The 1,153,433-nt window shown below is 40.9% G+C and overlaps 4 protein-coding genes, 2 long non-coding RNA genes and 4 pseudogenes across 17 annotated transcripts; 4 read left to right on the top strand and 6 right to left on the bottom strand.

Annotated features, from left to right (window-relative positions):
- Positions 1 to 13,639: 13,639 nt before the first annotated feature.
- On the top strand, positions 13,640 to 19,807 carry LOC129504587 (60S ribosomal protein L39-like; annotated as a pseudogene).
- Positions 19,808 to 148,344: 128,537 nt separating this feature from the next.
- LOC129504456 (uncharacterized) lies at positions 148,345 to 148,988 on the bottom strand. Its single transcript, XR_008663370.1, has 2 exons — positions 148,940 to 148,988; positions 148,345 to 148,634 (listed from the first exon to the last, which is right to left on the bottom strand). It is a non-coding gene; the product is annotated as an uncharacterized LOC129504456 (long non-coding RNA).
- A 52,077-nt stretch (positions 148,989 to 201,065) lies between these two features.
- On the top strand, positions 201,066 to 270,343 carry UBL3 (ubiquitin like 3). The gene is made up of 5 exons (XM_055317414.1): positions 201,066 to 201,847; positions 257,101 to 257,209; positions 261,180 to 261,266; positions 266,971 to 267,048; positions 267,380 to 270,343. Exons 1-5 carry the CDS (start codon positions 201,821 to 201,823, stop codon positions 267,430 to 267,432), a joined length of 354 nt encoding a protein of 117 aa, XP_055173389.1. The 5' UTR covers positions 201,066 to 201,820; the 3' UTR covers positions 267,433 to 270,343.
- Positions 270,344 to 384,189: 113,846 nt separating this feature from the next.
- LOC129504506 (transmembrane protein 126A-like) lies at positions 384,190 to 384,621 on the bottom strand (annotated as a pseudogene).
- Positions 384,622 to 392,550: 7,929 nt separating this feature from the next.
- SLC7A1 (solute carrier family 7 member 1) lies at positions 392,551 to 472,106 on the top strand. 6 transcript variants are annotated; one of them, XM_055317143.1, is made up of 14 exons: positions 392,551 to 392,727; positions 395,307 to 395,365; positions 429,901 to 430,000; positions 446,328 to 446,711; positions 449,652 to 449,810; positions 451,630 to 451,804; positions 458,081 to 458,202; positions 458,842 to 459,064; positions 459,845 to 459,984; positions 462,616 to 462,718; positions 464,282 to 464,499; positions 464,768 to 464,934; positions 465,429 to 465,537; positions 467,135 to 472,106. In XM_055317143.1, exons 4-14 carry the CDS (start codon positions 446,342 to 446,344, stop codon positions 467,236 to 467,238), a joined length of 1,890 nt encoding a protein of 629 aa, XP_055173118.1. In that variant the 5' UTR covers positions 392,551 to 392,727; positions 395,307 to 395,365; positions 429,901 to 430,000; positions 446,328 to 446,341; the 3' UTR covers positions 467,239 to 472,106. The 6 variants fall into 6 exon arrangements, with proteins under 6 accessions (XP_055173118.1, XP_055173119.1, XP_055173120.1 ...); XM_055317144.1 differs by having other exon boundaries at positions 446,325 to 446,711; XM_055317145.1 differs by lacking the exon at positions 395,307 to 395,365.
- A 5,665-nt stretch (positions 472,107 to 477,771) lies between these two features.
- On the bottom strand, positions 477,772 to 1,055,614 carry MTUS2 (microtubule associated scaffold protein 2). 7 transcript variants are annotated; one of them, XM_055317370.1, is made up of 17 exons: positions 1,055,374 to 1,055,609; positions 1,037,404 to 1,037,477; positions 967,420 to 967,482; positions 872,535 to 875,012; positions 867,010 to 867,250; positions 816,971 to 817,168; positions 673,840 to 674,001; positions 642,330 to 642,431; positions 623,173 to 623,384; positions 537,028 to 537,094; positions 500,174 to 500,388; positions 492,792 to 492,897; positions 489,469 to 489,542; positions 485,949 to 486,047; positions 484,775 to 484,894; positions 482,547 to 482,644; positions 477,772 to 478,300 (listed from the first exon to the last, which is right to left on the bottom strand). In XM_055317370.1, exons 4-17 carry the CDS (start codon positions 874,770 to 874,772, stop codon positions 478,087 to 478,089), a joined length of 4,146 nt encoding a protein of 1,381 aa, XP_055173345.1. In that variant the 5' UTR covers positions 874,773 to 875,012; positions 967,420 to 967,482; positions 1,037,404 to 1,037,477; positions 1,055,374 to 1,055,609; the 3' UTR covers positions 477,772 to 478,086. The 7 variants fall into 7 exon arrangements, with proteins under 7 accessions (XP_055173345.1, XP_055173346.1, XP_055173344.1 ...); XM_055317371.1 differs by lacking the exon at positions 967,420 to 967,482 and having other exon boundaries at positions 1,055,514 to 1,055,614; XM_055317369.1 differs by lacking the exon at positions 967,420 to 967,482.
- On the bottom strand, positions 539,231 to 539,331 carry LOC129504675 (U6 spliceosomal RNA; annotated as a pseudogene).
- LOC129504661 (U2 spliceosomal RNA) lies at positions 561,952 to 562,026 on the bottom strand (annotated as a pseudogene).
- Positions 1,055,615 to 1,127,828: 72,214 nt separating the features above from the next.
- On the bottom strand, positions 1,127,829 to 1,134,168 carry LOC129504586 (uncharacterized). The gene is made up of 3 exons (XR_008663383.1): positions 1,133,737 to 1,134,168; positions 1,133,081 to 1,133,183; positions 1,127,829 to 1,131,478 (listed from the first exon to the last, which is right to left on the bottom strand). It is a non-coding gene; the product is annotated as an uncharacterized LOC129504586 (long non-coding RNA).
- Positions 1,134,169 to 1,134,429: 261 nt separating this feature from the next.
- SLC46A3 (solute carrier family 46 member 3) lies at positions 1,134,430 to 1,153,132 on the top strand. Its single transcript, XM_055317354.1, has 6 exons — positions 1,134,430 to 1,134,789; positions 1,135,229 to 1,135,583; positions 1,141,902 to 1,142,772; positions 1,144,343 to 1,144,426; positions 1,149,146 to 1,149,302; positions 1,151,891 to 1,153,132. The coding sequence occupies exons 2-6, from the start codon at positions 1,135,395 to 1,135,397 to the stop codon at positions 1,151,973 to 1,151,975; spliced, it is 1,386 nt and encodes a 461-aa protein (XP_055173329.1). The 5' UTR covers positions 1,134,430 to 1,134,789; positions 1,135,229 to 1,135,394; the 3' UTR covers positions 1,151,976 to 1,153,132.
- The last annotated feature ends 301 nt before the right edge of the window (positions 1,153,133 to 1,153,433 follow it).

Below are 1,153,433 nucleotides of genomic sequence, written 5' to 3'. Positions count from 1 at the left end.
AATCCAAAGAAATAATAAGAAAAAAATATTTGGAACACAGATGAACAAGCATTCATTTCTTTAATTTGCAACGAACTTCTCTACATAATATAAACAACCTAATAAATGCTGGGCAGAGGATCCAAACTGGCAGAGGAAGGAAAAAAAAAAAAACAATGACAAAAAAGCACATGAAGCGTTGCTCAGTCTTACTCTGAAGTAAGGAAATGCAAATCAGAACAATGCCAGACCATTTTCGTGAATCTGATTGATAAAAATTACAAAGTTTTCATAATGCCCACTGCTGGTAAGAGTGTGGGGGGAAGAGCTATTCCTTAACAGTGTCAGAGGGAATGACAGTGATTGCGTCTTTGGTGGCACCAGTGGCACAGCACAGCAGTGGCTCTCACACCTGAGTGAGTTCCAGAATCACGTAATGAGTGGTTAAAAACACAGATTTCCAGACCCCCCCCCCATTCCAGTGTCACCATATATGCCCATGATAAGGAAGGGCAGCATTTGTGAAGTTTCAAATGGTAATAGAGTGGACTGCCGAATCTCAACGTCAGGTCAATGTACATCAACATTCATTAAATGTGCACAATTCTTGACCCAGCGATCCCACTACGAGAAGCCGGCTCTGTGCAATCAGCCACTAAGAAGATCAAGATAGACCAGGAGGGATGTTCACTGCAGCATCGTTTGTGTAACAAACAACTGAAATGTCCATCTTGACAGAAAGGGTAAAATAAACTGTGGTTACATTCTTACGTCTTTTCAAAAGGTTTAAGAGGAACTCCATTTGCTAATAGAGCACAGTCTCTGAGTTTTATTTTCTAGTGAAAAGAAGTAAGAAACAGAAAGATAAAAGTAGTGGGATCCTTTTTAAGTAAAATTTTAAAAATGATACATTATATATTTTGGTAAAGGCACAGATTGTTTTGGTTAACAGCGACACCTTTGGGTGCTGAGGGGTGGCTAGATGATTCAGTCAGTAGAACATGTGACTCTTGATCTCAGGGTTGTGAGTTCAAGCCCTTTGTTGGGTATAAGCCTACTTAATTAACAGAAAAGATCGAAAACTAATTTGTGATGATAGATATCAACCTTTGGGGGAAGGGATGGGGAGAGACATTTTAACATTTCATTCTGTTCTGTTGGACTTTCTTCCTTTGTGTATTGCTTACTTTTACTGGAGAACTTTAATGAAGTGTCTTCTGGGAGGTAGCATTATGGAACAATTTTTGTTTCTACTTTATAGGCTTCTATAAAAAATTCAAAAATTACATATTTTTCAAGCTATCCACCAGGTATACTGAGTTTGGGGATGGAGGTGCTGGGGTAGGGTGCTAGGAATCAGCTTGTCGTCATGTAATTGTGCTGATCAGGTTTGAGAATCACTACAGAAGCTTCTGGAAGAAAGGTATTCTCTTTTGTAGCTCTAATGTGTGAGGACATGAGGGCTACAGCTGTCCAGACCTGGTAGGTGAGAGATGAAGAGGCGCTGGGACCTTCATGACATCATTAGGCCACAGCATCAAGCCTCTCCTGAGGAAAGACAACCTTGTTTCTAGACTTTCCAGTTATGAAGCCAATAAATCCTCTCTGTTGTTTAAGGCAGTTTGAGATGGGCCCTCTGTCACATGCAATATTAAAAGTCCTGGTTGATAGACCTTCATTAACTGAGACAAACTAAGTATGTCTTCATCCTCTTATAGCCTGAAATTGCCTAATTTATAAAGTATTTAATGATGTTTCCAAGACAGTCCCTTCTCTGGCACCCTGGGCCACATCTGATTGCTTGCTATATTTCTACCCCTAGAAATAAACTGCCAAACCAAGAAGTATGTTCTTGGAATGCATCCTCCATGTTAGCAAAAGAATTATTATATGCTTCAGTTACTCTTCATTATGTCATTCTTGAATTAAATTGGATTCAACAGATAAAGTGCATAACCAGGAAATACCTCTTGTGGTTTAACTGATATCTAGGCTTTTTCATTTAAGCATTCATTCAGAAAATATATGTTGAGAGCGCACCATGAACCAGGTATCTTGGTAGGTAGGTACTGGGTAGGCATACAATTGTGAGCAAAACAAACAGTCTCTGCCCTCATAAAAGTTACACACTAATGGGAGAGGTAGACATTAAGCCAACAACCAGTAATCACGCAGATAAATAAGAAATTTATGTATTTAGATGACTGTATGAAAAAAAAGTTCTGAGTACTATTGGAGAACATAGCAGGGGTTTCTAACTATGTGAAGAACTTACAAAAGACCCTAAGGAGTCTGACTTTAAGCTGAGAGCTAGAAAATGAATAGCTGTTAATTAGGCAAAGAGTGAAGAGGAGAACACGCCAGGAAGGAAGGACAGCATGTGCAAAGGCCCTGATGCATGAAACAGCTTGACTCATTTGAGAGCTTGAAAGGCCAATATAGTCCATGAAGTGAGTGAGGGTAGTGCAAAGAGAAGGGCTTAACATGCAGTCCATGTTAAGGATTCTATATTTAATCCTGAGTGAATTAGATACCGCTGTAGCTGACTTGAAGCAGGAGTGACACGATCTGAGTTGTGTTTTTAAAAAGATCTCTTTAGGGATGCCTGGGTGGCTCAGCGGTTGAGCATCTGCCTTTGGCTCAGGGCATGATGCCAGGGTCCGGGATGGAGTCTTACATTGGGCTCCCTGCAAGGAGCCTGCTTCTCCCTCTGCCTGTGTCTCTGTCTCTCTTTTCTATCTCTCATGAATAAGTAAATAAAATCTTTTTAAAAAGAATAAAAAGGTCTCTTTGGCTCTTGTGTAGAGGATGCAGCAGGAAGGCCAAGGGTAGAAACAAATGAGACTAGTTGGGAGGTGATGGAGGAATGCAGGCAAGAGTTTCCGGAGCCTTGGATTCAGATGATGACTACAAGGTGGAGAGAGTGGAAGGATTTGACATATATTTTTAAAGTACAGTCTATAGGGCTTGGGGATAGATTGGTTATGTGTATGTTGGAAGAGTTAGGGACAGGGAGTTGTCAAATCAAATTAGTCAAGGGACTTGCAGAGGCCCATTGGATATCAAGAGTTCATTTCAAATTTTATTTGCATGGACATATTTGCCAGGATAGGTAGAAATTTTGTCTTTCTGTCTCAACTGATTATCTATACCAGATCTCGTCCAACATAAGCTTTTCTATACTTGTCTAGAAGGCACCCAAATGGGTCCCCCATTCCTCTTCTAGAAAAACAGGAAAGAAAGGAGCCAGAAGCCAGTGTGACATTAAGGAAGCTGGGGTGGAGGAATTGGGCATAGAAAATGAGAAATTCGCCCAAAGCAGTTCCTCCTTCCCACCCCATCATCTTCTCAGTTTGGACCCTCACCAGGTTTCATTTGGACCTTTACAATAGCCTCCTATTTCCCATCTAGTGCCTGCCCTATTACCCATCCATGCCAGCCCTGGCATGACTGAAGAATATTGTGGCCGAGAGAGAACAATCAAGCCACATAGCCTCGCAGCCTTGGGGACATTGCAGAGTCAAAGTTCTTTTATTTTTAATTTCTTAAGATTTCCATTCCCTTGGCATATAAATTCTAGAAGCACCTAGGACTCTCTTTTTAAATTTATTGGTGTATCTTCCAACAAACTGTAGTAACAATCGTATAAAAGAAATTTTTAGAAAACATATTCATGATTGCATTACCCAAGTACAACTGTGGTCTTCTTGTTTTTGTTTTTTGTTTTAATTTTTTGATTTTGCAAATAACCTTCTAGTCCTCAATACATTCATTCATTTCAACAAGTTCTTGTTGAGCATGTACTGTGTGCCATGCATACAGAAGTCAGCAAAATAGATAAAAGTCAACAAGCATGCATGTTGCAAATAGTTATACTACAGTGTATCTGCCATTCAAAATTAACCTTTATGAATTTTAAATAGTGTTTGGATCTTTTAAAATTACCATTTAATATCTGTGTATTGTGCCAACATGTTAAGAATATAATTTATTAAAACGTTCACCGATTGGGAGTGTAGGCTCTTTGCAAATAGGGACTAGACTGACTTTTTACCATTGCATTCCCCAGCCCCTAGCACAATGCCCTACAGATAGAAGATATTCATTAAATATTAGCTGAATAAATAATGGCTTTTTGTTTTTAGTTTGGGAATAGCAGTTAAGTTGCAACAATCATCTTAGTATCTAGGGCTTCAGTTTCTGTTGAGTTATTTCCTGAAGATAGAGCTTTTCAAACTTTCCTATCAAAGTTCTAACAGCAGAAAAAAATGAACATTTGGAGGCCTGAGGGATACATATGGTACTCTAATATATAAACACATTTAAATCTAATTAAAGTAACTTGGATCCAGAAAATATTTTGTAACCTATAGCTCTGAGTGCTTTTGACTCATTTCTGTATACCTGTGAGAAGGAGGACACCTAGGTCTGACCTACCCAGCAGGTGTAAGACCCATTCTTCAGAGTGAAATTTGTGGACCAAAGGATATTCATCCTGGTCGTTGTCCTACTGCACATTACCAGAGGGCTTCCCTAACATTTTATAGCTACTTTTACTGCTATAAACACCAATGGAGAAGCAGACCAGTTTTACCCCAACCTTGCTAGTGCTGGGTATTGCTACAGGTTGAATTCTGTGCCCCCAAAAGATGGGGAAGCCCTAACCCCCAGGACCTGTGCATACGATCTTATTTGGAAGTAGGGTCTTTGTAGCTGATCAAGTTAAAATGAGGTCAGGTCACCCCTAATCCAATACAACTGCCATCCTGATAAAAGGGGAGATTTGGACATAGACACACAGGGAGAACATCATGGGAAGACAAAGGTGGAAATCAGGGTGAAGCATCTCAATGTCAAAAAACAGCAAAGATTTCAGCAAATCACCAGGAGCTAGGAGAGAGGCTGGGAACAGACTCGCCCTCACACCCCTCAGAAAGAACCAATCCTGCACACACCTTGATCTTGAATTTCTAGCCTCCAGAACTGTGAGACAACATGATTCTGTTGTTTAAACCACTCAGGGTTCTTTGTCTTAGCAGCCTGAGCAAACTAATACAGATATTTTATATAAAAACTTTTTTTTTATAACTTAGTGGGTACAAAATGACCCCTCAAACCTGCTTTATTTTTATTTTATAACTTAAGAGAATGAATACTTTCCTGTGAGTTTGTTTGATTATCATACTTTAACTCATTTGTGTGTTTTCCGGGGTGGGGATCTTCCTCACACATAGTGATGGGCCTGGGTCAGTAGTAGGTGCTCATTAGATAAAGAATAAAGAATCAATTAGCCCAAATGAATGTGATTCAATGAAATATCTGTCCAATTAAGTCTGATCAAAGAAACTATGTGCTTTGATTCTTAGATTTCCTGTCAGCACCAGTGACTGCAGGGAATTTGCTAAAACAAGAGCTTTGAGACAATTCTTCGGAGATAATTATTTTGCTGGCACCATCTAGACAGGTGTGTTCAAGAATACTCTTTCACTGTGTTTGTCTGTCTCACCCCAATAGACTGGACAATCCTTTAGGGCAGGTGCAGCGAGGGGCTCACTCATCTCTCTCACCCCAGGCCCAGGAGGGCTAGGCCGACAGCAGGGGTTGAGAAATGAACTTGGGATAATCAGTTACACCAACAAACTACTTCTAAGAACACGAAATGGGCTGAAAGTGAATAATCTACCATTAATAAATGTGACATTAAACCTGATTTGATCAATAAATCAACCTTCATATCTCAGATTTGTATCTCACTCACAATGTCTGACATGGGTCAGGTGGCCCTTCTTCATTTCACAGCTACACCACCTGCAGAAAATGAGACAGATGGAAGCCCCCAGGGCACGGAAAGAAAAAAGGAGGAATCACACCAATTCTTAACTATCTCAGCCTGGAAAGGACAGAGTGGCTTCTGCTCACATCTCATTGGCCGGCACTGGTCACATGGCACCGATTTAACTGGGGGTCGGCTCCAAGGTGCAGAGGCATGCCAGAAAGCTTCTCTCTGCCACAGGTTTTACTGAAAAAAAAAAAAAAAAAACAAACAAACAAAAACAAAACAAAACAAAAAAAACCCAAAACTGGCTAGATGAGTGCATTTGCGTGTGCAAGAGAGTTTATAATGAAAATCTGCTTAATAGTATCCTTGAAAAAATTCAGAGTTTTCGAGATACAGATTTAAAAGCTGAGAATCTTTCCTTTTGAAGTAACCCTCATTCTTCCTTTGGAGGACGGATATGAAATAAGTGAACTGAAACCCACTGCCAACTGGAAACCAGAATGGACCCTAAATGCAAGAAAACAAGCAAAAATATTAATGCACGTTTGTAGATGTTTGGACAACACACAGGCCACTTTGAAAGCATGCATGTGCATGAACAGTTGGTTGATATGTGCATTAGTTCAGTATTAGAACTTCTGTCATTGGGATTTCTGGGCCTCTCTGGCAATTTTTTTTTTTTTAATCCCAAGGGTACTATTGTAGGCTGTGAGGATGGTATGCTTGGATAGGATGTTTGTTTGCAAAGTAGCTTTCTAGGAAAAAGAGAGGGAAGATAAAAAGTTATATCATGTCAAAGGGGCTTAGTTTCCAGAACAGGAAAGAAGGGTGGCTTGTCACTGAAATGCTGGAAATGTCCTTGAGAAAGCTAGACCCAGGCTGGCTGGCTGAGCAAAGCCTGAGAGTTCCCAATGAGGAGAGTTTTCACTGATAGTGACTTCTCCCTGGTGGGGAGGGTGGGTGGAGGGCTGTTCCTGTTCTGAGTATGGAGCTACTATTCAGCCACCACTGAGCACTCTGGCTGAGGACTCCAGATACACTTCCAACCCAAAATGACTTTAACTTTCGAAGTCCTCTTTTCCTTTCTTTGAAATAAATGGCAGCTATTGATCAGCAAAAGCTTGCTGGTTCACTCTTGACCCTCAGTCACTTCTAATTATGGCTCTGACCTGTTTGTCTTTTTAAAAGTCACTTAAGCCAGGAGGAAGTTGGTCTGGGCAAAGCACAGGGGTTGGATCTTATTGCTGGGCTCTGAGCCACCTTTCTCTCTGATTTGTTTCTCTAGCCCCACGGAGGTGAGGCTTTCTGTGATCCTTGAGTTTAAAAAGTGATAGTGTTGGCCTGTTTCATGATTCAATTACAAGCCCAGGTTCCTAAAACTAGAGGAGATAATGGTGAGAATATCTATGTATGTGCCTGTTATGTGGCTGGCCCTTGTTGGGTCTTTTACACATGTCACATATTAAGCCTTACAAATTCAGGATTATTATCATGCCCATTTTATAGATAAGGAAAATTGGGAATTTTGGGAGCTGAAACATATAAATAGCCCAAAATTATATAATTAGCCAGTTGCGGGAGAATCACTTTTCAAATTCACAGGATGCTAATGGTTATCTGACTCAGGGAATCTCTTGGAAATAAATTAAATACAGGTTCTGCTGCAGATAGAGACTCTGTTCACAGGAATCTTTGGCCTGCTTGCATCTGGCTTACTTCATTTTACACCATGGGCTTCCCAAGGTGAGCATCTCCATGCTCTTAATAAAATAGATGGGATGAGGATGGTTGAGGGTGAACAAAGAGAGAGTCTTTCTGACAGTGAGAGGGACCTGAATGTTGGTCCAACAGGTATCCTCTGTCATGTGAAAGCTTTATGTTGGTAGGAATTAGGTCTGTCCCTGGCACTCCGCTGCCATGTCAGGGGCACTCTGAAGGTGTCAATGACCGAATGAATTAAGAAAGAAATTAATGCACTGCCCACCGCAATGCAGTGCCTGGTGCCTTTGGGGATGAATGAAGGCTGACTTTCATTGACACCACCAGTCATTCCTCAGAAACTTACATTCCATCAGCAGAATCAGAGCCAGAAGAAAGTATGGCCTGCTGCCCAGCGCACTGTACTGTGATTCCAGGATCAATTAGATGTATGTTCTAGGTTGTATACATGTGGTGTTCATAACAGGAGGTACTTCTTGACCACACCAAGTCTGAACTCTAATATGGTTTTTAAAAATTGCTAAAGACAATAAAACTGCATCAGAAGAGGTTCCCCAAATCAAAGGATAACGCAAACTCTGTGAAAGCAGACGTTTGGAGGTTTTGCGTCCTGTTGGATTTCTAGCACCTAGAATAATGCCTGGAACATAGCAGGTGCTTAATAAATAGGATTATTGAATGAATGAATGAGAAGCCTCTGCTATAAAGGCAGGTGTCAGCATTACATAGGAAACTTACATTCACTATCTTTGAAGATTGTTTAGACATACTAACTTCTATGTCAGCTGTAGATAAGAAAGCCTAGCACAAATGTTCTGCAAGAAAGGCAGGGTACATGCCACTCAAAACTCAACTGAGTGAAGCCAAGAAGTGTAGCAATTCACAGCCTAGCAACCAGATACAGTGAATTGGTCCATGACAGTGGGAGAGCAATTGCATTATCAAATGATAAGTAAAGTGTTACCTGCACAACCATGTACCCTTCCTGGTAGGAGAGGAAATAGTCCTAGAACAGATCAAGTTTCATGAAGGGATCAATCACAGATGATGTGGGCAAGGTCAAGAGAAACCAGCGGGGCTGGCAAAGTACCTGGGGGCTAGCAAGAGTGTGAGCCATACCAGCCTGATGTCTGGAGTGGCAAGGGGAGAGCAGGGTTTCCTGGACCTGGAAAGTATAGTTGTAGCAGTTGTAGGACACGGCCACCTGGCAGGTATTGTGGTCCTCAGTGATCCTCAGGATCTCAGGATCCTCAGTGATCCTCTGTGACCTGGCAGGGAAGGAACTGGGGACATAAACACCTGGGCTTTGCTGTCCTCTATCCTCTTGTCTCCCATAGACTGAATCCACCTAGAAGCCAGAAGGCAAGGGAGCCCACTGTGCAGCTGTTAATGTTGCCTCTGAGGAGTGAGAGCAGAGTAGGCAAATGGGGAGTGGAGCTAGAAGGGCATTAATAAATGTCTTGCCTAGGCCCTTTATGGGGGCCTCTTGGAAGGCAGGCCCCTGGTTAAAAATGGACACAGATGGGGCCCCCCAAAACTAGTTCCTTAGAAATTACCAGAGCCATCCACTCTCACCTGACATTTGGCCTTTCCATCAGTTTCCCAAAGGTGTGTCCTGGCATGCTGCTTTTAACCTTCAGAATGTCTGCCTGGGGCCCTTTCCTTTTCTCCATGTGTATTTTCAGACATTACCCATCCTTCATACTATATCCCATAACCACCAGCCCCACCTGATTCTAGAACTCGTATCTTCCCTCCACCGCTGCTCATGGGTGCCTAAAATACAAATATGAACTTTGCTGGGGGCTCAGTTTTTCTCCTACTAAAAGGGAACCACTGCTGAACCTCTTCATTGCCTGCTGGAAAAGGCACTGATCCTGCCAGAATAGGGACACTTCTTAGAAGGTTGAGCAGTTACTCATGAATGAGACTGCACTGGGACAGACATAAATCATTAGCTTCCACCCCTGTTCCTCCGGTTTTCTTCCCTTTACTATGGTGGGAACTATGCCTACCCAAAAGAGTGTGTTGGTACCAAGGCACCACTGCCCACAGCTCAAGAATAATGTCGCTCATGGAACATCATCCAAGACAGCCCCTCGCCTCCTGGTGTTCACACCTTGCATAGTTCTCTGTTAGGACAAGCAGGGCCAACTGGCCAGCCATGTGGAGAACCACCATAGAGTAGGCCCTCCAGCCCCAGTCAAATCTTCAGATGAGGCCATCACTCCAGCCAACATTTCATTGGCAACATGGGAGAGGCTCAGATAATACTGATCCACAAAACAGTGCAAGATAATAAATGTTACTTCAAGCTGCTAAATTTTGAGTAATTTGTTACAGGGCAACATATAACCATAAATCACCCTTAGTCCTACTTGTAATGTGACAGTGAAGTCCCTCATGTTGTCATATGAATCAAGAAATACCAGAGATATGTATAGAGCCATGCATTCAGTTTATAGTCATCAAACTTTTTAGGGACTATTTTCTAAGGATGAGACAAGAACATACACAGTCCTATGTCCTCTTGTTCACTACTTGCGGTTGAATACATGACTTTAACCCTGATATGAAGAGAATCTAATGGTGATAACCTAGCATATCTGCCACTGCAAATCCCAGATCATTTTGTGGCAGTTATGTATAAAATTTTAATGCCAGAAGACACCCCCACCCCAGCCACTGGGTGATTAAAATCATAGATCCACCATGATTTAAACAGAAAATAGAGGAACGCTTGGTGGAAAATTTGTCTAAGGCACTTACACAACCTCCCCTCCCCTACGACCAAAGAAGTGGACCCTTCAGCCACAATCAAGTCTTCAGATGAATGTAACCCAGCCAACATCTTGTTTGTGACCCCAAAAGAGACACTGAGTTTCTCTTGTAATGCCTGTTTTAACCATTTGCCATCTTTTTTGATGGCTAAGCATCTGAACCCACTATAAGCCTGCCGAATTCCTTCCCATATGGGTCTGGGTAGGAGGGAGAGACTGTTTTCTGCTGTGGTAACTGTGAGGACCAAGCGTTTGCTTTCCTTAGTGGAGACTGCTAGCTAATCACTAAACCTATTTCCTTTTCTCCCTGAGACACATGACCAGAACACATTTTCAGTCTCTTTTGCAGTTAGGTCATTTGGCTGAATTCTAGTCAATGATGTGGGCCACTTCCACGTCTGACCAATGGCAACTCCCTCCATACATGCCCCCTCTCTCTTTCACTTTCTTCCCCATGTTCTGGATGTTGGTGCCCTGGGTCGCCTCAGAAGCCATGTGCTGAAGATGATACCCCTATAAGAAGGTATGGCTTAAAGGAGTACCTCCCCCTTAGCCACCTGCTGTGCATTCTGAGAGGTCCTCAGCCAGGATCAATTTCTGTTGCTTGCAGTTAAGAATCTAGACCTGTATACTGTCAGTAAAAAGTATCTGTCTATAAAAAAAATATTTTATGGGTAAATTACATGGTTAGGACAGAGTATGGTGATCACTATAGCTGGTCATAATTCATATAGCACTTGAGGGAATTGTTAACAAAGCATCATCATAGGCTGTTAGCTGTGACTTGTGGCTTGGAATTAATTCTGACTTTGAAAAGCCTGTATACAAGGATAGCAGGTCATATATCTGACACTTTAGACTGGTTTCCTGGAAAGGGGAAAGGAAGTAAAGGTCAGGGAAAAAAGGAGAAAAATAAACAATAATAATAATACAGGAAAAACATTTCATCTCTGATGCATCATCATAGCTCTCAGGGTTTTATGTGCAATTACTTGTTTTTTTTTCTTTATTTCTTAATTTTTTTTGTCATGACAGGATAATGGTGGCAAGCATCATTTTTATTCCTTGTTAACAGAGAGATTGAGCATGCTGCCCAAGGCCACATGGCCACTAAGTGGTAGAACCAGAATTTGAATCTATTGGCTCTTCACCAGAACTGCTGATGACAATGAAGAGCTGAAGGATCTGATCAACTCAATTGTCTCTGGTCTTGTACTATAATCAGGAAAACTAAATAAAGCCAAGAGAAGAAAAGAAAAAGCTAGTGATACTTGGCAGGACACTTGGAATAATTTGCCTGAGGCACCTAATTGTCCCCCAGATACCATCAGAAATCTTTTATTGGTCAGGGAAAGGGAAGACTGGACCGTAAGAGAGATGGCTCCCTCCCCAGTCTGGCTGCAACCTGTGTGGCTGGGCCCCAGTTCTTTGAAGCATGCAGGTTGTTGAGAACAGGCCACTGCAAATTGCTTATGTTTATTTTGGACTTACCAAGGATGTGGCCCAGAAGCCTGCCCACAGAGCACTTGCATGGCTCATCACCTGCCCGTGAGAAGACTTGAAGGGATGATATGGGGTTCTCTAGGTCCTCAGGGAGATTTTTGGAAGAAAGAATAGAGTTCTTGCCAGTTTGTACTGGACCCACTGGAGCTGGAGTGGCCTCTGGTAGGTGTTGGCTTGTAGCTGAGGCAGCAGAGGGGAGCTAGATGGGCTTGTTTTATCAGCATCCATGGATGTTTCCTAAGATTCAGGCCTTCATGTTGATGTCTGTCTCCCTATCTCACATGAGCCACTAAAGCATTTCCTCTGGGCATCTGGCCTGGACTAGTCAGCCACAGAACGCAGGGAGTCCTCACTCTTCACCTGTGATGGAGGCATCTGCTGCTCTACACACAGGCAGGCTCTGGAAGGATCAATGCCCTCTGGTTTCCAAGATTTGTGAGCTTAAGGTGGGCTGCTGTCTCTGCTGGGAGCTCTGGTTCCATATGATCATGTGGAGTCATTTACAAATTGTGGAGAGCAGCTAACGAGGGGACCTCTCCCTCACCTGGAGATCAAGTTCTGGCAACACTCCTAAGGCCCAGGGCTCTCCGTTGGAAGACTCCAGAGTCCTTTGTCTAGTTCTGTGCTGCTACTCCGCTCAGCTGGCCTGTATTTGCTGTGGAACCAGGTCCCCAGAACTCAGAGTATCGCATAGCGTTACGAATCCAGGCTCTGCGATCAGACTGTGAGGAAGCTCCGTCACTTCTGATTGTGTCATCTCTGTTTTACACCCTTTGTGCTTCGGTTCCCTTCTAATATAATGACTGTCATTACTTTATGAGGTGGTCGTGAGCATTACATGAGTTGGTGGGTGGAAAATCCTTGGCACGTGGCATATGGTAAGTGCTAGGTTGAGTGCTAAATGCCGTTACGATTACAGCTGCCTTTGTTGGTAGCCTGAGTGCAAGAGTAAAATAATAATAACACAAATATTCATAGTCAGCAACTACCTGGTGTTTACTGTGTGTCCTGCTTCTCCCTGTACCCCCACCCCCTCCTGATTAATTCCTCAATCTCAAGAGTTGTTTCCCGGGCCAGATCAGGGCTCCTGCTGCCCCCATAATGTCTCTTACTTAATTATAATGTGACACTTGCCAGTTGCAGCATTACGGTTTCTTCCTCATTCTAAGCAAGCTCCGGGGCGGGCGGGAACCAAGCTTTTTCTTGTCATATCCCCGGTATCTAGCACATACACAGGGACACAAAAGCAGTTCTCTAGCCCCAGCTGCAAGAAGAACCTCCATCATCACTTGTGGTTTCCAGAAGGATCTCCGCGAGCATCAGTAAAGAAGGGCCAGGGGCCAGAAGGGCCTCTGAATCCCCACCCTTCCTGCTCAAGCTCATGGCCCCGCGAGCCCCAGACACCTTGTTGACCAACTCCTACACAGCAGTGAAGGCTGGAGGCCATTCACTCACCCAGTGCCCTTCACTGGCTCTGATTATTTAGAGCAGGAAGGGAAGAAAGCCAGTCCTCAGTGGAGGTTTCACAAGATAAGTGTATTTCAGATATAATTGGGGTTGACATGGGGGCAGCTGTGGTGGATAAATAAAAATACCCTGTGAGTCTCATTCAGTCTTCACCCTGAGGCTCGAGGTCCCACAGAACAGAAGAGACTCCCCAGCTTGGCTCCTAGCAGCTCCCATCTTAATTCATTTACTGCAAACAGGCTACATTAATTCAAAAGGCAAGCCACTGACACTATAAATAACTTAAGCTGAGTCTTTGCTGACAGCGGGACGCCTGACACATCAAATACCGCACTGCTCCCAGCTCTGAATGAGGTGGTGACATATACTTTATCTTCACCAGTATAAAGACAGGGCCACAGGGGCACAGCCTCTGGCAAGGTGACATCCCTCCCTACTAGACCCATTGGAGGAATTTTAAAAAGTAGGTGTGGAAGACAGAGTCATGCCCCTCAAAGATGTCCACATCCTAATCCCTGGAACCTGTGAATAAGGTCCCTTCCATGGCAAATGGGATTTTGCAGATGTGATTAGGTTAGAGACCTGGAAATGGGGGGAGATTATCCTGGATTACCTGGGTGGGCTCAGTGTCATCACACAGGTCCTTATACAGCAAAGAAGGAGGCAGCAGAGTCAGAACCAGAGATGCGAGAACAGAACCACAGTTAAGAGAGACAGAGAAAGTTTCAAAAATGTTACACTGCTGGCTTTGCAGGTGGAGGGAGGGGGCACAAAGCAGGGAATGCCAGTGGCCTCTAGAAGCTGGAAAAGGCAAGGGGGTGTATTTTCTCCTAGAGAGCTCAGAAGGAACACTGGCTTGCCTACCCCTTGATTCAGTCCAGAGAAACGAATTTCTGACTTCTGATGTCCAGAGCTGTGAGATGATAAATTTGTGTTGTTCTAAGCTACTAAATTTGTTGTGATTTGTTACAGCAGCCAGAGGAAACTAATACTCATAGGCGATTGCTCTAAAATGCTGTAATTAAAACCTTTTCTTCACCCTACATTTTTTTCCTTCTTTTGTTTCTGGAGCCAGAACATGAGTGGGTGGGCAGATGTAGAAGGGGATGAAGGTAAGTAACCTCTGTGTCTGCCACCCACCCGCCCATCTGTAGTGAAGTTGTACTGCTTGGCAAAACTATCAACAACGCTGGTTTTTTTTGGGGGGGGGTGGGAGGAAGTAGGGGAGTGTCTTTACTTCTTAGAGCTCTTATGTTTAAAAATACTTTCTCATGACTAGTGTCCTCCATCCTCTATCTAGCACCTCCTGTTGGCTGTTCAGTCTGGTGACATCCTAGCTTTTCAACTCTTATACCCAAGCCACCAGCCTTTTTCTAAAGTGGAAGATGGTAACATTTGTCAGTACCACCTGGGTAGAATTTCACACCACCTGGGCTGGTGGCTGGCTCAGTGACACTGGCATCCAGGAGGCCTCAGAAGTACTTCTCAAGCTTTAATATTGCAGACAAGTTTGAGGATCTTTTTTTTTTTTAAGATTTTATTTATTTATTTTATTTTAGAGAGAGAGTCAGGGGGCGAGAGAGGGGCTGAGGGAAAGGAGAGAGAGAGAGAATCTCAAGCAAACTCCACACTGAGCGTGGAGCTGAAGTGGGGCTCGATCTCACCACCCTGAGATCATGACCTGAGCTAAAATCCAGTGTTTGACACTTAACCGACTGAGCCACCCTGGCGCCCCTTGAGGACTGTATCAAAATACAGGTTTGACTCAGTGGGTAATGCTGAGATTCTACTTTTCTAACAAGCTTCAGGGGATGTGCCTGCTGGTCCTGAGCCACACTGAAGAGCAAGGATGTGGAAAGAGGATGGCCAATATGTGAGTAGTCTCAAACCCATTCACAGCTCACCTGGGGGCACACGGCTTTAGTGGAATCTTGCTCCTCAAAGCGTGGTCCCCAAAGAAGCAGCACTGGTATATCCTGAGAGTTTGTTGGCAATGCCTTCTCTCTGAATCCATCCCTTCAGATCTACCAAATCTGAACCTGCATTTTAACCAGATCCTTAGATGATTCCCATGTAGAGAAGCACTTCCTTAGAGCCTGGTCGACCTTCAGCACACATCAGAAACACCTAGAGATCACATCAAAAGACGCAATGCTCCACCCTCAGAGTTTATGATTCATGCCATTGTGGACAAGGCCTGAGAATATGCGTTTCTAACAAGTTCCCAGGTGATGCTGGTGCAGCTGGCCCAGAGACCCACAGTGAGAACTGCTGCCTGTGAGTAAGCCCCTAACTCAAAACCAGTAGCCAACATAGATGTCCTAAAGATCTAGGATGGACTCTAGGGACACTCTTGCTCCAGCTTTTGGATTCTGAGGTCTACCTATTTTCTTCAGAGGTGAGTTTTTGGTATGTGACACAATAAGAAATAGATACATTTGGTTTTTGGTTTTTGTGTGCTGATGAAATGACTGATGGCTGGGGGCTCCTGGGGAGCTTCAGGGTGGGAATTGCTGACCAGAAAGACCAGGGCATGATTAGAAGGTTGAGTCTTTTAGCCCCACCCCCTGATCTCCAGGGAGTGAAGATGGGCTAGAAGTTTAGTTCAATCACCAAAGGCCAATTGTTTAATCAATGAAACGTCTGCAAGACCACCTCACTGGTGGGATTTCAAGAGCTTCCAGGTTGATGAATGCACCCACATGCTGGGAATGTTGTGTACCCTAAACTCCATGGGAACAGAAACCCCTTTGCTCAGGACCCTACCAGATCTCCCCACCTTACCCCATGTACTTCTTCATCTGGATGTTCATTTTTATTCTTTATAATAAACCAGGAATGTAAGTAAAACATTTTCATGTGTTTTCAAAGCTGATCTAGCAAGTTATTGAACCTAGAGAGAGGGCCATGGGAACACCAGACCTAGAGCCAGCTGATCAGAAATACAGGTGGCAATCTGGGAGTTGTCACTGGTGCCTGAAGTGGGGACATTCTTGTGGGACTGAGCCCTTAACCTGTGGGACCTGTGCTAAGTACGGGTTGTTAGTGTCAGAATAAAATGGAACTGTTGAACACCCAGCTGGTGTCCAGAGAAATGGAGAGGTTGTTGGTGTTGGGGAAAACACCACATGTGTGGTGTCCAAAGTGCTGTAGTAAGACACTTCATGGTGGTTTCATAGAAATAGTACATGCACTTTCATTGTATAGGATTTTTATAGAATGAAATAACAGGTGCTAACTATATCTTCACAGGTAACTATGTGACCCTGATAAGGAAGTCCATGCTTCTGGGCCTGTATTCCCTCATCAAGAGAAGGAAAGTGTTCAGTGAATATCATAAAATTCTATAGAGCTTGATTTCAATATCTCAGGTGAAGGCAGAAGTTCAAAATGACTGAATCTTGCCTTTTTCATCACGTATGATTTATTTATGTCAGAAATGCAACTGTCAACTATAAAAATGGTGCAATGGGATAATACAATCCTATTTCCTCTGAATTTCATGTATTATAAAAATAATGTTTTAAATAGTAAGGACAATTGAAAAGATTAAATATTTCATTCCACTTTAACACACAGCTGGGTTCATTTTGCTGTATTCCCTTCAGGTACATGGATAATCTTAGAATACACACACATTTGTATTCTGCTGCTTCACTTAGTGTTTGATCATAAAAGTGCCACCAGCAATATATAAATAAATTAGCTTCATGATGAAGTTACTACCATTGGCAGTTAACTTTGTTTGGCTAATGTGATAGGTGTGACTGACACCTCATTGATCTTCTAAGTTGTAACTTTGTATTCCTAGAGATGTTGACCATTTCCTCCATGTTTGTTTCTGCAATTTTTTGGACTTTCCTTATATATGAATTGTCCATTCATGTTTAATTGAGAAAACTACTAAAAAGCGCCTCGTATGAGGCCTGGCAGCCAAAAAACAATGTCAGAAAAATGAGTTTGCCATCTCTCTGAGCCTCCTGTTCTCCAGAAGTGGTTGGGTGTTGGGGAGGTTCACAAGACAGTCTGTGACAAGGGTCTAGCACCGTGCCTGGCATGTAAGAAGGGCGGCTCTTCTCGTGTTCTCTGCCCATCTGTCAGGGCTTGTGGTGTTCTAAATTTGTTATGCACTGTAGCCGTGAGGGTTCCATGAACACATTTAGGGGAAAAGTAAAGTCTTTACTTGATGAAAGTAAACAAGCTCAGTTTTCCTCATTTGCAAAATGGGGGTGATATACCTACTCACTGAGTTGCAAGAATTAAATGAGCCAGTCCATGTGAAACACTTACTGTGCGCCTGGCAGGTAGGAAACATTCAGCCAATATTAGCCTTATTCCATGTTCTGTCACATTTATATCCAAGGAGATCATTATTTTTAATTTGAATAATCTTTGCCAGATTGCTTTCTAAAAATTTAAAATGGATATCATTTAAATTTAGAAGAATATTCTGTATTTTGAATTGAAACACTTATTTGCATTTTAGAAGTTTCAAGCAACACATCGTCCTGAGCCTGTTCCCAAAGCTCCCATTTAAGAAACAAGGAGAAAACATTGTTAAAATAAGGGCATTTGCATAGTGCCAAGCAGAAATAACTACCAGCAGGAAGAAAGCATCTTTTAAAAATTCCTATTTGTTGATGGCAAACATTACTTTTTTTTTTTTTTTTTTTTTTTTTTTTTGCCCTTGTACTTATATCAACAGACTCTCTTGAGGGAATTTCATTCAACATTATAAAAAGGTTTACCAGGAACTTGGATTAGCCATGAACAACTTCAAATTGAAGCCATATATATATATTTTTTTTTTTCATATGTGCATGAGAGTAAGGAACTCTACAGAGGACACTCCTTATTTCTTACGACACAGCTAATCAATAACGACACCTTGTGATTTACAATCTGTAAAGCATTTTCTCATACATTTTTTAGTTTGATTTGCACAAGGATCCACCGGTAAGGCATACCATATCTTACAATCGTCTATTGGAGATGAGGATACTGACCTACGAAAAGAAGTTTGGACTTGGAGATGCCACAGCTACAAGCGGAGCCGGGTCTGTCCCTAGACCTGCTGACTTCTGCTCCTCAGCATGTCCCAGCATGTCCCACTAAACTCACTGGTCTTGGTCAAACACACCTGAATCAATGGAGCTGAGGAGAGAACATTACTGAATCTCTCAACATAATTCCCAACCCATTTCCAAAAGACAAGCATTGCCAGTAGAGACAAGAACGGGCTGAGTGCCATTAAGGGTGGTAAGACGGGTGTGTTCGTGCCAGCTGGCCGGGTGCTGCCTGGAGCTCCCACTGTGATTCATTTGGCCACGTCACAATGCATACTCCTCAGTTCTTAGGGACGTGGAGCTCTCTTAAATAAGCAGAGGGTGTGTTGGTTAAAGATGCTGATACGGCAAAGGAACAGTACACAAATCTGTGCCCCCAGGAGGACTTCTGGCAAGTAAGGACTTGCTTGGGCTCCAGCTTGACACCCTTCTTGCGGAGCTAGAAAGAGCCTAGGAAAGGCACCTCGTTGATGCTGAGGAGGGGCACGCGATGCACCACACCCTTTCCCTCAGTAGATGATGTTTATGAACATTCCTTTGGCCTTGTGACCTAGGGTAACCCCATGACACTAGCAGCGAAGGCTCCAGATGCTGTGATAAGATTGCCAACAAATGCTGACTATTTCAAGCAAGGGTAGGCAAATAGCCTTCTCAGATATATATGTAAACACTGATAATCACATGCTCAGAGATGTTTTCTGTTACAGGCAGAACTCATTCCTTGCCTGGAAGTTGATGACTTCTCAGTGTCACTACTCTTTTACCCTACTGTACGCACTGGGGGATCTGCCCAGGCCTCTATGCAAGGGTCACAAGGCCTGGGTAGGGGCTCGGCTCCCACCATTAATTGTCCTGTGGTCTTGGGCAAGGAGGTTTGCATTTTGAACTCTGCTGCCTTAAAAGTAAAATGGAGGATAGCAGTGTTTATTCTTTTCACACAGTTAGGAGGTGCAAGGGTGATCATGTGCATGAATGAGCATTGATGATTTCAAAGAACCTTTGGTTTCTGGATATTTTTTTATTATTATTATTTTTTTTTAGATGATGAGGGTACAGCACGTTGAATGTAATAGGTGAACGGTTCCAAGATATAGGAAGAGAGCTCTCTCCTTTTCGCTGCCATCCTGGTTGCGTGTGGTTGACTGGGAACGCCATGTCTTCTCACAAGACTTTCAGAATCAAGCGATTCCTGGCCAAGAAACAAAAGCAGAATCGTCCTATTCCCCAGTGGATTCGGATGAAAACTGTAATAAAATCAGGTACAACTCCAAGAGGAGGCACTGGAGAAGAACCAAGCTGGGTCTATGAGGAAGCATCGCACATCATGAAAGAGCAAACATAATTGGCAAACATATTTAAGCCCCATGGAGATCACATGTTCCTATCCTATCAATATGGAAACATCCTTCCAACCTGGCCAATAGACCTGTCTTATCAAGGGAATGATTTTCTCTGTTCCTATGCCTCTATACCAGTAGGTTGGTTCAGTAATAAATGTGAGACCTTTCAGCTGAGCTGCTGTTGTATCCTGATTTGTGAAGTACTGAATTCCCCCTCCTGTCAGATCTCACATAGCACTGTGTGATAGAACTTTCTGCAGTGATAGAAATGGCCCTTGACAACCAAGTATTTAAAGTGTGGCTAGGGGACGCCTGTGTGGCTCTGTCTGCTAAGCGTCTACTTTTGGCTCCGGTCTTGACAGGGAGTCAGCATGTCTCCCCTTCTCTGCCCCTCCCCCTGCTCATGTGCTCTCTCTCAAATAAATAAAATCTTAAAGCAAACAAACAAAAAAAGATATAGGAAGAGAGTTCACCATTACTGACTTCCAGCCCTGCTCTCCTGACACATCCAAAGTCTACACATCTCTACGTATCGCCGCTCATGCAAGTATATGCAGGCAAATATACATGTATGCTGGGGTTTTTGTTTATTCCTTTTTAGTGAAGTGGGATCATACCAAACAAGTGGCTCTCTAACTTACTTTTTCATTTGTTGCTATATCATAGACATTCCTACAAGTCTATGGATACAAACTTAATTTGGTCTTTGTTTCCTTAATTCCTTATGAACACACATGTGTGTGTGCGGGTGTGTGTGTGTGTGCAAGCGTGTGTGCACACATGCATATGAATTGTATATGAAATCATTTTTTAAAAATCTTCTCTTCCCCACAACTCCTAATGACATTACCTTTCTCTCTATATTGTTCACACTTCCCTCCATGTTCATGTAATCATAAAATATTTATGCCCATATATATTCCTATCAGGATTTTTTCATTATTTGTTTCAAAACTGGATTGGATGCATACTTTTCTTATTCCACTCACTAAAACCTCATGCAAATACTTACAATTTAACTGGTTTGATGCATGATTGGTAATGACTATATGTCATTTATGGAGCGGAGGCAGTTTTGTGCTGGTAAATATTTAACAAGGAGCCCTCTCAGGGAAAGCCCTGAATGGTAGTGTTTGCTGATATCTATGCCAATTTAAGTTATCATTACATCATTTCACAATAAAATCATTTCATGATGAACAAAATGAGAAATTTTTTTTGTTAGAGTAAAACAAAAACATATGGAATTGAATGCAAAATTGATGTGAAGTTTAAAGAAAAATACATGACATCTAGGAAATTTCCAACTTGCAGTAGTGGCTGCTTTGGGCTCTACGTGAGACTCCCAGAGCTAGGACTTATTCTCCACTGCCTCAAAAGTACTTCTGTGGAAAGACATGAGAGGCCTGGGGAGACTCCGCTGTAGAGCAGCCACTAACCAAAGATTGATGATGATTGCGTGGGGGTTAGAAATATTCAGTTTTCCCCCCTCATCAAGATGATCTTGGGTTGTGTGTTTGCTCCCCAGGATTAAACTTGAGGAGCTGATTGGGTTTGCTTCCTCCAGAAATGCCCTCCTTACAAACTGCCCTCCCTGCCTGACACCACCTGCTCATCTGCACCACTGTCCTCATCCTCAGGGCTGATGGAGCAGGGACACTGCTAACACACCAAGAAACAAATTTTTAAAAACTACTGGAACCAATAAGAAAGATTACTAATGCGACCAGCTGCAAAAGTAAAATGGAACCGAGACTCCCAAGTCACCAAGTTAGTAAGAAAGCTTGGTTAGATACATAATATAATAAACTTGAATTACTAGAGAAATTAAATGTAAAAATCCAATGGAAAATCCCCAAGACATACAAAATATAACTGCTAATTTTTATCATTAATGAACTGATATAAAATTATTCCGTCAGATTGCTGTAAGAGTTTACTCTCAGTTACTTGTGACGCACTATTAACAGTTTGCAGACTGATACCAACTCGTAGACCAGACTTGGAGTGCCACACCGCCTTTGCAAATAAAATTTGTGAGGAACTAGTTTCAGGGTTAACAAGTAGTGAATACTCATTATCGGTACTGTGGGTAAAGGGAGTAAATAGAAGATTGTTTGGGTGTACCTCTGTCTTTAAGTTAGGCAGGGGACTCTTTAATTTCAATTCAATTAATTAACATATAGTGTATGTTAGAGGTTTCAGAGGTAGAGTTTAGTGATTTATCAGTCATATAGAACATCCACTGCTAATTACATCATGTGCCCTCCTTAATGCCCATCACCCAGTTACCCCATCTCTCTACCCACCTTCCCTCCAGTGACCCTCAGTTTGTTTCTCATGGTTAAGAGTCTCTTATGGTTTGTCTCCCTCTCTGATTTCATCCTATTTTATTTTTCCCTCCCTTCCCCTATGATACTTTGTTTTTTTTCTTAAATTGCACATATGAGTGAAATCATATGATAATTGTCTTTCTCTGATTGACTTATTCCACTTAGCATAATACCCTCTAGTTCCATCCATGTCGTTGCAAATGGCAAGATTCCTTTTTTTTTTTTTTGATGGTTTTGATTTTTTTTTTGATGGAGTATTCCATTGTATAGGTAGGTATACCATAACTTTTCTATCCATTCATCTGTCGATGGACATCTGGCCCTTTCCACACTTTGGCTATTGTGGACTCTTGCAGAGGTCAAAGGGATCTGCCACAGCTGTGGTTTAAAGAAAATACCAGCGACCTGCATTTCACATCTCCCTATGCCAGGACAGCAGTGGCTGAGCATATGGCCCAGAATGAGAGTACCACAGTTTGGCCAGTCCACCTCTGGGGGCTCAGACTTCTGCTCCCTGTCATCTATGGGCAACTTGTCTCTCCTCAGTGCTTTTCCTGATTTCCTATAGAGAGAAGGGGGCAGCAAGGGGCTGTCTACTCCTTTGCTCCAGGGGACTGACTCATGGTTTAGAGTCACAGAGACACCTTACCAGGGAGGGGGTAGGATCCAGGCCAGAACTCGCTGATTGCTCCAGTGGCAAGCACACTGATCCAAGTGCTTGAAGACATCAGTGAGCAAAACAAGATCCCTGCCCTCCACGTGCTTACATTCCAGAGGGGGAAGACACAGTAAGCGATATGCGCAATAAAATAGCAAACTGATGGCTGTACCACGTTATGAATGTACTTAACAGCACTGAACTGCACACTTAAATGGTAAGTTTGGTATTAATGTATGTGCTACCACAATGAAAACAAATGGATATTTTTTGTAATAAAAGGAAATCATTCAAAGATGACTAGTGCCATAGAGAAGAACAGGCATGGCAGGATAGAGACGATGGGTGGTGTCTATGCACACGTGCAGGGGAGCCACCATGATGTTCAATACTGAGTGATCAAGGCGGGCCATTCTTGTGTAAAACCCAGGTGCTAGCAAGGCCAGTCATGGGGGAACTTGAAGTTTTCTGCTATTTAGGCATCAAACATAGCAATGAAAATTTTTTAAACCCTTGAAAGCAACTTTTGGGAATAGAGAAAAAATGGCTTATGGTTATTTTGCTACTTCATTTAATATTCAACTTTTTAAAGTTATAATTTTTTTTTAAAACTTTTCCCTTGGGCTTTGAAATTATGTCTTATAATTCTGCTTTAAAAATAAGCAAATTTTTACAATTACCTTCCAAAACCTTTAACAGCTTCATTAAGCTCCCTTAAACATTTGTAAATAATTCTGTTTTTTTTCTTAGTACTCCAACTGGACTAACAAAACCTTCCCTCAAATTAATTTATAAGAATAAATGAGTTAAACTTATAAATATGGTGACTTAAATTCTCTGAGGCATTTCAGTGTTATTATTAGCTTTATTCTCTTACACTTTTCAGCTTAAAATCTTAAATTTAAATCAATCACTCATTACATATCAAATTGGAATCACAAGGCTAACGTGTTAGCTGCTCCAACATACCAACTTCTCATAAATATGACTAATATTATAAATACCACGTATACACAGATTATTCCTAAACTTATATAAAGAAAAGTGCATCTGATTTCTTTCATCACCTCAGTACTTAATTCTGGCCTTCTCTCAGAGTGAACATTACTTATCTGCTAAGGAGATACTTGTCTCTGGTGCTTTGTAGTATCCATCTCAGGAGACTGAGGTTAGACACCGTTCAGAAGTTTTTGGCCAGGAGACAGAGTGGGACTTATCTCTGAGACCCTCCTGGGACTCTGTGTGGGCTGTAACGGACTCCGCGCTATACAAGGACTTGTTCACTTAATTCTTGAAATGGGTCTCCTATCTCCCACCCAGGTGTGGACATGTCCCTTCACTGATTGGCTGATTTTATATGTTTTTGGCTTGCTTAAGACATTTTAATGTGTTCCTGTCTGGCTCTAAAGACCTTTTAAGACTATTAGCCTCTCTGCCATGCCTTTATGAGTCTTTTGTAGCCTCTAGTTAAGAGGCCAACTGAATTGGCAAAAGAATGCTGTATTCTTTCTGTGTTTCCTGTCTGACAGACCCATGACTCTTAGGGTTATTTAGAAAGCATCCAGTTTGTGACTTTATGGTCACAATACTCAAATCACACTGATGACAAGGAAAAAGCTTTATTATTTTTGAGAGATTCTTCCTGTCTTCTAAAAATTACTTAATATTTGGATAGATAATATATGCACGTTTGAACATTCAAAATCACCAAAGAGCAAAGAATGAAAAAGAAGCCTCCCTCTCTCCCCTCTTCCCAGCATTTCTGTGCTCATTCTCAGAGGCACTTTTGACTATTCCTTTTTCTTTAATAAGAGAATAAAAATGGAGAACAGCTTATAATAATCTGTGTGTGTGTGTGTGTGTGTGTGTGTATGCGCGTGCACCCACATATACTGGGGTGGTAGCATTTTGAGGGCCAAACTGATAATTCTCTGTGGAATTCACATACTATAGGGGAGGGTGGAAATAAATAAGCATGATGACTATGGAAATTATATATTAAATACAATGGAGAAAAGAATACTAGTGTAAGCAATTGGGAGCACCAAAGAGACCTTGAATGAGCATCTAGGGGGTCTACCTAGAGCCTGCAGTTCTCCAGTGGCATCATGGCCCCAGCTCAAGAGGAGGAAACCTGGGACCCTTTCCACAGTCCACAGGGCAGCCAGAGCCTTCATCCTCAGGTTGTGGGATGGTGACAGATGGTAACTAGACCTATCATGGTGATTCTTTTGTAGTGTATAAAAATATCAAATCTTTATGTTGTACACTTGAAACTAATATAAAATTGTATGTCAATTATAATTCAATAGGAAATAATCATCTCCTTCAAATATTTATCAGATGAAAAGGGAATCCTAGTCACTTTATGGTGAAATAAATGAACAAATATCACCATAATCAAGCGATCATGGTTAATACCACCAGTAATAAAACATGTACATTACCTACATCCCCCATTAGTATGCAATCAGGACATCCATCCCTTCTCTAGCATTCTTACCTAAAATGCATAGTTTCAGTCTAATCATGAAAAAATATCATACAAATTCAATTTGGGAAACAGTCTACAGAATAACCAATTAATTCTCATTAAGAGTATCCAGGCCACCGGGATCCCTGGGTGGTGCAGCGGTTTGGCGCCTGCCCTTGGCCCAGGGCGTGATCCTGGAGACCCGGGATCGAATCCCACGTCGGGCTTCCGGTGCATGGAGCCTGCTTCTCCCTCTGCCTGTGTCTCTGCCTCTCTCTCTCTGTGACTATCATAAAAAAAAAAAATTAAAAAAAAAGAGTATCCAGGCCATGAAAAAGAAAAGAATGAAGAAATGTTAAAGACTGGAAGACACTAATGATACACAACAACTAAATGTATTGTGGGATCCTTAATTGGATCTTGGAGTATAAATGTGGCAATAAGGGGAAAAAATGGTGAAATTTAGAAAAATCTGTAGTTTATTTAGTAGTACTAAATAGTACTTGCTATTACTTGCTAGTAATTTTTGCTTCCTTTTAGAGATATTCTGTGCATTTAAAGGCACAAACACAGTATACTGTATGTGTATGTACATATGGTATATACATGTATACAGTATACACATGGTATATATTATAGTATACATGTGGTAACATACTATACTTCTTGCCCTGTATCTTATTGCCTCATATATCTTGGTGACAGACCCACAACAACATAAACAGAGCTGCCTTATTCTTCTCAATGACTATAAGTTGCTGTTCCTTTTTCCAAATCAACTCAATGTCAAGTTCATTGGGGGCTGCCGTTTGTAGCTTCTCTTGTACACAAGGTGGCCACATACCTGGTGTGATCAGTGAGATGTAACTAGGAGTTATGTGTGTGAAGCTTCTGGGAAAGCTGTCACTTTCCAGATAAAAGGGGGCAGCTTTTTTGTCTTACCTTCTTCTTCTTCCTGCCTGGAATGCAGCTGTGAGGTCTGACTGCATAGCAGCCATTTTATGAGCATGAGGAAGAAAGCTCATGCTTGGATGGCCAAACAGAAGAGGAGACGGTGACTAAGTAGAGCCATCATATCTGCTCCACCAACCTCTGGAAGCATCAACATCTGGATTTATTATCTGGGAAAAGAAAATTCTTATTTGTTGAATCCAGAGAAGTCAGATTTCTGTTACATGCAATAGAATTAATCCTAAACACTGTGATACTATTTCATTGTCTGGATATATCATTATTTATTTAACTAGTCTTCTCAAGATAAAAAAAATAATGTAAAAAAGAAAAACATGTACTATGTTGTTTGCCATGTATAAGAATATATCTATAGGACAAATTTCTAGAACTAGAGCCACTAGGTCAAAGGGTACATATATTTTAAAATTTGGTAGATATTGCTAAATTTCTTCTCATAGAGTTGCAGCAATTTCTGGAGAATTCTTAATGTGCTGGGAAAAAGTCATCCATATTAAGGCTTCAGGACATATATGATCAAAAGCTTAACTCTATTTTAGAATTTCTTTTAGTGAAGTAAATTTCTTTTCTCCTTTGGAAAGAGAAAGGCTCCAATAGACCCTATAACCAGGCACTTACTAATTGAGAAGTCTTCATCAAAGAAATGCTGATGATCATGAACTGTAAAATCTTTCCCCGGAAATGGCCTTAGGACTGCATATCAGATACAAATCATAATCTGTTTTATCCAAAGCCCTCATCTCTTCTTTTCTGACATGATAGCCTCTGGATGAAATTAAATAAATATTTTAAAAATGTTTTCTAAAACTGAAATTTTGAGCATTTCTTGGGTATCCAGGGCCATGGCTGGTGCTAGAGAAAGATGGATATGGTAGTGGGTTGAATTTTATTCCCCCAAAAGATATGTTCAAGTCCTAATTCCTGGTACCTTATTTACAAATAGTCTTTGCAGGGGCACCTGGGTGGCTCAGTATGTTAAGTGTCTGCCTTTCGCTCAAGTCATGATCTCAGGGTCCTGGGATTGAGCCCCACATTGGGCTTCCTGTTTAGCAGGGAGTCTGCTTCCCCTTCTCCTGTGCCCGCCCATCTGCTTGTGTTCTCTCTCACTCTCATTCTCTCTATAAAACATAAATAAAATATTAAAAAAAAAAGAAATAGTCTTTGCAGATCCAATCATGTTCAGATGAGGCCATACTGGATTAGTGATGACTGGCATCTTCATAAAAAAAAGGAGAAAGAGATTTCAACACAGAGACACCAGGAAGCAGGCCATGTGCAGACAGAGAACAAGATGCTGCCACAAACCAGCAAAGCCAAGGATTGCCCGAAGACACCAGAATCTAGGAAGAGTCAAGGAAGCAAATTTTCTTAGATGCTTTAGAGCAGCATGGCCCTGCCCACACTTTGCTTTCAGACTTCTGGTTTCCAGAACTGTGAGAGAACAAATTTCTGTTGTTTATGGAACAAATGTCTTATTGCCACCAAGTCTCTGGTAACTTTTTATGGAAGCTCTAGGGAACTATACAAATACCAAGGTTGAATTCCTTCTAGAAAGTGGAAGACCCACTCTTCCCTTCAGGTTCTTAGTGATATTTCTGACATATATAGCTATTATTGACCAAGTCGCTTATATGGATCCTTATCTGTTTTCACATCTATCCTCTCATCTAGACTGGACTTCTATAGAGAATAACTGTGCCTTATTTTTATATTTCCAGAGCAGGAGAAAGTGGTTACTGCATGGCAGGTATTTACTAAATGTGGACTCTACCTGTTGATTAATCAATCAGTCAACTGTTTATCTTTCTATCTTTAGCAGAGGAGGAGCCTGGTAAAAACGTCAGGGTACTATAGAGTGTCAACACACAGTGTGCACTCACTGATTTGCTGGCACTGATGAGCCATGGCTCCTCAATTTCTGCTTCCTGCTGATTGTCCCTGTTATCCAGGAAAAACTAGCCACCTTTAACTCCTTCTTCTCTCTGTCTTTTGCAGTTAGTTGGACATCAATTTCTGCCCAGTCTTCTCTACTTTTCTCTATAACCCTTTCCTTGCTCTAAACAACCTTCCATCACCCCTTCCTTCCCTATGACCCCATTCTCCTCATTGACCACAATTCCCAGCTCTATGCTGATCATTCTCAGATCCTTGTTATTGAGCTCAGATTACCTGAGTTCCAGACTCAGCTCTCCACCCCTACTTAAATCTCTATTTGTTTATCTTGGAAGCACTGGACCAAACCTGTTCAACTTGATCTTGTAATTTGCTCTGTCAACCTGCTCCTCCCCTAATGATTCCTACCTCAGTAATTGACTCCATGATCTACCCACTTGTTACACCTTGAAGCCCAAGGGTCATTCTTTGTTTTCTTTCTCCCTTACTCCCCACATGTTGATCATTACCAAGCCTTAATCAGTCAACCTCTCCAATATCCCTAGAATCCCTAGACTTTTCACCACCACCACCACCACCACCAAGTGTAGGCTACTGTGTATACTCAATTGGGCTCCATTAGTCACCTCTGAACTGATCTTTTTGCCTCCAGTCTTGCTCCTCTGCCATCTCTTCTCCAGGTTATACCAAGAGTGATTTAGAAATAAAAACCTACCCTGATCTGATCACATCACTACCCTATTTAAAACTAGAATAGGCCCAAGTATTGAGGTAGAACTCCTTTGTGGTTTACAATATCTTTTGAAGTTTGGCACCTGCTTCTCTGGTGTCCTCTGCTTCCACTATATTAGGATTTCTGTTAGTTCTTCAAACTTGCTTTCTCTCTTGCCTCCTGAACTTTGCATATGCTGTTCTTCTGTGTGGAATATTCCTCTCCCCATTTCCTGAGCTGTCTGACTCCAGGCTCAGCTTATTTTTTAATTTTTTAAAAAGATTTATTTATTTATTCATGAGAGACACACACAGAGAGGTAGAGACATAGGCAGAGGGAGAAGCAGGCTCCCTGCAGAGAGCCTGATGCGCTACTCAATCTTACGACCCTGGGATCACAACCTGAGCCAAAGGCAGATGCTGAACCACTGAGCCGTCCAGGCACCCCTAGGCTCAGTTTCTGATTACCATTTTCTTAGAGAGGCTTTTCCTAATCATCCATTCCACTCAATTTTCTGCCATGCAGTTTCACTGCAACTCTCCCTTCCTCTTCCCTAGTGATGGCACTAGGAATTTAGTTTTACTATCTGTATTTCTTTCCAAACTGCAAACTTTCTAAACTGCAAAAAGGATAGGGACCACACTGTGTCTCCAGAATCTAACCTAGCCCACCTCCAAAAGATGCTCGATAAATATTTGTCTAACAGGGTACATAGTAGATGGTCAATAAGAATTAGATAAATTAATGAATGTAAATAAATTTTTATATATTTCACTTGCAACCACTTAACTTCAAATCATTATCAGCTCAAAATTGGATTTTTGCAGTGTTACCCTTACTGATACCCCTGCTTCAGCCTGCAGTGCATAACACATTCAGACTCTGTCGCTAAGCACAACTGCCATCTGGTAATGAAGAAGAAAGTTCATTCACAGCTCCCCAATAAATGCAGAGCAAAGCCTAACTCCGAGGCTCTGTCAAGTCCTATAGCATGTTTGCCTTAGATTCTCCAGATGTTTGTGTACTAGTTATGGAGTGCCCTAATAGGCGTCTGTGGGCTAGCCTGGTACCTAACCAGCATTGTTTGGTGAACTGCCTCCCTGATCCCAAGTACTCTACTTACAAATGAATGGAAACCCAGCCTATGATTAGGTTGAGGGCTGCTTCCTTTGAACCACTTTGATTGTTCCTGGAGGGCACTGGTGGCATGTTCCCAAGCAATCAGTGAAGACAGGCAGGTGGCCTTTCAAGCACCTTAAATTAGTAGTAGTAGTAGTAGAGTGGGAGGGCTCAAAAGAGTAAGATACTATGTTTGCCACATATTTGAAGGGTTAACTCTCATGAAGCTTTCAAATGTTAAGTGAGATGATTATGTATTTGTCTGACACTTTTTTAAATGTTAGAAATCCTGTTGTCCTTGGGCTCAGGGATACCTCAATCCAGTCTTTCCTGATTTGCAAGATGCTCTCTCCATAGCCCCTGTGGAGTTAACTTGTTGAGTCAGCTTATTGAGGTGGGAAGAGGCGTGGCAAGGTGTTCTCTTTGGCCCTGGGTGTAAGGTTGGCCTGGGTGTAGACCACGATCCTGTGCACAGTCTGTATACTTCTCTGCCAGGACCCACTCAGGTGGCAGCACACTGGGGAGATTCAAGCAAAAGGGAAAGCTGGAGACTTTATCTTTAGCATCCAAGTCTTCCTTTTCTGTTCCCTCTTCCCTTTAGGCACCCACCACCCATGCTACCTCCAGTCCCTTCTCCATCAAAGGAGGAAGTCATACGATGCGGTTCTGTATGTCTGAGAAGCAGGGTTGGCCATGCATAAAAGGGAGTCAGTCAAGCCTGGACTGATTTTCATCTCAGCTCTACCACTATCATTCACTGGGAACTTCGGGCATTTTTTTTTAACTTCTCTAGCTTCAGTGTCCTTATCTGCATAGTGCAGGTCACATTTATTTTCCTAGTTATTTAGAGGATTAAATGCAATGACCCAGAAAAGCATCTGTTTGGGATGTAGTGAGTGCCCGCCCCTTCAGCACCTTCAGCTGGGTTGCTAATTCTATTGTAGGAGGGTCTTACTATTGCTTGAGCCATGGGTGAGGCGTTGGTGGTTTGAAGAGAGGTATCTTCGGGGAGGGCTCCTCTCTGTGGTTAGCCAGTAGGGTCCTCCTCTCTTACATAAGAACTGCTTCCAGGAGTCACTGGGACCCGTGAGGCAGACACATGACTGGCCTTTCCAGGGGCACAACGGATGTGGAGCTACATACCTCACCCCAGCCTTGTCCTAGGATGGATCTCCCTGATTCATTATTTGTTGAAGAGTACCTTCTCTATCCTTCATCCTGCTCTTTCCCCCCTTTATCCTCAAATATTCGATATTTGAAATTCAGGTCTCATCTTCACTATGCCTTGTATTACTATCAATGGTCTGGCTGTCCCCAGCCTAAGTACTATTGTGACCATGCTAGTAACCCCATCCCAAGGCCCCCCGCCACACACACACACGGCCAGTGTTTCCATCATCTCAGGCCTGGCGAGATAAATGTTCTGAGGTGCTCCAAGTTGACTGGGGAGTGAGCATCAGGAGCTCTAGCATACAGTTAAAGGACCTGGCCACAGATGCCCAGAGTTAATGGGAGAGGTTCTGGAAGCTTCACCTCAAAGTAGAAGGTGGGCATTCAGAATCTGAAACTACTGGCATCATAGCAAGGGAAAGGAATGTTGGACATGTTGTGAGGATGACTTAATTCTACTTTGTGGAGAAGTATCACCTGACACCCGACACCTGACAATAGATGTCTGTCTGGGCTTCCTCTCATCCCCTAAGTTGGACCAATGTTGCAAGTCACACTCAGGGGATCTCTTGGTAGCTCAGAGGTTTAGCGTCTGCCTTCAGCTCAGGGTGTGATCCTGGAGTCCCAGGATGAGTCCCACATCGGGCTCCCTGCATGGAGCCTACTTCTCCCTCTGCCTGTGTCTCTGCCCCCCCCCCCCCGTGTGTGTGTCTCATGTATAAATAAATAAAATCTTAAAAAAAGAGGAAGTCACACTAAGGTTTATTATTTATAATAATTAGCATACATTGTTTCCAGTTATTGAGCACCAGCTATGTGCAGGGAAGTGTGTTAAGAACATTCATTAAATGCATTATCTTCTTTAATCCTTACAACAAACCAGTAACTTAGCTACTACCATTACCTCCATTTTACAGGTGAGGAAATTAAGGCTTGAAGAAGCTTCTATAGCTTAAAGTTAGTTAAGGTCACCAGACTAGTTAGTTAATGTATGGATTATGGGTTAACCTATGGGTTATAGCTCATGGCAAGCCCAAACTTGAGATCACTGCACATACCGCTTTCCGACCACTACACTCATTGCTGCTTGATGGTGATTTTGTAACAGAAGAGAAACTTCTGGACTTCAGACACCTCTCTGTGATGCTCACTCCTACTGCTCTTCGTGTTTCCTCCCTGCATGACTTTTTTTTTTATTGGAGTTCAATCTTTCAATCTGCCAGCATATAGCATAACACCCAGTGCTCATCCCATCAAGTGCCCCTCTCAGTGCCCGTCACCCAGCCACCCCCACCCCCCGCCCACCTCCCCTTCCACCACCCCTTGTTTGTTTCCCAGAGTTAGGAGTCTCTCATGTTCTGTCTCCCTTTCTGATATTTCCCACTCATTTTTTCTCCTTTCCCCTTTATTCCCTTTCACTATTTTTTATATTTCCCAAATGAATGAGACCATATAATGTTTGTCCTTCTCCGATTGACTTATTTTACTCAGCATAATACCCTCCAGTTCCCTCTACATGGAAGTAAATGGTGGGTATTTGTTGTTTCTAATGGCTGAGTAATATTCCAAATTGTATACATAGACCACACCTTCTTTATCCATTCATCTTTTTTTTTATAAATTAATTTTTATTGGTGTTCAATTTACCAACATACAGAATAACACCCACTGCTCATCCCATCAAGTGTCCCCCTCCGTGCCCGTCACCCATTCACCCCCACCCCCCGCCCTCCTCCCTTTCCACCACCCCTAGTTCATTTCCCAGAGTTAGAAGTCTTTATGTTCTGTGTCCCTTTCTGATATCTCCCACACATTTCTTCTCCCTTCCCTTATATTCCCCTTCACTATTATTCATATTCCCCAAATGAGTGAGAACATACACTGTTTGTCCTTCTCCGATTGACTTACTTCACTCAGCATAATACCCTCCAGTTCCATCCACGTTGAAGCAAATGGTGGGTATTTGTCGTTTCTAATGGCTGAGTAATATTCCATTGTATACATAAACCACATCTTCTTTATCCATTCATCTTTCGATGGGCACCGAGGCTCCTTCCACAGTTTGGCTCTTGTGGACATGGCTGCTAGAAACATCGGGGTGCAGGTGCCCCGGCGTTTCATTGCATCTGAATCTTCGGGGTAAATCCCTAACAGTGCAATTGCTGGGTCGTAGGGCAGGTCTATTTTTAACTCTTTGAGGAACCTCCACACAGTTTTCCAGAGTGGCTGCACCAGTTCACATTCCCACCAACAGTGTAAGAGGGTTCCCTTTTCTCCGCATCCTCTCCAACATTTGTGGTTTCCTGCCTTGTTAATTTTCCCCATTCTCACTGGTGTGAGGTGGTATCTCATTGTGGTTTTGATTTGTATTTCCCTGATGGCAAGTGATGCAGAGCATTTTCTCATGTGCATGTTGGCCATGTCTATGTCTTCCTCTGTGAGATTTCTCTTCATGTCTTTTGCCCATTTCATGATTGGCTTGTTTGTTTCTTTGGTGTTGAGTTTAAGAAGTTCTTTATAGATTTTGGAAACTAGCCCTTTATCTGATATGTTATTTGCAAATATCTTCTCCCATTCTGTAGGTTGTCTTTGAGTTTTGTTGACTGTATCCTTTGCTGTGCAAAAGCTTCTTATCTTGATGAAGTCCCAATAGTTCATTTTTGCTTTTGTTTCTTTTGTTTTCGTGGATGTATCTTGCAAGAAGTTACTGTGGCCAAGTTCAAAAAGGGTGTTGCCTGTGTTCTCCTCTAGGATTTTGATGGAGTCTTCCATTCATCTTTTGATGGACACTGAGGCTCCTTCCACAGTTTGGCTATTGTGGACATTGTTGCTAGAAACATCGGGGTGCAGGTGTCCTGGCGTTTCACTGCATCTGTATTATTGGGGTAAATCCCCAGCAGTGATTGAGCACCAGCTATGTGCAGGGAAGTGTGTTAAGAACATTCATTAAATGCATTATCCTCTTTAATCCTTACACAAACCAGTAACTTGCTGGGTTGTAGGGCAGATCCATTTTTAACTCTTTGAGGAACCTCCACACAGTTTTCCAGAGTGGCTGCACCAGTTCACATTCCCGCCAACAGTGTAAGAGGGTTCCCTTTTTTCCACATCCTCTCCAACATTTGTTGTTTCCTGCCTTGTTAATTTTCCCCATTCTCACTGGTGTGAGGTGGTATCTCATTGTGGTTTTGATTTGTATTTCCCTGATGGCAAGTGATGCGGAGCATGTTCTCATGTGCTTGTTGGCCATGTCTATGTGCATGACTTGTTCTGATTGCAATCTCCACTCTACTGGTCACCTGGGGCAGGTCCTGACTTGCTCTTACCATGGTGTTTGTTCTCCCAGCTGGACCTCTCTTAGCTGCAAGAGTCCTACATCCAACACCCTTGTGCCTGTGCTCACCTGTTCAGTGTTTGCCCATTTCTACTTCTGGTACTGTCTTAGCTACATCCCTGTCCTGGCCTTCTTCTCTAAGCTCCTGGTCAACCCAGACTGCCCTCCTCCCTCTCCATCTTCCTTGAGGGCCCTGGTCATGACGTGCCCATTCCCTGCCAGAGTGGCACCTCTCTTCCAGCCCAGGCCTTGAAGATGTGCTCTTCTGATGAAGTAAGTTCATCAGACAGGGCCAGAGAGAGAAAGAGTGGGAGATGTGGGACCCAGTCTGTAGTGTTCATCTATCCCTTTGGCTTTTGTTTAATTATGAGAGAGCATATTATAACGAGGAGCATGGGGATCACCATATTTGACCACAAACACACAAGAAAAATCATAAATACTTGTAATAGGTGAATTCCATATTTCTTAGTATATTCATCACTTTTATAAATTGAATTTCTGCCTAATCATCACCTAGTGCAATGAAAAGTTTGTCCTTGAGTAAAAGAGCATGTTAGTCGTGTTAGATTAATTTTAATTTTTATTTATGCGCAACCCTAATCTCTACTTTATATAACCTCATGGTTCCTGGATGCATATTGATTAGTCCTATTTATTTGGCCACAGCTAAAACCAACTAGTTAATGTTGGTCTGCACTAACATATCTGTTGCTATGCTGGGGATCTTTCCAGAAAGAGTTCATGGCTCTGAGGCTGAGTCAGAGGAAAAAGTATTTCGTTACCTTCTCTATAGCCTAGAAAAAATGTGCAGAAAGGAAAGTGGAATAGCAGGACAGCTCACCAAGCAACACATGGACAAGAAGTATTTTGTGGGTGATTCTGGCCCATGCATTTACCCTTATGGGAAGAAACACTTTTGAGCCTATATTGTAATCACTGTTGACTAAATAGGTTTGAATTGTTTAATTTCATTTTTAGTGTAGATTTTCCCTTAAGAAACAACAGAAGCAATCCAGTTCAGTATTTTACTTCTGGTTGAGGAACCAGCCTGCTGTGGTGGCCACTGCTTAGCACAAAGGGAAGCTACCCAACCACTGAGTCATTCCTGAAGACGTGAGCAAACGCTGGCCTGGCCTGACCTTTGACCAGGGGATGCTGAACTTGCTGCAATCTCTGGAAGGGAGGGGTTCTGCCTTGATGATATCTTGGGGGAATATGCACCCCTGCAGAGTGAGGAAGGGGAGAGGGAGTTCACTAGCAGCAGAGCACAAAGGGGGCCAGAGGAGGCTCCCTTCACTTAACGGCTGTCTGATCAGGCCTCAGGCGTGTTTGCCAAGGGGCTTGCGTGCCTAGTGTTAAGGTATGCTTCACTCAGCTGACACTTCAGATGTTGGTAATTAGTGACACACTGATCTTTTAATCATCCTTTATCCTGGATAGTGGCCCTTTGAGAAAATGAAAGATTACAGATGTGTGAGAGAGAAACTGTACACCGTCCTCAAATACCTATTATTTTTCAGTTCTGGTCAAATTTCTAAACTAGAAAGGAGGCAGATGGCTTCCTGGAAATAAAAATAGATCTTATCCCCTGAAATTTTGCAGCCTGTTTGAGGGAAAGTAGCTGAATCTACTATTTGAAAGATTCTCTCTGAAGATACACATGTGGTTTTTGTGTTGCATATTGCAGTGAGACAGACAACTAGACATCTGTGAAAATAAGTGGTAGGGAGACACAAATGCTCTAGAGAACAGACTCCTGTGTTGAGGTTTATTGCCATTTCCATGGTGGACCTCTGGAAGAATAACAAGATTGTGGAAAGGATCAAGAATGTTGGACCCAGAGGCTTGGACAGCTCCGTCAGTTAAGTGTCGGACTTTTGATTTCAGCTCAGGTCATGATCTCAGAGTTGTGAGATTGAGCCCTACATCCAGCTCTGTGCTGGGCATGGAGCCTTCTAAAGATTCTGTCTCTCCCTTTCTCTCTGCCCCTGCCCTCCCAGCTCGTACTTTCTCTGTCTCCAAAAAAAATATTGGACCCAGATAAATTCTGGGTTGAATCTTGTTCTAGCTGTAGTGTGGCCTTCAACAGTTTGCTTTACCTCTCTGAGCCTCAGTGTGCTCACTTGCAACATGAGCTGTTGTAAAGATCAAACAAAATAACATGTATCAGTGATCTACTGCTGTGTAACAAATTACCTCCCAAACCTAGTATCATAAAACAACAACATGTATCACCTCACAGTTTCACCTCTATCAGAGGACACAGCTTAGGTGGGTCCTTTAATTGAGGGTCTCATAATACAACAATCCAGAAATCAGCCAGGCTGCAATAATCTTATGTTTCAGTGGAGGAAGGATTTGCTTCCAAGCCCATTCTTATGGCTGTTGGAAGGCTTCAGTTTTTCATGGGCTGTTGGCCTGAGCCCTCAGATCCTCATGCCCTGATGGCTATCCCTTAGTTCCTTGCTCTGTGGATGTCTCCAGGGGGCAGCTTACAATACAGATGCTTGCTTCATCAGAACAAGTCAAGAAGAGTCAGAATGAGAAACTAGGAAGTCACAGCTGTTTCTAACTTAGTCTTGGAAATGACATCCCATTACGTCCACTGTATTCTCTGTGTTAAAAATCTTGACACAAGATCCAGGCCACCTACTGAAGGAAGGGATTGTGCAAGGTATGGGTCCCAGAAGGCAGAGATCACTGGGAGCCATTTGAGAAGCAGCCTACCACATGCTACATACATAAAGTGCTTATCATTGATTCACATAGGTGTTGCATAATAAATGTAGCAGCCATCTTCCTCAAGTTGACATAGACATGTAGAGCTTTGGGATGACAACACTACTTGGATAATGTATAGTCTAAGGTCCTTGGGAATCTTCCACAAACCATCCAGAGCTGCATAGGTTTTTCGATCTCTCCCAAGGTGAATCCTCCTCCCCACAATGTGGACCTCTGTGGGAGGTGAGTGCCCAGAGGCTAGCAGATCCGCATTGAATAGCTCCTACTGGAGCCCATGGAGACCAGAGAAGATTTCCTCCAAGTATTTACTGAACTCCTACTATGTGCCAGAAGGCAGCAGGGGACAAGAAAGACTGGAGGCCCAGCTCACATGGAGCTTGCATTTTAGTGAGGGTGGATAGAGAGCAAGCAAAAGAAACAAGGACAATGCATTATTCTAAATGGGAAAAATCATGATGCATTACAAGTCCACCAAAGCTCCAGTCAATTTCCTGCCATGTGACCCAAACACAGTTAACACCTACAGAGTACATGATCATGAATGCTTAAACCATTGCTTCTTGACCTCTATTCAGTTAATAAGGTTGTTAACAGTCACCCTATGTGTTTGAACACATATAGTTTCATGCCACTGTCATAAGCATTGCCTTTGAGATGAGTGGTAGCAAATAAGGCAAATGTCAAGAATTAACAATTGGGGTAAAGATGAAGATAAAATTTACAGTAAATTTCTATTTTTATAGTAAAAAACACAAAGCAACTTCCCGAAATGAACTGTTATTCACCAAGTGAAACATTTTGAGTCTGGGGTGTGTGGGGAAATGTTGAGATGTACAGCCCTTTGCTGTCAATTGGGACACCTCTCAAAACATCCACACATGCATCTGACATTTTACCTACTGTATTTGGATTGTAACTCAAGATTCTCCTGTAAATCATTTTATTAAAGATGTCACATTGAACCAGTGGGATATAAGTATGCATTTTTCCTATATAAATGTCAGCTGAAGAAAATATTGCTTTGAGAGATGTGCATATTCTTTGAAGTTTAAGTATTAAAAACCAGAGGGATCCTACCATTAGAATATTAACTTGAAGGGGATGTCCTGAGGGGGAAGTGGAGTGATATGCTATGGAGAAAAATAAAGCAAGGGAAGGGGTAGGGAATTGCAATTCGAAATAATGAAGCTAGTGAAGAGGGTGGTATTTGAATAGAGTCCTAAGTAGAAGAAGGAGCCAGATATGTGGACTGCAAGGGGAAAAGTGCCCTGGGCAGAGTTAACAACTAACGCAAAGGCCCTGAGGCAGTGTTCTGGCATGTTCTAGGGAAAGCAAGGAAGCCTTCATGACTTGGTGTAAGTCCAGTGGAGCAGTGTTAGACAGTGTAGAAGACAAGGTTCCTGAAATAAAGAGGACTGGTGGAGGAAGCCCCCCCCCCCCAAATTTTAACTTTGAATGAGATGGGAAGCCATCACAGGCTTTGAACTGTTACCAATCTAAATGTAATTGGAGATCTTTGAGGAGAGGGACTGGCTTTCTGTGTCTGTGTCCCCAATCAATTAAGTTGTGGCCACCACATCTGCCCCACTGAGCCAATGTTCATGGGAGAAAGCAGCAGGCAGAGTATAAAATAAGTACACTGAGGCTGAGAAACAGAGTGGCAATGGGAATGGGGAGGAGCCCTCCTAGGGAAGGATGGGTGTCAGTGTTTGTTATCTAAGAGAGGAGCCAGTGGCAGTTGATGAACAGGGATTTTAGAGGTGCTAAGAGGGCACTTCTGTCTTCACTTCCCCAGTATGGTCCTCCAACCCCTCCCCCATCATGGTATGGATGGTTTCCATCCATACCTTTCTCACACCTTTTTGGATGGTAGCATTGCCTGCAGTGTCCACATGAAAATATGCATTTGGGGTAAGTTAAATAAGGGTAAGTGTTCATGAGGCACCTACCACACCCAGATATCATGCTCATTGCTTTATACACATGGACTCATCTAGTCAGCCCAGCAATCCTATGAAGTAATTATTTTATCCCCATTTTATAGAAGTGAAATTGAGATTAGATTCAGTAATTTATACAGAGTCACAGAGATAGTAAGTTTACTGAGTGGGATTCACATCCTAGACCTTCTGATACCAAAGTCAAACTTCTTCACACTATTGTATCTAAACTGATAGGTGGCCAACATCCACCTGAATATCATGACTATTTTATGGGATTAGACAAGGGGAAGATCAGGGCTTTAAGTGGTCAGGTGTTGCTTCTACTTGACAGGCAGGTCCGTGTAGAATCCTCCAAGGCAGATTGTGAGTTTGTCTGGCAGGGAAGGCCTTGGGGGTCTAGGAACAGGGAATGAGTGGTGGGTGGCAGCTGGAGATGGGGGTGGGGAATGGGATGTTTCTTGTCCTGTTCTGAGACCAAAGCCAGACCATGCTTCTGACTTCCTCACTGGGTGGTCCACACACCCTCTGTGTCGTGTCCAATATATTTAGTTTGGCAATTATTTAAATTAATGCTGTAAAGACTCTCTAAATTAATCCAGCCCACTAACATTCACACATTTCAGTAAAGATCCATAGCTTGGGAGCTAGCGCTGAAGAAAAGCCATTTTACAAGAAATGATTCCATTAACTATGTAAAAGAAAATGGGTAGAGGAGAGGGCTGGACATTCTCCCTTTCTCTCCTTTTCACAATGACAGGATGATTCCAAATAAATGTGGATTTTAAAAATCACAGCTGGTTTTTCTTCTGTGCTGAAGTATGGGAAAATCTTTAATTTTTACCAGTCCTGGGGGCTGGAGGTATGAAACTTCGCTAAATAGGATGCACCCACCAAGCACATTTTATTAGCTCTGCTATCTGATGGTGCTTTCAATTTTTAAAACAGTTGCTTTAAAAAGCCTCTGGGGACAGGCACAGCAATCTCAGTTAATCCCATAATAATAAAAACCAGCAGCTAAAGTGCTGCTGTAACAGTAATGACCAACACTCGGGCTTTAAGATGGATTGTAAGGAGGATTTCCTGACCAGGAGTGTTAGGAATTCACTTTCGACTCCCTCTCCTTCCTTAGCAAGCAGAAGGAGGCTCATCTTTCTTGTTGGGCTTTGCTGAGCTTGCTGGAGGCAGAGATAGATGAGGTAACCTCTCAGCATCTTTCCCATCCTGTGAGTATGAGAAGATCCCTGGTGACCTATGTCAGGGGGAATTGCCTTATCCATTCTGGGCTGACTGAGTGAAAATTTAGCTAGGTTCATTCAACAGACATTGACTGGGCAGCCACCATTTGCCAAGCCCGGGGAAGTTTTAGAGAGCGAAGAGATGAAGAATGGGCCATTGACCTCTACCCTTGAAGAACTGAATTGAATGGGAGACAGAGGTATGCTCATGGTATGTAAGAAGTAGCAGCCAAATATACAGGGGGTTTGTTAAAAGAAATAATTTATGATGGTTCAGTGGTGGAGAAAACCTTCTAGAAGAGATAGCAACTGGGATTATTCTTTAAAGACGAATGAGAATTTGATAACTGGAGAAGGGATAAGAGGCCCAAAGCTGTTTCTCTGAGCCTCTAAGAGCCAGTTTCTTCAGGATGGGCAGAGATAGTGGCATGCCTGTGGGTTTGTTAGGCTCCTTCTGGAACCACAGTGGAGCAAGGAGAGCAGTGAAAGAAAGAAGGCACTGGAAGAGTGAGAGAGAGCTGGAACATAAGCAGCCTTAAAAGTCACACTCAAGACTTTGCTTTTACTCTGTGGATGATGGAGAGGTTTTGGAAGGAAGGAATGAGCTAAGCTTTAGAAAAGTAGCCTCAGTGATGGTATGAAATGAAAAAGAACAATTAAAGAGAAAAAAAACATAAGTGCATAAATATACTTTGTTCACAAGGCCAAAGAAATCTTGCCTTATCAATCCAAGTCTGGAAGAGAGTTCCAGCATGGGAAACTACTCACTTAGATTTCACATTTCCAAGGAGGTTCCATTCATAGCTACTCATGTGAAAGTAAAATTGAAAATTCATTGAAAAGAGAGGTCTGACTGAGAGGTCCAGTGAATTGCTGCATGGTTATCTTCCCCTCTGGTTTCCAGCCTTATATCCCTGAACCCCATGAGCACCTTTGGTATTATGAGAAATTTATGGTTGGCTGAAGCTGCCTGTGGTAGAGCAGAAGGAAGACTAGTTTCAGTGGGGGGCTGTGTCTGTACAATACTGGCCAGGCACAAATATGCTTCCAACATTTCTATGAGCAATGGTTGTCTCGTTGGTTTTTATACCCACTGAGTCCTATCCACAGGGTCACAGGGGCCCATTTAATTTCACTTGACATTATTATTATTATTATTATTATTATTATTATTATTATTTAAACTTAGTTTGTACTCCACTTCTTTGGTCATTTTGCACAAGTGGCACTCAGCAGTGGTTAGTTGAATATGGTTTGCTTGCACTCACTCTGGGCACTAGCTTTTGGCTGGCTGGTTTTGAAAGAGAGGAAGTTTCTTCTCCCATCTCAGGGGGACATCTCCTCTCTCTAGCAGTCAGGAGTGCCTAGGCTGGGATGGACATAGGAACAAAGTCAAAATGACCCTCTCAGGCCTGCCTCCCATCAATTCACATCTTCATGGATCTATTCACCAAATACTTACTGAGCATCCACCATATCAGGCACTGTAACAGATACTCAGGGAAAGTAGAAGACAATCAGACCTACTCCTTGCCCTCGAAGAAGTTCTGTTTTAACAAATAATTCAAGCGTGGCTAGTGAATATGAAAGGGGAGAGCAGAAGTTGTACAGAAGCAGCGGGTGGGGGTGGGGGTGGGGGTGGGGGTGGGGGTGGGGCATGGCTCAGGAAAGGGCTAGCAGTTTGCCATGAGAAGTGAGAGTAGGGTCAATCGGAGAAGGACAAACATTATATGTTCTCATTCATTCGGGGAATATAAACAATAGTGAAAGGGAATATAAGGGAAGGGAGAAGAAATGTGTGGGAAATATCAGAAAGGGAGACAGAACATAAAGACTCCTAACTCTGGGAAACGAACTAGGGGTGGTGGAAGGGGAGGAGGGTGGGGAGTGGGGGGAACTGGGTGACGGGCACTGAGGGGGACACTTGACGGGATGAGCACTGGGTGTTATTCTGTATGTTGGTAAATTGAACACCAATAAAAAATAAATTTATTTTAAAAAAAAAAGAAGTGAGAGTAGGGAAGGGAGATCCACTCCCAGCCAACAAGAGCAGAGACATGAGTCTGCAGGAGATGGAAAGTGAGGTGCTGAGGACATGAAAGAAATTTGGGGGTGAGGGGGCAGGATGAGCAGGGATTGCAAAGAGTGACATGAAAGGAGGTTGAGAAGTAGGCAGGTACGTCACCATGGACTTTGCTGTTGATATTAGTAATTGTATAACTCGACTCAGAGCAAGTTCCTCAGCTTCTCCAGCTTCCGTTTCTTCTCTGTATGATGAGATTAGGGTAATAGACCCGGGCAGACGACTGATGGCACAATGACATATGTAGAATGCTTCGTAAACAAGAAATGACTATGAATAATAGACGATCGATACAGCACATGGAATTTGGTAATTCCAAATTATATAAGCTACATCTCTCGCTAAAGACCATGGAAAAACAGCCCAGCATCCACCCCCCTCCCCGCCTCCCCCCGTCCCCCCTCCCAGACCCACCAACACAGAGCCTGACACTCTGTAAATGCTGTTTGCACTGACCTTGAAAGAGCAATTGTTGAGGTCATTTGCCACAGACTGCAGGAGACAGTTGGGGTAGGGGGGGAGGGCACTCCTAGGGAGCTGTATTCAGCTGGTGCAGGACCGCAGGATAGTCTGCTCTTAGAAGTCATCATAGATCAGACCTGCAATGCTCTGACTTCACAATGAGTCTGTAATTCAAATGAAATAAAGTTTCTAAATGGACTCATTCTAACCCAATTTATTTCACTTTGGTATCTTTTAAACTCAATTTTGTAAGTACAACTCACTACCTGGCAAGGAAGCTGTTTACAAATCTTATGGCCCATACCAGATTTCTGTCCTATAGATAGTATGAGAAAAAAAAAAAAAACTTGAGCATAGAATATTCATAAATATTGGAGACAGTTTGTCATTACATTGACCAAAAGAGAACCCTTGTGAGCAATATATAAATAAATCATTAACAATCTGTTTGTATTTCTCTTCATTTGTTTAAACGTTATGGAAATTACACATACTTTAAAGAAAAGTGTTGAAAACTGGGGAAGCTATTTTAAAAGATTTAAAACAAAGCATAATTTAAAATGCTCAGAAGATATAAACTTCATCTGGAGGAAGATTAAACAGACATATCTTCTTATTTCAACTCTTATTGTTGAAAATCCTCTTAAATTGTTTATTTATTCACTTTCCTGCCTCAGTGAGGAAAGACTTTTGAGTTTCTTCTAAACTCTCTTTGACAACCAAGGGTCTTGTCCTGTCTCTGGCAGCATAAACACAATGAATGTGACAATGGCATCACAAAGCTACAGACAATCAGACTGAGAAGGGGCAAGAGTGAATCTCATAATCCTCTGTTATACTCAAAGTAAAAGAGAATTCTAAAGAGGCACAGTGACTTGCAGGTAATCTAGGTGCAGCCAGAACCCAGATTTCCCTCTTCTCATCCTGGTTTATGGTCCATGCTCTGGAGCTGCAGGTATACCTATCTGGGAATTTAACTCCTGCAAGGAGAATTTTTATAGACATTTTCATCCCTCTGTGTGTGTGTGTAAGTTTCATCTTGGGTCCTAAAATATAGCTTTTCAAAATACAGTGACTTGAAGATTCTTAGTTATGCTCCTATTAATTGTAGTTTTATAAATACATTTATAAATTTATAAATACATTTTATAAATACATTTTACTGTAGGTTGTTAATATGGAATGTGTAGATAATACTCCTTCTCTTTAAAAGGTTGAGATGATGGAAAATAAGTCAACAAAACAATGCCCGGGCCCCCTACACAACCTTGGGCTTATATGACAGAGATGTATAGGACCAAAGTATGTGGATTTTGAAGTAAAGTTGATTTAAAAAAAAAAAAAAAGACAAATCAGAATGTGAGGATGATCTGGCTGTGACATCTGTCACCCCCTTGATTGCAGGGTTGATTTGGCTGATCTGGCTGGCTAGGTGGTTGTCCCCTTTCTCCTTCACTGCTCTCTGTACATACCTCCCAAAGCTGCACACTCAGTTGAAGAGGAGGACCTTCCTCGATAAAGAGGACCATTCTTCGATCAAGGGTATACCAGTAGCTATGCTCTCATTAGAACCTTCAGACATGCTCTTAAGGTCCATTTGTAGGAGAACATAGGGTAGTCAAGCTTCCAACCCCAGACATATCCAAATGAGGCACTGCATGTGGCAGATTGCCTTAAAAAAAAAAAAGACAAATCGTTTTTCTTTTAACTCTTATATGAAATACGATAAAGTCGTAGCTCCAAACAAGGCAGACTCATCTCTCCATCAGTCCCATATGCCAGGCACTGTTTGAAGAGCTTTGCACACAGTAAGCCCTTTATTCTAGGAAAGCTCTACAACTTGTACTTGATCCTATGGCATGTGGCAGTAGGGAGATTACTAGGGGTCTTCTTCAGGGCACTTCACATTAGGTTTCAACAATGTGAGGGAGGCCAAGATGTCCTTGAGCCCCCGTCTGAGGCAGGGAGGCCCACTGGTCTGTGTGGGAGGTAGGCTCTTGCTGGTGGGAGAAGGGACATTGTACTGAATCTCACTCTAATTTTATTTAATTTAGAAATTATTTTAATTGTGGCAAAATACACATAAAATTTACCATCTTCACCATTTTTAAGTGTACAGTTCAGTAATGTTAAGTACCCTCAGATTGTGCAACCAATCTCCAGAACATCTTTTGTCTTCCAAAACTGAAAGCATAACCATGAATCAAATCCCCAACCCCTGTTCCCCCAAAGCCCTTGGCAAACACCATTCTTCTTTCTGTCTCTATAAATATGACCATGCTAGGGACCTCGTGTGGTAGGATCATACACTGGCAAATGTATGGCTTATTTCAATTAGTATAATGCCCTCAAGTTTCATCCATGTTGCCCTATGTGTCAGAATGACCTTCCTTTTAGAACTTGAACATTATTCCATTGTGTGTGTGTACCACATTTTGTTTATCCAGAATCTGTTGATGCACACTTGGTTTGCTTCCATCTTTTGACTATTGTAAATTCAACCTTAGAGTTTTAATTGCTTTCTAAAACTTAGGGATCTTTATGGGGGAACACAGTGAAGGTAAATGCCCCTTTGGATCTCTACTGACTCTGTATACATGATTAACAAAAGAGGGATCTAGATCTAGCTTCAGAAAACATGACACTTATTCTATTGTGCCTTTTCAAAGAGTTGTTTTGCTCCAACACTAATCACTCTCATCACAAGCTGGACACTGACCACTTCCCAAGGGCACTAGGTCCATCCTCAAATAAGGATAAATGTAGGAACATCATAAAGATTAACTTTGTGAAATCTCAGAATCTCACCATCTTTCTTTAACATGACATGATTTTACTGTAGCATTAGAGTAGAAGTCTTGGCACACCCTGAGGATCTGGATATGCACTTGAAGCTTCAAGCTTCAATCTTAACGTCAAACCCTGAACCCAGTTCCCCCAAGCCACTGCATAGCCTAAAGCAGGTGTCTGTACGTTAATTCCCTGGAAGGCAAGAATTCCTAGCTACCATCTGTGTCTCCAATTGGGTGATATATTATTTGCCTTCTTCCACTCATTCATTCATTTAACAATTATCCATTGACTGCTCTTCATGTTTGATGTACAGTATCATTGCTCCTGGAAAACTGTCTTTACCACAGTGCTAATTGTATCAGACATAAGCATCATTGATACTCTGTCTATAAAAGGTGGTGAACCTGCAGGGTTTGCAGTCTTACCTGAGTGTTGGGCTTCAAGATAGGAACACGAGGCAAAGATCCAATAGAGTCTAGTCAAAAGTATCCTTGCATATCTTTCAGGAATGATCTCTTGGAAAACTGACTATCCACGCATTGAGAGACATCACGGCCTACTCTTCCTCCATTTTTGGAATGGGTTGATGTGTCCTTCAGCCACACTTTAAATACTTCCTTACTTTTTTTTAAAAAAAGATATGGTGCTAAACAAAATAGCATAGGAAGATACTGTTCAGTGGATTCTCTATACCCAGTAAAACCATACTGAATAAAAGATTAGTTTTTAAAAACAGGAGAATATGGGGAATCATTATTTATTGGCTGTAGAACAGGAATGCCTGAATATGAACACCATTTCTGATGCTTCCTGGTTGTATGATCTAGGGCAAGTTACTTATGCTTTCGGAGTGTCAGAGAGTCTTAGTCTGAATATCAAGATGACAATAATATACAAATTATGGCTGCTGAGGATGAAATGAGTTAAAACATGCAGAGCATTTAGAATAGTGCCTGGCAAATTGATCAATAGACTGATAAATGGGTTAAGACACTGTAACAAAGAAAGATCTTTAATATGATGTGTATTATTTAGGGAGATAATGAAATCATCTTCCTTGAATATATCTGTTATAGGATTGGTTCCCAACTGTCCAGCTCAATATAGATGAGAATCTTTTTGAGAAGATAACATCATAAGACCCACAGAGGCCATGAGAAGAGGGTTCCCTGAAGGGTAGAGAATGTGTAAAAAAAAAAAAAAAAAAAAAAAAAAGAATGGCTTCACAGCCTGCTAGTATGAATCCAAATACTCTTAAAACTCACATGGAGCTGATGGTCTCCTCTGATGAGGAAAGAGCTTTTAAAGCATCAAGACAAAACAGATCATTTGACAGAGTCTAATACACTGTGACCAACATTCATTATCTTTGTTACCCATGGGATTGTCTTCACACAGTGACGTCAGCCCAGGAGTATGGTGAAGGGGATGGAGCAGCACACAGGGGCGGTACTGCCTTACGAGTGCCTGCGGGGTCTGCAGACATGAGGCAGTTGGGGGGATGAGACCCAATTCATCACAGAAGTTTATTCCCCTTCCTGCAGAGTAAGAGCTTGGTACTCTCTTTCCGGCATGATGGCCAAGTAGTGGCTCTACTCCACTTGCTCTGGTGACAGAATTTGTTCCTTAATTGCCTGGACACATGCAGGTTTTTTTCCAGGCAATAATTCAAAAAGAATTACCCAAAGGGGATCCTTGCTTGAAAAGTGTCTCTGCTCCTGGACAGGAAAAATGGAGGACATGCATGAAAAGTTTTGTGTCATGAATGGGACTCATTCATTCCTAAAATCTGCCCTCTCTTTGAGTAGGCTATGCACAGCAGCTATTGGGGAGGGAAGTGGTCCCTGGGCACTTCAGACTAGTCAGCTGTCTTTCTCTTCTCTGACCTCATAGCCAATGGGCTGCTCTCCTTCTTTCTCCTTTCCTCTTCTACCTACACAAAGGGGACCACTCCTCTCCAACTGCCTTTCACTCCAAGCTCGGCATTTTGGAGAAACACAGTATGGCCTCTATCTACCAGGAAGCTTGAGGATGTTTCCAGCAACCATGCTACCATTCCTGAGGCTTAAATAAGGATCTCCAGACGCAAACTGACTGGCTTCCTCACTGCCACGTGGTTTGGTCGTGGGACATGCCACAGCCATCTTTGTGAGCTATTTCACTTTCCTTTCTGTTGAGATTTTCATCACCTCCAGGAATGGGGGCTCATGTTCCTGCTGTTGTGCTATAAGATTATTACTGACTTCTTCCCCATTGTGGTTACCAGACCGTTCATTCATGCAATTCATTCATTCCTCTTTCATTCAGTGTTCACTTAACAAAGGTCTGTGGTTGACCTAATTATGGGAGGGACATCCTGCTCAGCTTTGGGGATAAACAATGTATCAGGGAGAGCCCTGCCCTCAAGGCACTCACAGTTTCTGGCTTTATCATTAAGGTTGGGGAGCAGATGGGCAGAAAACATGGCACATTCAGAAGATTCATCTGAGGGAAGCTTATTGAGTTGACTATTTACTGAGGATGGGCCGGGCTAAGGGCAGCAGTGAGGGATGCTCAGGTCTCCAGGGCAGTGACAAGAGAAGCCATTGCCACCCCAGCTGGAAGAGACAAGGGGAGGAAATAGTGTTGCTGAATCAGTGAGGACTGGGGCCTGGAAGAGAATTCTTTCAAGAGGATCCACCCTGTAAGAGTTGTACTGAGGAAAGAACTCAGCCTCTGCCAGAATCTCATCTAGTAGGAGAGCATGGCAGTGGATGAGGTAGGGTGTGTGTGCAAGTGCTCTGACTTCTCTTCCCAACTTTGGTCTCCCATGGCTGAACCCAACTGGCCGCCAGAGGACCAGAGCACCCTCATGATGTGAACCTTAGAGTTAGATGAGTGAGAAAAGGTGGAGAGGGGATCTAGGGAGCAGGAAGAGGGATCTACAGAACGGTCCCGATGTGTCACCTGGGAGTGGGGGGGTGAAAGGATTGGTTGGGCTCACACTGAAGTCTCAGTCACATGTGCCTCAGAGCACAGGATGGGAGCCTCGGAGGCTCCCACCTGCTGGGCTTCACTGCCAGAAACCACTTTCGTACTGACAGCTGGCTGTTGGGGTCTGTGGCCGTCATGAGAGTCTGCAGACATGATCTGCCGTACTCCAGGAGCAGCAAGGAAGCAGCTGTGGTGCAGTCACCTGGGAGTCGGGGTGGTCTGAACAAAGATCAGGACAAGCTGTCCTGGAATTGTCTCGTAGTCACACACCAAATACGACATGGTCTTTGTTCTCAAGCAATTTATAATCTCACTTGGAAAAGCAAACCTATACAGAAAAATAAGAAACAATTACAATTTAGGCAGCAGGAATAAGCAACAATCAAGGTGGAGGCCCAGCAGCAAGTTACTAGTGGCAGCTGCAGCCCGATTCTCTGCCTGGCCGGCAGGTGCACACACACACGCAAGCATGCATACATGCACATATACACACATGCAAGATCTATTTCCACCCTACGTGGACATACCACTCGTGGCAGCTTTCTTCATCAGCCTTTGCTGAAACGAACACAAACAGGTAGCATTGTGTGGGTCTTTCTGACTGTTAGGCAATGAGGGAGTCTTATTGAATAATAGGAAAAAAGCACTCACCAGCAAAGCATCAATGCCAGCCCAGAACACACCAGTTCTTGTCTCCACCATCTTCAAAAGACAGCTTTAGAGTTCTACCATCTACAGAAAAGTCACTGATGGTGACTAGCTGAACAATCCTGGTATATTGGAAAACAGTTTTGTTTGTGTCTCTGCCTCAGGCTCCAGCACATTTTGCCAGGCTGATGTAAAACCTAGAAGATCAGGATTCAGGAGAAGGGCAACAGCATTCACAGGACACCAGAAAGTGGTTGCTGACACTCGGTCATATGAATACTTGTACTCATGCATTTTTTTTCACCTGCGAAAATGGATCCTCAATAACCAATCAGTGAGTTTTGTGTGCAGGCCTATTGTCAGCTGAAGTCTCGTTTGGAGACTTGAGAGAGGCTAGTGCCATATTAGACCGGATCCCACACTCTGTAACATCTGCTTTCCATCATCCCTGCCCACCGTGCTTACTTTTTAATCATATTTATGTACCCTTCTCACCCCGGCTCCCTCAGAACCTCACAAAGGGTGTCAATTGGTGAGTAACAACTGGGCACATAATACTACATTACTTCAATAATGGAGAAGTACCTGGGCACATGGTGAAGGGAATGCCAGTGGTAGCAGTCACCTACCCCTGGCCCTTCCATCCTTTGTCCTCTATTCCAGGGCCGTCCTCCAACATTATAGTGGCTGGTGCCTACTGCTGAAGATACACCCTCCTGAGAATGCTCTAGAGCTCTGCCTTCTCTCCATCAGGATCACCTTAGGTCTCTAGGCCCCTAGACTCAGTGCTTTAGTATTTAAACTGGCATTTGGGGCAACCCCGGTGGCGCAGCGGTTTAGCACTGCCTGCAGCTCAGGGCATGATCCTGGAGTCCCAGGATTGAGTCCCACGTCAGGCTCTCTGCATGGAGCCTGCTTCTCCCTCTGCCTGTGTCTCTGCCTCTCTCTCTCTCTCTCTCTGCATCTCTATAAATAAATAAATAAAATCTTAAAAAAAAATTAAACTGGCATTTGATGTAATCAGAGGCTCCTTAGAAGGCCAACCCCTCCTCTGCTTAAGCCACCAGAGGTACTATGTTAATAAAAAAGAATTTATGTTCCAAAGCCCTTGGGAATTAATCCAGTCACACCTGGCTGTGCTGTCGCCAAACCATACACGGCATTATATGTGACAGCGAGAGAAATTGCCCCCACTAGCCACCCACCAAGACGTCATTTGTGCACTGACCAGACATTTTTGCGAGGAAAGCCAAACCCCCTCAGGCTTGGACCACTTGTGTGTCCTCTCTGGGCAGGATGACATTCGGCAGGAGACCATAGCCACCTCTCTTGCTGCAAGATCCAGTTTTCAAAAACTCCAAACACTTGCCCAGAGAAAGCAAGACTTACGGAAGAGGCAAGGGGCATGATACCAACATAGCAAATAAAAAGAATTGTGGGCCACGTATTCCCGTGTTGGAAGAAAGCCTTGATCGATTATGGAAATTCCTTTAAAATAAACAAAAGCCAGTGGGCCACACTCTTTTGTTAGTTCTTGCTGTTCTTTTTGTCCTTCTTATTTTCACCAGAAGAATCTATAACCAGGCTAAAGAACAAGTCTTTCTACCTAATATGAAAGCAGTAGAATTGCTGGTGATATTAATAATACTTTACATTTATAGAGCATTTTTTTTTACCTTTAAAGCCCTTTATAAATATTAACTAATTAATCCCCTTAGCAACAAAGTACTTACTCTGTTTGCTTCTAGACATAAAGCAGTAGTGGACTGAATTATAAATCTCCCTGTGGAGTGATTTGGCATCTTTTTCAAATGCACAGCATTGGTTGAGAGGCTTTTTCTGTCCAATTCTAAAATCACATTTAAAAATTCACTATTAAAAAATGGAGGAAAAAAACCCCCAGAGTTCTAGCCATAGCCAATCTATCCCAGTTTTCAGCCAGCCTGTGTTAAGGGCAGCAGGTTTTCAGCACTGAATCTCATCTATGACTTTCTGGGTACCAACCATGCCTTAGATGCTACCATCTCTGACAGCTCAAATAGAAAATTCCAGAAACAAACATCCTGAATTCTATTTACGTGTACAGTTATTTAAAAATAAAAACAGACATCAATACCAATATTGCTATGGGCTATTACTGTCTTGGGTGTATTCTCCACTTTCCATTTTGAGGCTTCAATCAATAGACCAGCAAAGACATTAGGTAAAATATGTCCTCCCTCTTCTTCTCCACCCTCCCTCTCTACCTTCCGCTTCCACTCCTGTACCTGTGGGCTCATTCTGTGGGAACCCCACGGCTTAGCACATTTCCTGGCACATAGTAGCTGCTCAATGAAAACCGAATGACCAAATGAACCTTGGAGTGCTTGAGGAGTTCAGTATTGTACAAGGTACCGATGCGCCAGCCAAAACCACTCATTCCGTCTGCTAGTGGCCTCTGTAACTGGAAAGCTGATTGACCAGGCTTCATGGTGTTCCAGGGGGCCATTCTATTTTAAGTCAGGAGCTGAAATTGGCAACCTGTGAGCAGAAGCTGGCTCCATCAGATGCTGCAAGGAATAAAAAAGGGGCCAGAAAAGTCCTTACTCATCACCAGGGCAAGTCAATGGGCCCACCTTTCCATGCTTCCCAATTTGTCCCTTCTGCACCACGCTGCTCTTCTCTGAGGCCTCCTCCCTTTTTTCTCCCTCCATGATTCCTTTTGATTTTTATTTTAAGCAGAATGTGTTTCAGAGTAGTTGGCTGGACAGTGAGTTACCCTCTGTGTTTTGTTGAGTCCCAAAGTCTCCTGGGAAGTCCCTGACTTTACGACAGACCCAGGAAATTGCCCAGGATTCCAGCCGGTCCTGGCTCCTGGGTTACACAGCACTGACTTGAATGGCCACCTTGACCTTCCCCAAACTAGCTATTAGGAACAGCTCAAAGATGAGCCAAACCCTGGAATTTCCTCCACTGAGATAGTCTGGAGGGGACCCTAATACATCTGTGGGTTTCAAAGATTCTATCTAGTTCAGATCTGTCTCAGAACCAACCTGGCTACCAACCGCCGGGGCCCAGGATGGGATATAATTCACTCCCCTGCTTAGAGCCAAGTTCTTCTCCAGCATCTCAGACGCTGCTCTGTGGGATACCTCCTTAGTCTACCCAATTAGAACAGAAGTCATTTGGCCCAACCATTTCAAATACTTCCACTTGCTAATCCTCTAATAGGTATTTCTTATTTGGAGCATTTCCCAGACAGGGCAAGAATTGCAAAGCTTTACCAGATTCTGGGTGTTCTCAGAGACCCTCTTGCATCTAAGTGCCATGGCTACCTTGCAAGGCTGTATGTAGCAAAGCTATCCTGTCCAAATCCCTATGTCCAAAACAGAACTCATGACCTACCTAAGGTTGGGTTCTCAACACAATCCCTTAGTTCAGCAAATGACACCGCTATTTCAGTGATGCGAGCCAGAAGCCTGGGTGTTATCCTCCATGTGTCTCCTTCCTTCACCTCATCTCCTAGTTCCACTGGCTTGATCTCCTAACTTGTTTTCCCTAGGATATTGTCATATTCGGCCCCACCCTAGGATTCACGAGGACAGAAACCTCATCTCTCTTGTCCGTTGCTCTATCATTAGGCCGAGAATTGTGGCTGGAACACAATACAGTCCTAACTGAATAAAAGATTGGATGAGCCATTGCCATGGCTCCAATCAAAGCTCTTGTCATCTCAATTACCACAGCAGCCTCTTGACTCATCTCCCAGCATCTACTCTTGGCCACTCCAGTTATCTCCACACTCTGTACCAGCTCTATTCTTTAAAAACATACACAACTCACGTTCCTGCCTGATAGCCTCCTGGGGACCATAGTTTAGACCACCTTCCTTCTTGGCCTGCAAAGTCAAGTACGATCAGCCCCCACTCATCTCTCAAAGCCCTTGCTCAGTACCTTCTCCTCCACCAAACCCACCTTCTATCCTTTCATCTAAAATGACTTTCCATACTTTTCTGATCTCAGCCCAACAATGGCTTCTTCATGCATCTTCTCCTGGCTCCTTGCTTAGAGTCTACTACACAACTCTCATCACTCCTTACACTTTTCCTTGATATGACCTATTATAGCTTGCAACTATACTACGATTTCCTCTTTTTATGAATAACTGACTCCCCCAACTAGACCATGAGCACCCTGTGAGCACCCAGCACTGTCTGTAGCTTCAGCTCAACACTACCCTAGCAGAGTAGAGAATACCCTTGGCACTCAATAAATTATTTGTTGAATGTACTGGCTTGTTTCCACTTAATCCAGTAGCTCCATCCTCCACCCCTCCCTGTCTGGCCTCCTGAACTGGGATGCTGACCCCAATAACTGTGCAGTTCAGACTCCTCGGGTCCCTGGCTATGTGAAAGAAACCCAGAGGAGCCATGAGGGAGGAGAGAGATGACACCAGCAGGTTTGTTTGCTCTCCACCCAGCAGGCTGCAGCTGGGTAGTGGCCGCGTTCCTCACTCACCTCAGAGTGTCTCACTAGGGCCCAGCACATCTTGCTTCTATTGGCTTCCCCTATTGCCAATCCCTGAACTGAGTACCCTACTATCCCTCCCTGCATCTTGGGAAAGAGTCTGATTAAACTCTACTCAATTCCACTTGATTGTGCCACCTATTTCTTGCCCAGATCTCGACTAATACAATCATTGCTACTCCCTTTTTACAGTTGAGGAAACTGAGGCTCATCTCACACTGGTGGTTGGTGACTGAGCCATGGTTCAAGTTCAAGTCTGTTGACTTAAAAAAATGTTTTTTATCTATTTATTTGAGAGAAAGAGAGCACAAGCAGGAGGAGTAGCAGGCAGAGGGAGAAGGAGAAGCAGACTCAACCCCAGGACCATGGGATCATGACCTGAGCTGAAGGCAGATTCCCAACTGACTGAGCTGCCCAGGTGCCTAAGTCTGCTGGCTTTTAAAGCTTACATGGCTTTGTTCCCTGACTATCCTGAAATCCTGAGCCCATTCCCCATGAATGGTTAAGAACCGACACCTCAGTTTGGAATGAATTCAGAGTTGTTTGCAAGCATGTGGTAAAACACTTTGTAGATCCCAAATAATTTCAGCAACCACATGAGTTCATGGTGAGCCGCCTGTGCCTTGCTGGCTGTTGGGGGTACCAGTGAACCCCGAGCAGTGATTCTTTTCTTGCCCCCTATCCAGTCGCCTCCCTGGGTTAGCGACCCTCGTTCTGTAGCTGACCTGTGTTGCCAGCTTCTCTGTCTGTCCGGACAGGCCCCATTCCTGTCCTTCCCAGGATATGTGTCCACTCAGAGTTGCTCTACCTGAAAATAGGCAAAATTGAATTCTGACGGTGGAATGAAAACACTATTTTTATTGTTCTTAATCTTGCCATTTCTAACCTAATTGCTGCTGCCCAGAACTAGGATGTCCAGGCATTGTGGGCAGCATTCTCTGGTGGGACCCCTGTGGTTTCCTACACTTTTCACAGACTTGCTCCGTGAAGCCATCTGCTCAGTGTTGTGAGATGGAGCCATAGCAGCCCTCTGGCTCCAGCTGCCAGCAAAGTTCCCTCTCAGCTTCTCACAGCCTCTCTGAATGTGTCTACCTTCTCATCTTTAAACCTGCCCTTGGCCACTTCTGTGGTTAGAAGTCCCTGTTAGAATATAATTCTATTTTTACAAAGCCTTTGCTTGTAGCTATTCTGCACCCCACCTCTCTGTTGCATGGAAGTTACATTGTCATCAAGCAACATGCTCAACTCAAATATCTATTGATCCTTCATAATAACTGGATTGATGTCAGGTTTCTAGGGAAAACCCCAACACTACTTAGAACATTGGAGCCTGTGGGAGAGATGAGGACCAAAGAAGTCGTGCCCACAGAAGTGTCTCAACTCATGACACAGTGGAATGTCATGGACATTGGAGTCGTCTGGACCTGGTTCTAATGCCAACTGTACCACTCTTGGGGTGCCCCAAGTGATGAAGCTGGGAAGCATGGAGCCAACAGGCAAATCCTTGGGCTGGCTGCTGGATTCTCCTCGGGTTTCTAATCTGCGAATTGGGCTTCGCATAGTTACTACACAAGATTGTTGGGAGAGGCAGATAATTACATAGAGGAAGCATCTGAACACCTTAAGTTGGCATTTAGTAGATACTCCTAATGGCCAGTTCCCCGTCTCCCCCTTTCATGGTTGGAAATGTTCTCAGGGCATTGATTCCAGGCTTTTTCTCCATGAATGCAGGCCAAGTTTGCATGCAGATATTCAGACCCACCCATAGAGAAGGGATCTAGTGAATATCTCAAAAGGGGCCATCCCCCCAGCCACCCACCCCAGGTGCAGGGAACCCACACCCACACAATTCAGAATGGCTTTATTTACCAAACATCACATTCCAATGCAGCTTTGTTGCCATGGACAACAGTGACTATCCCACTATTAACAGAACACTGCTATATTATCTCTCTCACAATGGAGAAAAAGGAGAATATGTTCCAATGAGGAGTGGGTATGAAAGGGGCTCAGTGGCATCAGTGCACCCCGAATATCAAATCTGAATGCTAACACTGCAATAGGAAGCACATTTAGATCATCATAACAAATGGCTCATGCTAGCCAGGTGGCCACATCTTCAGCCCCTTGTTGGCTGCTCTGGGAACATTCTAGGATATTGCTATTGCAGAAATCTGGAAGGGCTCATAGAGCCAGGAGCTTGACCTCTCAAATAGCCAGATGGCTGGGCCTTTACTTCCCCATCTCAGATTGCACTGATGTGTCCTTATGCATAATGTCCACACCAAAGGCCAGCAGTTATTGTGGCTCCAGCCCATTACTGCCCACATCACAGGGCAGACAGGAAGGGAGGAAGACAGCCCACCTGTCGGGCTGAGTCATTGGAACTCATCCAGCTTCAGAGATACATCTGGTTCCAGAGATACACCTGGGCAGGGAAGATCACCTTCCCTGGGTAGTTCTGACAAATACTGAGCCTTAGGAATTCCAGAATAAAGAAAAAAGAGTCCTATCAAAGTGAAGATGACAATGATAGAGAGCTCAAGCTGAGGTCGGGACCTGGATGTCGAGCAAACAGGGACAGTCTAGGACAATCTGCAAAGATGCCTATAGGGAGACAATGATCTACTACCAGCAATAACCCTGGAGGGCAGAGGACAGGGCACCACCACTGGGAGAGAGTCAGGGAAAGAGGTTGCCTGCAGGGGGACCGAAGTGCCAGACAGGGCCAATAACCCAAACCCAAATGCAGAGTGCGCAAAGGCCAAAAGAGCAATTAGAGTGTGAGGACATAGGCAGCCTGTCAGTAAGACCATAGGATTCCTCTCCTTGGTTCCAGAGGGCACAAGTGGAAGAAATAGGGAACCCTCCACCTGGCCAAGACTCCAGTGTGCATGATGTATACCTCCTAAGAAGGCAGAGGGACCAGGGACTGAAGACCAGGGAAGAGAAATGCCAAGAATGGAGAGGCGACCTTCTCTGGCTCATTCCTGCTATGCAAGCCTGCTGGGAAGAAGATGCTGGTGGGACAAAGGAGACCAGCTGATCACTTGCCTGTTCAGGAAAAGAGATGGAGGCTGAGGCCAATAAAGATGCTGCACACCTGCCTTCTGCAGCATTCCGGTGGCACTCCCAGGGGCCTGAGAGCAGGAGTTGGCATGGAGACCGTTCTAGTAACACTGGTGACAAGGAGTGATTTCATGTCAAGAACACTCCCAGGAACAAGCCGCTGTGGTCCTGCTGTCGAGACGAGGAGGCTGGGCCTATGGAAAGATGGGGGCAATGAGCCATGCTATTCTCGGGATGCACTTGCTCGCTTTAGGGAGGGCCCTCCCCTGCTCGCCTGCCTGCCCATCATGTCTGAAAAAGGAAACACTCATAGAAATCAGAGCATCATTGTGAAAATCAGTAGCTTCTGATGGAAAACAATCAAAAAGAAGCTCCTACTTAAACAATTAGCATTAGGAATAGATTTACAAACTGAAACCAGAGTTAATAAATATGCTGATGAACTTGAAGCTGAACCCTAGCTCAACATTCTGTTTTTGGCTGTGAGCAAACAACAAATAAGAAAGCGCCTCAGATGTATGGGCTCAGCATGCTCCCAAGAGGTTGCTTTACATCCCATTATTTTATAGTAACATACAATCTTTCCAGGTGCATGTTATGTGTTTAGAAAGTTAATAAACAAAAATCTGGACCTTATTTCATTTAAAGCAAAAACACTGAAGACAGGTTAACCCTTCCCAGACCAGGCATTTAGAGAGGAAGTTGTGGTTTCCCTGGTAAAAGGAATTCGAAATCTGATACTTGGGGCTGGAGCCCAAGAGAAGCCCCCTCCCTTTTTTAAATATTTTATTTATTTATTCATGAGAGACACAGAGACAGAGTCGGAGACATAGGCAGAGGGAGATGCAGGCTCCAGGCAGGGAGCCCGACGTGAGACTCGATCCTAGGACTCCAGGAACACACCCGGAGCCAAAGGCAGACACTCAACTACTGAGTGACCCAGGCGTCCCAGAAGCTCTTTCTTATCTGGTACTTGATGCTCTGACTACATTTTCTCTTTCCTTTCAAACACAGGCCTTTTAGCAACCCTTCCCTGAATGGTGTTTATCTTCTGGGTTATCTATTAATTGTCAGTTTATTTAGCAAATGTAGTTTGCCTGGGGTTGATGGATCTGTTTAATATCTTTCTTTAAGGTAGACTGGCATATCTTTACAAAAAAAATGTTATCAGGTGTTTGCACAAAGGATCATTACCTTGATTTATTAGTTCTTCTACAGCAAATATCCAATAATGGGTATTCCTTAAGCCATATCTGTACTTCTTCTTTTTTTCTGTGCATCTTCAGGGCCTTTCTTATTTCTGTTTCTTAAGTGCTTTGTGGATTGAGGGGGCCAAGAAGTCTCTGGAGCCAGGCCCTGTCCACCTGGCCCCACAGCCACTAAGAGAGCAAGAGGGAGAGTGCTCAGAGGAAAGCAGCCAAGATGAACATGACCTCCAGCAAGGGATCCTGGCTCCAGCTCTCCCCAGATGCTCAGAGAGCACCCCATAAAGAGCCAAGACACCCTACTTGGCATACATGAGGTCCCAGCCAGGTACTACCCAAGATCTCCCAGATGGGTAGAGGCTAGGCTGAGGTGAGGGTGGTGGTGGTATGACCTGGGGTTTTGGAGAGAGCAGTGAGGCTTTAGTGGCCCTGGGGCATGACCCATGTAGAGCTTCCACAGGTAACACCAAGTGCTTTGCCCAGAGTTCAAAGGTCTGAGAGAAGAAGTCATTCCAGCTTTGACTTGTTCTTTATCTCTGGTTTTGGAATGAATCATCTGCTCTCCCTTTGCTTTCCATTTTTAAAATGAAAGTATGAGTAATATTCTTAATATTTTCCATTTTAAGAGAAACATCAGAAAGTTTAGACAGACTGTGGGCTGTTGTGTGATTTTCACCAGATTTTTTTCTTAAAAAAAAATCACAAAGAGATAACTATATTTACATCTCTTTCTGTCTCTTACATACGCATCAGAGATAAATACTTCTACTATCAGACTCCAACCTAGTCACATAGAGGGCAAGAGAGACACCATCTTGATGTTTCTGAACAAGATCCCTATGTACTTGTTATTTGAAAGGGAAAGAAAAAAACAGCGAGTGAAAGTTGTAGACTTTCCTAAACTTCTGAATGAAGTAATATTTAATTAGTTGGAAATTTTAAGGGATGTGGGAAATATGAACTATGAAAGAGCAGAACAGAATGTTTGTGGTGGAATAAACCAGACTACCAGGCCACGTGTGTGTGTGTGTGTGTGTGTGTGTGAGAGAGAGAGAGAGAGAGAGAGGAGAGAGCTCAGAGAGAGAGAGAGAGAGAGAGAGAGAGAGAGAATGCCCGCCCTTCCATGTGTAGAAATATAACACTAATTGTTAATGGCCCAAATTACTACTGATAATCACACTAGCTGTGAAGCCCAATCATTCATCACTTCATACTATTTTTGCTTGTGTATTTCAGGAGGGGGTAACAATACCAAGCCTCTGGCATTCCTTTTAGTTTCATTTCTGTGGGAATGAGGAACAGGAGCAGGCGGCATGTGGGGATAGAGCTCCCTCGACATGTAAATCTGAGCCCTGCCTTTTCTCAGGGCTGCCAGTTTGAGGAGCATGTGGGTTGTGATCCTTTTGTTCCTTTTGGAAGGAAAAGGGGGAAAAATGTGCTCAGGGTAAAAATAGTATTTTAAAGTCTTTAAAAAATAATAATGCCACATCAGAGCTGCTGACAAGTGAGGCACTGAGAAAGAGTGACGAGGTTGTGAAGGCTGTGCTCTCTACATCCCCCACCCCAAGCAAGCTCCTCCTGCCCTGGATTTCCCTCAGCAGCAGCATCTAGGAAGGGAGCTCAAGATTCCCACTTCCTTTTCCTGTCACTTGCTTTCCCATTTCAAGAAAGTTCACCGGCTGAGGCCATCTCGCTGGAGGCAGGAAAATAGTGCCTGGGCTGACTCGGGGTTCAGCCTGCCTCATGTCTGCTCCTGTTTCTCAGAATGTCCCTCATTGCCTCCTTCTGTCGCTTTTTGGAGTCTCTGCTCCCTTGCTTCTCCCCTCCCTCTTTTTTTGCCTTGGGTATTTTCTGATTTTTACTTAAGAATCCAAAACCTATTCATTAAATTTCCCTGTTTCTTAGTTCCCAGATTTTTATATGTTTTATTTACAGCAGCAGCATCTTCCTCATTGGAGTACGGCAGCTTAAAAAAAATGTCAGCTCCATCTGGGAGAGCAGACTCTTGGAGGCTTGTCCTGGAAACAACCTCTTTTCTCCATTGGGCTGGAGCAGGAGGTGCTAGAAATGTCAAGGGAAGCTGGGCCTCTTCCTTTTTTCACCCCACAGTGTACTTCCCTTCCTTGATGACACTTTGCTTTGATCCACGAAGTGGCTCTTACATGAGCTAAATAAAATACAATCAATAAAATCAAAATAAATGCTCCTGGTGGTGGGTAGGGACCTCTCCCCTTCTGCCACCACCCTGGACCCTGGTTTCTTACTGTAGCACTTGGTCCAGTTCTGACACAGCCCGGGGCCCAACTGGGAGATTGCTCCTCACTGCCAACCTTGAGGGCTATGGAGAAGGGGCTCTCCAAACAGTAGTCCCATCATTTTGGATGGTCTTATTTATGGGTAAAACTAGTAGTAACTCACCTCAAAGCTCTTGTAATCTGAGTATTTTAAATTTTACAGACAAGAAAAATTGAATTCAGAGATGTTAGGTCACCGCCCTATTGCTCAGAGTTGGTTGGTGTAAGAGATGTTGCTAGCACCCAGACAATCTGGATTCTTTGCCCACTGCTCTTTCCACCAGGCCACCATGATTCCACTACAGTGTGCTAAATCAGAAACCATTTGGTTCCTTAAAACTATTTTTTGGTATTTTTTGTAAGAGTTGCCTAAGGCCCTAAAGTTGGCCTACTTTACAAAGAAAACAATATCTGTACATATGCGGATCTTTTTAAACAACTTTAAAATCAATGTTACAGCATGGCAGGGCTGGATGAGCTTAGAGTTAACTTAGACTTAGGAGGAAGGAGACCCAGAGCTGGTCAGAGCTTGAGTGCCACTAGGGCTAAACTATGTCATTCTCAACTGCACTGGATCCTAAAAATAGCCCTTCGAAAGCAAAATAGGTTCTCTTTTTTGTTGTTGTGTAAATCAGGACATCTTAGATGAAATCGATTTTCTTCATTTCCTTTGACAATCGGCTCACTTTTTATGCATCTGGAGAGTTCAATTCCACAGCCGTTGGTCACACATCTGCCAGGTGCTGGGTGCTGGTCTGCTGCTGGAAGGTCATGGCCCGGGGAGGCCAGTCGGTGGTCTGGTCAGCTCAGGACTGGGTGTGGGGCCCCACTCTCACATTGTTTGGTACTCAGGCCCACAGCCTTGCCCTTGGCCTGCTTCACTTCTGAGCAATAGTAGCCTGCTAAAGTTGCCACTGCTGAGCAGAATCAAGTGAGGCACAATCATTTCCATTTCTAGATTAGATGTGGCTCACTGGGGTAGGTGTGGCAGGAACTCGCCTCAGATTCATGTAGAAATCAGGTAAAACTACATCTGGCCTTTAACGTAGGCAACTGAAGCCTACTGGAGAGGAGGTTTTGGGGAGCTGTCTGCGTGTTGGTGGCCACACTGTGATTTCTAACCTGGGAGGGTACAGGGCAGTGATGTACTTGGAAGGCAAGGTGGGGAAGAGCTTCTGAGTGTGTGCAGCAGGCATGCAGCTTCGCTTAGATTGTTGCTTCATGGGTTGATTATGGGGGCACCTGATGGAAATCACGGGGGAAGGGCAGCCACCTTTGGGCTGCCTACTGCAGCTGCGTGGTGGAGACTGGAGCTCAGAGCATCCTCCTCATTTCTGTCTCTGAGTCACCAAGGAGGAAAATAAGTGAATATTGCTCACATGCTTGAACTCTTTGCACAGAAAAGAAATGCCAAAGACCTGTGGAATTTCTAAGTCCCGTCGGAAAGAACCAGAATCACTTAGGGAAAAGGTTGGGAGTTCCTCTGTGGTGGGCAGAGCATGTGAGCGGCAGGAACAATAGAGTGTGGGTAGCCAGGACAGAGGAGCAGAAGCACCCATGGAGGAAAGATGTGAGGGACAGGGGACAGACAAAACTGAACACCTGGAAACCTATGCAACTTTCACCTAAGTCCTTTATTGTCCCAAAGAAGTGGGACTTGGAGGAATAAGAGGTGCACACACATAGAGGATTGCCTTACTTGCGGTGCTCATGCATAGGATGAGCATTGCCATTAATGGTCTCCTCTGTCAGCATTATCTGACTCAGATATGGCCCAAATTCTCTACCATCCTAGGGCTCCTGTGCTCTCCTGTCAAAGGTCACATAGCATGATGGCTTGTCCTCCATTTCGAAAAGATTGTCACTAAGGTCAATTGTCCTGCTTGACAGTGAATCTTAGCAATAGTTCCCATGTTTGTATGGCATGCCAAGGGACACATACCATCTCATTCCTCCCCATCATCACTTTGAGGGGCAGGTCTGGTATGGAAGAACAGCACAGGATTTTGCTATCAGACTCTTCTGGCTTTAAATGTCTATTCTGCCAATTTTTTTTAAGATTTATTTATTTATTTTTGAGAGAGAGAGTGAGAGAGAGCAAGCGCATAAGTAGGAGAGGGGCAGAAGGAGAAGGAGAGTCCCAAGCATACTCCCCACTGAGCACAGAGCCTGATGTAGGACTCAATCCCATGATGCTGAGATCATGATCTGAGCTGAAATTTAGAGTCAGACACCTAGAAGACTGAGCCACCCAGGAGCCCCTGTTCTGCCAGCTACTTATTATTTATTTTACTTTGGGTAAAAACTACTGAGTCAGTTTTCTTCTCCAGAAAATGCAGATTACAATACCTACTAGGACGGGGAAGGTTTGGGGCACACAAGAAGCTAGAGGGCATATTAGAACAAGAAGTTTTTTCCTCAAGACATTTTATTTCCATTTGTCAGAAAATTATCATAATCTGTGGTGACTACGCATGAAAGCTGTCGCTGGGATGTGGCTCCCTTATTCCAGAGAGGCCTTTGGCTTCTGATAGCAGTGAGGCACTTTGTACAGTGCCTGGTACATGTGGGTTCTCAGCTGTCACCAGGTCATGCAGTCTTTGTCCCCCAGCCTGTCACAGTAGGGAACCTGAGGTGACATGTAAGACCAGGAATGAACCTCAAGTCTGCTGACATCTCCTCTAGCTCCCCTTCCTTCACGATTTAAATTCATCTTCAGAAAGTATTCCTATCTTTCAATAAAACACCTCATTAAGCATCTTGCCAGAAACAAAAATGAGGTATTCTTTTTTTGCAGGAATTGGTCAGCTTTCTCTAAGTCACTTTCTAAATGCATTATAGAGAGTGAATAATTCGATTCCCAAAACACAGGGTTCTTAGGAAGATGGTGAGCAAACCCCATGGGACTCCTCAGACTCTTTCAGATTCTATCCACTCTACTTGTGGTCCTGATGGAAGGACCAGCCTCTGATGATTCAGCTCCCTTATGTGTAGAATGGAACAATAGTCATCTTTCTTGCAGAGATATTATCAGATGGAATTTATGAGCTCTTGGAAGAATATTGAGAGAGAGCCAGAGGTATATGGTACCATAGAGGCATAGCATGTTAGCATGGCTGTTGTTATCAAAGCATGATTGTTGTTCATGTAAAAACATTTTGGAAGTCTTCTTTGAAGAATCCCAACAAGTGGGGATAGTTAAATTTGGAGGAAGTATAAAGGACATGTGATGCTTCATTTATTTGGGTATTCAATTATTTTTGAGATTCTACTCTGTGCCTAGCAATGGGATAGCAGTGATATTAAGAAATCCATAGACCTTTCCTCTGAGAGCTTATATACTAGTAGGTATGTGACATGGGACCTAGAAAAAGCAGATGAAGTCTCAACATTATTGGGGATAACAGGGAAAATAGACTCTTTTGGTTAAGTATCATTTTCACTTTTACCTTGGTATTCTTGCTGTCTATGGAGTAAGCTATAGTGAATGCCTGTTGTTTTGTCTGCACAACATACAGTCCCTGTCTGGTAAAGTGTCTGACCTGTGAGGATTTCCCACTTGTAGATCATGTGGTTGGTGTAGGGCTGAACTCACTCCTGGGATCCAGGAATGGGGATGTGACCCAGGGTGGAATAGTTAGGTTCCTCATCTGTCTGGCCACATGGGCTGGTGAAGGGATAGGGCTGCCAGATAAAATAATACCCTGGAGTAGATTTATTTAAAAGATTGAGCAAAAGCAAGGACCAGTCACTAGGAGTCAGCTTGTTCTCTGTTGTAGTGGCAGGACATTTTGTAAAGTCTTTTGTATGTGGAGTCAGGAGCCCAGGGTTTGAGTCAGGACACTACTACTAACCATCTCCTGATGTGCATACTTGAGTACTTGTGTGGATACTTATTTGTGAGTACTCATGCAGGTACTTGTGTAGGTACTTGTGACTACTCATTGTGAGTACTTATGCTGGTACTCTCATCTTGTTTCGCCATTGGTGATGTGCTCTGTTGTATAACATTTAGCATGTATTTCCAACTCCATAGTTCAGCGATGCAAAATCATGCTGATAGATCCAGGGATTGGTGTGGAGAAAGCATGCTTGGATTTCAGATGGACATCTTATAAAGTTTTCATGGTATCCTTCAGGAGAAAGGTGAGAATAGAGAAAGAGAAATCCAATATAGGTGACCCAAAGATGGGTGCAACAGGTTTACAAGAATTCCCAGAGGCCAGTATTCCCAGAGGTGGCACAAAATGCTAGTCCATTGTCTTGGGCTTTGTCAACAACATAAAGTAACTGAAGACATTCTTACCAACTTTCAGGTGGCACAGAACTGGGAGGAATGGCCAATACTTTGGAAAACAGAGATAAGTTCAAATCAATTTAATATTCTGAATTGGTGGTTTAGAGCTAAGACTGTCTATATATCTATCTATCATCTATCTATCTATCATCTATCTTTCTATCTATCTATCATCTAGCCTTTATCATAAAAAATAGTATCCAGCAGGTTAAAAAAAAAAAGTCAACTACACAAATGTGGTTCATGTGAAAAGTCTTGGAAGGTTTGAGTAATGATAAGCTGAATACAAATGATCACTAGTAAAAAAAAAAAAAAGATCAGTAATACAAATCGTCAGTAACTATACAAAACACAAATGCAGTGCTAGTTTGCATTATCAGCGGGAGAGAGCCTCATTCAGTGGAAATAAGAGCTTGCTCTGCACTGGCCACCCCCTTTTGTAATATTGGGTCTTATCCTGAGGAGGAGATCAGAATGTGATGGAAAAGGTCTAGAAATTCATTTGCTCACTCAGGTATAGATGACTCTTTGGCTGTAGCATTGAATCCTTTTTGAAATGGAGTACAGCTATAAATAAATAGAAAAATAAAAAATAAATAAGAACAAGTAAGTAAAATATGCCAGAAACTGTGCTAGAAGGATGGTATTCAGAAAGGAAAGACAGAGTCCCTGTCCTCAAGAATCTTATTCTGGAGAAGAGAAAGTCCAACAATGTGGGGATTCAGGTCCCATCACAAAGCACAAAGTGGCAGAAAGGGAAGGGACTGTCAGGAATTTAAGTTAGTTCCACTTTGTTCTGGGTACACATTAATGTCTCTAATTTGTTGATTCATTTATTTCCTTGTTTTGTTCTCCCTCACTCAGAAGGCAACCATTTTATTTTATTTTTAAAAAGATTCTATTTATTCATGAGACACATACACACAGAGAGAGAGAGAGAGAGAGAGAGAGAGAGAGAGAGAGAGAGAGGCAGAGACACAGCAGAAGGAGAAGCAGGCTCCATGCAGGGAGCCCAATGTGGACTCAATCCTGGGTCTCCAAGATCACGCCCTGGGCTGAAGGCAGGCGCTAAACCACCGAGCCACCCAGGGATCCCAGAAGGCAGCCATTTTAATGGGTTGATGTGTATGCCTTGGTATGTATGGGCTCTTGAAAATCACATGTTGCTGCTTTGTACACATTTTTACATAAATAGTACTGTACTGTGTATCTGATTTTCTGTCTTACTTTTTTTCATTCAATTCTAGTTTATAAGAACTAATAGGGTTGTTGAATACACAGTCAATCCTCATTATACTTGGATTCTGTGTTTGCAAATTCACTGACTCATAAAATTTATTTGTAACCCCCATATCAATACTTGGGGATCTTCAGAACAGACATAAGCAGGATAGAGAAAAATGTCAGTCATTGGCAGCATGTTCTCAGCTGAGATAGAACAAGGAGATGCTCTGCCTTCTGGATTCAGCTCTTATACTGTAATACAGTGTCCCTTTGGCAATCTATTTAGTGCTATGTTTATCATATTTCTGTGCATTTTTTATGATTTTGCTGTTTAAGATCATCACAAACACAGTGCTGAAAGACTGTCTAGAGTTCGTTAGTGTGAGAAGGCTGGGATATGCCTTATGGAAAATACATGTGTACTAGGTAAGCTTCCTTCAGGCAGGAGCTATAGAACTATTGGCCATGAGTTCAATGTTAGTGAATCAACAATATGGATTAAATAGGGTGTCTTTAAACAGGAAAACACATAAAATAAGGTTATGTGTTGGTGGGTTGACAAAAATGTTGTGACCAGAGGCTCACAGGAACCTAACCCTATATTTCCCCTAGGAGCAATGGTTCAATATTTGCTAATTCTGTGTTTGCAGCAACTTTATAGAACATAATTGCAATGAATAATGAGAATCTATTATATCCTTGCTTCATTCATTGCTCCTTTCTGCTATGTAGTATTCCATACCACATTTTACTTCTTCATTCCTGTAGTGATGGACACTTGGCATGGCTTCAACTTTCCATTACCATGATCAAGGGATCTTAATGCACCTTCCCTCAGAGACCAGTGTGAGAATTTCTCTGGAGGCATTCCCAGGAATGTGATTCCTTGATCCTAAGTAAGTGCACTTGACTAAGTATTGCTGGATTGCCCTAAAGGGGCCTGCCTCCCCATCCACACTCCCTCTAGCATCACATGAGAGTCCTATATTCCCTATAGGCCTGCCATGACCTCTCATCATCCAACTTTCTAATTTTGGCCAATTGGATGGGTTTAAAGCCATAGTTCATTGTAGTTTTTATTTTATATCTTTGATTAAATTAGTCCCAGCATTTCTTTACTTGCTTATCATTTTGGGGTTCCTCTTATACGAATTGACTATTCATACTTTTTGACCCATTCATCAATTAGGTTTTTAAAAAACTGATTTGCAAAAGTTCCTCAGACGTTGTAGATATTTGTACCATGTCAGGTTTACATATTTAAAATATGTTTTCCTGATTTGTCATTTGCCTTTTAATTGTGTCTATAATTTTTTATTAAGTGGAGATCCTTAGTTTTGATATAGTCAAGGAAATGTAACTTTGAATACTGTCTAGCTGGGAAGGAAGGGTGGAAGTTTTGGAGTGCGTTTTCATGTGAAGGGCCATACTATTTAAGGAAAGAGTAAAGACAATGACATTTTTTGGGAGGGGGCAGGAAGGAGAAAGATAAAATATAAATGGTAAGATAGCTATTTTTTCTGAAGGATTATACATCAAAGAGCTGTAATACGTAGCCTATCCCCAAGTAGAGGGGACTGCCCTGTGAGATGAGCTCCTTGTTCTCTGAGACAGCCAAGCACAGGGTGGATGAATGCCAGAATGCCCTTTACCAGGGGGCAAGAGTCAATGAGCCTTTACATTGCTGTCAATTCTGAGAGTCTGTGAATGGGATGGAATAAAGGGGGAGGGAATTTGCATGGAGATAGTTCTCTTCCTTAAACAAGTGATTCATCTTTACTATGCCAACGCTAACCTGGCTAAGCTAATCTTCCAGTATTTGTCAACAGTAGTAATATTTTCTTGCTGTACCCCATCCCCACTCCTTACTTACATAGGCACAACTCATTAACCTTATGGACATGGTATCAGGCAAGTCCTTTCTGTGACTTTATTTTTTTTTTGGAAACTCACAATTTAGTTGAGATTTCCAAATGGCTCCCCTAGTCATGGGTGTGAGTCTAGAGAGAAGAGAAGGAAATAGTGAAGGTAAGGTGTTGAATATACCCTAGTTCAGTTATAAGATAGGACAAAAAGCAATTTCTGTCTTTTACTCACTCATTCACCCATTTCCTTATACACTGACAAGTGCTTCCTCTGTGTCAGGCCCTGGCCCAGCCCTGGAGACAAAAGAGTGAGCAAAACAGCCACTGTCCTACCCTCATGGAGCTTACAGCCTAGAGGAACAAACATTTACTTCACACCAAATGTACAAATTTGTGTTCACATTTCCACCTGTCTTCTCTTGAAAATTAGTGAAATGAAAAAAAGAAATGCAAATTAGAATGGAATAAAAATACCATCTTCATCTGTTGTATTGGCAAACATTCAGAAGTTTGTTAGTGAGGCTGTGGGACAATAGGCCTTCTCACACATTGCTGGTAGGAATGCAGACTAAAGCAGCTCCAATGAAGGGGAATTTGGTATTATTCAACAAAATTACATATGCATTTTGTCCTTTGACCTAGCAATTCCACTCAGGAAAATATCTCTAAGATAGGCTGGCAAAAATACACTAAGGTTTATGTACAAAGCTATTTGTTACAGTACTTATTGTAATAGCTACAGACTAGAAAAACAACCCAATGTGCATCACTAGGGGACTATTTGAAGAAATCATGACCTAGTCAAATCCACACAATGGAGAACTTTGCATCATGAAAAAGAACGAGGCATACTGCTACATCCGACTATAAAGAGATCTTTAGGATATATTTTTAAGTGAAAAAAGCAAAAATGTAGAAATAGTGTTTATAGAATGCTACCTTATGTCTTAGAACAGGGGAAAATTGTATACTACCTATTATTTTAAAATCTTAATGAAAAGATATATCAAAGGGACGCCTGGGTGGCTCAGTGGTTGAGCATCTGCCTTCGGCTCACAGCATGATCCCAGGGTTGGGGGATCAAGTTCCACATCAGGCTCCTTGCGGGAAGCCTGTTTCTCCCTCTCTCTCTCTCTCTCTCTCTCTCTCTCTCTCTCTCTCTCTCTCTCTGTGTGTGTGTGTGTGTCTTTCATGAATAAATAAATAAATAAAATATTTTTTTAAAAAGAAAAGATATATCAAAAACTAATAAAAAGTTCCCTATGTATGGAAGGGAGGAAACATGATGATGATGATGGGGAAGGCAATATAAAATAGACTATTTGAATGGACTTTATTTTATAGATTTGACTTAGAAGTCATCTGAATGTCTTATGAAACAAAATTTAGTCAAAAAGAAAACTGTACTCCCCCCAAAATGTGGAAAGCAAAATGAAATGATTTAAATGCATATAAATTGAGTGACTTAACCACATAGAGAAAAATTATTTCAGATACTTTAAAACCTAGTAGATTGTGCATCTTTAGTGGCATATATATATGTATATATGTATATACTCTTTTAATCCTTGAGATATATATAGATATAGCTATAGATATGGTGATATATATATAGACATATCATATATTGATATACAAGAAGTAAAAGAATCACAAAGAAATCTTAAACTGTTTCAACAATATTACTGTTAGTAGTCATATTGGCATTGTTATTTTGAAGTGTATATATGTGTGTGTGTGTGTGTGTATTAACTACTCTGTATTTTAACTGTATAATAAAATTATAATACAGACACATATGTATGATAAACCGAATAATTTATTAGAATAAATTTAATGACTAAGAACTAAGATTTTCAGTGTGAAAGAAGTTAGTATTATAAAGTCATAATGAATTTTCTTAAATTTTTTTTTTTTTTAGCTCTATCCACTGGAAAAGTCTGGAAACAGTAATCATCCTAGTAGCAATGAGTATCACTAGTACCCAGATTGTAGTCTCTAAATATCATTTTCCACCAAAAAGAATCAGAGGCCCTTGGAGAAATGGTAGAAATAGAGAAATAGTAGGTTATGATCTGGAACAAAATGAATACAGGGCATCTTATTGCACCAAAAAGCAAGAAAGTCATCAAACAATTGGATATTCTTCCAAAAGACTCAGGAGTCATCTGGGAGGGACTACATCTGGCCAAATATCTCTGGTTTGGGATATATCAGTTATCTTCAAATGTATAGTTTATAATAATACTAAATTTATAAAACCTCACTGGTCAGCTTTGGAGCATACTAGGAAACGATTCAGTATTTTAAAGGGGTACCGGGGTGGCTCAATCAGTTAAGCGTCCAACTCTTGGTTTTGGCTAAGGTCATGATCTCATGGGTCATGAGACTGAACTCCATTTCAGGCTCCATGCTCAGTGGGGAGTCTGCTTAAAGATTCTCTTTCTGCCCACCCCCTCCCCATGCATGTGCTCTCTCTAAGATAAATAAATCCTTATAAATAAGTAAACAAATAAATAATACTAGTGAGTACAGGGGAAAAATCAAGCACATGTTCTACATTCTTATATGAATTGCGCTTCAGAATAACCAAATACCTGATGAGGGAAAGTCTCCCTCTCTTTAAGAATCTCCATCAAAAAAAAAAAAAAAAAAAAAAAAAGAATCCTCATCAAAAACTGCAGAAGAAATGCGTATTAGTTTCCTAAGGTTGCTGTAACAAAGCACCATAAACCAAGTACATTCAACAACAAAAATTTATTGCCTCACGGTTCTGGAGGCTGGGTGTCCAAGATCATCAGCAGGGCCCTGCTCCCTCTGAAGGCATTAGGGGAGGATTTGTTCCAGACCTCTCTCCCAACTTTTGATAGTTCTTGGCTTGTGACAGCATAATTCCAGTCCTCATATGGTGTTCTCCCTGTGTATGTGTGTGTGTGTGTGTGTGTCTGTGCCCGAATTTTTCCTTTGTGCGAGGACACCAGTTGTAGTGGGTAAGGGGTCCACCTCACTGCAGCATGACCTCATCTTAACTAATTCCAGCTGCAATGACCCAATTTCCAGATATAGTCCCCTTCTGGGATGCTGGGGTGAAGATCTTCGCATATGAATTCGGAGGACATAATTCAACCCATCATAGGATGACACCGTTAGCATAGCATCATGTTGTAATTCCTAATGAAAGAGCAAATGTAGGCAATGGCCATCTGTAGCTGCTAAAACCATCAGCAAATACCTGCTGAGGAGCTTTATAGAGAGCGAAGCAGGCAACAACACCAAACCTACTGACTAATTTCAGCATCACCAGATGCAGGACAACCAGGCATTATAGTGCCTTCTGATGTGATGTAGTAGGAAGGACACAGTACTACCCATGAGGGACTCTTGCTCTCCCTGCTCTAAGAAAACCCCCACTAAACCTGAATCTGAACAAGCCTTTAACATAAGATGTCAACTAACATTTTAGAGGATTCACAAGTGAGAATAGGTGTTAAATGACACCTTGGGTACGCAATCAGTAAAATTCCAAATGTGAGGACTTCTGTAAGACAAAAGATCTGGTTTTTTAACAGATGTTAAGGGAAGAAAAGGGAGGGAGAATCTATAGATCAAAAGCAACTTTAAAAGGTATGTCAACCAAATTCTATATGTGCACTTTGTTTCGGTGTTGATTTGAACAAACCAGCTATGAAAGGTAACAACATATAAGAGACGGTCAGAGAAATTTGAATCCTCACTGAATATTTGATGATGTCAAGAAATTACTAATTATTTAATGCGGTAATAGCTTTATTATGATTTTTAAAAAGCTCTTATTTTGTAGGCATACTACTCAGATCTTTACGAGTGGAAAATTATAGTGTCTTGGATTTGTTTCAAAATAATCTGGGAAAGGGGTGATAAACTGAGTGAGATTATACATGAAATGCAATTGGCCATGTGTTGAAGCAGGGGTGATGGGTACCTGGAGTTTCATTATACTTTTATATGTTTGAAAATTTCCATAATAAAGTGTTAAAAAATTGATGAGGTGGTTCTCCTCCTATAAAAGTCTTATCTATTCATCTCTGCTCTGGATCCCATCCCATCTTATCTTCTCAAGGACTTAGCTCCCCATTTATTGCTTCACTGAGCATTGTAAGTCTCTCTCTCCCTGCTGAGTCATCCCCACAGCTAATAAACATGTTCTACTATCTCCCATCCCCCCAAAAAAGGGGAAAAAAAATCAGGGAAACCAACTTCAATTGCTCCCTTGGCCCACCCAATTTTTCTATTTCTTTGCACAGCTCAAGCTTTTCTTCTTATGCATATACTTTCTAATTCCTCACCATCCACTTCCTCGTCAACCCCCCCAATCCGGCTGCTGCTGGAAAATGCTGTTAAGGTCTCCACCGACTGCCATGTTTTATTAATTCCAGCGGACACTTTTTTGGCCTTTCAGCTTTGGCCTGGTTTTGTGCCACTCTCCAACAACCCAATCTGACCCTATCCATCTATGTTCCCACATCTCATGTCCCTCTCCCCAGACACAAAATTCCCTCCATGCCTGTCAGTTTCTCAGACACCCCTGATGCATGGTTTGGTGTCTTCCCCACGTTTCTTTCTTTCTTCTTGGCTCTTCCCATGATTCGTTCCTCTCACTCTTCCCATCTTCATGATTGCTCTGTCTGACTGGGGCCCTGTACCAATCTTTGTCATTGTACCAGGCTCATTCCCTTTTTTTAATAACACTTACTGAAAATTGGAATCCGATTTTTATTTGTTCTTTTCCCCCACTGGACTCTAAGCTCCACAAGGAAAAGAATCAAATCTGTTTTTGCTCGTCTCTGCAATCCCAGCAAATTGTAGAGTTCCTGGCACACAGAGGCACTTAAAAAAATATTTGGTGAATGAAAACATTAAATAATACATTAATCAGATGATTACTCAACTTAATATAATAACAAATTGTGACCAGCACTGTGTCAAAAAGCACATTGGGGAGTTGATCTAGTTTGAGAGGATCACAAAAGTTGCCACGTGGAAATCACATTTGCAATGAGATCTGAGCGGAGGAAAGGAGTTGTAGGGGAAACAGGGGAAACATAATGTGAAAAGGGTCAGCTGACCCAGATGAAAAACTGCAAAAGAGTTGTTGAAACCAAAGATCGCCTGGGGACCAAGGGTTGACAATCTCCCCTAAGAGGGTGGGGTTGTGTGTGTGACTTAAGAGTAAGTGACATACATAATACAGAGAAGCTCAAAGGTCAGTGTTGTCCCTGCTATGTTTAACCACTTGTGCACCAGCAGCCAAGGAAGCCTGGGAGAGGTTTCACTTTCCTTGCTCTTACAGAGCAGGAAGTGTGCCAAACTCTTTGATGTGTAGTCCTGGGACTGAGCTCCACCCTCACCTCACACCTTCCTGTGTGATACCAGCCACGTTTACACGAACACAACCTCAGACCCTGTCAAATCCATTTGCCCAGCAGACCTCCTTGGCTTAGATCTCTAGGCTTGGACCAAAGGGTGATCAGAGTCCACTCTTCCCTAAAGGCAGTTTCCAAGGAGCAGGAATCTGAAGACCCCTCAGCCAGCAGTAGGTGGGAAAGAATTTGGCAATCCAGTCCTCTAAAGAAACAAAGGGCAGGTAAAAGGACTTCTGAAGCGAGTTCAAACACACAACACACACACACACACACACACACACACACACAGAATTAGCAAAAAGGCTTTTTGAATATTAACTTGTCCTCTGACCCTTGCAGTTCTGTTTCTAAAAGACTGGGCCAAGGAAATAATCAGAGGCAGGCAAAGATGAGCATATTAGGAGGACTGCTATAAAGCTATTTACAAGGCAGAAAATTGGAAAAACCTAAATGTCCAAAAACAGAAGGAGGGCTAAATAAACGAGAGCATGCCTGAGCTAGTATGCGGCCATTGCAATTATGTTTAGAAATAAATTTTAATTGCTTGGAAAATGCATATAACATAACATTTAGTGGAAAAAAAGTAAAATGGATAAAATAACTGCTTCTATAGGATGAGCTCAAACATTTGCGTTTCTATACATAGATGAGAGAGCTCGATAGGTAGATGAATACAATGAAAAAGATTAAATAGAAATCATAATTATAGCCAGATCTTGCCGGTAAAAACCGTGTTATCTTAAGTTGATTTGTAAACTTCTATTTAATTTTTAAACAAGTACATATTCTATATAGTCATAAACAAGCAATAAGAATCTTTTTATTTATTCATCTATTTTCTTTTTTATCATAGTAAAATAGACGTAACATAAAACTTACCATTTTAGCCATTTTAAGAGCACAGTTCAACACATTCACATTGTTGAGCAGCACCATCGCCATCCACATCTAGAGCTTCTGCATCTTGCAAAACCAAAACTCTGTCCCCATTGAACACCGTTGCCAGATTCCCCTGGCGCCATTCCCTACAGTGCAACCACCATTCTACCCTCTGTATGAATCTGACTTTTCCACTTATCTCTTATGAGTGGAATCAGTACTCTTCCTTTTATGTCTGTCTTAATTTTATTTAGCATAATGCCTTCAAGATAAAGTGCCTTTGTGTAGATCCTATATTCTGCTCAGGCGTAGCCCTGATCTACAGGCCTCCAGCAAGGTCTTTTGCATGGGACCCCATGAACTCAAATACAGTGTTTGGAATTCAAAGGTTCTCCTCAAAGGGCCACAGGAAGGGATGTTAAGAAACAATATCAGGTGTTAAATGCTTACCTCCCCTTCACCCCAGCAGCCTCAGGGAGCTGAGGAGGCACAATTTTGTGCTAAGTCTTGAGGAAGGTTGAGTGGAAGCAGCAGTGAGTACTCTCAATTGAAGGCTGGCCCGGAAGGAGCTTTTAAAATATCTACTAAAAACCCTCTCACTTTACAGGGATTGAGGGAACGTAAATTAATTGCTCCCATGCACAAGAGAGGTGACACGGTGTCAAGACACAAGCCTCAAGGTAGGTTTGAATTCCAGCTCAACCTCTAACAGCTGCGAGACTGTGGGGAGGCTCCTTGATGTATCTAGACCTCAGTGTCCTTATCTATAACATGGGCACCACGAATGCATCATCTCCTTCAATTGCAATGGTTACATCTAAAGTGCTTTGAATAACGTCTGGCAATAATAAATGCTCAGTATGTGGTAAGTGTGCTATTAGTATTTTCAATTGCTCTTATTATTTTTTTTTTTAGATTTTATTTATTTATTCATGAGAGACACACAGAGAGGCAGAGACATGGGCAGAGGGAGAAGCAGGCTCCTCACAGGGAGCCCGATGTGGGACTCGATCCCAGGACCCCAGGATCATGACCCGAGCCAAAGGCAGACGCGCAGCCAGTGAGTCACCCAGGCATCCCTTTAATTATTCTTATTATCATGGTTATTGTTTAGTGCCAACCACAGACTAAAAATGGATTTAAAAAAATTTTTTTATTTAAATTCAATTTGCCAACATATAGTATAACCCCCAGTGGTCATCCCATCACAAGCCCTCCTTAGTGCCCATCACCCAGTTACCTCATCTTCCACCCTCCTCCCCTTCCTCAATAAAACTGGCTTTCTTAACTCAGAGGCCAAAGCTGTTTTTCTCTTTCTTCTGTTGTGTCCTTTCTTTGAGCCTTGACCTTCAGCCATCCCCCCAACCCCTACCCCTGCTTTTCACCTTTCTCTGCAGAGCTCTGGACCTTCCAGAAAGGAAAGGGCTAAAAGAGGGGAAAATGGAAGCTAAAGGTGGAAGGAGAGGGCACAATGAAGACAGGAAAGCACCTCACAAGAGGGACTCTGCCCAGAAGGACTGAAGAAATAAGCACCAAAAACAGTTCCACAATTTACAGATAGAGCTCCAAGCCCTTTCCCACACACTGGGAGTTAGATGGGTCAAGAAGCAGCTCTATTTTCTATACCTCAGTTGGAATAAAGGCCAACCCTCATTCTAATAGGTAGCACATGGAAATATCTTGGTCACGATAAACCTCAATAGAACTTGGCTCATTTCAAACTCTATTTAATGCCACAAAACAAAATAAAACAAAACAAAAACAAACCCTACCTAGATTTCTAGAACATTCTACAGATGATAATTGTTAAGATTAGCCATAATTCTCTTCAAGATCCTACTGTATAACCTTTGGCTATTTATTCCCTTCCTCTGAAGGCAGCTGAGTGTAGTTCTTTTCACACCCTATTTGAAAGGCAGCTGCCAGTGGGAGCATCCAGTTCTTTCCTGTCTTGCATCTTCCATTTCAGAAAACCTCTTTCCCACTGCTCTGCCCAGCTGAGGAGACACCTCAGACTTCCTCTACCCATTCAGCCTTGCAGCCAAAGACCCAAAGCACAGGGAGGGGTCCAGTTAAAAAACCGGAATCATGAGGAAAAAGTAGGCATTAAAGGACAGCCCAGTCTCCTCAAGAGAAAAAAAAAAAAACAAAGAAAAGAGAAAAGGAAGAAAGTACAAGTTTGTAAATATTGAATTTCAAGTTCTCTTGTGCTGATGAAAGAATATGGACAGTTGTTTTTAACAGGGCAAGAAACTACTCACTTAAGTGGAATCTTCTTAATGGGCAGGGCTAAAGAGGAAAGAATGCCTTCAAGAGAAGTCTGGTCTCACAGGCACAGCCCCAAGCCGTGTTCCCTTAGGGGCCTGCTGGCTTCAGGACGTGTGGGCCAGGCAACATGTGCCCACAGGAGGTGCCTCTGTCACAGCAGACACAGGCAGCCTCCTCCCCCAGCTGGCACTTCAAGAGTGTCATTTTCATTCTGAAGTGGTCAAGTCTCCTATTCATTTATGAAAATGCAAGTGCCAGCTTGGCATCCAGCTTGTGGACATCCAATAAATCAGGAGGGAGAAGAAGATGTCCAGAGCCCAAATTTTCTAATAAGATCTGGTTTTGCTCCTTCTGTCCCCTCTTCATCCCCCTCGCCCCACCTCCCTTCCTTCACCACAAGTATCAGGACAGATTTGGAAGTGTTTTCTTTTTCTTTTCTTTTTCTTTCTTTCTTTCTTTCTTTCTTTCTTTCTTTCTTTCTTTCTTTCTTTCTTTCTTTCTCTCTCTCTCTCTCTCTCTCTCTTTCTTTCTCTCTCTCTTTCTTTCTTTCTTCTTTTCTTCTTTCTTTCTTTCTTTTTTAGGTTTTATTTATTTATTCATGAGAGACACAGAGAGAGGCAGAGACACAGGCTCCTGCAAGGAGCCTGCTATGGGACCCGATCCCAGGACCCTGGGATCACAACCTGAGCCACCCAGGTGCTCCTAGAAATGTTTTTAATTCTGTATCACCTTGGCACTCTCTCTAGGTTCAGCGTTTGCTGCCTGAGAATTCAGGTTGTGTGGGCCGTACATCCTACACAGGTCTCAGTGTCACCCCCTCCCCCCACTTGGCTGGGACCACCTGAGTGGGCCGGCCAGTTTGATGGATGCAATTCCAAGAGGAGACAATATCTCTGTGGAGAGCCACTGCTCTTGGCCTGAATTTGTCAACCAGGATTTATTGAGAGAGGATGAGAGAAAGCAGGAGGTGGGAGACAAATATACAGAGTATATCAAGAAAAGGCAAGTGTGGCTCAGCGTTGTGGGGGGAAATGACACACATGGTAATATGCATAGGAAACCCTGGCATGCTTTAAACACGGCCTGATGACAACTTCTCTTTCAAGGGGGATTACAGAGGTTCATAGTCAGAAAATGTGCCAGGTACCTTCATGGGGGTCTTCATGGACATGGTCCTTTTTAATCCCCCCAGGAAAGCCTGGCAGGCCATCCTGTTATCCTGCTGGTACCTTGACAAAATGGAGACTTGGGGAAGGGTCAACTCGACCAAGGCTCCCAAGACTCAGGTCTTCTGGCTGCAGGACTAGTGGTTACCCACATCGCATAGGAAAAGAAGAAAGACTCACTTTTAAAATTTACCTGACATTAGCCATAATTAGCCATAGGAATGTAGATGTTAGCAGTACGGGGGAAACTGAGTGAGAACTCTCTGTACTACTTTTGCAACTTCTCTAGAAACCTAAAACAATTCCAAAATAAGAAGTTCATTTTAAAGAAATAGGCTACAACTCAAAGGTATGAATTCTTCCCAAAAGGATATCCTGTGGGTACACCCACCCCTAAATTGCCAGTGAGCAGCACAATCCTGGCAAGCATGTGATACATGGGGGTGCAGTCTGTGCAAGGAAGGGGAATAAAGAGGTTACACAGGCCCTGACTTACACTGGAGGCTCAGGGAAGGCTTCTTGGAAAAAAATAATATGCAGGAGTTTCAGCGTAACTATTTATGGGCATGCTAGTAAATTGTGAATGTTAAGATGTTACATGTTGAAACTGCTTTCAGTTGGTGGTATGTCTTTCAGCTTTATCATGTCTTTTTTTAAGATTTTATTTTTTATTCGAGAGAGAGAGAGAGAGAGAGAGCATGGGGGGGGTGCACAGAGGGAGAGGGAGAAGCAGACTCCCCACTGAGCAGGGAGCTTGATCCCAGGATCATAACCTGAGCCAAAAGCACACACTTAACTGACTGAGCCACCCATGCGCCACTCAGCTTTACTGTCTTTGCCATTAAAAAAAACTTTAATAAAAAAAGACCTTACAATTAGCTGCTTCTGCAGTCTCTAAAATGAGAAAGACTATTGTTTTTAGGCAATCTGATTTGAGGGAAGGAAAGGGTGAAAGAAGCCCAAGAGCTCTGGGTTCAAACTTCAGTTAAACGACTTTCTAGAAGTGTGATCTTGAGAAAGTAGCTTGTAATCTCTGAACTTCAGACTCTTCATATGTAAAATGGAGACAATCATACCTACTCAACAGGGCCATGGCATTAGAACATACAGATATATGGTGTTTACTGATACATTGTATGTACTCAGAAAATAAATATATGGATGAATGATTAAATATGGATTAAGACTTAAAATGGGATATTTAAGTTGAATAAATATTTTTTTAACCAAAAATGAAAATCAAGCACTTGAAGTCTATTGGTTAAGAAAAGTCACATGAAAGAACAATTATGGAATGATCTCAGGCCTACTCAGGCGGTGTTTCTGGTTGATCTTGGGCACCAGGTCTGGATGTTGAGTATCAAACAGTAGCCAGTGTCTCCCTCGTATGTTCTGTGAGCAGAGCCAGATGTGACACAGACACAAAGAACCAGAGCATCCTCACAAGACAGCTGGCTGGGGGGCTGGGGGAAGTCTCAATGGGGCAGGCAGAAGCATTTCTACTCACAAGTTAGGATTGGTTGTGATGTGTCATGAAGCCTTAAAAATCGTTGCCTTCTATCTTTGAAGGGGCATAAGGATGTGAGGAAAATTGTATAAGGAGAGCAAACCACGACCAGGACCAGCCCCCGCTTACACTGGAGGGGCAGACAGGGTATCATGCTCCTCTTCTACATGTGGGAATGGCTTGTCTAGAGAAGCACAAAATCTCCTCCTCCTCTTGTTGAGCCGAGATGCCTTTTTTATAAGCTATCCATATACTTGGCTGTTGGCTTTATTATCTCATAAAATTAGCCTGTCAGTCCAGGAAACAACGGTAGACACCTAGCCTGAATTTATTAGCCAGAATCTGGGTCCTCGAATGGCTGGGACCCTTAGGAAGTTCTGCCTATCACTCAGTTAGGTTTTGTTCTTTTTTATCTTAGAGCAGAAAAGTCCCAACATTGTCACAAAGAAGCCCTGACCAGGGGTAGCTTCATCTTCCATAAAATGTGTGGACTAGATCAATGGTTCCCAAATCTGTCTGAACTTAAACTGGCTATTTAAAAATTTGTTTAATGAGAGGCTATTCAGACAGATCCCAGGAATCTGAATTTTTAGAAAGGTCCCCTGGGTGGTTCTGATAATCAGCCCAGACAGGAAGTCACTGGCCTCCGTGATCTACCAGGCCCCTTTGGTCTGGAACATTCTAGAGTACTTTTGCACTCTAGATTCTTCAATAAACCATCTATGTAGGAAGCTGAAAAATCATTTCTTAACAACCTGAGGAAAGTTCCTCAATCAAAGGAAAGTGTCTTGCCTTCCTATGCCTTAAGGAAGCCTTCCTTTTGCCCGAGATGCTTCCCTATTTTGTATTTCCCCACAAATCATTTGACATTGGAGACAAGAACACCTTGACCTCACCTGTTCGAGGTGTGGTCTGCAGATTGGCCCCATTAGTGTCACCTAGGAGTCTAGTAGAGTTGCGGACTCCAGTGGCCCTCCCCAGAAGCTCCCAAATCAAAGTCTCTACTGGGGTCCTGAGATGACTCATATACACACTGGAGTCAGAGAGCACTGGCTCAGATCACTGGCTCTCAACTCAGTTCTTTTGGAATCATCTAAAGAGTTACAAAAAACAAACAAACAAACAACAACAACAACAAAAACCAAACCAAAACAAAAACAAACTGATGGGTAAGTCTCCATGTCCAAGGTACAAGGATTATTTTAAACTCCCCAGGCTATTCTAATGCGCAAGAAAACAACAACTTTCAGCAATAACTAACTTAAAGTAAAAGAAGCAAATAAGCTTTTCTTTAGGGAGAAGGGTTGTAGCAAGGGGTTCTGTGCATCACTACTGATTTGGCTTTTTTTTTCCTTCATTAAACCAATGAAATTGTTTAGGAGTATGAGTGAAACAAAGAACAGGGATGGCTCAGAAGCCCTCTGATTAAAACAGGGGGAAAGAGGAGTGGAAGATGTCGGGATGGGAACTCTCTCAATGTGATTCATTTCTTCTGGAGACCACACGGATGGACCAGCGCTTTCTGGAACAGCGCTGATTTCTCCCCTGCCTTGCAGAGAGGCACGCGCAAACTAACACACACATGAGGGCAAGTCCCCGTGACATAGCTGCCTCTCCCTCTCTAACAGAAAATTATTTCTTACGCTCCCGGGTTCTAGTTTAAGCATATTCTTTATTCTGTCAGAAGCTACGGATATGTTGTGTGGTTAGCAAGACGTAGCAATAATCCAGTTTGGAAAATTAACAAAAGGTTGTATGTAAAACTTCGATTCTGTGAATGTCTCCTACACCTGATTCCCAGCGCATGAAAACTCTTCCAGAGCCCCTCCCCACCCCTGAGTCAGCCCTGGCTGTACCCAGGAGGCGTGGGATGGCACCCACCCTCCCGTGTGGGATGGCAGGGGCCTGGGTGGTACAGGTCAGAGGGCTTGGATCGGACTTTGGTGTGGACACGAGTTTTCTTCCCTGCATTCGATCCCATCTCCCTGTTCTGCACTCAGGGCAATAGTGCTGGGGATGAAGAGGGGTGAGACCCAGCGTGTGAGGCAGCCCCTCACCACGCCGTGCGGGGCCTTCCCCACAGCACGGCTCTAGGAGCTCGGCCGCAGGGTGCTACCACTGCAGGCCTCCTGGGCCCTGTGGGGCCACACCTGTCCCCTAGCTTTGCCTGGAGGTGGTGCGGGGATGCGCGGCTGCTTTCTTCACGGCTTCTGACTAACCCGGAGTAAAATGTTAGGCTCAGAAAAGCCTCAACAGTAAAAATAGCTTCGGGAAGGTGGCAGCTTTGATTCTTTGTGCTTTCAGGGGGTTGGGGGGGTGGTGGTGAGAGCCGTTTCCACACCACTCACTGGGAGGTTTTAGAAACAACATTTGAAACACCAAATAAAAAGCACTAATGATTTAGGAGAGCCTCCTGGAATGCTTTAATTGGAAAACAGTTCCACCCCATTCTATTTCCTCAATCACCTCTCTTGCAGGAGTTGTGCTTTACTCTGAGTCGGGGACTCTGCTATTGCATATGGGACCCAGACGAGTCTTGTGGGGAAGAAGGGCCACAGCCCTGAGGGCAGAGGCAGGCCAGCCTCCCTGGGTCTGGGCCTCTCACCTGCCCTGAGTGGGAGAAACTAGGCTGCACCGATTGTCCAGGTCACTGTGTTCAGGGGGCTGCCCTCCCTGATGCCTCGTGTGATGCTGTGAGGAAGGCTCCCTGCCTTTGGCTCCAGAGGCTCCTCAGCAAATGAGAGGCGAGACCCAGACAGTCTCTAAGAATGCCCTCACGCTTTATGACCTTGGGATTTTTTTTGGAATTTACGGCCCAGGAAAAGGAAAAAGAAAAAAAAAAATGCTGGCAAGAGTGTAAGATGCTATTTCAGGACAAGAAATAGTATTTTGGGTCAATCTAAAGGCATAATTTTGTAAAGTTTCAGACAGAAGCCATAAATAAATAAATAAATAAATAAATAAATAAATAAATAAATAAATAAATAAATAAATAAAAAAAAAGACTGTATCCAAAAAGAGTGCCCAGAAAGGGTTGGCATGGCCACAGAGAGAGGAGGCTTGCCTTGGAATCTTTCACTGGGAGCCGGAGCAGCAGCTAAGGAGCGAACCAGCTGGAGCCCAGACGGCAGTTATCAGAGCATCCCCTGACGGCTGCCTCTCCCGGACCAGAAGCACAAAGGAAAAATGCTTGGCTCCAAACACCAAGGACACTGAAGACAAGAGAGACAGGGAGAGGGAAAGAGGGAAAGAGTGAAGTGAAGGAGGCAGAGACAAAGGGAGTGAGGGATTCTGAAGATAATTCTATATTTGATTCTTTTTACAGAGTGCCTACCATGTCCTAGACGCTCCATTAGATCTGAGACGATGGATATCCTAATTTTAATGGCTAAGGATCACTTTGCCCCTTTAATAGTAGTCTCACGTAATGAACATCTACTAGGATCCTGCAGTTATGCTCTACTGGTACTCATTACTCCTCTTAATCCCCACGACAAAGCGGTGACCTAAGCTGCAATGGGTAGTGGATCAGCAGACCCGGGAGTGTGGACATTGAAGCCTGACCACCAGGGTTCAAATCCTATCTTGGCCACTTAATTAGCTGTGTGATCTTGGATGGCTGAGATCTCTGTGGCTCAGTTTCTTCATCTACCAAATAGGAGCAGACAATGGCGTCTACCTTGTAAGATCGGTGTGAAAATTAAATTAGTTACTATAGATTAAGCGCTTAGAAAAATGATTGGCAGACAGTAAATGCCATATAAATATTAGCTATTGTTATCCTCGTCCCTGGTTTATTAATGAGGAAAGAGGCCATGGCCAGGGGAGCTGGGCTCAGAGTCACAGCTCCCTTAAACATCACATTGCAATACTTCTGGACAGGCTTATTCCCAAAGAGTTTGTTATTTGGGGTTGTCATCAGTCTTACCTCTCTGAGAAGTGTGTGCAGAGTTTGCTGATCATCTTAGGCCACTGGCAGGTAATTTGTCTGAATGAGTTCCATGATGTGGGCTGTGGACAGACACCACTGCTCACCAGGATGAGGGGCCAGAACTGGAGCTATGTCCAGGCTGTTCAAGCAGTAGAAATCACAGCATTGCTGCATCTGCAGACCACTCAAGACAGCCAGGACCTCTAGAACCTAGTATTCTGTGCCAGCTTTCCAGAAACTTCCTTCTGTTCTCCTGGGAGTGATGTTTGTGGCCTCCAGGTCTCAAAAAATGCTTGTACAAATGATTTTGAAGATACTGACACTTGGGTGGAACCCCCAAAGATTCTGATTTAGCTGGCCTAGGGTATGGCCTGGCATCAATATTTTTTCAAAGTTCTCCAAATGATTCAAACGGGCAATGGAGTTTGAGAAACACTGGCCTCAATAGTCCTCTGTGACAGCAGCTGGGACTGTGTTTCCAGTCTCCATCCTCTCCTTCCTAACCTCCAGCAGGGTTAGCTGCCTCAGGGAGCCCAGCCAAATGGTACATTTCTAGTCCCCCTTACAGCAAGATATAGCTGTGTGGTTATTTCTGTGAGGGAGGTATGCCTCTTCCAGGTCAGCACTACCTCTCTCTCACTCCCCCTTCCCCAGGCTGGAGACTAGGGGCTCTCTCTAGGTGACAGAGTAATGGTGTAGATGAGCCTGCATCCCAGGACAGCCTGAGGAGGGGTCACCTGCCTGCCCTGGATTGCCCACCTGTCTTTGGGCTATTAAATGAGAGAAAAATGCGGATTGCATTTTTGCATTTGTTTGAACCTTTGTAATTTTAGGTCTCTTTCTTAAAGCAAGGGAGACTATTTTCCAGGTTATTTTCCTACCTGATTGCTTTAGAGAGGGATGAATGCCAAGTCACCTGAGGAGTTTTTCAATATACAGATGTCCAGGACCCCCCTCAGATCTAGCAAATCAACATGTCTGGGGATAGGACAAGGAAAGGAATCTTCAGTTTTGGGGGGGAGGGTTTGTTTGCTTGCTTTTAAGTTATTTGTTCATTGCTGATGACTTGAATAAAATTAAATAATTTTGACCAAATAGGTTTGATAGAGACTCGAAGAACCAAGAAGCCCCATGCATAGCAAATGAAATGCCAACAGGCTAATCACTAAGAGAGATAAAAAAGATGCCAGTTTTGTCTGCTCACTGTCTTCCTGCTGTCCTTTCAAAGTTATTTGCTGAGCATATACTATGTGGTCCTCTTTTCTTTTTTTATAAGACTAGTTTTTTAAGTATAGTTTTAGGCTTATAGAAAAATTGAAAAGGAAGCACGGAGATTGCCATATACTCCTGCCCTTACACATGCAGAGCCTCCCCACTATCAACATTCCCCACCGCAGAGGTCCATTTATTATAAGTGATGAACCTGCACTGACACATCATAATACCCATAGTCTATAGTTTACATCAGGGTTCACTCTTGGTGCTGTACATTCTCTGGGTTTGGACAAATGTGTAATGGCAGGTATCCACCATGGAAGTGTTATACTGAGTATTTTCACTGCCTTTAAAATCCTCTCTGTCCCACCTCTGCATCCCTCCCTCCCCACCTCCAACAAGCTTTGGCAACCACGGGTGTTTTTACTGTTTTCATAGTCTAGCTTTTCCAGAATGTCATATAGTTGGAATCACACAGTATGTAGGCTTCTCACATTGGGCTTCTTTCACTTGGCAATACGCATGTAAGTTTCCTCCATGTCTTTCTGTGCCTGATAGTTCATTTCTTTTTATTGCTAAATAATATTCTGTGGTATAGGTGTGCCACAGTTTATTCATCTATTCAGCTACTGAAGAACATTTTGATTGCTTCTAAGTTTTTGGCAATTATGCGTATGCTGCTATAAACATATTTGTGTAGACACAACTTTCTGGCTCATTTGGGTAAACACAAAGGAAGGGATTTCTGGATCAGACATTTGTAGCTTTTAAAGCTCCACAGGTGAGTTGATTGCCTACCTTGGTGAGGACACTGTAAGGGCAACAGCCAAGACAGTTTGCTCTGCTACCAGACACCCCGGAGCCCGGGCTCCCTGGAGGTCTGTGATAGGGTGGGAGGGAAACAGCGCGCTGAATGAATCCTGCGCTGGGTACACCCTTCCTTCCTGCGATGTTCCCAACATTTTGGATGGCACTGGACCCAGGAAGGGAACCCAGGGAGCATTTACCAATTGATTCCAGTGAACCACAAGCAAAGAGAGAGGAGCAAATGAGAGGCCTCCCTGTCCTCACTCTTCTGGCAGCAGGACATAGCTGGCAAAGCAACTTGTTCTCAAAAGGTTGATATTTTAAATAAAAAAGGGGGGCTTGCAACATGCATATTTACAAATGTCCTTTTTGTGTGAAAGGTTGCCATGGAGACCTGTGACACATTTATGGTTTAAGAGCACCATCAGTCCCCTTGCATGAAGCCAGGTAGCCCGCTGAGCCTGTGCTGCTTCAGCTGCTGATTCAGGGTGGCACCTGTGGGTGTCTGGGGACAATCGGAGAGGGTCTCTTCAACAGAAAATATTCAAGGACTGAAGATGCTATATTCTCTTCCAAAATGGCTAATTAGGCAAGATGAGCAGCATCTGTCTCCTTGAGACCAAATCCTTTTCATTTCAAAGTCTTCACATATGTGAGTCACTCCCCCCACCCCCAAACTAATCTGGCTTTGGCTGGAGGGACTTGGCCTTTAGAGTACACAAACTCTGTTCACTCCCCAGACTCCAGATGAGTGAGAGGAGCTTCCAGAGCCTTTATCCAGTGACCACATCTGCTCCTAAAAGCGACCTGATTCACAAGACCATTACACTGTCGCTGCTTTGCAGGAGGCAGCCACTGTGCTAATAATTGCAGACCTAACTAAAGGGAGCACTTTTCCAAACCATGGAGACTTTCACCAAGCTCTTCTTGGACTGCAACTTCTGAAACTCAGATGCCAAGAACAGAAATCATAGTGTAACTTGAACAGTTTAGAGATGGTATCAAAGAAGCAAATATCGCCTTGTACTCTATGGGAATGTTTCCAAAGCTCTGAAGTCTGGGGTATCTGCTTTCTAGGTGGATGGTAGAGTTCTCGAATGAGTCCTGACTGGGGAGGCACAAGTGAACCTTGCCTCCTGGTTCTTGAGGATAAGGACTCAGACTTCTATTTTGCTCATAAGGACTCTTTCATCCTGGAAACTGATTGGTCAGAGACATATGGGTTGGCCTTTGGGTCAACTTGTTCCCTTCTGAGATTGTGATCTGGAATCTCAGCGCCCTCGAAGACTTGCCTTCTCTCTGTCCACAAAGCATTCCCTCTGCTCTCAGAGAGTATGGACTGCTTTCAGGACACAGTATGGAACAACGGAGAGACCACCCCAGGGGCTGTGGCTTCAGGGTCTTTCGATGCCTGTTTCTTAAAGTGTTGTATAAAAGCTCTTCCTGCCTTCTTTTCGAAACAGAAATTACAGTAGATGAGGAGGTGTGCGGGTTGACTACTAGCAGGAACACTGAAATTATCCAAAGAGAATTGGTAAACAAGTGCCTGGAGAGACTCCTTTACTCTACCCATGCTCCCCGTTCTCCTCCCCTATTTGATATTCTAATCTGGCCCCAGTGTTTTATTTGACAAAGCCCTGAACTGTTGCTGGCAAGGACACCAAAGAGTAACTGAAGCTTCTTCAAAGGCACTTCCCCTGTTGGATGAGAAACGCACACCAGTTGAGCACCTTCTCAGTTAATGAAGACCAAAAAGGAGAGGATCCCTGAGGTGAGTTCTAATGCAGAGGACAGCTCAACAGCTGCCACTTAATTCTTCCATCTAATTCAGAATGGAATAAGGCTAGCTCTAACAAAAAGACAAGAGCCACTTGGAATCTCCTTTCAATGGTGGTCTATGGTTTTCAGCACTCAGCCCTAGGAACTGAGTATAGAGGCTTTGCCATCGCGTATTTTCTGCTTCCTAGAAAGTTTCTCTGTTCTATGTCCCTGCAGTGGCTTCTAATAAGGTCCCCGAATTAGCCCATGATTCATTGGCTTTCATTTCCCAAACTAATAGCTATTCTTTTTGACTCTATGCAATACATTGCCAGGAAATTCCTTAGGGCTCTGTGTTCATGGCTAACCCAGATCCCACTGGTGGTATCCCACTCCAGGGCCAGATGGGCCCAGGCACAGTCTGAGCTGCTGATTTTGGGAAGGATTGGAGAGGGTGATGGGTGGTCAGGAGAGGGTAGAGCAACCCCAAGGGCTCTGGGGTCTGATGGGCAAGGAATCAAATCTAGGCTCTACCACTTGCTACTTATCCAACCTCTCTAAATCTGTTTCCTATCTATGAAGTGGGTACAGCAATAGTTCCTATCTCATAGGGGTCTGATGAAGATTAAATAAGATACTCACCCACTATACCCACACAGATAGTGAAGAACACAGTTCCAGTTTTAGTACAATGCTATTATTGTTAATTAATTGTTAATAGCATTCAGGGACACAGAATTTGACTAATCAAGATTTGTCAGTCATGATATACTATTACCAGTGGTCCTTCAGTAACCCTCTCCCCTTGCTTCCCCTCCCTAGAGCTTCTATTTTTATCTACCATATTTTTTAAAAAAAATTTTATCTATCCTATTTACCCATTCTTTTGTTTTGTTTTCTATTGCTACTGTTTTATGATATACAGATGCACCTAAATAATAGATTGCTCAGTTCGACTTTGTTTTTGAACTTTATAAGAGTGGTATGTTCTATGTAGTTCCTGAGATTTGCTTTTTTCACTCAAAGTTACCAGCCAAATGTTGCCAACATTTACCCATGCTGATGCTTTTAATGTGGTTCATTCATTTTTTAATTGTTGTACAATATTCTGTTATATAAACCTACATATTTATATATGTATACCATACATATTCGTTCCCCTATTCATGGATAATTAAGGGGGGTTGGTAAACAGCATTATTGAGATAATTTACATATCACACAGGTCACCTATTTGGAAAATATACTTTAATGGTTTTTAGTTTATTCACTGAGTTGTGTAACCATCACAACGGTCAATTTTAGAACATTTATGTTATCTTAGAGGAAAGTTTGTATATCCATTAGCAGTTACTTACTAGTCTCTGCAATCCCCCCAGCCCCTGGCAACCACTAATCTACTTTCTATTTCTAGAGACCTACCTATTCTGAACATATCATACAAATTGAGTCATATAATATGTGATCTTTTGTGTCCAGCTTCTTTCATTTAGCAAAATGTTTTCAAGGTTCATCTATGTTGAAGCATGCATCGTACTTCATTTTATTGCCAAATGATATTCTATATTTTATTTATGTGTTCATTAGTTTGTAGGCATTTGGGTTGTTTATAGCTTTTTGCTCTTACTAAATGTTTTTATGAGCATCATACCAAATTATTTCCTGGGCACATGTGCAAGAGTTTGTCTAGGGTATATTCTTGGGGGTGGAGCTATTGAAACACAAGGAAGGCAAATGTTCAACACCAAGAGATAATGCCAAATTTCTTCCCATGTATTTTAACAGCACAATTCTCATCAGCCAAATAAAAGACACCATTGACCCACATCCTTGCTAACATTTGGCATAGTCAGGATTTCCAGTTTTTGAAAAGACTGTTTTATTTTTTATTTTTAGCAAACCACCACTCTGCATTTGACTCATTTCCTGATAATAAGATACTAATAAAGAATCAGACATAAACTGCCACCTGTCCATGCCTCCTTCCATAATCAGCAGTACTCTTCTGTAATAGTTCTAGCTTTTACTCCCTGACCCAGAATCCTGATGTTATTGTTGATACTAATGTTCTTCCTTTCCAGATGGGCTCTATGATCCATCTACTGGCTGGTCCCAGAGTCCCACTCTACCTCTCCCCTGCAGAGAGCAGACACAAGCTGTCCTGTGTCTTTGGTCCTGGTAATAAACACCCTCTCACCCTGCCCCCCCAAATAAATTCACACCTGGGCCCCTGGCTACATCCAGACAGGAAGATGACAGTGCAGGAAGCCAATTTGATGACTTTTAACCCAAAGAGGGAAACCCAGCTCTTCATTTGCAAAGCTCATCCTGTGAATGCTGAGAAAGGAGGGAACTCTCAGGTTTGCTTTCCTATAGTTACTCATCATTGTCCTTTGTCCAGTCCATCAGATTGAAGTTACAGTGAATGTAATTATAATTCTTTTGCATGGAATTCTCTCTAGATTCTCATTTACTTTTACTCTTTCCCATTAACTTAATTTCAATAGCATTTTTGCTACAGAGGGCTTTACAAATAACTTTTAAAATAAATAAATACTTCATAGAGAGGTCAACTCTGAAAGTCAGCAGAAAAAAAAAGATATGGAAGCAGAGCATAAGGAATAAAAGAAGCTAAGGAATAAAATGATAGTGATGGAGAGGGAGATCCTTGCTGTCCAGATGCCCCTGGACGAAGGATGTCCTGTCCCGCTGTGTGCAGTCAACAGACCTCTTCACTCCTCAGTTCCTCCAAGGAGGCCTCCGCCATCTTGCTCACAACCAGTGACTGAGTGAGGGCAGGTTCTCACAGCCTGGCTGTTTCAGCCTGAGTTCCCTTGGTTCAGTCAAAGCTTTGCTGGGCTTGTATCACTGCTCTTTTGACTAATCCTACCATCTCTAGCTCCCTCTCATATATATACCCCCATTCATTTCCATGTCTGTTTCTAGAGAATCTATTTTTGTGTGACCATTTTATTAACTACTTGGCCAATCTCAAGTTGTTTGACATATGGTTATCTATATATCTATATCTATCTATCTATCTATCTATCTATCTATCTATCTATCTATCTATATTTTTTGCAAATATAAGCAAAGCTTAAATTAACACCCTTGAAACTGTGTTTTTCTCATATTCAAAGACAGGAAGTATCCTCAGAGTTAATCCCTAAAAAGGACTGGCACATTTTAAAAGGCACATTAGGCACATTTTAAGACTTTAAATACTTATTGTCAAATTGCCCTCAGAAATGTTGAGCCAAGTACTGCTCCCACCAAAAGCATATGAGGACTGTGATATTGTGGTGTAATAAGAAATATTTATTTTGGTCTTCATCCATAGTTTCTGACACATAGCATCTAAAAACCCTTATAATTTTCTATATAAGAGCTATGGTAATATCTTTTGTTATAATATTTAAGTTTGTTCCCAGTTCCTGAAATATCTTCAAACAGATGAAGATGAAATAAGTGGCTTTTGTTATTCATAACAAATTTCAACAATACCCGAGTTTATGGTAATGAGGTGGCTTTTGGAAAGACCAAGGGATGGGACTGGTTGCAAAAGAAACCAACCTTGTGATTAGAGGGTTGGAACTTTCAGCCTTACCCCTTGACCTTGGGAGAGAAGAGGGGGAGTTGGAAGATGAATCAATCACCAATGGACAATGATGTCATTAATCATGCCTAAGTAATGTAGCCTCTATAAAAATCCCTGAACTATGGGTTTAGAGAGCTTTCAGATTGGTGAACACATGGAAGTGTTTTTTTTTTTTTAAGATTTTATTTATTTATTCATGGGAGACACAGAGATAGATAAAGAGAGGCAGAGACACAGGCAGAGGGAGAAGCAGGCTCCATGCACCGGGAGCCCGACGTGGGACTCAATCCCGGGTCTCCAGGATCGCGCCCTGGGCCAAAGGCAGGCGCCAAACCGCTGCGCCACCCAGGGATCCCCACATGGAAGTGTTGATGGTGGTGCACCCACATAAGGTGTGGAAGCTCCCCACCTCTTCCCACATACTTTACCCTATACATCTATTCCATCTGACTATGCCTGAGATATATCTGTCAAATTAGAAAAATAATACAACTTAGTACTGAGTTTGATGTCTTTTATTTTAGGGAAAAAATCCATAGACTGGAGGAATAAATGCCTCACAAACACTATTCCTGAGAGATTTGAGGCAAGTGTGAGTTTTATATGGAATTAGAGGAGGCCTTGCAGAAACAGGGTATGACTGGTTAGGAGGTCGGGGATTTCCTAGAAGACCAGCAAGTTCTATTTCCTAGGGTAAAGTAAACTAGCTGAGTTGGAGGCTTGTGATGGGTGTACATCAGGACTCCTTGACAGGTATTTCCCATAAGTACAGGCTGATTTAGGATTAGTTGTGTGATGTGGCCTGGGCCACTGGGGCAGCCTCATTTGGTGGGTCCTGATATACAAATTAACTTTATCACATCCTTTTATAATAAACTGGTAATCTAGTAAGTAAACTGTTTCATGAGTTCTGTGAGCTGTTCTGACACATTAATTGAACCTAAGGAGGTGTCATGGGAACTTCCAGTTTATAGTCAATTGGTCAGAAGCCCAAGTGACAGCCTGGATTTGAGATTAGAGCCTGAAGTAGGGGATGAACAGTTGCAGGGGACTGAGCCTTAATCTGTGGTGTGTACAGGTAAATAGCTTCAGAATCAACTTAGACCATAGGACATCCAGCTGCTGTCACAGAATTGCTTGGAGTAGAATTCCCACATTAGGTGAATCAGTAATGAAGTATTCAGTGAGTAGCAAGTAATAGTTTTCCTTTATAAGGGTATAAGAGATAGTCTGTTTCTGAGTCCATGTTTTATGTTTGTAAACGTTTTTTCCATATATATAAGAATGGTTATATTATTTTTGTTTTAATTTTTGTTTCTTTGATTACTTAGGAAACTGAATATTTATTTATTTAAGTAATCTCTACACCCAACGTGGGGCTTGATCTCACGACCTTGAGATGCAAGAGTTGCAAGCTCAGGTAACTGAGCCAGCCAGGCACCCCACAACATTTTTTTTAAAGGAAAAGAACAGCAAAAGATAATGTGGAATAAGAACAGAATTTTTAAACAGTTCTGTTGGCTTACTATAAACTGTAGGTATTTAAAGTGCAAAATTAGCTGAATTTTGACATATGGATACACCTGTGAAACCACCACCATAATCGAGGTAATAAACATATCTGTGACCCACTGAAGTTTACCCCAGCCCCTCTCATTTCCTTACTCCCACCCTACTCACCACTCTCCAGGTAACCACCAATCTGCTTTCTGTCACTGGAGACTAGTTTTCATTCTCATGTATTTTATATAAAGAAATATAGTATTAACTGTATTCTTGGGACTCCTGGGTGGCTCAGCAGTTGAGCGTCTGTCTTTGGCTTGGAGCATGACCCTGGAGTTCTGGGATTGAGTCCCACATCAGGGCCCCTGCAAGATGCCACTTCTCCCTATGTCTCTGCCTCTCTCTCTCTCTCTGTCTCTCATGAATAAATAAACAAATTTTTTTAAAAATAAATAAAAAAACTTCTATTCTTTTTTTTCCTTCAGTACACCGAAATGTTTTGAAATTCATCCATTTTGCATAGATCAATAATTCTATTCTTTTTTAGTGCTGAGTAGTACTCCATTGCATAGATCACCACAATTTGTTTATCTATTTATCTCCTGATGAACATTTGAGTTGTATCCATTTTTTTGGCTGTTACTAATAAAGCTAATATAAAAATTCGTGTTCCAGAATGTGTATGGGCATATAATTTCATTCCTTTTGCACACATAGAGTGGCTTAGCTGTGTCACATGGTTTTAGTTATTTTAGGTGGTAAGATAAATCTGGTTCCCATTATTCTATCTTGGCCCGGAGTCTATTTGAGCATTTTTCAGAATACATGGGGTTTTTTTGGTTTTGTTTTTTTTGTGTGTTTTTGTTTTTTTTTTTTGTGTGTGTGTGTGTGTGGGTTTTTTGTTTGTTTGTTTGTTTGTTTGTTTTAGAGAGTGTGTGAGCCAAAAGGGGCAAGGGGGTGATGGGAGGGAGAGGCAGAGGGAGAAACAATACCTCAAACAGGCTTCATGCCCAACACAGAGGCTGAGCAGAGCTCAATCTTACAACCCTGAGATCATGACCTGAGCCACAAGTGAGAATCTGATGCTTAACCAACCAAGCCACCCAGGTGCCCCTCAGAATACATCTTTAAGACAGGTAAATTGACTCTTATGCTGAAAATGTAAAAATGTCTACATTTGTATTTCATCTTTTTCTTTGCATCCACAAGGAATTTAATTCCTCTCGGTATGCAAAGATACTCAGCTATTGCCTTTGGAGAGGACTAGTAGGGTTGTTCTCCTTAGAGTAGCAGCCATCAGCTTCTGGAACTTTACATTCTAGGGATGGGAGCTGAGGTATGCCTGGCAAGAAGCTTCAGGCAGGGCTCCCCGGATCTCCAAGGTAGGCTGCATTAGCACATTGTAGGGCATGGAGCTGCAGCCCTCACTGAAGCCAACTCTGAGCCTGTGGTGTGGTACTCTGACTTCCGCCCTCATAAGATCTTTATTTTGTGAGACAGTTTTAGATACACGCATACATAAGAGAAGCTAAAGAAAATGTCTGGGGTCTACTAGTGGGCCTGGCAATCGACTGGGACAATTCCAAGATGCCTGGATTCCAAGAAGTACTATCAATTCTGGTGTTACTTTGGACCTTTATCATCTCCTTACACTTTAATGAAGTTTTCATAGATCTGGGAAAGACATGAATGACTTCCACATACCAACCAGGGACTTTGTCTTCTGGGTTGGTTTCCAAGGCCCATCAGACTGGATCTCACTGACATCTATAGTATACTTTATCTAACAGCCTCAGAATATACATTCTTCTTCAGCTTGTGTGGAACATTTATCAAGATAGACTAACTTCAGGTCCATAAACCACATCTTAACAAATTTAAAAGAATGTAAATAATACAAAGCATGCTCTTAGACCACAGTGGAATTAAACTAGAAATCAATAACATAAAAATAGCTGGAAAATTCCCAAATAGTTGGTGATTAAACAACATGCATCTAAATATCACAGGGATCAAAGAAGAACTCTAAGGAGAAATTTAAAAATATTTTGACCTGAATGAAAATACAATTTCTCAAAACATGTAGGATGCAATGAGAACAGTGCTTATAAGGAAACTTATAGTATTGAATGCCTATACTGGAAAGGAAGAAAGCTCTAAATTAATAGTCTGAATTTCCACCTTAGAAAACTAGAGAAAGAAGAGTAATATATATTTAAAGCAGAAGAAGGGAAAAAAATTAGAGCAGATTCAATGAAATTGAAAACAGAAATCAATGAAAATAAAATCTGGTTCTTTGAAAAATCAGTAAAAGTACTAATATCAAAATGAAATAGAGGTCTTCACTACTGATCCATGGACAACTTAGAATGGTGAAAATTCCAAAAATTGACAATACCTATTGCTGGCAAAGATATGAAGCAACAGAAATTGTCATTTGGTGCTGGTGGGAATTCAAAATGGTGCAGCCACTTTGGAAAGCAGTCTTTTTTACAACGCTAAATGTAGTTTTACTATACAACCCAGCAATCACTCCCTTTGGTATTTACCCAATTTGATAGAATATATAGCCTACAAAAGCCTACACACAAGTGCTTATGGTAGCTTTATTCATAATTACCAAAAGTTAGAGGCAACCATAGTGTCCTTCAGTAAATGAATGGATAAGCAAACTGCCACACACTTATGATGGAACAGTATTCAACCACAAAAAGACATGAGTTATCAAGTCATGAAAAGACATGGAGGAAACCTATATGTACGTTGCTAAGTGAAAGAAGCCCATCTAGAGTGGCTGTATCCTGTGTGATTCCAACTATATACAGCATTTTGGAAAAGGCCAAACTGTAGAGATAGTAAAAAGGTCAGTGGTTACCAGGGATTGGTGGGAAGACACGAGGGGTGAGTAGATGAAGTATAGAGGATGTTTAGGGCTGTGAAACTATTCTGCATGATACTATATTGATGGGTACACAAAATTATGCATTTGTCAAAACCTACAGAATATATAACACTGGGCAGCACCAGGCAGCTCAGCAGTTTAGCACTGCCTTCAGCCCAGGGCCTGATCCTAGAGACCCGGGATCGAGTCCCACATCGGGCTCCCTGCATGGAGCCTGCTTCTCCCTCTGCCTGTGTCTCTGCCTCTCTCTCTCTCTCTCCCTGTCCCTCATGAGTAAATAAATAAAATCTTTAAAAAAAAAAAAAGAATGTATAACACCAAGAGTGAACCTTAATGTAAACTATGGAGTTTAGTTAATAATAATGCATTAATATTGGTTTGTTAATTGTAAGTATTAGTTACAATTAGTGTACCACTGTAATGCGTGTTGTTAATAATAGTGGAAACTATTAGTATGGGGGAGGAGGGGTACATGCAAACTCTATGTACCTGCTCAGTTGCTCTATAAATCTAAAAATGTTCTTAAATATAAGATCTATTAAAAAAAACAAGGTCTATTAATTTTTTTAAAGTAAAAGAAAATCCATGTGAAAATAAATAATAAAAGAATTCAAGAAAATCAAAATACACTTACACATACCCAAAAAGAAGTCTTCCAGCTTTCAAATTCTTAGTCTTGTTCTCCACAATCTCAAATCCCACTTTCATGGCTGGAGTCTGGCTATCCAACCTATCTCATGCCAGAATCCTATCTTGAGGAAGGTGGGTCCTGTTTCCATCCTACTCAGAGGTTCTCCAAATGGAGTCTGCATAAATCTTGTTAAAAATATAAAGCCCTGGGGGTGCCCAGGTGGCTCAGCTTAAGTGGCTTCTTTGACTCAGGTCATGATCTCAGGGTCCTGGGATCAAGACTCGCATCAGGCCCTCTGCTTAGTGGGGAGTCTGCTTCACCCTCACCCTCTCCCTCTTTGCTCTCTCTTTCTCAAATAAAATCTTTAAAACAAAACAAAACAAAAACACCCCCAAAATATAGAGCCCTGGACCCTAAGCCCGGACATTCTGATTCAACAGGTCTTGGGAGAACTCTCTAATCTGCATTTTAATTAAGATCCCTGAGGCACCCTTTGTGGATGGCTAAAGCTGCTGAAGATGTTCTGTTGTGGTGGGATGCCTCCTCACTGGAGTGGTATTACTCTCTCCTTGGTTTCAAGAAGAGAGATTTTGAAAGCCCCTTGCTATGTTCCTCCTGAAAGACTGGTTCACCACTCCTGCCTGAAAAGTCAGCAGATCCTTATCTTTTGAGGAACTAAACAGCAGGCTTCCCCAACTGCTGGCCTTGCTGTGGCCCTATCATGCTTTGTGTCCCAGCCTATGCAAATGATGATATTTGGTGATGAGACTGATCATATTAAAGAGGGTCAGGCAGGATGTGGATACCAAACATTCATTCATTCATTCATCATTCATTCATTCCTCAAATATTTACCAAGTACCTACTATGGACTTGAAGCCATATGCTAAATAGGTACTGGGCATGTAGCAACTGCAGGACATAGCTCTTCCCCTCATGGAATCTAATCTCCTGCATAAAACAGACAATTAAACACTGAAATGTGGGGTGCATCTGGCAATGAACATGTAGAGTGCTGCTGGAGTGTGTGCAGAGCATTAACTAATTCTGTGAGGCAGATGTTCTGGAGGGAATCTCAGTGGCAGATGGTGGGCAGTTTCTTTGCCAATGGCAGGCACAGAGCATGTTGGGGGAAGCTGTGATAGGAGGTATGGAGGAGCTTAGACCTTAGTATGCAGAGGGCTAGAAGGAGAAAGTAAGGGTGCCTCTAGAACAGGATGGAGAATAGCAACAGATGGACTGCTAAGTATGGGAGTGGATGGGCAGGAAGACAATTGGCATCCAAGGGGCTTGACAGCTGGTGATACAGCCCCTCTGGCTCCAGAGAGAATAGGGCTGGGCCTTTAGTCCCTAGGAGAACCAGAGAATGGGGCCCAAGGGAGCCAACGTAAAGCTCTCATCACCGGGACACAAGGCAAGAGGTCATCATAAGGGAAAGGCAGAGCCCAGTATCAAAGAACAAGGGAGGAGCAAGGCTGATGGTAGCAAGGCTGACTTAATGCTAAACTGAGCTTCTGGCCTAGAACTCCTAAAACCATCCCTGGCAGAGACTGAATTGGTCACAGAGCCTGGGCCTGGCTAAGTTTGCTGATGGAAAACAACTGTTACATCGGGTGTGGATGGTGGCTGAGGCAGAGAGGCTCTAGTTCACACCCCTGCACACATGCTGGAGACCCCGGGTGGTGGGGGAGCTTAAAAAAGACTGCCAGATCTGGCAGATCCTGATTGAACTGGCTTGGGTCAGGGCCTGGGCACTGATATTTTCTTAATGTATTTTTTATAATTTATTCTGAAACCATTTCAAGTTTACAGAAAAGATGCAAGAACGGCATAAAGAACTGCCTCATCCTCTTCACCCAGACCCCGTCAGTTATTAACATTCACCTTATTTGCTCTTATGTGAGCATCTTTTTTTCTTAAAGATTTTATTAATTCATTTGAGAGAGAAAGAATGAACATACAAGTGAGCAGGGAGGGGCAGAGGGAGAGGGAGAGAGAATCTGAAGCAGACTCCTCACCAGCACAGAGTCCAAAGAGGGCCTTGATCCCACAACTATAAGATCATGACCTGAGCTAAAACTGAGTTGGATACTTAACCCACTGAGCCATCCAGGCAACCTTTCTGTACACTTTATTATCATTCCTTTCCTGAGCTATTTGAAAGTCTTTCCATGTGTATTTTACAAAACACAGATGCCTCTCTACTATGTATACAATTTCCCAATAGTGAAGTGTCAACATTGGCTCAAAACTACTATCCATTCCACAGACCTATTCGAATCTTCCCAATGGGTATCACAGTGTTTCTTTTTCCTTTCTGGTCAAGGATCCAATTCAGAATCATATGTTATGTTTGACGGTCATGTCTCTTTAATCTCCTTCAATCTGAAACATTTCCTCAGTCTTTCCTTACCTTTTGTGAGCTTCATTATTTTATTCAATGGACCCAAACTGGGTCCTGGTAACATTTCCTCATTACCAGACTCAGACTATACATGCTTGATAGGAATATCACAGAAGTGACACTTCACACCTCTTGCACATCAGAGGACACACGAAGTCAACCCATCCCACAACTGGTAACATTAACCTTGATCACATGGTCAAGCTGAAGTTTGTTAGCCTCCTCCATTATAAAGGCACCATTTTCCCTTTATGCTTAATAAGTAACTTGCTGGAGTTAATCTGAAACTTATGCCAATATCATGTTTCTCATCAAAGCTTAAACCTCCACCCACCACCCATTGATGCTTCTTACCTGAATTGACACCACCAGTGATGATTTCTGGATTAGTTAGGGCTGTTTTAGAAGCAGACATCAAGACATATTTAGATGTTCAAGAGTTGTAGTGGGGATGCTCCTGTGAGGGTGAGTGGGGGAATGCCAGAGGCAGAGGAGACTGAATGGAGATCTGAATGGTTTAATCATAGTGGGGCAGAGTGGGGATGAAGGAAAGCTAGAGAGGAAAATAGCCTGTGGTACAGTTCTAAAACAATTTTGGTAAAGCCATGGGACTCCTTGAGTTGAAATTACCCCTCAGAAGACTCCCATGTGTCCCAGGAAGTAGCCTGCCTTAGTATCCCCACTTCTCACAGCCATTGACCAAAAACACAGGCCTTGGGCAAACTCAGCAATGGGTATCAGAGCACAATATCTGGGGCCATAGGTCAGTTATGTTCTCTGAAGTAGGATATCTGAGAGGAATGAGTGTTGGCACTGGTGTTGCCAAAGGGTGATTTTCTTTTCTTTTCTTTTCATTTCTTTTCTTTTCATTTCTTTTCTTTTCTTTTCTTTTCTTTTTTCTTAAGATGTGCAAGGACCCCGGGATCCCAGGACCCCGGGATCATGACCTAGCCAAAAACAGACACTCAAACACTGAGCCACCCAGGTGTCCCCTAAATGGTGGTTTTCTAATTCTACCATTTATTCTACATTCCTTGGTTAGCATTCTACTACAAGAGAGAATTTTCCTTTTACCCTATTATTTATTTATTTATTTATTTATTTATTTATAACCATATGAACTCATGTATTCTACTTTTTAAAGGGTACTAATTCATTTCTTTCATCATACATTTTGATGGTCAGATTTTTCTAGGTGTGGCCAGTGAGAGCCCCTTCAAGTTGGCTCCTAGATTCTCTTGACATGTCCTCATAATATCTCTTTACTTTCTTTTTTTAAAAATATTTTATTTATTTATGAGAGAGAGAGAAAGAGAGAGAAGCAGAGACACAGGCAGAGGGAGAAGCAGGCTACATGCAGGGAGCCCGATGTGGGACTCGATCTCGGGTCTCCAGGATCATGCCCTGGGCCAAAGGCAGGTGCTAAACCACTGAGACACTCAGGGACCCTCTCTTTACTTTCTAGACAAATGTTTCAGACTCTCCTATTCTTTGTATGCCCCAGCCCTGTAATCAAACATTTTTCCAAAGATCTTGGGTTCCTTTTAGTATTTAGAAACCCAAATGTAGGTGGCTTATTGTGCTCATTGCTACTAAGATGTCATTGAGTCATTGTTTCTAGGCTCTCACTGTTCAGAGTTAGAAAACACACACACGCACACACACACACGTCCATGGATACATACTTTAAAACCTTGCATTCGTGCCAATACCTCTAATTTCCAGTCAACACCTCAAGGTTCTTTCTAGACTTCCTTCTCTCTGTATTTATGAGTCTTTTTTCCAATGGTGAGAATGGTAAACCTGGCTTCTGTAATCCTCAATTTATTCAATATTTGCCCAAACCCTCTCTATGTAACCTACCTCCTGACCACATTGGCCACCTTCTTAGTCTCCTCAACCCCAAGCCCTGACATTTGTCCTTCAGCCCCTGCCTCTTTGGCCCTGGCTACGCCTTTGTCTTCAAGGGAAGAAAAGAGAAGGGAAAGGGAGGGGAGGGGGCAGGGCAGAGGGGAAGAAAGAAGTACCACTGGTAGTCATGAAAATGTCCCAAGTGATGCTAATGAGTCATCAGGGCAGAGAAGCAAAGTAGGAGAGAACAGGTAAGATATTAAATTTCAATAGAAACACTTCACATTTGTAGAGTGATTTAGAGTTTACAAAGTTTTTTGCATATGTTATCTTATTAAATTTTTGTAATCATTCTCTGAGGTAAGAAATATACCCAGATGAGAAAACAAAGGAAGTTGCCCTAAGCAAAATAATTCTGAAAGTTACCTAAAGGGAGAGTCAGACAATCTTGGGATCAGAAGACCTAGATTTAAGCCCATATGTTTCCTATTATGGCTTAACTACATTTTCTTTACATTGGGTGTGTGAAGCCTTTGTGAGTTGAGAAAAGAAAGATCTTTTTTTTTTAAAGTAGAATCTTTATCAGATTTCTAAAAATCACATCAAAGAGGAAGTCATCTATTCTATATAGTGTCAAGATGAAGTTCACTCCAGCCACTGGTTAATGATCGAACAGGAATGGGTGTCTAGGCAACATGCTAACTGGCAGACTGACCAGCTTCAAATACAAGAATTCATAGGTTACATGGAAGGGAAAATGTCCCACCCTTGATACAGTTGAATAGTGGGGCTTCAAACACAATGTAATATCAAATAGCGAACAGTTAGGACACACCATGGGAAAGCAAGTCCTATATATATATCTCACAGAAATGACGTGACTTGATTAATGTCCTCGAAGACTGTTGACTTTTCTTTCTGCCAAACAAACTTCTTTTGGTTTGCTGGGTCACTCACCTCCTGACCATTCCAGGTCGTAGCCTTCACGGTTAGAAGATAAAGAAGCTGGAAAGAAAATCATTTTAGAAAACTGATGTTAGAAATAAAACTGTATGAATATGGCTTATGTGTGTCACAGGAAAGTATTCTTGCCTGTGTTCTTCTAATTTATAGACCTCATGAGATCTTTTGGAAAATCCTACTGGAAATGTCCATTCTCAGTGCTTATTCCCTAAGGAGTCTTGCTGCTGCCGCATATATTTTTAAATGGCATCCCCAATATTTATCTTCTATCTCATGGCATTGAAGACTCACCAATTAGGCCCTCTTAAAGATGCTATGAATAAAACTAAAATATGGACATCTTAGGGAGATAACTAACTGTGAAAATGAAATTACAATTTAATAAAAACAATGTCCATATCCCAGAAAACGCTGTTCTTATTTCGAACAATGTTATGGAGCAAAATTCTAGTAAAACAAAAGGTATTTGGACAGTCTTCTCAACTTTTAAAATTAATTTTTATTTTGAGATAATTATAGATTCACATATAAGTTATAGAACACAGAAATTCCGTATATTCTTCACTCAGTTTCCCCCAATGTAAACATCTGGCAAAACTATATGACAGTATCATATCACAACCAGTATATTGACATTGATACAGTCAAGTTATATATTGATACACTCACATTATATCCATTACCACAAGGATCCCTGGTGTTGCTCTTTTATAGCCACACCCATTTCCTTTTTCCCCCCAAATCCCCAATCCCTAGAAACCACCAATCCATTCATTATCCATTTCTATAATTTTGCCATTTCAAGAGTGTATACAAATGGAATCATACAATCCATAAACTTTTAGAATTGGCTTTTCCACTCAACATAATTCTCAAATTGATTCCAATTTGATGATTTCATTGTCTTTTATTTTAGCCCTTCTGGTAGGTATGTAGTAATATTTTACTGAAATTTTAATTTGCATTTCCCTAATCATTGATGATACTGAACATTTTTTGATGTGTTTATTTGCTATATGTATCTATCTATCTATAGATCTCTCTCTCTCTCTCTCTCTCTATATATATATATATATATATATATGTATATATATATATATATGTATATATATATATATATATATCTTCTTGGTAAGATATTTCTTTAGATCTTTTGCCCACGTTCTAATTCAATTGTTTGCTTCTTTATTGTTGAGTTTTGAGTGTTCTTTATATATTCTAGGTATTAGTCCTTTGTCAGATATGTGATTTGCAAATATTGTCTCACATTGTGTACAATAACTTTTTATCCTCTTATAGCCTTTCAAAGAGCAAAATTTTAAATTTGGTGAAGTTTAATTTATCAATTTTTCCTTTTATGGATTGTGTTTTTGGCGTCAAGTCTGAAAAAAATCTTTGCTTAGCCCTGGACTGCCAAAGATAATTTCTCTATTTTTTTCAAAAAGTTTTACAGTTTTACATTTTATTATTTAAGTCCCTGATTCATTTTGAGCTAATTTTTGAATAATTTTTAATTGATTTTGAATTTATTTTAATTAAATTTAATTTTTAGATAAGTAATACATTCATATAGTTCAAAAATTAGAACAAAATAAAAATTTATAAGTTGAAAAGTTTCACATCTAATATAACCTTGTTCACCACTTCACTGCCTGCTTCCATAGAGCACTGTTTCTTATGTGTCCCTCCAGGTTTTTTATTTTTATTATTTTTTATTTTTTTTATTTATTTATGATAGTCACAGAGAGAGAGAGAGAGGCAGAGGCAGAGGCAGAGGCAGAGGGAGAAGCAGGCTCCATGCACCGGGAGCCAGATGTGGGATTCGATCCGGGGTCTCCAGGATCACACCCTGGGCCAAAGGCAGGCGCCAAACCGCTACGCCACCCAGGGATCCCTCCCTTCCAGGTTTTTTAATGCAAAGATCAACAAATGCAAATACATCATCTTACTTCCCATTTTTTTTTTACTTGCCTATTTTGAATTAATCTTTGTATAATCTTTGTATAAGGTGTAAGATGTGGGTTACTGTCTTATTCATTCATTCATTCATTCAAGTTAGTTAGTTACTTAGTTACCAATGGATATCCAATTGCTTCAGTAACATTTGTTGAAAATGCTATCTTTTTACATTGAGTTGCTTATGCACCCTTGTGAAAAATCAGTTGGACATATTTTTGTGAGTCTACTTATGGGTTGTCGATTCTGTATTGTTGATCTCCATGATTATCTTTCTGCTAAATATACACAGTCTTGAATCTTATAAGTTTATAATAAGTATTTAATTTGGGTAGACTGATTCTTTCTACTGTATTCTTCCTTTTCAAAATTGTCTCAGCTATTCTAGTTCCTTTGCATGTCTATATAAATCTTAGAGAAACCTTATTTATATCTATAAACACTTTTGCCTGGATTTTGAATGGAATGTCATTAAACCTGTATATAATAAATTTGAAGATAATTGGTGTCTTTACTATGTTGAGTCTTCCAATCCATGAGTATAATATATCTCTTGGTTTGTTTAGATCTACTTTGACTTCTTTTATCAGTGCTGTGTAGGGTTCAGCATACAAGTTATATAGATATTTTGTTAGATTATGTAAGTAGTTAATATTTTCAGTAGTTGTAAATGGTATTATATTTCTAAATTTGGTGTGTATATATTCATTGCTAGTATATAGAAATATGGTTGATTCTTGTAAGTTTATCTTCTATCTTCCAACTTTACTGAACTCAGCTATGAGTTCTAGGAAGTTTTAAAATATATTTCTTAGAATTTTCTAGTAGACATTTATGCTATCTGCAAATAGAGACACTTTTGCTTATATCTTTCTGATCTACATCCTTTATTTCCTTTTTTTAGTCTTATTGTATGAACTAGTACTTTTGATATTACATCGAATACATCTTGAATAAGAGAGATGAAAGCAGACATCCTTTCCTTGCCTTGTTACCAATCTTAGGGTGAAAATATTCAGTTTCCCTAATAAGTCTCTCATCATCAAGCATAATGTTAGCTGTAGGTTTTCTTCAGATGCTCTTTAGCAAGCTGAGGAAGTTCCTCTCTATTACTATTTTTCTAAGTTGTTCTTTTTAAATAATGAATGAGTACTGAATTTTATCAAATGCTTTATCTGTAATGATTGATAGTATCATGTGATTTTTCTTTCTTAATCTGTTATTATGGTAGATTACACTGAGTTTTTAATATTGAACCAGTCAGGTACACTCTTCCTCAGTCGTGGGGTATAATTCTTTTTATGTATTACTAATTTTTTTCTTTTTTTTAGAGAGAGAGAGGGAAAAAAATGCATGTTGGAGCAATGGGGACAGGGAACAGAGGGAGAGAGAACCTTAAGCAGGTTCCATGTCCAATGGAGCCCAATGTTGGGTCTAGGCTTACAATCCTGAGATAATGACCTGAGCTGAAATCAAGAGCCAGACACTTAATCAATTGAGCTTTCCAGGCACCCCTGTATTAGTGAATTCTATTTGTCAATATTTTGTTAAGGGTTTTTGCATCGATATTCACTAAGGTTGTTGATCTATTGTTTTCTTTTTTGTACTGTTTTCATCTGGTTTTGGTATCAGAGAAATACTAGCTTGAAAAAGTTAATTGAGAAGTCCTTCATCTTGTTCTATTTATCAGAAATATTCTGTAGAATTGGGCTTAGTTCTTTAAATGCTCAGTAGAATTCTCCAGTGAAAGCATCTGGGCCTTTTGAGGGGAATATTTAACTTATGAATTCAATTTTCTTAACAGTTACAGAGATATTCAAATTATTTTATATTGAATGAGTTTTGGAATTTCGTCTTTTTCAAGGAATTGGTCCATTTCATCTAAGCTGTAAAATTTTGGTGTCTTTAGAATTGTTAGTAGTATTCCCTTATCGTTTTTTATATCTGCAAGGTTTATACCATTATCCCCTATTTATTCCTGCTATTGTTAATTTGCATATTCTCTTGGTTTTCTTTGTTAGTCTTGCTATAGTTTCACCAATTTTAATGATCTTTTCAAAGAGCCAACTCTTTGTTTTATTGATTTTTTCTATTCTCTTTTATAATTTCATTGATTTCTACTTCTTATTGTTTTCTTCCTTCTTCATGCTTTAGGTTTATCTTACTCTTCTTTATCTAGATTCTTGGGATAAAGGTTTAGATAACTAATTTGAGACATTTTTCCTTTCTGAAGTATGTATTTAGTACTGTTTCCCTCTCAACATTACTTTATCTGTGTTCCACAAATTTTTATAAGTTATATTTTCATTTTATTTTAGTTCAACATATTTTTAAATTTTCTTTGAGACTTCCACTTTGACTCATCGATTATTTAGAAGTATGTGGTGTAGTTTCAAGTCTTTAGTGGTTTTTCTATCTTTCTGTTATTCACTTCTAGTTGAGTCTATTGAGGTCAAAGAACACACTCTGTATGATTTCAGTTCTTTTAAATTTGTTGAGATTTGTATTATGACCTAGAATATTGCCTATCTTGGTATATATTTTGTAAGCATTTATAACAAATGCATGTTGTGCTGATGTTGGGTGGAATGTTTTATTAAAGTCATCACCTATTGGTTGATGATGTTGTTAGACATTCCTGTTGATTTTCTGCCAAGTTGCTTTATCAATTGTTTCAAGACAGGTGCTGAAGTCTCCAACTGTAATTGTAGATTTGTCTATTGTACCATTCCGTTCTGTCAGTTACTACATCATATGCTTTGCAGCTCTGTTGTTTAATGCAAACATATTAAAGATTGCTATATTTTCTTGGTGGGTTGACCATTTTTGTCATTATATAATATTCTTCTCTGTTTCTGAATATATTTTTTTGTCTCTGAAGTCTACTTTGTATTTTAGTATAGCCATTCCTGCTTTCTTTTGATTGTTTGCATAATGTATCTTTTTTCCCTGTTTACTCTAATTTGCCTATGTTGTTATATTTGAAGTAAATTTAGTACAGTAAATTTAGTACAGCATATGGTTGAAGTCATGTGTTTTAATCCTCTCAGCCAATATCTGTCTTTTAATTGGTATATTTAAACCATTTACGTTTAATGTAATCATTGATTTGTTAGAGCTTAAATCTACCAGTTATAATCTCTTCTAAAGGAATATTTTTATTAGCTCTTTTGCAAATGCTGATATTTTTGTAGTTCTATGAAGGGATAAATTCTACCTTGTATCAGAGTTCTAGGAATATTTCTTATGGCTAGGAAATTTATTTTAAGGAATTGGTTCATATGATTATGGGGATTGACAAGTCTAAAATCTGTAATGCAGAACAGCATATTGGAAACTCAGGCAGAAATTAATGCTCTTGAGAGATTTCTTTTTCTTCAGGAAATGTCAGGCTTTGCTCTCTAAGCCTTCAACTGAGTAGATGAGGTACCACTCACATTATAAAGGGTAATCAACTTCACTTAAAGAGAAGAACTAACTGTAGATACTAACCATATCTACAAAATACCTTTGCAGCCAACACTTGGATTAGTGTTTGATTAAATAACTGGATGCTATAGACTAGTCAAGTTGATACATAAAGAGTACCATCACATACTTTGTTCCCCACCACACTCCTTTTTTTCTATTTAGCTAAGCGTGAAAGTTTTTTAAGAGGTGAAACTACATTCTGGCTGGTTGTTTCTCTGTTCTACTAAAACATAGTAGGCTACTGAATCATGGCAATCTTTGATGTGTCAACCTAATTAATATTCCTTAAACTGATGGGATGGGTGCAAATGTTAAAACCTATAATGTGAAGCATAACTGAATGGTAATTTGGAATCTCAATCTTGCATTTGACATGTCTCAAGCATTTCAAATTATGTATTTTCTCTTTCCAAGATATTTTTTAGTACAATTGCTTTCTGAAGAAGACTGCTCCCTCATTTTGGCTCTCCCAGTCAGAATCTAGGACTATCTGTGATATCTTTTGTAGAAGTACTGTAATGTTTCTTTGACAACTTTATTAGTTCGCTGTAACAAATGGGAGATTTGTAAGTATGTGATGTGCATCATGTGAAATTGTGAATAAGTAGGACCTTAGAGTAAACAGTTTGTCAACATCTGAAAATGCTGGTTGTTAATGGCCCCTTTTTAAGGAATATTTTCCTCCAAATTTAATCTGGAAAGTAAAGGAAGTAGTTGTTTGGAAAAGTATTCCAACCCCATGGCTTTTGGGATTCTAGTACTGGCAGTATGAATTACGTGCATATTGTTCACAAGGTCTTTATACTAATCGGCAAACAAAAAACCCATTTTAATTATAAAAGAAGAAAATGCTCCTATAACTTAATCATTTCATTAGGGGAGGTAAGACCTTCCTTTGGAAGCAATTAAAGAATTTAAGAAAAATAAGTACAAAGTGTAGGCTATGGAAAATAAGAGAAGCTATACAAGTCAGTGTGTACATGAAAGGAGATTTGGGAAGTCTGGAAGTCAGAGAGAGACACAGGTCCTATTGCCAGAGACCTTGCAGTTATACAGACTCAGAGGAGTTGGAGCCTGAGTGAGGATTTGAAGAAAGGGCAGTAATCTTTGTGTGGGCTGAAAATGGAAGGAATACATCTGAGCAAGGGTTGACGGCATGGTGAAGGTGTGGAGGAAGAATGGTGAGTGGGCAGTGAGGGGCTGTGATAGCAGAAGGTGTGGATAGACAGAGACACAGGGGCCACTGCAGGAGAAGGACACCACCTGGCAGACCTGACGTGGGGCTCTGGAGAGGCCTGATCTTGCCCCAGGTTCTTCCACCCACATTTCACCTGGTCTCAGGGTCACCTGAGACCAGTGGAGATGTGCTTCTTACCCAGTGAGGATTCTCCGTTCTTCCCAATATCCCAGTAAGACTGAAAACAGTCCTTGCAGAAGAAACACTGCTAATATCTCACTAGGGATATTTTTTGACAGAAGCCTCAAGGCATTCTTGGGTGGAGGCGAAGCCAGGGTGAGAGTGGGAAATTTTAATCTTCCAGAGCCGGCACTTGCTCCACAGCCTTAGCAGTGAGAAGCACTGAGACTCTAGGGTGGAAAGAGAGTAACGGGCCAGTTGTGATGAAACAGTTCAATCTACATGCAGTTGGAACAAGGGCTAGGGGTATGAACCACTTGGCACAGAGTATTTTATTTAGAGATAAGCAGCTGAGGTGTGGGAGGGCTGCCATGAATACTGGTTGAGTGAAGGAATAGTGACCAATTCCAGGCAGTTAGACTGGAAAGTAGGCAATTTGTGCTAAAGGATCTTGTTACTCCACTATCATGGCATGTGATTTCTTTTACAACCAAGTCATTTTGAGGATCTAATCAAGTTTATAGGTTTCTCTCCTCAGAAAAAAATGCCCATTTGCAAATATAATCAATTTCAGAGGATTCAAAGCTTTCCTTCTCCCCCAGGGGAGTTTCTAAAGGAATGTTATGGGGAAGAAGGACTTTTCCTAACCCTCCCCCAGGGAAACACTGGGACAAGGAGATGATTTGGCCCCTGTGTGCATGTTCAGATGTCAATTGCTCCATGATACTTAGGAAAAGCTGGAAATTGGGCCTCCTTCTTTTCTAAGGGCGTACAAGAGTCCTGGGGTTTTAGGATGCTTCATCCTGCCATATCTCTTGGAAGTCATCTAGGCTGCCCATGGAGCTGTCCTACACTACCTGCCTGGCCCTCTGGCTGTAGCTGGAGATACCCACCTGCTTGACTTCCAGCTGGCCAGAATGGTTCCTCAAAGTCTATTCACTTGTCAGGAAGCTCATACACCCAGGGCCAAGCTCAGCCCTAGGGGATCTTCACCTGGACCCATGGACCCTGGCACTCTCTGCCTAGTTTTTTACTGCTGTCTCCACCTGAGGATGTGTCCCCTCAGAGGGGTTACCTTTGAGAGGGTCAGGTCCCTGAAGAATCTAGAGCCCATCATCCCATCTCCGAATATCCAACTACTGCCTTCCAGATGGGAAATTCCTTCTTCAACTTTCTCTATCCCATTCCTTTCTCTTCTGGAAAAATCCAGCTCACTCTTTGTATCAATCTGGGTTCTCTAGAGAAAGAAAACCAAATATATCACATATATATTTATTTTAAGGAATTGGTCTCTGTGGTTATGGAGGCTGATAAGCCTAAAGATCTGCAGCCTGCAGCTGGAGGCCCAGGAGAGCTAAGGTTAGTTCCAGGCTAACTTCAAGCCTGAAGGCAGGAGAAGGTTGATGTCCCAGCTCAGGAGATTTAGGCAGAGAGTGAATTCTCCCTTACCTAGCTTTTTGTTCTACTGAGGCCTTCCTTGGGCTGAATGATTGGGGAAGGCAATCTGCTTTCCTCAGACTACCAATTCAAATGGTTCCAGAAACACCCTCACAGACACACCCTGAATAATCAAATATTTAGGCCCCCTGGGATCCAGTTAAGTTGACACAGTTATAAGCATCACACTCCTCTTCAAAGACTGTGGGGGGTTAATTAGGATGAAGGGGAAATATTCATTTTGGTTACCAAAGTCTAAAGCAGTTTGAACCAAGCTCATGGTCATTTCTCAATGGGCTGTTGCACCACATTGCATTGTTGACAAATCATTTGCTGCTTATCAAATAAGTCTGAGTCACAGGAGAGGTCCCTCAGGTGGAAATGGAGCTGTGGGATGGAAGAAAAAAAAGGGACAAGGGACAGAAACATGGCTTTCAAGAGGACACCCCAGACTCAGACTTCCTCTGCATCTCACTTGTGCCCGGGCCTGTTTTGCTCTGCCAGTACATGCCAGTGAGCTGAAAAGCCTAATCTAGGCTGTCAACTTCCTTTCAGCTTCCTTCGATCAGGAACCAAGGTCCTGGGGGGTTTGGTGGGGGGAGGGAGTTAGTGACACCAGACCCACTTGGCTGCAAATGGAACTCATCTGGATTGTGAAAAACAGACTGATTCCGAACGTATTGTAACAATATTAGATTTATCAAAGTTAATAACAGTACTGTAATTATATAGAAGAATGTCCCCATTCTTAGGAAGTACTTATCAAGGTATTTAGGTGCAAAGGGCTAGAAAAAAATGTTAATGTTGTGTGTGTGTGTGTGTGTGTGTGTGTGTGTAGAGAGAGAAATGACAAAGCAAATAGGTTAAAATGTTCACAATAGATGTGAACATTTGTATGAGTCTTACTCTTGCAACTTGTCAATAATTTTGAAATTATTTCCAAATAAAAGTCTAAAAACATTTTTTGGATAATCTTAATTCCCCAGTTCACCCCACCCCCTCACCCCAGAAGTTCTGGTTTAACTGGTAGTCAGGGTTTTTTTAAAGTCCCAGGGTGACTCCACAGTGCCCCGAGGCAGGGTGGCTGAGAGGTGCCCCCACCCACCCCGCCCCCCCACAAGTGCCTGGGCTCAGGGTGAGAGGAACCTGTCCTTAACCCGGCCAATCAGTGTTTTAGCTCAAGGTAGCTTGGGACCTACAGAAAGAGACCATTTGGAAGTAAGCATGCTCATTAGAGACCTTGCCGCATTGGGGGTGGGCAGGTGTGGCTGCTGAATATGTATTACCCTCTCGTTCCCTGCAGGGCTGACACAGTGTGTGACCGCTGCCACTTTCTAACTGCGCAGCTGTTTGGGCTGCTTTCATCAGAGGTGGCCTGTTTGCTTGGAAAGCGGCTACCAGAGGGCCCAGTGATTATTTAACCCTTGTGACATTACTGGGTGGGACCTGCAGGCTGGGGGAGGGGAAGTGCAAGGGTAGGAAGGGATCTGCCTTTCTCCTCCCGGACAACAGTTGAGAATGAGCTGGGGGGACAGGAGACTGAACTCAGGTGGTGACTTGAGAAGAAACCCCAGGGGGACCCACGCTCCAAGCGCACTTTATCGGAGAGCTGACTTGTCCTTTCCGCTTTCAATTATCACAAGTGCAGTGGTGTCTAGTCTATCCATCACTGCCTTCCCCCTGTCTGTGGAGACCGGTGACATGCATTTGTGAGGTGAGAAGGGCAGTCTGGGGCTGCGTAATAGAGCCTTCCTCCGGGCACCATTAGAAGCCCTCAGAGGAGGCTCACCTGGAGCTCATTCATTAACGCCTCTGCCTCTTAGCCTCTTAAGATCACGGCTACAAGCCGTAGCTGACTCACGTTCCCTGTGTGGTCCACTAAGAGCTGCCAGATCTTTGTTGGCCATGTGTCTTCCTTGTCTTCTCAGTGCTGTATTTGCATGATTTGATTTGTGTGCGAAAGCAGCCTGGAAGGCATTTACCTTTATAGGACAGACTCTGCTGTATATCCTGAAGCAGGTTCTAGGACAGGTGGCAGGTCGGGATCCTGGAGGGTGGGGGAGGCCCAGTTTCTGTTTCATTTTTGTACACATCTCCCTTCCGCAAAATAGGGTACCAGTAATAAGCTATATTGGGGGGATCCCTGGGTGGCTCAGCAGTTTGGCCTTTGGCCCAGGGCGCGGTCCTGGAGTCCCCGGATGGAGTCCATGTCGGGCTCCCAGCATGGAGCCTGCTTCTTCCTCTGCCTGTGTCTCTGCCTCTCTCTCTATGTCTATCGTGAATAAATAAATAAAATCTTAAAAAAAAAAAAGCTATATTGGGAGCAGAGCAAACCTGAAGGTGGAGCAGTGACCACCCGTCCACCAGATATCAGGAGAGAATAGAGAGGTCAGGGGAGACTCAGGAGCAGAGCAGAAGTCAGGCTGGGGTGGGCAAAATGGCACTAGGAATGAATGGATCCAAACAACGTGAGGCAGAGCACAGTACCCTCACAGATCAAGCAACCACCAAAGGTGCCCTGCACCACCTCCAGCAAGGCAAGGTGTGGCGGCGCTGTGAGGAATGCAGAGACAAATTGAACATTAGGGCGCTCACATAGGACTGGGGAGATAATTACCAAGAACTGTGGAGCACTTAGCTGGGAATGGGCCAGGATTAAATGAGGTATGGTGGGAGAAGGGGTGGCCTTCCATCTTAGATGGCCTCTCAGAGGAGGTGGCATTTGGATTTGGCTGCAATAGCAGAGCAGGATTTCAACTGTTGTAGAAGAAAAGCTCCAGACTTTACGAAGGATACCTGGACCAAATCTCTTGGACCAGCTGGAAGAACTGGCATAAGAAGTTTCTGTCTTTTTACCTAGAAAGTGTCTTTCAAGGATGATAGTTGTCACAGGCTTTTGCTGCTACCAAAGAACCTTCTTTTGACTTCTCTGGCTCCACTCAAATGCCGGCACTCAGGTGCACCATAGGGAAAGGAAGAGTTGGCCCAGGTCCCTAACATGTTGCAAGGACACACTGCAGGCTAGGGGCTGAGGTAGACTTTTAGGAGACAGCTTAGCAGCCTGGCTCACTGGAAATTGTCTCAGATCTGACTCTCATGGGCAGAGCAGCTGCTGGGTTGTATTGGCTCTGGACAGGCTGAGGATAAAGAAACCCGTCTCCAAAGCTAGGAGGCCATGGTTATCCCAAAGGAAATCTTTATTTTTTTTATTTTATTTTTTTTTTCCAAAGCAAATCTTTAAAGGCCTCATTTTGCTTCTCCAAATTTTCCTTCAACCTTCTCTTTACATTAGACATGCATTGGAAGGCCCTCTTAACTCAAACACATTAGTTTCTTCCTCCCTATTTTGGGTCTATAGCTCATACGTTTTGTAGCTTGCATCTCCTAGACGGTTGAATCTGACCTTATGTCTCATGCCCATTTCATCACTGTAGTAAACAATCTGTCTTGTGGAAATGAAATCATGAGCCAAATTCTTATCCCTGGGAGCAGAACCTGGGTGCCGAGACAGGTCAGCCTTCTGAAGCTTTGCCCCCAAGGAAAAGAAGAGGTCAGCACACAACCCCTTATAGAAGATGGGGGATAGGGCAGGATTGGGAGCTGCAGGGGGTGGGGGGGTGGGCAAAGGTTTGCAGGCTCTGTACACACTTCCTATCTCAAGTCCAGTTGCTAAGAATGAGGGTGGAATCATCCCAGCAATTGAGTGGGCACTGGTCCCAGTAGGATTCCTGGGACAATGACGAGGAAGGGAGAGGGCAGCTAGAGGGCCTTATCAGTGTCAAGTCTGTTTTTCAAGACCAGAAAAACAGTAGTTAGTCTATGTCCTGTACCTTTGGGCACTGGATTACTATTCCCCAGTGCTATATAGTCTATAACAACTTCATTTATGTTGGCAAGTCTATAAGCTCCTTCAGGACAAGGGCAAAGAGAGTTTTTTTTTCTTTTGCTTTTGTTTTTGTTTTTTCTGAACTCCACAGTGCTCAGGAAAGCATGGAGCCTGTTGCAGGCACACAATCCAATGATTAGAAAATTACTGGATTGGATCACCTTGAATTCAATACACCTCTGACAATTTTAGAGCTCTGCAGTGAAGTGTCAAAGCAAGGCGGGGAGGGACTCACAGCTGTCCAAAGTTTGTAAAGAGTGAAACAAACAGGAGGAAGATCAGAAGAAAAAAAATGTTGTTGTTGTTTTTCTTACTTTGGAGTTAGTACTGAGAAGTTATAATGTCATTTGTTTGTGATTTATTTAAAGACAATATACGGGGCAGGAGGAGGGAGCCCCATCTTGTATCATTTGTCCGAGTCATAAATGACTATTCTTCCTGTCTTTTGATGTGTCCTTATTGCACTGCAAACAATATTCTAGTTTCTTCTCAGTCATGGAAGTAGCCAGTGAATTTTGGGTCTGTCCATAGGGTGGGAGTTGGAGGGGCTCCCTCCCCCTCACATGCTTCCCCGGGAAAATCCATCTCTGGTTATACATCCTATATCCAACTAAATGTCCATTTAGTGCAAGATCAATCTGTCTCCACTCTCCAAAATGGACTGGAATATTTAAACCAGAGATGCCTCAAAGGAATTGGTAGGGTTGACGGAATAGTTTTAATAAAGTTTCCTTCTCCTCCTTATTTCCCCAAGGCATTGAAACCCGGGCATGGTTTGGTCTTGTTTCTCCTGCTATTGATTATTTTTTGCCATGTGGTGTCTTGCTTAGAGAGAATCCCAATTCAATGGAGGCAAAACTCATCATTGGTCTGATTTCTTCCTCACTGGCTGGACTGACCCATCTGGGCAAATATCACCAGGGCAATAGAGCTGCTCTAATCGAACTTTCTCTTCTCCGTCATTCTCCTCTGATGTATTGTAGTTGGTAATTAAGGCGCTCATTTTTCAGATAGAGTAACCTAAGCTGCCAGTCCTTAACTCAGAAGGAGCTGGGAGGAGCAGAGTGAAATTACAACCCGCAGGCAGTTTGCATCTGACTTCTCCAACGGGAAGCACATGCCATGTGATGAATAATAAAATCATATCCTTGTAATACTCTTTCTCTCAGGAGCATGGAGCAGTTTGCCAACATGATCATGTCAATCTTAACAATATTTGTGGGAGGCAGGCACAAGGCTCCGGCATCCCTCCTGGGCTTCTCCAGACACCTGCAGTGAGAGCAGGTGGGTGAGTTGCTCTGCTCCTCAGCTCTCCTGTGTCAGCAGCACTCGGCTGACCTTGCCCAGTTCATTGTTAATGCTGCCTTTGTGACAAATACCCTATGTTGGTAGGGACAATTAGGTAATATTAAAATGTCTTGCTTTACCAATTTAGAATGAGGAAACAAAATGTTTCCCAGGGACACAACTCAGAGGGATTGAATAGTTAATAGACATCAAGTGCGTCTCCACCATCTGCTCCTGTGTGCGGGTCTCCTTTGCACTCAGGCTACCCTGGCATCAATGTCTGCCATGTCCTGAGCAGAATCCAGCTGGTGACAGTCACTACATCACTGGCCTCCAAAATTAGGGACCCTTCCTGGGAAGGCAGGCAGCTGACTACAGTGGCCCCTCCAGATCAACGGCGAGGGAATGCCTGTTTTCTAGCAAGTTCAAACTAGACATTAGTGATTCTGAAAAATGCTAGTTCCTCTTTTACTTTATTTCCCACTTCCTCCTTTTCTTTCTTGTCTGGTGTCCTTTTTTCCCCCCTAATCTTTGTGTTTTAATTGGTCTTCAAGCTTGGCTGGATCTGCCCTCCTTCACATGTTGTCTCTTCTCTTTCCATTTTTCTATCATCTTTTTGCCATTCTTGTCTGAGGATATGAGAGGAGAACCAACTCCTTTAGTAACAAGATGACCCAATTCACATTCAGATTCTCAATAGCGTAGTTGCAGTGGCCCTTTCAAATCTTTCTTTTATTTGCTGACCCATTAGAAATCGCTGATGAGCAAGCAGGTGGCAGGTAGAGAGAAAGTGATTCTCCAGACATCTGATAGTCAGAACAATTTCTATTTATAACAATGGCTTTGGTCAAGTTGAATGTGAATGGTGTTTGATCGTAATCATTTTACTTTTCTGACTTAACAAAGGTAGCTAAAGCTTGTATCAAATTCTCTTTGGATTACTCAGTCTTCCTGGACAAGGTGTTTGTATTTATTCTTGTTATCTGCATATATTTTTGGATCAAAGAAATGCTAAATCACAGAGATTCTAGAATGGAGTTTTTTTTTTTTTAAAGTTGCTTTCATTTGGTCTATCCATACATCTCATTTAGTCATTTTAAAAAGAAACCTTTTTCTTTTGTTTTGTTACTAGGTACTTGATCCTTAGTGCTATTATTACTTCCCCAAACCACAGGCTCAGGAGGAGAATTTCAGGAAGCAGATATCTTGTTCTGTAGATATCATTTATCTGTAACCCAGCCCTAGCATGGTACCTGGCACAAAGTCAGGGCTCAATAAACATTTGTTGAGTGAACGAGTGAGCAAGACAACTGAGGTTTGCATGGAAGGTACTAGAGGACCATATATTGGAATCAAGTGCTTCAGAGCATAGTTCTGTACCTGGAGCAGAGGAGTGTTTTGCTAAAACAGAAGACCAGAGGAAGTTGGAATCATTGGGTTTGCCCAGATACTTCAACCTATCTACCATCCAAAAAAACATATTTCTGTTTAGTATACTAAATATTTATTGCAATATTTACTATGTGTCAGATCACATGCAAAACTCAGGGATACCAAAAAAAAAAAAAAAAAAAGATATTGTCTCTACCCCAAAGAATTCTTGGTATGGTAAAGAAAGAATAAATTTTCAAAACAAATGCTATACCCTCATGTATTAAAATTTAGACTGAACCAAATAAATGCTTTATTTAATGAAAAAAAATCTGATGGGGGTGCCTGAATGGCTCAGTGGTTGATCCTGGGATCCTGGGATCGATCCCAAATCAGGCTCACCATAGTGAGCCTATTTCTCCCTCTGCCTACGTTTCCACCTCTCTCTGTGTCTTTCATGAGTAAATAAATAAAATCTTTAAAACAATAAAAATTTTAAAAAAATAAATAAATCTGATGAAGCATTCAATTTGAACTACCATTTTGTGTGTCTGTATTCCCTAAGTCTTTGCATTGAAATAGCACAAGAAAGGCAGACTATTTCTCTCAAACAGCACCTGAAGGGAGCACTCTATTTGGATTGAGTCCATATTTCCTTCTTCTCTTTGATTGTTCTTTGCCCTTCGCATATCTTGGCATACTTTCTCCCAGATCTATACCTAGAATTTTTTTTTAATTTTTATTTATGATAGAGAGAGAGAGAGAGAGGCAGAGACACAGGCAGAGGGAGAAGCAGGCTCCATGCACCGGGAGCCCGATGTGGGATTTGATCCCAGGTCTCCAGGATCGCGCCCTGGGCCAAAGGCAGGCGCTAAACCGCTGCGCCACCCAGGGATCCCCTATACCTAGAATTTTTAATGGGAGCTGTCACCAGTGACCAAGTGACTCTTCTCATTGATATTTGTCACAGAAGGAGCACATCCCATGAGGACCTTGCCAGTCATACTCCTTGACTCTGTTATTACTCTATGGAAAGGTCCCTTCTCTAGAAATATCCTTGAGAAACAAGCTGGGGCTTTAACTAATGTATCTAGAGGAGTCTGTCTGCTTTGTGAAAGAGATATGCAAAATGACCTCCAAAGGCCAAAGGAGCCATAAGACCAGAGAAAAAAAACTGACAAGGTCAACTTGATGAGAAATGGTTTATTAGGGGACTTAGGGCCAGAAGCATGTCTTGCAGACCCTTAAGACCATTAGATCTCCTCAACTCCACATCGCTTAAGGCCTGCTCTTATTATCCTAGAGGCTTGGAGTACAGCTTAGGGCCCACCTAGGAGGAGAATGTTTAATAGGTGTGTGTCATAGTCATATCTCCAGGGCAAATCAAGGAGGTTATGGCCTGAAGGTATAGTTAAGGGTGTGGTTAAACAAAAGGAAGGAATGTGGGAGCAGAGGTCACAGGAAGGTCATCATGGCAGATTTGTCCAAGATGGCTTGTCTGGTTCACACACCATCTGTTTAAAAGCACTTTGATCAATGAGCTCATGCATTTGTGCTCTATTTCCCGCCCTGACTACCAATGGTTCTTTTTTTTTTTTTAAATATTTTATTTATTTATTCATGAGACAGAGAGAGAGAGAGAGAGAGGCAGAGGGAGAAGCAGGTTCCATGCAGGGAGCCCGATGTGGGACTTGATCCTGGGTCTCAAGGATCATGCCGTGGACTAAAGGCGGCGCTAAACCACTGAGCCACCAGGCTGCCCACCAATGGTTCTTAGTGGGACCATTTCAGGTCTGGCCCACACAGAAACCCAGAATCTTGGAGATGAATAAGACCTTAGACAGCTAACATCCTGCCTGATGCCGGAACACTTTCCTCAAAGGCCTGACAAATGGCCACAGAGTTTATGTTCTGGTGGACAACAAAGAGCTCTCTATCCCTGGAGAGTGCTATTTCCACTACTGAGCACTTTGGTTTGTGAGAAGGCTGTTTTTAGAAAGTTGATCCCTTAAATTGAGCTAGAAATCATCTCCTTGCCACTTCCTTTCTTATTTACTTCCTCTGGTCTCTTATAGACATTTACTTGCTCTTTGCTTATATTCTCTTTCCTGAAATAAAACCTACTCATTTCTCCTTCCCCACAACAGCTCCTCTTATATTTGAAGACAGTTATGTTTCTTAGTTTTCTCCTTTCCAAGCCAAACACTCAGAGCCCTCATCATTTTATATCTAGCATTGTTACAGAATCCTCAGCCCCTACACCTTCCTTCTCTAGATACATTATTTATTTATTTATTTTAGATACGTTATTGTATGTCAGGATACATCTTAAATTGCCATGCCTTGAATTGAATGTATCTTTTAATTGTCATTGGATCAACATACTTTGTTACTGTTACTTATTATCTGGACACCATATATATTTTTAAAGATTTTATTTATTCATTTATTTGAAAAAGAGAGAGAGCATGAGTGGGGCAGGGAGGGGCAAAGGGAGAGGGAGAGAGAGAGAATCTCAAGCAGATTGCATGCTGAGTTCAGAGCTCTACCTGAGGCTTGATGTCACAACCCTGAGATTATCACCTGAGCCAAAATCAAGAGTTGGACACTTAACCAGCTGAGCCAACACACAGGCACCCCTCTGGACACTATATTTCTTTTAATGGAGCTATTATATTAGCTGTTTAAAGCAACCACATCACTCTATTAGAGCACATTAAGCTTTAGACCAAAGAAAAACTGGGTTTTTTGAAAAAAGGAACTGCAATTAAGCCAGGTCCCTCCATTATGCTATTGTGCAATCAGTTTCTGGATTGATTATGTTGGTACAACACCACTATGTTAATATAAGAGTATCCTTTATTTCAAATGTGTCCCAAGCTTGTTTATGACTTGTTTCTTGATCCCAGGCCCTGCTTGCCACCCTTATCTACTGACTGGGAAAGAAGGTTCCAGCCTCAGTGGTCCCACTTGGACTTAAACAACATCTCTGTTCTTTTAAAATTCTACCAAGTACAAGCACAGACTGCAGGGGAAATCTATTCCCGATTAATATTTGTTGGGTGGCTGAATGAATGCATTTTATAAGGCTTTCCTATCAACAGTTTCTTCCCAGAACAATTCAAGGTTATCATTTAATCCATAAACTCCTTGTATGTTTTATGTTCTATTTCTTTAGATGAATTCATTCCAGTCATGGAAAATCCCCATAGTTTCCAGAGGACTTTGAGGAATTTTCTCTTTATAAAGAAAGGGGTTGAGTGACAATGCTTATCATTATAATTTAGTTGCTAGAACGATTCTCTAGCATGAAAGTAGAATATTATCATTCTAATATGTTGGCATAAAAAAGACTGTAGAGAAAAACCCACTGAGTATAATGGTAGCCCATGGCTCCAGCCATTTATATCAGCATGGCAAGAGCCATTTCTTTGAGTGCTTTTGTCCTGCTTGAGACCAAATGGGCCCTGGGAAAACACTTGCACATTACCTAAACCAGCAAATATCTGCTCCAAAAGAAGAGAGGAGGGGCAGATTTTACTGTCCATTCTATATCCGTAGTTGTTAAATCACTTGTTTTGAAGGTCATGTAGTTTCTAACTTCATCACCTCATGCCAGCACCACGGAGTGAGCTGCTATTATTGATTCTTTAGTGAGTTCTGGAGTCTACTCCAGCCATTGGTGACTCTGAACCCAAAGAGTTTTCAAGGAAATAATGGTAATTGCTGGGTAGAGTAATATTTGGGCTGCTATGATCCTTGCCAGGTTAGAATTGGGCTGCCTGTTATTCCCCTTAGATGTCTGCAACTAACAATGGTTTATACAATGAGGCCACTTGTCTTTAGAAGACTGATAGGGCTGTGCCTTATCTCGTAACTGTAGCAGAGCAAAATTTGCTACCCAAAAAATGTGTATCTTTGGTATACAGTTATTTTAGGCTGATTATTTTTAAGAAAAGAAGACTTGAGGAACTTTTTCTTTTTTGCCTCTCCCCTAACTGCCTTAAAGAATTTAGATAGGGGCCTGATCTGAGAAAGGAGAATCATCATAGATGACTATTGCATAACATGAACTGAGTATGATAGACAGCAGGTAATTTAGCACAGCCTGTTTAATATAGTCCTTGAATGTCCCTTTGTTTCTGAATGGCCCAGAAAACATTTGTTTACCAAACACGTATTCTTTCTATTTTTCCTGGAAATTGCCTTCCTTCCTTTTGTAGCCCCAGACACCTACTCCTTTCTCCTTAGTCCAGAATGACATATATATTTCATTTTGCCTGGTTGTCTATGGAATATATCATATTTATGTGGGTTCCCCATATGTACAAAATTAAATCTGATTCCCTCCTGTTCATCTGTCTCATGTCAATTTCATTCTTAGGCCAGCCAGAAGAACCTTGAAGGGTAGATAAAAAGTTTTCTTCCCAAACAAAATAAAAAGTATTTTATTATTTATTATAATATAAGGGTATTCTCTTAAATAAACAGAGAGAAAACCTTCAGAGAGCAAGAAAATGGATATATTCAGCTCTCAGAAGAAATCAAAATGGTAAACAGGAAATGAGTTTTCATTTTACTTTCCTTTAGCTATCCAGGCTATTTTAAACCATGGAATGGGAATTTTCAACATCTTGGCCACTTGGGATAGACAAAGGGAGCTTAATTTCCTCATCTCTGAAATTTTCCTAAACCTTAGAGCAAAGAAGACATTTATAACATCAAGAGATATTAAATCACTAATGTGGAGTAAGGCTTACACTGGGTGTGGCTCACCCTATCTTTTTAAGAAGAAAGCAATCAGTTTTGTAAAAATGTAACTCAACCTCCTGTCCTTCAGTGCTCCTAAGTATAGAAGTGATTGGGGTGTACAGAGTTAAGTTTCTAGAAAGGGAAGCTGAGGGAAGGTATTTGGACCCCTGTGCTTTGAAACAACTAAGCAGACCTCCATGCATTGGGTTCCCACTCTGCCAACTCGAGTTGTTCTGGCAAGACAACGCTCATAAAAGTTAAAATTACACACTTGGAGTCAGTTAGGTATGGGATCAGATCTCAGCTGTGCCACTTACTAGCAATGAAATAGTGAACAAGATGCTTAAGCCTTCTAAGCCTTGTTTTTTTCTTATAGTAAAATGGTAATAATAATCATATTTCCCAAGTCTGCTGTGTGGACTAAATCACTTGATAGCTGTTGAGTACTTATCGCAGAGCCTGGCACACAATAAAAAATTTTTTTTAAAGAGTTAACTATCATTTTCAAGGTAGGACCAGAGATAAACTTTTGACAGTGTAAGCCTATACCCAAAAGACCTGAATGCATTTCCTGAGATACTATTATGTGCCTAACCCTGCACTGTGCATCATGTAATATATAAAGGAAAGAAGCTTCCCAGCATTAACAGTTTTCTCTGGATTTTCTGTGTTTGCAGTGTTCCAATCATTAGGAAATAGAAGGTATAAACAGATGCTCCTTTTCTGGACCATGATGAAACATTCTTAGCATGGGGAATTGAAATCAAACATGAACTTACAATGTCCTATTTGTATTATTAATTTCAAAATCCTCCAGTATCAAATTTCATATAGAAAGGATTCATATATATATGGCCCAGGAGATACACCATTCATATATATATATATATATATGAAATGCTGTGGCAAAAAAGGATCTGACTTTGAGAATTCCTTTCTTTCCCTGTTCTTGTCCACTTTCTGGAGAGATACTAAACTGCCTAGTACAATGACATGCTGTGGCGCAGCAATGAGTAAAAGGAGAAGAAAGGCCCTAAATCTTCCTCATGACATATGTTCCCCTCTGGGAGGATGGAGAGTGTGAGGCTGTAAGAACCAACAGGACCATGGTGTACAGATTCCCAAAGGCTCTTGTATCTATTTGAGAGCTAAAGAAGTCTGGAAACTTGCAGCAAATTGTGGGTGTTATTTTCAGTTGCTGAGTAAATTATTAAGAGGAACTGAGAGGAGAATTATGCATGAGTGCGGAGGGGAGTGGAAGTGCATCCATGCAGGGTATAAGAGAGAAAGACAAACAGAGACAGAGACAGAGAGAGATGGAGAGACCTCTGCAAGGAACCTGAGCCCTTTAGGACTTCAGGCCAAAGTAGTTACAGGAGAGACAAGGGAACAGGGGGTGGCAATCCAGGATTTCACATTCTTTAATACTTAAAACCTTTTTTTTCTAGATCTAGAATACACTGAAATGGGTTCATCTTGAGTTGTAGATATCCCTGTTTTCTGTGGTCATAAACCACTACCCATGAGGATTGCAGAGTGAGGTAGGGTGGACACACTCCCTTTGCCATCGTGGGTCTGTCAGCCTGGTGGACAATTCAGCAGCTTATTGCCCCAAGGGAATGTTTGGAACCCTCAGAGAGCATGGGACCCTTCTCACCTGTGCCTAGTCAGTTGGGCAGGGACACAGATCTTTGTGAGACCAAGACTATAACTTCATCGCTCAGGATAACAGCTAAGCAGAGAACACTAATAATTTAACCCAGCAACTGAAAATAACACCCATAATTTACTCCCAGCTCCCAGACTTCCCTTAGCTCTCAAAACAGTCTCTAGAGCCTCAGGGAATTTCTGAACACCACAGTCTCAGTGTTTTACTCCTTCCTGCCTGTGAGTCTTCCCTCTGAGCTCTCCTCCTGACAGGGCCAGGAGAGGTGAGTACATGCATGCCCTGCTTTCCCCCAACAGCTGCCTCCAGTTGCTGCATGGGATTTGGCACAGTCCAACCTACAGAAATGTAAAGGAAGGTGCCTCATTGAGGGTAATGCCTATTTCTTTTCAAGACAAGCTTCACTTGGACTAACCATCAAGTCGAGATTTAGAGGTGTCAAGTCTCCCCCCTCAAGACCGTGGAGGTGGGAAGATGTAGTCGAAGCCGCGGGCCCGAGAAGGAGGATGTGGCTTGCCAGATTTCTCTCCAACTGGGAGCTGACCACAATTATGGCTGGGAGGGTGGAGAGGAGAGGTACTCTGAGTCTAACCACTTTGCTTTCCACACTGACCGATCATTATTGAGTTCTTAGTTTACAAGCTGGATTAGGAGGTATGCAGAGAGCAAACACAATGCTTCTGAATATACTGAGGTAGAGAAAACCCTTCCCCACTGTTCCCCAGATTGAAGCTGAATGCTTGGAGAAACAGGACGCAGGTAGAATGACAAATGTGGTGGCCAGAGCACACTCAAGGGTCCCGGCCACAGGAAAAAAAAAAAGTAAGTACCAAACTAACCTTCAGGGGACAGAGACACCCCTGAATAATTTTGATGAAATCCCTTGTCTGTCCTTAGTCCTATGACAGGCCCCAGGGTAGGCTCACATTGGCTGCTTCCCACTCTAGGATACCCAGTTGCTTCTACTAATGTCCTTGGTCACCACACCAGAGTGACCTATCCAGAGCATGCCTGAGTCTCCACCATTAATACAATGGGTCATTTAATATATAAACAAACCCTTGACTGGTTTCTGAAATGGCTGACCTGTCCTGGTTCCCTGGGGGTGGATAAAACAAGTCTCAGACTCAAGCACACGCTCAGTCAAGTCCAGTGGGTGCCACCAACACTATTCTCTAGACCCCGGACCCTTTCTCTACTCAGTGAGGATGGCTTGTTACAAAGGTCTCTTTGAAATGAGTTCACTGACTTCCTGTGCAGGAACATGATTTTAAAAAAGGCAAATGGTCTGTCGACAATTCACCAGGTGCTTCCAGAGAAAGCCTGAGCTCTGTTGAGCACCAAAGATGAAGAGGACTGGCCCTAGACTTGACACCACTCAGGAAGTGACTGTGCCCAGGAGATGGCTGTGGAAAAACATTAACCCAGACTAAATAGGAGACATGTCCAGTGTGTTCCACTCCTGAGCACTGGACTTTCCAAGGTGAGGGAGAAGGGCACAGCTACTTCAGGAGCCTGAGTGGCAGGGTTTGGCCAGGTTCACTCTCCTGACTCTCCTTGCACAGGTGCCTCCTGAGCCAGCAGGCCACTGGTGACAAAGATACCAGTAGTTTCCCCACAATGAGATATCCCTTCAAGCCCATCAGAATGGCTAGTATCAGAAGACAAGATGTAACAAGCATTGATGAAGATGTGGAAAAGGGGAATGCTTGTGCACTATTGATGTAGCCACCATGGAAAACGGTGTGGAGCTTCCTCAAAAAATTAGAAATAGAATTGCCATATGATCCAGCAATCCCACCTCTGGGTATTCATCCAAAAGAAAGGATAACTGCATTCCTTTGTTCACTGCAGCATTATTCACTGAAGCCAAGATGTGGAAACAATTTAAGTATCCATCACCAGATGAATGGATAAAGAAAATGTGGTATGTATAGATAGATACACAGATAGATGATAGATAGATGGATAGATAGATAGAATATATATAAATGGATAAAGAAAATATGGTATGCATATATATGCAATGGAGTATACTCAGTCATAAAAAAGAAGGAATCCTGCCACTTGCAGCAACATGGATGGGCCTTGAGGGCTGTATGCTAAGTGAGATAAGGCAGAGAAAGAAAGACACTCTCTCTGAGAGATATAGATACCACTTTTATGTGGAATCTGAAAAAAATGATCTCATAGAAACAGAATAATTGGTGGGTTGCCAAAGGCAGGTGTTTGGGGTGGGGGAAATGGGTGAAGGGGATCAAAAGTTACAAATTTCTAGTTATAAAAATAAAATAAATGTGATTTACAGCCTGGTGACTACAATTAATAATACCATAGTGCCTATTTGGAAATTGCTAAGAAAGATCCTAATAGTTCTCATTACAAGAAAAAAATTAAAACTATGTGTAGAGATGGAGTTAACTAAGCTTGTTGTGGTGACCATTTTACAATATATGATATATCAAATTGTTACATTGTACACCTTAAACTTATACAATCTTGTATGTCCATTATAGCTCAATAAAACTGGGGGGAAAAGATATGAGCAGTTTTTGTAAATACGATCCCTCAAAGCATCATCACAAATGGGCTAGCTTAAGTGCTTTTCAAAGGTAATTCTGTCTGTGACACCTTTGCCCCCTTCACTGAATCTTAAACCTAGCCTTCATGGTAGAAAAGACTCACATAGTCCAGATGTGTAGAAAGTGCTCTGGGCACACCTCTAGAACTGACTTGATCCTGAAATGTATGTGTGCCTGCTCAGACATGTGTGCACAGAAGAATAGAGGTTGGAAGGGTCTCCCAGAGAAGGCTTTGGAGCTAGATCTTGAAGCAAAGTTCAGGCTTTCCCAGTCATAAAAGAGAGGAGATGGAAGCATGTTCTGAAGCTGAAAGCACCTGGCCGGGTTGTCAGGAGGAATGAGGTTGCCTTGCTGTGACTACATAGTGGTCCTGCTCGGGGACACATCTTCAATATGGGAGCTTACTTAGGCCACGAGGCACTTGGGAACACACTTGGTTCAGCCATCTTTTCACAGGCAAGCCAGCTGAAGCCCAGAGAAAGTTGATGAATTTTTAAGGACAGACTGTTATTGATGGAGAGAGGTATGAAATTATACAAAGCCCTCGTCAAATAGCATCGCACCTGCTACTGTATTTGTATGAAATAAGAGAACCTGTTAGGAAGCAGAACTTTCAGAGCTTTGGAGGTGGTCATTTTCATGGTAACTGACTTGGAACCAACAATACAGAAAATAGAGAGAAGATAATTCTGATGGCTAAAGAAATATTTCTCCTGAATTTTTATGCTGAGTACTTTTGATTAGAGAAGTCAGTTGTGTCAGGAAAAAAAAATGGGAAAGCATTTGAGTCTATAACTAATTTTTAAAAAGTGTCAATAAACACCCTCTTTTTCCACAAAAAAAAAAAAAAAAACCCAGCCCCTTACTTTTCTTAAACGGTATCCCGGAGAGGTGCCTGGGTGGTTCAGTCAGTCGAGTGGCAGAGGCTTGGTTTCCACTCAGGTCATGATCTCAAGGTCGTGAGCCTTGTGTCCACTTCCATGCTCAGCAGACAGTCTCCTTGGGAGTCGTTCTTTGCCCCTCCCCCCACTCATGCACTCTCTCTCTAAAATAAATCTTTAAAAAACAAAAGGTATCCTGGAAACCTTTCCCCTGGGAGGTGAACTGAGCATCGATCACTTGCACTCACATGGCACATTATTTGAGTTATTGGGAGATTTTACTTTCCTGGTTTTAGACCCAACTTCTAGAGTAGAAAGTGGGGTCCTAGTCTCAACCCAACTAATGGGACTTCAGAGGTCTTCCAACATTTCTGCCACATTTTCTGTACATTGGTAAAGGTCAATGACATTGGCCTTAATGTACTTTGCCTGAGATTGTTTGAAACCAGAGCCTGGATGCCAGAAGCTGAGACATCACCAAGGCATGCCTTGAATATGGCTTCCTCTGCTCCAGATTATTACATTATTCTCTAATGGGTTGCTGTTTTCATTCATGGTACTCGTAACTCACTAGCTGGAATCTTTTACCTCTATGGTACATATGGGATCCAACTGCTGACAATAATGATATATGACTTCCTGGTGAAGGTAGGGGGAAGAATTAGCTAAAGAAATCCTTAATCTCTGAGAAGACATCAAAGGGTTTTAAGAGTGTGGGAGAAAAAGACCTGGGTGACCAGGAAAGGACAGCTAATGACTTATCCCCAAAGTTCAGAGCTTCCCACTGGTGGGATCACATGTAGGAAGGATTTGATAAAGGTGTGGGATAGAACATGGACAGAGGCAGCCCCCAAACAAAGGGCCATGTTGCAAGGCACTTTGCATTATCACCATCTTATTTCTTTCTTAAGACTTTCAATGTGAGGTCACAGCCCTTCTTCAGAACCTCCCCAAACAAGTCCGTCATCCATCCATCCCCAACAGCCTTCTCTCCATTCCCCATGGCTGCACTCAGCCAGCTCAGGGGGACCAGAACTCCCTGCTGCCAAAAGGCACATGAAGGCCCTGGGCACAGACTACCCTCGCAAGCTCACTACCAGAGGTTCATTCAGAAAGCCTTCTGCTCCTTAAGAGGGAAAAGGTGTTTTATTCAACTCTATTTATCTTCCCCTTCCCCACAGAGAGGAGGAGAGTATACCGTGCAGAGTGTAATTAATATGTATTTGTAGAATACATTTTGTTGAAGAAGTGAATGAAGAAACATGGACTGGGTACGGCATTTATAGTTTCAGAGTGGTGACTCACATTTACCTCTTCTATGGATTTGAAGATGTTTTTGTTTTCTCTCAGACCCAGCAGGCCCCCAGAGGCCCATGTTGGACCACTGTTCCCTTAATTACCTAATTGCTGATGGACCCCGCAGCGTCCCTGGACCCTGGCCTCAGAACTTCCTTGTATCCAACTCTTCCCTGGACGTGCTCTGACAACTGGCCTCTACCTTCCTCTCATCTGCTTCTGTGTTCCTTATCAACTTTCCTTCTCACAATTCACTTTATTTTTTTCTGCTCATAATAGTTACACACAGTCACCATTGGAAGTTTGGAAAATAAGGGAAAATACAATGAAACAAACAAAAGCCCTCGCTATTTCCAAAAGACCCATTTTCTCAGTCCCACTGGACTCCTTGCCTCTCTGCTCCTCCCTCAACCTCTCACCTCATAGACCTCTTTCATGGAGGGGCTCTCACATTAGCATTTTAAGGTCCCTATATCTTCAGGGACAAATATTAGCACATGGATTAGCATTTTACAATCCAATTACTTCTCAATCAGGAGCAACCCCAACCAGATTGGGGTTATTCTTAATTTGCATAATTTTGGCAAAGGAGTAAGAGGCACAGTGGGAAACTGGTGTTCTAATGTATCTTTAAGTAAATACAGCAAAGGCTTGTTTTGGAGAGGAAACGTGGTTTGGAAACAAATAAAAAGATAAAATGCAATAGGGGCATGTGGAGATTTAACAGAGGAAGAAAACCAGCCAGGTTTCCAATGGGTGAGTTCTGTTCTGCCCAGACAGACAGGGACGACCCAGATGAATTCTTGCCATCTCTTCCGGCCTCATATAATGCAGAAATGGTCTCATATGATGGCTTCAAGGAAATAGCAGAGTTTGCTGAAAGAGTTGTCCAGGGCCAGAGGGGCCACTTGCTACCTCTGTGTTCCCTCTACTTCTTTGCGAAGTTCGCTAGGCAGCCTGCCTAAGACCAGAGGAGATGCTGAGTAACTCTAGAAGATTCTCCATCCACATCTTCCCAGGAAGCTGTGTGGTTCCCAGGACAATATGTTCTAAATAACAATACTGTACAGATGGGCCTTGGTGGACTAACACATGGATGGTCAAAATAACAGAATAATTGAATTGCTACTGCCCCGGAATGGGCATAGTGTTTAATTACCATAAGATCCCAAGAATTTACTGTAAACCAACAATATGAAAAAAGCTACACAGCTAGTTATATGCACTCTTTTTAGGATCAGTAAGAAAATGGGACCAAGAAAAATTCTATTGAGGGATTAGAATCTAGATATAAACAGGAGGATCAACAAAATTTCCTCAGAGACAAAATAAATTTTCAATCATTACATAGCTGTTGGATATCCACAGATTGACACCCCCTAATAACCCTGAAGCACAGGTTAACCCTAGAGCACAGCATTTCACCCCAAAATTCCTTATTAGATATCTCTCTCTTAGTCTTTGTTCTTGGTATTAAGTATTTCCTCCTTAAATTGTTCATTGATTTAACAACCTTCCATTGGGTTTAAACTCGGGTCTAGCACTATTGCCAAGAGCTCCTGGTATTGGGGGAAGCCAGAAACATGAGTGAGTACAGCCAGGAAGAGATGCAAAGTTGCCAGCCAGGCCAGTAGAGACAAGAGGACATGTGGGAGGCACATAGGAACGGAGGCAGAGGGGCAGCAGCTGGCACGGCTTTGCAGCCAAGTGGTGGCAGTGATAAGAAATGGGCAAGCACCGCAAAGGAGCTTTGCCTTGCTCTGTAGGGAAAAGAAAGCCACCAGAAGACTTATTTATTGTTCTTATTTCCATCTATATTGTTTGTCCTGGCTTCTGTATACTCAGGAAACATATGATCAACATCCTTCTGCCAAAAATCTGTCATATATTTGAAAACAATGATATTTTACCACTTGATTTTTCCCTTTTAGATGAAATAATCCTGATGCTTTAACCTTTCCTCATGGGACCTCTTATTCATCATGCATTCTCTTTTCATTTGTGTCCTTCTTTCTGGATTATCTCAAGATTTTCATACAATTTGAGAAGTACAATAATCAAGATGGCATGCGGTTTTCTAAGAGTCTACTGGGAAGCATAACAAAATGACTATTTCTCCTTCCCTTGCATGCAATTTTCTTTTTAATGCATTCTAGAATCATGGGGGGTTGTGTGTCGTGTCTCCCCCTCCACTCCTCAACAATAATGCAATAAAGTCGGCGTATTTCCCAGCTTGAAATCAGTAATGAATTCCAGGCCTCTTTCCCCTCTATTTTACCAGCCTTCATATGAATCGGCACATTTTGGTCACAGTGTACCCAGTTGCATTGACTTGCAATCATTATTACACCTGATCCACTTTGTCTTAATCATCTTTTTTTATATTTTATTTTAAGTCTCTCATAAATTATGAATCCCTTCCCTTCCACTCCCCCCAAAATCTGGTTCTAGAAAACAAGGTGTTGGATGTCTTCTGCTGATGACTTGAAAAACACATTGACTAAAAAGTCTTTGAAATGGCTAAAAGACAAGTTCTGGGCATTCTTGATTTAATGTGAACTGCCAGTGTCAAACCTGATTTCTGATTATGATAGAATTCTCTCTTTTCAGGCTCCCATCTGACACTTTTCATCTCTTAAGGAATATCTTGCCTCTTGAATCTTTTGATTTGTTGCTGTTGGGATTTCTAGAGTTATTTTGAAACCTGTTATAGACACGTGACCTCCCAACCTCTTGATTGAGGATTTTCCATGATCCTTTCTGCAACAACTGTTAAATTGCTGCTTTTGCAAGTCTTTCTCCTTTATTCAATTGAGAAAAATTAATTTCCTTCCTTCCTGGTGTATATTTAGTTTATTTCATTTACCCATGTTGGGAAACTGTAACGGTGTTATTAAATTAAGGGTTTCACACTGATTTGGAGGCGCTTACTATGGGGTGGAGTTGCCAGGAGATTTTTCCAGAGACTGATGAACAAGCTCAGGAGAAATGGAGAATTAACTAACAGTGATGTGAAGACTGAAGATTTTTTTTAATGTACAAGCAGTCTTTAGGTTAAGAAAATTGGTTTACATGTGAATTTTAATTCTGAATTGCGAATTTCCTATCTTGTAAAGTTCAGTTGCTGAGGAACTTGGAAAATAATGTTGCCTTTTTTTTTTTAAGGTGAAGGAGGAAATAGCATGCAGGATTTTTTTTTCCCTCATATTTAGGGGGGGAAAGGCTTAAGGAGTGACAGAGGGTTACAGGAAAAGCTAAAAGATGTGCCCCTAGGAAAATTTCATTGTCTACAGAGTACATTTAAATAGAATATTACAATTTTCAAAGACTCTCTCCATCTGTCTCTTTCATGAGAATCCCGGCAGGTGACATCAGGTGGCATACCTGCTCGGCTCTATCACGGCAGGACTAGGGTGGACCCTCTAAGGGTCCAGAGTAAGACATTATCCGTACTGCCTTCACTTGGTGCATTGCCCTACTTCTCCCACCTTACCCGAGCCTCCCTCCCCCAAGAGGTTATCTCAGCAGAATCCAAGCTGGAGGCCGAGAGATGCATGAGGGTGCAACAAGGACACCTTACAATGCCTACAAATAGGGAAGCCGCTCTTTGGAGGGTCCTTCTCCTCTGGAGCTGAGGCAGTTGTTGACACATGGAAGAATGCAGTGAGCGAGGCCTCAAGTATGCCAATGTTAGTGATGCCAGGAGTGAGGCCATGCCCAGAGCTCTGAGCAATGCGATAAAGGACAATGGAGAAATCTGCAAGACCAATGGGAGAACTAGATGACAGACAGGTAAATGGCTGTTCAGGTCTCACATACCTGATTGACTCATCACCGTGTTCATTCATTGATTTTTTTCCCCAACCAAAGTACACTAAGTGCCAGTTGTGTGCCAGGCAACAAGGGGGATAGGCATAGTCTTGCTCTCAGATAATGCCCACAGCATCTTGGAAGGAGAGTGAAGACGTGGGTTTAGGCTAAGTCTGTCCTGGTGACATCCTAGCTCTTCCATTCTGAGCCCTCTCTTAAAGTCATCATGTCATTCTTCTGCCCTCATCCCTCATAGATTTGGTTGATGTCCCTCAAAACCCCCATGGTATCATGCCCTGCAGCGCATGCTCCCTTGTGATTCAGCTTTTAATGAATTTCTTTTGTGATAGAATATCCTCCCGAGACCTCATAAGGGCAGGAATGATGCTTCTTCTGTTGTGGAGGAGTTTGCAGATAGTTTAATTTTTGCCCCAAGCCAACTCACAGTCACAGATCTATCTTGCTTTTAATTACTTTCCCCTACAATTTTAATTGACCCTCAAATCCCTGAAGATGGATTCTTTCTTTCTGGAGACTTTACCTTTAGTATTTCCCTAATGAGTATAAGAACACTGGATAATTCCAGTTTTGGTCTTCCATTATAGGACTAAGCAAGCTCATAAACCAGACTTAAGGGTGCCTGCCTACTTGAGGTTAGTAGGACACAGCAAAGTAATCCAACCCAAAGTGTCTCCTCCACTGTCTTTCTGCATTGTCCACATTTCTACTGTCAGGTTCACTTTCGACAGTCACTGCATGAAAAATCCTATAATCAAAAAAAAATTTTTTTGGTAGTGGAAATGAGAAAATAAAAAGGGGAAAGGAAAACATCACAATCAGAATTCCACCACCTGAGCCTTGTACATTATTTTCATGTCGTATGTAATTTTACATAGTTTCAAGTTTACTTTTAAGGACCTGCGTGTTCTCGAGTCAGGTTCTGAGTCAGCACCTCAGATTCAAATTTCTTCTCTGCTAATTATTTGCTGTGTGACTTAGGGCAAGTGACTGAACCTCTCTGTTCTTCAGTTGCTTCATCCGTAAAATGAAAATAACAGTAATGCCTGCCTCATAGGGTGGTTGTGAGGATTAAATGAGTTACTATGGATTATGAGTTAATCCATAGCTGGCACATGGTGAGCACTCAAAAAATGTCAGCTATTAAAAAAAAATGTCAGCTATTATGACAAAGAAAGGAAGGATGCCTGGGCAAGGTTGACAAATGAATGCAGCAGTTCAAAACACACATATTTCAGTCATTTATCTACACAATAACCACTGCTTGCAAGCAGCCCCCTGGCTGAGCATTGCCCCGTGGCCCGGGGCATTGGTGAGGAAGGCCAGGAGAAAGGAGGATTTGGGAGTGGGGAGCCAGGGTCTGGGCCTGGCTGGGATGTCTCTCTGCAAGAAGCTTCTAGGCAGTGAGTGGGAAGGAAAGATGGTGGGGAAAGAGGAAAATAAAGGAAGCAGGGATCATGAAAAAGGACCAGGCTACATAGAGGTGCTGGCTCAGCCCACTAGGCACCTCTCTGTTCATTGGCCCTAACAGCTGGCCCCCATTCCTATTTCTAATCACATTTAGGGGGATTTGAAAGAATGGGGAATGTCTGGGCACAGTCAGAATGAGACTGGGAAATATTGCCTGGCTGAGCTGGGCTGAGTAATTAAGGAAGAAAGCAACTCTGGAACCCACCTGGCAGATGTGCTTGTTGTGCTGAGAGAAATTCACAGAACATCGGGTACCGTCTGCATTGAGAGCTGACTGTTTGCATGATGCAGTCCTCACCTAAGAAGGAGGAGTATCAAACTCCTCAGGGCCCTACACATCTGTCTGGTTAGCTCTAGGGAAGATCATACATGGAACCCCCAAATAGAGCCACAGGCACTTTCAGGATACTGGTGAGGAAGCAACCAATCTTCTTCGTTCTCTGCCTAAGAACAAAAGGGTCCAAACAAACCATGCCGGGATTGAGTTTGTATCCAATGTTAGAAATAAAAATGGAAATTAAAAATGCATATATATATATATAACAAATGTTAAACTTCTGACACAAGGAGTAATTTTCACTAGGAAGGCCTGGTAGGCAGATCTACCAGATGTACCCAGGAGAGTTCTCCATCCCCAGATATGCCCCTCTGTCAGTCTCTGTCCCTTCAGATGTGAAGGGGATGGAGAACTTCCCTGACACAGCCTAGAAGATCTGTCTTAGCACATAGGCTCTTGTAGAAGTAGCCTGGATCTAGGCTATTTCATCATTGCTGTCACTTTTCAGAATGTCTCCTGAGCTGGTAACAAAGGTTGTTGGTGAAATGCTTCAGGATATTGTTGGAAGAGAGAAAGGGAGAAAAAGAAACACACTATGGGATGGGGGTGAGGAGGGGTGGGGAAGGTTGGGCAGCTCTGATGTTTAGCCTCAGAAGAAAAAAGGGAAAGGAGAAAAAAATATATAGACTCTATAGCTCACCTAAAGTGAGCCAAATTGGATTCTAAATAACAGCACTTAAAGCAGTAAGAATTGTATAATTCAAACAGCTCTCAACACAGAAGTAAAAATGTATGACATTCGAAGCAGAACATAATTGAGCTAAGATGTGCCACTGTCCAGACAAGGCTAACAAGTGAATGTGGTAACAGAGGTAAGAAAGGCTTTTTAACTGAACTCAGAAAGCCAGAGGATTAAAATACCCCCCACCCACCCAAGGAAAAAAAGGTCAGAGGAGAAATGAAAAAAGATTGGCAAAAATGCTAATAATTGTTGGAAATTGGGTGAGGAGTATATGGTGGGGAGGAGAGTCATTATTGTAGTCCTTCCAGGTTCTTGTATGTTTGGAAATATCCCTGGTCAAAGTTTTAAAATGATGGGAAGAGCAGAGGAAAGAGAAGAAAAGCTACACTTACATATTTTATTTGAGAAATTTTGACCTTGTTAGTAGTATTATCTTAAACAGATTAGGGAAGGGCTGACTCTATTGGTTAGGGACCAATAATTAAGTAGAAATGGGACAGGAGGGTAGCAAAAAATGTCTAAGAAGGAGAGCAAATCACCATGAGCAGAGGAGATTCTCGAGTAGATAGTTGGGTGGCCTTGAGGACCCATGAACAGACATGAAAGAAACCAAGGATGCCAGAATCATTCCTTCTTTGAGCAAACATTTGGTAAGCACTTTTGGGCAGAGCATACAGCAAGACCCAAACAGGCATTCTGGGAAGGGCCCCAGTGAAAAGTGGGGAGCAGGATTCCCTGAACATTCCCTTGAGCCTCTGGGCTGGGCCTGGGGAACCCCAGCTTCTTAACTCAGCCCCTCTTGCTGCTTCTGGTCACGTCTTGATCCTTCTCTTCAAATGCCATCAGTGGACCAGGCAGTTCCAACAGAAGTGAGGAACCAAGTATCCGCCACCAACATCATCTAGCTTCTACTGAGAATCTGGTCTTTCTCTCCTTTCTTCTTTAAAGATTCATCACAGCCAACCCACTCCACCTGCCCTAAAGGAACTGGCCAAACCCAGTTCATGGCCCAGAACTTCTGACATCATAAGCAAAGTATTGGAGGAAAGGGCACCAGCATGCAAGGCGTATTGAGTTGAGCATGGATCAGAGCTACGTACATTCTGGTAACATATCACAGGGGCCAGGAAGCCACCGACAGAGGATCCCAGCCCTCCCCTCCCCTTGGCAAGTGCTCCCTGTCTGGCTGGGGAGGCTGCCTGCACCTGCCCCAGTCTCCCCAACCTTTCTCTGTGCCCACTGCCCACCAGCACAGTAGCTATCTACCAGGGGGCTCTCCGGATGTGGCCATGCCTTTGTCAGTCCTACCTGTGGCTCCCCTATTCAGGGAAGCTGTGCTAGAATGGAAACGTGATCGGCTCCCCAAACAGGCAGTTGCAAGAAGGCATCTGCTCCCTGTCTGCTCCCGCTGTGCAAAGGTCCAGCTGAAATGCTCAAATTAGAGCTTGTTAGCCAATTGTTGAGAAACTGCAGCAGGACTCATTTGTAAGCACAATAATGAGATATCCCAGTTTGGAGAGCTTGGTTTTATTTTGAATGCTTCAGAGGCGACCCCTCCAAACACCTCGACAGTCAGCTGCGGGCCAGGAGAGGGACCGGGCAGGGCCACAGGGTGTGGGGCCACGCACTCACATTTAGTGGGAGAACAGGCCACGGGTGTGGGGGGTGTGGTTTGAGGACAAACAGCACAGGATGCGGAGAGTGCTCGGCTCCCACTGCTGTCTCCCACCTGAAGAGGAGCTGTAGTACAAATCCCATTCCGGGGTTTTGTGAAACCCTCCAAGGGGAGACTCCTGCCCCCTCACCTGGAGTGACACCCCCAGCGTCCTTCTGCCACCCTACTCTTTTCCATGACGCCGAGCTCAGCAGATGCAACATGCTCTGCGGTATTTGATCTTGCTGCATGCCTGGCCGGGCCGGCGGTGACTGGGGGTGTGTGGGCTTCACAGCTAGACCCCAGGCCGGCAGGCTCACGCCTCTTGCGTCACCCAGGCACAGGGAGCTGCCCCACTGAGGACCCTGCTCTCCCTCCCTTTCTCCCCTGGGCAGGCTGCTGCAGCACACCAGCAACTTCCTTCTGCGTCCTCCCCTGCCTCCGGGTCACTTGCCCTCCTAGGCAAATGCTGAAGGGACTTTCGGCTCTCGCCGAATGGCACACTCCTATATATAGCCGCATTGTATAATATGTGACAATAATACTTTGTACTCAGGGTACACCTTTTATCAGAGGAATTCCATGCACTCTGCAGATATTCCTCAGCATAGCACCTCTGGGGTGGAAGGGATGTTGCCAAGTATTATGATCTCAAGCTTTTAGCTGGAGAGATTGAGGTCCAGGGAGGTGGCATGTGGCCAAAGTCTCCTAATGAGTCAGAGCCAGAAAGGGACCATCATGGACAGCTCCCCTGGGGTTTTCATCAGACTTGCCCCTTTCTGAGCTGTCAGAGCCTGCAGCTTCCCAGAGCTGGTCCTTCCTCCCCGGTACAGAAACGTTCCTGTGTTTGTGCAGATTTCCCTGTGCCTAGGCAAGCTGGAAACTTGGCTTTAAGACCCACACATCTATCTCAGTAGAAACCCAGAAATGTAGACTGTTCTTTGGCCATCATTTGCATTACCTTGGTACCTCAATGCTTAGGAGAGACATTTCCACCCAAATCCACACCCTGGGCTATGGGGGTTGGGGATGGGAAACTGCTGCAGAACTTTGTGGAAAGAGACTAGTCTGCAGTCGATCTCTCTCATGACACTGAGTGGCTAATCAGGTTCCTGGGTTCAGGAAAGTGACTGAACGGTCACTACCTGCAAGGGAGGCCCAGAGGTATGTAGTCTTCATCCTGTGCAGCCATGTGCACAGTTAAAAACTGGGGGTTCTGTTACTAAGAAGGGGAAGATGGAGATTGGGGAAACAATAAGCAGTTGGCCCTCTGTCTATCAATGTATCATTGTATATCTATGAATCTAGATACATAGATACATGTATCTCAATGACTGAAATGCCACATTTCCAAAGGAAATCTAGGTAGAGATTTGTATTAATCAGATTCTCTCTTTTTCATGTCTCCGAGATCTCTGGCCACTTTTTCCATTCCAGATACTGCTGTTCTGACCAATTCTGCAGAGCTGTGACCAATTTCTCAGGAGCTTGAGCATACTTCCCATCCTTAGACATGCATGGACAATTTCATAGTGCCTCACCTCCAGCCTGGGGCTTCTCTACTGGGCTCTGTCCTGAGATACCTTGGGATCACATAGTGTCTACCAGATGTGCACCACTAGAAGTCAGGGGGTGGTTACTGCCTGGTGCAAACTTTTGACCAATGGAAGGTGGGAACCAATGGGTAAACTCTCCATCTCTCCTCCTCATGGAAGTGCTGTCCTGAGATGCCGTCATTTGACCATCAAAAGATGGCCTTCAAGATCCAATAACCAGTTGAGCTTGACCACAAGCAGGGGCCAGCTCAGTTAGGCGCCTTCTTATTGGCTCTACCTCTTTCCTGCCTCTTTCTCTAATTCCCTCTCCCTTCTCTCCTGGGGATGGCACTCCCTAATGGAATCGTAGCACCCACGCTCTGCTTTCTAGGGAAGCCAGGTTAAGGAAAATCTAGCCCTCCATTGGGTCTCTCTCCTCCATCTGGACACCCTCCCCTTTCTTCCCCATTTCCACATGGCCAGCCAAGCCTGAATGCATCTCTTAGGAATATAAAAGAAACTATTACAGAACAGAAATCAGTCTTCTAGCAGGTTCGAATGAAGGAAACCCTGCTCTGTCTACTGCTTCCCAATCTTTTCATCCCAGACAAACTCAGCATCCCCAGCTTAACAAGGTTTCTGGTTATATCAGGTTCAAAGAAAAAGAATACACTTTGAAAATTAAAAATTGGTTGTCTCTAATCAGCTTCTTTATAAAGAAAATTCATTTGCAGAGCTCCTTAATAGACTGACTTGAAAACATGAAGAAATATAGGGAAAACATCTAGTTTTCCTGAAAACTTCATTCCAGTTTCCCTGTCCCACCCTCCACCCAAGCACCTAGGGTTTGCAAGCACTGCCTCCTTCCCGCATTTTGATTCATCAACCTCCTTGTGATTTTAAAGCATTTGAGGGACATCTGGCTAAAAGAAAATGATTTTAATAACCAAATGGTGTTATTTTGCAGGAATTACACTAAATGTATTGTTTTATTGTCCAAAGAGTAGTTCAACCTAATGGGACTTGAGGAGCCAAATATCTCTAATCTTTATGACCCCCACTATTTGAGCAGCTGAAATGGTCTAGCAAATCCAGATCTGTCGGAAGCTCAAAATCTGATCCAGCAGTGACTATACCTTTGGGACTTATAATGCCCACCATTGGTTTGACGTAATCACTCCTTCTCTCTTTTCTACAAGGGCACCATGGCATCTTACTAAAAAAAGTTTAAAGGATTTAATGTCATTCTAAGACTTTCTATCTAAAATAAGTTATTTAATCTCACCGGTAAAATTGAAACAACCCTGGGGGCTTGTAAATATGGACTGGGGACCATGGAACTCAGTTTTTGGAAGGTACCATCTTCCCCTAAATCTTTCATTATGAGTCTGATTTACTTAACTCTAATTTCACAATGAAACTAAGTAAATACAACTTTTTCTCTTGAAATGTGTTTTCTTAAGTCATAATAATCGAGTCTTATGCCATCTGTAGTTCTACAGCTTGGAGGTTCATTCTGTCATTCCACTTAAACTGGCCAACATAGCATGAATTTAACAAGCTATTTTCTATGATCATGGCCCTGGCTATGCTTTTTTGATTTAAGCTGCAGTAAAATCTAAGGAAATTTTGAAACCTTTGAAGAAAGCATTAACTTGGGGAGGCTGGGTGGCACAGTCAGTTAAGCATCTGACTTTGGCTCAGGTCATGATCTCAGGTCCTGGGATCGTGTCCTGGGTTGGGCTTCATGCTCAGGGCTGTCTTCTTCTCCATCTTCCTCTCCCTCTACCCCTCTCAACTTCCTTGCCCTCACTCTCTTTCTCAAATAAATAAATAAATAAAATCTTAAAAAAAAAAGCATTAGCTTTTCTTCTTCCTTCTCCTAGATCTAGGGACCCCTAAACAGTTTCTGAATTATTCCCATCAGCTGGAGCTTGCCATCTACCGATTATGTATCATTTGAAGCAAGCATGGTTATTCCAAGAAGTTATGAACCAGCCTAAGAAAACTTCATCATGACTTCCCTAAACATTCTTAATATTATGGGGACTGCCAGGCTAGAGATTTTCGCTGTCTACCCAATCATGCTTCGTCAGTCGTGGCTATTCAGAACATGAGTCGTAAACAAAAAATGACATCACAGCTGCCAGCTGAAGATGTGCCTCATAGGGCTCACTTCAGGCATCAGGCATTGAGAAAGAGCAAGGTAAAGCAACATCATTAAGGTTAATAGGTGAAATTCAGCTCCGACTTCCAAAATTATTACTAGAAAAAAGTATTTTCTCTCCTTCCCCCTTGGTTCCCCTCTACTGGTGTTTTCCTGAACCTGAAAAATGTATTTGCTCTTTGTAACACCCACCCTCAAAAGAGTCTTGCAACTCAGCCAACTTTTCTGCTGAGCCAGCCAGTGGGAACAGACACAGGGGCCATGGCAACCACCAGCGTGTGTGCGTGTATGTGCGTGTGTTTTCTCTCTAGCCTCCTCCTCCAGAATCATCGGCCAACGCAATGCACACTTCCTAAAACAGAACCCACATCTCTGCCCCAGGACAAGGAAGTGGGGAATAAACAAACCCTCACGCCAAGTTCTCTCTCCACAGTCAGAGCCCAAGAAGAGGCATTAGTTCTAGATTTAAATCTGCCTTCCTAGGTCTTCATTACTTGAGAAAGAGAGGTCACCTTTATTGAGTATCATACCTCCGCCTTCTGTGTGTGACTCCTCTATTATTCCCATTGTCCCACTCTCTGGGGAGAAAATGCTTCTCTATGTTTACTTAATGCCAGAGATTTGGGGATTCCAGAGAGACAGTTCTGATTTAGTCAACTGGGATCTGTGTTACACAGATAGATCATCTTGAAAGGAAGGGGTTTGGCTATTCTGGTGTCAGAAGCCAGAAGTCTGAGATGAAGTAGAATATGGAGGTGTCACTACGTTGCTGGTCATTAAAAGAACCAGAGAGATGTGAAACGTGGGCAGAAACCACTGTGGTCTCACCTCCGCCAGCTTCTCACTTAGACCAGCAGCACCACTTCATTTACTGTAAAACCAGTAAATGTTAGACGTGGGTTCTAGATCTTCACAGACTCACAGATGGGATGACTCTCTGAAGTTGACCGGTGTTTGGTCAGTATCAGGAAGTCCCCGCTGGAAATCTGGGTCAATAGCCAGCTTGGAGGCTCAGTATTGAGAAGGCCTCGTGGCAAAGCTAAGGAAGATAATAGAAACTCCAGGAAGGAGGGGGGAAAAAATCGGCCCGTGTCAGTGGAAAGCAAAGATTGTTTTTAATGCAAGAAGGCCAAGCTTTAGGCAAAATTATGAAGCAGCCAGAGTTTATGGCCAGCTCCCGCATAATCCTTTTTCCCTATCAGTCTGACTAAAGGATTTAAAATCAGTGATTTCTAATTTAGATGGGTCTGAGAGTCACTGGCTTTTTGAATCAGAGGGGCATGGGCATTTAAGTCTTATTTTCAGTCGTGGAGTGAAGCCCCCCTCCCAACGCCCAGCCCCCAGCAGGACTTGCAGGCATGAGTGTGGGGCCCGGGGAAGTGTGTGTGCGCAGCAGTAGCCTCGAGGTTCTCAAACCTGATTTCCTTATTTCTGGTGCTGCGGCTTTGTGGCTCCTAGAGACCTATTCCCTCTCTCACCCCACCCCCCCTCCCCCTCCCCCTCCCCCCACCCTCCCTTTGTTTAATTGCTCATTTGCTCTCTATGTTCTATGTTGAGAGCCTACACTTTTCCTCAGGAAGCACATTCACACTCTCCGAAGCCCCATCTTGCTGAGTAGAACTGGTAGCCCGGATGCCCCAAGCCGCTCAGCGGGAAGACCCCTTCTGAGGAAGGCTCTCCCTCTCTGACAACAAGCGTCAGAGAGCTCTGCTGGGTAGAGAGGGCCGCCCTCCTGCCCTCAGCTCTCCCGAGGAGCCCTAGAGCCTGAGGGGCTGGAATAGCAGAGAACATTCTGAGCAAGCCAGACTCTCCCGTCCCTGTTTGTTTACATTCCATCTGATGAGACAGCTGGCAAACCTCTCCAGCGTGTCGGCCGCCTGGTAGCATGACGGCTATGGGCTCAGGAGTGCTCAGAGATGATGGCAGAGCTCATGGGAGCGTCACCTGCCTCCAGCCAGAGATTCCTCTGTCTCGTGACACCCAGGATGTGAGGGAACGATTTCAGAATCCGCCTCCAACTACTCCCAAGTGAATTCCTTTCTCCCTTGAGAGGAAGGTAAAGAGGAGCGAAGAAGACGTGACATCACCAGGCACTGGGCATTGTACGCACAGAGGCCTCTTGTGCAAGAAGTCTTTGAATCACTTTGGGATGTGACCCACAGGCTCCTCATAAACCAGCAGAGGAGGAGCGAGCCGTGGTCACCAGCAGGGGGCGATGGACTGACCACTCCCAGCCCCGGAGACCAGAGGCCTGGAGTAAATGGGAGGCCTGGGTTCCTGCAAGGACAGTAGCCCAGTTCCCACTCAGGTGCATCCTTGTTGAAAGGTGTTGACTGGAGGAGTGGCTAGGACGGGAGAAATCCTGACTCACAGAGGGTCACTTAGCCCTGGGCATTAGCTGGCCACGTGGTGCCATAATCATGCACTTAGTGAGATTGTGCCTGTGCCCTGAGCCATTTCCTGATCTAAAACAAATATTTGAGTTTGAAGAGCTGAGGAGAGCTGCAGAATGTTTTGTAGATTCTTTACATATTCTCTGCTGCAACTACAAGCCTTGGAAAGCCTTATTCGTGGCAGTCAACGCAAGAGCTTTGTTTCCATAGGTAGTTTGCACTGAGTGCCAGTGACCTCATACATTAAGAATGTCCTCCCTCGCTGTCTCCCTCGCTCCGTTTCCACTTGCTTTTCTGTTTTGTTTGTACAATTTAGTGCCTAGACAAAATTTTCAAGTGTGCCTCTGAAAATCAAAGGGCCAGGGAGTTTGTGGCTCCGGAACAATTTCCTTCTCCAGCCACAGGCCATTCCAGGGCTAGCCTGGTGTTCTCTAGCTCTGAGATGCGAGTAAGCAAATGCCAGGCCATTGCAAGTTTTGGCAGCTCGTCCAGTCTCCGCCACAGACAGGCATGCTGTGTGACCTGGGTAACTTACCTAACCTCTCTGGGCATCAGTTTCCCTACTTGTAAAACTTACATCCAAGATCTCATCCAACGGAACGTGTAGGCTTGAATGTGTCTGGACTCAATTCAGGGCATTTTTCGTTGTGGGAACAGCTCCGAGTCTGATCTGGGGTATGCGTTGCCTGGGGAGTCGGTGTGCTGGGTCCTCTACCCAAGCCAGTACTCGGGCTCTGGCTACATGGACCCAGTCCTCAGGATGACCTCAACATTTCATGGGCCTTTCATGCAGGCTTTAAGTCATATTCCGGGGTCTGTTGGAAAAGTAACAGCCACCACCAGAGACCATCCAGACCTAGTATCCAAGGGGACAGGGAGAGAGTGGGAACTCTTCAGAGCAATTGCTCTGCAGCCCTTACCTTACTGCGAGGCTTCCATTTTCCTAATACCCGTATCTCCAAACACACGCATTCTCTCTCCCTCTTCAGAGATCACATTTCCTCTGCCTTTTGGCATTATCTGCCGCGTCTCGAATTTAATCAGCTTTTTTTTTCCCCTCCATCTTGGCAATACAACCACTGGGCTTGACTCTTCTGCTAAAGTTACATAAGCCCTGCAGTTCAAAGCAAATTGAGTCAGCAGGCCAGGACTGACTAAGCATTCCCAGCTTGGCCACAGTGGGGTCGATTCTCCAGTCCGTAGTTTGGCCTAATTCCCGTGGAAATTCAATGCCCAGTAAGAACGACAAGCTTTATACATATAATTATGAACAAAGTATTTTAAAAGGCTAGAGGGCAAGAAATAGGAATCTGCATCCCTGTATCAGCAATCACCCTCTGCTTCTTACAATAATAGCCCAATTGTCCTTGTGTCCTCTGCACACGCTGGCACAGGCAGGCAGGCCGTTCCCTCCCCTGCCCTCTCTTGGGCTCTGCCCACCCACTGCTGATGCGACCAAGCCTACCTCTCCCAATGGGTTTAAGAGGAAAAATGAGAAATGGAGGATCGGAAGGATTTCATGTGTTCGTCATCCCCTGCCACTCATCACTATTTTGTGTTTTTATCACTTAGCATTTTACTCAGTAAGTTCCCGTGAACAAGCACTTTACTATTAGAGGAATAAAGAAGAAACACCAAGAGGTTTTAAAATGCTGAGTCATCACGGGATCTTGGAGGACATGACGGGTGGTGGATTCGGACAACAAAGGGAAACATACGTCTCTGGGTGCAAGAGTGGGATATTCTGGAGACTGGTCCCCCCAAGATCACAGCTCTTTGCTCTGGAAATTAGGGCTGAAAGGACATGTGACAGAAATGGTAAGCTCTCAAATGATCTCCAGGGGTTCTCAACTCTGGCTCTATAAGAAACGTTTGGGAAATATCAATTAGTTGATAACTAGGGTAGAATTTCTGGAAGGTAGAGTCCAGGCATCAATATTTGTTAAAAGATATTCAGGTGATTTTGATACATGGGGAGGGCTAACAACACCAAAATAGAGTAAATACCGTTTTATTCACTACATTAAGGAAGTTGGGAGAGACACCAAACACTAAAAAGTGATCATTTTTGTATTAAATGAAAAAAGTACAACTGGTCGACTATTGACAGTAGCAACAGCTCACTCTTACTGTATGCCAAGCCATGGGCTAAGCTCTTTCCTTGCATAGGCTCACTTCACTCCGATATTAATCACTATGAAGGACACACTATTATTAGTCCCATTTTATAGATAAAGTGCCAGGGCTTAGGGAGATGCTGTAGCTTGCCCAAGGCCAGCATAGTGAGACCTAGTACGTGAAAAGCACGTGGTAAAAAGCTAGCGTGGAAAATGCAAAGATGGGTAAGGATGTGGGTCTGATCTTCAAGTTGCTACCTTCTACTGGAGGAACAGAGCCATGTACACAAATATCTAAGAGTCTGGAGCAGGTGTCAGCTGTCCTAGAGCTATGATGTGTGATGGAGCCATGGGAATGAGGGGATTTGAAAAGGCTTCATAGGGGAGTTACACTGAGCTCTGAAGAAGGAGCCCTGGGTGCTGATTGACAGTGCTGGCTGGGGAGCCACAGCAGGGAGAGGAAATCCCAGGGAGAAGGCACAGTGTACAGAAATCCAGGAAAGTAGATCAGTACTGTCAGGTATCCGGGACTGATTTACGATTTTATTTTATTTTATTTTTTTAAAGATTTTTTTTTAATTTTTATTTATTTATGATAGTCACACACACAGAGAGAGAGAGAGAGAGAGGCAGAGACACAGGCAGAGGGAGAAGCAGGCTCCATGCACCGGGAGCCCGACGTGGGATTCAATCCCGGGTCTCCAGGATCGCGCCCTGGGCCAAAGGCAGGCGCCAAACCGCTGCGCCACCCAGGGATCCCCTGATTTACGATTTTAAAAAGAAGCAGTGGAAGGCTAAGAAGGTGAGTAGCTCTACACTGTGGGATCTTTCATAGGATCGAGAGGGCAGTAGGGCACCCTCAGAGGTAGGGCTCCTGATAGACGTGTGTGAGAGCATAGTGTGCCACAAGGAGCCAGGGAGCCCTCAGGAGCCTTGGAGAGGCCCCGTACAGAATGGGGGAGCAGGCTTGAGCTGGTGGGCTCTCAGTGGACCCAAGAAAGAGTGCCAAGGGCACCCGGGAAGATAGTTAACATACAACCCTGTGTTTTTTTTGCTTGTTTGTTTGTTTATTTAAGTTCAGGACAAGAGGACTTAAAGTTACAAAAGTCAACTATCTCCTAGGGTAGTACTTGGATGCTTTGGCATAGAGCCCCATTAATCTTCCAGCATTGAGCTGCTCCATACTCTGCCACAAACCCTACCTTAATGTCAGGACCCACATCCCTGGCCAGGTCAGACCACATCAGGGGATGGAGCTTTGTTAGCTATAGTTGTTGTTATAGGTGTTTAATATGAAAGAGAGGGACTGCAGTATATTCTCTACATATTTTGGATTGTTGCTCATGTATTTATTCAGATACTGTATGTTTTCTCAGTACCTATGATGACATATAATATTTGATCTTCCTATTAAGGAAGAAGTGAGGGAAATGGGCACATGGGATGCTGGGCTGGGTGTGACTTCCTTATATTTCCAGAAGGCAGAACTTTTCAGATTTTCCACTGGAGAACTTCTGTTGGGACTTAGGATTTTGGAGTGTGATCAGTAGTAGCCAACTAAAAACATACATTTCTTTGCAGTTTTGTGTTTCATCTTAAAATTTCATGTAAATTGTGCATTCCCATGACACATCCATCCTTTCCCGTTATGAAGTACCAGGTTTATCCTGTGGCTTTGCAGACCTCTGGCTCAACACCATGGGCCTCCCTTCTATAAGAGGCCATCGTGATTGTTCTGTCTGGGACTGGGTTATTGATTTAGACATGAGTCACTTGAAAGACAGCTTAAGCTATCTATTTCACTAGGATCGAAGAAAACGGCTTGTAAATCTTCCTTGCTTTAATTTTTTTTTTCCTGCATAGGTAGCAGTTGGCAGATTTTAACATATGTCATGGTAACCACTTTGTGGGAAAAGGTTCTTTAATTAAAGATTCTTTTGTTTACAGTAGTTCCATAGAGATAAATCGATACTAAAGTGTAATCGGCAACTTCTCCATAGAGTGAAACCTACTCAGGGGGCCTCTGAGGAGGGAAGGGAAGTCGGAAAGAGGGCCTGGTTATTTGACTGTTACAGGTTGACAGCAGGAAACTACCCTTGGCTGACTATCTTCATGGAAAATGGGGTTTTGCTTTTAGAGCATTCCCTTCCACGCAATACCACCTCTAGCTCCCAAGGTTGGATTGACCTCCAGGTATGCTCTGAATTGCTCTCCTCCTTCCCAAGGGCCTGGCTTCCTCTCTAATCTTCAGCTTATGGTCTCTAACACATTCTTTTCAGCTCCTCTGGATGAAGGGGTTACCAGATTCCATCTTCCCATCCCATCTGTCACTTCCTGGTTTTCTCCAGAGACATTGCCTCTTTGATGGAGTACCCATGTCAGGTTTCCTGGAAGTCCCAACTCTTTGCTCACTTGGACTGACTGAGGTGTCTTTCTGCTCTCCAGCCCTTGACAGCTGGCTCACCTCTCCATAGCAAGGTTGTGTTTGCCAGGGCTAACCTTATCTTGGGGGCAGGGAGGCTCCTCTCCCCCACAGCCCTCCAGCTGGAGAGCACTCCCCAATCCGCAAGACCCTTCCTGCCTCAGAACCTGCTCTGATCCCAGCACTGCTCTTCCCATGACCGAAGAGCACAGGACCACCACGGCTGGTACTGGTTTCAGATTTGGAATGGCTTTGGTGATGGTAATGGTTCGTTCCTCATGTTCTAATTGCCTTTCCCTCCATTTTCTTTCCTGGTCAGCCTAAGTCACAGCAGATAAAGTATGTGAGTCACTTGTTAAATATTTCTTGATTTTGATATGCCTCTGTGGGAGCATGGCAGTCCCAGAAACACTCAAACATGAGCCAAGAGGAAAAAAAATTGTGTGGCGAGCGCCAAACTTTAATATCCTGTCATCTACTTCCTGTTTACTCCTGAAGACTTGATGAACTTGTCTGTGCTGCTGCCCAGGGCACAGCCCCCTGCTGGTTGGCTACTCTGATACAGAGAAGCAGCATTATTCCTCTCAGACTTTGGAGACCAATTTAGAACCCTCACCTGCCAGAGTTCTGTCCTGCCTGAGGGAGTTGGGAACTGGCAAGGAGGAGGCAAACACAAGCAGTGTCTGAACACAAAAGTTTATGGCAAAGGAAGTGTTGCTGATGAGAACTGCCATCTGTTGGAATTTCCTAAGCATAGTAAACTATGCTTAGGGACACCTTCAGGGGCCACATTGGAGACCTCTGAAACCATAGCTGGATCTCTTGCCTAAAGTCAGGGTTGGGATAGGAAATGGTTGAGGAGAGGAGCCAGAAGCAAGAAGAAAAACACTGGTGTCCAGTGAGAGGAGCTCAGGTTATGGGGAGAAGAGAAGGAAAAACAAACTCTCTAGGTCAACTCAAAGTCCGAGTCTTGGGTGGGTTGAGGTCTGGCACGGCACTGTATTCTGGCCAAGTCCTTGGATTTCCTGCAAGACGGGGGAAGCCTCACTACCAGCCCAAGCTTCAAGCTCAAACAACAGCAGGGAGTTTGCAGAGCACCCATGATGACAACAGTAGGGATATCAGGGTGGCCTCACTGAGGAGAGAGAAACAACAGAGCAGGTCCTGGCTAATAGGGCTTTCTGTAGACTCCTTTCCCCCACCAGCTCTGAGTTTCTGCTAATGATAGTTGAAAATAGTTACCAAAGATATGATGGGGAGGAGGCTGTGCTATTTATACTAAAACTGCCCACGGTCAGCTTTTCTAGAAAGCAACTTCAAAGCTTTCCATCCAACAATGAAAAATTGTGAATGGTCATTTCTTTCCAAAAATAAGTGTAATTTCACGAGGAACGTATCCAAACTAACGAAGCTTTGTATCTGAGTCCCATGCCTTTGCGGGATGGACCAGCTAAATGAATCGCATAGGGAGAGCCATTTAGAACAGGCCCCGTTGATAAATGCTCTTCATGAAAAGGGGCCTGGAGTGACATTGTACAAAGATTGTCTTGGAAAGCCAGGCCTTCACTGACGCTGGTCTGAATGACTCACCATTCTCTACATGTGAATGGGATTTGTTGTCTTGGTTACAGCTAACAGTAATTCATTTCAACTTAATGACATATATATATACATCAATGGTGACATCAGACTTGACCTCTTTATGTCTGAAAGCACAGATGCCTCCTGTTGGAGGTCCCATTAAGGCATTATGAAGCACTAGCCTGCTTTGGGCTTTCATATAAGCATTTAATTCATAGTTTTTGACATCTGCTATGTAGCAGATACTATGCTGGCACTAAAGACACTGAAATGAAAAGCTCAGTCCCTGCCCTTAGGGAGTTTAAAATCTGGTAGGAAAGTGAGACCATACAACCTACCATACAGGTAAGGGAATCCTGAATTGGAAGTCACTACAAAGGCCAACCTTGAAAAGCTACACTGTTTAAAGAAGCAGGCCTGACTTGAGTTATAGTAACTGGAGTATCTTGGTGTCCTATGGCCATTATAACAAATTACCACATTAGTGGCTTAAAACAATACAAATTTTTTATCTTACAGCTTTGTACATTAGAATTCCATAATGGGTCTCAACGGGCAAAATAAAAGTGTTGGCCGCGCTGTATTCCTTTTCTGGGGGCTCAGAAGAGAATTCATGTCCTTATCTTTCCAACTTCTGACCACATTCCTCGGCTTGTGGCCCCTTTCTGCCGTCTTCAAAGTCAGCAACATTGCATGTCTCTTCCATAGTCACATCTCTCTGTGACCATAGCGAGGCAAGGTTGTGTCTTTTGAAGAACCCATGGGATTAGATTAAACCCACATGGATAATCCAGGCTAATCCCATCATCTCAAGGCCATGAACTTAATCACCTCTGCGACATAAAGTAATATATTCATAGGTTCTAAGGATTAGGACTTGCACATCTTTGGGGGACCATTTGTCTACCTATTACCCTGAGGGAAGAGTTGTCACCATATAACTCCCAAAATAAATGTATTTATTTTGTTTTGAATTGCTTTTTGATTGTTTGTTTGTTTTTTCCAAGCATTATCCCTTGGGGATGCTGTTTGTTATCAAAAGACCATTTTCTGTGGTTTAGATTCAGGGATAGGCTGGCTGAAGTCAAGGGAAGGGTTGTTTCAAAGTCTCCTTGTGTAATGTGTGGTTTGGAAAAGATAACTCAGTTTTAGAATTCATATTTGAAAGACATTTTTAAAAGTCATATTCCCATAATACAAAGTACAGAAGGTAACGCTCAACCACATTTTCTTGGCCAGTTAGAGATGTTCAGAGGCAAGGCACTGCCTCTGTTATCCATGATTAGGAGCAGAGCCAAGAGGGGTGGGGTGGACACTTCCCTGGGGGTCATATTAACCTCTTTCAGAAGATTGAAAAGCACTAAATCAGGCCACAATAAAAGGCTTCCCACTAGTCTCTCCACCTCCATGCTTTCCTCAGTCTAGCTCATTTTCCATTGTGTCCCCGCCCAGATGTGCAGTCCTATGAAGGAGCCCTGTGCTAAGGCACCTTATTCATAGAGCAGCTCCCAGGTGGTTCCTGACAATGCCTGGGATGAGGCAGGTCCTCAGGAAATGTTTGCTGAATGAATTGAATAAATTGAATGACTGCTGTCCAGGTCATTCCTGCTCACAAAGCCTGCCATGTCTCCCCATTATCCACCGAATAAAATCTGGTTGTTCTATATAGTCCTTCCCTTCCCCAATTCCTACCCTTTAGTCTCTATCTCTCCATGTCCAAATCCTCTCTTGTTAAAAAGTTTAGTTTGTATTCATTTGGTAGGGTGGCCATAACAAAGTACCACAGACCGGGTAGCTTCAACAATAGCAATTTATTTTCTCAACAGTTCTGGAGGCTGGAAACTAGACATGGAGGTGTCAGCAGGAGCGGTTTCTCCTGGGTCCTCTCCTGGCTTACAGATGGCTGTCTTCCGCCTGAGTTCTCACATGTTCTCTCTCTGTGTTTGTGTCCGGATTTGCTCTTACAAGTTCACCAGCCATATCATATCAGGGCCCACCGGAGGGGTCTCATGGTAGCTTGATTACCTCTCTCAGGGCCGTATCTCCAAACATCGCCACATCGTGAGGTACTGGAGGTTGAGACTGAAACATATGAATTTGGGGGGAAAAAATTCAGTCCATATCAAAGGCCAGTTTCATCGCTTTCTTCATAAATCTCCTTTCCTTCTCTTCCTCCTTTCGTCTTCTCTCCACCAACTTTCCCCACCTTGTACAACACATCCACACACAGATGTTTTAAAGTAATTTCTCTTCTGAACAGCCATAGTAATAAATATCTTTCTTAGGTACTTACCACTTTTTACCTTGAGTTATATCACCTTGTATCATTTTTTATCTTGTATTATACTACTTTGTCTTATTATAGGTATTCTGGGTTACTTTCTCACCTGGAATGGAAGCTCCTCCTGGACAGACTCTATTTCGAATTAATCTGTGTTTCCCTCCCATGGCTTTATACAGTGCCTTGAACATAGTAGATGCCCAATAAATATCTGATGAATGAATGAAGACAGTGGAAGATAACCATGAGGTAATCACTTGAGTATGAGATGAGTTAAATATATTATAGAAGAATTTATTTCTTGCCTGAAAAATAGTTCTTAGAGGGCAAGGAACCAGAATTATGTATAAGTTTGTGATTAATAAATGCTTCTGACAAGACTAACGAAGCACACCAGAAAAGCTGACTGTTCCCAATGGCAGGGTAACTCAGCATAGCTTAGAGACAAGACATGTAAGTACAGTTGTTGAGAGCACCAGTTCTGGAGCTAGCTTGCCTGGCTTTGACCTTGACTCTGTGACCCTGAAAAGCTTGTAGAAACTCTCTGTGCCTCCGTGTCTTCACCTATTAATTGAAGATTATATATAGATATACATATTTGTTTAATAGATATTAATGAATATATTTATTATATACAATATGCAATATATAATTATTATGATTATATACCTACATCTCCACCTCATAGGCTCCTGTGGCACTTGGAATAGCGTCTGGCATGTAGTAAACACTTGTAAATGTTAGCTATTATCATCAGTGATATCGGATGTTTTTAAAGTGCCACCCCCACTGCCACTCACATCCACTCCTTAAATGAAGATCATTATATTTTGGTATATAAATACAAAAGGTTCTTGAAAAACATGGCACTTCTACCCAAGGACTTACAATTAGCAGTGGGTATAATCCTCCTCTATGTGTTTCTGGACATTATGCGGGGAAAGCAGGTAGAACTTGCTCGCGTTGTGGTTGGGCCTTTGTGAAATGTGACAGCCAAGTTCTTAATTATTCTTAGAAATGTCAGAACTCACTGGAAGCAATTGGGCTTGACAGTTCAAGGGCTAATTAACTCCAAATCCTGCTTCTTGGGTTGCCTCATTTGCAATTCTTGGTCACTTATTTTCTTATGTCTTTTTAAAAATTCCTTTTGCAGTTTTGTCGGAGGTGAGGGTGCCATGTGTAACAGATTTGTGGGTGGGAGTCTCTGACACCAGGGGTCTACGGAGGTGCAGGTGAGTTGCAGGTATGCAGAGGTGTCCCTGCTCAAGTATGACCCTAATGAAGAGGGGAGCCATGCACGGGACACCTACAGAAAATCACCCCGGCCCAGCGCTGAGTTCTTCTGGTTCAGACCAGGCTTCCTTCTGCCCTCTCCTCTGACTCTCAAATGAGAGCATTTTCTCAGGGCCTACTTCTTAATCCAAAGGCCTCATTAAAAACAAAGCAAAAATATGCTAAGTGAAGTAAGCCAGACACAAATGTACAAATATTATATGATTTCACTTACATGAAATATCTAGAAGAAACAAATTCGCAGAGACAGAATATAGGTTAGAGGTTCCCAGGGACTGGGCAGGGGGTGAGGGAGGAAGGCATAGAGAGTTAGTGCTTAATGGGCAGGGGGTTCTGCTCAGGGTCATGTGACCAGAAGGGCTTTGAAAACAGATACCGGTGCCGGCAGCACATCACTGTGAATGAAATTAATGTCACTGAACTGTACACTGAGAAGTGGTTAAGAAGACAAATACTATGCTCTAAGTATTTTAGCACAATAAGAAAATGTTGAAAGGCAAAAGAAACAGCTGTGTCCCCACTCCTAGCCCCACGTATAGAACTGCTTGGACTCCCACCGATGCACCAGTGGCACCAAATGACAAGCAGCCCACAGGACCCAAGATGCTTGCTGCCCAGACCACACACCTTCGCACAAGCTGTTCCCTCTACCTGGAACATCTACACCTTCTGTCTTTTTCGCAAACTGGCATCATCTTTCCAAACCACAGGTCAGCTGCTCCTTTCTCCAGCCAGGCTTCTCTGACCCCTTCCCCCTTCCCTTCCAGGAAGTGCTGGTTACTTCCTCTTTTGTGTCGTTTTATGCATTGCGCTATTGCAGCACACTGCTGCATTCTATTGTGGTTTATTTTCTTCTTCTAAATATCGAGTTATAATACATACAGTAAAATTCACCCTTTTTTAGTGGATATTTCTGCAAGTCTTAATCAATGCAGTTAGTAGCATAACCAATACTAGCACAGTTATATTACTCCCCACTCCCCACACCACGCTTCTCGCCCAGCCCCTAACAACCACTATCATGTTCTGGGTCTCCCTAGTTTGGTCTTTTCCAGAATGTCATATAAATGAAACCATATAGTAGGTATTATGGCCTGTTGTGATTATTTTTTATTTATATATCTGTCCCTTGAGCTCCTACGATTCATCTTTCCCAAGAACAGTGTGGGGTCCTTGGTAGGGCCCTGTGCTGTTGGTGAAATGAATGAGAACATGATGTTCTAAACTGTTTCTAGTAGAAACAATCCCAGTGTGGTCTCTTTTGTTTGGAGAATAAGTGGGAGGCTCCAGGCAGGCATAGAAGCAGCCAGCAGCAAGATAGTCCTAAGCAGAAACCTAGAGGAGAGGTAAATTTGGCCCAGCCCTTCCTTCCAGGTGACTGACAGGGAGCAGAATGCATGTGGTGAGGTAATCAGCAACTAGCTGACTGCTCAGCACCCGTGACTCCTGAGCCAGCCCCAGGAGGCCCCACCTGACAGCTGTGGCTCTCGACTAGGTAGTCTAGTCACCACCCAGGATACTTCCTGTTGCAGGGCACCTCTGGGACTCCAGGTCAGGAAAGCTAGGGGCAGCCCAGAGGGTTCAAACCATACTCATCGAGACAGTAATGAACAATAGCCTGGTGGAGGCAGAGAAAACCAGGATGCTAGGGGGTGTGGGGTCCTCAGAAATAGCTAACATTTGCCCTCTCCTACACCCACCCCCAATATCCACCTCTCCTTGGCAAACACACACACACACACAGTCACACCTGTTCAGAGGATCCTTTGCCTGCTCTAATACTAGCCTGAATTGGAGGGAACAAGGCATGACAAGCAGCCGTGTGAATTACTATTTTTCACTATGGTTCTCTGTTTTACCCTTCTTAGAAGACCCTGGGGAAATCCACAGTCCCACACTCTGATCTTAGAATTGTGACCTAGAAGCAAGAGCTTCACATTCTTACATTTATCTTTCCTTCCATGCTTTATTAAATCTTTTATTAGTCCCTCAACGGGAGCTCCTTGAAGGCCGGGGGCATAACCAGTGCCCTGGGTCATTTTGCAAGCACATACATTATTAAAGAGAAATCATAACAGAGTCAGGGCCACGTGGTGAACGCTAAATAAATATCTGTTAAATAAAGAGATTCAATAATTCATTATTGACAAGCATAGATTATTGAAACTACCTGCCTACATCTTTCTCAGACCTCAGTTTGGAATGGCCACTGCCTGTAGATCATATTCCAGAACAGAGACAGAAATAATTTACTCCTTATGGTATTAGTATTATGCTATTGGAGAATATGGCATGGATGCTAACTCTATTTCTTCTTATGGGAACAATTGAGAATTGATTTTAAGACTAAGGTCATTATTTTGTTTTTCTCTGTAAATGAAATTTTAAAAAATTCTTATCATGGATCAGAAGATTAAGACTATTTTCCAAAAAAAAAGAGAGAATATTTTCCAGACTTTTCACATTTGAAATGACGTTTCTTTTTAAATTTGCAGCTCTTGCATCACCAACCTCACAGATGTGTTTTCACTTTCTCTTTTAACTCTCAAAGGCTGTGTAGTCTATGGAAAGGAGGAAGCGAATAGCCCCTAAAGTCAACCTGGTGTTCCTGATCTGGTTGTGCTGTTTAGACAGGCTCTGTCCATGTGTCCATTGTCATGATGGAATGGAGCCCAATCTTCCGGTGACAAGGCCACTGATCCAGGTCCTCTACCCAGAACCAGCCCACGTGACAGTGCATTTCAGAGAAATGCATCATACCCATTAGATTTAATTTATTGATTCCTCAAGCATGTGCCAGGCACTAGGGACATGCATCCCACACTCATGATACTTGAAGGCTCCTTAGAAGGAGAAAAGGCAGCTCCCAGCAATCACTTGAAGGAAGCAGGTGAAGACTCAGGGCTAGTCCGCCATGACCCCACCAGCCTGAGGTTCTCACCATCAGAGATGACTGGAAGTTGGAAAAGAACACAGATAGACATCTTCTGAGCCTAGCATCTGGGTTCCACTCTGGACTGGCGATGAGATTTTATATGTGTTTCTTGACCTCTGTGGGTCTTTTCTAGAAAATGGAGATAGTATTTTCTGCTTTCCAGGCAGCTCAAAACTACTCAGTCATCTATTATATATAAAGATCTCACAAAGCACACAGAAGGCAGAATGCCCTTCTTTCCCAATGCCCACGTCCCAAGAATGAAGAGCCTTACAAAGCATTCCTGTGTTTTAGGTGGGGGACAACACAAAACCCTATTATCAGACAGCGGAGGGAGCACATTTTAATAGGGACAGGAAATCAGAAAAAGTCTGGAATGTGGAACACTGCAGGGATTTATGCTGCAGTTTGGAGAGAACCAAACTGGGGGTAGCCCAAGGGCAATGGTTGTAGTGAAGGGGCTTGCTAAAACAGAGTAGGGGAGCTAGGAAGAAATGAGGGCATTACAAATAAATCTGGTCTCACGCCTTGGCCAATAACTAGCCCTACACCCAATATCGAGCCCTAAAGCTACAACAGATGTGATGTTCCCGTTGAAGACAAAGCTCATCTTCCTTGCCCGCCCTACACCAACAGGATAGGAAGCTTGACTTTCTCCCTTTCTCCTCTTTGAACTGCTAGCCCGGGAATTCTCCCAGTCAGGGGAGTATCCCAGGGGTTCCCTGAGAGCAAATCTGTGGCCAGAAGAAAGGAGTTCCAGGGACACATGAATAGGAGTCTAGGGAAGTGGTCATTCATCAAGCCACAGAATCTAATTTGAAAAGCCATCTGCCTCCGTCCTCCGTGAGGATGCTGTGCTGGAGCAGGGACTCACCCCCACAAATGCATCTCCTCCACATGGGACAGGAGAAGCCAGCCATATGGCGACCTGGAGGGAAGCAGCAGGCACAGTGGGGAAGGGGAGCCCCTGGTCCCCTGGCACGTGGTGAGAGACATGGCCCTGAGTCTGGAACCAGCACAGTCCCCCCTCCCTTCACAGGACCTCACTTCCCCACGCTGGGCCAAGTGAACATTTTCACCCTGCTCCTCCCCACTCATTCTTTGCTTTGTGCTCTTGAACAAAGAGTTGAGCTCTTGCTCAACTTTTGAATGCCAGGCCAATCTTTTAAATGTCTATATGTTCCCAGCGTTGGTCCAGGGGAGCATGTGTTGTCCTGAATGCAAAAGAGGAGCCCCCATCTCATGGAGGGGATTCAGAAATCCAAGGAGGGGGGTGACATCACTCAGTCAGGGAACTCTGGGGGGTCATGAGGTCACTTTGACTTCCCATGAAACTCTAGACTTGATCATGATAAGCCAAATAAATATATGATTGACAGTCTCTCTACATAATTCAATCACACGCATCCCCATAGCAGAAAGCATTTGGACAAGGTTGCCAGTTTTGTTTTTTTTTTTTTTTTCATTTGACAACTCTGACTGGTTCAGAGGTAGTACCAATAAGATATTGATTTCCCAGGGGAAATTTTCTTCTGATCGTGCATTCTGAGCTTGAAGCTGGTAGGCATATGCAGATTCCAAGAATTTATTTTTTTCACCCGAAGACATTTTTTGTTTGTTTGTTTGTTTTACTCTGACATTTCAGAGCGTTTATTGTATTAGCTTGAGCAAATTTCCCCCCACTCTTTACACTTGAATGTAAAGGTCCTCAGTCGTTTTGTCATAAGACTGGATATGCTTTTTCCACTACCTTTGACCACATCTCTGGAAGCAAAAGATGGCAGCTGCCAAGGGCTCTTCTTGTCCATAGTTCAGATTCAAGAAGTCAGGAAGATATTTTTTTTTAAGATTTTATTTATTTATTCATGAGAGACATGCACAGAGAGAGAAGCAGAGACACAGGCTGGGGAAGAAGCAGGCTCCCTGCAAGGAGTCTGATGTGGGACTCGATCCTGGATCCCAGTATAAGCCCTGGGCCAAAGGCAGACACCCAACTGCTGAGCCACCCAGGCGTCCCAGGAAGATATCTTTACTAGTTTGCAGAAAGGTAGATAATTCAATCTTATGCCACACAGCTTTATGGAAAGGGTTCTGTCTTCAGGGGCCATTTTTAAAGGATCACACTATTATTCTTCAGATAAATTTTAATCAGCAATTAATTACTAAGCATCAACCCACCACCTGCAAGGTATAAATACTTACATTAGATAACATGTAGCTAGTTAGATGAGAGTCAGATCAAGATATACTCTTCATTCTACACTCCACAAATAATCAGGAAAATATCATAAAATATTCAAAAAAATTTAAAGAAATCCAAATGTAAAGTAGATTCAGTCAATATAAGCTTCTAGAGCCTTTTAGCTTTTGGTCTAGGAGAAAGTCAACGTGTAGGATTAATGTAAATCTGTTTCATTTGGACTGCTATGGGGATTTTGCCTCATATTTGTCAAATGGTTTGCTTTGGATTGTGCCATTCCCAGGGAAACTGCAATATGTGTGAAATGTGTTTGGGAACAGTAACCAGTGTTTGGAAACAGTAACCAGTCCGATGGGGGTTAAGGTCTAAATTTGAAGGAGCAACCAGTTATAGTTAAGGAGAGATCCAAATAAGGACAGATGGGTGAGTCTGGTAACATGTCATTTACTTAGAGCTTTAAATAGGTATATTTTTGGTTTTCTTCTTCATTCTCAGAGTGCTAATAGCATAGCTCCTGCTTTGTCTTAAAGAATGGGGAAGGCACTGGGAATGCTCTGGGTGAAGAGTGAGCACTATGGGTGCTTATCCTGGTCTCTTCCCTCTCACAGGACTGGCTCTCTTGCAAGGGTCTGTTAGTTTATGATTCTAAGTGATCATCCATCACATGTTTAAAAATCAGCTTTGCAAGGGCACCTGGGTAGCACAGTTGGTTGTGTCTGACTCGATTTAGGCTCAGGTCATAATCTTGGGGTGGGGGGATTGGTTCCATATCGGGCTCTGCACTAGGTGGGAGTCTGCTTGAAACTCTCTCTTGGTCTCCCTCTGCCCCTCCCTCTTCTCATGCTGTCTCTCTCTAAAATAAATAAAATAAAACCTTTTTTAAAAAAAGAACTCAGCTTTGCAGATGAGCTTGCTGCAATCCATTTGCTATAGGCTTTGATGGCAGAGTATAATAAGCAGTCATTTGGGGTTGAATTGTATCTGCCAAAAAGATGTGCTCAAGTTCTAACCCTAGGTACCTGTGACATTTTTTGGAACCAGGATCTTTGCAGGTATAATAAAGTTAACATGAGGTCATACTGCATTAAGGTGGGCCTTCAGCTGATTGCAGGCATCATTATAAGACAAGGGAAATCTGGAACAGACACAGGCAGAGGAAGGCTAGGTAAATGTGGAGGCAGATGAGGCAGAGATCAGAGTGATAGGTCTACAAGCTGAGAAGACCAAAGATTGTTGGCAACTGCCAGATGCTAAAAGACAGACATTGAATGAATTCCTCATCAGAGCTTCCCGAAGGAACCAAACCTTCTATTCTTCTTGAAGGGAACACAGTGTCATCCCAGAAGCAACACCTTGATTTCAGACTTCTGGTCTCCAGAACTATGAGAGAATAGATTCTTGTTGTGTAAGCCACTCAACCTGCGGCACCATGCTCCAGCAGCCTTAGCAGACTAATAAAGTGGACATCACCCAGACCAGAGGCCACCCATCTTGGTATCTACTCCCCAAAAAGATATAGACATCTGATGATGATTTGGTGATTTGTAGAAATGAGCCCTTACTCAAGTTGATCACTAGGGCCTCAAAGTTAACTTTTTTTAAAACTTTATTATTGGGCTTAAGGATTAATTTTTTAACTGATCGGTCTGATTTTCATAGTCACGATGTCATTTTTCACTGCATCGTTGAAACAGCCATAGAGTCATGTGCTCAGAATTCAATCCTGCTTTCCCTACTTTCTGTCTTACCATTATTTTATTTTTGGATTTGGGAGTTTTCTTGTTTATTTTTCTGGCTATCACTGATCTAAATAAGAAGAATAACAGGGAACTTTTAAAAGTAATTCAACAAGAGTTTATATTCTCATTGGGAAATATATGCAATATTCCTTTACATGAAACAAGTCGAATACAAATCAGTTTATGATTCTAAATAAACACATTTTAAAATCAACTTTTTAAATGGGAAAATGTCAAATATACCTTTCAAAATCATTCTTGAGCTACAAAGAGAACTTTGGGCATTTTCACAGTTGAGAATTTTATGTACCCTGGAATTAACGAGAGAGACTAACTACTCTTTGCAGGTCAGTTGGCCTGGCAGAGTGAAAACGATAGTCTTTAAAAACAAAATACCTTTCTTTTTCTGTAGAAAGTGTGTTTTGCAGAAGAAATAACAAATATTCATTATATATCTATATAGAAAATAAATAATCCTGAGCATAGAAAGTGAACCAGAATATATAGATATAATGTAAATGTAAACTGGGCTATTTTAAGGTGGTGGGAATATGAGTGATTTCTCCCTTTTATCTACTCTTCTGTATTTTCTATAGAAATATGCCGTTCTATTACAATGGCAAAATATAATTAATTGTTAAAATGATCTAAGAGCAAACCTGATGCTATGAAACATGTCTATAGACAGCCGGGAAACAACCACAGTTGACAGAACCTGCTGTTCCACTGTTTTCAAGAATGAGGAGTGGCCCAATTTGGGTGAAAAATGCTCACACCAAGACCAACAGACAGGACAGCAGCAGCAGGCTCTCCAGGTGAAGTCCCAGCTGGCCAATGGCCCAAGACCAGCCTTCTCCAGGCTGGAGTGTCATGGTGTCCAACTGGCACCATTTTTGGAGCATCGAGCTCATTTCGTCTTTAATCCCAGCCTGCTTTGATGTGTTCAGATGAAATGCTAAGAATTTTTAGAGCAGAGAAAGCAATGAAGAGTCTGGCTCCCCAGTCTGTCCATCTGGATATACACACTTTGAATCCAGAGAACTTCTGGCACCTTCACAGTTGAGAACTTCATGTGCCCTGGTATTAGCAAGAGAGACTAAACTATTATTTATCATAGGGTATTTGGTCTGGCAGGATGAAAAAAATCGTCTTCAAATAAAGAAATAATAACCTTCCTTTACTGTAGGAAGTGTGTTTTGCAGAGGATATACCTATAGGCAGAAACATTAGTCCTAAGGATATTAAAGATGCTGCTAAGGGCACTTGGGTGGCTCAGTTGGTTAAGCATCTGACTCCTGATTTCAGCTCAGGTCATGATTTCAGGCTCCTGGTTTGAGCCCTATGTCAGGCTCCCCATTCAGTGGGGAGTTTGCTTGTCTCCCTCTCCCTCTGCTCCTCCCTACCCCTGCTCTCTCTCACTCTCTCTCTCTCTCTCTCTGAAATAAATAAATCTTTTAAAAATGGAAAAAACAAAGATGCTGCTAAGAAGACTTTCATTCACTTATTCATCACTCACTCACTGATTCATTCATGCAACCAATCATTAACACAAGCTGTGTGTACTTGTCCTTAAAGCAGAGATTTTCAAAGTGTGGACCCAGAACCAGCAACATCAGCATCACTTGAGAACTTGTTAGAAATGCAAATTCTCAGACTCAACCCCAGAACTACTGAAGTACAGTCATGGGGATGAGGCCCAGCAATCTGTGCTGTAACAAGCCTTTCACATGATCCCCATGGACACTAAAGTTTGAGGACCACTGGTCTTGTGTATAGCTGTGTTACAGTAAGGTGGAGAGGAATTAATAACAAGTATTTCAAGCAAAAGAGACACAGATAGGACATGGAGGGAGCTCACTGTTCTAGAAAAGCACAGTGTGTGGGACAGTCCTTTGCCCAATGGACAGGGCTTTCCAAAAGTTGTCTTGTTGCACTGAATGCCTGATTCGGTGGCAGCTGCAGTGTTTATTTCTGTGAGATTCTGTAATATTACTCTCTTAAAATGTCAGACAATATGCGATCTTCTCAATCCAATACGGTATTGATTTAAAGCATTTTTTTTTTCAATTTACTTCTAGAATGAAGTCTAAGGACCCAAATTAAAAATATCTCTACTCTTTCTTGCTGATGTTCTCTGATCAGAATGTCTTTGTGCTTTTATGGAATGGCTACAGTCCAGCCCTCATGTCCCAGCAGAAGTGTGCCAAAAGATTTTCTGGGAACTCTAAATGGCTCTTAGAGATGTCACCTGATAAGTGGCTAGAGCCACATGACTCATTAGAACAAACACTTTCCACTTACAATGACATCCACTTATTTTGTCTTTTTGTCTTGTTTCTTCCTTACGGCACCATCCTTTGTTGGGAAAGTAGTAATTCTACAAACTAGCCCTCCTATCAGATTTAACAGGCCTGTGCACAGCTGTGTAGGAAGTAGGGATATGAGCCACATTGATCTCTCCGGTCAAAAGGACTTGTCCTGCTGCAGAATCTGTTGTGTCTCCCATGTTCTCTCCTTCTCGGCCTGAAAGGGTATGGCTATGAGGTTAACACAGCTATGCAATAGCAGCTGGTTGCTTAGTTCATCACCACCTAGGCCTTCATTTTGGTTCCTGTCCAAATAGCCATGTTTTGGATAGAAAGTGCATAATAATCCAACTGAAGTCACTTCCATTGCCTATACAGAGGACGTCCTCCTTGTAGCTTTCAACTGGAGGGTTGAGGTTATGTTTCCAGTCCTACTGCATGTCTTTATTTAAATTCCATCACAGAACTTAATATCTACGACTAGTTACAGCAGTTGAAAATAATATAATCACGACCACTTTTTGAGTGCTTGCAATGTGTGAGGCACATGATAATATTTTCTGATAGAACCTCACAACAACTTTCCGAGGTGGGTTTTATCATCCCATCTTGCAGTTATAGAAACTGAAGTTCAGAGAGGTTAAATGATTTGTTCAAGGTTATACAACAAGGAAGCTGCATAACTGGGATTTGAATTCTTGTCTGATTCTTGTGCTATGGTGCCTCTCTGATATGCCTACAGTGAAGGGGTAGAACATGACAAGTCATTTGGCTGAAGAACACATGATTCTATCTTCTATAAATGTGCTCTGGCTAGGGCTCAGACAAAGCAGTCTAAACCAGTGACTACATCTCTGAGATTTCTTATCAGCCTAAGATTAATTAAAGGGGAATTCGCCAATGAACAATAGATTACAGAGCTGACAATTAAGTTTCATCTCACTAATTCTGATTAAGTCAATAATAATTCATGATTTGGTACTATGAAGATGAGCTCCATAAAATGTGGTGTTCACCAGTTCTGTGTGATTTGGGGACAATGAAGCCATATAGTAGATCAGATTGGAATTAGTGATAAAGGCATGCCTCATTTCAAGGAAACCTAATCTTGAAGGCCTGAACTCACAAAATGATAAATGATAAGGTTCTCAACTTTACAAAAGGATTCTAAATAGCATCCTGCCATCATCCCAACACTTGAAAGGGGTTATTTATAATCCTCTCTGTGACAGGGGAGGGAGGGAGGTAAGCTTAACTGTTGGAAGTCATTCCTTATTGGACAGCAGTTGAAAATGAGCATTTATAAAACTGAGACTAGAGTGTTAGAGAAGGGGAACCATGGTTCAGTGTATCAAAATTTGATGTACATGACTTTTCGAGAACACAGCTGTCAAAGAAAGGCTTAGCTATCAATATTCTTGAAGAGAAGGAAAATGTCAGTGGATAAGGGAAGATCTCGATACCAAATCCTCACAGTCTGTTCAGTTAGGCTGATCTACACAATATGCATTCAGAAAAGATGATGCTGTCTTTGGTGTAATCTAGCATCTCCAGGAAACTTTGACACATGTTCAGCAAACCTGCCTCTGGAATCATATTAGAGCCCCATGGGCTTTGGGATGGCAGGTGACCCATGGTGGAAGGCTTGCCCAACCCATTTGGGGCCAGAGATAGGCTCCAAGGGACCAGATTAGAATTGGGTGCTATCTGTGTAAGTGTGCTGGAATTTACAAGAGTTTTGTCTAACTTTACTCAGAATACTGTGAGAAATTGCTTGATTTTCTGTCTGTTTCTGTATCTATTGAATACTTTCAACTGTTACAACTATGTAAGGCTTACTGCTCACTGACTAAAGAAATAATTTCATATTGAGAACAACTTGTACATTCAAAATAATTGGAGGGTACAGTTTATATTTAATGAGCTTTCAAAGTCCATCTGCAATGTACTCTACTACCAGAAGAAGGAGTGACCAAATGGCGCTCAATTGGAGTTTGAAAGCCTGCAAACTAATTTGACATTTCACTGATCATTGATATTGACTTTCCAGAGGCAGTTCTTTTCTAGGTAGCTGGTCTTACAGAATATCCTGGATGTACCCAGTGGATCACTGAAGTAATCCTTTGAACCAGGCCCATGCAAGGCCAGGAAATTCTCACTGAGAGAGTAGATACATTGGGCTGGAATGGTTATGGATACCTGAGAACATCTACAGCTGTACAGTGCTCGTCTCTCCTATTCACTGAGAAGGATGGAACTATAGGACAGCTGTATACACCTATAGAAACTAATATGTGCTCTCTACAGTTTTGTACAAAATACTAAGGAACATTAGGTTTACAAAGATCCCATTTGGTCCACAAAAGGCCTTATTTATCCTTTTTCTAGCAATCTCCCCTTCCCCCTTCTGCTCCCCACATTGCTAGCCAAAGAAAAGAATTTCTATCTTTTTCTGTCTTTACCATGATACATATGAAAAAATACTTTTTACACTATGACCAAGTACACATATCCACGTATATATTATGGAAACATAAGACCCATGAAAGAGTGGTTATCTTTACTCTATAGAATGTACTCTGATACTTTCTATTTGGTTTCATTTTTCAAAACATGATAGAAATGTTCTATATCTACACTGTCCATATGGTGGCCACTAGCCACACATGGCTATTGAGCTCAATGTCACTGAAGCATTGAATTTTAAATTTTATTTCAAAGTAAAATTTAAACAAGCCACATTTAAATTTAAATAGCCGTGAGGATGGTCTATGCCCATTGGCTATGGTATTCCATGTTTGGTAGCATTTACTAAAGCTAAGCATTTACTAAAGCAATTCCAGTCCTAGGAACAAAGCCAAGAAAATGGGTGCATATGTCCACCAGAGGACTTATAATAAACATGTAAAATAATAACACAAAATCAGAAATAAGCCCAATGAACATCACCAATAAAATTAAAAATTTTAAGTGTAGTATACTGGTACAACACAATACTGTATAGCTACAAAAAAAAAAAAGAAAGAAAGAAAGAAAAAGAAAAAGAAAGAACCGCTACCATATGGGTATAATGTCTGTGTAAAGAAGCCAGACAGAAGAGTAGAGCTGTGTGTGTGACTCTGCTTACATGATGATTAAGAATAGTCAAGGCTAGCCTCTGGTTATCAAAGTCAAACAGTGGTTGTCTCTGGAGGGGGTGAGTATTGACTGGGCAGTCACATGGAAGAAATTCCTGAGATGCTGGAAATGTTGTATATCTTGATTGAGGTATTGATTTTGTGGATATATACATATGTAAACGACTTACTGACGTATACATGTATGATCTGTTTACTTTATCATATATATTATACTTCAGTAAAAAAGTTTTAGAGAATGTTGGTTCTCAGCCCCTAAATTGATTGCATGATCCTCTAATGGGTTGGGAACTGCAGTTTGAAGAACAGTGCTAAAACCGATATAGCTCAGCATCTCTCCCAAGAGCATAATTACCTCATGGAAAGGAAGGGCACAGAGTATTACATGGTGTTTTCTTATTCCAGCCTGGATTTCTTTAAATTTGCTGCCTTGCTCTCTGTGCTACCACATTCTGATACCTGAATGCCTTTGGGTAGAAGAGCTGATATAAATGCATATCAGATCAACTCACTCATTACCTTCAGGTTTTTTTCTTTATATTATATGGTTCTCTCTGTTCTGCTTCTCCTACCTCTGCCTGATATGTGTGGTCGCAGTATGAAGGTACTCTGTAGGCAGGAGCTAGCACTTGACTTCACCTTCGCCTCCTCCTGCTGCCACAAGACCACTTACAGGCAGACAGGTAGCAGATTCATCTACACTCCCACAGGCACGGACAGCCAAGCAACAGTGCTGTCCTCCCTGCCTGGCCAGAAGGGCAGTGCATCCCTACAATGCTTACCTGATAGCTGACATTCTGCCAGGACTGTCTACCTGCTTCCCAAGGACCAAATGGCCAGGTGTCCCAGCACTACAAAAGGCGCACGGCCCCCTGAAGGAAAGAGCAGAAACATCACAGAACGGTTGTGCATAAAAACACTGGACTGAGAAGTACCCAGGAGGAGAGAGAAACTAGCAGAGGAGCACCTCAAGAATCAAAGGGCAAGAAACGAAATAGAAATGAGTTGGGAGATGCAAACCTTGTCAGCATGGAGCCCAGGGAAAATGGAAGTGAACGGTGAATGAGAAGGGAGTTTGGGTGTATGCACACAGTGTGAGACCACCAAGGGAAAAAATGAGGGAGCTATTTGAGGGAACAGTGAGGAGAACTGAGATGTATTAAATGCCTGTTATGTGTAGATTCTTTAATTCTTATAATCTTATTTGGTTTTCATAATAAGTCTTGTGAGATAAGTGGCATTCTGATCACTATACAGATGAAGAAGTTGAGGCATATTCATGATGAAGAACTTGGTCAAGGTGCACAGCAATGCAAGAACTTGCTTACTCCTTCCACTCAATTAGGTGAGTGACCTTCTGTCAAAGCAGTAGCAATCTCCACCCAGACCCTCCACTTCCAGCCCCACCTTCCCAGATCTCAAGGGGGCCTTTGGACTAGGGATGTAGTGACTTACTAAGGAGTAAGAAGCATGCTCCCTGATGTTTGGCAATGAGAAGTGATCTTGTGTGATTCAATGCATGCTATTCTAGCAATTTAAAGCCGAAGATTTCTCATCCCTTGGAAGTTCATCCTAGTCCAAAGACATCCCAAGGGATTCTAGTTCTCTGTAAAGAGCCTTAAAAGTCTGACCTAATCCAGAAGGACCTCTGGAAGGGCAGTATGAGGTATTTCCAGTCCACTCTGAAGGGTATTCTAGAAGACAGATAAAGTTCCTCTTCTAAGCCTTCCCAGAGACTCCAAACCAAACTGTGTTGCCCTAAAATTTTATATCTCAGGGCTTGCCACTGGAATTTCCAAAGTAAACCAGGAATCAAAAGGGTCCCTGGATTGTCCAGGATACAGGCCTGCTCCTTTGGTAGAGTGTTGGCAGCAGTGACATTGATCCAGTTTTTGGTGATTTTAAGTCTAGATTCACGTTCAATTAATAGTTGCTAAGACCTACTAGGTACCAGATGTACTCATATATTTTTGAAGAGGTAGTCAGAATATATATATATATATATATATATATATATATATATACCCACACACAAATAACATATCTATTATTTTACAAACTTTCTCAGTGGATATATATATATATATATATCCACTGAGAAAGCTTATAAAAACAGTAAAGCATTACCTGAACCTCAGTGGTTTCATCTCAATTTTCTCTAGAGCATCTGGCAACCAGATGACAAGATTTTCCAGTTTTGTTCAATATGTATGAGGTAGATTATTAACCACATAACAAATTAAATCTGCCCCAGCAACATGGTTAAGGTTGTGTGGCCAAGACTAACCATCCCTGAAACATGTTCAAAGATGGTGAACACTTCCTTTGTAAAATAGCATTGACTCTAGTAGACCTTAAATTATCATGCTCAGCTCATAGGTGATCATGAGACAGATAATTGATGAAGTTTGGAATGGGATGCAAGTATTATTCCCTTCTACTCAATAAGTAAATTTTCTATAAAGCTTGCTGACAAACATTTCATTTACCAGACTGGGAAGGGAGCTTTAAGTGGTTTTTCTATTTAAATGCATATAAAATATGTATTTTATATATAATTAATATAATTTATCTATAACATATACTTATAAGTATTTAAATATATGAATGCTCTTACATATGTAATATATATGTAATTTATTACATAATTACATAAAATACCAGTCCCTTAATATTCTCAGTGAAGTTTCATGGAGACAAAACCAATGATCTCTTTGTGGTAATGGCAGTTAATCAATGCAGAACAAAAAAATGTTGAACTTATTTAGGTAAAACACACAAAAAATGGTTTTTATTCTGTCTTTAAAATTCAATCAATAAAGATAACATACAAAATGTTGGCCATAGAATTTTGTGGTGTTTGCCATTTCTTTAGCAAGGCTGATACAGTTAAAATTTTTAAAAAATGTAATCCAGAAATCTGTCACCTGAGCATATAAAAAGTTCCTGGTTTTCATCAAACATCCTTTGGTACACTTACATTTTCAGTCGTGTTGTGGATGCTGCCAGTTCACAGTGATGTTTGTGGCATATGTGGGGAATGAGAATGAGAGACAAATAAGGGTAATGAGCTTAAATGACGTTGGCATCAATGATGGCTATAGATCTTAGAAAAATGTTTCCTTTGCCAAGAAAAGGGAAGCTATTAAAGTGTGAATAGATCTCATAGAGAGTGTTGAAAATCTTAAGTGGGCAGTGCAACTACAAGCACTTGGGACTAGAGGGGCCGCTACCAGCCAAAAGAGCGTGGTTCAGAGTCAGTGAGAGCAATATGCCATCCGCCAGCGCTGGGGCCATGGTCACAGGGAGCATTAGGCCAATTAGGCATATAAAGGACAATGATACCTATAGAGGCTTCACATAAATCACATTCAGCAGAGGGTCCAGGACTTATTTTGAACAATTGCTTCCATATTTATGGGGCTTAACCAAGTCAGGAGCAGCCTGTCCCGATCCAACAACCATCCTTTTCCTTGATTTATGATTTCCAACATTATTAAAGCAACATTGGGAAGAGGCAGGTTAGCAATTAATATTGCAACTTTTTCTATTGGCTTCCTCAAAGGTTTGGTGAGGCCTTGGTCTTTCCAGGGTGGAAAGGAGCTTTTCAAAAATTAAAGATTTTTAAAAATTCATGTGAAGGTGAAGGATGGAGTGAGACAAGAAAGCACTTATCATCTTGGTAAACGACATAGACTTTGTCTATATAAGACCAACCATATGGTGGAAAAAGAAGAAATTATGTCTTCCAGATGTTTTATCTGCATAACATGAAAAACTTCTTTGATTGAATTTTTCACTTTCATTCATGTGTTTGATGTTCTATAGACAAAGTCACAGATAGGAGAATATGAGAAGAAAAAAGGTGTGCAGAAATACATAATAAAAAATGCTTTTTGATGATAATAAAGTTCCCCTTTAATATTTTAGAGTTTTCTTCCAAAGAAGATTTGATGGATTGGATGTTTATATATGAAATATATTAGCATGTTTTTTGGCCTTTAGGAACTGTTGATTTCAATGTCTAAAAATCAAAGAGGAGAGAGCCACAGACTGAATTTTGGTATGTCCTCATCATAAAAAACTTGCTCCTGGTGGTTGTTTTAGACAATAAGCCATTAAACCAAAGTAGAGGTGAATGCAGGAAAATAAAGATTAAGGTGGGGGAGGCATCCCAAAGTTGAAGGCAATGTGTGTAGCAAAGGCAACAGAAGCAGAAAAATAGAGATACTTTACTATGACACACAACCCTCAATCCATTGGCCTGAGGGCTTATCATAGAGAAATTTGGATGTCAGGCTCAGGAGCTCTGGGGAGCCATTCAATATTTATTTTTAATTTGTTGTTTATTAGTTGTCAATAATAAAATGCCCTCGCCTCATCCAAGCTGAAAGAGAATTTATCAAACAATGTTAGGTAGCATATAGAATCTTTAAGTGAGCTGAGCAGCCTGGCTCCGAAACTAGCCAACAAGAGTGACTGTCATAAAAAAAACACCACCAACACTGATGAAGATCCAGAAATCTCCCACACTGCGTTTGACAGAAGAGCGGATCTCAGTATGCAGCCACTTCCTCATGTTACTCACTTTTGGTTCCATTTCTTTCTCAGGAACCTGAGGCACTTGAGATTCACAGAACTGAAATCATAAACCTGAACATTAGCTGCAAGGGAGTCTGAGATATGCAGTTCCTACATTAGGAAGCCATTGCCCCAAATGGTGGGAGGATGTTCAGTTATACTAATGACAGTCACTAATGACAATTGTCCACTACAGCAATGAGAAGACCATAGCTGTGCTTTAGAAAAATTAATTCGGCATGATTTGTGTGGAAGGATTGGAATGGGCAATGGCTAGGCATGAAGACAAGTTAGGATCCTGCTGGCAATTGTCAAAGGAAGCATTGATATGATCTCTTACTACAGTTAGTGGTAGGAGCATAAGAGAGGGGGAAGATTCCAGAATGATAGCAGTGATAGTTTCAATGACATTTAGCAATGATAGTTAATCCCATCGGCAGAAATAGGGAAGTCAAGAGAAGGTGCCATTCTGAAGGGGAGTTGGAGTCCAGCCTGGGACACCGCAGAGTACACATAAGGGGAACAAATCCAATTGGCCACTGTAAAGATAGATCTAGAGCTCCAGAAAGATGTATCCGGACACAGGTATTAGATTCCCCTACAGAGAGATGATAGTTGAAAGAATGGGACTCTGAAGGTATAGTTCAAAGTCAGCGCTTTTATTCCTTTCCAGAATTGGTTTCTTTTTTTGTACCAATGTTTCTGGTTGTCAGTTTTAGTGATTTAAAGAGACCTTAAACCGGACCCTTTTTCCCCCCAGCAGAAAAGGATGAGTGGAAGCTTCACTCTTATTCAAATAACACATTCGTTTCCATTTTGAGGAACCAGCCTTCAAATGATTCCTGTAGTCTTTATATAGCAATGTCTTGGGGGTTTGAAGACTTAATTGTTTGTGTCCATGTGACAGGATGTATCATAAATAAGGAGAACCAAGGCTGCTTTTATTGTGGTCATTTTTCACCTGGTCTGACAAAAAGCTAATGACACCGCTAGTAGATCAAAAGAGTCTACATCACAGAAGAGAAAGTTTCTAAACCTCCAACCTGGACTGGGCTCTGTCTGAAAGGAAAGGGAGGGGTCTGTTCCCAGGGATTCAAAGTGCTACATAGAGCTCACAGCACAGGATCTCAGTGTGGTACATTTCCCATTCCCAGTCTCCTAACAATGAGGCCTTCTCTGAGGAAAAAGACCCTCTGGAAAGTGAATGGGAAGCCTGTGACCCGCAAGGAGTAAACTAAGAGGCTGGGAGCAGCATTTTCTTTTAAATCAAGGGACACTCGTTTTGAAGGATTCAACTGTCTCAGACCGGCCTGAGCTTCTGCTGCACTGGGAAAGAGACCCAGCCTCCTGCTTTGCTCTGATGGGCTCCTCAGGGTCCCCAGCACTGGGCAGGGTCAGGGTTCCCCATCCCCTGGAAGGATCCTGAAACTGCACCCTGCTGGAAAGTGGAGGCCAACCAGTTGCTCTGGGTCGGGTCACCGGTACCTCCTTCCTTCTGGGACCTCACCTCCTGACGAAGAATCCTCTTAGCAGACACCTTAGAGAGATGGGCTCACCCACACAGATGAATGTCCTGCTGCAGAACTGACTCTTCTAACGTGCCGTATGCTTTCTGAAAAGTAAGAGGTTGTGCAGGTGCTTAGCAGGGAGGCACCACTGAGATCCACTGGGTGAGCCAAGCCAGGTGCTCCTTCTCTCTGCCAAACCATCCGTCCTCTGCACTGTGAGTAGTAAATAGTTGAGTCAATCTTCAGAACTCTGCCTTCCCAGAGTATCAGGAGATACAGGGCATTATTATTTAATATCTTGGAGCATCACAAATGTGCATTATTCAGAACAGTAACTAACATTGTTCCTGAGACAGAAAGTCCTTTGCCCAACTCCAAAGACACAATAGGGACTGCTTGGCAGGGCAGGGTGGAGGTTTCCTTCAGGAGGTCGGAAGATTGAAGAGGGTCAGGATTGGATCTCCGCTCTGCTTAAACTCCAAGTGTATGCTGTCTCTGTAAGGGGCCCTTCGGCTGTCAAAGTTTTCACAGTTGGTTCTAGCTAGGGCCACAGATTAGCAAAGGGAAAAGCAAAGACTTGCTGGGCAGGGCTGACACTTCTCAAGTGTTGATCTGGGTTTTATATTTGTGCAACTGTGGAGGGCACCTGGGTGGCTCAGTCAGTCAAGCATCTGCCTTCAGCTCAGGTTACGGTCCCAGGGTTCTGGGATCAAGACCCATATCCAGGCTCTGCCTGCTGGTCCTCCTGCTTGTGCTCTCTTTCTCTGTCAAATAAACAAATAAAACCTTCAAAAAGAAAAAAAAGATTTTTGTGATTGTAATTTTCAATGGTGTGGGACATTCCCAGAAGTTACCTTAGATGTAGGAAGATAAGGAAAGAACTGCTAGGGACTCAGTCCTCAACACTGAAGGCAGATGGTAACTCATGGGGTAGAGCACAAGGAATAAATCGGTTAATGGGGTAAAACTAGGCATGGATTCTTTTCCTTCCCAGTTGGGGCAGGACTTTTTGGAGATTTCCAGGGGCCCCAGCAATGACTGCATTACCATGTCGGCCCTGACAACGTCTCAAGGCACTTGGGCTGAGACCCACTATGCTTCCATCCAACAGAGATATGGTGGCCAAAAAAAAAAAAAAAAGATGTTTCTTGCAGAAACCTTCAACATCTCCCAGCAGTGGCAGTAAATCTGGGGTCTGCTTTTCTGCCCCTTCTGCATTAAGCAAGCCACAGGAAGTGAGTGCAGAAGATTTTAGCTGGCGCTTGGCCCTGCACATAATAACGTGCATCCTGGTATGCTCAGTATGCTTCGCTGCAACCCCAGAGGAAAATCAGGATTACAAAAGGGACCAACGTGTCAGAAGAGAGGAGTGAGAAGTCTGAGTTGTCAGCTTGCTCAAGGATTGTCTACGACAAAAAAGAGAGAATTTGGGGGTGGGGAGCAGTGTAGGACAGAGCTCCAGGGGGGTAAACCCCTGCTGGTCCTTGCTTCATACCAGTCAGCATTGTACAAAGATGTTTACCCACCAGCACTGAGCAAATGTCCCTTCATGGGTGGTCATATCAGGCCACAGGTGGAGGTAGAGAGAATAAGACAAAGACAATATAACTGGACCCCACTGCCCTTTCATCTTATCATGTGTGTGAGGGTGGTCTGGTTCTCATTGAGCCTCAGAGAGACCACCATGGTCCCCTTGCTGTCAGGAGGAGGCCTTGCCTTCTTGCCAGGAGTGGCTGGAAGCCTTGCCTTCATACCTGTCCTTCCTCTGACAGGCTGTTGACAAATACCACCCTAACATCTGGAGAACACTTATGTACCTGTTAACCTATTCGTGGGATGTTGGTATTAGGTGGACTAGCCAGCCAGGCTCTTCGTTGGAGTGTGTGTCCTAGACCACACTGCACTGGGGATCTTGTCGAATGCAGACTGTGATCCCACAGATCTAGGGAATGCACAGTTCTTCCTTTTTCTTAAAACAAGCTCTCAGATGAGTTGATGCTAAAGGCCCACAGACAGCTGGGGCAGTGATAATATTTTGTTTTTATCTGTCTGCCAATTTCCACTTATTTACCTCCCACTGCCCAAATCCCTTGTCCCCCTCCCATGCACACTACTGCTGTGCCTACTCCTAAATGTACCTTTCTGTTCAAATCTGACCTATTCTGTGGTTGCATTCATGAGGACAAGGGCTCTTCACCAAAAATGAATATAATAATCATTTGGAGAGTTTTCAACACAAAACCACTCGTGTCTCAACTACAGTCTGATCCAGTATATCAGGAGTGGGGCTGGGGCTAAGCACTGAGTGATTTTTTGCTGTTTCTAGTATAAATCGATCCATCTTTTCACTTCACCCACTACCTCACAACACCCAGGAAACGGGCTAGCAAAATCAGAATTCTGGTGGGTGAGGAGTACTCATCCTGAAAGCTCAGTATTCTCCGCCGCCAGGGATAGGTCCACTTCTCTGCCAATCACACAGTGTACCTGCAGGAGATTGGCTCTCCTGCCTCCACACCACCCCTAGTGACAAAACTTCCAAACCACAGACTTCATCCACCTGCCAACATGTCAGCTGAGCCAATAGGCATGAAGCTGAGTCTTTCTGGAAAGGATCAAAATCACTTCTGACCTAACGAGTTTAAGACTGAAGGAACATGGATGGTTTTTCCTCTCTGCCTTTAAGCCCTGAGCCCAAAAATCCAGCTGTTCTGAAACTTGGCCTAATAAATAAGAACTCTTCAAGAAGAGTCCTTTCTCTTTAAGAATTTTTCAAAGACCAACTCCTTATGTGATTATGTTTTCCCCTGACTTTTTTTTCTACAATTCCAAAGAAAGCCCCACATTGAGGAAAACTAGAAAGGCATGATTCAGTGATGTCAAATGCTCTCAGGATTCCTCCTTCCAAAGTCTTTGTTAATTGTGCCCAGTATCTATAGTGATAAATTTAAAGACACATGAAGCAGGGGGATCCCAAAGACACTAGACTATTGTATTGTCCCATTAAGTTGAAACAATGGAGCAGAGACTTGAGCCTGTCTCCAGGGCAACTGAAAAAGCCAGTCACGGTCAGGTGGGCTTTCTGATGAATCTTTTAAAATGGACTTCCACATACTTTGTTATTTTAAGTATGGGAAAGCTAACTCATAAGTATTTAGATGAAATTACACATACTTTGAACCAAAAATATATCTTTGCTTTAATCCCAAGTTTTCCTTTTTGGCACTTTGTTGATCTGTGGCAAAATAAAATTTCTTATAAAGAAAAGACCCCATGGAAGATACAAAAGCAACACAGTAGCAAAACAAACAAAACAAAAAATCACCCCAAAACCCAACCCCCTCCTTTTTTTTTAACTTAAAAATCTATTTTCATATTTAAATATGGCAATATCATATAATCTGTTGGTGTTCTGAATGTGGTCTTAAAATCTCTATCTATTGCCAAATGACTTCACTTTGCTCTGGACATCAGGCTTGGACCTTCCAGGAAGGCTAAAACAACATGATGTAAGTGAGGAGCTCTTAAAATATAGCTGTAGGCCAAGGGGCCCTGAGCCCTGGGCAGGGGAAAGCACCACTGCAACCCCTCGGACACTGCCCCCAGCATCTCAGTCTGGCCTTCCCTTTCTGGCTCCAGTTGGTCCCCTGCACTCAGCTTTGAATCCTTGACTTTATTTATTTATTTATTTATTTATTTATTTATTTATTTATAATTATTCTTTTTTTTTTTAAGATTTTATTTATTTATTCATGAGAGATGCACAGAGAGAGCGGCAGAGACATAGGCAGAGGGAGAAGCAGGCTCCATGCAGGGAGCGCGATGTGAGACTCAATCCCGGGACTCCAGGATCACGCCCTGGGCCGAAGGCAGGCGCTAAACCACTGAGCCACCCAGGGATCCCCACCAACTTGACTTTAGTTAGCGTCTTCCCCACAGTCCCCCAATCCAAGTAATATGAAACTGGAATCACTGGAGTCTGGAATAATCTTGTTGGTATCCTCCTGAGATAGTTCCAGTAGTAGTTCAGAGTTCATTCAGATGACTCCAGAATGCCCACAGCACCATTTTGACCATCTAGATACCTAAAAATTTCAAACACCGGGTAGCTAGATTGTCAGTGAAGAAGACTTAGGTTGAGGAACTCAGAGCAGCATGGAAAACATGATTCGAAGAACAGCAGAATACCACATTTTTTACAACATATATGGGCAGAGCCAGACTATATTAATTTGTTGCCTACTTGTCTATTTATTTGGAAAGGTGCCTGCATTCCACCATTAGAGTTTTATTCCTTTGGGTTTTATGGGTATCTTCTTTAGTCTCTAGACTGGGACGGGACACATGGACTACACTGGTGGGCAGGAAAGAAAGGGACAGAACTGTAGGGCAATAGGGCAGTTGTTGATGTTCTCTTGACTCACTGCCACCTAGAAACAACCCTACAGGTGACAGAGAGCAAGAATGAAGGCCAAGAGTGCCTCATTGTATAACATATATGATAAGTAAGAAATTATGCTTTAATGTTACCTATTATATACTCTGCCGAGTATTGGGCCCATAGGTATTCAACACATACCTGATAAATATTCAATTTTAAGAATAGTTTTAAGATGATCTTAGCATTAGAATCATTCTGAAGCACTTTCATCTACCATAAATTTTAAACTAATTTCTTAAGAACCCAAAGCAAATTTTCTCAATGCGTTTTTAGTCTAATGAGCAAAAATCATCTCTTCCACAATCCCCTACCCCAAACAAAACTTCATTTTATTCACTCATTTGTTTATTTATTCATTCTGTGTACCTACTCAAACACCATCCAGTTTCTGCAGAGGATACAAAGTTGAATAGTACCACTTGGTCTAGAAGCTTGACAGGTGCCTATACAATCCCAATTTGGACCTGAAACTTCTAGAATAGAAGATTCCCAGCTTTGCTATCTCTGTTTTGTAAACTCCATCCCCACCTCCCAGTTGGAATTCGTCTTGGGTGCCTAATTGAGGAATCTCTAAATAGTAGTGGCTTACACTAGATGGGACTTTATTTTTCTTTCACATAAAAAAACAGAGTTAGATTTCAAGACTAACACGGCACCTCTTCTAGAATTCAGGCTCCTGTCTGCTTGTTTCACCAACCTTATTCCACCTTTTAATGATCTAAGATCTGCATTCCAGGTAACAGCCTCCTTTTTAGGGAGGCTTCTTAATCTCATTGGGCAGAATTTAATTCCATGGCTGTACCTTGAGACAAAAGGGAATGGAAAATTTCATCTTTTTCCCCATCAGGCTTCTGTTCCAAAAGAGAACATTTACAAAGGATGATGGGGGGCACCTGGCTGGCTCAGTCATTCGGCGGAGCATGCGACTCTTGATCTCAGAATCATAAATACAAGCCCCACGCTGTAGAGTTTACTTTAAAAAATATAAGAAATAGAATAGGTGGTAGAGTACCTAGGTAGGCATCTAACAATCTCTGCCACCTGACACACTGTGCCTAAGGTATCGTCCCAGCCTAAGCCCACTACCTTTAGATATAAAGGTAATAATCCATGACCTCTGGTGACAGAAACAAAAGTGATTAACCTTGAAATATATTATTCACACCACCAATATTCTTTCAATTGCATATATTCCAAAATTCTAATCTCATCTTTTGCACACTTTCTTGTTACTGTAAAATAAATGTCAATGGACACAACTACTAAAAACTTACATATATATCAAGACAAAACCCTTGCAGAGGCAATAACAAAGTGATAAAACACTAAAAGCTATAAAATTAGAACATCTAAGTTTTTTATTAAAAAAAATTAAATTAAAAAAAAAAGTTAAATTGACCATGGTATTTTCAATTTCCAATTATCCTGCTAATTGCAGTATCTTAGAGTAGGACATGGAAAATGGGGAAGTAAATTAATGTTACCAAGAGAACCCTAATTTTTTATACAACAACTTTGAAATAACTCTGTGTCTTTAGTTTTTTTGTATAATAGTAAGAAACGGAGCACAGTGGAAAACACTAGCCAGTGTAATACAATGACAAAGTCCATGGAGGCTTTGATGTGAATATATGACAGAGTCTTTTAAAAAAGGTGGTGGTGGGGAACCAGATCAGACCTCATCTGCTGCTTTTATTCAACTGAGGATAATTAAACCACCGCCAGGTTTCCCAAGCAGAAAAGAAACACATTTTCTCATGAGAAGAATGGTGCTCCTCTAAGTTCTCCTCAAATCATACCCTAAGTACACTGAAAGAAATTCTTTTTAAATTGTGATTTATTGGGCATCTGGGTGACTCAGTTAAGCATCTACCTTCAGCTCAGGTCATGATCCCAGGGTCCTGGGCCCACATGGGCTCTCTGCTCAACAGGGAGTCTGCTTCTCCCTCTCTCTCTGCTATTCCCTCTGCTTGTGCTCCCTCTCTCTTGCTCATTTGCTCACTCTCTCTCTCAAATAAAAAAATAAAATCTAAAAAAGAAAAATAAAATAAATTGTGATTTATTGAAGGTTTTAACTGTAGCCCAGGCTTCACTTGCTGCAGCCCCAATGGTTAATGTCAGATTCCCAACCAAAGCAAAATCCCCTTCTCTATCTCCAAATGTTTCTAGGAGTTCATGTACTCCCTGTGCTTGTGGCAAAGCCTAACTGAATTTCAAGAGGCACTGTTTGTTTTTTTCAGGCTCCCCAGTATCCTGACTCTCCTCTCTCCCAATGGGGTGCCGCACCTATAGGCCAGTGAATGGTGGTCATGTCCATGAGCACAGCGGCTCCCCTGGCACCCTGCCAGCTCTGCTGGTCATTCACAGGCTTGCCAGCCTCCCACCTCACTGACATAAATCACAGATCCCCAGCCAGTACTACCTACAAAATCAGTAGAAAGCTATCTCATGACTGAAACCCAACAGTGGGACAAGCATACACAGGAGCTGTAATCCTGTGGCAGAGACTCTTGTCTCCCAGTATCCTTTTCCCCCTTTTTCCATAGTAACAGAACCAATAATTTTCACTGGGCAAAATAAAGACCGTACTTTCTAGCAACTTCTGCAGTTAAATATAAGAGCACAACAGATGATGGGGGGCACTTGGCTGGCCAAAAGAAATATAAGCGAACATGAAAGAAAGGAGTCATGCCCCCTTTTTACCCTTTTTCCTTTACCCTTTACCCTTTTTCTATGGGTGAGAATGTATACGTGCAACAGCTGAAGCTATAGCAACAATCGAGCTGTGAGATAATCAGGAGACTGGAAACTGTATATGCAAAAACAACCAAACAAAAAATGGAAATTGGGTTCTCCTGACACTGTAAAGTCTATCTCAGAAGTAACTATCTCTGGACTTGCAGAACATAAAAGAAAAGCACTCTATTTTGCTGAAGTCACTGTTACCTATTACTTGCAGTCAAATTTAATTCTAACTACAGGCTACAAATAAGAGCTAGCCATACTCAAAATAGCTCATGAGCTATACCACTAGGTGGATTGGCTTTTCATCTTCTGGACTTGATTATTTTTGGCCCTCCAACGAATGCCCTCCAACGAAGTGCTCACGCTCTGCAATTTTCCCAATCATTCTTTTTCTATCCAGATTTACCAATCCTACATTCCATTCTTTGGGGATCTGGCAGGTGACTGACTAGGTAATGTGATAATTAAACTTATACTAAGTTATTCATGTGAAATAATAAGTGCTTTAATTCTAATATAGCATTCTAACAGAGGACTGGATGACGAGCCTAGAGGAATGACTAATGTGGATACCCTAGCAGGTAATTATGGTAGATATTTTCAGGCAGGCAGGCTTTTTGACGTTTGATATAAGAAATACAGTTCTGCAAACTGTCAGGCTGCTACAAGTTTACATACCATGTCAGATTCAATTAGGGTTCTCAGATACTTATCTCACCTTTCTCCTTATACCGCTTAACCATATAAAAAACCACACCAATGGCATTCAAAATAAGATACATGGAGCCTAGGCACAATGAATTGTGGAAGCTAACAGTTGGAAAACTTTTCAAGTTTTCAGAAATGACGTTCTTTTGATTTTCCTATCTTGGAAATTAGAAACAGTTTGAAAAAACTCCCATATCCAACACAACAGTGTGTGTTGGGAAGTCTCAGGCTCCTCCCATAATCTTCCTCAGCTAGCACTCAACCACTCAAATAAGCATACAATCTAAGTGAAAACATGTGCCCTATGGAAGCATTGCTTCTAGACAAATCCAGGCCTTCCAAGAAAACTGTGCTTCCACAACACCTTCCCATTTGGAAGAGATGGGGCTACCACCAATCAATACAATATCATTTTTTTACTTCACCAAACCAGCAAAGCCAAGTCTACTAATTATATGTGGCACAGTAGTGATTTGCAGTTATTTGGGTACCGATATTCATGGGCTTTTCTCTAGCTTCTTATAACTCGAGCTAACTAACAAGGAAATATATACTAAGGAAATGCAGGAGACCTCCTGAATCATCGAATGTTGCCTGAGTAAACATACAATCTTACTTAGACTCCATTGGCATCACTTCCACTAGAAATACAGTAATTTGAGCCTATGTCTGAGACCCCACAGCAACAGCTAATGACCAACATGTAATTGTAAACCGACTTCCTTCAAGATAGCGGTGAAATGTGAGGCCGGCCCTTGGAAAGTAGGGAAGCAAGTAACCTCCTGGTGACCTTTTATCTTTCCTTTCAGCACCCCTTATCTTGCAATCCTCTTCCTTCTTCCCCTCTTTTATCCCCCACCCCCTACTGTTTATGGCAGAGGACCCCTGGCAGGAAATGAGTTTAAAAGAAAATCCATCAAAATTTCCTGTTACCCTCAATAAAAATGTTTTTTAGTTACTGTCTCATTATTTTCACTTTAAGAAATGTCCCCTACTACATAATTATTGTCATTTTTTAGGCCCTTATTCCTAGGACCCTGGCACAGAGTACCCCACCAGAAGCACACCTTTCGAGTGACTGGCACTCTTGGGCATGTGGGGGCATACAAATCATCTGCGACACGAATGCTACCATTAGCTGGTCGTCTTGTGAGAGACAAGACAGAACGGATGGAACAATTAGAAAACAAGCAACTGAAGATAATGAACAATGATGTCATGCGATAACTCAGTCCTTGAAACAATGTACATGTACATGCCTAAAAATAGAGTTCAGGTGAGTCAGGAACTAGGTAGGTGGAGACTTAGAAAGAACGGGAAAGGTCCAGTGAGGGCAATGTGAACCACGCCAGCTTCAGAGAGAGTTTTTCAGCACTGCTGAAGGCGATTGTCTTGGCCAGAACTTGATCCTGTGAAGGTCTTTGTGCATTTTCTGTTTACTTTTTTTCTTTTTCAGTAAGTCTAAAGAGAATTTTCAGTTGTGAGGCACTCGGCACTGGCTAAAAGGAAAAGGATTCTCATGTATGCCCCTTCTTGTTTCTCTACTAGTGGAAAAGCCACTCAGGTTACTTCGTGGGAATGACCTTTCACTCTCTTTTGTACCTACCTGCAGGAAAGCTTACTTTTCCTCTTCAGCAAAATCCTTCGGGACGCAAGGAAAGGAAGGAAAGAGAAACACTTCCACTAAAAAGCTATTAGTGGAAAATCAGTGAAAATGAAATGAGTTTTTAATTTCACTTCTAAGCCATATTATGCATATATAATGTTTCATTCTAATTTTTTTGTAAATGAGGGATCATTTGATGCACTGAAGTCAATATTTAATTATCCATGAGTTCAAAGTAATTTATCCCTTTGCAAATGTAAAGTCTTGCCATTATGAAGAAAAATCCAGTAATCCAGTCTAAAGTGAATAAGATTTTGCTTTTAATTCTAGATTGAAATCAAGATTTCCTTTAAACATGGTTTAAATTATTGAATTCATCTGTTTGTGACTTTGTGTTATGTGAGATAGAGAAAAAAATGCCTTGAGAAAAGGCTGACTGTGGTTTGTGGTGCTCAATAAATGTTAAATTTATTATTTTTAACAAAACTGTATAAACTATAATCTGCAATAATATAGATTTATTGAGCATTCCAAATTTCTCATTAACTCACATTGTGTTTTTCCGTCTAGATAAGTTTGAAGTGCACAATGGAAAATGTTTGAAAATGTTCATAGTTTTTAGATTATACGGGACCCTCCCGGAAACCATTAGCTAGAGATTCTGCATTAGAACTAATTATTCTTTGTGTACTTTTGTAACCATGCTCTCTCAGCCAAGAATTTAAAGCAGCAACTTATAATTATCTCACCATGTCAGACAGGTCTTCACTGACTGACAAAACCATTCTGCTTCTCCAAAGTAGAGATGTTTTTGTGCATATGCATGCAGTGGATGTCTGTGGGCCATTCACATTTAAAGAAACTGCCAGTAGATCTGTGTAGTAGTTAACAGCTGTTACCTTTCAGATTTTCTTTAGTGAGTGGTTAGCATCTTTGGCCATTTGCAGACATTGTTGGCTTTACTCAACAGAAGGACTCTTGGTATAAATTAAACTACTTTAAATGCAATAGAGCTTTCAAACAAATCCTCTGGTTGTGCCTTGCAAAGTGAAGGATTCTTTTACAAAGCCAATAATCACTTCCTAATGCACGAGTTTTGCAAATCTGGAATTTAATCCATCAGATTTACTTAAAACAGGTAGACCCTTCTTCCTTTGCTACTCGGAGAGTTGGTCTTTTGGCTTAATTGTAATTTAAGGAATAAAAGATTCAAGACCAGATAGCTCCAATCATGCTCCAGCTTTGGCAGAGTTGATTATTCATGTGCAAAGAGTAGTAATTTGGTGTAAGTGGAAGGGAACATAAGGTATAGAAGTGGGCTGGTGAGCAAGTGGGGACTATGCCACGGAACAGTGAGGTCAGGGTCCTGGCACAGCCAAAGTTTGAGTACCTTTAAATTCCTTTTAAATTTATCAGACAGTTTGGGAAAGTACTTCTTACAAAAACAAACAAATCAACACAAACCCCAATGTTCCACATAGCTAAGAAATTAGAAGTAAATCTACAACTGATTCTGTTCACAGAGTGGTAGCAACAAGAGTGGATGAATCCAGTACAGAAAGATGTGTAAAGAAAAGAAATCTGTAAGTTGATGTAAAACAAAACTGGGGAGATGGAAAAGGCCAAAATTAGTTGCAGAAGTATGTTTTTCTAACCTGGAGAGTAGAAAAACAAAAAGAAAGACCTTCCACCTATCAAGAAAGGCTGGGTCGTGTCCTTTACATTTCTCCTTTGTGCCCCTCACTCACATGCTTCTGTCTTCTGTTACTGCCATGCAATCCTCCAGGGAGAAAAAGAATCTTGCTTTGTCCCCGCCAGACCTTCAAAGCTAACGGAGCCCTTTGTTTCAGAGCTCTTTCACCTTCACAAAATGCTGATAAAGTTTCTACAAATCAGAGGAAATCTGATGGTGGGAGTGGGGGTAGGTTTTGCAGAAAAAAGAATTTTCCTTCCTGCCACCAAGACAGGATACATTTAAAGTCATCTCTTCCAGGATAAATACCGATGTATTGATGGCCCAGATCCTATATGCTTTAAGGATTCCTTTCTCGGACACTATGTCAAGCAATAAAGGAATTAGAAAAAAAAAATCTCTTCTACCTAAATGCTGCCACTTCCTCTAACTATCTAAGTTTTTCTCAAGATTTTTAGCTGAATGTTCTTCAAGGTGATGCATTTTCAAAAGGAAACCTCTAATTCTGACTGCTCATCCTCTTTGAACTTCCCTTTTGGGTTCTCTAAATCCTCAGCATGCTTTACTGCTTGAAATTGAGTGAGAGGGATTTCAGGGGATCAATCAAAGATAATAGAAGTGTTCTGAGCTTTAATAGTTTAAAAAATGCTGTTTTCAGAAATCGTGAGCAAGAGCACTATTATGAACATTTAATTATTTCTATGAATATATTACAAACTCCTCCATTACTAAGATGTAATAACTAAAAACTACCTTATAATGAAATTTAAATGAATTTCATTCCCTGAAATGAGACTTTAAAATTATTCAGGCAAACAATGGCATTTTTTTTCCTGTTGGCTCCTCAAAACTGTTGCTCCATCAAAACACAAGAGGAATGTTGTTCCTGTCATGAAAGACGTACTATTAACATAACTTTCATAACTTTCGTTAGAGCTCGGAGAGCCTGGTTATGTAGTATTCCATGGCAACTCCAACTACTTGCAAGTTATTGTGAAATCCCTTAAAAAAAAAAGGAAAGAAAAAAACTAAAGGTGAATACATATTGAAAAGATAGGCAGGTAGCATGAAGGATTTTTGGAGGAAAAAGCATCAATTATCCATGATGTGAACGTATTTGTTCTACTGTGAACATAGTCAAAATATAAATCTGTCAATTGCTAAGAGCGCAAAGGCCTGGCATCTAAAGTATGCTAGATTGAGCTTTAAGAATCAAAAAGTAAGAAAATAAATGAAGACTGAAATGCATTCAAAGTTGACTATTTAATAGTTAATTATGCAATTTCTGGACCTTTTACTTTTTTTTCCTGATTATGCCTACGGCATAGGCCATTGTTTCTTAAAACCTCCCCAAGATGCTGGGTTTGGCAAGAGAGCGGATATGAAAGTTCACATTCAGGTAACCATTCCAGCTCAGATAAAAATGTTAAAGGGAAATATAAATATAAAAATGTACATATGTAGTGAAATGGCTTTATGATAGAACAATATGCAGTCATTCACTGTAATACTTACAAAGAGTTATGATTCTGACAAAGTGTTTATGGAAGTGAAAACAGAGGCCAGAGTCCAAGTTTCATATAGAGTACAAGTCCAAACATTTAAAAGAAATGTAGAAAACAATATTAATGGAGGGGGAGGAGTAAGGTAGAGGTTACACTTAGGGTTGTAGTGGAATTTGTTTTTCTGGCTTTATGTTTTTTCAAATGTTTTTAATAAGGATATATGATGCTTGTATATGTGATACTTAACAAAGTTGTAAAGGACAAATTCACATCTGTGCCTGTTCTGGACTCAGTCATTCTTAATTAATCGTTTTGTAATTTTCTGCAAAGGTTAAAGAAAGCCTTTAGGTATTGATACAAATAGAGATTCCAAAGGACCATTGTAGGCCTGACCCAGTTTCACAGATTGTGAATCAGAAGGCTAACTTAGGCAGAGTCCATCTAGCAGTACGTGGTACCATGTACTGATCTGTTAAGTGGCTGTCATGATTGTTAAGGACTACCTTTTAATGGGTAAACAAAAGATACTGTTTTTATTCCTCTAGGAAAAACCAGACGGCTTAGAGTCTAGTGAGCAACAGCTTCAAAGGCAATACAGGCAGAGAACAGAAGACAGTTGCAAAAGAGAGACTTGGCGTGTATTTCAATGGAAGCTGAGAATCAGAAGAGAGACCTCTTTTTGGGGGTCAGAGAAGTTTAAGTGGGAGCTCATCCAAAACTGGGACTAGAATTGGGGGCCCAGCAGAAAACCTGCTTTGACATTCAGGAAGAACAGCCTGGCCTAGTGTAGGAGGGGATAAAGAAGAGCAGGACTTTGCCAGAGTCAGAAGAAATCAAGATGATGGTGGATGAAGACAGACCTGACTTATGAGGCTGGACAGAGCTCTCCACATCATGATTTCTGAGTCACCTGAACCAAAGTCAGCTCTATGTTATTACTAAAACCACCCACCCTCAGACAGATTGCACTCTTGTCAATTACCATCTGGAGGAAGTCGTTTTCATCACCATGCTCACAAAGACTGGCCTGCCTGTATGTTGCTGGCATGAGGATGAGCTCCCCAGGAAAGAAGCACAGGCAGGATGATAGACTTCAGGCCAGAGGCAGAAGGAAGAATTTTAAGCTCTTCAGGAGATAAAAGCAAGGACCCAGAGGTCTTTGTTATTGCACCATGCTCTTGGATGTTCCTGCCACAAGCAGCAACTCTAATTTAATTGGCATTCCTTATAGCCACTGCCATAGTTTCTTGGGAACATTCATATTTTGACATACGAGTTTGTCTGTGTAATACTATCACCGTCTTTTAAAATCATCTTTTTCCAGCATGCCTGGATGGCTCAGTGGTTGAGCGTCTGCCTTTGGCTCAGGGTGTGATACTGGTCTGGGGATCCAATCTCACATTGGGATCCCTGCAAGGAGCCTGCTTCTTCTTCTGTCTATGTCCCTGCCTCTCTCTCATGTCTCTCATGAATAAATAAATGAAATCTTTAAAAAAAATAATAATCCTTTCCTTACATGACCACCTGCCATGGCCACTAAAGGGAAGCAGTTTGACTCTGCCTTAAAACATATCCAGTATCCAACCACTGGTCCTCCTCTAATCCTTCCCACCAAGATAGTTCAAGTCATTAGCTTTTGTTATCCAGATTATGACAAAAAAAAAAATCTCCAGATGGATGTCCCTGCTTCTTCTGATGCCCCTCTATAATCCATTCTCGATATAGCAGTCAGAGCGATTTATATAAAACCCTAGCCAAGCGTTGATGCTGTCCTGTTGAAATCCTCTGTGGTTTCCCTGTGCATTAACCTCAAGCCACACTCTGCTGCATGAACTACTTGTGATGTCATCCTCTGCAATCTCTCCCACCCTCTATCAAGCTCCAGTGTCTCCCTATTTCTTGAACTCACCAAACCTGTCCCCATCCTAGGGTCTTGCCACTTCCTAATGCCTTAGCTTAGAAAACTCTTGTCTCTACTTTCTTTCTCTCTTTTTTTAATTTGATTTTATCACTGATATATTTTTTTAAGATTTTATTTTTTTTAAGTAATCTCTATACCCAACGTGAGGCTCAAATTCACACCCCAAGAGCAAGAGTCCCACTCTCTACCAACTGAGCCAACCGGGCACTCCTATCACAGATTTTTTTTTTTGAAACTATGTTTTCAAATACAATTATCATTCAGAAATACTGTGTAAAATCATAACATTTTGCTATGTGACCACAGTACTTTGCAAGCACATCAAAGTCGACTGGAGTGCACAGTGAGGTAGATGGGGAGGGAGGCTCAGGGATCTTCACTGGGAAGGAACACACCTGGCTGGCCCTCTGGGGGCCTCTGTGGTGACATCTCCTCGGTAACTTTGCCAAAACCCAGGTTCTGGACTTCCCTTTATCCTCTAGTCTTTATATGGCTTTTCTTCTAGCCATGACAACTGTACCTCCTCTCAGAAAAAAAGGCCTTTTAGCCACCCAGTTCAAGTTAACCTCTTCCTATCTCTTTGTCCTGTCTCCCTATGTCATTTTATTCATAGCACTTACTGCAGTCTGAAGTGGCCATACTTGTTTAGTTACCATATTCATTTTTAAGGGTTGGCATAATAAACTACCACAGCCGGGGTGGCTTAAACAACAGAAGTGTTTTTTCAGTTTTATTGAGATATAATTGACATATGGCATTGTACGAGGTTAAGGATATAGCATAATAGGGACACCTGCTTGGCTCAGTGGTTGAGCATCTGCCTTTGGCTCAGGTTGTGACCCGGGGGACCTGGATAGAGTCCCGCATCAGGCTCCCCTCAGGAAGCCTGCTTCTCCCTCTCCCTATGTCTCTGTCTCTCTCTCTCTGTGTCTCTCATGAATAAATAAAGTCTTTTTTTTAAGGATACAGCATAATAATTTGATTTATGTATATCTCTTTGACTTGGAGATGGCTGCCTTGTTCACATGGTCACCACACCATGTATGCATCCCTCCCCTTTCTGTGTCTTTCTGTGTCCCCTAATCTCACAAGGTCACAAGTCAGATTGCAATAGGGCCCCATGCTAATGACTTCATTTCAACTTAATCACCTCTTTAAAGGCCCTGTTGTCAAATCCAGTCAAATTCTGAGGTACGGGTAAGGATTTCAACATAGGAATTTTAAGAGGAACACAATTCAGCCCTTAACAATTATGTATTTACTTTTTGGCTTACCTGTTTACTTTTATCTCCCCATACTAGAGTTTCAACATCGCAAGGGCAGCGATTTATCTTTCGTTCGCAGCTGCAGCCATAATGTTAACACCATGTCATTTCATGGGAAGTGCTAAGCGTCTACTAAAGCGGTGAACAGTCAGTGGTTTTGCATAATTTTTTATTACCTTTCCCCAATGTACCCCATTTTTCTGAAAGCTTTTTATCTCCTAAAATGCATACGTGAAGTTTTTATTAATAGATTTTCCCATGAGATAATTATCGCCATCACGTTCCAACCTAGATTCAAGAAATCTGACATTTGAGTCCTTTGAGCAGCCTTATCAGTCATAAATATACAATTTCTATTAACCTTTTTAAAGTGTTGAAAGTATCTCATGGACTTCTCCCTTCTCTCTTCCTAATCACCATCTTTTCAGATCCCTGGCATGAAGAAATCCAAGCTGGAAACCCATGGATTAACCCTCCTGGGTTTCGCCACTCTAAATTTCTCTGATTATGAGACATCGACTGACCTAAACCAGGAAATGTCACCCTTTATCAGAACCATGTTTCAAAAAAACACAAAAAAAAAAAAAAAAACAAAAAAACCATGTTTCCCTGTGTTTATGGTGGTTAAAGTGCATTCCAGAACCTCAGCCAGTCAGGTTAGCTGAGCTAAAAACAAAGGCTGAAAGGAAATCATCCACTTAGCTTAAGAATCCATGGGGAATCATCCTATAAAAAATGATCCACTTCAAAAACGGTAGGTCCCTATTCTTTGAATGCTTTGTCATATTTCCCAGTCAGCAAAAAGTTTTTACAAGAATGATAATAAACACACCCATGGTGCTATAAATAAAGGGTGAGTTGGGAGCCAGCTCAAAGGCATACCAACCCACTAAAGCACAGGGGATCTACCAGGCAGCTGTTCTGAGAACCACAGCACACCCCTGACAATGGAGGTACCGATGGTTTATAATTAAAGATTTTAATTTTATACTTAGCCTCACAAGAATCATTGCTACTGCAACTTGTTTGTAAACTTGAGCCTTCACACATTTGATTGCCACAGGAACTAGGACAAAATAGCACACACCCACGTGAAAAGAACATACACATACTTGAATATAATTGGAGTTTACATTTTTGGCAAAAAAAAAAAAATCCTCCAGCAACAAAACTCTCTCAACAATAACAACAACAAAAATGTATTATTGTAACTGGATGAGGAGTAAAGCACAACTCAGGCTTCCAACAGAATCATCCTTCACTTTGTTCAATGCACAACCTGGAAGAAAACTTGAATTTTGAAATTTGACAAGCATTTCTTTAGATACTCTAAAAAAAATGAGCTTTCGGCCACTTGCTTACATCCTAGTAGGATAGCGTTTACAAGAAAAAGAAAGGCAAAAAGTTACAAGATCTGTCCAGGCATTCAAGCATTTTACACTGTCAGCAGATATGTTTAAGCTTGGCATCGCTTTCTACTAATAAATGCTAGTGGTGTGATTCAGTTTTAAATAAATGGTAAATTTTTATTCTGTTCTCTTTTATTGCTTTGTAATGTAGAGCTACCTGTCATCCTATTTGTAGAAACACCCTTCCAGGAATAAGACAAATTCTAGAGTAGATTTGATGGATAAATTATATCCTTAAGAGAAAGTAAACTCAAAGTCCAGCATTTTGTTAAACCAATAACTTATTTTTGGTCCCTAAAGCTACTTTTCTGTTTGTTTTTTTTTTTTTTCTGTTTATGGAAGAAAAGTATTCATGCATGAACTAAGGAGAGTGAAGCTTATGTTCTTCTAAGATTTTAGCTTCACTCGGCACTGCTGAGTGCAGACTGTCACATGGGATCTTTTCTAATTGTTACCTGCTCTTCTTAATCCTGCTCAGAATGAAATAGACCTATTCATGAATTCCAGTGATCTTGATAAAGTTATCTAACTTCTGAGCTCTTTTCTATATCTGTAAAAATGGGCATAGTGATGTGACTTCACAGAGTTGTCATAAAGAGTACAAAAAATGAGGTTCTTTAAAAAAAAAAGATTTTATTTATTTACTCGTGAGAGAAGCAGAGGCATAGGCAGAGGGAGAAACAGTCTCCCTGTGTGGGAGCCCAATGCAGGACTCAGTCCCAAGACCCCGGGGTCACAACCTGAGCCAAAGGCAGACACTCAACTACTGAGCCAGCCAGGTGTCCCCCCCCCCCCCCCAAATAAAGTTCTTAAAATCCTAAATGATGCCTGGCATACAGAGGTCATCTCTGGAAGGCTAGTGTTATCCAGCCGCCCTTTGGCCACTGTTCCTTTTTCTCTGTATTCTCCTCGTCTTTTCCTTCTCCCGTCCTTGCCTTCAGTCTCCTGAAGACAGGCAGATATGTGGAGAATCCAGGAGAGTTTAGAGGTGGTGGTGGGGTGACTATTCCACATGCTTTGCCCATTCTGCTATTTGATTAAAGCTTCATGCAGTATGAAGAATTGCAAGTAAGAGAGCTTCACGAATTCATTCATGTCATGACTTTGTGATTGGTGTGAATCCCCTTGGGCAAGCTAAGGAAACAGTCCAGGCGTAATTTACAAACATAAGTGTTGAGAGCTTGGAGGAGATGGAGAGGGTGAAGGACATGTGGCCTGGCTCCTCAGGGGAGAAGCAGAACCACCACAGGGGGTGGCCTCCTGCCGGGGCATCTGTGCTTGTCACTCCTGTGTTTCTGTTAACTCACTTTGCAGATTTCACGTCCGGCTGTACAGCTGTGTTTCTCCTATTTCTCTTAAATTTATATTTAACTATTTTTTAAAATATGTATTTATTTATTTTAGAGAGAGAGAGACAGAGAAGGAGAGAATGTGAGGGGGGAGGGAAGGGGGAGAGGGAGACAAGCAGGCTGTCCTGTGAGCGCCGACCCCTAATCCCATGACCCTGAGATCACAACCTGGGCCGAAATTAAGAGTTGGTCGCTTAACTGACAGAATCACCCAGGCAGCACTATATTTGACTTTTTTATGTTGCACATAGAAATATTTGGGGTGAAATGTGCTCTGAGCTCCTTAGGATTTAGGGAAAAGATGACTTTGTTAAAAGATAATGGATAATGGAGATTCTCAGTAATGAGAGTTCACTCTTCAGATCCTCAGACTGTTATGTATAACATGAAAAGCACCAAGTATATCTTTGTTCAAATTGCAGCAGTGTTTTGAAGTACTTACAAAATAAAGTATTGTAGGGAAATCCCATGCCAGATTTTCTATCAATAGGCTATAACCTTTTTCCTCAACCTTGGAGGTGATTTAAAACCCGTGCATATTTTCATTTTCAAGCTCAATCTGAGTGTTTACGATTTCACTTCTGTTTAAAGATGGCAAGACACAAATTCCACTAAGTAGATTTATGAAATGCTTTTCTGGGGCTCTAACAAATGGACAGAATTACTATGTTCTCTCCCATGGGATCTTGATCTCATAGAAGTACTTATACTCCTACTTTAATATCACTTGGGTTTAAGATCAGAGATGGAAAAGTGAGAAAGGAGAAAATAACAGTGGGAAACATACAGAGAAACATTTCATGAAAAACCAACCCACAAAGACAAAATAGAAAATTCATCCCCAAATCTCCATAGAATTTTGAAACTGTCAGAACTGGCCATACCTAGGAGCCAGAGGCAACTTTGATTACAAGCCAGAAATATACTAATTCCTTACTCCATTTTCTTTGCCTAACCAAGACAATCCAATGAATCTCGCAAAGCATTATTTTCCCAATTGGGGGATGCTAGAAGAGTCTTAAGAAATGTAGAACCCAGCTACCTGGACTTCTTAGTTTCTTCAGTTTCACAATCCAAATCATAGAGTTTATTGAGCAATTACTATGTGCCAATATTGTGACAGCATATCAGGTAAAGTTAGGAATTTAGATGTTTATGATGTTTCCTTTAAGTGAGGAATACCTGCCACCTTCTGCCCCACCCCCACCCCCAGATCTCCACTTGGCTGACCCTTCTCTTCATTTAGTTATTAGATCTTTTCTGAGAATGTCATCTTTTCTAAGGCCTCTGACCATCTGCCCTAGAGCTGCCTCTAGTCTCCTCTACCTGTCACTCTTCCATTTCATGACTTCATTTTGTTTTTTATTTTCTTTAAACATGTATGACTACTTAAAAGTATCTTGTATACTCATGTGCTTTGCTTTTTTGGATATATTAGCTGTCTCCCCAACTAAAATACAAAGCTACATAGGAGCTGGGCCTTTTCTGTCCTGTCCATTACTCCCCAGGGGACTACTGACACTAGTAGGCAAATGAGAGCAAAAGCAGAATACAGATCTACTGAGGCAATGTCATTCAAGGAATGCCACTCAGACAAGGTGGTCCCCAGTGTCTTCCCTCTTGTTTCTTCTGAGGCTGAAACTGTGACTAAGGTTTGGGAAGTGTCGTGGACGACTTCTGGAAGACACTGAGTTTCAGAGGATGAGTGGGAGTTAGCCAGGGGAAAGATACTTCAGAGGAACAGTTCACCCAAGGGAATGGACCCCTGAAAGAACTTTACAGACTCTCAGATTTGAAAGTTTTTTTTTTTTTGTGTAGCCGTAGTAGGCAATGAAGGGTGAAGACAAGTAAAAAATTAATTGAGGGAGAGGGAGGAAAATCAAGAAAGCAGAGGCCAGACACTGAAGGAGACAAGCTAGGGGATTTGGGATGTTACTGAAACATTTTTAAGCAAGGAAGCAAGAAGTATAGTGAAGACTAATCAGTGGCTTTTGAGTGAGTCAAACCTGGGTCCAAGCCCCTGTTGCACTGCTTATAAGCCACGTGACTGTCTGCGCCATCTCTAACATGGAGTAAGAGTAGAACTCACCTCACATGCTTGCTTTGAAGGTCAATGCATGCAAAGTTACTTTGCCTTGCACTAGGCATGTTAAAGTGTACCATCCCTTTACGCTTGGATGATGATTATTGGGGACAACAAAATTATTTGTACCTTTTAGAAAGAGCCCTCTGGAATCAGTGCAGAATAGATGCAATAAGCTTTCAGATCTCATGACCTGAAAAACAGTTCATTTGTTTGTTTGCTTAAAACTCTGTTGAAGTATAGGTGATGCCCAATGAACTGCACATTTTAAGCATATTATTTGACAAAACATTTTAAGAGTATTTGGAGACCAAATAGGAAAGTTAATTTGTGTGTGTGTGTATGTGTGTATACACACACAAATATATATATATATATATATATATATATATATATATATAATATATATATGTTACTATATATATATATAGTAACAATGATGACCTATCAACCATTTCAAAAGAAATTGTTTGAATGCCAAAGAAAAGTAGGTAGGATAGTCTCTATAAACAGAGAGTGAGTGTCTACATTGGAATATATTACTTTCTAATTGAATATATATTCAATTTTTTGAATATATTTTCAAAATAATGAATTATTTTGAACATTTTCCCACAGATCAATGAAAACTCTGTCCTGCATTGGTGTTTGCAACCTCTGACATTCAGACTTTATCAGATGGTGTGAGCCTGAATGCAGGGAGGCAATCTGGGTGGCAGTTGGTCCCAGGAAGAACTTGTGAAGGAATGGACCAAGGTTATGGGAATGGGTACAGCGATGGCAGTGATAGATTCAAAAAATATTAAGAAGACAGAATCAGTAGGAGTTGGATGTTGGAGGTGAATGATGGAAAAAAGTCAAGGATGGAGTATGGTAAGATGGAGGTCCAACTCAGGAGGAAGAAGAGGTTTGGTGGAGAAGCATGTGATGCTTTGGTTTATAACTTTGGGGTTTCTGTGGGACATCCTAGTAGCAAGGTCTAATGGGCAGTTGGGACACATAGATCTGGAGTCCAACAGAGCAGTCCATATTTGAGAAACAAAATTGAATACAATCAGGTTCAGTGAGGTATTTGAAACCACTGGAATAGAGAGTGTGCAGAAGGGGCAGGAAAGAACAGGGGAATAAGAGCCAGTGTATTTTCTTAAGCTCCCCTTCACCCAGGGAATTTAATGAGCAGTCAGAAGAGAAACACACCTTAAAAGGAAGCAGGTGAGATATTAAACTTTGATGGGAACACTTCATATTTGTAGAGGGCTTTAAAGTTTATGAAATTCTTTTGTATATTTTATTTTGTTGAATTTTTGCCATTATACTCTGAGGTAAGAAGTATGCACAGCCAGGTAAGGAAACACAGACCAAAATCAATATTTAAGGATCAGATGTCGCACAGAAATTGGAGAAGATGCAAAAGGAGCAAAGTAGTTGGAAAACCTGGAAAGGGTGGTATTGTAGCAAATTGTGTGTCAATTTTTAAAAGATAATGATAGTGAACATTTCTAGAGTGCCTTTTATCTTTCGGACATTGTGCTAAGAGCTTTATAAACTATTTCATTTGGCCTTCAGAACAACCCTTTAGAAGATACTATTATTAACCATATTCACAGTTGAGATGCTCACATTTGACTCAGATTAAGTAAACTTGTTCACAATGCTGTGACTGGTAGAGTTGGAATCCAACCCTGCAAAGTCTGACACCAGAATCATCCAAGAGTAAGGAAGCAGTCAGTTATGTCAAGGACTCAAAAGAACTGGTCAAGGATGACCAGGCCTGAAATGTGTCCATGGTATTTGGCTGTTCAAAATCTTTGCTTGAGAGCCTGGGTGAAGTGTGAGAAAAAGCCAAAAGGGTGAATGTCATACTAAAGTGAATAGGGCTGCCATATGTGGTCTTGAAAAATGTGTCACCTCCATTACAAGAGGGGTCACTCCTCTTGGGGTTGTGCCAGCCTCATGCAGTAGCCCTGAGGGAGGGTGAGATGGAGTACAAAAGACACACTCCCATATATTTTAAAGAAGCTGATGTTAAGGGAAAAAGAAGATAGGGTAGGAGTTAGAAAGAATACTGAGGAACAAGAGAGGTTTTTTTTTTGTTGTTTTTTTGTTTTTTTGTTTTGTTTTGTTTTGTTTTTTTAGGTGGGAGAGATGTCAACATATCACCATGGTGAAGAAGAGTTTTCCTGGGATAGTCCCAGCCCCCCTGTAAAATTGTTGACAATGTTCCTTTCCATCTAGCTTTTCCTGGTTAGGACAATGTATTATATGATCATCCTAGGTAGAAGAACCTTGGCAGAGGGAGAAGCAGAAGATAGAAGTGTTGTTTGTTAGAACAAGGTTCTAAAGACAGAGGGAGTGGCTCCTGGGCAGGCAGAAGGCTATCTTGGATGGAGGGCCATAGAGCTTCCCCTGACACAGGAGAACAATGAAGTAAGAGTAAGTGTGGATGCTCATGGGTCACAGGCTGCATGTAAGTTTGCGAGTTTTCTTGCTTGATCCCCATACTCTGTGAAGTAAGTGGCCATGGGGGGGAGGGTCACAGTTTCAGGTTTACATTCATGTTCAATTCACTTCTCAGTTTGTTAGCTATGAGGCCAATCTTTTCTCCCATGTGTTTCCATTGGTCTCTATAACGAAAGGCAGACAGTGTGGATAGATCTGAGGTGAGCATGAACAACTAGCTGAAAACATGTGCCCTAAGAGAAGATGATTTAGTTGTGCTACTATCACCTGTGAAAATGTTAGCACAGCAGAATAATAGTGTGAGACAATTCTATACCACTAATACTTGAAGCATCTATTCTATTTCATTGTAATTTTAATAGCAGCTTATTATTGAGAGCTTACTATGTGCTGGCTGAAGAGTTCCATTTTAAATCTATGTTTTAATGTAATATTATAAATGTGTACACTTTACTATTTTTATGATCCTCCTCTCTTTTTTAAATTGATGTGAAAATCCAGTAACTCACCCAAGTTGACACACATAGTAAATGGCAGGACTAATATTTAAATTCAGGGCTCACACTCATAACCAATATGTTATCTTCTCCCACTTTCTTTCACTATGATCTGTTGATTTAAGTTCATTTCAGGTCTTCTCCTTTATCTGTGGCATTAACCAAATGTTGTCATTATGATAAAAATGACCACTGAGTCCCCCCAAAAGAGATAAGATAATAATCTCATGTGAAGGCTGCTGGCACATGGGACTAGACCCCCTGTTGATTGTTGATAGAGCTTTGATCCAGTTAGGCCCTGGCTGCTCTGTGAAGACTCTAATAGGCAAACTGGAAGAGGCATGTGCTAGCTGGATTGTTCAGTTTAGGAAGCACAGTCATGAAATTCAGCCATGTAGGCAGTTGCCCAATAAGGCCTGACTCACGGACTAAATCAGTGACTACTGAGGCCACTCTCTGGTTCCAGTCATTCTCCATTTGTGGTGACCTCCCTGTTGATGTGATGCACTGGAAGCATTCATGAGCAAACTAAGGCTTTGGAGAAATATCTTGATTCTCTAGTTGCTCTCTTAAATATCAATATAATATGTAATATGTTTGTTGATAGTGCCACTCTTTCCTTCAGTGAATAGAAAAACAATTTGAAACAGTGTGTGACAATTATGGATCAATCACTCAGAAGACTAGTGTCAAAAAATGGCTATGGTAGAGGTTACTGGGGTAAAAGAAAAATCGAATTTACCATTCGTGCCACAAGATTAGTGATGAGAGTTCTCTTGCCTACGTTGATGGGAATATAATGCTGATTTAGGGTTTTTTAAAAATTGGATACAGTTTTACTACTTTTGGCATTAAAAACATTTTTTTTCATTGAATAACCCTATGATGGTGAGCTGATTTCTATGATAATGAAAACCAAGAATCATGTTGTGTTTTGTGATATCAATTTGATAATACATCTTATATTTATTTAGTGCATTTGTCACAACCTAACACACAATTATAAAATAATTCAACAATTACATAATGTCACTAGGCACCATTTCATCTCTTTGTTTCATGGAACATCTTAGAGGAAACTCATTTTTAAGTGTATTTGAAAAATATAAAGAGAATGTGGCTGCTTCTCAAGAAAGTTCTATTTCTTTCCTTATTAAAAAAAGATGGAGATAATATCATCTTTAGGTCCCTTCCAGCTTTATCACTGGATGCTTCAATAGCAAGAGCAAAAGTAGGGTCAGGTCAGGAAGGAAGACATCGGGGGACATCAGTAGGAGGCAAAACACAAGTACGACTTTTCTGGTGGCTTATGAATTCTTAGACTGCCCAATTCATATTGTTGTATGTTTGCAAGAAAAGAAAAGAAACAGCTAAAAACATGTTACTGTTAAAAAATACAACTTCTGGTTTTTTTCAAAAGTGAACTCCAGCCTTCACACAGAAATTATCTTCTTTTCTGTGGGCATATTCTCTTAGTCATGAAAGAGCAACTGAGCTAAGCCTTGAGTATCATTTCTATGTGAATGAGACAAACTTCTAGGTTTGAAGATAATATGATAAAGTAATCCCTGATTTTACAGAAATCATAGAAGTAGGGAAGGATTTCTGAAAGTTCATATCTTCAATGTCCTCATGGACAAGTTTTTTGGAATGCTCTTTGTCACTGTGAGGCTCTGGGGATACCAAGATGGAGTAGAACCAAGCTCCGACCCTTCGGGAGTTGATAGCTGGAGTAGGTGGAGACCCATGGTACAAATAGATGGAAAGGTGGATGTAGCCTATAAGATCAACAGCAAAGCTGCTCATCTGTAGCAAAATGGCACTGCCTCCTTCATCCCTGATGTGGTGGTCCAGAGGCTATATTATGTCAGTAAATTTTTGTAAATAAGGAAATAAATATAAGGACTGAAGGTAGTGGTGGCAAGGTTATCAGTATTCTTATTCGTAAGTAGCATTCTAAGCAGGAAAATAACTTGGCTGTGCAGTTCAAGAACCACAGGAATACTCACAGACTTTGACTTCGTGGGGAACACATTCTGGACTGTCACCTAAACAAGTAATTCAAAATGCACAAAGGTTTATATGTACAAAAACCAAACAATTAGGAGCAAATTTTTATGTCCTCCAAAAAGAAAATGATTTCCTAAATTGTAGCACATTGATGCAATAGAATAGCAATCAGCATTTAAAAGTGAGGAATGGGGGATCCCTGGGTGGCTCAGCAGTTTAGCACCTGCCTTTGGCCCAGGGCGCGATCCTGGAGTCCCGGGATCGAGTCCCACATCGGGCTCCCGGCATGGAGCCTGCTTCTCCCTCTGCCTCTCTCTCTCTCTCTCTGTCTATCATGAATAAATAAATAAAATATTTAAAAAAAAATAAAAGTGAGGAATGGGAGGGTTATGTAGCCATTTGAAATATGCACATTTCTTTAAAGTTTAAAAAATGAATTTTCATTTAATATTTACAAGAAAAATTTACATATGCCATAAATATATGAAGTTGCATACACAAAAAACCTGGAAGGAAATATGCAAAAAGTGAGAATAGTTCTTCTAATTTCCTGAATTTCTATAATACCGATATTACTTTTTATTTTAGAAATAGTAGACAACCTAATGGTTGATGTAGAAATTCCTAAGGAATTAAAACAAACAAACAAACATGACTAGAATTAAATAATAAGTTTAGCAAGGTCTCAGAATGTAAGGTCAACATATAAAAATTAATTGCATTTCTATATACTGGCAGTAAATAATTGGGAAAAATTTTAATTCATTTCCAATAGTGTCAATAAAAAATAAAATTCTCAAGAATAAGTTTCATAAAAGATGTAGAGAATGTCTATGTTGAGAACTAACAAACATAACTGAGAGGAATTAAAGAAGACCTAAACAGAGAGGCATATCATGTTCCAGAAGCAGAAACCCAATAGTGTTAAGATGTCACTTCTTCCTATATTGACTTTTAGAACCAATGGAATCTCAATACCAGCAGGCTGCTTTTTACAAATAGAAATTGACAAGACTACTCTGAAATTTATATGGAAATGCCAGGCAACTAGAATGCCGAAACAATCTTAGAAGAACAGATCTAAAGGACATATACTTCCTGACTTCAAGACTTGGATAGACAAAGAGATCAATGGGATAGACCAATGGAACTGAGTCCAGGAATGGACCTATTCTCATAGAGTCAGTTGATTTTAAACAAAGATGCCAAATAAATTCAATGGAAAAAGAGAAATTAGTTCACCAAACAGTGCTGGAGCAACTGTAAAATATATATAATAATAGAAATATAAAAGCTGAAACAAAATAGAAAACACCAGAAAATATCTTCCTGACCTGGAGGTAGGCAAGGAGACAGAATATCACTGAAGAAAAATATTGGTAACTAAGACTTCATCAAACTGAAACAGTTATGCTTATCAAAAAATATTGTTAAAAAAATGATGAGGCAAGCTACAGGCTGGGGAAGATATTTGCAAAGGACTTATATCTAAAATACCTGCAATGGAATAAAAGAAAATGTCAAGAGAAAGACAAATTCTGTATGATCTCACATTCATGGAATTAAAAAAAAAAGAAAAAAAAGAGAGAAAGTACAGCCTAAATGGCTGAATATATGCCATTTAGTAGAATGACTAAAATAATTTGATTTTGTGGAACTTTGTTGGCAGGACAGGGAATATTGGAACGAGCACCGTATGAAGTTGTTGGTCCTGGTCTCCTGTGAAACTGGTGATTTTCCGACCTGTGAAATGAAGAGCCTGGGATTTGACAAGCTCCAAGACCCCTTAAGAGTCTTTAAATTCTATGGACCCAAGAGGTCACACAACAGGACAACTAACCCAAAACATACAGATAAAAGTTACAATTAGAGTTTGAGGCCTTTTTCCTTTTTTCTTTTTTTTCTTTTTCCTTTTTTCTATGAAAATAAATCTTATCATGACACTTCTCTTTGGCTCTGCTTGCTCTCATAGTGAAATCCAAACTGTTTAGCCTAAATTGCAAAGCCATTGGGGATTGGCCTCCGATTTCTCTCTATTGCCTCTTTTCTTATCCCATTCCTCCTCTGAAGTTTAGCAACCTGAACTTCGATCACCTCCTCTGCCTGTACCCCTCAGGTTCTAGTCCAGGTCTTGCCCCGGGTGTTCTCTCCCTGACCACCCTGCCTGCTCAACTGGCCTTCTCCTGGTTCAACTCCAGACACCTCAATGCTGAATTTGCTTTAATTCCTACATGCTTACAAAGTGCTTATTACTATGGTAGCATTTCTCAACTCATCACATGGAATTTTAATTTCACATTATCTGTCTCTATCTCTTACTAGACTCTGAGCAAAGGAGAGAAGTGTCTTGAGATAGAGAGACTTGGGCTCTATCAAATGTGAGGTCAATGTCCTGGTTGCTAAATGAGTACGATGGGGGTGAGGGTGGGGAGCAGGAGAAAGAGGTGTGAAAAATTATTCTTTAAACCACTATGGCTGTGGCCAAAGGCCACCCAGACAAATCACGGTACCTTCAGGTTGTCAAGCCTGTAAAGTAAATTTGATGGGTGAAAAGGAAGGAAGCTGAACTTGAAAGCATTTGACTTACACAGTGTCTCTACCATGGCTACACATGAGAATTCCTTGTTGGGGGGGGGGGGTTGAAAAATACCAGTTCCAGGTCTAGCCCTGGAAAGTCTAATTTGGTTGTTCTGGGGTGGAGCTCAGACCTCTATCTTTTTAAGTCTTCTTGTGACTCTCACGAGGACCTTTTTTTTTTTTTTTAATTTTTTTTAATTTTTATTTATTTATGATACTCACAGAGAGAGAGAGAGAGAGAGAGAGAGAGAGAGGCAGAGACATAGGCAGACTCCATGCACCCGGAGCCTGACGTGGGATTCGATCCCGGGTCTCCAGGATTGCGCCCTGGGCCAAAGGCAGGCGCTAAACCGCTGCGCTACCCAGGGATCCCTGTCTCCCTGTTCTTGATTCCACTTTCAGCAGTGCTGCTGTGTCTGTGCCACCCCTACCCCCACCCTCCTGCCCCCCAGGCATGGTTGCAGACCTTTCTCTGTCTCTTGTGACATTTTCCTAGTCCCAGGTATTTAATAACTGAGAATGGACAGAATAATGAGATAATCAACCAAAGTAATAGTTGATTAAAGGTTACTGGTCTCCCAGAAAGTAATACTTCTGTCTAGTTAAAATTCATGAGTTTCCTTGAGAAGGCCCTTAAGGAAGGATCCTAAGATGGGAATCATTTCAGATCTCTTACTTCCAGATGTGGGAGATATATTTTGAATGGCTTCACTGAGATACAATTTACATATCATAAAATTTACCCATTATGCAATAGCCAAAAGGTGGAAGCAACTCACATGTCCATCAATGGATGAATGGGTAAACAAAATGTGGTGCATACATACAGTGGAATATTTATGCAGTTTTTAAAAGGAAGGAAATTCTGACACATGCTATAACATGGATGAGCCTTGAAGCCATTATGTTAAGTGAAATAAGCCAGTCACAAAAGGACAATTACTGTATGATTCTGCTTATATAAAGTACCAAGAGTAGTTAAATTCATAGACACAAAAAGTAGAATGGTGGTTGCCGGGGCTGGAGGGAGGAGGGAATGAGGAATTGTTCAGTAAGAATGGAGCTTCAATTTTGCAAGATGAAAGAGTTCTGTACACAGATGGTGGTGATGATAGTATAACAAAGTAAATGTATAGAATGCCACTGAATTGTGTACCTAGAAAAGGTTAAGATAGTAAATATTATGTGTATTTTACCACAATTACAAAATAAAAAATAAATTCACCAATTTATTTTTTTTTTTAATTTACGATAGTCATACAGAGAGAGAGAGAGAGAGAGGCAGAGACACAGGCAGAGTGAGAAGCAGGCTCCATGCACCGGGAGCCCGACGTGGGATTCGATCCCGGGTCTCCAGGATCGCGCCCTGGGTCAAAGGCAGGCGCCAAACCGCTGCGCCACCCAGGGATCCCAAATTCACCAATTTAAAGTGAACAACTTAATGGTTTTTAATATACAGAGTTGTGCCACCATCACAATAATCTAATTTTAAAACATTTTCATCATTCCCTTCCCCCAATGAACCCTCCTCATACCCATGAGCAATCACTTGGGGAAATTATTTTTAACAAGCCACAGGTGTCACCCAACACTCATACACTCTTAGAAGGGACCTGAGAGATTTAGTCCTACCTCCTCAGATGAAGAAATTGAGGGTCAGGTAGGCAAAGTGTCTTGGCAGAAGTCACATAGCTAATTTATGACAGAGCCAGGTCTTTTGATTTTTCTGGGAAGTTCTTTGTCCTGCTGCAAAAATGCTCTCACTTTCTCCAAATTGATGCTTACAGTAGATGAATAGTATTAGGAGATATTACTGTTCCCCACCAAGGACAACCAGGCTCTTTCTCCAGCCTCCCTTCACATTGGTCTGAGTTAGGAAGCAGAGAGTAAAAGGTTTTGTGGAAAAATTTGAAACTGTTTTCAATAATGCTTCTCATGCCTTAATTCTGTTAGGGAAGAGTTATAATGAGTTTTATTGAGAATAATGCCTCAGCCTGTCTTAGAAGAGTGATTAGAAATAGCTCAGTGCAGTGATTTTACTTTTGAAAGATGTGGCCTTTTATAGTGGTGGCAAGGGTAACCGGCAACAGCAACATCATGTGTCAGAAATGCAAGGTCTTGGGCTGGCAGTGGTGGTTGTATGGCTATTGGAGTTACTGTATGGCTCTATGGCTATTGGAGAGCTGCACAGGGAGTGAGAGCTGGAGCTTCTGTAAGTCCTGCTGTTGTCTGCTTCTAATAGCATTTAGGCCCAGCACGGTCTTGGCCAGGGCAGTCATTGGATAAAAGTTGGGGTCAAGGGGATGGTGGATAATGAACTTTTCAAGTGGAAATCTTCAAAATGTGTTCTGATATTCCTCCTGAACTCATTGGTCAATTGAAACATTTTCAACTGCCCTTACTTCCAAGGAGGGCTGGTGGGGACCCAGCCCATCTTTAACAATGATGGTAAATGAGCAACCAAGTACCAGCTTGGAAAATCATGTAGCTGTAGAATCAGAAATTTCTAGACCAAGTCCTGAAGTCTAATTGTGAGATTTGGGCCTCTTGTCTTTATTTATTTATTTATTTATTTATTTATTTATTTATTTATTTATTTATTTATTTATTTTTTCTGTCTTCTGGTTTCTCTGTGAATTTGAGTTGTCCTCCTCCTTCCTGGTTACCACCCCCTCACCACAGGCTGATGTAGGTCGCTAGGAGTGCTTGGAATCTCTCCAGCCAGGCTACTCAAGAGGCAAATACTCTAAACGCCCTATGAGTTTCCATCCTAATGAGACAAACCTAACTGGAGAGACTGCTGTGGGGAATGACATAGGTTTCTAGACAATGAGTTCCCTTAGGACAGTGACTGGATTATTCATTTTTAAACTATTGGTGCCTAGCAGAGTGCCTGGATTATGTGTTTGCTGAATGGATGAGTGGTAACATTTCGTATTAAATGATGCATTAGTATTTACAAAGTGATTTATTTTCCATGCATTAGCTCATCCTTGCAACTACTCCTACCTTACCCCTGGAAGGTAGGCAAGACTGTTTTACAGATGAGGTCACGTAGCTGTAGGTTGGCTTTCAGACTCTCAATCCGTTGGCATTCTTACATACCTGTCTTACTGAGACTGCCCTTGCTACAATATTCTGTCAAAGCCCTAAGAGATCTATGTGGATTCAGATAGACATTGGTGGTTTCTGAATTTTGATCCTAAATTTGAAATAGACATATTCTTCATCTAGGTCTCTCAGTAATGGTATGATTTTGTGCTGTTTGCTAATCACTGTGGGTGTGTAGGTTTTTATTACATTTTAACTTAAACATAATTTAGGGGCTAACCTAGTAAACTGGTGAATCCCCAAGTAGTTTGTAGCAACTATTTCCTGATATAGATTTGGGATGATATACTATTGTACCTAATACAGTTTTTGGTAATTTCAATTAACTAGATTGTGGCTTTATGGCCCTAGTTCTTCAAGAAACACATGTTCAAACATTCTCCTTGCTTAATGAGATCCTTGTTCCTGTTGAACTTCTACGACCTTATTGGAAATCAATGATTGCTTCTGATCTTCCAAATGTAATGTTGAAAAGACCTAGATGAAATCACTATACAAAATGCTTTGAGATTGCAGGATGTGGAGAGCGTGCTGTCATTAAAATGAATGATGCTGCTTGGAGGTAAATCATATTTTCAGTCTGTATGTGTATTGTGCATGAGGGAATTTCTCTGTGCAGAATCATTTTCTCCAAATAATTCGCACGCTCACAGCACTCCTGGAAGCAGGTGACACCTAACTCCTGGGCGGCAGCTCTGCTAAAGCGAGCTTTCCTTTCCTAGCAACTGTTGCTAAGAGGGGCGTGGCTTCGGAGTCCGGAGGGGACGCGTTTAGCCGCCCCCCCCGCCTTCGCGTAAACTACATTTCCCATGATGCACGAGGGTGGTCTCCGTAGTGACGCAGTAGGTGTCCACGGAGGGGGGGGGAGGGGAGGCGGGGGCGGCGGCTGCGAGGAGGGGCAGCGCTCTCCCCGTGTCCCCGACTTGCGCTCCGGCAGCTGCCGCCGCCGCCATGTTGGCGTGAGAGGCGATGACAGGAGGCGGCTGCGGCGTTTGGGACTGAAAAGTGGAGGAGGAGGAGAGACAAAGCTCCGAGAGGAAACCATTCCTGGACTGAGGAGAGGGAGGACCCGGCCTCTTCCGGGGAGCCGCCGGAGTCGGCGTCGGAGGGGAGGGGAAGGTGGCGACGGGGGGGAGGCGGAGGCAGGAGAGGAGCGCCGAGGAGCCGGAGGCGATGCGCCCCGAGCCCCGCTGCTGCCCCGAGGCGCCCGCGGCCTGAGCCCCGAGGGGCCGTGGGGTGTCCCGAGCGCCCCGTGCCTCCCGCGTGCCGCCGCGGGCTTCCGCCTCGGCTCCCAACGAGTTAAATGCCCTTGAGCGCTGGTTTCCGCGGCGCGGCCCCCGGCCCCGGCCAGCGCGAGTGGAGCTGTTTCCGCGGCGCGGCCGCCGCTCACTGCTCGCGCGTCCATGTGTAGCCACATAGTTATCTGTGAGCATCCGCGCCGGGGCATTTTCTTCCTGCTTAATGAGGACTTGACTGGGGAGCAAGTGTGAATCACTGCCGGGCTGGGAGAGGAGGAAGGCGGATTTAACCCCCTCCCACCCCGCTCCATGTCCGTGTGTCACTCGGCTGGGTCTACCTGGCGCGGCCGGTCCTGGGGCTGCTGCTGCTGCCGCCGCCGCCGCCGCTGCTGCTGCTGCCACTGACGACGACGCGGCTGCCGCTGCCATCCCGGGAGTCCTCTCCGGCTCCGGCCCGCCAGCTCCGGGGGCTTGTTCCTCTTCGCTCGGAACCTCGGCCAGGCCGCCGCTTGGGCTCTGAAATCACTTATTATTATAATTTTTTTTTTTTTTTTTGGAAAGCACATCAAGATCGTTAAGCTTGATTGCTGTAGCTTGAAGACTTCTGCTCTTTGTTTGTTTGTTGTCGTTTTTCCCCTGGTAAACATCTGGGTGTACATCAGACGGCAAGATGTCCAGTAATGTCCCGGCAGATATGGTAAGTGAAGGAGAAGTTATGACACTCTGATTTAATTGTGGTTTCCAATCTTATTTAATCAGAAGGGATGCAGGCGTGGGGTGAAGAAGGTTTGCGGGGGACTGTTGAAAAGCCACGGTACTGGGAGATTTGGAGAAGTTGGAGGTTCTGGTCGTCCCCCCCCGTCCCCCCCCCCCCCCCCCCCCCCGTCTTAGGAAGTACCGTTTCTAATATGGCCTTTCTCGTTCGGTGGTGTTTTCTAAATCACTAAGGAATGAAGAATTAGGGGAAATGTGGCAGTGTAGCTCGAAGTGGAGGAAACATCTCCCCCTTTGCCAGGAGCCTTTGAACATTTGTATCTTAAAGCTCCTGAAAACGTCAGTGACAGTGGGCAGAGCTGAGGACGGGCGTCCCCACGACACACACAGGTAGAGAAATCGGAGTCTCGTTCCTGGGCACTGACGAGACCATTAACGCAGCGGATACAAACTCGGTATTTTGGAGGGAAGGGACGTGTCTGTCCTCAAGAAAAAGTCTACTAGAATTTGCTGTGAGCTTTTTGAAGTGTCTGGGTGAGCGACTATGGCAACTGAAATATTAAGGCTTTTTGGAATTTTCACAAAACCAGACTGATCGTCGTATATTGGGTACTACTTCTGAATTGCCAGGACTTTTAGTACCAGATATTTAATAGTATTGCATCATTGGCCCTTTAAAAGCTAATAAAATACGTTGTTGAGCCTTGATCTCTGAATGTTGAGAACTTGAAACAAAAAGTACTCTTGTTTATTGGTGCTTTTCTTTCTGTTTCTAAAGGTTAATGTTTGTTAATGCTGTGAGTCTGTTGGCTAACTGGAGCTGTGTAGGCTTACAGGGCTGGGAGGTGGTGGGTTTGTGTGAGTTGAAATGACACTTTGCAGTCCTAGGGACAAACATAATGCAATTAAACAGCAAGGTTGATGACTTTGTTTATCAAACAGTTGAAGTTGACATAACATTAGCATTTGAGTGTTCTGGTATTCCAGTGAAAAAACAAAATCGAACCTAGCTGATTAAATTTTAAAATGTCAGCTCTTTCTTTAGGAGCGAACCTCATTTACAGACCTAAAAACAAAGCTGAATGGCTGTAAATGGCATATATTGACCTTGGTTTAATGCCATTTTGCTAAATGTGTTTGATTTACCATTTGATGTACTATTTTAATGTATAGGAACCACAGTGTTTTTTGTCTGTCGTGTGGCCACACAGCAACTTAACACCCTCCTTCCTGAGTCTTAAAACTCTTGCATTGTCCCTTTAGTTTTCCCTTCCCTTCTGGTGTGCACAGAGGGGAATAGTCAGTCTCCTGCCGGATTAAGGATAGTTGGACAAGGTTTCCTCTACCCCACTCTTGAAGTTGTCTGGAAGGGTGTTTGGACTGAGCTGGAAAATGCTATTTTCTCTGTCTAATGAGTGTTTTTTGGGCTCTTCGCTTCCAGCAAAGATTTATTCTCTAAAGTCTCCATTTTATATCATCATGCTCCATACAGGATAAGTACTCTAAGTACTATTTATTCCATCATAGAAATTGTAGTGAAATGGATTTGTGTCATTTTAAAACAGTGCCACTACTTTCTTTAGGCCCAGTGCTGAAGAAAAGCTGGAATGTGCGTAGCATCAGTTACAAATTGAAATGATTTGGGGAATACGGTTTCCAAGCCAGAGGGAAGGTTCTGAAGCTAATGTTCGGATCAGGGGAACGGGAAGTGGTGGCAAGTTTTTATCAATAGGTATAATTATAAAATATGACTATTTCTGTTTTAGACTGTATTTTAAGGCCTTGCTTGATTCAGTGGTGCTTTGAGATCCCTTGATTAAAGGTGATATGCAAGGGCAAAGCAGTATTATGTAATAAACATATAATGCCCTGATGATGCTGTTTCAGAATGTATCTAATCTACAGCTCAGATTAGATTGTTCTGAGTATTTTTTTATGTCTCATTTTCTAACTGCTCAACTTGTTGGAAGTCTTGAGGCTTTTTTTCCCCCCTATGTCACAACCTCTTAAACCTACATTTGCTATTACTTACATTGCATTTTTGTTTAAAAAGTGCCTTTATTTGATAAGTGCCTACAATTCTCAACTTTTTGAGATATAACATGGTAAATATTGGTTAGCTGCTGAATTAATGCTTTGTATTTCTTAAACTCTTCATATCAATAATTGACAGTTTGCATTTACATTAATGACTTAAAGTGAGAACAGTTTCACCACTTTGAATCTTTAACAGCCTTAGCCTCCCTACCCCCGCCTCCTTCCACAAGCTGACATTTCTTTTGCAACGGAACTCCAAATTGATCAGGATACAGTACTCTTGCAAGTATGAATACATACATTTTTGCAAAGTGTAGTAAAATGTTCAAGTTTCTAAGTGGTGACAGCTAGTCTGTCTTATGTAGAAACCAATGTTACACTCTTTTACATGTTAATGGTGCTTGTCCTTGTGTAGGAAAATCCTAGTTGGGAGATGAGGTTGGGCAGTGAAATTATAACCTTTGTTATTTTTTCATCAGAGAGAAGTCATTCTTGAGCTATAGTAACTGCTAAATCAATTGATGTTTTTGGTAAAGTCTTCATATGGCAATTATTTTGACTGACTTTGAAATAGATTTTTTAGCATCTTTTTTTGTTTTGTAAATATAACTCACATTTCAAGTTTATTTGTAAACATTCAGTAAATTTTTGTGTTTACCATAAGGAGTCTCTTTTTTTATAATCCAAATTTAGCAAGTTGATCTTTTTGGAGGGGGAGTGGCACCCCTAGTGAATGGATTTGCTATACCCTTGGAAAAAAAAATATACAGTTGGTACTTTAGCAGTTAACATTCTGTAAATATGTCCTATAACTAGGTGTATTTACATAAAATACTGTTTTTTTCTTTTGCTAAAACTGATGGAGTTTGAACTAGGAGGTATACTAACATTCCAGTGTAATAACTTATTTGTGAAAAAAATCTAAAAATATCTGAACAGAATGTCATTGTAATACATTGTATTTAAATGATTCATTTCCTTTATTTTTTTTTCCCAGCCCAAATCATAATTCATGATGGGGCACTATTCATTGTTAATAATTGTAGGATGAATTATGTTAATGATTGTAGATTTTCTGTAATAAAATGTTTACTCTTTCTGTTAATAGTAAGGCATCAGGTTGGGTAGATAAGGTGATAATTTTGTTTTCTGGACCAGGAAAATTATCAAGTAAATAATTTATAAAAGTATTACAGAAAACATTTGAGTTACTATTTAGAGCTTTGGACTAAAGTTATATTTTATGTTATCTATTGAATTGAAAGTCCTACCTAAGAAAAAAATTGACAGGATGAGAGTAATAGCAAAGCAGTTTGGTATTTAAAACATTTTAGTTCATAAAACAGTTAAAAGCCCTTTATCTTTTTAAGCTATTAATATAGAAACTGTAATAGATACAACAATTTTTAGTCTGGGGTTACATAAGATAATGATAATTTGAGTTTTTTTCTGTGCTTAATGATTATTTTTACTGTAATGTTTTATCTCTTTTATTTGTGGAGAAATATGGGAGCCCTCTGGTGGACAGGAAATTACTAAAATGAATTTCCTTTCAAAGTGAACTTTTATCACTTTTCCAACTTAAGTAAAATGACAAATGTGGAGTATACCAGGGGAAGATGTCATGCTAGAAAAAGGTCCAGAGGAGAGAAAATTTTTAATTTTGAAGAAAGAGTATGTTCTAGTGCCCCAAATGTTCTCTTACAGCTTCTTTTAATTTTTCTTTCTCTTGCTGAAGCTCTTATTTCAAGTATAAGAGGGGAGGTTTTATGAAGCTAAAGAGTAGAATAAGTACGTTTACATATATACGTATGTGATGATGAATAGTTTAATAAATATTTTATCTCAAATGGCACGTTCTTCTAAATTGTGTTACTTGAGTATGTCTTACATTTGGTGTTCTGAGTTAGACATTTTTCATTAAGAAAACAAAAAACAGTTTACCTCAGCTTTGAATGCCTTTTCCTTTCTGGCTCTAAGTCCTCCTCTAGCTCATGTCTCTCTCCTGTGAAAACTGCTTTTAGATCATTTCTGGCCCTCAAGTGTGAACCGTTTTCTGTCAGTGTGCTTGCAGTTCTTCTTATACGATGTCAAATTTATATGGATTTGTGTCTTATATTACATCTCCCGTGATTTTTTAAAACAGAATAGACGTTTAAAAGCCAATGAGTGATTTTCTGGACTCATGGAGCAGTATTATTATTCTGTTACTTAGAGAAAAAGTAAATATTGTCCCAAACTACTACTACTACTACTAATTATAGTGTTAAATATGAAGTGTATGATGTCTGCTTCTGTTATTACTTTGAATATGAAAAAATATTTTTAATAGTAAAACTTGAAATTCTTTTAAGTTAGTGGTCAGTGATGGCTCTAATTTTCAAAATATGGAACAGCAAATGTATTTTAGGAGATTGAAGTATATCCTTCTTAAATATATTCTTTAAGAATTCCTCTCATTCTAGGGGGAAAAAAACTGAAGGTGACTATAGAATTCATGGTAACTGGAGTCCCTGAGGAATGTCATTCTGAAACAGTAAATTTTCTGAATACATGAAGGTTATTTTGGAAATATCCCTATCTAATAAGTTGGACCGCTGTCCTATTGGAACGTAATATACTGCACATACTTTAACTTCTTTTTGATGACCTAAAGCCATCATTTGGATAATATTGATTCAGTTCAATGTGCATTCTTTGCTGAGTATTTCTCTGTGTAATGTTCCATAAGCTACAACTTCAAACCCTGAGCACCTAATATAGACGGTGAAGTTTTATGCCTCTTCACTAGGTCAGTAATTTATAAAGTGACGTGAGGCAAGTCAATTGAGATGTGAGAATACAAATATTATAATTTCTATTTATTTACTTAGTACTCCATAAAGGGGGAGGAATTAAGCTTTTGTATTACTATATGGATTGGTTCTGAGCCTTTTCTAGGTCCACATCCAGATGATTACAATGAGTGTGGTTTACTGAGGGACCATGTGGGAGTTCTGTAATGTGGAGGCTAACAGCAGCACCATGACTTTCTCAAAGTTTTTGTGGTCTTTCTGTTACAGTGTATTATTTAGTAACTTTAAAAAAAGGCTTTAAAAAAAAAAAGGCTTTTAAAAAAATCTGTGATACCTTGAATTCAGATGGGGAGCAGAGGTTCACTCAAAGTATTTAAAGGAGCGGTAAAAATAAAAGGAGTTGTAGAACTCAAAGCTGAATTACACATTTCTGTTTCACAAAAGATGAATATTATAGATGCTGATATTTTACCTGATGACAAGAAGCTATAAATATCATGCTACCTAGGAGATATTTTTGAGAAAACGAACACCAAGTTGTCTCTACATGGCAAAATCGACATTTTAATCAATAAGTGAGAAAGTATTTGCTTTTCAGATGCAACAAATGTTATGGCGAGAACATTTTGAAACATGTTTAGACACTTCCAGTCTGTTGAAAAATCTTACACTGAATTTCAGTGGACTTTGGACCCATTTGTTAGAAACCTAAAAACCCATTTTACTGAGCTTGCAAAAAATATCTGACTGACATCAGGAAAAATAAAATGTTTATAACATTGACATCTGGCAACTGACTTTTAACAAAAACTTGTGAATATTTGGTGATAGAATAGAAAAGTGATATGACTTAGTAAGCCAGTAAGTGACATATTCTTATATAAAGGTCTGTGCATCCTTGTGAACTAAGTTTTTCAGTTATGACTTACAGCAGTTCTTAAAGTGTCACAATTCACTGAACTTCACAAATTAGGAAAGCAAGATTTTAAAAAAATAGAGACCTATTGAATACCAGTGCTCTCACTAAAATGTTAATAGTAATAGCATTTTTAGAGATTACAAGATTAAAACAAATTAATATTTAACATAATTAGTAGTTAAAATTTAAACAGTACTGTAATCTTTTAATTTTTATTTTAGTATTTGTTTTATAATATACATAAAATATGATTTACAAATGAATATACATATATTGAAGGTATATGCTCAAGTATTTTATAGTTGGGATGTTCAATCAAAAAAAATTTAGGTACGCCTGGGTGGCTCAGTCAAGCATCTGACTTACTCTTTTTTTTTTTTTTTAGAAATTTTATTATTTTTATTTTTTATTTTTTTAATAAATTAATTTTTTATTGGTGTTCAATTTACCAGCATACAGAATAACACCCAGTGCTCATCCCGTCAAGTGTCCCCCTCAGTGCCCGTCACCCACTCACCCCCACCCCCTGCCCTCCTCCCCTTCCACCACCCCTAGATCGTTTCCCAGAGTTAGGAGTCTTTATGTTCTGTCTCCCTTTCTGATATTTCCCACACATTTCTTCTCCCTTCCCTTATATTCCCTTTCACTATTGTTTATATTCCCCAAATGAATGAGAACATACACTGTTTGTCCTTCTCCGATTGACTTACTTCACTCAGCATAATACCCTCCAGTTCCATCCACATTGAAGCAAATGGTGGGTATTTGTCGTTTCTAATGGCTGAGTAATATTCCATTGTATACATAAACCACATCTTCTTTATCCATTCATCTTTCGATGGACACCGAGGCTCCTTCCACAGTTTGGCTATTGTGGACATGGCTGCTAGAAACATCGGGGTGCAGGTGTCCCGGCGTTTCATTGCATCTGAATCTTTGGGGTAAGTCCCCAACAGTGCAATTGCTGGGTGGTAGGGCAGGTCTATTTTTAACTCTTTGAGGAACCTCCACAGTTTTCCAGAGTGGCTGCACCAGTTCACATTCCCACCAACAGTGTAAGAGGGTTCCCTTTTCTCCACATCCTCTCCAACATTTGTTGTTTCCTGCCTTGTTAATTTTCCCCATTCTCACTGGTGTGAGGTGGTATCTCATTGTGGTTTTGATTTGTATTTCCCTGATGGCAAGTGATGCAGAGCATTTTCTCATGTGCATGTTGGCCTTGTCTATGTCTTCCTCTCTGAGATTTCTCTTCATGTCTTTTGCCCATTTCATGATTGGATTGTTTGTTTCTTTGGTGTTGAGTTTAAGAAGTTCTTTATAGATCTTGGAAACTAGCCCTTTATCTGATACGTCATTTGCAAATATCTGCTCCCATTCTGTAGGTTGTCTTTGAGTTTTGTGGACTGTATCCTTTGCTGTGCAAAAGCTTCTTATCTTGATGAAGTCCCAATAGTTCATTTTTGCTTTTGTTTCTTTTGCCTTCGTGGATGTATCTTGCAAGAAGTTACAGTGGCCAAGTTCAAAGAGGGTGTTGCCTGTGTTCTCCTCTAGGATTTTGATGGAATCTTGTCTCACATTTAGATCTTTCATCCATTTTGAGTTTATCTTTGTGTATGGTGAAAGAGAGTGGTCTAGTTTCATTCTTCTGCATGTGGATGTCCAATTTTCCCAGCACCATTTATTGAAGAGACTGTCTTTCTTTCAATGGATAGTCTTTTCTCCTTTATCGAATATTAGTTGATCATAAAGTTCAGGGTCCACTTCTGGGTTCTGTATTCTGTTCCATTGATCTATGTGAGCATCTGACTCACTCTTGATTTTAGCTCAGGTCATGATCTCAGGGTTCTGAGATCAAGCCCCTTGTCAAGCTCCCCATTCAGCCAAAAGTCTCCTTGAGATTCTCTCTCTCCTGCTGCCCAACCCCCCAACTCCCCTCCCTGTGTGCGTGCTTCTCTCTCTAAAATAAACAAATCTTTAAAAAAAAAAACTTTTTAAAATTCAGAAGCCATTGCATAAGGTGACATCAGATTTCTGAGCATTTTAAGTTCTTGTGTTTGATATTTAGTTTTAATGTCTCCTGCCTTGTTGAATAGTTACATTTTTCTGTGGTCAGTATGCCTACCTATCCCTCTCTAGGCATTTATTTACAGTTACTGATTCTAATTTGCTATGGGTATGGAAACTAGATTTTTAAAGCTTATTGAAGTATGTTAAAAATATCAGATGGTGTCCAAATAGGATTTTCAGGAGTTACCCTATAGTAAAGTGCATGATCTTTGTTGCATGGACTTGATCATGTCTTTTTGTTTGCTTAGAGTTTTGTTTACTTGAAGCACTTATTTTCTAGCTCTTAACTGTGTTTTTCAGAGATACAGATTTTTAATAGTGAAGAACTAGACAGATGATTTAAAAAATAAAATTACCTGTATAGCTTTCTTTTGAGCGCATAGGAGAGAGAAGGTAATATTTATTGTGTACTTGCTACACCAGGCAGCTGCCTTGACATTTTCCATAGCACTTCATTTAATCCTCACAGTGACCCTGGGTAAATATAGTTGGTATATAGATAAAGAAGTTGCTACTGCCTACCAGAAGACCACCAGGAAAGCATCTGTAGTGAAACAAATTAGGTTAATGACTTTTTGTAGCAAGGAAGAACCCATGCCTGAGGAACCAAGGGGAGCCTCAGTAACAGGAAATGCGAGAAGTTTGGGGTAGATTTGGGTTGTGCTGAATGATTCTAATGAGAAACGGGGGGGGGGGGGGGGTTGTTATATGGGGACTGGCTTCATTCAGATTGTACCCCATTGACCATGAGGTGGAGGTGAGTTTAGTAATGAATCTGTCAGCAGTCTTTGTTTAGGAGGCAGGACAAATGAGGGGGCCTGGGGTAGATGTTCATAATTTTGGAACTCTAGTGTGGCTGTGGGAGTAATTTTGTTGCCTGCTGGTCTTTTGGCCTTGTCTGGGTCTTTTAGAGACACCACAGTGTGATTATCAGCAGAACTGAGTTTTACCTCCTCACAGTCTAGGTTTAGAGAGGATAAAGGAGATCACAGAGCTAGTAAAAAGTAGAGCCAGGTAGGAATTTGGGTCAAATGGTAATAGTGATAAACATGCTAAGGCCCTTTCCCCCTACCATACCTGAGCAAACATGGCTAAATCCATCAGGTAGAATACCTTAGATTCCTTGCTCCAGGCTACTCCACCACGGATTGGTCTGAGCTATCCTGCTGGTAAAGTAGACATGATGCCTATTTTATACATCTTTGCAAAATACTATGTAACCTCTGAGTTGGAATGATTTTAATGAGCATGAATTGTCTTATTAATTGCTAGAATTAAAGGCAGTTTTCTTTAAACTTGCTGGAACTTTGAGTCTTTATATATATGTATATAATAGTACAGTAGAATTTTTTCCTATAAACTTACCACTTTAAATGTAGAAACTATTATTGTTTTATATTTCTAACACAGATTTTAAATGGATTCCGTGCTTTCAGAGTATTTTGTTTTTGTTTTAATACTCTAGCTACTTATGTATGGTGCAAAATTTCTATTGATTTAAATCCAGTAGCATTTTTTTATGATCTAAATAAAATATATATGTGGGCAATTTTCTATAACTAGATTTTGAGAAGGAAATGTTCTTTTTGCTGATGAAAATTGTTAGACATTTTATCTTTTGTTTATGAACTTAAATTAAGATGGCAACTCATTGTGTCTAGACAAAATGTTCTCATGATCTATGTTCGGTTTTCCTTACCTTCATTTAAACTTAGTGTTTTTACCTTAGAAATATTGCTTTTATATGCTTTTTTTCATTTAGTTGTATATTCATGAACAACTATTCGTACAAATAAGTGTGGAACCATATTACAAATTTGAACTGATTCTGATAGATATACATAAGTTGCTTAACTAATTTCCATACCCACGGATATTGAAAACCTATTGTAAACAGTGATATAATACATATTTTAAAACACATCTCTATGCCTTGCCTGATTTTTTTTTTTTTTTTAAGATTTATTTATTTGAGCAAGAGAGAGAGCATATGTGCCCAGCGGGGAGAGGGGCGAGGCAGAGGGAGAGAATCTCAAACAGATTTTCCACTGAGCATGAAGCTAGCAGCTCTGCTGGATATTGGGATCCTGAGATCATGACCTGAGCAGAAATCAAGAGTCTGATGCTTTTAACTGATTAAGCTACCTAGGCACCCTGTCTGATTATTTTTCTTAGGATAAAATTCTTAACAGTGTAGTTGCTGTGTGTTAGATATGTGTTAAAATTTGGGGAGGAGGAGGAATACATTTTAACTAACTTTAAAGCATCTTTGAATTTCTGGATAATCTTTTTTATGCATTGTCTTGTCAATAGGCTACATTATATTTCATTTATGATGTTTGTATTTTTGTTCATGAAAAAGATCGACTAGTAAATATTTAGTTATCAAGCTTATGATGTCTTCATAAAATGAGCTGGGAAATGGTTTTTTTATTATTTGGAATAAAAGATTGTGAAGAGTAAGATACTCATAAATATTTGGAAGAATCACTGGTGAAGCCATCTGGAGTTTTTTTGTGGGGATTGTTAAATCTATTTCATATATATCTATGTCTATATATATGACTATTCACATTTCCTGTTACTTTTGTGTCAATTTTGACAAGCTTTTTTTTTTTAAGTAGATATGTCTATTTTATCTAAATTTTCTAATTTGGTTTACAGTTTTTACACATTATCTTTTTTTATTTTGATGTTCATAGTATCTAGTGATATTGCTTTTTTTTTTTAAGATTTTATTTATTTATTCATGAGAGATAGAGAGAGAGGCAGAGACACAGGCAGAGAGAGAAGCAGGCTCCATGCAGGGAGCCCAATGCGGGGCTCGATCCCAGGACTCCAGGACCACGCCCTGGGCCGAAGGCAGGTGCCAAACCACTAAGCCACCCAGGGATCCCCTGATATCTGCTTTTTAAATTTTATTGGTATTTTGTGCTCTCCTTTGTCTTGATCAGTTTTCAGAGAGCCAGTTTACATATTTAAAACATTCTTTATTAATTGGTTCTGGTTTTAGCTTTATTTCTTTCCTTCTAGTTTTCTTTAAAATTTAATTTGCTGTTCTTTTTCATGTTTCTTGAGATAGATAACTCAAATCATTGACTATCTTTTTTATCTACTTATCTACTTCTTTTTTTAATGCATGCATTTAAGTTTATGCAGTTCCCCTGTAAATGCAACTTTAGCTGGATCTCATAGGTCTGATGTATCATATTTTTATTTATCACTCAATTCAAAATATTTTAGAGTTTCCATTGTGGGTTTTTTGATCTGTGGGTTATTTAGAAATAATATAATATCTAAACATTTGGGGATTTTGTAGCTACTTTTTTTGTTATTGATATCTAGCTTAATACAACTGTGGTCTAGAATTATTCTGTGATTTTATTTGTGAGCAATTCACTGACACTTTATGGTCAGTTTTTAGAAAATTGAGTGTGCTGTGCTTAATATCACTTAAGTCAAATTTATTAATCATGTTCAAATTCATTATATTGCTGACTTTTTTGTCTCTTTTTTCACTCAATTGAGAGAAGCGTATAAAAAATCTCCAACTGTATTCTTTTAGTCCTCAAATTTGCCTTATATTTCTTGAGGCTAAATTATTGACTACAAATAAATGTACAAGTGTATCTTCCTATTGGATCAATCCTTCTGTTGTCATTGTCTTTAGTAGTAATCTTTTCCTTAAAGCTTTTTTTCTTTTTGGATGTAGTATACTTTTCTTTTGACTTCTCTTTCCATCTTTTTTTCTTTAAAACCTTTCTTTGTTCTTAGAGATAAGATGAATCTCTTCAAATATCATATAGTTGGGTTTTGTTTTTAATTAAAATTGATAATCTGTGTTGTTTTATATTTAATTGCTTTAGTACATTTTTGGGGCTTAAATTGACCATTTTGCAATTTGTTTTCTACTTCTACTTCAGCCCTTCATAACATCTTCCCTCATTTCTTACTTTCTTTTGGATTGATCAAACTCCCTTCCCTCCCCCCCACAATATTTTCTCTTAGCTTGTTTGTTGTAAATTCTTTTATTATCTCCTTAGGGTAACTTTAAGATTACAGTATAAATCTTTGACTTGAACCTACCATAACTACTTCCCTTACTACTTCCAGAAGAATGGAAAGGCCTTAAATCACATTACTTTCTTCTATGTTTTGTTTTATTTTAAATCTCCAAAGATATCATTATAGTTGCTGTTGAGATAATAGTAACAGTAGTAGTAGTAATCATAATGTTGTTATTAAAATAGCCATTAATCATTTCACATTGTCCTCACATTTACCCTTCATTTTTTCTTTTCCTTTTTTTTTTAAAAAAATTTATTTATTTATTCATGAGAGACAGAGAGAGGCAGAGACACAGGCAGAGGGAGAAGCAGGCTCCACGCAGGGAGCCTGATGTGGGACTCATCCTGGAACTCCAGGATCACGCCCTGGGCCGAAGACAGATGCTCAACCGCTAAGGCACCCAGGCGTCCCTCATTTCTTCATTTCTTCTTGTTTTACTGCATTTACCTCTGGGTCATTTTCCTTTGATATAAGGAACTCCCTTTAGTATTACTTTTAGTGCAGGTTTTCTGGTCATAAATTCTCTGTCTTCATATGCCTTAAAAATGTATTTATTTTACCTGCATTTTTAAGGGGTCTTTTCTTTCTGTCCCACTGTTTCTGTTAAGTCAGCCTTTGGTTTTACTGTTGCTTCTTTGAAGTTAATGTGTTTTCCTTGGACTGTGTTTAAGATTTTCTCTATCTTTGATTTTCAGCAATTTTACTATTATGTGCTTAGGTATGACTTTTATTATAGTTGTCCTGTGTAGAGTTTGTAGAGCATCTTGAGTCTATGGCTTGTTATCTTTTGTCACTTCGGGAATTTTCTTAGTGGTTTTCTTTAAATATTGTTTCTATCCAGTTCTCTTTTTTCCTTCTGAGACCCCAGTTATATGTATGTTAGATCATTTTTATAGTTTCTACCCCCATCCCATTCTGTATTCGTTTGGATATTTTTTTCTGATTTCAAGTTCACTTACCATATCTTCTCTGTCCAGTGTCCAGTTATACCCAGTTATTGAGTTCTTAATTTCAGTTTTTGTTTTCAGGCCCAAAGTTTATACAGGTTCAAATTCTCATAATGTTTTCATCAATTTTCTTGAGTATATTAATTATTGTTGCAATGTTCCTATCTGATGACTCTGATACCTAGATTACCTGTGAGCCTATTTATGTTGTCTGGTTTTTGATCATTTGATCCTTTTCTCTGGAACACTTGGTAATGTTTTATTAACATTGTGATGAAAAATTATAGAGAATCTGAATGATGTTATCTTTCTCCAGGTAGGCTTATTATTTTCTGGCAGGCAGTTAGAAAAACATTGGTCACTTTGATTCATCAATGATTGATATAACATCGGGCTAAATTCTGGGGGCTATCAGGAAATTTAAATAGTCTTACTCTTAGTGTATGGCCCCTCTATGGTCTCACTTGAAAGTTTGGAGTAATTATCAAGATGCTTCTTTTTTTGGCAAGCTATGGCAATTTTAAGTACAGTTGACCTTTGAACAACACAGATTTGAGCTGCACAGGTCCACATACAGGTTTTTGTAGTATAGTACTGTAAATACATGTTCTTCTTCCTTGTGATTTTCTTTTTATTGTAAGAATATACATAGAATACAAATAATTTACAAATTATGTGTAATTTATAAATTATGTGTAACAGTTGACTGTTCATGTTGCTGGTAAGGCTTCTGGCCAACAGTGGGCTATTAGTAAAATTTTGAGGGAATCAAAAGTTATATACGGATTTTTGATGCACAGGGATTGGCACTCCAACCTCCACATTGTTCAGGGTCACCTGTATTGTGAGGCTGTTGAAAGCCCTGCTTAACTTTTTATTTAGTCTCTTTGCAACATCTTTTTTACTGTTTTTTCCTGCATTTCAATCCCTGTTGTATATGATTCAGCACATTTCTGGAGAGCAAAAACTGAGCAGAATGTTGGGTTTGTTCTTTGAAATTTTATCTGAGATCCTCAATTCCTGGCTGCCTTGGTAGTAATAGAATCCAATTTTTGTCTTCCCAATCCATTGTGACTGATATAAACTCCAGGATACTGCTTTCTGCTTGGCCTTTAGGCTTTGTACTGGTAGTTGGCAAATAACCCAAGGGAAAATGGAGATCTCAGTGTGTTTCCCTTCTCTGTGGGCTCTTAGCCCCTGATGTCCTGACTTTCTTGGTTTCTCTCTCTATGCCTTCAAATAGCTGGGTTTGTTTGCTTTGTGTTTTATCTCACTTTTATAATTGTTTTCAGTGGGAAATTTGGTTGATATTGGTATTCTTCCATAGTGTGGCTAATTGTTTTTTGGTTGTTTTTTTTTTTTTTTTGCAATTTTGGCTATACACTCACCAGTTCTCTCCCTCATATTCTAATAGTAGCTAAGTATAGCTACAATTAATTAAATACCTAAGTATAGTATTTACCATGCCGCCATCAGCCAACTCCTAGATGTCGCTTAAGTCAGACATGTAGGAGTCATCTTTGAATCTTCTTTGTCCCTCCCCCCCAGATCCAGTACATTGCAAAATATATCTGAAATCTATCAACTGCTCTTCATCTCCATACCACCACTCTAGAGCAAGTATCATCTCTCTCTCCTGGACTACTGCATTAGTCTTGAAATTCATTCTTCTCCTTCCTTCCATTCACATTCCCTTAAATACATTTTCTAAAAATAGCTTGAGTGATGTTTAAAAGGCATAAATTGCATTGTCTTTCCTGTCTGAAAAAGAGAAAACTTAAGCAGCTTTCCACTGAAGAATAAAGTCCCATAGAATAAAGTCACAAAGCCTTACCATGGACCTTCAGAGTCATCATCTGGCTCTTGCCTGTCCCTCAGATCTTCTTTCATTTGGCTTAATGAAGCTTCAGTGATACTGGGTTCCTCAGTTCCTCAAATAAGCCACAAGCTCTTTTCTACAGCTAGGCTAAGTCTTTCCACATTTTAATCCCAATTTAATACTAAGTCCTTTTAGGATTTTGCACAATTTATTCTATTATTGCACAATAATCCTTTTGCACAATTTAATCCTAAAACAGTTATTAGTATACTTCTATGCTCTCTGTATATGGCTAATACCTTCTTATTTTTTTCTGTCCCGGGAAGATACTTCCTGACCATATCTAAGTTGAATTCCTTTGCTCTCTTGGTTTATGCCTCTGGACTTACTAGCTTCCTCCATAAAACTTGTCACATTATGTGATTCATTTGTTTGTCTTTCCCAGTAGACCATAGATAGAGTCTATGAAAGTAGATATATGTCTTTCATTTATCACGATAAATAGTATCTAGTATGTATGGTGCTTTTTGTATAGCAAGTTCTTTGTTAATTGTTGTGGATTAAAGGTATAAATAAATGACTATTATAGACACTGTACCAAGCTTATTACTTGAGAGATTTAATCCTCCAAAAAAACTCTCAGAACAAGCCTGTCATGTAGGTAGGTTCTTGTGTTAGCTGTATTTTATTGATAAGGAAAGTGAGATTTAAGATGTTTCGTAATTTTCCTGAAGCTACCAGTTAGATGGGCTTTTTTGTCTTCTTGGGTTGTTTTTTGCTTTTTTAACTTTTGGACCATTTCTACCTTGCTTACTGTCACATCCTCTTCACTATATCTTAAAGCTAATTGCTGTGATTATACTAATATTCTGGTATTTTAACTTAAGCTTTTTGCCTTTGCTTAACATTTAATAATAGCCAAAATATCAGAAGCTAAATAAGAAATTTATAATGGAATTTGAGAAAGTGTTAAGAGGACTTAAATACTTGAAGTGGTGGATTTTCACTGTGGCTATCAAGTATGGTGAGTGATTTTTCAAGCTATGAAATCTCTCTTATTTTGTGACTGTAAATAAACTTAAAATTACACATATTTGAATATATTATATATATTAAATATACATTTGAGGAAAAATTTTGAGTCTTTTATACTTGAAGGACTATTTAGTTATATAGGTTTTTTTTAACACTCCAAATAATAATAAAATTTCCATGTTAGATCTCATTTTATATCTATACTTATCAGTCTGATGTAATAACCCTGCCTTTTTTATTTCCTTGCATTATTCATTCAGTTAATCAGCAAGTATCTGTTGAGCATATGCTATGTGCCAGGCACTGTTTTAATCTTTGGTGTACAGTGGTGAATGAAACAAAGTTCCTTCCCTAATGGAGCTTACATTTAAGTAGTAGGGAGACAGGCGTTAAATAAGTAAGTAAAATGTAGAGTATTGTAGATGTTCTAAGTACAAATAAAGCAAGAAAGGGGGTTACAGAGTGCTAAGAGAGTATGCCTGTGTTGTCCAGTTTTAAGGATTGTGTTCAGGGAAGAGCTCACTAGGATGATTATATGGATCTGAAGGAGATGGGGAACAAGCCATCCAGATATCTTAAGGAATCACATTCCAGGCTGTAGGAGTACTGCCTCATTTGATTTCTTTGTTATTTTTCCGTTTGTTTCACTGTTTCTTCTTCCAGGCCTTTCCTTACATTGTTGTGTTTCTCATGGTTTTTGTTTTCTTTCCTTCTGTGGGAACTAAATGATTACCTCCCTCACAATTTTTTTGCAACAAACATTTATTGGATTCCATTGTGCCAGATAGATCCTGTCAATAGTTAGAGCAGATCACTTTTCTCTAGTGTCTCTCAAATCACTTTTTTCTTCTTTATTTCCACTACTTTCAACCAGGTCTTCATCCAGACATTGGTCCCCTTTATCACCACTATCTGCCTTTCACTCAGGTTTGTCTTTTGAAAACACAGATCTCATCTATTTTGACTATTCTGTTTAATAATGGCTGGCTATCACTTACAGACCAATCCAGGCCAAGCTTCTTAGGTGGTGGCATTAAGGCTCTTAGCAGTTGGCTTCAATCCATCTTCATCTCTTGTTTTTACCCCCTTGTATGTATCCTGTGTTTGAGTTGTGATGAACCCCCTGCTTGCCATACATTTTTCTGTTAACTTTTATGCTTCTGTCTTTCAACCCTTTTTAGGCTTCTCTTCCTTCCTAGAATGCATTGTTCTTCCCCTTCTTACTCCATTGTACCTGAGACTTGTTCTGAATTGCAATGCTAATTCTTTGGTAATATTTTGTAACTTTGTCAGGCACTCAGTCACCATAAGTATAGCACCTACTGGGGGTCCCAAAACAAGTGACAATTGAGGCAAAGCTGCCTTCTAGGAGGGACCAAGGGAAAACTGCCAGAATTTTTTCCGTCAAGGGTTGGCAGCAGTGTAAAGCACCAAGTCCAGAGAGATGGGGCTTAAATCCTGTTTAGGTCTTAGCGCCTTTGGTTCTGAGTCCAGAGATTTCTAGGTAGTGGTGAGTCTCAGCATTTCTTGTTGTGCCATCATAACACCAGATGAACAAGGCCAAGTCTACAGAAAAGCTAGGTAAAAGGATTGAACCCTAGCTAATTGGGCTGGAATAAATGTTATTACCTCTACTCTAGTACTTGTAAATATTTTAAGGAAAAATTATTTCCTTCACTAGACAATCTACTCTATGAGGACAGAGAGAAGCCTTATCTTACTCAGCTTTCTATACTCCTGTACCTAGCACAGTGCCTATTATGTAGAGAACACTTAGTGAATGTCAATTTAGCACTGCGGCTTTGTCCAGTAGAACTTTCTGCATTGATCAAAATGTTCTTATCTGTGATGTCCAGTAAGGTAGCCACTGGCTTCATATGGCTTTGAGCACTTGCAAGGTGGTTAGTGTGACTGAGGAACTAAATTTTTAAATTAACTTAAATGTAAATAGCTATGTGTGGCTAATGGCTACTATACTGGACAGTACAGTTATGCAGTTATATACAGTTTGCATAATTAATTCTCTTAGCAGGTTAAAAAGATCTCTGGTGTTCCCCCCCTTCTTTTTATTTTGGCTTATCTTCCAAGTGGTCCCAAATTGCTAATCTTTTGGTTTTATTTTTTGTGATTTTTCTGTTCTCTCAGTGTCAGCATTCATTTTTTGCTATTATCATTATGTATACAGTCATCAGCCTTTCTTTTAACTTTTTGGATTTTAGTCTAAGTGGCATAGAAAGATATGTAATCAAGCTTAGAGCATTCTCTTAGAAAAGAGTAAATAGTGTAGGAACCTAGGAGTCATCTTTGACTTCTCTTTAACCCCAATAAGAATGCAAAATTAGCCCTCAGGAAAGAAGAGAGGGCTAAAAATATAAATTAGTGTGCACATTCAATTGAAGAAAAAAATTGTATTGATATGAGATTACATGAATTCACCAAAGGAGTGGGGAGACAGCCCTAAAGCACAATGCCTCTGTTTTGAGATAGGAGAATTTAAAAAGTGAGAAAAAGAACAGAGCTATAGGAAAAAAGTTTTTTGTTTGGCTATCGTGAAAGCCATGCAAGGAGAAACTCAAAGAGGAATAGTGGGCAACAACAGATATTGCAGGGAGGTGAAGAATAAGGACAAACTAATGTCCTTTTGGGGAATGTGGTGAAGGCTAAATGGATCTTAACACATTGTCAAGTATTTCAATGGAGTCAAAACAGTGTTTTCCTTATAATTCTTCCATATTGAAGTGCTAGACATAGAAGGATTCAATATGGTCACTTTTTTGAAGTCATAACTATTTTTTAGTTTCTATGTTCACATCTACCTTTTCTCAACCCTTTTTATCTTTCAAAATGTTTTGCTTTGCTACTGTATAATCTGGACAGGCATTAATAGTACCTTTTGCTCTGAAATCGATTCTTTTAAATCCTATACAGGTGAATTTCTCTATTACCTAATACTAGGGCTGTTGTTTCAGTAGTGACCATTCACAGTTCGTGCGTTGATGCAGGGTTTACTAAGAGATATTGTTGTTAAACTCTCCAAATAAACAAACAAACAAACAAACTCTCCATATCCAGAGAAAGACAATTTTGCTAAAAATTGGGGCATCTTGCCTCTTAGGGGGTGCTGTCGGATTCCAGCTGGCATAGGAAGCAAGCAAATGGCTCTTTCATTTCCCAAATTGTTGTCTACCTTACTCGTTTGAGACTTGTGACAGGCAGCCAAGAAAAATAAAAAATGGGGGAAAATGTTCCCTAAGTATCTTTATTCTAAAGCAAATGGGTTTATTCTTATTTTGTGTATAGTGCATAGTGCAGATGTAAGCTTACTGTGTTTTTATTCTCAAATTATGCCAACACATGAGCCATTTTTGAAGTCTTTGTTTCTCAGTTAGAACCAGTGTATATAAAGCTGAAGTCTTCCTAGAATAGTTCAGATGGCCATCCCAGTTGGACCCAAGGGAGAGCAGTCTACCCTGAAATTCTAAAACCTTTTTTCCCCCCCAGGTGACTTGAATAACTTATGTTAAGTTAGAGTTACCTGGAAATGCACCAGAGTAATCATAAGTGCAAAAGGGAGATATCTGAGAATAGGTACATCAGATAATAAAATGGCAAGAAGAGTAGTGCCCACCACTTTTATTTGAAAACATAGTTAGCATGTATACTAATTTTAGCTAAAGGATAACTTTCCTAATTTATCATCCTTGCTTTGTTAGTCTTAGCGTCTATTAATTTTTTAAAATAAACTATTTAGAAGGAAAGGTAATCATAAATGCATTATCAAGTAGATTAATGAGATTATCACTCAGAAATAAATGAATGTAGTTTATCTTACATAGTAAAATGAAATGATACTTACCTTTCCTGTGATCTCTCTCTTTTTTTAAAAGATTTATTTATTTTAGAGAGAGAAAATAAATGCTCATGTGGTTAAGGGCAGAGAAAGAGAGAAACCCAAGCAGACTCCCTGCCAAGAGGGCAGAGTGCAGCTTGGAGCCCAACTAGGGGCTGGGGTTCGATCCTAAGATCCTGAGATCATGACCTGAGCTGCAAAGAGTCTGACGCTTAACCAACTGAGCTACTCAGGCTTCCTGTTTCTGTGATCTCTTGATATACTTGACCATGTTTTCTTTTTTTTCTTTTTTTTTAATATTTTTTTTTATTTATTTATGATAGTCAGAGAGAGAGAGAGAGAGAGAGAGAGAGAGAGAGAGAGAGAGAGAGAGAGGCAGAGACACAGGCAGAGGGAGAAGCAGGCTCCATGCACCAGGAGCCCGACGTGGGATTCGATCCCGGGTCTCCAGGATCGCACCCTGGACCAAAGGCAGGCGCCAAACCGCTGCGCCACCCAGGGATCCCCTTGACCATGTTTTCTAAAGGGAAATGTTATCTGGCTTGTCTTATTTTGCCATTTTTTATCCACAATATGTCTATTTTATGTATTTGCATTTTACAAACATGAATTTCATTGTTTTATTATTGCTTTATTTTAATTTGTAAGCAATTAGAAAAGCAATAGAATTATTGTAAAACATAAAATAGAAAACATTTTAAAGAAAATAATACCATTTATAAACTGTTAGTGCAAATGCTACTTACAATTTTGCTTTCTATCCTCTAGACTTTGTGTATGGTTTGTGTGTGTATGTGTACAGTTGATGATTTACTTTGGAATATTCTGATTTGGGGAGGTCTTAAGGATCAAATTTAACTATGTGTGGGCAGTGTACTTTGAGTCATAAAAAAACCTTTAAGTCTTTGAGTTTTTCCAAAGAATAAAGTAGGCTGCTTCTTTTTTTTTTTTTTTTTAATATTTATTTATTTATTTATGTTGAGAGAGAGAGAGAGAGAGGCAAAGGAGGAGGGAAAAGCAGGCTCCATGCCGGGAGCCCGACACGGGACTTGATCCCGGGACTCCAGGATCGCGCCCTGGGCCAAAGGCAGGCGCCAAACCGCTGAGCCACCCAGGGATCCCCAGAAGTAGGCTTCTTTTTAACACATCATATCTGTACCATTACTTTTTTTTAAGATACCATCTTTCTGGGTATTCTGTAGAGTTTAATATGAATATGCCTAGAAGCATTTTGCTAATTTTAATTCAGTAATTACCCTAAAGTCAAAGCAAAGCAAAAATTCACCTAAACCAGAGTACTTTATTTTAGTAAATTAAAAAAGTAGTTTATTTATATTTGAGATTTGCAGAAATGCTTCTGATCTGACCAAAAGACAACTGTTTTGTTTTGTTTTTAAGCTTTTACCTCCTCCGATTAGTACTTTGATTCATCCTATTTTTAGTTTTCTAGTTTGGAAATACATATATGATGTATAATAATAGCATCTATATGCTACATCTTTGTAGTACACAAGATTTTTTAAATAATCTTACTTTTGAATTTTGTTTATAATTTATTTATTCCCCTTGTCCACTTGTCAAATAAAATAAAAACAAATCTCTAAATGTATGATTTACAAAATTTATACATTGTGTTTACTTTTTAGAAATCACATTTGTATAAAGCTCATTGATTTACTGAGTTTAGCCTCTGCCAGTTTATGAGCTACTCTACCTGCCAGATATAGTCCACCAGGGCAGTGTATTCCAGTGGTGGTATTATTAATGATACCAAAATTAATAGCATCAGCACTGTTCTCAACAGTCCTGAAATGAGAGATTTCTACATCTTCTAATTGAAGTAATTTAACAGAGAGCTTTAAAAAGACCAGTTGCAATCACCTGATGACTACTTATAAAATACTTTTTAGTTACATCTAAAATCTTTAAGAGCCATGTTTGTTAATGATTCTGTTTTGGGAATTTATGTGCAATCAGGTAATTCAGATTTTGTATTTCTTTACCACGTCAGTACAATACCATAAACCAAAAGCAAATTTAAAGAAAGTTAGTCAAAGTTTTTATATGGCCTTGTACTAGAGAACATTAAGCAAATAAAACTGGCATACTAAATCTTGCTATCTGTGGAGTGCATATTCAGTGAATAAAGAATACATTCAGTGCTTAAAGTATGAATAAGAAAAATGGTAGAAAATTCAACCGAAGAAGTTAGCATGTTCTTTTGGAAAGGACAGGGTCTTCAAGCTCCAGGTAAAATTTAAGATCTGCAAAGCAGAGGTAGCACAATATTCATTTGAAAGGTTTTTAAGTTAGATCTTACAATAACTTTTGCCGAAAGACTTCCTAAGCGATTTGATTAGTTACCCAAGAACTGTGATTACTATGAAATGACAGTACAACCTGTAAATAGTAAGCATAAGATCAGTCCTGATATGGGTACAGCTTTGCTATGTGTGTCACAAGGAAAGTATTTTAATTTTCTCTGTCATGAATTTAGTGTAATAAATCAGATATGTAATCCACAAATAATACATTTAAAAACACACAGATTTCAGATATATTGAAACATTGCTCTGATTTCAGCCTTCTATAAGAAGATTCTTTTGGAGCCTAAGTCAGTATACCTTCTTGTCTGGTTGTGTTCTTTTCTTTTTTTTTTTTTTTTTTTTTAAGATTTTATGTATTTATTCATGAGAGACACACAGAGAGAAGCAGAGACGCAGGCAGAGGGAGAAGCAGGCTCCATGCAGGGAGCGCAATGTGGGACTCGATCCCGGGACTCCAGGATCATGCCCTGGGCGGAAGGCAGGTGCTAAACCGCTGAGCCACCCAGGCATCCCCTCTTTGTGTTATTTTCAATGTGTAAATACAATTTAGATAAACTTGTTTTGAGTGGCCAAGTGGGCACTGTTTTAAGTGCATCACACATATTAATTCAATAAAATTTCCCTACAGTGCTATGAGCTAGGTATTGCTGTTATCCTCATTTTACAGATAACAAAACTGAAACATGGAGAAATTAAGCAATTTGCTTGTATCTGCTGAAGTCAGGATTCAAACCTAGACCTGTTTTCAGAGCCTATTATTTGACAGTGTAACATCTCTCCATTTCTGGAAAGTTGTACTGTATTATTAAATATTACATATATTAGAAATAAAGCAGTTCATTTTATGTACACATGTGGTCATATTACAGAGCAATATGGAAGCATTCATTTAACAAATGATAGCGAAAAAACTAAAGAGTTGACTTTAATATCTTTAGTATGCAGTTAAATATACAAAGCTAAAGGGCTTTTTTATCTTTAGGATGCCGTTTACTACTATTATGGTTGGAACCTAACATGTTGATTTGAGCAATGTCCTTAGTTGATCTTTTAGATTGGGAGAACAAAAGTAGGGGGGAGATAACTCAAGAAAAAAAAATAAACCCTTCAATATAATGTTTTAAAGTGTCTAATACCATTTCAAATATAGGAACCGTGAATGTAAAATAAACTCCAGGACTGCAAAGAATCTGGGAGTAGCCTAATCTAGAATTCATTTTATGTTACTATAAAAAGTCAGAGAACTTCTCAGTGAGATGCTGCTGTCTCTGGTACATTTTTTTTTTTGTTGTTGTTGTTTTGTTTTTGTTTTTTTCCAGAGTTCCTAACATACCTATCACTAGGGTGGGTCTTCATTAGAGAAGCTTCTTTCCAGAAAAAAAATAAAATGCCATGTGTTAGAAGTAGTGTAAGTTAAGAGATATTGTTAGGCTTGTCCAAACACTATAAATCATTTTATTAAGCTTATTTGTCAAATCTTTTACATTTCTGAAGTGGTTCCTATTTCATCCTTGCAGTTGTCTGTAGAAATATCTTGGGGGAAGGGGTAAAGGAAAAGGATCATTGTCCTTCCCTGTGATGGAAAGTCTCTGGTCTTTTAATTAGCCTTTGACATTTTAATGAATGTTGCTCATTCTTTTGAGGAGTTCTGATTCTTTCTAAACTGTTTATTTCTAAATTGCTAGTATGATTTTTTTTCTTTTCCCTTTTTTTTTTTTTAAACGATGTCCTGGTGGAAAGAAGAGCACATTTTACTTTAGAAAACTGTTCTAAAAAAAAGAAATCTACTTAATTTGCAGTGCTCTATAGTATTTTAATTTATTATTATAAATAAGCAGTAGTTATCCAAGATTGTTTACAGAAAATGTAACTGCTGTATTATATCAGATCTTCCAATTCCATGAATAGGTGGGCTACTTTTTTCCAAATTTGTCGTCCTGTTAAAACCATTTCTTTAGTTTATGGACTTGGCAGAATCTTGTGTTCACAGGTGTCTGTATTTCTTTTGAGCTCTATAACCTTGTTTATTCCAGGATTTCTGTATGGGTACATACTGCAACAAAATAGTTGGCCTTGTTTGGCCTTTCTTTTCAATCTTAAACTGACTGTGCATTTCTCATTTTCTGTCCCAAAGCTAAATGATCAGCCATATGGTTTGGCCCAACCCTTTAAGATTATAATGTTGATAGTCACTCAGGTGGGAATTTGCAAATGCTTATTTTAAGTTTTATGAAAAATTTCAGACACAGAAATGGAGAGAATACTGTGATGAAAACATATGTATGTATCCATGTCCTATCTTCAACAGTTAGCAACTCATGGTCAATATATTTTATCTGGAAACGTGCTCTACTTGATCCTCCTGGATTATTTGGAAACAAATCCCAAATATTATGTGTGATATTTGATATATATGTATGAGACATGGGATAACAGGTTCTCAAAAAAACTATTACAATACTCAGCACTGCTTCAGAATTAGCAATAATTTCCTAATATTACCAAACATATGGATATAAAGACAAATTTTTATGCTACCTTTTAGCAATTTGAGCTAAAAACACTAAGAAATTAACATTTCAAAATGTGTTTAGCGTTACTTTGTTTTTTGTCTTACGAACATTGAGAAGTAGAAAATACATAGGAAAGTTCTCTTTTAATCCCATTTTTTAGACAGTATTTTTCAAATCTCATTCAGTTTTCCTTATATCAAAAAGAAGTAAAAAAAAAAAAAGTATTTTGACTTTGCTGCCACAACATATACATTGGCCACTAATGTCAAGTACATACAAACTTGTGACATACATATTATGTAAAGTAGGATTTTTTTAAAAAGTAACACGTTTTTTGAAAGGCTAAAAAAAAAATTGCCTCAAGATTCAGAAATAGTTCTTGAACAGATAAATTTCTTCCTGCTGATTGATTGGCTTTAATTTGGGAAATCATTAGGTTGCTGTCTTCCTTTTTTATTGAGAGGAAAAGGAAGAAAATAAATAGTATTTTTACCTCTGGTCAAGTGACCTAAATAGTTTATTCTCGTTTTCCTTTGCTCTATAATAGATTAGTATTTATTTAAAAAATTGATGTTAAGTGTCCCTGAATTCCTGTGGTTTGAAGGTTTTCCAGATACTATTAACTTTCTCTTCCTGACCAAAGAGGATGTGTGTGATATTATCTTTTTTACTTTTAGTCAGTCTAAATTTAGAGTTTTTGATCATGAATTAAAAAGATTGTGAATGTATGTAAACTAGAGTTAAAATATGGCTGTATTCTTATTTCCTTTTCCTGCTTAACTTCCTTTTTTCACTCCTTAATGCAGTTAAGGGTGAATGGAAAGCTAAATATAAACGTTTGCAAACAGCTCAAGCTAGAAGTTATTTTTTTTTAATACAACTTTAAACTGAATAAAAGCAAGCGTTTAAAACAATTCTCTGAATCAAATTTAATTTGGAATTCTTGGCTTATAGAGAAAGCAGTTCTTTATATCTGGTTGCCATTTACCAATTGGCCATTTACTGCTTTCCTATCTCTCAAAACCTTGACCCATTCATTTCTAGACTAGAATAGGGATTGGCCACATGTACATGTGAATTTAACAGAATTGATCTTTTGTTGACTGGAGATTATTTTTTTCTATGATTATATTCCACTTTTAGAGTCGAATCACAGATTGACATTTTAAAAATTAAAAACTTCTAGAAACCTCATCCTTTCTAATACATTTAAACTCTTTTGTTCATGGCCCCTTCTTGTGCCTCCCTTGACCCAACACTGCAACTGGCCTTATACCCTCCACCCGCAAGGGTGGGCAAGGGACTAACGCGGTGACTAAAATATAAGAACAAGCCTAAAATAACTTAAATCATATTTTTAAAAATTCAAGGTTTCTGCTCCCTCTACATGTCTGCCACACAGGCAAAGCAAACAGATACTGAAATCTAATTACTACGATTTATATTTTCATTCTAAACACTTAGCATACTGCTATAGTAACTGGTAGTCTTTCCCCGTATTGACCTTCAAAATCTAAGCTAGAACATACTTTTGTTCCTTTATTCCAGAATGCATACAGTGTAGCAGACAGATTAAATTTATGTATTCACCTTCTATTCATGATTTCAAAGATGCAAGTGGTTTAGTTTAACATTTGGCACTGTTGCTTGGAATTGAACAGTCCTCAGCACCAAATGTCCAGGGATAAAGAGGACACAGCATAACGGCATTACCACAGGCTTTGTCTTGCTCTTGAGGATGTTACATCCTGCATAGATAACTTGTGTTCCATATCTTGAATCAAGAAATGATGCAACAAAGGATAGATAATCCCTAATTTGCCTAGTGGTTATCTCCGCAGCAATGTTTGCTACCTGCAATTTAGTGAAGACCAAGAAAATAGAGCAGAGTTCTCCAAACAGCAAAAAAAGTCACACCAATTCTTGTAACCAGGTTGATAAAGTTTGTTACTAGAAGATTTCAGAGTTCAACATTGATGGCATAATTGCTCTCATTTTAGACACAGTTTAAAACTGATTATCGCAGCCCATAGCAAGAGATATGCTCTCTAGGTAGAACTGGAATGGCAGCTTCTCAGATAAAAACTCCTTACTTTTATTCATTAATTCCAAAAGTAAATTCCCTAAATTCTGTGTTTATATTCCATAATCTAGTAGTTTCTTCAGTACCACATTGCTTTAACTGAGGGGAAGAAGGGACCTTATACAAAATAACATAATGACAGTAACATTAATATTATTAAATAATACCAATAAAATTGCAGTATATTTACAGAGTGCTTTACAATTAACAAAATACTTTCATATTGTCTTATTTAAAAATAGGTTATTTCTTCAAAGTTTGACTGAAGAAAGAAATCCTAGAAAGTGGCAAAATTCCTAGCATAGTATCCCTGGAAGTTTAGGAAAAATATCCATGAGCACCTACCTAATTAGTCCTAACAGCATCATTGTATGATAAATATTTATGATGGCTCTATGCAGACTGATTACTTGATATTAAAGGATACTAAGCTTATCTGTATTATAATGTATAGATATGCAACTGTTCACAACTTGAGTTGGCTCCAGAAGATAAAGCAGATATAGGTTTGTATGAGTTGTTTTCTTCATTGCATTCAAGGAGTTCTTCTGACATCTTCCATCGCATGCTTTTCTGTTTGGGTTGTAATCCATTTGATCAACCTGTGAATGATTAAGTCAATTATTTGCCCATGCATGGAACTCATCTTATTACTTAGAGGTATAGATCTGAATGTGATTTGGGAAAGCACTACTGAGAATTTTCATAAAATGCCAGTAACATTGCTTGAATTTTTTTTTTCCCCTGAGGGAGAGAAGGAGGCAGGGGGGAGATTGCAAGCATGCACTTGCACACAAGGGGGTAGGGGAGGGGCAGAGGGAGAGGGAGAGAGAGAATCTTAAGCAGGCTCCATGCCCAGCATGGATCCCGAGATCTCAGGACCCTGAGCTCATGGCTTGAGCTGAAATGGAAAGTCGGACATAGAACCAATTGAAACACCAGGGGCTCCAACCTGATTGTTTTTTTTTTTTTTTTTTTTTTTTTTATGGCTCTGAGTTGAGAAGATGGTTCATATCTTCATATCTGGGGGATTAAATGGCATTCAGAAGACTGAGAATAAAATAAGGATGTTTTTAGTTTTGCTATGGGTTATATATATTCCTTGGCTTCTTGACCTCCCAACATTTATTTGTTCAGGAATTTCTAACTTGGTAAAGTAATTTTAATGTTAGTATCTTTTGATCCCTTTGATCCATGGCAGGTTGGTAAATCATGGCAATTTTGTGAGGTATGTGTGTTTATAATTTTATAGCATTCAGACTTAGAGGATCTCAAAAGTTTGAAGCAGGTTTATTTTAAAAGGTATACCATCCCATCTTTCCTCCACCCCCACCCTCACCCCCATCCACTTCCCACTAGACTAACTCCTATTTGAGGTGTCAGTTTAGGAGTTTCTTTCTCTGGGCACTGTTCTAGACCCTTTTCAGTCTGTGTTGGTGCTTTCCTGTGTGCCTGATGACACAAGATTTTTGTTGCAGTATTGAGTCACATTTCAGTTGCTACTTTATTTTGCTCAGAGTTAGGCCAGTTTATGTGGATTAGGAACTAATAATATTCTTTAAATATTTGTTCAATATATATTTAATGGAAAAGGATAAACTGATTTTCTTTTTGTAAAATTTTTATATAGAAACAAATGCCTTATTCATTTCTACTGGCTGAAGCAAGGTCAACTGTATAAAAATACTTAGATAAAACATTTCCCAAATTTTGGTAGTTGTATGATTTTTCTGAACCAGACAATTTTCTAAAGGGCATTTAAAATTTAGAAAAATAAAAAAAATAAAATAAAATTTAGAAAAATCTATATTGTTCAGTTGTGGAACTTGAGCTGACTGTAGCTAGATATGGCCAGTGTATTCCAGTGGTGCTTTAGTGTCCCCCTAGATCTGAATTCCTAGATAACAGCCTACCTGAGCCATGCTTTCATCAGATTCTGGTCTCTCCAATGAAAATATGAGACAGGTGCATCTCAGGAAAGAGTGGGTGTTCAGTAAATATTTGATGAATTGTTGAAAGAGTATTAGTTTTTCTCCCCATTACCCATGTGCAAAATTTGTCTTGGAATTTTAGAAATAAAATTTTTATAGTTGTTTCTCATTACATTGTTAGTGTGTATCTCTGTGTATTAAGTGATCCTTTTATGTGAAGAATAGAAAACTTTTAGCGGACTGTCAGGTTGCTACCAAGAGTTTCTTTTCTAGATTAAGTTTTTCTTTTTGATAGAATAGAAATTTTTTTTTTTGTGACATCTGTAAGCCAGCCAGCAGGTGAGCTCAGTTTTAGTTAAGGACGAGAGAATAAAATATGTGAATATGTAAAGATTTTGTTGCTACGTATGATATTGGAGGTAATTAAATCAATCTATATTTATTCATATTGGCTGTAGAATAAGCAAGATAATTTCACAAAATCTATATCCAAATAAGAATACATAATTTTTTTCCCCTTAAGCTTCTAAGTTAGATCCAGAACTGCTGTTTCCTCTTAGGTTGGACTATTCACTCAGAATAGGAATGAATTCCCATGAATAAATTTGAGGAGCCTGATTTGGATTTCTTTTTTGTACCATAAGAATTATTTCATTAGATAAGCAGAACGATGTCATTAATATTCACTAGTAACCCCTTTTCCTCTAAGGATTTTCATCTTATTTCAAAGGTGATTTTGATTTTCCTTTTCTAAAATATATGGGAGTATTGTGGTATGTTGAGTGAAGTTTTATTTTCATTGAATGAATTATGCATAGTGAATTAAAAAATAATAAATAGCATTTTGAGGCTTTGAATACAATTTTTTATATTTTCCTTAACTAAGTTTGCCTTTGCCTTAAATTGTTTTTAGTATTTATCCAGGTTTTGATTCTTACTCAAGGTTACTTCTTAATTCATTACCATAAAAAAAAGGGGGGGGATGTATGTCTTTCAAAAAGAAAACAAATGTGAGCAAAGAAAAAGTAAGGTAGAACACTAAGGAAGGTTAGGTGGAGATGTGTTCCTGTAGATTCTTTACAATTATTAAAGTTTGGCCATTATTTGGCTTTGAGCTTCCTATGGGCAAGGCAAAAAGAGGTACCTCACTTATAGTAAGGTTAACTTTGTAAAGCAGTTTTCCCAGTTGTTTAGGAAAAGGAAATCGTCTTTCCTGGCAGTAAGTGTGAAATTTCTTACATAGGCCTTTATAAAAGAGACATCAAGTAATATGGTAAGTAGCTCTCTAAGTAAATATTATAGGAAGTTTTGAATGTCATAAATCTTATTCACAATTTGGTAAAAATGATTATTTAAAGAACAACACTGTCAGTATAAATATAATGCAACAACATATATAATTTAAAATTTTCATATTTAAAAAGTAGAAGAAATGGGTGAAATTAATTTTAATAATTTTTAACCCAGTTTATAAAAATATTATTATTTCAGCAGATAATTAAAATAAGATTATTAGGGGACACCTGGCTCAGGTTGTGATCAGGTCCTGGGATCGAGTCCTGCATCCAGCTCTCTGCATGGGGCCTGCTTCTCCTTCTGCCTATATCTCTGCTGCTCTCTCTGTGTCTCTCATGAATAAATAAATAAAAAATTTAAAAAAAATTAAAATAAAATTATTAATGGTATTTTACATTTTTTATACCAAGTCTTTGAAATCTATTTATAGCATATCTCAGATGTTAAATTTTCATCAGAAATAACTCAGTCTGTGTTTAGATGTCATAAAATTTACATTGATAATTATAATTAAAGTAATATAATGTGGTATATATTAAATATTATTGAGAAAAGCAGCCCCATAGTAGGAAAAAAAAGATAGAGGTTATTATTATAAAGCCTAAAACTGCTTCATGGGCACAGAAACTACTTAATAAAGCATTACCAATCATAAAACCAAAAAATGAATTATGAGTATGCACATGTATCATTGGGTCAGGAGAGATAACAAAGCCAAAGACTGTATATCTTTTCAAGCAATGGCCATGTTATATACAGAAGCAAATTTTATAATGAAGAAAGTGTTTTTAAATACAATCTGTATTTCAGCTAAAGAAACTCTTACTTAGTATTTATAATGAAGCAAATATTTTTGTACAATTAAAAAAGGCATTAGACTGAGATCAGTAAATATATAGCACCCTTGCATTTTAGCTTTGCCCACACCCAAGTCCCCCAGCTTACTCTTTGACCATGACAGATGTGGATAATGAAGTACAACTCATGTTATACTGGACCCAGAGATGGCTTCAAAATCCTTCCTAATGGAGCAGTTTTGGCATCTGCAATAAACCGATAGGAATTGGCAAGAGTAATAAACCCCATTTTCCAGCCTGGTATTAGATATTTTCTGGTTATTTTCTTTTCTGAAGTAGACTAATGTAAAGGTTCGTGTGTCAATCAATAACTATGAAAAGAGGAACTAACTGCCCACTGAGTAAAAAGACTTTTTTTCCCCTTTATGACACAGTTTTATCTAATTGATGACTTGCATGTAATTTACTAACATAGGATGCAAGATGCTTCTTAGGATTCAACTAGTTTATTCTAGAATGGGATTTTTAATGTTTTTGTAAACCTTTAGTAGTTTTCTTAAAATAAGTAGAATTGCTTGTTAATAATTTATTTTTAAATTTAGCCTGTTTATAATTTAATGTTGATTAATTGCATGAAAATGGTATACAATGAGCATTTAAAATCATGCTCTTACCATTTTAACTTCTCGAATGTTGTGAGATTTCAGCCATTCATACAATAAAAAATATGGCAGGACAAATTATCTGGAAATATAAGAGCAGTGGAATTCATAATATTTCTTTCACTTGTACTAAAGGAGTGATTTTCTTTCTCAAATTAAGGGAGACTAATTTTTATGAAAAGATGCATAGCATATGTAGTCATGCTTCTTAAAAAGAAGGCAGTATTTAAGTAGAAATGGCCAGGATTTCATCCAGGGGGATACATAAGAATTTCTTAAGAGCGTGTCCAGCCTATGAATATAATTTGAAAAAGCTCCCCAGATGATTTTAAATCTCTGCTGCCTGAGGGACTCCTGAGATTTGGGAACTTTAAAAATCTAGCTGGAATATTAAAATTTGAGTTTGTTTTTCAGGCATAATTTTAAGGCGAGAATTATTGTGGAAAACTACTGGGCCATTTAATTGTTACATTGTCATAAAATAACAGACTGCTTAGTTTGACATATAAGGTACGTTTTATATAAATACTAGTATTTCTGAGATTTTAAATATCTTTTAATCATTGTGTAGTCTCTACAGAGGTTTTTTTTTTTAGTTGTTAGTTTAGCTTAATTGAAATGGTCCTGTGCTTCTGAATAAGATGACAGTTTTGATATTTAATTTTCTGTTTCTTTTGAGTTAATTCTGATGCCTGCAATACAAGATTATATGTAATCAAGTTGTTAGTGTGTACCTGCATATTATTTGTGAGGCCACATACACTTACATTTTGTATGTCAGATCAGTGCAATGTAGAATGATTGAATATATCATAAACTCTGTTTTCATAAGCTTTGTTCATAAAAGTATATCTGTGCTCATTGTAGAAGTTTGGGAAAATACAGAAAAGGATAAAGTAGAAATTCAAAGTCACTCATCCTATCACAGTTATCTATAGTACACAGGTATTCATAATATCCCTCATTTGTCTGTCATGCTATAAATACAGTTTCATGTTTTGCTTTTTAAAATTAACATTTTGGAATGTTCATCTTCTCAGAAAACTAAATATTCTTTAAAAATACAATTATTAAGCTTTGTTTTCATAGAAAATATAATAAAATGTCTAGCATAGTGTCTGTCACATTAATAAATATCCAACAACTATAAGTTCCCTTAGGGTTGGAAAGGTCCTACAGGATATCTTGAGTCTGATTCAGTATTCTACCCAGTATATCAAAGAAGTAGTTTTGATCTGGCCCTCTGCAAGCATGATTGTCAGGAAGCAAACGTATTTCTTCATAAGCTAGCCTCTTTGCTTTCCTATAATTGCCTCCCATTGGTCCCAGGAATGCTCTGAGAACTACCAAGATTTAGTCCATATAGTAATGTCTCAAAGTGACAGACGTTCAACTCAGTATGAAGGTAGCTCTAATGTCTGCTTTCCCATTTTTGCATCTCTGTTTCCCTATCTTTTAGCTTTTATTTTACTTATAAACATAATTTAAAAAAATCAGAATAAGGTCAATTAACCCACAGTCTGCCCTATTCCACCACAGATCTTTTCTTTTATAGGTTTTAATCATAGCTTAAAATTTAATATTCTGCTTGATCCCAGTTCTGGTAAGTTGTATTCTTCTGTTCTACTCTTCTTCCTTTGTAGAAGACATATTTTTTAAAAATCGTAATTAACTTTTACTTTAAAAGATCTAAAGTGCTTAATGTCTGTGGCTGTTTATTAGTTTTTACTTTGAAGGATTTAATTGAAACATGCCAAAATTCAGTTTTTAATACAAATTTTGCAGTTCTAGCACTTTTCCTTTTTAGTACCAGATGAATCTGAAACAGTTCTAGCCTTTTTATTCATGGAAAGTTAAAAAATATATATATTTAACTCTTTTTCCCCCTATATGAGAGTAACTCATAATAAGGAATAAGCTAATCACTGGATTTTTACATTCAGATTTTTAAAATCGTGCCACCTAAACATACACAATGCAACCATCCAGTTCAGGCTGCATTTGGTCGCAGGTGAGGTTGATTTCTGACTGCTCATCTGTTGTAATTTCTAACACGTTAATTACCCAGATAGCTAAATGCCAGTTAACTATAGTCATAAGCTAAAGCAAAAAACTAAAAAGAAACTTAGTATTTTAACACCAAAAATATAATCTTATTATGGTAGTGGTTCTTTGGTGACAGCCTAGAGATTGGTGTGTGAGCCTTTTCCCTCACCTCTCAGTGTGCTTATTGAAAGAACATCATTTATTTGAATGACTATGTGTCTGTAGAGCACTGTTACTTCAGTAATTTGACACACTGGCATGTACTAACATACCAGGAGATTGGCTAGACTTTTTCTGTCCATATCTTTGCATATTTTATAAATTTTTATGGCTGAATAATGTTCCATTCAGTTGGTCTGCCATATTTTTCTTTCATCTTTTTTTCTTTTTTTTTTTTTTTGGATTTATTAAACCTACACTTTCCTTTTCATTATTAGGGTTTTTAGAAGTAAAGATTTTTATACATCATAGTTTTGTTTCTTCTGCTTCTTCTGTTTTCTAATACCTGATATCAAATGAACTTATAGGATTAGAATTGATCATTAAAAGAGAACTATTTTTTTATAGATTATATTAATCACCAAGTGACTTTCCAAAAGGGTTTACATTGTCTGAGCTCCTTTTATCCTGAAATCTACCCAAACATTGGCCATCAAAGCTCATTCACTCATTTGTCTAGGGTCAGAAGCAGAAATAAGCTGAAATTTAAACCTCTCCTCAATTCATTCAGTGAGGGTCAGAAGGGGAAATAAGCTGTAATTTAAACCTGTTAGTCATATTACTTTTTTGGTATCTCTTGTATTATATATATATAATAGAGGAAGATGTCAAAATTAGTATTTCAGAAGACATTTTAAAATTGTGAAATTCAATGATTTATCTGTTTGAATTGACTATAGGGTATTTGGAGAAGTAAAGCCCTCATATGATCATAAATATAAACATGACAAGGAATGAGTCGTCATTCAGCAACTGGAATTTGAAATAAACCCTTTAAACATTTGGATATTAGTATAGTCATTCTATCCCTTTCCCCCTCATCCCAGTATCGTTTTAGGAAATTTTATCCTCAGTCCATTTATTCTGCCATTGTATAAAATACTTCCAGTCCTTTGGACTTTTTCTTTCAGTATCCATAGTTGTGGCAAACCTTGCCCATTAAGATTTGGGCTTATTTTGAAAGCAAGCAAAGTCATTCAAAACAAAGTCTGAACTAAAATGAGGATTAACTGTCTAATACTTCTCTAGGCTTAAACGAAAAAGCCAAACATGATCGGTAAAATAATAGGGCAAAATTTGTATATGTATATGATATGGAAAGAAGGTGATAAAGAACAAAAGAGAAAAAAAGTAGTCCTTAACGGGGTCTGAAAATACTTCCAAAATGTAAATTTTGATCCCCCCCAATGGTAAAAATTGTGGATATTCAATTAAAAGGACTACTTGACACTCACTTATCTGCATGTAAAAAGTTTTATTTATTTATTTCATTACGGACTCATATTTTTATGGTCTTTTTATATGGAAGCAAAGAATATAAAATACAGTAATGTAATTTATTGAGTTTAAATACCACTAAAACATTTTTACTTAACCATAGAATATCTTCAGTTAGTATTTTTTTTTCCAGGTACTCTTATTTCAAATTATTTGAAATATCCTTTTTTTGCTATGTAATTTAAACCATGAAGTCACTCTGTTGCTCTGGATTTCTTGAAGTATATGGTCTTGATGATTCAACAGGTTAGAGTGCTTAGTCAAGTGTTCCTCAACCAAGGTGATATTGCCCCCTGGGAGACATTTGGCAATGTGTGGGGACTTTTTTTATACTGCTGTTATTTCTGGGAAGGCAAGGTGCCAGGGCATCTAGTAGGGAGAGAGTAGGCAGTGATATCATATAGCCTCCAATGCCCAAAACAGCCCTTCACAACAAAGAATTGTCCATTCTAAAATGCCAGTCATGCCGAGGTTAAGAAATCCTGTCTTAGAATATCTTGGGTACAGAGGTAGTCAGAACTGTATTCAGTCTTCTGCTTCACCTTGGCAAGGTGTTTAACCTTAGTTAAGCCTTAGTTTCCTCATCTGGAAAATAAAAATAATACTGTTTTATGTAATTGTAATTAGTATAATTTCTGACACATGGTAAGCAATCGGTAAATCTTACTATTGTTATTATGAGCATCACCAACAGTAATATCAAACATGTCAAAAGTTACTAAAATGGTAAAGTTTGATGAGTAATTAAGATCATACAGTTCAATTTCTTTGCTAATTTCCCACATTTGAAAAGTAATTCATTTATATATTTATTTTCTCACAGAGTGTAATGGTTGTGCTATAGTATATTTAAGTTTTTATTTTCCATGTATTTTCTTATTATATGTGCCATATTCGGATTTAAATTTATAGAATGACTATAGATATTTAGAGGACCTTGAGTCTCTGGAATAAGGATTGTTAATAAGCATATGGTCTGCAGCTGCTTCTTTTTAGAGCTACCTCTTTAGTGGTTGCAAGAGAGATTGCATTGGTGATCATGGTGAACATGGTAATCATGGTATTTTTCTTTTCCTCCCTAATGGCCCCCTGATGATTTTAATGACGCACATTGGGGAAGATAATCAGCTGGTTCAGTACTTGTATCATGCCTTCATTAAGGATATTTAATAGTGCTACCACAAATACCCACTCTGAAAAACTGTCTAATGGTGAGAGGAAGTAGAAGGGAGTAAAGACACAAAAGGAACAGGAGGTATTGTGATTCTTGCCCTTGAGGAGTTTATAATCTAATTGAGGGGATAGGACTTACATGTTTAATTAATATTCAAAGGATTTATAGGTCTAAATGTATGTCAGACTTCACATATAAGGTGGGAAATAACTGAGAAAGGTTAGGAAAAGGATAAATCGAGGACTGCCGTTTTATTTGATTGAAGCTGGGATCCCTGGGTGGCGCAGCGGTTTGGCGCCTGCCTTTGGCCCAGGGCGCGATCCTGGAGACCCGGGATCGAGTCCCACATCGGGCTCCCGGTGCATGGAGCCTGCTTCTCCCTCTGCCTATGTCTCTGCCTCTCTCTCTCTCTCTCTGTGACTATCATAAATAAATAAAAAAAAAAATTAAAAAAAAAGTTTATTCTATTATTTGATTGAAGCTAATTATTTCATTCATATAAATATGAGACTCAGCACTGTAAGGTCTTAGAATTTACAGCACATGTTCATATTTATTTGATGTTGGCAGTAGCCATAAAAGGTAAAGTAACAGTTCAAGTGCCTCCCTAATGCATATGGGTAATGTATGTAATGTGAGTTAAATTGCAGATTTGAACATGTATTGGGGAATGTCTGTGTGGAATTAGAAGAGTAATAGTTTGTCTCCAGCATTGCCCTGGCCAGTGGACATAAATGTGTTAGGAGACCTTAAAGAAGATTAGCAATGTTCACCATAAGTATTTTTTTTAAGATTTATTTATTTATTTGAGAGAGGGAGAGCTTGCGAGCGTGCATGTGCATGTGGGTGGAGGGGCAGAAAGAGAATCTCAAACAGACTTCCCCTGAGTGGAAGCCCAATGTGGGGATCAATCCCATAACCCTGAGATCATGGCCTGAGCTGTAACCAAGAGTTAGACACTTAACCAACTGAGCCACCCAGGTGCCACCCCCAGCCCAGATAACCCTATGTTGATGAAAACACCCTATGAGGATATTACACTCCTTTAATTCTAAATTCTGTCTGTACTCCTCAACCATATTTTACTTACCAGCTAAGCCTATTTTCCTGACTGTGAGCGTTATGTCTCTTTCAGAAGGTAGCAAAGCATCAGGCACGTACTTTTCCCCCCTTTCCCTTTTTTTGACCTGAAGAAATACACAGTTTTAATGGGGAGACAAAAACAGAGACAAGCAACCAACAGAATACAGGTGCTAAAATATGAGGAATAAGACAAATACAGTAAGCTTTTTTTTAGGAGCCTATTTGATAATGTGTCTTTATAAGTTATATCTACCAAATAATTTGTAAATAATTAATGTTTAAATACATTAACTGCCTATTCCATGGCCTTATTTTTATTATTTTTTAAGTGTACTTTTTTTTTAAGATTTTTAATTTTTATTATTTATTCATGAGAGACAGAGAGAGAGAGACAGAGGCAGAGACACAGAGGGAGAAACAGGCTCCATGCAGGAAGCCTGACGCAGGACTTGATCCCAGGACCCCAGGATCACACCCTGGACTGAAGGTGGCACTAAACCGCTGAGCCACCCGGGCTGCCCTTCCATGGCCTTAAAATTGAAATGTCAGTGGTTAAAGAAAAGAGACACTTAACAAACTATATTCTTCCTACCCTTAAGGTTTTTCTCGTAAAGTCTTTTTTTTTTTTAATATTTATTTGTTTATTTGAAAGAGAGGGCATACACAGTGAGGTGGTTCTGCCACAGAACCTACCTCCAGGGGCTCCAAAAGTAATTCAGATCTTAGCCTTTTAGCACATGCCTTAATTTTTATCATCTGTTTATTTCAATTATGCCAGCTCTAGTGTGCCTCTTCCTTTGCAATAGATCTTTAAAGCTTTGTCTTTTTTTAAAAAAAAGATTTTATTTACTTGTCAGAACAAGTGATGAGGAGGGACAGAGAGAGAGAGAGGGAAGCCGACTCCTTGCGGAGCAGGAAGCTGGAGGCGGGGCTTGATCCCAGGACCCAGAGATCTTGACCTGACCAGAAGGCAAATGCTCAACCAAGGGAGCCACACAGGCACCCCTAAGCTTTATCTTCTGTTTTGTTTTCTGTCTTAAGAATTGAACAGCAGAGAGGAGTCTACTTCTCCCTCTTCCTCTTCCTCAGCTTGTGTGCTCACTTGTGCTCTCTCTCAAATAAAATCTTTAAAAAAAAAAAAACTAAATTATTTTTGATGTCATTGAAAATAAAGCCTAAAAAAAATTACAAAACATCTATCACTACTACTACACTTTGAAAAAATGGTCCTCAGTATTAGTTTTATAGCTAATTGGAAGCTTTTACTTGGTAGAAAGTTTGGAGTTTTAGTTGAACTTGTGCTTGACCTAATTACGTGGCGTGGAGCAATACTGGATAAATTACAGTTGACCCTTGAACAACACGGCTTGAACTGCATGAGTCCACTTATATGCAGATTTTTGAAAAGTAAATATATTAAGGGATGCCTAGGGGTCTTAAGGTTAAGCCTCTGCCTTCTGCTCAAGTCATGATCTCAAGGTCCTGGGAAGAAGCCCTGAGTCAGGCCCTCTGCTCAGCAGGGAGTCTGCTTCTCCTTCCCCCTCTACTACCCTTTCCCCTGCTCACATGCTTGTTTGCTCTGTCTTACTCTTAAATAAATAAAATCCTCAAAAAAAAGTAAATAATTTGGAAAACTTTTTGAAGACAATTGTGATTTTTTTTTGACAATTTGAAAAAACTCTCAGATGAGCAATCAAAAGAAAAAGAGATGCCATAAATGCATAGAATATACATATGTGTATATATATATATATATAGTTGCTATGTTTTATCACCTACTGCTATAAAATATACACAAATCAATTACAAAAAGTTAAAATTTATCAAAACTTAATGCACATAAACACAGACCATACCTGGTACCATTCAAAGTTGAAAGATAAACAAACATAAAAATGCAGTATTAAATCTTAACTGCATAGATTTAACTATAGTATATACTGTGCTACTGTAATAATCTTGTAGCCATCTCCTGTTTCACATTATCTTTCCATTTTTGATAGCTAGTGTTAGTAATAGATATAACATCTACAATGTTTTGTATCATATAAGACATTAATGATGTAGGTACTGACAGATGATTGATGTTGTAAATAGATGACATAAACTTGCAGTATTGACAAATATAATACAGTGCTAGAAGTCTATTTTCTCTTATGATTTCCTTAACATTTTCTCTACTTTATTGTAAGAATACAATAATACATATAACCTACAAAATATGTGTTAATTAACTGTTTATGTTATTGGTAAGGCTCCTGGTCAACAGCAGACTATTAGTAGTTTTGGGGGAGTCAAAAGTTATATGTGGAGGATTTCTTACTGTGTTAGGGTGAGGGGTTTGGTGTCCCTAACCTCCGCATTGTTCCAGAATCAACAGTATTTACTTAAAAGAAGTGTAATTTCAAAAATAATTCCCAGTATAATTCCCAAGGAATTACATACTGTTTTTAGTATAAAAATAAATTTGGTTACTCTGAAGTCAAGTCACAAGTCAAGGGAGAAAGAGGCATTGTCCCTAATTTGAGGATTCATATAGTGTGATCTGTCATGTGTCCACTGTTCCACTTGGAGGGAAATTTCCCACTGACCTGTCTGTTCACTTACACCTGGGTTGAGAACAAGATTTTTATTTTGCCCTCCTGTCCCCACACACGGTGGCCCAGGTATCCAGGATTGTTGATTTCAATTGTCCACGAGTTATGAGGTAAACAAATAGTCCACACTACACTCCTGGCCTTTGAATCTGCTATTTCTTTTCCCTCTGTTTTGGGAACTCTGTCTCTTCATTTCTTTCTCTCTAGTTTGAATCATCACCGAGTTTTCTCTTCATCTTGCAGCCCTTCACCCCTGCCCCAGTCTTCTTGTCTTCATTGAAAAACTAGTCCAAAACCATCCCATATGCATAGTAACAAATCTTCCTGATTTGAACCTATGTTAGTAATTTCTTTGAATCTTTGTTTTTTGGGGTAAGGGGATGGTGCTGCCAAGATTGGTATTACCAGGAGCAGTCAGTGGAGGAGGGAAATTTACAGAAAATGAACAGACAAAAATATCAAGGTATAACCCTGCTTCCAGTAAGTATAATATATAAGACACTAAGACCTGGAATCAAAAGTTGATTCAATATATTTATAATAGAGTGATTTATAGAAGTCATGGCAATATTTGCTCTTATTGTTAACTTCCTAACAGATTTTTTGTTTTGTTTTGAATGCCAGAACAAGTCAGATTTGTTTGTTTAGGAAACATGTTTTGGAGATGAATAGGACAGTCCAAAAGCTTAAGCTTACCCAGAGGCTTTGACCATATAATAATCCTGAAGTAAATTCTGTATATATGTATGTGAACAATTCAGTAAGTAACAATGAGGAAAGTGATAAAAGCATTCAACTTCAGAAGATCCTGAAATACCAGATAAATCATTTGAAGTAAAACCATGATATACTGAAAAAATGTGAATGCTCTGCAGATTAAACTAAAACTTTTTAATAGTTATAGGCAATTTAACATAGTAGGCTGATGATAAGTGTCCAATAAATATTTGCATGGATGAGTTATACACAGCATGGGAGAAGGGGGCAGGGAATACTCAGGAAGACCAGTTAGTAGATAACTAGTGATAATGATCTAAACTAGGATGTTGACAAAGGGATGGGGGTGAGGAGTGGGAAAAGAATAGATGCAGTAAACATTGCAGAAGGAAGGAAAATTAATAAAACCTGGTAACTGAGTAGCTATGGAAAAAAATAATTGTGTTTTTTAAAAAGATTTTATTTATTTATTCATGAGAGACAGAGAGGGAGAGAGAGAGGGAGAGAGAGAGAGGCAGGCAGAGACACAGGCAGTGGGAGAAGCAGGCTCCATGCAGGGAGCCTGACGTGAGACTCAATCCCGGGTCTCCAGGATCAGGCCCTGGGCTGAAGATGGCGCTAAACCACTGAGCCACCCGGGCTGCCCAGAAAAAAATAATGTGATCAAAATAACATTTAAAATCATATATTCACTAGCAGCCTCCCTTGTTGAGGAATCAACATAGTGAATCATATATTCACTAATAAAATCACTAGCAGCCTCCCTTGTTGAGGAATCCATGTTCTTCATATCTTCTTCTAATGTTTAGAATCATTATTTAGTATTCCCTACATTAACCTCTACCTGGGTACTTACTTTTCACCTAACAAACAGAATTAAGCTAGACCAGAAAAGGTCAACATCCATAAAGGTGTGTAGCGTGTGTGTGTGTGTGTGTGCGCGCACGTATGTGCAATGGGGAGTGGTAGGAGTGATGTTAATAAGGAGTGCCTCTTAACATTGTTGAATTGCTTCTGCAGAAAACTTGGAAAAAGTAATTTTATTATGTTACCTAAGATAGCAGCTTTTATGCCATAGTCATAATTAATAAAGTTTTGAAGATAAAGTAAAGACAGTACCTTAGGGATTGATAATTATTCAAACATTAATGTCATGAATATTCTGAAAATAAAAGAAAATCTAATTTAGGAAATGAAAGTGATAGGAACACTGTCATTAGTTCTTATAATAAGAGGTCCAGAGACTCATTAAATATCTTTCCCTGACTTTTATATCTGTTTTATGGTATTAGTTACTCTGAGTTATTGTTGATATAAGTTAACAGCTTCTGAAATTTCTCACATATTATTGCAGGTGGTGTTTAATAGACATAAATATAGACTATTTCACTGGTTAAAATGGTTAAAAAAACCAAAAACATGTTCAACATGTAGTTCAAGTCCAAGGGTTGTCATACCTAACTGCATCAATTGAAGATTTCTATCTTCTGGTTTCATCATAACCTTACACGAATTTTCTTTATCTCTGAATCTAAGTTTCTAAATTTGTAAAAAGCATAATGTATTTTCAGCCCAGTGCCAGGGGTCCTTTACTTCTTGAATTATTTCTCTGGCAACCATACTTCCTGCTCTTTTCTTGTTCATGTCTTCAGATAATTATCTAATCTCATAACAATCTTTCCCATGTATGAATATTTCTTCTTTTGCTGTTAGTCATTTACTTTTTCCCAGGAGTTCAACTGACCTTTTCCTAAACTGTTTATGAACGTTTCACTTTTAGTTGTAATTTGTACTTTATTACTTTGAAGTTCTCTATTTACCCCCCTTTTGAAAGCATCTGCTGTCATTTGTCTTGATCTCTATATTGTAATACTAAATGTTTTGATGTTGCTGGCTTTATATTCTCTAACAACTTTTTAGGAACAGTTTTTTAATGAATAGTATGATACATTCACCTCCAATGACTAGCACTTGATGATTGTGTTAATTAACATTCTTAGTATATCCTGCATAGATTTTATGCTGTATTTTACTGATAACTGTATTTAATAATATCTGCCGACGTGGATGCTTTTATCACACTTGCCTGTTTCATTCCCTGCTTGTTATGTAGAGCTCCACTGCTGAATAATTCGTCAGCTTACTCCTAAGTAAACTGATAAATTATTTATGAAAGTTTCAAAATTTAATAAATAATAATTAAAGCACACTTGTATTCAAGTAAGAATCTGTGAGTATTGTGGAGACTAATTTATTTTTTTTTTAATTTTTTTTTTTTTTATGATAGTCACACAGAGAGAGAGAGAGGCAGAGACATAGGCAGAGGGAGAAGCAGGCTCCATGCACCGGGAGCCCGACGTGGGACTCGATCCCGGTGTGGAGACTAATTTATAAATGAGAACCTCCATATTAAGAGCACATGAGGTCATGCTTATCTGGGGCACCACTAAGTGACAGTATCACTAGTCACAGGTTGATGCAAATTGTGCAAGCTGAATAGGACTGCAAAGCACAGGCAGCCTGGAACAATTGTTTTCTTCATGGGCAGACAAAATGTATTCTTCTTACATAGGAGAGCTTGCTATCACTTTTGAATAATGAGTTGACTGACATACTGTAAAGAATAGAATAATTTTTTACATGTCTTTTTCTTTTTTCCCTCTTCAGGGCAACTGTTTTTCATTATCACTGTGGTCTGTTTCAGGGCTTATCTTCCATGATAGTTGTATGTGGAAAATAGTCTGCCATCAGCTAACTATAACAGGAAAAAATACTAAAATATACTTTTTTGAGTAATTATTGGTAGATCTTCGTCCTAGTTATGTGTACATTAATGAAATATTTTAGGAATGTTGTCTGTAGTCTGGCATATTCTGGCACATTATTCATTCATCTTCCAGCATAGTTCCTACTGTTTTTCAGGCACGGTGAATCATATGAGGTTAACTATATGAGTTAACTTAATATGCATTTTCTTCTTCTTTTGATCTAAAATGAGGATTTAAATGTGAAACAAAAAACAGCCAAAGGCACCTCATCTCCACAACTGTGCTTGTTGATATAAGTTTGCAACTTCTGAAAGAGCTATTAAGAAGTTTTAAGATTTTCCATCCTCAAAGACCATGATTTAATTGGGGAGTTAAACATATATATAAAATGTATCTTGCTACGATAAATGATATGCTATATGTAGGATGACCTTATAATTTATTAGGTAGATTGACATACTTTTGAGATTAAAAGGGAGTACTGTTCGTCATTATAGTGATATCACAGATGTAAATCAGAATTGTCTCAGGCAGTCATGGACATAGAGGACTGCTCCAGCATGGCCCGTGATGGGATAGAAACTCTAAGAGAGGAAGGGGTGGTGGAGGCCCAAGTGGTCACATAGGGCTTCACAGGATGCATTAAAACTGAACGAACAGAATCAGGAATCCATTCTTGTGACTCTTGGCTGAAACAGAAATTTGGGTAGGGAAATAGTAGTAGTTGGATTGGACTGAGTTTGGACTATGAACTTTGTGATCTTAAGTTACTTAACCTTGGTGTTCTCACTACAGCATGGTGGTACGTACCTATCTCCTAGGGTTGTATAACAATTAACTGTATACCTCATGCAAAGTACCATATACTTCTTGTAAGTGATCAGTAAATACCAGCTACCTACAGCACAATGACCAAATTTTAAACTGTTGAAATTGTTTGGCAATGTGCAAGATGGTTGAGTGGTTAGAGAAGCAGCAGAGAGAATTTGAAAGAATTTAGTAACCCAGTAAACGAAAAAAAAAAGAGCAGAGTGAATGGTGACGCTGAACCTTCAAGCCTGAGTAACTGGGAGACCAGGAGAATTTAGCAGAAATAAATAAGTCAGGAAGCGGATACCTCTTAATTAGGAAGAAATAAGTTTTAAACAGATCGATTTTGAAGGGATAGCAGACTATCCAAAGAGTCAGCTGGCAGTTGGAGAAATGAAATTGGTGCCGTATGAAGAATTAGTTGGGGAATGTTCCATATAGGTGGCAATTGAAGCCTCGGGGGTGTTGAAGAAAGAAAAGATTGATGAGGGAATCTTAGAAGCCCCATATTTGGAGTACAAGGGGAAAAAGAACAAAGGAGAGGGTCAGAGAAGCAGGAATAGTATTCCCCAAAACAAGTGTTACCAAATATAGATCTGTGGGGTGGTTAACAGGTAATATGGGAAGAAAAATTGGTTCTATGATTAAATACTGCAATTCTGTTAAAGTTAGATGAATTTGTTCACTGCAAGAATTCTCTGGGCTTTTAATATGTTAACATACATGGCAAATTGCCAAGACAGGAATATATGAAGCAGTGTTTTGCAGATTCACCTGGTTGCTGAACTGTTTTCACTTTCAGAAAATTCCATGGAGGCATGTGTTTCAGACAACACATCTGGGGAATTACAGAAACCTGACAAGGAAAGATTTTCAAGAAGGAAGGAAAACTGTATCAAATTGTTACAGAGACTAAGGAAGATGGAAAATGAGAAGAAGTTATTTGAGGTTTTTTATTAGATGGTCGTAAGTGACCTGCAAGAATATGGTTCAATAGCGTGGCTTCAATAGGCATATTTGTAGGGGTTTAAAGATTAGAGTTCCGGATGAGGAAATGAAGGCAGTGGGTTTGCATCATTCCACCTCTATTACTTCAAATAAAAAGTGACTGATCGGAATAACTTGGTCATTACTAAATATTTATGTATCCCACGTATATTTTTTAATTATACATAATAAAATCGTTATATTTCTAAATAGCATGCCCTTTTGGCTTAGTGCTAATCATATGATATTAGAGCTGGAAGGGACTTTTAACAGTCATTCAGGACAGTCCCTCAGAGAACCATTAGTTTCACTTTCATAGGGCAAAGGCACACATTAAAATTATTTTGTTTCCTAGCCACAGCCATGGCATCAAGTCTAAGCCATTTTCCTCATTTAAAAAAAAAAAAGTTTATGGAAAAATAAGCCTTTTCAATTGTGTGTTTTTAAGATGTCCATCTTAATGGACATTAGTTTTAGTCTAATGTTAAAGACCATCTCTGAGAATATCCTGTCCTTTCATACAGCAGTGATGCAAATATTTAATTCATAGTTATATTGAAAAAAAGAAAGTCACTTTGATGTCCTCTAACAATAGGTATAAATAAGTTATTTTAATTACAATAATTTCAACATTTTTATGATAAAATATCATGCCATAAGACTGATGGCTGATTTTTCATTACATACAAATGAGGTTCCACATCAACATATTATGCCTAACAAATGTGAAATTCAGTAAACAGATTTTTTTTAGTGACCTGCCTACATTAACCCTACTGCCTCCTGAGGCAGTTGAATGTTATAGCAAATTCTGAGTACTGATTATATTTTGTTCATCTTTGTATCTTCTGCAGCATCTTAGCCTGGTACCCTGTTTACCAGACATTTGTGTGTTCAGTCGTTTGAAGTATCATCTAAAAGTAGAATAATAGGTTCCTCTTCCCCTTAGAGATTCACAAATTCATTTTGGCATATGAAAGATTCCAAGAAGTTTTGCAGTGAAGAAATTTGGAAATTTTTTTGTAAATTTTTTTGGCTTTCGGATTGTAGTAAAATACACATATTTACCATCTTACCCATTTTTATACTTGTATAAAATGAAACAATTTATTATAACAGAATTACCTAGATGAGATTACTCTCCAACTGTTTTATTACCTTTCAATAATTTAAAACATTAGAGGATCAAGATGAATTATTAATGGGAAGTTATTTTTTTAACTAACCATTGTCTTTGTGATCTTAACCCTTTTTAAGTTGACAGTTCAGTGTACATTCATAATGCACAGCCATCACCATCATCCCATTTCTAGAACTCTTTTCGTCTTGCACAACTGAAAATCTGTAATCATTAAACATTAACTCTCCATTTCCCCTCCCCCTAGCTCTTAGCAACACTGTTTGAATTTTTTAACCTGGTATTTCCAAATTTATGGTATGTAAGAACTCTTTTTTTCTCTTAACATTGATTTATATTCCCTAGAAGTTCTATCACTCAGAGAAATAGGATTCATTTTCAGGTAGTGTGTAGCAGATTAGGAGTATTTTGTTTTAAAAGTTGCATGAATCCTAAGAGAAAAGCAAGCCTTCTGGAGTGGCTATTTGAATAAGACATAAGGCCAGTATTTAGAAGGATGTAAAGGGAGGTTGGGAGGGTGTTTGGGGAGACACTGAAGTGCTCTAGAACAAACCCTGATCTCAGAAAGGAAACCTGGGCTCTGCTATTTTGCTTCCGCTGCTAACTAGCTAGCTGCCTGCCTGGGGCCTCTTTTTTCCCTTGTCTGTTCCCTGTCTGAACTGGATGAATTTTGAAACTCCTTCCAATCTTAAAAGTTGAATGATTGAGGAAAATTGTAAAAGGCATGGGATTTAAAGTAGTACTGAGAATTTAATAATCACATAGGAGAAGTTGGAGGGAAAGAATCTGATAATTGATAGCCCCAGCAAAAAGGCAAACACTCACCTCAAGGAGAATCTGATGCAAGGCTCAAATAATGGCCAGCCAACACAAATATAAGATATAAGTATAGACCTCTAAAAACTCTATCCTGTGTCCTACCTGGCTTTTTCGGAGTAGCTAGGTGATTAGAGACAAGAGGAAGTACTATATAATAGAATAGTATATATACTAGTACTACTCAAATGAAATACACTATATGTAAGGAAAATTTCTGGTGCATAGTTGATATTCAATAAATATTAATTTCCTTCCCCATGATTTCAGGCTTTTAGCAAAAAAAAAAAAAAACATATACCATCATATTTTTACTAATGGAAGATGAGCAAAGAAAATTGTCATCCTTCTGAAATACATGGACATAATATTATGAATATAGGAAAAGCTACTCTCGGGCAGCCCGGGTAGCTCAGCGGTTTAGCGCCACCTTCAGCCCAGGGCCTGATTCTGGAGACCCAGGATCGAGTCCCGTCAGGCTTCCTGCATGGAGCCTCCTCCTCAGGCTGCCTGTGTCTGTCTGTCTGTCTCTCTCTCTCTCTGTCTCTGTCTCTCATGAATAAATAAATAAAACCTTAAAAAAATAGGAAAAGCTACTCTTTCCCTTCCTCAATGCCCTCTTTATTGCTTTGCCTTTGCCAGTTCCCTTTCTCCTATCTATAATTTAGTATTTTCAGTGCTTGGTTGACAGAGACAGTTGTACTGAACTGTTGTTCTTAATTAAGTGAATCATAAGACCTGAAAGTCTTTCTCAAAACAAAGGTTTCCCTAGATACAGATCCAGTGTCCCAGAGAGACTACTTTGGTTTCATTCAGATATGCTATTTAGTTGATTGTATATGCAGGAAATTAGACTGCTACACTCACATATGAAATCTGGTTAAAGCAGCTGGTTTGTATCCTACAGTCAGGTTTTAAAAGTGATCCAGAACCATAATTCAGTTTCAGAACCAACATGTTTTCTAAGTTTACAGGATTTGGAACTTGAAAAATTAATAATTTTAAGAATAATTGGCAAAGTTTATCAAGAATATATATTCAGTCTTCTCATGGAATTTTAATTTTACCAAAGTCTCCCAAACTTATTTTAAAGTAAGTGTATGTTATAAAGTATTTAAAGAGAGATCATTGTATATTTAATATAATGTGATCTACTAAACTAATTGTGGTTATGATGATGACAATGGAAGATAATTTGTGATAACAGCTATTTAGGCACTGACTGTGTGCCAGGCACTAAATGCCTTATAAATTTTGAGCTACATTATTTGATTCTGAACTGTACTTATAAGAAACCCACTGGTTTCTTTTCTTCACTGATGAGAGAAAAAAAAATCAATCTACATTTTCTAGAAAGCAAATAGGCTAATTTAATATTATTGTTAATTCACTTGTATAACTAAATAGTTTCTTGTTTGTGTTGAGTGATCAAAAAATAATTTAATGAATAAATAGTTGATGGTTCATATAATTCAAAAAACATTAAATGTTGCTTTGGAATGTTCTCCAACTACATTTTATTTTATTTTTATTTTTTAATTTTAATTTATTTATGATAGTCACAGAGAGAGAGAGAGAGAGAGAGAGAGGCAGAGACATAGGCAGAGGGAGAAGCAGGCTCCATGCACCGGGAGCCTGATGTGGGATTCGATCCCGGGTCTCCAGGATCGCGCCCTGGGCCAAAGGCAGGCGCCAAACCACTGCGCCACCCAGGGATCCCTCTCCAACTACATTTTAAAATGAGTTCAATGTTCTGGAAATACACGTTCCAACTAAAATGAGATGTCATAAAAGTTTTACTTGGAAACTTAAACTGGAGAATTCTCTAGTCTCCCCGTTGCCTGTTGTTCAGGGTAGGTAAGTGTTGTTTTTTTTTGTTTTGTTTTGTTTTTTTTAGGTAAGTGTTTTTAACAAATAAAGAATTCCACCAAGTTTTTACCTATAAAGAGGTCATATTTCGTATATTAGAATAAATATTCTGAGTGCTAAAAAGAATATAGAAAAAGATCCCGTAGTTTCAATCCATTTAGCAAATATCAATGTCCCTTAGTTTATGACTCCATAATACAAGTAAATTCATAGACAAGAATTCAGGTGTATTTTCTTAGAAGTTAAAAATCTGTTTCCAAGGATGCCTTATATTAACTTCTTCACAAATAGGACTGCTGCTTCATTCCATTGGGGAATAGGAATGCCTTCTTGGCTTCTCAAATTCTATTTTGAAATTCTTTTTCTACTATTTCTTCAAAAATTTAGTCTTATTATTTCATCCAGGAGGATGAGGCTCAATAGGATTTATTTATGCCATCCCATCTCAAATATGTGTAAGCCAGAGTGTGTGTGGATTAGAGTGGGGGGGAGTATGGGACACCAACCCATCCATGCACAAGAAACAACCAGTGTAAAGGCTTTAAGGCAAGTAAGAACTTGACAGTTTTGAGGAACTGAGAAAAGATACCTGTGGTTGGACGATAGTGAGGGCAAGAGTGGTTGAGATGATGATGGAGTAATACAGAGACCATGGTAAGGAATTTGCTGGGACCACCTGGTTCACTTGACCCAAGTGGTAAACTTCAAACATTGTTATTAGCACACCCAGGTTCATATCTCAGCTTATCTACTTATTAAAGTCTCTGAATTCATTCGTACAACTCTAAAATGGGAGTAATAATACCTGCTTCCGAAATGAGCTAGGACAGTAGTAACTAAGGGCAATTTTGGAGATACAGGTAAAGGCACACAATAAATGGCAAGTGTTAGCATTTCTCCTTCTTTATTCACTGTGCCATATAGACCCTACTCTGGAATATCATACTCACAGATTCTCCTTTCTGTTGTTTTAAAAATTCATTCAGCTAATATTTATGAGCATGTAAAATTTTGTATCCTAGCTACCCCTCCCCCATAATTACGGTTTTATGTCTCTCTCATAGCTTCAAGGTTACAAAATCCTCAATGGATTTCATATTAAATCTTTTGTAATCCAGGCACCAAGCATAGTGTCTTTTTTCAGAAAATGTTTGAATAAATGAACAACTAAAAGAAAGTTTATGAAATGTATGACTACCATATTTTAGCACTGCAGATGTTTGAATAATTTGTTTTAAATCAGTCCTATCTAAAAAAATGAGCACATTTCTCCTTCATTCCATTTTTCTGTAATGTTTAGTAGAAATGCAAAATATGCCATTTACAAATCCATAACTCTAGGAAAAAGAAAGCAGCTTATCTATTTTAAAATTCATGCATTGTTTTAAAATAAGTCACTGATAGGCTTATGTCCTTTTCTCTAGATCAAGTAGCTATATTAATACTTTTATAGATAAGCCACCCTTCCCCCTTCACCTCTGCCTAAAACCTGGCTACCACTAATCCATTCTCCATTCCATAGTGTTGTCATTTCAAGTATACTGAATATTTGGAATTGTACAGCATGTAATCTTTTGGGGTTGGCTTTATTTATTTAGCAAAATCCCTTTGAGATAAATTGAAAGCTTTTAAAAAGTGATTTGCAAAGAAAGTCTAACATCTTTGCACTGGCCACTTGCTTGCCCTTTAGCAAAAAAGGCAGGAATGAGCACTACAAGGGGCAAAGGTTTTTCACTTGAATGTGAAGTAGAGTACCCCAGTACTCTTTTTATTCTTATGAGACTCACAGGAGAAGTCAGGAATTCCTTTTCTGATTAACCTGTTGATCTCTTGATAGAAAACAGTCATTTTTTTTTAAAGGACATGGTCCATTTCCATACTTGTCTGTTTTATTTTCATAGACTATTCCAATTAATTCTGTCTTCTATTCTCGTGTTTACTTCTAAGTTTTTTATCGTAACCAATTGAAAACAAATTGAATTAAGTTCTAGATGAGATTTCTCTAAATTGTTATACTCTGACAAATAGAAATGTCAATTTGACTAAAAACTTTTTTTAACTTGAAATGACGTGCATGGAAGAGTTCTTGTCATTTCCATTGGCCTTACAGGAAATGATTATGGTAGCTACCTCAGTTAAAGTCTTACTTGGGTTTGTTTTGCCTCAAAAGTGACTATGAAATGTCTCATAATCTGAACACCATACCTTATGAATTTTATTACATAATAGGAGCTCCATCTCATCTTAGTCTTTTGGAGTCCTGATTAACAGTTTTATTTTTAGACAAGTATGTGCATGTAGTATATCACATTTTAAGCTATAAAGAGTTGTTTTTAATCCATTGTCAATATGTCAAGAATCCCAGTACCCCACAAGCAAAAGTTCTTTTACGATACTTTATAGATTGACTTAGCATGGCTTCAAAGAAGTAAAAAGATCTTTCATTTATAAATATTTAAATAAATGGAACATAATCTTTTAAAGGGAAACTAGCTCACATTTATAGGAATCACCGTATATATTTACTGAGAGGCATAATAATTAACATTATTTATCTGAATAAGCTTGAGAAATTTCTTAATATGATATAGGAGTAATTAACAACTGGCCAGCCTGTGTATGCAGATGTTTATCTGGGTGATTGCTATCAAGATTTTTTCTAAGGAAAGCAAGGAAATTCAGTGTTTTCCTCCTTTGGTGTTACAACCCTAAGATACACTTGCCTATATACTAAGACAGATGTATACATCTAGTCTAGGAACAAGGTTGTCACATAGAGATAAGCATAGGAACAAGTCCAGACTCATCCAGTAATCTTCCATATCGGTAACCTAATCTTTATTCATGAGAGACACAGAGAGAGGCAAAGACACACACAGGCAGAGGGAGAAGCAGATGCCCTGCAAGGAGCCCGATGGCAGGACTTGATCCTGCACCCCAGGATCATGCCCTGAGCCGAAGGCAGATGCTCAGCCACTGAACTACTCAGGCATCCCAGTAACTTAATCTTTAGCTTCATTTGAAAATTAGGTTGAATCAGAATTAATTTTACTTTTGAAAATACCTTACTAAATGATAGCATTTATATAAACTGTGGCATTTTACTGACAATCCAGAGCCTGACAAATTAAGCACTGAGATGTTTACATGTTGGAACTATCTACATGTTCATATGACTACCAAAAAATGATTATTATCCATTCTCATTCTTTTTTTTTAAGATTTATTTATTATTGGGGGGGGGGGCAAGGGCAGAAGGAGAGAGAATCACAAGTAGACTCCCCACCCACCCCCTCCGAATATGGAGCCTGATGTGGGGCTAAATCTCACCACCCTGAGATGACCTGACTGAAATTGAGAGACAGATGCTTAACTATCCAGGCGCACCCCCCCATTTCCATTTTCCCATTTGATAAAATGCCCAGAATGTGAAAGCCTGGATTTGAATCTTAGTGCTGACCTTTCCAGTCATATTTCCACTTGCATACTGAAACTAAAGAAACTGCAATATTAGTCAGTCAACAAATGTTGAACACCTACCAAATGCCAGCCATTGTACCAGGCACTGGAATCAGGCAATGTATTACTTTACTCAGCAACTTAATTTTGTGGGCTCATTGCTGTTATTTTTAACTGGGGACATAAATTTCCTTACTGGGGAAGCAGACTTTAACTGTTATTATCAGTTTTAGATAATTGTAACTAAGATTTGATGAATTCTTAGATTTATGTATTTATAGACTTAGAGTTTTCATATTCTCTCTTCCCACCCAGAGGGGTGATTAGGTTCTAGGTAGATTTTGAAATCTTACTTTGCATTTTGTTCTGATTTTGTAGCCCAAAACTGCTTTGAAACTCTACCATGAGTTACAAACTGAAATGTTTTCTGGGACTAGCAGGTATTATAAGTGTATAAAGCAGGCCACTGTGAGTAAGTGGGGTTCAGTAGGGTCTGTGTCAAACTGAAAAGGGTATGACCCCTGTAAACACTCAAAAAAAAATTTTTAACCTGTGTCAAACACAACTTTTTGAAGCCAAAAAGTTCTTAACATTCTGAAAATTTGGATGCACATAAATTCTTTAGACCATTGATACTGAAATATAAAAGTGAAATAGTTTACTGGTGATAGTGATGTGTATTAATTTTAAAATAAGAAATGCTGGGAACTACAGCTTCATGAACCCATTTAGTGTTACATATTTATGGGGTGGGGTGTGTGTATTATTTAGTTTAATATATTGTGGACACCTTTCCATGTGAAATCATATAGATCTGTACCTTACATTGTTTAATAACTATAGATATCTGTATTTTTGTCATATTTTTCCATTTCCATATTGATGGATATTAAGGAAAGTCTGAAGTATGCTTTGGTATTGTCTTTGTAGATTCCAAGGATTGAGTCTCCCCCCCCCCTTTTTTTTCTTTGTTATTTTTAAATATTATAATTTAAATAAAAGCCCAATAGAAATTAATTTTAAACTTAAAAGATGATTCTGAAAAAAGGAGATTCATATCATTTACACAACTCTTAGGAAGCTTGGATTTAATTATATTTCTTTCTGGTTAATCAAACACATGTGGCTGAACCATTATGAGAGGCATAATTTCTTAGGCATTAATGACTGAAGGACCCTTATACAATAGTATGTAGCCATTAAAAGATTGCATGTAAGTTCAGAGTATGTAGTATATATTTATCAGTATTCACATATAAAGAGGTATATATAAATAGTGTTGTATCTCTGAGAACTAAAATCCATATTGTATAGATATTGGGTTCCTTGCTTTAAAAATCACCATTACTTATTTGTTTTAGGAAATAAGTAAATGGTGCTTTCTTAAAATTTAATCATTCTTACTATTACTTCAATTTTGTTCAGATAGGACTTAAAAAATTTCTGGATTTTATTACTTATTTACAGTAGTATGATTTCATCAGATCTCTTCCTGTATTAATACGCTCTTTGGTTTAATTTCAAATTTTATTCCAGTCAGAAAGGGCAGCAAGAAATTCTTACTGGACATATATAGAAAGAGCCTTTCACCTGGAATATAGATTTCTTTTATCTTCTAAACTTTTAAAAAAATATATATTTTTTATTTATTTGAGAGAGCGAGAAAGCACAAGCAGGGGGAAGGGGTAGAGGGAGAAGCAGGCTCTCAACTGAGCAAGGCCCAATGTGGGACTCAATTCCAGGACTCTGGGATCATGACCTGGGCTAACGGCAGACACTTAACCAACTAAGCCACCCAGGCACCCTAAAAAGCTTTTTTTTTTTTTATGGAGATATAATACACATAAAATTAGAATGTAATGTCTACTCTGGTTTCTGGTTCTATTTCATCTAATATGGGATCCAGTCACATTCCAATGAATGAGGAATTGTGCATAGCATTTTTCTAGAGGAGATATTTTATGAGTACATTTTCAAAGTGCTGAGGCAATGGAAGTAGTATTGGCCATGTTGGTGGTAGATATTAAATCAGTGACCTGGTATCTAAATGGTGTGTGTTAGGCCATCAATTTATTCCTTGTAGACTTGGCCATCTGAAGATGTTCTGGTATTTTTTTAGAAGATAAAAGTATTGGTAACTGAAGAAGAGAGCTTGGCTAACCTGGGACCAGGCACAATTCAAACTGATACAATGACATTCTCTGTTCTTTATATATAAAGAACCTGGGCTAATCCCAGGACTCAGCTCTAGACTAGAGCCAACTTTTGGGAAGGTGTTATTTGCTCTCTTAATAGAGGCCCAGAAGTATGGAAAACCCCACTTGTATTTGTGTAACTTATAGGGAAATGAGTGATATGGTTTTTAGAAATAGCATCAAGTTAATTATGGATAGAGAAAAAAATAAAACGTGAACATTTAGAATGTTTTACAAAAGGTATAGGCAAATATATTTACTCAGAAATGTAAATTTATTGGATCTCAAAATTTTTAATTCCATTATTTACCTTAGATTATTCACTGAGGATGAATGTGTCTTTTGTCACACATAAGCTCCTCCTTTGCCTTCTCAAAATAAATGTGCATTTGGGATTAACAAAACGACTATTATTGATTCCTCCTTTAACTATTGTAAAATTCTTTATGGTTTCTAGTTAATTTGTTTAGGTTTGAATAATTTTTATAGGATAAAAAGTTATATATAATTTATTGTTTCCCTTTGTTTTTCTAAGAAGTAGATTATCAACTAATTTTTTTTCTGTTTAGTGATGTGATCTGCAGCGTCACCATTTTTATTAGTTTTTCAATGGAAAATATGTATACTGCAGTGATAGTGATAACCTGTAAAAATATTGTTGGAGTAGTTAAATATAAAAGTATAATGAGTTTTGATTTTCTTTTGTTTATTTATTAAGGCAAAATGGGCTCCCCATATATATTAAAAAATGGAAATAAAATCATATGCCAAATTCTCTTCTTTAAAAAAAAAAAGTCTTTACAGCGTTCAAATAAAAACTAGAAAATGGCATTAGTAATTATTTAGAATATGATTGAAATAAAAAGCCTAGGAGTCATTTTTTTACTTTCAAAATTTCAAGATTTATATTAAAAGGATCATTGTCTTCTTTCAGATAAATTTGCGCCTCATCTTGGTAAGCGGGAAAACAAAAGAGTTCCTGTTTTCTCCTAATGATTCTGCTTCTGACATTGCAAAGCATGTGTATGACAATTGGCCAATGGGTGAGTGGTGTTTTTCTCTTGAGAATGAATAATGTTAATTCTTTATACCCTACCTTGTTTCACAGACATTTTGAAAACATTTTAAAGATACAAAAGAAAAACAAATAATTGAGGATATTAGGCTTCAGAGTTAAAGGGGAAGGAACACCACGTCTGTCTCTAGATTTTATTCTTCAGTTACCTCATTGCAAAATAGGGAAGGAGCCAGTATGCAAAATTTGTTTTTGCCTTAGAACCCTTTTAATGTAAATGAAATTGTTTTTTAAAAGATAAACACAAAGTAGCTAACACATCCAAACACTTTCATATCAGTAAATTTATTTATACCAAAACACGAATTAAAAGGAAAGAACTATTTTTAAGAAATTATAATACATTCTCATTGGTCATCCCATATATAACCTATTTAAAATTGAGTTTAACACAAAGTTAATTTCTAATTCATGTCAATTTTATGTGTCCTCTGAATTACAAGGGCAAGAAAGTATAAAATCCATTTATGCATTGCATTTTCAAGCCAGTATCCATGACAAAATTTGAGGGAGCAGGGAAGTGATATTCCTTCCTTTCTCTGATTCTTCTCCATGTAATAAGACTTTGTCTTGCCATCCTGAAGTGAGTCTTTATCTTGTGTTTTTCCTTTGAACTTTCCCTAAGTCATCTTGGTCCCATGTATCATAGTAATAATATGAATGTTTCAGCTGATTTAACTTAATTTTACTAGCCAAAGCAATTTGTACTTTTAAAGGACAAGACTCATTTCAACAGAGAACACAGTGTATTCAAAATGAATCCATCAGATCAGTGTTTCTCAACTTTAAGTAATATATGGAACTCCTTTAGAGGAAGAAAATTCTTGTAGATTTCCTAGTGCTAACTTAAATTATTTTTATTACAATTTTTTTAAAGATAGAAACATAAAACCCAATTCAGATGCTTTAGCCTTATTAATTCATATACATCCATAAAACTAAAACAGATCTAAAAAGAAAATGGAAATACAACTCTAAAACCAGTAATGTTCAAATTAGCAACATTAATGTGCCAGATGATATATTTTTGCTAAAACCCATTCACTTCTTTCACCATGAATATAGTACTGTTGAGTTTGGCATGCCTGTGCCCCTGCTTGTTGTATGAGGGCCCAGTTATCTGCAGATTCACCACAAAACCTTCATTCACACAGTGTACCCAATTGTCATTTAGCCTTCACTTAGCAAGAATGCATTGTTTTTATATTTACTCAACCTCTGTTCTTTTCTTATTAACCTCTTGACAATTAAAGAAGTACTGCTTGGCGCCAGTACAATAATAAACTGCATATGTGGGCAATAAATCCAAGACTGTACTTGATTATAAGTTGATTTTTTGAGTTATCTAGATAATCTCTTCCAGATTATCATTAAAATATAAAAATGATTTAAAAATTCTCGAGGACTTTCAGACCCTAAGAATATGGCTTTGTTGTTCTTGAACTCAGTATTTGTGGACCTGCATTTAAGAAATACTATTATGGACTAATACTTTCAGATGACTGGATCTTTCTTCCTTTGGTAACCAGGGACTAGTAAATATTTGTTCCTAAATCAGGGAGGGACTAACGCGAAATGTTGGAGGTAAGAAGGAATTTCAGAAAAGCTGAAGTAGACCAAACTTGGGGCTCTTAGAATATGGAATTTTCCTTGTAGGCAGGCAGGATAGATGACTGTCAATAGGAAAAACATTTTTAAATACCTAATAGTGATGTTGTACAGAATATGATCTAGAAGATTACTTTTGTGATTTTGGGAGGAGAAGATAAAGATCGGTTTTGACATTTATAGTATGGTAGAAAAGATTACAATACACAAGACATAAAAGGACAGTTCCTCTCAAAAATTTATTTTTGGGGGCAGCTTTATAACTTCTGGTTAAAAAAATACATACCTCTTAATTCCTTAAAAATCCTGATTAATAGTAAATGAAGGTAGGGCTCAAGTGCAGGTGTATGCCATAAATAGTGTCCCAAATGAATGAACCAGCCATCTATCAGCATTGGAAATTGTGTCAATCCCACATTATTTATTTTCACCTGCAAATTTTTGAGCCCAGCCTTTCCTAAGTTTGCCACTTCTACCCAGCAATTTTAGACAATGCAGAGAATAAAAATAAAGTTTTATATTACATAAAACATTTAAATTAAAAATCTAGTTCTACATTTTATCTCATAATAGGTCAGCAAATGTTAATATTTGTTGGCGCTAATAATGAAAATATAGTAAATATTAAACCAGTAGGAGAAAACATGTACAATATATTTTTGGAAAGAGTTAGTTTTTCTTGGTCTACTCTTAGGCAATTTAGTGGAATATAGTTAATAGGTGGAATAGCTCTTACCAGGTCAGAGGTCCAAAAAAATATACTCTAAATATATGTTACTAGTTGTTGAAATTCCTCCTTAAAGCCTTGTTCTTCTATAGGTCTCTCTAAATCTCAGATCCTCTGAAAGGTAAAAGTAGATAGCATATTAAACCAAATGAAATATGTGGAAGTTACAACACTCTGTATAAAATAATGAAGTATGGTAGCTCCAAGTTTTTGCCTCTTGAAAAAATACTTTAAATATTTTTATAATCTTTTTTTTCCAGTTAGTTAGACACTGACATTTGTCCTTATATGTATGGACACTTCCATCGTGACCAGAAATAATCTGTTAAATAATAATTTGGGGTGCAGTGAATTCTAAGTAATCCATAGTAAAGTGTTGTTAGAGGCTTAGTTGATCTTCCAGTAAAAAGGGACCTGGGAGTGCTTATTGTCTGAGGCAGCAGAGGCATGCAAGGGGCTTGGAAGGGGGAGGAATGGCCAGGCTGATTCATTTGGCCTCCTCTCCCATTTCTGTTGTGCTGAGTCAGTGGGAGAGATACTTTTATCACATTCATATTCTTCATTTTGAACACTCAAAAGGAAAAGTGCTCTACTTCTTTTCTGCCACTTCTCTTTAGGATATTTAAACTCATCCTTCTGTTGACAGCTCCTGACAATAGGAGCTTCTGTAGGAAACAAACACATCATACTAGAACTTGAAAAGATGATAATGGAATTCTCAATCTTTGTCACAGTCAGAGCTTAAATTATTATATCTCCCAGCTAGTGAAATTACTAACCCTGTACCCTATCACAGTATCAGTGGATATGTTAAATAATGTTAAATCATTATTTTAACAGTAGTATTCCATATTTCACTATAGCATAAGTTGTACATGAAATATTCTGTTACCCATCCTACTCACCAGTTTGTTTTTTTATTTTTCTTTATGTACTTTCCTATCATATTTGTGTAGTATCTTCTAATATATGTTGTTTTCGAGTTTCTTCTTAATATTTTGGGTAAAGTGAACTTAAAGTTACATCTTCTATAATGTTTATCAGTTGGCTTCAGAAGACAAAGTAGTAATATTATCCAAAAGTAAACATTGCTATTTTTTTTATTTTTTAAATTTGTGTTCTCTAGTTTTATTAAGGTATAATTTTTTAATTCTCTGTATCAGTATATTAAAACCTTTGTTAAACTTATTGTCTCTAGCTTCAAATACATATTTTGACAGTACAAATATTGGAACATTATTATATTCTATGTTAATTTCTGGTAATAGTAATTAATTTTCAAATGACATTTCTCTTTACCTAGAATTAGATTTTTCCCAACTCATTTGTTTTGATTCTTAAACTTCAGGACTATGTTTTGACACCTGTTAGTGTTCTTTAAGAAGCCAAACCTAGTCTTTCTGTAACTCTTACTATTTAATGAGAAGAACTACCAAGAACCAGGTCTACAGTGATTGATTTTGACTATTTCAATTATTGTGAAGCTCCTCGTGTCTTCTTTGATGTGTTCTCTCTCTGATTTGCATCTGCATTTTTTGAGCAATGCAGTAATATCTTAAGTCTGTCTTGAAATGCACCTAACAAATTTACTGATTCTTTTCAGACTGGGAAGAAGAGCAGGTCAGCAGTCCAAATATTCTACGACTTATTTATCAAGGACGGTTTCTACATGGAAATGTCACATTAGGAGGTAACAGTCACCTTTGTAATGGGATTTAATGTCTGTCTCATGGCAGCAGCATTCATTTGTTTAAATGTATTTGTCTGATTTTACCCCCAAAAAAATGATAATTTCAAACTCATGAATTGTGCCTATTTTGGTAACTCTGTATTTTGCATTCTGTTAAATTTCATTTTAGCACTTTGATAATTGTTTAGTCTCTTATGAAATAAACTCTATCTCATTAGGAGTCCATACCTATTATTTTGTAAATGTAATTTTATTGTACTTCTGGATACTATAAATTAGGTATGATATTTTTAAGTTAAAACCAGACACACAGGGCAGGGAAAGTACATGATCATTGGTTTTCAGTTTGACTCTGATATAATTGACCATGGTGTAAGGACACGTTAATGAGTTAGAGAGAGTGTGGTGTGGGGATTAAAAGAGCACATTTAGAACCAGGTTGTCCATGTATCCTGGTTCCATTCTGCTGTGTAACCTCGGAGAAGTCACTTGACGTTCCTTATCTATAAAATGGGGTAACAGTAGTGGCTACCTCCTAGGTTGAGAGGGTTTAAATTATGTATTCAAGGCACTTAGAATAGTGTTTGGCACACTATAAATACTTCTTTGGTATCACTGCTCTTTATATGTGATTGGAGAGATGTAGCTCAATAGCACCCCCTCATGGGGGTACATTCTCTACCATCATCAGGGTTTGTTGTGTTTTTAGCACCTGTATTTCAAATATATTCTGATAATTAGAAACTTGTAGACAAATGAAGTGATCTACTTTAATATTTTTGTTTAAATATAGTCTGACTTTTTTTTTCTCTACACCTAACAATGAAATGTTTAATTTGTTTTTCCTTAAAGGTAGGATGTTTTCATTCATTCATTCAGCAAATATTTGTTTCTTACATGCCAACACTATGCTAAACAATTGGAGATACAGGGTTGAACAAGACAGAATGTCTTCCTTCAGGGTGCTCTAGTATTATGTAGTAGAAACAGATAAAACCCACTCAAAATACTAGGTGACAAGAGCTGGAGTAGATGAATGCAAATGGTTAATATGACAGTATCAGGTAGGTAGAACACTTAAAGATATAATTTCACTCATAACTTCGTTTCAGTGGCAGTATTATATAACTAGTTTAAAAAGTGCTGCTGTCTACTAAGCTACATTTTAAATGTAGCCTTTTTTTTTTAATTTTCAAAAAATTAAAAATAGAACTACTGTATGACCCAGCAACTCTGTGTCTGGGTTTTTATCTAAAGAAAATGAAAACACTAACTCAGAAAGATATCTGCACCCTCTTGTTCATTGTACATCATTTATAGTAGATAAGATACGGAAGCAACCACTGTTTGTTGATGTATGCATAGATAAAATGTCTCCGTCTCTCTCTCTCTCTCTCTCTCTCTCTCACACACACACACACACACACACACACACACACACACACACACACACAGAGGAATATTATCCATCCATAAAAAAGAATGAAATCTTGCCATTTACAACAACATGGATGGACCTAACGAACATTATGCTAAGTGAAATAAGAGAAAGATACATACCATATACTCTCTTATATGAGGACAATAGAGAAAAACAAACCAAGCTCATAGATACAGAGAATAGATTAGTGGTTGCCAGAGGTAGAACGTGGGAGAAATCAATGAACTGTGTGTGTATGTGTGTTTTTACTTAAATAAATTGAAGAATGAATGAATGATAGAAACTAAGCATTAAAAATAAAATAACACTAATTTAACATAAAATAAGGAAGCTACATTTCCTTTGCACAACTGAGCAAAAGCCTAAAAATTTGTGACCTGCCACACATGGGCAGAGAATTCTGGTCTAGAGGAGCAGTCTGTGTTTTCCACTGGGCTGTTTTCCTCTACATTTGTTGAGATTGGGGGATATAAATTAGTTATTACAGACTATTGATCTCTCAGCAGGTTCGTTCCTCTCCAGGTAGATGACCCTCAAACCTTTTTTTTTTTTCCTGTAGATTGTTCTTTTCCAAGTATATATTACGCATTTGAAACAAATTTTAAAGAAGTAAAACTAAATAAATAAAATACAGCTGTTTTGGTTTGTTGCTCTTTTATAAAGTTACATTGACCAGCTCTCAGCTCCCTGGCTATGTTGTACATTCATAAGGGATGGGCCGTGTGTTAGTCTTTGGTTGTCTGTGCTTCACAGAAGCTTTTGTAATATTAATTGAATTTAATATCTTAGCTACATGAGTACACCTTGAGACTGTTTCCCTTTCAATATTTATGTATGTGAGAAATTTCCCAACAACTTATATCTTTGATTATCTTTCCATCGTGGTCCCAGATTCTCAACTTTATGTTAAATAAATATCATGGGATTTATGTTAAAATCAAACCATTAATTCATTCCCATTAAAGTATAAATTTTTACCAGCACTTTTTTGGAATTTATTTTTTGAATAATTAACAGATTGTTTTACTGTTATTATTGCCATTCTGTATTGCTTTCAGTATTTTCCAAAACAAAACAAACTGCCTCTGGCTTTAGTGACTTAGACAAATAGCACAGAAGCATAACCTAAACCTTTCAGAACAATTAGTCTATCTGGGTGTTCATAAAGGTTGAATAACATTCAAGTATGTGGTTTTTTTGGTCACAGTTTTGCTTTTTAGTTTCCCCGTGTACTCATATCTGGATAATAAAAGAGACAGTACACAGGGTCATGGTAACTATAAATACTTAAATGGCTAGTGTGGAGAAGATGTAGGCTAGCTTTGCACTGTTTGAGACTTGCTCTGTATAACCTTAAATTAGGCTTAGAACTAATGGCTATAAATCAGAAACAGGCAGATGACTATTCAATACAAGAAAGAATTATTTGAATGTGTCAAGCTGCCTAAAGAAGGAATAGACCACTGAGGGAAAAGAGTGAAATCCTTGTTATTGGTTACATACAAGCGTTAGGTACAGCCGTGGGTAGGGTTCAGTCATTTTGTGGATGGTTAAACCAGGATTCCTGGGCATTCTTTGTCACTCTATGATTTTGTGGTTTTAGTAAGTCTTAGGTTTAATTTTTTTGTTAGCAAGTTTCTTAAAACATAGCCCTGAATCCCTTTTGAGATATAACTTTTTAGTTCCATAGAATTTCAATCTACTAAAGAAGAGGTATGATAACAGTCTTACTAAGGATAAAGAAAATCAGCCACAAATTTGACACTCAATACAATGGAGCTTATCCTTTCTCAAAATGTGGAGACTTTGGCATAAGAATCATCTAGGATACTTATTTTGAAATGCAGATTTCTGTGTCCTGGCTTGTTGGAGGAAAGCTCTCACTACCTCTTTCCTCCCCTCTTCCCTTCCTCTCTCTCTGTCTTCCTCTCTTCCTCTCCCTCTCCCTCCCCTTGTCCCCATTGAATTGAAATCCTGAGTGATTTTTATGCAGTGTTGAAAACTCCTGGCGTTGCCTGGGAGGCTCAGTCAGTTAAGCATCTGCCTTTGGTTCAGGAAATGATCTCAGCATCCTTGGGATTGAGCCCCACATTAGGCTCCCTGCTCAGCAGGGAATCTGCTTCTCCCTCTCCCTCTGCCTCCTCCCTACTCATGTGCCTACACACTCTCTCCTCTCTCTTTCTCTTTCTTCGCTTTTTCAGATGAATACATAAAATCTTAAAAAAAAAAAAAAACAACTCCTGCTTTCGATATCCTACATAGTGTAGTAAGCAGAGGCATCCACAGTGAAGGAAAGAGAAAGCCTTTAAATTCTTATATCCCTCTTCCTTTCCCTTCTTTGATACTGTTAGCATCAGTATCTACTATTTCCAGTTAAAATTCTGATGGAGAAGAAAAATAATAATCCCCATCAATCAAATTTGTAGCTTCAAATGGTAAGCCACTCAGCAGCTTTCAGGCCTGTCCACATTTCTCTAAGTGTACTTCATTTCTCTGCTCACTTACTATTTTCTGAGATCCATCTTCTTTGCTTTCTCAAAATGACGATTATGATGAGGGTAATATTTACTGCATGTTTTCTTTGTGCCAAGCCCTGAACTAAGCACTTTCCTTGGATTGTTTTGTTTAATCAATACAGCTGTAAAGGGCAGATGATAGAATTATTGTCTCCCTATGGGTGGAGGAAACTGAGGCCAGGGGACAGGTAAATGACTCACCTGTGACTCATCTCAGGTTGGCAAGTAGTGGAGATGAGATTTTCAAGCCAGATCTGGCTTACTAGAATCTAGGAGATGATAGGAGAGTGATATGTAGTTTTAAATTCAGTTAGTCTTTCCCAGCACATTTAATGAAAAATTTTATAATACTAAGTTTTACTTGCATTTTAATGTTAAATCAAGCCTAGGAGATTATCCAAAAATGGCCCTCTTCTTCTTTCATCATATTCTGTATTTATGGGCCATCATACTTCATTTGAACTTGAGAAGTTAAGAGAATAGACCAAAATAATGGCTGGCCAACTTTTTAAGTAAGATGGAAACTCACCTTGATAATGAAATATGAATATTATTGAAGATAATTAGGACTCTTTTTTTAATCTACATGTTAACCATCATCCTATAGAGCACAATTTAAAAAGCAGGTAGCAGGAGGATCATACTTGCTAAGTAATGATCTTAAGCATGCCTTAAGTTTATATAGTTAGTGATGAGAGAGTAGGTCTAGATGTCAGAACTGAGTCATCTCAATTATGGAAATAACTTTATAAGTTAGATATACTGGCTGCTTCTAATTTTATACAGAATAACAAAGAGATTAACCATGAATCTTAATGTTTGTATTTGCTTAAATGGTTCATGGATACATGGTTGTGTGTTATATTATTCTATGTCTGAAATATTTCATAATAAAATGTTTTATTATGAATGAGAAAAGCCTTTTAAATTAAGACTTAACTAGAAAACAGTGATTATTAATAATGCCAAAACAGTGATTTTCTTAAAGTAACCTTTTAAAGAAAATTACTTCCTCATTGAATAATACAGGGTTGAGAATAAATATGTAAAATTAAGTTTGTTGTTTGTTCTACATTATAGTGACCTGTTTGGTGTAGAAGAATATTATTAGGTGATTGCATATGAGACAGATAGTTAGATTTAGAAACAAATATCTTTACTTTTCCCTAATCTAGGAAAGATATTCGCAGAGACTTTTTTTAGTTCCTTTTCTTATCTGCACGTTACCTCCAATATTAATTGATTTTGTATTTTTTCTTGTCCCTTTCCTTCAACAGTATGGGTATCAGTGTCACACTAATGGCCATAGCTGGGTAGAATAATTTTTGAATTGTTTCTGATAATACTAACCTAATTTCATTTTGTAAGAGATGCTCTAACTCGTAAGAAGTTCAGTCTGTTCAAGAGGTTCTATAAAAAGCAATCAATTCTTTAAATGGTTTCAATTCTGGGCAGCCCGGGTGGCTCAGCGGTTTAGCACCGCCTTCAGGCCAGGGCCTGATCCTGGAGACCTGGGATCAAGTCCCGGGTCAGGCTCCCTGCGTGGAGCCTGCTTCTCCCTCTGCCTGTGTCTGCTTCTCTCTCTCTCTCTCTCTCTCTGTCTCTCTCTGTCTCTCTCTGTCTCTCTCTCTCTGTCTCTCATGAATAAATAAATAAAATCTTTAAAAAAATAAATGGTTTTAATTCTGATTAGTGATTTCAGTAGGTCAGTAAATATGTAACAGAATATCTTCTGCTTTTCCTATAGCATTAAAACTTCCTTTTGGCAAAACAACGGTGATGCATTTGGTGGCCAGAGAGACATTGCCAGAGCCAAACTCTCAAGGTAAGCTATGCACTCAGAGGCTTCTCACTCCAGCTACAGAGATAGGCACTCAAGAATGGTTCCGTGTTTTTGGACCTTCTGAGGGAAAGGAAGTTTTCATTGTTTATGAACAGAGCTTGCTAAGCAAATAACCAGACATCCTGGAAATGGGTTATAATTAAAACAGGCTATAATTATAATTTTTAAAATTAAAATTTTTTAAAAAATTAAAATTTTTTAAATTAAAAAAATTGCAAATATTAAAAAAAAGTCTTATACTTTTGGATGCCACCCCTCCCCACTGCCTAATTTGAGCATTTTTATAAACAAAGCTTTTCTGCATTTTCTTCAGGTCAGAGGAATCGCGAAAAGACTGGAGAGAGTAATTGTTGTGTAATCCTGTAAACACTGTCTACTATGTGCACCGTGATGTAGTCTTTGTCTTTCATGCTGCTGGAACAGAGGAGACCCAACATTGCTTCAGAAACCCTTAGGAAGAGTCTGCCTGTAAATCCATGGAACTGAATGATCTCATGAACACTGTCATTTTCTCTCATCAAAGTGAAAAGAACCAAGAACATTTTTCACTACGATTTTTTATTTCTAGTATCTTTGTTTATGTTGAGCAGTTTTAAAATATATTGGTTTTTGAATGCTATCCATCTCCGGGGGCAAAGTTAACAAGTTCTCTTTCCTAGCGGAAGCCATTTTGCTGCCACAGAAATTTTCATCACCAGAACTAACAAATCAAGTGTTCCAAATATAGTTTGCACTAAAAAAGATTGACATGATTTTCTTCATCAGCAAAATTTACAGCCTGGTTTATGGCACCTAGAAATGCTCAGAAATACAATTCCATACTGGAACACACTCAGCAATTAATGAAGTTAATTAGTGGGCCGACTGGAGAGGGAGAAATGGAAAAGAAACTGAGCTGTTGGGTGAATTCTATCAGAGTCAGCCATGACAGCCACACTGGCACAGAATACAAAACTGAGTGTGACTCTTTTCACTGCAACAAATGAAAAAACAAAATGTGCCTGTTGTTTAAAGCACTCAGTGGAGAGCTGATGAAACGAATTGCTTTTCCTTTCACACACGCACTCCTCAGTCATGCGGTCACCGAGTGCTTGTCCACACAGCACAAAAGGGGTGCGAGTGCGCTTCCTAGCCTTAATGTGGGAGGGTCAATTCCATACTCATAGACTTGCATTGCCGCGCAGAGATAATAGAAAACCTCATTTACTCATCAGTTTTATGTATTTAAACATCAGCAAATTGAATTTTTCCATAATTATTGCTCATCTGTAACTGTGTCCAGTGTCACACACATTAGCATTCAGGTGAATTCTTAAAATAATTCTCCACAGTAACTAATTTTGTTTCTTTATGTAGTTTGCATTTGGTATTAGTGCTTGCAATTGTATTAAAATCAAAAGCTGACTTTTAGGGCATACTACATGATGAAGTATGCCATTCTTTTTTTTTTTACCAATAATTTAAAAATTGATATGCTAAAACAATTTGCACAGCACTAAAGCATGAGCTAGTTTCATCTAAACCTGTACAAATATAAAAGATTTTATATTTTTTCTCTGGGAAGAAATTCTTCCTGGATGAAATTACAAATATGTGTAGAATATATTTAATAAAAAACTTATAAAATACCTAACTATAGAACTTACATATAGATTGGCGTGTAGTATATAGAACAATATTCCATATAAATAACTTTAGCCTTTATAAAAATGAAGTTGCAGGCTGACATTATGTTCTGTACTTAAATAAGTGTCCATGGCCCTTAAAAACATCTAAGTGTAAATGGTTTCAAATGGTCAGCTTTGTCTAAAGTTAATCAGGTTATTTTATTCATTGTCGATGCTTTGATGAAAAGGCTTTATATGCAGTAGATCTACGAAAATATTGTTCATACTGATCAGAATTAAATTTGTATAGAGCAGAGTTTTAAAACGAATGTAAATAGCACTAAACATTTTCTTTCTGCAACCTGTACTTACAGATTCTTTCTGTAAACTAAAGAGAAAAAAAATATCATAGTGCATTTCAGTGGTAATTTTAAAGGTCTTGATTAAGTCGATTATTGTTTAAGCACCGTCTCAGCCATGTTAAAATTGTTTTCTACTTTTATTTCTGAATCTTTAAGAGATTTGTTTAATATTCTGTTGTTAGTTTCAGGAGTATTCACGATGTATCTTTGATATTTAACCTGGTTAATTTGTGCACAGAGCAACAATGGATAGCATTTTGCAGTCTCTGTTATCACTAAAATGTTGTATTCAGATGTTAAATATTTATATGCTTTGTTGACTAGCTTAAATGTGAATTCTGTTAGTGTTGACTAAAAAGGAATCTGATAGTTACTTAATTGGGCAATTATGCCATTTATTTCTCTCTTCTTCTTTTGTAAAACAAACTACTGGTAATTATTTTTAATACCTATTTTAATTCTAATTCCTCTTCTGTTTTTCCAAAGTTAAAGACTATCAGTTAATTAAGATTGAATTTTTATGATGGTTTAAAAAAATAATTCTCTATTGGTTTTCAATATATTTTTCTGTGTGTTCCCATGTTATAAATTTCCCTTTTACAAGACCGCAATCTAAAGTTTGTGCAAAATGGGTGAACTGGTTCATTCATAGAGAAAGAATTATGTCACTTAATTCCTGATAACATTGTTGTGCAAAATGAAAAAAAAAATTAAAATAGCAGTAAAATTATATACTGAAAACACCAAAAATTTAGATGCCTTAATAGTATATCCATGAAAATACTCAACTGTCCCTTTGGAAATAGTTTCTTGGACTGCCTGATGGCTGAAATAAATATGATTAATCACATCCAAGGCTACCATTGAAGATCCCTCTGCCAAAAATAACAGCTCATTTACCGAGAGGTAAAGGCTGCATAGATCCAGTCATGTAAATAAAGCCTGAATTATGGGCCTGGGATACCTGCCCAGTGCTTGCTATCTAACTCACCTCTTTTACCTAAATTATCCTCAACTTTGTTAAGTGTCCTGGACAAGGCAAAGCTTTTCTTCTTTATTAAAACCTCAGCATGTCTCCTTGATCTGAATTATTTGCTTTCTGTTCAAGATAGGTTGTATCTTATCCTATCATGAAAAATAGAGTATCTAACATCGTCAGTCACATTAAATGAGGTTTTCTCATAACATACATTTATCCTTAGTTATATGTCATCTTGACCAATGTTGCAGTAATTTCTGTTAGCTGATTGTGGTAAACAATGTTTAATGTGAAAAGAAATTAAAACTTTCTTCATCTGTTGTAGAATATTTTCTTCTTTTAAATGACTTCTATTTGTAATTTTGATGTATCTTCCTGTATTTTGTACTGCTTTTCTCTTTTATTCCCTTCAATTTATTTTATTACATTCTTCAGTAAAATCACACCGCACCAACCTTTCTTTTATTTTGACCAAAATCAAAGAGAAATGATCAAAATTTAGCATGCCTTCACACCATCCTTATTGGCCACTGTCACAGGCATGTCTTCAATTTTTTCGCATTACCATTTTGTAATACAGTCTCCTGTTAGCTGAACAGCAAATGTGTGGGAGGAGGGCTTGAAAGAAGAGTGCATAACCTGTGATTATGGCTGAAATCAAACTGCAGGCTGCTGGCTCCTGTCCAGGCACGGTCTCCCTGGCCAGGGGGCTTTCTTCCCAAGCCCATATGTAACACCCATGAAGATCTTTTACAGACTTGGTGGGAAGGGCATGGCTTCTGGAAGAGCTCCCTGGCAATATTAAGTGAGAAACCTGTAATCCTTAGAGAGTAAAGTTTAAACCAGCATTAGAATATGAGAACGTTTCACTTTTTATTTGGTGGTCTTTGACAACGATATCAAATGTTTGCCCTTTAATATTATTTTGTATGGTCTGCCTCTTTTTTCAAAATCATGACTTTCAAGAAATATAGCATAGACCTAAGAAGTCAGCAGTGGAAAAAAGGGAATGTCAGCCTTCTATGATTCAACCAATGAGAGAGGTAAACACACACATTTTTTTTTGAAGACATGTATTTATTTATTAGGGAGACAGAGCATGAGCAGGGAGGACGAGACAGAGAGAGAAGCAGGCTCCCCACTGAGCACAGAGTCCTATGTTGGACCTCAATCCCATGACCTGAGTCAAAGGCAGATGCTTAACCCTCTGAGCCACCCAGGCACCCCCACACTTGTGTTTCTTTTTTCTCCCCCCCCCCCCCACTTATGTTTCTTAAAATGTCTTTGAAGTGATTTGTTTTTGAGTTGGGAGAATCTACCTGGGTTCAAAGTATAGTTACTGCATGTTCAAACATTATCTAAGTTTTTTTATATTTCCTGAGCCGTATTTCAGTGTAAGAAGTCTACAGTGTATTAAGAGAAACTTTGCTCTATTCAAATAACACAAGGAGGGGAGGAGTGACTGCCCATAAGTGGTCCTGAAGCCTTAAGGTTCCAGCTGGTGCTGCTTTTAGACTGTCCACATGTTCATATATAACAATACAGTTTGTAGTTTCATTCAGTTCTCAGTTGTCCATAAGATAGTTTTCTATCAAACTGGAGACGGGTTCTCTCAGGCCCCACTTCCTTAACTCCATGTTCTCTGGGGGCATTGTTTCATGAGTTCCACTAATTTGCCACTTTCCCCTTGTGTTTCTCAGAAGCACTTTTTAAGCTGCTCATTTTAAGAGTACATTTTGACTGTTATTCAGTCCTCAGGTTTCAGAATACCATGAGAATATCTGGACTTTGGAGTCACGCCTGGCTTCAAGCTGGTGACCGAACAATGTATTTAATCTGTGGGCTTCAGATTATATAGATTTATTAAATATTTTATGACAAACTGGCAAATCTGTCAAAAGTCTTTTTTTTTAATTTTTTTAAAATTTTTATTTATTTATGATAGTCACAGAGAGAGAGAGAGGCAGAGACACAGGCAGAGGGAGAAGCAGGCTCCATGCACCGGGAGCCTGACGTGGGATTCGATCCCGGGTCTCCAGGATTGCGCCCTGGGCCAAAGGCAGGCGCCAAACCACTGCACCACCCAGGGATCCCTCAAAAGTCTTTATGTCAAAAATTAAGTGCTAGGCATCAACATGTACTCGAAACTTTACAAAAATAGCTTACGAAAATGTCAGAAAATCCGTGGATGATTCTATGTTCAGAGATTTCTAAAACAAAGACAAGAAGTGAGGTGATCTTAAAAATAAGCCTGACATTAGAGGAAATGTAGAGGACCCAGTAATCAATGAGACATGGCTTAGATTCCAGAGATTCGACGGTAGGCACAGGACCGACCATATTAACACAAGGACATAACTCTCGAACTTTGAGGTGGGCTTTGCTGGGTAAATGTAAAAGTACACATATATATTGTTCAAAAGAGCTAAGTCTAAAAAGGGTGGGAGGCAGCACAATGTCAGGAAGACACGTGGAACTTCACTGACGTGAGAAGTGAAGCAGGTGAGGAGTGATGGGGAGAAGAGACAAAAATAGGAGTTGATACTTCAAATTTGGGCTACTGATTTCTGAATCTACCTCAGGAATCACTGAGGCAAGGCACTGTGCGGATGGACAGGACTTCCCTGGAGTTTTGTTTTTTAAGATTTTATTTATTCATGAGAGACACAGGCAGAGGTAGGTAGCCCCAGGCGGGACTTGATCCCAGGACCCCGGGATCATGACCTGAGCCAAAGGCAGCCGCTCAACCACTGACCACCCAGGCGTCTCAGCCCTGGGGTTACTCACTGAGACCATCTGTTGGCCTGCCTTGCTGGGAATGCCATCTCACAGTTGTGCCTCAGATTGCTGTGATGACAGAGTCCTTAAGGCAGGAGCTGCCGAGGGCGTCACCCCCCCCGCCCCCCGCTTGCTGGCTAGGCTCTGTGTGTTTGCACTACATGTGGCTCAGGGAAGTGTGCCCTTCTCCTGCTCCGAGCTTAAGACGCCCACTCCCTTTGGCCCGATGGCTTCAGGAGAGGACGTGGGACCAATCCGGTCCTGGCTGATGAAACTTGAAGGGAACCCTGTGATGAAGCTTCCGGGGGATGTTCTCACTTCCCTTTTTTTTTTTTTTTAAGATTTTATTTATTTATTCATGAGAGACACAGAGAGAGAGAGAGAAAGAGAGGCCGAGACACAGAGGGAGAAGCAGGCTCAATGCAGGGAGCCCCACGCGGGACTCGATCCTGGGACTCCAGGATCACGCCCTGGGCCAAAGGCAGGCGCTAAACCGCTGAGCCACCCAGGGATCCCCAGTTCTCACTTCCAAGGTGACCTTACAAGAGACTTCTGCCTCTGGATATTATTCTGTCTGGATGTCATGACTGAGACCGCTATGGCCATCCAGCAACCCTGAGGGGGACAGGTCCCTGTGCACACTGCAGAGCTGTGGTCTCTGCCCAGTGTGAAGCCCACGCTCCAGACGTCTTGAGAGGCCATCTAATATATTTATCAGAGTTTGTCTCTACTTCCAAAGACATTCCTAATGACCCACAGAAGGAAATGCTAGATGTCAACATTTACTCCAACTTTATGAAATCAGCTTGCAAAAAGATTAAAAAATTGAAGCTGATTCTGTGTTCGAATCTCTCAAAAATAAATGCTTCACTGGTCGCAAATTATCCTGACGGTAAAGGAAAATAGGGACTTCTAAAGACACCATCATGACCACAGTCCAGCTCCCCAATTGTGATTTTTTAAAAGGTGGGAGCAGAAAATGAGAGTTTGGACATAAAATCAAAGAGGGAGACAGTGTCAAACACCCCCGTGCTTAGTGTCTGAAAGCCCTTGAATGAGCTGGAGTTGACAGAAAATCATAAAAAAGTACTTTTGCTGTGTTTGAAACAAAAAAGAACAAAGCAGGGATACAGCGCTGGTTGTCAACCCTAGCTGTGCCTTAGAATCACCGAGGGGATTTTCTTTTTTTTAATATTTTGCTTTTTAATATTGATGCTTGGGCATCTCACATGGGCTGAATTAAATCTGCACACTTGTGGCTTGGAGCATTTGCCTGAATTTCGGCCCATGACCAAAACCAGAGCCACTTAAATACCAAGAATACAAGGGAACACAGTGGAGAGGTGGGAATAAGCACAGTTCAAATGGGATTGGAAACCAAATGAGATGGTGGGGACAGGAATCAGGGGCCAGCTACCGTGGGCTCAAGCCCCCAGACCCAGGCTACACTCACCTTCCCAAACTCTAAGGGAACCTGTGCGCTGAGCAATCCTGTCCTACTGTCAGCAGTGGAGGGGAACCCCAGACCCCCTCCTTCCTGCTGGCCCTTGCACACCCTCACCCCCACACCCGTTCTGGGGCTACAGGGAGGCCCAGACAACCCTGTCAGTATCTTCATCATGACCCCCAATCCCCGTGTGCCCCAGGGCATCTGTTTTCTGGTCCCATTTCCTCCCCTCATTCCGGAAACCCTGTCATCCGGCCTGCAGAATTCAGGATTGGGCAGAAATCTGCCATATTGCCTCATCCTGGAAGTTCTCTTTCATTCTTGAATTGTCCCTTGAGGGTACTACCTCCCCTGCGGTCCTGGAAGTACTGTGTTTTCAAAAATGGTCACTGACCCGAGTGCTTGCTAGGTGACCAACACCATTCTATGGTCATGATGTGAACTCGTGTTACAGGTGATAGAACAGGCCCAAAGAAGTGTAGCTTATTTTTGACCATCGAGGTTCACTTTCCCAGGCAGAGGCTGTTCCTGAAAATATTCTTTGCGGTTCTCTTTTGTTTTTAAAATTAATATTTGCTCATTGTAAGAACATCTCATGACTATAGAAAAGTATGAGGAGTAAGAAACTAATCCCATCACCCACAACCAATTACTAGTATCTTGGTAAATTTCATCTAGTCCTCTTTATTAATATGTACATATGAAAGTGAAAACAACAGACCCTATACACCAGTTTTGTATATTATTTTTCTTCTTCAACATATCATAAGTATATCCCTAGAATATTAAATCTTCTTTGAAAACACCTTTGTTGATAGCTATGTAATAATACTCCATTTTATAGGCATATGATTTTCATGCCTGCATTTAGTAAGTGTTTAATGTTAAAATTACAAAGGAATAGCACTATGCCCTCACCAGAATGGCTAAAATGATAAGAAATGGCGATACCAAGTGTTGACAAGGATTTGAAGCAATAGTCATATGATCCTTGTGGAGGCCAAGAAAATTAAGGCCATTCCACTCTGAGTTCAGCGTTATCACAAGTGCAGCCATCCCAGGCCCCTGTGAATAAGAGCTGAACTTTACTTCAGTTATAGGAAGAAAACAGCTTGCAGCTTAACGCCCTAGAAAGCCCCTATTAGAATGAGAACAGAGCTCAATGCCCTTGAAAGCCCCATATCAAAATGTAAACAGAACTTGAGAAATTCCTCCACCCCTTCTGAAGATCCCCTAGACCAGCCCATAAAAACTAAGCTGAAACCCACCTCGGGGTCCAAGTCCCTGCTCCGCTGTGTCCGGTGTACTTGGACCCAAGCTCGAGCTTGTAAATAAACCCTCGTGTGTTTGCATCGGTGTCGGCTCCTCGGTGGTTTCTCGAATTCACAATCTTGGGCACAACAATCCTAGAATATAATAGAGAACAACTCTTGACAAAACTATTTTGTAGTATCTATTAAAACTAAAAATATGTACATATTGTGACCTAGAAATTCTTCTCCTGGATAAATATCCCAACAAAAAGAATGTGTCCATAAAATACATGTACACGGATCTTTCTAGATACTTTACTCATAAGAAGCAACCCAAGTGTCCATCAACAGTACAATCGATTTTTAAATTGTGGAATATCCATACAATGAAATATCATTAAGCAGCATAAAACAATAAACTGCTGCTGTGCCTCATGCAACAACATTATTTAAGGAAGAAGCCAAACATAAAAGAACACACACAATATGAGTTCATTTAAAAGTTCACAAACAGGCAAAGCTACTCTATGGCGACAGAGTCAGAATAATGTCACCCTTTGCCAGGAAGGGGTGCTATTAACTAGGAGAGAAAATGAGAGGGGTCTTTGGTGGTGCTGAAAACATTCTGTATCATGAAATGGTTCCAGGGCCATACATACACAGGTAAAAATCACGATATTCATTTACGATTTATGTACTTTATATAATTTCTGGATATAAGTTAGACTCTATAAAAACTAAGGATGAAGAAAATATTTAACACACACCAACCTTACACCAGGAAACACACATAAGGCAGTAGGGATGTAGGGGCAGTTACCCAGGCCACCTCTGAGCTTCCTGTACCTCACTCAGTCATGGAATTTTGGACATTGTAGCCAATTTCAAACATTTCTATACATAAACCAATATGAGAAACTACTAAGAGGGGGCTCCTGGGTGGCCCAGTCAGTTAAGCGTCCTACTCTTGATTTCAGCTCAGGTCATTGACCTCAGGATCCTGGGATCCAGCCCCGTGTTGGGCTCCGCTCGGTATGGAGTCTGCTTGGGATTCTCTCTCTCTCCCTTTCCTTCTGCCCCTCCCTGCAGTGCATGCATTCGAAAGAAGAAGAAAAGAAGAAAGAAAGAAAGAAAGAAAGAAAGAAAGAAAGAAGGAAGGAAGGAAGGAAGGAAGGAAGGAAGGAAGGAAGGAAGGAAGGAAAGGAAGGAAGGAAGGAAGGAAGGAAGGAAGAAAGAAAGAAAGAAAGAAAGAAAGAAAGAAAGAAAGAAAGAAAGAAAGAAAGAAATTATTAAGAAAATGTCAAATACTTGACTATATGAAGAATGCAAATTTTAAAAATTTCCCAACTTTGTATTTGAGAAATTCCAAACCTACAGAAAAGTTGCAAAACCGGTCCAGTGAAAACCCCCATATCCTTTATCTACATATCCATCAGTTCTTACCATTTTGCCACATTTGCTTTCTCTATATATGTAGAGAGAAATAGACAGGTGGAATACAAAGAGACAAAGATTTGGGGGTGAGTCCTGAGTCCTTTGAAAGTGCAAATCTCGTGTCTCTTTACCCCGAAATCCTGTAGCATCTATTTTCTAAGAAACATTCAGGAAATTTCTTTCATATTCAGGCAGTGTAACTTACTTAAAGTATATTATTTGAAATACAGCCAACATCGAAATTTCTACAACTGTCCCAATAACACCCTTTAAACTGTGCCCCCCCCCCAATCTAGGGGCCACTCGGGTAACACACATCTCATTTATCATGTCACCTTAGTCTTCCTTCTCCAAGGGGGGTGTTTTGTCTTTCAAAACATTGCTATTTTCTAAGGGTTCAGGCTAGTTGTTGTGCAGCCTCTCAAGAGACTTTGGAGCCTCTCCTGCATCCTGGTCCTCCTTGCTCCTGAGGGAGCACTCTCCCACCCCAGCTGGGAATCTCTTGCCATCAGGCAAAAGTATCCATCAGCCTTTTTCTTGTAGTCCTCGACTGCACTGCAGGGAACCGAACTCCTGCCCTCTGGAAGTGGAGAGAGCTGCTCAGAGGTCCTCTGGCCACACTTACTGGCTGCTGCTTGGGCATCCATCACACTTAGGTGCCGGGACTGTGAGCCCTGCTGACTAGGAAAGCCCATCTCAAAATAGGAAACAAACCACCTCCAACACTATCATTGCCTTGAAATCTTATTTTGGGAACATTATATTCTAGAACTGAGTGAAGCAAAACAGGAGAAAAGTGAAAGGAAGGTAAAGCCATGGAATATAAGGAGCCCAGCTTCCTGTACAGAGCCTGGTTCATCCATGTTTTTTTTCCAGATCATTTCCCCGTCGCTGGCTCCTGGCAGCACGATGCAGAGCATCTGTGTTGTATGAATATACTGCAGTTGAAAATCCATTCTACTGTTGATGCACATTTGGGTTGTTTCTTGTTTATGAATGAAGAAGCGGTGAGGATTCTTGTACATGTATTTTAAGTACAAACATATTCCTTTTCCAGATGTTATTTCCCTGTCTCACCCCCATGTTAGATCAGAAAATTGGGCACGTGTATGGCTCAGGAAGATATGTGTGATGGCTAATTTTGTGTGTCAACTTGATTGGACTATGGGGTAACCAGATGTTGTGCTGGGTATTTCTGTGAGAGTAGTTTTGTTGTTGATGTTTGTTTTTGTGAGGGTAGTTTTGGGTGAGATTAACATTTAGACCAGTAGACTGACTGAGCTAAGCTGATTGCTCTCTGTGGGCCTTATTCAATCACTTGAAGGCCTGAATAGATCAAAAAGTTACCCCTCCCTAGAGTGAGAGAGAATTCTTCTTGCCTGATGGCCTTCAAAATGGGACATCAGCTTTTTTCCTCCCTTTGGACTATCGCTGAAACATCACTTCTTCCTAGGTTTTGAATCTGCTGGTTTTTGGGCTGGAAATGTACATCAGCTTTTCTGGCTCTCCAGCTTGCCAACTGCAGATCTTAGGACTTGCCAGCCTCCCTAATTGCATGAGTCAGTTCCTTATAATAAATCCCTATCTCTACATGTACATATGTCCTATTGGTTCTGTCTCTCTAGAGAACCCCAAAATACTATGCAACTGATAATTCTTAAAAATGCTAAAGACTCAGCAATATGAGTGTGGGCTGCTACCATAATAGTTCCCAGGGATATGACATCTTCAGATATTCCTATCTCATTATTTCTTTTTTGTTTAGTTTTTTTGTTTTCCCCTTTCCCTGCCAGCTTTGAACCCTGGTAGGCCTGCATATTAGAATGTCTGTGGGATTCCTATATTCTCTGACATGAGTGGTCCAGCTGTGTTACTAGAATATGCTACAACCCTGGCCAATAAATCCCTTTCCTAAATATAATTGAGTTTTGCCTGTGTCCTAAGCATTAGGTGAGCCACCAGAAATCCTGGATGAAATAGAATGATCCCTGCTCTAAAGAAGCCAATAGGGCAGCCCTGGTGGCACAGCGGTTTAGCGCCACCTGCAGCCCAGGATGTGATCCTGGAGACCAGGGATCGAGTCCCACATCGGGCTCCCTGCATGGAGACTGCTTCTCCCTCTGCCTGTGTCTCTGCCTCTTTCTGTGTGTATCTCTCATGAATAAATAAATAAAATCTTAAAAAAAAAAGAAGCCAATAGTCTAGTGGAAGATGACAAGCAGAACTTATATGTCAGCAATTATGGAACAACGTAACAGATATGATGGTATATACACAAAATATCATGAGAGCACAATGGGCAGGTACCATTCCCAAATAAAGAATTCAGGGAGAAGATAATGTCCAAGTAGAATCTGCAAATGAGTAGAATTTGTACATCAGTGTTTAGCATTATTCACAATACCCCAAAAGCGGATCCTATCCAAATGTCCATCAACAGGTAAATAATAGAAAAGCAAAATGTGGTCTTTCCACTCAATGGAATACTACTCAGCCTTGAAAAGGGAAGGAAATTCTGACACATGTTGCAACATGGATGATCCTTGAAGACTCCATTCCCAGTGAAATAAGCAGGCACAGAAGGACAAATACTGCATGAGTCCACTTACACAAAGTACCTTGAATAGGCAAATACATAGAGATGAAAAGTAGAATAAAGGTTGCCAGGGTCTGAGAGGAGAGAGGAATGGGGAGTTAGTGTTTCATGGGGACAGAGATTCAGTTTGGGAAGATGAAAAGAGTCTCAGCAATGGATGGTGACAATTGCACAACAGTGTGAAAGTATATAATGCCCCTTAATTGCATTCTTAAAAATGATTAAAAAGATAAATTTCATGGTCATATATATTTTACCACAATAAAAAATAGTAACAGAAAATTTTCAAGAATAGGAGTAGGCATAATCTAGGCAAAGGAGTATGGTGAAAGAGGAGGCAAAAGGGTGGTTCAAGCAGAGCATACAGAAATGCAGAGACCCAGAAGTGAGAGTGGGCCACCTGGCAGGAAATTACAAGTGGCTCAATATGCCTAGAGCATGGAATACATGACTTTGATGGAGGAATTAAGAAAGCAGAGGGGATGAGGGTAAGCAGGGAGTGTGACATGAGGAACCTGGGAGGCCCTGCCAATGACTTTGGACTTTTTCTGAAGATGATTGCACAATTAAGTATCATCCACATTTATATCACCTGGAATGACCTCTGGTCATCATCTTGGCATAATTCCCACCAGCCTTTCTATTGTAATAAATTATAAATTATTGTTTTTGTTCAAAAACAGTATCAGACCTCAGACCCATGAATACAGAGAACAAGCTGATGATTGCTAGGGGCAGGGGATGGGCAAAATGGGTGAAGAGGAGTTGGAGAGACAGGCTTCCAGTTATGGAGTGAATAAGTCTTGGGGACAAAAGGCACAGAACAGGGAATGCGGTCAATGGCATTATAATAACGTTGTCTAGTGACAGCTGGGCTCCACTTGTGGTGAGCCTGGCATAATGCATAGAGTTGTAGCATCACTATGTCTGCACCTGAAAATACTGTTATATGCCAACTCTATTCAAACTTAACAATTTTTAAAATAGAGCAAAATATGTTTTATTATGAAGAATTCCAAGAGTCTTGAAGGAGAGATGACCTTGAGCCCATCACTCATACATAAGAACATGATCTGAATATTTTCTATCTATATAGATGGTAGAGACAGTTAATGAGCAAAATCACTTTTACACACTTGGGATCATATCATAGAATCTGTCTCTAATTTTTTAGGCACTTAATTTTGGTTGCATTTAACAAAATAAACTGAAGTGAAGCTGGAAGAATTACTAAGGTCACATAAAGTTTTTCAGCACAAGAGGGATGTTTCCCAAAGATCACTGTAGGATTTAAGAAAGTGATTATGAAGGAGGAAGAAAGCAGAGGCTAGATTATTGTTAATTTCTGTAACTTTATGTATCAGTTTCGGATAATACCAATCAACTCCTTTCTCTCTAATAGATGAAAATGTTCATGCTTCCTCCATTTGACCCTCTCTGAATTTTGTAGGTTATGTGATAATTTCAGTATTTTCCAGATTTGTTAACACATACACTGTGCTCTATAATTACATGTTCTCATAATTACTTAGTTTTGACTCTATATTTAAGTGAATTCCATATTTACTTGTCTTTTATCAGAGCTTCCTTACCCTTGATGGGCTTTGTTTTGAAACCATGATTTATCTATCGGTTGGTAAGGTTTTAATGTAAATTTTCTTAAAGAAGACTTGTGACACTGTCTAAAGATGTCTGTCTGTTGCCTTACATTTGAATGGCATCTGGACAGGTTATAATAATCATAGGTCACGCCTTCTTTCAGAGTTTGGTAGACACTAATCTATTATGTAAGGCTTTGACTGCTATGAGGACTTCTGAGGTCAGTCTCATTTGTTTCTGTTAGAGTTGATGGTGTTCTTCTAGAAGCCTGGAAATTTCTTCTTACATGCCTAAAGTTCAAAAGCTTCTCCAGGATACACCTTGGAACAGAGCTGATAGTGTGAAAATCTCCAGGAACATGGAGTGTGCTTTTAACATGCAGATTCAATCCTGGGAAGTTTTTTGTATGTATCTTTGAGTACATCTGCTGCTCCACTTGTCGATCTTCTATTTCAGGGATGCCAATTATTCTTATGTTGGATTATCTTCATATCTATCCTGTGTCTATTATCTTCGCTGTTTGCTTAACTTTTGTGTCTTTTCCGTTTGCATTTGCTGAGATTACCGCAAGTCTTCCTTCTCTGTCAGCATTTCGATTTTCAGTTACATCTGGTCCTTTGGTTTTTGTTTTTATAAAGATTTTATTTATTTATTCATGAGAATACACAGAGAGGAGAGAGAGAAACAGAGACACAGGCAGAGGGAGAAGCAGGCTCCATGCAGGGAGCCTGATGTGGGACTCGATCTCGGGTCTCCAGGATCACGCCCTGGGCTGCAGGCAGCACTAAACCGCTGAGCCACCGGGGCTGCCCTGGTCCTTTGGTTTTTAAATGTATACCTTAGGTTTCTAATTATGCTGCTATGGAGTTTGTGAAAGGGGCAGAGGCAGGGGCAGGGAGGAATGAGAGGAAAGGAAGAAAGGTTAGCTGCAGAGGCATGCAGACCTTGTGGAGAAGCTCCACCCTGCCCTCTCTGCTGGTGTGTCACTGAGTGTCTGAAGTCAGGGTTCTCTCCACCTGGCTAGGAGTGCTCTATGCTCTCATGTGGGGCTACTCTCAGGGTTCAGGCTGCTCTCCCAATTTAGATGTAGTCCTAGAATTCTTGTTTCTGCCGCAAAATCAACTCTATTGGTTACTTTCTCCCCTTTCTCTACCCTGCAAGCTCCTCACTCCCTCATTGACTCTTTATAAAGTGCTCCATTTACTTCTCAGGCTACTGGTCACAAAGATGGAATAAAAGCAGAAGTGACAGACTCACTGTTTTAAGCAGTTATTTGCTCACCTGCCTTTTGACAATCACTCACCGTCTTTGACTTACCTTTCTCATTCACTTGCTTATCATTTATTGGATAAACACCTACTACATACCATGCACTGAAGGAGACACTGAGGGTTCAAGGACTGGTGATATAGTCTCTCTGCACAGTTTAAGATTCATTTTGTTACTCCCCTCATCAGTTGTCAAATATTCCCAACTTGCTGTTACTATTCTCTTCCTTTTGACCCCCACTGCTCCACTCTGTGCCATCAATATCTCTGTTATTAGAATAGTGAATCAATGATCTCCTGCACAGTCCTTTTTACCCAAGACTTCTTGGAGACAAATTTAGCTGAATAATGTTTTTAAGTAAGTCTTTTCAAAATCACTGGCTTCCTGAAATACAGATTCAGAAGGACACATGCACCCCAATGTTTATAGCAGCATTATCAATAATAGCCAAACTATGGAAAGAGTTCAACTGTCTATCAACTGATGAATGGATGATGAAAATGTATATAAACACAATGGACTATTGGCCATCAAAAAGTGAAATTCTTGCCATTTGCAATAATGTGGAAGGAGCTAGAGGGTATTATGCTAAGTGAAATGAGTCAGTCAGGGAAACGCATATGCTGTATGACCCATGTGGAATTTAAGAAAGAAAACAGATGAAAATATGGGAAGGGGAAAAATAAAAAAAGAAGAGAGGGAAACAAACCATAAGAGACTCTTAATGATAGAAAATAATTTGAGGGTTGATGGAGGGAGGTGGGTGGGGGATGGGCTAGATGGGTGATCGGTACTACAGAGGGCACTTATGATGAGCACTGGGAGTTGTGTGTAAGTGATGAATCACTGAATTCTACTCCAGAAACCAATATTGCACTGTATGTCCACTAACTAAAATTTAAATAAAGAAAACACTGTCTTCCTGACTCTCCTGTGGCTAAGCACTCATCAGTGACTCCTTACTTCTGACCACATGAACCTAAGCTCCCAGGCACAGGTCTCCATCTTGGGGCCCCAGGGTCTCCATCTGTACAGTGGAGGAATACAGTGGATTGGCTTGTCCAACATCCATTCCAAACCTCTCTAGCGTTCCAACAAGCTGCACAAGTGAAGGCCCAAACCACATTTTCTTGACTCCCGCACAGTTAGGTTCCAGCTTGGATGTGTTTCCTCCTGTCGGGTGCTCCCAAGTGTATTTGGATTCGAAACTGAGGTATGTGGAAAGAGAAACAGGGCACGGAGCATCCACTTTACCCAACCGGATTGTGGCAGGGATGATGGGTTCTGGTTTGGAAGCAGTGACTTCCTGGTGTGACTTCCAGCTTTCTGATCCTGCCAGAGGCCTCAGCTCTCCTAGAGCCCAGGGTCGCAGGGAGGCTGAGGGAGTCATTCTCAGAGGCTCAGCTTGGAAACAACATGCTTACTGTTTCCCCTTTCTGAGTAATACGTGCTGCTGTGTCCCCTCCACTTACCTAACTAGCCAGGGCCCTGGGTTCTGCAATCCTTACTTCTTTTTTAAAAAAATTTTTTAAAAGATTGTATTTATTTATTCATGAGAGACACAGAGAAAGAAAGGCAGAGACACAGGCAGAGGGAGAAGCAGCCTCCCTGCCAGGAGCTGGATGAAGGACTCAATCCCAGGACCCTGGGATCACACCCTGAGCCAAATGCAGACGCTCAAGCACTGAGCCAGCCATGTGTCCCTGCAATCCAAACTTCTAACCAACACCACTCAGCTTTACGTCTCCCTTCTCCCCAGGCTGGTCTCCCCTCTGGCCCCAGGAGCCTGCATTCCCCCTTGCCCTTTCCGGTGGTGGGTCTCCCTCTCCCCCACCTCCAATTCCAAAGCCAGAGCCAGCCGTGTCTCCCCTGAAGCTTTTACACCCCTGCGCCCTCTGTGGTCCCCGCTGGTCCTCTTTATTGGATAGGGGAGCACCACACCCACAGTCAGAGCAGGTCACAGTCTCAGCTCCTCTATTCCAGTTGTGATCCCAGAAAAACTAGTCCTCACTTTCTTTGCCACAACACGGAGGCTGGGCCACAGGAGCGGGACCTTCTCTTCCAGTTCCCAAGTTGTAAAGACTCAAACCTCTGAGAAAAGCCACTTGCCAGGTCCAGAGAGCCAAGCGGCTCTCAAACACATTTTATTTCAAATTCTGCAGCACCTCGCTCTCCGGACACCCGTTCCCCACGGTGGGGGGAAGGACTCCCACGCTGGCGAGCGAGGCCCTGCGCGATGGGAGCAGGAGGCTTCTGCAAGGCCCCTTCTTGTGGGCCAAGTGCGCAGCGAAGGGCGGCCCGGGAGGGTCCCGGACGAGCTCTGGATACGCCTTCCACGGAGCCGGGCCACCGGGCCCAGGGGACAGGGCTCCGGCCACCCTGGCTCTGTGAAGATCCGCGCTGAGGAGCGTCCCTGGTTGAGCCGCGGTGACAGGCCTGGGGAGCCCCGAGGCCCATGGGACCCCATGGAGGGCCCTTGTGCTTCAGAGAAAGACTGCTCGGATCCCCTGGCCGCTGCAGGGCTCCGCGGGCCCCAGGAGGACGGCTCGTCACAGCCTCCCTGCAGGGCTCCGAGGGCACAGGAGCCCGCTGGCGCTCAGCTGCTTTTACACCCACTTGGACCAGCTATTCTTAGACTGCTTTTCCCCCAAGATTGGCATCCCCCCGACCCCCACCCCCACCCCCCAGGAAAGACTTCCTCAAACTAGACCTGTGTAAAATGATGGCCAAAATGACCAGTTGGAAAATGCTCATGCCTGTTTATTTATACGTCTTTATATGTGAACCCCAGATCAGCTACTTAAAATGAACAAAGCACATAATCAGATCGCCTTTGGGTCAGGGATGACTCCAGGCTTAACCTATTTCCATCTGCTTTGACCTTTCCAAGCACTGGTTCCATTTGCCGGCAGATCCCCCAGGGCCCTAACCCACGTGACTTGGAGACCCTGCTGGGGCCCCCTCATTCCGACTCTGGCCTGGCATCTCCTTGGCACCCTGCTTCCAGTGATTGCCACTCACCTCCCCACTCTGCCCACACTTCCTGGTCATCTCCCACAACTGAACCCACTCCATCGTGGCCCCCATTTTCCAAGGGAGGGAGATCACACAGTTTCTGAGCTGTGGGAGGTGTTGGACATAATTATATCGGTGCCATAATTACAAAAGATCTTTGAGTGATTTTTCTCAGAAAGTCTCTTTTTCTTGATGACTTGCTTTGGCCTATTTATCAGATGAGAGCCCAGCAATCTGTTCCTTGGTTGCCTAGAAACTCTCAGCTCTGTTTTACACCCATTCACAGCAACAATCTCCAGCCTGCTTTTCTGCTTCTTGTCTGCATGGCAGCCCAGCCTTTCTAGAACCCTGTCGGTAATGTGGAAAAGGCACAAGCCTGACAGTCAGAAAGATGTGGTTTTTGAATCCCCGGCCTACCATAAACGAGTCAATGGGCACGCAATTCAACTTCTCCAAACACCAATTTCTCCATGTGAAAATAGAGATATAATACTCCAAGTGGGTTTTCTCTTTGTTGACACTCAATGAGCTAATGTCTGCACAGAAACCTACACCTGGTATGTGCTCAAAAGATGTGAATTCCCTTTCTTTTTTCTTTTTTAAATGAACCCATCCTAGCTGTGTTTTGCTTATGGGTGCATTTGCAGGTAGGCAAGGCATCCATTGTGAACAAAACAATAAACATTAAAATCGAGACTTTGTAGTACTTGACCCATAGCTGCTGGGACACCCAAATTTCAAGCAGTGGAATACTCAGAAGCTAGCCCTCCACAGGATGGGGTGAGGGCATGAGCCACAAATGCAAACTGGTTCTCTATCTCAGTTCCCCAAAACTGCTACGGGGATCCCCACGGCCAGCTCCCAAGTGAGAAATGTAGCTGTAGCTGCAAAACGTTGAGAATGGTCTCTGAGAAGATAAACAAGTGGAGAGCCAGAAGGGAATGTCACCACACTTGTGCCTGGCCCAGGAACACTTGCTGTGCTGTTTCAAAATCTATGCCTGCAAATAAGTTTGTGCTGGTAAGTTTGAGTTATAAAACTAATTTCTTCTCATCTGAACCCTTCTCTGGGGTAGGCATGACTTTAAGCGGATGACAACTTCAACAGCACTCAGAAACAAACATCTGATTTACCAGAGGTAGACTGAAGCACTCTGTGTGGTGCCACAAACAGGTCTTCCTGTCACTTATGGGCCCATGTGATCTTCTCAGGAAGAGAGAAAGCCATGAGGGTACAAGTAAGTGAAGAGAATCAAATTCAACAAATACTTATAGGAAGGGGAGCCACGTGTCCCAGTGATGTCTGCTGTCTGAAGACAGTTTTCAGAGGGCTCTTTTTTCACTCTTTTTATTGATATGCACGGTTACCAATTTCTTAGAGCTGCCAAAAAAGTACCACAAACTGGATGCCTTAAACATAGAAATTTTGTCTCACGGTTTTGGAGGCCAGAAGTCCAAGATGAAGGCACTGGCAGGGCCGGTTCCTTACGAGGCAATGAGGGAGGATCTAGTCCACTCCTCCCTCCTAGCTGCTGGAGTTTGCTGGCACTCTGACCTTCTCTGGCTTGTGGAAGCATCACCCTGATCACGGTCTTCATGATCACATGGTGTTCTCCCTGGCTGCATGTCTGTGTCTAAAGCTTCCCTTTTTATAAGGACACTGGTCATTTTGAATTAGAGCCCCTCTATATTGACTATTAGTGAAGCTGAGGGAGACTGGAGTATCTGAGATTTTTGTTTACCAGAACACATTTTATTTCATTTTTAAAAATATTTTATTTATTTATTCATGAGAGACACACAGAGAGAGGCAGAGACATAGGCAAAGGGAAATGCAGGCTCCCTGACTGGAGCCCGATGCAGGACTCAATCCCAGGACTCCAAGATCATGACCTGAGCTGAAGGCAGATGCTCAACCACTGAGCCACCCAGGTGTCCCACTAGAACACATTTTAAAGTCCTCTTTGGTGTATCTGTTAGCCTCTCTCTAGCGTAAAACCAGATAGTTGTTGTTAAAGCTGATATGCTGTGGAGCACACACAGTCTGGTCTGGAATTTAAAATGAAAATACTTTAAGTTTCAAGTAATCAGTCATGGTAAGAGTACAGCTTTAATTTAAGGTTGAGGAAATTTATTGAAGTAAGGCTATCATCAGTGTTCAAATGTTCCTGAAGAATGGTTTTCCTCATGTGGTTTATTAAAATTGTGTTGTGTTTGATAGAAGCAGCCTGAATTCCCATAAAATAAATAAAATAAAATGACCCCCAAATTCATCTGTTGAAGTCCTAAGCCCTAGTACCCTAAGACAGGACTGTGTACAGAGAGGATCTTCAGAGAGGTGATTCAAGCTACAAGGCAGCTTTTAGGGCATGACCTAGTCTGATGTGTGTGGTGTTTTTAGAAGAGGAGATTGGTACAGACAGGGACAGCCCCCAGGAATGAGCCACATGAAGAAGATGCCACGTGGAAACAAAGGGAGGAAGTGCCCTCTGCGGGCCCAGGAGAGAGGCCTCAGGAGAAACCAAGTCTGCCTGCACCCTGGTCTTGGACTCTCAGCCTCCGGAACAGGTGAGAAACTAAATCTGTTATTCAAGCCACTGGGTCTATGCTTTTTTATTGTGGCAGCACTCAGAAACTAATACATAGTGTTAATAGTTGAGGATCCTCCAGGTTCTTATTTGTTTGTTTGCCCATTTGCACCTAGTTTTGTTTTGCTTCTTAATATCTACCTTCAATATAAGACACAAATCCTTCCCCTTCCTGCCCCACAGTCATCTCCTCTTCCCATGGAGCCCTCGTCATAATTTGGAGTATGTGAATATATGCATAAAGAGGATTCTTTCTTATAAATCTTGTGGTATCATATATATTACTATGCACTTTTTAACTTAATTGTATGTCTCTGAGACATTCTGTATTTTAACATTTTCCTTATTGATATATTTTTAAATTGTTTACAGTGCTTGCTAGGAAAGCCTTTACTTAAAAAAAAATAGCTCTTTAGGTCTAGTTCGTAGTTTATATAGTCCAGTTTCTTTAAATTCATGAGGGAACAGGAACAGTTTTATCAGCTTGAATAAACTGTCATGCCTTTGACAAGTGCAAAAATAACCAAAATCCTCGGTTTAAGAATTCAGTGGGGCCATATTCCTTCATGTCATAGTTTCAATGATAAGAAACAAAAACCCAAAACTCCAGTAGAGCAATGCTGCTTTCTTCAACATGTACAACTTACACCCAAACCCAAGTTGATTTCTGATTTATTGGTGCTTAATTCCCTAAAGTGTCAATTGAGTGTTGCCAGTAAGGCCTGGTGGGGCTCCACTTCTTTGTTCTTTAGTTCCAATCTTGGGAAGGTACAAGGCCTGGCCACCATTTGCATTTTATTGTAACTTGGTATGGGGCCAAATTGTTCTGCATTAAAGTCAAATCCTAGGTTAAGAAGGCTGATACCATTTACTTCTGACATTGAGTGACATATGAGCTGTGACAGCCCCTCTGATTTGCCATTACCTTGGAGAGATTTAGCTGTATTTTACAATACTTTCCATGCGTACTATTGTTTTATTCTATTTCCAAAGGGTCTTTACTTTAACGAGGCATGAATGTTTTGTCAATTATTATTTGCACATTTTACCAATTCAATTTAGCAGTGGCTAGCTTTTATTGAAAGTCTACAACAGAGGCAAACACAATAATCTGAAAGAATGTGTGCCGATTAAAACAAATCTATGAGTTTTAGTTAAAAATCAATTTGAGGCAAGCCGTGTACAGCATGTCCTAATGCAAGTTGATAGTAAGTTCCAACTAGGTTGTTGTTAGAATACACCACTTTAACTAAATACAGTGATAACTTAAATTTAAGTATTTTAAATATTTAGAATACTGATTAAAATGTGACTTCTGTGGTGGCGGACACTGAAAGCAATAAACACTTTTATTTTCAGGTGCCATCAACACAACCATATCAGAGCTCTCTCCAAAGCTCTGCCATGTTCTCAGCAGATCATGAATCCACCACAAAGCTTCAGTGACAGAGAGTTGAGTTAGGTATCTGAGAACCTTAACCAGTGGTAGCAGTGTTAGTGGTAGTATTAGCAGCAAGAGCAGGAGTACTTATTATCCAACTTAATAACTGGAATATCTGCAATTAAATTTTTTACAGGAACTTGAGCTTGATGAAAGCCTCCTTAGATGTTCCCAGAGATGAGGTTCTCCTCACCTCACCTCCTAGTGGATTAACCATCCTTGAAGGCAAGAGTGAGAAAGAGAAGACCCTTCTCCATTTTATATTGGGCTAAGAGCAAGCTGTAGAAGGGAGGGTGCCTCTGAATGGTAGCCAAGTCAGTTGTCAAAATCACTCTTCACCCTCTGCAGCCCACAACAGGACTCTGAAGTTTCATCACAGTTTTAGCACAACACAAAACCACTTTGATTCTTCCTCCTTTTCTCTTAGAAAGGCTGAGGCTGTGTTCTTGCAAAAGCACTGTTTTTGGTGGTTCCTGCCTTGAGCTAGGGAGACAGAGCCAAAAAGGATTTGGTGTCAGACTAGCATGGGCTCAGCTCCTGGTCCCTACACACAGTAGCTGACGGACCTTGGGAAAACTACCTGACCTCTCTAAGCCCTGGTGCCCTCAACTAAAATGGAGTACCAGTGCCACCCACACCATAGGTAATGTAGTGATTGACCTTGTAGTGATTGACCACATGTGGCACGAAGGTCTATCCTCTTCCTCTGGATGAAAAGCCACATGACCTCAGTTTGGATCAGGCATACCAGCCCAGGCAAGATCGGAGCAGATGAGCTATGAACACCTTGATCAACAAACCTGATTTAGGTCAAACTTTCCAATCAGTGTGAGCATCATGTAATAAACAGGGTGCCTAATGGCTGGCCAGTCTCCTCCTCTCACTGCTGCTGGCTGCTGGGGCCAGGCAAGAATAGTGATCACAGAACTTGAAACCAAACAACAAAGTGGGCATGTTGTCAATATCACTTTGCATTTATTAATAATAAAGTATTGACATTAACACTGATAATTTTTTAAAGATTTTTATTATTAGAGAGAGAGAGAGAGAGCATGAGTGGGGGGGGCAGAGGGAGAAGCAGACTCCCTGTTGAGCAGGAAGCCCAACCCAGGACTCAATCCCAGGACCCCGAGATCATGAGCTGAGGCAGTTGCTTAACCAATGAGCCACTCAGGCACCCTGGCATTAACACTGATATTTTTATGACTGCAAAATGTATTAAATAAAAAAATTGTGAAAACAAATATTTTATACCTTACACATCAGAGAAATTATAGACATATTGCAAGTAGCAAGAAAAGCACTTATAATTGTTTTTTTTTATTATTCAAACATTAAAATTAGGCAACCTCACTAAAAATTGAAGTGTTTGGAAAATAAGCAAAAACTGTGTAAAAGGAAACACACTAATTATCAATAATTGATCTTTTTTTTTCAGAGCTCTTTCTTAAGAAACAAAGTGGTCCCATGATACCACTGCCAAATGGTGAACACAGGGGATCCCTGGGTGGCTCAGCGGTTTAGTGCCTGCCTTTGGCCCAGGGTGTGATCCTGGAGTCCCGGGATCGAGTCCCAGGATCGAGTCCCGGGATCGAGTCCCGCGTCGGGCTCCCGGCATGGAGCCTGCTTCTCCCTCCTCCTGTGTCTCTGCCTCTCTCTCTCTCTCTCTCTCTCTCTCTGTGTGTGTGTGTCTATCATAAATAAATAAATCTTTAAAAAAAATGGTGAACACGGGAAAGCTTGTTTTCATCTTCTGCTAATCTAAGAAATTGTCAGAAGATGGCTATAAACCAGATTCCATCCTTCACATAATCTTGCCCCCTGTTTGATAACTCGAAGGATTCTTTTAAAATAACTTTTTGGGCCTTGCGGGGAGGATGGTGGTCAGGAGCTGAAAGTTTTTGCTGACAGCAAAGTCATAGTTTTATCCCCTCAAAGAGCATCTCAGTTTTATCTTACCCTTTTTGCTTTGTTGCCCGTAGAGATTCTAATTCAGTTTTCATATTAATCTCAAGGATATTCCACATATATCTTGCTTACTAGAAACTTTAGAAATTGGAGTAAGAGTCTTCCCATAGACATTCTCCTGCTCTTCTCTACAGAAATGCAAGCTTTTGTTCTATTTGAAAATTAATCCAGCATGGAATTCTCTGAGTACTTCTTAAGAAAATGCATGATCCCAAACCAAATTATTTAAATATTTTCCAAAAAACCTTCACCCACAAAAGTATCTATAGTTCAGTAGTCAAAACTAGAGCCTTCAGTGACATACTATTCATGATCTTTGATGCTATTTTTATGTTATTCATGCAAAAACCATTCCTTGAGCACATATTATCTGCCAGGTGTTCTGCTAGGCATTCAGGATAAGTGACAGATATTATTATTCCTCTCTTTGTGATGCTTATGGTCTAATATGAAGGTCAGTAGACAATTAAATGAACAAATAATTGCAAATGATGATATGTACATGGAAGGAAATGACAGACTGCTAGAGCAGAGAACAAGGTGATCAACAATGGTCTTTTTGAGGAGGTGACATTTTGGCTGAGTCACAACTCAAAGATGACAATGAATAGGCAATAGAAGAAAGTGGTTCAGGCAGAAGGAAGAGTGAGTGCAAAGGCCCTGGGGCAGGAAAAAGCTTTGTGTATTCTAAGAACTTAGGAATGACCTGTGTGCCTGAGACGGAATGAGTGAGTAAGAGACAGGCAGGGATAAGGTCATAAAGTTAAGAGGAATTAGAAGAGGCAGCACCTGGGGGATTTGGAGATGATGTTGACCTTTATCATTAGGGCAGTGGAACATCATTGAAGGATTTTGAGTAGCGAACTGACATCATTTGCCTTGCAAAGAATACTCTGTGGAAAATACATTGGAACAGGCAAAAGAAGAAGTAGTGAGACCAGTTAGAAGGCCACTTGATTAACCACAGGAGACCTGACAGTAGTAGCTTTGACCCAGATTGTGTGGTGGAGACTTCAGGGAACAGGCTCACAGCAGATCAGTTTGAAGGTCAGCCAACAGGACTTGCTATTGGGTTTGATAGAGAAGAAGGAAAGTGCAAGGGATCAAGGATGGTCCCCAGTAACTTGGGGGCATTAGGTGGGAGATGGCAGGGGCTTCATACTGAGAAGTGAGAAAGAGCCAAATGTGGACCAAGGGGGCTGGGGTGGGCAGAAAAACATCAAGGGTTCTGTAGGCCTATTTTATATATTAAGTTTGAGATGCCAAGGAGCCACCTAAGTTGAAATGTTGGTAAATGAAACTACTTAAGGAGAAAGCACAGGAAGAGGCTGGAAGAGGGGGCCCAGACCAAGCCTAGACAGTGTCCAACATCGAGGGAACAAAAGGAGGAGAGAAGCCAGCAGAACAAAATGACCAATGGGTCAGAGCAGCAAAAGCAAAACAAGGACAGTGGGGTGTCCTCGACACCAAAGGAATAGTGCTTCAAGAAGAAAGAGGTGGTCAAGTGTATCTGAAATGTTGACATAAAGACCAACGAGTCCATTAGATTGAACAATACGGAGGTTGTCGGTAATCTAGCCACACAGTTTCAGAGTAAAAGCAGGTATGGGCAGTGAGGAAGCAGGTACAGCCTGTGTAAACAGCCTTTCTGAAGGCTTGTCTTATTTGCCAAGCAGGGGAGTCCAGGACAGAGCCCCACATCACTGGACAAGAAGACAGGATAGTCATTTCCTCTCCAACTTCATCACCACTATCCTCATAATTGCACTGGTGAGGGCAGGTAGGAGATGGAACCACTTGCTTTTGACCTCTAAGGTAGACAACTACTCGTTTCTTGGCCAGAGACACCTCCTGTTCCTTCCGTTAACAAGCCCCAACCCTCCCTCCACACCATTTTCACATGGGCTAGCTCAAGTTGTGTTTCTATCACTCACAACCGAGACACCCTGACTACCACACCCTTTCTTCTCACATGGCTCGAGGCCAGCTTTTCTTGGCTTTCTCGCTTAGCCAACAATGAAGTAGGACATGAAAAAGCCTACGAAACATCAGAGGGCAGGAAATGAAGGAGAACTTGTAAGGATACAGTCATGCTCACATTTTTATTTTTCAAATTGTATTTTGTTAAACTAACCATGTTATAGGAAATTGCCAATAGAGTAATATTGATCTTTCAAAGCAACGCAGAGCTATAGGAACAGATTATGTGGCTGTTAGTGCAGTTACTGCAGTTGCAGAGTGGCTTTACTTTGTACATGCCCTCTGTGATAGCCTGGTGGAAAGGATGTGTACTACATGTAAGAAAAGGAGTGGAGCAATTTCATTAAGGCTAGGATGCTAGAGCATGAAGATTCCAGCTCTTATGTAACTGAAGAAGGGTAGGAATTGCATTTCAGGAACAAAAGGAAATAAGTGAAATAAGATGCCACAAATTTAACTGATTCTCATCACCAGCCAGTTAAACTCTCTTTTGCAGATTGGGCCTCTCTTCTCTATTTGCAGCAAAACTTCAAAGCTGCAGGCTGGCATCAGGCCATCAGAGTCACTCAAACCACAATGATGACATTTCCTGGAGTTCAGCATCCAGGCCCTCTCCCCTCATCGTGCCTGGGCCTGTCACCAAAACGAAGAAAGATGGGAAAGAAGAATATTGTTTCCTTTACCCTTCAAAGTTCCCTGGGCCTACCAGGAATAGAATATATTCCCCAACTTTCCCCAAATCTCTATGTCCCAACACTTCCAGGCAGTTATAAGCCATGGGCATCCGGGCAGACCCAGAAGAACATATGTCTTTTTCTCTAAAAGCCCTTGTGGAAAGTCCCCACTATTCTGTGGGAGGAGGAACAGTGTCTGCTTTGTTCATTGTCTATTTCCACTGCCTAGTACAGTGCCCGGTCCAGGATCAACAATAGTGTTTCTTTAATGAATAAACAGGCCAATGAGTGAAGCTTTCCAAGTGATATATTCAAATGCTAAACACTTGGTCTCTATGTCCATGTGCTTCCATTTGTCGCTAAAGAAGTTTCCCCTATTTGTTTTTGTATCTTTATTCCTTGGGAGCAAGAAATCAAAACAATGAAATGACTTTTTGCTGGATCACGAAGCATGAAAGTAAAAGCGTCAGAGCTTGGCAAGTCTGTGAGGCCGATGACAGCTTTGATGTGTTGACTTCCCTTCCAAGGTATTTGTCACAATCTCCGTGTCCCTTCTCACCTCTCCATTTCATTGACATCCAACCGTCTTTGCCCTGATCTCCGGGACTCAGCTGATCTCCAGGACTCAGCTGTGAATTCAGCTGCCTAATGTATAGTTCATGAAGACTGAACTCTTTTAGGATTATCTGATGTTGGTAGAAGATTCTGGAACTCAAAGGAATAACATCAAATGCGAAAACTTCCAAAGGGTGGGAGAGGGTGATTTAGAAGGACTTAATTGTCCCACCTCAAATTTTTCCAAATAGGCCTTTATGTATCCTGGCCATTCATAAGGTCAGCTCTCCTCATTGTTCACTCTGATGGACCAAATTGGATCAGGACCTAAAGTTGCAAGTGGGAGGGCCAGAGAAAGAGAGAGAGAATCTCAAGCAGACTCCATGCTGAGCATGGTGCCCGATGTGGGGCTTGATCTCAAGACCCTGAGATCATGACCTGATTCAAAACCAAGGGTCAGATGCCCAGCTGACTGTGCCACCCAGGCACCCCACAAGATCATCTTGAATGAGTAACTACCATCCCTGCGTTCAGCCATCCATTCATCCATCTATCTCATTCATTCGTTCGTTCATTCACTGAAGACCAGTGGTGAGAAAGACAGGGACACATCAGTTCTCTAGCAACTTACAGACTCGGGGAGAAAGCGATAGTAACCATATAATCAGCAACAGAAAGAAGCACCTTGGATAAAAGGAGTCAGGATTGGGGAGTTTATACAGAGGAAACAAGGAGGCAGGGGGGTGGGGAGGCAGGGAGCAATCTAGAGGTCCTTTCCAGAGGAAGGAGGAATGGGAGTCAAGGGTGGATGGAAGGAAGGTCCAATGGGAGAAAGAGCTTTTTGAAGGTATCTAGAGCAGGCTGGAGAGGCTGGCGTTCAAACCTCCAGGTAGACAATTAGCTGGAAAGGCAAAAGCTGGACCATTCAAGCTCTTTGGGACAATATTTAAGATTGTGTTCTTTATCTTAAGTTCAACAGGAAATTGTTGAATAGTTTGAAGTGGGTGAAGAGCAGGGGCATTATCCTGCAATGAAGTGTTTTTCAAATATATTCATGTTTTGCTGTGCTTTTCTTCTTTTGCATTTCTAAACCAGCTCATCTATTCCTGGGGAGAATTAAGAGTGCTTTCCTGGATAGTAAAGACAAAGATTGTGTCAAGGTTCAACCGCTGACTTTCACTTCAGAGATAATAGTTGTAAAAGCCAAAGCTTTGATTTGTACAAGCAGAGCTCTTAGTGAATAAAAAAGCAACGTCCTGAAGAGATCAGGGGAATAAAGTTCACTTAAATGAGTAGATAATAAACTGGACTCTCCCGTGGGAGGAGGGAAGTGATGAGAAGCAAGAGTGCTGAGGTCAGGGGCATTTCCTGGCCAGCAGCAACCACATAGAGGGCAGCATCATCATGGAGACACTGCCACACCTCTGTCCCAGCAAGCATCAGAGAGCCAGGTGGGGACCTAGCAACACCTGAAGACTGTACCTGTTGGAGAGCCATGCTGTCTGAAGGTGGCCTGGCCTGAGCTGTCTTTCTCACTGTCTGCACTTCACCCATCAGTTGCCCAGCAGGAGTGATAATCACCTTTCAACTCACACAAACTATCCCCCGAGCTCACAACACACGCAGTTCCCTTCCTCAGAGAGGGAGCAGTAAAATAGCAACCAGGATATAGTCAAATGGGGCACAGTGACACTGTGGATGGGAAAGCCCCCTCATTATCTGTACAGGGGTGAGAGTAACAGAATCACTCAGATCAAGATAGTGGTGAACCCTAGCCCTGTTATAAATGAGATTGGTTATTTTCAAAGGTTAGTCTGGCTGCTGGATGGGGAGCTGAATGTCAAGGGCCAGAGCTGAAGGTCTGTGTGACCAGATCAGAGCTTATTGCAGTGGTGCACACAAAGAGTGGCCATAGCTTGGGCTAAGATGGTGACACTGGGACTGGAGGGAAGTGATTGGATTCCAGAGATGTAACTGAAGGAGCAGATAAGGATGTACAAGGTAACTGCATTAATTAGGTTTCTGCCACAGTGGAACAACAGTTACAATGTTTTCCACTGTAATGTTAAATAACAACCCCAAATTCTCAGTAGCTTAGAGTAACCCTTTATTTTTTCCTTGTTAGAAGTCTCTAGATAGGTTAGGCATTTCTGCCTCCAGTCACAGTTGGTCCATATGTCTCTTTTTTTAGGAACAATAGTTACATGGGGGCAAGCTTTTCCATGGCAGACAGCAGAAGGGCAAGAGGCCAAGTGAAAACAGGCAAGTATATTTCAAGCCTCTAGCTGGACAAGGCCCAGAAATTGTCTACTCATATACCATTGGCCAAAGGATACCAATTGACAAAGCCCAAAGACAGTGGGGGCAGGGAATTAAAGTGCCACAAAGAAGCCATGACAAGGATGAATCGTGAACCAGCTATCTATCTTAAGAATCCAGGATGGCTCCTAGGTTTCTCGCTTGCCCAGCTAGATATAGTGTGGTGGCCCTCCCTGAGAAAGGAAACACAAAAAATAGAACAGGCTTGGGGGAGACCATGTGCTCAGTCTTGGATATTTGGTTTGAGATGTCTTTGCATACTAAAGTGGCAGGAGCTGTAGAGAAGTCTGACCTGGAAGTATACATTTGGGAGATGATAGCAAAGACTACCATTCACGCATCCCTTCTTTGTCAGTATTAGAACATCTCATTTCTGCCTGGCCACCATATAGTTCCAAACCTTTCTGGAGCTGGGGTAGTCGCCTGGCTAAATATTAACCAGTGAAATATAGGAAGTGTCAAGCGTGACGTCCATAAAGAATCCTAACTGGAAAGACACATTTATGTCTCCCTGCCAGCAGACATGTGGTTGTGGTGGCTTAAACCCAAGGCTCCATCTTGGAGTATGAGGTAAAGGTCCGATGTTGAGAATGGCAGAACAACAAGACAGGAGACAAGTCCCTTAAAAGAAATGCATTTTTATAGTATTTTGAATTACTGTCAACTCTAGTCAAACCCCGTCCTAACAGTCACAAGAGTCATGGGAGCAAGGAAATGCTGGAAGCCACTGAATATAATATCAAGTTTCCAAGAAAAGAGTATGGAATGAGAAGGGAGGAGAGCCTAGGATGGGGCTTCTGGCAGCTCCAGCATGTCACTGCCACGTAGAGATGGGGACCACCTATGACAGAAAGACACAGGCTGAGGGACGCCTGGGTGGCTCAGTGGTTGAGCATCTGCCTCCAGCTTGAGGTATGATCCCAGGGTCCTGAGATCAAGTCCCACATCAGGCTCCCCACGGGGAGCCTGCTTCTCCCTCTGCCTGTGTCTCTGCCTCTCTCTCTCTGTGTCTCTCATGAATGAATAAATAAAATCTTAAAAAGAAAAAAAGACAGACACAGGCTGAGAGGTAGGAGAGTGAATCTGGGTTGCCATGGACATGAAAGGGTGAGAGTGTTTTAAGGAGGCGGAAGTGGTCAAAAATGGGAATCCAGCCAACAAGTCAATGGCAGAGGGTATGTATGACCTAAGTTCAGAATATGACCAGGACAAGAGGGCACCATGGTCTTAGATATGCAAACAGTATCCTCTGAAGGACTTAGGAATAAAATAAGACTCTCTTAGGGCTATTAAAAGATAATTCTTTAAAAAAAACCCACACAAAACCCACATAATTCTAAATATTCTTAAACCACTAACTGCCCAGAGTACTACTGTTCAGGATGTGTTAAGAGGAAAATGACTCCATTCTAGCCTTTGGATAGAAGATAAGCAGAAGTGATGGAAAAAACAGGTGAGCCTCAACATGACTTCTTATCCTGACACATCAGGTTTTCCTCTCCAGTCCTCTTCTTTGCTTCCACCTATGCTTTCTGCTCAGCTTCTAACAAGCTTCCACCTGGCTGTTCCCCTGTCCTGTGCTCACACTGCTTCTCATTTTCTTCTCTTATGAAAGACATGATAACATCACTTTCTTGCTCAAAATCCTTCCAGGACTCTCCACTGACTATGTTTTAGAGTTTAAATTCCTTGATCAGGCATATTCACCTTTCAAGATTCAACTCTGACTTTTCTCTTTCATCTCTCTCTGTACATCTGCCTCGGCCATATCAGAATATGAGCTCTAGTCAACCTCTAACTGCAGGCACGTGGAAAACCCTCCAGGGAGCACCACTCATCAGTGACCAGTCAGAACAAAAAAACATAAAACACTGCTGCTATAAGACATGAAATTTTTGGATGGTATGCTGCAAAGACGTAGATACCCAGGACAGAAATGGGTACCAGGAGTGGGGTGTTGCCATTAAAAACTTGAACCAGATGATACTGGCTTTGGAATGGGCCGTGGCCTCCAGAGTCTCAGGAAGATTGTTTTTGGGCTCCATGAGAACAGTGAGAAAATTATTGACAGTGAGAAAATTGTTGGAAGCTCCAGTTGTTGGAAGCTGGAGATAAGACAGGAGAGATGTGGCGGTAGAAAGTTGGCAAGGCTGCCACCTGCAGTAATGTGAAAAATAAAAGATATAACTGATGGAGAGTGAAACTGGCTACGGAGATTTCAGGCAGGCTGTTGGAAGTGTCAACTGAATCCTCTTAGCCATGGATGACAAGGGGCAGATAGAAATGAACAGGAAGAGGAAACTGTAGGTTTCAGGTATAATTTAGAGAAAATGAAGAGAATCCAGGACTTTCTAGTTTCCAAATCCAACTGCCTGACATTCGCACCCTCCCCAGGGAGCAAATTATTCACAAAGTAGGTTGACCAAAGACTCTCTCAAGGATGTGGCTCTATTTTCAGACTTCAGAAACACTCAATGGTGTGCCTCCTAGACCTCTCAGCTAGTCAAGCAATTTCTAAGAATTTTAACAGTGCCCCAGAGAGTTCTAACTTTAAGCCTGAACCAGACAGGGTCCTGTCTCCAAAATATTTGTGAGTGTGGCTTTAGTAAACTCCACACAATTCCTAGGAAACCCATAACGTGCTTATGAGTTTGAACTGATGACTGCACCACCAGTCTGTACTAAAATGGGCAGAGATGATTCAAAAATGGAAAGAAGCCTCTAGACCTTCAAATTTATATGGGCAGGAAGCAGGCAAGGGAAGCTATTCACTGGCAAATAGGAACCATTTCTAGTAGCAAAGAGAAGGGTGATTCAGAGCATAGAACCATGGAAAGTAAATCCCCGAAGGCAGGGCTATGCCCCAAGATAGAACAGGACACATATATCTGGCTGTATTTCAGAACTGCTATAGACCAGTGACTTCTATATGCCTCCCATTCCCCACTGCTTTTTTTTTTCCTCATTAAAAGCACTTTAACATCAGCCTGAATTTCTAAAAACATGTAAAATCCCCCTGCCTTTTTTGAGCAAGAGTGTCTCCTACAGGTATCTTGTACACCCCATTGTATATTTGGTGCACATGTGTAGGGAGCAGATAGCCTGTCTTTTTAGTTCACAGGTATTCCTGTTGACAGGAAACTATTTGAGGAATCCCACCTGAGGAGGGAGCCAGTTGTGCCTGCACTGTATTTAGATGACAGGCCTTCCCATCTGATCCTCATAAGCTTTGGGAGCACTGCAAAAGGGTGACAATATTTTTGCATGTGGGAAAGATGTGAATTATTGTGCCTGGGGGGCAGATGGAATTTTCCAAAGACAGTCACAATGATATCTCCATCCCACAAACTCTTCTGCATTGGGAACTCACCACTGCTTCAACAAGAGATGAAGATGATTTCTCTCTGCCTGCTTCTACTAAGAAGGCCTTGTGTCAGCTTTGACCAATAGAATATGGCAGAAATGGGGCCCAATCTACACAGAAGGGCCACAGCCAAGAACCCAAACAACTGCATAAGTTGTCAGCTACATGAATGCGCCATCTTGGATGTCCAGCGCTGACCAGCCGCTCCAATGACTGCAGCCCCAGCCAACATTGACCAAAACCATGTGAGGGACTCCGAGTGAGAACTACTCACCGAGCCCAGTCAACTCCCAGAGCCATAGAAGTAATAAAAAATATTATACTGGGTTTTGAAGTGGTTAGGTCTTCAATACTTGTTCATTGAATTTGCAACACAATTCACTGCAGCTGAGAATTTTTAAAGCAAGTAATAAAATAGAGAACAAAGATAAATATTTATACCACATGCCAACTTGCAAGGTTATCATTTTTTTGGCTTTCAGTGATAGATAACCCACCTGTAAATGGCTTAAATTAGGGGTTGGCAAACATTTTTGTACTGGGCTAGATAGAAGATATTTTAGGCTTTGCCTCTGTCACAACTACACAACTCTGCCATTGCAGCAAAGGCAGCTGTGGTCGGCAAGTGAACGAAGAAGCATGACTGTTGCCCAAAATGATTTTACTTATGAAAACAGGCTAGTAGGGTGGTCTGGCCATGGGCCATAATTTGCTGACTCCTGCCTTTAAAAATAGGGATTTATTATTTCATAAGAATCGAGAGTGGTTAGTTCAACTGGATTAACAATGTAAGCACGAACGTGGGTTCTCTCCACTTTTCTTCTCTGTCATCCTCGATTTTGTGGGTTTAATTCTCAGGCTGGTCCTCTCACCCAGGCGTGAGGTGGCCGCTGCCAATCCAGGCATCTCGTCCTAACACCGACGTCCCCATTGGGAAGAGAAGATGGCTTCTCTGCATCCTGTTTAACAATAACTGGGATCCATGGGTGGCTCAGCGGTTGAGAATCTGCCTTCAGAGTCCCGGGATCGAGTCCCACATCGGGCTCCCTGCATGGAGCCTACTTCTCCCCCTGCCTGCGTCTCTGCCTCTCTCTGTGTGTCTCTCAAGAATAAATAAATAAAATCTTAAAAAAAAAAAAGAAAAAAAAAGAATTACAAGAACTTGCCAGAGGTCTTTCAACACACTTTCAGGCCTCATTGGCCAGAAGCGCATTTCACATCCATTGGTAAACCAGGAGCTACGGTGGGCTTAAACTCAGACTACCCAAGCTTCGCCCCATCGGAAGCTTTGCCCAGTTAGAGGAGCAAGGTGGGGTTCTCTTAGCAAGGAGTCTAGCTATTGGATAGTTAAGTTAATTCATTTATTAAATAAATATTTATTAAATGCCTACTGTGTGCCAGGCATTAGGTTCTAGATAAATGAGACACATGAGATCCCTGCCCTCATGGGGTTTACATTTTAGAGAGTGGAGCATAAAATAAACAAGTAAAAGTAGGTGTGTGATGTAATATCAGGCAGGGATACATGTTCTGAGAAAGAACAAAATAGAAAAAGGATAGTTAAGGATACGTCACCTCTCCGTGTCCCCGAGAGGCCGCGGGCTCAGCAGCCTGGGCTCACCCTGGGGACCTGCGTGCCCTGTGGAACCACACTCGGGGGCTGAACCACAGGCCCTGCGTGTTTGAGGAGGGGCGACCCCCTGCGGCCCCGGGAGCCGGTTCCTGGTTTATACCAGGGGCAAGGAGGGCTGTGGGATGCTGATGCGGACGCCGCCGGGGGCAGCCCACACAGTGCAGGTGGCAGGCGGCGCGCGTGCGCCGTGAACACCCGCAGCCTCGCCGGCCAAGGCCGCGCAAACCGAGGGCTCCAGCCTTTCGGCGGCAACCGGGCAGCGTGTGCTGCTTGAGGCGGTGCTGCCCGGAAACCTCCACGGAGATTGGGACATGGGACAATGAGCACGTACTGCCCCCCACCCCCCCGGACGCTGCGCTCCCTCCTTCGGTCCCGCACCCTCACCCCGGCCCCGCACGTCGTGCCTGTGGCCCCTGCTCGCCCGTGCGCCCCAACCCCAGGAGCCGCTCGCGCCCCGCCCGCGGAAGGCTGTCACCCGCAGTCCACGGGGGCTGCAGGCGGCAGAGGGCATCGGCTCTCCCAATCCCCCGGGTCGTTAACGCTGTGGACTGGTCTCTACCTTGCTCCTCTTTGCCAAGCGGTGGCCTCAGGCTTGCACACTCGTGCACTTGAGCTAGGATCCCGTCGGCTGAGAACCCAGGATGCTTGTTCTCCCTCTAGTTCTGGCCCGACAGGAGCCTTGTGGGCGGTGGTGGGCGACAAAGCTTCCCTGAGTAGACGGTGGGCTTGACTCTTCACTTGCCCCGCCTTCCTTCAGGGGGGCCCTCTGCCCTGCGGGATGGCTTTCCAGCGCGGGGTCTCGCATCCTCGGCACCCCTTCTGTCACACTGTGCAGGCTGCGTGTGTTTGGTCTGTCTCTCCCACACTCTGCCCAGCTTTGTGAGGACAGATGTACTTTCGGGATCGTTTCTGAACCCAGTGCCTGGTAAGCACGTAACAGATGTTTGATGGGCAGATCAGTGTCAGAGATGTTTCTGTTAGACACACACACACCTTTCAACGGCCCCAGAATCAGGTTTTCGGGACAACGCCGATGCCTTTTTTCTTTAACCCAGCTAATGCCCAAGCTCCCCTGCACGAAGCCAGGAAGCCACCACTGTCCCAGGGAGGCTTTGAACTGAGAGCCCTGGCCAGTGATCTACCTCGGTGCTGCTGGGTCTGCTGCAGCACTGCCAGGACTCACCTGACCAGGACCACTGCATGCTCACCTGGCCAGGACCACGCTGATGTGTGCTGTCCTGGAGCTGTGATGTGACTTTGAAGGAGGTGCAGACCCAGAGCCGCCCCCTCCCCACTCTGGGGTGGCCCCCCTACTCCCTATCCTCTAGCAACACAGGCTGAACGGGAGCCCAGCAAGTGCAATTCACAGAGATCCTGGACTGGACCAGGTAAAGGTAGGAAGAGGAGGGGGATATGGTAGCTTAACCTGAAGGGGAAATGAGGTTTATTTGCATATAATAATTACTAGGCTCTTCCTCGGCACTAGGCCCCGTGAAGCACAGAGCCTAGTTGCACTTAATACAATGGCTGTGATGTGAGAATTTCCCACCTGACAAGTGGAAAGTTGAGTCTGGGGGAAGTGAAGCAACTTGTCAGAAATCACACAGAAAAGAAGCAGGGGGTCCAGATCAGAGTCGGGCCAGCTTGCCCCGAAGCCCATTTTCCTGATCATTGGAGCACACTACTTGCAAGGAATCAATTTGCACAAATGCACTGCTTGCAATTCCCTCTGTGGACACAGTCTGGTGGAGGAAATGCCTCTCTCAGAAGGGGGCTGGACATGTGTCCCAAATGCAGTAGGGATATCACTGAAGCCAGGAAGCCAGGATGGGGGACAGTGGGGCTCAGGCAGGCCCTAGGCCCTGGACCCCTGGGACTGGGGCAGAGGGTTCCAGCCCTTAGAGCTTCAGAATGCCTTGCTCTGTGCTGCTCAAGCCTCACCGTCCTGGAAGGAGCTGGGTTCCCTGGCTGCACGAACTGTGGCCTTGCAACCCCACCTCTTCCTCCTTCCCTCACATGGTCATTGTCAAGGGCAGCTGCATGGAAACCTCATCTGAAATGTGTCCGAGCCAGTCACCGGGCTCTTCGTGTAGCTGTGCAAGACATTGTTTTGGCCACTTTCTTGTCCACCTGGAAGCACAGTGCTCGTGACGTCAGGCAGTTCACAGAGACCAGCCTGGGTATGATGGGGCTTGGGGGCCTGATCCCTGCTGTGCGCCAAGTCATGAGGAAGGGGCTGCCCAAGGCCACGGGAAGGCCTTTGCCTACATCCGTATGTCCCCCTGTGCCCTAATCTGGGAGGAGAGTCTGACTGGAAATAGAAGCAGATAAGTCTCCCCTCCTGTATCCACCTTGTTCTCCTCATCCTCAAAACCCCTGTGGGTCTGAGACTTACGCCCCTGAGGCCTTGGTGGAACCAGCTGGGTGACTCAGTACCTGGCTCCAGTGTCACACACACTGCACACCTGGACCAGCCCAGTGCCCCCGGCTTCTGCACTCACTTCTTCATATCCCCCTGGGTGACTGTGAAATAAACAGATCACAGGTTCCCAAAACCATGCAGCCCTACACCTCACATCTAAGTAGCCAAGGACAGGCTCTCCCAGCATCGTTCTGCCTCCATGTCTTCATCTGGAAAACAGGGATGAAAACCACAGCTTCCCTTCATAAGACTGTGGCAAAGACCAAGTGACAGAAAGCATGGAAAGCACGTTGCACCCTGCCTGGCACATGGTGAATGCCGGTGAGGCTCAGCGGCTTGCCCCTGCCCCACCATGGGACTCGTTTGGGGTGTGTGGGGGGCAGCTCCTCACCCATGCATCCAAGAAACGGCGAGGCTTGTCTCCTCTGATGGCCTAGAACTTTCCTTAGGGTCTCTGTGTCTCCAGTGTCTGGAGCCTGGCTCTCCTTGGCAGGTGTGACTTTCCTTCCTCCTTCTGCAGAGGCCGCCTTAGGAAAGTGATATTTCTCAGTGTCTCTGCACACAGGGCTCTGCTTATTTGGGGGACTTGATCAGTCACAGAAATTAGACTTCTGGTCGCAGCCTGCATCTGTCCCCAGCCGTGACCTTCAGGGAAATGGTCACTCCTAAGCAGATAATTTCAGCAGAGCTTTTCTAAACTGTAGTGAACACACCATTGCCTTTAGCTGTGCTAACATCTTTCTCTGCCTCCCTGTGCCCACTGCATACAGGGACTTTGCTTGGCTGCCAAAATGCATATTCAAACACAGCTTCTCTGTCTCCCACCTTGAACATTACAGCAATTCTTTCTGTGTGATGTTCATTATTGGAATTTCTTTATTATTATTATTATTTATTTATGATAGTCACAGAGAGAGAGAGGCAGAGACACAGGCAGAGGGAGAAGCAGGCTCCATGCACCGGGAGCCTGATGTGGGATTCGATCCCGGGTCTCCAGGAGGCGCCAAACCGCTGCGCCACCCAGGGATCCCCGTTATTGGAATTTCTGACTCCACACCCTACCGTAAGTTCTATAAGGAAGCATCTTATCTTTGGGTCCCCAGACCTTACTCTGGAAATTTTTGTTGAATCAATGAGTTTATAAGAGGAAGCAGAATGACATGGGAAAAGAGCACAAGATATTTATTCAGAGGATCTGAGTGCCAGCTCTGCATGCACAATGTACGTGACATTGGGCAAGTCCGTTCTTTCAACTATAAAATGAGACCATGATGCCCTGTTGATCTGCCCACGCTATTGTGTGGAACAGATGAGATCCATGAGAGTTCTTCCTAAACTGTGAAGTCTGCATAAACGTGTGTTATAGTAATAGTAAAAATCCAGAGATTACTTTGATGTCCTTTAGCGAGTGAATGGTTCCACTGCCTGTGGCATGTCCATATCCCAGATACCACCCTGCGATGAAAGAAGACAAACACTTGGGCCACATCACCTGGATGAATCCCCAGGGAATTACATTGTGTAAAAAAAAGGCAAATTCCTCATGATTGCATTGATTTAGCACTGTTGACAAGACAAAACAGAAAGCAGAGTCGTGGTTTGCAGGGGTTAAGGTTTGCAGGGTAGAGTGAGGGCTGTGGAAGGACAACCCAGGGACCCCCGTGGGCGTAAAGTGTTCTGTGTCTTGACTGTATCAACGTCAATATTCTGGTTGTCATTTGGATTTTTAGAAATATCACTGGGGAAAACTGAGTCATCTCTCCAGATTATTTCTTGCAGCTGCTTGTGAATCCATAATTATCTCAAAATTAAAACTTTAATTTAAAAATATGCATTATAGTTATTTAGTTGGATCCAAAGTTTATAAAATAGCAACTGTGTTTATTGATTTCTTGCATCATGCTACTTTATCTGTTTAGCTCATTTACTCATCCAATGTACCATTGTTGGTCTATTTTACAGGTAATAAAACTGGGTACTGGAAATATTAAGGCCATAAAAGTAGTACATCACATTGCTGTGGTTTGGAGCTCTGAGCCACTGCCCCCCTGGTCACCTCTGATAAGGGCATATGGCACATTCGGGATTTGAACCAAGCAGGCCTTAATCCTCAAACCTATTCTAGGTATATTTAGTTAAGTGCAAGAATCACCAGTAATGAGAAGACTAATTCAAAGGTTATGATCCAGGATTCCTTTGAGGGATGATGACAATGTTCTGGATTAGATAGCAGTTATGGTTGTACCTATCTGAGAATGCATTAAAGACCACACACAGGGACGCCTGGGTGGCTCAGTGGTTGAGCACCTGCCCCTGGCTCAGGGTGTGATCTACGGTCTCGGGATCGAGTCCCACATCAGGCTCCCTGCCTGGAACCTGCTTCTCCGTCTGCCTACATCTCTGTCTTTCTCTCTCTGTGTCTTTCATGAATAAATAAATAAAATATTGAAAAAAAAGACCACACATTAAATTGTATACATTAAAAAAGTAAATTTCATGGTATGTGAATTGTCTCTCAATTTTAAAAATCTACACCCCCAACAAAAAAAGTTCATATGGTTTGGAAGTAAAAAAGCTGACTTGAGTAGTGGTGGTAAGAAAATCTCCAAGAAAGAATTAACTTATTAAATAGGAAGGGACCAAATACATAGAAGGTGTCTGAAGTTCTGCTTCGGGTGACAAGAAAAAAGGGAAAGGAGTCACAGGAGGTCACAGAAGTGTGTTGAACTTTAGATGACAGCAGGCCCTCCTGGGGACCTCTAGGACACCAATTAGGATCCCGCATTTGGAAGTGAAGGCACAGAGGTTTGGGGTCTAAAAGTAGATGAGACATCTCAGGGAGACAGGATCAAGATGGCAGGTTGTTTATTAGGAGGAGACAGGGTGGAGGCATTAATCTCCAACAGAAAAACAGAACTCAGCATACAAAATCTGCCATCTCTAACCACCCACCAAAATCACAATTTCCTTTTCCTCCTACAGAAGACTAAGCCAGATCCAGTGAGAGAACATGACTCATAAGAGCAAAGTAAGAAAAATCATGTTCCCCTGGGGAAGCACATCGCCTGGTTACCCTCATCTACCTTTGTTATCGGAAGGTTTGGTTGTCCTGAAGGAGGCTCCAAGCACAGAGAAGGTAGCTTTGGTGTGGAAAAATTAATACTGAATTTTTTTAAGGTACCATATTCTAAAACCCAAGTTTTCTTGAGCTTTCAAGTTGAACTTAACAAATTTGTTAGGTTTACTTATAAATCTATTTTAAGTCATATCATTGTTTACAGGGAGAATATGGAACTTAGTTAATTAAATTTCCAGAGTACATTTACAGTCTATATATGTTTAACTTTCTTTTAAAACACGTAGCTGTCAAGTAAAACTTCCCTAAATATTTCAATAATGCTTGCAAAATGAATAAGTCAACTTTTATACCTACAGTGAGAACTAACTTCTCGTCAACGGGGGCCAATGGCTGCCTTGGACGACCCCACAGAGCCTAGCAGCTTAGGAGCGGCCTTTCACGAGCCACTTTCAGGAGAGGGCAGGCCCACGAAGACAGCTGTTCCTCACAGAAAAACAGAACTGACCTGGAGGACCAAGGATGTGGTACAAACCTGCCCACGGGAGCATCTAAAGTTGTCCCTGTAGTCGGTTGTAACTTAGGCCACTCCTCCAACAGGAGGACTGAGTAGAATGGTCTTCTCGTGCCTGATCCACCTGCCAGATTTGAGAACATCATCCCTCTCTCACCCTCTCTGTCCAGATTCTGCCCATCACCCAAGACATATTCAAGATTTCTGTCCTTGACTACGCAGGTCTCCAGGAATGGCTCCATCTCTGAACTTTGGTTTGTGTAGTCTCTCTCACACTCCGCTCTAAATAGTCCAAATGTAAATATCTTGTCAATAAATTCACACAGTTCTTAAAATAATTCTCACCATTTTTTAAAGCTTCATGGTGCTTATCACAGAGCTAGCCACACGGAAGAAGCAGTACTCAATGCACACTCATCAACTGATGGGCCCCATGGTAACCCTTTGGTAGGGTGTCTGTAATTCACTTTAAAACAGTTCAATATAAAAGATAGAGAGAGAGAGAGGAGGAGGGGCACGATGGCGGAAGAGCAGGGTCCCCAAACCACCTGTCCCCAGCAAATTACCTAGATAACCTTCAAATCATCCTGAAAATCTACGAATTCGGCCTGAGATGTAAAGAGAACAGCTGGAACGCTACAGTGAGAAGAGTTCGCGCTTCTATCAGGTAGGAAGACGGGGAAAGAGAAATAAAGGAACAAAAGGCCTCCGAGGGGGAGGGGCCCGCGAGGAGCCGGGCTGAGGCCGGGGCGAGTGTCCCCAGGACAGGAGAGCCCCGTCCCGGAGGAGCAGGAGCTGCACCAACCTTCCCGGGTGGAAAGGGGCCCGCAGGGAGTTGGAGCAGGACCCAGGAGGGCGGGGATGCCCTCGGGCTCCCGGGGACACTAACAGACACCTGCGCCCGGGAGAGTGCGCCGAGCTCCCTAAGGGCTGCAGCGCGCACGGCGGGGCCCGAGCAGCTCGGAGGGGCTCGGGCGGCGGCTCCGCGGAGGGGGCTGCGGGGCGGGAGCGCGAATCCCACAGCGCAGGCCCCGGAGCACAGGGCGCCGGGACACAGCCCAGGATCCGGCCTCCCCCGGGACAGGCAGAGGCCGGGAGGGCCCAGGACAGCGAGGACGCTCCTGCCCCGAGCTGAGCAGATCAGCGGCCCCGCCCCGGAGCCTCCAGGCCCTGCAGACGGAGAGCCGAGAGCCCCGAGCCCGTAGTTCCTGCGGAGGCTGAATCCAGGCTTCCAGAGTTGCCATAGCAACTGAGGCTGTTCCTCCTGGGGCGTCACGGGGTAAACAACCCCCGCTGAGCCCTGCAGCAGGCAGGGGCAGAGCAGCTCCCCCAAGTGCTAACACCTGAAAATCAGCACAGCAGGCCCCTCCCCCAGAAGACCAGCTGGACGGACCAGTTCCAGGGGAAGTCAAGGGACTTAAAGTCTACAGATTCAGAAGATACTCCCCCGTGTTTTTTTGTTTTTTTTTTTCTTTTTTCTTTTCTTTTTGATTTCTGATTGCTTCCCCCACCTCCCTTTTTTTCACCTTTCTTTTTCTTTCTCCTTGTCTTCTCTTTTTTTCCTTTTTTTTTCTTCTTTTTCTTTTTTCTTTTTCTCTTTTCTTTCCTTCTCTCTCTTTCTCTCCTTTTCCCAATACAACTTGTTTTTGGCCACTCTGCACTGAGCAAAATGACTAGAAGGAAAACCTCACCTCAAAAGAAAGAATCAGAAACAGCCCTCTCTCCCACAGAGTTACAAAATCTGGATTACACTTCAATGTCAGAAAGCCAATTCAGAAGCACTATTCTACAGCTACTGGTGGCTCTAGAAAAAAGCATTAAGGACTCACGAGACTTCATGACTGCAGAATTTAGATCCAATCAGGCAGAAATTAAAAATCAATTGAATGAGATGCAATCCAAACTAGAGGTCCTAACGACGAGGGTTAACGAGGTGGAAGAACGAGTGAGTGACATAGAAGACAAGTTGATGGCAAAGAGGGAAACTGAGGAAAAAAGAGACAAACAATTAAGGGACCATGAAGACAGATTAAGGGAAATAAATGACAGCCTAAGGAAGAAAAACCTACGTTTAATTGGGGTTCCCGAGGGCGCCGAAAGGGACAGAGGGCCAGAATATGTATTTGAACAAATCCTAGCTGAAAACTTTCCCAATCTGGGAAGGGAAACAGGCATTCAGATCCAGGAAATAGAGAGATCCCCCCCTAAAATCAATAAAAACCGTTCAACACCTCGACATCTAATAGTGAAGCTTGCAAATTCCAAAGATAAAGAGAAGATCCTTAAAGCAGCAAGAGACAAGAAGTCCCTGACTTTCATGGGGAGGAATATTAGGGTAACAGCAGACCTCTCCACAGAGACCTGGCAGGCCAGAAAGGGCTGGCAGGATATATTCAGGGTCTTAAATGAGAAGAACATGCAACCAAGAATACTTTATCCAGCAAGGCTCTCATTCAAAATGGAAGGGGAGATAAAGAGTTTCCAAGACAGGCAGGAACTGTGAATATGTGACCTCCAAACCAGCTCTGCAAGAAATTTTAAGGGGGACTCTTAAAATTCCCCTTTAAGAAGAAGTTCAGTGGAACAATCCACAAAAACAAGGACTAAATAGATATCATGATGACACTAAACTCATATCTGTCAATAGTAACTCTGAACGTGAATGGGCTTAATGACCCCATCAAAAGGCGCAGGGTTTCAGACTGGATAAAAAAGCAGGACCCATCTATTTGCTGTCTACAAGAGACTCATTTTAGACAGAAGGACACCTACAACCTGAAAATAAAAGGTTGGAGAACCATTTACCATTCAAATGGTTCTCAAAAGAAAGCAGGGGTAGCCATCCTTATATCAGATAAACTAAAATTTACCCCGAAGACTGTAGTGAGAGATGAAGAGGGACACTATATCATACTTAAAGGATCTATCCAACAAGAGGACTTAACAATCCTCAATATATATGCCCCGAATGTGGGAGCTGCCAAATACTTAAACGAATTATTAACCAAAGTGAAGAAATACTTGGTGACTTCAATCTAGCTCTTTCTACCCTCGATAGGTCTTCTAAGCACAACATCTCCAAAGAAACGAGAGCTTTAAATGATACACTGGACCAGATGGATTTCACAGACATCTACAGAACTTTACATCCAAACTCAGATGAATACACATTCTTCTCAAGTGCACATGGAACTTTCTCCAGAATAGACCACATACTGGGTCACAAACCGGGTCTGAACCGATACCAAAAGATTGGGATTGTCCCCTGCATATTCTCAGACCATAATGCCTTGAATTAGAACTCAATCACAAGAAGAAGTTTGGAAGGACATCAAACACGTGGAGGTTAAGGACCATCCTGCTAAAAGATAAAAGGGTCAACCAGGAAATTAAGGAAGAATTAAAAAGATTTCATGGAAACTAATGAGAATGAAGATACAACCGTTCAAAATCTTTGGGATGCAGCAAAAGCAGTCCTGAGGGGGAAATACATCGCAATACAAGCATCCATTCAAAAACTGGAAAGAACTCAAATACAAAAGCTAACCTTACACATAAAGGAGCTAGAGAAAAAACAGGAAATGGACCCGACGCCCAGCAGAAGAAGAGAGTTAATTAAAATTCGAGCAGAACTCAATGAAATTGAGACCAGAAGAACTGTGGAACAGATCAATAGAACCAGGAGTTGGTTCTTCGAAAGAATTAATAAGATAGATAAACCATTAGCCAGCCTTATTAAAAAGAAGAGAGAGAAGACTCAAATTAATAAAATCATGAATGAGAAAGGAGAGATCACTACCAACACCAAGAAAATACAAACGATTTTAAAAACATATTATGAACAGCTCTACGCCAATAAATTAGGCAATCTAGAAGAAATGGACGCATTCCTGGAAAGCCACAAACTACCAAAACTGGAGCAGGAAGAAATAGAAAACCTGAACAGGCCAATAACCAGGGAGGAAATTGAAGAAGTCATCAAAAACCTCCCAAGACACAAGAGTCCAGGGCCAGATGGCTTCCCAGGGGAATTCTATCAAACGTTTAAAGAAGAAATCATACCTATTCTACTAAAGCTGTTTGGAAAGATAGAAAGAGATGGAGTACTTCCAAATTCATTCTATGAGGCCAGCATCACCTTAATTCCAAAACCAGACAAAGACCCCACCAAAAAGGAGAATTACAGACCAATATCCCTGATGAACATGGATGCAAAAATTCTCAACAAGATACTAGCCAATAGGATCCAACAACACATTAAGAAAATTATTCACCATGACCAAGTAGGATATATCCCCGGGACACAAGGCTGGTTCAACACTCGTAAAACAATCAATGTGATTCATCATATCAGCAAGAGAAAAACCAAGAACCATATGATCCTCTCATTAGATGCAGAGAAAGCATTTGACAAAATACAGCATCCATTCCTGATCAAAACTCTTCAGAGTGTAGGGATAGAGGGAACTTTCCTCGACATCTTAAAAGCTATCTACGAAAAGCCCACAGCAAATATCATTCTCAATGGGGAAGCACTGGGAGCTTTTCCCTAAGATCAGGAACAAGACAGGAATGTCCACTCTCACCACTGCTATTCAACATAGTATTGGAAGTCCCAGCCTCAGCAATCAGACAACAAAAAGACATTAAAGGCATTCAAATTGGCAAAGAAGAAGTCAAACTCTCCCTCTTTGCCGATGACATGATACTCTACATAGAAAACCCAAAAGCCTCCACCCCAAGATTGCTAGAACTCATACAGCAATTTGGTAGCGTGGCAGGATACAAAATCAATGCCCAGAAATCAGTGGCATTCCTATACACTAACAATGAGACTGAAGAAAGAGAAATTAAGGAGTCAATCCCATATAAATTGCACCCAAAAGCATAAGATACCTAGGAATAAACCTAACCAAAGAGGTAAAGGATCTATACCCTAAAAACTATAGAACACTTCTGAAAGAAATTGAGGAAGACACAAAGAGATGGAAAAATATTCCATGCTCATGGATTGGCAGAATTAATATTGTGAAAATGTCAATGTTACCCAGGGCAATTTACACGTTTAATGCAATCCCTATCAAAATACCATGGACTTTCTTCAGAGAGTTAGGACAAATTATTTTAAGATTTGTGTGGAATCAGAAAAGACCCCGAATAGCCAGGGGAATTTTAAAAAAGAAAACCATATCTGGGGGCATCACAATGCCAGATTTCAGGTTGTACAACAGTGTGGTCATCAAGACAGTGTGGTACTGGCACAAAAACAGACACATAGATCAATGGAACAGAATAGAGAACCCAGAAGTGGACCCTGAACTTTATGGTCAACTAATATTCGATAAAGGAGGAAAGACGATCCACTGGAAGAAAGACAGTCTCTTCAGTAAATGGTGCTGGGAAAATTGGACATCCACATGCAGAAGAATGAAACTAGACCACTCTCTTGCACCATACACAAAGATAAATTCAAAATGGATGAAAGATCTAAATGTGAGACAAGATTCCATCAAACTCCTAGAGGAGAACACAGGCAACACCCTTTTTGAACTCAGCCACAGTAACTTCTTGCAAGATACATCCACAAAGGCAAAAGAAACAAAAGCAAAAATGAACTATTGGGACTTCATCAAGATAAGAAGCTTTTGCACAGCAAAGGATACAGTCCACAAAACTCAAAGACAACCTACAGAATGGGAGAAGATATTTGCAAATAACATATCAGATAAAGGGCTAGTTTCCAAAATCTATAAAGAACTTATTAAACTCAACAGCAAAGAAACAAACAATCCAATCATGAAATGGGCAAAAGACATGAAGAGAAATCTCACAGAGGAAGACATAGACATGGCCAACATGCACATGAGAAAATGCTCTGCATCACTTGCCATCAGGGAAATACAAATCAAGACCACAATGAGATACCACCTCACACCAGTGAGAATGGGGAAAATTAACAAGGCAGGAAACAACAAATGTTGGAGAGGATGCGGAGAAAAGGGAACCCTCTTACACTGTTGGTGGGAATGTGAACTGGTGCAGCCACTCTGGAAAACTGTGTGGAGGTTCCTCAAAGAGTTAAAAATAGACCTGCCCTATGACCCAGCAATTGCACTGTTAGGGATTTACCCCAAAGATTCAGATGCAATGAAACGCCGGGACACCTGCACCCCGATGTTTCTAGCAGCAATGTCCACAATAGCCAAACTGTGGAAGGAGCCTCGGTGTCCATCGAAAGATGAATGGATAAAGAAGATGTGGTTTATGTATACAATGGAATATTCCTCAGCCATTAGAAACGACAAATACCCACCATTTGCTTCAACGTGGATGGAACTGGAGGGTATTATGCTGAGTGAAGTAAGTCAATCGGAGAAAGACAAACAGTGTATGTTCTCATTCATTTGGGGAATGTGAATAATAGTGAAAGGGAATATAAGGGAAGGGAGAAGAAATGTGTGGGAGATATCAGAAAGGGACACAGAACATAAAGACTCCTGACTCTGGGAAACGAACTAGGGGTGGTGGAAGGGGAGGAGGGCACTGAGGGGGACACTTGACGGGATGAGCACTGGGTGTTATTCTGTATGTTGGTAAATTGAACACCAATAAAAATTAATTTATTAAAAAAGATAGATAGATGATAGATAAATGAAACAGTTCAGTATAAACTGTATGATACTATGCAGTTGTTGGTTAGTTCAAGCTTCAATTCTAAAGAAGCCAGTTGCCATTTTTGAGAATTCACACTCCAGAAATATTGGATTGATACCCAACCACTGATACCCAAAGCTCTAAAACTCAAATCTTGGGCAATATCTAAGGCTTTATTAACATGTAGAGTGAATGTTTGAAAAGATGAGCAAAATTAGTCACTAATAAATTCATATAATGAATATTAGAATGGACCTCTGATAAAAATAGAGGTGTTCAAAAATACGAGTTGGCTGCAATATTTGAAGGACACACTCCCACCCTCAACACAGAGTATAAGTCTAGTGGTATCTGTGGCCTTTACTGTTTAGGACAACATTCAAGCCTTGATCTGTTTGCAGCCCCGTGTCCAGCAACGGCGTTAGGAGCATTCCTATGCCTGATGCTGACCATGAAAGTGACAGAGGCTGCATGAGATTGCTCTTGTGTGAGTCTTGGGATCCTTTCACATGGGATGGGGGAGTCATAACACCTAAAATATGGGGATCCCCTGGGACACCTGTAAACTTACAAAATAGATTGGATTGGTACAATTTTGTACCTTACTGTTAATAAATGTATTTTGTTAGGTTTTTTTTTTTAATGAATATGACCTCTTTTAACTATAAGTCAGTACAAAGGTTGTGGGGGGTGCTAACTCTATCCCATCAACATCTACCTAAAAGGCCCTAAGAGCTGGGCCTGTGCATGGCCAATAGGTTGTCCTCTATTGTTTCTGTGAGCCCACTGGTGGGAGGATCAGACCGATGAAGGGGGTTCTATGTTCAAAAAACAGCTTGGCAGGAAAGAATTCATATTGAGGCAGCTGGGTGGCTCAGTCAGTTAAGCATCTGCCTTTGGCTCAGTTCAAGATCCCAGGGTCCTAGGATTGTACCCTGTGTCACAGGGCTCCCTACTCAGTGAGGAGTCTGCTTCTCCCTTTTTTTCTGTTGCTCCCCCTGCTTATGCACATGTGCTTTCTTTCCTCCCCAAGCCCCGCCAAAAAAAATAATAAAATCTTTTTTTAAAAAAGGAAAGAATTCATATTATTCCTCTTGAGTTTCCACAAGAGTCATAATGTATCTCTGTGAGGGAGCTGAGGCTCAGTCTTTTAATCTGGTCTTCTGTAAATACAGCAGAACTCCACCGTGAATACAAATGCCTGTTGGGTCAAATTGCCTGCAAATGGTACCCATTATAGTGCTCCAGGAAACCAGCTCTTGGGGACTGACTTCAAAATGGATTTTCCTTTTTCCATATCCTAATCAGTAATAAATAGCAAGAGTCCAGATCCTAAGAACATTTACCAAATACCTAACATGCGTAAAGCAATTTCATTTATGGTTTCTCATTTTTTCCCCAAAAAAGTCTTGTGAGAGACTTCTTTTTTTCTTATGTGTTCATAGTCAAGGAAACAGAGGACTGAATAAAGAATCTCTCTTTGCAGCAACTTCTGTATCTGATGCCCATTTGTCGATAAGCTTCCTCCCTCCCTGTCAACCCCTGAGCAATAACTTATAATACTGATTTGTCTAGCAACCAAAGGAAACCCATACTGCATTCCTTCAAACTTATGAATTTGGCCCAAGCCATGGGAAATTGTTTGAAACCCAGTCCATCACGTTCTGTATTCTTTGGGAGAACAGCTGGGAGGTCATGGAGGATGTCAACCAGTGTGGACAGATGGTTAAGGCACAATAGCACCAGCTCCGAGGCCAACATGGAAGCCTTCTCCCAGCCAGCTCTCGACTAGCACTTCACTGATTAGTCACACTTAATTTGATTGCTATTCAGGGAGGTGGTAAAAACTCATGCATGCTTTATTCTGGATGAAATGTTGGACCAGAAGTCTGGGAGACTGTAATCATGTCACGGCTCAGCTGATGGCTCCATCCTGGGTGCCCATCCCGTGCCAGCCTTGAATACTCCAGCAGAAAGAAGCAGACATTTAGAGCAGTGCACACAGCACTGAGCACTCCTGTTGTCTCTGGCTCTCCTTATAGACAAGGCCCCACCCGTAATGTCAGCAAATGCAGGCCTTATGGTTTTATGGCTGGGGATTATGAGGCATCAATTTAATAAGGGGACAGACTTGGCCATTTATAAAACAGATCTCTAAGACTATATTTCATTGGATTCCTGCCACCAGGGGATAAATGAGCAAAGTCTAGTTTCTGCTCTCAATGGACTTACTTCCTAGGGGAGGACAGAAATCCAGAGCAATCACGGCCTTCTTCCACGGTGATTCTGGGGGATGCAAGGAGCTGAGAACAAAAAGTTCTAGGCACAGAGAACTGGAGAGGCTGCCTCCAGCTGAGCAGATCAGGGAGGTGGCAGGATGCCCCAGGGTCAGTATAGGAACTCCAGTCCCTGAGAAAGAGCCTCACAGATTGCCGTTGAACTTCCTGAGCCCTTGTTCTCATTTCAGCCAAGTCCGGGCAACTGAGCTTTCTTTGGTCTTTGGTTTCTCCACTGTGGCCAAAGCCTGAAAATACAGTGGCCACTCTCAAGTGGCTCTTGCTATGAAACAAAGAAACCTCTGTGGTGAAGGCTGAACTATCTAAGACACACACACTCTCACAGGTAGTGGAACTCAGAGGAAGCCCAATGTGTATGGCCCAAGACTGTGTTAGGAAGCAATGGCCATGACTATTGACCTAGTCTAGGCAGATCAGTGAGTAGCTGAGGTCTTAAAGCCATTTTATTAACATACACCCAGACTGAGTATTAAGGGGTGAGAGGTGTGAGCAGTGTGGCCATGATTTTTAAAGCTTCCCCTTGAGGCGGCAGGGTGGGTTGGCTAGCAGGACACCTGTGGAATCCCTTCTGATTTTCTGGGAGAGTAGGTCTCACCTGCAATAGCTGCTGTTTCCCATTAGGGCACAGTGATGCGTGGTCAGCTTTGCCTTCAGAAATCACTCATTTGGAATCCATTTATTAATAGGAATCTGCATACATACCTTTAAAAGAAAAAAATCATGGGCTGGGGCACATTATTTTTATTAAGACAAAAACCATAAAGGTATTACCAATGGTGAGATGCAGGCAAGTTATTTAACTCATTGGAGCCTCTTGTGAATCTTAACTTAGAGGGGCTTGATTGTAGCAGAACAGTGCCCCTCAATTTTTAATGCACTTACAAATCACCTGGAGATCTGGTTAGAGCACAGATTCTGTTTCAGGAGGCCTGGGGGGCCCAAGAGGCTTCTAATACACTCCCAAGTGATGCTGCTGCTGCTGCTTCCGGTCTGTGGACCACACGTTGAGGAGCCAGTGATCAGAGCAGATCTTGTGCAGAGTCTTCACAAATGCTGGACCTCCCACAGGAAGGATCCTCACCTTGTGGCACAGTGTAAATGTTCATTAAATAATATTGATTGGATATAATATACATACATATATGAACTATAATGTAGCTTATAGTAATGTTGATTGATAAATGAGAACTAGTTTTATTTAACTGATAGCATTGGGACAGTTGCTGGTAATATTTGATCCTTCTTTTTTTCTTAAACCCATAGGCTCCTCTAGTTATTTGTGTCAGGGTGAGCCTGTGTTTCTCTGCCTTCAGATTTCACCAGGGGTTTTTCGGGCAGCCTGTATGCTGCATCCAGAATGCTCTATCTGGCTCCTAAGTATAATGAATCCTCCTTCTGCTCCAATCCCCTGGATTCTTATTGGATCCATCATACCTGGGTGCCAGGTGGGGCATTCTACATACAATTTGCAGGGTAGCATGAGGAGCACTTGTGCTCAAAGCTAAGAATTCTGGGAGATAAAAAAAAAATAAAAAAAAATAAAAAGAATTCTGGGAGATAAAGCAAGGCCACGTATTTTTTTTTTAAGATTTTATTTATTTATTTAAGAGAGATACAGAGAGAGAGGTAGAGACATAGGCAGAGGTAGAAGCAGGCTCCCTCTGGGGAGCCTGCTGGGGGACTCAATCCCAGGACGCTGGGATCACAATCTGAGCCAAAGGTAGACACTCAACCACTGAGCTACCCAGGTGTCCCTAGGCCACATATTTTGCAGATGGTGACTTCCTGCATCAAGTTCATCTAGATGCTCTTTTAAAATGCAGATTCCTGGGATCCCTGGGTGGCGCAGCGGTTTAGCGCCTGCCTTTGGCCCAGGGCGCGATCCTGGAGACCCGGGATCGAATCCCACATCGGGCTCCCGGTGCATGGAGCCTGCTTCTCCCTCTGCCTGTGTCTCTGCCTCTCTCTCTCTCTCTCTCTCTCTGTGACTATCATAAATAAATAAAAATTTAAAAAAATTAAAAAAAAAGATTAAAATGCAGATTCCTGGGTCTCACCTCAGAGGCACCTAATTAAGGTCCCTGGGAGTAGACTGGAGTCCTTTTGCATGCTGGGTTTTGAAACTTGCTTCTCTGCCAGCAGCTGGGAATGGGGTAGGGTGCAGGGAGCATTTGTGTGAGTGTGAGAGCTGTGGGTGGCTCTTCTTGGAGCAAAGAATTCTGAAACATCTTTATGTTTTCCCCGGGGACACGAACACCTGGTCTGCAAGCAGTCCCCTGGGCCCAGCCAAGGAATTGGTTTCCTTCCCTGGTGATGTGGTGATAAATCCTTTTTCTCCTTGGAATACCATCCCCATTTCAAGGGCAAACCCTTTCCTGGAGTTTTGCAAAGAGGCTAGGGATGTTGGTCTTATCTTACACATGCAACATGCCCTGAGGATATGGAGGATTCTGTATAAACAGCACCCAAATAAGCAGCAACGTGGGGAGCCTAGCACTAACAAGAAAACCCCAGCATCCCAGGCTTGAGGGATCAGGTGGTCATGGTGGCCTCACTTGTAAGGGAAGAAGTCCTCCACTTGATCTAGGCCAGATCTCCTGGCTCTGTGAGAGACTGGGTGCCCTGACCAACTAACATTTAGGATGTTTTCCACACTTGTATGAAATCAATGCTATTTTTTCCTCCCATGAATGAATTTGGAGATTGTGTCAGAATCAGAATACTTTCTGTGGATTTCTCCCAGAAGGGTCTGTAAATCCTACAGCTGGCTGGGAGCCTACTTTGATTATTTTTAATGCAGAAGGGGATGTATTTGAACATCTGGCCCAGAAATCGACTAAATCTGTCTATAGCATAATTGGTTCGGAAAGAGCTGGAAGACAAACTGAGACTGGTGGATGGAAAATAGGAGAAAAGGTGGCAGAAGGGTAGCCAGATGGATGAGCTTAGGCAAAAAAACACATACAAACAAAAAGCTGCCCAAGAGACCAGAGGAGCACATTTGCATCTGGGGTTCAGCACTGGACTGGCATGAGGGGCCTCCCTGGCTTGGAAGCATCCAGACCCAGTGTCTGGCTCCCAGGGCAGAGCCTGCATCTGAATAGTAGGACTCAAAGTCCACTTCCATTTGGGACCACCCCTGACCTTGCCATGACAGGTGGTCCCAAATTGGCCTTGTTGGTGAATTCAGAACACAAACCGACCATAGATGAATCATTCAGTTCCTTAGAGAATTTAGGAAGAGGCTAAGGCAGAGGCAGGGGTATGATCAGAGCCCAAGATGGGGGGAGATGATTTTGTGGTGACTTTATGTACTTTTCTCTTTTACATGGTGACATCCCGAGGCAGCATGTAGCAGCCCATCTTGCGCGTGTTGGGCAATCAATGCATATTCGAAGACAGCGATGCTCCTGTCTCGTAATAAAAAGATGTCCTTGTTTGATAAAGCCTTGCTGCAGCAAGGAGGGAGTCGGTAGTTACAGACATCTGTTGCTGACCTGTATCCCCTGCGCATTTGTCAGGAGTGCAGTGAGAGCGTACCGTCAGACAGCCACAACTTCTAGCACTACCCAACAGATACGTGTCACTAAAAAAAAATACATTTTTCCTTTGCTTATGCACACTGAAAATCCTTTCCAAGAGGATTAGGAAGAGCCTGGGAGTGATGGTGGAAGCAAGGGGGGACACTGAGCCAAGCACATGACCATGACTCACCCCACGAGCTCCCACCAGCCCCATTCCGATGGCCCATAGTTCACGACAGCCCCCTCATGCTTGTCATAAGACCCTTGTTTTCTGCGGCTGCTTCTTTTGCAGTTTCCACCCCACACAGGCAAATTTCATGCTTCCAAAATGAAAAATAAAACTGCCTGTTCTCATTTCTTTAGGGGAAATCAGTCGTATTTCTCCCATAAATCATAAGCATGCTTCAGCTATAAACAGCATTAGCAAATCTAGAGGTATGTTAACTTCGGTTCCCGGGGAGACCCAAGGTTCTGGATGGATCTGATAGTTCTGATTTAGGGAAGGGATGAGGCAAGGTTATTTCCCCGGAAGGCCAGTGCCACACCTCTGCTGAGGTGGCCCCAGTGTATGCCTGTTGCTGCAGTGCTGGGATTAAGAGTAACCCCCTTATAAAAGTGTCCCAGTTTGGTTGATAAATTATTTTGTCATTCTAGTCAAAGCACAGGTGAAATAAAGAATAAAAGCTTGTTTTGTGCAAGAAGCCAGACACAAAAAACCCCATGTCACATGATTTCATGTATGCATTTATACATTCCATTATTCATGAGTTATTAGAATAAGCAAATCCATACAGAGAGAAAGGAGATTAGAGATGCCTGGGTGGCTCAGTGGTTGAGTGTCTGCCTTCAGCTCAGGTCATGATCCCGGGGTCCCTCCCCATAGGGAGCCCACTTCTCCCTCTGCCTATGTCTCTGCTTCTCTTTCTGTGTCTCTCATGAATAAATAAATAAAATCTTCATTTAAAAAGGAGATTAATGCTGACCAGGGACCGGGGGTGCCTGGGGGGAAAATGGGGCATGACTGCTGATGGGCAGGGGATTTCTTTTTGGGGTGAGGAAAATGTTCTTAGGCCGATCGTGGTGATGGTTGTTGCAAAGCTCTGGGGATATATTAAAAACCACTGAACTGTACACTTTAAATGGGTGAATTGTATCCTATATGAATTACGTAGCTCAGTAAAGCTGCCCCATTAAAACAAAAGTTAATAAAGAGTTAACCCACAGAAATGCTAGAAGGGCAAAACAAAAAAGCTTGTGCTCTGGCTTTCTGCCAGCGAGCACTCTGTCCTTTAAGGACTGTGCCTCCAGGAGAGAGGCCGAGGATTCATTCTGAGAGGATGTGGTAACTCTTGCGGGCCTCTGGAGGGCCCCCTGCACACAACTCCTGCATTTCTGTGAGGCTTCTAGGAACCAGAGAAGGAGCTGGAGGTTCCCTACATGGTCATTCCTGAGCATCAGGGGTGGATTGGCCTTTAAATGGTGGAAGATGTCAGTGGGGGACCAGCGTCCTGAAGGCAGAGATTAACAGCTACATTAAGAGCCTGGTAAACAACGGGTGGCTGGAGGGAAGGTAAAAGAAGATTCTGACTGGGACTTGCCTTTCTTCAGTCATGCCCCTTACCAGAGTGTTCCCATTGAGGAAGGGAGAGGGAAGAGTCACCAGTGATGGTAGAGGTAGGTATGGGGATAAGAGTTTTTCTGCCTAGAGGAATTAAGCCCATTATTTCACATGTAGCACAGAGTCATAGTGGGGACGGATCTGCCACTTTGGTCAGGAATTCTAGAAAGCAAAGGACAACCCTGAGGAATCCACATGACAGGAGGATCCCTTAGCCCTTTGAAGAGATTACCTAGACCTAGGGATCTAGAACACACCCCATTCCCAATCCATCTACCATTATTGGGATCCTCATTCAAGGGAAGGGAGTTGAACTTAAAACTGTAAGAAGACTGAACATTTACCTTGTACATTTTTATATCCTCAACCCCCCTGGAACAGAACCTGGCACTGAGCAGTGGCTGTTTAGGTGGGTGGGTGGACCATGCACACAGGGTTATGTGAGCAAAAAAGGCTACTGATGCAGCCTGGTGTCCTAGTCTAAGGCCAGGGTGTTGGGGCTAGGCTTCCAACAGAGGGTGCTATATGCCTGAAAGAGCAAGCCTGGGTCCAGCATCAGAAGCCTGGTTGACCTGTATGGGTGATGGAGTTCTTGGCTCTCTTAAATTCTTCTGGAATGAGATCCACCAAATCTTAAGATGTTAGATGTGACCAGTCTCATCTCTTTGTTGTGGATGCCAGTGGAGCCGTTGACCATCTTACCAGTGAGTGTGGAGTCCCAACCACATGGTGCCTCTCCTACTCAAGAACTTGGAAACTGTTCTTAAGTGAAAACGGACAAATCCACACATGAAGGATGGGATTAGCCATCTGCAGAGATTGTCGGTAAACATGACCAAAGACATTGGAATCATCCAAAATTCAAGGTGACCAAGGAGGAAAACTGGACTGTAGTCATAATGTAGTGAGTGGGGTGATGCTCACGCTCAGTTCAGAGGATTCCATTGGGAATTCCTGGGGTGACTCTGTGGGCCTAAAGGCAGCACAAAGAGAGGTCAGTGAAGCCAAACTTGTACGACCCCAGCAAGGAGGATGTGTGCTGGCTAGACCTCGGTGCACTGCCAGGTAAGGTTGTCCCCAGAGCTGGTCTGGGAGAAGGGGTCTCTCCCAGGATCTGAGCCAGAAGGTCTTTCTTTCTAAAGATGGATCACAGCCAGCCTTTGATTTTCTGCCCTGTGGCTTGACCTACAGAGGGAGAAGGCACTGGATAGATGGTGGCCTCCTTTACTCTGATGTATTCCTCACTGCAAGTAGGTAACTCCTTATTCCAGGGGTGGGTGGAGATGGTGTGTTGCTGATGAATCAGGCCCCAAGGCAAGGCATGGTAGTCCCCAGTGCTAGTTTCCTAGGGATGCCTTAACAAATTAACACAAACTTGGTGGTTTAAGACAACAGAAATTTATCCTCTCACACTTCTGTAGGTCAAAAGTCCGAAAGCAAGGTGCCAGTAGGGCGAACACACCATCTGAAGGCTGGAGTGGAAAATCCTTGTCTTCTTCCTCCAGCTCCTGGTGGCTCCAGGTGTTCCTTGACTTGTGGCTGTATCACCCCATCTCCACGTCTGTCTTCATGTGGCTTTCTCTTCTGTGTCTGTCTGTCTCCCCCATGTCTCAACCCTTCCTCTGCTTTTCTCTTCTAAGGACATCTGTCATTGGATTTAGGACCCACCTGAAATTCAAGGTGATTTCATCTTGAGATCCTAACACTAATGATATCTGCAAAGGCACTGTTCCCAAGTAAGGTCATACCCACAAGTTCTGGGAGTAAGGATGTGGGCATATCCTTTGGGGGAGGCACAGTCGAACCAACAACCACACTGATGCACACACCAAGGCTCTGAGTCTGTCATGTGGAAACAGCCTCTGGGTACAGACTTTCTCAGGAAGAGCCAACCCTTGGGGTTCTCTTGGGGTGAACCACTTTCACCGAGGATACCCCTCCCTGTTGTATCTCACCCTTATGTTAAACTAATTTTGCCACTGGATCTGAAAAAGTACCTATGAGGGCCTGGCTGGCCCAGGGCCTCTCGTTGGACTAAATGCTCAGCTTTGAGGATGATATCCCCTAAGAGACAGGACCTACTTTAACAAAAAGTATGGGGAATTCTTTTCTCTGCAGTTAATAGCTCAGCAACTACCTAGAAAGAAGCTTCTAGAGAAGGCTGGGTGTGGCATCAACAAGAAGCCAGATGAAACTCGTTTGTAAAACACACCATTTCCTCATCTTTTCCCCTAAGGGGGTCATAAAGAGATTTTGGCCTGGCTCTGCCAATCCTAGATTGTCCTTCTGCTTTGGCTTTCAGCCCTGACAGTGTAGCCCAGCACCTCAGGGATGGCAGCTCCTGCTTGGACAGGCCCCAGCCTGAGAGCAGCTGCCAGGCACAGGGAGCAGCCCTGAGAGGACTTGTGGGGCTCCGAGTGCCTGGGACAGACACTGAAGGGCCAGTCTTTACTTACAGGACGTGGATAAATCCCTAGATTCCAGAATCAGCCTGGGTTTGAATCCTCAATCTGCCACTGATCAACTATGTGATCCTTGGCCAATTCCTCAGTGCTCCCAAGCTTCATCTGAACAATGGGTGGCTGAGAAAATTGTTCATTTTCCAGGTAGACTGCTTAACATGTGCCTGGCTCTCAGTGTGTGTGTGTGTGTGTGTGTGTGTGTGTGTGTTCAGTAAGTGCCTGTTGTTATGGTTATTATTACTCAGAGGAAGGAAACTGGTCACACCCCTTTATCTGACCCCCCCCCCCGCAAAGCTCAGGGCTAATGTGTTGGAAACAGAACCAGGAACCAGTGCCCTCCACCCCACAAATTCCTCCACTTTCCAGGCCTAATTGTCCTTACAAATGTTTTTTCAATCACTCAGACCACGAGACTTTCTCTTTATGATCTACTGTATGTAAAATGCAGGGCTGGTTCTAGATCCACAGAGCCAGAAGGGAGTAAGTTCTCAGAAAATGCCCTGCCTTGTCCCTGACCATTCGTCCTGGAGACCTGGAAGAATTTCCATTGCCTTCTCAACCTGCAGCTCTCTCATTGTGTTCTCTGATAGGAACTGACTTCACTCCAACAAAAGAGCCCAGCATGGCATGTGGAACATTTGACAGAACACCTGGCAAGTAGAACTCAGCTCTAGAGTCTGCGAAAGAAAGGACCAAATGACTCCCACATGCGGATTCCCTACTACACAGCACAACAGTGCCCGAGACACACAGCGTTTGGTCTGTTCCTGCTCCCCGAGTAAGAAGTCAAGGCGAGACCTGCCTCTCCTCACTTCCCACACAGTCCTGCAGGAATTGACCTAGCCCACTCACCCCTCACTCAGCACCCCTGAATCATGCTGCTTTTCTTTCTTTTCCTCAAATGCCTAAGCTGTTCTCATCTCAGGACCTTTGCTTGGGTTGTGCCTCCTGCCAGATGTATTCTTCCCAGGATCTTTGTAAGGCTGGCCCTGCTGTGTCACTTAGGTCTCAATTCAGATGTCACCTCCTCAGGGGTGATGCCACCTACACACCTCCCACCCTTCATTCACAAGCTGAGTAGCTTGATTTCTTTTCTTCTGTTGGGGAGCAGGATTTTACTGTCCTTTTGAAGGTTCTTCCAGCAGGATTAAGTGTCAGGTTGACATGAAATAGATTAACAGGAGAAAATAAAATTTAATTTTGTACCTACAAAAATTTTGTACACAGACATGGGAATTCCAAAGACAGGCAAAATGAGGTATGTATGTCATCCCAAACAAAGGAGAAGGGGGTAGGAGAGTTCAAAGGGAAGGAATGCAACTCACAGGGAGATGAAAAAGAATAAATATTTGGTCAATGAGTCTTTGGGTCACTCAGAAAAAATGGGACAAAGAGGACTTTGATCAAACAGGCCTTTCTATGTTCCTCTCTGTCCACCATACCTAGTTCATAGTATATTGTAGTTAACTGGGGAGGCAGCTCTCTTCGTGGAGCAAGTCCTCTGTCCAAATTCTTTTTAGGTACTTCCTGGAAAGGGTCCTGGATCTGCTGGATTTTGATTGCTTTTTAACCCAACATAATCTTCATGACAAACCGACCCATCTTAGAGCACCCTGCCCTTGGTCTGTACAGTTCACAGTGCTCTGTATCTTAACTTCTTTTTTATATGTTTGCAGGTTTATCATCTGTCTTCTCCATGGAGGGCAAGGATGTACATCCTGGCAAGTGGTATGTACCAACTGGCAAGTTTCCTGAGTGCTGAGGGTAAAGGAGAGGGGGACTATGGGGAAGATTTCATGGGTGTGAGCAGTGAATATTGTTTGGAGAGTTGAAGAATGGGACAGCACTTCAAATGAGGGCACTAGCAGAAAGGCTAGTGAGTCCAGGATGATGGTGAAAGTTTTGTAAGCACAGTGGGTTCACATTGAGGTTTAGCAAATGACATCAACTACTATTACTCTAGCAACATCAAGTGCTCCCCAGGGCCTGGATGGGAAGAATGGAGAGGAATGCACTCAGGAGGGTTTTGGTGGAGCCCCAGAAGCCAGGGGAGAGGCCAGGGATCAGTAGTAGCTGAAGAACAGAACATGAGACATGGGACCCTGGGATCCTCACTGTGTGCTGGAGCAAGCCTGGGAGCAGGAAATGAGTCACCAGAAGCCCCCAGGGCAGAGGCAAGGCGCAACTCTGAAGTGAAAGTCTATAGTCAAGCTACAAGCCCTGACTCTCACTGAGAGGGAGGCATTCTTTAATAGCTATCTGCTGAGTGAGTGGTGGGTGAGTCAATCAGAAAGGGTGGGAGAGGCAAGCTCTTGCAGTGCTGATCCCTGGCTCACCTTGGAGTACATCTGTCCCTCTGCCAGGAGCCAAATTTGCCACAGCTCAGCAACAAGTTGTCCATAGTTCTCTCTCTCTTTGTGGGATTAAGCTCAACTGTTCACTCCCCACCCGTCTCTTAAGGAAACTGTGAGGATTATCTGGTTAATCTTTTCAAAGCTCTTTGTAGACCCTTTATATGGAATGTACCAAAGATTTCTGGAATAGTGATACTGTATTTTGAACTTATGTGGCTATTTTCTTCTGAAAACTTTGGATGCCTTATTGGTGATGGAGTGGATTTTCTTACAGTATGGTTCAACCTCCATTTCTTCACCTCCAGAGACATATAAGGTGAATTGTGTCTTCAGGATCTTAATCAGAAGCACTTTATTCAATCACTTGTTGGATTGTTAGCCTTTTAATAATTGCTAGCCTTTGTTAATAAATTGAGTTGTAACAGTTTTTGCTGTTTTAAATATAAATCCTTTGTCAAATATAGATATAGTATATACATATATAGTATAGATATAGCAATTTTCCCCTCAAATCTATGGTGTATCCATTAATTTTCTCAAGTGTTTTCTCATGGGAAGAACATTTAAATATTATGAAGTCAAATTTATTCATGTCTTCTTTTATGTTTAGTGTTCTCTGCATCTCAGCTAAATCATTTCTGCCTCCTCCAAGCTTGTAAAAATAATCTCCTGTGCATACTTCCAGGAGCTTTATAGTTTTGGTTGTTACATTTAGGTTTATAATCTATCCATAATTAATTTAGGGGTAGGGTTAAGCATTGATTTTGTCCTATATGGGCATCCAATTATTCCAGCACCATTTGTTGAAAAGGTTTTCCTTTTCTCCATTGAATTGTTTTGGCAGTTGTATCAAATACAAACTGGCAATTTAATTGTAGGTCTGTTTCTGGACTCCATTGATGTATAGGTATGTCCTCATGCCACTCTCAAATCTTACTAGATTTGAAATATACTATATTTCTTGATTAATATACCTTTATAGTAACCTTGAAATTTTGTCAAAAATTGTTATTTTATCATTTATAGTTATTTTAGGTAACTTTTTAATCTTGTTCAAAATTAAGTATTCTAAGTCCTTTGTACTTCTTTATAAATTTTAGCATCAGTTTGCAAATTTCTGTGGTCAAAGCTTTCTTGGATTTGATTGAAATTGCACTGAATCCATAGATCACTATGGAGAAAAATGACATCGTAACAATATTGCTTTTCAGACTATGGATATGACATACCTTTCTATTTATTTGGATCCTCTTTAATTTCTCTCAGAAGTGTTTGTATTTTTCAATGTATAGGCCTTGAACATATTTGTCAAATTCATCTCTAAATATTTTATGTTTTTGGTACAATTGTTGTGTTGCCTTATTAAATTTCATTTTCAACTGTTCATTGCTAATATACAGAAATACATCTAATTTTCATATAGTAACTTTGTATCCTGCAACCTTACCAAATTTGCTTATTATTCCTAACATCTTTTGTGAGGTGGGGGGTAGATTCTTTGGATTTTTTTACATATGCAACCATATCAACTGTGAATAAAGACAATTTATACTTTTTTGTTTATACTCTACCTTTATTGCCCTGTTTAAGATCTTTAGTACTATGTTGGAAAGAAGTGGTAATAATGGAAATCCTTATTGCCTATTTTAAGGGGAAACACTCAATTTTGCATAAATATGATATTAGTTGTAAGTTTCCACAGATGTATTTTATTAAGTTGTTATGAGATGGACAGTGTTCTATCTCCTCAATGCACATGTTGCAGTAACCCCCTGTCCCTAGGATGGGACTGTATCTGGAGACAGGATATTTACAGAGGTGATAAAGCTAAAATGAGACCATTGGAGTGTAACCTAATTCAATAGCTGGTGTCCCTAGAAAAAGAGGAAATCTGGACTCCGATTGAGTGAAGATCATGTGAGGAATCCGTGTGCATTGTTGATGGGAATATAAAATGGTTCAACCACTCTGGAAGACAGTATGACTGTCCCCCAACCCCAAAATTAAACACAATACCATGTGATCCAACAATTCCACTTCCAGGTATATGCCCCAAAGCACTGAAAGCATGGACTAAAACAAGTATTTATACACCAATGTTCATGGTAGCATTATTCACAATAGTCAGAAGGTGGAAACAACTCAAAACCCATTGTCAGAAGACTGAATAAACAAAATGTGGTTTTGTTTACATACATACAAAAGAATATTATTCGGCCTTAAAAAGGAATGAGATTTGGATACCTGTTACGACAAAGATGAACCTTGACAACATGCTAAGTAAAATAAGCTGGACACAAAAGGACAAATATTGTACCTAGAAGAGCCAAATCCACAGAGACAGAAAGTAGAACAGTGGACCAGAGGTTAAGTGTAGGACAGAGTGAGGGGTTCGTGCTGAGTGGATGCAGAGTCAATTTAGGATAATGAACAAGTTCTGGAGATGGATGGTGGTGATGGCTGCACAATAGTGTGAAGGTACTTAATGCCACTGAACTGTATACTTAAAAATGGCTAAAATGGTAACATGTAATGTATAACTTATTTCAATAAAAAAACGGAAGTGCCAGAAAAGACATTGTATTCTTTATTTTCTAGATAAAGGAAACAAAGAATAGATATCAAAGAACTTAAAGTTTCACTAGGAAAGGGCAAAACTAGAATTTGCATACACAGAGTAAGTTCAAAGGCTGTGGTCTTGACAACTCACTATAGTGTCTCTTTCCATGGTATCTGTAGTGATAATGTTCCTAATAGCAGAAATATGGAAACAATTTATGTCCACAAGACAGCTCAATTGTGAACCATCCATTTAGTATGAGTTTATAAATCCATTAAACTTATGTTTCTAAAGAATTTTCTAATGACATGGATACTTATTTACACATTAAGTGGGGAAATGGCAGTACACCAAAACGAATTTGCATTATGAACCAAGTTACATATTTTAGACAGGTTTAGTTCAAGTAAGTTTGAGCACAAAAAGATGGGATCCTATCCAAGTTATAAGGCAGTTATTTTGGACTTGTAAGATTTGAAGTGATTTCTTTTCATACTTTTCCTAGTATTTTTTGTATTTGTTATTCAATTGCTGTGTAACAAATTATCCCCAAACTTAGTAACTTACATACACAATGAATATGTATTTTGTCTCAAAGTTTCTAGGGGTCAAGAATTTGGGAGCAGCTTAATTGGATGGTTTTGGCTTGCCATTTCTCATTAGGATCAGTCATATGTCAGCAGAGGCTACAGTCACTTAAAGCTTCACTGGGTTTGGAGGATTTGCTTCCAATATGCCTCATTTACATGGTTGACAAGTAGATTCCTCTCCACAATTATCCTTGGGTGTCTTTAAAATATAGTAGCTGACTTCCCACAGAGTTAGTGCTACCCTTGAGACCCAGGGGAATAGTTGCAATGCCGTTTATGACCTAGCCTCAGATGTCACACATGGTCACTTCCACAATATTCTATTAGACACACAGACTGATCCTGATTCATGCAAAGGGAGACTACACAAGGGAATGAATTCCAGAAGGTGAGTATCATTTCGGAGGCTGGCTACCACAACTTCAGACTTTGTAAGTGAACTAATGGGAAACAAGTAGAGTATCATGATTAGAAGTGTGGGTTCTAGAGCCACATTGCATAGTTCAAATCCTGGTTCATCCACATAAAATGGTTTTATCAAATATAAAAATGTACATAATCCTGAGCAAGATACTTGGCCAGTATGTGCCTCACTCTCTTCATCTATAGAACAAGAATGAATATAATAACCAGTTTACAGAATTGTTGTGAGGATTTAATGAGTTAATATATGTAAAGCCCTAGAAGACCACCTGGCCCATAGTAAGTGTTACATAAGTGCTGGTTATTATTATTATTTTTTTAAAAAAAGACTCATTTGTTTGAAAGAAAGAAAGTGAGTGGGGGAATGACAGAAGGAGAGAGAGAATCCTGAAACAAACACCCCACTGAACGTGGAGCCCCATGGGGGACTCAGTCCCAGGACCCTGAGATCATGACCTGAGCCAACATCAAGAGCTGGCCACTAAATGGAATGAACCATCCAGGTGCCCCCTGGCTATTGTTATTTATTACTTTTAAAATCAGAAAACTGATTAATGGAACAATCATTTAAAGGTTGTATAGCATGATCCCAATCATGTAAAAAATCTATATATGCATAAAAAGGAAGTTCACCATTATGTTAATGTTACTTATCTCTGGGTTGTGGGATGTGACTTTTACTTTTTTCTTTCCACATAAATGGTATCCGAGTTTTCTTTTTTTTTTTAAGATTTTATTTATTTATTCATGAGAGACACACAGAGAGAGGCAGAGACATAGGCAGAGGGAGAAGCAGGGTCCCTGTGGGGAACCTGATGTGGGATTCGATCCCAGGACCCCAGGATCATGACTGATCCAAAGGCAGATGCTTAACCACTGAGCTGCCCAGGTGCCCTGGTATCTGAGTTTTCTGTTGAGGGTGTTATTAATTTTATAATGATAAAAACAATAAACTATTTTGTAAACATTCATTGTGTAACATTAAATGTTCATCCAGCTATTTTATTTGTTTATATCAACAAACATGTGGAATAGCTACACTGGAAATGATCTAGTTAAAAAGCATTAATTTCCCTCAACCTGGACTTAAAAATAAAGGCCCCAAAGCCAACATCAGTAAAAAGCTGAGTTTCATATCCACTTTGGATGTACTTTTTCCCCCTCATCAAAGTAAGTGGGCAACTCTGAACTAGGTTATAGTAACATGAAACTCAGCAAACACTTATGATATGTACCAAGAACTGTGGTAGGAGCTTGAAGGGAATAGGTCTTTGTGTTTGTTTTAATGTTTATTAAAAGAAAGGAATTTATGCTTGGTGTTTGTGATTCTCTATGCCTCGAGCTTTGCAGGCTCAGCCCCATAGAGGTTATTGCACTTCCTCCCAATGCTGATTTTACACCATAGCTAGCCATCTATCCTTTAACAAATCCAGGTATATTAACCAAGTTTAAACAAGATTTTAGCTGAAAAGCAAGTAGGAACCATGTGGTCCAAGTAGTCAGGATCAGGCCCAGCCTAGAAACAGGCTTCTAGATGCAGGTGGTTCTCCTTGGCACATAGGACCTACCTTTAAATTTTTGACTTTATTATTATCAAAACAAGATTCCTCTTTATTTCTATAACAAATCCAGTCAGTCAAATATTTACCTTATTTTAAAATTTATTTCTTTTTTAAATAAACTTTTTAATTTTAGAATAATGACAGTTGCACAGACAAGTGACAAATACAGAGTTTTCAGATATCCTTCATGCACTTTCCACCAGTGTTAACATCTGTCATTACCATGGTACATTTGTCAAAACTAAGAAATTAACATTGGTACAGTACCATTAATTAAACTCCAGACATATCTGGATTTTATCCATTCTTTTCATTAATGTCCTTTTTCTGTGCCAAGATCTCACCCAGGATCTCGCACTGCACTTAGCATGTCTCTTTAGGCTCCTTTGATCTTGATCTTGACAGTTTCTCAGTCTTTCCTCAAGTCTTATTCATGAACTTGACAGTTTTAAAGAATGCTGGCCAGATACTGTGTAAAATGGTGCTTTAAAAAAAAAAGATTTATTCATTTATATTTGAAGGAGAGAGAGTGTGTGCCTGTATTCAGGTGAATGGGGGAGGGAGGGCAGGGCAGAGGGGAAGAGATAATCTCTCCCTACTGAGCCCGGAGCCTGACATGGGGCTTGATCCCAGGACCCCAACCAAGATCATGACCTGAACCTAAACCAAGAGTCAGCTGCTTAACCAACTGAGCCACCCAGGCACCCTGTCAAATTTGCTTAATTTGGGGTTGAGTGATGTTTTCTTTTCATTAGACTAAGGTTATAGGTTAGAGGAAGCATACCCAGAGGTAAAGTGACTGAGGGGGAATTTATTTCTTAAAGATTCTTCAAAGCCTTCAAAGCTAATGTGATGTTATGTATCATTAATTCTCAGGAAGGAAAGCTATTTCTTAGAGAACAAATTTCAAAGAAAGTGTATCAAAGGTTAACTTTCTCTTGCATCCTTTGTTTTCCTGTATGTTTTCACTCCAATCGTATTTGTTAGTCAGATGTCTGAGTTTGTCCTCAATGTTTTGAAGCTGGCTCAGCAATGAGGGTTTTTCAAGGGTTTTGGAGCTCCTTCCATACTGGGTGCCTTTTGTTGCACCACCTGCAGGGTGAGGGACCCATGACTAACATAGGTCCCTACTCTCGAGCTCACCTTTAATTGGAGAGATAAAGTGTTGCAAACTGATATAAACCAATTTAGTTTCATGATCAAGTTCCTTTTGCAGGATGACAGTAGCTTCTAACAATTAGGATACATGGAGGGAGAGGGAGGGCTACAGTTATTCCCTCATCCCACCAACTCCCTACCAGGTATTATGTTACAATGAGGGCACATATTAGGCCACTTTTTATGAGGTGAACTAATTTTTATTAGCAAGCAAGTAAAAAACCATCTCTCAACCTATTCTGTAATTTTGGTGAAGTCCTTACTCTATAAGTCTTGCACCTTGCATGAAAGTTTCACTAGACGTAAATGCACCTGTATCCTGACAATAGATTGACTCCATCAAATCAGAGGGCAGAAGCCTCCAGTAAGTGCAAGGCCCAGGGCTGAGTGGTGTTTAGACTCGGGTTCTCTGTTCTGCCCATGAGAGCACAAGAGATACAAGTCCTTCTGGTCCACTGTATATCCTGAACACCACTCATTCTATGAGTTAAAAGTTATTTCTGCATCCCTCACTCAAAGAGTCAATCCTCTGGTGCAGACTTAAATAAGAATATTTGAAGTTGGGCAGCTTTTTAAATGTTCACCTACCACCCTTGATGTATGTGTTCCCGATTAGATACTTCAAATACTAACTAAAAGCACCAAATTGTGGATGAAAATTAATTCATAGGTATATATTATACAGTTAAAAATATAACAAAATTGAAACAAGTTTACTAAAGTGTGAAAGGAACAGATAAAGGTCTGTATAAAGTGCTGTGAAGTCCAAGCAGGGATCTGGAGGGGTCCTAGGAAGACTTACAGTAATGGTGCAGGAAAGTCTACAGACAGGGGTGGTCTTAAGCAGAGCTGCTTGGGACAAATGGTTTTTCCTCAGGGCCCCCGGGAGAAAGGGATAGAGGGGGCCACCAAGAAAGGGTGCAGAGGCAGGACAATGTTTGGTGTAGGCATGGGGTCGTGGAGGGAGGGACAGTGGTAATGGAGACTGGAAAGACAAGGCAGGTGCAAATCTTGAAAGTTCCCTCAGACTGAGGAATGTGGATTTTATTCCATGGGTAGCAGGGAGCCATTAGAAGACTTTAAGTAGGGTTTTTAAGTACATGACCAGATTTCTAATTTTGAGTGATATCTCGGGCAGCCACACTTCAGGACAGTGGGAGGGAGATGGAACTGGAATTACAGTGACCAGTTAGAACTTCGGGTAATGGTTCTGACAAGAGCTGCAGACTACATGGATGGACGGTGAGGGAGAAATAATAAAGCCACCTTCCTGAGTGAGCACTTACTCTGAGCTCCGGTCCTATTCCAAGTACTCTCCATCTATTACATCATTTCAGCCTTATAACCTGATGAGGTTGGTACCATTCTCACCTCAATTTAGAAATAAAGAAAGTGAGGCCCGGATAACTTTGCCAGATAAAATATTGGATGCCCAATTATAATTGAATTTCAGATAAGCAAAGAATGCTTCTTCAGTATGACCATGTCCAGGCAATATCTGGTTTGTTAAAGCTGGCCCTCTTAGGTCCAGAAAGGTGAAGTAAGTTGCTCAAGGAGTCACAGCTGCCAAGGGGCAGTGCCAGAGCTGGAATGCGGTGGGCAGATGGGAGCGTGGCTGGACTGCACCCTCCTCGCCCCGCCGTCCCCGCAGGTAGATGCAGCAGGGTGCTGTAGGGCCACAGAGAGGACTCCCGGAGGATAGGAACCTTGGCCAGGCTGTTAGTCATCAGGCAGCCCTCTGTGTGCCCTTTCAAATCTTCCCCAGAGCGTCTATTTTCTTAGAACAGGTCTACAAACCTCCCATAAACCATCTTAATGCTTGGAGCAAAATCCATGCCCTGTGACTAAGTAACTAAAATCCCCTGGATCTCCAAAGCACTCTTTGCCCTAAGGGTTCTGAACCTTTTTAAGGGTTTCCAGTTCCACTCTCCGGTTAAGCACCGTAATTAGGAACTTATTCAGACCGGATCTGCACACAATATGCATTTACTGCTCTACCTACCTGTTGCTACTGGCCTGGGATATAAAACACAGAAGCGTTTGAACAGATTTAATAAGGTTTCACCCGAGGTGCAATAGACAATTGTACTTTCAACATTGGGATGTTTCAAATACTCAGTAAGTGAATGCTAGGTGCTGGCAACGCAGTGAGGTCGGGGCAGGCTTACTACCCTGAAGACAAAACTACTTTTCAGAATTTCATGAAAAAGATACAAAAAACAGACTCAGCACAATGCAGAGGCATCCCACCTTCTTCCATATATTGTAATAAGGGAATGTAGAGGAGGCAGTGGAAATCCAGAGCCGGGAGTTTCGAACTTAGGCCAAGAAGAAGGTGGGATCTCGAGGACCGGGCTGCTCACAGTGTGATCCTCAGACCTGTGCCGCCTTCGGCATTACCTGAGAGCTCCTTAGCAGGCAGGACAAGGGCCCCACCCAAACCTACAGACTCAGAACCTGCAAGATTCAAGGCTGACTCCCGAGCACGCAGAAGTTTGAGAAGCATGCCCTTGGAGGACACCAGAGATGGATGGATACATGAAATGCATCTGGAAGGACGAAGAGTTTTTCAGATGGGTTCTAGAAGGGAAGGCCTTGGAGGGAGGGAACGGCATAAGCAAAAGCCTACAGCTGTGGAAAGGAATATATTCAGGACAACCAGAAAACTGTGGTATTTCTAGAGCTCAGTAGTACATGGGGGTGAAGGGGGGAGCGACTGGAAGGATGGCAAACCACCTCAGAGGGGGAAAGATCACGGGTGGCTATGTGGCCATGGTGAACGGCTTCAGTTTTTAAATATGGTTTCCCAAGCATGTAAAGCTGTGTAAATACAAAGTATAAAATAAAATAATGAGTGGAAGGTATAAACAAAACGTTACAGATACCGCCTCCTGTGCATTCCCACCTTCTTCCATTCTATTCACCTCTCTCCTGGCTAGACCTAACTACTTCTGAGTTTGGTGCTTAGTTTTCTGTTTTTTTTTGTTTTTTTTTAATTTTTATTTATGATAGTCAGAGAGAGAGAGAGAGAGAGAGGCAGAGACACAGGCAGAGAGAGAAGCAGGCTCCATGCACCGGGAGCCCGATGTGGGATTCGATCCCGGGTCTCCAGGATCGCGCCCTGGGCCAAAGGCAGGCGCCAAATACTGCGCCACCCAGGGATCCCTGAGTTTGGTGCTTAGCATTGTCATATGTGCTTTTATAATTTTCATACATATGTTTGTATATGCAAAAATAATGTTTTGCATGCTGTTACCATACGTATTTTACCACAACTTCATTTTTTGCTGAAGCAACATTATGTTGTTGAGATTTATCTGCGGTGAACACCTGGCTCTGGTTAATTCACCGTTAATTATCATCTGGTACTTCTTTGGATGGTTATGTCACTATTTCTTTGTCTAGTCTCCTAATGTGAATATGTGGAGGCTGAGAAAAATCAAGGCCATTCCACCTCAAGTTTAGCATTAGCACAAGTACAGCCATCTTAGGCCCCTGTGAATAAGAGCTGAACTTTACAGGAAAAACTGCAGAATGTCCACGGCAGGGAATCCCATATCAGAAAGACAACAGCCCAAGCCAGTGGCAGAAAGTCCCATATTAGAATGAGAACAGAGCTCAGTGCCCTTGAAAGCCCCACATCAGAATGTAAACAGAACTTGAGAAATCCCTCCACCCCTTCTGAAAATCCCCTAGACCAGCCCATAAAAAAACCCAGCTGTAACCCACTTTGGGGTCCAAGTCCCTGCTCCCCTGTGTCGGGTATACTTGGACCCAAGCTCGAGCTTGTAAATAAACCCTCGTGCGCTTGCATCGGTGTCAGCTCCTTGGTGGTTTCTCGGATGCGCAATCTTGGGCACAATATTTTTTGTTTCCACTATACACAATGCTTGAATGAAGGTGTTACCGGCCTCCTAGTACACATGCCTGAGTTTCTCTAGGAATGAGTTTTCTAGGAATGGGGTTGCAAGGTCATATCTTCAACTAGATACCAGCAGATTGTTCTCTAAAATGATTGTACCAGTTTACACTCCCACCGGCAAAGCAGGAAGGTACCTTTTTCCCTATGTCCTCTCCAACACCTGATACTGTCCCATTTTAAAATTTTTGCCACTTTGATGACAGTGGGATGGTATATCTCATTTTTGTTTTCATTTCCTCAGTGACTAGCGAAGTGAAATGTCATCTGTAAGAGCAATGTTAGTTCAGTTAACCTCTTCAAGCAGCTAGGATTAAAGAAGCATCCAGGTGGCTCTTTCTACCTTCCAGATCAGCTCACAGCATAGCACATTCTAGTAAACTGGCCTGAATCCCTAGAGTCATGTCACTGTAACAAAGAATTTTAAAACAGATTTTTTTTTTTTTACCCCTCTAAGTCTTCAACATTCATTTTAACTCTCTTGCAAATGTAAAACACTAGAGGAAGGAAAATTATGATTTTTTGCCTTGTGGCCCTCCACGCTAAGAGATAGCCTGGACCTCATATCTCTCAAAAGGAAAGGTCTTACTGAAATATCAAGTCCCCTTCTCTCCATCCATCCTCACACTGATGCTGCCTCATTCCGACTCTCCCTATCTGCCACCATGTACTAGTTTCTTATTGCTGCTATAATGAATTGCCACAAACTCTATGGCTTAAAATACCACATAGTTATTATTTCCCAGTTCTGGAGGTCAGAAGTCCTATGGGTCTCACTTTGGAAAATCAACACATCAACAAAACTGCATTCTTTGAAGCCTCCAGGGAAGAATCCTACACCTTACCTTTCTACCTTGTAGAGGAATACATTCCTTGGCTCATGGCCCCCTTCCTGCATCTTCAAAGCCAGAAATGGAGGTGAGCCTGGGTGGCTCAGTGGTTGAGCGTCTGCCTTTGGCTCTGGTTGTGATTCCAGGGTCCTGGGATCGAGTTCCGCATCAGGGTCCCCACTGGGAGCCTGCTTCTTCCTCTGCTTATGTCTCTGCCTCTCTCTGTCTCTCATAAATAAATAAAATCTTAAAAAAAAAAAAAAAGCCAGCAATGGCCAGCTGTACCACCCTGACGCTGCTTCCTTCTCCTCCCTTTTTTTCCTTATGAGAACCTTGTGATTATCTTGGGCCCACCTGGATAATCCAGGATAACCTCTCATCTCAAGGTCTTCAGTATAATCCATTCTGCTAAATCCTTCTTGCTATGTGAGGCCACATATTTCTAGGGCCCAGGTATTAGGATACGAACATCTTTGGGGGCCATGATTTTACCTACATATTTTTAGGCCTATGCTTCTTAAATTAAAAGTTGTGACTCCTAATCAATTTAGTGGTTTGGAAGCAGTGTTTTTTTCCAGTTTCACTGAAAAATAACTGACATATATCACATAAAAATTAAAGGCACACAGTATGATGGTTTGATTTACATCTATTGTGAAATGATCATTGCAATATGGAACCAGCATTTTTTTTTACAAACAGAGTACTTTGCTTCTAAGTAAGGTGAAGTATTGTTTCACTGACTTTTGTATTGTTTTGTATTGTTTCATGGATTTCGGCTTTCCTGTGTGTGTACGCGCATATATACACACACATATGAATATGTATACATTTGTGTGTGTGTTACTTGGTCAGTGTTATAAATATAAAACCTTTTTCTTGGGAATTTTGATATTTAAAAAAAAAGAAGGAAAGCAACTCTGGAACTTACATAATAGTCTTCTAATTGGTCTTTCTGCCTCCAGGCTCTCCAATCCATCCTCCACACTGCTGCCAAAAAGTTGTTCCTAAAAACTAATTGGACATGTCACTCTACTGAAAAATCTCTAATGGCTCTCCATAGCCAAGTTACATATTCTCTGCTTGCTCCAGATCCACACTATCCACTTTCTACCCCAGGGCTGACCATCCTGGACTGCCTCACCCAAAACCTTTGATTTGACTTCCATTTGGGTGTGGACAGTGGGAGACAGTGGAAAAGGTCAGAGCATTGGAGGAGAGAAGTTTAGGGCACTCTTCCTCAGCTGCTTCTCTCCTGGGCTAGGCCAGTTTCACGGGACCTGTACACCGCATAGAGCCCTGTGCTCAGAAGGGTCCCATGTTTGATTTAATGCTATGCTGGCATAGCATTAAATCTTGGAATTCTTACTAATTTTTTAACAAGTGGCTTTTTTTTTTAAATTTTGCACTGGGCCCTGCAAATTATATCACCAGTTCTGCTTTTAGGTCACACGTTGCAATGACAATGTCCCTCTGCCAAAGGCACAGCTCCTGTCTGAGACCCCTTTCCTACAACTACAACTGTTGGGTTCTAGTACCTACTTTCCCACTTGCCTCAGCAGTCCTACCCGTGATGGTAGCTTCCTGCAGCGGCTGGCCCTGGGGTGCTTGCCCATCCCATGATAGTTCTCTTTAGCCCTGCCCACCCTGTACACAGTCCCTTCATTAAACTCACTTCACCTCTTTCAAGAGCGTTATCTGTTTCCTCTCAGGATCTTCACTGACAGTCTACAGGATTTTATCTGCCGTGTTGGCATTACTAAGACTGCATGATGTAGTCTCTCCTTATCTTGCTGCTGATGTGCCATGCTACTTCATTCAAACTATGACCAAGCTCCAATCTTCTCATGGTTTCTTAAGTATGCTATGTTTTCTCAGATCTTTAGTGTTCTTCCATAGAATAAAATTTTAGCTGGACACATAGCTACCCAGATTAAGACAATATGCCTCAGCTTCTCTTGTAGTAAATGTGGCCATGTGACTAAATTCTGGTGAATGCCATGTAAGTAGAAGTGCTTGTGTATGTGGCAGATTTCAAGGAACTTCCCTAAGAGTGTCCTGGAACACTCTCCTGGCTGGTTTTTCTATGTCCTTTCTTCCATCTTGAGGCCCTGAAATGTGGGCTATTTTGGACTATGAGAATAGGGAACATACCTTAGGAATGGCAGCATATAAGGATTTAGAAGGGACTGGAAAATTTTGGGGAACAAAGCCTTCCTACCAGCTTTGGATTAAATGCCTAAAGGTTTTACATAAGGAACAGATAAACTCTTTTTAAGCCACTGATATTTGGGTTTTCTTACCAATGAATCTGATCCTAACTAATGCTATATCTATCATCATTCACTAAATAAATGTTTATTGAGGACCTCCTGGGTCCTAAGCACTGCTCTAGGCTCTTGGAGATGCAATTTTGAATAAGCAGGTGGCAATGGAGCCATCCATGCAGATGGAAATAGTGGTAGTTTGAAGTGGTCAGAGATAGAGTATTCTTGGGAGAACAAGTAGAGAAGACTTGGAAGAGCACAGACAAGATTTCAAAACAGGACACAAATGATGACATAGAAGCCAAAGTCTCAGAAAACACAAGAAGTTACAACCATATAAAAATAAATAAAATAAAAATAAATAAATAAAATTCAACCATATACTGCCCCAAATGTATATTACTAGACCAAATGACTAAGAAAGGTAAAAAGGAAAATAAGGAACAAAATATGTTATGCAAATACAAGCAAAAACAGAGCATGAACTGAGTTATCAATGTCAAATGAAGACTTCTAAAGGAAAGTATTAAACGGACACAGTGAGTGACTTTTTCTTGGTAAAGGAGAAAACAAAAGACAAAGAAAATTGCCATCATAAACAATTATGTGCCAGATTACCGACACCAAAATACATAAGCCCAAAACTATTAGAATTATATGTATAAAATTTAGAAAAATAATACTACTGAGAAAATGATAATACTCTCTTATTTAGTCCTTCAAAGATTAGGTGATAATAAATAATTTTGGATATAATAGATGTGAACACTTTATTTTTTAAAAAGCTCAATGCAAACTCTATACCATAAAACAGATATTAAAACTTTTTTTTAACCAACCATGTTCTATGTATGTGAAGGGGCACAGGGCATATGGGAAATAGCTGTACCTTTCCCTCAATTTTTCTGTGAATGTAAAACCGCTGTAAAAAAATTTTAATTTTTAAAAAGCATATATTTTGAATATTTTCAAACTTTAAAGAAACAGGTACAAGTAACACAATCTAATCACTATATTATAAAACTAGAAATCACTACCACAAAAAATCTCTAGTTCTCTTAAATAAAACACACACACACACATACATAAATGCACATGTGCAAGCGCACACACACATATGCACCCACATATACACTGTGCATATTTCTGGGGCTAAAGAGGAAGCATAATTTGCATCAATGTAATATTAATAATATAATCATAAAGAGTGGTACCTGGGTGGCTCAGTTGGTTAAGCTTCTGACTCTTGATTTCAGCTCAGATCATGCTCTCAGGGTTATGGAATGGAGCCCTCCATGGGACTCCTCACTCAGTGGGGAGTCTACTGAAGAGTCACTCTCTCCCTCTACCCTCCCCACCATGCTCTCTCTCTCTAATAAATAAATGTTTTTTTAAAAAAGAATATAATCATAAAGAGACAGCTACAGACCAACCCCCAAGGGATGAAGATTCCCATTCTGCTTAGGATGTAGCAAGCCACAAAGGAATGTTGCTTCCACCCTAACAATGACAGAAAGGCTTGACAATCTATTAAATCATAACTCTCTCTGTGCCCATTTGAGAGTTAAGGTTGGAAGGTGGAAAACTGGACTAAATTCCAGTGGGTGATAAGCTCTCCAAGGAAAACAGGACACATGAACTATTTCACCTTTGTCAGAGTGCAGGAAGAAGAAAACAGCTCAAATATAATGCACTCTTAAAGACTAAATGTAGACTTGACATGACAGTTTAGAGTCCCAGCGGGGAGCCCTAAAGCAAGGGACATTCAAACTTATAATGTTTTCCATAGGCCTCCATCAGATGTTCACAAGCAGGGGACCTGAGAATGCTCCCCTCATTGACAGGCAAGCACAAAATCCTGTCCATTTCTCTGACCCTTCTGTCATGCCCCAAGGACCCAGGAGAAGACCCAGGGATTCTGGGGAAGAAATAGAAACCAAAAGCTGTCTGATGCTGTGGGTGGGGTAGAAAACTCTCTGGATCAACAGAGAAACTGTTGATCCTGGAGAGAGGGACAGAAAGAGAAACTGACTACCTGTTGGAAGAAGGGTAAGAAACCCTCCAAGACCATCCCAGGCAAAGGTACTGAGGACTGAGTGGAAGTAAGAGCTAACTGCCCAGGCAAAGGATTGGAAAACCATTCATGCCAACGGTCTTGTACTATACAAAGCAGAGGTTTGCTACCACTGGGAGAGGGGCAAGGAACTCTCTCCCAAGACAAGACCACTCACAAATACACTGTAGAATTGTCTGCCCTTGGGGAAAGGGACGGGACCACTGAGAAAACCCCACCTCCAAGGTCCAAGTGCATAGGGGCTGCCTAAGACTGAGGCTGCCAGGTGATCCAAGAACTTGCCCCTTTGCCTACCATTAATCTCACTGAGTAACAAGTGGCAGCCATGTATGCAAAACACTGAGAACAAACACCCCAGCAGCCCAGTCCCCACACAAAATATAGGTGTTCTCATTTGGGTACTTTGAAACACATATAGCATTGTAGTTAACTACAGTAACAACAAAATAATATTTTTAAAGTAGTGGAAGAATGGTCAACCAAGACTTTTATATCCAGGGAAAATATCTTTTAGGAATGGAAGTAAAATCAGGCAGCTCGAGTGGCTCAGCAGTTTAGTTCCACCTTCAGCCCAGGGCGTGATCCTGGAGACCTGGGATCAAGTCCCGCATCAGGCTCCCTGCATGGGGCCTGCTTCTCCCTCTGCCTGTGCCTCTACCTCTCTCTCTCTCTCTCTCTCTCTCTCTTTCTCTGTGTATGTGTGTGTGTGTGTGTGTCTCATGATTAAATAAATAAAATCTTTTTAGAAAAAGAAAAAAGGAATGGAGGTAAAATAAACACATTATCAGATGAAGGAAAAGTCAGATAATTGTCAACAGATATTCTCTAAAAGAAATGCTAAAGTCCTTCAGACTGAGGAGAAATGATAGTAGCAAGAAAAAGGAATCCAGGAATGAAGGAAAAACAACAGAAGTCATAAATGTCTGGGCAAAAAAATACAATAGGTGACTTTTTTCCACTAAAGTTCTTTAAAACATTTATGACTATTGAAAACAAAAAATTATACATTATGAAGAAGGGGAAGTTCAGTATATATAGATATAATTCATATGACAACTATAAAATAAAGGGGAGAGAATGAAGAAATCAATTTTTGAAAGCTGTCTACAGTTTATGTGCTAAAATATTAACTCTAAACTAAAAAGGTACATATAAATCTTACAGCAATCATTAAGAATACAAAGAGATATAGACAAGAAGACAATAAATAAATTAAAACAGAATACTAAAAAAAGTTTAGGTAATGCAGAAAAAGACAGGAAAAGGGAATAGAGGAACAAAAATTGGAAGGGACAAACAATAAAATGGCATATGTAAATCCATTATGTTAATACATTAAAATATTAAAGATACATGATCTGAACATGCCATTAAAAAGTAGTGTCAGCCTGGATTAAAAACAACTACATGCCATCTATAAGAAATACACTGTGAATATAATGATAATGACAGATTAAAAGTAGAAGGATGGGAAAAGTCACTCCATGTAAATAGCAATTGTGAAATGTCAAAGTGACTGTATTAATATTAGACACAGTAGACTCAGAACAGTGAAAATTACCTGAGATAAAGAGGGGCATTACGTAATGATAAAAGTCAGTTCCCTGAGATGACATAACCATTCTAAATGAGTATGAACCATAGTTCTAAACTATGTTCCAAAACAAATGAAACTAAAAGAAGACACATCAAGGTCCACCTTTACAGTTGGATTCAGTACTTCCTTTTGTTCTATTTGATAGAACAAATAGATCATCATTATTATAGACCTGAACAATCCACCTGATTTAATTGGCATTTCCAGAACAATCCATTAAACACCTTCCAAAATACTATATCATCAAGACACATGTGCTGTGCAAATTCACATGGAACATTCACTGAGATAGACCACATTCTGTGCTCCAAAACATACCTTAAATTTAAAGAAATTTAAAAGCAGAAATCATATAAAGTGTGCTCTCTGACCATAATGTAATAAAACTAAAAATTAATAGTTGTAAAATCCCCAGATTTTGAAATTAAACAACACACTTCTAAAAAAAGATTACATGGAACGAGGTATACATGTCAAGAGAATTTCAACACATTTTGAACCAAATGAGACTTAAAATACAACATATCAAAATTTGTGGGATGCAGCCAAACAAGTTTAAAGACAAATGTATAGTATTTAAATGTGTACATTAGAAAAGTCTTAAATTCATGGTATAAGCTTCCACCTTAATAAATTGGGAAATAAATATAAGATTAAACCCAATCCAAACATAATAAAGGAAATAATAAAATGCAGAAATCAATGAAATTGAAAACAGAAAAAACTAGAGAAAATCAGTGAAACAAAAAAATAGATTCTTTGAAAATATCAATAAAGTTGATAAACTCCTAGGCACACTGAGTAAGGAAAAAAAGAAAGATATAAATTATTGATATCAGGAATGAAAGAGGTGACATCACTGTATCTTACAGAGATTAAAGGAATAATAGAAAAATTAGGAACAATGTTATTCCAATACATTTCATGACTTACATGGAATAAACAAATTCCCTGAAAGACATAAGCTCTCAAAACTCAAGAAAAAAAATATATCATTGAACAGCCCTATATCTAAACTAAATTTATAATTCACATCCTTCTTACAAAAGCCATTCCAGTCCTGGATGACTTCCCTGATGACTTCCATCAAATTTTTAAGGAAGAAATAATATCAACTCTACACAAATTCTTTCATAAAGATAGAGGAGGAGGGATCATTTTGCAATTCATTTTACAAAGACACTATTCTGATGCCAAAACATGACAAGAACATTTCAAGGAAACTGCAGACCAATATCAATGCAAAAATCTTTAACAAAATACCAGCAAATGAAATCCAACAAGAGAGAAGGTCTTACATTGCTACAGACAAGGAAGTGCTTTAAGACTATGGGGGACATTTGAAAAGGGCATGGGAGGTGCCTTGAAGGAGCTCCCAGTGGCCAAACTTGGGACAGGTTTGAACGTCAAAAAGAATAATGTAGTGTTTTATAGTGTGCTGAATAAGAGAAAACTCATGAGTTTATGCTGATACTAAAACAAAGTAAGGGAGGAAAACGGCTTCTTTACAAAAGCGTGCTAGCCAGTCAGTATAGATGGAATCACAGCAATTCTCAATGTAATAACTGCTTCAGGCGGGGTCATGAATGACTGCTGAAATAATTGAGTAAAGTGCTCTTGGATACTGGATATTCACATGGTCTTGGGTATCAACCCACAGATTACTTATAAACTACAAAGTTTAAAAAGAATTTTTACAACGGAGAGATCTAGCAGATAATACAAAACTAGGGACCAAATTTATCAGCCATTGCTTCCAAAATATTGTATTGTGCACCATCCCCAAACTCAAGTATTTATAAATGACAGTGATTTATTTTTATGACTCAATGTATCTGTGAGTTGACTGGCTTTTGGCTGATGTAGGCTGGGCTTGGGGAGGTGGTTCTACTGATCTTGGCTGAGCTCATTCAATTATCCACAGAGTGGATGGGGAGCTCTGCTCTAGGCTTGGCTGAAGCAATTCTGATCACATGTGTCTTTTCCTCCTCCTGAACCCAGAAGCCTGGTCCAGACATATTCTTCTCATAGCAACAGTAGATGTTTAAGAGAGCAGGCCCAACTGCATTAGCACTTTTGAAGTTCTTGTGTCATATCTGTTAACATCTCACTGGCCAGAGAAAGTCACATGGCTGAGCCTAGGAGCAGGAATTTAATTACACCTTGCATCTCAGTGGGATGGTGCTGGAAAATTATGTTTGACTTTGGTTTAATTAAAAGTTGAGGAAAATAGAGGGGATTGAATTCAGAGATGCTGAGATCTCTTTGGATCTGACATTTTAGAATTAAACCATCCAGTGCTTTTCCCAGGAATGGGGCAAACAAGAAGAAGATGGGCAAAGAGTATGAGTATTTTGATTGCTTCAGTTCACCGGGGTTGACAGAATGGTCCTGTCGATAACACATCAGAAGTGCCCCTAACTGAAGCCTTAACCCCACCTAATTTATCAAAGAAAAATATTAATTATGTTTTATAAATACATAACTGTTCCCAGCCTTCTTCATTTGGTTTGTCATTTACAATTCAGAGTAATAATAGTGGAGTATTTTAAATAAAGCAGAGGAAGATACATAATAAATGCATATATTTTTAGAAGCCTGCTTGAGTTTCATGGAAAAAAACCATATAGCCAAGGACATAATTGGAAAAGAAATATAATTCATAATCTAGGCCAGAAAATTTAATTCATTCTAATATGCATCAGAGGGCAACGGGGTGGCTGGAGATTTCTAACTGCAACCTCAGTGTTTCATAGACCGACTCATTTCAGTGTGTTGCCAGTTACATCAGGGATGGATTCTGAGGCGGCAAGGTGCTGCTCTGTAACATCAGAATGAATAAAATTCACATCACAGATTCTACTATGAGGCTGCTGGCCTCTGGAGCTTTGTATGCAACCACGGAGGAGACATTAGGGCAGCGGGGAAGGGAGAGGCAGCTTGCTTAGAATGAAGCCTCACATGTCTGAAATGGAATATTATGGACTCTAAAAATAGGTGCTAAGTAACCACTCTGTCAGGAAATAATATATCACAAAGTTAAGCTTTCCACTTAGGAATTTTGAAAGGACTTTTCTTTTTCTCTGCTGTGTTCTGTCTTAATGGGGAAAAAAAGTGCCTTTCAGAAGGAGAACTCAGAATCTGGACACAGAGCATTCTATACCCTCTTCATCTAAGTTACTTTTTTAAAAAAATTTTTAATGAAATGTTAAGTGGTGAGAGTTTTCAGATCCTTGAGTTAAGAGTAGAGTCTCTGTTATATTCTTGGACCAAGTTTCTAGGAACTGGATTCCTATGAAGCCACTGCCTTCACAGCAAAATACCCACACCCTGTCCTCCCCCTCACCTTCAACCAGTGCTTTTATCAAATAAATATTATAAAATTATTCCTTTGAGTTACATATCATCCAAACATAAGCTGTGGCCAGTGCTGACAGGAAAGGGAAGGAGTGTAGGTAAAAAGGATTGGGTAAAGAGAAATATTATGGACTGATTATGCCCCCCAAATGCATTTGTGACACCCTAAGCCCCAATGTGACTGTATTTGGAGATGGGGACTTTAAAGAGATAATTAAGATTAAATGAGGTTGTAAGGGTGGGGCCCTAACTCAATAGAGCTGATGAACTTATAAGAAGAAAAGACACCAGGACACCCACTCAGAGAAGCTGTATGAGGACACAGTGGAAAAGCATCACCTGTGAGCCAAGAAGAGAGACCTCAGGAGAATCAAACCTACCGAAACCCTGATATTGGACTTCCAACCTCAGAGATGGTAGAAAATAAATGCCTGTTGCTCAAACCCCTCAGTATGTGATACTTTGCTATGGCAGCCAGAGCTGACTAATATAGAAAGTAACATTTATTAATCACGTACTGGGTGGCAAGCTCGGAGATAAACACTCAATACATGGCATTAACTTAATCCTCCCAATGGCCCTGCAAGCCAGGTAAAAGTTGCTCTGAAGGCAGTAGTAGTAGCTTGCTCAAAGTCACAGAATGGTGGACTCTCGATCAGAACTCATTTCTATCTGATTTCTTTTTTTTTTTTTTAAAGATTTTATTTATTTATTCATGAGAGACACACAGAGAGAGAGGCAGAGAGAGACACAGGCAGAGGGAGAAGCAGGCTCCATGCAGGGAGCCTGATGTGGGACTCGATCCCGGGTCTCCAGGATCACGTCCTGGGCTGAAGGCAGGAGCTAAACTCCTGAGCCACCCCGGCTGCCCTCTATCTGATTTCAAAGCTCAAATTGTTTTCATTGTATTAGAGGTTCTCAAATAGTGGTATGCTTCAAAATCATCTAGGGAGCTTGTTAAAATTTCAGAGGCCTCTATCCCACCCAAGATCTACTGAATGAGCTCGAGGCAGGGGACCCAGGCCTCTGTATTTTTAATAAGCTCCCTAGGGGATGCTGAGTCACAGCCCTGCCTAGCTCATGAGGCTATGTGAGGAAAAGTTTGCTGTCTGGTGGTTTTTCAATGCTGCATGGGGAGACAAGCAGCTGTCTAAGACCAGTAAAGCTAATTTAGCATCTTTCTCAACCTCTTAACTTCACAGGAACTCCAGAAGCTATAATTTTCATGAGCTTTTATGGGGAAGGGAGTTTCCAGCAATGTCAATTTAAAATAAAAAAATCCGCTCTAAATTGGAACATGATCTTGAGTAATCACCTAATACTGATGGTCCTTGGTTTGCTGAGGCTCTGTCTCACTCTGCAGTCTGGGCTATTCATGTTATCTTTTAAAAGATTTTTTTTTTTTATAAATTAATTTTTATTGGTGTTCAATTTACCAACATACAGAATAACACCCAGTGCTCATCCCGTCAAGTGTCCCCCTCCGTGCCCGTCACCCATTCACCCCCACCCCCCGCCCTCCTCCCCTTCCACCACCCCTAGTTCATTTCCCAGAGTTAGAAGTCTTTATGTTCTGTGTCCCTTTCTGATATCTCCCACACATTTCTTCTCCCTTCCCTTATATTCCCCTTCACTATTATTCATATTCCCCAAATAAGTGAGAACATACACTGTTTGTCCTTCTCCGATTGACTTACTTCACTCAGCATAATACCCTCCAGTTCCATCCACGTTGAAGCAAATGGTGGGTATTTGTTGTTTCTAATGGCTGAGTAATATTCCATTGTATACATAAACCACATCTTCTTTATCCATTCATCTTTCGATGGGCACCGAGGCTCCTTCCACAGTTTGGCTATTGTGGACATGGCTGCTAGAAACATCGGGGTGCAGGTGCCCCGGCGTTTCATTGCATCTGAATCTTCGGGGTAAATCCCTAACAGTGCAATTGCTGGGTCGTAGGGCAGGTCTATTTTTAATTCTTTGAGGAACCTCCACACAGTTTTCCAGAGTGGCTGCACCAGTTCACATTCCCACCAACAGTGTAAGAGGGTTCCCTTTTCTCCGCATCCTCTCCAACATTTGTTGTTTCCTGCCTTGTTAATTTTCCCCATTCTCACTGGTGTGAGGTGGTATCTCATTGTGGTTTTGATTTGTATTTCCCTGATGGCAAGTGATGCAGAGCATTTTCTCATGTGCATGTTGGCCATGTCTATGTCTTCCTCTGTGAGATTTCTCTTCATGTCTTTTGCCCATTTCATGATTGGATTGTTTGTTTCTTTGGTGTTGAGTTTAATAAGTTCTTTATAGATTTTGGAAACTAGCCCTTTATCTGATATGTTATTTGCAAATATCTTCTCCCATTCTGTAGGTTGTCTTTGAGTTTTGTTGACTGTATCCTTTGCTGTGCAAAAGCTTCTTATCTTGATGAAGTCCCAATAGTTCATTTTTGCTTTTGTTTCTTTTGCCTTCGTGGATGTATCTTGCAAGAAGTTACTGTGGCCGAGTTCAAAAAGGGTGTTGCCTGTGTTCTCCTCTAGGATTTTGATGGAGTCTTGTCTCACATTTAAATCTTTCATCCATTTTGAGTTTATCTTTGTGTATGGTGCAAGAGAGTGGTCTAGTTTCATTCTTCTGCATGTGGATGACCAATTTTCCCAGCACCATTTATTGAAGAGACTGTCTTTCTTCCAGTGGATCGTCTTTCCTCCTTTGTCGAATATTAGTTGACCATAAAGTTCAGGGTCCATTTCTGGATTCTCTATTCTGTTCCATTGGTCTATGTGTCTGTTTTTGTGCCAGTACCACACTGTCTTGATGACCACAGCTTTGTAGTACAACCTGAAATCTGGCATTGTGATGCCCCCAGCTATGGTTTTCTTTTTTAAAATTCCCCTGGCTATTCGGGGTCTTTTCTGATTCCACACAAATCTTAAAATAATTTGTTCTAAGTCTCTGAAAAAAGTCCATGGTATTTTGATAGGGATTGCATTGAACGTGTAAATTGCCCTGGGTAGCATTGACATTTTCACAATATTAATTCTGCCAATCCATGAGCATGGAATATTTTTCCATCTCTTTGTGTCTTCCTCAATTTCTTTCAGAAGTGTTCTATAGTTTTTAGGGTATAGATCCTTTACCTCTTTGGTTAGGTTTATTCCTAGGTATCTTATGCTTTTGGGTGCAATTGTAAATGGGATTGACTCCTTAATTTCTCTTTCTTCAGTCTCATTGTTAGTGTATAGGAATGCCATTGATTTCTGGGCATTGATTTTGTATCCTGCCACGCTACCAAATTGCTGTATGAGTTCTAGCAATCTTGGGGTGGAGGCTTTTGGGTTTTCTATGTAGAGTATCATGTCATCGGCGAAGAGGGAGAGTTTGACTTCTTCTTTGCCAATTTGAATGCCTTTAATTTCTTTTTGTTGTCTGATTGCTGAGGCTAGGACTTCCAATACTATGTTGAATAGCAGTGGTGAGAGTGGACATCCCTGTCTGGTTCCTGATCTTAGGGGAAAGGCTCCCAGTGCTTCCCCATTGAGAATGATATTTGCTGTGGGCTTTTCGTAGATGGCTTTTAAGATATCGAGGAAAGTTCCCTCTATCCCTACACTCTGAAGAGTTTTAATCAGGAATGGATGCTGTATTTTGTCAAATGCTTTCTCTGCATCTAATGAGAGGATCATATGGTTCTTGGTTTTTCTCTTGCTGATATGATGAATCACATTGATTGTTTTACGAGTGTTGAACCAGCCTTGCATCCCGGGGATAAATCCTACTTGGTCATGGTGAATAATTTTCTTAATGTGTTGTTGGATCCTATTGGCTAGTATCTTGTTGAGAATTTTTGCATCCATGTTCATCAGGGATATTGGTCTGTAATTCTCCTTTTTGGTGGGGTCTTTGTCTGGTTTTGGAATTAAGGTGATGCTGGCCTCATAGAATGAGTTTGGAAGTACTCCATCTCTTTCTATCTTTCCAAACAGCTTTAGTAGAATAGGTATGATTTCTTCTTTAAACGTTTGATAGAATTCCCCTGGGAAGCCATCTGGCCCTGGACTCTTGTGTCTTGGGAGGTTTTTGATGACTGCTTCAATTTCCTCCCTGGTTATTGGCCTGTTCAGGTTTTCTATTTCTTCCTGCTCCAGTTTTGGTAGTTTGTGGCTTTCCAGGAATGCGTCCATTTCTTCTAGATTGCCTAATTTATTGGCGTAGAGCTGTTCATAATATGTTTTTAAAATAGTTTGTATTTCCTTGGTGTTGGTAGTGATCTCTCCTTTCTCATTCATGATTTTATTAATTTGAGTCTTCTCTCCTTTTTAATAAGGTTGGCTAATGGTTTATCTATCTTATTAATTCTTTCAAAGAACCAACTCCTGGTTCTATTGATCTGTTCCACAGTTCTTCTGGTCTCAATTTCGTTGAGTTCTGCTCGAATTTTAATTAACTCTCTTCTTCTGCTGGGCGTCGGGTCGATTTGCTGCTTCTTCTCTAGCTCCTTTATGTGTAAGGTTAGCTTTTGTATTTGAGTTCTTTCCAGTTTTTGAATGGATGCTTGTATTGCGATGTATTTCCCCCTCAGGACTGCTTTTGCTGCATCCCAAAGATTTTGAACAGTTGTATCTTCATTCTCATTAGTTTCCATGAATCTTTTTAATTCTTCCTTAATTTCCTGGTTGACCCTTTTATCTTTTAGCAGGATGGTCCTTAACCTCCACGTGTTTGAGGTCCTTCCAAACTTCTTCTTGTGATTGAGTTCTAATTTCAAGGCGTTATGGTCTGAGAATATGCAGGGGACGATCCCAATCTTTTGGTATCGGTTCAGACCCGATTTGTGACCCAGTATGTGGTCTATTCTGGAAAAAGTTCCATGTGCACTTGAGAAGAATGTGTATTCAGTTGAGTTTGGATGTAAAGTTCTGTAGATATCTGTGAAATCTATCTGGTCCAGTGTATCATTTAAAGCTCTCGTTTCTTTGGAGATGTTGTGTTTAGAAGACCTATCAAGGGTAGAGAGAGCTAGATTGAAGTCACCAAGTATAAGTGTATTATTATCTAAGTATTTCTTTACTTTGGTTAATAATTCGTTTAAGTATTTGGCAGCTCCCACATTCGGGGCATATATATTGAGGATTGTTAAGTCCTCTTGTTGGATAGATCCTTTAAGTATGATATAGTGTCCCTCTTCGTCTCTCACTACTGTCTTCGGAGTGAATTTTAGTTTATCTGATATAAGGATGGCTACCCCTGCTTTCTTTTGAGAACCATTTGAATGGTAAATGGTTCTCCAACCTTTTATTTTCAGGTTGTAGGTGTCCTTCTGTCTAAAATGAGTCTCTTGTAGACAGCAAATAGATGGGTCCTGCTTTTTTATCCAGTCTGAAACCCTGCGCCTTTTGATGGGGTCATTAAGCCCGTTCACGTTCAGAGTTACTATTGAGAGATATGAGTTTAGTGTCATCATGATATCTATTTAGTCCTTGTTTTTGTGGATTGTTCCACTGAACTTCTTCTTAAAGGGGAATTTTAAGAGTCCCCCTTAAAATTTCTTGCAGAGCTGGTTTGGAGGTCACATATTCTTTCAGTTCCTGCCTGTCTTGGAAGCTCTTTATCTCTCCTTCCATTTTGAATGAGAGCCTTGCTGGATAAAGTATTCTTGGTTGCATGTTCTTCTCATTTAGGACCCTGAATATATCCTGCCAGCCCTTTCTGGCCTGCCAGGTCTCTGTGGAGAGGTCTGCTGTTACCCTAATATTCCTCCCCATGAAAGTCAGGGACTTCTTGTCTCTTGCTGCTTTAAGAATCTTCTCTTTATCTTTGGAATTTGCAAGCTTCACTATTAGATGTCGAGGTGTTGAACGGTTTTTATTGATTTTAGGGGGGGATCTCTCTATTTCCTGGATCTGAATGCCTGTTTCCCTTCCCAGATTGGGAAAGTTTTCAGCTAGGATTTGTTCAAATACATATTCTGGCCCTCTGTCCCTTTCGGCGCCCTCGGGAACCCCAATTAAACGTAGATTTTTCTTCCTTAGAGTGTCATTTATTTCCCTTAATCTGTCTTCATGGTTCTTTAATTGTTTATCTCTTTTTTCCTCAGTTTCCCTCTTTGCCATTAACTTGTCTTCTATGTCACTCACTCGTTCTTCCACCTCGTTAACCCTCGTCGTTAGGACTTCTAGTTTGGATTGCATCTCATTCAGTTGATTTTTAATTTCTGCCTGATTGGATCTAAATTCTGCAGTCATGAAGTCTCGTGAGTCCTTAATGCTTTTTTCTAGAGCTACCAGTAGCTGTATAATAGTGCTTCTGAATTGGCTTTCTGACATTGAATTGTAATCCAGATTTTGTAGCTCTGTGGGAGAGAGGGCTGTTTCTGATTCTTTCTTTTGAGGTGAGGTTTTCCTTCTAGTCATTTTGCTCAGTGCGGAGTGGCCAAAAACAAGTTGTATTGGGAGAATGAGAGAAAGAGAGAGAAGGAAAGAAAAGAGAAAAAGAAAAAAGAAAAAGAAAAGAAAAAGGAAAGAAGAGAAGAAAAAGGGAAAGAAAAAGAAAGAAAGGTGAAAAAAAAGGGGGTGGGGGAAGCAATCAGAAATCAAAAAGAAAAGAAAAAAGAAAAGAAAAAAAAAAACAACACGGGGGAGTATTTCTGTAGAGTTTAAGTCCCTTGACTTCCCCTGGAACTGGTCCGTCCAGCTGGTCTTCTGGGGGAGGGGCCTGTTGCGCTGATTTTCAGGTGTTAGCACTTGGGGGAGCTGCTCTGCCCCTGCCTGCTGCAGGGCTCAGAGGGGGTTGTTTACCCCGTGAGGTCTCAGGATCTTTTAAAAGATTTTATTTATTTATTCATGAGAGAGAGAGAGAGAGAGGCAGAGACACAGGCAGAGGGAGAAGCAGGCTCCATGCAGGGAGCCTGATGTGGGACTTGATCACGGGACTCCACGACCAACCACATCCTGACCCAAAGGCAGTTGCTCAACCCCTGAGCCACCCAGGCGTCCCTGGGATATTCATGTTATGACTCAGAATCTTTAGCATGGCAATTTCTGTGTTCTCTATTTGCTGCTGCCAGCCATGTCCCATGTAATAAAGTTGCAGCAGGACAAAAGTGCCAACTTGTTTAGAAAGCTAATAACAATCCTTAATTCTTAATGTTTTGTGAATCTGGAATTCTGTTTATTGTATTCTCATAAAATTATGTGCACCCATAGTTATTTCTGACCACTGGGTTATTATTTTGTGCAGGGAACCAGGAAAATACCAGATATTCCTTCCCTGACAAGGTTTCCTGAACTGTCTAATTAGTTTCAAGGAGAAAGATGCTCACTTGTACAAGCCAGCCCATTATTTTCTTAACATCAAGAAATATCCTTTTTTCAGCATATGTCATCCCCGAAGCTATGGATTTGCCGGGCTGCCTCACAATCGGAAAGGAATGTAATTTGCTTCTATGTGATATTTCTGAGGCCTGCATTTTAAAAAATTCGTTTCCACTATTTTAAGAATGCAATGAATTCAGATATTCGGTTTGGCTTCAAGGATTGTTAGCTATTTCCTAACTGTCCCTCTACGGAAAGAGGGAGTAAGAAGAAGTGAGGAGATGGCAAAAATCAATAGAGTCTGCGTGAATTAGCTCTCTCCCTCTGTCAGACACCATGAACCTGAGCAAAGTACACTCTCAGTGTGGGGGAAGCCAGTGGGCACTCGGGGTGCCAAGCAACCGCAGGTGGGAGGCTATGCTGGCTCGGGACAGAGGCAGCCAGAGGGGAGAGCAGACTCCCCACTTTCTTGCAGCTCTTCTTTGCCAAGGGGAAATAAGTACAGGGAGAATGCTGCTCCTCTGAAGAGCCTCCACAGAGAACAGCCTGTAGCACCTGAAAGAAAAACGGGCTCTGCTGCAGGAATCTATGCTAAGGCCACTGAATTGTGCACCTTAAAAAGTGGAGTGTTGTAGTATGTAGATTATTATACCCAGTTTAAAAAAAAAGGCTGTACCAGGAAAAAAATACACCAAAGGATTCTGTTTTACATACACAAAGGGGAAAGAGGTGTGAGGGAACACATGCACACACACACACACACGCACACACACACAAAGAAGCTAGAAATGCCAGGAGGCAGGGCACCTGGCTCTCTGCTCCCTGTTTGCATATAGTATGTGTTTATAGATCTCCTGTCATGGGTGGCAAGTCTCACTTTATGTCAGGAGATTCTCATTCTCATTTTGTTCAAAGACATCTACAAAATGGCAGGGTGCCCAAGATATGACTTGTATTATTTACTTATTTAATTGACTTATATTTATCAGTTATTTGACTTATATCTGCCATTTCAAGCAATGGGATACACAGGGACCCCTCTTTGGGGTTGGACCATGGGGCCATTGCCTTGTTCTCTTCCTCTATGACCCATGCTTTACCCACCTTATGACCCTTACGAAAAGCTACTTCACCTCAGTTATAAACTATTCACATGCACAGCATCTTTGGAGTCAGCTTCGGTCATAAAACCAGCTTCTTTGTCAGCTTTGTCCTGTGCATGCCTGGGTCATTCAGACCCTTGAGGCAAGGGTCATGCTGGTACTCCAGGCACAATTGACCAGAAGGTTCTAAGGATCCCAGCTTGGGACCATTGCCCACTTTGTCCCCTTACATTGAGTGTCCTGGACAAGTCTCTGGGCTCGTAGTCTAGGGCAGATTTAATTAGCCATGGTTCTCTTCTAATATTTTCCCACTAAGATTATAGCTGTCTCTCTGTTTCATTCAACATTTCCTTTCAGACATTCCTGTCTCTTCCAACCCAGAGCATTGGTCCTTTCTTCTTGCTGATCTTAAGTGATCAATGCCCAGGATGCATAGATGAAAACTGAAGTTATATTTACATATATGTAAATATATGCATATATGGATATAGAAAGTTGTCTGGAAGGAGATACATTGAGCCAGAGTGAGTGGGTATCTTTGGGGAGGGGAGTAAAGCTAGAACAGGAGCCCAAGCGGAGCTAGTGCTTTGTTTTTGCTATTTGTTTCTATGTATATCTTTATAATTTTTAAAATAGCAAGAAATGTTTGATGAGTGGAGAAAATTTTAATTGCATGAAATAATTCTTGCCTGGAGCAAAAAAAAAAAAAGGTACACAGACATAAATAGCTTAAGAGGATCAAATTAGTTCCCTAAGCCTTTGTATTTGAGTCTACTTTTCTTAAAAATAATATACTCTGCAATAGGAAATGCAAAAATAAAAACAGAATAAAGAAAAATGTGATGATATCCATGTCTGCCTCACCTAACTTAAGAAACATTGTCAATACAATGAAAATGGTCCCCCAACAACCCCTTGTCCCTTCTACTCAACAACTACAAGAGAAGTGAGCACTACGTGTCATGTCATGACCAACACAGTAACTGATGTAGGAGCTGGCCCAAGTTTTCCAGATGGGAATTCCAGAAAGCGCCTCTCAGGAAGCAGAGAGAGGGAGTTTGAGCAGCCCCTTGAGCTGATTTTTTTTTTCCATTTTGTGTTATCTGCATAATGCTCTCTTCCTTTGGCAAGAAGGTATTAGCTGAGAGGATGTCTGAATCAAAGGGAGCAACAAGCATTGCATGCAGCAGCCCCTGCACAATGGCTGGCCCCACTCCCTGTGAACATGCTCTCTGTGATTGCTGTGCCCACTGTGCCCGTAGTAATGAGGAGTTGGCTGTCATCCACTCATTTTGCGTGTACGTCACGGCAGGCCACCTAATCAGCATTCCACCGGAAGGCGGCTCTGTGACCCTGCCGTTGAATGACACTGTTGCTTTCTGAAAGCTGCAAATCAAAGGAAATAGATTGCTGCTGAATGAAACCTTTTGTGTTCTTTTTTATTAGCACTTGAAGTTGGGTTTTCCCAATACCTTTTTATGTTCTGCAAGCTCAAGTGTGATGGATATACCTTTGGAAATTCGTGACATAATTAATTTGTCCCCTCTGGATCACTTGCTGGTGGCTATAGGTGTTTTTCATCTTTTTCTTTCAGAAGAGTTGTTGAAGTCCAAGCTGATTTTATGTAAAAAAAAAAAAAAAAAAAAAATCTAAAGAATGCTCACAAAGTTTGGATATAAATAGGAACCACAAACTGAACTTCTCCTAATGGTAAAGATTCTGTTTTTGATCATTCTAACCACTGCCCTTTTTTTGGCCAGTTACTGTTTCCAGTTTTTGTTGTTGTTTGTTTTCCTAAAAGAAACATAGTTTAAATAATGCTAAGTATATTCATTTACCGTTTGTTAGTGCCTGGTGATAAGGCTTGTAGTTCCCCCCAGTTTTATAATTGTATCTATGATATAACACATAAGTTGTCTAAAAGAGTACCTAGTGCTCTGCCAATTGGCAGCATCAGCTTGACATGTCAATTTGAAAAGGTTTAGATGTGAAGGGATGACATACCCATACCAGAGGGATTCCCGTTACATTCCCATAATTAGAGACAGGTGTTCACGGTGTCTGCCTTATCCACCCATCATGGAGCCAGAATGTGGGATGGAAGTGGGTCATTGATAAAAATATCAGAATTCGATCCATCTGATTAAGAGCTCTTTCCTTAACACCAACCCAAGAATTCCTCTAACTTGGAAAATTAAAAAGACAAAGAAAAATCAACTGAACAACAGAAACACCATTCGCCCTTTCTTTCTATGTATGTATGTATGTACCTCTTTATCTAGAATAATAATACATGACATATATAGTCATATACATCATAATGTGTTATGTTACCTACAAAAAGTTAACTTAAATATACCTAACTAGTGAAACATACCACCATTTCAAATAACAGTTATGAAGACTGGTCCTGTCCCCAGCCTCTGCCCCTATCCCCGGCATGCTGGTGGGGCAGCAATGGGTCTGGCTGCCATCATCCTCTTCCTTCACCATCCTAATTAAGTGTGTCTGATCCACTTTTCAGTCTCAATCTCATCCAAATTTTATGCTGATGTGGTCATGACATTTGTCCTAACAAATCAGATAGTATTAATGAGCCATAATTATTTTACCCTCATTTTATAGACAAAAAATGAGGCCAGAGATGCTCTGACTTGCCTAAGATCTTATTAGTCAGTGTTGAAGTCAGAGGTAGAATTCCAAATTCCTAGCTCCCAGGCACCATGCTTCACCCTGGAATGCTCTTGTCTTTGTGAGATTGAAAGATGCTAATTAAGAAAACGCTAATTAGGGATGCCTGGGTGGCTCAGCAGTTGAGCATCTGCCTTGATTCAGGGCGTGATCTCAGAGTCCTGGGATCAAGTCCCACGTCATGCTTCCTGCTTCTCCCTCTGCCTATGTCTCTGTCTCTCATGAATAAATAATAAAATCTTAAAAAAAAAAAGAAAATGCTAATTAATACTGCACTGTGGGGAAGTCCCACATGAGGAATGTCCAGAGAAAACATACCCTTGAGTAGGCCTCATCTTTGACATCATGTATCTTCTTTGACACAGTAAGACCATACTCTTACGATGTTTTTATGGAGGACTGACACTTGCTTAAAATGACTCTTTCAAAGAATTTCAGAAACCCTGAAGTCCTATGGATTTTGTACCATGTTTGGATTTGCCATCAATTTCTCAGCGATTGTGTTAGCATTTCAAGCCAGCTGGGGATAGGTCAGAAAATGAAAAAATTAGCTAGAAGGATGCAATGCCCTTGATTTAACATCTGCTTTCATGGAGTTAACATCAGGGTTTTTTTGGCCAGTAATGACTAATTTGTATAGTGATTCAGTTCTCTTTTGCCATGGCTTGTCTAAAATGCTTTTCCTGCATAATCACTTGTCAGAACTTTACTGGTAAAAAAAAAAAAAAAAAAAAAAAAAAAAAACACTGAGACAACTAACAAATACAAAGAAAAGTTTTCAGTCCTCTCCACAGAATGAAGTTAAGCTCGGAACTTGGTTTCACCTTCACCCTGAATTGGACTATTCCCAACAAGGTACAACTCTGCAAGCAAAGCAGAGAAGTACGATCCTGTCAGAACGAAGCTGATTGTTCTTTTCCAGTTGAGAGATGGCACTTTGGAAGCAGTTACAATATGCTGCGCTTGCCACTGCTCCAGAGGCAATGGGTTGATTGATCCTATAACCAGATCCATAGAGCACACTTTGGTAAATTCTCTCAAAGCTGCACTTTGCAAGATAATTTATGAGATGGAGATACTACTCCTATACTTTCACATAATAAGGTTTTCAAAAGGACAGCGTGGGTGTACTGTCTTTGGGTTTATTCCTACTGCATCTAAAGCTAGTCTTAATTATATCTAGACTCCAGGGAGTGATCGGGGCTACACCTCGTGTCCCTTGCAGGCTAACAGGGCTTTGGATGATTTGTGAGGGGTCACATCCTGGGCTGCATGGCTGGGTCCCTGAGCTACAATGTGGATGCAGAGTGTGGGCCTTTTCCATGGCACTGAAGTAGTGCCTACGAATCTTCAGAAGAGGACCAAGGGCTGCTAGAAAAGAGGCCTCAAGTTTTCAGATTCCCACCTGAAGTCCACAGCCTTCATGTAAATGAAGGGGTTGAAATCGACATCTTGCATGAGACTGAAAGACCACACTGTCCTGTGGCATCAAAAACAAATTCAGTTATTCTCAACCCCCAAGAGATAACTCTCTCTCATGCTTCATGTGCATCAAAGGTTGGATACCACTCTGCTGCACTCATCCTCCTTTGGGATGCCAGCTGCCATGACAGCTTCTTCTCGGGACACTGCTGGTTATCACAGCAGAGGGCAAAGAGGACACAGAAAACCACACATTGACTCTCTGTACTTTTGTTCATGTTTCATTGGCCAAAGCAACCCAGATGGCCAGCATAAGTCTCCCCAAGGCAAGCTAGTGGATTTTTTATGAACAATAAAACAATCTGTAATGCTAATTAAACGCTAGATTCATAGTTTTCAGCATCTTCCATTCACAGGCCTTTTGGTAGGCCAGAGACTATCAAGCCTGACCATCCTTAGCTATCATCAAAACCACTATTTACATGGTGCTTGATGTCTTTTGAACTCTGCTTATCTAAATTATTTTTTCTTTTACCTTTAATCATATAAACAATACATAAATATGTTCTTGTGAAATATTTAGGTGATAAACATAAAATAAAAACAGTATGGTGGTTCCTCAAAAAAATTAAAAATAGAACTACCAAATGGCTGGCTCAGCAATTCTATTTCTGGGTATACATTCAGAAGAAATGAAAGCAGGGTCTCACAGAGATATTTGTACATCCATGTTCATAGGAGTACTATTCACAACAGTCAAAAGACAGAAGCAACCCAAGTGTCCATCTGTGAACAAAGAAATAAATGAAATGTGATATGTACATACAATAGAATATTATTCAGCCTTTAAGAAGGAGGAAATTCTGACATGTGCTATAATATGGATGAATCTTGAAGAAACTATGCTAAGTGAAATAAGCCAATCACAAAAAGACAAATACTCTATGATTTCTCTTACATAAGGTATCTAATGTAGTCCAATTCATAGCAACAGAAAGTAGAATGTGGTTACCAGGGATTAGGGGGAGGGGAAGTGGGGGGTTGGTGTTTCATGGGGACAGAGTTTCAGCTTTGAAGATGAAGCACTTCTGGGGATCTGTTGCACAGCAGGGTGAACATACTCCACATCACTCAGCTGTACACTTGAAAATGGTTAGGATGATAAATTTTGTTATTTTTGTTACAATTAAACTTTAAAAATCAAAAATAAAGCAAAAAGTCTCTTGAATGACCACTTTCCAGTCCCATTCACCTCCCTACAAGTGTCATCTGCTTATTAATTTGATGTGTATGCTTACAACTACTTTTCTACATGTTTACAGACATTCTTATATAGATGAAAATAGAAATAAACAATTTATGTGGATTTTTTATTTAACATATATTACATAGCACAGTATATATTTCCATCAACATGCTTTTTTTCATTGGGCAATCATCAGAGATATTTTAATGCTGGTGTGTATTGATCCAGCTTTTTTGAAAAAATTGCTGCACTGATCTGTAGTACAGATGTATAACAATATATTTAACCATACTACTTTTAATGGACATCAATGGTTTCTAAATTTTGTACTGTAACAATATCTCTTTGAGGTTATGTGAGGATATTTCTTCATATTAGATAGCTAGAAATGCATTTTTGGATCATAGGGTATGTGTATTTAACATTTTAATTTATACCTCCATGTTGCTTTCCAAAACAGCTGAACCATCCACAGTGCAGGAAAATACCACTTCCCCACTTCCTCATTAACACTTGCTGTGTTATCAGTCTCCTCAATTTTTGCCAAACTGATGGTTGGAAATTGTATCTCATTCCTGTCTGATTTTCATTTGCCTGGTTGCTATTGAAATGAGGGTTTTTTTTTTTTCATTTAGTTGTTGGTCATTTGTATGTCTTTTCACATTCTTTGCCCACTGCCTATTTTTCCTTTGGGCTTTCTCATACCGATTTGTAGGAATTATATATTATATATTCTGTATATTCATCCCTTGTCTTTTATGATATGTTTTGCAAAAACCTTTTGCACCATTTTTTTGCCAATATTATTTACTGAATTTTTTTACTTCATGGTTCAAAGTATTACTTTCTTCATTTACTAAATTCTTGCATATACATAGGTCTGTATACATAGGTCTGATTCTGGACTCTATCTTCTGGACTCTAAGAGATCTGTTTATCCCTCACCTTTATGTCACATTTTGAAAATTACTATAACTTAGAATGTACTTTGATACCCTCATTAGTCTCTTTATCAAAGGAACCTTTGCTGGTCTGGTGTATATTCTCTTCCAGATGAATTTTTGAAAACATGAGTTGGGTTGGAAGATTTGGGCTTGGGAAGGGATTTCTGGCTTGTATTGCCATGAATTTATGGATTAATTTAAGGGCAATTGACATTTTAAGTATATTGAGTTATCCAAACTAGGAACATGATTTAGTTCTCTATTTATTCAAATGCTCTTTTTTGTCCTTTAATAAATTTTATTTTTTGTTCTTACAAGTGTTACATTTTGCTTGTTGAATTTATTCCTAGGAATTGTTGTAGAGACTTTGTTGTTGGTATTGTGAGTAGATTTTTTTTCAATTACATTTTCCAATTGCTTTTGGTTAGCAAACAGGGAAGCTATTACTTTTGATATGTTGATTTTATCCCCATCCACACTGCTGCACTTTTATTGGCTAAATACGTTTTAATGTATTCTTTTGGATTTTATGGGTGGATAATCATGTCGTCTTATGTTAAAGACATTTTTGTCTTCCCTTCTTGATCTTTATATTTTATTTTTATTTCTTATCACTTTGGCTAAAGTTTTCCAGCACAATGAATGGTATAACAGCCTTTTAAAAAATCCTTTTAATACTTCTAATTTTTTACCATTTGATATGGCATTTGCAGTAGATCTCAGGCACACACGGCTATAAAATCAGACTTCCAATAAGAAACCAATGGCATTTTGAAATAATATAATCTGAGAAGAATTTGTTTATAAAAGGAATAGAGTTAATCCTCATTGTCCATGATTCCATATTTGCAAATCCGTCTGCTTGTTAAAATTTATTTGTAACCCTAAAATCAATAGTTGTGGTGCTTCCACAGTTATTCTGGTTCTGCATTGATCAGTTGACAAAAATGTTGTGACCAAAGTCTTGCAGAACCCTAACCCTGTATTTCCCTGGGGAGCAGTGGTTTAGTAATCCCTAAATCCATGTTCTCAGCAACTTCATAGAATGAGGCTACTGCGAATAAAGAGAATCTGTACAAAGATCTTGGTGCAGAGCACCACAAAGGCTGGTGCAACAGCCCAGGGCTTAGGAGCAGAGACATTTCCGTCAACTATAAGTCAAAGAAACGATGGAAGGAGTGGTTATCAGAACCCTGAGAGAAAGAGTCCTGGGGAGTCAGGCCCTGAAAGGTCCAGTGACAGCTCAGGTGACCTTGCAGGGATAGAAACAGAGGAATACGTACCTCAAACTCACTCCCCTCCTCCCCTCAAACTTCTTTTTTTTTTTTTAAATTTATGTATGTATGTATTTTTGTAAATATATTTTTTATTGGTGTTCAATTTGCCAACATACAGAATAACACCCAGTGCTCATCCCATCAAGTGCCCCCCTCAGTGCCCATCACCCATTCACCCCCACCCCCCCGCCCTCCTCCCCTTCCACCACCCCTAGTTTGTTTCCCAGAGTTAGGAGTCTTTATGTTATGTCTCCGTTTCTGATATTTCCTACCCATTTCTCCTCCCTTCCCTTCTATTCCCTTTCACTATTATCTATATTCCTCAAATGAATGAGAACATATAATGTTTGTCCTTCTCCGATTGACTCATTTCACTCAGCATAATACCCTCCAGTTCCATCCACGTTGAAGCAAATGGTGGGTATTTGTCGTTTCTAATGGCTGAGTAATATTCCATTGTGTACATAAACCACATCTCCTTTATCCATTCATCTTTCGATGAACACCGAGGCTCCTTCCACAATTTAGCTATTGTGGACATTGCTGCTATAACTCCTCAGACTTCTTACTGAGGTTCTTGTGAGTCAATTTCAGCAGGAAAGTAGGGGGTGAGCAGGAGAGGGCAAGTGCTTGTCCTGTCTATGTAGATGAGTGAGGACTGGACTTTAGGACATGGAAGTATAGCAGCATGACGTATCAGTTGAAGGCAAGATCTGTATATTCTTTGCTAATGAGCTTTTTAAAAAATTAGAAATTACTGCTGAATTTTATCAAATTATTTTTCAGCATCTATGGTTTCTTCCTTTACTCTGTTAAGGTTGTAAGTTATACTAACACATTTACTAATGTTAAGCTACGTGTGTTACTAAGGATAATTTGACCTGACCTGACCATCTTGCCTTATCCTTTAAATATGCTGATTCAATTTGCTAATGTTTTAGATTTTTGTATGAATAATCAGCCTACTTTTCTTTTTAGGTTCTGTTATCTTGGTAAATCTAGCCTCTGAAAATTAAGTTGGAGGGTTTCCATTTTTCTTAGGCTCTGCAAATAGCTTTTATAACGTGGGAATGATGTGTTCCTCGAAGATTTTTTAGAACTCGTAACATTTTCTGGGTGTTTTCTTTTTATAGTAGTATCAGTTTGTTCTTCCTATTTCATTTTAGTTCCTTTATTTTTCTTTATAATATTATAATATTATTCTTTAATTGCCAGAATACATATGCTTGCTATAATATGCACAACAATTTCACAATATATTTTCTTTTTTTTTTCACAATATATTTTCAAAATGATGAAGCTCCCCTGACTCTTGCTGTCATCCTCACCCACTGAGATGCCCATTATTAATAATGTGGGCTTGCCCTTTTCCACCCTCCTCTACACTCACAGACATACACAAACAAGTAGGGTTTCTTCAAAAATAGAACACACTCAGTGGTTGAGCGTCTGCCTTTGGCTCAAGTCGTGATCCTGGGGTACTGGGATCGAGTCCCGCATCAGGATCCCTGCAGGGAGCCTGCCTCTCCCTCTGCCTATGTCTTTGCCTCTCTCTCTCTCTCTGTCATGAATAAATAAATAAAATCTTTAAAAAAATAGAACACACTAAACGCTTTGCAATCACTTTGCAATCTCCTTTATACCCCAAAATCACTTTGCAATCTCCTTTATACCCCACAAATATTATAGAATATACTTCCCTTCAGCTAACAGATAAGGTATAACTCATTATTTTTAATGGATACATAATATTCCATTGTGCATACGTATGTGATTTTTTCAAGCATTCCATTCCTTTACAGATGGAGAGTTAGGTTCTCTTTCCTTCATCCTTCCACCCTCTCTTTCTCCCTTTTTTTTTTTTCCCACCACAAACCCTACTCCTATAAATACCTTTGAATGCCAGTACTTCCACATCTATAGAATAGATTTCCAAAAAGGGCTAAGTCAAAGGGAATGTCAATTAACAAGATGTAAAACATGACTCAGTTTTTTTTTTAATTTATTTATGATAGTCACAGAGAGAGAGAGAGAGGCAGAGACACAGGCAGAGGGAGAAGCAGGCTCCATGCGCCGGGAGCCTGATGTGGGATTCGATCCTGGGTCTCCAGGATCGCGCCCTGGGCCAAAGGCAGGCGCCAAACCGCTGGGCCACCCAGGGATCCCAACATGTCTCAGTTTTAACCAGCGGTCCCAAGAATCTGAGAAAAAGATTTCACATTCCACATACCAACATATGGGCGGGGCTTGCAAGGGTGGGGTCAAAGCTGGTTTGGAAGCCTTTTGGCCAACACCTACTTAAGAGCCAGAAGCATGGGTAGGAGAGGCAGGGGCTGAGAGACACTTTCTCTGGAGAGGGTTCTTGGACAGCTGTGGCACCATCCTTCATGTCACCCCAAGGCAGCAGTGCAGGATGTGTCCTCCTCATCCCAAGGTAGTGAGGGGTTTCAGGAGACCACTGTGAGAACTCTATGTGTGTCCCCTGGAGTTTAAGGTCATGATGAACTGGTTTATGACTCTTGCCCCCAAATAATTCTGGAGTCAAAAGGGTGACTGCAGTCACCTGAAATAGCAAAGTAAAAAGCTGCCTCTGCCCTGCACTTCGTTTCCACTGACAGCAGGGACAAGAAAGTGTGAGGTGTGGCTCGTGGACCAGATATGGTGCATAGGACAGAGGCAGCCTTGAGCAATTCTGAATCCTGCTCAAGAGGTGCCTGTGGAGCAATGGTAATCTACAAACAGGGAGCAAATGTGGACCACCCGGGCAGGGGGAGACATTAAAAGTAGCCCTTGCAAGTGGCACTCTGCACATTGCAGAGTCACAGCTGGAGGTTCCGGGTGGTCAAACCTTGAGAAAGTGTTCTGTGGGAAAAGAAATGTTAGCTCTGAGGATCTACCAAGTCCAAAGCACATCCATCCTCACTTTTTAACAGCAAGTACTAGATAAGCACTACCTCTCCCGGCCTCCTCATCTTTGCCTCCTCTTCCCTACCTCTGCCTGGGCCAGGAGTAGAGGCATGAGGGAAGCAGAGGAGAAGCCAGCCAGCCCCTCCTTTCCCTCTATAGCATCTGCCCCATGAAGGGAGAAGCTTTGCATAAAATCCAGAGTTCTAACTTTTACACAGGACTGAACATTTTAAACGTTGTGAATAAAAGTGACCAGAAACTTTTTTTTTAATGGCAGAAAAAGTTATGTAAACTGCCTGAAATTTTAGTTAGGGAGAAGGAAAAAAAAAATCATACCAGAGGCTTGAAAGGCCACTGAGGGGAGACAAACAAGTTGCTATCTGCTTGCTTCCTTTGGTGGCCTGCTTCTTCACTATCAGGGGCATATGAGTTATGTTAGTGTACGAGATACTACCACACTGCTGTGCAGGACAAGTTGTGGCAATCCACACATCTAGTGGCAATATGTGAGAATGCTCCCTTCTCTGAACCTTTTGCCAGGGGTACTTATTTCCATTATCGCAACCAAGCCGAATAAAATTCTGTTGCGTTAATTTGCTGCCCCCGGCTCACAGACAAGATCAAGTTCATCACAAAAGGATAGCATTTGGAAGGTTGACTGGATGCTAGAACTCACGAAACCTAGAGGGCATATCAAAACCTCAAGGTGAATTGTCACTGCCATTTAGTAGAAGAATTCTCAGATCCGTGCCATTCACTAGACTCAAAATTCTTCCTGAAAATTCACATTTTAAAAGGTAAGATAATTTGCTACGATCCTAAAATTTTTGGCAATATGATGTCATCATATCAAGATCACTGATTATATTTACTGGTTCCCACAGGATGCAACTCAAATATTTGGTGCTGTGATATACTATAATGTCCAAATATATTTAATGAAATCTCACTGACTTCTCATTTCAGTTTTATTTTTTAGCTTCCCTTATTTAAAAAAAATATTAAGGTTTTTTTTTTAACATTTTATTTATTCATGAGAGACACAGAAAGAGAGGCAGAGACATATGTAGAGGGAGAAGCAGGCACCATGCAGGGAACCCAATGTGGTACTTGATCCCGGGACCCCAGGATCTCGACCTGAGCCGAAGGCAGATGCAGTTAACCGCTGAGCCACCCAGGCCTCCCTTTTAAGATTATTAAAGTATTTTTGAAAGAAAGCAGAGCTAGCAAGAGAGAACACAAGTGGGGGGAGGGGCGGAGGAAGAGGGAGAAGCAGACTCCCCGCTGAGAGGGAGCCCCATGCAGGACTCTATCTCAGGACCCTGAGATGGTGACCTGAGCCAAAGGCAGATGCTTAACCAACTGACTTACCTAGATGCCCCTAACTTTCCCTATTTTAAAACTTCAAATTGTTCACTTTGAAAATTAAGGTGGACTGTTTGTGGCTGAACACATGACAAGTGTGAGAGCAAAATGGTTCCCAAAGTGCACAGCTTTGTATAAAAACCAACAGCATAAGAAGCTGCCATTACATACATATTTCCTGAAAAACATATCTAGCTTAGTGAGTGTTATCACTTCATGGTACATGATTTCAAAGCCATTCACCTGTGCCTAGAAGGCAGAGGAGAGGAAGAAATGCCCACTCTCCTGGCCCCCTGCCATCCCTTCCTCTTTCTGTGGATCAGAATATGCTGGCCAATTGCACCAGGAAAAAAAGAACAGCCAGAGAAGATTTTTGAAGAGCAAAACATACAATTTTTTAATCTTACTCAGGGGAAATAAGAAGTGACACATACAATAGATACCATATGTGTCTCCTTCAGCAAGAGCCTGGCTCTTCTTAAGTCCATGGTATATTATGTCTCTCTCCTCCAAACACAAAGTCATTCCAGTTTAGCTGGTTTCAACTCGGCATGCATTCTTTTTTTTTTAATTTTTATTCATTTATGATAGTCACAGAGAGAGAGAGAGGCAGAGACAAAGGCAGAGGGAGAAGCAGGCTCCATGCACTGGGAGCCCGACGTGGGATTCGATCCCGGGTCTCCAGGATTGCGCCCTGGGCCAAAGGCAGGCGCCAAACTGCTGTGCCACCCAGGGATCCCCTCGGCATGCATTCTTACTATAGCTTTATGTATCACATCCAGGGAGACTGTATAGATTTTATATGGATTTTAAGGATATTTTACACAAATAGCATGTTTACTATGCAATTTTCTCAGGTCAGTCTCCTTCCTATTAATATCACAGTTGAGTTGCCGCGTTGGGCTCCCGGCATGGAGCCTGCTTGTCCCTCTGCCTGCGTCTCTGCCTCTCTCTCTCTCTCTCTCTCTGTCTATCATAAATAAATAAATAAATAAATAAATAAATAAATAAATATCTTTTTAAAAAAGAAAATAATTCACTGTGTTACTGTCACTGAAATATAGGATTTTACTCTTATTGACATTTCTTGGTTAGGCAATCTGGAGGTTTTTTTGTGGTTGTTTTCAAGATCTTTTTATATTTTATGACCTACAGTATCTCTATGTTTTATCTAGCTGTGGAATTCTTTTACTTGGGGTTCATTTGGCTTCTTGTATTTGAGAATTTAGATAGAGCAATAGTTTTGAAAAGAATCTCAGTCATACATCTTTGAAAAATCGTCTCTTTGTATATGCTAGACCTTATTACTGTCACTTCCTTGTTGTTTAGTATAGTTTTATATTCTATATGTCTTTTGGATGGTGTTCCAAGTAATTCCTTCAGTTCACTAATTCTTTAGCTATGTCTAACCTGCTCTTAAATCTCACTGATTTGTGACACATTTTTGTCAGTCATATGTATTGCAAATACCATCTCCCACTTTTTAAAAAAAGATTTTATTTATTTATTCAAGAAAGACACAGAGAGAGGCAGAGACATAGACAGAGGGAGAAGCAGGCCCCTCACAGGGAGCCCAAAGTGGGACTCGATCCCCAGACCTGGGATCACAACCTGAGCCAAAGGCAGATAGATGCTCAACCACTCAGCCACCCAGGTGTCCCCTATCTCCCACTTTTTGGCTTCCATTTGCATCCTCTGTCTTTAATAGACAGAAGTCTTTTAGTTTAGTAATATCATCAGTCAGGAGACACTGCTAAAGCTTTACCAGAGATGGTGCTCTTCCTTACCAAGAGTTCAAAATCCAGAACAGGGAAGTAAGGACCTCTGAAAATTTACCTCTCCAGGAAAGCAATGAGAACACTGGCAAAAACTGTCAAAATCAACTTTTCCCAAAAACTCTGGAAAGTAAGATCTTCAGCAATCTTATGAGTGCTCTTCAAGATAAACATAATTTCCTTCTTTCCACTAACTTAGGCTTTGTTTTTCTTTTTCTAGTTCCTTTAGGGATAGGGTTAAATCATTTGAGATTTTTCTTGTTTCTTGAGGGGGGCGGGGTCTGTATCACTATAAACTTCCTTCTTAGAACTGATTTTGCCAGGCCCCATAACCTTTGAATTGTTTTCATTTTAATTTGTCTGAAGATATTTTCAGGTTTCTTCTTTGATTCCTTCATTAACTTACTGATTGTCTAGTATCAAACTTTCCTTCTGTTTTATGGCTGATTAATATTCTATTGTGTGGATATACTGCATTTTATTTATCCATTTATCCATCAATGGACACTTGGGTTGTTTCCAGCTTTTGGCTACTGTTAATAATGCTGCTATGAATATTTGTGAACAAGTATCTGTCTGAGTTCCTGATTTTTATTTTTTGGGGTAGATACCCAGAAATGGAATTGCTGGATCATGCAGTAATTCTATGTCTCATATTTTGAAGAACTGTCAATCTGTTTTCTGGAGCAGTTGCACCATTTTACACTCCTACCAACAGTAGACAAGGGTTTCAATTTCTCTATCTTTGCCAACACTTGTTATTTGCTGCTTGTTTGTTTTTCATAATAATTATCCTAATGGGGTGCAATCAATTGAGATTTTAGTTTTAGTGATTATATTTTTCATTTTTAGAGTCTCCATGTTTTTCAAACTTCTATTTTATTTTATTTTATTTAATATCACAAAATATAATTCTGAATGTGGAATTTGTCTATTGGAAGTTTTAATATGTCAGTTTCAATTGTCTCTTTTACTACTCATTTCACTAATAGTGTCTATTTCTTCTCTGTTTGTAAATTATTATTATGAATTTCTCATTTCCTTATACATTTATCTGCGGGATTTCTTTGAGTTTGCAGTTGAAGGTGAGTTCTTCCAGGAAGGATTTGTGTTTATTTTTACCAGCACCTGGAAGGCCTTTCTAGTTTAGGGCTACTTTAAATTAAATTCTGGCCTGAGGTTGTTTAGCTTCATAAGTAGTATAAACTTGTGTGAAAATTTATGTGAGGAGCAGACTGGGATTATGAATTCTCAAGAGAGACTTTTACCTCTTCAATGAACAGCAAGGTCAAGGTTTCTCCATTGTCTCTTTCTGCTTGTTGATTTTTATTTCTTTTTCACCTTAACCCAGACTGTCACTCTTGGGTCCCATTTAAAGGCAGGAGGGAGTGTCTCCTATTATATTTGCTAATTTTATAAGATCCTCAGTATTTTTTCCTTGTCTGAACCTTAATTAAGATGAGAGATATTTTACATTCCTAGTGGTAAGATGGAACACAGCAAAGGTACAAATTCTTCTCAAATTAATTTGTAATTTGAAGGAAATTCCATTCAACATTCCAGAGTTATGTGTGTGGCAGGAAAGAAATATGGTAAAAGAATTCTAAGAATAAATTCACATGGAGAAGAAATGGAGAAAGAGAAATGAGAAGAGGGAAGAATTTACCTGCTTGATATTGAACTATAGCATAAAGCTGTCCAAAGGAAATATTCTAATACATAATTAATAACAAATCAGCCTAAATAGCTCAGAAGTAGACCTTATAAAACATAAGATTAATATATAATGGAGAACATATCATAAGTCAATGAGAAAGGGTGAAAAGGAGATTATTTAACAAATGGTATTGGTCAACATATTGGGGTGGGGGAGGCCTATATTCTCACTTTATTGTACACATTAGGTAAGTTTGGGATAAGGTAAATAACTGACTATAAAAGCAGCTGAAAATAAAATAAAAGTAGCTGTAGGAACACCTGGGTGGCACAATGGTTGAGTGCCTGCCTTTGGCTCAGGTCATGATCCTCGGGTCCTAGGATCGAGTCCCGCATCAGGCTTCCTGCAGGGAGCCTGCTTCTCCCTCTGCCTATGTCTCTACCTTTCTCTCTGTGTCTCAAGAATAAATAAATAAAATCTTTAAAAAAAAAACAGCTGTAAAATCATATATTGTATGAGTAACTCACAATCTCTGGTGAAGAGAAGACTTCTGAAAACAAAAGCAACTAGACACATATCATAAGGAAAAATAACTAGATAAAAATAGAAAGTTTGTACAGTAAAAGTCATAGAATTTTTTTTATATATATAAATTAATTTTTATTGGTGTTCAATTTACCAAGATACAGAATAACACCCAGTGCTCATCCCGTCAAGTGTCCCCCTCAGTGCCCGTCACCCATTCACCCCCACCCCCCGCCCTCCTCCCCCTCCACCACCCCTAGTTCATTTCCCAGAGTTAGAATTCTTTATGTTCTGTCTCCCTTTCTGATATTTCTCACACATTTCTTCTCCCTTCCCTTATATTCCCTTTCACTATTATTCATATTCCCCAAATGAATGAGAACATACACTGTTTGTCCTTCTCCGGTTACTGTGGCCAAGTTCAAAAAGGGTGTTGCCTGAGTTCTCCTCTGGGATTTTGATGGAATCTTGTCTCACATTTAGATCTTTCATCTATTTTGAGTTTATCTTTGTGTATGGTGCAAGAGAGTGGTCCAGTTTCATTCTTCTGCATGTGGATGTGCAATTTTCCCAGCACCATTTATTGAAGAGACTGTCTTTCTTCCAGTGGATCGTCTTTCCTCCTTTATCGTATATTAGTTGACCATAAAGTTCAGGGTCCACTTCTGGGTTCTCTGTTCTGTTCCATTGATCTATGTGTCTGTTTTTGTGCCAGTACCACACTGTCTTGATGAACACAGCTTTGTAGTACAACCTGAAATCTGGCATTGTGATGCCCCCAGATATGGTTTTCTTTTTTAAAATTCCCCTGGCTGTTCGGGGTCTTTTCTGATTCCACACAAATCTTAAAATAACTTGTTCTAAGTCTCTGAAGAAAGTCCATGGTATTTTGATAGGGATTGCATTATACGTGTAAATTGCCCTGGGTAACATTGACATTTTCACAATATTAATTCTGCCAATCCATGAGCGTGGAATATTTTTCCATCTCTTTGTGTCTTCCTCAATTTCTTTCAGAAGTGTTCTATAGTTTTTAGGATATATTTTGAGAACCATTTGAATGGTAAATGGTTCTCCAACCTTTTATTTTCAGGTTGTAGGTGTCTTTCTGTCTAAAATGAGTCTCTTGTAGACAGCAAATAGATGGGTCCTGTTTTTTTATCCAGTCTGAAACCCTGCGCCTTTTGATGGGGTCATTAAGCCCATTCACGTTCAGAGTTACTATTGAAAGATATGAGTTTAGTGTCATCATGATATCTATTTAGTCCTTGTTTTTGTGGATTGTTCCACTGAACTTCTTCTTAAAGGGGAATTTTAAGAGTCCCCCTTAAAATTTCTTGCAGAGCTGGTTTGGAGGTCACATATTCTTTCAGTTCCTGCCTGTCTTGGAAGCTCTTTATCTCTCCTTCCATTTTGAATGAGAGCCTTGCTGGATAAAGTATTCTTGGTTGCATGTTCTTCTCATTTAGGACCCTGAATATATCCTGCCAGCCCTTTCTGGCCTGCCAGGTCTCTGTGGAGAGGTCTGCTGTTACCCTAATATTCCTCCCCATGAAAGTCAGGGACTTCTTGTCTCTTGCTGCTTTAAGGATCTTCTCTTTATCTTTGGAATTTGCAAGCTTCACTATTAGATGTCGAGGTGTTGAACGGTTTTTATTGATTTTAGGGGGGGATCTCTCTATTTCCTGGATCTGAATGCCTGTTTCCCTTCCCAGATTGGGAAAGTTTTCAGCTAGGATTTGTTCAAATACATATTCTGGCCCTCTGTCCCTTTCGGCGCCCTCGGGAACCCCAATTAAACGTAGATTTTTCTTCCTTAGAGTGTCATTTATTTCCCTTAATCTGTCTTCATGGTTCTTTAATTGTTTATCTCTTTTTTCCTCAGTTTCCCTCTTTGCCATTAACTTGTCTTCTATGTCACTCACTCGTTCTTCCACCTCGTTAACCCTCGTCGTTAGGACTTCTAGTTTGGATTGCATCTCATTCAGTTGATTTTTAATTTCTGCCTGATTGGATCTAAATTCTGCAGTCATGAAGTCTCGTGAGTCCTTAATGCTTTTTTCTAGAGCTACCAGTAGCTGTATAATAGTGCTTCTGAATTGGCTTTCTGACATTGAATTGTAATCCAGATTTTGTAGCTCTGTGGGAGAGAGGGCTGTTTCTGATTCTTTCTTTTGAGGTGAGGTTTTCCTTCTAGTCATTTTGCTCAGTGCGGAGTGGCCAAAAACAAGTTGTATTGGGAGAATGAGAGAAAGAGAGAGAAGGAAAGAAAAGAGAAAAAGAAAAAAGAAAAAGAAAAGAAAAAGGAAAGAAGAGAAGAAAAAGGGAAAGAAAAAGAAAGAAAGGTGAAAAAAAAAGGGGGTGGGGGAAGCAATCAGAAATCAAAAAGAAAAGAAAAAAGAAAAGAAAAAAAAAAACAACACGGGGGAGTATTTCTGTAGAGTTTAAGTCCCTTGACTTCCCCTGGAACTGGTCCGTCCAGCTGGTCTTCTGGGGGAGGGGCCTGTTGCGCTGATTTTCAGGTGTTAGCACTTGGGGGAGCTGCTCTGCCCCTGCCTGCTGCAGGGCTCAGCGGGGGTTGTTTACCCCGTGAGGCCCCAGGAGGAACAGCAGCAGTTGCTATGGCAACTCTGGAAGCCTGGATTCAGCCTCCGCAGGAACTACGGGGCTCGGGGCTCTCGGTTCTCCGTCTGCAGGGCCTGGAGGCTCCGGGGCGGGGCCGCTGATCTGCTCAGCTCGGGGCAGGAGCGTCCTCGCTGTCCTGGGCCCTCCCGGCCTCTGCCTGTCCCGGGGGAGGCCGGATCCTGGGCTGTGTCCCGGCGCCCTGTGCTCCGGGGCCTGCGCTGTTGGATTCGCGCTCCCGCCCCGCAGCCCCCTCCCTGGAGCCGCCGCCCGAGCCCCTCCGAGCTGCTCTGGTCCCGCCGTGCGCGCTGCAGCCCTTAGGGAGCTCGGCGCACTCTCCCGGGGCGCAGGTGTCTGTTAGCGTCCCCGGGAGCCCGAGGGCATCCCCGCCCTCCTGGGTCCTGCTCCAACTCCCTGCGAGCCCCTTTCCGCCCGTCCGGGAAGGTTGGTGCAGCTCCTGCTCCTCCGGGACGGGGCTCTCCTGTCCTGGGGACACTCGCCCCGGCCTCAGCCCGGCTCCTCGCGGGGCCCCTCCCCCTCGGAGGCCTTTTGTTCCTTTATTTCTTTTTCCCCGTCTTCCTACCTTGATAGAAGCGCGAACTCTTCTCACTGTAGCATTCCAGCTGGTCTCTCTTTACATCTCAGGCCGAATTTGTAGATTTTCAGGATGGTTTGAAGGTTATCTAGGTAATTTGGTGGGGACAGGCGATTTGGGGACCCTGCTCTTCCGCCATCTTGCCCCTCCTCCAAAAGTCATAGAATTAAAAAGCTATAACCTAGGGAAAAATACTCAACAGTGTAAAAAAAAGAAAATAATTCCTCTGTCCTTGTGATGTACGACATTACTTTCTTATTCTAAAATAGTTTAGTTTCTGCTTTTTTTCCCAAACTCATTTATTCCCCATAAAAATGCTGCCTCCAGGTATCAGAAGTGTGTCTACTAACTTAGTAAAAGCATTATGACATGATACTTTCCTTCACTTCCTATAGATTCAAGTCTCAATCCATTATAATTTCTCTTTAGCCTGAAGAACGTCTTTAGTATTAAGAAATACTAGTGCAAGTCTGCTGGCAACAAGTTCTTTCAATTCGCATTTATTTGAAAATGTCTTTATTTCAACCTTGGGATATTTTTTGCTGACTACAAAATTCGGAGTTGACTGTTATTTATTTGTTTTCTAAAATGTCACCCAGTGTGTTCTGGCCTCCATTGTTTCCAGTGAGAATCCATGTTTTTTTCCCCTGTTTATATGTTTTTCTTCCCCACTCTGGCTGCTTTAAAGAATATCTCTTTGGACTTCAGCAGTTTTACTAAGTAGGGTGTTTTTTCTTTGTATTTGTCCTGCTTCTGGTTTGCTGAGCTTCTTGGATCTATAAATAAATATTTTTCATGGAATTTATATTTTTTTTGGTCATTATATTTTCAAATACCTTTTTCTGCTAAGTGTGTGATTTCAGGCAGCAGCAAGTTTATCTTAGGGCCACAGAGTGTGGTGAAGGGGCTGAGGTTAGGCTGTGAGGACCTTTGAACAAATCATTTAAATATTTAGTTTCCTCTTCTACAGGAGAGAAAATTATAATCTTCACCTTGTGGGATTTCTTTGATACTTAAATAGAATGGTGCTTACATAAATGGTGCTTAGGTGATGTAAGTAAATGGTAAGCCTTATTCTGTTTAAAGCATTTCTCTAGGAAGCCCCATCTAAAGTGCACATAAAATCAATTATCTTCTATGAATATCCTAAAAGACTCATTTGTTGAATAATTTGGCAAATAGCAAGGCACATATATATATTCTTTTGCTGTGCTTGGACTGGGGAAACACAGGAAACGTTTCCAGCATGGGTGCTAGGGCTCTGCAAAGGCAAATGGACACATATATTCCAGCTTGATCAACAACCTGCCTTTCCTAGCCAGGAGAACTGTTCCATTCATCCTTGTTATACAATGTGTACTGCGTGCAAAACCACAATGAGATACCACCTCACACCAGTGAGAACAGCGAAAACTAACAAGACAGGAAACAACAAATGTTGGAGAGGATGTGGAGAAGGGGGAACCGTCTTGCACTGTTGGTGGGAATGTGAACTGGTGCAGTCATTCTGGAAAATAGTGTGGTTCCTCAAAAAGTTAAAAATAGAGCTATCCTATGACCCAGCAATTGCACTACTGGGTATTTACCCCAGAGATACATATGTAGTGAAATGCCAGGACACCTGCACTCCAATGTTCATAGCAGCAATGTCCACAATAGCCAAACTGTGGAAGGAGTCACAATGTCCTTCGACAGATGAATGGATGAGAAGATGTGGTCTATATATACAATGAATATTACTCAGCCATCAGAAAGGACAAACACCCACCATTTGCTTCAACATGGATGGAACTGGAGGGTATTATGCTGAGTGAAGTAAATCAATCAGAGGAGGACAATCATCATATGGTTTCACTCATACGGGGAATATAAGAAAGAGTGAAAGGGATTATAAGGGAAAGGAGGGAAACTGAGAGGGAAAAATTAGAGAGGGAGACAAACCATGAAAGACTCCTAACTCTGAGAAACAGACAAAGGGTTACAGAAGGGGGTGGGGGTGGGGGATGGGGTGATTGGGTGATGGGCACTGAGGGGAGCATTTGATGGAATGAGCACTGGGTGTTATACTATATGTTGCCAAATCGAACTTCAATAAAAACAAAAACAAAAATAAAATGTGTACTTCAGGTGAAAGAATGTGCAACACTGGAGATGTCCATATTGTTATATTCTCTGCTACCGCAAAACAAACAGGAGGACAGATTGACTGTCAGAATTAATGTCTTCCAGTTCTCTCAATTATCATTGGTTTAATCTGACAAGTGTTTGCTTTAGACCTTGATGCTTTGTCTATGGGTAATTTACGGCACCAGAAAAACAATAGGGTTGTAACTGCAAGAGATAAATGAGGTTTCTAAATTACCTGTTTCATTTCACCATGTTGCTTAGAATGCTAATGTCAGTTTGGAAAGGTTGGCTCATTGTGAGGGAATGTGTATGTATGTTGGAGGGGAGGGCTCCTGAATTGCTGTTTCCTGAGTGATTATTTGTGATGGGCAGGTAGAGATCAACACTGGAGATGTGTGGAACTGAATGAGGTCTACCGGGAGGAAACATGTGCAGATTAAGGAGTTGTGATGACATGTGTTGGAAGGCAAGGAAAGAGAATGCATGTTAGGTGGGAGAGGGAATGGGAACCGGCCACAGCATGAGTCTGCATGCTCATTTGCTCATTACGGGTGAATGAATGTAAAAATGTATTGAAATGCTGCCCATGGTATCTGCCAACATCTATTTGCATATTATTGTTCCCTTAATTGGCAATATGTCCCGTGAATGTGAAGAAAGTTTTGGTACAGACAGAAGGCCGGGCACCATTGCAAATATACTTAGGTCACTGTAAAGTCAATTAAGGTATTTCTCCTTCACTTGAAAAAATTCTACTCATAGTTAATTAGTAAAGTCAACAGTTATATTGACTGTAACATCAATGTTTTATGTACAGGGCTTTAAAAACTTAAGATTATTACTTGAGAAAAAGACACACAAATCAAAGCATCTCTGCCCCCAAAGAAAGAAAATTCTGAGAGGATACCTTTGTACTTTTTGGTCCTTTGATAACCAATTAGAATACCACCCAGCCAACCTGATAGATGATCAATGATGGGATTAATAAGCTGTTGAGGACAACTCACAAATAAATCTGTCTGGTAACACTTAAGTAGGAAACCTAGTAAGAATAAAATATTCTTCTGAAAATTCTTTTAAAAAGTAACAACAAAAAAAATCAGGGCATCTGTGCTGCTCAGTTGGTTGAGCCTCTAACTCTTGATTTCATCTCAAATCATGATCTCAGGGTCATGGGATCAAGTCCCCACTGCACTCAGTGGGGAATCTGCTCGACATTCTCTTTTTTCCTCTCCCTCTGCCCCTCTCTATGCCCCTTACCCCCCCCCCCCCACACACACACGTGTGTACAGTCTCACAGGCTCTCTCTCTCTCTCAAATAAATAAATAAATCTTTAAAACAAAGCAAAATAAACAAACAAAAAGAAAACCCAAAAGTACAGCAGTGATCCAAGCATTATGGCATGCTGAGTTACCCAGTTTGATCTGGTGGGAGTGTGGGGTTGGCTTGCCTGAAGCTTACTGGCATGAGAGACAAAGGAAGCTTCTGGGATGGAACTCAGCCTAAGGAGAGAAAGTTCACGTTCGCAAGTTTGGTTCAAAGCCAGTATGAAAGAAAGGACATTTCTCATTATAGCCAGGCCATTCATATTGCACCCTTCAGCCTCATTCCCAGGATTTCATGAGAGAGGAGGCTAATTAAAAAAAGGGGTAAGACATGACAAGTCTCCCCAGGCAGTAGGAGCACAGGGTCACTGGTGTGTGGTGTGTGCAGCTGTGTATCAGAACTAGAACAACTGAACATCAGGCATATTTTCTCCACCTGGGATAAGCTTGGAGCGCATGAGTCTCCAAGGGAGACTCCTGGGCCAGATGGGAGATGTAGTAACTAAGTGCATGGTATAGATCCCTCTGGGCACTCTGGGAATAGGTTGGGACACATCTGAGCAAGTAGGGGAATTGGGAATAGATAGTGGGTGCCAGTTTCTTTTGCATCTGCTCACATTCCTTTCCTTTTGGAATGACCTCTTCTTCTACTTCCATGATACTAGTGGAACCACCACTCAGCCTCCTCCCCACATTGCCCGCATGTCCCACAGAGATATACGTGACCCAGGCTAGCCCACAAGAGAATGCCATTCTGCTGGAATCAGTGAAAGGTGCATATGCTTGGGCATATGACCCAAGCAGAGCCTATTAGAGTGTTTTTGTGGGGTTGAAATGGATTCTATGCTGCACTTCAAAGACCATTGTTTCTATCCTTGGAGAAATTTGGCAGTAAATACAGCCATCAGAAAAACTGTAAGATGGAGAGAACAAGACAGATTTTGAGGACTTGGCTTCAGTGTTATGTATATCTGGCAAATCCTAAGCTTTTCATTTACCTCACAATAAAGTTTCAGAATTTCCCTGCAGTTGTTTACATCAGGTGTGGATTACTTGCAATTGAGTGATTCTTGACCAACACAAAGTAGTGATCATTTGTTTCTGGTTTTGACTATTTCAAACTATGGTCAGCTGTGGCCTGAAGAAACACAAATCTCAAAGAAAAAAGTCAGGGACAGATTGTCCTTTCCTCAGTTTTGTGCCCAATATCTCCTATGGAAATCATTAATAAGAACAGCAATATATTTTCAAAAATTTGAAGGTTTAATGAGATAATTGCTAAATATGATGTGTTCAAGACACTTCCGAAGTGTCCACATCTCTGCTCTCCTTAAAAGAGCCTCATATCATGATACTGGGGACCCGAATCTCAGACTGCAAAGTTCTCATTGCCTCTCTTTCTCTAAAAAATGAGGGAAAGGGGAGATAAAGAAGTGGATAGATGTCTTTTGGGGGAAATAAGAATTCTAATTTGTGTTTAGCTGGAGAGGAGTTGAGAAAAGACAGTGGGACTTTATCCTTTCCATCATTACTTCATGTAGAATCTTTGATTAACATCTGATATCCCTCCAGAATATTCATCATTCATCACTTAAATGTTTGCAGGCCTCCTCTGGGCAGACACTCTGCTTAGCACACAACAGTCGACCATAGGACAGGGCCTTGCCTTTATGGAATTTCAGCCTAGCTGGGGGAAGATAGATAATTAAACAATTGATTAAAATTAAACATAGTATGTGTTATGGATGGGGAAGTATGGTGTATTAATCAAGACTCTCAATAACAAGTGAGAGAAACCAAATTCAAGCTAGCTTAGGTAAAAAGAGGCTATTTATTGACAGCTTAACAACCTTGGGTACCTCTGTCTTCAGTCTTGGCTGGATCCAGGGTCTCAGCAATGTAATCCAGTCTCTCTGTCCCCATCATCCTCACTCCCCTACCTCTATCTCTCTCTAACCTTTGCTTTCTTCTGTATCATTTTCATTCACAGGCAGGCTTTCTTGCTAGCAAAGATAGCCCTTGTTAACTCCTGAAAAACATCATCCTTAGTACATGGGATCCCATAAAAAGAGAGCTCCTTTTTCTTCCAGTCCCCATAGTGATCTCCTCAATTATTCAAAAAGCTTTTTTTGCTCTATGCCTACCACTGTATCCATAATCGCACTGAGAACTTTGAGATTTTATTCCTGGCAGGTCCTGTTTGTGGGCCTAAACTGAGGCTGCACTAAGGATCTGTGAGGGGTACTTTTGAACACTTTTTGGCAATCCCTGAAGATAACACGTGTACCTCATTAAGAGCATCAAGACAATTTTCCTGGAGGAAGCTGACATGGGAAGGGTGTATAACAGTTTTCATAGTAATAGCTAACATTTATCGCCTTGCTATGTCCCAGGCACTATGCTGAGTCCTTTAACCATCTGTTCACATTAATATTCACCACAACTTCTAAAGTAGGAACAATTATTTTGTCCATTTCAGAGAAAATGAAATTGAGGCACAGAGAAGTTAAATAACATCCTCAAAGCCCCGCGGGTTGTAAATGAATAGAGTGTTAGGTAAGTGAATTGGGAGGGGAGATGGTCCAGGTGGGGAACTGCCTGTGGGCAGACCCAGAAGCACCTCTGAGAAGCCTACTTGGTGATAGATGTGGGCAAATTGGGGACTTTAGCATCCTTGCCTTTCCACTGCCCTTAACATTCTTTCAGAGCTTTGTTTCCAGAGACTGATAAGCCCATTCAGTGACTGAGGATCTGGATGATAAATGACAATGAATTCCCTACTCATATCCAGAACTCTTACCAAAAACCATGCCTCTATCTAAATCTTTTTGAGAAGGCTTACCATGGGTGGCCCATTATTCCAATGGTTTTAGTAGCATTGCAACAACTATGTGGTTGCCTATGGCAGTTGTATGATTCTATTTGGCAGATGGGCTAGTCTTAGGGAGTAACCCAACCTAATTAATCTTTCATTTTTCCCTGGGTCCTGAATTCATTGGTACTACCATTCCCTGGTTGTTCCCTCTCTCCTTTTCCCTATACTGGAGACCTGTTCTGGACATAGCTCAAAACTAGTGGCCACATATCTGAATGTTTTCCCATTTTATAACAGGTCATCATCTCCACTGCAAGTACTCTGGAATCCAAAGTCTGAAACCATCCTATGGAGAAACATGGTATACATGCCTCACCCTAGAGACTAAGGATACATCATCAGAAGTGTTATATTTTTATGTACAGAGACATTTGGAGGACAGTCAGCTCATAATACCGGCTCTGCAAAAGTCCAGAACCAGGTAAGTAGCTTGTGGTTATTATTAAGAGCAGACAGTCTGGGATCCCTGGGTGGCGCAGCGGTTTGGCGCCTGCCTTTGGCCCAGGGCGCGATCCTGGAGACCCGGGATCGAATTCCACGTCGGGCTCCCGGTGCATGGAGCCTGCTACTCCCTCTGCCTGTGTCTCTGCCTCTCTCTCTCTTTCTGTGTGACTATCATAAATAAATAAAAATTAAAAAAAATAATTTAAAAAAAAAGAGCAGACAGTCTGAAATACCATTCTATACTGTGGTTCGGAAAGATGAGGAAGAAGGTAACAGTGAGTGAAAAAAACAGTGAGGCATTGTTGGAAGCCTTTGAGGCAGAATGATAACCATCTGACTATGTTTAGCCTCCATGATATTCTTTGAATGAACATCTTCAGTACGTGAACAGCTAAAATCTGCTTTAACCTTTACTTCTTTAGAGAAACCTCAACCTAAGTTTCACTATGATGCAAGAATTATATTAAGCATATTTACCAACCAGTATGGCACAGGCACCAATCAATCAGAACAGGTGCTGGACTATAAACAGTGGTTCAGTTGAACTGGTGCTATCCAGCTGAATCTCAGCCCTGTGATCATTTGTTCTCTTTTTACCTATGAGACAGAATTCAATACCCAATACAAGACAATCAGATGTTCCTCTATTCCAGTGGCTCTCAAAGAGAGGATGATTTTACCTTCCAGAGGCCATTTGGCAATGCGTGGAAACATTTTTGGTTGTGGGAGAGTGCAACTGTCATCTAGTGGATAGAGGCCAGGGATCCTGCTGACTTTTGTACAATATACAAGACAACAAAGAGTTCTCTGGTCCCAAATGTCAATGTGGAGAGAATGGGGAACCCTGCTTTAGGTTGTATCCTCAGCTGACCAGCAGCTGCCCATGCTCTGAATTATGACCAACCTTCTGCAGACAGTCTTGTTGGCAGTTCATTTTAGTTATCAACTTGGGGGGTGTGCCAATAGTTCTTACTGAGAAGCCCTTCATTATTACTATGTCCCTGTGACTTTTTCTCCACTAGGCCTCTTAGTAGTCAGAGAACAAAATGATAAGGCACTAATGAATGTATTCCACTGCTATTTCCTTTTATGCAAAGCATGTGTTGGGTGAAAAAATACTGATGATGATAATAATAATGATCGGTAGCCTTTATGGAGTCATTATTATTATGTGCCAGGCACTGCATGGGCGCCCTTCAGGCTTTCTCTCAACTCTTAAAGCAGCTTATTAGCTTTCCTATTTTTTTTTTTAGATGAGGGAACAAAGGCCTGAAGAGGTCAATTACCTACTGAAAGTCCAACAAGGAACTCTGTCTCTACTACTTGTGTTCTTAGCCACCGCATTGGGCATGTGGCCCTGATTGTCCACTCTCATAGGACAAATGTTCACTGTAAGATGCAAACATAGAGACTTAATCCCAAGACTGTGAGGTGAGCATAGCTCAAGGAAGGAATGGGATAACTAGAAATATGGCACACTTTTGAGAAATCCCAAATGTCTTTGCATAAAGGTCCTATTTTTGCTTTACCAAGTAGAAACTTCTAGGGTGTTTGAGTGAGCTGAGATCTCATACTTTTTTTTTTTATCTTAATGCAGCAAGAAAGTTTTATCAACAATGAGCCTTCCCAGAATGCAAGAACCACCGTGTAGGCTTGGCTGAAGCTGGCATATCACCAAAGTGGCATGACTTTCTAGAAATCCAAAGAAAGAGATGGCTTCTGCCAGAGAGCAAACTCCTGCAGAAATTAGCTTAGCCTTACAAAAGGTCATGATCTAGTGAGCTGCTTCCAGGTGCCACGCAGAACCCTAAGGTCTGTAGGCAGACCTTCCTTGGTTGAGTCAAACAGGTGAAAAGGACAGTAGAACAGGGTAAGGAGTCTAGGTACTAGGGTCCAAGACCTTTTCTTTGATTCCTCTTCTTCCGGCCAGAAGAGGAGAAGGAATAGTAGGAGGATAGAGAAAAGAACACAGGGTAGGATGGAGCTAGCATTTCTTGACCACCCATTCCCCTCCCACCCACTTTCACACATTATTTCATTTAATACTCTCAGCAGTCAAGGGTGGATAGCGTTGTCCTCATTTAAGGAGACTGTGAGATATTACATAACTTGATCAAAGTCACAAGTTCATTAGCAATGGAGTCCAGATTCACGCCCATGTCCATACCCATTTGATGCCAAAGTCCCGTTTTCCCCACTCTGTCATTCTGCTCACAGGGGGAAGTAACAGCTTTCCGAAGCTCATAGCAGATTGCTCACGTCAGCTGAGAGTCAGTGGGCTGCTTGTGTAAGCAGCACAGCTACTAGACTGCAAATGATGTAGATGAGGACATGGAGAATCTTGAAGCTTTTCCTATCATCCTCATTGGGAGGAGAAAGCAATTGTGGGAGACACCTTATGGTCACAAATTAATCAATAAGCAAATGGAAACATCATTCTTAGGTATCCAAAGGCCCTGCACTGCCAGTTTGAGGCTCTGGAGGCCTCTATTGGGTCCCGTGACCATGAAGACCACACAGTGTCTCTCTGCTTCTGTAAAAGCGGAGGTTTGCTCTGGGGGTGCTTAGGTCATGACATTTTCAGCTCTGGCAGTCCTTTAAAAATACAATTTCCACCATATATTAATTTGCTAGGGCTGCCATAATGAAATACCACAGACTGGAATGGCTTAAACAACAGAGATTTATTTTCTCACTGGGAGTCTAAGATCACGGTCCTGGCAGATTTAGTTCTTTTTTTTTCCCCCCACACATTAGAACTTCATTTTTTATGTACGCATTTGTTTAACAGTCACTGAATTTCTAGGCTAGGTTCAGGTAACTGAATAGCCTTTATAATTAGCTTATATTGTCTGGATCCAAGGTATGATGAAACACAGTCTGGAGTGAAATGGGAAATAACATCTTTCTAAAGACAGGCTTAGAAATTCTAATCCAGTAAATTAAGATGTTTCTCTGGAATCAGGGCTAACTCTACCTGACTGTGAGGCCACCCTTCACAGGTATAGCCAAGAAAACAGGGTGCAGACCACTAAAAACAAGACCAACCAATTCACCCTGTGTTATGGTACAGGTTTTATAATTCAAATCACTTATATTCAAAGGTAATCTCACCAAACCTTTGTAGGATGTGTGCACAGTCAAAACTGGGATCACTGCCATTGGTAAGCCAGCTGCTATGATGAGCCATATGAACTTGTGTCACATTTAAAATGAGTCGAAAAAGACTATTTGCTGTGAGACCACAGAAAGCAGCATTAAGTCCAATATATGTTGATTCATGCTCAAGTATATTCCTTTTGGCCTCTGGGAATTAGCTAATTTTTCTGGTTATGGTATTGAAAATTAAGTTTTCCTTGACAGTATCATCTGGTTCATGATTTTCCATCTAAAAACCTTATGCTCTCCTCATAGCAGTTGGTACCTCCAGAGTTTTCCTCAGTGACACTGGGGCTCACTCCAACCTTTGTTCAACTAGCCTGAGTGTGGCCATCTTTGGCTGACACATGACTGAGGCCTAAGTTTAGTTTCTTTTGAAGCTTGTAGATGGCCATCTTCTCACGATGTCCTTAGGTGGCCCCTCCTCCAGGCTCACACACCCCTAGAGTCTCTCTGGGTGCTCTAATCTCCCTTTCTCATAAAGATGTCAGTCATGATGGATTAGGTCCTTATTTCATTTCATCCCCTCTTTAAAGGCCCTATCTCCAAATACAGTCACATTCTGAGGTTCTGAGGGTTAGGTCTTCAACATTAGAATTTGACGGGGGGGGGGGGGGTCAATTCAGTCCATAACACACTGTAAAATTCAGAATATTTTCATGTGTTTCCTAAATTTATATGTCGATGGACATAGCATATGTATGTTAAAGGACAGAGAAAAAGTATGGAAAATAAGTTAAAAACTCTTTCATGGGAGTGCCAGAGCTACCCAGATGCCCACTATTTTAATATTTTTATTTTGAACATTTATGGAGAAGCTATTGTATCACCAACTTTTCAGAGCTCATGCTCTAGTTACCTGGTTACCTGGCACTGAATGCCTGAAAAGCTTGCCAACAGTTAAATGGCAGGCCTGGGCTGGTTTCTTGATAGATCACAAAGGCCAGTGAGAGTTGAGGATGAAGGCATGAGTGTTCTTTGACTATACAGATTTTAGGGGGAGGATGGGGCTGGAGGCAGATTTTTATCTTATGTTTTGCTACAATCTTGATTTTTTTCAATCTTGATTTTTAATGACATCTATTGGGTTTGTTATAAATTTTCAATGTAGAATATTGAGGTAAGTAAGCATACAGAACAATTAAAACACCTAGGGACAATATTTTTATGTTTCCATCTTGACTATATATGAGTGTATAGAATATACACTTAAATATGTGGAAATAAGTGTATGTGTGTATATATAGAATTTTGAGGACAGCAATATCGTATCCCATTCTTACTATCTGAGTACTTCCTTTAGCATTAAATATTATTCGAAAACATGATATTTAATGGCAGCTTAATATTCTATTCCATTTTGTGAATGGATCTGAATGTATTTAACCAACTCTTCATATTTGGACATTTATGGACTTTTTTCTTTTATAAATAACCCTGTGATAAATATACGTGGACATAAATCTTTGAGGTCATCTCTCGCATTTTCTTACAGCTGTGCATTCTTACAAAGATACATATTGTAAGAAAGTGTCTCGTACTTGAGGGTAGGCACACTGTCTTTGTGGTAAAGAAAAAGCACTTTGTACCATAACAGAGTCATGCATACAGCTGGCTTCAAAGGTCTCCTGAAATTTGGCAGAGATCTGATTTTATTCTCTATCAGCTAACCAATAGTTATATCCTCTAAACCCCAGGGCTGTATTTTTCAAAGCTATTGGGCATCAGGCTTGTCACTATCTCTTCTGGAGGGGCAATGTTTTGTCAAGGTATTTATATTTCTTCCCATCTGGCCCTGGGGAGAATGTCCCTAGGATAGAAAAACTGTATTAATCAGGACTCTTTTGAATATAAGTAACAGAGACCCAACACAAATGGCTTTGGCAAAAAGGAACATCTCTCTGGCTCTTAGCCAAAAGGGCAGCTTAAGTAAGCACTGGAATGGGGACTTGGGCAGTATTAGCACTCACCTCATCCCTCACCTTAGACTCCTCTGAGTCTACCTCACTCTCTCAGGCTGGCTAATTCTACACAGCTGCAACTGTGGCTGCTGGTGGCACCTGACTGACACCTGGAAGAGATTTCTCTTTCTTCCAATTCCCAATGGAATTGGGATGGCTTCTGAGGTGATCTCAGCTCATGTTATCTACTTCACTGTGGTCAGGGAATAATAGACTTGGAGCAGGGGACTCCCACCCACAACACAATTTCTATGCTGACAGTGATGGGGTTCTGTGACATGGTCATTCCTGTTGAAGATGCAATAGTTGGGGAAGTTTGGAGGGACAAGAGCAGAATGTCCCAGAAAAGGGGATAGTGCTGGTTCTGGGAGAACAGAAAGGAGCTGGCCAGGTGACAGTAGAGGTCTTCTGAAGAATGCAGTGGTAGCTATGTTCTTTCCCTCCCCATCTGGACCCCCAGGGAACCAGGACAGTGATGGTTTACCACTTAGTACTTACAGGGCCAACTACCGACAGTCTTTTCCTGCAAAGTTTCTGGTTGTGAGAATACTCCTTTGTTATGGAAGATGAAATGCTCCAATTTAGCATTTTGCACAGGCCCACAAATCAGTCTAGTCATTGAAGTTACTAATAACGTTCTCTGGGCATTCGTTATGTGCCTGCCACCTAGAGTACTAAACTCTTTATATGAATATCCTCATTCATTCATCACTGACACCATAATCCTTGTTTTAGAAATGTGGAAAGCAAAACTTGGAGCAAATGAAGTAATTTGCCTAACACTATGTAGTTTAGCAGTTGCAAAGCCAGGATTGAAGCCATGTTCTCTGACTCCAAAGCCTACATGCCTAACCCATTCAGGATACAATCCTGAAATACTAGAAAATGAAGCAGCTCGGTTTCCTTGATCTGCTTAATAATAACTATTATTAAATGAATACTTTCTATATGTAGACCTATACCAGGTGCTTTACATATATATGTGTGTATATGCATATACTTCATTATATTATATATAAATGTAGATAATATACAGTTGATCCTTCAACAACACAGGTTTGAAGAGTACAGGTCCACATATGAGTGAATTTTTTTTATAGTACAGCATTGTCATGTATGTCCTCTTCCTTATGATTTTCTTAACGTTTTTTCTCTAGGTTACTTTATTGTAAGAATGTAGTATATAATATATATAACATAGAAAACATATGCTAATTGACTGTTTATGTTATCCATAAGAATTCCAGTCAGTTGTATGCTATTAGTAGTTAAGTTTTATGGGAGCCAAAAGCTATATACAAATTTTTGACTGCATGGGGGTTGAGTGGGCTGGAGTGAGGGAGGAGGGAATTTGATGCCCTAGCCCCTATTTTGTTCAAGTTCAACTGTAGAGTCTGATTATACATATAATACATAGCTTTATATATAACCATATTACATAGCGTAATACTATATAAAACATACAGTATTTATTTAAATGTATCTTTATATACACACTATATATATTATTTCTGTATAAATACCATAAAAACCACAGTTTTAGTTTTACAAAAAAATTGAGGGGAGTATACGGAGAGTTTCTATATACTCCCTTTCCCCACACTCAGTTCCCCTATTATTAACATCTTGAATTAGTGTAGTACATTTGCTATAGTTGAAGAGCCAATATTGAACTTTTATTATTATCTGAATTCTATAGTTTATATTAAGGTTTACTTTTTGTGTTGTACACTCTATGGGTTTTGACAAATGTGTATAATGACATGTAACCACCATTGCAGTATCACTTAAAGTAGTTTCGTTGCCCTAAAAATACCCTGTACTCCATCTCTTCATCCCTCCCTCTTCTTCCCTATATAAGCCCTTGGAAACTATTGATCTTTTTATTTCTCTATAATTTTGCTTTTTCTAGAAGTTCAAATCATATAGTGTGTTGCTTCTTCAAACTGGCTTCTTTCACTTAGCAATATTCATGTAACACTCCTCCATGTCTTTTCATGGCTTGATAGTTCATTTCTTTTTATTAAGAAGCAGTATTCCTTTGACTAGATGTATCATAGTTTATTTGTCCAGTCACTTATTGAAAGATATCTTAGTTGCTTCCAAGTTTTGGCAATTATGATTAAAGCTGGCAGAAACATTCGTATATAAGTTTTTGTGTGGACACAACTAATTTGGGTAAATACCAAGGAATGTAATTACTGGTCTATATGGTAGGACTACGTTTTGTTTTGTGAGAAATTGCTAAAGTGTTTTCCAGAGTAGCTGTACCATTTTGCATTCCTACCACTAATGAATGAGAGTTCCAATTGCTTCATATCCTGGCCAGCATTTGGTGGTATGGGTGTTTGGGGTTTTAGCTATTCAATGGGTGTACGGTGGTATCTCATTATTTTAATTTGCTGTTCCCTAACAACATATGATGTTAAGTATCTTTTCATATGCTTATTTGCCATCTGTGTATCTTCCTCAATGAGGTGTCTATTCAGGTCTTTTGCCCATTTAAAAAATTGGGTTGTTTTCTCATTGCTGGGTTTTGAGAGTACTTCATATATCTGCAGTGCCAGTATTTTATTAGGTATGTGTTTTTTTTTTTTTTTAGGTATGTGTTTTGTAAAGATTTTCTCCTAGTCCATGATTTATCTCTTCATTCTCTTTAACAGTGTCTTTTTTTTTAGATTTTATTTATTTATTCATAGAGACGAGAGAGAGAGAGAGAGAGAGAGAGAGAGAGAGAGAGAGAGAGGCAGAGACACAGACAGAGGAAGAAGCAGGATCCACGTAGGGATCCCGACGTGGGACTCGATCCTGGGTCTCCAGGATCACACCCTAGGCTGCAGCACCAAACCACTGTGCCACCTGGGCTGCCCAACAGTGTCTTTTATAGAGTAGAGGGTTTTAATTTTTATGAAGTGCAACTTAATCAATTTTTTCTTTTGTGGATTGTGCTTTTGGCATTATATTTAAAAAGTCATCACTGGGGGATCCCTGGGTGGTTCAGCGGTTTAGCGCCTGCCTTTGGCCCAGGACGCGATCCTGGAGTCCCAGGATGGAGTCCCTCGTCGGGCACCCGGCATGGAGCCTGCTTCTCCCTCCTCCTGTGTCTCTGCCTCTCTCTCTCTCTCTCTCTCTCTCTCTCTGTGTCTATCATAAATAAATAAATAAATCTTAAAAAAAAGTCACCACTAAACCTCAAAACTACTTAGATTTTCTTCTCTTATCTCCTAGCATGTTTTTCATTTCATTTTGCATTTTATATTTAGGTCTATGATTTACTTTGAGTTAATTTTTGTGAAAGGTATAAGATCTGCATCTAGAGTTTGTTTTTTGTTTTTGTTTTTGTTTTTGCATATGGATGCCCAGTCGTTTGAGCACCATTTGTTAAAAAGACATCCTTTCTCCAATGAATTGCTTTTCCTCCTTTGTCAACGATCAGTTGACTATCTTGTGGTATTTCTAGGGTCTCTTTTTCTGTTCCATGTTTACACATTTTTTTTTCTTCCCAGCTTTACTGACTACATATTTTTCATTGTCACCAGGAAGTTATGCCTATCTAGCAGGTAGTTAATTCCTTGTTTTGCAGATCGGGAAACAGGCTGAGAGGACAAATGCAATTTCCCTAGGCCAGCAGCTAGCCAGAAGTAAAAGCAGTATTGAAAACCACATCTGTCTGACTCTCATTCTCTGCACTTTCTGTGCCCCTATGCTACCTGATGGTGCTAGGCTGGAACCTGGTCTGTCACAATTAACTTTAGAAGATGCTTTCCAGGGCCTGAATGTTAGCATCTCCTTTCCTTACTGATCTCTGCAATAATGGCTCGTTTGCTCCTTGATTCTGATCAAGGTTGCCTGTCACTCATGGTCTCTCTGGACCTGCCAATCCTTAATCTGCCTGAAATTTAGCTTTACCTAAAACATTCAGCCAGTTTTTGGTGTTTTTTTTTTTTTTAAGCTTTTTTCTTAACTTTTTGCTAAGACATTGAGCACTATTTTTTCACTGGCTCACACTGAATCCTTTTTGCCAGGAAGTTGCTTGCTTATGGACCTTGTCACTGAGGGTCTCCTAGTGTCTTTCTGATGGGTTGGATTGCTAAACAGAGCACAGTACTTAAAATCCTCTTGATTGGGATCCCTGGGTGGCGCAGTGGTTTGGCGCCTGCCTTTGGCCCAGGGCGCGATCCTGGAGACCCGGGATCGAATCCCACGTCAGGCTCCCGGTGCATGGAGCCTGCTTCTCCCTCTGCCTGTGTCTCTGCCTCTCTCTCTCTCTCTCTCTCTCTCTCTCTCTCTCTGTGACTATCATAAATAAATAAAGAAAAAACATTTAAAAAAAAAATCCTCTTGATTAAGTTCTCCCCATACACCCATCAGGGTCTGGAACTCTCAGAATTTACACATTAACTCTATGTTCCCTTTCTGTGTTGCCCAAACAGGGCATCTCTACAACCTACTAAATTCTATTTTACTGCTAAGAATCTTTTTAAAAATGCCACAATCATATTTCAAACACTAAGGGATAGATTTCTGATAAGAATACAAGGTCTTTTTTTTTTTTAAGAATACAAGGTCTTTAAAAAAAAAAGAATATTAAAGTTTAGACCCTCCAAACAGAGATGAAATAGCTTGCAGAAGACCACACAGCAAATGAAATGGTCGAATTCAGATTCTAATCCAGATCTGGTGCAAAGGCAAAGAGGGTGGTCCTTCAAATCATCCTTCTGTGGGAAGGGGGACATCCTTTTGATGCCATTGTCAGCAACTGAAGGAGGTGGGGTGGGATTCAGGAAGAGCTCCAGCACAAGAGACCTCCGCAATGCAACTGGAGTGCATCATATCACCACTGTACAATTGAAACTGATTTAAAAAAAAAAAAACAGCACATACCTAGTTGCTCATAATGACACCTAACACTGTTCAAAGTGCTTCGCCAATATTAGCCCATTTCTGAGTCCGTTAAAACCCTTCTGAAGCTAACACCATGCAGTTATATGCCTTATAAACTGCTAGTGTAATTCCAAGACGGTTTCCTGTCCAGTGGGTGACTATGAGCCCCCATTACTGACTGGGGAGTGGGGGGAGTTTTGAAGGTGTGGAAAGGATTCAAAGGCCCCAACACTGTACTATCACTTTAGCGTGCGTGTGTGTGTGCGTGCGTGTGTGTGTGTGTGCGTGTGTGTGCGTGTGTTTAAGCAAAGTCAGAGGGAGGCTGACAGGACTAATGCATGACCCGCTCACGTCTCCGTGTCGCCCGTGTCGCAGATTACTGGGTCTCTTCAGGTTGTGGTTCTCTGTGTGGGTTTTTGCAGCAAAGAGAGACGTCACGGAGGCGCGCGCCGCGGGGTTCGGTCCTGAGGTTCCGGCCCCGCAGGGGAGGGCGCCTCTGGAAGCCGCTGTGAGCGGCCAGCCCCGGGGTGTGCTCGCCACACAGCGGGGTCCGGCTTCGGGGCCCTTCCTGACAAGGCGCAAGAATAAGGGATTTATTAAAGACTAAGGAATAGCAATAATAAAAATCATTCAGTGGCAAAAAAGGGAAGATTTACTTACAAACGAAGAAAAAAACAAAAACAAAACCCCAACCCTTGAGGTGCCTCGCGGGTGTTTTATTTCTGGCGACGGGACCCCGGCGGCGAGCGGGCAGTCAGTCGGCCGGCCGGGGCCCGCCGCCCGGGGAGCAGCGCCCAGCCTGCGGCTCTCGCCCCGCGCGCGCTGTTCCGCGGTCCCGGGACCGGAGGATGCGGTCGCGCCGCCGCCTCCGATTGGCGGAAAAATGGCAACAAGCGGGCGGGGCGGCGGCGAAGGCGCGGGGAGGCACCGCGGGCCCGCCCGCCTGGGGAACCCCGAGTCCCCGCGCGGGGCCCCGCCCCGGCCTCGCCCCGGGCCTGCCGCCGCCGCCGCCGCGCCGCGCTCCCATTGGTGCGGGGGTGGTGACGTGCGCGAGCGGGCGCCGGGGCCGGGCCGGGGGGCGGGCGCGCGGCTGATGAAACCCGGCGCCGGAGCCCGCGCGCCCTCCACGCTCCATTCAGTCGGCGCGGGCAGGTGTGAGCCGCCAGTCAGCGGCGGGGCGGGGCGGGCGCGAGGCCAGCCGGCAGCCCGGACCGCAGCCCCCGCTCCCTGCGCGCCGCGCCTCCGCCCGGCGGCCGTCCCTGCGGCCGCGCGTGCCTGAGTCCCTCGGCGGACGAGCCCGCATCCTGCCAGCGCCCGCCGGCTCGGTGAGTGCCCGGCCGCCGCCGGCGCCAGGGCAGCCGCCCGGGTCCGGGTCACCTTGGAGGGGCCCCGGCGCCGCGTGCGGCCGCGGGAGGGCGGCGCGGGCAGCGGCGAGGGGCGGGCGGCGGGGCGCTGGCCTCCCCCGGGGCGGGCGAGGGCAGGGCGGGCGCGGGGCTGCGCGCGCGGGGCCGGGGCCGGGGCCGGTGCCCATGCGGCTGCCTCCGCCACCGGAGTCCATTTTGGTTCCCTGAAGGCGCGGCGTGGTGCATGATGCAACACCGAGAGAGGGAACGTGGACGACCCGGCGCCGCCGTGATGCCGGCCGCGCGCGCCTGCCGGCGACCCCCGCCGGGCCCCCCGGGGTGGTCGGGGCGGGCGGGGGGCGCGAGCGGCCGCGGGCCCGCGGGCCAGGCCGGGCGGCGTCCGGAGGCCTGCCCTTACATGGCGCGGAGCGCGGCACCCCGCCCCGCCACGAGGTCCGCGATGTGTCATCGCCGCGGCGGGAGCCCGCCCTGCGCCCGCGGGGGTGGTCCCGCGGCAGGTGGCCGGCCCGGGGACCGCGGCGCCCACCTCTCCTCCCTGGGGCCGGTGTCGCGCCCCGGCCCGCCCACGCCTCTTGTCTGAGTTTCCCGGGGTATTTCGGGGAAGCCCCCCCCCCCCCAGGTGGGCTTCCTTGTGACCCGATTTGACCTGGGAAGGCTGCGCTCTTCAAGCTTTCCAGATGGTTTGGAGCGAGAGGAAGCTCTTCCGGCTTAAATCAGGGCGACCGGTCCCCGGCGTGCTCCTTTCTGCGTGGTGCAAAACTCGTGGACCGGGCAGGTCTGGCTGCCTTCCGAACCTGCGTGCGCAGAGCAGCCTTGCGCGTAGTGCTGCTACAGCGTGCTGTTGTAGCTCCTTCCCCTTTTCAGTGGGTGTGGGAACCAGATAGCAGTGGCGTTTGGCTTTACGATTAGGGTAGTAGAGAGACATGTGCCTTCAGGAGGAAAACTAAACCTCCCAATACACGCGGTGGGGCTCGCCCTACAGAAGAAACCCAGAGTTGTGTTTTACTCCAGATTTAGTTCTAGGGGGAGAGGGTTGGTTGGGATTTCATTCCCTGGTGTATTTTCCTACACGTGTGCCCTTTAGAATTTGACCAGCAGAACTGTGTGTGTTGGGGTATGGCTGGATTTTCTAATTGTCTTCAATTTGGGTTATAATTTATTTGGGAGGTACAGTAACATGTCTTGCCCTTTATGCTTGGTTCAGATAATAGGAAACCATGATACATTTATTCCCTTGATATTTTTAGTTGGTCTCAGTGGAAATTATTCTTATTTTTATATGAACACACCCTTCTGTCATTAAAACAAAAGGTCTTACTTAAGTCACACAATCAGAATAGAAGTGAGGGGACGAAGTCAACAATGGTTTGAATAGTTTTGAAAGGTTTAGCATATTACGGTCATGTTTAATCATTATAGATGAATTGGAAGAGAGTCAGAGGAGTTCTGACTAAACAAACAGGGCAAGACTTAATAGAGATCAGAAATGTACGCAGTTGTTTGAATCTGGATTTGAGTCACATGGGTGCTCTTATGCATATAATTATTTGCTTTAGAGGAAAAGGCTTGGAAGACAAGATTGCTGACCTCGGGGAGCTTGAATTCTAAGACATGTTAATTATATTTGGTATAAATACGTGTTTATTGGTTGTTCCACTCTGGAGTTTCTTTTCTACGGAGACTTGGAGGGCCCAGCATTATGTCTAATTGGATTAATCCCTTTTCATTATTAACTATGTGTTTGGAGGTATTGGTTTATTAATCCTAGGGAGGAATTTGAGACAGGGATAAGTACTGGAGAGAAACATTTTCCTCTAATGCAGAGGCATCTTGTAGGTGTTTATCATTCCACCTGGTTCTTGGTCCTCATTTCAAGCAGGACCTGTGGATGGGACCCTAGTGTTTTTCTATAGACCTGGGGACTCTCTACTACTGCCCTGTTCCACTTGAGGAAGGACCTGTGGATGGGACCCTAGTGTTTTTCTATAGACCTGGGGACTCTCTACTACTGCCCTGTTCCACTTGAGGGCAGAGGCTGTGGATGGACCATGAGGACTTGGCTTTTACTTTGGATGAGGTGGGGAACCATCACAGGATTACTTTAAATGCTCCATGGAGAAGAGATGGAGGGTAGGGGGAGTGGGTAGTAATAGAAGCAGGGAGACCAGTTCAGACTTGTAACTTAAGTTTGGAATAAAATCCAGCTTCAGGTAATTGAAAACAAGAGAGAGTGACCATATGTCATTTCCTTCAGAGGTGATGGCAGCTTAGACTGGGATGGAAATGATAGAAATGTGAGGTGGTTGAGTTCTGCTCCACCTTACCTACTTATTCCATCTGTAGATTTTAAAGAGAGACTCAACAGGCTTGGCCAGTGGAGCCTATGTGAGATATGAAGGAGGTCAAATATGATTCCAAGGAATAGAGCTGCCATATTATATTAACGAGATGGGGAAAGTAGAGGAATGAGCGTGAAGAACTTTTTAAAAAGTCACAACTGACTTTTTTTTTTTTTTTTTTTTTTTTTTTTTTTTTTTTAGGCATTTCCATCCTCAACGGACAGGGCTGAACTAGATCTGCTCTCAGGGCCTCTTCTCAGGTACATGACTGCTTTGTAGCCACCTGCCCCAGGGTGGTGGCTTCCTTCCTTTTCACCTAGCCTTCTTGCTTCCTTACACCGAACATGGGGATCTCTTGGTGCTAGCCTCCCTGTGCTCCCCTGCCACCCTCCAGTGGGTAAGTTGGCTGTGGGTTTGTCCTAGTGCCAGAAGGAGGACCCTCTGCCACCTGGAGTGTGCCTTCTTTTTCATCCTTGGGCCTTCAGGGCACCTGCCTTCCAGGTGTTTCTTGTGCCTTAGGTCACTGGCATTGGATCCCACGCCAAGGTTCTATCTACCACAAGGATTTTAGGTCTCTTCCATCCACAGAATAGAGGAGTACCATCTCTCATGGCAGATTTACAGTCTTGTAGTAAACTTGAGATGAACAATCTTGTAGTAAACTTGAGAGGCTTCTTTTCCTCTTTCTCCATAATTCACTCCCGCCAACTCCAAAGCAGCAAAGCAGCTTTGAAAATAACTCCCCTGCAATTGTTCAAACTGCACCTGAGTTTTCCATAGGAGGTTTAGTGCATTTACTGCCTGTGAGTTAGAAGAATGGGCAACAAAATGGCAAAACAATCTGGTGGACTGCTAAGTATGTTCATTCCACTCTAAAGTCATGCCTTCAGATACGTGGCATTGGCAGTACTCTGGGTGAAGCTGGGTTACCTTACCCACTGGTCAGGATTTGTCCCTTCTAGGGGAGCACAGGTTGTAGGAAAGACATTTCTGAACATTGGGATAGATTCTGGTATAGCATTGACCCATCCTGCCATGCCCAATGTCTTTCATTTGGCTTTTTCCCTCTCTTGATTGTCAGTAAAGTTTCGGACTGCCAGATGGTACGTTTGGTGAACAAACGGCATAAACGAGTTAGAGCTGTGTGTGGTTAAAGGCATTTACAACTTCAGTACAGCCTGAACTGATGTGCTCGGAGATGAAGGAGGTGGCTCAGGGGAGCTGACAACAAGTAGTATGAATGCTGGGAACAGCACCACGGAAGGGTTCTGAAGTCCTGGCTTTCCAACTCTGTGTGTAGCTCCCAGAAAGGCATTTAGACTTTCTCAACTCCATAGACTTGCTCCATCCATAGGTGGAGGAAGCCTTCCCTCTTGGCCTCACAATAATGAAGCTCACGAACTATGAATTCCATAGTATTCTTTGGATGAATAAAGGTACCAAATCAATACATTTAGGTTTCTTTCATGAAGTAAGTTCTTTCTGTTAGCAGTCTACTATCCTGATTATGGCAACCGAGATCAGGTTCGGGGAAGCTTTCAAAGGCTGTTGCCAGGTGGACCTATCCGAAGCTGGAAGAAAGAATGTCCCACAGCTTGCTTGGGCTGTGCACCTTTTCTTTTCTTTTCTTTTCTTTTCTTTTCTTTTCTTTTCTTTTCTTTTCTTTTCTTTTCTTTTCTTTTCTTTTCTTCTTTTCTTTTCTTTCTTTCTTTCTTTCTTTCTTTCTTTCTTTCTTTCTTTCTTTCTTTCTTTCTCTTTCTTTCAGATTTTATTTATTTATTCATGAGAGACACACAGAGGCAGAGACACAGGCAGAGAAGCAGGCTCCCTGTAGGGACCCTGATGTGGGACTTGATCCCAGGACCCTGGGATCACAACCTGAGCCAAAGGCAGATGCTCAACCGCTGAGCCACCCACGTGGTGTCCCGGGCTGTGCATATTTCTATATCTTCTCTTCCTCTCTCCTGAGTAGATCATCTGCTTTTTCTTCTCTTTTCTAGAAGCACAGAAGAAACGGGCAGTTTTGTTTCTTTAACGTCCTGTATTTCTGCTATAGTATTTTCTCCATAATTTTCAGATAACGTTCTTGACTGTGAGAACAACCATCTATTTTCCCGTTTGTTTGGGAGTGGGTCCTACATCCTGTGCTCCGTGTATTGCAGAATCTTCATTGTAGCGACCAGCTGGCAGTGCTGACTCTGGGCTGCAGAGGAGTGGCCTCTGCTGTGTGGCCAGCCTTAGTTCTCCTTGCATATGCACTGTGGGGTCATAAGAGATGCCATGAGCACCTCATGCAGAAAGGGGTAGGTCTCCAAGTAGGGTCTGCTGACAGGATAAGTGCCTTTCCTCACGTATTTCTCACATTTAAATCCCTTTCCATATTGTTTGCATAATAATCGGCTTCTCTTACCTTATGGGATTGAGAGGATTTAAATGGGGTAGTCTATGTTATGTACTTGACACAGCTTCTGGCACATACCAAGTGCTTAAAAGAAATGTTAACCATTATACTGGAAAGAAAACTCAGTTAAGTGTGGAGAAAAATAATTCTCCTAACAAGTTAGTTTTGTTAACTTTAAGCCAAGGGCTTAAAATGGAATTGTGTCTAGATTGTGGTGGGTGGATATAGTGCCAAGGTGTTGGGACAGTGAGCCTCTGAGACATCTGCTGACCCAGGTCCAGGGTCTGTGGATTTGACTCTGGTTCCTGTACCATTGTCCCCTTTAGACCTCTTTACCACTGACCTTTTACAGTTGAGTTCATGGAGGTCATTCTGTGGCCTTTGTGCCACAATGGGGAAGGGAGGCATGGAGGAGGAACCGCAGTCTCTGGGGCCATATTGATCCTGACTGCCTTCGTGACCTTGAAGTTGGAAACTCTTTGGGACCAGGGACCTCCTTGGGTATGTAGGGGATCAGGTTCCTTTAGATCTCAGACCCATACACTTTGGGTTTATCCACTTATCCTCTGGAAAGCTGAGCTGATAGCTTACTCCATTCTTAGCACTTGATAGTATGCATGCATGTATATGAATAAGAAAATTGTGTGTGTGTGTGTGTTTGCGGGGGGGGTTTATTTACCCTCGTCATAGTCATCCTGACCCCCACACATTTTGTCTAAATTACCTTGAGGGCTTTGGCTTTAGAAACCAAAGCCAAGCAAACACTTAGGCCACCTCTGTGTTGTTTTCCACTTTATTTCATCCCTTCCTGGAGGTGGCAATGGGGGTAGGGGTGGTGGGTACCTGACCTGGGGCAGAAGTGGGAAGGCAAGAGAGCAGACCCACTCTTCCCCACTCTTACTGTTGCTTCATCATTGTTATAACTGTTATCTTCCTATCTTAAGGCTGGGAAGTGTTCTTTTCTTCTGTATCTTCTTATCTGTCTATCAAGTACCATTAACCAGTGTCTGTTTTATCAAATAGGAAGGAAGGGAGACGTCTGGGGTTGGGAAAGATCAAGAATCACCAGCACATACTGTGTGCTTGGCACTTAATGTCTCCATATAATCCTTATAGCCGCCCAGTGAAGTTGATACTTCTATTTTGAGTGATGGGAAGAGGAAGCCCTGAGAAGTGTTGCAAGTTGCCCCCAGGCACACAATTGGATAGTGAGTGGTGAATGAGGATTTGAAACCCAGGGGCCTGGCTCTGAGTCCTGGCCATCAGTGTTCCTTAGGGCTGTGGGTGGCAGCCTGTGCAAGGTGCTGGCTTCTCCTTGGACTGCGTTCTGGCCTGCCCCCTGCTATGGGCAGTCCCAGGCCTGAGACCTCAGCCCGTGCACCTGCAGCCACTCGGCCCCACACTCCCCCTGGTTTCTGAATGAGCTCTGGAGCTGTGCTTCTGGACAGCACCCTGCTTTTCCTCCACTCCTGCTGGCCTGGAACACAGCGCTTTCCTCCATCTAAGCCCGCAGTGGAGCCCCGGTGCCCCTGGACAGCTGTGCAGGGAGGTGGCTGGACCGGGAGCTGGCATGTGTATGACGGACATCCATGAGGCTGCCGGCTTCCTGGGTCGCGGTTTGGCATCCTGCTCACCAGGGCAGAACTGGAGGTGGAACTTGCTGTCCAGGCCATGGGGGAACCTTGTTTCACTTTTGTGTGTCTAGCCATCTGGGCCCCCAGAGAGCCCTCTTCAGGGCATCTTATGGGAACCAGGAACTTCGCATGGCGGCAGTCACCCAGCCACCCTCTGGGGACCCAGATGTTGACTGCTCATTTCCCCAGCGGGCTCAGGGCTGGCTGGCCCAGCCAGGGTAGCTGCCAGGGCCTCGAAGCTGGCAGGTGGAGTGGGGAAGACTTTCTCACCCCTCATGCCTTTCTCCTCCTTTTCTCCAGTGCTGTTCCTGTCTGGTTTGCATAACATTTCAAACTCAAACAAAAGTTACAGCTGCAGTACAAGGAGCTCCTGTGTATCTTTTTCTCAAATTCACCTCAGTGTTTGTATTTTGCTCCTTCTATCCTTTCTATTTAGGTATCTGTGGCTCCATCAATCTATTGGCACACACCTGTATGCATTTTTTTCCTGAATGATTTGAGAATAAGCTGAAGATATCATGCCCTTTTATTTACCTCTGTGTTCTGAAGTATGTATTTCCTAAGAATAAGGATGTTCTCTTGCATAGCCTGATACTCTCTTGCAATTTCCTGATACTCAAATCAGGAAATTGAACATTATCAATGTTCTCTAGTCCACAGTCCATGTTCAAATATCAGTTGTCCAAATAATGTCCTTTTTACCCATATATATGAGTTTTTTTTTTTTTTAATTTACTCATTAGACACAGAGAGGCAGAGACATAGGCAGAGAGAGAAGCAGGCTCCCCGTGGGGAGCCTGATGCGGGACTTGATCCCAGGACTCTGGGATCATGCCCTGAGCTGAAGGCAGATGCTCAACCACTGAGCCACCCAAGTGCCTATATATATATATGTATATTATATATATATATGTATATTATATATATTATATATATATAATTTTTATGTGTATGGGAGGGGAACTTTCAAAGGAAACTATGGTCTGATTTTCTGTCTTTTAAGTCTTGTTGAGAAAAATGTTTCTGAAAGTTAGAATGGCCATTGTGAAGAATTTGGAAACTACAGAAAAATAAGAGAAGGGGAAAATAAAAATCATTTCTAATTCTATCATAGAGGCTTAGCACCAGGCTGGGTTAAGGGCTTAGTGAAAGGTGGGTGGAAGGCTTTGGCTAAGGGGGACCTGGTCACCCCAGACCTATGCCCCAGACACCCAGGGCAGGAGCCCATGGTATCCTTGGGCTGTGGGGAGGAGCAGGTTCCCTGTCTGGAGCAAAGCAGAGTGGAGTGTTTTTCCTGCCCCTGCCCACCTCTTGCCCACCTGAGCAGGTGAACTTAACCATTTCAGAGTAGGGGAGGGTGGAGATCATTAGTAAATACCCAGAACTTGTTCAAGACTTGGAAAGAAATGTTGCAGGTCCTCTCTTGTCCAATATATACCCCGGACTTCCTTGACTTAGCAGAGCAGGGAGGAGGGGCCTGGGCCTCAATCCAGAGAAATGGCATGGGCCTCCTGGCAAATATGTATGGTTATTTAACATGGTTGCCTGCTATTGAGCCTCTTGGGCCCCTACTAGCCAGCCAGCCAGTGGAGAAATAAGAGGTGAAGTTCTAAATTGTGAATTTTGCTCTTTGTCAGTGATTGTGCTGCCCAAAAGTTCCCAGGGGAAGGTTTCAGAACTTGTGTATGAAGTGTGGATCTTGCTCTTGGATTCCATTTATCCAAGCTGCTCTCTTCGTCATCGCCAGTGATAGCTGAAAGGGGCTCCCATTTTCCCGTTTTATTCATTTACTGGGTGAATCTGGGATCTGGAGTGGTTTTGTTCCAAGAAGCTACTGTTGCCTTGTCCACCGCTGGCTCCCAATCCTTTGTTACCTCAGTTTCTGTGAGCTATAAACCTGCATTATGTGTGAAAAAGGGCTTCTGAAGGGTGTGATCAAAAGCCTCAAGAATTTTTCCATGTGTTTATTTTTTCTTCTCTTGCACCAGACCCTCTCCTTGAAGGAGCTGGCCTTGAGAGTGACAGGGTGGGCAGCCGCCCAGACTGTGGACACCCTGCTGAGGCCACAGAACTCCTAACCTGGCCAGGTCCGGAGGGCTGCTCTTCAAAGAAACCCTTTGAAGTGCAAACATTTCCTTTCCTGAAAAGAAGGGAAATTGAAATGAAAACCTATTGTTCTGTGCAGACAATGTTCTCTTGGATCAAAGAGGGAGTGAGGCTTATAAAGGGAGATTCACAAATTAGACCTTAATGTGGTGCATGGTGAAGAAGGTGTGATCCTGCTGGTGTGCACTGCCCGGGCTCTCTTGAGTCGGTAAGATTGTATTTTTCTCCCCAACCTAAGGTCCTGAATCAGGTTTTTCATGCTGTATTTTAACTGTATTTCTTATTTGTGTTTTTGTCTTGTGGTAAGCATTTAGAAACATCTTTTGGTAAATTATGACACCATCTGGGATGGAATATTACGTAGCCAATGATAATGACATTTTATTTCTTTTTTGTTTTGAAGATTCATTTATTTAGTTTAGGGGGGTAGGGGGGCAGAGAGAGAGGGAGAGGAAGGGAATCTCAAGCAGACTCCCTGCTGAGTGTGGAGCCCGAGGTGGGACTCAAACCCATGACTCTGAGATCATGACCGGAGCCGAAATCCAGAGTTGGATGTTCAACCGACTGAGCCATCCAGGTCCCCAGAAAATGGCATTTTCAAAGAACACTTGATCCTATGGGAAAAACTTTGCTGTTAAAAGTGAAAGTAAAGTCTGGATGGAGTTTTCCATATTCAGTATTATCTTATCTGAGATATATATTTGCACAGAAAGGAAACACTATTAAAACTGAACTTTGGTTTGTTCACTGACCTGTATGTAGTAGAACCAAAGATAGTGCTCAACAAATATTTGTTGAATGAATATTTTCATAATTAGTAAAATAGTATTTTTAATTTTTATTTTTTTTAGAGAGAGTACTAGAATTGGGTGTGAGGAGGGGCAGAGGGAGAGGGAGAGAGAGAGAGAATTTTAGGCAGGCTCCATGTTTAGTTTGAAGCCCAGTGCAGGGTTTGATCTCACAACCCTGAGGTCATGACCTAGGCCAAAATCAAGAGTCAGACACTTAAACTGACTGAGCCACCTAAGCACCACAGTAAAACAGTAGTATTTTAAAGGGGGAAAGTCTTTGAATCAAATAGTAACATTTTGATAGGTAGAATAACAAATTATTTTAAATTTCTATTGTATTCCTGCCCTGGCATCTCAGTTTGGGGCTTACTTTGTTTTTAGATACAAATATGTACCACATTTTGTACTTTGGTACAAATCATGATATGAATGAGTGATTTGACATTTCTAGTTTTAGAATAATTCTGTCCTGTTGAAATTAGAGTATCAGAATGTTAAATTTTTCCTGGGTTGCCTGTTAAGCACTTTCACAGATGGGGTAAAATTATGTCTCTTCACATACTCTGTAGCTGATATACCATTGGAGCAGCTTGTTCTGTCCTATTGAGAATTTTGCCTGATTCCAGGATGTCTCATCTTTGAGCATTAATACTGCCATGAAACACTGGCTATACGTTATTCTGATTTCTAAGTTCTTTAAAAACACAGCATCTCATCCTTACCTGCAATGTAGATTAGCTTTGAAAATGGCCTTGGTCTTGGTGATTTTTTGCAGGGATGGTGAATGTTACAGTCACTCACCCATAGCTCTCCCAGGTGAGATCATTTCATTCCTCTCAGAAGGACACAGGCACTTAGTTTTCAGAGGTGTATCGGTAGCCTTTCCACCATGCCATCCACACAGGATTCTGGAAGCCTGGTCTTTGGGAAGGCTTTCTTCAGGCCATTTGGGATAGGGCTGTTGGTGCCCGCACACTGGTTCTCCTGAGTGTGGCGGCTTTCAGACTTCTGTGGCTGCAGTCCACAATAACAAATCATTTTACACTGTGATCAAGTATGTACACAGAGACATACATATATATAGATTAAAATGAAAGCTTTCATGAAACAGCACACATTATTGTACTTGTGGTGCATTCTGATAATTTTTATTCTTTTCTATTGCATGTTAGAAAAAAGTCCTGGTGATGACTTGCAGTTTGCAAACACTGTTAGGCTTGGGCATGCTACCCTGCAAACCTACCTGCTGCTCCACCTTGGCCTGAATTTCAGGTTCACTGGGCTGGCACGTGGGAGGAATTCTCTGTCCAGACTGGTTTGGTCAAAGGCAGTCAGGGGGTAGAGGTTTCTTTTTGTGGTGCTTTGAGGGTTTCTAACTGAAGTGGACATTCTTGTTTGTGATGATTCCCAAGAAGGTGTATAGGAACACAAGGCAAGACCTTGTGAGCGAGTGGGAGGAGGGGCAGACTACCTGTTGATGGTGGAGCCCCATGTAGGGCTCAATCCCAGGACCCATGAGATCATGATTTGAGCTGAAACCAAGAGTTGGACCCTTAACCAACTGAACCCCTGTGTATATAATTCTTAAAACAATTGTAAATCAAGGGAATTGATTCTATGAACAAGAGCTTAGTAACAGAATAGAATCAGAACAAGATAAGTTGCCTACTTTGTTGAAACATTGTCTAAATATCTGTCCTTGTTTCTGGTAAACTTCTTTTATTTCTTATGCTTCTCAATAATAATAAATTTATTGTAAGGATTCAGAGTACTTAGTTTACAGTCTTTTAAAAATTCATCTGCAAGATACATATATTACCACTACTACTGATACTATTTGAGAAGACTCCGCATGAGCTTGATATTTTGCTCTGATATATGTTAATATTATGTGACATAGGGGATATTCTGTAATTGTAATTGCATAACACATTCCTACAAAAATCTATAACCTCAAATTTGTACAGCTAGTTTTGTTTTAAAAAACTACTTTTGTTGGAAGACATTCTTTCTAGAGGGCAATCTTGGGTGATATCAGGCAAGAACATTCATTGGTTCTTTGAGTAATCTGAATGGAACTGTGAAGAATGTCTCACTAGTCTTAGAGTTGGATACAATTGGAATTTTGGAAATTATCGGGTGTAGTTTGTGGCAGGATTCAGGCCTAATTATTGACTCTCAGGTCTGTGGTCTGAAGAGTCAAGGCAAGGGAATTGCCACCCTAGATATCCTGGGTGATTTTGAGCAAGGGCAGAGGCTGGGGAGAACAGCATACTCTGCACAAAGTGCCATCACAATCCTGTGTTTCTGGCTGTTTTGCCTTGAGGATCTGCAAGGGACTTCTTGCTGAATCACCTCAGAGAGCTGGTGGGAGGTTTGGAGCTTTGTAGGGATGTTGGCTCCCCTTAGGGGTCTCTTTCCAGCTAGGTGTATAACTGTGAACAAGAAGGAAATACCATTTGCCCTGGAGAGACAGTAGGAGCAAGGATATAGGGAAGGGGCCGATCTCTCCATCCGTACTTTGCGGGAGCAAGCAGCATGGCCCCAATTTCAGATGAGTAATAACTCCAATTGTGGTGCTCTCCCCTTCTGCTAGAATTGCTCTTGCCAGTAGACAAGAGCTGCTCTTGAGCTAACAGGACTGCTAACAGGACTGTGTGTGTGGGCGTGGATATAGGCTCCTTTAAAATTCTGTCCCCTAATAGACCCCTGCTAGGTCTAGACATCACAAGAGGCCCGCACCTACAGTTGTACACTAATAAAAATAATAATGAATAAGTAAAAATTTAAACGTTCGGTTGAGACCAAGCATGTCATATTTTGTTTCTGGAAATGTAGCACTCAAAGCGAGAGACTTTGACCATGTTGTGTATGTTGGATGGGTTTTGTGATATACTTCCTTTTTTTTTTATTTTATTTTATTTATTTATTCATGAGAGACACACACACACACAGAGAGAGAGAGAGAGAGAGACAGAGACACAGGCAGAGGGAGAAGCAGGCTCCCCACAAGAGGCCTGATGCGGGACTTGGTCCCAGACCCCAGGATCACACCCTGAGCCAAAGGCAGACGCTCAACCTCTGAGCCACCCCGGCATCCCAATGATATGCCTCTTCTTTATTTTACTCATCGGTCACTGTCTAGAAAGCATGGAGATAGGCATATATACATGGATTGGGCAGATGTAATAGGGCCGGCATTGAGGAGAGAGAAAAGGAACTCATTTTAGTAAGTACATAAGATAAGTAACTTGCGTGATGTAATAATGCCTTTCATAGTGTAAAGTCAAACTTGAGGTGGCTTTGAGCTACCTAGACCAGATCCTTCCCAAGGGATCTCCCTGAAGAGCAGATCTGATGTTGCAGGTCTGGGGGGCATTTCTAACCAGCCTTTGGGATCTCTGGGATAAACGGTGTCTATAAAATTGCTGGAACCTCGAACTAATCAAGGAGACCTGAGCTCCCGAGGACAGGGCCTGGGCACATGTGTCTTTGTGGCTCCAATCCCTGGGGCAGTCCCTGGTGCTGCTTAGGTGCTCAGAAGGTACCTTTCTGAGAGCTAAAGCAATTATTGTCTGAGAGCCCATATGCTTCCCAGCCCCTGGGTTGGGAGGGGTGTGGGGGCCCATTGGTGTACTCATTTCTGACCAGCCTGATTATCTCTTTATAGCCAACTGCAGATAGGAAGTGGTAAGTCAGACTGCAGAGGTGGGGCTCTTAACCATGGGGAGAAGTGATAGCTGGCACCCTGGCCATAGGAACGTGGCACAACAACATACAAGGAGAAGCAAAAAGCAAATAACCACTGTGGTTTGGGATACTTTACTCTCCATTTTGGGAGATCTGTGTGCATGACCATCTGCAGCTCTGTGCCTCAGTCGTGTCTCCCCCCCTCCCCCGCCCTCGCTGTAGGCTGTGTTGAGGATTAAGTGTATCAAGTGATGAGTTGAGAATATTGCCTGGTATTCAGTAAATGTGAGCTATATATTTTATATCAGGGTTGGTATGTAAATGGTTAAGCTTCAGCCGTCAGGAAGGTTTCTACCAAGTGAGAAATCCAGTTCCAGAGGGCACATACATGCATTATTGCTTCGCTGGTAAAGGAGTAGGTGTAAATTAACACGTAAAGCAATTCCTCCAGAAAGACTGGGGAGTGCTCAGGAGAGGTTGCTACTTGTTCTCTCTTGGTCAGGAATTTCTTAATGCAAGAAGTGAATGTCAGGAGCCTTCTAATTAGGGGCAGGGGGAGATGCGCCAAGGGACAGGGCATGGTAGTACCAGGGCGGGTATAGGATGCGAGGTTCCATGTCCCTTGCTCAGAAGACCTGAAACTAGGATGTCACTTTACAAAGGAGGGCACATTTTTTGGCAGACGCTCATGTGTTTAAGGCCCCTTGCATTTCCTTGTGTTTGGTTCTGAGCAGTTGTAGAAATGGATGGCCAAAGGTGAGGGGTGCTTGGGCACAAATCCCATCTGCCTCCCAGAGGTGCTGGGCTTGTCCAAGGGGAGAGACTTGCCTCTGAATAGTCGGGGAAGAACTTAGCTACTTTTGATAGACATTCAGCTAGAGGCCTTGTGCCCCATACACATATTGGCGTTGAGGCCTTTAGAGTTAGAAAGAAGGCAAGGCAGAATGGTTTCTCAGAAAGCTTTGATGTGGTTCTGTTCCCCCACATTTCACCTCATATGCTGTGAAAATACCCAGGAGTCCTCCGAAGTTCCTTGATCTGAATGGTATTCTTGCACCTATTCATAGGGACAGAAGGGGGTGGTGAGAAGCCATGGGAAGGGAGTGTTATTAAGTTCAGTGTGTATGATTTTGATTTTTGCTATGTTGTCTGGTTCCTTGATTCATATGCTTATTAGAAGTCTTTCTGTCAAATGGTATAGAGAAACATTATTTACATTTCTTTTTTTAAAAAATATTTTTTAAATTTATATATTCATGATAGAGAGAGAGGCAGAGACACAAGCATTGGGAGAAGCAGGCTCCATGCTAGGAGCCCAACGCGTGATTCAATCCTGGGACTCCAGGACCACGCCCTGGCCCAAAGGCAGGCGCTAAACCGCTGAGCCACCCAGGGATCCCCTACATTTCTGTTTCAAACGTGGAGCTTGAGATTGCTTCTGTAAACACTTGTGAGCCAAGACTGGACTTTCTTGGGAGGTCCGAGGAAGGCGGTGGTGACAGTGGGGTCATGGCTGGGTGGGGACTGGCCCATGCCCTATACTCTGTACCCTTTTGTAGCTCCTGAATTTTGCCTTCCACATGTGTTGCCTTTATGAAATCCCATGATGGCATCATGTCTTTGGGACAGTCAGGTTTAATTTAATGGTGTTTCATACAGGAATGTAGAGGGTGGTTTCTAATTACCCTATTTATACTCTTCAGGCTCTAGAAACCTGCACATTCTTTGTCTCACCAGGCGTTTGTGTGAAAAATGCCTTTTAAAGGAGAAGGTTATGCCATCCAGTGCAAGTTCTGCTCTTCATGCATGTCTGTATATTGTCTGAATACGATAAGAGGTAATTTGTACAATAGGGGATGTTTTTATGATTGTGCAAGGAAGTCCAATGTGGTAGAGGGGCAGGATGAGCTCTAAACATGGCTCGATGAAAGGTTATTTGCGCCTGGAGCCCTTTGTCCTTTGCTTCCTAGCCACAAAGTCCTCCTGGGGACTCATCGCATCTTCCTCTCCAAGTACCCCCAAGTACCTGCTCGCCCCCTGTCAGTTAGACATGGCCTGGAAGTCCAGAGACCTCCATGCCACTGGCCTAGCCGTGGACTAATGTGATTCTGGGCAAGGTTAATAAGCACTCAGGGCCACATTTTCTCCTTTTGGATTCAGAAGAGATTAGATCAGGATATTCTCTTTGGGATGTCCAGTCCTAAGCAGGAAGCTGGTGACATTCCATGATTATGGAGCTGCTGAAGAGCACCATGCAGCTTGGTGTCCATACTGTAAAAGTAGGTGTGGAGTGGGAATAGTTGTAATCAGATGTAGTGGGAAACAGAAGGTCTGGTGTTAGGTTGGTGCAAAGATCTTGACTAAGAAGTATCACTTTGCCTGTATTAGCTCAGAAATAATGAGCCAGGCTACTAGTGCAGCCAGTGGGGGAGCACAATGTAAAAGTACCCAGTAACCAGCATCCACATAGTCTACCAGAATCCCACTCCTTCCCTCTTAGGAATACTTCAGAAGAACCCATGCTGGTCAGAATTTTGTGTTTCCTAAGTGCATCTCTGGAAAGAGTGAGCAGTCTTGGACCAAGTGTTCCGTGGTCCCATGCAGGGCTCATGGATGTTTACCCATAAACAAGAGCAAGACCTTCCTAGCAGGGGCAGCCAGTTGCTGGTGTCAGGTGCTTGGCAGCAGCATCCTGTTGTGTGAGGCGTCTCTCCTACAGAGGTTTTGGAATGTTGGGACAGGCCATGAGAAGCTTCAGCCCCAAACTACCTCTCTAGGGAAGAAGCTTGAGAGAGGTGATTTTCCAAAGGACTAGCCAGCCATGCACATCAAAACATACACAGGCCCCATCAAAGGAGAAAAACTGCAGGCTCGCTGGTGTTAATCTAGCGAGCTTGAGTTCAGAATGCACTCTCAGCAGCAGCAGCAGCGAGAGCAGTCTTCTGGAAACGGTGCTTCTGGAAAAATCCTTCCCAGTATTCTTGCTTCTGCCTCTCTTCCACCTCCTCATATGTCTCCATAGTGGAATAAAGAAAGAGGTCTGAAAGAGAAGGGGCAGCAGGTTCTTCCCTGCTACCAGGTACCATATACAGAGAAAAGAACACACATGACTTTTTTTTTTTTTTAAGATTTTATTTATTTATTCATGAGAGACACAGAGAGAGAGGCAGAGACACAGGCAAAGGGAGAGCCCAATGTGGGACTTGATCCCAGGACTCGGGATCACACCCTGAGCTAAAGGCAGACGCTCAACCGCTGAGCCACCCAGGGGCCCCACACATGACTTTTTTTTAAAGTCCGCTGCTTTTGATGGGCTGTGACAGGGAACCAGTTCAGGGGTCTTGAAAGGTCACTGCTTTTCCAGTGTTGGTGAATCTTCAGGGTACACAGAGCACCTGATTTCCAGGAGGAGATAGCAGTTGAGAGCTGATGGTCCCAGACTTGCATTTCTCTCTGCTCGGGAGCAACCTTCCCTTTGCCGCTGCTCCTCAACCCTTCCTGCATTCTGCGATAGACTAGCCTGGGTGCAGACCATGGGACACCTAGCACCTTTCATGGGCTTCAACTTCAAGGGTCCCCTTCTTAAGGGCATTCTGCCCAAGGTCCTTTAGATTTGTCTTAGTGGACATGACCCAGCTGATGACCAGGCTGCTTTGATGTGGAGATGGATTCATATAAAAACACACCGGTGTGTTGAACAGTGCACACTCAGCCGTGCCATTGAGTTCACATAAGGTTCAAAGGAGGACAAAGGATGGCAGATAGTCAAATTTGCAAAAAAAAGACTTCACTTGTACAGCTGAAGTTCAGATGTCTTAAATATCTGCTCTCTGGACAGAAATCCGATAAGGGTTGTATTACAGAAGAGGGAAAATTTCTAGTCTGTAAGCCCCAAAGAAGCCTTTGCTTATGTTTGGGAATGGAGGGGAGTTTGTAAGAGGGTTGACTGGAAGATTTGGGACTGTCCAGTGTGGCAATGCCAAGGGGAAGAGGTGTGATCAGAGTTTGAAACTCCCTACAGGCCATGGCAAGGTGAGCCGCAGATTTATCAGCCAGCTCTGGAAGTCAGAGTTTGTTTGCCCCTTGTCGGGACTTTCAAATGTCTTAGAATGCGAGGCAGATAGTGCTTTCTGCAGCTGGTAACAAATTGACAGAAGCAGAGGGAGTAGAAGCGGAAAAGGGAAGTGGGCTCAAGAAGAATGTTGTTACTGATAGTTGGATGGAGCCAGGGGTGTTTGGAGTTTATTACCAGTCTTTTGCAAATGCTATCATGGGACATGCCTGTTTACAAACAAAGCACACTTTGTGGCCAAAGACAGGACTCTTGGCCAGAATACACCAAGTTTGACCAAGATGTTATTTCTTATGTTCTTGGCTCTCCAGATCTGGGCTGCGTGGCATTTTGGAGAGAGGCAGGACAAACTCAGTGCCTGGGGTGCCCATCTGAGTTGTCTTACTCACATTCTGTGGTCCTTGTAAAGTGAGATGCAGCCCCAAGATGGACACAACCCCGTCTTTGAACCAAATTCCAGAAGATTTCCCTGCTCTCTCCTGGGTGTTTTCTTCCCCTTACCTGGGGCCTCACTTCTCCAGCTGTGCTATGCCCTCCACACAAGGGGCTTGTGGCTGGCTCGTGCATTTGGCTCCAACTGTGGGAGCCCATGAGTGAGTCGCCCTGCTCTGGCTAGCCCTGCCTGAGTTGGGTCAGGGTGTGGAGTTAAGAGCTGGAATCCAGCCAGGTCACTGGCCAGAGGTGTGGAGAAGGCCTGGGATGCCATCAGGAGCAGTCTGCCCTGGATTGGAAGGTGGCCTCGGAGGAGAGGCACAGAAAAGGGAAGCCTCCAGCCCCATCCGACTGTCAAGGTCACTCCCCTTTTAACCAGAGCAGACCCAGACATTATGTGTGGACTTTTATTTGAATTCTAGAACTGACCTTGTGTTTCACTGTTGATAATTTGTAAAGTTTCACATTGGCATTAAAATTGAGGTCGGTAATAGATCAGCAGTGGACATCACAAGACAGGGCAAAGGCTCCTCTAACTTAGATCTACCTGCATAGGCTTTGGTGCCAGGAAGACCTGGGTTTTTTGGTTTTGGCTGCAGTGCTGCCTCGGGATATGGACCTGCTCCAGGCCTCACTCTGCTCATCATTCAGGCAAACACCAGCTTCCAGGGCGTCTGAGAATCCAGGGAGTGGCCGACCAGTGTTCCCGACTCGCAGCTCCATGTGTAGTAGTAGTTGGGCAGATGTTTGTTCCCTGTGTATGTCACTCCCCATTTTTCTGTGTACCTTCTAATGGTGGTAGAGATGGTGCATTTATTGTCGGAAATGCACACCACGATATACACCCCTCTAACAAGGTTCCTCAGCAAATGAACAGCTAGGGGAGACCTTCAGAGCAGGTGCAGACAGCCCTGAAAAGCTCAGCTCCCTTCCAACTCGGGACACTCGGCAGCTCCACAAAGTACACATTTGACTTGAAGGTGGTATTGTTGGTGTCAGCCTTTGGAAAGTAGGGAGAATTTGGGACCCCAAGAAACATGTCAGTTGCATTAACTACTTCCTAGCTGTGAGAAAATTGGAAATTGGTCAGTCTTATCTCTCTGAGGTAGCTGGTAGTTCTTTCTACCTGCAGAATGCATTTTATTTCTTGTCTCTGCCAGTCTCACGAGTTTGTGTTCTTATTCATGGGAGCAGAAGGCAGCATTGAGCATTACTGATGTTTGCTGAAGATTAATAGTAAAAAGCGTATCTTCAGCTCTGCATGAGGAGCTGTGAGGTCCTTCTTTGGAAGTCGCTAGGCAGTGGCCGATGGCCAGAGCTGGCACCAGTGTCCTCCACATCAGGATGGAGATCTATTCCTTTGGACCAACTTTGAAAAAATTAGTACTAAGAACATAGACTCCGTTTGGAATTTAAACCTTTCAGGCGTTGCTGCGAAAAGCCTTTGATTTAATTTGTATATAAACTCACTTTCAGCTTAAGTCTTTTAACTTTGTCATAAAATACCTCGAAGTCTGGTGGCAGAGGCATAGAGTGTTTGTTTTGTGCCAAGAATTAGCATATCCATAAGCTAAATACAGCTTTCATTTTGTCCAGGCACGAGTTGTTTGTAATTTCTAAATTTGGGGCCTTGTAGCAGAGTGGAAAGTTCCACAGAAGCAAAGCAAATAAGGGGCTGGCTCTTTAAAAATTCAAAATATACTGTGGACTTATCCGAAGTTAGAAGCGTATACAATACTCTATAAAAATATATGTCCCCCCTTTTTTGAAGTTTACTGTTTTAGTAAGGCGTCCCTGGGATTTCTTCCAGCACAGATCAAGGAAAATTGGTGCAGGGTTGAAAATACTTTTATGTTTAAATAAGAAAATGGTGTTGTTCTTAGATGTTTGTTTGATTAAGCACTCCCATAACTAAAGAACAGTTACAGCAGTTACATAAAGGGGCATAGAAAAAAAATGCATTCTGAACTAGATTCGCTTTAGTTTGGGAGGTGGTAGCCTTTCTTCTCTCCTTTATTTATGTGACTCTCAACATGTGCTTCATTGGGTACAGTAGCAGGTGTTTTTGCTCATTTGTTTGGTTTAGGCCCAGCACAGATACTTGTGATTCGTACTACAAATAATCCTCAGCTGACAAACTGGAGAGCAAAGACTACTAGCTACTGTGGTGACTGCCACCAAGTTTTAAGATTTACCGTAGACTTGCATTTTCGATAATCATGTAAGAGTTCAAGTTTTTAAAAGAAGCTGTTTGAGAAGTATAGAATTCATTCATTCATTCGGCAAATATTGCTTGTGTGCCTCTGTGTGCTAGTACTGAATTACCAAAGTGTTTGCCCTTATGGGGCATAATTCCTTGGGGTTCTCAGCAGATACTGTGTAGTTGCAAGCAATTGGCTGAGGACCCTGTTTTTTGTTTTTAACAATGAATCCAACTAGAGTGAATGCCATGCTCTCACCACCTACTTTCTGAAGACTGAGCTCTTACTACTATACTAAAACTGCTCACTGTTGCTTCTTTTTCTAATTAGATTCAGTGATCTGTCATCATTCCTCACCCTCGTCTCTCTGAAATAGCTAATATGGTTGGTCGTTCCCATTTCCTGCAGACTCTCCTTTTCTGGGTCTGCTCCAGGAACTCCCTGCATGCACAATGTGTGTGGGGGAGTCACCGCTCACTGCTAGGGCTGTGGAAAAGCCTTTGCCCAGAGGCAGTCTGCGGAGATGGGGCTGATAGCCCTGGGCAAGGAGTGGGGGGGGGGTGGGAGTGAGGTGTTCAGGCCTGAGCCCTCAGCACCAAGCTAGGGTTATTGGATTTACCAACTAAAAATACTGGATGCCCAGTTAAATTTGAATTATAGATAAGCAGTGGATGCTCTTCTAGCATGACTCCTTTAAGTATTTGTTGGCGCATTTGGGACACAATTATGATACACTTGGAACATATTTACACTAAAGCATTAGTCTTTGTTTGCATGAAATTCAGATTTAATTGAGTGTCCTGTATGTGATCTGGTAATTCTCTGCCAAGCTAACATGAGGACCCTCTGTGTCGTGGCTCCTGGCACCTTTGAAAGGTGAGGGTGTGGCCGGTAGAGAAACTTCTTTCTTTAGGGAACCTATCTGCTTGTGGACTCTTTTTAGAGTTGCTCTTTTCTCTTTATTCTCTCCTCAGCTTCGCAGAATGTGCTTGTTTTCCACAGTCTCTTGCTTGTCTCCTTGTCTCCCAGGGTGCTCTGTCCCTGTCAACACGCACCTTTCCCTGGGAGGCCCCATCCAGAGCCTCCTTGTCAGATTCTGATTCGCTCAGTTGCTTGCTGACCAGTGACCTGAGGATATTTTGACTCTGTTTGTGAATGTACACATTTTCTTTTTTTAAGATTTTATTTATTCACGAGAGACACAGGCAGAGACACAGGCAGAGGGAGAGGCCAGGACCCTGGGATTATGCCCTGAGCTGAAGGCAGATGCTCAACTACTGGGCCACCCAGACATTCCAAATAGACAATTTCTTAGCAATCACAGATAAATTTTAGATGAAAATATTTCCGAGTGAGCTTCAGTTTAACTCAGTTAAGTTTTTTGGGGCATAGATAAACTGCTTAGATTTTGCTTTTTTTTTTTTTCTGAAAGCATTCTCATTGGGTAATTCTTTTCCATTTATGTTTTCAAGAAAGATTTCCTGCATCTGTCAGCCCTTATCTAATATAGCCGACTTTACTCAGTGTAGTTCTGCCACTGTGTGTTCTGGGTCACTTCTTCCAAGCCTGGTTTTTGCCTAGATCCCATTTTGCAGAGTTGAATTCTTCATGCACGATTTGGCCTCTGTCAGCTATGTGTATGTGTTATTGTCTCTTAATGGTATGTTTGGTCTACCGTGTGTGGCTAATTCTCTTCTCTCTTGTGTTTCTGGCCCCTCGGTATATTACGGATGGGAGCAGAGAGAGACCGGTGGGCCCAACTGGTCAGGGCCATGGCAACTCAACGAAGGCCTTGCCCTCCTCAGCCCTGGTGCTTCCAAACCCAGACTCAGGATTGGTCTCCCAAATTTGTTTTTCTTGACCTCACTACTTGAGGAGCCCTCCATCTCCCCATCAAGCGGACTTGAGGTGTTAAGAGTTTGCTTTGATTTGTCGTTATCCCCTCCTCTAATAGTCAACCATTCATTGCATCCTGTTGACCCTTCTTTTCCCTCTGGCACAGGCATCTTCCTCTCTAGCCCCATTCCAGCCGTGACCTCTGTGGTGGTGGCTTTCAGTTCCCTGCCCTCCATCCTTCTAAAGCCCTCAAGCATGTTCTCTCTGTATGTTCTTTCATATTTCCTTTCTCCCCTGTTAAATCACAGGCCCTTCTAGGCCAGGGACCTTGAGGCTTTCTCCGTGCCCTGCAGTTCCTAACAGGGTGCAAGCAGTGGAACATTCAGGAAGTGCCACTTTGGATGAAGGATGGTGCTCTGCCCGCAGGGCCCAGGGCCAGGCTGGAGGGCTGCAGAATGGGGCTTCTCAGGGCAGGGGTGTGACCCAGTAGGGCATCAGGTGGTCCAGCTGTGGCACTTCCTCACCTGCCTGTGGCACCTTGTCCCCCCCCCCCCCCCCCACAGGTAACCCCAGCACTGGGAGACAGTGCCTGCCTGGCTGCTGGCCATCTGGCATCCTTCCCAGTGACATTTCTCTTTGACCTTTCCTTTGAAGAAGGGTTTTGAAGCAACATTGTGCATGTAGAGGTCAACAAAGAAGCGTGGATGATATGCTGACAGAATGTGAGTTAAAAGGCAGGAAGTGAGGCTGCTCGATACAACCAGGTTGAGGGGATGAGCCGAAAAAAAATGCTCATGAAGTAATTCTTTAATCATTTGTCTTGAGAGACGTAAAGTGGGACATGGAAAACAAACATTTCCATTCAATGTATACACAGTTTGGCAAAACAAATAACTGGGCTTTGTGAGTGTCCAGACCTCCTGGGAGGAGGAAAGCGGCCCCTTGACTGGGCGTGCTTCCCCCCACCCCCGAGGTCAGAGTGGAAGAATCAGAGGAGCTGCCCCTGTGGTAGAGCAGATAGGGCAGAGCATTTTCTTTTTCTCAATGAAAGCAAAAACTTCCACATTTGGCCCATGAGCCAGATGGATGAAAAGGTCCCTGGGGTGGCATGGTGTCATCCCAGGGAGGGACCCTCAGCTGGCACCACTTGACTGCACACTTTAAAAGGAGCACCCAGGGGATCCCTGGGTGGCTCAGTGGTTTGGTGCCTGCCTTTGGCCCAGGGCGCCATCCTGGAGTCCCGGGATCGAGTCCCACGTCGGGCTCCTGACATGGAGCCTGCTTCTCCCTCCTCCTGTGTCTCTGCCTCTCTCTCTCTCTGTCTATAATAAATAAATAAATCTTAAAAAAAAAAAAAAAGCAGGGGTAGCATTCCTCAAAAAATAAAATAAAATAAATTAAAAAATAAAATAAAATAAAATAAAATAAAATAAAATAAAAGGAGCACCCACTGAGCCTTGCCGGCACCTGAATGACACCCCGAGATTAGGATGGCTGTGGTCACCGCCATCCCCCGACATGCATGCTGCAGAGGACATCCGTCTTTATGCTACAGAAACCAGGATACTTAAGTATTTTAAGATAAAAATTAGTGGCTAAAAACTCAGTTATTATTGATTACGGTGTTTATATAAAATCATGTATTTTACATACATTGGCCATGTTTATTTATTTTTTAAATAGTTCTAAACCAGTTTAAAGATCTCTAGGCAAGAGCCCTGAAGTCTTTTACCATCTGAATTAGGGTAGATAGAAATAAACCAGACAATCAACTTAATTTTATGTTTTAAGCTATATATTTGTATAATGCCTGTCAATTACTGAATACCTTCATTTTATAAAAGCACAGTTATTTTGAGTACTTAATCTTCACATCACTTCACAAGCTGGCTTTTAATAAGATCTCTTGTAAATTAAGATGCTAATAAAAATAATAGCAAACATATAGCACTTACTACGTGCCAGGTGCTCCTCAGTGCATTGCACATGTTAATTCATTTGAGCCTCTCCCAAACTCTGAAGTAGCTGTTGCTACTATTATCCTTGTCTTGCAGAGGGGATAAAAGGAACCCAGTTTTATCTGAGAATTTAATTTCTATCTTGCCTCTCTGCTCCTTGATTTTCACAGTAAGGAAAAGGCAGGGATTGGGTAGTAGTATCCTTATTCCAGTTTTCAGATGAAACAGAGGAGTTGAGTGACTTGTTCATGATTGCACAGTCAGGGCCAGGTAGGGCTTCTAATTCCTCAGGTCAGTGAGCAGGTGTAAAATGGCACATAGGAAAATTTTTTCCCACTCAGTGTGACTTAAAATCAATAACGTAGCTTAATAGGAATTTCCAGGCTTACTCAGGTGCAGAGAATGTTCAGAAGAGGGACCACTGCACACGGAAACCATTTCATCTTATGCCATAAAGACAGGGTGAGGGACTCCTGGGTGGCTCAGTGGTTTAGAGCCTGCCTTCGTCCCAGGGTGTGATCCTGGGGTCCTGGGATCGAGTCTCACATCGGGCTCCCTGCATGGAGCCTGCTTCTCCCTCTGCCTGTGTCTCTGCCTCTCTGTGTCTCTCATGAATAAATAAAAAAATCTTTAAAAAAAAAAAAAAGACAAGGTGAATGCATCTGCTTAGGGACTCGCACTCAGGTAGGTGGTACTAGATTTTTTTTTTTCTTTGTTGGCTGGTCCAGGTAATGTGATGATGTGCATGAGGCTGTGTGGGAGCTTACCTGTTATGTCAGGAAACTTTCTGCCCTGGGGTCCTGACCTTGTCCTTGTTACCTGATTTGTTTAATGTGACTGGGCCTGCTGTGCATAGACTGGAAGGCGACTTTGCTGTGTTCCTTGGCGGAGGCGTCATGGGGGCAGGAGGTGTTGCTGGCCAGCTAGGGAGGTGGCAGAGGTGGCTTCAGGCGGGGACCTGGCTGAATGAAGAGGGCGGGGGTAACTCCCACATCAACTACTTCAAGCTCTGACAAGCACCCACAGATACTGAGGCTCAGTTTTTTCATTTATAACATGAGGATTGATTGATGATCTGTGCATCTGAAACACTGGGCACAGTGTCTGTGACATACCAGCTGCTTAGATTTTATTAAATTACGTTGAAGACTGAAAAAGAAAAGCCTTTTTATAATGCAATGCTGTTGTTCTAACTAATCACTAGAATCTCTCTAGGCATTTTTGAGACCATGCTAGGTCTTGGGCAGCTCACATTGGAGGAGGAGGGTGAATCATCAGGTGTCCAAGGCCCCATCCAGCTGTGCAGTTCTATAATAGAGGCATTGTGTTTGGAGGAGGCCTGGCCTGCCCACATTCCCGAGGTGGCAGAAGCAGCTGCAGACATCCAGAGCTCACTCCCCCTAAGGCCAGTGTCATCAGAGCCCTTGCAGGGAACAGATGGGACTCTCAAGCTGGGTGATTAGTGGTGAATTTAGTAAAGCAACTGTTTACAAAGGCAGGGCCAGGGTTAGGGGTGGTCCTACTGTGTTAGTGGTCTGGGGTGGCCAGGGGGCCCTGAGTAGCCCAGCACCCTAGACCTGGAGGGACTAAGGGAGGGTTTCGTGACCACAACTGGCTTTGTTGGTGTGGGGTAGGGGGAAGACCTTTTGTCACAGAGCCTCTATCCTCCTGCTGGCCCCAGAGAGCTCAGAGTGCATTCAGATCGGCCCCTGGTATGTAGTGGAGGAGGGTGAAGGGTGGCTCTGGGGCAAACAGAAGAGAAGCTGATGTCAGGCTTTCGAGAGACCATTTAGGTGTGTTGTGCATCCTCACATTTTGATTTGCTTTCAATAAGACACAATTCTTAAAATGTTGAAATGATTAGACAGAGGCCCATTTTGAAAGGATTTAAACTGATGGCTTCTTTGGTAAAATTCCTTCAGTTACTTAGAATTCTGGAGACTTGCTTGCAAGCTTCCAAATCATTCAGTGTGTTTGGATTTGGGTTGCCTCATTAGTAAATAAAGGTATAGATTAGATCAGGGCTTAGCAAACTGGTTTATAGAGGGCAGGTGGCAAGTGGGTTAGGCTTTTGGGGCCAGATGTGGTATTTGTGGGGTTTTTTTTTTAAGATTTTATTTTTTTATTCATGAGGGACACAGAGAGAGAGGCAGAGACACAGACAGAGGGAGAAGCAGGCTCCATGCAGGGAGCCTGATGTGGGACTCGATCCCACGACTCTAGGATCACGCCCTGGGCTGAAGGCGGCGCTAAACCGCTGAGCCACCAGGGCTGCCCCAGATGTGGTATTTTGAATAATAATCTTTCTCTTCCTTTTTCCTCCTCCTCAAAAAAAAAAAAAAGAAGAAAAAAAAACCTGTGAAAAACACTTTTAACTTGTGATTGATACAAAAGTAGGCCAAGGGCCATAGTTTGCCAACTTGTGGACTAGGTCTCTGTTTCCCTAAGAGCAGTGTGTGTGCCCTGTGTGCAATTTTAGGGAGTGCACAAACATTTTTTTCTTAACATGTATTAGAAAAAAATAGAGATGACACGTTTGGAGCTCACTGCCCATACTTGGCTGTAGCCATCAGGTTTCTGCAGGAAATGGATGGCATTTCATTGGATAATGGAGCGGAGTTTAATATTTGAGTCCAGATCATTTTGGTGGTATTCCATTTGAGCATAATACATAATACAAGGGTTTCTACAAAAATACTTAAATTATGGAAGAGGTAGATTCCTTTAAGGAAGGATGTTGTAAATAACAATATGCATGCTACAAAGATACAGCCAAAACTCATGAAGGAGGTGTGAGAATAGACTGGTTTGGAAAGTAGTAGATCGTCCTGACTCTTTCCTACCACTAGCATTTCCTGATAATTTCTTATTTGGGAACTGTTGTACACAGATGAAAACGTGGTCAAGATGTGGCTCGAGAAATTTTGTGTGAGTTAATGGGAGAAAACAAGAGGACAGAGCCATTTTTAAATTGAGTCCCAACTGGTACACATGGCAGATGTGTCTGGTGCCTTGCCCGCCTTGCTCCCCTCTCCTGGGGAGCGTGGTTCCCTGGGTGGGAACCCTTCAGAGTCATAAATCACTCCCTGCACATTAAGTTTCCCTAACTGTTCCTGTATAGAATTGTACCAGCATAGCCAGCTATTTATTTAGCCCCAGGAGAACAAATTAAGTCTATCAAAGTACAGAAATTCAGAGGCCAAGGCTTGCAAGTGCTTGCTTATCCCTTTGGTAATCACTAGGCTGGTGCAGGCAGGCTCCTCTTTTCCTGGACCTGGGCCACCTTCCTGGCCACATGCAAGGCTCATGTCTTTATAGGCTTCTTCAGAGCTGCCGCAGGGTTGGGGACATGTCCGTGGGAGGAGAGGGGCGGGCTGACACCTGCCTGCAGTGAGTTGTACCCAGGGCTCATAAATGCCCAGGAGAGGAGTATGAACTCACTTGTCAGGGGTGCCTGGGCAGACAAAAGGCTGCCACCAAGCCTCATGAGCATTCTGAACATTCAGTGCAGAAAGTATTCCAAAATTTGCATCCTGTATGTTTTTCCTCCCAGCTCCCCAAGTTGGGCATGTCTTTTCCCTGCCTCAGGGTGATTTATGTGTGCTGGTACTATACCTTGATCTTTGGAAATTCTGTGCCAGTGCTAAGAGACCTTACTGATGTTTTTACTGCCTGGTGGTCTTTTACTTCTGATTACCTATTAAAGTCTTCCCATTTTCTCTGAGATCCTGGGCCACATAGGCACAGAGTGAAAGGTGTTTCCCCTGTATCCTGTTGAATACCTAAAAGTTAACCTAAAAGCTTAACTAAGTATATTTAACCAATGCCACTCTTCCTTAGTTTTATTGTTCATGATGAAGTATCTGTGCTGCGTGTTAAACCTGGAGCTTAAGTTTGTAGCCCAACAGAATAAGAAAAGGCCCAGTGCTTGCAGGGAGAGTGTATTAATAAATAGGAGCTAATTTCACATTGGTTAAATGCTCAAAGCAAAATGACTGTTGCATATAATAAATGGCTTGTGCAGGGAGGTGGAGCTTATCTTACCAACTGCAACTAGCACTATAATTATTGATTTCTGGGGGGAAGTGTTAGAATTTTGATTTGAAATGGAATTAAAGTACATGGAAAAAGTGCTGCTGCTGCACACAGTGCGTAGAAGTCCTGGAATCTGCCCAGGCGCCGTTCATAGAAAACTGTGCTGTAGTAGTCTCTGGTGGATTTTGGGCTCCTCTTAGCTTTTATTTATTTATTTTTTGTAACAGCTTTATTGAATACAATTTAATACCATAAAGGTAATCCATTTAAAGTATAAATTCAGTGGTTTTTATTATATCCACAGTAAGGCAACCATTAGTACAATTTCAGAACGTTTTCTTCGCTCCTAAAAGGGAAGCTGTATGCATTAACAGTCATTCCCCATTCCCTTCTCCATCCCCACTCCAGCCCTAGGTAGCCATTGATCCACTTTCTGTCTTTGAGAGATTTCATATAAATAGAATAACACAGTATGTGGCCTCTTGTGACTGATGTCTTTCACTCAGCCTGGCATTCTCAAGGTTCATCCACGTGGTAGCATGTGTCACTGTTTCACTCCTTCGTGTGGCTGAGTGATAGTCTGTTGTATAGATGTTTTGTGTTTTATTTATTTATCATTTGATGGACATTAGGGTTGTTTAACCGGTTTTTGGCCATTCTCATCATGCTGCTGTGAACATTTGTGTACAAGTTTTTGTGTGGATACATGCTTTCATTTATCTTGATTATATATCTAGGAGTGAGTTGCTGGGTCATACGGTAAGTATGTTCAGTTTTTTGAGGAATTTTCTTAATTAAAAAAAATTAAGTATTTTCTTAGTATACATTTTTAGGTGTACATTTCAGCAGCATTAAGTACATTCACATTGTTGTGCAGCCGTCACTACATTCCTCCTCATAAGTTTTTATGAAACAATCAGCACCATCTCTTGGCCCCCAGAAAAGAGAAGTAACTTCAACTTTGACTTGGCAAAGGGACTGATTAACAAAAAAGAGAATCATGAATATAAGGGATCATGTTTCATATTTATTGAGTATCAGGAGAGTGTTGGTACACTCTCCAGTATAGGGCCAAAATTGGTGTGCATATTTTTAGGAGGAACCATCCCAGAGCTAGAAAGGATCATGAAGAAGTTTTGCGTAGACCATTATGGACCTTGTGCTGTTGGGACCCCTTTGTACTGTTCCACACCTTCAGATTCCATGTCACTCAGCCCTGTCTGGGGAGTGCCTGCCTTCCTCCCTTAGCCTTGTCAGGCCTTGACCTTGGCCACTGCCTCCTCTGACCATTCCATCTTGGGTCTGTCTCTCTGAAATGCCCCCATGTCTCCTTTCTCTGCTGCTCATTTTGGAGAACAGCCTGGAGTTTTTGTATTGTATTCATGTATTTCACAAGTACCTCTTTTTTCTTTCTAAATATTTATTTTTATAGAATTTATTTATTAGAGAGCATGCTCAGGGGGAGGGGCAGAGGGAGAAGCAGACTCCCCACAGAGCAGGGAGCCAGATGCAGGGCTCAGTCCCAGGACCATGATCCGGGATTATGACCTGAGCTGAAGGTGGATGCTTCACTGACTGAGCCACCCAGGCGCCCCTCTGTTTTCGATCATACATCACTTCCTCACTGGCGAGGACTGTATTTTATTAAATTCTTTGGGTTCAGTTACTGACAGAAATGCAAATGTCCAAAGTTGGTAGGTGCTGCAGTCTACTCCCTGTAGCTTGTTAGTGCGATAATTCTTTTAAAATATTGACAGACCACATAATTAAGAGCTGATTATTCACACATCAAACAATTGTTCACTTCAACTGGAGAATTTCCTAAAATAGCAGCTCCCCTGGCTGCATTTATCTATTTGTATAGCTCATTAGCTATTTGGCGGAAAAGTTTCAAAATGCCAACCAGGAGCCAGTGCATTTGCAGAATAGGATGAAATGAAGACAGAGTGTTTCTGAAATGATGTCACTTATTCAGGGACAGTCTCCCAGGAATGTATTTACTTTACAATGTATGGGATCTGTTTATATGCATAATCTCAATTTATTACTATTTTTAAACAATTCCATGAGCTTAGTAGTAGTTTCCTTTTTGGAGAATTAAGGAAACTAAGATTCAGAATAATTTGCCCCAGCTCATTGAACTGGTCAGTAGTTGAGCAGAGACTGAAACCAAAGTCGCCTTGAAGACCTATCTTCTGCATCCTCGTTCCCTCGCATCTCTGTGTTTGCTAAGTGGGAGAATCCTCCTTTGTGTCTGATTAAAGTTTTACTGTAATTATGTGATGGCCCATTGCCCTAGGGGACCTATTATACTCTCATGTAGAGTTTCAGTAGTATTAAAAATAATGGAGCATCTGAGTGGCTTCAGAGTTGGATGCGCCAAGGTTTGAACCAAGCCTCAGCTTTATGACTACACAGCTGGCTTGGCTTAAGTAAAATGGGTATAACAGCTGCATAAACTCCAAGGCCTGGTTTGAGGTTTAGATGAAGTTATGCACAGACAGTGCCTTACAAGGGGCTGGTACCTAGTGGCTATTTAATAGGAATGTGAGCCATTCTTCTTATTGTTACTGCCATGGGGGGTGGGGTGAGTGGGTATGGTTGGCTTTAGATGTGTATTTATTACTCCTATCAGGAGGCAGAAGTCAGAGGCTGGTTGGTGAGGGCTCTGAAGGGGGAGGGAGGGAAGTGGCAACATGGAGAGTCGCTTCTTTGTACCTGCCCTCCCCAACACGTGCCCTCCCTCCCTCCATGTCTCCCCTCTCTGTCCTGCCCTAATCAGTGTTTCCCATGATGGCCTGGGAGGATTTCTGGATTCAGTGGTGAGTTGGTCCCTTCCAACTCTTAGAATTTACGATTTTGTTTTTCAGATCTCAGGCATTACAAAATAGAGGTTCACGGCTCCTTGGTGGGCAGAACATTTCTGGGAGAGAAGTGGTCATCCTTGTGCTGAACACTGCTTCATCTCTGTGCTTTCTCCGAGGATATCCTTCCATTCAAACGCTGCAACAGTGTGTTTTGCAGAGCAAGAGGACCATTTAATGAAGTGGCAATGGGATCTTTCTGTCACAGCGGAGTCCTGTTCTGATCTTCTGCGCCTCGCCTCCTGGAGCTGTAAAATGGGGATAAGACATCCCCCTGGAGCTCTTGTGAGCTCAGGAGGGCTCAGCCTGTTGCTTCCTTTCCCTCTCAGGGGCCCTGCCTGGCCATCCTGGCTCCTCCAATTTTGACCTTCACCTTCCAAGGTCACCTTCACTCTTGCAGAGTCACACAGAGCACCTGGGTTTCAGACCTTCTACAAGACTCACTCTCAGAAATGAGGACTCAGATTAATAAGTGAAGCATGTCTTAGCCTATACTACGTTTTTTAATTTTTTACTTTTTCCCATCTTCTGCTTGCCTCTTTGTTATTCTCAATCCTGGTTTGGGGACACTAGAGGGTTTTCCAGGGATATGGTGACGAGGTTTGGCTTTCTAAGCATGAATACATGTTTGTTTGCAGATGTTATTTGTAGCTTTTTAAAAACTAATAGAATTCTTAAACCAAGTTCACTTAAAGTCTGTAGAACACTCTATAGTTTCTCACAGTGTGGCAGGCTTTCTCTACCTTGGTGCTGTGTCAGTACCTCTTTGTTGCACACACTGTCCCAGGCATTGTGGGATGTTCAGCAGCATTCCTGGCCTCTGAGCACTAGATGGCAACACCAGCATCCCTCAACTATAGTGGCCACAGATGTCTCCAGGCATTGCCAGGTGCCCCTTGGTGGGAGCAGAGGCATCCTTCAGAACCATTGCCCTGTAACCTCAGACTTGGCCTTCTGGGCTTCTTCTGCCGTTGGCATTGCCAGGAGATGTAGGCTAATGGGACAAATGGCCTTTACTGGTCTCTTGCAGTACACAGCAGAGAAGGATTCTGTGTTTTTTTCCTAGAGTATTTTGCATCTTTGAGGAAGGTTGAATCATCACATTGTGAGCCCAGTGGTCTTTTCCTTGGTGCAGTATGGCTGGAGTAATTTTAATTTTTGAAGGGTTGGGGGGGGGGGGTTAAATACCTTGCTGTAATTTCCTAGACCAGATTTCCTTTAGAGTTTGTCATTTTTTTCCCCTAATAAGTTTTATAGAATCACAAATGGCTATATGGAGTCTGTGGTCTTTCAAACAGCATTTATACTTAAATGTTACTGCTGTCTCAGAGAGGGGACAGAAACTGGTGTAGGTCCCTGATACAGATGGGGTTAGGGTGGACATTGGAAATTGTTAGAAGAGGTGAGGTATTCACATCCTCACGTGGACACTGGTATCCAGTCTGTGAGTTTTCCTGGGAAACCACTGAGTAGCAGCTGTAAAGCCCAGTCAGCGGGTAAAAGACACCATGTTATCATTGAGAAAAGCTGGTAATTGAGCAACACATGCTCACAGCAAATGTGTTGTGCTGTCTGTCATGGAGCTGTGGAAGTCAGAAAATGTGGGTCTGATGGGAGCGTAGGGGAACATAGTATTTTGGTTCTTGGTACCCTCTAGATCTGCCCTGTAGAAATGCATTACTTCAGTTAATAAGGATCCGGTCGTTTCTGGGTAGATCTAAAATGCAGTTTTAAGACTGGGAGGCTGACGGAGAGAAGGAATGGCTCCCGTATTCCTGTGGTCCTCTTAGCACAGCCGCTGGGATATCGTATTCATGATGCAATTCCTACGGTGCTCACACGGCAGGCCCCTCACCAAACGGGATGAAGGTCTGAGAATCTGTGTGCACAGTGCTGGATCCTTCGATGATGCCTGGAGGCCTGCCCTACTGGTGCCAGGGACACTGCAGTCTCTTTTCTGTACTTCAGGCTTTAATACCATCCTCCATTTCTTCGCTGAACAGAAAAGTGATTTCCGTGTAACTACTTGGCAACCTCTTAGCCTGTGCTGCCTTTTAACCAACAAAAATCTTACATTGAAATTCAAAAACTATTCATGCCAAGGAAAAAAATTATGATTTCCTTTTTTAAACTACAAATGCTCTCCTTCCAGGGTTCTGACATCTTCATGTGCCCTTGGCAGTTCCACAGGTGCTCGGCCAACCCCAAAGGAGCTCTGTTCTTCCCAGAGCTCTTGACTGGGGTGAGTAGACCTAACAGAAATCCCCTAGCTGCCTTAGACTGTGCTTCCTGGAGCTTTGTTCCTTACCGTAACTGTTGCATCTGGCCTCCTAGTGGGATGGAATACATACTTAGGTAGTTGCGGCTCATCTTAATGTAGGATAATCTCATGGAATTGCTTTAGGAGATCAGAAGAGTGCTTCCTCCAGTTAATATTTCCAACATTTTTATTTTTCAAAGAGGCGTTTCCAGTCATAGAACATAAACTCCAGGCAGTCAGGGGTTTTGGTCCAATAAGGTCACTGCTGCATCCCTGACTTCTGGAACCATATCTGGCACCCAAAACATTTGTGAAATGAGGAACAGAATAAAAACACATTTTACAGGCAAAGCCGCTGTTTAAGTTGCCAAAAAGTTGGGCTTTATGTTTAATTACTGGGAAAACATTTTAGTGGCTCATCAATATACTTAATGAAAACATCTGATTCCTTTTGATGTCTAAATTGTCCAATGGAAATACGTCTGCTGATATTTTCACATTATTTTGTATATATCTTCTTGCCAGTGGGCCGGGTGTCCCCCATTACACAGAGCCACCTGGCATCCTCACCGCACCTTTACAGTCCAGCTTGTCAGATGTGGTATTGAAATGCTGCTTGCCGTATTTACAAAATAAATGAAATTGAATTCTTAAAGTGTGAAGTGTATGTAGCATTCTCATGACTCTTTCTTTTTAAAAAGTGAATTGTCAAATCTGTAGAAATAGAATAAATCGGCTGGAACATTCTTGGATTAAAGAAAAGCAGTGCTCATGAATTTATTCGCTATGCATTCCAATCCCATTAATCCTGATGAGTTCAGGCTGGATTAATGTATGGTATTCTTTTCTTCAGGACTTCTAAGTTGAGCGTTAACTGCTTGTATACCATGACAGGAAAATGTGAGCAGGGTAGGCTTTCATGCCCAAAGAAGCAGGAGAACAGCTTTTGTGATGTGAGTACACATCCAGCTTGGCCGTGTTCATTGGACTGGATAAGTCCGTAAAGCAGCGTTTCTCAAACTGCTTGGTCTCAGAACCCCCTTGTACTTGGTGATTACAGCCTATTGAGGACGTGAAGGAGTTTGCTAATCAATGTTTATTATATTACAAATTAAAATTTAGAACTTCAAATATTTATGTACTAATCCATCTAAAAATAACAATAAACCATTTCATGTTAATGTAACATTTTTATGGAAAATAACTAGTTTCTAAAACAACAAAAAGTTAATGACTAGTATTGTTTTATATATTTATAAATCTCTTTAATGTTCAGCTTGATCGGAGGCAACTTGATTCTTAGTCTGATTATGCATCAGTTGGTTTATGTATTGTTTTAGTTGAAATATGTAAAGAAAATGCAGCCTCAAATGGGTGCTTGGAAAAGGAGAAGTCCTTTAGTAGCCTTTTTGGATAATTATGGGTCTTCTTTGATACTGCACAAAACCTTGAAAGGAGGTAGTTAGTGCCACAGTAGAATGTGAAGCCATATCCATGGGCTTTTTGTATTTGAAAATAAGTTTGTCTGGGGATCCCTGGGTGGCGCAGCGGTTTGGCGCCTGCCTTTGGCCCAGGGCGCGATCCTGGAGACCCGGGATCGAATCCCACATTAGGCTCCCGGTGCATGGAGCCTGCTTCTCCCTCTGCCTATGTCTCTGCCTCTCTTTCTCTCTCTCTCTCTCTGTGACTATCATAAATAAATTAAAAAATTAAAAAAAAAAAAAAGAAAATGAAAATAAGTTTGTTTTGTACTTTTAAAAAAATTCCACTTTGTACTTTGAATCAATCGTTTGTCCATGTATGATTCTGTTTCAGTGAATTACTATCTTATGATAGTAATTATGAGATCTTCTAAATGTTGACAGATTTTATCATGTAATTGTTTTCTAAAAATTTGTTATTATCACCACCAGTGTCATCAGAAAACTTTTTAAGTTTTGGGAAACTTCCTAGTTCTGAGTGATGGATGCAAATTTTCCAAAATTCTAATTTTTTTTTTTTTTTGTTTGAAAGTTCAAATTTTTTCATTGGCAGCAAACATTGTCAGTTGTTTTCCTTCTAGATTCTGCTCCTTTTATTCCAGAGTTTTCATCCTAAGACACTGATTCAATCATGGCTCTTGGCTGTCTCTCCCTTCCCCAAAGGATAAAGCAGGTTTTCTTGGCTTGGCCACAGGACTTGGATGACTTTGCCCCCATCTCCCAGCACTTTGACAGTTTCCAGCCTTGTTTCCAGCCTCTACAGTTTTATTTTTGTTTTATCATTGGCTTAAAACCACACACATTTATTGTCTTACAGTTCTGGATAGAGGTCAGAAGTCCAAAATAGGTCTCACCAGGCTCAAGTCAAGGTGTTGGCAAGGATGTGCTTGCCATTCTTAAGACTCTTGAGAAAGAATCTCGTTCCTTGTCCTTCCCAGCTTCTAGAGGCTGCCTGCCTTCCTTGACTCTTGGTCCCCTGACATATTCAAAGCCAGCGATGGCTGATGGGGTCTCTCTTATATTGCATCTCTCTGACACTGACTCTCCTGCACCCTCTTCCATCTTGTATGGACCTTCGTGATTCCATCAGACTCACACAGGAAAATCTTCCTATCTCAAGTTCAGCTGATTAGCACCTTTATTCCTTTTGCAACCTTAATTCCTCTTTGCCATGTAACCTAACATATTCACAAGTTCCTGAGATTGGGATTTGGACATTTTTTGGAGGGTGGCAGTATTCTGGCTGTCACATTCAAGCCTCTCTGTTTTCACATTCACTTCCTACTCTGTTTATATTGGCTAGGTTTGTTCTCTAAATACCAGTTATTGCATAACGCTTTTCTCAAGTCTCCAGGTGGAGCCAGCTACTTTCTCTTCTACAGAGACAGACTCATATGAGCTACACCACCTTAGCACAGTAATGCATTTGTATGTCGGTCTTCCATATTGGACTATGGCCCTCTCAGTGCCCTTGTGGCGCTTGGCACATGATAGAGAATGAGCAATATGATGTTAATTTTGGACATTTGGTTATGGGCTATGTTTTGATGCTATTGAATGAATGTTCAGTTTCTTTGGTGTGATAATGGCGTTATAGTTCTGTAGGAGAAGGCAGCTCGGGTGGCTCAGTGGTTTAGTGCCACCTTCAGTCCAGGGTGTGATCCTGGAGACCTGGGATCGAGTCCCACATCAGGCTCCCTGCATGGAGCTTGCTTCTCCCTCTGCCTGTGTCTCTGCCTCTGGCTCTCTCTCTGTGTCTTTGAATAAATAAATAAAATCTTAAAAAAAAAATTCTGTAGGAGAGTATCACTCTTAGGAGTTACCAAAATACTTAGAGGTCAAGTGTTGTGATAGCAATTAGAGCTCACTACCAAATGGCTTGTGAGAAAAGCTTATATTTATATAAAGATAAAGCAAATATGGAAAATGTTGAATATTGGTATATGTAGATGAAGACTTTGTAAATGTTCACTTAACTTTTCTGTAGGTTTGGATGTTTTTGAAATAGAAATTGGAGAAGAACGAAGTGTTGATGTAAAATGAATGAAAGCTATAGGCCAGAACAGAGTAGGATTTCAGTTGTTGGGAATCTGGTTTGCTGCTATTCAAGTTATAAAACTCTGATTAGCATCTTCATGTGCGTCTTTGGCATAATGATAATCCTCTCTGGGTTCACATTAGTGCAGATTATATTCAGGAGGCTTAATTAAACCTCTCCAGCTCCTGGGTGAGCACGTGAGCATGTGCGAAGTAGAAATGGTAAGATCAAGGAAATAAAGAACTTTATATGTTGCTCATCAAGGAGCTTCTTCCTAGGATGGACTCAGTGAAGGTGACTGCTCCCGCTTTCAGATAGTGGCGACTCTAGTTACTAGATCCCATTCCTTCTGGGACTGCAGGCTACTCCACCAGGCTCGACAGGACAGCACACCTCCTGAATTTAGAACACCCTGGCCCATCCTGATGTCGACAGGACAGGTGGACACTTGTGTCCACCTAGCAGCTGGTCCAGGAGAGTCTGTTGCAAAATGGCCATTCACAGATGGTGTCCCAACTGTTTCCCAAAGGACTCAGCTAAAGCTTTCTGCCCCCTGCTGTTCTCAGTTCTCAATGCCATTGTCAGGGAGGGATTCACTCCCCTCTTGGCTCCTGGTGAGGGCCTCAGAGCTTTTACTCACCCATCTCTGTGCCCTAGATCTATGGTGGTTGCCTGCCTGGGTGATGCTTTGATACTATTCTTGTTTGAGATGTGATCACCATTGGTGAAGGTAATGTGGTAGGCTCTCTGATTTAAGAGGCTACCTCATCCAGCTTCCTGTCTTATTCCCTGCCTGGTACTTTGCTGCATGCCCGCTCAGTCCCTGTGGTGGGACCCTCACCTTCCCAGCCACTTATGCCATTCATCTTCAGAAGGTGGGGTGTCCTTCCTGATGCTGAGCTGGATGGAATCATCCCTTCCTGTTGTTGCAGCTACAGGTGTGGAATTTCTGGAAACCAAATGGATGGGGCCTAATATCATTTCTTTGCTTTCCAGGGGCCAGAAGCTGTCATCTCGCCCCTCCTGAGACATCTTTGCTCCAGGACCCAGGTGATCCTCAGGTGACAAGGTGACGAGTTCTCACGTCCCATTCCAGGTACAGCCTGCCCATCTGCACCTCAGCAGGATCTCTTGGGCACTCTTGGGCGCTAGAATGTATTGTCCATTTACTCCTTCTGTTGGTTGTTGATTCTGTAGTTTAACTGACAACTATACCTTAGGTCATCATCTTTTTTTTTTTTTACGTCATCATCTTTTAAAGCTTATAACCACTCTGCCTTTTCAGAGTTACCTAGCTCTTCGGGCCCATCCACTCAACAGAAAACAGATGTGCCTCTTCACTTTGTTGATTTTATTGAATTTCTACATTTCCTTCATAGAGAACTTGAAATCCTCCAGATGGCAAGGCTTCCAAACAGAGGCCACAGGGCCCACCGTGGAGGGAGGATCTGTCAAAGCCTGCCCCTCGCTCCTAGCATAGATGCCAGGATGCAGCACAGTGTGCAGTGCTTGGGGGAGCTCCGCTCTGAACCATGGCCCCTGGCCTGTCTGTGCTGGAGGGCCACACAGTAGCACTGGTGCATTGTGCTGCGGTTCTGCCTTTGACTTTTGGAGCCTTTGCACTTCCCACTGTCAAGGGTGGGCTCCAGTTTCCTTGCTGCTCTCAAGCTTTTCCTCCTCCTCCTATCACCTCATTCCTCGGCTTTTGTCTTTTTTACTTCAGGATTCTCCCATAGCTTATTTGGATTTGGGTTTGGATGTCGTAGTGATCCACTGTAGGTCTGTGTATTCCCAGCCGGTCCTTGGAGCCCCAGGGGCCTGAGGGGAGTGAGGAACCAGGCAGGGAAGGCAGGGAGGGCCAGGCTCACTAGCAGGGGTGTGCTGTCTCCCATCTCTCTGTGTCACGGTGGCTCCAGTTTTATCTGATTCTTATATTTGGGTTTGGCATAAGATAGTGGTTTGGGAAAGAAGGGTTCCACCATCAAAATAGTTGAAAACTATTGCTCCAGTTATTTTTTTTTATTAAAGTAACAAGTTCAGTGAGTGTAGGTAGTTCACTGTTATTGTCCTTATTTTATGCATCACAAAGAAAAAAAGGTAAAGTTTTTTCAGGCATACATGTTTATAAGATAATAACCTCACCTGACTTTTCTCTCTCCATCTCACATTCTTACGGTCCTTTGGGGCCATTCAACTTCTTAGTTCCAAATATAACTATATTAAGAATGCACACATAATCAGGGTCCTCCTTCATCAGAGGGACTTTGTGCGGGATGTGGCCCATGATCTTTGCCACAGGAAAGCATCTGGGCAGGTGGCCTTGAAATAAGAAGGAGGGGGTGGGCTCCCCATGGCTCCCACTTCATAGAGAGGCTTGCCTCTTGTTTATGAGGCTGTTACGACCTTGTCAAGGTCAGAAACAGAGGTGCAGAGTTACCAGGTGCGCTTTCCCAAAGACGGTCAAACCGGATCCTTGCTGGCAGGGACGTGGGAGGATATCCCGTGCGGTGCCAGAAGCCATTGTGAACCTCCAACGTCCTTTTCTTTCCTTCTCCCTTCAGAGTTTATTTAGTAAAATAAATAAATGCTAAATGCAGAGTGAATTCATTTTGCATTCTTCCTCCTCTTCCTGCAATGGTCAGATATGTCTCCGCTGTCTTAACAGACTATTTTAGAACTGTTTCCTGTTACCTAATACCAGAGCTTCTTGCGTTGGTGGTGGTGGTGGGGGCGGTGCTGAGTGTTCATCTCCAAGTAAAAAGTCTATATCAAATCTGTTTTTCGCGATCAGGATGCTGTGACAAAATGTGTGGGGAAGCCATTGATGGTTCTTAGGCCCTTGGGCACATGTCAGGAGAATTCACAGCCTGTTGGAAACCACCATGAGGTTGTCCCTTCTCTAGTGAAGAGGGTATTCGGACCAGGTGCCAGATGGTGACAGAGTGGTGCACCCTCTTGAGGCCTTTTGGTCTCCCCCCACACTTGTTTGTGCTCTTTGGTTTATCAAGTCATCGTCTTCCTGCCCACAGGGTGGGCAGCTTGGTTCCCTTCCCTGCTGTTTCATCAGCACCTAGAAGGGTGGGGAGGAATAAGGTAGGCTTAAGGCAAATATTTGTTGAATGGATGGATGGTTGCTTTCGTCTTCCTTCCCAGGCTGTGTGCACGCTGAGCACAGGGTCAGTACATTGCTTATCTTTGCAGCTCCCATAACTCCCAGGAGAGTGGCACAGGGCCGACATGCAGTTTTGTGAAAAATCAAATAATAGTCATTTAATGCATGCCATTCTAACAGAGGAGGAAATTGCTTTCAGGTCATTCAGACTTAATCAAGAAAAAATAGTTTCAGGTCAAGAAGAGGTTAACTCCACTATTAAAACAGACAGCTAAAGAAATGTTGAGCTCCGGGTTTTAGCTCCTTGAAGGTTTAAAGAGAGAATGAATGCAGACTCACTCACTATCTTGTGACTGGACCATGGGGGAGTGCGGTGTCACTGCCTAACAAATCACTGCAAACCTTGAGACCAAAACAACACACATCTATTGTTTCAACGTTCCATGGTCAGAAGTCAGAGCACAGCTTGGCTCATGAGGCTTCAGACAAGGTGTTGACTAGGGTTTGGCTTTTATATGGAGGCATGGCTGGGGGAGAATCTGCTTCTAAGCTCTCTCAGGTTGCCACTTTCTCATGACTGTAAGACTGGGGGCCCTGGCCTCTTGCTGGCTGACCTGGAGGCCACATTCTTTGCCACATGGGTTTTCCCAGTGTGGCTGCTTGGTTCATGAAACTGTCAAGGAGAGGCTGCTAACAAGATGGGGTCGTGTGTGACATAACAACCATGGAGTGACATCCAGCACCTTTGCCATGTTTTGTTGACTGGAAGCAAGTCCCAGTTCCCACACACACTCACGGACACACCAGGAGTGGATCATGGGGCCACTTTAGAGACTGCCCACCACAGATTGCCTTTCCCTACTCCTTGAAAAGTGGTTCCCATTTGCTATCCATTTTTGTGGAAAATTATTTTGCTCCTTTGCTTTTTTCCACAACGATCCATGATTTAATTAAATTAATTATTAATTAATTATTTATTATTTATTATTAAAGATTTTATGTATTTATTAATGAAAGGCACAGAGAGAGAGAGGCAGAGACACAGGCAGGGGGAGAAGCAGGCTCCATGCAGGGAGCCTGCCGTGAGACTCTATTCTGGGTCTCCAGGATCAGGCCCTGGGCTGAAGGTGGCGCTAAACCGCTGAGCCACCCAGGCCGCCCCAACCATGATTTTAAATCTTTTAAAGGATCATAGCTCTGCAGGGTCCGTTGATTCTTAATAACCAATATCGACACCCTCCATGCCTTCCCTGGCCCTGCTGGGTGGATGCCCCCAGAGTGTGCAGTTCTATCTCAGGAACATTGGGTTAAGTTGCTGATTGTGAGCTGCTTTAGAACCCAGCCGCAGTTTCGACACATTGTTTGGGTAGGAAAATTTGGTCCTGAGTCTCAAATGCCTGACTTGGCTGTGAACTTCTAGAAGGCAAACTGTCCTACCAGTAGTTTTTTTCTGTGGCATTGGGTATGTGGAGAGCATTATTTGGGGGCATAAGTTGGGATGTCTCTTGTTAGCCTTTAAAAATTCCTTAAAAACAACAGAAATCTGTGCTCTATCTCCTCATTCTGAAGATGTGGTACCTAATTGTCATAAAGCAGTAAACAAGGAAGGAAGAATTTCAGTGAACGGCAATCTGGGTAAATTGACTGGTATAATACTGAGATGCTTTGGGGTCAAATTCAGGTAGCATTCTGTAGGGACAGAATGTGGTTACAGGATTGCACAGGGGTCTTCCATTAAAGCACAGCAGGTGGCACTGCCTGTGACACAGGATGCGCCTATGGTCCATCCTGCATGCGAAAAGAGCCCCTGCACACCTAATTGTGTAGTGCAAGTAACTATTTGTCCAACTTTCTGGGCTGCTTCATCCACCTCTGGCAGTCCTCTCCTGGTCTTTGTTGGTTCCCTCCAGCATTCTGCAATGCACAGACCTCTTTGGAATTGGCCATTTTCTTCTAGAGCTTCAGTCATTTCAGGTCCATGGAAGTACATTCTCTGCTATAATAGAGACTGTTCTATTACCACATACTAGATGATTTCCTCCAACTATATTACATTAAAAAACAAAACAAAACACCTCATGGTAGATGAGTACAACAGGTAGTTGTTGGATTTTTTTTTTTTAAGATTTTATTTATTTTTTCATGAGAGACACACACACAGAGAGAGAGAGAGAGAGAGAGAGAGAGAGAGAGAGGCAGAGACACAGGCAGGGGGAGAAGCAGGCACCACGCACGGAGCCTAATGTGGGATTTGATCCCAGGTCTCCAGGATCAGGCGCTGGGCTGAAGGCGGTGCTAAACCGCTGAGCCAACCCGGGCTGCCCAGTTGTTGGATTTAAACAAGTAAAGTGGTAAACCACACAGGAGGCTGTGATCTATCTTCCTTCCTTCCTTCCTTCCTTCCTTCCTTCCTTCCTTCCTTCCTCCCTTCCTCCCTTCCTCCCTTCCTCCCTTCCTCCCTTCCTCCCTCCCTTCCTCCCTTCCTTTCTCTCTCTTTCTCTCTTTCTTCCTTTCTTTCATTTTATTCATTTATTCATGAGAGAGAGAGAGAGAAGCAGAGACAGGGCAGAGGGAGAAGCAGGCTCCATGCAGGGAGCCCGACATGGGACTTGATCCCGGGTCTCTAGGATCAGGCCCTGAGCTGAAGGCAGCACCAAACTGCTGAGGCACCCGGGCTGCCCTATGATGTTTCTTTCAACTTTGACATGCTTTTCCTTTGGAGTGAGGGCTTGAAATTTTGGCTACCTGTGAAGTATGATTACAGGAAGACCTACCATAAAATGCAGTATTTCCTGCTTAGGGATTATTTGTGCATGACATATACCACACAGATAATTCCCATGGTAACTCTGAGTATGTGGAGTATGTGTATCTCAGGGCTCTTTGAGGAGAAAGCTGAGATGAGGAGCAAATGGCAGGTAAATGCGAAAGATTATAGCATTTGCTTGCTCAAAAGTGCTTTATAAGTCAGATTAAAATATTGTGCTCAAAGGCAAATGTAATTGATTTGCTCCACAAAGAAAAAGGGCTGAGCCATGAGCAGTCAGCTATGCTGTTTCCCCCTCCAATCTGTCCTTCACAACAAGACCAGATCAATCCTCCCAAGATAATATTTTTTTGATGGCCTTCCTTTTGCTTAAGAATTTTATATCTGAGTGTAAATCCTCCCCTCCCCCAGCTGGCCATTCAAGACTTTTGTAAATGGACCGTCTGGCCCCGCCTTCCTGCTCCACTGACCACCCCAGCTTCCCTACTGTCATCTGACATGTGTCATGGGTGGTCCAATGGACCTGTGCCTTCCCTCCCTGCTGGGGCTGTGAACCACAAGACACACTCGTGTCTCCTGGGGTGTACAGCACAAAATCATGCTGGTCCTACAGGTGTCTCTCAGCAGCTGCCAGCTTCTGCATAACCTAGGAATCACTTTTTTTTTTCTTAAATCTCTTCTTTGGAACTCACGCTGCCTTTTCTGATTTCAGTCTAATTTCCCAAATGTGATCCAGACTTAGGCTCAGAGAAATATGTAGGAACAAGTTGGGTAAGAGGTAAGACCAGGCCTGCCTATCTCAAATCTTTTACTCACAGCTGTTTTTCTAGGTTAAAAAGTAGCTGAATATTGACAGTTGCATATGGCTCAACCTAATCCTGCATAAAAGACTATTTAATATGTGGCCATGGCTTATAGCACTGGGGAGTTCTTCTGGTCCTAGAGGTAGGATTGGTATAGGTTGTGGAAGAATTTCTTCTTTGTTCTCTGGGTCAGCCTTAGTGAGTTCCTTTCTTTCACATTCACTTTTGGAGATTTCCAAATGTGCACAAATGTAGGGATGAAGCATAATGAAATCCCATGTACTTAGTTACCCACATCTCCCAGATGGACTCTTGATGTGGATTTAATTTGTCTTTGGATCCTTATGCCTTCTTCTTTTCCTTCTTATTTGTTTGTTAGTTTTGTTAGAATACTTCCTTCCCCTTAACTCAGAAGCAGTCCATACTCATAGAAAAAATTGTCAAAATGCAGAAAATAAAAAAATGTCCATAGTCACCTGTTCAGAGACAACTATGTGGATTTCCCTTCCAGGCCATTCTTTGTAAAAACTCATATTCAATATATTATTATTATTTCTCAGGGATGCTGTAAATGCTTTTTTTGGATACTTTCTCCCCACTTTTATCAGGGATGTAATACCTCCAGCATAATGTTTAATCCATCTGCTTTGGCCCACTCTTTTTTCCACATACTTTTCTAAATCTTGCTGTCTGTATGCTTTCCAGAACTCTCCCTGAAGCCTTGGTTGGGCCCTGCAGCCCAAACTGCCCACCTTTCCTCAGTCCCAAATAAAGCTCATCTTGGCCAGCAGCTGGAGGGAAGAGGGTGGATTATGTTCATTTACTCTACCCTGTCAATATATAATTGACTTAATTTTTACTGAGGAGTTGTCATTCAAGAAGAGGGTGTCACTTAACCCTTGTGAATCTTTATTTGTAGAAGCAGGTGACACATTAAGAATTGTTGGCAGCAGGGAGGGAGAAGCTTGGTCAAAGTTGAGTCCAGTCCATTTGGCACCTGGCATAGAGTAGGGTTTCTGGAATCTCATGGCCTATGTTCAAATCCTGGCTCCACCAGAATAGAGATAGATAGATAGATAGATAGATAGATAGATAGATAGATAGATAGATAGATGTAACCTGCTGTCTAAACTCCAGTCTTAACTCTCCTGGGAGGAGTAACAATTTTTATTGTAGATCTCTGAGGGGAATTAAATGAGTGTGGGGGGGGGGGCAAGGAGCTGGTGTAGAATGTTGGTTGATTGCAGTGGACCCCAGCCCCCTGGGAGTCTGTTCAGGGAGCTGGACCTGAATTTTCACAGCTTCTTTATCTACTTTGGAACCAGTACATTTTCTAGAAAGGTTTTTTTTTTTTTACCCCAGGTTTTTTTACACTGTTGCTTGTGACTGTGGGAAGTGGGGGAAGGGTGGAAATTTACAGGAGCTTGGGGGCTAAATTCGAGAATTGCTTGGGTTTGTTGAATGAATGCGTTAGTAACTGGAAAAATATTGGTCTGTGAGTGTGCAGTGAAAGTTAGACCAGTTTTACATAGAATCCTTTGCCTTGCTCTAGGTCCAGATGCCAGTTCTTGTTGTGCTTTTTGAAAGAGGATGGTTCTGGGAAGAGCCATGGAAAGCTCTGTCTTTCAGGATACCTTAGAGGCCTAGAGAGTTGTAGTAAGTCTGAATTCTAACCTGAGGGGAGCATTATTTAAGACATTTCTTTTCTGTTTGAGAGCCAAATGTATGACAGTTTTTAAGACCCAAATGAAGTGTACTTCACAGCTCACACAAAGCAGACTTTGTGAAATCTCTCACTGGTAAGGACCAGGCTGCTGTTTGGTTCTGGTTAATCAACACTCGAGAGGCAATGGCACGTCTCCTCCTGGACCTGCTCATGGAGTTTGTAGATCACTTGGCTTCAGATTCTAGATATAAAACATTTTTGTTACATACTGCAAAAGTGAGTATGATTAACGACATGTGTCAAAGGAGCTCTGAGCTCCTGATAGAATACATGTTTTTGTTGTAACACATTTCTATATACAGGGCCAGGGCATCTCTCCTGATAAAGCATAGCCTTCCCTAGTAATGAAATGCCATCCAGAGACATAACTACTGTCTAATCATATCCTGTTGGCTTAAGGAGGAGCATTTCTAGATCTGGGTATCTGGTTTTTGTGAAAACATACTTAGTAGTTTTTCCACTGGCTTCTTGTTTTTTATATGATTCTTCAAATTGAGTAAACAATATTGAAAAGATTTAAGTATAGCTAAGTAGACAACAGTATCTATGGCAAAGCCTCTGTTAAAGATAGCCCTGCTGACAGGAGCCCTTGGATGCTGGGGATTGCCTGCCTTCCAGGAAGCAGAGAGAACTGACAGATTGCAAATTGATATTTTTGAAGAAAGAAATTAGATTGAGGAACTATGCCTAATAGTGTGGCAATAATAGCAGCTCTTTGCATTTGAAAAATAAAAATTTGGCTTTTCAGCATGTTTCCTATGTACTATCTCATTTGTCCCTCATATGCATCCTGCAATGGTGAGGACAGCAACGGTCTTGTCTTTAGGTGTGGAAACTGAGACCCCAAATACTGATTTAAAGATAATGAATTTGGACCTTACAAAACCCTAGTCAGAGGGTATGACAGGTCCTTAGGCTCTCCCATGGTGGAGCCGGAAAGTTGTCCCTCAGATAGGGCTGGACAGGAGGTGGGGATGGAGCCCACCCCATAACAGGAGGTATCTGTGAGGAAGATGAGAACTGTTTCAAGGCTTAGTAGGCAAGACTGTATTACCTATGTTGGATTTTAACCCATTTGACAACTTTTTACATTTATATGTGTTTAGAGAAACAAAAGTATTCTTTAGTAACTCAGACCATTAACTGTTCAGCTAACAAAATCTCCTTTGATAGACAGACAGACTCTCAGAAGTTGATGGTAGTGGTGGGGACTACCTAAGATGAAGGTCAGTTTCCTGTCAGCTTCCTCAATTTAAGTCAGCTGGGAGTGACCATGCGTCTGCCGTGGGTGCTACATATGTCTGGTCCTATGAATGCTGCCTGGTGCCTCCTCCTGCTGGTAGACGGAGGAGGGTTAAGGATGCCGTTCTCCAGGTGGGACACACATAGACCCTTCCCTCTGCCAGTCAGCCATACCATCGGTCTCTGCTTCTCTCCTGTACCAGCTCTCCATGCCTGTTCCTCAAACCCGGACATCCCGCTTCAGAGGGCAGCACAAGGCTTTGGGGCAGAAAGACTTGGGTTCAAGCCCCAACTCCATTGTTCACCAGCTACATGTTCTTGGACAAGTTACCTGGGAGAAGTGACGTGATCTGTGGTGGGCTGGGTGTCCTTCATTTAAAAAAATCTTCCCACATGGTTCTCTTGTGTACCTAGGGTTGAGAATTATGGAGTTCTAGAATGCAGAGTATTACTGGCTAGAGAAGGTGCTGTGAAGATTAAATAAAATAATTTATCTAAGGAATCTTTCATTTGGCTGATGTCCCAAAGCGTTAGTTGTTATTAATGATTACTATTGTTTTCTGCTTTAAAAAGTAACACATCTCATTACAGATAATATGACAAATATAGAGAAAAAGAAAACAACCCCTAATCTGAAAGATAATCTCGGTATTTTGGTACATCCCTCCTCCTACCGACATGCTCATTGGGATAATATAATGTACCTTTTTATTTGATATTTTCCCAGGACATTAAAGCTGTCGGAAACACTTTTCTGCCTGCATACCATTTCAGCAACAGATTTGTGCTTGACAGATCTTTTTCTAGTTTATTAGTATGGTATTGTCAGCTCTCAGCGCTGTGAGTTATTTACTTGGGCCTCTGTGAGGTGTGAGCCTATGGGGTGGTAGCACCACTCACAGCCACCATGGAGGTGGCTCCTTGCTGCTTCCTGCCTGGCTGAGAAGCCATTGCTGTGCTCATGGTCAGTATCTCCATTCCTGTTTGCCCTGCTCTTTGCCATTTCTGCACTAGAAGCTCTCTGAGTAGTTTGTGGTTCCCTGACTGACTTCCTAATCTGTGCCTGGAAGCTGTCCTGCCCTGGTGGGCATGTACCTGTCGTGGGTCTCCATGGCCTCCTGGGCCTGTCCTTCTGTTGCCTGGAAGTCAAGATTGAGAAGCAGAACCTCTGCTTTCCTGCCTCCTCCTGCACCCCTGTGTCTAGCAACTCTGTTCTGCTGTGCAGACTTAGAGCTTATGGCCTCGTGTCAGGCTGCATACATTGCTGTTGATGGGACCTCAGGGGCCTTGGGCAACTTCTGCATTTAACCCTGTTGAGTTAGTAGAAGGGGGCATGCCATGGACTGCAGGGCTGCTGGGCTTTTTCTGATATGGCCGAGGTGTCCCCTAGGTTTGGGGGATGGGTGGACACTCTGAGGTTCAGTGATCACATTGGATCTGCCCATTCCAGTGAGAAGCCACATTACCTGTGGGTTGTGATAGAAAAGCATACAGCATCTTTATATCTGAGGCTTCTGATGGAAGCAGGGACATGCACAGGTGGACTTTATGCCTCCATCCTTGCATGATGAAATCATGCCTCTTTTCCCTATGAAAGTACAGGTGTGTCCCACATTATGCCATTTTGCTATTACGAAGACATACCTATTTTTTGTTAACTAAAAGAAATTGGAAGATTTTTACTTTTACCAAAAAAAGGCAAAAAGTGAAAGAAAGCAGCATTCAGCATTTGTTTTGCAATGAGCTGTTACAGAGGCTGCTCAAATCCAGAGTGTCCCGAGCCTTGCTCCTTCCCCAGGGACTGTACTCAGCATCTCAGCATCAAACCACTAGAGCTTTGAACTGCATCTGTGAACGTCTCTGCTTTATCTCAATTTATTTTGTGCATCTGTTAGCAAGACATGTCCTAAGGTGTCAGAAAAGTCTAATAGAGGTGTTTTTTTTTTTTTTTTTGGTCTGAGAATGCTCAACAAATTTCACATGTAAATTAATGATTGTTTCTTTGCTTTACACTGTTTGACTTGTGAAGGGTTCCATAGGAACGCTGCACTTTCTGATAGTAGGGGAAACCTGAAGTGGCCTTTGAGATGGACAGTTAGACCTTCTCTTTTGGAGCTCCCATCACCTGGTGGGCCTAGCTCCTGGAGCTGTCGTGAGTGCTTACCTTTTCCCACCCTGACACTCTGCTTCCTGGGGTAGGACTGTGGATTTATGTATTTCTAGAAACACTGGCTGTGTTGAGCACAGGGCATCAAAACAGGGGTGGTGAGATCAATGAATTCTGGTGAGATTTGGTTAAATCCCAAACATGTCCTGTGGTGCCTGGGGTCAGATGCATGTAGATCCTGAGGGCTCCAGAAGATGTCACCTTTCTCTGCATGGCAGATGGACTCCTGCTGCCCGGGGAAGACGTGTCTCTAAGCTGGCCATTATTGCAGACCCTGACTGTTGGCATGCTGCATCACTTTTAACTCACCACCTGGACCCATATGTTTGGTTCAGCTCTGTCATTTTCTTACCTCCTTTCATGGTGCCACACCCACCTCCTTAGGTCTTCATCTTTAGTGGTCCACCAGTCCTGTCTACACTCTGATTTTGTTGTGTTTTTGTTGTTGTTGTTTTAATTTACATTTTTTCTCCTGGGCCTCCTACCATCTGGGGAAAGTAGATCTGACGTTGAGAACAAGAGCGCTTCCTCCAGCGCAGGTTGTTTCCTTCTCCATGAGTCTCTTCCTCTCCCACCACAGCCCGTGCCCTAGAATACTCTTTTCCTGGACCTCTTCTACTGCCTCAATGCCCCTTCCATGTTGGCATTGAAGGCACTCTGTGGCCCTCCAGGTACCATGGATGTGGACATATGGCTGGCCAGCTGCTCATGCTCTAGGGAAGCCCAAGCGACTTAATCGACTCTGTGTGCCATCCCATTCATTAGTGGTGCCCCGTAAGGCTAGCATCTGGCAAAGACCTGCTTTCCCTAGCTTTGGACAGACTGAGAGCATGGTGTATCTCCTGTTGGAGGATAGATTTTATTCTAGATGGTTCCTACCAAGGGCTGAGTGAAAGCAGGTCATTTGGGGCTGGGGCCATTCTGAAGACCACTTAAAGGAAAAGCAAGAATATTAACTTAGGAAAGACGTCAATATTAATATTTTCTTCAAAGGAGGGCATTTATGAACTTTGTATAAAAGCCTCACCTGACCCCTTCTCTCTCCCTCAAGCCATTGAGCTTGACTTTTTCAATGATGGAACTATCATTAGATTTGAAACTGAAAGAAAGGCATCTATTCACACCTGCCCATCTTTGTCAGACCTCTTCAAAACAGCATGGAAAAATTTTATCTCTGCAATCCTGACCCACTGGATCATTTTACTCCTATTGCTACATAGTGATTAGTAGAGTACACCTCGGAGTGAGAATTTCTGTGGGAAAGGGACTTTCCTTTGCTTTTATTAGGGGATAACACCTAAGGTAAGTGTTCTTTAATAATAATAAATGAGTAGGGGTAAGAGGATAAGACAGATCTGAGACCCTCACTGTTGCAAGATTTCTGTCAAAACCCCAAATGAAAGTGTAGGTGTTAACCATTGTATAGATTCCTCTCCACGAAAAAGGATAACCTGATTTTCATTTAATGCTTTTAAAAGCATTGTGACAACTTTCTGCCTAAATCCCAACAGTCAAAAGTCCATAACAACCCACCATTGCAGGGATTCAAATGGTTAGATTAGTTTTGCAGAGACGAGTATTCTTTAGTCTCATTGTTGGTTGAATGACCAACTTTGGGATTTTGGCATGAATGGGAATGGTGGCATAATGTGTACAAAATCCTGACAGTTGATCCCGCTTGGAGAATAGTTTTATGCTATGTCTAAGGAGACAGAAAGGATATTTCTTAAAATTAAACCCAGGACATGGTGAGGCTCTCCTTTTCAGCTACCCTGGAAAGTAGAAACAAGCTACAGAGACACATGCCTTCTTTGGGCTGTCAGCTCTGGGCCTCCCAGCAGCATTTGCCTGCATTTTTCTAGCGTCTTCCAAAGGAACTGAGCCTCCCCTATCCCCTGATAACAAGCATGTGAGTTCAGCATAAACAAGACACTAATGTCATACTAATGTCACATTGTATGTCCACTGTACTTCACTAATGAAAATTGAAAAAAGAAAAGAAAAAAGTAACCAAGGTGAAAATAGTGGGAAGTTGGTCTCATTTCAGGGTCCATTTGTGCTGTCCCCTAGGGCAGTGGTTCACAGAGCACTTCCCCCAGGCTGCTGGGGGTGAAGAGGTCGAGAACTGTCCCCAGAGACAAGAGCCACCGTGTGCCTGTTTAAAAGACATGAACAACATCTGTCTAGTCACATGTTATACTCAACAAAGACTTACCTTTTCACATTATGTTTGAAGACCAGTATCTCTATCTAAATTTATAGAATCCAGTAATCTGCCCCCTTAACTTTAAGATGGTGCTGAGCCCCCGTGTTAGGAAGGGATTTCTTGGAGTGGGTTTCTGGCTGGTGGGTGGTGGTGATACAGGGCACTTGGGGCATCTCCTCTGTAGCTCTGCACCCACTGGTGGCCCGTCACATCCTGACGTGATTACTGGGCCCTTGTTCACCTTCCATTCCAAGGAGGCGCAGAAATATGTTCCCAGCCTATGTCTGGGCTCCAGCAGCTTTTACTTCTGCTCCAGACAACAGTGAACTTTTGAGAAAGGAGGGTAAATCATGGACCAGTCCCTTCACAGAGCCCAACATAGGATGTGTCTTGTCTTTTAGAAGAAGAGACCTTCCTGGTCCCTTGGCACAAGCCTCCTGGGTCCTTGGTTACTTTACTCTGTGAAGCCAAGGAAAGAAGTTGCTATTTAATTGCACTGGCTTTGCCTTGCCCCTGGCTTTTATTGTTTGTGGGAGGGAATGCACTTATTAACCAGACTACATCTAGGAGGGGTGGGAGCAGGTAGGCACTCTCTAAATGTCAGCTGCATTTACCAATCTGGTTGAAAACAGTGCACATCACGAGAAGCTTTCACACTCCGTTTCCCTAAAAGATTCCTATCTACTTAAAATAATCCCCTCCCTGCCAAAAATGATGTCAGAGGAGTGACTTTACAGGGATTCTGCACCTCCCCTGGCACGGCCTTCTCTGCTAAGGGTTGTGTTGAAATGTTGCATCTTTAACTCGTTATCCAAGCAGTTGTTTTCTAAAAGCTTTGTTGTGATTTGCAATCGGACTTGAATAATACCAGTTAAATCCTGTAAGGAAGAAAAGAAAAGGAGGTTCCAGGAGGCTCTCACCAATGCTGGGACCTTCCCTAGGTCACTCCAAACCTCATGTGTTTTTTTTTTTTTTTAATTCAATTTACCCGCATATAGTATAACATCCAGTGCTCATCCCATCAAGTGCCCTCCTTAGTGCCCATCACCCAGTCACCCCATCCACCCTCCCACCTCTCCTTCTGTACTTCCGAACCTCATCGTGACTGGGAAACCTGCTTTCCTCAAGTGTTGCCCGCTGCTCTCTCTGGGGTGCCTCAGAAGCAGGCTAGTGTGTGGCCTGAGGTAGACTGGGGAGCCACTGGCCTTGTTAGCAATGCCTGCCTTTTCCTGCTCCTATCACACCCTCGTGTCTGGGGTCTTCCTGCTCCATGATGGCTCCACAAATAATGTCGTCTGTCCTCATTTCCTCCCCACTTCCTCCCCACCTTACAGCACAATGATACCATTTCCTTCCCACCTGGAATGCCAGAGCTCTAGATGAGCACTTGGGCCCCGTGCCTTCCAAGCTCTGTGACCTGGTCTGACCCTTGGCTTTCAGAGTTATTTGTCCTCATCTTTATAATGAGGAGATCAGGACACATGATTGTTTCCTAGCTGAAAACTTTTGAGTCTTCAGAAGCTTTCTTTTGGTCTGCTCTCGGCCGGTCAGATGAAGTACAGAGAGGCCTGCTCCCACTCCGTGTGACCACACAGAATGTCCTGGCCAGGCCCTGGGAGGGGCACAAGACCACACTGTGCCCAGTGGCTGGGGCCACGGTGTGTGAGCTGGCAGTCTGGTGTTCTCGGTGGTTAAGTATGGACTTTGTGAGATATGCCATTCTTCCATTTATATTATGTTTTCTAGTGACTGACCTCATTGTAGGTCAATAAACTTCAATTGATGATAAAGATGAAAAGGCAATGATATTTTTTTGTACCTCAATGGCTAAAAATCATGATAGCTTCTCTCTGCACACAGGCTGTTTTTTAAAAAAATAAACTCCTTGGGTTAGCACAGTTTTTAGATTTATAGAAAAATTGTACAGAGCTCCCATACACTCCACAGCAGCTTCTTCTGTTGCCAGCACCTGCTAGTTCATGTGGACGGTCACCACGAGTGACCTGGCCCTGATACTGCCCATGCTTTATTTGGATTGCCATAGTTTTCCCTGGGTACCTTTTCCATTCCAGGACCCCATTGCGGATCCCACATGACATGTAGTTTTGTCTCCTCAGGCTCCTCTTGCTTGTGACAATTTCTTGGACTTTCCTTGCTCCTTGCTCCTAAGGTCCTGACGGTTTTGAGGAGCACTGGTCAGGTGTTTTGTAGAATGTTCCCCATCTGAGATCTGTCTGATTTTTTCCTCATGATCAGACAGGGGTTATGGGTTTGGGGAGGAAGATCACAGAAGTCAGGTGCCCTCCTTGTCACATCACATATTCAAAGATTTGTAATTGTTGACTGTGTCCCCTGGTCCAGGTAGTGTTGGTTAGGTTTCTCCACCCTTTTCTGCCCTTTCTAGACTGGCCTCTGTGGAAGTCATGTGGGCAGCCCATGTAAGGCTGGAGAGCCATGTGCCACATCTTTGAGGGTAGGCACTGGTGTCCTGGCCAAGGGCTCACCAGCCCTCCTCACCCCCTTAGGATAAACTAACTGCCCAGGCAGGATTAGCCCATGTGTTAGAGGAGAGAGATTGGAACTCTGGACTGGGATGTGGTCCGTGATGTGTGCTCATCCTGGGGCCCATACTGGTCTTGTTCTGGGGGGGTGAAGCAGGTTGGCCGACGTAAGCCATTGGTGAATGTGTGCCCTCTCATGATTCACACTCAGAAGTGAATCCTGGAGCACATTCTGCTAACATCTTCATCCAGAAGAGAAGGACTTCCTGGAGTAGTTAAGAGTTATTTAAAAAAACAAAACAAAACAAAAAACCCTAACTTACAATAATTCAACATTTTTTCTACTCTGGACCTAACTCTGTGTTAACTTAAAAGTGGAAGCAGCTTGATTCTTTTCCTCAGAGAATCCTGGAAAGGTCTAAAAAAATGTCATTGCTATTCAAGGCCTCTGGGTTTTAATAATAAAAATATGGTTTGGTTTGCCTTCCATAGCATTTTACTTGGAATAACATCTGATTTTTCCTGAGAATTGCATGATTATTGAGGGCAAAAGCAATGTCATTAATTTGTGTTTCTCATATTATGTAACTTTTGCCCATAGAAGGGCACTTAGAGCTGAAAATTAAGAGCTGAAATAAATGTAGAGGCTTGGAGAACTTAAAGTCAAGGCTGCTGGGTGTATGGGCCTCCCAGGCTTCTCGGTCCATACTGGTTAGGCCTAAGACGGGTACAAGTCATAGGAGGATATTCTGACAACCATTTGTGAAATTCTGAGATTTAAAATGTTTTAGCCATCAGTGATGGCAAAGGACATCGTGACTTTCTGTGTTGGGATAAGAGAAAGTTATTGGGTAGAATGAAAGGCAATAATAAACACTTTCATTCTTTTTTTCTAGCAGATTTGAACAGCACGATGGGGTGCAAAGTTCTGCTCAACATTGGCCATCAGATACTGCGGCGGAAGGTTGTGGATTGCAGCCGGGAGGAGAGCCGGCTATCTCGCTGCTTGAACACTTTTGACCTGGTGGCGCTGGGGGTGGGCAGCACGCTGGGTGCCGGCGTGTATGTCCTGGCTGGAGCTGTGGCCCGTGAGGATGCGGGCCCTGCCATTGTCATCTCCTTCCTGATCGCAGCGCTGGCCTCGGTGCTGGCTGGCCTCTGCTACGGCGAGTTTGGTGCTCGGGTCCCCAAGACAGGCTCGGCCTACCTCTACAGCTATGTCACTGTTGGGGAGCTCTGGGCCTTCATCACTGGTTGGAACTTAATCCTCTCCTATATCATTGGTATGTCCCAGGAGGCCTGGAGCCCGCTTCCTTCCCTCTCTGCTGTTCTCACCTCCAAACCACGGGTGACACTATCCTTTGCTCCCCATGGGGACTAGCCTCCTCCCTAGATTGTTGTACATGTTCCCTTTCCCTGTAATGAAGGGTGGGGTGGGGGGCTTATGGATATCGCTGCTCCTTCTGGTTTGTGCCCCGTTTTTTAATGATTAGGTGCATTGGACTGTTAGTGGGAATGAGCCAGGCCTTGAACAAGGAGGTCAGTCCTGTTAACACAGGAGATGTAGATTCAATGGGATGTTCTTATTACTTAAAAGGAGTGTGGTCCCTTTTAGTATTTTCGATTACAGATCACTAGAGTAGACATACCACCGATACAGAAAACTTTGGGAAATACAGAAAAGCGCAGCACAGAAAGTAGACATTGCCCAGTCTGGCAACCCAGAGAAATCGTTATTTATTCATTCATTCATTCTTTCAGCAAATATTTATTGAGCCCCTCTTCCGTGCCAGACATTATGCTAGATAGTAGGAACGCAGTAGAAGAGTAAGACCGTCTCTGTGCATAAGAGTTTAGGGATCGTGTAACTATTGTTAATATTTTTGTCAAATATATATTTTTTTGTCCAGGATGTCTTTTTATTTATGAAACAAAATATAGTAAACATTTCTCATAGTATTTATGGTGTTTCCATAGTAATATTCCAAATGATTGCATATTATTACCTAGGTTTATATACATAACATACTTTTTTAGATGTTCTTGTGGGTATTTAGACTGTTTCCAGTTGTGTTGTTATTGTTACAAATGGTTAATCGTTTAATGTCTTTGGGCACTGCCATGGTTTTTTCCCTTTAAAATGGTCTGAGAAGCAGAATGTCTCGGTCAGTGGGCTTACGTATTTTTAAGGCTTGTGTTGCCTGCGATCCTTCGGGTGGCCACAGGTTCCCTTCCACACATACTTGCTGACCCTGGGCACCCGTGTTAAAAACAATCAGCCAACAAACAAAAACACTCAAAATACAAAGTTTTCTTAGTTTGGTAGGTGGGAAAGCATTGTCTCTCCTATGTTATTTGTATTTTGATTACAACCAAAGTAGAATGCATCAACTTAAAAGAGACAGGCACCTGAATATAAGAATATCCAAAGACTATGAATGGCCAATTCCTAAAAGTAGAACTATAAGTGGCCACTAAACATTCTGTTTATATTTCAGAAAGCTTTTTGTAATAACATCAAAACACAGAGATGTGGCTCGCTCCTGTGTACCCCACACTGGGAATGTCATAGGGGGCTGTGAGCTGCCCGCTGGGACGTGGGCCCCGGGCGCCATGTGGAGCACCTGCTGCCACTTGCCCACGCCAGCTGGTTGAGGGCTCCTGCCAGGCTCTCTGAGCAGCACCTGTCTTTCTTCTCAGGTGCCCGTGGTACCTAATGACAACCAGCATAGCTTATGCTTCTAAGTTTGAAAATCAAACTCATAATAACGTTTCTTTGTTTCAGTATGACACTAAAACTTAGAGCCACAAATGCTCCTATAAGCTCAAGTCACTCAGTGGGAACTTAGCTGTTTTAAATGGGCTGTTACGTTCCCAGAGGACTTACCTGGGCATAAAACAAAACCTGAGCTGGAATTGCCCGCTGCTTCCAGACCAACAAATGAAAGAAAGGTTCTTTGCCAGAATGTTCTTTGCTTGTGAGACTGACTTGTGCATGTGTTACCATGGGTGATTCTTAGCCTTAGCTTTTGGGGAAGGGCAGTTTTTCTCAGCAAACATGGGGTTCCTTTAAAGCTGTTTTTCAGAGATGGGGAGGGAAGGAGACCAGAAAGGAAGGCGAGGCAGCCTGTCTCACCCCACACCGTGGTTTTCAGAGCGTGAGCAGCCGTGAGCTGGTTTCTTTTGGGGCCTTGATGGACAGAATCCATAATAGGCTAGATAGATTCTGAGGATGAAGAAGCATGGTTATATTTTTGAGTTTTTGGACAAATACTCAGCACAAGACCAACTAGCAACATTTAATCTCTGTAATTCCCTCTGGCCAAATTTTGTGGGTGATCCAGACCACAGTCACCAACAAGGCCCCCTTTGAAAATAAAGGAGAATGCTGTATGTGAATATTGGGATTTTAGTGACATTTCATTGAAAAGCAGTGGCTTTATTCAGGTTAAAAGAAAGTGTGTGTAGTTAACAGTTACTGGCATTTGAGGTGCTGCATTTGTTTGTGATCCTTATGCCGGGGGATGCAGGGTACGGAGAGGAGGAGAGCTGGGCTGTGTCCGTGGTCAGATACCCGGGCACCTGTGGCCTCTGAGTCAGGTGATGTGAGCCCTGATAGGTGGCTGACACCAGCTCTGGGTCAGGTGCTCTGAGCAGGTGACTTTTTTGCTGAGGTGAGGGTTACACGTGTGAATCTTCTTGGTCTCATCTTACTTGAAGAACAGTGTTCCTCTGGTGGGTGGGGACCATCAGCTCCGTTGTCGGTCAGAGGGATCTTGGAAAAGAAGCTTCCTGAGCCAGGTGTTTCAATCTGCCGACTGCAGCTGTGAGCAGATTACAATATCAACTTCGTGGTTTGCCGCCAACATTTCTTTTAATAATGAAATAAAATAGGTGGAGTTGAATAAATACCATCAGAGTACTTCTCAGGTGACAAGGGTAATGGCACTGTTTTGTAAACTGTTTACTATTCAGTTGTATATTTGGAACACAGTACACGTGTCCTTATTGGGTCATGATGGAAAGTGTGTTTCTGTCTGGGTCCATGAGACCTCTGCATCCTTGTCACCTCCCTGAAGGGCCTAATGGAGCATCACTTCTGAGCTAGCACACACCAGGGTCCACCGTGCCCCAGTGCATCATCCATGACCCTCACACACTCACTACCAAATACTGTTCATGGTTTCCCTTCAGTTTCCTCTTGTGCGTCTGTCTCGTGGCAGGTACTTCAAGTGTAGCAAGAGCCTGGAGTGCGACATTTGATGAGCTGATTGGCAAACCCATTGGGGAGTTCTCGCGGACACACATGGCTCTGAATGCCCCTGGAGTGCTGGCCGAAAACCCAGACATATTTGCCGTGATCATCATTCTCATCTTAACAGGTAAAGCTACACAGTGGGACATATCCAGTTGGAGTGAGAGGCCTGAGGTGTGTGGGACAGGTTTCCATGAGGCCTGTTTCTTCCTTTCCTTGTTCTGCTTTCCCCTCCTTTTCTTTCTTTCTGTAACGAATGCAGACATCTTGGTTGTCTTAACGGCTTCTCATACACACAGCGTTGGCGCATTGGTTAGTTGTCAAAGCCGTGTGCCAGTTATTTAAGAAAGAGTCTCAGGTGCTTGTGTAGCTTTTTGTGGAGTGGGAATTTGCTAATACTGCAGGCTTTTTGTACAAGTGACCCAGGAATATGAATTCCCTTGACTCAGTGGAAGACTGTCTGGAAAAGAAAGTGGCATTCCTCAGCGGGTAAGAGGTGGGGGATGAAGTCAGTCCGTGGCACCAGTTTGTGCCTGGGGGTTGGAGAAGTCTTGAATGATTTTACATCTAATAGCCATCAAAATGCTTCTTTAAAAAGAAGTAAGTTTCATGACAGTAAGTAAGGGCACAGACTTTTAAAATTCCAGATACTGCTTAAACACGGCTGAAGGCAGCTATTTCCGAGTGATGTTTATCTGGGTCTCAGCCTCAAGGTTGTGTGTTTTGTTTCATGTGGCACTTACTGTATAAGCATTAAGCTGAACACAGATAAATTCCCCTTTGAGATTAGAAGATCTTGGATGGGTTTTAAAAACAACATGCCTTATTTTCCGCACCGTAATTGAAATCATCTAGCACAGGCCAGTCTCAGCAGTATTTCTGGTCCAGTTGGCAGGAACGTGTATCAGAAATGAAGTTTGCAGCAGTGAGATTTTCATAAACATGAGAGGGAGGGATGCCAGAGAGAAACCCGAGCACAGCATGATGAGGTGATCCCTGTGATAAATTGCTCAATTCCCTTCTTGTGCCTTCATTTCAGAATTGACTCTATTGTGAAATGCATTTTTTTTTTTTTTATTTTGAGTGTATGAAAGGTGTACCTGGCAGGGCAGCAGTCTTAAGTCATAAGTGGTAGTCTACCTGTCACCTGGAGTCCTAGCCTCTTTTCCTCCCCAGCCTGGGGTTTGGCCACAGATGTCCCCAAATGGCATATTTATCCCATTGTGGTCATGTGGCTAAGCCTCAGTGACAGTGTTGTCATGTGGCTTCCGTGTGTTTTTATCACTTGGGTCTTTTTGATTTTTTTCATGTGAGTTTATGATCTATAACTAGTCTAACTTAGACATTGTTTTAAGTGCGCCAAGTCTGAGATGAACCACACGGTTCGTGGTTCTTCCATAATCACAGGAAGTTGTTGTTGCTAATACCATAAACATTGCAGAGTGAATCTGAATAATTTTCTCATCTGAAAAACCCTCATTCTGTCAAGAAACTGAGTAAAATGTCTCCTTTTTGGAGAAAAAAATTCCTGCCTCCTCAGAGGAGTCCAGGAAAGTATGTTAATGAGGAGGAGAGAGTGCTAAGAGGGGCCTCCTCTCTGTCCTTGGGAGGGGCTTGCCCTTCGGGAGGTTGGCAGTGGTATCCCCCATCTCTGCTGTCCTTTGGTGCCCCCTGGGTGGCACCCTGAACTCCAGAGGGACCTGCAAGGCCAACGTTGGTAGCTTTGTGAACTACCGCCTGAACTTCAGTTATTTTGATCCGGGCTAGAAAGAGTATTAATTCAGTCCTATTCCCAGAGGCTCACAGAAATCTTAGGAGGTTTGGTGCCACTTGGATTCTTCCTAAGTCACCCTCTCCTGGGATCCCTGTCCCTGTCCCAGGAAGGACTTACCTGGCACAAAGTTAACACTCTCAGGCAAAATTTTCCTGTTTGTGTGCTTTTTCAGGACTTTTAACTCTCGGTGTGAAAGAGTCGGCCATGGTCAACAAAATATTTACTTGTGTCAATGTTCTGGTCTTGGGCTTCATTATGGTGTCAGGATTTGTGAAAGGATCAATTAAAAACTGGCAACTCACAGAGGAGGATTTCCAGAACTCATCCAGTAATCTCTGCTTGAACAAGTGAGTTGTTTTTTCTTCCTCTCGGCATATAACAGCTGATGTGTATTTGGTACTTAATAACATACACCTGTATTGGGGGCCTGTAATTGGCCAGAATAGTACGTGCCTTTTTAAAAAATAAAATTTGAATTTGAATTCTTTTGTAGTATAATAGGTGAGGGTGGTGAGGGTGTTTTTTTGGTTTGAAATTTGTGTTAAGTTTAATTTCCCTGAACTCGACAGAACATTGTATGATAAAGGAAGATATTCAGGAAAAAAGAATCTTCATTCTAATTCCAAAACTGTATGTAGTTGAAGATCATTGTCAGACTCACTAATCTGTTTTTCCTCATAATTGTTTCATGACCCACCTCTGAATTTTATATTCAGAAAAGATTTTCTCTGCAAAACTATGGTGATATCACTTGATTTTGAAATGCCTTCCTATTAGTAACATAGAGGGAAGAAGAAATACATGGAACTTTTATCACAGGTTTTTATTAAAGGTTTTCACAATTAGTGAAATATCAGAATGTGATTATAATAGTTTCTTTCTCCTACCTTCGACTTGGGGTACATCAGCCCTGAAAACCAGCAGCCCAATTTCCCTTATGTTCTCTGACTCAAGACTCTTGGGATTGGAGGCACGTGACAGGCCAGCCCTTGGACCTGTGCTGTTTTAGGACCTCCAGTGAAGCCTCATCAACAAGCTGAGATTATCTAGGAAACAAGAGCCAAACAATTAAAATGTATCTTTTTGATCTTTTGTAATTTTTCAGGGGAATCTTAGGGTCTTAGGATGGAGAAGGGGGAGTGAGATTTTTGTCTATGGTTCTATTTTGATTATGACCAAAGGTTAAACAGCTCTGATAAGGAGACCCTCCTGAAATGCAGTGATTTTAAAATGATGTCTTGACATGAGCAGACCAGGTTGACTGGCCAGCATGGCTGCACACAGGCTTTCAGGGACCCTGACCGTCCACCTGGTTGCTCCATCCTGCCCTAAGATGGTGTCCTCTTCTGCATGATCAGAGCTGGGCTGTGGGTGTGGGCAAGATCCAGCCCTCCCGGAGAGGAAAAGAGGGTATGGAAAAGAGTGTGCCCAGTCCTTTCAAGGGCAGATCCAGAAGATGCCTTTCCCTTCTGCCAACATCCCACTGGTGAGAATCCAGTAGGTGGCCATATCTAGCCGCAAGGGAGACTGAGAAACAAGGTCCCACACTGGGGATCCCACTGGTCGCACGTGAACTTGGTCATTGGGCAGGCATTGATGTGTGACTAGTTCACTACTAGAACATAAGCAGGAAACTGTTGAATGCATGAAATATTATGTGGTTAACAGTTCAAATAAAAAGAACCTACCTTTTGGAGACTAAACTATTACAGGGAAATGAGGGCTTTTAATTTTTTTTTTTTTTAAGTAAACTCTATGCCCAATAGAGTGGGGCCAAGATCAAGAGTTGCATGCTCTATTGACTGAGCCAGCCAGAGCTGAGAAAAGATTTTTTTTTTTTGAGAAAAGATTTTTAATGTAACATTCCTAAGCATTCCTGGGTCATATTTATCCCAAATTTATTGATGCTCATTATCTCAGGGAAGAGGAAAGCCAGTTCAAAATAAGCTTGGAAATAACATTAGATTTTGAAAACCTGGGGCGACTTTCTTGCTGATGGCTGTTTATAGATCAGGAATTAAATATAAATGGCATGTCTTGTTTCTTAGTTGTCGATCAAGATTGAATTTTATTGTTTTTATGAAGATATTGTTTATGTTAGCCAATGGTATTTACTGTCATTGGTTGTCCTCATACTTTGTGTCCTGGTGAGATGAACTGTACTGCCCTCAGCCCCAGGAGCACTGCCTCCGAGGTAGAATGCTGCAAGTCTGGAGCATAGCTTGCTCTTTCATTTTATTAAAACCTATAAACTGCTTTCTCTCATTTTTTTTTAACCCCTCAGCCATAGATTTGTGTTTCCAACCATGGCCATGTAGTCTTGCATGAAATTGCTTGTCTCTCTGAAATAATAGAGTATTTCCCAACCAAACCACACAGCATGGAGGAGCTTCAGCCTGCATGGCTTTGGTGGCAGTTCTGAGCACTTTGGATTGTGATTTTATGATACTCTCTCCAAGACTGGCTGTAAACACCTCTGTGAACCTGTGACTGAGTCGGTGTCTTGGTCTAGAATAGAAATGTTATCTGACAGTTTGGCTGGTTCCCTCTGGCCTTCAACTTATGCTACCTCTGGCTTTCTTATCCAGAGTCCTGTGGATTTGTAATAGATGTAGTGAGTGTAGAGCTACAGCACTACATGGAAACCTGCTGAGAAGGTTGTGTCAGGTAGTTTCTTGTCAGGTAGGGTGGAAACCCAAAAATAACACTGGCTTCCACAAGTTAAAAGTTTAGTCCTCTTAAGTCAGCATCTCTAGGTGGTTGGTCCAGCATATTGCTTTGGTGGAAGAGGAATCCAGTTCTTCCATCTAATGGCTTTGTCCATGGCCCACATTCCCAAGGTTACCCCAAGGTCCAAGATGGCTCCCACCAGCAGGAAGGAAATGAGAAAAGTAGAAGAGTACCTTCCCACTCCACTAAATTCCCCTGATGTTTCTCAGGAGATGTATACACCATGTCTGCCTAAGTCAGGTGACTATCCCTCATAGCTAGAGAGTCTGAGAAACATATCATCTTTATTCCTAGTGTTCCTATGTCTAGCTAAAATAATTATATTTTCTTCCTGTGTAGAAGAAGGGGGTATGGCTTTTGGGGACAACCTGCAGTTTATGTCAGGGTGGCAGATGGAAGTTAGCAAGAGCAGAGTCTTGGTGAAGGATGCTCTCCACTGATGCAGTTGGAGGAGACCATACGGAGGGGAGAGGACCCCCCTCACCACCATGGAAGTTTCTGTCAAGTCCTCAGCCCAGGCTCGGGGATGTTTATGAACACGTGACAGATTTTCCTTCTTCCTCTGCCAGTTATCCTCTCTGCTAGCTCCTGGGTAACTGGCTGAGGGGCATGCAGAAGAGCTGGTCAACCCTAGCTCTGGTGAAGGGGCACTGAGCTAGGATCTGCTTCAGCCCTCCCTGTCACCAGGCGACATTAGCCAGGTGGTGGCTATGGCAGTCCCTTGAACCTCCTTCCTCATTTCTTTGTGTGTCAGCTGCTAGATGCCAAGTGGGCACCACGTGCAATAGCAAATCAATCACTGATTTATATACAGAGCCTTTACAAAATCTTTTTTTTCTTTTCCTTTTTTTTTTTTTTTTTTAAACAAAATCTGACTGTTTTGGTTTGAGGCCACATAGAACAGGTTTGATAGCGAGGCCCTGCCACTAAGAGTGGAATGCCTAAACTCTTCTTCAATGTTGAATTTAATTTTTTGAGTAGATAATGTTTTCTCATGGTTCCCATGTCATAATGTCATAAGAAGGTATACACTGAGAATTTGTTCCCATTCCTTTCTTCATCTACCTCATTCTCTGCCCACCCCCCCGACCATGGGTAATCATTTTTACTATTTTGTGTGTGTAAGCTTCCAGGTTTTATTTGTCTAAATACAAGCAGTTACAAGGATGTAGTTCTGTTTGTTTTGTGTATTATGTATATAACTTATATACATAACTTAAGTGTATAGTTTCTCTCTTAGTACATAAAAAAAGGTAACATTCTCTCTCCACTTTTCTGCACCTTGCATGTTTCCCCTACTACCATATTCTGTTAAGGCTTTTCATGCCGGGACCTTGTCCTTTGTTGTGACGTGTGGTGTCTGGGCATCCACATTACGATGGTGACCCAGCTGGAGGAGTACATACAGTTAGAATCACAGTCTGCTGACTCCCCTTCCATCTGATTCCTTCCCCTGAGGAGCAAGGGAGAATGGCTTTGTTTTGCTCTGCTAACTCTCCGTAGCTCCATGCTTTTCTTGATGCTCCTGCTTCACCTGGCAATGTGATGGACGCATGTTCCAGCCCCTCATCCTCTTCTACAAGGCCTGTCTCTTCCTGGGGTTTGTTTGTTTGTTTGTTTATTTTAAGATTTTATTTATTTATTCATAGAGACACACACACACAGAGAAGCAGAGACACAGGCAGAGGGAGAAGCAGGCGCCATGCAGAGAGCCGACTTGGGACTCAATCCAGGGTCTCCAGGATCACGCCCTGGGCTACAGGCGGCGCTAAACTGCTGCGCCACCGGGGCTGCCCATCTTCCTGGGGTTTAATGCACATAATGTTGTACACTTTCCTCTGCCCTTCAAATGGAATTCTCAAAAACTTTCTGGGTGCCTCTGCCTCATGGTTGTTTAAAGCAAGCCTGTCAGTCCTGATGCTTGTTTATTTTTCCACACAGCTGTTCCATAGCCCTTGAGGTAAGAGGGCTTGTGGAGGCAGGTGGGTATCTAGAGGCCTTCCACACCTGTCTGTCTGTCCTGCCAGTGACAGGGAGCCGGGCCCCTCATGTTCTAGTTGTGTTCAGAAGTTGAAAGGGTCTGCCAGGAGCCCCTCAGAAGGCATCTCACTAGAGTCTCCTGCTTTCATCTTCTCATCCCGCTATCTTGAGCTATTCGGCTGTCAACTATTTTGTTTCAGACTTTGGCCTAAAACTTTTCATAATAAGAATCGGCTCACCAGGACAGTCTGTGTTCTTGGTGATTTATGGATGCGGTGGGCGCGTCCTGTGTCTTGCTGACTCACTTGTCCTGGGCTGCCATTTTTGTCTTTGGGTGGTGAGTTTATTTTAGTCATACCTTAAATCAACAAACTTCCCTTTGAGTCTGGCAATAATTTTTCCTACATCTATCACTTGCCTGTTTCTTGGGGCTTCCCCCATGTTGCTACTTACTGAACCACAGTGAGTCCCAGATTGAGAACCTCCTTCACGCTCTGATTTCCAGATTCTGGAACCAAGGATCCTCTAGAAATCAGTGCAAGGCTCAATCCCCATTACAAAATAATTAGGTCCAAAGTGGCCATCTATTGATAAATCCCTCTGAAAGCAAATTTGGCCAATGAGTTGCTAACCCAATTAACATCTCTTTATAGGACTAGAATACCCTATTTGGCTCTTCTTATGTTAGGAAGTCAAGTGGTCTGGGGCAGGTTGCCCTGCAGAGCTGGGCAGTTGTCAGCCTGCTGAGTTAGGAAGGGTGATGGGGAGGTGGTGACTGTCCTCTGGAAACTGTGACAGGAAGCCTGCAGCCTGGCAGCCAGCAAAAGTCATGGCTGGTGAGGGAGGAACCAAACTGTCCTTCTTGGACTGGTAGCTCAGCTGTTTTTTATGTGGTAGTAGGGGACCGGGGTGTCTGTGGTGTAGAATCACTTGTGACAGTGGCCATCTAGGGTGTGAGTGGTAGCTGGCCCCCAGGCTCTGTGCAGCTATTCTAGGCCTGGACACACTGTTCAGAGTCACAGGTTCCACTTCGTTGGACCTATTTTCTGAACCTTAAAGGATTTCTGGGGTTGACAACATGTGTTTGGCTGTGTATCCATTACTTCAGCAAATATGTACTGAGCCCCACCCATACGCCCAAGCCATGCTGGGCATTGGTCCCTACCCATGTAGGCATCCCTATTTATCATGTGCCTGTGAGTGCTGAGGAAATGCTTTTGTTGACTAGAGCAGTTTGCTTTCTTCAACCTCAGTATCTCTGGAAATGCTTATTTTGGGACTTGAGTTACTGGTAAATATAGGAGATTTTTGCATTATGTTCCTGGGGTGGGGGCCATGCACCCAGTTGGCAGCTCTCAGTTCTAAAGTGTATGTTCTGGAGTGCCTGGGTGGTTTAGTCAGTTAAGCATCTGCCTTCAGCTCAGGTCATGGTCTCAGGGTCCTGGGATCGAGTCCCACATCGGGCTTCCTGCTCAGTTGGGAGTCTCCTGCTCCCTTTCCTTCTGCCTGCTGTTGTGCCACCCCCCCCCCCGCCCTCTTATGCCAAATAAATAAATATAATCTTAAAAAAAAGTATATGTACTTTGTTTGAAGGTCCTGGGGGAAAGGCCTCACTTGTTGGTTTCTTCCCCCTTTCCTGTTGGACACTCCATCTCACATACCCTCTCCTTTCCCCCAAAGCCAATATTCAGGGGTGCTTCTGGAAAGGGCTCAGTGAGTGCCCTTGTGGTTCTGGGCCATGCAAAGCAGGGAAGCCTGTGCCCCCGGGGTCTGGTGACAGCTGCCTTAGGAATCATTTACAAGGGGTCTGGAGCACCCCAGGCTGGCAGTGGGGTAGGGGGCGTGACCGCTCGGAGTGGCTTCTCTTCAGGACTGTGAAGTGGGTATTATGATCTTTGGCTCTTTTTTCCTAGTGACACAAAACAAGGGATATTTGGTGTTGGTGGATTCATGCCTTTTGGATTCTCCGGCGTCCTGTCAGGGGCAGCAACCTGCTTCTATGCCTTCGTGGGCTTTGATTGCATCGCCACCACAGGTATGGCGCCTGCCCACCGTCTGGGGCCCAGCCTGTAGGTCCTCCTCTCCCATCAGACAGGCTGGACTAATTTTACCCATGGGTTGCTGTTTTCCTTCCTGTGGGCATGTGCCGGCTGCCGCTCTTTCACACATGAGTAACGTGTAGATTTGTAGCTTCCTGCTGATCTCCCCCCCCCCCCCCGCCCTTTTATCACTTCCCCAAGTGGCAGTGCCTGACAGGAAAGTCTTCATCATGAATGTGACTAACTATTGTGCTGCTAGGACGGGGTAATGATAGCGTGGCTACAGCCCGATTTCATATCTGTGCGTCATCTGGGAGAAATGAAGCCATTAAAAATATTGTTATCCGAGTGACTGAATAGGCTGGGCTCTGTCGGGCCTCCTGAATTTTCTCTGCCAAAGGAAATAAGTCTTTTCCTTGGCTGAACCAGGGAATAAAGGCGGAAAACACCATCCCTGGGCTTTATGAGTCTTCTGGTCTGTGTTAGGAGGGCCACCTGTGATTCCCAGAAGCCCAGAAGATCCTGGTTCCCATAGGGCTGAGCACTGCGGGGGAGTCATTTATGGGTGGCACAGGCATCTTCTGGATGCCCCTCACTATCTTGCCCTCCTGGGCCTGACCCCTTGCTGCTTCTAGGTGAAGAAGTCAAGAACCCTCAGAAGGCAATCCCTGTGGGGATTGTTGCATCTCTCCTGATCTGCTTCATTGCTTACTTTGGAGTGTCTGCTGCCCTCACGCTCATGATGCCATACTTCTGCCTGGACAAGGACAGCCCCCTGCCTGACGCCTTCAAGCACGTGGGCTGGGAAGGTGCCAAGTATGCAGTGGCCGTCGGCTCCCTCTGTGCTCTTTCTACCAGGTGAGGCCTCTGAAGCTCTTGGGAAGGGAAACTCTCTCTTCCCAATCTCACTCTTCCCTTGAAATCGAACCAGCACCCCAATCCTGGTGATATGGCTTCTCCTCTTGTTGTTTGCAACCATCCCACGAGTTGTTATTAATACTTTCATCCTGAAGACTCTGAGGCCCACTTTCAGACATCATCTTTTTAGCAAGGGTCTAGCGTGCTATCCCCAACTTTGGCCCCTGGACCAGGCCACCTCTTGGAACACTGTCTCTTGGCTCTTAGTTTGGCCCAAGAAAGTAAATGTCTTTTAATTTATAGACATTAATGTTTAAAAGACATTAAATATCTTTTAAAAACATTTTGCCCCCAATGTTTGGTGTTAGCCTGTATGTACAGGAAATATTTGTTGAACATTGATTTACCACGAGAAATCCTTATGAGCACAGTGATACCTTTATTTTCTGTTTGATTCACCTAGAAATTTGTGGGAATAAATACAAGATTTCATTTTCATAAAAGTGATGACTAGATCCCATGCATGTTTATGTTATGTTAGGCCATTCTTTCAGTGAATACATAACAGTAAGTGCTTTTTCCTGGGTTGATGCATTGAATTTTGTCTTTCAGCCATGGGCTTCACCTAGTTTGGAGGACAGCAGTTCTCGGTGATAAGTTCAGGGCTCCCTCTTGGTGATCTGCATTACAGGGTACAGATGCGACAATGGTCGCATTACAGTGCCCTTCTCCCTGATGAGCTAATGTTACAGATGCGTTTTGCCTTTTCCTCCCATATAGTCTTTTAGGTTCCATGTTTCCCATGCCTCGAGTTATCTATGCCATGGCTGAAGACGGACTGCTATTTAAATTTTTGGCCAAAATCAACGATAGGACCAAAACACCAATAATCGCCACGTTGACCTCAGGTGCCATTGCTGGTAAGAACTGCAACTAATCCCATATAACCAGTATCTTAACAGTTGAGCTACTAGTCCCTAGGGAAATAGCTTGAATTATGTTGGTCTGTGAGAAGTTGGAACTGGTCTTTTTAACATTTGGTTTTTGCCCTTGAAACCTGGGTTTCCTGCAAGATAGCTGCCCTTTTGACTAAAGGCAGAGACCAGTTTTATAGAGGATGCGATAGCATTCTCAAAAACTTTTGAATCCTTTTATTATGATTACCCTCTCATTGGACAGAGCTTGGAACACACACTATCCTTTCAGAGCCATTTGTATTTACCCTTTTCTGAATGTTTCTGAGTAGACTTTGGCAGGATGACCTCTTCTTGCATGGCACCGGCCAAGAGACATTTTGTTCATACTGGAAATTCATTGTCCATGTCTTAGCCCATGGATTCTCAGAGGAGTAAGAATCCCTTAGGATTCACGTTTTATGAAATGTGCTATCTATTCTCCAGGAGATGTTGGGGGTGTTGCTAGGGTGTCAATTGCTGTAAGTTTGTAAGTAGTGGCAGGCTCAGAGGAGGTTTATCTTACCAAATACCCAGTTCCTCACCAAGAGGATGGTTTTGAAATTAGTGCCCAAAGAACCCTTGGAGCCATGTGATATTCTGAGGGCCCCTAATTAAGAAAAGGGGACCGTCAAAGGAAACTTACATGCCTAATGTACTGTTACTGGTTTTTTGTATTTTCTCCTTTAATAATTGCCCCTCTGAGCTCTCAAGAGACAGGCATTATTCATCACATTGTACAGAGAGATGAAGTGAGGATGTACACCCACATCCAGGGGATCTGGTTCTTGGTTCCCAGTTTGTTTTTATGCCAAGTGACTGGCTTCTTTCGTGTTGTGAGTAGTACTGTGAATCTTAGTGTATTAGGACACATGATACCAATTCAGCCTGTACCACAGGGACTACTCAGATAGCCCCAGTAAGACATTTGACCATCTTAAATGAATTATTGTTAATGGTGTTTATGCCCTTAGTAAAGTGTGCTTAGTTTTGTGGATTAATGTTATATAGGGAAAGAAAGCTAGTTTTTTATTATTTAACAAATTTGTTATGTAATTGTGCATTCTTGGCTGTGATCTCAGTGGTCAGGTTAATAGACACCATATGTCAGAATATGATCAATATATTTAAAAGATTAAGGAATTCGAAATAGTAATGTTTTTTCCAGGATTTAAATGTAATTTGATCATATTAAAGACTGGCCATTAATTTCCTTCCTGTGTTGATCAGGAGAGATCAAACTATAATCTTTAAAGTGACTATAAAGTACAAGCATTCACCAAACCAGGGATTTTACTCTTTCTTTTCATTTGGCAGGACTAGTAAATAAGTATTCGGTTTTCTAAAATCTCCCCACATGCAAAGAGTTTGGCCTAAGTTTCTGTGTGAGTGGGAACATAGGCATCTGTGGCATGCAGTTGGATACTATTCTAATTATCTAGAAGGCTCAGTATTGCTCTTTGATCCTGTGATTTATCCTTAATTTAAATTTGTTTCGGTTGAAGTAATCTATAGGGGCTTGAGAAATATTTGTGGAAAAGTAATGGTTTTATGTTTATGTTTTAACTTATGTTGATTGCATGTGATTTGAAAATATCCCAAAGTAGATCTATCCAAGTAATTTTTTAAATGGGAAATTTAACACATATACCCATATAAATAGAATGTATACTCAGAAAAATTACAGAGATTTTTCAAATAAGCATGAATGTTGTATATTTTTTTTAAGTGGGGTCATGGTAAAGGTACTGATATTGTTTGGAAATGACCCTGCTTTCCAGGCTCAGCTGCCTGGGTTAGGAGCCCCTGTGAGTCCTCCCAGAGCACTAGACTTGACCTGCTCATCACTGTTGCCTACTGATGCCTGTCTTGGATGATACACTCAGGGAAGCCGGAGACTCTCTGGTCTGCCCTTTTTGATGATGTACATTTTTGATGGTATACACTTACTGGCATACTCCCAATGAGTGCTAGGTAGATGATGAATGAGTGGGTAGATGATGGATGGATGGATGGATGGATGGATGGATGGATGGATGGATGGTTGGATGGCCAAATAGATGGATAGATCATGGGTGATGGATGGACAGAGGATTGCTGGATGGATGGATGGATGATGGGTGACTGGTGTGTGGGTAGATGGATAGATACACATAACTGTCTGTGAGTTTGCATAATATAGAGAAAGACATTGCACTCAGAGCCACAAGAACCTAATTGAGATCCTGACTTTTCCACTTCCTAGCTGTGTGACTTTAGATAAGCCTTCCAACATGTCTGACTTTAGTTTCTCCATCTGTAGTGTAGCGGTAGCTTGCAAAGTTGTCATGAGGATCAGTAAAGGTCATGATGATGAAAGTGCTCTCTAATATAAATGTTAATCATTATTACTGTCTGCTGAGCACTGTGTATGTGATTTTATCCTGAGCTTTTCTTCCCTTTAAGCAATGTCACAGTGTGTTTCCATGGAAAGGGCTGGGGAGAGGAAGCAAGTAAAAGCAGCACCCTGTGTGCCCTGGATCATCAGTGGGAGGTGGTTCTGACTGTTAGAGTCTGTGGAGGGCCACCAATGGATCCTGATGTTTGTCTCCTCCCCAGCTGTGATGGCCTTTCTCTTTGACCTGAAAGACTTGGTGGACCTCATGTCGATTGGCACTCTTCTGGCTTACTCTCTGGTGGCTGCCTGTGTGCTGGTCTTACGGTATGTATGGCTCTTCAGGGTTCCATGATAGAAATGGAGATGCATCCTGTTAGCCTTTTAAAATTTCAAGTTAATGGCTTATACAGTGTAAATTTTAGTCTGTTGATAACTCCTTTGGAAACTGCTCTGGAGAGGGTGGGATTTGGTGGTTTGAGCGCCTAGCTAGAGAGAACATCACTGAAAAGAGTCAGGGGGCTCACCTCTCACTGTCATGTGCCCTCATTTTTCTGGTGGGATGTCAGGAGGATAGAGACGGGTTCTCAGCCCAACTGTCGGGTCTGGGCCAGGGTACAGAATTTTTGAAGGCTTAAGGGAATGATTTCAGTTTGGCCCAGTTCTTAGGTAGGAGGAGACTGGGAACTAGTCCTGGTGGGAACTGGGTGAATCCAAGTTGTGTGAACCATGGTGTCCTGGTGTTCTCAGCTGCCCCAACACCTCTCTCCCCAAGCATACCCCTGTGCTCCAGTTTTCCTTTGCTCTAGAAGGACAGGGCTCTGCTTCTTCACTATCAGGAAAGGCTCAAGGGGGCATTTATCATGAGAATATGGAGTCGTGGAGACTCTCAGTGGTGGTCACCTGGGAAGAGCCTCCCTATTTCTTTGCAAGTATTTATACTAACAAGGTCATTTATTCCATTTCTTATGTGCTTTAGCACCTAATTTATGTCAAACTTGGATTGAGCTCAGTAGTGGCTGTGGTGTACAATAAGCTAAAATTTGTTTGCTAGTTTTCTGACCACTTATTCCTAAGGGCTCAACACTGGAATCTTTTCTGAGGTTCCCCTCACATTCTTACTGACCAAATGGTGTTAACATAAGTGAATCAGTTTAAAAAAAAAAAAAAAGGTTAAATATCTTTATGCTCACTCTTAGATTATATGCAAAATAATTCAGAAAGCACTGTGTTTTTCATAGCTGGTAGAAAAGATTTGAGCTCTGTTCATTTTGGGTGGGAAGATAAGGAACCTCGTTTAAAATGAATGCTTTACTTGCAGGAAGCTTATGTCTTGGAAATCATGCCACAGGCTCAGTCCTTTAGCCAGCTCTATAAAGTTTATTTATTCTAAGGCATTTTTGGAGTTTTAAAATAAATTGATCCAATTAAGTCTCACAAATATAATTTCTCAAATCTGTCCGCCTGCAGACACATTTCTCTGGCTCTCTGTACCAGACAGGATCCTAATGTTACTGCCTTCTATTTCTGTTTGTACTTCTAGCTCCCTTCAGCCATAGTTTTGTTGGAAGTGGCCTAATATCTTAAGCATCCAGAGGCCAGTGCTACTTTTCAAAGCAAGAGAAACCATCTCCGTACATTCCTCTTGGCGTTGTCTCAAATCAGAGACCCCAAGGAGGATGTTGCCCAGAAGCAGGAAGGAGAGGATTCAGGTCTCCTCCTCTGTATCTACTTTGCCAGAGAATGCATCATTCTGACCATTTTCTTCCCATGTTATGCCTGGTGTCCTGGACAACTTACCTTTGAAAGCTTACTAAGAACTTGAGTTAGTCGTGTCCCTTTACCTAATTAAAGCACATTATGATGGTTGCACAATACATTTCTTTACAGATATCAGCCAGAGCAACCTAACATGGTATACCAGATGGCTAGAACTACCGATGAGCTCGATCAAGTGGACCAGAATGAATTGGTGAGCACCAGTGATTCCCAGACAGGCTTTTTACCAGAAGCAGAACGGTTTTCTTTGAAAACCATACTCTCACCCAAAAATATGGAGCCTTCCAAATTCTCCGGGCTGATTGTGAACATTTCAACCAGCCTCATAGGTAAGAGCCCGCCCTTCCCTTTTAGGTGTTTGGGGTCCTGCTAGTTGTTAGCATTTCAGGGTTTCTTGTCAATGGTGGTGGAGGCAAGTCTGGAAGGAATAAGCGTCTGTCTTGCTACTGGACTGTGATGTCACTTACTCTGCCTCATGGTTGTTGATGGTTGCAGAAGCGGAGCCTCCCTCTCCATTGGTTTTGGGGAGACTGAGGATATCTGTGGGGATTTGAAATAAGATTGAATTGCACCTCTCTCTCTCTCTCTCCTTCTTAGCAATTCTTATCATCACCTTCTGCATTTTGGCTGTGCTTGGAAAGGAGGCTCTGACAAAAGGGGAGTTGTGGGCAATCTTTGTGCTTACCATATCTGCACTTCTCTGCTCCCTGGTCACAGTCATCATCTGGAGGCAGCCTGAGAGCAAGACCAAGCTTTCGTTTAAGGTGAGGAGCTCTGCCTGCAGGGACCTCCTGGTAGGTTCCTGTGGTAGGTGCCACAGATCCTGGCACTCCTGCGCCCCACATGGGGGTCACATCGCACTGCCAAGCCTTGGAGGTGACTTGGGCATTTGCACTTTAGATTACACCAATAATACAGCAGTTCAGTGTTGGAGATAAAGTGGAAGTCCCTCTTCTAGTCCCTTCTTTAACAGGCAAATAGCAAGGGAAGAAAATGAGAATAGAGCTCACTTTGACGCTTAGTAGCTTAGAACCAAACTCTCACCTATTAGGATTTGCCTGTTGTGGGGGGTCTGGCTGTGTGTATATATGTGGATTGGGGTGCACTTGCTTCCTCCTCCCCATATAAATAGCTCAGTGCATCTGAATTTCAGGGGTGGGATCTTCTCCTAGGTTGCTTTGCTAAATGACTAAAAAAGTGCCATCCCCCTGCACTCCACTCCCTGCAGACTTGACACTGCCACCCACTGTCTTTGCAGGTGCCCTTCTTGCCTCTACTTCCCGTCCTGAGTATCTTTGTGAACGTCTATCTCATGATGCAACTGGACAAAGGCACGTGGGTCCGGTTTGCAGTGTGGATGCTGATAGGTATGTGAGATCACAGGTTTTACTGTGATGGCGTCTCACTCCACCCCCAGTCCCCGGAGCCTGTGCTGTGCTGCTTATTTTTCTTTCCTGCAGCTTGGCCGGATGCCTCTCTGGTTTCAGATTTCAAAACAAAATGAAAACACATGTAGTCAGCGGTTTCTTTCTCAATAAGGAGCTCCTAGTAGGTTGCGGGTCCTACCTTCTCTTTTAGATACTTTTCATTTTAGTAGCTCTTGCCTGAGCTAGTTATGTCATTGGGCAAGAGTTGAAGGTAACAAGAGTGAGGCTAGGAGTCTGCTGTTAACGAAGCACCAGTCCATCTTCCCACACACGGGAAGGTCTAGACCGTGCCTCCCTCAGCCCAGCCTGCATCTGCCCGCTGGCCCATGTGGGCTGAGGGTGCTGCCAGGGCCTGCAGGATGCTTGGAGGTCACCTGTTGTAGGCTGATGGTGGCCCATCCCCTCGCTGGGTTTTCAACACCTGGGACTGCAGGAAATGAATCCAGGCTCCTTCCTGAATGCAGGAAACAGGAGCAGGCCTTGCCCTCACCTCTCACTATCACTGACAAGAGCAGTAACCCCAGGACTGTGTTTCTGCCAAAGCCCTCAGCCCTGGGTCACCACGCTTGGGGGCAGATAGCTGCTGCCTCAAAATCCTTCTCTGCCCGCCCCACATTGTCTGCAATGTGTGGCCTGAAGCTGCTTAGACAGACACCCCCTGCAGAGCCTTTCTGTGAGAGGGTTGGCTCAGCGTGTGATGGTGTGTGATTGGCACACATTCCTCCAGACTGGGGTAAGGTGCTCATTTCCTGGCAGGGCTGGAGGACACCTGCTTCTAGGCATCCCGGACATGAGCTCCTGGGCTCCAAGCCATTAGCTTATTTCCAGGGCTTTTAATGGCTGAACCCTTCTTTTAAAGGCTGTAAGGCCTGCTCTCCTTGTGTCTCTGGCACAAGGGTGGCCTCAGGGCCACACGGGCTGTACTCCTTGGGTGGGTGGCTAAAGCTCAGATCTCTGCCCCACCGCAGACCTTCAGTGTCTCCAACACTGGAATGGATTGAACCCTTGTGTTACACACATTTGTGGGCCACTTGAATGCCTCCTCCCATCTGACAGTCACATAGGTAGAGAAAACAGACAGTCAGGACTATGGAAGCCACTCGAATAGCCTGGGGAGCCCTGGTGCCCCCTGGGAATCCCACCCTGGCAGGGCCCAGTCCAATTGCTGGAGTGTCTGTCCCGTCCCCACCAGTGACCACACAGCCCCAACCAGGTGGGCAGTAGATGAAGCTGCGAGACCAGTGCCCCTCTCTGGCCCCCGGCCTAGCCTCTCCCCGCTCCAGAACTGCCCCAGCGTGAGGCTTTCCAGAAGGCAGTGTGCCTTTCCTGCACATAGAGGTGAGATAGTGACTTTTGTCGATCATAGTCCAAGAGCCCTTTCGTTTCTCCAGACACAAGGTTGGGCCATGAGGGGTGCTTTCTCTGGGTTCAGGCCTGGGACGGGCAGCAGGGAGAGGCTTTCCTGTGGGGCCACATGACGGACCCAGGGCTTCTCGGCCTGCTCTGTTCACACCGGGTCTCTGCTCTTGGCCTACAGGCTTCATCATCTACTTTGGCTATGGTTTGTGGCACAGCGAGGAGGCGTCCCTGGCCACCGACCAAGCAAGGACTCCTGATGGCAATTTGGACCATTGCAAGTGACACGCAGCCCTACTCCCAGGGGTGGCAGCAGCCCAAGGGATGCCCGCAGAGGTCCTGGGAGCACCTTGCTCCCCCCACCAGTGCATCAGGACCCACCCACATCTACAGAGCCCCAATGCAGCAGAAGGTGCAGCTACTTGAAATGCAGCCTCGGCCCACAACCCGTGTGTCCTGCCTAGACTTGCTCCTTGGCAGGTGCACCACGTCCCAGTCACCTCTGACAGCTCCCTGGTGGGGGCCACTTGGCTGCAGCTGGCCACTGTGGCTCCTGACATCCCTCTGAACAAAGCAAGCGGCTCCCGTCCTCACCAGCTCCGTGCCCGTGCTGCTGCGTCCTCAGGTAGAATGGAGGTCACCTTCTCTTGTTACTTTGAGAAGCCAGGCCTCCCTCCCCAGGGACCATTCTGGTATTAAAAACATCCAAACTCCAGACTTTCAGTAGCCATCTCCCCACTCAGCCCCAGAGGCCAACCGTAGATGCAAGACAAGTACTCCAGAACAGTCTGTCCCCAGCAGTTCCCCAGAGCCAAAGGACAGCAGTATACTTTAAAAAGGAAGAGTAAGACTGGTTTCCTTCTCCCACTCCTGTTTTCTGAATCGCTTCCAGAAGTCATTAGGACTGTAAGCCCTCCCCTACGCCTGCTCCCAGGCAGGGGCATTGCTCTGACTCTCTGACAGGACTGGGCATGCTTAGTACTAGGGGCAGGTGAGGAAGAAGGGGGCACTGCTGTGGGTACAGGGCAGGAGGGCCGAGGGCCCTGGGCGCCAGGGGATGTTCTTCAGCCATACTCCCTCCACTTGCCGCTTCTGGGATCTCTCACCCACACCCCAGGGTTCTGAGTCACTGGAATGTGGCCCTGTGTGCATGTGGGACTGACCTTAGATTAGCAGAGCTTAGAGCACTGTTTTCTGTGGGTCTTTGCCAATCACTAAATCCTGCCCTCTGATGCTTGCAGGTCAGTTTCTTGAGTCTTATGAGGTTCTGGAGGCAGGTATCCACTCATTCTGAGGTGATGGTGGCCGGCCCTGACATCATCTGTGTGGCCCCCCTCTCACGTATCATCACTCTGAGTCCTCCTGTTAGCGTCTGTGAATCACTCCAAGTTCAATTGGCACTTAGTGTTAACTTGAAAAATAGCCAAATATTGCTCAGTGTGTTGCTCTGAGCATGGGGTCTGCACACGAGAATTTGGGGTCATGTTGCTGTCCCTGCCGTTATCTGTTGTCCAAATGTTGGGGTTTGTATCTGGGTTCATCACCCTGCCCCGGACCTCCTGCTTCTGTAAGTCGAGGAACCAGCTTGGGGCCCTGTACACAGTGTGCTCCCTCCCATATGCTGGCACACTCTGTGGCTCACACACACTTTGAGGACGGGGCCCGAGAAAGAAGAATGCTGACAGAGTCTTCCTTCCAATTAGACTGCGGCTCCAGAGACAGAAGGGCCCCGTGCTGATGGGAGGTGAGGGTGGGGGAAGGCCTGTGGACACCCCAGAAAATGCAGATGCTGCTTTTGAAGCTCAGACTCCCATTTCTTCCCTGGTCTTTGACACAAATCTGGTAGAAAGAAGCCTGGTAAGTTGATGGCACTTGTCTGATCTCCCTCAGTAAGTCTGGAGAGAATTGCAAGAATTTGTGAAATGGCCAAATGGCAGTGGTGGGTGGAGGGCCGGTTGGGCGGGTGGCCAAGGCCCTGAACACCTTGTTTGCTGGAAGCTTTTATTCTGTCATTTGTGAATGTTACAGAGGGAAGAGCATAAGAGCCCCAAGTGTGGGTTTCCAAAGAAAGGTATTTAAATTTATGTAGATTGGTGCTGTACAATATTTTGATAAATATTAACTTATTTTGTTGGGGTTTTGGTCGTCTGCTGTCTTAGGGTTTGTTAGCTATTTGTTTGCTTGATTAGTCTGTTATTTTTCCACATAGGCAAAAAGAACTTGAGGGTAAGAGAATATTTGAGAAAAAGTGCAGGAGAGAATTTTTTTTTCTTTTTTACTTTAATTCCTTTTTTCTGACTGAAATTTCTGTGCGAGACAGCACACAATAGACTGTGCATACAGTTGACATTTCAGCTGGCAACATGTATCCTTCTACCAACTGACAAGGTATGTTTTCCTGATAACATCCCACAGAATGAGAAGCTCCTGGCGTGTCAGGATCCCCCCCAAAGTGGGAAGTGCCTCCAGTAGGCTCACCAGCTTAGTAGTGAGAAGCCCCTGCCCTGCCACTCCCCCCGTTATGGGCAGGAGCCGCCCATTTGGAAAAAGACACCTGAAGGTGCCACAGAGATAGTTCTCATGGTCACTGTGCTTTTAGTGAGAAGCTTTTGTGCAGTTGCCAGGGAAAAGTTCTCTGTATGAGGGTGGTGATGTAAAGAGTGGTATCTGGAGTAAGTCTCCCCACGGTTGAGAAGCTTTTTCTTATCCCATTCTTTATTCCTTCCCCCCAAATAAACTCACATACACACACACAGGCACATACACGCATGTGTGCAGGCAAGAAATAACCACCAGAAGCACCCAACATTTGGCATCCGTAGCCCTCAAGCAAGAATATGATTCTCTGTTTCATGGCTTGGCCAGTATTTTCCTACATCATCAGAGACACACACACCCTTTGGAAATGTGTCTGCTTTTATCTGTGGTCCAGCCCCAAATACCCACATTGGAAAAGACCCATTTGTGTCCAGTAAGCACCCCTCCCCGCCTCCTGCAGTGTCCCCACTCTGCATGTTTTTGTGACCCCTTGAAGACTCACGAAGACTCAACTGAACTGTGGAGCCCCAGGAGCTCTGCTGAAGAGTGAAGGGTGTGAGAGGGTCTCCAGGGAAGCAGTCAGACCCCGTGGGCCAGTGAGGCTGAGCCTGCTTCTAGGAGGGGGGCCTTCGGGGGGATAGTGGGCCTCTGCACACCCCTCAGCTCACCTCCTTTCAGCCTAACTTTGGGCCTTATTTGTTTTTCCAAACCAATAGGGAGATGTGGGTAGTGCCATCTTTCCTAGGGTGTTTGGAAAGACTGCTAAATCGATATTGTCAGAACCCCCCCACCCCAGCTCCCCTACTTGTGGTTTTGTTCCACTGCGTCATTTCTGTCAAGAGATCAGCCTCCTGGTCCCATGTGCTGATACTGGGCTTGGGGTTTCACAGGCATCCTGCCTGCCCTGTGTCCTCAGGTGACTGCAGCGTTCTGGGGGCTTCACCCAACCAGGGTTCCTGCGGCTCTGGTGTGCCCCCTTCTGCACCTTCGGTGCAGCCTGTGCCCATACCTGGATGAGGCACCTGGCCCTTGTTTGTTGGGCTTCACGCATGGCAGCAGGTGCCAACTGGGCCGTACGCTCTCTTCCCGCGACTGAGCAGGTGTTCTGAACGGAGTTCTGTAGTCTGCACAGGATGGCCTCTGGCTTAACACCACATTTGCAGCTATGAGCACAGGGTCAGAGACTGAGTTCCTTGGGTGAGTGTGGATATGCCTTGTAAAGGCCCCGGCCAGAGCGTAGGCAGGCTTATGGGCATTTGAGGGGCCTCGCCAAATGGAATACCTGCTGGCTCTGTGCCAGGACCCAGCTCCTCTGATTTGCATGTCCCACTTCCACACATCTCATAAAAGCTGATTGTTCTGCTGGCGCCCAGGAGTCATCACCATGAAGACGGGAGTAGGGGATGTTGGTGCCAGGCCCCATTACCGACGTGCTCTAGCACGGATGGAGAGGTGTGTCTGCTGGGCACAGGTGTGTGACACTTGTGTGCTTCTGTGTGGGACTGTTACAGAGTTGCCAGCAGATGGAGCTAAATGTGTTGCGTCTGACTGTTATATATAATTTAAGGTATACATTTGACATCATAATGAGAGTATTGTATGTAAGGCTTCTTAGGGAGAGTGAGATACACATTTTGTGGACCCCCCCCCTTTTTTTTGTAATGAAATGCTTTATCGATCCAGTGTGCAAGAAGCTACATTTCATCACGATTCTTAATGGGTTTTTAAGGCAAAAAAAAAAAAAAAAAAAAAGTTAACTGACTTTGATAGTCTTTTTGTGCCCGTTGCTTCACTGAGTGGCAGTGCTCTTTCAAGAGGGACAGGGACTGGCCAGAGGTCTCCGGGCACAGGTTTCAAGGAACCCTCCTGGATGACCCTGTAAGCGTGCTGAACCGCTGGCTGAAAAACCCATATGAGATAAAGATCTCGGCTGTGAAGTCCAACCAATTGATTTTCTCAGGGTATGAGCGTGTCCAGCAGGGTCAGGAAGCAGGGCTAGGAAGATGCACTTGACTTTGTTAAGTAATTAACAAGGTATATGATTTTGTGTTTCTCGAGGACAGACTTTTTTAAGTTTGGGACTTATTTTCCCACTTGAAAAGTTGTAATATATATTTAAAGTGAGTTTCCCGCTTAAGTTGTGCCTTTCAGTGTCGATGGGTCTAAGAAGCACAGAAGGTGATGACCGCAATGAGGGCTGGTTTATTATCAAACCTGAAAAGCTGTGGTTTCTCCAGTAAACTTTTCCTTCTACTGATCATGGAGCCATTAATAAGAGAATTGTGTTTATTATGTAAAATTGTATAATATTTTTTTGCTCGTTTGATGTTCTATTTTTCTAATAGTTTTCTTATAGTTTCTTATAATCTAGATTTAGATTCTGATGCCCCCTGCAAACCAGGCTATCTCTGCTGGCCCCTCCTAGTTTTTATTTTAAGGACAAGCATAGATGTCCATCGCCTTTTAAAAAATGTGAACTCTGCTCTGTATCCCATTCGTGCTGACAATACAGTATGTTGACAACTCCCTACTATATGTTGTAAAATCAAATTATTTTGTGGTACATTATCTCATGCTTCCGCAAACTCTAATAAATTCTGTATATGGCTTCAGTATGTACAGTGTGATCTCAAGAATTGTAGCAGCTCTTGACCAGGGTCCTCGGGCTTGTCATTGCCCCACAGAGACTTCCACATCCTGCCCTTTGCTTCTTTAGTTTCTTCCTGTTTCCCCACAGCCAGATGTTGCAGTGCCTCATTTTCCCTTGGCCACTAGGTGCAAATCCTCATTCCAAGGACTAGCATCTCAACCGGGGAGTCCCCCAGCCCTCATTTAGGATCCTCTCATGCTGTCTCCGAGGACCTCTTTTTTCCAGACTTGGCTTAGGTCTGAGCCCCGACGTCTTCCCACCAAAGTCGCAGCCAGCCAAGGACTCAGGCTGCTCATCCCTCGCGCCACGCACACCTCAGCCCCGCCCTTCCTCCACAGGCACCGATTGTCAGGATGGGGCTGGGGTAGGGCTGAAGCTGCTCCCCACCCACCACACACCCCGCTTGAGGAGGGGAGCGTCCTCTTGCCCAGGAGGCAGATTCAGTCCAGTGGCCTCAACTCTCGGCCACTACCCTGCTGTGATTTGGTGATCGCATTGGGAAGGGTGTTGCCACCCCCCCCCCCGACAGGGTCCAACCTTAGAGTGTTCTCGGGGTGGGGGGACACGCTGCGGCCGGCTGCACCCCGAGTGTGCAACAGCGGAATCCGTCAGCAAGTCCTCCCCAGCCCGGTCTCGGATCTGCGCCCGCGGCGCCCCAGGCCGCAGAGCGCGGCCGGTGTGCGGTGCGGCCGGGGCCGCAGGCGGGCAGGAGGCCTCTCTGTCGCCCCCAGCTCCCCCCCCCCCCCCAGAGCGATCTCTCCGGTAGAGGTTCTGCTGACAGCTGGCGGGGGCCAGAGCCCAGGGCGGGAGCCGCCTGGAGGGCAGGTGGCGGCGGGCTGGGGGCGCGGCGCGCTAGAGCCCCGCCTCCGGGAGCCGCGGCGGAGCCCCGTTCCCACGGCGCCGCAGCGCCGCCCAGCGGCCGGCAGGAGCCCCCGCAGCCCCGTCTCAGCCGCTCCTCGGAACCGAGCCCAGAGCGCGGGGCCCATGGGGAGCCGCGGGAGCAAGCTTTCCCTCCCGGGTTGGTCCCGAAACCCTTCTGGTGCCTCGAAGGCTGCGCTCACACGGCTCGGCGCTGGCAGCACCGAGGGATCCTCCGGAGCCCCTCCGCGCCTGCGGCCTGCCCGCTCCAGCCCGGCCTCGCACGACCACCAGAGCCCGGGCGCTTGGGAGGCCCAGAGGACGACCCTGTCCGCCCCTCTTCGAAAGGGAATCGTTTTCGTTTTACCGGACCCTGGCTGCCCACCGGGCCGTAAATGCGGCTATTGACTAGAACGTGACGCCAACAGGCGCCGCTGTTGCTCCTGAGGCCGCTCTTGGGCCAGCTTGGCCGGCGCCCGATCCGGGGACCCTCCCACGGACGCCCTCCTGCGCCTCGAGGCCGTGAAGTTACTGTCCTCGCTCTACAGTGCGGCGGGGGGCGCGGCGGGGGCGGGGACAGCCCTGCCACATCAGTTTGGGTGCGGTTGAAGCAGGAAACCGCTCTGCAGGCAGCAGCAGTGCAAGGACAGCTTGCTCGGGGGTCCAGGAGTGGGGGCCCCGGCCTGTGCCCAGGTCACGTGCACCAGGGGGCCCAGCTGAGAGCTGCACCGCCCCACCCCTGCTGGCTGGCGGCCCCGGCGGCGCATGAGCCTGCACCTCCTAAGCGCCTCTTCCCTCCACGCCGACAGGGGAGAATTATACTTGGTGCTCAGAAACCCCAAGTGTCCTGTTTTTGTTTCCAGAAGTTTAAGAGAAGCAACCTGGTTTGTTTTTTGTTTTTTTTTTTTTTTAAAAGAGATTTAGCAAATTTAAGCGAATGAACTCCCTTTAACAACCAGGACAGCATACCAGCCTTCCGTGGGTTTTGTAAGTATTGGGCCCAAACTCTCCATGGCGCAGGACCCTGACTCTTGATCACGGATGCTGTGACAGCGTGCAGGACAGCGATGCTGCATGGTGCCGCATCAGCCACGAGAAGAGCATTCAGCTCCAATAGCAGGCGGGTGGTTTCAGCTTTGTTTCTACCTGAGCTTAACTCCTCCATCGCTCCCTTCTTGATGAGATGATCCACCTCTCCCATGCGGGGGTGGCGGGCTGTACCAGGGTCCTGGGCACACTGGAGGTGACAGTCTCCACCAAAGATCTCTGCTGCAAGTTACCTGTGGAAGGGGACGCAGTTCTCTGCAGACAGGAGGAAGCCAGCGCTTAACCCCTTTTCCTGCACATGCCAAGGGGCGAGTCACGTCTGCTCTTTGGTTAAGTGGAGGTGCTGACCTGTACCTTGTTTACCTCATGCATAGGTGGAAGGACAATGGAAAGTGGTTATTATACAAGTGGAGGGCACAAGACACCCCAAAAGACACTAATAGGTTGGGACAGGTTGACAAGGAAATCATTTAGTAAACACATAGTCATTGTCAACAATCTGGAGGTGTGGGTGATTCAGAGGGGATCTGTAGTGTTCCTCTCGGGTCCTGAGGTGACTCGAAGTGATTTGTCATCCACAAAAGTCTCTTTGTTCAGCTACTGTTTGGGGGGCAGGCTTGCCTAAGTATCAAGTTGTTTCCACTCCTATATGCCCTGCGAAACCAGCATGGAAAGCTGGCCACACTGGGTCTCCCTTGTAACCCAAAGAAGGGGCAGGCCCATGTGGACATTGCAGTGTCAAGCTGGACAACCTGAGGCGGGTGAGATGGGGGAAGTGCTTTCAGGTAGAAGTGAGTGTCCTGGCTGCACTTTGGGGTATTCTAGGGAGGCCTACAGAGCTTTCCAGGGTCCTGTGTTCCCTGTACCCCATTTCCCCCTGCCCCGTTGGGGGAAAAAGCTCATGATAAGGGCCTGCTGCGACTGTGGGCATTGTCTGTGATGATCCTGATGGGATTTAGGGCACACCAAGCTCTCTTTGCAGTAGAAACATACACCTGTTTAGGTCTGAATGTGAAATCGATGGGGAAAGGACTGTAGTCCATGTGTCGTGTCCTTTTGAACTGAGTCTAGCCCACCCAGCCTCCGGAAGATGGCCTAGCAGAGTGGAGCCTTGATGCTCTCTGAGGTTCAGGGCAGAGCTGCTGGGATCTGGGCTGGAAGACAGCTGCGGGACCCCTGGACCTGCTGGGTCTGGGGAGAGTGGGTCTTGGTGAGTGACAATCAGCTGACACTGGTACCTGCAGAAAGGGAACGTGGCCTGCAAAACACCTCCCTGCTTCCCTGCCTTGGATCCCCAGCAGGGGATTTCCTGAAGCCTGGGAGGGCCAGGCTGACAGTTACATCAAGTGCATATCACAGCAAGTCCCTCAAGTTAATTTTAATATGCTTCAAACACAAATATGTAACACAGAAACTGTAGGGGCCAGATAAATAATGTGTGACCCCATTCAAATAATCACCATGTGTGCCAGCCCGTCAGCCCCCTCCCCTCCCCTGAAACCCGCCCCACCAGAACCTCATTCAGCTTGTGCTGGGCAGGCAAGGGTGGGTGCAGGGCACAGTCAGGTCTCAAACACCAGGAAGAGGCTGGTGAGGTTTGGTGGGTCTGAGGCAGGTGGGGAGGCTGCAGCATCTGGATGTGGAAACCACTCCAGCCCGAGGGGTGGATGGAGGGAGACTTCCATGTCAAGAGGTCCCAGTTCTAATGGTGTGTGTGTGGGGGGGGTAGGGTGGTGAGGAGGGGGCTCAGCGGCTGCCAGCCCTCATGTTTCAGGATAGGAGCAACCCATGATGATGAAGGGATGAAGCCAGGGCAATGTGGGAATTAGCTCAAGTACCCAAGGGCAGGGCTGGTTAGGGCAAAGCTTTAGTCCACCTAGTGAGGGGTTACTTAGTTCTAACATCACTACGACTTTGACTGCAATAGGCTAACACACTGTAGCACGTTCTAACGTTAACACTGAAATCTGTATTGCTGTGTAACTGCATTTAGCAGGTGTCCTTATGGAAGCAGTTCCTAAGGGGCAGAGCCGAGCTACTGCCAAATGACTGTTGGCAGGTGGTGCCTGCTAATAGAATAAATACTTGTGTATTTAGTCAACGTGGCACGATCTACTCTAATGGAATGCCCAACTCAATATCACAACATCATGCAGAGCCACTAAAGGAAAAAAGACATGTCTCTTCAATGAGTATCTATCGTGTATGTCCCGAGGATGGGCAAAGACCCTGGGAGGTTTGCTAGAAATGAGATGTACCTGAGGCCAGCAAGCCCAAGCTTGACTCATGCCAAGAATGCAGACCAGGCCTGTCTTCAGGCTGGCTGCACAGGTGCCCAGCAGGCAGGGCCGCGGGCAAGGTGGCCCCTCCCGTGGGTCGTTTCTTCCTGGTTCCATGGCTCCTGGCACAAGGAGCATCCCTGCATGAGTCTGCTCGCCTGGGGCATGCTCAGAGGCAGCCCTGGATTCAGGACTATTACGAGAGGCCATCAGGAAAAGGTGCAGGGTCTTTGTCACAAACAGGAAACAAAGGCATCATTATCGTCACCATCGTTATCACATCAACTGTTAAAAAACTCTGTCTTTCTTTGTGTGTCATGCTCCTACTCTTCCACAGCACTATAGGGAGAGCTTTCACATTCTAACTCTACTATTTCCGAGACAAATGCCAGTCCAGGGGCCAGGGACTGCTGGCTGACTGTTTCATTGGGCTCCTCTGTTTGGAAGAACCTCCTGGGCCTGAGAAGGGACCGCTGTCAGCTGTGGTACTGCTTGGTCATGGGGCAGAAAATACACCTGGCTTTGTGGGAGGTCATGTGATGATCGAGCACAGCTGCAAAGTGATCCCCCAGGATGGAAGGGTCAGTTTTCTGGAAGCCCCTGCAAGAACCCCTGAGCCATCTCAATGTACAGTTATGGGGTTGAGTTATAGGACCAAACTGATGAGGGGGGATGGTTGTCTATGAAGTGGGGGCCTGAGGGTCATATTTTGGTGGGTTGACCATTTATAGAATCACATTGGAGCACACCACATGGGATGCCAGAGGATGCCTTCCTACTGTGTGCTCAATCAAGATACAGATCCTACCAGCAGTTTTCCTTCTGGAGGACAAAGCGCGGATGGTCTTGGCCGGCTCCAAGGTCATCCTCACCCTCACTCCAGAAGGTTATGTTCTTCCATATTTTCCCAAGGGTGTCGTAGCTTAATGATGGATTCTAAGATGTCACTTAGGAAAAAAGCAAATCTTGTGTTTACAAGACTGTAGATGATTCACTGTCGTGAGAAGCATCTGCAAACCGCTAAACCCCTCAGGATTTCCCACTGCTATCCCTTAGGCACTCACGACAGGAGTATTAATAAGTAAAACTTGCGAATGGAATAATAGTGACCTCACATCATGTTGACTAAGAAGCTGACTGTTCCAAAGGCAGTTACTGTTCACAAATCGCTGGTGTTTGTGTTAGAGTACCACTTGGTGGTAGGTTGAAAGGCGCTTCTTCTCTAACTTTTTTTTTTTTCCTTTTTCTATTTTGGGTAGAAATATTCCTGGGAAGCTAGGTAGAAATGCATTTTCATATCCCAATAATTCTTAGGCACAAGTTAGAAAACTGCTGACCTTCACCAAAATATGTCAGCACTTCATGTTATAAAAAATGCAATTCAGAACCGCTGCATGTGTATATACGTATATCTAAATATACACACATATCGGTGCAGTACACAAGGATTATTCAATGTATATTCAAAACTGAGCTATTTGTAACGAACCTGAAATTCTGCAGTGAAAGTTCATTGCTCAAGAACAACTGGAGTTTCTTCCTTTCTTTTGGCTCTAACTACGGTCAAACGTTTGCACATCAGACACTACCGTTTACACTTTCCTAAGTGCCAACACCAGGACAGTCTTATATGAGGATCAGAAGAGGACTTTGCTTAGGATGCAGCTATGCAGCTACTGAGCATGCGCGCAGGGCCAGCCCCGGGCGGCCCCCGGTCAAGACTCCGTCCGTCTGTCCGTCCCGGTGGAAGCGCTGGGCGGGTCATCTGGGCGTCGCGCTGACTCTGGCGGGCGAGGAGGGCCCCGAGGAGGAGCCACGGTAGACGGGGGACGTGGGCGAGAGTTTAACCGGGCTGGTTGGGTCCCCAGTTTGGAGCTTCCAAAGCAGCTCTTCGTTGGTTCGGCTCAATCTCTTCTTCTCCTGGGTTTCTTTCTCCACATATTCCTGCAGATTGGCATTTTCCTCCGACAGTTGTCTGCATGGGGAGAACAGGAAACAATCAAGCAGGGATTCTGCTGGAAGGCACTGAACTTGAGATTCACCGGGCCAGGGGGGGTCGGGGCAAGGGAGGAGGCTGCCGCCGCCTGCGGGAGCACGGGGACCAAACGGGACCACAGAGACCAAGCCCCATGGGCTGAAGTGTGATTTCCATGCTTCATGCGGACACATCGGTTCCGTCACAGTCCCTCTGCCCCATCAGGGGACGCCCTAGCTGTCCCCCGGACAGAGCAAATGCTGAAGGCAAAAGAGGAAAGGAGGGAAGTGGGGAGCTAGTGTGGGTGTGCTGCGCAGGGAGGCTCAGAGATAGTGGCCATCAACCATAAGGACAGCACAGGGACAGTGCCGTCAGCCCCAGGACGCCTCCTGGCCTCCCTGGCCCTGGCTCGGGTCCCCATGAGAGCAAGCGTCTTCCCCTGCTGCACATGCTGATCTGTGCATCTGCCTGCCTGCTGGACCGAGAGCCCTCGAGGACAGGGGCCAGAGCCGCTTTCCTTGAATCCCCAGCATCCAGCCTGGCGTCTGGCACACAACAGATGCTCAATTAATGGTTGTTGATAAGGGATGCTAAATGAAAAAGGGATCGATGGGTCCTGTGCTGTCATCAAGTGTGAGTTGCTTGCTTTGTTGCATTTTGTATAAATGAGGAACTGACAGGGATGAGTACACAGGCATTTTGTAGCTGCACGGACTCAGCCCAGGAAGCCAGCTCACTTGGATAAAGCCTGGACTTGCTCTTTGGGCCAGGTGCCTTTGTGATTTCCAGGGGAGGCACGGGTTGGGGTGGCTCAGGTTGAGCATGGTGGGTGACAGACCTGCTGCCTTGGCACAGTCTCTCCTGTGAGCCTCTGGGGTGGGAACGAATGCCAGCACCACGAGTTCAGTTGCGGAGGTAATGTGTGTATGTGTGTATATGTGTGAGTGTGTGCAAGTATATGTGTGTGACCTGTGAGGCGGTGGGCACACAAGAGTGTGTGCATGTGAGTGAGCATGATCGTGCAAGTCTGGGAGCATGCACACTTGTGTACACCTGTGGGTGACAGGAAGCACAGGTACGTATGTGAGTGTGCGTGTGCATCACAGGGTGACATATATGGATCCAAGAAGGAGTTCAGTTCAGTAAGGGGTCAGGGGTCAGGCATGGGTCCCACAGAGAGAGCTCTATCCTCATGGACAAAGTGCAGGCACACCTCATATTACTGTGCTTCATTTTACTGCACTTTGCAGATATTTTTTATAGGCTGAAGGTTTGTGCCAGCTCTCAGTAGAGTACGGTTACCGGTGCCAATTTTCCAACAGCATTTGCTTACTTCACATCTTCACGTCACATTTTGGTAATTTTTGCAATACTTCCAACTTTTTCATTATTATTATGTTTGTTATGCTGGTCTGTGATCAGTGATCTTTGATGTTACTACTATAATCGTTTTGGGGGTCCACGAACTACATCCGTATAAGATCGCAAACTTAATCAATTAATGTTGTGTGTGCTCTGACTGCTCCATCGACCAGACTTTCCTGGTCTCTCTCCCTCTCATTGGGTGCCTCCCTATTTCCAGAGACACAACAATATTGAAGTTAGACCAAAGAATAACCCTACAATGGCCTCTTAAGTGCTCAGGTGAAAGGAAGAGTTGCACGTTTCTCACTTTAAACCAAAAGCTTAGTGAGGAAGGCATGTGGAAAGCCTCGGTAGGCTGAGAGCTGGGGCCTCTTGTGCCAAACATCAGCCAAGTTGTGGTGCAAAGGAAAGATTCTTGAAGGACATTAAAAGTGCTACTCCAGTGAACATGTGGAGTAGAAAGTGGAACAGCCTTACTATTGATATGGAGAAACTTTGAGTGGTCCGGAGAGAAGAGCAAACCAGCCACAACATTCCCTTAGGCCCAAGACTAATCCAGAGCAAGGCCCTAAATCTCTCAATCTGTGAGGGATGATAGAGGTGAGGAAGCTGCAGAAGAAAGGTCTGAAGCTGGCAGAGGTTGGTTCCTGAGGTTTAAGGAAAGAAGTCAACTCCAGAACATAAGGTATAAGGTGAAGCAACAAATGCTGGTGTAGAAGCTGCAGTGAGGTACCCAAAAGGTCTAGCTAAGGTGATTCATGAAGGCAGCTACACTAAACAATAGATTTTCAATGTAGACAAAACAGCCTTCTGTTGGAAGATGATGCCATCAAGACTTTCATAGCTAGAGAAGTCTTCAAAGGACAGGCTGACTCTCTGGTTAGGAGCTAATGCAGCTGATGACTTCAGTTGAAGCCAGTGTACATTGACCATTCTGAAAATCCTAGGGCCCTTCAGAATGATGCAAAATCTACTCTATCCTCTATCAGTGGAACCACAAAGCCTGGATGACAGCACATCTGTTTACAGTATGGTTTACTGAATATTTGAAGCCCACTGTAAAGATCTGCTGCAGAGAAAAATGATTCCTGTCAAAATACTACTGCTCACCAACAATGCACCTGGTCGCCCAAGAGCTCTGATGGAGACCTGCAAGATGAATGTGGTCTTCATGCCTGCTGACACAACATCCATTCTACAGTCCATGGATCAAGGAATAATTTTGCCTTTCAAGTCTTATTCTTTAAGAAATACATTTTTGTAAGCCTACAGCTGCCATAGAGAGTGATTCCTCTGATGGATCTGGGCAAAGTCAATTGAAAACCTTCTGGAAAGGATTCACCATTATAAGATGCTGGTAAGAACATTCATGATTCATGGGAAGAAGTCAAATTATTCACATTCACAGGAGTTTGGAAGAAGTTGGTGTCCCCCCCCCCATCCCCGCCCCATGGAGGACTTGGAGGCGAGAGGTTCGGGATGTCAGTGGAGGCAGTAACTACAGATGTAGTGAAAACAGCAAGATAACTGGAAATCAAAGTGGGACCTGAAGATGGGACCACATTGCTGCCATCTCATGATCAAACTTGAACGGATGAGGAGCTGCTTCTCATGGATGAGCCAAGACAGTGGTTTCTTGAGATGGAAACTACTCTTGGTGGAGATGCCATGAAGACTATTGCAATGACCACAAAGGATTTAGAGTAGTACATCAACTTAGCTGATAAAGCAGCAGCAGGGGTTGAGAGGATTGACTCCAGTTTTGAAAGAAGTTCTACTTGTGGGTGAAATGCTATCAAACAGCCTTGCACACTACAGAGAAATATTTTGTGAAAGTCCATCGATGTAGCAAACTTCATTGTTGTTTTAAGAAATTGGCACAGACACCCCAGCCTTCAGCAACTTGACCCCCACCAGTCAGTAGCCACTGATAGTGAGCCAAGACCCTCCATCAGTAAAAAGATTTATGACTCGCTGAAATTTTGGATGGTGGTTTGCATTTTTCAGCAATAAAGCATTTTTAAATTAAGGTATGCACATTGCTTTTTTAGACATGATGGTATTTCACACTTAGTAAACTACAGGATAGTGTAAACCTAACTTTTATATGTACCGGGAAACCATTCATTTGGGAAAAATTCATGTGATTGCTTCATTGCGATACTTGCTTAACTGCGGCAGTCTGGAACTAAACCCAAGGTCTGCCTACGAGCTCCAGTTGGCTGATCAAGCCTAAACACTGCTTTACTCTACTCTGACAGCAGAAGGAGGGGGACCCCCACATCCTTCCTTGTAAGTTGGAGCACGTCAGAGCAGGGGATGGAGATGGGAACAGTGTTACTCAGAGGATCTGCATTCGACTACACAGCTTCACTGGATTGTTCACTCCCTGCCATCCCCTGGCCAGGGCCAGCTCTTCATGGCCTTGGGCAGGCTGACCCGGGATGACAGCTCAGCAGCTGAGGGCCCTATACAGGTCTGTGCTGTGAGCTAACGGAGCACAGGCTCAGCTCATGGGGTTTTTGTCTTTTGCCTGGGAATATCTATCTGGCACTCCTCCAAACCCCCCAGAAATAAAGCCCTCCATCTCCCAGCTGCACTGGAGACCTCTCCTGCACACATGAGCTAATTTCACTCATTTGTCCCCAAGTGGGGACCACTGATATGCAGAGCCAGGCACAGGCCGGGAGGTCCCAGTGGTGTGTTTTATTCTTATTTTCCTATGTGAAATGCCAAGAGCCTGTGTGGGGAAGCCTCACAGCACAGAGGAATAGATAAATTGGATGCTGGATAAGAACAGAGTCCCCAAAGAAACTCAAGAGCAAAGCCACTTTGTAGGTGACACCTGATTTGTTAGGCTCAGACACCCAGGCCCACCTACCTTGTGACAACGGTGTTCTGGTCAATCCTTGCTTTGAGGTCTTCATTTTGCTGCTGGAGAACTTGGATCTTTTCTTCTAGGATAATATTCTTTTCCGCCTACAAAGGACGCAGTGTTAAGAGGTTCTCAGCAAGGCCATGACAAATATAGAAGGCCAGTGCCCTTGGCTTCTGGGCTTTGGAAGATTATCAAGAACATTGCTTTGTGGGGTGCCTGGGTGGCTTGGTGGGTTGGGTGTCCAACTTTTGATTCTGGCTCAGGTCATGATCTCAAGGTCCTGGAGTGCACCCCACACGGGGCTCTGTGTTCCGTGTAGAGTCTTCTTGTCCCTCCCCTTCCCCCTCTGCCCTTCCCTCCATTCATGTGCACATATGCTCTCTCTCTCTCTCTCTCAAATAAATAAATAAAATCTTAAAAAAAAAAACAATAGTTCATTGCAAATTTCAATGGGTTGTAAAATCAAGTTAGATGTGAGTAGTATTTTTAAAAACAAAATAAAACAGAAAATACCAGAGTGCACTGTATGTAGTAAAAGTATTATTGTTATACATATTTTAGATATAAATATTTTTTACGTATATTATACAACGTGTGTGTATGTATATGTCCGGTTTCTGTGTAGAATACATTTCTTCCAGGGCATGCCCAGGCAGTCAAAGATGAGCTGTCAGAGATCAGTGAACACCCCTGGGTCCTAGTTTGGCTGATGGGTCCCCTGGTTCTCCCTGACGGTCAACTGAGCTGCATCAGCATCCCTGCCCGGCACGTATGCACAATAGGACATTCTGAATTAATGGAGGGATAGAAATACAAATAATGTGGACACATTTTTTCCTTCTGAGAGTATGACCAGCCAGGAAGCCGAAGCCTGAGATGGGCTTGGAACACGATCAGAAAATAACATTTTCCCCTGGTTGTTATTCCCCTACAATTTATGCTTTTCTCTCTGTGTGTCCCCTAGGGACTTGCAGAAGCACAGTTCCACTCTAAGATAAATTCAGAAATAAATTATTTTTTGAAGAGCAAATGACAAATTCACTATTGGGTCGTCAATCTTTGAAGGAAACTGTTGCCCTTCCACGAAGAGGGCTAGGAGTCAGAGCCAAAGGGCTGGACTCTGTCCCAGCTTTCCAGCAGGGCACTTCCCTACAGGCTTCATCTTTGCTCCCAGGAAATGGGAAGTGATTAAATTGGTTCTTTCTGTATGCCAGGAAAGGTTTCTGGAAGGAGAAAGCATGCAGGCCTGCAGAATGTCTGGAACATGGCTAAAAACATCTGAGTAAACCCTAAGACTTGTGGGTGATCAGACAGCTGAATGCGGATTGTCCGGCCTGGAGGAGGAGGATCGTCGGTCTCCATGTGGGCCAGGCAGTGTGGCAGGACTCTGATGCTGCTGGGAAGCTCTGGGCTGTTGGGAGGTACCAAATGGTCACCATTGCCTGGATGCTGGTTACTGACAGTCACACGGCAGGCTGCCCCTACCCCACCTGATAAGTACCTGTACAGTATGAGATGTCTGCAAGAAGTGGAGGTGCCAGATCCAGCAGGTAGGCCTAGATCAGCCCCTGGCTTAGGAAAACCAGCTTCGAGGGATATTTCAGAAAGAAGCAGGGGACTTTACAAGTTAGCCGAGATGATTAATTACTAAGACGGCAAGTTAAAGATCTGCTGGCTGGGCTGAACAGGAGGCAGAGGGCTGTGAGAGCCGGAACGTGGAGCACTGGGCCAGCACTCCTACCTGGGCCTAGCCACTTACTGGCTCTCCTTACGCCTCTGCCTAGGCCTCCGTGTGCATCTGCGACTATGAAAGGAGCCTCCCGACAGTACCTGCTCCAGGGGATGGCTGTCAGAGTTAAAGAACAAACACACATAAAGTGCTTTGCACCAAGCCTGGCACACCTCAGTGATACTCCTTTCATACTGGCTTACCACCTATCACCTGCAGGGAGGAGGAGGAAGGAGCACTCCCCCAGGAGAGGAGTGGCAGATGGAGAATGGAGGCGGGAATCAGGAGGGTTCCCCAGTTGTACAAAATGAGGCCACCTCAGATTCCTTATCAGAATTCCTGGCTTCCTAAGAAAGATCTCGAGACTCAGCCGTGGCATTTTCAGGTGTAGGCAGTGGACAGGGAAGGGTCCACCTTCTGAATGCTGTGAACAGCATCTTGATGACAGTAAGGCATATCATTCAGGTTCCTGGGGCTCTCCCAAGGACGCAGGCTGACTCACCAGTTTTTCCAGCTCAATGATCTTCTTTTCCTGCTGGTGTATTTGCTGATTTTTCATCTCTAATACCTGCTTCAGACTCTTCATGTCTTCTTCCAAGTGCTGATAGGGAGCCAATGCAATCTACAACAGCAGAGAACAAGAGCTATTTACCAGGGGTCCCAGCAAAGTCCAGGATCCACCAGTGCCATGAGTTCAGCTAAATCTAGCCTTCTGTAACAAGTTTCCCAGTAGGCATGGGGGCGTGAGTGTGAGCGCACTCACAGCCTTCTCTGATAAAGATACGCATTGGTTTCCCACTGGAAATGCTATAAGAAATCCAGCTCTCTGGGGAACAAGAGAGGTAAAGCCATCACCCACTGAAAAGTCTGGATGCTGGGGTGGCAGGATGCCACCAGCCCATCCCCAAAAGGGAGCTCATGGGGTAAAAAAGAGTAAATTCAACATTGGCTTTTAACATTGACCCAGACTACTTGGTTCAATAGACACCTTGAGATTTACAGGTCTCCCTTGTACCCAGGCAGAGCTGGGCAAGGGGTGGGGTAGAGGTGGGGTATATCCTTGTGTAGGAAATGAGCAAAGTGGTTTAAAAAGCAGAAAAGGCATTTTAGGAAAAGAAATGCTACAGTAAGGTTGCCAAATGTAACAACAGCAACAACAACAAAATATAGGACATTGAGTTAAGTATGAATTCCAGATAAAGCACCTTTTTTTTAAAGTATAAGTATTAGATGGGATACACTTACACTAAAAAATTCACTTATTTATAATTCAAATTTACCGGGGTGTCATGCATTTTATCTGGCAATCCTCCCTCAGAGGAAAGGAACTTTGCCAGCTTTTCTGGAAAACACTCCCCTCAACCTATTAAGACAGGCATGGGTGGTGACTCTTGCACCAGCCTACACCCAAGCAGGGGGAGAATGGAGGGGAGGGCGTGCGGGTCGCAGGGGTCAGGGGCCGTGGCTGGGGAGCCGTGGAATCTGGCAAGAACACATCAGTGGAGAACCCACAGCTGTCCTGTGTGTCAGGAGAGAGGTGCTGACAGGGACATGTCCTGGCCAGCTGTCACTGCGGCGGCGGGTCCACACAGCGGTCCCGTCTCTGGGGGAGACTGCTGAGGTGACTCCCGGGGTGAGGCCCTGTGGGAGCCTGGAGGCCTGGGGAGCATGACTACCTCCAGCTGCTCCGCGGTGTTCTTCCTCAGAGCCTCCTCAAAGCGCCTGGCGCGGTCCCGCAGAGACTGGCTCTGGAAGGTCAGCGTGTCCACCTGGTCCTGGAGGGAAGGACAAGAGGCCCAGCTCGGTGGCCTGCAGACACTGTGGCCCGGGAAGCTGGGAAGAGACCGCCGCCCACCCCGGCCGCTCTCCACAGGGCAGCGGGGGCTGCTGAGGTCGCCAGTCGCCCGCGCTCCACAGAGGGCCGCGCTGTGAGGCTCCGCAGGGAGTGCCCGCGCGGGGGGGGGGGGGGGAGCAGGGGGGGCTCCCAGCCGGAGGCCGCTAGCCTTCCTGGCCAGTCAGCTGGCTGGTGGGAGGCGATGCTGCAATGTCCCACCTCAGGGAGGCCGACTATGAGAAGGGGAGGCATCGAGTCCCTGACCTGACGAAGGACAGGACCCATTTCAGAGAAGTGTCCTGGTGTATAAACCATTGAACCATCCCTGACTCCCCTCTCTGCCTGAGACCCCTCCTGCGACCAGCAAACTCACTAATTTTGGGGTCAGTCATCAAGTCCTGCCAATTCCACCTGCCTAATGTCCCTGGCGTCCACGGGCTCCCTGGTCCCTGTCCCTCCAGCTAAAGCTGGGGCATGCTGCTGCTCCTTGCTGGACCTGACGCCGGGGTTCTAAGTCTTCTGCCCTCACGCTGGAGGCAGGGGGAGCTTTCTAAAGTGGAAACCGAACCCATCACCCCCACCATGTTAAACCCCATTGGCATGAAGATGAAGTGCCTACTTGACACAGTGTTGACATAGCTCCTGCTCAGCCCCTCTGGTCTCCCAGCTCAGTTCTCGCTGCTCCCCTCCCCCACCCCACCTTACATTCCAGCTCTCTCCCCTCCCTGCTCACTTCTGGCCTCCCCTCAGCCTTTCTGGGCCTCAGGGCTGGACTGCATGTCTCTGGCAGGAGCTGCCAAGTGAGCTGAGTCTTTTCTCCCATTTAGACTCTCTGCCCGGCTAGACCCCCAGCAGCTCTCTGTGTCTTCACTGACAAGAGGACGGTATGTCCAAGGAGGAACCATTTCTTGCTCCTTCCCTGGCTGCCAGGGCAGATGCAACTACACTCAACCTCCCTTGCAACCCCAGCAATGCCCGATCACTGCAGGTGAGCAAAGGATGCTGGGCAGGGGGCTTTCTCTTGATGCTCAAGCACAGTGAGAGATGATGCCTCATTCATGCAGAATATCCCAAAGGTCTCCATCCAATGACACCACTTCTGTGACATTAAAATGGAGGGACTAAGGTCTCCCCAAGAGCTCTTCTGGCCAAAGAAACAGCTTCATCCCCCTTGTATAAAGGGCTAGGTGTTGTAAATCATGTAATCCCACATAAAAACATTGTCATGTATGAAGTGCTGGCTTGCCTGCTTTCTCCATCTCATCAGAGGGCCTTGTTTTGCAAACCATCCTTGGCAGGTTCCTTTTCCTCTTTTTTTTTGTTTGTTTCCAGTTACTTCTAATTTTATTTTTAAACAACAACAACAAAAAGCCCCCCCTCCCCCACCGCCATACTGCCATGCCATTAAATCCAACTGCTGGTGCATTAGGGCATTACAGTTGTCAGTGGGAATTTGTATACACAGGAGCTGATGAATATAAATTCCAGCCCAGGGCAACACCAGCTGGGCCCCAGCACACGGTCACTCCATAGCTGCAGTCACCTTCTAGAACATGACTATAAAAATGACTATAAAAATGCTACACAGCTCCTACACCAAACTCCGTGCTCACAGAGGAAGCATTTCTTTCAGGTCTCTCCTCCTTCATTGAAAAGCAAAACCATGAAAGATGCATCAGGCAATGCCACCTGGGACAGATCTAAAATGTCAAACTGTGTTTTTATCTGCCTTATTCACCATTACTCAAAACAGATCCATAGGCAGACCAATGGTGCCACAGCCATCAGACCAAACAGACTGTTTTTCAATTTGAGTCAAACTAAGAGGCAGAAAGGCCCGGCTGGTGATGCAGCCCAGCATGGGCCACTCAAGGGTTAACCAATGACGTAGGAAACGTAACAATGTTAGAAACGATTTCATAGCAATAGCCACTCCTTACTAGCATCTACCATGAGCCAATCTAGTGCTAGGCCCTTAATCTGCTCACATCTAGAGGAAGGTATTGTTATCGCCCCTATTTTACAGATGAGTAAAGTAAGGTTTATAGAGCTTATGTAACTGTTCATGATTTCCAAGCTAAAAAGAGGAGGTATAGTGGGGAGTTAGAAACTCCAAGCTCACATCTCTTGCCCCAGATCTGTTACTCTAGCCACCAGGAGCTTAGAAGGTTTGGCCTAAGCAATGCCGTCCTCTTCATACCAAATACTCTCCAGCTCAAATAAACTCTTTCCATGGAGAGTTACAACTGAAATATATACAGTTCATGACAGTTTAATGTTAGCGGCAGAGTGAAGACTCATATGAAGCAAAACTCTCCCTTCTTTTGGTTTTGGACTGGACGCACACGAAGGCAGTTTGGGGTTAATGGGCCAAGGATAAGCCATGTGAGGACTGCACCAGCTTACTGCAGGACCATCCATGGATCAATGGATCAGGACAGTGGAGGGCTTGCAGCAGGCGGTTTCCCATTTTAAAACTTCTGAATAGTACATTCAACAGCTGTGACACTGGCTATCTCCACAATCCTGGATTCTTGTCTTAGTGGGCAGGCTCTGTACAATGAATACTGCCAGGGAAAGTACGCCAGCAAAGAAGGAAAATTCTCACCTTTGTATTACAGTTTTAATAAACACCTTCCACAACTTTCAGATGTGCGTGTTCCTAATATTTAACAAATAATCTTGTTATAACAGAGGCAGCCATAGTTGGGAATGGAAGCAGGGCCACCAACCTCACCCTTGCTTCCCAGGCAGCTCCAACCTAGGGCTGGGGGTGGCCTGGGTCTCTAGAAGGCGGGAGGGAGACACGGGTGATCTGGGAGACCTTTCATTCTCCCCGTGGAGGTCAGAAGGAAGCCAGGCAGCCCCCAGCCTCTGAGACCCATGTTTTCCGCAGGTTGGCAGTGGAAGACGAAGAAGGTTCTTTTCATCTTACCTACCTCCAGGTGATTAAAGCCCCTTTTATAATTCCCAGAACATATCCTATGACATTTGTCCTTTACAACCCCGTTACTCCCTGCCTACACTGTTCTCCTCCCCAAGTCCTCCCTTTTCTTCAGACACAACTCCTCTGACTATGGCAAGTAGGGGGCAGTGTCTCAGAACTCCTGTGGTGCTCACTGATGGTATTATTCATTGGGTGTAAGTATGTGTTACCTTTTGTGTTGTCTGTCACTGTTTAGGTCACAGCTGTCTGAGCAGACAGTAACTACCCAAAGGGCAAGGAGTATGTCTCATTTACCTCTATTTTCCAATGCTTAGTACAGGATCCAGTACACAGTAGGTGCTGGATGAAAGTCTGCAGACAGGCATAATGATGCTGCCATTATCTTGATACCAGAGTTAAGAGAATGCATATTAACCTGTAACGACAGCCGCAGCTTTTCAAAATTTTCTTCCAATTCTTTCTTTTCAAGTTCATGGGTAGACATCAATTCTGGAGATAAGAGATCAAATAGTTAAGTTGGTCTTTTGAAAAGGATCAAACAAGACTTTGTCAGATTTAGGATGTAGGTAAATAAGGGACACTGGTAGATAGAAGACTAAAGCCTACAGAGACTTCTCCATACTTTGAAATTATATGTAGTGCTCTTTAGAAGACAGTGAAAGAAAGAGAAAGGGAATAGGACAAAGAAGGAAAAAGAGGGAAAGAGGGGAAGAATGAGGGACGGAAGCAAACAGAACTACAATCATGTAGGGGCGCCTGGCTGGCTCAATTGGTTGAGTGTCCCTCTTGATTTCTGCTAGGGTCATGATCTCAGGTGAGATCGAGCTCTGTGTTGGGCTCTGTGCTGAGCATGGAGCCTGCTTAAGATTCTCTCTCTCCTTCTGCCTCATTCCCCACTCCCTCTCTCTCTCAAAAATAAAAATAAAAATAAAAATAAACCACAATTGTGCTCAGGAGCACATCACACACACATGCACATACACACACTCTCATTCTTACAACCTGCTCTACCATCACTCTGCCCTAGTTGGATTCTCCACAGTACCCATTATTCTCCAAGTTTTCCTCATGGTAGAGCAGCTGGATAAGCAATGTTAAATCATTCTCCTTTCCACCACGAAGCAGCAATCTGGATGCTGAAGAAGGTGGCCTTCCAAGGAGAGTGTCGCTGTGAGCGCCATCATGCCAGCCTGGGCTTGCTGGGGAATGGATGTATGAAAGGGGCCAGGGTTGTGTCTGCAAGAACACCTTGGTAGCCTCTTGGCCACACTCTGGAAACCACAGATGTCAAAGATTTGCTTGAGCAAAGATTCAATATTAAGACATTCAGACAGAAGGAAGGACTAATTGGACTGGTTCCTCTTGGAGCGTTTGGAACAATTCTATTCTGTGAAAAGTGTCATTCCAGTAATAATTTGCAAGTTAGGCAGAAAGAGATGTCATGTAAGAGTTATTAGTGAATGGATTCTATATTCCTCCAGATGGAAAGAGTCTTATTAGCTGGGTGAAGCACATCTCATTCTGGCTACACAAGCAATTTGTTTTCATGTTATAACCGCAGGGAGGAAGGGTCCCATTAATCAGCCGGGGTCACATGCTTAGAACAGGAGAGCACTGGAGGCCAGCAATTATCCTGGCTGGCATGAGCTGCAATTAGGAAAGACTTTGTGGTTTCCATTGACCCAAATCTTTTAAGTAATGATGGTGGAAGTCTCTAAGAAATCCAGTTGTTTGTAGCTGAAATTTACATTTGGGGGGAAAAATTGTGCAGATTTCAATGATATAAAGCCATGCAGGCTTCTGGTCTACCCAGCTCTGTGTACATGATTAGTTTTAATAGTCATTGAAAGCATCGTAATGCTGACCATGGTAATACATTTTTTACCTATCATTAAATACACCTACATTGTCTTGACATTTATATATAATTCAAGTGCCTTGGATGTGGTGTCTAAGTGAGATTTCATTCATCAGAAAAATCTACCAGGTCTATTTTTACGAAAATATAGAAACAAAAGGCAACACTATGGCTCATTGCACTATTTCCATTCAGATTCCCTTTCTTTTTTTTAATATATTTTTTTATTTTTTCAAATTCCCTTTTTAGAGACCATTTTCCTACAGTGCAGTGATGGACTTAGGACATTTTCAGAGGGCCACAAAAACCCAAGAGAAAAAGAAAAGTTAGAATCTATTCTGGAGATGGTATAAATCATTGCTAGTATCCATATACCCATAATGATTTTCTTTATTTTAAGGTCATAACACCTTGTCCCATGTTTAATACTGTGCTCAAAAACAATGGTTCTCAAATTTTGCTGCATGTTAGAATCACCTAGGGAGCTTTAAAAAAATTCTGATGCCTAGGCTGCACCCCAAAGCAATTAAAGTAGGATCTTTGCAATAGGATCTACACATAAGTATTTTTTAAAAATCCCCAGGTGGTTCCAGTATGCAGCCAAGGGTAGGAATTGGTACTCTAAGTGGGAGACATAGTCTTAGGACACAGGTAATACATTTAAGTAGTTCTCAGGGAAGTACTGTCCCTTGTCTCCAGCTTGGACTTTTCATGTACTAATAGGTTCCAGAGGTGATGGCGCTGGTGCTTGAGGAAAGCAAAACATGAGTATTGATTGTCACACAGTGGACTATATTGTTTACAAAGAAAATTTTAGAAATAATTTTAAAAACCTCTGAAGTTGGGGAACCTGGGTGGCATAGTCGGTTAAACATCTGACTCGTGATTTCAGCTCGGGTCATAGATCCCAGTGCCATGAGATAGATCCCCATGTCATGCCTTGTGCTCCGCATGGAGTCTGCTTGAGATTCTCTCTCCCTCCCCCTCTGCCTCCCACTCATGCTCTCTCTAAAATAAATACATCTTTTTAAAAAAACTTCTGATGGTATCTTTCAAATTATTAAAATTTATTAATCTATTAAATTTAATTGCTTTAAATACACTTTAACAACCAGTTAACTAGGGGAAAAAGTGAGGTGGGGAGAGAAATTGAAAACTAAAAGATATATACCAATGTAATGCATTTACATGTCAAAAGTGTAAAAAAGCTTTTTTCACAAGGTAAAAATCTTAGTAATAGTAAATGTTGTTACTTTTATTATGACCCACAAACAGCTCTATGTATTGAAAGATAATCCAAAGTTACAAAAATATGTAAAAAGAAAGATTTGGAGCTCCGCTTAGCCCACGGGGAATGTGCTGAGTATGAGGTGTGGAGACCCAGGTCCAATTGGATGCTGCTGTGGCCCTGAGCACACCACAGATGTGGGGAAAGTGCATCTACATGGGGGTCACCATTTATTTTAAAATGCTAGAAGACAAGGTAAATCCAGGATTTCCAGGCCTACTTTGGAGTAATGGTTCTCCAGCTTTGAGACCCATCAGAATGATCTCAGGAACTCTGAACAATTGTGATATGCAGAAGGAACCCCAGAGCAGCTACATGGGAATGCCACGTGGGATCTGGCCCCAATCCCCTGGCACAGCTCCCCGGCATTCTCATCTCTGGGCAAGTGTGAGGGTAAATGCTTCCGAGGGAAGGAGCAGTTACCTGGACGGATCCTGGATTTTTAGATCTTTCCATAGGAAGCAACAAAAAAGACACACCAGGAAGGAGAGGAAGGGAAAACAAGAAAAGGGCAAGAGAGGAAGGATGGCCGCAAAGGTTTGGCTCACACAGCCCACCCCGCATGGCCATACACATTGAGGCTGGTAGCTACCTTGGACTTTGTGGTGGTGGTCATCCTGCAGGATTGCGATGGCTACCGTGTGGTTATTTTCCATCTCTAGGAGAGTAGCCTCATGGCTGGCTGTGAGATCTTCTACCTGAAGGAGGCCACAGCTATGGTTACACACTGAGTGGGGGAATGGGTTGCAGTAGTGTCTTCATTGCTTGTAGAGCATGGGTGGAATTCAACCAGTAGAAAGGTCTGTGGCCCAAATGTCAAGGACAAGTCATTCTGCTGAGATCACAGCCATCTCGGCCTTGCACCAAGGCAGGAAAACCAGGATTTGGTGGTGATTGGCAGCCCCCGAGTCGGGGGGAGGTCACAGGGAAGTCACTGCCTCAGCCCCACTGTCAGTAGGAGAATGGCGGTTCCCCATGGGGGCCAGCTGCCTGAGCCACTTCTTCACTGCCCAGGGCCTGGCTTCTGGCAAGGTCCCCTTCCCACTCCCATTCTTTCCCCTGCACCAATCACTGAGACAATGGTGGATAAGGAAAAGAAGACGGCCCTCTACTGTACTGTCCGTTCTCTGATGCCCAGTAGCAGATGGGAGTATCAGTACACAAGATAAATGGAAGGAACTCACCTTTATTAAGCCACCTGCTATTGGTTCCTGTACTTAACTCTCACAGGAACATCACAAAGTACTTTATGCCCATTTTACAGACAAGGAGACCGAGGATCAAAGAGGTTTGAAATGTTTGGCAAGGGCTTGTAAATGGCAAAGCTGGCGGTTGGCCTAGGTCTGTCTAACTCTACAGGTGGAACTCTCTCAAACACACCATTGTTGTCTGTTGCAGTGAGATCGCAACCGATGCCTCAGGATGCTCTCACCAGCGCCAGGGCAGGTCGGCAGATCTGTGTGTGCTCGGACCACCTGCTTCAGCATAACCTTGACCTCCAGGTTGCAATTTGGACTTCCTGCCCAGGCAACATAGAGCTACTTGTGTTTCTCTGGCTGAAGGCACATTTTCAGAATGTAATCACAGGTAGTACAGCTAGTCCAGGATTTTGTCACCCTTCCTGGTCTCTGCAAACTGCCCCACCCCCCAATATGTTTCCTGTTTTTGTTATTGTTGTGGCTGCTGCTTCAACTTCAAATGTATTTGGGAGTAATTTCAAAAACCCACCTCTCCCCATCATAACCAACAAGAACAGTGTTTTTCCAAATTCTTTGTCAATGAACCATTGTTAAAAAATGCCACGGTACCTTGTGTTGTGTGTGGGCGCATGTGCACACACAGAACCCAGTTCCACAAAGCTACACTTTCCCTTCCTCCTTGCAATGATCTGGTTTTAAAATTTCATCTTACTTTGTTTTTCAAAATGCCAGTTACAAACCACTAAATTTATTTCATAACCTACTAGTGTGTCAAAATCTGGCATTTGAAAAACACTGAACCAGGAAATGGGCCCGGGTCCTGGAGCTCTTTGATGGACCAGGTAAAAACATTTGCTTCTAGCAGGTAATATTCAGCTGTCTCTTACTAGAGTCCCTCCCTTTTCTGAGGATAATTCACAGGCTGACTTTTGATTCAAAGGGAGGAATGGTTCTCCACAAGAGAGGAAGCCCACTTGTAAAGTGGATGCATCAGAGTATTTTTATTTTAAAATGGGATGGATTCCCATCCTGGATACTATAATTGCATAGGAGAATCTGTCTGTCTTATGGAAAATGAGAACTTCATACACTAAAAAAAGAAATATCACTGGCAAAACCAACAATGAGCTCCACAGTGGTAGGAAAGCTGCATGATAATATGCAAATGGACATGGTATGCAATGATTCACTTTTATTTACTGGTCATTCTTGATTAAACAGTATTTTATTTAAGGCTCAGAGCTATGAATGCACTCAGCAGAAAGGCTGATTACCACAGTATTTAATTGTCCAATTCCTGTTCATATGAGGTTTTTATGGCATCTTCATCCAGAGCCTGTTAGTCTCTTGGAAAAATAAATCACTGACTTTAAAAAAATGGCAATATATTTTCTTTCTGCTTTATTACTGATGTCATTTGAGCCCATAGCACGGTGTAGAAACAAGTGCCCACACATTATTTGGAGTTATGTTACCCAGTTCAGTTTAATAAAGAAAAATCTTTCATCAGTCCTCGGTATGATTCTAATTTATTGGGCTCTGACATAAATTGCCATGAGTGGTTTCAGGAAAGACAGATGAATGGAAGGGCTAGGTTCCAGAAGAGTCCTGCATGTTCCTGGAGGTGGTTGGCAATGCTATATTATGTTTGTGGCTAAATATATGCCCTTCTGGTTTGATGGAAGGTGGGTCTTTGACTTGGTAGTGATAAAATGCTGCCTCCAATATGTTAAGGGCGATGTACAGGCACGATTTATCTGTTACAGCCTCTCAGAGGTGCTTTTATGAATGAAATACTAAGTCCCTCACTCTGAAAGGCCATATGCCAAGAGTGGAATGCCCAGTATGTTTTGAAGGAAAGCAGTAAGAGCCAATGAATCCAAATTTGGGTACAATAATCCTTATTCTTCAGTAATTTCTATATGCCTTTGTGGTTTTTAAAGAATACATTGTTGGGTCTGTCCACTCTTGGCATCCTCTTTCTTGTCATGATATTAATCCCCGCAACACTTTCCATGGCTCCTGGCTTCCTTCTGGAGCATGGGCTCACACTCTGAAGCAGCCAGTAAGGGCTCTCCGCCTTCAGAAGGCATGTGAGGGGATTCAGATAAGTTGAGCTAGGAGAAACACAAGGTCATTTTATGCACAGATCACGCAAACAGAGGCAAAAGGCACTAAACTATATTAGGCCACGGCAGACTTATGCTGGGTGAAGAAGCATCCTTCTTCTCCTTTGAGAAGCCTGGGTAGGGCCCCCTTAAATCACTGTTGGCCCACTCTTGTCCCTCCTCCAGGCAGGGGGAGCTGTGGGCTGTGCCACAGAGGAGTCTATCAACTCATGGACTAGTCCTGGTCAAGCAGAGGCAGCTATTCCCTGTGGCAGGCTCCACTTCCATGGCTGCTTGCTGTTCAGCTGTGCTGAATTACAGCAGAGCAAAGCCTTGGAAAAACCACTCTCCGATGGGTAAGAAATACAGTAGTGGGGCCTCCCTCATTTAGCCATTTGCAAAATGCAGTTGTCTGAGGCTTTGGCAATTCACTTAGAGAAAGCTGACCTTTAGAACGAAAAAGCTTGAGCTTTGTATTGTCTTGGTTTCACTCATTAAACCCAAACCAAATTAAACTCCCATTTACCACCACTCCAGACACTGTATTCAGATCTGATAAGACAGAGGGAGCCCGCCCATGTTTACTCTCTCCAGGGCTCTCTTAATGTTCCTTTCTAGATAAGGAGGAGACCCCCCCCCCTTTCCCTTCCCTCCCTGGTACAATACCCTGGGCGATGATTCCGAGCAGGCAGCGAGCCATGCCAGAGTCCCCAGTCCAACTTCATCGAGTCCCCGGGGTGTGCCTCTGTCCCCTCCACAGCCCAGCACATGGCAGCTGTTCACAGAAAGCCCCATCTTCCCTGTACCGCCTCCCCCCAGCGTGTGGGGGCTCTGGTGCTGGAAGACTGCGGGCTCCTGGGGACCTCATTCTATTTGATTAGTGAGAGTGGAGTTTCTGCTGCTGGCGGCTGAATGCCTGCCACGTGGGACCAAAGAGGCCTAATGCAAGATGATGGACAAAGTGGCCTCTGTACATTCTGATTAAGCGTGGGGATTTTGAGACTGCCAGCTGGTCTAAAAGGATGATGTCTTCAGGAAAGTGTAGAAAGTATGTCCTGGATATGAGACAAAGCTGGTGGAAATTCCAAAGGACCAACACGGCTGCTCCTCGAGAAGGGCTCCGTTCAGACTTTATTGAGCGGAATCCACAAAGCATCTAGGAACCAGTGACTTCAGGGCCAGGTCAGGGAGTAAGACCAACTGCCAAAGCATCTTGGAGCACCTGGGTCAAAGGTCACAAGTCTGACCATTGAATATGAGGCTGTGTGGCTAGCTTTCCTTGGGGAACAGCCACGGCAGCCCAGAAGGGAGGGCTGCAAGCTGGACAGAGAAGGGACCAGGCTTGGGGCTAACAGGGAAAAGCATGTGTGTTTACAGTGCAAATCTGTCTTGTGTGCTTCAAGAAAGGGAATCTCTGGGAATCTGGCTTCTGGGACTGTGCAGCTAGCCATAGAATGAGAGCTGATTTTAATGAAACACCTTTTTAGTCATATTTCTCAAATAAAAGTCCTACTGTATCTTGGAGGTCACTGAGAGAAAGCCAAGGGGCAAGACCATGCCCCCTGGCTCATGCCCCTAACCACAGACTGCAGGACAGGGCCCTGACCATCCATGACACCTGCAGTACTGGGTCCTGGGGAACCAGTACAGACCACTGGTGCCAGGCCCCCAATCAGCAATTCTGATTTAATTCATGTGGGGGTATGGGGGTAAAGACTAGGAGGGGTGCTTTGTCAGAAGTTCTCCCAAGTGATTCCCATGTGTAGGCGGAGAGAGGTGTTTTTCCCTCCACATGAGCGTATGGCTAGATTTGTCCTCCGGGAGATCCTGCAGTGAACTCACAGGTCAGCCTGCCTTAGCAAGGAGTTCCCAAGTTGAGTAAAGCACCCCTTCCTGCCCCCAAATCTTGCACATCAAAACTGTTGCCACCTCTCCATTGCCAGCCATGGGGCAGGAAGATAAGCCAGACTGGTTAACTTGATTTTTAAGGCTCCAGGAGCACAGAAATGCTGCTATCTGTGGAGTTAGCATTGCCAAGTGCAATTGTCCCTGGTAATAAAGACCCATTGAGTGTGGAGATTACCCTGCATGAGTAACAGACACCACAGACCATCCAAATCTCCCTGGCGGTCATGCATTTGAGTTGTCTCCTGCACTAAACCAATGGGCATTTATTCTGTCTGGAAATTGGAATACTGGACTGATGTGCATTTCATCTTCTTCCCCTCTGCCTGCATGCTCTCTGCTGGAGAAGAGGATGGTCAGGATAGCAGCAGAATTGGGGACCCAAACAATTCATAGATTTGAATCACCACCTCCCCAAACCAATGGGTTTCCATAGGTAAGGCTTACCCACACATAAAGTCTTCAGAAGCTATTTTCATCATAAAGCTTTCCCTTTTCCTTATAGCTGGAAGTAATCTAAATTCCTAAACATGTTCTCTATACTTCTCACCCAGTATTACAGTTTCTTGGGTACTTGTCTCAGAATTTACCCTGATCTCTAACCCGAGGCAAGGACACAAGCAAGTCCACACATTATATATATTGGTATCTCTCCCAGCAGCCTGCCATAATGCCTTGTGTGCAGTGGCATTCGCTAAATATTCTTCACATAGATGAATAAATAAATGAATCACTAGCTATTATGAAGGATTGAGAAGAACAGAACTCAGAGCCTTCCTAAGACAGAGCATTTCTTAAATATACATGGGTGGTTTATTTAACTCACTCTCAAGTGGAAAGGTCAGGGCCTTCTTTCTTTCCAATCCCTCCCAGTATAAAATTTCTACAAGGCTGTGTCCCTGCTCAGAGTACAGGTGAGAGCACATCTCCCAGCACATGTGCCTGCACCAGCAAAGCTCAGTGAGACCCCAGGTTGTGCTCCACTAGTGGATGGGCTCCACTCTGCTTTGGCTTCAGCTCTCAGGTTTCCATACACTGAACCCTGACATGAGCCTTTGCTCAGAGGGCTCCCTTAAAGTACCTTCTCCTGCTGGTGACCATCTCCCTGCTTCTTGGCATCTCAACCAACCCAGAACTTCAGACCAGAAATCTGTTAGTGAATATGGGAGGGAAACACATTCTGTGAAAGACTGGGAATGAACGGCCCAGGGATACAGAGGCACAGAACAAACTAGTCCCTGCATGCCCTTGCAGCAAGCGCAAGTGTCTACTCATGGGAGCTCTGCTCTGCAAGCTTAGGAGGCGAGATGCTGGGGCTCAGTTTCTAATCTTAGCAGTAGCAGGTAACTCTAGCTGCCAGCTATTCTGTTTCCTGGTCTTGAGGTCTAAAGTACCTCAAGAAGGCAGGTGTGTCTGGTTTCTGCAGGCCTCTAGAAAAGGAGAACGCTGCCCCAAGAAGCTGAATAAAGTGCTGTCAAATGGGAGATTGTAAACGACAATAGTACTTATTATTGCTCTGAAATGACTCTTGTGCCTCCTGTGTTCCCAAACCTTTGGGGACTGCCATCCAGGACATTTCTCTGGAAGCAGTCTGAGGAGAGTAGCTCAAAAACTCATGATAATGAAGGGCCACTGGGCCCGTGCCTGAGAGTTTAAGAGCGCTCTTCCCAAATGCCAGTTTATTTTAGGGCTGTCACAAGTGGAGAACGTGAAATAACATACCTGTTAGAAGGTGGGCATTAGGGCATCAGAGCCTTAGGGGCTTCCAAAGAGGAGCGGAGACAGGAGCAAAGCTAGCTCTCACGGCAGCGGCAGCGCAGCTGGCCGGCTGTCTCCGTGCACAGGACAGGAGGGGCAGCCGGCTTGGGGGCAGCAGGGCCGGGGAACATCTCCAGTCATGCCAGGGTGCACTGCCCTCTACTAAGGCTGCTGGGCGGAGGTGAACCAGTGAAATTGCTTCCTCCTTCAGCAGATGCATGCCGAGAGCAGGCACGGTCAGGCACCAGGCACTCAGACCTGGCAGACCGTTCTAACTTCGTGCTGGGCAGCACAGACTCGAGCCAGACCGGGTTCCACCCTGGTTTTTCCATGCCCAGCTCTGTGAGTCCTGGCAGGTTATTTAACTTCTGGGTCTTGGTTTTCTTACCCATAAGATGGGGGCAATAACGATACTCACCTCGTAGGGCTGTTGAGAAGATTAGACGAGTTAGTATATGTAGAGAGTTAAGAGCAGTCCCCGGTGCATCACAAGTGCTAGGAGCGTTTGCTTATTAGCATCACTGCCCTTGTGGGGTTTGCAGATGATCAACAGGGGACCCGAGCAGAATTTGTAGTTTGTTCAACAGTGATAAGTGACTAGAGCAGGGAGGGGACAGGAAGAGTGTATGTGGTGGGGGAGGGGTTGTAATTTTAGATAAAGAAAGGCTTCACTGAGAAAGTGACTTTGGAGAAAAGTCTGGATGAGAGGGAAAGAAGGAGCCATGGGATGTCTAGAGGGAGAGCATTCCAGGCAGAGGGCACAGCAAATGCAAAAGTCCCCAGGTGGCAGCGTGCCTGGGAAGAAGTGAGAGGGAGGCCAGGGTGGCTGGGGGGTGGGGGTGGGGACGAAGAGAGGGGACAGCAGGAAGAAATGAGGTCGGAGAGTGAACTTTACAGAAGCTCACCTACGTAGCGGGGCTTCTTGCTAAAGCAGCGCCGGCTCCCCTCCACCTTGCACCTGTGTGTCCCAACAGCAGACACAGAGCCCAGAGCCGGAGACTGACCTGCTCCTGGTGCTGACACCTGATCCGCAGCAGCTGGGCGTGATGCTCCTCCTGCAGGCGCACCATCTCGGCCTCAAACTGCAGCTGCAGCCTCTCCTCCAGGTCCTGGAGCTCCGCCTGCTGCTGCCAGGCCAGCTTCCGCACCTCCTCCTCAAACCGCCTCTCCACGTCCTCCTTCTCCTTTTGTAGTTTCTCACACTTGGCCGTATTGAAGGCTGGAGGGGAGGGGGAGAATAACATCTCTGTAAAAGCTGGTTATGAGGCACTGAAAGCTTTGAACCCGAGTGTCTTTAATCCCCACCGGTAGTTCACCGAGGTTAATGTGATACCAGGGCAAGATTCTCTTACTCTTACTTCTGTGGAGCTTCGCAGTTTGCAAAGCGCTTTGCTTTCTACAGCATTCGATCCTTACAACAGACCCTGGGTGTTGAGGTTGAACCTGAGCCCCAGGGAGCGCCCGTGACTTGGCCAAGGTCCTTCGGTGCACGGAGAAAGCTATGAAGGCAAATATGGGCTTTCCGACCGCAAGCCCTGTGTTCCTATACCAGGACAGGGTTTCTCAGAGTCCACGGGCCACAGCCATCAAAATATTGGACATTTGTGAAACATGCATGATCTTAGGGACACCTTGAATGGGTTAGAGGCCCTGGGGCAGGAACTCAGGATGTACTTTTCACAAGTCCACAGTGATGGGCACCCGGATGGCTCAGTCAGTTAAGTGCCTGCCTTCAGCTCAGGTCAGGTCCCAGCATCCTGGGATCAGCAGGGAGTCAGCTTCTCCCTTCCCCGCTCCCTACTGCTCCCTCTGCTCCTATGTGCTCTCTCTCTAAAATAAATGAAATCTTGAAGAAGAAGAAGAAGAAGAAGAAGAAGAAGAAGAAGAAGCAGAAGCAGCAGCAGCAAGTTCCACAGTGACTCCTATGCCCATCAAGGTTTGGGACCTGGGCGTACCTGGAGGCTGGAGACAGGATGGGAAGGGGTGGGGATGGGCGTGAGGGAGGGAGGGCAAGGACACTGAAGGTTGTTCCCTCGGGGCTGAAACTATCTTCAGAGAAAGTGCAGGGGTGATGGAACTTCACTAACAACCATTCTTGTCCACCAGAAGGGCTGACCACTCAATCCCCCTTTGCCACAGGCGTGCCACCTTCACAGCACTGGTGTGTTTCCTGTGGCCCCGGCAGGGGATGGGGGCCATGGCACAGCCTGCTGCCCCCGCTGCTGCTCCGCTTAGCATTTATGCCTCCCTTGGGCTGCAGGTGGGAGTGATGCTTCCATTTTAAAGATCGCTGCCTCCACGGCAAACTGCCCTAAGAAGGAGAAGAACACCTTGACAACGGACTATGTTTAGGTCAAGGGGATTGCGTATACCCGGCACACATGCAGAAAGGGGCACCCACACACCATGTCCATTCCACAAAGACTGGGTGCCACTGTGCCCTCCGCTCTGCGCCACAAGCCGGGGACACATTGTCATGTGCTTTATACTTGAGTGAGCAGGTACAGGTGCTGATTAAGTGAGATCCACACCTTAGCAGGGGGTTGGCCATGATCAGAAATACACACCCAAGGTAAGTTAGACGGCATCTGAAACACCCTGTAACCAGAAGTCCCACCTGAAACAGGCAGCTAATTTGGGGGCTTCTTTGTCACATTCAGCTGTAAAAAAAAGTTCTGTAATTAGCAGCGGAATGTTTAAGAACATCTTTCCCCTGGTAAAATGAGTGGTGGACTGGCTGGATACCACACAGGCACACCGCCCTGCGTGAGGAGTGTGTAAGAATCCGGCCAGCCCAGCAGCCTCATAGCGACCCCGGTGGCCTTCCTGTTCCAGGGCTTTAACTTTCCCGTGTCCCCACTATCTGATGGAGGATTCTGATGCCCAATCTGGGGAAGCTGTTTGCAGGATCTGCCCAGGTAATCAGGGTGTGCACCTGGTGGGACGGTGGGCGCTGTCCTCTCCAGGTGCGGGCAATAAGAGGATGTACCGTCTTAGAGAATTTATTATTATTGTTTTTAAAAGCAACAACCTTTGAAAGCCTTCTGCTTTTTACTGTTACCTTGTACTAGCAACTCTGAAAAATGTTAGTGAAAAATAATCCTCCTCCAAAAAGTCTTTTGTTGGCCTAAGTTCTAGGCAATTGTGACAATTACTGTTGAGGTTTTAACACGTAATTTTTGTATTTAAAAAAAAATCACAGGTAAAACTTGGAAGCACAGTACAAATTACTGTACGAATGACATTTTCCTCCTGAACCATTTGAGAATAAGACGTTGACCTGTTGTCCCACTAACCCTGAATTCCTTAGTGTATATTCCCTACAAACAAGGACATTCTCCTACATAACCACAATATTAAAATCAGGACATCAACACTGATCCAATAGTGCCACCCAATGCTCAGACCCATTTAAATCTCACCAACTGGTCCAGTAATATCCTTTCTAGAAAAAGGGCCCCGTTCTGAATCACGAGTTGCATTTAGCTCTATAGTCTCCTTACTCTCCCTCAGCCTGGGACAGTCCTTGGTCTATTCTTGACTTTCGGACATTGACACTTTTAAAGATGAAAGGCCAGTTATTTTGTACAATGTCTCTCAATCTGGTTTGTCTGGTGATTTCTCGTTACTAAATTCAGGTCACGCGTGTTTGCAGAAATATCACAGAAGCGGCACAGCACTCTCATTTGAATATTAATGAATAAAAATGAAATTTCTTTTTAAATTGTTTACGTAGTGAGTCAGGAACATAATGCTTATTACTGATTATCTCAAGATTATACGGGAAGTGATTTCTTGGTACAGAGGAGGCAGTACTACAAATGGTCCATCTAGGGTGTCCGATGTGCCAGATATACCCTTAAATATTGTCACATCTGCTGTGAGTAAATCTTTTAGGTGAGGCTTACCTAAGGGACAGATTGCTGGGGGTGGATTGGGCTGACCACCACAGGTAGGAAGATGGCTTTTGCTTGCTTGCTAGCACTCAGTCTGAAGCTTTCTGGTGCCTGGTAGTGAGGTTGTGGTGGGAAAGATTGAGTCCTCTCTTACCTCTGGTCACTGGAGGCCACAGTTCCTATAAAAAAGACCTCATGGTACCTAATGGCCAAAGGGGTTAGGCCTGGTAGCAGCAGTGGGGAAACGCTTGCTCCCAGAAGTTCTGGCTCACTGGCTTTAGCATAGCTCTGGCTTTTCCCAAAGACCCTGCAGCCAGGGAAAGTTATTAGGGGTTTTACCAGGGGATTTAGCTGGTGAGGAAAGCTATTAGGATCCATAAGCCAGGTAAGAGGTATGTTTATAAAGACAGGTTTATCCTGGGGTGACTGGATTACATTTAATTTTTAAAAGATTTTATTTATTTATTTGAGAGAGAACGAGCACAAGTGGAGGGGAGGGGCAGAGGGAGAGGGAGGGGGAGAAGCAGACTCCTCACTCAGCAGGAAGCCTGACGCAGGGGCTCGATCCCAGCACCCAGGGATCATGACCTGAGCCAAAGGTAGAAGTGGCTGAGCCACCCAGGTGCCCCCTGGTGTGACTGGATTTTAATAGCACAGAACAGAGACCATGGGATGTCCATTTAAAAAATAGTGGGTGATGGATTGAGACAAAGCGAGGCAAACAGAGGGGGCCTGGGTGGCTCAGTTGGTTCAGCAACCGGCTCTTGATTTTGGGCAAGGTCATGATCTCAGGGTTGTGAGATTGAGTCCCACATCATGCTCATCATGCTCATCATGCTCTGTGCTCAGCCCAGGGTCTGCTTGAGTTTCTCTCCCTCTGCCCCTCCTTCGCCTTGTGCACTCTCTCTCTAAAATAAATACATGAATGAATCTTTTTAAAAGATTGAGGCAAAATAGAAGAGCAATGATTTTACCCACAGGAAGAAGGACAGGAGTCACCCTACAGAAACAACTTGGGCACCACTAGCTGATGGGGATATACAGGTAATGAGCCTCAGCCAGGTTACTGGGTGCTTGAGGCCTCTTCGGAGGATGTTTTTGTTTCTGAAATTTGGGCAGGCTAACTTGATAGTGGTCTTTGCCCCATGTATCCTGCACCAGTGGATGGGGTCAAAGCAGTGACAATATATTTATTTTTCTTTAAAGTGGGTCTATAAAGCAGTGCACAGACAGGTGACACAAAGGGCCAAAAAATCGTGATGCTCAGCACCATTCATGATTAAGTAACATGCACACCGAAGTAAGAAACAGATTTTCATCTATAAGGCTGATAAAGATCAAATAGTCTGATTACACAGGAAAGGTATGAGGAAAGTGGCATCTGATGGACCATTCACTGGACTATGATAGATAAGCTGCTTTGGAAGGCAAGAATATCTTTCAACATTGACATGAGAAGGATGGGAGCATTTAGGGCAACAGCAAAAGAGCCTGGGTTTTTTTTTAAGGGGGGTGAGGAAAATGTTCTAAATTGATTGTGGTGACAGTTGCACAGCTCTGGATATACTAAAAACCACTGAATTGAAATTTTAAATGATGAACTGTAAGGTATGTGAATTCTATCTCAATAAAATTTTGACAAAAAAAGGAAACTTACAAAAAAAAAACATTACACGCAAAATGCCTCAGAGGATAAATGTAGGTGTTTTTTTTTAGAAGGAAAGGTCATACTCTGATTTGAAAACTCTGTATAACAATGATGAGGATATATGCTAGTAAAATAAAACAGAAATGCAAAGCCCACACTACGCTGTCTTACACGCACACACACACACTGATATACGTGGAATATGACAGGGTGTAACCATTCTTACTGCCTCTTGCCTAGAGGTAGATGGAGTATAAAAAGCTCAAATGAAAATAATAAAGCATGCTAATCATGTATTTAAGTTTTGATACATGCTATTTTGTATGGGGAGATTTTTATTTATTATATAGTCTTATCAGTGTCGTTAGTTCCAGAAAATCAAGGAAGTAAGTTGACTCTACAGAGCATGTAGATGGAATGAAACAGGTAAAAAGGTAAAGAAACGAATGGAAACAACTCAGTTACAATGGACAAAAAAATGACATGATGCATGTCTTTGAGCCAATAATTTCACAAGCACACAAAGTGGATCTCAGGCGACTACTACAGCATGATTTACCGTGAAAAAGTAGTGTCGGCTAGCTAAATAAATGATAAATCCAATATACATACAGGACAAGTCCTATATACATTGCAGTATAGGTAATCAGTAAAAAATAAGGAAAACCTTTTTGTGCCATCGTGGAATGATACCTGTAACATATCAGTAAACAAAAAAAAGGCTCGATGCAGAAACAGTGTGATGGTGTAATCCTGTTTGTCATGAAAATGTATCTGTATTTCCATTTCTTGCCCCTCAGGAGGTTGTGTGCTTAATTACAGGACTCACTGCCCAATGAATACCTGTAACAGTATGCATTTAATTTAAAAACCTATTATTTGTTCGCATATTTTAAAAGTTTAAAAGTACATTAAACAATTACTATTATAATTAAGGAGGATAATTGGAGGAGGGTTTGAAAAGATTATAGTATCCAGGTCAGAATTAACAAAGCTATCTTTTCACTTTATTTATTTTAGTGGCAGGATGATTCATGGGCCTGGTGATCTATCTGGGGGGCTCAGACACAATTGGTTTCATCCCAGAGCTGTCCCTAAACTGCACCATTATCTTAAATAAATCATGAGCTGTGAAGGACTCAGTTTTGCTGTCTATAAAGTGGCACAGTAATAATTGTTTTTCACATACAGCTCCAATCCCCAAATTTCCAGTTGCTATTAGGTACAAGCAAGGTGACACTTACATTCTTTGCATGCCTGTACACCGTAAGCCCTGTGCCTGCAGAAGACATTAGATAGGAAGAGAAGCTGGGGCCCCAGAGAGCGCAACTCCAATAACAGAGTCCGTAAGAAGTAAATATCCTCTTTCTCCTGGTAAATCTTCAAAAATGTATCTATTTGGGCATTTTGCAGACAGAGATTAACACAGGCTAATACAGTAGCCTTATACATCTGCAGTCTTACTTTCATTCATTCTTTATTTCTATTCGTGTGAAAGCATTTGGTACTTTATAATAAGAGGCAAACACCATAGTAATAAATCCTTAGAACCTAGGAAGCTGAGAAAATAATTTCAAAAATAACAAGATTTTGACTGAAAGAAAATCAAACAAGAATATATAACATTTGTAATGCATAAGCACAAATTCAAAAAGCAAAAGCAGGATCAGAATCTGTTGTGCAGTTTTGAATAACTGAACGTACGTGTGTACGTATCTAAGAACATATATAGTGGTGTGTGTGTACATATACACTATAATACTATATAATATTATTAAAGTTGCATTTAGCACATCCTCAGATATACATAATACAAGGATAATAATCTATCAGTTTATGAGTGTGACAGCTTATGAAGATGTAGTGATCCTTGGGACACTGGCAGAGTAAAACTACCATGGCACCCTTTGTAAAACAGGTACCGTTTTAACCACAGTTCACAAATCAATGGAGAGGGGGAGAATTCAGTGAGTAAGATCAATTTTCCTTAAACAATTGCCCTCAAATGTCTTTTGGATAATTACAACTTCGTATTGGTTTGCCAAAGAGGTAGCAAAGATGGGTAATTACAGCACTAGCTCTGTAGCTCATGACAAAATAATAATATTATATTGCCTTTTGCATCATAGGGAGTGCTTTAGCACTTCAGATGATGTGACAGGGAGAAGGTGCCCACGTGTAAAAGTCCAGAGGAGAGGGGCCTCAGAAGAAACCAACTCTGCTAATACCCTCCAGCCTCCAGAACTGTGAGAAAATGGATTTCTGTTATTTGAGCCACCCCCACCCCACCCTCACTCACCCCACCGTCCTCAGTGCTTGGTAACTGCAGCCCTAGGAAACTAACGTAGCCACCATCCTTACATACAGATGGAGGGAGATCCCACAGTTACATAGAGGATTAAGTTGTTTCTTTGGGAGGTAGGGGGGTGGGTAGTTAAACAGACAATAACTTTCAAGGAAAAATATTAAAAATTACCCATAAGCTCACTACACAAAAAAAGATGAAATTCTCAATTGCACAATCCCTTCATAGCTGTTGCAGCAGTGTGAATTCTTAATATTCTATTAGGAATTTTCCATGTCTTGATGCTTATTAACGTTTTCATGGCTACCTTGGATGCTCATGTTGATATACCAGAATTTATACACCCACAGTGCTGGAAATTTGGTCCGTATTACTCATATATTATTTTGCTTTTTCATTAGGATAAATCCTCAGGGGTTTTAACATAGGGTTAAAAATTATGAGCATCTTTATGCTGTGAAGTTTTGTTTTTGTCTTGTTTTTGATGGCAGTGACAAACCAGTGCCCACTAGAGGGGGCTGTAATGCCTGAAAAAATGCCCTCTGGTGGAGAATGCCTTTGTCTACACTTGTCAGATCACAGTGACATTAGGGAGGCAAACTGGGTCGTTGGCAAACATGCTGCCTGGGTTCTGGCCACACTGCCCTTCACAGCCCTATCTTCAGTTTCTCTTTAAGACTTTCCTTTTGATGAAAATGTCAAGGAGAGATAAAAGGAGGAAGGAAATGGAACATGAAAAGTTCAGGTACTGAGCAGAAATGAGACAGGAGTCAGGGGGAGAGTCCTGGGTCTGTCATCTTTGCAGGTCTGGGCAGCATCTCCAGGGCCTGGGGACAGAGTGGGCACTTGTACTGTAAAAATCACAGCTTGCAGTTATGGAGTGCCTCCCAGGTGCCAAGCACCTGGCACAACTTGCCCCACCTAGATGGGTCCTGTTACCCACTGTAACCCTGCCAGGTGCCTGTTAGGAGCCTGACCTCCATTTGACTGGAGCAGGTGGGTGCTGAGAAAGGGCAACTACCTGAGCCAAGGCCACCACGTGAGTGGGCTAGGCCCAAGAGAGCAGGTGCTGGAGCCCTGGCCGATGCCTCTCCCTGCCTTCTGGCCCTCTGGTAGGGGCTGCCACTGTGCGCCAGGGTTGCAGTATCTCTGAGGTAAGGCAAGCCCCTGGCATTGGACCCTTTGAGCACTCACTGTTTTGAATTGCAGTGCATCTCTTGACCTATGTCCCTACCAGTGGGACAGGGTCCTATCCATAGGTGGGCTGATGGTCAATAGACAGTAACTGAACTTACTGAGCACCTGCCATGTGCCACCCCCAGTCCTTGACACAGTGTGAACAAGACACACTGTCATGGAAATAAGCAAATGAGAACTTCTTAATAGCAAAATTTTAAATAGCAAAATTTTAGAGAGCTAAAGCTTTCAATTACTGCAGAGAAGTAAAAGAACAGCAATGCTAGCAAAGGATCAGGGAAAGGGAAGGTGAGGCTGAGCTGGGATGCACAAGGGAGGTCCATCTGGGAAGATAGCATCCAGTTAGCTGTGAATGATGAGAAAGAGGCAGTGTGTGTGCAGAGACTGGAGGGAGGGAGTCTCCTGTGGAAGGAACGGAAAGTGCAAAGGTCCTGAGTCCAGAACGTTTCGAAGTACATAAGGAACAGAAAGATGCCACAGGGCTCGAGTGTCCATGATGGGGAGAATGGAGGGAGGCGAAGTTCAAGAGACAGGCAGGGTGAGGTCATGCAGAGCCTCTGGTCTCTGGGGGAGGAGTTAGGGCTCTACTCTGGCACAGTGGGAAGCCCAGACAGTCTCAAACACGGGGTAACAAGAGCTAAGTACGCTTTTATAAGATCCCTCTGGTGGCTGCATGGAAAACAGACTGTAGGAGGCAAGGATGCAGACAAGAGTAGCAATGAAGGGCATCTGGGTGGCTCAGTGGTTGGGTGTCTGCCTTTGGCTCAGGTTGTGGTCCTGGGGTCCTGGGATCGAGTTCTGCATCAGGCTCCCCTCAGGGAGCCTGCTTCTCCCTCTGCCTGCGTTTCTGCCTCTCTCTGTGTGTCTCTCATGAACACAGAAATAAAATCTTTAAAAAAAAAAAAAAAGAAAGCTCATGAACATTTTACTTACCTGGGTCACACTTTGGCAACACAGACCCAAACTGGATGACTCTATATAAGAGACCTCAAGATTCCCAAACACATGTCATGATGTGCTGATGTGCTGATGTGCTGATGCACTGCACTAAAGCCCACTCCTTACTGGTGACACTTTCACCCAGGACTGATACTGGATAATTCTTCCTGTACCCCGGATCCTGAATAGCACAGTTCCTACCCAATAGAAGATCAGAATATGGCGAGGGCCTGGGCATCAGGGAGAAGTGCAAGTCCAGGTGACACCTGGGAAGGAGAGGGGACAGGGGAGGCAAGCATCCCCCAAGGGAGGCATATCATATGTTGAAATCCTAACCCCCTACTATCTCTCTCAGGATGTAACTGTTTTTGGAGATAGGGCATTGAAGAGGTGGTTAAGTCCAAATAAGACCATTAGGGTGGAGTAGTGGGACTGTTGTCCTTATAAGAGAAAGAAATACGAGGGATGCCCATGTTTAGAGGCCATGTGAGGACACAGGAGGAAGACATCTACCTGCAAGCCAAGGAGTGGAGCCTCAACAGAAAGCAACCCTGTGGCACCCTGCTCTGGACTTGCAGTCTCTAGAACTGTGGGAAAATAAATTTCTGTTGTTTAAGCTCCTTCCCCTGCCCTCCTCCCACCTCCCCCCTCCCCCGCCCCAGTCTGTGGTGTTTTACTACAAGACTGGTTACCACTGGCACTTCCTGTCCTGGTTTTCTATAATTCTATAGATATTGTAATGGCAGCCCAGGTCATCAAGAAGAGTCTTCCCTTGAAGAAGGCAGGGGAGAGTATATCATTTTTTGGCTGTGATTTCCTCCCCAAAATGGTTCCTAAAGAAGATAAGCTTCATCTGCAGAGAAAACATACATAATCCCTCATCCCCATGACACGAGACGTTAAGAGTGATATCAATGCTTGGCATTTGTATGTGTTTTCACTACAAAGTTCTTTAACACACTACAATACTTTGTTTAATTAATCTTCCCAGCAAATCTCAAAGTGGGGCAAAACAGGCATTTTTGCTCTGATTTTATAGAAGAGGAAACAGAGGCTCACAGGGGTTAAGTCACGTGTCCAAGCTGACACGGCTAGAAAGGGACAGCCAAGATTGGATCCATGTGAATCTCAGTAGTGCTCTTTTCAGTAATAATAAAAATAAGGGGAAAAAAATTAAAAGTAGTAAATACTCCCTGCAACCACACAAAGCTATTACCTGTCCTGTCCATAGCTGGGCCTTCAGGATGGTCCCTGTGGAGTGTGTTAGATGAGCGTGTGCCCTGGAGATGCCTTTAATACTCTGCAAGCCCAAATTAACCTGGTAGAAAGAGAGAACTGACTCTGTGCAAAACCATTTTCCCATCAAGCCATTTCCTCCTTATGGGCAGTAATGTTATTAGTTCTCATGTAGACAACATTGTTTTGCTTTTCAGAACATAGGATCATAACCACCCTCTTAATTCCATTTCCTCTTTGCCTCCATAAATCATCCTTTTTTTTTCTCCTTGAAAAATGGCATTGAAAAGATGACCCTTTAATTTTATCTTAAATTAGTACTTGTTACATAAATTGTGCATGTAACATCCTTCTCATGTTAAACATCCCTTTTAGAAGGAGCTTTTAATAATGTCCTAAAAAATGCTTAAACGGAACATAAGCTGAAGTTCTAGACTGCTGTTCACTGTGGAAAACTTTGCCCTCCAGAGAGTTTTAAAAAATGAACTCCTAGGACCCTATCATTTAAGAAGCTCCACAGCTTGGAGTGACCCTATTCTATAACAAGTTGTTAACTTCAATCTTCTGTCCTGGAGTTTGGGTGGCCTTGTCCCCCTTATATGCTCCTGGGTGGGTATGGAGATCAACAAGCTACTAGATAATACATTTTAATGCATTTGGTGGTAGTCAGCTTAAATATAATTCATTCCTTCCTTCAGGTTGTCAAATGTATGCATGGTCCGGCCTTGGGTATTCTGAGATACCTGAGGTTTTCCCAGACCTATGATTATCTCTATTTTCTGTCCAAGGCTATACTGCCTTTAATTTTTCACAGGGATAGAGGATTAATGTTCTAAATCTTCAGGATTTTTTTTTAAAAGATGTGCATTTCCCCATAAACTCATCCCAGCCTCTCTTCATTACTACCAAATACATCAAATCAATTCCAAGAAACAAAACAGACCACCCCAAATTCTTGCTTCCCACTAATTTTTAGGCACCGACTCAGAAGAAGCAAAGTTTTTAGGTAATTTTCAAGAGCCAAAGAGTGTGTTTAGGTTTAATGGAAATACCCAAGCCTTTATCAGTAGAATCCCACACCACTTATACAATGCCAGGCAGCTTTCCACAAACAGTGCTTTCTCGAACAAGGCTGAGGAATTATTTCCTGCAGAGTTATCAGCCAAGGAGAAGGCAGCATGGGAAACCACTCCTCTTTCAGAATACCTGGAGCATTTCTGCCTTCAGACTCCAGGTTATCCTGGCTCCTGGGTTTGTGTTTTCACTGCAGGGTCAAACCCCATTTAACTGGTAACAGTGTCCCCCTGGGACATGTCTTGAATAGAACAGCCACCTTGCCACATCTAAGGGAATCATTACATCCATGGTGGTGGCTTCCTGCCAATATGTAGACTGTTCTAATTTATACAGTCACCAAAACTGAGGGAACATCCAGAAAAGTGACCTTCAACTAAAAAAAAAAAAAAAAAATGAAGATAGCTCTATCTCACAGAGCAGAGCCAGAACTAAATACAGTTTATGTGTGGCCCCCAGCGTGGTGTCTGGTTGGCTCAAGGCCAGCCCTCACAGTGTGGTGTGCTGAGGCCTTCCTGCTCAGAGTGTGGTCCACTCGCCTGAGGGCTTGTCAGAAATGCAGAAGCCCAGGACAGCTCAGACTGACTGAATCAGAACCTGTATGTTAACAAGATACCAAGAGATTCCTATGAGAAGTACTGTCTGAAGTCCACGGGGTATGTGACAGCATGTGGGAGGTGATATGTCATCCTTAGAGGCGCTCCTCTCTCTGAGCACACAACTGCTAGGTGGTTAAGGAACCAGCTTCAAGACTATTAATAAAGCCAAAATTTTCAGTACCGAAAACCTGCAAGTATATCCTTTGTCCACAGTTAGCATTCAGTGAGGATGTGTGGCACAGAGGCAGCCAGTCTAGACCAAGATGCCTACACCTGGGCTGAAGGCTATGAGGGGGGGCTTGGAGCAGCATGGAGGGTGGGGGTGGAGCTGGCTTCATGAGCTGGTCAAGTGAAAGGAGGAGTGACTGATGAGTTTTAGAACATGGGGATGGAAAGCAAGTTAGAGAAAATGAAATAAAATCTCATTGAGACCAGATGATGAATCACAGTGACCTCTTTCCAGGGCAGGAAATAGGGGCTGGGTGTGCAATTCCCGATAGAACCCAACAATACTATGAAAAGAGTACAATTTTAAGGGTAGTCTACTGGATTGCCAGGTATAAAGTGAACAGAGACACCTGCACCTGTGGCATTTCATAGTACAATGCAGAAAATACCAAGACAGCAGTGTTGCTGGACAATGTGATGTGAAGGGGGCAGGGGGTACTTTTGTTTTGTCTTCTTGCCCTGCCTCCTTCTGCTGCTCAGAGATTGTGGAGAACCTTTGTGCATGAGCACAGTCCCTCCTGCTAGAGAAAGACAGAAGATTCCTTGATGATGGAGATACGAAGGGGTTACTATCTCTGGCAATAAATAAGGAGCAAGTCAGGTGGTAGCAGCCCGTGCAGTGCCTACTATACACGACAGGCCTCAGTGGGATGCATCTGCTAGATGTAGGTGGTTCTTAAAGTGACTTTAAACAAATTCAAACTCAGAGAGTTTGAAGAGTTTTTGGCCTGGGATGGACAGCATGGGGCTTAGCACTAGGCCAGCTGGATCCCAGCTAGGCTGGATAAGCCACCCAGCTGGCCTCAATAAGACTACAGGTGTCACCAGTAGAGGACATCTGGAGATTCCTATCAGATCCCACCTTGCAGCTCTTAAGATAAGCGATAACATATTTGCCATTAAGGAAGCTCCTCAGTTACTTTATAGAAGAGATTCAGTCATTCTTGGTTGATCCTGTTATTGTCTTTACAGAGCGCTGAGTTAAAGACCTCCTCCAAGGGTTGCAGCAGGAGCACGGGCAGCAGTTCCCAACAGACTTGGGCTTGAGCTTATCAGTTGATGCTTGTGCACAGGGGATTAAGCCCACTGAGCCTCAGTTTCCTCCTCTGTAACATGGGGATCACATCGAGATTACCTCTTAGGGTTAGTGTGAGGTTTAAATGGGATAATTCAGAGTAGGTGCTCAGCATAGTGCCTGGTCTCTATTCATCACTGGATAAATGATTAGTGATAAATATTAGCTGTTTACTGTTTTTGAGGGGGGTCACATAATCATTGTGATATTATAAATGGGAATATTTTCCAAATTTTGTGAATGTTAGGCTGGGACAAAGCATAAAGAATACACATTACATGCATATATCTAGATGGAGTAGGCCCAATTTGACTTGGGTATTCAGTGAGGGTGGAGAAGGTAACTGCTGCCCTATATAAAAATTATTTTCATGGTATTTGTCATTACTGCTTTGGTTTGCTGCACATTCATAAGTACATATTGTTTGAGGACACAGTTATCAGATAAGGACCTGAGGCCTCTGTCCTGTGTCTCAGGAGAGGCTGGGGAGTGACTCCATGTTTCAAAACCAAAGCCTGAGATGACCATGTCCACCTTATATAAAGGACATGAGGGTGGGCAAAGGTAGTCCTCACTAGCAAAGGCCTGCGTGATAACGATCTTCATTAGAATCCCCCAAGAAGACAAGTTCTCCCTTTTGTTACTGGCTGGTTAAAATATGGCATGTCTGTTTCAAAAATATATATATATAATCACAGAGAAGCAAAAGGGGCTTCTCATCACACTAGGTACCAGAAGATGCAAACATTTTTTCTCTTCCAGTTTTCCAGAAAAACGTCTCAGGCAGAAAGGAAGGAAAAGCACACCTGATCAGAAGGCCTCTGAGACATTCACTGTGGATGGCATCCCAGCTAACAGGTACTGAGCACCCTCCATGGGCTGGAGGAGCCACTGAGCACTCTACATGGTTACTGAACTGCACAAAATCTCTACAAAGAGGGCAAGATTCCTACTTCATGATCCTGTTTTATAGAAGAGGAACCTGAACAGCAGCACCAAGTCAGTCCAAATTTGTGGCAGTCTCAGGGCCATGCTGCTATGTGATCCTGCTGCCTGAAGCCAGTGGTTGTCAGACTTGAGTGGGCATCAGAATCACAGGCATGGCTTATGATTTAGTGGGTCTGGGGTGGAGCCTGAGAATCTGCATCTCTAACACGGTCCCAGGTGACATACCAGAAGCTGCTGGCTTAAGCGCTTCACACTGAGAACCACTGCTATAAACAGATGTTGCTTCAGTATTAAACTTTAATACAAACCATCTGAGGATCTTTTAAAAATGCAGATACTGACTCAGTAGTTGGGGTGGAGCTTGAGAGTCTGTATTTCAAACACGCCACCAGCCGGTCTAGGATGCTGCTGGTCTAGGGACCATCCTTGAGTAGCAAGGCCCTGGGCCCAGTGCTCAGTACTCAGGTCCACAGAGCGCTGCCTCTGCTGATGTGTAGAAGACCCACAGCCTTTACTGCCTATCTGGTATCTATCCTTGGCTCTGGGGGGGGGGGCTGTTCTGCCCATTGCTGCGGTTCTGAGCCATCTGCCTGTCTCGTTCCACACCTGTTCTCTCTTACCTGGCCTGAGCTCCCCTTGCCGACCCTGAACCCATGTGTTCCAACTAGCTAGTCTGAGTCTGAGGATCCTGACTTTTCTTCAAAGTTCCTGCCTATGGCTTTCCATCTTGCTCCTCTCGTAGTTAGAATCATACAGTGACACCCTATATCCCCCACCATCATGCACCCTGGCAGTATGGAGGCTGGGATCTGCTTAAGAGCTTCCTCTCCACACCTGTTCTCAGCCTCCCACCACATACCTGTGACACACCCATGAATGGCCTGTCCAATACCATGCTTTCAGATCTTTCTAAGAGCCCACAGCCACAGACTCTGCCAGCCACAGACTCCACACTGGTGGTCACTGCCATGTGCTTCACTGGGCTTTGGAGTCCCAGAAATGGCTTCAACTTAGCCTTCACCACCACCCAGTGCTGATCCCTTCAAATGTTCTCATTTCTTTCTCAAAAGAAGCTATGTGATGAAGTGGTCAAGAGGCTGGGCTCTAGGGGCAGACTGCCTAGGTTTGAATCCAGCCTCTGCTTTGGCTGTGATCTAAGGCAAGTTACCTCTCTGGGCTTCAAGGTCCTCATCCATAAAAGGCCCTGAGTTGTGGCCTTGACTTATACTTTGTTGAGAAAACTTAACTCAACAGTCATGGAGCCCTACTATTTCTCATCCTGAAACTTAGAAAACAAATCTTTACTCTGGAAGATTATGTCCTGTTGGAGGTAATGCTCCTTGATGACTAGTCCCCTCACTCTTCTGTCGCTACCCCCTGCATTCACTTCCTGTGGCTGCTGTAACAAATCACTACAAAATTTAGTAGCTCAAATGTATTATCTTACAGTTTGTGAATCCAAAATGGGTCTTAATGGGCTAAAAGCCAAGGTGTTGGTAGGGCTGTGTTTCTTTTGGAGACTCCAGGGGAGAATCCATGTCCTTGCCTTTCCCAGCTTCTAGAAGCTGCCTGCATTCCTTGGCTCATAACCCTGTCCTCTGTCTTCAAGATCAATGGCACAGTATCTTCAAATATTCTCTGACTCCTGCTCCTGGGACGCATCTTCTCTTCGTCCTCTTTGAAGGGGCCTTATGATCACATTGGGTCCCAAAGGACAATGCCCCACCTCAAAGTCCTTAACTTAATCACACTAGCAAAGTCCCTTTACCACATGAGGGGACATACAAATTCTGGGAATTTGGGTGGGAATGTCTTTGGGGGCATCATTCAGGCTGCCACATCCTCCTGGCTTCTCTTGAGCCTTGTTCCTGCTGTTCCCTCTCTCCCTAGGGTTTTCACTCTCTGGCTCCACGTGAACAGCCTCTACAAATGTTTGAGTGTCTCTTATCTTAAACAAGCAGAACAAAAGCACAATCTTCCTTCCTCTGTCATCCTCTAGCTACTTATCCTCCATTTCTCACTCTTCAGAGTCTAGCTCCTCACAATACAGGTAAAAATCTCCTGTTCCTGCCTCCAATTCATTCCCCCACACCCATTTGCTTTTCAAATCCCTGCAACTGGGCAATGGGGGCTCCACCTCCTGAATATGTCTGGAATTTGGCCAGTCTGCTCTTCCTATGGTCACTGACCTGGCTGCAGCCACCATCATCTCTCATTTGGGCTACTGGAAAAATCCTCAGACTTGCTGCTCCAGTGCCTGCCTCATACCATTTAGTCTCCATGTGGCAGCCAGAGAGAATCCTTGAAGACTGTATGTCAGCACTTGCTCGAAGCCCTCATCTTGCTCAGAGTACAGGCCACGTCACCATGTTGGCTCACCAGGTCTGGTAGCATCTGGGCCCTGTGGTCTCCTGATCTCTGCTCTCACTCCTCTCTCCCTATTCACTCTGCCACATTTGCCTCTTTGACATTCCTTGAACACTTTGAGGACTGTGGTTCTCAAAATATGACCCCAGACCAGCAGCTTCAGTAGCATCTGAACATTTGTTGAAATGCAAATTCTTAGGCACCAGCCCTGCTTGTTGAGTCAGAAACTCTGGGGTGTGGGGCCCTGCAATTTGCTTCCCATGCCCTCTTGGTGGTTCAGATGCAAGAGTGAGGATTGCTGGTCCAGGCACATTCCCACCTCAGGGCCTTTGCACTGGCAGTTTCCTTTACATGGAAACCTCGTTTTCCAGGTCCTCCCCAGACACCTGGTTGTCTCTCTTTAGTCTGGATCTCCACCCAGGAGCTCCACCTGCAACTCAGAGACCAGTGCCCCCCAGCAGAGGTCTAAGGCTCAGCTCTGTGAAGTGCCTTATCCAAGCCTCTAAGTTTTAATCATTTTAACTTCTGAGTATCTGCAGCTTCTTCCTACAGCTGCTACCTTTGCGACACCTCAGAGTTCTTGTTTTGCCTTTTCGGTCATCTCTTAAACAATCCTTTAAGTTTAAATTTTCACTAGTGAAATAACTGGCATGGCTTCTACCTGCTGGCTGTGTCCTGACTGGCAATCTGGTGAACTCAGGGATTTACACACAACTCCTTACTAATGTGGCCAAATGCAATTGTCCTGCTCTCCCCAAAGTGAACAAAGGGTAAGTCCTTGTCATTCCAACAGGTCTCTGCTGAGTGCGTTTTGATGCACATTTTCTTTATGTCTGATACATGGTGTGTGTGTATGTGTGTGTGTGTGTGTGTGTGTGCACATGTGCGCGTAAGTGGGTATATGTATGTACACTGTGGGGTTGCTTACTTAAATGATTTATTAGCTAAAGTAAAGTGCTTTAAAATTTTCCCTAAGAAGCTGTCTGACTTATAACATCACTGAAGAGAATAATCTTACAGAAAAGTAGGAAATACCTTTGCTGATTTTTCTTTCAGATTGTTGACTTGAAGAAAAGGCAGTGGAATTACATTAAGTATGATGAATGTTTTGTGAACATTTTTTATTAAGAAAAAAATCAGTTTATACCTTGATCTGACTGGACATTGAATAAATGTCAAGAAGGAGCCCCACACTTTTAGCCTTTCCAGGGGAAGCACGTGTGGCCCCTTCTGCTCCCTCTCCCCACTCAAGTCCAGCATGATGTCACATCAGTGTGATAGGGGAAGCCCTTTGTGAAGTCACCCCTGCTGGGAACAGCTGAAGAAGAAGAAACAGGGTTTGGGTGGAAAAGGGAAATGAAGTGGATGGCAGAGCAGAAACAGAGGCTGTGCACCGAAGCTTTGATGGGAAGAAAAGTCAAGTCAGACCTAAACACTGAATGTCCAGCCTGTTAGGGACAGGGAGCTGGGCGGCAAACCCTAGAAGCTGGTGTGTGTGTGTGTGTGTGTGTGTGTGTGTGTGTGTGTGTTTGGACTGTCCTGGAGTGAGGGGACGACCAACAAGTCCAGTCCTAACCTGGAAAACCAGTATCATTTGAGAGGAGAAGCAGACAGTAAAACATATTCCCCTCGATATTCTCATGTGTAAAATAGGCATAACATGACCTATCTCACAGGACTATTTTGAGAATTAGAAATCATGTATTTACACTTCCAGACATTTCACAGGTATTCAATAAATGGCAGGTGTGATTATGAAAGAGACATGCATAATCTGCAAGCATCTGCTGCAAATCATAGGGAGGGAGAGCCTGGAGTGCCTCTAGAAAGAGATGGAAATAGGAATAAATATAAATGCACAGAATGGCATTTACATTATTTTTAATAATGTAAATGGCATAAACATTATTTTTATTTAATCCAGTGTACTATTTTATTTAGTCACTATAAAATATTTTTAAGGGTTTTTCTTTTAAAGTCTGTCTCCCCAAATAATTATCCCCCTATGGCCTTAAGCTCGTGGAATACCAAATTTCTTGCACAAAGTATTCAGAAACTAACCTTGACTGCTAAACACAGACCCTCCCCTTAGGGGGCCTGGGTCTAGTGACAGGAAGTGAGAATCAGACTGATGAAGGATCAACCACAGCAATGTGACAGCAGTGCTGTATGCTTTAGCAGCAGAGAAGTGCCAGTGAGGAGGAAGGCCCTGATAGGGCGCTGTGGAGGTGATGGTTTTCCAGCAAGCCTGGGGAGTTGGTGGGTGAGGAGAAGGAGAGACCAGTTCAGGAAGAAGCAACAGAAGCTCGCAGGGATGAGACGGGGGCAGCAGGAGTTGTGTGTGGGAGGACAGCAGTCCTGGTATGCATGCTAAAAAGTCTGAGTTCTATTTATTCTATTGATGATATAATAGCTTTATATTAGATATAATCTTTCTTTATCATACTGTTTTGATTCTCTGGGTGAGACAAGAAAATTTAAATAATATGAAAGGAATATGGTTAAGAGTCATTTTTCTCCCACCTAGACTGTCTAGCTAGAGGCAACCACTGTTCTTCTCACAAGCAAATGTGGGCCTGGTTACTGATGGATTTTAATCAGGGAAGAAACAGAGGATGGACTCTCGGGGCAGGAAGGGAGGCAAGAGGACTAGTGAGGGGTTTTTTGCAAAAGTAGAGACTACATCACTACAAGAATTCAAATGAGGATATACTTTAAAATACAATCAAGAGGAGCTGGTGAAAAAAAAAATAAAATAAAAATAAAAAAAGAGGAGCTGGTGACCTTGAATATCAAGTATAAGGAGATGGTGAGGACTCCCCACCTTCTGTCTTAGTTTACTCACGAATATGCTGTCAAGAAACTGAGCTAAAAAGTTATGATTGAGCTTTCGTGTCCCTCGTCTCCTTTTCTTTCTCTTATTCATGGTACTTTCCTTTTTTTTTTTTTTTTTTTAACTGAAATGTCTGCCCTGGCAGCTCTGTGTGGCTATGTGACTGCTTAGGCCAAAAGGATGTGAAGAAGTGATATAGCAATGTCTAGATCATATTTTTTATAAGGGAGCTGTTTGCCTTCTATGTTCACTCCTTCATTTTCCCTCAGACTAAAATGTTCTCCTTCATGCATCAGCTCCAAATATTCAGGGACCATGGCTTTTTGGAACAGTGGAACAGACCGTCCAGATGCATGGCCACCACTGGGTCTCTCTGTCTTTGGAATGTTATGAGAGAAGAATATCCCTCAGTCTGATTTATTCCATTCATTTGGGTGCCTCCTTAGCTAGTTAGTACTTGAATGAAATCAAGAATATAGAAGGAGAAGTAGAGATCTCATTTTGTTTTGCTTTGAAGTAGGAAGTATGGAGTGAATGGAGATAAAAGTGTTTGACTATGAAGAATGATATTGCCTGCAGTTCATGAAGAGGTGACCTCAAGAGAGACCTGGGCTGGGGACCCAGACCTGGGAAGGAACGGCTTAGGTGGCAGCTGAAGTGATGGGGGTGGATGAGATCACTCCAGAGCTCACTCCAGAGTTCGCAGACAGTGAAAAGGACAGAGGACCTGCGACAGCATCTGTGACAAACAGATACTGTAAGGAGAAAGTCACTCACTTCATTTTGTGTTACAATCATCTGCTGCCATGCGCGTTTTCCCAACTGACTATCAACTCTTTGGATTAATTGATTATAACTTAGTGATCTCTGCATGAAACACCTACATACTTTTACACAGAGTAGGCATTCAAAAATATCTTAAGAACAGTATTTTAAAATGCTTTATATCTTAGCAATAGATTTGCTTTTTATGTTTCCTATTCATGACTATAGACCACCCTGAGTCAGTCTTTCAGTGCTGCAATTTAGAAGACAGGTCACAAACACAAATGAGTGGTATGCCAGGAGGCCCTCAACAACCTTGAAGGGGCCTGCGTACCCAGGTGAAGGGGGTGGCAGGTGTTCATAAAAAGACAAAGAACTCACTAAAAAATGGGCAGCCAACACTTTACAAAAAGGTATTCAAATGGCCAATTAGCACATAAAAGGTGCTCAACATCATTAGTGATCAGGGAAATGCAAATTAAGACCATGATGAAATAGTCTTCTCACCCACTAGAATGGCTAAAACAGCAACAAAATCACTAACAATACCAAATGTTGACAGGACGTGGGAGGAACTGGACCTCCCAAGCACTGCTGAGCATAGTGCAAAATGATACAAACATTTCGAGAACTGTTTGGCACTTTTTTTTTTAACTTATTTATTTATGATAGTCACACAGAGAGAGAGAGAGAGAGAGAGGCAGAGACACAGGCAGAGGGAGAAGCAGGCACCATGCACCGGGAGCCCGATGTGGGATTCGATCCCTGGTCTCCAGGATCGCGCCCTGGGCCAAAGGCAGGCGCTAAACCGCTGCGCCACCCAGGGATCCCTGTTTGGCACTTTTTCCTTAAGTTACATGCACATCTACCCTAAGACCCAGTAATTTATAATGTAGGAATTCAGCTGAGAGAATGAAAACACAAGGTTGTGCAAGGATACTCCTGACAGCCTTACTTACAAAAGCAAAAAAGTAACAACACAAATGTCCATGAGCAGACAAACGGACAAATTAATTCTGGCATGCTCATGCCAATGGAACAGACTAAACAATAAAAAGGAACACACTACTGATTTACTCAGCAATGTGGATGACTCTCTCACGTGGAACAAAAGCATCCAGACACAGAAGAGTATAAAATGTCTGATCCCATTGATATGAGTTATCAGAACAGGCAAAACTAATCTATGCTGACAGAAATGAGAAAGTGGTTGCTTTAGAGTGAGGAAGTGGACGGGACTGACTGGAAGGGGTATGAAGAAACCTTCTGGAGTGAGGTAAATGCCATAAATCTTGTTTTGGGCAGATTACATGAATGTATTCATGGCAAGAGATCATCAAACTGCACATTTAAAAGTAAAAAAATTAAGAACAAAAAAATGAATAGTCCTTTACATTTATCCACATATTTATGCTTTTGATAATCTAAATTTAGTTCACTACATCCAAATTTATATCATTTTTATTTATTTTTTTTTTTTGCCTTAGTAAACACATTTATTTTATTATTTTTTTTTTATAAATTAATTTTTATTGGTGTTCAATTTACCAACATACAGAATAACACCCAGTGCTCATCCCGTCAAGTGTCCCCCTCAGTGCCCGTCACCCATTCACCCCCACCCCCCGCCCTCCTCCCCCTCCACCACCCCTAGTTCATTTCCCAGAGTTAGAAGTCTTTATGTTCTGTCTCCCTTTCTGATATTTCTCACACATTTCTTCTCCCTTCCCTTATATTCCCTTTCACTATTATTCATATTCCCCAAATGAATGAGAACATACACTGTCCTTCTCCGGTTACTGTGGCCAAGTTCAAAAAGGGTGTTGCCTGAGTTCTCCTCTGGGATTTTGATGGAATCTTGTCTCACATTTAGATCTTTCATCTATTTTGAGTTTATCTTTGTGTATGGTGCAAGAGAGTGGTCCAGTTTCATTCTTCTGCATGTGGATGTCCAATTTTCCCAGCACCATTTATTGAAGAGACTGTCTTTCTTCCAGTGGATCGTCTTTCCTCCTTTATCGTATATTAGTTGACCATAAAGTTCAGGGTCCACTTCTGGGTTCTCTATTCTGTTCCATTGATCTATGTGTCTGTTTTTGTGCCAGTACCACACTGTCTTGATGAACACAGCTTTGTAGTACAACCTGAAATCTGGCATTGTGATGCCCCCAGATACGGTTTTCTTTTTTAAAATTCCCCTGGCTGTTTGGGGTTTTTTCTGATTCCACACAAATCTTAAAATAATTTGTTCTAAGTCTCTGGAGAAAGTCCATGGTATTTTGATAGGGATTGCATTATACGTGTAAATTGCCCTGGGTAACATTGACATTTTCACAATATTAATTCTGCCAATCCATGAGCATGGAATATTTTTCCATCTCTTTGTGTCTTCCTCAATTTCTTTCAGAAGTGTTCTATAGTTTTTAGGGTATTTTTTGAGAACCATTTGAATGGTAAATGGTTCTCTAACCTTTTATTTTCAGGTTGTAGGTGTCCTTCTGTCTAAAATGAGTCTCTTGTAGACAGCAAATAGATGGGTCCTGCTTTTTTATCCAGTCTGAAACCCTGCGCCTTTTGATGGGGTCATTAAGCCCATTCACGTTCAGAGTTACTATTGACAGATATGAGTTTAGTGTCATCATGATATCTATTTAGTCCTTGTTTTTGTGGATTGTTCCACTGAACTTCTTCTTAAAGGGGAGTTTTAAGAGTCCCCCTTAAAATTTCTTGCAGAGCTGGTTTGGAGGTCACATATTCTTTCAGTTCCTGCCTGTCTTGGAAGCTCTTTATCTCTCCTTCCATTTTGAATGAGAGCCTTGCTGGATAAAGTATTCTTGGTTGCAGGTTCTTCTCATTTAGGACCCTGAATATATCCTGCCAGCCCTTTCTGGCCTGCCACGTCTCTGTGGAGAGGTCTGCTGTTACCCTAATATTCCTCCCCATGAAAGTCAGGGACTTCTTGTCTCTTGCTGCTTTAAGGATCTTCTCTTTATCTTTGGAATTTGCAAGCTTCACTATTAGATGTCGAGGTGTTGAACGGTTTTTATTGATTTTAGGGGGGGATCTCTCTATTTCCTGGATCTGAATGCCAGTTTCCCTTCCCAGATTGGGAAAGTTTTCAGCTAGGATTTGTTCAAATACATATTCTGGCCCTCTGTCCCTTTCGGCGCCCTCGGGAACCCCAATTAAACGTAGGTTTTTCCTCCTTAGAGTGTCATTTATTTGCCTTAATCTGTCTTCATGGTTCTTTAATTGTTTATCTCTTTTTTCCTCAGTTTCCCTCCTTGCCATCAACTTGTCTTCTATGTCACTCACTCGTTCTTCCACCTCGTTAACCCTCGTCGTTAGGACTTCTAGTTTGGATTGCATCTCATTCAATTGATTTTTAATTTCTGCCTGATTGGATCTAAATTCTGCAGTCATGAAGTCTCGTGAGGCCTTAATGCTTTTTTCTAGAGCCACCAGTAGCTGTAGAATAGTGCTTCTGAATTGGCTTTCTGACATTGAAGTGTAATCCAGATTCTGTAACTCTGTGGGAGAGAGGGCTGTTTCTGATTCTTTCTTTTGAGGTGAGGTTTTCCTTCTAGTCATTTTGCTCAGTGCAGAGTGGCCAAAAACAAGTTGTATTGGAACACGGGGGAGTATCACTGGTCCCTCTAGCTGGTCTTCTGGGGGAGGGGCCTGCTGTGCTGATTCTCAGGTGTTAGCACTTGGGGGAGCTGCTCTGCCCCTGCCTGCTGCAGGGCTCAGCGGGGGTTGTTCACCCCGTGGGGCCCCGGGAGGATCAGCCGCAGTTGCTATGGCAACTCTGGAAGCCTGGATTCAGCCTCCGCAGGAACAACGGGGCTCGGGGCTCTCGGTTCTCCGTCTGCAGGGCCTGGAGGCTCCGGGGCGGGGCCGCTGATCTGCTCAGCTCGGGGCAGGAGCGTCCTCGCTGTCCTGGGCCCTCCCGGCCTCTGCCTGTCCCGGGGGAGGCCGGATCCTGGGCTGTGTCCCGGCGCCCAGTGCTCCGGGGCCTGCGCTGTTGGATTTGCGCTCCCGCCCCGCAGCCCCCTCCGCGGAGCCGCCGCTCGAGCCCCTCCGAGCTGCTCCGGTCGGTCCCTCCGTGCGCGCTGCAGCCCTTAGGGAGCTCGGAGCACTCTCCTGCGCTCGCAGGTCCCTGTTAGTGTCCCCGGGAGCCCGAGGGCATCCGCGCCCTCCTGGGTCCTGCTCCAACTCCCTGCGAGCCCCTTTCCGCCCGCCCGGGAAGGTTGGTGCAGCTCCTGCTCCTCCGGGACGGGGCTCTCCTGTCCTGGGGACACTCGCCCCGGCCTCAGCCCGGCTCCTCGCGGGGCCCCTCCCCCTCGGAGGCCTTTTGTTCCTTTATTTCTTTTTCCCCGTCTTCCTACCTTGATAGAAGCGCGAACTTTTCTCACTGTAGCATTCCAGCTGGTCTCTCTTTACATCTCAGGCCGAATTCGTAGATTTTCAGGATGATTTGAAGGTTATCTAGGTAATTTGGTGGGGACAGGTGATTTGGGGACCCTGCTCTTCCGCCATCTTGCCCCTCCCTCCAAATTTATATCATTTTTAAAGGATATTTTCTCTTGACATAGAATTCTGGGTTGATGGTGTTTTTACCCCCCCCGCCTTTTTCTGGCACTTTAAGAATGTCATTCCAGTGCCTTCCAGCCTATTTGTTTCTAATGAGGTTACTTGTTATTCACATCTTTGTTCCCCTGTATGAATGTTTGTCTTTATCTAATTAAAAGTTTTATCTAGATAAAAAATTCCTTTTTATCTCTGATTTTCAGTGATTGACTGGAACGTGCTTAGGTGTGATTTATATATTTGCATTTATCCCGTTTGAGGTTCATTGAGCTTTTTGGGTCTTTTATTTATTTTCTTAAATTTTAAAGAAGATTTATCTATTTTAGAGAGGGGGGGGAGAGGGAACGTGAGCACTCATGTGGGGAGGGGCAGGAGGAGAGGTAGAGAGAAATCCACTCTGTGGTGAGAGTGTAGCCTGACATGGGGCTCAATCTTATGATACCAAGATCATGACCCAAGCTGAAACCAAGAGTCTCTCTGTTCTGACTGGATAGTGTCTGCTGCTTCTCTTCAATTTGCTCACCCTTTGTCCTGCAGTCTACAATGTGCTCTAAGGCTTAACCAGTGGATTTTTAATTTCAGAATTTCTACTTTGGGGTTTTAATGTTTCTATTTGGTTCTTTTTTTATAGTTTTCTTTCTCTCTTGTGCTTCCTTACCAGTTTACTTATTGTGTTCTTCTTCTTCTAGAAGTGCTTGAATATGTTTATAGTAGCTCTTAGAATTTCTTATCTGCTATTTTCAACATCTGTGTTATTTCAACACCCATTTCTATTGACAACTTTTTTCCTTGATTATGGGTCCTGCTTCTTTGTATGTCTAATTTAAAAAAATTGTATGTTCAGGATTATGGGTGATATATCATAAGGAGTTTCCTTAATGAGTGTTGAGTTCTGCTTGCAGGCAGATAAATCACTAGAATCCTTTGATTCTACCAGGCTTGGTTTCATTCTTATTAGAGTGGGTCAATTTCAGTATGTCTTTAGTCCTAGAGAGACCCTTATTCCACCTAGGTCATGGCCCTTATTCCTAAAGCCTGGCCTTTCTCAGGGCTTCATGGATTGCTTAAGAGATTCTCCATCCTGGTTGGGCTGGAATTCTAATGTCCTCCACCATAACACAGCCTCTGGTACCTCCAATACCTCTGGTACCCAAGCCTGCAATAGCTGCCCTCTGCCAGGACTCCCAGGGCACGGATTGCTTAAGAGATTCTCCATCCTGGTTGGGCTGGAATTCTAATGTCCTCCACCATAACACAGCCTCTGGTACCTCCAATACCTCTGGTACCCAAGCCTGCAATAGCTGCCCTCTGCCAGGACTCCCAGGGCACAATCTACCCTTCATCTAAGAACATATGGGAAACCCCTGTGCAAATTCCTGGGCCCCTTGTCTACTCCACTTATTCCTCACTAGGCTCAGTCTCACAATTTCTAGCTATTTCAATTGGCTTGAACTCTTGCTATCTGCTTCTTCAGCTTAGCAGGATGGTGGTCACAACCTGGAGCACCTCTCTGTGCTGTGGTCTGGTAAGTGGCCCCAGGCCACTAGCTGGGGTTAGCATTGGACTCCCTTAGTGCGGTTCCCTTTTCCCAAGGACCACAGATCTGTGGTATACCAGTGCTTGGGAACAGATACCTCATACATTTTGTCTGTTTTATGGCTATATACAGTGGGAAGTTAAGTCCAGTACTGTATTGTGGCTGGAAGCAGAAGTCTGGACATGGGTATTTGGTAAAAGCACTCAAGTCATGCCAATATAGGCTTCCATCTCCTCCCATGGAATCCCTGGCTAAGAACTGAGGTCCTAGAAAAGAACAGGTCATGGAGATGGCCGCCCAAGGCTATCTTAGCAATGCCATTAATATCTCCAGGACATTCTTGAGTTTGGTCCACTTAGCAGTCTTTTGATTACAATTTTAGTTTTCTAGAGTTTTCTGCCTATGAGGGGGATATATTTGCAATTGTAAACTAATAAATTGGTATTTTTTGATTTCACATCAAGATCTAGTGAACTTAGTTAAAAGGTGCTTCCTTGAAAGTCAGAGCCCTTCCTGGTATACTAACAAAGAAAATCAAAAAAAGCTGGACAACAGTAGATCCACCAAGGTAAATGCCCAGACTCAGCTGCCAGCCTGGTCTCTTCACCTGGAACCATCATTCTGATTAGCCCAACTCTGACCACAGTCATCATCATGAGCCGCTGAGCTATTTTATTTTTTATTTTTGTTTTGTTTTTTGATTTTTAAGAAGACAGTTGTTTTAAGGAACCCTGAGCTCATGATCAGATTCATTATTACTGAAACCTACTAAGTTCTTACATGGTTACTTGCACACAGAAATGGTCTGGTTTTCATCTTTTTCACCAGAATTAACACCTCGAAACCTGGTTGAAGAACTCCAGAGTGACCTGAATCACAAGCATATAATATACTGTCATTTATGATACTTTGTTCAAATCAACTGCCAAATTAAGCAAATAGATTGATAGTACTCTTGAATACCTGAATATGGATGGCCCTGGTGATTTTTGTAGTTACTTGGATGCATGAGAATAATTCATCATGTCATTAGACAAGAAAAATCAAATGTTAAAAAAGCCTATGAAAAGCAAATCACTGGAGTCTTATATCCCAAACGCTGTCCTTGCTTTTTATGCAAATAAAGTTTCATAAACACCAACTCATTTCATAAACCCAAACTCATTCCTCTTCTTAGGGATAGTCACATGGAAAATCTGTCTTTACTGTTTTTCCCATTTTCCAATGGAGAGACCAAGTAAATGATGTCATTAATGCTGGTTCTGTAATTGATCTGGTATGTGGAAGAATCACTTCTTCATTCCTTCATTTCCTTAAAGCTCAGCTGTTTTAACCCCTAAAAGCCTTTCCTGGATCCCTGCCAAGGTTACAACCCTTGCTCTAAGCTGCGGACTTCTAGGGCCTTACTTAGGATTTTACTGATCCTAACTTACTTACTTACTGGATTTTAATGAACTGCTTATGTGTGTCTCTGCAATGCATAAGTGTTACCCAAAATCAGAGACCATGCCACATTCCTCTTCTACTCCTGGCACACTAATGGGTACCTCTCCTGGGTTCAGTCAAGTTTATAAGGTGAAGCAGTGAATGGTCCACATTCACTGTGCTAAGCCCTGAGCCTGAGTACCAGATACAAAGAAAAATAAGAGGGGGATCCCTGTATGAAAAATTCATAAGTGGGAAGCAATTACACTTGCATAACTTGTATGTGACTGTCACTTAAAACACATATTTTGCAAAATGCTCTTCAGCAATTTTCAGGTTAAATTGACAGCATATGTCTTTCTCTTGTTTTTTATTATCTCCCCCCGCTATCAGTTGGATCTTAGAACACAAAGGCAGCATGCTATAGTCATGGTGGAACAAGATAAGGACCCAGCTCTGTTATTCCTTACGGTTATGTGATTTAGGGTTAGCTTTTACTTTTTCTAGGCAACGTTTATTCACTGTTAAAACAGTGGTGATATTATCTACCTTATCTATTAGGGTTACTGTTAGGATCAAATGAAATAATATATGAAAGGGCTTTGAAAACCATACATCACCTAAAGTATCAGATTTATAAAGTCACAGCTTTGTGGCAGCAGCTGGTTCTGAGTTTCAAGAAGCTCCTTATCCTCAGGGTAGTTTAGGGGCAGTCCTTGGTATCCTGATTTATTCTAGTCAGTCAATTCAGGTTAGTTAAGGATTAAACTGGCAGATTTAAAAATATTGCACATATCAGGAAAGAAAATTATCTTTGCTCATAGAATAGTATATATTTTAGGGAATCACAAAATAGACATCTCCATATAAAATAACTAGAATGTGCTATGTGTATTGACTTAAAAGTCTTTTATAAATATCAAAAAAACGTGTTGCTGCCAATTGGAATAAATCGTCTCAGAGAATAATAAATTGTCTCAGAGAAAGTAGCAGTTTGGTAAAATTGTAGCTGATAATGTATTTTCCATGGCAACCAAACCCAGTCTTTGGTACATTTAAAGGAGCCTGCAGTTTTGGTATTACTATGCATTTGTAAGCACCTGTTTGGGATAGAAACTAAAAGGATTTTATAAAATTACATTTACTGGCATAAAATCTAATCATTGTAGTTGACATCACTGGTTTGAATTTTTCCCAGCTCAGAACTAATATCATTTCTCTACAGAAGAGGCATGTAATTGCAGAAGCCAGCCATGCTGTGTAGTCCATATCGCAAAGAAAGCAGTATACTTGAAGCCATACTGTCATGCTCAAATTTCTAAATCTACTAGACCTAACTAGATCTACTAGATCTGCCAAATCTACTAGATCAAACCTTTCAAGTAACACTACTCACCTCCCCACCAGACAGCCCAGGACAGTGACAGTACATACTGGGTCTCTTCCAAGTGGTCCAACAAATTTAATAAGATGTGAACTCTGCAATTCGGAGAGAATTTTGCAACCCAAAGATTTTGATATATTGTATTTTTATTTTCATTCAATTCAATATATTTTCTAATTGACTTTGTGGTTTCCTCTTTGACCTGTCGGTTATTTAGAAGTATGCTGTTTAATTTCTAAATGTTTGGAGTCCTTCCCAGATATTTTAATGTTATTGATTTATAGTCTAATTCTGTTACAGTCCAAAATATCTAGTATGGTTTCAATTCTTTTATATTTGTTGAGGTTTCTTTTATGGCCCAAAATATGTTGTGTTGTTCAATGTTCCATGTGTATTTGAAAGGAATGCACGTTCTTCTTGTTGGATATAATGTTCTGTTAAGGATAATTAGGTCAAGTTGGTTGATAGTGTTGTTCAGGTCTTCTGTATCCCTACTGATTTTCTGTCTGCTTGTTCTATTGATACTGAGAGAAGAAGGAAGTCTCCCAACTTAATTATATATTTGTCTATTTCTCCTTTCAATTCTATCCATTTTTGTTGCATGTTATTTGAAGCTCTATTGTTAGGTACATAGATACTTAGTATTGTTATGTCTTCCCTGGTGAGCTGACTCCTTTATCACTATCTCCTGGTAATATTATTGGTCTGAAGGTTACTTTGTGTGATATCAACATAGACACTCCAATTCTTGATTGGTGTTAACACAGCATATCTTTTCCCCATCCTTTTACTTTTAAGTTATTTATGTCTTTATATTTGAAGTGGGTTTCTTTTAAGCAGCATATAGTGGAGCTTTACTTTTTTTTAAAAAAAATCTAATCTGACAAAACTGTCTTTTAATTGGTGTGCTTAGAAAAAATATTTTTATAAATCGGAAAATGTGCATTATATTTTTGTGATCCCAAGATTAGTGATTTTTTTCTGAGATATCTGTTTAGTTTTGCATTTTTGATTCAGGTTTTTTAAAGCTGTGAGAGGAAGGAAGACAGAATCCAATCTGACATTTAAAGGAATTATAACACACTGAGCCTCCACTATTCCTCCAAACACTCTGCTAGATCCTTTGCTCTCAATCCCCATCTCACTGATGGAGGCAATAGGGGCCCCATGGCACAGGCTGCTAACAGCCCCCAATATACATTCTCCCCTTCTTCCTAGTAATAAAATAATTCACCAAGGTCACCAAGAAAAAAAAAGCCACATTTCCCAGTCTGTTGTGGCAAGGTTTGCTTTGGAACTTAGTTCTGGCTAATGAGATATACACTGAAGTACAGATCCCGAAAACTTTCTCCCAAAGACAGCTGACTCATTCTGTTTCTTTGTTCAGTCCTTCCTCCATCCTACTACCTGGAATATAGATACGATGATAGTAGCACCAACTGCCACACCAGGCCATGGTGAAAATGGCCACAGTCTTGGGGTAGTAATACAGTGACCTGCAAGAAGCTTGGGTCCTCTGGGAACTTTGTAGAGCAAAACCATACCTGCCCATAGGTGCTTCTCTCCTGACTTTTACATGAGAGAAATAAAAATCTACCTTGATTAAGCTACCACCTGGGAGGAATATGTTGTCATGAACTCAATTGCTTTGTTTCAGGGAGTTAACTTCAATCAAAATGTGGATTTAATAATTTAGCTTTGTGTATAATATCTTAAAAACTTAGAATTATTGCTTTGTTATAAGCACTGCTTACTGTTTTAAAACTATATTTCATGTTAAAGTATTTTTAAAGTGTTTGAGAGAGAAAAAAAGCAAAGTCCATCTTAAGTCTGAAGCTGGCAGAAAGATAGAAGCCCTGTGCCTGGCTCTGGATGGGGACAGCTAGAACACACATTGTAACAAGGTCAAGAGAGGAAGCTCTAAGAGAAGGTGATGGAAGACACGCCAGAGACAGAAGGCAGCTTTGTCCATCAGCATTAGGGGCTGGGGGTAGTGGCAGGTAAATAAACCCAGAAGGAGGGCAGCTGGGATGATTGAGAACTTTGAAGATGAGAGGGAATTTCATACCAAATCAGATAGTCACAGCTTTGAGTGAACTGGAGACAGGAATCTGGAAGAACGTGTGCAGTGGGGTTAGTGTTGTTCCATCTCAAATCTGCAGGACTTCTGAACTGGCTGCAAGAGCAGCAGTGCACCTGGGAGTGTGAACCAGAAGGCTCAGTTTAAATCTGGCTATGCATTGCCTATGCGCAGAGCTCATCTAATTCATATAGATATTTTTAAATAATTCATACTTTTCCAAGGTTCAGCTTTCCTAATAAGACAGCTCTGCTAGAGGGAGGACCATAAATATCCATGTGATGGTGGTCAACAACTTGAAGCATAAAATCTTGAAAGAAAATAATCTACATCTAGGAAGAACATTTTATAAATCTATTTCAGCATTTACAAATATAAGCATGACCCTTCAATTATTCATTATTCGACTTCCAAATTTGGAGAATACCACTTATCTAAAAATTGAATCCTTATATTTTAAGAACTACATTTTCTGGGAATTCCAAAAAAAGTGATTAAAAAATCAAATGTTCTATTTCTAGCCTCTTTGCTCCTCTTCCCCTGGATATGGTGATGGATTCTGATCCCCTGGAGCTCTAACATGCCCTTCATCCCACAATCACCATAGCTTGGTTTTTCCAAGGACAGACCCAATTAAGGTCAACTCCAAACACAGGGTAAGAGCCATCGTCTCTGAAGGGTGACTTGAGGATGAGAAGCTTTCAAGGAGGATGACCTGAGATCCTTGTCTCCACATCCACAGGAGATGATGGCAATTTTAGCTTCTTCACAGGGACTTCACTCCTAGATCACAAAATGCTCCATCCCAAACTGCACCCTGGTACACAATTGAGTTTTACGTGTTTCTTCTCAGGTATGTGTGTGTGTGAGAGAGAGACAGAGAGAGAAGGAGAGAGGAGGGAAGGAAGGAAGAAGGGAGAGAAAAATATTGATGGAATTTTTTCTTTATAAGGCAACCCTAGCTACACTGAGATAAAATCCACCATAATCTTTTATCTTGATTTATAGAATAAATATCAAGGATCTTTCACAAACAGATGAGTTTAAAGCAAACATGAAATTCTATCAGAATGACTGATCCACACCTTGAGAATATATTCCCAAGAAAATGACATGAGGAAAGAGGTAATTTGTATAACACTGCAAATAATAGCAAAAAATGGTGAAAATCTAAGTGCTCAAAGGAGAGGAGTAGCTTATTCTAGTTTATCAGTATGATTAAATGTTTTAAAACTGTTACATGAAAATTGTGGAAAGTTTTTTTTTTTGATACATGGAAAGAGGAAAGAAGTAGACTTTTTCTTTCCATAGATGTGCAGAATGGGCAATGACTGAAAATGGTTATGGCACCTGCTGGTCCAGAGCACATTCACTGGGACAACAGGTGCTCAGTAACTGTGCTCTTTCCCTTCCTATACGCATCTATCTAAATCTTAGTCATCCTACAGAGTCCATTTCAGACAGCCCCTCCTCCATGGAGCTTTGATGATAAGCTCCTGGAGGACACAAGTAAGTCCCAGTTATCACTGATCAGTATATAGCACTAGGTCAAGCTACCCACATGATGCCTTTGTGAAAATCAGAAAAACGTGCTCCTTCCTCTGAGTGGCAACAGCCACATGCTGGGGCACAGGGCTTGGTGAGTGGCTACATGGTGGATGCATGTCAATCTCCACTATGAGGGATGCCCCATTACAGGATCCTACCACCCACGGTTACTGCCTAGCCTGTGCTTCATACATATGAGGTGTTCAATATTTGTTGAATGAATGAATGGACTGAGATTAAGGGGGAAAAAGTCCTTCTTGGTTTTTCTTGTAGATGTTCCAGTTTTAACCACACTCTTTCACAAAGTCCCAGTTTACTGATCTTTAAATGGGGTGAATAGGCCAGAGTCATTAAGATCTGGACCAGCACCAGCTGCGAAACATTATAACTCTGTGCTGCTATATACAAAGCGCCTAGGACCCTGTTAAATGAATGAATCATTCTCCACAACTGCTTAGTACCTTGGCTAGGTGTGCTGTAATAATACATTGGTCTTTGTCCTTGGTTCCTGGCAGAGCTCCTAAAAGCGTTTGAATTTCCAGAGAGGAGTATCTTTTGTTATCCATCAGAAGTCCTAATCACACCGGAGCTTATGGTAATAAGGTGATTAAGGTTAGGGCTCCTACACAGGAGCCCCTCAGGATGGGGCTGGCCCCTGGAAACACAAGGTGGCTTGAGGCTTAGAACTTTCAGCTCCACTCACTGATCTCCAGGGAAAAGGGAAGCTGGAGCCTGGGTTATAAACAAAGGATCTCGAGAGCTTCCAGGTTGGTAATCACTCAAGGAGCTGGCAAGGTAACACATCTGGAGGGGACATGGAAGCTCCTGAGCCCCCCTAGTCCCATGCTCCCAAATACTCATGCTATGCAAGTCTTACATGTGGCTGTTTTTGAGTTGCATCCTTTCTAATACACGTAAGTCAAGTGTTTTTCTGAGTTCTGTCAGTCATTCTGATGAATGACTGGACCTGAGGAGGGGGTTGTGGGAACCCCTGGATTTGAGGCCAGTTGTTCAGAACTACTGGTATTGGAGACTTGGTTGTTACCATGGAAAAATCTCCCACATACCTGATGTCAGAAAACATTACTCATTAGGGGATGGTCTCAAAGTTTACTTGTAAATCAACCGCCAGCAAGTTCTACTTAAAAACTATTATAATCAGGATTCTCCATCAGTGTGGGATAACACATGTCAAAATCTCTGATTGAGGTACTATTCAGTTTATACAGCTTCTAGAAGATTCTGTTGTAGCTCCAAGAGACATGTCACAATTGGGAATGTATTGTAAATATGAAATGTGTCAGCAAACACATCAGGGGATTAGTTTTTGTGGTTGGCTCCCGAAAGCCCATCTAACCAGCTGGGAGCAGACTCAGAGTCAGACAGCTCTAGGCTGACAGGCCAAGGTGAAGAAAGGAGGAGGGTATTCCTTTCCTTTATTTGGGAGTCAGGCCAACTCTAGGTGTAATTTCAGAGCAGGTGGAATTTGTCCTCTGCATCTTTCCTTTCTGTCCCCTTTTCCTTCCCACCTGAGCTTCTCTCCCGAGGCTCTCCTGCTGCCCAAAGACCTCCACTGGGGGACCCCACCCTCCCAGGACTACCCCAAATTCCCTATTGTCCCCCTTCCCTTGTCCGTGACCCAAATCAAAATCCCCATTCCTTCAATGTAGTTCATTGGTTCTCAAATTTCTGGCTAGATGCTTAAAAGCCTTTGATTGCATTTATTCCCACCAAGGATGTAAACAACTGATGTGTACTCAGGAGGAGATACTGATAGAATTCAGAGTTTGAGAATGAAAAGCTTGAGCAGGAATTTTTAGATTTGGGGCGCAGGCCAGCCCTTTCGGGGATCTGCAGTAAGTGCTCCTAAACCATTCTGATTGTTGGCAGCTTCTTCCTCTTCCATGTCTGAATTCACAACATGTAGAAATTCCAGCTGACGCCCCTCTGCTCTGCTGCCCCTCATGGCCCCCCAGGGCCCCTGGCTCCAGTGACCCGCATCTGATTCTGCAGACAGGGTGTAAGTAAGGGAGGGCTGCTGGTAAAGAGACAGGATTGCCAATCTCTCTTTCTAGATGATCATTTCGAAGTCATCTTTATAAGCTTAATTCTCTTTTCCCTTCAGGGGTGGTCCTTGCTGGCCAAGATAGGAGAATTTGTGGACTTTACAGTTAATAGTAGATCCTCACAGTGCAAGGTCCATCTTCTTCCACAGATGCAGTCTCTGCAGTCTCTGCAGGCTCAGGAACTTGCTGCCAAAGCATCCACTGGGCTGAGTATTCGGTGGAATGACCCACGCCCTGCTATTGCCAAGGCCTTCTGCCCCTGCCCCCCACCTCACCCCACAGTTTATTCATTTGGCAGATGATTCCTGGTTCTATTCTTAGCACTAGGGAAGACATCAAATAAGACTTAAATACAAAACTCAGTGTAATCCTTGTGTGGTTCCTGCTGCATTCAGAAGCTTCAGGAACAGATCAAGAGAGGTGGCACTGTATAGGGCACAGCCTATCTAGTTGGGTCAGGGTGCACACTCCAGATCCAAAGCTTATCCATGGGGGTGCAGACATCTCTCTGGGGAGGAATTCAGGTGACAATGGAAGCCTTTGTCCTCTATTTTCGGATTCAAGGTGCTACACACCAAATAGTTATGAGACTCTCCTTTATAGGCTGCTTTGTCAGCATTATCCTCTGTAATCGACTTTCCTTGTTATGAAGGGGAACCTGAGGGACAGAGAGGTTAGCCAACCCGCTCTACCTGAACTTGCGTCATTAGCCTGCAAAGCTCATGCTCAGAGCCATTAAGTCTCAGAACAATCTAAAAACTCATGGGTTTTGAGAAACATGCCCATTGTGAGCTCCTCTCACAAACTTTTCCATTGCTGCTCCTGGAAAGCCTCCCTCAGGAAACCTACATATGTGCTCACACACGGCGGCTCCTCCTCAGGGAACGGCCAGGGGCAGAAGCCTCTGCAGCTGGATGGTCTCCCTACCCGGGATCTCACACAGGTGAGGCTGGGAAGGAGGAACTGTTCTTTACTGCTTTCCCATGAGGGCCTGGTCTTCCTAAGGGGAGAGAAGCCCACTGTGGACCCACCTCAATGACAAAAGAAGTTGCAAAACTCACAGAGAAGAACAACCCTCAATTTTAAAGAAGGGGAAAAAATAGAGGTGGGGGGGCAGAGGGGACTATGCAAGCCACTATTTGGAAATCACTATGCAAGCCACTGCACATGTGCCCCAGGAAGTCTGGTCTTCAGAGTCAAGGCCTATTTTCATGGCTGGCCTGAAGCAAAAGGTACTGGGCTACCTGTCAAGGATGGCTGGGTCTGTTCAAGTCCCTTCACTCATGAAGGGAGCCACACCCACACTTGATGGGCTGCCCATGGGACCACAGTGGATGGAAGAGAAATGTTCTCTGTAAAGAGAAGAGAGCAGGCCAGCAGGGGATAGGCCATGCTAATTTCACCTTTGCTGATCAATTCCTGGGGGAAACAGAGGAACAGATCCTCAAGAGGCAAATGGGATCAAGAAGTTGGAACATGGAAAATACTTGGTCTGATCTTTGGCCTAGAGGTAAAAGACCCCCTGTCTGGGGGGTCATCCTATCATCTACAAGGTCTCTGATGGTTCAGACTGAGCTATACCATTTTATCCACCAAAGCCTAGGAGTTTCGACATGAACCCTAGCATGTTTAATTCATCCAGGCTTATGTTTCTGATCTCATTCTGTATCACAGAGTGTTTCATGGCAAAGTATACAGGAGCAGGAAGCCTTGGGATATCTGCAGAGATATACTGCAGAGAGCACCTCACGTTACCCAGCAAAGCTGTACTGCTTCCTTTTGGAGCTCTGTCTGCCCCGGGGGTACCTAGATGGAGGGGTGCTGGTCACAGCACACCATGTAGCTGGATATGTGTGCTCCCACCTGTGAAGAGCGGAGTCGAGGCCAGATTAATTCCACTGTGAACTGTTTGGAAGCTGTCTTTACAATACCAGAGATATAAAAATTATGGCTCCCTGTAATATTACAGCAACCCACCACTGTGCAGGGTAACATACTTCATTTGTCCAGGAAGCTTTGTCCTGGCTGATTACATGAGACATAATTGCTTTTGTTACACATTCATAGGTATCAGGAAAAGACATTCTTTATGTCCCTCATTTTCAATGCCCTACTTACCAACTTCATCCCTGATGTTTGCAAGTTCGATTGACAGCTCTTTTTCTTTCACAAGGGCACTTTCACTCTGAAAAAACAAAACGGATACCAAGAGTCCCCTAGTTTTATGCTAGATAAGCACTTTCACATGTTTAGTTAATGAATCATATTAAGCAAATATTTATAAGTCTAGCCTTTAAGAAGGTAATTTTTTCATTATAGAAAAACAGAAAAAAATTGCAAAACGATGTATGACTCATTCATTTGTATCACATTCAAATCACAAATTTTGCAATGTAATAATAGTGTTATCCATGGCTGTGCTTTTCTCTGATTGTATTCTTGTATACCTCGTCCCACAAAACTTCTTTGCACGCCTCTGCCATGCACACCTGGTATGTATTATCATACACTGTTAATCATTATTGCTAGTATGAGATTTTTGATCATGAAAACCTCCATGCCATATTTCTCCTAAGGGGCAAATGCTTATTTTACCAACTGTCCCTTACACTTACCCTTTCTTCAGTACATACATGGTTGGTTGCCTAACAAATAATGAGCAGAAGACTTAACACGAAACATTTTTCTCTGGAGGAGACCAACACCAAACCTTAAGGTTTCCAAGGTTTTTTGTCCACTGTCTACATCACCAGAAGAAACAAGAGAGAAGTCCCACTGGAAGTGCTATGAAGTACAAAGGATACCATCTGTAATTAAATGATTGCTAAGTTGTTTTCAAATCATATGTCTTCTCTGACATAAAACAGGAGTACCGAAGACATGCTGAATTTGTAATCTGGGTTACAGAGTCACAAGAAATAGTAACATTTGTTATGCTTTCATTGTTACTAATAATAACAACGAGGAAAGGTGTGCTATATAAATCCTCTTCACATTAGAGATACCAAAAATATAGGCCTTCACAGAAGGTCTCTTCCCTCTGCAGAATGTAGTCCCAGAGTAAACATTTTCGTAAAGGGAATGAAGCTAAAATGTGAACCAGATATCTAGTGTGAATATCACCAGGGTCTTGTGAATGTTCTTTCTTAACCTCTTTTGACTCTGATTTCAGCACCTCCAAAGAACCCGTGCCAAATGAAAATAGGCAGCTGGTACAATCTTGTGCTTGTGCCTGCTATGTATAGATCTGGGTAACACATGTACTACTTTGGGTTGATGGGACGGACAGTCTCAAGTCATCCAGAGGGTATTTGCTATGTATGCAATGTCATAATTTCATACTACCTAAGTAAAACTCTATTTGCATAATAAACTGAGAGCTCTTATAGTCACAGGCATCAGTAATTCTTAGCTCATGGTTCTTTTAAGAATAATGTAGTAATAATATATCCTTTGAGGGACAGTGCCCCCCCCTTTTATTCATGAAGCTTACTCCTTCCATCCCATAGTATCTTTGCCTTCCTTGAATTTGAAGGCTAGAATCACACCTGAGAGTAGATATTTTCCTAATCACTAAGCAATGCTGTCTCTAGGCCATGCCCGCTGCACAGGGTCATAATGAGGGCTGAGGAAATTAATATATGCAAAGTAGTTACAACAGTGCCTGGCACTTAGAAGTTCTGTATAAATATTAGTTGTTATTATAACTCTGTTGTTTTCCTTTCATTTAATTTGCAACTAGATAACATCCTATAGATCCTAAGGGCTTCTCCATATAAAGGATCTAAATGTGTTTAGAATTGGCGTATTCTTATGCTCTGTTTTTTTGTTTTTGTTTTTGTTTTTTGTTTTGTTTTGCTTTTTAAAATACATTCCTGGGGTGCCTGGGTGGCTCAGTTGGTTAAACATCCGACTATTGATTTTGGCTTAGGTCATGATCTCGGGGTCCTGGGATTAAGCCCTGTGTGGGGCTCTGTGCTCAGTGGAGAGTCTGCTTGTCTCTCTCCTTCGGGTCCTCCCCCAACTCATGCTCTCGCTCTCAAATTAAAAAAACAAAAAAACAAAAAAACAAAAAAACAAAAAGCAAAAACAAAAACAAAAAAAAACAACCCTTCTTGGATCTGCCCTGATTCTAGAATAGTTTGAAGTCTGGTTAACAGGGAAAGAGTTCTAATCAGACAGATCACAAGGATTTTCTATGCTTGTTCTAACATGGCATAATGTGGCCAGCTGACATTCAACTTGTTACTACAAATTAAGAAAATATGGTATTCCATAGAGGGTAAATTTCAGTATTTACCTTGAAATAATCTTTTTTCTAAAAAATATGGAATGCATCACAGATTTGTGTGTCATCCTTGCTCAGGGGCCATGATACTCTTTATACCTGAAATAAACTAGTGAAAAAATTAACTTGTTTCTACTATCAAGAATAATTTTTGGGGATGCCTAAATGGCTCAGTCAGTACAGCATGAAACTCTTGATCCTGAGGTTGTGAGTTCGAGCCCTATGCTGGGTGTAGAGATTACTTAAAAAAATAAAATCTTTAAAGAAAAGAAATTTTTTTAATCCTCAGTCCCTAAGTACAGCCAGAGAACTGAAATAAAGCTGACACTTGAAACAACACAGGTTTGAACTGCGTGAGTCCATTTCTACTCAATTTTTTTCCAATAAATACCAATAAATTTCCAGTATTTCCAATACTGTACATGTATTTTCTCTTCCTTGTGATTTTTAATTTATTTTAATTAAAAAAGTATTTATTGAAAGAGAGAGAGAGAACATGGACACGTGTACAAGGGGGTAGGAAGGGCAAAGAGAGAGGGAGAGAATCCTCAAGCTAACTTTCCACATAGTGTGGATCCTGAGGCAGGGCTCCATCTCATGATCCTGAGACCCTGACCTGAGCAGAAATCAAGAGATGGACATTCAACCAACTGAACCACCTATGTGCCCTTTCCTTGTGAGTTTTTAAATAATATTTTCTTTTCCCTAGTTTATTATAAGAATAGAGTCAGAATACATATAACAAACAAAATATGTGTTAATTAACTGTTCCTGGTAAGGCTTCTGGTCAACAGTGGGTTATTACTAGCTAAGTTTTTGGGAAGTCAAAAGTTATACATGGATTTTTGTCTGTGCAGGAGTCAATACCCCTAATCCCTGCATTCTTCAAGGGTTAACGGTACTGTATTTATCAGTTCCCAGATAGCATTATTAAAGTATTCACAGTGAGAGTGCTGATAGATACAAAGACTTAGATGAGGTTCAGCAGTGAACAACCAGAATTCAACAAAATGCAACAAACCAACCCTAATTTCTTTTTTTTTTTTCCAACTCTAATTTCTAACATGAACCAATGCTTCCCTCAGTTCCCAACAGTAGCCACCCCCGACACTACCCCACCAGGAAAGCCCTGGGAGGATGTTAAAGTGTCCTGGCCAGCGATCTCCCAAATTACAATAGATCATCCTACACTTTGCAGCCAGAGGAGAATAAGACCTTGCAGGAAGGAGTGGCTTGGAGCTCTAGTAAGGAGGACAGGCCTCAGCTGGAGACAATGGTTGAGATTGTGGTCTACCTTCACACTTGAATCACTCTGGTGAAAAAGCTAACACAGATACTGACAGCCAGGCCTGCCCCTCCCATCTTTGCTTTAGGAGAAATACAAGGACAGAATAAAAGAACCAAGAGAAGAAAGGGAGCAGATGGGAAGAGAAGAGAGGTGAAAGGGGAAATAGGAAAGGGACAGGGGAGACTATAGATCCTGTACCCTTTCCATTTTAGGAGGTAGTGATGGGAAGGCTAAAGGAAGATAACCCGACCCCACCCTCATCAACCTTTTGTAACCATAGCCTTTAATACCAACCAGTTTCAAACTGGAGTCATCAAGTGACATACTAAGGAAGGATTAGCTGCCAAAGATTAGCTACAAACCTGAAGATGTAAATATCAAGGTGAACACCTAAACTCTAGTGAGGTCTGGCTAATTACTACATTAATATTAATGTGAACCTTTCCAAACAATTTACCTATGCTAGGCACAGTGCTGGGTAAGCTCTTTACCTCACTTAGTTCTCCTAATGCCATCCAGTGGGTCCTGGGTTCTATTTCCCTGTGTGGAGGATGAGACTGGGGCTCCATGGCTAGGCAACCAGTCCCTGCATGACTGGCTGGGAAATGGCAAGCCAGAGCCTGCTCTTTACCACCAAGCACTAACACACTGAGAGGGCCCCCTCCTACCCAGGTTTATGCAGACACAGCATCAAGATGCAAATTGCACAGATCCTCAGATGGGATATGAGCACAGAGTTTTCAGATCTAACTTTGAGAGAGGCAGTGTCAGCTCCTGACTACTTTTTCAATTTAAAAAAATTTCCTTGGCTGCTTTCACACCCCTCCCACCACTGGAACTATCTGCATATCTCCATGGTGTTGCTTTGTTGGTTGCATGCCACTATATTTCCAGGGTAACCTACCTGGGGCTGTAACTTCTGCTAGGGTAGTTGTTCAGCTTTCCCCATCAGCTGTCCCCTAACCCCTTCTTGTGGCCTGCTAATACATTCCTCCAGAAGATGCTGGCTCAGCCCAGCACTGCTCACTAAGGTCAGCCTCTGCGGGTTGGCGACAGTCCTTCCTTCTTAAGTGCTTGTTTTTGAAATGATATCAACTCTTCTAATTTATGAATTTTCTGCATCAACAAAGTTACTTTTTGTTTCCTGCAAGCTAACCCAGAATGACGTATTAATGCTGTGTGATGGAGTGAGTCAATAAAGGGGACTGCAGGAACTCTCTTCCTTAGGGCAAGAAGTGAATCTCAATAAACCTCCTACCCTCTCCACCTGCCTCAAGGTTACCCTTCCATCCACCATGGCTCAACAGCAGTGATCCTGCACGGCCCAGGTTCTGTTGAACACCCAGGAGAAAGGGCGTCCCAGAGACTCCCTGTGAAAGGATGTGATGGCACTATTCCCCCTCGCTCCCCAACCTCAGCCAGTCCAGTGTGATGACATGGTGGGATGACTGAAATATGAGCAAGGCCTCCTCCGACGGCCCAGTGTGAGATCAGTGCTTCCCTACAAGGGGAATGAGTGGAAAATTTCTGACTGGTGCCAAGCACACGAGCTCCTGCTTTCACTCCAAAGGCCTAAAAATAGAACTCAGTATTAACCATCCAAACTATCCTGGTGATACAGTCCAGAAATCGCAAAGTGTAAAAGGCCATTCCTCTACAATTACTGTTTACTCTACGACAGGCTTAACTGAAATGGACCCTTGGGGAACATTCATCTAAGCCCCATACTAACAGCTGTGTCTTCTTAGCCACCTCTTTTATTTGGTCACGTACCTCTCTTTCGCACACTGAGTTCTCAGTTCTCTTTAGCCTGGTACGCTGTATTCACAGATGGAATCCAAGATGAGCTACCCCCATAAAACATCCAACTCTCCCCCTCTACCTCTAGCCCTAAACATACCACTGCCAGTCTGCTACAGCGACTTTTCCCATATGGCTCTTCATGCTAAGGTGCTCACAGACTCTGGGGGAATGCTACCTGCAATCTTTCCTCACTACCTGGCAAAGCATACCACCTGCTAATCATTCCATTAGCTTCGAGTAATTGGATGGGCAGTCAAAGCCCCAAGGCAGCCTGCCACACTCTGTTATTTTAACATGCTTGGTCAACACAGGTTATCTGTTCAGGTGGCTGATGTTACCCATGTGAACTTGGTGGTAATAGGAAGTGAAAATGCCACTCCTTGTTAGCATTACCTATGTGATTCTATACTTGGGCATCCACCAGCTAAGCTCTTCCTTGAATCAGAAACCAATAGAACATTCTGCTTATTATTAATGCTGAATGTTGGGGGGAATCTGAGGTGCCTTTACCCCCAACTAATCCAGAAATGGGGAATTCACACAAAACAGCACATACTTAGTGCCTACTATGTGCCAGACAGACATAGCAGGCAGGATATTTCTGCCTTCTAAGAGTTTAACAGTCTCCCAGAGAGTCAGTAAGTGAGTACATAATTATAAAACACTGTGACAGAACTCAAACAAGTGGGGCTGGCTCCAAACAATTCCTGAGACTGAGGGCGAACAAGCAGGAGGAATGTGGGAGCACCCCGGGCAAAAGCCAGGAGAACCATGACACAAAACAGCACCAGAGGCTATTTCTGGGAACCTGTGTCAACCCTATCATATGGGTCCTTCTCTTTTTCCCTGCCATGTTCCTGCCTCTGGTCTGTGATTCACCCGGAAGGAGTTCTTGACTTGTAGCTCATGACAAGGAGATTGATGACAACTTCATAAAATTCACTGCATTCTGAGTGTTTTGATTAGCTCTTTCTTCCTCACCAGATTTTTCTTTAAAAAGAGGGACATACACACACATACACACATGCACCCACAAATATATACATGTAAGCCCACAGACTCCCAACTAATTTCTAACTTTTCCTATCTTTTTAGTCTGCCCTGGAATCAATGCAGATAAAAAAAATTCAACCATGCAAGCTAGACCACCTTTTCACAGGATAGACAAAAGAACTGTACAGGGAATTAAATAAGAAAACCAGATAATTCTACTATTTGAAGAAACTTCCAGATCCTTTGTATTGTGAATTTCTGAAATGCAAAGTGATATACATACACGTGAAATTACAAAGAGGTTAAGGATTCTTTCGTTCTTCCAAGAAATAATACTGCTTTTCACCCATGTCTCCATAACTTCGTATGGCATAACTTTGTTTTAATAGGGAAACATTTTCTTTCATATTTCAAAGTGAACCAGTACAAGGTGGCATCAACAGAACATTTAAGTCTTCGGTGTTGTTTTCATACCACGTTTTGTGAACACTGCATTCATTTCCAATATTAATACTGTGAAGATTGGCCAGATTCATAATATAGCTTTGTGGAAATTTCCTTTGGGAGGTGGACTGACCTTTTGTTTTTCATTTCAGTTATTATGGCTCTAAGGCAGCACTGATGCCATGCTTTGACTTCTTTGATAAGTATTATTTCTTTCACATATAATTAACACAGGGCACTGTGTTTTTGTATCTGCTTTTCTACTCCGCAATAAAATTTAATATAGACTAGTCAAGGGAAAGTATCATTCACATTTAATATTCTTAAATACATGTCAGTGTCTACTTGTGTGACAAATGAGCAAAACCATATCTTGTTTTAAAAGAAATCAGAAAGGCTAAATTTACAGTGCATAATTCTAGCCTTTTTCCTGTGCATCAGTGATTACAAAACATCTAGCTTCCTATGACGCTGTACTTATTAATAAGGCAATGCCATACCCCATCTGAATTACCATGAGCAACTTAGAAAGGACAGAGTCTTTGGGGGCCCAAAGTGAAGGAATGTGAATCTAAAAAAGTCATGTTGGGAAATGTTGGATCTCAGAGTAAGCAAAAGAAGGGAAAAAAATTAGCCAGCATCATGATTTTTAATCCATCTATGTATCACCATGGAAGTATCTTGAGCTTCCTGGATTTTATCTTACACCTTCCCAAATTTATTATTGTCAGATGCCAGATGCCTGGAAGGAACAGTGAGGTGCCTTCTCCCATCCCCCACCCCTAGCAAGAATTTAAAGAAAAGATAAATAAGACCAGTCCTTGAGATCATAATCAACACATATAAGGTTAGAGTGGAGATTGCAAAGTAATTCCTAAAGGGACAGGATAGTACCTACGCCAGTAAGACAGGGTAACTAGTAGTAGAGGGAGCAAAAAAGAGCTTAGAAGAGGCAGTCACCAAGGCCAGTGACAATCAAGTGGCCTTCTCAAGTACATTTCTATTCTGATGGAACATGGACTTGTAGGCTCTGAGGCCACTGAATGCCTAAAGACCATAACTTGTTGGCTCAGATCCCATTCTCATCAAAGCTTCTTATGAAGCTGGACTTGATTCTAAAAAGAAATACATGTTTATGAGGCTTGTTATCATTTGTTGCTTGTAAGTTACATTTCTGCTTGTTAAAAAACAAGTTGGCACTCTAGTTTATATCTACTTGATTTCTCTCAATAACTCAGCGCTCCTAAGAATGATCAGCTCTGGAAGGTTAAGAGGAAGGAGTTTCTAGATGTGCAGATCTTCTGGCTTGATTTTGGAACAGCTGAGTGAACAAACAGACTTTGAAATCCATCTGGATGTCCCAAGGGCCTTCCTGGGCCACACCTTTCCTTTCAAAATACCTATAGAATGAGTCTTTCTATAGATTGCCTCTCTGTTCAAAATCCCAAGATGGATTTCTATGTCTTCTAACTCAAGTTAAAAAAAACTTGGGTCTGGCTTTCAGCCTGGAAAATATTTCCCCACACTCCCTTGTGCCTGGATTTCCCCCCGTGTTTATTCTCATCTTTCATCAAACTGAGCTAGAGTACCTTTACTCATGCACTCCTTGCTCAGAATTACATTCCTGCTCCTCATGTGCTCCACCCCATTCCTCAAAGTGCAGTGCATGTTCCATTTTTTCCAAGAAACCTTGCCTAAGATTCCAGCACGGATTTCTCCTTTCACTAGATTCCAGGAACAGGTATGGCCAGTACCACATGACTTCTGCTTCATTGTACTTCAGTCTTGTAGTAATGTGTTAATTGCTCTATCTGTGTTATTGTTGCCTACCTCACTTTTAATTTCTCTGTGAGATGGAAGTACAACCCACCAAATAACTGGTAAAATCCACAGGGCACGTTGTGCCCTTCTGACAATTCTTTGGTAGCCCCCATAATAAATATTTACAATATTTATTTAGAATAAATATTGTAAATACTGTAAACCAGCAATAAATATTGTCAATGAATAGGTTTTTTTGAAAAGCTGAAAATATATAAAGCACAATCAGCTTTAAAAAACACACTTGTTCATTTAAAACATTTTTATTTATTTTATTTTTTATTTTTTTAAAGATTTTATTTATTTATTCATGAGTGAGAGAGAGAGAGAGAGGCAGAGACACAGGCAGAGGTAGAAGCAGGCTCCATGCAGGGAGCCTGACGTGGGACTCCATCCCGGGTCTCCAGGATCATGCCCTGGGCTGCAGGTGGCACCAAATCGCTGCGCCACCGGGGCTGCCCCATTTTTATTTATTTTATACTTTAGGCAAGATTCTATGGTTTCTCCCAGTAAATGAATGCTAAAGAAGCATCTTCAGATTTATATTTCTTAGCCCCATCTCTGAAACTATTTCTTAAAAGTATCTTCGGTTGCCCCACGACTCTTTTCAGGACATCTTTAAGCTGCACTATAATCAAACATGTTTTAACATTTCAAAATTGAGTTCTCAAAATAATTTATTTTGTATTCATATAAAGTTTGGAGGAAATTCTTTCTTTCTTTCTTTCTTTCTTTCTTTCTTTCTTTCTTTCTTTCTTTCTTTCTTCTTTCTTTCCTTTCTTTTCTCCTTCTCTCTCCCTGTCTCTTTCTCTCTCTTTGCTTTCTTAAGGTTTATTAAGCCTGGTCCAAAGTAAGCAAGAACAACTTTATCAACAATTTTTTCAGGCCTCTTTCAAATGTGAGGCTGGGATTGTTAGAGCTAATTAACAGATCTATGGATTTTACTGTGGGATTTAAAGGAGCTAGATACTGGAGTGGAATCCCATAATAGCCTCAGCATCCAACTCCTGGCCCAATAGGTAACCACTGAATAAACAAATAATTTTAGCATACTGCCTGTGAAGGTATCCTTACTAGCAGTCGACTAAATAAAATAATGGCTTTTTTAATTTTAAAAAAGAGGGGATCCCTGGATGGCTCAGTGGTTTCACGCCTGCCTTTGGCCCAGGGCGCGATCCTGGAGTCCCGGGATCGAGTCCCGCGTGGGGCTCCTGGCATGGAGCCTGCTTCTCCCTCTCCTCTGCCTGTGTCTCTGCCTCTCTCTCTCTCTATGTCTATCATAAATAAATAAAAATAAGTTTTAAAAAATTTTTAAAAAGAAAACCCTCAATTCCTAAAATGAGCACCTATGCATATATAGTTCCAAAACCTCCCGTGGGGATATCACTCTGAACTACAGCAAAGGAAAGTCAAGAAATGTGGTGTACACATAATGAGAAAGTTGACAGATGCAGTTTTTTAGTTTCCATCAGAGGAGGATCATTTGTATTAAGTTTGAAGTTTCAAAGCTAACACATTTAAAAGTTACTGAAACAAAAAACAAAAAAAAGTTACTGAAACATCACACTGCTGAAGAGAAGACATACTATTTAATTGTCTCCCCAAATCTCCAAGGTAAAGAATGATACAGGGATAATTATTTTCAAGAACTTGATTTGAAACAAAAAAAGGAGGACAGATTCACTGTAAATTACATTTTCTCAAAGGAGGCTTGCAGGTTATAGCTTCTATTTCTGAAACTTTCGTACCATGACTTAGGAATATGAACGTTATGATATTGTGGGACATGCAGCAAATGCTTTCCTTTTATTAAAACTATCATGACAAAGCTTCCTTCAACACTTTTTTGTGGCCACTTCTCTGGAAAAGGGGCTTAATCACTTCAGTTTTGGCTTTGCTGACAACTGCAAATGTCCTTTACTTCTATTTGTTAAGAGCTCATAGCTCATACATGTGTATATAAATATTTTAGTTCATCCTCATGGTAGTAAAAGCAAAACTCACTGAAATAGTTACTCCTATGGGAACAAAAGTACCAGCTAACTTTTAAAATATCAGTGTAATTTCCTAGGTCAAAGTTCATAAACAGAAATGATAACAAAGATGTTCCCAAGTGACCTCCTTGTAATGAGTTTTATATTAAGCTATTTGTTTTCCTTCACCTGGTCACACACTATACCTCAAGCTATCTACACGGCCGATGCCCACATGGGCAGAGAAGAGGCAATTTCAACCCCTTATTAAATTCCATTTCGTGCATCTCGGAGAAATCCAAATGTATGTGAGAAAAAAGCATTACAGAGATGAGATTTCTTGCCAACATATTTCTAGTAGTGAAATTAGCAGCATCCCCCACCCTCTCTGTCAGCTCACAGGCGAATGTCAAAAGCAAAAAAAGCCTTTGTGTTGGAATTGCCCTACAGTTCTCACTTGCTCCCGCTCTATTCTCAGGGCCCTGCCTGTGAATTTTCCTTCCAGTGAGGACTTGAACACACCCTCTGATTCTGGAGCTCCTTAACGCTTCGCCTCTATGTTATTCATCCCTACGTGATGCAAAGACGTACAGCGAGGACAACTGTACTGGTGCTTTCTTCTCTGACCTTAAGAATATAAATACAAGGATGGATGCTGTTTGTTTGTTTGTTTGTTTTAAAAAAAGAGTGGTAAACTTTCAAAGTTAGCAGCTGGCCAAGAGAAGCATGTCTAAGCTAATCTAAATTCCCCACTGGAACGTCTCAGATTTCACAGGTACATTAAAATGCATTAGGAATTTCCAAGCGTTTCTTGGCAGTCTGGATTTCAAGATGTTTGAGCGGAGCCCTGCTGTTTGGGGAAAATGCAACAGCTGCATTTGAGGCTGTAGGCACAGAGAATTATGTAAGGCACTGCAGCGTAGGTGAGACCGGGGCACTCACAATTCAGCACACCGGAACCGGTAAGGGCAGCCTCGCGCTCACCAACAAAGCGCACCCGCATGCGAGGGGAGAGACACAGAGGTGGCCGGCTCGGGCTTTCTCTCTGCTCTTTCAAAGGAGGGGAGAGTAGGGGGAGGGAAGGCAAAGTACCGTCTTGTCCAGGCACTGAAGGCAGTTATAAGGCTTGCAGCAGCAGTGGCCCATCCCGGCAGGCTGGCTGGCAAGGGGCCCTCCTTCATTCAACGTGTCAGCGGGTTCCTAAGGCGAGGTGACGGCTCAGGAGAAAGGGGTGCGCCGCCGGGAGCTGTCACAACTTCCATGTGGTCCCCTCGGCTACCTTATTTCTCCTAATAACTTGAGGAATCCGCAGCGGCCGCAGGACCGGGAGGAGGAGCGCGGCGCGGCCGCCCGAGGATCCCGCTGCGGGGAGGGGCGGGCGGGAGCCGGGGAGGGAGGGCCGGGCGGCGGAGAGGGTCGCTTGGCCCTTGGGAGCCGCAGAGGGAGGCCAATCAAGAGTCGCAGAGCAATCGAGCGTGTCCCAGAGCCAGCTCCCTCGGAGGCCCGGCGCCCGCCCTTCCCGGGGGCCGGGGCCGCGGCCGCGCCCCGCCTCCCGGGGCGCCAGCGCGGATGCGCCCCTCACGCCGCAGGCGCCCGGAGCGGACGCAGGAAACACAAAAGAAGAGCCTGGGCTTCCAGGGGTCCCCGCGCCGAGCACCCCGGAGGGGCCGGAGGGGCCGGAGGGGCCCGAGGCGCCCGGCTCGCGGAGGCCGCGGCTGCCCGTCCCCGAGCGCGCAGCGGTCCACGGCGCGGAGCGCACGGCCCTTCCTCCGGCGGCTCCGCCTCCTCTGGGTCCGCTGCTGCGGGGACCACCAATGGCTCCTCCGCAGTTCGGCGGCCGCCCTCGACAAATTTGCCTGATTTGAGGATATATTTGTCATCGAGCTACCACGGTGGAGTCGCTTTGCCGAAGCCGACAGGCGCAGACCACTCGGGTGGCTTAAGTAATTGAAATTGGGGCGTGGGGCCGATCTCTCTCCGGGCGTATTAGCCTAAGAGCCTTAGAGGACTTGATCTTTCTAGGTAATTACGAATTTTTCAATCAGTCAAAAATCAGAAAGAGAAGGGGATGGAGGCTAAGGTGTTTTTTTTTTCTTCTCAAAAGAGATGTGGTATTTAAAAATATATTTATGTGATCTTGAAAGTGAAAGATGCAAATGCTTGTGAGGTTACCTTTCTCTTTCCTGGTAACTCAAAGGAGAAATCCTGCAACGTACCACCCGCGGAAATATACAATCACATCTCTGCTCACTAAATTTGCCTAAGACTATAAGCGGACAATAGTTGTAAAAAGGACGTAATTTTATTAACTTGAGATCCTCCAAAGAAGTTTTAATGAAGGAGCACAAGGCTACTTCAATTTGCTTGGAGAGAGGACGAGGGTATTTGGTGATCAAATATGAACAGACTGAAATGTGTGCTCTAAACTTGAAAAAATAAGCTCAAGCCTTTCTTCAAAGTTAACAGGTAAACAAACACTTGTGAATCAACTCTACTCAAATGAAAGAATTTTTAAAAAAGCTAACAGGTAACTTAGCACAATTCTTTAGCAAGTCAACATGGCTGTACCTACCAAAATGGTATGTAGGTATGTATTTAAATGAAATTCCTATCAACATTTTAAAGGTACATCTATCCTATAATACCTCTCATACAAATATGCAAGGGTATATGCATAAGGATATTCAATTTAGCACTACTTGTAACAGTATAAAAATGGGAAACATCCTAGATATCCAATACCTTTCCATTGTATGGAAACATTGATGAGCGAGGAAATAAACTTTTATACAACACAGAGTAAAACTACACACATAGACACATTTGTTTATGTCTAGAAGAAGGCTTTTGGGAAAATGCACACTGTTCTTATAAAACATCCTACCCTTGGGGAACGGGAAAAAGGAATAAGGGAGCAGATTTCCACTTTTTTTTTTCTTTTTTTTACCTCTTGCCAGCATGTGATTTTTGGTTTTGGTTTTATTTTATTTTTATTGTTTGAAAACAAAGTGTACTGGTGGAAGGCAGTGAGCACTGCCCAGGCTCCGTCATTTCTGAGGCACACGCTACCTCCCTCTCACACAGGCTTGCTCCCCATAGCAGGGAGCCTGGGTACACTTGTCAGAGGAAGAGAAGCTCATGCCATCTTGAGCTGAAATCTGGACTCAGAGCTGTTCCTGGAACTTTGGAAACCTTAGGAGAAAACATTTATTTTGCAAAAAGCTGTGCCTTGTGCACTCATGTTCACAGCAGCATTGATCACAGTAGCCCAAAGGTGGAAAAAGCCCAAGTGTCCACTGACTGATGGATGGACAAAATGTGGCCTATCCATAAAATGGAATATTATTCAGCCTTAAAAAGGAAGGAAATTCTGACACATGCTACTACATGGATGAACCCTGAGGACATAACATGGAACAAGCCAGTCACAAAAGGACAAAGAGATTGTATAATTCCACTTAATTTTTTTCCACTTAATTTTTTAAAAAGATTTTTTATTTATTCATGAGAGACACAGAGAAAGAGGCAGAGACACAGGCAGAGGGAGAAGTAAGCTCCCTGCAGGGAGCCTGATGTGGAACTCAATCCCAGGACCCTGGGATAATGACCTGAGCCAAAGGCAAATGCTCAACCACTGAGCCACCAGGCACCCCTATGATTCCACTTATGTGAGGCACCCAGAGCAGAGAGACAGAAAGTAGAATGGTCGTTGCTAGGGACTGGGGGTTGGAGGTGGTAGGTGGAAATGGGGAATTGTTTAATGGGTACAGTTTGGGTTTTGCAAGATTAAAAAAAGATTCTAGAGATGGGTTACACATAACGTGAATGTACAGAATGCCCCTGAACTGTCCACTTAACTGGTTGAAATGGTAAATTTTATGTCATGTGAATTTTAACCACAATTATAAATTTAAAAAAAAAAAGGTGGTGGCTTGCATTCTACCTGGAAACAGACCTCGCACAAGAGGTATCTGATCAAGTCAAGGTAGAGCAAAGCCCCTACTATAGACGGAGCCAGTAGGACTGGGGAGGTGCTAAGAACCATAGCCATGTACTTCTCCCTGCAGTAATGGAAAGCATAATCTCTTAGGCACAACTGACTTTCTGCATCTTAGGAAACTGTTTCTTTCTCAATTAGAATGTAGATTGTACTGTGTTAGAAAATTACTTCTTGTTCTTGGATGATTCATGGGAGTGCTTGCTCACATAGTGACCCACAGGAGATTAGGGTGGGACTCTGGAGGTTGCACAAGAAAGCCAAGATTCGCCTTTTCTTCTTCTTCTTCTTCTTCTTCTTCTTCTTCTTCTTCTTCTTCTTCTTCTTCTTCTTCTTCTTCTTCTTCTCTCTTTTTCTTCTTCTTAATTCAATAGCATATTACTTTTATTTATTTCTTTTTCATTTGTCATTGCAGTATTATATTTTTTTAATTTATATTTTTTATTGGAGTTCAATTTGCCAACATATAGCATATCACCCAGTGCTCACCCTGTCAAGTGCCCCCCTCAGTGCCCGTCACCCAGTCACCCCAACCCCTCGCCCACCTATTACTTTTAATAGTTACTAACAGGAGATATTTAAAACCACTGTGCTTTTTAATTTGCATTTCTTTGCAAGAGTAACTTGTTTATTAGCAATTTGCATTTTCTCTTTTGTGAATTATGTATCTGTAGTCTTTGCCTGTTGGTATCCTAGGGCTTTTTAAATTATTTCTGTAAACTGCCTGAATTTTTTTTAAAATTAGTTTCAGAGGTAGAATTTAGTGATTCATCAGTTGCATATAACACGCATTACAGCAAGTGCCCTCCAGCTTCCCTTCTTGTGCAGAAGGAGCTAGAGGCAAGAGACTGGGGGTGGCCCAGCCCATTCATCCCCTACAGTGTTGCCATGATGGCACACGTGGTAAGATCTCAGTGCAAATAACCCAGCTTTTGAAAGATGCACCAATGTCCTAGAGTTGTGCCATGTCTCTTTCCTTATAAGTTAAAAAGCTTTAAACCTATTCAAAAATAGAGGGATAAATACAGAGGACCTTTATATGCCCATTTCTAGTTTCAATGGTTGTCGAGATTTTGGCACATTTCCTCTTTGCCCTTTTTTTTTTCCTTTTCTCCCCCCCACTGCATCCATCACCCAGATTCAGCAGTTATGGAGATTTTGTCATTTTATTTTCATGTGTCCCTTTGCTTTTCTTTGTTAAAGTATTTTGAAGCAAAACCCTACACACTTTATTATGCGTTGCTAAAAATTATGAACATTTTTATATAATCACAATGCCATTAAAACACCAGACAAAACTGACCATGTATCCTTGGCATCTTAGCCCTCGTTTATCAACATTACCCTTCCTTTCTCCCCTCTGCCACTGACTTGCTTAGAAACTGGCTTATGGAATGACCCACATTCTGGTTTTGCCTCTTTGCTTCCTCATAATGCTATTTCATTTGTTCCTATATCCCTGTGAATGAAATGTTCCTGCAGCTGGATGAGATTCAGGTTTATTTATTTGGGCAACACTGCCTCAGCTGTCATGTTGTGTGCATACTATTACATCCCATCAAGAAGTACATAATGTCTGGCTGACCCATTTTTAGTGCAGCTCTAGTAGATCAAGACGTAATAGCCTCACCTCCTCCTATGTAAAGTTCCCCATCAACCTTTCATCTGATGGTTTCATCTGTTAATGCTTATTACCTGAGTTGATTATTTCACTGGGACTTATAATAGGATTTTCCAATTCCATCATCCTTCCTAGCTGGAAATTTTACATAAGAAAAAAAAATTTTCATCATACACAGGATGACTTCAGTTCCCTGCAATACAGTTTATACAGGAAAGATAGATCAATGCTTAATCCTTTCCAGTGCTAATTTTCTGAATGAAGACTTGGTGTTGCAATGGTACCCAATGAGGTTGTTTGCTTTCTCTAATTTTTTTCAAAATATCATTATAAACATGTTTTCATGTTAATGTATACAATGTATCTTAATCAGCTGTATTTATTATCCTTTTTAGATGCTCAGTTTACTTCATCCCTGGCCAATGAGAGCACCTTCTTGTTAGCACCTGTGTCCTTTTGACATAACTCTACCTTCCTTGCTTTCTGTATCCTGGGCTCATTTTGGACATTTCCTGCTTCAGATCTGGGACCAGCCATCATCTCCAGGAGCCCTAGTTCCTTCTAGTTGGGAATGAGAATTAGATACCAAAATTAAGGGCCTGTTTGCTGTGTTTTGAGGGCCACCTGTAAGGAATGAGATTTCCCTTGCAGGAAATGATCCCTCCTACAGACCTGGGAAGGGGTTACTGAGGAAATCAGATTAGGGCCAGGAAATGACAGCTCCTTCCATAGGGGCCTTTAAAAGTGGCAAAATGCTCAGTAGAACTCACTTTGAGGGAGATAAACTGGACATATCATATGGTGGCAAGCCCAGGGCTAGTGAGAGAGGCACCCTCTGCCATAAAATTTTCTAAGGAGTCTCCAAAGTGTTTGAACATCTGAAAAAAGACTAAACTTTTTGCAGGCATACAGAATGGGATTTTAGATTACTGTCATTTGGCATAAAAGGAAGCTGTGACCTCATAGGCTGATGATATCTGGGACATTTTGATTCTCAATATTTTAAAAAGTTTGAAATGGTTTTAATTCCTTGCGTATTTTCTTGCACTGGAACAAGAATGAGCATTGAGAAAAGTTAGAAGGCCTGTTGGCATATGTCTTCAGAGAAAACCTTATAAATATGTTCTGGAGCAAAAATTAATAATGAATCTTCACTGATCATTAACAGATGACAGGCACTGTGCTTAAGGGCTTGCATTCAACTGCAACTTCTCCTATAACTCTCACAAAACAACGTGAGAAAAGTTTTCTTATCATCTTCATTTTGCAGACAAGGAAATGTTGACTCAAAGATTGCACAACCCAACCTGTCAGGTGAACATAAAGCTAGCAAATGATAGAGTGGGGTCTTCAGCTCAGATCTGACTCCAAAGCTTATGTCCTCAGCCACTGTATTTTACTAACTGCATTGCACTTGTTGAGTGCAATGCAATTGTTTATCTGTAAACCCTATACAATTGCCAGTTTGTGTCGTGTTTTAATCTAGATAAAGGATCTGAGTGTATGAAAATATAAGAGGAGATTCAAACATATATACGGAAATAAGTATTTTCAGAACTTGGAACAAGAGCCTCTACTATAGTTTTTTTTTTAATGTATATTTACAAACCAATGTGCAGATAACTTTGGACTGACATAGCAGAAACCACGGGCCTAAGTCTGTTAAAATATTCAATTTTGTTATTTCTGTTTGTTTTCCTTAATGTTGTTGGACTTCTTTACCCAACTCCTAACCACAATTACCCCTGTCAGACTCAAGTCTCCTGCTCAGACTTTACTCCCCTCCCCATCAGGCCACCTCCCTTTTCTGCTTAGTCCTCCCATTTAGAGGGAATTTCCTCCATCTCTGTGACATCATGTCATTCTATATACTTGCTCTTGCTAATGACGTTCTGCTTCATGTGATAATAATTGTTCCTATCTGTCTTGCCCCAAATATCACGGTCCCCTTGCCATGCCTCACTCACGTTAACACCTGCAGTACTAGCAATCTACCTGGACAACAGGTCCCAGAGACATTTCCTGGGTGATGCGGGATGGGATCATTGAAGGAGTCAAGCCAGATAAAGGTGGCTTCCTGGCAGAGGCATTTTGGTATTTTGTGCAGTTTGTAAGTCATGGGGCCATTTGCAGGAGGTTGATGAGATAAAAATGTCTCACTGTCTCACTGTTTATTTCAAAAGAAAACCGTGAAAAATGCTTATGAAAGAGCCTCTTACAGATTGTCAAGGCAACCATCTGTTTATTTTGGTTCCGCCGTCTATGCCCCTCCTTTTCCCATGCATCTAAAATATGAGCTGGAGCTCTTGCACTGGATTATAGCAAAGGGGATCGCCAGGAAAATATGCGTAGCTTTTACCAAACACAATCCATCTAGAGATTTTAATGCAGTGAGACTGTACTAGAAAGGGAAAAACACAAAACAGAAACCTTTAAACTGGAAATGACAGGTGGTTACGATCATCAGCATATAGACAATAGCTGCTCTGAAACACCTTTGATGTAATACCAAGGACTTAGGATATTAAAGAATAATAATAAAAAAGAAACAAATGGCATATGTACTCTTCTGTTCTTAGAGACTAGTTAAAAGAGAGTCATAAAAATGGCATTTCTCTGTAATACCCAAGTAGGAAGGTTGCTACTTATGCCGCCGGACAATCTTTTTTTCCTAGTCCATTAGTCTTTGACAGTAACTTTGTTACTTTTTTTTTTTTTTTGTTAAATCAGTGAGTAGGATGACTACAAGACAGGCATCCTCCTTAAGTTTCTGCATTATATTCAGAAGTGACAACTCTGCTAAGAGCTGTGGAATTCAAAATGCTCTTTACTAGCTGAATAAATAGGTTGGACATGATTGGATAACTGATGGGTAGAATCTGATACAGAGATGGGAAGTAGTTGGCAAAGCCCCAACGTGCATCTGTTTATCTGACCCGTATTAGATGAGAAGGCTGATTAATGGACACGGAATGGAACCATCAATGTAGTTGCCATTATAAAATAGAAAAGAAAAAAAAAAGGATGAAAGAATATGGACCGTGGAGTGGTGTCTGTGTCTGGTCTAGTATCCATTCCAGTGCCCTAATCCTCCTTACTATCTTGAGGAGAAGCAGCAATCTCCCCAAGAACAGACTGGGATGACTACAGAAAAGGGAGTAATGTGGTACAGATTTCAGCATATGGCTTCCTCCCTTTGATTAAGACTGGTCTCCCATCCCTCGAGGTAAGTTTCTCAGAGAAATCTCTGTTCTTCCTTTGGAGCATTTCTCACCATGACAATGAAATAATTATCCCATCTGTTAAATGTCTGTCTTCCTAGTAGGTCACCAGCTTCACCAAAGCAGTTACTGCATCTACCTATAAAGATACAACGTTATCCTTATCACTTAGCACAGTGCCAGAGACACAGTAATGTGCCACTAAATGTTGAATACATACAGTAAAGATTGAGTGGATTTACCCTAGTTACGCTGATGAACTTCAGGATACAGAGACCCTGCTAATAAGCAATAACACAGCTGTTGCTCTAACATCTGGAGGATATTTAAAACCTTTAAAGAACTGTAATCCTTGGGCCCTTGCACAGACATTGTCAAACAAACATGGGGAAACTACTCTGTCATATACTTGAACTTTTCTTTCGCTTAGGAGCTCTGAAGAAGTACAAGATTTTAAGGGTGCTGCTTTCCATCACTATCTTGACAATGTAAGAGTGGAAGAAAGCTGACTGTCACAACCACTTTACCATTTTTCCTCTCTTTTCCCCATTGATGATAAGACCCTGGCCATTTATCTGCATGAGTCTGTCACTAAATAAATTATTAGCACTGCTCACTCTTGATTTTCCCACAGCCTCAAGCCTAATGATTCCACATAGTTTTTATTCTGTACAGCATAACCAGATTCCCAAACACACTAACACTTCAGGGAAGGAAATGGTAGGTGTCCCACAATTACTAATTACATCTGATGTTTACAAAGACCCTACACTTAGAGTGAAGGTGGCCACAGTTCCTTGCAAATGATGTAATGAACCATAATCTCACATAAAATCCAGCAGCAAATCTTGTTTGCTCTACCTTAAAAACAGATCAATAATTTGACCACCTCCTACTCCTCTGCTGTAAGTATTCTGGTCCAAGTTGCCATCATATTTCACTTGGATCATGTCAACAGCCTCCCAACTGGTGTTCTTGTACCTACTGCTACCCCTACTTCCAGGCTATTTTCAATAGGTTAGACTAAAAGAAATATTAGAAGGGAAAGTCAGAGTATGCCTCTTCCCTATCCTCTATCCTCCAGTGACTTCTGTTCTTACTCAGAATGAAAGCCAGTTTTTTCAATGGCCCTTCATGAATTGGACTTCTCTTACCTCTCTGATCTCATTATCTAACCCTCTCCTCATCAGTTAGCACATTCCAGCCATACTGGCCTTTCAGTTGTACCAGCAACATGTCAAGTATTTTCCCATGCTGGGCATTTTGTTCCCATTGATCCTTATGCCTGCAAAACGCTTTTCCCAGATGCCCATACTTTGTTTCCTAATCACGGTCTCCTTGTCGGTAAGCCCTTTCCTAACTATCTATGGACATTTACAACACACTCTCAACTACTCCAGTACTCTCTACACCTTTATTTCCTGATTTTTTCTTCTTTGAGGCACTCACTGCAACATGTTTATTTGTTTGTTGTTTATCTCCTCCTACCACAATGCACTGCCAGTTAGGTTGGGATTTTGACATTCTGTCACTGTTACATGCACCACTTTGAACAGTGACTACTAGGGGTACTATCAAATAAATATTTATTGGGCTAATGAATAAGTGAATGGAGGCCAAAAACTGACTCAAGTCAAAGAGAGGAAAGATAATAGGCACAATAAATGTCTTTAGGAAAAGGGAGGAGGCATATTCTACCTATACAGAGTACAGATATAAAAAAGAGAAAGACAACAGAATCTACCTATGTCCTTATCTCCAAAAATTTCTTCAAAATGAACAAGGCATAACAAGAAAGAAAAAAATAGAATACATATTCTCAGCATAACTTAAGAATATAGAATTCCTAGATCCAGGTGGTCTGACAAGAAGAAACTTGAAGGTACGTGTGATCTGAAGTGGCAGTCTTTGCAATGAAGAGCTGCTGGGGAAGAAGAAAGGCATAAAGAAAAGGAGAATTGCCCTATGGCAATGAGGTAGTAAAGGGGAAAAGAAATGTAGGGGGAAATTTAGGGCTCTGCAAGATAAAGTGCATTCGAAAATCAGAGAACACAAATCCCTGGCTCCACTCACTCAAAACTATTCAAGAATCCATACTTTGCTACACTGATGGAAGAGGATACTAAAATAGGCATCTTAAAGAGCAGTCCAATACTACAAAAATGAACAGAAAGCAATGAATAAGCAAATACAGAGTTTTTACAAATAATCATAGTAAGAGTCAACAAGAGCTGATAAAATTGCCTCTAAGGAAATAATAATGAAGTATAAGAAAATTATAGAACACTCAAAACTGAACTCAATATGCAAAAAGTAGCATTTAGAGATATGAAAGAAAAGATTTTGAATGTTAAATACATGTACTAATGATAGAAATGTATAAGGAACAGGAAATAATAGTGAATTTCAAAATGGAAGAAACGATAGTTATCTCAGAAATGAGGATGAAATTACAAGGTGCCCAAGATGAGATAAATTAAGATGAAAATTTAATAAGATAGTTTTGAAAAGTAGAAAAACAACTAAGAAAATAAAAAGGAGGAAAAAAAGTAAAATGGGTCATAGAGAAAATACTGAAATGGAAAACAGATATACAGAGTTAAGACTCAAGGAAGAGACTCAAGGAAAAACAAGGAAAAACAAGGAAAAACAAAACAATGGAACAAGCCTAATACTTAAACACTATAGTACAAGAAAAGTTTCCAGAGAATTGAATCTTCATATTGAAAGGGCCTGCTGGAAAACTAACCCTGATTTAGTAATTCTAAGATGTATCCTATTAAACCAGCTAGAATTTAGACATTTAAAAAAAAATCAAGATCTCTAGGCAAAAAGGGGAAAAATTAGATATTAGATATTCAATATATTAGATATTCAAAGCCAGACAACAAAGGAACAGCATTTAGAAATGAACAAACAGGGGCACTTGGGTGCATTAGTCAGTTAAGTGCCAGACTCTTGATTTTGTTTCAGGTCATGGTCTCAGGGTTGGGAGATGGAGACCCATGTAGGGCTCCCCACTGGGCATGGAGCCTGCTTAAGACTCTTTCTCTCCCCTTCCCTCTGCTCCTTCCCCCCTTGTGTTCTCTCTCTAAGAAAATGTAAATAAACAAGGAATAAATAAAAACAACTTATTTTTTTAAATGTGAAACAAAGATTTTTCTACAAAGTCAAGCTATGCAAGTATCAAGGCTATAGGAAAAGTTGGAAACACACAGGGCATGAGTCTTTCTTTAGAAACAGCCTAGAGTATGAGCATCATTGGATGAAGAGATGACTTGAAAACTTTCAGCAGGAGGACTGATCTGAGTGTTTATAAAGAGGGTTGTAGGTCTAAGCCAAAAGTAAACGTGAGAACAAGAGTGGAAGACTGATGTACAAATGCTGTACATCATAACAAATAGAAATAATGCAACTAAAACCTGGTAAGGGATGGAAGACAGAATAAAGAAAGTAAAATAAACTCATCAGTTGTCACATAGACAATAGTTGGAAATTAAGGGTTTACCTTTAAACTGGCAAACCAGATGTCCAAAGGTTAACTAAGAAGACAAGGGACTATGGACATTCAAAAAGATGTAAGTACAAAGGTAACAACTAGAACAAAAATAAAATGCTCCTAAATTCTATTCTTTAAAATTAAAGAACTGTAGGGGCACCTGAGTGGCTTAGTTAAGGATCAGACTCTTGGTTTCAGCTCAGGTCATGACCTTGGGGCCCCACATCCCCCTCCATGCTCTACATCGAGTTTGCTCAAAATTCTCTCTCCCTCTCCCTCCCTCTGCCCCTCCCCCTGCTCATGTGTTTGCATGCATTTCTCTCTCTCAAATATATATAATATAAATATATATATATATCTTTAAAAAATGAAAGAACCAATAACATGAATGGACCTTGAAGGTATTATGCTAAGTGAGATAAGTCAGACAGAAAAGGACAAATATTGTATGATTTCACTTATATGTGGAATCTGTAAAACAAAACAAAACAAAACAGAAACAGACTCAGAGATACAGGAAGCAGAATGGTGGTTACCAGAGGGTAGAGGGGTTGGGTGTGGGCAAATCAGTGAAAGAGATTAAGAAGTACAAACTTCAACTTATAAAATAAATAAGTCATGGGTATGCAATGTTTGGCATATGGGATATAGCCAGTAACTTTATATAGTTATAAATGGCAACTAAACTAATTTTGGGGGCCATAAGTGAAAAAGAAAAGAACACACATCTTTAGGGAAAAAACACAGAAAATATAACATAATACATGCAATTATAAAACATTATGATAGAAATGAGATCTAACTTGTCATTTATAAAAGTAACTGTGCAGACTAATTTACCAATTAAAAGCAAAAGATCCTCAATTTTGCTTAAAATATAAGACCCAATTATATGATTTATACATCAAATATATAAAACAAAATGATTCAGAAAAACAAAATATAAGTGGATGGATAAAGGTATTCTAGGAAAATAGACACTAAGAAAGCAATAGTAGCAATCCTGATGTTCAACAAATAAAAATTCAAGCCTAAGGGTGTCATTAGTGCAGTAGGCAGCGCATCAGTCTCATAAAAGTGTTAAACATGACAGAGAAGGGCATCTTTTATTGCTGAGAGCCAAATATACAATGAATATATAATACTTACGAATATCTATACTTCAAAAAACACAGCAACAAAATTTTTGTACAAGATTTACCACTTTTAGCTCAAGACAGATTAAGTGGATAAACAAAACAAAACATAATTAAGTAGGTATGTCTTATAGACATATATTACACTTTATATTTTGATGATGTTAGTAAACATATCTTTTTGTCAAGGGCTTTTGAACCATTCATAAAAACTGAACACAAAGAAAATGTCAGTAGGTTTCATGAATTAAAAACATTATGAACAAAACTCTCTGATCACAATGCAGTAAAAGTAGGAATTGTTAATACATAAAATAAAAATAAGATCATTAAAACTCAAAACAAAAAGTTCATCCATCTGAAAAATTTAAAAAGCCTATTTGACAACTCCTCAATAACAGTGAAAACACAAAATGAAGTCAAAGAGTCTTTTTTCTACCAATAAAAATAAAAAACAAAAAACACTAACATATGGGATACATTTGAAGCAGTTTTTGGAGAAAAACTCATAGGACGAAATGCTTCCATATGTAAAAAATAAAAGGGTATAAATAAAAGGATGTAAATACTTAGCTGTAAAAAATAGCAAACAACAAAGTAGACCAAAGAAAGAACTAAGACGGAAATATTAAAGACAAAAGAAATTAATGAAATTGGGACACCTGGGTGGCTCAGCAGTTAAGTGTCTGCCTTCAGCTCAGAGCATCGATCCTGGAGTGCCGAGATTGAGTTCCACATTGGGCTTCCTGCATGGAGCCTGCTTCTCCCTCTGCCTATGTCTCTGCCCCTCTCTCTGTGTCTCTCATGAATAAATAAATAAAATCTTAAAAAAATCAAATTAATGAAATAGAAAATAGGTAACCAATATATTTAAATGAATACAGTGAACAAAATAGCAAACCACAAGCTAACCTGAACAATAAAAAAAGAGAGAGAAAGCACAAATAAAATAAGAAATAAAGAGTGAATGGAAAAAATAATTGAAAGTCATAAGATACTACACTTGATCTTAGCCAAAAGGCCGAGAAGCGATTGAAAGTCATAAGAGACTTTGTTGTAGACCTCTATAGGAATACATCTACAATCCTACATTAAATCTATAATTTTCTAAAGAAATATAGATTACTGAAGTTGAGCCTTTCACAAAGAGGAAAGATTTAAATGGACCACATTTCCACAGAGGATACAGAGACAATAATTAAGTACCACCAAAAAAAAAAAAAAAAAAAAAGCATCAGGCCCCCTGTTCTTCTACCAAACCTTCAACAATCAGATAATTCTATGTTCTATATACTGCTCTAGAGCATTGGAGATTATGGCAGGCAGAATATTGCCTCTCTCCCACAAAAGATGTCTGCATTAAAATCCCTAGGACCTATGACTGTATCATATACCTGGCAAAGAGGAATTAAGGTTGCAGGCAGAATTAAGATTGCTAATTAGTTGACCCTGAAGTAGGGAGATTATCCTGGATTATTCAGAAGGGCCAATGTAATTACAGGAGTCCTTAAATGTGGAAGAGGGAGGCAGAATAGTCAGCATGAGAGAGATGTGATAAGAGAAAAACTAGATCCCTCTGGCTTTGGAAATGGTGGGAAGCTATGAACCAAGGAACATGAGTGGTCTCCAGAAGCAGGCAAACAAAATGCATTTTCCCTGAGAGTCTCCAGAAACTAATGCAGCCTGCTAATACCTTGGGTTTAGGTCAGTGAGACCCACTTTGGACCTCTGACCTCCAGAAGTGTTAGATAATAAGTCTATTGTTTTAAGCTATGAAGTTTGTGATGATTTGTTATAGCAGCAAGTAAACTTGTACAAATCACTAATATATAAATAAAGGAAAACTTCATTATTTTAATAAATTGAGTATAACCTAATCTTGATACCTAAACCTATGAGACTCTCAAAAAAGCAGAAGAAAAAGAAAACTACAGACCATTGTCATAAATATTGATATAAAAGGATTAGCTAAAATATTAACAAACAAGATCCAATATCACATAAAGAAAATAATATACCATGACTTATTGGGATTTATTCTAATAATTCAAAGTTGTTTCAATATAAGTAAACCTATATTGATTGATCAAGGGAGATATAATTATCTCCACAGATACTCAAAGAGCCTGCTAAAAGAGGCATCTGGGTGGCTCAGCTGGTTAAGTGTCCAACTCTTGATATTTTCTTAAGTCAGTCATGATCTCAGAGTTGTGAGACTGAGCCCCTCATTGGGCTCCATGCTTAGCATGTAGTCTGCTTGAGATTCTCTCTCTTCCTCTGCTCTCTCTCTTTCTCTTGAAATAAATAAAAAATTTTTAAAAAGCCTTTGACAAAAATTTAATACCCGTTCCAGGTAATAGCATTCAAGAAAATAAGAATTGAAGGACACATTCATAACATGCTATAACACCTTAACATGATAAAAATATTAGTCCTAAAGTCATTATTTTACTTAATGTGGAAATGCTAGAAGAATTTCCATATAAATCAGGAAAAAGGCAAGAATATGCACTACTTCTATTACTGTTCAACACTGTACTAGTGGTATTAGGCAATGCAATTAGAGAAGAGAAATTGGGGGAGGGGCAAGACGGTGGAAGAGTAGGGTCACCTGTCCCCACCAACTTACCTAGATAACTTTCAAATCATTCTGAAAACCTACGAATTCGGCCTGAGATTTAAAGAGAGAACAGGGATCCCTGGGTGGCGCAGCGGTTTGGCGCCTGCCTTTGGCCCAGGGCGCGATCCTGGAGACCCGGGATCGAATCCCACGTCGGGCTCCCGGTGCATGGAACCTGCTTCTCCCTCTGCCTCTCTCTCTCTCTCTCTCTCTCTCTCTCTCTCTGTGACTATCATAAATAAATAAAAAAATAAAAAAAAATAAAGACAGAACAACTGGAACACTACAGAGAGAAGAGTTTGTGCCTCTAACAAGGTAGGGAGATGGAAAAGAAAAGTAAAGGGAGAAGAAAGAAGGAAAGAAAGAAAAGAAAACAATCCAGTTGGGGGAGGACCCCCGCGAGGAGCCAGGCTAAGGCCGGGGGCGAGAGCCTCCAGCACAGGAGAGCCCCGCCCCGGAGAAGCGGGAATTTTAAAAATCCGCACCAGATTCTTCCCAGAGGGAAGGGTGCTCACAGGGAGCAGGGAACTCGGGCAGAACCGCAGAAGGGGCAGTGGAGCCCCCAGGTTACCGGGGTCACTAACAGAGGAAGTATGCCCCGGGGGAGAGCACCCCACACCCCCCGGGCCGAGCGCGGGAAAGCAGCTCGGCCGGTGGCTCCCGCGGAGGGGGCTGCGCGGCCCCGGGAGCGCGATTCCACCGGCGCAGGCCCTGGAGCCCAGGGCGCCAAGGGACACAGCCAAGGATCCTGCGCTCCCCACAGGACAGGCGGAGATGGGGAGGGCACAGGACAGCAAGGACGCTCCTGTCACCTGGCACCCCCCGAGCTGTGCAGATCAGCGCCCCCTGCCCCTAGAGCATCAAGGCCAGTACAGACTGGGAGCTGCGGTAGTTAGTGCGGGAGCTGACTCCAGGGCCGGGGACCTGGCCAACGCCAGTGGTGGTGTTCCTCCTGGTGCCTGGGATGGAACGGGGCCACCAGGGAACAGGGGCCTCACAGGATAAACAGCTCCCACTGAGCTGTGCACCTGGCAGGGGGCAGAACACCTGTCCCCCAGGTGCACACACCTAAGAATCAGCACATCAGGCCCCTCCCCCAGAAGATCCCCTAGAAGGATAGGGGAAAAGCAAGTTCTTGACCATGCAGCACTGGAAAGCTCCAGGGGAAGTCGAGGGATTTACAGTATATAGAACCAGAGGATACCTCTCCTTGTTTTTTTTTTTTTTTTCTTTTTTCTTTGGTTTGTATTTTTCTTTGTTTTCTTTTTTTTTCTTCCTTTTCCCAGTGCAACTCGTTTTTAGCCATTCTGCACTGAGCAAAATGACTAGAAAGAACTCACCACAAAAGAAAGAATCAGAAACCATATTCTCTCCCACAGAGTTACAGAATTTGGATTACAATTCGATGTCAGAAAGACAATTCAGATGCACAATTATAAAGCTGCTGGTGGCTCTAGAAAAAAGCATAAAGGATTCAAGAGACTTCATGACTGCATAATTTAGATCTAATCAGGCCAAAATTAAAAATCAATTAAATGAGATGCAATCCAAACTGGAGGTCCTAACGACGAGGGTTAATGAGGTAGAAGAAAGAGTGAGTGACATACAAGACAAGTTGATGGCAAAGAAGGAAAGTGAGTTAAAAAGAGAAAAACAATTAAAAGTCCATGAGGAAAAATTAAGGGAAATAAATGACAGCCTCAGAAGGAAAAATCTACGTTTAATTGGGGTTCCAGAGGGCGCCGAAAGAAAGGACGAGAGGGCCAGAAAATGTATTTGAACAAATCATAGCTGAGAACTTCCCTAACTTGGGGAGTGAAACAGGCATTCAGATCCAGGAGATAGAGAGATTTCCCCCCCCCAAATCAGTAAAAACCGTTCAACACCTCGACATCTAATACTGAAACTTGCAAATTCCAAAGATAAAGAGAAAATCCTTAAAGCAGCAAGAAACAAGAGATCCCTAACTTATATGGGGAGAAATATTAGGTTAACAGCAGACCTCTCCACAGAGACTTGGCAGGCCAGAAAGGGCTGGCAGGATATATTCAGGGTCCTAAATGAGAAGAACATGCAGCCAAGAGTACTTTATCCAGCAAGGCTTTCATTCAGAATGGAAGGAGAGATAAAGGCTTCCAAGATAGGCAGAAACTGAAAGAATATGTGACCTCCAAACCAGCTCTGCAAGAAATGTTAAGGGGGACTCTGTAAAAGAAAGAGGAAGTCCAAAGAAATAATCCACAAAAACAGGGACTGAATAGGTATTATGATGACATTAAATTCGTATCTTTCAATAGTAACTCTGAATGTGAATGGGCTTAATGATCCCATCAAAAGACACAGGGTTTCAGACTGGATAAAAACACAAGACCCATCTATTTGCCGTCTACAAGGGACTCATTTTAGACCTAAGGACAGTTACAGCCTGAAAATAAAAGGTTGGAGAACCATTTACCATTCAAATGGTCCTCAAAGAAAGCAGGGGTAGCTATCCTCATATCAGATAAATTAAAGTTTATCCCAAAGACTGTAGTAAGAGATGAAGAGGGACACTATATCATATTAAAAGGGTTTATCCAGCAAAAGGACCTAACAATCATGAATATTTATGCCCCTAATGTGGGAGCTGTCAAGTATATTAATCAATCAATAACCAAAGTTAAGACATACTTAGATAATAATACACTGATACTGGGAGACTTCAACACGGTGCTTTCTATAAATGACAGATCTTCTAAGCACAATATCTCCAAAGAAACAAGAGCTTTAAATGATACACTAGACCAGATGGATTTAACAGATATTCACAGAACTTTACATCCAAAGGCAACTGAATACACATTCTTCTCAAAGTGCACATGGAACTTTCTCCAGAATAGACCACATATTGGGTCACAAATCAGGTCATTACCAATACCAAAAGATTGGGATTGTCCCCCGCATATTTTCAGACCATAATGCTTTGAAACTTGAACTTAATCAGAAGAAGAAATTTGGAAGAAATTCAAACATGTGGAGGTTAAGGACCATCCTGCTAAAAGATGAAAGGGTCAACCAGGAAATTAAGGAAGAATTAAAAAGATTCATGGAAACTAATGAGAATGAAGATACAACCATTCAAAATCTTTGGGATACGGCACAAGCAGTCCTGAGAGGGAAATACATCGCAATACAAGCATCCCTCAAAAAACTGGAAATACTCAAACACAAAAGCTAACCTTGCACCTAAAGGAACTGGAGAAAGAACAGCAAATAAAACCTACACCCAGCAGAAGAAGAGAGTTAATAAAGATCCGAGCAGAACTCAATGAAATAGAGACCAGAAGAACTGTAGAACAGATCAACAAAGTCAGGAGTTGGTTCTTTGAAAGAATTAATAAGATTGATAAACCATTAGCCAGCCTTATTGAAAACAAAAGAGAAAAGACTCTAATTAATAAAATCACAAATGAAAAAGGAGAGATCACAACCAATACCAAGGAAATACAAACGATTTAAAAAACATATTACAAGCATCTATATGCCAATAAATTAGGCAATCTAGGGAGGAATTGAAGCAGTCATCAAAAACCTCCCAAGACACAAAAGTCCAGGGCCAGATGGCTTCCCAGGGGAATTCTATCAAACGTTTAAAGAAGAAACAATACCTATTCTACTAAACTGTTCTGAATGATAGAAAGGGTTGGAATACTTCCAAACTCGTTCTATGAGGCCAGCATCACCTTAATTCCAAAACCAGACAAAGACCCCACCAAAAAGGAGAATTATTGACCAATATCCCTGATGAACACAGATCAAAAATTCTCAACAAGGTACTAGCCAATAGGATCCAACAGTACATTAAGATGATTATTCATCATGACCAAGTGGGATTTATCCCCATGATGCAAGGCTGGTTCAACACTCATAAAGCAATCAATGTGCTAGATCATATCAACAAGAGAAAAAGCAAGAACCATATGATCCTCTCAATAGACTCAGAGAATGCATTTGACAAAATACAGCATCCATTCCTGATCAAAACTCTTCAGAGTGTAGGGATGGAGGGAACATTCCTCAGCATCTTAAAAGCCATCTACGAAAAGCCCACAGCAAATATCATTCTCAGTGGGGAAACACTGGGAGCCTCTCCCCTAAGATCAGGAACAAGACAGGGAGGTCCACTTTCACCACTGCTATTCAACATAGTACTAGAAGTCCTAGTCTCAGCAATCAGGCAACAAAGAGAAATAAATGGCATTTAAATTGGCAAAGAAGAAGTCAAACTCTCCCTCTTCGCAGATGACATGATACTCTACATAGAAAACCAAAAAGACTCCACCCCAAGATTGCTAGAATTCATATAGCAATTTGGCAGTGTGGCAGGATACAAAAATCAATGTCCAGAAGTCAGTGGCATTTCTATACACTAACAATGAGACTGAAGAAAGAGAAATTAAGGAGTCAATCCCATGTACAATTGCACCCAAAAGCATAAGATACCTAGGAATAAACCTAACCAAAGAGGTAAAGGATCTATACCTTAAAAACTTCAGAACACTTCTGAAAGAAATTGAGGAAGACACAAAGAGATGGAAAAATATTCCATGCTCATGGATTGGAAGAATTAATATTGTGAGAATGTCAATGCTACCCAGGGCAATTTACACATTTATTGCAATCCCTATCAAAATACCATGGACTTTCTTCAGAGAGTTGGAACAAATAATCTTACGATTTGTGTGGAATCAGAAAAGACCCCGAATAGCCAGGGAAATATTAAAAAAGGAAACCATAGCTGGGGACATCACAATGCCAAATTTCAGGTTGTACTACAACAGTGTGGTCATCAAGACAGTGTGGTACTGGCACAAAAACACACATAGATCAATGGAACAGAATAGAGAATCCAGAAGTGGACCCTCAACTTTATGGTCAACTAATATTCGACAAAGGAGGAAAGATTATCCACTGGAAAAAAAGACACTCTCTTCAATAAATGGTGCTGGGAAAATTGGACATCCACATGCAGAAGAATGAAACTAGACCACTCTCTTGCACCATACACAAAGATAAACTCAAAATGGATGAAAGATCTAAATGTGAGACAAGATTCCATCAAACTCCTAGAGGAGAACACAGGCAACACCCTTTTTGAACTTGGTCACAGTAACTTCTTGCAAGATACATCCATGAAGGCAAGGGAAACAAAAGCAAAAATGAACTATTGGGACTTCAGCAAGATAAGAAGCTTTTGCACAGCAAAAGAAACAGTCAACAAAACTAAACGACAACCTACAGAATGGGAGAAGATATTTGCAAATAACATATCAGATAAAGGGCTAGTTTCCAAGATCTATAAAGAACTTATTAAACTCAACAGCAAAGAAACAATCTAATCATGAAATGGGCAAAAGACATGAAGAGAAATCTCACAGAGGAAGACATAGACATGGCCAACACGCACATGAGAAAATGCTCCGCATTACTTGCCATCAGGCAAATACAAATCAAAACCACAATGAGACACCACCTCACATCAGTGAGAATGGAGAAAAATAAGGCAGGAAACCACAAATGTTGGAGAGGATGTGGAGAAAGGGGAACCCTCTTGCACTGTTGGTGGGAATGTGAACTGGTGCAGCCACTCTGGAAAACTGTGTGGAGGTTCCTCAAAGAGTTAAAAATAGATCTGCCCTATGACCCAGCAATTGCGTTGCTGGGGATCTACCCCAAAGATACAGATGCAGTGAAATGCCGGGACACCTGCACCCCGATGTTTATAGCAGCAATGTCCACAATAGCCAAACTGTGGAAGGAGCCTCGGTGTCCATCGAAAGATGAATGGATAAAGAAGATGTGGTTTATCTATACAATGGAATATTACTCAGCCATTAGAAATGACAAATAATCACCATTTGCTTCAACGTGGATGGAACTGGAGGGTATTATGCTGAGTGAAGTAAGTCAATCAGAGAAGGACAAACATTATATGGTCTCATTCATTTGGGGAATATAAAAATAGCGAAAGGGAATAGAAGGGAAGGGAGAAGAAATGGGTAGGAAATATCAGAAAGGGAGACAGAACATGGAAGACTCCTAACTCTGGGAAACGAACTAGGGGTGGTGGAAGGGGAGGAGGGCGGGGGGTGGGGGTGAATGGGTGACGGGCACTGAGGGGGGCACTTGACGGGATGAGCACTGGGTGTTATTTTGTATGTTGCAAATTGAACACCAATAAAAAATAAATTTATTATTAAAAAAAGAAGATGTGGTTTATGTATACAATGGAATATTACTCAGCCATTAAAAACGACAAATACCCACCATTTGCTTCGACGTGGATGGAACTGGAGGGTATTATGGTGAGTGAAATAAGTCAGTCGGAGAAAGACAAACATTATATGGTCTCATTCATTTAGGGAATATAAAAAATAGTGAAAAGGAATAAAGGGGAAGGGAGAAAAATGAGTGGGAAATATCAGAAAGGGAGATGGAACATGAGAGACTCCTAACTCTGGGAAACAAACTAGGGTGGTGGAAGGGGAGGTGGGTGCGGGGATGGGGTACTGGGTGATGGGCACTGAGGGGGGCACTTGATGGGATGAGCACTGGGTGTTATGCTATATGCTGGCAAATCGAACTCCAATAAAAAATTTTTAAAAAATAGAGAAGAGAAATTATCAGAGGTAAATACTTGGTAAAGAAGTAAAACTGTATCTTTATATGATACAACAGTATAACTGGAAGGCTCTAGAAAATCAATGGTCAATGATAAAACTGATTCAAACTACAAGAATTCAGTAAGGTAGGAAAATCTAAAATTAACAGACAAGTCAATGTAACTTTCACATATGCAAAACAATATCTAGAGAAACTATGGAAGAGAGATACAATTTACATCAGTAACAAAGAAGACTGAATATTTAGGAATAAAGTTATCAAAAAATATGTAAAACATATATGAGGAAAACTTAAAATTATTCTGGAAAGACATAAAAATAGACAAATGGAAAGCAACTCACGTGATTGAAAGGGTGCTCATCATCCTAAAGACATCAGTTCCCATAACTTGGTTAATTGATGCAATCCCATTAAAATACCAACAAACTTTTTTTTTTCTGGAGTTAGACACATTGATAATAAAGATTATTTGGCAAAACAAACATGCAAGAATATCCAGAAAAACAGTAAAAAAGGAAATCTATGCCAAGGGACTAGGCCTATTAGACATTAAAACATGCTACAAAGCTTCTATAATTAAACAGTATGGTACTGGCATACGAATAGATCATACATAGATCATAGAGCAGTAGAACAGAATAGGAAGTCTAGAAATAGAACTAAGGATGTATGGAAATTTAGTATATAATAAAATGGCATCTGAAATCATTAGGACAGAGACAGACTTTTAATAAAGGAGGCTGGGTAGCCATTTGGAAAAAGATACAATTAGATACATAACTCATTTCATACTTAAGAATAAACTTCAAGTGAATCAGGAGTCTACATTTAAAAGAAAAACCATACAAGTTATGAAAAAAAAAGTGAGTGGATTTCTCATAACAGTAGTGTGGGAAAGAGTCTAACTATGACTAAAAATACAGAGGGAGGGATCCCTGGGTGGCGCAGCGGTTTGGCGCCTGCCTTTGGCCCAGGGAGCGATCCTGGAGACCCGGGATCGAATCCGGAATCCCACATCGGGCTCCCAGTGCATGGAGCCTGCTTCTCCCTCTGCCTGTGTCTCTGCCTCTCTCTCTCTCTCTCTCTCTCTCTCTCTCTCTCTCTGTGTGTGTGTGTGACTATCATAAATAAATAAAAATTAAAAAAATACAGAGGGAATAAAATACTGTTTGACTGTATAAGGTTTTTTTTTTTTAAGTTTGAATAGTAAAGCTACCATAGACGTAGTCAAAAAACAACTATCAAACCAGCAGAAAACACCGGTGCATGTGTCACAGATAAAGGATAATATCCCTAGTATGTAAAGAAGTCTTTGAAAATGCAGAACCAAGGATCAAAAACCCAACAGAAAGATGGGAAGTCAGCAATTTACAAAAAATAGCCCTTAAATAAAAATTGTTCAAAATTTCTCATAATTAGAGAAATGCTGTAATGATTTTATTTTGAAGATACATTTCTAACAACACAATGTTGTTCATTACAGCATTGTTTGTAGTTGAAAAATATTAAATAACAACCTAAATGCCCATTTATGGGAGAGTGGTTTCATAAATTGTCATACATTAATGCAATGGCGTTTTATACAGTTTTTTAAAAAATGGAATGAAGATCTATATCAACTTATTTGAAATGAGTTCTAAAATACATTGCTAAGTGGAAAAAAAAAACAAGGAGCAAAAGAATGTCTATACTGGTAGTATGGTATCTTCCAGGTAAAAAAGAACAAAAGGAAATAAACATGTTTCTGTTCCTTTGTAACAAGGATAATGGAGCACTCCCAGGGCCTTGATGGGAATGAAATAGAAAGAACAAGGAAAGGGAGTGGTATAGAAGAGATGAAGAGAGAGTGACACTTCTCTAAGTACACTGTCTTATGTATTATCATGGTTCTTGCCATGTCAACATGTCACACACTCCTTAAAACAAAGAAATAAGGAAAATCAACTGGGCAACTGAAAATGGAATACAGTTTTGTTTTAGTTTTATAAATGAATAACATACTCATACTGAAGCAAAGGGGGCAGAAAGAAAATACAGTAACTGTGGAACACAGTATGTTGACTATATGTTATAAGGCTAGGACAGCACTATACACAAGTAGGTGAACAACTGAAACTACTTTGTATTATATGCTAAGAAAGAACAAAAAAGTAAGCATATTGTAGACAATGAGAGCCATGTTTCTCACTGTTGGGAACAGGCTAGAATAAACTCTAGAGTGTTGGGTTGGAATTGGAGGTCTCAGAACAAACTCATGTCTTTAATGTATATAATGTGTGTGTATGTATGTATATATACATACACACATATACACATGTGCAGAAACTTGATAAATGACATTGATTTCATTATACACAAGTGAGAAAAGGATGGAATTTTGGAGATGATTTTTTTTAACCAAGACAAGGTATAAGCAATAAAAAATGATAAATTTGACTCCCACCAGAACTAGAAATTTGATGGAATAAAAGACACTAAAAACAAAGTGATAAGTCAGAAACTCAAAGAAAATTACTGTGATATATATAAATCATGACTGATTAGAATCCAGAATATATAAAAATTATATCTAATCAGTAAGAATAAGACCACACAACAAAAAACAGAACAAAGAATCTGGGGAAGCAATACTCAGAAAAGGAAACTCAAATGATCACTAAACATAAAAATATACTCAATCCGTAAATAATTAGTGAATGCAAGTAAAAACTACCATAAGATAACAATTCATACAAATAGACTGACAGAAATTTGAATATGATATATTTCTCTGGGTCAGTATGTGGAGAAAAGGGTACCACTTATCATAGCTGGTAGAATGTTAGTACAACCACTTTGAGGAACAATGTGGTCATATAAGAAAGTTGAAGATATATACACACTTTGACTCAGTCATTTTACTTCTAAATATATACCTTAGAGGGAAATTTTTGCACAGGTACACAAGTTGGCATGTTTAAGAATGTTCAGTTCATCCTTAAGAGTGAAAAATGAAAATAATCTTTTAACTAAATGCTGGATCTCTAAATCATGGTATAGTCATACAGTGGAATTCCATACAGCAGAGGAAACAGATGAATAAGATCAACATGGAAATGTCTCAAAAACTTAAGTTTGTGTGTAGGATGGTATACACAGTACGATGTTTATATGATTAAAAATATGCAAAAAGCAATGTTACATATTGTTTATGTTATAAATATTTATGTGGTAAGAATATAAAACCCTATTTGGAGTTGTAGTGCCAGTCTTCAAGATGGCACCTGATGATTCCCCCTTCTGGTGTTCACAGAAATGTGGAGTCCTGTCCCACATTGGATTAGGATTGGTCTCTGTCATTCATAGCATATGGCAGATATGATGGTAAGTCATCTCCAAATTAGGTAGTAAAAAACTGTGGCTTCCATCTTTAGCATCCCATTTTTAATTTCTCTTGGATTTGTTGCTGGAGGGGGAAGTAAGTTGCTATGTTGTGAGCAGCCCTCGTAAATGCCCATATAGTGAGGACTGGAGTCTCCCACTCATGAGGAACTGGGGTCTGTCAACACATGAATGAATGTGAGGAGTATTCTTAGCCTCCACTCAATAATGAGAAGTTTCAGACAACAGCTTGACAGCAACCTCACGAGAGAGCCTGAGCCAGAACCACCAGCCTCAACCAGCTAAGTGTCTCCCAGACACCTGACCCACAGGAACTGTGTGAAGTAATAAATGTTTGTTGTTTTAAGAAGCTATGTTTTGTGGTAATTTTCATGTGACAGGAGCTAATACAGAGTTGGTTATTTCTTGTGAGGGATGGTCAGAAGATCGTGGAGAGGTACAAAGCAGTCTTCAGCTTTATCTGAAATATTTTATTTTATTTATTTTAGATTATTTATTTACTTACTCATAAGAGACACAGAGAGAGAGGTAGAGACACAGGCAGAGGGAGAAGCAGGCTCCATTCAGGGAGCCCAATGTGGAACTCGATCCTGGGACCCCAGGATCATGCTCTGAGCTGAAGGCAGATGCTTAATTGCTGAGCCACCCAGGCGTCCCTGTTGAAATATTTTATTTTTAAAATAAAAAATCAAAAGCAAATTTGGCAAGATGTTAAGATTCATCAAACTTAGATACCTGGCAAGTAGTTGTCATTAGTTAATTCTTTGCACTTACCTGAATGTTTGGAATATTTCACATGCAGAAAAACAGTGCCTTCCAGGGTTGTCCCTTACTGGCAGGAGATATCCTCCACTGTGCAAACCTGAATTGGGTGTTCATTCTTCTCTCCTGTCACTAAATGTGCCAACTGTCTCTGAAAGCTTTGCCAGGTCACTTACATTTTGCAGGATTAAAATGCAGAACTTCAGAAGCTAACATTTTTTGGGTGAGTTGTGCTATGTATTTTGGGTTTCTGTTATGACATATGAGAGACAGTATTCAACTGGACATTTTTATTTAAGAAATTATGGTGCTGGGACACCTGGATGGCTCAGCGGTTGGGCATCTACTGTTGGCTTAGGTCATGATCCCAGGATCTGGGATCGAGTCCCACACTGGGCTCCCTATGGGGAGGCTGCTTCTCCCTCTGCCTCTGTCTCTGCCTCTCTCTCTCTCAGTCTGTGTCTTTCATGAATAAATAAATGAATATTTAAGAAAAAAAAGAAATTATGATGCTGGGGGTGCCTGGGTGACATAGTTGGGCATCAGACTCTTGGTTTAGGTTCGGGTCCTGATTTTAGCATCGTAGGATGAAGCCTCGCGTTGGGCTCCAGGCTGAGTGTGGAGTCTTCTCGTCCTTCTCCCTCCCCCTTTGCTCCTTTGCCCCACTCTCTGTCTCTTGAAAATAAATAAAATCTTTAAAAAAATTATGATGCTTATAAACTTTCTAAAAGCCCCCATATTTGGATAATATATACATCAAGAACAGGTTGTCAATATGATTTAAAGCTGAAAAAATGTATATGGGTTCTGGTGAAATTATTTAATTAAGAAGCAAATCAAAAACGGTTAAGCCATAGCAACTTAACATGATTATAAAGTGCTGATTATTCAAATTAAATTAATTAGTCACAAATTCCCCCAAGAACATTAAACTACTCCCCAGTGGCAGAAAAACTGGCAATGTTACTCTTTCATTAAATATATGCTGGATTATTTTCTTTTCCTGGAAATATGGAAAGCAATAGAATATTTACTGGTCAACTTACACAAAAAGATCAGAAAACCTGTAATTCCACAACCAATATAGGAATGGTGAATAATAAGAAAGGCTTCTTGAGGCTTAATAACTATATGTAAAATCTTTTTAAAAAGAAAAAAAAATGCCCTGTCATTTCTGAGCTTGTCTCCAATTGCCCCCCATCTGGGGTTAAGTAAGGATTTCAGGAGAATGAGCTTTCAGGAAGCTCGAAGAAAACCCTGCTTTCCTGTTGATCAGAAGTTTAGCTTAAAATACGATTTTGAGCATATCTGCTTTTTGGTGGTTTCCCAGCTAATTTTCCTTGCCTTCTGTTTTGTCATGAGGACAAGCACTAAGGCGAAGAGGAGAAAGAACATCTTGCCTCTACCCAATCTATCCTTTCTTTGTTCCGTTCACAACTAGGTCTACATTCTAGAAGTAGTTCTGGAAGGTTGAAATGACATGGGCTGGCACAGGAGTTAGTGAAGAGCTGAATCTCCCAGTTAAATGGCCCCAGTCTGGGGACAATAAGCCTTGAAAACTGCCTGTGGCTCTAAGGGCAATGGTAAAATGGTATCTCGGTGTAGAGAAATGAAGCTTGAATCTCAAATCAAGGAGCTTGACCTTTATTTTGTTGACTTGTGACCCCAGAGAGCTGCTAGAAGATTTTTAATAGGGAAGGGACATAAGACTAGCGTTTTAGGTAGCTCCCTCTGTGAAGCAATCAAAACTTGACAAAGTTGATATACTAGATAGAGCATAGATGGAATGTCCTGGAAAGATAAATATAGCTGTAAGAACATATATTTATGAGAAAAAATTGGTAGAGGAATAAGGCAAGGAGAGTGTATTAGTCCAATTATATATATATATATACACATACATATATATAGTATAATTATATATAGTATATTATATATATTATATAATTATATATATTGTATAATTGTATTAGTCCAATTATATATATTGTATAATATATAATTTTATATGGTTATAAATACTGTTTTATGTAAAGAGATTTATTATGAGGAATTGGTTAATGTAAGTATAGAGGCTTAAACATCCTGTGATCAACTGTCTGCTAGCTGGAGACTCCGGAGAGCTGATGCTGTTCCCATCTGAGCCTGAAGGCTGTAGAACTAGGAGGGCAGCGTTTCCCCTGAGTCTAAGGGTAGGGAAAAAAAAAACAAAACTGCCCCAGCTTGAAGGCAGTTAGGCAGAAGGAATCCTCTCATACTCAGAGTTTTCTGAGTAAAAGGCTATTTTGGATGAGCAACTGGACAAGTCCCACCTATATTGGAAAGGGCAATCTGCTTTACACAGTCAACTCTTCCAAATGTTAACCTCATCCAGAAACATCCTCAGACATACATAAGAATAATGTTTGAGCAAATATCTGGGCACTCCATGGCCTAGTCAGGTTGACACATAAAATCAACCATCACAGAGGATTTTGATGACAATATGCCAAAATGAAATGGAATAAACAAGGTTAGGAGAAGGTGGGGGGGCTGGAAACTGACAAGTACTGTCTGGGATCTGCTAAACTGATGTTCCTGGCAACAGGTGGAAACAATACACAAGAAGGTGGATGTGAAAAGTGTGATGCTCAGGGCTAGAGTCTGGGGATCCTTTAGCACACACATGTAGTAACCAGGTCAGGATTATCCAGGGATGGGTTGAGAAAGAGGGGAACAGTTAAAAAAGAGAGTGAGAGAAATGGTAGAAGACAAGGAAAATCAGAAGAGTGTTGGATCAGAAGCTAAGGAAGTAGAGTTTCCACAGTTAATGGGTGACTACAACTGTTATCAAAGAGACTCAAGTGAGGGATTGAAAAATATCCTTCAGGGGCGCCTGGTTGGCTCAGTTGGGTAAGCATCTGCTGGCTGAGGTCGTGACGATCCCAGGGTCCTAAGATGGAGTTCTACATTGGACTCACTGCTCGGCGGGGAGCCTGTTTCTCTCTCTCTCTGCCCATCCTGCCTGTTCATGCTCTGTCTCTATCTCTCTATGACAAATAAATAAATAAATAAAATCTTACAAAAAAAGAAAATATCCTTCAGTTCTGGCAATCAGGTCCTCACTGGGGACGCCCTCCCTCAGTGAAAGCAGTGCCCATAGGGAAGTGGGAACAGAAGCTGGTAATGGATGGAAGGCAGAGGGGGGATGTGGAGTGTGGGCACTGTGTTTTAGGGAGGTGAGCATGTTTGGGGGCACAAGAGCAGTTGAGAAGGAAGGAGAAGCTAAAGAAATTAGTGAGTGGGATAATGAATGGTGCAAGGCCACAAAGCAGTGACCAGGGACTCTGATCAAGACAACAGGCATGCCTGTAGAGCTAAGAGGCAGAGGGAGAGGAATTTAATTAGAATCAAAGGAGGGTGCTACTCATTCTTGTGGGAAACCAGAATTCATCGAGATGTATATGATTTTGTAGGGAAGCAGAATTGTGAGAAATTGGGGGAGATCCTGCTTTAGTATTAGTAGTCTGCTTTCTACTTCATTATGAAGAATAAAAGTTTTCTGCTGAGAGAGAGGCGGGGCTTAGAATTTTAAGAGTGGGTGGAGGATATGCCTCTAACTCCTCTCCCTTCCTCCAGAAATTCAGGTTTGAGTTTGTAAGTATTTATTGGAAGGAAATACAGAGGAATGAAAAATCCATTTCACAGGCCAACTTCCCAGAGGACTGGAATATACAGAAGACTAAACAGCTCTGAATGGCTCAATAATATAAATTATTCAAAAAGTTGTCCTGGTGATCTTATCATCCTTCAGTAACAGGTGTTCCTGCTTCCTCCCCTTGCAACTGTGCCATATACACAATTCAGCATTTTCCTACACTTTCTACTTGTTTCTCTGCAACTGCTACCCATAAGTATCTATATTTTCTTTCTCTTTCATGTTTTATACTTACTCATGAATTGTACTGCTTAAGTTTTGCTTGCTGGTTTCTCTTTTTCAGCTTCAGATTCTACTCTCATCCTTTGACTTTATTATTATATCTCAAAAATAAAGTCCTTATGAAGGAGGCTCCTCTTGGAGTTCTCTACTACAGTACATGCTACTGGATAGAGTTCTTGTCTCAGGTGATGGTCAAATTTGTTGGGGTTTTTGTGGTTTGGGTACCAAGCATAGTGACCTAATCATAAGACACTCAAATATCGTAGGCAACTCTTACATAGGTAGTTGTGGGCAAAAGTTAAAAAGAGTGACAACTCCATGCATGGATTTCATATTCAGAAATGTGCAGGACTAAATGTGCAGGACTAAATAAATGTGAAGGACTAAATATATGGATATTTACACATACACAAGATTACTTAAGTCCTGAATAAATGAGTTCAAGACTATTTCTTGTTCTTGGGTAAATGACCCTATATTGTAAAGATGTCAGTGTCTTTCAAGTTAATCTATAAATCCAATGCAAAGAAAATTTAAATACCAATGTTTTTTATTCAAACTTGACAGGTTATTTTAATAATTCAGCTGGCAGAGAAAATGAGAATAGCCATGAAAATTTTTTCAAGAATAATAATGATGAGAAAATGTTTGAGATCTCTGTGTATGTGTGTGTGCAAATGTATGTATACATACATGTGTTTTTGTATGTGTGTGTGTGGTGCTGGCCCAGATATAGATAAGTCAATCAATGGAACAAAAAGAGAGCCAGAAACAGAACTAGGTATGTTTTAGAACTCAATAATATAGGTAGCATGTCAAATCCATGGTAAATGATAAGAGTATTCTATCATTGGTGTTGAATCAATAGGATACCTAGGTAGAAAAACAAAAAAGTGAACCCTCTACCATAAATCATGTATCAGAATAAACTTCATATGGATTTGAAATCTAAACATTAAATTTAAAACTACCAAGGTATCAGAGGGCAAATATATAATAGTATCATTATAACTTGGGGAAGGAGAATCTTCCTAAGCATGAAACCAGACTTGTAAGACATAAAGGGAATCTTAGATTTGACTACATAAAAAGCACAGTCTTGGGGTACCTGAGTGGCTTGATCACTTAAGCATCTGACTCTTGATTTCGGCTCAGGTCATGATTTCTGGGTTGTGAGATAGAGCCTACTTCCGTCTTCACACTGAGCATGAAGCCTGCTTAACATTCTCTCCCTCCCTCTTCCTTTGCCCCTCCCCAATCCCCTCTCTCTGGTGTCGGCATGCACTCTCTATCTCTCTCTAAAACAAAACTAAAAGACAACCTACGAATGGGAGAAGATATTTGCAAATGACATATCAGATAAAGGGCTAGTTTCCAAGATCTATAAAGAACTTATTAAACTCAACACCAAAGAAACAAACAATACAATCATGAAATGGGCAAAAGACATGAAGAGAAATCTCACAGAGGAAGACAAAGACATGCCAACATGCACATGAGAAAATGCTCTGCATCACTTGCCATCAGGCAAATACAAATCAAAACCACAATGAGATACCGCCTCACACCAGTGAGAATGGGGAAAATTAACAAGGCAGGAAACAACAAATGTTGGAGAGGATGCGGAGAAAAGGGAACCCTCTTGCACTGTTGGTGGGAATGTGAACTGGTGCAGCCACTCTGGAAAACTGTGTGGAGGTTCCTCAAAGAGTTAAAAATAGATCTGCCCTATGACCAAGCAATTGCACTGTTGGGGATTTACCCCAAAGATTCAGATGCAATGAAACGCCAGGACACCTGCACCCCGATGTTTGTAGCAGCAATGTCCACAATAGCCAAACTGTGGAAGGAGCCTCGGTGTCCATCGAAAGATGAATGGATAAAGAAGATGTGGTTTATGTATACAATGGAATATTACTCAGCCATTAGAAATGACAAATACCCACCATTTGCTTCAACGTGGATGGGACTGGAGGGTATTATGCTGAGTGAAATAAGTCAATCAGAGAAGGACAAACATTATATGGTCTCATTCATTTGGGGAATATAAAAATAGCAAAAGGGAATAGAAGGGAAGGGAGAAGAAATGGGTAGGAAACATCAGAAAGGGAGACAGAACATGGAAGACTCCTAACTCTGGGAAACGAACTAGGGGTGGTGGAAGGGGAGGAGGGCGGGGGGTGGGGGTGAATGAATGGGTGATGGGCACTGAGGGGGGCACTTGCCGGGATGAGCACTGGGTGTTATTCTGTATGTTGGCAAATTGAACACCAATAAAAAATAAATTTATTATTAAAAAAATAAATAAAAATAAAAAAATAAAAGCACAATCATTTATTTTAAAAAACAGCATAGCAAAGTGAAAAGAAATGTATTGATTGAGGAAATTATTTCCAAATCACATGATAGGTAAAATGCTAATATCTCTAATATGTTATTTATCATAAATCAAGAAGCAAAATACAGCCAGAGGGGGAAAAAAAGAGGAACAGAGGATGTAGACATGCTTTATCTCATATGAATAATAGTAAAAAGTATAAAATTTGAAATTTTAAAAAAGTATACCCATGGCTACTCTGCCAATATACCATGTGTACCTCAATTATTAAACATGCTATTTTTTGGAGAGAGTATGCTTAATACTCTCTTCATAGGAATGAATGCAGTTTAGCCTTAATCCTGGGTATAAAGGAACATCCTATGACCCTTCATTCAGTATATGAAAGAAAAAAAGGCCAGATTTCAGATTCTAGAATAGATTATAATCTGCTCTGATTACATATTAAGTCTTTTTAGTTGATTGAACAAATGTCACGATAATAATATCACACTCTTTCCCAGAACCTTGGGCCTTTACCTTTTCATAACTTCTGTGCTGTCCAGAGATATTCTTAAGGTCTCAAACACATTCATAAGTCCTTCATATGCAAAGTCCACAGCTTTATTTCTTCTTTATTGTCTCCCACAGTTTTATTGGAGTTCCTCATTCATACTTCATACATGCTGACCATTTGCTTATATACACATCCATTTCCAGATTTAACATTCCTTCTTCCAAGTCAGACCTTCTTTCTGAGATTATTTTTCTCATCTGGAAGACCCTTTACTGAGATCCAATAGGTGGGTAAATCTTTCAATGTTTACCCAAAAATGTCTTTTCCCCCCCTAATTTTTGAAAGCCAGTTTCACTTGGGAGTTCTATAGCAGGCTGGCAGGTAATTTTTCCCAGCACTTTTTATTTCACTGTCCTCTGCTCTCCATCATTCCTAAAGAGTTAACTCTCAGGCTGTGTTGCTCTTTTAGTAGATACTCTTTTCCCCCCACCCTATGATTGCTATAAAAATCTTCTGTTTGTTTTTTGTATTCAGCAATTACACCACACGGTATTTAGAGAGTGAATTTATTTACTTTGATACTTTTTTTTTGGTCTGAGGATCCATGTCACTAATTAATTCCAAAACATTCTTGGTCAATATCATTTTCCATAATGCCTCTCCTAATTCCCTCTATTCCTTCCTTCTGGAATTATCCTATGTTTGCATATTCCATTCTATTCTCTGTGGCTCTTAACCTCTTCAATATTTCCATGTCTCTGTCCTTTTGTGCTAAATCCTGTGTAATTTCTTCAAATCTGCAGTTCATGAATTATCTATTCTGTAGAACTCCTCTACTTAGTTTCAATTATTATGTTTTCAAGTTTGAGAATTTCTACTTGATTCTTTGATAGTTTTTGATAGGCTCTGAATCATATTTTGAGTTCTGTCTCTTCTAAAACCACATGACATGCATACTTTTTTTGAATACTGTTTATGATAATTTTAATATTGAAAATCTTCTGGATGTGGCTCTGTTGTTTGTTATTTCTGCTGACTCTAACATGAGATTTTGTATGGATGTGTTTTGTGATTTTTAAAAATATTGTGTGTTCCTCTTTTTGGAACTCTATCTGCATGAATTCTTTGAGGCCTAGTTTGAGAATGCATTCCTCTTGGGAGATTTTGCTTTTATCCAGACCCCAGGTTATTTCAAATTTAAATTCTTGGCTTACAGTTTTTTTAAGATTAGGCAAAGAGTATAATGAGAAACATGTGCATTGGCCATGGTCACAAATTATCAGGGAAAACTTTAAAATTTTTCTTTGTACCAGAATGATCTTTAAATTTCATTTTAAAAGTATATAACATATCAAACATGCAGAGGAGTATGGTAACCATACAACAGGTATGTGGACATATGACACCAAAATCAAATTAATGGTTTTTGTTTTATTTATTTCACTTGTTTGTTTTTTTCTTTTTAATTTAAAATTGTTCCACAATTCTCTTTCTTTCTGGGAAAAATGTGTCAATTTGTATTAACAAAGTACAATTACATTCAAAAAGATTGAATACATGAGCAAATATAACAATCTTATTCTAATACATATGAACCAAAACTAGCTTAATTTATGAGTATGATTAGTGGTTTGAATGAGGGCTTGAAGGGAATGGTATGCATTTGGGGTAGCTGTTGAGAGAAATTGGACAAGATGATGAAAACAAACAAAAGGGTTGATAAGCAACAGCCATGAGAGCTCCACTGTGGTTGGAGGCCCACAACCATGAGCACCTATGTTGTAGTGTCCACGTATGACTGGAGTTCTGCTTGGTGGGTCTGGCAAAAGGATAAAGAGCTAGGGAATCCACAGGTAGAGTATTTTACAGAAGTGCTTTTCAGATTTAATGTGCATACAAATCCTGCTATCTTGTTAAAATGAAGGTTCTGATTCAGTGGGTCTGGTATGGGACCTGAGACTACACAGTGCTGAAAGTTCCCAGGCACTGCCAATGCTGCTGGTCCAGGTCTACTCTTTCAGTCACCAAGTGGGCCCAGTTATGGAGGGAATGGAGATGAAAAGGGTCTTGAACCAGTGGAAGAAATGAGAGGGCCTAAGGAACTGATGGGAGGTCTCTATGCTGAAAAAGAGCTACAGCAGGAGGGAGGTGAGCATTGCACAAGGTGAGGGGGCTAGTCAGAATGTGATCAGAACTGAGAGCTCATGTTGTAGAGCAGTTCTGGTTTAAGACAGAATCCAGGACACAGGTAGTTGAAGACTAAAAGTCTCTGAGTTAAGAAGGTCCAGAAGTTGGAAGTTTGCTTTTTACTTCTTGATTGAGCTGTCAGTCTAGCAAAACCTCCAGTAATTATGAATGGAACTGGGGTGGGAAGAGGGGAGGCTGCTAGCAGGTCTTCAATAAATGGGGCTGGATGGGATGGCTGTGAGAGTGTTTGAGAAACTGACCCTGGCAAGGAGGAGCAGAGGGCAGACAAAACTTCAAAATAGGATGAACTTTGAGGTTTGTACAGAAGCACAATGAATTGTTGGTATGTGCACAGTTGGAGCATCAGTACAGGAAAGGAGGTAGCGAACATCTTTGGAAAAGGTTGATTAGTAAGAGAGTTTGTTTGAAGTAGAATGATGTCATTAGTGGGGAAAAGCTGAGGGTTAACTGTGAGGGGATGAGTCTGGAGGAGATGCTCTGGGTGCCTTGCCTACCTGCAGCTGCTGGGAGAACTCATGCCTGTGACCTCCAGGTATGCATGGGAGGTAAACTCCTATCCCCAGAAGTAGCCAGTAACTGACTGATATGGGAGTACAAAAGCTCTCTACCTCTGTACAGGATGACTCTGTGGGGTGATTTATATTGTAGAGATTCTTTGTAAATGAGACCAATGACAAGACTCCATTGAGATCACACCTTTGCTCAGCAGCTTCCCTCTCCTTGTCCTGTTTCCCTAGTGGGTTCTTCCTAAAGAGCACTCCTTCAGCAAATCACATGTGCCCGAGTATCTGTCTCAGCTCTGCTTCCAGGGAACCTGATATAAGGCAGATAGTCCAGAAGTAGTCCTGGGAAGCAGACTCCAAGGACAGATCCTGGAACTGAATCATCCACCAGCCACTGGCAATGACAGAAAGAGTAGCAATGGAATGCTACAGCTTGTGGAAAGGAATACAAAGGCTTGTGCACTGTCTCAGTCCTTTGTGATGTATGAAGGGAAACAGGAATTTTAAGGACTATAGAATTGGATGGCCACTGCTGAGCAGCATGGATGCTTTGAAGGGAAAATGACAGATCAAGGCAATCAGACATCAATCAAAGTGTGAAAGCCAGAGGATCTCCTTGGCAGAACATTGAGAATACGAGTACATCAACCAGGCTTAGGTCCTAATCAAAGAGTAGTAGGTATGTCCTTTCAGCAAAGAAAGATGCTCTCTCCTATACCATAGTCAAATCTCTGAGCCAGAAGGATTGGGATCTTGAGACTCAAGATACAGATATCTGGATGGAAGTGCTTGAGAATCTAAATGCTCACATTCCCTAAATCCTATGGCCTGCAGAAGTGATTATCACTCCTTTGTTGTGAATACTACAGCCTCCGTTTCCTCTCACATAAAGCAGGTACCTTACCTGACCACATGTGTGTTCTTTAGGATCTAACACTTACCTCCCTTATTATCCACGAGACCAATCACTAGGGTCAAATCTTGGTGTGACCCAATCAGAAAGTGTTGGATCTGTTAAGGGAGGAGAGCAGTTAAAAGCCAAAGGACTTGAAGGAGCGGGCTAACCTTTCATGGTAGGAAAGGGAGAACATGCCTGAAAATGGATGGTTATAACATGCTATGGGCTCACGGAAGCTTGGAAAAAGTGATGGTCCACAATAAATGATGTGGATGTCAAAACTGTATGGCACACTATAGAGAAAGAGACAAGGAGCTAGACAAGTGGGCATGCTAGAACGGACCTTTTATGTAAGACTGGAAGACCCACCCAGCTGACCGTGTTCCTCAGGAGGGCCCAAGGACACACCTTCTCCTAAGGTGATAAGGGTTACATCAGCAGAGGCTCTCCTCTATAAACCTATAAACCAGGGTTGATAGTAGGAGACACTCTTATAAAACAGGACTTTCTGGTATCGATGGGAACAAGAGGATCCCAGAATTCCTAAGACCATGTGGCAGCACTTAACCATCAGCCAGATTGGGATGACAGTATGATGGGTGATCTGTGGGGATCTATGGAGGAGATCATGGTTCTCCTAGAGATAAGACATATGGGTGTCCAACAGAGGTATTACTTAATATGTATATCCCAAAGGAATCTGGAATGGATGAGCACCTATGGCTTTGACTCATATAACTATACTTTGTAAAATGGTAAATACCCAGACTTTCCAAGGGATTTTGGACACAAGTCCATAGTAGACACTGATACTCCTGTCCAGGTGCTAATAACCCCTAGCACATACCCCCTGTTAGATTAGGAGCATATGGGAGTCAGATAATTAGTGGAATTGTGAACCAGGTTCAAATAAAAGTGGGTCCCCTGAGTCCATGGACCTCAGTGATTATTTCTGCAATTCACACATGTATGATCAGAATGGATATACTTAGCAATTAGTAGACCCCTCACATTGCTTCCTTTGCATGTAGAATAAGAACTATTGAAGTAGTAGTCCATGAAATGGTCTCACCCCAGGTAAAATAGTAAATTACAAACAGTATTGTATCCTAGAAGGAATGGCAGAGGTTAGTGCCACTCTCAGAGACTCAAAGGATGTAAGGCTAGCGTTCCTATCATATCCTCCATTTAATTCACCAGTCTGTCCCCTAGAGAAAAAAACAGATGGATCATGGTGAAAGACATTGCCCCACCACAAACCTAGCTAAACAATAGGCTGAATGTGCCTGGTGTGGTAATATTCACTAGAGCGAATGAACACAGACTCTGGTGTATGGTATGTGGCTGTTAAGTTGGTAAAGGCAGTCTTCATGCCAATCAGAGTGAAGGATCTGAAACAGTTAATCCCCTATGGAATGAACATTAGTCAGTGAAACTGTGCCCCAGGGCCATGTTAAGTCTTCTGCTCACTGACACAGTAAAGTCTAAAAGGAACTTAAGCCATGTGAACATCTGCAGAATGGGTCCACTAAGTTAATGAAATCATGTTAATCCAATTGGATGACCAAGAAGTGGCAAGTACAGTGAAGGTCTTGGTTAAGACACGTGCTCCAGAAGGAAGTGATCAGCTCTTTAAATATGCAGGTGATCAACATGCTGACCGTGTTTTTAGGGGCCTACTGGCCTGTGGCAAGGCAGGACATTTCCTCCAAAGTAAAGGACAACTTATCATACCTTGTACTCCCTAACACTGGGAAAGAAATGTAACCCTTGCTAGGCTGCTTTGCATTTTGGAGGCAGCATTTTCCTCACTTAAAAATACTGCTGTGACCTATTTATCAGGTGACATTCCCAGAGTTCTGGAGTTGGTCTCAGCAGCTCCACCATTTTCCTATCTGGCTTCCTTTGTCCTCTTACAGGTTTTCTTGGCACACAATTCCCCAATAATTCATGGGTTCCCAGATCTGTGTCTCAGACTGCCTTTAGAGAACTCAACCTAAGACAAATTCATAGAAGGTATGAGGAGGTTACAGGTAAAGGCAGAGGGCTGGGTTTTATGTGATGGCTGAGGATTATAGGGATGAAGACAAACCATGGTTCCATGTGATGGCCTCAAATATCCTAACTGGATGTAGATCCTGGACAGAGGCTGCCCTCATGGGCCTGCGTGAGGGCTCCCTCACAGTGAGTGAATAAGGATGAAAACCTACATACATTTCCTGGGCACTGGCTAGTCATTTCCCCAGTAGTGTTTGTTTTTGGGAATTGCAGACATGCTGTACATGTATTTGGAGAAAATATTTCTGAACAGAGGTGCTGCAGTCCCTCCTCCAGTCATGTGGCTGACTTGGATTCCATGCAGGCATGATGGTAGCTAGACAGTAAATCTTTCCTGAATTTAATTTAATTTAATTTGGGAAGCCCTGGTGGCTCAGCGGTTTAGCACTGCCTTCAATCCAGGGTGTGATCCTGGAGACCTGGGATCGAGTCCCACATCACGCTCCCTGCATGGAGCCTGCTTCTCCCTCTGCCTGTGTCTCTGCCTCTCTCTCTCTGTGTCTCTCATGAATAAATGAATAAAATCTTAAAAAAAATTAATTTAATTTAAAAAGTATATTTAATACCAAGCACCGTGATAGTCACAATCCTCATTCCTAACATTACATTTTTTAAATGTACGTCAAAAAATGTATGGCACTTTGTAATCATTCTTTTCATGTCATTAATTCATTCAGCAAATATTATTCTATGCTTTCTATACATCAGACATATTCAAGGCTAAGCTAATAGTGACTGGGATTTTTTTTTTCCTCACAGCATTTTCCTATACAGATTTAAATACGAGAGAGCTGAAACATATACACCAGGAGTTATTCTCTATTGATCCTACGTTCTCTGTGTTCATGTTTTTGAGTGTTTGGGGAGGTGACACTCTTTCCTTCTTTGGATTATATGCCTCTAGATGATGTAAACCATGTGATTATTCTTTTAAAAAGTCTTTCATCATGTCTGGCAGGGTTCTGTCCCAAGGGGGTGACTCAGTGATGTCTTAACCACAACTGAGCACAAACACACACAAATACAAGTTCACGAGTCCACAAACAATTGTGATTAGTTCCATGAAGCTTGTAGAAACAAGACCCCAAGACTGTCTCAGTGCAGCTGGGTGCCATTTCAAATCTGCCAGCATGACAGACAGACAAGGACTTTTTTCTCCTCTTCTCAGCTTTCTGCCGATGAATTTTGCTGGGCACCAATTTTAAAAAGATCTGAAAGACACCATATTTTGAAAGCATGACACAACAGTGTTTCCCCTACATAATGAATATATTGATGAATTCTGACAAAAAGAGCTATGTTCCTGTCTTCTTAAGACAGCCATTTAAGCAAAATAAGTAGCACCCCCTGAACAGTTTGTTAAGTTGCAATACAGCATAGCCTAGTGAAGTGATAAATATGGATTTTGGGCATTCTGATTAATAATCCTGGCCCAGCCATGCATAAATGCTATGGATTTTCTTAATAAAGCAAAACTCAACTGGGACTCCATAGGTACCTTTAGAGTGAGGACACCCCGCCTTCTCAACTGGCCTTATCCCCTGGTTTTCTCATCTGACTAATAGCATCACAAATCACTTACCAGCCAGACCAAGAACCATGAAGACAGCTCTGATTTTTCTCTTTCCTTTCACTGCCTCCCTGAAATCCAATCCACCCACACTATTTGCTCCACCTTCAAAACATATCCAAGTTCACTTTTTACCACCTCCACTGTCATCCTGGCCCAAACCACCAGACCTCCTACTTGGGTAATGTTCTCGTCTCTAAAATGACCTCCCTGCCTCCCCTCTGGCCTCTCCCCAATCATTCTCCACAGAACAGCCAGGGCGTTCTTTCAAACACATAAATCAGGGCTGCATTGTCTATGTTAAAACCTCCCAACGGCACTTACCACAGCAAATAAGCCACTTGATGGATGATCTGAGTCCTGCTTGCTTAATGCTTGAGCTTTATTTCCTTCTATCTGCCCTCTTATTCCTGGAATTCCAGCCACACCTTCTTGCTGTTTCTTAAATACCTCCAACCCATTATGGTCTCAGGACCTGTGCATTTCGCACTTCCTCTGGCTGGAACATTCTTCCCTCCACATTTTCACAAGGTTGGCTCCTTCATAGCATTCAAGTCACCTCTTCTTTGATTACTGCAAAGTAACCCACTCCACCCTCAGATACTCCTTATACTATTACCTTTGGTGTACTGTCTTTGTAACATTTATATGAAATTATGTTATATGAAATTACATTATATTGTACATGTGTTTATGTCTTTCTCACTAGAATACAAGGTCACGAGGACAGAAACTCTATTTTGGATCTCTAGAGTCTAGAATAGTGCCTGGTATATTATAGGCATTCAGTAATATTTGTTGAGTTAATGATATGAGTGAATTAATGATATGAAATAATTACAAAATATTCTACAATTTATAGTGTACTTAAAAAATGTAACATTAAAAATAAGACTGTGACTCACAGTGCTTCACAGAGATCTATTTTTTAAATGCAATTAAATTCAGGAAGGATTGATTGCAGTTACATGTGCTCATGATAGTATGGACCTTGTGGACAAAATCTAATGGGAACATAGCCTGAGTCCCACCTTCAGTGTCATCTAAGAATTGTGCCCTTACCCCAGGTAGAGCCTGGTCTGGGTGACTGGTTGGCTACACGACAAGGGAGGGAAGAACTCAAATCTCACTGAGATTCTGAACATAACTAACAAGGGAGAATGGCAGGCCCACCAGTATAATTAGGAAGTTACGAGTTGCCGGAGTATCCACTTTGAAAGAGAAGGCTAAGGTAAAAGTTTTCAAAGGTGATAGTTCCATTTGATCTCTAGGAAACAGAGCAATAAGATTTGCTCAAGGTCATTCTAGGGATTACTGTCAGAAAAGGAAAAACAAAAGGCTATATAGCCTTTGGACTCTATGCTATTTTCCAGATTGAAGTTTTCCAAGCTCGGCAGTATTCTAGGTAGTCCCAGGGAGCACTAGAGACTGCAACATATCAAAACAATAATAAAGATCTGGAAGTTGTGGTTGATTGCAAGCTTGTTATTCGGCCTCCTTTACGGCTTTGCTTATGGCTGGCCCGGGAAAGAAGAGAGGGCAGTTATGTTAGCTTCATTCATGCTGCCTTGAGGAATCCTGTGATTATCTTATGTATGGATTTCTCTAGTTCAAGTCCATGAAAAGGAATAGACTTTTTTTTTCTTTTTTTGATTAAAACCATTCTTGATTCCCAAGTGTCAGGTATCACTACACAGATGACACACGTAAAACCATGTTTAAGCGTAGAGTTCAGTGGCACTAAGCACATTCTTACTGTTGTACAACCCCCACTATTGTCTCCAGAACTTTTTCATCCTCCTGAAATGAAACTCTGTCCCTATTAAACACTAACTCCCTAATCCCTGGCAATCACCATTCTATTTCTGTCTCTATGAATTGGACTACTCCAGCTACCTCACATATCCATTTCTGTTTTATCAATTGCTGAGCTAGGAACACTTTAAAATGTCACTGCATCAAAATTCACAGAAATGTACACCAAAAGTGTGAATTTTACTGTATGTAAAGGACTCCCCAATATATATATGACTTAATGGAAATGATTGGTTAATTTCCCCAGGACCAGGGTAGTCCAGAGAGGATGTGAAGGGAGTTGAGGACCCTTGTCTCAGCTGGATGTCCCTATGGTGTTGGGACTCAGTTCTGTTTTCCCAGTGCTCTGTACAGATTTTGAAGACCAAAAGTGCCCATGTGGCAATACAGATGGAGTACATCATCATGTTGAGTGAAAAAGGCTGGACAGGAAAGTTCAAATAGAGTGTGATTCTACTCGTATGAGGCCCTTGTAGTTCAAATTCACAGGGACAGAATAGTGGTCCCAGTGGTAAGGGAGGGGAAATGGGGAGGCAGTGTTTAATGGGGACAGAGTTTCAGTCGGGTAAAATGGAAAAGTTCTGGAGATGGATGGTGGTGAAGGTTGCACAACAATATGAATGTCCTTCACACAACTTCATACAACACTTAAAAATAGCCAGATGGTAAATTTTGCTTTATATCTTATTTTGTTATTTACTATATTTTATTATTTACTATATTTATATTTTACAATAAAAGAATAAAAAATTAATTAAAAAACTGATGGAGAGTGTGAAGAAGGTCCCTAAACCTCTTAATGGTATCCCCATTCTAGGATATTTCCCCCCAAAGCTGCCTGAAGTAAGGAATCAGACCTATCTAACTTAACAGCTCTACATACTACACACATATGTTGCCACAGTAGAGTTCTTATCACACTGTCACCACAGCAGAGAGCTAGGGAGGGAGGTAGCACTGGTATTGTGACACTTGTTTCAGGTGTAATCAAAGCCCTTGGGGTTCCACTGAGCCTGTAACCAACTGTAACTATGGACAGCTCTTCAGTAATTTCTTAAAAGTAATATGGTAGAACCATCTTCAGTGGTTCTACTCCTAGCCAACACCTATTTCAGCCCAACAGGGATCCCAAAAGATCTTTTCAGGTTCAATATAAATGTATCTCACAAATCCACTGTTTGTCTAACACTCATAAACTACTCTTGACCCTCTCATAAAGCCCAAAGCCTACAGATACTTTGGGCCTCATGATTCCTTACACTTTCTTCCTTCTAGTAATTTCTCTATTAAAAAAGATTATTATCAAAACAACCTTTGGTTTCTCCTTCCTATCAGTAAAAGGAAGTTATGATTAAAACTTAGTTTAATTTCAATGAGAAAAGAGGCATCTGGTATGTAACCATGTCTGTGAAATCTTAATAAGCATAATTTACAGGTTGTCATTGTTCTGAGAAAAAGGAGGTGGATAGATGCAGGTGGTCCTTTGTAATGGCAGTTCCACAAGGAAATACTGCTGGGAGCAAGACAACAGCCTTGGGCAAGTGATATACAATAAGACATAAAATATGAACATGGTCTTTTTCAGCTCAAATGGATACAAGAGCTGAGAATGTGCCCACTCACATTCATACACAATCATACACCACAATCATACACCAGTAGGGCCAAACTCAAATTGTACTCAGAGGTGATAATCCAATATAAGTCATTCATAAACCATGTGTCCTAAAACATTTCCCCTATTTGCAATGCCAGCAGAGGTGACTTAATTATTTTTGGTTTTAAAATAAAACTATCTGTAATGGGAAGGTCAAAATTGACTTTGATGATCATAAACAACCTTTGGAAAAATGTCTATACATGTCTTTTGCCCATTTTTTAATTGGATTAGTTATTTTTTGGGTGTCAAAGTTCATAAGTTCTTTATGTATTTTGCATACTAACCCTTTATCAGATGTCATTTGCAAATAGCTTCTTCCATTCCATGGACTGCCTTTTAGTTTTGTTGATTGTTTCCTTCACTGTGCAGAAACTTTTTCTTGATGAAGTCCTAACAGTTTATTTTTGCTTTTGTTTCCTTTGCCTCAGGAGACAGATCTAGTAAGAAGTTGCTAGTTGCTAGTAAGCAGATGTCGAAGGGGTTATTGCCTGTGTTCTCCCCTAGGATTTTTAATGGTTTTGTGTCTCACATTTAGGTCTTTAATCAATTTTGAATTTATTTTTGTGATAGTGTAAAAAGTGGTCCAGTTTCATTCTTTCGCATGTTGCTGTCCAGTTTTCCCAGTACCATTTGTTGAAGAGACTGTCATTTTGCCATTGGAAATTCTTTCCTGCTTTGTCAAAGATTAATTGACTTCATAGCTATGGGTTCATTTCTGAGTTTTCTATTCTGTTCTATTGATCTATGCATCTATTTTTGTGCAGTACTATATTGTTTTGATCACTACAGCTTTGTAATATAACTTGAAGTCTTGAATGGCTCCAGCTTTTCTTTTCTTTTTCAAGGTTCTTTGGTTATTCAGGGTCTTTTGTGGTTCCATACAAATTTCAGGACTGTTTGTTCTGGCTCTGTGAAAAATGCTGTTGGTATTTTGATGGGGATTGCATTAAATGTGTAGATTGCTTTAGGTAGAATAGACATTTTAACAATATTTGTTCTTCTAATCCATGAGCATGGAATATCTTTCCATTTGTTTGTGTGTTCTTCAATTTTTTTCATCAGTGTTTTATAGTTTTTCAGAGTACAGGTCTTTCACCTCTTTGGTTAGGTTTATTTCTAGGTTATCTATGGCTTGGGGGGCATTGTAAATGAGATTGATTCCTTAATTTCTCTTTCTCTCATTATTGGTGTATAGAAATGCAAGATTTTTGTACATTCGTTTTGTATCCTGTAACTTTATTGAATTTGTTGATCAGGTCTAGCAATGTTTTATGGAAGTGTTGAATCACTAAATTGTATACCTGAAACTAATATTATGCTGTATGTTAACTAACTGGAATTTAAATAAATACTTAAAAAATAAATAACATCCTCAGTTTTTAGCTGTTTTGATAACTAAGAAGCCAAAATAAAATAAGAATTACATTCAAGCTCTGTACATGTAGATAGAGGCAGACTTTAGATCCTTGAGAACAAAGATGACTCTCAGTAATCTATTCACCTGGGTGTATTACCAAGGAAGGCAACTAGATCCCATTTTGCTGGACTCCTATCTGTAGACATGCTGCATTTTGCCAAATGGTCTTCATTTTACCCACAAAATTAATAAAGTAAATTATAAAAAATAATGAGAACAAAACCAACCTTCCTCATCTTAATTTTTCTACTCATGATATTAGCAAATTCACTGTAGCCTGTCACAGTGCTAAACTGAAGGTGAACTGAGGGAAATACACTGAGGTTCAGAATAGACCTGGACAGAGCAAAAACCTCCCCATCTTGGCTGTCTGTCTAACCAGTGGGTTAATTTTACATAGGCTGGTGGAGTTGGGAGACAACCCATCTTGGGCTTTGGGGCCTCAGAGCCATATGGATGCAATTTCATAGGGCAGTATGACAAAGTTCTGTGCCCTAGTACGTGCATGCTCAGAGTGAAGCACTGACACCATCATACAGATGTGACTTATGTGTGCTATGTTTCTACATGTGACAGGCAAAGGGAGTTTCTAATTTTTATATTAATAGTTGTAAATATCACTAACAGGATTTAAAAATACTAATTGCCATTGATATGACCTCAGTTTCCTATATTGTGAAATGTACCATATTAGTCTCAGTAAATGGCATCATCAACCCCCTGGCTAAGCAATCTGAAGCCAAGCTCTCCCTCCCTAAACACCTCCCCTAAGCAGCCCCAATGCCAATACTACACCCAGTCCTATTGACTGCTTCTACCCAAGTGTCTCCTCATGTTATCTGCTTCTCCCTGCCCCACTGTCATCCAGGATGCTGTCACCTCCTGGCTCTTCACTCTAACAGCTCTCCACTGACATTCCTGAATTCACTCTGTCCCTTCCATCCTCTGCTCACCCTCTGTAAGAGTAATCTTCATGGGCACACAAAACTGATTGTTACACATCCTCTCCAAAGCTTAACCTGCTTTCTACTGTTCTTGGGATAGTACACCATTCATTAACCTGCTCTACATGTGACATTCCTACCATACTCCTCTCTCCAGAGCCTCGTGGTCTCTTCTCCATCCATTCTTCAAGCTTGCAGTCCTAACAGCCTTCTCCCATCACAGGGGCTTTGTGCTAAAACTCCTGCTACTTGGGATATTCATCCTTTTTTCCTCCTCACCTACTAAAAGGATCCTTCAGTTCTCAGTTCAATCGTTACCTCCTTAGAAATAATTCCCTCCCTCATCCTCCTATGAGAGGTCAGCTCTGCTCTTTTGGGCCTTCACTGTACCATGTGCCACTCCACTGGCACACCCATTATAGTTCTGATCTTACACGTATCTGTGAATTCTCCCCATCAGCTCCATCCTCAGTGCCTACCGTCCTGCATAGCACACTGTAGGCTCTCAATAAACATTTGTAGAATGGAGATATGAAAACTTCAAGATTCTAGGGATTTAAATCTTTAAATCCTTGGAGTAGAAGATCTACCAAGACACAAGTGGCAAGACTTATTAGCAAAAGGAGCTGGTCCAGAGTCCCTTCCCTTGGTGTATGGAGGGAATAGTCTTATCAGGGACAATGAGACTGCTCTTCCTATAGCTCTAAGCTCTGCGACACAAGAATGCAGACTTACCAGAGTTACTGTCTTTTAGGGTAGTAATTGGGCAACTGGATTCAAGGATATGTTTATACAGGGGAAACTAATACAACACTGTATGTTAATTATACTTGAATTTTAAAAAAATGTAGAAAAAGTTTAACTCCTCATTAAAATTTGCTGACAATGAACATAAAGACTTCTAACTCTGGGAAATGAACTAGGGGTGGTGGAAGGGGAGGAGGGCGGGGGGTGGGGGTGAATGGGTGACGGGCACGGAGGGGGACACTTGACGGGATGAGCACTGGGTGTTATTCTGTATGTTGGTAAATTGAACACCAATAAAAATTAATTTATAAAAAAAAAATAAATAAAAACGTAAATGGCAGTAACAGCATTAAACTTAAAAAAAAAAATTTGCTGACAATGACAAAAATGCTGGTTGACCAAACTTTAGTCCAGCTCTTCTGAGACTTTTTTTTTTATGACTAGACATCTGTGGGCCCTCTCTTCAGCCTGCTTAGCACCCTTTGGCCAGCAAGGATCCTGCTTTATCAGTTTCCTGAGAATCTCCCCTACCCTGATATCTTATCACCTTCCAAATCTGATCTGGAAGCCAGTGTTGGTCTTGTTCCCTGTTGGTTGGGCACTGGGGCTCCAACAGCATGTCTTTGACACAGAAGAAAAAAAGTAAGAAATGGATTACTCTACCTTGGATTGGGATTAAAATATGGTCCCCACACTAGTGTTACAAACTGATATACGGGATGCCTGGGTGACTCAGTGGTTAAGCGTCTGCCTTCAGCTCAGGGTGTGATCCTGGAATCCCTGGATCAAGTCCCACATCGGGCTTCCCGCATGGAGCCTGTTTCTCCCTCTGCCTATATCTCTGCCTCTCTCTCTCTCTGTGTGTCTCTCATGAATAAATAAATAAAATCTTTAGAAAAAAAACAAAAAACAACCCCCCCAAAAAAATTAACATAGTGTTCCCCCTGAATTGTATTTTAAAAACTACAGCTAGATACTTTCAGGCCACTAGCATTACTTGAGCAAGAGTTGGAATCTGTTTTTAGCTGGAAATAACTAAGGCTAGATGGCTTCAATTAAGATAGGTTGGACACAGGAGCAGGGCCAGGAGCATTGCTGGCTGGGTTGGGGCTGCCATGTTTGACTGATTTGCAGACTTAGTAGAGGAGGCTGTGTCATGTGGAGGCGTTGGCTGTCTGTAGTACGTGTCCCTGGGGTGATGTCAGCAGCTATGGCTGGACAGGCCTCATGTACCCAAGCTGTTGTCAGGACCGAGATAAGAGAGAAGCCATAGAGAACATGATGCTCAGCAATCACAAATAGTAGAGGCCTCAATTTTAACGCTGCAGTTCTCAAGGGACCCAGACTATTAATGGACATGGGAATTCACAATACAGTTGGGGCTGAGCTCTTCTCATTGACAGTTTGGGTTCCCTCCCTCTGGATTGAAACAGTACCCAGAGTGTGAATGCACATGCAAAGTTCTGCATCCCAAGGAGAACTTGAGTTACAAAAATATGGTACTTTTATTGAGTGGGGACATAAGTCATGGTTATATCAGAAAGTGCAGGTAATATCAGGAGTCTGATGGACACAGGATTTCCACTGAGCTTGGATAAGTAAATGGAACCCATCATTACTTTGCATTATTATTATTAAAGAAAAGGCTTTTCCAGTGGAATAGATGATTATTCTTCTGGCTGTCATATTTTCCCTTGCTGTCTACCTCTCACAAAATATATTCATGCAAAGAGATATTTTATAAATACACACAGATTTTTTTTCTCATTCTTTGGGAATTTTGCTGTGGCACGCTAAAAAAGTATTCCTTAGCTTAAAAGCAGTTTTCAAAATGCAATCCATACTTGAGGTTTAATTATATCCAATATAGGTCAACTTATTTTATTTTATTTTATTATTTTTTTTAGGTCAACTTATTTTAAATGGGCCCCAAAGTGGCTGTCCCTGAACTACTTTGTGTGTTTTGCATATATTTCCCTATTCCTGAGAAAGAGTGGACAGTTAGAAATTAAAGGCATATGCTTCCTCTCTGCAAGTGGCCTGCAGATGATTTTCAGTGTTAAGCTGATTGAACTAGAAGTGCTGATACACTGGGTGCTGTGTCCTTTCCCAGCAGACTGGGAAGGCAAGCTATCCTTCAGCACAGACCGTGCCCACGGTTGCCCTCCCACTCTGTTCCTATTTACACACCTTCTGAGGAGCTCTAAAACCACAGGAGCCATGCTGCTTTTGACCCCTGAAAGAGGGGACAAAGACAGGAGGCCTGACATGGCAGGAGTATGAAGAGGAAAGTCCCAGAATGAGAAATCTTTATGCTGACATAATTTTTATTCAAATCAGAAGACATTTTTCTATGTGTCTGAAAATTTGAGAAGGGTCACTTAGAAACCCATCTTTCCTTAGAAACCCATTTCAGCCTTGGTTCTGCAGAGTTGTCCATTCCCTTCCACTGCAGGTTAGATTACAGAGTCACCCCCAATGGCCCCTGAGACCTGGGACTGCGTGGAAACAGACATTATCTCCTTTAGGCCCTCATGTCTATTTCAAAGTATCATTTTTGCTAACTGCCTAAAGCCTTGTATGAAGAAAGAATATATAAATATATACACACACTTAATTTTCATGTCATTTGAACTTGTGTTCAAATTTGCAGTGAGTGATCTGTCCTTTCACAGGACTGGAAGCCAATGAAATGGAACACCAATCCAAAGAATACACATCTCATCTTCAGATACATCTCTGTGTTAAGTGGCTGGACTCTGTGACCCAGTAGCATCTAATGTACACACTGTGCACTACGGCCAGCCCTTTGCCTTACTGCCTCCCACCTCAGCACTGTATTTATTCTCTCTCCTCTTGCTCACATTGCTGTATCACTATCTTCTCTGCCACCTGTCCTTCAGCCTGCCGGGTGTCTCCCATGTGGGCCTCACTTTTTCTAGGAAGTTGCTCTACTCATTTCCAGCATACACCAGTACTTGACTTACACTTTCTCATCATCATGTGTTGATGTAATGTCATGAATGAGGGTGGCTCTCTAATGGAAGGTTCTGTGACTTACACGAAGGAAGAATCTGTATGGACTTAGACTATGAAGGCCCACAACGGGTGCTGTGTTGCTTCTTTGCAAAGTAAATGTCAAACAGAATGTCCTAGCCAATGATTTTAAGATATTTAGCCTACTCGACATCTTCACCCAATGTCTCAGAGGTACCTCAAACTCTATGTTTGAAAGCCCAATTCATAAAACTCTGTGGAGACAACTTGTCTCTTCATTTCTACCTCAGTGAGTGGTATCCCCATTCACCTGGCTGCCCAGCCAGACACCTAGACCTCATCCCTGGCAGGTATCTTTTCTTCACCCCATATTTATCTATCTATCTATCTATCTATCTATCTATCTATCTATCATCTATTTAATTAATTAATTTATTTTAGAGAGGGTGCAGGGGAGGAAGGGGCAGAGGGAGAGGGAGAAAGAGAATCTCAAGCAGGCTCCATACCCAATGCAGAACCTGATGCAAGGCTCGATCTCACAAACCTGAGCTCATGACCTGAACTGAAATTGAGAGTTGGATGCTTAACCCACTAATCCATCTAGGCATCCCTACCCCTCTTCCAACTTATCACCACTCCCTACTCAAATTCCCTCCTAAACATCTCTCCAACCATCCATAGACTTCTTTCACCCTGCCCACCATGTTGGTCCCAGCCATCACCAGCCTTTCCCATTTGGACTACTCCTGTAACCTTCTGTTTGGTCTCCTTACCCATCTGTTCATGTGAGTCTTCTCAGATCACTATGCAGAGACATCCTTTTAGTCTTAGGTAGGGACCAGGATCTTCATCACTGGTTAGGCTCTGGATGGTGTGGCCTGTCAACCACTTTGGCATTGGCAGCCTTAGGCTCTATTGGCCTCCCCTAGCCTCCTTCCACTCTGTAGAGCTGCCATATCCCCTCCCCTCTGAGGTGATTTTTGCATGCAGCCATACTCCCCTCCCACCCCACTCCTAATCTGCTGGTAATATTTTTCCCTGACCTCCTCCTTCAATTTCAGAGCTCACATCCCTGACCTCCGAGACTAAGTCACAGACTCTACTACTGCTTTTTATATTTATTTTGTGGCAACTTGATTAATCAATCCTACCAGAATCTGAGCTCTATAAGTACACAGATCATGTCTGTTTTGTGCGCTACTGCACTCCCAGTACTAAGTACGGTTCTCGTCCAGAGCAGGTACTTGATGATTATTTTGTGAATAAACAGTCATTGTCATGAAGCAGTAGCGTATTCAAGCCACTTTCACATATACTGTCTCAATTCACCCTCATATGAATCTCATTTTACAGATAAGGAAACAGAGAAAGGTTCTGTGAATCTTCCAGGTCACAGTGCTGATAAAGATTGGGACTGAGTCAGGTCTTCTGATCCCCAATTCTGTGCTTTCTCTACTGTGTTTCCTCACTTTTATTGTCCTAAGTATCATTCTAAATGTAAACTGCTAGGAGGCAGCAGATTGCAGTGATGAGCACAGGCTTTACCGTGAGATCCACCTTGCTTCAGCTCTCAGGGATGCTCTGATTTACCTGTGTGGCTTCAGGCAAAGCAATTCATCTCTAACTAATGACAATGGCCACTATTAAACAGGACTAGGTTCAGGGAGCCCATACCCAAGTGCGTGGCACATGGTAAGCATACATAAATGTTAGCTAACAATAAGGATGGGGAAATAGTACAGGAATCCCTCTTAGTTCTGATGCCTATAAGTGGGTCCCATGTTCTGGCAGGTTGTTTTCCATCCTTAACTATGCTATAAGCTATAAGCACTGTAGCTTCTGCTTACATAGTAGCAAACCCCTTTATTTCATTGCACTAGAAATTTTAGCCATTCTTCTTTGCTGGCCACAGTTGCAAATGTTCCCCTCCCTTGTCTAGTTTATTTTATGTGCTTCAGATTTTTTTCCTGGCAGAGAGCTTCTACTCTGTTCTTCGACTCCAGCACCACCTGCATCTGGGCAGAAGCCCAGAAACCTGCCCCTCTAGGACTTTCACTATAGATTACTAGCAGCAGCAGCAGCAGCAGAAAGGATTCTAGCCAGCTGCAGATTCTAATTTGGACTGTTTCATCTCTTTCTTTCCTCACCATGCTCAATCCTCCTAAAGTCAAGGTAGATTTTCCTAGAAGAGAATGTGAAAGCAGGCAATCACAGCTATCGCCAGCATGGAATTTATTATGTAGCCTCCTAAGCTGACTTCTGTTTTTAGTTTGCTGATAAAGGCAGAGCACCGCATACACCCATCATGGATGCTTACTTTCTAGCAGAACAATTTAAACTATTACTGTAGAGGTTAATGGCATTACCAACACAGTACCCCACTGGTTTCACCAAATCTAATCCACAAAGAAATGAGTAGGATGAGGGAATCCCCCCTTCCCTTGGGAACTTCTCTCTTTAAACTCTTGCTTTTAAAGTTAAAGCAAATGTTAATATATGTCACTTCAAATAATAATATGGCTCGCTGGAGTAGTGAGGTCGAGGTCTGAGACTATTCTTTAGTGTCAACTGAGATTTATAGTTGCTCAGTAGCAGGATCAGCTGGCCACTCTGATCTCAGCATGATTGTGTCCTTCTAGGGTTCCCTACCTCCCTGCCATGGGATAGGGTTATCATGAGAACTGGGTAACCAGTTATTTTGAATTTCTTCTTGCTGTGAGAGTCGGTGTGGAATAGAGGGGAAGAACACAGGCTGAGAGCTAGATGCCTTCAAATCCTGGCTCTGCTATACAGCCTTGGATAACTTAACTAACCTCTCTGAGCTCTGGTTTTCCAACCGTGAAAATAGACTACCTCATGTACAAGGCTATTGTTATAGTTCTGGGACCCTATCTGGAAGCTAGAACCTATTGCCAGGGCAAAACCCACTGATACCACCATTCTTTCCTGGTTTTCAGTCAAAATAGTTTTTTTTTAAAGGGAAGTTATAGGTATGAACTTCAAAAATTCAAAAGTATTAAAAAATTTCTTACTCTCTGCCCTTTATCTCCATCCTTGAACCTCCATTTTCCCTCAGTATTGGGAAACATAATCTAGTTGCTTTTGGGTGAGAGCTAATCCCATCATTTCTCAATTTAGCTTTACATAAATCAGCCACTTTTTTTTTTACTCATTAAGATGTTTATATTTGCACCTTATTTTAGAATTACATTTTTTAACATATTTTTTTAAATTGGAGTTCAATTTGCCAACATATAGCATAACACCCAGTGCTCATCCCATCAAGTGCCCCCATCACTGCCTGTCACTCAGTGACCCCAACCCCCGCCCACCTCCCTTTCCACCACCCCTTGTTCGTTTCCCAGAGTTGGGAGTCTCTCATGTTCTGTCTCCCTTTTTGATATTTCCCACTCATTTTTTTCTCCTTTCCCCTTTATTCCCTTTCACTATTTTTTATATTCCCCAAATGAATGAGACCATATAATGTTTGTCCTTCTCCGATTGACTTATTTCACTCAGCATAATACCCTCCAGTTCCACCCACGTCGAAGCAAATGGTGGGTATTTGTCATTTCTAATGGCTGAGTAATATTCCATTATATACATAAACCACATCTTCTTTATCCATTCATCTTTCGATGGACACTGAGGCTCCTTCCACAGTTTGGCTATTGTGGACATTGCTGCTATAAACATCGGGGTGCAGGTGTCCCAGCGTTTCATTGCATCTGAATCTTTGGGGTAAATCCCCAGCAGTGCAATTGCTGAGTCACAGGGACGATCTTTTTTTAACTCTTTGAGGAACCTCCACACAGCTTTCCAGAGTGGCTGCACCAGTTCACATTCCCACCAACAGTGTAAGAGGGTTCCCTTTTCTCCGCGTCCTCTCCAACATTTGTGGTTTCCTGCCTTGTTAATTTTGCCCATTCTCACTGGTGTGAGGTGGTATCTCATTGTGGTTTTGATTTGTATTTCCCTGATGGCAAGTGATGCAGAGCATTTTCTCATGTGCATGTTGGCCATGTCTATGTCTTCCTCTGTGAGATTTCTCTTCATGTCTTTTGCCCATTTCATGATTGGATTGTTTGTTTCTTTGCTGTTGAGTTTAAGAAGTTCTTTATAGATCTTGGACACTAGCCCTTTATCTGATACGTCATTTGCAAATATCTTCTCCCATTCTGTAGGTTGTCTTTGAGTTTTGTTGACTGTTTCTTTTGCTGTGCAAAAGCTTCTTATCTTGCTGAAGTCCCAATAGTTCATTTTTGCTTTTGTTTCTTTTCCTTCATGGATGTATCTTGCAAGAAGTTACTGTGGCCAAGTTCAAAAAGGGTGTTGCCTGTGTTCTCCTCTAGGATTTTGATGGAATCTTGTTTCACATTTAGATCTTTCACCCATTTTGAGTTTATCTTTGTGTACGGTGTAAGAGAATGGTCCAGTTTCATTCTTCTGCATGTGGATGTACAATTTTCCCAGCACCATTTATTGAAGAGACTGTCTTTTTTCCAGTGGATAGTCTTTCCTCCTTTGTCAAATATTAGTTGCCCATAAAGTTGAGGGTCCACTTCTGGATTCTCTCTTCTGTTCCATGGATCTATGTGTCTGTTTTTGTGCCAGTACCACACTGTCTTGATGACCACAGCTTTGTAGTACAACCTGAAATCTGGCATTGTGATGTCCCCAGCTATGGTCTTCTTTTTTAATATTTCCCTGGCTATTCGGGGTCTTTTCTGATTCCACACAAATCTTAAGAAAATGATCACATGAATCGTCACCATTTTTCTTTTAAAAAAATTTTCTTTTAAAAATAAATACAGAGTAACACTGTGTCGTGTGTACATGTGTGAAATTTTTTGTGTATGGTTCTATACATTTTAAAACGTTTCTAGATTTATGTAACCACCCCCACAACCAGCACATAGAAGGTTTATCAGTAAAAAAAAATTCTCTTTGCAATCTCATCCTCAAGTGACTCTTGGCAACTACTGATCTAACTTCTATTACTATAGCTTTATCTTTTGGAAAATGTCATATATATGGAATCAAAGAGTATGTATTTTTTTGAGACTAGCTTAGTTGACTCAGTAGAATGTCTCTTAGATCACCCAACTTGTCCCAATGCATGAATAACTTATTCCTTTTTAATATTTGTAGGGTTTATGGGAATATCCTTTTTTATTCCTGATGAGGGAAAGTTTCTTTCTTTGTTAGCCTTATGATAGGTTTATCAACTTTATTGACTTTCTCAAAGAACCAGATTTTTATTTCATTGATTCTCTATTATTTTTCAGTTTTCAACCTCATTGATTTCTCTTCCTACCTTTATTATTTATTTAATAATATTTAATAAATAACCTATTTATTATAGGGTTATTTTCTTTCATGTACTTCCTTTAAAAATATTTTTGTGTGGGATCCCTGGGTGGCGCAGCGGTTTGGCGCCTGCCTTTGGCCCAGGGCGCGATCCTGGAGACCCAGGATCGAATCCCACATCGGGCTCCCAGTGCATGGAGCCTGCTTCTCCCTCTGCCTATGTCTCTGCGCCTCTCTCTCTCTCTGTGTGTGACTATCATAAATAAATAAAAATTAAAAAAAATATTTTTGTGCTGTAATTAATTATGCTATATGTTATTTTCATTCAGTGTCCTGAGATGGAAGCTTAGGCTATTGATTTGAAACCTTTCTTCTTTTCTAAGAATTTAATGTTTAGAAAGATCCTTCTAAGCACTATGTTAACCATGTTCCACAAGTTTCTGAATGTTGTATTTTTATTTTCCTTCAATTTAAAATATTTTCTAATTTCTCTTGAGACTTCTTTTTGACCCATGGGTTATTTAGAAGTATGTTATTTAATTTCAAAATGTTTTAGGATTCTCCTGTTATCTCTCTCTTACTGATTTTTGTTTAATTTCATCAAGATCAGACTACATACTTCATATCATTACAATCATTACAATTATTTTTAATTCGTTTACTTTATGACACAGAATATGGTCTATCTTGGCAAATGTTCCATTCTTATCCACTTGAAAAGAATGTGTATTCTGCTATTGTTGAGTGGACTATTCTATAAACTTCAATTAAGTTTCTGTTGGTTGGTGGTGTTATTCAGTTCTTCCATATCCTTCCTAATTTTCTCTCTACTGCTTCTGTTTATCACCAAGAGAGGGATGTTAAAATCTCCAAGCACAATTTTGGTTTTCTCTTTTTTTCTCCTTTCAGTTTGCCTAGTTTTTGCTTGATGTATTTTAAAGGTCTATGGTTAGGTGCACACACATTTAGGATTGTTATGTCTTCTTGGTGAGTTGACGATTTTATCATTATGTAATATGCCTTTCATCCCTGGCAATTTTCTCGGCTCTGTAGTCTACTTGATATCAGTGTCTGATATCAGTTCAGCCACTCCAGTTTACTTTTGATCTGTGGTTCCTTGTTATATCCTTTTACTTTTAACCTATATATATCTATATTTTAAGTGAGTTTCTTACTGACAATACATCATGTTTCATATGTATCATGATGTATGGCATCATGTTTCCATATGTACTCTGATAATCTTGATCTTTTAATTGGTGTGTTTAGACCCAAGGTCAGCAAATTTACTTATAAAAATCCAGATAATAAATATTTTGGACTTTGTGGCCTATACAGTCTATTGCACTACTCAGCTCTGCTGTGGAAATGAGAAAGCAGCAATAGGGAGTATAGAAAGGAATGAGTGTGGCCATGTTCCAAGAAAACCTTATTTACAAAAATTGATTTGGCCCATAGACCATAGTTTGTTGAAATCATTACATTATATTTAATGTAATTATTGGTATGTTTAAATTTAGAGCTATCATTTTATTGTTTTTATTTATACCTTCTGGTTTTGTTCTTCTTTTTCTACCTTCCTGCCTTCTTTAGGGTTATTTGAACATTTTTTTTGTACTCCATTTTAATTTGTTTATTGCATTTTTTACCATGTATCTTTGCATAATTTTTAGTTGTTGATTTGAGAACTACAATACACAAATTTAACTTCTCAAGACAGATTAAAATCAATATTTTACTACTATGAGTGGAATGAAGAAACCTTACTGCCACATAGCTCCCTCTGCCCAATCTTCTCTGTGTAGTAATCTCGTGAATCACATATACATATGTCAAGAACCCCATTAGATGATGTTATAATTTTGGCTTCCAGCTTTTACTGTATTTTAAAGAACTTAATAGGAAAAGTGTAGTTCATTATATACCTAGCAATTTATTATTTCTGTTGCTCCTCATTCCTATTGCTCTAATTCCTTCTGGAACTTGGATGGGTGTCATTTTCTATCTATCTGGAGAACTTCTTTAAACAATTCTTTTAGATTGTGCCTGAAGACAAAGGATTCTTTTAGTTTTCCTTCATCTGAGACTGTCTTTCACTTTTATTTCTAAAGAATAGTCTTGCTGGCTCAGATGGTTGTTTCTTCCAGAATTCTGAAAGTGTTCCACTGTCTTCTGGCCTCCATGGTTTATGATGACAAGTCTGCAGCCATCTGAATTGTTGTTCTTTCTAGGTAATGTGAATTTTTCTCTGGCTGATTTAGTATTTTTTTCTTTGTCTTTAGTTTTCAGCAGTTTGATTATGGTATGTCTGGGCATGGATTTCTTAGAACATGTTTGAGGTTTGCTGAGCTTTTTGAATCTGTAGGTTTATGTCTTTCACCAATTTGAGAAGTTTTGGGCCATTATTTCTTCAAATATTTTTTCTGCATATACTCTGTTTCTTCTTCTGGGACTCCTATGACAGTAATATTAGGCCTTTAAATATCTCACAGGTCCTTGAGTCCATTTTTTAATATCTATTTTCCATTATTCATACTAGATGATTTCTATTGTTTATGCTCAATTTCACTGGCTCTTTCCTCTGTCTTCTCTATCAATGAGTTTCTTATTTTTGTTCCTATATTTTTCAGTTCTAAAATTTCCATTTGATTCTTCTTTATATCTTCTACTTCTTTGACAAGACTTTCTGTCTTTCCATCCATTTTATGAGTGCCTGGCTCTAAAAATGGTTGAATTTAATGTCTTTGTCAAATAAATCCAATATTTGTGTCATCCTGACTCTACAGCCTATTTGCTGCCTTTTCTCATATAAGTTGACATTTTCCTGGTTTTTATATGCTGATTAATTTTAGATGTGTGTCCTGGGTGTCCCAGGCACTTTGAATATTATAATTTATGACTCTGGATCCTGTTTGAATCCTATGGAGCCTTGGTGGCAGGCAACTGAACAACTACAGTTGAGGCTTCTACTTCCATCCAGCCTTGTATAGGTTGTGCTTCTAGTATTAGTTTAGTCTTCAAAGCCTTTGAAATGCTATTAGGATCTGCCTCACATGTGCACAAACAGTGGCCAGTATGGAACATTGGTGGTAGCCAATCTTGGAATCCAATTGTCAAAGTCTATATATGCTGTTAGGGTGATATTCACACATATATAGCTCAGCAGTGAGCCCAGGATTTTATAAACCAATGTTAAACGGTCATTTTCTCAAGTTCCTTCCTCTTCCCAATGCCTACAATTCTTCCTAGTTCCCTGGAGCTGCCCCTTTTCATCCTCCAGCTAAAAAGCTGGGACTTTAGCTATTCCACTCTACTGTGTTATTCTCACACTGTTCTCCTATCTGTGGCTAAATGACAGATCCATAAAGAGGGAATAAAAGCAATGGGGTTTGCCTCAGTCTCTTGGAATATAGCCCTCCAAGCAGAGAGGAAAAGTCCTCTCCCTCAGGGTCTGGCTTTGGTGGGCTCCTGCCACCACCACTGTCAGTCATGACCATAGGCCATACATAGGTTGAGGGTAAGAGAAAATGAAGAAAAAAGAAGATTTACTTAGCTCTCTCTGAGTTCTAGGATTTTGTTTCTCACTTTCTCATGGAGCCCCTCTGTTCATCTCCAGGTCTACTCACAGGTTTCAAGCTGCCCTTAATGTAGGCCAGGGAGTACCAGAGAGGAAAACTTGTAAACTCATAACCAGTTCTGTGGTACTTCAAATTCTGGTCTTTTTGCCAGTCTGCCTCAAGGTTCTCAAATGACTACTCCATGCATTCTGCTTAGGTTGTATAGCTGCGTGTAGTGGGAGAGACAGGGTGGAGTGTGCTTTCTCCATCTTGCCTGGAACCAGAACTCAAGTTTGGATCCTTTGGATCACCTGCTTAGTTTTCGCATAGGGTTTTCACATAAGCAGTGGTCATTCTAAGGGCTGTTCATTGTTAAAAGTATAAATAAAGATCTGAAGAAGAAAAAAATTCTGACCATAGAAGAAGAAAATAATTATGAACACCTCAAGTCCGAAAAATTGCTCAGGCCTTTACTTTTGGAGGGGAAATCTAGCATCTTGTGGATCTCACTTAACAGCCACCTGACTCTATTTCATGGCTTGCCCTGGGCATGGTGGAAAGTCTTCCATGGATAGGTGTTTGTCTCTATTAGCTGAGCAGAGTACTGACCCTCTGGCCAACTTCATAGTTAATCCCAGCATAGCTACTTAATTTAGGGCAATAAGAAACCAGTAAGGTACTAATGCTCCTTCATCCATAGTGCCAAATTGTTGAATAAAGCAGGCCTTATCACTGCAGCCACCAAACACTGTTCTCTATTGACTATCAGAAGTGTGACATCGCAGCATGAAATCAAGATGATATTTTGCACTGAGATTTTGTTCTGTTGGCATTGCTAGACATACAGGGATAAGGAAAATCAAAGCAGAAAAGTTCTCACCACTGCCTGAGCAAAGGGTATGTGTTAACACCCCAGTGGTATTTGGAAGAACTGTCCTGTTTTGTGATGTTTTTGTCAATAAAGTAGCATGGTTAAAATAGTGGATGGAGCACTGGAATTGGAGTCAAGACACCTGCATGGAGCAGGAGAACTTAATTCTACTCTTGCTAGCCAACACACCTTAGGCCAGAAATAACTTCTCTTTCTCTGTTTCTCTACCTGGAAAATGGGGATACTCTCCTAGGCTCTCCTGCCTGTCTTCCTGCTAAGAAGATGAAATGAAGTGCTCTGCAACTATACCGTGGGATATCCGACTGGGATTTTCTTGAGGGAAAACCCTGTGTCATCCACTTTATTGTTCTGAGACTTACCAAGTGCTTGTTAAATATTTTAAGAATGAAATAACAAACAAAATATTATGTGATCAAAGCAACCTGAGTTATCAATAAAGTGGGCATCAAAACACCTGCATCAAAAGATTAATATGAGAATTAAATGAATTATATGTAAGAAATATAAAGGGCATGGCAGTGCCTATAGCAGGACACATTTGATGTTTACAATTCTTCCCTCCCCACCCAAATCCTGGAGGCTTTACAGAAGATTTTTGAGATTAAAGCAAAAAGGTTGTCAGGACTGCAACAACTGAACATTACCTAAATGTTAAAGCCACTGGACCCAAACAGAGTCAGCCTAAAATACCAACAACTACATTAAAGCTTTTCATGTTTTTGAAGAATCAACCCCTTTATCATTATGTAGTGCCCCTCTTTATCTTCAATAAACTTCCTTGTTCTGAAGTCTCCATCTCAAATTAATATAGATATTTCCTATTTCTTTTGATTAGTGTTAGCATCGTATGTCTTTCTCTATTCCTTTACCTATAATCTGGGTCTTTATAAGTAAATTAGGTTTCTTGTAAGTGGGTGACATCAGTGAGCCAGTGGCTCCCCCTTCCAACTCCTGCTGGCTATGGGAAAGCTCCTCAGAAGTAGGGGGAAGGGGTCAGGTGCTTTCATACCAGCCTCAGTGCCACTTGACATTCCTGGTCACCGACTGGAAGGAGCCACCATGGTGCCCAGCAGTCCCTTGTGTCTTGGGCCTCCTGAAAGTCCTTCTGCTCTACTAGCTCGCCCGATTACCCCAACTCTGCACTCCATGGCCCACCTACCTCAACATACCCCTCACCACTGGAAAAGCAGAAACAGCAAGCATCACACCCTATCTTAGCTCCCCTGACATTAAATCCACAAACAGAAAAAAAAAACAATAAAAATAAATTAGGTTTCTTGTGGACATTTAATTAAGTTTATAAATATCATTCTCTCTCTCTCTCTCTCTCTCTCTCTCACACACACACACACACACACACACACACACACTTTTGAGAGAGAGAGGGAGAGAGAGCACAAGAGGGGTCAGGAGAGGCAGAGGGAGAGGAAGAGAGAATCTCAATCATGCACCATACCAGCACAGAGTGCTATGAGGGGCTCAATTTCATGACCCTGAGATCATGACCTGAGCTGAAATTAAGAGTTGGACACTTAACTGACTGAGCCAACCAGGTGCCCCACTATCTCTTTTAATTGGCATGTTTAAAACCACTTACATTTAATGTGATTACTGATAGACTTGGATTAATATCTACCATCTTTTCTATTTACTTTTCTAGTAACTTTTCTATTAATTGCATTGTTCTTTCTCCCTCCCTCCTTTTCTTTGACCACTTTATGTTTAGAGCATAAATGTACATTCTGTCTCTATGTTTCTTTTAAACTGAAACAAGGAGCACCTGGGTGGCCTGGTCAGTTAAGCATCTGACTCTTGATTTCAACTCAGGTCATGATATCAGGATCCTGAGATTGAGCCCCACGTTGGGCTCTGCACTGAGTGTGAAGCCTGCTTGAGATTCTTTCTCTCCCTCTCTGCCCCTCCCCTTATTCTCTCTCTCTCCAAATAATAATAATAATAATAATAATAATAATAATAATAAATTAAAATTGAAAAAAATTAGGGACATCCTTTGAGCAGTTATATTACCTCCTGTCTATTGTGTTAGCACAGACAGTACTTATGATAAGTCTTTGTTTCCAAGAAAACACTGTAATGTAATAAAGTCTCAATACTTTTGAATTTTATTTATTTATTTATTTATTTATTTATTTATTTTCTGGGCCACAGTTTATTTTTTTTTTAATTTTATAAATTAATTTTATTGGTGTTCAATTTACCAACATACAGAATAACACCCAGTGCTCATCCCGTCAAGTGTACCCCTCAGTGCCCGTCACCCACTCACCCCCACCCCCCCGCCCTCCTCCCCCTCCACCACCCCTAGTTCATTTCCCAGAGTTAGAAGTCTTTATGTTCTGTCTCCCTTTCTGATATTTCTCACACATTTCTTCTCCCTTCCCTTATATTCCCTTTCACTATTATTCATATTCCCCAAATGAATGAGAACATACACTGTTTGTCCTTCTCCGGTTACTGTGGCCAAGTTCAAAAAGGGTGTTGCCTGAGTTCTCCTCTGGGATTTTGATGGAATCTTGTCTCACATTTAGATCTTTCATCTATTTTGAGTTTATCTTTGTGTATGGTGCAAGAGAGTGGTCCAGTTTCATTCTTCTGCATGTGGATGTCCAATTTTCCCAGCACCATTTATTGAAGAGACTGTCTTTCTTCCAGTGGATCGTCTTTCCTCCTTTATCGTATATTAGTTGAGCATAAAGTTCAGGGTCCACTTCTGGGTTCTCTGTTCTGCTCCATTGATCTATATGTCTGTTTTTGTGCCAGTACCACACTGTCTTGATGAACACAGCTTTGTAGTACAACCTGAAATCTGGCATTGTGATGCCCCCAGATATGGTTTTGTTTTTTAAAATTCCCCTGGCTGTTTGGGGTCTTTTCTGATTCCACACAAATCTTAAAATAATTTGTTCTAAGTCTCTGAAGAAAGTCCATGGTATTTTGATAGGGATTGCATTATACGTGTAAATTGCCCTGGGTAACATTGACATTTTCACAATATTAATTCTGCCAATCCATGAGCATGGAATATTTTTCCATCTCTTTGTGTCTTCCTCAATTTCTTTCAGAAGTGTTCTATAGTTTTTAGGGTATATTTTGAGAACCATTTGAATGGTAAATGGTTCTCCAACCTTTTATTTTCAGGTTGTAGGTGTCCTTCTGTCTAAAATGAGTCTCTTGTAGACAGCAAATAGATGGGTCCTGCTTTTTTTATCCAGTCTGAAACCCTGCGCTTTTTGATGGGGCATTAAGCCCATTCACGTTCAGAGTTACTATTGACAGATATGAGTTTAGTGTCATCATGATATCTATTTAGTCCTTGTTTTTGTGGATTGTTCCACTGAACTTCTTCTTAAAGGGGAGTTTTAAGAGTCCCCCTTAAAATTTCTTGCAGAGCTGGTTTGGAGGTCACATATTCTTTCAGTTCCTGCCTGTCTTGGAAGCTCTTTATCTCTCCTTCCATTTTGAATGAGAGCCTTGCTGGATAAAGTATTCTTGGTTGCATGTTCTTCTCATTTAGGACCCTGAATATATCCTGCCAGCCCTTTCTGGCCTGCCAGGTCTCTGTGGAGAGGTCTGCTGTTACCCTAATATTCCTCCCCATGAAAGTCAGGGATTTCTTGTCTCTTGCTGCTTTAAGGATCTTCTCTTTATCTTTGGAATTTGCAAGCTTCACTATTAGATGTTGAGGTGTTGAACGGTTTTTATTGATTTTAGGGGGGGGGTCTCTCTATTTCCTGGATCTGAATGCCTGTTTCCCTTCCCAGATTGGGAAAGTTTTCAGCTAGGATTTGTTCAAATACATATTCTGGCCCTCTGTCCCTTTCGGCGCCCTCGGGAACCCCAATTAAACGTAGGTTTTTCTTCCTTAGGCTGTCATTTATTTCCCTTAATCTGTCTTCATGGTCCCTTAATTGATTGTCTCTTTTTTCCTCAGTTTCCCTCTTTGCCATTAACTTGTCTTCTATGTCACTCACTCGTTCTTCCACCTCGTTAACCCTCGTCGTTAGGACTTCTAGTTTGGATTGCATCTCATTCAATTGATTTTTAATTTCTGCCTGATTGGATCTAAATTCTGCAGTCATGAAGTCTCATGAGTCCTTAATGCTTTTTTTCTAGAGCCACCAGTAGCTGTAGAATAGTGCTTCTGAATTGGCTTTCTGACATTGAAGTGTAATCCAGATTTTGTAGCTCTGTGGGAGAGAGGGCTGTTTCTGATTCTTTCTTTTGAGGTGAGGTTTTCCTTCTAGTCATTTTGCTCAGTGCGGAGTGGCCAAAAACAAGTTGTATTGGGAAAAGGAGAGAAAGAGAGAGAAGGAAAGAAAAGAGAAAAAGAAAAAAGAAAAAGAAAAGAAAAAGGAAAGAAGAGAAGAAAAAGGGAAAGAACAAGAAAGAAAGGTGAAAAAAAAAAGGGGGTGGGGGAAGCAATCAGAAATCAAAAAGAAAAGAAAAAAGAAAAAAAAAAGAAAAAAAAAACACGGGGGAGTATTTCTGTAGACTTTAAGTCCCTTGACTTCCCCTGGAACTGGTCCGTCTAGCTGGTCTTCTGGGGGAGGGGCCTGTTGCGCTGATTTTCAGGTGTTAGCACTTGGGGGAGCTGCTCTGCCCCTGCCTGCTGCCGGGCTCAGCGGGGGTTGTTTACCCCGTGAAGCCCCTGGAGGAACAGCCGCAGTTGCTATGGCAACTCTGGAAGCCTGGATTCAGCCTCCGCAGGAACTACGGGGGCTCGGGGCTCTCGGTTCTCCGTCTGCAGGGCCTGGAGGCTCCGGGGCGGGGCCGCTGATCTGCTCAGCTCCGGGCAGGAGCGTCCTCGCTGTCCTGGGCCCTCCCGGCCTCTGCCTGTCCCGGGGGAGGCCGGATCCTGGGCTGTGTCCCGGCGCCCTGTGCTCCGGGGCCTGCGCTGTGGGATTCGCGCTCCCGCCCCACAGCCCCCTCCGTGGAGCCGCCGCCCGAGCCCCTCCGAGCTGCTCCGGTCCCGCCGTGCGTGCTGCAGCCCTTAGGGAGCTCGGCGCACTCCCCTGCGCTCGCAGGTGTCTGTTAGTGTCCCCGGGAGCCCGAGGGCATCCCCGCCCTCCTGGGTCCTGCTCCAACTCCCTGCGGGCCCCTTTCCGCCCGGGAAGGTTGGTGCAGCTCCTGCTCCTCCGGGACGGGGCTCTCCTGTCCTGGGGACACTCGCCCCGGCCTCAGCCCGGCTCCTCGCGGGGCCCCTCCCCCTCGGAGGCCTTTTGTTCCTTTATTTCTTTTTCCCCGTCTTCCTACCTGATAGAAGCGCGGACTCTTCTCACTGTAGCGTTCCAGCTGGTCTCTCTTTACATCTCAGGCCGAATTCGTAGATTTTCAGGATGATTTGAAGGTTATCTAGGTAATTTGGTGGGGACAGGTGACTTGGGGACCCTGCTCTTCCGCCATCTTGCCCCTCCCCCCTTCTACTTTTGAATTTTAAATGTGTCCCTTTTTGTTCTTGGTAGAGCAGAAGTGATGGGCTTTCACTCTCTTCAGGGACTGAACTACAGATAAAAAGTGTTTGACTCTTAGGTTGTGATACGTAATTGCTTTTGTGAATTATCTCATAGGCAAACTACTTGCGGTATACAACATAAATCTTTTTTTTGCTGTCTCAGTAATTCAATTGTCAAGAATAAAATGAAAAATAAAAGTGGTTGTGTTCAAACCTAGTTTAAATTAAGTTTGTGGAATAAATCAGGTCTGTAGTTCACATGTTAGTGAACAGGAGGAGAGTAGCAGTTGCTTTCTGTTAGATTCCCTAGAATTTAAGGTAGTATTTGACATGTGCTCTTTTCTCTAGGCACAGATTTTCACTTTCAGACAATGCCCTGTAGATGTCACCATTGCCACTTCTCACAGGGTAAAGTGGCTGCTCCAAGGTAGAAGGAAGAACGACCAAACTGCTAAACCATTTGATTGTGGAGAAACCGGAACATTCTGGTTGCCTTTACCTGCTTACAGATACTCCTCTAAAACTGCCTAACTCATTCTGTATCACTTTCATTGTCTGGTACCTGGTATTATAAATCACTCTCCCCTTTCAGAAATTTCTCCCTCATAAGCCTGTGAGGTGGGATTCTCCTGTTTCCACCACTTCTCTTTCTTTTCCTCTGGCCCCCACCAGAGCGCTGCCTTCTTTGTCCCTCTGTATATACTCTCTTGTCACTCTCATCCCTTTCTATGTCACTTCTATATAAATGGCTCCCAAGTTTTCTAGAGCTTCCTTTTTCTCTCCTGATATCTAAACCCATGTTTACTTCCCTCTGAAGACCCCAGCATCAGAAAGCAGTCTTGAAAATCAACCAAAGAGGGGGCTATACTAGGTGTGGAGGGATGCTGCAGGAAACATAATCAGCACAGACAGAATGGTAGGAACCCATAAATTGAATTAATTTAGGAGAAGCAGAAATTCTGAGCCATAAGTAACTATATAAAAAAAAACAGAAGCTCCTCCACCTGAAATTCCTGAGACAATGGGAAAGACCTAGGATGTTCTGGAAATGAGGAGTGAGATTCTAGACTAGTTTTTCTGAATCTCAAATGGACATGTGATATTTGAGTTAAAAATGTATTTTGGAGGAAAAATGTCCATCTCTACAGGTCCATTGGACCTGGACCTTAAGAGTTCACTGATACACAAAGTGTGCAGTTCCAAAGATACCGAAAAAGATAACCCATGACCCCTTTAAACATTTCTGAGCTATAAACACACATACATCTTATGTTCTTATCACTTAACATTTCATAGTTTTATGATTTTTGCTTGGGTGTTGTCCAGGTTGGAGTGGGGAGGTTTTATCACTCATCTTCTAGAGCATCTTGTCCTAATTAAAACCTCAACAAGCTCCCCAATTATCTCACCACCTTGGTCCTCGGTCCTCTATCTACCCTCTCCTTCCCACCAAGACCCCTAATCCTCCTTCTGTCCCTTCTCACCTCTTGCCTAGCAGAGCCTCCTAATTGTTTTCTCTCCCTGGAATTTTCTTTCTACCATCCATCCCATATACTGCTACCATAATGATCTTCCTAAAGTTCAGATTCAAACACTTTAGTACCTTACTCTTTGCCTCCTGACTGCCTCAAAGAGAGTCCCTTTTCTTTACTTTGCTATTCAAGTCCCCAAACCCTTTTGCCTAATTCCTGGCTGTATCAGTCTCACACTCCAAACTTTAGGCAAAAGACCCTCCCCCCTTCCACAGAACTGTCCACAGAGCTTGCCCAGGACTGTATCCCTTGCAGCATGGGATTCCTCTACCTCTGTCTGCTGAAACCTTATTGCTATTGGAGGCCACTTCACAAGCATCTGTCCTTTCTGAAGGGCCCTCGTAACCCTGGCTGGAGGAATAGCTCCTTCTTGCAGCTCCCTTAGCACCATAAGACCTCCTGCACATCATGATTTGAACAAGTGTTTCTCCTCAGGAAGTAGAAGGCAGGGCCTGAAACTTAGTTTTTAAATGTTCCATTTAACAAATAGGTGTTGCATTAAACAGAACGGCCAGGGTAGACAGTGATGTGTCCTTGGAACCAGGCATAATTTAGACTGCACATGTGTTGAGGAGGATGCGGGGTGGGAGCCGTGGAGGGAGGCTCTCAGCATAACTCTCTCCAGACAACAGGTACCTTACACAAGTCCATGCTCCCCACTCTTGTCCCAGGCAGAAAGACATAGAACAATCCACCATGGCACTTTCCCCTTTCAGGAAGCAGATGCCAAAATGGTAGCCTCATTAGACAACTTTCTCTCCTCATCTCTCTGGCCTGTCCTGTCCTTGAGAAGCTACAGAAGACAGTGCTATCCTTAGACATTAACTCATGCTTTAAATGTTTACAGATGTGTCTTATTTAAAAAGGATTTCCCCAAAGAGAAAAATTTAACATATTTCCTAGAATGTGATCATCACGCAGCAGGTACACTTCAAGTGGGCCACCCAATGCACAGGCATACTCCACCACCCTATGAAGGGCTGAGCATGTTCTGGTATTTAAATTATGGCATTACCTCACAGAGTTAGAGGAAATAAATGAAATCATGGACTTCAGAGCATGAGAGTCACTTCACTCCAATCTGGTCTGCAAAGTTGGACCTCTAGTTATCCCATTTTGTAGAAAAATTGAGGTCCAGATGGAGTACCTGGGTAGCTCGGTTGGCTAAGGCTCTGACTCTTGGTTTTGGCTCAGGTCATGATGTCAGGGTCTTGGGATTGAGCCCAGAGTCAGGCTCCACACTCAGTGGAGAGTCTGCTTGATATTCTCTCTCTCCCTCTGTCCCTACCCCTGCTCATGCTTTCTCTCTCTAAAATAAATAAATAAATCTTAAAAAAAAAACCCTGAGATCTAGAAAAGTTAAGAAATTCCTTTCTCACATGAAAGAGGTTTTGGAGCTGAGGCAACTATAACTCCCATCTCTCCAGCCAGTATTTCTTCTTTAGAGTTACCATTCCTTCTACTTGCTTTTGCTTGGAGGGTAGTTTACAGCAATTCATTTACTTTAAAATGAATCTCCAGATTGTGTTTTTTGTTAAAGGGCATGGGTCTAGATAGGTTGAGTGGCATAGCCTTGCAACGTGCCACTTTCACTCTGCTCAGCTGCCTCCCTGGCCTATAGGAAAACTACACTAAATTCTGCATCTCAGCATATTTTAAAGCCATGCATTTTTACTGCAGAACATGTTTAACCAATTGCCAACCAGGAACTGGGGAAAGCCTGAGGGCTTCCTTTCAAAAGCAGCAAGTGAAACTCATCTTTCTTCTCCCTTGGCATCAATCTGTATTCAAAAGAGCTTTCATTTAATTTTAAAAAGGAAACTATTTATGACAAAGTATAAAAGACAAGAGCTGCATAGGGGCAATTTCTACCTGAGTCAAATATCTATTCTTATTTCATTATTATGAGAATTATATTATTATCAGTGAAGTTAGCTCTTATCAGGGACCAGTACTGGAGATCTTCCATAAAAGTTGAGAAGACTTTGCAATTTCAAGTTTTATTTTCTACCTACCATGATGCTTTCCATTATTGACACCCTATGCCAAGGGTTCTTACTACTTCAGAGAGCTGCTTGGCATAGTTGGGGGGATTTCTAGCCTTTGATATTGGGAATATTTTGATATTTTGGGGATATGCTAAGAATTTCCTTAAGCTAAAAATAAATAAATAAATAAATAAATAAATAAATAAATAAATAAATATTCAAAAAAAGAATTTCCTTAAGCTAGAACCATAAAAGTAAAAGCAAACACTCACTGTTGTCCCAGCAAGGTACTGTGGCCGCATTTACTTTTGTGACATACAACATTCTTTCAGAACAGTAATTACCAAATGGTCAATTTACTACTTCAGTAGCACTTCCCACTAGGTTATATGCTGAAAAATAATCAGAAGTGCTCACATTCTCTCTAAGACTTTAGTTATTCAAGGTAACATTAAGGGAAGGTAAAATAATCCCAGGGCATTGTTTATCAGGGAGGGGGACACAAAACACTATATTTAGATGGGCATTTTTTAGAATTTAAGGAGCAACAAAGAGCTTACTGTTTTCAATTTTTATCAGCTCTGAGAGCTTCACTCAATGGCAAAGTCTCTGAAATACAAAAATCCTTTGGCTGGTGGATATAATGGCTTCTCTACTGCTTTTGGAGCTCTGGGGCAGACATTTATCCTGATAAATCCCTGAGTTTAAAATCTGAATGTAATAAATGGATAAAGCCAGCAAACATTTTACAAAGGGATTCTACACCTGTCTTTTCTATCCTCCCCTTTACCACACACCCTACTCTGACCAAACAACAAAGCCAAGTGCTCTGGAACATGAAGATGAATCTGGGTGATCTTCACTATTAAAGGTTTCAATCCATTACAAAGCAATCACTGCATTTTAGAAACAATTCCTGAGTGCCTAGGTGTCTAGTCATAAATCATTAATATAGCAGGAGCTTAAAGATAGGTAAAAGGACACCACTTTGAAGATAACAGACTTTGAGTGTCCCTTTCCCTGATAAACAATGCTCTTCCTTCATTTTTACTCATCTAGAATCCCACTTGCATCCATTGTGGCTCCTTCAAGTCTCCTTAGACCATTCACAGTGGTCTTCCCATTCATAATAACTGGGCTTGCACCTGCACACATACTACTTTTATTATGGCAACAGGTTAAATATTACCTTAGACCATTTCCTGTTAACATCCTGTCCAAGTGTTAACTTTTTTGATAACTGTTTTGCTTTTTTCTCCTTAATTACATTGAAAGCACCTTGAAGGCTAGAAGGGCAGAGGGAGAGGGAGCACATAATCTTGTGGAAAAACACAGGTGTTGAATATGGACTAACTTGTTTTTGTATCGTGGCCCCCATCTCTTTCTAATTGTGTTGTCTTTAGAAGAGCTACATAATCTCCCTAGGTTCAGTTTCCTCACCTATCATATGAAAACAATACTTATGCCATGTAGAGTTGTTGTGAGGGTTACAATAATACAAATATTATGAATATATATATTATATATAATGACATCCTATGTATCTTATGTATATTATATATATATTACTATATTGTGATATATACTATTATATACACATACACATATATAATTTTATCTAAAGTGTGTAGAATATAGGAGATGGTCAATAAACAGGAGTGATACTGTTTTAAGGAGTTCTGCCTTTTACTTTTTTGAATACTCCACAGAAACTTTCATAGGGTAGAAGCAGCATTGATAAAAATCTACTAACATAAATGAATTGAAAAGTTGAAGTTGAAATATATAAACTATATTTTAAAATATATACCCTTAACTAACAACAAAAACATAGATGAAGTGAACATAGTAAAATGTTAATAAGTATTAAATGTAGATGATGGGTGTTTGGATGTTGTTCTTTCGACTCTTCTGTATTTAAAATTATTATGTGAGGGGCACCTAGGTGGTCAGTCAGTTAAGTGTCTGCCTTCAGCCCAAGTAATGATCCTGGGGTCCTGGGAACAAGCACCAAACTGGGCTCCCTGATCAGAGGGGAGTCTGCTTCTCCCTCTCCCTGGCTCCACTTATGTTCTCTCTCATCATCTCTCTCTCTCTCTCTCAAATAAATAAATAAAATTGTTTAAAAAATTGCTGTGAGATATAAGGTCAAATAGTAAAAGATATATATATATATATATACACACACACATATATATATAGGGGAAAAGGAGGGGCTGATGAATTATAAATTTTTCTTATGCTTATATAGTACACAAATGTTTGACATTAGTTTTCAAGTCTTTTATACCTATTTACTAAGAAATAAACAATTAAAATCCATCATCTACTATCACATTTATAAAGCCAAAGATAAAAATGACACAAATCAATATGAAAAATATTGAATAACCATAATCAATCTTACAAAAATAAAATGAAAATAAATACACCCTCAGATGTAACTTGTATAAAACTTCATGCAAGGCAAGGGACACCACCACTTAATACATAACCATTGTCTGGATTGTTTCCTAGATTGACCACCAGGGGCTGCTACAGAGTAGCATTCCTGGGAACCAGGCAACAAGAAGAAAAGAAAAATCCTTCAGCTTGACTGGAAGAAGTGCAGAGTCTGAGAGTCATGCTCATTACTATACCACCCGGAGGTCTCATACCACAGATTTCAGCAGATGTCTCTGGCCTGTGGTGAGGACTGTGCCTTGCCACAAGGGTGGAGCTGCCTGGAATCAGTGCAAGCGTGAGGCTGATGTTAGCACCTAAATGTGGCATCTTGGAATCCCTGGACATTGAGCTCAGGCTGTGTCACAGCTGACAATTTTCACAGCTACTCTGCCAGGAGCTGGAAAGCATGGGGCCAGAATGTAAGATTCTTATCTAGGCTTTTAATTCCTTTTTTCTGGTGACTTCCCATACACTGAGACTTACTTCCAATATATCTTTAATGGTCTCAGCACATTCTGGAAAAAAAAAATATAGCAGCAGCAGCTGGATAGACTAGAAAATTATTTCTATCCTTAAAACACAGCCCAGGCCAAACTCTTCATGTGCATATATAGCGAAACAAGAATGGTCTGTACAATGTTTTAACTTCATCTCATCTGTGTCTTATTCATCTCATTTGAGAGTAAATACCTGAGGGCAGGGCTTTGTCAGATTTCCTTGTACTCAAAAAGAAGGTTTTACTCAATAATTGTTTGAAGTAACTTCACTCTTTAATTTACATTCTCACAATAACCTTGTGAAGTGTTATTATTATTAACCCTTTTTGAAATTAAGGAAATAGAGACTCAAGGATGACTGGTCAGAGGGGACTCGGGCTGGTGGAGCCAGGGCAAGGGCAAGGATCTTACTCCTTTTGGTAATGTGATGAGGCTCAGAGAGGGACAGTGACTTGCTCAAGGTCGCATACATAGATGGAGGTGAAGATGGGGCTGACTCCTTGATGGTCCTGTGCCCTCTCTACTATGCCATGCTTTGCAGACAAATCTGCTACAGTATAGAAACAATACACAGTGTAGACTTCCAAGATACATGGTAGAGTCTTCTAACTAGAAAAGAAAAGAGATACTGCCTTTTCAGGCTGGCTGTAGAGGTCACACTCTTCATACCTGGCATGATCCACTTTGGACATTACCACACATAAAAATGATTCTTTGGCTTCCCACGAGGATGATACAGGATCATGAGATGTTGTTGTTTTGGTTTTTTTTTCCAAGATGACCAATTATTTTTTTTAATTTGAATTCAATTAGTCAGCAGTCCATCATTAGTTTTAGAGGTAGAGTCTAATAATTCATCAGCTCTATAGAACACCAGTGCTCATCGAATCATGAGGATCACAGTACCTCATAATAGAAGGCTCCACTGTTGGAGGTCTCCTGGTTTGCTGTGCCTCTATTTCCTAGACCCTCTACCCCACCTCACACCTCCTGGTCTAATCTGGTAGTACTGGCAAACTCTCAAATCAACCATCTTTACCACATAGGACACATGGCAGCCTGTGTGGAAGCCACGTATGTTCAATTACAGACTTTTTTTTTAACATGCCCATTTTTAGTTCTGGGGTTTATCTGGAGAGAGAGTTGAGCTCAGAAAGACAGAAAAGCACACACTGTGTAGGAGGTGAAATGTCATGGTCGTTTGGGAGGTCTGTCTGGAGCTGCTGGTTGTGATTTACTGAAAAGAAAATGAAATTCATGTCTGCCATCCATCTTGCTAAAATGTCATGCCGAGTTCAACTCAAGCAGTAGGGAGGTCTGAAGGCAATGCCTACAAATCACCTGCTAGACCTTTTTGGTCTCTGATTTAAGAGCTAGGTGCATGATGCAGAGAAATAAAACTCTTGGTCCATGCTCCAACAAGGAATATTTTGGGGGCTAGAAATATATAACTATGGGGAACCAACCCTTAACTTTGGCACAGGAACTCCCTTCTCTGCCATCATGTCATAAATGGAGTCCAAGAGTTCCAACTTGGGAAACACAGCACATATTGCCAATACGTTATGTCAATGTCTGTTGGTACGTCTATCCATAGAAACTTTTATCTAGGATTTGTTACATGATGAGCACCAAGTGATGCATAGAATAGCTGAATCACTGTACTGTACACCTGAAATTTATGTAACACGGTATGTTAACTGTAGTGAAATTAAAATTTTAAAAAAGGATTTGTTAAGACACTGGATGATCTGTGGGAGGGGTAATTCCAGAAGGGTAGAGTAACAACATAAATGCCATCATTGAACCTCAATGAACAACCCTGTTTTCCCTTTATTAAAAACTTGACAGCGAAAAAAACACATCAGGCCAAAGGACAAAAGCCTTTCTCTTATAAGAAAACTGCTTGGGAGCACCTGGGTGGGCTCAGTGGTTGAGCATCTGCCTTTGGCTCAGGTCATGATCCCGGGGTCTTGGGATCAAGTTTCATATCAGGCTCCCAGGAGGAACCCTGCTTCTCCCTCTGCCTATGTCTCTGCCTCTTTCTTTGTCTCCCATAAATAAATAAAATCTTAAAAAAAAAAAAGAAAAGAAAACTGCTCAATATTTACCACAGCAAGTCAGGCCTCTTTGACACCTCAAAAATATGTATGATTTTCATTCTTATAGGAGTGGGTGTAGAGCTACTTCAGCTGTTCAAGGTTGATAACCATGGTACTAGACCAGAAAAGAAGGTATACAATTCAAGTTGGTATTCATTGTTAATATTTTGGTTGGGAAAGAGACTAAAACTATTGATGAAACTGAAATCCATTCTTCTGGTCTTTCATTACACCAACAAATTGGTAACTGGGGTTTTCTGCTGAAAGCTTTAAGCAAAACAGAAAACAACAACAAAAAAAGGCAGCTCAGGCTTCTGTACTGGGGGCAGGGGAGAGGCTGGAGGATGTCCTAAAAAGCCAGAGTCCTCCATGCTTTCACGTTCAGGTGATAAAACAAAACCAGGGACATGGTGCTATTTAACATTCTTCTGCTTTTCTTCTTTAAATGAGTGAGTTTGTTTTCTTACATAAAAAAATATCTTTATTTCTCCCCATTTATAGTTGCCAGAAGGTCCATATGTGAAACTCAAAATGCCCTATGAGTTTTTAACATACTGATTCGTAATGTTTAAACCCCAAAGGTAAATGTTCATTTTCCCCCACAAACATGCCTTGGCTACTTCTTGCTGAAACACAAATGCATTCAATCAGACACCAGGCTCCCATGAACCTCTGTTCCACGTCAAGAGATGGGGAAACTTAGCTACATCACCGCTAATACCAGACTTCATGTCTGGATGGCTCCAGGAGCCTCCAGACAACTTGTTTGCTAAGACAAAACCAACTCTCTTTGCATTTTCAGAGAAATCAAGGGAGCAGAGAGGATGCCATCCACCCCACGCTGCTCTGTGAACACTGTGAGCGTGGCCCCAACTCCTTGGGCATGGTGCCCCCAGACCGGGCACATTCAATTTCCCACCAACAGCCAAAGTGTCACAGCACTGTGACCCCACCTTCCTTTCATTTGAAATGTGTAGAAATTTTAGAATTTGGCCATTTAATCCCTAAAATGCAAACAATCTCACGTTCCATTCTCTTCTGAGATCTCTCCTGCCAAACGTTCATTTATATTTTCTTCTTTTCTTTTTCACATAACTTTCCCTTTTGAAATCAAGGGTACTAAATCATTCTTCCCAGACTAATTTTTCTTACATGTAAGTATAAACTCCCAGCACATTAAATGCTGCTGCTGCTGCTGCTGGAGACTTTGCAGGACCTTCTAAAAATCAAATCAAACTCTAACCTCAAACTCAGCCTAAGATACACACACACACACACACACACACGCACACACACTCACACACATACACACACACACACCCCTATCATCATCACCACCCTCCTCTGCAGCCAAAAGCCCCTTGGCAGTCACCAAACTTGGCCTCACCTTTCTGGAGAAATACTGAGTGGACACGGCGAGAGCTTGGAAGCCGCATAGGGCCCTCCGCAGCTCCCCCTGCATGAGGCCCAGCTGCCTGGCCTGCTGTTGGCACCTCTCCTTCAGCCGCTGGACCAGCTGCCGTTCTGCTTCTCGGGCCTGAAGGTCAGGCTTAGGTGAAAATCCATTTCGGGGAGTTGCAGTCCTCTGTTTGGGGTATCCTGTAAGAGAATCAACAGTCACTCATGAATATTCATCACAAAGGTGACAGCAGCTCTTTGGCCATAGAAAGATTTCATTAAGAGCCAGGGGCCAAGAAGACATGGCTCATGGTTTGTCATCTTAGGTATTAAAAAGGAAAACCAGACAGGGACTTGATGTGGCTGCTCTGTGTATATGGTTCTCAGTTTCTCAGTGCAGAGTTTCATGCTTAGCAAAAGAAGAACACACAAAATTGCCATGTTCCTTCCAGCTCCCTGCATTTCTTTTTTTTTTTTTTAAGATTTATTTATTCATGAGACACACAGAGAGAGATGCAGAGACATAGGCAGAGAGAGAAGCAGGCTCCTTGTGAGAAGCCTGATGCAGAACTCAATCCCAGGACCCTGGGATCACAACCTGAACTGAAGGCAGATGCTCAACCACTGAGCCACCCAGGCATCTCTCCCTGAAATTCTTCTAGGACTACTTAGAGAACTTGATGCACGTTTTTTGCTTTTTTCTGTTTTTTGTTTTTTTTTTTTCCTTCAAGGGGATTACTCTGTGAAAATGTTTAATGGGCAATAAATAAGTCTATCCAGGTTGAAGTTAGAGTTATAACCTCGCAACCTTTTAACTGGGCATCCAGGAGTAATGTCCAGATGCCCCTTCCTTCCCTTACTAGGGTTGCTCTACAGACCCTCTCTTCAATGTCAGGGTCAGGTCACACCTCTCATGACCTCTGCTCCAGGGATTTCTGGCTTTATTTATTTATTTTTAAAGATTTTATTTATTTATTCATGAGAGAGAGAAAGAGAGGGAGGCAGAGACAGAGGGAGAAGAAAACTCCCTGCTGAGCAGGGAGCCCGATGTGAGACTCAATCCCAGGACTCTGAGATCATGACCTGAGCCGAAGGCAGACACTTAACCAACTGAGCCACCCAGGTGCCCTGGATTTCTGGCTTTGAAATTCCTACAGCATCAGTGTTCTCCAAAACTGTCCCTCCGTGTGACCACTCATATCACCTCCAGAGCTAAAGATCCAGTCCAAGCCACTATAACCTCCACCTTCTAATGGGAAGCCCTGCTTCTTCTCTTTCACTGCACAGCAGCTAGAATGATCTTTATGAATATAAAACAGCTCCTAACCTGCGTGGACCTATCCATCCATGCAGTTGTGCTCCATTGCAGTAAAAACAAAGTACTCATCCCATCCCACAAACCACAAGCTCTCTGAGGTCTGGCTCCTGCCAGGCAAATGGTAGGTGTGGGGAGGCCACAGCGGAAGGAACCAGAAACTCCCGCCTAAGGCTGGGGACAGGGTGGGGAGGCTTTAAGAATGATGACTAGGTTGAGGCTTGGGGAGGCGGGCGGTGGATAAAGGCAAGGGAGAGAGGAAGAGCTCACAGATAAGCAGTGCATCACAGTCAAAGACCCAGGGGTGAGTGAGAATCTTCTTCAGAACCCCTGTGCTTCCAGTGTGAGGCTCAGAGCATCCTGGCACCCACAGAAAACCTCAGTGGTGGACAGTGGACCTCTATTCCCGAAGAACATTCTCTCCTTTGCTCAAGTAGAGAACATGACATGGACACCGTGCACACAATCATAAATAAACTTTAATATTTTAGAAATTCTTTTGTCTCCCCTTCCCTCTCCAAAATACCAGGGAGTAACATAGAAAACAAATCATAAAATGGTCTCTTTAGTACCCAATACACTGAGACATAGCAGGGTGACAGGCTTATTCTACTAAACAAGTGGCCTCAACTTTTAAGGGGAAGAGATGGTTAACTGATCTAAATACTTCTGATTGTTAATTTAGTGGTAACCGTGTTAATTTTAATTAAATCTTCTTCTTAAGAAATCATCAGAGATTGCAAAAAGCAACCTCACATATGACATATCAAACTATTATGGCTTAATGAAGTAGGAGAATGTGAGATTAATGCTTCTTTAAAACGGTCTTTGACAGTAGAATACATAATAATCCAGAAAATTCACTTGCATGTCATAAGCAAATTAATTTTAATATGTACTCAATCACAATATTCTCAATACTGATAACAAAAGATAAATAATTATCAACAAAATGTGAGAGATTTTACTGCTGACTGCATTAAACTCTAAGACAGCCTAAGACCCAACGTAGATTTTTTTCATGATTACTGTTTTCCATTTTATTGGTGTGGCTGGAGATTTTATAAAACACTCCAGTGGAGGTGCCTGGGTGGCTCAGTGGTTGACCATCTGCCTTCAGTTCCGGTTGTGATCCTGGGGTCCTGGGATCAAGCCCGCATCAGGCTCTCTGTAGCCTGCTTCTCCCTCTGCCTATGTCTCTGCCTCTCTCTCTGTGGCTCTCATGAATATATAAATAAAATCTTAAAAAAAAGATAAAGAAAACCACCCTAGTGCTTTAATTAATGTTTTGAGGTACCAAGTGCCCTACACCCCCCCGTCTATATATATATATAGATTGATAGATACTAGAAGGCGCTTCTGTATAATATATATATTAGAAGGCAGTTCCTTTAGAAATCTAAAGGAAATAATAAAAGATACTTCTAGCTCAGTGAATTATAACTAATTGCAACCTATGGCATACAGAATCATTTCTGAATTTGTATTTGTGCATACTATAAGTACTCATGTTATTGTGTATTTTGGGCTGTCAGATTTTTCCCCTGCTATTATTATTATTAAAATTATTTTCATCATTATCATTATTATTATATCAGCAATGATACTCAGTGGTAAATGGACAACATAAAATAAGGATTTGGTGAAATCATATTCTTGGTGTTCACTCTGATACCAACATTATGATATAGTTTTAATTCACACACTCAAAATTCCAGCGTTCTACTGAACACCAGTACACTCTGTCTACATTCTACTCATGGGGACACCAAACTGATGTTCTGAGCCAAGAGAGAGGTTCCCCTGAGAACATCAGCTTTTGGTATCAACACACCAAATGTAAGATCTGTGGCTTTCTGACATCAAACTAACTTATGAAACCAATCTTTGTTAGGGACTCCTGGGCAGCTGCACATTTGGCATCCAACCACTGTCATAACACAGACTAAGAGTCAGGCCCCAGGGCTAAGGCTTATTGGAAGGAAATGCAGAGACACAAGGTGGGCTGTGGAGCTGCCTGTTGCTTTAGCTGGAAGAGGTCCTGCCATTTTCTAATTATATTATCTAGGACTCTGCCTGAGACCAATAATCACTTTACCGTCAGCAGCATATTTTTGGCCCTCACTAAAACCAGTATTCTTTCTTGTGCTGTCAATTTGTGTGAAGTACTTCTATACTTAACTTGCTGAAGTACTGTTCTGTCACTTACTTTCCTGTCCACCCACATGTCACACCATTCCCAGGATGGTATAGCTACACAAGCTCATCTACCATCTTGGAGACACCGTATGTTGAAAAAAAAATGACTGACATACAGCCAGCTTCACCTATTTCACTAAAAATTAAGGAGAATTTTGTTTGTTTCTACTGCCTTCTCCTAAAAGCCAGCAAAATGCCAATCAGCTTAGGAAGTAAGGGAACAGGGTAGAAAAGTGGCAGAGGGCAGTGATCACATGAAGCTCAGAGAACACATGGCTGGCATGTGAGATGAAATGTGCTGACAGTGACTCATTTCTGACCTACACCCATGTTCCTTTGGAAGAGCCAGAGAAATGTTTTAAGTGAGAGGCATGCCATGTCACCTGAGGATACTTCCAAGTACTGGAAGGTTCTGTTATCATCTCCTTCCTATTCCTTGCAGTATTTGTATTACTTCTGGGGTGGTCGAGGCATGCATGCCACTAACCTCTGTCCACAGGCAGACAGAGCTTACTTAGATGTGTTTGGTCTCTTTCCAAAAAATTGGTCTCCTACAATTGCCTCCTGATTTCCATTCAGGTGCACTAGGAAGCTGATTTAATGAATAAAGGCTTTCCGAATTAGGCTTATTGATGGTTTTGGAGTCTTTGAACAAAATAAAAATGAGAATTTCCCTGACAACCAGTTTTTTATTGACTGATCCTTGTAAACTTCCCAACTGTTAATTACGGTTATCCCCACAGCAACTCTTCAATCTGAAATATATGAACAGAAACACCTAGACCAGTGTCTTACCATGATCTAAAGACAAGATCTGATTTAATATATACACTTCCTGTCATGTTTTGTGGGGAACCAATATATTTGACAGCTTTTATTGAGTACCTACTCTGTGAATGGTCTGTACAAGCTGCAGTGGGGAGTGCACAGGAATGAGGCCTTGTCCTTGATCTGAAGCAACCGATGGTCAGTGGGGGTCCAGCCAGGTCTGGATCTCACATTTCTAATTCCTTGCCCTAAGCTCTGACTTCAGCACACTGCTGGCCCACTCTACAGCATCTCTGACAGATCTCACAGGTTCGGGGCATACATTAAGTTCAGAACATCCTCCCATTATCTCAATCTCTCTCCAATCACAACTTCTCTTCAGCCATCCTATTGACTGGATAACTCTGATGAGGGGCAGATAGAATCTGTGGTGATACTGGTGACAACTGGCAGCTCAGAAGAAAAAGCCAGTAACCTTATATTCTCACAAAGGTGAATACAAGCTGTTTGCGTGCAAAGGCAGAGCACTGGGGAGAACACAGCCCTTGAAAATGGAAAGAGAATATTAAAAATTCATCTGCAGCCACCAGCTCACTATCTAGAGGATTCTAATGGATGGAAAAGCTTGGTTTAATTTTAAAGCTGGAAGCTTAACTGACATGATAAATAAACAAGGAAGCATTGGAATCTGTGTATTTACAACATCTGAGAAGGCCCATGACCTTACCTTTGTAAATAAGAATGATAGGACATAACTTAGATAGATAGCCTTCTGGCTTAAGGAAAAGCACTTCATTAGTTTGGCCAACATCCTAGCAGAAAGGAAATCTGATTCTTGCAGACTGGCACCAGCAGGACCCACATGTGCCCAATTCTTCATGGTCTTATATAGTCTTTTTCTTTTTAAAAAATTTTAAAAGATTTTATTTATTTATTTGAGAGAGCGAGAGATCACAAGCAGAGGGGAGGGGAAAAGGGAGACTCCCTACTGAGTAGGGATCCCAGTGTGGGGCTTGATCGCAGGGCCCTGGGACCAAGGGACCATAACCTGAGCCAAAGGCAGATGTTTAACTCACTAAGCTACCCAGGGGCCCCAGGTTTTATTTCTCTTAAATGGATCTAAATTTATTCCAGAAAATTTTGCTGAGTATGACACTATTTTCCTATTTAGTCCTGGTACTTGTTTGTCTGAGGTAGGCTAGTGGTGGGGAAGGTGAACAGAAAATTGTATGAGGGTAGGAAATTTCCTTCTAGCCAGTCCTGAGCATGCATGAGGGCAGGAATTAAATAAACTGGGTACCAATCTACTCTCTAAAAGGGAGAGCTTTGCATTTCCCATTCCAAAGGAGTAGATTCTTGTCTCTTCTTTATTGATTTATAAATGAACAAAAAAGCCCCAGGAAGTTATAATCAGGGTTTTCCAAAGCCAACTATTAAAAATTTGTTACTATAATCCATTCTCTAGGATAAATAAAGATTGACATAAAAATATTCTCATCTTCAGGAAATTTATTATTATTTATAAGAAGTAATAGGTATCAGGGTAAATCTGAACTTTCCTCCAGGGGTGAAAAATCATGGTTTAATAGTATTACAGCAATTGCTAAATTAAAAAAAATTTTTAAAAAGATTTTATTTATTTATTCATGAGACACACACACACACACACACACACACACACACACACACAGGCAGAGACACAGGCAGAGGGAGAAGTAGGCTCCATGCAGGGTGCCTGATGTGAGACTCGATCCAGGGTCTCCAGGATCATGCCCTGGACTGAAGGCGGTGCTAAACTGCTGAGCCCCCCAGGCTGCCCTAAATTTTTATGTTAAAAAATGCAACTACTTTTGGCCAAGATGGAGTGAGAATTATCAGACTTACCTTCTGATCTGAAACAAACCCAAAATACTCAGTCAAAATATATAAGATAATGGTTTTCATGCTAGCAACATTAGGCAATGAAGCACAGGGATCCCTGAGCTGCAAAGTAAGGGTAAGCCAGCTTCCTGGAGTGATCTTTCAGGCCATGGCATGAGTTGGTGAACTCAGCTGAGATCTGTGTTTTCCCCAAGTTGAGAAAAGGGAGCTGAGGGCTCAGGGAGCTCAGGGCTCAGATTAACAGGGAGAATGTCACTCCTCAGAGAGAGCACTCTGGACATGTGCAGAGAGGGTCCCCTCAAGGTTTTGGCCAGGTGCATGTCTGGGAGGAGAGTATCCAAGGCCAGGGAAGGAATTCCACAAAGGGCCACAGGAAGTAATTCCTGAGAGCTCACAGAGATTCAGAATATGTTCCTGTTCCCATCAGCCAGAGTGTAAAACCTCATAATTCATGGGGCAATGGGTAGAATATCCAGTAGGATCTTGACTTGGTAGTATGGTAAAATTAGCTCTGGACTGATCACTAGTTGTGACCTGCCTAACAAAGTTGACAGTTGAAACCCAAAATAACCAAACTCTTTCCAAGTAACATAGTTTTATTTAAGAACAAAGCTTAAGAATATTCACAAGAATAAAAAAATCCACTAGCCAACAAGGAAAAATTTAGAGTGTCTGGCATCTAAAAATTTCTCAGGCACACAAATAAACAGGGATATATAACTCATAATATGGAGAGATGAAATCAATTGAAGCCCACAAGAAATGACACAGATGACTAACAGTTATTTGTAACTGTATTCCATATGTTCAAGAAGGTAGTGGAACAATTAAATATGTCAAATAGAAACAAAACACATTTTTTTTAAAAAAGCCTGTATGAAAATTCTAGAGATTGAAAAATCAAATGTCTAAAATGGAAAATACACAGAATGGGATTTTTTTAAATAATTTTTTTTATTTATTTATGATAGTCACACAGAATGAGAGAGGCAGAGACATAGGCAGAGGGAGAAGCAGGCTCCATGCACCGGGAGCCTGACGTGGGATTTGACCCCGGGTCTCCAGGATCGCGCCCTGGGCCAAAGACAGGCACTAAACCGCTGCGCCACCCAGGGATCCCCAGAATGGGATTAAGATTAGATTTAGGCATGACCTAAGGAAAGACTGTAACATGAATGTTCAAAGCAGCATTACTCATAGGAGCCCAAAACTGGATACAACCTAAATGTCATCAGTTGATGAATGTAAACCAAATGTGATATATCTATATAATGGAATATTATTTAGCCCAAACCAGGAATACAATACTGATTCATACTTTGACATGAACGAACCTCAAAAACTATGCAAAGTCAAAGAAACCAATATAAAAGGCTACATATTGTATGATACCATGTATATGAAATGTCCAGAATAAACATATCCATAAAACAGAAAGTAGAATAGTGGCTGTCAAGGGCCCTAGGGGCTGAAAGTAGTCCCTAAGCGACAGCCAGCAAGTGAATAGACACTTCAGTCCTACACTACAATGAACTTGTTCTATCAATAACCCAAATGCATTTGGAAGTGGATTTTTTCTCCAGAGCCTCCAGTCAAGAACTTAGCTCAGCTGACATGATGATTTCAGCCTTGTGATACTCTGAACAGAGAACCCACTTAAGCCACACCTGGATGTCTAACCCACAGAACTGTGACTAGGAGGACAAACAAATAAGTGTTATTCTTTTTCAAAAAGAGAAAGGAAAATTAGCACACATACTACAAGAGAAACTATCCAAAATGAGACAAACAGAGGTAAGTGACTGAAAGAAAATGAACAGTGTCATCAGTTTGGACAGGAGCTGTGGTCAACTTCAAGTGGCCTAATAGACATACAATTGGAGTCCCTAAAGAGGAGAGGGTAGGACTGAACACTTCGGAAAAAGTGATGGCCAAAATTTTGGAATTTTACGAGAACTGTATATCCACAGATGTAAGAATCACAACAAACCTCAAGCATAAACTCACAAAGAAAAGGATAACAAGGTATAGTGTAATCACATTGCTCAAAACCAGTGAGAAAAAAAAAAAAAACAGTGAGAAACAGAACAGCTTTAAAACAGCCAGAGGAGAAAAAGACACATTTTTCTAAAAGATTTTATTTTTTTGTTAGAGAGAGAGAGAGAGAGCGCGCACACAAGCACGGGGATAAGGGCAGAGGGAAAGGGAGAAGCAGATGCCCCACTGAGCAGGAAGCCTGACATGGGACTTGATCTCAGAACTCTGGGATCATGACCTGAGGTGAAGGCAGACACTTAACTGACTCAGCACCCAGGTGCCCCTGAAGGAGACCCATTATGTGCAGAGAAACAAAGACACGGATAGCAGTCTGCTTTCACTAGAAACCATTCAAATCAAGACAGTGGAACAAGATCTTTAAATAACTCAGGGGGGAAAAGAGGGCCAACTTGAATTCTGAACAAAGTACAAGTATTCATGAAAAATAAAGGTAAACAAAACCAGAAAGATTCAGCCTGAGAAATTTCCTGAGAAATTTTCAGGAAACCTCCACCACCAAGAAAGTCAAAGAAAGTCCTTCAGGTAAAAGAAAAGTGAGAGCAGATGGAAATCTGGATCTCCATAAAAGAACAAAAAGCACTAGAAATGAGAATTAAATGAGTGATTCTAAAAGACCTTTATTCTTTTTCTTTTTTTTTGAACCTCCTCCAATGCAAATTTATTAAATAAAACAAATTTAAGTGAATAAGTAGTAATAAAAACTTAATGTGTATGTTAATCTGTTTCCCTTTGAGATACTTTTGTCCTGTTTTGTTGGTATTGTGGTTCTGTTTTTATATTTAAAATTTGTGGTTACTCTTTTATGGATAAATTTGATTTAGCTATATCCAATTTCATTCCTTATTTTTTACAGATATTCTGATATTTTTTATTTGCTTTTAACTTGACCCAAGTGTTGCTTAACACATCTTAAAACTGTTTTTTTCCAGAATATGTATTTTAATATTTCAGCTGTTGATTACTACAAGTATTATAGTTAAATTATCTCTTCTATTTCTGTTTTTGATAAATACTCTTTTCTGGCTTGATAACGAGCTAATTTTTCTTATTTTTTCAAAATATCTGTGGTTTGCTAAAGTTACTGGTTAACTCATACACAATTTTTTGTACTTTTGAAATGTAGTTATGATTCTATTTTTATTTTATTTAAATTCAAGTTAGTTAACATATAGCATATTACTAGCTTCAGGGGTAGAATCTAGTGATTCATCAGTTGCATATAACACCCAGTGTTCATTACAGCAAGTGCCCTCCTTTAAAAAAAAAGTATTTAAATTCAATTTGCTAGCATATAGTATAACACCTAATGCTCATCTCATCTTAAGCCCTCCTTAATGCTCATCACCCAGTTACCCTATTCCCCCCACCCATTTTCCCTTCTGCAACCCTTTGTTTCCCAAAGTTAGGAGTCTCTCATGGTTTGTCTTCCTCTCTAATTTTTTGCCACTCAATTACCCACTTTCCCTTGCAGTCCTTTTCACTATTTCTTATATTCCACTTATGAATGAAACCATATTATAACTATTTTTCTCCAACTGACTTATTTCACTCAGCATAATACCCTCCAGTTCCATCCATGTTGATGTAAATGGTAGGTATTCATCCTTTCTGATGTCTAGCTAAGTAATATTCCATTGTACCACATTTCTTTATCCAGTCATCTGTTGAAGGACACTGCGGCTTCTTCCACAGTTAGGCTATTGTGGACACTGCTGCTATGAACATTGAGGTGTAAGTGTCCTGTCATTTCACTACATCTGTATCTTTGGGGTAAATATCCAGTAGTACAGCTGCTGGGTGGTAGGATAGATCTGTTTTAGACTTCTTGAGGAACCTCCACACTGTTTTCCAGAGTGGCTGCACCAGTTTGTATTACCACCAACAGTGCAAGAGAATTCCTCTTTCTCCACATCCTTGCCAACATTTGTTTTTTCCCATCTTCTTATTTTTAGCCATTCTCTCTAGTGTGAGGTGGTATCCCATTGTGGTTTTGATTTGTATTTCCCTAATAGCAAGGGATGTGGAGCATTTTTTCATGTGCTTGTTGGCCTCTCACTCTTTGCAGATGACATGATACTGTATATAAAACCCAAAAGACTCCACCCCAAAGTTGCTAGAACTCATACAGCAATTTAGCAATGTGGTAAGATATAAAATCAATGCACAGAAATCAGTTACATTTCTATACACTAACAATGAGACTGAAGAAAGAGAAATTAAGGAATCAATTCCATTTATGATTGCACCCAAACCATAAGATGCCTGGTAATAAACCTAGCCAAAGAGGTAAAGCATCTGTACTCTAAAAACTACAGAACACTTAGGAAAGAAATTGAGGAAGACACAAATAGATGGAAAAACATTCCATACTCATAGACTGGAAGAATAAATATTGTGAAAACGTCTATGCTTACCCAGAGCAATCTACACATTCAATCCAATCCCTATCAAAATACCATGGACTCTCTTCACAGAATTGGAACAAATAATCCTCAGATTCATACAGAACCAGGAAAAACCCCAAATAGCCAGAAGAATGTTGAAAAAGAAAACCAAAGCTGGGGACATCAAAATGCCGGACTTCAAGCTGTATTACAAAGCTGTGATCATCAATACGGTATGGTACTGGCACAAAAACAGACACATAGATCAATGGAACAGGAGAACCAAGAAATGGACCCTCAACTCTATGGTTAACTCACCTTTGACAAAGCAGGAAAGAATATCCAATGGAAAAAAGACAGTCTCTTTAATAAATGGTGTTGAGAAAATTGGACAGCCACATGTAGAAGGATGAAGCAAGTACCCTTCTTAATGTCTATCAGCAATTACTCCATGTCTCCATCCACCACCCCTCCAGAAACACTCAGTTTGTTCCTATAATTAAAAGTCTCTTGGGTACCTGGGTGGCTCAGTCAGTTAAGTTCTGACTTTGGCTCAGGTCATGATCTCAGGGTCCTGAGATCCAGCCCTGCACTGGGCTCCCCACTCAGTGGGAAGTTTGCTTGTCCCTCTCCCTCTTTCCCCACTCATGCTCTCTCTCACAAATAAAATCTTAAAAAAGGAGTCTCTTATAGTTTGCCTCCATCTCTGCTTTTTTTGTTTTTCCTTTCCTTCCCCTATGTTCACCTGTTTTGTTTCTTAAATTCTGCATACGAGTGAAATAATATGGTATTTGTCTTTCTCTGACTTATTTTGCTTAGCATAATATCTTCTAGTTCCATCCACACCATTGTAAATGGCAAGGTTTCATTCTTTTTGATGGCTTAGTAATATTCCATTGTATATATCTATACCACATCTTCTTTATCTATTCATCTGTTGATGGACATGTGGTCTCTTTCCATTGTTTGGCTGCTGTGGACATTGCTGCTATCAACATTGGGATGCCCCTTCGAATCACTATGCTTGCACCCTTGGATAAATACCTAGCAGTGCAATTGCTGGGTCATAGGATAGCTCTATTTTGAACTTTTTGAGGAATCTCCATACTGTTTTCCAGACTGGCTGTACCAGTTTGCATTCCTAACAATAGTATAAGAGGGCTTCCCTTTCTACACATCTTTGCCAACATCTGTTATTTCCTGAGTTGTTAATTTTAGCCATTCTGATCAGTTTGAGGTGGTATTTTTTAATAATAAATTTATTTTTTATTGGTGTTCAATTTGCCAACAGACAGAATAACACCCAGTGCTCATCCTGTCAAGTGCCCTCCTCAGTGCCTGTCACCCATTCACCCCCACCCCCCGCCCTCCTCCCCTTCCAGCACCCCTAGTTCGTTTCCCAGAGTTAGGAGTCTTTATGTTCTGTCTCTCTTTCTGATATTTCCTACCCATTTCTTCTCCCTTCCCTTCTATTCCCTTTCACCATTATTTATATTCCCCAAATGAATGAGACCATATAATGTTTGTCCTTCTCATGTCCACAATAGCCAAATTGAGGTGTTTTTTTCATTGTGGTTTTGATTTGTATTTCCCTGATGCTGAGTGATGTTGAGCATTTTTAATGTGTGTGTATTGGTAATTGGTATGTCTTCTTTGGAGAAATGTCTGTTCGTGTCTTCTACTCCTTTCTTGACTGAATTGTTTATTTTTTGGGTATTAAGTTTTATGAGTTATTTATAGATTTTTGGATATTAGTCCTTTTTTGTGATATGTCATTTGCAAATATCTTCTCCCATTCCATAGGTTGCCTTTTAGTTTTGTTGATTGTTTCCTTTCCTGTGCAGAAGCTTTTCACCTATGAAGTCCCATAGTTCATTTTTGCTTTTATTTCCCTTGCCTCTGGAGACAAGTGTAGTAGGAAGTTGCTGCAGCCAAGGTTAAAGAGGTTGCTGTGTTTCCTTTAGGGTTTTGATGGATTCCTATCTCACATTTAGGTCTTTCATCCATTTTGAATTTATTTTTGTGTATAGTGTAACATACTAGTCTAGTTTCATTCTTCTGTATGTTGCCGTCCAATTTTCCAACACCATTTATTAAAGGGACTGTCTTTTTTCTATTGGATATTCTTTCCTGATTTGTTTAAGATTAATTGACCATAGAGTTGAGGGTCCATTTCTGGGTTATCTATTCTGTTCCACTGATATATGTGTCTGTTTTTGTGCCAGTACCATAATACCTTGATGATTACAGCTTTGTAATAGAGTTTGAAGTCTGGAATTGTGATACCTCCAGCTTTGGTTTTCTTTTTCAACACTACTTTGGCTATTCAGGGTCTTTTCTGGTTTCATACAAATTTTAGAATTGTTTGTTGCAGCTGTGTGAAAAATGTTGGTGTTATTTTGATAGGGATTGTACTGAATATGTAGACTGCTTTGGGTAGCATAGACATTTTCACAATATTTGTTTTTCCAGTCCATGAGCATGGAATGTTTTTCCATTTCTTTGTGTCTTCCTCAATTTGTTTCATAAGTGTTCTATAGTTTTCAGAGTAAAGATCCTTTAACTCTTTGGTTAGGTTTATTCCCAGGAATCCTATGGTTTGGGTGCAATTGTAAATGGAATCAAGTCCTTGATTTCTCTTTCTGCTATTTCACTGTTGGTGTATAGAAATGCAATAGACTTTGTTAGCTTTATATCTGTGACTTTGATAAATTCCTGTATGAGTTTTAGCAAATTTTTTGGTGTAGTTTTTTGGGTTTTCAACATAGAGTATCATGTCATCTACAAAGAGTGAAAGCTTGACTTCTTCTTTGCTGATTCAGATGCCTTTTATTTCTTTTGTTGTCTGAATGCCGAAGCTATGACTTCCAGTACTATGTTGAACAGAGTGGTAAAAGTGGACATCATATTCCTGACCTTCTGGGAAAAGCTTTCAATTTTTCCTCACTGAGAATGATATTAGCTGTGGGACTTTTGTATATGGCCTTTATGATATTGAGGTATGTTCCCTCTATCTCTACTTTGTTGTGGGCTTTTATTAGGAAGAGATTTTGTATTTTGTCAAATGCTTTTTCTGCATCTATTGAGAGGATTATATGGTTCTTATGCTGTCTTTTATTAACGTACTGTATCATGTTAATTGATTTGTGGATGTTGCCTCACCTCTGCAGCCCAAAAATAAATTGCACCTTCTCATGATGAATAATCTTTTTAATGTACTGTTGGATCCAATTAGCTATTATCTTGTTGAGAATTTTTACACCCATGTTCGTCAGGGATATTGGCAAAAGGCCTTTTTTCTTATTTAAATCTCCTTGAAAGAAAACATCATTGATAATCAACAATGTAGTGTAGGTTTATGATATACGTGGAAGGAAAGTGTTTGATAACAGCACAAATGCTAGAAAGAGAGAGATGGGAGCACACAGTTGGAAGATTCTTACATAGTTGACCCTTGAACAACACAGGGATTAGGGACAACAACTCCACAATAGTAAAAAATCCACATATAACTTTTGACTCCTCCAAAACTTAACTACTAATAGCCTACTGTTGACTAGAAGCCTTTCTGGTAACATAGTCAATTGATTAACACGTATTTTGTATGTTACATATATTAGATACTGTATTCTTACAATAAAGTGAGATAGAGAAAATGTAATTTAAAAATTGTAAGAAAGAGAAAATATATTTATAGTACAGTATGGTATTTACTGGCAAAAAGTCTGCATATGTGAGGGGACCCACACAGTTCATGTCCATGCTGTTCAAGGGTCCACTGTATTACATGTGGAGTAATACAATATTGCTTTAATTAGAATATTAAAAGTTAAAGATAGAAATTATGAATCCTAAAGTAGCCACTAAAATAATTCAGTAACATAAATATAGCTAACACATTAATAAAGGGAATAAATGGGGGCACCTGGGTGGCTCAGTTGGTTAAGCATCTGCCTTCAGCTCAGGTCATGATCTCAGGGTCCTGGGATCGAGCTCCACATTGGGCTTCCTACTCAGTAGGGAAGCTGGTTCTCTCTCTCTGCCTCCCCTTGCTCATGCTTTCTCTCTCTCTCAAAATAAATAAAATTAGAAAAAAAATAAAGAGAACAAACAGAATCATAATAAATATTCAATTAATATAAAAGAAGGCAGTAAAGTAGAGACAAAAGAAAAAAGGACATATGAGATGTATAGAAAATAACAGGAATATGGTAGACTTAATCCCAATCAAATCAATAACATGACATCAAAGGCAGAGTTTTCAAACTGGAGAAAAATGCAAGATCCAATTACCAGCTGCCCATAAGAAACCAACTTAAATATAAAGAAGCAAACAGATGAAAAGGAGAAGTATGGAAAGAAGTATGCCATGCTAAACTAATGGAATACAGAAGTGCACAACTAATACTGAAAAGTAGATTTCAGGGAAAAGAATATTACCAAGAATAAAGAGGGCCATTTCCTAATGATAAAGTGGACACTTCAGCAAAACAATAAACAATCCTAAACGTCTATGTACCTAATAGCAGAGCTTCAGAACATAGGAAGCAGATAATGACAGAACCAGAAGGAGAAAGAGACAAGTTCACAATTACACTCTGAGATTTCAACAACCTTCTCTCAATTATGAATAGAACATGTAGACAGAAAACCAGTAAGGATATAGAATACTTGAACTATGCCATCAGCCAACTTGACCCATGACACTTGTAAAATGCTTCACACAGATACAGTAGAATAGACATTTTGCTTAAGTATGTATGAATTATTTACCAAGACAGATTTTGTTGTGAGTCATAAAACATGTCTCAATAAATTTAAAAGGATTCAATTCATCCAAAGTATGTTCTCTAACTACAATAGAATTAAATTAGAAATAAAATGAGAGAGGTCTCTGCAAAGTCCCAGATCTCTGCAAACACAATTAGAAATAATCATGAGTAAAGAAAAAAATCATAAAAGGAAATTTGAAAATAGTTTGAATCCAATGGAGATGAAACCCAATACATCAAAATTTGTGGACTACAGCTAAAATTTGTGGACTACAGTGACTAAACGGAAATTTATTGTACTAAATAAACACATTAGAAAAGAAGAAAGATTTCAAAGTAATGATATCATTTAGTTAGACCCAACATAAAAGCAGAATAAAAGAAATAAAGATCAGAGTAGAAATTAGTTGCATGGTACTCTGTAATAAAAACAAATTCAAGCCACATGTCACACTGTGTACAAAAATTAACAGAAATGAATCTCAGACTTAAATATAAAGCCTTGAATGCTAAATCTTATAGAAAGAAATGTAGAAGAAAATCTTTATGATCTAAGGTGATAATAAAGGTATTTTTAGATAGCACCAAAAAAAACAAGGTCTACAAAATAAAAAAAATTATGAATTGGACTTCAGGAAATTTAAGAACATGTATTCTTCAAAAGCACTGCTAAGAGAATGCAAAACAAGCCACAGATGTAGGGTAGGGAGGGATTGCAAATCATATAGATGAAAAAATTGTATCTAAAACACACAAGAACTCCTAAAATTCAGTAACATGGGAAAAACAATTAAAAATGGCAAAATAGGGCAGCCCCGGTGGTGCAGTGTTTAGCCCTGCCTGCAGCCCGGCATGTGATCCTGGAGACCCGGGGTCGAGTCCCGCATCGGGCTCCCTGCATGGAGCCTGCTTCTCCCTCTGGCTGTGTCTCTCCCTCTCTCTCTGAATAAATAAATTTAAAATAAAATAAAAATAAAAATGGCAAAATATTTGAATAGCTATTTTTTTTAAGAGAGGAGGTGGAAAGGGGCTGAGGGAGAGGGAGAGAGAGAATCCTAAGCAGGATCTATGCCCAGCACAGAGCCTGACACAGGGCTCATTCTCACAACGCTGAGATTCTGACCTGGGCCAAAATCAAGTTGGACACTTCACTGACTGAGCCCCTGAGGAGCCCCTTGAATAGATATTTTATCAAAGAACATATACAGATGTCAAACAAACATAAAAAGATGTTCAACATCATAACATCATTAGTTATTAGGAAAATGCAAAGTAAAGCCATGCAAGATACCACTCCATACCTACTTAAAAAGACTGGCCATCTCAAGTACTGGGCAAAATGGTAGAGGAACTAGATCTCTTACACACTACTGTTGGGAACATAAAATGGTACAACCACCTTGGAAAACCTTTTAACATTTTTAAAATGCTAAACAAATAACTCCATATGACTCAGGCATGCCACTCCTAGATATTTACCAAGAGAAATGAAACCAGATGTCCATATCAAGACTCCTACAAATATGCAAAGCAGCTTTATTTAAAATAGCCAAATCCTTGGTGTAGAAGCTCAAAGGTATATTGACAAGTAAATGGATAAACTGTGGTATCCACACACTGAAATTTTATTCATCAATAAAAAGGAATGGACTACTCAAAGAAATCATTCAAAGAAAAGTAGAGTACATACTGTATGATTCCATTTATAGAAGATTTTAGAAAATGTAAACTAATCTATAGAGATGTAACAGAGAGGGGCATCTGGATTGGGTTGGGTGCAGAGGGGTAGGAGGGTAGGATCACAAAGTGTCACCAGGATACTTTCCAGGATAACAGATATGTTTGCTGTCTGGATGTGGTGACAGTTTCTCATGTCAAGATGTATCATGATACATGTCAAGTATCACAAGATACATGTCAAGATGTATCAAATTGTATGCTTTACAAATGTGTGATTTAATAATTATTCCCTAAGAAAGAAGCTTCAAAGCTGTAACACTGCAAACTTCCTTTTCTTTGGAATTTGCATGGATTATATATTTCCTTTCACATTCAACCTTTTAGTAGTCTTTATTTTAGGTGTGTACTGTGTAAGCAGTCTAAAGCTCGATTTCCCAGCATCTAACATACACTTAATACTTTCTGACTGTTCAATAAGTGAATCTCAGCTGGTGATCTAAATCATTGATTTAGTCTAGAGAATTTAGTTCATGCACATTCATTGTGACATATTTAAACTCATTTCTAATATCTTATTCTACTCCCTCAATTTCTCCTCTCTCCCTCCTTTGTCTTCCTTTTTTTCCTCTCTCTCTTTTTTTTTCTTTTTCCTTTCTCCCCTTCTTGTCTTCACTTTCATTGGCTGAAACATTTTTTTTGCCTCTCATTCCGGTCTTTTCCCCCTCCATTGGTTCAGATCTACATGCTCTATTTTACGGATTACCCTAGAAGTTTCAACACATATATTTTAACTTAGCAAAGTCTAACATGACGCAGAACCTTTACTCTCTTTCCCTGGAATAGAAGGACCATACTCATGGTGGTTTATTTCCTTGAGTGTGTAATGATGCTACATTTCATTCTGCTACGTGCATGAAAGGGCTACAGTATGTTAAACTGAATTTTCAGACCATAGTGGTAGCATGGATTCTGGCTGTTAAATCAAGGCAGGGCAGACTGGGGGTGAGGACTCCTTAAGGGAGAACCTGTCTCCTTTCCCTACCTTCTCTCAGAGCCAAAGATGTGAGGTTAGACTCATCCTACAGGGCGAGTTTCCTTTATCTTTCTAGTTCATCCAGTGAGGGTGTGGCCTTTCAGAATTTATAGATTAGTGCAGGGTCCTCCCATCCGACCTCTCACCCTATGTAGACATGCAGCTTTGTCTCCTGACCCACTCACATGTGGCTTGGGCTTCTTTCTTGTACATTTTTAATTAGCTAAAGTATTAATAAGTTCCTTATTCTCTCAGCTTTCTGGTTAATAGAGTGGTGACTAAGAATGCAGTTTTGAGATTCAGAGTGGCTGGGATCAAATCGTGATTCTACTACTTATTTCCTGTGACTTTGGGCAAATTCTTGAAAATCTCTGTACCTCAATTTCCTCACATGAAAAGGGTGAGGCAATAATAGTGCCTGTCTCACAGTCCTTGCAGGCATTAAATAAAGTAATATGTTTAAAGAGCTTAGGACAGTCCCTGGTATCCTGGCTGCTATTATTGCTACAATTTTCATGCTTAAAGAAAATGTTCTGAGGTGATATTACATTCTGTTCTACAAATGCCTTACAAAATGAATTTTCAAGATATAAATGATTTTCAACTCTCAAGTGATGTTACCTAGTTTATTCATATCTGAAGGTAAATATATGGTTTCCTCACTGACAAAATCGCAAGTATTTGATATCGGTTGCTTTTCTATTTTTCTTCTTTTTAGAAAGTATTACTCTCTCTTGAGGTTAGATCTCCAAAGTCTGTTTTTCAATTATAAATTATTTCTGCATGCCACGGGAAGAGCAGATACTCCTACACAAGAAAGAGTCTACCACTGAAAAGCAGCATGGTAACGTTCCATTTTTTTTTTTTAACACAAAATGATGCCAACAGCTGGTTCATTTCATCTTGTGTCAGAACACATCAGTGTATGTACGTCAAGCCCTGGAACAATCACACCTACCACATGGGCTGGCACTGCTCCATTAATGACACGTGAACAAAATAAATGACAAGTTCTAGCCTTCTCCCCAAATAACTCCGATCACATTTCTTAAATACCTGGTGAAGAATGAAGCTTGGTGGCTGAAGCCACGGTTCTCTTAGGAGATGATACAGCAGGTTTATTAGCATCTTGATCTTTTTGTACTTCTTTCTTTGACCCTATACAGAATTTAAAAAGAGAAAAAGAAGGAAAGAGAGTTGGTTACAAATGAAACAGTAACACAAGTTGTTTGTGGAAAGGGAGGCCTAACGCAAGGCAAATGGCAGCAAATAATATTTGGGTGATTTATTGCTATGGTCATCACTCCCTGTGCTTCAGGGATGACACACTCATTTAGAGCAAAGGGAATTTCGTTGTAGTGGTCAGGGGAATCGGCAGGCACACTGCTGTCTCTGATTTGATGAAAAATTCCCCGGTCTCTGGAGGTCACTGCACCCCAGTGACCCTGAAAAATGACCCGGAAATCAAAGATAGACTGTCCTCAGCCACCAACTCCGCCTGCCCACCTCTTCCTGCCCAAACAAATGTTCAGAAGATGGAGACGGAAGCTGTAAGCCAAACACAACTGCTAATGACTTCGGCATCACTGAGACACAAGCCACAGGGGATGTGGTCTGCCTCTAATTCATTTCCATGCAGCTGGTCCACAGAGGTGACCTGGAGAACCTTTTCGCTCTGGCAGCTGCAGCTGAGCCTTCGTGGAACTGCTGTCAGAGCTGGCCCCAGCAGAATGGGATAACCTGAGCGTAAGCAATAACAAAGAACAGCATGTGGACGCTCCTCCAATTATGTCCAGGAGCACAGGGCCGTGTCCCCGTGTGTGCTGGCCACAGACACTCACCTTCACATCACCTTCGACAGAAAGTCAAAGAACAATGGAGGAAGGATTAGAGGAAGAACACAGACCTGGAACACAGACTCGCCTCCACCTCAGCACAGTTTATTATGTCATTTTGAAAGTAAAGTTTGGAGATGATTCCTCAGATACAGAACATGTCCCAGTTCCCACTCACCAAAGCCTGCAACTTCACTCCTCTTCCAGAGGTATCTGCTGGAGGTGATTTGGTGGTTATTCTTCTAGACCTTTTTCTAGGTATTTATACATATTATTGACACCTATGTCAATACAGCTGTTGGCTAGCTAAATGAATCATATATTGCAATTCCTTTACCTACCCACATTTTTAAAGATCTTTTTTTATATTAGATCTTTTAAAGATGTCACATAGTAACAGGCAAAAAAGTACCATAATTCATCAACCCATCCTCTTACTGATGAAAATTTAGAATGTTTTCAAATTATAGCTACTAAAATAGCTAAATGTGCTACAAAACACATTCTTCTACTTGTTTCTTTGCATAGAGGCACTGGTATCTTTACAGGAAAAATACATAGAAGTGCTTTCACTGGATTAAGAGTCTGCTCATTTGCTGTGTTGTTAGACACAGTCCAATTGTCTTCCAGGATGAACTACTAATTTACACTCGCATCTAACAGTGCACAAGGGCAACTCTCTACATGCCCCATCCTCTATTGACATCGAAGTCTCAATCATTTTAATTTTTGCCAGACCTTAAAGTCTTTTTACACTGGTTGTGTGCATTTCTTTGTTTGGAAATTGCCTAATTAAAATCCCTTGCCTATTTTTCTTACTGATGTATTAAGAACTCTTCATGTATTCTGGATATTAATTCTTTATTTGAAGGCTATTTAAATTATATTTCCCAGCCTTTGACTTTTTAAAATTTATAGTATATTTCATTCCATTGTGATTTTAGATTTTAATATGTTCAAATATATCAACTTTTTCTTTTATATAAAAGCACTATTATAGATTATTTATACATTTGGTGCATGCATGTGTATATAAGATGGTGGGGAAAGATCATTCCAGGAGTTTGGAGAGAGAGGCAGGTATTTGGAACCATCTTCCCCATCTTTCATTCTTTTCTGGCGTAACTGGTTCCCACATCCCCTGACCATTGGACCCGCCTCACCGCCTCTCCAGCCTTGCTTACAAGCCTTCTATTATTCCACCCACATACCTGTCACCATCTCTGCTTTACTGCTTTTCGACAAACTCTTTTAGTCTTGTTGATTGAGCTCTTCTGAAGCTTGAATTCTCTTTTGTATCTCTCCCCCATTGCTTTTTTCTTCCTCCTCTTCCTTCCTATGTTTCATGGCATTTAGTTAACATACCCCTAGTCTTTCACATCTCAGTAAGTGGCACCCTCTTTCACTCATTGTGCTCAGGCGCCAACACTAGGCATCATCTTGGTTTGTGTCTTTACTCCCTGCCCACATTTGGCCCATTAGCAAAGCTTGTTTGTTCGCCTCTGAGTACATCCCAGGTCTAACCGCTTCTCTCCCCTCCGCTGCCTCTGCAGAGCCCAACACCACCACTTCCTCTTCCTTCTCTGCTATAGCCTCCTACCTAATCTGCTGTTCCCATTCCCGCTCCTCTACAGCTTATTCTCCCACAGCAGCAGATGAATTGTTTCAAATCTAAGTTAGAGCAAATTATTCTCGATCTTGAAACCCTCCGATCACCTCCCAAGATAGAATGAACTGTGAACTCCTTGCCGCATCAGTGAGGCCCTATAGACCAGCACTAGCTAACAGAAATATAAACATGAGCAACTTGTGTCATTTAAAATTTCCTAGTAACATTTAAAAACTAATAAGTAAATAACATTTTTTATTTAACCCAACATACTCAGTATCACTTCAGCATCTGGCACTGACCACATTTTGAGCTCTCAGTAATGGCTCATGGGTCACTGGCCCTCATACTGAGCAGCACAGCCCCAGATGATCTCCTCTTCTGGCTACTTCATAGACACATTGTGATAGGTAACTTTATGTGTCAACTTGACTGGGTCACAGGGTGCCCAGACATTTGGTCGAACATTCTGGGTGTTTCCAGATAAGATTAAATTTAAATTGGTAGACTGAATAAAGCAGACTGCCCTCTCCAATGTGAGTAGGTCTCATATGATCTGCTGAATGCCAGAGTGGAACAAAAGGCTGACTATAAAGGAAGTTCACATGTCCGATTAGTTGAGTGAGCTGGGATATCGGTCTTCTGCCCTGAGACTGGAACTTAAACCATCAGCTGTCTCTGGGTCTCTGGCTTGCCAACTGTAGACCTGGGGACTTCTTAGCCTCCATAAACATGTGAGCCGATTCCTCATAAAAAAATCTCCTTATATGTGTGTGTGTGTGTATTTACTTATAATATATATTATATAATATACAAATATATATATAATTTGTATATAGAGCATATATTTTTTTCTATATATATTCTCTCTCTCTCTCTCTCTCTCTCTCTCAAATGTATTACATGTTCATGTATGTATATCCTATTGGTTCTGTGTCTCCGGAGAACCCTAATACAGAGATGGTACCACTGTTAGCACCTGCTCACACACTCTAGCCATACTACACCACCAGCCATGCTGGTGCTCAAACAAGCCACAGCTCCTCCCATTCTGGGCCCTTTAAACTTGAGTTCCTTCTGCACAGAACACATTTCCCTGAGGCCTTGAGCACGGTTCACTCATCCCTTCATTCAGGTCTCCTCATCTTCAAAGAGGCCCCCGACACCATAGGTGAAACAGCCCTCCTGCCATGTGCCACTCTCCCTTTGCTTTCTTGCTTCATTCTTCTCTACAGCATTTATCGTACCCCGAATATATGCTATCCACCTCTGTTTATTGTCTACCTTCCCCACTAGATCATAAGGCTCAATTGTAGGGCCATACCTTCCCTGCCTGATGTGGTCATTCAGTCACTGTCCCCTCCTGTCTACTCCCTCCCACCGGGCTTCTTTCAAGATGTCTTGCCCAGGCATTCCAGGGCTTACAGAAAGCTGTAACCTGGAATCCTCAAAGCCACTGCATTACTCCACCCCATCCCTCAGAGTATCCAATCTATGGCTCACTTCATTCTACTCATTCCTCCTTCTGCTCAGCTTTTTGGTATCAATAATTATGGAAAGGTACTGAGACTTGTGGGAGCTGAGAAGAAAAATGTTAAAAGCCTCACAGTTTGTCTTAAACACAATGACCACAAGCTCAAAAAGATTACGTGCAAAGAGACTTCGTACATTATTCATAATAATAAAGAAGAGTAAATAATCAAAATGCACACTGGGAAATGGTTAAATAAAGTGTGGTATATCCATACTATGTACTTTTATGTAGCTATTAAAAAGAATGAAGTAGCTCTATATTGTCCTGGCACAGAAGATGTCTGTGATAAATAAAAGAGCTGTTGTTGAACACTGTGCATGCTATTATCCCATGTTTGTAACACAAAATGTTACCTATATTATACTTTTAACTATATAAGTTTTAAAAGGCAGGTACCAAATTGTTAATAATGGTTACTTCTGAGCAGTAGGATTGAGGGAATTTTTTTATTTTACTGCATTTCTGCATTATTTTATTTTTTATGATGATCACATATTACTTTTATAAAGAAATAAACAGTTAAAAGGAGTGAAACCAAAACAAAAATGAAAATAATTTGTCTGATCCATGAAAGGAGAAGGAGAGAAATCAGCCCAGTGCAACCAACTCTATAAGAACTTTGATGGAAAGTTTCATGGTCCCTCCCCCAGGAACACAGCATTGCCTAGAAAACTCCAGTGTGGTTCTGGGAATTCTTTTTTTTTTTTAATTTTTATTTATTTATGATAGTCACATACACACACAGAGAGAGAGAGAGAGAGAGAGAGAGAGAGAGAGAGAGAGGCAGAGACACAGGCAGAGGGAGAAGCAGGCTCCATGCACCGGGAGCCTGATGTGCTATTCGATCCCGGGTCTCCAGGACCGTGCCCTGGGCCAAAGGCAAGCGCTAAACCGCTGCGCCACCCAGGTTCTGGGAATTCTTAATGGCACAGAAGATTATGGCAATCAGTCAAGACTTTCAGTGCTTTTTGCAGTTTTCTTAGAATCAAGACTCAGATTTATGATTTTTAAATGTCCCATAAGCTTTCACCTAACTCTGTAAGACCTCTGAGTACCTAGGAATGCCAGAGTGGGTTGTGGTCTTACAGTTTTCCTCCTGTCCCTCTGGACTCTCTTTCCTTCACTGTGGTTCCTCCTTTGCCTGCATCTGAGTAAAGCTGTCCGAGAGTGCGCCTGTCCACTCTTCTGGATGCTCTTGACCACTCAGCACGCTTGCATCACCAAGTTGCACATGCTGATGAACATCAGCTCTATCCTTTCCAATACAGATGGGTCCAGACATCTTTCTTGAGATCCAGACCTGTTTTTAGCTGCCAACTAGACATTACCGTAGCCTATGAAATGACCAGATCACCATGCTCCAACTGGAATGAATTCTCTTCTTCTCAAATAATTTCTCTTCCTAGATTTTCTTTCCTGATTGGTGGTTTCCCTGGTCACTGAAGCCAGATGCCAGGGAGCCCTCTTCTTTATTCTCCCACATGTGATCAGCCACTACCTGTCTGCCTTATGAAGCAGCTTCTGAATCTGACCCTGTACCCATTCCCACTATTTACCCTAGCTCAGTTCTCATTAATTCTCACTGGGACAGCTAGAAAAATCTCCTAAGTGATTTCTCCCATCCTGTGTCTTACCTTCTTCATGTCTACCTAACTCATCCTTCTTACCAGTGCTAGGATGATCTTCTTTAATCATTAACCAGATCACATGATTTTCCTTTTAAAGCCTTTCCAAAGCTTTGGATTACACTGGGTTTATCCAGCTAATTAAGGATGATCTCCCCATCTCAAGACCCTCAACTTAGGCACAGTGCAAAGCTCCCATGGCAGTGGAAGGTAACAAACAGTGGTTCCAGTGATTAGGGCATTAGTAGCTATCATATCTTCTATGTCTAACTGAATGAATAAATGAGGAAACTCTTTTTATTCACCAAAAAAGTACTGATTTCTTTTCTTGGTCTGTATTAGTCTGAGTCCCCATCACTTACTTATGAAGCTTTTCTGATTTTCCCCAGCTCCTCTTGAATACTTGTCTCTCCTTAAACCCTATTCAGCCTTAGCTGTTCTCTTTCCCCTAGTGCAGACTATACCTCTAGTAGACGTCTCTTGTTTGGCCTGGTCAGTTTCTTTTAACAGCATTCATGCTCACCTGGGGGAACTAACCTTTCCCTCCGCATGGACCATGTGACTGGTGTGTGTTGGGGGGTAGAGGGATGCTGATAAACCTGGATCTGGAGGTGGGCCTGTGACCCTGGCCTGCCAGATCAGAGCTCTGCATCACGCCGGAGTGACAGAGCACCCAGGTTTGAGAATGAAAACAAAATCCAGGTTGGGATCATGAGAGCCTTTATCTTACAAATTTTTCTGGAATTACTAGAAAATAATTCTTTTTCTGATAGATGCTTAAACTGGTGGGATATAGACCTGAGCTGCCATTGACAACCTCTGCCTTCTCCGAGTCGGGAGAGCCTTTGTGAAGAAGCAGCCAGGAGAGGGGGAAAGTAGGGACAGGAGACAAAAAAAAAAAAAAAAAAAAAAAAAATTCAGGATTTCATTGTTTAAGCACCTGGGTACAGCCCTACCTCACATTAGCAATATCACCTGAGCTTTTCAGTTATGTGAGCCAAAATCCTTCTGACCTTTTGCATTCTATTTGGCCTAAGGCAGTTTGATTAGGTTTTTGTGACTTGCAGCCAGATAAGGCCTGAAAATGTCAGCTAGAGAAAACAGGTCCTTATATATATATGTTTATCTCTTCTGAGTTCATCATTAGTCAAAACTACTCCTGTGTACCTCAGAGTACCTTCTGCACATGCAAACTCAGAGCTATACAAATGAATGTGTGTATACAAAACCCAGAGCCCTTTCAGTCGAGCTTTTGGGATGGAAGGGAGGAGAAGCCAGGAGTATTTCTTGGTAAATAATCCAAGAAATGCCAGCCTCACTGGTATCAAAGGATAAGTTCATAGTTTTAATCTGAAACCCTGTTATTGATCATACCCACTCCAGGACAGACAATTACCATACATATAAATGGCCCCAAAATGCTTTGCTATAAATAAAGCAGCAAAAAGCCTCCCAAAGGTCTAAGTTGAAGGGTTCTGTCTGGCAATCCATATAGGGTTGTTCAGAAAAAGTAGTGTAAAAGCCCAGTTTCTCATGTGGTCAAGGCCTTCCACAGTGACATGAGTGACTATGGCAGCTGCTGGGAGAAGACCCATTTTGTGTTTTATTCCTAAACTGGACATCATAAAAGTGACTAACACCCCGTTCATCATTGGTGCTTAAGGCTGAGGCCACCTGCCTGGGAGCTGTGAGGTTATGAGGAAAGCTGCCCAGTCAAGAATAATGGGTTTGCTCTAAGGATAAGACTGTCATTTTAAAAACAAAACGTAATGGCAAATGACAGTGGGTCCTGTCTGGACCCAGGACCCAGGGTCCTGACTGAGCACTTCAAAATGGGGAAAAATAGATTTAAAATAATGGCTACAAGAATGCTATATACTTGTTTCATAAAAATAAATAAGCATGTTAAAAGAAATCAAAAGGAAGTTTTACTTAATAATAAAATAATAAATAAATTAATATAAATTAATAATAATAATAAATCATTAATTTATTAATTTATAATTATAAATAAAATTATAATTTATAATAATAATTATTAATTTATTAATAAAATAATAATAATAAATAAATTTATTATTTAAAAAAAGGAAGTTTTACAGGCTCTGAACCTCACTAACAATAGGCCACATGTGCATGCAACTCAATCTCAGCATAAGTAAGGAAAGATAGTAAACAGAAGAGGATAAAGAAATATACACATCAATAGACTTTATCCCCTGTCCATCTAATATTCTCACACTATGCACCTGTCAAAGCCGTGGTAACAGGGCTGATTCTTTCCTAGCCCTACAGACCCACTCCCAGATAGGGAACATGAAAAATCATGGAAGGAAGATGGAAAGGAGCCAGAAGAAAAATGAAATGCGAACATGGCAACAATGCAAGTAATTATTATTGTGCTAGTGGCTGAGCCAAGCTCTGAACCTGTGGCTTTCTGCCCTCATTTTATTTATTTATTTTTAATAATAAATTTATTTTTTATTGGTGTTCAATTTGCCAACATACAGAATAACACCCAGTGCTCATCCCATCAAGTGCCCCCCTCAGTGCCCGCCAACCAGTCACCCCCACTCCCCGCCCTCTTCCCCTTCCACCACCCCTAGTTCGTTTCCCAGAGTTAGGAGTCTCTCATGTTCTGTCTCCCTTTCTGATATTTCCTACCCATTTCTTCTCCCTTCCCCTCTATTCCCTTTCACTATTATTTATATTCCCCAAATGAATGAGACCATACAATGTTTGTCCTTCTCCGATTGACTTACTTCACTCAGCATAATACCCTCCAGTTCCATCCACGTCGAAGCAAATGATGGGTATTTGTCATTTCTAATGGCTGAGTAATATTCCATTGTATACATAGACCACAGCTTCTTTATCCATTCATCTTTCGATGGACACCGAGGCTCCTTCCACAGTTTGGCTATTGTGGACATGGCTGCTAGAAACATCGGGGTGCAGGTGTCCCGGCATTTCATTGCATCTGAATCTTTGGGGTAAATCCCCAGCAGTGCAATTGCTGGGTCATAGGGCAGATCTATTTTTAACTCTTTGAGGAACCTCCACACAGTTTTCCAGAATGGTCGCACCATTTCACATTCCCACCAACAGTGTAAGAGGGTTCCCTTTTCTCTGCATCCTCTCCAACATTTGTGGTTTCCTGCCTTGTTAATTTTCCCCATTCTCACTGATGTGAGGTGGTGTCTCATTGTGGTTTTGATTTGTATTTCCCTGATTCTGCCCTCATTTTAGCCTGCATTTCATTGTACTGCAATGGCTCCAGAGAGTTCTGAAATGTAATGAATCCTATGGCCTGCCCACCCACCTGTACTCAGAAGTACAATGAATCCTATGGCCTGCCCACCCACCTGTACTCAGAAGTACAATGAATCCAGGTGAGTCTGACCCTGCAGGAGAATCTAAAGGGAAGTTGGATGGGGCCGGGGTGAGAATGTTCAGAGTGGAGTCTGGGGCAAGGGCAGGAGAACATAGATGCTGAACGTCTTCTACTTTGGGTGGAGACTAAGAGACCAGAGAACAGCTCAAGACATTTGTTTTCTAAAGCTGAAGGCCAACAAGTCCCTAATCTCCTTTCCACCTTGTGACCCAGTCTTCTTTCTGACCTTCCATCCACACTGCATGGAACTCCTTACCCTTTGGTAAATAATCCCCCCTCCTTGCACTTTCATCCTCAATCTCCCACAGAGCAAACTTCTCGAATGGTTGCCACTTGTCCTTAGACTCTTCAGCCAATTTATCTTTGAGTCAGGAAGTCCCCTTCAAACTATCTAATACCCGACCGGAACTTGAAGCCTCCATGCTCATATGAAACCTCTTTTCCTCTGATGTTCTTTTTTTTTTTAAATTTTTATTTACTTATGATAGTCACAGAAAGAGAGAGAGACAGAGACACAGGCAGAAGGAGAAGCAGGCTCCATGCACCGGGAGCCCGACGTGGGATTCGATCCCGGGTCTCCAGGATCGCGCCCTGGGCCAAAGGCAGGCGCCAAACCGCTGCGCCACCCAGGGATCCCTCCTCTGATGTTCTAATGTTCTGGCTGGTCTGGGCTAACAGCGTTCCCTGCTGTCATCTACAGCAAGGTTACTGTTCCTCACTTACCCCCAGGTATGGACTTCCTGTTTACCCCAGGTCCTGCCATCACCCGAGATCTCATGCATAACTCATCTGACATCCCAGACTTTCTATCCTTTGGCATCTGCTGCTACTCCTGCCCAGGCATTTGGGGCCCCTGCATATATCACCTGAACCTTGTCATCAACTAGAACTTCACCTCTGAAATTCACATACTCCACTTTTGGAACACAACTTCTATCCTCCAACCATCTCACTATGCTATTGCCACTCCATCAGTTCATTTCTCTAATCTAGACTATGAATCCCTTTACCCCCAAACTAATAGGCTCTTTCTATTCTCACCTCCTTTCCTATCCAACCTAAAGTTGATCCCAATGTCCTTCACCTCTACTATCCTCCTCTCCACACTCTTGTCCCAATATTGGAAACCACCATGGTCACAACGGTCTGCAAAACTCGATTCTAGCCCAACCTAGTCGTCACCTTCCATGAGTCCAGATAGAAGACACAATGACACAGATAGGGCCATCAAATTTAGTCACCAGTTATAACTGCAACCACAACACAGGCCAGTAATTTTACTTTTTCTCATTTTGCATTCCTCTTTTTAACCTATTAAAAAATAAAACAAAACAAAGTTTGACATCAGAAACTTTCTAAAAGATCATTCCACAGGCTTTAAACAAAATCTAACAGTATCTTACCCTCTATAAGCTCGGTTAATACTCATCACTTCCAATTTTTTTGTGGCTATTTTTTCCAATATTTATCTCCATGTATCTAAGTAATAGGTTTATACTGCTATTTCTTGATATATACATTTATAGATATATACATTTTAGATATATTTTAGTATGTTCCTACTACAGAAAATAACAGTTTTGATCTCCATAGGCTTGCTTCTACACTAACTCCCTCATCAATACAATTGTACCATAATTTTTGATTAAGCCAAAGTTCACTGTTCATCTTGTTACACTACATAAATATTAGTCATAACTGAGCAATTTCCTTATGTGTATGACTTTTTGTTTTCCCTGGATTTAATAGCTGCCTTGGTTTTTGTTTGCTTAGATTTCTATATATATTTTGCTAATTCTCCACCAAAACACTCTATCACAGTATACTTCTCACAATTATGTAAAAGGTTCCATTTCATTTTCCTGGAACCCTCAATTCTCCATTTTTTTCTGGACTGGTAATTTCTATGACTGTTGCAGGGCTCTCATCCTAAAACCCCCCTTCATCATCATTCTGGGAAATTCCTTTGTCTCTTTTCTTCCCCTCTGGATTTTGTTTCCTTTCTTATGGAACTCCTATTATTTGTATTCTATATTTATCTATCAAACAATTGATAGGTATATATATGCACACACACATATATCCATGTAGGATGGAAATATCCATCTCTTTTTGGATATCTCCCATGCACATGACACTAAATATACCCAATATTGACCTTGTCACCTAACAACACTTCTCAGTCCTATCTTCTCTAAGTAAATGTGTTTTAGGGCTAAACCAGAAATGTTGATTTCATCCTCATTTCCTTCCTTTTTATCACTTCTTCACTTGTAATAAAATGCCAAATCCTGTGAAATACAATCATGTATCTCTCTTAAATTTAGTCCACTTCTCTTTTCATAGTTACTGCAACTTCATTCAGACCAGTGTCACTTCTGTGAAATTCTGAAGCAGCCTTCTTCATCCTCTGGTCTCCAGTTAGCTCTGCTCCAACTTACCCTTCAGATCTCAACCTAGAGGTCTCTAGATACTGCTAATCATGCTCTGTGGCTATAACTATTATATTATAGAATTCCCATCTATTTATATTTACCATTAAATAATACATTACAGGAGAATTGCTCACTCAGTAAATATTTATAAACAAGAGAGTTGGTTATTGTTACTGACTAATTATGTTCTTTCTCTGTGGGAAATGAAATCAACCTTCAGATTAGATGAATTCCTGACATTTTGAAATCTCTTCTTATTTTCTTCTTCTTACTTCTTCTCCAGTACCTCTCTCTCTCCCTACATAATAAACAGGCATGTCCTAAGTGAGTAATGAGAAATCACTTTATACACTGTTAGAAACTAAATGAGTAAAGCTTTGAATATGATGGATTTGTGGGAAGAAAATAACCAGCTCTCCTGGGGAATCAAGACACTGCATGATCTATTAGTACTGAGAAAATGTGAATAAGTAAGTCGTGGTGGGAAAAATACTTTGCATTTTTGAAATTATACAAACAGATATTAGGGTTTTATTCATTGTAGCAGTTTTAGTAAGGTAAGCCTAAATGAAAGAGATGGTCTGGATTTATTTGTCTCATTCAACCTAATGACTTACTTTCACGTTAAGCACAATTTTATTGTGCTTTTCAGAGCTAACATTTTCCACATATAAATAAAAATCCCTAGCATGGTCTACTTGGTATTAAATAAGTACCTTCAGGTTAGTATTCTGTAGTTTTACTCCACAGGCTGCATCAGCCCTTTCTTATTTTCTGAACTATTTATTTCTTAAAAGGTCCTTCACTTTCCTTTATTCTTTCATTCATCATATATTTATTGGGTGGCTCCATTGTACTTTATATGGTATTAGCTCTTGCAGATTCCAAGGTGAAAAAACAAAATCCTTCTCCTGAAAGTCACCAATTAGTGGGACATGAAAATAAGTAATGATAAGATAATGTAGCAAATGCCAGCCTGGAGGCCTGAGTAAAGATTTCTCTCTGCAAGCTCCAAGGAGAAGCTAGGTAGGACTTCCCCAAAGAAGGTTACTCTTGAGCTGAGATGTGAAATATGCAAAAGAATTACCAAGAAAGAAAGGGTACAACCAGGTGGAGGATCATGTGCAAAGAAAGATATAAGAGGTACAGGGTCAGCCCATTCAGGGCCAGCAGGGTGGGGTATGGACTGGAAGGTTTGCTTCTTGGGTCCAGCCTACTTTGTCTCTGATCCTTCCAGCATCTCCCACTAGCAAGAATGGATATCCTCACTGTTTCCCTCCAGTATTCCTGAGTTCCCCTATAAATCTAATGGAAGGCTAAAAAATACCACTGTTCAGTTAGATACTTAATGTGTGACATAGATACTTCCTGTTTTCTTTTTTATAAATGTGAAATTATAAATGAGATAAAAATTGCCAATGAATGGAATGATGATTATTGAAAAAAATAGAAAGTAAACAGGAAGTTAAACTGCTATGGCTGCAGTTATCTGGCTAAGGAAGTTAAACTGCTATTGGTTGCAATTTTCTGGCTAAGGTAACAGCTCAAGACTCAGTCCTCACATGTAAATAAATATTTAAATATGGTGTTTCCATTTTTATAAAATGTTACATGTTTCTTATAGAAAAATGAGAAAATACACTTTTTCTTCATTTTTGCCATTTCCTCACCTAGCAATAACCACTATAACTCAATGAAATGCATTATTTCAGATCACATTATCTGTGTGTATGTCTATTTTTTCTTATTATAATACAGTTTTAAACACTTTTCATTGTGAAATATAAAACTTCAAACTTAGTTGTATAGTTTAACAAGTAATTAAAAGCAAACATTCATGAAGTTGTTACCCAGGTCAAGAACTGGAACATTCAGACATTATCATCACCCAAAACTCATCATGTCTCAAGCTTCTTCCTTCTCACTCAAGGAAGCCACTGTCATAATTCCTTGCTTTTTCTTCATAGTGTCACTGCTCCACATGCACCCTTAAGCAATATCCTTAAGCCTGTTTATAAACTTTATATCAGTGAAACTCTGGGTGAATATTTTGCTGTCCTGCAATCTGTACTAAACATTGTAACATTAATGTATCCCTAGTCCATAGTCACTGCCAAATAGTGATCCGTGGTGTGCATATATCACAGTTCACAGTTCACAGTGTAGTTGGTTTTTGTTTTTTTTTTTTTTTTTTTTTTTTTTTTTTACAGTGTAGTTGTTTTGATGGGAGTTCGAGGTCTACTACTTCTAGTTTCTGGCAATTATAAGCAATGCTCCTTTGAACATACTTGTATGAGTCTCCTCATACGTGTGTGTGCATATCTCATATATGTACATGCAGAATTCTTAACTTAAGGCAGGTGCAAATATTACTGAGACAATGCCACGCTGTTTTCCAAAGTGGCTACATCCTTGGGGATCCCTGGGTGGCTCAGTGGTTTGGCGCCTGCCTTCAGCCCAGGGCGTGATCTTGGAGTCCCGGGATCGAGTCCTGGAATCAAGTACCGTGTTGGGCTCCCTGCATGGAGCTTGCTTCTCCCTCTGTCTGTGTCTCTGCTCCCCCACCCCCCGTGTGTGTGTCTCTCTCATGAATAAATAAATAAAATCTTTAAAAAAACCAAAGTGGCTACATCCATTTCCCTGTTTCCTGGCAGGACTGTACAGGAGTTCTTCATGTACTACATCTTCACTGACACTAGGGAAGGTCAGATTTTAAAAGGCTGCTATTCGGATGCATGTACATCCCACTGTGATTTGAACTGCATTCTCCTGGTTACCGAGCAGTTCAACACTGTTTTCATATATGTACGGAACATTTACCTTTTTTCTTTCATGGAATGTTGGCCGTTCCTTTTGTGTTTTTTTTTTTTTTTGCACTGACTTGTGTTATAATATAGCTTTGTAACCTTTTGAAGAACTTAATATGTTATGATCATCTCTCAGGATAATATTCATCTACAATATTTTTCAAATGTAAACTGATTACTAATTTGGTAGTTTAACTCCTAGTTGAGAGAGTAGACATTATAAACTAGGAGCTGTGATTATAAATACCAATTATTTTGAAGTTGGGAGTTGGAAGTAGGTAAAAGAAATAATGGGGAGGTTTAGCATACATTAGCATATCTGTTTAGGGCCCAGACACTCAGCTCTATTGTTTGCTTAGCTGTGTGACCTCAGGCACAGTTTCTTAAACTCTCTGAACTTTGTTTCTTTTTTTTTTTTTTTTAAAGATTTTATTTATTTATTCATGAGAGACACAGAAAGAGAGAGAGGCAGAGACACAGGCAGAGGGAGAAGCAGGCTCCATGCACCAGGAGCCCGACGTGGGATTCGATCCCGGGTCCTCCAGGATCGCGCCCCGGGCCAAAGGCAGGCGCTAAACCGCTGCGCCACCAAGGGATCCCTGAACTTTGTTTCTTTAGGCATAAAATGGGCAATATAACTGTAGGCTCCAACACTAGGGAAGAATACAATGGTATAGGGCATTAAAAGTGCGCAACCTAATGCCAGGCACTTATTAAACATGCAAAAATAGTACTTATTAGCAGTATTAATAATTAATACTTAATAATTATAATTATTTATCAGAACCTATAGATTATAAGCACTGTACTAGTATATGAAATCATTAGTGAATGAGGTTGCTATTGTTCTCCTTTTTCCAATGAGTTATCTGAGGTCAGAAAGGTTCCGCATCAGCGTCTGACTTCAAAGTCATTCGCTAGTTCCTTTACCATCCATTCATTTTTTTTCTTTTTTAAAAAAAGATTTTATTTATTTATTCATGAGAGACAGAGAGAGAAAGAGGCAAAGGCAGAAGCAGAGGGAGAAGGAGGCTCCCCATGGGGCAAGGAGCCGGATGTGGCTCCAAAGATCCTGAGATCATGACCTGAGCCAAAGGCAGACACTTAATGGACTGAGCCACCCAGGTACCCAGCCATCCAAATTCTACATAATAGAAATTCATTGTAGCTTATTAATAAAGTTGTTCCATTCACTGTAACAAAAATCACACGGAGAAAGAAATATGTCCAAGGTGGTTTTTGTTTTTTAAAACCAAAATAGGTGTAGCCAATTAAAAAAAAAGGATCCCTTTTTCAAAAAATTTTTAAAGGTCTTATAACTTGTCATTTTTTCCCAAGTCATGGGCACAAGAGTGCTGCATGCTGGCTGGTCCTCTGTTGGGTGGTGGTAGTCACAGCTGCCATGTGAGGAGGCCTATCACTGCCAGAATTACCTAGGGCTACAAAATGGGCACTGGGTACAAGTGGGAACTTTATAGTCTATGGCCAGGGCTTGAATTCAACCCTGACATTTGGTTTTATTACTTTGGGCAACTAACTTGATTTCTCTAATCCAGCTTCCTAATCTAGAAAATAGGGTTAAGAATAGTACCTGTGTATCACATGTTATAAGAACAAAATGAGATGATGGGTATGGCTAAGCATGGAGTAAGTACTCAACACGTGCTGACTATTATTATCATAGCTTCTCATCAAGGAGCCACACCTTAGTTTGGCCTGTATAATATTTAATTCATTGTCCCAGGTTGGATTCTCAGCATGACATCATCACATTGGTTTAAGTTGCATATACTGAATAATCAGGCATTCTACTCTTATTCCCCAGCAATCCCCTGCCATGTATACTGTTCAAGAGTCAGAGCTTTTTCTGGGCCAGAGGACTCTGTATTTCAAGGTCCTGTCTCTGGTGGCCATATGCTAGCTTCTCGTGTTCAGTATGGGGCCCAAGTAACTGCAGGGAAGCCATAAGTAAATGAGATGACATATGGTTGCAGGTAATCTTAATCAATACCATATTTAACCAGCCAATCTTCCAACAGATAAATGAATGTAGGATACTAGAAAAAGAAGAGGCTTTGGAGGAAGATCTCAACTAGAATCTTGAGTTGACTACATAGTAACTATGACACTGGGAAAGTCACATTTCATCACATTTAGAAATGAGGAAAGAGGTACTCCATAGTGGTGTTCTGGTGTTTAGGAAGAGCATGAGTCTAAAGCACTTAGGGCAGAGTCAAGCACACAATACCAGGCAATAAACCCTAGAGATCATGTTCATGATGATGGTGATGGTCATCAAGATGGTCAAGACCTAGGTTAATGAAGGACTCATTATAGCTATGCGATCAACTCATTGCCATCTTGAATGAGAATCAGATGTCTGGCAAGTGGTTGGGAGTGTCAGGGCAAGGAGAAAAGCATACTAGAGAGAACAGCTTGAATAAGGAAAGGCACAGGGCCATGAAAGGCCTTGGCTTCTTCAGGGAACCAGAGGTGCAACATGGTGGCATAGAAGAAAGATGTGGTAGGCAGGCACAACTCAGAAAGGGCCTATTATGCCAGGCCAGGTGAAACCAGGCCCCACAGGGCTAAGGAGGTTAAAACTGTCACCAGCAAGACCTCCACTAACCCCTTTCTTCTTCACAGGAATGTTCACCCTATATTTTAGAAGCAAACGAAGGGAAGTGCTCTCACTGGCCTCAACCACCGACTCACACCTGTGCAGATGGACCTTTTGAGGGTCTAACATTTACCTCTACCTCATTTTTTTTATTCTTTTTAATTTTTATTTATTTATGATAGTGAGAGAGAAAGAGAGAGAGAGAGAGAGAGAGAGAGAGAGGCAGAGACACAGGCAGAGGGAGATGCAGGCTCCATGCACCGGGAGCCCGATGTGGGACTTGATCCCGGGTCTCCAGGATCACACCCTGGGCCAAAGGCAGGCGCTAAACCGCTGAGCCACCCAGGGATCCCCCCTCTACCTCATTTTAATATTAAAAACTCCACCCAAGGAAGAGTACAAACCTCACTAACATAACATGATGCATGTATAAGCATGTTTCCTAAGTATGCAATGCACGACTTTATGGCTACCTCTACATGCAATTACAAAATTCTCCTTTCTAAATATTTATCCTAAACCTAAGTAAAAGAAACCCACTAACCCCAGTTGGGAAGTCATGGCTTTGTGAGTTATTCCTCTCAATCTCCTTATTTGCTGCAAAAAAAGTTTACTTTGTGCCACAACTCTACCTGGTGTAGTCTCTGCTTATAACTTACTGAGGAACAAAGTCACATTAGATAGTTACACGCAGTGTCTGGATCTGTGCCTGTAGGTAATGGGGAGCCACTAAAAAAGTCTCAAGCAGGGGGAGTAACAGGACTGGATTTGCGTTTAGAAAGGTGAAAGTTTGCTTGCTAGCAGTGGGGAAGGGTCAGAGGGAAGGATTGAGAAGCCTCTGGTTTAGATTGTTTAGGTGTATTGACTAGTAGAGTGTGTGGCCCAAAGTAGATCTCAATACTAATATGCTTTGATTAAGGGATTAAAAATGAAAGATATGAAGATTTTGCAATGTCCAAGAAGTGCACTATTTTTAGTTCAGTTAGCTTAGAAAATGGATGACCGGCATTTGTCTCTTTCTTTTTTTTTTTTTTAATTCTATTTTTTTTTTTTTTTTTTTTATGATAGGCACACAGTGAGAGAGAGGGAGAGGCAGAGACACAGGCAGAGGGAGAAGCAGGCTCCATGCACCGGGAGCCCGATGTGGGATTCAATCCCGGGTCTCCAGGATTGCGCCCTGGGCCAAAGGCAGGCGCTAAACCTCTGCGCCACCCAGGGATCCCTATTTGTCTCTTTCTTATACCTGCATTTTTTTCCTACTCCCCATGAAGATCATAATTAGTATTAGGCATTTCATCAATGTAAGTTAGCTAGTAGAATATACAAATCTGGGAAAAGATGAAAAGTTTTAAACACTGACATGTAATTAAAAGTTCCATGTTCATCATGCTAAGAGATTACACTACATCATGGTAGAAATTTGCATAACAATGCATTTATAGCACAGTAGGCAGAGTTCTGAAACACATAAATGTCAGAAATCACAATGGAAAACACAGCTCCAAAAGACCATTTGCATTAATTACTGCTGGACCAGTTCCCATAGCTCTTCAAGGCTGACAAGCAGTGTGGGCAAAATACTAGGTGGGTAACCTTTTAGATACGTGTATATACTCTTAAATGAAAGTTGGGTTTTTGTGCCCTACTTTTGAAGATCTACCGCAAAACAAAAGGTTTCAGACCAGCCTGCGGTGTCTTAATAGCAAGGTGAGTCACGGCATTTTATAAATTCTCCTCTGGTACTATGGGTTGTCCCATAATGCTTCCCAAATCACCTAAAATATTCTTCTTCTTGTTTTAATGAAAGAATTTGAAAGACATAGTAAAAGAAGATAAATGTCTCTTTCTCCTTACTTGGATCATTCTGTGGCATTTAATGTAATTAAAATTGTTAAATAGCACTCTAGACCACTAAACTAGCAATAGAGGATGAGGTTATTAAGACTTTTAAAGTCAAGTGTCCTAAAACCAAAACAAAAAAAGATGACACTGTCCCAATGAATTAAGGAACAATTTTTGTGTAATGATTAAAGCCAAGGTGGCCTCTGCCATAAAATCAGAGACTGATGAAACAGCTTGCAAATTTTCTGTGCCATTTCTTTTTCATGCTGTCTTTTGTTTATTTTACAGCTAGCAAATTCCTCTATAAAAGGGTTGGAAAGGGAAAGATGAGTGTATATATTTTTAAGTTCATATCTAATTGTTAGCAGTCCTATCCTGAGATTTTAAGAGGAGGGAGCCTTGGCAACCTCTAACATTTACAAAGAGGAAATTGCTGTGGTTCACCTGCATGGAACCACAGCAGCCACCACTGCTGTCCAGCAACTTCCACTGATCCCTTAGGTCTGTGCCTGCGTGTTTTCTGCACACTGTGTTATGTCTATATAATATGCCTTCATTGTACACTCATTTCCCTTCCCCAGCACTCAGCATATCTATAATTCAATAATTAAGCATATAATGTTTTCCTCTCCTGCTATACCCTCTGATCCATAGGGACAGAGACTGTCTCATACATCATGATTTTCCCAAGTATCCAGCACAGCACTCCACTCAAAAAAAGGGGCTCAGTAAATATTTGTTGAAAGAGTGAATGCTTACACAACCAAATTCCACTTGCCCTCACTCCCTCGGATGACTAAGAGTTGACTCTGATGTCACAGTTTGTGCTTCACAGCACCTCCTGGTCTGCTGTGAGGGCCTAGGAACCTGTCCACTCCTGGCCAGAAAACAGCAAATAGATCTTCTAGGACACCCAGGAATGATGAAGTGGACAGCTCCTCTTTCCAGACATTCCATACATCATCCTCAAGATATTTTTCTGTCTCCGTGACCTCATGCAAAGGAACAGTTTCAAATTTATTGCTTTTATTTTTCTTCAACAAAAATTCTTTCTAAACACTTCTACTTTGCTATAAACTCCTCTATCCCCAACCTATTTCTGGCTCCCCCATTGGCTTCACAATGACAAATAAGTTGAAGCTGTGCCTGCGATGAAGACTCAGCCTCAGGCAGAACACAGTCAACACAAAGCAATAACACTATCCTGAACAGTCCAGCGCAGACTAATTACTCTGAACTTACTTCCTTTAGGTGCTACCTCGGGAGGTTTCTGGACACTCCTGAATCAACATGGGCTTCCACATTGTGAGGTGCCGTGACTTTTTCATCATCAGAAAAATAACATGATCTGGGAGCTATTTATGTTAAAAAGAGCATATATTGCAGGCTATGGTTAAGAAAAACCCCCAAATCTTCTAGAACCAAGATTCCAGTAGCAGCTAAAGTGATCCTTTCACCTGCCCTGTATTTTCCTAAAGCAGACTATTTTATTTCAGCAAGCTCTTCCTCAATTTCTTCATTTAAGATGTGCTTGGAAAGGGAAGATGACATTTGGCCAGACTGGAGGGATGATGGCAGTGTATGGCATCCGGCACACATGTACATCGAAGGGATCTGTAAACACATACTTTAATAATGCTGATGAAATACTTGTATTTTAAATCATAGTATGCCCAGAAATACCTAAATTTGTGGAATTTAATTCAGAAATAATAATGTATGTCTCAAGTAGTAAAATGGAATATTTATAATACAAGTGGAGTTTCTGTAGCTCTTGGAGCAATAGCCTCACTATTCCCAGACTTTTTACCCCCAGGTAACAAGACACCAACTGTTCATTTTCTATATAGCCATAGGAAATCCTTCCATACCTTAGGCTGAATAAAGTAACTTTATTTTTTATAATATACCATGTCGACAACATAGAATCAGAGGGCAAATTGATCAAAAAGTCATCTATCTTCAGATTGATCTTTTCAACTGTATTTTCCTATTTGTTACAACAATTGCAAAAAGTTTGACGAGGCAATGGGTAGAGCTATTGTTTTAAAATTATAGGGATCACAGCACTGCAGAGATTTTGTATTTGACATGAACAACACAGAGACTTTTCATGAAAATTTTGATAAAAGGACTATTGAAAGACCAAGGCTAAGTTTCAAAAATTCTTGGGAATCTTCCTTTTGCACACCCATCAACAGGATGTTCAGTATTTTTCTTTTTAATCATTAGCACTAAACCTACATCGTTCTGTTGTCATCACACTGATGTCTAGGATGTAATGATTATTATTAACTTAATAGGAGGACAATATTATGGGAGTAGATCAAATTTGAGACCTCCAACCATGTCTAGTATAATGTACTAGCTCTCAGCCTGGGTCTGAAACCCCAGGAAAGGAAGGTCATGGGTAGACTACAGAATTATTGTAGGGGATCTGAGAAACTCTATGGGAGGGCACTTAGTACTATAAAGAACTCGGTCTCTAAGATGTAATTTTCTTTTATTTTTCTTTTTTTAAAGATTTTTATTTATGTGATAGAGAGCGAGTGAGCACAAGCACGGGGAGGGGCAGAGGGAGAAGGAGAAGCAGACTCCCTGCTGAGCAGGGAGCTGATGCAGGGCTTAATTCCAGGACCCCAGGATCATGATCTGAGCCAAAGGCAGTTTATTAACTGACTGAGCCATCCAGGCATCCCTAAAATGTAATTTTCAATGGTAGTTATTTCAATAAAAATTAATTAATTGGCCTCCATTGGAGTAAGAATATTTAAGTAGCATGGCACAGAGGTTAAATATGCAAGTTTCAAAGTCAGACAGACCCATCCTGATTTCCTACTCTATTACACGGAAACTGCATGACCCTGGGTGGGAGGTGGTTACTTAATTTTTCAAACCTCAGTTTCCTCTAGAATTAAATGAGACAGAGTATATAAATCCTTAAGCATACTGCATGGTACATAGAGAATGATCAATAAATATATCTTTAAAAAGGAAGAACAGAAAAAAAGGACTTTAAAAAACAACTGTGTTATTTATATGCCTGGTATCTGAAACACTTATGCATCCTTCCAATTGGCAACAGAATACTGCACTTAAAACAAATTAATGTCAACTTATCTGCCATCATAAATTAAACTGAGACAACTCTCACTTTGGAGAGACAGATTATGCATATGTTAACCATTTACTTCTATGGCTTCTCTAAACTCTTGCTTACTGAGTTAGGTTTCATAAAGGCACACTGCTAGATTATATTACTGTAGTTTCAATTTAAAAATTTCTTCAGGGACACCTGGATGGGTCAGTGGTTGAGCATCTGCCCTCAGTTCAGGGCATGATCCCGGAATGCCAGGATAGAGTCCTGCATGGGCTCCGTGCAGGGAGCCTGCCTCTCCCTCTGCCTATGTCTCTGCCTCTCCTCTCTGTGTCTCTCATGAATAAATAAAATCTTTTTCAAAATCTCTTCAAACAACTCCTACTTAATATTGTATCATTGATTTAATTGACTTATAGCTATAAGAAATAGCTACAAGTCAAAATATCTGCCATGTGTAAAGCCATATTCCAATGTGACTCAGTATTTCCACTTTTAGGAACCTATCATAAGAACACATGTGTGTGGGAAAGGATTAATGCAGCAGGCTTGGATTGCTCAAACTCTGCACATCCTCAAGAAGGGACTGTTTTTTAATAGACTGGCCCTTGGCCAGTTCCTGGAAGCTGAGCTTTTGGAATGTTCTGACTGACAACGTGTTCTCCATGCCTGAAGCCTTGGACCACAATCTACCAATTTGCCTAGATGGTTTACAAATTCAGCAGTTGGTCTCTGTGACATAATTAAAACCCTGGACAACCAGGCTCAGGTGATATGCCATTATACATCAGTGTCGAAGGAATTAAATACATCTGTGACATTCCACTGAGGTGATTCTTGGAAGCTTGTGCCTGGTTTCCTCTGAACTTTGTCCCATGAGCTTTCTCTTTTTGCTTTTTTTAAAATTAAAAGAAAAAATTATTCGGATCCTTTCACTGTTAGAAATTGTAACAATGAATAAAGCAATGTCTGAGTCCTGTGAGTACTTCTGGGGAAATCATCAAGCCTGACGGCAACCCCCCAACAAAATATGTTTTTGGAAAATAAGTTTACTGCAATGAATTGTTTCATGATATTAAAACACTGAAAACAATTTAAATGAACAGGAGATAAACAGTTCTACAAATTAGGGTACATCAACATAAAGCTTTTATAATATCATTAAAAGTAACATTTTTCATGTATTTATCAGAACATTGGAAAACGCTTGGAATATAATGTTACCTGAAAAAGCAAAATCCAGAACTGTGTATAAAGCTTCAACCCAAGTATGAAAAAAGTTCCCTACCTGTACAGAAAAAAGACTGGATGGGACTATGCCAATATATATTAGTAGCTCCCCATGGACTGTGAAGTTATGAAATAGTTTATTGTTCATTTTTTCTATATTCTTCATGCTTTTTCCTAGAGAAAATTATTATCCTATTTTTATTGAGTTAATATATTTCAGTGCCAAATTAAAACATGCATGGAAAAATTCTGACACGAAGATAAAACTGAAAAATGAATATTTTCTTCTCATCACAACTTCTCCTTCAGTTGGACACCACACAAATAGTAGCTGTTAACTACTTAAATGATACTTCTACTCCTTTTCTATAAATATACAAAAATGCATTCATAAAAATATTTATTTTTATTTGGGGTTTGGCAAAAATGTGATTTCCTACAGTTTTCTTAACAATGTATTATGGACATCTTTCCATATAATTCATAGAGATCTGTCATATTCTTTTGAAAGACTACATAACAATCTAGTGAATAGATGTATCATAGCTTATTTAAATATTTACATATTCACAAATATTTAGATTATTTCCAATTTTTTAGTATTATAATCAATGTTGCAAAAAAAAAAAAGTGCCTGTACTTACATCATTGCTGCCTAAGCAAGAATTTTCCTGTGAGATTCCCAGAAGTAGAAACACTGGATTATACATTATATACACTTAAATTTTCATAGATGACAAACTGCCCTCCAAAAGCTTGTACAAAAAAAAAAAAAAGCTTGTACAAACTTATATTCCCATTAATGCCACTATAGTGCTCATTTGCCATATTCTTCCTAATGCTGGCTATAATAAACCTTTTTAATTTTTTCTAATCCAAATGAAAAAGATGATATCTCATTTAAAAAAACTAAATGTATTTCGTTAATAGCGCTTTTGAACATCTTTTCATGTTATGGCCATTGACTATTTTATACTTCTACTATGTGAATTACCCATTCATATCTTCTACCTATTTTTCCAACTGAGTTGTATTTTTCTTATTTGTTTTCATATAACACTTTGCTGTAGCATTTTCATTCAGTTTATCTCCTTAATTCTGCGATGCCTTTCACTGTAGAAAATTACGCTTTTATGTAAGCGTAAACAGCTACCAGTTTTAAAACATTTCCAGGTTTCATATCATGTTTAGAAAGGCTTTCCCTAATCCAAAATTTTAAACTATTTTCGAATCATTTTATTATTAGAATAGATATGCTTAAAACAAAGTTGTTGTCCACTATGTTGTTCAACATAATATTTTTTAATTCACAGAATTAAATCTTAAAATCTTAAAAATTTGTGTTAGGAAATAAGCTTCTTTCTTCTGAAGAAGTGACATGCTCTTTTCTTCCCCCCTGGTTGTATTTCTTCTTTTGCTCTTGTAGCCAGGAAACTCTGGATCTAGTTTTATTAGGATTTTCTTTTTTTATTAGTTGGAGTTTTATCCTTTGAATCTGGGCTATTTTGTACCCTTTACTGAATGCTACTTTGGATCTTTTCTGAAGTCAGAGAGGAATTAATAAATAAGCTAGAAAAATGACTAAAGAAAAAGGCAAGTGATAACATGAATAATTAATAAAAACCTATTATATTTAATTTAAACTTTTTCAGGTCATAGTTCTTAATCCACTTTACAATGAATTCGTGATCTGCTACAATTAACTGGAATCCTGCTGCTAAGATTATAGATCTCTTGCTCCTACTCATTTATTAGTTTATAACTGTTCACCTTATTGTGAGCTTCTTAAAAGTAGAGCTGTTCTAAATATCCTTGAATCCAACTCATCCTACAGCTTAGAATAAGCACCCTGATGTCTCCTGAATGAATGAACCAGAAAAAAGTCACCCACAATAAAAGCTCACGTCAGAAATCTAGGTTAAAGGCAATAGCCAAAGTACTCCCCAGATATGTCCTATTGTGGGTATATGTTGTATCTACAATTGTGGATGACAATAATTGAGCAGAGAACCCAAAGATAAAAGAGCTCTGCCATCATTAGCCTGGAATCACCAAGGGAAAGAAGCAAAGCATCGCAGTTTATAAATATTTCCAATAACATGGGTTAAAGCAAGGATGGGTGTTATCTAAGTAATTAAGATAACCAAAACACCTTACGGTCCCAAGAAATCCAATTATTTGGGATTTAATTATAATCTGCATGCCTATCTTTTACTTTTTAAGTAGCTTGATGGCACAAGGCAATGTGAAAACTGATTTTATTTTTGAAACCAGATTTTATTTAACTTAGAAATTCAAATGAATGGAATAAAGGCAAAGCTAAAATTCAGTGATAAAATTAATTTTTTAACAATATATTACTTCACATCCTGAGTCTTGGTTTGCCTCTCTTAATTTGTAAAGAATAGTTTTCCCCATACCTCCTAGGGTTTTTGTGAGGACAAAATTAGATTCAGTAAATTCAAATGTTTTATAAAGTAATACAAAGTGAAAGAGAATTCCTGTTATCAAGATCACATGGCTTTCAGAAATCTCTTATGTAGCTGAAATATTTGAAAAGAATAATAAAATTTTATGGGCTTAAATACTGTTGCTAACTTCTCTTTCCTACACACCTGATATACCTGATTTCCATTTAACTGTATTTCAACTAATACAATAACTCTTTCAATACATTTTATTATATTATTATATAATACTGTAAATAAATATTCAAGTAGAGAGACTAGTCTAGGTAGTTTAATGTATTCTATTAATCAACTTTAATCATGAGCAATGTATGGTCAATGTTGTTTCATATTCTATAAATGTACCGATTCCACCTGCCATCATCCTGAGCTATTTTGAAGTAAATCCTAGAAAGCATATCATATCATGTATGAATGTTTAAAATATGACTTTTTAAGACCATAACCACAATCACTACATCATGCTTAAAATATTAGCAATACATTCACATTTCCTCAGTTATCTTTGACAAAATTTTTGGAGTGTATTTAAATTGGGATCCAAAATAAGATCCATACTTTGCAATTGGTTGGTATGTCTAAATTTTTTGTAATCTACACACTCTCCCTCCAACCCTTTCTTCCTCCCATTTTTTTTTTACTTTTTCTTGTTTTTTTACAACTTTTGTTGTATAAATCAGTTTTTGTCCTATAGCATTTCTCAAAGTCGAGTTCTGCTACTTCTATTTCCATGCTGCTATTTAAAATGTTTCTCTGTCTTTGTATTTCCAGTAAATTAGTAGTTAGATCTAGAAGCTAATTCAGATTCATTTTCACCTCAAAACTAATTCACAGGGGCACCTTGGTGGCTCATTCAGTTATGTGTCTGCCTTCTGCTTAGGCCATAATCCCAGAGTCCTGGGATTGAGTTCCACATCAGGCTCCCTGCTCAGCCAGGAGCCTGCTTCTCCCTCTGCTCCTTCCCATTACTCCATGCTCTCTCTCGCTCTCAAATAAATAAATAAATAAAAATAAAATCTTTTAAAAAAATAATTCATAGATAATGTATACATTTTCATCAGGACAGTTTATAATGCCCGGTTGTATCTTTCAATTGATGGTCACTGCCTTCACCTCTGGTTCATTACAGCTGTGAAAAGGAGATATGCTATCCTATCCTGTTAGCTAGAATATTTTTATAAGAGAAACTTCCCTTCATTAACTATTTGGTTGACTTGAGGTACAGACTGAACAGAAGCCGAATGTTTTATTATTTTTCTTTTTTACCAGCTTCCAAAATAATAGGTGGTTTCTTAGCATCCCCCAAAGTGATTAGTTGCTGTCTATCTTTTGTATCATTATGCCCTTGTGGATATACATATATTGTGGTGAGTATTAGTCCACCACAGCTGTTATGAATCTTAGTGATATTCAAACTTTTTCTTTTAACTAGTATGAGCTAATTCAGTTTGACTCTACAGTCCTTTTGATATAACTCTTGTAGTTCTTCTTGGCTTTCTGGCAAGGTAAGATGTTCTAAGATCTACAATTCCTACCTTGGACCTGGAACTAGCCATTTCTCCAAGGACTCCTATCTCCCTCTAATGGTCAATGTATTTAGAGATCACAATCTGGGTACTGGGGTGATCCTTATTACTGGTTTAGTCAGCATTTCTAATGAAAGTTAGAGATAGGAATATTTTTTTAAATACCTTTTTCAAAGGTAAATTTCAGATGAGTTCATACTTTCTTCTGTTATACTCAGTAAACTCTTTGATATCTAAGTGCTATATCCCATTTATCTCATAATACACAAATTCAGAATAACAGTAGATTCAGAATCATAATATCAACACTACCAATGATATAATTACTGAAAAAAGTTTAAGATGTTTTTGACTTTCTTTCTGAACATATGATATATACTATTAGAGCTGTATAATCAATTTGCTGTTATAAAGTCACTTGAAATAGTTCTCTGTATGTTTATGTCACCAACAGGCCATTCAGTTACTTTCATTTAATTGAACTTTTGATTTTTAGATATCACCTTTTAAAAGTTAATGTTAATTTACAATTGTCTAAAATATTTATCTGACTTCAAAGTCAAATCTACAAAATAAGGTATACTTAAAGTCTACGTTCTATCCCTATGACCTCTATCCTATTCCTTCTTCTCCCCTGCAGGTAATCATTTTTAAAAATTTGAAAGTTTGTTCTTCAATTGCTTGTTTCTTAATAGAAGCAAATATATAGTTAATTATATATGTTATTTACATAAATTTGTTTGTATAATTATGTATGTTATTATATATAATTTATAATATAGAATTATTATATTTAATATATTATATATATAAATGTCCCTATTGTTTAGGAAGAAAGTAGGCTTCTATACATACTTTTCTCTACCTTGCTTTTATCAGGTAATGATGTCCCTTCAGAATCACCTTCTGTAATATGTGTTTTCCCATTCATTTAACAGCTATATAGCACTGCATCTTGGATGTATCACGATCCATTCAGCTGGTCCCCATTAACGGATATGTGAGTTGTTTTCAGTATTTTGCTATTTCAAACAGTGCTGGGCACCCCCGGTGCCCAGATTGTGATTTTAAATACTTTGTGTCCTTTATTTTCGCTAGTCTACCTTTGGAAGATTCCTAGAGGTGGGACTGCTAGGTCAAAGAACAAATGCTCATGTGATTTTATTAGATAATGCCAAATTCTCCTGCAGAAGATGTGTACTCTGTTCTATACCACCAGTAGTGCATGAGGACACCTTTTTACTGCAGCTTCACAGCAGTGGATGTTTTCAACCTATTGGAATTTTGCCAACTGACTAGGTGAGATACTGTAGCCCATTGTAGTTCTACTTTACATTTTTCTTATTATAAATGAGGTAGATTATTTTTTCATGTGGCTTTTTCTGAGAACAACTGTCCAAATTCCTAGGCTGTTTTTCTACAAGAGTGGTTCACAAAATATGACCCCTAGGTCTGTAGCAGCAGCAGCATCTGGGAAATCGTTAGAAATGCAAATTCTTAGGCACCACCCCAGACCTACTGAATGGGGAAATATGTTCTACTAGAAGGTGATTTTTAAAAAAAATTTTAAAGATTATATTTATTTATTCCTGAGAGAGACAGACAGAGAGGCAGAGACACAGGCAGAGGGTGAAGCAGGCTCCATGCAGGGAACCCCATGCGGGACTCGATCCCGGGACTGGGATCCCAAAGGCAGACACTCAACCACTGAGCCACCCAGGCATCCCTTTTTTAATTTTTTTAACTGAAGTGCATACCTTATTCAGATTTCCACAGTTTTTTCCCTATTGTCCCTTTTATGTTCTAGGACCCTATCTAGGATCCTACATTTACATTTAGTTGCTATACCTCTTTAGGCTTCTCTTGGGTATGAGTTTCTCAGACTTTGTCTTTGACAGTTCTGAGGAATACCACTCAGGTATTTTGTAGAGTGTCCCTCAATTGGGATTTGTCTGAACCTTTCCTCATACTGGGGCTCTGGGTTTTGGGGAGGAAGACCACAGAGGTAGAATGCCATTGTCATTGCATAATATCAAAGGTACACTATTATCAGCATGACTTATAATAATGTTGATGTTAACTTGGATCATCCAAGGTAATGTTTGTCAGATTTCTACTCCACAAAGTTACTCTTTGTCTCCCTTTCCAAATTGTCCTCTTCAGAAGTAAGTTGCTGTGCACAGTCTACGCTTAAAGAGTGAGGAGTTATTTTTCCTCGTCTTGAGGGTATACCCCATAGAAGGTGATTTTTAGGGGATAGCATTACATGATAAAAGCCAGGTAGAGAAAAAATATGTATAATAGATTACCTTTCTCCTAAACATTAGAGACATATAATATATATAACATGTAATAATAATTATCAATTACTGAATGAGATACACTGGGGATAAGGCCCATTAATCTGTGTTTTAACAAGCTATGCAGGTGATTGTAATGCACTAAAATTTGAGAAACATTCACCTATATGGTTGATTCAACATCTATATTAACTTCCCTTAAACTTGTCTAATTGTTTTCTATTTAAACTAAGGCCAAGGGACGCCTGGGTGGCTCAGCAGTTGAGCATCTGCCTCCAGCCCAAGGCGTGATCCTAGAGACCCAGGATCAAGTCCCACGTTGGGCTCCCTGCATGGAGTCTACTTCTCCCTCTGCCTATGTCTCTGCCTGCCTCTCTCTCTCTGTCTCTCATGAATAAATAAATAAAATCTTAAAAAAAAAAACTAAGGCCAAGCTATTAGTAAAGTGGAACTGAAAGATTCAAATGCCATGCAGCATCCATGCATTCATTGGTTGATTCACCCAACTGTTAACAAATCGACGTTAAGGATGATTTTATATCACTGTGGCAGACAGTGAGGTACTGTGCTAAAGCAAAACAGACATAGTCACTGACTCCAGAAGCTTTCCTTCTGCTGAGGAAGAACAAAACTTAAACAAGCAATTTAAGTCTTACCCAAGAGGGTTACAAGGTGATACTGCAACCTAGAGCAAGGGGATCCAGCTAGTCTAGTGGTTAGGGAAATGCAAATAAAATGAACATTGAGAAAGTATTTTACTCCCATCAGATGGACTAAAGTCTTAAAAAGGGATCATACTTATTCCTAGCAGGCATATAGGTAGACACATGAAGCATTGCAGCATCTTTAGAAGGAATCTAGTGATACCTATGAATGCATCAAACACAGCAATCCATTCCCAGGAATCAATCCTGTAGAAAGAGCGCCACTCATTCAAGGCCATTTGCTGCAGCAGTGTTCCTAGGGGCAACACTAGTTACAAAGTGCCCACAGTGTGGAAAGGTTGAATACATCCTGGTATATCTATATTGGGCAGCCACTGGAAAGAGTGAGCCATACTGTGATTTGAAGGTATTTCTATGATGTGCTCTTGGAATAAGGAAAGCAACATGTAGAAAAATGGGTATAGAGTCTCAATTTTAGAGGCACCTGGGTGGCTCAGTTGGTTGAGTCTCTGCCTTCAGCTCAGGTCATGATCCCAGGGTCCTGGGATCAAGACTCGTGTCAGGCTCCCTGCTCGGCAGGAAGCCTGCTTTTCCTTCTCCCTCTGCCCTTTTCTTTACTCACTCTCTTTCCCTTCCTCTCTCTCTCCCAAATAAATAAGTAAATAAAATCTTTAAAATAAAATAAATTCTCAGTTTTAGAAACTCACATAAACCCATATATGTATGTTGGTATGTGATCATTTGAGCATAGAAGAAAGATATGAAAGAATAGATACCAGATGGATAAGCCTTGTACAATGGATTAAAATAAAATAAAATAACATGCAACCTCCCCTCCTCTTTGTGCCTTTTCCTATAGTGCAGAAGATGGGCAACTCACAATTGCATGCCTGGGCACCCCGCAGACAGACAGAGGTACCTGAGTGAGATGAGAGGGCCACGTGTAGGCCGCCTTGACAAGAACCTTCACTTGTTACACTTTTGCATTAGCCGACTGCCCTGCCTCTGGTCACCAGCTTCATGGGTATGGAGGGGCAGGGCATCCCTTCTGTGGGCCAGCATCTAGCAGACACAGCTTGGTTCTGGAGCCCTTCTGAGGTAGCTGCTGCTCCCTGGATCTCAGCTTTGGTGGTGTGAGCCAGAACTAAAGGCAGGGAACAAAGCTTCCAGATCCTTATAGAGGTGGTAACTTCTGTGGGGTTCCATGAGTCATTCCTGAAGGTACAGTCAGAAGCTTGGTCCTACAGTTCTTCCAGTGATTTCATCAACACAGGAATCCAGAGCCAAATGCCAATCTGCCTAAAATAGCTTGATTCTTTTTTTTCTTACAATCAAAATGTATGATTCAATGGGTTACCAGTTGGAGGAGGAGTGAGAGACAGTTGTGAGAATTTAGACATATGAATATATGAAAGTACTTTGAAAATAGTGATATTATTGTTATTATTAATTTTAAATGCCATTTCAAACTCATCTATCATCCCATCTAAATAACTGATGTACAGGGGGGCTTTGAAAAGACTTCTTAATACAGAAAAGGCACTCCACTGTGCAGCTTCTCCAAGGCACATGGTCTTACCAGCAGGTGTAGATGTGGATTTTGGCGCTGGAAGCAAACTCCTGCGGGGTGTTGTCACACTGGAGGATGCTGGAGGGGCTGCCCGGCTGGCCGCCTTGGGTGTGTCTTTGGAAGGCAAAGCTGCCTTCAGAGCCGGCTGGTCTTCATTCCCAAAGGTTGACCCTGTGGGAGGCAGACAGTGTGTTAATTATAACTTCATGAAAAATGGATGGACCCTCCTTGCCATTTGCAATCGCCAACCAATGCCAATACCATCATCTGCTTTAGAACTCAAACTGACTCTTAGCAAGTGGCCTTGAAAAGCATTTCTCTGGGACCAGAAGCAGAAAAATGCTCCATTTAGTCTGACAGCAAGTCTGTCACTCAAATGCTCTGTGCAAGGGGCTACACAAAAGACAAGGGCAATCTCTGAGGATTTTATACCTGTGCACGTGTGCGCGCACACACACAGACACAGAATTTGCTTATGTGGAAGTGTAACACACAGGAGATGAGCAATCCTTTTTTGAAAACCAGTGTGAGTGACCTAGGAGAGTTGAGAATAAGAGAGATGCATACATGCACTGCCGGTCCAAGAAGCTGATGGAGAACTCCCTGATACCCAAGTTATTTTGCCTTCAAAATAAGAGGTTTGGCGTGAAAATACAGTTGTGAGGACCATGGGGACAGAGAATCTCTCTGAAACTCATGAAGCTTTTTGCCCGGAAAGCTAAGACCCCACCAAACTACAAAGCTCCTGAATTAGAGCGAGCTTATTGCAAAGGCAGAAGATGCTTATCAATAATTTCAGTTAACCATTCAATATAGAAAGACTCTTTGTTGACAGGACAGTTCATTTATAAATGACTGCTCTGACGCTCTGAACTTATGGCATATGGGGATCTGTGTCAGCTTTAAATGCACAAGGCATAAAATAAAATAATAAATAAAATAAAATAAAATAAAATAAAATAAAATAAAATAAAATAAAATAAAATACATGAACCCCAAGTTTTCTTCTAGAGCTTTCCAAACCTACTGTGGTTTATACATTTGTCATGTCTTACAATGACACCATCATCTATTCCCTGTTAAAGAATCAGTCTTTTAAATACACCTCTGATTACAGCTGCAAGGCCTAATCTACTAAATTAAATAGAGCCTGAATGTATCGGAACTATGGCTTGTTTGGAATTAAACTATCCAGTTAGAAACGTGACCATCTACCATGGAAAATATGCAACGACAGCTGGAAGAAGTTATACAGAATTTTAGCAAAAGATTAAATTTTTTGTTTTCATCATTTTAAAAGGATAGGCAACATTCTATTTAGATAGGGCCTGCATAAAAATGATAACATTATTCAAGTAGCTTTAATATTTAAAACATCCAGGAATTTTATTCAACCACTTAGAGTCGGAGATTGCAGCTTTCCTCCCTCGGAAGACCTGAAAAATCTGTTTAGAATTGGTGAGATTTGCTTTGTTTCTAAAGAAAAGTGTATTTAGGAAGGAAAAAGAAAGGATGTGCTATTTCCCAGCAAATAACCCTGGTCCTATAGTTCTTTTCAGGTCTGTGCAAGGTTTTACATGGTTCTAAACAAGGCTAGGAGGATGCATTTAATAGATGCAAACAGAACAAAATGCATCCAAACTTCACCAAAAGGATCTGTACTGTATCTTGAATGTCAGATAAAGAACCACATGTTCGATCCAAAAACTTCATCAAGAAAAGGGGGGATCCCTGGGTGGCTCAGCGGTTTGGTGCCTGCCTTCAGTCCAGGGCTTGATCCTGGAGTCCCAGGATCGAGTCCCGCCTCAGGCTCCCTGCATGGAGCCTGCTTCTCCCTCTGCCTGTGTCTCTGCCTCTCTCTCTCTCTCTTTCTCTCATAAATAAATAAAATCTTAAAAAAAAAACTTCATCAAGAAAAGGGATGCCATGCACCTGAAAACAGTAAGTCTTAGCTTCTTAATCATCCAATGAGCTCACCAGTCCAATCCTAGAAGTTAGAGGATCTCTGGAGATTTGTAGGACATTTCAGATGGAAGGAGGTGGGGTGGCTCGGCCACTGAATATATTTCACATGGAATTATCTACTGCTTAGCCTACTGCTGATATACTGCCAGAGTAATCTATTCACTAAACTGTGTAGTGGAAACTGAATTGAACATAAAAAGTTTCACATAGAGTCTTTTACTTAATTTATTAAAGTTTCTTAAGAAGAGAAATGTTTTGTATCATTTATAAAGTTCAAATGCCTTTTTATCAAATCCTCTTGCACCTGGCATCATCCTCTTCCACATTTATTCAGAGAACGTGTCAATTTAGAGATCTGGCGGCTTTCCAGACTGGGAAGTAATTAATCTGTCTGAAGTACAGAGTGTCAAGGAAGCTATGTGGGTGATGGACTCTCCTCTGAGAGAGGTCTTGAATTAACAAAAAAGAAAAGAAAGTAAAACAAAATAAAATAGAACTCTATTCTTGTCCATCATTGTGGGATACTGCTGGCAGTTAACAGCATCACTCTTTGAAAACTAGCTTAAGTCAGCCAGTAATTAAAGACTCATTATTTAGTAAGGGAAAAGTACTCAGAATTTGGAAATTGCTGCTGAAGTCTATAAATGCTCCAAGTACTTCACAACAATGCAGACAACATTAAACCATTGCTTGATAAGAGGAAGAAAACAACTGGCAATAAACAAACTGCTTGTGGGAGCCAGAAAAATGTTCTGGAGGATTCAGTCCTTGGAGGTGTTTCATGAGTCTAATCCAGTCCCCAAATCTGACCCAAACGATCCAGGTTATTATCTGGATAAATGGTGCAGACTGAACAAGTAGGGTGTGCATACCACCTCCTCCACCTCCCACCTGTCCACCTCTCAGTTTCTTTGTCTGCAAGTGGGGATACTGGGCATGGACCTCAAAGAGCTGTGGTGGGACATGAAAGAACTAATAAAGGTGAATTTTACAATGTTAATGCAAGAGTCAGTACAAGAAAACAGAGTGACTGGGGCAGCTGGGTGGCAGACTGAGTTTCTGCCTTCGGCTCAGGTCATGATCGCAGAGTCCTGAGCTTGAGCCCTGTGTTCAGCTCCCTGCTAGCAGCTATTCTCTGCTTCTTCTTCTGCGCCTTCCCCTGCTCATGCTCTATCTCTCTCAAATAAATAAAATCTTTTTTTAAAAAAAGAAAGAAAACAGAATGGTGTCTGGTGCATAGCGTGCTCTTCTGTGTTAGTTATGAATACACACAGGTTGGTTCAGCGGTTGGTCATTACAGCAAGTCAGTTTTTCATAGGAACCTGCAAAGTGTCCAGGGAGTAATATCAGATGCGCTGCTCTGAGAAGAAAGGAAAGGATTATTGAGATAAATCTGACAGTAACTGCAGGATGTTAAGAATAAAGAGATACAGTCTGATGTCCTTAAAATATATGATGAACTACTTGAGACACAGGAAAAGGTGAGAATAAGGACATAAGGGACCACTGCGCATGAGAATACTGAACACTGTTGGTTCTGCTACAAGGGAATCTGCCGGGACTCAGGGCATTGCTTGTTGAAATTCACACCCACCACAGGTAGTGACTGTTTGACTTTAATTAATGAAATTGGTTTTAATTTATGAGTTTCTGACAAGCAGTGAGATGGAACACTTTTTTCATATTCAAGTTTTTTCTTCCATAAGATACCCACTCATACCTCTGCGTACTTTTCTACTCAAATATTTTGCTTTTCTAATTGACATATAGGAGGTTTTTTTTTAAAAAAATATTCTGGATATTGATTCTTTATTGGTATATATCTCAAACATTCTCCAGTCTTTGACTAACCTCCACAGTAATGGTGCCTTTATTCAGAAGTCTTTCCTTTTACCGTAGCTGATTTTTCTCAGTTTTTCCCCCACTTGATTGGCACCTAATGTGTCTTAGCTTTTCATTCGCTACCTGAGATAATAAAGATGTTCTCCTTGGGATCCCTGGGTGGCGCAGTGGTTTGGCACCTGCCTTTGGCCCAGGGCGCGATCCTGGAGACCCGGGATCGAATCCCACGTCGGGCTCCCGGTGTATGGATCCTGCTTGTGTCTCTGCCTCTCTCTCTCTCTGTATGACTATCACAAATAAATAAATAAAATTAAAAAAATATATAAATAAAGATGTTCTCCTATGTATTCTTCTAAAAAGTTTAAAACTTTGTTTTTCAGGCAGCTCAGCTGGCTCAGTGGTTTAGCGTCACCTTCAGCCCAGGGCCTGATCCTGGAGACCCAGGATCGAGTCCCACGTTGGGCTCCCTGCATGGAGCCTGTTTCTCCTCTCTCTGCCTGTGTCTCTGCCTCTCTCTCTCTCTCTCTCTCTGTTTCTTATGAATGAATAAATAAATAAAAAATCTTTAAAAAAAACCCAAAACTTTGTTTTTCACATTAGATCACTAATTCACCTGGAATGGAGCATGGAGTGGGGACTGTATTTGTTGTTGCTGTTTTCTATATTGATGGCCAATTATCCCAGGCCTATATATTGAACAGTCCATCTTCTCTGCGATATCTGCACTGCCAGCTTTTGTGCATCAAGTTTCCATATAGGCCTGATTAGAACAAGCTAGCAACTCCCAGATTTCAATAACTGAACATAACTAAAGTTTATTGCTCAATCATGAATCATCTCACACAGGTAATCTGAATGATCTGCTATCCTGGGGAGCTCTACTCCAGGCAGGAGCTCAGGGACTCAGGCTCCTTCTATCTTGTGTTTTTGCCCTAATCTGGGTTTCTCAAAAGACATTAATATGCAGCTGGTATATGGGGAAAAATGAATTATTTGTGGAAGGATTTATTGGGTCAGGCTTAGAAGTGGAGTGTATCACTTCTGCCATGAATCCAACAGCTAGGACATGTAGTTTAGTTTATGCCCAGGAGAAAAAAGAAACCATTTCATGAATACCTATGAACTTTGCTACATGAAGCTCCACTTTTGAACTCTATAATCTGTTTCACTGATCTTTTCCTCTGTCACTATACCAATACCATATCATATTTACTTACTATTGTATAAGATCAGTACTGGTATACTGAGCCAGTATAAGACAAGTACCTCCAACTCTGTTTTTTTACTTTACAATTGTCTTGACTCAAGTATTCTTGACCTTTCTCTTACATATAAATTCTAGAATCTACTTGTCAAGTTCCAAGAAAAGTGGTTAGAATTTCCAATTAGAGACAGTTAAATCTTCTTTCTGAACTGCAACATAATTGAAGGAAGAGCAAGTGCAGATTTCGTGTAAGAGACCACGGAGAACAAGGGCTAATAAATGTTAGCCAGCAAACATAATGCTGAACACCAATTATACTTTAGGTGCCATGTCAGATGACAGAGATACAAAGAAGGCAGAGTTCCATGAAAAAGCAAACAACAAATAAGTGGTTCTAAAAAGAGGCAGCACTAATAATAATAATAATAAATAAAAATTCAAAAATAAAATGGGGATCTGGTGGCTCAGTCAGTTAAGCATCTGACTCTTGATTTCAATTTGGATCATGATCTCAGGGCTGTGAGAACAAGCCCTGCATTGGATTCTGTGGTCAGTCAGGAATCTTTTCTCTTTCCCTCCTGCTGCTTCTGCCCCTTTTTCCAGTATGTGCATGCTCTCTAAAACAAACAAATAAATTTTTAAAAATAATAATGATAAAATAAAAATTAAAAGAGACAGTACTACTCCTTAAGGGATCAAAATTTGGGATATATTGGGTTGAAGCAATATTGGCATTTAGTGGGTAGGGCTGTCAATACCTCTGTTCAGAAGACATGTAGGAATGTAAGAAACCATGGAGAACAAAGGCTAATAGTGTTAGCTCAGGGGTACGAGGCAGGGAGAAAAGATAATATTTTAATTAAACAATCACATGTCATAAAATGAATTTCTCTGCACCATTCTTAACTCTGTGAGTTGCCAGCTTAGTCTCCTTAATTCCTTCCTTTTTCAATGCTAGTGGTGCACACTGGACTTGTCACACCATCACCACTGAAGGATGAAGGTATTCTTCTGATCATATAACTAAAGGACAATAGCCTCCTGTTTTACTGCTGGACACTGGCCACCTTTTGTAAATCATCCACTTACTGCTTGGAAGGTAAGATCCCCTTCAATAGAGTGTGAGAATTTTCAACGTATATGTTCTGCATGGTTACAGAATCCATCTGGGTCCAGTTGAATATATAAACCTAATTGTGCTGTACTTTTTCTCATTACACCACCAGGACAAACAGGCTCCTTCAGCATTAAATCCTAGGATACAGTGATCTCTTTTTTTCTCCCTTAAGGATGGACCCTCAAGTTCCTTCCCCACAGTGTTTACATCTTGAACTGAGGGATCAAGTCTATCAAAATCTCATGGAGCTGAAACCCTACCTCACACCATATGTGAAACTAATTTAAAATGGATCAAAGACCTAATGTAAGCACTAAAATTATAAAACACTTAGAAGAAAACACAAATGTAAATCTTAATGACCTGGAGACTAGATAACCATTTTTTACATATGACATCTGAGGCATAATTAAAGAAAAAATAGATAAATTAGACCTCATCAAAATAAAAGCCTTTGTGCTTCCAAGGACACTATTAATAAAGTGAAAAGACAGCCCACAAAATTGAAGAAAATATTTTTAAATAATATAAGGGTCTAAAGAATTCAATTAAAAATGAACAGAATTTGTATAGACATTTCTCCAAAGAATACATACAAATAGCCAATGAGCACATGAAAAATGGTCAACGTCTTTAGGCATTAGGGAAATGCAAATCAAAGAAACCAAAGGAAACCCACTAGGATGGCTATTATAAATACAGACAACAGCAAGTGTCTGTGGAGATGTGGAGAAGTTGGAACCTTCCATACACTGTTGGTGGGATTGCAATGTGGTGTAGGTGCTTTGAATGACATACTCTTGTACAACACAGAAAGGAGTACTCCTCAGTCCCATTATTGCATCCCATCTACTATAACAGAACAAATTCTCACATGAGGAGGATGATACTCAATTCTTCCCTGAACCCCTTCACCCTTCTTGTCCACTCTCACAAAATTAGGTATAAGTCTGAGATGCTCTGGTCCTACGCCGCAGAGAGAGGAAGACACATGCAAAATCAGGCCAGAAGAGGTGGCCCTAGAGGCAGGCACTGGGAGGAGGAAGTGTGAAAGCACAGGGTACCTGATATTCCCCTGTGAAGTAAAGAGTGGCACCTACTCAACCTGCTCAGAAGGGTACGGCTATGGCTGAGGTCAGAAAGCTGGACTTTCTGATCCATATTCCAATGTGCTCTTTCACTGCTTCATGTATTGGAATCCCAGTTATTGGAATCCCAATATTGGAATCCAATCCCATGTATTGGAAGTTAGCCTGATTCTTAAAAAGAAGAAAGAATAACAATGAGGGACAGACACTAACCAGATCAGAATGAGGTTAAGGGGAAGGCTGTAGAAGAAAAGCAAAACAGTTATTAATAATATGAGGGCATTACAGCTAAATATTAAGAAACATGTTTCACTGATTTTGAATATTTATACATATTATAATGATTAAACTACTCTCTTCACTGATTTTCATTTTAAACAATTCTAGGTAATCAAATTGTATAATGTTCTGGCTGCATGATTGCCTAATTGATGCATATTTCATTGATTTAGCAGTAATCACTCGGTGGCAAAATTTAGTTTAATTATTAAAGTATCAACTGAATGTCTTATTTCCCACCTTGTGCATATTTTAATCCAGGTGTATATTTTATTTCTCACGTTAAAGAACTAAAGGAAATCTGCTATCTTAGCATTTCAGCAAAGTTATTTCCTTGTCAAAGTGAAGTAGACTAAGCCTTCTAGGTGTCAAGCTCTACACTAGGCAGGGGGGCTCAGGGCAGACATGGTCCTAACCTCACACAATATACCTTTTTCAATAGAGGAGCACCCAAACCCCAAACAAGTACATAGATGTAAAGAAACACAAGAGGGCAGAGCTAGAGGGAAACTCAAGGGTGAAGAATGGGTGCTTGGGTAAGGCTTCCTGGAGGAGGTGACATCTAAAGGAAATATTTCTCTCAGCTTCATACCAGCACCTGACCTTTTTTATTCTTTATTATTGATATCATCATTGTTCTAGAAATTTAGGATTAGAATGTCACAATCATCCTTGACTCTCTCTTTCCCTTTTATCAACCAATGCAAGCCAGCATGCTTCCATTTCCATTCTGGACTTGAGATTAATACCCACTCTCTGTTCCTATGGCTGGCCCCTGTCAGTCCCTTGGCACCTCTTGGAGACAGTGGTGTTGGCTCTTCCTCCTCTCACCCCCCACATTAAGTTCACCATCTTCACTGTGCCCTCCTGCTCTGCTGTTCTTCCCAAAGCACAAATGGCTCAATCTAGTCTTCCAAGTAACTTACAAACTCTGCTTTCTGGCATTCAAGTTCTTCTGCTATTTGGTCTCAACTGTCTTTCCTGCCTTACTTCCCGCTCCCACACCAAAAGCAGTATAAACTGCAGGCAGGGACTTATTGCAGGGGGACTTATTGCTATGCTATCACCAAGGCTGTGCTTGAGAAATGCTGTATGAATGAAGAAAGTATCCAGTGGCAATGTGTCTGGTGGCCAGTGGTTCCTGTCACAGACACTTCTTTTTTCAACTTCTGCACCCAGAGGCTCTCATAAAGCTTCACACTTTCCCCAACTGCCCCTGTGAAAGTAGTCACATTGAGCAAGCATGGCCAAGGTGGGCATTTGTTGTTTAAAAGATGAGGATTGTCTATGGCATAGCAGGTGGGTTTTGAGCACTTCTGAAAACAATAAAGAGAAAGACAAAAATCAGAGCTTAGGCAAAATGGGTGAAGAAGAGTGGGGGTAGAGGCTTCCAGTGGTGGAAGGAGTAAGTTATGAGGATGAAAGGCATGGCACAGAGAATAAGCCAATGGTATTGTAATGACATGGTCTGGTGACAGATGAGCGTTCCACTTGAGGTGACGTTGTGTGTCGACTATATTCAAATAAAAAATTTTCTTTAATGCTTTTTTGTCTTTTTGCCCAAGCACCACTACCCTTCTCCCCAAGAGGGTACCATTTACTTAACACTTTTCCTCTATATCACATTTCAAATTTTGTTTCAGTCTCACCTTAAGCATGAATCTCTGGGTTTGATAAAGTTTGAGAAGCTAATAGTTAAGTGGTTAAGATCACCTGAGGGTTAAAACCCTGGGCCATTTCTTACTAGTTGTCTGACTTGGATGAGTTGTTAAATCTTTCTGTGCCTCATTTATTTATCTTTAAAGGGAGGATAATATTCACCATACACAAAGATAAACTCAAAATGGATGAAAGATCTAAATGTGAGACAAGATTCCATCAAAATCCTAGAGGAGAACACAGGCAACACCCTTTTTGAACTCGGCCACAGTAACTTCTTGCAAGATACATCCATGAAGGCAAAAGAAACAAAAGCAAAAATGAACTATTGGGACTTCATCAAGATAAGAAGCTTTTGCACAGCAAAGGATACAGTCCACAAAACTCAAAGACAACCTACAGAATGGGAGAAGATATTTGCAAATGACGTATCAGATAAAGGGCTAGTTTCCAAGATCTATAAAGAACTTATTAAACTCAACACCAAAGAAACAAACAATCCAATCATGAAACGGGCAAAAGACATGAAGAGAAATCTCACAGAGGAAGACATAGACATGGCCAACAAGCACATGAGAAAATGCTCTGCATCACTTGCCATCAGGGAAATACAAATCAAAACCACAATGAGATACCACCTCACACCAGTGAGAATGGGGAAAATTAACAAGGCAGGAAACCACAAATGTTGGAGAGGATGCGGAGAAAAGGGAACCCTCTTACACTGTTGGCGGGAATGTGAAATGGTGCAGCCACTCTGGAAAAATGTGTGGAGGTTCCTCAAAGAGTTAAAAATAGACCTGCCCTATGACCCAGCAATTGCACTGTTGGGGATTTACCCCAAAGATTCAGATGCAGTGAAAGACCGAGACACCTGTACCCCGATGTTTATAGCAGCAATGTCCACAATAGCCAAACTGTGGAAGGAGCCTCGGTGTCCATCGAAAGATGAATGGATAAAGAAGATGTGGTCTATGTATACAATGGAATATTACTCAGCCATTAGAAATGACAAATACCCACCATTTGCTTCAACGTGGATGGAACTGGAGGGTATTATGCTGAGTGAAGTAAGTCAATCGGAGAAGGACAAACATTATATGTTCTCATTCATTTGAGGAATATAGATAATAGTGAAAGGGAATAGAAGGGAAGGGAGAAGAAATGGGTAGGAAATATCAGAAAGGGAGACAGAACATAAAGACTCCTAACTCTGGGAAACGAACTAGGGGTGGTGGAAGGGGACGAGGGCAGGGTGTGGGGGTGAATGGGTGACGGGCACTGAGGGGGGCACTTGCCGGGATGAGTACTGGGTGTTATTCTGTATGTTGGCAAATTGAACACCAATAAAAAATAAATTTATTATTAAAAAAATAATAAATGAAAAATAAAGGGAGGATAATAGTGATACCTACTAATTGGAGTTGTTGTGTTATAAGAGTTACTAGATGTTTAGAATAAAGTGTTCAGAATAGCATGTGGCACACATAAGCACTCAGTAAATGGTGACATTGACATTGGCTCACTAACCCAACACAGTCTCATCTGAAGCCCATTGGCCTGTTCAGCCTAGCCTCCCCACCCTCTTCTTCCAGCCACCCATCTCTCACAGTTTCATATCTTTCCCAAGCATTAACTGGGATCACTTCTGGGGATCTGGCTTTGCCGAGGCAGCTCTAGAGAACTGTGATTCTTTTGATATCTGTCTTTCCTCAGTAGCCTAGGTCCTAATGAAAGAAAGAGAAACATACAGCATACATTTTACTACTTCCTCTTGGCCTAGAGCAAATGTTTACTTCTCACTAAGCCAGGACGGGTGGCCTCAGAGTCTTTCTCAACATGGCACTCCAAGAGGCCAGTTAATGGCCAGCCCTGGACCAGAGAACATATTCTCATATGCTCACCACCCTTACTAGGTGGAATATATCCTTATACACTCAGCATCCTTATACTTCTACAGGTCGGGGGCCAGTGGGGAGAGGATTCTTCTAGGTCCAAAGGGACTTACTGGATTCCTAAGGCAAAGCCTCAGCTCCTAAGCTCTTCTAGCTGGGCTTTGACAGTAAGATAACAGTAATAATGATAAAAGTACCATATAGCATAGTCATGAACACCAGAGGCTCTGCCCAAATTCAATGCTAGATTAGAAACTTATTGGTAATATTATCTTTAAAAATTATTAATTTAGCCTCTTTTATGAAATGGCTTATTTATTTACCCTCTGTCATTAGGTTAATCTAAGAATAAAATGAGAAAGTGCACATTAAGTACTTTTGCAGAGCATCTTGTATTCAACATATGGTAGCTGTCATCAACAGCAGAGCACCAGCACCTGCAGATACAACTCTCTTATCAGCTGGTTTCTTCTCGCTCTTCATCTAGCCCCCACACCAAAGGGCACCACATTTTATGAGATCCTGTCCCATGCAAGCCCTACGGCAGTACCCTCAAGACATCCCTAACCCCACCATATCAATAGCAGAAGCAAATGGTTCATGGGAGTAGCAAAAACCAACATTAACAGCCACCTCCACCTCCAGAGGTTCCCACTGCTCCAATAAGCAGCCTTCCCAGGGCCCCCTGGCAAGGTATAATCCCCCATATTGAATTTTTTGGACAATGATCACAACTAAATCATCACAGAGGAGAAAAATATCTTTGTCTCTTCAATTCTCTATTCTCCCACTGCCTCCAGGCACTCCAGAAAAGCTTCCACTTCTCCCTCTGGAGTCCATACTAATAACATAGCAAAGAGGGTCCTCTTCCCTATTTCTTTTCAGGAAATTGGGGAAACATGGGTGCAGCTGAACTGATAAAGTGAGAGTCATAGTGCAGGGATGCAAATGTAAAAGGGAAAGCAGGCCTGGGGAATGGAACCCCTGGATCCCCCATATGAGAGATCTGTGACATTCTGTCACAGGGGCAAGTCCATCAGTCCTTCAGGGCCTGGTTAAATGCCACCTTCTGTATAGCATCTTCTCTCAGTTCTCTGCTAGGTAACAGAGCTACTCTAAGACAGACACAGCTGGTTAACAAAGAAAGCCAAGGCCAAGGGTAATAAGACCACCTCTCTTAAAATCACTGAGGTAACCACAGAAGATGAAAGCCAGCATCACCCAGCCCAGACTTCTGAACTCCTAGCACATAAATCATTTAAGTCTCACTTTTAATTTGAGAAGTTCTCTTTAATATTGACCAAGTCACATTCGCAAAGGAGTGGACATAGTCAAATATTGATGGAGGTTAGCTACTTAAAAGACCAAGGGCTAATATGACGTATCAAGGGACTTTGGGGTAATTAAAAGCAACTTTTTACCATTCCTATTTTATATCAATTGGACCAGTTGTAACAAATTCCTTTTCCCTATCTGAACTGCTTAAAAGCTTGAGCCATCATCCACGAACACCCTGGTTCATCACTGTGTGAATCTTTTAGTAGCTAATACCTTGGGGAAAATATTTAAACTGGAGCATTTTAATTATACACTTAATATGGGAGTTGTTGAAAGATAAGAACATCTTATGTGAAGCCATTTAAATTCTGCTAAAGTTATTAATACAGTATAAGAAATTATAGAAATGATCAAGGGCTTCTGTATCAGCTTTATTAATAGAGCAATAAGAAAGTTTAGGTGTTCCATTTCTACAGCTTGGATTTTGTGCTCTATTATAGTCTCCTTTTGTGTGTCACAGATTTAATTAGGTGTTTCCAGGCACCCGAGGGACTTGTGGATTATTCCATGTCAAACACAGCTTTAGTGAGCCATATGATGGCAGCAAACCAAGTTCAAACCCTGAGAAACCAAGTCAAATGTCAAAAAGTAGCTCATGGCAACTGAGTCCCAACCTCCTTTCCCATATATTTATAAACCAAATAGGGACTGCCAGAAGCAGTCAGATTGTTCCATCTAGCTAGAAGTTTTTATTCTGAAAAAGAACCATTTCTACTCTGTAGCTTCTGGGGAATATGGAACCTTTAAGGAAGAAGAAACTGAAGAGCCTCTTAGGAAATGAACAACATATTGGCCTTAAGGAGGCGTGTCAACTTGCAAAGCAAAATAATATTTATCAGTTGGACTCTAAGAATCTGCTCCCTCCTCCTTGGAGATAGAAAACTCCCTCTCAAAAAGAAAAAAAAAAAAAAGAAAACTCCCTCTTTTCCTTCATGCTCCACAAGGATAGCCATATTCCTTTGTTTTCTTCTTCAATATGTTAGTGTATTTCTCAACAACAGCTTCAGGACTCTTTCCCTTTAGCCCAGAGTTAGCAACAGAGTATCTTGGACCAGGCGAATCTTTGCAATGAGGGCTTTCCTGTGCGTTGTCAGATGCTTAGCAGCATTCCTGGTGTCTACCCATTGGATGCCAATGACACTGTCTCCCTTCCCATCCCCAAGTTGTGAATATCATAAAATGTCTCTAGACATTGCCAATTATGCTCTAGGGACAAAAGTCACCCTGCAGGTGAGAGCCACTGCTCCAGCTGAAAGACTAAAATATGTAGGCAAAATATAGTACTTGTCTTAGTGGAAAATGGGGCTAGTAATATCTAAAGTCTTGCTGGGTTACCTTGATAGCTAATTCTTTAATGATTCTTGATAGTGAATTTTTGTTTGATCCTTTGGATAAATGAGGACCGTATGAATATGCTGTCTTTGATATTTAACAATGCTTTAATAAAGCTCCCTTGCTTCTCATAGGTATTACTCTGCTCAATCTTAGTCAAGACTGGGAAGCTGGTATGAAATCTTCCTGATTCTGATGGCCTTGGTCCAAAATCTTGAGCCAGATTTAACTGACTAAAGTCCAGTTAAAAATATCTTGGGAATATACAGAGCAGGGGTGCCTGGGTGACTCAGTTGGTTAAATGTCTACCTTTGGCTCAGGTCATGATCCTGGGGTCCTGGGATTGAGCCCCACATCATCAGGTTCCCTGATCAGCGGGGAGCCTGCTTCTATCTCTCTTTCTCTCTCCCTTTTCCTGTCTCCCTACTTCTCTCTCTCCCTCACTCTCTCTAATAAATAAAATAAATAAAATAGAACATACATAGCAACTGATTTAAATTGAAATTGCATGGGGGAAACCCCAATAAGAGACAAATGGTGACGCTCTTTGAGGGGTTTAAATCATGGTTTAACAGCGAATACATCATTCCTTTGAAGAATCTCACCAAGAAATAAAGTTTTTAAAGCACTAAAATTGCTGGATTTACAAATCAGAACAAAAGAAAGTGAGTTCTCCTTTTCTTTCCTTTGGCGGTCTATGTATTTCTGGCTATTGGCTTGGATGAAAGGGGACGATGGTCACTGAACCCCATCGGAGGTACTGCTGCAGCACTGAGCACATGGCAGCCTTGAGACAATCATTACCTTTTTTACACCCGTGTCCACCCGTGTCCTCATTTGTAACATCGGAGGAGCAACTTGCATAAATGGGATTAATAGATCATTGTATCTCATTGTATCTCATACGTGGCCAGCACTAAATAAATGGTAGGCTCCCCACTCCAGGGTTCTAAAAAACATTATGCTCATTCTTAATTTACGAACACAATCCTTTTTTAGAAAGTCTTTTCTAATATAAAATTTCAAAAATTAGAAGTCCTATTTCCATTCATTTTCATGGCTTAAGCTATGTCTGCTACATTCAACCTGTTTTTGCAAATTATCATAAACAGCCTAATAAATGGACTTTACAACCCCTCTATAGTCTTTCAGTTTTGTGAGATACAAGCAAAAGCTCCAGTTGGCCACTTCTTGCAGGGAAATTCCCTCAGAAAGTTGCCAGAGGCCTCCATGCTAAGCCCAAGGCAGTAAAGCCAGGCCTGTCTCTTGCCTTCTGGATTTTACGAACCTCTGATACCAAGCTCATGTGCCCATAAGCTTCAACTCTTGTGCATGCTCCTTCCGCTCTTTGGAGCCTGCAGCAGAACCAGTTTCATGCCGGATAATGGTGAGGGGGCACACCAGGCACAGGCAAGCACCCAGGGTCTCCCCATATCTCTGAAGGGCAAGGCGTCTCACCATCTGTGCTGTGCCCCGCAGACAGTAGACAATCATGTCTTCTCTCCATGTCAGCCCCCAACCCAAGCAAGGACCAGCTAATGAGTTCCCTTAATTTTTTTGTTTTTGCTGTTAAAAAAAAATCTATAACTGGAGAATGTTTGTAAACAGAAAACAAGTATGAATATCTATTATTCACAGAGCTCAAGATTCATAAGTCAAGATTTATTAGAGGAGGCATTTTAATTCACAGTAAAACCTATATTCTTCAGTAGTCATAACATATGGCTGAAGAAAACAGATCTGAGAAAGCTTCACCTTAATTAAGGGGCGCTAGCTGTGGGCCAGGGAGGTATGGGGAATGACAACTGGAACCTTCTTTGTTCTCCACTCTATACACTAACATCCCAAAGGAAAGAATGGGACAGTCTGCAGCTTTGAGGCTTAAGCAGACACAGAATAAATCATTTCCTAAAATATGTATGAAATGCAGCATCTGTCAAAATCTCCTTCCCTAAAGGCTTCTGATGATGTGGTAGACTTCAGACAGGAACCAAACGTGGGGTTACTCCAAGGAGGAAACTTCTTATTTTAAGTAGTGACAAATTCTGCCCCTAAATGTAATCAAGGCATGTGTGATAAACAAGGAATCTAAGATATGTCTTGAGACTCCTGGTCCCTGGAGCGCACCCCCTGCATAATCCCCAGCAGGGTGAATATGATGGATTCTACTCCCATGACTAGGTCATGTTACATGGCCCATTTGCCATTGGGAAATGGAGATGATCAGGCTGGGCCTGACCTAATCACATGTGCCCCCGTAAAAGCAGTCTTTCCTCCAGCAGGAGGCAGAAGAGAAAGTCAGAGATTGAAAGCATGACAAGGACTCAATACACTGCTGACGGCTTCAGTAGCAAGGAAGGAGGGCAACCTCTGGTTGCTGAGGGTAGTTCCTGACCCACAGCTGGCAAGAAGAGGGGACCTAAGTCCTACACCTGCAAAGGAGTAAATTCTGTCAACAACCACACGAGCTGCATGGGCAGCCACAGCGCCCCACATGGACTTGTGGAGGCAATGCTGATCCCCTGAAGCTGGCGACCTGAGTAGAAAGGACACCTATGCAAGACAGTCTCAGAGAAACCTCTCAATCTTCTCAAAGCTAAGTTTCCTCATTTGTAAAAACAGGTTCTGGTACAAACTTAAAGAAATAATCTAGATCAAGCTTCCAGGAGAGAGAGTTCCTGACACATAGTAGATATTCAGTGAAGGCTACCTTCTCTCTGCCTTCCAGTCTCTTCGCCCTCATTCCTCATTCTAAAGCACAAACTAATCCTGTCCTAGTTGCCAACCACTCAATGATTCTTCACCTACTACAAAGTAGAATCCAAGCTCATCAGGAGTTCAAAGGCCATCCCCTCCTTGCATCTTATGGTCCAACAACATTGGACTAATTACCATGGTGTGAATATGCCATGTTGCGGTTTTGTGGCTTTGTTGTCTTTAAACAAGTGCTTCTTTCTATCTGGAATGCCTTTCCCACTCCCTGCCCACCAAGTGAACTCTGTTTCATTCTTTAAGACCCAGCTCAGGCATGACGACGTAATAAACCATTGTGGGAAAATTGCAGACAATGCTCTCACCACCTCGTTCTGACATGTTGAAGTCCTCTGCACACCCAATCTATGCATAGACTTGCCACAGGGTAGTGTTAAGGAGTTTGGGCTCAATCCTGGAAAGAAACAGAAAGCCACTGAAGGGTTTCATCAAAGGAACGACATGGTGGTGTGCGCATCTTGGAAAAGTCACCACAGGAGTGGAGTGGGAACAAGGATTTGGTGAGGATGAGACCAGAGCAAGGAAATAATCTAAGCTGTTTCAGTACATCAATGAGACAAAGCCAGGGTCCACATGCAGTAATCCCCATTGCAGACAGGACTGGGGTTCATCAACTGTTTTGGGATAATGACAGGAAAGCCTGACCAGAGGAAGGCAACCTCAGTGAGGAAACATTTAGGAGCAGGTGAGAGGAGCCCATAGTACTGCCCCTGGGACATCAGTGGCTTGAGAAGACCAGCTGGGCTAAGTCTTTGAGAGGCAAAGATGTGCTCATGAGCCCCAATTTGGACCAACTCCAAGTTATGACAGGATCCCGAATGAGGTGTGAGGAGAATTGATTTCCTTGTAGAGAAAGCTGGTTCAAGATCAGTTAGGATTGGAGCAAATGGTGGCAATTACAAATGACTTACTTGTCCCTCAGTCGTGGAGATGCTCTTTGCTTTTTGCAAAGTGTCATATATTTTGAAACACTGAAATTAAACCTTCTCTCTCTTTCCTTCTCTGGCTTCAGCAAATAAATACCAGTCTATTCCATTCAAAATAGTCTTGGGACACCTGGGTGGCTCAGTGGTTGAGCATCTGCCTTTGGCTCGGGGCATGATCCCAGGGTCCTGGGATTGAGTCCCACATTGGGCTCCCCACAGGGAGCCTGCTTCTTCCTCTGCTTGTGTCTCTGCCTCTCTCTGTGTCTCTCATGAATACATAAATAAAATCTTTTAAAAAAATAGTCTCAGAGCCATATACATGTACAGATCTGAAAAAGACCTTGGTAATGAAAATATAATAATGACCATGAAAGGCACTGCCTTCTTCACCTCCCTGCCCGAGCCCTACCTGTGCCCCTTGCTGCTGGGGCCCCTTCTGCCCTGAGCTGTCAGCACTGGGGCTCAGGCTGACCAATCCTCATCTATAGGAGCTGGCACCAAAACCCATTTCAATGCCTCAGTACGGACCACTGCCCTCCTTGGGAAGCTGGTTCAGGACCAAATGTCCCAGTGTTGGCCACCAGATTCCTGCTCCTCAGTCGCTGTCTGGCAGATACAAAGACACACTCCTGCTAGCACCGGGCTCCCCCTTGTTTGCTGCCACTGATGGTTATTTTGATAAACTCTGCACACAGCTGGGAAACCTAACAAGTACTTTTCATTTCTGATTTACTGCTTGATGCTATGCTAATACTCCAGTTCCCTTTTTTTAAGATTTTATTTATTTATCCATGAGAGGCGCGCACACACACACACAGAGCGAAAGCGAGAGCGAGAGTGAGAGCGAGAGCGAGAGCGAGAGAGAGAGAGAGAGAGAGACAGGTAGAGGGAGAAGCAGGCTCCATGAAGGGAGCCCAATGTGGGACTCGATCCCGGGTCTCCAGGATCACATCCTGGGCTGAAGGCAGCGCTAAACCGCTGAGCCACCGGGCTGCCCTCCAGTCCCCTTCTAAGAGAAGGCCTGTCACTACCCTGGTACCAGGGCCTGGAAAAAACAGGAGCCAGTATTGACCAAAGGGCTAATGCTGGTCAAATACTTTTATTAAGCACCCACATTAGATAAAATCAATCTGTAATCTTCTGCTCATTCTGCAAAGATAGGAACTAAGGCTGAGGAATTTGAACCATGCCAGATTACAAAGGTAGGAAATGCAGAGTTAGCATTCAAATTCAAGTCAGACTACAAAATCCCAATTCTTTCAACGATTTAACCCAGCCTGCTCAGGAATTGAAGGTGGCTGGGCCTGGCAACTATGGATTCACCATGTAGCTATCACCCTCCTGCCCTGCTCCCGGGCTCTGGCAGACAGCTAACAGACAGCTTTGCCTTGCAGACAGGACTTGTGATTCCACAAACTGAACAACGGTGCTCTCTTGTCTTCTCCAAATACCAAAGGGATTTTAAAATCCTAGGATTTTAAAAATGTGGTCCTTAGAGATGTCTTTAATTTCTTCATTGTTACTTAGTCTTTGATTTGATCTTCGAGACAGATGTATCATCATTGCAGAACCATGCCATCAAATGAACCAAAAGAAATTTAGAACCAACACTGAATATTGGTGAGTTCTTTTACCTTTGTGTGCAAATAGTCTCAGTTTCAATTCTGGGTTGACAGTTTGACAGAGGACCAGAAGGGGCTGTGAGCAATCCTAACAAAAACTCATCTAACAGAGGAGGAAATCCTTACTTAAGCTTGTCTGAAATGAAAAAGCCTCAGGATTAATCCCCAAAACAAGGGCCAAGGCTTATCCTCCATCCTTGCCCTGCCCCTCTCTTCCATCTCCCCTCTGCTCTAGATATGCAGCTCCTCTGGCCAGTTCTGCTTCCAAGTGCTTCCAGCTATGTGGGGTGCAATTACAGTGGCTGCATTCAGAGAACATACATTCACCTGGGAACAGCTTCATGCTGATGCAAGGGTGTACTAGGTACAATAATCGTTTTTGCTGGTAAGCTAGGGGGTGCTCAGAATTTGGCATCTCTCAGAAAAAAAATCTCAAAGAACCTATTTAATTTAAGTAAGCAATTTTGTGAGGGGAAAAAAATCTCTTAAAGTGGTGGCATGGGAATTATAACTTTAAAACTATTGAGCAGAGGAGAGAGAGGGAGAAAGAAAGAAGCAAGAGGCCTAAGATTACATGGTTTGACTCCTGGCTCAGCTGCGGTTTTAGAGATCAACAGCACAAAGAGTTGAAAACATGCAGAATGAGGTGAGGTGGAGGTAATCTGAGCTGGCAGTGTTTTCATATTCTGTGAAGCACTACTCTATTTTCTTGTCACAAGGAAGGAATCACTGGTGCAAACACGGGAAGCTAAATGGATTGGAGGTTTAGAGGAGGTAAGAGGCCATTACTTTTAAACTGAAGTGGGACTGGGAAATTCTTCTCAGGAGGGAAATCCTACTGCCCATGCAAAACACAGAGAAGGCTTAAGGGCTCTTGACATAGCTAGCTTCCACAAAGCAGCAGCCAATGGACATGTGGTCCCCATCTCCCAGATAAGAGACCTCGGTGCTATGAAGCCTTACCTGCCCTGTACCACAGTATGGCAAGTCAACCGGACTGCCAAATACTGCTGCCTGTTCCTGTCTGAAATAGTTCTCAAATCCATTCTTCCATTCTGTCCCATAGTCTGGGTCCAGGCCATCCTCTCTCTGTCTTCATGTCTGTTGCTTGTTTGTTCACTCATTCCTTTTACTCACTCATTTATCTCATTCAAGAGACCCTCCTCTGTGCCTGGGGAAGACCACAGAATGCAAGCCCCAGTGGACCTTGACCTATCACAAGGAAGACATTACACATATAACAATGCTTGAAATTATTCCCAGGGAGACATAATTGCAACCGACCCCCCAACTTTGTCTCTACCCAAATTCCCTACTTGCTTTATTTATTTTCCAGAGATTGATCACCTTCTATGAGATGACAGCATTTCTGGGTTTATTATGATTATTTATTTATTTTGGAGGGAGTCTCATCCCTGTTAGAATGAAAGTCTCAGGGATGTTGTCTCTTTTGCTCACTGACACATCTCAAGTACCTATAACCTTGTCTGGCTAATAGAAGACATCTGTTAAATAGCTCTTCAATGGATGAATGAATGTGGTAAAGCCTATGGAAGAAAAGTACAAGAGATTTTAGAAGAGAGTAACTATAAATTCTAACCTAATCTGGGGTGGAGAAGACCTGGAAAGATTCTTCAAAAATCACATTTAGACGGAAACCTGAAAGGTGAGGTTAGCTAAGGGAATAGGGTGGGAAGTGTTCAGGGAGGTGAGGTGGCACACGCAAAGGCCTTGTGATGGGAAGGAAGGAGGGCAATACCAGGAAATGGTGGCACAAGGGACATGGGGTGGGTGATGCTGGGTGACCCTGAGTCTGGTGATGCCTGTCCTGGACCACACAGGCCTGTAGATTATGGTAACATATCTGGCTTTTCACCTAAGAGCTCTGGGAAGCCACTAAAAGGTTCTTGCAGAGGAGTGACTTGGTCTAACTTACATTTTTCAAAGATCTCTCTGGTTGTGGTTAGGAGATAGCGGGGAGCAGGGGTTACAGAGAGAGTGGTATGTTTTTGTGGTTATCCAGTCCTGAAATGACAGTCACGGTGGTAGAGACAGACAGGAGGACAGATTCAGGAAACACACAGTATGTAAAATGGACAGGCACTGGTGGTGATTAGATGTGGTGAAGGAGGAAGTTCTAGCAAATGTATCCCAGGTGTTTGCCTTAAACAGTCTGAAAGATGGGAACATCACTTACTTTGATAAAATGTTCTAGGGCAGGGATCTATTGCAGGAAAAGAGGGCAGGTCATAGATTCAAACTGAGTTTCAGAGGCTTCAGATAGACATGCTAAGAGAAATATTCCATGTCTGCTTAGACTTTCCAAACTCAGGGAAGCCTCCTTGGACCATCCTCCTGAAGCATCCCCTCCTGTCTATAGCCTCTACTACAATGGCAGCTCCCCAGGGCAAGGGCCACATTTGGTAGCTGGCATATCCCAGCATCTAGAACTGTGCCTGGCACAGAGTGAGGGCTCAATAAAATGCATCAAATGAATAAAGGAGCTCAGGACAAACACTGGGCTGGAAGTAGAAAGTGGGAGTGGGCAGTGAGATACTATGTGAAGCCACTGGATGGATAAGACTGTTGGAAGAGAGAAGAGGATCTAGGGCAACCCCCCCAGAAGAAATGGGAGGAAAAACCCAAAATGTAAAATGAGGTGTTAACAGCAGAAAGTCCCAAGGAGGCACATTTAGTGTAAGTATCCAGATTACCCTTCTGGCAGAATGTTCTTCCTGTGTTAGCTCATCAAGAAATTTTCTTGCAACACCTAACATCTTACTTCCATTTCAAACCAATGTGTCCTCTCTGGTCACTCCCCTTTTCTCAGCATGCAATCTCTGCAGTGTCTCTCACTCAGTGCAGCCAGGACATTCAGCCCCACTCCCAGAAAAGACTAATTATTGGGGTGAGTCCCAAAGGTTTATGTATTATTATTATTATTTGATTATGTTTTAACTAGACCTAGTTTAAAAACTCAATTAGAAAATATAATATGAAAAAAAGAAAATATAATATGTTCATATAAATAAGTATTTTTAAAAAGATTTTATTTATTTATATGACAAAGAGAACGTGCACATGTGATAGCAGGGGGAGGGGCAGAGGGAGAGGAAGAAGTAGACTCCCTGCTGAGCATAGCCCCAATGTGGGGCTCTGGATCCCAGTGTCCCAAAATCGTGACCTGAACCAAAATCAGATGCTTAGCCAACTGAGCCACCTCAGCACTCCTATAAACCAGGATTTCATGCTCCAACTAGAGCCATTCCTTGGAATTACTTCTTCATCAATTTGGAATTGAATTATTACAACTGTAAAATTAATTTAGACAAGAGATAAGATCCTAGAGCCTGGAGAACAAATATGATTTATTTCCATTTCAAGTTTGGACTGCCAAGTTCAGAAGGATTCTAAATGCTTTGTTCTAATTTCGCATTAAACCTCAAAATAGTAGGGTGGCTCCTCAAAAAATTAAACATAGAACTGTCATATGATCCAGCATTCCACTGAGTTACCCAAAAGAATTGAGAGTAGGGACCTGAATAGGTGTTATTCTATATGTTGGCAAATTGAACACCAATAAAAATAAATAAATATAAATAAATAAATAAATAAATAAATAAATAAATAAATAAATAGATTTGAAAGACAAGTCATAGGAAAAGATTCTGAAAAGGTAGAACGATACATTGGAACTTATGTAATCAAATATTAAAATGTATTTAATAATTAAAATTAAATTAAAATTAACTAAAAAAAAAAGACATGTGGAAACCCAAGTTCATAGCAGGGTATCCAAGATAGCCCAAATGTGGGACCAATCCACATGTCCAGGATGGATGAATGGACAAAATGTGATATTTATATACAATGGAATATTATTCAGCCTTAAAAAGGAATGAAATTCTGATCTACACTACAACATGGATAAATCTTGAAGACGTGTTAAGTGAAGTAAGTCAGTCATAAAAGCACACTCTATGACTCCACTTATAGAAGGTACCAAGAACAGTCAAATTTCCTGAGACTGAAAGTTGAAACCCTGGTGGCTGCCAGGGGCAGGGGGGAGTGGAATGGAGCACTTAGTGTTTCAAGGGGACAGAGTTTCCACTTGGGAAGATGGAAAAGTTCTGGAGATGAATGGTGGTGATAGCTGTAGAACAGTGCAAATGTATTTACTTGTACTGAAGTGGACATCTAAAAATAGCTAAAAATGGGGGGCCCCTGGGTGGCTCAGTTGGTTAAGCGTCTGCCTTCAGCTCAGGTCCTAATTCCAGGGTCCTGGTATGGGGTCCCTCAGCTGGCTCCCTGCTCAGCTCAGAGTCTGCTTGTCCCTCTTCCTCTGCCCCCCCCCTCTGCTCATGCTTTTTCTCCAGCTTTCTCTCTCTCAAATAAATAAATAGTTTAAAAGGGGTGGGGGACTAAAGTCGCAAGTTTTAAGTTATGCATATTTTACCACAATTGAAAACATACAAGCAGGCAAACAGCAAAAAAGCCTCATAACACTCCAGATGGTGGGCATGACTAGCTCTGTTTCACAGGTGAGAAAGCCAAGGCTGAGTGATAGTAAGAGACTCACCTGAGTTAAGTGCAGCGCTTGGGTGTCAACTTCATGTCAAGCGGTGTTGTTCCTACTAACTTGGCCAAAAGATCTGGTGTTCCCTCTTCAATTTCCAACCTGGCCTCACACACAACTTTAAACTATAAATCACCCTCTAGTCACCTTCTTTTCCTTCACTTTGAATTGTCAGTGAAAAGAGGAAGCATCTCACGAAATCTTTAAGAACCCGTAACTGAATGTCTGGTGAACACACACCCTGACACACAGGCTGATACTACCAGTGCTGCCCTGGGGACTAAAGCTCCATCGACACAGATGGTCTGCTCAGGTCTACGGGAATCTCACATCTTCTCAGCACTGATCATTATTTTTTTTCACAGGCAGGTAGGTAGGTGTTAAACTGGAATTCATGGACAATGAAAAAATTAGAATTTCTTGGTACTCAACTAAGAAGTTTTCCATCGTGCATTCAACTTGTAGTCTATCTAAAGAAGAGACTAGAGATGACAGCACTGATCAACATTTCTTTCAAATGGAGAAGATATATTTAGATGAAATTTAAACTAAAATTTCTGAAAGCCTGAAATCAACATCATTCCTGCCCTCAGAAAACAAAGGTGAGGAGGGAATAGTGAGAACCCCCGCATTTCGTGGACACCAGTGTTGTCAGGCCCTCCCTCTAGCTAGGTGCAGTGCCTCCCTGGGGAGTGGAACTCAGTGAGAAGCTCACAGATGATCTAGATGCAAAATTCAGCCATGTGGGAGAGAGAAAATGACTGTTATTTCCAAAGACGGATGAAGATAATGGGGCAACTCTTCATTTCTCAAGTAAATGAGAAGCATATTGTTCTGAACAGCTGTAATCAATAGCCCTGTTCTGAGGCCATTAGGGAAGTGTGCTGGAGGTGCTGGAAGCTCATTGATTTTCCTGTTCGAAATCATACCACCAAACTCTGGGATTTTGGTAAGGGAGTAAAATGCTCCTTGGGCAGAGCAGAACTGTATAAGCCAACTTCAGCACAGCATAATCCAAACATTCCAAGGTAAATATTTTTTCCTCCTTCATTATTTAGAGGACTATTTTTGTCACCTGTTTCCCCCTATCCATTTCTATAAAACCTCAATACTGCTCTTGCCCCATTTCATTGCTTACAAACCCAAGGGCCCTTCGGCCACACTGACTCAGAAACTTATTCCTGATGAAATGAGTGTTAGGAGGGAAGAAAGCCATAGCCAGGTGCTGGGTGGGTTCAGTGTAGTCATGTCTGTGGTTGTCACTGTCTTAGGAACTTTCGTTAGTGGACACAAGAGATGTTCACTCACTGCTTGGCAGCACAGCCTGGAGAAGTCTTAGATTAGGCGGTTCTTCCCTTGTCCCTGGGTGCCAAGGCGAGTGCAACATGAGATCTGAACTGAAGGAGCTCCTCTGGGAGCTTCTTGTTCTGGAAGGATCTGGGATGCTGGAGGATCTGGTTGATCTAGGGCCAAGGAAGCCTAGTCTCGGGGCACTCCCAGGTCAGTCCTTTCTCTCCTCATGGTTTCCATCCTCAGTCCTTCCCCTGCCCCTAGGCCCCTGCCTGCCAGAACGTTCCCTGCATCTTGTCCTTTGTAAATCAGCCAATGGATCAATATTCCCCAAATCAATCATTTCTGTACCATCTATGCTATTTTTGCCACCTCTTTTTGCTGCTCTATTATTCATGAAATACTAAAAAAATAAACTCATGTTGTAAAAACTTACAGTTTTTTTTTACATGGAGAGAGGGAGAGAGAGAGAGCACCAGCAGGGAGAGTGGCAGGCGGAGGAAGAGCGAGAAGCAGGCTCCCCACGGAGCAGGGAGATGGATATGGGATCACAACCTGAGCTGAAGGTGGACACTTAACCAACTGAGCCACCCAGGTACCCCAAAACTTAAATACATTTTTATAATGGATCTTATATCACAGCATAAACACACTACTCTCATTTTCCATAAATTCAATGCAATGCTAACAACACCATATTAAAATCTAGCTCTAAGCCCTGAGGTACCCCCTCTCTGCTGAAAAGAAAGATTAGCAAGTGTTGGAGGGGTCTTTAAAGAATGGCAGCAGAAATGAGGACTGTCTCCTTGATTAACGATAGGGATGGAAGAACTGACACAGGAATCAAGATGACTTTTCTCAAGCTATCTAACTTCAACATCCCTCACTGTGCTGTAAGTCTCACCCTTGGAGAAAGTTAAGGTAAATAGGCACATACTACTTTGCTTTCCTACTTCTGCAGCTGTAAACCTGTCTATGCATACACCCATCCTCACATATGGTCTCAGAGATTCAGACACCTTCCTTTGAATCAAGGCCAACTCCTCCACATTGTTATTAATCCCATCTGCTATCATCTCCTTTAGAATATCATTCCATCAATTATCCCAGTGCTTTTCAATGCTGCTGTAAATTAGAATCACCTAGGGAGCTATACAAATGTTATGGATGTCTGAGCCCTACTACTAGACCAGCTGCATGTGAGTTTCTGTTTTTTTAAGCAGCAAGTGCTTTATTCTCCCTCTAGCCCAAGTGATTCCAATGTGCCACCGGGGCTGAGAACTTCTGATTAGTCCCTCACTTCTGTATCTTCAGCCCTCTTCCTTCCCTGGCTTTCTGCCTGAAGCTTAAAAATATTCTCAAGTAGGTAATATTGAAAAGAAAATCTTTCTCCTGATATTCAGAGAATTCAAGGCTTTAGTCCTTAAATCTCTTGAAAGAGTAGCCCCTACTTGGGAGTCCTATCAATCATAGCTCAGTAATTTATAAGGCCACTACAAACTGGTTTCTAGCATCTCCAAAGCTCTGTCTGAAAACATAAGTAATCAATAGCCTCCACATTCCCATAGTCAGGAGACATGCTTTACCTCATCCTCCTGGCTCTCTATGCTTCATTTGCTGCTGTCACCCATCTTGACAGTCTGCCCAAGAGCTTCTGTGGCTCCATTCTGTAGGGCAGAAAAATAATTCTTCAAAGGCAGGGATGATGACCTATTCTTTTTTGCATCTTTAGGGTCTAGCACAAAGATGTTCAATAAATGTTGATATGAACATAAATAGAACCAGCATGGCTTCCTAAGGGTTTTCTACACTGGAAACCACCCAGGGACAGGTTAGATGATAACCAAGGTAGTGATATCAATCAAACAGATAATTTAGAAAGAGAAAGGGACACTAAAATAATTATTCAATGTTTTTGAAATATTACCAAATAGTTTTAGATTCCACACAGTCCTATTAACTGGATATATGTTATATACCCATAAATTTGAATACCACTCAGCAAAAAAAAAAAAAAAAAAAAAAGGAATGAACTACCAACACATGCTATGTATGACACAGACCTCAAAAACATTATCCTCGGTAAAGAAGCCAGACACAATACATGATATGATATATGGCATGGTTTCATTTAGCTAAAATTTACAGGAAAAAAAATGTATAGAGACAAAAAGTAGATACCTGGCTGGCCATATAAATGGGTATAAATGAAAATGTGCTAAAAGTGGATACAGTGATGACTGAAACACTCAGTAAATTTACTAAAAAATCACTGAACTGTGCATTTGAACTAGTGTTAATTTTATGATATGTAAAATATATCCTAATAAAACTGGTAAAATTAGGCAAATATAAAATTGTTTATGTTGATAAAAAATATAATCCAGTTTTATTAAAAACTACTTCCAAAATAAAACTATTTCTTAAGTTTCAAAATAACATATATCTGAGATGACCACTAAGCTGAATGGGACAGTGAGGTGAACAGACACGAATGGCAGAGCATCTTGCAGACCAACAACTCCCTGCCACCCCGGAAATGGGCTGGTCTCTGGAATTAACAGTACAGAGCACCAGAGAATAGGTCAATTCACCGACTAGGCTAGCCCAACACCCACAGTTTTTCCTTCTCTTAAAAATTAAGTATCTGTTATATCTTAGGTACCATCCTAGATGCTAGGGATATAAAGGTGAGTAAGGAAGAGTCCTTGCCCTACAGATATTTGACGCCTTGCAGGACAAAAGAGACTTAAAACAAATGCAATCAAATGATGTGCTTTCTTAGAAATATACACTGAGGAGGTAGACCAAAATGTCAATTCTACTTATCAGGAGGGAGGCAGATTAGAAGGCTTCCAACAGGATATGACCCTAGAAGGGATGAGGGGGCAGGCTAGCATATGGCAGGTGCTTGTTAGGCACTGGGTATGGAAAGCCCTGTCCCTTTGAAGTGAAAAGGCAATATGCAAGCAAACAACAAAGTAATATATCTTTACAAATGAGCTGATTGCTGGGAAAAGAGAAGAGTAAGGTGCTGGGTGATGCATCTGATTTTCATTTAAAGTTGCTATAGAAATATATCAATTCCGGAGGTAAGAAAAGAGAAACTGACAGAGGGAAGTGGTTTGCTCATGGTCACACAGAAGGTGGCACAGCTCAGAGCTGGAAACAGTCTCTGGATATTCTAATCCAGATCTGGGGCTCTTGATGCAAGGTCTTCTCCTTTTCATAATTTCAGATTAGGACAACCGCATTTGATTTATGTTAAGTTTAAAATTATAAGAACTTTTTCTCTCTCTTTTGCCAATAATTGTAATTTAAAAACAAGTATGTTAATGCCTTTTAAAAAGCTAGTAAGAGAGTGAATGGAGTTATGAGGCATCTCCTGTCATTTAAAAGAATTATCTTTCTTTTCTGGAAAGTTTGATTATGTGTATAAAAGTTCTCATAAAATTGTCACACACTTACTGACTGTTAACTAAAAAAAAAAAAAGCAAATCAAAGATAAAGGGACAGATTAGAGATAAAAATACATGCAGTTCTTGGAAAATACTTTTCATAAAATAAAATCCTAAGAAAAATAAAAATTGTATTTGTTTGCTGAGAATATTCATCCCACAATCAGAACCTCACCAGTTTGGAATTTTTTTTTAAAGATTTTATTTATTCATTCATGAGAGACACAGACTGAGAGAGAGAGAGACGCAGAGACATAGGCAGAGGGAGAAGCAGGCTCCTCACAGGGAGCCTGATGCAGGACTTGATCCCGGATCCCGGGACCACAACCTGAGCTGAAGGCAGACACTCAACCGCTGAGCCACCCAGGTGTCCCAACCAGTTGGGAATTTTAATCATACAAGATCACTCAGTACCAAATCACCTACTGATGACAATACACTGAAAGTTTTACGGTGCATTGAGAATCCAATTAAAGAAAAAAAATTAATCTTTTATTTTTACCTTATGCTGACAAAAGCTTACTTCTTAGCATTACAATTGTGATTCATGCCATGCAAAGGCAATTAAAACACAGCAAAAGTGGAAGAAAGCATACTCAACACTGTAAACAAAGATCAGATATTCACTATCATGCTAAGATTCCTTCCATCATCATTACCATGGCATTAAATTTGCAGATGGCTTCTACAGCGTCACATCAGGTAGTTGGAATTTAATATGCTAGAATTCTTACAGTTGACAAGAGTGCTAATTAGGCCACAGCTGTCAGCATACTCTGCCTGTGGGGGGACTGGGTATACAAACACCTCTGCAGTTAGTAATGCTGGTGACCAGATTTAGACAGCACTGGGAATAATAAAAACTGTCCTGATGAAACACTGGTCTTGTTGACCAAGGCAATTCTCATGGCACTTGTGGTGTCTTTTCATTGACTGTGCTGCTAAAACAAAATTACTTCTCTTTCCAGAAGGACTTGCAATCCAAACCTGACAGGTTTATCTTATCTCTACTTCAGACATTCCTAACCATGGGAGGTCTACCCAGGGGCTTCAGAAATCCAGAAGTCATGTGCAAAATGAAGGAGTATTTTTCTAAGAATTAGGTCCATAGGTATTTTTTTTTCAGATTTTCAAAGGAATCTGGGAGCTTCCCAAGTTTTAAGAACCCCTGGGAACGCACCCACATCTCTTTAGTCTGGTGAGTTCAACCCCAAAAATCCAACAAATGGCATGACCCTCCCATTGCCCCAAGTAGCACAGAAAGGAAATGCATACGCTACCTATTCTAAGCTCTGTCTCTTCCTCTAGATCATGAATCACTGGTGATCAAACCATTTCTGTAGAGCAACCAATGCAGTAACTGCCCTATAATGGGTTCTCAATAACTATTTGTTCAATTTAACTGAAGTGAATTAATAGAAGAAGGAGCTATGTCATGTATAGGTCATACAGCTTATATAAATTGAAGCCTCAAACTGAACCACTAACCGTGGAATGAGTGTGATCATTAATCCATGCTCCCAGGCAATGGTGTGTACAGGCCTGGCATGTACGGATGCTCTCCCTTCTCTTCCCCTTTGTTTCTCACACATGAAAAATGTGGATAAAATAGAGCAAAATAATTCTTAGGCTACATATTTGAGCTGAAACCAAGAAAGGGAAATTTCCAGCTATAAAACGTCAAGAAGGAATCAATAACCCAGAAGTGAGCAGGAATCGAAGCCAAATTACTCTTTTTTTTTAAGATAGATTATTTATTTATTTATTTATTTATTTATTTATTTATTTATTTATTTATTTATTTATTTATTTATTTATTTTATATAGAGAGAAAGAGAAAGGCAGAGACACAGGAGGAAGGAGAAGCAGGCTCCATGCCAGGAGGTCAACGTGGGACTCAATCCTGGGACTCCAGGATCGTGCCCTGGGCCAAAGGCAGGCGCCAAACCTGAGCCACCCAGGGATCCCCCAAATTCCTCACTCTTATTATCTGGGGTCCTGACAGCTCTGTAGGAGCTGAGTCCAGACCACAGACCACAGACCCCAGGAGCCTGGACTGAGCTACTTGCCTAAAACAGGACATGTAAGGACCAGATAATTCTACCTTCAGCTTAGAGAGAGAAGCAGCAAAGAAGCCTGCCATGCACATGGAGCCTGGGTAGCAGGGTCCCCCAAAGAAATAAGAGCCCCTGTGTCCTGGGATGGGATGGATATTGAGGCACAGGTAACTTGCACTAAGAAATGATCATAAAAACAGGTTCAAAACTAATTTGCCACTGGGGCCCTATTGGAGACACAGATCATCTCTAAGGGTGTTTCTATGACCCAGAGCACACAGGATCGTTCTGGAAAGTCACTACACAGAACATGAGCTCATAGTCGATAAATTAAAAACCGTTAAAAATCTTTTAAATTATCTCCAGTGTTCACAGTTCTATATAACTGGACATAAATACCTAAAACAAAGTGAACTAGATTCACTGGAAAGTTTTTAAATGATTTTCTAAACAGCTCTTAGATTAAGCAATCATCAAAACCATATGAAGACATCCAACCTCTAGGAATAAGCTATTTACGGTTTTTTTTTTTTTCTCTTTTCATCTTTCTACCAGGTTCCTGCTCTTCCCAAAGCAGAATAAGAATTGGCAACTTTCTTGCTTGACAACACCTTTCTTTGTTTCTATTTCTCATACTGCTACACTTTTCTAATATTGTATGGGATTGGGGTTTGCATTTTGAAACAAGTAACACAGAATAGGCTTCACTACTGCCACTTAGTAGAAGCTATTTAAGTCTAATCTGGCCAGGAAAATTGGTGTTCTACAAGGTTCATCCCAGCTTTCAAGGTTCTTTATACTGGGACTTGAGTCCTCAGGAACCTTATGGGAAAAGGTGATTGGCTGAGGTCAGGATTCTGTATCATTGTAGTTTTAGACAATAATATGTTTAAATAGCACCAATCACACCCTAATTGTTTTTTTTTTTTTTTTGATTTTCAAAGTTTATTAGTGTTCCTGAGGCAATGCAGACAGTATTTAGAAAGTTGGTCTTACCATTTGTTAATCCAGACTTTTTTTTTAATAAATTAATTTTTATTGGTGTTCAATTTACCAACATACAGAATAACACCCAGTGCTCATTCTGTCAAGTGTCCCCCTTAGTGCCCGTCACCCATTCACCCCCACCCCCCGCCCTCCTCCCCTTCCACCACCCCTAGTTCATTTCCCAGAGTTAGAAGTCTTTATGTTCTGTCTCCCTTTCTGATATTTCCCACACATTTCTTCTCCCTTCCCTTATATGTCCTTTCACTGAGAACATACACTGTTCGTCTTTCTCCGATTGACTTACTTCACTCAGCATAATACCCTCCAGTTCCATCCACATTGAAGCAAATGCACACCCTAATTGTTGAATAAAACCTACAGAATACATTCAAAGATATATTCAGGATAAAATATACCTTCTGTGCTAAAAAGAATAAAATATATGAAATAAACAATCAACAGAAGTGACTATAAAAAGTGCAAGGAAATGTGCCTATGGAAAGCCAAAAGGCTAATTTAAAGATATTTTAAAAAGTAATAAACTAGGAAAAAGAAAAAAAAAGATAGATTAATAAAGACTTTTTTGAGAAAACAACCTCAATTTACCCTATAAACCTCTAGTTAGCAAGAAAAAAATGCAGGTATATAATATTGGCTATAAGAAGGGAAGACAGATAAAGATAATTCGAATGAACTGTGTGCTCCTGGGTTAGGGAATTTGAGTGATGTGTGTAATTTTGTAGGACAATATGTTACAGAAATTAACTGGAACACTTAAATAGGCCAAAAAACAAAGGAATCATTGAAGAGGCTGGAAATTACTGATTTATAATAAGCTCCAGGCCAAGAGAGTTTCATGAGTGAATTACAAAGAATCAGTATGCCAATTAATTATCAGAATATGGAGAAAAATAACTCAATATTAGAAAATCTAAAAAGTTAACAAATCAAGGAGAAAAATTATAGGAGTCTGTCGATTACTGATTTAAGCAAATACTTGACAAAATTCAACTTTTATTCCTAATTTTTAAAAAAAGACTGAATAAAAGTGGAATAAGGATAATTCCTTAACATGACAAAAGCATGTATTTCACACCGTTAGTGTGAACTGTTGAGATTAACACTAAATTCATATTACAAGCATTCCCAACAAGGCCCAAAGTGAGATAAAAATATTCATTAACATCATTATTATTTAATATTATTTTTAAAACTGCAGGTAAAGTGAGAATAAAAGTAAAGTTTTTAATATTAGGAATGAAAACTAATTCTTATTTGTAGATGATATACTAACATACCTAAAGAGTCCAAAAATAACCAACTGAAAATACTGTATAATCAGTAAACATTCAATTAAATGACCAGCTGCAAATTCAAATAACATAGTTTTCTTCTTTGGGGAAAGAATGTAAGAGTTCTCCCTCAAGCTATTAGGAAAGGAAGGAAGGAAGGAAGGAAGGAAGGAAGGAAGGAAGGAAGAGAAAGAGTGAGATTAATAATAAAAAGAAATACTAATACTATTTGGGGGGGAAGTGGCCTTGAAAAAGTGCTTGTGACAGGCCATCTTGAAAAATAAATTTGTGAGAATAGCCTGGGGAATGAGGAATAGAAGAAGAGTAGAGGGGGGTGTACCACCACCAGAGATAAATGCTACAGTATTATACAGTGTGAAACAGGCAAATCCTAGAGAGCCCAGAAGGACATCCCAGCAGGTGATAACAGAGGCATTACAAACTGGTGAAATAAGGACCTATTCCCTCAATGTGCAATTGGCTGGTTGTTTGGCTCCAGATCAAACTTGATCCCATTCTCAGGCTTTCCACCAAAACAAATTCCAGTGGAACCAAAGAGTTCTATTTTAAAGACTAGAAGAAAATACGGCTGAGCAAAAAATCAAGATCTGAATCAAAATAAATAACTGAATATGCCAAAAAGGGGGAAATCATTGTTAGCAGTATTTAAAAAACAAAACAAAACATGCAGGTGAAATTATGTGATATCACTTTCTTTTTATCCTACTGGCAAAGATACAAAAGTCTAACAATAGTGAGTGTTGGTGAGGGTGTGTGGAAAAGGCAAATTCATCCATGCTGGTATATAGTGACCTGACTATAAGGAAATTTGGCTAATTACATCAATTAACATTTTTGCATAATCCTTGATCCACTTAGAAGAATCAATTTGCAGAAGGCAACTGGTCATATATACAAAGTTGCAGTATTGTTAATAATAGTGCAAAATAACCCCAACAAACTCCACCCCTACAGAAAATCAAAGATACCCATTAAACAGAGATTTCAGTTTCCAATTCAGAATGTGAGGAACTTGGAAGTCATCACTCCCACCCATATAGCAAGAAAATGCTGAAAAAACTTTATTTTTTTCAAAGATTTTATTAACTCAGAGAGAGAGGGACAGAGACACAGGCAGAGGGAGAAGCAGGCTCCATGCAGGGAGCCCGATGTGGGACTTGATCCCGGAACTCCGGGATCACGCCCTGAGCCAAAGGCAGATGCCCAACCTCTGAGCCACCCAGGCATCCCTGCTGAACAAAATTTAGATCAGCAACTCTTCTTAGATTGGTCAAGTCACAAGGCAAACAATTCCTCCTCCTCCACCCCCAAATTGAAGAGATGACAGGCAGATACAGAGAATCACAATATCCTGGGGCAGAAACCCACAAGCTAATACTTTTGTAGAAACCAATACTATGGTATGAAGACCTATAATTTAATTGCGGTGTTACTGGGAGCCTAGTGGGGGACATTTTTGAGAGTTAAAAACTCCAGGGATCTTCAGTTTTAGGGGACTGCTACACTTCTGTGAGTTTTATTTCCAGGAGCCTGGCCAGTTTTCACACTGAAGATCAAGTGTGAAATGGCGGATCATTGTCTGCCAAGAGGGAGGGGAAAAGTAGGCATTTCTGAAATAACCCCAGGGCATTTTATTCTTAATGAGGCCCTCAAGGGAACTATTTTAGCAGAGACTAACCAACTGTTGCTAGATACATGGATGTTCCAGGTGCAACTGATAGGTCTCCGATAGAAATGAGGAACATGTTACTGGAAATTGGGGGAAAAGTGATCCTTGTTATAAAGTGGCAAAGGACTTGGCTTAATTGTGTTCTGCTATATCGTGGAAAGTAGAAGTCATAAGTGATGCATTGGGATGTTTAGCTAACATGATTTCTAAGCAGTGTTGAACAGGAGGGCTGGTATCTCTTTTTCTCTTTGCTGCTTATAGCAAACTACAAGAGGAGAGAGTTATATTTAAGAAAGAAGTGCCACAAAAAAGGAACCTGAACTTGAAGATTCGGCAAATTCTCAAACTATCTGTACTGCAAACAATGAGAAAGCATGGGGCAGAGAGAACACCAAAACGGTAGCTAGACAATCACTGGCTAAGGGGAGTAGGTATGCAATTTGTGGGGCAAATGAACCATCTGAGGAGAAGTCTATTAGTCTAAAAAAATAGCAAAAAGAATAAGTAAAAATTAAATAACTCTAGAAGCACTCTAAATGTTTTTCAGTAGAAAAGTATACTACCTAAACAACGGTGGAATCACACAACTGAACACTCTGTAGTCATTAAAGACTGTGATGTGTGGTTACATTCAGCAGTAAAGAATCTCCTATCAGGAAAGGAGAAAAAATGAGTGGGAAATATCAGAAAGGGAGACAGAACATGAGAGACTCCTAACTCTGGGAAACAAACAAGGGGTGGTAGAAAGGGAGGTGGGCAGGGGGTGGGGGTGACTGGGTGACGGGCACTGGGGGGGGGCACTTGATAGGATGAGCACTGGGTGTTATTCTATATGTTGGCAAATTGAACACCAATACAAAATTAAAAAATAAATAAATAAATAAAATAACTAAATAAAGAATCTCCTATCAGATCATATTATGTTGCAAAACTGATCATGTATTGTGACACAATCTTTTACAAAATTAATATCCACTGGTTTATGTGCATATGTCAATATAAAGCAATGTATGGAAGAACCATGCAGTAGTCAGAGAGGGCAAGAACCATGCTTGTCTGTACACCACTGAATCCCCAATACCCAACCTGCACACAGTAGGTACTCAATAGATACATTTGAAGGAAAAAACTGAAATTCTTTTGTATAGCTTTCTATATTTGACTTTTAAAAAAAAAACATGAAGCCATATTATCATTATAGTGGAACATGGACTGGAAGCTATTTTCACTCTAGAAAAGTCAATCTACATACTTCAGGGCAAAACTCATGATTGACTCTTGACAGTATTTGAAATTCATTGAATAACTGCTCAATTTCCTGTTTTATCGTACAAGTGTAGGTCCAGTCCTATGTAGCTTTTCTTTCGAGAAGCACCTTACAGAAATAATTGCCTATTACTTCTCTTCACCATGTGAGGTACAGCAGTGGCAATATTCCATTTCAACCTTTCAAATGTCTTTTTTTCAGAGAATAACCTTCTGAAATGGGAATGACTAGAATGGCTCATTTTTTTTTTTTCTCCCAAAGCATTCAAAGGAGTTGTTTTCCTTCTTTTCCTGTCAACCTCCCGGCAATATGGTAGATTTACCTCTCCCTTTCCAAATGATGGCAGAAATGCTCCCCAGGAAATAGCAACTTCTTAGAATTAAAGAGCTGAGATTGGATCACCACAAATACAAAATGTCTGTAGGCCAGTGAAAATATAGAGTCACATTTCTCCCAGCACATGCTTTGAATTACAGCTTGTCATGGCATCTCCAGCAGACTACTGTTCATTATTAGCAGTAATAAAATTGTTCAGATTTGTGCTTCAGATTATCAAATTTATATAAAAAATCTATAATGACATCAACTTAGACTACAATACTACCTATTTTACTTCTGGGAAAATTTACGTTGGGCACATTTACTGACTCAGTCCCAAAAAGCCAGTGGGGTCAGTGTCACCGTCTCTGCTGGGGGCATCATGACTGTTCTCCTCTCAGGACTCTGCCTGGGCCAAGTCCACTTTTTACTCACTTACTCCCCAGCATGCCAGGCTCAGGATGCTTCCACAACACCAACAGCTTTTTTAAAGAACACAAAAACCAAAACCCTCGATAAATGACAGTGGGCAATAGTTGAACCATATCCCAACTGGAAGAAATAGAGTGGAAAGAAAGGTTACATCTTGTTTACCTAATTTCTAAAAAAGTAATAGCAAGACCAACATGACTACACATACATTTCACAGGAGATTTGTTAGCACTGCTGTGAAACAACCTCTGAGTCTGTCCAGTCCAATGCCTTCACGTCCCTCTGGAAAGGAGACTGAATGTTTAGGGACATTTACAGTCAAATCCCTTTGGAACAAAAGGCAATTCTAAATTCAAACGCTTTGAGTCTTGTGAGGAATGCTGTACTCCCAGAACATGTAATGTGGACATTTCTCTTGGAATAAACCCAGAGGGTAATAACTTCCTCTTGCCTCCCACAGTTGTACCTCTTGAGGTAAAAATGAGCAAATGTGGCTAGAACTGCTCAGTTAATTCAGGTAAAAAGCAGGGCACTTACAACCACCAACCACCAGGCCTTGGACTTTCCTACTTTCACTATCCGGTTATATAGCAGGGTTTTGCAGTAATGGTACAGATCAAAAATTTTTCTACTAAGCAGATTAGATAACAGTAGCATCCTGAAGTGAGAGCTAGGAGTTTAATTTCTGGTCTAAATTATTTCCCTCATCAGCTGCTTATTTTTGGTAAGCCCTAGGGTTCCTCCCATTTTCAACATCCTTGGAGTCTATGATCATACAATACTAAGGTTCCAAACTGATGACACCTGCAAGCCAAATCATCCCAACAGACACATTCTGTTTGGCCTACACATTGTTTTTGAAAATCATGGGATTAATTAACAATATTCAAGATTGAGGGATTTCACCCCAAATCTGAATTTCTGGCTTTTTTAAAAAAATCATAAGATCTGGAAATAATGACTCCTGGCTGGAGCTGGGTGGTGGCTTCCATCCTTAAATGAGGCACTTTCTTCAGGTTGCCACAGCCCCTCTGCTTTCTACTGTCCACACAACTCAAAGATGAAAGTCCATTGCCATCAGTCATCAGGCTGTGATGCTTCTCTTACACTTGAATTAAAAGAAAGTGAAATATTTCTTGTATCCATATCAAAAGCAAAAAAAAGTGACAGATTAGAAGAGCTGAATGTGCCATAAAAAATGTGAGAAAGTAATACTCTTCACTTTCACATAAAAATATGGTAAGTGTTTAATATGCAAATAAGCATGTCTGCACAGAAAAAACACAACATAAGCTGCCACTTTCAAATAAGCCACAATAAATGCTGGCATAAGGAAAGATTTACCATGAAAACTTAATAAAATGAGAAAGAGAACTATTTTATTTCTTTCTATTAGAAACCAAAGAGATCTGTTTCTGAAAGTGAAGGAAATGGCTGCTGCAACTGTGTAGGAGTGGATGGAGTGAAAAAGTGGCTGGGCATTCAGCCTCTTAGGAGTGGTAAGTTTATGAAAATGTGTATTGAGTGTAGTTATTGTTATGCATCCTGAACAGGCAGGAATAACCTTGTGCAAATATAAGTGTAATCTGAGACAGTTGTTTAGAATATTGAAGAATTAATGGAAAACTTATAGGACAAGTTACATCAAAAAAAAGATAAATCACTTGTGATATTTTCCAGTACAACTGATGAGAGTGTCATAAGCCACATTTATTTGTAAGGTAAAGAGAACTTTGATGTGATTGAACTATTGGATGTGGTGTTCATGAAACAGCAGCAGGAAATTATTTATTTTGGTGGGTTGAAAATAGTTTTTATGATTTGTGGTGTTTGTTTTTTTAGAGATTTAGTGTAGTAATAAGCATGTCTAAAGATAGTCTATCTGTGGATGGTAATTTCATACATTATTATACATAACATAGTCATGTTATATAACATTCAACAATTATATACTTTTAAGATTTTACTTATTTAGCTTCTTGCAAGCATCAGAGAGCAACTAAAGCAGTAAGGATTTGAGCAGCCAACATACCACATGAAGAAAAACATACTAAGATGTGAGCTAGACTCCCAAGGGGGGAAAGCAGCTGCTTTTCCTGCTGCCTTTCCCTCTGGGAGCTTTTGCTGATCTGTAGCACAGGGCACTGAGACAGAGTACAGAGCAGCAGTCTCACAAAGTGATAGTCTGTTTTGTTTTGATTTTTTTCCTCACAGTTTTCAGTTATTTGGTCCTCTCTTGTGGAAAAACCGGTAATTTTTAAACATAATGTGACTTTTTGTGTATGAAACATCTGAAAGGCTCTAGATATTGTTATCTTCATGAAGAAAGGATTGAATTTTTACCTGGCTGCCAGTATGAGTATAGGCAGATAAACCATCAGATGTAGACAATATAAATAAAAAAGTAATAAACACAGATGAAAATGAGCCACCACTGGAGATAAGTTTCTTACAGTGATAGAAAAATGTCCAGAAATTTGGACAAGCCTTCTGTGGAAGTGTTTCATAAAGGATTATGGTATGTGAAGTATTGGTTGGATTAAATAACCTTTGAGATTCCCTTACAAAAAAGATTCCGTGGGTTTTGAGGGCAAATAAACTAATATGCTAAAATGAGACTGCAACCCAAATATCCAAATTCAACTAGATTTCATCTTTCTAAAGCAACATAAAACTGGGAACAGATCCATTTAAATCTCTGTTGTTAGCAGTTATATAGCTGTTGCAGAAAAGTCAAGGGGAAAGGAAACTGCATTTAATATAGTGCATATTAAAAGTATCCTTGATTGTGAACCATGGTAAAGCAGATCAAGAAGACAGGCTGTTCCACCAGCCTGAGGGCTCCGGGGGCTGCCCTGGCCCCACAGGCACCCCACTTGCCTTTGTACATTCGTTATTTCCCTTTTAGGTCTTAACACATACTTGCTTTTGTAGAAGATGAACTCTTTGTATTTATTATTTAGGGGCAATGAAAAGTGCAATGCTGGATCTCCTGCTGCTACACTAGCCAGTCACACAGGATAGTGCCAGGCAGGATTCTGGAAAACCAGTGCGCTTAAACTGATCCTGAAGAGAGCACTCAGAGCACTCTGGACACCAGGAGGGCTAGATTCCCTAGAAACTGTCTTACCTTTTGCCCAAAGAAACGTGCTCAGTTTTCGGGGCATTCCCTCCAGTGAACCCTGACGCTTGTGTTACCTCAGGGCCTTGGTACCTGGATACTGCTGCAGAGCTGGAGCGGGGGGGAGGGGCCCATTTTTAAATAAATTAACTGTTCAAAGTTGGGGGATTTTTTAAAATTAAGAAAAAGGAAAGCTATTCTGTATTGCACCTTTTCATAATTTAATACATTTTCTTACATTTTCCTGTGATCTTTGAAATTAAACCATTGTGTGTCTTGTAATGTCCTAGTTGAGCTGCTGCTCAGCAGCTTCCTTCAGGAGGATTTGGAACAAATGTGTCTGTTGCCTTGTTGCCTGCTGGAGGGGGGCCTGGAGGGCTGCTGGGGACTAGTTTCTGTACACACTTGTTTGGCCTTTTCTGTAGTTGATGCTGTAAACTCTATGGCTTTTAAAAAAAATTTTCATGTTTTTATTTAGTATTGGAAATCCAATACACTTTTTTAATTCAATCAAAAAAAAAAAAAAAAGAAGGAGAAGGAGAAGGAGACAGGCTGTTCTTAATAATGGCCAAGAAGAGAATGAAAAAAAAATTGAGACCAAAGTATTTTTTAACAAAAAAAGAGTGGCTCAGATGCAGAAATTATATGAAAGTTAGAGGTCAAGACAAGATTAAAGCCAATAACCAAGATGGAACTGCAGAAAGAACCAGGATTCAATGCCAAAAGCTAGATGTCAAATCAAGTGATGTATCAAAGGGAGGAAAGCCAGCAGAAACTGAGCCTCAGAAGGTACCAAAGTCTAAGGAACCTTAAAAATGACCACAGCCTGTCTCCGTCAAGAAGCCTCTTTATGTTTACATCAATGGAGAACCAAGAGTGCATGTACTATAGCAACTGGAGGCAGTGTGGTGGCTCTCAGTCCTCCTATCTTCACAGTACAGATGCTGTCATGCCCATGTACAAGGCAATGGACAACAGCTCACAGGACCATGTTGTAATGTGACAGTGAAAATATAAAGCCACCTAGCATGGGCCTGTGCATTTTCCAAATCTACAAGAAGAAAGGCATGGTGTTTATTTAAAATTTGTATGATATGTACCACATCTACATTTCTAATTCCATGTAATTATATAAATGTAATATTTTCTTCCTTTTTTCCTCTTTCTGTTTCTATGTCTTTCTCTCTTTTTTGCTTCCCTTGACCTCTATTCTCCCTGCATCTCTTCTACCACAGGCAACCTGTTGAGGTACCTAGTTTCTCATGCAAACATGATTGTTTATAAAACTTACAGAAACAGGAGGGAGGGGCAAGATGGCGGAAGAGCAGGGTCCCCAAATCGCCTGTCCCCACCAAATTACCTAGATAACCTTCAAATCATCCTGAAAATCTACCAATTCGGCCTGAGATCTAAAGAGAGACCAGCTGGAATGCTACAGTGAGAAGAGTCCGCGCTTCTATCAAGGTAGGAAGACGGGGAAAAAGAAATAAAGAAACAAAAGGCCTCCGAGGGGGAGGGGCCCCGCGAGGAGCCGGGCTGAGGCCGGGGCGAGTGTCCCCAGGACAGGAGAGCCCCGTCCCGGAGGAGCAGGAGCTGCACCAACCTTCCCGGGCGGGCGGAAAGGGGCTCGCAGGGAGTTGGAGCAGGACCCAGGAGGGCGGGGATGCCCTCGGGCTCCCGGGGACACTAACAGACACCTGCGCCCCGGGAGAGTGCGCCGAGCTCCCTAAGGGCTGCAGCGCGCACGGCGGGACCGACCGGAGCAGCTCGGAGGGGCTCGGGCGGCGGCTCCGCGGAGGGGGCTGCGGGGCGGGAGCGCGAATCCCACAGCGCAGGCCCCGGAGCACAGGGCGCCGGGACACAGCCCGGGATCCGGCCTCCCCCTGGGACAGGCAGAGGCCAGGAGGGCCCAGGACAGCGAGGACGCTCCTGCCCCGAGCTGAGCAGATCAGCGGCCCCGCCCCGGAGCCTCCAGGCCCTGCGGACGGAGAACCGAGAGCCCCGAGCCCCGTAGTTCCTGCGGAGGCTGAATCCAGGCTTCCAGAGTTGCCATAGCAACTGCTGCTGTTCCTCCTGGGGCCCCACGGGGTAAACAACCCCCGCTGAGCCCTGCAGAGGCAGGGGCAGAGCAGCTTCCCCAAGTGCTAACACCTGAAAATCAGCACAGCAGGCCCCTCCCCCAGAAGACCAGCTGGACGGACCAGTGATACTCCCCCGTGTTCCAATACAACTTGTTTTTGGCCACTCTGCACTGAGCAAAATGACTAGAAGGAAAACCTCACCTCAAAAGAAAGAATCAGAAACAGCCCTCGCTCCCACAGAGTTACAAAATCTGGATTACACTTCAATGTCAGAAAGCCAATTCAGAAGCACTATTCTACAGCTACTGGTGGCTCTAGAAAAAAGCATTAAGGACTCACGAGACTTCATGACTGCAGAATTTAGATCCAATCAGGAAGAAATTAAAAATCAATTGAATGAGATGCAATCCAAACCAGAAGTCCTAACGACGAGGGTTAACGAGGTGGAAGAACGAGTGAGTGACATAGAAGACAAGTTAATGGCAAAGAGGGAAACTGAGGAAAAAAGAGACAATCAATTAAGGGACCATGAAGACAGATTAAGGCAAATAAATGACAGTCTGAGGAAGAAAAACCTACGTTTAATTGGGGTTCCCGAGGGCGCCGAAAGGGACAGAGGGCCAGAATATGTATTTGAACAAATCCTAGCTGAAAACTTTCCCAATCTGGGAAGGGAAACAGGCATTCAGATCCAGGAAATAGAGAGATCCCCCCCTAAAATCAATAAAAACCGTTCAACACCTCGACATCTAATAGTGAAGCTTGCAAATTCCAAAGATAAAGAGAAGATCCTTAAAGCAACAAGAGACAAGAAGTCCCTGACTTTCATGGGGAGGAATATTAGGGTAACAGCAGACCTCTCCACAGAGACCTGGCAGGCCAGAAAGGGCTGGCAGGATATATTCAGGGTCCTAAATGAGAAGAACATGCAACCAAGAATACTTTATCCAGCAAGGCTCTCATTCAAAATGGAAGGAGAGATAAAGAGCTTCCAAGACAGGCAGGAACTGAAAGAATATGTGACCTCCAAACCAGCTCTGCAAGAAATTTTAAGGGGGACTCTTAAAACTCCCCTTTAAGAAGAAGTTCAAGTAACTCTGAACGTGAATGGGCTTAATGACCCCATCAAAAGGCGCAGAGTTTCAGACTGGATAAAAAAACAGGACACATCTATTTGCTGTCTACAAGAGACTCATTTTAGACAGAAGGACACCCACAACCTGAAAATAAAAGGTTGGAGAACCATTTACCATTCAAATGGTTCTCAAAATATACCCTAAAAACTACAGAACACTTCTGAAAGAAATTGAGGAAGACACAAAGAGATGGAAAAATATTCCATGCTCATGGATTGGCAGAATTAATATTGTGAAAATGTCAATGTTACCCAGGGCAATTTACACGTATAATGCAATCCCTATCAAAATACCATGGACTTTCTTCAGAGACTTAGAACAAATTATTTTAAGATTTGTGTGGAATCAGAAAAGACCCCAAACAGCCAGGGGAATTTTAAAAAAAGAAAACCATATCTGGGGGCATCACAATGCCAGATTTCAGGTTGTACTACAAAGCTGTGTTCATCAAGACAGTGTGGTACTGGCACAAAAACAGACATATAGATCAATGGAACAGAACAGAGAACCCAGAAGTGGACCCTGAACTTTATGCTCAACTAATATACGATAAAGGAGGAAAGACGATCCACTGGAAGAAAGACAGTCTCTTCAATAAATGGTGCTGGGAAAATTGGACATCCACATGCAGAAGAATGAAACTGGACCACTCTCTTGCACCATACACAAAGATAAACTCAAAATAGATGAAAGATCTAAATGTGAGACAAGATTCCATCAAAATCCCAGAGGAGAACTCAGGCAACACCCTTTTTGAACTTGGCCACAGTAACCGGAGAAGGACAAACAGTGTATGTTCTCATTCATTTGGGGAATATGAATAATAGTGAAAGGGAATATAAGGGAAGGGAGAAGAAATGTGTGAGAAATATCAGAAAGGGAGACAGAACATAAAGACTTCTAACTCTGGGAAATGAACTAGGGGTGGTGGAGGGGGAGGAGGGTGGGGGGTGGGGGTGAATGGGTGACGGGCACTGAGGGGTACACTTGACGGGATGAGCACTGGGTGTTATTCTGTATGTTGGTAAATTGAACACCAATAAAAATTAATTTATAAAAAATAAAAAAAAATAAAAAAAAACTTACAGAAACATATAGGGCTATTCTGTCATTGGTCATTTTATAAAAATGGGCACTTTTTTGCATTTTGCATTACTCATAGATAGTACTTCAAGTCATCTGGTAGAGTTCCAATTCATTCTCTCTCTCTCTCTCTCTCTCTCTCTCTCTCTCTCTCTCTCTCTCTCTCTTCTTTAAAGGTTTATTTATTGGGATGTCTGAGTAGCTCAGTGGTTGAGTGTCTGCTTTTGGCTCAGGGCTTGATCCCAGAGTCCTAGGATCAAGTCCCACATCGGGCTCCCTGCATGGAGCCTGCTTCTCCCTCTGCCTGTGTCTCTGCCTCTTTCTCGGTATCTCATGAATAAATAAATAAAATCTTAAAAAAAGGTCTATTTATTTTAGAGAAAGAGTGTGAGTGATGAGAAGGTCAAAGAGAGAGGGAGAAAGAATTTTAAGCAGACTACCCAATGAGCACAGAGCCTGACACAGGACTCCATCTCACCATCCACAGACTCAGACTCATGACCTGAGTCAAAATCAAGAGTTGGATGCTCAATCAACTGAGGCACTCAGGTACCCCAATTCACTCTCTTTAATGACTGCACAATGGATGGTGAGGTGGCTTCATGATTAATACTGTATTCTATCACTTCCCTGTTGAATGTCATTCATTAGTTCAATTTTTGCCATGATATGGTCATAAATATCATTATACATATATCATATGTAGTAATGTTTTTATTTCTATGAGACAAATTCCCAGGAGTAAGATTGCTGGGTGAAAGGGTACGTATATTTTTAACGTTAACAGATACTGCCAAGTTGCTTACTAGAAAAAGCTATAACAATTCACAAACGTAACTATATAATTCTATTAATATAAAACTGGATATATTTTGGAATAAAATGCAAATTTTACATTATTTTTTGGAAAACAAACATTATATTTGGAAAAACCTTCAATGAACCATGAGACTGAGCCATCCGCACCATAATATTCTATAGGGGGTGGGTTTTCTCTTCTCCAACACAGTCTGAGAAGTCCCAGATTACATGACAGAAACAACACATTAACCTGTAGGAACAGTATGTAACTCTTGTTTGGTGGAGTGTGCAACAGCAAAGCCTGACACCATTCCATTCCAAGGATAAAATAACTTCTCTCTTAGAGATTAAAGTAGTATCAGCCCTGCCTGTAATTTTATCCTCCTGTTTTTCACAGAAGGAAAGAATCACAGCTCAAGTAGCACAAGAGTCCTCAAATTTTTCTCAGCATGATGGAACGGAAGCTGTCAAGCAACAACTTCAAGACTGAATATTTAGCTCCTCCTTGGCTGGAAGAGAAGCCAAAAGGCTCAGTTCTCTTGCTGCAGTAACAAGAAACAGGGCCTCAGGTTATCTGCCTTAACATTACAGATAAATCCACTGTGAAAAGGCAATATTCAACAGATGGCTGACACCCCCAATCGCAGGCAGATTTTTCTCAATGTCTCTTGTGACAGAACAGGAACTTTTCTCTTTGGGATGGAGCCACCTCCCTCCAGATTAGGGTCCCAGGCCCAAGTGGGGAGAAAAGAGGACTCAAGGAATTCTCTTATCATTCTAAAACCTGTAACTGCTCTTCTTGAAAGGATTCTAAGGTCAAATATCATCATTACAATGGCTTAGTTTCAGCATTGAAGTAAAGCTTTACAAGGCACAAAGCTTATCTGTGTGGTTGTTGATTATATATTCAAAGGACTTTCTTTGGCTTTTCAAAGGTATAGAGATCCCTTTTCCTCAGCAAAGATTTTAATATTAAAGAGGCTTCAGGTGTAAATAAAAACAATTCAAGTTTTTAAGAATTTACTCCCACATTCTATGAATCCTGATGATCCCTACTGAATTCTGTAGTCTTGAAAGCTTTGGAGAAAAAAAAAAAAAAACTTATTTCATGTTTAAAATTTAAAAACTTTTTTTTTTTAAAGGAATCGAGACCCTATTTTGGGAATTCAAACAGTTTCCTTGAACTATCAAGTGGCAGTGGCCTTTGACAGTGTCGAGCTCTCTGAATTCTTCATATGAAAAGCTTAGATATTTTAATATTTAAAATCTAATGCTGTTATCTTCTCCTCTCCATGTTATAAATGAGAACATGAAAAGCAACTTAGGAGTTTACTGGTTAAATTTGGCCATAATGTCAGATATTATTTGACAGAACCCACAATGAATTATCCCCAAGTACATTATAACCATTTTCATCTTTTAAACATGTTAACTTTTTATTTCACTAAAAATGAACATAAATCTGAAAGATCTACAGAGAATCTGTAATGTTATCTTTTTAATTTGAGAGGGGTTGTTTCACTAGCATGTTCTAAGATAGGATGACATGATAATGATGAGACATAGGCTAATATTAACTTCACAAAATATCAGGAAAGTACAGCCAGCACTAACCTAAATTTAATATGGCATTTTGGGAGACACAGCCTTAATTCTAATGGACATACCATTTTCAGGTTGATTCTATTGTTACACTAGAATCATAGAGTAATAAATATAGACAGCTTATTAAAGAGAAGCACAATTTCTTATTTACTTAGACTGTTGACAATTTGTTAAAAATAATTACACAGAATTTAGTACATCCCAGATATTAATTATAAATGTCATATTATCATTTTTGTTCCAAAAGGCAAACCAGGTATTTTAGTAACAGAAAGTATTCTTTCCATCAGCAAATGAACCTAGTGATAATTTATCACCAGCAAAGCAGTTAGACTTTGTCAACATCACCTTACCTAAACTGGTAAAAACACTTTGATGCTAATTTGGTAAGACAAGGGAACTAAAGAGAATTCATTTCAGTTATTTAAATCCTGTCACTGATGTCCATGCCTTATGGCCCAGATAAACTATTCAGATGTCTCTTTCTAATCATGTTTCCTGAATTAATCTTTCAGCTGGTGGATCATGATATGATTCACAGAAAGAATGCCACCTCCAATTCTATGATCATAAAGACAGATGGGAGCAGGGATTGAAAGGATACAGAATTGCACTGTTGTGATAGACAAATGTTAGGATAACACCACACAACTTTGAAAATTATTATTTTTTAAAAATCAGGTTTGGGGACAAGTCGAGAAGGCAAAATATAATCACACTTTGATGTATATCCTCTGCTCCAAACATATGCCAACGACAGATTTAAAATATAAATAGAAGTAACCGTGGTCATCTTCCAAATGAAGACAGAATTGTGAATCAGAATTTGAACAGGAAGCTGTGGGAAGGACCCATAAGGCTCCCAGTCTGGAAGAAGGCTCCTATGGGGAAAGGGACACACTGTGTTCCACTGTCTGAGGTGGCCATCAGAGATGAAGCTAGCCTTGTAAAGAACACTGAACAAACCTGCTGCTCACTGCAGATCTAAAGAAGCTGGAAGAAGCAGACACAGCCTGATGACCAGGAACCACAGTAGCTCCCTCATCTACTATGTCCTGGTATAGTGATTGGATCAGAGATAATATCATCATGGCAGAAGGGCTCAAATCCCCTGAAAAGACCTCATTCTGGATTAAGAGAATCTATAGTTTGGCAGGCAGACACAACCATAAATAGGGAAGGCAAACATGGTGAGAAAAAGAAAAACCACTGTAACAACTAAATGAGCCTATAAACAAAAACTGCAAAACACAGTAACACATGTTACTGCTACGAAAGACAGCCAACAAAATCTATATGAATTTACTGTGAATTAATTCATTTTATGGACTAGTCTGACAAAGATATGTTCAGAGAAATACATTAAAACATACCTAGCCAAAAAAAAACAAAAAACAGAAAAACAACAAAAAAAACAGTAACAATAAGACATTATGGGGTGAAAAGAGGCAAAAAGGAAACAATATATGGATACAGAAGAGAATTGATTGGAATTTTTGGAAATGGAAAACTTAGCCATTTAAATAAATAAAACTAGTCCATGTGGGATTAACTCTAGTCTGGACAATGGAAGTGAGATCTGGTGAATCAGAAGAGTTCTGAGGAATCCATCACACCACAAAAAGACAAAGAGGCAAAGAGAATAGTTAAGCAATCCAAAAGAGATGAAACATAGGAGAAATATTTTTTTTAAGATTTATTTATTCATTCATTCAGAGAGAGTGAAGAGAGAGGCAGAGACACAGGCGGAGGGAGAAGCAGGCTCCATGCAGGGAGCCCGATGTGGGACTCAATCCCGGGTAGGAGAAATATTTGAAGAGATAGCAGTTGGGAAATTATAAGTCACTCAAGACAGTCATACTAAGGATGTGAAGGACCTTTTTGAAGTAAATTATAAAATGTAACCAAGAGACATAAAAGTACATTTGAATATAGGCAAAGATATACCATATTCAGGGAAAAGAAAACCTAGTATCATAACTATCAGTTCCCCCAAATCATTCTATTAGCTCAAAGAATAATTGGATAAAAACCCTAACAGTTTTTAGCTGAACAAGTTAATGCTGGAATTCATATGTAAGAACAAAGGTCCAAGCATAGGCAAGATGATAAGAAAACAGAATGAAAGAAATTTCTGAGGCACCAGGGTGGCTCAGTCAATTAAGCCTCTGCCTTTGGCTCAGGTGATCCCAGGGTCCTGGGATCAAGTCCTACATCCAGCTCCCTGCTTCTCCCTCTCCCTCTCCCTCTGATGTTCCCTTTGCCTGTGCTTTCTCTCTCTCTTTGTTAAATAAATCAATAAAGTCTAAAAAATTAAAAAAAATAAATTTCCTTGCCAGATCTAAAAGCATAGCATAAAACTATAGTAATTAAGACAGTGTGGTGTTGGCACATGGATAAACAGAGTGCAGCTGAGTAGAGGGCTCAGAAACAATCCTACACACATGTAAAAAGCAATGACATGGCAGTGAGCCATGGGTGTGTGAAAAGACAGACCACTTAAGTAGTTCCTGGATCACAGGCTATTTCTAAAGAGAAAAGCAAATGAGATCTCTGTCTCACCAATCTATTAGTTTTAGGAAAAAACCCTGTGACATAAAAATTGAAACTTGAAGCTTTATAGAAAAACATATTTAGGGGAAAAAACATGGCTGGAGAAGAATTTCTAAAAAACACAAAAGGCACAGGCCATGAAGGAAAAGACTGATAAATTTGATTAGAATTAAAATGAAAAACTTCTATCCAAAAAAGACACCCTAAGGACATTTAAAATATATTTTATATCCAGATAACCAACATAGGATTAGCAAAGATTAATATACAAAGCAGCTTAAAATAAGAAAGAAAAGGATAAAATCTGGATAGAAAAATGGAAGTGAATACATTGTCAGTTTGTAGAAGAAATCCTAATAACAAAAAGTATACATGAAAAAGATGTTCACACAGACTAATCATCAGAAATATGAAAATGAACACAATAAGATACTACTTACCCTCAGTTGAGAAAAACAGAAAAATCTAATAGTAACTATCAGCAAAAATGGAGAACAGTTTATAGTGCTAGGAAATGTGAACTGACTAGAATATCCTTTTGAATGTCATCTGGCTATTGCTGGTAGAAAGAAGTATACATGGAGCCTATTGATCCAGCAATTCTATGCAGAAACTTTCTTAACAAGTGGTTCTCATCTGACCATGATACAGAAAATTATGTGCAGGATTATTTTCTCAAATCTCCCAAGGATGGCGCATAACAAATCCCATTCTTGCACAAGTGAGAAACTAATTCATATGTATGATGAGTCACATGGGGCATTAGGGCTAACTCTCCAGGAAAGCCTGGGTGAGTATCCCTCACAGTCCCCTTGCCAGAAATAGTCTAAGTTAAATAGACTATATATCCATCAGCACGAGAACAGATATACATATTGTAGTATATACCAGAAACTGCATTAATGGTCATCAGGAAAAACTCAAGCTATATATAAACATGGATATATTTCACAAATAATGGAGAATTCTTAAAAAGTTGTGAATATTACATTTGGTCTGATACCACTGGTATAAAATTTTAAGATATGTAAAATAAATATATTTTATTAGTACAGGTACAAATACATGTAGCAAAGTATGAAACATGCAAGGGGATGATAAGCAGCAAATTCATGATAGGAGAGGAGACTGGGATTGATGAGACATTCACAGGAAAATTCAACTGAACTAAAATGTTTTCTCTCCTTAAAAATCAAATTATGGTCAATATTAGTATCTGTTAAACCTCTGAGGCTGGAACACAGGTGTTTGTATTATTCAGTATACTCTTCCACATGTTTAAAATAGCTCTTACTTTAAAAAATAGACTAAAATCCACAAAACATAGGTCGTCACATTTTCTGACCTATAACAGCTGCAATAGCTTGGTTTGTGTTCTCTCACTTTGATAATTCTGACAGCCTCTGTGATTCTTGGCTTGTACCTCCTCAAATTCATCTTCTTCCCTTCCCTCTTTGCCAGAGTGATCTCTTTAAAACTTGAATCTGATCGCATCACACAGGTCAGCCTGTGGAGGCACCACCTTCAGGACCCTCAGCAAGCATGCAGCCTTTGATGCCACCCAGAAAGCCATGTCCAGCCTCATCTCCCATTTCCCCCTTATCTGATGCTTCTAAAATATCAATTTCTTTTAATTCCTTTGAACACATCACATTGTTTCCTTATTGCCCTTTTGTTTCATTCAGACTTTGTGTTGACCAGGATGAACTGCTTGATGGGTGCAGACTAGGTTGGGTACCTTCCTCCAGCCTTCAGGGAGCCTTTGACATTCCTGTGGTTTGGAATTTGACATTTTGTGTTTCTTTCAACATCAAGCTGAAGGATTCTGACTTATTTGTTATTTTAGCTGTTTCAGACTTACACAGCCCAGAAGTACTTAACTGAATTGAATAGCATGTTCTATACTTACTGCAGCTTTTCTCTTTTCTGGTTCTCCCTGATTCAGTATTTCATCGCACTATATAAGAAAACAAAAAATACACACAGGGATTGGAGTGGTCCCTCTCCTGTCAGCCCTTACATTCATTCGTTAGCAACCACAGAATGACTGTCAAAGTATACTTTGATAGGATCTCTACAGAACTTTCCAATGTTCTACTCAATGGCTTAAAATGTAAACATTTGCTATAGACTCCCAAAGATTTAATCCTGGAAGAAAATATGGAATGTGTTATTTGATTATATCCTCTCTTCCAGCGCTTTTCCATGGTATCCTCCTCTTACCCCTTCCCTTCACACCCACTGTGCCCTACTGCCATTCTCTTACCTTTTAATTGACCACCCCTGCTTTTCATATACTCTAGTCTTTACATAATAAATTTAAATTGTAGAGTGCTATTCCCAGATATACCGTAGACACCTTGACTATGGCCACGGAGATAATGCACCAGTTTGGGTTTTAAAAGAAATGACCAAAATCTCAAGTGCTATATGGGAAATGTAACATGCTTAGCATTTTTACCAGGCAGGTTTCATGCCCTGAATAGAATCACACACCTAGTATTCTGACTACTTACTAACCCAGAACAAATGTCTCACTAAATCTCATATGTCTGAGAAACATGGACCAAAATATTTAGGACCAAATGAAGTTTATGAGCATACACACAAACTGTAATTACTTAATTTGACCGATTTACTAAATAAACTTTGCCCAAGTGCCATCAATGCTATAATAAAATATTTTGGCACAAAGTAAAATTTGAGATTTATGGTCATCCTTATGGACTTCTATGCTATTAACATCTCTTCCCAGCTTATTTACCACTTGGGAAATAACTCACTACATTACACTCACCGCCTCACTGGCAAATATGTTTTTACAGAGGCCACACAAAGTCTTAGTCTCATTGTACTGGAGACTTCACTATTAACCAAGGGGAAGGTATAGAAATTGACAATAATGCAATTTCATAGTCATAACCAACTACTACACAACCATAGCCATTTAGGGGGGAAAAAAAAGAGGATGCTCAGGGAAAATATACCCCGGGGTATTTATCTTTCTTTCTAGGCCTGAATAGGAAGGTTCTTGTGAGCAGGGAAAGGTGGGTTGACAATTAGCCCCACCTCCAGAATTTCTCAGGCTCATTATCCAGTGAGAAATTTGGGAGCTCAGCACTGGATTGGTCCAGTTGTGGTCTCTTGGGCATAAAGGCCCAGTCACCACCATAGCCCCAGTCCATCACTCACACTTTAGGTAGACTGCCTTCACAAGCACTGTGAAAGAGTTTCTAGAAGCATGCAGAACACAGACATATATCACAGCTGCCAAGATATCAAAATCTCAGTTATGCTGGTACCCAGGGAGATAGGCTTTAATTATCACCTTTCCACCTTAACAACTATTGCTCATCACTGTTTTTATACCTACAATTATCTTCCTAAATCAGATTCCCTGTGAGCCAACTATGTAAAAAATATGAAAGAAAGAAAGAACAAAATATAAGAAAAGATAAGAAAAGAAAAAATACAGACATATTTATATATTGGAGATGTTAGTGGCAGCTATGGTGAAGCCACCAAGACACTGAGATTTTTCTAACATTTTCCCATTTTTTTAAGCTTATAGTTGTCTAAAGAGATGCCCTCAAACTCCAACTGGATTTTTGAACTCCCAACAATGGCATGACTAATAATGAATACAACTTGGGCAAGCTGAAGCATTATGAGATGGTGGAAGGTATGTTCGAGAACACCTATGCCCACAACCTTCTGGGCTTACCAACATGCAGCTATGTGGCAGCTGTACAGTGGTGCTGCCTGCTTTGGCACAGGATTCCTGACAGCTCTTCCTGAGTGAGCACACCTATGTTAGCAAGACAACAGCATGGTATTTTCTCAGGGTAAATCACTTGAATTTGGTTGTCTGTGTTAAAAGGGAAAAATGTGGAAAGACCAAAGTCCACAATGGTGATGATGCAGGTCACAGTAAATGTCCCCAAGCCAACCAGTAGTCAAGGTTTCACAGTCCAGAAATGGCTGGAAAGCAGCAATTTGCTGTCAGACTATCACAACACCGTCGTCCTGGGATGACAATATATTAAGTTATATACGTGAAAATCTCTGGCCTAAGAATGCCAGTGTGGTAATTAGGGGAGGAAAAAATCCCACACCAAGCAAATCCATCTCTCCCCAGGAAGCACTGAACTCTGCATGAGAACCTAAGTAGTGCACCTCCCTGTGCTCACACATGCCTACCACCCACAGGTCCCTGGGCTCTCCTGGGAGTCACTGCCATGGTCACAGGGAGGCCAAACCAATGCCAAGACAGGCAAGTTCCCCTATCAACTATTTGTCATGGGGCCCAGCAAAGGCAGCAGAGCATGTGGACCATGGATCCGGAGCCGGTGACCTAGGTTTGAATCCCAGCTCCACCACTTGCTAGCCTGATAAATCTAACAGGTCACTTAAGCTTTCTTTACCTCAGTTTTTCCATCTGATTAATGGGGTTAAAATAGTATGAAACCTATGAGTGGCAGAGGGATTGAGTTAATATGTGAAAAGCACTTGGTAGTATAAGTGCCATGTAAATGTCAGGTATCACTATGTTATTTTTCTTATGACTATAGCATATCAGAGCAGAGCAAATAGGTGGAGTTTCTGAGGGCTTCTCACTGAAAAAACTTTCTCCTGACTGCCTAGGGTCCAGCTCAGCTGTGAATTGGAGCTTCCTAACCTAATTCAAAGGGCAATAAATTATGGTTTATGTAAAACAGAGTAAAACAAACAGAAAGACAAGTTGTTGAGCTACATGAAAGAACAAAAGATTAGTGAAGTAGATTGCCAGGTTAAATAATTAGAGGCAAAATATCTTTTTCTTCAGTGAATTCCTTTTTAACTGCTCCCTTGCCTGGCCTAGAGAAAATTATTTTCATGCAAGGTGGATATTACCAGCTTTAATGGTTTAACTAGAACAAAGATAGCTTTATAGCTTTATAGCCTTCATATTATGATGAGAACATGAAGAGCTGTTATGACAGTTTGACACACGGGACTATGTATCTCCAAGGAGTGGCATAAATATTAAAAATCATAATTATCTCTTTCCTGGGGAAAAAAAGATCTCCGTAACAAAATACTTACTTTTGGTTTTCTATCCTCTTGAGACATTTCTAAAAGTTCCCAACAATGAATTCTGGAACCTAATGTTTGTGAAAGTCCTAAACATTCTTTCTCATTGCCCTATGTGCCACACCTTCTAGAGAGGAGACAAACATGTAATTTATAGATGTAGCTCAGCAGCCCAGGCTCTTATAGGGGTTCTTGGGGACCCTTGTGAAGTGACTACCCAATTCCTAGTGAGATCCTGAGTTTCAGCCTGCTGGATGCAGAGATGCTTCCCCAGGGTCAGAGCTGATCTGCATCTTATGTGGCCACTGGTGCTTCTCATTCTAATGTTTTCTGACTTCCAGAATCTGTGCATGGTCTGTTGACCTCTATGGTGCCTTTGAAGGAAATTTGAGGGATTTCAGAGCTAGGCAAGGAGAAAGATGGGACCGCAAGGTGGGTGTAGCATGCACATGCATTCCTGGATGATGCCCTGATGGCCTTGCATGCAGGGGAGGCCTCTCACAGCAGAATGTGAGAGGCCAGAGGCCAGAGGCTACCATGCAGGTTGCTACTTATTAGGGAGAGAAGGCAAGGGAACTCCCTGGGAAGAGAGGGATGGGAGAGGGCCCTTGTGTGATGGTGCTCAGTGGCCAGAAGGAGCCTCAGGGTCAGAGAGCTCGGCAGGGCAACAGCAGCCTGGGGTCCTCCTAGCCCACAGTTATCTGTGGCTTGTCAATGCTGGGTACAGTTTTGCAGGGTATGCAAAGCAGGCAGGCTCTAAATGGCTAAAAATCTGCGTATTTGGGTTATGTTCAAAACAATGAGATGTGTAAAAATTTAAGTTTGGTGCTGGTGAGCTTTGAGCTAACGAGCCTCAGCCTGCTGTGAAGAAATAGAGTTTGGCAGCCAATATACTAAGGCCATTTGTGGCTCTTTCATAGAGCATGCCTAACAGGCCAAATGAACTACAAGACATAGATCTTCCTGACTAGTATAATTTACACTGAATGGCTAAGTCATTGAACCTAGGGACTTATTGGTAATTTCTGATTCTTTTGGTACTTCATCACTTCATTCCTCTGAATAAAGCCACAGTTCCCATATCAGAAAAATATATTACCTATTCATGTTTATTCCACTTCTCCTTGATGCCTTGACATTGAATCAAGTCCTAGAGAAGACACAGGAGAAGCACCTGAATTGCTTGATAAAAATTGAGATTCTTGAATCCCAACTGCCCTCTGGGAGGTGAAAAATCAGTAATCTCAAAATCGTTTAAAGTTCTCCAGGTGATGGGAAGCCAAGTCATAAGCCAAGATTCTAAAAGTTTCCATGGAGAAATGCAAGATGTGATCTCTGCCCTGAAGTAATTTTCTTGTTGTTTTGTTAAAACAAGACAGATGCACTTCAGGAACAGAAAAGAGAGGTTCAGGCCAACAGAAAATCATGAATGAAGCCAGAGAAGTCAGCTCAGAATGTCTATGGGCCAATGAGGAAAGTGCCATAACCTCTATCAGAGGTGTGTACTGGTGGTTGGGGGTGGTGGTAGGGGGGCAGTGAGACATTCTGGTTGAATAAGTAGTTGGGCTGGAGTCATACTATATAGAGTCAGAATAGAAAATACTCACCAAGTGTGGCATGAATAAGAAGACACAAAAGACAGGACGGTAACATCAACAAACTGCCAATCTGGATATAAAGCCTCTCGCCATGACTAACAGATGGACAGAAATGAGATGAAAGACTTGTTGAAATTTTGCTATCAGAAGTTTCCTTTTATTGGAAAATACATAATTTTAAGATATTGTACAATCGACAGAAACAATGTACTATGGGGCACCTGGGTGACTCAGTGGTTGAGCATCTGCCTTTGGCTCAGGTCATGATCCCGGGGTCCTGGGATCGAGTCCCAAATCGGGTTCCCTGCAGGGAGTCTGCTTCTCCCTTTGCCTATGTCTCTGTCCCTTTCTCTGCGTCTCTCATGAATAAATAAATAAAATCTTTAAAAATGAACCAATGTACTATGTATATGATTAGAATATAAACTATATCTGAAATATCAGAATTACATGTGTAATAAGCAAACGTTCAGTACTTGAAATGTGGCTACTCCAAACTGAGATGGGCTATGAAGGGAAAATATGCAGTATGGAAAAAAGAATGTAATATGTAATATTAATAATTTTATATTGCTTACATGTCACAATGATAATATTTTAGATCTACTGACTTAAGTAAAATGTATTATCAAATTAATTTCATCTGCTCCTTTTTACTTTTTCAACATGACTGCCAGAAAATTAAAAATTATCTATGTGGCACACATATTTCTACTGGGAAGGGCTGTCTCAGAAATCCTCTGTCTTGATTCCATTACACTCCTGAGTACACTGAAATTTTTCTCCTGAAATATCTTTTTGATGCTAAGCCATAATACAGTGCAGTGGTGGCAATTTTGGCTCATTTAGTCCTACCTCTGGATATTTAAGAAACTTTAGGCACTGGTGCTCCACTTGTCCCCAGTCACATCATTTCTGAATGAGTGATGCATTTGGAATAATTAAGGAAATGGGATAAGGGACACACAGTGCATAAGCCTCCTATGTTCCCAGGAGCTCGTATAATTATACTCTCCCTACATGGACAGTATTCAAAACACACACAATATTTTATTTTATATTTTATTTATTTTATGAGGAGCCCAATGCGGGACTCGATCCCAGGACTCCAGGATAACAACCTGAGCCAAAGGTAGGTGCTCAACCACTGAACCACTCAGGTGTCCCAACATACACCATTTTAAAATGTCCATTACTGCTATTTGCAAGTAAGAATATTTATCTTTTAACATCTAGCAGCCAACTGGAAAGTGTTTTCCCTTTAAAACAAAGATCTGTGAAACTTACCAGTTTATATCTTAACAAATTATTGTTTGCTTGACTACATTATTATGCTTTTTCATCCTTGCTGCAAAAGATTTTTAAAAAATCACACGGAGTGAATGAAAAGTTCTCTCACTTTCTCAGAGTGGAAAAATCACTTTTTTACCTTTCAATACTTTGTTTAGTTGAGTAAAGACAAAGCACTTAATTCCAACTTCCCATACTATACTCAAGGCTTCTAGTTCTAGTCAAATGTTGAAAGGGAGGTTTAAATAGAAGCATTACAATGTCTGGAGGACAGGCACTCTGAAATCCCTTTATATGATTTTATACCACCAGCCCTGTGCCCAGTGGAACAAAGAATTGCATTATTACTGATACCTACCTACAATGGATATCTAAATCTCTCTGAACAAAACAATATTACACAAAGTATCAACAAATAAGACATTTTAACAACAAAAAAGGGAACAATCATATCTTACCTTGGCAGGGTGCATCATTATTTCTAATATTTTGTCTTTTCATACCCTGTGCAGTTTGTAATCTATTGTTATTGGCGAAGCATTAATAACTTGCTCAAGGAAAGGAGGGAAATAAACACGTCTTGAAACTCTGTATGAGAATATGGATTAAGCACTTTCATAAAATTATTTTGTTTAATCATATCTAATTCTAACAGCCTTGAAACAGGTGAAATTGCTAATTTCTAGTTGACAATACAGAATCTCAGATGGCTAAGGAACTTGTCAACAGCCACATAATAATGAGGATGAAATTACAGATATCAACTCTGTTTGCTTTGTTCCAAATCCAGTGCTATTTCCAATGCAGTGAAACTGAACACATACAAGAATTATATTAACTCTTTCAAGTCCAATGAAACTACTATGAAAAGGAAAGTAATCAAAACTAGAAGACAGAAATGAACCAATATGGAAATGAATCTCTATATGCATATTGAGGTTTTTAAAACCTTTGTTGAGGGATAGCAGTAAGAGTATTCATTCTGTGACTCAATGGTTACTAAAGGAATAAAATGATAAGAGGAAAAAAAGAGAAACAGATGTGGCAGATGGGGAGAGCTTCGAGAAGAAAAATGCCTACTAAAACCTTGGAGGAATGTCAATGGATTCAGAATAGGGCATATAGAAATGGGGACCATTTCTGTTCCAGTTTGTTCTAACCCAAAGGGGAATTATACCATCAAGGTGAAGAAGTCTATTGCAATCTTGAAATGGGGTAAAAGGAGGCATAAATTCTTGTTTCTTCTGATTATTAGTACACCTATCATTGAAGATTTTAGGGCAAAAGAATGTCAACATAGATTTTTAATCTTTGTACAACCAGGTTCAGGAATTAAACTAATTAAATTAATTTTGGTAACAGGTAAAGCAATCTGCAATGGGAACCAAAGTACCTTCATGGAAATGTGTTTCTGAAGTTGTGACATGAACATGGTCAGGAATAAGCCCGAGTATAATACTAGCTAACATTCATTAAGCAATAAGCATGGGCCAGTGCCTATGATAATAGTTTTATAAACATTTCATTAGTGCTCAAAGCAGTTTTCTTTCTAAGAATTTGTCCATTTTACCTACATTATCTAATTCTTAGTATATAACTGGTTATAGTATGCCCTTATAATCCTTTTTATTTCTCTGAAGTTGGTAGTAATGTTCCTCCCCTCTTCCATAACTGATTTTAATAACCTGACTCTTTTTTTCCTGTTTGTCAATTTTGTTGATTTTTTCCCTAAGAATCCACTTTTGGTTTCATGGATTATCTCTATTGCTTTTTCTGTTCTTTATTTCATTTACTTTGTAATTGAGAAATAATTATTTCCCTCCTTATGCTTGCTTTGTGTTTTTGTCTATTCTTCTTTTTCTAACTTCTAAGCATAGAAGGCTATAAATTTGAGATTTTTCTCATATTTTAATATATGAATCCATAGTTACAAATTTCCCTCTAAGCACTGCTTTGGCTATATACCATAAATCTTGGTGTGTTTTATTTCTATTCATCTTAAAGTATTTTCTAATTTTTCCCTTGTGATTCTTTTTTAACTCATTGGTTATTCAGGGTTTTTTTTTTAATGCCTTAAATTATTCAGTTATTTATTCCTAACTTTATTCTATTGTGATTGAATAATATGCTTTGCACAATTTCAAATTTTTAATTGATGCTAAATTAATTTATGAAGTTTAATTTTATAATTAAAAATATAATCTTGGGATCCCTGGGTGGCGCAGCGGTTTGGCGCCTGCCTTTGGCCCAGGGCGCGATCCTGGAGACCCGGGATCGAATCCCACGTCGGGCTCCCGGTGCATGGAGCCTGCTTCTCCCTCTGCCTGTGTCTCTGCCTCTCTCTCTCTCTGTGCTATCATAAATAAATAAAAATTAAAAAAAAAAGAGTTTTAAAAAAAAAATAATCTTAAATTCATTGAGACTTGTTTTATAGCCAAACACATGGTCTACCCTGAAGAATGTTCAATATGCACTTGAGAAAAATATGTGTTCTCTATTGCTTAGGAGAGTGTCTTGCAGAAGTCTATTAGGTCTACTTGATGTACAGTGTTGTTAAAAGTTTTCCATTTCCATGTTGATCTGTTCTCTAGGTGCTCCATCATTACTGTAAGTGGAGTATTGAAGTTTTCAACTCTTATTCTTAAATTCACTATTTATCTCTTCAATTCTGTCAATTTGGTTTCATGTATTTCAGGGCTTACATAATTTGGTGTGCATATCTTTATAATTGCTATGTATTCTCAATAGATTGACCTTTTTATAATTTAATTCTTCTTTCTCTCTAGTAAAAATTTTTATCCTATACTCTATTTTCTCTTATGTTAGTATAGACACTCCAGTCCTCTTTTATTTTTTTATTATTATTTTTAAACATTTATTTATTTATTCATGAGAGACACAGAGACAGAGACACAGTCAGAGGGAGAAGCAGGCTCCCTGCAGGGCGCCTGATGCAGGACTCAATCCTGGATCCCAGGATCACGCCCTAAGCTGAAGGCAGATGTTCAACCACCCAGGCATCCCATCCAGTTCTCTTTTATTTTTAAATTTTTTTAATGTTTACTTTTTTATTGAAGTTCGATTTGCCAACATGTAACACCCAGTGCTCATCCCATCAAGTGCCCCCCTCAGTGCCCATCACCCAGTTACCCCAAGCCCCCAGCCATCTCCCCTTCTGTAACCCTTTGTTCATTTCCCAGAGTTAGGAGTCTCTCATGGTTTGTCTCTCTCTCTAATTTTTCTCACTGAGTTCCCCTCCTTTCCCTTATAATATCTTTCACTATTTCTTATATTCTCCATATGAGTGAAACCATATGATGATTGTCCTTCTCTGATTGACTTACTTCACTCAGCATAATACCCTCCAGTTCCATCCACGTCCAAGCAAATGGTGGGTGTTCGTCCTTTCTGACGGCTAATATTCCATTGTGTATATAGACCACAGCTTCTCCAGTTCTCTTTTAGATACTGTTTGTATAGTATATCTTTTCCCATCCTTTTATTTTCATATATTTGTCCCCAAATTAAATCTAAAGTGTGTCTTTTGTAGATGGCATATAGCTGGAGTATGTTTTGTTTTATCTTTAAATCCACCGTTAAATTCTCTGCCTTTTAATTTACATTTAACATGATTATTGATAAGGCAGAATTTATGTTTGCTGTTGCTACTTGTTTTCTATAAAATTATGTCCTTTTTATTCCTCTCTCCGTTATTGACTATTTTCTTTTGTGTTACATAGGTATTTTTAGTTTACCATATTAATTCCATTTTCTTTTACTAAAGGACTCTTTTTTAGTAATATAGGGAAGGTATAAGAGTGACAAATTCATTTTTTGTCAATGGGGGAACATTTAATTTCTTCTTTATAACTGAATCACTGAGCTTGGAGCCTGACATGGGGCTTGATCTCACCACCCTGAGATCATACCTGAGTCAAAACCAGGAGTCAGACTCTCAACTGACTGGGTCACCCAGGTGCCCAGGTGCCCTCTCTTTGGGTTTTGACAGTTTATTCACGATGTGCCCAGGATAATTCTCTGAGTTTATCGTATTTGGAGTTTGTTGAGTTTCTCTGATGTGTAGATTAATGCTTTTAATCAAATTTGGGAAGTTATTAACCATTATTTTATTTTATTATTTTTTAAGATTTTATTTATTCATGAGAGACAGAGAGAGAGAGAGAGAGAGAGAGAGAGAGAGAGAGGCAGGCAGAGACACAGGCAGAGGGAGAAGCAGGCTCCATGCAGGGAGCCCAACATGGGACTCAGTCCCAGACCCTGGGATCACACCCTGGGCTGGAGACAGATGCTCAACTGCTTAGTCACCCAGAGTCCCTAGCCATTATTTTATTAAGCATTCTTTCTGTCCTTTTTCTTCCTCTCTTTTTGGGCATCTATTATGTACATGTTGTTGTGCTTAATAAAATTCTACAGGTCTCTGAAACTCTTCACGTTTTTTCATTCTTTTTATTTTGTGTTCCTCCAACTGCATAATCTCAATTGATCTATCTTCAAGTTAGTGATTCTTCTATTTGCTCAAATCTGCCATTGAGCCCCTTGAGTGACTTTTTTTCATTTTAATTACTGTACTTTTAAGCTCTAGAATTTCTATTTAATTTTTTAAAAGATTTTATTTATTTATTCATAGACACAGAGAGAGAGGCAGAGACACAGGCAGAGGGAGAAGCAGGCTCCATGCAGGGAACACGATGTGGGACTCAATCCCGGGACTCCAGGATCACACCCCAGGCTGCAGGTGGCGCCAAACCGCTGCGCCACCGGGGCTGCCTGAATTTCTATTTAATTTTTAAGAAATAATTGCTATCTCTTAATATTTTATATTTTGATCAAGGCATTTTTTCTCATACTTTATTTATTTATGTATGATTTCTTTTTACTCTTTATACATATTTAAAACATCTGCTTTAAAGTTTTGTCTATTGCATCCAATGTGTGAGCTTCCTCAGGGATAGTTTCTTTTTCTTTTTTCTTTTAAGATTTTATTTATTTATTCAGGAGAGACAGAGAGAGAGAGAGAGAGAGAGAGAGAGAGAGAGGCAGAGCCATAGGCAGAGGGAGAAGCAGGTTCCCTACAGGGAGCCTGATGCAGGACTCAATCCCAGACCCCGGGATCACAACCTGAGCCACCCAAGTGCCTCCCTCAGGATAGTTTCTATTGATTGCCTCCTCTCCCATGCAATCTCCTCACTTGGTGATTGGCCATACTTTCTTTATTCTTTGTGCATATCATTTTTTGTTGAAAATGGAACATCTTAAGTGATGTAATTTGGTAATTTTGGAAATCAGATTTTCCTCTTTCCCCAAAGCTTATTTTTGTTGTTTGTTTAGTGACTTTTCTGAAAAACTCTGTAAAGTCTGTATTCATTGTCATGTGTAGCCACTAAAGTCTCTGATCTATCCACTTAGCCGACACTAAATGACTGAACAGGGATTGCCTTAAATGCCTGGAAATAAGTCTCCCAGTCTTTGCTTAGTGGCCTCCATGTGCTATTGGTGCATACCTTCATTACTTGGCCAGGCAATTTACACAGCTCCATCTAAGCCTCTATTTCCTGCTTGTTCAATGCCTCAAGCACAGCTAGAAGTGAGCACTTAGGGCCTCCTTGGTCCTCCCAAACATGCACACTACCTGGTAAAATGCACAGACCTACGTATGAGCATAGCCTTCGAGATTCCCAGAAACATATCAGAGTTTCAGAGTCCCTTATGGATATGGCCTTTCCCAACTTTTCCTTTTTAAGAATTTGGTTAGTGCACTGTTTCCCCAATTGTTATTCCCTGCCTCAAAGAATCATATGTTTAATGATTCTCTTTGACTGCTTTCAATGGAGGTCTCCAAGAGGGAAAAAGCTAGACTGACTGACAAGTTCTGAGCTGGTCCAATTAACATAGCTATATGAGTGGGGTCTTCCAGAGAACTACCCGAAGGGTTAAATAATGACAATTCCCTGAGAATGTGGCTTTTAGGGACTTGCGATCTTGTTTTGCTCCCTACAATGGCTACCAGGCTACTGGGTTTTACCAAGACTACATACCATCAATTTCAAGTCTGCCACAACTGGGGAGGAGGAGATGGAAACAGGGCAAGTAAAAAATGCCATAAAACTCACTATTCTTACTAAGATTTGGCTGTTTTTCTTGAATAAATACTCCCCAGATTGTTGTAAGACTTTGGTCAATTTACAGAATTCCTAAAATGTTGACTGGGATCATTTTTGCCAGTGTTCTTATTACTTTAATGAAGAGGAATATTTTCAGTGATCTCTCCTCCATTCTTTTTGCTGACATTGCCCATTGCCCAATTTTTTCACAAATTACCAAAGCAATTCAATGGGAAAAGGAAAGCATTTCCAAATATAATGCTAAATCAGTCAACTGGATATTTCTTTTTAAAAAATAAACCTTAACCCTTGATATTTAACATAGACAAAAGTAACTGAAAAGTTTAAAATCTAAATTTTATAAAAGAAGACATTAGAGAATACCTTTGCGACTGGAAATAGCACAGTTTTCTTCAACTTGATACAAAAAAAAAAAAAAAAAAAAAAACAACCATAAAAGAAAAAAACATATTTCACTCAAAATTTTAAAATTCTGTCATCAAAAGACAGTGGTCAGAAAGTGAAGAGGCAAACCACAGCTCAGGAGAAAATACCTGTAAAACATTTATCTGATGAAGAATTTCTATCTAGAATATATAAATAACTCTTACAATTCAGTAATAAAGACAAGCAAAACCAAATAACAATGGAAAAGTGTTCTGAACAGATATTTCACAAAGAAGATATATGAAAAGTCAAAATACAAGAAAAAGGCTCAACATTAACCACCATGGGAATGCAAATGAAAGCCACAACATAATAATATAAACTCACCAAAATGGCCAGCACTAAAAAGACTGAAAACAACAAATGCTGGCCAGGATCTAGAGCTACTAGAACTCTCATACATTGTAACTGTGAGTATAAGATGATACAATGACTTTGCAAAAAGTCTAAAAGTTTCTTCTAAAACCAAATACACACCTATTTAGCAATTTGACTCTCGTGGATTTGCTCAAAAGAGATGAAAGCAAATGTCTATGAAAAGGCATTAATAATACATATTAAACATCCTTAAAACCACTAAATTCTAATGCCCAAAGCAAGCATACTAAGGACTTCTTGCCCCAAAGTCATTTGTTTGGGGATTAAAAATAGCAACACTTTGCCTAGAAGAGCTATGGAGCATTTACATTAAAACCCCACCTTCCTGCAATTCTGGTCTGTACACACCCAGGCTGGGGGTTTATTGACAATGAGCAGACTCAGGGGTCCCTAGGAACTCAGATGTCATATGGCACATGCAGCAGCTGGCCTCCCTGACCATCACATCATTCCAGCCATGTTGTCACGTTAGTGGATTCCTTAAGAAAATTATACTTGTTGATCATGGAGATGATGGACCCATCATTGGGGCACTCTCTGCCACCTGTGGCTGATAGGGGTACACAGATAGTAGGGAGGACCAAAGTGCTAATATAGCACTGTAACTACTTGGGCTTGTCAGGACAATGAGGCTGTGGTTGTCATGGCATCCATGCCTCAAACTCTGACACTAGGTCTCCAAAGTTTTTGAAACAGTGAAAAGGGATAGAATTGCCCTATAGTTTTATTTCTCGACAATTTTAACACCTTCCAGGTATGGCCCCTAAAAGAGAGGAGAGAATGCAGTCATAGGTGAGGTAAGGGTTTTTTGAAGAGATATTCAAATGAGTAGACTTAAATTCAAGTGAACATACATAAAAATCGCTTTTCAATCGGGCTCCTAGGTCTAGTTATGAACATCTATGTAATAGGGGAGAACATGATTCATGGGAAATTATACTGTCATGAGAAGACAGAGCGTGAATGTACTAATGAGGTCAGAAGGCCTACCCTGAGACATCCCTCTCACCAGGCACTGTCCTACCAGCAGAAGCCAAATCTGATATCATGTGACCAACCCTGCCTCCCTGTTCATAATGGACTGGACCAGCAGCGGCTGCAGTACTCAAGAAAAGCTAGCCCATAGGCTGGCCAGTGCCCTATGACCTGGAACCAATTAATGGGGTGAGATACTTGGAAACCTGAAGAAGATTGGGTCAAATGCTATAGATTTGTCTAAAGATATAAACATATCAATGGATGCCCATGAAAGTCCAGGAAAGTCTCAGGAAAAAGTACAAGCACTCAGTTTCCAAAATGTGTGACCTTAACAACTTAAAATTTGCCATTGTACATCTGCCACTTAATTCCCTTTTAGAGAAACACTGCTTCTATCTTTGCCCTACATCCCACTTTTCTTTCTTTGTTTTATGGATGTTTGTTTCTTTATAATACTTGTGTTTGGCAATTAAAACCAATATTGTATATATGTGTTCTGTGGCCTACTTCTTATGTGCTTGGAGGTCCCGGGGTTCAGGGGCCAATTGAGTGTGTGCTTCCTGGAGACAAATCATTTCGAGTGGAAAGATCAATCAGCCATGGCAAAGTGGTTATGAAAAGCCAGCCTTTGAGGAATAACTTCTCTCTCCAATATTAAAGATGCATAAATTATTCAACCTCATAGAAGAAGGTTTTACAGAGAAATATTCAAAGTTATTACAAGTCACTTTTGCTTTTTAAAGATCACTTTTCCTTTCTAAAGAACATCTTCATTTGGAAACCAACCAAAGACAAAATAGTTAATCAACCAAACTTAGGACTGAAAAAGCTTTCTTGTCCTTAATGCATTTTATGTTCTGATTTCTGGATAAAGTTTGTTCACCTCAAACGTCTACATGGTATTGATGCCTAAGAACACAGCAACTGTTACTAGTTTTTAAAGAGTTATTTTTAGCCCATCCATAAAATTTCTCCTCAGTCTGAGGGGAAAAAAATCTTACCAATATTTTTAAAAGAAAGAACCTGGCTGTTTTTTATATACTAAGTGACATAAACTGGAAAATCTGGAAACCTAAGTGATCTGGTCAAAAATCATAGGTACAAATTTTAAGCAACATCGTACACAGTGGAATCAGAGAGCAAATCAAAAGTATTTTCAGATTTTCCAAATAACTTTAAAATCGCCAATTTTTCAGGGTGTTTTTAATTGATTAAGAAAGATATTTACCTCCTGTGCTTTTTTCTCCCTAGAAAAATCCCAGGGGTCAAGAACGTATAGCGTCATTGTGCAATATTTAGTTTGCTGAGAGTTGGGATAGGAATTTCAGAATACCTGACTCAAAACCCCTCCTCAGTCATCCAGATGGATGCTTTCCCTCTCTCCTCTAAGGAGGAATTTCTCCATTGTTATTACCATAGCTGCTGCTAAAAATTTCCAATGTCACTGCCCCAAATGACATTTTTTTTGACAAAATGTAGTTCAGTAATTGATCTGTTAGAATCTTAACTCCCTTCATAAATTTCAGTTTACTCATTTCCTTTCAGTCCCATACAGCTACTTTGCATCATACCACACTAGCCTGTGTTCATCAATTCCTTGCATGTGGTTAATGTAGGAATACTTTTTGGATAGTAATAAGAGGCTTATTCATTCTTTCTAACTTCTTGAGTCTTTCTTTTGGGGTTCATCAATACCCGTGTGCTATTTTCTATTTTGAGCTTTGGCTTATGTTGTATTAAACCAATGAAGGCAAATATAGTACACTACAGAAATTTCAGAATGTGTGAGTAAAGATTCTCCATCAACAGCACAGTTTTGTAAATAAACAGTGATGTAGGAAGCTACGGTGGATGTATCCACTTGGGAGAGTTCACATATCTCTGGGTATATCACATCCACCTCAGAGTCCACTCCTGTGACTGATACCCAATTTATTTAAATTCTGGTGCTCCTGCCTGATTAACCTAACCTCATTAAATCTTACTCCATGAATACAACCCCCTGCCACATAGTCCTTAGAGGCCACCAGAGTTTCCTATATTATCGTGTCAAATATGATTTGGTCAATTAAGCTCCCCAGTCCATGGTACTTCCCACATAGCAGGAAAGAAGATAAAGCATTTGAGAGACTTAAATTCTATACATATAAATTAGAATGTCTTAAATATATCTCCTATAGGGATAAGAAGTCCTTTTGTTCCATTAAACCAGTGGTTCTCAGCCAGAAATGCTTTTGCCTTGTAGGGTAGTATCTGGAGAAATTTTCTATTGTCACATCTGGCCTGAGGATAATACTGGCACCTAGAGGGTGCAGTCCAGGGATGCTGCTAACCATCCTATAATGCTCAGGAAAACACCCCACAGGAATATATTGATTGGTCTGAGCTTCAGAAACCTTGCTTTTATACAATAATTATTTTTTTAAAGATTTTATTTATTTATTTATTTATTTATTTATTTATTTATTTGAGAGTGTGAGTGAGAGAACACAAGTGAAGTGAGAGGCAGAGGGAGAAGCAGACTCCCCATAGAGCAGGGAGCCCAATGCAGGGCTTGATCTCAGCACCCTGGGATCATGACCTGAGCCGAAGGCAGACACTTAACCGATTGAGCCACCCAAGTGCCCTACACAATAATTCTTAACTCTAGTTTTGTAATCCTTAGAGGATCTCTTAAGCATTCAGGAGTTTTTAATTTTTTAATTTGGAATTTTAATTTGGAATATAAGGAATATGATCATCTGGGTAGGGGTCACTAAACAAAGTTGGCAAGGCAACAAAATTTAACGAAGTTTGAATTTCATGGATATAAATGTTTTAGCCAAATTAAACAATTAAAAATTGTATAGGATTTATGTTGCTCAGCATTCAATGTGGTTTGACCCATAAACCAAATGTCCAATAGTTAGTTGTAAAGTTCTATAAATAATAAAGCAATAAATATAAAGCAAACTGGTGATTAGAATGAGTTGTCATGAAGGATCACAGGCCAGCACCTGGATTCTCCAGATAAGAATATAGCCCTAAGACTCATACCTTTTATGTGTTGCCAAGACTCCTGGATCCTAGAGGATTCACTGCCATCATATTCAAGGCTTTGGATCTTTTTTATTTTCAGAAAGAATGGTAGAAAGCAGTGTATAAGAGGACTTGAAAGATTCTGGGAGATAATGTTTGAAAGTCACCTTGTGTCTAGATTCCTCCATATATGTATCCAAGGGTCTTCTGAGCACACCTTGGGGGTTCTCTATGATGCCACAGGCAGTCTTGTGAACAGAGCTCTACTGATGTGGTTTCAGACTAACAAGGACCCATTTCAGTCTGTGGATCATGGTTGAGTATTTTAAAGTGTTTTAGGATGGGAAATCTCCAGGAAGGAAATAGGTTTACTTTTTAATTTAAACCAGTTGCTTTTCTTCCCACTCTAAAATCTATTTCAGAGTTGGCAAATAAGTTTCATTATAAGTGCCAATTTCAATCTGTTGAAAGCATTGTATAGAGTAGAATAAGATTCCAGGCCCCGTGGGAAAGAGTTCTGAGATCAGTCAGTGAAGGTTGGATAAGGAGAAATGGCAGCCTTTTTAGATCTATTTCCTTTAACTTTCATGAAAAAATTTAACATCCCACCCAGCCCCATAGCCTATGAGGATTTTTTTCAAATTATGACTATTATTTATGGTAGCCTCTTCTCAGTTTTTTCCCTTCTTTAAATGAGTCCATTTTGTCTCTTCCCTTTTCTATCTATACTTAGACTCCTTGAGATTCTATCCACTCTCCTGTCTGGAAAGATGACTTAAAGGCTAATGACTTCCGAACTCTTATCTACAGCCCAGACCTCTCCCCTAAACTCTAGACTTGTGTATTCAATTGCCTGCTCCACCCTATTAAGCATCCCAAATGTAAGATGTTTAAAAGTTAACTTCTGATTTTCCTCTCAAACCTTACCCCTTCCCCAATGTGGTGGTTATAAGGACAGTAAGGATGGCATCTGGGCAAATCATGGGGTTGAGATGATGCACAGCCAAATGCCCATGTATTGGGGCATGAAGAGATCTGAAACTCTTTCCACAGTCTCTAAGGTAAACAGAAGACAGTTGAGAGTAAAAAGCCACCATGCCCACTAACAGCCATGATGGAGGGCACGGGAAAGAAGGGTCTCAGGGCATCAGTGGTGCTAATGAAAGCCATGATATGGAGAGGGCCCAACCAACACAGACAGCTGGTCAAGCCCAGGGAGCAGTACTATGTGCCACCTGCACTAAGAGAATAGACAATGGAGGCCACAGTGGGGGATGCTGTGATGATAAATGCTGATATGAAACACCAAGCAGGATGAGACTACTCACTGTTTGAACCAGACATGTTTGCCCTCTAGCATAATGCCACATAAGCAGCTCTCTGTAACCAAGTGCCAATGGGGTAGGGGACAGCTGGAGGAAAAACTTTTTGAGGAAAAAGCAGTATAGTTAGAGACTTTTAAATCTGCATTGCAGAAAAAAAGGGAGGGGACTGAATGAATTGAATATTATCCAAAAGACAACATTTTCAACCCTGCAAAAAGAGCTACCTGAAGCAGCAAAATCATATTCTCTGTTATCAGCAGAAGTGGTGGCTCATGACTGAGTTGAGTTCAGCTATAAAGAAATGAAGAAAAATATAACCCTCTTTATGACTAAGTTGGGACTGTAAATTTCAAATCCATTAAATATATGAAGAGAACATCAAATACATCTACCTTTGGGTGAAAAGGCTAATCTGTCTCTGTTACAGTTAGACTTTTATATTTACTAAGTTATAAATTGAAAATATGTGATATTTAAATAAATGCTCATTAGCCACCACAGGATGCAACCAAGTCTCTGTTGTAAGTTTCAAGGAAAAAAAAATAAATAAAACATATTACTGAGAGCCTGCATAATCGAGCTTTGTACTTCTAGAAGACATTTGTTGGTCATGTGCATGTAAAGCCAAAGGTCTATCTCTGTTAGCAACACCCTATTGTCTTGCTCAAAGGCAATCATTAGTGAGTTCAATACATCCAGCAATCTCACAAAACACTGGAAATATTGTTAACCCTCTCATGCCACAATGCCTCCCAAAGTCATCGATGTCTGCACAAAGCAGCGACAGATACCTACACAGGCTGCTTTCTTTGTCACCATCCTAAAGCAGTTTTTTTCCCAGCATACATATCAAGTGGAGAACATACATTGTCTAATGGCTATTGCAATGGAGTATTGCCATTTTCTCTTCTGTTACTACCTCTGCAAGTTTCAAATAGAAGTGACTATAATCATGAAGGGAGGGACAACAAATCCACCTCCCTGGGGAAGAGAGGAATCAAACCTCTTTCCTTTATAATTATCCATAAATATTTATGTTTTACTGCCCATTAATCTTTACATTGCAAAATAAGCTGCATAACCTTATAATATGGCTTTCATTATTCAAAGACAAAAATTAAGCTCCATGCTTGTAATGTACAAATAATATTGGACGTCAGTGTTAATTTTTCTGTTTTAAATTATTTTCAGCTTGCAATGCAAGAAGGTAAATTTTCTAAAACAGAATTAAACAAGGATATGTTAAGAATCTATATGATTCTCAGGTCCTGGATATGCAGAAGACTTACATATTCCACTGGGATTTGAGCTATCCATTTGATTTATGAACATGTTATTGGCTGAAAATATAATGGAGGCATAAAAAGGCTGAATGACTGTAAGCAAAAGGAATAGTGGGCTGCTCTAATTTAAAGGCTGGAAAGATGCTAGTCAGTCCCAGTTTGGCATTTTACATCTACTCTGCAAATAGTTAATCCTTATAAAACATAAATCTTAGGGAATTTAATTTTCATGAAACACCTACCATAAATAATCACCATTTGCCCCACTGAGACAAAGGAACAAGCCCTTAAATTTATTCCACCCAAGTTCTGAAATTCTAGGCAGAGGGAAATTCTCGTCCACATGACCACTGGGTATTAGGAGGAAACTATAATTTGCTACAAACCAAATTAGGCAACAAAATCCCTAATCAATGGAGGGCAATATATTTATTAGGCAAATACAAGGTAATCTTAGAATGAAAAACAGAATGAAGTTTGGCTAATCTTTGATTCATGGATCACGCATTTTTACACTTCAAATCCAACCCTGTTTCTATGGAATAAAGTACTCCCAAATTCCATAATTCAATATGGACAACCATGACAAACACTAATGAATAGAGCATGCAAGCTACTGTTCTGGTTCTGATGGCTCACTGGCTTTTTTAAATGTCGAGGCTTAAACAGTGTGAAGGATTTCTCAAGGGTAAAACAGTAGATAGAAATGTGCCAACTGCCATGGGACCCTCCTTCTTTTGTCATCAAAAAATTGGTTTCTTGATCATCTCAGAGGTAAACAGCATACATTAAAAGTGCACCCAAACATGCAATATGTCACATTATACAAAATAAATGGGATAGACATATCGTTGCATGTCCAGGTAGCACAGAAACATCTGGGATCAATGAATCACACTTTCCCATAAAATAAAGAAAACCCGATTTAAGGAGGAATGAGCACGAAATAACTATTAACTTGTAGGAGTGTTGTTTCAAGTTAATATGAAATCAAATGAAATCAAACCACCTTTCCCAGTACGATGTCAGGTTACAATATGTCTCAGAGGAAAAGGAAAAGAGAAATCTGTATTCCCTGAAGAAAACAAGGAAATATCATCTAGATATTCACATAGGAAGCCGAGATTAAAAATATGTCAATTAAAATCTGAGTTTAGGTCTAAGAGGATATCAGAAGGTAATACATACAAAAGATATATGTTTTCGCAATTTTAATTTCAGGACATAAAGTGTGGTCTTTTTAAGACATCGGTTTATGTGAGGCACAAAATAAAAGTCAGAAGAGCAATATAATCTCTTTGAATGCAGTACCAACGCACTCATAATTTTCTCATAAGGTTTCGAATAATTCATCATCTTGACCTTCCTTGGGAAAGAATCGATATGCTATTTCCATCCTAATCATTCACCCTGAGCTATATACTTTTTTTCCTAAAGAAATGGAAGATGTTAAACACAGTACCTAAGGCCCCAATATCTCAGACAACAAAGCCGCCTTTCCACTCACATATGAAAAGTATAGTCAGGTGATAGACCAAAAACTGGAGCTTTATAAGCTTATATCTATATTATATTGTGAGGTAGAACCCAAACTCAAATATTAGAGTCATATAGATTTCCGAAGTTTAGTTTGTTTCCTGAAGACCATTAACATAGAGGCCTAAAGAGACAACAAAATAAATGAACTAGGGGTGGTGGAAGGGGAGGTGGGTGGGGGGTGGGGGTGACTGGGTGATGGGCACTGAGGGGAGCACTTGACGGGATGAGTACTTGGTGTTCTTCTGTACGTTGGCAAATTGAACACCAATAAAAAATAAATTTATTATAAAAAAACAACAACAGCAACAAAAAAAAAACAAAAAAAAAAAAACAAAATAAACTCTAAAACTGAAGCAAGTAGCTGGGGAATTGAAGCCAACAAGCCCTTTAGGCTTAGTTACTTACATAACCTGGGGCATGAAATGGCCAAGTATCTGTATTCTTCCTCATTTTCTATTTGTAAACTGATAAATCCTTAGAGTAGAATATCTCATTCCAGGAAGAAAAGATTGAGGATACAGAGATAGTGACTTTAATATATTATACCAAATATCAACAAAGTAAGCTACTGAAAAAAAATTATAATAAAAAATGAACAGATGCAATCATTTTGCAATCAAAACAAGTAAGTCCCAGGAAAACAATTAACTGCCTAGAAGGGCACCTGGCACATACTAGATATAGACTGGATAGGACGAATGGGAGAATGTCATTTAAGATTCCTACGCTCTGTGACTATGATGTAATTTGCAAGCCCCCTTATTAAATGTTATTAAAACTTTCAGGATGGTGAAAGCAGAACACTGAACCAAGCAGGGGGCCCTTCTGAATGCAGTGTGGCTGCCTGGGGTGTTCCCCCCCCACCAGTCCTGCATCTACCTGCAACACCTAAACTGCCTCATGGGATTCTCATGCTTCCTCAAATCTCCTGCCTTCTTTTCTCATCCCAGAATAGTATGATCATGCTATTTCCACTCCTATACCCAGCCACTTCTCACCTACCCCCATATAGCTTCTGTCCCCTCCAAATGTCAGCACCTTGCAATTTTTAAATCCAAGGGATACCATTTATTCCTTACTCACATTTATATCCATTCATTTATCACACATTCATTCATTTATTCAACATATTCTCAGTAAGGGCTGCTATGACTCAGATATTATGCTAGACTCTTGACAGTGTTGACAGTGGTCAAAAACAATAGTGTGCACGTGTGCAGACACACACAGATTGATTAACCCTGACATCTGTGAAGCATTCATCTCCTGAATTCCCTCCCTGGCAACCCTCCTCAACTCTCTAATTCTCCTCTACCCTGAATGTTGCTATCATCCTGATTCCTCAGTATAGGACCTCTTTCTGGGGCTCTGACATTTCTACCACTTATACAGTGATGGTTTCTATGTCTACACATTTACTGAACTTGACCTAGTTCTCTGCCTACATATCCACTTGCCTGCTGCCTATTTTCATTTAGATGGCCCACATGCGTTCCAAACATAGCCTGTCCTGATCTGAACTCATTTGTTTGAGTTTAATTTTCCTTTTCATTGTAGAAGAGATCTACTGCATGGATTACACCTTGTGACTTTGTATGCTGCTCTGCAACCCCACAGTAGCCTGAGAATGTCTCCTTGTCCCTAATACAGTGACTGGTATTTGGTAGATGCTCCAATTTTTGTTGAGATAAACAATCCCACTGGCCTAGGGCCCTTTTTGTAATTTTATCTCCTCAAACGATTTCAAGCTTGAGTGTGCAGTTGAATCTTATTATAATAAATTATAATGCTAATTGCAGTCAGAGCCAAGAAACCTAAATTGAAGAAGACATTGAACTGGACATTGCCAACATTTAATTCCCCATGAAATATCAGGTCTGACTAATCCTTTAATTCATTACACCATTTTATTCAGTTTATTAAATGCTTCAATTTACTGGGTAACTTTTCTCTTCACAGGCCAAAGTACATCGACATGGACAATGGTGAGTCCTCAGTGTACTAGATAGACCCTAAATAACTAAAATCACGAATCAGTTCTCTCTTGTTTTGACAAACCACTTTCAGGAAGATAGAAGACAGCGTGTTTGAGGCATTTAGTGACCTCAGAGATCATTGAATTCTGCAACTATACTTGAAAAATGATAGGACTGAGGTTCAGTAAAGTGAAATGACCTGTCAATGTCACAGGGAGTCAGTAGCAAAGTAGTCATGAGATTCCAGACATAGATTCCTACTAATATGTGTTGTACCATGACCCTTAAATCACCCCTTTGTCTCTAAGCCTCATTGCCGAGACTGCTGGCTCTTAGCATTTTCGTCTTCCACTTAGTAACATAACCCATAATTTTAGAATTTTAGTGTGGCACATGGCCACCTAGAAGGAAGAGGACATTTCTCAGCCTCCCTTGCAGTTAGGTAGGACCAAGTAAGTAGTTAAATTCTGATCCATGCAACCCATGCAATGTTAAGTGGAACCATACTGTGCATCTTTTGGAAACTGCTGTGAAAAAAAAGGGACTTGAGCATGTCTGACTTCTCTTCCATCCTACTCACTGGAATGCTGCCATGATTAGAGTTCAGGCAGCCATCTTGGACCATGAGGCAGAAGCACTGAACTGAAGTTGGCAGAAAAATAAATAGGACTTGAGGACCAGGACCTGAGACCACTAATGCCAAGCCAGTCAAGCCTTCCTGATTTCTCTAGATTCCTTTTACATTAGAGAAGAATTAATTCTATCTTGTTTAAGCCCTAATTATTATGGATTTTGTGTCACATGCAGACATACCTAATCCTAACTGATTTAACCCATATGACCTATATTTTCCTCAATTCACTTCCTCTACCTGTAGATCTCACCTTCACCACTACTATTAGGTCCATGTCATCTTCATGATTCGGAAAAACTCCATATCTCACATAAGTCTATCAATGCTCACTCAGAAGAGGAAGTTCTCATACAGATCCTCTTTCAGCCTAATTCCCTGTGCCTTCTGTGCCAACAGCACACAAAGTCTACTGGTGTTGAGAATGAGTACCCTCAGGTCCTGCAAGATTCTTATTCACTAAATCAGGATTTAATTGTACTCAATGTTCTATATTTTTAGGACACAGTACAATGAAACACTACAGAAAGGCTTTTGACTAGAACCTGAACAACAACAACAAAAAGATTCTTATTAGCTCTACATTAACTAGAAAATCTAATTGACTAGAACTTCCCCCATCCCCACTCACCAAGCCTTCCAGCAAAATGAAAATCCCATGTTTCCAAATTGTACAATGATCTACAGTTTACAGATGAAGAAGAGGAAAGCTGTTTCAAAGAACTACTTTGCTGCAACAACAAGAGACACACGCTTAATGAGAAGAAGAACATCCATCATCATCTAGGGCTAGAGGTAAAATGGGTCCTTAGCATTTCTCCAAGCTGCCTGTTAGCTGTCACGTGAGCTGAGAGCCTCATTAGTCACACCAGGACCTGAGACCAAATCCCCAGCCCCATTCTGAAAAGCTTGGGGTGATGGGCAGTAAGGAAACCAGATAGGTGAACTCTGTTAGAAATGAACTTAAAATTACTAATATTTGTCCTCAGTTTTACAGACAAGGCATTTCTACATACATCCTGTCACTTGATTTAAAAAATTCAGCCCCAGAGTTTCTTTCTGGAATGATTACTAAGAGCACAGGGTGAAATTTGATTAGAAATTCAGCTCTAATGGTAAGTGGTTAATTTTGCAAGAGGATGTCAGTCTCATGGGGCCAAAGTTAATAAATAGAGTGACAGTGATAATAGTAATAAGGGCATTGTGCAAGCTCCCTTGCCTTTTGGAAACTCTCATTACCCTACATTTTTCTCTTCTCAGATTAATTACATTCTGGTATGTTTTCCTCCACTTCTAAATTAGTTGGTCTCCTCTTACTTGAGCATCTTTCTTTCCAAGGTTGTCTGTCTCTATTTCAAAGTTCTCATTTCTACAGGCAATCTATATTTCTCCATGCTCTCACTAATCACTGCTGTGGTTCTTTTTTGAACCTTTTCTAATATATCGACATGTTTCTTTGCAATGTAGGATCCAGGGGTCTCTTAAGAGGAAAGCACTCAGAATTGACTGGCTTGGAGCAATTAGCTACAAATTAAAGGTGAGGCAATATGAAAGGCATATACAGAATGCTGTCTTTGTTCTGGGCATGTCTGCACCTTCCTTAACATCACCTTTACTTTCTATAGATTTGGCTGATAGTACTTGTAATGGATGACAGTGACCCTTAAGGGCAGCACATGAGAAGTGGATGGAAATGTCCTCACTTGCTTATAGTAGGACAACAGAAAATTAAATATGTTACAGCAAAGAAGTAGATAAAATGAGGAATATTTCTAAACTGAGTGGAACATGCAATCATATTCACATGTATAAAATATACACATGTATATAATTATCTATCGATCTATCTTTCTTTCTATGTCTATCATTTACCCCAGCCCCAGCAAAATCCCCTGTATACAATGTACATATTATATTAACACTTCTGACATATGTACAAATTAAAAGCCTATCTTATCTTTCTGCTAGAAGCTCACTGCTGTGAGCTACTGCCTCTTCTAGTTAATATCCAATATAAAAGGAGGAATCACATACTCAGGACCATTTCATTTCTACACAACTATTTATTTTTTATTTATTTATATATTTTTAAAGATTGTATTTATTTATACATGAGAGGCACACAGAGAAAGAGAGAGGCAGAGACACAGGCAGAGGGAGAAGCAGGCTCCATGCAGGGAGCTTGACATGGGACTCGATCCTGGGTCTCCAGGATCAGGACCTGGGCTGAAGGCGGAGCTACACCGCTGAGCCACCCAGGCTGCCCAACACAACTACTTTTATTGTACTTTTTAAATGCTAAGAAACTGTTACTTAGAGATAACCTTTCCACATGCTTCACTTTTTTTCCCCCAGTGAAACAGCAGGACCTTTTACTAGAGGACCTATGGAGCACAGACATCCTGGGGCTAACATTCCACTTTACTATCAAAGCTCACTTTTTTAAAATGTCAAGCGATCTATTTCTTTGTCTTCACTGTCTATGTGGTTTCAGGAGCATTAGTGAGGTCTACTTTGGATTTCATTTGCTGTTTTTCCCCCAACGAGCCCAGGGCACAGAAATCAGAACTGAGGCAGCTGTCCTGTCAAAAGCTTTGGGCCCACAGGTCACAAGCCTAACAGGAAAGTGACCTCATCGGTGAGTACTCCATACATATGATCGAGCTGCTAGTATCAGGGCAGGATTGACATGCACATGACCTAAAAATGATACTGACGATACTACATATTCTTTTCACATACACACATGGATTAATCAAGTGAGAGGAGCCAAATGTGATGGTGTATGCAAAGCATTAGCATTCTCCCCCAAGGCAAAGCTTCAATCGCAGAATCAGGATTTCCCAGCTTGAATTCTTCCTCCTGCTTTGAACTGTAATGTAGTGATCCAGGAATAACTGCAATAAAGATTGAGGGAGGAATGAAGAAGGGGTAATTTGTTCACAAGCCTGAAAATAAAATATTTTGGCTGTCAGTCCTGTCACATTTGAATGCCTAGCCCATTCCCCTGCCTGAAAATGAGGGCTTCCATGTTTGTTCTGGAAATTAACGCATAAACGCGGGTAAAATTAAGTAAGCAAAGGCACAGGCAGAGATTTCTGAATTGTGAATTCTGACCCTTGCTCTGGCACTGTCTATGTATTGATAGGTTATTTAATCTCTTCAAATGTAAGATGAAAAGGGAAGAGCAATTACATTTCTTCAAAGAGTGCTGAGGGAGAGAATTCACAAAAGAACACTGGCTGTTGGACTGTCAAAGCCAAAGCTTTTGATAAGAAGAGAGCATCATCTCATATTATTTATTGAGGGGCTGTGGAACAACGTGATTTTCGAAGCGCCCACATATGCAGTTCTCAGCTAAAGTCTAAAATGTCATCAACGTCCATAATAAGCACAAGTCACAGTCAAGGGCTCTGAGGTTTGGGAAGTCAGCATTTTCTTGTTTAGAGGCCTAAAGTCAAGGGCAGTCATTTGCATAACAAAAAATATTCAGATAATATCCTGAATAAATGCTCCTCTTCATTTTCTGGGATTTAGTAAGTTGTTTTGGATTGTTCCAAAGTTTGTTCTGTAATATAAACATCAAATTTGTCATAATAGATGCACCAAGTGTTAGCTGATATAATTGAAAATGACATTAGCTCAACAAAATAATATTTTTTGCCATGTCCCCCCCCCCTTTTTTAAGATTTGGTTTATTTATTCATGAGAGACACACAGAGAGAGGCAGAGACAAAGGCAGAGAGAGAAGCAGCCTCCCTCCCAGGAGCCCGATGCGGGACTTGATACCAGGACCCCAGGATCACACCCTGAACTGAGGCAGAGGCTCAACCCACTGAGCCACCCAGGTGCCCCTGTCCCTTTGCTTCTATTGTATAATTAACATACATTGTTGTATTAGTTTCAGCTGTATAATGTAATGTAATGATTCAACAATTCTATACATCTCTCAGAACTCATCATGATAAGTGTGTTCTTAATCCTGTTTACCTATTTCACTCATCCCTCATCTACCTCCTCTCTCTAGTCACCGCCAGTTCTCTGTATTTAGGAGTCTGGGTTGTTTTTTTATTTGGTCTCTTTTTCTTTGATTTGTATTGTTTCTTAAATTCTACACATGAGTGAAATCATATATTTGTTTTTCTCTGACTTATTTCACTTAGCATTATACTTTCTAGATTCATCTATGTTGTTGCAAATGGCCAGATTTCATTCTTTTTATGACTAATATTCCATTGCATGTATATACCACACCTTCTTTATCCATTTATCTATCAATGGACCCTTGGGTTGCCTCCGTATTTTAACTATTGTAAACAGTGTTGCAATAAACATAGGAGGTGTATGTATCTTTTTGAATTAATATTTTCATTTTCTTTGGAATAAAGACCTAGTAGTAGAACTACTGCATCATATGGTAATTCTATTTTTAATTTTTTGAGAAACCTCCATACTGTTTTCCATAATGGCTGTACCAATTTGCATTCCTATCAACAATGCATGAGGGTTCCTTTTTCTCCACCTCCTTGCCAATACTTATTATTTCTTGTATTTTCAATTTTAGCCATTCTGATAGGGGTGAAATGATATCTTATTGGTTTTAATTCGCATTTCCTTGATAATTAATGATGTTGAACGTCTTTTCACATGTCTGTTCAGTTATCTATATGTCTTCTTTTGAAAAGAGCCTATTCAAGTCCTCTACCCATTTTTAATTGGATTATTTTTTTGTGTGTTTAATTGTATAAGTTCATTATATATTTTGGATATTGACCCCTTATCAGACATATCATTTGCAAATATCTTCTCCCATTCAGTAGGTTGCCTTTTTGTTTTGTTGATAGTTTCCTTCCCTGTGCAAAAGCTTTTTATTTCAGTACAGTCCCAACAGTTTAATTTTGCTTTTGTTTCCCTTGCCTGAGGGAACGTATCTAGAAAAATGTTTCTATGGCTGGTGTCAAAGAAATTACTGCCTATGTTTTCTTCTAGGAGTTTTACGGTTTCAGGTCTCACATTTAGATCTTTAATCCATTTGAGTTTATTTATGTGTATGGTGTAAGAAAGTGGCCCCATTTCATTCTTTTGCATGTGGCTGTCCAGTGTCCTAGCACCATTTATTGAAGAAACTGTCTTTTCCCTATCATACATTCTTGCCTCCTTTGTCATAGATTAATAGACCATATATCACCATGCCCCTTTTGTACTTTGGTAAAAAAAGGACACAAAAACAATGGTTTTGCTTCCCTCTTGTCTCTCTGTTCATATATCCTTTCTACTTTCAGTTTTATACATGCATGGATTTCAGAGGGTAAATGTAATATTACTTGATTAGGTCCTTTATTGTGGTTTATTTCTAAAATATACTCTAATTTTAACTTAATCTGGTTGAAATTAGGCAATTCAAAAGATTTAATTCTTTTCTAATGGTCAAATTTAGAAGCCATGTAGATGTTCTTAGTTATCAACATTGGGAGAGAACACAATACAATTCAACTTACAAAAAGCACTAAGCTAATTTCATTTAGAAAGTAGTTTCTTAAAAACAAAAAGAGAAAGAGAAACTTTATTTTTTTAAAAAAGTACTTTATTTTTAAAAAGTCTAAAAATTGGTTCTAGAGATTACTGGAGAATTAAATCTTAAGAACACAAGAAACCATCTGTGATATTAAATGCAAGATATATGGCTTGATAGATCATCTTGTTTTACCATAAAGTCACACACATTACCTTGTTGGAAAAACTGAATTAACTACAAAGAGGCATACTGAAAGGCAACTGAAATTCATTTACTTTTTATCATCAATTGAGCCGGTTTATTTTAAGCGAAATTAAATTTAAAGGTTAATAATGTCAGGCTATTGATCTGGTGAATATTTGAATGTCAAATTGTCAAACAACTTTTTATATAAGTGAAATCTAAAAATATCTCTACATAAAGCCTATCTGTTTTGGAAATCTATATGTAGATACATATTAAAAACCACTGCTGTAAACAGCTACTATTCTGACTTCCCCAATACAAACCTAGCTATGCAAGTATGGTGTAAACACAGGACAAAATAAATTGTATACATTTAAATCCTGGACATTTATTGTTGAGACTTGGTGGTAGATGAAGAAAACTTCAGGATGGTAGAAGTGGATAATGGGCTGACACTAATTAACAGCAGCAGGAAGACTCACAAGTTGTTCCATGTCTAGAACTGCAAGAGCAAAGAAGCCCACAATATATTTAGTAAGAAATGACATCTCAGAAGGTTTGTTGAAGGGTTCATTGGCTGTAAGATTACTATACAGGATTCTAATTCCAACTTTCTGCCAGTCCTCCATGTCAGCCTGTTTTCCTTTTCAATAAAATTTCAAAGCCCCTATAAGTTTCTAATCTAGACATATCATTATTTACACATAAAATCTTAGTCCTAGAGAAATAGATATTGCAAGAAACTTAAAACTCCATGTCTTTGTTCTTATTAGGATGAATGGCTAGGTTATCCTTTTGACAAAGCAGCATTCTGTTTTCCTCAATAGCTTTACCTTGATATAAGTGTTTTGGTAAAAAACATGCTTTCTCACTGCATCAACTTTGTGGAAATTCAACTTCTCATGGTATTTAACTCTTCCTTAGAGTTTACTGATTAATAGACCTTAGTCTATTAATAGATCACTTAATAGTGATCACTATTGATCACAACAGTCTTAATAGATCACTGTTCTTAGTAAAAGAAAAAATGCATCAGAGCAGTAGGAATAGCTTCTCAAAAATTTTGCTTTCACCCATAACAGTGTTGTTAATGTTGCATGAATAGCAGAAATGTAATGGTAGCCAAATAAATATAGAAGAAACGATTCTACAGTGAGAGGATGAGAGATCTAATGCACAGCACAGTGATTATACCCAATAATACCATGTTACATATTTAAAATTGGTTAGAGACTAGATTTTAAATGTTCTTACCACAAAAAAGATAATTCTATGATTGCTAGAGGTATTAGCCATATTGTACACCTTACACATACACGTTATCTGTTAATTATATCTCAAAAAACTGCTTCTGCAACAGAGTCTACTCATCAAAACACAAACCCTTTGTCTGAAATATAGCAAGGGTTTTAAAAGAAATTTTTTTATACCAATAAATTAGCCACTAAAAAAAGGACTGGTCTCACTTGATTATCTTCACTTCCTCCTAAATTTTTTTTATTAAGGCATCAGGATACATAAAAGAGAATATCATGATAAGCAAAACCAGGCAAAGTCCCAGCTCTTAAGTGGCTCTTGGACTATATACAGGTGAGAGGGATAATGAAACAGTCTCAAATGTTCTAAAAATGCAACTCTGAAAAAAGTTATTAAGGAAAGAATGCAAAGGGGGATATTATGTATGTGGCTGGGGTTGGGGGCATGAGGGTTAATCTAGTGGAGAGGTCAGGACAGGCTTCCCTGAAGATGAGATGCTTTAGCTGAGCTGTTAATTTGTGTGAAGCGTGAAAAGAAACATAAACCTGAGAGCGGAAAGTAGAATATGCAAAGACCTTGGGTCAGGAGGAGGCACGCAAGCACCTGAAGGATGGTGAGGACTGTGTTGGTGGAGAGAGTGAGGGCAACCTAGTGGGAAATGGCACTAGAGGGCAGAGAGGAAGCAGAACTCATGGTACCTCAGAGTTCCTGCAGGTAGTTTTTTATTCTAAGAGCACGGCAAGCCATCTAGGTTCAAGCTTTTCAATATTTTCCTAACTATGGAGAAATAGTCACCCCTGTTCTTAATGGTAAACCTTGAAGAAATTTTTCAATACTTTGCAATGATACATTTCTACCTCAAACAAATCTTGTTTTCTATAATTTCAAGGATTATATAGAAAAAATCTATATATTTTAATCTTTTCTTTATCATTACTAGTAGAGCACCCTAATTTTAAATTATATTTATGTAAAGTGGACAAAAACTATTTCCTACTTGAAATTAATTCATAAGACTAATACATAAATATTTGTGGTGTCAGGATTTCCTCAGAGATTTTTTTTCATGAAAATATTCTTTATTTTAAATATCTTGTAAAAGAATCTTATCATTAGTTATTTTCTCTTTGAGATTAGTTCACAAAAATGTGAATTAAATCCACATGCATGTTATCCCTAGATGAAGGATGGGAATTCCTCAAACCAGATTTATATGATAGATTGACAGTAGAAAGGCTTTTGTCCCAAAACACTGTCAATAACCAATTTTAGAGCCAACATCCTTGAGTACCAATTATAATCACTGAAATCATTAAGATTTATGTAAAATATCTGTCTTCCTACCACAGGGCACATTAGCCAAAATTGCATCAAAAATGTAAGCTGAGTGCATAGTACTGCTAAATTTAGGACAGAATATAATGATGCAAACAATATGAACAAAGAAACAATGCCCCCAAGTAAAACAGTGCTGAATAAAGCCTGGAAGGCAAAGGAAGAAAGGACCCTCATTTCATCACGGGCACATCCCTTCTGGTTGGGATTCACAGGGCAGTGCGTCCTGCGTCCTCTTAAATCCTGCCCTCCCATTTCACCCTCCAGTCATGTTGCCTAACTACCCATAAGCAAACTTGGGTAGATTTTGTGGTATAGGGAAGGAGAAACACTGCATAACAACTCTTTCTTCTTCCCTTATTTTCTTGGGGATGAGGCGATCTGCACTACAGACTTGCTCTGGCTTCTCAGAGTTGCTTCCAGGGCAGTTAAGAAAGGGCGAGAATTAGAGTAACCAGCAACATTCAATGAAAAGGTGCTTGTGCTCTGGGCACGCAAGGTCTGAGCACAGACGTGTCCTCATCCATGTAAGGATTCAGGACTCATGATTCCTGGTGAGGGAGGAAAGATCATGGAGATTATTCTCAAACTCTTTCCCTAATATATATATGACTGAATTCATTGGGAAGTCCAAAAAAGTCACACATGTGGATTGCAATAGTGGCTATAACAAGCTGGAGAGAATGGGCAGCACATCCCTAAATGGGACTGCTCTGGAACACCCTGGGCCACCATGGGGTCATCCAGGATGGGCTGGCCTTTCACAGGCAGTGAAACGAAGTCAAATCCTGGGGTCATCTTAATTTAATCTGACCAACCACCACATAACCTCTGAAGATGCACCAGAGCCAAACCCAGAATGGGAAGTGAATACACAAATGCATACATGTGCATACACACAAAAACATACATGTACACTGGTGTGCTGACCTATATAGAGTATGAGGCAAAAGGAAAAATGTGTGCTCCTTTAGACACATACTAAAATATCCTCCCATATTTTGAACCAAGTAGAAAAAGTTAATAAAAACTCTAAACAAAAAATAACTGTATACAATACCTGCTTTGCTTAATCTGTTCCTGCACAATTGTCAACCCTCATGAACCTACCCAACAGGGGATGGAGTGCCTGGCCACATGGACCAGGAACAGCTGGCTGTTCCACATGTAAAATAATACAGGGTCATAAGCCAAACTAACTTATGACTATTTTTTTAAGATTTTATTTATTTATTTGAGGCAGAGAGAGAGAGCAGGGAGGAGGATCAGAGGAAGAAAGAGAGAAGTAGATTCCCTGCTGAGCAGGGAGCCCAGTGTGGGGCTTGATACCAGGACCCTGAGATCATGACCTGAGCCAAAGCCAGATGCTTAACTGACCGAGCCACCCAGGCGCTCCTACAACTTGCTTTAATTTAAAATTTTTCATATTGTTTGTAATGAAATTTTTTACATTATTTTTATTTTTAAAATATTGCACTAAAATATTATTTACTTCATTATCTTTTGTGCCCAAGATGAAGCCTTCACTCATAGCACCCTAATCCTGGCCCTGTGACATGCACCCCATGCATATACATTATCATGAACACATCCACATGCATAAACACACACATACCCTACATACACAAAGGCTGGACTGGACAAGATCTAATTTTTAGGGAGTAGGAGATATAAGACACAAAATACCTGTTTCATAGCCTTCAGAATCCATTTGGCTCTCTGTGTTCCTTTACAGCCCCCAGCAGACAAGAATCAAACCCTTCAGCTGCATTAAGAACCAGCAGCCAGCCTCAGGAACACTGAGTTTTATTTAGACCCTTATGGGTTTGATGGGTTCCAGTAACTCAACAGTCCACCAAAAAATAGTATATGAAGAAGCTATCACTTAAAACCCTTTGTTGACAATACCTGTACACTCTGAATTTAGACTCACACCAGGCCTTATCACCAAGAATCTTATCAAGTAACAGAGAAATTTTCGCTTAAAAAGAGCCAAAATAGCATGGTTTAGAAAATATAGAATTTATTTTAATGGACAAATGAAGTCTCTTTTAATTTGATCACTCAGTAGTTTGTATTTGTTCAGTAAACATTGTCAAAGGAATGGACTGCTGACAAGAAGAAAACCGCTGAAGGGTGTCAATTCATTATATATTTAAGTGTACTGTTTAATAGATTGTGATTCTACCCTTTGCTAGGCAACATACACACCCACTGAATGTGGGATGCATTTAGGACCAAGTAGAAAAATTCCTGCCTCTAAGGAAATTAAATTCTGTTCCACATAATAACAAAATAAATCAATTATATAGTTACGTGCTATGTGTATTGGTTGTGTAATGTTCTCCCAAAATTTATGGCCAACAGGAACCTGTGAATGTGACCTTATTTGGAATAGGGTCTTGGCAGATGTAATCAAGTTATGCTGAGGTCATACTGGCTTAGTGTGGACCCTAAGTCCAATAAGATTGATGTACAGATAAGAAGAGGGAAATTCGTACATGGAGAGACACACAGAGGGAAGACAAATGATGCTGTTGGGTAAAAAGAAGTGGGGACTATGTTAACATCATGTAGCTCACTGATGGTTTCAGTGTCTATTAGTAAAATCCTAATTAAAGTGACTTTGAAAGAAAATGGAAGAATTTGGTACAAGTACAGACAACAGTATCATAAAGTTTTGCTGAAAAGAGCAAATTTATTAAAACAACTTATTAATGTTATCTTGCAACAAAGTACTGTAATATCTCAAATTGGTCAAGTTCTTCAGTGACCATATTAGTAATTAGTCTATTTCTTATAAATACCAAGTACCTAATAATGTTATATATAAATAATAGATGCTATTTACTTATATAAATATAAGCTACGTCATTTATACAAACATAATAAAAATTATGTAACTTTTAAATCAAACTTTTTATTTTGAGATCATTATAGACTCATATGCTGTCATAAGAAAGAATAGAGAGCTCCTGTATGTTATATACACAGTTTCTCCCTATGGCAATAATGTCTGGGAAAACTGTAGTACAATATCACAACCAGAATCTCACCACTGATACAAATTGCCAACCTTGTTCCAATTTCCCTAGTTTTACCAATAATCATTCATGTTTGTGCGTGTGTTCTTTTTTTTAAAAGATTTTTTATTTATTTATTTATGATAGACATAGAGGGGGAGAGAGAGAGAGAGAGACAGGCAGAGACACAGGCAGAGGGAGAAGCAGGCTCCATGCCAGGAGCCCGATGTGGGCCTCGATCCCGGGACTCCAGGATCACGCCCTGGGCCAAAGGCAGGCGTCAAACCACTGAGCCACCCACGGATCCCCTGTGCGTGTGTTCGTACACAATTTTATCACCATCACAATCAAGATACAGAAGGATTCCATTACCACAAGGACCCACCCTCATTGTTATAACCATACCCACCTTCTTCCCACCATCCCATCTCCCATCTGGAACCCCTTGACTGCTAACTAATCTATTTTCCATTTTTATAATTTTGTCATTTCAAGAAGGTTATATAAGTGCAATCATACAGTATGTAACATTTTGGTATTGGCATTTGTCATTCAAAATAATCTCTGAGATTCACCCAGGTTGATGTGTGTATCAACAGCACATCCCTTTTGATTGCTGAGTAGTATTCCATGGTATGGGTGCACCACAGTGGTTTAATCATGTACCTACTGAAGGACTGACTTCTGGGTTGTTTCTGGTCGGGGACTATTACAAATAAAACTGCCATTAATATTTATATGCAGGTTTTTTTGTGTGAACACAAATCTTCACTGCTGGATAAATGCCCAGGGGTATTATTGCTGGGTTATATGGAAATCGAATGCATAGTCCCATAGGAAACCACCAAATTATTCTCCAGAGTGGCTATACCACTTTAAATTCCCTCCAGCAGTGTATGAGTTACACAGATTTTCTGCATTCACCAGCACGTGGTATTGTCATAAGCTTTTATTGTAGTTGTCCTGATAGGTACGTAAAGTGGTATCATCACATTGTTGTTTTAATTTGCATTTCTCTAATGGCTAATGAATTTGCGTATTTATTCACATGCTCATACACCATCTATATATCATCTTCCATGAAATGGCTATTTGTGTTCTTTGCCTGGTTCTAACTGTTTGGGTTTTTTCACTATTGAGTTTTAAGACCTCTTTATGTATATCAGTCCCTGTAGCTATCTTTTCATCCTCTTAACAGGGTCTTTGCAAAGTAAAAATTTTACATTTTGATAAGGCCCAATTTATCAATTTTTACTTTTATGGATCATGAATTTGATGTCCAGAGTTCTTTGCTTAGTCCTAGACCTAGAGATTTTTCCCCATTTTTTTCTTAGAAGTTTAATAGTTTTACGTTTTATGTCTGTAGTATGTATGTGTACATGCATGTACATGTATGTATACACACATACATAAGTATATATACATCATTAAAATGACTCCAAAATTTATTATAAAACTACCCATTATTTTTGGTATATGTCCTTCCAATGTTGTATTTGTGTTATAAAACTTGCATTCCTGTGTGTTTTTTAGAAGTTTACACACCCATATACACCAACATAAGTATATGTCAACTTTAAAAACACAAAATTAAGATTATATCACCTGACTTTTAAAAAATATTTTATTTATTTATTTGACAGAGAGAAAGAGAGAGCACAAGCAGAGGGAGCGGCAGGTAGAGGGAGAGGGAGAAGCATGCTCCCTGAGGAGCAGGGAGCTGGATGCGGGACTTGATCCCAGGACCCTGGAATCATGACCTGAGCCAAAGGCAGACACTTAAATGATTGAGGCACATAAGCTCTCATCTGATATTTTTAAAAAATATTTTATCTATCTATCTATCTATCTATCTATCTATCTATCTATCTATCTATAGTACAAGAAGGGGGAGAAGGAGAGGGAGAGGAAGAGAGAGAGAGAATCTTAAGTAGACTCTACGCTGAGTGTGAAGCCCCACACAAGGCTCAATTTCATGACCTGGCAACTGAGACTTGAGCCAAAACCAAGAGTTGGCCACTTAACGAACTGAGCCACCCCTTGCCTGACTTTTTCTTTCTTTCTTTTTTTTTAATTTTTATTTATTTATGATAGTCACAGAGAGAGAGAGAGAGAGAGGCAGAGACACAGGCAGAGGGAGAAGCAGGCTCCATGCACCGGGAGCCCGACGTGGGATTCGATCCCGGGTCTCCAGGATCGCGCCCTGGGCCAAAGGCAGGCGCTAAACCGCTGCGCCACCCAGGGATCCCCTGACTTTTTCAATAACAATCATGAACACTCTCTGTAACAACATTTTCAAAGGTACACAGTGCCTCACCATACAACTGTTCCAATCTGTTTAATATATCTTCCATGATCTGTCATTGAGGTTGTTTCCAAAGTGCTGTTCCACCAAACTGAGCTTCCACATTTTCTGAGCTCTGCTGATTTCTGCTGGGGTCCTCTGGTGGTATGCCTACTCTGGAGATGGGAGCTTGTATGATGAGCCAGGTGTGCTAAAGAATAGATGCTGGTCTCTATCCTTTCTCATGACTGATGTCCTTGGACAATGGGTTCCCTGAGCATCTTGAAATTTAAAGAATTCAGGACTCCTTTGGTAAAGAACCATGGGGAAAAATTAACAAGGCTGGGGGCAAGGACACCAGGCAGATTTGGGAGCTAACTACCTGGAAGGACATGTTTTTCTTTTCTCCCCACAGAGTGTCCCTTCTGGAGAGGTGGGTGCAGTGTGTGGGTGAACCAGTGGACCAAGGCAGAAGAGACAGAAACACGTGTACTCCTTATTTCTTTCAGACTCCTTGAGTGTGACAAAAGCCAAGGAGGTGTTTCTTTCTCCTGTGCCTTCCTTGCTTGACAGAAAATAACTCTTCTGAATTGCCAGGTTTTCGTCCCCTAGCCCAGCCCCCTCTGTGCTCCTCACGCTGCCAGGATCTGACAAGATAGCAGCAATTTCCAGCTTTGTAGACTAACCTGGGCTGAGCCCTGGTCCTTCCATTTCCTATTTTTTAATTGGAAAAATGAAATAATAACTCACCTCATGGAATCATCCTGAGAGTTAAATAAGAAAATAGGTGAAAAGAACCCAATGCCTAGTGTTTAGCAGGCCTTCTAGAATTGGTAATGTTTTGAGGGATGCTGTATGGGATTCCTACCAGGATCAAAGTGTTCAACCTCCTGGGAGCAGAGACACTTGGGGGAGACCAGGAGGGCCAGGCTCCCCGAAGTGAAGCATTTTGACTGTGCCTCTGGGACAGTATTTGGTTTAGTCACTACAACTGTGATGTTAAAACCCACCATGAGGAGGCGCTCACACCACGAGTCAGGGTTCAATTTTAAAAAGTCAGACATTTAACCCGGCTTTCAAGTTTCCTTAGAACTTCTTCCTCTGTTTTTATTTTGTCACTCAGAACCTTTAAAAAAATAAAAAATAAATAAAAAAAAACAGATTTTACTTATTTATTTATGAGAGACACAGAGAGACAGGCAGAGACTCCCCTGTGGGGAGCCCGATGTGGGACTCAATCCCAGGATCCTAGGATCACTACCTGAGCCAAAGCCAGATGCTCAACCACTGAGCCACCCAGGCACCCCTCTCAGAACCTTTTTAACAAACTTTTTGAATTAACATTAATTGGCATTATGCCCAACACTGATATTTTCTACTTCATTTGGTGAGCTATGATTTATCTATGGTAACGTAGGTGTGAAAATTCACCCTGGGAGTGTGTGTCGGAGACACAGATTCCTGGCTTTAGCTTTGGTGATTCTGACTAGTGGCCACACACAGGGTATTTCATATATTCTTTCTGATTTGGGGATGTCAACCTCTCTAGGACAGAGAGAGATGTCTGAAGCCTGGAGTGGTGGTCATGGTCAGGAGACACAGGGCTGGGACTACAATCAGCCTCAGAATTCAATGTCATGGGTACTCTCTACTCATTCAGGGCAAGTACTGAGTTTGGTTACCATGGTTCAATGTTGAAACAAAAATATTACCATCTCTAAATTACATAAAATCTGAGTACTTCTTTGTAGGGTCCATTTTTCACTTAAAGATATTAAAAAGTCGAAAATACCAAGTATGGGTGAGTATGTGGAGAAATCAGAACTTGTATACCCTGATGGAGGTAAATTGCCAGAGCTACTTAGAGAGCATTTTGCTAAATTAAGGAACAGTGGAGATGTGGAGATGCACATATGACCAAACAATTCCACTTCTAGACCCACAGAAATAGTCACATGCTCGCACAAGGAGACATGTGCAGGTATGCCCATTCAGCACAGTTTGTAATAGCCCTGCACCAGGAATAAACGTAAATGCTCACAAGAATGAGATGAAACATAGACAATGGAGTTTGTCAAGTGTCACTGCAGTAATAAAAATGAGTGAAATAGAGCTGTGTGTATGATGAACATGAATGAATCTCACAAATGATGAATAAGTAACAATACAGAACACTCTGATATCTTTATCTGGCATTTAAGGACATGATACTATGTTATGTGCTGATACATGTTACTGCCATGATGTCCATAGGAAGTATATACAGCAGTGTCAGACTTCAGGGTACCTTTGTGTGACTAGGAGAATACAAGGGGCTTTTACCCTGTCTGCACTGCTTTATTTATTTCAAAGGAGATCTGAAATAAATCTGGCAAAAGTTAAGATTTACTCATTGTGAGTGCTGAGTAGATGGCTGTTTGCTTTGCTATTCTCCAGTTTCCTATGTTTGGAAAATTTTAGAATAATTTTTAAAAGTGACCAATACAGCTATTCTGCAATACAACTATTTTGCACTAAGTAATAATCCTTCCCATTCCAAAGTGCTATCGGATTTATGAGACTCTCCACCTGAATCCTCAGAGTAATCCTAAAGTAACCATGGGAAATGCCTCCCTTTGAAACACAGAGCAGCTAGTGACTCACTTCAAATCACAGAGCCAGCAAGAGGTAAAGCCAGGATTCAGACCTGGGTTCCAAACCCACCATCTTCTCCCCTTTCACCCAAAACCCTTCTAGAACTCTTCATTTGTAATGAGCACTTCTGTGCCTTGTATTGTGTAACTTGAGAGCCTTCTGTCAATGGCAGGTAGGATTTTCATTTGATATATTCAAGTGATATATTCAGGATCATATTTGGACCTGTAACTGCCACACATGGGCACTTGATTCATTCGTGATTTATTATTTTTGACCACTGTCAACCTTTCAGTTTTTAGAACTAAAAACCAAGTTTATAATCATTTCTAATCCAATCCTTAAAAATACTTCAACATAATTTGTTACATGATTATTTATGATCCTAAAAATGATAGCAGCCTAGATTAATTAACAGCAGGGCAAGGATTAGGTTAATTGTGGCTAAGTCCATCATTAATATTTTAGTCATGGGAACTGAAGGAATGGGTAAGAACAGTATTTAGCCAGTGTGCCTGCACACTATTTATGGCTAGTGTCCATTCTGATTAGTTCCTGCCCATGCCTCCTGAGTTGGTATCTGTGCTCTACCAGTTGTTAAATATCTTTAATATCACCATACTCATGATGAAACATTAAGTGGGAAAAAACAGAAGTTAAATTTTATTACACTATGAGTACAGAGGAGATATGTATACATATAAAAATGTATGTACACATACATAATTGAGTTAGATGTTGGGAAAACTGGACAGACACATGAGAAGAATGAAACTGGGCCACTTTCTTACACCACATACAAAAATAAACTCAAAATGGATGAAAGGCCTAAACATGAGCCCTGAAACCATAAAACTCCTAAAAGAAAGTACAGGCAGTGATCTCTTACAACATATTTATAGGTATGTCTCCTCAGGCAAAGGAAAAAAAAGTAAACAAACTATTGGGACTACACTAAAATATAAAGCTTTTGTGCAGCAAAGGTAAAGGTAAATCTACTGAATATGAGAAGATGCTGGCAAGTGACATATCTGATAAGTTAATATCCAAGTTAAATAAAAAACTTATACAACTCAACACCCAAAAAAGCACCCACAAAAAAAAAAAACAAAAAAAGAAATTATCTGATTAAAAAATAGAAAACCTGAATAAATTCCCCAAAGAAGACATATAAAACGTTCACAGAAACATGAAAAAACAGTCAACATCATTGATCATCAAGGAAATGCAAATCATAAGCACACTGAGGTATCACCTTATATCACCTTATACCTGTCAGAATGGCTAGTATCAAAAAGACAGGAAAAAACAAGTGTTGGCAAGGATGTGGAGAAAGGGGAATTCTTGTGCATTACTGGTGGCTGCAAACTGGTGCAGCCACTGTTGAAAACAGTATGGAGGTTCCTCAAAAAAGTTGAATACAGAAATACCATATGATCCAGTAATTACACTATTTACCTCAAAAAAACCCCAAACACAAATTCAAAAAAGACATATGCACCCCTATGCTTACTGCACCATTATTTACAATGGCCAAGATACAGAAGCAACCAAAGTGTCCATCAACAGAGGAAGAGATAAAGAGGATGTGATATTTACATTTATGTTTATAAACATAAATAAAGAAATATGTATATGTGTATGTATATATATAAGGAATATTATTCAGCCATAATAAGAATGAGATCTTGCCATTTGCAATTACATGGATGGAGCTAGAGGACATTATGTTAAGTGAAACAGAAAAAGACAAATACCATATGATTTCACTTATATGTAATGCTAAAAAATAAAACAAATAAACAGACTCCTAAATACAGAGAACAAACTGGGTAGTTGCCAGACTGTGGGGGATTGGTGCAATAGGTGAAGGGGTTAAGAGGTCCAAAATTATAAAATATGTAAGTCACAGAAATGAAAAGTACAGCATAGGGAATACAGTTCACAATGTTGTCATAATGCTGATTGCTGACAGACGGTGACACACTTGTTGTGATGAGCACTGAGTGTAGAATTCTTCAATCACTATGTTGCATACCTGAAACATATAACACTGTATGTCAACTATACTTCAATAACAAAAAAGAGTAATGTTCTGAAAGAAAAATATGTACACATGCATAATTGAGTTGAGGTGTTAGGATTCCTGGGGGTTTTCCCTCGACTATGCAAAATTTCCACAATCTTATACTGATTTTGTAATTTGAAGATTAAATATTGGAATCTTTTTTTTTGGCTGATGACTATCCTGAGTCTGCTGCTTTATGATCCCGTCCATCACTTTTCACTCTATTCTGCTCCGTCCCATGAGGGCACAGTTTGTGTGCCAAGGCGGTGATGCGTGATGCATCACTGGAAGCGGGCAGACAATAAATAGGTCTACTTTGTTTCCAGCGATAAGATCAAATGCACTGGACTTACTTTACGTGTTTCTATTTTGCTAAGGGCACTACAATTTATATAGCGATATGGAAAGACCAAATGCTATCAGCCCCTTTTAATGAAATTCTGATCCTCTTAAACCACCCAGTTCACTCGAGTCTTATTTTCCTTGTTGGGGTGTGAGAGAAACCCACACATCTCAAGGCTGAAAAAGCGTATGTAACGCTATCGGAGAAAATAGTTTCATCAAATATAGGTAAACCTTTCAAATTTTCTAAACCCTTATGATGGTATTATGTTTTATCTTTATCAACCTTCCTAACCATGAGAATTCATCCTTCCAATTCAAAGAAAGGAAACTGGAACTTTAAAATATAGGTCTGGGTTTCTTGTTACAGATCTGTATGTGTTCAGGATGCCTCTCTCATGGCATTTGATTCCATCAGCAGAAGCTGGCAACAGTTAAACTTATATTCTTTTCCACTTACTGTTTTGATAGGGGCTATTTTAATGTGACTTAATCTTCATACCAATAATTTTTCTTCTTTTTGAAATAATCAGTTTTGTAAAAATTATAGACTCAATATATAAGGGAAAGCTATATGGTTATGAATTGTTAATAGGTAATACATAAAATCCAATCCAGCTGAGCCATATTAAATAACTTCGAGTGGTATAAATCTGTCAGACAATTAACTGTATAAGCAAAAGCTCTAGCATATGGGCATGATGAGAGGTAATTTGAATTCATTTCATGCATTGCTCTTCCTGCAGAAGTATCTAGGAACGTCCCGACACTTGGCCTTTTATCTGGCATCCTAATATTAGCCGTGCAGAAATCCCATTCTACACTATTCCTGCAAAAGTATATTATTTATGAAATTGATTCCTGGCACATTGTGTTGGGAGAAGGTCAATGGTTAATTGATTTAGCCAGTGGTAGGATTTGCTATGTTTAATAATGCATGAGATGATGGCCTTTTAATTCATTTATATTTCTAGTAAGACTATAGACTTCTGCAATATTATAAGAAAGAAATGTAAAATGATTGTATAGATTAGTTCATGTTGCTTTTAAATATTTGAAAAGCATCTGCAAATTGAAGAGTAACCAAATGAATACAGATGTTAAATAATGATATAGTTCATGATGAAAATCTATAGTTTAAAACTCGTTTTCCCACAAATCTTAAATGTTTTCAACTAAGAATTTATTATCTACTAAATTGGTCTACAAAACATAGTATTTTAGTGTGTATAATTTTTGTAGTTAGAACCAGTGAGTAATGTGACAGCAAACCCACTGTTGAAACAACACAGTCATAATTTGCCAAATACCCGTTAAGACCTTTTGAATGAGGAAGATTAGAATCTTTTAGGTGCCTGAGGCTGGTTTTCCTTCCAGCCACCTGGCTATACTTTTGACTCCTAAGAAACTTCTTGACTGAGCAACAGAAAATACAGGTCAGAATCAGTAATACTCTCTTTTCCATCCAACCGAATAAAACTCAGAGACTCTAAAATGCTACAAGGATACAATATCACCTAATCCTTTTGCAACCCAAGTGAAACAGTGTTAAATAAAACTTAAGAGGAGGAGAACTGAGGAGTAGAGGCAGGGGGATACGGCGCTCATTTAGTAAGAGCCAAGCCAGAGAATGGGCAGAATGGGATCAAGTCCATGGCACATGCATAGCCAGAAGCTGAGTGGGGTTGTCCTGGGCTGGAGGTGATGCTGTGAAGGGGGGATCCACCAGGTGACAAGCACCCTTCTCCCCAGGAGATGGAAGTGCACAGGGGGAAAGTATCATGGCCTGAGTCTCCTGATACCCTTTTAAACCATTTTCAGTTGTAACACCATATGAGGAGAGGCTCCCAGGATGGTGGAAAGATATTGGCAGAGTGGCAGCCAGAATGTGTGTGGGGAGGGGCGGGGAGGGAGTTGGAGTGGGATTAGCTCATTTGTTCCCAAGGGAAATAAAATATTGTGTGTTTGAGGGTGATTAGTTAAAATTTATCAGTTAAATTCTACCATGCAGAACTGGAAAACCTAAGTTTTTTAATCAGTTACTGAGGTATCTTTAGGCTGTTCATAGGTTAAGAGTAATGGCATGACAACTGACCTGTCCTGTCTAACCGGACAACTTAGCTTCGGTTTTATTTTTTTTTAAGATTTTTATTTATTTATTCATGAGAGACACAGAGAGAGAGGCCGACACACAGGCAGAAGGAGAAGCAGGCTCCATGCAGGAAACCTGATGTGGGACTGGATCCCGGGACTCCAAGATCATGCCCTGGCTGAAGGCAGGTGCTAAACCACTGAGACACCCAGGGATCCCTAGCTTTGGTTTTAGAATGCACCACTACAGTTCACTGAAGTATCCAGATCTACCAGAACTGTGGCTTTATCCAGATCAGCCAATTTACAAACAACTTTGGATTGCTTAAGTGGAAAGCATTATGGAATTCATCTGGTACAACTCAAATGTTATATATGTAAACTTGAAAGTCAGAGGATTAGGGGATTCTTCCAATGTCACACAAAAGATCAGACTCCTAAGCCCATCAAGCACTTTCCTTTCTCACATTAAGCCTCCCATATAAGAAAAATGAAAGCATCTAGATCATACTTTTAGGAAACCCCTCTCTATCCTAACACCTCTTAAATATTTATTATGGTGATTATTTAGTCCTATTCTTAAAAAAATTCATTGAAAACAGTTAAGTGGGTCAAAGTGAATATTAGTATTGTGCATATAAAATCCTTCTTTCACATGCTTTATGTGCTAGAATACAGGAAGAATTTGGTTGCAGATTGTGGCTCCAGTAGACATTTGTAATTGCAGAAATCATACATGATTAGCTAGATGGTGGTTCCCATTTTATCAGCTAAAGGAGTTTTCCAAGGAGAAGATTGGTGTGTGGCTATTATAAGGTGCCAACCATGAATTTAATCTAAAGGATGTCACAGGGTTGTCAGATGAACACTACTTCTTCCTGAATGTACTTCACTGATGGTTAATGAGTGTGGCTTAGAATCAACTGAGTAGCAGATTCAGCTTTGACTTCATGACATATAGGCTTTATCTGAATTTCTTTTACAATGGATATAATTATAGCCACCTTGTTAAAGTTAACCAGTATATCTATAACCACTGTTTATTGTTTGTCCTCGGTTTGATATCTCATTGATGAGTCCACCCTCATTAGAAACTGCCACACAATAATACTTCAAAGTAATAGTTTTGTTCATTCATTCAATAAACATGTATTGCATACTTAATATATCTTATATTGCACTAGGCATGCTGCACAAATTATCTCTCATCCTCAAAACAATCCTGCAACACAGGTTCTATTGTGCTTCCCATGTTACTGATGGAAGGCCAATGAACTCAGATCTGTGTACAACAGTGCATCCCATCCACTTCAGCAAGAAATATGAAGATTATAAGCCAAACGTCATTAGTCTTCACACTGGCACTTAGTCATACTTGCATATGTAGTAAGTAGCATTGCTTGTTGGATAATTTATTTATCTCAGCTGCCAAGCAAACATTTTACTCCTAGCCTGTTTACCAAACATTAATAAGGAGGTCTGATTTGGAGTTCAGAATGCCAAATACCGTGCAAGTCTAACATAATGATAGCAGCTGCTAATTTGGTTGCATGATGACCTAGAATACGAATTGTCTGGTAATTTTTTTTAAAACATCTGTGTAAAGAGCTGACATATTTGGATCAAGAAATGGGAGTGTCAATCTGTTTTAAATTATAATAACTGCTTCTCAAAGATTTAATTCTCAAATGTATTCTTAAAATTTATATTGTTTTAAATGGAATAAGCAAACCATGTATTGATATCAGTATTAAAAACCAAACACCTGATACCCCAGTTTCTATAATAGTGATATGTCAAGAATATTTGCATCTCATGTGTGGCTGCACACTGCAGCCAGGGCAAAGGAGACACTCTCAGAAGTTACGATGCTCTCTTTATTACAAAGGCATTGGTATTATTTGACACTTTACCGTAAATTTTTTTTTAAGATTTCATTCATTCATTCATTCGAGAGATGGTGACAGCCAGAGACCACATGTGGGCAGAGCAGCAGAGGGAGAGGGAGAAGCAGACTCCCCACCGAGCAACGAGCCTGCTGCGGGACTCAATCCCAGGACCCTAGGGATCATGACCTGAGCCAAAGGCAGATGCTTAATTGACTGAGCCACCCAGGCACCCATAAATTTTTATGAAGCGCATTATGTAATGAACTGAGAGAACTGAAGACCAACAGTAACAATGATGTTTTACAACAAATGCAGAGGCAATATTACATATGACAGCAGGAGACATAGTGGGTAAGAGAATTACCCCCTCAGGGCAGGGGGACCAGGTTGCCATTAGGGACAGACTTTTTGCCCTGGTGTCTGAACCAATCATGTAAACGTATATCATTTGTGCTACTGTGAATCGGTTATTTTTCCTTCTAAAACTATTTAGGCTGGCCATATTTGCTATTGTAGCTGAAGCATACAAAGAGAGAGATTTCCATTGAATGCTTTGGCAAAGATTACAGAGGTGAGTTGCCTAAAAATTTTAAAGGACTCTTAGAAGGCCATGAAATGGCAGGGGTGGGGGACAGTGTGGCGTAACACTCCAGAAGTATCCTTCACTCGGTTTACTTCATACCTGTTTTTAGGAGCTTGGTCAGTTGAGAAGAAAACTAAACTGAAAATTAACTTGTATCAAATAAAAGCAATAAGAATAATTACTATTGTACTTAGTATTGTCACTTACTCTTATTGCTTTTATTTGTGAACTCTGGTACAAGTTACAGCATGACAATAAAGCGCAATGCAAGGAAGACAGTTCTTCCAGGACCAACAATAAAGCCAGCCAAATACCTTGAATATGAAGGTATAACTAAAAGTGCCATGAGAGGTGGGGTGTGACATATCTGATAACCTCCTGAATTTATTTGTTTCTAATGTACTCATGGCAAGGAAGCCTCTAGTATATTATGGTGACAGACAGAACCTACAGTGTGACTATACCCCATAATTCTACCTCCTATTATTTATGCCTGTGTAGTCTCTTTAACTTGAGTGCAGGTGGGACCTGTGACTCGCTTATAACAAATAAAATACGGCAAAGGTGAGGGAACCTTGCCTTTAGGTGACATGCTACATAAGTACCCATCTCGGACTGCAGCAAGAGATTCTCTTTGCTAATGTGAGGAAGTAAGTGGTCATGTTGAGCAAGGCCATGTGGCAAAGAATGGCAGGTAACTTTTAGGAACTGCAGGCGACCTCTAAGATTGCAGATGGCCTCTAGGAGCGGAAGGTGGCCTCTAGACACCAGCAAACAAAAAGCCAAAACCCTCAGTTATACAGCCTCAGGAAAGTAAATCCTGCCAACAGCCTAGGTCAGCATGGAAATGAATTCTGCAGTTGAGTGTCAGGTGAGGAAACAGCCAGCCAGCACCTTGGCTACAGCCCTCTGCCATCCTGAGCGGGGAATCTCGCTGAGCTGTCCTGACACACTCCTGGCCCATGGAAATTGAGAAATAAGGTGTGTTGTTTGAAGCTGCTAAGTCTGTATAATGTGTTACACAGTAATAGAAAACGAATACAATTACTCATTTGGTGGTTTTATAGCCACATCTGTTTACCCTTCACTCTCTCTCACAGGCCTGAGCTAGTTTAAAAATAGGGCCTGTGTCTTGATTTACTTTTATTCTTTATTCCCCCATGCAGACAGTAAGAGCATGCTGAATGAATAATCCAGTGAACAGACGAAAGATCGAATGAATAAACAAAGAGATATGGCGCTTTGGCATTCCAGGGCATGCAGTAGCCACCATGACACAGTGCTTTTCCCACTAATATCTCCGGGTTAATCAACATGCCAAGGAAACTGAACCTGAACCTATTTCCTTTTCTAAGCAAGTCATTTGTCTTCATTAAAATGGAGCTACTGTCCTATTTTCTGGTCATACTGTTTGATTAGATCCTTCTGGAATATTTTGTAGAACTCTCTGTGGTTTTTACCAGCCTACATAATTTTGTGTCATCAGCTACTTCAATGAGCTAGCTACTTTTCTCCAACTAATTATTTCAAATGTAGGCACCAATTCCTGAGGCACCCCATTAACTTCTTTCTATGCGGGGAATGTGCACAAATTTCCTTTCTCTGAACCAATTTAAATCCACACGAGAGCTTGATTTTTCATTCTGTCATTAGCAGTAATAATCATACTCAGATTTTGGATGATGAAAATAACTTATATCAATTATTTTGTTTGCTTGTGTTATATCCAAAGATAGACTTGCTATATTATCCCTATTTTTTTGGATAAGAAAAGAGAGGCAGGAAATGTTTTTGCAGTTAACCTGTAAGTCATGTATTATTGTTCAGCAATTTAAGCCTTGACAATATATGGAGCACCATACTTAGAAAAAAATGAAAGAAAGAAAAGAGGGCTGACAGGCTGTTTTATCTGCCTTCTTAAATTATAAGCTCTCCATAGTTTTACCTGTTTTTTTCAATTTTATTTTTTTCTATTAATATTTCTACACACAAAAGCTAGACATAAGTTTTCATCACCTTAGACCTAGAAAAATACAAAGGCTTTCTATTTGTCTTGGGGCTTCTGGTTTATCTGACCTTTGTTTATCTAATTCAGGCCTTAGAGAATATCTTGCTAAACTCAATTGTAATGCTTCTGAGAACCCTACAGTGACGCTTTTATGCCTATTATTCAAGACACAAACGTTTTGGTTTTGTTAAAGACCCTTTGGACACTTCATTCACCATTCCTTCCCAATCTAATATTCTGTTATTTTTTTCCTTATTTCATCACCAAGAATTCTCTAGATCAACCAAGATAACTAGCTTACTGCCCCTTGAAGCAAAAACACTTGTGTATTTGCATTTTGTGCCATCTCTTCAAGCTAACGTGGCCAATGGCTCTAGCTTAACGATCTTTTTCTCTCCTCTAAAAAAAAGTCAGTACAATATTCACCTGTGATTCACCTTATCCTACTCTGATTTGGCCTTAACCCTTTTTCTCTCATACAGTGTGGCGTAACACTCCAGAAGTATTCTGAACTTTTAAAACTTGCTCAAATTTGTATCAGTGGTCCCTGGGCCGGCAGCCTTAGCATCACTTATGAACTTATTACTGGAAACACAGAATCTTGGGCTCCACCTCAAATATACAGAATAAGAAACACTAGGGGGAGGTCCCAGAAAATTGTTTTGACAAGCCCTCCACATGATTTTGATGTACTTTAAGGTTTGAGAGCCATTTATTGATACGTGTGTGTAAATATATGACAAAAATATACATATGCACACAGGCACACAATTTCTTAAATGGTATGTCAACTTAAAAAAAAAATAAACCCAGATACTCATGTTGGACTGTTTCAGATGGCAGGAAACATATAATAAAATTTAACTATTATGATTGTTTTTTGAATATCCACAGATTCTAGAACAGTTTCTTGCACAAATTCAATACTCACTACCTATTTGGCTAAATACCACCTGACTCTTTATCTTGGTTCATGAACATTTAAGCATCTTTAACCAAAACGGTACAAAGGAAAGAAAATAAATGAAACACATTACCTTTATTAATATGTGTCTGCAGCTCTGATTAAGGCTGGGAAGACCAAAATTGGTTCTGCACACAAAGCTCTTTGTCATGGGGTTTCTACATACTTGTATAATTATATCTTCTTTCCAAGGCTCTAGTCATACTGAGCTGTTTGGTACCTCCCCCAACAATATCTCTAGCTATGACTTCTACCTGGAATGTTCCTCTCTGTTGTTCCCTGTCTGCCTGGATAATTCCTCTGTACCCATCAAGGCCCATGTCAGGAAGCTTCTCTGCTCCTCATTCCATCTGAGTGAGTCATCCTCCCTTATGCTTCTGGGGTACCCTCTATTTATTCCTATTCAGTCACTAACCATATTCTATTATGAAAACATTTCTACCTATTGATTTGTTCCACTACATTGTACAGTAAGCATATTGAAGCCAGGGTTCTCTTAGTTGTATTCTAGTATTTGTCATGTAATTGGTGCTCAACAGTTGATGACTGAGAAAAAAAAATAACTAGTTAAGATTTGGCATTAGGTGTAATTAAATTTGCTCTGCCTTAAAATGTTCTCAAGGACCAAACATTAATATATTTTATTCTAGCAATAAATTTAGTTCAGAATTAGAACAGAATTCATTTCTTCAGGTCCCTGAAGGGGTCAGGGAGCTCTGTGGCTGTTTCTGGTCCCCTCCTGATACCTAGTGCATACTGACACCAACTTGCTCCAGCAGGTATACCAGTAATCCAGAAGCATAATGTCAGACTTGGAATAAGTAGGACCATAGATTTTACTGTACTTTCATGTATGACCTGCAGCCAACCGTGGGAATGTTTGTATATGGCTGGTTCCCACGAGGGAAGTGTCCTTGACTATCCACCACATGGGCTCTACTTAAAATTGTGCAAATGATGGGTTATCACACTCAGCAGGGCATTTGCTATTGATTAGTGATTTCTAATCACCTAATAGGGCACACTGGCAGGCAGAGGTGAACGAAAAAACAAAATCCACCTTTGGGTGATCACCTCCCATGCCAGTAAACCCTCATTTCATCACTTAGGACAGAGAACAATTTGTTCAGAGCACCACCAAGCACTAGCAAGTGGTTTCCTACAAAAGGAAGCCATTCCAAAATTAGCTGCAGCATTTAGAACTAATTCCTGTTCTCCTTCACTATCTCTGGCACGCTGTCTGACAGGACATGGGACTGCAGAGAGGTCAACCTCACAGCAGTCATGTTTTCCTTGGCTCACAACAGATTGTGAGCAGTGCCAGAAAATACAGTGGTGCTCAGAACAGCCCAGAGAGTCTTTAGGGCTGGTGTCCCTGTGAGAAGGTTACCTTCACATTCTGTGGGCACTGGTCTCTCCTTAGCTTATTCCTACAAGTCTGAAGATTCCAAATGTAACATTTTCCCTCATTTCTTCTTAAGTGAGGATATTTTCCTCATTTAGGAAACTGCTCATTTTGACGAAATCAGGAAAGATAGGATGCAGATATTCATAAATAAATTCAATCTCTATTTTGACAGAGAAAAGTTAAAATGAGTTTCTAAAATGGTATCTGGTTAGCAGCTCCAGTGCTGTCTCTCATCCGTGAAAACTCAGAGAAAGAAGAAAACTCTCTACACTGGCAAACCATGACTGCAGACAACCTAACATTTCAACAGGGTGTTTGGGAGAAGAGTTGCTAATTACAGAGCAGGTGATGCTTGATAGAGAAAAGCCAGCCTAGGAAATGCTGATGATGGCGAGAGGGCCCAAAGTAAGGGGAGGAGAGTTATTCTTCTGCCTCCATACCCATCACTGTCTCAGACACCCAGGACCTGCAGTGTCACAGAATAAGGCGCATAAGAATGAGGAAGTCGTGATACATAAAACACTAGAGCTAAGTGTTGAAACCAATGGAAACAGATATGAATCTAAATAATTGTCTTATGTATTTGTAACATGGGGCAGAGTTTTTCTTAAAATGTAATTATTACCTAGACCTGAAACCCTAGAGACCAAGAAACTAAGAGGAGAAAAGAGAGGGGTATACCAAACTCTGTGTCTCAAGTAGGACTAATTCAGTGAGAACGCCACAGTCAGAGGGGAGGAAAATGGGGGATGGGGGAAATAGGTGATGAGGATTAAGGAATACACTTGTCAGTGATGAACACCCACTGATGTATGGCAGTGTTGAATCACTATATTGTATACCTGAAACTAATATTACACTATATGCTAACTATCTGGCATTAAAATAAAAAAAAAACACTGCCACTTTATCTGGTAGTAAAATTTAAACTAAAATAAACACAATTGGGAGTAATGTGAAATATTAATAAATTAGCAACATTTTCCTGTTTTTATGAAATAAAATCATGTGTTAATAAAAAAGAACACCATAGTCAATAAATATATATTAATTGATATAAGAATATAGTCATGAGATTCCCTGGGTGGCTCAGGGGTTGAGCGTCTGCCTTTGACTCAGGTTGTGATCCCGGGGTTCTGGGATTGAGTCCCGCATCAGGCTCCCAGCATGGAGCCTGCTTCTCCCTCTGCCTATGTCTCTGCCTCTCTCTGTGTCTCTCATGAATAAATAAATAAAATCTTTAAAAAAGAGAATATAGTTGTAATGATGATAATAAACATCTCAAATCAGAAGAGGAGGAAACGGATCATTTTACATACTGTTTTAGAACCCCTGGCCTCATTTGTTATAAAATAAAATTGGAATCTTGCCTATTTGTGCCCTATAATTCTGGAGAATTTAAAAATTTTTAAATATAAACCATGCAAAATGCTAGAAGAAAATGATAAGTGAATGATGTAGAAAAGAGCTTTCTGAGCATTACTCTACCATGAAATCCAAGAAAGAAAAAATATTAATGTGTGGTCACAGGTTTTGTGCTTGGGTTTTCTCACTTGCAAGATGGAGTATAATAAAAAGAATCTCTCTCATTAGGGTTGTCTGTGTGTGAGGACACATGTGGATGCAGCTTACATGAGACAATATATGGGAAGTACCAGCATAAGACCAGGCACATAAGAATTGCTCAATAGATATTAGCAAAAAAGTGACAGGAAGAAGTTGGATATGGTCTAAGTATCTACAACAGCTAGAATTTGGCTCCATCTATTTGGTAAACATTATGCATCTGTGAAAAGTTGTGCAGTAGACATATACTTATTAATATGGACAAATAATTACTCTATATCACAGGGGGTTGGGTAGAAGGAAGGAGAAAATCAGTTTCCAAAATAGCTGGGTGATCTTTTCCCTATTTTAAAAAATTAAATGATTATGACACATTATCATCTTAATACCACCTTAATCTTTACCTTTTATGTAACTTTGATAATTTTCATTCTTATTCCAAAATATTATTCCTACACTTTTGGCTCATTTCTAGCAAAACTGCTTATGCATTTAGTTTTTAAGGGATTTGTGCATTTTGTTTTTAAGGGATTTGTATTGACTTTGGTTGAATTTTTGGGATTTTTTTTAAAGATTTATTCATTGACAGAGACACAGTGTACAAGGGGAGGGGAAGAGGGAGACAGAAACTTAAGTAGACTCTGTGCTGAGTGAGGAACCCTGTGTGGGGCTTGATCTCACCACCCTGAGACCATAACCTGAGCTGAAACCAAGAGTTGGAGGCTTAACCAACTGCACCACTGAGGCACTCCTTGGTTGAGTTTTTAAATACCTTTATTGAGATACAATTTATATGCCATAAACTTCACCTACTTATATAGTAAAAGTCAATGGTTTTTAGTATATTTACAGAGTTGGGTGGGCTATCACCATAATCTAATTTTAGAACACTTCATGGTCTCTAAAAGAAACCCTGTGTTCATTCCTCACTGCCCAGCCACCCACAATTAATTTTTGTTAGTCTCTCTAGTCTTGTTTTATGTTTGTTTGGATTACAAAGTATACATTTATAGATTTGAATTTTAAAAGTATGGCAGCCTGGGTGGCTCAGAGGTTTAGTGCCACCTTCAGCCTAGGGCGTGATCCTGGAGACCAGGAATGGAGTCCCAAGTCAGACTCCCTGCATGGAGCCTGCTTCTCCCTCTGCCAGTGTCTCTGCCTTTCGTTCTCTCTGTGTTTCTCATGAATAAATAAATACTTTTTTTAAAAAAAGGCCAAATACTGTATGATTCCATCTTAATAAAAAAATAAAAATTAAAAATAAAAGTATGCATGCACAGGTACATATAAGCATAGGCACATATAAGTTACATGTTCTAGAGTCACATTATTTTTATTTATTTATTTATTTTTCGGAGTCACTTTAATGTTCAGGTTGAAACCTGCATATGTGACTTACCAGTGGTGTAGTCTTGGGAGGCCATATAACTGCTCCATGCCTCAATTTCTCATCAGTAAAGTGGAGAAAATGATGCCCTACCTCACAGGCTTATGGTGAGGGTCTTTAAAATGAGAAAATCTGCAGTAAGTGCTCAGTGCAACATTTAGAACACAGCAAGCACTCAATAAATATTAGCTGTAATCATTCTGTTCTTCATCAATATCTCTGGATGATTGAATTATGGAGGATTTTAAGTTAGATGCACACTGGTATTTTCTGAATTCTCTCCAGTGAACATGTATTACTTTTGTGGTGAAATAAGAAAAATAAACTTTGTTTAAAAATCATCTAGAGGGATGGTCAAGTGAGTGGGGAGTGAGTGGGGAATCAAGTGTCTCTAGCTAAGGTGTACAGTCAGGCATCTTTCAGAGTACTTGCCCTCGGGAGCTCCCAGTGAGCTGGGCTCCAGCCCCTGACGCTGTGTGTGCTACAGATACTTGAGGCTGGCTTGTGTCCCTCTGAAAGATACCGCTCTGCCTTGCTGTTGCCTTAGCCATGGAAGAGTTAGTCCAACTGCATCAGGTTGTCTTGATCTGAGCATTGGTGCTCCTACCCTGCTGTTTGAGCTCTGCCAGCAGCACTGCCTGTTGACTCAGGTGTAACATCAACCCAGGGTAGGAGGCATACACCATACTGGTCAAAACTTGGCTTCAAAAACCCATATGACTTGGGTTTAAAACCATACTCTGTATTTCCCAAACTGTATAAGCCTCAGCTTCCCTTATCTATAGAATAGGGATAATGACAGCCACCTCCATGACCGGAAAGTGCTTACCTCAATGCCTGGCATGTAATAAGAAGCCAATGTTACTATTCATTATGCTGTTATTGTTACTATTATTTGTTCTATAAAATTATAACCTGGGGCCTCAAGAACTCCTAAGTATCACCATGCTTTTCTGTTCATGGCACTCCCATGACACATATAAGGAATATTATGAAAGTAGATGGGATAACTAAAACACTGAGTTCTTAGTGAGCTCCATTTACCATCTACTTGAGGGCCTAATGTGGGCCATGCATTGTTCCAGGCACTTGGATACATCAGCAAATGAAAGAGACAAGGACAATCGGTGCAGATAAGAATAACTAAATTACAGGTATAAATTAAATGCAAATTATGAATAAGTATGCTAGATGGTGAAAAATGTAGAGCAATAACAGGAGGTCTGGGTGTGCTAGGGGGGTGAAGGCTGTCATTAATGTGGGTTAATGGGAGTAGGCCTCATTGGGAAGGGGCAACTTGACAAGGGCTGGTAAGAGGAATTGAAGGTCTGGGTGATAAGCTCAGGAGGCTTCAAGCAGAAGTGAGCCTGATGTGTGACTGGAGCAAACATCAAGGAGACTACAGTGGCCAGAGCAGAGTGCACAAGGGAGACACTCAGGGAGGAGAGGGAGGGCCCCATAATATGGCGGCCATTTCAATAAGGTCTCAGGCTGCTGGAGGGAGGTGGGTGGGGGAATGGGGGAATGAGGTGATGGGCATTAAGGAGGACATGTGATGTAATGAGCACTTGGTGTTATATGCAACTGATGAATCACTAAGTTTTACCTCTGAAACTAATACAGCATATGTTACTTAAATTGAATTTAAATAAAAAAAAATTTAAAAGGGGGCACCTGTGTGGCTTAGTGGTTGAGCATCTACCTTTGGCTCAGATCATGATCCCCGGGTCCTGGAATTGAGTCCCTCACTGGGCTCCACATAGGGAGCCTGCTTCTCCCTCTGCCTGTGTCTCTGCCTCTCTCTCTGTCTCTCATGAATAAATAAAATCTTTAAAAATTTTTTTTAAAAAACACAAAACTATGCAGCTGGGGTGTACGTGGCTGGCTCAATCAGTAAAAGCATGCAACTCTTGATCTCAGGGTCATACTTTACAAAATTATAAAAATTTTAAAAACCAAAAAGATAAAAAAAATAAGGACTCCAACTTGACTCTGAAAAAACTCTAGGTATCTTAGAGTGGAGTAGAATTTGATTTGATTCAAATGTATTAAAAATGATCACTCTGGCCACTATATTCCTTATCTAAGATCTGCCTTCTTACTGAAAAATAAAATTGCAGCTTCTTCTCCAGACTATGATCTGTCTGCTAACCTTAGCTATTCTTGGATGAGAGACCATGGAGAAATTAACTACATACAGACATGTTGCATTTTATCGCGCTTTAAAAAAAATTGTACTTTACAGATAAATGTTTGCAAATGGAATGTGTGTGACAACCCTCTGTTGAGCAAGCCCACTGGTGCCATTTTTCCAAAAGCATTTGCTCACTTTGTGTCTCAATGTCACATTTTGGCAATTATGGCAATATTTCAGACTTTTCCACTATTATTTCTAATGGCCTTCTGTGATTAGTGATCTTTGATGTCACTTCTGTGACTGTGTTGGTATACCACAAAAGCCCTGATATAAGATGGTGAAATCAAGCAATAAATGTTGTGTGTGTTTTGACTGCACTATAGACTGGCTATTCTCTCATTTCTCTCCCTCTCCTCAGGCCTCTTGTTCCCTGAGACATGATATTGAAATTAGGCCAAAAAAATAACCCTACAATGACCTCTAAGTGCTCAAGTGAAAAAAAAGCTGCACGTTTCTCACTTTAAATGAAAAGCTCAAAATGATTAAGCTTAGTGAGGAAAGCATGTTGAAAGCCCAGACAGGCCAAAAGCTAAGCCTTTTGCACCAAACAGGTAGCCAAGTTGTGAATGAAAGAAAAAGTTATTGAAGGAAAAGTGCTCCTCCAGTGAACACATAAATTAAAAAGTGGAGTACCCTTTCTGTTGATGTGGAGAAATTTTGAGGGGGTCTGGATAGAAGATCAAGCTAGCCACAACATTCCCTTGAGGCAAAGCCTAATCCAGAGCAAGGCCCTAACTGTAATTCTGTGAGGGCTGAGAGAGGTGAGGACACTGCAGAAGAAAGCAGAAGCTGGCAGAGGTCGGTTCACGAGGTTTAAGGAAAGAATCCAGCTCCAGAACATAAAGTGCAAGGTGAAGCAACAAGGACTGGTGTAGAAGCTGCATCAAGGTACCCAATTGGATAAGGTGATTAATGAAGGTGGCTACACTAAACAGATTTTCTAGGTAGACAAAACAGCCTTCTATTGGAAGAAGATGCCATCAAGGGTTTTCACAGCTAGAAGAGGAGTCAGTACATGGCTTCAAAGATTCAAAAGGACAAACTGACTCTCTCATTAATGTAACTGATGACTTGAATTGAAGCCTAAGGTCATTGACCATTCCAAAAATCTTAGGGCTTTTAAGAATAATGTTCAATCTACTCTATCTGTGCTCTACAAATGAAACAAGGTGTGAATAACAACACATCTGCTTAAAACATGGTTTACTAAATACTGGAAGCCCATTGTTGAGACCTGCTCAGAAAAATGATTCCTATCAAAATATTACTGTCCACTGACAATTCACCTGGTAACCCAGGAGCTCTGATGGAGACCTATAAGATGAATGTGGTTTTCATGCCTTGTGACACAACATCATTCTGCAGCCTATGGATCAGGAACTAATTTCAATTTCCAAATCTCATTCTTTAAGAAACACATTTTGAAAGGCTATAGCTGCCATGAATAGTGATTCCTCTGATGGATCTGGGCAATTGAAAACTTTTTAGAAAGGATTCACCATTCTAGGTGCCATTAAAAACATTCATGATTCATGGGAAGAGGTCAAATTATCCACACCCACAGGAATTTGGAAGAAGTTGGTTCCCCCCTTCATGGAGAACTTGGAGGGGTTCGGGACATCAGTGGAGGCAGTCACTGCAGAGGTGGTGGAAACAGCAAGAGAACTGGAATTAGAAGTGGGGCCTGAAGATGGGACCGCATTGCTGCCATCTCATGATCAAACTTGAATAGATGAGTAGTTGCTTCTTGTGGCTGAGCAAAGAATGTGGTTTCTGGGGATGGAATCCACTTCTGGTAAAGATGCCATGAAGACTGTTGCAATGACAACAAAGGATTTAGAACAGTACATGAACTTAGTAGATAAAGTGGCTGCAGGATTTGAGAGAATTGACTACGGTTTTGAAAGAAGTTCTACTATGAGTGCAATGCTATCAAACAGCATCAGACACTATAGAGAAATCATTCATGAAAGCAAGAGTCAATTGATGTGGCAAACTTCAGTGTTGTCTTATTTTGAGAAACTGGCACAGTTGCCCCATCCTCCAGCAACCACCACCCTGCTCAGGCAGCAGCCATCAACATCAAGGTGGGACCCCCCCCCCACTAGCAAAAGGATTCTGACTCACTGAAAGCTCAGACAATGGTAAGTATTTTTAGCAATAAAGTATTTTTTAATTAAGGTATGTACATCTTTTAGACACAATGGTATTTATTGTACACTTAATAGACTACAGTAGCATGTAAACATAACTTTCATATACAATAGGAAACCAAAAAATATCCACTGACTACTGTGATATTCGCTTGTTGAAAAACAAAACCTGCAATATCTCCAAGGTATGCCTGTATTCAAAATCTAAGCATGCTCCTACTCTCTTCAATAGGGGCTTCCAGGGAATGCTCAAATCCTGCTCTCTTCTTGGACTTCATTTTGCCCACCTTATAACAGGAGCAAGACTATCCTGATCCTCTCACCGTGGCTAAGCAAAACTCAAGGTCACAGAGCACCTCTGAAAAAATGAACAGCAAAGGTCCCCTGATAGCGCTAATTAACCAACCAGCAGAAAGGCTTACCCCAGTATTGGGAGGGGTCCTGCAGTTTTATTTAAATGTAAAATAAAACTAGCCCTCCTTGTTTTTACTGTAATGGCCCATGACTTCCCCTATTCCTAATCTCCATTTTCTTTCCTTTTCTAAAAATCACATGGCCAGAAATTATTTATCTTATAATGGGAAGTTTATACCCTTTGATCACTTTCACCCATTCCTCCATCCCACATGCTCTGCCTCTGACAATCATACCAACCTGTTCTCTGTTTAGTTGTTTTTCAAGATTCCACTATAAATGAGATCATGTAATATTTGTCTTTCTTGTATGACTTACTTCACTTAAAATGATGTTCATCTACCTTGTCATAAATGGCAGAATTTCCTTCTTTTTAATGGCTGAATAATATTCCATTGTGTATATCTCACATTTTTTTCTTTTCTTTCTTTTTTTTTTTTTTTTACGCTTTCTTTATCCATTCACCTATCAATGAACACTTAGGTTGCTTGCATGTCTTGGCTACTTAAATGATGTAGAAATGAATAGGGGAATGTAGATATCTTTCTGAGACAATGATTTCACTTCCTTCAGATTCATATTCAAAAATGGAATTGCTGGATCATATGGTGGTCTTATTTCACATTTTTTGAGGATCCTCCATACTATGTTCCATAGTGGCTGTACCAATTTACAGTCCCATCAAGAGTGTACAAGGCTTCTCTTTTCTCAGCATCCTCACCAACACAGGTTATCTCTTATCTTTTTGATGAAAACCATTCAACAAGTATGATAATGTTTCTCAACACAGGTTATCTCTTATCTTTTTGATGAAAACCATTCAACAAGGTGATAATCCCATTGTGGTTTTGATTTAAAGTTTCCTACCTGTTGGCTATTTGTAGGTCTTATTTGGGAAAATGTCTATCCAATTCCTCTACCATTTTTATCAAACTGCTGTTTTCTATTGAGTTGTATGTCTTCTTTACATATTCTGGATGTCAATCTCATCAGATATATGATTTGCAAATGTTTTCTCCCATTCTGTAGTTGCCTTTTCATTTTGTTGATGGCTTACTCTGCTGCACAGAAGCTTTTTAGTTTGAGGTACTCTCTTTTCTTTTGTTGCCTTTGCATTTAGTGTCAAATTAAAAAAAAATCATTGCCAAGACCAATGTCAAGGAGCTTACCTCCTGTGTCTTCTGCTAGAAGTAGACTCTTCAAGTATTTTAATACATTTTGAGTTGATTTTTCTATACAGTGCAAGACAGCATTCTTTTGCATGTGGCTATCCAGTTTCCCAAACATCATTTATTGAAGAGATTATCCTTTCCGCATATATATATATATATTCTTGGCTCCTTCATCACAATTTAAATGACCACATATCAGGCCATTATGTTCTGAAGAGAGTATTTTCTGCTTCACAAAATTAGCAGTCCACACCATACAGAAGCAAAAGGAGCTGCCAGAACCATCATCCTAGGCACAATACACCTTTATTTACTAGCCAGGGCTCATTTCATCCTGTCACTAACAGTCACCTTCCACCTGCTCCTGAAAGAACATCCTTTTCCAAACAGGGGGAGTCTCATTGTTTAAACAATAACAGTATGGGGGAAGATAGGGAAAATGCATTCTAAAAAGATGATCACCTGCATTCTGTAGCATAGGGTAAGTCACTCTTCAGAACAATGTTGCCAATGTGAACCAAAATTTTTGGTTTATAACTCCAATTGTGAAAAGAATCACAGGGTACTATCCCCCAAAGTCTGGGCCTGGTCCAATGCCAAAAACAGTTTTTCCCACTAACAGAGCTAGGTGACAGCTAGTCCTTTCTGAATCTTAATGTCATTCCAGATGAAAAAAACAGACTCTCAGGGAAAAATATTTCCATGGCAATCCCAGGATTTATGAGTAACCACAGTACTAAATATTTACAAACCAGAGAAAGCATACAGTGTCCATCATTCTGTGAAATTGTGCTTGCCACAACATTTAGAATAGTTTAAAGAAATGCTCTACAAGGCCCCATGTTTAGGGCAGTGCCTTGAACAGAGCCTTTATTATTTCCAATTTCCTTTCAAACTGGAGTCATCTTTTGAATTAGAATATAAGGGCACCAAAGATGAAGGGTTTCTTCTTTTTATTTCCCATTTAATCACTGAATGTATTTAGTACTTGTTCATCTTTATATGTGAGCAAAACATTGAGACATCAAAGAATAAAGCTGTAAGATGGTCCTTTTTGATAAACTCAGATGAAGGCAACATGCCATTCTTTTATATATACACTAACTGCACAAGTACTACATAGTTGTCATCAAAAGTTTTAAGTAATAGGAAGAAAAAGAAGAAAAAACTAAAATTGCCTCAGATGAAGAGATATTCACTGATGATTTGGAGAAGTAATAGTTTTCTTCATCTTAGCTCGTGCAGACATTAATAGTTTTTTTCCTTTTAATTGAGATATAATTCACATACTATAAAGTAGTTCTCTCAAAAAAAAGGGACAGTATTGAGATTTAATTTACATGCAATGATATCTGTTTTTATCCCTACATTCTAGGGTACTCTATTCTATAATTTAGAAAATGTGATAATTCCAAATATCTCTTATATCCAGCACTCCTTTCCCATCCAGCCACTGTCCAATTATGGCACCTGTCACCTATCTCTGGACTACTCTCTGGTTTCCCTTCTTTAGTTTCACCTTCCCTAATCCACTCTCTATACTGCCATTCATGTGGTCTCCTTTAATTTACAAATTTGAGTCATTCCTTGTTGAACCTTCCTTCTTGGTCTCCAGTGGATTCTTGCATTGTCTCTAGTACTGAATGCCTTGCATGGCAGTGGGACCATTAGGTTCTAGTCCTTCTTGCCTCCCACACATCAGTCCTCTGTGAATTCACACTGCTCTTCTCTCTGTTCCAAATGACAAATTCTGCTATTCTTTCAAGCCTGTCTCCTCTTCTTCCACCATCTTTCCAATGTTCCAAACAAACAACACACTTTTCCAGTAAGTTCACTTTCTCAGTACATACCACCATTATAGTATCTTATAAATGTCTGCTTCATTATTGATCTCCCTGTCAGACTGTAGCTCCCAGAAACTGAATTTGAGGTCTTATCATGTTGCTATGTTTAGCTATACTAAGCATGTGCCATACAGCAAATAGCCAATAAAAGCATTGTTGAATAATGTTTTTCCCCCAATTTTATTTAGGAATAATTGACAAGTATAACTGTATATATTTAAAATGTACACCATGATGATTTGATATACATAGTGGAATGATTTCCAAGATCAAGATCATTAGCATATCTGTCATAACCTCATACAGTTAACTCTTTTTCTTTTTTTGTGGTGAGAATCCTAAGACCTAGTCTCAGCAACTTTCAAATATACAATATCAATAACTATAGTCACCATTTCTCAAAACTTATCCTTATGATTGATAATTTGTACCCTTTGACCTATATCTTCCCATGTCCCTCTACCCCCAGTCTCTAGCAACTACTATTCTCTTTTCTGTTTTTATGTAGTTGACATTTCCACCTGCCCTTAGATTCCACATAAAAGTGAGATCATACAATATTTGTCATTCTCTGTATGGCTTATTTCACTTAACATAACACCAGCCAGGTTTATCCAGATTGTCAAAAATGGTACAATTTCCATCTTTTTTTATGAATGAATAATATTGTGTGTGTGTGTACATATCACATTTTCTTTATTCATTGATTTGTTGATGGACACTTAGGTTGTTTCCATATCTTGACTATTGTAAATAATGCTGCAATAAACATAGCGGTGCATTTATCTTTTTTAAATTAGTGTTTTTGTTTTCTTTGGGTAAATACCTAGTACTGGAATTAGTGGATCATTTGGTAATTATGTCTTTTATTTTTTGAGGAACCTCCATACTGTTTTCCACAGTGATTGCACCAGTTTGCATTCCCACCAACAGCGTACAGAGTTCCTTTTTCTCCACATCCTCACCAACACTTGTTGTTTCTTGTCTTTTGGGTTTTGGCCCTTCTGACAGGGGTGAGGTAATATTTCATTGTGGTTTTGGCTTGCATTTGCTGATGTTTAGTGATGCTGAGCATCTTTTCATGTGTCTGTTGGTTACTTGTAAAACTTCTTTTGAAAAATGCCAAATCAGGTCCTTGCCCATTTTTTATTTTATTTTTTGGTGTTGAGTTACATACATTTTTTACATATTCTGGGTATTAACCGCTTATCAAATATATCATTTGAAAATATCTTCTCCCCTTCAGAAGATTGTCTCTTTTTTATTTTTATTTTTTTAAATAATAAATTTATTTTTTATTGGTGTTCAATTTGCCAACATACAGAATAACACCCAGTGCTCATCCCATCAAGTGCCCCCCTCAGTGCCCGTCACCCATTCTCCCTCACCCTCCGCCCTCCTCCTATTAGTTTATTATTAGTTTTCCAGAGTTAGGAGTCTTTATGTTCTGTATCCTTTTTTTTGATGGTTTCCTCCACTGTGCAAAACTTTTCATTTTGGAATAGTCCTAAAGGTTTGATTTTGTAGTGCTCATCTTTAAAACCACAGGATAACAGGAAAGATGAAATCATTATTACAATTTTCCACATGGAAAACTAAAGTACAAGGTTGATTTCATAACTCTTGTTTTACAAATTTGGGGTTCACACTTAGAGCTCAGCTCTAAGTTCACATTCTTTCTATGTGATCAAAGCCAGCCTAAGCTGTTGTTAGGAAGGGGACACTCAACATAATAATATCCTGGCCCTCTTCCAAGCTTAGTGTGGCAATCACATCTATGCCCTGTCAATCCACATGGAGTGATTAGTGCACAAAGCTTACATTCTAGTGGGGATAACATTTCTTAATGTCCCATAATATGACATAAGTTCAAACTCAAATCACCTCCATATCCTAAGCCTCTCTTTGCCCTCATCTGTGTGGTACAACCCCACCTCCTGCTTTCTCAGTCCTTAGTTGAGGGTATCACTCTAAAGCTTTAATGATTCCCTTTGGTTCCCCCATACCCGTTTTTGGTGCTGAGCCCCTCTCTCAGGGCCAGAGAGTCACAAAGATTAGACAGGATCCTTGGAAGACACGGAACACTGGGCTCCCCTGGGACTAGAACCAAAGAAACTGTTTCCCAAAAATCAGGAGACAGAATGAATAGAGCTCCTTCCAAAACGAGAAATACCCAGTACATTTCTCTCCCTGTGAAGTTATTTTTAGTTCCTCAAGTGTCTCTGAATCCAAACAATTCAAGGAACTGCCCAAGTTCATAGTTTCAACGTGTTCCAAATTTGACAAAATATATTACATCATGCAGAAAGAGATCCAACCAGTCCTAATTGTCTCGTGAACCCATAAATAGGAACTTTATCAGTGCTGGCAGTGTCTAAAGATGATTTCTAAGAACTGGTGGCCCCTTCAGCAATAAGTATTAGGAAGAACAATAGGGTTTTGGGTTTGTACTAGACAGATCACTAACTAAGACATAGCAGAAACAATTATCAGTGCAATACGACTTCCAAACTGAAAATAAATGTGTCATACAATAACATTAAAAAGAAATCTGAACCTTCAAGTAAATACACATCGCAAATCTACACAAGCATCCTCATGAGGTTATTTGGCCTCAGCTTGGGTTTCAAAACAAACCTCTTGCCAAAATTTTCAAAGCACCCTTATTACAAAAAGAGAAAAATTCTTATGAAGGATGAAGTAGGAAAAAAAGTCATCGGTTCTTAACAGCTGTTTATAAACTGTTCTCATCCAAAAGATGCATATGTAGAAAAATTAAAGAGCTAAATCCCACCATGAGTCATACTGAAGTGAAAAGGATAAATCATGATCCCAAATACCTCTGAGGCCAGTGGGCAAAGTGGAATGTGAAGGTAACAACTTCAACCCATAATGGACAAGACAAGGAGTGAATGAGACACTGTTCTGTGTGGACTCCATCTATAGGGGGGATTGAGAAATCTGCCAGTTAGGAAGAGTTACTTTCTTTACATAATCATTTTTATTATGCTCAAGGATATGACATTATACATTCTGACTTTCTCCAGCATTCATTAATTCAATACAGGTTGAGTTGTGGAACAGGCATATGGATGGACATGGCTACTGTCTGCATGCAGCTGTCAGAGCAGAGTAGATTCAGCAAGCAAACAGGGTTCAATGCAGCATGTGCATGCTAGGAGAGGCTGAATCCCAGGAAACAGAGCCAGTAGAAAATGAACACATGTACACATGTGTGTGCATTCATACATATGTATTCACATGAATGCATATATGTCTATCTAGAAGTACACATACACACAGAGAGATACACATACAAAGAGAGAGATTTATTTCAAGTAACTGACTGACACAATTATGGGAGCTCGAAGTTCAAAATCCATAGTGCAGACCTGCAGGGTAGAAACTCTGAGGTGGGAGTCCGTGTTGTACCCTTGGGGCAGAATTTCTTCTTCTTCGGGGAACCCTCAGTTTTGCTCTTATAGCTATTGAAACAATTCGAGGAGGCCCATCCAGTTTATACGGGATAATCTCCTTTATTTAAAGTCAACTAATTACAGATGTTAACTCACATCTACAATATCCCTCCATTGCAACACCTCCAGTAGTGTTTGAGGGAATAATAGGGTGTCTAGCCATGTTGACACATAAAATCACAGAGAGCAAGTCTGGGGAGCTAGAGGAGGATGGGGGGGTGACCTCTCACACCTGGGCTGGTGTATGTGGGGTAGAGTATAAAATCAGCTAATTCTCTGGAGGAAGAGCTACTGAAGACTGAAAGGCTGGAAAGCAAGTAAAGAAGTGGTGTGGGGAGGGATCCCTGGGTGGCGCAGAGGTTTAGCGCCTGCCTTTGGCCCAGGGCGCGATCCTGGAGACCCGGGATTGAATCCCACGTCGGGCTCCCGGTACATGGAGCCTGTTTCTCCCTCTGCCTATGTCTCTGCCTCTCTCTCTCTCTCTCTCTCTCTCTCTCTCTGTGTGACTATCATAAAAAAAAAAAATTAAGAAGTGGTGTGGGGAAAGCCCAACTGCTGCGGTTGTGAGCAGGAAGCATGAGGGCATGTGACTGGGACCCAAGAGCCCAGAGCCAGCACCAGAGGCAAAGAAATGAAGGCATGGAAGCTGAGCATCACAACACTGAACAGTGACTGAAAACTATGTGCCAGGCACTGCTCAATATTCTCTACATGTATTATTTCTTTGACTCCTCATAATATACGAGGTAGGTACACTACCAATCACCTTTTGCTGACAAGAAGCTGGTATACAGAGAGGTCAACTAACTCCCCAAGGTCACACAGCACCTAAGTGTATAAGCAGGATCCTAACCCAGGCCTTCTAACTAAAGAAAGGGCCTATGGGTTGTGGAAGGAACCAAAGTCAAAGATACGGATGGAGAAAGTACGTTAGCTTTGGACAGAAACAGGAAAGAAAGAACTAAGGATGGATTCAGAGAGAGAGAGAGGAATAGTGGAATAGTGGAATCTTTTAAAGAGGAATTATTTAAGAGGAATTCCAGAGAGTGGTAGAGCTCTGGAGTAGCCATGTGGCTAAATACGGTGAGGGAGGAAAGGAAGGGAAGTATGGCCACAGATTAGCATAGAGAGCAGAGATTTCACAGGCTTGTCCCCTTTTTGGTGTGCCCCTGGGTGGGAGCAGTTTGTGTGGAATTGAAGTCTACTGGAATCACAGAGGCAAGAAACCAAGAAGACTGGGGGCTGGATGGATCAACCATGTGGGCTCCCAGGAAAGGGAGGAATTAAGGTTGAAGAAGTCTGGTGCTAGTACTTCCCACTAACCTGATATGGGGGATTTAGAGAAATAAAAGTGAATGTCAAAATTTTTCATATGCTTAACTATATTCCTCACTGTTCTGCTCTAGATACAGTCATTTAAATACAGCGAAGACTGTCGTTGGAGCAAAACATACAGCTTTTGCTTTAGAAGGAAAAGAATCTCCTTTCTTATTTAGGTATCCCTTGGCCAATCCAGTTGAGTAACACCAATCTTGTACATTTCCCACAGGCTCTATTTTTGTGGATCAAAGGAATTAGTAAGGTAATGTTCCCTCATTTAAATATATTCTGTTGCTTTGCACGGGAAGTACAATGAGTAATCTATTGTCTTTTCTCCCCCTAAGCTTAAGCAGAAAGAAGTCCTCTGGATTTAAAAAAAAAAAAAAAATCCATCCTTAAAGAAAAAGTTTGCCATTTAGTGGCTTTATTCTGCTGGGTGATTTTAGAGCTTCTCATATAAAGCTATTAGTCCTCACAATGTAAGTCCACATTTTGCCCCCTGTCTCCTGAAAGAATGAGTGTGCTTTAGCAAAGAAAACAAAACACAGGCAGCTGTATGAAACACTCTCCTTGTAGAAACAGTGCAGCACTGTTCTGGACAATCCAAGTGTTTATATTTTTAAATAGAGTAGGTAGAAATGAAAACACTTAGATTAAACATTTCTTCTAGTATCTTAAGAGATATAAAATTAATGTCAGATTTGCTCCTCTTGACAGCAGTGATACGTTGCTTGGCAACACCAAGTGTTCTTGGTTGAAATGCAAACTACTGGAGCAGCTATTCATTTTTAAACCAATGAAGCTGCTTAAGAAACTGAACATGATACCTATCACATACCCAGATCTCACATTAAACAGAATATTTATACATTAAAATGCTCCCTTTAAGTAGATGTAACAATGATGCCCCATTGGCCTTACAAGCTGTCCCAAAGTCATCAAAATGACATACTAGCCCAGTTGATCTAATTTTCTATTTCCCTAGTACTACATCACTGGCTCTTACCAGATTCTTTTTTTAAGTCATGGTAAAATGTACATAAAATGTACCATATTAACCATTTTCAAGTGTTCAGTTTATTGGTATTAAGTCTATGCACATTGTTGTGCGACCATCACCATTATTCATGCACATGACTCTTCTCACGTTGCAAAACTGAAGCTCTGTACCCCTTCGACAACCACATGTCTACCCTACTCTCAGCCCTTGGCCGCCACCGTTTCACTTTCTGTCTCTATGAATTTGATTACTCTAAGTACTTCATATGTGTGGAATCATATGTGTCCTTTTTTTTCTGACTCATTTCATTTTGTATAATGGCCTCAAGATTCATCCATGTTGTAGCATATTGCAGAATTTCCTTCCTTTTTAAGGCGGAAAAATATTTCACTGTATGTATATGCAACATTTTGTGCATCCATTCAACCATCGATGGACATTTGGGTTGATTCCATTTTTTGGCTATTGTGATTAATGGTACTATAAGCAGAAATATACACATCTCTGTTCAAGACCATTCTTTCAATTCTTTGGAATATATGACCAGAACTTGAATTACTGGATCATAGGTTAATTCTATTATTATGGGGGGAACTGCCATTTTGTTTTCCATAGTAGCTGTACCACTTTACATTCCCACCAGCAAAGCAGGAGGGTTCCAATCTTTCCACATCCTCACCAACACTTATGTTCTATTTATTTATTTATTTTTAAAGTATCCATCCTAATGGGTGGAAGGTGGCTACTGGATTTTATATTTGCTTTATCTTTTCATACCTCTACCCCTGCAGGCATTGTACTCTATCTTAAGAATTTACATTAAATAGAATATATGTCTGCTTTTCCACTAATCTATGACCTCCTCAATCACAGGAACCAAATATTTTTTTTTATCCTAAATACCCCTCACTCAAAACAGAAAGCCAACAACATGACTAGTTCTGAAATATAAATTTCCTGAATATCTTCCCCACTGCTCATTTACCAATGGAACACAGTTTTTAGAAATAAATTCACAGGATATTGAGGAAGATCTTGAATTCCAGGCTAAGATGTGTACCCTATCAATAAGCACAAACAACTATTTGTTATTTCTGCAAGAGGTTATTATAATCAACCATTTAGTGGAGGTGTGGTGACCAGAGTATCTGGAGTCAACAAGTCCAATTACCTGGCTACGCAGTCATATCTAGGGTGGGGGCAATGTGAGTCTGGATGTGGACAGCAACTTAGAGAATGAAGTAGAAGGGTCCAGGGTAGGACCTAGACAGTTTTCTGAGAAACTTCAAAGAAGAAAAAATGGAAATTGAAATGAAGAATATGATGTATCACAGTAATTAAATTATCCCTGAAATATAAAAAATAGTGAAAGGGAATAAAGGGGAAGAAAGGAGAAAAAATGAGTGGGAAATATCAGAAAGGGAGACAGAACATGAAAGACTCCTAACTCTGGGAAACGAACTAGGGGTGGTGGAAGGGGAGGTGGGCGGGGGGTGGGGGTGACTGGGTGACGGGCACTGAGGTGAGCACTTGACGGGATGAGCACTGGGTGTTATTCTGTATGTTGGCGAATTGAACACCAATAAAAAATAAATTTATGAAAAATAAATAAATAAATTATCCCTGAAAAATAAGAATATGAAATCAGTAGATGATATAAACAAGAAACAATCATTCAATATTAAGTACAGTGAAAAAAAACTAAAGAGATACTTATTAGAGAAACAAAACCAATGAATGCTGATTATAAACTTGAATATAGTATTGAATATATAAATATTTCAAATATTGATAAAATATTAACATAAAGCAGGAGGCTTTAAGAAACTGAGCCATGTAAGAATCAAATATAAAGAAAATAGGTTAGAAATTATAATTTTGATCCTTACCATAGTTTTTAAAAACTACTTCCAATTTTTAACCATTTACTTAGCACCCAGAATAGAGCAGGGATGGAGTGACTACTGGAGACACTGCCGATCCAGAGAATGAAAAACTGACAGTCTAGCTGGAAGACAAGTATTGGCCACAAAAGCCATGTGTGACCAATCTCTCAGGGCTTAAAGGGACCAAAGAAAAGAAACAGTGATATGAATGGGGATGTCAACTAAACAAATTGTCATCATTTAGGTTCTTCTCTCTGTTTCTGATAGTTAGGCAGGTGGCAGTTACAACTCCTATAAGCACCTCTAAGAGGTAATTAAAGAGCTGTGTTTGGGGCCCAATTCTTTACTAACCTACCTATCTCCCTTCTTCAGTTAGACCCGGAGATTAATACATGTGGAAATACATGAAGTTGATTCTAGACATTATAAAAACATACCTTGTTTTTATACTGTTATCTGCTAAACGAAACAAATACCTTGTTTCGTTTAGCAGATGTCGCTGAGAAGGGAAATAAAAGCAACCTAGATCATTCCAAAGTAGCTACAAATATAGGCGAGAAAAGAAATGTGTCTTGCACTAAATAGTAGGAAAACATAGTCTCAGTTTAGTGATCAGCAAGTGTGAGAGGAAAGGTAGCTGTAGGTAGTGACAACTCAAAATGGTGAGAGCCAATCTAGATAGCCTTCCTCATTAACCCCCCTACACATTCCATCCACCCAAAGCCCACCGTTCTCTAAGATCCAGGGCAGCTCAGAGCCTTCTGCCTCCAAAAAGCCTGCTTACCTAGATAGTTGCCCTACACTCAGGGGCAAGGACTCATCCAGGGGCAATTTGTGGCATCAAACGAAGTGCAATTTTTGCTCAGACCATAGTTGTATACTTTAGTTGTATTTGCATTACATTTTATACCTTTTAGCCTACAAAGAGCTCCTAGTTCATACTCTCATTCTCATAACACACTGAGGAATGAGGTTTAGAGCAGGTTTGCAGAGTGAGGTCTCCTCAATGGAAGTTCTGTGTTCCTCCACACTGCTGCATTAGCATGAACTATGCCTTGAACAGAACTTAAGATTATTATTATAGTTCTTTATAAAATTTCCCATATTTATCTATATGAAATGCTTATACAAAATCAACATATATAATTCCTTACATAAAATTTTATGTGCACGTCTTTTAAAAATGCAACATAAATATGCTCTCTTTATTTTTATTTTTTTTTTAATTTTTTTAAATTTTTTTATTTATTTATGATAGTCACACACAGAGAGAGAGAGGCAGAGACACAGGCAGAGGGAGAAGCAGGCTCCATGCACCGGGAGCCCGACGTGGGATTCGATCCCGGGTCTCCAGGATCGCGCCCTGGGCCAAAGGCAGGCGCCAAACCGCTGCGCCACCCAGGGATCCCAAATATGCTCTCTTTAATACCCAGACCTACAACTTCTACATATATTTCTGCCTTGTTGCACAAGCACCCAGAACTAGATAAAAGCAGTATTTAATATCTCTTAATATTTCCAGAGATTTTTTTTTTTAATATGAGAGCAATCAAAGACATTTTCAGGGATCCATGCCCGACAAAATCTGTCAAGCCTATATCTACGAAACCTGTAGCTTTCTTAGGGATAAGTGAGAGCAATTTCTTATAGATGTTTTATAAAATATCTATATTGTTACTTCTTGAAAAGTAGTAAGGAATTATGGAGAATTTTATCGTCACTGAAATAACATTCCCTTGAGATATAGAGAAAGTTGGGAGAATCTCAAATACTCTTACATTTTGTTGCATGCACTATCTATTCCATAGGATGACATAACTTGTAAAAGAGGCTTTTATCAAAGTCTTGTCTGAACATACACAGGTTCTGCTTTTTTCTTACTATATTATTTTACACAGCCTTCTTTCATCTTTTAATTTTTGTCAGAATGTGGTAGGGATTCCTTCTTCCTCACTTTGATCTCTGCTACCAGAAGTTCCTGAATTCAATCACAGAGGGAATTATAATGCACATCACAGCCCTGGGGCATCTGGCCATCTTTAGGCGATAAACACCCCCTCACTTCATACTGAAATAAATTCCTTCTCAGGTCCCTGGTAATAACGGGTCAACTAACCATTTGGGGGGAGGGGCTTTCTTTTTGTCCTTCTTCTAAGGAAGTGGTATATTTCTCTCCTTTTTCTTCTCTTTTTTCTTTTCTTCTCAGTTCACACCCCATGTTTAGAAAATATAAGTGAACAAACATTTTTTAAAAATCTTCAATAATGCTATTAATATTAAAGTTGATGAACTAGGGGTGGTGGAAGTGGAGAAGGGCAGGGGGGTGGGGGTGACTGGGAGACGGGCACTGAGGGGGGCACTTGACGGGATGAGCACTGGGTGTTATTCTGTATGTTGGCAAATTGAACACCAATAAAAATGAATTTATTATTATTAAAAAAAATATTAAAGTTGAAATGAATTTAGGCATTTAAATTTTTTATTGAGATATAATTGACATATAACATTGTTTTTGGTGTATAAATTCCAATTTTATAAATGTATGTATCATGAAATTATCACCACAATAAGTCTAGTTAACATGCATTGCCTCACATAATTAGTTTTTTTCCTTATGATGAGAGCTTTTAAGATTTACTTAACTTTTAGCACCTTGCAAATATACAACACAGTATTGTTAATTATCATCATCCTGCTGTACACTTGTCTTTGTTTTATAAAAACAAATAGGTTCATGCATACATACCTATTTGATTTTTTTCCACTTAGTTTTGGATATTTATAAATAAATCTATATCTACAACACCACTTTTAAATTTTTCATGGTATTCAACTATATGGATACATATGTTTTGTTTAACCAAATATTCTCTTAGTTGTTATAATATTTTGCTGCCATAACAAGAATGAGTGGGTATTACTTTAGATATATCTGTTGGATTACTTCTTAAGATAATGCCTTAAGTATAATTGCTTGAAAAAGGTATTCATGATACTAAGTATATTAAATATTTAAAAAGCATCCTCCTTAATATTATACCAACTTGTGAATTCAACATCAGTGTATAAGACACCCAGTTTCCCACTCTTGTCATTTTTTTCAATCATCGTCAGTCTAATAACAGGAAAATGGTATTGTGTTTAACTTCCTTTATTATTATCAACAGTGAGGGTTAAAAAGTTACTGTAAGTTTGTTGGCTATTGGTTTCACTTTTTTATGAATTCATCTTGATGTTATTTATTGTTATATGATGGGTATAAAGATCTAACTTCTTTTCCCAATTCCCTTATTTAAGAATCTGCCTTTTCCATACTAAATATATAACATATAAAACTGGTATACTGTATATCTACTCCTCATATAACTGAAGAGACTTACTAACTGAATGACTGACCTGGGCTTATTTCTAGATTGCTATTCCATTCTACTGAGATGTCTATTTATATTTTAATAATTTCAAATCTTTCAAAACATTTAAAAGTCTTATTTATTTATTTGTTTGAGAGAGAGAGAGAATGAGAGCATGAGGAGGGGAGGGGCAGAGGGAAAGGACAGAATCTCAAGCAGACTCCCTGGCTGAGCACAGAGTTCAATGCAGGGCTCAATCTCATGACCCTGAGATCATGACCTGAGCCATGCCCCACTTTCAAAACACTTTAAACTGGAAAGGCAAGTGTTTCTTCATTATTTTTCATTTTTTTAAATTTATTTATTCATGAGAGACACTTTTTTGTTACCTTTTATTTTAAAATATTGTCTTGTACTGTTGGTACACTTTTTCTTAGAGATGAATATTAGAATGCTTCTGTTCAGTTCTACTGGGAATTATGGTAGCCACTATGGTTAATACATCCTTTAGGTTAGCAGAAACGAAAATGTCCCACAACATCCTGACAGTATTAAGTTTTCCCATCCAGGAACAAGACATGTGCCTCCATCAATTCAAATTTTCTTTTCTCCCCTCAGCACACTCATACAGTTTCCTTCACATGTCCCGCCAATTGCTCAGCTTACTTTTTGGATGTTTGTCTCTTTGTTACCATAATTCATGGCTCTTTTTTGCCACCTTATACTTTTGGTAGTTACAGAGGAATGCTATTACTATTTTTTAACTATGAATGCTTCAACTGGCCTCTTTACTAATTAGTTCTGAAAATTTTTCAATTCCTTTGATTTTCCATGAACAGGATTATTATCATCAAAATGACTGTTTGTTTCCTCCCTTGTGGTATTTACAACATGTGCCTTTTCTTTGACTAATTGGCTTTGGTAAAAATTTTTAAAACAATAGAAACTAACAGTGGTAATGGTAGATTTCTTTGCCTCATCCTTAACCTTCAAAGGAATAATCTAATCCTCTTCTGATATTTGCTAATTGCATGTCTTTATGAACTTGTTTCATCTCTTGGAGCTGTAACTATAGATTTTTTGAATAAATTTTATACAACCATATGCTTAAAAACTAGATAACACACCATAGTGGGAAGCCTGAGGGTACTTTACAATACCAGACACTGGTCTATCATTAGTCACAAGTAAGTATGGCTCTAGAGCAGAGAACACTAAATCAGAAATAAGGAAATTTCTTTCCGTTCCTGATTTTCCTACAGATTTTACTCACCTTTTTATATTCACAAGATCACAATATAATTTCTATGTGTCCAATATGTAAGTTAATAAAAATTAATAAAGTATTAAAGTTACAATCTCAAAAGATGTATTTTTAAAATACCACATAAAAGAATAGATGAAAATATTTTATCATATATGTTTATGGAATTCAAAACTTGTAACATTAGATCTCTAATTACATTCTAGTATATACTATTTATCCCCTGTACCTTTTTTTAATGAAATATATGTACGATACAGCAAGAAAGAAAACTATATAATCTTACCACTATTTGGATTTTGTTTTTGTTTTCACTGAAGTTCAATTTGCCAACATATAGTATAACACCCAGTGCTTATCCATCAAGTGCCCTCCTCAGTGCTCATCACCCGGTTACTCCATCCCCACCCCACCTCCCCTTCCACAACCCTTTGTTCATTTCCCAGAGTTATGAGTCTCTCATGGTTTGTCTCCCTAATTTTTCCCACTCATTTTCCCTCCTTTCCCTTATAATCTCTTTCACTGTATAATCATCATATAGTTTCACTCATACAGGGAATATAAGATTTTTTTAAGTTAGTTTTTGAGCTGTTTTTTCTTCCATTAACCTAGCCTACAATTTATTCATGTACTGAGACTCAGGACTTTATCCTCTTAGCAATATTACCAAGAGAACTTAAGATTTTCTTACGAGGGAAAGTGCAACATTACTGTTTTAGGGATATATTTCTGCAATTATTAATTTTTACCGAAAGTACTGTATAGAGACAATACAAGTTGTGCGGTACTGAAAGTACTGTATAGAGACAATACAAGTTGTGTGGTACTGAAAGTACTGTATAGAGACAATACAAGTTGTGTGGAGGACTCCAAATGTGGAAAGGAAAAAGCATGGGAAACATTAAGGTCTTCCCTTCTGGTTCCTGAATGAAAATGTGCAAAGGAACAAACTCATGAAGAACATTCTCTTCTGGGTCAGAACCCATAAGCCATCTCAGGAACCATGGTCCCACCTCTCACTTTACAGGCAGGACACTGGGCATCCACAGGGATCATGTGGTTTGTCCAAGGGGACAGCCTAGGTCCAAACCTAGATCTGTTTTCCTAAACTAGTCACCTTTCATTCCACCTTGCTTCTTCCCTGGAAGTCTTTGAGAAGCACAGAGTCCCCCCAATTTCTGTGCTCAGCACACACCCACTCACACACCCATTCCCCCACTGGCCTCTGGAAGTTGCTCACAGGGAACCTCAACTAGTAAGTACATACTTCCAATGGGTTACCATGCACTGGAGGCAGCTGCACTCAGCTTCCTGTTGATATTCGGCAAAGGGAGCATCATAGACAATGTAGATTCTAGTCACTGCCAGTTCCTATTGTAGGACCTCAATGATAGACTCTCCTGATCCTTAGACTCGAGCTTCACCTGGACCAAGTGTAGCTTTCTCCAGAAGACCCCAGAACAACATTTAGTCCCTTCTGCCCAAGTATGCATCATAGGATGAGGACATCAGAGTTAAGTTCCAGCCCTGGGAACATGACTAAACCACCCTGGGTATGGTGATAAAAGTCATCTCTCCCCGCACCGCCCCCAACATCAACCTCTCCCTTTAAGGAGTGATCATGATCACCTGGATGATACCTAAGGTGCTAGTGTGGACATTCTGGGCTTCTGTGATGGTAAACAAGGAACAGATTGCAAAGGACATGTGGAAAAGGGAGCCAATGCTGTGCACAAAGGTACCCAAGCAATATAAAAGACTTTCCAAAAGGAACATATATTCCCTGCAAAGTAACCAGTCTCTAGCCAGTGAGCACATCTTTTCTCAACTGTAATAAAAAATAGAAAGACCGGGATTACTTCTCATGTACTTTCAGAGCCACTGATAGACACAAACTAATAGCAGCTGCTTGAAACACTGCTCCTTGACCTCTGGCTTAATTAGCATATCTATTCAGTGAAACCATTTTGACAGGCTCCATCCAGGCTCATTTGCCTTACTGGTGGCAACCTTACTGGTGGCAACAGAAGTCTCCTATGTCAGCACCAACTTTAGAGGCCCACCTTGGGGCTGACAGTACCCGAGATGTGTTAGCATTTTTCATTTTCTAATCAAAGGCGTCAAAGTAAATAGGTGTTGGCAGTTGACAGCTGAGGCTGTCTGTGGTGTCAACTCCCTGTGCAGAGTTTCCAATAAAGAGTACTGGGAAAGGGATTCAAGCCTCAGATTTCTGTCAGAGTGGCCATGGTAGGAGATGCTGGGGTAGTCGCTCTCCTGTCACACATGTGGCAAGGGCAAGAGGTAGGGGTGAGGAGACTTTACTGGGTCTTCCAGCAAACCCGTAGAGAGGGTGTATGCATACATGTGTATGTCTGTTTGTAAACACACAGACACACATACACATACAAGAATAGGAGTGAGGATCCCTGTATTACTGCTATCACATTTTTTATAGCTAATTCTAAAAACTGAGGAATGTGTATTAGGGGAGAGGGCAGCATCTGCTAGTACTTAGCTCCCTGTCTCTTCAGCACACCACCAGGGCAGTTACCCACAGATGCGAGCAGGGCAACCCTCCCGCTCTTGGAGTTGCTTGTAGCCCTCCATTACCACACACAGGTGGTAAGAGTGATGGGGCCCTGTGCTTGTTCAGGCCAAGGAAGAGCATGCTTAACTGGAAGTCCCTTTGAGTGGCAGCAGGGAGATGAAACATGCTGTGGCCATAATATCCACGTGTCTGTCAGAGAAATCCATCCATCTTTACCTCAGACATATATTAAGAAGCTATATAAACAAAAGATTATAAACTATTTCATTCTTTGCCCACAGAAACTCCAATACACAGAGAGAGAAAAAGCACTCAAATTAGAGAAAACATCATGGACACAGTAAACAAATGCTTTTGTGTAGAAAAGAAGAGTGAGTTTTTCAGAACTTATTGAAGAAGTAACACTCCTTAGCAATACTGTGGCAAAATACTTTGCGCTGAGTCAACTTTAAATAGGTACATAAATAAACAATACACTAAGGGCCTTGATAGAGGAACAAAATTGCTATGTCTTAGCTATACTGGGAAAGGGTTCTCACCAGTTCCTTAGGGAGGAAGAACTAGACTTTTATATCAAAACTAACCACATATAATTTATTGTATATATTTAGGATAAAAAGAATACATAGTAAATTCATCTAATCCTATCTTATGTGTTTAATTATTCTATGACAACATATCCCTGTTGTCTTCACAAAGTTCTGAATTGCTTAAAAAAGTGAGTATCTGAACCGAACCCCACACAGCCTTAGCACAGCAGAGATGCTGGGCGTCAGCCAGCCAGGTGTATAGCCAGACTTATGGGAGTCTGTCCCACATTTATATATGCCTTGGTATACAGTTCAAAATAACACATTATTCATAGATACCTATACATTAAGACAGCAATGACTCCGTAACAATCCTATAATGCCTGCTTGATCTGGTTTATGCTCTGTTCTGTTACAGCCCCACAACCATTCCACAGAATAGATACATACATCCTGTTGTTCAGCTTAACATTATGAGACTTTTATTTTAGAGTCATTTGAGCGAGTGTTGAATATCACCAAGCACAAATGCCTCATTTTACTGCTGTGAGGCCCAAACCAGTTAAGTGGCTTGCATTAGACCACACAGTTATTTAGTAAGAGAGCTGAGACTAGGGTGCCGTAACCCCAGCTACCCGTTCAGGTCTCTGTACATGTCACTATCCTGCTAGTTAAAGGGGACAAGAAAACCACAATTAAATAAATGTTCATATATAGTTATAAAAGATAGATAAAAAGTTACCAAAGATACATTATTTTCAGTGTAAACAATCTTTCCAACATTTCAACCGGTTTTCCTTTTGTGTGTGTGTGTGTGTGTGTGTGTGTGTGTGTGTGATTTTTTACAAGACCGACTAAATTTAAAGGAAAATAAAGAACAATACTTGGTCTTATGACTCTGGTTATTGGTTACCCTGAAGCATGTGGCTGGTAGGCATGCAGCCTGGTCAAAATCATCCTTACATAACACAGTCAGAAAGGAACGTTCAATACCAATGTCAAATTCACAAGTGCATACATTGACAAGGACATTCAAATCCCCGTTGGGAAATTTATTCTACTGAAATCACCAATGGAACCAGAACTGTCTCACATAAAACCTACATACATTCAACTGTGTAAGAACATTCAACAAAATATGTCAGTTTAGCACCTAAAAGTTATCACAGTCACCAGATAGAAATTTTGATACCTATTGGTTGAATAGACACATAATAACATCAGTAATAGCCTTAATGGGATCTAGACACTCTTAATAATATCTACAATATTCATTTAAGCTGGTGGTACTTGCTAGCAGATAAGAATCTATACTTCATTTATACTGTATGTTTCTCTTGTATTTTGTCTCATTTTCAATTCAGGCTGCTCTCGTTCAAGAATATACAATGCAAGGTGCCTAAAATGATATAATTGTTCTGTTATCTGCATAGGAAATTCCACAGGGTGAGATCTGCATTTCACAGAAATGAAGTTCTCTCTTTATCTATAAGCACCCACTTAAGAATTTTTTTCTGACCAGCTGAACAGTATTTCATCACTAGCCCAGATCAACCTTACTTGAAAATACAAATGTCTGCATCTCAAGAGATCCAAAAAGCCGCCCGACCCTTGGGCTTTTTTTTTTTTTTTTAAAGCTCTCACTGTGTCTCCACCTTGTGAGGAGGCAGGGCAGGAAAGCAATTGAACAGGAAGTCTTCAAGAAGGCCTGAAAAAGGCTGATGGAGCCCTGACAGTCCTGAATCCCCACCACAGATACATTACCATCTGCGCCTCATTCCCCTCATCTTCCTTCCTTACCCTCCTCCTCCACTTCCCTTTGACTTCATATGTTTATCTTCCCCATCCTTTCTCCTTCTAGTTTGGATACTGTCTAACTCTTTCTAGATACAGTGGGATTAGATTAATCCATTTATATTCCATGAAAGTATTTTAAACAAAATGTTAGATTATATACATACTCTATTTTGTACATTAAGATAATGACTCTGATCCTCATCACTATGGATTATTTATTCCATCTTCTATGACCCATCTTACAATCAGTGGTAAGAACATACATCTCCAAACAACCAGTCATGGGTACAGGCAGCATTTATGGTTCTAGAAGAGTCTCCTCAGCCCTAACTTCTATATAAGACTAAAGGGATTAAGTAGGAGATCTTCATTAGTCATTACGAATTTTATAGATGGGGAAAATTAATAAGGCAGGAAACAACAAATGTTGGAGAGGATGCGGAGAAAAGGGAACCCTCTTACACTGTTGGTGGGAATGTGAACTGGTGCAGCCACTCTGGAAAACTGTGTGGAGGTTCCTCAAAGAATTAAAAATAGACCTGCCCTACGACCCAGCAATTGCACTGTTAGGGATTTACCCCGAAGATTCAGATGCAATGAAACGCCGGGGCACCTGCACCCCGATGTTTTTAGCAGCCATGTCCACAATAGCCAAACTGTGGAAGGAGCCTCGGTGCCCATCGAAAGATGAATGGATAAAGAAGATGTGGTTTATGTATACAATGGAATATTACTCAGCCATTAGAAACAACAAATACCCACCATTTGCTTCAACGTGGATGGAACTGGAGGGTATTATGCTGAGTGAAGTAAGTCAATCGGAGAAGGACAAACAGTGTATGTTCTCACTCATTTGGGGAATATGAATAATAGTGAAGGGGAATATAAGGGAAGGGAGAAGAAATGTGTGGGAGATATCAGAAAGGGACACAGAACATAAAGACTTCTAACTCTGGGAAATGAACTAGGGGTGGTGGAAGGGGAGGAGGGCGGGGGGTGGGGGTGAATGGGTGACGGGCACGGAGGGGGACACTTGACGGGATGAGCACTGGGTGTTATTCTGTATGTTGGTAAATTGAACACCAATAAAAATTAATTTATAAAAAAAATAAAGATGCTATGATCAGAAATGTTATTGTATCTTTTATAAAATCCAAAGTGATAATATAATCTAGAATTGTGCTGTCCAATAGGACAGCCACTAACCATGTGGCTATTTAAAGTCATTAAAATTAAAGAAAATTTAGAAGTCAGTTCTTCAGTTACACTAGCTGTATTTCAATGGTTCAGTATCCCATATTATAAGCAGCTACTGTACCAGGAACACAGATACTGAGCATTTCATCATCATAGAAAGATCTATAATGTTCTAGAGACATAGGAGGACCCTATTACAAACGTGCAACTAAGAAAATGCCCTTTTTGGCAATAATCATTAGGATTTTTAATTTTAGAAGATGACTTTACCCTTTTGACCACAGTAGTGAATTTTGTCTCCAGTTCTTAAGCCAACTGGACATATTTGCAATAAAGCCAGTGATTTCCATTGTCCTCCAGAGAGTCTCTTAGGGGTTGGTGCAGCAAGACTAAATGGGAAAGGGGAGAAAGGGCTGGAGGCACCTACGTTTCCAAGGAGTTGTATTTAAATAGCAGTTTATGGCTCAAAGCTCCTGAGAAACATCATATATTCTCTCTGGAATCTGGATTGCTCTAACTTATAGTATACTAGGGACAACCCACTGGAGATAAGTGTAATCCACCACATCACTGGAGACAGGCCTAAAGTCTGGTAGATTGTTTCCAGGATACAGTCGTGTTCTCCAGTCTCCAATTGGCCTTTACACAGCCCTGCAATTCTCCCTTCACTTCTTATTGACTCATACTGTATGGCTCCAGGTAACCACTCTATGCCTTTCTACTTTATGAAATCCTAATTCCATCATGTTTGATCTTTGCAAAAACCCTACTTTGTAATTGCCTGGGACAAATGTAGCCACCGGATGTGAACTCCCTGAATCTCCTTCCTCCTGTCCAGTATTTCTCTACACTCATCCTTTCACCCTTTTCTGTCTTCATGGCTACCCTTCTGAACTTATATTTGATGGCATTCCCTCCTGCTTGCTCCAGGAATTGCTCCATCTATCATCCTCATTCGCTTTTATCTTTAATGGCTTCTTCATCACTGAAACCTTCCTCTTGGATCATAAACATTCTTATCTGTGCTTTAAAAAGGGGAGAGGCGGGCAAAACTAAACACAAAACAACTTTCTCTGCTGTGTCTTTTTATTCTACCAAACATCCTCACATTCATTTGTTTTCTCCATCTTCACCTGCCTTACCCATTTATAACCTGATTCCTGCCTCCATACATCTTGTTCAAACTAACATCAAGGCTCCCGGTGACCTTCTAATCACTAATCTGTTCCCAGTCCTCTCCACTCCTCTGTAGTGCAGACTGCATTGACTGACCATCTCCTTTCCATGAATGTCTCTCCTCCCTGGGCTTTCCTGATGCTCCTCCTTCCTCGCTGACCATGTCTTCTCTGGTTATATTCCCTGCTCCTGATCTAGACAGGCACACTCTGCACATGTCGCAACCCCCTTCCCATCTTGGGCTACTTGCCCTCCCCAGTGAGGCCCCAGTCATGGCTCCCAATATCACTTATTTTCCACGGCTGCTCCCCTCAATGTCAGTGCAATATGTCTGTAAACCTGCTGGATGGATTTATATGAATACTTTTCTGGGACTCTGACATGAGGACAGTCCCTCAGACCCTGCTCTTGAGCTCACAATTCTGCAAGGAATACCCTCATCCTCATCCTTCCAGTCACCCCTCCCTCACAGGTATTCTTGACCTGTCAGTTCTGACTCTCTTACATTAGGCCCTTTCTTTCCATCCCTACCACTGACTCCTACCACAGGCTCCCACTAACCCCCTCCTCCCAACTGCTGCCTGTTATGGAAGCCAGAGAACCCACTGACATCATGAAATTTATTCTCTTTCTCACTGAAGGCAGAAGGAATTATCAATCTGTGACCCCTGTCTACTGCCTTAAGGAAGATATTACAAGGATCTTTATGAACCTTCCCAGAAGACAGTCTGTGCGTGTTATGGCAATACAAAAAAGTGTGTACTGTTGGAAAAGTTCCTGTAAGAAGTCAGTATCAGTCCAAAAGTTATGCTCAGTTGCTTTTTACTGTTTCTTCTCTGTCACTGTCCCTAGTGGTATTAGAATTGTGCTGGAATGTTACCTCTGACCTACGGTTCTTGTGAAAGCTAAAAGTAATAAAAGGTATGAAAACATCTGCACCCACATTTCCCATCTCCTGTAGGCCCTGACTCATAATCCAAGATGCGCAGCATTAGGCAGAGTGCAAGGGCAAGAAGGGGACTTCCAAGAAACTTATAGCCCTCCATTTTATAGTTAAAAAGCAGGGCAGTAAGACCTTTGAGCTGCTCTCTGTTTGTTAGTGTTCTGAAATTTCTATCTCATATGACAGGGAAAAAATAGCAAAAGTAAGGTCTGGCCAGAAGGAAAGCATCTCTAATTTTGGCAGTGCTAAGATCACTCGTCCCCAGGCTCCCTTGTCCAAATGACTTGGCTCACAATTATCATAGTAATTGTTCTCAAATACACTTCTGATTATGCATCACTAAAGAATCATAAATGATTCCATAATTTTAACAGAATGAAGTCACAGGATCCTAGCTATTGAGAGCCAAAAGTGGTCAATTCATTTAATTGAATCTCTTCCAACTTTATAATAAAAATCTGAGTCCAGTGAGGTTAACTGACTTTCCCCCATAATATTTTATTACCATAAGTGCTGATTTTGATGCATATTATACATGCAAGTGTGGCATATTTCTTATCTTGATCCCTTTTCCATAGTTCAAAGTATCTATTTTTCATTAAATATCTTGAATAGGCTAGAATATGCTAGACTATGGCACTTATAAACCTTTGAGGGACAATGTGATTTCTAACAGTGTAGCCCACATATATGAGTCTAGGTGGATAAACTAGGTGTTACGAAGGCAATGAAGAAAATATTTTCACTTACAGGCAATGCAACAAAGTACTCAGAAGAATCAAGTCCTTCTGTGTAAATGAGTGTGAAGGAAGCAAAGAAAGAAGAAAAAAAACTGAATGTGTGGGAAGAATCTGAAAAATTAACAGCAAGATTCAGTGAAAATGATTTCATTTCTTCCTTATACAGAATACTTTAAATTACATAATTACAGATTACAGGGAAATAGATATTTAAATCCATTGGTGACATGTGTTTGACTTCCTCATTTCCAGAGAAAAATCAAAAGCTTATTTTGGTTTTTGTTCTCACTCTTCTCTTTTCCCCACCCACCTAAATTGGATTGAGATATTTGACAAAGTAAAACGCTAGTACAATGGAAATTAGACTAGCAAAATGAGAAGCTATAGCTGCATGAAACTCTTTACACACTACAAAATCAAATGTTCCCACTTTTTCCTACAGACATTAGAAAGGGACAGAAATAAAATCAGATCCAACTCTCAGTTTCTATTTTGAGCAGAAGTTTTAAATGCCATCAGCTTCGATTAATGTGCTATGTATTAGTCACCTTGCACAGAAATATGTTTCATTTAAAGGGAACCCAACTAAATGTATTTCCTAAAATGATAACATGCTGAGGGCATGGCAAAACTGTTTTAGATAAAGAAAACAAAACATGACTTTGCTTGCATGTATTTTATAAATTTCCAAACAGTTTGAAGTTTATAGCCCAAAAGAGAACTCCATGAAAAACTACCAATCAACTTCTCAAACTGCACCTTCATGTTGCATAAATGAGATATTTCCTCTTAATGTTCAGAGAAGTATTCAATATACATGACAGAGGGAATTATAAAAATTTAGAAATGGAAATAGACATCATTGCCCTGACATATATTATCATTACCACTTTCCTTACCCCATGCCAGATACAGTTAATCCATCATGCTCATTTTTCCTACTCAGCTTTCAAATCCTTCTCCATATAAACTTTATACACATGGCCAATGAATGGAAATGGGGTTGAACCACTGTCATTATGACTGTGCCTGACCCTTTTCTGGGCACTCTGCATTCATTAATTCTATTAAATATTCCCAATCTCACAGTAGTTTTTTACACTTATTTTTATTTATTTATTCTTATTTTACAATAAGAAAACAGAGGCACAGAGAGATTAAGTAACTTGCGCAAAGTCACCTAGCTAGTAAATGGCAAAGGCAGCATGCAAACCCAGGCAGCCTTCGTCCAGACAACCATATCCTTCACCATTATGCCATAGTCTCTTAAGAAATGAAAGCCAGTACAGAGAGAAAATGAGATTTTATTTTAATCTTCTTTTCTGGAAATGTCCAAACATACAAATAAAAGTAAAGTAAGTAGTATAATAAACTCTCATAGCTCCATCAACCAGCTTCAAGGATTCTAAAAAATTTACCTTTTTTCATCTTTTTTTTTTTTGAGAGGGCAGTGCCAGATTATTTTATAGCAAAGCCAGAAGAACACCGCCATTACTTAAAGTGTGGAATAATTAGCTCTGAAGAAACAGTGCAGTAGTGCTGAGATAGCCAGGAGAGAATGTGAAGGGCGTGAGGGTTTTCCTCACCCCCAACTCAGGAGGGTTAGGTGTTCCCTCTTTTTTTTTTTTAAAAGATTTTATTTATTTATTCATGAGAGACACACAGAAAGAGAGAGAGAGAGAGAGAGAGAGAGAGAGAGAGAGAGAGAAAGGCAGAGGGAGAAGTAGGCTCCATGCAGGAGCCCAACGTGGGACTCAATTCTGGGTCTCTTGGATCAAGCCCTAGGCTGAAGGCGGCACTAAACCGCTGAGCCACCCAGGCTGCCCTCCCTCTTTCACATACCTCCTTCCCCTCCGCCCCCCCCCCCACCAAATGCCATGCAATCTTCAGCCATAGCCTGACTCACAGTTCCCTACATGGATTTATTCTCCCCATTGGGTCCTAACTTTCCAAGAATGAGATCTTGGTGTTCTGGTCACAATAGCTGCAGCACTGAGCTCTGCGCTTACCCAACAACAGATGCTAAAAGAGGGCTGGATTAGGGAAGGGAAATGGACAATCTGATGGTCATGAAACCACACAGCCAAAAAAAATGAGACTGTTCAACTACCATATCCTCCTACCATAATCCTACCATTTCATCCCTCAAATTTCAGTTTATCTTACTTTCAACCAAAAATGGTCAATTTTAAAATAAAACAAAAGACATTCACATTCTAATCCCATCTCTGGGTGGACATGATCATTATCTGACTGTTCTGAAAAGGAATTTACAATGTCAATAAGGCTTAATCTCAAATAGGCAAGAGCTTCTCTGAAATCTGACCTCTCAGGTCCCTTTGAGTTCCTTTTTCCATGAATAAAAAATGACACCCTCTTTGCCAAAGGAACATGAGATAGATTAACAGCTGTTTTGGTAAGAGTTGTTAATAATACTTCTTGGCAACTCTGAACTTACTTAGAATTCATCTCAGATACAGAAAATCAAATGTATTATTTATGTAAATGTATTTTATGGTATTCACGAGCATGAATGCTGAAGTTAACATTACAAAAAGCTTTCATATTAACCCTTATTTTCATTGATTAACCTTCCAAAAGGCTAGTTATTTTCCATTTCAGATTATTATCCCCCAAACCCAAATCCTATTCAATAATTAAAAGAACATCTACTTATTTAAGTATTAAAATAAGATATAGGGACGCCTGGGTGGCTCAGCGGTTGAGCATCTGCCTTCAGCTCAGGGTGTGATCCTGGGTCCGGGGATCGAGTCCCACATCAGGCTCCCTGCAAGGAGCCTGCTTCTCCCTCTACCTATGTCTCTGCCTCTCTCTCTCTGTCTCTCATAAATAATAAAATCTTTTTAAAAAATAAAATAAGAAATAAAACTCCAGAATTTAATGAATGTATCTTATCTCTCTAATTGAGGGGTCTGATTTTGACAACTTTGAAAAGCCATGAAAAGCCTCAATGGTAGGGCTTTAGGCCAATTCTTTTTATTTTTTAAAGATTTTATTTATTTATTCATGAGATAAATTTTCAGGGGTCTCTCTTGTTTCATACTCTTACATAAGAGAAACTGTAAAAAAATTTCTATTGGGAAAGGATTTCTCTTGAAACTCTATTACTGTAAAGGACATACTAGAGATAGCATGAGGGATATTAAAATTATTAAAAGACATAGCACTTCTCCTTGAAGAGCTTACAATCCATAGGGGAAACAGAGCATAGAAACAAACCAGGACAATCAGACAGTATATGATAATCCACAAAAGTGATGTGAGCAAGGAACACTGGAGTTACCCCCCAAAAAAGACTGCTTTGGGTTCACAGATGAAGGAAGATTTTTTAAAGAGGAAGTGGCATTTGAATTGTACCTGGAAATGGCAGGATGTACAGAGAAATTTGGTTGGGAATAGGAGGACAGCGTTACAGAGATGAACAGTTAACACAAAGACCACAAAGGCAGGAAAGCACAAAGCCCTCAGAGAGAAAAGCAAACAATTCTGGTTGGCCAGTTGAGGGTGTATGTACATGAGGGGATGGGATGTGGGAGTGGTGAGAAGGGAACCCTAAAACCATGCCCTGGAATATCCAGTAAGGAACTGAAGCAAGCACAGGGGCACCATGAAACAAAACAGGGTAAAAGGGAAAATTATCTCAGACCATGTACTTAAGAATTACAGAGTACTAGAGCACCTGGGTGTCTCCATGGTTGAAAGTCGGCCTTTGGCTCAGGTTGTGATCCAGGGTCCTCGGATCAAGTCCTGCATCAGGTTCCTCACATGAGCCTGCTTTTCCCTCTGCCTGTGTCTCTGCTTCTCTCTCTGTGTGTCCCTCATGAGTAAATACATAAAATCTTTTTAAAAAATATAAAAAAAAAAGGAATTACGGAATACTTAGGAATGGTTTAGGTGAGAGGTACTACAGATTTAAACTAAGATGAGAAGAAAGAGTACATGAGAGAGTGAGAACTGACCAGATTTGATCACTGACTAGAAAGGGAGGCAAAAAGGTGAGAGGCAATGTTGATCCTAAAAGTTCCAGCCTCACTAGCCAGACCACAGACATCATTCACAGATAGAGCAACTGTGAGAGGAGGTGTTGGTTTGTAAAAGATAATGAAAGATTCATTTGGGGTAAATGTTCAGTTTGAGGCAACTTGGGGTCAGTCTGCTGGGGATGTCTGGCATGTGAAACGGGTGAGTAGTTCCAGAGAGAGGAAGGGGCTGCAGCTATGGAGGTGGTAGTATGTCCAAAGTGCTAAGAGATGAAAGTATGGATAGGATGAGCAAGGGGAAGCTTAAAGAATTGGAAGAGATGCATTGTGAGAACAAACCTTGGGGAGCTCAATCACACCAGCTGTACAGAAGACAGATGATACAATGATGAACTGGCAAGCTGTACCAGAAATGGCAACCCCTCACATTCAGGAGGTTTTCTGGCTGCACCAACAGCTCCCCTACAAACGATCTCCCAGAGCCCATCTCCGCTTCCCAAAATATAACCCCACTGAGAAACTCCCTGATCACCCGCATCAGAAATTAACCCCCCACCCCAAACCAGGAACATCTTTCCAGCTTTGTATCGTTTTTAAGGCTGTGGGCACATATATCCTTGTGCCATGGTTATTTATACAAGGTCACCTCTCTGTCCACCTCCTCAGCTGCATTCCTACTCCCCAACCACTCTACTACCTCCCTGCACCCAGGGCAGAGGGCAGATTCTATATCCAAAAGGTGAGAGCCATATCCAGGGGGCCCCGGGGTCTCCCCTCTCCATGCTTACTGTTATCTGCCCCTGAGGACCCAGGAAAACTTCATGGAGAGAGTTGTAAGTAAGCCAAAGTCACCCAGGAAACACCAAGTTCCTAATGAATCTCTGAAAAGTGCCCTAAATATAGCATGCTTTGTTCACTGTGGACACTGTTCAGACTGTTTATAGGCACATGAGTATCTAAAAATATGAGCTGCACACTTCTAAACAGTTCCTTATTATAGTCATATCTCACATTTTGAGACATCTATTGTGCCACATTATAATTCCTAATTACTGTAGTATTCCTAAAATGAATCCTACTTGAACATACCGTTTGAAGAAAGATCAATGTTCCAAGAAGGAAAAAGGAACCAATGCTGATATCATGCTAGCTGTTTCGATGAGCTAAACCAACAAAGCTTTCCTCCTAGGGTTTGATCTATGGACTTTCAGCTCTTTCAAGAACTGTATATTTTACTTACTCCTTATCATCAAAGCATCATCTCTCCACTAAAGAACAGAAATAAAATTATTCTTGACATTAAATCTAATAACAAATATAACCAGAATGGTTAATGGTACTAAGATATCAACTCAAATATGTAAGGAGGTTTTCTGTGGTTCATTGGTGAAGTACATATTTTACATACAGTTAGGTAGCAGATAATTACAAAACAATTCTAAGTACTGTGTTTTTTTTTAAAATAGAAAAAAATTCTAAACATATATTACTTTTATTTTTTTCTTGTCAAGTTTTTATTTAGTTACTCAAATTTTTCTTTAAATGTGAATTAATTAACATACAGCGCAATATTGGTTTCTGGAGTAAAACTGTGACTCATCACTTACACACAACACCCAATGTTCATCACAATGAGTGCCCTCGTTAATACCCATCCCCCATCTAGCCCATCTCCCACCCACCTCCCTCTGTCAACCCTCAGTTTGTTTTCTATAGTTAAGAGTCTCTTATGGTTTGCTTCCCTCTCTCCCTGACTTCATATGTTCATCTATTCTGTTTCTTAAATTCACATATAAATATAATCCCATGGTATTTGTCTTTCTCTGACTGACTGACTTCACTTAGCATAATACACTCTAGCTATATCCATGTCCTTGAGAATGGCAAAACTTTATTCTTTTTTTTAACTTTATTCTTTTTGATGGCTGAGTAATATTCCTGTGTGTGTCTGTGTGTGTACCACATCTTCTTTATCCATTCATTGGTTGATGGACATTTCCATAGTTCAGTTATTCTTGATAATGCTGCTATAAACATTGGGGTACATGTACCCCTCCGAATGTATGTTTTTGTATCCTTTGGGTAGATACCTACTAGTGCAATTGCTGGACCATAGGGTAGCTCTATTTTTAAATTTTTGAGGAACCTCCATACTGTTCTCCAGAGTAGCTGCACCAGTTTGCATTCCCACCAACAGTGTAAGAGGGTTCTCCTTTCTCTGCATCTTCATCAACCCCTCTTGTTTTTTGTGTTATTAATTTTAGCCATTCTGATAGGCTCATCATGGTTTTGATTTGTGTTTCCCTGATGATGAGTGATGCTGAGCATCCTCTCATGTGTCTATTAGCCGTCAAGATGTTTTCTTTGGAAAAGTGTATATTCTGTCTTCTGCCCATTTCTTGACAGGATTATTTGTTTTTTGGGTGTTGAGTTTGATAAGTTCTTCATAGATTTTGGATACTAACCCTTTATCAGATATGTCATTTGAAAATAATTTCTCCCATTCTGTAAGTTGCCTTTTAGTTTGTTGATTATTTCCTTTGTTGTGCAGAAGCTTTTTATCTTAATGAAATCCTAATAGTTCATTTTTGCTTTTGTTTCCCTTGCCTCTGGAGATGTGTCTAGTAAAAAGCTGCTATGGCCAAGATCAAAGAAGTTGTTGTCTGTGTTCTCCTCTATGATTTTGATGGATTCCTGTCTTACATTTAGGTTTTTCTCATCCATTTTGAATTTATTTTTGTGTATGATGTAAGAAAGTGGTCCGGTTTCATTCTTCTGCATGTGGCTGTCCAGTTTTCCCAACACCATTTATTGAAGAGACTATTAGATATTCTTTCCTGCTTTGTCAAAAATTAGTTGACCTCATAGATGTGGGCCCATTTTTGAGTCTTCTATTCTGCTCTATTGATCTATATATGTCTGTTTTTGTGCCAGTACCACACTGTTTTGATTACAGCTTTGTAATACAGATTGAAGTTGGAACCATAATGCCTCCAGCCTTGCTTTTCTTTTTCTTTTTTAAAGATTTATTTAAACGTGAGATCCCACAAGCCTGAGATGATGACCTGAGCTGAAATCAAGAATCCAACGCTTAACTGACTGACCTGTGCAGGTGTTCCTGCTTTTCTTTTTCAAGAATTGCTTTGGCTATTCGGGATCTTTTGTGGTTTCATACAAATTTTAGGATTATTGTTCTAGCCCTGTGAAAAATGTTGATGGTATGTGGACAGGAATTGCATTAAATGTGTAAATTATTTTGGGTAGTATATACATGTTAACATTTGTTCTTCCAATACATGAGTATGGAATGCTTTTTTCATTTGTTTGTGTCCTCTTCAGTTTCTTTCATAAGTGTTGTATAGTTTTAGAGTACAGATCTTTTACCACTTTGGTTAGGTTTATTCCTAGGTATCTTATTCTTTTTGGTGTGAATACATATTACCCTTATTATTAAGTCTTTAACTTAGGACTTATTTTCCCTGGCTTGTTATGGCTCTTTTGGGTGCTCAGGGTGTCCCTGTCTAGTGTCCTTTGAAGCAGAGGTAAAGAAGAAATGCCCTAAATACACCTGGAATTATTCTGTCCACAACTGTCAGATCTCCTTTAGCAAAAGTTGATGCTATGGGAACAAAGCTCAATTCATCTTGACATTATTATTTTTTTTAAGAAACCAAGGCTTTGACATCTTCCTTAGAAAGATACATTACATACGAGATTTTTTTTTAATCACTCATGCTCCCTCTAAAAGAGAAACATGCCACTGGGAATTTTACTACTAAAAAGGATGACAAATAGTTGCTCCTGTATTTAAAAATCTTCAGACTGTCAATATGTACACACAGATCTGAGTTACACATTTGCAAATAGTTCTTTATTATATACACATTTCAGATTTTGAGACATCTACTGTGCCACAATGTAATCTGTAATGACAATGATATTCCTAAAATGAACCCAGTGTAAAAGCAGCTCAGAGATGCAGTACCTTCAGGAAACCACGTGAGCATAAAAACCTCTCAGACTGCTTACAAATACATTAAGACAAAGGAAAATGTAATGTATTATTATTAGGAATAGCTAGGTAGAGCAAAATCTAGAACTATAAAGGTACAAATGTGCTGCACCTCATCTCTCCAAACCCAAGAAAGGATTTAGAAAGATCACGCTCAGGGAAAGGAAATTGAAAAAAATAATATAAATCAATCTCATTTTCAAACTCTACCCTCGACACTCCATCTTGTTCTCTCTCTCTCTCTCTCTCTCTCTCTCTCTCTCTCTCTCTCTTTCACTCACTCACTCACTACTTCAGCCTGATTCAACTACTGTAATCCCTCCCAAAGAGCCTGCCACAGGAAAACCTCTAAGACTTTCCTGGCCCTCCGGCAAGTTCTTGCTAAACTAACCAACATCTGAGGTACCACGGCTTCAGATCCAATAACAATGACTTTGAAGTTGACGGGCTGAGATGGGCTTTGGTCATTAAAGGCTCAGCTGAATGGGGCAGCCTCCAGATCTTCTTTAGGAACAGCAGCTGTCTGTGACTTGCTCTGAGACTATTAATTCATGCTTTGAAATACAGCTTACAACATCAGTCTCAGGAACCAGACTTAGAGTAGCACCATTCAGCTAATGGGGACCTTTCTGGGCACAGAGTTGAAGAAGCTCAGTTGTCCTTTTCTATTTTTAGCATCATTTGGTTAACTTTTAGAAACCCAGCCAAGTGCTCCACCAAAATGAAGGCATTACAGATAATCCCAGGTAATTTAAAAGGATTCTCGCCACTACTATTTAATACATAGTTTGTTTCATGCAACACTTGTTTTGGATCTTTCTTTGACTTCTTACATAGAATCCATGGAGCAAAGGGCTCCTGGTCTCAGTCCCTGGATAAGTCATTTTCTAGATTTAAGTCTTTTTTCTAACATTTAAACTCCTCATAACTGAAAAAATGATAGGGCCAAACAGGCTTTTTTTTTTTTCCTTCAGTAGATGCTTTTCTAAAGTCTTAACAATGGTAGATGAGGGTAGTCAGATCAAATCTTTCCTACACAAAGAAATCAAATTAGTACACCCGCATTCTGATCCACCCAGTGTGGCCCAAGGGGCAAATCCCCACAGGGGCACAGCACGCCGGCACCGCCCACTTACGGTTGGCTGGCCGGCTCTGCTCGGGCTGCGCGCTGTCCACAGACTGGGTGCTGGAGACCGAGGACACACTGGAGCTCCGCACGAAGCCAAAGGCTGCCAGCTTGGCTGCTGGGAGGCGCGAGTATCCAGGAGGACGAAGTCCAGATTTTGGCAGATTGGATTTTGCAGCATTTGAACCAGAGGCTTTCTTTAAATCTGCTATAAAGAATCCAAACCAAACCAAAAAAAAAAAAAAAAAGGTTGACAACAAGATATGAAATATATGGACTATGAATACTAATCTAGCTCTATCATAAACAGACCACAATTAATCTTGCAGGGTGTGCTTCAGCACATTCACAATACAATTTTGTAAGAAAGGCTCCTCATTGTGGGCTGGGAGCTACAGAGAACTCAAGTATGAGGAGAAGCAGCAGGCAGATGAGACAAGAACAGACAACTAGCCCTATTATTATGTGACCATAAATAAAGATATGCAGTGATTAGGAAGCTGGATGGAATGAACACTTACCGTTGCACCTTACCCTAGAATTGTGAAATTGACACACATCCTTAAAATCTGACATACAATAATGGGCAAAGAGCCCTTGTGGCAAATATTCATCAACAATTATAAACAATATGTGATAATTCATGGAAGCATGTACAAGGAATCATTTTGCTAACATTCTGTTGGTTGTAGGAAAAAGGTGAGGACAAGTTGAGGAGCTGGCCAGGCTGAAATCCAGTCTCTGTTATTTACTAGCTGTATAACCTTGGGCACCTGACCCAATACTTTAGAACTACAGTTTTGTCTCATAAAAGGACTGATGATGATAAAACTGGCCTCAAAGATTTAGTATAAGTATTACTGCTTGTAACAGAACTTTATAGATGCTCCAATTAACACTAAGATTTTTTTTCTCCTTTCTCCATGATTTGGTTTTATGTTGAACTAAAATTCAAAAGTAAACTAAACTTCAAAATTAGTTCACAGATATGTGCAAAGCCAGCTAATTTTGAAATAATAAAATATCACACTATGCTGTCTGAACCAGGCTCTATTCATGGTAATCTCCACACCCTAAGAAGTCTTTCAATACATAATGTTATCACACACAAATTCTCTTTAATATTCCTTAAAAGGAAAAAGGTCTAGATTTCTTAATAATCTGTATAATTGTCTTAGTCAAGCCATATAGCAACTTTCACCTGCTATATTTACTGTGAGTGCATATATACAGATCCTTCAGCAGTGTTCCTCCCTCTTTATTATCTACTGAAAGATTAAACAAGTTGTAGACTAATAACTAAAAAAAAAGCCATTCATTTTTTTAAAAATTGATGCCTAGAAATCAATGAAGAATCTACATCAGAAATAAATCTATGTCTGGAAATCTGTGAAGAACGAATAGATCCAAACTGACCCAATGGTGCCTCTTTCTCTACTAGGAGCTCTCCCTAAGAGTGAGGCTGTGGCCAGTTGTACACCCATATGCACAACTATGGTTTCTTGATTTCTGGGTCAAGACTAGGAGGAGGAGGAATCAAGTGAGGCAGAGGGAAGAGGAAGGAGGGAACAAGGATCTGGGCTGTAATATTCCCAATTTGGTTCTGTCCTTATGCTTGGGAAAAAAATGCTCAAATATGATGAGAAATGATCACTGTTTAATAAGTAGTAATGGCCCTTCTATATCAGCAATTAAATGTCAGGTCAATGCCTTCAACTGTTGTTCTATCATTTCACATACTTTTAGATAATATCCACAGAACAATGGAAGTATCCCCCATATATTAGATACATTTTCTTTTTTTTTTTCAGATATATTTTCATAATAAGTCTACACCAACTCAATTTTGGATAGTGCCTGTAAAACAGTGAAAGTTGCTAAAAAATCAGATGTTATTTCAATAAGTATACACTAAATCCATCACATTTTTATACTAATTTCAGTTATGTATAACTTCTTTCCCAACCCAGTTAATCAATAACTGACTCAAGATTACAGAAAAACAAGTGAGAAGAATATGAATAAATTTTTTTCTAGAAAGAAACCCCATATTTCAGAATGACGAGAAGATCAGAATTTCTAAAGAACACCTTGACATGTAGTAAACATTCATTTAATATTTATTGAAGAATGAAAATTAGATGCTCCTGGGTGGCTCAGTCAGTTGAGCATTCAATTCTTGATATTGGCTCAGGTCATGATCTCAGGGTAGTGGTATCGAGCTTCATATTGGGGTCCACACTTAATACAGAATCTGCTTAAGATTCTTTCCCTCTCCCTCTACTCTTCCTCTTGCTTTGGAACTCATGCATGTGTGCTCTATCTTAAACAAACAAACAAACAAATAAACTCCTTTAAAAAATGAAAACTAAATTTATTAAATCATTACATAAGACAACAAAGGCACTGAAAATGTTCAAAGAGGAAATTATCCTATTCCACCCTTACCTATATTTAATGATTGCTGGTGTCATTGGCAGAAAGGTAGCATGGAACACGTGGAGAGGGAACTCAACAACACAGGACCCCAAGTATACATGAAGTCAGTCTCTGACTTCTGCGCTTTCACCTTCCCTTAATCCAGCTTTCCCTTTTAATAAACTCATACATTGTGTGTATATGTGTGTGTGTGTGTGTGTGTGTGTGTGTATGTGTAGGCTACTTGTGGGAGTCTTACCCCAATTCTCTGTGTACATAATTCTTCTAAATTTAATCTATACATCAAGTTACTATCCAATGGTCTCTTTCTATGAGATATATCTCACAAATAGTTTACATATCTTTGGGGTAAAAACATCAACAGGAGATGCCATATCATCCTTGGAAAGGTACTCTTCAGCATTACATTCAGCTGCTCTTACTGAATGTGCCTCAATTTAATCTTAATTTCTCATAAAAGGAATTTAATTATTAAAATGTGCACTTTACGACTTCTCAAGTGCAACATATCAGAAGAATATTTTTTTTTCAAGTACGTAGTGTCCTTGGGCTATTCAAAAATACAGATTTTGGGCAGCCCTGGTGACTCAGCAGTTTAGCGCCGCCTTCGGCCCAGGGTGGGATCCTGGAGACACTGGGATCGAGTCCTGCGTTGGGGGAGCCTGCTTCTCCCTCTGCCTGTGTCTCTGCCTCTCTCTCTCTCTCTCTATGTCTCTCATGCATAAATAAATAAAATCTTTAAAAAATATATATATATGTATATTGATGGAAATAGCATATCGAGGTATACAGGAAGTCCTCCCTAAACAAATGATAACAATGTTAAATAAAACTGAGCAGACACATAAGAGAGACATCTTCTGTGATGGTCGCATGAAGAGCTTCATGGACATTTTCTCCCATGAAACAACCATAATTAGCAAAAATTATTTTTAAAACACAACAATCACTTAAAGTTTCTAGAAACTGTTTTAAGGGCATATAGGGGATAAAGAAACATTTATATATGAAAATATACTAAATCTCAGTAAGAATAGTCAAATTGGATGGCACTTGAGCCTGACTCATTCCTTTCCTACTCTGCAACCTTGTCCATCTCAGCATGATAAAAGCTCTACTCTGGGTGATTATGGCCAAGGCAACAGGATTTCTCTCCCCCTGGTCAAGAACTACCATCTCTCACTGGGAGAGGCAGGCCACTACCATTTCCCATCCCTATGCCCTCCTCCTAGGTCCATGTTGCAGAGACTGAATTACATGCAAGCCAGAGGCCAAGAGTTGAAGGAACCCTTCTTACCCAGCTCCAAGGAAGAGAGCAGAGGCAGTAACTACCCCAACCATAGCAAGCCAAAAATCCTGAGGCCCTAATCATTGTTGCCCTGCGTCCCTAGAGGTTCAATATCAGGAGAGGCAAAGGGAGAAGAACAGAAGCTACTGCCCCTGTCTAGTACCCACCTGTAAATCAGGATTGTCACTCCTCAAGGAACAGATCACTGTCCACCACACCCCCTATTAGAGTCATAACTAAGAGATCTGCCCAAGGGTAGAGGTAGGCCATAAGAATGAAAATCTCTGAAGCACTCTACAATGCCCACATTAAAAAAAGAAGAAAGATATTACATCAATAAAGTAATCTTCCATCTAATGACACTGAAGAAAGAAGAGCAAACTAAATATAAGCAGAAGGAAGGAAATAATAAATACTAGAATCATAATAGATAAAAATGGAAAAGTAAAAGAGAGAGTCAGCAAAATCAAATTTGGTTTTTAGAAAGATCAGCAAAGTTGACAAACCTTTTGTTACATTGACCAAGAAAAAAGAGAGAAGACTCAATTTGTTAAGTGAGGAATGCAGGAGGGGACATCATGACTAATCTTGCAAAAATAAAAAATAATTATAAGGGAATATTATGAACAACCTAGTGAAATGAACACATTCCAGAAAAACACATAGAGAAAAAAATAAATAGAAAATTTGAATATATTTACAACTAGGAAATTGAATTAGACATCCAAAAAGTTCCCACAAAGAAAAGCCCAGACCCAAATGTCTTCAACAGAGAATCCTATCAAGCATTTAAAGAATTTATGCCAGTTCTTCACAAATTATTCCAGGGAGGGAGGGAGGAGAGAGGGAGACACAGAAATACTTCAAAATCATGCTGAGGTGTTCATTTGATAACCAAACCAGACAAAAATATCATGAAAAAAGAAAACTCTTACAGTACAAAATTTTCACCAAAATACAGCAAACAGAAACCAGCAACATATAAAAAGCATTATATACTATAAACAAGTGAGATTTACCCCAGGAATGAAAGATTGGTTTAACATAAAAATCAATGACCGATGCCATATGAATAGAACAAAGAACAACCATATGATCATCTCAATAGATGCAGAAATATCACTTGACAACTTCCAAAGGCATTTAATGATAAAACACTAAACAAACTAGGAATAATAGAAAAATATCCTCAATCTGATAAGAGGATGGATAAAAAAATCCATAGCTAACATCATACTCAGTGGAAAAAGACTGAATGCTTCCCCCATAGATTGGGAACCAGACAAGAATGTCTGCTCTCATCACTTCTACTCAGTATTTTATGGAAGGTTCTAGTCAGGACAGTTGAGCAAGAAAATTAAAAGACATGATGATTGGAAACAAGAAGCAAAACAATCTGTAGATCACACATCTTGTATATAGAAAACCCTATGAAATCTACTAAAAACTATTACAATGAATGAGTTCAATATACAAAAATCAATTGTATTTCTATATATGCAATAACTAATCCAAAAATAAAATTAAGATTTCATTTACAATAGCACCAAAAAGATAAAATATTTACCAACTGTAGTAAAGGGCTGGACTCCCTTTTTTTTTTTTTAATGTTTGACGGCTAACAGCTATCAAGTTTCAAACCGCATGCCCTGTTTTACACTGCCCAGCCCCCTACTACCCCATATCTGGGAAAGCAGATTAGAAAGCCCAGTACTGCCTCCTTTAGAGCTGGCAGGAAAGTCAAACTACATAAGCCCCTTCCCACTCCCTGACAACAATAAAATAAATTGAGTTAGTATCCTTCCCTTGCTCTCTCAAGTCATTTCACACGTTTGAGAGGCCTGCACTGCTCTCCCCAGTCACCTCAGTTATGTAAGTAATAAACTCCCTCACAAACTGCTTTGTGTATGGCATCATCAGTCTTGACATCCAAACCAAATTTTGGTGGAGGTCTTCCTATCTCTTCAGGGTGACCACAACAATAGGTAGTATGACCAGGATGCTGAGACAGTGACCATCACCAGGAGCCTTTCTTCGTGTTTTGCTTACTAGCTGACTCTGCTGCCTAATAAGAAGCACACACTGGGGCACCTGGGTGGCTCAGTTGGTTAAGCGTTTGATTCTTGGCTCAGGTCATGATATCAGGGTCGTGAGATTGAGCCCTATGCTGGGCTCCGTGCTGAGTGCGGAATCTGCTTGAGTTTCTCTCTCTCTGCCCCTCCCACTCACATGCTCTCTCAAATAAATTTTTTTTTTTTTTAAGGAGAGAAAGAAAGCATGCACTTGGAGCTACTGCTTAATAGCTAGCTCATGCTTTGAGCTATGCTGCTCTGCTCTGCATTAGTGAGTCCTACAGAAAGCCCCTGTCGTAGGTTAATCTGACCCATATTGGCAGTTTCAATCACTAATGGTTTTTTGGAGACAGGAATGTGATTGGCTAGGGCCCTTAGTGTGGCCTTGGGTCATGGTTCTTAGCCTGTACCTATCTGCAAGTCTTAGAATGCAGTTGTAACTAATGCCAGGCTCAGGGGAAAGATCACCTTTTGCTGTATACAGGTCCCCTGGGTGATCACTCATGAAAAAGTAGTCATTAAAGGAAGAAACAACACACACAAAAAAGAGAAAAAGCAGTTATGTGAAGTGGTGAGGTCTGCACTCCTAAAAACAAATGGCTCTGCAGGCCCCATAAACACCTCTGTTGTTGCTGCTGCCTATGCCTCTGTCCCAAAAAAAAATCCTGATCCTTAGGGTTATAGAGAAAAACACCCATGGCATCTCTGTAGCACAGTGAAAGGGGTTCATTCAAATCTTCCTTAAGTATGGAGTCCTTAAATCCTATAAAGTAACAGTGTCATGGGAGAGGCTTCCAACCTTGGTGATACTGATCTGAAGCTCTCTGGAGGGAATCTGCAACTACAAGTGGAGGAGAGAGAACCCCTAGTAAAAACAACAGGGAAATAAAAGGAATATGGGGGTGGAGGAAGGAGAAGGAAAGAAGCCTGTATTTGGCAGAATAAACAAAAAACTGAAACCAAGGTCTACAGCTGGACTCCATTGGAAATCGAAATTTACTAAAGGAACTTATACCCAAAAGATAAAAGGGCACAGACTTTGTACCTCTATAACATAGCTTCTGAATTCATCTTAACATTCCTTTAAATGTATTAATTGGCAAACCTTTATGATTTTAATCAATACTGTGGCTCAAACCATAGTTATACCTGGGGAATCTCATTAAATTGAGATAATATCTCTGCTATAATACTCTATAATTTTAAGGGAATTACTGAACGAGAAATAAAACATAAATAAGCCTCGTCTTAACCACAAGAATTACCATCTTGCCTCAACTTCCAGACTCAGAGCATCCATTGTGGATGGATATCCCATAGTGGGATAATTTAAAGAAAATTAAAGTTTTGACACATAAAAAACTTGGCTTGACAAAATGGGACCCTATAGACCATACCTCCAGTTAAAGCAGCTAATATAACTTGCTATAAATTAAAGTGAGGCCTGCAAGAATTGAAACCCATTATACAAGACCCCTGCCGGTCATTTAACATGAAATCTGGACCATTCTTTGTCCCTCAGTCACGGTTTTTCCTTGGTTTCTGAAGGGACACAACACACCTCTATACAGCAGCTACCCACGGAGTACCTGAACAGTCTTCCCATCCCAAACAATCTTTGTAGGCTAGATCTTACCTGGATCCACCTTTCTCCAGGCACAGGTCTGACATTATAATGATATCTCTCTTTGAGAACATTTATATGACACATTCATTCAGGACATATAAATACAAAGAAAATTATAAAAAAAAAGGGATAGGTCAACTGACTAGCACTCTGTGCAAAATCCTGCCACCTTAACAAATTCCTACAAATTACTTTTTTTAAAGATTTTATTTATTTATTCATGAGAGAGACACACACAAGAGAGAGAGAGAGACAGAGACACAGGCAGAGGGAGAAGCAGGTTCCATGCAGGGAGCCCGACGTGGGACTCGATCCCGGGTCTCCAGGATCAGACCCTGGGCTGAAGGCAGGCGCTAAACCACTGAGCCACCCAGGCTGCCCAAATTCCTACAAATTATTTGGTAAACTGTAGGGTACTCTACCCTTGATACTGTCAAGAAATAGCTAGCAATTCTATCAACATCCAAAATCTTAAAAGAAGCCCAAGATCTTTTAAACTCCTTTGGGCTTGGGAGGCAAAATATTCTTCATCATCAAATTTTGCTTTAACCCACTTATGCTGTTACTTGCAAACTGGCTCACCTTTGGTAGGATCCCCTCCAACAAAGGCTCTAGAATCTCTCCAAACTGCAATCAACACATACTTCCATTAGTGCTCTCAGAGCTGATTTCACTGTAGAGGCTTTAGCAACCTCTCTCATGCCTTCTGGAGTTTCTAGACCACCAATAATGGTTACAGGTTGCTCATGGGTTTCTGGTCTAAGAAACTGTCCTCCTAGACCCTGCAATATACAATATTATATTTGCACTTAACCAGTAAGGTTGCACTTACTGGGCACATACTGATCTCTCCTGAAAAGTAAAGCTCTCATCTGCTCTGAACCTATGACCCTTTACACCAAGGTCCCCAATAAAAAGTAGCATCCCGCAAACTCAGCATAAGTAGCCTGGCCTTCTTGCCACAGAATGGAACCAAACCTGGGCTCTATGGCACAGCCTACCTGCAGAAGGGGGTGGCCTCTCTGTCCTTGTCCCTTGCCTGATGTGGCAGTGCTAGAGGAGATCACTCTTCTCCTAGACCCACTGGCTACCTGTAGAGCCCTTAGAATCAACTGATGAGCAAAAGTGGGAGTTTGTGCACTTTACAAGTGGCACCATAGCCATCACATATGATAGAGCTTGTCAAGAGCTGCTGTTTTTCATCCCTTAATGAAGATGTTCCTGAAAAGGATGCAACCCAAGGGTCAGCACAATCAGACAAATTTCAAATAGTTATCTAACACTGGATGTTTTCCTCAAAGTCAGTCCCATCTGCATGTTTTTATACTCTTGGGCCATTGTCATTGGCCTGGCAGTCTGGTCCAGCCAGTGGCAGCAACAATTCCATATTCATGGTTGCCTTCTTTAACGTTTAAATTTTTTTTAAAAAAAGTTCAAGAATCTTTTAATGCTACAGAGACCCAAAAAATAAAATTAAGGTCACACATGTTTCTATACTCCCTATAGCCACAATATAAGCTCTCACCATGACAGAGTTTTGGACTTCCAAACATTACTGATAGTGAACAAGGCAATCATTTTGCTTCTCAGAATACGTAATGCTCTTGAACAAGGCATTCAATGGAACTTCTACCTTCCTTAACAGACTTAGGCTGCAAGCCTCATAGAGCACTATAATGGCTTATTATACAAGTTCAAATTCAATTAAATATAGTATATTTTAGTCATCAAATATCAGAGCTCTCTGGCTCCTCCCATCTGAGAAAGTTCATAAGTATGGTGCTCCCCTCTTGGCACCCATGGGAAAGTCAGACCACTCAAACACCTCCCTGAGTATGGTACACTCACCGTGCCCCAATCCCTAACCACAAAAAAACTCCAAATTAATCTTTTCTTGCTCTCTTTCAAGCCATTTGGACCTCCTTGGAAGATGTGCTCTGCTCTCCCCAGAAATATGAAATATCTAGGTAATAAAGCTTTTTATATCCTCTTGAGGTATGTTTGTGGCATTATCAATCTCTGCTAGGAAAGAGAAGCAAATGAGGGCTTTTCATTTCATTGTCTAAGGTACCTATGCAATCACTTCTACTGATAAAGTTTTCATTACAGTTGACCTTTAAACAATAGAGGTTTGAACTGTGTGGGTCCACTTATACATGTTTTCTTTTTTTCAATAAATACAGAACAGTATTTTAAAAGTATTTTCTATTTCTTATGATTTTTTTAACATTTTCTTTTTCTCTAGCTTATTCTGCTGTTATAGTACATAAAGACATATACAAAATAGGTTAAGAACTATATGTTGGTTTATGGTCACGAGTAAGGCTTCAAGTTAACAGCTATCAGTAGTAAAGGATTTAAGAAGAAAAAAATTACAGGCAGATTTTAGACTGCACAGGGAGATTGGTGTTCCTAACCCCCACATTGTTCAAGAGTCAACTGTATGTGAGAACGAAGGTAGAGATTTTTGGGTTTTGCTTTGTAGGAGTTTTACTTATACCAGAGTGCTTGAAAGTATAACATGCACTGCTTCTAGACTATAAAGCTATTTCATGAAAAGGCTACTCTGTAATATTTCATTTTGCTTTACCATAAATCCAAATTACTTGAATATTTTCCTAATACTAAATGGAAATTAGAACAAATTTGGGAGTTCATCTATATTTTCAAGTGGCTACACCAGGAATAAATTTAACGAAGTGTACAACTTTTTCAAATAAAAACTACAAAACATTATTCAAAGAAATTAGAGAAAATACAAACAAGTGAAAAACATTCTATGTTCGTGGATTAGAATACTCACTGTTGTTAAAATGACACTACTCTCTAAATTGATCTACAAATCACTGCAATTCCTATCAAAATTCTACCTGGCTTCTTTGCAGGAACTGACAAGCTGATCCTAAAATTCATACGGAAATTCAAAAAAAGAAAAAACACAGAATAGTCCAAATAATCCTGAAACACAAAGTTAGAGAGCTCATACTTCTAATTTTCAAAATCCAGTACAAAGCTATAGTAATCAAGACTGTGTGGTACTAGCATAAGGACAGACACAGCCTAATACAAGAAAATTGAGTTTCCAGAAATTCAGTTTATGGTCAACTGATTTCAATAAGGCTGCCAAGTCCATTCAGTGGGAGAAAGAAATAGTTTGTCAATAAATGGTCCTAGGAAAACTGAGTATACAGATATGTAAGAAGGATGTTAGAGTATGACCTCTTGTCATACTAAAAACATCTCAAAAATGGATTAGAGAATTCAATATAGATGCTAAACTATACAACTCTTAGAAGAAAAGATATACCTCATGACCTCAACTTAGGCAATAATTTCTTATATATGGCACAATAAGCATAAGCAACAAAAGAAAAGGAAAACAAAATGAATTTTGATCAAAGTAAAAGCTTTCAAAATTAAAAGCACCATGAGCTATCACCTCATGACTGTTAGGATGGCCATCATCAGAAAGATAAGAGATAAATACTGGTGTGGAAGTGAAGAAAAAGGAACCATTGCACACTGCTGGTGGGTTTGGAATTTGGTACAGCAACTCTGGAAAACACTATGGAGAACTCTCAAAAAATTAAAATGATCTAACAATTCCACTTCTGGGAATATATCCAAAGGCAAAGAACATAAAGATATCTGCACTCCCATGTTTATAGCAGCATTATTTACAATGGACAAGACATGGAAACAACCTAAGTGCCTATCAACAGATGAATGGATAAAGAAGTTATTTTACACACACACACACACACACACACACACACACAAATTGGAATATTATTCACTCGAGAAAAATGAGAAAATCTGCAGCAACACGGGTGGAATTTGAAGGCATTATGCCAAGTGAAATAAGCTAGAGAAAGACAAATATCGTATGATCTCACGCACATGGAGAATCTTAAAATAAAAATACAATAAAACCCAAAATGAACGCATGGAAAAAGAGATCAGACTTGTAGTTACCAGAAGCAGGAGACTGGGGGAGGGGAAACTGGAGAAAGATGGTCAAAAGATACAAACTTCCAACTAAACGATAAATAAGTACTCAGGGTGTAATGTACACCATGATGACTACAGAAGTTGTCAAGGAAGTAAATCCTAAGAGTTCTCATCACAAGGAGATAATATTTTCCTTTATTCTTCTTTCTTTTGTTTTTATTGTGTCTATGTGAGAAGATGCATATTAGCTGAACTTCTGTGGCAACTATTTCATAACATATGTAAATCAAACCATCATGTTGTATGCTTCAAAGTTATACAGTGATATATGTCAAATCTCAGTAAAACTGAGAAAAAAATGTGAAAGCTTTTATATTCAAAAGACACTATCAAGAAAGGGGAGGCAATGCAAGAATGGGAGGAAATAGTTATAAAATATATATCTGATGGCTTTCTAGTATCCAAAATATATAAATAACTATATAACTTGACAATGAAAAGAAAAATAATCAAATTTTAAAATGAGCCAGGATTTAAGCAGATATTTCTCCAAAGAAAATATGCAGAGTGCCAATAAGCCTATGGCAAGAAGCATAATCTCCTTAGCCATCAGGAAAATGCACATCAAAGCCATAATGAGAAACCACCTCACACCCACGAGAATAATTATAATCAAAAAGACAGACAGGACACCTGGGTATCTCAGTGGTTGAGCGTCTTGCCTTTGGCTCAGGGCATGATCCCAGGGTCCTGGGATTAAGTCCCACATTGGGCTTCCACAAGGAGCCTGTTTCTCCCTCTGTCTAGCTCTCTGCCTCTCTCTGTGTGGCTCTAATAAATAAATGAATAAAATCTTAAAAAAAACAGACAGACATTAACAAGTGTTGGCCAGAATATGGAGAGTGGGACCTTGTATACCAATTATAGGAATGTAAAATGGCGTAGCCACTTTGAAAAACAATCTAGCAGTTCCTCAAAAAGTTAAACATACAGATACCATATGACAGAATAATTCTGCTTCTAGGTATATCCCTACAAAAACTTGCATGTGGATATTCATAGTGGCATTCTGCATACAGACAAAAGGTAGAAAAATGCAAATATACATCGACAAATGAATGGATAACCAAAATGTGAAATGCCAATGCCAATACACTAGAATATTTTTTAGTCATTAAAAGGAATGATGTAATTGTACATGCTGCAATATAGATGAACCCTGAAAACATTAATGCAAGTGAAAGCAGCCAGACTCAGAAGGACACATATTATATGATTCTATTATATGAAATGTCCAGAATAGGCAGATCCATGGAAACAGGAAGATTAGTGGTTGCCAGAGGCTGGGGTTTGGGAAAATGAGGGGTATTTGATACTGGGTATAGGGTTTCTTTCTTTTGGGGGTCATGCAGATGTTCTATTATTTATTTATTTATTTATTTACTTACTTACTTACTTATTTAAAAGATTGTATTTATTTATTCATGAGAGACACAGAGAGAGAGGCAGACACAGGCAGAGGGAGAAGCAGGCTCCATGCAGGCAACCTGATGTGGGACTTGATCCTGGGACTCCAGGAACACACCCTGGGCTAAAGGCAGGCACTAAACCACTTGAGCCACCCAGGTGTCCCCATGCAGATGTTCTAAAATTGATTGTGGTGATGGTTCATAATTCTGTGGATATACTAAAAACCAGTGAACTGTATTCTTTAAAAGGGTGAATTCTATGTAGTATGTGAGTATATATCAATAAAGCTGTTATATCAAAACAAAAGTTTAAAAAAAAAAGAAAATTCTTGTCTTTGGTTCAGAAATAGGCTTACACTACGGTAGAGAAATGGCTATTATTCCAATCTCTTCACTGTCAAAAGGCCTGTATCAGATACAGAATTTGGTCTATCATTTTGAGTCCTCCCCCCAAAAAACAGACAAGTGAATGACACACTTGGCAGAGCAGATCAAAGACCCTTCCAAATGGATGTAACAGTAATGGACAAATTAATTAAAATAACTTCAAAATTAATAAACATCTAAAAAAATCCCCTCTAGGATTCAATATCCAAATCCTATCCATAGAAGCTGAAGGATACTCACGTTTATCAAGGCTTCATATTCTTGCAACATTTTTTTTAAAAAAGATAAAAATTCCTGTTTGAGCAACAAAAGATATTTTGCTGCTACTGAATGTTTAAATGATGTGCTGCTCTTTCAAAGTAATACTGTTTTTCTTTTGAAAGGTAAGTCTTTTGAAGAATGCAAATCTTCATATTTCAATGAAAACTGAAGAACTAGATTTGTTCTTACCTTTTTCCTTTTTACATTGATTCTCCTTTGAGTATATATTTAAATAAATATCTCTGCTTGCAATATCTCAATCAACTAGAACCATACTATCGTGCTTTTAAGGGTGCAATATTATATTGATAAAGGTCCATTCTTCATTGTCCAACATACTTGATATCCCAGGCAGTAAAACAGACTTTAAGAAAGTAAATGTATATTAATCCAATTCAATATGCATTCACAGATGCATACCACTGGCAAGCACTTCAGGAGGAGGTACTGTGGGAAATTCAGAAACAAAGAAGTGCTTCCCCAGGTGGGGCTTACAACCTATTGAATCAGAGGTACTCACTAGAAATCACTACAGCCCGAGAGAAAGGAGAGAGCAAGGCCAGAACAGAGGTAGGACCTAATGTTATAGGAATAAAAGAACTAAATGAAGGTAAAATCAAGTAAAATGAATCAGAGTTTTTCTTCAAGGCCTTTTTTCCTTAGAATTTTATGTGAGAAAGATAGGGTTTTTTTTTTTTTCTGGCATATTTGTATGTCCAGGGAAAGGTATTCTTTGAACTGAACTATTTTTTTAAACCTTTCTAAGATCTTCCTAGTTGCTTTGATAAACAGGTTGTTCTTTTGCAGATCTTCTGTAGGGAGGTGGTCTGCTTTGCTCAGCTAGCTGAAAAACAATTCCTCTCACCTTGCTCTCAGGACCATGAACAAACAGCAGCTGTTTTTACCAAGCTACCTTCACATGGGGAAACTGTGAGCAAACTCTTTAGTATGAGGGCCACAACTCCCCCACAGGAGAAAAGAAGGACAAAATTAAACAAAGCAAGGGAACTGACCTGTTTCAGGATTGTACTCAAGATCTGGGTTTGATACAACTGCCCATCAAGGGTATAATCTCAGGCCAGACTTAAACTTTTTGAGCCTCCAAGATGCCTTCCCCTGTGATGATCTTCACCTCCCCCTTGTCCCTACCATTATGGAGTCCCCTCCCACTGACTTGTGTGACTCCGAGAACCCTAAGGGTGTGAAAGACATTGGAAAGACATTGCAGCTTGGTCCTTGGTCTCTTGGGCTGCTCACTTTGGGGGAAGCCCAGCACCACGTGGTAACTCCCAAGAAGCCTTGTATAGAGACCCACATGGGGGGAACTGAGGCTTTCCTGCCAGCAGCTAGCACCAACTTTCCAGCTCTGAGTGAGTCATCTTAGAAATGGGTCCTCTGGCCTCCAGCTTTCAGATGACTGCAGATTAGTTAACATCTGACTCTCTGGATTTGGGGGGCAGTTCAGTGGGGCATTCTTTCCACCAGCTCAGTGATGCCTCAGCTCTACATAGGGACAGTCTAAGTTTTAGCTATAAAAGTCCCACATCTTGGGAAACCCCTGAGCACCACCAGGCAAACCAGGAAGGCTGATCACCATAGATTTATAACTCCCACACTTAAGTAGCAACTTCAACATTTATAGCACAGCCGTGAATCTGGATATAAGTGGAATCCCAGAGTGTGAAGAATGATGAAAACAAGGGAGATATGCCAATGGTAATGATATGGAATGAGCTGCCAGCCAAAGGAGAGGGTAAATTCTCTGATGTTGATCTCATCATCTCAGCAAAAACAAATCATTAACACTGGGGGAAAAAGTTCCAGTGCTGGGGAAACTTATTAGCCACATACAAAGGATTGTAGCTGGACCCTCACCTCCCACCATATGCAAAACTTAACTCAAAATGGAAGACCAATCTAAATTTAAGAGACAAAACTATAAAACTCTCAGAAGGAAATACAGACATAAATAAATCATGAACTTGAGTTAGGCAGAGCCTCCTTAGATATAAAAACATAAACAAAAGAAAAAAATTGAGAAACTGGACATTATCAAGGTTTAACCCTTTTTTGATTCAAATGATTCAATCAAGAAAGTCAAGAGACACCCACAAAATGGGAGAAAATATTATAAATCATATACATAATAAGGGACTTGTATTAAAAATATACAAAGAACTCTGGAAACTCAACCCAATTTAAAAATAAGCAAAGGGATCCCTGGGTGGCGCAGCGGTTTGGCTCCTGCCTTTGGCCCAGGGCGCAATCCTGGAGACCCAGGATCGAATCCCACATCGGGCTCCCGGTGCATGGAGCCTGCTTCTCCCTCTGCCTATGTCTCTGCCTCTCTCTCTCTCTCTGTGTGTGTGTGTGTAACTATCATAAATAAATAAAAATTTAAAAAAATAAGCAAAGGATTTGAGTAGACAATTCTCCAAAGAAGATACACGAATAGCTAATATGTGAATTTTCCAACAATCACATAATCACATGTTCAACATCACCTGTCATTAGGGAAATGTAAATCAAGACCGTAATGAGATATATTTCACATCAAGAGGAGAGTTACAATTTAAAAAGCTGATAATAACAAGTGTAGGAGACACTGTAGAGAAAGCAGAATCAAGCACAGAATGGTGGGAATGTAAAGTAGTACAACCAGTTTGGAAAACAGTCTGGCAGTTCCTCACAATGTTCAGTATGGAGTTACCTACAATATCACAGCAATCCTACTCTTAGGTACATTCCAAAAGAAGTAAAGACAAATATCTACACAAAAACTCATGTACAAATGTTTACAGTGACATTATTAATAATAGCCAGAAGTGGCTAAAAGAACCCAAATAGCCATCAGTGATGAATTTAAAAATAAACTGTTACATATCCATACAATAAAAGATTATTCAGCAATAAAAAGGAATTGTTATGAACTGAATTATTTCCTCCAAAATAAATATGTTGAAATCCTAATGCTCAGTGTGACTGTATTTGGAGATAGGCCTTTAAAGTTAAAACAGATCACAGGGATGGGGCCCTAATCCTATAGAACTGGTGTCCATTGCACAGAGAAAAGACCATTTAAGGACAGAGAGAGGAGGCAGCCATCTGCAAACCAAGAAGAGAGGCCTTCCTAGAAACTAATCTTGCTGACACCTTGCACTTCCAGCCTCCAAAACTATGAGAAAATAAATTTCGATTGGTTAAGCCCCCCAGTCTGAGATATTCTGACAGTTGAAGCAGACCCATACAAGACTGAAGTACTTATATACACTACAAATTGGATGAACCTTGAAAACATTAAGGCAAGTGAAAGAAACCAGACAACAAAAGGCCACATATTATGGACTCCATTATGTGAAATGTCTAGAATAAACAAATAGACAGGGGACAGAAGAAAGATTAATGGCTGCTGGGGGCTGGGGTTTAGGAAAATTGAGGAGGACTTGATAACTAGTATAAGGTTTCTTTTTAGTAATGAAAATGTTCTAAAACTGATTGTAGTGATGGTTGCACAACTCTGTCAATAGACTTAAAACCACTGAATTTACAATTTATATGAGTGAATTGTATAGTATGTGAATTATATTGCAATAAACCTGTTACTTAAGTTGTTATTAAGAGAAACACAGAGAAAGAGAGAGAGCATAAGTGCTAGCCAGCTAGTTAACTAGCTTCTGGAAAGGGAAATAAAGAGGCAAGAGGAAATAAAGAGGAAAAAGACAGAAATTAGGCAGAAGGTGGATGACTAGATCAGACCTTCTCAACCAACCTAAAAGAGAGATGACTAATGTAGAGGTATTTCTAGCAACAGCAAGTAGCAGAGCCACTTGACGTGACCATGAAAGGCCAGGGAATGAAAACTGCCCTGAGGAGAGTAAAACTGAGGAAGTAGGAGAAGGAAGAGAAAGAGAAGAGAGCTGCACTGCCTCTAGCTTCATTCAGTTCTGCTGAGCTCAAGAAACATCCACTGAACATACTCCAGGTGTCAGGCTACCTCTCGCAAAATAAAAATAAGTAACGCCTAGTCCCCACTAACATGGGCACAAGACTCATATGTAGAAAATCCCAATGAAATATGCTTTGTGTAGGAGCACAAAGGGGACAAAGTCCTGAACCCAGGCTGGGCTCACCAAGAATGGGCTGTTGGAAGAGGTAAGTTTGAGCCAGATCATGAAGGGAGCAAGCTGAGTTAGGTACAGGAAAAGGAGAGAGGGTGTTTCAGGAAGGAAGCTTCTGAGCAAGGCAGGGAGAGCCAGATCTGATGGTGGAGAGGGAGGCTGGAGGAACTTGATTGGCATTAAGGTGCTTAGTGTGTGGTTTTTCTCCTGACCAATCCTGAGCAATGGAGAGCCAGTAAAGAATTTTAAAGGAAGGAGAATGGGTTTCATTTGTGGTATAGAGGATGGGTTGGAAATGGGAAAACTGGATATAGGGCCCTCAACTGGGAGGCAGTAAGTAAGGAGAGAAGACCTGACATTCTGAGAGCAGGAAGGTAGTAGAACGGATATATTCACATTAAAAATCCAGCAGGTCTTGCTGATAGATTTTTGGGGGGCCATGGGTGAGGGAAAATAATCCCCTTTGTTACAGGAATAAGAAAAGACCTACATACCTGCAAAATCTCAAAGGGAACCACAGGACTGAAGCCATGCCCCACTGAGATCATGTACACCTGAAAATACAATAATCTGTAGGGATTTGAGGAAAATCCTTCTCACTTCAAAAAGAATATAAGCAAGCTTTGGCCAGAAGAGTCTGATGGAAGACTTTCCTACAGATGGGTTGGACAGCTCATTTAACTGGTAGTGAGTGGTGACTCAACTGGCTTTATTTGTTACACAGGACAGAAAGTGCAACTACTCAAAGTTGCTTGGTCTGGGTATGTTACTGTGTTTGGAGTTATGAAGAAATTGGTGGTAAAACAGAACACCATGCTAAATGAGCAATAAATAATCTGCAAAACCAAACGATCCATCCTAGTTATGCAGTGTGTCTTTAAATGAGGCCCAAATCACAAGATTTAATTTCTTATAATAATCTAAAAAACTGGGACTAAGCATTTTTGGATTATCAGGATAACCAGGATCTGAGTACCTGCATTCGCATTTGTCTAGATGTTCAATCACTTAAAGTGACCGCATTTAAGAGATTCACAAATATCCAGTGATGTATTTTCTACTGTACTAGCCTAAAACAACCACTAGGGAGAGTTAACCTATGTGCACACTTGGTGGATGTATAAATGAATCAGAGCCTCTGCATTAAGAAAAGGGATTTGGAAAGGGGTAGGGTCAGGAACAGGCATAAGAGTGCTACAAACAGAAAGCCAATTAGCGGAAGGGACAACTACTGTAAATACTACAAATGTCATACTTTTGTTGCTGGATAGATCTGCTTACACATAGAAGTTGTTTAAAAAAAGAGGTCAAATACAGGTGACCTTGTACTAACACATCTTACAGATTTAGAAGAGTTAATTATTTTTAACTGACTCCAAATCTAATGCTACTTAACTGCTGGATTATAAATGCGGTTGGATAATGTCCTTGGATCCTGTTCCTATTAGTGATTCTCAGGGAAATCAGCAGAGGCTCAAAGCTAATCGAAAGGAACAATATTTTTATGATCAAATGCAGTTGAATCATCTGTCTCTTGATGAAAGTCTTTAGCATTTCAAAATAGAGGAAAAATCAAAGCACTTCCTCTATCTGCTAAGGAAAAAAACTCAGAAAATTGTAATGTGATGACATAACATGTCTTTTCCATGGAGTGCATTTAAAAACACAGTTCTCATAATGCTTTTACAATATTGATAAAACGGATTCATTTTACGACCCTGAACCCTAAGAGGTGCTGGTAATCCACAGTGACTAGATTTAAGGAGACTGCCAGCTCAAGGTGGCAGACAGAACACAGATATGTTGACCTCCCTTTAACCAAAGATGTCTTAAAACGAGTATAATCCAATTTTAAGACATACAATGAACAATAACAGCCAACATTTATTGAGTTCTTGCTACTAAGCACTTTACATGAGAGACAGAAAAGAGACAGGTACTTACTGAGCCAGATATTTCAACAATTCTGGGACACAGAACACAAATGGAGGCCCCTGGCTGCTGGGCAGAAGAAGAGAAGCACAGCCTGCAGCAGATATGAGAGCAGCGCTGCAGTGGAGGAAGTAGCCTGCTGGCCTCCCAGCCTGGACTGCCAGGGGCACGGGATGCAGATCCCAGGACAGGAGGAGGACAGTGGACACAGAGTGCGGGAGCTGCCGCAGGGGTTGGGGGGGCATACAGTGGCCAGGACCCAGGTATTCAGCCCCTCCACGACCTGCCAAGCCCCAGAGGAAGAGGAAAATGCCTTCCAAAGAGTTTGAGGAAATGAACTTCCAGTTCCTCCAACTCAGTAAGAATGATACAAAGATTTTCGGGAAATCATCCAGCATAAAGCAAACAACACAAATTTTTAATAAAGGGAAAAATTGTCCCTAAGGATACAGAGAGAATTCAAGCAACAAAATCTATCTTTTAAGAAAGATCTAATTAGCATCCTCAGAGAAATTTGGGAAGATATTACAACAATAAAACAAAGAACAATATGTTACGAGAGCAGCAATCAGAAACCATGAGAGCACTCTTGGAAATTAAAAATACAAGAACAACCCAATAGCAGGGTTAAAAAATAAATCCAGAAAGGTTGCCCAAAATGAAAAAAAGTAATACAAGGTAAAAGAAAACAGGTAAGGAAAAGAAGACACGAATAATTCCTCTGGGAGGTCCCCAAACCAAATAGCAGAAAGTGCAGCACGAAAGAGAAAACAGCAGGAGAAATCAACAACATAAGGTGATGATTCCTTCTCTCACTCTAGTTTAAGATTCTACCTACCCATACCACTCAGTGCTCCCCAACTTCTGAACCTGTACTTTGAAGTCATGTTTTTATATAGTTTTGGATTAAAGAGAAGAATGTATAAAGATGAGGACATACCCCTTGCCATACTATATAAAATCTAGTAAGACAAAGTTTGTGCTAGGAACTCATACAAAATGATCAATTAGACACATGCCTTGAGATTCCATGTCAACCAAGGTCAAAGATAGCAGAACAATAAAATCTAGATTATGCATCTTCATCTTCACTATCATTTTAAAAAGCAAACAGATAGATCAGGTAATCACAAGGACCATATCCTTCGGCTAAGTCTCATTAGAATCAGTAGTGGATTTTTTGCCTGAAGAGGTAAGCTAGGGCTGGCATACTCCTCCTTGCTTTTTGTTCTTTAATTATTTCCCTTCCCCTAGTCTATTCTGGTGTGAACATTACTCACAGGTCCACCTCAGAACCATCTACTTCTCTCCCTTCCCCACCTACCACCACTTGACATGGGCTACCATTTCTGGTACGGAAGCCTCCTTAAACAGTCTCTGTTTCTATTCCTCTTATCCCACTCCACTCTCTTCCTGTCCTTCAAAACATTTTTCAAATTTCAGTCTAACGGACATTTTAAAAAATGAAATAGGATCATATTCAAGGCACTGGTTAATACTCTTTATGGCACCATCTTGCTTTTAGGATAAAAAACAAATTTCTCGGGCCACCTAGGTGGCTCAGTTGTTAAGTGCTGACTCTTGATTTCCACTCGGGTCATGATCTCAGGGGTGGGAGATCAAGCACTGCATCTGGCTCTATACCCAGTGTAGAATCTTCCTAAGACTCTCTCTCTCTCCCTTTGCCCCTCCACCCCATCTCTCTCTTAAAAATAAAATAAAATAAAAATGAAAAACGAAAGGGGCTCCTGGGTGGCTAATTCAGTTAAGCATCTGACTCTTGGTTTCAGCTCAGGTCATGATCTAGAGTCATGGGATCCAGCCCTGCAATGGGTTTTTCGCTCAGCAGGGAGTCTGCTTGAGATTCTCCCTCTCTCTATCTCCCTCTTCCCTCCCCTTGCTCCTATGTGCTCTCTTTCTATCCCTCCCTCTCTAATAAATAAATCTTTAGTAAAATAAAAAAATAAATAAAAATTTTTTTTCTCATCTTTCCCTGACACTCTACATTCCAGCCACACCTATCTTCACATGCACCATTCCCTCTGCCTCAGATATCCTTTTTTTCCACTCCCACTATTGCTGCCACATCCCTCACCCCACACCTCAAATTCTTTACCTCTTCATACCTTACTACATCTGAGAAACTTTATTGGACTGACTAAGGATTACATTCCCCACCCGAGTTCGGAGCTCAGGAGACCGCCATCAACAGCATTTGTTCACACTGTATTTTAACTGCTTGTGGGATCTCTTCTATCTTGTTCAGGGTTGTATCCTCAGTGCCTAAAACAAACTGACACACAGTAAGTGCTCAATAAATGTTTATTAAATATGCAAACAGTGTTTGTCCAAATAAAAAGAAAGAACAATTACGCCTGTGACCAACCCAGAGCCAATGAAGTTGACTTTCTGGGTCTGGGTGGAAGAAACTAGAATTTTGAATAAATGTCTCCAGGGCATTATTAGGCATGTTCAGTTGCAATGAAAGTCAAAGCTAGCACAGCTTTATTTGCCAGATGAACAATGAAAATGCAGCCATTGTCAATGTCCATTTCAATAGTAGGTAGAAATGGTAATGTTGAGAGATATATGAAGATAAACAGCAGAACAAACTGAATGGTTCAAAACAAATGGCTCTTCTCCAGCCTCCAAGATAAATCCCAGAGTCATCCAGTGTCATCGAGACACGGAAGGAACTATATTTAGGCCACATTCTCTTTTATTATCTCCATAATTCATCAGTATGTCTTGGAGGGTTATTTTCACATTTGATATAAACTTTCCTTGGTAGATGCTAGCTACCATTCACATGAAATTAAGTAAAACAATGATAAAAATACTGAAATGGCACTTAGGTGATATCAACAAACTGTTCGCATTCTTAACACAGGCATCAACACTTTGCCCACTCTGTTCTTCACCTATTCCTCTCCTTTGTCTTGGAAGAATCAATGTCCTACTTCTCTTCCAAGGTTTACTCATAGGCATGAGATCTTGATCTCACTATTTCTGGGTATTTCTAACAGTTATCACCACCTCTGTCCAGCTTCTTTCCATAGCCTTTCCATAGGCCACTCTCTTGCATTTCAAACTAGTTCCAATCTCTTCCACCACACTCTAAAAAAACAAACAAACAAAAAAAAAACCCTCCCTGCTTCCACCTCCAGCTAACACCCATGGTTCTGTTCTCCATCAGCACATTTTTAGAAACAGCAGAGTCTATTCTCATTGCTTCTACTTCCTCCATTTTCATTCACTTCTCAGCCTGCAAATAGGTGACTGCCACCCCCACATTTTACTAAAATTGCTCATTCAAAACTAGGTCACCAACTGCTTCCTAATATCCAATCCCAACAGCCTCTCTGCATATCTACTTATTCTTCTCATGTGAGACAGTTTTGGCCATTTTTCTCTTTTGGAAATTCCCTTTTCCTTAGATTCAAATGCTGAATTTTCCTGGAGCCCCCTGCACACTTCCCACAGAGTTCTGTCTCTTATTTTCTTTCTTCAGTCACTCTTTAAAGGTGGGTAGAAAGTTCCCTCTTGATTTTTTTCTTCACTCTTCTCTCCCTCTCTCTTTCCCTAAATCTACTCATCCTTTTTCACAGCTTCAACTTATACCTAGGCTAATGACCCCCACATTTTATCTTTGGCTTAGACTTCTCTCCAGTCCCAATTTATGCCTTTTATAATTTTGACCTAAATGTCCCCTAGGAACCTCAAACTCTGCATATGTCAGATAACTTGTCCACCAACACTCCTCATTATTACTGAGCAACTGGTCCCTGTAAAGTATCTGAATCACCCAAACTGATGATTGAGAATGGGTATACATTCTACTTTTACTCCTTAGCCTGGAAAACTATTTTCCTTCAAAATTCAGCTCAATTCACCTCATCTGGAAAATATCTTCAGAGCCCCTATCTGCATGAGCAGAGTTGGGTACTCCTCCCTCATGTGTGTTGTGTACATGTCCATCAAGCATTCCTCACCTCTTATTACAATCACAAATTCATCTCTCTGTATCCCCACAAAATCATGGACTATACATTTAATCTGTGCATTCAGAATACACAGACAAGCAATCCACAGTCCATAATAAGTCCTAAGAAAAATTTTTGAGTAGTTGAATAGTTGAATGAATAATATAGTGAATAAAGGAATGAATCTGATCATCTTAAGGACTGGCAGTTCTCTAAAATAGCTGTCCATTGGTCAGCAAACTAGCCTACTACTATACTATCATTTGTTTTTGTAAATTGTTTTACTGGAACACAGCCATGCTCACTAATTTAGATATTTTTAAATATGTAAATTACATATTTGTGGCTGCTTTTGCAGTACAGAAACTGAATTCAGTAGTTCTAACAGAGACTATATAGCCTACAAAGCTTAAAATATTACTATCAACATTCTACTTCCATTAGTATCATAGTGCTAATAATACTGGAAATGTTTATGGAATTAATTCATGCTTCACCAGGCCTCATTCTTTCTATTACTGAAATCTGCTGGAATGAGAAGAGCCACAGAAGGTTCTGCTGCTCTCTGGGGTATCCAAAAGACTTCACACTAATAATCCTTTAGACACTAAATTCATTAAAAATTAAAACTAGTCTTCTAACACAAATAAGAAGATTAAGAATTATTATAAGTTTTGGCATCAAAAAGGCAAAAAAAATCATAAGAGAAAAATAATGCCACCACCTTATAATTCTTATCTTAGAAATAATGAGCATATGCCTAAATTTTGCTAAATAACTGACATTATATGATCATTTAGACTTTGCAACAAATACTAACTGTCCTTGTGTTTTAAATTGCTCTGATCAAGTTTAGCTGCTCCTTAAGGTATGTTACATTAACTTCATTATGGGCATTTTAAAATTTGGAATGTCCATCCTGCCTTTAAAAAAATTAAAGAGGAAACCTTACACAGTATGTTAAATTTCACAATAAAATTTATTTTAAAGAGTAGAATTCATAATGAGACTCTGTAAATTGAGAAAACTTGTCCCATGTTCTCTTACATGACTGAACACCTCTGGTTATTTATAGAATGCAGTATTCTCAACTAGTCTCAAAAACTACTATTATGATACTGTATTCCTCTCAAAAAACATAGTTTTCTCAAGACTGCATTGGCTGACACAAAAATATCATGATCTCAGCAAAATTGGGTATATTTATTTCCATGAGCACAAATTAGATCCTAACATGCTGTACACTGTATAGGTTAACATATTTTACATAATGTTTTAGGTACAGAAAAGTACTCTCTTTTTAGTTCTTAGAAGTGAGAGACCTAATAACAAATTGTTTTTATACATCATCTTAGGTTTTACCAACTCAGATTTTATGTTCACCTAAGCTGTACTTTGAGCACTGAAACAGTATCTTGAGTTTTGTACACAGGCATGATGACAGTAAAACTTCAGTCATATGCATGACTGGAAAGTCAGAAAACACTGTACATAAAAACAGAGAAATGATGTAAGAATTAAGGAAGTACTTAGATTCATTTATCCTTCAGCAGACAGAGTCACATCAAGATCTGTAAGACTTAGGAGTCTTAGGAAATAGCATTAACTTATGACACTGAAACTCTGGAAGAATATATACTATGAGATAGCAGGTACTTATGCCATGTTCAGTTCTTGGGGCACTTTAAAACCATGATGGACCTGATGGTACCCACAGAGCCAATACAGGAGTGGAAACATCAGGAATTCTTCCTAAAGTCTAAGTCACAGCTCACTTGCCTGTTAGAGACCTAAGAGTTTTCATATCTGAGAACTGAATAAATGTAATATATGTGATTCCTGTATCAAACCAGATCTTAGAATTCAGAATAAGGAAAATCACTTGAGGCTGGAAAAGTACAAATGCTAAATTACAGGGTGCAGTATTAGGGCTGCTCCTATCTCTAGTTCTCATTTGCCCGTGAGATGGTAAGCGACCAGATGAAATAAAGATATGACAATAACCACAGTAAGAATGACAGAGAATCCTGACCTGTTGAAAATGAGATAGCAGGTAAGCACAAAATGCAACCATATACAGACACATTTTTAAAGATTCTTAAAATAATAACCAAAAAAGCCATTTTGGGCTATAATAACCAAAAGATAATAACCAAAGAACCATTACACAAATAATGTAGAACTGAAAGAGTAAACACAAAATGAAAAGAAAATTTTTATTAGATACAACAAACACTATCTGATGTTAAAAATCTCTGACGAATATGTAAAAAAATTCCACTCATGAAATTTTAATTGATATGGTAATTGCCATAAATAACTAGAAAACAAAACAAAACATATGCAACTAATGTTTTCAGAAGTCATACAACAGCTGGCACAAGACTGTGATCCCTCAAAAAAGAAAAACAAATGAGGTGAGCCCTATCATTGCTGACCTTGCTGCCTACGAGCACTTTCCACACCATAGCACAGGAAGGAGAAACTCAAGAGAGTCTATCCACCAAAGTGACTGAAGACACAGAGATCAAAGTTTGGAAACTCTAAGGGGCAGAGGGAGATAAGCAAACAAAATGTTTCAAATATCTGAATTAGATTCTCCCCTTGAGATTTTGGATAAACAACAATATGTGCATTTATGAAACAAAATTCCCACAAGACTGAGAACAAGTTTTGAGGAAAGAACAATTACAAGACAGTTGTAAGAAAAACAATTCCCAGAATTTATACAGGATAGAAATTGTTCCACTTCCTTATAGGCAGAGTGGAGAGACCTTGTTGAACATATGACTACTCAACAGAGACTCAAGAAATTAGTTCTAGAATAAAGATGATTTACAGCCACTCAAAAGAACCTAAAACAAGTCTTACTGGATCAAATTAATCAGTAACTAACCAAACTGCCTGCCAGAAAAAGTTCAATATTCATTTTTTTGAAAGATTTACTAATTCATGATAGACACAGAGAGGGAGAGAGGCAGAGACACAGGCAGAGGGAGAAGCAGGCTCCATGCCAGGAGCCCGACGTGGGACTCGATCGCAGGACTCCAGGATCGCGCCCTGGGCCAAAGGCAGGTGCTAAACCGCTGAGCCACCCAGGGATCCTCCAATATTCTTTAATAGAACAAAATGCGGCATCAAATAAGGTAAGATCCAAATGTCCAGAATCAAATCAAAATTACTAGAAATAATAAGAAGGAAATGTTACCCACAAACAAAAGAAAAACCTAAGAGAAACATACATAAAAATGACAAAGATTATGGGATATCAGAAAAAGACATATAAAGTTATTAAAAACAGGCTGCATATGATCAAAGAGGTAAATATAAGCCTAAATATTAAGAGAAGTGAATCATATTTCAAAGACCTTTTTTTTAGACCTAAATGGAGTATCTAGGGGAGAAATAAAAAATATCTGAAATGAAAAAACAGACTGGAAGAAATCAGAGGCAGATTAGATACTGCAGAAGAAAATATAAGTAAACTTGAAGACATAGAGATAAAAACTATCAAAAATGAAGCACAGAGAGAAAAAAGAATGACAATAAATTAACAGAGCCTCAGTGATTTACCAAACCACGTATTTATGTATCTACATATCTACTTACAATATATTGTATATTTTACACTAAATATTTCAAATAATATAACAATATAGAATATAGAACATATTGTAACAGTATAAAATATGTAACATATATTTAATATATTTACATATTTTTCTTTTATACATATTGTATATAATATTAATATATAATTTATAATAATTTATATTTTCAACATATAACAAAAAAATACACATATCAAAGAAACTTGATAAGTACCAAACAGAATAAACAAAGGAAACTAATCCATTCCATATGATAAGCAAACTGCTGGAAACCAGTAATAAAGAGAAAACATAAAGAAGGCTTCTTGTCTGAAACTATGCAAACCAAAAGACAATGGAATAAAACCTTCAGGGGGAAACCAACAAGATGGCAGAGGAGTAGGGTCCCCAAGTCACCTGTCCCCATCAACTTACCTAGAGAACTTTCAAATTGTCCTGAAAACCTACGAATTTGGCCTAAGGTTTAACGAGAGAACAGCTGGAACACTACAGAGAGAAGGGTTTGCGCTTATAACAAGGTAAGAAGACGAAAATTAAATAAATAGAGATAGATAGATAGATGATAGATGAAAGAAAGAAAGAAAGAAAGAAAGAAAGAAAGAAAGAAAGAAAGAAAGAAAGAAAGAAAGAAAAGAAGAAAGAAGAAAGAAAGAAAGAAAGAAAGAAAGAAAGAAAGAAAGAAAGAAAGAAAAAAGAAGAAAGAAAGAAAAAAAGAAGGAAGGAAGGAAGGAAGGAAGGAAGGAAGGAAGGAAGGAAGGAAGAAAGAAAGAAAGAAAGAAAGAAAGAAAGAAAGAAAGAAAGAAAGAAAGAAAGAAAGAAAGAATGAATGAATCCAGTTGGGGGAGGACCCCATGAGGAGTCGGGCTAAGGCCGGGGGCCAGAGCCTCCAGCACAGGAGAGCCCCGCCCCGGAGAAGCGGGAATTTTAAAAATCCGCACCAGATTCTTCCCGGAGGGAAGGGCGCTCACAGGGAGCAGGGAACTCGGGCAGAACCGCAGAAGGGGCAGTGGAGCCCCGAGGTTCCCAGGGTCACTAACAGAGGAGGTTCACCCCTGGGGAAAGCGCAACACACCCGGCGGGCCCAACGTGGTAAAGGGCTGGAGACGGGCCGTGCGGGGCCCCGGGAGCAGCTCAGGCGGCAGCTCCCGCGGAGGGGGCTGCGTGACCCCGGGAGCGTGATTCCAGCGGCGCAGGCCCCGGAGCCCAGGGCACCAGGGGACACAGCCCAAGATCCTGCGCCGAAACCTCTCCCCGGGACAGACAGAGGCGAGGAGAGCACAGGACAATGAGGACTCTCCTGCCACCCTGCACCCCCAAGCTGTGCTGATCAGCAACGCCCGCCCCCGGAGCATCCAGGCCAGTGTGGACTGGGAGCTGTTGTAGTTACTGCGGGAGCTAACTCCAGGGCTGGAGAGCTGGCTGCCACCAGTCTTATTGTTCCTCCTTGTGTCACCCTGTGCCTGGGACCAAGCCGGGCCACCAGGGAACAGGGGCCTCACAGGATAAACAGCTCTCACTGAGTTGTGCACCTGGCAGGGGGCAGGGCAGCTCCCCTGGGTGCACACTCCTGAGAACCAGCACAGCAGGCCTCTCCCCCAGAAGACCAGCTGGAAGGACAGGGTAAAGCAAGTTCTTGACCATGCAACACTGGAAAGCTCCAGGGGAAGTCAAGGGATTTACAGGATATAGAACAAAAGGATACCCTTCCTTGGTTTTTGTTCTTTTTTGTTTTTTTTGTTTGTTTTCTTTTTTTCTTCCTTTTTCCAATACAACTCATTTTTAGCCACTCTGCACTGAGCAAAATGACTAGAAAGAACTCACCACAAAAGAAAGAATCAGAAACCATACTCTCTCCCACAGAGTTACAGAATTTGGATTACAATTCGATGTCAGAAAGACACTCAGAAGCACAATTATAAAGCTACTGGTGGCTCTGGAAAAAAGCATAAAGGATTCAAGAGACTTCATGACTGCAGAATTTAGATCTAATCAGGCCGAAATTAAAAATCAATTAAATGAGATGCAATCCAAACTGGAGGTCCTAAGGACAAGGGTTAACAAGGTAGAAGAACGCGTGAGTGACATAGAAGACAAGCTGATGGCAAGGAAGGAAGCTGAGGAAAAAAGAGAAAAACAATTAAAAGATCATGGGGATAGGTTAAGGGAAATAAATGACTGCCTCAGGAGGAAAAATCTACGTTTACTCGGGGCACCAAAAGGGACAGAGGACCAGAAAGTGTATTTGAACAAATCATAGCTGAGAACTTCCCTAACTTGAGAAGGGAACCAGGCATTCAGATCCAGGAGAGAGCGAGATTCCCCCTAAAATCAATAAAGACCGTTCAACACCTCAACATCTAACAGTGAAACTTGCAAATTCCAAAGATAAAGAAAAGATTCTTAAAGCAGCAGAGACAAGAGATCCCTAACTTATATGGGGAGAAATATTAGATTAACAGCGGTCCTCTCCACAGAGACCTGGCAGGCCAGAATGGCCTGGCAGGATATATTCAGGGTCCTAAATAAGAAGAACTTGCAGCCAAGAATACTCTATCCAGGAAGGCTCTCATTCAGAATAGAAGGAGACATAAAGAGCTTCCAAGACAGGCAGGAACTGAAAGAACATGTGACCACCAAACCAGCTCTGCAAGAAATGTTAAGGGGGACTCTGTAAAAGAAAGAGGAAGTCCAAAGAAACAATCCACAAAAACAGTGACTGAATAGGTATCATGATGACACTAAATTCATATCTTTCAATAGTAACTCTGAATGTGAATGGGCTTAATGACCCCATCAAAAGACACAAGGTTTCAGACTGGATGAAAAAGCAAGACCCATCTATTTGCTGTCTACAAGAGACTCATTTTAGACCTAAGGACACTTACAGCTTAAAAATGAAAGATTGGCGAACTATTTACCATTCAAATGGTCCTCAAAAGAAAGCAGGGGTAGCCATCCTCATATCAGATTAATTAAAGTTTATCCCAAAGACTGTAGTAAGAGATGAAGAGGGACACTATATCATACTAAAAGGATCTATCCAATAAGAAGACCTAACAATCATGAATATTTATGCCCCTAATGAGGGAGCTGTCAAGTATATCAATCAATTAATAACCAAAGTTAAGACATACTTAGATAATAATACACTTATACTTGGAGACTTGAATATGGTGCTGTCTACAATAGATAGATTTTCTAAGCACAGTGTCTCCAAAGAAACAAGAGCATTAAATGATACACTGGACCAGATAGATTTCACAGATATTTACAGAACTTTACATCCAAATGCAACTGAATACACATTCTTCTCAAGTGCACATGGAACGTTCTTCAGAATAGACCACATATAGGGTCACAAATCAGGTCTTAACCGATATCAAAAGATTGGGATAGTACCCTGCATATTTTCAGACCATAATGCTTTCAAACTAGAATTTAACCACAAGAAGTTTGGAAGGATTTCAAACACATGGAGGTTAAAAACCATCCTGCTAAAAGATGAAAGGGTCAACCAGGAAATTAGAGAAGAATTAAAAAGATTCATGGAAGCTAATGAGAATGAAGATACAACCATTTAAAATCTTTGGGATGCAGCACAAGCAGTCCTGAGGGGGAAATACATAGCAATAAAGAATCCATCCAAAAACTGGAAAGGACTGAAATACAAAAGCTAACCTTGCACCTAAAGGAGCTGGAGAAAGAACAGCAAAAGAAACCCTCACCCAGCAGAAGACAGTTAATAAAGATCCAAACAGAACTCAATGAAATAGAGACCAGAAGAACTGTGGAACAGATCAACAAAACCAGGAATTGGTTCTTTGAAAGAATTAATAAGATAGATAAACCATTAGCCAGTCTTATTAAAAAGAAGAGAGAAAAGACTCAAATTAATAAAATCATGAATGAGAAAGGAGAGATCACCACCAATACCAAGGAAATACAAACAATTTTTAAAACTTATTATGAGCAGCTATACACTAATAAATTAGGCAATCTAGAAGAAATGGATGCATTTCTGGAAAACCACAAACTACCAAAACCAGAACAGGAAGAAATAGAAAACCTGAGCAGACCGATAACCAGGGAGGAAATTGAAGCAGTCATCAAAAACCTCCCAAGACACAAAAGTCCAGGGCCAGATGGCTTCCCAGGGGAATTCTATCAAATTTATAAAATAAGAAAATAACTAGAAAGGAAAAAAATATATAAAACTTTTCATGCATAGTGTAAGAATCTCAATGTAGTGTACTTCCATTTCCCCCTCCTATTCTTTGTATTACTATTTTTATACATTTTGTTTCTACATATATAATGATCTACAACATAAATTGTCATTAATTTTGTTTAAAACAGCTATTATCTTCTTTAAAGATTTCAAATTTTCATTTTTAAATTTGAGTTTCATTTTTTGTTTCCTTCCATTGTATTTAATTTTATTTTTGTATGTATATTAGTTTTTGTTTTTTTCCTATTTTAGGATCTAGTTTTTTCTAACAACCAGACCAAAATACACTCAGGATCTGGTTTATTGTTGTGTTCTGCTCTACTTATTCTTCAATTTTCTTTCCATTTCTCTCTGTCTCTCTCTCTCTCTCTCTCTCTCTCGCTCTCTCTGGTTTCTGTTCTGATTTGTTTAGCTTATATTTTTTCTGGTATCATTGTTGCAATTTATGTATTTTCTCTCTTTCATCTATTCTTTCCTGGACATAATGACAAGATGGAAAAAAATCAGACCAAAAGAGAGAACAGGAGGCAGTACCCATTGGCAGGGATTTAATCAATATGGATATAAGTAAGATGTCAGAACTAGAATTCAAAACAATGATTATGGGATGCCTTGGTGGCTTGGTGGTTTAGCACCTGCCTTCGGCCTGGGGCATGATCCTGGAGACCCGAGATCAAGTCCCACATCAAGCTCCCTGCATGGATCCTTCTTCTCCCTCTGCCTGTGTCTCTGCCTCTCTCTCTCTCTCTCTCTCTCGATCTGTGTCTCATGAATAAATAAAATCTTTAAAAAAATAAAATAAAATCTTAAAAAAACAACGACTATAAAGATACTAGCTAGGCTTGAAAAAAGCATAGTTGACATCAGAGAATCCCTTATGAGAGAAATAAAAGCATTAAAACCTAATCAGGTTAAATTCAAAAAGGTTATTACTAAGATGCAATAACAAAAAAAAAAAAAAAAAAAAAAGGAGGTTCTACCTGCTAGGATAAACAAGGTTTAAGAGTCACTGAAATAGAAGACAAAATGATGGGGCAGTCCAGGTGGCTCAGCGATTTAACGCTGCTTTCAGCCCAGGGCCTGATCCTGGAGGCCCGGGATCGAGTCCCACATCGGGCTCCCTGCATGGAGCCTGCTTCTCCCTCTGGCTGTGTCTCTGCCTCTCTCTGTGTGTGTCTCTCTCTCTCTGTGTCTCTGTGTCTCTCTCTCTGTCTCTTATGAATAAATAAAATCTTTTTAAAAGTAAGACAAAATGATGGAGAATAAGGAAGCTGAGAAAAAGAGAGTAAACAACTACTGGATTATGAAGGGAGGATTTGAGAGATCAGCGATACCATAAAACAAAACAATATTAAATAATTGGGGGCCCAGAGGAAGAGGAAAGGGGGGTAGAAGATTTATATGAGCAAATTATAGGTGAGAACTTCCCTAATATGGGGAAGGAAACAGGCATTCAAGTGCAGGAGGCACAGAGAATCCCTCTCAAAATCAGTAACAATAGGTCAATACCTCGACACATAATAGTGAAGCTTGCAAATTTCATGGATAAGGAGCAATTCATGAAAGCAACTCATGACAAGAGTCCTTAGCCTACAAAGGTATAAAGATAAGGCTGGCAAGCAGACCTGACCAAAGAGACCTGGCAGAACAGAAAAGACTGGCATGATATGTTCAAAGTATTAATTAAGAAAAATATACAGCCATGGGTACTTTATCCAGCAAGGCTGTCATTCAGAATAGAAGGAGAGATAAAGAACTTCAAGGACAAAAAGAAACTAAAAGAGTTTATGATCACTAAATCAGCCCTGCAAGGATCCTTTGAGCAAAGAGAGCCCAAAATAATAAAGAACAAAAAGGAACAGAGACAATCTACACAAACAGGGTTATAACAGGTAATACAAAGGCACTAAATATATACCTTTCAATAATTACTCTAATGTAAATGGACTAAATGCTCCAATTAGAAGACACAGGGTATAAGATTGGATAAAAAAAAAAAGACCCATACATATGCTGTCTATAAGAGACTCACTTAAGATCCAAACACACCTCTAGATTGAAAGTGAAGGGGTGGGGAACCATTTATCATGCTAATGGACATCAAAAGAATGCTGGGGTAGCAACCTACATAGCAGACAAACTATATTTTAAACTGAAGCTTGTAATAAGATATGAGGAAGGACACTATCATAATAAAAGGTCTATCCAACAAGAAGATATAATAATTTTAAATATTTATGCCCCTAACTTGGGAGCAGCCAATTATATAAGCCAATTAATAACAACATTAAAGAAACACACTGATAATAATACAATAGCAGGGGACTTTAATACCCCACTCACAGCAATGGACAGATCATCTAAGTAGAAGATTAACAAGGAAACAAAGGCTTTGAATGACACACTGGACCAGATGGACTTCACGGTTATATTCAGAGCATTTCATACTAAAGCAACAGAATACACAGTCTTCTCACATGCATATTGAACATTCTCCAGTATAGATCACACACTGGGTCACAAATCAGGCCTCAACCAGTATCAAAAGATTGGGTCATGCAGGTTAAAGAGCATCCTACTAAATAATGAATGCGTCAACCAGAAAATTAAAGAATTTTAAAAATTTGTGGAAACAAATGGAAATGAAAATACAACTCTTTAAAACCTTTGGGATGCAACAAAGGTGGATCTGAAAGGGAAGTATATAGCAATACAAGCCTTTCTCAAGACACAGGAAAAGCCTCAAATATACAAGCTAACTTTATACCTAAAGGAGTTGGAGAAAGAATAGCAAATAAAGCCTAAACCCAGCAGGAGAAGAGAAATAATAAATATTAGAGCAAAAATCAATGAGGTAAAAATCAAAAGAACAGTAGAACAGATCAACAAAACTAGGAGCTGACTGAAAGAATTAATAAAATTTATAAACCCCCAGGCCAGACTTATCTGTAAGAAAAGAGAAATGACTCAGATAAATTAAATCATAAATGAAACAGGAGAGACCACAACCAACACTGAAGAAATACAAATAATTATAAGAACATATTATAAGCAACTATATACAAACAAATTAGCCAACCTGGAAGAAATGGATGCACTCCTAGAATACTGAACCAGGAAGAAATAGAAAACCTGAAAAGACCCATAACCAGCAAAGAAATTGAAGCAGTGATCAAAAATCTCCCAAAAAACAAGAATCCAACACCAGATGGCCTCCCAGCAGAATCCTACCAAACACTTAAAGAAGAATTTATACCTATTCTTCTGAAACTTAAAAAAAAAAAAAAAAAAAAAACATGGAAGGAAGACTTCCAAACTCATTCTATGAGGCCAGCATTACCTTGATCCCCAAACCAAGGGCCCCACCAAAAAGGAGAATTACAGACCAATAACCCTGATGAACATGGATGTCAAAATTCTCATCGAGATACTAGCCAATAGGATCCAATAGTACATTAAAAAGATTATTCACCCTGACCAAGTGGGATTTATTCCTGGGGTGCAAGAGTGATTCAACATTCACAAATCAATCAGTATGATTCATTAATAAAAGAAAGGACAAGATCCATATGATCCTCTTGATAGAGGCAGAAAAAGCATTTGACAAAGTACAGCATCCTTTCTAGATTAAAAGTTTCCACAGTGTAGGGATAGAGGGAACATTTCTCAATATCATAGAGCCATATACAAAAAGCCCAACAACTATCATTCTCAATGGGGAAAAACAGAGCTTTTTGCCTCTCAACACTGTTGTTCAACATAGTATTGGAAGTTCTAGCCCCCGCAATCAGACAACAAAAAGAAATAAAAGGCATCTGAATTGGCAAAGTAGTCATCAAACTTTTTCTCTTTGCAGATGATATGATACTCTATGCTGGAAATCCAAGACTCCACCCCATAATTTCAGAACTCATACAGGAATTCAGCAATGTGGAAGGATATGAAATCAATTCACAGAAATCAGCGGCATTTCTATACATTAACAAGAGACAGAAGAAAGAGAAATTAAAAAATCAATCCCATTTACAATTGCACCAAAAATCGTCAAGATATGTAAGAATAAACCTAACAAGAAAGGTAAAGGATCTGTACTCTGAAAACTATACAACACTTATAAAAGAAATTGAAGAAGACAACTGCTTTCAAAGAAGTGAAAAAACATTTCTTGTTCATGGATTAGAAGAACAAGTATTGTTAAAATATCTTTGCAACCTAAAGCAGCCTACACATTCAATGCAAACCCTATCAAAATACCATCAACATTTTTCAAAGAGCTGGAACAAATAATCTTTAAATTTGTATGGAACCAGATAACATCCCAAACAGCCAGAGGAATGTTGAAAAAGAAAACAAAAGCTGGTGGCATCACACTTCTGGACACCAAGCTGTATTACAAAGCTGTAATCATCAAGACAGTATGGTACTGGCACAAAAACAGACAGATCAATGGAACAGAATACAGAAACCAAAAATGGACCCTCAATTCTATGGTCAACTAATCTTCAACAAAGCAAGAAAGAATGTCCAATGGAAAAGAAGATAGTCTCTTCCACAAATGGTGTTGGGAAAATTGGACAGCCACATGCAGAAGAACGAAACTGGGCCATTTTCTTACACCATACATGAAAACAGACTCAAAATGGATGAAAGACCTACATATGACAGGAGTCCATCAGAATCCTAGAGGAGAACACAGACAGCCATCTCCTTGACTTGAGCCACAGCAACTTCTTGCTAGACACATCTTCAAAGGCAAGGGAAACAAAAGTAAAAATGAACTACTGGGACCTCATCAAGATAAAAAGCTTCTGTACAGCAAAGGAAATAGTTGACAAAACTAAAAGCCAACCTATAGAATGAGATAAGATATTTGCATGTGTCTTATCAGATAAAGGACTACTATCCAAAATCTATAAAGAACTTAACAAACTCACACCCCAAAAAACAAATAATGTAGTCAAGAAATGGGAGAAGACATGGACAGACATTTCTCCAAAGAAGACATACAAATGGCCAACAGACCCAAAAAAATGCTCAACATTATTTGGCATTAGGGAAATACAAATCACAACCACAATGAGATACCACCTCATACCAATTAGAATGGATAAAATTAACATCTCAGGAAACAATCAATGTTAGCATGGATGCAGAGAAAGGAGAGCCCTCTTACACTGCTGGTGGGAATGCAAGCTGGTGCAGCTACTGTGGAAAACAGTATGGAGGTTCCTCAAAAAGTTAAAAATAGAGCTACCCTATAACTCAGCAATTGCACTATAGGTATTTATCTGAAAGATACAAACATAGTGATTCAAAGGGGCACCTGCACCCCAATATATATAGCAGCAATGTCCACAATAAACTATGGAAAGAGCCCAGATGTCCACTGACAGATGAATGGATAAAGACAATGTGGTATATATATATAATGGAATATTACTCAGCTATCAGAAATGAAATCTTACCATCTGCAGTGATGTGGATGGAACTAGAGGGTATTATGCTAAGTGAAATAAGTCAATATGAGAAAGAAATTACCATATGATTTCACTCATATGTGGAATTTAAGAAACAAGACAGAGTATCATAGGGGAAGGGAGGGAAAAATAAAGTAAGATGAAATCAGAGAGGGAGACAAACCATAAGAGACTCTTAACTCTAGGACAAACTGAGGGTTGCTGTAGGGGTGTGGAGTAGGGGGTGGGGTAATTGGGTGATGGGTATTAATAAGGGCACTTGATGTAATGAGCACTGGGTGTAATATGCAACAGATGAATAACTAAACTCTACCTCTGAAACTAATAATATACAATATATATATTAATTAACTGAATATAAATAGAAGAACCTACAGAATGGGAGAAGATATTTGCAAATGACGTATCAGATAAAGGGCTAGTTTCCAAGATCTATAAAGAACTTATTAAACTCAACACCAAAGAAACAAACAATCCAATCATGAAATGGGCAAAAGACATGAAGAGAAATCTCACAGAGGAAGACACAGACATGGCCAACAAGCACATGAGAAAATGCTCTGCAACACTTGCCATCAGGGAAATACAAATCAAAACCACAATGAGATACCACCTCACACCAGTGAGAATGGGGAAAATTAACAAGGCAGGAAACAACAAATTTTGGAGAGGATGTGAGAAAAGGGAACCCTCTTACACTGTTGGTGATGTGAACTGGTGCAGCCACTCTGGAAAACTGTGTGGAGGTTCCTCAAAGAGTTAAAAATAGACCTGCCCTATGACCCAGCAATTGCACTGTTGTGGATTTACCCCAAAGATACAGATGCAATGAAACGCCGGGACACCTGCACCCCAATGTTTATAGCAGCAATGTCCACAATAGCCAAACTGTGGAAGGAGCCTCGGTGTCCATCGAAAGATGAATGGATAAAGAAGATGTGGTTTATGTATACAATAGAATATTACTCAGCCATTAGAAATGACAAATACCCACCATTTGCTTTGCTTCGACGTGGATGGAACTGGAGGGTATTATGCTGAGTGAAGTAAGTTAATCGGAGAAGGACAAACATTATATGTTCTCATTCATTTGGGGAATATAAATAATAGTGAAAGGGAATAGAAGGGAAAGGAGAAGAAATGTGTGGGAAATATCAGAAAGGGAGACAGAACATAAAGACTCCTAACTCTGGGAAACGAACTAGGGGTGGTAGAAGGGGAGGAGGGCGGTGGGTGGGGGTGAATGGGTGATGGGCACTGAGCGGGGCACTTGACGGAATGAGCACTGGGTTTATTCTGTATGTTGGCAAATTGAACACCAATAAAAAATAAATTTATTATTAAAAAATAAAAATAAAAAATGAATATAAATAGAAAAACCGAAATAACTATATTAAAAGTAATATAATGGGAAAAAATTATCAGGTAAATACTAATCAAAAGAAAGCTAGAGTTCTATACTATTATTAGACAAAATAGACCTCAGAACAAGGAATATTATCAGGGATAAAGATGTATATTTCATAATGAAAAGGGGTAAGTTTGATAGAAAGACATGATAATCCCAAATGAGTTTATACAAATAATAATAGCACTTTATTTATTTATTTTTTTATTTATTTATGATAGTCACACGGGGGGGGGCAGAGACACAGGCAGAGGGAGAAGCGGGCTCCATGCACCGGGAGCCCGACGTGGGATTCGATCCTGGGTCTCCAGGATCGCGCCCTGGGCCAAAGGCAGGCGCCAAACCGCTGCGCCACCCAGGGATCCCAATAATAGCACTTTAAAATATGAAGCAAAATTTAGCATAACTGAAAGGAGAATTTTTAAACTACACAATTACCTTTATTGATTTCACCATTCCTAAGTAATTGATAGAATAAATTATAGTAAAACTATAAAGGTCTTGAATAACACTATCAAATGAGTGGATTCTCTTAACATTTATAGAATAATACATCAAACATAAGCCTATTTTTGGTTATCAAATTAACCTCAATGACTTTATAAGAACTCAAATTAGACAAAGTATGTCCTGTGGCCACAATGGAATCAAACCAATAATCAATAAAAGAGTTTTTGAAAAATCCCCAAATATGGGAGAATTAACAATACAAACTAAAATGTCACAACAGTAAAAAAGAAAAGTCACAAGAGAAATCAGAAAATCCTTTTAACTGAGTGATAACAAATATAAATACTCCAAATCTATAGGATATAGCTAGAAATTGAAAATATAAAAAAATACCTTGGCAATAATATAAAAGAAAATAAAAAACATTGAGTGTTTTTACTTGTGGTAAGATACACACAACATAAAATTTATCATCTTAACCATTTTTAAATGTACAGTTTGTAGTGTTAGGTATATTCACATTATTGTGGAACCAATCTCCAGAACTTTTCCATCTTGCAAGACTAAAACTCTATACCCAATAAAAAAAAAAAACAAAAAAACGACAACCCCATTTCTTCCTCTCCAACCCCTGACAACTACCATTCTACTTCCTGTCTCTATGAATTTGACTATTCTAGGTACCTCATATAAGTGGAATCATATACTAATTTTCTTTTTATGACTGCCTTATTTCACTTAATATAATGCCTTCAAGGTTCATCCATGTTGTAGCATGTGTCAAAAATGTCTTCCTTTTTAAGGTTGAAAAATACTCTATTGTATGTATATTTTGTTTATCCATTCATACATGGATACAGGGACACTTGGGTAGCTTCCACTTCTTGGATATTGTGAATAATGCTATGAATATATAAGATTATTTTAATGTCCAAAATGTCCACAATAAACTAAAAAGTCATGCTGAGACTCATTAAAGAAGGTCCAAATAATTAAGAGATATACTAAGTTCATGGATTAGAAATCTAATGTTGCTAAAAATCTCAATTTTTCCCAAATTAATCTTTAGATACAACACATTTCAATCAAAACCACAGTAAGTACATACATATTTTTTAGAATCTGACAAGCTGACTCTAAAATATGAACGGAAATTTAGATAATTTATTAGAGTCAAACAGTTATGAAAAGCAATAAAAACCTGTAAGATTTACACAAACTGATTTCAAGACTTACTACAAGTCCACAGTATCCAGAAGAGTGTGCTATTGGCATAAGGTGAGACATGTAGATCAACAGAACAGAATGTAGAGTCTAGAATAGACTAAATTTATACAGTTTATTTTCCATGGAAAAAGGATAATACTTTAAAGAAATGGTGTTGGAAAAATTGGACATCCGTGTGACAAAAAAATGAACCTTAATTCATATTTCAAACTACATATAAAATTAACTCAAAATAGATCAAAGGCCTGAAAATTAAAAAAAATAAAACTATTGGAACTTTTATGTAAATAAAATATAGAAAAAAATCTTTGATACCTTGGGTTAGGCAAAGTTTCCTAGATAGGAAACAAAAAATGATAAATCATAAAAGGAAAATCCTACAAACTGGAATTTATCAAAATCAAAAGCCTACATTTTGAAAGACAGTGTGAAGAAAATTCAAAGTCAAAACAAACAGCAGAAGAAAATATTTTTGAAAGATACATGTAAAAGAAAATTTGTATTCAGAATATATAAAGACCTTTTACAACTGAATAATAAGAAAAACAGATTTTTTAAATGGTCAAAGGATTTGAACAAATACTTCACTAAAGAATATATATGAATGCAAATAAACACGTAAAATGATAGCCAATATCATTAGTTATTAGTGAATGCGAATTAAAACTAAATAGTTTTATATAACTGCATACCCATTAGAATGGTAAATACTAAAAAGACTAACAATGCCAGATATTGTTGTGGATATGAAGCAACTGGAACTCTTACATATTCCTCATAGCAATGTAAGATAGGAAAACCACTTTGGAAAATAGTTTGACATTTTCATTTAAAATTGGATATACTATAAAACCCAGCAGTTCCATTTCTAGGTAGTTGCTCAAGAGAAATGAAACTATATGTCCACAAAAATATCTGTATATGAACTTTCATGGTATTTTCATTTTTTATACAGGCCAATACATGACAAAGTTCATCAAGTAGTGATTGAATAATCAAACTGGGGAACATCCATCTATTCAATACTCAGCAATAAAAGGAATGAGCTATGGATAAAGGCAACATCATGGGTGGATCTCAAAAACATATGTTGAGTGACAGATACAAAAAGAGTATATACCCCAAAGATACAAATGCAATGAAACGCCGGGACACCTGCACCCCGATGTTTCTAGCAGCAATGTCCACAATACCCAAACTGTGAAAGAAGCCTCAGTGTCCATCGAAAGATGAATGGATAAAGAAGATGTGGTTTATGTATACAATGGAATATTACTCAGCCATTAGAAATGACAAATACCCACCATTTGCTTCGATGTGGATGGAACTGGAGGGTATTATGCTGAGTGAAATAAGTTAATTGGAGAAGGACAAACATTATATGTTCTCATTCATTTGGGGAATACAAAAAATAGTGAAAGGGAATAAAGGGGAAAGGAGAAAAATGAGTGGGAAATATTAAAAAGGGAGACAGAACATGAGAGACTCCTAACTCTGGGAAACGAACTAGGGGTGGTTGAAGGGGAGGTGGGCGGGGGGGGGTGGTGACTGCGTGACGGGCACTGAGGGAGGCACCTGATGGGATGAGCACTGGGTATTATTCTATATGTTGGCAAATTGAACACCAATAAAAAATAAATTTATTAAAAAAAGAGTATATATTGTGTGATTCCACTTATATGAAAGTCTAAAAATATTTTCTACAATGACGGAAGGCAGACCAGTATTAGCAGTAGGAAGGGAGACTGTCTGATAATGGGCTGAAGAGAAATTTCAGGGAGAATAGAAGACTCAGTGTCATCACTGTGGTTACAAAATTATATAACAAGTGTGCAAAGGTATATTAACTTTGACATGCAAACCCCCCAAAACTGGATCCTGGCATTTTCCTGCGGGGGTGGGAGGGGCGGAGGAAGAGTGAATTGGGCCCTCTAGCTGCAGGTGAGTGGCAAGGCTCTGTCATCCTGCTGATTGATAATGTAAATTGTTTACCAGAAAGATCTCATTTTGGATGCTATTACTCTGAATTACTAGATTTCGACCTTGTGAATATTACTTAATCACCTGAGCCTTATCTGTACAACACAAAAATAAAATGAAAAAAAAAACAAACCAACAAACCTACCTCATAAGTTTGTTTGCACATTAAATATTGTTTTATACAAAAATCACTGCAGTTGTAATTCTCATCTTTGTCATCATTATACTTAGGTTGTTAAAATAATTCTATATACAAGCTCAGCTTTAAAACAAGCCATCCCTTTCACTAAGGCATTACACAGTAGCTTTTCTCCCCACAGTCTTGCAATAGGCATCTTACACTGTTCAGAACACAGCTTTCTTGGAGCACCTGGGTGGCTCAGCGACTGAGCATCTGCCTTTGGCTCAGGGAGTGATCCCAGGGTCCTGGGTTTGAGTCTCACAATGGGCTCCCTGCAGGGAGCCTGCTTCTCTCTCTGCCTCTCTCTCTCTGTGTCTCTCATGAATAAATAAATAAAAATCTTAAAAAGAAAAAGAAAAGAAAACAACTTAAACTTTTATTTCCCTTCTGAAATGTGGCAGTATGGCATCCAGACACTTTATTCATTTGTCTGGACCATTTTCACTTAACTTTCTTATCTAGGCCTTCCTCTTTTAGCTGTTTTGATTTTCTTAAAACTGAGGAAATAGACCTCAGAAAATGATTCCAGATACTATTTTGCACATTGATGGCAATAAGATAGAAGTAACAATTACCTGCAAAGTTAATTTTTGTGTGTGTGTGTGTGACCCATAACACATCTGAGGTCAGCTGACAGTGTTGTTTCTGTTTGGATCAGTATTCAAAAGAGAGGCAGTTTTAAGGGAAATTCTGCACATTAGTGCAGTGATCCCAAATTATTACAAGTATGTTATAGGAACTCTGAATAAAACAAAATCACTCTCATTCCCTCAAATCACGAAATAACAAGTGTCATCCAGCATTTCTGCTATTTGCTTCTTACATTTCATAAGCACGAACTGACTACACTTGTGGGTCACTTCTTTTGTCTATCTGGCTAATCAGTCCTTTGTCCCCATTATTACATTTATATTGCTCTTGTAAAGATAACTAATGACTTCTAGGTTGTCAAATTCACTATTCCCTTCTCTGTCCTCTTACTAACTCAGTGGCGATCAAAATCATTGACCACTCCTTCCTTCTTTGATGTACTATCTTCTCTTGGCTTTCAGGACACAACCTTCTCCTGGATTTCTACTTTGTACCCTGGTTGCTGCTTCCTGCTCTTCTTTGCTAGAACTCTATAAATGTTGGGATGTAGGGGCTCATTCTGGGATGTCTTTTGCTCTCTAGCTATACTCCCTTGACTTTTTCTTTTGTTTTTATTGAGGTATTATTGACATAACATTATAATAGTTTCAAATATAGAAGTAATGATTTGAAATGTGTATGTGTTGCAAGATGGTCACCACAGTAAGTCCAGTTAACATCTGTCACTATACATAGTTACAATTTTTTTTCTCATGATGAGAACTTTTTAAGATCCACCTTCCTAGTTACTTGCAAATATGGGCTTGACTCCCTTGACTTTAATAGCATCTGCTAAACCCCAAGTTTTAACCTTCAGAGCTAACTTCTGGAGATTCTGACTCACATGTCTAATTGCTTCTGTGACTGCTCCACCAAAACAGAACTCTTTGTACTACTTTCCTGGCTAGTCAATCTCTCTTAATAAATGGCATCACCATCCACCCAGTTCAGTTGATCTAGCCAAAATTCTAGAAGTCCTCACTGGCTCCACTTTTTCCCCATCACCCGCCCTCAAGGTCCAATCATATTGGATCTATCTCCAACATATATCCCAACAATTCTATCCTTTTCTCCCTCTATACTGCCACCTACCAGGACCTTACATCTGTACAAGTATACTAGCTCTTAACTGGTCACCCACTATAGTTTTACCTCTTCTGCTCTATTGAGTCCCCCAACATGACCTTTGTAGGCCATAAGTCAGATCATGTTTAAAGCTTTTGGGGGCTACTCATCATACTTGGGTTCAAACCCAAATTCCTTGCCAGGGCCTCTAAGATCCTATGTGATCTGATCATTGTCTACCTCCCTACTTCTACTATTCATCTCTCACTTACTCTAGCCATGCTGACTTTATCCCTGTTCTCTGACCATGTCAAGCTCATTCCTTCCTCAGGGCTTTCATATGTGCTGTTTCTACTGCTTGGAACACACTTCTAACACAAGCAGCTAGACAGGAAGCCATCACCTCATGAGAGCATGAGTCCAGAGAGTCCAGAAAGAAACAAATATTATACACTCAAAGATTCTCAAGAAATAATGTTGGAAAATCTAGAGTTTCTCCATTCTTCCCCTGAGGGGACCCTGGACATGTGTGGAGCCAGAAATGAAGACTGACTGTTACTCTGGTCCAGCGGTGTTGAGGCTGCTTATATGGCAGGGGGAGTTGAAAATATTCTGATAGCAATGACTGGGGTGGGCACTGGGGAGACTGGGAACATTTCTGGGAGTTGAGAGTTGGGGAGAAAGAGAAGAGCTCCAGAAAAGTTGTAGAATAGGAGAGACTAGGAGAAAAAAGGGAAGTGAGTTTGTTCAAGTGGTTAGGAATTGAATCACTTGCTTTATACAAAACAGATATAAAGTAGAATGCCTTATTATTCTCTTGGTAATGGAAATGAGCCTCTTTATTATTTTTAAGAATTTATTTATTTATTTATTTGAGAGAGAGAGAAAGCATGAGCAAACGGAGGGGCAGAGGGAGAAACAGGCTCCCCGCTGAGCAGGGAACCTGATATGGGTCTCTATCCTAGGGTCCTGGGACATGATCTGAGCCGAAGGCAGACACTTAACCAACTGAGCCACACAGGTGCCCCCAGAAATGAGCTTCTTTAAATGATTGTACCAAGACTGGTCCTATCTGGGGCCAGGGCTCACTTAAGGGAGATACCCAGGCTCTGCCCTTCTATTGAACTAAACAGGTAGCATTTGGCACCTAATTGTGGAAATAAGAGGAATAATGGTAATAATATAATAAGAGGAAGGGAGGTAAACAGAGAAAGAAAATACTTTCTGTGTTCTCTAGGGGTCCAGGTTCTACAGTCAGTGTGTGGTGATAAGGAGAGGAGGAAGTATGGAGGCAGGTGGGGCTTTTACTTGCCCTCATATTTTCATAAGGTGAGTTCTTCCTGTCTAGTTCTCTGAGGTTGTGCATGTGAACACAGGCTCCCTGTTTTAATGGTTTCTCTCCTGGTTTTAATGGTTGGTAGCTGTAAAGCTGCTTATATTTTAGTCTCATGACACCCAACCTTGCAGACTGATTGTTGTAAAGTCTTTAGCCTAAATGGTATAACTGGCATTATACTAAGGCAGGTATCAACAAACTTTTTTCTTAAAGGGTCACACAGTAAATATTTTAGGCTTCTGGGCAACATCTTATCTCCATTACAATGACTCAACTCTGAAAGCAGCCATAAGCAAAAGGAGAGCAAAGGAGTGTGGCTGTGTTCCATTAAAATTTATATACCAAAACAGTTTTGCAGCCCAAGGACCATGGTTTGCCAAAAAATCCACAAACATTGGTCTTATCCTTGTTTTAAAAAATAAAAATACTGCAGCGTAGTAAGATTTAAAAGGCAGTTCAAGTTTATAGTCTAGTGTGGGGGCTAAGAACATGAATATGGAAACAGTCTTGAGTCAAATCTCTGCTCCACAGTTTACAAGCTGCATGACATAAATTGTTTCACTCTCTTCTCTTCTAACACAAAACAACAATCATACCTAACTCAAGGTAGGCAGAAGAGGTGTTGTATAACCCTCCAGCAGCATCCCTTAACTCCTTTAAGATTTCTGCAGCAAGATGCATAGATATTCACACAAAGCAATATGAATGAACAAACAAATAGTCACCCTGGTTATGGTCAGGTAGTGCCACCGAATTAATGAAAACCTTTTGTTCTCATAGGTTTTGAATTTCAGAACTATGTATTTGGGATCTTCAGACTTGTGTATATTTCTCAGTTCTATATTCTTATTTTTAAACTCATTGTGATTTTTTTCAAAAAAATATTTTTATTTACTTGACAGAGAGAGAGAAGGCACAAGTCGGGGGAAGGACAGAGGGAGTGGGACAAGTAGACTCCCCGATGAGCAAGGAGCCTGATGCAGGACTCAATTCCAGGGCCCGAGATCATGACTTAAGCCAAAGGCAGATGCTTAATCAACTGAGCCATCTAGATGCCCATTTTGTTTTTGTTTAAGATTGATTTGTTTATTTTAGAGAGAGAGAGAAAGTGTGCACACATGCACACAAGCCAGAGGAGGAGCACAGGGAGAGAAAATCCTGAAGCAGTCCCCTTAGCGAGCATGAAGCCTGATGCAGGGCTCCATTCTCAGGACCCTGAGATCATGATCTGAGCCAAAACCAAGAGTTGGCCACTTAACCCACTGAGCTACTCAGGCCCCCCTAAATTCATTGCTTATGTCCTTTCATGATCAATCTTTTGGAATCTTGATGTTTTTCTTCTTGATTTAATTGAGTGCTTCAAATCAAAAAGAAGTCCATTTTAATGTAGCTATATCTGTCCACACTTACTTTTGTGATTTAGACTAACACAGTAAATGTGCAATCAGGGATTACAGAACAAAGGAATTAACTTTTCTCTTTCTCCATAGCTCTGTGAATTCTAGTCTTGAGTGAACCACATTCCCCCTGGCTGGAATATGTCTTGCAGTGAAGGAACAAAATAAGAGACTCCATTACAGAGGTGGTCAACAGGAGGGTATAAGAGTAGGTGAGCATTCAGACTGCTGTTCAGAATCCTACCTGTCTGGATTTTCTTTGTCCTTTTTACTCCAGAAGGATGGTATGTAGATATTTCCCTTCATTTCTTTGGAGAGTCTGAAAGGTAAGCCCTCCTAGTTCTCAAATTAAGAGACACTATTAATAGTTGTTTTTTTTTTGCGGGGGGGGGGGGGCATATAATGACTTTGGCTCTGCATTTTATGGACCTTCATGAATTTTTTTTTAAAAATGATAGTGTTTGAGGAGAAAGGGAATATCTCTTTCTTCCCATGAAGAAAAATGGAAGGATTTCTGAAGAAAAGAAATAAATGAGTCAGGTATATTGCTAGTGCAGGTCCTGGTACTCTGGGGGACTCAAGCAAAGTTGCTCAAGAAGAGAAAGGGCCTGCTACCTGGAATAATTCAAGCAGGCCAAGCAAAGAGCCACTGGCCTGGCTCCAGGGCCCAAGAGCTAGTGAGAGCACAGTCATCCCACCAAAGCTCCCCAGTCTCTGGAGTAAGAACTTCTCATTGTCTGTCTCAGAGTCTAGGCCTGGTGATCCTTCCAACAGCACTAAGAAAGAATTTCACATTTTCAGTGTCCTGTAGGAGTGACTCATATCATCATTACAAGGTTTTGCTAGGTCCCTAATGATTATCCATGTAGACACACATCTCTCTAAATTAAGATACCCAGGAACCCTAGAAAAAGGGTTGGAGTCTTGAAGAAGCAGGGGTGGAGGAGTCCCTTATATGTGTATTTCTGGGTGCTAAGCTGAACTCTGAAAAGTGTCACCCTCATCACAAATGTGTGAACACAAATAAGCCATCCTCAGAAGGAGCTCAATCCGCCTGCCCATACTGCAAAATGGCACTTTTATGCAAGTAGTATATTCTTAAAGACTTTTCATTACTCAAAAACTTGACTATTGTTAAATAAATGTCAACTAAGTTTTTTAGTAATTTTAAGTTTTTCCAAGTTTTACACATAAAGTAAAACTACCAACATTTGTTACATCATTGCTATTTCAAAGCTCATAATTCAAGTCTGCATCAAATTTGTAAGTTACTGGTGAATGTGGAGGCGAAATCATGCTGGAAAGAGTGGCAGCCTAGTGGAGGAGAGTATCATAGCTTTAAAGACTGGCCATCTAAAAAAAAAAAAAAAAGACAGGCCATCTGCTGACAACTAATACTTTCAGATCTCCAGCCAGCCCTGTCCTCTCAACTGTGGTGTCCTAGATGCAATGCTTTATCCTATCGGATGGCTAAAGGCATTTCAGCTGTAACGTGTCCTGAATTAGCTCCTAATCTCCTCTTCTAAACCAGCTTCTCCTCTTCTCTAGGTAGCATCTCCATAGTCAGGGAGTCACCTTCCACTGCAGTTTTTTTAAAAATAATTTGATTTTTATGGAAGTCCTTATAAAAAAAAACTATTAAAAATGAGTTAAAAATTATTATTCATCAATAAATAACTCAGTAAATGAAAGATCATAAAATATTATAATTAAAAATAGGTTTTAAGAAGTTCCCTTCTACTAATAATAAAAGAAATGCAATAATAATAATAATAATAATAATAGGAAGAGGAGGAGTGGTAATAATACTGGCAAAGGTATGGCAAGAAGAAACACTTTCAAGAGACATTGGTATGAAAATAATTGTTACAAGTTTTATAGAAAAAATCCTTGGCCTTAAAAAAATGTTTAGATATACTTTTATCCAGTCATTACACTTCAAATGATCTAGCTTAAGAAAATAATAGGAAAGAAGACAAATAAGTATACACATAAGATTCAAATCACATTATTGAAATAGTATGGAATAAGCAGAATTCAACTGCCAGTAGGGCAATGACTAAATCAATTTTGACACGATTCCCCACCTTCTCCTGTCCTTCCCACTTCCTCCAAGAGGCTGTCCCAGTAGCACCTCCATCTCACCCATATAATTCTTCTGGCTGCAATTTCTTAAAACAATATATTCCCTGCTTTCATATTTATAATTATGTATTTATTTTTTTCTTTCTTTGTTCACTTCATACATTTGACTGTAAGATGCGTAAAGGCAGGAGCTCTCTGGTTTCTTCACCACTGCAGTCCTTAATTTACAACTTCTGGCACATAATAAGTATCCCAAATTTGTCAAATAAATGAACAAAACAGAATATTATGCTGCCATAATATTTCTGAAACACAGATGACCTAGGAAATGCCTATAGTATGCTATTAGTAGAAAAAAATGAAATTCACATTCAGTATCATTGTAACTATTGGAAAATGCACAGAAAAGATCACACCAGGAAAAAAAACAACAACAACAACTCCATATTAGTAATTCTGGCTGGGTGCTAAAAATATGTTAAACAGTATTACTTCCTTTTCCATATTTTTCTATATTCAAAATGCTTTATACTGGAGTGTATTATTTCTATAGTAAAATAATACATAAAGACTAGAGGAAACCACATGAGCAGAAGAATGGAGACAGCAAAAAAGGCAGTGCAGTGAACTTTAGGGGGTGACACTGGCCAGCCATGGTGGAGCAGGAGGACAGGGCTGGGAGAGGTGGTGTAGCCTATCTGTAAGCCATTATGGAGTGGCCCAGCTTTGTGATCATGGTCAGTGCTGGGCTGTAGGAAAATCTCTTTGGCAAACTACAACCCACAGGCCAAATCCAGCCCCCTCTCTATTTTTGTGAATTAAGCTGTTTTGGAACACAGCCACACTCATTCACTGATGTGCTGTCTGCGGCTGCTTGCACGCTACATAGTTACAACACAGACCATAACGGCCCACAAAGCCTAAAATATTTACTATCTGACCCCTTACAGAAAAACTCCTCTGGCCTCTGATCTACAGGCTGTAACAAACAGAGAAAGGAGAAACCACAAGAAGTGAGGAGGTGGTTGCAAAGGCCACCCGTTCAGAGATAATGTGGAGGATGACTGATGCAGACGGAGGAGCCTTGATGAATACCTGTATCAACAGGCAGATGGAATAGCAGAAAAAGACTTTCGAGAGTGAGAGGCATTCTTATATCAGCCAGTTACTGCCATTTTAGATAATTACTATTTAAAAGTGCAGCAGGAGGGCAGCCCAGGTGACTCAGCGGTTTAGCGCCACCTTTAGCCCAGGGCATGATACTGGAGACCCGGGATCGAGTCCCACGTCCGGGCTCCCTGAATGGAGCTTGCTTCTCCCTCTGCCTGTGTCTCTGCCTCTCTCTCTCTCTCTCTCTCTTTCTCTCATGAATAAATAAATAAAATATTTTAAAAAATAAAAAAATAAAAGTGCAGCAGGAAAAGGTAGTAACTGCTGGATCACTTACCTGCAGAATCAGAACTGTAGAGGCTGGCAGCTGCTGTGATGGGTCCTGGTGGGTGGATGGCACCTGCTGAGGACCTTTGACTCGCAATCAGGATCCTGCTCTTTGCAGATGGCAAACGGGACATTGCACCCAATCCCAACTGGGGCTTCAGGAGCATGGCCGATCGATAGAAAGTTGGAGGAACTTCATAATGAGTATAGGAAGGAGAACAAAATTCTTCTTTTCCGGGGCGTTCTGTAACCTATGATAAATGACCAGAAGCTTAATCAGAGAAGCCTACATCGTGAGATGAGTATGGAATGTGGTTAGGAGAGCAGGGCTCCAGCAATGGCCACACTGGCACCATGGAGTTGCTCCATCATGGAGTACTTATCTTCTCTGGGCTCCAGGGTCTTCATCTCTAAGTTAACAACACAACTGGATGACCTCTCAGGTCTGGGGAAAAAACGTACTATACAAGATTTTTAAATTTGATTGTTACAAAATCACTGAAATCTGCTCAAGTAGCCATCTATAAATACATAATCTCAATAAAGTGAGGAAAGAGTTTAGCAAATGTTCAAAGACTTATGAAAGTTTCATTATTCCTAATGAGAAAAGGCATGATTTTTATGGCAACCTACTCTGAAGCAGTTGAACTTTACCAATTTATGTTAAGTCTTTACTGGGCTACTTGGGAAATAAAATATGCACTGCTAATGCAGAGAAAAGCTTGTTTGGAAAAATAGACCAGTTGATGGAAAAATATGTTTTCAGGCCTCTACAATCTGTTTACATCATTAAAACCAGAGACTGTGAATCACCTCATCTGTCTTTCCCAGTAAGTGGGGTGTCCATGAATGTTTGACAAGTTTCACTACAGTGGAAATCCTAGGGCAGAATCTTACTGACTGCTAAATGCCTAGCACCTAGAATGGTGCCTAGAACATAAAGTCAATAAATATTTATTCACTAAAGGACTCATGTTTTTATTCTTACTTAAAGTTAATAACATAATAATCCCATTACTTTTCCTAAAGTTAACAGTTTGGGCTAGGACACAACCAATATACCTTTTATATTTGTAATTCTATGCTGACAAAGCCTGTTCATATTATCAGTATTTCCTCATATTAAAAATGAAAAAAATAAGATAATAATCTTTATTTCCTCCAAGTTTAAAAAAATAGTGCTTGAGGCTATCTACGAAAAGATACATCTGTTAACTCTGCTCTAAATCACAATACATTTTATGTGTCAAACATTTATCTATTCAGGAATCACAAGGATTTAACAATATTCTGTAAGAGGGGCTACATGGCTTTGATCCAAGCTGTTGAAGAGAAAAACTCTTAATTTGATACTCTTTTAATGTTGAAACAGATACAAAAGTTCTCCTTAAACTGACATTATTGAAACAAAAGATTAGGCCTTTAAAGCTTTATCATAATCGCATTATAACATATGCATACTTGCTTTAATGGATAGACCGAATTCAGGCCATAGCAAATTACATTTTGTGAAACATTCTATTTCTGCTCTCTGATAGAATTTTTAGCATTCCTTGCTTACCCTCTTTACTATCGACCTTTGGCTTTTTTATTATATTTATGTTCCTCTATTTTTTCATTGTAGTTTCTTAAATGCTGGTGCCACTGCTTGTTGCTTCTAGCATGTGCTCTCACAAAGAAATGATTTCTGTCCTACATCTGTTAGATTTTCAGGATTGCAATATGCTGATTTTGGTAATTACTCAGTTCTTTGAAACTGGAGAATCAAAAACTCATGATGCTGTCGCTCAGAAGTGACCTTAATGATTTCAGTCACTTCAGAGCCTGTCACTTTGCTGGGTGGTTGGTCTCTGATAAGATGTAACAAATTCTTTAAGAAGGTGAAAAGTATGCCTAATTTGTTTATTTTTGATAAGACAAGGGAATCTACAAAAAAAACTTCACACTCATTTCTCTCTTTATTGACAAAATACAACAGGTGGCCTTGCACAGTTATGAACACATAGCACTTAACTCCAAATGTTTTTTTTCCCCTCCTTCTCTAATGGAACATTTTTAGAGAAATAATTTTGAAAACAAACTAAAAATCCTTGTGATTTCAAACTCCTAGAATTAATCAAGGTACACAAACAAATTAAATTCTTACAAGATTGCCCCCTTCACATTTTCCCTGTCCTGCTTTCAGTGGGTTGGGCTGGGCAGACACAGGGTAAATGTGGAGGCTTCATTGAGAAGCCACTTTTATAGATAGCTACTGAGAGTGGACTTGTGATGGTTAATCTGGACAACCTGGTTAGGGCACAGGATCCAGATATTTGGTTAAAGATTATTCTAGATGTTTATATTTTAAAGATGAAATCAACATTTAAATCAGTAAACCTTGAATAAAGCAGATTATTCTTCATCATGTGGGTGGGCCTCACCCAATCAGTTGAATGCCTTAATAGAAAAAGACTGACCCCCCTGCCCCCTTTAAGAGAGAAATCTGCCAGCAGGTGGCCTTTGGACTTGAACTGCAGTGTCACCTCTTCCCTAGGTCTCCAGCCTGCTGGCCCACTCTGCATACTTTGGACTTTCCAGCCTCCACAACTGCATAGACCAGTTCCTTCAAGTCTGGATAGATACTCACATAATACATACATATGTACCTGTATTTTGGGAGTAGGAAGGGAGACCAGCCCTGATCATGTTGCAAGTACACTACCTCATCCTTGACTTCTCACCCCTGCTCCCTTCTTCCCACCTCCTTATACCAAAAATGAAAAGGGATTCCCCAAGGCATCTGTAGGAAGAAATGCCCCAAAGTCCTCAGGATAGGTGCAAGCAGAAAACGGTCTAAAGAAGTAAGCACATTTTATCATCCTGGCATGGGTAAGTCCAAGGTGATCTTCAAAGACACTTCAGGAAGCTCTAAATGCCTGTATTGTTCCTGTCAACAGAGAAGGGATGCCCTCTCTCAGAAGAGCCCTTACTCTGACTTACTCTTTTCTACTAATGCTAACCAGCAGGAATCTATCAATAATGATGAAAGAATCTGAAGCTGGTTTGGGTTTGTACTGTTAAGACTTTTCCATTATTAAAAAGATATAGGACTTCTACAATGGAAAAATACTTCTGTTGCAACTAGTCAGAAATGTGCTATTTCCCTGGAGACTGGCTGAATCCATCCAACCAGGCAGGGCACACTGGCAGGGGAAGGGCATTGGAACCTCCCTGCATCAAGCCTGAACACAGGAAGGGGACTCACAGGCTTACATCCAGTAGCAGCTCTAGGAGCAAAGGCCAAGGGCCAGCCTATCGATTAAAAGAGGATTATGGCAGGAATTAGCCCAGGACCCATGGGGCTTCTCTGCTCAGTCTGGTAGCCTGTAGACAGGGCCTAGGCCTTGGACACTTCGATTGTGCAGGAAACAGTCCCCAGAGTGGCTGGTGCTCAGGGGCACTGTCGTCCCCACCAATGGGGCCTCTCCAAAACTCTCAGAACTAATAACACCACACAAGCATTCACACTGGAGCACCCCAGCCTTAGCAAAGAGCCTAAAGTCAGAGCCTAATCCTTAGCCTTGGAGGTCATGGTTAAGGTTTTAGAAATTTGAGAAAAACTCATTAACCAAGCTCAGAGACTGATGTATAAGACCAGAATGGCAACCTGTCCACTGTGTAACATGCCACTGCTACACAGCCAGACCCTTAATGTCCTTTGGCCAGAACATCCTTTTGCTGTAGGCCCTTATGTGAGAAGCCTACATAAAACAGGACAGCATGCAGCCCTGTATGGCGAAATGAGCCCCTGCCAAAAAGACTGAGTCCCCAGACTCTCTAGTTGGTGTTCTCTCTGCAGAGATGGGAGGTGGGAAGCCTCTCCAGCAAGCCCAGAGTCAGAGACAGCGAGGGAGCTGTGTGATGTAGAGCTCACAGACTGCCCCAGGGCAAAACAGATGATCAGCTGCTGGGGCAAGTGAGTGCTAGCCTTGGGCAAGATCTGCTGCTTAGAATAGATTCACCTCTTTTGCTGTGTAAGAGCTGACAACTTCTACTGTAATCAGTACACTCTGTAAATATGTCAGTATATTCAATCAACCTAAGGTCCAACTTTGGACTTAGGTTTTCTATCTCTCAGAAGCTTCAGTTGCCTTTTGTTTGGAGCCAACATACATGAGTTCTTAATTCTGCTGTCATTCAACATTTTACTGACCACGTATTTATGTCAAACACTGTTCTAAACTCTGGGGACCCAGCAGAGAACAACAAAACAAAAACAAAACCAGAAAAAAATTCCCTGTTCTCATGGATTTTACATTCTAGTTGATGCACCAAAAACAGAAAAAGTATATACACCAGATGGAGATAAGCACTAAGAAAAAAATCAACAAGGAAAGGGGTCTCAGAGAAGGTGAGGTGTCTCTCCAATAAAGTGACACTTGAACAGAAATAGAAAATAAAGGTGACAGCCACTGAGATATCTGGAAGAAGAAAATTCTAAACACAAGGAAGTGCAAAGATCCTGAGGCAGAAGAGGGAGAGGAGGTGAGCCAAGGAAGGAGAGGGGGTTGGGGAGGTTAGAGAGACAGACTGAGTCCATTCTAAAAGCTGAGCCATCCTACATGCTTAAGCTTGTGTTCTGAGTGGCCTGGCTGACCTGAAGGATGTTAGGGAGAGGAGTGATCTGACCTGGCTTTCCTTCTAACTGAACACTTGCCTAGCTGCCATGAGGAGGTTGCTTTGGGAGACAAACCTACTTTCTGAGCTCTGGGAGGACAACTTACCACAGCACCCAGAAATGTAAAGGACAGCCCAGTCACAAAATTGGGAGGGCATAGAAGAACATCTCCACACTATCCTTGTTCTGTGGCTTTAGCTGAGTTACATAAATCCCTCCAAAGCTGTTTCTTCATCTAGACAATGATAAAAACTATAATCTCGACTTCCAGAAAATCACTACAAGGACTAGTGAAGATAGATAAAGATGAAATGTTGTGTGGGCTTGAAGCATAGTAGGTGCTCAACTAAATGTCAGTTGTAATTATTATTTTGACTCAAAACAAAGAGCCCATGCCTAACACATTATTTGCTACCCACTGTGTTTTTCCCATGTATGAATATGAGATCCTTCCATAAAGAAAATATTCCCCCTGAGAGCATGAAGTCAGACCACTTTGAACAATATATTTATTTTAGACTTACCCTCCTCCCCCCACTGATCTGGTTTATATAAGACTTATGCTCACTTAAACATGGAAGCCAATTTAAGTGCATACTTAATTAACCTCACATGTATTATAGTGAGTGGAATTTAAATGAGTCTCCTTAGATGTCAGCTGTACCTTACCACGATCATCACACTCTCCTCATCAAAAATGTCCATTTGTCTACAAGCTCCTCCCTCTAGTTAAGAACATCCATTTCTGTGCCAGTGTATTCATCAAAATCTGCAATTTGCTAAGGGAGGACATTGTGTTCACAGTTCCCAAAGAAAACATCTACAAACTTTACAGTGTTTAACTTAAAGATCATATCACAATGACAATCTCTTACCTCCTGTAAAAACTTTTCACTCATCTGACTGAAATGGTGCCCTGGGGGCTTGATCCCAGACACCATCAACCCAGAACTGAACACTCGTGGCTTTTGCAAGTCCGGCTTGTATTTCTCATAGAGACTGGCAGGCGGCTTCAGCTCACCACTTGCTGCCCTCTCCTCTTTGGGAAGAGGCATGGCACATGTGGGTGGAGCATAAGGAAGCCCCACTGGAAGCAGTGAAGTGTCCACTTGGCTGAGGGCCTGAGGACTCCTCCGGATGTAGGTGATGATCTTGGGCCTCACATGCTTGGGCTTGGGCAGAATGATGGGCTTGGGTTCTGTCCTCTCTTCTACTTTTTCAACCTGGTGGTTCTCCACTCCCTCCTGTGAGGAAGGGGTGTCCTCAGGATGCAGGAAGACAGGCTCAGGGATCCCACTGGGGCAGGTGCTCTTGTCAGGCACTTTCGGGGGGGTGTTCAACAACCATGCACTGTCAGTGGGGGGTGCAGTGGCTGAGGATGACCTGGCATCTGCACCCAATGCGCCTAGGTCCTGAACACCGCCACTAGGTGGTGGAGGCTGGTGGATCACATTCACAGTTGTCTCTGGATGGAGGGGTGCCGGGCCACTGAGAAGAGCCCCTGCTCTCCCCAGGGTGCTTTCAGTCTCAGTTGCCTTTTCTAGAATGTTCCTATCTTCCGCGACAGATGTCGTGCTCTCTTTGTGGTCACCTACTTCTGGGCTGCTGCTTTGAGGGCCAAGGGGTTCAGGGACCCCCGGGCTGTTCTCTCCAACAGAAGGGTCTGAAGCACAAGCCGCAGCACTGTCTACGTTCCCACTGTCCAGTGCTCTCTCCTCACTGACATCTGAGGGCCTGCTGTCAGGTAGGTCATAGGGAATAAAAGATACATGCCCATCACCTGACAAAATGCTGCCAGACGCCACTTCATCCAACTTCCTAGCTGTGCTTGCTGAAATGCTGCCAGAGGGCTGCTTATCAGCAGCTGCCAAGGAAGCAGGGCCTTGAGTGGGCGTGGTCTGGAGAGAATCCTCCTCACCCAGGTGGCCTGCTCTCTTGTCCTGCTCACTCCTGCCTCTTCCCACACCAATGGGGTGCACACTGCTGTGTGACAGACTACGTGCCCCGGTGGCAGCCTCCTGCTGTGCTTTCCCACCTGGATCCTTTCTTTCGAGGGGTAACATGCCACCTTCCTTTGGGCACCCCAGACACTCGGCCTGGATTGCCTTGAACTCCTGCACAGCCCTGGCTTGGACAAATTTCAGCTCTGGCTTGAGCTCTCCCTTCCCCTGACCTAATTGTGCTTCTGGCTTCCTCAGGACCCCCTTCAGTGCTGAGGCTGAATCCAGACCAGGCTCTGGATGGGCAGAATGTGATGTGCTCTCATTGCTCAAGTCTGGGCCCTGTGCCCTCTCCCTCTGGGTCTCTACAGGGGTGGTCTCCTTGGTTGCTGAGGTAGATGGTTTAGGATGACACACGCTCTTTCCTTCTGAGGTACTGTCAGCTGGAGGAGAAGCTGCTCCTCGAGAGGGGGCTGTCAAGATCTTCTGCGGCCCCTCCCTGCCACTGGGCTCAGGACGCAGGGCTTCAGGGGAGTCCAGTGGCGCAGGCTGCAGACGCTGCCAGGTCAGGCTCCCACCAAGGCTCCCACCGTGCTCCTTCATGGGAACATCTGCTACAACGGCAGAGCTGCTCGCTCTTTCCAAAGAATGTCTTCTCAATTCCTCATTGTCAAGGGTCTTTGCCAACTTATCCTTAGGAGCATGCCGGGGAAGTTCAGCATCCCTTTTAGTCAAAACCTCTGGACTGGCCTCAGCCATAACATTCCTCCAAGTTGACAGACCTGGTCCCTGAACACTGCGAGGGGTCTGGAGGATATCTGTGCCTCTCTCCGTTGTGTGCTCGTCATGTAGTCCTCCATGGACGGTCAGGGAAAACTTAAAATCTTTCAGACTGATAGGGCCAGCCTGCGATCCTTTCCCAAAGCCCTGAAATTGGTGAAATTCCTTATTGAAATGGGTACTATTCTCTGGCTCGCTTGAATTTGCATTTCCAATTTCATCTGTCAGGTCACGTGTCTCGGACTCATCATGAGAGGAACTGACCTCCAACATGATTTGATTGGCATTTGTATCCCCCAGACTTAGGATACTCTCATTATTATTTTTCACTCCATTTCTGTTGTCCCGCAACTGAGCGTAACATGATTTCTTCGGAGCCACTGGGACACTCATTTTCACCCTTCAGTGGGGGCTGCTGGCCATGCAGTCCTACCTAATGGAGAGAAGCTTCCTTCAAGGCTATTTGATTAATGGGAAATTCTCAAGCTGCTTGTTGCCCCCTGACAATGTCACGTTGCAATACCACTTTAATCATTTTCAGAGCAGTCTTAAAACCAAGCATTGTCTTGACATACAGCAGGATGACTTATCTGTTAGGTTCCTGCTGAATGAGAGCCAATTAGTCCATAAGACCTAGAGAAAAATAAAAATAAAATCATGTTATTGGCACTGACAAATAGAGGTTCTCAGGAGAAAAAAGCATGGAAAATACAATTTATTCATCATTTTCATATTATTATTTCATTCACTCAGTCCATAAATTTCTCCGAAACCTTTCTGATAGGGTGCCTGCTGGCCAACTATGGAGAAATTAAAACATAAAATGATTAATGTTAGAAATGGATTATAAAACATATTAAATCTTAAATTCAAATTTAAAAAATCCACAGGTTCAATCCTTATACTGATATAAAAGGCTGGAGGAGAAGGAAAAGTTCTTCTTCACAGAATAATACCAACTAACATAAGAAAAATCATACAGTTAGAAAAAAAAGTCACCATTTTGTAATCACCAAAGTAATAATTATCTTGCTACCAATGGCTGTGAAAAACATCAGGTGAATGTTTGTTGGGGAACAGGATATTCACAGAATCCTACGGTACCATTCTCCAGATTATTTATTATTTTTCAGAGAGAGAGAGAGAGAGAAAGCAGGTGCACATGAGCTGGGAGTGGGGGACAGGTAGAGGGAGAGGGAGAAAGAGAATCTTGAGCAGGCTCCATGTTCAGCATGCAGCCTGATGCAGGGCTCAATCTCACAACCCTGAGATCATGACCTGAGCCGAAATCAAGAGCTGGATGCTCAACCAACTGAACCAGCCAGGCACCCCAAGATTACTTTATTATAAAAGGAAAATTTTTACTTTTACTATGAAGAAATATGGTAGATATCACCTTAACCAAGTGATCAATCTTAAAACCAATAACAGAAGCTGATACCATGTGCTCCTGATGTTACGTAGTTCTCAGTGCTTACATCACCTATGTAGTATTTTTGCTATAAATGTTCAACCTGAATTTAATCATGAGGAAGTAATCAAGCAAATTTAAACCGATGGACATTTTACAAAATAACTGGCCTATACACCCAAAATGCCAGTGTATAATCTGTATACAATGCATGCTCCTTGACTGGATCTTCGATTGAAAAAAAAAAAAAAAAAGCTAGTGGCACCTGGGTGGCTCAGTCAGTTAAGCATAGAATTCTTGATTTTGGCTCAGGTCATGATCTCAGGCATGGTGAGATCAAGCCCTGCCTCAAGTTCCACGTAAAATCTGCTTAAGATTTTCTCTCTTCCTCTCCCTTTGTCTCTCTCTCTCTCTCAAAAAAAAAAGTTAACAAAGGACATTATTGGAACAATTAAGGATTTAATACAGATTGTATATTAGGTAAAGGTATTTTATCCATGTTAACTTTCTTAGTATTGTGAATATATCCAAGATATTCTTTGCTCTTGGAAGATATGTGCTTTAAAACATGACATGCTTTAGACATGGCATATGCTAACTTATTCTCCAATGGTTCAACAAAGAGAAGTGTGTGTGTGTGTGTGTGTGTGTGTGTGTGTATGAGAGAGAAAGAGAAAACTGAACTATACCAAAGGATAATAATTGGCAAATTTAGGTGACCCACTCTACAACACCTAGAACTATAGTTTTGAACATTTTCAAAATAAGAAGTTGGAGGAAATCATATCCCAGCCTTCAGGGCCTGCATGATCCAGCCCCTACACACCTTTCCAGCCTCATCTCCTACTACTTATCCTCTTACTCTCCAGACTGCAGGCACACTGTCCTCATCCTTCACATTTATTGGTCACCTCCTTCCCTGCTTTGGGGCCTTTATACTCTTCCATCTGCACAGAATGTGGACTCTTCTCCCGAGATGATCATACAAATTCAGACTCATAATACAGGACTGTATTATCAAACAATACATATAAATATGTTAATGAACTGTGCTAACTGCACCCACGTGAGGTGCATTTTCCCAGAGTGAGGCATGCAATTTTCATGTGCTTCACATCTGTTACTATAAAAAAATAAGAATGATGACCTTAGAAGTAAATGGTATTTTATCTTGGAAAAAATCCATTAATTAACTTCTAGGTCCAAAAGGAGTTTAAAGATTTTATAGGCTCGTAGTCTCTATGATGCTTAATAGTCTTCCAAATATTGCCCCTACTGCTAGAGTGAAAACCCCTGTGTCAGGAGATCCATCAACTTTCTTGGCAACCCAACAGCCCTCCATGCAGGGCTACCACCAAACTAGCCCAGAGTGGAGATTTGCCTCTCTAGAGCAGTGCATTACAATCCTTCTTCCACCAGAAACAACCCTTCAGGTATCTGTAAAGAGCTACTATACTCCCTTTCTCCTCCAAACCTATTTTCCTTGTTAAAGAACTCATATTCTCCCAACTGTTGGAGTATGTTTAGAAAACTCCCACCATCTAAATCCATGCCCTGGGGAACCTGAAGTCTCTCCTAAACAGGCTACTCACAGGTGCACACAATACTCCAGCTTTAGGTGCATCATCCAGGGTCCTGTGATAGCAAGACCTCCATTCACTTAGTTACACCTCTAACTACATGATCTAAGAGTGTCCTTTCCATGGCCACACAAATCATCCTGTTAATTCTTTATCAATTGAAATGCCGAGGTACTATAGGAGTCACTGCTAATCTAGAGGGATTCAATCCTAAAAATCTATAATTGGTTTTTAGCATCCATGGGTAGGACCATAAAAACCTACCTCTGGAACTTCATCTTTTTGGTCTAGGTCCATTGTTCTATCCTATTTAAAACTTTTTGGGCCCATTCTTAATTTTTCATACAAAATATTTGCATTCCATTCTGTTTTCATACCATCTCCGAAGAGGTAAGTATGCCTTCCTTATTATCATTCATTTCACTGATACCAATGTCAGCAAAACAGGTCAGGGGACAAAGCAGCAGCACCTGGCACCAGGAAGAAGTCTCTCCACAATGGTCCTCAAATGCGCCTCAGCATTCCATGAGCACACTCACACATGCAACCCTCTACCCACTGAGCCCTGTAGTTACATGTTCCCACGTCATCCACGAGAATGTTCTAAGAGGAGAAACTCTTGTCAATCATGTTGCTGAAATAATTATAATATTACCTCTCCTCCAACAGAGAAAAGAGAGTAAATTAAAGTGAAGAGATCTGCCTCAGCCTGTTCTACACAGTACCTAATGTTCTTCTAAGGACTGCTGTTTATTTTTCTCAGTATTCATAACTCAACAATTACCAATGATTTTTAAAATCCAACATGGGCTCAGCATCAGACAGACTCACTAGCATGTAGTTTGAGCACTACATCGTCCCTTTGCCAACAGACAAAATGTCTTTGCCCATCTTTGTTATTAATCAGGCATGGCTTTAGCTCTCCCCAACTCACAGTCTCTGATGATGGGTTTGACCATCTCATCTAGAACTCTTTCAGTTGAATGCATATACATTTCTGAATCATTAAGTGGACTGATAACATCTCTGTGCTCACATGCAATCTCTTCATCCATTTGGCACTTCAATTTCCTGTTAGCATGTTTGTTCTGTCAGTAAAGCACGAAAGGCATTCTCAGAGAAACTCAGGAGATCCACCATCTCTGCACCAACCACTAACACAATCATGAGCGAACCTGGCTAACTGACAAAATTCTCAGCCTGAAATCCAAAGGCTGATGAATGCTAGGCCCATTTATGCTTCCAGATTTAATCCTCCTTACTCTTCTACTTAAAATTGTACACCTACCCAACAACTCCACTTTCTGAGCTCAAAGGCCACCTGCTCTGTGAAGACTTTCCTAAATTCTCTCTCCCTTCCCCCTACCAAAAAGGTGAAGAGGCTAGATATTGTCTTTCCTTGCCCTGAATCCCCAGATATTTCCTTTTAACACTATCAAACTATGCTTTTTTTTAGTATTTTATTTATTCATAAGAGACACAGAAAGAGAAAGAGGCAGAGATATAGGCAAAGGGAGAAGCAGGCTCCATGCAGGGAGCCCAACGTGGGACTCGATCCTGGGTCTCTAGAATCATACCCTGGGCTGAAGGCAGGTGCTAAACCACTGAGCCACCCAGGTTGCCCAAACTATGCTTTTGTACATCCTATTTTATTATAGTTAAGTATGCCTTTTTATTACAGTTACATGTGTCTTATTTTTATTATGGTCACATATGTAGGTCTAATTTCTTTATTAAACTATCAGTTAACAGCTCAGACACTTCTGTTTCACAGGCAGTGCCTGGGACAGGACTTTGCACACTAATAGTAGACCCTCGGAATGAAGCAATCTATTCTCAACTGGTGCTCAAAATGGCAAATCACTTTCAGAACAGCACGGGCTCTATTTTTTTTTTTCTTTTCAGTCTTTTAAGATGGAGATTCTAAAGCCACCCTTCCCAGCTGAGTAACTGATTAGGCGCCTTCACTACAGGAGGGTTGTACCAGAATGTTCAAGGGAGAGTATGTAGAAAAATATATTCTCATCATCACTATTTGGTTTATATTTGCTATAATATTTAATTTGAAAATAAATAAAATGCAGGGGATTTTCATGTTATTAAAAAGGGGGCTGGGTTTTAAAAGATTGAAAACCAGTGTTGTACAGCCTTCTTTAGCTGCCAAGTCTGCTGTGGAATGCTTTATCAGTGTGTGAATTTTCATATAAATGTTCAAGCACTGTGCCTTTGAATATAAATGCAATTCCATCCAACTTAATAAAATGTATCTGCCAAAGAAGCTCCAGCTGCAACTCCTACCATGCGATAAATTATCCTTCAGAAACTTTAGGATACAGAGAACTGTATAAGATATGAGCCCAATATTGAACAGTAAATACAACAATGCAGAAAAGTCAAAATCGCAAATTTCAAATTTCAGTTGAAATTTTTATGGACCATATATTTAGGTCTATAATGTTTCACTACATTTAATAGGCTAATTTTATACGACATACTTGCAAATAGTTACATACAAGTCGATGTACTCATCTGCTTTAGAAAGGTCCATGGTAATCATACCTCTGTATTTTCTGCAATTGTAATTACTTAACAATAGCCAAGTTCTTGGTCCTATCATAGTGCTATGTTTATTCTCAACAGGCACAAGTATAAGTATCCTAAAACTTAATGCACAAGAGATCAAATGTGTTATAAGTTGTTTCACTACAATATGGTTAAAAGTTGAATTCTGGTTGAGGAATGGTAAATATGTGTTCAGGGATGCTGTAGCTATCTGTGGTGCTGAATTTGGCAAAAGCATGCAAAATCATGTAAAAATATAACAACTCTCTGGAGCCTGCTTTACTCTCCTTATCTATGTACATGACTTGAGTAGTACATCACATATTATTCTAATATATAAACAAGATTGTGCTCAGAAAGAATATATATGTGTTTTTCTCAACAATAGAGATTATTTTATTTTTACTTCAATAAAAAGAGCAAAGAAGAATATACATATAAATAAAATGCTGATATGTGCCCTATTACAGAGAGCCAAGAAAAGGAGCAACTTCACTTTTCACAGGTTACATCAATCTTACATTTAAGCAAAATATTAAATTGATACCTAAAGTTTCTCCAATAAAATGCTGCATGTTTCTCTACAATAAACCTTATTTGCATCTACCAACAAAAAGTATTTGTTTTCTCCTTTGAAAAATGAATCCTTCCCCTCCAGGACAGAATTTTACCCAGAAAATATAGGGTGTTAATTTCTTACCTATTATGCTTAATAATTATTTTGCTTTGTTTTTGTCCTGAATGATTTTTTTCCAAAATGGAAATATTTACATTGCCAATTATAAAAAAAAATATGGATCTCATACTTAAAAAGGGGTCAAACATACCAAAGTCCCTTACTCCCACCCTAAGAACTGAGTTTGGCATTTAGAACCCTAGATTTTTTTTTTATACTCAGAGAATGAGTATAACTCCAATTTTTCCACTTTGCATGTCATGGACATCTCCACACATAAATACATGGAATAATATTCTTTATCATTTTTAAAAATGGTCACTTTTGCAATAATTTACCCACCAATCTCCCTATCATTTAGATTTTAAGTCATTTTCAGTTTTTGCCTTTTAAAATAATTTTTCATGGAAAATTGCTGAATGGTTATCTTTATTGAACCCCTTATTTTCTTAGGATTTATTCCTAAAAACAGAACTACCGTGTAAACAGGTATGCATATGTGTACTTTAATACACAACTCTGAGAGGTTTTATTTTGTTTCCTATGCCTAGACTATATGCTAGGGCCTGGCACATATTGGATGTCCTGTAATTAAATGAATACATATTGCTCTCAAGGAAAAAAGTCTCAGTCTCCATTCTATCCCTCTCCCTATTTCTTGCTCCATCTCCTCTCTCTCAAAACTTTGTAACTACCATGACCCAACCATTTATCATTCAAATAGGGACACTTTTTTCTTGCTTAGGATTTTTCCCAATTTTTAAAGTATAATTTATATACAGTAAAATTCACTCCTCTTACAAAGTTCTGCAATTTTGGCACATGTATACCAACCATCCTGTGACCACCACCAGCACAATCAAAACACAGAAGATGCATGAGCTCCAAAAAGTCCCCAAAGCCCTTTTGTACATCAATCATTCCCTGCCTGATCCCCAGTCCCTGGCAACCAATGATCTGGTTCCTGTTCCTATGATTTCACCTTTTCCAGAATGTTATTTAAATGTAACTAACACAGTGTGCAGACTTCTTTCAGCACCATGCATCTGAGACTCATCATGGTGTTGCGTGTCTCAGTAGTCTGTTCTTTTTTATGGCTAAATAAGTTTCCAGGCTATGTACCACAGTTTACCCATTCTCATGCTGAGGGACATCTGAGCTATTTCCAAGTTTTGGCAACTACAATTGAAGATATGAGAACATTCACATACAAGTGTTTGTATGAAACTGGAGCACTTTGGGGGGGGGAGTTCAAAAATGCTAAATCAGCAGAATACCATCACACCAACTATAAACTGGACACACGGTCACCCTGTTTAGAACTGACTTCTCACCACCCAAGATTACCTGATCCCTATGTTTATCTACCTGTTTATTACTTGCCTCCTCTCATCCTATATAAGCTTTGGGAGAGCAAGCATCTCCTCCTCTGTTCTCCACTCTATGTTCGCTCAACACTAGGAATTCATTTTCAACACCTGAATAACATTTACTGTTACCAGGCGCTGTTCTCAGCACTTTGCTGCCTTTAATTCATAACAACCCTCCAGCTAGATATCACCTTGTTTTATCAAAGAAGAAAAGGAGGCAGAAAGAAGTGAAATAACTTCTGAGAGTAAATGGAAGACTTGGAATCTGAATCCCCAGCTATCATGCCAATCTTCCATGGAATCATCAATTTTTTAAATTGAAAGGCTAAAAAAAGTCTTGTTATTTTGTTATTACTTTACCTTTGGTAAGGTTGCATTTCATATGCCATTTGCACTTATTCTCTCGTATCTCATATTTGAGATATCTACATATCTCTGGAGTGAAGTTATGGTTATTTTTTCACGCAGGCTCCACACCCAATGTGGAGCCCAACATGGGGCCTGAATTCATGACCCTGAGATCAAGACCTGAGCTGACTGACAAGAGTCCAAGCTTCACAGACTGAGTCACCCAGACACCCTATTTTTAATGGCAAACATGAGAGACAAGCTATTTCCAGAACTCAGATTTTATCAAGAGAGAATGAGATATTTGTGTTTAAGGACCTGTCCCAGGGAATGGGGGCCAGACAGAAGACCTCTAGACTACCACTGGCCTCACAATGTCCATTCCCAGCCATCCGAAGCTTTCCCTTTTGTAATTATTAGTGCCATCATCTATCTCATCACCAAAGCTAGAAACCTAAAAGCTTCCTTGGTCCTTTCCTTTGACTCACACCCTATCCATCAGCGAGGGCTATCAGATGGACTTCCCAAAGCCATCACCAGCCCATCCACTTTTCTCGCTCTCTGCTACCACATCATCTCCCACATAAGCCACTTACAAATCTCCTTCCAGATCTCCTGACTTCCAATCTTGCTTCTCTAATGAGCCGTTTCCCCTTCACAAAGCATCCAGAGTGATGTGTTGGCATATGAATAGTCATTTCACTGCCACAAGCCCTCCCATGGCCTCCTCCCTTAGACCTGTGTAGCCCTGAGAAACCTCTCCCAGCCCCCACACTCCTCCCCTGGCAGCCTGTCCACAGGCTTTGCATTGCTCTTCACTGCTTGCACACTCCATTCCTGGCTCTCCACATGGCTGGACCCTTCTTACATATCTGGTTGGTCTTAAATGAGCCCTGACCAGACAGGCTTTCTTTGAGGTTCATCCTCTGCCCCCAGCCATAGTCCTTGATTCTTTCACAGCCTTCATTAGTTATTCTCTGTGTTCATTTGTTCATTGTCTTCCTCTCCCAATGGGACATAAGCTCTATGAGACTAAGGATCATATCTGCCCTACTCGCCACTAATCTCCATTGACCATGACAGTGTCAACACACTGCAGGCATTCAATAAATACTGTTGAGTTGATTAATATGGTAGCAAAATGGAATTCTTCCCAACATACTTAGCTCTCTGGGTAATGCCTTGTTAAGCATATATCCATCACAGAATATCACTAAGTATTCAAGATGGAAAGAAATAGAGACATTAATTAGTTCAAGCCTCTCAGTTTACATGAGGAAGCTGCAACCCAGAGAGACTTGGTCCAAGTCCACCAGCAGAGAGCTGTCACAGCATAGGGGCCTGGCTCCCCATGGTCAGACTAGCACTCAGCCACCTTCTACAGCCTCCCAGAAACAGCCTCTCACATTAGGAAGGTGAGAGAAGAAAGGTAATGTGGACACAGGATTCAAAGGGCTCTGAGACACAGCCAACTGACTGAACATCAACTGATTTAAAAAAAAGAGAGAGAATAAACAATAGAAAATAAAAGATAAGTAAAAGAAAGGTCCTAATCCTCAAAGAAACTGCCATCTCCTGAAGGAAAGGAGATATACTGTATACACAGCTAATAACTGTAGTAATAAAAGCAAGGCAGGGTGTAATAAAATATGCTGTTAAAAACAAATTCTAAGCACCACATAACAGCAAGAAGAAAATTATAATGAGGGGCTGGGAAAATTAGATCTTTGCCCCTTGTTGCAATTTATGAATGTGTCCATGTATGTTGTGTGTGTGTGTGTATGTGTGTCCATGTGTAGATAGTCTGACAAAGACTCCAGCCGGCCACTAGACACTCACATGCACCAGAAGTGTTGCAGCATTCAAGGCCTGGTTTAGGATTTGTAGGTGATGCTGGGGTCACATGTCCCCCCCATTCTTCCCCAATGACCCAGTTCCTTACCATGTATTTACCTGTTTTCCCCCCAGTGGTGAAAGGCTAAGAAAAAGAAGCCTCTTAGCAATTGTGCTACTAAATATTTATCCGAAAGATACAAACATAGTGATTTGAAAGGACACTGCATCCCAATGTTTATAGCAACAATGTTCACAATAGCCCTTCCACTATGGAAAGAGCCCAAATGTCCATCAATAGATAAATGGAAAAAGAAGATGTGGTCTATATATAAAATGGAATATTACTCAGCCATCAAAAAATGAAATCTTGCCATTTGCAACAATATAGACGGAACTACAGGGTATTATGCTAAGTGACATAAGTCAATCAGAAAGAAAATTATCATATGATTTCACTCATATGTAGAATTTAAGAAACAAAGGATCATAGAGGAGGGGAGGGAAAAATAAAATAAGATGAAATCAAAGAGGGAGACAAACCATAAGTGACTCTTAACCAGAGGAAACAAACTGAGGGTTGCTAGAGGGGTCAGGGTGGGAGGATGGGGTAACTGGCTTATGGGCATTAAGGACAGCACATGATGTAATGAACACTGGGTGTTATATGCAACTGATGAATCACTGAACTCTACCTCTGAAACTAGTAATACACTATATGTCAATTAATTGAATTTAGATAAAATAAAATAAAAGAATTCCAAGTATAAAAAAAAAAAGGTAGGAAAGAACGCTTCTATGAAATTCAAAACTGCTTGTTCCAAAAAGGATTTTGTGGGGAAAAGGGACAAACAGCTGAAATGAGGCATGGGGATTATCGATGGATCTCATATCTACTTACCAGAAAAACTGAAACTTATCTGTTCTGGTGAAGGAAGAAAATGTTGTCATTTAGTTTAAAAGACTGACAATTTCAAAAGGTAGGAAGAGCAACTGAATCTGTCAAGAGTTGGTGATAAATTCTCTGCCATTCTTTGAGGCCACTGAGAAAAAACTGATATATTGAAGACTAATATTCTATCTACAAAATACTAGACAAGATCCAAACTCTTCCAACATTATTATGTGCTTGTATTTATTAATAGGAGACTAAAAAGAGAGACACGGACATTAAATCTAGATGAAATAAAATACTTTTTGATTTAAGAAAATGGAAGGTATTTACATATGGGCATTTCCACTGGCATCACAAGGGCCCAGTCAGTCTTGTTGGAGGGATATTTTAAAAACTGAGTTCAACTGTATGCTTGCAATGCATGTGCTTTCTCCTTCTCCAGTGGCTATGTGGCCTTTTAACTCACACCTGGTTGATTCACTGCCTATGCCACCTGTCTGTCACCTGAGGACCTACTCTTAGAGCATCTTTTCTTATTTACCTGCCCAAATACTGATGCAACACTGGGATACTCCTCATGTATTTCGTGCTCCATTTCTAAGCAAATACCTTACGTGTGAATATTCTTAAAAAACCCACTTCCTCCTTTCTTTCCTACCACTAGTCTTATGGCTTCTATAATGTGGATGATGGGCCAAGCAGTTACAGAAGAATCCTTAAATCTACCTGAGCAGGTGCACTGGAGGCTGACTCATGTAGGGAGGTTGGGAGGGTCTGACTTCACTCAAGCTGAGAAGGCAGTACAAATACTTCCTCAAACTCCTCTGTCAGGCTCCACTCAACCCAGCTTCTCCAAATGAGTTTATTTCAACACAGTAAGCACACTTGAGCTGTAGATCCTTGACTCTCTTCTGTTCTGTGTGTGTTTAGGCCCTGAGAATGGACGTCAGCATTCATGATGGGTATGGCACATGACCCTCATTTATCTGCAGTACTACAGGCTGTAAACCTCGGATTGTCTGCTATCTGAAAGGAAGCAGGAATTCTTTCTACCATCACCAGGGATAAAGTGAGACTCACCTCCAACTCAAAACCCTGCACCAGGTCACTAAAAATGGACTCTTTCAAATTGTTTTCTTTCTGGAATGTGATTTTTTCTTTCATCAGAAGCACATAACCTATCTTCTGTCATATAAACTAGTTAGCTAGAATGATGAAGCTAAAAATTTAACACCCTGGTGCAACCCAAGCAAAAAAAAGTTTGCAAACAACCAGAAAGCAAATAAATCAACTGCATGGTGACTGCAAAAGCCTCCAACTGAACAAGAAGGTATATTTACTTTCATGTCCCAGGGCTTTTTGTTTGATGTCTCTGCAATTTCATTAATTATACTATGTTAATGAGCAAGACATTTTGGATCACCATGCTTGGAATGTCTTTATCTTTAAAGAAGAGATAGAGACATGAACATAAACAGAAAAGGAAAGAATATATCACTTAGTTTTGAACCAATTTAGCACAAAAACATGCAAGAGAAATAAATGAATATACACAGGGGAAAAGGAGTAGTTTTCCTATACAATTGAGATAAAGGAATAATATTGCTTTAGTTGACTTATAGGAATCTCCCATTTCCTTACAACTTGAAGAATAAAAAAGAAGATACTTCTATTCCCCCCAAAATTCGAGATTGCTTTCTTAAAGAGTACCATGTCAGTATGTATTTGAATAGCACCCAACCTATAATCCCAGGCTGGAAAACTGACTTGCTAGCATTTCTGGGATAAGGTACAGGCTTCATGCATCCTAATGATCAAAACAGACAAATTTCATAAGCAACAAAAATCAAACATTCCCAGAAAGAACAAACCTGAATAAGCAGAATTTTAATGGGCATGTTTTAAAGATCTAAAGTCACAATTTAGAAATGCACTGTTAAATAACACAATATACCCCCAAATCTATTTTAATCAGACTCTCAAAGAAATGCTGTTAAGTTTCATGTTTATCTTTCAGATAAAACTGCCAAGAAACTACTTATTGATTCACAATTACATCCTCTTATATGTGTGATCTGTGTAGCAAGGGAAAAGGGAGTGATGTGTTACTTTTTTAAAAAATTTATTTATTTATTCATGGGAGACACAGAGAAAGAGAGACAGGTAGAGACACAGGCAGAGGGAGAAGCAGGCTCCATGCAAGGAGCCCAATGTGGGACTCGATCCTGGGACTCCAGGATCATGCCCTGGGCCAAAGGCAGGCACTAAACCACTGAGCCAGCCACCGAGGGATCCCCAAGGAGTGATGTGTTAATTTGCCCTCCCTGATGCATGGTTCTGACAGCTTCCAGGAAGGCTCCTGACCTTTGTGTCCCTGGGGACTTTTCCTCTGACCCAGGCAGCTCTCCAAGGCTGCAGGAGTGACCCAAACAGTCCTCCATCCAATTTCTGGGACTAGAAAGTTTACACACAGACTAGTCTCCTCCTGAACACAGAAATTTGCTCCAGGTTTACTGGTAGGGACCCTTCCTAACTAAAGTGTGGAGAGAGCTCTAAAGGGGAGGAGAAACAAAAAATCTGTTTGACACTACTCTCCATGGGAACACTCTCTGACCTCAACAGGAGTTTTGATGCCATGAGCAAATCAGAAGAAAACCTCTACCTCTCCCCAGCAGCTTCCTGACCACGAAGACATGCTGGACACAGAGTTCCTGAAAGCTGATGGTCGTGACCTGCCCAACTCCAAGGGAAAGAAGTTAGATGGCACTAGCCCAAAGAGGGGAAGCTCTGCAGCCTGAGAACCTGTCAGGAAAGAGGGAAGGACAGTGGTACCCCTCTATGATAGGTCATCTGATTAATGAGAAAAGAATAAAGTAATATGGACAATTGATACAAATTCTCTATTCCCTAACAAGAGCCAGATTTTGAGTCCAAGGATGCTAGAGGAGAAAAGACAAGAGAAAGAAAAGGAAAACCTAAAGGACACTGAAGTAGAAAATTTAGGAAGCAGTGATTTACTACTTCTTTGCTTGGCATCCCATGCATGTGTGTGCTCGCATCCAAATTTGGAAACATTTTATAGGTTTTCATCCCCATGAACTCAACACCTCAGCTACAGCAAAGGCATATAACACATAATGCACGGCTCCAGATGCCAATCTCATTCCTAATATGAAGGAGAAGCTAAGAATTAACAAATATATAAGAAAGCATACAATAAAAAAGACAAAGCATTTAAAAAATACCAAAAAGAGAAGAAAACCCTTTAAAAAATTGTTTTAATTTACATAAATAAAATCCACTTCTGGGTGCATAGTTCTGAGTTTTGACAAATGCACAAGAGTAGTCACCAACACAATCAGAATACAGAACAGTTGTATGACCCCAAAATTCTCTCATGTCACCCCTTTGTATTCAACTCCTCCACCACCAATACTGATCTATTCTCCATCCCTATAGTTTTGCCTTTTCCAAAATCTTATACAATGTAGTCACAAAGCCTGTAGCTTTGAAGTCTGGGTTCCTTCACTTTTAATATGGATGAATGTAGATAACAGCATCATTACTGTATTATTAATAATAGTATTTTATTAATATAATTTGTTGTGATTATATGAATATGGTTATTCATGTAGAATGCATATTGCATTCTAGATGTGTCCACATTATTACATGTATCAATAGTCTGTACTTTTTCATTGCTGAGTGGTAGTCCACTGTAGGAGCTGTACCACAATTTCTTTAACCATTCACCAAATGGAGCACAGAAGAAAACATCTCAAAGTTCTAATTAATTCCCTCTCAGATATGAGTCCCTATAAAACAAGAAAGGGACAGAGGACAAAAGCTCACAGAAATGAAAAATATGACAATTAAAATGTAAAACTTAATATAAGGCTTTAAAGATAAAATCTTGGAAATCTCTCAGAAATTAGAACACAAAAAGGAAAAGCCAACAAAGGTGTAAATTACCAAAAAAAAAAAAAAAAAACAGAACAAGAAAATTCTCAGCACTAAAAAACACAAGTTTAGAAGGGCTCAATAGCCGCCTAGAAAATAAAAGTTGGCATGTGGCAAGGCACAGTATCATGTAATTTTAGTGCCCCAGAAATAAAGAGCAGTTCCAGAAAGATAAACTAGATTGTGAATAAAAGGAACCATACTGGCAATGGATTTTCAAACAGCAATAACAAATATCTAAAGTCAGGGGAGCAATGTTAACACTCCAAGCAATCACGATTTTACTTAGAATTCTATATCCTGCTAAACTATCAAATCAATTGTGAGTACAGAAAAAATTAATTTTCAAAAGTGCAATAATTCAAATACATATATTTCTCAAACCTCTAAGGAATATGTTTCTGAAAAATGAATATTTAAGTGAAGATGACAGGGGTCTAGGAGAGGGAGACCAAAAGAAAGCCCCAAGAAGAGAAGGGTACCCAGGGCCCAGAGATAAACTAGTTTGGACTGGAGCAGAAGAATACATGGGTATAGGAGGCAGATCATGGAAGAAAAACACAACTGGTGTCCCTGTTGTGTTGGATATTTATGTTTACTAAGCATTCTGCAGCTTAGAATTATTTTCTCCAACTGACAGAGGAGGCTGTTTCTTCTTTGTCTAAGAACAAAGAAACTTTCTCCAGAAATAATCCCTACAGGCTATCTCTTGCAGGGCAGGGGCAGTGGGCCATGGTGACTGGCTTGGCCATATCAGAAAGTATTGAGTCAAGTGCAAAGGTGCAGACATCAAAACAAAATCAGGCTCTAGCCAGCAAGAAGGAAGAGGACATGGTTGTTGGACAATAACTGGCAATGCCCCCATATGACAGGTATTAATCTGAGGGGGTTACATGAGGAAATAAATGATTAGTCATAGTACACGAATGGGATCATCAGTAAATTACAGGTATTCATGTACAGAGTTACTACTGATTTACCCAAATTTCAGAAGGCTGGGAAAAGGAAAAGCATGGGAGTCTGAACTCCCCACTGCCATGTGGAGAACTCAATGGATGATACCCAAAAAAGACCCAAAAGTAGAGAATATTCAGACAATGGTGGGGCCAGGGATCAGAAGAAACCACAAAATGATTTGAAATCTGTTGCCTCTATGGAGTAGGGTTTGAAATAGAGAAGGTGGGCAGAGGAATGCAGTTTCTTGTTATAAGCTTTTTATCACTATAATGAAAGTTTAAAAAAATTTAAACCACAGATTCCTTATGGAATATTTAAAGAAAATTGAAGCCAAGTGTGAAGATTTGGAACATTTTAATAAAGAGCTAAAGTTATATATTCATTAAAAAGATCCACAGAGTGACTTTTCAGTTTTAATCTAAATTTAAAATTAAGTGATCTAAGGCGATCTCACTCCACTGGAGCCCAGAAACCAACAGATTGGTTGTTCTTACTGAAATGACAAGAGAGCTAAAGCTGGAGCTGAGTCAGCAGGAGGAAAAACACTCATAATTCTGGCTTGTTCAGAGAACAGCATACCCCAGATTCACTAGTGACCTGAACAGGTGAATTGAAAGGGCATTCCTTCTGCATCTGAGCTCAACAGGCAGATTTTGAAGGAATGTTCAGCTTATTTAAGGAAGTCTCCATTAGAGATGAGAGTCATAGATTCTGATACAGCTAAATCAAGTTTTAAGATTTTCCAGCTGCCTATAAAGTGGCAACTCAGAATGTCTCCAAATTACCAGGATGTTCTATCAGACATCATGCTACCTAGAATCATTATTTACAAAGATAATATCTGCCTATTGTCAGATTGCCATGTGATCACCACAAACCGAACTCAGGTCCTCTGGAACAAGTAATAGGTCCTCTGGAGTATGCACGCTGTGCTTTGAATCGGCACCTGCCATCCTCTGGCTATGTCATTATTCACCAATTTCAGCCTGTTTCCTCAACTGCATTTTAGTGTAGCCTAAAATAGCAGCTTGTAGTAGCAGGTTCTTGGTAGGCTGGAAGTATGATATGTAACACATGTGGTAGATATTAAATAAATACTATTACTACACTGCATTAAAAAATATGTACAACCTCATTACTATACGGTTGACTAGGCAACAGAAAAGGTAATGCCCATAGGTACAAGAAGTTGTTTAGGTCTGGTTTGCTCTTGCTTATTCCTATCAGCACCTGGGCAGAATGCCTCGGGTTCACACCTAACTTTTGCAGCAGCTCTGAGCATTCTCCCCATTCCCCTTGCTCTCCCCTCTCTCTGCCCATTCTAAATCAGTTCTAGAGCTGCTCCCACCTCCACCTACCCTCTGGCTATGCTGTCATTCTGTTCCCTGCTCTAGAACTTACATAGCCCATCCACACAGAATGAACATTAAGTTTCCATTCCCAGAGACTAGCTCCCTGTATAGTAAGGCACATGGAAGTGTCCTTTAGACAGACTCTAATTTCTGAAATAATTGGCTATGATCAGATAAGACAAGAACTGGCACTATGGGCCATCTGCCAGGACACAGAAATAATTTCATTTTGAAAGAAAAGATGACATAATATCATTCTTTTTCAACACTTGTCTCCATGGTGCACATTCCTAGAGAGCAGATTCTGTGCTTAGCGCAAGAGTCTCAAAGTACCTGGGAGTACTCTGATGAATACTATGTACTAAGCACTAGGTTAAGTTTGGTTAGGAAGAAGCAGGGTGGTAACCGTAACATTTAGACCATAATATGCCCTGTGTGCACCTGCCAAAGCTGAGTTCCCTACTTGGTTGTGGCTAGAGGCCATGGGCCTACATTTTCTGACTGTGCCCTGCTCACAGCACCTATCCCTTATTGTGAATAGTTATTTCTGTATGTGCTCCACCTCCCACACCTCCCCACCCCACTTTGTTCACAAGACCTGGGTGCTCTGGAGAGCAGGATTCTTGCCTTTCAGCATCTGTAGATCCCTTTATCAGACTTTTCGAGTAGGTACTCAAACAAACTTTTGTGAATCATAGATAAAATCCGTGATTTCTGATGGGGGGAATGGGCAAGCACTGCCCTCCAGGCCATGTCTGTGAACTGTAACCCCACTCTGGATGCTGGGCTTTGCACTCCCCCCTACCCTCCGAACTCCCACATCCCTCTAGGCCCACACAGGTGCTAGGAATAGGCAAAGCTGGGAATCTTCACTGCAGGGAGGCCCTTCCCCTTTCTGGTCTGCCAGCCTGCACCATCCCCATGACTTCATCAACTGTACCAGGGCACCTACCAGGTGACAGGGAGATTCCTCTCTTACCCTCTGAACTCCAATTCCTCTATTCTCAGAATCTCTAGCAGGAACCAGACATTCCTCTGAGTCCCCTATGCATTTTCTATATTCCTTTCTCAGGACCTAGATCTCTTTCTACTTGGTACAACTATTTTCTACATCCTTGTCTTTTCTTCTCTACTATGGTTTCATCTCCTTGAGACCACAAGCCTTGCACAGGTCATCTCTATATACTTCAAACACCCAGCAAATGGCCTCATCCAGGGCAGGTTCCCAGTTATACCTGCTGAAATGAACATTCCTGTTTATTAATAGGCATGAGAAATTAAAACCCTGTTACTTTCTAGCAACTGCCCTAGATTTAAACTTTCCTGGAAAGCTATATACACAAACATTCTGAACTATTATATTGGGTAGTTTCTGATGATACAATTGGATATTGTTTGGAAACTATACAGCAGATTCATACTTCTTCTTCTTTTTTTTTTTTTTTTTGCCTATTTTGGTGTCAAAGTAATACGTGCTATTTTTCCAGGATCTATGTGACAGTCATTTAAAGAACTATAAAAAAAGGTCTAGTATATAAGTAAGCATTTTGTGCATAAAGCTATTCAATGGGTGTATTTTGAATACACTGCAGAGAAAACACCATAGGGTGAGATTTTTTTTAAGTGGAATCAATTGACAAAGTCATGACCCACATTTTAAAAAATGAGAATGTAATAGAAAAAAATGAGTTATTATAGCCATGGGTAAGTATTGTTTCATGGATACTTTTTCAATTAAGACTGTGGGTGGGTGGGTGGGTGGGTGTGTGTGTGTGTGTGTGTGTGTGTGTGTGTGTGTGATAGCCCTGTGAGTAGCAGCTGCAGGAGCAGAGGTGGTGCCTGGGCAATGGCAGGGGGAGCAAAAGCATCCTGCCTGGCTTGCTCTCCCTGCCCCTGCCCGCCCTGCCCAGACTTCACCTGTACCCTTCCTTTGCTGCTCAAAGCCACCACAGTGGATGTATCTTGCTTACATCCAGGAGTCTAGAATGATACAAATACCATACTAGGCTATAGGGGAGGGGAAACTCTGGCATAATTTTGAACAAGAAGAATGAAACCAAGTTAGGCAGTCCTGCAGAAACTGGATTGCACCCCGGAAACAACAGGGGCAGAGTCAACAGGTGGCCCAGGCCAGGCAGACGATGGGGACTTGAACTGGACAGAAAGCATTAAAGACAAATCCTATGAACTCCCTCTGCATGAACTTCATGGAAGAGGGGCAGAAGCACGTGAGACAGGCAAACCAAAAGCCAGCTGAAAAAGATCCAGGAAGGCCAGCTCAGAGCAAGGTTAAGAGCATCAACTCTGGACCCAGACTCTCTGGATCTGAATCTAGGTTGACCAGCTGGGTGAACCTGAGTTACTTAATCACTCTGTGCCTCAGTCTGCCATCTGTAAAATGGAAACAATGACAGTACCTAACTCAGATCACTGTTATGAGAATTAAATTAGCAAGTATATGAAAAGGACTTTTAAAAAAAAATGCCAGGTACTCAGGGAGCAGAGTATGGTTGTTTATTGAAGAAATTTAAAGAAAAAAAATCCTCTCCACCCCAATTGCTGGGAGCTGTTGCTCTGGGTCTGATAAGGGGAGTGAACCTCTAGTATGTTGTTCTTCTTGAGCTACCTTCACTCTGCTTTTAAGTATTTGCAATTATGTAGGGAAAGGCTTTTACAGCAGGGTCCATGCACAATTAGAACCTAATCTTTAAATATCTTGCTTACTTGCCTTACTGTTTGTGAATTTATCCAGAGCCAAAACTCAGTGACACTTATTACTCGCCATCACTGGGGAACTAGGTTTTCCACATAAGTTAATTTTCTAGCAATTGAGGCACATCTAAGAGCGAATGCACATGAAAGTTTGAATTATGTTAATGGCTTATAAAATATAGTGTAAAATTTCCTACTTTCTTAAAGTTTCCTAAAGTGCATCAAAAATAATTTAGTATTTCCATGTAGACTTGGTCATTTTAAATGAACATCAGTCATTGGGGTAATGTCATCGTGTTAAGGATTAACCACTGTGGTTTAAAGATTTGTTTGCCCCTAAACTATCATCTCAAATACAACTGTCCCTTTATTTTTTTCTGCACCCTTCCCTACTACAACTTAAAAATTATGTCTTGCAGCTTTCACCATTCCTTCTTCAGAATATGACTTTTTTCCTAGTTTTCTACAATCTGCAGCCATGTTGTAGTAGATATTAAAGTTCTGTATAAAGCAAAATGGGTGCACTACCTATTGACTATGCTGTGGGCATGCCTATCTTCCAATGGTAGGCAGGAAACTTACCCTGTAGATTTTGTGGAATCTATCAGCTTACTCGCTAAAAAAATTATTCTTGGATTTTTACTGTTCAGGACAGCTGAGGATGCCAAATGGGCATCCAAGTTAGGCTAGGGTTTGATTAGCAATGACAGCTGAAGGTCGGGAAGGCAAGAATCCTTAAGCCTCAAATTTTATAGAAGGCTATCTACTCAGGGGCACCTGGGTGGCTCAGTTACTTAGGCAGTTGCCTTCAGCTCAGGTCATGATCCCAGTCCCGCATCAAATTCCCTGTTTGGCCGGGGTGCCTGCTTCTCCCTCTCCTTGCCTCTTGCTTGGGCTCCCTCTAGCTTTCTCTTTGCGCTCTCTCTCTCTCTCTCTCTCTCTCTCTCTCTCTCTCTCTCTCGAATAAATAAAATCTTGAGAGAGAGAGAGAGAGAGAGAGAGAGAGGAAGAGGAAGAGGAAAGGAAAGGACAGACAGGATATCTCCTCCACATCTCCACTGTACTAGTTTCATACTGCTTCTGAAGCAAAGTATAACTTAGTGGCTTAAAACAACACACAAATTTATTATCTTGCAGTTCTAGAGGTCAGAGTCTTGCAGGATAGAATCAAAGTATCAGCAAGAGCTGTGCTCCTTCCAGAGACTCCAAGACAGAATTTATTTATCTTGGCTTCTCCAGCTAGAAGCTGGAAAATGGATTTCAGAAAATGTACAAAGGCCACCTACATTGCTTGACTTGTGTCACCTTCTTCCACCTTCTGAGCAATTCACCCGACCTCTGCTTTGGTCATCACAGCTCTCCCCTTGACAGGCATGCCCACCTCCCTCCTACATGGACCCTTGTGATGACACTGGGCCTACCTGCATAACCCAGGATAGCCTCTCCACCTCAACATTCTTGACTTAATCACATCTGCAGAGTACCTTCTGACATAAGCATCCTTGGGGCCATTATTCTGCCTGCCACACCCACAGAGGCATCCAACACATCTCAAGTTCAGCACACCCAAAACTAAGCTGCTTCTCTTCCCATCCAGCCCCACCACTCTGTCCACATCTGCTCCACTCACCGTCTGCCTGCACTTTCATTGACAGCAAGTGCATCCATCCAGTTGACTTAGGACAGGTAACATGCAGACACCTCTGTCATTAAGTTATGTCAAGAATTCCTTCAAAAACAGTTCCAGCATCTGATCACCTCACCCCACCTCCACAGCCACCCTCAACCTGAACCACTGTCTTCTGTCAATGAGATCTCTGGAACAGCCTCGTACAAGGTCTCCCAAATCATGCCCTACAGTCTAATCTCAACCCTGCAAACAAAGGTAGACTTTTTAAGATTTTATTTATTTTACAGAGAGAGAGAGAGAGAGAGAGCACAAGCAGGGGAAGCAGTAGGCAGAGAGAAAGGAAGTAGTAGGCTCCCCGCTGAGCAGGGAGCCCCATGTGGGACTTGACCCCAGGACCCCAGGATCATAACCTGAGCTGAAGACAGACACCCAACCACCTGAGCCACCCAGGCACCCCAGAGAGAGACTTAAAATACAAATTAGATTGTGTCACCCCTTCCTTCAAACCTCTCCAATGGCTTTTCATCCCACTCAGAGTAAAAGCCAATGGCCTCATGACAAGTATCCAGAAAGAAAGAAAAACATGGGCAAAGGCTCAGAGGTAAGAAAGCAGTTTTTCAGGAATTGAACACTGTTCAGTGTCCCAAGCAAAGACTATGAAAGGAAATGAGAGATGAATATGTGCATTTGGGCAAGGGTCTGGTCCCCACATTAAGCGGCCTGATCCTACCCTAAGGGCCACAGAAAGCTGGTGATGGGTGTTCAGCAGAGCCGGGGCACACCCCAGGGTGCATTTTGGGAAGGCAGCTCCAGCTGCAGCCTGAGACTGGATTGAATGAGCATGGCAAGGAGGAGGGACATTTTGGAAGAGCATGGAAGAGGACAGTGATAGCTGAGAAAAGGAGGAGAGGGCAGATTCATGGCCATTTAGGAGGTCAAACATCAAAAATTGGTGATGCTCGGATCTGAGGTCAGGGATGAGCTGTGGGTCTTGATATGACTGAATGGGTATCCAAGAGGGCAGTGCCCATCAGCCTGATAGGAAACTCAGCAGCAGGACTGGCTGGGTATGACATGAGGAGGCCAAGTGTGAGAGATCCTCAAGTCAACGTGCTGGAAGGTGAGTGGTCGTATGGAATCTGGTGATAGGAAATACTGACTGGAAACATGTATTTGGAAGTCTTCAGTTTGCAGAAGGTTATTTAAATATGGAAATCAGCAAAGCCACCAGGATGAGCCTGGAGAAGGAAAAGAGAAGGCGGCTCAGAACTGAACTCTTGAAGGGGAAGAGAAGTCCGCAAAGGAGACTGAGAAAGAACAGCTGGAGGGCTGTGGGGAAAACAGGAGAATGAAGTCAGCATTTGTAAGAAGAGTATGCACCAGTGTCAGATACTGCCCATGAGCTAAGTAAATAAGTCCTGAAAATGTTCCATTGGGTTTAGCATCAAGTACATTGTTAGAGGGTACCTGGGTGGCTCAGTGGTTGAGTGTCTGCCTTCAGCTCAGGACGTGATCCCGGGGTCCTGGGATCAAGTCTCGCATCAGGCTCCCCACAGGGAGCCTGCTTCTCCCTCTGCCATGTCTCTGCCTCTCTCTGTGTCTCTCATGAATAAATAAATAAAATCTTTAAAAAAAATTCTGACGGGAGGAAGGCATCACAGAGAAAGACAGGAGATCACTGATGTGTGAGGTCTCTGAGGAGGAAAGAGAAGATAGGACCCAGAACATAAGTAGGCAAAGTCACCTTCAGGCCTCTACCCAAGTGCCACCTCGTCAGAAAGCTAATCTCCAACACTGTGAAAGAGCTTGCCCATCTCTGTGCAAGGCACTGGGTATAATACAGAAAACAAGATGCCCCACCTCCACTTTCAAGGACCTTCCAGCCATTAAAAGGAATGGAGGCCACTAACCAAGTAATACTGATGCTTCACACGCAGTGTGGTAAGTGCTCTGCTGGGGCAGCAGGAGTGTGATAAAAGCATCCAGGTCTAGAGTCTTCCAAAGGCCCAGAGGCACACGGGTGGGTTGGTGGGGGGCTGACAGCCAGACAGAGTCCTAGAACCATCCAGGCTCAAGCCAAGCAATGGGAGTGGCTACGAACTACTGAAAATACAAATATGAAAGAAATATCCATTAGCACCTTCCTGAAAATGTGACAGGTGTGGAATCTGTTTACAGTTTTCAGTGCTGCTAACATCCAGTTTTCTTCGTTCCCTGCATATGGAGGAGGCTGTGCCAAGGCCTGCCTTCCTCTCCTGCCTCCCACTGGAGCTCACAACCTGTTCTCACCCTTAAGGAAAGAGCAAGGCAGTATGCACAGCTATGAACACTGTCCTTCAGAGCTGGGCATTCCCCTCCTATCAGCCCTGGGGGAGGTAAGGGGAGGAAATCTCTTTACTAGGGCAGGCAGCCCAGGACACCAGCACTCCTAATGAGCATCCATGCCCAAGGTGAAATCTCCCCATTCCTGTCCATGAGCAGCAGGTGGAAACCATCTCCTTTCCCCTCTGACCACTCCCCTTCCCTCCCATCTGCTGGCAAAGGCTGCTCAGCCAGGCAGGTCCTGAATTCCCCTCTTCCTCTCCCTCCTCCCCAGTCCTCATATCTGCTCCCTTTTGGATCTAAAGGTTCCAAAAGGAAATGGTTACATCCATAAGCCACTGAACACACATCTGTCAAAATAATCATTTGGTTTTCCCTCTCGGCCTGCCTCCCCTGGGCAGGTCACCAGCTCCATGCTGTCCTATCTCAGGAGAGGTCTGTGACTTGGAAGGAGGAGAGCAAGTGCTGCCTGTAAGACACTTCCCTTCCTAGTTTCTGTTTCCAAATCCTAAACCCACGGAGGGAAGGAGTTTTCAGGCAGAGAAGAAGCCCCCAGTGAGAACTATAGCCAATGGGCATGGGTGACTAAAGGACTTCCCCAAAGTAAATTTCTCAGGCCTGCGAAGGAGGGAGGGCTGGGTTCCTAGAGGAGGGTGGGCTCTGTCTGGCCTTGCTCTAAAGCCAGCAGACCCTGAGAAGGAAGCCCTTGGTGGGACCTGGGCTGAGCCCTTAGGTTGACAGGTTCCCAGGGCAGAAGACAGAGAACAGAGTGATTAACCCAAAGAGACTCTACTGCTTCTCAGAGGTGACTGCTATGGACTTAAGACCCATGACCAGAGGGAAGTCCCTCCTGCCTGAGTGCCACCTCCAACCCTGAGACATTTGCACAAAGTGGAAGGAGGGAAGAAAATGTAAAAAATTAGCTAAGATGGAATCTCCTACCAGCCAAAACAAGAGAAAGGCTCAGAGTCAAGACAAAATGACAGAAAATGAAGAGGCTCAGCTGAGTTTCATAACTGGTATACGACCTGTAAAGATATAAACCAGAGAAAACATACTCAGAAGTCAAGTAAAAACACTTGCCTGGCTTGTGCCAGATAGCACAGGCAAGTCTGGCTCACACACAGGGCTTGGCCACATTCACTACATCTTCTCCTATATGACCAACAGCCCCACCAAACCCAACTGCACATGTTAACATAGTTGCAGTCTTAAATGAACCAAAATCCAATTTTTAAATCTATCCCTTAAACTGAGCATGCACCAGCCCACCTGCTGACTGCTGGCCAGGCCTCATATCTCGTCCAGCTCCTCTGCCCAGCACCAGCCAGAGGCTTCTTTCAAATATGTGAATGTGATCATCTCATTTCTCTGCAGAGGGTTCCCTTTTGCCCACACAGCACAACCTGAACCACAAAGCCCTTGCTCTCAAGCCACTATTTTACTTGCCAATATCATGTCCCTCCTCCATACCTCCATTCTCCCACATGGACTTTCTCTAATCCCATAGAAACACATCACTCTGCGAACATACCAGTTCCTTCCAAAGCCCTAGAACTCTATAATCTCCTTGTCTGACATCCCCATGCTCCCAACCCACCTTGTGCCTGGCACAGAATGGTTAGCCAACAAGTGTTAAATGAATGAATCACTCAGTGAAGCCCCAAACCACCAGACATCTCCCAATAGGTTCACAATGCCACATGGGCAGAAGGTCCTGGTGTCCTCCTTCCACAAGTCCCTAGTTAAGAAACAGGGCAGAGGGCTAGTTCTGTCCTACAGAGGTGTTTTATTTGACTCTCACAATGTAATGACATAAACTCATTTATCAACATCCATCCATCAGGAATTCTCCATAAATCACCCAGATTTCTGACTTACATTGGAAATGAGGCAACAGGACACAGAAGGCCCACTGAGGGGGGCCCTCTTTGCATAGCAGCCCTCTTTGGGAGTAGTATCGCTCCCCTGCCTATCCATCCTCACCCTCACACTGTCCCCTCAACAGAAGGTGGAAGGTGGCAACCACCCATCCTCATCCTCCCAGCAAGACCCTTGCATGTTTGGGTCCCTGTGGGCACCCAAACAGAGGCCTCTGGGACACACAACCCAACCATTATCATGTGATGACCCCAATTCACTGATTCCTCCATACCCATCACCCATCACCCATCACCCAACACTAATACCACTAAGCCTCATCCACATCTTAAGAGTTTGCTGGGGGTTATTTTCTTGGGAATGGGAAGCTAGTGACAGACTCCATTAATGAGACCAAAAAAATTTTTTTAAGATTTTATTTATTTACTCATTAGAGAGGCAGAGGCATAGGCAGAGGGAGAAGCAGGCTCCCTGTGGGGAGCCCAATGTGGGACTCAATCCCAGGACCCCGGGATCACTCCCTGAGCTGAAGGCAGATGCTCAACCACTGAGCCACCCAGGTGTCCTGAATTTTTTTAAAAAAACTTCTTAGCTGTATATCTGAATTGCATGTGCTTCCCTAAAATTTCCTCCTACCTTTATCCCTTTTCTAAAAAGGTGTCACTATCTTGGTCTCATTTCTATAAGCTTTTTTCACTGGTTGGGTCTGGGGCAAGATGAGAATTCATCCCCAGAGGCCTTAACTAACACGCAAGGATTTTCCTGTGCTGCTGAGAATCCCTGACTCCTTCTGAAACCAGCAGCTAGCCCAAGCACACAGAACCCCAGCTTCCCATGCTCTCCTGGCCTTGAGAATTTTGTAACGTGTGCCTGACAAAGCATCTTAAATGACAGGGAATCGATATAAATCTCCCTTGCAGACATATCTAAGCCGATGAAACTGTTGACAAGAAAGCATTTGCATCCCTTGATTAGAATCTGGTCCAAAACCAATTGAATCAAAGTACGGCAAAGCTGTTCCACAAACAATTGCTTTTGATTACAAGGCAAGCTGAATGAGCAACATCTTCATGCTGTAAAGGAGCTTCTCATACTAAACTAGCATTTTAGGCATCAGCTTACATCAAATCACATTTCATTCAGGGGGTAAATGCAACTCCACCCACCCGAATTATCCAAAACCTTCTCTAATTTTTAGTATATATAAATACACTCCCCTTTAATAAAAATGCTTTCTCTGAGGAACACCTCAGGTCTTTGTCTACTCCAAATGCACTCTTCGAATGTTTAATAATTAACGGACATTTAATGTTCTTGTACATAAAGTGATAATTATATTTTTTTGAAATAACTGTCCAAATTCAGTAAATACTTTGGATTTGTTCCATTCACTAAGAGCTCTGTCAGTGGCTATGTTTAGACTTCAATCTTTATCCTGATTCATCTCTTCACTCACAAATTCTTTTCTCTAATTTTCCATTTTCTCCAAGATGAATTTGTAGCTTCTTGGGATAGACACTGAAAGGTAAAGGGACTTCTAAAAGGTTGTCACGAAGAGCTGTGACACTTAGGCTTTACAACACATTTGTACAAAGCTAGTTTCTAAGATGGCAGAGGGACTTGTAGGAACATAAAGACACAGGACAATGTGGCTGGGCAGGTGCATCTCTCATCCCACTATGCAACTGGAGAAGTTAAGCAAGAGCTAAACTCCCATTCTGGACGTAATAGAAGTCTCTGTCCTTTTACTGTAAGAGCCTATTGCTGCTAATCTTACACATAATGTGCACACACATCCTCACTGTTGTGCCTACAGTCCTAGAAGCTGAGAAGTCCCCTCTACCTGGGCTCTTAGGCTATCCCTATCTCTTCAGGGTCTTTATCCAACAAGTATTGCATCTTCTATGCTGGAGGCTCTCAATGCTAGTTGAACACAGAAATCACGTGTTCATTTGAAACATGCCTGGGAGACAGAACATAAAGACTCCTAACTCTGGGAAACGAACTAGGGGTGGTGGAAGGGGAGGAGGGCGGGGGGTGGGGGTGAATGGGTGACGGGCACTGAGGGGGACACTTGACGGGATGAGCACTGGGTGTTATTCTGTATCTTGGTAAATTGAACACCAACAAAAAATTAATTTATTAAAAAAAAAAAAAAGAAAGAAACATGCCTGGGTCCCTCCCCCAGATGTTCTGACTTAACTGTTCCAGGGCATGGCCTGGGCTTTAGGATTCTATTCAGTCAAGATACAGAGCCACTGCTCTCCACTGACCTATCTCCCTAGACCAAAAGGCACAAACTCCAACCTGTGTGTCAAAACAGCCTAGGGACATTGCGGTGAAGGGGTGTGTAAAATACACAAAACATAAAATTTACCACTTGGGGATACCTGGGGGGCTCAGTGGTTGAGTGTCTGCCTTCAGCTCAGGTCGTGATCCTGGGGTCTTGGAAACAAATCCTGCATCAGGATCCCCGCAGGGAGCCTGCTTTCCCCTCTGCCTATGTCTCTGCTTCTTTCTCTCTCTGTCTCTCATGAATAAATAAATAAAATCTTTTTAAAAAATACAATAAAATTTACCATTTTAACCATTTTTAGGTATACGGTACATTACATCATTAAGTACATTCACATTTCTCAGCAATGGGATATATGTTTATCAGAGAAAAAATGTTATCACATTTTTACATGCTTATTAATTATGGACACTTCACACATGAATCCAGATGTCTGGTATCCAGCAGGGAAAGTTAACATGGCCTCCTGGCAACAGTCACCTGGGGTAGTTTGATTGCTGCCCATTCAGACAGGGCATGGGCCTCAGGGTTGCCAACATCCTCACTGTGCCCCTTGAAGTTACTCTTAGCCTGGCTTCTATAGACAAGCTTTACATCGGTCTGTCAATAGGGTCAGGCCTCCTCGGCCCTAAAAACACCCTGTGTCCTTTGATCCCAAGTCTCTCTCTAGATGCCCCTGTCTCTTTCACATCTCTCCCTTATCCCCCATTCAGCCCTTAGAGCCCTGAGATCCAACTTATTTCCCTTTCACCGCATTGAGTCCACCCTGGCAAAGATCAATGACCTCATGCCACCAAATCCCAGAGACACCGCAATTGGCCCTAATTCCCTGTACTGCACTGGGTAGTATCAGAGGCTGAGTCCTTCTGGAACTCCCATGTCCTCCTCCTCTCTCTCCTCTCTTCTCTATCTTTTTACAGGGCTTCCATCCTTGGCCCACAGCAAGGGAAGACTCCCTGCATGTTCATCACTCACCACAACCCATAGGCTGACAAGTCCAAACCCAGTGGGTTCTCAGGGGCTCCAGGAGAGTCTGAGAGATGAGGTTTGAGTTCCTCGCTCTGTCACTTATAAGCTGTCACTTCAGGCCAGTTATTTAGCTCAAGCTCCATGTTAAAAAAAATGAGGATAATAATTTCCACATTAAAATGTATGAGAGAATTGTACAATGCTCTAGATTAGACCACTGTCCAACAGAACTTTCTGTGATAATGGAAATGTTCCCTACCTGTGTTGTCCATCATGGAAGCCATGTGCTACATCAGACTACAGAACACTTGGAATGTGGACAATGGGGCTGAAGAATTAAAATTTTAATTTTATGTAATGTTATTAATTTTAAATTTAATGGTTCCCTGGGGCCAGTGGTTCTCAGTGGAACAGTGCAGCTCTAAAGTGGCAAAAACTAAACAATCATCAGTAAACCCAGCTATTATTATTGCCACTATTAACAAAGGGAAAAATGACAATAAACCTCTCCAGTTCAGGCCTCCCAGGGGAGCATCAGCCTCTGGAGGAACAGACTTCAGGCCACTTGAGGCCGGTTCTGTTTGAGGATCCTATGCTCAGGAAAGTGATCAACATTCCTCAGGGGCCAGAGTAAATATTCAGGGATTCTTATGTCCCAGTTATTCCTATCTGGTAAGGAGGCAGGCCTGTGGCCACAGTCTCCAGGACACTGAGATCTTTACTATGCATCTTTACTATGATGCACTGAGTGGAAGCCCCAGCTGTTGGGTTCCCCTGTGGGTCCTGATGTAGGCAAGCTGGCTCCGCCTGCCCAGAGTTTGCACAAGGGACTGTGCTCTGTGCAACAGGGTAAGGTTCTATGTCCTATGTCAATGAACATCCCTCTATAACTCACCATCCTGTGATAATAATAATCCAAGTGCCCTCTGGATACCTCCCTATGGATTCCCCTCAGGCCATCACCAGCTCTAAACTAAGCTCAGTGTCTCCATCCCCCTGGCCAAGGCCCCACTCCCTTGTCTGCCCCATCCTCCCAGTGGATGGCCTGAGCCATCTTGGACATCTTCCAAATACCAAATCCAACTGCTTTAGATCCAAATGTCTTCTCACACTGTTAAAGGAAACCTTGTAAATAATCCTCCATCCTCTTATTGTATAAGTTAAGAATCCAAATGAAGTTAAGAGAAGGTGTATTCATCAGGGTTTTCTTGAGAAACAGAACCAATAGGACAAAAAGGTGTGTGAGGGTGTGTGCTCATGCACAGGGACATAGATGGAAAAGGACAGCAAGAGAGACTGATGAGTTGATTTTAGTGAATTGGTTCATGCATTTATGGAGGCTGATAAGTTCAAAATCTACAGGGTAGGCCAGTAGGCTGGAGACCCAGGGAAGAGCCAATGCTGCAACATAAGTCCAAAAGCCATCTGCTGACAGAATTCCTTCTTGCCAGGGCTGGGAGGATGGGGCAGGAGTTTGGGGTTGGGGGGAAGGTGATGAGAGAGGGCAAGCATTTGTTCTATCCAGGCCTCCAACTGATTGGATGAGGCCCACCCATATTAGGGAAGGCAATCTGCTTCATTCAAAGTCCACTAATTTAAATGTTAATCTTGTCCAAAAAGCACAGAAACATCCAGAATAATGTTTGACCAAGTATTTGGGCACCACAGCCCAGCCAAATTGGCACACAAAATTAACCACCATTTATGTTTACACATAAAGTTACCAAGGTCATGGAGTTAAAATCCAGGGAGAATCTAAGATAAGCTTTAAAAAATATAAGAACATAATTTCCTCCTTGCTGAAAGCATTTTAAAACATAAGAAGCAAATTTTGATAAAGAATAATCTTATTTGGTGTAAGAATAAGCAATGTAACTTATGAATATCTATTATTATAATAACAAAATAATACACAGTTAACATTTATTGAGTTTCTAAGGACCACACACTGTGCTATCCATTGTGCTGTGTATCCACTGTACACACAGTATCATATTCAATCATCCCAGCAAACCTATCATTGTGTGTTTTTGTAATAACTTGGGGTTATATTTTCATAGAAGTAAAACTCTGTAGAGCACGTATGTATACACAAATTCAAGGATGTATTCAAATATTTTTTTTCCTATCTAAAAATAGAAACCACAACATTAGTCACCAATGTCTGGGAACATCCATATATCCTTCTGCACACTGATGTACAGTATTCTTAGTTTGCTGGCATCAATATCAACCATTAAAGGTTGACATAAGTCTCAGCATTTTGGAATCCCCTCCCAATCCAGGGCATTCCTCAACCATTCCAAAATAAACCAAAGCTGTGCATTTGCTAATCTGAGTTTATTCTGTTACTTCAAACAACACAGTCACTACCAAAGTCCACAATCCCTTATCCACAATCCTGAATACCAAAAGATCTGACAACTGACTGTTTTTATAAATCATTTAATGGCAAAACATTACCTAAACTGATATGAAGCTATATATAGTCATTTTTCAATCTCACTTTAGCAAAGATGCCCATATGTTTTATTTCAGAACTATTAATGCATGTGATTGCAGGATGTTGCCCAAGGCCCTCCTGGAATGTCATTTTCTTGTAGTATAGACACAACCCAGAAATCTGAAAAAGTGCAAATTACTACACATATCTGGCCACATGGGGCTTATAGAAAGTACTAGGTCCTACATTATCACCTTTTACAAATGAGATCACCAAGATTCAAAAAGAACCCAAATATAGCCTCATTAGATGTCAAAGGCAATTCAGACAACCTTAACCACTGTACCGTATGTACGATGTACTTCTACACACAATCCAGAAGTGAGCTGCCAGCTGTATGCAGCACTGGAAACCATTAAGTCTGTTTTGCAGACTGGGAGTTAGAAGCACTGAAAAGGCAAGTGATTTGCTCAAATACATGTGGTCTCATCAAAACCAGATGCAGAACTCTCATAAAGACCCTTTTTATTAGGAAGAAGTCAAATTTTCCCCATGAGAAATGAAGGGAGAGAAAGACATCTTGGGGAGTCTGATTTTCCCTTAAGAGACTTAACTATGTAAAATTTCAAAAATCACTGCAAACTCACACTCTTCCCTTAACATAGTCTTCTGAACATCTTCTTTTCCTTTCTGTCCAAGCAGAATGAAGAAACCATTCAGAATCCAGCGAATTCACAGGATTCCTCAATAATCATCAATTCAAGTGCATCAAGTAGTAGGAAAAACCCAGGATGAGCACAAGCCTTCGTTTCAGGGAACAAAGAAAAGGGAAAGCCAAACTCCATCATCAAGCCCCCTGAACATGGGACTGGATACAGAAGAGAAATAAAGGGGGTCACAGGCCAGATGAGTAAAAGAGCAGAGAGAGACCAAGAGAACCCAGAGCAAAGCAAGAGTCCAAACAAATGCTGCTGTTCTAGGGGGCATCATACAGCCCATTTTGGAGTGAGCTGTGATCCAAAGTCAATGTGTATAGCCCCACTGATAAAAGTCACTCCCTGACAGTAGTTCCACAAATAACCCAGCATCCATTCACTGATACTGGTTGGCTCTTCCCTCTTATTCATTTCCTTCCATTGTAAATGCTTCCAATAAAATAACCAGGGACCTAGAAACTCACTGAAACAGTGTGGCTTTAGAGCCATTGATCTCAAACTTAAGCATGAACCAAAATCACCTGTGAAGTACAGCTCCCTGGGCCCCACCCCATAGTCTGAGTCCTTGGACCTGGCATGGGGTGTAAAAATCTGACTTTCCCCACAGCTTCCAGGTGGCACTGCTGCCCTAGAAAAGTGCTGACGAACAGAAATATAATGTGAGCCATATGTGTAATTTTAGATTTTCTAGTAGCCACATTTGGAAGAGTGAAATCCAACAAGTGAAATGAATGTTAATAATGTATTTTATTTCACCCGATATATCCCAAATGTTATCATTTCAACATTTCAATAAAGGAGGCATTTTACATTTTTTTTCATACTAAGTCTTCAAAATGTGGTATGCATTTTGTATTTGCAGCGAATCTCGTTTTAACTACTCAGTAACCACATGTAGTTTCTGGCTGTAGGTATTGGACAGCACAATTATAGAATATGGACACTGTATGTGAATAACAATGTATGTTGCAGGGGGATTAGCTCGAGCCCAAGTGACAGTCACCCAATGTATGAGAGAAGTTAGACATCTGTGAAGGGCTGGAGAGGTGGACAGGATCCTAAATAGATCCTAAAGGATGCAGAGTGGAGGCCCTCACACTTCACTGAGACAGAAGAAGACACCATGGGCCCTCATGATGTCTAGAACTCAGAGTGTTGAGTGTAGAGTGTTGAGTGTAATCTCAGAGTTGTAGACTCCAGCCCAGCCCATGGCCTTTGCCTAAGTCCTAGATAGAAAGAGTATTATCAGTATTAAGAATATTATGAGAGTATTATACTGTAAGATGAGTAAACCCTAAATTAACAGGGGCTTTGTTAAATACAGCAGCAGGAGCTCAATGAAGCCCCACTAGGTAATCCGTGTAGCCAAGAGAGACCCAACCCACTCACCACTGCCTCCTCCCTCCTGTGCCAATGCCAAGAAAATTAAGGGGCATGTCTTGCACCAGATGACTGTGGAGTGAACCTGAGGCTTCTCACCTACATTTCCCACCTCAGACCAGAGTGAGTTGGTGGTGACAGGACCCATGCTGCAGCCAGCCAAGACCTGCCTGAGCAGGAGCAGAAAAGCCCCCAGAACTATCTGTAATTCATAAGACCTTCCCCTGGGGAGGGCAAGACTTGGGGGCGGGGGGTTCAAGAAGGACCAAGTGACAACTTACAGCTCTCTAGAGAAACAGAAAAGGACAGATCTACCAGCGGACACTGCCTGCTGAGCCTGCTCTCAGGCTCCAGGGTGCTCAGCACGTTGGCTTTACCTTCACCCCCAGGACAGCATGCATGATACTAAGACGACCCCACTTCAGAGAGCTATAGCGTATTTGCCTTTGCTAGCCACGACCCTCTATGGACAAGAAGTGAGAGATGATATACACAGATGTGGAACCTGCCCTCATCGCAGCACTGGTGCCCTCCCTGTGATCACCTGAGGGAGGCTGCAGGTTACCCTGCCTGAGCTTTGCTGCTGAGGCACACCTGCTTCACCTTACTCTCCTAGTACTTGATTTTTTAAGATTCTTTTTATGGGAAAACATACATAACAAAACTTACCATTTTAAGCATTTTTAAGTGTAAAATTCAGTGGCATTGATTACACTCACATTGTTATGCAACCTTTACCACAATCCATCTCCAGAACTTTCTCATCTTCCCAAACTGATTCTGTCTCCTTTACATACTAACTCCTCATCCCCTTCTTCTACCCTGACCATCAACAGGTACCCTCGGTCATAGCCTAAACTGGTTCAGTGCACATGAATCCTTTCCCAACCCCAAGAGACATGAGATAGAATCCTCAGATATCTCTCTCTCTCTTTCTCTCTCTCTCTCTCTCTCTCTCTCTCTCTCTCTCTCATACACACACACACACACACACACACACACACACACACACTGACTTCCTCACTCCTTCTAGGTAGAGCAGAGGAGGAGATCTATTAGTACCCACGTGAGCCTTGCAATGGCAAACTTACCAGCCAGGCTGGCCCTAGACTCGCAACACTGGCATATGTGAGATCCCTGGGCACAGAGCCAGACTTTCTTGAGACAGCAGGACCACCACCAACTAGAAAAATGCAAGCGACACAAATGGCCACTGGGCAAAAGGCCCAGTGGCAAATGCCACTCAGGTCATGCTACCCTTGCCCAGAACAGAATGCCAAATTGGGCATGACATCTTTGCCAAAGCAAAGCAAGGGACACAATACTGAGTAGCTTTGCTTTTTAAATTCTATTTCTTTTTCATGTATTTTGATCAAGGCATAATTTGCATACAGCAAAATAGACCCCTTTGAGTATATAGCTAAACTGTTTTGACAAACACATTACACAGCATACATGTAATGACTACTACAATCAAGATATAGAATAGTTCCATCACCCTCCAAGACTTGCCTCTGCTCCTTTATAGTCAACTCTCCTAATGCTCCCAGCTCCTAGAAACCACTGATCTATTTTCTGTTCCTAGTGTTTCACATTTTCCAAGAATATCTTACGAATCAAATTATATGACATGTAGCCTTTTGAAATTGCCTTCTTTCCTTATTTGTAACTGCTTGAGATTGATCTACATAGCTTCATGTATTGGTATCTTAGTTAGTGTTGTTTTATTGTGATAAAATATACACAACATACAGCTTACTATTTTAACCACATTTAAGTGCACAGTTCAATGGCATTAAGTACATTCACATTGTTGCCCAGCCATCATCAGTAACTTTACTTTAAAAGGCTGGTCTCATTAACTCATTATTTTTGAACATTAATTCCATTCAAGGTCCCTGGGGAAAAATGTGAAAGTTTCACAGCACATTCTGTTGATAACATTACAAGTTAAGTCAAGATATGTCCCAGGTTGCCAGCAAAGTCCTAGCTCATGCCAGTTGCGCCAGTGTGCTTATTAATAGAGTCACTTACACTTTCCAAAGTTTGAAAGATAAGCTACATGGCCACACTTGCTGTAGGGAAATAATTTCCTTAAGACATTCCTGGTGAGAGACTAAAAGAAAAAAATTTAAATAGCAATATTATGGTCTATCAAATTACAACTATCAAAATTACAAATACATTTACCTTCAACCCAACAATCACATTTCTGAGATTTTATCACACAGATGCACATGCAATATTATAGCAATGTTTGTAAACGAAAAACATCAGAAACTATCCAAGTAGCCATCTAAAGAAAGCTGGTCACATTAATGAGGGCGAATTTACTCCCTACCCCCAAAAGAATTACTATACAAAATGCAGACACCCTCTGTGTTCTGATATTGGAAGAGCTCTAGGACGCACCCTTAAGTGAGGAAAAGAAGGAAGAACAGTGTGTATAGCTCGTGCTACCTTTCCTGTAAAAAGGAGGGGAGGAAATATGTTTGCATTTGTTTGCATACACAAAGAAATCCCCCAGGGACACCTGGGTGGCTCAGTGGTTGAGCGTCTACCTTTGGCTCAGGTTGTGATCCCGGGATCCTGGGATCGAATTCCGAATCGGGTTCCCCACATGGAGAGTGCTTCTCCCTCTGTCTATGTCTCTGCTTCTCTGTGTTTCTCATGAATAAATAAAATCTTTTAAAAATTTGAAAGAAATCCCCCCCAGAGATACTAGGCATATACACAAATAGACACACTGACCCAACTATCAACAGGATGGAGGGGAAGGGCAGAATGGGGGTGGCAGTAAGTCTTCTAATATCTCTTTAAATTTTTTCAATGATGTAAGCATAGCGCGGGTTCAAATAATTAAAAGGAAAAAAGAAGAAGAAAAAAACAGAGGATAAAATGTCCCTTGGGAAAAGAACTAAGTGTGAAGGCCTGGACTGTCTATTATAATCAATGTATTTCCAATATTTACAAAATCAATAAATTGACCTGTCAGACACTGAATATACCCCCAAAGGCCTCAAGTAATCGAAAACATTACTTCCTTTTCAAAATCCATCATGTAGTTTAGCTAAGCACAACTAAAGTTCCTTCTGATGGTATGTCTGAAATTAAAACATGTCCCCCCAAAAGAAAAAGTGTGTCTACTTAATTTTCTTCTGGATGCCATGTTCAATTCTTTTGAGGAAATAATGTTTCTTGATAAGTGGAATCAATATAAAGCTCCCCAACAAGTTGTTCCAAACTTAAAAACATTAATTTGTTTCAGTTTGTGCATTAAATGTTATCATGAAAACAATCTGTATCATCATGAATGTTCTATGAAGTGATGAGCACAGTAAGATTTCTTAATATTTGATAAGACTAATTTTTAAGTGTCTGGGTGCAAAACATGAATGTATTAATCTATGGCTATTTTAACAACCACCACCACAAAACCCCCCACATACTTAGCAGCTTAAGGACACACACACATTTATCATCTCACAGATCTGTAGGAGTATGTACTGGCTAAAATCTAGGGATACCATGGCCCAAAGGGGTCCTCTGCTTAGATTCCCAGAAAGCCTAAATCAAGGGCCACGTTCCTGAATGGAAACCCTGGAGAAGAATTAGCTTCCAAGCTCATCTGCTTGATTATTGGCCAAATTAAATTCCTTGCAGTTGTAGGATTAAGGTTCTGTTTCTTTGCTGTCTGTCAGTAGGGGGTTGGTTTTTGCTTCTATAGGCTGCTCATACTCCTCATCCTTTCCATGTGGCAGGTCAGTTCCTCGCTTGTATTAAAATTTCTGATTTCTCCTTCTTCTGCACCTCTGACCTCACCCACAGAAAGCTCTCTGCTTTTAAGGGCTTGTGTGATTGGCCTGGGACCTTCTAGATAATCTCCTTAATTAAACATCCACAATCTGAATCACATCTGCAAAGTCTCTTTTGCTACCCCACACAGTGTATTCACCGGTACCTCTCTGAGGGGCCATTCCATTTCCCACAAAGAATATTTTGAAATGCAAATATGATGAAAGTGGGACATAGATTGTCACTAATGTACTCTAAATGAGTGTGTGGTATATATATATATATATATATATATATATATATATATATATATATACACATATATATATATATATGCGCCAACCATACATAAATGGGTACAGACATACGGGTGCACACTTAATACAGTTTATACTTTTTTAAAGTGTCTGGTATTTTGTTAAAACCATCTGGCAACTCTACAGGTGATCCCAGCTCAGCAAATAGAACTCAAGAAGGGGAAGAAACTTTACAGACCAAGCTAAACCAAGTCAACTGCTCAAGACAGTTGTTGCAGGATAGAAAGGAATGCCAAGGGATAAGTCACTACAACTATCTACAAATAAAATAAGGTCAAGGAAATAAAGACAGGAATTCCAAAGCTGAGGCCGTAACTGAAGCCCCCAGTTCAAAACCCACCTACTGACAAGGCCAGTGGAAGCCATTATTGTGTCCAGGCCTCTCATCCTTCAGGCAGTTATGCTACAGGGGATCTTGAGAAATTGGGCATTTTCCAAGGCACTAAATTCAGAGTCTTATCCAAGCCCACTACTCCTCCAGAATCCTTTTCCCTTTTGTTTTTTTTGTTGTTGTTGTTTTGTTTTGTTTTCCTTTTCCATTTTGAATCCAAGAATCACGTGGGACCCGACAGGGCTGACCCCAAGATCACCACAAAAAACAAACAAACAAAAACTAAATTGATGGTGACTACAAGTTTTACTATTAAACTCTTCTATTAACTTCCAACCTTTCATTTCTAAATCTTGTCCTCAAGATAAAGAAGACATAAACTAAATATAATAATATTTATATTTATAAATACAGTATTTATAAATTCATATTTATTATTATATAATAATAAACTAAATTTTCTTTTAAAAATTAAAAGTATTGTTTTCTTAGAAAAACCAGTATACTTTTTAAAAAATCCACAGCATTGCTTATTTTTCCTAATTTATTTTTTAAAATGGAAAGGGCCTGATAATGTTTTCAGGATGAAAAGGTACTATTAATTTTCAAAGATAATTTTTGCTTCTAAGAGTGATTTCCAGGAAAGGATAAAGCAGCTCTAATTTGAGAGTATTCTGACTGAATTTATAAAAATAAATATAAGCCAATAACAAGTTGGCCATGGAAGTCATACCTCTCAATTCAGAGTGCTTAACAAAGGTTTTAAGTCCTTAATATGGTTGGCTATACCGCCTACCTAGAAAAGTCTTTCTCAATTAAGCTTTTGTCTAATCTCAGTTCCTGGGATCTGGAGTCCTCCTAAATGCCCACTGGTGCTCTTGGCGATGTCCGATCCAGCATCTACAGAAGCTCTTCAAAGTAGGGAAAGAAGAGACTTGCTACCTTTCTAAATGATTCATGGACTACTGAGCAGGTTGCTTTCCAAAGCCCAAAGAAAAAGTGGTCATATTGGAAAGGTCATACTGAGTGAAATGAGGTGGCAGGTCCCAGGATTGGTGCCACCCTGCATGGCTGGCCTCCAGTGATCTCAGCTGTCAGAGCCTAACAACCTTTGCTAGTGTCCCTGGAAAAGACCTTGGCAGGTGGTACAGAGTTCATGTGGCCAGTCACGGGAAGTGTGGGGGGGGGGCGGTAAACAAGGCTGGAAAACCAAGAAGGAGCCCATTAGGTCACTGGTGCCAGAGGATGTGCTGCTGTCTTACAACAAAAGGATATTATTATGAGTAATTACACTGCACAGGACATATTTTCCTACAATACAGCTGAGTTTCCTTTTTTTTAAGATTTTATTTATTCACGATTCAAGACAGTGCCAGCACAACCTCTCCAAGGAGATATCTCTAAACACTCAGAATGGATGATGAGCTCCCATAGCCGCCTGTACCTCCCTCAGTCTTCTGTGTGATGTCACAGTGAAATCACAACCCAACCACCATTCCTTCCACTGTCAGTGTGGGAAGGAAGGAACCCTGCATTTTATAACAAAACACCAATAGGCTCTGAAGTGTTCACTGCAACAAGCTGGTATGGAAACAAGAAAGAGGTTGAGTTTCAAAATGGCAAAGACGATCAAGATATGACTGAGCCTCTGTTTTCTCATTGCAACAATTGGGGATAATGACATTTTCCCCATATGGTAGTGATAAAGATTAAATAAAGTATATGTATCAACTCCTTGGAACAGCCTCTGGTGTACTGAAGGTGCTCAACAGAGATTATGGTGTTGAGAAGGAGAAGGAGGGTAAGAAAAAGACTCTGGGGTTGGTTGGCCAAGCTGTGACCATGGTCCTCTGAAGAATGCTCCCAGCCTAAAGACAAACCTTCAGGGATGGCCGTGGTGCTGGGCACGTGACTGGAAACTCTTTGTTGATGGGTAGCCTAAAGAAGTCGTTAGAGCATTGGGAAGGAGACTGACAGGACAGCTGGACAGTGATGGCAAGGGTCCCACTGGCCACATGGGTGCCTCTGTGACCTGGGCCAGCAGGGAAACCAGTTAACAAGAGGAGCAGGTGGAGACTGCTGCAGAAGAGGGTCAGGTCCTGGGGTTGGGCGGGGGGGAAGGGGGAACTAGGGGATTGGGAAATGGGGAGGAAAAAGACCTAAAAATGGCTCTGAATTCATTTTAGAATCAGGACATTTACATGTTTTATTTTGGTGGCTTTCACTGCTAGGGTTGGAAAGGGCTATGGCAATAACTCCAAACTCAACGCTAACAATTTCAGTGACATTCTGCTGCCACCAATCCAGTTGGGCTGCCTACTGAGTTAAGTGCGGAAGAGTGTTAATTGTTCTAGAATTTCCTCAGCACTGCAATTTCCTGGGCTTGATCAAATGCCCCATATGGAACTTCATTTTCTTCTTTTATGACTGAAGGATTATCACTCAGGCCTCTCATTTCCCCTAGGGAAGCAAAGGCTCCAGATGGGCCAACCTCCGTTATATGATTTTCCAAAAGCTATGCATATTTTCTTTGTATACATAGCTTTGCCATTTATTATTCATTCTCCTGACTATCTAATCTATTAATGTGCTGAGCTTTCTTTATAAATCATGAATTAGCTATGTGGCATTTTGGTGAACAGTAAAACTGTCAGGGTGTGACATGTGGAGAGTCTTGTACAGCAGAAACTTCCTTTTGCCATTAGCCTCAGAAAATAACACAAAACTGACAAACAGTGACTACATCTTTTAACTTTAAGATCGTCAGTTCTAAAAGAACATAGGAGCTGTAAGTTTTCATTATTCATTTATGCGTTCACCCAACAAACATTTTATTATGAACCTACTATACAAGACTGTATTAGCTGCTGAAGAACAAAGACTAATATAATTCAGCATTTCACATATCCTTCAATACTCATTTATCCACTTAGAAACAAGAAAAATGACAAATGAAGCATAAGCAATCAACCGTACTTCTCATGATTTTAAAAATTTTAAGCCATTCACAATTCTGTTCACCTAACACAGAAATTGCAAATTAGTAGCCCACAGACTAAATTCAGATATAATCTATTTGGCCTAATTTTTTAAAACATGAGTCAGTAGGGGTGCCTGGGTAGCTCAGTCAGTTAAATGTCCAACTCTTGGTTTTGCTTCAGGTCATGATCTTGGGGTCGTGAGATCGAGCCCCACATCCAATTCAGCACTCAGCATGGAGTCTGCTTAAGATTCTCTCCTCTCGGGGATCCCTGGGTGGTGCAGCGGTTTGGCGCCTGCCTTTGGCCCAGGGCGCGATCCTGGGGACCCGGGATCGAATCCCATGTGGGGCTTCCGGTGCATGGAGCCTGCTTCTCCCTCTGCCTGTGTCTCTGCCTCTCTCTCTCTCTCTGTGACTATCATAAATAATAAATAAATAAATAAATAAAAAGATTCTCTCCTCTCCCTCTGCCCCTTCCCCCGCCCTGCTTATACTCTTTCTCTCTAAAAATAAAACACAACAAAAAAAATGTGGGTGTCAGTATTTTAAAAACAAAATCAAGAGGCTTCACAAAATTGGTTTTTAAAATATGTCTGCTTTCTCTTTGAAAACACATGAAAAGATTTAGCAACACTGGATTCACATTGCCACAAAATGAAAATCCCCTACAGTGGAGTCACCGCTGTCCCTTTAAGTCAGCCCTGCCCTCTCTAGAACCCACCACTGCCCATTCTCTCTCAATCCGGAAACCTGTTGGCCACCATTTACCACCCCCCATTAGTTCTCTGCATTCACAGAGGTATCATAGGTGGAAAATGAAAGACAGACTGAGATGGTATGTCTGACTCAAGGTAACTGTTTCACTTCACTTTCCATCAGTAAAGAATTGTCCTACATGTTATGTGTGCAAATACATCCAGCACACTTCACTCAGTTATACAAAACTATAGGCTACTGAGAACATCTATTTTTACCAATGGTAACCAGTAGTTACAATACCAGTCCCATCACGTGTAGACAGCTGAGAGCACCACAATTCTAGTCCCTTTCTAAGACTAAAGTCCTTAACAGCAAATGAAGTATTAGATTTTTCTCACCTGCCTTCTTCCCTACCAAATTAGTAAGGACCCCAACCTCCACTTTGCACTTACCTTGATTATTTTTCTCATGACTACCCAATACTGTGCCACAGTAAAAAATATACACCTGCTCCCTGCTCATTTCCAACACTCAGAAATTACTTGTCTTCAGTACCCTTCAAGGTACACTTTCAAGAGTAATTTTGCAACAATCAGTAAAGTTGAAAATACATATATCCCATGACTCAGCAGAGCAGTAGGATTTGTCACACATGCCCTGGAGTGGTGGGTTCCAAACTTCTCTTAGTATCATCCTGGGTAAGAAAGACAACTGACATCATAACCCAGTGCACCTGCATATATACACACCTAACTAAAAGTTTGATTAGAAAACTTACCCTTATAATAATGTACAGTGAAATTTTATTTTATATAATACATTATATTATGACCTTTACTGTTAATACTAGTCAATGTTGGTTGCAATCCATTACATTGATTTCATGATGCCTTAATATATGATAGTTTGAAAAAGACAGGCCTAGAGGCTACCTATCATATGTATCCATGGAAATCTTATGTCTATCAGAAATCTTGTTGAATCATTTTCGCTAAAAGTGAAAAATCAATCTCAATGTTCAGCACAGCAGTTAGGAAAAATAAAATTCCATATTCATATCATGTTCATATCATAGAGCAGTGGAAATGAATAAACTTAATCCAGGTATCTATTTTGATAAAGCTTCCAGTTAGTATTAGGTTTTCTTCCAAAGAATCAAAATGAAAATTACATATGCAGGGTGCAGGCTGACTTTAAACACAAAAAAAAGAGAACTATGTATTTCTTTGAATACATACATATCAGTAAAAGGATAAAACTGTGCTTAGAAAGGATTCTTACCTACTTCTGAAAAGCAGTTTTTGTGTGGAAAGGGGTGTAGGGAAGGAATTAAAATAAGAATTTGGGACTATAACTGTATATGAAATATTTTAAAACCTTCAGTAGATGCAACCACTACACCTAAAAAATCCAGCAGCTCTTAAATCTGAGTATGCATATGAGAGGAATTATCAGCATTTTTGTGCTTAAAAAATTTCATAAAATTTAAAAATAATTTTTAAAGAATTACCCTTTCAAGGTACATATTTCTTCCATAAGACAGGAAGCAAACCTCAAAGGATGAGAAGGTCCCACTCGAACACATCACAGTTCTCAAAATTTAGAGCATCAATAAAAGGTTCTGACTTTCAGACTTAGGTCTTACTGCATCATAAACCAACCAAAGCAGTTGTGCTTTTAGAATTATTTACAATTAGACCCTCTGAAAACCTAAGATAATCTGGGAGTTTTGGACATTAAAGTGTTCTATTCCCAAATGCATGCTGTTTATACTGGAAACTCTGGTGGTTGAAATGCTGCCTGTTGCCGAATAGGCATGATTTTAGCTGACTTCTTGAAAGGCCACCTGCTAAAATAATGAAGAAGGACTTTGTGGGGACCAATTACTTTGTAGATTAATAATGCTGACTGTTTCCTGGGATGGAAGGTCACTTCACCAGAGAAGCCATTCATTACTGTACCTGTTATTGCTGTGATCCCAAGGGCTGGCATCTCCCTACATGTCCCTATCTGCAGACAATACTCTCACGCCCTCCAAAGACAGCTTTGTGCCAATCTAAGATGCCAGGCATTATTTAAAATCGATTTGATTTAAGCAAATATTTCTTTTTCCTCAATAGTCAGTCTGTTATGTAACATCTTTACAACCCCCAGACTCAACTATATCTGTATCTTGTGAAATTTGGAAGTTCTTATTCATATTAAAGTCACAATTTGTATGTTGGACTTCACCTTGGCTATCAACACTTGAGATCAGTGTTAGCATGAATTGTCTAGCATAACTACTTACATGCAGCACATGAATTTCATCCATTACTTTATTTACAAAGGAAATTTCAGTATCAAATAAAGAAATATGACAAATGAGGTAAGGACACCTAGATGCATGTCTCATTTTGGCCACATGAAGGCTTCCTAACCTTGGGCAGTTCCTTCACTGTTTAGAATCTCAGTATCTTTGTCTACACTTTCTTGTATGTTTAATGAGAACTAAATGAGCCCAAGTATGTGGGATGTCCTGTGGAAAATAGAAAGCACTATAAAAACATAAGATGGTGCTGTTATTAGTGGTAATAGCAAAATACATAATGTCTGTACCCCATTATACAATGCAAATAAACATATGAGATTGTTATTTCTATATTTGTATAGAATGGCTCATTCAGTTTTTCTAAAGTTCCTCTTGCTAAAATCCTAATGGGTTTAACATATCTCTCCACTATTAATCTGAATTTATTAAATTTATTTTTCAGCTTGAGAAAATGTACACTCAGTTTACTTCTTAAAACAAATTCCTAAGGATTCCTTTGCATGTTTCTAAGTCCCTGGTTCATCAAAGAATATGCATGGCATTCCATGCCAAAATCATGGGATTGTCTTCCTCAAGAAGCAGCTTATTCTGGTGCCTTTCACTGGCCCTGGACCATGTGTCTGACCTCAATTTATCAACATTAAAGAAAAAAGACTATGGATAATGAGTCAGTATAATGTTCTTATTCAAAAAACAAGAACAAAAACCCAACTCTAAATCCAAATATCTTTCAAATGTTTTCAAATGATTGAAATAAAGCTCTCCCAAAGCATTTTTTATTTATTTATTTTTAAAGATTTTATTTATTTATTCATGAGAGACAGAGAAAGAGGGGGGGGGGAGAGACATAGGCAGAGGGAGAAGCAGGCTCCATGCAAGGAGCCCAATGTGGGACTCGATCCCAGGACTCCAGGATCACACCCTGAGCAAAAGACAGACACTCAACGACTGAGCCACCCAGGCGTCCCCAAAGTATTTTTTAAATTCCAAATCCAACACTAATCTCTCTTTTCTGGTGGGTAGGGGGTGGTGAGAAACATACAATACTGATTCGGAAGCACAGTCCAGATTAAAACACTTTAACAAGGGGTGCCTAGGTGGCTCAGTGGTTGAGCATCTGCCTTTGGCTCAGAGTGTGATCTCAGGGTCCTGGGATTGAGTCCCACATCAGGCTTCCTGCAGGAAGGCCTGCTTCTCTCTCTGCCTATGTCTCTGCCTCTCTCTCTGTCTCTCATGAATAAAGAAATAAAATCTTTAAAAAAATAAAACACTTTAACAAAGTATATACTGAATACTGTTCTTACACATTGGCATTAGCTACTCTTGCAAATCACAGATAGGCATGATAAAATGCCACATACGTGCTGTCAGTCTGACTCCTGCCCTCAGCATGAGCCCTCAGCATAAGCTTCTCCTCTGGCCACCTAACACTGGTCAGGCCCCAGGGAAATGGACGTGCACACCTCTGGCCTCATGGTCTCAAAAGCACCAGAATGCAGTGCGTGTTTGGGGGATACATTGCCCATATGGGAGGTGGGTGTTGCAGAGAGGTAGAGAAAAGACTCTGTTTTCAAATCCTTCCTCTCAGATAATGCAAATAAAATCATTCCATGAAGAAAAGATTTCCTGGTGGGATCAAGCCTCCATTGTCTTGTACCTCTTCATGCTCTAACTCATTGTTCTGAAGCAGAGGTGGGCAAAGTATGTATATTATAGTAATATTTTATAGTGAATATATTTACTTAAATATCGTAGGCTTTGCAGTCCACATAGTCTCTGTCATTACTACTCTCCTGCCTTATTGAAGAATAATTTTATCTACAAATTTGATACCATGAAGTCTAATTTTTATTTTGCCTTTTTTGCTTTGTTGGCACTCTCCAGTGCTTTTTCTTCCTCTCTCAGCTTTACTGAAATATAATTGGCACATACATTGTGTAAGTTTAAGGTGTATAACATGATGATCTGATAACACCAATATACTGTGAAACAATTACAACAAGGTCAACATGAATACCACCTCAAATACAATAAGGTTAACATGAATGCCATCTCACTGTTACCTCCTAGTTACCTCTGTGTGTGTATAGTTAAGAACATTTAAGAGCTACTCGCTCAGCAACTTGCAAGGACATAATATAGTATTATTAACTATAATCATCTAGATGTACATTAGACTCCCAAAACTTGCTCATCCTATAACTGAAAGTTTGTACCCTTTGACCAACATCCCCCCATTTCCCTCAGCCTAACCCTCAGCTCCTGGCAGCCACAACTCAACTCTGTTTTGTAAGTTTGGCTTTTTTAGATCCCACATTAAGTAAGTTCAGATGGTATTTGTCTTTGTCTCACCTATTTCACTTAGCATAATGTTCTCAACATCCATCCGCATTGTCACAAACACAAGATTTCCTTCCTCCTCATGGCTGAATAATATTCATACATTCCACACTTTCCTGATCTATTCATCCACTGAGAAAAACAGGTAGCTTTCATGTCTTGGCTATAGTGAATAATGCTGCAATGAACATGGAGTGCAGTTATCTCCTTGAGATAGACAGAGACAGTTATCTCTTTCATTTCCTTTATTTCTTTTTTAAAGATTTTATTTATTTATTTGACAGAGAGAGAGGCAGAGCACAGGCAGGGGGAGCTGCAGACAGAGGGAGAGCCCAATGTGGGGCTCAATCCCAGGACCCTAGGATCATCACCTGAGCTGAAGGCAGACACCTAACCAACTGAGCCACCCAGGTGTGCTGTGATTTCAGTTCCTTTAGATATATTCCCAGAAGTGGGGCTGCTGGATCACATGGTAATTCTATTTTTAATCTTCTGTGGAACCTCCATATTATTTTCCATAGGGCTGCACTAATTTACATTGCCACCAACAGTGCATGAGCATTTCTTTTCTGTATCCTTTCTTCAGCACTTGTTTTCTCTCATTCTTTTTTTCGTAAGATCATTCCAACATGTGTGATAGCTCATTGTGGTTTTGATTTGTATTTCAATGATGTTGAGCATTTGTGCATGTACCTGTTAGCCTTCTGTATGTCTTCTCTGGAAAAATGTCTATTTAGATTGTGTGCCCATTTATAATTTAAGTACTGTTTTTATATTATTATTATTATTATTATTATTATTATTAATTTGCTTTTGAGTTCTAGGAATCCCTGATATATTTTGGATATTAATCCCTTCTAAGATATATAGTTTGCAAATATTTTCTCCCATTCTGCAGGCTGCCTTTTCATTCTTAAGTTTCTCTAGCTCTGCAGAAGTTTTTAGTTTGATGTAATCCATTGTCTCCTTGCTTTTTGCTGCTTGTGATTTTTAATTTCACTGCATAATTTGATTCTTTTAGAAGAGAAGGTAATTAAAAATTTTTTAATTTAGAATTGTTTACATTTAGTTTTATTTACCTTTTGATGAAATATATTTACATTTCTCATGCTTTGAATACAATTTTTATTTTTTTAATCTTTTAGATGATTGGTAAAATGAAAGCTGTTTTGGAAACAAATTGTGAAAGTGGAATTCAGAGAAGAAAAAGATTAAAAATCTTCAAAAAAGCATTCTGCTTAAATGTTTTAAATGTTAAAATATAGTTATCTGGCTTCTAGAGAGCATTACGTAAAATTCGTGAACAGAACATTGCAAATTATCTAATGAAAACAAAGTCTGAATTTGAAACTGGTTAAGACAAAATCTCAGAACTTTATGTTCTTTATTAAATCAAGATTTAATTCAAACACTGATCCATTATTCTGCATGTAATAGTAACACTATAAAATAATAAATTCAGTCAAATTTTATATTTTTCTAATATTCATTCATATAAAAAATCATGTTACACATTTTTCTTTTGCCACGCAACATATTTGTAAAAGGGAATAAAACATATTTTTAACAGGTTGTTGCTTTAATTTTTAAATACTTAGGTATATGGTATGAAGTCTCCACTTGTACTTTGCCCTAGCTTCATGGTATAAAATACTTTGGTTCATCCAAATAATTAAAAATATATAAACATTAAAAATTAATTTTTGAATACCAATTTTTTGTGGAGAAAGATATTTGAGATGCTATGTTAGCTAAACATATTAAGAGTCACACTGTAGATACTCTATATGTAACTATGCAACAAGAAGATACTTGAAGAGACATGAAGGAATGATGCCTTAATATTAGCAGAGATACTCTTGGTGATGGAACCACATTTAATCTTTATTTACTGCATACTCTAGTTGTGTAAACAATAAGCATTATTTAGATAACCCCCAAAAGAGCAATAAATATTTTAAATAACAGAGTAAAGTTTAGATCTTCCCATGTCTTTAACATTATCATGTTCATACATATTTTTTAAATTTTTTATTGGAGTTCAATTTACCAACATTTAGCATAACACCCAGTGCTCATCCCGCCAAGCACCCCCCCGTGCCCATCACATTCACCCCAACCCCCAGCCCACCTCCCTTTCCACTACCCCTTGTTCCTTTCACAGAGTTAGGTGTCTCTCATGTTTTGTCACCCTCACTGATATTTTTACTCATTTTCTCTCCTTTCCCCTTTATTCCCTTTCGCTAATTTTTATATTCCCAAAATAGATGAGACCATATAATGTTTGTCTTTTTCCGATTGACTTATTTCACTCAACATAATACCCTTCAGTTCCATCCACGTTGAAGCAAATGGTGGGTATTTGTCATTTATAATGGCTGAGTAATATTCCATTGTATACATAGACCACATCTTCTTCATCCATTCATCTTTTGATGGACACCGAGGCTCCTTCCAGTTTGGCTATTGTGGACATTGCTGCTATAAACATTTGGGTGCAGGTGTTCCAGCATTTCACTGCATCTGTATCTTTGGGGTAAATCCCCAGCAGTACAATTGCTGGGTCATGGGGCAGATCTATTTTTAACTCTTTGAGGAACCGCCACACAGTTTTCCAGAGTGGCTGCACCAGTTCACATTCCTACCAACAGTGCAAGGAGGTTCCCCTTTCACCACATCCTCTCCAACATTTCTGGTTTCCTGTCTTGTTAATTTTCCCCATTCTCACTGGTGTGAGGTGGTATCTCATTGTGGTTTTGATTTGTATTTCCCTGATGGCAAGTGATGTGGAGCATTTTCTCAGGTGCTTGTTGGCCATGTCTACGTCTTCCTCTGTGAGATTTCTGTTCATGTCTTTTGCCCATTTCATGATTGGATTGTTTGTTTCTTTGCTATTGAGTTTAATAAGTTCTTTATAGATCTTGGATACTAGCCCTTTATCTGATATGTCATTTGAAAACATCTTCTCCCGTTCTGTAGGTTGTCTTTTAGTTTTGTTGACTGTTTTTTTGGCTGTGTGGAAGCTTCTTATCTTGATGAAGTTCCAATAATTCATTTTTGGTTTTGTTTCTCTTGCCTTCATGGATGTATCTTGCAAGAAGTTGCTGTGGCCAAGTTCAAAAAGGGTGTTGCCTGTGTTCTCCTCTAGGATTTTGATGGAATCCTGTCTCACATTTAGATCCTTCATCCATTTTGAGTTTATCTTTGTGTATGGTGTAAGAGAATGGTCTAGTTTCATTCTTCTGCATGTGGATGTCCAATTTTCCCAGCACCATTTATTGAAGAGACTGTCTTTTTTCCAGTGGATAGTCTTTCCTTGCTTTGTCAAATATTAGTTGAATATAGAGGTAAGGGCCCATTTCTGGATTCTCTATTCTGTTCCATTGATCTATGTGTCTCTTTTTGTGCCAGTACCACACTGTCTTGATGTCCACAGCTTTGTAGTGCAACCTGCTATCTGGCATTGTGATGCTCCCAGCTATGGTTTTCTTTTTTTGAATTCCCCTGGCTATTCGGGGTCTTTTCTGATTCCACACAAATCTTAACATGATTTGTTCCAACTCTCTGAAGAAAGTCCATGGTATTTTGATAGGGATTGCATTAAACGTGTAAATTGCCCTGGGTAACATGGACATTTTCACAATATTAATTCTTCCAATCCATGAGCATGGAATGTTTTTCCATCTCTTTGTGTCCTCCTCAATTTCTTTCAGAAGTGTTCTGTAGTTTATAGGGTAGAGATCCTTTACCTCTTTGGTTAGGTTTATTCCAAGGTATCTTATGCTTTGGGGTGCAATTGTAAATGGGATTGACTCCTTAATTTCTCTTTCTTCAGTCTCATTGTTAGTGTATAGAAATGCCACTGATTTCTGGGCATTGATTTTGTATCCTGCCACATTGCCGAATTGCTATATGAGTTCTAGCAATCTTGAGTCTTTTGGGTTTTCTATGTACAGTATCATGTCATCTGCGAAGAAGGAGTGTTTGACTTCTTCTTTGCCAATTTGAATGCCTTTTATTTCTTTTTGTTGCCCGATTGCTGAGGCTAGGACTCTAATGCTATGTGAATAGCAGTGGTGAGAGTGGACATTCCTGTCTTGCTCCTGATCTTAGGGGAAAGGCTCCCAGTGTTTCCCCATTGAGAATGATATTTACTGTGGGCTTTTCGTAGATGGCTTTTAAAATGCTGAGGAATGTTCCCTCTATCCCTACACTCTCAAGAGTTTTGATCAGGAATGGATACTGTATTTTGTCACATGCTTTCTCTGAGTCTACTGAGAGGATCATATGGTTCTTGTTTTTTCTCTTATTGATATGATCAATCACATTGATTGCTCTACAAGTGTTGAACCAGCCTTGCATCACGGGGATAAATCCCACTTGGTCATGATGAATAATCTTCTTAATGTACTGTTGGATCCTATTGGCTAGTATCTTGTTGAGAATTTTTGCATCTGTGTTCATCAGGGATATTGGTCTATAATTCTCCTTTTTGGTGGGGTCTTTGTCTGGTTTTGGAATTAAGGTGATGCTGGCCTCATAGAACGAGTTTGGAAGTACTCCAACTCTTTCTATCTTTCCAAACAGCTTTAGTAGAATAGGTATGGTTTCTTCTTTAAACGTTTGATAGAATGCCCCAGGGAAGCCATCTGGCCCTGGACTTTTGTGTCTGGGGAGGTTTTTGATGACTGCTTCAATCTCCTCCCTGGTTATCAGCCTGTTCAGGTTTTCTGTTTCTTCCTGTTCAGTTTTGGTAGTTTGTGGTTTTCCAGAATGCGTCCATTTCTTCTAGATTGCCTAATTTATTGGCTTATAGCTGCTTATAATATGCTTTTAAAATCATTTGTATTTCTTTGGTATTGGTGGTGATCTCTCCTTTCTCATTCATGATTTTATTAATTTGAGTCTTTTCTCTCTTCTTTTTAATAAGGCTGGCTAATAATAATTTATCTTATTAATTCTTTCAAAGAACCAACTCCTGGTTTTGTTGATCTGTTCCACAGTTCTTCTGGTCTCTATTTCATTGAGTTCTGCTCGAATCTTTATTAACTGTCTTCTGCTGGGTGAGGGTTTCATTTGCTGTTCTTTCTCCAGCTCCTTTAGGTGCAAGGTTAGCTTTTGTATTTCAGTCCTTTCCAGTTTTTGGATGGATTCTTGTATTGCGATGTATTTCCCCCTCAGGACTGCTTGTGCTGTATCCCAAAGATTTTAAATGGTTGTATCTTCATTCTCATTAGTTTCCATGAATCTTTTTAATTCTTCTCTAATTTCCTGGTTGACCCTTTCATCTTTTAGCAGGATGGTCTTTAACCTCCATGTGTTTGAAATCCTTCCAAACTTCTTCTTGTGGTTTAGTTCTAGTTTGAAAGCATTATGGTCTGAAAATATGCAGGGTACTATCCCAATCTTTTGGTATCGGTTAAGACCTGATTTGTGACCCAATATGTGCTCTATACTGGAGAATGTTCCATGTGCACTTGAGAAGAATGTGTATTCAGTTGCGTTTGGATGTAAAGTTCTGTAAATATCTGTGAAATCTATCTGTTCCAGTGTATCATTTAATGCTCTTGTTTCTTTGGAGATACTGTGCTTAGAAGACCTATCTATTGTAGAAAGTGCCATATTCAAGTCTCCAAGTATAAGTGCATTATTATCTAAGTATGTCTTAACTTTGGTTACTAATTGATTGATACACTTGGCAACCCCCTCATTAGGGGCATAAATATTCATGATTGTTAGGTCCTCTTATTGGACAGATCTTTAAGTATGATATGGTGTCCCTCTTCATCTCTTAATACAGTCTTTGGGATAAACTTTAATTAATCTGATATGAGGATAGCTACCCCTGCTTTCTTTTGAGGACCATTTGAATGGTAAATGGTTCGCCAACCTTTTATTTTGAGGCTGTAGGTGTCCTTAGGTCTAAAATGAGTCTCTTATAGACAGCAAATAGATGGGTCTTGCTTTTTTATTCAGTCTGAAACCCTGTGTCTTTTGATGGGGTCATTAAGCCCATTCACATTGAGAGTTACTACTGAAAGATATGAATTTAGTGCCATCATGATACCTATTCAGTCCCTGTTTTTGTGGATTATTTCCTTGGACTTCCTCTTTCTTTTACAGAGTCCCCCTTAACATTTCTTGCAGAGCTGGTTTGGTGGTCACATATTCTTTCAGTTTCTGTCTATATTGGAAGCTCTTTATTGCTCCTGCTATTCTGAATGCGAGACTTGCTGGATAAAGTATTCTTGGCTGCAGAATATTTGGCGGCATTTAGGACCCTGAATATATCCTGCCAGCCCTTTCTGGCCTGCCAGGTCTCTGTGGAGAGGTCTGCTGTTAACCTAATACTTCTCCCCATGTAAGTTAGGGATCTCTTGTCTCTGCTGCTTTAAGAATCTTTTCTTTATCTTTGGAATTTGCAAGTTTCACTATTAAATGTCAGGGTGTTGAATGGTTTTTATTGATTTTAGGGGGAATCTCTCTCTCTCTCCTGGATCTGAATGCCTGGTTCCCTCCCCAAGTTAGGGAAGTTCTCAGCTATGATTAGCTCAAATATACTTTCTGGTCCTCTGTCCCTTTCAGTGCCCTCTGGAACCCCAATTAAATGTAGATTTTTCCTTCTGAGGCTGTCATTTACTTCCCTTAACCTATCCCCATGATCTTTTAATTGTTTTTCTCTTTTTTTCCTCAGCTTCTTTCCTTGCCATCAACTTGTCTTCTATGTCACTCACGCGTTCTTCTACCTCATTAACCCTTGTCATTAGGACCTCCAGTTTGGGTTGCATCTCATTAAATTGATTTTTAATTTCGGCCTGATTAGATCTAAAGTCTGCAGTCATGAAGTCTCTTGAATCCTTTATGCTTTTTTCTAGAGCCACCAGTAGCTTTATAATTGTCCTTCTGAATTGTCTTTCTGACATCAAATTGTAATCCAAATTCTGTAACTCTGTGGGAGAGAGTATGGTTTCTGATTCTTTCTTTTGTGGTGAGGTTTTCCTTCTAGTCATTTTGCTCAGTGCGGAGTGCCTAAAAACAAGTTGTCCTGGAAAAAGGAGAGAAGGAAAGAAAAAAAGTGGGGTGGGGGGACAAACAGAAAACAAAAAACAAGGAGGAGTATCCTCTGATTCTATATACTGTAAGTCCCTAGACTTCCCCTGGAACTTTCCAGTGCTGCGTGGTCAAGAACTTGCTCTTCCCCTGTCTTTCCAGCTGGTCTTCTGGGGGAAGGGCCAGATGTGCTGATTCTCAGGTACGTGCACTTGGGGGAGCTACCCCGCCCCCTGCCAGGTGCATGGCTCAGTGGGAGCTGTTTGTGCTGTGAGGCCCTGCTCAGTCCCAGGTACAAGGTGACACCAGGAGGAACAACAACAGTGGCGGCGGGCAGCTCTCCAGCTCTAGAGTCAGCTCCGGCAGTAACTACTGCAGCTCCCAGTCTGCACTGGCCTTGATGCTCCCGGGGTGGGGGTGGGGTTGGTGGGGGGGCGCTGACCTGCACAGCTCGGGGGGGGGGGGGGGGGGGCGCCCGGCGGCAGGAGCATCCTTGCTGTCCTGTGTCCTCCCTGCCTCCGCCTGTCCAGAGGGGGAGCCCTGGATCCTGGGCTGTGTCCCTGGCGCCCTGGGCTCCGGGGCCTGCGCCGCTGGAATCACGCTCCCAGGCCGCGCAGCCCCCTCCGCACGGAGCCGCCGCCTGAGCTTCGTCCGAGCTGCTCCAGGGCCCCGCCGGGCGCGCGCTGCAGCCCTTTAGGGAGCTCAGCCGCAGTGTGTGGTGCCCTCTCCCCCGGAGCGCAGGTGCTCTGTTAGTGCCCCTGGGAGCCTGAGGGCATCCCCGCCCCTCCTGGGATCCTGCCCGAGCTCCCTGCGAGCGCCTTTCCTCCCGGGAAGATTGGTGAAGCTCCTGCTTCTCCGGGGCTGGGCTCTCCTGTCCTGGGGGTTCTCAGCGCGGCCTTAGCCCGGCTCCTCCATCCAAAGGCCCCGCCCCTTTGGATGCTTTTTTATTTCTTTATTTTTTTTTCCGTCTTCCTACCTTGATAGAAGCGCAAACTCTTCTCACTGTAGCATTCCAGCTGTTCTCTCTTTAAATCTCAGGCCGAATTTGTAGGTTTTCAGGATGATTTGAAAGTTATCTAGGTAAGCTGGTGGGGACAGGTGACTTGGGGACCCTACTCTTCCGCCATCTTGTCCCACCTCCATACATGTTTTTAATATGATGTTTATAACATACAGGAACCATGACTGAATAGAGTTGACCTGTAAACAACATGGAGGTTAGGGGTTTTGTCCTGCCACCCACAGAATATAAAATCCAAGCATAACTTTTGACTTCCCAAAATCTTTACTAATAATGGCCTATTGTGAAGTGGAAGCCTTACCAGTAAGAAAGCTGATCAATGCATATTTTGTATGTTATATATATTATACACTGCATTCTTATAATAAGCTAGAGAAAAGAAAATGTTATTAAGAAAATCATGAGAAAATACATTTACAGTACGGTACTGCATTTATCAAAAAGATTCCTCATACAAGCAGACCTGAGCAGTTCAAACTTGTGTTGTTCAATGATCAACTGTACTTCCTTTGAAACAAATTGCTCTCTCCATATATACAGACTCTTGACTCCTGGCACATGTACTGAAATACTCTTTCCAGTGATGATTAAAGTCTTGCACAGACCATGTCATTTGGATGTCAAGGAAAATGTGCGTGAAGTGGATAGCTTGGGCAAAGAGAAATGAAAATGGCTTCAGGGCTCTAACTCAAGATCCCACTTCCATTTTCACTGATTTCCAATGCTATGAGCCAACCAGCCTGGCAGTACTTTTTGTGAAGAACAGCTAGAATGTCACTCAAAACATGAAAGATGCTTTTTCATGATAATGATGGTGATGATGACAAGGATGACATAAACAGTGATGCTTTAATTCCTCTAACATGTTTTCTATTGGGTAAAATCAAGAGTTTCTTAATAGACCAGCAAGATTACAAAGATAAAAGTGGGGTAGAGTACACATAGTGATTTATTCAATAAACCATTATTACACCATATGTTACTTTAACCATCCTGGAAAGTTCCTGATTATGAATAAGACAATTTCAGCAAATGCCTTCCCTGTCCCATTATAAACAGAAGCTGTTGAAGATGTGAAAATTAATACAGTAATCAGGCTCAGGATGTGTTATATGTTAAAATCAAGTTAAATGCCTTTATATAACAACCATCTTCATGACCAATGACACTACTGATTCCTGCCCATGATAGGATTAATGCAATAGCAACTTGAACTATATCATCCACACATTGTAAATATAGTGCCTTGTATGTCTTACACGGAGCTTCATGACACAGTTAATGATTTCTAGCATATGGAACTGCTATTCAATGCTACTACTGCCAGCACACCATAGTAAGTGTTCAGGATTTACTCACGTTTATCACACCTCATCAAGGGGAATTTTACCACTGTTCTCCATAAATTCAGGCTGTATAGATTTCCTCTGAAGAAAATTATCCCCATCAAGAAACCTCTTGATAATTTATCACTATTGTAATTTATAAACCTCTGAAATATTTCAGAGTTGATAGTTTTTCCATAGGGTATAAGTCCACGTTTGTTATTCCAAGCACTAAGCAACTTCTGAGTTTGGGAAATGTTCAAAACAGAGAAACCAATTCTTGAGTTAAGAATTAATTAAAACACCAAAAGAAAATTATCTAAAAAAAAAAATTTTAAGCCAATTTCCAAATCAAAGATGTGCAAGTAAACAACATCTTCAGGCAAGTCTCTAAAATAAGAAGTTGTGACCATTAGAATCCATTCTTCTAAGCAGCTGCACAATTTTCCAGGAATTAATAACTTTTTGCTAATTTTGGTGCTGATACAAAAAGGGTGAGGTCATCTTTTTAACTGATTAAGTACTACTTGTAGGGTATCATAAATATAACTATGAATAAAGGCCCTTGCTTATAATTATTATTCTTTCATTATTATTATTTGGTTAACAATGCTAGGATAAGTATAAAAATTTTGTTTTTATCAAACATACTAGAATTCTCTTTGTAATAATACCATCTTTGAGCACTGTCTGGTTAGCCAGTATAATCATTAATTTTATGTGTCAACTAGGCTGGGTCATGGTGCCAGTATTTGGTCAAATACTAGTCTAAATGTTGCTATAAAGATATTTTTAGATGAGATTAATACTGAAATCAGTGGACGCTGAGTAAAGCAGATTATCCTCTATAATGTGGTGAACCCTATCCAATCAGTTGGAAGGCCTTCAGGGAAAAGACTGAGGCTCCCTGAGGAAGACAGAATTCTGTCCCCAGTCTGCCTGTATATATAAATATAAATACAGGTTTACAAATTGTGCAGTGTTTCTTGATGTGGGGGATAATCTTCATTGAGGGAAACCTATACAAGCTGAATTTACTGACTGCCTGTATGTATGTAGGTATGTGTGTGTGTGTATATATATGTATATATACATATACATATATACATACAGGCATACACACACATACACACATATACATATACATATATACATACAGGCATACATACATATATATACACACACATATATACATACACACATATACACACAGATACATAAACACATATACATATTCACACACACATCCTATTGATTCTATTTTTCTGGAAAATCCAACTAATACAACCAATCACAGACTTATGCAATGACAGAGACACTGAACTTTTGACATTCAATGCAGAGAGGTTTCCAAGTATCTTCTTTCATAACCAATGTTATGACCTGTTGCATACCACAGATGGGAATCACTGCACACCCGAGACAGGTAGACAAGAGAAGACACTCACTTTAAAGTCCAAACATGGAGACTCAAGACATAAGCCCATTGATCACTAATGATAGAACTTGAACAAATGATCTCACTGCCACATCACAGCTTCCTCAGGCACTGAATAGGGCATCTGCTACACCTCCTGTCTACTTCCAGAGGCTCTAAATAAGATTAAGTTTACTAAAAGAACTTTGTAAACCCTAAAGAAGCATAACGTTGACAGGAAGGACTAGAAAAGCACAGACGACAATTCACAACCACCCCTTGAACCTCATTACAACAATGTGGTTATAACAAGGGACTCTTCCCACTTTGTTACTAAAATGGAAAGTGACACACATATGCCATAGGGTGACTGTAATTACTGTGCTTCTCATCAGCTAAAGGGAGCAATCACACACAGAGCACAGGTTTCTAAAATAGGAGCCACATCAAAAATGAGAGAACATATGGGACTATCAGATATACATGCACAGCATGAGACCCTGCCAAGATGAAGTGGGCTTGAGCTTGGGGATATAGTGATTCTGCCAGCCATTACCATAAGGTATGGGACTTTGGGCATTTGGGTTCTGAAACCCCAAAGCAGGCCTTAAAAGCACACAAAACCTTCCTGTACATGATTAAAGGTCAGACAGAACATAATACTAACCCCCTCATTCACTTGAGGCCCCCCCAAAGCAATGCACAGAAAGTGGCAACAGAATTATTTAACTTCAATATCAACTGTAACCCTGTAGATCTACCTGCAGTCACTGTCCTTTATAATTCACTTAAAAACTATTTGAGTACCTCCTAGATGCCAAGAACTGCTTAAGTATAGTGGCCTCAACAGTGACCAAGACAAGACTGGGACATTCGAGGACATTTCTCCAAAGACAGACAAAAGACCAATGGAGATGCTCAACATTATTAATCCAACAGGGAAATGAAAATCAAAACCACAGTGAGATATCACCTCACACCTGTTAAGATGGATATTATCAAAAACATATAAGGAGAAGTATTGGCAAGGATGTGGCAAAACAGGAACCTCTGTACACTACTGGTAAGATTGTAAAATCATGCAACCTCCATGGAAAACAGTATAGAGGCTCCTTGAAAGATTAAAAATAGAACTGCCATATGATCCAACAAGCCTACTCCTTGGTATTTACCAAATGTACTGAAGGGGGGAATCCTACAGAGATATCTGTTCTCCAACGTTAACTGTATGACTATTCACAATAGCCAAGATGTAGAAGCAACCTAAATGTCCACCAACAGATGAGTGGATAAAGAACATGTGGTATATATACACACAATTCAGCCTTTAAAAGAAAGGAAACCCTCTCATATGTGACAACACAGATGAACCTTAAGGACATACTGCTAAGTGAAATAAGCCAGTCACAGAAAGATAAATACTACACGATTCCATTTATAGCAGATATCTAAAAATAGACAAACTCATAGAAGCAGGGAGTTGAACTGTGATAGCCAAGGTCAAGGGGGAATGGAAAGAGGGGAGTTTCTAATCAATGGGCATAAAATTTCAGCTAGGGAATTCAGTTTCTGGTTTTACATGTAAGGAAAGACCTTGGAAGTTCCCATTCCATCCTAACAACAAATAAAAACTGAACACACTAACAACATCCACAACTCTTCTTGGATCCATGACTTGGGAGAGGACCCAGGGAAAACCTCAGCACCTAAGAATGGAGAGACAGTCAGGCAAACCACTTTCCTGAGTAGGGACTCAAGAGCAGAAATCAAGCTCGGAGAGACAGCCAGGCAAACACCACTTTCTGGAGCCAGGATTCAAGGGCAGAAACCCCCTCAGGAACTAGTGCTTTGAGTAGGAAAACCTCAACAGTAGTTGATGGCTGCTGGAGGTGCACTGGAGAAAACTAAGAATTAAAGACTACATGAACACCCAGTCTTATGGGGCCCTTGAAATACTGTGAGATTTACTTCCAGGAGCTCAACCAGGTTCCCATAGAAAATATCAGAAAAATTCCCTCTTGTTTCTGGGAAGGGGAGAGGAAAAGCCTGAGCACTCTGCTCTTAACAAGACTTGTCCTTTAAAAAAATAATAAAAGATAAAAAAAAAAAAAAAAAGACTTGTCCTTCAGGGAAACTAGTTAACCAGAGCCTAATCTGCTATGGCATTCTGGAGAGTTGAGCTGACCTGGGGGAAGGAAAATACCCAACCCCTGTCAACCTGCCCCACCTAAGGAGATAAAAAATAACTGAAAAACACTGTGAAGCTCACAGTGCAGAGGCTAAGGTCCCTAAGAGACTGAGACCCAATGACATGACGACAGGATGACAGAATGTTGCCCTCCACCCCACACGTCACCACCACAGCACCAGAGTCCTATTTACAGCAGCTCTTCTGACCTGGTATATTATGTCTGGCTATCAAGAAAAAAATCACAAGGCACACCAAAAGGCAAAAAACACAATTTGAAGAGACAGAGCAAGCATCTGAACCAGATATGGCAGGGATATTGGAATTATCACACCACACATTTGAAACAACTATGATTAATATGCTAAGGGCACTGATGGATAAAGCTGCAGCATACAGGAACAGATGGGCAATGTAAGCAGAGAAATGGAAATCTGAAGGAAAAAAAACACACACAAAAAAAGCCAGAGATCAAAAACACTGAAACAGAAATGGATAATGCCTTTGATTAGCTCATTAGTAGACTGGACATGGCTAAGGAGAGGATCTCTGGGCTTAACACTTAAATCAGTAAGATCAGAAGCTGAAAAATGAAGAGAAAAAGTTTCACTAATGTAAGATGAATATATTCCAGGGAGGTGGAGTAGGACATCACACCTAGAGTAAACAATGCTGGGTTGTATGCTGGATTCTCTGGGTTGATCATACTTAGAATTTGCTCAGTTTCTTGAATCTATACCTTTTTGTCTTCTGACAAATCTAGGAAGTTTTCAGTCATCACTTCTTTAAGTGTTTTTTCAGCCCACTCTTTTTTCTCCTTTCTTTTTGGGACTCCAGTAACATGAATATTGCATCTTTTGTTAGGAGTCCCACAGGTCCCTGGAACTCTAACTTATCTATTTTCTGTCTCTTATTTAGACTGGATAATTCCTATTATTCTATCTTCCAAATTCACTGATTTTTTTTCCCTCTCACCTCCTTTCTTCTGCTGAACCTGTCCACTGTGCTTACTTGTTATATTTTTCAGTTTGAAAATTTCCATCTGGTTCTTCTTTATATCTTCTGGTTCTTTGGGAGTTTTTTTTTTCTTTTTCTTTTTTTTCATTTAAGTGTGTTTGTAATTGTTCTTTGAAATATTGTGTTTATTGAGATATAATTCACATACCATGAAATTCACCCTTAAAAAGGTAGAAAAATCCGAAGTTTTACTATGTTCACAAAGTTGTGCAACCATCACCACTAATTCCAGAACATATGTATCACTCCAAAATAAAACTTCATACCCATTACCAATCATTCCTTATTCCCCTTTCTCTAGTCTCCAGAAATAACTATTTACTTACTGTCTCTACAGATTTGCCTATTCTGTACATTTCATATAAATGAAATCAAACAAAATGTGCCTTTTGTGACTGGTTTCTTTCACTTAGCTTAATGTTTTCAAAGTTCATTCGTGTCGTAGTATGTATCAGTACTTTTCACCTTTTAATGACTGATTAATATTCTATTATATGGGCATATGACACTATCCATTCATATTGTTTCCAATTTTGGCTATTATGAATAATGCTGCTAGGACTGTACATGTACAATTTTACATGTGATTATTATGTTCTCAATTCTCTTCAGTACATACCTATAAATGAAATTATTCGGTCACTTGGTCACTGTTTCACTTTTTGAAGAACTGCCAAACTGCTTTCCAAAGTGGCTGCATCATTTTCCATTCTTACCAGCAATGCATGAGCGTTCTAATTGCTTTACATTCTTGCCAAGAGTTCTTACTGTCTTTTTGATTACAGCCATCTCAATTTACCTGATTTACCTTTCCCTAATAGTATTGAACATCTTTTCCTGTGTTGTTGAGGTATTTTTATGTTGGCTGCTTTAAAGGCTTTCTCAGATAATTCTAACATCTCGATAGTGACATCTAATGATTCTTTTTCTCTCAGCTTGAGATCTTCTTAGTTCTTGATATGACAAAAGCTTTTTCTTGAAACCTGGACATTCAGGGTATTATGTTATGAGAACCTCTTATTTAAGCCTCCTCTCTGTGCTCCAGCAGAAGAAAGTGGGGGTGGGGATACTTCATTACTTTACTGACAGGCTGGGCTGCAAGTCAGGTTTCCCGTGTGGCCTCCACTGGACCATGGAAGGGATGTATGGCCTCATTACCACTAGGAGGTGCTGAAAGTCCTGACTTTCCAGTAGGCCTCCACTGACACTATCATAATCGGGAAGCAAAACGGGGGGACTTATTACTGCTAGGTGAAGTGGAAGCCCAGGCTCCTTGCTGAGTCTTCTCTGATACCACCCTGGCAAAGGTGTTGAGAAACATGGTGAATGTCTAGGCTCCCCACTGAGTCTTCGCTGGTGTGGGGGGGGTTTGAGGACACACATTTCTCTGTGGTGTTTGACTTGAATACAGTGGCTATTATCTAATGGTTTTCTGCCTTGGTTATGTGCTCCTCTCTTGGCCTTTTGGCTAGAGAAAGCAGTTTTTGTTGGTCCTTTTTAATCTGTGTCCACTGACCATTCTGGGTTGCTGAGTTTTTCGTCCCAAGTCTAAGATACAGGAGTAAATTAAGAAAACCCAGGAAACTCACCACTGCCTCATTCCTCAATACCCATATTGGGCCTTGTCGCTTTCTCTCCACCTTTGACACCCTTCTCCTATTTGTTTTTTATATAAAACACAGTTATTAGTTGTATTTGGGGAAAATGTGGAAAAGTATGGCTGTGCCATCTGTCTAGAGGCAAAAGTCTTTTAAAAGTTCCAGTCTATCTTTTTAAACCCAAATTTTTTTAAAATTTTTATTTTTTTTGGTTAAATCTTAAATATAGAAATAGCTTTAAAGTGAACTATGCATTCCCTCATCCTTCTGCACATAGGCCACTAAAATGAATTAACCTTCTTGACAAAGCTCCATAACACAAACATCCATGGCTATATATTTATTCCCCCAGACTCACTTTAAGTTTATTATGCAATAAGCCACTTATCTGTCAAATTACATAGTACCTGCTGACCCAATTTTGGAAGTTCCTGTGACTGCCTGTTCCTTTTTTCATTTCTCACTCTTGGTAGTGTGACTCCCTTCAGAGAATCCCCACACCTTCTAATCTGCTACTTCTAACAGTGCGCAGGCTGAGAAACCAGGCAGTCCAATCTTTTAGGGATATTTTTAAACAATAGTAAACAGACTAAGCATGACAAACTCTCCCCCCCACCCACCCCCTATCATCCACAAATTTCCCAACATCTATTTGTGCTACTCTGATGTTCTTCTGATTTATCTACAGTTACCTCATAATATCCCAGGTAACTGAAGTCAGACAATAAATAATTTCAAATAACACAAAGTGCTCCTGTATGGGTAAATTCAGGTCACCTTCACTGAGACCAGACCATCAAGCTGTAAACTTTGGAAACAGAGCAGACCCATGCCAACCACAGCCTCTGCTGTGGAAATGCTCTCCCAGTTTCCCACCATCCTGGGCGGGCAGCCTGAGAGCATAGAGAAGCAGGAAACTGAGGATTCTAAACTACTATGCTAAATAAGCAAGAGGATCGAGTTGCATGTGGATACCTAATAAGCACTTTAACATTTTTGTTCTTCCTTTATTACTGTCAGAGCATAGCCAAAGCTGACAATTCTAGCACAATGGGTCAGAAATTTCCAGAAATGTGCTGTGCTCAGAAAACATGTCCCAGAGGCATGTCTTTTCAGGATACCAAGGCAAATAATTGATTAAAGGTTGATGTTAGGGCTTAGCCTCATGCCTTATATCACATGCACATACAAAATATAGAACACTATGTTCCTGAGTTCCATGACACAAGGAATCAGTTCCTGACACCACACTGCAGGGCCCATGCTTGTCCATGCACACCCATGCTTCTGAAAGAGAATACCTGGTCCCAAAGAAAGAGTGTGAGGGTTAAAGTCAGAGGTCAACATTCACCTGTGCAGCCTTAGCAAGTTACCTAACGTAAGGAAAGTACCCCAGTTTTACTGAGTTTTGGTGAACCTTTTAAAGAGAAAACCTGCACGCACAAGTGACATGGATATTCAATCCATGGCAAATACCACTACTGTTATTGATTTTTATGTATAAGGAGAAGACTCTATAAAGGGAAAGATACCAGATACTACACTCAAGCTACCATCATCTGTGAACCCAAGCACTGAGTTGATTTTTGGTCTAGTCAGAATCAACTCAGTGTCTCCACATCCAGAGTTCATGCAATGTGGTACTTGGCACCATGGAAAGGCAGATGAAAAGCTCCAGATCATGGAAATCATCACATCTTCTCTAGGGTGGCCTTCTTCCCACCAGCTCATCTATTCAGTATCCCATGATTGCCTCCCACACTCCCTCACTCATTCCCTCTCTTTCTCTTTAATCTTCCAACTTATGGTGTTTGCTTTGTTGGTGGTGTTTGTTTTTTGGGTTTTTTTTTTTTTTCCTAGTCGTATACTGTTCCTAGAGTTTGGGTCTTTATTCTATACATTTTCTACAGAGTAGTCCCTCCCCTTTCAGGGCAATCATCCTGTCTTTCAAATCTCCAATCCTACTAGATTCCATTTTCTTTGAAAAGAGAGACTTTGATGGAAAGACCTACCAAATCCTGGTAGGATGCTCCACACAAAGGTGGGAAACCAACATACAGCAGAGGTGGGTTAGGGAGAAAACCAGAAGGAGCATTGGGTTGCTACAACCATTCTAACTCATGTGTAAGGAACAACAACCGTGCAGAGAGAGGGACCTCAAGGGAAATTATTGCCTAGGGGCTGGGGATAAGAGTGGGCAAAGGCTGGTAAGAACTACAGCAGAGATGATCTAGTGATCAAATCAAGAAAATTCATCAATGTCTATTAACAAGTAAGAAATAACCATGATCACCTCAAAATATGTAGAAAAAGTATTTGACAAATACAACATCCATTCAGGATGAATACTCTCAAAGAAGCATAGAGGGAACATACCTCAATATAATAAAGGCCATATATGAAAAACCCACAGCTAACATCATATTCAATGGTGAAAAAAAAGATAGCTTTTCCTCTAAAATCAGAAACAAGAAAAGGATGTCCACTCTCACCACTTTTATTCAACACAGTACTAGAAGTCCCAGCTGCAGAAGTCAGACAGGAAAGAAATAAAAAGCATCCAAATTGGAAAGGAAGAAGTAAAACTTCCAGGTGACATGATACTCTGTTTATAGAATACCCTACCCTACAGACTCCACCAAAAAGCTACTAGAGCTGATATATAAACTCAATATAATTAGAGATACAAAAACAATGTACAGAAATCTGTTGAATCCCTATTCACTAATAATAAAGCAGAGAAAAAGAAATTAAGAAATCTTATTTATAACTACACCAAAAATAATAAAATACCTAGGAATAAACTTAACCAAGGAGGAAAAAGACCTATTCTCTGAAAACTATAAAACACTGATGGGAGAAACTGAAGATAAAACGAACAAATGGAAAGATATTCCGTGCTCATGGATTAGAAGAACCAATATTTTTTAAATGTCTGTACTGCTCAAAGCAATCTACAGATTTAACACAATCTCTATCGAAATACCAAAAACATTTTTCACACAACTAAAACAAAAAATTCTTAAAATTCTATGGAACCACACAAGACCCCAAAAGCCAAAGTAATCTTGAAAAAGAACAAACCTGGAGGCATCATATTCCCATATTTCAAAGCTATAGTAATCAGAACAGTATGGTACTAGCACAAAAATAGACACATAGATCAAAGTAACAGAGAGTCCAGAAATAAACCCATACTTTTATGGTCAATCAATCAAAAATGGGCAGAAGACCTGAACAGGCACTTTTCAAAAAATATACAGGTGGCCAACAGACAAGTGAAAAGATGTTCAACATCACTAATTATCTTGGAAATGCAAATTAAAACCACAGTAAGATATCATATCACTCTTATCAGAATAGCTAAAATCAAAAATGTAAGAAATAACAAGTGCTGACAAGGATATGGAGTAAAAGGAACCCTTGTGCTGTTAGTGGTAATATAAATTAGTGCAGCCACTGTGTAAAACAGTATGGAAGTTCCTTGAAATATTAAAAATAGAAATACCATAAGACCTAGTAATTCTTCTATTGGGCATTTACCCCCAAAAAATGAAAACACTAATTTGAAGAGATATACACACCCCTATGTCTATTGTAGCAGTATTTACAATAGGCAAGGTATGGAAACAACCCAAGTGCCATTGATAGATGAAGAGATAAAGAAGGTGTGATATATACACACAATGGAATACTACTCAGCCATAAAAAAGAATGAGATTAAAAAAAACCAGAATGAGATCTTGCCATTTGCAACAACATGGATAGACCTAGAGGGTATAAAGCTGAGTGAAATATGTCCATTAAATAAAGACAAATACCATATGGTTTCATTCTTGTGTGGAATTTAAGAAACAAAGCAAACAAGGAAAAACAGACAAAACAAAACAGACTCTTAAGTACAAAGAACTGGTGGTTACCAAAGGAAAAGTGGGTGGGGGAATGGGTAAAATACATAAAGGGGATGAAGAGTATACTTACCTTGATGAGCACTGGGAAATGTATATAATCATTGAATCATCATATTATACACCTGAAACTAATATAACACTGTTAATCATACTTGAATTCTTAAAAAAAATCATCAATGTCTAGAACAAAGCAAGGTATCTAGGTTCCCATGACTGCCAGAGCAGAGAGGGAACATGTTACAACAGCCAGCAGGAATGCTCTTACAGACATCAGACTGGGCTCTGGCAGGCACTTCTCCACCGGGGTCAGGTCAAGTGGGTGCTGGAATTGTGGCTGAGATATGAGAGAGAGAGTGTGTCAACCTCACCACAGATAGGGCAAAAAGGAATGATGGAGACTGTGGAATTTAAAGGGAGGTGCGGGTAAGAAATGATTGGCTTAGAAATTAAGCCTTCATTTCAGCAGTGAAAACCATCTCTTACATGAGCATCAGTTTTCCCAGACACAGACACCTAGAAAAACATCATATATATGGGTCACTCTGAGCTCCTCAGTGACATCAGAGTCTTTTTATGGCAGAATCATTAAACTATTTATAGTGAGCAATTAAAGATAGCCTAAGTGGGCCACCACATTCCTATTTGGCTGGCTCTGGCCAGTGTAGTGTAATGCTAACAAGATAAAGGCTTTCCTTAAATGCCATGCTACACAAAAGTCTGCTCTAGATACTTACAAATCTACTTTTAGTTTATATCTTTTTAAAAATATTTTATTTATTCATGAGAGACACACAGAGACAGAGGTAAAGACATAGGCAGAGAGAGAAGGAGGCTCCATGCATGAAGCCTGATGTGGGACTCAATCCTGGAACTCCGGGATCACACCCTGAGCCAAAAGCAGACGCTCAACCACTGAGCCACCCAGGTGTCCCTGTATTTATATCTTTAAGTCAATTTAATTGTTCATGGGATGTATTACTCAAGAAGTAAGCCACATGATGGGAAACTTCACAACAACTGTTCAAAGCCAGGTAGGTGGCCAGTATGTAGATACAACACACATGTAGGAGAGGATGTGGTAGGGCACAGAGGACACAGCCTTTGGACCTGAGCAGACCAGAGTCTGAAATGTACCTCTGCAAAGAAACATGACATTGGGAAAATCAGTTTCTCAAACCTCTGCTTCTTCACATGTAAAACTGGGACATATTCACTGATTTTCCAGCACTTTTGTATATAAAGTGCCTAACAAATTTTGGCACCTGGCATTGCTCAGTGAAAGATAGCTCTTTTAGAGACAAATCAGCAGAGCACAGAACAAATGAAGTCAGGATTATGAAGAGACTTCTGGATATATTTTACTTCAACCACCCTCATGGTGAACTTTCAGAACCAAACTCAGCCTTATGGATGAGTCCCCAACTCTAGGCATTTCTGTCTACCCGGATCATTTCTTCCCTCTCCTCAAACATCTGATCCACCAAACGATCCCACTGACACATCTGCTTCCATCATTCATGTTCCTGGAAGGCTGCCTTCCTCCATGCCCCAAATAATTATCTGTTCAAAATCATACCTATGCTTCATAGCCCCATTCAAATGAGACCTGCAGTCTGCAAGGAGATTGCCCACCTATCTGGCTGGTTCTGGCCAATATAGTGTAATGCTAACAAGATAAAGTCTTTCCTAACAATCCAGAAACTCTCAGAAGGGGCCACAGCCTCCATAGGTGTCATCATGAGTACATTAAATGGAATAACAAATCCTCTCTCCTAATTCAGTACAGTTTTGTTCAACAAACTTCATTTGTTACAATATGCTAGCAAAGACTCTGGGAGCATGCAGTAACAGGTGGAGAACTAACAGGAGCTGATAACTTTGTTTTTAGCATAGAAAACTTGAGCAGTCTGTATCCTCTGAAATGCTTTGAAATTAAGAATTGACACACTGGGATCTTAACTCAGACTTGTCAGCACTCATGGTGTGAAGCCAGAAAACAAGCTGATTTTCACTATCAAATTCCTGGAAATGCACTTACACTCAATTTCTTGAGTTAAAATTCTGTATTTTTCTGTGAAACTCATTGATAAATGACATAAACATTTATCTGCATAATTAGTAAAAATGAATGTGCTCTGAAAACTTTTTTCCCTGAAATTTTAAGAAAATGGGTAAAAAAATATACTTTTTACCAATTGAATTTAAATAGCACTTTGTTATATATTAAAATTTTATTTATATTGGGATATCTTAGCAGTCTATAATTCTGCCCATTGATAGATTTGTCTATCATATTGATTTTATTATAAGAGCCTTTATAGTATGTTTTAATGTCTGATAAGAGAAGTCTCAACTTTCCCTTCAGTATTTTTTTTTTGGACTTTAACAAATGGCACTGGCACTTTCAACTGCCTATATGGAACAAAATAAATTTCTTACATCATATGTAAAAATAAATTACAGATAAGGCAAAGGCTAGATGCCAAAAATGAAGCAATAAGCTTTTAAAAGAAAGTCTAGGAGACTGTGTGAATAACCTAAAGATGCATGGAGATCTGTTTACTCAAGAATATAAAGGAATATAAAACAAAAGATATATTCTACTACATGAAAATTTAAAACTATTGTAGAGTAAAAGCTATCATAAGCAGGGTCTAGATACAAACAATAGATTTAGGAAAAGCTATTTGCAATCAACATTTTAAAATACTAATATCAATAATATATAAAGTCCTCCTTGAAACAGATACAAAAAAAGAAAAATGATCCAATAGAAAAATGTGCAAAAAGATATGAATAGGCAATCTGCAGAGAAGCAAAGATCCAAAAGACCAAATATGTGGAAAACTACTCAGACTCTTTCCACCCAGACTAGCAAAAATTACAAGGAAGATTAACACCTACTGCTAACAGAAATGTCAAAGAAAGGACACTCTTCTAAGTTGCTGGTGGCAGTATAAATTGTTACAGAAATATTCAAAGCATTCTGGCAGCATCTATTGCTAAAAATACACTTTGATGAGATTCCAACTACTGTAACATTTTCTTTAAAAAGTACAAAAGGGTACACAAAAAATGTTTATTGCACCACTATTCCTAATACCAAAAGAAGGAAACACAATGAATATTTATTAATAGGGTAACAGTTAAGTAATTTTGCGTCTATACCATGGAATATCATACAGCCATAAAAGAATGAATTAGAGTTATACTAGTTAAATTGGAGGTACTTCTATGAGGTTTTGTTAAATAAGAAAATGAAGATACAGAAAGGTATGTTAAATATGATAACCAGTTAATAAAGGAAATAATTATTCACAAATCCTCATATGTTTATGTGTTTATATGTTCATATGTGGTTATCTGGGCATAGAGGAAAGCACAGGAGGATACATACCAGGTAATTAACAAGGTTACCTAGGGTGATGGAAGGAAATTAAGTTCAAACAAAAAAAAATGCCAAAGAACACCTAATGTGTATATGATCTCATAATTAAAACATTTTTAAACATATATATCCTACTACCTATATCTGTGTTCTTTTATAGCCTATAAAATCCACACGCACACATGCACACACACACACACATACACACACATACACACACATGCAAGCAACTTCTAAGATTTATCCTGTTAGTGCCCCAACAGGATAGTGAGGAGAAGCCCCAACCTGAACTTGGGATCCGCACTGAGCTTATGATACAAAAACTCCAGGTAGGGCAGTGGAGAGTGGACAGCTGTTACAAAATAGAGAGCTGTATGTGGGCCCAGGAAAAGTTGGTTCCTTCCCTTCCTCCAATACCTGTGAAACGAGCAACAGCTGACATTATAATGAAAGCTATGTGTTACATGTCCACCACAATGCTCTAAAATATGTTGCCAACAAAGTTATAAACCCTCTTCTGACATTTAAACAGATTGGAAGCAGCAATTTTATGAGATTTATAGAAACAGGCAATACTCAAATGAGAAAAAAAGTTGTAGAAGCCAACAAGACTGATTTCCTACCTAATAGTGAATCCTACCCACAGCATCTCTGGCAGGTAGGTGCCTGCCATTGGCTTGGACACTTCTAATTAAAGGCGATGTCACTAACAAGACAGCCCTTTCTAATTTTTGAACAGCCTTGAAGAAGTATGAAGTTCCCTCCTATATAGAAACAGAAATTGCCTCCCTCTAACTTCTACCTCTTGACCAGAGCCTTATTTTCTTAATATAGATAATTTAAAATTAGCTAGGTTATTAAAAAAATAAATAAAATAAAATTAGCTAGGTTATTTAGAATCCTTTGAGAACACGCCTATCCATCATGAGGTAACATTATTTGAGTGAAGGTTATGTGTAAGTCACACAAATCAGTAAACAGTCTTTTAGTGAAATTCGTGAGCACTGAGTTCCTGCTCTGGAGGAGGTCAGAGTACAGTAAAATTATTTTGCTAATGAAAATGAGTTAACATCATGCTCAATAATTTTGACTGCATTTTGACTGCAATGGCCTTTTCACAGGCTGTGAAAATGAACCGTTATCTTTGAACAAGAGGAAGATGGCCTGTAAATTGTGTTTGAATTTCTAAAGAAAATTTCCCTCAAGGCATAAACAATATTCTAAAAACAAGTTATAGTTTCAACCAACTCACTGAAATGTAAAACTGTCAAGAATAATAAATTGTTTCTTTCTCCCACATCCCCAACAAATTAACATTAGGAAGGTGTTTTTAAGTCTGTGTAAAAATTTAACCATGTAACCAATTCCTTCCCATTTTTTAAAAAAGATTTCAAAAGCCCCCTATCCAATCCTTTCTCAAAGAAAGAGTGGCATACAATTATTTATTATTTTCCTTTCTGATGAAAGATATGAAAAGGAAAATTAACCGCAAAAATGGGGTTCTCATGTGTTCCTTAAAATATAACATTTTAGAGACACCTGGGTGGCTCAGCGGTTGAGCATCTGCCTTCGGCTCAGGACGTGATCCTGGGGTTCTGGGATCGAGTCCCACATATCGGGCTCCCTGCATGGAGCCTGCTTCTCCCTCTGCCTGTGTCTCTGCCTCTATCTGTGTGTCTCTCATGAATAAATACATAAAATAAAATCTTTAAAATATATACATGTATATATATACATACATATATGTGTGTATATATGTGTGTGTGCGTGTGTGTGTGTGTATATATATATATATATATATATATATATATAACATATAGGTATATATATAACATTTTAATTGTCCATTAACTGGCACCAGCTATGGTGCTGGCATCTTTACAAACTAAAAGTGTACTTCAAAAAATGCTTTTTACTAGAGGACTGCCTTGGGCCACAAGAGCTCACTTGTCATTTGTTTCCATTAATAGTTACAAACTTTTTTTTTTTTTTTTTTTTTTTTTACAAAACCCAAAAGATCTCGTGTAACTTTGGTAGATACTTTGGAGATTCCTTTTTTAAATTAATTAATCACTCACAACTATGTTAGATATACATTTTTTGGTTCTTTTTCAAAATAAAATTATAAAATCACATCTATACTTTTTTTCTCAACAGTACCTTTCTATAATATCAACACTGGCTTGTGTGCCCCAAAGTGATAGTCCAGCCCTGATCTTTAATTCCTTTTGAGGTTGTGTATCCATCCCTTGGCACCTAGGAGCAGAGCGCCAGGCCTGCAAAGCACCCCTGCTTTCAAGAAGCAGACACTCCTTTTAGCTGCATGGCTTAATACCCAAAACATTAAACTTTAATTAACAAATTCAACGCTTACATTAGGATGCTCATATAAAGTAATGTTAAGCTGTATGTAAGCCACAGTAATGAGAGTGAACTCAATCACAATAAAGAAACATATTCAGTTAAGTATTTAATTATTGTTTTTTCAGAGATTTATATATGTGGCATCAGAGGCAATTAAAATTCCCATAAACAGAAAAAAAAACAGCTCTAGCATATTTCTTCACTTACCATCCTATAGGCTCTAATTAATTTTATCTCCTCAAATACTTGCTCACAACCTACTCACATAAATTTTGCTCCCCCTTGAAAGAAATCTGCTCCTTTGGCTGCACCAAAATCCCAGGCAAAAAGGACCAAGTGAGCCACACTTGCCCAAGAGGGTCAAATATGCATGTTTGATACAAGACTAGATCCGGGAGCCTATTAGAAATGCAGGGTCTTGGGCTCCACCTCAGACTCAATGAATTAAAACATGCATTTTAATAAGATCATCAAGTGGTTCCCAAGCATGTTAAACAGCACTTGCTTTGGACCAGTAGGTCTCAGAGGGTGGCCCCAGGACAAGCAGTAGGAGCATCACCTAGGAATTGCTAGAAATGCAAATTATTGAGCCCCATCCTACTGAATTAAAATCTCTGGGGGTGGGGCCCAGCAGTGGGTGTTTTGACAAATCCTCCAGGTAACTTTGGTGTACTGGCAAGTTTCTGAGAGCCATTACTTTAGACAAGGGACAAACTTTTCCTGTGACCCACCAGATAGTAAATTGAGGCTTTGTGGCTATACTTATGGTCTCTGTTTCAAGTACTGAATTATGTGGTTGTAGCACGAAAGTAGGCATAGACAATACATAAACAAATGACTGCAGTTATGTCCCAATAAAATTTTTCTTATGGACACTGGAACTTGAATTGTATATCATTTTCACTTGCCATGAAATACTGTTTTTGGTTTTTTTTTTCAACCACTTAGAAATGTAAAAACATTCTTAGTTAACAGGCCACACAAAGACCCGTGGTAAACCAGATTATCCTATGGGCTCTAATTCACTTACCCTTGATGTAGACCATGGGATGACTGTCCCTAGTTCGCACTGACCAAAGTCCTTAGGTCATCCACAGGGTCAATACAAATCAGAACAGTAAAGCAACTTGCCTCTCAACAAACCATTAACACTTAAAACACATTCTGTAATTTTGTAGAAACCTTGCTGAGAAGGCTATCCCAATCCCCTATACTAATAATGCTCAGGAAATAAAGTGAGTGAAATAAATAAATAAATAAATAAATAAATAAATAAATAAATAAATAAATAAAGTGAGAAAGTATAATAATACTTGTGAGCTTTTCAAAACTTAATTATAAATGTTCACAGGGCTAAAAAAGCAAATGAAAGAACCTAATAGATTCAGATGATCTGAGTCCAGCCCATCATTCTAATCTTATCTCTATGTCCTATGCTAGGACTGAAGGTAAACCACTGTACCCAAACCACAGTCTGAGGAGGCCCATGGATCTTTCCAGACTGTCTCCATTAGAAATGCCCTGATCCCCCAGCCCCATGTCCAAATCCTACTCATTCCATAATGTCTGGCATCAATACACTCCCTCCACAAAACTCTCCCAAACCCCTGCTAAGAATAAACCCTCTATAGTCTTGTATCTCTATTATCTGGATTACCATATCCTGGGCTTCATTTGTATGCTTTTTTAAAAATATTTTATTTATCTATTCATGAAAGACAGAGAGAGAGAGAGAGGCAGAGACACAGGCAGAGGGAGAAGCAGGCCCCATGCAGGGAGCTTGATGTGGCATTCACTCCCAGGACCCCGGGATCACACTCTGAGCTCAAGACAGATGCTCAACCGCTGAGCCACCCAGGCATCCCTTCATTTGTATGCTTTATGTATTCATTAAATCATAAGCTCCTTGAGGGCAGGGATAACTAATTCATTTTACATTTCATGAAGCACATTAGGCTCCTCGCAGAGGCACACAGCAGTTACTTACATATTTTCTGACATGACTGATATTTAGTGGAAATGTTAAAAACAATTAGAGAAATGATAGCACCAGCTACTCTTATTGCATCCCCATGCCTAATACTTTATCTCCAAATTGTAATAAAACTTCCTTTTCAGGTGGGAAATTCTGTGTGTACCTGAAAGAATTGACACTGGGATACTGACAGCTGACTGAAGTTGCCCAGTTCAGAAGTTCTCAAGGCTGTGTCCCCAGCAGAGCAACGGCAGCATCAGCTGAAAAGGTGCTGGGAATATGAACTCACAAGGCCCACACTCCCACTCAGGTGTTTCTTTTTACTTAGGAAAGGACACTGAACTTGCAAGATCTTGCCACAGTCTTTAAGTAAAAATACAGATAGATAACTTCGATATAGTTTCTTTTAGAGACTATCTTTGTTCCACAGATCCTTCTAAAATGTTGAGTTCACCCAGTGCTCACCTATCACACCAACTCAACCCAACCATCCAGGCACAGACACTGAATGTGAGCAATCCAGCTATTTCCATCGGGCAAATGCTCTGAATGAGCACGGACGCCATGGAGGCATTTCATCATCTCAGACTGCAGTGATGGAAGGAAATGTCAGTGATGTACAGAAAGAAAAAAGTCAAGACAAAAAGATCACAGAATTACGGATTCCAGCTGGTGCTAGTTGAGGAGTCATAATTTGGGAGGGCAGAAGTATCTCCTACATCCTGCTAGGAAAGAAAAAAAGTTTAAGCTAAGGGTAAAATAACAGGCTTGAATTATCAACAGGATTTTCACCAAAGAGCTATTTAACTGAGGCACACAGAGTTGTGCCACACTGGGGGCAGTGGGGGAGAGGGGAATGCATACTGTGTATGCATTAGGCTTGCTCTGTTGCCCATTCGTCACAGAGAGACTATCTTATGCCCAACAGGGGACACTAGTAAGAAAAATAAGGATCCCCTTTTAAGAGAGACTTTACCAGGTGTTTTAAATCTTTCCCTTCGCCATGCATTTTCCTTCAGACTTGTGTGCATGTGTAGTGTATGTTAACTTTAAGCATTATCTAACCCGTTTAAGTCAATATCTACCAAAAATATGAAAGAGACATGTCCACATTCATGGACTTTGAGAGATCTCAATTTGAGACCCACTTTGCAAAGTCCAAAAGCAAATCCCAGCATTACACAATACAAGAGCATCAAACCGAATATTCAAGCACAAAGAAGAGCAGTCATGCAGGCCGCATGGTGAATGCCACCTGACTAAGGAGAAATTCAGTAAGAGGTACTAATATTAAGTGGTGAGAGCATGAAATTTTCTAAAAGTGGAAAACCGATCAGCCTGATCTATAAAATCATGTGTTCCCTTTCATGCAGCTGATTCAAACACGCATAGGGTTCCTTTTCCAGGGCCATCTGTAGCAAACCACCTCACCCATGGGTGGACAGCAAGAGGAAAAATAGAGAGAGCAAAACTCACAGCTGGCCCCAGCATAGAACTTAAGGGAAAGATCATCTCTATGAATAAAATGTCCCAGGAGTCTTCACTAGTTGTGTACTTGTGATGCATTTATAATAATAAATTAAAATAAACATGGTTTTCAAAGGAGCAATTTTAAATATAGTTAAATCACCGATTTTTATAAACAGGAAAAATATGGACAGATGGATCACCATTATCATTACAGTGATTCTGTTTGCTTTCATTTTATAGAAAACCCTGAGGAATAGCTCTGGGAGAACTCTGACAAATCTGAGACACATGGTAGGTGAGAAAGGGAAAAATCACTCTTGCTTGGGGATGCTTCTTATACTCTCTGTAAACCCGGGTTTCCTCATTTGTAAAACGTAGTAAATTTTAATACCTACCTCACAGGTATGTTGTAAGAATCAAATGGAATATGAGATGAGAATGCTAAAGTTCTCTACGAGTGAGAGCAGTTTCCATGTGGGAATAGTTCTCGTCTAATGAACGAAGGGCAACAATTAAAAACGGTTGACTAATTTCTGTAAATGCTATTCTATTTAAACTAAGTGATAATATCTGAATCTCTAATTGCAAAAATAACTAATCATTCTTAATAGCAACCTCCAAAACACTGAAACATCTTCGGGTTATATAAATAATCTGCCCGAAGGCAAACCAGAAACACGTGATACACCACAGATGCTATTTTCCATATTTAAGGTATGCTTAAAATGCTGATCCAGCTATCTCCCTCAAGACCCAGGCCCTGACATCCTTCTGATCTACTGAAGAATTACATTCATGAATTTCACAGCTCACAAAAGTCCTATTCCTCTACACCCCTCAACCCTGACTCCCTAGCATGTGCTTGTGTGCACCTACACACACACACACACACACACACACACACACACAAATGCCAGGAAAAGTAAAAGCACTGCTGGCAATTCTAGCTAGGTTAATTTAAAGCATCCTCCACCTGCCAGTTATTTTTAACTGAGTCTTCCAATTGATCAAATGTCAATAATAGAACTTTTTCTGTGTAGCAGATATTTAAGATTAACATGGCAATATTAAACTATAAAAACTTGAATGTCAAAGAATGATCTGCTACAGAAGATCCTTTCCACTATCTGTAGCTATGAATGAATGAATCACCATCCATGAGGTACAGTTGGCTTTTACTACAAGACAAGCACATACATTAAAAAAAAAAAAAGACTACCGTAACTGAACGTAGTTTATAGTAAATATCATGCTGGCCTGGATTTCAGTGACAAGCTGTAGGATTTAGCCAGCTCAGGCCACTCACTAATCATGAATTTCAATTTTCCTTTTTTATTGAAGTATAATTGACATACAATATTAGTTCAGGTGTCCAACATAGTGATTTGACATATATTGGGAAATGAGCACCATATGTCTAGTCATCACCTGTCACCATACGGAGTTAATATGCTGTCTATATTCTCCATGCTGTGCATCACATCCCCATGACTTATTTATATAACTGGAAGTTTGTACCTCTTGATCCCCTTTACCCATGTCACCCACCCCTTCATCCTCCCTCTCCTCTGACAATCATCAGTCTTGTTCTCTGGATCTAAGAGTCTGGTTTTATTTTTCTTTTTCAGTTCCACATGAGTGAAATCATATGGTATTTGTCTTTCTATAATCTATTCCATTTAGCAAAATACCTTCAAGGTCCATCTATTTGTCACAAATGGCAAGAGTTCATTTTTTATGGCTGAGTAATATTCCATAGTGTGTGTGTATGTGTGGTATATATACACACATACCACACCTATTTTATCCATTTATCTATCATGGACAACACTGAAGCTACTTCCATATCTTGTAAATAATTGTAAATAATCTTGTCATACACATGGGGGTACAGTTATCTTTTCAAGTTAGTGTTTTTGTTTTCTTCAGATAAATAAATACCCAGTAGAATTACTGATCATATGATGGTTCTATTTCTAACTTTTTGAGGAGCCTCCATATTGTTTCACAAAGTAGCTGTACCAATTTACATCCCCACCAAGAGTGCACAATTGTTCCCTTTCTCCACATCCTTGCCAAAACTTATTTCTTGTGTTTTTTATTTTACCCATTCTGACAGGAGCGAGGTACTATCTCATCATAGCTTTGATTTGCATTTCCCTGATGATCAGTAATGCTGAACATCTTTTCATGGGTCTGTTGGCCATCTGTATGTCTTCCTTGGAAAAATGTCTATTCAGATCTTATACCCATTTTTAGCTGGATTATCTGTTGCTTTGCTATTGAGCTGTATGATACCTTCATATATTTTGAATATTAGCCCCTTATCAGATGTATGATTTGCAAATATTTTCTCACATTCAGTAGGTTGCCTTTTCATTTTATTGATGGTTTCCTTCACTGTGCAAAAGTTTTTTAATTTGATGTAGTGCCATTTGTTTACGTGTGCTTTTGCTGCTTTTGCCTGAGATACTGGTCAAAAAAATACCACTAAAACCAATGTTTTGTGATACGCATATGGTAACTTTATAATTTATGCTTCTTCCTAACTATTAATGTATCTTTATGTAAACTATTTTATTAAAGTATAGCATACATACAGAAAAATGAATAATTAAATCAACCCAAAGTGAACATCCCAGTGCAGATACCACCCAAATCAGAAAATCAAATATTACCAGCACTCTAGAAGTCTCATTATGTGCCCTTCCACATCTTCCCCCACTCTTACATCATCTTCCCTACAAGGAACCACTATTCTGGCATGTTATACAGCATTATTAGTTTTGCCTATTTCTGACCTTGATAAACAGTGAAATCATACATTATGTACTCTTGTGTGCCTGGTTTTATTCACTCAACACTGGTCATGGGATATATCCATATTGTTTTGTCTAAAAGTAATTCTGATTGCTGTACAAGATTCCACTGTAAGACTATCCCACAGACTGCTGGTTGATTCTCTTACTAAAGGACATCTGGGTTGTTTCCAGTGTAGAGCTGTAAGGCATAATGATGCCATGAACATTCTTGTATATGTCTTTTGATGCAAAATCCTTACCCATAGTTTCACTTTCCACAATTTCAGTTTCCCTTAGTCAATCACTGTCTAGAAGATGTTCCTCCCTCTGGCATATGCTCAGAAGGTCAGGAGTAGCCTAACGTTACATCATGATGCTTGCATCATTCATTTCACTTCATCACACAGGCATCTCACATCATCCCAAGAAGGATGAGTATAGTATGATATTTTGAAAGGCCACATTCACGTAATTTTTATTACAGTATATTATTAAAATTATTCTATTTTATTATTGTTAATCTCTTACCATGCCTAATTTATGAATTAAACTTTATCATAGACATGTATGTATAAGAAAAACATAGCATACATAGCGTTCAGTACTATCTGCGATTTCAGGCATCCACTGAGAATCTGGAATATATTCCCCAGGGATAAGGGAGGGAAATGCTATATATGACACATTTCTGTTGGCTATATTCCTAAGAATGGAATTGCTGGACTATAGAGCATTCAAATATCCAGCTTCTAACAGTTTCATATATTGGTGTACCAATTTACACTCCTACCAACAAAGTAGTAGTATTGCTGTCAGTATGGATATTTTCATATTTTTAATTCTAGTAATTCTTGGGGGGGTGTGTGTTAGTATCTCATTGTGGTTTTGTTGCATTTTCCCACTGACTAATGAAGTTGAGCCTCTTTATTTATTCTTTATTGGCCATTTGGATATCCTATTTTATGAAGTGTGTGTCAAGTCTTTTGCCTACATTTCTTTTGAGTTGTTGGTGTTATGAAAGGAGTTTTTAAATATTGTAGATATATTTTTGCCAATTGCATGTATTACAAATATCAGGTCGCCCATACTCCTTGTGGCTTGCCACTTCAAACTCAATGATCTTTTTCTGATAAGTAGAATTTCCTCATTTTAATGTGGTCCAGTGGATAAATATTTTTCTAGTAACCCATGCATGGTGTTAAAAAATCATGCATGAATAAAAGATCATTCAAAATGTAAGATGAATGAATTTTAGTGTAATATATTACAAAAAGTTATTTGAAATGGTTTCAGATTCCACTTTGCAACTAAGCTTTAAGAAATTATCATTTGTCAATGTGGTGTATAAAATAATATTCACAATTATAGAAAAGGCCATTAAAATAGTTCTCCCTTTCCAACTATATATCTTTGTAAAGCTGGATTTTCTTTAGATATTTCAACTGAAACAACATATCAAAACCATCAGGGTTTCTATATCTTCTATTTTTCTATGAAGCTAGACATTAATAAAATTTGCAAAAATATAAAATGATACTCTTGCTATTAAAGTTTTATTTGGAAAATATAGTTATTTTCCATAAAAATATGATATTTATATGAACACGCATTGTGTTTGTTTTAAATATATTTATATGTTTTAAATATTTTTAAATGTCTAAATTTTAATTTCTGTAGTACATCATCATATACATTATTATACTGTTCAATACAGTAAATATTCAAAAATATAACCCACAAAAAACCTTTTTGGAGACCTCAATAACTTTTAAGAGTCTAAAAGGAACCCAAGACCAAAATATTGGGGAACTGCTGGTATAGTTATTCTATCAATTACTGAGAGAGGGGTGTTAAAATTTTCAACTATGAAAATGGATTTATCAATTTCTTTTTTTATCAATTTCTTTTAGTTTTTTTCTTTATAACTATTATTTATCTACAATAACTATCATTCTCTTTTTATCTCTAGCAATGATCCTGTCTCAAAGTCTATTTAGATGATAGTAATTTAGTTACACTAGCTTTCTTTTTTTTCTATATGGTCTCTCCATCCCTCTTTCTCCCCCTTCATTTTCTGGGACTATAATACACCTACAAGAAATCTTTTTAACATATTATATATGTCTCTTATATTCTTTCCTGTTTGGCATTTTCTTTCCTAATTCCTTTTCACCTTCATACTTTAGCCTGGATATTATTTTAATCTATATCCAATGTACCATTTATCTCTTCATCTGTATCTAACCTGTACTTATGCCCACTGCTGATTTCTTAATTTCACTTCATCTTTTAGAGCCAGATTTTTATACTTTCAATTTCCAGGACTATTTTCTGATAGTCCTAGTTCTAGTTCAATTTTCCATCACCTGAGTATGGTAATTAGAGTTAAAGCCTGGATTTGATAACACCTATAACAGTGTATCCCCAAAATAGGGTCTGTTTCTTTTATCTGTTTTATGTCTCAGTTTTCAGTCAATTTCTATGTTTTCCCATATTTCTTTTTTTTTTTTTAATTGAAGGCTAGGAATTGTGCATGAAAACTGTTAAAGAAAACTATTAAAACTGTTTGAGACTCTGAGGAACTGTTCTCTTTCACCAGAGGGGAACATGTTTTTGCTGCTAGCAGTTAATTAAGATATGGAAGATTACTTGATTGAATAAGGGATTGTGCTAGGCTTCTGTTCTTGTGAGAGTCTATTTCCTGTTCGCCCATATTTTTAGATTATAATATTTTAGGTGTCCCAAATAAAAGCATGTATTTACCAGAATCTCTCTCATTTTTGGTGGGCTCTGAACTGCATTTTTGTGCCCTGCCACCCATGAGACTTCTAGAGACTTTACTGAGTTTAAAAGGAATATGCCACAAGTGGAAACGTGGTGCTGGTAGTCAGGCTCACTCCTCTGGGATCTTGACTCGCTATTTCACTGCTAGCCCTCTACCGCACTTCAAAAATCATTGTTTCTTTCGATTATTACTGAGGTAAAATTCAATAAAAATGAACTATTTCAAAGTAACAATTTAGTGACATGAGGTACATTCAAAATGCTGCAAAACCACCACTTCTATCGAGTTCTAAAATATTTCTATCACTGCAAAAAAAAAACAAACAAACAAAAAAAAAAAACCTCTAATGCTTCAGCAGTTACTCCTTATTGCCCACTCCTCCTCAGCAACTCTCAACCACCAATCGGCTGTCTCTATGGATTTACTCATTCTGACTATTAAGTCATATAAGTGAAGTCACACAACATGTGACCTCCTATGTCTGGCTTCTTTCACTTAGCAAAATGTTTTTGAAGTTCATCCACATTGTGGTATGTATCATGGCTGAATAATATTCAATAGTGTGTGGGTGTATGTGGGTGTGTCACAATTTGTTTACCCATTCATGAACTGATGGACATTTTAATTGTATTCACCTTTTGGCTATTGTTAATAGCACTATGAAGATGCATGTACAAATAAAGGTTTTGTTTAAATTTAGCCTATTGTTTTCTTTAGCTTTTCTAGTTCTCAGCAGGTATACTAGTTTGTAGCAAATCAGTTTGCCATTGGCAGAAGTCTAAATAAATTTAAGTCTTATTTTGAATAGTTACAATATAAAAAAATTGATCTTCAACAAGTTATTAATAGGAAGGCATTCTTTGGAATATAAAACAAATATTCAATTTTAAATAATTTGATAAACATTTGGAAACTGCTTTATTGATGCTTTTTCAGGACTATCTCAACTTTCCTTAGGCAAAATACAGAAATAATTAGTAGTGTAAAAAGCAACTCAGTCCCAGAGACATATGCTACATGAATTAAATTATGAAAAATCTTTTACACACAGAAAAAATATATTGAGTAATTCTCCTTTTATTTTTTTTAAGATTTTATTCATTTATTCGTGAGAAACAGAGAGAGAGAGGCAGAGGGAGAAGCAGGCTCCATGCAGGGAGCCCGACGTGGGACTTGATCCTAGGTCTCCAGGATCACACCCTGGGCTGAAGGCGGCGCTAAACCACTGAGCCACCGGCTGCCTATCTCCTTTTATTTTGCAAGTTAAAAACAGATGACCATAGGGGAAGGGGGAAAAAAGAGAGGGATGCAAACCATTAGAAACTCATAACTCCAGAAAACACTGAGGGTTGCTGGAGGGGGTAGTCAGGGGGATGGGCTAAATAGGTGATGGGCCTTAAGGAAGGCACTTGTGATGAGCACTGGGTGTTACATGTAAGTAATGAGTCTCTAAATTCTACCCCTGAAACCAATAGTACACTATATATTAACTAACTAGAATTTAAATAAAAACTTGAGAACACCAATAAAAAATAATTATTAAAAAAAACTTGAGATAAACAAAAAGAAAGTAAAAACAAAACAAAATAGCAGTTTCCAGCTATCTATTGCTCCCACAAGTATAACAGTAGCTACAAGATGCTGACATTTAAAAATTAACATTTGACAGAAAAGAAATGATGTGATAACACATAGGACAGCAGCTGGACACAAGCAACCCAGATTCTCAGCCCAGCTGAGAAGCATAGACTTCAAGACAGTGAAAGCCAAATGTATAGCGTGAAACACTATAAGGGTTGAGAGGAAGACAAAATGCAAATACAGAAACAGACCCGCTAGACAAAGAATATAGAGATTGGTAAAGTATACCAGATTACTTTGGTTAACTTTATAACGTGTAATAGAAGGAAAAAAATCACAAGTGTAGAAATTGGATTTCATGCTTTCTCTCTTATTACCATATACCTACACTACTGAAATAAGTAAAGAGTTAATTTGAAAAGCACAGCATTAAACTATGTGTTCACTTTTAGGATTCCCATTTTAAAATAAATTAAATTATTTTATATGCCTTTCAATGTCCAAAATGGAAAGTTCTAGTAGCCCAAATCACTTATCACATTGGCTTATTTAGTATCTAGTGATATAGTTAAGCAAAACCACTTGGCCTTTCTGTGACTCTCTGCACCTCTACTTCCCCAATAATAAAGTCCTTTCTATTTCTAGAACTGAGACCCCATATAGGATGTTGGAGAGAATCTCAGTTTGATACTACATATGCTAGTAAGAAAGCAAAATGAGGAAAAAACATTTTTAATATAAAATTTTTAATGTTTTTGTTTCCTCCAGACTACAACTCCTAGAAACTCTAACCCTTTTTGTGATAAAGAGGGCAAGAAAACATTCTCACTGTTCTCATATCATAATAATCAAAAGAACAGAGAAATCCTTGTCTTGCTAAATCCTTTAGGAAAACACAAATACATTTTTAATGAATTCAGTCACGTTTAACAACAAATTAAACTTTAATTTTCCTATTTTTAGTGGCCTATGTGCCCCAGGGGTTAGATTAGAGAAACATCTTTATTCCTGAGCATACAGAAACATTGGATAAAGAGGGAGATTTGGGTCAGTGGTTGGCCATCTACAAAGGTTGCCCTTTTTGTGAAAAGATTCAGGTGTCTGAGGCCCCTGGTCTACCTCAACTTAGTGTCTTCTCCCCAAAACATATTATAAGACCCTGCCTTTGGTCTTAGAGATCAGCAGTTCCAAGCACTGGCATCCCTGGATACAGCAGCCTCCCCTGCCCCTGACTCAGAAACCATATTCTGCAGCCATAAGGAAAGCAATTGCCTCCTGCACCCATGCTCCCTCTAGGCCGTGCTCCCAGGGCACACAATGGTTCACCTTCACTGGCCCAAAACAACTGGAAAATTTGGCTTGGTGCCAGGATGATGTCAGCAATGGATAACTAGGGAATCCATCCGGAGGCTTTTTTCTCTTGGGTATCCACCTAGTTTTCCTGATCTAAAATTACAAGAAACTGCTCCCTGTCCATTCTTCTTTGATGCAACCTATTCTTTCCACTCTCATAACAGCTTCCTTAAGGAAAAAAAAAAAAACGCATTGTACATAGAAAGTCATGTCATATTCTTACAGCACATAGGAATAGGAACAGAGTGGAACTACCAAGAAAGTGAAATCAAATAACATTACAAAATATGAACAGGTAAGCTCCCCTTGCCCTCCCTCAGCCACACTTCCTCCAGCACCAGGTCCCACTCAAGCATCCAGGCATTCTGTACCGTCTAACCAGGATCAAAATCACAGAAGAAAACAGCCTAGTCGATTCTTAGCCCTCAGGTTTACAAAGCCTCAGGTGACAGAAGAGAACACCTTATGGGGAAGAGACTAGCTTACCATACCCACACACCTTCCATCAATGCTACAAGACAGAATAGGTTGTCTGCACTGAGAGAGTCAAAGGGGAACCCAGGCAGGAGTAGATACCCTGGTTCCTGAGGAAAGTGCTTTACACTCTTCCCACAGGCCATGCTGGACACTCTAAGCCTCCAGCAAATGAGTTCACCAAAAGGCCCAGGTGCATGAGGGAAGGAAAAGTTCACAGCATCACTTCTTTATAGCTGTGAGCCACAAACATCCCTAAAGACTCCTGGTAATAGGCACAATTGGAGGCAAAAACTAGGTCAGGACAAAAGTTAGAGAAATCATTTTTATCTCCAAGTAAAATATGCAGCCAAGGAAGGCCTGCATTACAACTGTAAAAGGAAAAAGAGTTACAAATCAAGTTGATTTTCAAGCTTGTTGGAGGGGCTGGGGCTGGAGCTGGTAAAGGTGTCAGAATGCTGATGTGTTCCACCTACTACCCTGCTAACATCACAGAATCCTGTGAGCATCATTGCATCTAGCAAAATCTTCCTAGGGGCTGTAAAGGAACACAGTGGGAAGTAATGTCAAGTCAGAGTAGCTCTCTTTATCTCCCTAATACAAAATCTAGCCTAAAAAATCCATGTCTGGTCTTGAGGTATTTCCCAAAAAGCAAGCAAATGCAATTACAAGCACATTAACTCTGCCTCAGCATTCAAACATTTGGAACATTACAAGGGAAGATTGTCAGAAAATAATCTGTGGAAACTTAAAGAAAGGGCTTGCCAGGAAGAGCATAAAATTCAAGAACCTAATCATAAGGGGATAGCATGTGATAATTATTGCTGTCAGTAGAGCAACTTATACAGCTCCATAAATGTCTTTGAGAGAACTTATCTACAAAAATTTTTTGTCTATAAAACTTTTAAACCAAATCCAAAACAAGTGTTGGGGAGGATGTAGAACCGCTATAGAGCTATGATACACTGCTGACAAGGGTATAAACTGGAATAACCACTTACAAAACCTGTTTGTCAGAATCTCCTAAAACTAAACATATGTGCACCCTACGACAAAGCAATCTCACTCCTGAGTGTATACAAAGAGATATTAGTACTTATGTTCACCAAAAAAATACGTACAAAAACGTTTATATTTGCATTATGCAAAACAGCCAAAAAACCTGGAAACAATCCAAATGTCCCTCACCAGCAGAATGGATAAAGTGCAAACTATTCAGACTTGAAGTAATGAAGTAAAAACAAATGCCATATGCGCTGACACAATGCTCAGCAAAAAAAGCCAGACGCGTTAAGAGCATATACTCTATGATTCCATTTGTATAAAGTTCAAGCACAGGGGAGACAATTCTATGGCAATAGAATAATGGTTACCTTGAGGTGGGGAAAGGATGGGCAGAGGCACCAGGGAGCTGCTGGAGTAATGAAAATATTCTATAACTTGATGTGGATACTAATTACACAGATTTATGCATATGTAAAATTTCACTGTGCCATTCCTTCAAGCTCTGTGCCTTTATCATATGCTTTTTTTTAACCGTATGTGTTTTTTTTAAGTGCAAAGCTTTTTTTTTAAGATTTTATTTATTTATTTATTCATGATAGACACAGAGAGAGAAAGAGAGGCAGAGACACAGGAGGAGGGAGAAGCAGGCTCCAAGCCGGGAGCCTGACAAGGGACTCGATCCTGGGGTTCCAGGATTGTGCCGTGGGCCAAAGGCAGGCGCCAAACCGCTGAGCCACCCAGGGATCCCCTAAACGTTATGTTTTTTAAAGACTAATTCAAATGTAAACTTTTAAGAAAGCAAATCCCATAAGATATTCATCACAAAGATGGCCCGCTATCAACAACATTAAACAGTACCCATGTCCTTATAGCATAATGGTGAGTGAATCAGAAAGGGCCCTTCTCTCTAGAAAGGTAAACTAAAAAAAACAGACACAAGAACATGAACATATAAAACCAGTTAATGAGTACACAAAAGGGAGAGAGCATGTGAAAACAGGAGGCAATGGTGGGGATAAACTTTTAACAATCAATATATCTCCATTATGTCCGTTAGGCTGACTTTTGTACTATAGCGCACAATTAATTTATTGTTTATAGGCATGTGTAATAGATTTATTTCATTTTCTGGCAAGAACCTTAATTATGGTATATGGTGGAAGAACGAGGTCTAGCTCTGTTAACTCTGCTCCTGGGAAATGCCATCTGATAATATAAAATGCACATACATAAAAGCCTTCAGCATTTGTTCCATTTAAAATTTATGTCAATAAATTCCCATTTCATTAATCCAATTGACTAACAGCTATCCAGGCATGAAGTCAAGGCATCATGAGACCATTTCTGCCAGAGAATCCCACATAAGCTGCCTCTCACAGAAGGGTGGTCACTATTATCTGGTAAACATCTCCCCGGAGGCATAGCACAGGGAACAGAGAGAGGAAAGATCCCTGGATCAGACAAATATGTGGCCTCAGAGAAATAACTTACTACTCTGAACCTTGGTTTTTCTCTTTTGCTAAATGGTGGGAAATAAGGCACATCTTTACAGAGTTACCGTAAAAATGAAACAAAGTAGGAACCCCAGGTCTCTACACTCCAGGCCAGCAGGCACCAGGGCTGTTCGGCTCCATCATTATGTGTCCAGCCCAGTCACACAGCAGAAAGCCCATAAATGCATGTCATGGTGGTTAATTTTGAGTGTCAACCTGGCTAGGCTATGGCACCCAGTTGTTTGGTCAAACACCACTAGATGTGGCTGCGAAGGATTTTTTTAGGTATGGTTAACATAATCAGCTGACTTTAAAGAAAGCGGCTTACCCATAATGTGGGAGGGTTTCACCCAATCATTTGAAGGCCTTAAGGGCAAAGACAGGTTTCCCAGGAAGAAAGGTCTTCCACCTCCAGGCTGCCATAGAAACCCTGCTCTAACACAGGCAACACCCTTTTTGAACTTGGCCACAGCAACTTCTTGCAAGATACATCCATGAAGGCAAAAGAAACAAAAGCAAAAATGAACTATTGGGACTTCATCAAGATAAGAAGCTTTTGCACAGCAAAGGATACAGTCAACAAAACTCAAAGACAACCTACAGAATGGGAGAAGATATTTGCAAATGACATATCAGATAAAGGGCTAGTTTCCAAGATCTATAAAGAACTTCTTAAACTCAACACCAAAGAAACAAACAATCCAATCATGAAATGGGCAAAAGACATGAAGAGAAATCTCACAGAGGAAGACACAGACATGGCCAACATGCACATGAGAAAATGCTCTGCATCGCTTTCTATCAGGGAAATACAAATCAAAACCACAATGAGATACCACCTCACACCAGTGAGAATGGGGAAAATTAACAAGGCAGGAAACAACAAATGTTGGAGAGGATGCAGAGAAAAGGGAACCCTCTTACACTGTTGGTGGGAATGTGAACTGGTGCAGCCACTCTGGAAAACTGTGTGGAGGTTCCTCAAAGAGTTAAAAATAGACCTGCCCTACGACCCAGCAATTGCACTGTTGGGGATTTACCCCAAAGATTCAGATGCAATGAAACACGGGAACACCTGCACCCCGATGTTTCTAGCAGCAATGTCCACAATAGCCAAACAGTGGAAGGAGCCTCGGTGCCCATCGAAAGATGAATGGATGAAGAAGATGTGGTGTATGTATACAATGAAATATTCCTCAGTCATTAGAAACGACAAATACCCACCATTTGCTTCAACGTGGATGGAACTGGAGGGTATTATGCTGAGTGAAGTAAGTCAATCGGAGAAGGACAAACATTATATGTTCTCATTCATTTGGGGAATATAAATAACAGTGAAAGGGAATATAAGGGAAGGGAGAAGAAAAAGACTCCTAACTCGGGGAAACGAACTAGGGGTGGTGGAAGGGGAGGAGGGCGGTGGGTGGGGGTGAATGGGTGACGGGCACTGAGGGGGGCACTTGACGGGATGAGCACTGGGTGTTATTCTGTATGTTGGTAAATTGAACACCAATAAAAAATTAATTTATTTTTTAGAAAAAGAAAGAAACCCTGCCCTACAGACCACAGACTTGCCAGTCCCCATGGTCCAGAGCTCAGTTTTTAAAACAAGTAAACCAGTCAGTCATGAGAAAGCCGAGGGGGTGGGGGGTGGGGAAGGGTAGTGGTGGAGACCTGTATCTCTTGTTGGCTCTGTTTCTCTGGAGGACCCTGACCAATATGCACATTGAATGAACATAAAGCACCCAGATCCAAAGCAAGTTTACAGTACAAAAACAATACAATGTTAGAGGCTTACCTTTCTACCTCTTCACTAGGTTAATTCCCCACTGTGCAGAAAGTATGCCCTTATTTTGCCTGTATATCTTATGTTTTAATTATTAAACACAGCTGCAATGTATTTATTGCCTGCTTCCTAGGAGGTGAGCACTATACTGACAAGACTGTTTTATTTTAGGCACAGAACAACAGTGTGAAAAGCAGGCAATTCTATTCCTGTTTTACAGATGTGGGCATAAGCATAGAGTGTTAGCGCTCAATTGCCACAGTGATACTACAGCACAAGTCCCCAGATCTCAGTGGCTTACGACTCCCATTTATTTTCTCACATATGCACCCATGGTTGCAGTGGCTCCCCGGGCCTGTGGGGCTCCAGGTTCAGGTGGGCTCAGTCCATTGCATTTCTCACTCCATGCCATGTTCTTCCAAACACACATCACCTGAACATGAGTCCAAGCACACAAGCACGTTCGAGTCCCTACCTGCGTCCCATTTGCTAATATTTCACTAGCCAAGGCAAGTCATGGGGGCCATATCCAAGGTCAAGGACTACAGAGGACTATGCTCCAACAACACACGGCCATGCCCCAAAAGTATAACACAGCAACAGCAAGTGAAATGGTGGACTCAATTATACCATCTACCACAATTAACTTGTCCAAAGTTATAGAGCAGGCAGTTAAAAGCAGGACCCTGGTCCACCAAACTCCATGTCTGCCTAACCTGATGGTTATAATTCTTCAAAGACAAGTGGCTCTAAAAAGGCAGTGATTCTCAATCTCACTAGCAGGAGCTGTTGCAATTAGCTGTGTACTTTCTTCAGCCAGCTTTGGTCCATCAGCCATCCTCCATCCACAATCCCATAGGTGTCTTATGGTCCCTTGTAAGCATGCCATCTCTCAGGTGTGCTGGTACTAATACTAATCACCATTAACTGTACCCAATCAATTAAAAATGTTCATATTCTACTCTATTTCAGTCTATGATCCAGGTAGAATTTTACCCAGGAAAAGAGGCAAGTAGTCAAAAACTAACGACTGAACTGAACTAAAGATCACTGGTCTTATTAAAATCCATCAATGCCCAAAGAAGTTTAAAAAAAAATCCTTTAGATAAGTATTACCTTCTTCCTGATCAAGTCAGCAACCACTTCCCTGCACCTTGACTTCTTCCATACACTTCCACTTACCTTTGGTTCATACCAAAACAGAAGGACCCTGAAACTCTACATCTACTCAGTAAGGAAACAGAAGTGCTATGGAAGATCATGACTGGCTTCCATTCCCAGCCCCAAAGGGAGAGAACAAGGCATGCAGGGATCCACTCCACCACACAGTATTCACCATGTTCCCAATCCAACCCCCAGATAAGCAACCCATTGCTTATCCTGGATGGGATCCTGGGTAAGAACCCTGGGTTCTTACCCAGGATCCCAACCAGCTTCCAGGGAAGGCCCTCAGTCTACCCTCAGGATAAGTGATAAGAAAATCAATGCTGCTGCCGGTCAGTCGTGCCCAGACCACCACATTTTAGTGGATAAAACACAATACTGGTTTCCTCAAAGACAATCTTCCCTTCAATGGATAATTGGTTACAAATACACCTACTTTTACTACATCAAACTAAAAAGAAGTTGTTCTGAAGAAGGGAAAATTGAAAGCCACAGTTCAAAAACATTTTTTCCCTGGAAAGGTTTTCATATAAAAAGGAGATGGCTCATGACTGATGTAGGCCTTCCAAATCTCTGTGCTATCTGAAATTATGCTCGGTCCTCTCCACACCCTGCTCTGTCCCCTAATCTCCTCACCTCAGGCTTCTCATTCCATTCTTCTTGCCTCAACCTCCTCCTCCTCCATCCAACTGACCCCTGCCCAGCTCACCAGACCTTTCTTCATGAAACCCTTGTCATGAAGCTCTCATCCTCAAAAGCACACAATGGTTAATCCTTACACCCACAACCCTCCAGACCCTGTGCTTCCTGAGGTTCAGCTCCTCAGAGAGCAGGGGCTGTATCTACGGTGACCACCACCATGGCCCATGCAGCCAGCACACATCCAGTACATGCTGAGAAGCGCTCCAGTGACCAAGCCTGGGTTTTCAGACTTGGTTCCTACTAAATAAAGCTCCCTCTCTTATACCCTGTCTCATATCAAAGTTCGGATTCTCCCTAAATACAACATACCCCCACACCTTTTTCCACCCTGGGCTCTCAGCCTGGAAGGATATTTCCACCTATTTTATATGCATCAAAATCCTTATTTCAGAGGCATCTGGGTGGCTCAGTGGTTTAGCATCTGCCTTTGGCTCAGGTCATGATCCTGGGGTCCTGGGATCGAGTTCTATATCAGGTTCCCCACAGAAAGTCTGCTTCTCCCTCTAACTATGTCTCAGCCTCTCTCTGTATGTCTCTCATGAATAAACAAAATCTTTTAAAAATCCTTATTTCAGGGCAGCCCAGGTGGCTCAGTGGTTTAGCACCGCTTTCAGCCCAGGGCGTGATCCTGGAGACCTGGGATCAAGTCCCATGTCAGGTTCCCTGCATGGAGCCTGCTTCTCCCTCTGCCTGTGTCTCTGCCTCTCTCTCTCTCTCTCTCTCTCTCTCTCTCTCTCTCTCTCTCATAAATAAATAAATAAATAAATAAATAAATAAATAAATAAATAAATAAATCTTTTTAAAAAATCCTTATTTCAGGTCAGGCTCATATATCAAGTTTCAGGACTTCTTAGATTTTTCCACTGAAATCATTTTATCTCTGTCTGGAACTAATCTCCTAGTACTTTGTACTACTGTTTATATGTCTGCCTCTTCCATTATAGAGAACTTAAAAGCAGTGCCTTAAAAAAAATACCTCTTTATATCCATCTTGTGTTTAGCAAAGCAATTCAAAGACAGTAATATATACAAAATGTTTATTAAATCTCAGGCTGCTGCAAAATTCATATATTATGCTTCTATGTACACCAGCCAAAAAATAATCATATGCTATACATGCTGCCCATTTAAGTTAAAGAAAATTTCATGACTATCAACACTATAACACCTAGTTATATCCCACAAGTATAACAAAATCTTGATTATCTGGTACCTCCTGGCCCCCAATATCCTAGTAAAACAAGAATCTAATGAACCAACAAAGATCAGAATCCCTTTTACATACATCCACACTGCAACAACAAAGAAATGAACAACAAAAAGCACACATAAAACTAAAAAAGCTTAAATGGTCTACAGAAATTACATTCTAGGATTCACTGTTGTTATTTCAGCAACTAAACAATTTCACTGATATAAAATCCCTTACATCAGGTTTCATTTTGCATTGCAAAATGAAAATATAAAATTTTCATTACATTTTTGTAAAGATGATTTGATGATTTTATTAACAAAATTTCAAATATTGAAAAGGTGACTGAGACAAACTATTTTCATTAAAGTGGTTAACTCAGAATGCATAATTAAGTACAAAAGTTAATTCTACTTTTTTTTTAATAACTTAGAAAAAGAAACCAGCATTACACTATAAGATGGCAGCCTACTAGCTTCTACACCATCCATGACAGAGTTTATGGGATTAAAACGTGAAGGGGAATTTACCTAATTAAAATTAAGTACAACTTGTCTTATTTGATTAGTTCTCTCCTTCACACTCTTGGGTCCCATAACTAAATGCCCTGGTTACGGCTCTTCTACACAGCTGTCATTTTAATGGAAATATACTTCAGTAAATTCAGCAAATTTCTGTCCACTACCAATTGTTAATCCATGTCAATCTCATTTAACAACCAGAAAAGCCATTATGAACTTGTCAGCACTTTAATTTCCTTAAATGAATTTAATTGATTTTTATTACTCATTTGGCATTAACATCATCTTCTCCAAATAACAAAGTACAACAAAATTAGCTGTCATAAATGCCCACTATGTTTACACCATATCTTTTAGAAACAGATAGGGATTTGTGTTTTCAGTAACTTGTTTCCAACTTGACTGTTAGGAAGAACAAAATAATGAGAATCTGAAACTGTCTACCCATGGGAAGGAAGGGGAAGGCAGGGTATCAGATGTGGGAAAGACAGCAACAGAAGTAAGACACTGCCAACTCAGGGAGGGCAACATGGCATCAAGCTAAATATTAGTACACAGCATTTTTATAACTCATCCAGAGTATCAAGATCTTGATGATGAATAACAATGCCAAGATGGCTTTATCTTTAATTCCCACAATCATACATACTTCCTTTTGGTTTCAAAATACCAGTAACTATGCATCACAAGAACAATACCTAGTATATGTTTGCTATTAGCAAGATATTGTTCTAAGTGCTTTCCATACATTGTTCCATTTCATGCTCATAACATCGCTATATTTCTACAGTATATACATGAGAAACTGAGGAACTGGGGGTGATGTACCTTGTCCAAGGCCTGAAATTTGTAAACAGAACCAGGATTCAATGCCATGCCATGGACTCAGATCTGAGTCAACCACCCTCACCAGTGTGAGAGGTCCTCAGTATGGGACAAACAAGACCCACCACAGAGAAACGGAGTCCCACCAAGTTGCCCAGATGGCAGTTAGGATTTAGAAAATACAGTACTAAATATTTCATAAATGTTTAAATAGCTTAAAAGTGGCCTACAACTAGTATTTCTTCCCGAAGGACAAATGTTAGCTCTTAAAATATTTTAAATGATTGTATATATTCATGTACATTAGCATGAAATTCATTTCCATTTATTCAATGAAAATATTAGTCTTACATAAAACAGAAAATACAGGACCTTAGCTCAGAATTCATTAACTGTTTCATCATTAAATGAGTAAAGCCAGAATCAATGTACTTCAATTTCTCTTCTTAAGGAAACTTCAATCCCATTGACTTTTGCAAAGTTAGGGATGGGCAACAGCTTCTTGTGTCAAAATAATTAAGCACAACATTCTGATTCTGGGTAAAAAGCAAAACTGATCCAAACTTACCTTGTTTGACCAAATCCTGCTATGACCCAAAGGCAACCAAGGCATCTCTCATCTCCTTCTCATCTAAGCATTAGAAAGAGGACCTAAGATAAGGAGCAGAAATGAAATCTTTTCCTTTGCAATAAAGTATATAATGAAATCACTCTTACTGATGGGGCACATCTTGCCTAACAAGACAAATTTGATTCTGGTTTATCTCTCAAAGCAAAAGGCAATATATGTGCCCTTTTTTACAGGAAAAAAGGCCATCAGGAAGTGATCTCATCTGCTCCTATACTAATTCCCACTAATCTTAAAGTGATTTCTATACTTTCCCATTCCTTTTCAGTGCCCAAAGGACAAGAATTACCTTGAAATAATCTAAAGATAGTCCCCTGACAGAGAGCTACTGGGCACTACTTCAAGTGATTGAAACTGGGGGACCAGATGGCCACAACATCCCATTCAGCCAGGACAAGCACTGGCCACAAGCATGGTGCCAGAGAGGAAAAGGCAGTGCCAACTTATCCCATCATCCCTACACAGCAGACCTCCCTCTCTTTTACTCCCAATGCACATGTACTTAAACTTTTGTTTTAATATTTTTAGAAAGAAATAAGTCTATATCAGCAAAATATATTCAGTCTATTGGAGTTGTCACCTTGGTCAGATACAGCAGGCCTCCATACATTTGTACCCAAGAACAAGAGGATATTGCTTGACTGCAGGATTACTCTCAAAGCTTTTCAAGCAAAAAGAGGGAAAAACAAAATAGAAAGGAAGTGAAAGTTAAACAGAAAATATATAAGTCTAGACAAGATGGCATAGACTCACTTCTCCTTGCCCCTCCCCACTAAATATAAGCTATGCTTGCAATTGCTTGGGCTTCATAATTCCCAAGAATTAAAAAAAAAAAAGAGGAAAAAATTCCATTTGATCAACTTAATTCCCTTCTTTATCTTCCCTCCCTCCTCCCCTCCCCTTACATCCTCTTTTCCAAGCTGTTCTTCTTTGCAATATGTTACTGGTAGTGAACCCAGAAATAAAGCAAGGGTTACTCAAAGCAGACTGCTAAAAGGTATACAAAGGAAGGTAGACGGTTAAGGACCCTAAAACTAAAGGAACAGCAGAGTAGTATGAGGCCTTAGGATCTCCCACCCAAAAGCTGAAGGCAACCCAGACCTGGTATTTCCTGATTCTCAACTCAGCAACAAAGGGCAGTCCATGTAGGTTCATTTCTCCCCTGTATCACAAGGGAGTCCTTTTGACAACACCATGTGAGCCAGGCAAGGGGGAATGATAGAGATCCCTGCTGACAGTAAATAGCCAGGGAAGCATTCTTCTCCCAGTTAGGCAAGAATACTAACCTCCACTGAAAAATTAAAAAATGGTGGGAAGGGGAAGTACTTCCAACAAGGGTGATTCTACTGCAGAAGGTGGCTGGGAACCATCTTTGTCCCCCAAGGGCCAAAGATTCCCCTCTCAACCTAGTGGCACAGGAGGCCAAGCAGCATAGGCAAGAGGGATCCTCCCACAACAATATCAAGCCTGGGAAGTACTCTGTATATCCACAGGCAGGGGATCCTACCACCACAACTTATCTAGCATGAAAAACTACTTTGTTCCCATGGGCTGGAGACTCCCTTCCCTACTGAGAGACACTGCACATCTAGGAAGCACCAGTAAAGGAGATCTCAACACAACAAACAGCCAGGCAGAGGAAGCATCACTATACCCATGAACCAGAGAAACTCTTACCACATCTAGAGGTACAAAGTGTCCTGATATGAGTAAACAACTTCCATTCCCTCAGGCAGCACCAGTAGGGACCAGTGAGAGGCCCAGTGGCACTAGACACACTCAGTATACTTAAAAATTAAATTACCATTAAAAGAGAGTCCCCAAAAAGTAGGCCAGGATCTGTGTACTAAACCTAAAAAGCATTACTGCCTTCCAAAATAAAATATTTAAAAAGAATTCAGAGAATTCTAACAAAATAGCCAAAACATCCAAAATACAATTGAAAATCACTCACCATTCCAAGAATCAGGAAAATTACAACTTGATTTGAGAAAATAAAACCAACTGGCATCAACATTGAAATAAATAATATGTTGGAATTATCTGTCTTGGATTATAAAGCAGCCATGATAAAAATGCTTCAGCTAGTAATTACATATTTTCTTTAAAAAAATGAAAAAAATAGAACTGAAAAATGTAATAACAGAAATAAAAAAATTCAATGGATGGGCTCAATACTAAAGTGGGATGACAGGAAAGAAACAGTGAACTTGAGGACAGAGCAATAAAATCTACCCAATTGTAACATAGAGAAAGTAAATTGAAAAAAACTAAATTAATAGCACCCCAGGCACCTGTGGAACAATAAGAAAAGATCCAACAATCGTATCTTTTGGAATCCCAGAAGGAAAGGAGAAAGAGAATGGACTAAAAAATATTTTAACATATAATGACTGACAACATCTCACATTTGAAAAAAAAAAAAAAACATAAATCTACAGAATCAAGAAGCTGATGAATTCCAAACAGGGTAAACACAAAGAAATCCTCACCAAAACATACCATAAATTTCTCAAACTAAGTACAAAGAAAAATCTTGAAAGCAGCCAGAGAGAAATAATAGATTACCCATAGGGAAATGCCAATTCGGTTTTATTCATCTGAAACTGTGGAGGCAAGAAAGTGGCACAATGTTTTCAAGCAGTGAAAGAAAAGAACTGTCAATAGCAGATTCTTTACCCAGAAAAACTCTCCTTCAGGGATGAAAGATAAACAGACATTCTCACATGAAGGAAAATTAAAACAACTCATTCCTAAAAGACCTATCCTTAAAGAATAGCTAAAGGAGATTCTTCATACAAAGGAAGTCATGAAATCATAAAAGAAGGAATCTTGGATGAAATGGACCCAGTCTTCAAAACCCACAAACCACCACAATTCACCCAATATGAAAGAGATTATCTGAACAGCCCTATAACTATTTAAGGATTTAATTCATAATGTAAAGAATCACCAGGCCCAGATGGTTTCACTAGAGAATTCTATCAAATGTTTAAAGAATTAACACCAATTTTATACAATCTCTTTCAGAAAATAGAAAATAAGAGAACACTTCCTCACTCATTTTAAGAAGCCAGTCTTGGGACGCCTGGGTGGCTCAACAGTTGAGCGTCTGCCTTTGGCTCAGGGTGTGATCCTGGAGTCCCAGGATGGGGTCCCACATGGGGCTTCCTGCATGGAGCCTGCTTCTCCCTCTGCCTTTGTCTCTGCCTCTCTCTGTGTCTCTCATGAATAAATAAATAAATAATCTAAAAAAAAAATAAGAAACCAGTCTTACCCTGATACCAAAACCAGACAAAGACAGTACCAAAAAGAAAAAAAAAGAAAGAAAAAAAAAGGAAAAACAAAAACAAAACAAACACAAGAACTACAGACCAATAGCTCTCATAAATATAAGAATCTTCAACAAAATACTGGTAAATTTAGTCCAACAGTGTATAAAAGAATTCATACCATGACAAAGCTGGATTTATTCCAAGTATGCAAAGCTGATTCCACATGTGAAAAACCAATCAATATAATCCACTTCTATATACAGACTAAAGAAGAAAAACCATAACAAATGATGTAAAAAAAAGGGGGGGGAGGCATTTGACAAAGTCCAATACCCATTCATGACAAAAACAAGTTAGGAGTAAAGGGGTAAACTCCTCAATTTGATAATAAGTATGTACAAAAATCCTACAGCAAATAGCATGCTTAACAGTGAAAGTCTAGATGCTTTTATCCTAAGATCTACTCTCAGAACTTTTATTCTGCACAATACTTGAAGTTCTAGCTGGCACAGTATGGCAGGAAAAGGAAATAAATTTGGATCAAAAAGGAAGAAATAAAACTATCCAAATTTGCATATGACATGATTTGCCATGTAGAAATTCCCAAGGAAACTACTTTAAAAATCTCTTGGAAAAAAAAAAATCTCTTGGAAATAATAAATGAATTCAGCAAAATTGCAAGTGTAAGATCAACACATAAATATCAATTTTATACCTACACATAAATATCAATTTATAATTTATAAATATCAATTTTATACCAACACATAAATATCAATTTTATACTAACAAAAAGCATGCAGTAACCAAAATTTAAAAATACAATACCATTTATAATCTTTTCAGAATAAATGAAATACTTAGGTATGCACTTAAAAAATATATATGGGATCTTTTTGCTGAAAACTATAAATGCTGATGAACGAAATCAAAGAAGATCTAAGCAAATGGAGAGACACTATTTTCATGGATTGGAAGAGTCAACATAGTAAAGATGTCAATTTCTCCCAAATTAATATGACATAATTACTATCAAAATCTCTGTGAGGGGCAGCCCAGGTGGCTCAGCGGTTTAGTGCCACCTTCAGCCCAGGGCATGATCCTGGAGACCCAGGATCGAGTCCCATGTCAGCCTCCCTGTATGGAGCCTGCTTTTGCCTCTGTCTGTGTCTCTGCTTCTCTCTCTCTCTCTCTCTCTCTCTCTCTTTCATTAATAAATAAATAAAATCTTAAAAAAAAAGTCTCTGTGAGGGTTTTATTTTTTTGTAGACATAAAAAAGCTTATTCTAAAATTTATACAAAAAGGCAGAGACTCTATTATGGTTAAAACATTCTTGGGGGGGAAAACAAGAATATAATAGAAGGAGTCATGCTACCCATTATCAAGACTTACAGTAATCAAGACGGTTTCATACTAGCAGAAGAAGACACACATTGAACAATGGAACAGACTTGAGAACCCAGAAACAGACGTGAAAATATGTCCAACAGATACTTGACAGTGGTGTAAAAGCAATCTGACGGAGGAAGAATAGCCTTTTCAACAAATGGTACTGGAACACTTGGACATCCATAGGCATCCATAGGCAGATTTAACCTCAACCTAAATCTCACATCTTATACCAAAGATTAAGTCAATACGGACCACAGACCATATTGTTTAGTTTTGTAAAAAATAAAACCGTAAAAGTTTAATTTTAAAAATATAGAAGAAAATCTTTGGGATCTAAGGCGAGGCAGAGCTCTTAGGCTTGAACCAAAAGCACAATCACATAAAAGAAAAAAAACTGATAAATTGAACTTCATCAAAATTTAAGTATCTGCTCTGGGAAAGCCCTTGTTAAAAGGATGAAAAGACAAGCTACACATCTATGACCTGCAAAACACACATTTGAAAAGGAATTCATATCTAGAATATATATAAAGAACTCTCAAAAGCCAAGAGCAAGAAAACAATCTCCAATTCAAAAATGGGCAAGAGACATGAACAGACTTTTCTCCAGAGGATACAGATGGCAAATAAGCACATGAAAAGAAGTTCAACATCATTCACCAAAAGAGAAATGCAAGTTAAAACTGCAATGAGATGTCACTACGGATTTATCAGAATGACTAAAAGTTAGTGACAATATCAAATGGTGCTGAGGATGCAGAGAAACATTGCTCATTTTAGCCACTCTGTCTCACTGCTTGGCAGTTTAAAACAGCATCGACAACAACAAAACTAAACATACAATTACCATAGGACCCAGCAATTGTACTCTTGGCCATTTTCTCAGCAAAATAAAAACTGACATTCACAGAAAAACCATACATGACTATTATGGGCTGAACTGAGTTCTGCCTACCTCCAAACTTGTATGTTGAGGTTGTAACTTCTAGTATCTTAGTATGTGACTGTATTTAGAGACAGTAACTGTAGAGAACTAATTAAGATTCATTAAAGTCATTGGGGTGGACTCCTTCTAATATGACTGATGTTCTTAAAGAAGAGAAATTTGGACACAAGCACACACAGGGAAGACCACGTGATGACACAAAGGGCAATGACCATCTATGAGCCATGGAGAGAGACCTCAGAAGAAACCAACCCCACTAACACCTTGATCTCAGACTTCTAACTGCCAGAATTGTAAGAAAACACGTTTCTGTTAGTTAAGCCATTCAGTCTGTGGTACTTTGACACAGTAGCCTGGCAATCTAGCCTGAAAATGGAAATGCCCTAGATAACTTTTAAACAACTGCGGTATATCCATACCATGGAATACTGCTCAGTGGTACAAGGAACAGATTAATAATACACACAACAATTTGGATTAACAATCAGGGAATTAAGCTGAGTGAAAAAAATACAATCCTAAAAGGTTACATATTGTATGATTATAACTATTTTGTCTTGAAATAACAAAATTATGGAAATGAAGAACCAATGAGAGGCTACCAGGGGTTAAGGATGATGCGGTGGGGGTGTTCCAGTGAGTGTGGTTATAACAAGAGGGATCCTCATGATGATGAACTTCAGAATCTTGACTACCACAGTGATATGTGAACCTATACATCTGATAAAATTAGACAGAATTAAACACACAGACACAAATAAATATAAGCAAAATTGGAGACCTCTGAACAAGATCAATGGATTGAATCAATGCTGATACCCTATTTGTGACACTGTACTCCAGTTTTGCAAGATGTTATTATTGAGGAAGATTAGGTAAAGGATAATGTACTATATGTCTGTTATTTCTTATGGCTGCATGTAAATGTACATTGATCTCAAAATAAAAACAATGCCAAGAGGAAATGTGTTTATTGCCTGAAGAAGTAAAACTGAGACACCGCCTTTGCTGGGCCACGGGGTTGTAGTAGGGACTAAAGGAAAGATGGGAATAAAGAGAATTTGAATTCTTTGCTAAATAAAAAACTTACAACTTCATCAAGTCTGCATTATTCTAGTATTCTCCTTAACCACCCAGATATTAGGCAAATATTCTAACTAATCATTACTGCACAGGGAAGTGATGACTGATAGATGAGACATTTAACCAAAGATGATACATCACAGCTCATGTGAAGTCAGACTCAAGTGCCCAGAATTTCCAGTCTATTATACAGTTTGTTTTTTAAGTATGTCAAAAATAAAAATATATTGCCTCCAGAGTGATTCCTATTTTGTTTTTTTATTTGAAGTGATAAATTGCTTTGGAGCATTTAAACCTAAGAAAGAAGTTCTGGTACAACTGTTAACTAACTCACTAATGACTGCCAAGCCCCTAGCTAGCACAGCAATAAGCTGGTTCTTTCTAAACTTGATCATTCATTTTCATTGAAGAGATGATGTTTGCAATCAGTGGAGATGAAGGGGTTGGTCACGTAACTAAGCTTTTCATATTTGTGTCCAAAAAAATATCTTCAGTGCTGTGTTCAGGACAGGAGAAGTCACTGGGTAAAGAGCAGGATTCTGGCTCTAAGCAACACCCCATGATAAATATTTCACACCATGGGATGGTAAAGCTGAGACAAAGAAAAGTTTTAAGTTCTGATAGAGCTTTTGGTAACATTTTTTAATAGTCATCTTTAGAAGTCATTAGGACCTAATTAATCTAGCTTATTCACCATCCCTCAAACCAGGGCCAGCTTCACAGACAAGCATCCTATTCCAGAGCCCCATGTTTGGCTCCATGCTCCGCTGTCACAGACTGGAAATTCTTAATAATTTTTTAACAGGACACCCCACATTTTCATTTTGTCCCAAATCCTACAAATTATACAACAGCTCCTGCCTCAAACACATCTTAGAGTGTCACCCCTCAGCCCCCTTCCCCACAAAACTTTGAATCCATTCTCCTAGAATGCCTCCCACTTCATCACTGCTTGCCAGAATCTAACCAGTTCCTTTAACATTCAGTAAAAATCCCAACTCTTCTCTGACCACCTCTGCCTCACATCCTGTATCATTCATTACCTATAAAATTACTCTAATAATCAATCACACTACTCTGAGACACTGCTGATAAAATGTTAATTACATTTTCTTTTGTCATCTCCTTTTCACATTTTTTTTTTTTTTGGTCCTGGATCTCAAATAGTTTAAAATTCAGTGAAGGCTGAGAAAATGGTCTCACACAGCACTGTCAGAATTTGAATTCATAGAAGCTGACGCTTCTCTGTAGCTTCTAGAAGGCCTGGTGCAGAGATATACACACAGGGAACAACTCAGCTGTTTTGATTTGATTTCTCAAGAACTTAACACTTACCTTCCTGGAAAGCGCATCAAAATTTTTAAGGAAACCAGTTTTCAGTAAGTTACTAAATCTAAATCTGCCTATGGCTTTAAATATTCCTGGGAGTTATATCCTAGCTATTAATATTATTTAATCTAAAAAATGAAGGTAACTCTCTAACTGCTCAAATTAATACTGGGGAAGTGTATGGCTTCAAATTTAAGATACCTATAAATACTTTACTTTTGATTATAGAATTCCTCAAAATACCTTTCTATACCCTAAAATTCCAACAGAAGGACAGCTCATTACTCCACAAATTAAAAAATAAAAGTCAAATAAAACCCATGAAATATTGCCTAGTACTAAATCAGTCTAGGACAGTGAAGGTTAATGCTATGTTCTCTTCCAATAGGGCTGTAGCCTCAAAGACCCCTGAAACCACCTCCTAGGGACTCCCACCGTATTTCAGATCTGAGAGGAACAAGAACATAGCTAGGATCACCTCCACATACAGATATGAGCTGCTTCCTCCTTTCCCCTTTGTTTTGCTACACAGAACTTGGCACACATGAAACTGGCTTTCAGACACTGAGGATGGATGATTTTTAGGAGAGCTAAAACTGACAGGTGGATTTCTAGCTCTTTGAAATGCTTTCACACCTCTCTTGACCTTTTCTCTGTTTCAAATTGTTTTATCTTAAGCACTTCTTTTATTGCTATAGGACCTCCAAAAGTGATCATTTTCATAAAATAACTAATTTGTTAACCTCATGGTATATGCAAGAACTTTTGTATTTAAACATTATGCTAGTTACACTAGTTAAGTAAAAGTTAAGCTAGTTAAATCCCCCAATGGCTGGGAGTTTCCATACCTAAAGCATACAGTACCCCAGGTTCCAAGGTTATTTTTTGATTCTAAAGCAAAGTATGTTCTCCCTTTTACTAGAATTTGTCACACAAACAGACCCCAGTATTCACCCTCAATCTGTCTATATCACATTCATAATGCTAAAAATGCATCATCAATACAGCCTCAAAAAGAAATAGTACAGCATTTCTTATGTAATAATCACATGATTTCTAACCTTCCCTTGTACCTTTGTAAGTCTTACTTGTGGTAGCCATATTAGTCAGCTAAGGCTGCCATAACAAAACACCCACAGATGGGGCAGCTTGAACACCAAAAGTATATTTTCTCACAATTCTGGACGCTGGAAGTCCAAGCCAAAGGTGCCAGATGATCTGGTTTTTGGCAAGAACTCTCATTCTGACTTGCAGATGACCTCCATCTCACTATGTCCTCATGTGGTGCATAAAGAAAGAGTAAGCTCTCTGCTGCCTCTTGTTATAAGGGCACTAATACCATCATGAGGGCCCCATTCTCCTGACCTCAACTAAACCTAATTACCTCCCAAGGCTCCATCTCCAAACACCATCCACTGGGAGGTTGGAGCTTTGATATATGAATTGGGAGATATAATTCAGCCCACAGAAAGGACAATAATGAGGACAAAAGTTAAACAGTAAGGAGTGGCCCCCCCAAAAGGAAATGATACAATCCTAAATGTTCTCAACATCTTACTCTATGTGCCTTCTGCCCATCTCTGAAAAAATAAAGTGTGACTTGCTGTACGTGCAAAATCTCAAGTCTTTAACAAAGGCAAAATGATGTGTCTCTAGAATCCTAGTTCTACGATATATTTCTTTGAGTCATAAAAATTTGCAAATCTGCACATGGCAGAAACTAAGCCTCACAACTCAAGGATATAAATAATTATAATCATGTTCTATTCATATGGAAAGCCTGCTTAACCTGTCTTCTCATTTGGCCAGCTGTATAGCTTTAAAAACCATTTGGAGGGTATCTTGATACTCATGCAGTCTCTCTCTGATGCATCTGAAATCCAAGCTCCTCCAGGGAACTCAGTGTCTCGGGAAGCCCTGTGCTTCATGAGGTACTTCTAGTCCTATATTTCAGAAAGAGCTTCAGAATTACGTGTTATCAAAACCACAGAAAAATTAAGGCATACCAAAGCTAACAGAAATGAATATAATGATTCAGCCTACACGTGGCAGCAGCAAGACTCTTTTCACCATAGATCAGATCAGTTGACAATGGCTCTGCCTTTAGATCATGGGAAATGATTACCATTCTTACTGTTGTTTTGGTCCTCCCCCTTTTATATGCCCTATGCCACTCTCTACATTAAACTGGGTGCGGAAAGAATCCTGAAAGACCTTCTGGAAGCATCATGTGGCCAGGAATAATTTCCTGCCTCTGTCTGTTCTTTCTCCCTACACAAATACCTCTTGCCAGCTCACTTACTCAGCAGTTTTCCAAAGTAGGTTCTGTTTTTGTTGTTTGGGGGGGGGGATTTTTTGTCTAGTTAGGATACTTGACTCTGACTACAGCTCCGATATATCAAAGGGATGCTAAATATCGGCAGTGGCTCCCCACAGCCTGAAGAAGAGAGTGCAAACTTGTCACCGGGCATTCAGGAACCTCCATAACCACCCACAAATTCACCCTCCAAGGTTCCTTGCTGCTATTCATTCTCCTCTCCAGCCATACGGAATGCTGTTGGTTCCTTGGGACATTCCAGGCTGTCCTGCCTTCAGACATTTGCTTACACTGTTTTCTCTCCTGGGAATGCCCACCACCTGCACCCACCTCTTTCACAACCATCAGCACAAGCACACACTCACCCAAATCCAGCATAAATGTGAGCCTCACCATGAAGCCATCTCTCCATCCTCTGCATTGACGTTCTCCTCCCTGTGAATCCTCCTAGAACCCAGCAAGTGTTCTCCTGTGGCCTGCAGCACTCTCAACTGCAGTCCTGCACATCAGGTTCATTTCTGGACCATAAGCTCCTCAAGTGTGTCCCTCAAATGTCTGGAATATGTCTTTTACAGAGTAGGTTCTTACATAAACAAGGAGAGAAGGAAAAAAGGAAGGTGAGAGGGAGGGAAAGAGGTTGGTCAGGAAGGAGAATATGACCAACCCTATGAACTTCTCATCCAACCACAGCAGATGATTCAAAACATAATCTCAAATAAATGAAATCAAGAATGAACTCAGAGTAAAACATTAGGTATGTTTTGCTCTAAAAGGTATCTTCGGGTTAAGACATATTTTTAGAGTTGGCGGTTGTTCTAAACAGGTAATATCTACCATGCCTCTGTGCCCTTGAACTTGCTGTTCCCTTTGGCTGGAGGGCTGCCCCTCCCCTCTCAGCTTGGCAAATGTCCACTGAGACCTCAGTATGACTCACACACCAGCTGCCCCCATGAAGCCTTCACAACACCTCACGCAACAGCCCTGAACTCCACCTCACAGTGTGCACATTCATAAATGTGTATCCAATGTATTCTCCATGCCGGGCATCATAGTGGGAATATTGTAAGTATTAGGTAGATTTTGGGAATATAAATACTAATGAGACAGCCCTTCCCTCAGAGTCAGGGTTACAGAGTTTGAAGGGTAGAGGTGATTATGACAGACTGTGATTCATGAGTCTGGAATCACTCATTTTTTGTCAACTTCTAAGATTTTATTAACATGAGTTTTTAAAAACAAGCATCCATATCAGTGTGGGGGAGAGGGTGGAGAAGAGGGGAGAGGAGAGGACAGGAGGGGAGAAGAGGAGAGAAGAGGGCAAGGCAGGGCAGGACAGGGGAAAGGAATTCTGCTCTAGTGGTAATAAAGCTCCAGGTTCATTCCACTGTGGATTTCATAGTCCTCCAGAAACACGTGGTCCTTGAAAATCGTGTACCACTTCTTCAAGATGCTCAGGGAACAGGAAGGGAGACCTTGGGCCCAGCCCAGTGGAGAGGGTGAGTGGTTAAGGAACGCTTTCCAGGGGCAAATAATACCTGAACTGAGTCTTAAAGAAAAAGCAAGAATCCATGAGAACCAATGGGATATGCGGGTGGTGGAAGGAGGGTACCTGCTAGAGGTGAGCCTTTGTTATTTGTATTTGTTTTCTCCTTTCAAAGGGCTGCCCATGTATCACCTCTTTGTTACCTTAGCCAGGAGTTAAGCATTTACAAAACTCATTTATGTCATTTTTTAAAGATACCTTCCGGTGCCAGTAGTCTATGATTCTGCTCTTTTGTATGTGCATGCGATGTGTTTTAGTAGGTAACACACTGTACTCTGTAACACTTGAAAGATAAAAGGGTACACAGTAAAGAAAGTAAGTTGATCTGCCCTTCCCTTCACAGAGGCACCATAGGTACAGTTTTCCAAGATTTCATTAAATTCACGTCCCTGCTCTGAATGGAAATATGGGCTCCTTCCACATTTTACCTGCAACTCTGGCATCTGAAAAGACACTGGAGGCTTCCAGGCTCCAGGTGCTCACAAAATTTATGAACACTAATTAGTACCAGCGAAATGTGTGCCAGGTGTCCTAGGACAAACCTCTTCTCCCTCAACTTCTTCCCCGGTAAAGGGATAGCAGGAGACATGCAGAGCAAGTCAGGACCGCTTCAGAAAGAAGCTGACACTTTGCAGGAATGAAAAAGAGGACTCCAAGAGATGAGACAGCTCCCTTCAAATATGTAAAAGACTATACCGGAGAAGAGAGGTTAGAGTTGGCCCCTGTGATGTCAAAGGGTAAACTGGAAGTGATGAAAGGAAGCTGTGGGGCTCCACGGATGCTAACATGGGGTGGAATCCTCGGGTGGCCTCTGTCCAGGGTAGAGAAGCAAGCACAAAAAATGTATGCGACTGGATGACAAGATCAATGCTTCTCAAAGCAAAATACACATCCCATTAGTAGAATGCGATCTAATCATAGCTGGTGTAAAGTGATTTTTTAAATAAATATTTTCATGGTTGTTACAAAAATCTAGGACAATAATAGCTAGCTTTGGGTGCACTTAATGTGTGCATGGTACTACTTTAACTGCTTTACATTCTTTCCCCCTACCCCCCACTGAATCTTCATAAAAACCCTATTAAACTGAGAGGTGGAATAATTTGCTCCAGGTCACTGTGACCAGACAGAGGTGGAGCAAGAATGTGAACCCAGGCAATTTGGTTCCAGAGTCCAAGCAGCAACATCATCAAATCCTGATATTATGCTTAGGAGGAAGCTAAGCCAAGCATAGGATATAATCTAGAGAAAATACTATAACATAACTAATAATGTTAGTTCTCAAATATAACAAAAATCATGAATATAGTCTCACCACTAAGTCTAGATGTTTCGATAAGGTCCCTTCCTGTCCAGCTTCTAGAATTGCAATATAACAACCAAAAACTCCTATAATTTAGGCCATTCTGTAGTTACAGAGTACATATCATTAGAAGTGAAGCTGCATGGCTAAAATAGATGCTATTCCAGGGACACTACTATGCTTTATAGTCTAGGAAAAAGTTGCTACATTGTACAGAAACCATCCTACTAAGTCCTCCACTGGAATGCAGGTATGGAGAAATTTAGCCAAGATCCTAGTCAAGTATCACTGGAGCATCCCTAGCATCCTGCATCCCCTCACCCCAACCTCACCCACCCTCGCTACTATATATGGAATATATATGCCCTCTCATGCTCAAATTCCACTTAAGAGCAGAGAACATACACATATTCTAAAGGGGAGAGGACTTTAATGAGTTCATGCCAAGTTTCCATTTGCTATTCTTTAGACTGATCCATTTTGCTACTGGTTATGGAAACACTTAGAATGACAAATTAGAACATTTTCGAGTATACTGGTTTTTCCCATGTCTCACCAGGCATGGCTACCCTTCTCTTCAAGAGAAAAAAATAATCCCTCACGCTTTCTTTTGAAATACAAATCCCAGCGCACAGCATAAAGCACTGCTCTGTATTTACCATAGGTCTGCAATACATACATAAACTGAGGAAAAACATGGAAGCCTTGAAAACGAGACACACCCATATTCAACGCACATTCTGGCTTCATTACAACTTCATACACCCTACAACAGAGTGAGAGTAATTATCTAATAACTAGGCAGCTCACCCAAATCTGTGATGACTTAGCTATAATTAGAAAGTCAGAAATAATGAGCATGTACCTGCAAGCCCAACGCTAGCACAGAGGAGAAAACACCACTGTGCAAATGAGTCTAAGTTCTCCAGGGCAGGCAATGCATGTCTTAACTCAATCATCTCTGCAAGTCAAGTGAAACCCTAAATGCCTCTTTTCCTCCCTTGAATGGAACACCACCAACATGAGATCCTTTTTGTTTTTTCTAAGCCTGTCACCGAATGGGAAGCATATGAGAAGCTACATCCCTGGGAAGAGCTCAGAACAAGTGAACAATGAACCTGTCACCTCCATCATCACAAAGAATTAAAAAGAAATTAAAATAAATGGATTATATAAAGCACCCTTGGTAAACACTAATTACTTCCAAGTAGATTCTTGGTTATCAGATTTCATGATCAATTGCTTTCTTTTCTTGGGAGATGGTCAATTTAGCATACAATTTTATTTATTTTTCTTTAATGATTCTTTTCAAATGATGTGGCTTATCCCTTACCCTTTGCCCTAGACATTGACAGTGCAATCTTAAATGTAAAGGATGAGACCCAAAGGTTGATTGTACTATCTCAAGGGACCAATTCTCTCTTGAAATATCTCTTGCTTTTCAGATTTCATGAGATCTATGCAGGGCCTGTAACCAGAATAACAATTGACAGCATCTCTGATTAAGATGCCAAAGGAGAAATCAGATAGATGGGTTTTCTTCATTGGCTATGCTTTCATTCTGTACCAGACATGACTCTTGCCTTTCTCTCTTTTTATTGTCCTATTTAGAGCATTTTCATCAGTGTTTCAATATCTATTTTTATTTTGCTCATAAAAGTCATTTAGTACAACTATAATTCCAAATATGCAAGGCACCAGGGAATTAAGCTCTAGGAAGACTCAATCCACTCAGAGCATAAGCATACAATGGTCAATAGTGCAAACCAATGGTGTTAACAGAGGAATGGACAGTGTTTTGTAGGACACAGAATTCGTTTGTTTTGCCACAGAAGACAGGGGTAGGGATAAATGGGTAGAGAAGGTTTTGCAAAGAGGAATACATGAACTGTGTTTTGATAGGAAAAAGAGGATAGAAAGGTATGTAGGGCAAGGAGAAAAACATGAAGATAAGCAGAGCCCCAAGTGAGTAGATATTTCACAGAGCTTAGGACATGCTAGGTTAATTGTGCCTTTAGCATATGCAAGGGGAGATGCCTGGTAAGGAAATCTGGAGGTTTTGAGAGAAGGAAGAGGTGGAAAAAACTGCCCAGATGACAGCCCTGAGAGGGTCTGGCATGAGAGAAGAGGTCATGGACAGACCTCAGAAGATACTCCCTTACACCTCTGTGGTCACACTAGACATTGCTTCCTCTCCTAGAGCATGAAAAGCATTCCCATCACAGGGCCTCCGTACATGCACCCTTGGTCTAGAATGCTTCCCCCTTCCTTTCGCCCAACATTGCTCAGGTCTCAAGGACCCCACACTGAACCCCCTTCCTCAGTGATCTATAGCTTTCCTTCACAGGGCCTAACAAAATTGAAATTATGCAGTGGTATTGTAATTATTTATTTCGTGTCTATTCCCCATTAGACCCACCTAGCTTTGTCCTCTGTGTCCGGCATGAGGTCGGCCACACAGCAGGCTCTCAATAAATATCTGCTGAGTAAATGAGAAAAGAGCTGTGGTCAGAGAGACTGGAGGCAAATCAGCAATCAGTTGTGTCCAGGGGGCTAAAAGGGGCCAGTTCATCAGAAAGAATATAGTCAATAATGAGGCTGAGAGAATAAGCACAGTGAAAACAACAAAGAGGCCTACTTCTAGGAAACATAATGAGAATGATTAAACTTCCCAAGGCAATAATCCAACCAGGCCAACTACATAAATCAAATCCCTTCAATCATGGTTTATTATCTACAAAATGAAGGCCAAACTCCCTAGCAGGAACCCAAAGCCTTCCTCAACCCACCAACCTCCAACTCTAACCCTCATGTTGGCCAACACAACTTATTCCCTGCCCCAGACATTCTGATTTCTGTACCTTGGGCCCCACTGGACTAGGTTCCTGGCTCTCTAACATGCTAAACCCTCCGGGGACTTCAAAGCCATGGGAAATGCCAGTTCCTCACCCAAGCTAGCCTACTCCTAAACTGCTCTGCCCATTGTGATTATTCATCAAAATCCTAAAACAGCTTAGGTCTGTATCACTCACACACTTCATATACTTTTTAGGTTCACACATGCTTTACCTCCCCTAATTTAACAGCAAGTTCCCTGAGTAAGAACCATATTTTTTGGTTACTTCTGTCTACTCAAAATGGCCACAGTGAGGATTTACACACAGATAATACTCATTTCCCTGGGAAGATCATCCCAAACTGAGCTCCCCTCCTCTGCCCCTCCCACACTCTGCCCCATCTCAGGCAATGACATCCACAACTCCATCTCTTTCCCATTTGGAGTCTTTTTTTGATGCCTCTCATTCTCATCTACCTTATCTCTAATCCATCAGCCTATGCACAGAAAGACAAAATCTGGAAAGAATACTCGTAACATAATCTGTGATTATTGTTGAGTAGTATAACCAATGGCAACTAGTTTCTCTTTTCCTTTTAATATACGTTTCCAAAATATGCATGTTATATTAAAGTCTATTTTTCCTCTTATAAAATACATAAATCTTTAATTTTCCTTTTCTTCTAACCTTTGCTTTTTGGTTGATAAATATAGTGTTACTGAGTTGTTAGCATGAATATGTCAGAGTGTTTACCATGAGTCCTGAATTTTGCTTTTCCATTTCACAAAATTTAAGATAGAACAACCAATTTTATTAATGCTCTACTTTATTCATTTACTGCTGTGTTTCATAAATATTCAGGGATCAACCTTGCTAGATTTATTCTGATCTTGATAAAATACATTTTATGTTTTATCATTAGCCTGGAGTAATATGCAAATGGAAATAATAACAAGCAGAAAGGAGGGAAATGAGACTTCCATTTCATCAACAGTGTTTTTTTCATATTTTTCAGAGTTGGTGTGAATTAAACACAATGAATACAGATTTCTTCCTTAAATCATATTATTAACCAAAATGTGTTCAACAGAAATGTCAAGACCAAATGTTGGTGAAATACAATTTCAGAAAAAGATGCCTAAATGTCTGCTGAAAATGGTGGTCTTTCAGTAACCAAAGCTCTGTCTTCTTTCAATATATCGTATCCCTACTAGCTTCATTTTTTTGCCTCCACCTCATGACCTATCACTTGAGATAGTAATACAAATATCTTCACCTTCTTGACCCCTTGCCTTCCTGACCTGAATCAATTCATCACCTCTACCTTCACTGTCTTCCTATCACAGGTTTTTGAGCACTGACCCTGAAAAACCACATAACAATGCCAATGGTGTTTAGATACCTCCCTACCGTCCATGCCCACTGGGCACTCAATACTAAAAGGAAATTCTTTCACTTCACTTCAGAGAGTTCTCACTCCAATCAATTTTCAACCCCTGCTAGATCATCAATGGACTCCATTATTCAATGAAGATGATTGAAAACTCTCTCTTAACACACACGGGGCAATACTACCCTGTCTAGGAAATATCCACTCTCTTGGATTTGCAGCAATGATGTTTCAAGAATGTATTCAAATAAGGGGAGCCCCCCAGGTCAAGTTTTCAACATCAACATTTCATATCACTTGTACATGAAGTAACAGTCCAGGAAAAGTCTATGGGCAATCAATAAAACATGCATTCTAAGAAGTAAAATGGTACCCCCACAGACCCTGACCCACCTTTAACACTACGTACAACTCTACATTTAAGTTCTAAAATTTGAATGTGTTAGTTGGTATTAACAACAGAGGAACATGAAAGTAGGGGGGGAGGGAGAGAAAAGTAGGTTTTAAATAGTAATTAAAGCTTATTCCGTACGGGCTCCAGGGGTGATCTGGGGAAAAGGCCATTCCACCTGAGTTTTCCTAGCCACCACCAGGCACATGGGGAAATACATTATTTTTTAAGTCACAACCTCAATGTTTGAAAGTGTTCTGGGCCATTATGCTAAAGGCCACCAGAAAGTAGGTTTGATCCTCACATATATCAATTAATATCTTTCAGAGCCACAAAGCATGCACCCTTATCCAACAGTCATTACTCAAAGGATCAAGTGCAAATCTTGCACCATAACTAGAAAACACACAGAGGCCATGGTCTATACTTAGGAGGCCAGTAGCTTCATTTCCAAATGCAAAGGAAACACATTTTGAGATGCAGTGAAACAGAAGAGCCAGCACCTCCAAGGCCTGTGCTGTCTAGATACTAAATTTAAGTAAACCACCAATGGCCTTAGCAATTTAAGAATTTAATTACAGCTTATGACATTGGGAGATAAAATAAGTACATACCCATATTGCTACAGATCAGTAGGAAGCTTCTGTGTATCTTCCTACAGACTCATTTACTAAAGCAACATCATAACTACTTTAGTTATAGGATTTATAGTAATCTTACACTAAATTCATTTCTTTAAACTGAGCAGGTGTTGACAAGTAATGTGAGATTTTATGGTTCCTACCATATGTCATCATTATATGACATTCTCTGTTATACTTCCACCAGCTTACAAAATATAAATAACAGATCAGGTTTGCTTTCTTAGTTTTACTAAAAATGAGCTCTTAGCCTGGGATATGCTAACAAAATTATCTAAGCACATACCTATCAAATTGTTTTAATTATAAAATATTTTTAATAATTCTATTAATTACAAAATAGCAACAGGCTATTTAAATATTTTTAAAATAGCATTTAAAAGTAAGAATAAAAACAAAAGTAAGACAGTAACAAGCAATGTATAAGTGTCTATCCCAGGAAACAAAAGCAAATATATGTGTCAGCTATACTTCAATAAATAAATAATTAATATCATATCATAAAAAGCAAACACAGAGTTTGAGAAATGAAATCAGAAGATAAAAGAACAAATTCACTTAATAAATATTTATTGAAAACCTATAATGTACAAGCATCGTTCCAGGTACTGGGAATACAACAGGAAGTATAAGGGATATTGTTTTGGGGCATCTACCTCTTTCCTAACAAAACTGATTTTGTTCAGGTATTCACCTCTCCTCCATCCAGTCCCCACAGAAGGTGGCCCTACTCCTACTTCCATGGATTGGTACAACTGACCCAAAGATGATCCCACTCCTATCACCAAAGATGGGTTCAGGAATGAGCCTATGACTCAACCTAGACCAAAGACACACAGAGAGTGCTTTCCTGGGGATTTCTGAAAAAAGACTTTCCTTGATCTTGTGGGATGTCCAAGAAGTAGCTCCCTTTTCATTTGGGCAGTATGTTGAATGAGAGGTTGGGAACTGCTGTAGCCATCCCTAGGATGGCTAGAGGAGGGTAGAGCCAAGACATGCACATGGAAATGTGGCTGAAACCTCTAGATGTCATACTCGATCCTACCCTACCTTTAGGCTTCCACATTTATATGGGCTAATAAATCTCATTATTTAACTCATCTGAACTAGATGTTCTTATGTACCCATATGAAGGCAACTCCTGAAGAGCAGACATAGCCTCTTTGCTTCAGAATGTATAATCTAGGGGGAATCTACACACTGATCCAATGTTCAAAATTGGGCTCCTTAATTCTGACGGAAGGCGGAGGTGGGGCAAAAGATTAGAAGTGCTAAAATCTTCCTGCGGGAGAGTCATGTTTCAGCTGTTAGCTAAAAGATTTCAAAACAGTTATCTCAGAATAACAGTACACAGGCAGCCGTAGGAATTGGTGCCTTGCTGGCATTCTGCCACCCATTCGAGGCTCATCAATTTTTAAATTAAAAAACATTTTAAACAGGTTTTAGTGGGCAAAAGAAGTGATGAATAAAACATTCTAGAACATTACAATAAGCAAACCTACAAAATAATCACTTTAAAAATTGCTATAAGTCCTCGCTGTTATATTCTGAACCCCAGTGAACAGAAACCTATTTTTTTTTCATTTAAAGAATACAGTTTCCTCTTTCTTACTAACCCCAAGTTGTTGAAATGGCCATTGATATTCTTGAGTGACACCAAATGATCAATTACAGAATTCACCTGAACAATTTTCCCCAGGGAAGATGCTAAATCCATATCAATCCAATAGCACATATTTACCTATGAGGTATATTTTCCTTCCACAGTAGCACAGACTAAGTTAATCCTTTAAAAATTAAACAGTAGTATGAATAGAGAACACTCAACACATAGGCTTAGTAAAGCAGCAATCTAAGTGCATACCCTGGATAATAAAAACAAAACAAAAATTGTATCTATTTAATCTAGGTTTGGAGTTTCTTCAACAAAGAACAAGTATTCAACTGGATTCATGTATTCATTTATTTAATACATTCTTACTGAGCACCTATTATGTGCTAGGTATGGTGCTACTGTACTGGTTTGGTGGGGGCGAGTCTTTCCTTTATGTCCATAAGACATAAAACACTGTCTTATGGAGGAGACAATAAAATAATCCTCATAAATACATGTAAATTACAGTTATGATAAGCACTTCTACAAAAGAATGGTTTGGGAGACCCTCCTTATCTCGGGATAATTGATACTAAACCAAGACCCCTCAGAATTAATCAACATACAACAAAGTTTTCACAGTAAATTGAAAAAAAAAAAAGAAAGGATAATTTATGTGGTATCCAACCCCCAAAACTACCTACAATGATCTACGACTCCTAGTATTCTTGTCCTTGTATAATGCTATTCCACAGTGAACCAGAGTTGGTCTCCTGTGACTAACAGTCAGTGGAAGTGACAGTATGGGGTCTCCTGATATTAGCTCATAAAAGACAGTGTAGCTTCTACCTTGGCTTCTTGGAACACTTACTCTTTAGAAGGCTGGGCACCATGCCATGAAGCCATTCAAACCCTCACAGAAAGACCCATATGGGGAGCAACTAAAGCTCCAGATAAATAGCCAAGCATATGAATGAGCCATTCCAGTATTGTCATGGCTAAAGATGATTGCAACCTCAGGTGATATGACCACACCATCTAAGAGACTCCAAAAAAGAACTACCTAGCCAAACCCTTCCTGAAGAACTCCTAACAGACACCATAAGACATAATAAGTGAGTCCTTTGTCTTAAGCCATTATGTTTTGTATGATTTATTATACAACATAAATTGAATGACTTACCTTAAAAATAGTAAGGAAAAATAAGTTTGTTTCATCCAATATTTGAGAAAATCATTCTTAAATAAAAATGAGTCAAGTGTTGATTAAATACTGTATAAAAGCATAATAAAAAAGCCTATTTTCATTCCAAATTTTTACAGGGTAATAATAAAGAGAGTGAATTTTGTAAAAATATTGTCTTACAGTCTTTTGTAGTTTTTGATTTCCAAATTATCATCTATTGAAGGTCATTCATTATCCATTGTACCTTCCTCAATTATGAACTCAAATGACTCTAGGTATTGGTCATTAACAACACATATAGTTCTGGTAATTCAACATCACTATCATCAAGTTCATAAAATTCTGCATAGCTGGTGATATGTGTGATTTTACTATGGAACTGATTGGCACTGCATTGTTGTAAACATCCAACTACCAACCAGAGGTTAATACAACATACTGACAGGATGAATGGAGATTAATGCCAGTGGGTTTTTTTAATAAATTTATTTTTTATTGGTGTTCAATTTGCCAACATATAGAATAACACCCAGTGCTCATCCCGTCAAGTGCCCCCCTCAATGCCCGCCAACCAGTCACCCCCACCCCCCGCCCTCCTCCCCTTCCACCACCCCTAGTTCGTTTCCCAGAGTTAGGAGTCTTTATGTTCTGTCTCCCTTTCTGATATTTCCCACACATTTTTTCTCCCTTCCCTTATATTCCCTTTCACTATTATTTATATTCCCCAAATGAATGAGAACATACAATGTTTGTCCTTCTCCGATGGACTTATTTCACTCAGCATAATACCCTCCAGTTCCATCCACGTTGAAGCAAATGGTGGGTATTTGTCGTTTCTAATGGCTGAGTAATATTCCATTGTATACATAAACCACATCTTCTTTATCCATTCATCTTTTGATGGACACCGAGGCTCCTTCCACAGTTTGGCTATTGTGGACATTGCTGCTATAAACATTGCCCATTTCATGATTGGTTGTTTGTTTCTTTGCTGTTGAGTTTAATAAGTTCTTTATAGATCTTGGAAACTAGCCCTTTATCTGATATGTCATTTGCAAATATCTTCTCCCATTCTGTAGGTTGTCTTTTAATTTTGTTGACTGTATCCTTTGCTGTGCAAAAGCTTCTTATCTTGATGAAGTCCCAATAGTTCATTTTTGGCTCTTGTTTCTTTTGCCTTCATGGATGTATCTTGAAAGAAGTTACTGTGGCTGAGTTCAAAAAGTGTGTTACCTGTGTTCTCCTCTAGGATTTTGATGGAATCTTGTCTCACATTTAGATCTTTCATCCATTTTGAGTTTATCTTTGTGTATGGTGCAAGAGAGTGGTCTAGTTTCATTCTTCTGCATGTGGATGTCCATGCAGCACCATTTATTGAAGAGACTGTCTTTCTTCCAGTGGATAGTCTTTCCTCCTTTGTCGAATATTAGTTCACCATAAAGTTGAGGGTCCACTTCTGGATTCTCTCTTCTGTTCCATGGATCTATGTGTCTGTTTTTGTGCCAGTCCACACTGTCTTGATGACCACAGCTTTGTAGTACAACCTGAAATCTGGCATTGTGATGCCCCCAGCTATGGTTTTCTTTTTTAAAATTCCCCTGGCTATTCAGGGTCTTTTCTGATTCCACACAAATCTTAAAATAGTTTGTTCCAACTCTCTGAAGAAAGTCCATGGTATTTTGATAGGGATTGCATTAAACATGTAAATTTGATGCCAGTGTTAAGGCAAGAGGTTAAGTGTGAGCTAATTTAAATGTTATCAATTTACAAATATTTTAATGTTACAAAGACAACTCCCCTATTCAACACTGTAAAACACTTCAATAATTAATATTTGGATACTCATGATACTCTTTACAGAAGGACTTGACCTCGTTCCAAACTAGATAGGGTGTCAGAGAAGGCTTCTAGAGAAGTGCCCTTTGTGCTTCTATCTAGATGAACAGAGGGGTTAACTTAATGAAGATGAGAAAAACATCAGGCAGAGAAAAGAGGATGTGCCTTAAAAACTCTCTGAAGGGAGTAAATGTTCCTTTGTGGCATGTTCAAGAATCTCAAAGATGTGTCATTGAAATATATTGTTCCTCCCTGTATCTCCATACTTCCATTTTGGTCTGCTGGCAATGCATTTTTTCAAGGTTTTCATTTGTCCAAAAATGTCTTTATTTTGTCTTTGAAGGTTGTTCTCACTAGATCTAGAATTGTAGGTTGGTATTTATTTCCCTTTAGTTTTTTTAAACATATCAGTGCATTGTTTTCTGGCTTTTATTGATTCTCTCAAAAAGTCACCTGTCAGTTTCACTGCTACTTGTCAAAGGGAGAGGTATTTGGAGTTTGTGTAGTCTCTTGAATTTATTATGTCTTTCTTCAGACTTGGAAAATTCAGTTATTAACTCTTCAAATATCGCTTATAGTTCCTCAGGTCTCCCACTGTATGGCTAATATTGATCTCAAACTTAACATATCCAAGACAAAACTCTTGATTTTCTCTCCAAAACTTATTCTCCAAATCTTCCCCAACTACATTAGGAACATCACATCTACAAAAACTGCTCAGTAAAAAAGAATGCCCCCTTAATTCCTCTTTCCTCTATTCCCCCCTAGAATCCATCAATATAGCTCTCAAAACATATTCTAAACCTACTCAGCTGCCCACCATCACCCATCTCACATTAGACTCCTCGTTCAAGAGCCTCCTCACTAGATTTTCTATAGTCTGCTGTCCACACGTAACCAAGGTCATCTTTTTAAACTATGAATCAGGTCACAGACAATATCCTTCCCTTCCCTTCCAGACAATATCCATGCCTTATTCCCCTACAACTTCTCTTATGTGCTGCTCTAACAAAGTCCTATGTCTTTCTAGCCACTGTCCTTGACCAATTGCAAATTAAACCAAATTTGATAAATCCCAACCGGTCAACAAGCTCAATCACTACCAGAAGCATGGATACCGATATCTGAGGATAAACAATGCAACGAGATGGTGAACAGCCCAACAGGGAACTTGATGGAAGAAGAAAGCAGCTCTGGTCCAGTGGGCCTTCCTTCCTCCTTTCATATCCATCATCTCTCTGCTTCTCCCAGTGAGGCCATTTGTCCAGCCATTTATATAATGGAAATAATATCAAAACTGTTTTTGTTTAATTACTTAAACAATAAGAGGTATTTGATTTGGATTCCACCTTAAGACCAAAGTTTCTTTTTAAAGTCAAAACTTCAATCTAATAAAATTCCACATAGCTTTTTACAAGTGTGTATGAAGAAATCAGAGTCTACATCAGCCTGAGAGCGAATATTTTAAAGTAATTCAAATGCCTGATAATAACCAAAACAGTTCCTACATGGCACAGAAAACAGTCACATAAAACACAGGGTTCTGCTCCATTAGTTTTTGTTTTACTACTGCTTTTTCACAAAGCTCTGTGACTATTGCTGAAAGAGAAAACAGTCTTTCTTTATGACAATAACTGATTTACAAATGGACCAATGCAAGTCTGGCAGTTGTATATTAAGGACCAATTAAAATAAACTGGAATGTAATAGCTTTGAAAGGGACCTATGAGCAACGCCAATGTGAAGTCATCTGAAGAAATGAGCTATCCAGCTAAGCTCACTGAAAGTTGGGGGAGTCAGCTTTCATTACTTAGCTTTGAGGAGTGAGAAACCCAGAGCAAGTTAAGAGAGTGAGAGGTCCAACCAGGGTAGGAGTTGGAGGCGGGGTCAAGATTCTAAAGAGCTCTTCAACAGCTCTAAATGTGTCTTCCCTTTGAGAAGGATTTGCAGCTGATTTGTAGATAATCAAATCAACCCTGTGTAAACATGACATGTGTGGTTTTGAAAGAGAAGTTTCTAGCAATTGTGTACTGCACTTATGTTCACCAACCTTCTCTTTTCACCCAAGACCTAATGGGGACCAAGAACATCCTGCACACATGCAAGTCATGGAATCGGGACACTGAGAGGAGTCCTAGAGATCATGCAGCCCAATGCTTCCCAAACTCTGATCTGAAATAAAGTTTCTATTGATGAGCCTATGGTGATTAAAAAAAAAAAATAAAGATATATAGTGACCTCCTTCTAAAGCTGAATTTAATCCATCTCTAAAGGACAGACAGCCTGAGATTACAGCTTTCCTACTTTTCTGAGGTTAAAAATCTCCTTTCTTATACAAACTCTCTACAGGCAACAAAAGCAAGAAGACAATGACCATGATAGTGGTAGATGATGACAAGTCTCTTTTTTTTCTTTTTTTAACTTACCTGGTTGGCAAAATAACCCCTGAGCCACCTAGTCCCTAAAACCCAAAAAGTTAAAGAGGTACTGATCTATTCCAATTCTTCCCTCTCTGACATCTGAGTCTTACTAAGGAATGGAAGTCTTACACCAAGAGCAATAGAAGCAGTAGCAAACAGGATAGAAGGAACATTCTGGGAAGATGAAACCCAGGACCAACAGCGTAACAATTGGGGTTGAGTCACCCCATTCTTCCCCCTGCAGCTCCAACCCCTGAGGATGAGAGAAGAGCTTACTAGAAGTCCAGCCTAAGTGAACAGGAAAGCATTAGTGCTGTCATTGATTACAGTACATCTTGATGACTCTGGGTAAACATTAAACCACCACAGAAATGCAGATTCCAATGCAAGAAACAGATGAATCTGTCATACATGATAACACGACTATAAGCTAATAAGTTTTTCTCCTTTCCCCTTTATTCCCTTTCACTATTTTTTATATTCCCCAAATGAATGAGACCCCAAATAATGTTGTCCTTCTCCGATTGACTTAATGGGTGGGAAATATCAGAAAGGGAGACAGAACATGAAAGACTCCTAACTCTGGGAAACGAACTAGGGGTGGTAGAAGGGGAGGTGGGCGGGGGGTGAGGGTGACTGGGTGACGGGCACTGAGGTGGGCACTTGACGGGATGAGCACTGAGTGTTATTCTCTATGTTGGCCAATTGAACACCAATAAAAAATAAATTCATAAAAAAAGCTAATAAGTTACCCTTTATTGTAGTGCAGTGTGAATTTCCATCTGAGTAAACTAAAATGAACATCTAAAACCTATGAGGTTCTTAATTTGGAAAAAATGCTGTTTTTCTGACATCCATTTCCTCCTCTTTTTTTTTCCTTAAAGTAGCCCTGTGGTCCCTTCATCCCTGTTACAGACAAAGATGAAAAATATAAACAGAAAGTGCTTTGAATTTCTTAGAAGTAGGTATAAAAATTATGCAGTTGACTATTTGTGTTGGTCTTCTTGGGATTTCCTTCAAAGGATCATAACTGCCCCAAGACTTCAAACCACCAAGCCTCTGGAGTCTGAGCAAACAGTACCTATCTTGGTGATGACAGCCGTGCAGAAAAGGTCTGGCACTTGCAATTGCTCCCTTGGGTCTTTCTACTAGTATTTCAGGAAAAAGAAAAGATGCTGCAGCAGCCCATTTAATCCATCTCTAAAGGACAGATAGCCTGAGATTACAGCTTTCCTATTTTTCTGAGGTTAAAATCTCCTTTCTTATACAAACTTTCTACAGGCAACAAAAGCAAGGAGACAATGACCATGAAAGTGGTGGATGACAAGTCTCTCTCTTTTTTCTTTTTTTAATTTACCTGGTTGGCAAAATAACCCCTGAGCCATCTAGTCCCTAAAACCCAAAAAGTTAAAGAGGTACTGATCTATTCCAATTCTTCCCTCTATGATGTCTGAGTCCTACTAGGGAATGGGAAGTCTTACACCAGGAGCAATAGAAGCAGTAGCAAATATATACAATTCCTTCTGTATATGGAAGTCATATACAGAAGGATAGCCAAAAATCCTTCTACCAGTCCTTGTATCAAATAATATAAGACAGAAAAACATGTCTAGCACTCAACCAAAAACAGTAAGCACAGGACACAGGCACGAAGGTGGCCTACATCCTCATGACAGCTGAACAGAACCGCCCTGCTGGAATCATAGTGATTGGCTTACGAGAAAACCACACTCTGCCCGATACGTAACTTCCAACATTCTTCACCTTACTGAAGAAAACCCACAACACATGGAGGAAGAGTTACAATAGAATTTAAACATAATAGAATTTAAATACAAGCATTCTGGTACAAAAAACACTAGCCCTTCCTCCCACTGGATTTTTTTCTAAGCAATACAAAGTGATATTTGGCAGGGAAAAAAATCAATGGTAAAACTTTGTGTAAGAGATTTATTGAAGTTCTGAATGACCTTTCTCCTCCAAAGCACCTGGCTACATTTAGCAGGTCTAGAACTTTCACTTTGTATTGTTGGTCAATATAGTGCCTCCTCTTTTTTTTTTTCTTATAATTTTCTCTTAAACTTTTAAATCTATGTTAAATTAAATATAAGGGGGGTGAGAAAGAAAAGAAGAAGAGCTTTTGGTTACACACACTAAAAAGGATTAAAGACCCAAGCAAGTTTTATTTCGTAGTAACAAAAATAGGCATAATTGATTAATATAAAGAGCAAAGGTCTTTCAGAAGCTAACATTTGGCCATTCTTGATAATTGTCTTACACAAGATCAGAATGACACATGATCTCACTACCCATCTGCCCTCCTATATATACCATCTACCACTGAAGTACAGTAGGCATGATTTAAGACTTTTACCTATGTTTTCCTAGGCTTGCAGGGATTTAGGGATAATTTATGTAACTTAAACATTTGCTCAGGTAGCAAGTATAATATATTGCATTTTGATTCATACACGATCCTATTACTGTCCTTAAAAACTTTTAGCTGCTTTTTAAAATACCTTTTATAATTTCAACCAAGCCTTAACTATAGATATGTTTTAAAAGGAGGACGTAGAAACTTTAAAATGCAGGCATGGAAGTCATATACAGAAGGATAGCCAAAAATCCTTCTACCAGTCCTTGTATCAAATAATATAATGCAGAAAAACATGTCCAGCACTCAACCAAAAATAAAGGCTAATTTAAAACTACTACAAGTTGAAATGAAATTGCAGTTTGTCTAAAAACCATTCTTTGCAGCCATCCTCTGAACCTTATATAAAACTATCTTTAAAATGAAAAACATGTGAAGAGAGCTTATAATAAATTTAAGCATTTCCTTCAAACCATTTAAAAACAAATTTTAAAACTGAGCTGAGAACCAAAATCAGTCATTTTAGTATTTTAATACAGAATATTTCTAACCCATAGTTTCTAGCAGTCAAGCAGCACAGATGCCATAGGGATCAATAATAAAAATCCATAAAAAGCCATGTGCCAAGAGGCAGGAGGCAGCACACCCCTCTTTGTTCCCATCACGCCCTTACCTGCAACTGCTATAATCATTTGTGTTTCCCGACTGTTGGAAGTTCAGGAAGATGTTGCTCCAAGCATCTGAATTTCAGCAGCAGAAGAAAAAAAAAGGTCACTCGGCTTAAGATGAGCTGTGGTTAAATTAACATTTAAGCTCAAATGAGATCAAAACAGGAACTAGTAGAGTAAATGGCACCAGTCACAGCAGTCACCCTCTCGTACACAAGCACAAAATGCAGTGCACACATGTGCTCCTGTGCAGATAGTGAACATCTTCTTGCTAATTAGCATCAGAACCACCTAGCTGGGGAAGCACTAAAATGCACTCTTCATGAAAAATTAAACACACCATCAATGGACGCCCCTCCTCCTACATTTACACTTGTAAGAAACAAGGACAATGACAACAACAAAAAAAACATTTTATTAGCTTTTGAAATGAAGAAGAGTAAGAATCCAAACTCCAAGCAGAATTCTCCAACAGCCTCAGATGGTTTGTTTCCAGTTTTGTTTTCAAGAAAACAGTTTGGCTCATTCATCAAGGAAATCACAAGAGAAAAATAATTACAAAGACCTGCAGTAGCTGAGCGTCCAAGAGATCATCACTCTAGTGCACCCCATCCTCCCTATAATGTCACCATGGGGAAAACCCGATGGTCTGTTCTTGTTGACACTGCTCTTTCTGCTCCAGCCCAATCAATGGGCTCATTTTAAGTAGAGTACCCTAGAAATACCACAATCCATCTCATGGTATAGACATTCATCATGGGCCAAAATCCTGAATGTTACAGAATACAGGTTACATTTTCTCTCCATTTAAAATGTGCAGCCCATGATGGATACTTGGTACTAAAAACAATTTGCATAACTAAGCTTGTCCCCCCATTATCAAGCACTTATAGAGGAATCATAAAGTCACGCCTGGAAGCACAAATGGCTGAGAATGGCATGACAGGTTGCCAACTTAATATTAAGATTTCGTATTTTGAGAGTTTTATCACTCTAATTTGATTCTGACACATAAGTGAGGTTCTGACCCAGAGGACTAGGGAAAGAGTTAGAACCAGAATGAAAATGAAAGGGACTCCATGAGCTCTGTGTTCAAGACTCTAAAGTAATGTCTCTTTAAATCATGGGCCTCTGTGTCAGCTGCAGCCCAATCTTTAACAGTAGAAATGTAGATTCCTGAACCCCAACCCAGAGCTACTAAACCAGAGTCTTAGTGCACAGACCCTGGAACCTGTATTTATATTTCTTATGCACATTCTAATTTGCACCATGAACGACCAACTGCTTCAGAGAGTGCTGAACACACACACATACACACACACACACATACAAACTCTGTGGATATATTCACTTGAAAGAATTTTATATTTTATTCCAAACTTGAAGTCAAGTACACAAATACGGTTTCATATTCTTAAAGAGCAACTGTGTCTATACTGACCAAAAATTTCAATTACTGGCAGCTGTAAACTATGTGCATAAGGGCAAAAAAAATTGTAATAATAATAAAAAGAGAATACAATGAAAAGGCACTGTTGATCAGACTTAGAACTATGGTTCATATTCGCCCAACACCAATTCACACTTCTCCCTCCTTGGGGAATCAATTTCTTCCCTCAGTGGAGAACTGCAGTGAAAATGCCTGATTCAGAAGTAACTGGTGAGCCTCTCAGATGCAAGGAATCTATAGGAATCGAAGTGCAGGGGTTTTGTTCAGTGAGTTTAAACACTACAACTTCTTGATCAAGCACAATTTCAGACCTACACCTTTCAAATCTTCTTTTCATTGGATTTGGTCATTGCAACTACTATCACCAAATTTTGAAATTCATGGTCTTTAGCTATTAATTTAATGAATATTAATTTATGGTTGTTTTAAGATTTTATTTATTTATTTATTCATGAGACACAGAGAGAGAAAGAGAGGCAGAGACACAGGCAGAGGGAGAAGCAAGCTTCACACAGGAAGCCTGATGTGGGACTCGATCCCAGGACTCCAGGATCACGCCCTGGGCTGAAAGCTCAACCACTGAGCCACCCAGGCATGCCTTAATTTATGTTTTATCAGTACTTGTTTATTTTTTTTAATAATAAATTTATTTTTTATTGATGTTCAATTTGCCACCATACAGAATAACACCCAGTGCTCATCCCATCAAGGGCCCCCCCCAGTGCCCATCACCCATTCACCCCCACACCCCGCCCTCCTCCCCTTCCACCACCCCTAGTTCGTTTCCCAGAGTTAGGAGTCTTTATGTTCTGTCTCCCTTTCTGATATTTCCCACACATTTCTTCTCCCTTCCCTTCTATTCCCTTTCACTATTATTTATATTCCCAAAATGAATGAGAACATACAATGTTTGTCCTTTTACGATTGACTTAATTCACTCAGCATAATACCTTCCAGTTCCATCCACGTTGAAGCAAATGGTGGGTATTTGTCATTTCTAATGGCTGAGTAATATTCCATTGTATACATAAACCACATCTTCTTTATCCATTCATCTTTTGATGGACACCGAGGCTCCTTCCACAGTTTGGCTATTGTGGACATTGCTGCTATAAACATCGGGGTACAGGTGTCCCGGCGTTTCATTGCATCTGAGTCTTTGGGGTAAATCCCCAGGAGTGCAATTGCTGGGTCGTAGGGCAGGTCTATTTTTAACTCTTTGAGGAACCTCCACACAGTTTTCCAGAGTGGCTGCACCAGTTCACATTCCCACCAACAGTGTAGGATGGTTCCCTTTTCACCGCATCCTCTCCAACATTTGTGGTTTCCTGCCTTGTTAATTTTCCCCATTCTCACTGGTGTGAAGTGGTATCTCACTGTGGTTTTGATTTGTATTTTCCTGATGGCAAGTGATGTGGAGCATTTTCTCATGTGCGTGTTGGCCATGTGTACGTCTTCCTCTGTGAGATTTCTGTTCATGTCTTTTGCCCATTTCATGATTGGATTGTGGAGGTTCCTCAAAGAGTTAAAAATAGACCTGCCCTACGACCCAGCAATTGCACTCCTGGGGATTTACCCCAAAGACACAGATGCAATGAAACGCCGGGACATCTGCACCCCGATGTTTATAGCAGCAATGTCCACAATAGCCAAACTGTGGAAGGAGCCTCGGTGTCCATTGAAAGATGAATGGATAAAGAAGATGTGGTCTATGTATACAATGGAATATTACTCAGCCATTAGAAATGACAAATACCCACCATTTGTTTCGACGTGGATGGAACTGGAGGGTATTATGCTGAGTGAAATAAGTCAGTCGGAGAAGGACAAACATTATAGGGTCTCACTCATTTGGGGAATATAAATAATAGTGAAAGGGAATAGAGGGGAAGGGAGAAGAAATGGGTAGGAAATATCAGAAAGGGAGACAGAACATAAAGACTCCTAACTCTGGGAAATGAACTAGGGGTGGTGGAAGGGGAGGAGGGTTGAGGGTGGGGGTGACTGGGTGGCGGGCACTGAGGCGGGCACTTGCCGGGATGAGCACTGGGTGTTATTCTGTATGTTGGCAAGTTGAACACCAATAAAAAATAAATTTATTATATAAAAAAAAGAAATGAACCCAACAAAACATAAAACCCTTATTCCATTATATTATTCTGAAATGGAATACTAAATCAAGTGGCTATTCTTCTTGGAGGAAAAAAAAGGCAACAGAAACATCATACACTATCCAGAGATGACGATTAATTGAACTAAGCCACCCACTATCTAACTTGGGCCACCTGGTGACCAACAGTACCCACTAGCAAGACAGCTAGCTGGAGTGAAAGGTACTGCCTGGGAGCATGACACTCCCAGTGGCTTTGAAATGGTCCAAATGAGGACTGAATATAGTTCCAAGTTAACCAATACCCTTCTTTACCTAATCAGGTTGGCCTGCTTATAGCTGGGTTCAGGATATTGACAAAGAAACAGAATGTCAGTGATGACAAAAAATGGGAACTCAATAAATATGTAATGAATAAAGGAATTCAGTGTCTCAGACACCTGAGTATCCTACCATTACCACCTGTTCCCACATCTATCCTCTCAGCTTTTCAGGTCCACTAAGCCACCCAGGTGCTGAGTAGGACCTAGTTAGCAATGACAACAGTAGAAATCTGGTGAATTGCAGCAGATGGCCCTCGCCTCAACCACCTGAACAGCCTCATGAGCCAGGAAGCCTGGGAAGTCCAACAGATACAGGTCCTACACATTTGCCATGACATAATACATCCTTAAGGCACCAACTCTCCTGCCTAGACATGATCACAGCTCAAATTTTGACCAAAGTGGATTAATCTGATAACCTGAAACCAGGTTAACCTTGCCTTCCCCATAAAATACTGTAGAAAACAATCCCACTTCCCTTTCCCCTTCATGGACCCTTTTAACATATTTTCTATGGTTACTAGGTAGCTAGTAATTGTTATGTAGTGAACTCATAATTGTTTTATGTTCATAAGAGATATTCTTGCATCTGTGAATACACAGGGAGGTGAAGATGGTCAGAAACTCACCTAAATAAATTTTCATGGATTCTTAAACATGGACAAAGTGGTAGAAGATGAAAACCAGAGTCATGGGGATACAATTAGTGATTCCTAACCCATGACTTCTGAACTCCAGAGAAGGAATTGTATGGGCCTGGAAGCTGAAAATCAGCTTTATGTTAAAACACATCCGTTTTGAGCAGAACCAAAATGCTTGTGGCACCTGCAAAACATTCTTCTGCTAAAATGAGTTCTCTTTCTCTCCCTGGAAAGCCTATTCCAGGCAAAGAGAGGCAGCTGCACAAAGGTTATGATGGTCCCACAGCTGAGGAACAGAAATGGCTGCCTGTTAGTATCAATCTTTTCTATCTAAAGTCAAAGTCCCTCCACTTCCAGCTCTGCTGGAATCCTTGCAAGGCTGGAAGTGAGAACACTTGTAAGTAATGCCTCTGTGGTTTCTGAAACTCCTGATGGCTCAGAGAACCTTGGCTAGATCACAATTTGTGTCCATATTACCAGTTTTCCAGTGGGCTGGTTGTGTCCCTGAGACCAACAAACTGTATGAGTGGGAAGGCTGCAGATGACCAGAACCTTGTGAGTCAGGGAGAGGAGTGAATTTTAATAAGAAATTATCTGCCTGTCTGCAGGACAAAACAGCCAATAGAGAAGCTCCTGAGAGTCAAGGAAGCCAATTGCTCAGGAGACAGAAAAAGGCTGGAGAAGGAGGAAAAAAAGAGCAAAAAGTTGAATTCAAAGGGATTGGCACCCCTATCTCTGGATAAAGATGAAGCTTTGTTACCAGAGCCCTCTCCCACATGGTATTGAGTTGTTTAGAGAGAAGACAGCATGTGAAGGATGGCCTTTTATATGTCCGTCTTTTCTGTAATTTCTTCTTTCTGATCACCCATGGTTAAGATAATCACTTAAATATATGCCACTTGAAATCATAAAACAAATAATAAGATGTTATTAGCACAATCCCTCATAATATGAAATATTTATTATGTTATATATTTTTTATTCATATACATTTAGCTAAAGTAATTTTGTAAATAAGATTTTTATACCTCTTTTTCAGTTCATATTATATCAAATTTTTCCATGTTACATGATGTTCAAAATCACTTTTAATGACTTGAGAATTCATCCAGGAGATGTATCCCACTCCTTAGCTTTTTTAAGACATTTCCCATTTCCCACTGTTACAAATAAAACTACAACAAACATCTCATAGGTAGATGGGTTTCATTTCTGGACTAGCTCCTTCAGATAAATTCCCAGAAGTGAGACACCGAATCATTAGATATTCATACATTGACTGATCTGGGAATTGCCTGTCAAACTGCTTTCCAAAAGTTTTACACTAACTTACAGTGCAACCAAAAATGTACAAGAGTTTATCTTTGCCAACACAAGTATTGTTTTCATTGATTTTTTTGAGTTTAGTACATAAAAATAGCTTCTTTCTAGTTGTATGTATTTGATTCTACTGAGATGGACTTTCCATACATGTACCAGCTCCACTTCTTCCAAATTGACTATTCTCTTCTTTTTCCATTTATCTACTATTTACCAACTTGGATAAGCTCTTTGCATAAGACACATATTAATACTTGATCATACTGGCTGCAAACATGTTTTCTACTCTGGTTATGTTCTGTTTTCACATGAGATTATTTTATGTACTCAAGACCCTTGATCACTACTAGTCCTTGAAAGAATCTATCCTCCAAGGAGTTCATAAATATTACATTATATTTTCTTCTAGTTTTCCTAGTGTTGGGTTGTTGTTCTTTATTATTTAACCATATGAAATTTGGGCATTCTATCAGGTGCCACCGTAAATAAATATTTTGCAAATTTCAAGCCAACAATGTCACCAATATTGTTAATAATCCAGTTCAGATTGACTTCTGTTCAGATTGATTTGTCCCACTGATTTTGAAGTCCCTTTTTATGCACATACATTAAAATCCTGTGTGGAGTGAGGAGGGTGGATGGGTGTGTGTGTGTGTGTGTGTGTGTGTGTGTGTGTGTGTGTTGGGAGTCTATTTCTGATGAAGTTCTTTTGTAAGTGTTAGCCTCTCTCTCCTATGTTAAGAATAAAAATAAAAAGAGTTTTCTTTTCCACACACTTTTGGAGGCTGGGTGTGTATAGGGAGGAGGGTTACAGCAAAAATCTAAGCCCAGAGAACTGATGGGGAGTTCTTTGGGAATCTCTGGGATCTTGGCCAGGGAAAACTAGGCACAGGCATTCCAAGTGGTTATACCTCCATTCAAACCACTAGAGCCATTCCCTTCCAAACACGTGTTCCTCAGGTCACTGAACCAGGAGAACATTTGCCTTCTAAGTTTCCCTGATCCTTCCATACACCAGTATGTGCTGAGTGTCCACTATGTGCCAGGCACTGTTCTAGGCTCAGCAAAAAAAAAAAAAATGCAGGAGAAGATTCAAGATTCCTATTTGTGAAGAGTACTCCCAAAGATCATATTTTGGCCTTAATATAGCAGACACTGCCTACTGATTGCCTACTAAGTGCTAGGCATTTTAAAAATTTAATAACATACACAATGATCTCATTTAATCTTGAAAGCAACCCTTGGGCTGGCTGGTGTCACCATTTCAGCTAAAGAAACTGAGGCTTAAAAGAGCTAAATGCCTACAAAGAACTAGTAAGCAACTGATCTGTACCCACATCAGACCTGCCTGGCCTCATGGCCTCCCAAATACATGTAGAACGCTAACCATATAGGGCTCCATGTGGATGGGCAGCTACCTGCAATTAACTCTATAACACAATTCTGGCAATCATTTATTAAACAGGCAATTAATCTACATAATCTTATATGCATATTTTAAAAGTACAAATGCACTACACTCCGACACATATCATTTCCCATTTTATGTGTCATCCTAACGCCAGGGGTCTACTTGCTCTGTTTATGCTGTGGCACTAAGAAAACATCCCCCTGACTGGGCTGACAGAGATACCCTCCAGTAAGGAGCATGCCCTTGGCTGGCCCTAGCCCTGAGCAGCAGAGGTTCAAATGTCTCTGTCTACAGGCTCTGAGACTGATAAGATTCTTTCATAGACTGCTTACCTGATAAGAATAGCATTTGTTACTGATGGAACTAGCAAGGAACCATCTGCCTGCCACTGGAGGGAGGATTCCTACTACCAGGTCATGCTACAGCTGTCCAGCAGAGCTAGAATGGGCACCACACTTTACATGTGATGCACAGCTGCATCACTGTCACGTCTCTCCCCATGGGTAACAACAATGTCAGGAAAGACTGTGCACAGGATGAAACTTCACAGGCACATTGAGCAGGTTTCTCTTAAAGCAGTACAAGAATGGCCTGCCCCCAATTCCTCCAGTATCCACACAGATAGAGAAACACGGAGTAGGGGGGCAGGGAGCAGTCAGACTCCAACAGCAACTTAGGGCTACAGGGATCAGCCTAGGGGTGCCTGGGTGGCTCAGTCAGTTAAGTGTGTCTGACTCTTGATTTCAGCTTAGGTTCCAGTCTCAGGATCATGGGATCGAACGCCATGTCGGGCTCTGGGTAGAGTCTGCTTGTCTCTCACTCTCTCTTTCTCTCTCTCTCTCTGTCTCAGCTCCTCCCCCCCACCTTTGCTCATGCTCTCTAAAAGAAAGAAATAAAATCTTTAAAAAATAAAAATAAAGGGATCAGCCTAGCACACACCCCATTTTATGCCAAAATGAGCAGCACATAGTAATGTGCTAAGATGCTCAATACTGCTTGCTTTCTCCTTAGGACTGAAGGCAACATAGCCCATCTCTAGTCAGGTTTTCCATGCTCTTACAATTACCCTGGTTTCTCCCATTTTCACAGTGCGTCTGAAAGTGTCAAGACCTACGTCCCTATTCCAATCTCTCCTTCTAGCCTCTCAGCTCCAGTGATGATACATAAATCTTCGGGTGTTCCCTGCTCTCATCTTTTCAGACCCTCTCTTTTTAGGAGGAAGAAAATCCCCCAATTCCTGTGAAAAGCTGGCACAGGGGTACTGCCAGGAGTGCTGACTCAGTTCTCCTTCAACAAATGCGGTGTTTGCTTGTTTTCACAGAAAATGAAAATAATTATCTGGAAAGAAGAAGCAACAGTATTTGCTTAAGGGAGAAGGACCCTTAATAAAACCTAGAAATATTATTTTGATTATCTCTCCAAAAGGAAGATTTCCTTACAGATGGCAGACCATCACAGCAAATAGCAATTAAGCAAATTCTAAACCCATCTTGTCAAAGACATCTACCACTTTGTCTAACTGATCACAGCTAAATGCAAGCTAAACCCCTCTCCCTGACTCCGCCTCCCCCCAAGCTCACAGTTTTGCAACACAAGGAGGCAGAATGGAATTTATTGATCAGCAAGATTAATCCTGAAATAAAACCCAACAATCTGTATCTTACCAAGCTTCAAGGGAGCTCAGCTTCCGGGGAAACATGTTACAAGAAAGGCTTGTGTACCCCGCCCCACCTGATCATCAGGCCAGGTCCCTGAGTCTAATCATCCCACAGAAACATTTTCTTGAAGCAACATACACATTGTCCACACTGTATCTTTTCTCTAAGTGTTCTGGTTATCTGTGACACTCCTTAAGTAAACGTAGCCTTTCTTAAATCAGTTACAGGATGATTATCCCATGCCTTTAAAAGTTCAATATGTTTTACAAAAATGAAGCTTTACCTCAGTAGTTACGTTTAATAGTAGCTTACTTGGGCTCCACATTACATTTGAGTGTTGCTAACTCATAAAAGCTTTAATTACTATAGTTTAGAAAGTTGGCAGACGTCCACACACTTCAGGCCTCCGGAAGCCAGCATATGCCTAATGAACACCAAGTCCTAGAAAGCAAAATACCATCCAGACAGGCCCAGCTTACAAATGGGTCTGTAAACATGTTTCTCCATAGAAATGACTATACCGGGGGGATGAGATCCCCAAGCAGTCCCCAAAGTCTATTTGTTCATGATGTCTGTGAGGAATCCAGCCATGCTAGAAAACTGTGAGGATTGTCTGCAGATGTCCAACCCAGGACAATGCCACCAGCAGCTCACCGTCCTCACACACCATACCCAACCCTGAGGCACTGACAACCAATCAGGGCACCACAGGGTGCTATTCCAACACTTTGGCTCAGCTCCTCCCTCTGTATAGTGAGGGCAGAGCTATAACGTGCACAACGCTAAAAGTGAGACACATGGGCTGGTGTCACTGTCACATGTTTCCCCATGTGTAACAGCAACATCTGAAATAATGTGTGTGCACAGGAAGAGATTTCACAGGTACACCGGTATGAAGAGTAAATGCGATGATTGCACAAGACTTAGCTCTGCACCCAGGCTTCATAAAGGCTCCATAAATGACAACTTAAAAAAAAAATCTTGTACTATCTACATTCCCTCTTGCCTGAAGGGGCAACCTCTTGATATCATTTTAAAGCCCTCTTGCTACCTGGTTTCCTACTTGACGGGCCGTGGTCTCTACCTTCTCCCCTCCCGCTACCCACCAGAATGCAGCTATGTTCAGGAAATGAGCACAGAAGACAGATTAGAAGATCTGGTCTCAACTCTAGTTTTTCCACCTCCTTGTCCAGCAAAGCTTACCCTGAGCTTGCCCCCCCACCCTGTTCTTTTCCAGCTAAATCGCATCCATTGTTCAAAATTTTGCAGAAAGCTCACATACACACACACACACACACACGTTCCAAGTTGGGGGTCCCTGCCTCATCCTCTGGTAACCCTTGTGCATGCCTCAAGAGAAATCAACATACTATATTTGAACATATCTATCCCCTTTTCCATAGATGCTGGGCACACATTATAATTTGGTTTCTAATGTCCAATGCAGCAAATCCTCAAAATGCATTTTGATAATAATGCATAATGATGAGGATAACAATAATAAGGCATAATGATAATGTATTGTGATAAACAGTGCATAATGATAATATCGTCCTGCCTGTCCTAGGAGGCAGGTACCTGGGAGCTAGGTGAATGAGAGGAAGGAGAGAAGGCTGGGGATAGAATGGAGATACACATTGAAATAACTACACGAAAGGGCGTGGCTAACTATTAACTGCTCTGTAAATGTTAGTGTTCATATTATTTTATATAGTCGGTCAGTGAAAAAAACAAATTTGCAATTCAATGTTCCTGCCTTAAGCCACAACTATGGTATAATTGACCTGTTATAAACGTAGTGGGGTAATATGACACAAGGTACAAAAACCTTTGGATCCTTGCACATCTTCATTCAAGAATCCTTCCTATAAAAGAATCACAACCTCAGGGCAGATGTACACATCCTTACATTCCTAAACAAATGAGGACTCTGCCTCCCAGGGAAATGGCACAGCCTCACCCACTGGCTTCTTTCTTCTCATTCTAATTAACTGGATCTTCCCAGCACCCATCCAGAGCACCACTTAGAGCTGTGGTAATGCAGACTGGCGCTTGTAATGGGATTAACACAGCAGGCACCATGAGTGGCTTTGTGTTCTACTGTGCTCACTGCATAGGCCCTGGCATACAGCAGGGTCTCAAAGGTACTTATGGAAAAAATGGATGGACAGGTGATGATTACTAACATTAGAAGTACCAAAGTGAAACAGTGAGGCTAGATTCTGTGCAGACGCAAACTTGAACTTGAGTAGGCATCTCCCTTAACCTTCATTTGTCTGTGTTCTCTCATTCCCTAACTGCTTTACCTATCGATCATAGAGTTCCATTAACAAGTCCCTCACTCACTGCTTCCACGGCACTCTATCAAATGTATTCTCATTCCTTTTTATTTATTTTAAAAAAAAGCAGCACTTGAAAAGGACAGTTCTGTAGTTTGACTTTAAAAACTAGTATCTAAAAAAATAAAAAATAAAAAAAAATAAAAACTAGTATCTATTTCTCCCTCTCCCTAAAAGACAGCCCTGGTACTTGCTGCCTCCTGGTGTTAGTTTAAAGCCCTCTTGCCTCCTCTTTATCCTATTCCACCTGTTTGATATCTTTACCTTATCATTCAAGAGCCAACTTTGTTCTCATCTGATCACGACTCCAAGTCCCACATATCCTCTTCCTGAAAAATGATCTCTGACCTTTAATCCCACCAGAAAGCTCCCAAACTATATGACTTTAATCGTTCGGATTTTTAAAAAGGATCATTAGTTGGAAAGCAAAATTTCTAAGTTGAATAAGGCTCGTCTTTGTCATTCAGAGCTGTTATCTTCCCAAATTTTCACATTGATTCAATACTCCCTGTGAGAAAGCACAAACTCTATACTTAAGGTGGCTCTTGTCACGGTATTAATTGCTATAAAGTTAACCTTACCTCAATACACTCAACCCCAAGGTCCTCCCCTTCCAGCTAAGCCAGGCAAATGGGTGACCAGTCCCGTTGGCAACATCAATACCTCCTTAAAGAGTCAGTGGCTAGGAGTGCCTAGGTGGCTCAGTCAGTTAAGCATGTGACCCTTGATCTCAGCTCAGTTCTTAATCTCAGGGTCATGAGTTCAAGCCCCATGTGGGGCTCCACACTAGGCATGGAGCCTACTAATTAATTAATAAATAAATAAGAGTCAGTGGCTGATGTACTCAGATGCTTGGAGGTTTAGATTTAGTGGCTAAGAAGTTGTATTCTTACCCATCAGAGTGGCTAAAATTAACAACTCAGGAAACAACAGATGTTAGCATGGATGCAGAGAAACAGGAGCCCTCTTACATTGCTGGTGGGAATGCAAGCTGGTGCAGCCACTCTGGAAAACAGTATGGAGGTTCCTCAAGAAATTAAAAATAGAGCTACCCTATGGTCCAGCAATTACACTACTCAGTAATTATCCAAAGGATACAAATGCAGTAATTCCAAGGGGCACTTGCACCCCAATATTTATAGCAGCAATGTCCACAATAGCCAAACTATGGAAAGAGCCCAAATGTCCATTCACAGAAGAATGAATAAAGGTGTGTTATATCTACACAACAGAATATTACTCAGCCATAAAAAAGAATGAAATCTTGCCATTTGAAATGACATGGATGGAACTAGAGGATATTATGCTAAGCAAAATAAGTCAGAGAAAGACAAATACCATATTATTTCACTCATATGGGAATTTAAGAAACAAAACAGATGAACGCAAGGGAAGGGAAGGAAAATAAAATAAGATGAAAGTTGAAAGGGAAGCAAACCATTAAAAAAACACAGAACTCTAAGAAACACACTGAGGGTCACTGGAGGGGAGGGAGGTAGGGGGATGGGGTAACTGGGAGATGGGCATTAAGGAGGGCATCTGATGTCATGAGCACTGGATGTTATATATCGCTGACAAATCACTAAATTCTACTAACAAATCACTAAATTCTATCTCTGAAACAGAGAGAAAGAAAGAGAAAGAAGGAAGGAAGGAAGGAAGGAAGGAAGGAAGGAAGGAAGGAAGGAAGGAAGGAAGGAAGGAAGGAAGGAAGGAAGAAACAACACAACAACAACAACAATAACAAAAACAACAAGTTACGTTCTGGAGCCTGGTTCAATGACAGCCATGCCTCCTACAGTTGTGTGGCTAAGCAACTCTACATGAGTCTCAGCTTCTCCATCAGTAAAACGGACTCAATAACAACATCCACAGGATAAATTCATGGTGAGAACTAAGTGTGCTGGGGAACATGGTCACTGGGCACAGCGCCCATCCCGCCCAGTTAGCTCTCCATAAATGACAAGAGTCTCCTTCTACACAAGCGCTTGTTTGGATTTGGGGTTTGTTTCTGCTTTGATCCCCTTCACCTCTTTGTTTTGTTTTATTTTGGTACTTTAAACTCCCTCGTCCCACTCTGATATGGAGTAAAGTTCAGGATATGTGTGCAACTTAACAAAACCACAGCAGAAAGCAATCAAGATGCTAACGGGTACTCTTTATAGGGAGGAGCTCTGTTCTATGAGTAATGAAAGTAGTCCTTTTATAAATCCTCCTTAGGCTATTTTCAGATTACTCAGCTAGCCAATAAATGCACAATTTGATATTCTGTAAACAAATTTGTCAAAGAGATTTCCCCAGATAAGCGGCAGAGTTCCAAAGGCAGGCAGCAGATGCACACAACTGCAAACATCAGCAGTGCCTCTGCTGCTGGCAGAGCGAGGAGAGCAGCCGCCTGCAGCTGATGGCTCTTACCACTGGCGCCGCCTACACGCCGCCCGCCCTTCCTGTGCTCTCCCTGCCATGCCAACTGCCGGCCTGGGAGATGCCCGCTCCAGCAGCCAGGAGCGCAGCCTTGGGATGCAGCAGATTCGGTGCACGTTCCACTTAGCTGGGCTTTCTGGACATCTGTGTTTGGGGTACCTACACAGTCCCCCATACGAAACAGCATTTCTGATGCCAGCTATATGCAAGGTGTCTGACTTTGCAAGGCAGCATTCTCCAAACTGGGGCACACAATGACTTTCCAAGGGTACTCATTTAGAAGGAGTCGGTTTATACATCCTTATCTTCTCTCTGTACTTTTCGCCCAGATTGTTCTGCTTGGGAACATCTTTCCTCCTTACCCATGCCCTTGTTCTGTTTTCAAAAACAAGCACACCCTTCACAGAGCCTGACTCTTTCTACAGTGCACGGATTTGGGCTTTGAAATCTTCCAGTGAGAAGAGAGCAATTCCAAATATCGGTATATCAATAAAGACTGGTATCAGTCAGCACCAGGAAAACAAAATCCACTTTAAGTATTTGCTGCAGAGGGAAGCAAGTCAGGGACCTGGTCACACAAATAGAAGAGGAGATGAGCAATGAAGGGAACTGTGGAGCAGGAGAGAGAAACCACTGCTGGAAGCCATCATGAGCCTGCACCCAAGAAACAAAAGGAGCCTTGGCCAAACCACAGCCTTGCACCAGCACCCCCAGGCAGGGGCCAGAACCATGAGCCCATTCAGTGGGAGCTGGAACCACCAGGGGATGCCACCTAAGTTTCTGCGGGAGAGAGGCAGAGGGAGAAGGGGAAAGAGAGAGAGAAGAAGTTGGAGGACAGAGGGAGGGAGGGAGCAAAGGAAGGAAGGATGGAAGGAGAGGAAATGAACTCTGGCTCTTCCCATTTGCGAACCCCCATTGAGAATCTACCACCCCACCTGGTAATTTTATTTCAGCAGCTAGGGTGAAAAGAGTGATGTAACCAGGTTTTATTTTAAAATATCAATATTTGCAAGAACCTTAGGATTACTTTGCAACTTTTGAAACTTATGATCAAACTTTCTTATGTTCATTTTTAATGTTTTTTACTTAAATTCAATTAGCCAACATAGAGAACACAATTAGTCTCAGATGTAAAGTTCGGTAATTTATCAACTGCTTATAAGAGTCAATGTTCATTACATTTAAAAATGTAAATGTACATTTAAAAATCCAAATTCTTTTAGGAGGTACACAAGCAAAAAGTTTATAGAAATATAAAGATAAGCTTTCCCTCCTTCAATGGGTTCACAGACTAAGGAGGCAGAGGGGAGGAAGGAGGGACTGAAGCAACCATAACTGGGCTCCTCCCCTTCATGCCTCATATACATGCAATCCTTGCAAATATTTATGAGGCCACATCCACTTTACAGACATGGGTTCAGGGTCTCAGAGGTTCAGTAAGATGCCTAAAGTCAAGTTTGTAAGTGACAGAACAAATATTAAAACCTCCTAACTCTGGGAAACGAACTAGGGGTGGTAGAAGGGGAGGAGGGCGGGGGGTGGGGGTGAATGGGTGACGGGCACTGAGGGGGGCACTTGATGGGATGAGCACTGGGTGTTATTCTGTATGTTGGCAAATTGAACACCAATAAAAAATAAATTTATTATTAAAAAATAAAACCAGACTATAGTGCTTAATATCACTCATCATCAAGGACATGCTCATCAAAACCACAATGAGATAGCCTCTCACTTCTGTTACAACAGCTGTTATCAAAAAGACAAAAATTAGCAAGTATTGGTGAAGATTGGAGAAAAGGGAACCCTCATGTACTGCTGATGGGGATGTAAACTGGCGTAGCCACTACAAAAATAGTACAGAAGTTTTCAAAAGTTAAAAATAGAGTCAACTGTATACTTTATTTTAAAAAAAGAGAAATTAAAAATAGAACTACTACATGATCCAGCAATTCCATTTCTAGGTGCCTAAACAGAAGAAACAAAAAACACTAAACCCAAAAAGTTTAATGCACTCCCAAGCTCATTGCACCATTATTTACAATAGCCAAAACATGGAAGCGACCAAAGTGTCCACTTATGGAGGAATGGAGAAAGAAGAGGTGGCACAGGGCCGCCTGGGTGGCTCAGTTGGTTAAGCATTTTACAGTCTAATGATTAGATCTTGGCCTGTTAGGGACACCTGGGTGGCTCAGTGGTTAAGTGTCTGCCTCCAGCTCAGGGCATGATTCTGGAGTCCCGGAATTGAGTGCCACATCGGGCTCCCTGCATGGAGCCTGCTTCTCCCTCTGCCTGTGTCTCTGTCCCTCTCTCTGTATCTCTCATGGATAGGATAGGATAGGATAGGATAGGATAGGATAGGATAGGATAGAATAGAATAGAATAGAATAGAATAGAATAGAATAGAATAGAATAGAATAGAATAGAATAGAATAAAAATGCCCTAAACCAGCATATCCCAAACTATATAAAAGTCAACTAAGAATCTTGTTGAAATGCACATTCAGATTCTGGAGGTCTGATGTGGAGAACTAAGATTCTGCATTTCTAAAATGTTCCCATGTTTGGGGACCACACTTTAAATGCCCACTTGAACTGTAGGCAGGAAATTTTCTTGGGTAGACACCCCTAACAGAAAGACACTTTGAGCATGCATCCCTCAATACTATATACTTATCTATAAATTACATGTACATGCACATACATATGTAATTACATACAGTTATAAATTGGATACATATATTCTGACCAGTAACTAACATGACATCCTATCCAGTTAGGACAAGCTACACTGCTGCAATAACAGCTATAAATCCTCATTTGAATAATCTTCTTGATGATTTTGAATTTTTGGCCAAAGTCTTATCCAACAGGATTAGGTTATCACTACTTTTTAGTTGGTTATGAAAATGTTCATGCAAGTAATACAAACAATATCAATTCTGCATTTTCTTGATGTTCATTTCTACTTTTACTTGTTAGTATCATGGATGGTTTGTTTTTTAAGCCACTTATCTATTCTGTGAAGGTTAATTTAGTTAAAACTAGATAACATAACTTGTAAATCTAGTTAACCCTGCACATGCAGCCTGCAAAAGGGACAAGGGTGTGAAGTGTCTCCATTTTCCTTCCAGATGTGACCTCCCTCTGCTCCCCCTGTATATCTCAGTTCAGTACATTACAGGTGACCAAGTGAAGCTGTGTGCGTCCACCCTTAAAGCAAAATATAAAGAAGCTAAGTTTCTGTCCCAACTTCCATCCCCAAAGGAATTTTATGGGCCTTCCCATGGCATCCACTCTGGACACAACCTGTGAGAAAAGAGGTTCTGTGTATTCCTGCAAGAACATAAAAAATGCGATCATTTTCACAGTCAACATGCTGCTGCCTTCATCATCAAATGCATGTTCAATAGTTTAATAAATGCATAATTAGTAAAAGAAAATACTTTGTGTAGGATTTTCTAACCCTTTAAAATTATACTGTGTGTGCGCACACACACACACACACACATATACACTTTGCACTTCTCCTTCCCTCTCCTATTTTTCCAACTTCCAAGTAAACCCAAAAGAGGTATTTGTTTTTTTTTAATTTTTATTTATTTATGATAGTCACAGAGACAGAAAGAGAGAGAAGCAGAGACACAAGCAGAAGCAGGCTCCATGCACCAGGAGCCCGATGTGGGATTCGATCCCGGGTCTCCAGGATCACGCCCTGGGCCAAAGGCAGGCGCCAAACCGCTGCACCACCCAGGGATCCCCCAAATGAGGTATTTGAAACAACAAAATATTTAATATAGGTGTTAACGACAACATTAAATCAGACCTATTTCATATAATCTGCCACTGCCTGTCCATAGAAATCTGGCAGGGAAATTTTTTCCAAAGAATTTAGAAATCTAAATTTATGTTGCTCAGAAACAAATATTATTTATAGCCTTTTGAAATATTTAGAAGACAACATTTTCATTTCCTTTTTCACGAGCCAATGAGGACAAACCTTCCAATTACTATTCCCAAACCATGTTTCTCCATTACCAACATTCACTTTTTCATCTAACAGGTATTTATTGAGTGTCTCTTATGAACCAGACCCCACTCAGGTGCTGGGAATACAGAAAGAACCAGACTTCCTCCTAGAGCTTACACTGCAGTTAAGACAGTCAAACAAAGGACTATGGAATAGGGTGACAATGTGCAGAGGAAAAGAAGTCAGAATAAAGAGGGCAGAGAATGTGGTCATGGTGCAGATGGCAGAGTGAGGCAGGGCCCTTCTGAGGGTCCCCCTGAAGCAAGCTGTATACTAAACACAGGGGAGGAATCCTGCAAGCAGAGATGACAATATGTGCAAAATGAGGCAGGAAAATGAATGATACGCTTGAAGAAGAGCAAGGAGGCCAGCAATTGGTACATCAGGAGCAAGGGGGTGAGGCACTGAGGTGAGGGCAAACCAGCAGAGAATGGTGAGCAAAGCGGTGACGTTGACTGAATAAAGTTGTGAGGGTTCACTCTGGCTTCTTTGTGGAGAAGACACTTAGAGAAGCAGAGTACAAACAATGTATACCCCCAGTCTGGCTCCTTGGGGTAGCAGGGCACTAGGTTCTCCTCAAGAGCTGCCATACCCTGCAGATACCTCCTGTGGTCAGAGGTGGAACAATCAGGGCTCCCCATCTGCATGAGCCCCTTCCAAGTAAATACTCATTTCTCTACCAAATTCTCTTTCTGTACGGTAAAATTTTAAGAGGCATCCCCAGAATTAAATATACTCCCAGGACTCTGGTTAGAGCCCTTTTTTCACCTGTACCACAGCTAGTGCTCTGTACATCTCCTCCTAGACTCTAAGCTCCTGGAAGGCAAGGACAGTATCATATATATCATATTTACATTTGTATCCATGACATAGGTATAGTACCCAATACATAATAATCACTCAATAAATATTTTCCAAATTATTTAACACATGAACACATGCACGCGCGCGCACACACACACACACACACACACACACACACATACACAAATGTGGGGGGAATTGAAAATGTTTTTGAAACAAGTAGTCTGATTTCCTTGTAGATCACAATCAACCCAAGGGCTTCACTTACACTTGGTCATCTAAGATGAATTCCATATATATCAATATCCAAATGCTTGAGCTTGCATTATGGTATTTAAAAATACAATTTAGAATCTTTCAGAATCACTAGTCCTGCATGTAAATTACACAAGTGTTATGGGTTTCTTATTGCTCATAGGTCTCCTCCAGATACACTTCCTCACCTTTCTCTACTTCCTATACCAACAGAAGTAAAGGCTTTTGCTGGAACAGGAATCATCTTATTACTAAGACACAGGAAGAAATACAGCATAGAAACAACCCTCAGAGACACCTCACAGCTCTTGCAGAACAAACAACCTTCAGGCAAGAATAAGCTTTCATCCTTTTCAGAATATGTTTTAACTTGCAAATAAATGATCATTGCATTTAATAGCGATATTTCTCTCCTCTTTGGCAACTGAGAGATACACTCAGCTGCACACAAAAAGGGGAAATTTACATCCAGAAATAAATGGAACCATGGTAAATAGGCAACTGAATATACTGAATATAAAAATCAAGGTAAATTTGTTCTACCCAATGCTCTCATATGAACAGAAAACAAGTACTTGTAATAAGGACAGGTTTGATAATGAAATTTTAACACCCAGCATGAGGTTTAATTTTAATGTATTTGTCTGAGATTTTGCTGTAAAATGAATCAACTGTCTAAAGACCGACCTCAGGGATGGTTTAGACATCCCTAAGAAATGCTGCACAAAGAATGAAAGTTCTCTATAGCAAAATTAAACTTTATTTTTATAAGTCTCTTCTCCCTACTACTGCTTCAAATTTTAATGTTAAGCATACCCTCTGGGCAATTTATGTTTTTAATATTGCTCTTCTAAATAGAGGTGATCAAACCCACTGCTGTTGGGAATTCTATCCAATGTTGCTAAACTCCCAGCTAAACTGGCTGGGGAAAGGGTCCCTGGTGATCCTGACAGGAGTACGTAGCCCAGCGGGGTTGGCTCTGGCCAATTAGCAAAACGTGGCCTCGCTCCCTGAGCTTACAGCCAAAACCAGGGCACAGCCAAGAGCTACACATGCCTTCATGTCGTACCTGGACTCTGAGGAAACAAAGACTGGCTGATTTCCACCTATATCCAAAAATTAGAATGGGTTCCTGTCTATAGGAGAAATTACCTCTGCCTAATGTTAGGATAACATTCACATTTTAGTCTGGAGTTTACAAGACAAGTTAAAAGTACTTGGCACCCTTTCTTTGTCCAGGTAGGGACTGTTGTCAAAACCTTCATGCAGATCTTAAGCCAGTAGGCAGGATGCTGTGCACAGACTCTGGCCAAAAGTCCCTTGCCCGGTGGGCATTCATCCAATGGGTCTCTGCTGGACAGAAAGGGATGTCTTCCTGTTCTTACTGACTACTTTGATGACCTTAACAAGATGAATTTCTCTGAAATTAATGCTTTTTTAAACACCTGAGTTTTCTACAGAATGGAGTCCTCCAGGATGCTCTCCTTATCTCTGTCCACCTCTTCACTCTGGGATTCACATTCCACATGTAACAAGCTGAAGGCTGTCCACTTTAAATCCTGATCCTAAACCATGACTGCAAGTTGTTTCCTGAATTTGGAAGAATGAAGGGATGCAGGACTTACTTGAACTCAAATGGTTAAAAATTTCTAATGGAGACAAACTTAGGTTTCACAAAAGGCAAAGAACTTGGGCTGAGTCTTAAAAAAAACGTAGGAGAGGGGAATGAAAATTGGATTCTGGACAGAACAACATGGTGAACAAAACCGAGTAGAGGCGGCAGGAGGCATGTTTAGAGAATAAGCAGGGAAATCTGGACTGGGGCAAAGGGCTCATATAGGAAAGGAAGTGAGAGAGAAACTGGAAAGAGCCTTCCCCAGCAGAACCAGCACAGATGGATGGCATCCATGAGGCAGGGCAGGGGCTTTCTGAACTTGCTCTCATTCCCTCAGTCTGTGTCCCTGGCTGATGGTAGCACTACCATTAAGCTGAGTTTGTTTCCTCTAGGGATTCTGGATTATGCCCACTTGTTTTCCTACTGTAGGTCTATGTTGAGTTGGCTTTTTGGTACAGCTGTTTTCTTGTACTATATTCCTCTGTGGCTGTAGACCAAGTGGTCTTTTATGAACGTCTGCTCTGCTTTCTGCCTGTTCAGCTTTCCAAACAAGCTGATATTAGAGTCAGTGACTCTCTAGCTTCTCCCTGTGGGAGAACCAGGTGTCTTATTTTACTGACTTAACACTGTCTTTGAATCTTTGAAATGACTTTTGTCAACTTTGGCAACATATTTTCCATTTAGCTAACCGTGAAAGTACAAAAAGTATTTGGAAGCCAAATAGAATGCTATTATCTCCAGGAATATATACATTTATGCATTCACACATTCACCCAACAAATGCATTTAAATGTGTAGTATTATAGTGTCTGTGCTAGACTCCAGAGATATATTTGTAATATTCTCCAAAATATTTGCTAATCAATAATCAAACAATTTATCTTACCAATTAATTAATAAAAGCTTGGGATCCCTGGGTGGCGCAGCGGTTTGGCGCCTGCCTTTGGCCCAGGGCGCGATCCTGGAGACCCGGGATCGAATCCCATATCGGGCTCCCGGTGCATGGAACCTGCTTCTCTCTCTCTCTCTCTCTCTCTCTCTCTCTCTCTCTCTCTCTCTGTGACTATCATAAATAAATAAATTTTAAAAAATTTAATAAAAGCAAGCTTGTTAAGGCCTTAAATGGCTCATCAGAACAGATGGACATTATAGATAACATGACATCCCATCCTAAAGCAGCAAAATACACACTCTTCTCAAGTGCATATGGGATATTTCTCAGGCTAGATCACATTAGGCCACAAAAGAAGTTTAGACAAATTCATATAAAGCATCTTTTCCTACCACATGGTAAGAAACTAGAAATCGGTTACAAGAAAAACTGGAAAAACTACAAATACATGGAGATTAAGCAATATGTTACAGAACAACTACTGGATCATAAAACAACAAAAGGAGAACTCACAAAACACTTAGAGACTAATGAATATGGAAACATAATGGACCAAAATCTGTGGGATGCAGCAAGAGTGGTTTTAAGAAGGAAGTTCATAGCAATAGAGGCCTACCTCAGGAAACAAAAGAAATCTCAAACAATTTAACTATATACCTAAAGGAACTAAAAAGGGAAAAACAAAACCTAAAGTTAGTGTAAGGAAGAAAATAATAAAGATTAGAGAAGAAATAAATGAAATAAAGACTAAAAATATATATATAAAAGATCAACAAAACTAAGAACTGATTCACTGAAAATATACATAAAATAAGCAGACCTTCAGGTAGCTTCAACAAGCAGAAAAGAGAGAAGGTTCACATAAATAAAATCAGACTTAAAGAGAAATTACAACTGATAATACAGAAATACGAAGAATTATAGGAGACTGCTATGAAAAATTATACATCAACAAACTGGACAACCTATAAGAAATGGATAAATTCCTAGAAACTTACAATCTTCCAAGATGAATCATGAAGAAATAGAAAACCTGAATAGACCAATTACTCATAAGGAGATTTAATCAATAATTAAAAACCTCCCAACATGGGGCACTAGGTAACTCAGGGGTTGAGCATCTGCCTTTGGTTCAGGCTTTGATCCCGAGATCCTGGGATCCAGTCCCCCATTAGGCTTCCCACAGGGAGCCTGCTTCTCCCTCTGCCTATGTCTCTGCCTCTCTCTGTGTCTCTCATGAATAAATAAATAAAAATCTTAAAAAAAAAAAACCTGGGATCCCTTGGTGGCTCAGCGGTTTGGCGCCTGCCTTTGGCCTGGGGCGCAATTCTGGAGCCCGGGGATCGAGTCCCGCATTGGGCTCCCAGCATGGAGCCTGCTTCTTCCTCCTCCTGTGTCTCTGCCTCTCTCTCTGTCTCTCTCTCTCTCTCTCTCTCTATCTCTCTCGTAAATAATAAATAAATAAATCTTTTTTTTAAAAAAAAAAAAAAACCTCCCAACAAATAAAGTCCAGGACCAGATGACTTCACTGGTGAATTCAAGCATTCAAAGAAAATTTAATACATATCCTTCTCAAACTCTTCCAAAAAATGGAAGAAAAAAGAAAGCAATCAAACTCTTTTGAAGCCAGCATTCCCGCAATACCAAAACCAGACAAGGACACCACAAAAAAATAAAATTTCAGACCAATAACCCTGATGAACATAGATGCAAAATCCTCAACAAAATACCAGCAAATCAAATTCAAAAATACATTAAAATGACACCATGATTGAATGAGATTTATTCCAGGGAGGGAAGGATGGTTCAACATCTGCATATCAACCAATATGATACACCACATTACAAAATAAAAGATAAAAGTAGTATCACCTCAATAGATGACAAAATTCAACATCCTTTCATGACAAAAACTCTCAACAAAGTAGGTGTAGAGGAAATGTACCTAAACATAATAAAGGTCATATATGAAAACCCCAGAGCTAACAGAGAGTGAAAAGCTGAAAACTTTTCAGCTAAGATCAGAAACAAGACAAGGATGCCCACTCTCCTCACTTTTCTTCAACATAGCATCAGAAGCCTTAGTCACAAGCAAGTAGGAAGAATAAGAAATGAAAGGCATCCAAATTGGAAAGGAAGAAATAAAACTGTCACTATTTGCAGATATAAAACTATATAGAGAATATCTAAAGACTCCACCAAAAAAAACTGTTAGAATTAATGAATTCAGTAAAATTGCAAGATACAAAATTAATATACAAAAATCTGTATTTCTATACAATAATAACAAACTACCAGAAAAGGAAATATAGAAAACAATCCCATTTACAATTGCAGAAAAAAATATTTAAGAATTTAAAAAAAAGAATAAATTTAACCAAGAATGTGAAAGATTTATATAATTAGAACTACAAGACACTGATGAAAGAAATTGTAAAAGATACAAATAAGTGGAAAGATATTTTGTGTTCATGGACTGGGAGAATGAGTATTACTCAAATGTCCATACTACCCAAAGCAATCTACAGATTTAATGTAATCCCTATCAAAGTTCCAATGTAAGTTTTTACAAAAACTGAATGCATAATTTTAAAATTTGTATGGAACCACAAAAAGACAACAAATAGCCAAAACAATCTTGAGAAAGAAAAACAAACCCAAAGAAATCATGCTATCATGATTTCGAACTATACCATAAAACTATAGTAATCAAAACTGCCATGAAAATAGATACATAGATCAATGGAACAGAATAGACAGCTCAGAAAAAAAAACCCATATATATATGTTCAATTAATTTTTAACAAAGGAAAGAAAGAATACACAATGGAGAAAAGGCAATCTCTTGAATAAATGGTATGAGGAAGGTGTGCCTGAATGGCTCAGTAGGTTAAGCGTCTACCTTCAGTTTGGATCATGATATTGGGATTCTGGGATCAAACCTCACATCAGACTCCCTGCTCAGCAGGGAGTCTGCTTCTCCCTCTTCCTTTGTCCTTCTCCCTCCCCGTTTGTGTGTGTGTGTGTGTGTGTGTGTGTGTGTGTGTGTGTGCTCCCTCTCTCTCTCAAATAAAATATTTGAAAAGTTAAAAAATAAAAAATAAATGGTATGAGGAAAACTGGACAGTTATATGCAAAAGAAAGACTGGATCATTATCTTATATCATATGTAAAAATTAACTCAAAATGGATTAAAGACTTGAATATAAGACCTGAAACCATAGAACTCCTAGAAGAAAACATAGGTGATCAGCTCCTTGACATTGATCTTAGTCATTTTTTTCCCAATCTGATTCCAAAGGCAAGGGAAACAAAGGAAAAAAAAATAGGATTGTATCTAATTAAAAGCATCTGCATGGTCAACAAAACAAAGAGAAAGCCCACTAAACAGAAGACATTTGTAAGTCATATATCCAATAAGGAGTTAATATTCAAAATATACAAAGTCACAACTCAATAACAAAAAAGCAAACAATTCCATTAAAAAATCGGCCAAAGATCTGAATGGATATTTTTCAAAAAAAGGTCAACAGGTACATGAAAAGATGCTCAACACCATTAATCATTAGAGAAATGCAAATCAAAACCATGAGGTATCAACTCACACTACTCAGAATGGCTATTACCAAAATAACAAGAAACTACCAGTGTTGGTGAGAATGTGGAGAAAGTGAAACCTTGTGCATTGCTGGTAAAAAAAAAAAAATGTAAATTGGTGGGAAAGGAGAAGATGGCAGTGGAATAGGAGGACCCTAGGCTTGTCTGATCCCATGAAAAACAACTAGATAACTATCAAATCATCTAAATACCCAGAAATTGGCCTGAAAACTGACAGGACAAAATCCACAACTAATGGGAGAGAAGAGGCCACATCAAAGAAGATAAGAAGTGCAGAGATGTTGTTTAGGGGAGAATCAGATTACACTCCCCTTGTGTGTTACCAAGGGGAGGGAGCTGTGGTCATGGAGAAGGGTGTGAGAGAGAAGAATACATAGAGGAACACACAAGGAGAACATTTCCCCAAAGCCAGTGGCTGGGAAAATGAGAGGAGCTGATTTTCATGAGTCCTTGCAACCAGCAGAAATTAAAGCCTGGAGTTTTGAAGGTCCGCAGACTTGGCTAGGATAGAGCCCTGAGGACACTGCCTTACTCTTGGAGAGAAGGCAGGCAAACAACCCAGGAGCAGGGGGCAGACAGCGCGGAAACAGTGATGTGAAGAACACCAGGGACACACAATGGGGGAGATTATTTACTCATCTTAGAGAGTATCCCTGGGAGACAACAGTCACAGAGACATCTCTCCAGGAACAGTATTGCTGGCTGGCACCATTTCTTTCTCCTGCTCCTCAGCATAAACACAGAGCCACATGCAGTAAAGAGCACAGTGCCAACACTGGCTGCCTAACCTGCTTACACTGAGCCCTGCTCCCTGGAACTCTAGTGTGACTGCCGTTTCAATCAAGCTTAACTTTGTCCCAGTGTGGCAAGTTCCTTCCCCAGAAGACCAGCCCAGGCCTCTGCCAGGACCAGAGAGTTCCGCAGGGTCTCAGCTCTGGTGGAGCTGGTGTCAGGTCTCATTTTACAAGCAGACCAGAGCACACCTAGTTAAAAGTTGCCACATTCAGGCCTGGGACCAAACACAGCCCATAGAAGGCAAGGAAAGCCTCTGCAGACAACTGGTCTGAAGGATAGAGCAACCAAAACACAATAGCAAAGCATATGCAGCACACACCAGAGATACTTCCTAAAGTACTAGGCCCTGGGCACTACATGACCTCTTCTTCATAAGGCCTTACTTTCGGGACCAGGAGAGATAACTGGTTTTTCTAACACAGAGAAAGAGGGAGAGACTTAGACAAAATATCAAGACAGAGGAATTTATCCCAAATGAAAGAACAAGATATGGTTATGTCTGTAAATTTAAGTGAAATGGATATAAGTAACATGCCTGCTGGAGAATTTAAAGCAACAATCATAAGGATATTCACTGGGCTAGAGAAAAAAAATAGAAAACATCAGTGAAACCCTTATAATAGAGATAAAAGAATTTAAAAAGAATCAATCAGAGATGAAGAATGCAATAAATGAGATCCAAAACAGACTTGATGCAATGAATAGTAGGCTAGAAGCAGCAGAGGAATGAATTAGTGACCTAGAAGATAAAATAATGGAAAATAAAGAAGCTGAACAAAAGAGTGAAGATGGAATTGTGGAACTTGAGAATAGACTTAGGGAATTCAGTGACTCCATCAACTGTAATAACATTCATCTCATAGGAGTCCCAGGAAAAAAAGAGAGAGAAATGGGGCAGAAAATGTATTTCAAGAAATAATAGAAAACTTTCCTAATCTAGAGAAGGAAACAGATATCAAGATCCAGGAGGCACAGAGAACTCACATCAAAATCAACAAAATCAAGCCAATACCAAGACACAGTGTTATTAAATTTGCAAAATATAGTAATGAAAATAAAATCTTAAAAGCTGCAAAACAAAAGAAGTCCTTAAGTTACAAGGAAAAATCCATAAGGTTAGCTGGAGATTTCTCAACAGAAACTTGGCAAGCCAGAAGGGAGTGGTATGATGTATTCAACATGCTGAATCAGAAAAAATTTGCAACCAAGAATACTCTATCCAGCAATCTATCTCCTATTCAAAAAGGAGAGATAAAGTTTCCTAGACAAACAAAAACTAAAGGAGTTCATGATTACTAAACTAGCCCTGCAAGAAATATTAAAGGGGACTCTGAGTGCAAGAGAGACCAAAAGTGACAAAAACAAGAAAGGATCACAGAAAATCACCAGAAACAACAAAACCAGTGATAAAATGGCAATAAATACATTCTATCAATAATTACTTTGAATGTAAATAAACTAAACGCTCCAACCAAAAGACATAGAATATCAGAATGGATAAAGACAAAACGAGACCCATCTATATGTTGCCTACAAGAGACTCATTTTAGGCCTAAAGACATCTGCAGATTGAAAGTGAGGAGGTAAGGAAAAATTTATCACGCAAATGGATGTCAAAAGAGGGAGTAGCATTACTTATACAAACTAGACTTTATTGTTCTTGTATTATTTTTACACTGCTTTGACATCATACTATTGGACTCATAGAATGATTCTGAATGTGTTCCTTCTATTCCATTATTTGTAAGATTTTGATAAAGACTGTTGCTAATTACTTTTTTAATGTCTGGTAGAATTCCCTAATGAAACTATGTGGTCTTGCACTTTTCTGTGCTGAGAGATTTTTTATTCCTAATTCAACTTTCATTTTTATTATTGGTCTAAGAACATTTCCTATTTCTTGGATTCAAAATTCATGATGCAATCATGGTAACTTGAACATTTTTAGGAAATGAGTTTTTTCTAAGTCATCTGATTTCTTACTATATAATTGTTTATAGAAACTCTGCTATCACACTATGTATTTCTGTGGTTATCTGTTATATTGTTTTCTCTTCCATTTCTCATTTTGGTTTTTGAGTCTTCTTTTTCTTTTATTTCTTTTTTTTAATAATAAATTTATTTTTCATTGGTGTTCAATTTGCCAACATACAGAATAACACCCAGTGCTCATCCCGTCAAGTGCCGCCCTCAGTGCCCGTCACCCATTCACCCCCACCCCCAGCCCTCCTCCCCTTCCACCACCCCTAGTTCGTTTCCCAGAGTTAGGAGTCTTCCATGTTCTGTCTCCCTTTCTGATATTTCCTACCCATTTCTTCTCCCTTCCCTTATATTCCCTTCCACTATTATTTATATTCCCCAAATGAATGAGACCATATAATGTCTGTCCTTCTCCAATGGACTTATTTCACTCAGCATAATACTCTCCAGTTCCATCCACATTGAAGCAAACGGTGGGTATTTGTCATTTCTAATGGCTGAGTAATATTCCATTGTATACATAAACCACATCTTCTTTATCCATTCGTCTTTCGATGGACACCGAGGCTCCTTCCACAGTTTGGCTATTGTGGACATTGCTGCTATAAACATCGGGGTGCAGGTGTCCCGGCGTTTCATTGCATCTGTATCTTTGGGGTAAATCCCCAACAATGCAATTGCTGGGTCGTAGGGCAGGTCTATTTTTAACACTTTGAGGAACCTCCACACAGTTTTCCAGAGTGGCTGCACCAGTTCACACTCCCACCAACAGTGTAAGAGGGTTCCCTTTTCTCCGCATCCTCTCCAACATTTGTGGTTTCCTGTCTTGTTAATTTTCCCCATTCTCACTGGTGTGAGGTGGTATCTCATTGTGGTTTTGATTTGTATTTCCCCGATGGCAAGTGATGCAGAGCATTTTCTCATGTGCGTGTTGGCCATGTCTATGTCTTCCTCTGTGAGATTTCTTTTTTTTTTTTTTTAATTTTTTTTTTTTAATTTATTTACGATAGTCACAGAGAGACAGAGAGAGAGAGGCAGAGACACAGGCAGATGGAGAAACAGGCTCCATGCACCGGAAGCCCGACGTGGGATTCGATCCCGGGTCTCCAGGATCGCGCCCTGGGCCAAAGGCAGGCGCTAAACCGCTGCGCCACCCAGGGATCCCCTCTGTGAGATTTCTGTTCATGTCTTTTGCCCATTTCATGATTGGATTGTTTGTTTCTTTGGTGTTGAGTTTAATAAGTTATTTATAGATCTTGGAAACTAGCCCTTTATCTGATATATCATTTGCAAATATCCTTTCCCATTCTGTAGGTTGTCTTTTAGTTTTGTTGACTGTATCCTTTACTGTGCAAAAGCTTCTTATCTTGATGAAGTCCCAATAGCATTTGACAAAATACAGGATCCATTCCTGATCAAAACTCTTCAGAGTATAGGGATAGAGGGAACATTCCTCAACATCTTAAAAGCCATCTACAAAAAGCCCACAGCAAATATAATTCTCAATGAGGAAGCACTGGGAGCCTTTCCCCTAAGATCAGGAACAAGACAGGGATGTCCACTCTCACCACTGCTATTCAACATAGTACTGGAAGTCCCAGCCTCAGCAATCAGGCAACAAAAAGATATAAAAGGCATTCAAATTGGCAAAGAAGAAGTCAAACTCTCCCTCTTCGCCAATGACATGATACTCTACATAGAAAACCCAAAAGCCTCCACCCCAAGATTGCTAGAACTCATACAGCAATTTGGCAGCGTTGCAGGATACAAAATCAATGCCCAGAAATCAATGGCATTTCTATACACTAACAATGAGACTGAAGAAAGAGAAATTAAGGAGTCAATCCCATTTACAATTGCACCCAAAAGCATAAGATACCTAGGAATAAACCTAACCAAAGAGGTAAAGGATCTATACCCTAAAAACTATAGAACACTTCTGAAAGAAATTGAGGAAGACACAAAGAGATGGAAAAATATTCCATGCTCATGGATTGGAAGAATTAATATTGTGAAAATGTCAATGTTACCCAGGGCAATTTACACGTTTAATGCAATCCCTATCAAAATACCATGGACTTTCTTCAGAGAGTTAGAACAAATTATTTTAAGATTTGTGTGGAATCAGAAAAGACCCCGAATAGCCAGGGGAATTTTAAAAAAGAAAACCATAGCTGGGGGCATCACAATGCCAGATTTCAGGTTGTACTACAAAGCTGTGGTCATCAAGACAGTGTGGTACTGGCACAAAAACAGACACATAGGTCAATGGAACAGAAGAGAGAATCCAGAAGTGGACCCTGAACTTTATGGTCAACTAATATTCAACAAAGGAGGAAAGACTATCCACTGGAAGAAAGACAGTCTCTTCAATAAATGGTGCTGGGAAAATTGGACATCCACATGCAGAAGAATGAAACTAGACCACTCTCTTGCACCATACACAAAGATAAAGTCAAAATGGATGAAAGATCTAAATCTGAGACAAGATTCCATCAAAATCCTAGAGGAGAACACAGGCAACACCCTTTTTGAACTCGGCCACAGTAACTTCTTTCAAGATACATCCAAGAAGGCAAAAGAAACAAGAGTCTTCTTTTTCTCTTAATGTAGTTAAAGCATTGCCAATTTTGTTGTTTGCTGTGAACTGGTCATTACTTTCTTTTTTTATATTTTATTTATTTATTATGAGAGACACAGAGAGAGAGGCAGAGACAGAAGCAGGCTCCACACAGGGAGCCCAACGTGGGACTCAATCCCAGGTCTCCAGGATCACACCCCGGGCCGAAGGCGGCGCTATACTGCTGAACTACCCAGGCTGCCCTGGACATTACTTTCAATGTTATATTATTCTTTATTCTGATCTCTGTTCTATATATGTTTGATTTTTCTTTGTAATTTCCATCCTCTACCAAATTTCAGCTAAGTTTTGTCTTCTTCGCTTCCTTGTGGTGTAATGTTGTTTATTTGAACTTTTTTCTTTCTTTTTTTTTTTAAAGATTTTATTTATTTATTCATGATAGTCACACAGAGAGAGACAGAGAGGCAGAGACGCAGGCAGAGGGAGAAGCAGGCTCCATGCAGGGAGCCAGACGTGGGATTCAACCCCGGGTCTCCAGGATCGTGCCCCGGGCCAAAGGCAGGCGCCAAACCGCTGCGCCACCCAGGGATCCCTGAACTTTTTTCTTAATACAAGCATTTATAGCATAAATTTCACTCTAACATCTGCTTTTGCTGCATCCCATAGTTTTTGGAATATTGTATTTTTTCTTTCTCTTTTGTTTTGAGATTATTTTGGTTTGCTGTTTAATTCCTTTTTGGTCCACTGCTTGTGCAGTAGTGTGTTAATAGTTATGTATTAAATATTTAATATTTACAAAAATGTAAATTAATGCAGCTACTATGGAAAACAGTGTGGAGGCTCCTTAAAAAATTAAAAATATAACTGCCATATGATCCAGCAACACCACTACTGGGTAGCTATCCAAGGAAGATGAAAACACTAATTCAAAAAGATATGTGCTTCCCTATGTTCATTGCAGTATTATTTACTAAAGCCAAGATTTGTAGTGTCCGTCAATAGATGAATAGATAAAAAAGATGTGGCATATATATGCTCATATATATATATATATATATATATATATATATATAATGGAATATTACTGGTATATTTATATTAATGGTGTGTATAGGGGAAAATTAACAAGGCAGGAAACAACAAATGTTGGAGAGGATGCGGTGAAAAGGGAACCCTCTTACACTGTTGGTGGGAATGTGACCTGGTGCAGCCACTCTGGAAAACTGTGTGGAGGTTTCTCAAAGAGTTAAAAATAGACCTGCCCTATGACCCAGCAATTGCACTGTTGGGGATTTACCCCAAAGATTCAGATGCAATGAAACGCCAGGACACCTGCACCCCGATGTTTCTAGCAGCAATGTCCACAATAGCCAAACTGTGGAAGGAGCCTCGGTGTCCATCGGAAGATGAATGGATGAAGAAGATGTGGTGTATGTATACAATGGAATATTCCTCAGTCATTAGAAACGACAAATACCCACCATTTGCTTCAACGTGGATGGAACTGGAGGGTATTATGCTGAGTGAAGTAAGTCAATCGGAGAAGGACAAACATTATATGTTCTCATTCATTTGGGGAATATAAATAACAGTGAAAGGGAATATAAGGGAAGGGAGAAGAAAAAGACTCCTAACTCGGGGAAACGAACTAGGGGTGGTGGAAGGGGAGGAGGGCGGGGGGTGGGGTGAATGGGTGGCGGGCACTGAGGGTGGTGGAAGGGGAGGAGGGCGGGGGGTGGGGGTGAATGGGTGGCGGGCACTTGATGGGATGAGCACTGGGTGTTATTCTGTATGTTGGTAAATTGAACACCAATAAAAATTAATTTATAAAAAAAAAAATAAATAAAAAAATAAAAAAACAAAAAAAATGGTGTGTATATGTATATGTATACACACACACAATGGAATATTACTCAGCCATAAAAAGAATGAAATCTTGGCCATTTGCAACAACATGGATGGACCTTGAGGATATTATACTAAGTGAAATAAGTTAGGGAAAGACAAATACTATATGATTTCATTTATATATGGAATCTTAAAAAATGAAACAAAATATAGACTCATACATACAGGGAACAGACTAGTGGTTGCTGGAGGGGAGAGAGGTTGGTGGGGGGATACAAAATAAGTGAAAAGGAACAAGAAGTACAAATTTCCAGTCATAAAATAAATAAGTCATGGAAATTAATGTACAGCATGGAAAATACAGTTAATAAATTATTAACTTTGTAGGGTGACAGGTGGTAACTAGACTTATCAAGGCGATCATCGTGCAATGTATACAGATATCAACTCACCATGTTGTACATGTGAAACTCACAAAATATATGTCAATAATGCCTCAATTTTTAAGAAAGTTTATTTTTAAAAAATGCTGCAAAAGCCCAAATAAAATAAAAGAAGTCACCAGTGAAAAATCACTACTAATCATCCCACATGCAATGTAGCCTTCTAACCCTCTTTTGTCCAAAATTATCTTTTTAAATATCTTGATGGGCACACTTGATATGGAATCCTAAAAATTTCTCTAGTGAATATGAGCAATATAGGCTATTCATTCAGACCAGAATTTTGCCACTTTAGCACAACTGATATTTTGGGACAGAAAATCCTTTGTGGGAGACTGTTCCTTGCATTACAGAATGACAAGCAGCATCCCTGGCTTCTACCCATTAGATGCCAATAGCACTTCCAGTTGTGACAACCAAACATGTCTCAAAACATTGCCATATGTCCACTGAGAGAGAGAGCAAAAGTATCCTCATTGAGATCTAGACCATTCAAGCCAAAAATATTCTTTTGTCAATAGCAGAGAGATTGATGGGGGAAAAAGGTAAGAATACTGTCAAGTGATAATTAATGCAAAGCTTACTAGAAGATTCCTCTAATGTAATTTTCTTTAAACTCAACAATCACACCCCCTATTATTGAAAATATTTCCAAAATATAGTTGACCCTTGAACAATATAGGTCAAAACAGGTAGAATATATGTGGATGTTTTACAGCACAGTACTAGAAATGCATTTTCCTTATGATTTCCTCAATAACATTTTCTTTTCTCTAGCTTATTTATTGTAAGAATACAGCATAAAACACATATAACACACAAAACATAAATTAATCAACTGTCTATGTTATTGATAAAACTTCTGATCAACAGCAGACTATTAGTAGCTAAGTTTGGGGAAATCAAAAGTTAAACTTGTGGATTTTCAACTGCTTAGAGGGATCAGCATCCCTTGAATCCCACATTATTCAAGGGTCAACTGTAGTAGTCTCTTGTCCTGCAAGACTAGATACCACTGTGTATAACTTGTTTCTTTTGACTCTTACAGCTCTTAGAGTAGCTAAAATTATTTTTCATTTCAGCAACTGTTGTCAAACAGTACTACAGATATAAAACACCAATATCAAATCAATACTGATTGGCCCAAACATACTAAATGTAAGAGGCTTAGGAAGAAGGGAGAAGAGGTGACCTGTGAGTCTCACCTCCATGCTTCTCCTGTAACATTACTTTAAACCATTGTTTACATATTCGTCTTATCCCATCAGATCATAAATTCTTAGAAAATGGAAACCGAATTTTATTTACGTTTTTAGTATCTAACATAGTAAATATCACAGAGCAAACATTTGATGAATACTTATAAACCTGAACTACAAAAAAGAGTAGGTAGCAGAAATTGCAGATAAAACATGGAGGTTGCAAAGAGTCCTGCATTTCTGCTGAGGATTCAGAGCGTTACCCTGTAGGCCTATATACAGTGGTCAAATATATGAGGGCTGAGCCCTGCCAAGGCAGAAGGCGGCCCAGGGAAGTAAATGCCAGTGTCTGCCATGGGAAAAAGCCTAGCTTTACTTCTCACTCCTGCTCTCCTCCCAAGGCTGAGTTTTGCAGATAGTGGACATCCAGATGCTGGAATGATATGGGACCCCACTGGCATTAGAAAGTGTAACTTCTAAGTGGCATCGATCTTCAGAGCAGCTGCCTGGTTTCCTCAGACAGCGCAAATGGACAAATTAGGCCATGTAGGGAAAGAAACTAGGCTTGCCCAGCAAAACCACCCTACCAACTCCTTACCAATTCCCAACCACTTGCCAGAACAATAACAAGACAGAAGACACAGTGCAAATTATAAGGAAGACGGTGACAGAATCAAAAGTCATCTTAAAAATCTCTAAAGTTACCTTTAATGTCTTCTAGAATCTAACCTAGGCCTATATCTTACTGAGTTACTCTCCTGACTCCTTCCTGGCAATGGGTCCTTTTCCCTTCTCTTTCAGACCAGTCACTGTCCGTCTTCCCTCTCAGGGCTCCCATATTCCCCGTCTCTTCCCTCTGAGAGGCAAAACTGTAGATTCCACCTTCATCCCCACCTTCTCCTTTGTACCAGATCCAACAAGGAGAATGAAAGTGCCACCAAAAAATTCAAATACTATTGACTCTATTTACAGAAAATCCAAACTATTCATGTCTATTTCAACATATTACTACTTTACCAAGAAAGTCACCTTAGGTAAGTTCCTGGCAGAGTTCTCTTGTCATTCTAAATACAGTCCACTGCAGTAGCTCACCCAGGATCTAAGGATATAAACTCTCCCACACCATTCCCGTCTTAAATGATGAGAACCACAAACAATGAATCCAGCCCTCTGCTTTGCTCAATGTTTTCATTCACCAAATATTTACTAAAGCCCATTATATGCAAGGCATTTTGTCAAATAAGACTGAAGTGAATGAGATATGGATCATGCCAGTGAAGGAGCATAGTGTCCAGTAAGGAAATAACATATTTGAAAATAACTACAGCATGATATAGAAGGACACATCCCACACAAGGCACATTTGAGGTGCTGCAAAGCTAGAAGCTTCACAGACTATCATTTCTGTTATGTCTGCCTTTTAGAAAGAGGAGAAGACCTAATACCCTTCTCCTAAAATTCATTGGTTAAGTGTAATTCATTGGTTCTTAATAAATGAAAGACTGCTTTGTTTTCTGAATGCATAACAAGAACTGCTTCTACATGAAGCAGAAGAAAACATGAGTTCTTCTGACAAGCAGTCTATTAAAAATCCACCGTAAGTGGCATATTATTTGCACATTTATAATCATCTGTGGGGATGAACCTTCCCAGATAATTTCTCTTAAAGAGAAAAAAAAGAACAGACTCAAATATTGAAAGGACACATACAGCTTTTGACTTGATGGGCTCAGAAGTATATCCATACATTTTTGGTTGATGTTAAAATGCTCCAGTGAACTGAAATACATCTTAGAATTTAAAATTGGCCAAGCATTTCCAATCTAATTCTTTCATGCATTTTAGTTATTACAGAAAATCACTATTCCACTAAATTAAACTCTGAGGAGAAAGATGCCCTGGATTGGTAGACCTCAAAACTTAGTTTAGATTTCCCCATGGTCTGCTCTCTTGTGGCTTCCACATTTAAGAATGTTGGTTCATTAACAAACTAGTTCAGATTGGCATAGTCATTAAATGCATAAACAATCTTCTTGGTGCCAAATCTATAACTTGAGCAGCCCTACTCCTGTACAGGACTGTTTAATATGCCCTATTTTGAGAAAGGAGCAGGGAAAAACTATGTATGATTTTTTTTAAGTTTAGCAAGTCTAGAAATGTCAGCTTCTCAAAGGAGACTTTTAAACATGGTCTTACTTGCAAGGGAATGCAACATTTCCTTTGTGCCCAGCACTGTAACATTATTGGGTGCTCTCCCTTATTCCTCACTGGATCCTTCCAGAACTACAGGACAGGTGCTATCCCATTTTACGGGGAGAAACTGTAATGCAAGTCAGGTCACATACTCCAAAGTGCTACGATATAACCCAGAATATCACCAAACTTCACAGCATCTATTGTCATGGCTTGCCCATGACCTGTGTGGTTCCGCACAACAAATATAACAACTGTCTATATACATAAAAGCATAAAGAGGAATCCAATTTATCAGGGACCCTCTTGCAAAGCCAGTACTTGCACCAGTTAAGTGCTATGTCATGAATAAAGGATTGCTTCTCTCCAGTTTCTTAAATGAAGCCTAAGTCTTGCCTTAATCTCTCACTATGTCTCTGCTGTGGAAAGAGTAAGAGAAGGACTATGTGCATCTTCCTGTTTTCCTCCAACTGAGATGGAAGAAAAAGGATTCCACTGCCCAGAGTAACCAGCTTCCAGGCTGCCTTATTCATCATACAAACATTTACTGAATGCCCAGCGTGTGTCAGGCATTCAGTGATGAAGGTACCAGGAAAATAGCAGTGAATAAACAAACATCAGCCCTCATAGAGCTTATATTCCAGTAATGAGCTGGTCTTCCAGGAGCAAGATCAGAAAATGCTGCAGACCCCTGCTTCCCCAGACACACCCACAGGCCTAAGTTGCATCCCAGTCTACGCAGCTCAACAACCACTTCTGAAAAGGCCATTCTGCCTATCTTGGCATTTAAGGGGAATATCCTCATGCTAGCAGTTGAATATAACACACACACACACACACACACACACACACACACACGGCATTTTAAAAGATCAAGATGATAAGTACAATGAATAATAACCATAAAAACACGATGCAAATTTAAATACAAAATCCTTTTCAGGCAAAGGCAAATCTGCAAAAGCCATTTTTTTTTTAAAGATTTTATTTATTTATTCATGATAGTCACACACAGAGAGAGAGAGAGAGAGGCAGAGACACAGGCAGAGGGAGAAGCAGGCTCCATGCACCGGGAGCCCGACGTGGGATTCGATCCTGGGTCTCCAGGATCGCGCCCTGGGCCAAAGGCAGGCGCTAAACCGCTGCGCCACCCAGGGATCCCCAAAAGCCATTTTTTAACTCATAATTTAATTCATTCTCCTAGCATTAGACAGAACCAAATACAACCTTCAAAAGAACAAGAAATGGATCTCCAACTGATCTCTCTACACAACGTCCCAAGCTGCTGCCCCAGGAAATCTCTGCCAAATGGCTAATGTCAGCTTGGGTTCGCAGTGCTTCCCAGAGGAGAGGGGTGGGAGGAACCCACATTTACTAAAATGTACTAAAAGTAACTCATAAAACATTTGAATAACCTATCCATTTTTAATTCTTCTGTAATTTCTGTGATAATTTTAAATACAATGAACTCATCTGATATAATGTGAGTATCACAGGAACTCTTCCAGGATTCCCATTGTAATTCATCATTAACTGGACGCGTGTTCAAGTATTACACGGCTCCCTGCTATCTGCCTCTAATAGCAGGAGTGAAGCCATTTCGTTTGCCTACTGGCGTGCTTACTCATTTAATTAACCAAGATGACACAGTGCCAGTGAGATCCAGGCCTTTGTGTGTGTGCCCTGATGACCTACTTTAATAAAATCTGGCCTCGCCTCACACAGAACACAGGTTTAAATCCTAGCTAGAGAGGCCAGATAATAGTACGTATCTAATAGTAGAGTGAGCAGTGCATAGAAAATTGTGCAGGCTGTGCACATGTAAAAACAGACAACAAAGAAACCTATGTGGTTTCTATAATCTTAACAAGATCAACTATGTGACATTTACTGACTCTGCCTCCCTTCACCTCCACAACCAATTTCCTAAAATTCTGGGCTCTGGATCTATGGATTTAAATATTAAAATGCTTCCAGTCTCCTCTTCCTGTGTTTTCTATCTAAGGAAAAGATGGATATGGAAAAGTATTAACCTCGTCTTCCCTGAAATAATGGACTCTAAGACCCTGGGGCTTCTAATCTATTCTTCAAAATAATGCTAAAGCAGAAAATAAGACACATACATTGCTGAGTTTCTTCATATCCTCAAAAATCTGAGGATATTTCAGTCCTATTAACATTTCAATATTTTAGAATCACAGGATCTTCTTTGGCAATGGTGAAGGGGGGACTCAACATATTCTTTAAAAATCTCTAAGGTCTATGGGAAACAAATTGTAACCAACAAGCCCCTCACATCTCATTATGTGGTGCAAATTTATTTTTAGGATTCCTCTGGCCTTGTTCAGCTGTTGCCCTCTAATGATAGAATTGTTTGCTCAATTTTATAGCAATTCTGTGTCTGAAGCTATCAGGCTTCATATTATGAGGGATGAGACAGGCTAGTCTGAAATACACAGAATCTGAGAAAGGAAAAACCCTACTAGGAGTCTACTGAATCTCAATCAGGGCAGGAAACCTCATGGTGAAGGGCATGGCTGGCTGCAAGCCCCATTTGGAGAATGAGAGTGATGGCACCACCTACCTCTACCTACTTCACAGGGTGTTAAGGAGAAATGAGAAAAATGAGTGTCACACAGTATTAGCATTTAAACACTGTAAAGTCATTCCACTCCATTAAGCATGCATTAAGTACATGGCACTGTATACCTAATAAAACAACCTTCATCACATGATAACCTGCTAGTATTCCTTTTTAAAAAGCTACTCTTTATGTCTAAATCTCTCTTACAGCAGAGTGTGTACATTTTTACATAATCAACATAAATATCGCTATGTTTAAAATAATCAAGGCAATTATTTGGATCATGTAGTGATAAAATGTTTTAATCCAAAAATTATGGAGATTAGTGACAATGAGAATGCTACACTGTTGTTAAATACATTATTCTGTGTCATTTTAACATTTCTTAAGCTACAGTTTTCACAAAGACTTCCTCAGCATTTTATAACAGCAAATACCATTCTCCCTACTGAAAGGTAAGGAAAATGGAACACAAACTTATTAGCTTAATATCACAGGTGCCAAATATTAGACCCCAAAACATCTTCCTACTCTCACTCTTACCTTGGTATTCCAAAGGCAAAGAAAAAAATCCAATATAATGTCCACAAAGTGAAACAGATATCTAAGCAATTACCTGGGGTTGGGAGTGGGTACTGATTGATAAAAGCCTCCTTTATCCACTCCGTTTTCCTTATGCTCCCTCCACTCATTAAGAAAAGAAATCCACATAATATCTTTCTTCAAAACATAGATCATTTATAAGTGACAGGGGTGGGGAAGAAGGGTTTCATATGTAAATAATACCAGGGCCTCTTCCCCTGAATTACCTAAATCATTCTCTGAATGGATCACGGATCACGTGTTCTTCTACTTCTGTAGTCACAGTATTTAAGCCTCATCACACACACACACACACACACACACACACACACAAACACACAAAAGAAATGGGAGCCATAAGCAGGGGTATGGGAAATAAACATCCTTGAATTTCCCTCTAATCAATTCTGTCATCATCACCAAAGAAGCAAAAGCTTTTTCTCGGGTCGTGTATTTTGCTTCCATGGCCTCGCATCTTTTCCATCTTCCATTCCCTCCCTCATAGGAGTCAACATCTCTCCACCAGAGCCCCCGCAGCTGCCACCACCATCCTGACCACTCCTACAAACATTATCACCTATCTGCACTGCATTAAGTTTTTTCCCATATCTGTTCTTCTCTTCCTCAATAACACAAAAATTATCAGCCACCTTCTCCACCTGCAGCCCTATCCCTCACCCTAAAATACTGCTGCATCCTTCTTACCCTGTATTTAACAATTGGTATCTACCCATTAACATCAACTTAACATCTTTGTCTCATCAGAAGATTTAAAAATCTGTAAAGTAGGGAAGAACCATCTATTTTGAACACCCTCACCATGGTGAAAGCAACTCCCCTTTACTGGGGGAAAAAAAACACTCAAATTTAAATAATCTTTGAAAACAAGACCATCTCAGAAATGGTAATCTACAGAACAAAGCCCACTTGAATAATGTTGTGGCTCGGAAAGTAGACACTCTATAACACTAATACACAGGAACTCAGTCATAAATTTGATTTAAAACATGAAAGTTTAGGTTTTCCTTTCCTAGTTTTATCCCTAGAAAGCTCAGGCTATCCCTTCTGGCCTACAAACCTAGAGAAGCTAGTGTCCCTCTGATAAATTTATTCCATGTCACCCAAGTGTCCAGTGAAAGGCATACCCCATGCTGTTGTTTCTCAATGACCAGACTTAATAACAAGCTTCCCTTCCCTAGAGTCTATCCTGAATTTAATCCCAATGAAGCAAAGCCAGCCTGGCAGTTGGTCAAGCTGTGCACTATGCAAGTCTACCACATTTAAGGGGGCACGAATCGCATCATTAGCATCTCTACTTTCAAAAACTGTGTATTTTTGTCACAACATTGATGGTTTAAAGATGGGTAATTTGATTATTTACATTATAATTTTCCAACATATGGCAAGAAAGTGTCTTGTTCTAAAAATCAGTATAGTTCAATAATTTTCCATCAGATGGAAGTAAAATGTCTGTGGAAGGGGTGCCTTTGTCTAATTTGCACAAAATGCCATATGGGCCAGCAGCGGCCCTCGGAAAAGCTTCTCTCAAACATTTGAAACTTTCTGTGGTCTTGCCTGTTCACTAAAGCATCTGCTCTTGGTTTGATAAACTCTGTTTGTACTGCATTAACTACCCCCACCCCACCAATCTGGGCTTTCTCTCTCAATAACTTCAGCTATTAAGCACATCCTCTCCTCAAAGCAAGCCCCTAAGTACTAACTGCATCCTCTTGTCCTATTTCTGTCAACTGATATTACTAAACACATGTTAAAAATAAAATGATAACCTTCTGTCCCAGATCAATTACCACTAGAAAAGAGATATCCATTATAGACACATTCCACAAATTTAACATCATTAACAAATATTTTGCTCTGAACTTGAATTTCATCAATGTCTGATTAGATTACTCACATTTTTTAAAAGATTTTATTTATTTATTGAGAGGGAGTGTGCATGTGTGTGTGTGTGAGCAGGGGGAGGGACAGAGGGAGAAGAGAGAGAATCTCAAATAGACACCACAGTGAGCCCCAAGCCTGACATGGGGCTTGATCTCACAACCTTGAGATCATGACCTGAGTCAAAATCAAGAGTTGGGCACTTAACTGATGAGCCACCCTGGCTCACACCCAGATTCCTCACATTTTTTTAAAAAGCAGAATTAAAGTAAGTTTCCATATCAGAATTCATTTTAATTGACTTTTTTCATTGATTATATTTACCAAAACTTTACCATGAGTGATTTCCTTTGAATGACAGGAACCCAAGTCAAATGAAATAATAATAGAGAGCCACATAAACTCACCTTGACCCCCAGAAAATGAGTTTTACTGCCATTGGTGATAACTTTGCCCTAGTTGATGGTCCAGGTGTAGAAGCCTTAAAAAGCAAAAGACAGAGGAAAAGTTAGAAGAAAGAAGCCATATTTAGGAAACCAGTTACTTCATGGTAATACTGCTTCCCCCTGAAAAATGAAGTTAGTACAGGAGTGCTCGAATCTATGCAGTAATTGTACCACAATCAAACTCTTAAGTGGATCTGTTTCACGAACTTGCCATTTTTCCATTGGTTGTGTCTGGGATTTCAGAGATACTTCATCTTATTTTCAGATTAATCCTCAGTGAATACATGACTTCTAATTTCTTTATTTCTTAATCCCTCAAGTAGTTAATGATCTTAAAACTGATTCTTAAATACACCATATAAATGAAATATCTTAAGAACTTAAGACTTGGCTCTTAGGGGAAGAATACCTCTGATGCATAAATAATTATGTCTGTTTGGTAATTCCTAATTTTCTTAAATGGCACCAAACTTATACTTTGTTATGCTTTTCTCCTTATTCAGAAAAAAATAAAGAACTAGAGGAACTATGAGTCCCACAGTATTTTTTTAAGTGGCTCCATGCCCAGTACAAAGCCCAGTATAGGATGGAAACTCATGACCCTGAGATCAAGACCCGAGCCGAAACCAAGAGTCAGAAGCCCAATGGACTGAGCCATCCAGGTGTCCCATGAGTCTCACAATATTAACAATAGTAACATTAATTAAATCTGTAATAAAGCTGTATTTCAAAAAAAAACCAGCAAAAATTACTTTCCTCTCCAACTTGTCCAGCAAGGTTAGTTTTAGGTGACAGAAAAAATACAAATTTTCCTCCAGATACTACTGCAATAGATGCCCTAGAATGCCTGCTATTATCAGGTTGAGTCATATAAAATTGGTGATATCCAACCATCATTTACCTCAAAACCTGAAAATTTCATCATTTTCCCAAGCAAAAAGAAAAAATGATAGAATTGGAAAACAACGAAATCTTCAAAATAATCTATTGCTCAGCACGTGTCATTTTCTGAAGCAGCACCACTGGATTGGGCATTAACAGTTTCCATTACAACTTAACATCTTCATGGTACCTAAAAGATGAAAAGTGAATTGTCTCCAACATTCGGAAGGGCCTGACTGTATCTCCTCAATTCTTTTCTCCAACCCAGTCTATTTACTGCCAATTCCCTCTCAGCTTCCTCTTTGCAGAATTAAGAGCCTTTTCCAAGAATACAAAAATGGCAGAGAGAACAGCTGAGGGCTGGAAGGCAAAAGGTGATAGTAAGAGTACAAATCTCTAAGAGGGGACAGCCAAAGGGAAAGCATGTCAGAGTAAGAGAGGAACAAAAGGCAGGAGGAAGAAAGCAGAAGGGCTGCCTACTCACTAACCCAGTACTTAGTGCTGAGTATCACACCACACTGAGAAAATTAAACAGGTCCAAGCCCAGATGGAAAGACAGAAAAGTTTACTTCTGTCTAACATATTCAGTAACCCATCTATCTTAGGAGCTACTACAACCAGCACTCCCACCCCATCCCACCATTGCTATGACCACCCCCAACACTATGGATGTAATGCAGACATGCACAACAGTACTAGAACTAAAACTAACAGAATAGAGCCATGGTGAATACCCTAAGTACAAAAATTTACCTGTTTACACAACATATTTTCTTCTGAGGTGGAGTGGAAATTGTTTAAATGATTTTACTTCGTACTGAGAGACTCATTAAATGAGCAACCTACCTTAAGCTGCTTTGTTTTACCTTGTTGCAAGAACAAGTAGCCAGCTGCAAAATAAACTTTTTGATCTCCTGTTAGGACCATTTATCTATTACACATTCCCTATTTTTGAAAATTAATTATCTGAAGAAGAGATGTAAGGTCAAAAGCTGCATCTGTTTGCAAAGTCCCAGTTGACATATGAGGCAGAAGCTACTGTTTTGTTCATATCCAATCAGAATTTCAAAACATGTAAGACCAGGAGAGGAAATGCATGGAGAGTAAACCTTACCATCAGAGGCACTCTTCATTGTTCTAGTATGGACTTCCCTTTTAAAACAGAGATAATAGGATTTAATGTGGACCACCATAATGTTGAAGATACATGTGTTAATGACGGCAATAGCTAAATGATAGTGCTAATAGCAATGAAGAAAGGAAATCATTATTATAATAATAGGTACAGCCAAAGATAAAGAGCTAATATAGCAGCCTGGAATTAACAGACCAGTTGGAATTATACCACTCATTATGAAAGGGAGTTAGAAAATGACATTATGTTAATACAGTGATCAAATAAGAGTGTGAACATAGTTAAGGAGTGCTAGCTAAGGTATGTGAAGATTATACATACATACATGTGTGGAAGCTACCAGGTAATAAATAACTAAGCAAAGTCACTCTATGAAGAGCCAGAGGCTGCCTAAGAACCAACTGGTCAACCTCACACAGAAGAGCCCTAGGCCACTGGTAATTATCACTGAGATTAGAGCAGGGTCTGCAGAACATCAGCAAGCAACAAAACAGGGAAGTTGACATAAAAGACAAAGGGAGCAGGTGTTACCTAATGCCTTAGAGTCCTATATAAAAAGACTGTATTTACAACTCAACACCAAAAAATAAATAATCCAATTAAAAAATGGGCAGAAGATATGAACAGACATTTTTCCAAAGAAGACATACAGTTGGCTAACAGATATGTAAAGATGCTTAATCATCAGGGAAATGCAAATCAAAGCCACAATGAGATATCACCACCATACATGTCAGAATGGCTAAAGTCAAAAACACAAAACACAATGAGTGTTGGTGAGGATGTGGAGAAAAAAGAACCCTTGTGCACTGTTGGTGGGAATACAAATTGGTGTAGCCACTGTGGATAACAGTATGGAGGCTCCCCAAAAAAAATTTTAAAAAGAATTACCATATGATCCAGTAAATGGGAACACCAATTTGAAAAGATATGTGCACCCCTATATTTACTCCTCATTATTTACAATGGCCAAGATATGAAAGCAATCCAAGGATCCATTGATAGATGAATAGGTAAAGAAAATGTGGTGTGTATACACACACAGAGTGGATTATTACTCAGCCATAAAAAAAGGAATAAAATCTTGCCATTTGCAATAACATGGATGGAACTAGAGGGTATAATGTTAAGTGAAGTAAGTCACTCAGATAAAGAAATACCACATGATTTCACTCATATGTGGCATTTAAGAAACAAAACAAATGAACAATTAGAAAAAGACAAAAAAAAAAAACCTGACTCTTAAATACAGAGAAGAAACTGGTAGTTACCAGAGGAGAAGCAGGTAGAGAGATAGGTGAAACAGGTGAAGGAGAGTAAGAGGACATTCATCTTGATGAGTACTGAGAAATGTATAGAATTGTTGAATCAATATATTGTATACCTGAAACTGATATAACACTATGTGCTAACTATATTTGAATAATAATTTTTTAGAGAGAAAGTGAAATTTAGTTAGAATAGTACATAAAATTAATAGAGAAATATTTTTTGAATTCCTATAAAAGGACAAAATGAACAGAGAAGTTGCAAGCAACCATCTTCCCCACACAGAATTGTTCAGTTTTGGAGTGAGCAAAAAACCCTAAAGCATAATTTTCAAATTTAGAAAATTTTCAAGTTTAGAAATTACATCAATTTGATCTTGATTTTTGAGGTACAGATAGTATTTTTAAACAAGAGGACATAAAGTCAGAGAGTCAATGTGCATCTCTATTAGCAGACAGGTACCTACAAATTTGGTTTAGCGTGAGAACAGTATACTTAGAAAAACCTATTTTGTCCAATTTACAACTGATGTAACCAAGTGTTACACAAACAAAGCAATACTGGCCTCAAAGAATGAGTTGGAAAATGTCCTTCCTTTTCCATTTTCTTAAGAGATTAGTTAAGGCTTCTTTATACATTTGGTGGAATTTGCCAGTGGAGCCATCTGTGTCTGGGCTTTGCCTCGTGGGAATTTTTTACATAATGGGTCACTTCAAAGTTTCTATTTCTTCTTGAGTAGTTTGGTACTCTGTCTTCATAGGAATTTGTGCATTTCATCTAGGTTATCATAATTTGTTGACATAAAATTATTCATAATATGATTCTTTTTATTTCTCCAAGGTGGCTAGAGATGCTCCTTTAATTCCTGATTTCAGTAACTGAGTCTTTTCTCTTTTTCTACTGGTCAGACAGCTAATGGTTTGTCAATTTAGCTGACTTTTTTCAAGGGACTAATTTGGGATTCATTGATATTCTCTGTTTTCTATTCTCTGTTTTATTTCCTTCTGCTCTAATCTTTTTATTTCCTCCTTCTACTTGTTTTGGGTTTTATTTGCTCTTCTTTTTATATCTCCTTAAAGTGGAGGATTAAGTTATTGATTTGTGATCTCTCCTTTGTTTTGGGGGATCTTTCCCAGTTTGTGTTACAACTGACATATAGCATTGTGTTAGTTTAAGGTGTACAACATAATGATTTAACCTACACATATTGTGAATTGATTATAAGTTAACTTCCATCATCTCAGATAGATATAGAAAAAGGATTTTTTCCTTCTGATAAGACTCTTAATATTTACTCTTAACAATTTTCATACACCATACAGCAGTGTTAACTATGGTCATAGTGTACAATGTATCTGCAATACTTATAACTGGAAGTTTTTATATTTTGTACATTTTGACCACCTTCATCCAATTCCCTAACCCCTTCCCACCTCCCTACCTCCAATAATCACAAACTTAATCTCTGTTTCTATGAGCTTGGGTGTTTGGGTTTGGTTTATTGTTTTTTTCCTAGGTTCCACATATAAGTGAGAGAATACAGTATTTGTCTTTCTCTGATTTATTTCATGCAGCTTAACCCCTCAAGGTCCATCCATGTTGTTGCAAATGGCAGAACATCTTTCTTTTTATGGCTGAATAATTTTCCTATGTATCATAACTTCTTTATCAATTTATCCTGACTCACAGGCACTTAGGTTGTTTCCATGTCTTAGATATTGCATATAATGATGCTATGAACATCCTATTCCTTCAATATAGTGTTTTATTTTCTTTGGAATTGTTTCCTTTGGATATATTCACAGAAGTGGAATTGCTGGATCATATGGTAGTTCTATTTTAATTTTGGGGGAATCTCCAAACTGTTTTCCATAATGACTGTACCAATATACATTCTCACCAACAGTATACATTTCCTTTTCTCCACATTCTTGCATTTATCTTTTTTTTTAATGTCAGCCATTCTAACAGACTTTTGTGATATTTGATTTGCACTTCCCTAATGATTTGTTATGCTAAGCACCTTTTCATGTGTCTGTTGGCCACTCACATCTTCTTTGGAAAAATGTTTATTCAGATCCTTTGCCTATTTTAAAAATTGGATTGTTTGCCTTTCCTATTGAGTTGTATGAGTTCTCTATATATTTTGGATATTAACCTCTTCTCAGATATATGGTTTGTAAATACTTTTTTCCATTCCATGGGTTGTCTTTCATTTTACTGGCTTTTTTCTTTGGTTAATATAGGCATGCACATAAATTCCTAAGTACCAATTTAGTTCATCACATAAGTTTTAGTATGCTATGTTTTTGCTTTCATTCACCTCAAAATATGTTCTAATTTTCCTTGTTTCTTCTTTGACTCACTGGCTATTTAAGAGTGTGTTAATTTCCACATTTTGTGAATTTCTGAATTTCCTTCTACTATTGATTTCTATATCATTCCACTGTGATCATTCCACTTTGTATGATTTCTATACTTTTAAAATCACTGGGGCGCCTGGCTGGCTCAGTGGTTGAGTGTCTGCCTTTGGCTCAACTAGTGATCCTGGGGTCCTGCAATCGAATCCCCACATCAGGGAGTCTGCTTCTCCCTCTGCCTATGTCTCTGCCTCTTGTGTCTCTCATGAATAAATAAAATCTTTTAAAAACTTAAAATTAAAATAAATAAACCACTGAAACTTATTCCATGGCCTATTATACATTTATGGTCTAATATAGTCTGTTCTGAAGAATTTCTAAATGCAATTAAGAAAAATGTGTATTCTGCTCTGGTTAAGTATAGAGTTCTCTGAATGTCTGTTAGTTCTAGTTTGTTTTTAGTGTTGTTCAAATCTTCTACTTCCTTGCTGAACTTCTGCCTGGTTTCAATCCATTATTCAAAGTGGGATATTAAAATTTCCAACTGTTATTGTTGAATTTTCTATTTCTCCCTTCAATTCTGTCAGTTTTTGCTTCATATATTTTGAAATCGGATATTATGTGTGTATATGTCTGTAATTGTAATGTCTTCCTGGTAAACTGACCTTTCTATCCATACATAATGACTTTCTTTAACCTTTATAATAATGTTTTACCTCAAGTCAATTTCTCCAACATTGGGATAGCCACTCCAGTTCTTTTGGGCTTATTCTATCCTTTTACTTTCAAACTATTTGTGTTTAAATATAAAGTGGGTCTGTAATCATGATTATTCATTCTGCCAATCTCTGCCTTTTTATTGGAGTGTTTAGTCCATTTATACCTAATTACTGGTAAAATTTAAATCTGTCATTTGATTATGTTTTCTAAATATCTTATACCTTTTTGTTCCTATATTTCTCCATTACTGCCTTCTTTTATGTTAAATATTTTATTATAACATCTTAATCCCCCTATTGTCTCTTTCACTGTATATTTTTTAAGTTATTTTCTTAGTGGTTTATGCTATCTTATATATTTACCTATATAATTACCTTTACTGATACTTTTTATTTCTCCTATGTAGTTGAGCTGTTGTTTACATTTCTTTTTGTTACAACTAAAAAGATTCCCTTTGCTTTTTTTTTTTTTTTTTTTTTTTTTTTTGGTAAGGAAGTCTGCTAGTGACAAATTATCTGTTTTTACTGAGAGGTCTTAATTTTTCTTTGAAGGATAGTTTTGCTGTATATAGAATTCTTGATTGGTCTTTTTTTCAGCACTTTGAAGATGTCATCCTACTACCTTCTGCTTCCATGATTTCAGAAGAAAAGCTAGCTGTTAATCTTATTGAGGATCCCTTATACACCATTATTCATTTCTCTCTTGCTACTTTTTTTTTTCCTGACAGCTTGACTTAGTGTAGATCTCTGTGTTTATCCTATTTGGAATGCACTGACATTCCTGGATATGCAGGGTAATGTTTTAAATGAAATTTGGCAAGTTTTTGGACATTGTTTCTTCAAGTATTCTGTTTCTTTCTCTCTCCTCCTTCTGGAACTTCCGTTATGCAAAAAAAAAAAAAAAAATTCTAGAATTTCAATTGATTTACTTCCAAAATCAATTTTCTTTGTTCTGTCAATTTAAGTCTATTGTTGAGCCCATCTAGTCATTTTTTATTCATTTCAATCATTGTACTTTCCAACTCTAGAATTTCTGTTTTTTCCTTTTTTGTAATTTCTCTCTCTTTATTGATATTCCCTATTAGGTAAGACATCATTTTCATACTTTCCTTTAATTCTTTAGGTATGAATTCCTTTCACTCCTTGAACACATTGAAAATCACTGATTTAAAATGTTTGTCTAATAAATCCAATATGTGGACTTTCTCAGGGACACATTTCGCTTTTTTCCCTGTGTATGGACTACATTTTCCTGTTTTGTTGCATTGTGTGTTGAAAACTAGATTTAAAATAACATGGTAACTATGAAAATCATATTCTACTCTCCATAAAGGTTGTTACTGCTTGTTGTTTTTGTTAATGATAATGCTCTTTGTCTATTCCTTGGAATAATTCTATAAAGTCTGTGTATCATATATAGCTGCTTAAGTCTCTGCTCAGTTTGCTTTAGTGGTCAGCTGATGATAAAACAGAAATGTTCTTAAATGCTTGAACCAGTATGTTTCACAACTTTTGCTGAGGAGCTGTTTGTGCATGTTCACACATGCTTTCTATGCTCTGATATGCAGTTTACAACTCTGCCTTAGCCTTTTCTTCCTGTTTTTGTAGAGCTTCAGTGTCAGCCAGAGGGATATATTTGGCTTTTTCAAGTCTTTCTTGGCCACATGTATAAAACTGCACATGTACAGATTCCAAAAGATACATCAAAGCTTTTCAAATCCCATGGATATCTCCTATCCCAATTATTCTGTTAAGTTTTTTGGTCAAGCCCTTGTCAATCCTAACTGGTTTAGTCACCTCAGGCACCTGCAATGTTAAACAACTGCTGCTGATTGTTTTTTAACAAATAGCCTAAGGCTGTTCACACAGAATGAGTTCTGAGTCAGGTAAAATAAAAACAAGCTCTGAGAATGGAGGTTTTCAGTAGCTGCCAGACAGGTCCTAAAATGACAGTTTTCTGAAAATGGGTATTTTGAAAACTTCAGATTCCGTTCTGACCCTTCCACTAGCTTTTAGCTTTCAAGGCTTATGCCTAGAAAGAGGTAATGAGAGTAAGTCTAAATGCCACAAAATGCCACAGAAAGTTACTGCCACAAAATTCCAAAACCAAAGACCTCATCAAAAAAGAGAATTACAAACCAACATCCCTTATGAACATGATGCCAAAATTCTCACCAAGATGCTAGCCAATAGGATCCAACGGAATATTAAAAGGATTATTCACCATGACCAAGTGGGATTTATTGCTGGACTGCAAGAATGGTTCAACATTCACAAATCAATCAGCATCATACATCACATTAATCAAAGAAAGGATAAGAAACATATGATCCTTTCAATTGATACAGAAAAAGCCTTTGGCAAAATACAGCATCTTTACTAGATTAAAACCCTCCACAGTGTAGGGATAGAGGGAACATACCTGAACATCATAAAAGCTATCTATGAAAAGCCCACAGTGAATATCATTCTCAGTGGGAAAAATTGAGAGTTTTTCCCCCTAAGGTCAGGAACACGACAGGGATGCCCACTCTCACCACTGTTGTTCAACACAATACTAGAAGTTCTAGCCTCAGCAATCAGACAACAAAAAGAAATAAAAAGCATTTAAATTGACAAAGGAGTAGTCAAACTTTCACTCTTCACAGATGACATGATACTTTATGTGGAAAACCCAAAAGATTCCACCCCAAAATTGTTAGAACTCATACAGGAATTCAGCAAATTGGCAGGATACCAAAATCAATGCACAGAAATCATGTGAATTTCTATACACTAACAATGAGGCTTAAGAAAGAAAAGTTAAGGAATGGATCCCATTTACAATTGCACCCGAAACCATTAGATGCCTAGGAATAAACCTAACCAAAAAGGTAAAGATCTATAATCTAAAAACTACAGAATACTTATGAAGGAAATTGAGGAAGACACAAAGAAAAGGAAAACCAGGGATCCCTGGGTGGCGCAGCGGTTTGGCGCCTGCCTTTGGCCCAGGGTGCGATCCTGGAGACCCGGGATTGAGTCCCATGTCGGGCTCCCGGTGCATAGAGCCTGCTTCTCCCTCTGCCTGTGTCTCTGCCTCTCTCTCTCTCTGTGTGACTATCATAAATGAATAAAAAAAAGAAAAGGAAAACCATTCCATGCTCATGGATTGTAAGAATAAATATTGTGAAAATGTCTATGCTACCCAGAGCATTCTACACATTCAATGCAATCCCTATCAAATACCATTGATACTTTTCATAAAGCTGGAACAAATAATCCTAAAATTTGTATGGAACCACAAAAGACCCCAAATAGAGGAACGTTGAAAAAGAAAACAAAAGCTGGTGGCATCACAATGCCAGATTTCAAGCTATATTACAAAGCTGTGATCATCAAGATAGTATGGTACTGGCACAAAAAGAGACACACAGATCATTGGAACAGGATAGAGAACCTAGAAATGGACCCTCAACTCTATAGCCAACTAATTTTTGACAAAGCAGGAAAGACTATCCAATGCAAAAAGGACAGCCTCCTCAATAAATGGTGTTGGGAAAATCAGACAGCCACATGCAGAAGAAACTGGGCCATTTTTTTTACACCATACACAAAGATAAACTCAAAATGGACAAAAAACCTAAATGTGAGACAGGAATCCATCAAAATCCTAGAGGAGAGAAGCAACTTCTTGTTAGACATATCTCTAAAGGCAAGGGAAACAAAAGCAAAAATGAACTTGCGACTTCATCAAGATGAAAAGCTTTTAGAAAAGTCAACAAAACTGAAAGGCAACCTACAGAATGGGAGAAGACATTTTCAAATGACATATCAGATAAAGGGGTAGTATCCAAGATCTATAAAGCACTTATCAAACTCAACACCCAAAAAAATGAATAATTCAGTCAAGAAATGGGCAGAAGACATAAACAGACATTTCTCCAAAGACAACATACAACTGGCCAACAGACACATAAAAAATGCTCCACATCACCTGGCATCAGGGAAATACAAATCAAAACCACAATGAGATACCACTACACCAGTGAGAATGGCTAAAATTAACAAGTCAGAAAACCACAATTGGCGAGGATGAGGAGAAAGGGGAACCCTCTTACACTATTCATGGAAATGCAAGCTGGTACAGCCACTCTGGAAAACAGTGTGGAGGTTCCTTAAGAAGTTAAAAATAGAGCTACCCTACAACCCAGCAATTGCACTATTAGGTATTTATCCAAAAGACACAAATGTAGTGATCCAAAGGGGCACCTGCACCCCAATGTTCATAGCAGCAATGTCCATAATAACCAAAACTGTGGAAAGACCCAAGATACCCATCAACGGATGAATGGATAAAGAAGATGCAGTACAAATGCATAATGGAATATTACTCAACCATCAGAAAGGATGAGTACTTACCATTTACATTGACATGGGTGGAACTGAAGAGTATTACGCTGAGTGAAATAAGTCAATTAGAGAAAGACAAATATCATATGGTTTCACTCATATGTGGAGTATAAAAAAACAGCACAGAGAATCATAGGGGAAGGGAGGGAAAACAGAATGGAAAGAAATTAGAAAGGAAGACAAGGGATCCCTGGGTGGCGCAGTGGTTTGGCGCCTGCCTTTGGCCCAGGGCGCGATCCTGGAGACCCAGGATCGAATCCCACATCGGGCTCCCGGTGCATGGAGCCTGCTTCCCCCTCTGCCTGTGTCTCTGCCTCTCTCTCTCTCTCTCTCTCTCTGTGTGACTATCATAAATAAATTTTAAAAATTAAATTTAAAAAAAAAAGGGGAGACAAACCATGAGAGCCTCTTAACTCTGGGAAACAAACTAAGGGTTGCCGGAGGGGAAGTTGGTAGGGGGATGGGGTAATTGGGTGATGAGTGTTAAGGAGGGCACATGATGTGACGAGCACTGGGTGTTATACGCAACTGATAAATTATTGAATGCTACATCTGAAACTCATGATATACTATATGTTGGCTAATTGAACTTAAAAAAAAGAGTGACAAAAGTAAATGCCACAAAGTTCACTATTCTGAAAGTCAGTGTTTTTTCTTAAATAAATGCTTCTTGAATTGCTGAAACTCTTGGATTCAATTCCAAAATTCTAAAATAGTTTATTTGACAGTATTTGCCTCAGTGAAATTTTGTACTCATTATTTTGGAGAGGATTTATAGAAAGTCCTTACTCTAACATTCCAGATGTGGTTCTAAGATAAATATTTTTTTAAAAAAATATATGAATATCAAAATTTTAAAGTAAGACATGATCAGTAACAGTGTTGTGCCATGCCATACTAGAGACTGACACCAAAGGAAAAAATCAATAAAGACTGATCCTGTCTTTTTAAAAATTTGGTATTTTGCTCATGAATTTTTGCACTTTTTATTTTTTAAATTTCATTAAAATATCATTTATTTTTATTGCTCAGTTTTCTGATACTCCTTTACATTCCACACCTGAGGCAAGTGTCTGACTAGCCTCTCTCTAATCTCAACCATAAAGGTAATTTTCAGATCACATTGTCCAAACTGAGATATTAGCTCTAATTCACTTTTATATTTCATTACAATATCTTGGTCTGTTGTCAAAATGATAATCCCAAAATCCACAGAAAAATTTCAGTGTGAAGTTTAGGGGTAGAGCACAAAGTAGTTATATTAAACTAACTTAAGTCTTCTAGTAGAGGCATATTAGCTCTCAGCATAAAGCTCATTAGTAGTTGCCAGTGGATTTTTTAAAAAACAACGTGGATTTTTTAAAAAGAAATACTTGTTGGAGTCTGTAGAATGTATATGTAAAGTTTGGTATGTCTGCCATACAAATTTCCTAAGATATTAATGCAACACTAACAGAAAAGCATCAGGCTTACAAATATTAATTTCAACCGAAGTATTCTTTTACATGATTTCAGTTCTTAAATTGTCATCTCCAGAAAAGAATTGATAGAAATATAAGAATTAGGGACCAAAAAAAAATGTGTTTGGCTTAGTATGTGGCAACATTCCCAACCTAAGACAACTGTTATGGAGAAAGACTACCTGTCTTGAGAAGGTATTTTGAGTGAGTAGTTTCAAAGAGCTTAATACAAAGATAATTCTAGATGATTTGAAATTACTTCTCCTATACTGGGATCAAACAAAGATAGTATTCATATTAGGTTTTTGGATTAGTACTCTGCAGTAATTGTCTGGTGAAGTGTGGAAATTTAACTTCCCTATTAAGTGTTCATTATTTGCTTCTGCTGTTTTATTGTCATTTCTTGTAATCCACAGCTCTATACTCCATGCTTTTACCACTGCACTTCTGTAAAGCATTTAAAATCACTGTACCAATATTAGCCTGTTTCTGGACAAATTTATTTCCCTTATTATAGTCTTTATAGAAGCTAATACACCATGTTGGCTTTTCATTTCTGCTGGTGAGTCAAAGTTCCCAAAGTCAATATCCACTTGTCATTAATGCTGGCTTAGCCCTAACCACATACACCACTGACTTACCTTAAATGGCCGTATATAAACAGTGTATGTTTTGGTTACTGCCCTACTATAGGGCAGCTTCTGGGCATACGGGAGCCTCATCAGCCAAAGAGCAATTCTCCCTCCTCAAAACCTAACTAAATCCAGATGCCTTTAAGCCACAGGGTTCTCTCCAGCTCAGTTTCACCTCAGAAGTTGCTCTAGATTCTCAACATTTCCACATTCCCTAAGAAACAGTAGTATGGTTCCCATTGTCAATATCCTTAGCACAGTTCTATTTGTTCCTAGGGGACTGCAGGGAACCTAGGCAGAAAAGCAACTTTCCTACTGGCCCCTTTCTTATAACAAAAGCAATAGGAACCATCAATGAAGACAATGTCCCTCCAACTCCCAGTTCATGTAATGGTGTAGACTGGATTCCATGTCCCTAAGAGGCTCAGTTGCAACCAGTCCCAAGCCACCACACCACCCAGAGTCCCAAGAGCAACACCATCACTTGCCTGACACAGCCTCAGGTTGCTACAGAGGAATGACCTAGGGTAGACCCAAGAAACCACCACTGCATAATTACAGAGGTAGGCTGCTGTTGTGGTGAAGCGCTGGCCATTAGGATTAGCATCCCCCACAACTGCCTGCACCACCAGACTCCCTGCTGCTTCTCCCATGTGCCAGTAGAGCTTTGGTCTGAGGGCCCTACGCTACCTGTTCCCCAATGAGCAAAATGCTCCTCCCCAGATATCCATATGGCTCATTCTTCCATCTCCTTTAGGGTTCCACTCAACGTCCCCTCTCAGAAACACCTTCCCTGACCACCCTTCTTTTTTTTTTTCTTTTTTTTTTCTTTTTTTCCTGACCACACTTCTTGACACAGCAATTTCTTGCCCTATATTCCTTTTAGGATCTACTTTTCTCTGCAGCACTATCCCTACCTGATATACTGAATATTTATTTAAATTTATCCATTGTACTCTGAGTTCCTCAGGGGCACAGTTTTCCTGTTTTGTTCACTGCTCTGTAATACCTAATGCCTAGAACAGCTTCTGGCACAAATAGACTAGACTCTAGAGCATGTAGTGGAGGCTTAAAGAAAAACAAAGCTGGACACTAAGAGTAGTAGAGACAGATTTTATTCAGTACATCCTGCAAAAGAGGAAAGAGACTTCAGTACAGAATTTACCTTCAATCCATGTAGAGGTAACTGGGTGTCTTAAAAGAAGAATGGGGGAATAAGGAGGGGGAACAAGCAAGCAGTCAAGGGGGAACAAGTCAAGGAGGTGGGTAGGGTGGCTGCTCAATGTCAGGACAATTAGGCCATCTGAGCCTGCTAACTGGCACTTTCAAAGTCAGGCTCCCCCAGAGACTGGGAGACCAAGGCCCTATCCTCCCCTAATGATTACGATCGATTCAAAGGAATGGCTTTCAGATCTTTGGGAAAGACACTCCTGACCTGTAGGAGATACATCCCCATCTCAGAGGGACAGAGAAAGGATGATTTTAAGTTTTTCTAATAACCACTCGATGAAAGGGAAGTCAGGGGCCCACAATCAAGTGTTGGCTGATACAAAGGGTAAATCCTTTTGGCAGCCTTGGGCTTTTCCAGACAGGAACTCAAGGAGGGCTGGGTCATCCCAGAAACATGCCTGAGGCTGCTAGAAGCCATTTTAGACTTTGTCAAGTGTCTTAGTGTGTGTATTGGGGGTGGGGGGTGTGGTAGGGAAAAGTGTTGTTAAAGTTGCAATTCTTACAGGCTGAGGCTGAGGTCAAGAGGAGTCCTCCCAGGAGCCATACTAAGGTTTGGTCAAGGAGAGAGAGTTCACTTGGGGGAGTGGGGGATGGATGGATGGATGGATGGATGGATGGATGGGTATAAGGGTTGGTGAGAAAGGATGAAGATGATAAGATCTGAAGGCATCTGAATTCAGATAGGAAGTAGAAATCATGTCAAAGAAAAAGGGACGATTCTCCCCTCTTCTCAACAAGCCCCTTTCGAACATTCCTGCAGTGGACACAATCAGGCTAACAGGTCAAGTCAACAGTTCATGTGAGTCCCTCCTGACATGCACTTGTTTCTCACAGAATATTTTCCAGCCCTGAGTTTGCCCTCTGTTTAAAATTCATATTAGAGACAGATCCTAACGAGTTTACAAAAAGATCTCCTCATGGAGCTGATGTTATCTGTTCTTATTAACTTTTTTATTAACAAAGCCTCCTTTGGTAGTTAATTTTTTCTTCTCTCCCCCTCAGCAGCCCGCCGCTGAGATGTGGAAGGGCTTTAACCCACTTTCCTCCCTTCCCCTCCCCCTGGCTTTTCTCCACCTCCAACTTACACCCAAGTCCAAAAAAAGCCCCATTTGTGCAAAATCACAAGGCAAAGAGTTGGTTCTCCAGGTAACCACCTGATCTCAGTAGCTCCACACAGCCCTAGGTTATAGCACTTTGCTCTTTTTCAGTAGGTCAACTACACCATTGGCCAGATTTCAAATTTTGTCTTTTCAGAAGACAGGAGATGTTAAAGGAGAAAAAGCATTTTTACAAGTTAACTTAACATTCAAAAATAATTGAGAGCCAGAAGAGATTCCAAGTTTGCAGAGCATTACATTTATATGATGGGAGGCAGGGGGGTGGAGAGAGTGTCATCCTTATTTTTAAAAAATCTAAAATGCAAACACAAAATTAGGTATGACCATGTGAACTCATTGCTAGTGGCTTTCCAGGGGCTCGGAAGAAACCTGTGTGAGGGGCCCTGAAGTTTAAGATTCATTAGCTTCCCAGTAAATCTGCCTCTGCTGGGAGAAATAAAAGACTAGAGCGGTTTATAGCGCAGCATTAAAATCTCTAGAAAACCGCTAAGCTTAACAGTGTTCTATTACATCAATCCTCTAGATGCTATTCTTATCTCTCTTTCACAAACCTCCATCCCTGCCGTTCCCTCTAATTTGGCAGCCACAATTCATTATAAAAGTCCATGTGCTGGCCTGGGGTTGTGCATCCTTCCCCTATTTGGGCTCTAACAATCTAGTACTGTGTCAATTATGTAATAGCCAAAACACGGAGTTGAACAGAGTATGAAAAAGCATAGTTCTTACATAAGCCTTCATAAACCACCCATAAGAGCTGAATATTTGAAATTACATAAGGTAGACAGAAAACCCTGAGTCAAAAGCCAGGTCTATTTCCAACCTTAAAAATAATAAAAAGCTTTTTGCATTTAATTTACTAGTCTACATTAAGTTTTTAATTAGATTTTTTAAATAAGACTGGATTATCTTTTCGTGCACACAGAAGCAAAACCCTGACACTACTACTCAACTTCACTATTACCTCGGCACAAAGAAATGTACCACTTAGGACTCCTCTACATATTTTACCTGGAATTATGGGTCTCTGAGAAACAGCAAGGACTTCTGCAGGCTTAAAAAATAATCAAGGAAGACCTCTGGATACAATACAAAAGTGCACATACTATAATTCTTCGACACATCTTCCCAATACTGTTTTTCTTTCCCCCTATTTTTTAAAAGATTTTATTTATTTGAGGGAGATGGAGAGAGAGAGCAGGAGCAGAAAGAGGGAGAAGCAGAATCCCCGCTGGGCAGGGAACCTGATGTGGGGCTCAATGCCAACACCCCGAGATCATGACCTGAGAAAAGGCAGATGCTTAACTAACTGAGCCATCTAGGCATAACCTCCCCCAAATTTTAACCACTTATTTTTTTTATTTAGCTTACACCACTGAAGACACATGTTGGGCTAAAAGGTGAGAAAATTAAAAGGAACAGTGCTCCCCAGTGGGTCTCAGCCCTGGCTGCACAAGAATCAGCAAGAGAGCTTTTAACATTTCAAATGCCTCAGCATCGCCCCAAACCATGATAATATAAATTAAAAACAGATAGGAATACTAAGGTGGGGGCACAAGAGGGGGTGCCTAGACATCAGAATTTCCGACGTTTTCTATTTTTGTCTTCTTCTTACCTGAAAAGAAAATAACCAGGGATAAAAGAAGTTTTAGTGAGGAGGGATCTTTAATAACCAATAGCTCAGGGGATCCCTGGGTGGCGCAGCGGTTTGGCACCTGCCTTTGGCCCAGGGCGCGATCCTGGAGACCCGGGATCGAATCCCACGTCGGGCTCCCTGCATGGAGCCTGCTTCTCCCTCTACCTGTGTCTCTGCCTCTCTCTCTCTCTCTCTCTCTCTCTCTCTCTCTCTCTCTCTGACTATCATAAATAAATTAAAAAAAAATAACCGATAGCTCATAATTACTAAGTTTCTATCAGATATAAAAAGAAAATCATTCAGTAGTTTGAAAGCCATCAGAGAGATCTGTGGGATCTTCTGTTTTTATTTCTATCAATAAGTAGTCAAAATTTTTCCACGAAGTTTCTCAATAGCCTTTACAGAACCTCTTTTATTTTTTAATGTTCTGCAATTCTGTCTAGTGAGTTCAAAGGAAGCGCCCTCCCTATAGTGTCTTAAAGGATCCCTCAAGCTAAGACCATGCTTCTCTTCAAGTAAAGTTGGGGTTGAGAATAGTTTTGACTTATCTTCAACCCTTCTCCTCAGATGCTCTGGTAATCACTATCATAACTTCACCAATGAGCAAATATTTTTTAAAGTACTTGTATAACAGAGAGTACAGGCGCCTTTGGTGCCCTGCCAAGAGCACTTCTTTCCATGTTTGTATTTAAAATAGAATCGGTAGTAGCATCACTTCTGTGCCTGAAATTCCTTCTGTGCACAGGCTCAGATGAGAAGGAAAAAAAATGGATGTGGCAACCGCTTCACTGCTTTATCACCCTAAAGCTCAAAGGAAATAACCCATTCATACCGAATTGAGACGAAGACACAGGACAAATCACCCGAAGCTGGAGGCGGAGGGAAGGACTCGGGTCGGCTCGCCTACCCCCTCCCGAAACAGGACGCTTAACCTGGCAGCGGCGGAGGCGCCAAAGGCGCTGCCAGACCTCAGCCCGAGCAGGTGGCGTGGGCAGGAACGACTAAGCGCGGCGCGGACGGAGGAGCCAGGTAAACCCCGCGCGGCTCCGAGCCCCGCTGCAGGCGCTCCCCGGGGGGCCGCGCGAGCCCGGAGCCGCTCACCTGGTGGGAAGAGCCAAGGAAGGCGTCGCCGAAGCCGCCGCCGCTGCCCTCAAGGAGACTCCATCCCGGGCCGCGTCCGCCGCGCTTGCCTCCTCCTCCGCTTCCTCCGCCTCCTCTTCCAGCTCGAGTTTTCTACGTACCGGCAGGTCTGGGCTCCGCTGAGCGGCCACGGAGGTCCGCGGGGGGCAGGGGGCCCGACAAACTTGCCGAGAGAGGCCGGCGGAGGCGGCGCGGCCGGGGACGCCCCCGCACCTGCAGCGCGCTCGCCCGCACCGTCGCCTCGGCCCCGCCGCCCGCGCCCCCGCCCCCGCCCGCGCCCCCGCCCGCGCCCCCGCCCCCGCGCGCACCTCGCGCGGGCACCGCCCAGGCCTCCGCCCCCGCGGCGGGCGCTTCCCGGCCCCCGGGGCCCGCCGCCGACAGCACGCCCGGCCCGGCCGCCGCGGCCGCCGCGGCTCCGGCCGCCTCGCCCGGACAAAGACGGGCGGCGGGGCGGGGGCGAAGCCCGAGGCTCGGAGCGCGCCGCGCTGGCGAGGGGCGGGCGGCGGGGACAGCCGCGGGGCGGCGAGCGGGCCGGCGCGGGAGGGCGGCGCGGGGCGGCAGAGGCGCGCACCCCCTCCCGGCCGCCCCGAGACGCACACGCCGGGGCCCGGGCGCCTCCTCCCGGCCCCGGCCCCGGCCCCGGCCCCGCGCCGCCGGGGAGCCGCAGCGCCCTCTGCAGGCCGCGGGGCCTCCGTGCGCGCCGCGTTCGGCTCGGGGCCGGCGGGGGGCGGGGGGCGGGGGCGCCGGGCCGCGAGGGTCCCGGCGGCCCCAGGGAAGGACGGAGTAGGACCGAGGCGGCGTCCGAGAACGGGATCCGCTGTTTTCCCTCTTAGGACGGAAGAGGCAGACAAGATTCGAATTCTGGGCAGCAGGAGGAATCTGGGATCGGCAGTGGGGAAAAACTTGGGGGGGGGGGGGGGGCGGGCAGTAGGATTCCTGATTCACAAGGAGCCCAAAGCTAATCTCTGGTAATGGCTGCAGAAAAGGCAGGTGTGTCCTTCTAGAAGCCGGTGCTTCTGAGCCTGATACTGCGGGCTTCCAGGGAGCTTGGCCACTCTCATAAATAGACGCAAGGACTTCTCCAAGACCTTTCCAGTCCTACCTGAAATGTTCCCGGCTTCCCTAAGAATGCACCTGGAAGGTTTGAAAAGGCAGCTGAGATCAGAGAACTTCCTCCTCTGGCTCAACCGCAGTGGAACAAATGTTTACTATTAAAAAAAATGAAACCGTGATGTTGCCCCTTGTGCCATTTACGGTTTGTTTGTTTGGTTTTTTTAAGGGTGTCTTTTTCCAAACTACCATGTTACCTATAGTGTTCTATACAAGTTAGCTTTTTGAACAAGCTGAACGACTTGGTGACAGGGATCGCAAAGTAGCACCTTTTTCCACACTGTCCTTTGAAATCATTCTATCAGCTCTCCCCTTCCCCTTTGGAAGAATCTAGAACAGTTTTCACAGCTTTGCCTTGCCGCTGTTAAGTGTTAGTAAACAGGCTGATTCTCCAGTGTTAAAAAATCCAGCCCAACCCAAATCAAAACTTTAGTCTCATTCCACTGAAACCTTCCCCATTCCCCTCCCAGCACCTGCCAGCTGGATACCACCCGAACTGAGAAGTCTGCATGGGAGAGGGAAACCTCTTCGCCTTCTTAGTTCTGCATCCTCCCAGGCAGCTCTGGGAAGGCCGGTTCCGCCAGGACAGCAAGGCCGGGAAGCTCTCCGGAACCACGCGCTGGCCCTAGCTTCCAGCTCAGCCTCTTCTCTGATGGTCTTACACACACAGACCATCTGTGGGGTCACTGTGCTCTGGCAGGCTGACCAAGCTAACTTCCGTGCTGACCCACAGAAATCACTTGACAACTTTGCCGTTGAACTACAAGCACAGGTCACTTGCCATGTAGTACACACCTCCCCGCCTTTCGCTGGTCATGGGCTCTGATGAGTCTCTCTCCTTGAAGCTTCTAATGTAGGATTCAAGTAGCCATCTCTGGGTTCAAGCACGTCCCCAACCTGCCAAGTTCTCCCCGTAGTTCTCCAGAAGCTGCCTTTCTTTGCATAGAGTAGCTGACTACTCCCCCCACCACGCTCCCTCACAGCTCCCTATAATTCTCATTGCCAACTTTCTCTCTGGATCACTGTCCCCTTTCCTTAAACAGCAGATCCTTTACTCAGTAAATCCCATGAGGATGATGCAATGCCCCTATTTAAAATGTGGACAGTGCCTGGGTGGCTCAGTCAGTTGAGCATCTGCCTTTGGCCCAGGTCATGATCCCAGGGTCCTGGGATGGAGTCCCACATCAACTCATGATCTCAGCGGAGAGCTGGCTTCTCCCTCTCCCTCTGCCCCTCCTCCCCATTTGTGAGCATTCTCTCTCTCAAATAAAATTTTTGTTAAATCTTTAAAATGTGGAGACATCTCTGTGTCAGCCATGGAGGCATGACATTCATATCTCCAGAGTAGAGCTGACAGCCTCTGGCTATTACACCTTCTGATCTACCACAGCACTCGCACCAAGGTCATACATACATCCATCCCCCTGCGTGGCCGAGCACAGTGGGAGCTCTAGCACTGAGCCATTTCTGCCTAATAGAGAATGATCTTAATGTTCCGCCTCTGTTCCAGAAGTCCCCATCACCCTGCCAAGGCTCTCTCAGGATACTGCTACATTCCTAAAGCTTTTCCCACCTAATCTTTCCCTCTTCTATCTTTTCACAGGCATCAGCCCTGCATCACAGTCTGAAGACTGTCCTCACTTACATGCCAACATCCTCCTCCCTTCTGCACCACCATACACAGGTGTTTCCTCAACATCCCTTTGCACATCTAATCCTTCTTGGCATCTGCCCCTCAGAGGTCCCAAGCTGGGACAGTTCCCAACAGTTTATTCTGAACAAGTCCCATTTTAACATTTAGTTATGCTTAGATTTAGAAATTATGAAGGAGCACCTGGGTGGCTCAGTCAGTTGGGCAGCTGACTTTTGGTTTTAGCTCTGGGTTTTGGGATGGGGTCCGGCAAGGGGCTCCCTGCTAAGTGGGGAGCCTGCTTCTCCCTCTCCCTCTGCCTGCTATTCTGTCTCCCTCTATCAAATAAATAAATAAATAAAATCTTTTTTTAAAAATTGTGAACAGAAGAGTAGAGAGTTCTTTTGAGGAAAAAAAATTATCAGCATGTATCTTTGTATAGGTTTCTCCATCCCTCCCCCAAAGAAGAACCTGATAAAAGGACTTGGATGCAGGGAGATTATTTCAGTAGGTGAGTCGGGAAGTAGCAGTGTTGTTATTGAAATACTGAGATAGGGAAGTATGAAGAGTCGATATAGAGGTGTGTCATCAAGGTTACTGCTCTACCAATAGCCCTCAACACCAGTGAGATCCCTGAGAAGCTCACAAAGGTCTCCCAGAATTGTCTACTGCAAGGGCATGGGGCTGAGCATTTACCATCTGGCTCCTGTTCTCTGTGAACTGAACTGAACTGTTTTAGGGGCTTTAACTCGCACACACTACCAGGCACCCAGGACCTTAGCAGAGACTTTGAGGCAGAAACACAGAGTGACTCACTGCAACATCTCTGAGGTGGACACTGAGTCCCAGTCCATCAGAGTTATGGGGCAGGGAGATGGAGTGCAGGGCATCATAAATGTCTGCTGTAGTGGGTTTCAGGAGTGTTTTCCCATTGCCTGACCAGACTGGGGAGCATGTAGATAGGCCAAAGGCATCTGCCTTGTACAAGTCCAAATTGCTGAAATGCCAGTGGAAAAAGACAGAGGACGAAAGGGTAGAGTGGTGTTTGAAGGATGAAGTCACAAGGATGCTTGGCAGGAGACTAGTGTCTTCGTCTATTCAGGCCGCTACAACAAAAATACCATATGCTGAGTAGCTTATATACAACACACATTTATTTCGCACAATTCTGGAGGCTAGGAAGCTTAAGATCAAGGTACAGATTCGATGTCTGGTAAGGACCTGTTTCCTAGATAGCTGTCCTTTTGCTGTCACCTCACAGGATGGGAAAGGTAAGGGAGCGCTCTGGAGTCTCTTTCCTAAGGTCTCACACAATTCCTAAAAATGGAACAATTTGCACTTGTGAGGTGGCACAAGCAGGCTCCAGCACACCTCTGTATGTGCTCCAGAGCTCCACCCTTGTGACCTAATCATCTCCCAAGGGCCCCACCTCCAAATACAATATTGGGGTGGTAGCTTTCAACACTTGAATGTGGGGGGCTGTAAACATTCAGAGCACAGTAACCAGTTCACCATATAGCAGGGCATTATAAGGGGTCAGTGCCTGTGAAAAAGGAAAGGAACCAGGATTGGACTGAGAGAGTAATCAGATTGTAACTCAAGCCCAATAAAGCCTCAGCCAAACCCTGGCGGAGCTCTGGAGCACCTACAGAGATGCACTGGAGCCTGCTCGTACCAGCTTGCAAGCACGAATTGTTCCATTTCTAGGAATTCTGTGAACCAGTTTTTAAACACAGCTATTATGAAAGATTTAATTATAGGGTCATGATTTCAGGGTCCTGAGATCAGGCCCCACACTGGGGCATGGAGCCTGAGCGTGGAGCCTGCTTAAAAATCTCTCCCTCCCCCTCCTTACCCCACTCACACTCTCTCTCCCTCTCTCTCCTTCTCCCTGTCTCTCTCAAAAAGAAAAAAGATTAAATTATATAAACTTACAGGGGCACCTGAGTGGCTGAATCCGTTAAGTGTCCACCTCTTGATTTCAGCTCAGGTCATGATCTCAGGGTTATGAGATTGAGTCCCACACCAGCCTCTGTACTCAGGGGGAAGTCTGCTTATCCTTCTCCCTCTGCTCCCTCCCACCCTGCTTACTCACTCTATCTCTAGAGCGAATAAATAAAATCTTTAAAAAAAAGTTTAAAAAATTTGTATAAACTTATAATTCTATATACATGATATTAAAAATAAAGGTAATAAATGCTCATTACTTTGCCACCTGTATTCATGTTCTTGAGTTTATTTGCAGCTGGCATATCTGCAGGGTGGCAATGCTGTATGATAATGTGCTACCGGAGATCTCTCTCCAACTCCACATGTATGCCTTTAGAAGTTTGCAATCATCGAGGGTGTTATTCACACCACAGAAATCGGCAAACGCTGCAAACCAGGGTTTCCCACCTCCCACCCAAGTAACCTGGTGTTAAATATTTAAGAGCAACCAATGTGTATATGACATGGTCACTGTTGTCCCAGAGTAGGCTAAGTGGCCAGATCTCCATGTCTGCACCCATATCACTCACTGAAGAAGGTGTGCTCTTGGGTTAGAGGGCTCTCTGCTGGCACTGAAGGAGCCAGCTGGAGGCAGCCGCTCACAGCATCCCCAGCAGGTGGGGCACCAGACCCTTCATTGAAGGGGAGCCAGGGCCACCCATCTCTGTGTCCTCCACAACTAGCATAGGTCAGTTAACGTATTTTCTTATTAATTTTAAACACTTGCTAATTCTGTAGTCTTATCTGTTTTGTTTCCAATATTGGGTAGATGTGCCTTTTTTTCTATAGTTCATCCTGCCTAAGATCTGTCTCCCTTTTGTCTTTCTTAAGACATCTTTTCGAGGGGGGAGGGGCAAGATGGCGGAAGAGCAGGGTCCCCAAATCGCCTGTCACCACCAAATTACCTAGATAACCTTCAAACCATCCTGAAAATCTACGAATTCAGCCTGAGATCTAAAGAGAGACCAGCTGGAATGCTACAGTGAGAAGAGTTCCCGCTTCTATCAAGGTAGGAAGAAGGGGAAAAAGAAATTAAGGAACAAAAGGCCTCCGAGGGGGAGGGGCCCCGCGAGGAGCCGGGCTGAGGCCGGGGCGAGTGTCCCCAGGACAGGAGAGCCCCGTCCCGGAGAAGCAGGAGCTGCACCAACCTTCCCGGGCGGAAAGGGGCCCGCAGGGAGTTGGAGCAGGACCCAGGAGGGCGGGGACGCCCTCGGGCTCCCGGGGACACTAACAGACACCTGCGCCCCGGGAGAGTGCGCCGAGCTCCCTAAGGGCTGCAGCGCGCACGGCGGGGCCGGAGCAGCTCGGAGGGGCTCGGGCGGCGGCTCCGCGGAGGGGGCTGCGGGGCGGGAGCGCGAATCCACCAGCGCAGGCCCCGGAGCACAGGGCGCCGGGACACAGCCCAGGATCCGGCCTCCCCCGGGACAGGCAGAGGCCGGGAGGGCCCAGGACAGCGAGGACGCTCCTGCCCCGAGCTGAGCAGATCAGCGGCCCCGCCCCGGAGCCTCCAGGCCCTGCGGACGGAGAGCCGAGAGCCCCGAGCCCCATAGTTCCTGCAGAGGCTGAATCCAGGCTTCCAGAGTTGCCATAGCAACTGCTGCTGTTCCTCCTGGGGCCCCACGGGGTAAACAACCCCCGCTGAGCCCGGCAGCAGGCAGGGGCAGAGCAGCTCCCCCAAGTGCTAACACCTGAAAATCAGCACAGCAGGCCCCTCCCCCAGAAGACCAGCTAGACCGACCAGTGATACCCCCCCGTGTTCCAATACAACTTGTTTTTGGCCACTCTGCACTGAGCAAAATGACTAGAAGGAAAACCTCACCTCAAAAGAAAGAATCAGAAACAGCCCTCTCTCCCACAGAGTTACAAAATCTGGATTACACTTCAATGTCAGAAAGCCAATTCAGAAGCACTATTCTACAGCTACTGCTGGCTCTAGAAAAAAGCATTAAGGACTCACGAGACTTCATGACTGCAGAATTTAGATCCAATCAGGAAGAAATTAAAAATCAATTGAATGAGATGCAATCCAAACTAGAAGTCCTAACGACGAGGGTTAACGAGGTGGAAGAACGAGTGAGTGACATAGAAGACAAGTTAATGGCAAAGAGGGAAACTGAGGAAAAAAGAGACAATCAATTAAGGGACCATGAAGACAGATTAAGGCAAATAAATGACAGTCTGAGGAAGAAAAACCTACGTTTAATTGGGGTTTCCGAGGGCGCCGAAAGGGACAGAGGGCCAGAATATGTATTTGAACAAATCCTAGCTGAAAACTTTCCCAATCTGGGAAGGGAAACAGGCATTCAGATCCAGGAAATAGAGAGATCCCCCCCTAAAATCAATAAAAACCGTTCAACACCTCGACATTTAATAGTGCAGCTTGCAAATTCCAAAGATAAAGAGAAGATCCTTAAAGCAGCAAGAGACAAGAAGTCCCTGACTTTCATGGGGAGGAATATTAGGGTAACAGCAGACCTCTCCACAGAGACCTGGCAGGCCAGAAAGGGCTGGCAGGATATATTCAGGGTCCTAAATGAGAAGAACATGCAACCAAGAATACTTTATCCAGCAAGGCTCTCATTCAAAATGGAAGGAGAGATAAAGAGCTTCCAAAACAGGCAGGAACTGAAAGAATATGTGACCTCCAAACCAGCTCTGCAAGAAATTTTAAGGGGGACTCTTAAAATTCCCCTTTAAGAAGAAGTTCAGTGGAACAATCCACAAAAACAAGGACTAAATAGATATCATGATGACACTAAACTCATATCTGTCAATAGTAACTCTGAACGTGAATGGGCTTAATGACCCCATCAAAAGGCGCAGGGTTTCAGACTGGATAAAAAAGCAGGACCCATCTATTTGCTGTCTACAAGAGACTCATTTTAGAAGGACACCTACAACCTGAAAATAAAAGGTTGGAGAACCATCTACCATTCAAATGGTTCTCAAAATATACCCTAAAAACTATAGAACACTTCTGAAAGAAATTGAGGGAGACACAAAGAGATGGAAAAATATTCCATGCTCATGGATTGGCAGAATTAATATTGTGAAAATGTCAATGTTACCCAGGGCAATTTACACGTATAATGCAATCCCTATCAAAATACCATGGACTTTCTTCAGAGACTTAGAACAAATTATTTTAAGATTTGTGTGGAATCAGAAAAGACCCCAAACAGCCAGGGGAATTTTAAAAAAGAAAACCATATCTGGGGGCATCACAATGCCAGATTTCAGGTTGTACTACAAAGCTGTGTTCATCAAGACAGTGTGGTACTGGCACAAAAACAGACATATAGATCAATGGAACAGAACAGAGAACCCAGAAGTGGACCCTGAACTTTATGGTCAACTAATATACGATAAAGGAGGAAAGACGATCCACTGGAAGAAAGACAGTCTCTTCAATAAATGGTGCTGGGAAAATTGGACATCCACATGCAGAAGAATGAAACTGGACCACTCTCTTGCACCATACACAAAGATAAACTCAAAATAGATGAAAGATCTAAATGTGAGACAAGATTCCATCAAAATCCCAGAGGAGAACTCAGGCAACACCCTTTTTGAACTTGGCCACAGTAACCGGAGAAGGACAAACAGTGTATGTTTTCATTCATTTGGGGAATATGAATAATAGTGAAAGGGAATATAAGGGAAGGGAGAAGAAATGTGTGAGAAATATCAGAAAGGGAGACAGAACATAAAGACTTCTAACTCTGGGAAATGAACTAGGGGTGGTGGAGGGGGAGGAGGGCGGGGGGTGGGGGTGAATGGGTGACGGGCACTGAGGGGTACACTTAACGGGATGAGCACTGGGTGTTATTCTGTATGTTGGTAAATTGAACACCAATAAAAATTAATTTATAAAAAAAAAGACATCTTTTCACTTTGTTGATTCTATTGTATTTTATTTTATAATTATATTAATTTCTGCTCTGATTATTATTTCCTCTCCTCTGTGTTCTTTGGGTTTATTCTCTTGCCCTTTACCTAACTTCTCAAGTTCGACGCTTAGCTCATTGATATTTTGTCTTTCTTTCTTCGAATAAATTCCCCACACATTCTTATATGCAGTACTTTTGAGACCATTAAATCGCATAAGTTCTTAATTTCCGTTTGGATCACTTTCTTGACCCATGAGTTATTGAGGTGTGTCTTTTTACTTTCCAGATAGATGAAGCTTTCCTAGATACCTTTTTGTTGTTCATTTCTAATTTACTTGCATTGTGGCCAGAAAACACGGTCTGTTTGATACCAACTCTGAAACTGATGTAGATCTGGCTTGTAACCTTTCCATAAATACACAATGTTCTTCAGAAGAATGCCGATTTTCTGTAGGTTCAGGGTTCTATGTGTGTTCACTAGGTCAAGCTTTTAAATTTTGAGTCCAAATGTTTTGCATCTTTTCCAATATCGTGTCTCCAAAGAGCTCTCAATTATTGAAGGGGACCATTAAAATCCCCCGCTATGATACTGAATTTGTCCATTTCCCTTTACAATCCCATCAGTTACTGCTTTATATATTCTGAAGCTATGTTATTAGGCGCAAACAAATTTCAAAACATTAGATAGCCCTACTAAATCATATATTTTAAGTAAATAGTGGCTATCTTTCTCACTAATACTTTTTACCTTAAAATATATTTTCTTCTGAAATAAATATTGCTATAGAAACTTCCTCTGGGTTAATAACAATCACGTATCTTTTTACTGTCTGTTAACCTTTCTGTGTTGTCTTAGATATGTTCCCTATAAATTTGCAATTTCTGATTATTTCTAGTCATTCTGACAACATTTATCTTTTCATTTGTAAATACACCTCATTTAAGTACTTACTTATTTAATTATTATGTAATTATTTTTTTAAAGATTTTACTTATTCATTCAGAGAGACACAGAGAGAGAGGCAGAAACATGGGCAGAGGGAGAGGCAGACTCCCCATGGGGACCCCAATGTGGGACTCAATCCCAGGACCCCAGGATCATGCCCTGAGCCAAAGGCAGACACTCAACCGCTGAGCCACCCAGGCATCCTCAATTATTATGTAATTTTATCATTATTTATAGAGTCGAACATATTTCTGCCAAAAATTTGTGCTTTCTATCTGTCTTAGGCCTTTTTTTTTTTTGCATCTTCTTTTTTCTGTCTTCCTTAGATTGATGGAGGGAAATTTTTCCTTGTTTTATTATTCGTGCTACAGAAGTAGCACACTCTATTTTTTTTCTCTTCCAGTAGTTATCCTTAAACCTGTAATATGTACAGGTAACTAGAAATTCTAATTTTTTATGTCTCCATGCTTCTCCTGAACAATAAAGGACTTTTGAGTACTTAAACTCTATTCCCTACCCATATGATACCCTGCAATATTTCAGTGGAGTTTTTACAATGCAAATTAGACAGTGTTATTATTATTTTATAGTCAATGTTTGCTTACCAGTCCTTCTTGAATCTGAGATCTTCCTTCTGGGATCAATTTCCTTCTTTCTGAAGTACATCACCACAAATTCCTTTGTGAATGCTATTGGCAATAAACACTTCGCAGTCTGGTTTCCTAAAGACGTCTTTTTTTTTTTTTTAGATTTTATTTATTTATTTATTTATTTGACAGAGAGAGAGCAAGTACAAGCAGGGGGAAGCAACAAAGGGAGAGGGAGAAGCAGGCTCCCGCTGAGCAGGGAGCCCTATGCAGGGCTCTATCCCAGGACCCTGGGATCATGATCTGAGCTGAAAGCAGATGCTTAACAGACTGAGCCACCCCTCCTAAAGACATCTTTATCTCATTCCCATCCTTGCACAGTTGTTATTCACACCTATGATTCTAGGTTATCAGTTACTTTCTCTCTAGCTTCCATTGCTGCTACGGTGAAGCCAGCTACCACTCCAGTTGTTACTCCTTTGAACATGACCTATCTCCTCTCCATCTACTTTTTTATATATATATAAATTTATTTTTTGTTGGTGTTCAATTTGCCAACATATAGAATAACACCCAGTGCTCATCCCATTAACATCTTCCCATCATCTTTGTTGTTTTGCAGTTTGCTTCTTTATGTCTAGGTGTGGCTTTTGTTTTATTCCTCTTGCTTGTGATTTATTGTATCTCCTGCATGTAAGAATTCTTGTCCTTTACTAATTTTGGAATATTCTGCAATACTATATTCTAATATTGATTTTCCCTATTCTATCCTTCTGGAATTCCAATTGAATGCATGTTACGCTTTCTTTTTCTGGTGTCTCTTAGTCTGTTTTTCTGACTAACCATTTCTTTTCCTCTCTGCTCTCTCCTCTCTGTCCTGATCCTTTACATTCCTTCACACCTCTACTCCAGCTGACCCATCTCTCATCAGTAGCATCTGTTCATCAGTTTCATTCTTTAAACTTTTCTTAATGTTCTTTTTGATTCTTTTTCATTTCTTAATGTTTCTATTTTTATTTCTTCAAATTCTAGTCAGATCCTTTTCAAATGTATGTTTATTTTATAATCTTATCTCATATTTTCAATTATCTGCCTATTTTTGGTAAACCTGTTAAGAATACTTCAATGTTTTATATATTTGACTATATTCTAATACCTGAAGCTCCTCAAGGATCTAATAATATTATTTTCTTTTTCTGCCTACTCTGACTATTAGTGATTTCCTCCTATATTTGATAATTTTTCATTTAGAAATTGTATTTGGTTTCCTTCTGGATTTCTTTTATGGATGGGTGGGCCTTTTTACAACGAGGTAGACCTTAGAGGCCTTATGCAGATGTCTTAGTTACAATATCTCTTCCTGTCTAAACAAACCTACCTACTGCCTACCACTAACCTAACCTACCTACTTACCACAAACCTAACCTACCACTTCCAAAAGAGTGTAAACCCTAGTTTGTGGGCAGCCTACTCATTTGCTTATCATTGAGTACTTGCTTACTATTCTGGCTCTGGTGGTCTTTTTCCTTTAGTCCCTGGTCTATTTCTCTTATTTTTTTTTTTGAGATTAACTATGCACCAAGTTATGTCATAATGGCCCAGGTTCTCCTAAATGCAAGACAGGAGAGTCTTATGCACAGGTAGTTTATTCGGGAGGTGATCCCAAGGGACAGCAACAAAGAGACCAAGGAAGAAAGAAAACCAACATTAAAGCCCATTGTTGAACAATATCAACAACAACAAAATTGCTCATAGAACAGATTGCGGTTGCCAAGGGTAGGGGAATTGGGGAAAGGGGATCAAGAGGTACAAACTTCCAGTCATAAAATAAATAAGTCCTGGGTATATCATGTACAGCGTGGTGACTACAGTCAATCATACTGTATTGCATATCTGAAAGCTGCTAAGAGACTAGATCTGAAAATTTCTCATCACAAGAAAAATGAGTTTTGTAACTCTGTGTGTGGTGATGGATGTTAACTAGACTTATTGTGGTGATCATTTCACAATATATACCAATATTGAATTTTAGACTCATTATAGAGTTAGTCACTACTCCAGAGGACTTATGCTCAATCTTTCTGGGTTCTTATAAAATGCATCTGAGCTATATCTCATGGCACCACTCACATCTCTTATGCTTTCCAGGAAGTCCAGTCGATCACAGCATTCCCTTTCCCTTCACAGTGGTGGCCAGCAGCAATCTCTAGGAAGACTTCATACAAGTCAATTAGTGGAACAAAGTATGGTCTCTTTGGTTGCACGCATTTCCTAGAAGGTCACTGATAATTAGCATCTTCTTCCTCTAATTACCATTCCAGATTTTCTTTATCTTTGCTGGGACTTTGACTGGGCTAGGTTGGTTACACAATGAGGTACCCCTGACCTTCCTCCTCCCTAAGGGGCTTGCCCCTTTGTTGCTTTTGCCTGTGTGAAGCCATGACTGCTAGACTTGCCCACTTGTTGCTATTGCTGGGCATGGATGCACCAAAAGATGCCCAGTGATTCTCCCACATCCCAGACATAATCCCTTTTGCACTCACAGCAACAGTGCCAGCTCCTGGTGATAACCATGATTATTAGGACCTCCTGCCAGAACAGTAACTCCTTCCCCTGCTGGCCTATTGCCAAGGGCATCTCAAAGTGACCATATAATAGTTGTAGCTTCAAGATCAGTAGAACTATTACAGTGAATCAGGGCCTCTAATACTGCAAAGTTCAAGGTTTCACAGGAAGCACAAATTATGAGTGGGTCACTAGGAGTGTTGGTAAGAGGATCTGGTTCTACCACATGGTTCCTGGACCAATACACTCTGGCTATTGATCACACATAAAGCAATCATTTAGCACATATACCACTGTGAAAAACAACATGTGTTTGTGTGCTATTTTTCTGCTCAGGTTGAACTGAGGGTTGACTTTGGAAACCAGCTTGGGGGCACTGCAGAGATGGTGTCAGTGGATCTTAAGGAGTATAGCAGAATTCTGTGAGCCATTTGCCTTAGGTGAAATTTTTACTGGCAATCAAGCAAGCAGAAACTTCTGCCCTCCAGCAAGAAGGAGGGGGCTCCTTCTAGCAGTCCAGATAGTTCCAGAAAGTCTGGAGGTTCAAAAGTTTCCCTCTTGCCCATGCAAATATCTCTATCTCAAATCCCAGACCCCACCTGTTTCTCAGTAGGGTCTGACATGAGAAATCAGGTGAAGCTGTGCTTTAAATCTCCTTTGTTTTTTGGGGTTTTTTTTAAGATTTTACTTATTTATTCGTGAGAGACAGAAAGAGAGAGGCAGAGACATAGGCAGAGGAAGAAGCAGGCTCCCCATGGGGAGCCTGATGCGGGACTCGATCCCAGGGCCCTGGGATCACTACCTGAGTCGAAGGCAGAAGCTCAACCACTGAGCCACCAGGTGCCTCTCAATCTCTCCTGTTTTTCTGCCACAATATTCATAATTATTTTTGCTCCAAACTGGTAAGCACTAAATATACCACATTTCCCATGCTTGTTTCTACTGCAAGTCAGACTACTGACTGCATGTCAAGATTGTCATTCTCAATTTAGACTAGCAATGGTGTCCTTATCGCTGTCTGATGAAAAAAAGTGACCCAGCCCAATCCCATCCTGAAGATCAGCTCACTTCCAGAATTGCATGGAATCCCCTGAAACCAGAGCCGGTGGCGGGGGGGCGGGGGGGGGGGCTGTGTCCTGAGAGTTTATTGGGCAAGTGATTCTCAGAAGCAATTATATGGAAAAGAATTGTAGAACAAGAAAACTAATAATGAATGCATTACTGGGTTGGCCACTGCTAAGGGTAAGTGGTACTAGATCTTGCCAGAACAACATTTTATGGAATGCATCTCAGATATGTCCTCCTGGAAAAAGAAACAGAGATTCTCTTTATTTGCTGGCTTCCATTTCCTTTTTGGCCAAAGGTGATACTATGAGTTTTAACTCACCTGCTCTTCCAGAGTGTGCATGTGTGAGAGATGCAATGTCCCTACAGGTACCCCAGGCCATAATGCAAGAAGTTCCTTCAGGGAGGAAAACAAGAGATGCTCAGGGAAGAATAAAGGTGAGTTGGTTTCTGACTATATTGAAGTAAAGCTGGTCTAAGCCTTGTGAAATTGGTGGCTGCAACAGCAGCTGAAGCAAATGGTGAGACCAAGAGGATCGACAGAGGTCCACAAACAGATGTTAATTCTATATTTCACAGCAGTTTTAAGTGTTTGGGCCAGTCCTCCCACATTTCTGGAAGGAGAACAATGACATTGGTCCCTGTGGAGGAAACCAGAGGATTCTCTTAGTGTAATAGGAAAAGCACTGAAAGTCTCAAAAATCAGAAGGTATTGTTTCCAGTTCGACATTGGCTATACAACCTAAGCAGGGGTTTTTTTAATAATAAATTTATTTTTTATTGGTGTTCAACTTGCCAACATACAGAATAACACCCAGTGCTCATCCTGTCAAGTGCCCACCTCAGTGCTGGCCACCCAGTCACCCCCACCCCCCGCCCACCTCCCCTTCCACCACCCCTAGTTCATTTCCCAGAGTTAGGAGTCTTCCAGTCTTCCATGTTCTGTCTCCCTTTCTGATATTTCCCACTTATTTACTTAGCTTCTGGGAGCTCTGTTTTTCTATCTATAAAGGGAATAATAACAAATGCATAATCCCCCTTGTAGGACAGGAATCAAAGAGATTATGAATATAAAAAGCATTTTATACTTTGCAAAATGCCATAATAATATAATTCATGATGAGTATAAATATTAAGGCTTATTCTTGGTGGCCTGGCTGGCTATCTCTGCACCCATCCCCCAAAACCATAATTCTGCTAAGTCCTGGGTTTCTGATACGAAAAACGTGACATAGGATAAATGCTTGAGAGAAGGAAAGAAAAAATAATAAACCAGCTATGATGGTCTTTAAAATAAAGCAGTTATGTTGCAGTGGTATACTTTGTCACATAAAATGTAACCAGAGGCAAGGATGTGGAAAAATTGGAAGCCTGTGCACTGTTGGTGGGAATGTAAAATGGGGTAGTTGCTATAGAAAACAGTATAGCAGTTCCTATACTGCTATAGACAAACAAACAGACAAACAAACAAAACCCAGAATTACCATATGATTTAGCAATTCTATTTCCAGATATAGATCCAAAGAATTGAAAGCAAGGACTCAGAGATATTTGTACATCCCTGTTCATAGCAACAATATTCAAATAGCAAAAAGATAGAAAAACCAGTAAGTATGAATTGATAGATGAATAGATAAATCAAATGTACTACATATATATAATAGAATATTATTCAGGTCTTTAAAAGGGAGGAAATTCTGACACATGCTATAACATGAAAAAGTCTGGAAAACATTATAAGTTAAATCAGTCAGTCACAAAAGACAAATACTGTATGGTTCCACTTATAGGAGGGACCTAGAGGAATCAGATTCATTAGAATGGTGGTGGCCAGGGGCTGGAGGAAGGGGAAATGAGACATTGTTATTTAATGGGGACAGAGTTTCAGTTTTGCAAGATGAAAAGAATTCTGGGGGTGGATGGTAGTGATGGTTGCATAACAATATGAATGTACTTAATGCCATAAAACTGTACACTTAAAAATGGTTAAGATGGTAAATTTTAGATTATGTATCTTATGTATATTTCACTACAATTATTATGTATATTTCACTACAATTTTTTTAATGTAACCAATGATCAAAATAATAATAGAAGCAAAGGGATGGTTTCATAACAAAAGCCCACTGCATCAAGGATCAGTGAGATCCTCCCTGCCTCCTTCCCAGGCCAGGAGGTCCTCACACTACTCCTACTCCTCACACAAGATTGGACCTCCCAGTTGCTCCTCATCCCTCTGCCACGTGCTTTGCAATTCCAACCTGGCTCTGGGAAGAATGGAAAGGCTTTCATCTGGAGCAGGGAAAGCAGAGCTAGAGACTAGAAGCAGACTTCTCTGTCTTCTGACAGAATCTCCTGGAATTGGCCCTTATTATCCATCATTCTCTCTCTCAGCATGGTTCATTGAACACTATGCACAGTTTTTAAGCACTATCAACACCACCTCCCTTCAGGACGGATTACCTAGTGGACTGCTGTTCTTGAAACTTGCTATGACTGGCACTTGGCTGTAACATCCAAGACATCTCACTATCTTCTATAATTTGACTAAACAACACACTCCCACAGTTAATACCCTAAAAGACCCTGGCACCCCTGGATTGCCTGGGTTTTGCCCCAGTGTTGCACCTTCTCTTCTTGTGTTTTCCCTGAAAGTCTGTTTGTCCTCAAATGGGACTGTTTAAATGACATAAATGGCACAAAATAATAATTTCTGTCGCTAGACCCAAGATAAATTCCCCCAGGCAATTATATTAGGAACAGCTAAAACAGCAATAAAATGAAAATGGCTGCAATCCTCTTAATGCTATTTGAATTTTTAATGCATATGAGTCTCTTAAGAATTTGGAGGGAATAAGCAACTTCATGATATTGAATACTCCTAAAAACATGAACATCATTTCATTTTCTTGGGTGTTCTTTAATATCCTCCAAGAATATCTTATGATATTCTGAATATGGATCTCAAACACCTTTTGTTAGAGTTATTCCTCATGTGACAGGTTGCCAATTGCCTCCAAAATATTGCATCCTCCTCTTCCTGGGCATAGAGCTGTCCAATGATTCTATTCACCCCAGGAGTAATGGTGCAGCTTCCAGGTAGCTCCTACTTAAGGAAACGCTGCTTACCCTGGACTCATTTCCTCACATTGTATTGACCATAACATTAATGTGGGAGTGGCCCAACATTGATCCACAGGGCTCTCAGGAATGACACCTGGCAACAAAGTGGAAGGACCCTAGATCTCTAGGTGACCTACAGAAGCAGGGCTGTCCCACCAGCCTAGATGAGCTGCACTTTAAAACCTTTCTTATTTAAGCCATGCTACTTGGAGGTATTTATTATGGTGTGCTATCTTTCTTATACACTGTTAGATTCTGTTTAGAACATTTTGTTTAGGATTCTTACATCCATGCTTAAAAATGACAATGAACTGTAATTTCCCTTCTAGTGTTCTTTTCTTGTTTTGATGCCATAACATGCATTAAGAATATTTCCACTCTTCCCATCCTCTGGAAGAATTTACGTCAGATAGAATGATCTGGTTTCTGGGAAATTTAGTTGAACTCATCTGCAAAACGATCTGGATCTCATGTTATTCTTGTTGGGAAGAATTTTTACTATTGAGCAATTGGATTTCTTTAATATTTTTCTTGTTAATAAGTAATGAGTGCTATTCCATTGCAATTTTAATTTCCATTTTTTATATTCCTGAAGAAGTTGATCATCTTTCCAGATCTTAATTGTGGGTTTCCTATTTTTTGATTCACCAGTTTATTTCCTTTGCCCATTGTAATCACTTAGATTAATTTTACTTTCCCTCTCACTGTGGATAGAATACCGTTCCCTCCCCAATGGTATTACACTTGGCCACATTGACTTGCTTTGCCCAACAGAGTCTTAGTGGACATGACATAAAGCAAAAGGCTTTACGGCTCAGTTGAAAGAGTATGCAACTCTTGATCTCAGGATCATGAGCCCCATGCTGGGTGTAGAGATTACTAAAATAATTAAATAAACTTTCAAAAAATAAAAATAAAAAGTAAAGACAGAGAAACATAAAACTAAAAAGGGGTTTGGTGTTAATAAAGACATATTTTTTTTTTAAGAAGGGACTCAATTTCAAAAGGCTTTTAACTGTGCTTGCTCAGATTGGCTTATTTTGCACTTTTGTCATCACCATCAGAACCAGCCTGAGAAATCATATTGGTCTTAGAGTGATGACAGACACTTGGAATAGACCTGTACCCAATTTGCATCCTGGAGCCAAGCCCCATGAACTTGCACCCTGAAGCTGGGTCACCTAGCCCAGTCCAACCTAAAGCCATCAAACCAGAGTTGGCTAGCAGACTTACGAGAGAATAAATGCTATCGTTAGCCACTGAGTTTTAAAGAGATTTGTTTTGCAGTGTTATTGTAGTATCTGCTGACTGACACATCTATTTATCAGGGTGTTAGAGAATTTCTGATCAATTTCTTGTAATTACTAACTTATATAATCTTTATAAACAATTATAATTAATTTTATATAATTATTAGTGTATTGCTGTGACTATTCCCCCCCCCATGTTTGTCTGGTATTTTGATAGTGTTTACTTTACATAAGGAAACTCTCATTTTTAATTAAATTTGTACATTTTTTCTCTGTTAACATATACTACTTTTGAACCTAAACAATCTTTCCCAATTCTGAGATTTAATAATCAATTTCATTTTCTGTTTTTCTAAGACTTAAAAGATAGGTAATTCTGTAATCAATCTGGAATGAGTGAGATATATTAATCATTCCTAGATCTTCTTGCTTTTTTTCCTGAGTTCAGTGTAATGTATCTGAGAGCCCTAAAATTAATCCTATTTCTAATTGGAAAAAATGTTTAAACCGAAAACTTATTAAGATTACATAATAGTCACACTTTTAGCTAACATGTTTGTTTTTGCTTTAAAATTTTAATTAAATTAGCATACCAATTTAACAACTCCAATTACTCTGTTTAACCAAGCTGAAATTGAGCTTTCGTTTGCTGTTCAATCCCACTAGACAATTTAAATTCACCACATTTTTTCTAATAATCCACATTTCTGTATCTTATTAACCAAAATAATTTAATGTCTTCCAAAAAGTTCTTGCTCCTTCCAGTTCCTGGATTATTTTAGATCCTCTTGTTTGCCCAAGTTGGAATTGAAGGATGCTCATTTCATCGTTCAAAAAACCAGAAAAATGTTGTGTGAATAGCATTGCTATATTGAAGGTACCCTGGTGTGAGTGGACGCCTGTCCCTTAGTGATTCTGATTCTCCCACGTGGGATTTGGTGCTCTTCTCTCTCTAATCCCATGGCAGCATGCCTGGAGGACTTGCACTGCTATGTACTTTCCTTTACATGTTTGTTCATCCCATTTGAATGTGAATCCCCCATTGGCAGTTACTTCTAGTTTTTCTAGCACCTCCTTTGGTATTTGGCTCATAGAAGATGCTCAGTAAATGTTGATTGATCAACTGACTGGAAGGTTGCACTGAGTGACACTAACATGACAGTGGGTTGCCTATCTGGCCAACTTCTTTTCTCTTTCTTTTCTCAGTTAGACCTGACCAGTATTTCATTCATTCAAAATCTTGTATAGGTCATTCTTTTATATATCTCACTATATCTACCTAGTAGTAGTTACTAGAGGGCCCAAATGCCGCCAACTAAGAGATGGGAAAGTGAAAATAAAATACATTATCTCCAGTTTCTAAACTAAGCTATTCTGGCAATGCAACATATCAGAAAGTGTGCTGAACTAGAGCTAAGGGGATCTGGGGTCTAAGTCCAGCTCTCCTCCTTAATATCCAGCCTTGGGCCAGGTCACTTCATTCCTTGGGGCTGTAATTTTGCCATCTGTAACTTGTAACCTGCCCTCCCACTGCACAATCTGCTATGTCCCTACTAGTAATTCTCTGCAAATATAGTCAGGATTAGAGTCCTTTCTGAGGCAGTCACATTGCATAGTGAAGGATATGGGACTTTGGAGTCAGACAGCTCCGGCACTGAGTCCAAATTGTCAGTTACTAGGTTAACGATCTTGGGTAAGTTAAACTTAGTGAGGCTCGGTTTTCTATGGGAAGTATAATACCTCTCTTGCAAAGTTGCTGTGAAATTTGAATGAGATGAGTCAGATGACCATATCCAGATGCCATAATCCGCACATGGTACCGTGTAGACGGGGCCTTTAATTGTGTTAATGACACCTGGCCTTACACAATAGGACACAGAGGATGATCACCTTTCACTTATGCTCCACATACATCTCTCTTTCTTTCTCTCTCTCTCTCTCTCTCTCTCTCACACACACACACACAGTAAAATAGCTAAAGACAACAGAGGTCCACCAATTTTAACCGTGTTCTTTCTTATGGTTTTGGTACCATCTTTGCCAAAAAGAGAGTCTATCTTAGAAGCACTGACTTAATGGCTAAATATTAAATTATTGATGTATTACAAACACTAAGGAAATAGTCTCCCTATGTCCAATGAAATGAGAAATTTCCAGATATGCAGAATGCAGAACTTGGAAATGGGAGTAATTAGGGTTCTTTAAATTCTGAACAAAGTTACTATTAACATATAGGTCCATTCCAAAAATTTTTTATTGTAAGGAATATTTCATACATATTAATATTACATGATGCCCCAATAAAACAGAATCACCCACTGTTCAAAATGTGGTCTCTGCTGCATTTCACATCTTACACCTGAATACTAAGGTTTTATGATAGCTCGTTTTATCTTTTTTAAAGTTTTTATCTATTTATTCATGACACAGAGAGAGAGAGAGAGAGAGAGGAGAGAGGCAGAGACACAGAGGGAGAAGCAGGCTCCATGCAGGGAGCCCGACGTGGGACTCAATCCTGGGTCTCCAGGATCCTGCCCTGGGCCGAAGGTGGCACTAAACTGCTGAGCCACCCAGGCTGCCCTGATAGCTCATTTTAAAACAAAACTTACCTACATACAAGGCAATTCACTTGGGAATTGGCTGTTCAAACCTGCAACAGCCTTCAAAATCCCAGAGGGAGAACATCAATGATTATTTAAAGTATTTTCTCTAAAAAAAAATAAAAATAAAAATAAACTATTTTCTCAAAAGGGTTTTGAATTTATTTGGAAGCATTTTCTTCACACATATTGAGGGAGAGCTAATGCCCAGTTTGCCCAGCAGAGGGCAATAGAACCCACAGGACTGCACCAAGATGTTTACTGAGTTTTAGAACAACGTCCTAGCCCAGAGGGATGACACTAGTCCTGACCAAGAAGCCTAACAGGGGCCGTTGCAAAATAGAAATAGGGATTCTTTGTTCAAAGACCAAGAAGAAAGCTTTTCCATTCTTCTGCAGTCTCTCTGTCACCTTATGTTTTGTTATTTAGTATCAGCTCCCTCAGGCCAAGGAATACTGTGGGGTGGGTGCAGACCATCCTTGCCCCAACCTGTGACAGGCAGAGGGTGCAGCCTGGCCCCTGCTGGCCCTCCCACAACCAAACTCCAGCCTCAGGGAGGATAGCTGGATTACCCAGCACCCAACCGAGGGTGGTAAGAGGCAGCAAGGGGAAGAACTGTGCATGAACAGAGGCTCCAAGCCCCTGGTACAGGTACCACTGGCCTACAGAACTTTACTCGAAGACCACAAATGCAAAGATAAAAGTAGCATTTCAAAATGACCACAACAGAGCCTTAAAGCCAAGTGGGGACCCCTTTGGAGTGTGCGGCCCTGTGGGACTGTGCTAGTCACATACCTGTCGGGCTATTCTGGAGTCCTACTCTCTGAGTCCAGCCAGTGCTAACATAGGGACCCCTAAATCCAGACTGTGCAATTACCTGTGTGCTCTCCAGTAAAGGGGCAACAACTCCCCCATGATCCTTCCACCATCAAAACAGAAACCACCTCCACTGCCCAATCTCTTTGCCTCCTCATTCCAGCCACATTGGACTCCTTAATGTTTCTTGAACACCCAAGCTTACTCTCCCCTCAGGACCTTTGTCTTTAACTTCCACCCCTCTGGACTGCTTTTGCCCCAGACTGAGGATACCCTCTATCCTTCATTTAGAACTCAGATCAGATGTCACTTTATCAAGGAAGCCTTCCCCAACTAGAAGAGCAACCACCCCTCCCCACGTGGGTCCAATCTTTTAACCATATTTATTTTTCCTCAGACCACTATTACCAACACCTAATGTATTATATATTGTCTGACTAGAATGTCCACAGAGGCAGAATTTTTGTGGGGGTTTTGGTCCATGACTGTATCTCCAGCTCCCAGCACAGTGCCTAGCACATGTAAACACTCAATACTAAAATGAGAATAAATGATTTGACAACCCACTCTCTGATGGCAGCAATGCCCACCAAAAGGACCAAGTAAAGACCAAACAGCAACCCAGGCAGATCCTATAGAACGTACTTGTCAGATAAGCAGATGGAATGGGAAAGAAAATCCCTTTCCCTGGATGCAGATTTGCTCTGAATGAAGAATGCCAACTTTACGTTGTACCTTTATATTCTCCCAATGCCAAATCTGTGACATCTCTACAACACCCTTGGAGAGTGACTGCTTCATTCTATTTACAGGTGAAATAAACATGGCCGAGAGAAGTAAAGAATCTTACAGTCAGTTCAAAGTGGCAGAGCCAAATCTAGAAGACTAGAACCCAAGACACTTGACTTTTATCCTTGGGCTCTTTCCCAGCATCAAGCTGTTCTGAACATGTGATCCTCAACCTGAGCTTGTCATCCTATCCCAGGGTCAGGAGGCTAGACCTTCTGCCCCCAAGGACTCAACTTATGGCCCACAGCACCTTGGGAGCTTACTTAGCTTGTTTGCGGAGAGTGGTCATCTTTGCCTTGGATTCAGTTCAGGGTCAACATATCAACAATCCTTTATTAATAAGCCCAAGTGTGTGATGTTTCTAAGCAACTACAAATCGGATGTCAAGAGAAAATACAGGGGAGGGCATTACATGTTGTGAAATAGACAGGCACGGTCTCAGTTTTGTGATTCTAAGTGTTTGCTTTTTAAATGATCACTGGTTTCTGGTCCCTGAGGAGTTCATTGTCTAGCCCTGAGCAGTGCACTTGTCCCAGACCCAGGTACTCCAGCTAATTAGCCACAACTACATTTCACATGGGGGTTTCCTTTGAGGCGAACTTTAATATTTAGCAGGAGAATAGACACTCTTTATTCCTTTAATTGTGTTTTCCTAATTAAATTGCAAATAGTAATTGCTTCTCACTCTTGAACAGATCTTAGATTTCATTATTAAGTTCCTATGCTCACACTTTATCTTAACTATTTTTAAAACCTTGGCACAACTAAGTAACCAAATAGACCTTACACCATAGACATACTTTAGATAAACATAAAATTTCCTGTTTGACAATAATCCTCACAACATGGTTGTCTAATAGTGTTTGATGTTTGATTATTATAAAAGGGACAAGACACTTCAGCATAAGTAGACAAAATTAAATGTACCATACCCTTATCTATGAACTGCTGTTTCTTGTTTCCTAATCCTTAAAATGGAAGAAATTTCATCTACTCTTCTCTACTTAAAGGAAGATGATGAAAGTTAATTTAACACTCCTGGAATAAACAAAAATATTATAAGAAAAATATCAGCAAGTAAAGGAATTATATTAATAATATTATTATTTACAATGGAGGTGTCTTATAATGGATCAATAAAGATGATGACATTTGTAGAATGTAGAATTTTAAAAGTTAAGAAGACCCCAAAGGTGATCTGGCTCAAATTCATTTAATAGAGGGATAAGCAAAAGTGCAAGAATAGAGATTACACTTATTTTAAAGTTTTCCTTTGATAGACTAAGATTTTTTGGTTTTGTTGCATTTTTATGTTTCAAGTTTTATTTAAATTCTAGTCAATGTATAGTGTAATATTAGTTTCAGGTGTAGGATTTAGCAATTCTTCACTTACACACAACACTCAGTGCTCATCCCAACAAGTGCCCTCCTTAAATGCTTATTATGTATGTATTCCACAACTTCTTTATCCATTCATCAGTCGATGGACAGTTGGGCTCTTTCCATAGTTTGGCTATTGTTGATAGTATCACCATAAATTTCAGAGTGCATATGTCCCTTTGGATTAATATTTTTGTATCCTTTGGGTAAATAGATAGTAGTGCAATTGCTAGGTCATAGACTACTTATATTTCTAACCTTTTGAGGACCCTCTGTACTGTTTTCCATAGTGGCTGCACCAGTTTGTAGTCCAAATAGACTAAGATTTTATAATAAAGTATCATTAAAGAGAGAATGAAACTTGCTATTTAACTCATTTATAACACATCACAGGGTAAGACAACTAACATCTTTTTAGGAGCTCCAGGCTATTACAGCATAGATTCTTCATAGATCCGGCTTTCCAGATCCTTTGCCATCCTGATTGCCCCTAATAAATCTTTGACTGTCAGTATCCTTCTCAAAATCTAATATCCTCAGTCCCATTTTCACCACTATATAGAGATTGTGGGGTCAGCAAACCCTTGAAACCTAGGTGGATCTAATTAATGTAAACCAAAAGTACATCCATTTTTGGAACACCTGCATAAGCTAACATCCCAGGCCTTGCCTAGGTAAACTGCTTTACAACCAGAGGCATCTGTTCTTCTTGTCTGCTCAGTATCCATCTCTCCTACTTCTGCAACAGCACCTCAGTGCTTTCCTTTGAGGAATTACCGCTCTCTTCATTGGACAGAACCTTGAGGGGACTGTCAATCCAGATGGCCCATCCTTGCCTGGCCAAGATGTGGGCATATGATTCAAGCTGGACCAGCCATCCACCTTCTCTCTGGTATTTTGACCCAGAAGGAGACACCAGCAGGAGCTGACAAAGTTGAGTAGGGATCCTGAAAAGACACTTCTAGTGTCCTAGATTCTCCAAGTGACTCTGGTTTGGGAGCTCCCAAACCTTGGTTCTTCAGGCTTTCCTTCTATGCTATGCGTACTCCCATGTGTTCCCAGTAGAATATTTCTTTTGCCTTTGGTTAAAACAAAGTCAGTTTCTATTGCAATGACCCAAAATCTCTACCTGGTACACCGGGCCTCTGGACTACTTTCTGCTTTATTTCCTCATGTGTTTTCTGCCCCTGATCCTCTTCTATCAGAGAAGGGATTGTGTCTGCCTTGCTCACTGCTGGATCTCCAGAACCAAGAATTGAGTCCATAACATGGGAAGCTCTCAAGAAATAGATTGGATGCCTGGATTGGTATACAATTCCTTAAATAATCTGGTTGTCAAATCCAAGTATCTTGGGATAAGAAACTAAAGAAACAGGATTTTTTAGATAGTCTATTTCTTTACAAACATGAAAGAAAGGGTGGGGGGAGTATTTAAGAGTCTTTAAAAGAGTATTTAAGACCTGGTCCTCACTACTTAAATCCAAGTCCTGTTTTCTGCCAAATTAGCCTCAGAATTGAGCAGTTGGGCAAAGGTGAAACAGACCTTAGGACCAAGTGAATGGTTCAGCTCACTGTGCCATGGAGGAACTGAGCCCTGAGGTGGGCTGCAGCTGTTGTGGCCACAAGTACCCCCACCCCAGCCTGGCAAGTGAGGGTGAAAGTGGCTCAGCAGAAATGATCCATATAGACATGGCTTTGCATTTCTGAACTTCCTTTGTAAGCCACAGTGAATTCACTGTGGGCCTAGAGCCAGTTTTAGCTTAAGACAAATGAGGAGAAACAGTAAGAAAGGAAAGAGATATGCTGACAGGATTATTGTGGCCGGTGTTTGCAAAGATAATTAGATAAATACAGAAGGCACAGGCACAGTAAGGACATGCTCACAAACTTCCACCCCCTGATACACACAAAATGGGAATTAGTAGTGCACTTGGAGGCCTTTAAAGAACCATAGAGAGGATATAGAGTTAAAGCCCTATAACAAAGAAGGAGGGTCAATGGTCTCTTACACCTCACAGAGGCCTTATCAGAGATGCCCACTGATAATGGCCAATGGGAAGTGAATGTCTGTCGTGTACCAGACTTGGACTGCTCTGGGTAATTTGCGTGCATTTTCTTACGTGACTGCACAATCTTCTGGGATGGATACCATCACAATCTCCCATTTTACAAGTTGGGAAAGTGGGGTTTAGAGTGATGCTCAGGACCACACAGCTAGCAAGATTTCAACTAGATAGCAAGAGAGGTTAGTCTGGAGCAAGAGATAAAGGGGAGAGGCTAGTAAATCCATGTATCAGCCCACATTATGAGTATGAAGGAGAAATTTCTAGAGAAGATTAGGCAAGGAGAAAACCAGAGTACAGTTTAACAGGATTCAAACTGCCTAGGTTTAGTGGGGACTTGGATGTGGCCTGGGCCCTCGTAAGGGGCTGCTGCTCATTTACCACTCCATACCCTCTCTGTTGGTTGCCTCCAAACGATTCCTCCATCCACCCTCACCAACAACACCTGCCATCCCTCTTTAGTGGATTAGTCTAAGAAACTCACTGCCATGATTTCTGCAGGTGTCTTCACTAAAAAAGAACAAAAAGTGTTTATTTCAACCTGTTCTCAGTAAGCAATGATGCCTTTGAGTCTTGGAAACTTGACTTACTCTTGACCCAGAGTCAACAACAGGTCTTTGGGGGAACCCTAAGTTTTGAGGAAGGGAGGCATGACCGCTCCAGCCCCAGGAAGAGCCGGATCTTCTAAAGAGAGGGTCTCAAAATGCTGTCCCCTGGAGGTCCCCAAGTCACTTTCATAGGAGGTCAAAACAATTTCATAATTATATGACATTCTTTGACTTTTTCACTTTCATGCTCTCAACAACATTCATGGAGTTGTCCAGAGGCTACCTCATGTGTGATATCACAACAGATCAAATACAGAGGCAGATATGAGAATCTAGATTTTAAAGTGATTTACAAAAATGTAAAAAAAAAGCATTCTTCTTTTAAGCTATTTTGGTTTGGAAAATATTAATTTTACACAAAAAAATGTTATTTGGTTCAATGTATAATGGGCTTATTAATATTTTTAATGAATTACTAAAGATTTTGAATATTTCTCAGTTTTAATTTCTGGTATAGTGAATACTGATCACTATAATCTTCACACACAAAAGCTCTTTGGAGTGCTCAATAACCTGTAAAGCACATGTGGTGAATTCCAGGAGTGTTAGAAGCCTGAACCCTGCTTCCATGTGTCCTGGATATGGCTGGACCCACATCAGGATGAGTGGATGTCTATGGAGGCTGTAGTCTAAATCCACAAGGCTCAGGATCACCAGTGAGGGTCTGCTGTGGTTGAACAGCCATCAGTGGAGAGGCCAACTGGGCACCATGTGTACAAAAACCTAAGTCTTCTATTGCCTTGACCCCGTCTCTGTATCAGCTTTCTCCTCAGTGGCCCTTCCACTCCTTCCCTCAGCCATGACCTGGACCTTCCTGTCACCCGGACCTACCCATCCCCTGGAATCCTAGCTCCAGCATCCATGTTATGACCACACGCTCATTCTCCCAATTGGATCACCCAGTTACTTCCTCTGCATCAGTTTTTTCCCCTTGTCCAGACTTCTAGCCCCTTCACACTTCTCCCTCACCCCTCTCTATCTCTCCTGTCAACACACCCTTCCTAGCTTAGACTCAATGTTTCACCCTGTCAAACTTCTCTTGGCATTCTCAATAAGCTCACCTCATCATCTTTCCATCACACCCACCTGATAAAACCCAAACCCAGGATTAGTCCAACTATTGGCTTTCTTGATGCTCTTAAGTGCTGAGGAAGAAAACCACACAACTTTACAGATTGTATTAGATAAATTCATGGTGTCTGACCCAAACAGGGCTCACAGCCTTTCTAGCCTTTTCTGCCAAGTTGCTTTAGCCGATTCTCCTTCTTATCTTCCACACTGGTTAATTTAAGTCCCCTCCTCTTTCCTTAAACCACTAACTCCCCCAGTGTCCTCTTCACTCCTGGATGATGACCTGGCCTCTCACTTTTCAGAGAAGATAAGAGATACTAGAAAGGATTCTCATAAATTTTCTGCACCTCTCCCACAAACTTAGTTTCAATCATACCCACCTCCTTCCCTCGGTTAGAGAAGATCTTCTATTGTTTGAAATTCCATCTCTTCTTTCCTCACAGACACATCTCCATCAGTCACCCCCTCTCTGTGCTGTATCTTCAGCCTCTACCTCCACCAACACATAAATCTCCTCAGTATCTGAAAATAAAGAGAAAGGAAACTTTCCTAAGCCACATCCTCCTCCAGCCATTATACCATCTCCATCTTTTTCTTTGTCACTTGTCTGTACTCCTTCTCCTCCTTTATACTATACTCTTCAATAAATCATAATCTGGCTTAAAGCCAACAGATGTCTATATCAATTACAAGTCTTTATGTTCAAGTAAGAGAAACCTACCTGACTTAGGCAGGCAAGGAATCATTAAGAAAGAAATAGAGCAGGAATCATCAGGAACCTGGATGACCAGGGCCAAAAGAAATGCAGACACCAGGAAAGCCCTAGGGATTTGAGAGTAGCAACAATTCAACAGCCTGGTCACAGCTCCACTTTTGAAGTGAACAAACTTTAGCCAAATTTCCCATTCTTGTACCTCTGCTTAAGATCCAAGTGCCAGGAGACTACCCAGAATGCACATAATGGTGGAGGAAGTTCTCTAAAAAGAAATGAAGGTGCTATAATAAAAATAAAGGTGAAAGGATACTGGATGGCAAAAACAAAAAACAAATGTCCACTACAACTATTTTTAAGCGTTTTAAATTAACATCTTTGCAGTAGTGAATAGTGCTTGTTGTGTTTAGGAAATTCGAATGTGAGCTCCATAGGAAAGCATCTCCAGTATCTTGGAAAGGACTTACTACATAGAATGCACTTAATAACAATTTGTTAAGTGTTGACCCTCATCCCCTTGAAAGCTTTTCTCCCTTGGCTTCCATGATATCATGCTTTCCTGACTTTTCCCTGTGAGTCTCCTGAGACTGATGTAACAAATTACCACAAACTAGCTGACTTTAAAAAACAGAAATTTATTCTCTCACAGTCTGGAAGCCAGAAATCTGAAATAAAGATGTCAGCAAGGCCATGCTCCCTCTGGGCTCTAAGGAAGAATCTATTTCTGGCTTCTTCCAGCTTCTGGTGGCTCCAGGCACTTCTTAGTTTGTGGCCACATCACTCTCTGTCCCCATCTTCACATCATCTTCTCTACATGCATGTAATCTCCTTCTGCCTCTTTCTTGTAAGGACACTTGCAATGGCATTTTGCACTCATATAGAAAGTCCAGAATAATCTCCTCAGCTCAAAATCCCTAACACCCTCCTATCAAGTCATTCCTCAGCCTTGTTTATAAGCTCCTTTCTCTGAACCTAAAATTTTGATTCTCCCCAGAATTCTGTTGAGCCCCATTTTTTCTCATTCCATGTATTCTTTCTCGTAAACCTCATTCCCCCCCAAAAAAATCTCTATTACCAACTTCACATAGATGATTTTTAAATCAGTATCTTTTTTTTCCTGAAAATAAGCCCATGTCACCAATTAGAAAATTCTGCTTTGATCTTGAATGATTTTCAGAAACCCGAAATGCAAACATCCAAAAATGAGCCCATTGTCTTCCCCCAAATCTATCCTGTTCCTGTCTGCCTGTCAGTTAATGGGACCAGTTACCAATTATTTAAGCCTGAACCTTGATGTCCCCTCACCGTCAAACCTCTCACACAATCAGTCCTAACTCTTGGTAATTGCACCTATAAAATATCTTTCTAGTCTCTCTAGATTCCACACTACCGTCTTCACTACAGACAAACTCCTACCAATCTCTCTGGTTCTAGTTTTAGCCTGTTCCAACCAATTCTCTCACTACAGCCACAATGATCTTTCTAAACCAACAGTCTGATCCTATTACTTCCCTTGCTTAAAAGCTTTCAGTGATCCCCCAGGGCAGACTGTATCTTTCAAAGATGGCTACAACAATATGTTCCATACCCCATGGTCATTAGTAATGTCACCTTGCCTCTTCCTCATCAAGAGACAGAGGCTAGCTCCCCTCCACTTGGAACTGGGCTGGTCTGAGTGACTTGCTTGTAACCCATAGAATGCGGCAGAAGTGATGCCCCAAAGTTAGGGTAGAAGGAACTTGCAACCATTGTGCCTGTCAGAACTCCTGACTCACAGATTCTGTGCACAGAACAAAATGGTCATTGTTTTAAGCAACTAAATTTAGAGTGCTTTATTACATAGCAATAGATAACTGGGGACATCTTCCAATGTCTCCAAGGTAAAATCCAAACTTATTAATCTGTCCTTAATGACTCCCATCCTGCTCCAGCTCCAGGTCTTGCCATTTCCTCACTGCGGTGCACCCTCCAACTCTACTGGCCACCCAAATTCTCTGAACAAGCCACATTCCCCAACTTCTGGGCTTTTTATGCTTATGGCCACCCTGTTTGGCTGACACATCCCCTTGCAGCCTCCATCTATCTTCGTCTTCCACTTCAGAAGCCAGAGTAGAAAACACCTTCACCCAGCCTTCTTTGCAGCCAGGGGTGGTTGTTTGTGACCTTGTCTGACTCATGGAAGATGAGCCATAGTCTGCAGGGAGCTTCTAGGAAAGCTTTTGCTTTCCTGACTGAAAGGATAGACATTGCTAACAACACTTTCTCATTTGTTGTGCCTTCAACACAGAAATGATGCTAGGGTGGCAACAGTGATCTTGTGACTGTGAGAAAATGCCAAGAGAAAGGCAGAGACTCCCAGAGATCCTCAAGTTGCAGAACCAATGCCAGCAGCTGCCTACTCCAACTCCTTGTGTGATGTGACAAGAAACAAACTCCTGCTGCTTCAAGTCAGCCTTAATCAGCACCTCTTCCTTGAAACCAAAATCATCCCTAACAGACACCATGTGATTCCTTCTGCCTGGACACTCTGCCCCTCCCCTCTGTGTCCTCTGGATGCTTCCTGTCCAAGCCTAGGTCTAAGCTCCTTCAGGGAAGCTTCCCTGACTGTCTGAGCCAACACCTAATCACAGTTCCAGGAACTTCCCCCACAACATCTTGTATTTCCCTTGCTTTAGCATTTATCATATTTTTTTCTTTTTTTAGTGAATCCCACATCCCACTTTGTTATGGCCTGAATTTTGTCTTTCCCCCACCCCAAAATCTTATGTTGAAATCCTAACTCTTAAGGCCTTAGAATGTGACTGTACTTGGGGATGGAGCCTTTAAAAATGTAATTAAGTAAAATCATGTGGATGGGCCCTGATCCAATATCATGTGAAACCGTGTGGCTAGGCCCTGACCCAATATGACTGATATCCTTAAAGAAGGAAAAATGTGGACACAGACACAGAAAAGAGAAAGGAGGTTGTGAAATGCCTTAAGAAACTGGTGAGCTACAAGCCAAGGAAAAGGCTGCAGAAGAAATCAACCCTGCTGACACCTTGATCTTGGACTTCAAAATCCAGAATGGCGAGGAAATTAATTTTTGTTGTATAAACCACCCAGTCTATGATACTTTGTTATGGCTACCCTAGTAAACTAATACAATGTGGCCAAATGGCCAATATGGCCAAAGTGATGGGACATCACTGCCTTGATTAGGTTATGTTAGTAAGACTCAATCTGAACCACACAGAGAGTCTCCTGGCCTCTAAGACACAGACAGCCATGGTGTGGACTGCCTATGGAGAAAACTATGAGGCAGGGGACAACGAGCGGCTCTAGAAGCAGCAGGTGGCCTTCAACCAAAAGCAAGTAAGGAGCCGGGCGCCTCAGCTCTATTACCACAAAGAAGTAAATTCTACCACCAGAAAGCCTGGAATAGAATTTTGAGCTCCAGATGCCTAGGACAATGCCGGGCTGATTCCTTGATTACAGCCTTGGGGAACAGAAGACTCTGCTAAGTCATGCCTGGACTCCTGACCTATGAAGAAGGTAAGATGATAAATGAGTGTTACTTAGGGGGCGCCTGGGTGGCTCAGTTGGCTAAGCGTCCAACTCTTGATTTCAGCTCAGGTCATGATCTCAGGGTCGTGAGATTGAACCCCCCATGAGGTTCCACAATCAGTAGGGAGTCTGCTAGAGATTCTCTCTATCTCCCTCCCGCTGCCCTTCCCCTTGCCCACACACACTCTCTCTCCCAAATAAATAAATAATTTTTTAAAAGAAAAAAATATGTGTTACTTTAAGTTGCTAAGTTTGTGGTAATTTATTATGCAGCATAGAAAAAGAATAGGTACCTGATGATGAGATTTCCATTTCCTGGTAGGGGAGATGGGGAGCAAGTGATAGCCATATGACTCCATGCTAGGAGTGTTCATTGGAAATTCAGGGATCGAGTCAAGCCTGAGAGGAGAAAGGGGAATGAGATGCATAATGCAACTCCCTACCACCCCAAAATATGCTTTCCTCTCAAGGTTTGATGTGGTAAATAGCCAGAATAGGATAATTTGAGGAACACAACTAAGCTCTCAGTCTAAATATTTTTGCCCCTACCTACCTATCCTGACATCTAAGATACGCATCCTCAAAGGGAGGGAGTCTTTATGAAGTCGGAAGCATTTGGAGTCCTTATTTAAAATGCACAAGCCTCAGGACTCCTGAATGGCTCAGCAGTTAAAGCGTTTGCCTTTGGCTCAAGGCCTGATCCCGGGATCCTGGGATCAAGTCCTGCATCGGGCTTCCTGCATGGAGCCTGCTTCTCCCTCTGCCTCTGTCTCTGCCTATCTCTCTGTGTCTCTCATGAATAAATAAATTAAATCTTAAAAAAAAAAAAAAAAACACAACCCCAAGCCCCAGCCCATCTCCAAATCTAAGTCTACATTTTTACCAAGGATGTCACCTGATGGTGCCTCTGATATTTGCATCTAGGACCTATCCCTTGAGGAACACTGCCTTACATATCTTCAGGAGACATGCTTGGACACTGCAGCTGGAATTATGTGGGTCAGTCTCTTGGACTTGGAATTTTTTTTAAGATTTTATTTATTTATTTTAGAGAGAGAGAGAGCATATGCAAAGGGAGGGCCAGAGGGAAAGGAAGAGAGAGAATCTCAAGCAGACTCAGCACTGAACATGGAGCCCAGCATGGGGCTCCATCCGAGGACCCTGAGATCATGAACTGAGCCAAAATCAAAAGTTGGGTGCTCAAACCACTGAGTCAACCCAGACACCCCTCTAGGACATGTAATTTATTTGAACAGCCTTGACAGGTAAGCTGCCCTCCCCCCTCTGTCTCAGAGCTCATCTGGGTGCTGCATCTGGCTCTATGTCCCCTGTTGGGACTTTATTGCCAGGCTTTCAGGCTGCTGCTCAACCTGCTGCAAACCTCTACCCAGCCCCGGCAGGATGTACCTGCTGTGTCCACTCTGGAACTTCTCTCAGCCAGTGCTTGGCCTCCTCACTGGGTTCCTTGTGCCCAGGAGCACCATGTCTGACACACACAGATCAGCCCCCTCCAGCTCTTTGAGCAGAAGCTTTGAACCCCAGGCTGCAGCGTTCCAGGTTCTAGAACCTGAGACATTGCCCCATAGAAGGCCTGGGTGTCTGTGCTGGCATGAAGAGTTTGTGAGTGCTGGGCACTGAGATCAGCTCTCGGACTTGTCAGTTTGCTTCTGACAGCCTGGCCCCCTGCTGACCTGCTTGTATCACAGCCCTTCCCAGTGAGTTACAATACCACACCCCTGGGAGGTCCCCATTAGCTGGTGCCGCCAGTCCTGAAGGGGGCACCCCAATATGCCAAGGACTTCACAGGGGTGTTGGTGACTCATTACATCCAGGCTCCACCTCCTCTTGCCCTCACCCTCTCTGCTGTACCTGTATTTCAGGTGTCTGACCAGTGTTCCCTGGAGCCAGAAAACTTGAAACTGCTTCCTCCAAATATCATGATTTGAGAGTAATCAGCATTTTGGAGAGAGTCCAAATTTCTAACTGAAAGATTTTTTGCCCCTTGGTTTGAGCTATCTTGTGTAATAATAGACACAGAGTCTCAAGGAAAATGGCATTTGAAAACAGTGGCTGTGAGGGGTGCCTGGGTGGCTCAGTTAAGCGTCTGCCTTTGGCTCAGATCATGATCTCAGGATCCTAGAATCGAGTTCCACATTGGGCTCCCTGGTCAGCCAAGAGTCTGCTTCTACCCTTCCCTCTGCTTCTCCTCCTGCTCAGGCTCTCTCTCTTGCTCATTCTCTCTCAAATAAATGAAAAAAATCAGAAAGAAAGAAAAGAAAGAAGAAAGAAAGAAAGAAAAAGAAAGAAAGAAAGAAAGAAAGAAAGAAAGAAAGAAAGAAAGAAAGAAGAAAGAAAGAAAGAAGAAAGAAAGAAAGAAAAAGAAAGAAAGAAAGAAAGAAAGAAAGAAAGAAAGAAAGAAAGAAAGAAAGAAAGAAAGAAAGAAAACAGTGGCTGTGAGATGGGGATATAGAGAATATAGAGATGGGGGTATAGATTCAGCTTGATTTCTCTCTAACCCCAAAGGATATAATTATGTGCTAAGAGGAAAGGAAGTTTTCTGCCTCTGAAAATTAATTTACATCTTGAACAAGTATTAATTTTGCCAATTATGAGACCAAACCATATGGAAAACTTTGTGCTTCTGTCAGTGATTTAACGGGAAAAAATAACTTAAACCTTTGCATTTTCTTACCAGAACCAGAGAGATTTTTCTATATATAATCACCACTGAAATCACAAATTACATGTGACATGTAATTCTCATTTATTGCAAAATCCAGGTCTATAGAATATTCAGTACTAACAATAAAAGCAGTGGCCATCTCACATTTTTGTTTGATTTTACAGTTCACAAACCCATTTTACATATCCTCGCGGTAATCCAGTGAGGCAGATAATATTGGACAAACAAGGAATGGAACAAGTGAAATAAGAGTCTTGGATTTAGACCTCTCTTCTTGTCCCACGGGCCTCCACTCTTTTGTATCTATTCTTAGGCTCCTGGAAATGACCCTAAAGATAGTTTCATCTGGCCCTAACTTTATTTTGTTGTAGGAAGAAATAACAACTTTGAGATAAATCAACACATTTACCTGCAGAAGAAGAATTATTCTCATTCAGATCTTTTTCCACAAAAGGCATGTGATTTATGACTAAGTTATCCTGTTTGTGTTGTTGCTGCTTTTTTTGGCTTTGATCTCTTCCTTCTTTCTGAGCCTCCCTGTAATCCATGGTACTCTGGAACAGAATGAATCAGTGACATACAAGTGCTGTGCCACCAGAGAGCATGAACTGCCCCCAAGTCATGAAACTTATTCATTAGTACAGGCTAACAGTATGTTTTGGGCAGCCCCGGTGGCGCAGCGGTTTAGGGCCACCTGCAGCCCAGGGCGTGATCCTGGAGACCCTGGATCAAGTCCCACGTCAGGCTCTCTGCATGGAGCCTGCTTCTCCCTCTGCCTGTGTCTCTGCCTCTCATTCTCTCTCTGTTTCTATGAATAAATAAATAAAATCTTTAAAAAAAATAAAAAAAGAACAGTATGTTTTATCTTTAAGTATCTAAAATATCACTACCCATCCACTTCATGGCTCATGTAGATTACCTAGTGTCTGGTTATATTCTTCCAGCTTGAGAGTTGTTTATGGGGAAGGTCCATGGCTTATTCAGCCTTTGGCCCCACAAAGCCTAGTGAAGTACCTAGCCTTTGGATTAATGGGTGGTAAATTTGATTGGGTTGGATTGCAAAATCCTAGACCCTGACAATCCAGGAATACCCAAGGAGACCAGATGAGGTATGACATATTGCTAAGTCAACCAAGTATCCTCAACTGATACTCCTACTTGGGCTGGTTCTCCTCACAGATTCCCCAGTCAATTCCATTGCCTGTGGTACTCCTGCAACTCCATTGCCCTGCCCACCTCCCTCTTCCCCTGACCTGACTGTAAGAAGATAGGAGGCTAGAGAGGAGATGAGAATACCCAAAGAGACTTCCACCAACATTAAAATGCCTGATCCTGGCCTGTTCGTACCCAGAACTGGCCTTCTGGTATCCAGAACTGAATATTCTTGCAGCAATTGTCTATCATTTATAAATACTAAGGTGCATACAAAACTTTATAGAAAAACAATCTGCACAACTAAAATGCTTCTATTTCTGGTGAATATTAAAACCTGAAAAAATAAAAATAAATAAAAATAAAACCTGAATTTTTATATAGCTATAATCAATAATTTATACTATAAACTATCAGTGTCCTCATTTTTTACTGACTATAATCTATACACTTGTGACATTAATGGTTACACAGAATTTTATTATATTGATGTGCTATTGTTTGCTTAACATTTGCTATGCACTGGTTACGCAGGTTGCTTCAATTTTTCACTACCATGAATTGTGCTATGATAAATATTTGTGTAAACTGCCTTCTTTGTATTTTAGTATTCCTTAGAATCTATTTCTGCAGACTATATTGCTACTAATAAGATTAACAGGGCAAAAGAATCAATGGGCATGCACACACATACATATAGCCATGTTGTTTTACAGAAGGATGAGAACAAATTGTTGGTTTGTATTTGGAAACTTTTTTTAGGAAGGACTTTTTAAAATCTTACTTTAAAAAAGTTGAGGTCATGCAAACTGGTGCAGCCACTCTGGAAAACAGTATGGAGTTTCCTTAAAGAGTTAAAAATGAAACTACCCTATGACACAGCAATTGCACTACAAGGTATTTATCTAAAGAATGTAAAAACAGTGATTCAAAGAGGCACCTGCACCCCAATGTTTATGGCAGCAATGTCGACCATAGCCAAAATATGGAAAAAGCCTAGATGTCCATCAATAGATGAACGGATAAAGAAGATGTAGTATATATACACAATGGAATATTACTCAGCCATCAGAAAGAATGAGATCTTGCCATTTGTAACAACCTGGGTAGAACTAGAGGGTATTATGCTATACGAAATAAGTCAGTCAGGGAAAGATGATTTCACTTGTATTTGAAATTTACAAGAATTTAAGAAACAAAACAGATGAACATAAGAGAAGGAAAGGAAAAATAAAAGAAGATAAAAACAGGGAGGAAAACCATAAGAGACTCTTAACTATAAGAAACAAATTGAGGGCTGCTGGATGGTAAGTGAATGGGGGAATGGTGTAACTGGATGATGGGCATTAAGGAGGGCACATGATGTAATGAGAAATGAATGTTATATGCAATTGATGAATCATTAAATCCTACCCCTGAAACTAGTAATATACTATATAGTATATAATATACTGAAACTAGTAATATACTATTAACTAAATTTAATTTAAATAAAAAATTTTAATAAAATAAAATAATTAAAAAGTTGAGGACTTAGGAGTGCCTGGGTGGCTCACTCAATTGAGCTTCCAACTCTTGATCTCAGTTCAGGTCTTGATCTCAGGGTTGTGGGTTCAAGCCCTGTGCTGAGCTCCATGTTTGGTATGGAGACTACTTAAAAAAAAAATGAGGTCTTAGAATTTAAGGATTGGAATAGAAGACTTTTAAGAGGTCATTTAGACCAGCTCTCCAGAGAATGCAAAGTTGCCTTTTTCATCACAATTTTTTGTTGTCACAATCTATTGTGATTGATTGAAATATATTGAAGAAAATCTAAACTCACACAAATATGTAATTATAAAAATATAAGTATTTTAATCATCTTTTCATTCAATTGTTGGTGTTTTCTTTGATACTATACCAAATCATGACAAATGATTAGGTGCAATGTAGAGTTTGAAACTATATCAGTGAAATTTTCATACTCTGTTACATTAAAATTAATTGGTCTGTCTTGTACTTTGAATGGCACTTTTACTCAAGCATGATTTTGTAACATTATGCATATGTCAGTTGGAAAATTTGGTTCACTAGTAATAAGAGATTCTTCAATATATATAGACATATATAATTTAAAAATCACATTGGCCCAAGAAGAGATGGCTTCACGGAGAATTCTATCAAACATTTATTTTTATTTTTTTTTAAGATCCCATTTATTTATTCATGAGAGAGAGAGGCAGAGACACAGGCAGAGGGAGAAGCAGGCTCTATGCAGGGAGCCCGACGTGGGACTCGATCCCAGGGCTCCAGGATCAGGCCCTGGGCCGCAGGCGGTGCTAAACCACTGAGCCACTCAGGCCGCCCTCTATCAAACATTTAAAGAAAAATTAACACCAATCCTTCCCAAACTCTTCCAGAAAAAAAATTGGAACAGGAGAGAATACTTCTGAAATGAATTTTATGAGGCCAGCTATCACCATGATAACGAGATCTAACAAGATCAATATCTATGATGAATATTGATGCAAAAATCCTCAACAAAATACTAGCAAAGCAAATTCAACACACATTCAAAAAATCATACACCATGACCAAATGATATTTATTCCTGGAATGCAAAAAATAGTAAAATCAATCACTATCACATACCACATTAACAGGATGAAGGACAAAACCACATAATCATCTCAATTGATGCAGAAAAAGCATATGCAAAATTCAACAGCCTTTTATTATAAAAACACTCAACAAACTAGGAAGAGAGGAAACTACTCCAACATAATGAAGTCCATGTGTAAAATCCCATAGGTAATGTCATACTCAATAGTGAAAAACTGAAATCTTTCTCTCGAAGATCAGAAACAAAGCAAGGATGCCCACTCTTGTCTCTTCTATTCAACACAATACTAGATGTCCTTTCCAGAGCAATTAGACAAGAAAAAGAAGTAAAGTAATCTAAATTAGAAATCTGTGTTTGCAGATAACATGATCTTAGGAAACCCTAAAGATCACACACACACACACACACACACACACACACACACACCTGTTAAAACTAATAAAACAGATTCAGCAAAGTTGCAGCATACAAAGTCAACATGCAAAAATCAGTTGCATTTCTATATATTTGTATACACTATTAAACAGCTCAAAAGGAAATTAAGAAAACATTCCATTTATAGTTGCATCAAAAAAATTAATTATTTAGGAGTAAATTTAACCAAGGAAGTAAAAGACTTGCACACTAAAAACTGAAAACAAAATACTGAAATTTAAATTTAAGAAGAAATTTTAAAAAACATAAATAAATGGAAGGACATTTTATGTTCCTGAATTGGACAACTTAATATTGCTAAAATGCCTCTGCTACTCAAAGCAATCTATAGTTCACTGCAATCCTTAGAGTATTTTTTGCAGAAATAGGAAAAATCATCCTAAAATTCATATGGAATCTCAAGGGACCCCAAATAGTAAAAACAATCTTGAGGGGGGAAAAGAGCAGGAGGCCTCACACTTCCTGATTTCAAAATATTACAAAGATATGATAATCGAACGAATATGGTATTGACATAAAGACAGACATATAAGCCAACAGAATAAAATAGAGAGCCCCAAAAACAAACCCTCACCTATCTGGTCTTCAACAATGGGGAAAGATTAGTTTCTTCAACAAGAGGTATTGAGAAAACTGGACAGCCACGTGCAAAAAAAAAAAAAAGGGGGAAGTTGGATCCTTACCTTATACCATCCACAAAAATTAACTCAAGATTGATTAGAGCTAAATGTAAGACCGAAACTATAAAACTCCTAGAAGAAAACATAGGAGAAAAACTTCATGACATTGGACTTGAAACGGAAACCAAAAGCATAGACATAGGCAATAAAAGCAAAAAAATAGGTAAACAGGACTACATCAAACCTTAAAACTTCTTTGTGTCCAAGGTAACAATCAATAATTAAAGAGTCTGGGATGCCTAGGTGGCTCAGCGGTTGAGCATCTATCTGCCTTTGGCTCAGGGTGTGATCCCGGAGTTCCAGGATCAAGTCCCACATCGGTTTCCCTGCATGGCGCCTGCTTCTCCCTCTGCCTCTCTCTCTGTCTCTCATGAATAAATAATGGAATCTTGAAAAAAATATCAAAAGAGTGGAAAGAACCTATTGAGTGGGAAGAAAATATTTGCAAACCATATACCTGGTAAGGGGTTAACATCCAGAATACATAAAGAACTCCTACAAAAGGAACAGAAAAACAAAAAACCGAATTTTCAAATGCACAAAGGACTCGAGTAGACATTTCTCCAAAGACAAATAGCCAACAAGCATATGAAAAAATACTCAAAATCACTAATCACTAGGGAGATGCAAATCAAAAGCACAATGAGATGTTGTCTCACATCCATTAGGATGCCTACTATCAAAAAAATAAATAACAAGTAAATGTTGGCAAGAAAGTAAAAACACTGGTACATTCATGGACTCTGACAGGAATGCAAAATGGTGCAACTGCTAAAATAGTTAACTGCTAAAAATAGTCCCTCATAAAGTCAAAAATAGAATTACCATGTGACCTAACATTTCATTTCTAGGTATATATCCAGAAGAATTGAAAACAAGATTTTGAAAGTTATATGTTCATTGCAACTCCATTCACACTACAAATACTGTCAGTTGTTTGCTTTGAAATGAGAGGCTCACTTCATTCCTTTTCAAGAATATGAAATATTCAGGATCCCTGGGTGGCGCAGCGGTTTAGTGCCTGCCTTTGGCCCAGGGCGCGATCCTGGAGACCCGGGATCGAATCCCACGTCGGGCTCCCGGTGCATGGGGCCTGCTTCTCCCTCTGCCTGTGTCTCTGCCTCTCTCTCTCTCTCTCTGTGTGTGCCTATCACAAATAAATAAAAAAAAATTTAAAAAAAAGAATATGAAATATTCTGGTATTCAATTTGGCTCTTAAGCATTCTTTATTTTTTAATAATAAATTTATTTTTTATTGGTGTTCAATTTACCAACGTACAGAATAACACCCAGTGCTCATCCCGTCAAGTGCCCCCCTCAGTGCCCGTCACCCATTCACCCCCACCCCCGCCCTCCTCCCCTCCCACCACCCCTATTTCGTTTCCCAGAGTTAGGAGTCTTTATGTTCTGTCTCCCTTTCTGATATTTCCCACACATTTCTTCTCCCTTCCCTTCTATTCCCTTTCACTATTATTCATATTCCCCAAATGAATGAGACCATACAATGTTTGTCCTTCTCCGATTGACTTACTTCACTCAGCATAATACCCTCCAGTTCCATCCACGTTGAAGCAAATGGTGGGTATTTGTCGTTTCTAATGGCTGAGTAATATTTTAAACATTCTTTAAATAAAACTGGTGTTACACAGGGGAAAGAAAAGTGGCTAGTTGAACTCACATCTCGAACATCCGAAGCACTTAACCATCATGCTTCAGTGTACAGCAGAAGTGCTTTAAATATACTTCCATTTCAGCACCAAAACTATTAAAAACATAGGGGGTCAAGGGCTGGTTTTTAGTAAACTTTATCTTTACTGCTTCATCAAGGACATTCTTAAATGAAACAGGCATTTTTATGCACCAGGAGTATATGGTAGCAAAGACTACAATGGCTACTAGTATGGTTTGGTGCCAGGTGCCACTGCCTCCTTTCAGAGAGTGAGCTAGTTAATTATTGTTGTTCTACAATGGCATAACCATAGCCATTTTTCAAAGTCAGTTTTTCGATGATTCCCATTTAATTCTGACCATGATACTTATCATTATTCATCATGAACAGATCAGGGATATAGAGCTTGAGAAACTGCCCCCAAAGTCTTCAACCCTGGCAGTGCTAGCTCTTCTGACACAAAATCCCACACATTTTCCCTAGGAAACATCACCTCTCACCACCCCTCACTTGATCCCTCAGAGCCATACACGGTGCAAGATTGCAAAGTAAGCCAGTCTGTCTCAGGGCCTCTTCAGTTCTTTTCCCACCTTTCTTGACACCAGGGGTGCTCCCCCAACCAGACATTTGCCCCATCCCTCCACCATCTCCATTCTCCTCTCCTGCAGCCTCCATCAATAACATAATAGTGCCTGCCATGGATTCCACTGCATGTGAGTTTTATAAAGCACGTTCTCATTTATCATCTCCTTTGAATTTTTTAAAATTTTATTAAGCGTTTTTATTTGAATTCCAGGGGAGTTAACTTTTTTTTTTTTCATCTCTTTTGGATTTTGATCTTCAGACTACTTGGTGAAATAGTTTCTCATTCCAACTTTCCACAAGGAAAATAAGACTCTGAAGTGGTCATTTGCCCAAGTTCTTATAGCTCATCTTTCTTGGGTCTCCTTTCCTTAAGATCCTTCCAATCTCTAATAGACTAATTTATAAGGAGTTTTCGATGATGGACAACTCCTTTACATATTCCTTCCAAGAACATGCATTAGCCCTATAAAAGGGAGTTTTTAAAAAAACCAACATTTGTGTCTAAGAAATAACTCTCTAATCTTAAGACTCTTGCACTTTGTGCCTCTCCAAGAGAATAACTACAAAGACAACTGAGGCTGAGCCATGGAGAAATAGAAACGATCATAAATTTGCAAAGATAAGTGTCATGGGTATAGTTTTGCAAATTTAAATAAGTCACTAAATATTTACACTTAAAAGTGACATATCGTCCACTGTGTACCTGTCACCTTACAATGACATCTGAACAAGGCACGTGTCCTCCTCGGAAGCTCCAAACCCCAAGAATAGCATAATATATATGTTTGGTTGGATACACTCAAGAGAGTATTAACAGAAATTGGTTGAACAGAATTTAATAATTATGTTCCTTTAATAGCCACAGACCATTCTGTAGGATAACTAAATGCCCAAACTAAAGTAAGAAGAGTTCAAAGAGAAAAGCTGATGAGCCTAACCTGGAAGGCCAGAGCCTTTGAAGTTCTTTTTACAAGACTGTGGCCAGGGGAAGGAGTATTTTAAACTGAGGAAACAGGAAGTACCTAGATTAAAAGTTTGTGACATTTCCTAGGGGGGTGGTCTTTCTAGAAGCCCTCTTCCAGGAAACCAGTCCTTTCCCACCTAGATGCTGAGGTTTCCTGAGAAAAAATAAATAACCTCTCCTTGCCACAGTGTGGAGGATCAGCCAGTCCGTAAAAAAGCTGAAAGAGATTTTTGTCCCCCTAGATGTTATCAGCACAAAGGAAGGGGACAGGCGACTTTGAAGGAAGGACATGGGGAGAGAAGGGCGACCTGAGGAAGGTGGAGTGTAGGCCAGCCCTTTGGGGACCACAGAAGTAGATGGAAGAAATGGGGCAAGTAGCTTTAGGGTATTTACTGAAGCATGTGTGCACTGGATTCAGGGCTGGGCTCCACTCTCCTGGGAAGAGCCTACCTGCGCCCTGCAGACACTGTAAGAAAAGGGACAGGACAATTCGGGGCAGGGGGGCGGGACATCCAGTTAAGACACTGGGCACTGTGGGACTGAGCCCTTGAAATTAAGTCATTCTCTCATAACCCCATCTAGTTCCTAGCTGCACAGGAAAGACCCCGGCCAGAGTGCAGCGATTTTTGCGTGGACCACAGTGTCCCCTGGTGGACGTGTGCTTGAAAGGCAACCCTTTGGTGGGCGGGAAAGGGGGCCTACAAGTCCAAGGTGGATGCAAAGAGACTTCCTCTACACGTACCATTTCTCCATCTTCCCAAATGACAAATTACTTAGTTAAAATATGCTCGCTGCTACTATATATACACTATGCTTCCTTTTAAAGAATACTTCCCCCACTCCCTCATGTTCAGCTAAAGCGGACTTCCCAAGGCATTTAACTGGCTCCACCCTTCCCCTAGACGCAGATGTCTCTCTTTCTCTATATTTTACTCTTATGCTCCTTAGATACCCCTTCCCCAGCTTCATCTTTCTCTTGAATCCCCAGCATGGCTCTCCTATTCTGATACGGATATGAACCCAGCTCGAGGTACATCCTCTTCCCTGGCCCCCTACTGATGACTCCTGCCAGACCTAATGCAGCGGCATTGTCCCGTGGGGAGCCCATCAAGCTTTCTCAGTGATTTTTATATTGGTCCAAAGCTTCAAATACACTGCTGGTATTGCAGAGGAGCCCTGGCCAGTCACAAGTGAGGTCATGAATAAATAGATGATCTTTTGTAGCACATGGCTTGCTTATAAGTGAGACATATGCCTACAGCCAAGCAATGACCCACCACCCCTTTACTAAAAGTGGAAAGGACCTAAGGAGAATAATGGAGCAAACAGGATCCCATGTAGGCCGTTTGTTTCTGAATACATGTGAGAGTCAGCATTATTCCTGAATAAACTTAGTACTAGTATTTTAAGAGAAGCAAAATTAGTACTTGCCTTAAACCAAAAAAATTGATTTTACATTTGTAAGGGTTAAGAGATAAAAAGAGAATGCTACCTTCCTTGTAGTAATTTTATTTCCATACATATAGATATTTTTAGAGATGTTTTTCATAGAGGAACTGAGACAAATGTGGAGTTTCTCAAAAGTGTGAAGGAACACTTAATAATGTCTGCTGAATCCTGAAATATTTGGAGATCTCACAAAAGAAGCTTTGTGATGTTCTTTTGGTAATTGGAAAAGAAAGAAGGAAACAGACTTGAATAAATATATAGGAGAGAAAAACAAGTCACTGAAGTCTAAATATAAAATACAAGGTAATTCTTTTTAAACATCCAGGGTAAAATATACCTCAAACCAAAAGACAAAAGAAAATATACTGAATTAACCCAAACAATTTTCATCTTAGATATCAGAGCCATGCAACTTCTGGCAGAGGGTCAGGGTGCAAAGGAAAATGTTAGCATCTGAGAGATGGGTTATGAGGTGTGTTAAAGAACTAATGCAAGCCTCAAATTTCTTTTGCCCCGAATAATGTTTATTTTATGGAGAATTTCTGGGAAACTGCATTAGATCACTCTAAAAAATAATCCCTGGGCGTTACCCTGTTGACAGCCAGCTTAAACACTGCATCCCCCTGGATCAAAGCAATTACCCCATCAAAGAGAAATTAGGCAACACCAGGAATTCAATCATTCAAGCGATTAGATAAATTCCACCAAAAGAAGAGGCAAGCATCGGATGTCTGGGAAGGAGGTGGCAAATTTGTTTCTAATGCTAAGAATTAAAAAGAGATTTTAATTAACCACAATAATAGTAATAAATTAGTATTTGTTGAGCATTTTGGATGTCCCAGCACTACCAGCTCAGAAGACCTTTACATGTACTATTTCATGTTTGTTTCACAAAAAGTCTCATACGGGAGGTACTAATGTCAGCCCCACATGACAGGTGAAGAAGACCACAGAGGAGGTCTGCTGGCTATGCTGCCTCCTTTCTGGCTGTTGAGGATGCTGACACTTGTAAGTACTTGCAAAGAAGCACTCTTCCTGGTATTTTCCAGGTTTAACTCACTGAATCAATGAATGCTCACAAGAGCCAATGAAAGACAAAGGGTTGCAACCTCATATTACACAGGGGACATTAGGGCACAGAGAGGCCCAAGAAGCTGTCCAAGACACCCTGCTAGTTAAGCACCACAGTGGAATTCAGACGCAGGCAACCTGAGCTCAGAAGCCAAGATCTTAATCACTTCCTAATACTAACTCTCATGTAGAAAAAGAAATTGTTTTCAGTGTTACCCATTTGGTTTCTGAATCGCATCCTACAGAAATAAGTCAACAATTGAAAAAGCAACAAGAAGAAAGTTTTCTTTATTCACATTAATTTCAAACCCAGGAAGGACTGGAGGAAAACTTGGCAGGGAATGCCCACAAGATAGCCAGGTTTTCCATAATCAGCTACTGGTGATGTCAGCAGAAGTGACATGGTGAGTGGAAGATTTTGGAGGGGGGTTTGGTCATGGAGTCAAAGAAGTGGCAGGCCATTACAAGAAAGAAGCAAAGCACAACCTGAGCTTCTATGCAGACCACAGCTTCAAAATTCACTAAGCGGGACAGAAACAATAAATTAACCAAATTGTTGTAATACTAATTCCTCCCACCACAAAAGAAAAAAAATGCTTACTTCAGTGCACTTGAGTTAATCCTCCTTCTAAGGAAGAGTGTATCTGACCCTATGATTTACTACATGTATTTATCTTTTAATAGCTGCATCCATTATGGATGTGGCCTTGAGAGAGGAAGTATGAATAGAAATGCATTTTAGACATTTAAAGACAAATTTTTAGGGCAGCCCGGGTGGCCCAACGGTTTAGCGCCACCTTTGGCCCAGGGCCTGATCTGGAGACCTGGGATCAAGTCCCACATCGGGCTCCTGCATGGAGCCTGCTTCTCCCTCTGCCTGTGTCTCTGCCTCTGTGTGTGTGTGTGTGTGTGTGTGTCTCATGAATAACTAAATAAATTCTTAAAAAATAATAAAGATAAATTTTTAATAAACAAATATTTATAAAGTCCTTACGATGTACAAGAACTAATTTCAGGGCAGCCCGGGTGGCTCAGCAGTTTAGCACCACCTTCAGCCCAGGGCGTGATCCTGGAGACCTGGGATCAAGTCCCATGTCAGGCTCCCTGCATGGAGCCTGCTTCTCCCTCTGTCTGTGTCTCCACCTCTCTCTCTCCTCTCTGTGTTTCTCATAAAGAAATAAATAAAATGTTAAAAAAAAAAAAACAAGAACTAATTTCAGCTCTTAACTGAACTATGAGCCAGCTGTTTGAGATGAGGAAGTGATTCCTGGTGGTGGTTATAATAACTGTTTCCTTCAACTTGAAAGAACTTGCTCCTCCCACCCACCACCTACCTTATAACAGAAAACGAAGACCATACCAAAAAAATTGTTTCCTAGCAGTTCTGTACTTGCAGGTGATGGATGACACCAGCAACTGAATGCCAGGGGACCAGTCAAGATAGAATAGGTTAGGCTGCTGAAGCAATCACCCCCCACCCCCACCAACACACACACGTACACACACACACATCCCTCAATGACTTAACACAACAAAGATTTATTTGTAGCTCATACTACATGTGCAATGTGGTTTACAGGATGTGGCGATGGGGATGCTCTTACTGTCACCATCCAGGGGCCCAGGCTGCTGGCCGCTGGAGGATTCCTCTAGGGAAATACTTCCATGATACTAAAAGGATGAGAACAGAACTGTGTGGACCTTGTGGACTGTTTATTTAAGTAGAGCCCAAATGTCTAGGACATTGAGTAAAGGCAACTTGATGTCAAAATCAGGACCTTGTGATTATCAAAAAGGGCCCCTTTAACTTTGTGGATCTCAAACTAAAGGCCTGTATATAGAGTAATTTGAGATGATGATAGGCAATGTTTTAGTAGGTTGATGTCTACACAGGGAACAGACGCAAGAGCTGGTAGTTGCCAGTGACTAGAGAGAGGTGAGAACAACAGAAACCCACTGTTGAAGAATCTGTAATAGAATCCTGATGTTGCCAGATGCATGTGGGGCCTCAGGTCTCAGAGGGAAAAGCATATGTGGATTTTAGGTAGAGGAGACATTCGAATCTATCTTGTAAACAGCCCTATGACACTTAATAAAATAAGATTCTTTAAAAAAATTAAAAATAAAAATAAATAATAACTCATGATTCTTAAAGCAATCCGGTAAAAAGGCAAAAACTCTGTGCTGGCAGAATTTGGCATTTGGCTAAAACCTCTACAACCAGGACTTTATGACTTTGGCCTTGATCTTTGACTCACTGAATTTCCAAAATCACTCATGCTTTCTATGCCAGAATACTGGGCCAGAATGAAATTTCATTCCTGATAAAATTCAACTAACACTTTCTGTGAAATACAAAATCCCTGGCAGGACCAGGAATATGGAAAGAAAACTGAGGGCTCATCATGAGAGGGACATATTCATGGCACCATCCATCCCCTCCAAAAGGAGGATGTGAGGCCTGGATTTCTCAGTAAAGCAAGAATGCTACTGTCTTAGATGAAGCTGTTGAGCTATCCACCATCTATGCCAATCTCATTTGCTTTCTACAACCACACCAGAAAATATAGAGCACACGTTTAAGTCTCAAAACAAGGATTCAGTCTGATAACGGAACCAAACAGGTGGACAGCTGAGAGGGGAAGGTTATCAGCTTGGGCTGTCTTCAGGGCTTTCTGCTCTGCAGCCATGAGAGAAGGCAAAGCACCTGTTTGCATATCATGCTCTAATCTCTGCACCCCTCCACCCTGCAGGATCAGCATCACCTCTGACTTTCTTCAAAATAGAGTCTCAAGCTCCACCCCAGACCAGCTAAACCACAATCTGCATTTTAACAAAGTCCCTAGGTGATATGTAAGCACTCTGAGGTTTGAGAAGCTGTCTTCTCCAGAGTTGTAAGCCACTCCTGAAGGAAGCCTTTGCTACCGTTCTCTGTTGAACAGAATAAAGAAGAGGGACCAACTTTTCTTGGCCTGACTTCTTTCCCATCTTGTTGTCAAACAGTCAAATTAACACCAAACCCCAAGTGAATAATTCTCCTGCCTCAGAGCCTTTAAAAAACAGTGAAAGACAAATACCATATGATTTTGCTTCTATGTGGAATCTAAAGAACAAAACAAATGAATAAATAAACAAGAAGCAAAATCAGACCTATAAATACAGAGAACAAACACATGGCTGCCAGAGAGAGAGGGGGATGGGCAAAATGGGCAAAAGGGAGTGATAGAGGCTTCCAGTTATGGAGTGAATAAGTCATGGGGATGAAAGGTACAGCACAATGAATATAGTTAAGGATACTATAACAGCATTACATGGTGACAGATGGGAGCTATACTTGTGAACACAGCATAATGTACACAGTTGTTGAATCCCTATATTGTACCCCTGAAACCTATATAACATTATGTGCCAACTATAATCAATTTTTTTAAGATTTTACTTATTTATTCATGAAAGACACACACAGAGAGAGGCAAAGACACAGGCAGAGGGAGAAGCAGGCTCCATGCAGGGAGCCCGATGTGGGACTCGATCCTGGAATTCCAGGATCACGCCCTGAGCCAAAGGCAGATGCTCAACCACTGAGCCACCCAGGGATCCCTCAATTTTTTTTTAAAAGTCTGTATTTGCGTGAATGGAATTATACTTACTAAAGACAATCCATTTCAGTATGTCCCTGCGGAAACTAAAAGTACAATTTTTTTTTCTTAAAAAAAAAATCAGTCTTAAATATTTGCCTCCATTACCAGTACACTTACTGGCCCCAGACTATACATGAGGCACACATATCTGACTGGCTTATTTCTAACGTTATTCTGTCCCTCCACCAACATTTGCCAAGTACAAACAAGGATAAGTGACAGTTTACATAACATGTATTTCTCTCGACAAGGATTCAATGGAATGTCTTTTTTTTTTTTTAATTATTGCTTTGTTTGTTTTGCTTGAGACTAGCTGGACAGTCTGGACTATGTCCTGCTTTACTGTGCCCATCTGGCCTGGTCTCATGTCCATGTCTGAACACTGAGAGACGCCACTGGGGAAGAAAGCTCAGGTAATCTATTCTCCATTTCTAAAAAGTTATGAACTGTCACACTTTACCTTAAAATATTAATGCTCATGTACAAGCAGTTTAAGTTGAAAATAAGGTTTTATTGTGCTACAGAAAATGTTATCATGATGCATCAATTACAACTCCACCTGCTTTGGGAATTTAAATGAAGTAAGTAGATAGATGTTGTACTTAAACTCAAGAAGCCTGCACTTAAAAAGATGTTTTCATTTCATTGGCATTTGCTTCTAAATGCAAGACTCTATTTTCTGCCTTCAAAAGATGAAGCTGGTACAGTCGATGCAGATGTGTATTTCGACATTATTGGTGGCAACCCAGGATGTTCTTTGGAGGATTTCCATGACATACTGTTCTCAAAAACCTTTAAATAATCCCTAGTAAAACTGAGAGACTACTTCCAGGTGACAATAGGACTGGAAGTGATATGACGTTTGTACGTGATGAGCTACTCATTTTTCTGAAATAAAGAATCTTGTGAAAAGAGGAATTATGACTCGTATTTACAACAACTTTTCGTAAACATCCCCAAATTCCAGGCACAAGACAAAAGGCATGACTCATATCACAGTAGGCATTACAGCCAGGGAAGTGGCCCTTGTGAAGATTGCTTCCCTAATGCCTGAGAATGGCTCTGACGAGATCTGTAGGAAGCTGATAATAGGTACTTCATCGAGGATCACCAGTCAAAATCTGGTTTTTGATCAAGACCATTTCCTTAGCTAAAAATGTCCTGTTTCCAGACCTTAATTTGATTTTTTTTTTAGCGGACCATGATTGAGAAGACTGAAAACTTGAAAAAAAAAAAAAAACCCAACAGTACAAGTAACTGTAATCCTTTAACTTGTGCTGTCATTTGAATCCTCATGATAAGATGATCTTGATGGGTGTAGCTTGAGTTCTCCCACGCACTGCAGTTTTTCAGGGGGTAGAGAGTGCTCTCCCTCTCAAATCTCCTCAAAGGCTTGTCAGCTGGCCTATGACCTCACTTGCAGGAAGCATTCCTATGAATGAAGGTGGTAGCGCATACACAGCAGTTCACTTAAAAAGTCACATTCAGAGGGCCCACTTTGAGTGGGGTGAGGAGTCTGAATTTTTACAAACATTCTGGATGGTTCTGAGGAGGTGATCCTCCCATAAGTTCAGAGAAACACAGGCTAAAATCTAGCTAATTCCTCATCTGTAAAAAACAATGTATATTAAAAAACAGAAAATAATTATTGATGAGAATGTAGAAAAATTGGAACCCTTGCTCACTGCTGGTGAACATGCAAAATAGTACAACTGCTATGGAAAACAGTATGATGGTTCCTCAAAAAGTGAAATAAAAACACCATATGATCCAGCCGTCCCACTTCTGGGTATAGACCCAAAGAATTGAAAGCAGGGTCTCCGAGAGATATTTGTACACTTGTATTCATAGAATTGCTTGCAATGCCAGTTATTTTAGGAACATACAGACCTACATGTCAAATAGCCCCCAAAGGTATTACTGTATCATAGATGGTCTCCATTGTTGGTTGACTTTGAAATTAAAACAATAGTGCTCATGAGTTTCTGCCCCATGAAGAAAAATTTGATTCCAAGTACTCTAGGAATCTCGGGGTTTGGGACACCTGGGTGGCTCAGCAGTTGGGTGTCTGCCTTTGGCTCAGGGTGTGAACCTGGAGTCCTGGGATCGAGTCCCACATCGGGCTCCCTGCATGGAGCCTGCTTCTCCCTCTGCCTGTGTCTCTGCCTCTCTCTGTGTGTGTCTCTCATGAACAAATTAATAAAATCTTAAAAAAAAATTAAAAAAAAAACCTGTGGAAATGCTTACTCTGTTTAGGAAGCAGACAAGGAAGCAGGTCCAGTGATGGGGAGAGAAAAAAAGGTAGGGGGAGCTTCACGGCCAGGCCCCTCTATGGCAAACCACAGCTTCTGAGGCCAGTCATGCAGATTTATATTTGTACAGATATCACAGCTCCACATATATGAATCTTCATAAAAACTATGTGACGTCAAGTAGAGAAATGGTGTTTTCACTTTATAGACAAGCAAAGTGAACCACAACAATATTGCCCAGTTTCTCAAGGACATACACTAATACTCAAGTCCAAATCTTCTAAGTTCAGACACCCCCTCTCTTCCCATTACCAAAGGGGTGGGGGAACAACAGCCAGGTGCTGGTAATAAAGGGATGTGTCATTGGTAGGGACAAAAAATGTTAATAAATAAAACAAACTTAACGTCAATCTGCTTTTTATGTCAACACGCACCAAAATTTCTACACATGATGCACATCCATAAAAGATCTTCCCACGTGATAGGCTCCACACAACTGCTGCAGTTAATGGTGAATTTTACTACTATAGGTAAGCTTTGCATGTGCACACTTGCATTACTTACCCTTCCACAATCACTGTATCCTATATGGAGGTTAATTTGGAGAATACCCAATTATTCTGACTTATATGGACTCATCTACAAGCAGCCATTTTGACAATAAATTGATAATAGTGTGGCCTCACTTAGGTTCGCTTTGGGCCCTTTTTTTTTTTTTTGTCTTCAACTCTATAAAATGGCTTGTTCCTGTGTTTCTTTTTCTTTTTTTTTTTTTTTTAAAGATTTCATTTATTTATTCATGAGAGACACACACAGAGAGAGGCAGAGGAGAAGCAGGGAGCCCGACTTGGGACTCAATACTGGTTCTCCAGGATCAGGCCCTGGGTCAAAGGTGGTGCTAAACTGCTGAGCCACCTGGGCTGCCCCTGTTCCTGTGTTTCAACAGCAGATTCACAATAAACAATGATAGAGCAGTGGTCATACAAATGAAAAAACAGAACTTGCATTACTGCAATGTTGTTATTTTGTACAAGCACACAGAATTTTGTACATGTGTGTTTGAAATGTAAGAATTATGCTGTGCAGTGAAGTGCAATATTTTTGTCCGATATATACAAAGTTTAGTTCATAATCTGAAAAGCTCACTAAATTTGGATCATATTTTTAAAATTAAAAAAGTATTCTTTTTAATATTAAAGAATAATGATTACTACTCATTACTGACCAGAAGTGGTAGAAAATTTTGTCTTGTAGAGGACACCACTGTTGGTGTCAAATAGTCTACACTGCTGCACTTGCCCAAGCTATATGGGAACACTGCTTTCCCACCCTCCCCATTCCCCTGCTGCCCACCTCCGTGCCCACACCCTGAGGACCTGAGGGACGGGGCCGGGCGGATGTCTGGTTGAACTGAAAGGTGGAGGCAACTGTCACGCTCCACCCTTTTCCCCTCTACTCCTCTGTGCAGCCTGCAGAGACCTCCCCAACCCCTAGGCAGGAGGGCTTATAGCTACCAGGTATCCCAGGCATCTGCCCCTAGCATGCCAGGATTTTCTCTGTCACTTCTCCCCCTTTTACTTGAAGAACAGAGTGTAGAAGGCTTTAAGAAGTGCAAAATAGCTTCTCCTCTCAAACAGGCCAGAGATCCATATTCCAGGATGGTTAAAAATAATCTCAAGGTCTAGGGGGAGAAGTGGATCCCAGGGAAGCATTTGTCCCAGGAAGCTCACGCAAATAGCAGTCCATTTCCTCAAATATAGCTTAAAATAGTAACTGAGCAAGCCTGAGCATTTTAAATTCATCACTAGAAGATTTCCATAGTCTGTCACAAACACATTTTTTTGGTCTTGGACAAAATTGACATTTATGTTCCTATACTACACTTTGCTTAAACTTTATGATTACATATAACACACATACAAACACCCTTATGTATACCCACTGATGTACATATATACATCCACATACACAATATTAATATTACATATTCACATATTAATGAACACATATTTAATAACTATATCTTTATATGTGCATATTAACCTGGTCTCATGTGTATCTACACACGTGTCTATTTATGTCTACAAAATCAAGTAGATGATGGTTGGGGGTAGTCTTTGGAAGAAAATCTGACATAGGAACACAATGTATTTTCATTACACATCATTAGGTAAATAGTTTGCACTCATTCTTCCTCACAGAACTTACTGGAAAATGCAGAAAAGGGTCCACTTCCCCCTAGAGGTTAAAAAAAAAAAAAGGTTTACTTTACAAAAAAAAAAAAGTGAAAGAAAATAATTCCTAATAACAGAAGACTTAGAGACAAATGTAAGTCATGAAAAAGAACTGAATGTATTTTGACAATGGAAGTCATCTTCAACTGAGTATTAAATTGTCAAAGGTCTGGGGTAAGTACAGTTCAAGTAAAGATCCAAACACTACATAGTGACCACCTAGGGAATGCTCTAGTAGTGTACGTGGATCAAAAGGCTCTAGATACATTCTACATGTGCAGGGAGGATTCTGAACCTGGTAATATCTGACAAATCAGCCAGTCTTAGATTTGCAGGACAAATCTAGTTCAGACTTTGAATCCCAACCCAGAATTGGAGTTGCTTTAGAGAATCCTCGAGAGAGGGTAATTTAGTTTCTGTGTAATCTTTTTAAGTTTTTAAACTTACTTCTGAGCATAAATCCAAACTCAGCCCAAATCTGCTTTGGTCCCCATAAGAAGCCCCCACTGGACTTCTAGAACCCTCCCTGCCACTGAGCCTTGAGCCTTGACCAGAGAGTATGTTAGGCAGCCTGGTCTTGCCTAGTGAGAGTTCCAAAGCATTGGCTTCAGAGCTATTCATGTCAAGGCTCCCTGTGGTCTTTCGCTGGACTTAGTACCAAGCTCTGCAGGTTGCTTCATTCTTCCATGACATCTTACTGCAGATAAGACTCCCAGAGTGGGTGGAGAAAATGCATACTGTTCTGCTGGGGCTCCACTGTGAGGCGACAGAAGGCAGGGGATGGATCTAATAGTGAAATCCTGCGGCTTTCTCCTTAATTCTGAAAAGGTTTTCTTCTAAATCTTTGAGAGTTTCCTGTGCCTGTTTCGTAGGTTACGTTTTTGGCTCAATGTGATATTTTTTTCTTAGGCACATATGTAGGATCCTAGAGGAAACAGGACAGACATAAATATACTAACTTCTTGTTGAGGCTATAGGTTCTGTGAACAATAGCAGCTACCAGTATGAACAGAACAACTGACAAATGTTACTCTTTTTGTATTAATATTACAAACATAATCGTTATGTCTACTGTGTATCTGTTTCCAAAGAGTTCAAAAGACTTCAGATAATTTGTAAGGAGTTCTCAACCCACTCGTTGTACCAAGATCAGTTTGGAAACCTTGGTCTAGGGCAGCTGGAGATTTTTTCTTCCCCTACATCTTCCTCCAAAGTCACTGACTTGCAAAATCAGGGCAATTAAGCGTAAGTCTTTAATTGGTGCCTCTTGGAGGGCATGCTGCATTTAATGACAAGATAAAGAGAGATAAATCGATTCCCATTGCTGGGGTTACCCTTGGTAGTAGGGCTTAGATTTTGCTTTGATTTCCAGAAGCAAGGCCTCCATCATCAGGTCCTCCCTCATTTAACCAATTGCCTCTTTTCTAGACACAACTCCCATGATAATGATAAGTTTCAGTCTGAATGTAACTCACCTCTCCATCTGCTTTGTGATGACTTTAGAGCCAGATGTTTTCCCCTTTACTTCTTTTCTATTCCCTGGGATGAGGTGCTCTGCTTAGAATAGATGCTCTATAAAGAGTAAATTCTCAGTTAAATTCACTCCCCTGTAATTTTTCATTTCTCTTATTTTGATGACCTGAAATCCTTTCTTAGTCTACAAGAAGGGTAGGCAGAGAGAAAGTGAAACTGTTTTGGGTCTCTGGGAGCTAGGGAAAGAAGCTAACTTTGGCCTAGGAACAGCAAGATCAGGCACATGATGTCTAACTTTCACTTTTATTTGAGTCTCTGCACCCTTTGACTATTTAAGGAAGAGCTGTCAGGTGACAATGAATTAGTACAGGAAAGTCCTATAAAATGGACCATAGAGACCATCTAGTGAGACCATTTACCTCCACTGAATCCCCTCCAATATTAGTCACTGTTAATTGTAGCAATCTATGCATTTTGAGAAAATTTTACTAAAGATCACATGTTAGGCCACAAAACAAGTCAATAAATTCAAGAAGATTAAAATCATATCAAGTGTCTTTTCTGACCACAATAGTATGAAACTAGAAATTAATTATAAGAAGAAAACTGGAGAAAACACATCTTATAAAATGGCCAGTATTACCCTGATACCAAAACTAGACATACATCACAAAGAAAAAAATTAAAGGCTGATATTGTTGATAAACAGAGATGCAAAAGTTCTCAAAAAAATATATGTGAACCAAATTCAACAATACATTTAAAGGATCATACACCATGATAAAATAGGATTTGTTCTAGGGAAGCAAAAATGGTTCAACATCTGCAAATCAATCAACATGATAAACCACAATAACAAAAGGAAAGATAAAAATAATATGATCACCTCAATAGATGAAGAAAAAGCATTTGACAAAATTCAACATCGATTTATGATAAAAACTCTCAACAAAGTAGGTATAGAAGGAACATACCTCAACATGATTAAGGCCATATGTAACAAACCCACAGCTAACATCATACTCAGTAGTAAAAAGCTGAATTCCTTTCCTCTAAGATCAGCAGCATTTTTATTTAACATAGTATTGGAAGTCCTAGCCACAGCAATTAGGCAAGAAAAAAAAAGTCATTCGAATTGGAAAGGAAGAAGTAAAACTGTCATTGTTTGCAGATAGCATAATATTATGTAGAGAAAACCTTAGGAACTTCACTAAAAAACTGCTAGAGCTAATAAATGAATTCAATGAAGTCACAAGATAAAAAATTAACATACAGAAGTATTCATTTTTATAAACTTAAAAAGAGCTGTTAGGAAGAAAAATCAAAGCAATCATCACATTCATAATTACATCAAAAGAATAAAATACCTAGGAATAAAGTTAGCTAAGATGAAAGACCTGTGCTCTGAAAACTATAACACATTGATGAAAGAAATTAAAGACAACATAAATAAATGGAAAGATATTCCATACTCATGGATTGGAAGAATTAAGATTGTTAAAATGTCCATACTACCCTAAGAAATGTACAGATTCAATGCAATCCCCAATCAAAATTTTTTCAGTGGCATTTTTTACAGAACTAGAACAAAGAATCCTAAAATTTGTATGGAAACAAAAGACTCCAAATAGTCAAAACAATCTTGAAAAAGAAGAACAAGTCTGGAGGTATCATATTCCCTGATTTCAAACTATACTACAGAGTCATAATAGTAAAGACTATATGTTCCTGGCATGAAAATAGACATATAGATCAATGGAACAGAATAGAGAGCCTACATACATATGGGCAATTAATCTATAACAAAAGGCAAGAATATACAATGGAGAAAAGACAGTCTTTTTAGTAAATGGTGTGGGGGAAAACTGTACAGTTAAATGCAAAAGAATGAAACAGAACCAACATCTCACACAATATATAAAAATAAATTCAAAATGGATTAAAGACTTGATGTAAGACCTGAAACCATAGAACTCCTATAAGAAAACATAAGCTCTTTGACATCAGTCTTAGCAATATTTTCTTGAACCAATCTCTCCTTGGGCAAGGGCAATAAAAGCAAAATAAATGAATAACATTACATCAAACTAAAAAGTTTTGCACAGTAGAGGAAACTATCAACAAAGTGAAAAGCACACTACTAAATGGGAGAAGGTATTTGCAAATTACGCATCTGATAAAGGTTAATGTTCAGAATATATTTAAAAACCTAAACAACTCTTATCATAATGAACACTGAGTAATGTAGAGTTGTTGAATCATTATATCGTACACCTGAAACAAATATAACACTGTATATTAATCATATTGGAATTAAAGTTGAAAACTTGAAAAAAATCCCAATAAACTAAGAAATCCATGGCCAATTTTTGTGACATTTCAGCCAACTAACCAGGTGACTAAGAGAATGAATGAGCACCTAGATGGAAAGAATTCTAAATTCTAATATAGCCACTCTACCATATTAGAATTAAATTATACCAACTGACTAAAAATGCTATCAATTTGTAAAATCAAACAAAACTAAGGCAAATATATCTGGGATTTTCAAATTGACACAAAACAAGCAAAAATAATTCTGACCAAAAAAACGTATACAACCTAACATCAAAAAAGCAAACAAGCTGATTATAAAATGGGCAGCAAATCTGAATAGAAATGTTTTTCCAAAGAAGGCACACATATCACCAACAGGCAAGTGAAAAGATGCTCAACATCACTCATAGAAGGGTACATCAAAACCACAATGAGGTATCACCTCACACCCTTCAGGTTGGCTAGTATTAAAAAAAAAAATAGCAAGTGTTGGTAAGTATGAAGAGAAAAGGAAACTGTTGTGCACTATTGGTAGAAAAGGAAATTGGCGCAGCCACTGTGGAAAAGAGTATGAAGCTTCCTCAAAAAATAAAAAAATAGGGGATCCCTGGGTGGCTCAGCAATTTAGCCCCTGCCTTCTGCCCAGGGCTTGATCCCGGAGTCCCGGGATCAAGTCCCATGTCGGGCTCCCCGCATGGAGCCTGCTTCTCCCTCTGCCTGTGTCTCTGCCTCTCAATCTCTGTGTCTATCATGAATAAATAAATAAAATCTTTTAAAAAGAATAAAAATAAAAAAATAGAATGACCAGCAATTTCACTTCTGGGTAATTATACAAAGAAAACAAAAATGCCATTTTGAAGACATCTATGCACATCTATGTTTGTTACAGCATTATTTACAAGATTTATAGCCAAGATTTGGAAGCAATCTAAGTGTCTATCAATAGGCTAATGGATAAAGAAAATGTGATATTTATTTATTTATATTTATTTAATATGTCTACATATGATAAATATAATGGAATATTACTCAGCCATTAAAATAAATGAAATCTTGTCATTTGCAACAACATGGATGGACCTAGATGGCATTATGCCAAGTTCAATAAAGACAAATACCATATGATTTTGCTTATATAGAGAGTCTAAAAAACAAAACAAAAGAATAAACAAAAAACAGAAGCAGATTCATAGCTACAGAAAAAAAGTTATTGATTACAGAAGGAGTAGTGGTTGGGGACAGGCAAAATAAGTGAAACAGATAAAGAGATAGAAACTTGCAGTTACAAAATAAGTATGGAAAACATACTCAAGAATATTATCATAACTTTGTTAGATAGACTAATAAGACTAGACTTTTTGTGGGGATCATTTTATAATGTATAAAAATATCAAATCACTATGATATTCACCTGAAATTAATAGGATGTTGTATGTCAATTATGCTCCATGGGGCACCTGGCTGGCTCAGATGGTAGAACATGCAACTCAGAGTCATGAGTTCAAGCCCCACTTTGGGCTTGGAGCCTACTTAATTAAAAAAAAAAATTATACTCCAATTTAAAAAATATATATTCCTTACAAAACTGGAAGAGGACTTCAACTATCTCCATTTTGACTCTGTCCTGTACTTTCTAACTGATTTAAGTTCTTCTTTCCAGTTTATCTCTTAACTCAGACAAAAGACAGAGTGAGCAAGGCATCCCGTGATGGGAACTGAAACTACCCCCTCAAGCAGCAAGGAGTCCCTGAGCCAGCAAGCTTCTCCTGCTTGGCCTGCACTTCACTGCCCGCCTACACGCACCCACTGACCATTGTCCCACATTTTTCTTACATAAACCTGGAAGTATTTTCAGCACTTTGGAGACGGTCTTTGGGAGGTGAGTCCACTGTCTTCCCAGTGTTGGCCTGACTAAACTAAATTCCTTTTTTGTGTTGCCACCCCTAGACTCTCTGCCTTTGGATTTTGCCAGCGGTGACTGACTGACCCTGGCCGATCTGGCCCCCTGGAGCCACGTGCTCTAGCACCCCTGCACCCCGATTATAAACTAACAACTAGAGCAGAAGCTAGGTGATACCCCGGCCCCTGTCTGTTGACCTTCCACACCACACCGCTGCTGCCCTAAGGCCTGGAACGGTGAGAACAGGGGCTTGATAAATACTTAAAAAAAATAATAAAAATAAAAATAATAAAAATAAATAAATAAAAATAAAAGGCAGAGAAAGAGCCACCAGGGATGGGCAATTAGAGAAAAGGCCATGTGAGGACACAGGGAGAAGACATCCATCGACAAGCCATAAAAATAGGCCTCAGAAGAAACCAACCTCACTAGCACTTTGATCTTGGAATTTCAGCCTCCAAACTGTGAGAAAATAAATGTCTGTAGTTTCAGTGCCCCAGTCTGTGGTACTTTGTACTATACACACCCTCCAGGCCACTGTTTGGATCTGTGAGTTGTCCTCTGGGAAGGGACATCCTGACGTGTGAGACCTGAGGTTTCCCAGGCAGGGTCTGAGCTGGCTGCTGGGTGGCCAGGCCGGGGTCCTTCAGGGTCTGGGCTGTATGTACCCCATGGCATCCTCTGCAGCAAAGCTCCCTGAGAGTGTGATGAGCCGTGAGGACTCAGATGGTTACAAGGAAAAGAGAGTAAGGATGGGGACAGTATTATGGGAATCAACTCAGCGATTTGCTATCAAATCCAGGCTTTAAGATCTTAAACAGACTTGTATTCACGAAGAGGCACCTCAGAATCTGAAGGCATCTTAAAGGTCATCTCATCAAACCCCGTATTTAAAAGCTGGAGGCAAAGAGGCTCAGAGAAGTTGAGATTCTCTCAAGACCTAGAAGCAACATGAAAATCAAGACCCAAAATCCTGGCTTCCCAGGGTTCTCTCCAAGATAATCCCGTCCAGCTAAAACTGATTGGACAGTCACCACACCACATCACACCACACTAGATCTAGATACAATTTAAAGTTTCCAGCTTGAAAACAAAGCCAAATATAAATTGCACTGTGTGTAAATTGGGCAGAGTTAGTTGGTGCTATGATTCTATCCCAGTGAGGAAAAATCACAAGGATTCGGTACTCATTGCTTGGTACTCATTGCAGTACAATATGCTTGGACTGGCACAAAACAGCAGAAAATATGGAGTGAATAATTTTTTGTGAATTTGTTCCAGGTGGGAACAAGATAGGACAGATCTCTCTCCCTTCTCTCCCCTATTTCTTTCTCTCCAGCCCCCACCTCCTTCCCTTTGCTGTCCCTCTCTCTTCTGTCACATTATCTAGACATCTTAAGTAACAGAATCTCACTGTTTAATATGAGGAACCAGAGTTTCAGTCCAGAGGCAATAAAAGCTAAAGAGCTGAACAGCTCCCAGCCCTCAATAAATGTTAACTTTCTTTCTTGCTGTAATAATTGTGCAACATCTCCTTTATCAATCAAATTTTCCTTCTCTTATACAGATTTTCCCAGAATAACTAAGAAATCCTACTGAATCATGGCATCCCCTAATCCTGTTATTAAAGGCTTTGGACTTTTTTCAGATGTCCCCACAGAATTTTCTCCAGAATGCGATAAGGTGTCAAGAACTAGTTGCTTGAAAGTTGCAGAAACTCCAAACACAAGTGACTCAAACAGCAATGAGTGTATTGTCTCACATAAGAGTAACTGCAGAGGGAGAGTAAGCCTCTCGACAAAAAGAACATTTTGCTAGATGAAATACGTGAAGGGCAACACCCGAGAAATGAAAGACCTGACAAGTTGGTAGCAAATGCTTAGGCCAAAGTTGAGAGTAAGTCTGAATCCATGAAGAGGAGGGAATGTTCAGCCACTTTGCTCCAGGACATTTGCTGCAACAAGCTTTTCAGACTTGTGTTCTGAATGCCTTCCTTCTCTGGGGAGAAATCAATGCCCAGCCAGGGGTCTTTTTGGAGTGCCTCCTACAAACTGATACTCCAAAAGGTCTCCTGTCAAGGAAAGTGTGAACCAGAAACAAACCTTTCCTTTCCCCCAAGATCCTAGGGAAACACATAGAAGGTTGCCAGGTGATGACTACAACTGAAAGGAAAAGAAGAAAGAGAAAAAGAACTGTCCTGGAGAGGTCTTGATTGCAGCCCCACCTTCGTTGCCTTGGGCAGATTTGCAGGTCTAGTTCCTTTTTGGAATTTCAAGCCAGGTATTGGGTTTAAGGTGTCACTGACCAGTAGAGCCCCCAGGCATCCAGCAGAGGCAAATGCAAATCCTCTGTGGAGGAAGCACCTTTATCCTGACCTCCCAGAAGCCCTAAGTATTCTCCTAGAGCACAAAATAAATGGCAAATCAGGAAACAAGGTTCTGTAAGAAAAAGCCAGCAGAAATAAGAAAGCACAGAAATAGAACTCCACAAACTTTTAGACATGTATCAGGTACAAATTGTAAACCAACTATATACTGCTATGTTTCAAAAAATAAGCGAAGTCCACAGGAAAGGTTGCTTCACTCTTGCACAGTTCAGCAACTCAACCATTCATTCAGGTGTCTAAATACTTCCTATCTTTCTGCCTTGGCCACCATCCTTAGCCATTTGTTTTCCCTCTACTAGCTAATCTCATGGTCACAAGATGGCTGCAATTGCCCCAGGTTCCACAACCACACAACTTCCAGAGGCAAAAAAAAAAAAAGTGCTTCTGCGTAGTTCCTTATAACAGAGAAGCATCCCAGCTATCTGGGAGCACTTCATGGGCCAGGATTACCTCACACATCCAGAGCTAAGGTAATTGCAGAGGAAGGAAGTGATTGAATGAGATCAATAATGATTCAGTTACTGGGAGTAGGGATGGCAGGCCTACCCTAGGGCTTTTGTGGAGGAGGATAAATATATAAACAAAACTCAGACTCTAACAGCAAGGTTAAAAAAATGTGTATGTGGTGAGGAGGGGTGTGGACAGAGAGAGGAACCCATTTGCAGGGGCCTCTCTGTCCAGGGTTTTCAAAATGTGTAGTTTGCTGATAGCATTTTTCTGTGACTTTTGGCCATCATCTAACAGTTGTTCCCAGTAGAGTTTTACCTCTGTTCTCCCCTGCCAAGGAAGCTATTTCAGCACACATAGGAGTAGTGCATGGCTTTTGTCACTCTTGTGTTGATTATTATTGGAGGAGCATATGACTCTTGATCTCAGGGTCATGAATTTGAACCCCACACTGGGTGTAGAGATTACTTAAAACAAACAAACAAAGAAAAACGCTGTTAAACATTTAACATGATACTCTACTAGTTCTGTTTTCCAGATTCTATGTTATGTCCTATGAGGAATGATACTTTGCATAATCTACTACCAAGGCACAGAGTTTGGTGACAAGTTTCCATTCTTTATGAATCAATACAAAGAATATATTGCCAAGTACTGAATTTTAACTATTGAATTGTTAAAATATATATCTGAAAGTTGGAGAAGAATTAAAACTCAATGTGTGGAATTTGAAGGAGGGGGATGGGTCCTGGTGGTCTTTCTGGGGCTGCCAGAATAACAGAGACTGACATTTTAAAGGTGTATCTCATTAACTTCCTTTACACTGGGCCCCAGTTTGGCCCAGGAGGATAGCTGTGGAATTCCATGTAGAATGTCATTTCTCAGAGGGCAGGGAGGATCTTGCATTCCCAGGGCCCACACCATGCGTATCCACTGAGCCTTCCCCGGCAATAATCCTGTAAATACCAGAGTGACCATACATCCCGGTTTCCTGGTGTGCACCTCTTGTCTGGGCACAGTTACTACCAGCATCCTTGTCATTCTTAGAAACGTCCGTGTTGGGAATCCCTGGGTGGCGCAGCGGTTTGGCGCCTGCCTTTGGCCCAGGGCGTGATCCTGGAGACCCGGGATCGAATCCCACGTCAGGCTCCCGGTGCATGGAGCCTGCTTCTCCCTCCGCCTGTGTCTCTGCCTCTCTCTCTCTCTCTGTGACTATCATAAGTAAAAAAAAAAAAAAAAAAAAAAAAAGAAACGTCCGTGTTTGGAAGAGAAAATATATGGTCACCTTCCTCAGAATTGTAACATTTTCTATATCCGATAACTGCTTTGCACATTCTATTCCTGATCCACATCTCAATTATTGGACTACCCTGCAGGTGGCGGGCATCTCCCTGGGGAAGCCAGGGTATGGACTTTAGGCAGCCACCTGGGATCCTTGCCCTAAACTTGGGGCTATGTTTACCTCTCTGGGCTTGGTTTTTAATGTGTTGTCATGTCTACTTTTATTATCATTGCTTCCTCCTATAGAGTCCTTTTATTACTACAGATAAATTTTGTCTTGTAATTTAATATTCTTGCCTAAACAGCTCCCCACCCCCTCAACTCCTCTCCTTTTACTTTTATCTGGTATACATTATTAATCCCATATATTAGACTTGCCAACCAGAAAAGTTCAGTTCCCCAGTGAATTAGTATCTGTTTGCCAGGGATTCTAACTTTGAAGGAAAATTAAATTTGAATACTTTTTTTTTTAGGATTTTTTTTATTTATTCATGAGAGACACAGAGCAAGAGAGAGAGAGAGAGGCAGAGACACAGGCAGAGGGAGAAGCAGGCTCCACACGGGGAGCCTGATGTGGGACTCGATCCCAGGTCTCCAGGATCACATCCTGGGCTGAAGGCAGTGCTAAACTGCTGAGCCACCCGGGCTGCCCTAAATTTGAATACTTCTAAAAACCCATTTAACTCCAAAATGTTACGGCATTAAATGCCTAAAAGAACACAAGGTAATATGATACACTTAGGGACCAAATTGTGTTCCCCCAAAATTTATAAGGTGAAATGTAATTATTTGGGAATAGGGCCTTTAGGGGGGTAATTAAGGTTACATGAGGTCATAAGGATGAAACCCTAATCCAGTATGACTGGCATCCTTATAAGAAGAGGAAGAGGCACTAGCAACGTTGCCATCAGAGGATAGACCACGTGAGGACACAGTGAGAGGCCACGGAGAGAGGTCTCAACAGAAACCAAATCCACTAACACCTTGATCTTGGACTTGTAGCCTTCAGAACATGGGAAAATAAATGTTTGCTGTGTAAGCCTCCCAGGCTATATTATTAGGGCAGCCCCAACAGACTATCATATACACAAAAGACATATAAAATTCACTTCTTTCTCATTAAAGTTTGCTGTCCAGTCATGGTTCTCAGACACAGGAAAAAAAAAAAAGTAGCCAGGAAATATTTCGGGCCTTTTGTAGTTCCCTTAGTGCATGACCTCCACCTCCTTTAAAGTCATCTTTAGTCCCTATGGTCTGACATATGCAAAACTGTTGTATATCAATTTTGTGTCTTTGCAACTGTTGAGATTGGTCAACTAAGGGCCTTGGAATTACATGGACAGGTCCCAGTGCGCTAACCTAGGATTCCCCTTTAATTCCCTGTCCACAGGAAACCACTCAAGCTCCGTAAACCCCACTCTGTGGGGGCTGCCGAGAGTCCTGCCCAGACCACCTGCAGGCCTGAAGCTTTGGTTCCCCAGCTGCTGGCAAATTGGCAGTTCTGGCTTTCTCCTTCAGAAGAGAGCTGCCTCACTCGAGGTATACCCCATCCCCAGGGACAGCCTCTGCTGTCTTCTCCTTCTGCTCCCACAGTCTTCACATCTCCCCTGCAACAGGCTAGGGACACATCCATGCAGGACCTCACCTTAGCTAGTCCCTTTCTGGGAATGTTCTCCAGCTCCCTGCATGGCAAAGTTCCTCCCTTTCTCCAAGTCTCGGCTCCTATCTCTCTTCTCAGTGAGACCTGGCCCCATCCACTTACATGATCCTACAACCTGCCCCGCTCCACTTCACCCCAATGCACCTGGCTCTCCTTCCCACCCTATTGTTTTCCAAAAAAAACCACCCACTTCTAACCTACACTATACTTTTCATGTTTGCTGTCTCCCTCCACTAGCAAGGCAAGAGTCTGTTTTGTTCACAGATGTGTGCTAAGCACACAGTGGGTACACAATAAACCTCTGTTGAATTTGTCTGATAAGTTTCTCATCAGCTTAAGTATGGATAGGACTTCACTCTTCATAAGATCTAACTCCCTAACATATCAGAAAAAGCCATGATGAAGAAAATGTTGTCTCCTTTACACAGTGCAAACCTTATGCTGCCTCAGAAAATTCTGAGTCTCAAGGTCAAATGCCATAAAAGCAGTGCCATAATACCTAGCATATTTGACAACTATGAGGAGTCATTTTTATTATGTTCCCTTAACTGTAAACAAAATTATTTTCAACAATTACCAAAACTAATTTTATGTTAATACTCAATTTTGTATTTGTCTGCTTGATTCCTTCTTTAGTTTTAAAATAACTAACCAAAAAAAAAAAAGAAGAAATTTCCATTTAAAGATAGAATTCAAACTCTATAAATACATTACGTATGAACCAAACAAGAACATTAAGTCCAGCCCACATTCAAGAAAAAGAAAGTGGGCTCCACGTATCGAAGGGATGAATATTGAAGAATTCGTGGACATATCTTTGCCACATATGGAAATTATTTAGAGCCCACACACAGATTTCGGGGAGAGAATGATTTTGCCACTGATGTTGTTTAGAGCTGTTGCTGACCCAAGTTGACAACAAAAGGCAACCATCCTTTAGTTATTTTTAATGTCTTCACATCCTTCACAATGTACCCCTTGTCTATACTTGGGGCAGAAGACTCCCCGTTCAATGATCTTGGTAAACCATGGAATATAGAAGGAAAACATCAATGTAGAAGATGTAGGATGTTATGGGTTGAACTGTGTCCTCCAAAAGGACATGTTGAATTCCTAATGCGCAGTACCTCAGAGTGTAACCTTATTTGGAAATAGGGTCATTGTAGAGGTAATTAGTTAAGATGAGGTCATGTTGCAGTAGGTGGCCCCCTAATCCAAAATGACTAGAGTCCTTTTAAGAAGAGGAGACAGACTCATGAATAAGTAAATAAAATCTTAAGAAGAAGAAAGAAGAAGAAGAAGAAGAAGAAGAAGGAGAAGGAGAAGGAGAAGGAGAAGGAGAAGGAAGGAGAAGGAGAAGGAGAAGAAGAAACACAGAAACACAGACACATTGGGAGAACACTATTTGATGTTCTTGCAGTGATGCATCTGGAGGCCAAAAGATGTCAAGAATTGCCAGTAACCACCAGAAGCTAAGAGAAGGGCATTCTCTGGAAGGAACCAAACCTGACAACACCTTGATTTCAGACTTCTAGACTCTAAAATTGTGAGGAAGTAACTTTCTGTTGTTGTAAGTCATCCAGTTGTAGTCCTTTGTTATGACAGCTCTAGCTTTGTTATCACACGTAGCTCTCCGGGAAAATCTGCAAGGTCACCATTTTGTCACTTTGGCTACTTAGCACGTGGACACTATTCCTATGAAACTGAAGAGAAGCTATTCCATTTTCCCACCTGTAACAACTACATCATGGACACCTCACCCAAGTGTGGTAAGACAGGTTCTCCCTCTGAGATTTTGAATCTTGAAAGAGAACTAAGTCACCAATTTGTGATTCTCAGCAGTGGCCTTGGCAGAAGCACCACAGCAAATATGCCAGGTCAGCTACGCCAGCCTCAGTCCTCAGTGGATCATTCCTGCGCCACATTCATGGCTATGTCTTTTCCATGACTTTCCGGCCTTCCTATTAACTCTGTAAACTAATACCCCTCTAGAAAATTCCATCTCTGCTTAAGTAAATCAAAGTCGACTTGTGTTAATCATGAATCATGAATCCTGACTGATGCACCCTGGAAGTTGGTTTTTAAGCCACATGCCTACTGTAGTTTGGTTTCTTGTATTTACCTATTTCTTCCCTGCTGTAAACCTTCTGCATTCATCTGTTCATTCATTCATCATTCATTCATTCATTCATCAAACATTTACTGGTTGCTTTTATATCCCAAAGTACTAGGTGATTGGAAAACATGGTCTAGTAAGATATGAGCCCTACCCTTAAAAAACACACAGCCTCATCCAGGGCAGAACAGTCAAGAAAACAGATGATTATGATACAGAGTGGTTATTGTTTTGATAAACAGAAAAGGGTTCTAACTGATATGTTGGGAGAGGAAGGAAGGCTTTCTGTGGCCACTAATTCCAGAACTGTGTCTTGAAGGGTAAATGAGGCAGATAAGGGAAGAGGAGGGACGTTTCATCAAGTGGAGGAAACTTAGCAGATCAGAACATTAAATTACGTCAGTGTGTCTGTACATAAAATTCTAGGAATGGAGTGGTAAAAGTTGAAGCTATATTTTGACTTTACCCAAACAGCAACCTATAGCCACTAGAGTAGAGAGAAAGTGCCAGTTTTATATTTGAGATTGATTTTCCCAGCAGCAGGGCCAATAATTAATTGGAATGGGGCAGAACTAAAGGTAAGAGGACCAGATGTAAAAGTATGAGACTCATCTGGGACATTTCAAAAAGGCAAAGGCCAGGACGGAGATGGTAGTAGAAGGCAAAAATGGGAAGGATGGGGTAGACTTGAGATGAATGGATGTATTCTGAATTCTCTGTTTGCAGTAAGTGAGGCACCTCTAGAAAGACACAGGCCCCTTGTCTGGTTCACCACTGCCCCTTGTGTCTGGCATACAGAGGCACTCAGTACATTTTGGTCTGTCTTCAAGTGCAATAGTTATTTTCCTGGCCATGTCCAATCCATTGTGGAGTTCATCAAAGGCACTCTTCATTTCTGTTACAGTGTTTTTGATTTCTAGGATTTCCTTTTTTTTTTTAAAGATTTTATTTATTTATTCATGAGAGACTCACTCAGAGAAAGAGAGAGACAGAGAGAGGCAGAGACACAGGCAGAAGTAGAAGCAGGCTCCCTGCAGGGAGCCTGACCCGGGACTCCATCCTGGGACTCCAGGATCAGGCCCTGGGCTGAAGGGGCACTAAACCCCGTTGAGCCACCTGGGCTGCACTAGGATTTCCTTTTAATAAGCTTTGTTAGAGCTTCCATCTTGCTGCTTACCAGTCTCAACTATTCTTGCAAGTTTTCCCAAAACAGCTCTTAAAATATTTATCATAGCTCTTTTAAATGGCCCACCCAATCATTCCAAAATCTCCACCATACTTTCATTTGGTTCTGATGCTCTTTAGCATGTGTTTTTTGCTTGTGTTTTAGCATGCTTTTTTTTTGCTTTCTGAAAATCATACATGATGTGTCAGGTAATAGGGAACTGATGTGACATGCCTTTAGTATGTGCTTTTCTGTTAATCTAGCTCAGGTTTTAGGCTGTCTTTTTTTTTTTTTTTTTTTTTTTTTTTAGGCTGTCTTCATCTCTGTTGTAGTTGCGAATGCCAGAGGTTTCAAAGTAAATAGAGTCTGTGTCTTACAGCTCTTCTAGTAATAATCCACTGCTATTTTACTGGAGCTCTGCTGGTGCTGATAAAGTGTGGGCAAGGGTAAATGTTCATATGTAATCTTATAATTAAATATCAGTCTTTCAGTGGACCTGTGTTCCTGAGATGTGACCCTCACTAGCATTTATTACCTTTTTTTTTTTTCCTTCCCTCAGGTGAGACAGGAAGGCTAGAGGGGGCTGGAGGCAGGGAAATGCCCTTCCAGATAGGATAGTCCTTTCCCTTATAAAGCTGGCTTTTGTTATTTGAATGCTCTAGGCATATTTTATTTTATTTTTTATTTATTTGAGAGAAAGAGAGAGAGAGAGAGAAAGCGAGCACTTGTGCAAATGAGTTGGGGGAGGGACAGAGGGAGAGGAAGAAGCAGATTCCCCACCGCGCAGGGATCCAGACTCGGGCTCCATCCCAGGACCCAGAGATCATGACCTGAGCAGAAGTCAGACGTTTAACACGACTGAGCCATCCAGGTGTCCCTATGCAAATACATTTTTTTTAATTACTTAAATTATTTATTTGTTTATTTATTTGTTTGTTTGTTTGTTTTGGTATATTTTTTTATTGGAGTTCGATTTGCCAACATATAGCATATCACCCAGTGCTCATCCCGTCAAGTGCCCCCCTCAGTGCCCGTCACCCAGTCACCCCCACCCCCCGCCCACCTCCCCTTCCATCACCCCTTGTTCCTTTCCCAGAGTTAGGAGTCTCTCATGTTCTGTCCCCCTCTCCGATATTTCCCACTCATTTTCTCTCCTTTCCCCTTTATTCCCTTTCACTATTTTTTATATTCCCCAAATGAATGAGACCATATAATGTTTGTCCTTCTCCGATTGACTTACTTCACTCAGCATAATACCCTCCAGTTCCATCCACGTTGAAGCAAATGGTGGGTATTTGTCGTTTCTAATGGCTGAGTAATATTCCATTGTATAGATAAATCACATCTTCTTTATCCATTCATCTTTCGATGGACACCGAGGCTCCTTCCACAGTTTGGCTATTGTGGACATGGCTGCTAGAAACATTGAGATGGGGCAGCCCCGGTGGCTCAGCGGTTTAGCGCCTCCTTCTGCTCAGGGCGTGATCCTGGAGACCCGGGATCTAGTGCCGTGTCGGGCTCCCTGCAGGGAGCCTGCTTCTCCCTCTGCCTGTGTCTCTGCCTCTGTGTCTCTCATGAATAAATAAATAAATTTTTAATTAATTAATTAATTAAAAACATCGGGGTGCAGGTGTCCTGGCATTTCATTGCATCTGAATCTTTGGGGTAAATCCCCAACAGTACAATTGCTGGGTCGTAGGGCAGGTCTATTTTTAACTCTTTGAGGAACCTCCACACAGTTTTCCAGAGTGGCTGCACCAGTTCACATTCCCACCAACAGAGCAAGAGGGTCCTCCTTTCTCCACATCCTCTCCAACATTTGTTGTTTCCTGCCTTGTTAATTTTCCCCATTCTCACTGGTGTGAGGTGGTATCTCATTGTGGTTTTGATTTGTATTTCCCTGATGGCCAGTGATGTGGAGCATTTTCTCATGTGCGTGTTGGCCATGTCTATGTCTTCCTCTGTGAGATTTCTGCCCATGTCTTTTGCCCATTTCATGATTGGATTGTTTGTTTCTTTGCTGTTGAGTTTAATAAGTTCTTTATAGATCTTGGATACTAGCCCTTTATCTGATACGTCATTTGCAAATATCTTCTCCCATTCTGTAGGTTGTCTTGTAGTTTTGTTGACTGTTTCTTTTGCTGTGCAGAAGCGTTTTATCTTGATTAAGTCCCAATAATTCATTTTTGCTTTTGTTTCCCTTGCCCTCATGGATGTATCTTGCAAGAAGATGCTGTGGCTACACATATTTTTTTTTTTTATTTTACGATAGTCATACAGAGAGAGAGAGAGAGAGAGGCAGAGACACAGGCAGAGGGAGAAGCAGGCTCCATGTACCGGGAGCCCGACGTGGGATTCGATCCCGGGTCTCCAGGATCACGCCCTGGGCCAAAGGCGGGCGCCAAACCGCTGTGCCACCCAGGGATCCCTACACATATTTTTAAATGGTAAATATTCCCCTTCCTTTGCCAGAACCATATGGGGATCACTCTTAGCTCTTCATCCTGAACCTGGTGAGGTTCCTAGAAATAACCACCGACCCTGTAAAAAAAGATGGCAGACACCAGGAATTTCTTACTCTCAGGCTAATCCACAGTGGGCCTCCAGCAATTTATGAAAACTGTCATCTAAGTGCTCCCGTCAGTGTATGGCTCTAGTGTCTTCTGTACAGGAGCAGAAATCCTGACTGTGACTCTGGGTTGGCGTGTCTCTCCAGAGCATGGAATGTAGCTCTGCCCTGTGACCTCAGTCTCTGATAGGTTCAAGAGAAGGTTTTGGTTTTCAGCTTGTTCAGCAGTTTTTGCTCTAAGGATGCGAGCGATGCCTTGCAAACTCTGTACATATTGGAGCTGAAACCCAAACTCCCTCAGTACATTTCTGCTGAATGAATAAGGCATAGTAAATAGGTCTGAATGAACACTTGTGGAGTGAAGGAGGCAAGGATTAAGCCAAGTCTAGCTGGGGTGAGAAGTGGAAAACTAGGGAATACAGTGGGATAGCAGATATTTAGGGAAGGAAAATTTAAAAATAAAACAAAACCAAAAAAAAAACCTTAACAGAGACTTGTGCTTAGTTATGTTCTGCATACTTGCAAATTTTGCTCTGATTACCTGAAGGTTTTCTGCATTTTACAAATCTATTATCAGAGTCATAGGAGGGAAGAAATAACATAAACCATAATCCAGTGGTTTAGGACTGGCATGAATGCTGGCAAGACAAGTTATCTCTCCTTTTGCTTGAAGATACTCATGGGGGTGGTTCCCCATCAGTGTCAGCCAAGGTGGTGTGACTGCTGTTTTCGTAACTTCAGGGAGTGCAGTGGCCTGGAGGTCACAGTAGTGAAACTGAAAGACATGGGAGTGACCTCGGAGTGGAAAGATAAGACAGTACACTTGACCTTCCTGGGGCACAAGCATGGGCAGGAGACTCTCCTGCTGAGAGCTCCTTCTTAAACCTCTTAACTGCCTTCTTATACTCTTTCTTTAAAACTCTGTTCATTTTCTGTTTAAAAAAATAATGGAGGAAGGACTGGCAGCAGCGGTGTGGGAAATCCCAGGAAGATCCTTTCCATCCCTCTATGAACACTGTACTATCAAACTGGAAATCAGTGTGGAAAGAATAACAGTCATTCACTTTGGCTTCAGTTGTCTTATGGGTAGGGTTAACAGCTTGGACTAGAGGGTCTCTATGTTCTTTGAGTCTCCACTGTTGAGTGAGTCTGGATTTCAAGAGGTGGGCCCAGGCAACCCAGAAGTTCACCCTGGCTCCTCCATTCATTTCAGAACACTTATATCTCATTCTCAAGGAATTTTCTGGAGAAAGAACTCTTAATTGTCTGTTAGGAATTGGCTTCCATCTGTCTTATCTTGGGCCACCTGTGACAGGCCAAGGATGTCAGCTGGCCATGTGGTCACTGATTCAACTCTGAAGCATGTAGCACCGCTTGGAAAAGAATCAACCTTTGAAAAGTCCTGAGGGTTTTCTTTTTCTAAAGCTTTGTAACAAATGTAAGTGATTTTGCATGGTTGGTTTTTTTTCTTTCTTTTTAAGTAGACTCTTTAAAAAATAAAAAGAAACTCCTTTTCTGATTGTATATTAATACATGTTCATTGTTGAAAATGTGGAGAATACAGAAAATTATGCTGTCTGTATAATTTTAGTATACAATAAAAATTGTTAGTAGTCCCATTACTCAGAAATTAACACTTCTGCTTTAAAAAAAAAAAAAACAAAACAAAAGCACTTGTGCTTTTTAAACAAAATTACAGGGGATCCCTGGATGGCTCAATGGTTTAGTGCCTGCCTTCCGCCCAGGGTGTGGTCCTGGAGTCCCCGGATCGAGTCCCACTTCAGGCTCCCTGCATGGAGCCTGCTTCTCTCTCTGCCTGTGTCTTTGCCTCTCTCTGTGTGTCTCTCATGAATAAATAAATAAAATCTTTAAAAAAATAAACAAAATTACAACTTTTAATTTTAAAATTACTACTTTTAATTTCCTTTTTGTCTCAATGCCATAGTTGGAAAATTTTTCCATTAATTATATAGTATAATAATCTTTCTAAATACACCATTATATATATGCACTATTCCTCTATTATTTTATTCATACAACATAGTTATAGTTACATAGCTTTATATATTTAGGACTTTTCAAATTACAAGCAACCTTGTAAAAATCCAGGTAGCTAAATTTCTCTATCAATTCATTAGTATTTTACCAATAAGGACTTGCCAGGCAGACAATGTAGATCCAAAACATTAATTATTTTAGTGCATACTATTAAATTATTTTTCTGAGAAAAACCTTTACCAATTGACTTTTCACCAGCATTGTAGGATAATCTGTTCATTTTGCCTCAGACAGGCCAAATAAATTTTACCTTAAAAATAAAGACTGCCTATTTTGAATGTGGAAGATGACACTTTGTTTTCCTAAGGTGAGTTCATATGATTACTAGTGAGAGTGAACATTTTTCCCCTCTTTTTTTGGTAAAGAATAGCATTTCAGATCGAATTACAATTAGTTTTGAAGTTACACATATTAGCCTGGTTTTATGAATAGAACGTCTTCATTTATGTCATTATTACATAATATATTTGGATACTGTTTGTAACCACAGTTTGCTGAATACTCTGGTATGTATTTAAGTATTCAGCATGAATGTATATAGTCAGAAACTCAGTCCCTTGGAAAAATAAATATATCAGATAGTTATTCTCTGTGGTTCATGGGGGCAGATTTTATGTACAATTCCATAACTTGGGAGCACTCAACAAAATCATCTCATTTCCTTCATCTGACAAAGACTTACTGAGTTCCAATGGCTGCTGTAGATATGGATAGTTTTGCATGGGTCAGTCGTGATTCTGTGCTTACAATTCTAGTGCAAGGAATAGATGAACAAAAAAGGGAAACATACAAATTGATAAAATAATATAGAATATGAAGTCTTAAACAAGAGGCTGTTGAGCTACAGAATAGCAGAAGAGAACACACTTTGCTAGTTTGACAGGATGTTCAGAGAAGACTTCACAGGTGACATTCAAGTTAACACCGAAAGAAGTGTGATAACCTTGATGGTAGGAAAAAGTGAAGGGGTTCAGGGATGGATAGTGGCCAGATCATTTGGGGCCTTTCAGGGCACAGCAAGAATGATGAGTTTTATTCAGAATTCAATGGGGGAAGCCATTGATGGGTATCAGGCAAGAGAATGATGTGATCCTACGTCTATGTAAAGACGATCATGCTTTGTTGCTGCATGTAGAATAAAGAGTAGAGGTGGAGTGCCCAAGTAAACTATCGCAGCAATGCAGATGAGAGACTATGGAGGCCTGGGGTAAGGAGATAGACACAGAAGAAGAAGAACTAATCCTATAAACATGGTCTATATTGTGGAATCACACGTGCATGAATTTAACGGACTCTGCTGACTCCAAATCCTTCCCAAATCCAGTCCTATTAAAAATGGGATTGATTCCTCTTAAGAGAGAAAGATGACAGTTGCTCTGTGGGGTCACAGAAGGAAATGCCAACTTGAAGCCAGGTTCTTCCCTATAATTTCTCAAACACAGTAGTATGTATGTCTTATTAAACAAGATTTAGAGGATGGATGCCTGGGTGGCTCAGTGGTTGAGCATCTGCCTTTGGCTCAGGGTGTGATCCCAGGGTCCTGGGATTGAGTCCCACATCCAGCTCCCGGTATGGAGCCTGCTTCTCCCTCTGCCTATGTCTCTGTCCCTATCACTGTGTCTCTCATGAATAAATAAATAAAACATTTTTAAAATAAATAAAGAAGATTTAGATTCAAATCCAAATATCATTGAGTACACACCAAGTGTCAGACTTGTTCTAGAAGCTTTCACATATATCCTATTTCACCTGCCGTGGTTGAAAATAAAGCCATACTTAAGTTAGTACATAAATAAAGCAAATTTGGTTTTTGAAAAGTCTATTCATCATTCCCTGAGCTCTTCCTTGGAAAGTAAGACCCCTCAGGTGTACTTTGTCCAAATGAGTCAGTCCTGTTTACTTCTGTTATGCAGGCAAAAAAAAAAAAACTGAGAAGTCTGATCTGACTGCCTAAGTTTCTTACTTCTGCTTTTGTGAGACTGGTACAGAAAACAGTACATCCAGCTCTCATGTCTAAGGGTTAGAGGCCTAACCACTGCACAGACCCAGTTACAACTCTAGTGACAAGTATTTTCACGTACAGAAAATCAACCACTTCTGGGCCTTGGAACCCCAAGGTCCAAGATAGTGGGTCAGGACAGGATGCAACATCATTACTTGGTTCCCAACTGACCTTCCCCTAAGACCAGACAGGCTCTGGCATTGACCTGACTTACCAGCCTAGCCTTTTCCCTCCACCTCCACATCCACCACCACCACCATTATGGTGGATTTCTTCTTGAGGACTATTATTGGACACTTCAGGCCACTTAGTTTATTTAGGACCATCGCAGCACAACAGAAGGGTTACAGTAACTTGAAACTCCAAAGCGGAAAAGCCAGGATTTCTGATTTACTAGGGAAATCTTTAGTCCCTTTGCAAGATTTACAAAAAGAGAGTATCTGTTTTTGACATTTATAACTATGCAGTAGTTTTTAAAAATACTCAAGTGGAAGCTCTGGGTGTCAAGTTCAAAAGTAGCAGGGAGCTTGAGATTTGGGAGTGATGGCTGTATTGGTAGTTGAGTGACAAGTGAGGATGTGATTGCAGAGAAGACAGCTGAAATGGAACCAGGGAAATAGTACAGTTCAGAAGTAAGCCCTCCAAGGAAGCTGAGAAGGAGCTCTTAGGGTAGTAGAAAGATACAGTCATGTCATAGACCCTGAAGGGAGAAAATATTTCAAGAAGAAATTTGTTCAATAGCATCCAAAGTAACAGAGGAAGAGAAAGCCACTGATTGAAGTCAGGTTATGACTCTCTTGGATAGATAAAACTAATTCGGGTCTGTTTTGGTGTATTATTGATCAAGTCATATCATCGGATTACAGTTCCTTTCAACAATTTGTGCTCAAAGTTATAAAATTAGACTCATCAGCAAGTACTTATAATCACTTGCTAAGTGGTAACTGGTATAAGGAAGGTCATTTCATCACATCTTCTTACTCTGCTGATTTTATCAGAAGTGAAAAAGCCACTTTGATCTTGAAATCAACAAAATCTAATAACTACTCTATTCTCTTTTGGCTTTGCCACTTGACTATGGCACTTCCCTGTAAAACATGGGTTCTTCTGAGTTCAGTGTATCTCCTCCCATGATATTTGGGTGATGACTCAATTCTCCCACACTTTTTCCTGGAATACTATGAAAACATTGATAGGACATCGTCTGGTCTCCATTTAGCTTGAGTGTATCATTTATATATTTAGTTCACATCTTTTCTATTTAGTGTGACATTATTGAAGTACTTCTAGTTGGAGCCAGTATGATCATAAGCAGAAACAAAAATACAGGTGACAATCAAGCATCAATACAATTTCAGAATATGTTTATATTAAAATTTCTAGGTTCGGGGATCCCCGGGTGGCTCAGCGGTTTGGCGTCTGCCTGTGGCCCAGGGCGCGATCCTGGAGTCCCGGGATCGAGTCCCGCGTCGGGCTCCCGGCATGGAGCCTGCTTCTCCTTCTGCCTCTCTCTCTCTCTCTCTATCATAAATAAATCTTAAATAAAATAAAATAAAATAAAATAAAATAAAATAAAATAAAATAAAATAAAATAAAATAAAATAAAATAAAATTTCTAGGTTCACTGAACTGAAAATATAAAAAACCAAAACCCCCCAGAGATCTGGTGATTCATGTTTCAGAAACATGCCAGGGAGATTATGTCCAATGGACAGGCACCCCTCCTTTTGTGCCTAGACTTTAGTTTTGATTTCTGTCTTTAAGGCAAGTGGGCTTGAGTTCCGTGAGGAACAACAACAGCAGAAGGTGAATCACAATTACTGGCCTGTGATTATATTTATAGACTTCGTTCTAGAATCATTTTACTCCTTTCATATGTTTTCATGTTTTCCTAAAAAATAAATAGGCATGTCTTTAATAATTAACTGTGGTATGTTAACTTTTTCTGTTTCATCCACAGTGCCTAGTAGAGAGTGACAGATTCCAGTTAACAGTTGGTTAAAGCTTCTTTCGTTTAATATATACTCAAGCACTTAATATTATTCCAAAAAAAAGAAAAAGTTTGCATAGTAATTATTATCACGTAAAGATACGCATCAGAGAGTAAGTTAAGAAGGCCTGGCTCTCTCCATGTGGAAGGGAAGGGACAGCAATGCATGGAACTAATTGGCCACTAGTTGTTCCTGCCCACAAGACAGAACATCTCTTAAACGCCTTTTCCTTTCTCTTGATTTTCATGAGAAATCACAGCACAGGGGACAAGGATGTCATTAGAGCTATTTGCTAACATTACTTCTTTTTTCTGAGCGCGTGACAGGATTTCACTTTTTCACATGGCCTTGTGGCTTGTTTGGACCAATCAAAATGTGAGCAGAAGTGATATATATCATTTCTAGGGAGAAACCTTTCAAAGCTGGTATCAGATTCACCATATTCTGTTTTCTCTGCCTTGATGCTAGTGATAATATTAGGATGACAGATCCATCCATTTGTGTCTGTGAGTAAAAATGGTGGGGGGTAAAGCTCTACAGTGACCCCAGATGGGCAAGTAGACCGAGAGATAAATAAACTTTTGCTGTTTTAAGATACTGAGATTTGGGCCATGACCTTGACCTGCTTGATTTTACAGGGACCAAGCACTGGAAGTGGTCATTTTACTCCTATCTCATCAAAAGGGTCTAAGCTGGCTAAAATAGAAAGTGAATGCAGTTAGAAAATAAGTATTGTTTTTGTGAGAATAAAATTATGTAGTGCTTTACAATCCTCAAAATCATTTTTGCATAGCTTACTTCATCTCTTCTCCCTTGTGTTCTTGGGAAGTCATCAGATCTCTACCTCTCCCTTCCAGACCAACATTCCCTGGTCAGTCCACTGCTCTCACTGCCCAGCCCACTTCTAATGTGCCCCTAAATTAGCACTTAGTGCAGTGTACTGCAGTTTTAAAATATGATCTGTCTTCCTAGGAAACTGTGTCCTCCTCACTTTTGTATACCTTCTTTCCAACCAACATCCATGACCCACTGTTTCAAACTCAAAACAGGTGCTTCATAAACACTCATTTGAAGAAGCTGAGAAGTTAAGTGGCAAGTCCAAAGTTACAAGTAGCAATCAGGATTGAAATCTAAGACTTCGGGGCACCTGGATGGCTCAGTGGTTAAGCGTCTGCCTTTGGCTCAGGTCGTGATCCAGGGTCCTGGGATCGAGTCCCACATCGGGCTCCCCACAGGGAGCCTGCTTCTCCCTTTAAAAAAAAGAAAAAGAAAAAAGAAATCTAAGACTTCCAACTCAACATTTCAGTGATTTAACTATTATTTACTGAATACCAAGGAAGAGAAAGCAGCTCTGACATCTAGGTACTGACCTTGACGTTACTATAAGTTTGTCTGGACCATATTCTGGGGACTAAAAGCAATTTCACCGAATAATATCAGACAAAGCCATTCTATAACCATGGTCAAGACAAAAACAAGACCACTCCACAATCTTGTCTAAACACAGACAGATCAGGAACATTGTTTAAACCACAAAAATGACCAAAAAAAAAAAATGTCTACTATAAGCTGCTTCCTTATCAGTTATGACTTTACCCTCCATCTAGTGTTCACTTCTTCTCACTAAGAATTAAGATACCCAATCATAGGATTACACCCACTTCCTGAAAGCATCCAGTACAATGCCAGGCCTTGCCTTTTTGAACTCTCCCCACAAGCGCATAAGCCCAAATCCCATAACAAATTCTAGCACTTCTACTGAGATACCCCATTGTTCCCCATTTAGGCACCCCTCCTCCTCACCAGAATGAATAAACCCCACTTCAGGTGTGTTCCTGATGGGCTTGTTGGTAGGCATGTACAGGGTCTCCTTTGCTCCAGGGCTATTCTGTATACACACATGTTGAGGGTTTCTAATGAAATTTGGTGTGTGACTGTTAGGTCCACTTGACAAAGAAATGGAGGTTCAGAGAGATGAAATCACTTGCCCCAGGTCACACCGCCAGGAAGAGTCAGGGACCGCATTTCAGACCTTTTGTCAGGGGCACTCTCTTTCCCGCATCCTCCATGGGAGGTCCCTACCCTGTTCCCCCAATTCTGCGTTTCTTAGGGCACTTGCCCTGCGACCCGGATGCTACGGGGAGCTGCGTCCCTCGCACGTTACTTTTGCAACTGATCTCCGGTGTGCTTCCGTGAACAACGACGTAAGACTCGGATACGCTTCCCTGCCGCAGAGCCCAGGAGCCAGCCGCCGAGCAGCCAGCAGCCGGGGCGCCGCGGGGTGCGCGGGCCTCGGGGGCGGGCTCACGAGAGTGACGCCGAGCGGGCCAATCCCCGCGCGGGCGCCAGCCACGGGGCCCAATGGCAGGAGAGCCGCGCTGGCGGGTGACAGCGCCGCGGGCGGCCCCACCCGCACCCAGCGGCCCCGCCTCCCCGGCGGCGGGGGCCGCGTGTGCCGAGGACCCACGGCCGCGCCCCCCGCGCGGCGGACAGACCGCGGACCGCGCCGGGCCTGCCGCAGCTCCCTGGGGCCGCGTCCGCAGGGCCACCGGGAGCCGAGCGAGGGCTGCGCGCGGACGGGCGCCGTCGTCACTCGGGACGCAGGAGTGAGCTTTCGGGGGTTTGCTGTAAGAGGAGAGCCTGAGTTTCCCCGACAGGTGCATTCGGTCGAATTCAACGGAAATTCCCCTCCCGGTCCCAGCGCGGCGGTGCAGACCCGGCCCCGACCGCCGCGGGCCGCCCGGCCTCGGGGCACTCGCCGGGCAGGTGCCCGGGAGCGCAGGCACCCCCAGGGGCTCCGGGCCCCGCAAATGCTCGGACCCGCGCCTAGCCGGGCAGGAGGACTGTAACCGCGGGGTGAGTTTAAACGAGAAGAAACAAATCCCTCTCCGACTGGGAGCTGCTTTTTAAAGTCCTCCTTCCTGTCCCGTTAACAAGCAGCAAAATAACAATAACAAACAGTTGCGTAACCGCCGCGTCCCGGGGGGAACCTCTCGGTGTCCCTTTTGAAAAGCGGCTGGCGGTACGCAGTGTGGGGACTGTAGTGCGATTATTCCCAACGAAAATGGGTGACGACTTATTAAAGCTATTTTAAGGCGGCTTGAGCCCTTTCTGTTTCTTAAAAATAGAAAGTAGGACAGTCTCCGGTTTACTGCATACCCCAACCCAAAGTAAAAAAATAATCTCTTGGGAAGTGCTTGCTGCCTTCTCTTCCCCAGCTTGCCTGTTTTCTCCACGGAAGCCCTCTAACTTCCTCGTTCTTTTTTTTTTAATTTTATGTATTTATTCATGATAGACACAGGCAGAAGGAGAGGCAGGCTCCACGCCGGGAGCCCGACGCGGGACTCGATCCCGGAACTCCAGGATTGCGCCCTGGGCCGAAGGCGGCGCTAAACCGCCGAGCGCCCCAGGGATTCCCCCCTCGTTCTTTTTAATAGAAGTCAGCTACCTACCCAGGCAGTATGAAGATCTTCTTTGTAGAACCTGCCATTTGCCTTAGTGCATTTGCTATGACTTTGACTTCTCCACTGACCACACAGTATGTGTACAGGAGAATATGGGAAGAAACCGGCAACTACAGTTTTGTATCTGATAGCAATATTTCTGAGTGTGGAAAAAACAAAAGCAGTCCGATTTTTGCATTCCAGGAGGTAAGAAATTAACATATCCCTAAAAGGTAATAGAAGGATAATGTGTCATGAGGTTTTCAATGAAACAGGGCATTGCACTCATCGTACTTTGATCTCTCAAGGGTCACCTTAAAACTCTTAAATCCCAAGACAAGAGCCTTTATTCAGTTCCCTTGTTTGAAGTTTCCTGACACCTTTAATCTGCTTCTTCTAAGTAAAACCCCCTTCTTTTTCTGTGACACTGGCTGTTCTCTTTTCTCAGAAAGTTTCAGCCTAGTCTCATCTCCCCAGTGGCTGTCCCCTTCCTGCTTCCCCCCAAAAACCTGAAGGTTGGACCAAGGCTAGCTGGAATGAGTACTGGGTGGCCTCAATGGGGGTGAAACAGGGTGTTTCTGCCCTTCCCTTGCTTGCTTCCTCCCAACCCCCCTTCTACTTCACATACATGACCCAGTTTTCATGGAAACACCCCCCTCCCCAAAGGAGCCCATTACTGAACACTATGGGCCCTGGGGCCAGTGTCCATCATGGGCTGCTAGGGGGCAGCATTTGGCGTTCCTCCTTTGCTGTTATCAGGTCAGCTTTGACTCCCAAATGTTGAGGAGCTATGTGAGATTATCTGAGGAGGAGATCTATTTTGGCGCTGAGGACACTGAGAATGTTTAGCCAGATATTACAGGACCTTTCCTTCTGCCTCTCCGGCCTCCTCCCCCAATTTTTTGTTTAAAACTGGTGATACATCACCATTCCCCTGCTCCCTCAGTTTGCATCAAAATCTGCCAATGTCCAGATGCAAAGGAGATGCATTCAGATTTGCAACCCCCCCCCCAAAAAAAAGCCTTAAAAACAGACCACACTTATAAACTTTGAACTATTCCCCTAGAGGATATTTAGTGATGGCAAAAGAGTGGCACTGCCACCACAAAGGACAAGAAGAGTTTAAGGGAATTCGAATCACCTGCCAGCTGGTTTTAAAATTTTCTCCTCAGTGGAAGAGAATTCAGGTATCACTGGGGAGATGAGTCTGAGGCCTGGAAGAAATGGCAAAGGGCCCAGAAGGAAAGCTCTAGCATTTCCGGAGGTGTTTCCTGAGGTGTCAGGTATAACCTTGCTGGGCTGAGGCCTGGCTGTTTGGCACAGTTTCTGCTGTTCCTCATTTCCATGGGAGAAATTTCCTTGGAACTCATAATTACTGGCAAGCTATGCAGGCATCCAGGTTCTGGCCTAAGGTGAGGTCATAAAAATAGGAGGGCCAAGGGATTCACCTCGTGGTTGTGTCTCCTGACTACAAGAATGTTTCCTATGATATATAATGTCATTCCCAGTGAGTGACAAGGTTCAATAGGCTCATTAGTTTCTATATTGGATTCTCTGCTTTCCCTCACCAGACACCTGGGAGCAATGGGAGGGACAGAGGGGGAGACAATGGAATGTCTGGAAAAGTTGGCTGCCCTTGACCTCCCTGAGAGGAGATAGGCTGGGGTTCAGTCACTGTGGTAGCCTCTGTGACTGTGCAGGTGATGAGTATTGGCCCCCTCTGGTCTTACGTAGTTGCTGAGAGCCCTTCACTGCCCAGAGCAGTGGTCTCATTTTGAAGATTTTTGCCAAATGTCTAAGTTGATTGTTGTTTCATTAATTGTTTTTATTAGATTAATATTCAAGATTAATTAGATTAATATTCAATCCCTTCCCTTAAAGGTGACGCTCTAGAGCTACAGGTGCTTTTTCTCGGACTGGGAAGCTAGAAAGCACCACTGTCACCACCCACAACTGGGACAGGTCAGGTGGGCCACTCACCTTTTGCTCCTTAGGAAAGAGGAACACTTTTGCTTCCCTGGAGGCACCAGCATCACCTTCAGTACTTCCATCTGTCCGCTTTTCTGGACAGTGTTCCCGCTCAGTATAAAAATACTCTCTTACCTGGGGTGCCATGCTCAGTCACTTAAGTGTCTGCCTTTGGCTCACATTGTGATCTCAAAGTCTTGGGATCCAGCCCCGCACTGGGCTCCATGCTCAGAGGGGAGCCTGCTTCTCCCTCTCCCTCTGCCTCTGCCCCTAACCTGTGCTCATGCTCTTGCTCTCTCAAATAAATAAAATATAAGAAAGAAAGAAAAAGAGAGAGAGAGAGAAAGAGAAAGAGAGAGGAAAGAACATTCTCTTACCTTTCAATCCAAGGACAAATAAATATTCCCTGTTTTATGAGCTTCCTTCTCAATTCCCAGCTGTTGGTGGGTGCTGACTACTTGCTCACTAAAAATTTAGGAGTTTGAGAACTGTTTTTATAACCCTAAAAATAAATGTCAGAGCACAGGGTCAGTCCCTAATAAAATAAATAAATGATTTTTTTTCAGTTCAGATTTTTCTTTGCCACTCCCCCAAAAGACCAATTATTTATATAAGAGTGCACAACAAAATAGTGTATTAAACTTCTTGCTATTATACTATATTATTTATCCTTTTATAAAACAAATACATGGACAGCTGCATTGCAATGCAAGATCATAATATGAATTTCAGGGTTCAGATATAAGAATTAACTGAGCTATTTCACTTATACTTAACATTTTGAAAGTCTATATGAATTAAAGTCTTATTTTTCAACCCATTGGGGTTAATACATATGTCCATATAAATAAGTATCCATCTAACCTGATTTTCAAACCTTTGAGTTTTCTGAGTCTTGTGACTCTTAAGATATACTTACATACTTCTCTCCAGCAAAATTAGTCTCTAAAGGATGTTTTAACAAAATGGCAAGCCTGTGGGCAGGAAATTCTTGGGTGAGGGAGAAGAGGTAGGGAATTCTAGGCATGTCTGTTGGCTTCTGCAGAGGAAGGGCTTTTTAAACCCCTTGCCACCCTCTCTTTCCCACCCCACCCCCCTTCCCAGGTTAAAGGACTTGTTTTGAAGTATTACACTGGCCACTGTGGTCTGTTCTTTTCAGGTACTTTCAAGATAGGGACCCTGCTGATGTAAGAAAAGATGTTAGGGTTTGAAGCTGAGGGCCCAGAAAGAATTATCGACCTGTCTTTGGTGCAAAAAGGTGGTTTTATTAAAGCACTAAGGACAGGACCCATGGGCAGAAGAGCTTCCCTGGGGTCATGTGGAGTGGCCCATTATATACTTTCAAGTTGGGAGGGGGTTAGGGATAGTGAAAGTCTCTAAGGGATTTTGGAAGCAAAGTTTCAGCTATTGTTGGGAAAAGGTCATTTATTACCGTCTAATAAAACCTTAGTCATGAGGCTCCTCAAATGTGTAATAGTGGACCATATGCTTGGGGGAAGATTGCCAACATGTATCTTGGGGGTTTAGAGATAAAAGAAATTTCCAAAGCATTTTTATACGTTAAAGCTGGGGGTTGGGCTAAGTTAAGATTGCTTTTTGACCTTAGCAAAGTATTAACTTGGAGGCAGCTGAGTCCCTGTCCCTAAGGGAATGTCACTCTGCCTGTTGCAAGGACTTGTAGATAGTAAGGAAATTTAATAAGTTTTAATTTAATAATTTTTCTTCTGCTTTTGTTTCCCACATCACTGCTATTTGGGGAAACAAGTTGGCATTAACCAGATCATAAAGTTGTTCTTGTTCAATAATTTATTTATAAACCTTTTAATAAGGGAATATTTCAACCCAATTATAATTATACATTTTAGCCTATGAAATTGTGACTTTTTAAAAATTGATATTCCTTTCCTCAATTTATTCCTGTCTCAGTATACTGTCATTCTGTCAATTTTGTGTAGGAAATAGCACGCTTTACTCTGATTTCTCCCATCAACCCTTATCTAATATATAATTGTAATTTTCCAGAGTTAAAGGTGTAGGTTACATATGAGGAGAGGAGTCTGTGTAAAAGGTTGAATTAGGAATGACACTAGATAAAAGACAGAATGTGGAGGGGAGGGGGGGATTAGGAGAAGGAATCCCAGACTGAATAAGTATTTACTTGATAGCTTTTATATCTGTAGATACAAAGATGTGCTCAAGAAGCCTAACCTAGTAAAAATGAAAACAGCCAAAGTTGATGAAGCGCTAATACATAATAGGATCTGTGCCATATACCTTAAATGGACATAGGGACTTTAAATGTAACTCTTACAAAAGCTTGCAAGACAGGGACTCTTGTTACCCACCTCCTGTCAGAATGAAACCACAGGGATACATAATTTGGTCAGGATCACACACAGCTAGCCAGTTACAGGGCCTATTTTACTTTCTTATTCATTCATGTAACCACTATCTATGACATGCCCTGTGAAGCACTGTTGTTGGAACTGGTGACACTGTAGGGAAGAAAACAGGGTTCCAGCCCTCCTGGAGGTTAGGCTGTAGTGGAGAGGGCACACAATAAGCAGCTCAATTAAAGCAACTCATCCTGTCGAGGAGTGACAAGTCTCTAAAGAAAGTATACTCAGCTACAGTCTTGGAGCACTGGGTGAGGATTAGTGGGGTTGCTTTGGATTGTGTGATTAGTGATTGTGTGATTAGTCACAGAAGGCTTCTGAGGAGGTGACATCTGAATTGAGGAAGTGAGCTCTGTGACTGTCAGGCAGAGGGAACAGCAAATACAAAAGCGAATGAGCATGGAGTGTTTGAGGAATGGCGTGTGGCTGAGGGGAACAAGGAAGTGGAGATGAAATCCGAGAAGTCATGGTGTCTGGCCACCCACACTTTGGCAAGGAATTTGGATTTATTTCCCTATAAGGAAAACCACAGGGGGATTTTGAGCAGAGGGGTAACATGACATGAGCCAAATGCTTTTAAGATCACTCTAGGAGCGCCTGTGTGGCTCAAGGAGTTAAATGTCTGCCTTCAGCTCAGGTCATGATCCCAGGGTCCTAGGATTGAGTCCCACATGGGGCTCCCTGCTTAGCGGGGAGTCTGCTTGTCCTTCTCCCTCTGAACCGCCCCCCACCAATTATGTTCCTCTCTCTCTTTCAAATAAATAAAATCTTTATTAAAAAATCACCCTAATTGCTGTGTAAAGAACTGACTACATCTGAATCTAGATTGACCTGACTGCAGGTCATTATACCAAAGAGCACACCTGGGGAATGATACTTGCCATATGAGAAGGTTCAGCAGAAGGAGAGATTACATCTGTTTGGGCATTTCAGGGAAATCCAAGTTGGGCTTGACTGTGGGCTGTGAATGTAACATAGACTATTAGGGGAGTGAGTTGAGCTAATGCTAAAGAGTGGGATTGGATCACATCTTGGTGTCCTTATGTAACAGATGAGGAGTGTGAACTTTCTCTAACAGGCAATGGGCTGAGCAGGTGAAAGACATGCCACTACTGTGTTTTGTAAGACACAGCCACCATTAGCATCTATGATCTGCAAAGCGAGGAGGCTGGCATCACAGATGGCATTGAGGACAGAGCCAAGTAGATGCCAGGGCACCCCAGGTGAAAACTATGAGCCTTATCCTTCCAGTGGCAGCTCTGGGACAGTAAAGAGCTAAAAGACATGAGAAGCACTGGGTGTTGGTGGGCATGGGTAAAGGGAAAGTCCAGAAACAAAGATGGCTTGAGTTTTGAGTCTGAATGACTAGAACATTTTCTGATGAAAGTGCTTGCATTATTTGAATATATAAAAATAAATATAGGCTCACTCTAAAAAATTCATCAATTTCAGCAGTTGATATTTTTGTGGTTCATCACTTGTTTTAGGATGCTTTCTAAATATCACATGAATAAATCTATTTTTAAAAATTAGTTTGGCAATCCTTATTATAAAAATGACACTCTTTATATAAAATTTGGAAAATACAGAGAGAAGTAGCAAATGGAAAATGCTTTTAAATCACCCAAAATCCTTCCCATCAAATAACTAGCATAAGGATTGTAACATCTTCCAGTTCGTGTGTGTACCTGCTGGTTTTGATCCTTGGGGGACTATCAAATATGTCATTTACATGTGATACTCATTCCCCTTTAAGTAGACAGAAAGATCTATCACAGGAAAAGATATTACTCTTGCTTTACAACAGTGGTCATGAGCTCAGTGCTAAGCTGTTGAGAGAAGAAAGTAAAATTATTACATGACCAGTCCCATATATCTTGGAGTCTGTGGATCTTCTATATAAAACAGACACACACCAATACACAGTGGTCTGTTCAAGTCCCCACCACAGTGCTTGCATATCATGCATGAGCTTTCATTACTATATCGCCTCTTGATGTTTGCTTTGTGAACCGGCGGAAGATTCAGGCTGTATCAAATCCATGCACCAGAGCTTCCTTATTGGTGACCTACTAGAAATGTAAAGAAAAGTATGCTCTGTGATATTTCTGTGCATGTTGCCTATATCTCTGTAAACACATTATCTTCTTTTTATTTGCAGGAAGTTCAGAAGAAAGTATCTCTTTTCAATCTGCAGATGGACATAAGTGGTTTAATTCCTGGTCTAGTGTCTACTTTCATACTTCTGTCTCATAGTGATCATCGAGGACGAAAATTCCCTTTGATTTTGTCTTCTGTTGGTTCTCTTGCAACCAGTGTTTGGCTCTGTTTGCTTTCCTATTTTGCTTTTCCATTCCAGCTTTTGATTGCATCTACCTTCATTGGTGCACTTTGTGGCAATTCCACCACTTTCTTAGGAGCTTGTTTTGCCTACATAGTTGATCAATGTACAGAACAGAAACAAAGAACAATTCGAATAGCTATAATCGACTTCATACTTGGACTTGTTACTGGACTCACGGGACTGTCTTCTGGCTATTTTATCAGAGGATTAGGTTTCATGTGGTCATTTTTTATTATTGCTATGGCTCATGCTATTAACTTGATTTATATTTCGTTTCTTCTTGGTGATTCATTGAAAGAAACTTCATCTCAGAATGTTTCCATATCCTGCAGTGAAGGCTTTAAAAACCTATTTTACCGAACTTACATGCTTTTTAAAAATGCTTCTGGTAGGCAACAGTATTTTCTCTGTTTGTTACTTTTTACAATGATCGCTTACTTTTTTGTAATAATTGGTGTCTCCCCCATTTTTATCCTTTATGAATTGGATTCACCACTCTGCTGGAATGAAGTTTTTATAGGTTATGGATCAGCTCTGGGTAGCGTCACTTTTTTTAGTAGTTTCCTAGGAATATGGCTTTTTTCTTACTGTATGGAAGACATTCACATGGCCTTCATTGGAATCGTTACCACCATGGCAGGGATGGTTATGACTGCTTTTGTCAGAACAACACCGATGATGTTTTTAGGTAAATTACAAATGTAGCCTTAGAACTAACCATGTATTTGATGTTTATAAGCAAATGAATTTAGTCTGTTGGGTGAGAAACTTTTAATATAAAATTCTCTATTTAATGCATTCGAGTTCGATTAAGGCATTTTGTTAAAAGCTAGTTTGCCAGAAACTGAAAGCCAATTTGCTTTAAAACAGTAATTCACAGAATAATCACAGTTTCCAAATTTGCATACTTGCCAAAAGATTTGATTTCAGGAACATTCTTCTTGTGAGTCAGTTCTTCAGTAGAGCTTTCACCAACTTGAATATTTCTTAAAATGCTAAGAAGGTTGGAGCGCTTGGGTGGCTCAGTCAGATGAGTGTCCAACTCTTTATTTTGGCTCAGGTCATGATCTCAGGGTTGTGAGATGGAGCCTGTGTCCTCTTCTCCCTCTGCCCCCCTAAAAAATGCTGCTAAGAAGACTACTTTGCATAAACATTTTAAACAGCATTATATAAAGTAGACTCAAAAGATTTATAAAATTCATATTTATTGAATATATTCAAGAAAAAAATTCTTTAAGACAAGATTTTGCAAATTGGTCATTTCACGAATTGGTTTTTGATAAATCAATTTTTTGCCTAACCAGATTGCTTCCTTAACTACATACCCCATAAGTAGTTTCTGTAGGGCTTGAGTGAGATGCTGCATTTGAAAAAGCTAAGGGATCTGTAAAGTGGGACCTTGAGAAAGGTCCAATTTCATTTTTTTAAGGTACTGTCAGCCTGTTGCTACTTTGCAGGGAAGTAGGGTGACCAAAGAGAATTGGGCTTAATGTCCATCTATAGTGCCAGATGATCTTGGGAAAGTTACTTAACTACTCTGGGTCCTCATTTACTCATCTGTAAAATGGGCACAGTAGCACCTAATTCACCAGGTTATAATGATCACTCTAAAGCACTTAGCACAATGCCTCATGTTGGGTTAATGTTAGTTTCCCCTAGAGTTGCCAGGGCCAAGTAAGCTGATATATGTGAAAGCACCTTGAAAACTTTAAAGTCCTCTGCAAAATTAATATATTATTATTTTATCATATAATTGGAAATGCTAGTGCCTATTAGGGGTCATAATTTAAGAGGAGAGGCAATCGGTGTTCATGAAATTATTCCAAAGATGGACAAGCAGAAAGATAACCAATTTATCAATAAGTGTATCAGTATAATAAAAGAATGCTGACACTAAAATGCCAAGTCTAAAAAAGTAAACACAAAAAAACAAATGAAAAAACTAAGTCCCAACCTTGCTAAATGAGAGGTTACTATAATAATCCGGGAAAAAGCAGATGAGTCCCAATTGGCAGATTATACAGATCTGACCCTAACACCTCCCTGAACTCTTGTTCTTAGCACTGCAATTCAAGAGTAAGCAAACCTAGAACTGAACTGTCTGCAGTGCATCTTCATTCCTTAAACAGAAGTCTACAATTAATTCAGTCCTTTGATCCAATGAGTTAGGGTGCTTATAGAAAATGAATATAGAGAGAACGTATTTCACATCTAAAATTGACCACTGGTTTTCTGATTTCTCACCATTTCTATTACAGTCAGGCTGCCTTTCCTTTTCACTATTGTGCCACTCTCTGTTCTACGCTCCATGATATCAAAAGCGGTTCGTTCCACTGAACAAGGTGAGTTTCATTTACTTAAGGAAAATAATGAATCTACAATCTATACCAACTCAAATCTATGTATGACCAATGTTTCATTCTTCAGAATATTCTACAAACTTTTTTCTGCTCAGAACTCCTTTTGATTTAATTGGTAAGTTCTGTGTTAGAAAGAGGCCTACTTCAGACAGAGGTGCCCCTGCCCACGGTCTCTTGCTTTCAAAGGCTTGCTCTAGCCAGGGCCAGCCCCAAGAGGAGAGGAATGCTCAGAGTTAGGCAGATGCCCACTGGGAGCCCACCACACCTGCCCCTTCTAGACTACACTCTGGGTACCTGGATCCCCATAATTCCTAGCCAAACAGCCCTGGGTTCATGTCCATGAGCGCCTGGTTGGTCCTGTTCCTTAGACCCTTTGGCCTGAGGGTGTACTGTGACCCAAGTGTGCTCCCCTCTAGACCAAAGGAGTAGCCAAGCCATGACTCTTTATGGGAGATGTGGCCCAACCTTGGCATTGCAGAGTGGGGTGTCTACAGCCATGTGTAAATGATTCTTTCTGAACAGGATGGAGGAAGAGGTAGAACAGAATGTGCGTGGGCTATGTCCTGCAGCTGGGAACTGAGGGCCAAGAGCTAGTTAGCTCTGCCAGTGCTGTCATGTGCCTACATAGAACTCCAAAAAGTCTGAAAATTCTAAGTTTCTGTCTGACCTTCCAAACATCATGAAGATATATAAGGTATATTTTTCAGAGCAGGGAGAGAGAACGTATCTTTATGAACAGTTTGTTCATAGAACTGTAACATTTAAATACTTACGATATAATATATAGGCCTTTAATTGTATTCTTACACTGGACCCCACAAATGTTAGAGCTGGGCCTAAATTAGAGTCCTAGCAAAAACAGGATCCCACTCAGCTGGCTCAATAGAGACTTTAATGAAGGGCAGCAATGTGGCAGAGTGGGCAGTGGCAAAGGCACCCAGAGAAGATGACCCAAATAAGGAGAGAGCAGAGATGAAACACCACAACCTTTCTTTCCACCTTCATCCCATTGACCAAGCACAATAGAAAGTCAGGTTAGCTGAGTGAAGTAAGTCAATTGGAGAAGGACAAACAGTGTATGTTCTCACTCATTTGGGGAATATAAATAATAGTGAAAGGCAATATAAGGGAAGGGAGAAGAAATGTGTGGGAAATATCAGAAAGGGAGACAGAACATAAAGACTCCTAACTCTGGGAAATGAACTAGGGGTGGTGGAAGGGGAGGAGGGCGGGGGGTGGGGGTGAATGGGTGACGGGCACTGAGGGGGACACTTGACGGGATGAGCACTGGGTGTTATTCTGTATGTTGGTAAATTGAACACCAATAAAAAATTAATTTATTAAAAAAAAATAGAGAGGTTAGCAAGGAAATCCAAGTCATGATCTGAAGGGTCAGCCTCCCAAGCACAGAGCCAAACACAGGAGATTAAACAGTGAAGGGGAAGGCAAAGAATGAGCAACACAGAAGGACAAAACAATTAAATTTCTGGTTAGAACTAGTTACCAGTTAGATATCAGGCATATGGGATTGTCCTCCTTCCTCTCTGTATCATATAAATATTGTTAGGCTTTGGAGCTTTCTTTTGTTTCACGTCTCAGCCCAGTGCCAACATTCATATTAATTCAATATTCATATTAACATATTCATATGTTGATGGATCATTCATAATTATGCTATTTTATTTACGGCAGCTTAGTTAACATTGGGGAAGACTGCATAAATCAATACATTTAAAAACATATTTCTTGGTTCTCTTCCACTCATTAGATGCAGTTATATATTCACACAGCTATTTATAGATTATGAAATGATGATTAACTGGAAAATGACTTAGGAATATAAAAATGTATAACTATAGTATGTAAAAACCTACCTGCTTCCTTGGGTTATGCAATGGTTTTAGATATGACACCAAAGGCACAACATAAAAGAAGAAATAGATAAATTAGATCTTATGCAAATTAAAAACTTCTGTGCTTCAAAGGACACCATCAAGAGAGAGAAAAGACAACCGAAAGAATATCAGAATATATTTGTTAATAATATGCTTAATAAGGAACTTGGGAGGTGAGCAGGGAGATGGATGAAGTAAGTGAAGGGCATCAAGAATACACTTACCATGATGAGCACTGAGTAATATATGGAAGTGTTGGATTACTATAGTGTACACCTGAAACTAATATATGTATGTTAACTGCACTGGAATTTAAAAAAAAAAAAAAAGCTCAACAACAAAAGGACAACCCAAGGATCTGAAGAGACATCTCTCCAAAAAGGTATATGGATGGCCAATAATAAGCACATGAAGAAATGTTCAATGTCATTAGCCATCAGGGAAATACGAATCAAAACCATAATGGGACCCACTAAGGATGGCTAAAATGAAAAAGATGTGGAGAAACTGGAACCCCCCTACACTGCTAGTGAGAACATAAAATGATCCACCTATTTTGCAAAATTAGTTTGGTAGCTCCTCAGAAAGTTAGAGTTATCTTATGACTCAGCAATTCCATTTGTAGCAATAGAATGGAATTGAAATTAAAACAGAAATGAAAACATATGCCCACACAAAGATCTCATACACAAATGTTCACAGCAGCATTATTTATAATAGTCAAAAAGTATAAACAAATGGAAATGCCCATGAACTAATGAATGGATAGACACATTTTGGTGTATCTGCCCAATGGAATGTTATTTGGCAATGAAAATAAAGTCCTGATGGTACCTGCTCCACAGAGGGGGATCCTTAAAAACATAATGCTAAATGAAAAAAAGACACAAAAGGCTATATATGAATATGGTTCGATCTAGAAGAAATGTTCAGAAAAGGCAAACCCATAGAGACACAAATCAAAGAAGCACTGTCCAGGGCTGGGGAGGTAGTGGGTGATTGGGAATGGGTACAGTTCTGAGGTGATGACTGTACATCTCTGTGAACTGTGCAATTTAAAGGAGGTGGGTTTTAAGGTCTACAAATTTTATCTCAATAAAGCTGTTCAAAAAAAAAATCTATACCTGCTTTAACTTGGAACTAATATAGACTTCTCAGAGTATATAATTTGCCTCTGTTTATATTTGGTTTAGTTTATTTATAAAGGCTTTTTAAAAGTCATTTCATACTGTTAAATATAGTGACATTTCAAAATGTTTTGTTTACCTTTTGGCATTTCGTATTCTGAATTGTAACATCGTGAATTGTTTTTCTATTGTTCTAGGATAGTATAATTACTTTGTTTTTAACTGCAAACTACGGAATCCTTTTGGTGATGTCAGAATTTCCATACTGAATATATTCCCATCCTTCATTACTTTTTAAAAATGGAATCTTTTTATGAAAATGTTACGCACTTTAAAGTAATCAGAGAAGGGGAAATACTGCATTGGTTTCCACTAGACTCTCAGTCCCTATTATCTTGAATAAGAAAGGAGAGAAAATAAATTCGGGTAATTATTTTGGAATTTCTGTGCTTTGTACAGCTGTGAAACTCACAGCTAAAGCCACCCTGGACTGCCTCTTACCTTGTCACTACCTGCACACTCCTTATGATTACAAATTGGAACATCATAAGGACAGACTTGACTTTTGAGGTCTATTGAATTGAAAAAAGGTATAGAAAAGAAACTAAACTGTACTAATTATTTAGTTTAGTTTTCTCTGGTAACTATTAAACAAGTTGAACTGCTAGGGGAAGTTAAACAACAGGAGAACCCTATTTTGTAGCAGTATGGTTGTTTATGCCAGACAGACATACTGCCTGACCAACTTTCCATCAAGAATGGATTTAAGCCATTGCATAATAGAACAATCCAGTCTATCTTCCACGGCACTGTGCCTAGCTGTAGCAAGAGATCAGAAGTAAAAGAAGATAGTATCTTAGGGAGGGAGGGAGGAGTACTACTTCCCAATTAAACTGACTTCAAGAATTATCATAAAACATGGAGGCAGTAGGTCTTTATGCTACTTGCTGATTGATAACTAGGCTCTTGAAGTATTCGTTTGACAAGTATAGATTAAACATATCTATCATGTGCCAGGGCAGATAGGCTCTGGAACACAGCAGTAAACAAAGTAGATGTACACCTGGCATGAACAGAGCTTTCATTTTAGTTAAAAGAAGACACATATGTGAAAATACAATATTCTTCAGAGATATGTTTGTTTTATGAACATGTGACCTGTCGTTCAGTGAAGACTTAGAAGCAATGTATGAGAGTATGTATACTAGGGTAAAAAGCTTAAAGAGATAAAAACAAACACATAACACTGTCTACTAGACCAAAACCATGGGGAAAATTAGAACGTAGACGCATAAACCGTAATCCAGCTATGAAAGGTGACCCTCAAGCTTGCCTTTTCCTTCTTAATCTTGAAGGACAATAGTAATTGTGGCTATGTGTGTGTCTGTGCAGGAGAGAAGACTGGATTTCAAATGTGTCAGCTGCTGTTGCCTCTTACATTTGCCCTACTGACATACAAAGTATTGTGTTTTCAACTTCCTTCACATCAGGTCAAGAATTGATGGCCGAGTTTCTTCACCTACAAAAGCGGTTACTGGCTTCTCAGGGATTTAGAGGGAATAGCTTTCATTCACCAAGCAGTGCCCTATGTTTGCTTTTAATAATAAGGAACGATTTTCTCCCTTTGTTTTGTTATACAGCCATTTCATTTTCTCTCTCCATACCCTGACCCCAAACAGGCACCCTGTTTGCTTGCATTGCTTTCCTGGAAACACTTGGTGGAGTCATTGCAGTTTCTACTTTTAATGGAATTTATTCAGCCACCGTTGCTTGGTACCCAGGCTTCACCTTTCTGCTGTCTGCTGTTCTATTACTAATTCCAGCCGTCAGTCTGTGGTATGTTATTTTTAAGCATTTTATCAAAGGATAGCGGGATTAAATGAATTCCCTAATCTTACCAGTAAAATTACATAGACTGTTAAAGTAGTTAAAAACCAAAATTCAACTGAGTAATTTTTTTAATTAATTTTTTCTAGAGAGAGAGTGAATGGTGGGGAGGGGCAGAGGGAGAGGCAAAGAGAAAGAGAATCTCAGGTAGGCTCCATGCTGAGCTCAGCGAGGAGCCCGATGTGGGGCTTGATCTCATAACTGTGAGATCATGACCTGAGCTGGAATCAAGAATTGGATGCCTAACCGACTGAACCACCCAGGCCCCCCCTTAACTGAGTAACTTTTAAAGATCTAATTGGCTCTACTAATTGATTCATGAATGAGGCAGCATCCCATCTAACAAGTAGAGGGGAACTCTGAGGAGCTGTGCTGAGTGAAAGGTTTTCACAGAATGGAGGGTGGGGTCAAGAAGTTATTAGCAAAAGAGAAGAAATAATTATTTCAGGCAGAGTCACCTTCCCCTAAGGGGAAGGGCAGGGAGTCTTATCAGGTAGATGACCCCATCTTCCTTTGGGGGATGGAGAGGAGCCATTTGGTAGGCTCACTGGTGCTGATCAGAAAACGCCTGCCTGACTGGTGAAGACTATCTCTGAGGGAGGCTGGAACTGCAGTTAACTTACATCAGTCCAGGTTTGACAACTTGGCCTACCTGACGCCATTTTGGGCCTATGGTTCTGTGTTAACAAAGTTTTGCCTCAGAATGTACTTTTCTCAATAACTTTTAGACATGAAAACATCTATTGATAATTCCTAAGAGGAATTTGGAATTTTGATACCTAGATCTATGCAAGTATTGACAGTTCCTCTATAATTTTGATGAAAAGTTATTTGTACTAGATATCTTTTTTAAAAAGACTATTGAACTGGCAAAATTAAAAATACATGCTGCACTAATGGGTACATAATGAGACAGTCTTATACATTGTTGATAGTATTATTTGGCACTATCATTTTTGGAAAGCAATTCATAAAGACAAAAAAAATCTTTAAATGACCAAATGGTCACTAGAAGAATGGCTAAATAAGTGATGGTGCATCCATATCATGAAAAATAACATTAATTAGAATTGTGAAGTAGGATAATGGGCAATTTTAATTTTATTCTTCATATATTTATACATACCTGTTATGAACACACATGCAGCTAGCTAGGACAATTATCCTTTTAAAAATGCTGCTAAAAATGTGGGATTCAAAACACAAAGGCGCCTGCCTTTGGCCCAGGGCACAATCCTGGAATCCGGGGATTGAGTTCCGCATCGGACTCCCTGCCTAGAGCCTGCTTCTCCCTCTGCCTGTGTCTCTGCTTCTCTCTCTCTCTCTCTCTCTCTGTGTGTGTGTGTGTGTCTCTTATGAATAAATAAATAAAATCTTTAAAAGAAATGCTGCTAATGTAATGTAGATGGTCTTCTGAGACATTTTTAACCCTATATTCAATTTTTTTTGAGATTTTATTTATTTATTCATGAGCGGCACAGAGAGGCAGAGACACAGGCAGAGGGAGAAGCAGGCTCTCTGCAGGGAGCCTGATGCGGGACTCAATCCCAGGACCTTGGGATCATGACCTTAGCTTAAGGCAAATGCTCAATGACTGAGCCACCCAGGTGCCCCCGTTCAATATTTTTAAAAAATAAAATTATACGCAGGGTATGTGGATGGCTCAGCCCATTGAGTGTCTGACTTTAGCTTGGGCCATGATCTCCAGGTCCCAAGGTGCTGCATCAAGCCCCATTTCATGCTCCCTGCTCAGTGGGGAGTCTTCTTGTCCTTTTACCCTTCTCACCCCCTGCTCATGCTCTCTCTCTGTCAAATAAATAAAATTGTTCCTCTGCTTGGATAATGCTTTGTTTCATAGAGCCCATCAAGGTCATATTGACAGGAAAAGCTTTTAATAGATGCAAAAACCTTAAAATGGAATCACTTTAAAGGATGTATATTTTCACTTTTCCTAACACGTTTCATCAGTGACAGGCATGATAATATTTATATAGGTAACACTGGGGTGATTGGAAAAAATAAAATCTTTAAAATAAAATTATATGCTTTTCTCCCCAAGATTATTTATTTATGGGGGGAGGGATGAGGGGCAGAACAGGAAGAGAGAGTCCTAAACAGACTCCGCTCTGAGCCCCAGGTGTGGGGCTCCATCTCACACTCCTGAGATGAGTTGGTTGCTTAACCAACTGAGCCCCCCAAGTGCCTCCCATTACATGCTTTTTTAATTCCAGATATCTTCTTGTCCCAGTTTCAGTTACAGATATTGAACATGAACTTCAGCCATATCCACAGTCATACTACTTTTTGTGGACTACAGAATAAACAGTGGGATGGATGGACATTTTAGGTATCTGGAAGAGGAAAAAACTGTAGATTTATTATTTTCAGAATGAGTCAGTTGGACTCAAAATGCTATTATGTTCCTTCTATGTATAATTTTCATAATTTATCAGAAGCCATGTACCAGGGGAAAGACAGGTTATTTATTTATGGGTTGCCTTATTTGCAATTTTAAAATGTCTTGTTTGCTTTTGCAGTGTGGTCAAGTGCACCAGCTGGAATGAAGGCAGCTATGTACTTCTTACACAAGAGGAATCCAGTGAAGACACTTCAGATAGATGATTAATTGTGATTTAAAAAAAAAAAAAACAACAGCTGAACACATGTATCCTATGCTTTGACTTTTGAGGACTGTAAATGAGTTCCATAATCAATATTTCATCAATAATCAATGTTATAGTTTCTTTCTTCTAAACTGAACAGGAGAGAACTAGCTCCTGGTTCTAGCTTCTTAAAGTATTTTGCACTTTGAGCACTTTATGAACATCATGTGATAGATTTCCATAGATAGAAAAACAAATCTCAAAACACTTCTCACCTTGGGATTTAGGAATGAAACTGAAACTTCACAGTTTAAAGAGATTAAGAAACCTGACACAATCAAAAGCAATAATCTCCCTGACATACTCAGTCTCCTATCGGGACCAAGGAAAACACTATACCTCAGTTTCTTCATCTGCAAATGGGTTTCTGACCTCTGGAAGATTTTGAAGGCATAACTATTCAAAATTATAATGAATTATTCACTGATAGGAAAACAATGATAAAACTTTCAAATATTTATAGTGCAGTCGTACCTCTGCTTAGAAAATGGTTTGTTTTAGAGATCCCATCAAGGTGGTATTGACAGGGAAAGCTTTTAATAGATGCAAAAACTTTGAAATGGGATCACTTTAAAGGATGCATATTTTCACTATTTCTAACATGTTTCATCAGTGATAAGCATGATAATATTTATATAGGTAACACAGGAGTGATTGGGGAAAAATATCATTAAAAAATTGTTTACAAAGCAACGCAAAAACAGAGTAAGCAGCCAGTCAGGAAGTGACAGTACAATATTCATTCATTATTTTTATCAATGGACAGCCACTTCTTACAGCCTTAAACTTATCTTGAAACCCACCCTGGTCCCTGAAAACACATTCTCTCATGCCTCCTATCTTTCTATACATTGTCCCATTTCCCCTTCCTCCCTTCGGACCATGAAACTTTAGAATCTCAGCCAAAACACTGCTTTCTCTGAATAGCCTTCTTGACATTTCTTGCCTACTCTTGTAATCCCCCAACTTCTGCAGGGCACCCACAGCACTTTGTGTATACTTCCATCCAAGCAGATTCCATTGTCTCATAATATTTATTTTATTAATATTACCTGACAATGAGGACGGGACAGTCTTTGATTCATTTTATCCTCAATAAATGTTTGTTGAACTGAATATATAAATTTGATTTTACTTGTGAAAATAATTTAAAGCTACATATTTCATGCGTCATGAATGTAACCACTGATAGCATGCCACAGCCAGCTTTAAAAGATATGCTAGCCCATACACTTTTTAAATTGGTTCATGGTATTTTTACCAGTCTTTGAATATCTTCGATTTTCTAAGTTACCATATGTAATAATGCAAATGTCTTTAAGTACAACTAGATGATTCTTTGTAATCTTAAACGCAGAGTTTTCCATTTGACAGCACTGCTTACAACTTTTTCCTGTAGGGTAATCAATGATCGCTG

Source organism: Nyctereutes procyonoides, unplaced genomic scaffold (assembly GCF_905146905.1).
Source record: "Nyctereutes procyonoides isolate TBG_1078 unplaced genomic scaffold, NYPRO_anot_genome, whole genome shotgun sequence".
Lineage (NCBI taxonomy): Eukaryota > Metazoa > Chordata > Mammalia > Carnivora > Canidae > Nyctereutes > Nyctereutes procyonoides.
The sequence above is the reverse complement of the archived record's forward strand: the minus strand, read 5'-3'. Positions and strand labels throughout refer to the sequence as shown.

Excerpts from the sequence above, each read along its gene's own strand:
- SLC7A1 (XM_055317148.1), top strand. The coding sequence starts at position 446,342 with ATGGGGTGCAAAGTTCTGCTCAACATTGGCCATCAGATACTGCGGCGG. Across the intron at positions 449,811-451,629 it reads CATCATTCTCATCTTAACAG|GACTTTTAACTCTCGGTGTG; the intron begins GTAAAGCTACAC and ends GTGCTTTTTCAG. Across the intron at positions 464,935-465,428 it reads AGACCAAGCTTTCGTTTAAG|GTGCCCTTCTTGCCTCTACT; the intron begins GTGAGGAGCTCT and ends CTGTCTTTGCAG.
- MTUS2 (XM_055317371.1), bottom strand. The coding sequence starts at position 874,772 with ATGAGTGTCCCAGTGGCTCCGAAGAAATCATGTTACGCTCAGTTGCGG. Across the intron at positions 623,385-642,329 it reads CAAGCTTCATTCTTCACCAG|GATACCCCAAACAGAGGACT; the intron begins GTATTTAAGAAA and ends ATTCTCTTACAG. Across the intron at positions 484,895-485,948 it reads ACACCGCGGAGCAGCTGGAG|ATTGCATTGGCTCCCTATCA; the intron begins GTAGTCATGCTC and ends CTGCTGTTGTAG.
- SLC46A3 (XM_055317354.1), top strand. The coding sequence starts at position 1,135,395 with ATGAAGATCTTCTTTGTAGAACCTGCCATTTGCCTTAGTGCATTTGCT. Across the intron at positions 1,142,773-1,144,342 it reads AACACCGATGATGTTTTTAG|TCAGGCTGCCTTTCCTTTTC; the intron begins GTAAATTACAAA and ends TTTCTATTACAG. Across the intron at positions 1,149,303-1,151,890 it reads ATTCCAGCCGTCAGTCTGTG|TGTGGTCAAGTGCACCAGCT; the intron begins GTATGTTATTTT and ends TTGCTTTTGCAG.
- UBL3 (XM_055317414.1), top strand. The coding sequence starts at position 201,821 with ATGTCCAGTAATGTCCCGGCAGATATG. Across the intron at positions 257,210-261,179 it reads GTATGACAATTGGCCAATGG|ACTGGGAAGAAGAGCAGGTC; the intron begins GTGAGTGGTGTT and ends GATTCTTTTCAG. Across the intron at positions 261,267-266,970 it reads TGGAAATGTCACATTAGGAG|CATTAAAACTTCCTTTTGGC; the intron begins GTAACAGTCACC and ends CTTTTCCTATAG.